This window comes from Sceloporus occidentalis, unplaced genomic scaffold, assembly GCF_023333645.1.
Source record: "Sceloporus occidentalis isolate IW3139 unplaced genomic scaffold, rSceOcc1.0.p SCAF_3, whole genome shotgun sequence".
Classification (NCBI taxonomy): Eukaryota; Metazoa; Chordata; class Lepidosauria; order Squamata; family Phrynosomatidae; genus Sceloporus; species Sceloporus occidentalis.
In genome coordinates, this window is record NW_028316983.1 from 164,995,587 (window position 1) to 165,975,395 (window position 979,809).

General features: G+C 40.5%; 11 protein-coding genes and 2 long non-coding RNA genes across 45 annotated transcripts; 4 read left to right on the forward strand and 9 right to left on the reverse strand.

The window, feature by feature from the left end:
• Nucleotides 1-126,326: 126,326 nt before the first annotated feature.
• Nucleotides 126,327-449,211, forward strand: LOC149317052 (phosphatase and actin regulator 1). Of its 11 annotated transcripts, none has more exons than XM_089516735.1 (16): nt 126,327-126,759; nt 127,963-128,017; nt 129,441-129,577; nt 146,735-146,881; nt 340,998-341,162; nt 382,419-382,499; nt 389,599-389,766; nt 394,669-394,875; nt 404,714-405,038; nt 412,543-412,751; nt 414,657-414,813; nt 425,950-426,005; nt 428,348-428,409; nt 434,537-434,677; nt 439,304-439,380; nt 441,654-447,391. In XM_089516735.1, exons 3-16 carry the CDS (start codon nt 129,499-129,501, stop codon nt 441,667-441,669), a joined length of 1,890 nt encoding a protein of 629 aa, XP_089372861.1. In that variant the 5' UTR covers nt 126,327-126,759; nt 127,963-128,017; nt 129,441-129,498; the 3' UTR covers nt 441,670-447,391. The 11 variants fall into 11 exon arrangements, 9 of the variants coding, with proteins under 9 accessions (XP_089372861.1, XP_089372862.1, XP_089372859.1 ...); XM_089516734.1 differs by lacking the exon at nt 126,327-126,759 and adding an exon at nt 127,642-127,661; XM_089516736.1 differs by lacking the exon at nt 127,963-128,017.
• Nucleotides 135,675-146,973, reverse strand: LOC149317053 (uncharacterized). The gene is made up of 3 exons (XR_016280565.1): nt 146,845-146,973; nt 144,713-144,816; nt 135,675-140,553 (listed from the first exon to the last, which is right to left on the reverse strand). It is a non-coding gene; the product is annotated as an uncharacterized LOC149317053 (long non-coding RNA).
• Nucleotides 449,212-451,896: 2,685 nt separating the features above from the next.
• Nucleotides 451,897-470,442, reverse strand: LOC149317054 (TBC1 domain family member 7-like). Of its 2 annotated transcripts, none has more exons than XM_089516741.1 (8): nt 470,366-470,442; nt 468,675-468,794; nt 467,587-467,667; nt 459,049-459,236; nt 457,321-457,458; nt 454,049-454,194; nt 453,304-453,433; nt 451,897-452,079 (listed from the first exon to the last, which is right to left on the reverse strand). In XM_089516741.1, exons 2-8 carry the CDS (start codon nt 468,784-468,786, stop codon nt 451,993-451,995), a joined length of 882 nt encoding a protein of 293 aa, XP_089372867.1. In that variant the 5' UTR covers nt 468,787-468,794; nt 470,366-470,442; the 3' UTR covers nt 451,897-451,992. The 2 variants fall into 2 exon arrangements, with proteins under 2 accessions (XP_089372867.1, XP_089372869.1); XM_089516743.1 differs by lacking the exon at nt 470,366-470,442 and adding an exon at nt 470,194-470,359.
• A 9,432-nt stretch (nt 470,443-479,874) lies between these two features.
• Nucleotides 479,875-539,670, reverse strand: LOC149317055 (glucose-fructose oxidoreductase domain-containing protein 1-like). Of its 2 annotated transcripts, none has more exons than XM_089516744.1 (2): nt 539,396-539,670; nt 479,875-484,596 (listed from the first exon to the last, which is right to left on the reverse strand). In XM_089516744.1, exons 1-2 carry the CDS (start codon nt 539,646-539,648, stop codon nt 483,677-483,679), a joined length of 1,173 nt encoding a protein of 390 aa, XP_089372870.1. In that variant the 5' UTR covers nt 539,649-539,670; the 3' UTR covers nt 479,875-483,676. The 2 variants fall into 2 exon arrangements, with proteins under 2 accessions (XP_089372870.1, XP_089372871.1); XM_089516745.1 differs by lacking the exon at nt 539,396-539,670 and adding an exon at nt 494,109-494,164.
• Nucleotides 539,671-560,832: 21,162 nt separating this feature from the next.
• Nucleotides 560,833-573,654, reverse strand: LOC149317056 (transmembrane protein 14C-like). Its single transcript, XM_089516768.1, has 5 exons — nt 573,434-573,654; nt 570,112-570,188; nt 564,030-564,131; nt 563,111-563,198; nt 560,833-562,145 (listed from the first exon to the last, which is right to left on the reverse strand). The coding sequence occupies exons 2-5, from the start codon at nt 570,185-570,187 to the stop codon at nt 562,088-562,090; spliced, it is 324 nt and encodes a 107-aa protein (XP_089372894.1). The 5' UTR covers nt 570,188; nt 573,434-573,654; the 3' UTR covers nt 560,833-562,087.
• On the forward strand, nt 564,970-569,775 carry LOC149317057 (uncharacterized). Of its 2 annotated transcripts, XM_089516767.1 has the most exons (4): nt 564,970-565,051; nt 566,053-566,137; nt 568,032-568,139; nt 568,402-569,775. In XM_089516767.1, the coding sequence occupies exons 2-4, from the start codon at nt 566,112-566,114 to the stop codon at nt 568,664-568,666; spliced, it is 399 nt and encodes a 132-aa protein (XP_089372893.1). In that variant the 5' UTR covers nt 564,970-565,051; nt 566,053-566,111; the 3' UTR covers nt 568,667-569,775. The 2 variants fall into 2 exon arrangements, 1 of the variants encoding a protein (XP_089372893.1); XR_016280566.1 differs by lacking the exons at nt 564,970-565,051; nt 568,032-568,139 and having other exon boundaries at nt 565,175-566,137.
• A 3,190-nt stretch (nt 573,655-576,844) lies between the features above and the next one.
• LOC149317058 (p21-activated protein kinase-interacting protein 1-like) lies at nt 576,845-590,579 on the reverse strand. 4 transcript variants are annotated; one of them, XM_089516746.1, is made up of 10 exons: nt 590,455-590,579; nt 587,149-587,311; nt 586,542-586,662; nt 585,582-585,656; nt 583,169-583,221; nt 582,139-582,284; nt 581,958-582,055; nt 580,434-580,533; nt 577,392-577,521; nt 576,845-577,061 (listed from the first exon to the last, which is right to left on the reverse strand). In XM_089516746.1, exons 1-10 carry the CDS (start codon nt 590,524-590,526, stop codon nt 576,907-576,909), a joined length of 1,113 nt encoding a protein of 370 aa, XP_089372872.1. In that variant the 5' UTR covers nt 590,527-590,579; the 3' UTR covers nt 576,845-576,906. The 4 variants fall into 4 exon arrangements, with proteins under 4 accessions (XP_089372872.1, XP_089372875.1, XP_089372874.1 ...); XM_089516749.1 differs by lacking the exon at nt 590,455-590,579 and adding an exon at nt 589,664-589,754; XM_089516748.1 differs by lacking the exon at nt 590,455-590,579 and adding an exon at nt 588,890-588,956.
• Nucleotides 590,273-611,490, forward strand: LOC149317059 (tRNA selenocysteine 1-associated protein 1-like). 15 transcript variants are annotated; one of them, XM_089516755.1, is made up of 11 exons: nt 590,782-590,868; nt 594,716-594,892; nt 600,633-600,699; nt 600,903-601,029; nt 601,604-601,680; nt 601,773-601,897; nt 603,841-604,017; nt 607,638-607,757; nt 608,705-609,098; nt 609,769-609,811; nt 611,108-611,490. In XM_089516755.1, the coding sequence occupies exons 5-11, from the start codon at nt 601,651-601,653 to the stop codon at nt 611,242-611,244; spliced, it is 1,026 nt and encodes a 341-aa protein (XP_089372881.1). In that variant the 5' UTR covers nt 590,782-590,868; nt 594,716-594,892; nt 600,633-600,699; nt 600,903-601,029; nt 601,604-601,650; the 3' UTR covers nt 611,245-611,490. The 15 variants fall into 15 exon arrangements, with proteins under 15 accessions (XP_089372878.1, XP_089372887.1, XP_089372890.1 ...); XM_089516752.1 differs by lacking the exons at nt 590,782-590,868; nt 601,604-601,680 and adding an exon at nt 590,273-590,369; XM_089516761.1 differs by lacking the exon at nt 601,773-601,897 and having other exon boundaries at nt 590,774-590,868.
• Nucleotides 611,491-619,100: 7,610 nt separating this feature from the next.
• NUP153 (nucleoporin 153) lies at nt 619,101-669,349 on the forward strand. 2 transcript variants are annotated; one of them, XM_089516769.1, is made up of 22 exons: nt 619,101-619,483; nt 634,614-634,827; nt 636,237-636,485; nt 639,490-639,626; nt 639,706-639,834; nt 641,710-641,826; nt 641,919-641,960; nt 642,045-642,098; nt 645,760-645,906; nt 646,635-646,678; nt 648,222-648,351; nt 648,680-648,811; nt 650,082-650,174; nt 650,350-650,440; nt 651,487-651,591; nt 654,282-654,914; nt 657,683-657,877; nt 658,624-659,478; nt 663,366-663,755; nt 666,767-667,060; nt 667,560-667,713; nt 668,232-669,349. In XM_089516769.1, the coding sequence occupies exons 1-22, from the start codon at nt 619,337-619,339 to the stop codon at nt 668,320-668,322; spliced, it is 4,443 nt and encodes a 1,480-aa protein (XP_089372895.1). In that variant the 5' UTR covers nt 619,101-619,336; the 3' UTR covers nt 668,323-669,349. The 2 variants fall into 2 exon arrangements, with proteins under 2 accessions (XP_089372895.1, XP_089372896.1); XM_089516770.1 differs by having other exon boundaries at nt 619,102-619,483; nt 668,235-669,349.
• Nucleotides 669,350-676,466: 7,117 nt separating this feature from the next.
• On the reverse strand, nt 676,467-688,052 carry FAM8A1 (family with sequence similarity 8 member A1). Its single transcript, XM_089516772.1, has 5 exons — nt 687,497-688,052; nt 682,607-682,727; nt 680,606-680,729; nt 679,571-679,710; nt 676,467-677,636 (listed from the first exon to the last, which is right to left on the reverse strand). Exons 1-5 carry the CDS (start codon nt 687,981-687,983, stop codon nt 677,492-677,494), a joined length of 1,017 nt encoding a protein of 338 aa, XP_089372898.1. The 5' UTR covers nt 687,984-688,052; the 3' UTR covers nt 676,467-677,491.
• Nucleotides 688,053-693,319: 5,267 nt separating this feature from the next.
• Nucleotides 693,320-754,933, reverse strand: CAP2 (cyclase associated actin cytoskeleton regulatory protein 2). Its single transcript, XM_089516773.1, has 13 exons — nt 754,800-754,933; nt 741,796-741,917; nt 738,474-738,574; nt 732,611-732,688; nt 720,085-720,228; nt 719,456-719,541; nt 716,510-716,615; nt 706,770-706,959; nt 703,515-703,690; nt 701,044-701,167; nt 699,088-699,170; nt 698,698-698,838; nt 693,320-695,416 (listed from the first exon to the last, which is right to left on the reverse strand). The coding sequence occupies exons 2-13, from the start codon at nt 741,914-741,916 to the stop codon at nt 695,333-695,335; spliced, it is 1,434 nt and encodes a 477-aa protein (XP_089372899.1). The 5' UTR covers nt 741,917; nt 754,800-754,933; the 3' UTR covers nt 693,320-695,332.
• A 25,502-nt stretch (nt 754,934-780,435) lies between these two features.
• Nucleotides 780,436-841,154, reverse strand: RBM24 (RNA binding motif protein 24). 2 transcript variants are annotated; one of them, XM_089516775.1, is made up of 6 exons: nt 841,034-841,154; nt 838,196-838,322; nt 837,094-837,242; nt 800,991-801,114; nt 795,935-795,989; nt 780,436-782,972 (listed from the first exon to the last, which is right to left on the reverse strand). In XM_089516775.1, exons 1-6 carry the CDS (start codon nt 841,115-841,117, stop codon nt 782,627-782,629), a joined length of 885 nt encoding a protein of 294 aa, XP_089372901.1. In that variant the 5' UTR covers nt 841,118-841,154; the 3' UTR covers nt 780,436-782,626. The 2 variants fall into 2 exon arrangements, with proteins under 2 accessions (XP_089372901.1, XP_089372900.1); XM_089516774.1 differs by lacking the exons at nt 837,094-837,242; nt 838,196-838,322; nt 841,034-841,154 and adding an exon at nt 803,153-803,424.
• Nucleotides 841,155-857,457: 16,303 nt separating this feature from the next.
• Nucleotides 857,458-861,542, reverse strand: LOC149317064 (uncharacterized). The gene is made up of 3 exons (XR_016280567.1): nt 860,671-861,542; nt 860,485-860,555; nt 857,458-859,651 (listed from the first exon to the last, which is right to left on the reverse strand). It is a non-coding gene; the product is annotated as an uncharacterized LOC149317064 (long non-coding RNA).
• Nucleotides 861,543-979,809: the final 118,267 nt, after the last annotated feature.

Sequence of the window (979,809 nt, forward strand, 5' to 3'; positions counted from 1 at the left end):
AGTTGCTGAAAACTGCAAAACTGCAAAACTCAGTAGGAGAAGATTTTGGAAGGGGGCCGAATCTTGTCCTTCCCTAGACTCAGGCAAAACAAACTGCTGCAGCCTCTCTTAGGCGGGTTACAGACCGCCGCTTTGCGGCGGTCTGCCGCCGCCACCGCTTGCTCTGTGCAGGAGCCACAGCAGCCAACCGCGCGGATCCCGCACGGACCGAAAAAGAAGCTCCAAAATGGAGCTTCTTTAAGCGGCGCCTCTATGACGTCGCGAGGCGCCAGGGGAGGACTCGCAACATCATAGACGCCGCGACACATGCAGACGCACAGCATCCGATACATAAATATGGTGGCGGCCGTGTGGAACGGCCGCCGCCATATTGTACGTACAGAATACGTACTAGGGTTAGGGGGGTGCGGAAGCACCGCCCCTTCCTAACCCTAGTATGTATTCATTACGTACTAAATGGCGGTGTGTAACCCGCCTTAGCTTGTATCTTTTCCCTTTTTAACAACTTTTGCCTTCTTCAGTACATTCCGATGTACATGTCCCAGTTTTCCTCTGTGAGTTATCAAAGAGTATGCATACATGTGTGTACACTTGTCTGGGTGCATCTGTCCATGTCTCCAGTGCGGGTCAAGCAAAGGTAGAGGTGTCCACTGTGTATGCTGAGTAAAAAGGACTGTTGGTAAGGACTGTGAGGTACAGAAAAGCAACAGCAGAAGTCCCCAGGGCCCTTATAGGAAATGGCTGGCTAACATTTGAAGTGAACAAACATTGGCCTCAGTAAAGGGCAACATAATTCATGTGCTTTTTAACATTACTGGAAACCTACAAAATCAGTCTTTCATGTTATGTTGTCTATTCCAATCTTAATTGTTTAGAAGGAAAACTTGCCCCCCAAAAGGAAACTGAGAACATTTCACCATCCTTAACACTGCGGCAAAAACAGGAAGCAAATTCGCATCTATGGAACTTACATGATAAGAGCTGGACTGCAACTTGCTTTTGAGAGCTAATCACAAAGTCAATGAGAACAGATTTAAATTGCTTGTCATTCTAACACTCTCTGGACCTCAGAACATTGGCTTGGAAACACATCCAGTTGAGCCAATGGGGATTCCAGGTAGCGCAAGCCAAAAAGGAAGCTGTCAAAATCAGTTTCTTTATGAGCTTATGATTGTAGAGTGCATATTTCAGAAATTAAGTGCACACCTTATTTGGTCACAAACTGCTAATGGTAATAAATAATCAAAGATCACTAGCCCCCAGTTTTACTGGCTTTCCTCAAATGGTGAATGTACAGCACACAGAAAGGCTTTCCCCTGCTGGATGAAGAAGATGGGCTTTTTCTAGAGCCTGGGAAAATTATCTTGGGGGGGGGGGGTAGTCTTAAATGGAGCAGATATATCAGTGAACTTATGAGAGTGCTGAATTCCCAAGGTTGCATTGATTGCACCATTTTGTTCTTTATCTCAGGACTTTATCACATGAGAATATAAAACTTGAATTTTAACAGGATAAAAGTGTTTTTGACTGGTACTTATCACACAACATTGTATCCGTCCTGCTGTTTGTTACTGTAGTCATTGATCGCCAAACCCTGTCAATAGGCTCTCAATCTTGTTACTACTGTATTTTATTACTGCCTTCATGTGATAGGTTCCTTCCACTACAGTTGCACTTCTTAGGCAGTCACAAGATGTGAATGGGTGTCATTCTGCTTTCCTCCTCCTTTCCCTCACAGTGATCACAACTGCCAACACCTTCCTAAACCTGGATGCTGTGTGCATATTCACACAGCAAACGGCTTTGGAAGGTTGTTGGCAGCTGCAATCACTCATTCCCCTCTTCCTTCCAGAAGGCAGTGTTTGGGAGTGCACAGAACAGCTCACATGACCATGGCTTGCCAAAGCTTTATCATGGGGTGTGAAGAAATGATACAAAACTGGTATGATTCCATTCTAATGCGATTGTTGTGGGATAGCTGGTTAGTGTGATAAAATCCTGAGTCAGCCCAGAATTTGAAATATTGCTTTCTTTGGACTATCTGGACCAAGAGGTTCTGGGGTTTTTAGTCCACAAATGATTTTTTAAGCTATGAGCCAGGTCTTGTGACACACTTCAGAAAGCTAGCTGCAGCTGGTATATTTTGAACCAACAGAAGTTGCTGGATGCTCTTTGAAGAAAGCTCCATGTGCAGTAAAGTAGTCCCAGTAAAATGAAGTAGTGTGTCCTGGTTATTAGAAAGATCTTTTCCAGGCAAAAATGCAGTGGACTCACCTACCCCATTCTCCCTCAGTAATATATTAACAACATGCCTCCATCCTTGCCAGAAAAGTCTCTGAACAACTGAATAGCATTTAGTTTCAGGATATCAGCTTGAAATTACTCTATTGAAAGAGGTACAGCCTACAAAATTCTTTCAAATTACATGACTTGTTAAGGCAGTGCCAAAACAAACAAACAGGCACATTTTTTTTCACTGCCAAAAGTAAGTGTTGTTGTAACAGTGATGTAGCAGCTATGCAAAAAATCCCGTGGAACGGAAGTGTATAGAATTGGTCTGCTGTTAGCCTCAGACAACAACAGGTCCATGGGGATGTGAAAAATGAGTGCAGATTATTTGTTTTGAAGGGAAGTATTTTAAATTCTCTTCCTGTCTTTAAACACTCTGGAATGGTCTTTATACGTTTGTGTTAGATTAAAGGATGTTGATGGACAGAACATTCATGCTGCAAGTACAGTTATGAAGCAGGATGGTTTATGGCCTGAATACAGTAAGGATGCTGCCAAGCATTGCTCCGGTCAATGATTGTAGAAAATGAGGAAATGCCTCAAAGAAAACAGGAAATGCCTCAAAGAAAAGATACTACTTGTTGCAGGTGTTAAGGACTACCATATCTGTGTGGGCATGACTATAGTCTGTCTTGCATGCCAGTCCTCCTGATCCATCTGATCCAGTAATACTTGCGTCAGAGATTTTCCTTAAACTCCAAAGGTATAGTTTTTTGTAGATATTTTTTGGACTATGAGGCCGTATTCTAGAAGAGTTTTTTCCTGATGTTTCTCTTATAGAACACGGCCTCATAGTCCAAAAAAAAAAAACCACACAAAAAACCAAAAATATGAATGCCAGCCGTGAAAGCCTTTGACTTCACACTCCAAAGGTATGGTTTGTTAGTGAGTGGAGCATAGCCTCCAACATTTTGCAGATGAAAATCAGGATACATGTGGCTGACCAATATTAGAATTTGGTTCAAATATTTGTGGCCAGGCAATAAGAGGGCAAAAAGTACTAATGAGGAAGAACATACCAAACTACTATTATAAGCAGAAGAATCCTGAAATATATGGACTGAGTTTATGAAAGTGGGGGGGGGGGGGGGAGGTACAATTCAATAAGTGCAACACTCTTTGTGTATGCATGGTGTGAACCTCACGAGTATCAATAAACATAATATAATACATTATTCTAAAATCAAAGTGCCTTTATTAGGCTTGCTCAGAATTACAGCTTTCTCTTAGATTCATTGTATGAACTCTGTATTCATACCACTCTCTGTGCCCAATGTTCATTGTACATCAGATCAAATCCCAGTGTTCCCATAACAGTCATGTGGGTGCTTTGAGCCAATCATAGCTTCTCAACCGAGCAAGGATTGTTCTTAGAAAAAGAGCCCATACAGACAGGCCAAAATAAAGCTGCTTCAAGTCACTTTGGAGATATGCTGTTTAAATGATGCATGCGTCCTAAGGGGCCAGAAGCCGCACCAAAGCCATGCTCCAGTCCTAAGGACTGGAGCTCAGCTTTGGCCCAGCTGCTGGCCTCTTAAGATGTGTGTGCCATTAAAACAACATGCCTCCAAAGTGACCTGAAGCAGCTTTATTTTGGCCTGTGTGTACAGGCCCTTAATGGGATAGGGAAGACAGTGTGCAATACTTTATGTACAAGAGGTAAATCAAGCATAATTAAGAAAGAAATAGTAATAACATGACTATCATAAAGAAATATAGGCATTCCAGTAGCCTTTTGGAATGCCTCAGGCTACAATCCTGTACACATTTACCTAGGGGTAAGTCCCACTAAACTCATTAGGAGTTCTGGGTAGATCAGTGTATCATTTCATTATGAATGTGAATGGAACAATACTCTTCAGTAAAAAAAAAAAAAACCTATCTCAAAGTAAGCAGATAGTAAAGTTTTTTCCAGTGTTTGACCTCTACAAGTTACAGGGGTTCTCCCCCTCCCCCATGGCAGCCCTAGCACTTACAGAAGTTTAGTACAGTAATTCAAAAGGAAGATGGTGGAAAGAAGAAATCTAGTAAAGCTAAGCTTTAATAATATAAGCTTCATGCAAACCCCCCAAAGAATCAAAAATCAGAACGGAAGGGAGGAGGGAAAAAATCAAATAGGAATGTTTCTCTGCAAATAAATCCTGTTTTAGAGAAATGGAGCGGGGGGGCAATCCATTCATCTGAGACGAAGAGAGAAAGCACCCTTTGCACAATTCCAGTGGTGCTATCATTCAAATGGAATCTTTTCAAGGACTCTGCCTCTCCCCTGCTTTTTACATGGTGTGTTTATTCCTTTGCTTACCTCAGGTGTATTCACAGTACACAGTAACAATGCATTGATATTACTTTAACCGCCAACCTAGGCAATTCTGTGATTTGTAGTTTGGTGGTGGGGTACCAAGAATTCTCTGTTGAGAGGTCTAATGCTATAATTCAGGGGAGTACAAAAATGCTATATCTTACCCAAACTACACATCCTAGAATTACATAAGACAGAGGTATTGCTGTTAAAGTGGTCTCAAACTGATGAAACTGTGCAGTGCAGATACAGCCCTCAAAAGAGTGTTATCTTCCCAAGACAAGAGAAGTTGCAACAGTTTGCTTTTGCCTGAGCTTACTGGGAAGGGCAAGACTATGTCTTCCCATCTCCCACTTGTTAAGTCATTGAGAACTAGTGTTACACATTGAATGTAGTTTGCAACAATTGAAATAAGATGAGGAAAAAAGAGGAAAGTGGGTGATACAAGAACAAGAAACTCATGTTTAAAGCACCTGAAAAAATGGGACAGTGGAGGTTTAACTGGGGTCTTACCTGGCAAACCAGGACAGTTGAAGGGTATGCTGGAAACTGATTCAATCACACACAAACACACATACGCAAACAAACACAAATGCCATTTGAGTCTATAAACAGTAGAGTGAAACATTTGGAGACTGAGAAGTATGTGTGTCTGTACATGCCTTCAAGTCACCTGTAGATATATGGCAGCCCCATGCATTTTTCATAGTCAGGAATACTTTACTTGGTTTTGCCCATTCTTTCCCCTGAAATATAGCCTACAGTACAGTAACTGTTAAATGTACTGATTTTTAGCTCACAAAAGTTGGTAGAATGAGGATACTGATGATTCACAGGACCTACTGGCTGATATATAGATCTGAACTGTTCATCCAAGGCTTTTTAAACTGGTGATTGTCCTCTGATGCTATCTGCTATTTTACTGCCTTTGGGGAAGGGATGTGGTTGTGGAGCAGATTATACACTTTCTAAGTATCCATGAAGTTCTAGTTTTCTAAGCCTGAAAGTAGTACAGCAAACCTGAGAATTTAGGTGTTAGAAGCAAGACCTCAAGCATTGTTTGTTGGCCTCATCCATTCTGACTTGCAATCTGAAGCAACTACTGTATGTCTAGTCTCTGGAAGCTAGTATCTTGGTTCTGAATATACCTAGGTATATAATATATTAGGAGAGTCAACATGGTGTAGTAGTTCGAGTGCTGGACTATGACTCTGGAGACCAGGATTTGGCTCAGCCATATAAACCCACTGGGTGACCTGGGCCAAGTCACATTCTATCAGCCTCTGTAGCAACCCCCCTCTGAGGATACTTGCCAAGAAAGCCCATGATAGGCCTTAACATCATCATAAGTCAGAAATGACTTGAAGGCACTTAACAACATATAATATACTATATTCACACTGTGCAATTATAGCATTATATACTACAGTCGGCCCTCCTTATCCATGGATTTTTTAATCCATGAATTCAAGCATCCATGGCTTGAAAATATTCCAAAAAAAGCATAAATTCCAAAAAGCAAACCTTGATTTTGCCATTTGACATAAGGGACACCATTTTGCCATGCCATTATATTTAATGGGATTTGAGCATCCACAGATTTTGTTATTCACAGAGGATCCTGGAACCAAACTCCAGCAGATAACAAGGACCCACTGTACTCTAACTGCTATGACAACATCCCATGGGATGTAGGTGGTCTAAATTATAAAAATGTGATCACACATGACCAGATGCATAAGCACACCAGTGCTTGGAAGGGACACTTTTAAAAGAATAATATAACAGAACATTAGTATTATGTTATTTCTCATGGTAACTAGGGCATGACAGTGTTGGATTTTTTGGGAGCTAATGTAACAATAGGCAACTGTGTCAATTGCAGAGAAGTGGTAGGAAAGTAAATGTTACTAGTTATTTCCAAAAGCATATTCACAGGGGAGATTGGGGGACTTCTTCTATTTTAGCAATAGAGGCTTGCCCCTTAATTCATCCCATTTACCCTAACACATTTTTTTAAAAAAGTAATGCACATGGAGCTATTCATTGTTGTGCATCTTCAAGTTGTTTCTGCCTTATAGCGACACTAAAGTGAACCTATCACAGGGTTTTCTTGTCAAGTTTCATTCAGAAGTAATTTGCCATCATTTCTTTTGAGAGTGGGGGAACATGGCTTGCCCAACCTAGTGTGTTTCTATAGCTGAATAGGAATTTGAACCCTGGTCTCCAGAGTTGTAGTGCAATGCTCAAACCACTATGGAACCCTACTCATCACTTTTTCAAAAAGAAAATCATAATGCTGGTAATTATGAGGGCTCACTTCCTGGCGTTCAGTTGATGAATTCAAAAATCAAGGCTCAGTTTTCAGAAGCACTTAGATTCCTTGATCATTATCAGAGAAGCCCATTGCTGTGAACTAATGGGATTTTCTACAGGGCTACCCTATATTTATTTGTTTGTTTGTTTTCATTCATGAGACCCCACCCCACCCCATGGAAGTTGCATGGTACTCATCAGCAGTTTTACTAGAGACAACAGCAACTTTATTCTTGCATAGTTTCCTATTTTTATTACAGGTTTTGAAATTATCTTGTCAATAGACTGCTGACATCATTTATTTGACTGAGGCAAACATCCCGGTTTCTTTTCCAGTGCTGCAACTCACTGTGTTACTTTCCTACAGGCTTTATCATCTGATTGCCCATCCTTTTATGAATCAAACATTTATTCCTAAAGAAAAGTGACTCATACTAGCATCATTGATTGTCCTTCTAATCTAGAAATGTGCCAACACCTAAATAGAACATAGGAGTCTATCATACTGGGGCTAATTTTGGCATTAAAGACAGATTAAAGCACATTTAAAGCATCCGGCACATAAAGCGAAAATGGTGAGTAATTGCACAAATGATTATTGGGCGAATAAAGCAATATCAGAAATGCATTGTCATTGAAATCCTGAAAGTAAAAATGATGCACAATAATGCTTCTTTGTGACCACTTTAATGGTGGGTTTTGTGCGATGTCGTGTGAAACCATTCTGTGTAATTACACAATTTTTCCGGGATATTCACAGGATAAACTCCCGATCTCCTTCATGAGATAAACTCCACAGTATGTACAATACAATCTCTAACCATCTTAGCAAAAATTCTAACTGTCCATATTAAAAGAAAGTAGATAAACATTTCTGCCTCTTCTATTGTATTAAGAAAAGTATTAGCTGTTGTCATTGTAAGAATGGTTATCATTTTTATCAGTGCCATTAAAGTAATATGCAATTAAATAGCAATTTGTTTTTCTTGTATGCCATCAAGTTGGCTTTGACTTATGGTGACTTATGAATGAAAAAACCCCAAGAATCCTATTTCTGCTTTAAATTTCCTTTGATTTCTATAAGTCAGATTACTTTGAATTAAGAACTTAATGGCAATGCCCACAGCTTCTGTATTGTCAAAGCATTTATAAATCAAAGTGATTTCAGTGATTTTTTAAAAAAAATTATATATATAATCGAGCCACTTAAGGTCAAAGAGATTTACACAAAATTCAGACCTGCTGAGTTTTGTGGGATTTATCTTGATAATGCTTTATTTTGGCTGGATCATGTCCATTGTGTATTGCAAATAAGGAGCAGTACAGATGGGCGGCTAAACATTGCCCCTGAATGCCCTGGGTCAGTGCCGCAGCAGCTGCACACTGCAGCACTGACCCGCTCAGTAATAGAAGCTGCTCTGAGCAGCTTCTTTGAAGGGGCATCACAGGCGCACCCGCACATCATGATGATGCCCTTTCTGGCCAGTGCTGTTTGGCCACTGGTCCACATGGGTGCTGTGCTGCATGTGGGCATGCCCCGTTTGGACGGGTGCACACCAAGATGGCGCCCCAATGCCAGCAGAAGGACTTTGAGGGTGTGCATGCTCAGCCCTATTTGAACCCTAGATCAGGCCTAGGCCGGCATAAAGTGTTCATCTGTATTGGTCCTAAGTGAGCCAAGATGGTCTGACTGACTGGGGACATTGAATTTTTAAAATCTCTTCTTTCTCTTAAAATTACTCTGAGATTTAAGAATGATACCAAACAGTTTAACAGGCTCTCTGTCTGTCTATGTCTGTCTGTGTGTCTAATCAAGATGTCCTGGGTATACATAGATTTATTGTCAGTAGAATCACAAGGAAACTGCTTCACCTTAGGGTTCCCATAAGTAAAAACAACTTGAAGGCACTTAATAACAACAGAAAGCACATAACGAAGCAATTCTTGCATTTTCAGTTTCAGGGATGCTTCCAGATAGGCCTTAATGATACACACACACACACACACACACTGACTTTGGGCAAGTCACACTCTCTCAGCCTCAGAGGATGGCAATGGCAACCCCCCTCTGAAGAAACTTGCTAAGAAAGCTCCATGATCAGTTCGCTTTAGGGTTGCCTTAAGTTGGGAACAACTTGAAGACACACAAAAATTCATGTGTCTCTGTGTGTGGTGGACTCCAACATTTAAAAATGTTGAACACACTGTTCTCCTCACTCTGCATAAAGGACAACATTTGTGTGAAAGTATGAATCTGTTATGTACTTGTGCTGAAATATGGCTCTTTACCTATGTCATTCATAAAGGCCTTGGCCAAAAATTACAGTATCTCTCTGAAGGAGTCAGGATATCACCTTTATGACTGGGGACTATGTTTGTCTTTAAAATGTTTATTGTACAGCAACCGCCATCATATTAACAAGAACTCCCTCCCTCAAACATTTACCAGAACCCCATTGTTCCTTTGTGTTGACCCTTTGTTGTTTATGATATTTTTAAAGTAGCCACATAATAGTTTTCCTGGTGTTTAGCATTTGGAATTAATTTGGTTTATATTAACAGCAGGAGCTGAATAAGGAATTTTAAGTATTTGTTACCAAAAAAGAAAAGAAAAGAAAGAAATTGGACTTCTTGTGTGTGGGTGTGTTTTGTGTTTTTGAACAATTACACATGAGATAGGCAGATGTTATGCATATTGGAAATAGCTCCTTAAACGCTGACATCAGAAGTGGCTCATTGGATTGGGTTCTAGAAATCCTGGTGTAAGAGAATGAAAAGCAGGGCCAGCCAGACATTTGTTGCCCGAGGCAAGGAAGAAGGTGATGGGCTGTCCCCCACCCCATTTACAGAAGTTAGCTAGATTCAGCTGAATCTTATTTCAGCCCTGATAGTGTAACCGTATTCCCCACCCCATATTTGACAGACAGCAGGCTAGTTTAAGGAGCCCAGATAAGTTGTGCAGGATATCCAACTCTGACCTGAAATGAAAGAAAACAGCCAGAAAATACAAGAGGAAGGGCCAGAAGACTGGTATCATTGCATCTCAGGATGTTCCATTTGAGGCAATGGCCTCATTCTGATTTAAAGAAAGGCCTGGCCCTGTGGATAAAATAGTATGATGCAAATATTGGCTTTTGAACTTCCAGTTTGAAACATTGGCTTAGCAACGGCGCACAGGGCCAAACTAGACATGACATAAGCAAGACGTGTGCATAGTTTGAATCCCATGAATAATTTGTTGCTGAAACATTCCTGGTTCTTCTGAGGATAAATCTTCTCTAAGCGTGATGTGTGGGAAAATCTTTCCCACGATTGCCCAAATTTCATGGGATAATGCCTTTTAAACCCCAATTCCCACCACCACCACCCCCGTGTGACAAAGTCCTTAGAGTAGGGTTGCAGTAAATGAAGGCTCAGCCCGCTGCTACCTTTTACTGTAACTACCTCTGGCATGAAGTGTGTCAAGAGGTACCTCTGAGGGGATGCAGCCCTTAATAGAAAGGATAATGGGACATTTTCCCACTGCCATAGTCTAAAATATCAATTCTGGTAGTGACTGTGATATTTGTAGTCTTCACTCTTGATTGAAATTAAAATTATAATGTGTGTGTGAGGGGAGAGAATATACTTCCTTTGAGCAGCTTTGATATGTTCCTGAGAAAACTTGAATTTAAAAATGTAACTTGTGAAAGAAGCCTTAAGATACAGACACTGTGATTAGTTTTTCACGACATGATGAGCCTTTTTCAGAGGTAGCAATGTTATCTTCACTGTATAATAAACAAACAAATTTAGAACATTCACCTTTTTTTTACTCTCCTCCGAGCTGTGAGTAATTTTAAATTATGACTTTACAGAAGGCCATGTTGCTTTTTCCCACCATGAATGTTATTTACTGTAGATAATTGGCTTAATTTGAGGTAACTGTTGTATATAAAATATGCACCACTGTGATAAGATAACATTGTCGTTTTTGACGCTGTTTGCTGTGCATGTACAGAATGCTGATTCAGTTCCTACACATGGCTTCCATGCGCCAGTCGGACGTCTGTAAAAATATGCTATCAAACCTTGTGGAATTTAAGTATGAAACTGTGTTATCTACACCAGCAAAACTTAACATTTTAATTTACATTTCTTATCTGCTCAGGGTCAAAATGGTCTAAATTAAAGACAATGTGCCAGAAGCTATTTATAAAAAGGAAAGAAAAGGGAGGGGAGAAAAACTCAAAGAAGTTAAATAAAGTATTGCATTTGTTTCATAGATCAAGGGAGAACAGTGCCAAAAAAAAGTGAACTGGGAATTGCTTAGTTAAACACTTTTAAAAAATCAGTTCCTGTACTAAAAATGCTACAATACTTACTGAAAGAAGAGACAGAGAAGGAAAGACAGGGACAAGACGTAAAACACTTACAGTGGCATAATGACATTGTTTCACAATCTCTTAGTGCTGTAAGTGGAAAGCCCAGAATGAGTATGGTGTGGGCAGGGATAGCTCAAGACATTTTTCTGCCTGTGGTTAAAGACAAGATGGCATACAAAAGCTGGCTAGACTGGAAGCTGAATCTCAGGAGCTGTTGGGCAGACAGTATGACACATGCAGCACTGTCTGCTCCTTACTCTTCAGCCTCCAGCACTGGCATCACTAGGGTTGGCATCACCTTGTGCAGCAACTCATGGTGTCATTCCCTCATTGAATTCCTCCCATCCCACACCATACATAATTCTTAGTAATGTTTTTTTTGTACTAATGTTATTCACAAATCATAATTCCTGAATATCACTCACTGTAAAGGTAATAGTTGTGACATAAACAACTTGCAAAATTACAATTACACCTTTAAATTACAATATCACATGCACAGCCTAAATGTATTTATATGTACAGTCAGCCCTCCATATCCACAGATGCTTTATCCACTGATTCAACCATCCACAGGTTCAAAATATTCCAAAAAGATATTAATTCCAAAAGGCAAACATTGGTGTGATATAAGGGACACCATTTTACTGTGTCATTGTGTTGAATAGGACTTGAGCATCCATGGATTGTGGAATCCATGGTTCTCACTGCTCCCATGAACTAGGGACTGACACATTTTGTATTTGTGCCCATTGAATAAAACTTTTACTTTCTCTAAGGAGATTTGCAGACTATTGACTGCTAGTCCACAACAAGTTTCTAGGGAGATTATCAACCTGGGGAAAAAGCTGGGAGTAAAACGCATACTCCCAGCATAATTGGTCGAACACACTGAAGATTTTCAGACACATCACACACATCCAGGACTTATCTGGTGAAGATCCGGTGAAGAACTGGGAATGGTTTGTTGCTGGAGAATTCCTGGATCTTTACCAGATAAGTCCTGGATGAGCACAACACCGTCTGAAAATCTTCAGCGCAGTCGCACAATTATGCTGGGAGTATGTCTTTTGAGTTGCATTAATACCAAAAATATTATGACTCTTATGGGACAGTATGTTTTCAGAAATCAAATGTGAGAGGTAGATTTCATGCTTGAGTGCTTCTATGCATTGGTTTGTTATCATTTTTAAATCCTCCCCTGTATGTCAAAAACTCACAGGGAGGACTAATTTAGAATCCTTTCCCTAACATGCTATCTTTTCTTTGAAGAATTCTTGGTAAGTGAGGAGAGGATTTAAATGTGTGATCTATCTCTTCCATTCTAAAGTGGTATTTCCCAGGAAAGGAACTGGATAAATGTTTCCTAAGAGGAAAAGAAAAGATTATGTTGCTCTTTTCATGTTCTGCATTTCTGATGCTACCCACATTCATTGCTTCACAACAATCTTGGGTTGATTCTCCCCCCGCCCCCCCCCCCCGACTGCCTCCAGTCTCTGGAAGTCTGCTTTTTCGACTCCCTCTCACCATGGCTTCAGCCAGTTGGTTGTTCTGTGATATCACCTATATGTTTTCATGACCACCTTACTTTTTGATTTCCTTCCCGCAGGGGCTATGTTTTCTGGTGCTCTGCTGCTAGCCTGTTTCCAGTCATTTACCAATGCCAGGATGGTTGTGTTGTCTGTTACCTATAGGGTTACCATATTCTAGTGTCTCAAATCCGGGTATCTAATTTGCATATTATGCAAATTATTATAATTATGCATATTATTAGTTCACATTATGATTATGCAAATTCAACACATTAATCATTGCACTGGTCCTGTTGGGGAAAGAGGGGAGGGAACGGAAGATGAAGTGGCAATGCTACCCCTATGCAGTAGCAACCAGAGCCTGCAGGGTGGGATGAGGCTCCCACTAGTGTCAGTCTTCTTGCACAATTTCATGCTTCATCATCACTGCCACATTTTAATGTACCCATCAGCCTGAGATGGATGAGAAATCTGAGATTTACTGCTTCAACTGGCCTAGCCAGCTGGGACATTTTTTGGTCCCTTCAATCCAGGATTTTCCAGGTTTTCTGCGACGAATGGCAACCCTAGTCACATACACTGTCAGAGCCAGCCCTACTGTTAGACTGAGTGAGACTACTGATTCAAGTATCAGATTTTATGTGTCACAAAAAATGGTAGCTAATTGTTGGTTATATAATATATTATCATTGTATGTTTACTATCAGAAGAGATGGGGGGGCATTTACTAGTCCATCTGTTTCACAAGTGCCTAGATGCTTGGCTGCCTATTTGACTTGGGCAGTGGAAAAGGGGAGTGGTGCCATTCGCTCCTCTTCCTTCAGATGCAAAATGCCTGTTGATTTCAAAATTATACTTCATGCATTACAATCATGCTTGGGATGAAGCGAATCTTTGGTTCATGAAAACTTATGGTATGTGTTAATCTTTTAAGGTGCTGCAAGACACCAGGGTGCTAGTTCTCCCTGCTGCTGCTATTTTCTGCAACAACAGCAGCAACAGCAACATCATGCTTTGCCCTTGAGAGAGGTTGCAGTAGGACAAGAGAATAGAAGGGATTGAAAAGGAGTAAGAGGGATAGAGGAGGAATACAATTTATAGCAGGAAGACAGAAGAAATAGAATTGTTGTTGTTGCATGCCTTCAAGTCATTTCTGACTTATGATGACCCTAAAGAGAAACTATCATAGGGTTTTCTTGACAAGATTTGTTCAGAGGTGGTTTGCCTTTGCTTCCCTCAAAGGCTAAGAAAGTGTGGCTTATCCAAGGTAATAAAATTTATAACAGGAATATATGAGGAACAGAAGGGGCAAAGGAGAAGTAGAATTTATTTATAATTTTTGTTGTAGAGCTACTAGAGTTGTAGAACTGCTTATGAGTGAGCCAATTGCTAAACGGTCATAAGGGCAATTTGAGGAGAGGCCCAAAGTTTGTTGTCAGACTACTTATTCCTAGCAGCTTCCAAGACTCTTTGACTCAGAACGTTTAAAACCATAGCACCCAGAAGAACCAAACATCCCCCTCCTCCAGAGCTGTTCGCCATGAGATTTGTTTCCCTACCTGGACACCCAAAGAAGCAGTTCTCTAAAGAGATTATCACACACCAAAAAAGGTGTCCTATCCCCCAACAGGATACTGTTGCATTTTGGATTGCAAGAGGGTTTTATCATACTAAAAAATACCACCGCTGCTGCTGGGCGACTGCAACCTGCATACAGCCTGGCCGATTTTCAAAGATGTGAAACTACTGTCTTTGAAAATCAGCCAGCTAAGTGTGGCTGGAACCCAGGCTGCATACAGGTTGCAGTTGTCCAGAGGCAGCAGCAACATTTTTGAATGCGATAAAACCTGCTTGCAATCCAAAATGCGACCATAGCCTGTTGGGGGTAGGATGTGTTTTTTTGGTGTGTGATAATCTCCTAAAACTTCAACCAGTGTCCTGCAATCTGGTAACCTTTTTTATATGCAGCTTTTCCTCCAGTGATATCAAGGTGGTACACATAACTATTCTGATCCCTACTTTGTCCTCCCAACAACCCTGTGAGATAGATCAGACTGAGAGAGTGATTGACTGAGAGTCACCCAGTGAGTTTCACAACTCAGTGGGAAAATACATTTAGTCTCCCAATTCTTAATCCAGCATTCTAACTACTGAATCACAGAGCCTCCACTGTACTCTTTCTTACCCCATAACTTGCCTGAAGACTTCCATCATTTGATGAGCTTTTGGCTAGCAGACACAAAAACAAGTCTTCTGTCTAAAACATGCAACAGTCATACCCACTAAATCCTAAATTCCTTAACTCCTCCTCCCAATAAATCCGTAAGGCTGCAGTTGTGTAAAGGAACATAGAAGACAACAATTGCCCAGATCTTTTCCTCCAAGCGTGCATTATCAATGAATTCCTGCAGTATCAGTAAGACTCAAGACCACACATCCGGCTACTATCTTAATTGCAATAACTTCATGGCCCAAATGGTGAACACTGTTACATATGTCAATTCAGATTCCATTCCCCCTTCCCCCACCTACCCCAGTTTGCCTGCCTTCCTCACCTTTCAGACCTCCAAGAGTCCGGAAAGTCTTTCAACATTCCTGCAGAGTTACATAAGACACCCAAAGTAGATAACATTGTATGGTCAGAGCTGAAAATGCAAAATATTTTGTGCTTCCATGCAGAAAGGCATGAAGGAATGTTCTCAGCACACCAGAGGTAGCAAATGGTGGTCCTCAACAACAACCCCCCAAACTGTAATGCAGGCCCAGGAGGACTATTTATCATAAAGAGATTTTGCTTTTATTGTTTCTGTTTGTTTTCAAAACATAAGACAAGAGGAGAGGTAGAGCAGACCGATTAAAATGGGTGTGTGCAATCTCTGATAGAAGGATGTGTACTTTGTTCATTTTGAACAGTGTAAATTTCCTAGCAATTGCTCAGGGCTTGTTTTTCAAAGTGTTCCATGTAAAAGTTTGCTATCACAGGGCTCAGATAGCAAACTTTTACATGGAACGCTTTGAAAAGCAAGTCCTGGAAACAGCACCAAAAAAGCCCACAACATGGTTCCGATGTGTGGATGACACTTTCACCATTTGGAACCATGGAGAAGAAGATCTGGCTGTGTTTCTGAATCATTTGAATGACATCTACCCTAACATCCAACTCACAATGGAAAAAGAAAAGGAAGGAACACTACCATTGTTGGATATCCTAGTCATCCACAAACCGAACCAACATTTGGGCCACACAGTATACAGAAAACCTGCACAAGAACTCCAACCATCACCCAGGACAAAAAAGAAGCACAGTCAAAACACTGGTAGACAGAGTAAAACGCATGTGCGAACCCCACTTCTTGGAAGATGAACTGAAGCATCTGGACCGGGCTCTACAGTCCAATGGTTATTCCAGCTCAGACATCAGAAGGGCTGCCAGGCCCAGAAAAACCCAGAGGTGGGAAGACAAACAACCACCCAAAGGGAAGGTATTTTTACCATACATCAAAAGAGTCACTGACAGAATAGGGAAACTGGTGAGGAAATACAACCTTCAAATGGTTTATAAACCGACGAAGAAAAACCAGCAATTGCTTAGCTCAGCCAAGGACGAGAGGGACCCTCTCACAGCCACAGGAGTTTACAGCATACCATGCAGCTGTGAACAAGTCTGCGTACGGAAGACCAAACGCAGTATGCAAACAAGAATCAAGGAACACGAGAGACACTGCAGACTGGGTCAGCCATAAAAATCAGCTGTAGCAGAACATGTTACAAACCATCCTGGGCATAAAATACTGTTTGAAAACACTGAAATTCTGGGCCATGCCAATAACTACCATGTCAGGATGCACAGGGAAGCCATTGAAATCCACAAACACTTGGACAATTTCAACAGGAAAGAGGAAACCCTTAAAGTAAACAAGGTTTGGCTATCAGTCCTGAAAAATAACAAGATGAAGACTCAACAAATGCAAATGAGAAATCTCCCAGGGTCGGGGGTTTCCCACAGACAATGAACACTAATCAAGCAGACACTAATCCTCTATGCATATCCTCCCACCCTGAGGCCTTACCATCAGCAACAGAACAATACACAGATTAACATGGAAATCACACCTCCCTACCCAGGGTCACACAGTGTGTGTGTGTGTGTGTGTGTGTGTGTGTGTGTGTGTGTATCCATTTCTCCTTCATATTAGCATTCTTTGAAGATGCCAGCCATAGATACAGGCAAAATGTCAGGAATAAACTCTTCTAGAACATGGCCACATAGCTCGAAAAACCCACAAAAAGCTATGAATCCTGGCCATAAAAGCCTTCCACTTCACATGCAGTTGCTTTATTCAAATACATGATGCCCATGGATGCTGAACATATGACAAGAGTAGCAAATATACACAGCTCTACCTCTGCACTCTCACGGTACTGTACTGTACTGTACATTTTATCTTTCTGGACTCACAACCCCAGAAGAGACACTCTAGAACTGTTGAACATCAAACAATTTTTTGTCTAACAAACTACTATCCATCATGTACTTGGGTTGCAAACTCTATCCTTAGTTACCTGGCAGTTTTCTGTCTCCACTGAATCCCATAATCCCATAAATACATGCCATGCTATTGAATTTCATTGAAGTACATGCCATTGAATTCCTTAAGCACTTGCCATTCTGTTTTGTAGGATTTGGAAGAAGTTAGTTCCTTTAAACATGCTATTCTGTTTTTGCAGTGTATTTCCTAGTGCATAATCTAATCTACAGTAATCTACATTACTGTAGATTAGATTTATGATGTTAAAGTAATGGCTGGGGGATTCCGGGAGTTATATCCATTATTATAGATTAGAGCATTATTTATTTATTATATTTATATCCTGCCATTTTCTCAAGGTGGCATGCATGACTTTTCACCACTATATGCTCAGAAATCCCAACCTGTGCGATAGTCAGCCACTATGGAATTTCAGAGCTAAGTGGAGATTTGAACCCAGATCTCCTCAGTTCTAATCTGACATTCTAATTAGTGCACAACTATGGTTCTGTTGGTTGCTGTGGTTGAAGAAATCCATAAGAAGAGCCTTTTCCAATAAATTTGTTCAGTGCATTTCAGGTTTTAGCAGACTTCTGAATATGCAGCAAGCACAAATGCACACTTTCAGTGCTCTTCCAAGCAACAATGAACTAGTGGCATATACAGTACTTTCTAAAGCAGATGGGCACATACAACTCCATCTCAGGAAGCTACTATTTATGGGCAGCTAGAACTCAAATGTGATTTGGTGTTCATTGGTTTGAAATATTTGTTCTGTACAAATTTGTGCAGTCTGATGCAATGAGTGAACAGAAGCACAAGAGGAACTTCATTACCTATACCAACAAACCAAAAATCCTGACTACTTGTGCAGTGTCAAGCCATATAATGTCAGAGTGAAATGGATCAAAGACATTGAGATGAAAGTGAATGAAGAATGTTTCAAAGGAGCCAAGTACAAGCTCAAAGATTTGTCAAAGGATTAAGCAGTGTAATTATTCTTAGCTAACCTATTGTTTTTATTCTCTTCAGTAATAAAGATGTACTCAACATCTTACTTTCTAGATGTGGGATGGCTATAATTCCCTATGAGCTCTCTGGTGCAAACCTCAAGCCCAGAAAAGAACATAACATTTTGGATATAACTTCTAGAATGCCCCAGCCATCATAGGCAAGAGGGTTCTGGGAGAGAGTTGAGTAAGGGGCTAAGAAGGTGTGGGAGCTGCAATCCAAAATACAACTTTGGTAGTCCAAAAATAATTTTTCCAAGCTCTGTGAAATCGTCATTCATCTCAGTGACTGAGGGGATGAGTAAACTGGACTTTTCTTGAAAATGCATCTCACATTAGCTCTCTCTTCCAATGTACTAGATGTGTGTGAGCCATTACCCTAACATCATAAATTTAGCAGGACAATACAGCTGGGCATTCACCATCCACAAAGCCACCATGCTCATTATCTCTACACTGCCACTCTTCTCATTGACCCTTAACACTTTTCTGGCTGTTGCCTTTATGAAGCTCCATCTTAATCCATCATCAAAGGCTCTAAAGCCTCTGTAGAATGTGGCCTCCCCCAACCCAGCTCCTTCTCCTGGAATGTTCAAAGGCTGTTTCTGCAAATGAACAGTAACATTTTACTCTTTAGCAGGGTTCTTAGACAGATGTAGCTGTTCTGAGTGTGGGTTTTTATATATATATAAACCTATCCAGCAGCAGGATGTTTTAGTGTGCTTTGACATTTACTTTTGGCAGTAAGTCTCAAGGTTATCATCCTAGGCAAGGGTGGAAAAGTATGGCCTTCCAGAATTACTGGACTGCAATTCTCTCACATTACTTGTTTTAATCTTGCAGCATTATCTCCCAACCTCCAGATGTTTTGGACTTCAACTCCCAGAATCCCTGAGCATCAGCCAGACTGGTTGAGGCCTCTAGGAGTTGAAAGGTTAAAAATCAATGCTTTAGGAGTCCACACATGTCCTACCCCAGCTTTAAGGATCTGCCTTGTGTCAAGCCACAGGTCCATCTACATCACTCTTGGTACCATGGACAGGGGGAAATCCCATTTCATTTTCTTGTACAAGTAATCAGGTGATGAGCTGTCTGCTTTAGGTTATTTCAGAGTTGGTTACCTAGAGATGTAATAAGTTTCAGGACAGTTGATTTCTTGATTGCTTGATTCCCATCTTATAAAAGACATTGCTATTCTGTATAATTTCTGTTTATGACTGGGAAAGTTGGATGGTGAAGAAAGCTGACAGGAAGAGGATCAACTTATTTGAAATGTGGTGCTGGAGAAGAGTTCTGCAGATATCATGGACTGCGAAAAAGAGGAAAAAATGGATCCTAGAGCAAATCAAGCCTGAACTCTCACTAGAAGTCAAAATGACCTAACTAAGGCTATCATACTTTGCCTATATCATGAAACGACATGACATAATTGAAAAGACAATAATATTGGTTAAAGTGAGAGGCATTAGGAAAAGAGGCAGACCACATTATACACAGGTGGGTAGAGTATGTCAAGGAAGGCATGGCTGTGAGCTTGCAGGACCTGAGAAGGGTTGTGGATAGAATTGCTATAAGCTGAAGCCAATGAGAGCAGTTGATAGTAACAATCCTGTACAGATTCAGGCCATGAAGTTAATCTAGTCTTCATGTCTTCTCTAAGCATAGTGAATTTTCAGGATCTCAGGAAACTAGTCTCTTCCAGTATTGTTGTATGCAATCCTTTAACTGGGGATAGTGCAGAATGTGTTTTGCTATTGAGTTATGGTCTCTTCAAGTGGAGGAGCATTAAACATTTCCCCATTTGAAAGTTTTACACTCAGAATTACCCCACCACTCTCTCTCTCTCTCTCTCTCTCTCTCTCTCTCTCTCTCTCACTCTCTCTCTCTCTCACTCTCTCTCTCTCACTCTCTCTCTCTCTCTCTCACGCACACACACACACACACACATTTTCAGGGGAAATATATGGATGCCTCTATTTTAGGGTGTGAGATGGAAATCCAGGTATTCATATATTTTTTTCCACCAATGAGGAAAAAGGGAGCAGTGATTGAGAGGGGAAAAATAGGTAAAGGAGAGGAGCCATTGGGTGCAAAAAAGGCTGCAGCTCTACCATTTAAATCAAGAGGGGGAAGTGTGCCAACATCTAGAGATTGTTGAACTGCACCTCCCAGCAACCCTAGCCAACATGGCAAGTGTTGGAGGATACTGGGAGCTGCAGTTCAACAATATCTACAGGGTCATGCAATGCCCATCCTTCATTTAAATTCATAACCCCCTCAGGCTGCGTTGGGCTGAAAATTTGAGGTATGTCTGTAATTGTATACCGTATGTGTGTGTATTTTGTGTACTTTCAAGTAATTTACAACTTATGGCAATCTTAAAATGAAACTCTCATGGGTTTTCTTTGCAAGATTTGTTCAAAGGAGGTTTGCCATTGCCTTCCCATGAGGCTGAGAGCATGTGACTTGTCCAAAATCACCAGTAGGTTTCATGGTCTAACTAGGAATCAGACCTTGGTTTCCAAGTTGTAGGCCAGCATTTAAACCACTACGCCATGGTACACTTTCAATAGTACCTCCTTGGTGGAATTATTTTCTTGCTGGGGCGTGTAATGTGCATTTATAACATTTAATACCTGATAAAGAATGGAATAAATACATCTACAGACAGTGGTGTTGCATATAGCATGTGTTCCAAAGAAGCAAGCAACTGGCACTTGGAAAGGACATGCAAGTGATTCAATACCATTTAGGGGAAAATATAGAATAGTGGCGACACGCTAATGGCTATATCAGTAAAGGAAGCCTTGCCAAGGAAAGGAAAGGGATTATTTTATTATCAAGTAGAATGTGACCAAACAAAGACGAAAAGGCTAAAATTAAGAATGGAAAGAATCTTGACTAGACATTGGCGGCGGAGAGGGGGGCAGAGCAAGGGAAATTCCTTGCCCTCAGAGTTATTAGGCTTTGGCAAAAGCCATCAAAGTGGGTCAATGAGACAATGTCTTTCATGACAGACTTGAAAAAGATAGAAGAAATAATGGAAGGAAGTTGTCATCCTGATGCAGACGTTTGGACTACACGGTTTTGGCTCAGTCCTTTGCCCCCAGCATTTCTTCTTGGTCATGCAACGTCTGGACACAATGATAGCAAAGTCCACCAGTCCACACAGAATCCATATCATAGCACCTTTAGAAGCCATTTCATATTGAAAAATATAACAGCTGCAGCAAAGGGAAATATGCAGTAGATGCTGGCAGACATTCAGCTGGTGTGAGATGAAGACCTTGTAGGAACAGACATGTTAGTGCTTCCTTCCAAATGGCTTCCTGTTTAGCTCAGGGGACTAGCTACGTTCAGTGGCATATGTTTTCATAAGCAAGGGCTTTTTCTAGGTTCTATAATTTTAGATTCTGGTATTCTAAATTCCCCCCCTCCAGTGATATGGGGATGTTGTAAGCCACGTCGATCCTGCAGGACAGGTGGCACATAAATAAAAATTTATTATTATTATTATTATTGGGGATTTAATGCAGGATGTCATATAAAATGGCAAAATTAAGATTTCCTTTCTAGAATTTATATATTTTAAAAATATTTTCAATTCGTGGATGCTTGAATCTGTGGATAAAAAATCCATGGTTATGGAAGGCTGACTGTATGGACAACTGCTGAAAAGAGAATCAGAAACATCTTTTTCTTTCTTTTTCTTTGTTCTTCCCTTTTCTTCTTTCATTAGTTTTGATATCTTTTAATGTATTGTTAAAATCTGTAATAAATATAATCTTTGGGAAAAAGTGGGAGGCAAAAGGGTTAAGACAACCCAGTCTTGGACCTGTCCCTTCACAGTTACAAAATTTGGTGAAACAAAGGAACTCTGTGGACAGAATAATGGAGGGTCATGAATGTGCCAATCAGACCTGAAACACACACCAGCCCCTGTTGGCTTTCATTTTAGCTTTTGAATTTTTAACAGCTATAGATAGCAAGGTGGAAATGCCTCCCCTCTCCTGTAAAAAAGTTTTATTGGTGAAATTTTATTTATTTATTTATTTATTTATTTATTCATGCATGCAAGCATGCAAAGAAACTGTAAGAAAGGGAGTAGGAACCCTAAAGAAAATAAGTACTTTGTGGTTCATTTTCATTAGACACAGTCCAGAAAATGGACAATATGTATTTTCTTTTGCTCTTGGCATTTTAAAATATCTAATGACATTTTTCTGGGTGAGTCTGTCTATTCCTAGGTAATGATATTGACATATTTTCCTTGGCTACTGGAGAGATCACTGAGATAATGTGTGTAAGGTACTTTAAGATTAATCCTATATGAACTTAAATAAAACTGTATTCCACTGAACTCATTGAGACCTATCTTTCAAAACAGATACAGGATTGTGCTGTTTGGCTGTAATGCAAAACCACCTTTACTCAGTGGAGGACCTGCTGATATCTGGCATTGCCTGGGTATATTATTTGTCTGGATATATTATTTGAAGGGCTGTATTCTCTTTTACAAAACCTGCTGGTGCTTTGGATCTGCTGGAAAAGTCCTTTTCTCTGTCCCACCACCCTCAAATGTACATTTGGTTGAAACACAGAAAAAGCCCTTCTCAGTGGCTGCCCCTAGGCTCTGAAACTGCTTTCCCAGAGAAGGTAGACTGGCACTCTCCCTACTTTCTTTTCGCAGACAAGTTAAGACTTTTTGTTTGTTTGTTTCAACTCAATGAATGTTTGTATAAGGACTCTGTCACCTAAATAATGGTCTGGATCTTGCTAATTGTTTTGCTGAGGTCTCTCTCTTTCTCTGTGTGTGTGTATATGTGTATGCACATGCGCGCACACACATGCACTTTTATATTTTGTGAATTTTTAACTATGTATTATTTGTTGTTAGCTACTCCCAGGCTGAGAAAAGGGCAGGATAAAATAACAACAGGAGTAGCATCAAAGGCACTATATAAAATCTTTGAGCTATCATGAGGTTTAGTTCTGATACTTTTAAAACTGAACCCCATCTTCCTGCCCCCCAGTTTTCTTTTTGGCTTAACATTTCAGTACAAAGAGTATCTTTGCTTCTCTTACTAAGCCTGTGATATGCAGGTTGTCAGTGGTGAGGATGCTGAGCCCCATATTCTGGACTGTTTAAGTCATCTGTGTAGAAGTAGCAAGATGACTGGATATTTAACTCAGAAAGATAACCAAGTGCCACAACAAAACAGTCTCTCTGATTAGCAAAAAAAGGAAACAGAAATGAATAGGCATGAAGTTGACACAACAATGCTCATATTCTCCATTCTTTGTCTTTACATAATGGCTCATAAGATAAATATGCATGGAATTCCTGGATTTTCCGAACCCCTTGTTTGGGTGCATGACAAACAGCTGAAAATCTGATCCGTTTCACAAGGTATTCATGTTTGCCCAGACAATCATTGCCCTTCTATGGAAAAAAGTCCTGGGTCACTGAACAAATAAATATGAGCCAGCAGGTTTCGGTCTTGGTCTTCAGACAGCAAAGAATGTGGATATGATTTACAGTATAAATTCCAAGGAAGCCCCATTGGTGTGATAATCTTTTCACGCACCTGGTATCTGAAAGCAACATAGTCTGGTACAAGGGGGCAAGGCTTTTCACCAATAAGATGTCTTTTCTATATATCTGTATTTGCAGTAATAGTTTCATATTCAATAACGAATGCATAAAAGGACCTTATTAATAAGAAGACCATTTATTAAACCACAGGAACAACAAGCATTTCTGTGATGTGTGGTTTTCATTAAACCATGTAAATCTGTATGCACTCGCTAGGTGGCACCAAGCTGAATTTTTGAAGAAGCCAACACTTTCAATCTGAGCACAGAAGGGGAATTTGCAAAGGCTGGAGAGTTTTAGGGCACAGGGAGGGGGAATGAGGACATTGTCTGCCAGTATGAATTCTGCCCCCATCCCTATGAAATGATCCTTTGATCCCCAAATTTTTAGTATTTCAGAGTGGGGCACTGAAAATCATCCACACCTAGAATCCTATATTTTTGCTGTCTTAGCATTCCCTTGGTAATTTTGTCTCTCCCTTTTCTTTTGATGCCTAAACTGTATTTTTAAATGGTAAGGTGAAATTTTAAGTTGCTGCAATTCTATAAATTTGAAGGAAAATATCTTTTTGTGTACACAGTGCCCTCACTTGCCCCTCTTGTAGCTACACCACTACCTTTTCATGTGTTTTATTACTGACATTTGCCCATTTCTCTTTCCTTCTTAAGTTAAATGCTGCCAGGTATCAAGACTGTGATTTATTCTTTGTAGTAGCTTAGGTCTGAAAAATATTGTTTGGGAAATAGATGGGTGTTACCATTTTTGGAAGCATTTTGTATACCCACAGATTCCATTTCTAAGGAGGGAATACAGTGCACCCAATAGACAAACTCTTCTTTGACTTCTATGAATAGGGAAAGGATATCAGTCTTCACATTCCAACATCAGGATTAAATTTGAGCATCCACAGATTTTGGTATCTATTTGGGGTTCTGGAACCAAACCCTGAGTCATGGTGCATAATTAGCAGAGGAAGAGCCTTCTTAGTAGTGGCACTATCACTTTGGAATGCCCTTTCCAAAGAAACTGATGTCACATCTGTCACGACACTACAACCTGTTTTGATGCCCTTTGTATTAGTGTTGTAACAGATGGAAGAAAATGTCTCTTTTTCTCCCTTTAGACCATCTGCAAACATATAACTCATTATCATGCTTATCCTTACTCTAAACAGAGCTAGACAAAGTGTGGTCCTCCAGATCTTTTTTGACTGCAAATTCCAGAATCCCATACCATTGGCTGTGTTGACTAGGGCTGATACAGGTTGCGATCCAGCAACATCTGGAGCACTGCACTTTGCTTTCCCTGCTGTAAAGTGATCTAAAAAGCCCCCATCCTTTCCTGTGAGGATGGTGTTTCAACCACCTGATTATATTAATTGTCTATTTTTTCATCTTGGTAGGTTGTTGTTCAGTAATGGGCTAGAGGAGGGGAAATTAATTGAAGTTTAAGCCAGATGAAACAGAGGTGGTCCTGCATAGCTAGAAGACAAATAAAACAACAGGGATTCATCCTGTAGTGCAGGGGCATCACTAGGGGAGTACAGGTTGCTCCAGGTGACATCCTAAGAGTGGGTGACACCACTACTCCCCTAAAAATCTGCCTTTGAGTAGAAATAGGCTGTGGCATTCATCTGTATCCCTTTAAACCACTGAAGAGCTGTTGTGAGGGTGATAAGGCTCAGTGGAACGAGAAAGGAGAAGCCTCGGGTTTTTAAAAAATTATTATTATTATTAAATTGTATTTTTTTAAAAAATCTTTAAAAACATTGAATCTTACCAAATTTTCACTTTACCCACACAAAACTATGTACATGTAAATATATTCAGGCTGTGTGTATGATATTGTGATTCAAAGGTATACTTTTAATTTTGCTAGTTGTTTTATGTCACAACTATTACCATTACATTTTGTGACATATGAGAATTATGGTTTATGAGTAATATTAGTATAAAAAACATTACTAAGAATTTTGTATGGTTTGTTGGCTTGTAGCTGTTAGATTCCCAACACCTACCACAACACATACATACATGTGCACACACACACCTGCCTAAAGGCAGAAGAAAACAGCTTGAAGATAACTAGTGAAAGAAAAACAGCTCTGAGCTTGCAACTGGTTATCAAGACGATCCACTGGGGCACTACATGCTCTTCACCTCGGAGAAATTTTGAAGACTGGGACTGCTTATCTTTTTCCACTTAATCAAGTAGATTTTTTAAAATATCCTGATATATCTCACACAAACTCTAAGGGCATTATCACACTAGCCTGCTGTCCTACCACAACTGCACTAAGTTAAGAATGGAAGCATACCGGTTTGGCATAATTTCTTATCATACTTTTCCTCACGATTTTCCTTTGGTGATTCCCAGTCACATGATCTGTTTTCTGCACACGCAAATGCCAACTTCTGGGAAGAAGCGAGGGACAAATGGTCACAGCAGCCAAGTACTCCCCATAGGTGGCTGCAATGTGAACGTGCACACAGCAGCTGGCTTTGGGAAGGAGTTAATGGCTAGGGCTGCTTCTCCTCCCAGCTCCTGAAGCACAAGGCTGCTGTGTGTACATTCATACAACAGCCCCACTCTCCAGGAGGAAGAGGGGTGACAAGAGAACCCAGCTGCCAACACATCCCTGAAGGTGGGTGTTGTCTGAATGTGCACATTCAGTGTACCTTTAGGAAGGTACTTATGGCTGCAATTGCTATGAGACGGACGGTGGAGAAAAGCAGAGGAGCAGAATCACACCTTTTCAGACTATGAGAAGCAGAACTGCAGTGGAAGGAACATACTGTAGTAAAGCAGAAATGGAATAACAACAAGATTGAGAGCCTATTGATGGGGTTTGCCCATCAATGAAAAGGTGCACAACAATAAAGTATGGCTTGCAAGGCAGCAGCAGATAGTGGCATAGTTTGAGTGTTGGACTATGACTCTGGAGACCAGGGTTCAAATCCCAGCTCAGTTATGAAACCCACTGGGTGACCTTGGGCAAGTCACATGCTTTTAGCCGCAGGGGAAGGTGATGGCAAACCACCTCTGAATAAATCTTGCTAAGAAAACCCCATGATAGTTAACCTTAGGGTCACCATAAGTTGGAAACAACTTGAAGGCACACAACAATGAACAGGATAGCCATGATGTTATGTGATAAATACCAGCCCAAGACACTTTTATCCTGTTAAAATTCTGCTTTTCTGGCCTCATGTAATAATGTCCTCAGTCTACAGTACTTTCTTTTTGCAAGGAAACTAACTTTATAAATGGCTGCTCCTGAAAACATCCTGCCAGATGAAGCAGCTTCCCCAAATTTGGTATATTCTCAATCTTTTGGTAGAAATCTCCAGGGATTCTGGGCCTTTGCCCATGCAGGCTGGGACTGATGGACATCTGTAGAGCAGAATCTAGGGAGAAAGTGTGATGAAGAGTACAGAACATCCAGTAATGAGCTAAAAACCCATAGGATGAGTGCTGGGAGAAATTATTTCATAGCCTAATTGATTGCCATTATTGCTGTATTTCTGAAGTGCAAATGTTCCATACCTTATAGCTTATGTTTTCTAGTTAACATAAACTCTGTGTGACAGTACCCCTCCCTTTCTCTCTTTGCTGCTGTTTTTCAAACAATTCCAAACCAGCAAAGCAACAGAGAGATAGAACAAGCTTCCCTGTTATCATTTTCTTCTCCTTACTGCCTGAGGATCTACTTATTTATTGACTGCTAACTTGGAGAGGCATCTCTGTCTCTGAGCATGTTGCTCCAGTGCTACCCTCCTGGAATGAAGGGGACACCTTGCCCCAAGGGACTCCTGCGGGACTGGAGTGACAGGCGCCTGTGCTCTGGTGGATGGAACAGACGTCACTGGCTAGCCAAAGGAATGTGGAGCAAAAACATCAAGCCACTTGTATTTTGTTGTGGGTGCTGGTCAGAGTCTCCCCATTGGCCAGCCCCCTTCTCCACAACAGTAAGGCTGAGGTTGCAGGGCTGATCCTTATCTGAAAAGACAGGAAAGTGTCATGAGCCAAGTCTGTCAAAGCAAGTTGAAGTTCCTCCAGATGGATGAAGTTCCTCCTAATTAGCCCATAGCATAGGAGCTTCTTTCTGAAAATATCTCCAAGGGATCCTCATTTTGTTTCTTTAAGTATTGTGCAAGCTGGAGGTCAAAACAACCTTTGACCTATAGATTTTTATCTGGTTCATAAGAGCTCTAGGCTTTTTTTCTTTAATCCAAAAAGGAAACAAAGGTCCAAAACACACTGCAGAAATAATCCAGTTTGAGACCGCTTTAACTGCCCTGCCTCAGTGCTAGGAAATTCTGGCAACTGTAGTTTTGTGAGACATTGAGCCTTCTCTGTCAGAGAGCTCTGGTACCCCAATAAATGACAGTTCCCAGAATTCCCTAGCAGTGAGCCAGGGCAGTTAAACCGGTCTCAAAGTGGATTATTTCTGCAGTGTGTTTAGGGCCTAAGTTAGTCTAGTTAAAACTGTAGTCACTTGAAACTTGCCCATATATATATTTTGTAAGACACCTTCATTGGAACAAATGAACAGAGCTTGAAAGTAACTAGTTACAAATAATTATTTAATTTCATTTCATTTCTTTTCAAAGGTATAACTGTGTTATGTTAAGAATGTAGCTTAATATCACTCCTCTTGCTATGTAACTGGAACTTTTTAGATAATTTTGGGCTCTTCTAGACTGGTCTTTAAAAAGGATGAGTTCCCAGAAAAACATTGTAATGATTTTTGTAGTGACTTCTTGGATCATCACTATGACTGGGCATGGTTTGCTGAGAGGCTGTATGATCTGAATGACAAACTTCCTATCTGAATGTTTAAACACTTTTCTTCAAGTTATATATTCACTGATATGTATCAGGATTTAATATGATATGTATTGGGGTAATGGGCTGCACGGGAACCCCTGCCTGGGCTAATGCAGACCATGGGCCATATGATCCCAGCCACTACAGTAGGGTGAATGCATTGTTATTCTCCATTTAGCAGATGAAGGAACTAAGCCTAAAAGTAGTACATTCAAGACCACCTAATTTGCTCATGGCAGAGGCAAGGCTCAAGCCATAGTCTTCATTTCATAAGTTGGAATTTTGTGCCCAAACAGACATGCCAAAATAAAGCTGCTTCGGGTCACTTTGGAGGTATGCTGTTTAAATGACACACGCATCGTAAGAAGCCAGATGCTGCACCAAAGCTATGCTCCATAGGACTCGGGCATGGCTTTGGTGCAGTTTCCAGCCTCTTAGGACACATGAATCATTTAAACAGCATACCTCCAAAGTAACCTGAAGCAGCTTTATTTTGGCCTGTCTGTTTGGGCCCTTTGACTTCAAGCCTGAGCATGTCTACTCAGAAGTAAATCCCACTGAATTAAATTGGGCTTACTTTCAGATAAGTTTGCACAGAATTCCAACTATCATTACCTTGCATCAGCATTCATGGGTGTTACTATAAATAACTTATTACAAGAAAAAAAATCTAATATCAGCATATATGCTGCTACTGGAAGCTGCTGTGTGAAAAGCCAACGTTGATACGATTATGATATGAACTTAAGCAATAACACAACTTGAACCATTGCCGTCTCTAATCAAAGACAGGAATTTTGGCCAGTTCAGTTTGGTTGACATAAATGCCAGCACCAACTTGATGTCAGTGTAACTTCAGATTTTATCACACAAGACTTGAAAAGTGGAATTCGAGCAAGATAATAGCATCTGTGGCCATACCTTATCACAATGGTTTCCAATCTTTTGTATGCTCCACATCCCTAGGAATATTTTGGTTAATGTTTGCACTCCTTAGAAAAATAATAACACATTTGAAGATGAAGCAGACTATTTTCTGATTTTGGACCACATACAGTACTGCAGGTGAACAAATTTAACTTTTAAAAAATAAGCTTTTAACTCAGTGCATAAAAGGCAAATATAAACTGAGCAATTAAAGTCAAATTTATTCAGAAAAAATTGAGTGATAACTGAGTTGTGACTCATCACTCAAGGGCACAAACCATTCTTTGTCACACACCCTGAAATTCCATCTCACATCTCTTGGAGGTACAGCACCTGAGGTTGGGAACCCCTGCCTTATCACATGATGCTGGGTCTGTCCAATAGCCGATCTGTTGTCCTTCCATTGCTGGAGCACTCCTTCTCTTTGATGGGCCTCTTTGCCTCCCGATTGCACTGTTTTTCCACTCTTGATGCACATGTGATAAGTTCCTCTTGAAGTAGTTCCAATATGCAGGCAATCACGTGGTGTGAGTGGGTGTGATTCTGATTCTTCCCCCCCCATTCTCCTTGCTGACTCCAAGCTGGCTGTTTTTCTTTTCCTTCTCCTTTTTCAGTTTCTGTTCTTTTCTTCTTCTTCTTTTTTTACTTAATGGATTGCCATAATCATGCTATTACACTAAAAATGATAATAAATAAAAATAAATACAGACCAAAAGGCATGCTGGGAAAGGGATAGGACAGGAAGATGGGGCTATGGAGGCAGGCGTGTGAAACAGAAGCAGCACCATGATGATTTGGAAGAGCTGTATGATAATGAATCTCTGGGAGACCAGAAATATTTTAGGGTTTTTGTTTGAAACATTCTTTCTTTTAGGAGCATTGTGTCCCTTTTTGTTGAAAGAATCTATGAACACTGGAGCATCAAAAGATAAAAACTTCAAAGATTAACAGATTCTTTTTAAAATGGGAAATGCTTATATAGTCTCCTTACAGCTGGGATGAAATGGAATGGGGTTCCAAAATTTTTCCTCAGATTTAGTATTGTTTGCTTGCAATGATTTTTAGATGGGTTTAAGGAGAAATTCTCCAAAGTGCCACCAGAGTGAGGCCTCTTAGGGCTCATTCCCACTGGCAGAATAACACGGGTGGTGATTCAGATCCACTCCGTGTTTGTAACCAGTTTCAAAAGATCCCTCGTTCTGACTATAAAGGGGGATTTTTTTTTTTTTTTTTTTTTTTTTGCCACTTGAATTGGTTTTCTTTTTTTTTGTCCCCATATGCGCTGCTTCAAGCCGGGGATGGAGGAAGCCGGAGATGGAGCACAAGCCGGTGGGGGGAGAGAGCCAAGGCCGGGGACAGCGAGCAGGCACCAGGCAAGCCAAGCAGGGGAAGCAAATTGGGGAAGAAAGGAAGGAAGGCACTGGGAAGACAAGCAAGGAAGCCAAGTGGGGAAAGCAAGTGGGGAAGAAATGAAGGCACCGGGGAGGCAAGCAAAGAAGCCAAGAGGGGAAGGAAGGAAGGAAGGCACCGGGGAGACAAGCGAAGAAGCCAAGCTGGGAAGGAAAGAAGGCACTGGGGAGGCAAGCAAAGAAACCAAGCGGGGAAGGAAGGAAGGCACCGGGGAGGCAAGTGAAGGAGTCAAGCAGAGAAGGAAGGAAGGCACTGGGGAGGCAAGTGAGGAAGCCAAGTAGGGAAGGAAGGAAAGCACCGGGGGGACCGAGGAAGAGGATGAAGGGGAGGACAATGTGTGTTTTTAAAAAAAATAAAATGAAATATAGAATTTTCGATTGATTGATTTTGCAACGACTTGCCTTGTAAGTAGTTACAAAATCAAACAGTCGCATATTCTATCAATCACATATTCTATCAATTTAATTTTTTTAAAACACACAAGTACACAGGCAGCGCTGCAAGGGGGGGATGGTGGATCGCCCCTCTGCCGTTTGTCCCTCCCCTCAGAAAGAATCAATTCTGATCCAGCGTTCCACCTGTTAGGAATCAAATCAGAATCAATTCTTCTCAAAAGAACCTCAAAATAACTGCTACCAAAAACCCCTGGGCTTTTTGTGTTTGCTCCACTTTATTTCCCCTGGAATCGATCAAATGAGGATCAGAATGGATTTCCAGTGGGAACTAGAGGCATATAGCTCAAATCAGGATTTGGAACTTTTCGTAGTGGGAACAACCCCATAGTGTTACCACCAGTCAAAGGACACTGTGTAGCTGTTCCTCCTTCTCGTGTGTGTGTGTGTGTGTGTGTGTGTGTGTGTGTGTAAACAAGAAGAAGAAGTGATGGAGAAACACAGAAAGGTTACAACCATGGAAGATGACAACATCTGGAGCCTGAGTAAAGTCAATGAACAAGGCAAATAATGTTGAGACAAATAATACATTCAGAGGAGGGGAAGGATAGAAGTGATTTTTTTTTAAATTAAAATTTATTAAGACATTCTAAAACAAAACATGACAACAAACAGTACACCAAAACAACAATAAAAGCAATAACCCAGATAAGGCCCTAAAATTGTAGATAAAAGGTGTATTCAGGGATCCTGAAAGATATCTTTCCATAACAATTTAGCTAAAATTGAGGGAAGTCTAGAGACTAAATCTCGCTGGATAAATTCAATAAATGGGTGCCAAATCTTATGAAAGGTCAATCCAGAGTGTAAGCCTCTCACTCTGTTGTTATTTTCTCCATTAACCACAAGTCCCAGAATCTAGTCCACCATCCTGCAATATTCAACTTTCCAGTTCTTGGCTAGCTCAAGGCTGGCAACAGCCAGAAGCAAACTAATAAGTTCTTTATGCTGCAGGGCTTTGTTTTCATTCATAAAAATGGAGAACAGGAGCACGAGTGGTGATAATTGTATGCTTTGTTTAGTGATCTTGGAGATCAGTTGTAAAATTTCTGTCCAGTACTCATGCACTAAGGGACAATCCAGCCACATATGTACAAAGGTTCCCCTACCTTCACAACCCCTCCAGCATTTTGGATTATCATTGGTAGACATACGAGCCAATTTGACTGGAGGATAGAAGTGATATAACTATCCAAACTGGTTTATTTTAACAAATAAACAAGCATTGGAAGATCAAGTGGTTAGTCTTCCACAGAACATTATGGTTGGAATTGTCCATGCATAGGATTTCCCAGCTCCTTTGTGATCCATAGTGACAAGTGATTATTAAACTTGCTGTTCTGAAACCAACAGCAATTGTTTGGAGTGTGCACGCGTGTACATGTAAAAAGGCAGTTGGCACAACCAGATTGTTGCCATCCGGAAAATCCTTGAAAGCCTCAATACAGGATGGCTTTTATCAAAAGGCTCTCTGCTGCTGTTTGACCAGTGCCATGGTTACAAGCCTTGCTCAACGGATGATATTCACACGCAGGAAACAACGCAAAGAAAACAGGATTTGCATGGCTCCGGCTATGCTGCCCCAAGAATTCCAGGAAGTGATTATACTTTATGAAACCGTCTGTGCTCTGCTAGATTGTCTATTGCTTTTTTAAGGTCAAACTGTATCATGCTGCGTTTGAAACAGCCTTTGTGTAACGAAAGAATGTTTATGTGCCCGAGTACATGCTGTATTGTTTTCCCTGCCACTCAGCTTCGAAGGTGTTGTACTGGAGCCTCTTTTACAGGATGGCATGAAGAATCCATCATGGGCCTTTCTGGCATGACCTTGGGCAGCTTTCAAAGGAGGGATGTCCATCATGTCAGTGGAAATGGGTTGACATGTGGAGAAAGTCACGAAGTCCAGCTGCTCAGTCCAAGAAGGCATTTGGGGAGAGACAACACCGAAGGCAACTGAACATGCCCTGTTTGTATTAGGAGTTTCCTGGGACGATCTGGTTGAATAAGCAGAGCATGGGTAGGGTCTGATCCAAGACGTGACACTTTCTCTTTTTAGGTAAAAGACTGAGCTTTGGAAATAACTCAGCTGTGTACTTTTTGGGATGACACATTCTCAGAATCCTCCAATCCAGCATGGCAAGGGGTCAAGCAAATGGTCATGCTAGCCTGAGCTATTCCGGGTTCTGCCATCCAAAAAAGTAACATTTCTAAGATCTTAAAAAAACCTGAGAGAGACAGTTTTAAAGACAGCAACAGTAGGTGTTTGTTAATGAGAATACGCTGGCAGGCAGCCATACACTCAAGGTTTTCCTGGGCAGAATTCTTTAGATTTGAAGAACAGGAATAGACCTGACTGGTGCCTGCCAATATGTTCAGTCAAGCTGAAGATGAACAATGGGTTTCCCAAACCTATTACATTTTTGCAGTAATGCATATGCAATTGTATCTAACAACTGCCATAGTTTTCACATTGTGTTGACCAATTCCGTACAGCTTACATCAATTCCCACTTCTAATTATAGCCAAGATATATCAGAATCTAACAGTGTTTGGTGTGGGATGTACATATATGTCACTAAGTAATCCTCCTTCCCTTTGCTGGGATAGGAATGTCTGAGCCTCCTCCCCCATGCCAGTGCAAATAAGTTTACTTCTGCAATTATTATATTATTTCAATGGTATGTGTTTCCTCATCATGTATTCCTCCAGATGGGGAACATGGAAACAAAGGAAGCTGCCTTAGACTGAATCAGACCACCGGTCCATCTAGCCTAGTGTTGTTGACTGTGACTGGCAGTAATGGCTTTCCAGGGTTTGAGGCAGGATGCCTTCCTAGTCTAACCTGAAGATCCCCGAGCTGTACCTAGTGGTCTCCTACCAAAGACCTAACCAGGCCCAACTCAGCTTAGCTTCAAAACTCAGATGAGATTATGTATTTTCTGGTTTGTGTCCTGGAAACAAATTTCTGAAATAGTTTTAAAATATTTAAATTCAGTAGCAATTATCATCATTACAATACAACTGAGAACTAAACTCATTTGAAATTATTTTTAGTCTTCCTTTAAGGGTTGGACGCTCAGAAGACAGAGTATGAAATACAAAAATACAAAACAAATACAGTCAGCCGTCCCCTTACGCAGAGAATCCTTTCCGGACACCCCGCATAAGGGGAAAACCATATATCCTCATGCCCCATTGAAAACAATGGGGCGCATGCACACAGTGCGGCATGGCTTGGTGCACACACCACTCATTTAATTATACCGCGGCTTCAGCGTAAGCTGAAAGCCACATAAGAGAAGCCTGCATATGGTGCAGGCTGACTATATTCAGTAAATAAATGTTCAGCAGTAAAAATGGTGAACAATAAAACCAGCAGTCTATGATTTTTTAATTGTAAAAACAATACCAATTATTAAATAATTTATTTAATTAAAATTATAACAAAATGAACTTCCCACAAAAAAATGAGCTTCTCCCAATCATCTTGTTTCATTGTAATGCATAAAAATTTGTAGAACACAGCTTTAGTTTGAAACTGTACATATCTGAAAATACTGTTACCAAAGTTGTGATGGCAATGTTTCAGAGGTGGGCATTTGACACACATACCCTTACCGTGTATTGTAACTTCAGCTGAATTCTTTCAATCCCAATTCTTATGAAGTCAAAAGGATCCCACATATTATAAGAGAGGTCTTAACCACAAGACATGCAAGGGTAGGGGGAAACTGGTGGAAATAAAAACTGAAATGGTTTCATAAAAAAAGAAAGAAAAAGACCATGTATCAGCTGATATAGATCAGCCTTTCTCTGATCTGTAATGGTTCTGTGGTCACTGATGTTTGGAAGATTATGCTGTCAGTAGTTATAAGAGGCAGTATACCTCTTGGCACCAGATACTAGAAAATAAGAATGGGTTATGATATTGTGTTTATCTCCTGTTTGTGTATACTCTTTCCCAGCCACTAATGGTTATTCTTACATTCTTATTCCATCTCCTTTACAGGTTGAGGGTTAAGATGAGCCTTGCTGCCTCTTTTCTCATTTCAGGTAATTGTGCCATCAAGACAGGACTTAAAGGAGATGAGTCCAGATCTGCACTGAGCAGACTGATCAGGGGGCTCACTAAATTAAAGGGTGTTTTCACTCACCATGTTTTCAAAGAAAGACAGTTCCTATAACATCATTAAGTCTAGAATCTAAAATTATCTAACTGCATCACTGATTCCGAAACACAAAAAAAGAAGAAGAGAGAATTTGTCTGTCCTTGAACTCTTCAGGACTTTACCAAGCTTTGGTGGCTCCCAGCGGTTACTTTCCATTTCACCCTCAAAAACACACTGCAAGGTGATATCTTTCTTTCACAGCTGGAAGAGAAGTGAACTCCCTTCATAGGTATCTAAGGTCTTCATGACACCTTGCAGCCCAAGGAAAACAGTTTCATCTTGAAAAGCCCCAAAGTCTGTCTGCCTGCTTGCTTGCCTAATCTAACAGTATACTCTTCCCCATAAAGTTGAAGAAGAGCAGAGATGGCTTGATCAAGAGGCTGTCTCCCAAAGAGAAAAGCCAAGCATGCTTTAATGCCCGTTGACACCTGCCCTTTGCTTTGCTTTCTGCCAGTAAGTGACTGCCTTGCACTTGCTCCCAGTTTCCCTTTTGCACCTCTCTCCAAACCTCTCTCACACCATTTTGTTACAAAGCCCACTTGCTCCCTGCCTGAGTCTAAACTCTGGGCTATTGTGCTATAAAGGTCTGGACTAGAGGTCATGCCACCAAGATGGAGGCACTGCTAAATAACATGCTTGAATCACTATTATCGTCCACAAGAGGAAGATAAGAGCAGAGGTGGGAAGGCAGCTGCCTTTCAAACTGAAGTATAACAGCAGGCTGTCATGTATTGGCTGAAAATCTTTATGATTAAACCAGGGAAGTCCCTTGTTCTTCTGAGAGGAAACAGCAGGGAAGACAACCCTTGGAAAAATTCTTGGCTAACTGAGGTTAAAGCCCTCCTTGCTTGGTGTGCCCTTTCTCAGGAGACGTTGGCTTCAAAGGATCCCTTTGTTGCTAAATCTCTCTTTAAAAAGCAGATAAATGTATCACCGTTTCCAATAGGTTACCCTACCTTGACTGACTTTTTTTCTGTCATGCCTGAAATGTGATGAAGAATCATTTATACTAAAGAATCACATAACTCCCCCACCTATTGCCCACTGAAGGAAGATTCATTCAGTTTAAAGGCTGAAATGTGAGATTCACATATGCAATTTCAATAATAGACTGAAGGCATTTCATATAAACTGTTCATTATAACCTAAAATTAGCAAACCCATAGTTAGATATGAGCAAAGATGGGATAATGATATACTTTATCTCTGAAGAACGTCACAAGTCAGTGCTAAAGAAGAGCTTACACACATGGCAACGTGTAGGGAGTTTATTACACTACTTACCTCCCGCTCTGCTCCCATCGCCCCAGCATCATCGATCTGCGATGGGAGCTTCCTGGTGGGGAATGCTTCCGTTTTCGTCATGGAAGTGTTATTTTAATTGTTTAAAAAAGGGCCCTTTTTTAATAATGGATCAAATCGTTATTTAAAAAGGGCCCTTTTTAAAACAATTACGAGAACGCTTCCATGACAAAAACAGAAGCAATCTACCTTAATAGCACCATCCGTGATCCCACCAGGAGATTCCCGTCACAGTTTGGTGACATTTACGCAACGGGAGCATGGCAGGAGCCCTCGGGTGTGATAAACTTCTTGGACATCTGTGGGGAGCAGCAAAGCTGCTTATTGTCACGTATATATTTATGCTTATTCCTGTAATTCATGGGCATATCACATTTGGCTACAAAATGCCTATGTATTTTTAAAAATGTTTATGGATATGCTTGGATTCTTAGCATCATTTTCTATTACATTAAAAGTCTATATTAAAACCCCAGCAAAACATCCTGAGAATTTGACAATACATAGAAGAATGTTACAATCAAGCTTCACAGAACAGCCATGTTTAACATTAACAGCAATAAAAACAGCAACTTATTTGGAAAGAGGAGAGGGTAACACCAGATTATAGCAGCATTAAAAATGTGGGTATTTTCTCTGATCCATAATACTGAAGACCTCATGTGATATAACAGGGAAAGTGACCCACTGTTCTAACACAATTTTCTTCATCTTAGAAACACTCTATAGCCCAAAGTTGGGACTCTTTTAGTTCTCCAGATATTGTTGGACTGCTTCTCCTATTAGTCCTCACTATTGCTCATGGTTGCTAAGGCTCCTGAGAGTTGCAGTTCAGTAATTCTGAAGGCAATGGCAAAGCTCCTCTGAACAAATCTTGCCAATAATACCCCATGGTAGGGTCAGCTTAGGGTCACCATAAGTTGGAAATGACATGAAGTCACACAATAACAACATCTGGAGGGCTGCATCATTCCCACTCCTCCCCCCCCCCCCCCGCCTGATCATGTCTGCAAGAAGCATCTTTGGTGTGAGAGAGGAAGATGACGCTTAATCAGATCTGGGGTTTTTTGAAGAGCCTGGGCTGTGCATTTTGTTTATCACATTATCTGTTATTTTCACCGCAAACTTAGTCTCAAAGGTGCTACAAGATCTTATTGCATGCTTATTACAAATTTGCATACATGCATTTTTAACTGCAGAAATTGTGAATTTTATCTGATGGCACTGTTTTTGAAAAGTACTGATAGTGTGAGGGCCTGTTCACAGTATACACCTATAACACTATGATTTCACGTTAACTGCCATGCTGCCATCCTATAGAATCCTGGGTTTGCAGTTTAGGAAGGTATGTTTAGAATTGTCATCTAGAGAGCTCTAGTATCTCCCCAAACCAGTTTGAAAGGGCTTCAGGGAACAGCTTTACCAGATCTCATAGCTCTGGTCTACCACAGTAGCTGGATCTGTCCTCTGACACCTGTGTGTCTTCACAGTGAGTAGACCTGGTGTTCACACTGTCTTTTCCACCTGCCACCAAGACACTCAACTTTTTACCTGTCTCTCTTTGTCTGTTTAGGCTTCACTTAGTTATAAAAATCTGGTACTTGTAAATGTTGGTGTGTTAATAGAGATGGATTGAACCAGTTGTAAGAGATTCAAGTGCTTTAGATTAGAAAGTATCCAAAGGCTGGTTCAACCTGTTAATGATCCTGAACTTAAGCTATAAAAGAACTAACTATTTCCAACTAGATGAATTGTTATGAAAGGGCGGATTATACAGTGGACCTGTATTTAGAAATAAAACACAGGTTACCTATCTTTAAATATGTTTCTGTAGGAGTACCAGATTGCATACACTTAGGGCTTTATCACATGAGGGAGTAAATCATATTTACAGGAGGACAGTAGCATCTTTGGCAATGACTTCTCATATCCCTTCCCTTCTGACATTTTCTCCCTCCCTTCTCTCTTGAGGAACATGTTTGTGCATATTTCAGAGAGGAGGAAAGGGGATGGCAGCTCACACCAAGATAGGCAGGGGGGAGAGTTAGTTCACTTAAAACACACACACACACACACACACACACACTTTCTTGAGTTGGTGAGGATGCATGTGAGGAATTGAAGTACTAAAACTGACAACTTTTACATCCTATAGATGTGTGTGAGTTGTTCTTTTGGGGATGTGGGGGATCACTGCTGGTGGGAGAGTCTCACACAGGCAGAAAAGGTCTTATTAGTGCACTTGTTTTTGGTGTTGTTGTTGTTGTTTCTTAACCACACACACAGGTTTGCTCCTTGTCTCCTCATTTGTCATGCTTAGCAAAGAGCCTTCCTGCTGTCTCAGGACAGGAGTCACCTGGATTTCTTTAGCCCTGAAAATAAACTCTGTATCACCAGCAAACATACTGGGGAGAGAAGGGAAGGATAGAGGGGAGACAGACTTTGGTTACAAGAGAAATGAGTATTTAAATGTGTGTGTGTGTGTGTGTGTGTGTGTGTGTGTGTAAATATACACACTGTATATTTGCCATGATTGCACAATTATAGCAAAAATTAATAAATAAAAATAATCAGCATGCATGTGCTAAGTAGGGTAGACACAGGAAGGTGAGGCTGGCGAGAGCGCAGAAGACTCTATGCATCTCCAAAGCAGCACTACAGTGTGTGTGATGGTGGTATGAAATCCTTAAAGGTGGACTTGGCCTGTTCAGAATATAGGAGTTTTCCACAATGCCTATGTGAGAAGCATGGGAGAAGCATGGAAACGGGGCTCATAATAGAGCCCTGCCTTCATACTTCTCCCATGTGAGCCCTCTATATGATGTGAGCACTCCATATGATGCACTATATCCACTGTAGATTAGATAATACTTTATGCTATGTGAAAGTGTGATGGGGGTATTTGTAGGATACAATCAAGAGATGGAGAAGTGCTGCTGCTGCTGCTGCTGCTGCTGTTTTAGGGAAATTGTTGCATTGAAAGTCCCTCTTTTCCACTATCTTTTATCATGCATAGTTCCATCATAACTGTGCCACATTCTATTAATAATGTTTAAGACATCGCAAGGATCTTCCTGTGTAAACTTTTGATTGTGCTGCTGTCCAACTCTGTTTACACCATTTTATGAGAAGTCCAGACATCATCTTCCACTGTGAACCAATTTGTGTTCCCCTACTCCCTAACAGGTTTCTTTCATTTTTTAAAATTTCTTCCCAGAAAACATCCATTAAGAAGGAAAAGATGGAGCAACTGCACAATGTCTTTTTATTTACAGTATTAGGAGCTGTCTATCTGGAAGTAACCAAAGTTACAAAATGTTGTTCTTAAAGCTGAATACTGAATTCACAAGTGTGCATCTGACTTCTTGTTATTTTATACATTCAATAGATTACGTTTTTTCACTCATATGATTAGTTCTGGTACTAATAAAGTAGTAATAGCAGTGGCCTGAGCATTGAACTACCACTCTGGAGACCAGGGTTTGAATCCCCACATGGCCATGGAAACCCACCAGGTGACCTTGGGCAAGTCACATTCTCCCAGCCTCAGAGGAAGGTTATGGCAAGCCCCCTCTGAACAAATCTTGCAAGAAAACCGTATGAGTAGGGTCACCTTAGGGTCACCATAAGTCAGAAACAACTTGAAGGCACACAACACAACAATAAATTAGTACTATATAGGGTTCTGAACCATTTAGTTTGGATAAGCAATATAAGCTTGTAAATCTCTTTACAGCTGTTTACTGCCTTATACTAGAGACGACTGTTTATGTTGCTGTCTCTTGTGAATGAATTTCTGAAACTTTGTACCCAGTAGTGACATATGGTCTTTCCCTGTGAAAAATGATTGAGTAAACAGGGCAACCACACCACAGGATCCTCAGCACTCTTCTTCAGCACCACATCTCAAATGCATTAATTTTCTTCCTATCTTGTTTCTTAACTATCCATCTCTTACATCCATACATGGTAATGGGGAATACAATGGCTTGTATGATTCAAACTTTTGTGCTCAGTTGTATATCTTTGCATTTTAGCATATTTTCCAGTTCTTTCACAGCCACCCTCCCTATTCTTAAACTTCTTCTGATTTCCTGGCTGCAGTCCCCATTTCTATCAATGTTTGATCCCAGGTATGAGAACTCTTTTACTATTTCTATTTCTTCATTGCCTAGACTGAATATGTGTAGATTCTCTGTGGTCATTGTTTTGGTTTTCTTTATGTTCAACAGTAAGCCTGCTTTTGCACTTTCTTCCTTGATCTTCCTTAGTAGTTGTTTCAGGTCTGGGAGGTTTTCTGCTAGTATTATGGTGTCATCTTCATATGTTAGATGGTTGATATTCCTTCCTCCTATTTTCACTTCTCCTTCTTCTATGTTTTTCTTACAATATGTTCTGCATGTAAGTTGAACAGGTAGGGTGATAAAATGCAGCCTTACCTGACCCCTTTGCCAATTGGGAACCATTCTGTTTCTCAGTGTTCTATTCTGACAGTAGCCTCTTGTCCTGAGTACAGATTCCTCATCAGGACTATTAAATAATAATGATAAAATAATAAAATCTTTATTTCTATACCGCTTTTCCTGGAAGATCAAAGCGGTTTACAGGTTCCAATACAAATGTACCACACATCGTATTACAATATAAAATACAAACAAGAGAAAAACATTACATTAAAACATCCTATAAAAACATTTTTAAAAACATACAATCACAGATTAACATCTTAAATATACTTCACATTGGAGGATCAAGAGATAGGAGGGTAATTTTTCTATGAAGGTTCAGGAGGGTATGCCAAGCGGAACAAATGAGTTTTCAACACTTTCTTGATGTTGATATTAGATGTGTTGTCGCTCGCATGTCTTTAAGGGTGTTTCATAGACTTTCATGATCTGTGCAGTCAAAGGCTTTGCTATAGTCTATAAAACACAAGCTGATTTTCTTTTGGAATTCCCTTGTGCACTCCATTAGCCATCATATGTTTGCAATATGGTTCCTAGTGCCTCTTTCTTTTCTTGGACCTCTGGGGTTTCTATCTCCATGTAAAGGTTGGAGTCTGTATTGCAGAATTTTGAGCATAATTTTGCTTGTGTGGGATCAGTGTTATGGTCCTATAGTTGTTGAATGTCTTATGTGTCTCCTTTTCTTGTGGATGGGAATGTATATTGATCTGTTGACACATGTTAGTTAGCACTGTGGTTGACTCTGTTGATGTAGAATGCAGCAGTTCGATTGGGATATCATCTGTTCCTGGTGATTTGTTTTGCACCATTTCCTTTATTGCAGCTTCTACCTCACTTTTTAGAATTCAGGGTTCAGCTTCATATGGCTCTTCATTCCACGTGCCATTCATTTTATCATCTTTTTTATAAGTCTTCTGTGTATGGTATCCATCATCTTTTTATTCCCTGTTGTTCTTGAATTATGTTATTTTTTTATTGTCATAGATGTGTCCTTGGCTTGAAATTTCCTTTGATTTCTCAGATTTCATAGAATAGGCCTCTCATGCTTCCCTTTTTGTTGTGTTCGATTTCTTTGCATTGGTTGTTCTAGTATTTTTCTTTATCTTCCCACATTAGTACAATAACTTTGTAGTGTTCCAAAGTAGAGAAAGGGAGCTTTTTGCTTTCTTTCCAGGACAGTCTCAATGGTTGTCTTGTTCCCTTTAGCTCCATCAACTCCTGGTTTTCAGAAAGGAGGACTGTATTAATTATTGTCGCTGTTGTGTTTCTAATTGCTATTGTACGCCATGGGCAAGTTTACTCATATCTATTTTATTGTTTGTATGTACAGCGCTGTGCAAATCTATGGCACTATATAAAATAATAATAATAATAATAATAATAATAATAATAATAATGTAATTTGAGGAATAAAAATGGTAAAAGGTTATCTTTTTAGTGAACTAGCACACATTGACTTAAGACATACCCTTGATTTATGCAGAATCTTTCATCCAATACCATGAAAAATTTATAGTGAGTCAAGTCACTTTTTAATTCAACCATTTTTATGGTTTATTTTTATGAGAACAATGGCCCTGTCATTAAAAAAAACCCTCCAGCCAACAAAAACAAGATGTAATGCAATAATTTGGCCACCAGGAGACAGCTACAGTCTTCAGTGAGGCTGAGTGCTTGCTCCTTACCAATCTGCTCTGCTAAAGAAATTTTGTGCTCAGAAATGTTTGCAGATTCTGGCATCAATAAAAGTCCCTTCTGTTAAAATAGAAAATGAAGATGTTAAAGTCCAGTTACTTTATTCTGCATTTTTATAGATTAGTCCTAAGACTTTATCTTAAAGACTTGTTATTCTTCAGTGTGGGTCATTACCCCACTGATGCAGACTCACATTGCTATTGTTGTGGGTAGTATGTCATCTGATGGCTAACTTTTGGATGACAAGCTTGGAATGCAGGTACACAGTCCGATTCTGAGTCATACTTGAACTCTTTATGAGCTTGGAAGAACCCATCAAAGCTTGTACTCCAACAGCATAGCCTTTTTAGGGTCCCCTCCATGCAAAGAGGAGGTGGCAGAATGCAACTTTGTAAACAGTTTTGTAGAGAATCAGACCTTTTCTATCTTATTTTAGACTGTCAGGTGCCTCCATCCACCAAAGAATGACAGACTCAACAGTAGGTATGACATAGCATTATTTAATTATGGACCCAGAACTTGAAAAGGTGTTTTGTTTTGTTTTTTAAATACACCTCTCAGAATTCCCCATCTAACAGGAGCATATACTGGGGACGGGGTAATTTTTGCAAGGTCTCATCCAAATAAATGGTGATCCTCATAAACTAGATCCTCCAGAATTCCTTTCAGCTGAAGCTCTGCTGTAGTGTACAGAGGAATCACAGCAGCTGCTGGTAGCTCTACACAGAGAACCATTATTAAAGCAATTTATTTTAGAATACCCTCTATTTTATTTCTTTTTAGATATCAGGCCAATGATTAAGTCTAGAAGGATTGCTTTCTGAGCAGTCTGCTTCAATAAAAACAACACAGAGCTTTATGGCATACTGAGGTGTAAGATTTCTTGGACTAGCTCATGGTAGGGCAAGGCAGTATATCAAATGCAGTGGTTGCAATGCTTATGCTACAATAAATCTGATGGTCTTTAAGGTTCTAGTGTATGAACTAACCTGCTGATACTATGTTTTATTATCTTTGGTTCATTGGCATGGTGGTCATTTGGTCCTGCCCTTCCCCCCCCCCCCCCGCTATATCTCTCCCAATGTGCTGCAATGTGTCAGTTGGTCAGGAATGATAGGAGCTGTCATCCAAAATCAAAAGTGTCCAGTTAAGGAGGACTGGCTTAGACAGCAATCTAATGCACACTTAGCTAAGTCCTGTTGACTTCAGTGGGACTTACCTCTGAGTAGATTTACATAGGAATGTACTGCTATCAGCTGGTGCTTAAAGTACCTTTGAGTCTCTTTAACAGTATGTTCATATGCCAAAATACCCTAAAGGCACCAGATCCCATCTGATAATGGAAACTAAGCAGGGTTAGCCTTGGTTAGTACTTAGATGGAAGACTGTCAATCAGGTGCTATATTTCAGAGGAAGGAACTGGCAAAACCTCCTTGCTGAAGAAACCCTATGAAATTCATGGGGTTGACAGGCAACTTGAAGGCATACACAAACACATGTATGCACATTGTTAATACACAATTGTAAGTGAAATACAACCAGTTTTACATTGGAATTGCACTAAGTTTTACATTTAAATTTAGGCAACAGAATCATGTAAAAGACATTTCTGATATTCAGCGTAAAACTGCTTTTTTGCCCAGCTATTTTATTCATTAGGAAAAGTCATCCAGGTTTTTTAAAATTCTTATATTCCTAGTAATGTTTTCCCCTCCCATTTTTAAGCACACTATAACATCAGTTTGTAAAATTGATCTCACTGGTATCTCAGAAAATAAGAAAAAAAAATACCGTTTATTATGCAACCATTGTATTAGCTGGCTGCATTTCCCTGGCACTGTCCACTAGTATTGTGGGACTCTTCCTGCAGCAACTACATGTTCATCTACCTCTACAGTTCAAGAAATGCAACAAAGAAGAGCAAAGCTAGTGGGGCAGGAGGCAGCAGCACTTGGTAAAGGCAGAACATCAGACCTCAGATGCTTTTTGCATCTTGAGGCACATTTGCAAGCATAAAAGCATCAGTCGGCAAAGTCTATTGAAGTGTAGCTAATGAACTATATGATAATGCCAGTGATAGTGACACAATGGTTTACTTGAAGAGGGTCCATTTGCTTTATTACAGCAGCTATTCAATTCAGTGACATTCAATGATTTGCATAAGGAGGTAGTGGGGATGAGAAGATGCCTTACCAGCAATCCAGACAGTAATATCCTGCTGACAGTCCCCACCAATCCTTTAAGGCATCTGGACTTGCATCTCATGGCACCCATAGATCCCCAGTCCTTTCTCGTCCATATTTGCCTGCCTAAGCCCTTGGGAGTGAGAGCTGCTTCTGCCAGGGGATTCTGCACACTTTGTTCCCCCTCTGCTGATTTCCCTTCTGCTCCCTGTCTGCTATACCTTTTCCACCTCTCTCTTGAGCATGATCACTTGGCACTGCCTCTTTAGAAACTTCAGCAAGCTCCTTATGCTGCAATATCCTGGCAATTCGTTCTTGCTCAGTTACTGCTGACAGGAAGGCTGATAGCCATCCTGGGGTCCATATCCAACCTAAGGTGGCCACAAGCAATGTGCTATCTTTTTATGTGGTGACTCAGTCAACTTGCCTTCCATCTCAGGAGTTGCCTCTGTCACAATTGTGGAGCTTTTGCTACCTCTTGGCCATCACTAATTAATTAATTTGTTACTAATAATAATTGCTACAACTGTAAGTTATTTAACTATTAAGGAGAGCTAACTGAAGCTGGATATAGTAGTGTGCTTGTTCAACCATGTGAGGAATAAAATAATAGTTTCCTTTGCTTCATGATGAATAAATGTGCTTGTTGACAGACCAGATCAATGCAAAATTGCACACAGATGTACGCAGACTTTAGAAAGAGTTGATTTCTAAAATGAATCATACTCAGAAAGCAAATCAGAGATCAAAAAGGTGAAGTGACAGGGCAGAATAAACCTCACTACCAAAAACATACACAAACTCACACACAATAAAAAATATTGTTACTCAGATAAGAAGAAAGGCAAATAAAAGGATTAAGCTGGGCTATTCAACAAGACACCATTTTGAGAATTTAAAAAAGAGAGATTTAAGGGGGGAAACCAGAAGACAGTCATGAACCAAATCTTCATCACAACTGTTTCAACAACCTGCTACTAACAGCTACATTTGGCAACTGAATGAAAAAGATTTAGTAGTTTATTAACTATACAACTTCAGTGACCTCACACAATCCTTTCCCATAAACAGCATGACTGGAGAGTGTTGGTGAAACTGCATGTCATAGCTGCTGATAAGGAAAAGATAGCAACCCTCTTCGAATTCCACACCACATCACATTGGCATTTTGTTTATATGGTCATGTTAGAAGTAACACTGTTTGGATTTTCCCATTCATTTTCCTTGTCCAGATTATAACTATGCTGTTCTGCTGCAGAACCAAATTGGGCCAATCTGATCTGATCTGGAATCGGTATGCATTGGCCTAAATTGATTCTTGTCAGTATTTGACTTTGTCAGTTGCACAGCTCTATCCGGTTATGGGAAAAGGTTATAAGATAAGGTTAACACTGCAAAATTTTGTTAAAGTTTCCACTTCCACTGTCCAGCTTCATCCTTCCCCAGAGCCAGGAGAAATTAATGCAAACACATCTGTTTTGTTCTGTCTTGCTTTGTCAGTTCTCAAACCATTCTCTGCAACTGTCTCCATGAAATAGATGCAATCTTTGTTTTTCACTGTGAGCCCAGGTTCCTGCTGTGCCCTGAATTTATAGTATTATTGCAGCCTGGTGGCAATTGTAACTATTAATCTGGGGGGGGGGGGAGACTGTCTCCAGATGTTGACATGGAAGCTATGACAGAGGAAGCACAGATATCTTCAGCATCTTTGTTCCAGGCTTCCAGAACAAGTCCTTGCCAAGGACCCCATGATGAGAAGCATCTGCTCTTGCTACAGGCAGGCTTCACATTCTCTCTCTCTGAATTACTATTAGCCACAGGTTGGAAAACACGCAGTCTCATACTGTTCCACTTTGTTGTCCCTCTGTACCAAATAATGACTGAGGTTAGGTGAAGTAGAGCAGTTATGCTGCTCTCCCAGTACCATGGCTACAGTACAAATCATAACCCATGGCAATCTAGTTACATGTTTTCTATGGTGGGCTAGTTCTTGCCCCTTAGTAATAAATCTGGATAGGGTATTGGATTTTATGCAGGAACAAAATGTTGCATAGAAATACAAAATATCTATGACATATGAAATGGAAATTGCTTTTAGATTCATGTGACATTCAATAGTTTTAAATAAGGGTGCAGCTATACAAGTAACTTAATCCAGAACATTATGATGTGGGAAGAAACTTTGAATATAAAATAAATAAATGGATAAATAAATAAATAATACACCTAACGAATTTATTAAGCCAGAGGTTTTCCTGGTATAGATCAGAGCGGTGGGGAGGCAGGCAGCTCATCGCCTTCCAGACACTGCACTGCAGTTCCCGTCAATCCTTGTCAACATAGACAAACATATCAGGTGTGAGTGTTCCAGTCCAAAACCAATTAAACAATTGGAAGGTCACACATTCCTCATTCCTGGTCTAGTCGATTTCATTAGGAACATGCATTCTATCCTTAGCAGGCTTCTGTACATACACACTTGTGCATGTGTTCACACATACAGACACGCCTATAGTGTGAGGAGGGTGGCATTGTAACCCAGGAAGTCAAAAGGAAATATCATGCCAAACATATTGACAGTCAATGATATGAGCACTTTAAAAAGCTATATATACAGTATAAGATACACACATTGTTCAAACTCTCTATGTGGCAGGATTTTTCATAATGAAAGCATTCCCCAGAAGGTTTATGTGCCTGTGGAGACTGACTGTTTTCTGAGCATCAGCAGAATAGGTGTTGAGAAATCCAACTGACTTGACAAGGTTCAGGTTAAGTTGCTTATATGAAGTTAAAACTCAGGATGCCATATGTAGAATTAATCTCTAGCTTTACTAACTGTTGCATCAGCACACTTGCCTTATTTTTACCCCCTGAATTAGGAGGGATTCATGAAGGGCTACAACTCTGGAGACCCTGGATTCAGTTATCCACTTGGCCATGAAACCCACTGGGTGACCTTGGACAAGTCACATGCTCTCAGCCTCAGGGAAATGCAGTGGCAAACCTCCTCTGAACAAATCTTGCCAAGAAAACCCCATGGTAGGGTTGCTTTAGGGTCACCATAAGTCAGAAACGACTTGAAGGTACACAACCCACAATACACACACAACAGTGGTAGAGACAGAGTTGGTTTTTATAGTTGCAATCAAAGATCACTTTGGCTCTTAGCATGATCAAACCTAAGTGAGTCTGCCTAGCTGGGCCAGCTCAATATACTTTGCTGCCTGACAGGGACGTAGCTAGGATTTTAGGAAGGGGGGGGGGGTCCAGACTAAGTGCCACCATTATAATGGGGCTTGAGTGAGGCGGCGCAGCAGCACAAACCATTCATTTTTCTAATGGAAGGGGGGGTCCGGACCCCAAGAACCCCCCCCCCCCCCGGCTACATCCCTGTGCCTGAAGCAAAACAAAAAAAAACAAAAACCCAAAACACCAAGTTTCTGTTCCACATTCAAAGGCTAACTGAACTGGCAGTTACATTTTCTTTAACAGTGGTGACAGAGCAGCTGCACCTAAGAGAAGCAGGCTTAGGGCACAGGGACATCAGAAACACACAGCTCTGTTCTACAACACATTGCCACTGTTCTGTATACAGCCAAACACAAAACCCAGTTCTGTCACCTGAGGAATGTACTTCACTCTGCCTAATGGTAGAGCCAGCCTTGCTGTATAACACAGCTTCTGTTCTATTCATTTCAAGCCTGCTACAAGTTGCAGACAGAAAGTCTCAGGGACATCTCTCTCTCATTTTCCTCATCCCGTTAGGATGTTGCTTTTCATTCTCCACTGCTGCTCCTTCTTTTCTTCCTCCCTTATATTCAGCCAAGGGAGGGACATGATTTGTGTCTTTCTTGATGCTATTATAATATTATTATTAATAATATTTCTTTATTTATACCCCGCTCTTCAGCCAAAAGGCTGTCAGAGCGGCTTACAAATTGTTAATTAGACATTGCATTCTATTACATTCTAGCCTACTCCCACAAGTGTATAAATATGTTTTATACCTGATGACTTAATGCCACCCACTACTGCAACTGAAGAAATGGGTTTATAACCACGAAAGCTCATGCTAAAATAAAAACCAGTTAGGTGCTGCCACATTTCTTTTTCATTTCTCCCCGTCCCTTCCTCCTTTTCATGCTACAAGAGCCCAACACGTTTACTTTTTTGAATATTCAACCTGAAGTTACTCTAAACAGAAAGATCTGACTGGTACACTGTGCCATTTAGTTTGGTCCTAATAAAGTAATTATACTACTGTTTTTTGGAATGTCAAAACAAGTATTTTGTTTGTTTTAATGTTGTCAGTCCTAAACTGACATGTCACTGCCCTCTAGTGACCACAGACCAGCTCCACCTCAATGCAGAAGCCATCTCCCCTTCCCTCTTCTGCAGTTATCAGCATTTCCTATTTTTATTTTACTGTGGAATATATTTTGAATTGGGAGCATCCTCAAAGTACTTTTAACTCGTCTCCCCGACCTCAAACTAGCCTAAAAACAATGACTTTTTCAGATCATGTAGGTCAACATTAGACAGCAGTAGATTTATAATTTCTACTTTCAATAGGTTTGATGTTTTTAGAAAATGAAGATTCAGATCTTCAGCAACCACATGTGAAAAATACAGCAATAAAGAAGCATATAAGAATATAGTTTTTTGTGGGTTTTTTGGGCTATGTGCCATGTTCTAGAAGAGTTTCTTCCTGGCCACATAGCTCAAAAAACCCACAAAAAACTATGGATGCCGGCCATGAAAGCCTTCGACTTCACGTGTAAGAATAGATTTCCCTCTGATATCACCTGGTGATTTTAATGCATGCATAGGTATGTCTATTCAGATGATTGGTAAAGCTATAGGAAGCATTTTAAATGTCTGCAAAAATCTGGAAACTTGGAAATCTAAGGGTAGATGGATTAATGTTTTAGGCTTTAATCTTTTTGCATTAATAATTAAGCTGAACTCAGTATTAATTAATGGTTCACAATTAGAAAAATAACAAAGGGAATTTTCTTATATCAGTAATTTTGGGACAAGCACGGCAAATTATGTGATGATTTCATTTAGATCAACACCTGATATCTTTTTCATTTGATACCGTGATCATCAGGCACTAACATTTTTCTAGAGTGGGTCATTGTTACTAATACAAATTCTGGTACTTGCTTAGATTTTGATCTGGCACTACTAGCATTAGATAGGCTGGTCAAATGGAAACTACTACAATTTGATCTGAAGCAGCTCTGTTCAGAAGAACTATTACAACTAAGGAATAATCTAGCCTAGGTGTCCAGTATTGAATTAGTGATACAATTATATGAACAATTAATAGATTCCCTTGGACCTCTTTTTATGAAAAAGGTACCACTATTAAAGAGCTATCAAATTGATAGGTGTGACTAATGATTTGATGAACGGAAAAAAGCAGATTGCAAAAATAAGGTCTTGCTGCAGAAACGGTTCTTCTTAATATCTCCCAATTTTATGAAATGATCAAATGGTACAAAAGATTAAATATTGAAAAAAGAGAGTAGTGTTCTGGTGGTTCCTGTATCTAATAAATTAGAAATAATTAGTGCAAAACTGAGTGTAATGACTATTGTAGCGGAAGCCCTTAGATTAACTCTGCTTTTTGGGGGGGAGGGGGTAAACATTATTTTTAAGCAGGTCTCAAAACTTACTATGGAAGCGAAAAATGCACCTAACTACTATGAATTTGGGATTTTCTACCTTTTTTCTTTTTGCTCAAGGATATGGTAGAACTAAATTAATCTTAGTGCAGAGGCTCAAGGATACAGAGATGCAATCTCAGTTAGCTGGGATTTGTCAATCTAATACTTTTTATGCCTCTTTCATTGCTCCATATTTGTCATTTCCAAGGTACCTGGTAGATTTGCCAAATATCAAGATAAGAATAATGTTTACTCAGAAAAGATTAAATGTTTTTCCTTTGGCAGATTGGATAGGTTGGCAAAAGGGGACACCCAAGCAGGGTAGCTATCCCGCATGCAATTGTGATTCTCTGTTGAAGATATTACTCATGTACTCCTCAGTTGTTCCAGCTATAATGATTTTAGAAATAAATATATCCACCCACTGTTAAAATCAATGAAGGGAAGGTCATATTCTGTGAATGTTTGTTTTCTGCAGTCTAATACTGATAAGATATGAATCATTCAGAACATCTAAATTTCTTGTCAATGCTTTGCAGCTGCCTAATGCTGTATAAAATATTACCCAAAATCTGATGGTCCATGGGAAGAGTTTCAGAGCTTAAAATTCTATAAAGCTGTAATGAATTATTTCTTGACTTTTAACTGTGTATAATTATTAAAGTACAATAAACTTCTGTTCTGAGGGAGCTAGTGTGGTGGAGCATTTGACTACAACTCTGGGTTCAAATCTTTGCTCAGCCCTGGAAAGCCACTGGGTGACTCTGGGCAACTCACACTCTTTCAGCCTCAGAGGAAGACAAGGGCAAACCCCCTTAGAGCAAAACTTGCCAACAAAAAATACATAATATGTTTGCCTTAGGTTTGCTATAAAGCAGAAATGACTTGAAGGCACACAAGATATTTTGAACTGTTCTCATTGTATCTTAAGTAAACATTTTAAATGCTATCTTAAGTATAATGTGAGCCCTTAGTATCCACTGGGCTTTGATTCCAGGACCTCATGTGGATACTAAAATCCATGGATGTTCAAGTCGCATTATATACAATGGTGTAGTAAAATGGTGCATTCTATATAAAATGGCAAAATCAAGGTTTGCTTTGAGGATTGTTAAAATAATATTTTCAAACCATGGTTGTTTGAATCTTTGGCTGCAGAATCTGTGGATATTTTACTGTATTTTATAAAGAAAAGTGGAGCACTTTTAAAAAATCAAATGAACAAATCATATCGAATAAACAGTAAAATTACATTAAGAATAAAATGTAGAAGACTACAACAACAAGATGGTTTTCTTAGATTAAATGAGGTCTACTGCAGGCCACATCCTTGGAGAATGCCACAGAAACCCCATTAGATAATGCCAGTGTGGAGCATGGCATCCCATATCCAAGGCTAAACAACACACAATGACAACTGCTCTCTTAACACTGGCTAAGAAGCTAAAGAAATAATGTCTCTCATTTCATAGGGTTGTTAAAAATGTAATATTTGTGGTTGCCATGAGATGAGGTTCACAGGTCCTCCACAGAAGGATTTCTTTCTTTTCACTTATAAAAGAATCATTGTTTACAGGCATTATATGGAGCAATGTGAAGTTTTGTTGAACCTTAATCATCCATTACTAACCTCCACTGAAGGAAGTAAGATAACTATCTCTATAAAAACCAAAGATCACTGCTTGCTTTTCAGTGCTGATCATCACTGGAGACAATATAAATTTCTGAGGAATACCAGGTGCTCAGGCTCAGATCAACCAGAATAAAAATGCAAGCTTCCCTGATATACATAGTGAACAGCTTTACTTTTGCACCATTCTTTTTTAATCACCTTGTACATACCTCCTTTAACAGAGGTACTGTATATACAGATATTCATTTATAAATTGTGTTCCTGGCTGTTACTTCTTCACCAGAAATGTTAGTACCAGAGGTAGAAATAACATGGAAAGAATAGTAACAAAGTCCATCACCACATACACACACACACAAAGTTCAACATGTTTCAGTGGACTTTTTATTCAAAACTAATAATATGTGAATATGAAATTAAACAGCCAGGTCAGCTTTACATAAGTAAATGACAATTTTTTGAAATTTCTGCAAACCACCTGACAGTTTTATCCAAAATACATCCAAGCACACAATGACAAAATCACTTTGAGTAAATCTTGCTTTAAAAAAATCCATAAGATAGGATCAACATAATCCTGAGTCAATTTGAAAGCAACAAGTATACACTGCTGTTCACTTTTTCTATGCTGCCTGTGTAAGCTTTTTCTAAGCCTAGTTTCATGGACAGAATGAAGCAAAATGAAGTAACTATTTTTTTAAAACACACACACACACACACACACACACACACACTAGTTATGCAGAAACTAAGGTGTGGTACAGACTGCCCCAAAGGGGTGGCCTGCTGGCGGCCTATTTGCCTCCGGAGGGAAGCCACAACAGCCAAACCGTGCAGCATCCCTCCGGAATAAAACGACGGGACACTGCCATTACTGCACCGCCAGTCCGTGTTAGGGTTAGGATCCATGTGGTTGGTACACAGTCCCTAACCCTAAAATCGGCACCAGCATGGTGCATTTGGCTCATCTGTTCCGGGCCTAAGATTTAATATCCTTCAGGGTTGGTGCTCCCATTAGCAACTGGGGCAACCGATTCAGGTGGCATTGATGAACCACCAGACAATTGTCCAGAGATCCATGGCCATACTCCTCTCTTGATGAAAAGAGCTGGGTTGCCATCTGTCCTGTCCTGTATCACTAGTCTGTCCTTAGAAGAGGTAGAGGACAGTGCCCCATTGCTGATGTAAGTTTCCACTGGCAGTCAGTTTGCATCTGTGTCTCAGAATGGGGAAAGTGTGGTCCCAAGCCCTTTTATTGCCCACACATATTCTGGGACACTCCCAAACCTTCTGGTGAAAAATCACTTGAAAATTGTCCTAAATCACTCAAAAACATGGTGGTTTGGGATGTTCCCACACACAACCTTCAAAATCAGAAAGAAGGAGGAAATTGGCAGAAAGTAAAACCAGAAGTAATGGTGCAGCAGACTGAAGGGGACAGTTCTGGAGGAAAATGTAACCCCTATCCCTGGCAACATTGTCCATCCCTGATGTACATGAAATTGTAGCAGCATCTTGATTTTGCCCCAGATAGGAAGATGCCTTAAAAACATTCCTCTTGTTTTCAAGCTTCTTTCAACAATTTAGGATAGCGAGTGTATTTTGTGTATAGGTTGAGTACAGTTTCTGTGCTTACATTTCCTCTTTTCTGATTTGTCATGAGGTTGACAGAAGTGCAATTCTGTTTTATGTCTACTCAGAAGTAAACCTTGTTGGCTTCAACTGGATTTACTCTCAGATAAACACATAATGGAATGCTGCCTGTGTGCCTTGAAAACTATAAGAGTCTATGGAAGGACTATTTTTATCCTTCTGGGGCGCCTGGCAGAGGTGGGTATCGGGGGCACTGCGCTCCAGTGGTTTCGGTCCTACCTCTCTGGGAGGTCCCAGATGGTGCAGCTGGGAGACGTGTGCTCCGATGAGAGGGCCCTTAAAACTGGGGTCCCTCAAGGAGCCATTCTGTCTCCCATGCTATTTAACATTTACATGAAACCGCTGGGAGAGATCATCCGGAGACATGGGGCGCGGGGTTATCAGTACGCTGATGACACCCAAATAATCTTCTCTATGTCTCCGACTGATGCAGTGACTGAGGATGGCGTCTCTCCTCTCGCGGCCTGTCTGGAGTCAGTAATGGGCTGGATGAGGGAAAACCGGCTCAAGCTGAATCCAGAGAAAACAGAGGTACTCGTGATAGGTTCCCCTGGCCCAGGAATGGCGGTGGTTCCACCTGTCCTGAACGGGGTCACGCTCGCTGTGAAGGACTCTGTGCGCAGTCTGGGGGTGCTTCTTGACTTGTCCTTTCGCCTGACTGCTCAGGTGAATGCGGCAGTCAAGAGCACCTGTCATCAGCTTCGGCTTATTCGCCAGCTGCGCCCATACCTGGCCCAGAGGGACCTTGAAACTGTGGTACATGCTCTGGTAACCTCGAGACTGGATTTCTGCAACGCACTCTACATGGGGCAACCCTTATACCAAACCCGGAAGCTACAAATGGTACAAAATATGGCAGCCAGGCTGGTCACTGGTACTTCCAGGGCCAGCCACATTACACCGGTGTTAAAAGATCTGCATTGGCTGCCGATTCGCTTCCGGGCACAATATAAGGTGTTGGTGATGACCTATAAAGCCCTAAATGGCTTGGGCCCAGGATACCTGAAGGACCGCCTCTCCCCATACATTCCGTCCCGCACCCTCAGAACATCTGGGCAGCAACTACTTAGGGTTCCCGGGGCTAGGCTTGTCTCCACTACTAGGATGACATTCTCCATCACCGCCCCGGCCCTCTGGAATATGCTGCCCATAGAGCTCCGCTCGGCCACCTCCCTGGCCCAATTTAGAAGGGATCTAAAGGCCTTCCTCTTCTGTATTGCATTCCCCGACTAAAGTCCAAAGTCCAATGGGCCTCCTTCCTCTTCACTGGCAAGGGGATTGGCTAATTCAGGGCTTTTCTGTTTTTTTGTTTTGTTTTGTTTTGTTTTGTTTTGTTTTTTTTTTTTGAAGTTGTATGTATTGATGTTCTTACCATTGTTTTAACCTGTTGTTAACCGCCCTGATCTGTTGGAAGGGCGGTATATAAATAAAAATTTTATTATTATTATTATTTATTTATTTATTTATCTTTAATTATGTGTTACACAACTATATAGGAAATTTAATGCTACATTGCTAAAGGTAATATGCTACCATCTGCTGCAGAGACAGTGTCTAAGAAGTGCATCCATGCCAAATAATGACCAGTCTTCATAATCCTTCTGCTAAACACCTAGACAACAGATATCATGTTCTCCCAGTTTCCAGTCCTGCCTAAATGGAATGGTTCATGGTTAGGTGTTCAATATAACATTCTGACAATTGTGAAGACATCAGAAATAATATGCATCAACACCTCTTCTGATTCAATCTTCCTGCTACTAATAGCTCCTCTGAAGAACAGGACTCATTTCTGGAAATGAAGCCTTGTTACATAAAAGCCTGATTGATGTGAGTTTAAGGTAGGCAGGGAAAAATGTTTCTCAAAATTTGACATCAGCAGTGTGAAAGAAAAGTATTTTTGTTTAAATCAGTGGGAGGTCATAAATGCCAGTGATGAAGATGGGAGAAGATTAAGCTTCAAGAGTCTTCAAGTTAACTGAGAAAGACTGATTACCGGAAACATTTTTCCTTTCATGTGATTATCATCCCAACGGTATACCCTCAGTCATCATGCAAACTCCAGTGATGGTCTTCAGTGCAACACAGTTGCAGAATCCCCACTGACCATGCTTTGTGGGGATTCTAGGGGCTCATTCCCACTATGATTTAAAGCAAATTGCCAATTTGGAACCAGTTCTGATCCTAGTGTGATCAGTTTCAGTTGCGATGAAGCAAGGCAAATGCAAAAAAAACCCGCTCTTTCCTGACACTAGTTCTTTGGTGGTTCTTTTGGAAAGAATCAATTCCAGAGCGTGTTCAACAAGTGGAAACGACGAATCTGAATCTCATCATTCTGTAGGGGAAGGACTAATGGCAGGGGGGTGTTTACCATCCCTCCTCAGTTTCTGGTTGATCCACCATCCCCCCCTCTCAGCGCTGCCTTTGTGCATGTGGTGCATTTGCAGTTAAAGCAGAGGAAACCAGCAGCTTTTTAAATTCGGTTTGTTCCAAAAGTAAAAAGCTGCTGGTTTCCTCTGCTTTAACTGCGTTAAATAACTCAGTTATTTCCCATTAACTGAGACATTGTGTGATAAACTTTGGGCATTTCCTCGTTTCCTTTGCGTTATATCACTTTTAACTCCCGTTTTCCCACAGGATCTTGCTAGTGTGATAAACTCCCTAGTGATAGCATCCCATTTCATCTCAGCCATGAAGGAGCAGGTGGAGGTAGGGATTGAAACTATGGCTACAAAAGTAGAACAACCCTTGAGATGTTCTCCATCCTGAAACACACTCAAACGGAGAGAAAGAAGAGTGAAGAGACAGAGGATAGGAAAAAGGCAAGAACCACTTCTAGGCTATCTTATTGTGGAAACAAGTGCAGTGTGGAGGAAATCCATGTAAATAGGCCCAGAATATGCATAAAACCCAGCTAACCAACTAAAGATGGCAGTCATAGGAGATTATCGCATTGTTACCTGTGGTATCATGATGTTATTGAATTTGGGGGAGGTATGTGTTGAACTATGTCAGAATGACCTAAGCAAAGATTTGCCAAAGAACTGAGTTCTAGATATATAGATGGATTTTATACACCCATCATCCATGCATTGCACATGATCATCAACATAAGTGATGACTTAATGTAAAAGATATGAAAATCTGGCCCTGGCTCTGATCAGTATAGAAAGATGTTTGAGGTCACATCCCTCTCTCTGTTTCTATTCCCATGCCTCACACACCTCCCTGTTGTAATTCAGTACCTTAATTTCTCCCCCTGCATGCTGCTTCTTTCACTCTTCAACCAGGGCTGGTTTTCAGCTTGGCTGGGAAAAACAGAATTGCTTGATCCATGGCACTAGCTGAGCAAATGCAGACTTTTTACAAAATTGGTAGTCAAGCCAGATAGGTAGGCAACAGGAGGAAATGTTTAAGCAGAAAGAGGGTAACTCTTCAGTTGGCTGAGGAAATGTCAACCCTGAAACTCCTGTTCAAATTACATCAATTTGACTGCTTTGTCAATGCGGTTCTAATGCCATTCTCATTTTACTAATTGTTTTTAAAATCATTTAATTTTTTTTCTAAATGTGAATACAGCCCCAAAGTCCATAATAATTTCTCTTTGGAAATAATATGTTTGATATGAGCTACTGAGTCTGTGGGATTTGCAACTGGTTATGCTTTATCTTCTCTTCCAACCACCCAACATGCTGGGTTGCAAAGCTGCACATTTGAATCCTGGTTAGGCAATATGTTTTCATTCAGAAAGGGGGGGGGGGAATCTCTGGTAGTAAGGACATAAGAGGTGGGGCCTGCCTACATGAATATCCCTCCATACAACCTGAACTGAGAACAGCTACAACATTTTAAAAGTATGCAAGCCTGTGACTCATGTAATCATAAGTATTTTTCTCCTATATGATTTTTAACACCCTGCCTGATGAAGAAGCCAGTGGAGCTTTGAAAGCTTGCAGTGTGTATTTTGTGCATTTTGGTTGGCCCCATGAAGGTATCACTGTTTTGTGAATTTTGGATGTTTGGCTACCCCTAGATATATTTTCTGTCTCATTCTGTAGAGTAGATCTTCTATGATTCTATGATTCTATTGAAAGTTCATTAAGAAGTCTTTCAAAAATGCCAACCTAATGGCAGTCTACTTAATCAAAGAGCAAATTGTGTGGAAAAGAGTGTGTGGGAGACAATATTGTGTACAGGTCCACAGAGGTGTGGGCATAGAAAAAAGCCTGTGGATGAGATGCTATCAGAGTTTATTATAACTCCTTAATGTCTTTATAATTGTCCACTGCCTGGCTGATTAAAAAGAACTAAACAAAAGGACTAGGGATTTTTAAATGCTTAATAGATGCTAAACCTAAGGAATGGGCTTGACTGTTCATTGACTGAAACTTACTTGTGAGCAAACATGGAGAAGCAGTTTAATTTCTTAATTGTACATATACAATGAAGAAAATGAGAACCCTGCTTGCAAACACACTGAAAAAGAGAAAGCAAAAGCTGAGTCATAATGATAAAATGGAGAAAAACACAGTATTAAAAACACTGCTGAAATGATAGAGATATACTGGGAATTAGCAGATGGTCTTATGCTTTTTAATTTTTTAAGGATGGCACAAGCATATAAATATACAATTCTATAGCCTATATTCAGGGAGTTGGAGCTGAGTAGACACAGGACTGCATTGCATGTAGATTTGTATCCATTCCATCATATGCTGTCAAGGAAAAAGACTGTGATACTCTCCTGTTGTCATGATTTGACAGGAACAGTTCCGATTAATTGTCTGTCATCCACTTTTTCAGTTGCTTTAAAAAATCCCAGTTGTTCTCTTCCCTTTCCACTTTCCTCTTTTGTCCTCAGCATATTTCCATGGTTGCAAACTGAGTTCAAAGTGCAGAAGTACTATGCACTCAATTAACTCAGCAGTAGGGAGAGTAGAGGAGGGGACAAAATCTTGCTCTTCCCAGTAGACTTGGACAAACGCAAACTACTGCATGTGTTCTTTTTCATTAATACTTTTTGGTATCTTGCTCACACTCTGAGGTTGCTCAGCTACGTGGCCTGGTTGTCATCTATGAAATATCAGAGGGCATGCGAATGCATGTGTTTCATTTTTTAAATGTCTCTAGAAACAGACTGAGAACATATATTTCTTTGTGAGTACCATTAAATGTCTGCCTACAATAGTCCCACCAAATGTCTGTGTGTAGTTTGGCTTTTACAGGATTAGTTCTGGGTCTCTGAGAGTGAAGCCACTGCTGTTCCAGGATAATGCCTGAAGCAGTCAACCAGTATTAATGAAAACCATTGAAGAATTCTAAAAACATGTGTACATTGTAAGTCAGCATATACACCATCTAAGCATTGTCTTAATCACTATACTGAAGGGGGGAAGTTTCTCCTTCTAAAACATATGTGACCACACTTGCAGATGTTGCCCATGATGAGTTCAAGATGTGTGAGATACTCCAGTTTCACTTCATATGCCAGTTTCACTTCATTCTTACTCTGTCAAGAAGGAGGAAGAAATGGTTGTGGAAGGTTAGAGTAAAGGAAATGGCACTGCCTTCCTTGCATGAAAACCAGAACACATGTATCCAGACTTATGATTTAGATGGCAGAAGTTATTAATGAGGAAGAACAGACAAGCTAAGAGAGGTTGCAGCACTTTTGCCTCAGCCTCCTGGGAAGGGCAAGATTCCACTCCCTCCATTCCCCTTCCCACTGCAGAGTTAATTGACTTAGAACTGAGTCTGCACCAATTGAAGTAATCTAGAGGAAGAGGAGGAGGAGGAGAGAGAAACTGGGACATTTTGAAAGCAGCTGAAAAAATGGGATGACAGGGGATTAATCAGGATCGTCACTGCTAAATCGGGAAAATGAGAGAATATGTGTAAGGTGAGAGCACTGAAAGAGGAAGAACTGGGCATATTTGTGGGCCAGTTCATAGTTAAGCATTACAGGAGCTGCCAGGCTAGTGGATTGGTGAGGGCTAAGTGTAACCAGAAGCACCATTTTGTGAACCAACAAGCCACACAGGCTGCTATGACATTCACCACCTTGGCAGTATGAAAAGGTTTTGTTGCCAAAGTATTTGCAACAAACTCATTTTGTAGCCCCTATTGCGGAAGTGACAGTTCAAACAAAGCTGGGAATCACTGTCAGGTGTGAACCAGTTATGTGCCTATGTTTATCCTTGTATCAAATTTAGTGTGTGAATAATATATTTAACAAGATACTGTCACAGATTGCAATGGGCTTTAGGACAGGAGGCAATCCTTCAGGGTGATTCTGGTGCTTGATTCCATGACACAGGATACTGAAATGCTTTTCTTTATCTGTTAAGAAATGCAATAAATGGAAGCAAAAATTCAACAGGAGAAATACATACACACTGTCTCATATTATGTGGGAAGTGCAAGAAAATAACCAGGGGAAGGAACTGTGTAGGATGCTTATTCAGAACAATTGCAGGAATGCTGCATCCTTAAAAAATACCCAACAATTTACAGAACTAATGTGGTGCAGTCGTTTGAGTGCTAGACTAGGACTGTGTGAGGCCAGGATTCAAATCCTCATTCAGCCATCTTGGGTAAGTCACACACTCTCTGTTTTAGACGAAGGCAAACACTAAATCATAGCATATCATTGCATTCTGTGTTTCACTTCATGCCGTTTTCCTGTTGTCTATGTTCACATGGGCCATCAAGACACAACTGAAAGAGGCACACTGTATGATCCTGACTGAGCATAGGGCTACCAATTCAGGATCACCCCAGGCCCTGAGCTTTTTTGGCCAAAACCTGAGACTTCGGGATGGTCGCTGGTGATGTCATTAAGTTTTTTGTGGGTTTTTTCAAGCTATGAGGCCATGTTCTAGAAGAGTTTATTCCTGACATTTCACCTGCAGCTGTGGCTGGCATCTTCAGAGAATGCTGGCATGGAAGAGAGTGGGGCATATATACTGTTGGTTGAGAAGAATCGATTTCCATGTTAATCTTTGCATTGTTCTGTTGTTGAATGGCAAGGCCTCAGGGGTCCATTTAATTAATGATCCATTCCCTGCTGGGTGAGAATGGTATCCCACAAAAAACCTATGGAGGCTGGCTGCGAGAGCCTTGACTTCACAATGTCATTAAGTGTTATACATTAAGTACCAACCACAGTTGTTCACAGCTTGTTATTCAAACGCACAAACACAGTGAATATATTTGTTCTGTTCAAAAATTGTGGACTTTATCACACCACGTTCTTCTCCTGCTAAAATCACATTCTTTTTCAAAAGTGTTATGCAATCAAGACTACTCTCTTCCTTATTGCACCTTTGTAATCTTTCCAATATTATAGCTTTTATTTGCACTACAACCTTATCACATGCAGACTTTGGCACTGTCCACCCAGTACTTCCCAGTGTGTGCCTAGTATGACACAGGCAAACAGACATCCCACCCCCCAAAATATATAAATTATAAGGATTCTTACCTTTAAAAGGACCTTTTTTACTGGAGGGGGAAACACTTTCTGAAAGTGGTTAATCTGCAAGCAATTAATCTAGTCTGTTCATCCCTGATCATTGGCAAGCAAGGGATAAGCAACATTTAAAGACTACTCGCTGACCACCCAAAATTGGGATTAAAGCAGAATTGATTTACTGCACTGAACATGTTAGCCCCACAGAAGTGAGAAAGGAGGTAATTCATGGACGTTTTACATTAATGAAAAGAAACACCTGCCAAACAATTTCCATAGAAATATTTAAATATAGCCAACGTTATGTGATAACTCCCAGCAAAAGATGCCATTAACCAGCTCCTATTACAGTTTACTGCCTCGTGTGATAAAGTCATAAGAGAGAAATCTCAGCTAAAGGGTCTGTTCGTTTAGAACAGTAGTAGAAAGTAGAAGCGAAGGGATTATTCCTTCTCACTTAGGTAAATAAGGATTATTTAATCTAGTCTACTTGCTTCTAGCCAGAAGGTGGGTGCAGAGCAGAGCAGCAGGTGAGCCCTGGTGCCACAATGATTGAAAGAAAAGAAGGAAGCTAAGGAGGGAGGGTGGCAGTGGTGTCATTAGGGTGGGTGTCACCCAGTGCAGTAACTCATGATGTCACTCCCCCATTGACTTTCTCCCATACCACACCATATAGAATACTTAGTAAAGGGTTTTTTTGTACTAAAGTTCTTCATAAATCATAATTCCTGTATATTACTGAATGTAATGGTAAAAGTTGTGACATAAACAGCTAGCAAAATTAAAATTATACCTTTAAATTACAATATCATACTTACAGCCTAAATGTATTTCCACTTACATAATTTCCTGTAGGTAATGTGAAAATTTGGTAAGATGTGAAGTTTTAAAATATTTTAAAGGAATTTTTTAAAAAATTAAAATTAAATTTTAAAAATACAATTTTAATTTTTTAAATTATTTTTTAATTTAAATTTTCAATTTCTTTTTTTTAAAAAAACAACAGGGCTACTCCTTTCTCCTCCTGGTGACCCTTGCACAATCTCTTTGCTGTTTCAGCCAAAAGGCAGGTGTTTAGAGAGCAGTCATTCTCACTTAGGGTGCCACCTGGTGCAGTCTGCATGCCCACACACCCCTAATGATGCCCCTTGAGGTGGAAGCTAAGTAAATAAATACCTACATGCCTTGGAGAAAATTTGCAAGTTACAACAAGAAAGAAATGAAAATGGGGAAGGTTAAAATGTTCCACTTTAGGGATAGAAAGCCCAAGAGATATAAAAATATTTACTATTTTAACTACCAATGATTTAGTGCCAATTTTTGAAGTGCGGGCCCTCCTTAAAGTGATGGCCACAAGCTGAGTTCAAAAATACAAGCAGCTGTATTAATCTATATATTTAAAAATAAAATGTCTAGTAATTTCCATTTCCACCATGAGGGATTTTAACATGAAGCTTTATATATGGATACCCATAACAATTCTTTGTTGCTAGAAAAATCCATTTCACCTCCATCTACTCTGAGGATTGTAGCTAAACTTAGAGGGAACTGGGGAGTTCCAAGGGGTTGGAGGGCAAATGATGTTATAGTCCCTACTAAATAAAAAGCACAGGAGCATTAACCCAGTAAACCCTGGCTCCATTACACTACTGATTACTGGCATCATCTGAACAGTTCCTAAAGACATGCTCTGGTTGTTTTCCAACAAGCTTTCCAACCTCTAAGTATTCCAACACATTTTCATTGTTAATCAAGTTACTTAGCTTTTTAATGTTGGCTGAAAATTCTTTCTAAGCATTTTAACTCTGTTTATAATTAAATATGTGTTTTTACAATAATGAACCTCAAGACAAGCAATTGCTGTGTAGGTGGATACTGAAAGCTATTATTTGCAGTTCTTTCTTGTGTTTTGCTTTTGTGTGTTGCTGAGAATTTTCCACTGAACTAGTTCTTGGAACACAACTCCTTTTTGTGGTGTATACATACTCAGTATTCTGGTAAGAGTCTTAGAGCACCAGAGCCTGATTTTGTGTGAACAAACATTGCATGGGGCAGCTGCACAAAGACTTGCAGGAAATTGAATGCTTCAAGCACTTTCAGATTTAATATGAAGATAGTGTTAGCTCAGTTCAAATAGGAGTTGAGAGGTTTTCATTTTCTTTAAATATAGCACAGTGAAATAAAGCACACCTATGGATGGGTGAAAAATTAATTTCAGGGGAAGATTTTTGACAAAAATTTCCAAAATTTATAAATGTCTTCATATTTGGGATGGTAAGAACTTTAGAGTAAAAAAAATAAAATGTGGGAGAAATCAGAATCAGATTGTATCCCTTAAACCCGGGGCTTTCATAGAACCATAGAGTTGGAAGAGACTTCAGGATGCATCCAGTTCAACCCTTACCATGCAGGAATACACAATTAAAGCACTCCTAATAGATGGCCATCCAGCCTCTATTTAAAAACCTCCAAAGAAAGAGACTCCTCCACACTCTCTTTTGAACAGCTCTTACTGTCATTACTTCCTAATGTTGAGGTGGAATTGCTTTTCTTTTCTTTGAAGGTGTAGTTTTCAGTATCTTGCATTTGGATGAATAAGAATGTAACTAGAGGCAAGCTAGATCAGACCAAAGCTGTAGTTGATCCAGTAGTTCTTTCACACAGTTGCCAATCATTCTTCCATGGTACACCTAAGGTTATGCCAAGAATTTGGCTAAATTCTGATTTGTACCAGTTCTAGATTTGAAAATTTGGAGAAGTTTGGTTGGGAACATAACAGCAGATAGGCAGAGAGCAACTGGCCTAATGCTTTAGGTATGAAGAGATCTTTTGTCTCATGTTTCAAGAGGACATGTGGATTATTTGGGGGATGGAAGGAGCACATTTTGTTTACCTAAATATGTTTTGTTTACCTAAATGTACACATGTTTCAGGTGGGGTGGAGGATCTTTTTTCCCTGGGATCCTGACCGAACATTCCTGAAAGGTCATCACTCTCTCCAAAACATGCTATCTCTAGATACAAGATAAAAAAAATATGGGAACCCCAAAATACAGTGCAGGGTATGCAGAGGTGCTTAACAATTCCTTCACAGATAGCATTACAGTTCTATAATCAGGAGGCATGAACTACTGTTGCCAAATCTGCCCTCTCTAGGAAAGGATACAGTAGGCACACTAACTAAAGCTGGTCAAAGGCAATTCTGGTCACAGCAGCTACTTGGCCATCCAGGAGCAGTGCTGAGTCCAAGAACACACACACACACACACACACTAAGATATACACTTGTAGAGTATGAATGCAACTATATACTCTCTCTAATATTCTATCTCTAGTACTTTAGAGAATCTATATCCACAATGATTAGTAGACACTGGTAATCCCATTCTCCATGAATTTGCCCAATCCCTTTCTAAAACTGTCCAAGTTGGCAGCTTTCCCTATGAGCTGAAGTTTAATTCTGTGCTCTGTGAAGAAGTACTTTCTTTTATCTGCCCTGCCTCTCACACCATAAAAGTTTCAGTGGATAAGCCCAGGTTATATGTTTTCAGAAAGGAAGAAAACTTTCACCCTAGCTACTTTATCTAAGCAATGTATAATTTTATATAACTATGGACCTTTATCACATGAGGCTTGAAAAATGGAATTACAGCAAGATAGTAGAATCTGTGGCCTTACCTTCTCAAAAGATGTGGTGTCTGTCTAGTAGCTGGTCTGTAGTCTATCCACTGCTAGAGTGCTCTTTCTCATTGATGGGCAAAAGCCATCAATGCCTTCCTTCCAAATAGTGCTGTTTTCCCACTGTTGATGCATGTATGATATGTTCCTCCCAAAGCAGTTCCAATATGCAGGCAGTCATGCCCTTCTTCCCTTGCTATTGTCAAGCTGTTACCAAGTTTGGTTTTATATAAATTTTGGGTGCCATGAGATCAAAAATCATGACTCCTGACTGACCTCATCGCAAACCGCCATTATCCCAAAGGCGAGCTGACCACGTAGCCAGCTATTCCTTGCTAGGCATGGTCAAGGAAAAGGTAGAATTTAAACCTTAAGCAAGCAGTTCTGGGAGTTGCCCTACATGTTTCGCAGGCTGCCCAAAAGAAGAGGACAATAGAAGTAGCCTCCTTCTCAATGAGCGAGTGATTGTCTTAGCAGCTCTGCCATCTAGATATTTGTCTTCCCCTGAAAAGTGCTAGACCTCTTCTTTGTGTATCCATTGTGTAAGCTTCAGCTTAGGCAAAAGATAGCCATCAAGACCTTTGTTCGCCAGGTAGCCATAGCCTGAGGATATGTTCAGGGGTATAAAAGGACCCCTCTTCCAGCCCTCATTGGGCTTGTGAGCTTCGAGTTCCAAACCTGATACCTTGCTTGTCGAGCAGCCTGCTCCAAGCTTATGATCCTTGAGCCCTGGGCTCCGCTGAAATCCCTCGAGCTAAGCCACGGCTCACTGTCTCTTGGGCCTCGTGTTAGCTTTGCCCGCTGGAACTCAGCTCATAGCCACAGTGGTCGCCGCTTGCTTTCCCCATTCTCGCGGCCGTGTCTCACCTTCCCCCATCACCCGCATCCGTCGCATTGGAGAAGACTCCTAAGGTAAATATCCAAAGGTGCCTCTATCCTTTCTCCTTTACTCCCAAACTCTCCCCCTCCCTTGCTTTAGCATTGAATGTGTGTGTGCGTGTGTGATCCCCTTTGTTTGTGTGGCTTCAATAAACGTTTTATATTTTAATTGCAACTCATTGGCATTCGAGTCTCTGTTTCTTGGGGTTGGACTAGATGACCTCTAGTATACACATAGGGACACGATCCCATGTGTGTGTTGTTAGGACATGCCTCTCGTAATATTTGAGCTAATTAAATTCCCCTAATTTGATCCTTCCTAACAAAGTAAGCTATTTTTCTTTTATTTTTTCAATGTTCTTTTCTATTCTTTATTTTTTTTTACTTAATGGGTTGCCATTATTGTGCAATTGCATTCAAAATATAAATAAATACATACCCAAAAGTATGTTGGGAAGAGCATAGGGCAGGGAGGCCAGGGCACAGAGGCCGGGATGGAAACAGCACCATGACTGTTTGGAAGAGCTGTGTGATAATGACTGTCCCCAGACAGTATTTTTGCATTTCCTAGACTAATGCAATAGTGGCACCCTATGAGCCTGATGTGATGAAGTTCTAAACTGTGGCTCCCCTTACTCACTTTTTTCCCCTCCAAGCAAAATGTTATAACCTTTCTTCATGAAGGTGTCACTCTGCTTTTTGGTCATTTTGATTGCCCCTTTATTCACCTTTCCCAGCTCAATATTTTACTCATCAAAAGGTAATACTTTGTATATGCTGGAGGGCAGTTTTATCATGTCTGGGGTACTAGTGAGGCCTAGTGACTACTAGTCCTGTTGGTTATTTATTAGCTCAAGCATCAAAGGGAATATGTCACTGAATGCCAGTTGCTAGGGAACATAAGCAAAGAGTTGGAAAGACAGAACGGGAGGGGAGAAAGATGATGTGTGTAGCTAGGAGAAATGTGGGTAAAAGGAGAAAATAGCTGCAAAAGAGGTGGATGGGGAAAGGAGGAGAAAACAAAAGTATCCCGGCTAATTAGGGAGAGGGAGAAAAGAAAAGTGGATGAGGGATGGGGAGTGGGACTAGTAGCCTTCTCACATGACAAAAGAAAGCCGAAAACAAGTGGGAGAGTAGCAGTTTTTTCTGAGCCTCTCCGCATGACATTGTGGCACTTTCTTCACTTCCATGGGGTGATGGTAAAAAAAGTGTGCCCTTTGGTGAATGGATTTTTCCAGCACAACAAAAGACATGCATTTACAACTGTCTCCCTTGTGAAGAGAATGGCTATGATGACATGTGGAGAGGCACGTAAAAAGCTCCTACTCACCTGCTCCATTTTGGTTTTCTTTCTCATGCAATAAGACCCTAAGGAAAGAAGCAAAAGATGAATGCAATGAAAGGATATGGGAGGTATGAAGAGCAGAAAATGAGAGCAAGTGGAAGGAGAATTCATTTAGCTAGGAGCTGGGGGAGAAACTACCAAAAAAGGGAGCAATAACAAAACAAGGTAGAAGATGAATGTAGGTATCAGGGAAGGAGAAAATGAGACAGAGAGAGAGATGGAGATGGAAAGAAGATATTTAGATGGCAGCTGGGGAGGGAGAGAAGAAAGAGGATAGAAAGAGAGAGAAAATCAAGAATTAGCAAAGAAAAGAATCAAGTGCTTAAGTAGAGCTAAAGAAGAGAGACATCTATGCTACTTCCCCACCACCACCAACTATGGTGTAAACTCAAGTTAAGGGGGGGAAATATACTGTGGCTTTAGCCACTTAGCACAGGGTGAGGGAGGTGGGAATAGAATTCAGAATGCTAATAACAAGATAGAAAAACCCACAATGCAGCTGTCCTGTGGGACAATATACAGCAATTTCTGAAGCATCACATACCAATAATGCCCATGCTTCCTTCCACTGAGCTGCAGTGGCAGCAACAGTTTGAGAAACTTTGAAAGAGTGAGAAGGGAAGAGAGAAGGCACTCGGGAAGATGTCTCATCAGCTAAAATAAAATTAGCCACTAGTTTAACAAAAACAAACCATTCAGAAGACTGCAGTGGACTTATCTTCCTACCCTTGATTCTACATTCTCAAAGCCTACCTCCAAAATGAGATGTTTGGGGTGGGGGGGGGGAGACTTTGTGTGTATTAGGTATTTCAACTACTTCAGAAATTTTGCAGTGCTTCAGTAATGAGTCAGTTACAACAACTTTGTAGATACATAAATGTCATTGAATACCAATAAGTTCAGGCTCAAACAGGCACCTTCTAGTAGCGCTACAAAAAGGTATCCACATAACCTCAAATCATAAGCAGAGGCTTGTGTCAAATTGCTTTCTGCCTCCTTAGGTGAAGCCATCCCTGCCATTTATAATTTTATAATGAACCTTCAGAAATCCTTTATGTAGGAGAGTATGACGCAGGGGCAGCACAACCTTAGTCAATAGCATAAATGGTTTCTCTGGCAACCAGCATCAAATTTCCTTCCATTTCACACATGGCAACTAAAGTGTATATGCAGCTATATTTAGATTATAGATTGGCCTCAGTTTGTGGGTTTTATTCAAGTAAAATTATGTGTGTGTGTGTGTGTGTGTGTGTGTGTGTGGTCTCAGCTGTCCCAAGAGACTGAGGTGCTTGAGACAGGATTTTAGATACACTGTACCTCTCTACTTACAGCAGATGAAAGGGAAAGCTAGTGTCTGGAGGCATCACAGAAAGGTCAGATTAGATGAGTGTTAGACAGAATTACACATAGTTTTTTTAAAAATAGGTTTGAGTTAATATAATTATGTGCTGTTTGAGGTCAATGACTGGATACTTCCCCCCCTTTTTTTTCCTTTGCTTTTTCTTCTTCTTCCGGTGAGTTGAGCAGTCACAAATTCTCCATATGGCTTTGTTTGTTTTGGTCGGAGTTTGAAAGTGTTACCGTTTGGTCCACAACAATAACTTTTGCGAACTTTGTTTTTACTGGAGTTTATCACACAGGAGGATTTTCTCTTAATTTCGAATTAAAAGAAAGTGGGGACAGAATGCATTCACGTGAATTCGCTAGTTCAGCGAATTTACGTTAATTCAAATTGCGTTTGAACTGACTTCCCATTGCCCAAAAATAGCTTGCCATTGCCCGAAATTGTGTGTGGTAGTCTATCATGCAATAATGTGAAACTCCATGATTGCGTTCGGACTGACTTCCCATTGCCCAAAATTGTGTGTGGTAGTCTATCACGCAATAACGTTAAACCCTATGATTGTGTTCGGATTGCCATTGGATTATACTTCCAATTTCCCCTTTCTGATAAACTGCATTGCTGCATTTTCTTGATCACCATGGTTTCCCAGCATTTGAAAAATATACTGACCCAGCTAGCCATTCACTTTTTTCATGCTCTGTTTTGGTCCTCTGTGACCTCTGTTTGAAACATGCTTCAGGATATGGATAGCCTGAGAGACTGATTTATTAAACACAGCAAAAACTATTTTCAATAAAAGGACTAGGGAGATTTTAAAATGCTTTATATGAGTATTAGTATTTCAGGGCTATTGGTGGTGGTGGTGTTTCTTTTATTTGTTTGTTATTGTTGTTGTTGTTGTCGTTTTGGTGGACCCAGAGGAGAATCAAGGGCACTTTGCAAAATCTAAGCAGATCTCAACCTGGTCAGTAGTAGGAAAGGAAACTGTCCGAGAATCTTGAGTAAGCTGTTTAGTACTGATATTTTTCTTATTTTGCTAATATGGTATGGATATAGTAGCAGACCATAATAGTGGAATTCAATCCTACATCTAAATCATCTCAAACTTTGGGATACACCTTTATCTTTATCAAAGTTTCGTGTATATGCCAAAACCATATCTAGCACTCTGAGTGTCCCAGTTGCAGTTTAAATATAGTGAAGGGGGAAAAAACATGCCTTCACATGGGCTAACCTAACAAGATGTTCTTGCATTGCCTTGGTCTTCCTCCAGAAGAACAAGCTGTCACTGTACATGCTGTCACTGGGACACCAAAAGACTAGGAAATGGGGAATGGTTGACCCCCTCACAGGAGGCTGTATATGACCAACTGATGCCTAAAAGTCAAAATCCCTAGCCCATTCATTAGCTTCATGGGAACTTTCCCAGCACATACACTTTGCAGTAGGGTGTATTAGAATGGCAAAGCCTATGGCTCAGGGCTCGGAATTTCTACAGATTCTGGTCTGTGAAGGTGGGAGACAGAACTGCATTTCTTCCTTGGCTCCTTGATTTACCTGGTCTGGTCTTCTAATTTCTTCTGTAGTTACAGAGAAAGGAAAGTTCTTTTCAGTGGTATCAATATAGTATATCAAACATATATGTCAATACTGTCCAGCATTCGAGTTTACACTATGCAGTCTTTGAATAAAGATTTATGTAGGGAATAACAAATGTAATCCTCTTTCAAGCCACCCAGGGGCTGTCTTTGAGCACTATGGTCTGTTAAATTGCAACCACAAGCCATTAGAATGTTGAGCACACTGAGGTTTGTTGATTTCACTGAAGTAAAAGCACAATAAAGTCTCTGTCGAGTTGTGGCCACAGTACCGCCCTTGGATCAGGACTATTGAGTGCCAGTCCTTACTTTGCCAAGAAACTCACTGTGTGACCTAAGCTATTTTTCCAAAACAGGCTGTGCACATTAAGAATCCCCTGTGAATTTGAAACAATCTAAATCATAGTTAACATAAAAACATACAAAAGGCATACTAGATCTGATGAAAGACCTATCTAACCTAGCATTCTTTCCCTATGGAGCAAGCTGGATGCCTATGAGAAGGCCACAAGCAGTACAACAGCTCCCATCTGTGCATGCTCCCCAGTAAACTGGTATCCAGTGGAATTCTGTCCTGATCCTGGATGTAGAATCTTATTCTCCATGAGTTTTTCTAATCCTCTTTTAACAGATTGCAAGTTGGCAGCAATCACTATATCTGGTGGACACAAACTCCATAGCTATGTGCTATCTGAAGAAGGGCTTCCTTTTGTGAATTCTGATACTGCATCGTTCAGTTTAATTGCATGAACCAGCATTCTAAAATTATGAGATGGATTTTAAAAATTATTTCTAACCACTTTCTTAGTACTGAGAATGATTTTATACATCTCTATCATGTCTCTCCCCTTAAGTATCTTTTTCCTAAGCTAAAAAGCCACAGATGTTATAACAATATTTTCTTCATAAGGGAATTGGTTACCCATTCATCCCAATAATACAGTAAACCACTGCATATTCTTGCTTTTGTGGAAGATAGAATTGAAGATAACAAACTCTACCATAACAACCTCAGTAGTAAGGATGGGGGCTCAACCACCTCCAACCCTATTATTTAAAAATGTTTTAGAGACTACAGCAATTATTGTGCCTTTTTCTCTGAAAACAAAAGGCCTTTCCTCCTCCCATTTGCTTGGTGTTAATTAGTTTAATTACTACATTCCAAAACTACACACATACATTTGCCTCTTGTAGCAAACATCAGGGAAAAGATGATCACACAAATCAAATGTTACTGAAGAAAAGCAGGAACAGAGCAGGAAGAGCAAAGGTGGAGAGTAACTGGTTGTTTTCTGCACCCAGGAGTTTGGGAGGTGTTTGTGTGGCTTTTTCTCAGAGTAAGGATCAAGAGTTTCTGGGCTCCAAAGATCTTGTATCTAGTTTCCTTGTGGGAGGAAAGGAGGAAGCTACGGAGAGCAGGTGGCAGTGGTGCCACTGAGTTTGGTGTCACCCGGAGCAGTAACTCATGGTCTCATCCCCCCATTGACCTCCTCCCATACCACACCATATAGAAGCCTTAGTAATATTTTTTTGTACGCGCGTTACTCATTAATCACAATTCTTGTATACTGAATGTAATGGTAATAGTTGACATAAACAACTAGCAAAATTAAAATTATACCTTTAAATTACAATATCATATGCACAGCCTAAATGCATTTATATATACATAGTTTTGTGTGGTTGAAGTGAAAAACTGGTAAAATGTGATGTCTTAAAAGATTTTTTTTTAATTAAAATTAATTTAAAATTTACACATTAGGGTCTCTCCTTTCTCTTCCACTAAACCTCAAACTATCTTTTCAGCATTTTAAAGGGACACACATCAATGCCATAGGCAGATGTCTGGGGAGCAGTGGTGTCACCTCCCCTTTGGAGATCATCAGGGCAGTCTGAACCCCTCCTTCTACGCCTAGTGATGCCACTATGTTGTCTGGAAAAGTGTTATCTCTCTCTCTCTCTCTCTCTCTCTCTCTCTCTCTCTCTCTCTCTCTCTCTCTCTCTGGCACACACACACACACCTGCTTACTTGTGAAATTTTGTTCCCAGAACTCTTGAGTGCATTTACATTGTGTTGCTAACTCATTAAAGCTAGTTATTACCTCTGTGAATCAAATGCCTTAGCCTCTGTTGGCCAGCCACAAGGTCTTATATTTCCTTTGGAAGCATCTGCTGCTGGCCACAAGCACAGATTAGATGGACTCTTATATTTGATAAAGCATGGCAATTCCTGTGTTGTTAGCTGACAGTTTCCCCGCCATCTGCTCTGCTCCCATCCATTTCCTATAATTTCCCCCAGATTAAGGTTAGATGAGTGAATTAAAAGCCATGAGTGGAGCTGTGGGGGTGGGGAACCCAACCAACTGTAATTTAGAATTATGAATTCAGATTTAGTTTTAGTGGCACATGTATTAAAGATTTGTTCAATGGCTTTCCAAGTTGCTTTTCAACCTGCTTTGTAACAGCATGGCATCTGTTTATTTCTGTTATGAACATATGCCCACTAGCAATGACAAGGTTTGTTGTGAGGGGGGGGGTAGTAATGGCGGGGTGACAAAATGTATTATTATTTCTAGCTGATAGCAATACAAATGTGAAAGGAAGGAAGTATTGCACTGCATTTGTAGGTTCTCTACATTTTTAGTAAACAGGATTTCAAATCAGGGAGGGAAATAACCCCTTCTTTGCATTTTCAGCACAGAACAGGCTAGATTATTAGTACTTCAACTGGTATACTCTTGGCTAGGAGATTAGTGCTGAAGAGAAAAGGTGTAGCTTGCTTCCTTTTCTTTCCAAGTCACTTCTAGAATCTGCATCTCTGGTATCATTAACATTTTGAGTATTCACGTGAGTTATGGAACAAAAAGGCATGGGATCAAGCCACTAGTCTTAACAATGGATGAACATTTGTGTGCTGCCTTCTATTGTATTCTGCATTTTATTTAGTATTTATTCATTTATTTTCTATTATAACAGTCCTAGAGTAGCTCAAACATGGGCAAAAAGGGGGGTGCTGCTTTGGAACAGTCACAGGGTACCAACCAGCTTAATTGGGCCTTGTGTATACATCAGTCCTTTGGAGCAAAATAAATTAGGACTATCTCAGTGGATGAAGTATATTTGTTGGGGTGTGCTTTCAAGTCGTTTCTGACTTATGGTGACCCTAAAGAGAATCCGATCATGGGGTTTTCTTGGCAAGTTTCTTCAGAGGGGGTTTCCATTACAATCTTTGTGACTTGCCCAAGGTCATCAGTGGGTTTACATGGCCGAGTACATGGCAAAGCAGCAGTTTTAAATCTCAAATTGTAATCCAAAAATCTGCTTTTTGAATGTTGGCTGTAGATATTTTGCAACAGTATTATTTTAAAATATTATGGTATGCATCATTTCTGAAACAGAAAAATTCTTCATCCAATTATTCCCCAAATTCTCTGGTTTTCCCAGTAGAAAAACTGGAGTGTGCATGCACACGCACATGGGATTTCCACCCTTTCTTTTCAGTTTTCCTATTCTTTTTATCATTGTGTATAGCCCTGGGCTCTGTTGATGTACCAGACATCGCTTCTTTTAATGATTGGCTGCAACGTAACATCATGAAACCCCGCCCTGTCAGAGTGTTCCTTTTCTTAAAGCACAACATTTTAGCTAGCTTTTGTGGATTGATTGGTTGGATCCAGGGGGTGATAAATGCCTCACTATGTTAGATTATATAGGGCAAGATATATATGACAGACAGACAGACGATAGCTTATTAGTTAGTTTTGGCCCTTCTGATCCCCTGAAATCCACAACAACAACAACAACAACCTGCCAAATAGACAATGTCAAGCAAAAATGAATGGAGGTGTCATGATAACATATCTAGTTCACTGGAGGCACAGGCTGTACATCCCACCAGGTAGCACAAAGGCAAAAACTACCCCTCCTTGTAATTTTTCATCCTTTCTCTAGAGGGCAAACTTTGCTTGAACAAGCCCATCTTTGCATTGTCTGGCAGTTCAGCTAAACTTTGACAATGCTGTTTCTGTTTGAAGGTGGAATAAATGCACTCAGCAGGTGACTGGCACTTTGAAAACTTACTGGGCTTACTGGGCTGACCACCCTTTGGCCATGATCTGTGCACCAGAAATATTGTTGGAAATTGCTGAGCATAAAACACTACAGGAAATTTGTTCACTTTTCTGTGCCATTCAGGATGTTTTCAGTTGAAGTTAAGGTGCTCTTTTCAATTGGATTTGAAATGCAAAAAAACCCACAAAAAACCCTGAAAGCTAATATTGATGAAAATACTCGTTTGCATTGCAGACACATCTGCCTTGCTTTCTCTTCCTCGTTAGCAAAAAAACCTGCTAACATCAACAGCAACTTGAAAGCAATTTAAGCCTCACGTGTGAAATCAATCATAGTCCTACCATTAACTGTTGCCCAACTAACTCCCCTTACATGCACCTGGATTCCTGGGCTTCAATTTATTTGGAAGAATGCACCAAGATGTAATCCTACATTTAAATATCTCTCTGAACATTCATTATTTATAAGTGTACAGATTACTTGCCTTGTGGAAACATTTTTTATTGTACAACAGGGCAATGGCACAATGGAAACATCAGAAGCAGTTTTGGCAGTGTTGGCGGCAGTAAGAAAGCTAAGTAGGATGTAACTAGTTACAAAATATCTAACAAAGTTCCTCCTTTCCCCGATAATCACGGTTTAACTGCATTACATTATGATTAGAACTTGACAAGGAATAACTTTGCTCCCTAACCTGTGTAACATTTAAGCTTGCTTTTAAGAATTACCGGGGTAGCCTCATTAAATGGTACTAGAACAAAATCACACAATTTTAATGCTCATTATATGCCTCCTTTGGTTGTTTTATGCTCATTTGTAGAATTAAGGGGACAAGATAAACAGAAGGAGAGAGTTTTCTGGCAGTCAGATTTTTTTAAAAAAAAAGACATTTTGTCAGTTTTGAGAAATCACAAATCCGTTCTCAGGCCTCCAAGGCGGGTTGTCTTTGGAGTCCTGAGAACAGTAATTGTTATAAATTACTTTTAAAAACTAATTTTATAAGAAACATGTATGATTTACTAGATTTCTAAATATAAATGTTTGTGCCAGTGGGCTGTGCTCAACTTGAAAAACCACAAGATTGGATAAAAATGTTAAAAACTAGAATGCTCCCCAGACTGTTTTGATTGATCACATTTACTGATGCATGGAAGTGGGTGGGGTATTATTAACAGTGACATATATTTATAGAATAATTCTGTAAGTATAATCAATGCTGCAATGCTTCTTTTTGTTTTTGTGCGCCTTCAAGTCATTTCTGACCCTAAAGTGAACATATCATGGGATTTTCTTGGCAAGATTTGTTCAGAGGAGGTTTGCCATTTCCTTCCCCTGAAGTGACTTGCCAAAAGTCACCCAGTGGGTTTCATGGCCGAGTGGAGAATCAAACTCTGGTCTGCAGAGTCATAATCCAACACTCAAACCACTATGCCACACTGGTTCTATTTGTCACATTTATACCTTTTATGCCTTTCTACTTCAAAATAGCCCTCAATGTGGGTAACAATAAATATATATGCATTCAAAACATTTTTTTTAAAAAAATGCAGAAACAGATACACTTTAAAAAATTCCTCCAGTCAACATTTCCTCAATAGCAAACCAAATACCTGTATAAATGGCCATTTTATACAAAACTATAACACTATAATTCTTCTTTAACTGTCATGGGGGATGCAAATTTGATGAGGCCCTAGAGAAGCTCTTTGACTGCAAAGTCTAAATGTCTTTCCCTAAAGTGCAAACCACAGGATTCCATAGGATGTAGCTATGGCAGTTAATGGAATCATAGCTGGGAAGTGTGAAAGAGCCCTAAGTGAAAAGATCGTTGCCTCCTATTAAAAGAACAGCAGAAGGTGGACACCTAGCCTCACCACGCTAGAAATGGTGAGTCTGCTTCTTGATTATACTTATGCAATTATTCTATAAATATATGTCACTATTAATAATATCCCACCACTTCAATGCACAATGCACCTGGGCAGAGGAGATGAGGACAGGGGGACTTGGAAGTGCCTTACTCATAGGGTCACATCAAAGTCCACTCAAAGGCAGTTAACAACAACAAAAAGTGTGAGATTTTATAGGTCATATAAAATCTGCAAACAGAATGGAAGTTCTTGTCATAGGGGCATCAGAGTTTGTCTATGATGTTTATCACACTATGCTCTTAAAGAGCTACTATTCCAGTGTGACTCCTCTAGCAGCCTCCTGTTGCATGCTGGGATTGGCAGTTTTAAGGAGCTGAACTTCTCTGCCTGAGAATTCTAAATACCCCTCCTTAAAACTGCCAATCCCAGCATGCAACAGGAGGCAGCTAGAGGAGTCACACTGGAATAGTACCTCTTTAAGAGCATAGTGTGATAAACATCTATAACTCCTGGGTCAAATCTGGACCCAGATTCCACATATTTTTTTCAAAGGCAACACCATGCAAAGTACAGAACATCATCCAGTTCTTAACCATGAAATAATTCAGTAGAGTCCAGACCTGTGCATAAAGAGTAGATCCATGAAAGTTAGTGGGACTTAGTCTGTTGTGCTTATCTCAACTCCCACTGTTTCCAGAGGATTTAAATGTAACTATGTTTGGATCCATCCCTATATATGCAATCCATAGAATAAGAAAAAAATGATTCCTTACATTTGAAAACCTAATACACAGCAGAGGAGTTCTATATTTGGATAAGCCTTCTAATCAGAACAAAACTAATAGGAACACTGTTGATACATGGCTGTGGCATATGCCTCCTGAGAAGCTGCTCTCATGACCTCTTTGCCTGCTGGTGCTCTTTTAAAAAAAAAAAGAAAGAAAGAAAGAAAGAGACAGAAAGAACGAAAGAAAGAAAGCATCCCTGTTGTTGCTATAGTTGCCACTGATAAAGAAAGCAACTACAGAAAAGTGAATCCATCCATGTCAGAAAGAAAAAAGCATGTCAAGGAGAGAGCAGAGCATGCAACCTTTCCATGTTGAATTGAACTTTATTACAAACAAACATTTTGTATTATTAGTGAATGAGTTGTGAATCTATTTGCTTGTCACCACCCACAATACAGCTGACAGTCTGCCTCATTAGCCATATTTCAGGAGAAAACTTTAGCTTGCGAAGCTTCAGTGTCAAGATTTTAGCTATTCTCCCCCTCTGTGCTACCAAAATTACTTGAGAGCCCCACCTATTTTTGCCTTTCCAAAACCAGAGATGAAAGACAAATGGAATGAAGAATCATAGGAAGATGAACTTCAAATTCTAATAAGCGAGATGGAAGCAGCATTAAGAAAAATTAGGAAAAATAGATCACCAGGAACAGATGACATACCAGTCGAACTGCTGCAATCCACACACAGAGAATCAACCCCAGTGTTAACTAAAGTATGCCAACAAATATGGGAAACAAAACGCTGGCCAACAGGTTGGAAACTTTCAATATATAGCCACATCCACACAAAAAAGGACACAAGAGACTGTAGCAACTATAAGACCATAGCACTAATCTCCCATACAAGCAAAATTATGCTCAAAATACTGCAACACAGAAATCCCAAAGTTAAAAGCGGGGTTCAGGAAAGGAAGAGGCACTAGGGACCACATTGCAAACATGTGATGGCTAATGGAGTTCACCAAGGAGTTCCAAAAGAAAATCAACATGTGCTTTATGGACTATACCAAAGCCTTTGACTGCATCAATCATGAAAACCTATGGAATGCTCTCAAAGACATAGCGAGCTCTGGTGATGCACTGGTTGAACGGAGCCACTTACTCACAAACCACAATGTTGTGAGTTCAATGCCAGTCAAAGGCTCTGGGTCGACTCTACCTGGCATCCTTCAGTAGGTCACTAAAATGAATACCCAGCTTGTTGGGGCAATTAGCTTACACTTTGTGAACTGCTTAATACATCAGTAAGTGGTATAGAAATGTACTTGCTATTGCTATTCCAATTGCTATAGTTCTGCTGAGAAATCTATACTCAGGACAAGAGGCCACTGTCAGAAACAGAATGGTTCCCAATAGGCAAAGGAGTCAGGCAAGGCTGCATATTATCAGCATACCTGTTCAACTTGTACACAGAAAATATCATATGAAGTGTAGGACTAGACTCAGAAGAAGGAGGAAAGAACATCAACAGTCTAAGATATGTGGATGACACAATATTAATAGCAGAAAACATGAATGACTTGAAACAATTACTAAGGAAGATCAAAGAAGAAAGTGCAAAGGCAGGCCTGCTGCTCAACACAGGTCCTACATAAATTTTGATTAGACAATAAGGAAATTAATAGTCAAAGATTTCTTAAACCTGGGATCAAATATCACCCAGAATAGAGACTGTAGTCAAAAGATAAGAAGACTAGGAATGGGAAGGGCAGCCATGAAAGAGCTAGAGAAGATACTAAAGATAAAGATGTATTTCCAATCACTATGTATAGATGTGAGTGGTGGACTGTGAAAAAAACAGATAAAAAGAGAATAAACTCATTTGAGATGTGGTGTTGGAGAAGAGTGATAAGGATATTGTGGGCAGCCAGAAAGATGAACAAATAGGACCTTGAGCAAATCAGGCCAGAAATACCCCTGGAGGCCAGTATGATTAAACTGAGGCTGTCATACTTTGGCCACATCATGAGAAGGCATGATTCACTGGAAAATACAATAATGCTAGGAAAGGTGGAGGGTAGATAAAGGAGAGGTAGTCTGCTCACCAGATGGCTTGACCACTTAGGGAGGACACAGGCATGAGTCTGCAGAAAATGAGCAGAGCAGTGGAGGACAGAAAGAGATGTTTCATCCACAGGGTTGCAGTGAGTTGAAGTTGACTCAAGGACAGTTAACAACAACAACAACAAAAACTGGAGAAATACTTCAATTCTTGATTATTGATTTTTATATGATGATTTCTACATAGGGTGGTACAAATTCCCACATAAGTCTCCACACATGATCAAAACATGTACCTATGAAGGAAACAATTATATTGCAAAGTTTCAATATTGTGTTCCGACATGTTATGTTTATGCTATTGCACAAGGGTGACTCGAGAATGGTTTTGAATTATGTATTGGAAAAGTGCTTTCAGTTGCATATGTAAGGTATGAAGTCAATAAAATACAAATTCTCTCTCTCTGACTCATGCACACACACACACACACAGACAGAGCACATCATAGACCAGGGGTAGGCAACCTTTTTGAGCCGGGGGCCGGGTTGCTGTCCCTCAGACAACTGGGGGGCCGAAGCCAAAAAATAAATAATTAAATAATTATTAATAAATAAATAAATAAATAAACCGGGACAAATGTAGGACAACATTTTCAAATGGTGGACACTTTTTTTAAAAAAGTGGAGGACACGCAAAAAAAAATTGCTGATTTTTAAAAAAATGTTAATATAAATGCATGTTTCTGAGGCGTCTATAGACAAATAATAATAATAATAATAATAATGATGATGTTTATTTCTAGCCCGCTTTTCCAGAGATCAAAGCGGGCCCCGGTGGCAATGGTGGCAGGACCAGGCTGGGGCCGGTCCCAAGGCCTCGCCGGGCCGCATCCGGCCCGCGGGCCGCAGGTTGCCTACCCCTGTCATAGACTCACAAACATAATAAAGCACTAGCACTCATTTATAATCAAACAACTAATTTTCCAAATAAGTGGAAAGCAGAACTTGGAATTTGGAGGGTGACTGCAACTCCATGCTGGCTGAGGATTTTGGAAATGGTCTCCTCACCACCAACTCCACAATTGTCTCCACAAGCTCTGACCACAAGTAAATTCTGACAATCAGCTCCATAAGCATGTATGAAGAAAATAATATGAATTTTCCAAAGGTTAGATACGTGTACATGTATGTGCTTTCAATTCACCAGTCAACTTTATAATGAACTTAATAGGGTTTTGTTAAGCAAGGAATACTCAGAGGTGGTTTTGCCAGTTCCTTTCTCTGAAATACAGCCTACAGCACTTGGTATTCATTGGTGGTCTCACCATCCAAGTACTAACCAGAGCTGACCTTGCTTAGCTTCCAAGATCAGACATAATCTTGTGCCTTTAGGGTACAGTCAGTCTTCTGTATCCAGAGATTCCTTTTAATGGATTCAGTTATCCAAGGCTTGAAAATATGCACACACACACAAAAACTCCACCCAACTTCCATTGTATTTCATGGACTTAGTCCTCTACATGGATCCTGGATCAAACCCCAGCAGATACCAAAGACCCACTGTATTTAGGTCATTGAAAGCTAGCTGGAATGGGGCTAAATGAGAATTCTTCCCAATCCCATGAAATTTTCCTTCACACCCTACATTGCAGTTTATAAGCATTTATAAATAGGGTTTAGGCATCCAAAGAAAAGGGACAAGCAAAGCGAACAAGGAAATGCAAAGACAGCACACACAAGAATTCCAGGTGTGAACTATTTTCAGTGTCTCACTCTCTAGATTGCTAGAAATTTGGGGATTGAAGGAAGATTGCATGGTTGGAGAATTCTTATTGAGAAGAACAATGTCTGCCCCCCTTCCTCCAGTCACTCCTATAGTGACATCATGCAACAAGTGAGACTATATCCCAGTACTGTTACTAATGCATCAGGCTTCAGTGATATAAACCCATAGAACAGAAGCAGGGAACTATGGCCCTTCAGATCAGCAGAATGTAGGGAACTCATCTGCATGATGAGTAAAGTACTTTACCACACAGGTAAAGTATCTTTTATAAGCTAACATTGGATGAATGTGGATAATGAAGTAAAGAGAGTGAAGTTTAATATATTTGTTGTTGTTGTGTGCCTTAAAATCATTTCTGACTTCTGGCAACCCTAAGGTGAATATATTGTGGGTTTTTTGGGGCAGATTTCTTCAGAGGGGATTTCCTATTGCCATCCTCTGAGGCTGAGAGAGTATGCCTTGCCCAAGGTCACCCAGTGGGTTTACGTGGCCAAACCAGGATTCAAACCCTGGTCTCCAGAGTCATAATCCAACCTTCAAACCACTATACCACGCTGGCTCTCCTTTAATATATACACTTGAGCTTTTCACTGTAAAGGAATATCTGATTGTACATTCTTACTGAGGATGCTAATATAAATGTAAGTTGATGCATACTGTCATTCAAAATTAACAGTGTAACAGTGTGCAGTACTTCAAAATCCATATTCGAATAATGCCTAATGTCAGAGGAAAAAACAAGCATAGCAGAAAGCAAAAAAGTAAAATAAAAATTGATATTCCATCTTCCACCACTTGCCTGAAGCACAAGAAGGTTCAGCTTCATTGCCAGCATTTGTCATATTTGTTTAGTGTTCTGCTAATTGTCTGTCCACACAGAGCCAATTTGGCTCCTGACAGAGGTGTGAATGTATCTCTGTGGGAATGTATCTGTGATGATTTTGCATTTTGGTCTGTTTTTCCTGATGACTGCTTCATGATAAGAGGGCAGCTATTTGTACAGTTTCAGGATGAAGCATCTCATAGAACCAATGTAACTGTTTATTTACTGATCTGGATGCCACAAAGGCCACCAACTCTCAGGCAGTCCTGGAGGCGATGTTTTCCCTGTCACTTAGTGTCCTTTGGCCTCTTCGTGAGCATAATTTTGAGGTGCATGTGCTTCTGTTAACAATGAGGCCTAAAGGCTTCAAAAGAGGTCAGAGCACCTGTGGACAAAACAAACATTTCTGGATGATTCTTTTTCTGAGGCACTGAGGGTGTATATGCATAACATTACCCAAAGCTGCAGAGTAGATTTCCACTTCCATTAAGCCAGCAGCAACATATGACTATAATTGATAGCTAAAGGCAGTAAAATCTATTGCTGCTCTGGCCAAAAAACAAGGGGGGGGGGGTGTTGGTAAAAAAATGTCCTGTTGAATCAGTTAAAATGCAGGGATGCCCAGTTTTCAAGCTTGGTACTAGCATTGCATTATAAAGCCCCAAGTAAGAGAACTGTAGGAATTTTCAGAACTCAAATTGCACAAGTAATTCAAAAACATAACTGTGTTAGTTGGGGAAATCATCATGCAAAGGGATCTTGTAACACTTTTGAGACTAACTGAAAGAAAGAAGCTGGCAGCACGAGCTTTTGTAGACTTAATTCTTAGGAGTTTATTGCACACCGTTTCAAGTGATTTACCCCATTCGCATTTAATTTTGAAGCTGGATTTTATCGAACAGGCCAGAGGCTGGGCACGTGCAGCCTGGCTGCTGCCCAAGTCCCAGCCATGCTTATCTGGCATCTTTTCAAAAATGACAGACTCCTGGTTTTGAAAAGATGCTGGATAAATGTGGCAGGGACAAATGGGGTAAGTCGCTTTAAACTGCATGCAATAAACTCCTTAGTCTCCAAGAGCTTGTGCTACCAGCTTCTTTCTTTAGTATCAAAGGTGCTACAAGATGCTTTTCCACATGTAATCTAACTGGAAGGCAGGAGCTCTCATAAAAAGCCAGGACAAGTAGATACACTCAGAATCAGAACACTGTCATGGGCTCATTGAAGGAAAAATTAGATATAAATGTTAAATAAAAAAATAAAGTAGGAAAGTAATATAAATGGAAGGACTGCTTCTTTATCTTGTTAGTATCTCTGTAGAAACTGCCTGTCTACTGAGAGAAATGGATTTGAATCAAACATAAGATTTAATAAAAGAGTTAGAAACACATGAACAGAATAGAAATTGTGTTAGACTATATAAACGTATGCTATAATTAAATTACATATATAATATGGAACCACATATATACATGTATACTATTATAATCAATATATCTATTCTAATAGGATTGAGTAAAGGTCAGCTGAGGCCTTTAATTGAAAGGGAATTTTATAAAAATATATAGGTTAGTAAAAGAAAGAGTTTTTAGATAAGCTTTTTATAACACTGTTGTTTATTAAATATATAGTTTTACAAGAATAAAGGGGGGTTATGTTGTTGATAATAAATAAGATACGCTTATAAAATATGCTGGACTTAGTTATTTTAAATAGTATTTTTTGTCCCTATTAAGATTATCAAAATGGCTAAGTGTTCTGTGTATATATATATATATATATATATATATATATATATATAATGAAATAGACTTGCATTACAAATATAGCAGTTAAATTAGACAAAGAAGCTTCAAAGGAAAAAACTTTTGTCTGCACCTGTAAATCTAGGACAATGTGACAAGGGAAAAATAAATCAAGAGATACGGGAGTTTTATTCTCACTAATTGACAAGAATACTTTTTTTATAAAAGGGTGACTTAAAGTTCACAAAAATTTCTAACTGACCATGCATAATAGGGGGTGATGAATATTAGAACACACCTATGAATCTATAATGGCTAATTTAAATGGTCATGAGACGTATGATGAGATATGTTAAGGGTGGAGTTTTACATACTTGGAAAGGTGGTCTTAAAATTGATCACATGTCTAGAACTGGCCAATAAGAAAATGAGGCAGAAATATTGTAACAGAAAATGTCTTATAAATACTGTGTAAAACCTCAGACGGTGTAAAGCCTACTTGCCTGAGACACCCCTTCTTGCAAGATTGTAACTAATAAATTGGAAATTGCTGCTTCACTTGTTTTGTGCTGATTCATTTGATTTGGTACTTTGGTACTTAGAAAAATCTGTATCTCACATCTACCATATTTAAGTCAGTGAACTCTGAGATTTTAAAGACTATCTAACACCACCACATTTAGTGGCACCAATTTGCAGGTAGTAGGTAATTCTGCCCTTCGATGCCAAATGTCTTGGGTCTTGTCATCTACTGGAAGAAATAAATAAGTGTTCCATGCAAGCCAGTCATATTAAAGGCATACCAGATATACATTTGCTCCAGATAATGCCAGCTAACTACTATGCATGTGTAAAAAGAGGACAGCATGGATGGTAAGAGCTGTTCAGTGACTATGGTGGCACAGGGGCTAAATCCTGGTACTGCAGCCATTCACTCACAGTAGCAGGATTGTGAGTTCGATACCAGCCAGGAGCTCCAGGGTTGACTCAGCCTGGCAGCCTTCTGTAGGTCGCTAAAATGAGTACCCAGTTTGTTGGGGCAATTAGCTTACACTTTGTAAACCATTTAGGGAGTACTTAAGTGCACTGATAAGTGGTATAGAAATGTACTTGCTATTGCTATGCTTTAACTTTTGTAGGTTTAGAATAGTATTTTTATTACTATTTCCCCAGATGATCAGGAGCCAAATGGGACTGAAGGCTTTATGGTATGTAAATAAGAAATGGGATGTGGAGGGAATCACTTTGCACTCTAGAAAGAGCAAAAACCCCTTGTGAATTGATTCCAATAATCTTTGTTGCATACCTTTTGCTATTTTGCAGAGCCCCAAAACTGATAGGAATATTAACTCTTCAGGCTTGTTTATAAGCAAAGCATGTTTCCATACATTTCTTTGAAAACCATGAGATTGAGAAGGATATGAGCTTACAATAGCAATGGTTAATATTTTGCTGAAGCTATTTATCTCCATCCTCCGGCTGTTCAGGCATATCAGCATAGTACAAATATTGCTAAAATAACCACCCACACAAATGCTGAAATGAATTTTTCTCCTTCCATGGTTCTGAATATCACAGCACAGCAGGAGAAGATGGGATTATACTGAGGGGTCCCTACCCTTCCTCCCGTTCTTCCCCAAGGCAGGCTGAAAGTTTCAGACCCATATTCAACTTTTCACTATGTAAAACTTTAATATGGCAGCTTCTCAAATGTTATTCACAAACAGAAGCTGTCTCCCACCAATTCAGTGAATGCACTGGCTGGCTTATCCCCACCAGTAATTAACTTTTCACTCTTGCAAGACACTATGGGTGAAGACTGGAACCAATATATTGAATTTGTCATCAGATTTTGGATATATATTTGGAGGGAAACAAGTGCATTTCAGGTAGGCCTTAAAATTGAGGCTGTTGATAAGAACCCCTAGGGTGACAGGAATTTGCCCTTGGGCAATATTTTGATTCTTTCTTTTGCCCCTTGTCAAGCCTGATGACAACCTTAAAGATTTTTTTTTAAATCAAGATTCAGCTAAGTGCTGCAGTGTAATGAACAGAAAAACATTGTATAAAGTGGGTTGATATCTGAAACATTGATCAGTAACACATTGATCTGTGTGTGAATGTCAGTGTATGCATGTGTGTTGTGTGTTAGCTCTGGGGTTTATGCCCTGCTGTTGTTAATTGCCAGCAAGTTGGCTTCAACTTATGGAGACTTTAGGAATGAGAGACCTCCAAAAACCCCATTATTAACAGTCCTGTTGATGATGTATAAACCCAACATAGTAACCATCTTTTCTAATGAGTCATGCCATCTCATGATATGTCCATTGTATGACAGCCTCACTTGAGTCATTTTGGCTTCTAGGCCTTGCTTTGCTCTCAGATCCATTTATTTGTCTTTTTTAAAAAACAGTCCATGGTATTCATAGAATTCTTTTCCAGCTCTACATTTCAAATCACTTGATTTTTCTCCTGTCAGCTTTCTCAACTGTCCTGCTTTCTCAATCATACAGAGAAATCAGAAGTACTATAATATGGATGGTCCTGACTTTGAGATTTAGTTATATATCTTTACACTTGCATATCTTTTGTACTTCTTTCACAGCTGCCCTTCTGAGTCCCAGTCTTCTGACTGTAATCCTCTTGACTACAGTCTTCATTTTGAATTATGACTGTACCAAGGTATACAAAGTCTTTTATTTCAATGCCTTCATCACACACTTTAAATTTATGTGAATCTCTTAATTCTTTTTCTTTTCTTAATGTTCAGCTGTAACACTGCTACTGTACCACAAAACAAAGTTCATTGCATTCTCCAGTTGTCAAGATCCTCTCTGCCTGTGCAATGCATGCACAAAAAACTAATAGCTAGACAGTATAGACACCTGAAAATGTTCCTTGTCCCAGTTGTGGCTGCAGTATTTGAGACTGTAAGATATTTGTATCAGCAGAGGTGCCATATGTCTATAGTTTATTTGCATGAACACAACTTCCTCCATTTTTAAAATGGCAAAAATAGAATGAAATCAAATGGAAGCACCACCATATTTTATTTTTTTAAAAAAAGCATTATTAACAGGGAAGAGTGGCTGGATTATTCTGCAACTGATCAGATGTTCTTCCTTACCCCTTAATGACAGTAATCTAACAGAAGAACCCCTGGATTTTCTGCCTTTTTACTCATCTCTACATAGAATCATAGAATCATAGAGTTGGAAGAGACCGCAAGGGCCATCCAGTCCAACCCCCTGCCATGCAGGAAATCACAATCAAAGCATCCCCAACAGATGGCCATCCAGCCTCTGCTTAAAGACCTCCAAGGAAGGAGACTCCACTACACTCCAAAGAAGTGTGTTCCACTGTCGAACAGCCCTTACTGCCAGGAAGTTCTTCCTAATGTTGTACATTAAGCAGCCTTCCCCATATCTGATGGGTTAGTGTTAGACTATAACTCCTATAGTCCCCATGTTTCCTATTATGGTAATTGTAATCCAACACATCAATAGGGCACCAGGCTGGATGAGATAATAGAACATCAAACAGCCTGAAGCCCCTGCACTTTGCCCCAATGCTTCTAAACCTTCATTTTTGTGGACTGCAACTTCCAGAATCTCTCAGGTAGTATAGCCAGTGGCCATTCTGGCTTTGGGTTTCTGAGAGTTGTAGTCCAAAATAACAAATTCTCCAAGGTCTACCTTTCCCAGGAACACCTATCCTAAGTGGTTGGCCTGGGCCATCAGGTGGTTTGAGGGAATTAATAGAATGCCTTGATTTCTAAGCTTTGGTGAATCCCCTACATCAGTAACATAAATGGATGCACAGCAGGGGAAATATGTAAAAGATAGTTCCAAAGGCCTCTTTCTCCATCCTTCACATGTAGGAAGCTGACCAGTGTTTGGTCTTTTTCAGAACACGATGAACTATTCAGAAGTGTTTTCATTTGCTGATCAGTTACAGACTTGTCTCATCCCCCTTTCTTCCTATAAAAATGCAAAATGTAGAGAAAGATATTAGTTGAGACTTTATGAATAGCATAGTTTCATAGGAGAAATCACTCTTTGCTTTTAAAAGGTTTTACCAGTCAATCACCTTTTCTACCACCCTCAGACATTTGAAACTAAGTCAACAGCTCAATTTACAAAGTTATGTAGCAATGCATATTGACACAGTGCAGTTAGCAGTGGGCAGGGTGAGGGAAAATAAAACAATATGAAAGTCTTAATTAGAGGGGTTTGGGAAGCAAATCTGCCATAAAATGTTACTCCTTAAGAAAACTTACAATACACAATGAAATCACTTAGAAAGAAGTGAATTTAGTACATTGTACAGTTCAATGATCAAGCCAATAATTTACCAACTGAGGTGGATTTAATTGACACACTGCAGTGATACAGAACTGCTTTGGATAAGAAAGAACCTCCCATAGTAATAACACAGGAGTAACTATAGCTGTGTGGCTTTATTAATTAAATAAACAATTAGTATTTGCATTTAAAAGCTTAACTTGTATGTTGCTTTTTAGATTTTGTGACAAAAGGGAACCTGCTCTAAGTACCCTTGCTTTCCGAAGTGAGTTACACATCTACAGTTAATAGGTCTTCTCAGTAATCCTCCCTCCCATTGAATTTGTCCTAATCTCATCCTAATATTGAAAAGCATAATTTTTTTCGGGCTGGACACCTGAGCCTCTGTCTTACTCCAGGACTGGGGAATCCTTTTCTCCAGCTCCTCTTCCTGCTCTGACTATGACCTGAGCCGCTAAATCGAAAGAAGACTTGGTAGATGAACCAAGCATTTGCTATGAAACTTCCACTGGTAAATCTGGTTCATCTACCAATGAAGATGAACTCTTAAGGGAAGGGGGAACATGAACCAGTATGTTAGGGGTGGTGTGACATAGATTATAAGCTATGCGGCATGCACAAAACTCATTTTGGAAGTGAAGTCGAAGGCTTTCATGGCCGGCATCCATCATTTGGGGGGGGGGGGGCTATGTGGCCATGTTCTAGAAGAGTTTCTTCCTGAGGTTTCACAAGCTTCTGTGGCTGGCATCTTCAGAGAATGCAAGCCTGGAAAAAGTGGGTGGGTACACACACACACACACACACACACACACACACACACTATGTGAGCCTGGGAACCTCTCACAGCCACAGGAGTTTACCGCATACCATGCAGCTGCAGACAAGTCTACATAGGGACCACCACATGCATATTAAATGGTTTAAAAATTAAAAGACATATTTAAAAGGTTAAATTAGTTTAAAATGTATTGAAAGCATGTTCAAGGGAGGGCTTTTGTAAAATCAATTAGGCTTCAAAGTTTTCATAAATATCCATGTTTTTACTTGACACCTAAACAACAGCAATGTTGGCATCAGTTGGGCCTCCAAGGGGAAGGTGTTCCATAACTGGGGTGCCACAGCAATTCCTTCCTTCCCAGTTTTAGTGCCTGGGATCACCCTCCACTCTGCTTCAGGCTACAAGCAAGTAGGCTACATTAAAGCATTAATTATCCCATCTCACAAAGGAAATGAGAAGGAATAATCCCCTCATTTCACCTTGATCTGATATTAATTTCTTTATCTAAGATTTCTGTTTTAATTTCTAACAGGAAAACATGGCATGTGTATGTGTGTGAATAACAAACTGTGATCAACTGTGGCTGGAACTTATTGCATCATGCTCAATTACATCACTAGAGGTTGTCCCGAGATCTCGGGTTTTGAGAAACCTTAGGACTTGGTACAATCCTGACAAGCCTAGTGCTGCTAGCACATTTAGATCTATTTTCAGAGGGTGGAGGGATCAAGAGAAAATGTGTTCTCTATTCAAAGGCCTTTCCAGTCCAGTTCTGTTTAAAGGTATGAAAAGAAGCAGCCTTGTAGTTGCCCATCTACAGGAAAGCAGGCAAAGCAGGCACACAGGAATCGCTTTCCAGTCTTTCCCACTACAAAAAGTTATTACAATTAGTTAAATTTGTATCTATACATTCATTTGTACAAATTACCTGTACAACTGTGTCCTCTTTTGTCCTTTTTTAAGTTTTTGGTCATTGGTTTCCTAGAGGTGGCGAGGCAGGGAGTGATGCACACGTAACCACCCTAGTCACTTAATCATAAGTGAAGACCTTAATCTTCTTCTTATGGTATGCTCTTCCCAGGGTAGATTTTTTTTAACTGCTTTGGTGTGCTTTTAGTACCAGGTAAAGATCTTTCTCTTTCCTTCGGTTCCTGAATTCTCTTAATATTTTATTTGCTTTATTTCTTAATCACTTGATGTTGTCATTTTCTTTAATTATTTTCATGCTATAATCTGCTCTGTAAATATTTATATAGAAGGACAGCATATTAACTCATTAAAAAAATTGCATAAATTAAAAACAACCCTCATTGAATGTATGGGGATTACCAAGAAAATACATGTGAAGCACTGAGAGAAAAGCGATGTTTAAATTCCAGAGCTAGGGTCCAATGGAGTTATTCTGCTGACAGAACTTTTTCCTGTCAGTAGACCTGAAAGGCGATTTCCACCACCCATGCATCTCTGAAGCCCTTTGGGCACTCCCAAAACTGCCCCGCAGGCCTGAGAATACTCTAAAGACAACATTTAATGGATACTAGCACATCATGAGATGTATCCCCACAGCTGAAATCCTAAGCCTCTATTCTTGGTAATCCTTTTAAAATCAGTTTCCCAGTAAGCTTGGTTTGAATCATACTATTAGTAAATCCTGGTTATCACAAGGAGCAGTGATTATGAAAAGCAACTGTATGTTCATTTGTCCTGGTTTTTGTAGTGCATGAATCATCATTGTTAGAATCATAGAGTTGGAAGAGACCTCAAGGGCCGTATAGTCCAACTCCCTTCCATGCCAGAAGACACAGTCAAAGCATTCTGAACAGATAGCCATCCAGACTCAGTTTAAAAACCTCTAAAAGAGACTCCACCACTCTGTGGCAGCGTGATTTCCCCAGGTTGAGCACTGTTTTCCTTTTGGGAGAAGACAGAAGCAAAGAAGGTATAGGTAGTTCTGCCTTTTCTCTATCCCATTAATGTTTCACCATCTTATCCACACAGCACAGCCCCCCCAATTTGTTGTTCTTCCTTTTGCTGTGAGCATAACAACAACAAAAAGCTCCTTTTAATTGTTTTTAACCTCCTAGCAAGCCTGAGCTTTTTGTGCACTTTAGCTTTTCTGACTTTCTTCCTACACATGCTGACTATTTGTTTGAATTCCTCTTGAATTTCCTCCCTTTTCCATTTAAATCTTAGCTTAGGTGAAAGTTCTTTAGACATCCATCCGGGTTTCTTTAAACACTTCCCATTTTCCCTTGTAACTGGAATTGGTTGAAATTGTACCTCCAGAATTTCACTTTTAAGAAACTCCCGTTCACCATGAGCTCTCTTCTGTTTTAGTATTCCTGACCATGAGATGACCCCCTAATATTTCCCTAAATTTACTGAAATCTGCTTCCATAAAGTCTAGAATGAATGTCTGACTATGCTTGGCTTTTCCTTTCCACAGTATAACAAATCCCAGGAGAACATGATCAATCCCACCTAAAGATCCCACCATTTCCACTCCATTAACCAGATCATCACTGTTAGTTAGGATCAGATCTAAAATAGCTGAACCCCTAGTTGACTCTTCTAAGTTCTGAACAATGAAATTGCCTGCAAATCAAGTGAGGAATTTGTTGGATCCTCTATTCTTACCAGAGTTTTATTTCTAACAAATATCAGGATAGTTGAAATCTACCATTTCTGCTTCACCTCTACTTTCTGACTGTTTGGTCATCTGTTCCAGGAAGGCATCATCCAAGTCCTCAGTCTGGTTTGGGGATCTCTGTTGTTCTTCTCCCTCTTACTTTTCACCCTGATGTTCTCAACCTGGCTCCCAGGATTTAAGTCATGGATCACTGGTGTAAACATTGTTGGCATATAAAGTTACTCTTCCTCCTTTCCTGTTTAGTTTATATCTCAGAAATAGGTTATACTCCTCTCTTAATATATTCCAGTCATGAGACTCATCTCACTAGGTAGATTATCACATCAGCACTTTCTGTGTCTCAATCGGCTCTCAAAGTTTAAGGTTGATGTCTATTATATATTTGCTTTTCTGTGTTAAAGGATCAAGTTCATCATGTTTATTTCCCATTCTCTGTGCATTAATGTAGAGACATCTAAGACCATGGGTACTCCCATATTTATTTAAATTTTTTTCCTCCCACTTTTGGGTTCTTGTACTATTCGTCCAGTTCTCTTTATAACATTTGGGCTGTTATCTCCAGCTATTAAGTCCTGCCCTCAAGAACACTCTCTCCTTCCCCCACATAACTCAGTTTAAAGCCCTTCCTGGTCAGGTTTGTGAATCTCTTAGCAAAAACCTTTCTCCCTACTACTGTAAGGTGCAACCCGTCACTTGCAGAAGTCCATCTTCATGAAACAGCAGAACTTGATCCAAGAAGCCAAATCATTCCTTGCAGCACCATATATGGAGCCAGTTGTTCACCTTCACTATTCTTCCCTCCCTTCCTGGGCCATGTCCTTCAAATGAAAAGAGAGATGAAATGACAGCTTAGACATCAAGATCCTTCAACTTCCTAACCAGAGCCTCATAATGCTTTATGATATTCTGAAATCATTCTTGGCAGCACCATATGCAAAGCCAACATTGCAGTGTCGTTGGTTCCCACATGAACCAAAAGAAAGGGATAACAGTCAGTAAGCTTGACAACTCTTGGCAGCCTCTCTCTTATATCATGAATTTTTGCCCCAGGGAGACAACACACCTTTTGAGTCATCCTGTCAGGCCTGCAAATGAACCATCCTTGTTAGTTGCCTCAATATTTTTTCTTGTAAACTAAGTCATCTGTCACTCAATAGTCCACATACTACATTCCATTTGCTCCCTTATTTTCCATCCTCATTTATAATTGCTTTCTCTCTATTTTTTTGTTCTTGTTTTGTTTCATCCTAATTAGTATTCTCCCCCCCCCCTGCACTTGGCTCCCAAGGTATATTGATGAATTAGAAGATTCAACAGAAACAGTGGGAACATTCCTGGCTTCTTCCTGGCTTCCTGTGAATGAACAGTATACTGTTGCACACAGATTGTTAGCAATTCCTGCTGTGTTGGAAAAATTACCTAGATATGGATAATTTACTGTGATGTCCAAACCTGGGGCCCTAGTTTGTTGCTCTTAGCAAAGCCAGGATTTGTAAAAATCCAACAGTAAAATCTGATTTATTGCTGATTTATAACCCCGTCTTATTTGGGAGCAACAAACAGGACCCTGGGTTCAGGTGTTTCAATAAACTATTTTTGGTTCCTTTTATCCATTGTCATGAAGTGAGAAGAGAAGCAGCTGGATCCACCACAAAACTGCTCATTTGGAGTAAACCAAGATAATCCAGTAATCCTGATTTATAGTTATGTGCAGAGTTGGTAAGGAATGGCCAGGCCCCATTTTTTCACTTTCTGAACTAAAACTATTTCTTGGGATGTGAAACAAGATTTGGCTGGTAAATAAATCTTTGGAATAACATGGCCTTTTATATGTCCCTGTAAACCTCCAAGTTCTGACCTATTTTATTTTGAACATGTTTTACTTTTTTCTTTCTAAAAAAGCATCTCTGGGAAGAGTGGGCAGGTAAGGTCAGAGCTATGGTGCAGTGGGAAGTGATCGACTATTGCTCCTGTCCCAGTCTTCCTATTTCAATCCTCCTTTGAGCAATTTGGGCATGGAAATATGAATGTATTGTCCCTACATTTTTTCCTACAACATGGCACTACATTAGTAAGAGTAATTTATTATTATTATTATTATTATTATTATTATCACTAAACTTTATTTCTAGAGCACTGTAATTATACATGTAGTGATTTAAAGTGATCAAAGGCAGGAGACAAAAGTTGAAACTCCCTCTGCACAGTGTGAGCTGTTCCAAAACCACTTTTCAAGGCCCAGATTTAGGTCTAAACCCAATAATTAGTCTCGCCTAGGATAAACCAATGTAATCAATTTGGATTTGTTAAGTCAACACTTATGATTTTTTTCTTTAGTTCAGAAGGTCCACTCTAGTTGGGACTAACAACTGGATTTAGACCACAAAGTGCCCATATCAAATGTAGCACTGTAGAATCTGTTTCCAGATAAGTGGACTTAGTGGTGCAGACTAGCTTCTGACTCACACATCCATGTATAGGTATAGAATCAAGAATGATGGTCTCCAACACTGTCTAAAGAAAGGTTAAACATCTGTGAAGTATCAAGATTTTCTACTTCTTTTTATCCTGATTTTACCTGCATATTTCCTGGCTTGCATCCATACTCTTTCATGAAATATTCTGGGGTTTTCTCCCTCCCCTCCTGTGTTCTTCCCATGCCACCGAATCACACCTAGACTCAAGCAACATTTCAGAAATTTCCACAGAGCCTTCTTTTTATATAATTCAGTAGTTATAGCTAAAGTGCTAAAGAAGTTTACAGAGATAGGAAACCATCTTTTACCAAATCAGGCCATCAAACCATCTAGGTCTTTATTGTCTTCACTAGCCTGCAGTGGCAAATGTGAAATGCATATATGCATATATGCCTGTTGGATTGTATGGCCTGGATTGGTTGATAGCTCAACCAGCCAGGAAACTTTCCCAACAATGAACACTGTTTCACTGTGGCAATGTTAAGTGATATATAAAAAAAAATAGATGTGACTGCTTCACACGTACAACCCATCACACCACATTACAGTAATTGTGTGATAACAAAGATGGATATCTGGTCTGGCCCTCGGTTATTTATGGGCAAGAAAGAAATGATTGAAAATATATATTATGTGGGTGATGCAAAACCAAAAAACTTTATCTGGAGAGGAGGGTTAATGGTTGTTAGACATTATCTTTGTCATAGCATAAATAAGGTTGTTGGGCCAAGTCTATCACTTGTGGTACTACATGCAAAAATAACAGATCATAAATGCATAGATATATATCCAAGTATATATATCACAAGGCATCTGTGTGAGTAGGTAGTTCATCTTAGCTCACAGCTCTTATTGAGTCTATAGTTGAAAAGTCTCTCCCCCCCCCTTTCTTACTTACACACACACACCAAACTTTTCACTTGGTTGCATATTTGATGCTGTCAGGAACTAAGCATCATTTAAAAATTAACACCCACGAGCTGTAACAATGTGTGGGAACTGAGTAGGGAATCAAAGTAAAGAGCAGTCTAAAAACTGCTAAGTAATAACTTGATTCGTGTTCTTTTTTCTGCTTCCCTCCAAGGAATCTTAGGTTTCAACATTATGTCAAAGAAAAGTTTGCCTAAAATATTCTTTAAAAAAAAAACAATGAAGAAGATTGGTCCCTTTGTGTCCCAAGTAATTGAACTTCTGAAAAACTGACATGATGCATCTCCCAGACTCCTGCTATATGGATAAGGGTATTATAGTGGGCCCTTTGCATGTGCTGGGGTTTGGTTCCAGGACCCTCCGTATATAGCCAAATCCATGGGTGCCCAAGTCCCATTATATCTCTCTCTTTGGCTTTGATTCCCGAATGAAGCTTCAGGAAGGACTCATCCCTCACTTTGTACAAGCGCGTTGGTGACTAAAAAGGCCAATCCGGGACAAACATGTCCGGTTGCAGAAAGCACAGCGGAAAGTCTCCTTGGGTAATGTTTCCAGGTTGAGGTTCTTTCTGCGTTGTCGTTTCTCTTCAAGACTCGTTCGCTGTGAGCTTTCGAGAAAGGCTGCAGCATCGTGGATAGTGCGTCTCCATGCCTCCTGATGCGAGGCCAGGGCGGACCATTGTTGGTGATCAATTTGGCCAAGCCTGAGATGTTGTTTCAGGGAGTCCTTGTATCTCTTCTTTGGGGCGCCCCTCTTATGCTGACCCGTGATGAGTTCACCATAGAATACTATTTTTGGGAGGCAATGGTCCTTCATCCTAGAAACGTGTCCTGCCCAGCGCAGCTGCGTCCTCAATAGCATGGCCTCAATGCTGGTGATCCCTGCTTGCTCGAGGACAGCAACATTCGTCACATAGTCAGTCCAGTGTATATTTAGAATTGTGCATAAACAGCGCTGATGAAAGCGTTCAAGGAGTCGTAGGTGTTGGCGATAGGTGACCCATGTTTCAGACCCGTAGAGGAGAATAGACAGTACAATGGCTCTATACACACTGATTTTTGTGCTTCGCCTCAAGTGTTTGTTACTCCAGACTCTTTTGTGAAGCCTTCCGAATGCACTATATGCCTTTTCCAGTCTGTGATTGATCTCTTTATCAATCTTGGCATCTGAGGAGATGATGTTGATGTTAAGTCGTGACAGTTCATGGGCTATTAGGGCATAACGACGCTCAGGACATCCACTATCTGCAGAATCTTGCATGGTTCTGATGTTCCAGCATGCAAGCGTTAGTCTATTTGCACCTTTGGAGGCTGGTGTGTGCCTTTGTCTCTTTGTCTTTGTTTGACCACATCAGAAGATGCTCGTTGGCTGCGGCTAGCCAACCGGGTTGTTGGGGATGAGCTTTCTTTAGGCCACATTTTCTAGGCCCCTCTCCATATGGAGCAGTGCTCTCCTTAAAAAAGGCTGCTTGGTCATTCAGGATGCTGCCGAACAAGACTGTCATCCCCAGTCAGTCTCAAGCGACCAAAGTCCTGAACTGCCTGAATGCAGGGTTGGGTCTGCGGCTTCCAGTGCATCTTTACACCTGCCGTTTCGTCCCTCGCCTATCGCTACAGGGCTTTTTCAGAGATTGGATGTATCCTTCAAGCATGTGCAATAGATTTTTCTGGTGGAGCGCAGCATGCACAGAACTGGCCTCACCCTTTAAACCAGAGGTTCGTCTGCTGAGGCCTTGACAAGCATGGACGGTAGCAGCGAGGTCCTCAGGTCGTAGGTTTGATTAGAGTTTCCTTCTCTTAGATGGTTGACCTTACAGGGTTAGACGAGCACCATCTGTCCAGGTTTGGGATTAGAGTTTTCCTTCTCCTAGGATGGTTGCCATAAGGCTAGAGAGCCCATCCTGCCCTTTGGCGCTCTTGGTCAGACCCTTCGATTGTGACCTGTCTGGCATACCACCGCCAGCATAGCTCACAACATCATTAGGGTGCGCAAGCCTCTCCCCCATGACAAGGGGGCGTCAATGGAGAGGCCCATTATATACAAAGGTGCAGTAAAATGATGTCCCTTACAGAAAATAGAAAAATTAAGCTCTTTTTTTATATAATTATATATTTTTAAATATTTTCAAGCCATGGATAGTTGAATTCATGCACAAGGAACCCATGGATATGGAGGGTCCACTGTATATATTAATTAAATGGTTATGCAGAGCCTTGGATAGAAAGAGGGTCCTACCAGGGTGCAGTAAGGTAGACTACATGGTGTTTTTAAGTTCCTTGTATCAGCACACACTGGGCCAACAAAGACTAGGATCCTGTTCAGGGTTTGGCAGTGCATACATTTTTACTAGAATATGTCACTGAGCTCCCATTATGCAAGAGGGGCAGCATAGTTGAACTCTGGCCAAGCAGGGTGGGGCTCTTGACCACTATCCAGTTGCAGTTGTGTAGCCATGGAAAAGGAGCAGTTGCTATTCTCCCAGATCACTAGCAAATATGATGGCAGTGGCTGTTTGCTTTCCCTAGCAGAGCAACTGCATCTGGATGGTGTTTGGATGCCCACACCACCTGGCCAGAGGCTGGCTATGGAGGTGCACCCAATATTGTCAAGCTATAGTCATACCTGGGAGGGTGGTCATTATGCAAAAAGGCAGTGAATACCTTTCTGCAATGACTGAAAAAGTGTGTACATGGGCATAATGGGAAATTCTCTCAGTCTCTGCATTGTTTCAAATCAGGTTAGAAGCCTTCCTGTTTAATAGCTTGATATAGCATTAATGAGCTCATATTCCCTTGATATGTCCAGGTCATGTTCAGTTCAGGGTCAAGAAAACTTGGCCCTCCAGATGTTTCTGACCACAGACCCCACACAACCTTCCTATTGGCTGTGTGAGGTTTTACTGATGGGACTTATAGGCAAAACAAAAAACAAAACTAAACAAAATGCTGGAAATAATTCTAGCCAAAATGCATTTGGCAAATTACATAAATACATTTTTTAAATGTTAACTTGAATGTTGTGGGTGTTCATTGTTCCACTCTCCATTCCACAACTTGCTCTTGCTGTCATTGAGCATTTGGGGTCCAAAGATGTTGTCTAAGGTCTCTTCTACTATTGTCTATGTTTTGCTCTCACTTATCTCCTTTCCTTTAACCTATTGCATTTATTCCACTATCCTGACATACTGGTTTTTACTTTTCCTGTTCAACTTTCTATTGGAGTTGAAAATAATATTCTGGTATTAACAGATACAGGTACATGTGCTAGTGTGACATAGCAGTTTGAGTGTTGGACTATGACTATAAATTTATTCATGGAGAAAAACGTCTGTGCATGCATGTGGGTGTGTGATAGAGAAAGAGAACAGTAGAGATAAGAACGCATGGCCGGAGTTGATGCTCTTTTATGAAGTTACCCCAAGATTTAAGGCATTATGTGACTAAATTTGTCAAGCATGTATGTATCTGTATACAAGCTTTTATACATTTGCTGTGATCGCGGAGATCATCAGATGTTGTTTATAAACTGCAATTAAAGTGATCAAGTAGCACCTTTGGTGAGGCTTATCACACAACATTGCCTCCAACCCAGAACTGCTGTGTCTCCCAAGCGTGGTTAGGACATCCCTTTTCATTGACAGGGAAACCCATCAATAAGCCCCCAATTGTGCTGCTATGCCTTTAGTCTTCTGGTGTGATAAGTTCTTCCTGCAGCAGTCCCAGCATTGGGCAGTCTTGTGGTGTGAGTCTCCTCCTTCCCCCTGTCCCACCTCTCCTTCACTATTCCCACGCAGCCTGTATTGTTGTGTTTTGTTTTTTCTCATTTTCTTTGCTTTTTTTTCATTTTTGTATTACTAAATTTCATTGCCATAATTGGTAAGTTGCATTATAAATAAAAATAAAATCAAAGACATGCTGGGAATATAGGAGATAGATATATATATATATATATATACACACACACACACACACACACACACACATACATATATAGAATATAGACATAGGATAGGGGTGCAGAGTTAAGCAGGAGTATGGAAGAGACCATAAATGCTAGAAATAGCCTCCATCATGCTTTTGGAGGGGCATGTGATAAGGAAACTCCCAGAGCAGTATGTATGTGTTTACTTTTAGTAACACGATTGCAGCAAGAACAGGGCTTGTGAAATAAAGATGCCTCGTGAAATGTTACAGCAATTGCCTGGGCTCTTGCAGTCATTGTCACCAGTCAAGAAATTCCTCGTGTTGAGATATACAATGCTATTGTGCTGATGTACAATGTCAGCCTTGGAAAATACCTGAATAGAGATGTTCACCAGGTTGTCAGCTTCCAAAATGAAAATAAAACAACAACAACAACAAGGATTAAGCCCCAGATGTCCTTCTGGTTCATAGGCCTGCCGGGCTGCAGTGGGAGCTCAACATCCCAGGCTGGCAAAACAGGATCTAGGAGGATTAAATCAATTACAAGAAGCAATAGCAGATTAATCAAATGATGATAATGCATTTTCCCAAGAGAGAGCCATGGGGGCAATCCAGTTAAGAAGTGGCAACATAAGGGAGAGTCTTGTCAATTTGATTTTTTACATGTAAGCTCCATGAACATAAAGTAGCTGATCTTTTGAAAGGAAAAAAAAACCTCTGTGTTTTAAACAAAAATATTTTCCCACTTGCTTGCTTTCTGGGAATAGAGAAGAGCTTGGTATATTTGTATAACATTATACACACAAACACACACATTTTTAAAAAGCCAGGCAGGCTCAGCCTATGCCATGCTGCTTATATGGCTGTTTGATGTGGCTTCCCTAATCTGAGACTCTTTTATGTCTGAATTTTTAATGTACATTCAGGTGTAATATAAATATAATGGGATGGGAGCAATGCCTTTTAATGTAGTGGCAGCTCTTAGAGGTTGCATTGTTCTTTATATAAAGCTATTTTACACTTTGAATTCTTTTGTCTAACAGGGAAATGGTTTATATTTAAAGCATGCTTTTGAGCATAGGTAAAGGATGAGAAACCGGCAGAACACATGGTCCATTCAGTTACTTATGCTACACCTTCAAGCTGGTATCTTCAGATGCTGTTCTTTGTCTTTTAAATGAAGCAGACTGGAGACGGGTAGGATTGGTTGGCAGAAACCAGGGTGAAACATAAGCAGATGTTAAAGAAACCTCTTAGAGAAAAAGATGCAAGAAGGTAACATTTCCTCTCCACGATAAAAATGAAACCATCTCTCAAGTTTGCTTTCCCTTACATTCAGATTTTTATAGTCTCAAGTTTCTTTCCATCTCAAATATTATGAAATTTGTGAATTTTGGCACATTCTTATTAAAACAGAAATAAACAAAATTCTCAACCAATATGGCCAAAGGTAGTGCTGTACAGATTGCCTATTGCTATTAAAAAGGAAGAGCCTATTGGAAAAGAGAGGAGTCCATTGTAATTTAGCATCAGCAAGGCTAACCATGCAGAAATGCAAAGTCATACAGTACTTTTAGGCACTAAGCCTTGAGCATCAGTGTCAGCTTCTTCTATTCTTCTGAATATGAGCTGAACTGAAACTTTACTCTCAGTGATCCTTGTTCTCTTCAAACTCTGGAAATGAATGGCCAGGTATTAAGAGGTGAAGTAATAAAAAATTTTAAACACAGGATATGGTGGTCAGCCCCAACACAGGGGCAATTCAGAAAAGATATATTCAATCAGCTGCTTGTTATCCATATTTGCTGTGGTGTGCCTTCAAGACGTTTTGACTTATAGAGACCCTAAGACAACCCTATCATGGGGTTTTCTTGGCACAATTTGTTCAGAGACTTTCCTTCCTTCTGAGGCTGAGAGAGTACAGTTTGCCTAGAGCCACCCACTGGATTTACATGGCTGAGTGGGGATTTGAACCCTGGTCTCCAGAATCATAGTCCCAGTGTTGAAACCATCACACCACACTAGCTCTATTTGTTTTCCATGTACCTCTGGGCACTTCTGCTTTATCCTTTATATTCAGCACAGTACCTGACATCTGTGGCAAGGACACAAAAATCACACTACAAGGATCTTCGAGAAACAAAAGAACCACAATGAGATGGACACTGCTTTGTTCCTAATCATGACTTTAAGAAAAGAACGATGGATCACTTATTCATTCCTGTTCAGGTTCTAACAGCTGGACATATCCCTGTTCTATAAACCTAATTTTATGCAGATTTGTCAGGGAGGAGTTGGGTTCTTCCCACGGGCCCTTACTTTTCACCTGACCTCCATATACTTCCATATTCACAGATTTAGAAAGTTGCTTTCTTGATATAAAACTTTTTGTGAAGCCACACTGGCTGTGGAATTCTGGGAGCTGTATTAAAAGGAGTAACTTTTCTAAGCACTGCCCATACTGTCTCACCAAGCTTATATACCAGACTGTACGCACGCAAGTTTTGTGGAGAAATTTGAATGTCTCATCTCCACAGTGTCACTACACACTGTTCAAAAGCCACTTTGCAGATATTAAACATGCTCCTACATCTTCAGGTTTGTACTTGAACGAACAGGCAGCAGTTCTTTGACAATGCATAAAGAAGTATACAGAATTTTCTTCAGCTTGAAAAATGTAATGAAAAGTGAAAAAGCATATGTCTAGTCAAGTCAGCTTTTAAAATAAAAAAAATTAAAAATACACAAAATGATAGAAATAATTGAAACCTACATCAGTGGTAAAAAAAAATAAGGTAAGCAAACACACAAACAAAAGACTAACAAATAAAAGCATTGTTTTATTTTAGTGAGCCATTGAATTAATTGAAACCTATATCAGTGGTAAAAAAATAAGGTAAGCAAACACACAAACAAAAGAATAACAAATAAAAGCATTGTTTTATTTTAGTGAGCCATTGAATTAATTGAAACCTATATCAGTGGTAATTGAAACCTATATCAGAGATAAAAATAAGATAAGCAAATACACAAACAAAAGAATAAAAACAAATAAAAAGCATCATCTTATTTTAGTAAGCCATTGAATTATAACATCTAAAAACAGAACCATAAGAGCAAATATCATAAAACCCTATACCTCTGCTCCTAATTGAAAATAGACTGGGATGAAGACATCATAACTTCCAACTGTCCTGATTTGGTAGGGACAATCACAGCTAATCCTCTGTTCACTAATTTTTTCTGGTGCTTTTAAAATGTCCCAGTTTTTCTTTTCCCCTCCCACTTTCCCCATTTGTCATCAGCTTACTTTGACTGTGGCAAACTGAGTTTAAAATGCAACAGTAATTTGTGAGCAAAGGGGAGAGGAAGGGCAGAAACTTGCTCTTCCCAGTTAGGTTCAGGCAAAAGCAAACTGCTGCAGCCTCTTCTGGCTTGTTTGTTCTCCCTTGTTAATAATTTTCCTCATCTTGACCACACTCTGAAGTTTCATGGCCACATGTGTTCTGGTATTCATCTGTGAAATGTTGTAGGATATGAGGCATTTCAGAATGTAGCCTGAAAGGGGACAAAGGAAGAGCAAAATGTTAGCTACAGTTAGTTTTCACCCTTCTTCTCTGCCTCTACAGTTTTCAGGAAGTAGGTTACAGTCCATGAAAGCTTATGTCAAATAAAAACGGTTAGTCTCTCAGGTGCTTTAAGACTCCACTGTTTGTGCTGCAAGAAAGAAAGGCATAATTTCCTGACATGTTTCAATTTTTTTACAGTTTTGGATTTTTAAATAATTATTTTCTATTCTGTTACACCATAAATGTTGTCTTTACAGTTTGGTATTGACGGAGTTCTTCTGTTATATCTGCATCAAGTCCAGGATAGAATCTTCACAACACCTATACCTGGGGTAGGAAAGTGAGACTCTCCAGATGGTTTTGGCCTTAAATCCCCATCACCCATAGCCGACATAGCAAGTTAAAGGCTTATGAGTGTTGCAAAACACCTGGATGTCCACAGTGGCCCACCCTGTTCTATAGATTATGAGGTATTGCCAATCCCCATCTTCAAAAATATGGTTGTTGCTCTGGAGGAATACAGTAAACACGGCACTTGCTGTTTATGACATGGAGTACTACCACACAACAATGCTTTGAAGAATCCAAGAGTACCCATGTTGACTGTAAAACAAAATGTGAAGAACACATTGTGGTGAATGTGATACCTTCATCAGATCAACCAAAATGTGCAGCATCAGTCCTGCTGACTTTTGAATCCCACTGCTGCTTCATCAGGCAAAGATGATTAAATAAATCATGCAGGGGAATAAAAGTGGTGGTGTTAAAGTCACAGATCTACATCTTGCTTGTTTGTTTTGAAATGTTACAGCAGGAGGGCCCATGTAGCCAGAATGAGAAGGCCATGATAGACCCTATCACTATGAAGTATTATTCAAGTCATTTCTGGCTTACAGAGACCCTAAGATGAACCTATCATGGGGATTTCTTGGCAAGTTTCTTCAGAAAGGATTTGCCATTGCCATCCTCTGAGACAGAGAACCTTATCGCATCAGTGCCTGAAACGTTTCTATTCTGTTCCCAAAACGTTTCAAGAGGTAACATTATGGGAACGGATATTATCGCATTCGAAAATGTAAAGCGTTCCGAGAACGCAACGGGAACACAATTTACCGCATTTGTCCTTATAGGAAGCGTGATAAGTATGAGAACGTTTCAATATTCGCGCATGCGTATTTATTTTGGAGGGCCTTGTAATGATGATGTAATCACTCTACTGTTCCTACTCCCATGAAGTGTGGTGGACTCTCCTTAGAGTTCTTCCCACAGAGACTGGATGGCCATGTGTCAGGGTTGCTTTGATTGTGATTTCCTGCATGGCATGGTGTTGGACTGGATGGCCCTTGTGGACTCTTCCTACTCCACGATGCTAGAAAATGCTTCGTTATGGATGTGAAGAAAGAATTAAAAAGACACAAAATATAACGTCCCCATACAATTTTGTTGTAACCGGCCTCTGCTGGCTCATTTTTTTTCAACCTTACATTATTATATTCCCTCCTCGACATGCAAAAAACTCCATTTTTAAAATGAAAGCATAGTATTCTGATCCATGTCATCAGGGAATACCGTGGTCATGACCATCCATTAACACACAATTCATCTTGAGGATTGTTGTGATAAATTTATTTAATTTCACTTTCCTAACAAAAAGCTCCATGTCATGATCTTTTTAACTACTAAGATAAGGTTACATATTATGGATGACATGAAAATCTAAGAAAGGTGCAAGATAAGAAGTCAACAATCATCAACACTTTACATATTTTACGCACCACGTACAACATACCAGTAATACAGCTTTTGATCGTATTGGACCTATTTGCTGCAGTACTAAGTTTTGCCCCATTGCTACTGAAATGATACCTCAACCACATTGTTTTATTTATTATCTCGTCCATCATGTATTGTGACAACTAATCATTAATGCAAAAAAACTACTACAATCATCTTTATGACCATACATAAAGATGACATACAGTGTATTATTGTCCATGAGTACCACATGCACAGAAGGAAAGGATTTCCCAGAAAAAAATTGTTTTCAAACACTGCCTTGATTTTTTATATACACATATAGACAAACACACACACACACACATACAAATATGTAATATATAAATAATATATATTATACACACACATATATATTATATATATATAATATATTACACACACACACACACATATATATATATGTAATATAGATATAATATATAAATATACATATATATTGCCAGTTATCTATATATACAAACATTGATATAATTTAATAATCAATATAGATGTCATGTATATGTGTGTGTGTGTGTGTGTGTGTATAAAACATGTTTTCTATTTATTACATATTTCACATATGTTTCATATATATATATATATATATATATATATATGTTGTATATACGTATGTATGTATATGTATATGTATAGAGATAGAGACAGAGTGAGAGAGAGAGAGTTTTCCATATACATATATATATATAATCATAATTATACACACATCTATCTACACATAGCCTTCACAAATGGTGGGGCTTGATTTTTTTTCTCTCTATTTATTTTACTCGATGAGTCCCAGGGACAGCAAGAAAACCGACGCTCTAGGAATGGGGAGGAATGCACGGAGGGAAGTCCGTTCAGCCAATCAAAACAAGGCAGATCATGAGAACGGAAGTAAGAACAGATTACATTACCGCTCTCACATTTCTTGGACCATTTTAAAAACGTTTCCACAAGCTTGGATCACTTTCTCATCCGTTCCCTCCGAGGAACACATATGGAATGCTTTGAGGGGTATGTAGAACGCGATGGGAACCCGATGGGGACATAAACGTGCGGTAAAGTTGAAAGTGTTCTGTTCCAATCGGGTTCCAAAAACGTTCTCGGAACGCGATGCGATAATCTTCAGAGAGTGTGACTTGCCCAGGGTGACCCAGTGGGTTTCCATGGCCAAGCTGGGATTCGAACCCTGGTCTCCAGAGTCATAGACCAATACTCAAACCACTACACCACACTGACTCTCAACCATGAAGTGCCTGGGAACAAAAACAATAAAAGAAAGCAGTACAACTTTCCTTATTCATTTGCAACCACCAAGTACCACCTTTTGAGGTCTGTTTCTGTCCTGTGTGAGGACTCTTCCTAAATCCTGAGTCTCTCAGGAAGTCCCTGTACTGTCAGGCACAGAAATAAATTTAGGCATCATAATATCATAACCATTTAATATCTTCAGTTTCTCAGAAAAAAAAACATAGAGGTAGCCATGGAATAAAATCCAAACTTCAGAGTATGAATTGTGGTGATATCTTTATTACAAGATGCACCCAATGGAATCGGCAGTGGAAAGGGGAGATATTTTTCCATGGATGGATGTTTTTATCTTTTTTATTATTATTTTGGAAAAAGCCCAGTGTATATATTTCAGTGGCCTTCATTCAGAGGATATATAAAAACATAAAAACAAATTAAAAATAAATATAAAATTAAAAATCAAAAGAACTCCACATAATTATATAACAATACCTATACAATACGTCATAATACATTTAAAGTTCTGCTGTGAGATTTCATACTGATATGTGTAGGCTTTAAGCAGTGTGGTGGTGATGGTGGTAATGGTGGTGTTTGCCTAAGGTGAACTTATCATGGGGTTTTCTTGGCAAGAATTATTCATAGGTTTGCCATTGCCTTTCCCTGAGGCTGAGAGCATTTGACTTGCTCAAGGTTACCCGGGGGTTCATGGAAGAGCAGGGAACTGAACCCTAGGTCTCCAGAGGCCAACAAAAAAGTTAGAGTATTAATTACACTAGCTTTTGGAGCCAGTCACTTCTTCATCAGGGAAAGGGGGTAAAAATCATGCAGTGGTTAGAGACTACAATTATTACACTAATTTGGAGGAGAAGAACAAGGTCATGCTGCTGTATCTGGCTAATTTTATTACATATTAAAACACTGCTTACTGACTTTATGCACCAGATGTGCTCCTTTGGAAAGGTGGAAGAATGCATTTCTAGAGTTAGAACTGTGTGGTTCTAGATGCAGAGTGGAAAATGGTAAATAATAATAACAGCAGGGAAGATCCAGTATAACCTTTTAGGAGCAAAAATGCTGTATCTTAATGCTGGATGCCAGGTTCAGGGAGTGGGTTGGAGGCATCCAGCACCAACCAGTAGACTGTTCAAACAACCAGAGGGCCAACTGGAAGCTTTTGTCACTACTATTATGAGCTAGTCAAAGACATTTTGGCTTGTGAGCAGAGGAGATGAAGCTGAAACTAAATAGTGTGTTAGCAATGGAGAGTATTGCTTGCTCAAGGAGGTAACATAGGGCTAGGGTTGCCAAAAGTCAGGACCTCCAAACCAGGACAAATGTAGGACAATATTTTCAAATGTAGGACACTTTTTAAAATGGAGGACACGCAAAAAAATCGATTATTTTTTTTAAATGTTATTATAAATGCATGTTTCTTAGGCGTGATCAAAATGGAGGACATTTGGGCATTATTCCTAGACAGATGGCAGAAATGTACTTCCCTTTCTGGCCAAACACACTTCCCCCAATTCCAAAACACACAGCAGCACATTGGGGCATTTGACATGGCTTCTTGCATATTTCAGAGGCTTATTGCATAACCAATCCCTTTGGGTTTAACATTTAACATAGTTATATATTTAACATAGGTTATTACATATTTCAGTTGCTTATTCCATAACCAAGGTTGCCATAAGTTGGAAAGGAGTTGAAGGCACGCAGAACAGCAGCAACAACAACAGAGGAGGAAGAAGTGGGGAGAAGAAAAATGGAGAAGGAGAAAGAAGAAAAGAAGGAGAAAGAATAGGAAAAATAATATAAAAATAAGAGGAGGAGGGGGGAAGAAGAGGAGGAAGAGTGGAAGAAGCAGAGGAGGAGGAAGAGGAGAAGAAGAAGAGGAGGAAGAAGAGGAAGAAGGGGAGGAAGAAGAGGAGGAGGAGAAGAGGAGGAGGAGGAAGAGGGGAAAAGAGGAGAAGGAAGAAGAGGAGGAGGAGGAAGAAGAGGAAGAAGAAGAGGAAGAAGGTGAGGAAGAAGAGGAGGACGAGGAGGAGGAGAAGAAGAGGAGGAGGAAGAGGGGAAAAAGAAGAGGAAGAAGAAGAGGAAGTAGGAAGAAGGGATATGGCAACCCTACATAGGACCCATTCCCACTTACTGAAAAATCCGTTTCCTGAACCGATTTCTGAAACCGGTTCTGAAAAAATGTAGTTCCCACTATGTTTGTTCTGGAATTGGTTCAGTGGCGGGGGGGGGGGGGGGCAGCTTGATGACCTGTCCCGTCTCTGGCCTCTCCTGGCCCCAAAATCCCTGGCCCAGCCTCCTTACCGGATTCTTTGGTCACTGACCGGGTTCCCTGCACCTTTTTTAAAATTTCCCATGGCTGGGGAGGCTGGAAGGAGGTCGCAGAGATGCTGGCAGCTATGCGACTTCCTTCCCAGCTTCCCCCCAGCTTCTCTGCGACCTCCTTCCAGCCTCCCTGGCCATCGGAAATTTTTTAAAAAGCCCAGGGAACCTGGTCAGCAACCAAAGAAGCCAGTAAGGAGGCTGGGACTGGGATTTGGGGGCTGGGAGAGGCCAGGCCATGCCAGCTTCCTCCCAGGATGGGCTGCCAGTGGGAACCAGGGCAGATTCAATTCCAATTTTAATCCACCTGGTTCCCACTTGGGCTGAATCAATTTATTTCTAAATAAATCGATTTATCCCAAAAAACACCCCATTTTCCCAGCATCTTTTTGATGTGGGTTAAATGGGCAAAAATGGGCAAAAAGCATGCCCCCCCCTTTCTGAATCAATTTCTGAAATCAGATTCAGTGGGAACCATGCCCATTTAACCTAGTTCACAATCCAGATTTAAATGTAGTGGGAAGACGGCCATAGACTTCCTATATGAGCTTTGAAAAGGTACCACTGCTCTTGCAGCCAGGAATTCAGTGAGCCTACTGTCATTGGATCCTAGCCAATACTTGCCAGGAATCTTGGATTTCATACCTTGAAATCCAAGCAAAATCTATGCAATGAAAGATGTGGAGAATGTGGGCTGGTCACACAGCCTTTTAATGTTGTTGCTATTGTTATTTTTCTGCAGTTGTTTGCAGATGTGAATTTCTGTAAGAAATGTTTAAAAACCTCCTGCCCACATAACTAATCAAAATCCCTGCAAAGGTCATGAAAGAGTAAGGAAGGGTCTCAAAAAGGAAGGAGGAAAAACATGGAGAGGGGGCATAAGAGTAGGAAAATATTACAAAACAGGTTCTGCCACTTTCCAACTTTCCCAGAAGATATAACATCATGAAAACATGCATGATTAATAACGCATGGAAACAGCAACCAGTGGGGTAAAGTTGTCATAAAACTAGTTTTGAAGAGGTAGAATGCTGAAGGGGAAATAGCATGAGAAGAATAGGTTGGAGGGTGTACATGTGAACCAATTGCTCTGTGATAAAGTACTAGTGCAGACTGGTCTCTGTTCTTTCTGATACCACAACAACAAGGTTTTCTTTTTTAAGTAAATGTTTTAAATACGTCTAGTGCCTTCTGTGTCTGCCTGTTTTGTCTTTAACATTGCTGTTTGGTGCCATTATAGACCTGCTCATTTAGGGGCCATGGTGTTCTTCACAAACTACTCTGCTATGACTGATTTGGGATTATTCCAAGGGTATAAAGATTTTGGGGCTGCCACCTTTGTGTTTCATTTTATTTCTTTTATCCCAGCATGGTGCCACAAATGCCATAACCTCCTTCAAAATCCTGGTTGCCTTTTGAGATTACTTCCACTAATCACATGTGGGAGGACTGGGATGTGGCATGTGTACTGCTTCTGGCTTGGCTACAAGTGTCATCTTTTCAAACATATGATTCCCACCCACAGTATTTCCAAAGGCCAGACTATACTGCCACTGTAGCTTTGGCTAAAATGAGACTAATTTTAATAGAACAGTGTGAACCTATCCACACATACTTGGAAATAAGTCAGCTTTTCTTTGCATGTAAACACATGAAGGATAAGATGTCGGGTGCAAAGACTTCCTCCCTCAATCTGTATGCTGCTCAATTCACCACCCATTTAGCTGCAAATGGCATTTTGCAATTACTCATCACTTAGGATGTAAGCAGCTGAGAAACAGCTGATGTCCTTTAGATTTATCCTTGCCTATCCTTAAGATTCATGGTGGATTACATCCCTTTAAAAAGAGGTTAACCACCATAGCAAGTCATCGTGAAAAGGTTTAGTAGATTTATTCATCAAGAGATGGGGATATGGATGTATGTATGAAAGGAATAATTATTCTGGGCCAAGCAAAAAAATTGAGTTGAGTGTCAATAACCCGGGAAGTGGGGGGGAATGGTAGCGAGTGAAATTCCAGGTAAAGACTAAAGCCCACCAAGAAATAGGAATTTAAATGTTTGTCTATTTCACATATACTACTGTTTTCTGTGCGAAATGGTATAGGTTTTTCTGCAGAAAGTCGTTTTTTGTTTAAAAGCCAAGCATAAGAAAGTCCTGAAATATGGCCATTTGACCATTTTCTTGATGGGGTCTCTTGCTATATCAAATTATACTTCCTTATGAAGAATACACACAAAAAAAATGCAAGCATTTTTACATTCCTACTGGATATGACACACTTTAACCAGGAAGATAATCCATATGTGATAAAGCTGGTTGTTGTTAGTTGTGGTGAGACAGTAATGGAAATACACCCTGCACTTGTACATGTACTCTTAGTGTTGGGGAGGAGTGAACTTAGTGTTAAGACACTTGATCTGCATGCAGAAATTGCTAGGTCCAGTCCATGGCAACTCAAGTTAAAAGGAACCAGTGGCTAGTGCCCACTGGAACAAAAGGTGGGTAGAGCCATTGCACCCTATCGCATAGGGTTAAAACCCCAGCTTACCTTTCCTGAATTCAATTCTAATTCAGGAGGCATCCAGGTCCTATCAAACAGAAATCGCCACCAAAATCACCGCCTAGGTCCATCCGGATGCTCAGCTGCCATTTTGTAATGTTGGAAGCTTCCATGTGGAAAAAGAGGCCGGCTGGGCATGGCTTCAACCCAGGCTGCATGCGGGCTCGATCTGGGCAGCGATTTCAGTGGTGATTTATGTGTGATAGCACCAGCTCCCTCTCAAATTAGAATTGAATTTGGGGAAGGAATTTTACCCCATGCGATAGGTTCCATTGTCAAAACTGGGCAGAGCCATTGGTAGTACATAGTTCCACATGCACATACTTGCACAAAAATGCACCTCTCTGGGTGTATCTATGTTGTAGAAATAATGCAGTTTGACACCAGTAACTGCTATAGCTCCATGCTACAGAATCCTGGGACTTGTAGTTTTGTGAAGCACCAGCACTCTGTGGCAGAGAAGGCTAAAGACCTTGTAAAACTACAAATCAAGAATTCCATAGGATGGAGCTGCAGAACTTAAAGTGGTGTTAAACTGCATTATTTGTACAGTGTAAATGCTCTCTCTTCCTCATCATCCCCACTGCCACAATCTTCCTCATTTGCTTTCTCCCATATACTGTATTCTCCCATCTCTGCTATGCCTTTTGGAGGGAGGGAACCCTTAAGTGCTTTTCAAAGTGTGGCTGCAGTTTCAATGATAAAAATGCACAAGGCATGTGATGAACCAGAAAGGACACAGAAGAACAACTTACATATGGTTGCTGCACTTGAGAGAAACCCCACCTGTTCCTATGCACAGCAAATGTAGAGAAACAATGGCACTAACTAGCATGAGCCTTGAAAAATGCAGCTGCAAAATTATAAAAGGCAACACTGGGTTGTCTAAGCACTGGAATAAAAAAGGTGAAATATTCAGCTAACAAAGAAGAAAAGAAAATGAACCATGACTACCTGATCACAAAATTGGCAGCGATAACATAGTGCTGTGACCTCTTCTCTTTCCTAGCAGCACTTTGCTTCTCTCACTGACTAGTTTCACTCTTTCTCCATAGACTGCAGTGAAAGTACAAGGCAAGCAAGAAGGTGACATGTAATAAGGAGGGACACTAGGTTTGGCCTATAAGCACCTCAATAGCATGGCTGTCCCCAGCCAGAGTCAGCCTGAAGGAGGGGTTCTTTTGGAAACGCAGAATTCAGAGCCATAGCTGTGTTTGTCTGGAATATCACTATGCAAGGGGATCTTGTAGTACCTTTGATGCTAACTATGCACAAGAGGTTGCAGCCTAAGTATTCATAGACTTGGTCTACTTCACTCCATGCCCCTGAGGGAGACATCTGAGGAAGTAGACCAAGTCTATCAAAATTTATGCTACAACTTCTTATGCACAGTTAGTCTTGAAGGTGCTACAAGATCCCTTCTTCAGAAAGGGTTAGGTCTCTGTGCTCATGTGTAATGAGGGAGGAAATTGATCCTAAGCAATGGCACAGATGCTGCCTTTTTACAGTAACTTTGTGGGTTGTAAATGGCTGAAAATCAGGAAGTCCTGGTGGCACAGTGGTTAAATGCCAGTACTGCAGTCACAAGGTTGTGAGTTCAATCCTGGAGGGCTCCAAGGTCAACTCAGCCTTTTAGCCTTTCATAGGTTGGTAAAATGAGTACCCAGCTTGTTGGGGGCAATTGGCTTACATGTTGTAAACTGCTTAGAGACTACTTAGTTCCGTATGAAGCAGTACAGAAATGTAAATGCTATTGTTATTGCTATATTTGACAGGGAGGAAAGTGACCCTTCCATTGCTTTGTCTCAGTACCTGAAATGTTTCAGTACTGGCTGAGCATCACCAATCTGCCATTCTGAGCATGCACTGAAGTAAGATCTGTTTCTTGAAAAGGGTGCCAAAACAGCAACGGCAGGTAATAATGATATTATTATTATTATTATTATTATTATTATTATTATTAATCATGCTGCCCTCCAAATGTTGCCAGACCGAAGCTGCTAGAAGTCCTCATCAGTACAACCAAGGATGAGAATTCTGGGAACTGCAGTTCAACAACAGTCTTCATCCATTTCTTTTCAGATGGATTCATTTCTGTACAATTATTATTTCATGGATCTTTGGGACTGGATTCCTGTCATTAAAAGAATAAGCTGCTCTTCAGAAGTAAAAATTATTTGATTACTAGGATTCATTGGAACACAACGTCATTTGTTGTTTGTTGACAGGTTAGAGTAAAGGTAAAAAGGTAAAGATTATCCCTTGACATGAATGACTAGTCATGCAGGAGGCAGTGCTCATCTCCTTTATTAAGCTGAAGAGCCAGCACTGTCCAAAGATGACTCTGGTGGTCAGATGGCCAGCATGAATACAACAAATGCTGTTCCCTTCCCACTGAAGTGGTACCTATTTATCTATTTGCATGCTTTTGAACTGCTAGGCTAGCAGAAGCTGGGACTAGTGGCAGGAGTTCACTCTGTAGGTTAGAGTAACTTCAACCAATATGAAGGAAGTCAGAAGCCAAATATGCCATCTTTTTTAGACACAACTTTGTAATATCCTATGGAAAACCTGAACAGACAGGCCAAAATAAAGCTGCTTCGGGTCACTTTAGAAGTATGCTGTTTGAATGACACATACATCTTAACAGGTCAGAAGCTATGCCAACGCTGTGCTTCAGTCCTGGAGCACGGATTTGGTGCGGCTTCCAGCCTCATGCATCATTTAAACTGTTTTTGAAAACAGCCCTGTTAAGTAGGTACAGATCCACTATATCATCCTGCTCCTGATTCCAAAGCTGCAGAGTTTATCCAGAATGTTGAATGGTACTGAAGATCATAGGGGAGTATGGGAAAAATAACAGGGCAAGATTTGTGCTATATTTCTCTTGGCATAAGTCATTCATTATGAGGGCCAAGGCAGCTTCTGTTCAGGACATGGGTGTCATTCCTGCTTCCATGTGTCTTTCACCATATCATTGAAGAGCATGAAAACAATGGCATGTCTTCACCATAATGGTGGAACATTCTTCTCCTCCCTCATCCTGAAGCCCTTGGCAGCATCTTAAAAACGGCACTGGACAGCTTATGCCAAACAGTCTGCATTCAGCTCTGTAAATCACATGAAAGGTAAAGTACCCTGACATTTTTTCATTATTCAATAGAAGTGAGAAGACTACAGTAGGCAGTGGTTTTGGGTTGTTTTTTTTAATTTGGAAGAGTTGGTTAGTTAGTCGATTTTTAGAAACAAAATATATATGAATGTGTGTGTTTGTGTGTGTGTATGTATGTATATGTATACACATTGCATATATGTGTATGCATATGTGCATATGTATGTGTATGTATGTATGTGTATATGTGTTGTCTGTTGTTCTTAAAACATTTTCTGTACAAAAATGTCAAGTACATATAAAATAAAATCCTAAAATCCCCCCCTCAAAGCCCCCCCACACACACACACGCACACACAAAAACCCCACAAAAATGCATAATCTCACTCAGGGGAGAAAAACTTTTATTTTTCTTCTTTTTTTTATTTTTATTTTTATTTCCTTTCCTTTTCTTTCTTTCTTTTTTTTTGGGGGGGGGGTGTTTAGTTTTTGCATGTGAGAGTGAAAGAAATGAATATTTAGAAACCTTGCAGTATCCACAACAACCTGGGAAACTGTATTTCATAGGTCTTTGTGAAGTTGATACCTCTCTGATGCATTTTGGTTTTGTTGCAATCTTGCAGTAGCGTAGGTGGCACTGAGTGATTTTACCATAAAAAGAAAAGTGAGGCGGGGGAGCACATTACACTTTTTTGTGTGCGTAGAGGGAGAGCTTTAAATGTTTCCATTAGTTGCCATAGGGATGGGCAGAAGGGTTAAATGACAGCTTCTTGTTGCTTTAATATATTTTAAAAAGAAAGCTTTGTGGCTTATCATCATCATAATCATCATCATTGTCGTTGTCATCATCATCATCAAAGAGGTAGCCTCTGAAGTAGTTCCTCTTAGAAAGCACAAATGGACCTCTCAGTCTTCACCCATAAGCAAAATAAAAACTAAGGATATAGACAGCCTTTGCTCACATTGCCCTTGTCATCCTTGTTTCTCCCACTTGTTCTACTTACAGTATGTAGGCCATAAGTGGATGGTACAATATAAGCTTTGCATTCAAATCATAGAATCATAGAGTTGGAAGAGACCACAAGGGCCATCCAGTGCAACCCCTGCCATGCAGGAACTCACAATCAAAGCATCCCCGGGCAGATGGCCATCCAGTGGGTTTCCATGGCTGAGCAGGAATTCAAACCCTGGTCTCCGGGTTTGTAGCCCAGTGCTCAAACCACCACACCATGCTGGCTTCCAGGTACCTAATATAAAGGGATTTTACAGCAGCTTTCAGTTTAAACTAGGTGAAAGAAGTTTGTAGTACAGTATAAGCTTTCATGGATTCAGTCTGCTTGATCAGATGCATTGAGTGTGGACAAACAGCTCTATGCCAGTGTATAGGTAATATGTGTGTGTCAGGGGCATCACTAGGGGCTGCAGGCCACTCCAAGTGACACTCTAAGGGTGGGTAACACCACTGCTAACCAGACATCTGCCTTTTGTTGTGTTCGCTTGTGTCCCTTTGAAATACTGAAGAGATGGTGTGAGTGGGGCAAGGCTCACGGGGAAGAGAAAGGAGAGATCTTAGGTTTTTTGGTTTTGTTTTGTTTTTAAATAAAGTTAGAATTTTTATTCCTTTTAAATTTTCTTTAAATATGTTACATCTTACCAATCGTTCACTTTAAAAACATGGCACTAGGTACAAGTAAATGCATTTACACTGTGTGTATGATATTGTAATTTAAAGGTATAATTTAATTTTGCTAGTTGTTTATGTCACAGCTATTGCATTACATTCAGTGATATATGGAAATTAAAATTTAGGAGTAACATTAGTACAAAAACATTACTAAGGATTCAGTATGGTGTGGTATAGGAGGAGGTCAAAGGGGGGGGGGGGTGACACCATGAGTGACCACACCAGGTGACACCAACCCTAGTGAAGCCACTGGTGTGTGCATGTCAGTTAGGCTCAAAGGTGCTAAATGATCCCTTTGATTGCTGATACAGACTAGCAATGCTAGTCTCTAAAAACAGTTACACTTTTAAAAGAGTAAGTCTTCATTTCATGTTACTTAAAAGTAGCTAAGATAATTACATTTTACCTTATGTAATTGGTCTCAAGTACTTTGAAATAATTAGAAAGCTATTACTTACTTTAAAAAATGACTCTGTCACAATACTGCAACCAGGCAGTATTTGGAACACAATACACCTAAATCCTGTATTTTGCAAAGTTTCCTTGGGTCTTTTCACATCTTCATTTCCAGTACTCTCTCATTCTAGGGAGCAACCCCCTCTGTAAAGGTAAAACTAACTAAGGAAGTGAGCTAACTATGACCCAGTACATACCTTTAAAAAAGGCCAGACTTAACACGACCTGTTTCCCTCTGAAGGGACTCCACAGCCGTCAAACTGCACAACATCCCTCCAGAGTAAAAAGAACCCAGAAAAAAGGGTTCTTTTTGGGTCACTGGCCAGACGTCACGAGTGCGCCGATGGCACACTCATGATGGAAGTGACGCACAACAATGTGTATATGCTGCGTGTCGCTTATGTCAAGATGGCAGTGCCCGTTTGGACGGGATGCTGCCATGATGCCGTTGCCATGCCATGCTAGGGTTAGGGACCATGTGGTTGGTGTGCAGTCCCTAACCCTACTATCACCAGCAGCACCGGGTCTAAGGAGATACAGAACTAACTAAGGAGATAAAGAAATGGATTTTCTCATTCTTTAAAAGGTCTGGGAGAAGCCTGGGTAGGGTACAGTATGAGTACTGCCTAGAGATGGAGCTGTGTGATACAATCCATACCTGTGAGTTTACATTCTGCACTTATTGTGGGAATAAAAGCTGGTGCACTGATTCAAACAATTACAGGTCCATCACAAAAGGGAAAGTTATTTTTTTGCTTCTTCACAGATATAATCTAACTTTGTGATACCTTGGATAATGCAAAGAGGAATTAATTACATGTAAGCTTATTTGTCACTACAGTCTGCCCTCCACATTCACAGGGATTAGGGGGTGCAAGATCCCTGGGAAAGTGGGGAAACTGAATATTATAAGTCCCCCACCCCCAAAAAAATGTATGCTAAGCTTCCTTTCCCACCAACATCCCTGGCCCATACCTCTAGGGCACTGAAAATAATTTAAGCAGCCGGCAGCCAATCCACCTCCCTGCCCCATTCTCCTACCTCCTATCCCACCATTCCCTTTCCCACCAAGTGCCAAAGTGGAAAGGAGAGAGATGGGCTGGCACTGTTGGCAGGACAGGAGACAGAGAGGAGGTGGGGGAATGGGGCAAGGATATGCATCAGCCACTGGTGTCTTAAATCAGTATCCTAGAGGTGCAGAGGGGCTTTGAAAATCTGGTTGAAGCATCAGGCAGGGAGGAGCAGGAGGCAGGAGCAAGATGATTGAGGTAGTTAAGCAGCAACTACAAAACTGAATAATCAGATCTGTGAAAGAGAAACCTGCAAATGTGGAGGGTGGATTTTAATTGCTTCCAAGCTCTGGCACGAGCTTTTTGTGCACAGCAGGTCCCAAGTTCAGTCTCTAAGGAGGGCTGAAAAGACTCTCTGACTGAAATTCTGGAACTCAACAGCCACAGGAGGCCCTGAAGCAACATACATTATATCTCACACCATGGTACTTCTGTTTACAGGATATATATGTCCCAAACTCACATGTATGAAAAACTGTGTGCTGCATTATCACTCTCTACTTCTTTCATTTGAAAAAGTAGGGTCTGACCAGTTAAACTTTACACTGCAGTAGAGCTGCTAGGTTTCAAGGTACCAAATGAACCCTTAATGTTTTCATTTAAAAATACTAGCACGGCCACTCTCCTATACACCATTCTTTTCACCAGAATCACCCATACCTCCCAACACAAATACATACTCATTCTGTCTGCTTTTTCAAAACAGAAGTTATATCAGCCTACACCAACTATTTCTTTGCAATTATCCCACATTCCTGTTTCATAATCATTGTATTTACCCCCCCCCCAAATAAAAAATACCATGTACTTACAGCATTTTCCAGATGCCACTTAATTTATATTATATCCTCTTAGCAGAAATGTTGAAATCATCTAAAGAAAGCTATAGTCTCACCACCAACTCCCCCTCCAGCCTAAGGAATTCATAACAGGATCATTTGGAAAGCTTAAAAAACAAATGGCATCCCATAGCACATAATCCTGGCCTGGAGCTTTTGAATGGCGAGGCAGTTATTTATGTCAGTCACAGAGGTGGAAAGAAAGCTAACGCTGCTCTATGATAACACCTTCTGCTTTGAAAACAGGCATATGAACATCTAAGGATCCACTAGTTAGAAATATAACTGGTTTAACAATAAACACAATACTACCCTGAACACAATTGATCTTGTCTGATTTTCTGATTAAAAGAAGGGTCAGAGTTAGTTAATACATGGACTGGAGACCACTAGAGAATACCAGAGATCTCCAGAGAAGGCGGGTAATGAACAATATTAAGATAATATTAGGCTAGATTGACCAATCATCTGATTCCCTCTAAGGCAGCTTGCCATGTTGATATAGATTGTGTGTGTTGTGCAAATGAGAGAAATAACTTGTTTTTTTAATCATTACTTTGGATCCCCATTATATTGATTTCATAAAAATGAAAACTAAGAGCAAAAGAAATGACCAGCACAAGCCCATTTCAAAACATTTGAATCACCAAAAGAATCTCCATTTATATTAATGGGATCAAGCTCTTGAGTTAAAAAAAAAAAAAGGATTAGAAATGAAGATAAAAATTAATTATAAAGACAAAGCCCTGTACAACATCAAAGGCTAGCTAATTTATTGTTGCTTTGGTTTTCTTATCCTGCTCCAAATTTATCAACTATATAGAGATGGCAGGTGAGAGATTTTCACATTTTTGGAATGGCCTCCCCCTCTTTCTAATTGCTGGGCCAAAAATCTCCAGCTGATTATTTAATAGATGTGGCAAAAGATGTTAAAATAAGTTTATGCTGTGTGAGTATCCCATTAATTATCCACTGTTTATAAAAACATTCTTTGACAGACCAAATTTAAAAAACAAGAAAAAAACAAGCATAGTATATAAATTTGGGAGATAATTATGGACTCTAATATAAATCTCTCTTCCACATTTACTTGTTTGGCCTGAGATAAGGTTTTTGTTTTTTAATTGTGTTTAACTGAATAATAGATAAATAGGTTTTGGCTTCTTCCACTGGTGGACGGAATGACCCAAGACATTAATGTGATGAGAAATGCACAAAGTCATGACACTTTTGCAAACAAAGACATGTTCAGCTTGGTGAAGAGAAGACTGAGGGGTGACATGATGATGGAACTATTTAAATATCCCAAGACAATGGTAAGGGCTTGTTCTCTGCTGCCTCAGAGGGCAGAACTAGGTCTGATGATTTTAAGTTACAGGACCGCAGATTTCTATTTAACTTAGAAGGAATCTCTTGACAATAAGAGCAGTTCAACAATGGAACCAATTGCCTAGAGAGGTGGCTTAAGATGATTAAGAGGCTGAACAGACTGATCCTAAGGGGCGGCCTGTAGCTGCCTCTTCCTTTGCCAGATTGGGCCATGGCAACTACATGCCGCAGCCCTGATCTGGCCTTTCCAGAGTGCAAAAAAGGTGCCATAGCCGCCAGCTCCTGCAGCTTTTTGGCTCTCCTTTGGCAATGTGTCATCTGGACACAGCACCAGAGGAGCACCGTGATGGCGCCTGCCATGCGGAGTCACACCGGCATGGGGGAGGAATCAGGGCATGCATCATGTGGACGCCATGCCCCCACTCCAACCTGATGCCAGCCTTTGATGCCGGTCTGTACAGCCACTAAGTATCCTGGTTAACTTTACTATTTGTACTTGTTGCTGTCAATTCTTGTCTTCTTCTTCATTGTTGTATCATTTGTATTTTTGTTAACTTTCTTCATTTAATATGGAATGTATTAGAATCATAGATTCATAGAATCATAGAGTTGGAAGGGACCACAGGGGCCATCTGGAGCAGGAATCTGCTAGTGCTAAAACATCCCTGTGAGGTGGTCATCCAACCTCTGTTGAAGTACCTTCATCAAACGGAGTCCACTACATTTGGAGCTAGTCTGTTCTACTACATTGTCACCAATTTTTTGGTATGTGTTTATCTGTGGGATTCTCCAGTTCTGGTAAACGTTGGGGTATTCTGCTTCAGGAATTTATGTCTTGTAACACCATATCATAGTTGTTTTCTGCTCCTGCATCCAGTTGTGTCCTTAATATACTAAGGGGTTGGTCCTAGATTGTTGTTGGTTGTAGAGGATTTTAGCACTGCTTCTATTTCATGTGGGCACAAACAGACAGGCCAGAATAACGCTGCTATGGGTCACTTTGGAGGTATGCTGTTTAAATGATGCATGCATCCTAAGAGGCTTGATACAGCTTCTGGCCTGCCTGTTCGGACCCATATGTTTCTTTTCAACTGCACTTTTTTCCTGCTTGAGGTGTGGTTAAGTAGTGTGGCTTCCATGTGTGTTCCCTCATTCCCTACCATTACCTCAATGTACTCCACACCTCCCTCATGCTCCCCCTCCAGTATCAACATTTCCTGTCTCACTGTTGTTGTTGTTTTAACTTTTTGTTATAGTTGTAACGTTAAAATGATAGATGCTGTACCACTTTACTATAATTGTAAAAAGACAGGGAAACAAAGAAAGAAATGTTCATTCTGGTGAGTGGAAACATAATGAGGGGGTGGGGCTGGCAGAAAACTTCCATGGCAAAGGCCACTACCTTCATTCAGCACACTATCAGCACTGATGATGCTTAAAAATATAGTGGGAAGAACTGAAACCACAGATACAGGCTTGTATTGGAGACTCCCAGGATCACACTCAAACACTACCCAGTGATTTTTTCCCCCTTTTATGTGGCAGCTAGCATCAGAAATTAATGAGAAAAAGACCAAGAAAGGAGAAATCTCATACGGATGTTTAAAAAAAGAAAAAGAAACATCCTACTAAGTATAGTTACAATTCCTACCAAATCATGAGGGGTTTTTTTGTCAATCGCTCTTTTTGTTTTTATTTGTACTAATTTTAAGTGCTACACTGGGCCTTTGATATCTGCAGGGGCTTGGTTCCAGGACCTCCCCATGGATACCAAAATCCATGGATGCTTAAGTCCCATTAATTACAGTGGCATAGTAAAATGGTGTCCCTTATATAAAATGGCAAGGTTTGCTTTTTTGGAATGTGTATATATTTCTTGAATATTTTCAAGTTGTGGATATGGAGGGCTGCTACCCAGTTTTCAGAAATGGCTGGATATCATAATGACAGGGTGGTGATGGTGGTGGTGGTGCAGAATAAGAAGAACAATGGATGAGAGGAGGAGAAGAGGAGAGAAAGAGAGAGAGATTAAAATGGTAACATTTTTTAGTGTGGATACGTAAAAGGAGGACAGAGTTCCCACATTTTATATCACATTTTATAGAAATCTATCTGTCTGTTTGGTCACTTCCTTAATCTCAAAACCATTGTTCTTGGCTTCCAAAAGCAGGGGTACTCAATTGTATTTAAACACCCTCCTGAAGTTCTTGGAGGTGCCATTTTCCATTAGGGAGGCAAAAATGGTGGGGAGGAATGGGGAATTGGAGGAGAGGCAGGCAGCTGGGGTGTTTAGTCTGGAGAAGAGAAGATTAAGAAGTGATATGATAGCCCTGTTTAAATATTTGAAGAGATGTTATATTGAGGAGGGAGCAAGCTTGTTTTCTGCTGCTCCAGAGAACAGGACCCAGAACAATGGATACAAACATCAAGAAAAGAGATTGCAGCTCAACATTAGAAGGAACCTCCTGACAGTAAGGGCTGTTCGACAGTGGAACACACTCCCTCGGAGTGTAGTGGAGTCTCCTACCTTAGAGGTCTTTAAACAGAAGCTGGATAGCCATTTGTCAGGGATGCTTTTATTGATATTTCCTGCATGGCAGAATGGGGTTGGACTGGATGGCCCTTGTGTTCTCTTCCAGATCTATGATTCTATAATTCTAAGTCTGGGAGAAGGTTAAAATAGCCTCTGGGTGCTAAGAGGATACCAAATCGTGCTTCAAGCCTTATAGCCAGCTCTGAGGTGAGACTTTTGAGTAATATTGTAGGTGCTAGAGATTAATAGCAAGAAAGGGCTACTGTTGTCATGTTTTGCTTGTGGACTTTCTGGGGGATTCTGGCTGGCCACTGAGGAAAGCAAGGTACTAGCTCCCTATTTCCTCATATACAAATGTTGAATCAACAGATGAAGATGGGAGTCTTCTTCTTTTTAAGTTCCCAGTTGCATGGAGAGTAATGGAACTGGAGATGGAATACGCAGACCTAGCATGCTGCCCTCAGTACATGTTAATTCTATCCATTTTGTTGCTTGCTTAGTGCCTTCAAGTCATTCCCGACTTTTGGCAACCCTAAAGCTAGCCTATCACAGGGTTTTCTCCACAGGAATTGTTCAGAGGGGGTTTTCCTTTGCCTTTGTCTTTCCTCTGAGGCTGAGAAAATGTGACATTCCCAAGGTCACCAGGGTGAGTTTCCATGGCTGAGCAGGAATTCAAACCCTCGTCTCCAAATTTGTAGACCAACACTGAGACCACTAAACCATGCTAGCTCTATCTATTTTATACACAAGTAAACAAGGCAAACATCAGTCTTTGGCCTGCTCCAACAGGCCTTTTCAGACATCATTAGGTCCAGAATTTTCCTGCAATGAAACAGATAATACTCAATGAAGATGTATAAAGCTATCCTACAGCAACTTTATAGAGATCAGACAGAAGTAGACATACAGCAGGCAAAAAGAACATGACACCAAGCTCCTAGTATTTATTGCCAATACAGTGGCTTTGTATTATCTGCCATTCACAGAGGTGGATCATCTACACATCTTTTCTGTGAATGAAGAGGATGGAGTTTATTCAAACCGATAGGAGCTTCCTGTGTTATAGGTTTAAGCTATGAGGACCACAGTTCAAGCCCTGGAGCTCCAGACTGTGTTGCCTGTTGTCCTCATTTGAACTGGATCTCTGAGCCTTGTAGAATTCTTTATTCACACTATTGCTGGGATAGATCTGTATGTTTTTATTGTATGCACTCTGAAAAGTCTTGTGTGTTAGGGCATCAAACAAATGCAGAACAAAGCATTTGCCTTTAGACTTTAAAGCATAAGATTAATAATTAGAGAAGGCTATGGGTTATTCTTGACAGCTAAACAACTTTTTTTAAAAAATTGACTTTTCCTTCTTTCTTTTGAATCTTTCCCTCAGGAAACAGCTCCCTGTAATAATCACCTTGTCTACATGTTTCTTCAACCCGCCCCAGTCAGTTCTCTCTCCTACTTTCTTTTGGGCTAATATTAGTGTTTGTCGGCAGCATAATTCCTTTTCTTTTCTTTCCAAGCTCTGAGTCATTATAGCAACAGTTATGCTCACAATAAAGAGCACAGTGCAGAGAGAGTGGTAAGAAAACCTGTTGCCAACATACAGGTTCCTCCTTTAAAGCCACAAGCCCATTCTCTTGAAAATGCCAAAGTTGTCTTCTTTTTCCAGTCACATATTGGATAAACCCACAGAAATCTATACATATTGGATTGTTCAATTTGCCATTTGGAATTTGAATGTTGTGTGTGTGTGTGTGTGTGTGTGAATATGTGTGTAAATTTTATTTAGAAAATTTTGCTTGTAGAAATGTCTGCATGAAGTGTAAAAAGAAATTAAACCAGTCAGCTAGCATCAGTCAAGATACTAGAAACTTTGTTGTTGTTGTTAACAGTCTTCGAGTTGACATCAGCTCGTGGCAATTCTGTGGATGAGACATCTCCAAGATCTCCTGTCCTCCACTGCTCTGCTTAGTTCTTTGTGTGGGAGATTTAGAAATATCAAATGTTCCTCAAATCTTGTACAGAACATCGCCTTATTTCATCTTGATGTTTCCTACTTCCAAAATTTCCCCTCTCCTGCAAGATTTTGGGGGAAACTCCTGAAGGACCCCCCCCCCAAAACAAAAACTAATTAGTGTACCTCAAAGAGTATTTTTCTCTTTCTTGAAACCATCAAGAGCAGTGATATTGTAACTCTTCCAACACCCCCCGTCCCAAAAAGGTGTTGGGTAGATTCCTGAGATGTGTATTAATCCATTTTATGGGAAAGATGAAGACTGGTTCAATTACGATTCAGTCTCTTTCAGCAGAGTTCACAAGTAAAAGTGTGGCCACTCGTGTGTCACCCTGAGACAAACGTCAAAACAAAGCAGCAGGCAGTATGCAAAAAAAACTTTACTGGTTACATTGAAAAGTACATGCAAAACACACAGAGAGAGTCCACCTTACCCCCCTTTCCTTGTAATTTTCACATTTTCTTGATTTGGTGAGACCATGGTGGGATTTGAGGTGAAAAATATCCTTGCACGCTAGAAATTGCCCACCTCTGAAATAGAGGCTTATGTTACTTTGCACAATGGTTGGTGTTAGCATTCTATGCTAAGCAAACATATCACTGTCGTCGTGGTGGTTCAGCACTTCTTTGGCTAATAATGAAAGTGAATCAGGTGCCATCAGTTGGTTTGAAAAGGATGTATGCATTCACACTAGCATCCTTCTGTGTTTCCTTCCTTGATTAACATTTGTCCAAGTGTACACATATTTGGGACAGGCAAACCTTTGTAAGAGATAGGATTAGCACATCTGCAGTCTAATGCTGGCTTCTGTTAATCTTCCAAGGACATCACTGAGCCAAAATGAAGCACTCTTGTATACCCTCCAACATTTCACAGATGAAAACTGGGACATGTGCAGCCAAACAACATCGGAGTGTCATAGGGTGGCAAAAGTTATTAATAAGGAAGAGCACACAAGCTGGGAGAGGCTGCAGCAGTTTGCCTTTGCCTGAGCCTCTTGAAAAGGGCAAGACTGCCAACCACCTGTGTGTTATTTCATCCATCCCCCCACTACTTTTGCACTTTGAGCAGCTGATTCTGAGGATAGGAGGGGAAATGGTTGAAGAAGAGAAAAACTTGAATGTTTTAAAAGCAGCTAAAAAGTGGGGTGATATTAAAATCAGAACTGTCCCTGCCAGTTGAAGGGAACCTTGCATTCCAGCAGAAGAGAGCAAAGCATGTGCTTAATTCTCCATTAAAACCAATGTGGTTTGGAAATGCTTCACTTTGGCTAGAGACCATGGTCCTAGTGTGAGATTCTATGGTTGGACTGTTGTTTTTTTAAGGTTTGTTGTTAACTGTCCTCAAGTCAGCCCCAACTCATGGAGTCCCTGTGGATAAGACAACTCCAAGATTGCCTGTCCTCCACTTCCATGCTTAAGTCTTGTAGTTTGAGGCCCATAACCTCCCTGATTGAATCTATTCATCTGACATGTGATCTTCCTCTCTTTCTACTGCCCTCCACCTTTCCTAGCATTATTGCCTTTTCTAATGAGTCATGCCTTTTCATGATGTGGCCAAAGTATAATGGCCTTAATTTGGTCATCTTGGCTTCCAGGCAAATTTCTGGTTTTATCTGTTCAAGAACCCACTTGTTTGTCTTTTTGGCTGTCCATGGTTTCCTCAGCACCACATCTCAAAAGAGTTCATTTTCCTCTTATTCACAGTCTTCACTGTCCAGCTCTTGCATCCATATGTGGTGATGGAGAATACAATGGCTTGGACTATTCTAACTTTAGTGTTCAGTTGCATATCTTTACACTTTAGGATGTTGTCTAGTTCTTTCACAAGTGCCCTTCCCATTCCTAGTCTTCTTCTGATTCCTTGACTGCAATCTCCATTCTGATCAATGTTTGGGAACTTTTTATTTTGATTTTTCATTGTCTAGATTGAATTTATACTCAAATTTTTGAAGTACCCAAATCCATATCCCCGGGGGCTTTGAACTGAACAACTTTCCCCAGATCACAAAATAAATAATGTTTTTAAAACAGAGAAAATTTTCAAAGGGAAGTTATAATAGGACGTGTAGGTTTATTATTTGAACAAGAAAAACATAAAATAAATAAATAGATTAAAAACACTGTTGGAATTGCCCATGTTATGGGGCATATTAACTGCAGTGTCATATTTTGTAGCACATTCACTAACATTCTAACCTTCTGTCAGAAATATTGGCTTGCTTGACAAAGGCAAAAATCCCATGCCAATTGAAGCAGTGTGGCGCATGTGTAGCCAAACACAGCAGCATCCATGAAAGGAGTGGCAAATTAGTTTGGCTGGAGCATCACTTAAGAACCTGAAGACAGGAAAAGCAGTGTGCAATTGACAGGAAAGCAGACAATGGTGAGAGGTTTGATGCCTGAGCAACTGAATAATCAAAGGGCCAAGAAGGTAGGATAGCTCCCAGAGGAAGAAGGAAAGAAAAGTAAGCAGTAGCCTGAGAAACACATTTATTGATGTTGTAATAAATGTACTGTATGCAATAAAGCACACATTTGGTTGCAGGTGGCAAAAGAGAGAGACCAGAGAGTGATGGAAGAGACTAGGAACTTTAGGAAGAAGTGGCCAAGAAGGAAAAACTCACACTGGGCCTAAGAATGGAAGGCTACTTTTGTAGGAGAAAGACAAAGTTTAGAGACTTGGGGCTGGTAGCCAGGGAGAAAATGAAGCCATGGGAAATGGTAATGCATTTTGACTTTTACATATTTTACCTATTACCTATTCAAGTGTTGGTTGCAGTTCCCTTTTGCGGGTAGATTCTTAAAATAAGAGATGATCACAACAGTTGCACTTGGTTTGGATCCCCCCACCATCTCCCATGATTGACGCTTTTCCTGAGCAATTGTGTTGCCATGCACTTCCATGGGAGGGGGGGGACTGCAATGGAGAGAGAGAGAGAGAGAGAGACTGTATTTCATTCTAGAAAATAACTACCAATTATAATTACTCACCCTGTTTTCTGGCTCAGAAGAGAAGTGAGATTGCTGTTTCAAACCACCCAGCACATTTTTGCCATGATTAGAAAATGCTCTACACCTTTTACAGAGCAGTGGAAGAGACAGAGGAATAATTTTTAATCCAAATGAAATTGAGGGGGTAGCAGGAAGGGAGCAGCTAAGCCAGTAAAATAAAGCTTCTCTTCCTCCACCTTCTTTAATTAGCCATCAAATGTATTCTGGAAAAAGGGGGCTCCTCTCACATTGGTGGAAAAGGGGTTCACAGTCATCATTGTAAACAGCTAGCTGGTTACCATTTTTCACCCCAACCCTATATTTAAAGATCAAAGTGAGAAGTAGAATTGGCTTGCTGGGATTTAGCAGCATTTTAAAACACTGCTTAGCTGTATTTCACAAGATACAGAGGAATGCAAAAGGGGCTGTGATTTTGGTAAGTACCGTTCTCCTGTAAACAGAGATGTATGTGTGTGTGTAGATATTTTAATATGTATCGATTCTCCTAAACTTTATTTGAATGCATCTATTAGAAAAGTTTAATGAGATACCTTTTATCTTGCAGAGATTACCTGTAAGTATGCTGTGGCAGACCTTTTTTTCTCTCTACTTCCACAATCTAGATGAATATTTTGTAAGTGTGTGAGAAAGCTCACTCTGCATTGCTAAAACATTAAGCACGTACCTTTATGCATGATATTACAGAACAGAGAAAGAGAGAGAGAGAAGATAAGCCAACCCATAGTTGCACTTGATAAGACAGAGCTGGTCACAGAAGCATTTCATTTTGTTATTCATTACTTTGCTTTAACTGAAATACAGGATAACTTTTTAGTTCCATTACTTGTGTGCCACCTTGTTGGAGGGAGGGGGTGCAGGAAGGTGAAAGCAAACAATTGGGCAAGAGAAAGTAATACTGTATGAGTTAAGCATTGCAGCAATAATATATTTTTTTGGACAAAAGCAAGAACAGACCAGGAATGGAACAGGGAGTAAAAGCAATTTTTGGAACAAATAAATAGAATATGCTTTTTAGAAAGATTTCCCTAGGGAAGCCTGAATACAAGGGAGAGCTGGTGGTCTACTTATCTTGAAAAGAGGGTGAGTGGGTGTAGAGAAGAAGGAAGTGTCACCTTCGGTTGCTTGGTAACATCTCTTGGCCATGCTGGTATCAGATAAAAGAAGTCCAGTCGATGTTATACATTATTCATCGGAGTTTCAATCAAGGAATCAAAATTATTTGCTTACACTGGGGGACATCTAGCCAGATCAAAAGAACTTTTACTGGAAACAAGACCTTTTGCCACTGGCGGACGTCTCTTGATACATACTTTTGCAGTAAGTATTATTCTGTGTTCTGTAGATGTTGCAAAAAAAAAAAAAAAGCACCCAGAAGAACGCAGAAGTTTTCTGAATCTTATCAGCTTACAAATATCAAAATGGTCTCACCAAGAGGAATCGGATGTCTGTGCTTTGGGAGATTGTAATGCCAGCTAACAAGAGAGGGACTCCTTGAGTCTTTCATTAAATGCTTTAATGGGGCAATGTAAAATAAAATGCTGAAAAAAATACTTAGGGAAAGATGTTCCTTTAAAAAGAAGCAAAGTAGAAGTTTTTAATTAGTTCTTTTATTTTTCAGTGCTGTGAAGGCTGGATGGCCACCTTTTGGAGTGTTCTGGTTGTGTATAGCTGAGGTTGGAATAGATGACCACAGCAGTCCCTTCCAGTTCTATGATTCTATAATTCTAAGCTTGCAGTAAAATCCACATTTGTTTATAATGTTTATTGCATGTTGCGTTCTAAACATAAACTAAAACTATCTTGAAGGGAAAGAAAATTTGGGCATCAGTAGAAGTTAAGACAGATTAGGGACCAGTGATGACAAATGTAACAGCTGAATATTGTGGAAGCAACATTACATGCCAGACTGCACTGCAGCTTTCCTGTAGTGTAATTCGGGGTACTTGGCAAAGGGAGCTTAAATGAAAACCTTTGGCAATGATAATCACTTTCTACAGTGTTTTAAAAGCTGGCAATATGAAGTAATTTTAATCCTTCCCATTTCAAGACTTGGGGGAGATGGTGTGGGAAAGGATCTGAATTGACTCATCTCTAGCACAAAATAAATCTAATATGGTTAGAACGAGGCAGAATGAATGCTTCATACAGCTGGCATTTGCTTGCATTTGTATTGCAGTATTGCCTAGAGATCACTAGTTGCTTAGGATTCTAGTATTATGAGCATAATACTGTCACGGGTCTACAGGTTTCAGAATGTAGGATGCAACAGGTGGTGACAGGTGTCTATTGTCAGATAAACAAAAATGTGTATGTGTATCTGTGTGTGCCTCACTTTTCAACTCATGGCAATGCCATGAATTTCATAGGATATTCTTAGGCAAGGAATACTCAGAGGTGGCTTTGCCGGTTCCATTCTCTGAAATATAGCCTACAGCACCTGTTATTCATTGGAGGTCTCTCATCCAAGTACTAAGAAGGGATTATCCTGCTTAGCTTCCATGATCAGATGGGATGTGGTGCCTTTAGGGTGTTAAACAAAAATACCAAAACACAAAATTATGTGCATGTGTTTGTGAAAGAAACTGGGGTTAGGAGTAGAATTAGATGCAGGATTCCTACCACCTACCACAAAAATTGCAGGGGCTTAGAATGCAGAGACATATCTGTTAGTCTGGGATATCAGTATATAAAGGGATCTTGTAGCATCTTTGATGCTAACTGTGCAAAAGAAGTTGTAGCATAAGCTTTCATATACATGCAGAATAGAAATAGAAATAATGCAGTCTGACATAACTTTAACTGCCATGGCTCTGTCCTACAGAATCCTGTACTGTAATTTGTATTTTATTGAGGCACTCGCCCTCTAAAGACCTTGTAAAACTACAAACCTCAGGATTCCATAGGATGGAGCTACTGCACTTAAAGTAGTGTTAAACTGAATTATTTCTGCATTATTGTGCACCCCAAGTCTATGAAAGCTTCTTTTGCTCAGTCTCAAAGATGCTACAAAATCCCTTTGCAAACAGTGACTTTATAACTTTTAACATATTTAATATTTTGGATTTCTCACACCTATCTCTTCTTTTTTCCCCCCAGGAAGTTGACTACATCACTTTGAGAAACCAGGGGAAACTGACAACAAAAGTCCTCCAAAATGGATAGTCCTTTCAAGATGGACTACCTGTTAGATGTTGATTCTGCTTATCGTCTGTTTTACAGTCAAGGAGCACAAGGTAATGAAATTTAAGAGTATGGTGGTGATGGTGGTTTTAACAAGTTGGTAACAGAAGGTAAGGGCACAGTTGCCCTCTGGTGGAAGAGGCATAAGAGAGAATCGATAGCTTGTTTTTCATGTATGAATTGGAAAATTGAGAGGCATGGGGGTAAGGCTATTTAATGTCCCTTCATTATAAAAAGCAATATCTTCACCTGCCACAATTGCTTGTGATAAAATGTTATGTTTGAGGTCTATAGCCCAGCTATAGGACATCAGGTTAGCAAATGTCTTTCCAAAGTAGAGTGTCAGCCCTCAGAAGTAAACAAGGTGGTATCACTGAGCCTGGAAGGAACTGCAGCCAGTGGATGGAAACTGAATATTATCAGTGAATATTATATCACCTATATATCCTGGCCAAAAAGCCAGGTAAACCTATATGGCTGTGGCTGCGGTGAATAGACTGTTGGAGAGATAAAGACCAAACTATACATTACATTATTTATTTATTCCATGCATACTCCACCTGTTCTTCATAAATTTCAAGGCAGGATATCCCTCCCTACCCCAGATTTTATTCTCACAGTAACCTTGCAGTGTTACATTAGGAAGACAGACAGTGACTAGTCGAAAGTCACCCATTTAGCTTTATGGCTGAGTGTGGATTTGAACTTGGACCTTACCAGTCCTAGACCAACATTCTAACCATGATACCAGATTGGTTCTCTCTGGGATTAGAACTCCCATCTAATTTTTCAAGGTTGTAAACTACCATGGCGAAGTGATGAATGAGAAGGGCTGCAGTGCTGGTAGAATGGAAGTGGGAAAGTAGCATTCTCTCCCCATTTTATTTTCCTGATTTTAACTGTTTATATTTTCCCAATGAGTAAAACATATCCAAATATCCATAGATTTATGCTTTTGTCTGTGGCTGTAGTCTCACTTTTCTTACCTCCCCTGTTACTTTTATCACATTTAAGCACTGGGAAATCATGGACCTCCCAATGTGACATCTATTCCCTTTGCTTCCAAGAAACTGTGAGAAATGTTTGCTGACACCAGAGGAAAGCCTGGAAATGTTATTGTTATATCAAGCTCAGAATTCTGTTGGGATGTCAGGTTTTCATACTCAGAGGAAGAAGTGGGGAAAGGTGTCTTCAGAGGTCCTAAGCCTTTAAAGAAGGCTTTGGGGGGAAGAATAGGGAAATTTAAGACTTCGTGGAGAAAGATATTTTTGTAGAAGTCCATTGCATTGATCAACATTACACAGATGCATCTGCACCTCAGACATAATGCAGTTCGACACTGCTTTAACTTCCATAGCTCAATGCTATGGGATTCTAGGATTTGTAGTTTGGTGAGATGTTTTGCCTTCTCTGTCAGAGAGCTCTGGTGCCACAACAAACTACAGATCCCAGGAATCTGTAGCACTGAGCCATGACAGTTAAAGTGATGTCACACTGAATCAATTCTGCAGTGCAGATGCAGCCTCAGTCTGAAAGCCCTGTAGTTGTTGTAATACAATTCCTATCAACCTTTTGGCTAGAGATAGAGGTAGTCGTAGTTTCATATAGCTAGGAGTGTACTTCTCAGGCTAGGGAAGGCTGGCATAGAGTTTCCACTTACTGTGATGCTTCTACCAAAAACAACATATGACTGCAGGCATTCACTGTTAATGCATGGCATGGGTCCTTCCCCCCCCCCCCAAACTCACCACTGATCATTTTAAAAACAACATTATTGGACCTCAGGGCAAAAGCATTTGGGATATAATAACATTAGTCTTTGCATGAAATCGTAAATGGGCTGTGTATAACAAAGTGGTACCATTTTATTGATAGTTTGTGCCTTAATGAATGTTTTTCTATTGAAAAGGAGTTCAGATTACATATAAACAATTTGCTGTTGCATTTTGTGTCCTCTCAAGACAATGGCTGGAAATTGAATGGTTGCATTATAAGAGGAGAAAGCAGAAGGATAAGGCTTTGCCTCAGCAATTCATGACCCTACCAAATGTTGGGCCTTTCAACAAATACATTTCTAGACATGCATATTGGCAGTAAGGACCAAATTCCACATTTCATTAAAGATGTACATTAGGATTGGGACTGTGGGGAGGAAACAATGTCAACTCTCCCTGCACTGTGATACTGAAGGAGAAAATATCCCTGCTCAATTCAATGGAGTTTATTTCTGAGAAAACATGTTCAGGATTGCATCACTGGTCAATCCTTATTTTGTTCAGGCTTTCCCATCCTGCACCATAGTTACACTTCACACTACGTACCACAAAGAACTTCCATCAGTTTAAGCAACAGACCAAAATGGTGTAACTGGCAAGAACAGAATAGCGCTCTAATCTTGAGTGGGTCACATAACTGTCTTCTGTTATTTGAACTTGCCTTTCCAGAGGAAGCTACAAAATCCCCTAATAGATTAATTGAAAATTGTATACACCCTTTTCCCATCTGTGGTTCTTGGCAGAAGTAACATTAATTCATCATTATTCATCCATTCAGACTTTGGGAAGAGAACAGGATAGCATTTTTATGGAGGTGTTGATGTTTACTTTGCTAATTTAGTTCTAGGTGAATATAATACTGGATTAGTATGTTGATATTATGTAGTAATAAAGCCACATCTGAAGTAAGCAACTATAATTGGACTTATCTTTTATTCAGCCTGAAAAATCTACAGACTTTATATGTTTGCCATGTAGATTCTCCGGCATGGTTAAAAATAAGTTGATCAGGAAGTCAAAGTTTTGCTACACAGAGAATAATTAATAGCATTAATTTTTGTTACACTTAATCTGTACCATACAGATCACTATATGATATCCTAGGGAACATCTACACTGTAGAAATTATGCAGTTTGACACAATTTTAAGTGCTGTAGGCCCATCCTATGGAATCCTGGGATTTGTGGTTTTGCAAGGTCTTTAGCCTTCTCTGCCAAAGAGTGCTGGTGCTCACAAAACTACAGATCCTGGGATTTTGTAGGAAAGAGCCATGGCAATTAAAACTAGTGTCAATCTACATTTCTACATTGTAGTTGTATCCCTAATGGACACTTTTACATTTAACTGTTAGAAAAAGCATGAACCAAGCAATAGTTCCTCAATATTTTGCAGTTCTTCTCAGTCACAAAATTCTAATCTCTCCTGTATGATGTTTTCATGATTAGAATGAGATTGAAGTCTAATAGTTCAGACATAGTCCATGGTCATAATAAGCCATTCTGTTATGGTGATGCTAATTAAAGATTAAATAGACATCCAGCCACCCTTAAAAAGGAGAAAGGGGTGAGGGGAGAAAATATAGCAGCACCCTTAAGACTAACTGTTTTTTATTGTTGCATGAAAATAAAAACCAATAGTTTTAAAAGTGCTGCCACATTCCCCCCCCCCTTCCTTCCTCTTATTTTATGCTAAAAGAGACTAACATGACTACTTCCTTGAAAACTAGGTCACCTTTAAGTGATACCTGACTTCAGTAATGAATGCACAGCACTCAATAACACACACCATACCAGACTGGTTTAAAAGATGATATTAATACTGTATTAAATATAGTTTGAATCTGTACCTATGTCAGATAGTGGAGTCCTGTGTTGGTAATATAGACATTGATAAGAATGCTGGATAATATCGTTTAGTCCCCATATTTAAGCAACTGGACCAATTTTTTGGGTGGGGGGAATAGGCTAATATGTACAAAACAGCATGTTCTTCTTCAAATGCTGTACATCTTCGAGGTCTGCAATTCAAAAACTGCATAGAAATGGGTGTATTAGGGAAAGGTGTACAAATATATATGTTATAGAAAGTTGCATATGAAAATAAACATTGGTTTTACATGCCTGTTTTAAAGGACAGAATGGATTTATGGTGGAAGACACTCACATGGCCTGGACTGTACATAACCTAATTAATACATCCCTAGACTGCATCACTGCAGGTGGATGAATCATGTGTTTGAATGTTCCCCTGTGTATCTTTTTTAAACCTCTCTGCTAATACATAGATAACCCGATTAGAAACTTTTTCACTGCTATGATACTTGGAGGGAATTTTTGCGTTTGTCGTGGATTTTTATGTGCAAGTATATAGTATCCCCACCTGCTTATTATGCTGCGTATGAATATCTACCTTATTCATAAGCAGTGTGGTCTGGTGAAAAAAATTTATCAATTGTGCAAGTATTTGAATAGTTCTTAATGTCCACAGAGGTAGCTGTGTTAATTTGTTGTGGCAAAAACCACAGTCTTGCAACATTTTAAAGACTAAGCTTTTGTAGATATTGGCCACTGACTCAGAACCTCGAACTGATTCATATGTGCCAAGTCTGAAGTTGATATTCAATTGTAAAGATGGTAGAGGGTCAAGCTGTCTTAACTGGACAATATTCGATTGACCTTGATTCAAAGGGAACTTGATGCTTTTCTACTTTCACAGACTTTCTCCTTGGTAAAAACAACAAAAGGTTCTGTGGCAATTTAAAAGCTAACACAGCAGAACATGAGCTTACATCATGTGTTGCTTGAAGAATTATCTGACATTTCAGGTATATAAACAGTACAAAAGGTTGGGTGACAGGACTGTAGACAGAAGAATCAATGGGCAATTCAGTGCAGAAAATATTGAAAGTGAGAATTATGCCATTAAAAATTGGCTGCTCACAGAACCATAGTTGATAACATGGTCATCCTGGTATTAAGTAAGCCACTTAGTAGAAATATTCAATGTTCCTGATTAAAAACTCTTAATGATAAACTGGAGCTTCCTAATGAATTGTAACTCAGCAGTTACTGTTCCCTGCCTCCCTTCTCCCTCCAATCTTTTTTACTGTTCTTTGCTCCACAACAGCAACCTTAAGATCACTAATATCCTGGGAGATGAAAATATTGTCCCACTAGGCTTTTTTTAAAGAAAAAAGTTTCTATTTTGATGTCAGGTTTTTGTCCATTTATTATTCTATATAGAGACACGCCTGCTTGCCCTATGGAGAAGGGCACTGCTGACAGAAGCAGCATTTATCTTCACCTCCATCTTTTTGCACCAGCAGGTGGCATAGCAGAGAAAACCCATTACATTTCCAGCTTCTTGAAATGCATTTTTTTTAAACCAGGCTCATAGCTGATTAAAACGTTTCATTTTGAAAATCTTGTTCTAAACTAATTAATCAATTTATTGTTTAAAAATCTTGAATTCTTTCAGTATTACAGGAAGGTTGAAAATTGCCAAAATAAAGCAGGAATGACCCTGTTGTGTGCAATTTTTTCACCAGTCTAAGCTCTTTCCAAATGCCTCTTTCCAGAACTGTCTTTGAGAGACCATTAAGCATCAGACAAGTAACAGGTCCCTGACAAAAATGATGAGTAAAAGAGAAAATATAAGGATAATGTAGATTTACATGTTCTTAAAGATTCACAAAACTTTTAGTAAGTGGATCAACTTGTCTGCTTATGTCAGGAACTTTGATAATTTTTCTTAGGGAAAAAAGGTGACGTAAAGCTATGTGCCAGTGTGTACATCGACATATGGGAAGCACATCACCACTTGAAATCATAGGTTGGTGTCAGCAGTATTAAAATCCAGTTTGGGTTTCTGAAACAGCTCTGTCAGAGTACACCTGCACACATAACTGTATGCACAAACTGGTTTATGAACCTTGCCCATTCACTCCACAACTAGAAGCCAGTAGGGAATCTGATCCTAATGATTGCCCTGTCTTTTCCAATGGCTAATTCTAGTGCAGTAATAAGGAGTTTTCCTACAGTGGCTACAATGCCAGCTTTCCTCTCTTGACTATTCTATTTTCACAGAACTCTGCAAAAATGAATCAAGGAATGATGTCATTCAATCTGGAAGAGTGGAAGGAGTCACAAAGAATCAGCCACCCAATTCCCACAAATTTTTTTCTAGGAGCATTACAATGTGGGTTAATTTTTAGGCCAATTCTCTTGGATCGATTGTCCCAAACTTTGGGATAGTGAGGTCCATACTACCAGGATGTTTTTCTATGCAATTGACTGAAGGGCAACAGAAGATCAACAAACATATCCAGGGGTAGCCATGTTGGTCATACAGCAAAGTAAAATAACACTCAGAATCTACAAAACAGTGATACTTTTATTGAATCAACCAAAATGCGCAAAATACATGATGCAAGCTTTCAAAGCTCCACTGACTTGTTCATCAGACAAAGGGGTTAAAAAGATACAGATGAAAGAAAAATAAGATAATGTTAAGAGTCACAAGCCTACATTTTGTCAAGATGTTGTTGTTGTTTTCAGTTAATGTGGTATGGAGGGATATCCATGTAGGCCAGCGGTTCTCAACCTGTGGGTTGCAACCCCTTTGGGGGTCAAATGACCCTTTCACAGGGTCATCTAAAACCACTGGGAAACATATTTATGATGATCTTGGAAACCGAGACGAAAATCATTTTATGGTTGGGGGTCACCACAACATAAGGAACTGTATTAAAAGGCTGCAGTATTAGGAAGGCTGAGAACCACTGATGTAGGCAGAGGCCATTCTTTTTTGGTATGTGGGCCCTGGGAAACACAACAGGTGACTTCCTTTCAGATTCCAGGCTACGTCAGCAAGTGGTACTTTTTGATTACAGCAACATAATTTTGTGGTGAAGCAGATGGGCAGGAAGGAGCAGCACTCCAAGCCCAATTGCTTTGGGGCCACAGCGAACCCATGCCAAGGCCCTGAGGACATCTCCTCTGTGGCTCTAAATAGGAGTTGTAAAAATCCATTCCTTGTGGGGCTGGTTTTGAGCCGCCTTTAGGCAGCCTCAGTGAAGCTCTGGGATGGCTTCAGGGCACTCTGGGGGGGGTGTCATGTAAATGCCACGTCCCAGAGCAGTTGGAAGCCGCTCCCATCTGTACAAAATGTGTACATACATCAATATCTTCAAATTTCCAGTTCCCACATCATCGTACAACCATTATACCCCCTTCTTATTCAGACATTTTTCTACTCCCCCAAAGTAAATGAGAGAAGAGAGTTGTATTGCTGCTCTCATGTGAAATACTGCCAACAAGTGGCAGCTGTAACCAAAAACACTTAAGATGAAACACATGGATTTTCAAAGGTATAAACTAGCCCCAAGATCCAATACAATGTAATGGTTTGAGTGTTGGACTAGGAGACCATGGCTTGAATCTCCATTCAGCCATGGAAGCCCACTAAGTGCTTCAACCTTAGAGAAAAGCAATAACAAACTTCTTCTGAAGTTATCGTGCAAAGAAAACCATCGGATAGGTTGCCATAAATAAGAATCTACTTGAAGGCACATAACAATAATGCAGCAACAACCAAGTGGCCTTCTGTGTGTGCGGTATCCGCTGGCACATAGTATATACTGTAGCTATAAGGGAGAATTATGTCATTTTTAATAACATTTCCTTTCAGGAAGTGAAAGGAGTGACTGTGAGCAGAGGGGTAGCTTTCCCTTGTCAGAAACCAGTTTATACAGGGTGCTATTATATAGTATATACTGACAACATAGTGACAATGAGTTGGGTCATTGCCATATCATCCATTTTCATATTCTTCTTAGACAAATGAAGTTACTCTTCTTCCATGGACAAATTATTTTTACTGAGAAAGGACATTATACAGTGGGCTTTTGGCATCCGCTGAGGTTTGGTACCAAAATCTGTGGATGCTCAGGTCCCATTAAATACAATGGCATAGTAAAATGGTGTCCCTTACATAAAATAGTAAAAACAATGTTTGTTTTTTGGAATATATATATATATATATATATATATATATATATATATATATTTCAAGCCATGGATGGTTGAATCTGTAGATAAAGAATTTGTGGATATGGAGGGCTAACTGTATTCCATTAAGTGGCTTAGATCTGAAGTGGAGAAACCTTTGGCCCTCCAAATGTTTTGGGCTGCAACTCCCATAAGCCCTTACCATTGGGCATGCTTCCTTCCTGTTGATCACATGTCTAAGAGGCAATTTCTGCCCTCTGCAGCAGAAGCAGTGGTTTGCTGAGCAGGATTCATACAGAGCTCCTGCCTGCAATCAAAGCAACAGTGATAGCTCTGAAAACAAGAGACAGGACAGTGGGGCTGAGGCAGTGTCAGCCCAGCTGATTTGTGTGCATAATAACATGGCGTCACACCAGATTCAGCCCAGTGTGTGTGATTGCCATCATGGTCAGTCTGGGGCCAGTCCAGGGCATAATGCTCCAGACTGTTCTCCAGATTAAGCAGCTGGTGTAGACATGCTCCCTTATTTGAATTTTTGGCAGATTCTGGTACCATAGAGCTCTCCTTCAGCACCACATCTCTCTTCCTGTCATCTTTTCTCATGTCATGCTTTCAGAACCATACACATTAGTTGGAAATACTGTGGTATTGATCATTATGGCTTTGGCATTTAATTATATTGAACTAATTTTAACTAAGATACCTATAATTTATTCCTATAAATTAATGTATATACAAATTAATATATGCAGACTACATGAAACCTGCATCCATTTTTGTTGGTGGTGTGTGTGTGTGTGTGTGAGAGAGAGAGAGAGAGAGAGAGAGAGAGAGATTTGTAAGTGGCCACTGTATTATTCCCAGGTTAAGAGGATTTAGAATTGGCCCCTAAACACTATTAGATTCAGTAGGGCTTACTTCTGAATGAATAGACATGCATTAGATTGCACTGTCATATACCCTTAGGTAAAAAAAACTTAAGTAGGAGAAGAAACAGCACTGAGAATAAAATGATTCAAGTTAAAATTCTTGATACCTCAATTAGAATTAGTTCAATAGGTATCCTGCAAAAGAGAAGCTTTTGCAAGGTGCACTTCAGCAATTCTGCCGCCTCTCAATGAAACACCATAGGATTTTTAAACACGAAGAAGTGCACATTCCTTTGGGGATATTTCCAGAGGGTTGAAGTATTTCTCACCTATAAACATCAAACAGATTTTTCTCAATTCTTTTGAAGCCAAATTTCCTAAGCTTTTTGGTTTGGCTTTAGACGCACGAACATCAACATAAAGTAAGCAAAAATCTTCTTAAGCTAGAACTCCCAGCAAGAAGAAACAGAGGAATTGAGAAATGGTGCTCTTAAAGGAAACATTTTGTTGGGCTTGAACTTACAACAGCAGATGCATTATGATCCCAGCACTGAATAACTGTGACTGCCTACATGGGGGCAGGGGAATGGAAAAGTACCTTGACAAAGCAGAATTTCTTGGGATAAAACTGAAGATGAAAATTGGTTGAAAAGGAGGGTATAACTCTCACAAATAAATTATTTGGGGGCAGAATATATATCAAACTATGTGTAGCTGGTCATGTATATGAATCACCTTTTGGAGGACGAGGGGATGTCCTGACGGATTTTACAGCTTGAATTCTCTGGTAAGAACAAGGAAGGGAATTGGAAATTGAAAAGTAAGAGAGAATAGGCTGAGTGGAGAGATATACAAGTCCAGGAGATACAGAGAAAAGGTAAAAAAAAAATCAATTAGGAAATAATAACTAAGCCCTTGGCTATGGGCCTTTACTCTATCAGGAGTGCTCTATAAGCAGTATGGAAGGAGATGGGTGAGTGATGTTGCATTTTGAACAAAAGCTCAGAATAGCTGCTCTGTTGTTCTAATCTAATATTTTGGTCTATTCTTTGAGATAATTTTGAATGTATATATCACTGACATATTACTTATAAACATTATGTGTTTGCTACATCAATATGCTTAAGACTGTTTAATCTCTCTTTTTAATGAGCTAACTTTCAAGCTATCTGCTATAACATTTGCCCCAATATAATTATACATTTGCCCCAATATAGTAATCCCCATGTGCTAATGTTCTTGAAATGTAGTACTCTTCCAAATTTGTTTAGAAGTCTGGAGATTTTTGCATTCATTCCATTTTCCTTCAAGATTGCTTGCACCATTGCTTGCACCAAGAAATAACAGATAGACTTCAATGTGAAACTAAATGCTTAATTCTAAATTGTGGCTAACAGAGGCCATTCTCTGAAGGAAAGCAAGAAACAGAGCTTGAAAAGGTTAACTTTAGGGCTGCAATTCACACCAGTAGCTGGGAGATTTTGAGAGTTCTAGTCCAAAAAAATAACATTTTCAATATCCTGGATAGTGATGTAGACCTTAGTCAATTGACTCAGATTTAAGTCAGACTCAAGTTGCTTCAATGACTTAACTTGGACTTGGCTTGGCAAAAATGACATGACTTGACTTGAGACTTGTATATTTTAGTAACTGACCATAGAACAAAGCCATTCACTTTGAGCAGCAGGCAAGACATGACCCCAAAATGTGAGGTGCATTTCTCAGAAGGAAACAGTAAATGTGTTAGGCAATGGGCTTGAGGCAGAAGGATTCTGAATCTTCTGAAATGCTTGAGAAGGTTCCACTGATGTGCAATGGGGACAGGATGCTGAGCAGACCTCAACCCCTGCTTCAGTTCAATTGACTAATATGCTTGCGTTCCCTCCAAGAAATCACCTCACCTCCTGTTAAAAATTGGCTCCCAGACTTGAGACTCTACTTGAGACCTGACTTGAAAGTATTTTGCAAGGACTTTAGCCTCAACTTGCAACTTGAACAGAGAGACTTGACTTGAGACTTGAATACATCACTGCCAATATCTGAAAAACATTTATGAGGGCATTTGGGCCTACTTCTAAAACCATTTTGCATCTACTCAAACAAAGGGAGAGAGCAATTAACCTCAGATGAACAACTCCCAATATGGCCTCAGTGCAGCTCTAAAAGCATATATCAACTACATAAGGGATTTATATCCCCATCCACATCAAAAAGACACATTCCTCCAGTTCAGTGGCTAAGCCATGAATAAACACTAAAGTATGGGTGTTGCCATGAATTCAGATGCTCATCTGTATTTGTATCAGCTGAAGACTATTTCCTTGCAAGAATCTGCATTGTTAAATTGAGGCATTTACATGCACAATGTGGAGATACCTGTGAAAGAGGGTAAGAAACATAATCAAGTTTAGATATGACTTACCACTTGAACAATCACAGAAAATGTATTTGTGCCATGCTTCCTGGAGTAGAAAGTCTCTTTCTGCCTGAATCTAAGATGACAAAGTAAGTGTTTCTTAAACAGGCAAATCCCCCACTGCTGCCACCCAATTAGACATTAATGCTTTCATTGAAATTCTTTGCAAAATATTCTTCAGAATGTACATATCGATTAAGCTGGGTTTTTTTTAAGGCTCAGCCTCTTTATAGTATGAGTTTCTGAAACTTCTTATTTGTCTCTGGAACTTCTTAATTGCTATGAAAACAATTGCAATGAAAACAAATTTAACAGTACTGCAGAAATATCACTGCAATGCTCTGGAAAATTCAAGCAGAAATTAAAATAAACGAAACTGTGGCAGTCACAAAGGTCAGCACATCTGATGAAATAAAGTTGCATCTATGAAATCATATGGTACTTATTTCTCTCAGTCTCAAAGATGCTGCGAGATCCCTTTGCATAAAGGTCAGAATAGGTGGGCAAAAACTAGATTTGTTCTTTGTTTATATTTTTAAATCCAATTTCAATCCAGGTATGGAACATCTCCCTCTAGCCCTCAGTATGATATCTGATATTCTTTGGTTCGGTTGTTGTGTGCCTTCAATTTGTTTCTGACTTATGGTGACCCTAAGGTGAACCTATCACAAAGTTTACTTGGCAGGATTTGCTCAGAAGTGGGTTGCCATTATCTTCTTCCAAGGCTGAAAGAATCCAATCAATTTCCAATTGGTTTCCATAGTCAAGTGAGAATTTGAACCTTGGTCTCCAAGAGCCAGTTCAGTGCTCAAGTAAATACAACACATTGGCTTTCCTTGGTTTGGCATCATGCATAGATAAATTTTTAAGCATTCCCTTCATTTCCTATACAGTCCAATTTTGCAAGCTGGAGGGGACCTAAAACATAAGCTGTGTTCAAGTTCATTTAACACCTTTCCAAAAAGGGACTAATAACACAGGCTGCACTTGTGGAAATACATTATTGTACTATATACTATGTATTGTTTCCTCTCATGCTGGCTGCTTTGTTGTCACCATGAGGATTTCACCTTCCTGGTCATATTCCCCAATCTAGATAAACAGAGAGGCAGAACTTGGAAAAGTTACTTCCTGGAACCATTTCCATTACCTTTATGAATGGCCCCCAAAGTTTATCTTCTGAGTTTCTGCTGTATCTTCCAGTGAAAACCCAGTAGAATACACAACACTGAATCTGCAGTGACATAAAACAGTGTAGTGAAAGAGCTAGATAAGGAAAGCTTCTGAGATATAAGTTAAATGTTCAGTCCTCAAGGTGCCATAAGGCTCTGAGTTTGTTTTGGGGTAACAAAGCTACCTCTTTTGAAGCACAGCATCAATATGAACAAACTGTGAACCAAGAAGTTTCCAGTGCTGTTCCTACCATTGGGCAATGAGAAGCAACTACCTTAGGCAGCAGATATGGCAGCAGGAGCAATCTTTCAGCTATTCCTCACTAACTGTCCAGCTGTTTTCCTCCACTGAAGTACAGAATGCCAGGCAAGCCATCTTAGGGCCCCTCTGTGAACCTACTGCCTCAAATGTATGGTGGTGGACCAGATATTACCAATTTCACTACCAAAATCAAGGACCAAACTGTCAATCCATTCCTTTTCTGTATATGAAGTACAGTGGTGGCATCAACTTGGACTGTATTATTCTATTTATGCTCCACTTTTCCCCCAAACCTGAGACTCAAGGCAGCTTGTAAGATTAGGAAGAAATACAAGTAAACACACTTATAGATTTTAAAAAATGTTTAAAATGGCATCAAACTGCTTATAGAATTAAAGCCATGTCAAAGATTTCTGTTTAAAAGAAAATGATACTTTTAGTTTTTGCTTTTCAACAGAGATGCACAACACACTAAGGAAAACCTTTCTCCTGCAAGGCACTCAGTTTCTGTAGGCCCATTGGTATAAATGGTCTTCCTCTGTCCATGAAAGGAACCAGTCTAGTTTCCCGTGATATATCCCTGCAAGGGTGGCATGACTAAATGATGGATCTTCCTTGTTATTAGAAGTTGTGGACATCCTCATATGGGCAGATCTTTTGTGTCAAAAGCACTAAAGTTCTTAAGGTAGCCTTGGAAGTCTCTGTTTAAAATAACACAAGTTGGCTTTCTTTACATTTCTCCCTTTCATATACACATGGAGAGAGAGAGAGTTTGGCAGTAATAATATTATTCTAACAGAGTTGTAATGAGGAATACTGAAAATCTATGTGAAGAGCAAGTTGTACTTGAAATATTCTGCTGCTCAAGTTGTTTTTGTTTTTGTGTGCCTTCAAGTTGTTTCCAACTTATGGTGAGGGTTTCTTGGCAAGATTTGTTTAGAGGAGGTTTGCCATTGCCTTCCCTGAGGCTGAGAGCATGTGACCTGGCCAAGGTATTCTAGCAGGTTTCATGGCCAAGTGGAGAATTGAATCCTGGTCTCCCGAGCCATAGTCTAACACTCAAACCATTACACCACATTGGCTCTCAAGACAGAAGAGTGAATGGCACCCCACACCACACAGGATAGGTTCAAAGTCTAGCCAGATTATTCCGGCACAAGAGGCAGAAATTCTCACAGGTGCCTCTCTCTAGCTTTGTAACAAAACATTGAGCATTTTGCTGCCCCTTCTTGACACCTAATGCCTAACGCAAAGATCTCACTTTGCCTAATGGAAGGGCAGGTCCTGACATTGGCTGCCAATATGTGGAACACTTTACAGTATAGAGTGGCTGGAGAGGCAAGGTGGTGTAGTGGTTTGAATGCTAGGTTATGACTCTGGAATTCAGAGTTCAATTCCTTGCTTGGCTATGAAACCCACCAGATGACCTTGGGCAATTCACACACTCTCAGGCCCAGAAAACCTGGTGATAGATTCACTTTAGGGACACCATGATTTGGAACTACTTGAAGACACACAACATAGAGTGGCTGGACTCATAGGCTAATGTTATTAACTATTTCTGAATACCTTAGCCTTTTTAGGACTGCATCTCAGTCCATTTATTTTTTAAAAAAAACACTAACATCCAAAATCCACAAAACATTGATACCTTTATTTGACCAACCAAAATGCATAAAGTCTGTTTTGTGGGTTTGGGATGTTATTGGACGTTGCTAATTTAATAATAATAATTTGTTTTATTTATATACCGCTATTCCAAAGATCATAGCGGTGAACAACAAGTAAGTTAATTAGCAAGTAAGCTAATGCAAGTAATGCTGTATGGCCAACACGGCTACCCCTGAATATGTGGTGGGTTTTTTTGTTGGTGGTGGTTATTTTTTTAGGTTCAGGATCCAAATTATGACATTTGTCCCTTGCTTTCTCAGTTGGGATATTCTTTACGGGGGGTGGGACCTATCACTCCAACTTACATGTGTTTCTGTGTCTCTTTTGTGCATGTGAGAGAATCACACATATACATTCCAACAAACTTGAGCCTTAATCTGCCAAATTACTCTGCTTCAGATAGTCCGAGTGTCTCATAGTCATTATTAACTGTTTTGTTGACGGCGGACACACACACACATATACATGGAGTCACTGTGGAGTCTTGGTTTAAATGATGGACTAAGACTCGAAAGACCAGGGTTCGATTCCAGATATGCCATGAAACCGACTGGGTGGCCTTGGGCAAGTCACATGCTTTCAGCCTCAGGGGAAGGCCATGGCAAGCCTCCTCTGAGAAAATCCTGCCAAGAAAACCCCATGGCATAGTGGTTTGAGTGTTGGACTAGGACTCTGGAAACCATGGTTCAATTCTCTGCTCAACCATAACATTCACTGGGTGGCCTTGGCCAAAGTCACACACTCAAGGGAATGGCAATGGCTACACCATCTGGACCAATCTTGCCAAGAAAATCCCATGATAGTTTCGCCTTAGTAGGAAACAAGTTGAAGGTACAAAACAACAAATATATATAATACCATACAGAGAGAGAGAGAGAGAGAGAGAGAGAGAGAGAATGAGAAGGTGGACAGATGTTCTCCTTTTCCAGGACATGTACTCCATTTCAACCTTATGCCCAGGAGGAGTTTCAAAAAGCCCTCCATTTGGAACATGACTAAGAACCCTGAACTTACATTCCAAGAAGTGTTTTGTAGCTTTTCTTTGGTCATGTCCTCTATTTTTCTTAAAGGTCCTTGCGGTGCCTTTTCTTCCATTGTGGTTATGACATGTGGTCACTCTGTATATATTGACAGATAGATAGATATGTAAAATAATATATAAAATAAACATGTATAATATACAATGTAATACTTATACAACCAGCCCTCCTTATTCACGGATTTTTTATCCATGGACTCAAGCATCCAAGACTTGAAATATTCAAAAAAGGTATAAATTCTAAATAGCAAACCTTGATTTTCCATTATGCTATGCCATTGTATATCATGGGAGTGGAACATCCATGGATTTTGTTACCCATGGGGGGGTCCTGGAACCAAACCCCAGCAGATACCAAGGGTCCACTGTTATACAATATCATATATATATATATATATATATATGAATATATAATATACGTTGTACATATATATATATATATATATATTATTTGCATTTTGTTTATATACATATATATAAACAAAATATATATGTTCTTTTGGTGCCTGTTTATCAAACCATTTCCTGTATTGCTATGTACTGTATATGCATTATCCTACTTGAGAGTATGTATTTTCCCTGGAAAATGATTAACCATCCATTAAGAACCCAAGCCCTCCCTCCAGTCCATCTGCCTTGGTCCAGGCCTTGGAGGTAGAGAGGAACTGCTGGACCTCTTACCCCTTCCCTCCATCACTCCCTTCTCCTTCTGTGTCATGTCTTTTTAGATTGTAAGCCCGAGGGCAGGGATCCGTCTAGCTAAAAAGATTGCATGTACAGCGCTGTGTAAATTTACAGCGCTTCATAAATAAAGGTTAATATATATATATATAGAGAGAGAGAGAGTATATACACACAATATATGTAAAATAATATACAAAATATATAAAAGATATATATATATATATATATATATATATAAATAATATAAAACATATATGTGTGTGTGTTATACATGTATTATGTTTTATTTGTATTTTGTTTTGTGTGTGTGCGTGTGTGTGTACTACATATACTATATAAATAGTATATATACCATATATATGCAAAATAATATATAACCATTAAGAATAATAATTGTAAGCTGCTCTGATAGCCTTTAGGGCTGAAGAGCAGGGTATAAATACCATTAATAAATGTATTTTGCAATTATTATTTTATCAAGTTGTTTTGTATACTGGTCAATGAGTTAATAAATGTTACTACTACTATTACTACTACTAAATACCATTAATAATAATAATATAATAATAATAATATAGTAAATGAATATATAATATATGTTGTACATAATATATATGGCTTTTATACATTGTTTGTATTTTGTTTTACATATATTTATATATGTATACATATCTCATATATACCATATATATGTAAAATTATATATATATATATATATGTGTGATATAAAAGATATATTTTATATATTATTTTACATATATATATGGTATATATAGTACATATAAAATATATATAAAACAAAATACAAATATATAAAATAAATATATCTATACAACATATATATTCATATATATATATATATATACAGATATTATATGTATTATATATATATATATATGTACTATATATACTATATATGTGTGTGTAAAACTATATATATATATATATATATATATATATGAAATATCTATCTATCTATCTATCTAAAGTGTGTGTGTGTGTGTGTGTGTGTGTGTGTGTGTGTTAGTGAGGCTCACTCTCCAGGCTTGTCTGGGGCTTGGCAGGGATGGGGGCATCCTGCCAGGCTTTGGGGGGAGCAGGGCAGGATTTCCAGAGCAGCTCCAGTCCAGAGATCCTTAACGGGTTTTCCTTTTCTCTGCCCCCACCCCTCTCCCTCTCTCTCCCTCCTTCTCTTCCCTCTCTCTCTGCCTGCCTCCTCCTTTCTCTCTTTCCCCTTCCTCCCTTCCTTCCTTCCTCCCTTCCTTCCTTCCCTCCTTCCTCCCCCTCCTGGGGCTCCTCTGCCTCCTCTCCAGCTCGCCGGGCCACTCTGCTCACCGTCCCCACCTTAATGGCGGCATCATCCGAGGAGGAGATCGACCGGAGACCCATCCGGAGAGTCCGCTCCAAGAGCGACACGCCTTACCTCGCCGAGGCCAGGATCTCCTTCAACCTCGAGGCAGGTGAGTCTCCTGCAGCCCCTCTCCCCAGGCAAGGGCCAGAGGGGGGCTCCGATGGAGGGGCACACTGATGACATATGCACACACCATGCACATGCACATGCACACCCCCTCTTTGTGTCTGCAGTGGGTGCTTCTGCTGCAGGGATGTGAAGCCCTGGCATGTCCTGGAAAGAAATAGAAAAGGATGGGGCTGCAGAGACCAGAATAAGTGGAGCTGGTCCAGATGCATCCACACTGCAGATATAATCCATTTTGACACTGCTGCCATGGCTCAAGGCTATGGCATTCTGGGAATTGCAGTTGGTTGTGGCACCAGAGCTTCGCTCTCATGTCATAACCAACTGCAATTCCCAGAATGCCATAACCTTGAGCCATGGCAGCGGTGTCAACGAGGATTATTTCTACAGTGTGGAAATGGCCCTGTCTGGAAGTCCTAGTGACCTAAAAGTTAGAAAGAACCATAGAATCATAGAGTTGGAAGAGACCCTCAAGGGCCATCCAGTCCAACCCCCCCTGCCATGCAGGAACTCTCAGTCAAAGCATCCCTGAGAAATGGCCATCCAGCCAGAGAAGGTTAAGAAGCGACATAATAGCCTCCTTTCAGCACTTGAAGGGGCGTCGTGTTGAGGGTTTGCCGCCTTGCGTCCCCATATTGTGAGAAAGGTGGGATATAAGAAAATAATGATGATGGTGGTGATGATGATGATGGAGCAAGCTTGGTTTCTGCTGTGCCAGAGAATAGGACCTAGAACAGCGGTCCACAAACTCTGCTCTTTAACAGATTTGGGACTTCAGCTGCCAGAATCCCAGACTGTTGGCCCACATGGCTGAGGCTTCTGGGAGCTGAAGTCCAAAATTTCTTAAAAGGCACAGTTTGGGGACAAACAGAACAGCTTCATTTATATACTGCTTCATACTGAAATAGCAATGTCTAAGCGGTTTACAAGCATAAGCTAATTTGTCCCCTACAACCTAGGTATTCATTTTAGCGACCTCAGAAGTTAAGCTTGTGCCCTTTTGCTGGTATTGAACTGGCAACCTTATGGTTTTGAGTGAGTGGCTGCAGTCCTGGCATTTATCCCCAGCGCCATCGGGATCATTGACCTAGAGCAGTGGTTCTCAACCTTCCTAATGCCGCAATCTTTTAATACAGTTCGTCATGTTGTCGTGACCACTGACCATTAAATTGAGACGTCTAGGTTCCTAAGGCCATCGGAAATATGGTGTTTTTGATGGCCTTAGTGACCCCTATGATAGAGTCATTCAACCCCAAAGGGGTCACGTTCCACAGGTTGAGAACCGCAAACCTAGAGCAATGGATCCAAGCTACAGGAAAAGAAGTCCCACCTCAACATTAGGAAGAACTTCCCATTCACCAGTGGACTATGCTTCATCAGAGAGGGGTGCAGTCTCCTTCTTTGGAGGTTTTTAAACTAAGGCTGGATGGCCATCTGTCAGGGGTGCTTTGATTGAGAGTTCCTGCATGGCAGAATGGGGTTGGACTGGATGGTCCTTGAGGTCTCTTCCAACTCTATGATTCTTTGACAACCCCCAAACATTGCCACCTTCTGGGTTCTCTTCAGCTTTTCAGCCTCTCCTCTGGCCTGAATGCTTTCTCAGACCCTTACTCCATTTTCTCTCCAAGCTCTGCATTCCCCTTCCAACCCTCCACTTGCTGGCTTTCCTTCACATGTAATCCCCCTCCTTGCTTTCTAAACAGCCTTTGCAATTCTGGGCCTCTTTTCCTCGAGTCCTTTGCTTGTCCTTCTTCAAATATAGATCCCTTACCTTCCTTCTCCTCTTCAAGGTGTTTGCTTCCCTTGTCTCCTAGTCCCAGGGTGCTCCTTCTTAGGGATGCCCTTTTCAGAAAGAAAGAAATACATAAAAATTCAGAATCAGTCTTTTTCAATTTCTTATGAATAAATACATTCAAATTAAATAAATTCAATAAATAAATAAATTCAAAATCAGACTGTTTCAGTGGGATTTCTTCCTGAGAAGATCCCTAATGTAGGAGAAAGTTTCACCTGCTGCTTCTAAGAATGTATGAAAGGCACAGGATTGGAGCGAATAACAAAAACTGGCTTTATTTTTGCCCCGGCGATAATATTTCTCTCCAGTCTTTCATCTATCCTGTAACTTCATATTTCCTATTAATGTGTTCAAACTCACCTGATCCCACCTTTACGTTTTTCAAGCCCTTTCCAAAACACTAAGGACATTATCAGACAAGGGAAATTGGAAGTATAATCCAATGGCAATCCGAAGGCAATCATGAGGTTTAACGTTATTGCATGATAGACTACCACACACAATTTCAGGCAATGGGAAGTCAGTCCGAACGCAATGATGGGGTTTCACGTTATTGTGTGAGAGGTGATCATATGCAATTTCGGGCAATGGCAAACTATTTTCAGGCAATGGGAAGTCAGTTTGAACGCAATTCGAATTCACATAAATTCACTGAACTAGCGAATTCACGTGAATGCATTCTGGCCCCACTTTCTTTTCATTCAAAATTAAGAGAAATTCCTCCCGTGTGATAAAGTCCCCAAAGGGGGGAAGCTTTGGCTCTCCAGGTGCTTAGTACTACAAGTTCCATGGTCCTTTACGTTTTGTCTGGGGCTACTGAGTGCTGTAGACCAAAACAACTGGAGGGTTAAATGTTCCCTTCCCCTGAAATCAATTTTGATCCTGAACTACGGTCTGGAACACACTGCAGAAATAATCCAGTCTGAGACCACTTTGACTGCCCTGGTTTAAGGCTAGGGAATGCTGGGAACTGTAGTTTTGTGAGACATTTAGCCTTCTCTGTCAGAGAGCTCTGGTGCCACAATAGACTACGATTCCCAAAACTCCCTTGCACTGAGCCAGGGCAGTTAAAGTAGTCTCAAACTGAATTATTTCTGCTAGATTATTTTGGACCTACCTCTCATAACTCCTCAAGATCTTGGGTAGACATTTGCCCATAATCCCTGTATCGCAAGCCTCTCTCTCATTTCTCGTAGTGGTACTTAAATGCTGCAGTCTGTACGTCAAATTAGGCCTTCCTTGCAATCTGTTCTTTACCTGCTTCTAAAAGATTAGCAGAGAGAGGCAAAGTTGATCTTTGGACACTGTACTCTAGTACTCTCCACTGGAGAGAAAATTTGGCATGCCTCTTAGCCATACACAGACCCCAGGTGCAAAACAGGGACTTGTAGCAGTGTTGACTATGGGGGCATGACATAAGATCATTGCCCCCCCAAATAAGAAATCTGCCCCACCCATGAAATTCTCCATCAGTCCTCAAATTTCTAGCACTGCAGGGAGTGAGACATTGAATTTGGTTCATACTTAAGACTTCTTACATTTGCTGTGTTTGCATTCCCTTGGTGACTTTGCCTGCCTCTTTTACTTAGAGGCCTAAACTGTATTTCTAAATGCTCAGCTGAAGTTTTAAATTACTGCAATGCTAGAACTTTGGAATGGAAGGAATATTTCAGGGGGGCAGAATTATTTTGGGGGAGTCGATACCCTCATCTCCTGTATTTCACCTGACAGCCCTACACACACAGCCCACATTTGCACATCATTCATGCTCAAGGGGCCATAGAGAATTCTTACCTAAACATCACTTCCTAACAGGACTTGGTAGCAAAGATTTCTCCTCCAAAAAAGTCCCATTAGCTTAATAACTGGAGAATGGTGGTCAAATTTATGTACTTGCAAGAACTCCCTGTCCCACAGCGCACTAAAACATGATGTGGGGTGGGTTTGGCAATCTGGTGTTTTCCTGCTTAGTCTTGAAATGTGGCTGTGTGTCTCTGTCATGGCCCAGTGTGACTTTCCAGTCCCTTCCCACCCAGGAAGATGTTCTTGTAAAAATGAACGATAATCAAACTGTTCATATTCATTGATTAGTTTGTCGCTTTAAGTAACAGGCTATACATTCCTTTCTGGTTGTTAAGATATGTCAATATGTCTGAAGCTGTGGTGGGTATAATTTTCTAGCTGAAGAACCAGAATGTGATGCCCAGTGCCGTTGCTTCGAAAATGTGTTATTTGAGACAGAACGATCAGAGGATGAAGGGTATGAGACCTTATGGTGGAAGGATGTGAAGTGTATCAATTTGTTGTGAGCATGGTGGACAAAAATATCATGGATAATGCTATGACCTGACAATCTAAACACATTACCAATTGGAAGAAAATCCAGGTCTTGAACATCAATTCAGATCAATTATGCCTTTGTCTTGTCTTGAAGTTCCTTTTTGATCAAGGCTGATAGGAACTTTCCATTCCTATGTGAATATGACTTATACTGTACTTTTTCTCCATGAAATCATGCACTGAAATATGTTCTTATAGGGGTGTAAATACTCAGCAAAGTGCTGGAGGATGTTTTCATTAAGTCGCCCTCCATCTGATGCTCTCAGTTTAAAAATACAATACAAATTGGTTGCTAAGCAATGTTTATGCAAATGAGCAGCTCTGAAATGTGCCTGTAGTAAGCATTTAACCCTGTTTTTAAAAAAATTAAAAAGGTCCTTAATCTAGATGAGGATCAATACTGGATTAAACAAATGTACTCTAATCAGACGGTTTATATAACTGGGGGGTTTAACTGGAAAGCATGGAGAAAACATTCAAGTATATATGCTACTTAGGTATGTTTTTTAAAAAAAATTCATAATCCACATTGCTAATATTGTCACTGAAAATTACAGAAGTTATTTGCATTGCTTTCCAAGAAGGAACGTTGAACTATTAACTGATGCTGAAATCTTATATTGCTTTATGTGCTCATTGCTTGCCTTTGAGACATTTTAGCAGAACGCAAATGGTATGTCTCTTAGTATTGTATCGACTGTTCAAGTTTTTTGTTGTTGCTGTTGTTGTTGTTTAGTCTGTTCACTGTTATGAACAGTATTTTCAAATTATTATATGTACCAGTGAGGCCAGCAACGAAATGTTGCAGTGTTGAGATGTTTCACCTGGTTGGTCATGCCTTTCCCCAGGATATTCTCTTCTGTTCCATACATCACATGCTTTTTCCTTCCCAAGATACAACAATCAGTCAGCCAATGGTTATTGAGCATATTCAGCACCTAATTTTGGGATACCATTAAAAAGCTTAATAGTAAATCTTTTTCACTTCTTTCAATCTTGGGTTTCCCCCAACCTGCAAATAAAGTTGTTTTGGGCAACATAAGTAACCATGCTAATCTTTCAACACTGAAAGGCTTCAGGAAGAAAATGCCAACCTAATAGTAGCACTAGGCGCTGTTCGCTTCAGTGTGGTGCTGAATGGAAATGTCTATAAACTAAATAAAGGAATTGATATCTTACCGTAAAGACCTGTTTTAAGAAACTGCAGATGCATTGAGGTCTGCCTGTAAAAATGTACAAGTGAGCAGGAATGCATCAGGAAAGAGTAAACAGTGTTCTCTATGTCTACCTGTATGTATTCAGTTCACCTGTTCAGTTGGAACTAGAACAATTCCATAGGCACTGGAAACATCTTCCATCTCACTTCTCATTTGTGATTACAACTCCTGCTGCTCAGTTGCTGCTTTCTTTGCTATTTTGCCTGTCAGCTGCTACTTCTAGGCTTCTTTGATCTGGTCATTCTTTTGTCCTAAGAAAACAGCTGGGATTAGCAGCATCAAGGTATAGCTTTTGCCTGTTACTCTGTTTGATAGGCTCTCATGATAAGGCTCATATGCAGATGAACACCACCATTCTTAGCAAAATAAATGGCTGAGAGCCAGCAGTTTTGTTTACAGTACGTCTTTGAGCTGTAAGTTATAATTATACTATTACTGTGTTGGCAGACAACTGAGAGAGTACAGTTCTCATGCAGTTTGGGAATAGTAAGGATTTGCTCTGTTCCTCCAAAGCAATTAAATAGGACAACCTTTGGCTGACCTTCTCATCAGATTAAATTAATAATTTTCTTCTCTGTTTTGTAACACATTGTTTCATTAGATTTTTCACAAATATTTGTTTTATTATATTGGGTTGTATGTACTGATGGCACACAGTAGATGTGCCACTGGTATACTACTTGTAACTTTGGCATTCTGGTGACAGAGAGATCTTGTAGTACCTTTGAGACTAACTGAAAGGGGAGGGGGGGAATGACAGCATGACCTTTTGTAGACTTCAGTCTACTTCCTCAGATACATTCTGGTAACAGGTGTCATTTCACGCAAACATTTATGCTGGCCTTCTTAAACTGTGGAGTGGCGGATTTTTCCAAGTGAAATAAGACTATCCTTCAGTAAAACATATTGATTTCAACTTATTGTTATTATACCACTAAGCCTTCACATCTCTGTGTGTTCAGAAATAAAATGACTTATCATAATTTCTGTCAACAATATATAGCTACATCCATATTTTTAATTATGCTTTTCTGATGTTTTATTATTCATTATTTACAGTAGGGATGAAAATCATACAGCCCTCCAGATGTTGGGCTGCAGTTCCTGGCATTTCAAACGTTTGCTTTGCTCATTAGAGCTTCTGGGAGTTGCATTCCTACAACATCTTGGAGAGGTACATAATTCCCACCTCTGGTTTATACAGTGATAATAACCATATATAAAACTGTGGACCAAAACTAGGGTAGTTCAGCTCCACTGGGTTTCTGTGGTACATAAATGTAGCTTTAGTCATATTATGTCTATATCTGGATATCATGGAGGATATGAAATGTGGTGCATAATTTTGAGAGTTACAATGCAGTGATGTAGAGATACAAGGCATTCTCTTTACTCAGATAACTCAGCAGGATTTACTCACTGATAAGGATGTTGATTGCAGTGGCTTACTTTATTTGAGAGACGGTTTCCTGTTTTTTATCTATATGATGGCATAAATATTGTTGTCCCTGGAAAAGACAGTTCTTTACAGTCAGCCAACTGAGATCAAGCGATGTCACATGTAGAATGATTTTATATGGTATGGCTACTGCAGCTGGAAGAATTACACTGAAATAAACTTTGGATTTCAGCCATTATAATATTATCTGCCAGCCAAAGAACTTTGGCATAAAAAAATTAAAAGCAAACTAAGTGTAAGAATAATTCTTAATTTTTTTCTAAACTTAGTTGAAGAACTTGCTGAGTGTCCTTTTGGGGCTAGTGCTTTTGTGTGTCTGTCTGTCTGTCTGTCTTGTGTGATGCAGGAACATCTACAGTTCAGAAATTATGATAAAACAAATTATGAAGTTAAATGCATTTTGTTAAAACTAGTATTCTTAATTGTCATGAAATGTAGCTTGGTAGTTATTACTTAAATTTAAAAGTAGTAGACATTATCTGATATTAGTCAGCACTATTCAGGGCAAGCATCCAGATGTGCAGATTTGTGAGAAACACATTAAAGTAGTGTTTGTAGGATCCGTTCTCTTATTATTATGGCTGGATTGTCCTTGTTTAATTCATTAATATTTTCTTCATTTAGATAGTGTTGTGTCAGTAGATTGTGTCTTTGGAAGGCACATTTCCATAACAGTTCTGAGGGGTAGACTGTTGTTGTTTTTTAAATATCTGCAAGAGATATACATTCCTTATAATTTTACAAGATTTCTAAATTCTCTTTTTAAATATTAAATGACCAAAGGTCTATGTTTGTTTTACTCCAATTCTTAACTCTCAGTGATCTTCAAATCAGTCATATTAGAGAGTTTCATGACTCCTCAAGAGAAGCAGAGAGCCATTACTATCTGCGAGGTGATTAAAGTCTGCAAGGGTAGTTTAAAATTGACAGTCATGATAACTCTGCTGACTTCCCAACCTCCAAGGGCATCCCAACCTGGCAATGACTAGAACTGTGGTTTTGCACAGGGCTAGACTAGAGCTGAACAATGAGGGTGAGAATATCTTCAGACCTTGATTAATAGATCAGGTTTGCTTAGATTATTGATTTTGAGGAACAACTTGAGATGGGATAACCTTTTCACAGTAGAGTGTGAAAAAGCTCATAGAAAAGTGAGAAGGTTGTTTTAGTTCATTTTTTTACCCGACTACATCAAATTCATACCTTCCAATCCAAATATAATGCCAAATTCAAGTTTCATCTAGATGTCTGAACATTTGCAACCTCTAATCTGCTTCATGCACCAAAAATGTGATTGATAGATGCACATGTTCAAAGCATAAAAAGTACATTTTTAGAAATAATTGTGGCCATAGTTTATTCAGTGGGGAAAATGCACATGCTGCAGAAATGCACACAAAGCATAAATGCATAAAGGTATGCATGAGCATGACATGCAAATTTCCACATGAAAGTTAAAAAAAAAACCTCACAATCCTCACTCCCAAGTGGAATGCATTTACACATGGAAATAGTAGACCCTCAAAAATTTTGAGTTTTGTTCAAATGCATATATCCCTTGCTCATAGACTCAAACCATCTTACTTTTATCTTGAAATGATTGGAAGAATTATTCCAAAAAAGGATGTAGGGGAGCGAAAGAGACTTTCTGTTGAGTGGAAGTGAACATGAAATAAGATAATAACTAATTCATATTAGAACTGAAGTCTAACACAAATCTGGACAGCTTGTTTCTTGAGGGAGTTGGAGGGCTTCAGATCTGAAACGCTGAACATTACTTCGCAAGCATCTTGGTTACAGTGTACCTTGTTTTAGCTTTCCCCCCTTATGGTAAACTTGTAATATGTATTTCTCTCCACTGTATTCATCTGTTAAATCAGACCTTCATTATTCATCCCTAAGCACACTGAACTTAACCACCAGCCACCCACTGTAACTTGGTTGGTGTTTGGGGTCCTCCCCAGTTTGCTAGATGGTTGACTGCACTTGGCCTGGTGGATCCTGTACTGAGTAGGCTACTGTTATATTTAGTGATATGTATATGCATAGAAAAACATATCCAGTTATTGAAGCTGAATGAACTTTAGAGCTGGACAATTCTGCAATGCTACTGGGATAGAAGCTTTATCTGTGGAAGCAAATATACAATTGAAATGTATGTCCTCTCAGATGGGCCCTGCTTGAATGGCCAGTTCTCTCTTCACATTATGCCTTTCATGATAAGACAGCCACATACAAAACACACAATCTCTTCATGAGTGAGACAATTGTGCTGCATGTACAATATGGTCCACGTTCTTTTAGCATACTTGAAAGCAGGGTCTGAACTTTTCCAGCATACTGCTTTCAAACATTTTAACAGGGATTAGAACACATCTCATATATTTGTCTTGTGTGTATTTCATGAGATTTTCCATACCTGAGTTGAAAATGTGCAGTAAAAATTGGCCCAGAATCCAGCATTAGAGCAATACAGTGGACCCTTGTTATACGCTGGGGTTTGGTTCCAAGACCTCCCGTGTATAACAAAATTCGTGTATGCTCAAGTCCCATTGAATATAATGACATAGCAAAATGGTGTCCCTTATAAAAACTGGAAAATCAAGGTTTGCTAATTGAAATTTATACTTTTTTTTGAACATTTTCAAACCGTGTATGCTTGAATCCGTGTATAAAAAATCTGTGTATAAGAAGGGTTGACTGTATGACCAACTTGCTATAAACATGGGGTTCACTGTTCTGCTCTAGACCAAGACAAAATCTCTCAGATAAGGGCCAATCTGGATGCGGACATTATAACAGAGATAGAAAGAGAGGTGTACAGTGACTGTGGACTGTGTTAGACTGGATCATTTTGAGTTAGTAAATACCGATGAAGTGGACAAGATTCTTGGAAGTGTTAGGAAGACAGTATGCTCCCTCAATCCTTGCCCATTATGGTTGACCACCCAGGGAGGGGATGCAACAAAAACATTATTACAATCTATAATTAATGCATCCCTCAGGGAGGGAAGATTTCCATTGAAATTAAAGCAAGCAGTTGTTAGACCGCTTTTGGAAAAAAACCTCCCTGGTTCCCCTGGTGAGAAACATTTATAGACCAGTCTCCCTTTTACCATTCTTGGGCAAAGTGATCGAAAGGGTGGTTGCCTTCCAGCTCCAGGCCGTCTTGGATGAAGTCAATTATCTAGATCCATTTCAAACCGGCTTCAGGGCAGGATATGGAGTTGAGACTGCCATGGTCGCCTTAGTCAGTGATCTCTATCTGGGCATTGACAGGGGAAGTGTGATCCTGTTGGTGCTCTTGGACATCTCAGCGGCATTCGATACCATTGACCATGGTATCCTTCTGGAACGCCTGAGGGAGTTAGGCATTGGGGACACTGCGCTCCAGTGGCTCCAGTCCTATCTCTCAGGTAGATTCCAGATGTTGATGCTGGGGGACAGCTGCTCTTCCAAGAGAGAGCTGACATCTGGCATCCCTCAGGGTGCCATCCCGTCCCCCATGCTGTTTAACATTTACATGAAGCCACTGGGTAGACCATCCAGAGACATGGGGTGCGGTGTCATCAATACGCTGATGACACCCAAATTTATTTCTCTATGTCTCCGACTGCTGTGATGACTAGGGATGGCTTCTCTCCTCTGGATGCCTGTCTTCAAACTCAGGTTGAATCCAGAGAAAACAGAGGTACTTGTGATAGGTACCCCAAGTCTAGGGATGGAGATTTGTCAACCAGTCCTGGATGGGTCACACTTCCCCTAAAAAACAAGGTCCGCAGTTTGGGAGTATTCCTTGATCTCTCTCTGCAGTTGTCATCTCAAATAGATGCAATGGTCAAGAGTGCTTGGTATCAGCTTCGGTTGATATGCCAACTACGTCCCTACCTGGACCAAAGGGACTTTGAAGCAGTGGTACTTGCACTGGTAATCTCTCGTTTAGATTTCTGTAATGTGCTCTATTTGGGGCTACCCTTGTACCAAGTTCGGAAGCGTCAGTTGGTTCAAAATGTGGCAGCCAGATTGGTCAACGGTACACCTAGGTTTGACCATATAACACCAGTATTGAAATCCCTTCACTTGCTGCCAATCAACTCCCAGGGGCAATAAAAGGTGTTGGTCATCACCTTTAAAGCCCTTCATGGCTTGGGCCCGAGTTACTTGTGGGAACGCCTCTCCCTACATAATCCGCCCCACACACTCAGAACATCTAGGAAGTTTTTATTGGGACATCGTAATACCAGGTTAATGACCATTTCCCATAGGGCGTTTACTGCCACAGTTCCAAAATTATGGAATAGCCTACCGGAAGAGATCCATCTTATCACTACCTTAGAGGCCTTTAAGAAGGCACTCAAAACGGATCTCTTCTGGCGGGCTTATCCACCGGACTCCATATAAAAGGTTATGACAATTGCTCCACTCTTGACTATGATTATTGGCTAATTGATGAATTGATATTTTAGAGAATAGGAATGTTGGTTAATTCAGTATTAGTGTTTTATTGACTGTATTTTGTATTATTGTATCATTTTATTAATGTAATCCCACCTCAATCCATGGGAGAGGCGGGAAATATAAATAAACTTTTATTATTATTATTATTATTATTATTAGAAGAAGAAGAAAAGTATGTTTAATAGTGCCTTTCCCATTTCTAGTTGTGGGGAGTGAAATTTCTATATTCACTGAGAAAAGCTTTATTATCTAGAAAATATCTAGCCCATCTGAATTTGGGACTGTAATCTAGAGGTATGTATTGCAATGGCACATGTCAAGACCATTTTTCTGGCCTGTGGGATTCTAAACTGTGAGGTGGTTCTTTAATACGGTGTGGTATCAGAGTACAAGTCAAAGAAAGGTAAATTTCACAATACTATGGTGAATACTTCAAATAGTTGGCCAATTGCTAGGGAAATATTTTCACTAAAACAAGACAATAGACATTCATCTGTGATGGCTCACTTTTATGCTATAGTATTTTTTTTTTAAAAAAAGACATTTTACATTTTTTCCATGTATATGCATGACTAATACTTTTCCAGAAAACATGTCTGAATTGAGTTTTTTTAAAATGTACCTCTCTGATCTTTGTAACATTAGTTTAAAGTAGATTTCTCATCCTTTCATGAGCATTTAAATGTCTGTGAAATCAATTTTGTTACCATAGTTTAAAAGGTTTTCCCCCCTCACCCATGAAGCATATTTCAACATTAACATTTTGTTCTGAGCATATAGTGAGCACAGAGCTTTATTCTCATTAGTTGCTTCATGAAATCAGATGGATTTCATCAGTAGATGAGGACTGGTCCTAGTCCATGAATGCAATCATTTCTTTAATTTACCTAGAGTATCAGTTACTGGAATTTAAATAATGAAGATAGTAGTAACTCTCAGTAATTTTGTTCCAATATTTTATTTTTTGCCATTTGAAATATTAGGATAAACCATTTTTAATGAAATAATAGAATAATTCCATTTTTACAGCTTCATCAGAATGACCAGGAAATTTAATGACTTTTTGAGAAAAGCCATTTGAAATATAAATTGACTCGGTTTTGGAAGCAGTTGCTTTTACCACACACATATTAATTTCATTTGGATTAATGAATGTGCAGAGTTGCAGAATTATGCGGCTACCCAGTGATATCTTATTTTCTTTAATAGCCAGCTAAACAGACATATGATATCATCAACATGCATGTGATACGGTAAACATTATGTATTGCTGTTATCCATAATTTGCAATATCGTTGGATGGACAGATGTCTGCTTAATCAAGTCTGTAGATCACCACTCCTTGGTTGCCTGTGGCAAATAAAAATTTCCTGTGGCCAGCCAATTTGGGACATTTGCAAATATTGGTTCATTTATTCTGTGGGACCATATGTGATTAGTGCAGATGGGTCAGTTAGCTTTTGCAGCCTTACTTGCAAGCTGGGGTTAATAAGTTCAAAATACGATTACTATGATGTACAAAAGTGATCCAGTGACATCATTTTGGAAAAGCTGGCTGCATTTAACAAAGGAATGAAAAGTAGACTGCCCACTTGTTTTATAACAATAGATGTGACACTTAGAGTACCAATGCATCCTAGCAAGGCTAAAAATAAAGACAATGTTTGTCTTCATAGAGCCTGGGAAATATTGATTCACTTAGAAATAAACAGTATTCATCATCTGCAGCATTCATAGTGCATTCATCCAGTGAGGTGCTTTGTGCTTTTCAGTTCACACCGACTGATGCAGCCTGGGATTCTTGGCATCTCCTTTCCTGCATTTCATGCCCCCCAGGGCCTTGCTGAAAAACATTTCCAGGAAATTGGGATAGGGTGGTGTGGATTAAAATGAGAATGCCAGACAGTCTTTAAATGTGGTTCATTCTATTAATTAAAAATCCATTCCCTATATTATGGCTCTCTTTCTGCATGGACTCATTGTCCTGGCTCCAATTGCCTTTAATTATAATTAAATGGGAGGGAATCTTATTTATACTGCTGCTTAAATACAGAACTGCTTGCCCCAATTTTTCTAGGAGCTGTACATGGACAGAAGCAGGTCTAATTGGACAGGGAATTGCACCTACATATCCATCCTGCCCCTACATATCCATCTTGTGCAAGTCCAATCCAGAGGTGGTGGCCAGATCTCCAGAAAGTGGGAAGAAGGAGAAGCTGGATTTATTTCTACCTGTCCAAGACCCTCTATACCAGTGGTTCCCAACCTTTCTAATGCCGCGGCCCTTTAATACAGTTCCTCATGTTGTGGCGACCCCCAACCATACAATTATTTTCATTGCTACATGCAAATATGTGTTTTCCGATGGTCTTAGGCGACCCCTGTGAAAGGGTCACTGCTCTATACCAAAAAGTGACTGGTGGCAGTAGCCGTTGAAGCAGACTCTGTTATGGTGCTTCAATACAGCATTTAAGAAACCTATCCATGGTGGATGAACCCTGTCCCTAGAATAGGTTTAACACCTTAATAGATTCACCATCACACTGACATGGCAGTCACCAGTATCACTGAGTAATATATTTTCAGTTTATAGAGATATGTGCACCTGATCTTGGCATCTTCTCATGACGAGGCAAGGAATCCTATTTGTGTCTAGGCACATCCGAGGTCAATGGAGCTACAATCCTATACCTGCATACTAGTGAGCAAGCTACATTGGACTCAGTGGAACTTACTTCAGGATAAACATGTGTAGGATTGCACTGTTAGATGCCTTGGCTGTATCATGAGCAGTATGTGTAAAAAAAAAAAAGAAGAAGAAGAAGAAAAGACACTATGTATAAAATACTGTAAAGCAGATTGTTATGCATGTCAAGATCTAGTGTTGTTACCTGAAAGTCAGCAAAGCAGGACTTTGATAAATTGGACCATATTTCTGACAAATCCTTCAGAAATAGTGATCATGATCTAGTCAGAATCAGTCACGGAACAAGTTGCTCAAAGGTAACCTAAGTAGGGATGAGAGTACTGGCAAGCATGTCATAAGCAGAAAACAGTAAGTGCTCTAAGATGATAAACTGATTATTCTTTTTAAAATAGCCTATTTTATTTTAACAAGAATAAACAGTGGACCATCCTAGAGAATGTGGACCTTGTCTTCTTACTGTTCACAACTAACTTTAGTCTTTTGTCAGTTTTTCGGGTTATGTCGCCATGTTCTAGAAGAGTTTATTCCTGATGTTTTGCCAGCATCTGTGGCTGGCATAGATGGCGAAATGTCAGGAATAAATTCTTCTAGAACATGGCCACATAGGCCGAAAAAGCCACAAAAAAACTATGGATGCCAGCCATGAAAGCCTTCAACTTAATTTAATCTCGTTGCTTCCAATGGAACTGAGTTATGATCACCAACTTTAATTGAAGTAGAACCATTATTATTTATATAGTGTTCTGGCTGTGCATAGCACTTTAGAAACACAACCTTTATTAAGGGACAGGAATCTTTGATTGCCATACCCAGTATCCTCACACTTTGCACCATTAGAAAGTATTTCCTGTCCAGGGATGTTGGGGAACGAGACACATACTCCCCTAGAGGGTTCTTGTGCCCTTAAATGCATCATAATATGTATGTATGTATGTATGTATGTATAACATTTGTATATCATTTGCCAGCTCACTGGCCCCCCAAGGTGATGCCCAACAGGTAAAAACATTCAAAACTGTAGAGATAACAAATCTGTCGAGGATGCTTTGATTTAGATTTCCTGCATGGCAGGATGTTGGACTGGATGGCCCTTGCAGTCTCTTCCAACTCTATGATTCTATGATTCTAAAAACAAATGAAAACATTCTAGCATTAGCATCACATGCATAGGGGCATGATGATCCCAAAGACCAGTCTTTGGAAAAGTTCCTTTTTTGAATGACAGCTCCCCAAATTCCTCAGCCAGCTTGGCCAGTGTTGCCAAGACTTGGGGAATTTGAGGAGATATAGTCCAGAAATCCTTGACCTTTCAAAGCTCTGCCAAAGATTTACAATGAATAGAGCATTTTGGCTGATCTTGATTCTTGGAACTGGTTTTTAAGGGGATAGGCAACCTGAGGCCTTCTGTCTAATTTGTGTACAAGTGGCAAAGTGGGGGAGGATTAAGATCACTGTTACCCCTTCTCTTCATATTACCCTGTTAAGATGATTGTGCATGAACACACATACACACAATTCTCTCTCACATTCTGTTTTGGACAGTGTCCATTCCTTACAAGTCAAGAAAGAAAAGAAAAGGTCACCTGAAGACAGAATCACTGGCCAGAGGCATGAAGCCTCTGAGAGATTGCTTCTAAGTATTAAATGCTATACTTCAAAGTGTTTTAAGAGGAATGGCTCACTCTTGCTTGAAGATAAATTCTCAGGATTTTCAAGGGATTTGAACATTTAAATGCTAAGGTGGAGCTTGCAGGCCTGACCAAGGCTTGTGCAAGGTTGCTGGAAATCTGGCCTACTCAACATGTTTCTCCAGTTGGCTGGAACATAGCCTATTACTGTCAGTTCTGATCATCTGTTTCTCCTAGTGATAAGCCCAATACCCAGATGTTAAATATGACATGTATTATAAGAGAAATAATTTTATTCAGGGCAAGGATGTCAGAGTGGCTAGTTTTGAGCAATTGATGCCATTTGTCTCTTTGTGAATTTGGCTAGTGCATTAGACTAGTTCCAGAGCAAGATGTGAACACAGATGATGTAGCCACCAAGGGTGAGTATAATCATTATTAATAAATAGAAAATAGTAATAATAAAGTAGGACTACTCAACATGGGAGTGATCGTAGTTAATGTCTGGTCTGCAGTGATGGCACGATGATGGCATAGTGTCATATCACAGTGTTGGCTGTCTACAAAAGCACAGTCACTGGATAAAGGCAACATGGGGAAGCAACCTAAATGCACAGTGACCCCTTGGTATCCCTTGTGGTTTGGTTCCAGAATGGTACCAAAGTCTGTGAATGCTCAAGTCCCATTAAATAAAATGGCACAGTAAAAAAAGGTTGTCCCTTAAATAAAATAGCAAAATCAAAGTTTGTTTTGGGGGAATTTATACCTTTTGGGATTTTCAGGCTATGGGTAGTTGAATCTGTAGATAAAAAATCCGCAGATGTGGAGGGCTGACTGTTTTTATTTTTGTAAAGGACATCTACATCATGGCCTCCACATTAGCATATCTGGCCTTCCCTGGGAGGAACAGCTATTTTGTGATTTGTAGTGGATTATGTTCTTCCAATGTCCATAGTATTTTTATTTATGTATACAAAATACCATTGATTGCAACCTGCAGTTATTATCATCATGTAGAAATCATAATTTAGACCAATGTTTCCCAAACTTTGGTTCGCCAAAGTTTTCAATTTCAACTCCCAAAAACCCTCAGCCAGATTGGCCAAGACTCAGGAATTCCAAAACATCTGGAAGACAAGAGTTTGGGAACCACTGATCTGGACCTACCCCCATCATCTCATGATCTTTTTTCAAACTATACCATTGTTTCAGTCGGGTATGCATGCTATGCTACATCTTGGCATTCTGTAGCAAACAAGGCTTAACATCTCTAAATGGTCAATGTACCTGAGCCTCCTTCCTATTTACCCCTTTACTTTGGGCCTCATTGATGAGAACACATATACCTAAATTATCACTTTGATAAAAGACCGTATAATCTGTTAAAGTCTTTTCCTGAACCCAATTAAAGCTGCTGCCTTGTCTGCAGTTAGCACTGTTATATTGACTTTATGGGGATTTAAGGAGCCTAACTGTGTGCAGAAATTGCGTGGCTGAATGATGGTGTCTACTGTCTATTTTCTCCTTCTTCTGCATTCATGAAAATGATACAGTTAAAATGCTGAGGAAGGAAAGGACAGTGACCAGACTGGATTTAATGAGAACAATGAATTGCTGCATCTAAAGCAATCTGGCAAGTTCATCCAATCGTGAATGAGTTTCATTTTGTTGTATCACCATAGTTATTCACTAGTGGATTCCATCAGAGGTGAGCTGCTGCAATTCCTTTACGTATGGCAGATGTTTCCAAAACCATTTTAAGATTCCAGCTGTGCCTAAATGTTCATGTCACCATTCTAGCCCACAGCCAGATAACTAATGGAAAAGCCCTATATAGGTGTTATATACACTGTAATTTCCCTAATTTTTACTGTAGTTTCCTGTACAGTAATAAATTCCATATCAAAATGCATTAGATAAATTGTGAATAAATGAGGGAATACCTTGCTTTTTATGTGCCAAAAGTCTGGGCTGCTAAAGAATCACCTTTGGTCGTTATTTGCACTTTTTCACATTTCATTTTGTTGTGTATACATGGAACATGGAAAGGGCTCTGAGTACATTTTAGTGCACAGAAATGATGAGGAAAACTGTAATTAACAGACAAATATCGAAATACAGATATTTCCTTTTATCAAAGCCTGAGGCTGAAAACTGAACATTGCTAGCAATTGATTGCTAGGGATTTTCAGCACTGAGCAAATAGTGATATTAGAACCCAGCACAGCATTTGAGAAGGATTGCTATTAAATAAATATATAAAAAACAAACAGGCCCCTTGTGTTCAGAGTATTGCATTATGCAAAGCTGGGGATATTGCTACCTTTCAAGATAAGAAGAAGATTTCAGGCAGAGGAAATCATTTCCAGATCTTGTAAAGTTACTCCTTCAAATGAATTAGTTATAATCCAAAGAAAAGTCAGTGTGGTGTAGTGGTTAGAGTGTTGGACTATGACTCTGGAGACCAGGGTCTGAATCCCCACTTGGGTGACCTTGAGTGAGTCACATTCTCTCAGCTTCAAAGGTAAACTCAACCCTTCTCTGAGCAAGTCTTGCCAAGAAGACCCTGTGATGGATTTGCTTTAGGGTCACCAAAAGTTGAAAATGAAGTTACACAATAACACAACACAATCTGAAATCCCCCAACAAAGAAGTGAATTGTTATGATAATCACAGTTTTTAAAAACAACTCTTTATATTCCTGTTTTCTGAAAGTAATTAAAACAATTGTTTGCATTATTTTTTAAAAAGCTGAATACTGGAGGTGAATGCCTTGTGATGCAAAATACTTTTTCATCTATCCACCTCATAATTGCTTCAATATTCACAACATGGACAAGGCAGCAATGTGAAACAGCATCAGCCAGTATTTAAACCATATGATCCTCTTCTAACTAGTGAGGCCCATAACCATGAAAATCACTTTATGATTTCCAGTCATACTGCAAAAAAAAACTAACCTCTGATTATTTTATAATCATTATATAATGTACTTATTCCTTTGTTATTAGAAAAAGGAATAAATTCTAAGTCAGTCAGTCTTTGTAGCAAGTTAGTTCCAAGTCCTATTTTAACCTCATTTACCATAAAAAAAACACACATGTTGCTCTGAGACAAGATCCAAAGGTTCCTTTATATGTTACTTTTCTAAAATGTACATTGAGAAATGTACCATATGAGTGAATACAGACTGCCAAAATAAAGCTGCTTCAGGTCACTTTGGAGGTATGCTCTTTAAATGATACATGCATCCTAAGAGTCCGGAAACTGCCCCAAAGCTGCACTCCAGACCTTAGGACTGGATTGTGGCTTTGGCGTGGCTTCGGGACACTTAGGATGCATGCGTCATTTAAAAAGCATACCTTCAAAGTGCCCTGAAGCAGCTTTATTTTGGCCTGTCTGTATGGGGCCGAAGCAATGTTGGAGGTAGTATCTTCCTACAGGCACACTCATTAATTTCCTGTGCATTCTGTAGAATAGCCCAACAACCTTAGGTAAGGAAAACCATATTTATTTAAAGGCTCAGGGGCTATACAAATGGGCAGGATCGGTGCCACAGCAAACGCATGCCACAGCACCAATCCACCCTCCAGCTCCTTTTTGTACCTGCAAAGGGGCGCCATAACCGCTGCCGTGTGGCTTGATAATGCTCCTTTGGCGTAGCTCCATTTGGGTGCTGCGCCAAAGGGGTGTCATCATGATACACACCATCTGAACGGGTGCGCACCAAGATGGCACCCAAGCAGCGTGGTGAGGACTTTGAGCGTGGGGATGCGCAGCCCTCACCCCACCCTCAAGACGGCACTTTTCGCCTATCTGTACCGGGCCTCAGTCATCAGTCAATACTATTCTGGGAACTGGAATCATGATGACATACTCAAGAAGTGCTTTTTAAATGGGTAGAGGTGCAATCATTTTTGGAACAGCTAAACCCTCCACTAAGCAATGTCAGCTTGGCATGTTTTGTTTGCATCAGATGAAGTCATATTCGGCATAGTTAACTCAGCAAGTTGTAGCTGTCCATGTTGAGTGCTTAACCATATGTTTTACATGCAAAAGTTTTAATTCCTTACAACTCCAGTTAAGAAAGGATTGGGTAGTGAGTGATGGGAAAGACATCTGTCTGTGATTCTGGAAAGCAGTCTTGAGTAGACCATGCTGGGTCACATGTTCAAAAGAAAGTTTATCTGATCTTAAGCAGTTTTTTTGTTCCTAGTGCCCCATAATAATCTGAACAGATTATGTTTTTTTGGACTGCAACACCTCTACTCCCCCGATAGCATGGCCAGTTGGATCATTTCCATAGGTGTTGGCTCTGTATAATGGTTGTCAGCTTGCTTATACCCTCCATGAGCTATGACTCTTTCAAGATCTGTTTTTCTTAGTTTTTCATGTTCTTTCCCTACAACCCTAATTTAACAAAAAACGCTTTTCATAACAGTTTGTAACAGAATGACTAAGTGAAGGTGCTCAATAAAAGTGGTAATAAAAGCAGTAGGAGGAGAGGGAAATGGATTCAGTAGCTGCTGACGTTAGGCAGTGGAATCAGCAATAGCTGAAGAGGTCAGATAATCTTCATTTAGTGAAGAGGTTATATCTGCTGCACTGCAAACAGATCTGCAAGGCACTGTTATGTCCATAAATTACATTTGGAGCTGACTTGCTTTGTGTTCCTTTTGTGATATCTATGATGTTAGAGAAAAGCTGGTATCTTGTTGAATAAAATGTACTATAACCCTATCTAGTCTTATTGTGAACTAATTCTGGGTGGCTACATAAGCTCACCAGCTGCTTTTATCACCTTCTAAGGCTCTTTCTGGAATTTCAGTCACAGCCTTAAAGTGGATTAGATGAAGATGTCTCGCATTAAGATTCTGTGCCAACATTAGCCAGCATTGCAGTCATGACTAAGCGAAGCTGGGAGAGGCTCTTGAGCAGAAGCTCAAGGTAGAACAACTCAGCAATCTGCTTTTCCTTCTCAGGTGAATGAATGGAAAACTCCACCATAGAAAGAATACTTTTAAAATGAAAGAGACCTGCCATTTATCAATGGAAATGTGATATTCTAGAATACCAGACCCATCCCCTAAAAGAAAAGTCTGTACTGATTCTCTCCCCCACCCTAGGGTTGCCATCCCTGAGGACCTCCAAACCAGGAAAAATGTAGGACAAGGTTTAAAAATGTAGGACCTTTTTTAAAAAAAAAAATCCTGGCCAGGAAATAAAAAAAAAAGGTCCTACATTTTTAAACCTTGTCCAAGGCCTAGCTGGGGCCTGGGAGACAGTGTCTCCCAAGCCCCAGCCAGGCCTCGGAGGACTCCACAATCACGGAGCCACTTCCAGGGCCTGGCTGGGGGGCGGGAATCCCAAGGGTGGGGCCAAACCGGGGCGGGACCGTGCAGACCTGCCCCAAACCAGGAAAGTCCCACCCCCAGGCGGGATATGGCAAGCCTACCCCACCCCAGTGCAAGGAGCAAACTGCCCTTCTGAGAGAGCAGCTAGAAAAAATAACTCCATATGGCAGTGGTTCCAAAACTTTGGTCTTCAAAATGTTTTGAACTTCAGCTCCCCAAATTCCTGACTGTTGGCCAAGCAAGCTAGGTCTTCAGGGAGCTGAAGCCCCAAACACCTGGAAGACTAAGGTTTGGGAACTACTGGCATGTGGGAAACACAATTGTTGTGAAAAGGGCATGGAGGAATTGATGGCAGTATGGTTAGCCTCTTTCCCCTAACAAACCATTGCCAGGGATGAGACTGTTTGCATTTAAAAGGAGCTTGCAAAGAAAAAAAGAAAGAAAAAGCAAACCTAAATATGCCTCCTCCATCACCACAACCAGCACTGTCACTACAACCCTGGTCTCTTAAACCTCTGGATAAGGTCTTGCCACACATTGTTCACAGTGGGTTTGCTTTCCAATTATGATCTCTTCCCTAGTCCTGCAAAGCTCCATGACAGGCTGAGATAAGACAGTATGCTCAAGACATTGTTCATTTCTGATTGCACAGTATGGAGGCTTGGTGTGTGTGTTTTGTTTCTGTGTTTTCCTTCATGCCTTTTTAAACCCCTTTGCTGAGCATTAGGGGGGGAAAGGCTGCTAGGAATCTGCACACCCCATTGTTTTATCAAAGCCATTATTTTTATTGTTATGTTTTGCCCATCCTTTTAGTGCAGCTGTCTGGATATATTTATACATACCCATAAAGGAAGTCATTTCAGTCTATAAACTTCAACTACCCTGTTCCTGGGGGTTAACTATTTACCTCAAGCGATGCTTTCACAACTGCTTTTACATCCCTCTGGAAGCTGTCTTTTCCACAGTCCTCTGTGTGTAGCCCCGTGGCTTCTCTAAATTAGATGTCTTCATAACCTAATCCTATAATGTTTCACTGCAGTGCTGGACAAAACTGTATTGTTTATTTTTGTGACTGCCTATTGCAGTTCCAGTGTGACAGCTTCGTGCAGTGTTCCATGCTGCTGAGGTTTTGCCAATGTAGCCAGCTCAAAACACCAGTAAGAAGATATACAGGCAATGTTGGGGTGTATCCCTGCTCCACTGATTTCTGTGCCACATAAGGTCTTTGTATACCTAGGGTTGCCATAAGGCAGGACCTCCAAACTGGGACAAATGTAGGACAAATGTAGGGCCACATTTTCAAATGTAGGACACGTTTTTTAAAAAATGGAGGACACATGAAAAAATTGATAATTTTTTTAAAAATGTTAATATAAATGCATGTTTCTTAGGCATGCTCAAAATGGAGGACATTTTGGCATTATTCCTAGACAGAAGGCTGAAATGTACTTCTCTTTCTGGCCAAACACCCCCCCCCCCGCCAATTCTACAAAAACATTTCCCACTCCCAAGCAGGCATAGCATTTAAAGACCACAGGCAGTCCCTTGTGCCATTGCAAACTACATTTCCCACTCCCAAGCAGGCATAGCATTTGCAAGATCACAGGCAGTCCTTTGTGCCTTTGAAAACTACATTTCCCACTCCCAAGCCTTCTTAGCAATTCCCCCCTTCCTCCTTTTCCTTGCCCCCTCCAACCCCCCAAACCCCTCGCCCCCTCTTTTTCCCAGGTATGTCTCAACTTAGGAGGGATTTATGGGACAGATCCAAAGCCTTTTTTCTTTTCTAATGGGGGCAAAGCCTTGAGAAGCCCTGGACCCCTGAGAAGAAGAGGAGGGGGGCTTAGAGAGAGGAAGAAAGAGAAAAAGAAGATGAGGAGGGGGAAGAAAGGAAGAAAAAGGAGAGGAGGAAGAGGAGGAGGAGAAAAAAAACGGAGTAACAAGAAGACGAGAAGGAGGGGAAAGAGAAAGGGGGAAGCAGCTTGCCTGAATGCAAATTCCTCCCTGCTTGGATGTTGCCCAAGTAAGGAAGCAGAGGGCTGGCCAATAGAGGCAGGGCAGTGCAGCAGTCCCCGCCCCTGCTGGGTTCAGTCCTCCTGCTGCTGCTCCAGGCATGCTTCACAGGCAGCACTCTATAGAAGGCAGGCAGCAGCCCTGGGAGCTCAGAGTTGGGCAGCCACCCAGGGGCGGGGGCGGGATGGGACCGGGCACGCCCCCAGGGGGCGGGAAAGTCCTGCCCACCACCGTGAAATGGCAACCCTATGTATACCACTACTATGTGGTGTCTAGCTTTATTCTTTTTCTATTTTTTAATGGATGACTGTTCTAGCTGTGATCATTGTTTTCATATACCACATCTTTTGGTGGAAAAACTGGAAACAGGCAGAACAGAGTATTTTACACTAGGGAATGCATAACCTGAAATACTTGGTAACCTCACTGGATGGATACCAAGGGCCCAATGTATATAGGGTTTTTTTAATGCCAATGAGAACATGGCCAAATATCTACATGCCAGTTTTGAAGAATTAACCTTAGGATCCATAAAAGTGACCTCTCTAATCTCAACTATCTGTATAGGCTGCTGCACAGGTGAAATTGCAGCTCTCTTTGTATAAGGTTGCTGTCTCTTCAAGAGGAGACAAGGTATTAATTTCAGATGTATATGTACATGCATATATTACACAATTCAAAGTGCTCACAGATTTCACATGTTTTCTGACTAATAGCACTGAGATGAAAGTTTTGCTGTTATGTTGTTGTTTGCCTTCGAGTCATTTCTGACTTATGGCGACCCTAATGTTAACCTATCACTGACTTTTCTTGATAAGCTTTTTCAAAGGAGGTTTGCCATTGCCTTCCTTAAAGGCGGAGAAAGCCTGACTTGCCCAAGGTTACCCTGTAGGTTTCCATGGCTGAGCCAGGATTTGAGCCCTGATCTCCAGAGTCATAGTCTAGCACTCAAACCACTGTGCCATGCTGCCTCTTAAAGGTAAATTATAATCTTAACCTTAAATCGAGATGAAAGTTATAATCTTAAAAATAGGGCAAAAGAATAAAATGGAATTGACTAGGTTCAAAGCTGGCCAAGTAGCAATACTAGGTTGTTGAATACCACAAAATTAGAGGTAGGATATGATTTTTGAACTAATAGCTAGAGGTATCACAAAATTAGAGGTGGGATATATTACTTTTTAAGACATCCCCCAGACTTTCACTATCTGGTGGGGATTCTGGGAATTTCCTTACCGTTCCTTATTTTTTTTCAACAAGAAAAAGAAATACAGTCAGCCCTCTGTATCCACAGATTCAACCATCCATGGCTTGAAAATATTTTTAAAATATCTAAATTCTAAAAAGTAAACCTTGATTTTGCCATTTTCTATAATGCCACTGTATTTAATGGGACTTGAGCATCCATAGATTTTACAATCCATGGGGAGTCTTGGAACCAAATCCCAGCCGATACCAAGGGCCCACTGTATACAAAAACTAGAATTGATTCCTTTCTTTGAATTTTTTAGATTTCTGTTCACCACCAACAATAGTAGGGTTTGTTTTTGTTTTTTCGCATAAGTGTTCCTGCAGCTAAAGATCAGTCACTGTTTCTTGCATACATCCCTAATTTCAACTGCTTTGTCAATGAATTGTAAAAATCAAGCTTTGAGCAACTGCTAGTGGAAGTTACAGTCTACAAATACTTTTAAAATGAAGCCGGTGGGTTTAAACTGATTTAACAGCCTGAGTTGCAACATGAGCAAATAAACATCTAGGGAGAAGCACTAAAATGGCAGTTCTAATGCTGAGTTGATGTTTGTGATGTATATAAAGTTACCATCTTAGGACTGTCCCAGGCTCTGAGGTTTCCAGGCCAAAATCTGAGACCTAAGGACAATATCCAGCCATGTCATTAAACATTATTCATTAAGTACCAACCACAGTTGCTCACAGCTTGTCATTCAAACATACATGCATATGCATACACAGAGAAAAAGTGAGAACATATTATCTTGTTTGGAAATTAAGACAGAAATTGTAGCTAAAGGGGCAGTTTTCAGATCAAAGTGAAATGTGGGGTTCATTCTTTCTCAGTTATTTATTTATTTATTTATTTTAATCTCATTTCATTTTTATGCTGCCTTTCTCCCACAAAGGGACCCAAGGCAGCTCACAAATAAAACCATTTAAAAACTTTATAATTTTTAAAAATAATTAGAATCAACTAACTAATAACAGTATAAAATTCCATAAACATACAAAAGTTAAAACCACATCTAAAGCACACACTCTGTATAGAAGCTGCCTTGACATGATTATAAATTAAAAGTCTTCTTGAATAAAAATGTCTTTGCCTAGTGGCAAAAGGAAATCAGAGAGGAACCCAGTGGAAAGGCATTCCATTTCCAGAGGGTAAGAGTAGCCACCAAGAAAGCTCTCTCTTGTGTCCTCACCAAATGAGCCTATGAGGGTGATGGGACCAAGAGAAAGCCTTCCCCTGTAGATCTTAGGGCCCTTTCAGGTTCATATGGGGTGATATGGTCTTTCAGATAGTCTGGACGTAAGCCATGTAGAGCTTTATAAGTTTGGCTCTACCATGCTCCTTATCAGTTCCTAGAGCTGATGCATCTCTGTTCCATTTGGTGGCTGAAAGGCCCCAATAGCACAGGTCAGGCACCAGTGTTGGAGCAAAGATTCTCTGGTGGAAGCCCCAGAACCTCTGTTCTGATATACACAATATAGGTTGGTGGTAGTGTTTGGAATTACAACTGACAGTCTTCTTCCCTAGCTGTATGATGTGTTCCAGCTGTGCTCTTTTTTTATTCATTGTCTATTATGTTAATATCCTGTCCTGTCTACAAGAAGCTCAGAGAACCACACACATGACTCATCTTCTGCTTCCATGTTATCCTCAAAGCAACACTGTGGGTAGATATTAGGCTGAGAGAGTGGCTACTTAAGGGCCACACCATGAGTTTCCTGGCCAAGTTGGGATTTGAATCTGGGTGTGCCCAGCTCTAGCCAGAACTCCAACCACTATACCTGGGAGTCCAAGTAGACCATAAGTTGAACATGAGTCAACAGTGCGATGCAGCAGCTAACAAGACCAGTACAATTTTAGGCTGCATCAATAGTGTCTAGATCAAGGGAAGTACAGTGGTACCCCGGGATACGAATGCGCCGCCTTACGAAATTTCCGGGTTACGAAAAAAAATCCAGTAATTAATTGTTTCCGGGTTACGAAGGTTATTCCGGGTTGCGAAAGAAATTTTGGTGCTTTTCGGCGCGATTTCACACGAAATCGCGGCTTTCGCTATTAAAGCCTATGGGCTTTTCGGCTAGCGAAAGTTTTCCGGGTTACGAAAGCGGCGGCGGAACGAATTACTTTCGTAACCCGGGGTACCACTGTAATAGCCCCACTCTATTCTGCTCTGGTCAGGCCCCACCTGGAATATTGTGTCCAGTTCTGGACGCCACAATTAAAAAAGGACATTGAGAAACTGGAGTGTGTCCAAAGGAGGGTGACTAAAATGGTGAAAGGTCTGGAAACCATGCCCATTGAGGAATGACTTAGGGAGCTGGGGATGTTTATCCTGGAGAAGAGAAGGTTAAGAGGTGATATGATAGCCCTTTTTAAATATTTGAAGGGATGTCATATTGAGTAGGGAGCAAGCTTGTTTTCTGCTGCTCCAGAGACTAGGACCCGGAGCAATGGATGCAAACTGCAGGAAAAGAGATTCCACCTCAACATTAGGAGGAACTTCCTGACAGTAAGGGCTGTTAGTCAGTGGAACACACTCCCTTGGAATGTGGTGGAGTCTCCTTCCTTGGAGGCCTTTAAACAGAGGCTAGATGGCCATGTGTTGGGGATGCTTTGATTTAGATTTCCTGCATGACAGGGGGTTAGACTGGATGGCCCTTGCGGTCTCTTCCAACTCTATGATTCTATGATTCTACCCATGGTAAAATACTCTTTTTATTTTTGTGGATATCCATATAAAAATTAGCTTATCTGTTCACATGCTCGTATAGCATCCTGGCTGCTCTTTTTCTTTCTGGTAAACTGGCCTGAACTTTAGTAATGCAGCCATGGAACAAGTTTTTACCTTGAAAATCTTGAGCACAGAACAATCAACACCTGTATCTTTCTTTACTGTGCAGATATCAATTAGAAACAATAAGTATGGCGGGATACAGACCGCCATATAGTACGTCTTCTATACGTACTAGGGTTAGGAAGGGGCGGTGCTTCCGCACCCCCCTAACCCTAGTACGTATAGAATACGTACAACATGGCGGTGCCCCTTCCACATGGGGGCCGCCATGTTTACGTATCGGACGCTGAGCGTCCGTACGTGTCGCGGCGCCTATGACGTCGCGAGTCCGCGCCAGGCACCTCGCGACGTCATAAAGGCGCCGCAAAAAGAAGCTCCGAAATGGTGCTTCTTTTTTGCTCCACGCGGGAGCCGCGCGGTTTGGCTGATGCGGCTCCCTCGCGGAGCAAATGGCGCCGGCGGGGGACCGCCGCAAAGCGGCGGTCTGTATCCCGCCTATGTAAGCAATTTTAGTTGCACCATCTCTTGCTCATTCAGTAAACAGAGCACATTATTTTTTTTAAAAAACTCCTATTTTTCTTAACTAATTCATTAAATCCTGTGAATCTAATGTTACATGTCTGGTAATTAGCATTTCAGTATACTTGGAACTGATCGTTAAATACTGAAGTAATAGTGCTGATAAATTTCTTAAGGATTTTGTACATCAATTCCCCTACCCTAAGAAGGTTGTGATCTATTGTTTCTTTGTGGTCTCCAATCTGATTAGACCAAGTGTCCTTAACTTAATTTACAATACAACAGCTTTTTCATACAATGAGGTGAATATCTGTTATATAGTTCCAGCACACTTTTAAGTGAGACCGTGGCAAATACTAATATAAGTACTGTATACGAAATATTCTTAACTATTTTTTTGCATTTAAGCATAAACATCACAATTAATCTGAGACTCAGTCTAATAAAGTGCTTTTACAACAGGTTCTCTTTATCACAGTAATAATATATTTAAGCACATCTTTCATCTTCCAGAATGCTCTCCTTTTTATTGAAGTGCACAGAAGTAAAAAATGCTGAAGCATAACTTAATCATACCATTAAAATATGTATAGAGAGTTGTTGGTACAACTGGATTTTTGTACATTTACTTGGCCTGGGAATAAGCCCATTGATATGATGGCCAGTTGCACAGTCCCATGAAGGAGCTGTTTTCGATTTTATTCCATAGTTGCTCTGAGTTGAATGGAAGCTTCCCCTGAGATCCCACTAACCATGTCCAAAGCCTCACAAGAAGCCACTTGAGCCACTGAGGTCTCTGCTTATCCACCAGAGTCACACAACAAAGTTGCAGATACTGTACCATTACCATTGGCTTCTGTAGTGGGTCAGGCTCCTCCTGTCACCTCTGTAGCTCTAGGGCAGTGATTCCCAAACTTTGGTCCTCAAGTTTTGTTTTTGTTTTGTTTTTTTAGACTTCAACTCCCAGAAGCCCCAGCCAGCTTGGTCAACAGTCAGGAATTCTGGGAGCTGAAGTCAAAAAACCCGAAAGGCCAGAGTTTGGGCATCACCACTCTAGTGCATTAGGATGAGCCAAGATTTGGTTAGATACCCCGGGGTATTACTTTATTAGATACCCTAGGTACCTTCTTGGGAAATGGAGGTGACTGCTTCATGGGAGTACCAGCCTTTTCTAAGGTCTCCAGCCTTATCCTCTGATGATGAGGATAACTCCAGAGGTAGATACTTCAATGTTTACCTCTTTGCCAGACTGTGGCCTAGATTTGCTGATGGGGGGTATGCATATAACCCAGGCCTAAAGGACTATGGGGGAGCATGGACCTAAGCAAGTCCTAAAGGCCTACACAAGTCACATGGTGGCCTGAAGAGGGGCCTGCAAGTCCGATAGAGGCTTATTAGCCTACCAAGGGCCTATTTGATTAATTGCCTGGGACCGTTAAATCCTCCACAAGCCAAGGGGGTGGGTGGGCCTAACCAAGGCTTGAAGGCCTACACACAGTCTGCCAGCCACATGGTAGCTTGCAAAGGGGACTATGGGTCCAACAGGCCTAAATAAGATATATCAGCTTAAACAATGGTCTATTACTGTGACTCCCAGTTGTTTTGGACTTCAGCTCTCAGAATTCCTGACTGTCAACCAAAATATGAAGTCCAGAACACTTGGAGGACCAATGTTTGGGAATCCCTGGTCTATTAGATCAATTGAGCCATAGATAAGAAGTCCTTTGGATGCCCAACCAGTGCCTATGCTCCAGCTATCTCCAGACTGATCAACTTAGCACCCCACAACTCCTGGACTGGAAGACTGTAGGAAACCTGATTACACAGGAGTGAATTCAGTTAAATCATCTGATTCTATGAAATTTTTAAACATTTTTGCTTGTATTTGTTTTTCTTTGTTATACTCCCTCCCTTTTAAGAAACAGTTGACCGGGTGGAGAGGCAATGGAAGGCAAATGGGGATTGATCATTATATAGACTTGCTAAGTTTATGGGAATCTGTTTTATTCTACAGTGCTTTCCATAGGTTCAAGTTCAGAAGCTATCTTGTACTACTTGTCTCTCTTGTGTTCAAGCAATCTGACAAATGGAACACAAAATTAAAGCACCCTCAACAGTTGATGTCCATCCAGCCTTTGTTTACAAACCTCCAAAGAAGGAGACTCCACTACACTCCAACGGGTTGTGGTCCACTGTCAAACAGCTCAGGAGGTTCTTCCTAATGTTGAGGTGGAATCTTTTTTCCTCTAGTTTGAATCCATTTCTCTGGGTCCTGTTCTCTGGAGCAGCAGAAAAAAAACTTGCTCCATCCTCAGTATGACGCCCCTCCAAATATTTTAAACAGGGCTATCATATCACCTCTTAACCTTCGCTTCTCCAAAATGAACATATCCAGCTCCCTAAGTTTCTCCTCATAGAGCATAGTTTCGAGACCCTTCACTGTTTTTGTCCGCCTCCACTGGACATTCAATTTCATCTTATTATGCCCATATGGATGTTTGCTAGAGTCAATGTAGTGTAGTTACTTGAGCATTGGACTACAATTGCGGGGACTAGGTTTTCAATCCCTGCTTGGTCATGGAAACCCACTAGGTGACTCACATTCTGTCAGCCTCAGAAGAAGACAAAGGCAAATCTGCTCTGAACAAATCTTGCCAAGAAAACCCTGTGATAGGTTTGCCTTAGGGTTGCCATAAGTTAGAAATGACTTGAAGGCAAACCAGAACAAGATGTTTGCTAGTGTTTAAAAAAATAACACTTGAGCTCTGAAGAGAGCACATTTTCTTAAATCAACATTGTTGTAATACAAAAAAGGCATGAATGGAATTGTTGTGACTCACTGAAGCCTGTAAGACTGAGTTCTTGAGTCCACTGTCCATCTAGATGGGCTGTAGAACAACTTTCCTACTATATTTTCAGAATTCATCCTTTTAGATTGTAGTATTTTCTTTCTGTCTGTCTATTCTTTAGTTTGGTTTACATTTAATTATTTTAGAGACTTTTACAGTTGCTATTGTATCTTTATTGAATTCTTCCATTCCCAAATGAAATGCTGCTTTTAATTAGGTTGTTGTTTTAAACAGTGGGAGAATTCCTGCAATGATTTTGTCTCATAGTGTCTTTCTGATTTTATATTTTGGTTGGAAGGTGTTGGAAAACAAACAAACAGTGCAGATGTGCATTTCATATCTGTTCCATGAACAGCTAGCAACTAAATGCTCATCACCAATCTCTAGGGTTTCTGTTGTTCAGTCACTGAAAACAGTACAGAACCTGTCTGTTTGATCTTGCATGGTGTGTGTTTTCAAATCGTGGGTGTATATACAATTTCAGATATGGTTTGTTTGCTTTATGTTTGTGTAACATGCCTCCTTTACAGAATAGTACTTTGCTTGACAGCTCAGAGGTAAGTTTCCTTGAGTTCACACCAAATTATTAGTACAACTAATTGCCAAACATAGACACAAAAGGCCACTATCAAATTAGGTGAAAAATTATTTCAGCATCAGAAGTATGAATAATATTTAAATGAATGTACATACGTCTGCTTTGTGTATGAGACTGCAGCTGCACTACACAACCCTGTGAAGGATTTTTTTCTAGTCCCATTAAGATTGAGGAGACGTATTCCCAAGTAATTGCTGAATAATCATATACACCTACTTGTGTTTCCTCTATCGCTGAATCTGTCTGTTATGAAACCACGAGAAAACACTATTAAAATGCATGTTGAATGCTCACCAAAGTTCCAAAAGTTATTCCATAAAATAATTAAAATAGTATGTAAAATATTATTGTATCACTGATTTACTGGTAGAAGTTAGATTTTCTGCCTTCAAACCTCAACTTCCTCTCATTCCTTCATGGTTTTATCTTTTCCTTCTTATATTTTGAAGGAAATAATCAATGGCTTTTTGAGAGCTTTATAGAATAGGCTAATGACTATAATCCAAAGAAGCCTGGAGAGAGAGACCTGGTGCTTTCAGTGCGGCAGAGGAAATAAAGTTTATATTTGGAAAAAGAGAAGAAAAGGGAAACCCCGCTGGCAGGGCTACTAAGAGGTCAGCATGGCTGGGCACTTGCCATGCTCAGGCAATTGCCAAGAAACTATTGCTGTTCCAAGATTGTAAGCCAAAATTACATTTCCCGTGGAAGAAATACCTGTTGGCAAAAGAAGTATCCCTCTAGCTTCTGCAAACAGCTCTACAGTGGAACAGTGGGAGCTTGCCCCAAAGAACTTGGCATTATTGCATAACTCAGGGATGAAGTTAGCTGGAACCTGTAGAGCAGCAGTTCACATGTGCCTTTGGAAAGGCTGAGAGTTTGGAATGGAGCCACAATTGTAAGGGTACAGTGTGAGGAAGAAAGTCACAATATGAAGAGACCACAGATAGTGAATGAGTAAAGGCTAAGTCTATGGCTTATATTTGAAAGAGTTTGTCATATCTTATGGTTCCTTCACATAGCCATTTCTGTCACTGAATGCTACTTCATCCATTACATTTAGAAACATAATACTAACTGCACTTCCTTGTCAACAATATTCAAACCAGAGTCACTGCCACAGAACATGGCCCTGAATCATAATGTGCGAAGTGGCCCTGAAATGGCAAGTATCCACTGAAGAAATCTTGCCTAAAAAAAAACCCATAATAGGGTTGCCTTAGGATCAGCATAAATCAGAAATGACTTGAAGACCCACATCAACAAATACCAATATAATAATTATTACATTAGAGAGTGTTTTCACTACAGGAATCAAACAAAACTGTGCTTTTTCTAACCCCTTCTTGCTTACTGACACCCCTGAAAACATTTTCAATATTGTTGCTGCTTTATTTATTTTTGGGCGCTGAATTTAAAAAAACACCATATCACACACTGTTCTTTCACAAATTCAATGTTTTTATCAATTCAGTTGTTACTACATTTTAATTAAGTGCAGACAATGATGTCCCAGTGTTTTGTGGGCTTTTTTGTAGTTTTTTTGAACAGGTTTTTATGTTTGATATCAGCAAATTTAAGTGTTTTGAATGTCTGTTAGCCCCTTGCTTAATCATAGAATCATAGAGTTAGAAGATACCCCCAAGGGCCATCCAGTCCAACCCCCCTGCCATGCAGGAACTCTCAATCAAAGCATACCTGAGAGATGGCCATCCAGCCTCTGTTTAAAGACCTCCAAGGAGGGAGACTCCACCACTCTCTGAGGAAGGAGTGTGTCACACTGTCGAACAGCCCTTGCTGTCAGGAAGTTCCTCCTAATAATTTGGTGGAATCACTTTTCCTATAGCTTGCATCCATTGTTCCAGGTCCTGTTTTCTACAGCAGCAGAAAACAAGCTTGCTCCCTCCTCAATATGACATTCCTTCAAATATTTAAACAGGACTATGATATCACCTCTTAATCTTCTCTTATCCAGACTAAACATCCCCAGCTCCCTAAGTCATTCCTCATAGGTCATGGTTCCCTTCACTATTTTGGTTACCCTCCTTTGGAGACGCTCCAGTTTCTCAACATCCTTTTTGGCAGGCTCATTTTATTCAATCACATGCAGTTGTCCTTTGCTATCTGCAGGGGATCCATTCCAGACACACACACACACACACACACACGTAAATAGCAAAAAAAGTGGGTGCATGCACCTGCATGTGCCACCGCATGCGTGCACACCTATAGAAAAAGCCAGGGTTTGCTGTCCGCGGAAGGTAAACTGCGGATGGCAAGCCCATGGTTGACATGGGTGCACAACATAGAAATTTCAAAGCAAGTTGTAAAAAAAAACCTGTATGCGGTGGAGAAAATCTGAGATCATTTTTGGATTTAGAATGCCAAATTCCGATAAAACCAGTATACATTTTTTAAAAAGTTTTTCTAATTCTCAATTTTGCAGACCTGTGAATTACTTAGGGCTACTTTTTCAGCACTATGTTGTGCACTTCATTTTAAAAAGGTGATTGTTTCATTGTATTTAAACTTATAAACAGAACTGTTTTGAAATGGTGAATAGCACTTGAAATACTGATTGAGATGCATTAATCAGTACAAATGTTTCTAAATTCAGTAAGTGATTACTCACATGCATGAATCAACCACATAATGCTATGGGCATATCTTTTGCATCATTTGATATACGGTGGTTTTCAATGGGGTCAGTTCACACATCCATGCTGTTGTCCTCTACTCACTTAAGATGGGAATCTTCCCATTCAGCTCAATGGAACCTTCTTCTGTGGTCAGCTGCATTTCATACAGCCTGTGCTAACTTCATTAATTTTGTAGTGTAACTGTAACATTTTTAGTCCTTTTATAGTTAACGTAACCGAACTACCTAGGTGTGTGTTGTACCATAGGACAGTACTTCGCTGCATTCTGTTCTTGTTTTTTTTAAGTAACAATGTACAGTATGTAGTTACTTTTGAATAGTAAGAAAGTAAAGAGCAATTTCTAGAAAGTATAACCATAATAGTAACCAGTTGCTTGGGTGGGTGGCTTGGAACTGTCACTGATTACTTTTTACTTTCCAAGCTCTATTCCAGTGCAGACACAAATGTATATGCTCACACATGTGCATCCACATAAAAGTGCACTGTCAACAGGAAGATTAAGATTTCTCTCTGCTTGAAGCCGGGCTCTGAGAAGAAATCCAATAAAGCCTTTGGGAAATCATGACCTGTGCACTGATCCTATTTGCAGTCTTCATCATGTCCTTAGACATGCTTAACAGATACTTTGAATAGATGTTTGAATCCTCCATTCTGTTTTCACACCAATTGATTGCCTCTTTCCTCTCTTGTTCTACCCCTTTTCCACTTTTTAAATCTGAAAATGGCATTTCAATTTGATTAAAAGATGTCTTTCTCAATCATATATATATATATATATGACTATTGGAATTTTGAAGGAGTAATGATTATTAAAGAGCATGTGCTTAACCATGATTTTGTTCAAAATGGGAGGAAGTAGAAACCAATGCATATGTATTAATTCCTTCTACATACTGGATTCACTTTATTTTTATTTCTTAGCACGTAAACCAGAGTTTGGACATTGTGTTCATACTTTCCTAGTTGTTTTACTTTCACAGGACTAAGAGGCCAAAATGAAACAGCCAAATATTTTCTTTCACTCTTCTGTTTTTGTTCACACCATTTCTAGATTAAGAACATGATCTAAAACACATATTTTTGAAAATGGTATTTATAATACTGTTTTTATTTCAAAGGAAATAATTTGATTAGATATTGAAGTAGTAAACAGCCATCTCTATTTTTCCTACTCATTCTCTATTCCTTTCCTCCCCCTAATAGAATGAAGGGAATGCATTTGTACCTTTATGGATTTAGAAAAGCACCCCCTTTCCCACATCACTCCTCCTTTCAGCTCTGTCACTCTGTTCCATTGTCGTTATTGTGTGCCTTCAAGTCATTTTCAACCTAAGGGGTTTTCTCGTCGAGATTTGTTCAGAGGATGTTTGCCATGCCTTCCTCTGTGGCTGAGAGAGTGTAATTTGCCCATGGTCATCCAGTGGGCTTTGTGGCTGAGCAACCTGGTTTTACAGAGTTGTAGTGCAACACTCAAACTAATATACCATGCTGTATTTCACAGATGATACCAGGACATGTGCAGACAAGCAACATCAGAGCATGATCAAGGTGGCAGAAATTCTTAATGAGGAAGAACATACAAATTAGGAGAGGATGCAGCAGTTTTCTAGTACGCTAGAATGACAGTACAGCAATATTGGGAAAACTTGATACTGCCTCATTTTGCCTTGGCAACTTCCTTAGCACTGCATAGATGTAAATTAGCCGCCCCCAATCTGGAACCCATCAGATGTGGTAGCAAGTTACTCCCACTGCCCCCCCCCCTTCAGCAAAACTATTGTCCATACTGACTAGGATAATAAATAAAATAGGATAAAATAAAAGTTTTAGTCCCACATATACCAGCTTGGGGGACCACAAAGGTCCTTAGGATTTAATTATTTTTGTCTCCATTAGATAGGGCAGCTTGGAAATCTTTTGTGTATCATTACAGTTGACTCTGAGATGATATCATGTAAGCTGTTCTTGTATTTTGGGCTTCTTTCTCTCTCTCTTTTCCCCATGCCCTGAATTTCTGTGTCACCTTGGCAACCCATCTTCTATTGAATGCAATGTCAGTGCAAGTCAGCTTTTCTGGAGACATTGCTTTCTCATTTAGACAACCCCGAGAACAGCTTGCATCAGTTTGGAAAGTCCATCCCTTTGGCTCTGTAGCTCAGTGGCATCCACCAATGGAATGAGTACATTAAAATGTAGCTCTGCATCTGGACATAAGCCAGTCAAAGGTTTGCTTCCTTCTGCTAGCCATTATAAGAGCTTTGGTACATGTCATGATGGTGCTGGTGCTGGTGGTGATTCGCTTTTGAGACATTTGTAAAAAAATCATTTATTCAAAACCTTGTGTTTTGTGCAGAAAACAAGCTTCTTTTGTGCAAAATACACTTTTTAGTGCAAAGCAGGTTTGGGGCATTAAAAACAGGCTTTTCTGCAAATGAATGTTTTTGGAAAGAAGTCTCAAAATGCTAAAAACAAAAAACAAAAAACCCAACTCATAGTGATTTTCTCATTTGTGAGAAAAATTGTGAATATTCTTTACATTGTTTTTTGTGGGTTTTTGGGGATATGTGTCCATGTTCTAGAAGAAGGCCACATAGCCCAAAAAACCCACAAAAAGCTATGGATGCCAGCCATGAAAGCCTTCGACTTCACATTCTTTACATTGTTGGCTCATACAAATACCATAAACACACACACACACAGAGAGAGAGAGAGAGCCCAGTCTCCCTCCCCTCACTCCCTCACACTTTTATTCTCACACTTATTCATACATGTTATCCCTCCTGAAAATGCCCTTTCCTATGGCAATTATGCTTTTAAATACCTCAGTTGGCACCAGTGGATGAGTTTTTAAAAAACTGATAGTGATATAAAAGGGGGAAATTTTGAGGGGTGGTCAGAGTATTGGAAATTAGATGTTTCCCATCCATCAGTGATCTTGGCCAAAAAAAAAATCCTTGTGGGATGGACAAGGGGCAGGTACAGTCCATGGATATCTACCTCTCCTATAAGGCACCATTGATAGTGCTGTATATATGTTTCATTAATGTAAAACCTATTATCATGTGAATTTAATCACATATATCATGCAACATAAATATGGTCTCTAAAACAAAATACATTGTGCTGGTCTGTAAGGAAAAAAATCCAAAATCCACAGTTAGGCAATACTGATGAGGTGTAGTGGGCCCACCAGTTTTGCAAGTCTTTAAGCAGAAGCTGAATGGGCATTCTTTTAAGAGTGTTGCAGTTGTGTATTCATGCATGGCAGGTTGTTGAACTAGCTGGCCCTTGTGATCCTTTCCAAATCTAAAATTCTATGGGTCTATGAATCTAGTTTTATTGCTATGAAGATGTGGCCAAATTGCAAAGTGGTTCAGATTACAAAGTGGTACATGGTTCAAGTGCTGGCTAGTGCTCCTGTTGAGGCACATGGGAGAAGAATGGTTTTTGTGTGGACCTGGAAAGTAACTTGTTAAAGTAGCAATTTTCATCTGTAAGAAGTTAGGACCCTTCTGCGTCCTCTGATGCAAAATGACCCAGCCCTTTTTCTCTGTTTACATATTTGCCAGGCAAGCAAGAAAATGCCGTTCTGCCTACATTTGCTAGGCAGAGAACCTTCCAAGTATAGTGATAAAAAGCTAAGTATGATCCAGGAGTGAAGAAGTGGATGCCAGCTGTCATTCAAGTGGTTTTATGTGTGATTACTGTACTGAATGTTAAATGGAAAGAGCACATATCAAGTGGCATCAGTGAGTCACGGAGATGTGGATGACTCAACTCAGATCTTTGGAAATTCCACATGAGATGCAAGTCACAAGCCCCCACAGCTACCATCTCTACAGAATCCTAGGTGGCAAGAAGAGAGATGAAATACCGCTGTGATGACATGACATTTCAAATGGCAGAAGTTTATTGTCAGGAATAATCAGTGTGCTTTGGGCCTGGATAAAGAGAATTTTCTCAAAAAACAACAATACACCATTTCTTCTTAAGCCATTACTTTCTAAAACTCAGAGCTGAAAGCTGAGCTTTGAATATCTTGAAGGGTAGCTAAGTTGTCTTCAGTCTAGATTTAACTATTTTACTGCTCAGATCAGTGGGGCTTCAGATTTACATCCATTCTCCTCATTTGTTTATTTTGAAATCACTCTTTCTGCTTATGAGGCCCTTTCTCCATGTTGTTGATGTTTTTTGGGGAGGCTGTGGAACTCAAGTGTTAAATAGGGAGCCTTGAATTCTGCACTGGCTATTGTTTTCTGTAGCTAATATCACAATCCTACATATGTTAATGTGCGTTTCTTTGTTCATTGCATTGTTCATTGCCCCATTGCAATGGGATTTTGGGAATCTCAGTCCAAAGAATACGTTTTCCAAACGCCAGGTCAGTGTGTATAAAACTGCATCCTTAAAATATTATTTTGTTATTACTTTCCATACCAGCCTAGGCAGAGTTGAGCCAATTTTGAGACTGGAGGCCGATTTTGAATCTGAGAGCCTCTTGACTTTTCTGAACCTTTACCCATTGTACTTCCTCACCTCCATGCTGAAAAAAAAATTGTCCAAAAAAAGGCAAATTGCATAAAATTTGCAAATGGTTATTTAAACATAATTTTGTTCTCTCAATATCTGTTTTATGCCCACCTCATTTTATTTTATTTTAAACATTTTGGCCACAAACAGACCCAGGGAGCAAAATAACATTTAAATGACAGCGTTTGATGCTTGTAGTTTTGGGAGTACAATTTGCTATGGGAGGTTGTCTTTTCAGGTTTAGAGAGGTTGGTGAACATTAGGGTCCTAAGGATGCACTGGGATCCACAGGCCATAGCTGCCTTGATCATTTTTTGGAAAGGCGGGGTAAAAATAAAATTTATTATTATTATTATTATTATTATTATTATTATTATACTTTGCCTGCTCTTGAACTAAATGAAACACATTTATCATGAGCTGGAGAATTTAAGTTTAATCTTTGCCATAGACAAGCAGTCTCTGTGTGTTCTTTCCTCATCCTTATTCTGGCAGGATGGAGAATATGAAGCTGATATGCAAGGCTTCCTTTAGGAATTGCAGAGGTAATGTGTAGGGACATTTTTGAACATTCAGAAAGCATCATATGACTGCTAAATATTTTTTTAGTATAACTCAGAGCTCAGGAAAATTGAAAAACCTACACTGAGAATGCTGGCTGGAGGATTATGGTAACTGTAGTTTCAAACAGTAAGTTTTCCAAGTTCTGGTATTACCTCCTAGCCAACACATATCACAAATCCTCATACAATTGTTGTTGTTGTTGTGTGCCTTCAAGTCGTTTCCGACTTACGGCAACCCTACGGTGAAGCTATCATGGGGTTTTCTTGGAAAGATTTGTGCAGAAGAGGTTTGCCAGTGTGTTTCCCTGAGGCTGAGACCATGTCATTTGCCCAGGGTCACCCAATGGGTTTTCATGACTGAGTGAGGACTCGAACTCTGGTCTCCAGAGTCATAGTCCAACCCTCAAACCATCATGCCAAAATAAAAACTGGCCCCAGGGTTGAATAGAAGACCTTCATCTTCACACACATACACATCCTGCTGAAATTTTAATGGGCAACAATATTGACTGGGTATCTGTCATTTTAAATTTCCCACATAGCCATGCCTAGGCATTATGTCAGGGCAATGAGAGCTTCCCTGGGCCAACTGCATGGCACAGAGGGTTCAGGCATCCTTGTACATGGGCCTTACTGGGTTACTGGAGTCCAAGGATATCTGGACTGGTGCCACATGAGCCACCATTTGGAGAGAATTCAGAGTAGTTTATACCTTTTCATATCTATCTGGCAGGACACCTCTGAATTTCTGGTAATATCTGTCCACGAGCAAGCACTACTAGATGTTGCAGCAGAGTGTTGGGAATCATATTGCAATAGCTTCTGGCACTTTTAGGGAGAATCATTTGGTTCATGCACATTGACTAAAACTCCACTTTGACAACTCAAAAGCCCTTGAAAGCATGATTATGAATTAGGAGGGTTTATCTGCCCTCTGTGGGAAGCTCCAAATATCTGTCATATTCAAGTTTAACAAAACTGCAAATGCTTCACAGTATTTTTTTTCCCTCCAAGAGGCAAAGACGACAAATCAGAACAGGCTGTGGTGGGAGCAACATAAAAGAAACAGAAAACGCAATCAGGGATTTCAGCGTGAAATCCTCAGAGGAAAATATGGAAGTGCTCAAAAGTGTATGGCTGCTGAAAATTGCAACCCAGTGACCCTAAATGAATGAAAAATAAACCACTGTGACCGTGCCTGTGACTCAGATGCTATTTCCAAGCATGTGTGGGCATGCTGGATAAGCCAACCAAACTGTCACTGTTAGCTGAACAAGATGCATGTTGTTTAAAAAATGGTTTCAGTAGCTTATCATACAAGCCACTCTTGGTGGTACTTTTTCTGACATTTATAAAGCAGAGATGCCGTTCATACAGAGTTTTGACAAGTCAGTTTTCTTTAAGAAAATATCAATCAAGAAGGCTGTCTTTAAGCTGGAGCGACCTAGCACATGGGCTTGCCCCCATTTAGAATTTAAAACTACAATAAGCTTTACATTACAGTATGGTAATGAAAATTGTGTTTTAGAATAGGAAAATGTCTTTTTAAGAAAAAGATCAATTATGACTGGTGTTTTTGTGCTACATCCAAATATATTCCTGCAAAGGCAATATCTAAAGATCGTCTTCATGGATACATACTTCTGGCTATTGGAAAAACACTTAACTATGCCACAGTTCTCTCTATATTGCTGCTCCTTCTTCTAGAATTAGTTACCCACACCGATTCACATTATAAGTACAGGGCAAATGAAAATTGATGACGGCATAAGAATAAGAGTGCAGATCTGTGATGGTGAGCAGATTGTAAAAGTCGTGTTCTAAATCACCAACAATTCAAAGCCTCTAACCAATATCCCTTTCTAATTTCCACTTATGTGCATGTGACCATGATAAGTAAAAACACAAAGTACTTATATATTTGTGTACAAGTTGACTTCATGTATAAGTCGAGGGAAGATTTTTAGGGCCAAAACCATGGATTTTGATATGGCCCGTAGATAAGTCAAAGCTACAACTTAGAGGAGAAGATTTTAACATTGGGCTGAGAAGTAAGGAAATGGAGGGAAATGGGGTTGTTTGTAGGGCAGAGAAATCCAGAGGAGGAGGAGGATGGGGGAGAGAAGGTTTTAACATCGGACTTGGAAATGGAGGGAAATGGGGTGTTTGGTGGCCAGGTGAAATCCAGAGGAGGAGGAGGAAAAAAAAGGTTTTAACATCAGATTGGGAAGTGGAGGGAAACAGGACATTTGGTAGTCAAGGGAAATACAGAGGAGGGGAGGAGGAGAAGGAGAAAAGGTTTTAACATTGGATATGGAAGCAAAGAAAGTGGAGGTTTTAACATCTGACTGAAAAGGGAATCACCTCTTTCACACATACACTCCTTCCTCAGCTGCTCTTTGGGAAATCACTGCCGAGGGACATCATGTGGCAGTTCTTTCAGGACCATTCTAAGCAGTATAACTATACTGACCCATATATAAGTTGACCCAGGATTTCAGAAACGATTTTTGACATAAATTTTTTCGACTGATAGTTGAGTATATACAGAATTAAGATTCTTGCATTTCTGTTTAAGCTGGTTGGAATTTTAAATGTTCTTGTTATTTAGAAGGTTATGTTTGATTTGTTTTTAAACTGTATGGATATCACATGGAGCTGCTTGAAAGGGAAGGTGTGTTATAGAAATATATTGACTAAATAAATCCCAAGCCGTTGTGACAGTGCAGAGGTGCCTGGTGTTTTGTTAAAGAATGATGTGCAAATTCCTTGCGGTAATGAGTTCCACCAAATTACACACAGTTAACTGCAGCCATTCTATTGTGAAGACATCACCAGCCATGCTTTCTTGATTTCTTGACTTCTTCCAGTGAATGACACCAAGTAGTCCTTCTCTGGAGGCAATACAATCTAAAACATCTCAAGAACTTGCAGATTCAATTACTCCTACTCCCTTGCTTTTTTGTCCTGGCAGTTTCTATGACTGCCATGGAGTCATGTTTGAAAGTCATTTCCCCTCACATAATTGTACATATGTAAAAGGCAGAGAATAAACTTTTCCTTCTTGTTCTTAAATTGCAGCTACTTATGTAAAGCATGGATAGGGAACAAGTGGTCCTCCAAATTCTAGTTTCCACAATCTCTCACCAAGTGGCTGTGCTAGCAAGGGTCAGAGTTGCTGTCCAACAAAATGTACCATCATACATCCCCCATTCCCCTAACATTAGAGATTCAGCCAAAGTTGGGGAGGAGAGTAATTTATTCTGTTTAGAAAAGTTCGCTCCATTTTGAGTTGAGTCCAGGTTCCTTTGAATCTAGTTTTGGCCCAAAATGGAGTTTCTCCCCAATAATAAATAGCTTTCCATGCCTGTTTCTTCTGTTTTCCAAGCCAAAATCAATCAAACAACTATCCATTCTTGTTGCAAGGCTTGAAAGCCTTGGAGACATTTCCAAGAGAGTGGAGAGGCCTTGCTGACCATTCATCTAGGGAGCATGAGACCTGTAGTTTTTTCTTCTGAATAAGAAAGTGATCCAAACTAAAAAAGACCACTACCCTGTCTCAAACTAGGATGGCCATGCATTCAGCTTTACAGAGACTAGCCCTCAGTCTGTTTGGTTTAAAGATAAATAACCAAAAGGAGGGAGAGCAGAGGCCTTGACTTTAGCCATCGACAAAAGCTCCTGAACAGCTGAATGAACAGGATCATTTGGTGATAGATAGTACAGAAAAGGGTCTTCTGCTCTGTGGAAATAGTCATTTTCTCCCTGTTGAGACTACGTAGGGCTCCCATTTGTTTCAGTTAGATTTTCTCTAATTGTTAAGCTTCCTGGTCACCCCAGTGATTTTAATGAAGTATTTAGACCACAGTTTGGGTAAATTTTAAATTTTTTAAAAAGAGACCAGCCGGAAGTGATTGGCAAAATGGTCTTCCATATTATCTCCAAAACTACTATGGATTTATCTCCACAACTACTTCCATAGAGCTCCAAAACAGCTCTTACAGAATTGTCAAAAATACTCATTTGCACATATACTCTATGTCAGATCTAATTGAGCTGCTGGATATCAGCTGCTGACCATGACATGGTTTATTCATTTTTCTTCATCAGGAAGGTCTGTCTGCTAGAGTGTAGGAATGTTTAAATTCATCCTCTTTTCTCCATTTATTATTGTAACACCTTCGGCTATGATTAACAGAAGTGGCATTTTTCTACTGCAAGCATCTAAAGGCTCCTGCAGCTAGACTGAGACCTCCAACTGATTTCACATAAATAATGGAAGGGCTGTGATACTGAGTTCATTTTGCTGGGTTGAATTTAAACCCATGACCTCAACATGAACCTTACTGTATATCCATGCTTGATCATGGGCCTATGTGAAAGACTGGCTCATCATTTTCAACTCATTTGTGTGTGGCTCCGCTCACTATACATGTTGAAGGAAAAAATGTTTGATAGGACATTCATCCACTAGTAGGACTGCTCAGTACATCGTTTGAGATTGTGAAGATATGATACTGAATGTAAAGATCAGGTGAAAGTAGAGGTAACATTAATTTTTGGACGACATCACTCAGAGTCATCTAGATCCTGGGAGCTGTAGTCCAAGCAAGTAACCTCTTCAATATCCCAGGGAAATTGTAAAATCATTAGATTTATTAATAATAATTAGTAATAATTTGTTTTATTTATATACCACTATTCCAAAGATCATAGCGGTGAACAGCAAGTAAGCTAATTAGCAAGTAAGCTAATTTGCCCCCAACAGTCTGGGTACTCATTTTAGTGACCTTGGAGGGATGCAAGCCTGAGTCGAGCTTGGGCCCTTTTGCTGGTCTTGAACTCGCAACCTTGTGGTTTTGAGTGAATGGCTGCAGTACAGGCATTTAACCACTGCGCCACTAGGGCTCCTATTTCCTCGCATTCAAAGTATATTCTGGACATAAGGAGTGGACATAAATCCCAGTTATGTCAAACATGGTCAGAACAGCCATTCCTTTCCCTCTGTACCTTACCCAACACTTAGCTCACTTGTGTAGAAGCCTGCATGTAGAAAATATACTCACTTCCCTGAGACAAAAATTCAAGAGCTGCAGCAGTTGATGGAGCCTTTAGGCAAGGACCATAGCTCAGTAGTAGAGCACAAGTCTTGCATGCAAAAAGGTCGCAGGCAAGTTGGCCTAATGCAGAATGGTTGGCAGTCCCCCAACGATTCCTCCTGAGTCCCCTGGACAGAGCTGCATCTGCCTGCCTGCCTGCCTGCCTGCCAAGTGCCAACACGTGTTGTGGTTTAATCTTCTTTTGATTCAGCCCCAGTCAGTTGGCTAAATGTTCACTCCCCAAGCACAGCTAACAGCAAGTAAGCTTTAAGGAAGGGGGAGCTTTATGAAAGACACTTCTGCCTAAAGCCTTTTCAAAATCTTTTCCACTGACAGCATATCTTAATAGAAAAGGAAAGACATAAGATAGAATTCCATGGAATCTGACAAAGAAAGCTTCAAAGTGATAAGGAACAATCACTCAACATTTACAGTACCTGGGAATTCCCAAAGTGGTCTACACAAGTGCAGTCCCACTGTTGCTTATCAATCAACTCAGGTTATGATATCTGTTCACCATAATCAGTGATATTAATTTTTTTTATTTTGCTTTGTTTTGATCAATGCCACACATAAAAAGGAAGATTCAGTGTGCCTCTGGAACTGATATGGTCTGCATGAACCTAAACTGTAGCGTAAAGCAATCCCCTCAAGCAACAGCTGTGTAAAAATGCATAGCTCTGCTAAGATGCTTTCTTAACTAACTGAAGAAAAATGATCAAGATAGGGCTTTGTGAGCTGTATCTCAGTGAGGACAAATTTAACATTCGTTACTGTTGGTATTCTAAATAGTAGTTCCAAATGGTATTCAAAATAGTAGTTCTTGGAGAACTTCATACAAAATTGCTCTCCTGCTAAATGGAAAATGGCGGAACAAATCTCAGTGGTGCTGGTGACAGGTTAAATTCCCCTTTCAGATCAGCATCAGAAACACTGTAGGGATTTGATCAAATTAGTTGAAGGCTGCTGATTTTCAAATTCAAGCAGTTATCAGATTACTAAGTGCAGAGGGACCTGCCTGCATGAATTTCTCTCCTCTATCACCAGAACTAAGAACAGCCACATCTTGATAAAATGCAGACTTGTGACCAACATAGTCTTTTTTTTCATCCAGTATGATTTTTAACATTTTTGCCTGATGAAGAAGCCAGTGGAGCTTTGAAAGCTTGCAACATACATTTTGTGCATTTTGGACGGCCAAAAAATGTATCACTGTTTTATGGACTTTGGATGTTATTGTACATTGCAGAGAAGTATGTTAGCTCAGCAAACATTTCACAAACTTACATTGGCAGAGGCAATGTGAATGGGAGGGGGAGAGGTATATTTCATAAGAGAATTGGCTGGGGAAAAAGAGTTAAAGACACACACAAAACCAGATAATCTGCAAATATCTTAGCCCTGTATTCTCAGTACAAGCCAGGCACAGAGTTGGCTTGGATCCAGCAAAACATGGCTGCAAGTAAACGTTTTTCTTCCATTGAGAGGAGAATTCCTTCTGTGAATGGAGTCATCTCTAACAGTTCCTCAACAGGAAAGGGAAAGGTCATTTTTGCTTAATACTGCCTTCTTTTTGCCTCCCACACTGTTCCAGTAGGTCCTCCAACCTTCTAGAGCAGATTTTCAGAGGGCACAAGAAGAAAGAATCGGGGGGTGGGGGTTGTTTATTCCCTTCCATTTGGAAAACCTGAGAGCACTTTCTCCCACAAATATTGCTTCTTAGTAGTGGTGATGAAACAGATATTTGTTATCTAACTCCTTCAGTTTGACTTGTAAAGCTGACCTAAAGTCCTATGCTTTATTCCCAATGCATTCATGCTGAAGGGTCTCAGCAATGCATCTTGTATTTCGTGATCCAGTCAAAGTAAGATGGTTACAATATCTAGAGTGGAATATAACTGTTCAGGAAAGGTTGGCACAGTTCTCCTTAGATGATAGATTCAGTTTTCCCTGCAAGTGAACTTGAAAGGCAATAAATAGAGCTACCTTGCCATTAATACTGGCAAGAGCAAAGCATTTAATGTCTGTGTTACAAATATATTTCTTAGATGCTGTTCTTTGGCACATTCTGAAATACAGAATATTTTATGCAAATTGAAAGATACATTTGCTGAGAAACAGATAGCAAGTGAATGAAATCTTAAGTTAAATGGAGTACAGTTTACACTAGGGAGACAGCCTTTATCTGCAGTCACTGAAAAGAACAGAGCATTAGGAAAACAAAACCAGTTAATCAGGTAACATTCAAGGTCTTGCACTTTATTTGTGGCTGATTATAGACTCAGATCTGATTAGCCACAAATAAGTGTCTAGCATAACTTTAGGCATTGTACACTCAGAAAAAGCAGCGGCGATAAAAAGAAAGAGGGAACCAACTGTGCCAGCCAGTCATAATTGGGCCATTCTCAAGGATTCCACTGTGTCTTCTATATGCTATTGTAGTGTGCAAGTCATCAGATAGCAAAGAAAATTGCTTTTCTGTATGTTTCCCTTTGTAATTTTTGTTCGATTTGATGTTTGGGGCCTCTGAAGAGACAGGAACAATGAAACATACTCATAGTTCTGACTGAGGTGATCAACTAGCAATGTCTGGGCTATACATGAAAGGAATGATTGCAGAAGAAGTGCACTTGCCTAGTTCTTAACATGCTGGTTTTCTATGTGTGAGGGTGGGAGTTTTGGATTTTCATTTTCTATAGAAAAGCACTTCCTCATTTGAGCGCCCTCAAACCCTCCAGAACAGTACAACCAGTGACAGTGTGATGACCTCAGTGAGAGCTAGACTTGTTTTCCAGTCTTTCCTTTAATAAAACAATTACATTAAATGGGTAAATTACAATTTAGATGACTTTAAATATAAGCAAACATATTTTGTTTGCTACTTCCCCAGGTACAGATTGTTTTAATCAGTTTTAAACTGCAGAAAAGAGCCTCTCCCATGTCCTCCCACAACGTATTTCCCCTGCTGATGGGACATGGAGGAGATCCCCTCCAATAGATCTCAGTCACAACATTACATGTAAGTCATTACTTCCATAATCTGCTTAACTCTGTAGAATTTTAACATTTTATTCAAAAGGCGAGTGAAACATTTCTTCATTTCCTTGTTTTCCTTGTCTTATACATGTCTAATGCACAACAAATGTGCTTCTTTATCATTCCCAACTGACACTCTTATTTTCAAGGCTAAGGGCCAAATTAAATATTTTGCTTGATACAAAGCTGGGCTGAGGGGAGCATCAAATTTTGCTTGGAGTACAGCAAACAGGAAAGAAAGGCTTACCTCTTCCCTTCCCAGTGTGATCAGAGTGGCCTCCCCATGCAGCTTTAAAATATAACCACCCTGGGCACCTATAGGAGTATATATTGCCTCTTCACATGCTGCATTAGATATAGGATCCCATCTCCCCTGAATCTGCAGTTAACTAGAGAAAAACACCAATTTTCTGTAATTAATTTAAAGAAAACTTGATACATAGCAGCAGGTTATGTATTAATCAGACATCTAGTTTGGCCTTGAGTATTAGAGTGAGAAACCTTTCAAATTATGTCCCAATAACATGAAAGGACACAATTTAAAATCATAGGCCTTAATCTAATTTAGTCCCAAATAGACTAGACTCACAGAATTAGTTGTATTTACCTAGTATTGACATCTAGTCTGTTTGAAACTACTGATTGGATTAAGGCCATAACAAGTTTGAAGTGTTTGACTACACACACACACACACATGACATTACAAAAACCAGGTTCAATGGCATATGCAGTTTTGAGAAACCAGACTGAAATCCTTTAAAAAAACTCATGGGAGGTAGTTTACTATATTTAAAATGAGTTATGCAAATATTTTGGAAGAGTATTTGCCAATGGGGTGGCACCTTGTGTAATCTCACTGAAATCAATTCTAGTCTTGCAAAGTATATAGCTGGTAGGTAGGAGTCTTATACTTCATTTTGAAATATAGGTCATAGATTTAAGCCCATTTGATTTACAATAGAATTTATTTCAATGTAGTGGTTTTAACCTAACCTGTAAGAACTTCAGCCACAACTGAAGTTATTGAGTCAAGTACTTCTGGGTGTTCCGCTCTGCAGAAGCAGGTAGGATGGTTATTCAGCTGTTTTGATTACAATAGGGATAAGGGAGGTTACAAATCCATCCTTGGAAGTACATCTGGAACACAAAAACCAGTCTCAAAATTCAGCTTCAGTTTAGCTGGTCAAACTTCCAATACAAGAAATGGCCAGTTGTTATATTTATAGGAGGCATTGTATCACTAGAAGGCAGCTTAATGCTGGAAGTGTGGATGTTTCAGATTTGAGGATATCCTTTTAACTTTTGTATGTGTACTTCAGCTGTATCTGTTTTGTAAGACATCTTGAGTTCCAGGGGAACTCAAGGGGAAAGGCAGAATATAAACAGAATCATCATCATCAATAGACTTCAGTCTATTGATTCAGTGCTGGCCTTAGGATAAATAGTGCCTGGGATACTTTGGTGCTCCTACCCTTGTCCTGGACAGTTCTGCAATGTATGTGACTTCTAGGGAATAGCAAAGTTCTAAAATGGCATCAATCTGAAAATTGGAGGAAATGCACATTGTAAAGCTAATTGGTAGAAGGGCATTTCCATCCCCACACAACCTGCAGAATTTGAAAAAAAAAGAAAGGGTTAAAGGCATTTACTGCTTTTTCCCATGCCTCAGCTCATTGCAGACAGGACATAGAATCATAGAATTGGAAGAGATGACAAGGGTCATCCAGTCCAACCCCCTGCCATGCAGGAAGTCACAATCAAAGCACCCCTGACAGATGGCCATCCAGCCTCTGTTTAAAGACCTCCAAAGAAGGATACTCCACCACTTGTAATGAATATGTATTCAACAAACTTTATCTGAGCACCCAGCTAGTCCCAACTTCATAATAAATGTTGACCTCACCTAGAAGTAGGAATTTCACACTTTGGGATTACATGTGCTTAGGCAAGGTGGAGAACTACATACATGCCAATGGAAATGAGGGCCCCCTTAAAGTAGACAGACATCTTCAAGAGGAAACAACAAAAAAGACAGTTTTGCAAAAAAAATTGCATATGCTATTCTACAGTTGTATCTGTGTTCTCTTTCTCACCAGTAGAAAGGAGATCCCCACATCCAGAAATCCTCCAGTTCTGCCTCAGAGGCAGAAAAGGACAATTTAGATCACGTACAATCCAACTAATTTTTAGCTGTTACTAGCAAAAAGAGGAGGGCAAATACCCTAGAGGCACCAGATCCCATCTGGTCTTGGAAGTTAAGCAGGATCAGCCCTGATTAGTTTTGGGATGGGAAATAAGTGAATATTAGGTGCTGCTATATTTCAGAGGAAGAAAGTAGCAAAACCACATCTGATTATTCCTTTTTCTAAGCTTAAGTGTACAGACAACTTGAAAGCCTGTATCAAATGGGTGCATCAGATATAAATTTACATTCTACCAATATAATTTTTGAATAAGTAATTTCTAATGTTTAAAGTGGAATTATCTGGAATCTTTTCATACTTTATCATCTGGGCAGTTAACTTTATGGAAGCAAGTTTCCAACCCACATTAGCTTCTTTATAATTAGAAGTGATAGAACTGTTCATCCACCATAATTTAAAAACTATATATCTGAAGAACATATATAATGGTCCAATGAATTAAAATAGCATTATTATTTGATATTCAAAACACCTGTCAAGGCAAATCCCTGCCCTGTAATTTTTCATCAACTCATGATGAAAATGAAAAATGTTATAGTACTAAATGGGCAAGAATATTCACTGATGAAACTAATTTTTTGTTGAATTAAAATAATTTAGTTACTTCACAAATGATTGGTGGAAGTGTATATCATTATAGGAAATTGTGCCATGGTTTAAGACACCTGTATAAATCCCAGTTAGAATTGATTCAAAAAATGTAGTAGTTTTTCATTGTTTTCTTTTTGCTTGCTAGAGACAGTGGTATGGAACACTTCACATTTCCGTTCAATAATTGCATAAAAATGTTTATTAGAGGAGAAGTTAGGCTAGAACCCTTCTGTGTAATAGCTAACATCCCACATGGAGAAATTCTTCTGTGTGGAAAAGCATTCAGTCACGGGAAACTCCTGTTCTGGAGCAGGAGCCCATATAAATTATCTGGACCAAGGAAGGCCAGATCTAAGGAGACATCCTACTGAGGAACTTACTAAGGGGTCATTGTTGTCCCAGGACTCCATCATCCTCCCAGGCCCTGCCCCTCCTTTGAGGGAAGAAAGGCCACAAAGATATAGGTCTCCAGCTTTTTTTTGTAGCATGCTGTCTCTTTTCAGACAAGTCCCTCCAGACTAACTTTGACAAACATACAGTTTATTTATGTTGAGTGGATCCTTCTAACTCTAAGGTTATGGTCTTTAGAACATATTGGAAGACTATGGTCCTATTATAGGGCCCCATCTGATGTACCCTTACTCTTGTTCAGGCCTGAACATGGTTTGCAGCACATCCACCTGAGATGCCATCAGTCTGATCAAAATTTCTTGTCCTCATCTTGAATTGTGGTCCAAATCCAGATTGCTGCTCTAGATAGGGCCATGTGGAACCCAGACATTAATTTAAAGTATTTTAGGTTAGAAACTCCTTTACCATCATATCTGCTGTTTATGAGAAGGAAATCTAAGATCATGGTATGATATTCCTGCTAGACCTAATCAGTAATGTAATGAATCTTTCTGAGTTTTCTTTAAGACTTTAAAAACTATGTGATATGTTGAACTCTATCCACAGAATAGGTTAAGCAGCTTGGGCAAATCCCCTAAAACTCAGGCATGTACATGTCCCCACTTCCTGACATGGAAGCCAACAGCAGCTACTGGTTCTCTTGTATTGAGTGAACCTATTTCTGAATCAGACTTTTTTTGAAAATTGTAATCCTATGAGTGGGCCCTCCACATTTGCTGGGGTTAGGGGCACTGGGTTCCTGTGAGCATGGAAAAAACAAATTAAAAATCTCTTTTTTTTAACCTGAGACAACACCTTTCTATGAATCTCTAGACCCTCTAGCACAATTCTATGGTCAACTTTCACCAGAGGTTGACAATAGAATCCCAATGGAGAACCCACAAATGCCTAGAGAAGTGTATCCTCTAAGAATCTCTAGGTCCTCCAGCATGACTCTATGGTCACCTTCCACCAGAGAAAACATATTAATCAATTCTACAAATAATCAAATCCACAAAAGTCAAATTTGCAAATATGGAGGGCTGACTGTATGTTCTTTCCAACTTTTATTATAGAATTAATAAAAGAAATATTATTTGAATTAAGTGGGAACCATGGTGGTTTTATAAATGTTTTATGTTTTTTTAAAAAAATCAAAATACTAAACATAAGTAGGCTGTGTTATGTTTTAGGATTGTATTTCGTGTATGAAGCATAGTGGGACCTTTGGTCAAGCCAGTGTCTTTCATCCAGGCATACATTGATTATGGTAACAGTGGCCCTGTACACACGGGCCCTTTAGCACATCCTGGCGACGTGCTAGGGTTGCCTCGGGGTGCCGTCTCCAGACGCCCCACAACCCTAGGACGTCACCAGGACGTCACAGCTGTGCGGCACTGTATACACGGCATGCACAGCTATGACGTCACTGCTGTGCGCCTTCCAGATGGGCGCACGCGGCAGTGACGTCCTTGCACTGCCGCAGGCAGTTTGCAGCGGCACTAAAAGGAGCCACTTTTTAGCGGTCCTTTTGTTTCCACGTAGCCATGCCACGCAATTTGGTTGCTGCGCCGTGGTCTGTACCCCGCCAGTGAGAGCAAAATGCAATGTGAGCTTCTATTTAGTTCATGGGAGAGCAGAAAAGAAATTTAAATTAGTGAATCAGATACTTCAGACATTATTATTCAGTGTTTATTACTCCAAGCATAGAAATCCCACAAGACTTAATTCTGAGACAAGCATGTCAAACTGATGGCATCTGGGCTTGTTTTCAGCAGATCAACTCTGAGCAGGAACTTGCTTTACCCTGTGGTTTATGCTTTGCCTAAAGCCACAAAATGAGGATATTTATTCAAGCCATTATATATGATTCACCTACAATATGGAACCTGAGGAGAGGAGTCATGGATTTAAGAGGCTTGAAAGAGATGCTCCCCCCACCACTACCACCACCAATCTGGTCCTGTTTTTTTTATTGTACAGCTCCTTAAGAATTTAGAAATGTAAATCTTCATAATATCATTGCCAACATAAATACCAAGATTCAGAACACATCCTGGAACTGGGATTCATGATAGTTTACAAACTTTAGAACAAATATAGTTGAAAACATACTTAGGTAAAAACTGTTGTTATGATACAATTAAACTATCTATAGACCAAATAACTATTTAAAACATATCCATTAAATAGGTAAAAAATAAAAAATAGTGTGCTGTACTATTAAAAGTCTGTGATCGTGATTGATTTTATTGATTGTATTGGGAGCATTTTACTGGGAATTGTTGTTTTAACGTTATTTTAGGGTGGCAGGGAGTTTTAGGGTGTTTTTGCTATGTTTTTACTTGTGACTTACTGTGTAGCATTTTTGTTGTTCTTTGGTTTGTTGTTACCTGCCTCGATCCAATACAGGGAGAAGCGGGATACAAATAATAATAATAATTAGTAGTAGTAGTAGTAGTAGTAGTATTCACTGAGCCAGACTAGCTACCCTAGGAAACAAATTCCAGAGCCTGGGACAGCCATCGAGAAGGCTCTCTACCATGTTCTTATCAAACATGCCTGTGAGAAGGGTGTCCCACTAATATTGAAATGCCAAAACAGACTCATTTGGGAGAATGTCATTTTTTATACAAGACAATGACCAAGGGTGATGAATCCTAGAATTCTTCAACCAAATACATAGGCCTGTTGTCAGGTAATCAGGCTATCAATTAGTTAGGAGTAAGTTTCTGTGATCTGCATGAGACTTGTGAACAAACATGCCTAGCTATCTTAAATCAATGTCTTGTGGTCACAGTCTCAGGTTCACTACCACAAGTCACTGCCCACTTTTTTGTAAACGAATTGTAAGTATAATTATCATGTTTTATTGCTCACAACTACATTGTACCTGTTTAGATGCATAAAATATTTCTGATGTGAATACAAGGTAGCAAAAATATTCATAGATATTCATGTATAAGTGTTCTGTGGAGTCTATTTTCTTCTTAATTCCTATTTTAGCTGTTCCCTTCACCAAGCTAGTTCAGGGAGGTTTTTAGAGAGAGTAATAAACAACCAAAAGAAGTAAAGATGTTAGAAGAGGTGTGAGTTATCCAAGTCCTAGTGAGATACCACATAATCATTTCATGATCTTTCTTATGGCTGAAAGGCTCTTTGGAAAACATGTGCAGTGTGTTTTAAAAGAAACCCACACAAGTATAATAATTCAAGTAGAAATGATATGGAAAGCGTTACAATTCCATATATGAAAGGCACTTGAAAAAAAACACAAGAGTGTCCACAGCACTGACAAGCTTGGGCAATATTCCTGTATTTAAGATTCTGTTCATTATTTCCCCTACAAAGTCGTGACAGTGTGGGTATGATTCAGAAGACATTTCATCTGCTGAATATTGTTAAGTTTTGAAATAAGTAACACCTACACAATCTGATGATTGACATTCTGTCACTACCTTAGACAATAATTTGATGAGTTACAATAGGCACCAGTTTAATGGGATAGTAGCTAAAGTACAGATAATTTAATGCTTTGTACCCTTCCTTTGGTTCCTCTCCCCCATCCCAAATACACAGAATTTACAAGTATGACTTGCAGGACACTCTTAATATGATTTGCATTTCATTTTATCCTTAATATTTATGGCAGTATAACCTATAGGGTTGTGAAACACATGGCCCTCCAGATGTTTTTGGACTGCAACTCCCATCTGCTCCAGCTAGTATAGCCAAAGGTGAAGTATGATGGAAGTTGCAGTCTAGTAACATCTGGAGGGCCAGATGTTCTGCCCTCCTGCTCTCTCAACCCCTGAAGAAGGCTTATGTTTCTTTGGGGCAAAACAGGCTGGCATAAAAAGCCGGCTTCCAGCTGGCTTGCAGGCAGGGCGTACAGACAACATGCCTCTAAGACACCCAGAAGCCGGCTTCAAGCTTCATGACCATTTACACAGGGGGTGGCTTCCGGGCACTCTGGTGGTGCAGTGTTTATACACCTCACACTGCCAGAGCACCTTAAAGCCGTCTTCCCACCGCAGCAGGGTGGGAAAGCCAGCTTTTTGATGACGCAAAAAGGAGCGGCTCTTTTGCCAGCAAAAAGACAGATTGGGGCCGTGGGATGCGGTTGCTGCAGCCCCAATCTGGCTTTGTCAGGGGCAGCTTGAAGGTGTCCCTTCAAGCTGGTCTGTTTCATCCCTATGTGTTATTAGATTTTAGATTTTGGGAGGACACATCTCAGTAAACTAAAACACTCATATGAGAGAAGATTCTCCTTCCTCCCTCCTTTTATTGTATTACTAATACTTGTTGCTAATAGTCTGTGAGTGTTGTAAGTACAAGATCACAGTGAATCAAAATGGTCATATGGGAGAAGATTTTTAAACTGGGAAACCATGTCCTATGAGGAATGATTTAGGGAGCTGGGGATGTTTAGCCTGGAGAAGAGAAGGTTAAGAGGTGATATGATAGCCCTATTTAAATATTTGAAGGGATGTCATATTCAGGAGGGAGCAAGCTTGTTTTCTGCTGCTCCAGAGAACAGGACCTGGAATAACAGATGCAAGCTGCAGGAAAAGAGATTCCGCCTCAACATTAGGAGGAACTTCCTGCCAGTAAGGGCTGTTTGACAGTGGAATAAACTCCCTCAGAGTGTAGTGGAGTCTCCTTCTTTGGAGGTCTTTAAGCAGAGGCTGAATGGCCATCTGTCGGGAATGCTTTGATTGAGATTGCCTGCATGGCAGGGGGTTGGACTGGATGGCCCTTGTGGTCTCTTCTAACTCTACGAGTCTATGATTCTATAAAACAGCTCTTCAAAGAATCAAAGAACAGACTGTCCTCTCACAGGGTTTTTAATGGGAAAATATCCCTTGTAGAGTAGGTCACCCGGCCATCCTATGTTAGTATCACACTTGCAACTTCCTGCCTCCATTTCCCAGTCCTAAAGACTATCCAAACAAAAGGTTTTATGGGATCTATGGAAGATTGTGCTGTAAAACCACATTTTCTCAACTCTTGTCCTTTTCCTCATCTTCCACTATATCTGAGAGCTATGAAAGACTGATCAAGAGTGTGAGAATTGGGAGTTTAGCAGTAGAGAATACGTGTTCAGGTGATTTTATTGCTTTCTGGAATGGTAGTGTTGGGTCCGATAGCTCTACACATTTTCTCTGAATTTTCAGTATGATGGTGATCCATGGATAGTATGTAGAGCTTTTGGGGGTGGGGAAATAGGGAAATAGTTCTAAATATGCATAAACGCTAAATATGCATAAATGCTACATTAAAGTATCATCATTTGCATTGCTACAGTCAAGCATGAATTGTTGCTTCCATTATTCTCAGGGAGTTAACTATGAACATTTTCTTTGGGCATAATTTTGGCAGGGATAGTACCATAAGACCTCATCAGCCCAGAGGGTGAATGCTAATTTATCCCTTTTATTTGCAAAGAGAGTTTTTGATTATTTTGTTATTCAAGATGCAACTCTGTTGACAGTAAAAAAAGAAAAAGAAAACGCAACAGCAACAGCAACAGCAACAGCAGTGTTCTGCTTTCTGCAAAACTGGTATGCATTATGTTGATGAAAGGGTGGGAGAGAGGAAGAAACAGGCACCCCAGTCCTAAAATTCCATAAGTGCTAGGGTTGGATGGTATGAGTAGCTGTCCCAGCAAGCTGTCACAACAAGATTGCTTTGGCAGGACAGAATAAGAACAAAGAAACCTAAAATAAGGGAGAATATTGATATCAAAGACGGACAGATTGAGAAGTGGCACTTTGTTCAATTTATGTAGTATGGCAAACATAAGGATGTGTTTTTAACAGACTAATAATTTTTGTTAATATTATTTGTTGAATTATATTTGGTTATGCATACGCTATTTAAAACAATAAAATTATTCTTCAACCAAAAAAAAAAGATTGCTTTGGCAGCATTGTGGCAGAGTTGCCAACAGATAACACCAGATGTTTAGGATCCAGGTGTAAAACTAGCATTTAAGACCAAGATTTTCCACAGTGCCTTGGATACTATTGGCTTATACCCATGCTGGATGGTGATTCTGGGATTTGTAGCCAAAATTACTTGGAAATTCCTGGGAAAGGCTGTTTTGAGTATTCTGATTCTTATCCCACAAAATACAGTCACAAGAGATTTGCAAGGACCCCCTTCAGGTTTTTGTGTTCCTAACTACACTGGAAAATATTTTAAAATTGCCTGCCTGGATTAGTCCAAACACCTGTCCAATCCAGCACAGTATCTACCACAGTGGCAAATCAGATCCCCATGGGAAGTTCATAAGCAAGGGATGGGGATACAGCTATTGCCTGCTGTTCATCCCTCTCTTTAATAATCAGGTGCTTATCTAGACCAAGAAACTCCATGCTAAATCTGTCATGGATAAAGGCCAGTCATCGTTCTGTCTTCCATGAATTTTACATGTTTTTAAAAACTATCTACATTATGGTGGTTGACTGCAGAGGGCTGGCCCCAGCATAAGGCAGAGTGATATGGCTGCCTCAGAGAGCAGATGATGAGTTGCAGAACAGATCTATGTCTGCCACCTAGTCTACCTTCGCATGGTCTCTGAGCTGGATTGCTGGCCCTTGAGCGTGGCAGATGGCGGTAAGATTGAACTGTTAGTTCATTCAGTTTCTGTATATGAAATACTGGAGGGAGCACTGTCCTGTCCTTCACCTCAGGAGGTAAAGCGTCTGCTTCACACAGTGAATTCTATGTGATAATCTTAAGGTACAGTATATTGAGAAATGCAAGTTCTTCAATCTTCCTCTGTAAGGCATTGTTCCAGTGCTATGACATTTCCCCTATCCTTTTGGATATTTTGATCTCAGACAAAATGGAGAATAATCCAGACAAAGTTCATGACTTTGGCTTGCGGCAATGGTTTAAGGATATTTCTCAAACCACATATTTCCAATAATTCAAAGCTATAATTTTCTCTATGTAGCTCAGAAAAAAATGTCATTATATAAAATTATAATATATGGTATATATTCAACTATGTAGACCTCATGTATAAGTTGATGGCAGGTTTGGGGGCCAAAAGTGTGGATTTCGATATGACCTGTGGATTGGTTGAGTATGAAACTTAGGGGCATGTAACAAAGGATGTCAAGGAGAAAGCAAAGAAAAATGATGCCAAAGAACTTACAAAATGCTGACAGTCATAATTGTTTGTGTTTATCCTAAAATGCCAGATGGGTGAGGAGGGAACTATGATCGATTGTCGCTCTGTGATTTACGTGGGAGGCAACAAGGCACAGGTGGGGCTAAGAAAACACACACGTATCCAAAAAGATGAAAAGGCAAAGCAAAGAAAGTGTGGATGCATTAACAGTTATTATACCCTTTAATTTTAATATAATAACTTTGCCTGATTTTAACCCAGAAAAGCCAACAGGAGGCCAAAACACAGTGCAGAAATAATCCAGTTTGAGACCACTGAACTGCCTTGGCTCAGTGCTAGGGAATTTCTAGATTTATACAGGAGTACCGCATTTGAAACAGAAACAATGCAGCCAACGTTCATCATTTCTGGATCATATTTATTAAACAGAAGATATACCATATCCACACATTACATGCTCATTTTGAAACAAATGGGATACAAGCGTTCTTAACTTGCACTGAACTGTATCCACTTATCCTAACTGTGAATATGCCATTGGTTTATCTAATACCATCTGGTCTTTAAAATTAAAGAAAAATAACTATCTGTGTATTACAGAGAGAAGTCATGTTTCTCAAATTTTGAAAAGTTAATGTTTTAAAAATATAAATCTAAAATAAATTTAATTCTGAAGCAATATATTCTGTATAATATTGCAATTATGTAAAATGAAATGGCATCCTTTGATTTTTAAGATGCTCCATTTACACCTTTCATTAACATTTTTAATTGTTCATGATAATGTGATTGTTTATAAGTAGCCTATTTGCCAGTTTACTGATTTACCAGAAAGGCAAGTCATATTCCAAATCATGCATTATATCTGTACACAGAGAGAGAGAGAGAGAGAGAGAGAGAGAGAGAGAGTAAAGTTCACATATTGTTGCTTATATGCAATAAAGGATTGCAAAATTTGTCTTTCATCTCAATACATTTGAGAGGAGGGGATCCAGTATTCCCAGGTCCAAATGATGAAAAGCCATGAATCAAGACCTTAGTTTCCTAATTATCTCAAATGGATTTGGGATTCCATTTAATTGCTGTTTAATTGCTTGCTTATAATTGCTTTTAGTGTGATGCCCAATGGCTAAGCAACTTGACTTTGCTCCAGCAGGTTATGAGAAAGAGATTGATTTACTCTGCGGGTGGTCATTTCTAAATAATATGCTGGTATAAAGAAGTTTACAGTGCAGTCATCAGCATGTCTACTCAGTAGTAAACCCCAGTGAGTTTAGTGAGACTTGTTCCAAGGCACATGGTGTGAACTACTGCAGTTTGAGTAGATTAATTGTGTGTAAAAAGAGCTGGGTAAGAGCCAATGTGACTTAAATGTTTGAGTGTTGGATTACGATTCTGGAGACCAAGGTTCAATTTCCAGCTTGGCCAAGAAACCTGCTGGGAGACCTTGGGCAAGTCACTTGCTCTCAGCCTCAGGGGAAGCAATGGCAAGCCTCCTCTGAACAAATCTTGTCAAGAAAACCCCATGATAGGGTCGTCATAAGCCAGAAAAGGCTTGAAGACACACAAAACCAATAAAAACAGGTGCTGGAATCAAGCTGCATTCCTTCATAGCATTTTCAAAGGTGAATAGGGATGTCTGTGTACAGTTCCGGCCTCCACCTCTGAAAAAGGATGTTGTAGAGCTGGAAGAGGTACACAAAAGACTGACTGAAATGTTCCTATGGCTAGTCTTTCACATAGAGGAATAAGTTCTGACAACAATTTAAACAGAGAATTTTTCTTTGTAAAATAGGATGCACGGCTACCCTACTGTTCAAAGGACATAAGAGTCTGAGCATTTACTCAGGTTCTGTGGTGTGCAATCCAAAATAAAACCCTACAATTCAACTAATCCCTGAAATGGAAGCTCAAACAAAAATTCGGTGCTGGATTTAAGAATGTAAAACCGAGAATTAACTACAATAAAGAAAGACCAAAAGAGGATTTTCCATTAATAAGAAATAAATCCAGCACTCAGCAGCTGCTCCTACTTTATAAGTTCAGTTCAACATCTACTGACCGTCCATGCACTACACTTATATCTTCTCTAAAAGAATTTATCATGTTGTATTGTACTCTGCTACCGCTTGTAATTAAAACACCACCTTTGTTTTATGCAGGCTTTTATCCAAAGGGAAATACCAGTTTGAAAGATATATATAAATATATAAACAGGAGTATAAATCAGGGTTTTAGAAAGGCAGGTGAACAGTGGCCTGTCATTTGGGCTGGAGTTGGTGAAAAAGGCAGAAAACAAATTTCTATGGCTTTGACTTGTGCATATGCAGAATGTGTTTCTCTCACCACAGTAATAATGCATGATGGTCACACATGGGAGGAAGGACTCCAAATGAATGGAGCTGGGTGGCTAATTACACATTGTCTAAAAGATAAAATCTATCACCAAAAAGCAGACACAAATTTGCACAAAATGTGCACCTTCTAAAATTTGCACATGGCAAATGTACAAATAATCACTATGGTAGTAAATGGAATAAAAGACATTTCAGCATTTTAGGAAAAACTTTGACCTGGTGATTGTGTGTGTGTGTGTGTGTGTGTGTGTGTGTGTGTGTACTCTTTCTGCTGTACAGGTGTCCATCTTTAAGGGTTCTGCTTCCTAAGTTTTCTTTTGTTGTTAACTACCCTAGAATCGGCCCTGACTCATAGTAAACCTGTGGGTGAGACCTGATTGAGTCTATCCATCTGGCAAGAGGTCTTACTCTTTTTCTGTTACCTTCTACTTTTCCTAGCATTATTGTCTTTTCTAATGACTCATGCCTTTTCATGATGTGACTAAAGTAAAACAACTTCAATTTGATTATCTTGGCTTCCAGGGAACTATGAGGCTTAAACTGTTCAAGGACCCATTTGTTTGTCTTTTAGGCTGCCCATAGTATCCTTAGCACTTTTCTCCACCACCAGTGGCATCAATTTGGGGGGGGGGGGGTGCAGTGGTGTGGACCACACTAGGTGACACCCAAGAAGAGGGATGGCACCCAGCCAAGCACCCTTCCACCTCCATGCCCAGTGCCATTTTACTCCTGAGTAAAGCACCATCAGACAAGGAGGAAGAGTGTGTGGCCTTTTGGCCCCACCCCCTAGAGCCCTGCCCCCCCCCCACTGGGTTACACCCCGGTCTGGAATACCACTGTCCGCCACCACATTTCAAATTAGTTGATGTCATGGGCCAGGGCTTGCAGGACTGAGACCCAGAAGAGTCTGATGAGGAGGCAAGTCTTCCAGACAGAGAACAGCCTGCAGCTCTCTCTGCTGAAGATCCTCCACCAGTTCATCCTGTTGAACTGCAACCGCAGCCAACAGGACAAAGGCAAAAGACACCTGCTGATGAGGCAGAGGACACAGCTGGGGTCCTAAGTCCTCAATCAAGGAGGAGGGACAAAAGAATACAACAAAGGATAGAACAAAGGTGCTCAGCCAGGTAACAGGCCAAGTAGCAACAGGGAGGCTCTGATTAGGACCAGCTGGTGTCCGGCCATTTAAGAGCTGAGTCTGCCTAAGGTGAGTGCTGGAAGCAAACGTTTCCTAGCCAGTCTTCCTGTCCCTGATATCTGTTCCCAGACTCCTGCACAGCACACTTTGGACTTCCTGGCTTCCTCGACCCTTGGACCATGTTGACCTTGATTCTTGTTGTCTGCCTTAATTTGGACTGCTTGATAAACACATAATGAACTCTGACAGGCAAGGATGCTTGCTAGTTGCTGGTAGTTTACTGTCTCTGCCTGAATTATCACTTGATGGTTCCCTCCTAGCCAGCCTGTGTTTGGTGAACCAATACAGTTTATTTTCTTATCATCCATGTTTTTCTCTGTACAAGACTGTGTCCACACTGCAGAAATAATCCAATTGGACACCACTTTAACTGCCATGGATAAATGCTATGGAATTCTGGGAATTGTAGTTTTGTGAGATATTTAGCCTTCTCTGTCAGTGAGCTCTGGTGCCACAACAGACTACCATTCCCAGAATTCCATAGCATTGACTAGATTATTTCTGCAGTGATGGATAATACAATGGCTTGGACAATTCTAACTTCAATAGCAATAGCAAGTACACTACTGTACTGCTTATCAGTGCACTTAAGCACTCCCTAAGCAGTTTACAAAGTGTAAGCTAATTGTCCCCACAAGCTGGGTACTCATTTTAGTGACTTTGGAAAGATGCAAGCTTGAGTCAAGTCTGAGCCCCCTGGCTGGGATTGAACTCACAACTTTGTGGTTTCTGAATTAGTGACTGCAGTAAGGCATTTAACCACTGCACCACCATAGTTCTTCATTGATCCATTGTATATCTTTATACTTTTGAATCTTATCTATTTCTTTCATGGCTGTCCTTCCCATTCCTAGTCTTCTTCTGGCTTCTTGGCTGCAGTCTCCATTCTGATAAATGTTTGATCCAAGGTATAGGAACTCTGATTATTTTGATTTCCTCAGTGTCTAGGTTGAATTTATATAGATCCTCCATAGTCATTTTTTGTTTCTTTATGTTCAGCAGTAAGCCTGTCTTTGCACTTTCTTCTTTGTTCTTCCTTAATCGGTGATATTTTTTTTTTTTGAACTGGACATGAACTGGATAGCCCTTCAAAAAGAGGACACCTTCACAAAGAAAGGCCAACAGTACTTCAAATATCAAACTGTCCTCTGTAAAATAGAACTTTCTGGGCTTGTCTAAACCAGCAAGAAACCCTATACTCACCATGTAGCCGTAACACAATTTCCTGGTACGCAGCAATTCTGATATTGCCACCTTCACTGTGGTGAGATCAAAGTAGAAAAGGGCAGTCCAGTGATGATCAAATGTTCTATAGTGCAGAGTATTTCTGGCCACATGGCTGTATTCTCACTGCTGATCCAAATTTTCCATGCAAATGTGGGGTAAAAGGCAATTCTTTTTTTCTCCTGCTTTTTGGGGAAAAGCCCCAGATTGCCTGTAAATCCTGAGGAACATCATGTATCTGGATTGCAACCACTATGGAGTGAGTAGACGAGCCCTTTGTTAGGGAGCAAGCTCAAACACACCAGTGACCCAAAGACTGATTCTTAATGGTGTACTCAAATCTCCATCTGTACATTCTTACTCCTACCAAAATCTCACTGGATCTTAGATTTTGCAAGTATTTTTGCAAACATATGCCTAGCATTTGAACCATGCAAGAGGCAGTGGAGTTTTAAACTGGCAGCTAGATTTATTGGTGTAAAAAGGAGTGTTGTTAATTTATTGTGTATGTATTATAGTATTTGAAAACAAACCATTTTTTGAAAAGATAATTTTAATCTGATGAAGGATGAAAGCAGTACATTTTACTGTTCTTTGCATTACACATATTTTCACTGTGTTTTCTATTATAGTTGCAAACACTGCTCTTCTGTAGCGGGGAGAGGAAATAAAAAGAATCTTTCATTTGAAATGTTAATAAGCAATTGAGGTCTAAATAAAATATGCATGTGTGTGTTTATTCAAAGTGTTTGTTTCTCAGTGTTTATATAAAATAGACAAATCTTGTGTTTTGTGTTATATATTTTTTTAAAAAAAAATTATTCCAGTTAGGGTTCAACTTTCATTTTTCTACTAAAAGCATCTGTCATTTCAAAGGACCACACTATAAAAGAATGACAACTGTGCAGTTATGTTTGTGTGCCAGCAATCATATTGCTTTTAATTCACTTGGGGGCCATTCAGAATACCTTTTACCCCAGTTCAGAAACCGGATTAACCACGGGAAGTTCATAGTGGCCCCAGTCCTTCCACAAGCAAAATCTAGGCTTTCACACCCATTCAGGGGCAAATGCCCCCTTGGTGCGGGTCTTTTGAAAGCAGAGTAAAGGCTGTATCTTTTCAGAAAAACTGGGTCCAGCAAATATGAACTTTGCCCCAGTCATGATCGGGTCAAGTTCAGGGGAGGGATTTAGGTCAGAGGGAGGGCAGAGTGCAGAACATGCCTCCCCTTCATCAGGGAGAAGGAGGAGGAGGAGAAGGAACGAGCTGGAGAAAGGGTGCCAAGGGCAGAATCAGGGCTAAGGAGGAGGATGGAGTTGGAGAAAGGATCAAGTTCAGGGGAGGGATGGTCAGAGGGAGAGCAGAGAACGGAACATGCCTCCCTCTCACAGGCAGCTTTCTCTCTCTCTCTTCTTATTTTTTAATTTTTATTTTTGACAGACTATGCGAATGCTTTTTGCTACAGGGTGATGCGTATAGATAGAATGTGTGTGTGCTTGTGCTACATTTCCCTTTTATTTCCTTGCTCCCATTAGGGCACCTCACTTTGCAAGAGGCTTTTTTATTATTATTATTATTTGTGTAATATTCGAATGCTACAATATGAATGTTACAAATGTTTCCCTTTCAATTTGGCATATTGATACACTATGTGAATGCTTTTGCTACATACTGTATGTATGTGTGTGCATTCTGTGGTCGCAAGGAGGGAAAACAAAGCAAGAGGATGCAGAAATGGCATTCTGGGGTGAGAAATTATTATTATTATTATTATTATTATTATTGTGATGGGAACGGGATGGCATGGCATGGCATGGGGGGAGGAATGGGCTGTAGCATTTGGCTGGAAGTGAAGGGGAAGCTACAGGCTGGGAGGCTGCAGAGACCCATGACTTTGGGGGAGTCACACTCTCTTAGCCTCAGGGGAAAGGAAATGGCAAATCTCCTCGGAACCAATCTTGCCAAGAAAACCCCAGGATGGGGTCATTTTAGGCTTGCCATAATCTGTAATGACCCAAATACACACAACACACACACCTGGGTTTTTTTTAAATTTGACAAGTTGACAGAATATGCGCACACTGCCGCTAGTTTTTTTTTTTAAAAAAGGAGGGGGAAAGCACCCATTCCGTTGGCCAATGGATGTAAATAAATAATAATAAATAAACTGTTTACTTATAGCCCGCTTTTCCTGGCAGATCAAAGCGGGTTACAACAAGGGTACTACACAATGTACAATTTACAAACAGTATCCATATAAAAAATCACAACAATACATCAGATTATTAAAAACAGAGTAAAAATCACAAGATTAAAACTACAACAATAACTAGCTTAAAGTGCTGGTGCAACGGGGAGAGAGCTGATATCATAGCATCTGGGGGAAAGCCTGTTGGAAGAGGAAGGTTTTCAGCTCTTCCTGAACAGGTCAAGGGAGGTAACCGAGCGGAGCTCAGTGGGAAGAGAGTTCCAAAGCTGCGGGGCCGAGATAGAAAACACCCTCTGTGCAGTCATGGAATATCTCGTGTCAGGAACCTTCAGCAATTGCTTCCCAGCCGACCTGAGAGCACGGGGCGGATTATATGGGGAGAGGCAGTCCTCCAAGTACCCTGGGCCCAAGCCATTTAGGGCTTTATAGGTAATAACCAACACCTTGTATTGCGCCCGGAAGTGAATGGGCAGCCAATGTAGATCTTGTAAGACAGGTGTTATATGGCTGGTCCTGGGGCATCCAGTGACCAACCTCGCTGCCATATTCTGCACTAATTGAAGCTTCCAGGTTTGGTACAAGGGTTGCCCCATGTAGAGCGCGTTACAGAAATCCAACCGAGAGGTTACCAGAGCGTGTACCACCGTTTCAAGGTCCCCCTGGCCCAGGTAGGGTCGCAGCTGGTGTATCAGCTGAAGCTGATAACAGGTGCTCCTGACTGTCGCATTCACCTGAGATGTAAGGTGGAGTCCAGAAGCACCCCCCAGACTGCGAACTGAGTCCTTCAGGGGGAGCGTGACCCCATTCAGGACAGGTGGACAAATCTCCATCCCCGGGCCCTGGGAACCTATCACGAGTACTTCTGTTTTCTCTGGATTCAAGCTGAGTCTGTTTTCCCTCAACCAGCCCATTACTGACTCCAGACAGGCATCTAGAGGAGAGATGCCATCCCTGGTCACTGCATCAGAGAAACACAGAGAAACATATTTGGGTGTCATCAGCGTACTGATAACACCGCGCCCCATGTCTCCGGATGATCTCTCCCAGCGGTTTCATGTAAATGTTGAATAGCATGGGGGACAGAATGGCTCCTTGAGGGACACCAGATGTAAGTGCCCTCTTATCAGAGCACTACGTGTGGAAGGGATCTAGGAGTCCAAGTAGACCACAAGTTGAACATGAGTGAACAGTGTGATGCGGCAGCTAAAAAGGCCAATGCTATTTTAGGCTGCATCAATAGAAGTATAGTGTCTAGATCAAGAGAAGTAATAGTGCCACTGTATTCTGCTCTGGTCAGGCCCCACCTAGAATATTGTGTCCAGTTCTGGGCACCACAATTCAGAAAGGACATTGAGAAACTGGAGCGTGTCCAAAGGAGGGCAACAAAAATGGTGAAGGGTCTGGAAACCATGCCCTATGAGGAACGACTTAGGGAGCTGGGGATGTTTAGCCTGGAGAAAAGAAGGTTAAGAGGTGATATGATAGCCCTGTTTAAATATTTGAAAGGATGTCATATTGAAGAGGGAGCAAGCTTGTTCTCTGCAGCTCCAGAGAACAGGACCCGAAACAATGGATGCAAGCTACAGGAAAACAGATTCCACCTGAACATTAGGAGGAACTTCCTGACAGTAAGGGCTGTTCGACAGTGGAATGCACTCCCTCGGAGGGTGATAGAGTCTCCTTCCTTAGAGGTCTTTAAACAGAGGCTGGATGGCCATCTGTCAGGGATGCTTTGAATTGGATTTCCTGCATGGCAGGGGGTTGGACTGGATGGCCCTAGTGGTCTCTTCCAACTCTATGATTCTATGATTCTATGATTCTACGTCCCCCCGCTGCACCATCTGGAATCTGCCCGAGAGGTAGGAACGGAACCACTGGAGCGCAGTGCCCCTGATACCTAACTCCCTCAGGCGTTCCAGAAGGATACCATGTAGGAAACGTCACCTTTGACGAAAGCAGAAGTGAATTTGATTGACAGCAAAGGAGCCTTCATTTTAAACCGGTTCGGCAAATGTGAACTTCGGAGGGATAAACTACCCCAATTAAGGTAAATGATAGTGGGCACTTGCTTCCGAAGAGATTCTGGCAAGGGGGACCCGGATGTGCCCAGTTCCATCCAGGGCAAATGGGCCAGTGGGAATGGGGCCTTGATGGGCACAAGGATTTTTCTGTCATGTTCTCCAAACTCCAAACTCTGATTTTCAGTAGATTGATTAATCCTTTAAGAATTTGAATGCAGCCAGTATAACAGCTTGAAGTTTGCATGTAGAGGGTTTGAAGTTCAATACCTAGATAAAAATGGATCAGAGCGTCTTTCTGCAGAACTGTACAGAATTGCTGCCCAGGAGTGTAGATCACTCCAACATACCTTCTAACATTTCACAAATTAAAACCAGGATACATGTGGTCTAGCAACATCAGAGTGTGGTCAAGCTCTCAAAAGTTTTTAATCAAGAACACATAAACTGGAATGGACAATTCAGCACAGCCATTTCAGCACGGCCATTTCAGCACAGTGTGCTGAACTGTCCCAGATTCATTAAACTGGATTCATTCCTACCCTATTCATTTTCAGATGCATACAATCATGACTTTAACCATATTCTCAGGCTGTGCTGTGTGCGCTGAAACCATTTGGGTTAGGGTTAGGGTTGCCATATCCCGCCAGGGGGCGGGACAATCCCGGTTTGGGCGGTGCCAACCCGGTCCCGGTCCGGTTTGGCGCCCAAACCGGGACGGCCCCGCCCACCGCGGCCACCTCAGCCCCCGCAGCGGCTCCAAGGCCTTGCTGAGGCCTGGGAAGGCTCTCCGCGGTTGGAGCTCCAGCCGCGGAGACGCTCTCTCCCGGGCCCCAGCGAGGCCTTCGAGGTGGCTCCGCGGTCGGAGCTCCGGCCGCGGGGTCCTCCAAGGCCTCTGCGAGGCCAGGGAGGAGGAGGAGGCCGCTTCCCACCGCGGCGATTGCTGCAATGAGGAGCGGCCCCTGCCTCTTTCCCGGCCTGGGAGCCTGCTGAGGCTTCCTCCCAGACCGGGAGGAGGAGCAGGCCGCTTCCCCATGCGGCGATTGCCGCGATGAGGAGCAGCCTCCGCCTCTTTCCCGGCCTGGGAGCCGGCCTAGGCTCCCTCTCAGGCCGGGAGGAGGAGGAGGAAGCCTGGCACCGTGGCGATCGCCGCGATGCCAGGCTTCCCCCTGCCCTTCTCGGCCTGGGAGCCGGCCTAGGCTCTCTCCCAGGCCGGGAGGAGGAGGAGGAAGCCTGGCACCATGGCGATCGCCGCGATGCCAGGCTTCCTCCTCCTCCTCTCGGCCTGGGAGCTGGCCTAGGCTCCCTCCCAGGCCGGGAGGAGGAGGAGGAAGCCTGGCACCGCGGCGATCGCTGCGATGCCAGGCTTCCCCTCGCCCTTCTCGGCCTGGGAGCCGGCCTAGGCTCCCTCCCAGGCCGGGAGGAGGAGGAGGAGGAGGAGGAGGACAAGGCTTAAAAATCTAGGACTTTATTTTTTTTAATTTCCTAGCTAGGAAATTTTTAAAAAAAAGTCCTACATTTTCAAACCTTGTCCTACATTTGTCCCGGTTTTGAGGTCCTCCATTATGGCAACCCTAGTTAGGGTGCCTGTGCCAAAGTTAGGGGATTATGTTAATACTCTGGCAGGACTGGGGGATTAGAGTTAAGGTTAGGTTGCCAGGGTTAGGGTTACAAATAGCTTGTCTGGAACAGTTCAGTATGAACTGGCTGTACATTACAATAGCTGCACTGCAATGCCTATGTTGAACTGGGAGCACTGAAATGCCCACACTGAACTGGCTGTGCCAAAATGGCTGCAGCGAATTGGCCAAGTTGAAACAGCCATGCTGAAACATCCTAGATCCCACATAAACTAGGAGAGACTACAGCTGTTTTCTTTTGCCTGACTCTACAGAGAAGGGCAACATTTCACCCCTTCCTTTCCTTGCTGAGTTTATGGAATGCAAATTACTTTTGCACTTTAACTCAGTTTACAGCAATTACAATAAGCTGAAGACAAAGGGGAAAGTGAGAAGAGAAGAGAGAAACTGGGACAGCCATACCTGGGTCTGTTTCTTTAGAAGTGAAAAATATTTCCTGCAGAATTTCTGAAACTGAGACCAGATCAGTCAGAAACATTAAATCTTTATTGTCTACAGTAATCTTGAGAAGGAAAAATTTATGCCAGGCTATGTAGGCCTGCTCAAATTGGATACAGTCAGTATATCATACCAGACCTGGGACCATCATGGCATTAGGCACAGACTCTTGAATTTTCTTTTGTTACATATCCAAAAATGCATCCATATTGGCTGGGGGATTCTGGAAGCTGTAGTCCAAACTAGTATTGTATAAATTGTCAAAAACTTGCTAATCTTCCTGACAATGTGAATTTGCAAGAGCATAGTATAGCCATGACTGTTTATATAAGGTTGGCAGGAAGGATATTATTATTATTATTATTATTATTATTATTATTATTATTATTATTATTGTATGCTTGATAACCCCTTTTAATTTGTGTAATAATTTTAAGCATACTTTACATCATTTTCCTGATTATTCACTTGATTGTAATGTTAACACTGAGAGCCAGTGTGGTGTAATGGTTTGAGGGTAGGAGTACGGCCATGAAATGTTCTGAGTGTCCTTGGCCAAGTCGTACCCTCTCAGCCTCAGAGAAAGGCAATGGCAAATCTGTTTGGAACAAATCTTGCCAAGAAAATCCCATGATAGGGCCCCCTTAAAGTCTCCATAAGTCAGAAACTACTTGAAGGCAAACAAAAACAACAAAATGTGAGCACCAGTTACGTTGGATTTTTAAAAGAATTATTTCATAATGGATTATGCTATTGTTTTTCTTGTTGCATCATTATTTTATTGAATTAGCAATTGATTTTGTTACATCTGTCCCTGACAAGATAGCTAGATTTGCCCCAGTATAAGCAGACCTAAACTGTTCTAATTCCTTAAGCAAGAATTACTGTTCAACAGCAATACCATGATGTGGTTTGACTGTTCTTTCCCCACCATGGGAGTCCTTGTTAGATTCCACCTTCTAGGAAATTCAGTACCGACTGTGAGATCTTGCTAAATAAAGCTTAGCATCTGGGAAGGCAGGACTGGGAGAGAATCCATTGGTACAATGTCCTCTGTGACAAATGGAGGGCAAATCATTGGTTTGGTCTCCAATTATTATTTTATTGCGGTTACTGAACTTCTCATTAATATTTGAAGCTCCTCATTGTGAAGATCTCCTATAATTTTAGAAAATGTAAAAGGAACTAAATCTGAGCCATTCTTCTGTAGAAATTTATTCTCATCTATGGCAGCTGACAAATGATACCTTGATTCAGTTTTTGCATGCATAGAATTAAACCCATTCATTCATTAATGTATCACTTGAAAACTATCACAGTATAATGAGTCCTATTTCTGCAGAAGGGTGCACATGTAAAAATTCTTTGAAGGTATAACTAACTGTAAAGTATACACGCACACTACACTGACTAACACAGTATTAAAGTCTGTTTCAGCTTCTGTCTTCCTCAGATCATCTCATATGAATCAAAGGGCACTGCAGCCAATAGGACAAGACTGTAACATCCTTTTATAGATGATAGGATTAAAATAGGATGGAGTACTGTAATTTAGAATGTGGAATTTTTTTTTTTTTACAATGAGTGATACCAAGTTTAGGCCATATGGTGTTAAAATATCAGCTTTATAGATCCAAAAGTTTTCTCTTGTTTCCAGTGTTCTTGCCTGACATGGCACTTTTATGGACAAATTAGAGAGGCTGTGGTTATCAAAACTGGGAGTGCTTTTGCCACTGATTGTGCAGATTTTTTCTTCAAGATTATAGATCAGTAGTTACTATACATCACTCACTTGTTTTACTTAGCAATGGAACCTGCCATCCTGGGCACTAGTATGTATAGCGTACTGTATGTTACACTCCAGACTTTTCTATCATATCTATTCTGTAACAACCATATTAATTGAAGTACTGTTTGATTATCAGGAGAGCATCTAAAGAAGGCAAAAGCCAACATGTTTTGATTTGAGCCTTAGTATTTCTGTCCTGTAAGTCACTATAATAAATATATGCTTTAAGTGATGAACATCATCCCTTCAGGATCCACAATGACCTTTTCTACAGTACTTATCTGATTCTCTGGAAATCACTCCACTCCTCTTTGTATATAGAGATATATAAGGGTATGGGGGGGAGGGGTAGAGACAGGCATGCCACAGTTGACATGTGCCTCCCAGACATTTTTAGCCCAATGCCTTCTTCCTTTTGCCTCCAACGCTACTATCAATCACTGGGACAGCACTGCTAAAAACCCTAATGCCAAAATTTGCTAACACTGCTGTAATGCTACAATTTGCCACAACTGCCAACTGAAATCTGCCAACTCTTGCCCATCTCTTTTAGATTTTCTGTGGTGTTATATTTAGACTTTGAAAAAAAATGTTTTAAAAAACCTATGACTCCCAGAGTCTACATCATGAAGGGACCTTTTATAGTCGCATTTTGAGCACTGCTTCCGTGTTTGAATTCCATGTGTCTTTCAATTAGATTTGACAATGCCCAATATCTGTAGGCTCATGTAGCTTGGAAGATCAGAGAATGAACAGCTACATTGCCACAAACTTTACATTTCCAAATAACCAATATAGGGAGTTGGGATTTGGCAAAGAGACAATTGTGACATCAGCAAAATGTCAAAAGAAATAACAATAGCAAATTTATTGGCTTGTACCAAAGCTTTCCTTTTCATGAGAATTTCTTTGTGGAAACTACAGTAAAGGAAATCATTGATTGATGCCCAGTTTTAATGGAAACAAAATTATACATTCATGAGAGATTCAGGCTGTTGAAGCAAGCTTGACAGCTCTGGATACAAAGTGCTGTGTCTCCAGAACAGCTCTAATAGCTCACGTTTGGCATTGAATGGATACCTGCAGTGACATCCAAATAAATTGACCTTGAAGGGCCACGTCTTAGAGTGAGGGGAACAATTTAGTGACTTGGCACATAAGCCTTTTGCTTTTTTGCTTTTTTAATCTAATTGCTTGTCATTGCAGTGACTACCCACTCAGGTAGTTAGGAGATTAATTATATATAAAATGGTGGGCAGTTAGTGGTAGTTTAATTATCCTGTTCTGTGGAAATCTGAGCAAGAGGTCTTAGAATTTCACTTTAACCTTTTACAATTGGCCACAGATCAAATGTAATTAAGATATAAAACCTTAAGTTATAGAAACAGGACAGAAGAATGAGTGGGATTTCCTTTAACTTTCTAGTTTGCTGGTCTGTCAGGTTCCTGGAGATTTGTGTGATAACCTTCCTGGCCTAAAAGTGGTTCTCTTGAATGCCTAGTATGGTAATCTAGGATCTGATTTTGAATGAAAAAGCTGTCCTGGTATGTATTATGGAGAATGGCTAAATAACCGAGGTACAGTGAATATGTGCCAGCAAAGCCCAGCAGGGTTTTCTGTACAACATTAATCAAAACTTTGGAAGGAGGAGTGAAAGATGAGTGACCATAGTTTGCAGGATTCATGTTCAGTAATTTCACATTTTGTTTATTTTTCAGGATAGATAACACAAACAGAATGAGGAATTCATTAGTATGGACTTACCCTGCTGCCCACCTCTTTCCTTGCCAGAGTTTGTTTGTAGGATGGGGGCCAATAGCACTGGCTGACATCAACAGATGGGTGACATGTGAAGGTCACCTGTTGGGAGTGGCTCAGTGATATCTGACCCTCTCCTCATCTTCCTCCCCTCCTCAATACTGCAGGACATACTTGTACCTTTCTTTTTTGCTTTTAAAGGGATTATAGAAACCTGGATATGGAGGGGCAACATGTGATACCTCTTCTTTAAAAAAAAGAAGAAGTCACATGTCTGATGGGATGTAGACTTGTAGAAACTTCTAACCTCTGCACAAGTAGAGGGCTTTAAAGAAAGGTCTACTGTCAAAGGAAGATGGATCCAAATGGTTTTCTGACAGCTTTGCAAGAGTTAACTGCTATCAAACAACAGATTAATGTGAAGCCCTGGTCAATGATGACCCAGACAGTTAACACAATTTTTCCTTGCTGACGGAGATAGACAAATGCCCTGGTTTACCAAGGAGTTCAGGGTCATAAAGCAATGAGGACAATAACTAGAGTAATGATAGCGGAAAACACAGAATGAATATAATGGGCCACATTAAGATCTGTGCTATGGTGGTGCTGGCAGCAAAGAAATCATGCTTCTCTGTCTTGTTTGCATTTACACAGTCATCCAATAGACTTATCTTGAGATGCTAAAGGTTTGCTGTATGAAAAGTCAGCGAAATTGAGAACTTAGTTATCGATCGTGACACTTTTTTGGATGAAATTGCTCTCATTCACTTTACCTTGGATTTCATGATTGTAGGAGACCCTTCTTGATCATGATTATAGCACGTACCTTTGGCACCACCCTATGCTTATTGTGATATCTAAGTGTCAACCTGCATGTAGTTTTCTCCCATATTTTTATGTAATGGTAGTATGGCTGTTGCAACACAGCCTAGATTAGGCTGCATCCCAGTAGTGGATCTTAATCCTCCAGCTGCAGATAGGGTGGATTACTGTATTTTCCTCAATTAAAACAAAAACCATTATACAGTAGTCCTCCCATAGCCATAGTTTCACTTTCCATGACTTCAGTTACCTTCAGTTAATCAGGGTCCACAAATATTATTGGTATAATGTTCGGTACTATCTATGGTTTCAGACATCCACTGGAAGGGTCTTGGAACATATCCCCTGCAGATAAGGAGGCACTACTGTACAGGAGGGGTGGTCCACATACAGCCCTTGGGATCTCAGTGTGTGGCTACTCAAAGCCCCCAGAGCCTCCAAGTTATTTATTTATTTATTTTGAATGAACTTTCAGGTGATATTTGTGCCCCAAATGCAGCTCCAAACACATAAAACTAGTTGGAAATGCGGTGGTTTACCTCACACCCCAGAGCCCCTTCCAAACTTTGGAAAAACAAACAAAATGATTGAAAATTGCCCCAAAAGGCTGCTGGTAGTGATATCACATGCTGAAACATGACAAAGCAGTCCACTGGAGGGGCACTGTGGGGGGATGACCCTGATGTACAGATAAAGATTACAATTGCTTGTTTGTTTTTCAGTGTGTGCCCAATGAAATCAGGTTGGGGGGGGGAATACAATGATGTTCTCATAACCTTCTCTGTCCCCTTAAGAAAGGGCCATACTTTTCCTTGTATTTCAGACTATAGCAGAAAGAATATAATCTAGACAAATTAGTGGTATTATTGGGAGGAGGAAGGAAGCAAATCTGAACTGTAATCACCTCATACAGTATTACACTTCCACGCTGTTTGTGAAATTGAGAGATAGGACTGTAAAATTAATCATAAAGTATGCCAACTGGCTTATCAAATTTGTAATGCATAAAGTAATTAACTACCCCTTTCCAGGTATTATATCAGTCATTTGATTTCACATTTCCCTTCAGATAGTGAAGAAATTCTTATGGGAAATACTTGTAGGCCAGGCACCCTTACAAATAAAAAAAAGTGAATGTATTTGAAAAATAAATTTGAAGAGTTTTGCAAAGGTTTCCCAAGGGAATATCCTCTCTTTCATGGGGATTGTCCTGATCTTGTTTCTGGCACCTCCCAGGTAGCACAACCCATCCAGTTGTGTCTAGTATGCCTTTCCTATTGGTTCAGCAGGGGTTTCACTGCATCTCATAAAAGGGTTACCTATGCATTCAGGCAAATGTACTTCATGTAGGATCACAGCACAAGTAAAGAACATTCAGTCCAGCAGCTCTTACAGACTAGAGTATACATATTGTGTGTGTGTGTGTGTTGATTTTTCTTTTCTTATTTTTCACTAGTTCTTAGTGAGCGAGCAACAAACTTTCTTTTCCCAGACTGCAGAACCTGACATAAGAAGCGAAAATTTGCAAGATTGTTTGAATTGATGGATCATTAACAGGATCAAGGCTTCATCCACACTGCAGAAATAATCTGGTTTCAGCCCACTTTAACTGCCCTAGCTCAGTGCTAGGGAATTCTGGGAACTATCATTTTGTGAGACATTAGCCTTCTCTCTCAGAGAGCTCTGATGCCAAAACAAACTACAATTCCCAGGTTTCTGTAGCACTGAGCCAGGGCAATTAAAGCAGTCACAAACTGGATTATTTCTGCAGTGTGTTTTAGACCTAACTTATAAAAGGGATGTGGGAAGCTTTTCTTTTAGATCCCCAACTGTAAAATGTTCAGGGACCTTTCCCTTCTAGTTTTCTATTAGGCATTGCCATTAATCTTGCAACTTCTCATGAACAGATTTTCATGTGCACATTCAGGCCAAATCTATACCGCAGACTCCAAAGGTTTTCAGTACCAACACAAGTGTATTTGCTGCACATCATATTGCTCTGTGCTGTTATGATTCCCAGTGGAATTATTAATGAATTGGGTTTGTCTGATTGAGAGAGGAACTGAGATTGTAGTGTGGATTTCTTTTCTTTACCTGTATATGGAAAAATGAACTGTGCATGGGGGGACTGGCTCTACTAGTTGCATTTCAACTCTGCAGAATAGCCTGCTGGTTCATTCCACAAACAAGAAATTTATTTTGCAATTTGCTTTTATTTAAAACTCAAGACATTCATTATACCATCTATACAATTTAAAGATTACTCATGATCTGCTGGATGTTGGGTAAAATTTTGTACAGCTTTTAAGTCTTGCATTACTCAGTGGCAAAACACTACCATGAAATTTAAACATGCTAAAAATATTTGTCAACATTAGAGAGCACAAAACAAACTTGCAGAGACGATAACATTACCGTAACTGATTTTTAACAGTGCTTCCATGTATTTCTTTCTAAGATGGTTCTAGGTGTAATAATTCAAAAGAACATGAGTAATACTTTTGACAGATAGAAAACTGCAACTTCATACGTATCCCCTTTTGTCAGCCAATCGAATCTACCAAAGGGAGGACATTTAATCTGACACCACTTGCCCTCCTCACACACGGTGGGAATAAAAACAATCCTGTCCTGATTCAGTTTTATCGCTTATTTCATTCATTTCTTTTTATGGTTTTACAGGGGAAGAGAACACCTTGGGAAAACCCAGTTATTTATTCATAATTCAGATTCCATCTGTGGCTACATGGTTAGATTTGCCATTACAGCAAGTACAGCTGTATTTTAAAATATTGCTTTAAAAAAATCACTTGCACAAACAGTTCTTATTTTCTTTGATTAAGTACGTGTGGTTGAAAGAATGGTAAATCTTTTCACTGTTTCCAGAGAAGCATATGTTTTATAGGGAGACAGAAACACGGGGGTTTGTGGTACCTTAAAGATCGACCAATTATATTATTCATGAGCTGTTATGGACTAAACATCATTTGGTCAGATACATGATGAATTGTTATCCTAAGGTGGCAGGTATGTATACTCAAATTGTGTTTGGGGGGGGATGCAATTATAAGCTAAGGGGAAAGTTTAAGAGGAAATAAAATGCACAACACACCATGTGTGGCATTTACATTTAACATTCTACTGGTTATCTTGATAGGCAGGTTCCTGGTTTAGTGTAGAATGTTTGGCTGACCTCTCATTGGTGGGAGTTAAGCGGTGATTTTTGGGTAACAGATTTGGTTTTAAGTTGATTATAAATAAGTGTGTGTGCGTGTGTGTGTGCGCTCGCCATAGGTTCAGGATTGTGCAGCCTAGATATTTTAAATCTCACTGAGACTATGGGGAGACTGGAGAGTGTGCTTAAAAAAATAAATAGGCAATTTAAATCCATTTTACAGTATGAAATAAATAATAATAAAAATTTTATTTATATCGCTTTTCTGTGACAAGACAATCAAAGTGGCTTACAACACATTAAAATCCACATTTACAAATTTATGTCCCAAATTTCCCCCCCCCCCCTTAAAACAGGATTAAACAAGTTACAGTTAAAACATCTATTAAAAACACAATAAAAATATGAGGACAGAGCGGTGGGCTGATACATGATGTGGAGGGCAGTCATTCTGTGGCCAGGCACTTTTATTCAAGAAAGGCCTGCCGGAAGAGATCCGTCTTGACAGCTTTTTTAAAGCTAAGCTGGCAATTTGATGGATCTCATCTGGCAGACCATTCCATAGTTTGGGAACAATAGCAGAGAAGGCCCTCTGGGAGGTAGCAGTTAGTCTGGTTTTTAAAGGCTGCAATAGATTCCTCCCAGAGGACCTGAGGGTGCAGGGTGGATTATATGGAAGCAGGCGATCCCTCAAATAGGTTGGACCCAAGCCATGTAGGCCTTTAAAGGTTATAACCAACACCTTGTACTGTGCCCGGAAACTAATAGGCAGCCAGTGAAGAGATTTTAAGATGGGTGTTATTCGGTAACTCCTAGTTTTTTTGGCGACCAGTCACAACTCCATACTGATAAGATTTTTTTTATATGGATTCAAGCACCAACAGCTTGAAAATATTTTTAAAATATATAAATTCTAATAAGGGAACCTTGATTTTGTTATTTCATATAAGAGACACCATTTTACTACACCACTGTATTAAAAAGAGCTTGAGTATCCATGGATTTTGCTATCCAGCAGATAACAAGAGCCCACTGTAATTTGTCTGGAGAATGCAATATGAACTTCAGTCACTCAGTAGTAGATTAATCCATTTAAATGTGATTGCAGCCGGTAGTACCATCTTCTGTTACTAGGTGGGAGACATTACTAACCATGGTATAGTTATTATTTAAGGTAATGGTTCCTGTTAAAAGAAGGGATTCTATGAGAAACTAGATTTTGAAAAAGCAGTTATAAAAACTACATCATCATGAGTTGCTGTAACCATAGAGCCACAGGTGCCATCTAAAACAGCTAGAACTATAGAACTATAGAGCAGAAACATGCAAGCTATAAAGTGGACAGAGTAGCAGTGGCTTTTTAGATGGATTTTTTTTTTTTACAATCCACTCTTGGATTGTAATTCTTATGTATTGATTACATGCTTTCTCAGAGTATAACTGCCATGCTGATAAACTTCCAACTTCCATCTGATGGAAAAGAAAAACTCTAGAGATATATAGCAACTCCAGAGAATGGGTTCAAGTGTGAATAACACCTCATGTGAAAACCGGAGATATGCCTAAAAATCTCACAGTCCATGTCTTGACTGACACCGGACAGAGACAATGTGTCTTGTAATGATAATTCCACACCATACATTGAAATGTTTTCCATATTACAGTATAGGAGATGAGGAGATAACACAACATGTGAGAAGCCAGGTACTTTCGCTAGTTTGGAACCTAGTAAAAGTTGGCAATATTTTTAATTGATTGGATGACTTATATTTGATAGCTGTGGGTAGCATAATTCTTTCTCTAAGAGAGAAATTGTGTGGGATGGCATGTATATTCAAGATCTTGCTGGTAAGGTTTCAGCTGGAAGCTTAGTAGCACAAAAACAACTCAAATCTCTTTATTTCACCAGCTGGCACTGACAATTGGAGATCCCCCTGCTTGGACCAATCATAATTTTAAAAAGTTTTTAAAAAAGATTTTCTGCAAATGTGCTTCCACTGACTGATATTCAGAAGCTTGCCTGGAACTTTTAACTAGATTAAAATAAATATGGTTTGAAATGATGACAGTTTAGAGATGCTACCGACTAAGAAAAGTTTCACTGAGAGTGTGATTAGTTTTAGACAAGAACAATGACGAAGATCAAAAGACAATCCCCTTTATTGCTAAACTGTGTTTTCCACCGTGTAGTGCAGCCAGAGCTTGCAGAGTTGATGGGCAAGGACTTTTTCAGTGTCAGGTATTACGATGTCATCTGCCACTCATCCCCAGACATCCTTATTTCTTCTGTGTTACAATCCTTACAGTTGCTTGGGCAGGGAGACCAGACATCTTTCTCTGTGGTCATGAGAAGTATTTCAGATGGAAGGGGTAGTCTTGAACTAGCATTTAAGGCCCATTCATTTTACTAAAAGACATGCTCTAGAGGTAATGAAAACAGCTAGAACTGATTTGGTGATTTGGAGCAATGCTGTTATTTAATGGATTCTCCATAGAGGTATGGTTAGGGAGGATGTCTTGATGTGTCTGTATTTCAGAATTTGCCACTACAGCCTTGACTGTAACTAGAAAAAACTATGTACTTATTCTTTAATGATCTTCCCAAATAAAATTATATCTAAATTATCACATGGAAAGATGAATGGCATTACTGCTGCTACAACCAAACCAAAATGTTAGGGCCGAAGGGCAGGGTATAAATACCATAAATAAATAAATAAAAATGTCAACTGCTGTAGTCTTTACTGTTTAGTTGCTACTTAACATTATTGTTAAGTCAATTAAAACATCATAAAATAGTATGCAAGGTTTCAACATCTCTAGAGTTCTTTGTCAAGCCAGCGATGAAGTGAAGCAAAGCAAGAGCTGTTGGTGGGAGAACAGAGAAGCAAATGCAGTCTTTATATAGTTATCTGTCTGCTTATCTTATAATTTGGTAGAGTTGTTATCTCTTCCGACATTCCACTTTAAAACTGTGACCAAATGCAGATTGTGCCTACAGCGTTAACCCAGCTTTAACCCCATTGTATCCCCCCCGCTTGCTTAACATCCAGACCTCATGAAGAGTAATGCTCACAGTTTTTGAAACATTTTGATTTTCCTGATAGATATTGCCTGCCTCTGGATTTTCTAATATTTTTCTTGTCATCCAAATGCTTCCACACAGAGTTTGGGAAAGATCTTTTGGGGACTGTGAGTCCCAGAACCTCCCGGTCAGCATTATTATGGGTTTTGTAGTCCAGAGGTAAATTTTCCAAGCTCTTCTGGTATTGATTTGTTTTTCTTAGACCCAGAATAGATGGGCCAGAACAGATCTGGCCACTTTGAAGGCATTCAAATGACGCATGCTTCCAAAGTGGTCCAAAACTGCGCTGCCGTCCTTTGATAATCCAGCTCCTGGCAGCAGTGGTTTGGTCCTGTGACTGCAGCCCACTTTGGGAGCAGGCCATGTGGTCAATAGTGTCCAGGCCTGCTTGCAGTTGGAGTAGGCCACTCTTTTGTGCCCATCTGCTCTGGCACTTAGGGGCTATACAGACTGGCATCAAAGGCCGGCATGGGGGCGGAGTAGGATGTCCAGATGACACATGCCCCGACTCCACCTCCATGCTGCCATGACACCGCACACCCCACCACATGGCGGGCAGTGTCACGGCACTCCTCTGGCACTGCGTCCAGATGATGCAGCGCCAAAGGAGCACCGAAAAGCCAGAGCACTGCCAGCTATGGCACCCTGTCCACAACACAAAAAGGAGCCACTTTTTGCAGCTCTTTTTTGCACCGCGGAAAGGCCAGATTGAGGTCACAGCATGTAGTTACCATGCCCCCAATCTGGCACTGAAAGGGGCAGCTGCAGGGCACCCTTTAGGGGCAGTCTGTTCAGCCCTTTAGTCAGCTTTAAAAGCCATATGTGTATATATCTCAGCCTGAGCAAACAGGGAGAGTTTGATGGACAGCAACATTCATGAAGCAGATCTGTGCAAGCATAGCTAAGATGTTTTTGAAATGATTGGACAATAAAATCCTAGCTATGCTTTTACACATCTGCTTCATGGATAATTTCAATGGGGATTATATCCCATTCACTCCGTAAGAGAACTCTGTGTGGGAGTGCAGATTTTAAAAACAAATCATGTAACAGTCTTTCATATGTACCATCAATATATTACAACTCAAGGCAGCAATCTGCTCTGTTCTTACTCTAGAGAGAGCACATAAATCCTGAAGGTACAGAACAATTCCCTTTCAGGTTAGGACTTGGGTCATGTGTTATATACAATCAATGCTAAACAAATGTATGTACCATAACACAGGAAAAAGAGAGGAATGATAATTAGGCATCTAAAAAGTTATGTATTTCTGTGTCACGCCCTTTGTATAAATAGCACCGATGGTATTATCTTTCCATGGTGGTGAAATTGCATGCTCCTTTGAATCAAGAGACTATGCTGATGGGAGCAGTGCTGGTGGAAGGATCTCCCATGTCGGACAGGCTTTTTGCTGAGGGACTAAACTACATGTAACAAACAGCTACTGGGCAGAAGCAATAATATGGGGATGACATTGGAGGAGGATCTTGAGAGACAGCAACAGTGGCACCATAGTTAATGCTTGTTAGTATTCCACACAAGGAGGCACGGTAAACCGCTTTTGAATGTCTTTTACCACGAAAACCTTATGATGAGACAATCCAAAATTAAACAAGAGATAGTGCCAGAAGATGAAACTCCCAAATTGGATGGCACACAACAAGCTACTGGGGTACAGTAGAGGACCACTGTGAGCAATGCTGTAGCAACTGGATTCAAGCCAATTACGAAATCTGAAAAAAAATCCAAAATATAGAATAATAATAATAATAATTTGTTTTATTTATATACCGCTATTCCAAAGATCATAGCGGTGAACAGCAAGTAAGCTAATTAGCAAGTAAGCTAATTTGCCCCCAACAGTCTGGGTACTCATTTTAGCGACCTCGGAAGGATGCAAGCCTGAGTCGAGCTTGGGCCCTTTTGCTGGTCTTGAACTCGCAACCTTGTGGTTTCGAGTGAATGGCTGCAGTACACCTCTGGTCCTGAGCATTTCAGATGAGGGAAACTCAACCTGCAACTGGAACAAGAAAGAGGGGCTGGGGAGAGAGAGAGAAGCCTTGGTGGATGACGAGTGAAACTATTCAAGCAATTAAGTGACAGAAATAGAGTGAGAATCTTAAATGGAACTCAAAGATATAGCCATGTTAGTCTGTAGAATCAGTACATAGAGAGGTCTTGTAGCACTTTTGAGACTAACTGAAAGAAATTGGCAGCATGAGCTTTCGTAGACTTCAGATGCATCTGAGGAAGTAGACTGAAGTCTCTGAAAGCTCATGCTGCCTATTTCTTTCAGTTAGTCTCAAATATGCTACCAGATCTTTCTACATACTTAAATGTAACTGTTCAGTGACTTGCATACAAGGACAAGGAGAGCAATCATAATAATCATTGCAGAGAAATAGAAGGTGACAACAGAAAAAGGAAATACAGGAGACCTCTTAAACAAGGTCTCAGAAACCAAAGGGAACTTTAAACCAAGAGTGAGGGTGCTCTCTGGCCAGCAGAGAATACATTACATGACTAAGTGGAAATAAAAAGATGATGGAAACATTACACTGAAGATTAAAGGATGACAGATTTATTTGAGGAAGAACCATTTGAAGATGAATCTCAAAGTTTAAAAAGTGATTTGGAAACTATACTGAGAGCACTTAGGAGAAATAACTCACCAGGAATAGATTGCATACCAACAGAGATGCTTCAAGCTACAGAGACACACTCTAATGAGAAGGCATGACTTACTAGGACAAACTTGCTTGGTAAGGTAGAAGGCAGTAAGAAAAGAGGAAGACGGCATTCCAGATGGATAGACTCAATCAAGAAAGCCACCTCCCTGAGTCAGGGACCTGAGCAGAGCTGTGGATGATAGGGTGACTTGAAGATCTCATAAGTTGAAGTCGACTTGGCAGCAGTTAACAACAACAATAAATGGCACCTCACTTTTATGGACTTCTTTTTTCCCCCAGGTGTTTTTTTTTAATTGAAAGAAATATAATTTTACAAAATTCAACAGAACAAAATATAATTCACAGACTGCCACATATACTACATTTCTGTTTCTAGCCTTCAAGTTAAGATGCAAAAACTGACATTAGAACCAGATGGATTTAGATTACCTCTGTTTCTCTTAATAAAAGAAATTAATGAAAACCAATTTGTTTTAAATGAGTCATCGTGACATTCATTTTTTGAGTTGCAAACCTGTTGTGTTAAATTTTCCATGACAACCAGAGACCACAAGTTCTCATATCAACAGTCCAAAGTGAAATTGCATGTGCCTTTCCATTTTTTTTAATATGCTGCATTGATCTGCTAGTAATCTTGTGCTGACATCAGTGCATACACTTATGAAGACCCAGAATCAGGCCGGGAACAATCTACGTGCCTAAACAGTATGAAGGTTTACAAGAACTAATGAAGTAATTAGGAATTAAGCTATGGATTTTTTGCATGCTTCTTTGCTTCTCGTCAATTAATTCTCTTTCTGAAAAATTATATTTTCCAAAGTGTCCTTGTAACGATGAAAACTAGGGATACTACTGAGCAACAATAGCAAGGAAAAGTGTTATGGGAATGAACTGTTTGCTGTACATTCTAATCCCCTTCAGGAGCAGAGCTCATCAGTATCAGTAGTCCATCAGTACTCTAAACTCCTTAGCCTTATTGAATTCATTTCATCATGTATGTGCAGTCTCTGTCTCTCATTTTGCCAACACTCCAGGTCTGCTCAAAACAATTAATAGTCTAATGTCCTAATTAGCTTTGGGACCATTGCAGAACATTGATGCAAGGTGTTTGGCACAGCTCACCATTCCCTCCTTGAACAGCGAAATCATAATAACTCAAAGACAGTGAATGTTTTGAAGTATTGGTGTCAGCTAAAATCCTAAGGGCTTAAAGGAAATGGAACTGAGCAAAAAAAAACAACAACCACATTACCTTTTATTAATTTTGCTGTTGAAATAGGTACAATTCAATAAAAACAACAAAAGGAGTAATCCAGCTGTGTTCCTCCATGATTGGAGTGGCATCAACCAGTGAAACAGATTCTCCTTCTACCTTGGAAGAAAACCAGTCTGCCCATCTTCTTTGGATATTTGACTACTCTGGAGAGCTTGTAGAGAAGCTGCAAGAGGGAAGCAAGAAAAAGGAAGAGAAATTTCATCATGCCTACACATGTAGAGGACCACCTTTTTAAAAATATATGTGGTACAGGGCTCTTTGTTGCAAAGATGTAACAGTATCAGAAGTTTTCTGCCAATCCCAATTGCAGCTAGGGAGAAGTCTCTTAAGAGAGAAAAAGTGGTAATAAGGGTTTTTATGAACATTGAAACTGGCATGTGCAAAATGATAAAGAATGTCAAGCTTAATTAAGTATAGTTTGTCAGGCCAACTTGGAATCTTAATCACATAGATTGTTCCCTGATATTTTAAAGCAGTTGAAAATTCCAAGTGTCGTGCTCATTAAATATCAAAGAGCACAATGCAGTCAGAGTGAAACGGTTTAAATTCCTGCTGCTGTTAATAAGAGAGTTTGTCATATTGTTCATGCTCTAAAACAGAAATCATTGGGACTCACAAGTCCTTCACTTTGATTGTACCACAACCAGGAATTTTTGTTTGGAAGATCTCATAAGATTTCAGCAGATGTCCACAGCTGTCATGATACCAGCTTTTATGTTGTACCTCCAAAAAGTCTAGATGGTGGTTTCAAGTCCATTGAGGCTTCAGCCTTGCTATTGATAGGTTCTGTGGCTTACCGTGAACATGTTCTTTGGGGTGTGGGGACCATGCGACCCTGTTGAAGTATTTAGACTGCAGCTCCACCACCACCACCATTGTCTGTTTACTTACTAGAGTTGATGGGAGATGCAATGCAAAAGTATCCAGAGGATCACGTATTTTCCACTCAGCATTATCTAATAGGATCTGTGTTCAGGCAACTAGGTTTTCTGTTGTTGTTTCTTCTCACAACCATCTTAAAACTGGAGAGGCAGACCTGGTTTGCATAATAGATAACAGCATGATTTGGTGTCTGTCTTGCACAACATTTTAAAGTGTTAGATCTGGTTTGGACTCTGCAAAAGGAATTGGGGCCAGCAATGGTATCACAGCTTCATATTAGATACAGAAGTTGCTACTCCTTAATAATGTCTCCTGGGACTTGACATGAGCTAATAATAACCACCAAATTTTAGCGAGGGCCAAAGGAAAATTGTAGTCTTTTTCTAGAATATGAATAGAAAGGAAATCAGAGCTTTTACTCCAAAAGGATTTGAGAGTGGATATTAAATTACTCCTGGTTAAGGACAATACAGTACATCCAAGCACTAGATGGGTTTTTCCTCTCCTTTAATATATCATGTCTAATTTGTTCTTGGCCATTATGCAAACTGTCTTGGATCAATGTTTCCCAAATTACACTTTCTGAATTCTCTCCCACTCTCCCTCTCTCTATATATCACCATTTAGTCATTAGAGAACCTGTTTCTATATGCTTTATAGTACGCAGAGCCTTGCAGTATGTCATTGTGCACATTTACAGAAACATCCAGTATATTGCACTCCGTTATTCTAATTAACAGGTTGCTTATCCCATCTTCCAAACCCACCAGAAAGGTGATAAATGTTTTTTGCACAAGGGAAGATTTGGGGAAAGGACACTTTGTCATCTGATCTGTCTTCTTTAACATGTACAAGGTTTTCCCTCTGGGATATTAATTATCCCTTAGGTAGAAGTCTGTTAATTTAATCCAAAATCCTATATGGTATGGCTTGCCCAGCCAGTCACACGGAATTTCTCATGGACTGTAACTCATGAGGACTCCTGCTGCTGCAAAGAGACATATGTTTCCATTACATTGATTAAGCAGTAAAATTCATCATTCTGAAATAATATTTCTTGTTCTAGCAAGAGAGGAAGAGCAGGGAAGGAGAGAAGAAAAAGAAGGGAGCTTTATTTCTATTTGCATTAGAACTAGAGCTCTGGGCATTTAAAATTAGGATCAAAGAATCCTAGAGGTAGAGGGGAACCAGAAGGGCCATCCAGTCCAAATCCCTGCCATGCAGGAATACATAGAAAATCCAGACAGATGGCCGTCCAGCCTCTATTTAAAAACCTTCAAAGAAGGAGACTCCACTACACTCTGAGGCAGCATATCCCACTGTCCAATAGCTCTTACTGTCAGAAAGTTCTTCCTAATGGTGGAATCTCTTTTCCTGCTGCCTGTATCCATTGCTCTGTGTTCTCATCTCTGGAGCAGCAGGAAATAAGTTTGCTTCATCTTCAATGTAACATCCCTTCAGATATTTAAACATGGATATCATGTCACATCTTAACCTTCTCTTCCCCAGGCATGCCTGTGAGATGGGACAGTACAAATACTCTAATTACCCCATTTTCTCCATTGCAGTGCCATATTTTGCCACCTTTGTTCCTGGCCATGCATGTACTGCCAGGCAAAAAGAGTTTGTTGCAGATTCCCCACAGGGTTTGTGATTTAGAATCCTACAAAGCCAGTCCCACCATTGGGACTAACAGGAGGTTGATTCTAGAGCATGGAGTGTGGCAACTGAGTGCTAGAGGCCAGTACTGTATGTTCACCATGCCACCTCTCCTGCACCCTCTAAGCTGTTCTTCTACCATCAGCCAGATCTCAAGGAGGGCAATGCCAGCTCTCCCACCTCCTGAAACAGAAAGCAAATTCCTGCTATCTACATCATGCTCTATCACATTGTGTAGCACTATGTATGAGTGGCTGAAGCAGATACACAACCCACCTCAAGAGAGCCAAACACTCCTCCAACTGGGAGAGCAGGAGGCAGCCACTGAATCACCCAAGGAGGGGTGGCATCTGCCCACCACCACCTAAGGAAAAAGAAAAAGGTGGTATATTGGCACCAACCCAAGGAGGAAGAAGAAGAGAATGGCATTAAACCTCAGACAAAGCTAGCCTTACATGAGGATGCAATTTCCTCAGGGCAGCCTTCAGAGCTAGGCACTGAAGAAGTATCTATTCTGGAGACTCTTTCATCACAATGGCAGCTCTCCAGAGCATCAGTGACCTTCCAAGGGGTTGGCATGAAAAATCATGGATTTTGCTCTCCCTGTGCTTTGCTGCTTGAGGGCAACCTTCAAGTAAGGTTCTGGTGCCAATCTGGTTAGTTTCTGCACATACAATTTAAGGACTATGGGCTGTATTGGGCCAATCCTAAAACCTTGCATAGTCTTTCCCCTGATTTTAAATATTCTAGTAAGATTCAGGTTGAAATTTCTCAATGAAATGTCTTTCAGCAATGTCAAGAGTACAGGGAAAATTTCTCAGAAATTTCATGGAGCATCTTATTGATGGTGCCTTGGTGTCTTCACAGTTCCTTGTCTGTAGCAAGGAAAACCTAATGAATAAGGGAATTGCAGGATGGGAATCAGCCACGCCCCCACACTGCCCTGAGGCTGGTGTTTATCACCGGTCTGTCGAGGCTCTCAGTCCCAAGGAACTCAATGAGGCTTCCTTCTGAGTACTATATAGCACTGCAGGATTAGGAAACCTGGCTCCCCCCAAATATTTCAGAACTCTAGTTCCCATCATCGGCAGAAGGTTGTCCATTTGTGATGAGAGAGGGAAGTGGTTCATCAGTATCTTGAGGGTCACAGATTCCCCAGCCCAGGCATATTTTACTCTTAAACTTCAAAGGTAATTCAGCAATGCCAATATTTACTGATTAAATATAGCCCATGTGGCCATGTGTGTAACCAGAAGACACCTGACTTCTGATCTATACTTGTAATGGTTACATCAAATCATTCTTATATTTTCAAAAGCAAATGGTAACTTTTATGGCAACATGAAACAGGAGGGAAACTTATACCAGTTTTGATGCAGTGGACATTGGAATTTGTAAAAGTACGCTGCCTATGTCAGATTTTGATTGCAGAAAGTGAAACTGCTGGAGTGGGTTCAAATGTCCATTCACACATTAAGCTTATTGGATGCCCTTGAGTCAGTTTCTCATCCCATTCTTTCACTCTCTCATACTAGCTTAACTATCAGTTTAAATGGACAGGAGAGGCAAGCAAACTCCTTAAACAGTTTAGAGAAAAGGAGGGATAAACAAATGATAATTTTAGTATAAAAATGCCAAACATTGGGCACTGCTGATGTGCAAACTTTTCACTTCACTGTGGTTTATGTGAGAAGAACAACTTATTCAAGCCTGCTGTAATAATGTGAGGTAACTGGTGTACTGTGCCGTATGTTTCCTAGTGCTTCGGTTGTATTTTGTTTTGGGAACCTGTGTTACTGGATTATTGAGCTATCCAAGGTCCTGAAACTTTTCTGGAGATAGGGTTCAGCCACTTGTGTAGCACCTCCTTTAAATTTCAGATTAAAACTCCAGAACTCCACATTCCTACTAACATCAGAGCCATCAGCCTTCGCTAAGAGGTTACAAAGTCAGCATAAAGCAAAAATACAAGGAACCAAGTGGTACAATATTGCTGTGTGATTTTGCTGAACGCTCACTGAGCTGGAGCCAGGCTGTGTGCTTTCAGAAATAGATACCATCAAACTTGTTTCTTTGTTTCAATATATGTACTTCACTAAGCTTAACCCAAACTTTGCACACCTAGTAGTGGTTCATTCAGTGAGCAATCTCCAGGCAGCTTGCTTGTTAACAGTTTAGGATGAGTACTGATATTTTTCTAAGTGGAGTTACTGGTTGGTAGATACCTTCTCTGCATTATATGGGAAAGCATTCAGAGTCTGGGAAAGTAGAACCACTTTCATCCCAAAAGAGGTGTGAGAGTACAGAGACAGGGTGACCAAAATTTCAGGACACTTTGTTAAGAAATTGACAAACACTGGAAGAGACTCCTAACTGAGATATGCCTATACTAATAAAAATGTCCTACATTTCTACTCCTTTCCCTTTTAAAGAAATTCCAGACCCATGGAATGATGATTCTGAAATTTCTCACTGTGCAAAGAAAGGGAAGATTCCAGGAATATCATCCAGTGTTTAGAAGACTCTGTATGAACCTTTACACAGATTAAATTATAGTAAATTCTATTCATCACCAAGCATATACTAGATGAGGAGTTGCATGCAGCCCATACAACCTGTCTGACACTAATATTTCCAGTGACTTCTTTGCTGCATTTTAAACTATTCTTTGAGGCGTACCTTGCAAATATCTAATGTCTGAATCAGCCTAACCTCATTCTCCCATTTAGTTCACTTTTCATTCCTCCCTTACAACACTTACATTAAACAAATACACAAGTCACTCTGACGGATAGTTTTAGCAAGATTGTCAGAATGCACTTTTTTCTTTTGCCCACCTACTCATCATCATTGATCTTGTTAAAATTGCTCCTCACCCGAGATCTTTCTCAGATATGACTGCAAACTTCAGGTGAAACTAAAATAGCTGTTTCAGTGGGTTTGTAATCTTGAGCAGAAAATTCATGGTGCCCCTCCCTACCTCTCCCGCCTCCAAACTGTTGGTTCCCCTTAGCACTTTCAAACTGTTTCTGCAAAAATGTTAAAAGCTCATTTCTTAGCTCAGAGTTGTTGTTGTTTTTTCTCACACATTAATCATGGGGATTATTTTTATTTGAAGGATTTCCATACTTGGATGACTGCCTGCCTTGCATATGCAACTAAGTACATTTGGAAATCGAGGCTTCCTATCTTCGGAAAGAGCATGGGTAGGTTAACAACAGCAAGGCCAGACATTTTGCTGCCTGAGACAAAATACCCAATGGTTCCCCCTTACCCATTTCCACATACATAAATTGGATAGGTAGGGAAGGGGCCAAGATGGCAACGGAGAAAGTTGTCTTGTGTTTAGTTCTGCAGCCAGGCTTCAAATTTATCTTTCAATTTACAGAGCTAGTTTGGTAATATTGTTTGAGTGTTGGATTAGGACTCTAGAGACCAAAGTTCAAATTGCTGCTCAGCCATGGCAAGCCACTGGTGACTTGGGGCAAGTCACATTCTCTCAGCCTCACAGGAGGTCAAAGACAAACTCCCTCTAAACAAACTTTACCAGAAAACCCCCATGTTAGGTTCACCTTCAGGTTGCAATACCTCAGAAACAACTTGTGAGCAAACAACAACACAGTTTTAAATCCCCATGTAAAATTAGCTTAACTGTTTAAACCATCCCACTTCCAATGGAAATTTAATTGAGTTAGACATTTTAATACATGATTGATTTACCTAATATTAACCTCTGTGTTCAGTCTACCAGAAATAAAATGCAGTGATGTATACAGATCTTATGTGGGAAACAGCCTAAATAGGATGACAAATATAGGGCTAGCATAAAATTTTCCAGTTTGGCCTAAATACCCTAAAGGCACCAGATCCCAGCTGATCTTGGATGCTAAGGAGGGTCAGCTACTTAATTCTTGAATAAGAGACCACCAACAAATACCAGGTGCTGTAGGATGTATTTTAGAGGAAAGAACTGGCAAATCCACCTCTGAATATTCCTTGCCTAAGAAAACCCTGTGAATTTCATATTGTCACTATAAGGTGACAGATGCCTTGAAGTCATATGCATGCACACACAGAGAAACACACTCTTCAGATTTTCCTAACTGAGGCAAGATAGCTAATTGCTACATTTCCCACATATATTATTTATCCCATAAATAGTTCTTCTCTGAGAGGCAGAAAGTGATAATAAATTAAACAGCTACATACAATTATTTTTCACACAAACACACAACACACACACACACACACACACACACACACACACACAGAGAGAGCTATCATTCAGAATTGTTACATTACATTTAAAATGTAGCTTTGACCCACTCTTATTCCCAAAAATTGTAATTTGGTATAAGTGACTACATTATTTGTAACTTCATATTCCAAACTCTGGATCTCAAACACTGCTTTCCAGTACATATGAGAATATGACATCAGTCCCTTCACCACAGTGTTTTTTGTACCAGTGTTAGAAGAAGAAGAAAGGTGAGAGGACTGACAGACATATTCCATGTACGGCCCTAATTTTGCTGTAGCTTTTATTGTAAGATGGAGCCAGGGAGTATTATAGCACTTTGTCAGGCAATTAGAAAGAACAAAGAGATTGCATTTTCTGCTAAAGTGTAAAAACTCTTTCTATTAAAAAGAACCACAAGGGAATGACAGTCTTCTCCTGCAGGAATATGGTAGGGTTTTAATTATAAATTGCCTTGTCTCCAGCGCAGGCATGATAGTGCATTAGATCTTTCTTAAACAGTCCAAGATTGACTTTAGCAATTTTCCTCACTTTGAGCCACAGTTAAGTTGAAAGTATTACAGCTTCATCCATAAAACAAGAAACTACAGTTTCAAGATAGTTGTGAAGACCATCATAAACCTGCAAACTATTATTTGGATTTTGTTTCAGTGCTAGAATGAAATAGTGCCACTAACAAATGCATTTCACCACTGAGGTGTGTACACCTTGACCCACAACAATACAAGGTAAGTTTCAGGATGAAGATATGTTTGTGGTTTCATCAAAGTTTTGGTAAGATATCATATTCAGTAGTAAACCCTTCCACAAGAAGGTTCGGACAAGTCCATATCGAGCACAAATCTGTAACTCTTTCAAAAGCTATTCAAATAGGCTATCACAATATACAGTTTTTGCATTATACTGGAGCACTGGATTTAGGCTGCATATACATTGCAAAATTAATGCTGACACCGCTTCAAATGCTATGGGTCCATCCTGTGGAATCCTGGGGTTTGTAGTTTGTTGTGACACCAGAGCTCTCTGCCAGAGAAGGTTAAGTATCTCACAAAACTACAAATCCCAGAATTCTATAGCATTTAGCCTTAGCAATTAAACCAGTGTCAAATTGCATTAATTCTGCATTGCAGCTGTAGCCTTAATCTTGGTCAGTCCACAGCCAATCCCATTGTGTTTGCATTCCTTTATGGATGTTATGGATGATCCACAAACAGAGCTTGGAAACACTACTTTTGGGAAAGTTACAGCAATACGCAGAACCCACTGGCCAATATGGTCAGTGCAAAGCATATTCCAAATGGCTTTTCCACCCAAGCTCTGGCCTAAATGCAAATGTTATTTCCAACTGGAGCAGACCCAAACGGAATAGACAATGGATCTACTCTTGTTGACTGGGTTTAGAATAGACCTTCAACTTTAAATTATATCCGGCATCATCTGGGTATATCAAACAGCTCTTTCAGCAAAAGAATCTAATAAAAGTGGCTTCCTTCTTGGAAATATACACAAACAAGATAAATAAAAACAAAAATTGTATGCCATAGATTTTTTTTTTTTTGACATCACACTTTATAATCCATCTTTATAAAGGACTAATTTGATCTCTTTCTTAGCCTCTTCTAAGCTTAAGCACACCTTCCTGTATTCAATTCCATTGGTTGTGCAAAATATACAATTGTTTTAAGTATAGACAAGTACCAGTACAATCAGGTATTAGCTATAATGCCACTGTGGTTGCCTCTGTGAGATCATTCACTATTACTATTGCCCAGTAGCTGTTTGGCACATTTAGGGCCCGAACAGACAGGCCAAAATAAAGCTGCTTTGGGTCACTTTGGAGGTATGCTGTTAAATGCTGCATGTGTCCTAAGAGGCTGGAAGCTGTGCCAAAGCCATGCTCTACTTCTAAGGACTAGAGCGCAGCTTTGGCGCAGCTTCTGGCCTCTTAAGATGTGTGTGTCATTTAAACAGCATGCCTCCAAAGTGACCTGAAGCAGATTTATTTTGGCCTGTCTGTTCAGGCCCTCCATCTGGCTTCTAAGCAAAAGCCTGTCTGGCAAAGGAGACCCTCCAAGCATCGCTGCTGCTATTGGCATAGCCTCTTACTTCATAGGAGCACACAGTCCTACTACTGCTGAAAGGTAGTGCCACTAGTGGGGGAACTATGCATAGCAATTCCATATTCAGGCTCTGACTCCACACAGGCTGATTTGGTGAAAAGTTCTACTATTAGTTTTAAGCAACATTAAACTAGGAATTAGATTTTTTTCCTCTTTTTCATCCTCCAGTTAATTATGCCAATACTTATAATCATCCTTCTCAGCCCATAAGGAAGAAGCATTACTGCGCCCAGCTTGTTATTTCTTTATTGACCTGGAATCCAAGGGAAGAATCAAAGATGATAGCTCCTGACAGATTGTAAATCCTTTATTCTACCAAAGTGGAGGTTCCCTGGTGACAAGGAAGACAATATTTACTCTATGCTGATTGCATCCTGGATTGCTGATCAGAGGCTGGGGACTAAGAAATCCCCATCATGTGGATAATATTTCCATCAATTAGCTAACCCTTATTAGACATTAATGCCTTCATACAAAATCAGGCTAGCTGTCACTGTTTAAATTTGAGCTCCATCTTGTGGATATGTTTAAAATTGGAATTGGTGTCATATAACATGGGTGCTACAACCAGCTTTACAGAAGCTCTGTTTTCACTTTGGATTCAATGCCTAAAACAAATCCATGGAGGAGGAAAAAGATAGATACTAGAGATGCTGAAGGATGTGTAATGATTTATTTGAAAGGGAATTGGCCCAAATGACAGTTACTGGCCCAATGGATGGATTGAAACACAACTGTCTTTTGTTGTTTGCATTTCTCCAAATTGTGTAATATGGTTCTTAGTTCAGAAATAGAGCAAAAAATATTTGTATTTCGAAATAAAATGCATAGAAAAATGCAAAGAAAAAGTTAAAAAGTTGGATTGACAATAATGTGGATTTCATGTATTTTAAAGGGCAAAAATGGTATGCCGTAGATTTATAAATGGACACATTTGAAATGGACATGGACCAGTAATGCATCACTCCATCCATCCATTATTTCTTCACATGACAAGCTGTTTACATTCAGCATCATCCATATGATAGGGAATACTACATGATTCCCTGAAAAGGTCTCTCTGAATACAGTTCAAAAGCAAAGTAGCGATGTACAAATAAAAATGTAACCTTTCCCACGTGTTTCACCAGCTCAGGTGCCCTTCTCCATTTAGTCATCTCCAGAGTGTTGTTTCCAGACTGTTTTTTTTTCACACTAGAGATTTTGGGTGCCAAATAATTCCCAAAATGTGTATTTTTATACAAGACACACTGCTTGAAAGCCACTGGTATTGCATTCTATACACAAAAATGTGCTTCTCCCTCTTCCTCTTTTCTTTGTGCCTTATTTTCATCATCATCATCCATTACTCTGAAAATTAGCAACTAGCCAAGATCCTGCATTGGAAGCTGGGGAATAAAGTTCCACCTAGGTGTAACAATATCCATTCTATAAAATGTTCTCTTTTCATTCTCTCCCCCCGCCCAAAATACTTATAATACATCCATGAAAGGAGGACTTGGTTGTTACACAAGGGAGGTAGTGAATACCTCTCTCTGCAATTTTATCTTTGACCAATGATTTGTTCAATGAAGATATACATAGACATAAATTGGATTTATAAATGCATATATCACTAGCAGGATGCTAGCCAATATTTTCCACAGGCATGCATATAAGTGTTGTTTTTGTTGTTGCGTGTCTTCAGGTTGTTTCTGACTCATGGCAACCTCAAGGTGAACCTATTACTGAGTTTTCTTGGCAAAAGCTGTTCAAAGGGGGTTTGCCTCTCTCAGCCTCCTCTGAAACTGAGAAACCATGACTTGTCCAAGGTCACCAAGTGGGTTTCCATGGCTGAGCAGGGATTCAAGACTTGGCCTCCAGAGTTGCTGTCCAGCGCTAAAACCACTACGCCATGCTGGTGGAAACAAATTAAGTGATTCAGAAATTCTTCCTTCCTGAGCACACATTCTTTTGAAACAAGGTAGTTCATCATCATCATAATGCCACCCTTTTGGAAATGGGAAAATCTGGTATGAACAAATTCTTTGGCAAATTTCACTGACATCCCTAGTACAAAGGACTTCTTTGGCACCTTATTCAGAATCCAAAGAAAGCCTGGGCCAGAAATTCCTCCTCCTTCCATGCATTTTCCTCATGCATGTAATAAAATCACATATTTTTCAGGCCTTAAGTAAAATAAAAAAAGTAAAAAAACCTGATGTTATGCTTTTAAAAAAAACATTAAAAATAAAAGAGAAGATGACTGTATTAAAAGTCAGCATTAACCGGGGTGTGTCAAGTGTGCTTTAAAACAAAGAACAGAAAGATTTAGCCTTTTACAAAACAATTTTTTAAAAAAACCTTGCACTGTGTAGTTTGGGCTACTTTTTTACCCCAATGAGAAGTCCACTGTGCTATGAAAGATAAGAATGTCTACCGGATGGTTTGTGGTTTCTAAATCAAGTGTGTTCTACTGTACCCAAAGTAGGGATGTGAATCTTCATAAATTTCATTTTCTTATGCCACAACAGGTATTTTATTGGTATTTTGTGCTGTTTTTCTCTCCATTCTGGGAAAAACTGCCCATTTTTAAAGGATCATTAACAATGAAGGGATTTCATGCACAAGAAAAGCTATATGTTTTTCCCCAAAGAAATCAATTTTGGACAGGAATTTTATCTACTGCACAGGGGGAAAAACCTTATGTTTTCTGCACAAAAAATTACATGTCTACATGAAACATGCCATTTTCTGTACAGAGTGATACAGATTTTCTCATACAGAAAAATAGCAGTGTGAAAATTTTTAATCTGTGAGAATTTTATCCCCTTTATCATTCATAGATTGAAAATTGCAATCCCTAATCTTTCTTTTCCTAAATACCCAGAGCCAGAAATCACATTGTTCACATGAGATGAAATATTTGTTTTGAGCAAAACAAAATTACAACCAACACAGTTTCTACTTATCAAATCAACAGAAATTTTTCTCAGTTGTTCTTGGTTGTTTTTTAAAGCTGTACATGACAAATAGCTGAAACTTGGGGATGCTCATTACAGGTGACAACATCATACAATATCTACCATACAGGTCTAGTTTTAGGTGAATTCTGCGACAAAATGTGACTTTGGGGGGATTAAAATATCCTGACTGACTGAATGAGCATTACACAGAGATTATGATCACTATGGCTGCATTGCAGAAATAATGCAGTTTGACAGTGCTTTAACTACTATTGCTCAATGCTATGGAATTCTGGCATTTGAAGTTTTACAAGGTATTCAGCCTTCTGTGCCAAAAATGGGTGTCTCACAAAACTACATATCCCAAGATTCTGTAGGATGGAGCTATGTCGGTTAAAATGGTGTCAAACGGCATTATTCTTATAGTGTAGATATCCCCTGAGTGCAGTAGAATTTATTCTGAAGGCTAGTCTTTGGCGACAAATCCAAAACAAAGTAGACAGTCTGGTAGTCACCTGCCCTCAACTCCAATCTGTCTTGTAGATTTTTATTCTGGAACCAAGTACATGTGGTGATATAGGAGGAAAGGAAAAGCAGGACTTACCCCTTACACAGAAGTTCTAAATGTTATCCCTTATGGACTGCAGTGAAACTGCAGGTATCAGTCCCATGGATGGGGATGGTACTGCATACATATTTTTACAAGCAACTTTCTCAGTATAATGCATTTTAATTTCATTTCTTTTACAAATATATGGACATTTGCATGCCTGATAGAAAAAAATTTTGTGTGCATTTTTTCTTGAAAAACTCAATTACAAAATTCAAAGAAGTGTAAATTTCAAAGGAGTAACTGAATTTTTATTTGTGTTTTTGTTTCAAAATGCAAAGTACCTTACTTCCCATTAATTAGCAAAACACATTAATTTCTCCCCCATTGTTAATTCTATATAGGAAAAATAGTTTATAGTTATTGGAGGGGAATGGGTTGTATTCTGAAGACTGGGAATGTTACCATTTGAACTATAACTCACAGCATCCTTGCAGATTCTGGTAGTAGTAGTCCACCAGTTGATTTTACAAGCTTTTACTTGTGAATGTTTTGTTGAGTGCCACTGAACTTGTTCGCAAAGCAATGCCAAATCAGTCTTTTACTGAAGGAAAGGTTAAGGCAATTTATTTTTGTCTTTATGCTGTCAAATATAGCTATAGCATCTCAAACCTTACACTTCTGTGCATGTGTACCTCATAACTAAGTTTCACTGCGTTCAACGGGGCTTCTGTTCAACCCACTGCTGATGGACTGCAGTTTGTGGGTATATTCCAATTCTTTTGTGGACATATTCCAGTAATAGATTATTCCTGGGTACAAGTCTCATCTTGTTTATTTGGGTTTTATTTACTTCATGCAGTGGGTATTGTAGCTTGAGGAATGCTTGTTCTAATTCCATGAGTCTGGCGTTCTATGGTGAGATCATAAAATAGGGAAGCAGAGTTGGGTCAAATCTGGGATGCCCTGCAGACAGCTTCAGTGGTTTCAAAATGGAAGACTCTGCATCTTTCCAGAAGATCCAGAGCATCAGGTAAGGTTTTAAAAGTTTGTATTAACCTTGTTAAACCCTAGTTCTGGTGTGGGATGTGCTGGACATCATCCGGACTGCTCACCAGAACCATGGTTTGGGCCGTGTGTCATTTGAACACGATGATGACACCAGAACCGGGAAAGGGAAACAAGCCTTTTGGCCCATGCAGATATGGCCTCAGAGAACATAAAAGCACCATTTTAACCTGTAAGATAATGAGGGTAAAATAGGTGATGGTTATAGATTAGACTGTGATCTACAGACTTGCAGAAGGCAGCCCACTGAACTCCAAGGCTGAATGGGAGAAAGAACTTGAAATTGCCAATTCTAAAACCTTCTCTGTGGAATATTTACCCATTTACATTAGCTGGACAATGAATGTGGGCTCTATAGGTTTGCCTGGCCAATTTCCTGATGGCTTACTTGATGTTTAGCATCCTCACTTACCTCTGCTTTTAATTTATGTTCTTTATAGAATTCGTGGTTTTTATTTTATTATTTTAATAAATTTTGCTATTACTTTTACTATATGTTATTATTGGGAAAAGTTTTGAGGGGGGTTTTCAAATAAAAAGCAGTAGTAAAATTATTTCTTCTTTTTTTAAAAAGGTTACATTATTTGTGATATGGTGAAAATGTATCTTACTCAATCTCTCAATTTTAGCGTTGAAGTTGTAATACATCCCTAAAGCACAAGAGGGCAATGAAACTTTAGGATATACATATTTAATGAAGGAAGATATTAGTCCCTGTAGCTTTCTTTACCTGGACGGAAGCTGAAACATAGCCAGCTTGGATGATATTGTTGCCATTTGTTAAAAGAAACTTTGCCATTTTTGCAAGATTGACATTTCTTCTTAGAAGAAAGACTCATTTCTTGTTGAAAGTGTTCAACCTTGTTGAGAATTTGCAAAACACAAGAGCTAATCATTTCATTTTTAAAAAAGGCATGCACAGAGAATATTCTTTTTTCAGGAGACTTAGGAGATTATCATACAAGGCTTTTAAATCACAGTAAGATGGAGAATAGCATCTTTGGCCATACTTATCACATGAAGTTGCCTCTGACTAGTTGCTGCTTTGCCTTCAAACCATTGGTACAATAGCCCTCTTCGCTGATGGGAAAACCCATCAGAAAGCTCCTAATTGAGCTGCTTTCTCATTCATTTCTTTTTTCTTTTTGTTTGTACTAAATCATATTGAAATAACTGTGCAACTATGTTAGAAACATAAATTTAAAAATGAAAGGCCTGCTGGGTAGGACATAAGGCAGAAAGACGGGGATAAGGAGCAGTATGGAAGAGAGTGTGAAGGACCATCAGTTGCACAAACTGCCCAGTCATGATGTTGCAGAGACATGTGATAATTCCTTTCACTAATGTGATTGTGGTTACACTCCTCTGTATGTGTGTACAATATCTAATCAAAGGGTTAGAAAATAGAGAAAAGGTTAGAAATTGGACGAGTTGTTAAAGATAGCTTAATTTTATGCCATTGTCTACAATTAATTTTCATCTTAAATAGAATTTACAGCAAAGTAAAAATATTCATTTCATCCAGTAGACAGTATTTTAGATGAACTAATTTCTCACAAAAGCAAAACCATGCTTATATTCTGCAGCATAGACTCCAATCATATAAGGAGAGAGAAATCCCAGAGGTTACAAACAGGGTTCAGGAAAAGAAGAAGCACTAGGGACTACCGTACATTGCTTCACTTACCGTTCCTGAGTGAACAAGAAAATTAAAATCAAAGCTAATTCATGGTCCGGATACCTCACAACTGAGGATAATTTTGCTCCTGGTCAATTAGGCTTAATAATGCAAACGTATTTTTTACATTATCTTTAAATCCTACAAGGATGTTCTTTAGGTTACATTTTGCCCTGATGATTGATATAATGAGAGATCAATGTGTATAGTTGTTTCTTTGGTCACCTGAAGAATGGGTTTCAGTAAGCAAACTGTTGGCCGCAAAAAAATGCAATCTATCCCTCTCCTGCTTCTCCTAGCAGGACTACATTTTAGAGGACTAACAGTTTTCTTTTTCAAAAGGAAGTGACACTTACCATCACCATAATCCCAATCTCCTCCCTTCTTTTCTGTTTTACTCAAAGGAAATTCCATGGGGAAGAAGAGAGAGGGGAGAAGATCAACTTGCCTTGAGGCAGGTTGGAAGTTTCTGTTGTTCAGTTTGATATTCTTCACAGCCAATCCCTTCTTCTTTCCTTTTCTGGCATCTCGGGGAGGGAGGAAGAAGGAGAAGCAGCCATTGCACCCCTTATGTTTTGCACCCAGGACGGAGCACAGCTCCCACCCCTCTTTTGGTGTGCCATAGCAAGCTATAGAAATTATTTCAAGCACATTAAGTTAATGGTGGTGGAGGAAGGAAATCATGTGGCCCTTGACATGTTGTGGGACTGCTTATTTCTAGTACTGAGTTTTCTTAAAAATCAGTTTCAAAAGATGGATTCCACAATAGTAGAAGTCCCACTGAGAGTTTGGGCAAGGTTGGGAATCATGCAGCCCTCTGGAGATTGTTGAAGTACAACTCCCAGGATAGGTTATGTTGACTAGGACTGCTAGAAAGTGCAGTCAAAGGCCACATGATTCCCTTCCTCCACTGGTTTAAGACATGAAATATCTCCCCAGGCTAAAGTGTCAGATGCACTCCAGATAGCCTTTGGGATAAGGACTTCATAGTTTCCACCATCTGTACTATATTCCCAGATCTGACGTTGTTCCTACATGACACTCTATGGATTAAACATTCATTACACTTGGAATGCCTTTTTCCTAATTTGCTCCCCAAAAAGCATGTTTTACAAGGGCTCTCCCAGGCCTGTATAATGATTTAATTATCTGGAAATAACAGTTTTAGTACTAATTACAGAATTGTACTATAGACTCTTATCTGCAATTACGTTTACAGCTCTTGACTATTAGAATACATGTTGTCATAATAACTAGCGTTTGCTTTCTTTTATTTGCATATGCTGGCCTGTGAAATCTATAATTATAATAGGTAGGTATCATCAATTTGAGCCCTGTTTCAATGATTAACATTAATTGAACAACCTTGTGATTTAGAAATATAAGACATTATGTGTACTGAAATAGTGATTAGAAAACAGAGATAAGCTTGCTACATAAAAAGAGATTTTGCTATTCTATAGCAGTTAAATACAGGGCCACTTATTCTATGCCTTGCAGTTAGTCTACAAGGTTCATGATGGTCAAATTCACTTTAGCTCAGTTATAGACTCATCAACATTTTTCTGGAAAATACACACATGAAGTACCTTGACTGAAATTGGAGTAGCGAAAGTCCAGCCTCAGGGTAGCATGGAACTCCAACCTCATTTGTGAGGTTCCCAAGAAACCATTACCCACTTATCAATTTTTTAAACTTGAAATGCTCTTTGTGCCCTCTGTGTATAGAGGAGCAATTTCAGCATGTTTTTTACTCCCTCTGGGCTGTTTTAGGCCCATGAGGAGCATTTTTATAACTGGAAATTAAAACAGAAGTGACAATTTCTCTGGGGAACACCTTGGATTCCCTTCTTTGGTAGAAAGGAACAAAAGCAATTTAAGTATATTTTCTGCCAATTGACATTGGAGCAGATAAGTCATCATATATCCCTTAACTGTCCAGGTTTGGCAGGAATAGTCCAGATTAATAATTTGTTGTCCAACTTATTCAGATGCTTTTAAAATGTCCCAGTTTCTCTCTCTTGCTTCCACTTTCTCCCCCTTTGTCCTCAGCTTGCTTCAAACTGAGTTCAAAAAGCAAAAGTAGCTTGTGTTTCTTTAACTCTTTTCTGGGAAAGGAGAGGCTCAGGCAAAAGCAAATTGCTGCACACTTTCCTAGCTTGTGTGTTGTTATGTTTTGCCATCTTGACCCCAGTCTGATGTTGTTTGGCCATATGTGTCCAGGTTTTCACCTGTGAAATATTGGAGGGCATGTCATCATGATAACTTAAGCCTAGGGTTGCCATAACCCGGCTGCAACCGGGTTTTTCCCGGTTTTGGCGGCACCTGCCCGGTCACGGTACGGGTGCAGTAAAAACCGGGAAAAACCCGGTTGCAGCAGGGTTGCTAGGCAACCCTCGGGGCCTCGCTGCCCTCCTCCTCCTCCACTGCGCATGGCCGCGTGGAGGAAAAGGAGGGCAGCGAGGCCTGGGGCGGAGGAGGCTGCAGGGAGGCCGAGCCTCTTGGGCGCAGCCGCGCCAACCTCCCCGCCTCCCTGCAGCCTCCTCGCCTCCTTCCTGGTCTCCGCGGGGGCCAAGAAGGAGGCGAAGCCCCAGCCATCGCCGGTGGCCTGCTCACCTCCTTCCTGGTCCCTGCGGGGGCCAGGAAGGAAGCGAAGCCCTGGCGATGGCCGGCGGCCTGCTCGCCTCCTTCCTGGTCCCTGCGGGGGCCAAGAAGGAGGCGATGCCCCGATCCTGGCCTTCGATCGCAGCGAGGCCCGGGGCCCAGGCGGGGAGGGAAAGCCTTCTTAAGTGGAGGCTTTCCCTCGCCGCTTGGCTTCCGCTCACCATCGCGATCTCGAGGGGAAATGTAGGACAAAATTTTCAAATGTAGGACACATTGTTGTGTGTCCTACATTTGAAAATTTTGTCCTACATTTTTCCCGGTTTGGAGGTCCGGCACTATGGCAATCCTACTTAAGCCCATTGTTTTTGGTTTACAAAGGCTGCCATTTTGTCTATAAACCTCAAAATAAGACATGCTCAACACAGTACGGCTTTCTTTGAAGAATGTAGTGGATAATAATATTTTGTTGTTTGAATCCTAGGTACTTTTTAACATGTAAGGCATATATTGTCTTGCTGTTGTACCAAAAGAATATTCAGACTGTAAACAACATGATAAGGTGAAGAAGAACCAAAGACAGATTTTTTTTTGGTCAGAGGGCATGATCACAGCACCCTTGTGTCTTGTGGCAATTGCATTATGAAAGGGAAAAGGATTGTACTGCTTTGAAAACATTTCTTAAAACATCTCTCTTCTTCACCACAACTTCACTGCTTTGAAATCCCTCCCTGGGTTCAATAAGTCTCTTTGCCACAGTTCTGGCCTTCCACCAGTCACATGGCAGGATGGGGGTCTGATTCTCCCCCTCTCTCCCTTTCCCACTCGCTATTCCAAAGCTAGCTAACTCCAGGCCTATTTGTTTATTTATTCTTAATTTTGCTGTGCTTCCATAATTACAACAAAACAATTCAAATTTTTATTTTCTTATTTTTCTATTAAAAGTATGCAAACACAGCAAAAACCGGACAGGTATGAAGTTACCCTGCTTTGGAACAGTGAGTTGGAGTGGGAGAATCAGGCTGCAATGGCAGAATGGAAGTTAAGAGATGTTTTGCACCCGTGCAGCTGCACTATAATAGCAACATTTAGTGCTATTGATGAATTTCTCCTGTTAATTAAAAGATGCACTACAGCAACACATGGAATGCAGGGCAGTAGCAGAACGGACACAATGTCCTGTGATAAGTAGCACCCTGTTAAAATTCCTCTTTTTAACCTCATATGGTAAAGTCCCAAACTGTTCATATTTTTATGAACTGCTTTTCCAAAGCATATGCATCCACAACTATGAATCCCCCTTTTTTATCTATGTTTTATCTGTTTATATATGTTTTTAATTGCATTCTTTTAAATTGTAAGCCACTTTCAGTTCCAATTTTGGGGGGGAAGTGGGATATAAAGCAGAACAGGAGGAGGAGGAAGAGGAGGAGTTTTTATTTTATCCCATCTTTCTACGAGAATTATAATCAGTTTGTGACATGATTAAAACTTGTAGAGATACTCTTCAACTGTATCAGTTTGTCAGGCACAGTACCAATTAGTCCTCTGCCATCTCACTTTTGCAGCTGCTTTTAAAATGTCCCGGTTTCTCTCTCCTCCTCCCACTTCCCCCCTTTGTTCTCAGTTCAACCTAGTTACTCTAGTGCAAATGTGGTTTGCACTCAATTAACTCAGTAGGGGAAGGAGCAGAAGGGGCAGAATCTTGCAAAAGCAAAGTGCTGTCCCCTCTCCTAGCTTTTATGTTTTTCCTCATTAATAATTGTTGCCACCTTGATGATGGTGGGCCACATTTGTCCCCATTTTCATCTGTGAAATGTTGGAGAGTATGGTAGCATTAAAACAAATAAAAAGTCATGCAAATAAAAACAGAAAAACGGAATAATACTAAAACAAATCCCAGTGTTAAAGCACTCTTTAAAAAAAAAATAACAACATATTAGGAAAAATCTACAGCACCAATTTGTTAAAAGCTCCTTTGTGCACAGCCAATCTGTTGCCAAAGGTCGGCCTGAAAAAAAGGTTCTTTGCCTCCTGGCAGTAGGACAACTTGTAAAAATACTTTTAATAAAGAGAGAAAAAGAGTGTGTGCGTGTGTGCAGGCTTGTTCCCAACTTCCCAAGAGATTATTCCGTGCCCACCATTACAGGACCAAATACGATTAGTTACAATTATACATCAGGGGTATTTCTATAGGCGTTAACATTTCTGTCCCCTTGGAAAATTAAAATGCAAGTTTAAAATTCCCTTAATGGCCCAGCCAGCTCCATAAATGATATTAATGTATCTTTTGGACCTTGTGCTACACCACAATAAATCTGCTGGATTTATCCTTCTCAGACTCATTGGCTAATTTAACTAATTAAATACTTTCACTGATGGCCAGGGCCCAAAAATAACCACAGAGGTCTGCAGTTAGCCAGTTATGCTTTCCCTTCTCTTTTCCTCTGCGGTTGGATTTTTTTCAAGCTGTCTTTGTGGCCCCTTTCTAAGCTAAAAGCAAGTTTTCTCTGTGCATATTAAATATATAGCTTCCTACAGATGCATAATGATGTATGTATAATTGACAGTAGTTGAGATCAAAACAAGGGCATCCCTTATTAAGAATGAATAATCATCCTTCTGGCGTGACAGCCCCATAGAATATGACAGATACTGTTTTTTCCAGAACATTCTTAATTTCTTAGTATTCCACAGGATAAACAATAGGGTTATCCACGAGAAATTGTTTCAGAGTCTGGGAGAAATTTGTTACAAAGGATAATTAGCATATAGTTAAATCCTTTTTCTAATTATAAAGGTGCAGATTCCTTATCCATGGATTCAACTATCCACGACTTGAATATGTGTGTGTATATTCCAAAAAGCAAACCTTGATTTTGCCATTTTATATAAGGGACACCATTTTACTTAAATTGCATTTAATGGACTTGAACATCCATGGATTTTGTTACTCACAGGGAGTCCTAGAACCAAACTCCAGCAGATACGAAGGGCTCATGTAAACCTAACAAGGCTAAGTTCATTTCCTTTTTAATGTAACTATAGCATGTAACTGCTTTTATGGTTGTAGGCTGTGAGGCTGACTAAACTGTGGAGGAGAAATATCATTCAAGTGCTATTTTGTGAATGAATGTGGAGGTGCTGATGATGTGAACAGGAAGAGAATGTGTTTTGTAGCATGGACCAATGGCTCGTAATATTTCAATTTTTTTAAAGTAATAGGTGTAGCTTTTTATGAGACAGAGAGAAAAGCAACGTTACTTTTAAAACTGACTTTAAGGCTGCTGCCACACTGCAGAATTAATACAATTTGACACCACTTTAATTTTCATGGCTCCATCCTATGGAATCCTGGGACTTCTGGTTTGTTGTGGCACCAGAGCTCTATGATAGAGAAGTCTAAATATCTCACAATCCCACAAATTCCAGAATTCTATAGCACTGAGCCATGGCAATTAAAGTGTTGTCAAACTGCATTAATTCTGTCATGTAGATGCAGCCTCAATGTAACTACCTTTTCCCATCCTAGAATTATAACTGGTATATATGATAACCTTTTAAAAGATAACTTTCTAGAGTGTTTTTTGTTTGTTTGTTTTTTGGGTCATTTGTGCTTCTTTAAGCATTAAACCTGCATTCCTCTGTACACTTACATGGAGTGGAAGGCACTGAACACAGCAGGATACAATGCAGGGATTTTCTTGTGCAACATCAAAACTCAGGAGTGCATGTCTGTGCACAAACAAGTGCTATCGTCTCTATTTGGCTGCCTTACAGATCTTCATACATTTAGTCAAAAGAGCTAGAAAGTGTTTGGTAAGCATCTTTAGCAAAGCTTGCTTACAAAGCTCTTGCAAATGGGAATTATCAGCCACTGTAAGGTTGCAGCCTTGTGCATGTTTACCTGGCAGAATGTTCTAATGAATACAAGGGAGGGTTACTTCAGAGACAACATGATTGTGAAGTATGTGCCTGTGAAGATAGTTGCAGTGTCCCTGTGTCATCTGATCTATGCTTGCTGCTGACTCCTAGTATGCTCAGAGGGAATGCATATTTTATATGTAAAATATTGCATATTTTATTTGAGAAAGGAAGGGGGCATCAATATAAAAAGCACTGGGGAGACAGAAATAATGGAAATTATTATCTTTGCCTTATTAAAAATCATTTATCACTGCACTCGGTGTTTTAAAATGACATTTTATTAAAACTAGGGGTGGGGAAAGGAATACAATAGAAAATTCTGGATAGTTTTAGATGGTTTGTAAAATGGACCCAGTAGCCCAAAAAGAGGCTAATAAAGAATTTGATTACACTTTACATGAAAACAAGAGAGAGAGAGATAGAGAGAGAGAGAGAGACTGGAAATGAAAATAATTTAGCCTTAACTAGTTAAAATGGTCAGTATGCAAAGGAGTCTTGTAGCATCATGTGTGAAAGCAGTTGTAGCATAAGAAGTTGAAGACATCTTAAGAAGATGTACTTCCTACATATGAGGAAGTAGACCAAGCCTACGAAAGCTTACACTACAACTTCTTTCGCACAGTTAATATCAAAGGTGCTGCAAGATCCCTTTCCATACTGATATTCCAGACTTAACACTGTTATGTCTTTCAGTTCTACCCCCTTAGTGAACATGGTATAGTTCAACCCCAAACAAACTTCATACTGTTTGTCCATGTGATATTACACTCCTGAAGTCACAATATTCATTCACACCTGAGGTGGACAGGTTGAGTCCTTCCAAATGCTGTTGGATTGTAGGTAAATCCAACATACACTTGAGAAGGCTTCCTTTTAAGCATGCATTTGAGAAGACTTCCTTTTAGTTTATGTTACATATTGTAAATAGAAGGGTGAGGAATCAATAAAACTACATAAACTCTGGTCAAACCAAGGTCTGTGTTTTGTCCTTATAGGGCCATTATTTTGGCTGGGCTCAACCAGCAAGATTCCAGCCAAGAAACTGTGCATTAATCATGTTCCTTCAGCCCAGCCGACCTCACATGGAGCAGGAGAACCACGTACACTGCTTTGAGTTCATGAAAAGATAGTTGAGCTATAATTGTAATAAGAAATAAATACAAGTGGAAGCTTCCTCTAACTTTGTGTGCTTTGTTGTTGTGTGCCTTCAAGTCATATCTGACTTCTGGCGATCCTGAGAATCTATCACAAAATTTTCTGGGAATATCAAGAAAAATGATATACAGTTCTTGACTGTGCATCACCTTCTGTTTGCATCCAACATGGTAAGGTGAGGAACTGAGCAGTGTGAAATCTGGAAGTGTATGTTTAGCTCTCACATGGACAAGGTGCACCAACCTCCAGTCATATTGGATGGAATCATGGGGCAAGGTTTTGTAATGATGTATTGATGAAGTAACTTTTCTTTTTAAAAGAAAATTTAATAAAGATTATTTATCAAAAAAGAATCATGGGGCAAAGAAGGTGTGATGAGTTGTTTTAATGCATGGAGTGCCTTGCAGAAGTATTGACACACATGCACCTTTTGACTGTCCCACATTTTATTGTGCTACAACCTGGAAGTGAAATGGATTCTCTTGGCACTGTTGCTTGTACACTAAGATGCCCAACAATGTGAGGATGCAAAATATTGTTATTGTGCTACTACAGGGAAGTGTTATGACTTTAGCTTTTGTGGGTCTACTATGTATTGGGTGTTTGTCTTCTTTTCTGAAGAACTTGAGCTAGTTTCCTCAAGGTGTTTCTATTTCCCTCTCTCCTGTGACCCAAAAATGGGGGGACTGGGAGTTTCCCCTCCCCACAACTGTGTCAGCATCTCCTTAAATATTGGGGTAATTGCTTAACTCAAGGAGGCTTGAGAGAGGCTAGGTAACCTAAGGATTGTTTTTTCATCTGTTTATACCAGTACTAACTGCTGGAGGACTCCAAGATTGGTGAATATTAGGAGGTTTTTATTTATAAATATGCAGGAGTGCAATCAAACACACAATAGTAATTCAAACAACAACAGCATACAAAGCTAACCAAAACAGAGGTATGGGAATTGGATAGTGGAAGCTTAGCATTGTAGAGGAGGTAATATTTACCTCTGCTGAAGAGGAAACCATGGAAAGTGGGGTGTGGCTCAGATAGTGTCTGAAAGTGACACAACAAGAGACTTAATGTCCACATGGTCGGGGGGAGACTTTGAGCACAAATTGTGTGCTGGTTATGTCAAGGGAGCTAGGATTGGGGATGATATTTACATCTGAGTCACCTCGAGAAGTGCTAGGTGTTATCTTACAATGTAACAAAGACCCGACGGTGTTCCAAAGGAATCAACAAAGGAATTCCAGTACAATTTATAGCTTTAACTTTAGAGTAACAAAAACATTGATTGGATTTAGGACAACCCCAAAATAGATAAATGGGAAAGTTGGCTGAGAACATGGCAGGAGATAGGTAGGAAGTGTTGACTTACTCACCATTGCCTTTGTTTCTAGTGTGAAAAGATACGCAGAAAGCTGGGGGGAGCAATCTGCAAACCCATTTGACTTCTATATTGCTATTAATTGTGTCCTCCATATGTCTTCAGGTCTACTTATCTTTCCCATGGGAAAGTTTCCTGATATTCCAAAGGTCATTGTGCCCAGGGACGTAGCCAGGATTTTAGGAAGGGGGGGGGGGTCCAAACTAAGTGCCACCATTATAATGGGGCTTGGGTGCAGCGGCGCAGCAGCACACACCATTCATTTTTCTAATGGAAGGGGGGGTCTGGACCCCAAGATCCCCCCCTTGGCTACGTCCCTGTTGTGCCCTCTTAAGAACATGCTTGAAATCCCAAATACAGTGCGGAGTATGTCAGGTATGCTAACACTCCCCCACTGCTTTACTCTCCTAGCAGTCACATCAAATAATTTTGAGAGAAAATGACTGGAGTAGAGTCACACAACAAACATCATGGTTGAGTGTGGATTTCATATCAGCCTCTCCATATTTAGTACAGTAGTTGTAATATTGTAGCCCTCCAAATTTGGTCAGACTGCAACTCCCAGTATTCTTCTCATTTAGCCACACTGCTGACAATGCTGGAACTTGAAGTCCAACAAAATGTGGAGAGGCATATAATTTATACCCCCATTGTAGTCCAGCAGTCCAATACTTATACTACATTGGATCTCTGACAATATGTTCTTTACCAAAATCACTTAAAATGACTTTGGGGCGGAGTCAGAGCGTTGCATTCGCATGACACACGCCCTGACTCTGCCACACAGGGTGCCACGATGCCATGTGCAACCCCATATCACATGTGCCATCACACTGCTCCTCCGGTGCTGTGTCTTCACAACGCAGCGCCAAAAGAGCACCATATAGCCATGGTGCCATGGCTATCATGCCCTTTCCAGCCACTTTTTGCAGCTCTTTTTTGCACCCTGGAAAGGCCAGATCAGGGCCACACAGTGTGGTTGCTGCAGCATCACACCATCCCTTAGGGGCTGTGTGTATACCCCACTAGAAGAGCTTAATCACCTCACTAGAAGAGCTTCCCTGAGTAAATGCGCTTATCTTGTCCTGTGGTTGCCTGGGAACAGAATCTGTGTCTTTTCAATATAGCACAACACTTTCTTCTTCTAGCTACCATCCTCCCATGAATGAGGACAACTTAACCTTTAATATACTACAGCTTTTCTCATCTGTTATCACTATTCCCTCTTCTCCAGCACAATTTATAGTGTTTGCTCCGGAATCTAGGAAGGTCCTATGGTATGAGATAATATTTCCATTTGAGGAGAAATAAATGTAGGTCACTTTTGAAGGCTTGAAAAGGTGCATTAGTCATTATGTCTTCCTTCCCTAGGTAGATAGATAGATCTGGGTGATTTTTTAAATTTCAAAGTAAGTACAGAACTGCCTAAAACAATTCCTTCTGGGAAGGATGTTGGACAGTATGCTAAATCATACTTTCATATCATGAGAAGGAATTCCGGTGAGCTGAATGCTTACTCTTTTCCCCCTTTCTTCTCCTTTGCAGTAGATGGTGGTTCTAATGGACTTTAAAGGAGCCAATCAAGACGCTGAACGTATTTTAGGACATGGTTTGGCACTTTGGCTAGTTTATTTAAAGTTCATACTAAAACCAAAACTGGACTTAACACCTTTCTAAATATTGTAATCATGAAGTGCTGCTTCATCTCCTACTCTGAAGTGTAGGTGGGTGTAGTTTGAAAGCTCTTGTCTCCATTTTAGATTCGCCACAGCTTGTTTTCAGATCGTACTCCATCTGTGTTTAACCTTAAGTATAATTAATAGAAACAAGCCACCAGCAGACCACAGTTTATGAAGCTGGCTTGTTTCCACTAACCATGGTTTAAAATTAGCCTGGTCAAACACCCTATCATCATACTTAATATCCAATGCAAGTGTAAGGTCCCAATTATCTCCTCATAGCTTCATGGAAGCGGAAAAAAATGGGAGATTATCACAAAGGAGGCTTAGCATCCTCCCCCCGTCATTAAATCACCTTTAAATCATCCAAACTGCGAAATTGGGATTCACACTCCAGTGTGCTTCTCCCACCCTTCTCCCATGTTTAAAGCATAATGGAGCCGTCCCCACACTCTTGTCCCGGCAGTAAAGCATAATGGAGTTGCCATTTGGTAATAACAGAAGTTCCTGTTATTACCAAATGACAGCTCCATTACACTTTACTGATGGGACAAACGTGTGGCGGTGTGAACCCCGATCACACCCCCAGTTTGGACAGTGTGGATGATTTAAAGCTGATTTAATGACTGGAGGAGGACGCCTCCAGTGTGATAATCTCCATGATCTCAAGGCTGAGGGTTTCAACATTAAACTATGATTCAGTCCAATTTTAGGGGGTTGACAAGCTCTTGGCTTGGGATGCTCTGTTCAGTGCTGCTCCATTTATGAAAATACTCTGATCCATTTGGGTTAAATAAGTGGCAGAATTCTCACTAACCTCACCGACTTGGCATTGCAGATCTTGGAAAGTTAAGAGGATATAATATGACGATTTCTTGAAGTCATCCATACCTGAGCATTTGCTGGAGTGTCTCATCTTAATATAGTTCACTAGTGCTATAGGGAGGGCTCCTGTCCTCCCTTGTCAGTGGAGCAGTGAATCCATGTTACTGTGAACTTCGATGGAGCACTCCAAGGTGCAGAATCTATTTTGCAGAACAGAATTCAGCAACATGAATGAGTGCATGTACCTTCAAACTGCCTATTGACTTTATGGAGAGGGCCCATTAACTTTCACAGGCTTTTCTTAGGCAAGGAATCCTCAGAGGTGGTTTTGCCAGTTCCTTCCTCTAAAATATAGCCTACAGTACCTGGTATACTTTGGTGGTTCCTCATCGAAGTACTAATCAGGGCTGACCCTGCTTAGCTTCCAAGATCAAACAAGATCTGGTGCCTTTATACTTTGTGTATGTGTGTTAAATCCACTTGCTTCTCTCTCTGGTCCCTTTTGCAAGTCCTGGCTTCCTATGGGAAAAAAAATCCCCATTTAAATCCACTTGCTTCTCTTCCTGGTCCCTTTTGCAAGACTTTGCTTCCTATGGGAAAAAAACTCAATTTAAAGCTACTTGCTTCTCTCTCTAGTCCGTTTTGCAAGACCTGGCTTCCTATGGAAAAACTGTCCATTTAAATCCACTTGCTTCTTTCTTAATCCAATGTTGGGAGAGGTCCAGAGAAGGAGAAGGAGGGACGGAAGTGATATTTTCCCCTTTCTATCCTTCCTTATAGTCCCCTATGTTTTACCCTCGACTTAGCCACGGATTTTGACCCTGAAACCTTCCCTCGACTTATACATGGGGTCGACTTGTACACAAGTATATACGGTAAATAACAATAAAATGTTTATGTTGGTCAAAAATCATACTCAAAATTCTAATCTTGGGTACGTAAAAAATTCCTTCCATTACTCTAAAAGGAGAAATATTATAAATATGATGATATTGGGAAGGTAAGTAAACTTTATTGTATTCCATATTTTGTTCATTTGAGCTTGTTAAGAACCTTGTAATATTTATTAGCAATAAACTGATCATGTTATGGTGATATAGATTGGGAAATCTATACGACATAAGTGGTATAATGAAACCATCAAGCATTCAGTATCAAGGCATATAAATGGGAACATGACATTTGTTTATGAAAGAGGTTTATTTTGCCTTGAATTATAACAAAACAGTATCTTGTTCAATCTTCAGGTAAAAAAGATGTTCCAGATTGCAGGTTTTATTTATAAGTGAAAAGTGTCGCATTTTATATGGAACTATTTATTTATTTATTTATTTATTTATTTGGAGTATTTATACCCTGTTCTTCAGCCATAAAGGCTCTCAGAGAGGCTAACTACAGGTAAGCAAGTAATGTGCACAATGTTTTCGAGGAGACTATTGTTATGGAGTCCTTAATATATTGAGTGGAGGCTTGTTGAAGTAGAGAAACAATGGAAATTATTTGCAGTGGTTCTCCTCCACTACCCCATTTATCTTTTTATGGCTCTGGCTCTTAAACAGAATCATGCCAGAAGAGTGAAAGCACGGTTGGATATTATTGCTCTGGATAATATATTTACCCTGTCAATTATGTCAAGGCAGACATAACCCTTAGCAAGAATTGGAAAACGTGGCCATAACAAGATTTTGCACCCCTCACCACTGGAAGTTTGGGGCATGGAATTTAATCCAACATTTTACGTAGAGAACCTGAGGTCCTGGGGCTGATCCTGGCCCTCCTGAGATATTAGTCTGATCTCCACAGTTCCTCAAGTGGATACAGTTCTTCCCCATAATGTCATTGCTTGGTATTTTTCAGCTTTTCTGTGTCTTCCCTCCCATTCAAAAAGGGTGAATTGCCTCTCCTAAATTTTTATTCCTGACAGTCAGAGGTTTAAGCTAAAATATGCTGGTGGTTTTGGTCCCATCCATCATGAGAAGGCAGCCTCCGAAAAGTAAAAAAAAAAATAATTCAATTTTCATTTGGCTGAAATAAGATCCTCATCTTTGGGCTAAATTTTAACTGGTAAAAGAAAAACCTGGGCTGGGCACATAGCATCCAGAGCCCTATTGAATTATTTACAAAGGTCATGTCAGGAGGTTGGGATGGGGTTTAGAAGCCTTCCTGCTCTTGCAGTTTGCCTTTTATAATTTGCATCAGTTGAAGCCAGTTGAAAGAAAAATACCCACATGGGTGCCAAGGGTTTTGGAAGTTTGGGGCCTAATTTGAAGGTATGCTTCAGTAACAAGGAGGCTTTGGATACAGCAGATTCACAGTCACTCACAATGACACCAACACTCCCAAAATGTACCACATCTACTCCTAGCTTTACATCGAAGGGGAGACTAGCAGGGTTTCACATTGCTAACTTTAAAAAAAATGCTTGCATCCCTTTTAAATTATGTGTCTTGGTCTTAGGAAAAAAATCAGAAGAACAAGAGTTCTTGTGGGAGTTATGTGGCCATTCCTTATGCCACATGACTGGAGAATGGGTTATTTAGCAAGAACTGGGGAATGTGCATGACCAATTGAAACCTAACCTGTTGGTAAAACTTGTATCAAATTAGTTAGATCAGTGGAATTTTCTCAGCACATGTGCTTTGCAGTACTGACTCAGCAACCTTAACAAACTATATTACAGTGTAAGAACTTGTTGCTCAGGGCTCCAGTTCTTTCAGATTCTGGTCTGTCAGGGTAGGAGACCAAAATGCATTTTATTATTTCTGTAAAGTTGTACCCATATATATATGTGTGTATGCATACAAATGAATACGTAACAAAATAATAAACATGCCAAAAGAAAAAGAAAAACAATACATAAATAATTCATGTATAAAGCTAGAACTAAAATTAAATTTCATTCTTATTGTGTGCCTTCAGGTAATTTCTGCCTTATGGCAGAGCTATCACTGGGTTTTCTGGGGCTCTGAAAAACTAAATTAAACTATCCTAAACTGAAATAATACCATAGTATACCACACTACTAAAACACTAATCTATTACAATAAGCATTACCTAACTAAACACTGACTAACTAAAACACAAAAGAACTCTGACCCACCCTCAACTGTAATGAGAATGAAAACCAAATAAGTAAAAATATAGTATTCTACCATTACAGATCCTACTAAATTCAACCAAGTATAATAATTAATAATCATATCGACAAGTTGTTACATTATTAAATGTCTTATTCCTTCAAAACCACAAAAAATTTCCAATCCTTAAAAAAACACCTTTTAAACACCTTTTAATTGGTTTATCTTTTAAAATCTATGTCATTTTGGAAGTTGGGTCCTTGATTCACCAACATGGGCTACAAGAAGCAATTCCACATCACCACTCCTTCATTTTCTTCCCATGGTAGACATGTGGCCTGGCCAACAGAACAGCATTTCTGTCCCCTTCCTAATTCACCCCACAACACAAATGGTGTTCAGCACAGGTTAGCATTGCACCCTTCGATCTGTTTGTTGCTGCTGTTATTTTGTTATTTTTATCTGCTGCCTCTCCTTTGTTAAGAGCTGAAGTTTACTCTTTTACAACTGTTGGTGAAAGCTATTTTGGGTGCCCCTTGTGAAGTAAAAGAGGATTGGTGATGACTGTGTAGATGGCAATAGCAGCAGTATCATCACTGTCACCACCACCAACAACAACAACATTCACATTTATAGTTTGAATTTGAGATTGAAACTGGTACCCTGCTGTGATACTAGTGAAAAATGATGAAGCTGAGTGGGTTGTTGGTGTGCAAGTTAAAGTCATTTAAGACACAGCTGGGGAACTTCCAAGTGTTCCATAGCAATAGCACGTACATTTCTATACCACTTAATAGTGAACTCAGCACTGTCTAAGTGGTTTACAATCTGTAAGCCAATTGCTCCCAACAAGCTGGGTACTTATTTTACTAACCTATGAAAGAATGGAAGGCTGAATCAACCTTGGAGCCCCTAGGATCGAACTTACAACCTTTCGGCTGTAGTACAGGCATTTAACCACTGCGCCAACAGGGTTGCATCTATTATGGAGAGGCACCTTTATATGTTCGTAGGTGCTCTGGAACATATTTAGCAAAGCCACCATTGATAAAGGTTCACTGATGAAAACACAAGATTATTGGGTTAGATTCCTCCCCTCTAGATGCAAGACCAGATGAACAAAATGGAACAGGAACATTCTGACTTATATCAGAATTCCACCCACATATCCTCAGCGTACTGTCTGACAACTAGTAATGGACTCAAGCCCTGAAATGAGCTCATGCTATAAAGTCAAACTCTCACAAGGCAGGTTCAGCTTGAGCTCCATTTCACCAGTGAGGGGTCTGGATTGGAGTAACAAACCTCACTGTTACAAAACTAAATGCTTTGGTTCTGGCAGGGGGGGGGGGGGGGGGCTCTAAACAAATTTACGATTCATTTATTTGTTATATTTTTAACTGCCCAGTAACTGCATTGAACCATGGCAGTTAAAGCGTTGGCAAACTGCATTATTTCTGCAGTGCAGATTAGACTTACTGGTGCCCTTATGGTGCAGAAACAAAATGCACACAAATGGGGAGAGACTGGAAAAGTTACACTTTGAATTACAATCCCCAGACATCTGGTGGAACTTAATGGAACTTAATGTATAGGTCAGTGCATGTCTACACATCTCCTTTGAATTACAACATGCAAAGCAGCTGTGTAGACATGCGTTGACCTATACATGGGATTGGTGGCCTTGATTTTTCCCCCCTATGGTAGAGTTTAGGAGGGACAAAATATTCGGCTTGTGTGGTTTGCTTTTAAATCTCAATCTTGTTATGATGGTAATGAGGAAAAGGTGGAGGAGGATTGCTTGTTGCTTGCATAACCTTATGTTGTTAGCTGTTGTGGACAGAAATAAACAAGCTGCTTTTTGCTTTCATGGGTTTTAATTAAGGATGAAAGAAATGTTATTTCATGCAACTGTGACCACTTGGGCATTTGGCTTTATTGGGAATGCATCGTGTATTTTTAGACTGTAGCTTTATAGATGCAATATGTTGTGAGCATATTTTATGTTTTAATGTGTTCCGAGCTGCCTTAGGAAGGTTAGTTGTGAAGACAAGTGAAATCAATAATAAAAATAAAAAATGTATAATGGTGCACAGATATGTATATGCCAGTGTGAGACACAGGATAGTCCTAATTAGAAGAGAAGTAATTGAATTAGTCAGCCTTCTAGGTCATAAATTACTTAAGTCCCATTGATTTCAATGAATGAGTAGAACTAAAATTCTGTTTAAAGCTAGATATGATTCTTTTTCTATGTAAGATTTTAATAAAAGCCATTTAAAAATATACACTTGTTCCTCCACATTTGCAGCTTTGACTTTTATTCACAGATTTTATTAATATGTCTTCTCTAGGAATATCTAAGCCCTCCAGCGCAACTCTATCATCAACTTTAAGTCGCACTGAAGGAGCTAGAGATTCCTAGAGAAAACAATCCAATAGGCATTTGTAACCTCTCAGCACATTTCTGTGGTGAGTGTCTGGCAGATGCTGACCACAGAGTTGCACCTAGAGATTTCTAGAGAGGTGTTCTCCCAGGTTTTGGTTTTTGTTATTTGTGATTTTCCACATTTACAGGGATCCTGTGCCCCTAACTCCAGTGACTATGGAGGGATGAGTAAAGATGTTTATTTGTGGGGAAGGGTAGCATTCTGGTACAGCAAGTTGAGCAAGGGTCTATACGCACAGGCCGGATACCATGGAACAATGCTGTGGTATCTCGCTCGTGTTTCCAGCCTGTTCCTGCCCCCAGGCTAGTTCAGTGATGGGGGTATTTATATGTTCACCCGCCACTCTGCTGCAGAGTCATTGCTGCTGTAGTGTTCCCTCTGAAGGCTCTCACCATGGCCTGTAAGGGCAGAAGTGGGGTGCCTGACTTCACCCATGTGGCTAGGTGCCCCTATGTCACAAGTCATGACTGGACTCTCAGAGAAAATGTGGTGGTCGTGGCAGGCAAGGGTGTGTGTGACTGTGTGATCTGCCATTTGTTGTGGCAGAATTTCTAGGACTCTGTCACAGCTGGTCTTTTTAGAATGCTTTAAGGGCCTTTTTGGCTGGGGACTGGCGGAACAACTGGATCTATGTCCAGTCTGGTTGATCCCAACCCAGAGTTATCAGCCTGAACCTCTATACAGGATGATGCCCGGCTAGAGGGGCCTTTTGAAAGAAAAGCAGCTTTCCCCCTGAGCAGTCCATAATTTCTCCTGCCATGATCTTTTTGCGAATGCAATTGCAAAAAATAAAAAATAGTGAGGAAACAAACTGGCATATGCAAGCATTTAGGATTTAAGGGGTGGGGTGGAAGAAAACAACTTCCTGAAACAAGATGTGAGGACCTAATGAGTTAAATCTGAAGCAGCTGCTTCAGTAACTTCTCAGAAGTGGGAAAAGAGGAAGTAAAATTGTTTTGCATCTTGGGGTTTGCTGAGTATCCAGACTGTGATCTAAGGGGCGAAGGGCCCATGACATTCTCAGGAATTTTGTAAAAGTTTACAGCCTGCAGGCTTGAGGCAAAACTGCCAAAGGTGCAAAATTATTATTATTATTATTAACCTTTATTTATAAAGCTGTAAATTTACACAGCACTGTACATACAATCTTTTTAATTGGACGGTTCCCTGCCCTCAGGCTTACAATCTAAAAAGACACAACACAAAAGGAGAAGGGAAAGGTGGTGGGGAAGGGGCCTCTCTAGTAGGATAATACATATAAAATACATAGCAATACAGGAGATGATTCAATAAAACAGACAACAAAAGAATATCGAATAGCAAGTGACAATTATGCAATGCCTGGGAACGCTTCTCTGAACAGGATGGTCTTCAGCTCTGTTTTGAAGCTGGTTAAAGAAGTGATGGCTCTTGTTTGCGGGGGAAGAAGGTTCCAGGAGTGAGGGGCAGCGAGTGAAAAGGGACGAATCCGATATGGGGAAGAGGAAATCCTGGGCTGGGACAGCAGACCTTGACTACCAGAACGGAGGGCCCTGGTGGGAAGGTGAGAAGAAATAAGGTCTGATAAGTAAGGAGGGGCCAGCCCATGGAGGGCTTTAAACGTCGACAGCAGGAGCTTATACTGAATACGAAAAGGGAGGGGGAGCCAGTGAAGGGATGCCAACACAGGAGAGATGTGGTCAGAGCGGTGGGCGGATGTGATAATGCGTGCAGCTGAATGCTGGACAGAAATTAAAGGACGGAGGTGAGAAAGAGGAAGCCCAGCCAGGAGGACGTTACAGTAATCGAGTCCTGAGACCACTAGAGCATGGACCAGGATCTTGGCAGTAGAGGCAGAGAGATATGGTCGGATTTTGGCAATATTGTACAAAAAGAATCTACAAGCCTTGGCTGTGGTCTGGATCTGAGGGATACACGACAGAGAAGAATCAAAGATAAAACCAAGACTGCGGGCTTGATGGACTGGTTGAATAGAAATGTTGTCCACAGAGACGGAAAAGGAGTGTTGAAGGGTGGGCTTAGGAGGAAAGACAAGAAGCTCCGTCTTGGACATGTTGAGCTTCAAACGCCGATGGCGCATCCACTGCGAGACAGCTGCGAGACAAGATGAAACTTGTTGTTCAAGCCTTGGAGAAAGGTCAGGGGTGGAAAGATACAACTGGGTGTCATCGGCGTACAGATGGTAGGAAAAACCAAAAGAACTAATGAGTTTACCTAAGGACAGTGTGTAGAGAGAAAACAGAAGGGGACCCAGAACAGAGCCCTGAGGAACACCCACAGATAAGGGAACAGAGGATGAAGTCTGAGCGAAACACTTGTAGGATGAACTGCAATTTGTGTTGTATGTACAAATGTGTGAGTACAAGTGTGCGCACTACAGAGAATAACTCTCAAAAAGTATACCTTTATTGATTTAAAGGTGTCATTGCTTTGTGGATTTTAGGTGATACTGGTAGGCTTTAAGCCAGACTCACTAGAATGGGATTTACTCCCAAGTATAGCTGTGATGGTGAATGTGCGCCTGTTATAGATCTTTCCCAACTGATGAACCAGTGAGAATGGTCAGAACAAATCTGATTATCTTTAGTATGTCCAGCTATATAAGAATTGTCTGAGCCCTACTGTCAATGATCCCTTATTTCAGCCCAATTGTAGGAAACAATTAAAAGCATTTAATTCTGAGAGCCAAACCATTTGTCTCTCTTTACTTTGTCCCCCTTAGTTTACACATACCGTACATACTCAACTATAAGTCGAGAAATGTATGACCCAAAATTGCCCCTAAAATCTTGGCTAGACTTACAGAAGGGTCAATGCAGCAGTAGTGCTTAGAAAGGTCCTATAGCAAGCAAGCCTGACGCCCCAATCTCCATTGAATTCCTTCCCCTTCCAGTCAGTTTGCAAGCCTTTGCTTCCTATTAGAAAAACTCCCCTTTGAAATCCACTTCCCTGTTCCGTTTGCAAGCCTTTGCTTCCAATGGGGAAAACTCCCCGTTGAAAAGCCGGTGCCTGTACCGTTTTGCAAGGCTTTGCATCCTATGGAGAAAACTCCCCATTTAAATCCACTTCCCTTTTCCGTTTGCAAGCCTTTGCATCCTATGGGAAAAACTCGCCATTGAAATCCACTTGCCTGGTCCGTTTGCAAGCCTTTGCTTCCTGTGGGGAAAACTCCTGTGGAAACAACCCTCCATTTAAATCCACTTGCTTCCTAGAGGTCCAGAGAAAAAGACGGAGGGACGGAAGTGGTATTTCCCCCTTTCCATCCTTCCTTATGGCCCCCTAGGTTTTATCCTCGACTTATCCATGGGTCATATCAAAATCCAGGATTTTGACCCTGAAACCTTCCCTCTACTTATACATGAGGTCGACTTATAAATGAGTATATACGGTACATACAGTGCCAGCATGGTCAGATGTGTCTTGGATGACAGGGGGTTACAGTTTCAATCAGAGCTGAGAAAAACAGCCTTTTGGACTACAGCTCCCAGCATCCTCAAGCCACAATGAAGAGTTCTGAGAGGTTTAGTCCAAAAGGTAATGTGAGGGTCAATGGATTTACATATCTATGACCATCTTAGTTTGGCTTAGTCCTGAGTATGTTATGGAGAGAAATTATGGATTTTCAATGGCAATGTCACATTACTTGTTTGATTGCTGAGAAGATTCTGTTCTTTAATTGTTCCAGACTTTCTTTGCCACTGGTGCAGATTGCAAAAGGTCAGTAAGGTGTTCCTACGTCTTGAGTTGACTGTAGGTGAGCTCTTTGAGGGGAAATGATGTTCTCAGGCGAGGCTGTGAAGAACAGAAGTAATCAATTAGACGCCATTAAGCCAATTGAACAAAGAAATCCATTAGCCAAATCAAATGGATAAAAGGGCAGTAATTAATAAAGAAAAGTACTGTATAGTACAAATAAAATTGTGCTGACAGCTAAGCAAAGTCTTTAAAAGTGTGTGAGCTGCAGAAACCAGTCAGATGGAATAGAGTGCTAGAACGTCAAATGAGAATATTTTAGGCACATATGAAATAAGAATAATAATAGAAATAAAAGAGTTGCACTGGCCTCCAGTCAGATAGACTGCATTGTAGTGTTGGGCCACATTGTAGTGTTTGGGCCACTCGCTGTTGCAAAGTGAGGTAGCAGAGCCAGACTCATAGGGTCAAAGAACTAGGATGTTTTTCTTAGCAAGGTAGATTGATGGCATAATCTGCCATCCCACTCAAATTTCACTGTTCCCTCTGACTTTTCTCTGCAGTCTTTATAGCTGGAAAGGAGGGGATGGATTCCCCAACAAGGATATCTTGTGAGCTATCCCAGTTAATGACTCATAAGGCTTGGCCACAAATAGGCAGTTAAGAATAGCTTTATAGAAACCTCCTCCTGGAGGAGATGAAAAATGCTAGAACCTGTTTGTTGATGGATCAGTACTGCTACTTGGAGGTTTTGAACTCTGCTTGGTGGAGTGGCTATGGAGACTGTCATGATGACTGACTGATCTTCAGACTTCACCAATGCATTCTTCTGGATATGAAAAAGTATTACCAAAAAAAAAAAAAAAGGTTTCAGACTTGGACCTGGACTGGAAGAAGGTAGCTTCGAGTCCTTGTTCCTCAATAGGGTTTAATGAGTGGCTTTAACTAATCATTCTTTTTGCTAGCAAGCCAATCCCCATGGCTGTTCTGAGGTTAAAATGGGAGGAAGTACAGTTGGCCCTTCTTATACATGGATTTTTTATACACGGATTCAAGCATACACGGTTTGAAAATGTTCCAAAAAAGTATAAATTTACCTTGATTTTCCATTTTTTATAAGGGACGCCATTTTGCTATGTCATTATAGTTAATGGGACTTGAGCATACACAGATTTTGTTATACACGGGGGATCTTGGAACCAAACCCCAGCGTATAACAAGGGTCCACTGTACTACTTTCTAAGTACTATAGAAAGGTAGGATACACAATATAAGTATTGGCACAATCCTATCGTAGCATTTCTTTTGGGGTTTCTCAGTGGGTGAGCACTGCTTGGAATCCGTTTTTAAAGCAGCTGAAAAAGTGGGATGACAGATAGGGTTGCCATACCTCCGGACCTCGAAACCGGGAAAAATGTAGGACAAAAATTTCAAATGTAGGACACACAAACATTTGTCTTACATTTGAAATTTTTGTCCTACATTTTCCCTTGCCGCTTGGGCTCCGCCCCCGCCGCGATCGCAGCAAGGCCCAGGGCCCAGGCGGGGACGGAAAGCCTCCCTGAGTGAAGGATTCCCTCCCCGCTTGGGCCCCCGGCCTCGCCGCGATCGCGGCGGGGAGCGGAGGCCCAAGCGGCGCGGGAAAGCCTCCGCCTTAAGGAGGCTTTCAGTCGCCGCCTGGGCCCCCGGCCTCGCCGCGATCGCGGCGGGGAGTGGAGGCCCAAGCGGCGCGGGAAAGCCTCCCTCAGCTTGCCACATCCTGCCCGGGGGCGGGGGCAAACCGGGGCGGGACCGTGCGGACCCGCCCCAAACCGGGAAAGTCCCGCCCCCAGGCGGGATATGGCAAGCCTAATGACAGAGGATTAATCAGAACTTTTTCTGCAAAAGGGGGGGCAGTTGGGGGTGTGGGCAGTAGTGGTAGAGCACCTGTTTTGAATGCAAAAGGTTCAAAGCACAAATCTTCTTGAGGGAAAAAGACTCCCAAAGAGCTGCTGCCACTTAGTATAGGTCCCAGATCTGGGCTGGCTGGGGAGACCAGTTTCCTTCCTAGGATGCTCTTCTCAAGAACAAGAAAACAATTTGAGGCAGCTCTTTGTAGAAGCCTCACTAGACGCCAAGATGATAAAAAAATCATACTTTGTGTGTGTGCATGTGTGTTGTATGCCTTCAAGTCATTTCTAACTTATGGGGACCCTAAGGTGAATCTATCATGGGGCAAGATTTGTTCCGAGGAGGTTTGCCATTGCCTTGCTCTGAAACTGAGTGTGAATTGCCCATGGTCATTCAGTGAGTTTCATGGCTGAGTGTCGTAGGCCAACACTCAAACCACTATGCCTGAAGATTTTGGACATACAAGAGCCAATGTGACTCTTTGGAAAAGAGGATAATGGCTGGTAATGTGCAGGGGAGACAGAAATAGGGGAGATTGATTCAACTAAGGAAGCCATGGCCCTGAGTTTGCAGAACCTTAGCAAGACTGGTATTGTTTGGATGTCTTGGAGTCTACCATTCATAGTCAACTTCAGGGCAAACAACAGTGATAAAGTTCATTTTGCATTACAACTCCCAGAATCCCCCAACCAGCATGGACTTATTTTTTTAAAAAAAGTAATTTCCCTTGCTGTGCATTTTGTTTTGTTTTTAAAGCCAACATCTGCCTTGGTTTAAGAGGAAAGACTTCTTCCTCTATGTCGCTGGTGTTGTTTTTCTTTGGGTTCCTGTTCATGGTGGCTTCCAGCCGCAAAAAGACAAACATAGGCACACCTGGAGAGCCAGCGTGGCCTAGTGGTTGGAGTGTTGGACTATGACTCTGGTCATCAGGGTTCAAATCCCTGCTGAGACATGGAAACCCACTGGGTGACCTTGGGCAAGTCGCACTGTCTCAGCCTCAGAGGATGGCCATGGCAAACCCCCTCTGAAGAAACTTTCCAACAAAGAAGCCCTAGGCTAGGTTCCTCTTAGAGTCACCACAAGTCAGAAGGGACTTGAAAACACACAATAACAAGACACACACACCCTGAACACCATTTGCATTATATAATTGTGCTGCTTGGCATCACGTGGCGGGTGGCTGAGTAATTCCCTGCAGAAGGAGAAAAAAGTGCCTCTTGATTCTTGAAAAAGCAGAACAAACTGTGTGTTTAAAAACCCCGCCTCCAAAAAAAGCAAGCAAGAAGGGTGCAGTTTCCTTGCAAAAGCACTCAGAGCTCTTGCAGCCTCTGCAAGGATCTTTTAGTTCTTTTATTGCAAGGAAGCCTTGGAACCAGACAAGGTGAAAGTGGGGGGGAAGCAAGGGCTATTTTCCTCCCCTTCCTGAGCATGCCCAGCTTTGGAAACTGGTTGCATCTCCCTTTGTGAGCCATGAATTGCTGCATGGAGATCTCAGCCAGCAGCTCCTAAGGATCCTTGCCTTTGGAAAGGTAAGACTGGCAATGGCAAGCTCATTCCTGTCTCCTTTTGCACTTTCCATGCTTTTAAAAAAATACTGTGATATTTGGGGGTGGGGAGCAAAGAAAGGCAGGAGTTTGGGGTGCTTCACTGGGGGGGGGGTGAGTTGTATGTGAAAGCAAAGCTTGCTTCCCTGGGATATTCATCCAAAAAGGTAGTCATCTTTCTGTGAGATTCTTGTTGCTGTGTCTTATTTTGGAAGAACAACAGTTTGGGATTTTTTTTCCCCCTTTGCCCCTCCAGTAAGGGAATTTTAAAAGGGAAGGTGGTTTTTCAGCCCTGAGATTGCTTGATAGTTGGTGCCACAACAAACTACCATTTCCAGAATTCTCTAGCCTAGAACCATGTCTTTTAATATTTTGTATTGTATTTTAAATTGTATTGTTTTATACTTGTTCGCCACCTTGAGTCCCTATATTGGGAGAAAGGTGGGATATAAGAAAATAAAATGAAAGTAATGATAATAATAACCATAGCAGATAAAGTGGTGTCAAACCGAGTTATTTCTGCTGTGCAGATGCAGCCTGTTGCTCAGTTTTGGAAGGTGCTGCTGTTGCAGCAGATGTGGAAGCAACTTTCTGGTCTTTCTGCCTAGGTAGGCAAGGAGATGTAAGCGTATGAAGAAGAACACGTTTCTTTTGCTGTGCATGTAGTTTAACCCTTCTCCTGCCTCCATAGCATATATATTATGCTTCAGTTTGCAAATAATAATGTTGATCATAATAATAATAATTATTCCTTTGGTATGTCTGTGTTAGGCAGGGATGTCAGAACTGTATTTTTGGAGGATATTGGCAGGCAGGTTGTTATTGTTGTTATTTGATCCCAGGATTGTGTGTGTTGTGTGCCTTGGAGTCGTTTATGGCTTCTGGCCACCCAATGCCAGGTTCTTTTTGGCAAGTTTCTTCAGAGCCTCTTCTGAGGCTGAGAGAGTGTGATCTGCTAGTGAGTGATTATGCCCGACTGGGGAATTGAACCCTGATCTCCAGAGTTGTAGTCCACCACTCAAACCACTATGCCATGCTGGCTCTGTTGTTATTAATCAGGTACTATTTTATTATTAGATACTATGTACTGTTATTGATTAGATACCATTAATCTAATTCTTCAAGGTACTAGAGAGAGCAAATTCTTTTCCCCATCCCTTATTGTTGAGACATCCTGAAAGTATGAAAACTGTTATGTCCATGTGTTCAGAATAGCTTATAACTCAAGTGCATTAGATGGGACTGCAGGCAGGTTTTAGTATTCCTGAGAGGACTCAACATCATTAGCAGTATTTATATTTCTCAGTGTTTGATAATTTTCTGGAATTTTTACAGATAATTCCTTAGGAGGTTTAGCTTCACAGGCGTTTAGGTAATCCAATTTTGACAGATCATTTTAGGGAGGGGGATCAATGGCCTTCAGTCTAGACTGGAGGGGGTTGATCTCCCCCAGTCTCCCCATCTGGGGTCATGAGGTCAGGCATATTTATGGTATATCCATGGATTCAACTATCCACAGCTTGAAAATACACTTATCCCTCCACATTTGCGGCTTTGACTTTTGCAAATTTTATTATTCACGGATTTTATTAATATGCTCTCTCTAGTAATATCTAGGTCCTCCACCACAACTCCGTGGTCAACTTTAACCAAAAATTGCACTGAAAGACTTAGAGATTCCTAAAGAGAATAGTGTTTTTGCTATTTGTGGTTTTTCCACATTTACCGGGGGGGGGGGGTGTTCCTGTGCCCCTAACCCTAGTGAATGTGGAGGGACGAGTGTATTCCAAAAATAAATAAGCTCCAATTTTGATTTTGCTATTCTATACAAGGGACATACAATACCACTGTATTTCATGGGACTTGAGCACCCACAAATTTTGCTATCCATGGGGGGTACTGGAACTGAACCCTAGTGGATAACAAGGGCCCACTGAAATGGATTGACAAAACAGGGATTTTGCAGACTGAGAAATTCTCTTGCATTTCTGGATTCAGTTGAGTCATGTGGGAATTGGTGGATGCAAGCCTCACAGACGTGACCCTATGGGGAATTCTAGAGAGTGAGTTTGGAAGACATGTTTTCACATAGCCCCCAGAGGGTACCTTTGTACGTGTCTCCTCTGTTGCAGTTGAGGGTGACAGAAATAGAAAAGTGAGAGGATTCAGTATTCTGTTACTATTGGGTGCTGTTGGTGGTTAATGAGGAGGCGTTGCTGCAGCAGGATTAACTTTTTTGTGGAATTATAAAACAAGGATATGTCTCTGAGGTACCCTAGCCTGTCCCACGTCTTCGTCATCCTTATTGTGCTGCAAAGGCTGGCTAACATGGGGAGATTTAGCGTCATATCCCCCCTCTGCTGGGAAGCTAACTGGTTGTAAATTAGCTTACTTGCTAATCAACTTACTTGCTGTTCACTGCTATGATCTTTGGAATAGCAGTATATAAATAAAACAAATTAAATTATTATTATTATTATTAAATTGAGTGATACTTTCTCTCAGTCTAACCTACTTCGTAGGGATGTTGTGAATATAAAATAGAGAAGGCAACATTGCTATATCTAGATGGAATCAAGGAACCTTTGTAGGTCATGTAATCATGATGAAAGAGGCCCACCCCACCCCAAATTAAGAAAGGGGGCAGGTTTTTCTAAAAATAAACAAACCCAGCTTCTTAATAAAAGAGTTTGCTTCTTTTTGTTATTTCATTTTTTACACATTGTCAACCTCCAACAGATCACTTTCTTAGGTTTTCAATGAAGTTTCATTGGTTTTTGCCTCCAAATGAGGATCTAGTGGCTTTCACAAGAGAGCCAATAGAGATACAGGGTTTATGCCTTTAGCACCATGTAAGAGCCCTGTTATTGAGTGTGTAATGATCTTGGGTGTCTAAAAATCCTTAAGGCACATGATCCTGTCTGATCTTGGAATCTAAGCAGAGGAACTTCTGATTCGAACTTGGATGAGAGGCTGCGAACGAATCCCAGGCACTGGTGTAGGGTATATTTTAGAGGAAGGAACTGGCAAAACCACCTCTGAGGATTCCTTGAGCATGAAATCGCTATGAAACTCATGGGGTTGCCATATGTTGACAGGTGACCTGATGGTTCATACACAAACAGTGCGCCAAAGATCTGTGGCATACACATGGCATAAGCAATGCAAGATGTTCCTATCCCCACTCTGCAGCCATGGCCTTGACCTAGCAGTGCTAAAGTAGCATCGCCACTTCCAAGGCTTCAGTTAATTTATATTTGTTGTTGTTGTGTGCTTTCAAGTCAGTTCATGTTTATGGCCGCCCTATGGGAAAGCTATAATGGGTTTTTCTTGGCAAATTTCATCAGAAGGGATTTGCCACTGTCATTCTCAGAGGCTGAGAGAGAGTGACTTGCCTAAGGTCACCCAGTGGGTTTGCATGGCCGAACCAGGATTCGCCCCTAGTCTCCAGAGTCATAGTTGAATGCTCAAACCACTACACCACTCTGGTCCCTGCTGTTGCACAGATGCATTTAATGTATTGGTAGCCACCTTTGAAAGTAGGAATTCATGTGGAACAAGCTGAGAAGCAGTTGCATAGAATTGTTTAGTTCAGTGCTCAAATTGCAAGGGGGAATTAGAAAGGCCTTCAGTGAAGTCCACCAATCTCCTTTCCCGAGCCCACCTGTTTTAGCTAAAACATATCCGCATACAGTCTCTTCAGAACAGCAGCTAAGGAAGCTTACCTGCCCTCTTTAATTTTAGCAGTGATTTTGCTTCATGAGGTCACTGTCATTTTACCCATGGTGGTGGACTAATTTCTTTATCAGTGACAAAGCCATGCTTAAAAACATGAAGAGTGAAGATCTGCCATGCAGGAAATCTCAGTCAAAGCATTCCCGACAGATAGCCATCCAGCCTCTGTTTAAAGACCTCCAAGGAGGGAGATTCCACCACACTCTGAGGGAGTGTGTTCCACTGTTGAACAGCCCTTACTGTCAGGAAGTTCCTCCTAATGTTACAGAGATTCCACCTCAACATCTGTCGGGGATGCTTTGATTGAGAGTTCCTGCATGGAAGGGGGTTGGGCTGGATGGCCCTTACAGTCTCTTCCAACTCTATTATTCTATGATTCTGTGGGGATCAGCAATGGTGCATTTAAAGCAACTCCCAGCAGCCCTAGCCAGTGGTGGGAAGTGCTGGGAATTGCAGTCCACCAAAGGCAGAGGGCTGCATAAGTCCCACCCCTATTTTAGATGCAGCCCCTTACTTTAATTTTGGAATCACTTTTACGAACATGTCAGATTTGGTGGGGATTCTGCTATGATTATACTACTCTTAAACTGTGATTATACTATGATATTGGCTACTCAAACTCTCAGGCTCAAAATGAAATCTGAGAAACATGAGTCAGTGCCTCAAAAAACTAGGGTATATATAAACTCATGAACAATAATATTATGATGGGTTTGGGTTTCCTTTTCCCTTGTTTCTTGTTTCTAGTAACCCAGTTTTTAATTGCCTTTACATGTCCCAGTGAATCACTGAAAACCTGCTGGCTATTAACATACGTTCATTTTAAAGCAAAAATTTTCTTTAACAAGAGCCTGTGTCATCTTTCCCTTAATCTAATACTTGGTTATGTATCGTGCACAGAACATTGCTGTCTGATGCAATGAGAGACAGAGTCTTGTGCATGTAATTGGATAGTCTGTACTTGCTGTCAAGGGACCACTGTAGCTTACACTATTTTGCTACAGTATGGATTGCTCTCCTGGAGTAAAATTGAGATTTTATGGGAAAGAGAGGACAAATCTGTATGCCAGGATGGGCAACACACACAGGATCACTCTTCAGATTGGGCAAATGCTTGTTACCCTGCCCACATGTCAAGGCCTAAAGAGAAAGGGTAGAGCTTAGCAGACTTTTTCATAAATAATACATAAAATAGATAAAAATAGACCACTTTTCCATTTATACATTTTTTTTAATTTTAATTTCATTATTAACAAGTGAAATTTCCCTCCATTTATTATTAGCAAATAAATTTAATGTTATTAACACTTATCCTTGATGAATGAGCATCTGGATAGGTTAATTTGATGTTGTTAATAAATATTAAATCCCCATGTATACTTGAATAGTTATTAATTTTTTTATATAGATGGACTTTCCCTCTTTTTATTTACAATAAAAACAAAAACACAAATAGATAAATATCATTATTACAATGTAACACACATCAGTTTTCAAGTTACCATCATACATTAACAATTCTTCTATGTCTCCCATATACTTTCAGATGTTTTGTTGTCTTCAGCACCTTTTCCTTCTTAGTCCAGTTTATATTCCTCCTACTTCCTTCTTACCCAGTTTTATAATCCTCCTACTTTCTCTTCTCCTCACTTTATCACTTTCTAATCCCCCTACTTCTTTCTCCTTTTCTATTCCTCCTTAATCTCCCTCACTCCATCTCTTGATCTTTATGTTTGTTCCTTTCTCTCCTCTTTCTCTTCCCTCCATCTTCACCTTCTCTTACCCTCTCACATACTTCCTACTTTCTTAAACATTCTTCTGACTATCACACTAGTCTTCTTCCTTATTTACTTCACTTGCTTTACATCTTTCCACATCATACTGTATGCATACGCCTAACCAGAGTTCCTGATCTTTCCCAGTTCATGGCACATTTCATGTAATTCATTCCTCCTCTTTCATCGTTTTTGTTTTTCTAATTTATTTTTATACTATCTAACTCTTATTTGATATTCTTCATCTATCTATATGTCATACTGTTTACCTATAACACCAATAGATGGACTTTCAATATATTTAAACTGATTTAATTATTACAGGGATACCTCAGTTAACAAAGCCTCTGTCAAAGAAGTTCCTTTTTGCAAAGCTTTTTTTTTTTTAAACAGAAGACCAGCCCAGCTCTGCTTTTCTGGTCCTCAGTCTAGCAGGAAGTTTTTTTCCCCCTTTCTTGTTTGTTTTTTGCAGCACTGGCACTGGCACTGGGAGGATAGTGAAGGAGGGCTGGAAAAATACAGAGTTTCAGTGTTGGGTTGCTGCAGCATGCCTGCAGTCAACAATGCAGTAAAACTTGATCTTAAGGAATGGTATTCTACTCTCAGTGATCCTACTGCAGGTGTGTGCTTACATACAACAGGCAAGGTAAACAGCTGCTTCCAGAATCTCTTACTGAGCATGTTTAGCCTGCTGTATCACCTTCCCCGGCATGTTGGCAAAGCATAGATGTAGAAGCTTTCTCACCAAGATGGAAATCATTAGAAAAATGGAGACTGTTGAAAGAAAAAAGTCATCCCAGGTTGCCTTTAGGAAGATGCTCATGTGGTGTCTATATAAAAAATGCTTTTGTTTACTTATGCAAGGTTTACCTGACCCGGTTATTTTATTTCACATGTGCTTAATGTTAGTTCTGAATAAAAGGCTTGCTAAAACATGTTGAACTGCTCTTCTTTTGTGATATAGGCCCGGTACATACCTTCTTGAAGGTCCGGGCTGGCAGCAGCATTTTTTCCGCCGGAGGGAAGCCGCAGCTGCCAAACCGTGCAACTTCCCGCTGGCGTAGCAAGTGCACCATTGGCGCACTGGTTACATACATGCCACGCTGTGCTGTGCGGATGCCGCACAGAGCTTACGTAACAATGGCAGCGCCCATGGATACAGGGCGCTGCCATTGTTACATCAATATGACATATTAGGGTTAGGGAGCGTGTACATGGTGCATGCTCCCTAACCCTAATGCCGGCGCTGGTACGCCGCTTGTTGGCAGTTTGTACCGCGCCATATAAACCTATTCCTGTTCTGTGAATGTTATTTCTACCTCTGTTACCAAAATTTCTGTTAAAGAAGTAAAGCACAGGAACATGTCTGTTTTGTTAACTGAGATGGACCTGTATATTGATTATGATATTGTCTGTGATATTGACTTGATCTTATTCCTGTTTTCATTGACTATAATGAATTTAGAAATTTGTTGCCAAATTTCAGTGGCAAGCCACAATGTTATTTTTTTAAAAAGAGACCAAGATACCTTGGTTGGCACAAAAACGGGTTCAGGGCCAGATGTGGCTTGTAAATCAACCTTTGCCCACCCTTGTTTTACTTACCACAGTACTCATCCTGGAAAAGTGTGGCCATTATGCTGGATAACCAATGTAACAGGAATGCTCTAAGTCTGTGGTACTGAAGTGCATTGCATGCAGAAATCCTGGGTACAAATGTGTCCAAAGAAGGCATTTGCCTGAAACCTTAGAGATGTGAGAAAGGTGCTGTGCATTAGTCCTTGTTGCTAATGTATACCTTCAAGTAGTTTCCAACTTATGATGAACCTATCAGGGGGTTTATTGGCAAGATTTGTTTGGAGGAGGTAAGATCATTGCATTCTTGAGGCTGAGAGAACGCATTCTTGCCCAAGGACACCAAGTAAGTTTCTGTGGCAAAGCAGAGATTCAAATGCTGGTCTCCAGAGTCATAATCCAATGTTCAAACCACAATAATATTATACTAAACACAGTGGCCTGATATATCCAGTGTGAGCCCTAGACAGCAATCTGAGATGAGCCAGGGATTGCAGCAAATGGTATCAGACACACAGAGGACAAGGTTAGTAGTTGAGACCAAAAAATATGTCAAGAGTACAAACAAGGTCACAGAATTGCATCAGATTTGCATGTGTTAATGTATATTTCTGGTTTCCAATTCAAAATTAATTATTGTAAGTTCAGTAGAAATATCTCTCATCAGAATGGGGAGGACTGACCTGGTGATTTGTACCCTACTTGGTCTGCCGTTAACGGTAGATGGGCAATTTCAAGGCTGTATTTTTCTTTCTTAATAGAAAGGGCTGTATTTTGAAAAGTTGACTCATGCCTATAGCTGTTGCATCGAGATTGCTCACAGAAATCATCACCTGCTTGTAGACCCAGTGTCTGTCATGGTTGACCCAAGAAAATTGTCAGCCTACAGCAGAACTGAAGTGGTACGCCTGTTCTCCATCAGGACTAGATTTTAAACAATCTTGATATACCATACAGGCATTAATTATAGACATGAATTGCTCTTGTCACATGTCTTAAATTCCGCCCCCCAATACTGTTTGAAACTAGTTGCTTCATTTTCTCACTCCATGCCAGGGAGGGCTCTGCTCTGTCAGTAATAGCTAATCTCATGATTGCTGCTTTGCCAGCAGTCTTCAGTGCAGGTGCAGTCTACTGATGTGAGGGCATCTAGCCAGTCAGCACACATGCATTCTCATGGTGATGAAATTGAAGTGCCCCCTGCCTTCCTAACTATTCTTGGCAAAAACAGGTTTTCTGCTCTCATCCTACTTGCCTCACAGTAACAGCCAGTGTTTTCTGCCTAAATATAATCTCATCAGCCACTGTTCGTTTTTAGCCACATTTCATGCTTCTCTTATAAAGTTGCCAGGTAGCCAGTGCCTTCTCTTCAGAACAAGCTTGGATTTCTGCAATCCACATAGTACATATACAGTAACCTGGATAATGCCAACTAGTATTCAGGCAATCTCTTTCTCTCTTCCCCCCCACCTCCAAATTAGAAAAGCAAAGCAGAATAGACATCAATTCATTCTGCAGCTCTCTCTGTTGCTCCTTTTGTGCATCACATGCCAATGTGGACTCTGGCTGTATTGGTGCCTAGAGGTCAAACATTACGGGGTAAGAAATATCAGGGAGATATTATGGAAGACATGTGCAGATAGTCTGCATAATATTATTTATTCATTTTATTAATTTAACCCCCATCTTTCTTCCAACATGGAAGTACAGCAGCCAGTGCAATTCTACTTGCATACTAAAATGCATGGCTAATGAAACATTTGGATAATGTTGGGTTCTGTTGAGAGAAGGCAAGCTAGTTTGTCAGTGACTGTCCGGATGTTTTGGGTCACAACTCTGTTTAGCATCACTAGTGGCCATGGGTTATGCTATTTGTAGTTCCAGACATGTGCTGGTTGCCTGGCTGCTTATCTCTGATATTAGATCTTGTATGGAATTGCACACGGGGAACGTAAAGGCACATAGGTAGCAGTATTTCATTTGATTTCTATGCTGCCTTTCTCCCAGAAAGGAACCCAAGGTGGCTCACACATAAAATCCCTTAAAATATTTTACAGTAAAAAAAATTAAAAAAAATTAAAATGAACTAGCTAACAGCAGTATAAAATGACATAATTGGCTGTTGTCATTGTATGCCTTTGTCTCCGACTTATGACAACCCTAAGGCAAACATATAATGGAGTTTTCTTGGCATGTTTCTTCAGAGGGAATTTGCCATTGCCATCCTCTGAGGATGAGAGAATGTGACTTAACTAAGGTCCACAATGGATTTTATGGCCAAGTGGCCATTCAGAGCCTAGTCTCCCAGAGTCATGCTCAACCTATAAAGTTAAAAAAAAAAAAATCTAAAGCACCCACACAGTATAAAAGCCTCCCTGACACATTTATATATTAAAAGTCTACTCAAATAAAATGACAGTGAAGGGGCCAGCCTAGCCTCCCATGGAAGGGCATTCCAGAGAGTGGGAGCAGTCACTGGGAAGGCTGTCTTTTATGTCCCCATCAAGCAAGCCTGGCATAGATCTTAGGACTCTGGCATGTTCCTATGGGAAGATGCAGTCTTTCAGATTATAGTCTGAGCCTAAACTGTAGGGCTTTATATGACATGACCAGCCATTTGAATTGTTCCTGGAAATAAACACAGTGCACAGATACCCTCATTGCATACATGTTCCCAGTGTGACAATCCATTTACCTACATGTAACTAATATCCTGTTTCCACTGTGCTATGATCACGCACTGTTGTGTATTTGTGAGAGTACTGAATGTGGATGAGGAAACTGTGTGCCTTAGAGCCTGTCACTTTCTCTCAGTCAAAATTGCTTCTTGTAGCTGGATTCTAGGAAGAATGGGAGATGCTTTTAGAACATACCAGGCTGGCATGGATTTTTCTGTGTACTACAACTAATAGTAAACAGCATTGTCCTTTGCCCCATTCTTTCTCCTGTGCCAAAAAAAGAAAAAAGGGTCACATTTGAGCACCTTCTTGTACCATTTCCCGAAATAGTTGCATTCAGCTCAAGTTCATTTGTTATGCAAAGCCAGCAAACTCCACATGTTACAATAGAAATAGCACACACACTGACAAAGAGGAGCACAGAATAAGTCAGGTGATGCCTCATAGACCGCTTGCATTGAATCAGTTTTGCTGCTGGCTTTTGCTAGATTAGTACAAAGCATATAATTGGACAGGAATTGATAAAGCACTTAAATAGAATTGCAGAATGCTTTCTGTACTGTGTCTTGACTTTCACTTGTTCTTGTAAGTCTAGGGTGGGGTCTTCTTGAAGCTGTGGAGTACTGTTCCTAGGATTCCTGGATGCTGGCCAAAGCGCTGTATCCCAACAACTAGAGCCCCCTAGACTCCTTTCACTGCTTTAGTACTACTATCACCCTGAAAATATACAGTATTTATTGTCTAATTTTGGAGGTTTGGCAGGATCAGCCCTGGTTAAAATGCAGACTATCATATAATACCAGGAATCTCCAGGTAGGATGCAGAAAGATTAACCCCCATGCGATAAACTTATTTGAAAACCCACTGCCAATCAGAGTTACAGTACTCTGGACTAGGTGGACAGTGATCTGGCTAAATATAAGGCTGCTTCCTAAGGTCCTCAGTAAACAGCATTGTGTTGGTTGGCTGCAATTTATGGGGGGTGGTGGTGGTTAATTGGGTCTCTTTCCCACTCTGTGCCTTCCCTATTCCCAGGCCCTTTGTGTGTCACAAGTGTTACATGCCAGATTTCCTGTACACAGTATTTGAAATGCTTGGGACCAGAAGTGCTTTGGATTTTGGATTTATTTATTGATTTATTTTGCAGTACCAGTATTTGCATATACTGTAGTACATGCACCGGTAACCTCAAGACTTGATTTTTGCAATGCGTTCCACATGGGGCTACCCTTGTACCTAGTCCGGAAACTCCAGTTGGTACAGAATATGGCAGCCAGGTTGGTCACAGGAACAGCAAGGAGTGACCATATAACACCAATATTGAAGTCACTCCACTGGCTGCCTATCAGTTTCCGGGCACAGTACAAGGTGTTGGTTATCACCTTTAAAGCCCTACATGGCTTGGGCCCAACCTATCTAAGGGATCGCCTACTTCCATACAATCCGCCCCGTACCCTCAGATCCTCTGGGAGGAATTTATTACAGCCCTTAAAGACCAGGTTGACAGCGACCTCCCAGAGGACATTCTCTGCAGCCGCTCCCAACTTATGTAATGGCCTGCCGGACGAGATCCGTCAAATCACCAATCTAGAGAGCTTTAAAAAGGCCATTAAGACAGATCTCTTCCGGCAGGCCTTCCCAGAATAAAATGCTTAGCCACAAATAAAACTTCTCGTCTAGTGAACTCTGCCCATGATGATTTTATTTAGCTTAACCGGTTTAATATGTAGTTTTAATCTTACACTGTTTAATCTTGTTTTAAGGGGGGACATTATGTATATATGGATGTATTTTAACCTGTTGTAAGCCGCTTTGATTGCCTGGCAAAAAGCGGGATAGAAATAACAATTTTATTATTTATTTATTCCATACATATTAAGATATCTTGAGATGGAATCCAAGTCTAAGCACAAAAGTCAGTTATGTTTTATATATACCTTAAACACATAGCCTGAAGTCAATTTTATACAATATTTTTCATAATTTTTTTATTAAACATATATAAAGATGGACATAGGCGCACAAAATAAAAACAAACAACCAAACAATCATAATGCCCATTACAATATTACATTGTATATACTACATAGCAAAAAACAGAACAAAGTCATATACCCATCCATGATACCAATACTAACCCCTCTCTTGCACGTGGCATACTCACACCTTCTTTCCATAATATTTCTAAAATTCATCTCTTTCTTTAACCTTCCCCACTTCAAACTTCTTTTCCTTCTCACCCTTCGGTCTCTTTCTGTTTCTCCCTTCCTTTCCCTTTCATTACCTTCCTTACTTACTCTTCCCCTAACTTCCCTTTATCACTTTCATACACTATCATACAACTTAGGCCCGAAACAGGCAGATAGAGGTGGCTTCTGGCTGCTCTGGAGGCATGGCATTTAGATAATGCACATTTCCGGAGCACCTGGAAGCTGTCCAGGGTTGTGCCGACGCCAGCTAAGGCAGCCAAAACTGCTCAAAAGGAGTGGATCTTTTCTGGTCCTTTCTGCAGTCCATTTGGGACTGCAGCAGGAGGCACCCTCGGGACAACGGCATGTATGCACCACGGCTCCGCAACGATTGGCTAGGAGCAGCTTTTAGTTGGTCCTTTCTGCCCATCTGTTTCGCCCCATAGTCTTTCTCTCCTACTTCCTTTCCGTCAGTACTGCTCATATTTATTTCTCTTATTGGCTTCCTTACATAGCATCCGTATATGTTACTCAATCAACTTTCCAATTGTAATTATACCAATCTTTTCCTAATTTATTCTCTTATTCTTTAGTTCTTTTCGGCACTTATCATTCTAATGCACATAACATTATAATTGTTCTGTACATAATACTAATTCCAAATGTTTAGTTTTACTTTCATCATTCCATTTTAAATTTCCAAACTTGCAATCTCGGCCCATTTCTCATTTTAAAATTCAGTTACATTAACCCATTCCTTCATAAATATATGCTGTGAATTATACTTTAAAATTTGTATTAGTTTGTCCATTTCTATTATATCATACAGTTTGAGCATCCAATCTTCTAAGGTGGGAATATGCTGTGTCTTCCCATTTTGACCATACAATACTCTGGCAATTATAATTAAATAATTCTTTTTCAATTTTATCTTGAAGCATGCCTAATTTAAAAAATATATGTGGTTTTAAATGTAATTTTATATTTTTTCAAATAACTGTCTATATGGGAACCAGTTAATTTTGTTTCCTTTGTCTGACAGCTCCTCCTGTGGTCTAATCATTTATTTTCCCTCTTTTTAAATTAATATATCCTCATACTTTAACTGTTTTTTCTTCCTGATATTCCAACCATATCTCAGATCTTCTCCCCCCAATTTTAGTATTTTTGTCTTCCAAATTCACCCAATATGTTAAATAATTTAGTGTATGAAACAAAGTTTGTGTGCACTGGACTATCACAAAGCAAAGATGCTGCTGCCGGGCGGCTCTCTCTGGGGTGTCGGAGGTGCGCAGCTGCGCACCACCCCGGGGAGGCCGCCCACGGACTGTTGCAGGACTCCTGTTTGTTTTTCGTTGCGGCCCCAAGGCAGCTCCAGAGGACCAGCTGGGGACACCTGGGGGGAAGGCGGAGCGAGGGGCGTGTCGGTGGCAGCAACACGCTAAAAGCCAGCTACTCCTCCTCCACCACGCCTCCTTCCTGCCGGACTTTGGGCCAGGGGCCACGCTGCTGCTGCCGGGCGGCTCTCTCTGGGGTGTCGGAGGTGCGCAGCTGCGCACCGCCCCGGGGAGGCCGCCCACGGACTGTTGCAGGACTCCGCAGCGTTACAACTGCGCAGTTGCGCATTTTTGCAGGATTAGGGAGGCTGTGTAGATGTTAGCCTTAGAGCAGGGGATGCCTGAAGTGGCTAACCTCTGCTCTTTCAATTGCTGGGGAAGGGTGGGGGGAGGTTATGGATGCGGGGGATGCATGGGCTGGGGAGGGGGGGGGATAACATCGATACGAGCGGAGCTCCCATTGAGGTAGTGTGGGGCAGGGGGAGGTATGGCGGGGGGAGAAGGGACTTGCGTTCTAGGGGAAGGCGAGATCGATGCGTCATATCGATCTCTCCTTCCTGTCCCCCTCCCAACCTAAGGGACCTGAGGGTCACTCCAACCGTGCCACAAACCCTGTCACTGCTCCTGTGCAATGCCAGATCGATTAACAACAAGTCCCACATCCTCCATGATCTGTTGGAGGATTATAAGTGCGATCTGGCTTGCATTACCGAGACCTGGCTTGGGCCTGAGGGAGATGCTGTGTGGGCTCAGGCCCTGTCTGCTCGGTGAAGGACCAGCCCAGGTTAGGTGGCCGGGGGGGGGGGTGTGTGGCCTTGATACATAGGAACACCTTGTCTCTCACCAGGAACCACGTCCGACAGACTTCCTATATCGAGTGTATTTACCTGACCCTGAAGGCTAGGGACAGTCTGGGGATTCTGTTGGTGTACCGGCCACCCCGTGCGCTAACGGACTCCCTTAACGAGCTGACACAGCTGGTCGCGGAGTTGATGCTGGAGACACCCAGACTACTTGTCCTGGGTGACTTCAACATCTCCCTCACGGCCAGCTATGTTCCATCCGGTGCGGCTCGGGAATTCATGGATACCATGGCGGCCATGGGCCTGTCCCAGCTGATTTCGGGTCCTACGCATTTTGCGGGTAATACTCTTGATTTGGTCTTCTGTTCGGAAGCGGAAAATCCGTGGGCGGAAATAACTAACATTTCCCCCCTGTCATGGACGGATCATTTCCTGGTGGAGGCAAAAATCAAGGTCTCTACCCAGATCCCCCCCGGGGGTGGCGGACCTATTAGGATGGTCCACCCTCGTAGGCTGATGGAACCCAAGAGGTTCCAGGAAGCTCTAGAGGGACACATGGTTGGAAGTGACGGCGACTCTGTTGATGCCCTGACTAGTATTTGGAATACCGGTCTCTCTAGGGCTATACACAGTATCGCTCCCAAGCGCCCTCTCAGACCCGCTTCCAAGCGTAAGCCCTGGTATACGGAAGATCTCCGGGCAAGGAAGCGGGAACTGCGACGACTAGAGTACCGTTGGCGGAAACACCTTCGCTTAGACGACAAGGCTCTCCTAGACCAACTGTTAAAGGACTATGGAGAGGCGATACGAGCAGCTAAGAACTCGTTCTATGGTGCTCGTGTCGCGTCCGTGGAGTCGCGTCCGGCAGAGTTGTTCAGGGTAGTCAGGGAGCTAACTCAGCTCCCTCCTGCCCTGAACCAGATCCTTGAACCTTCTAAGGCCTGCTGTGACTAATTTAATAACTTCTTCGCGGATAAAACCTCTCGGATAAGCGAAGGTCTTAACGCCGACATTAGAGCAGAACCTAGGGTAGAGGCGTCCAGAGCCTCCGTGGACTCCATTAAACTGGATCAGTTTGAGTTGGTAAGTACCGATGATGTGGACAAGATCCTTGGAAGTGTTCGGAAGACAACCTGCTCTCTCGATCCCTGTCCCTCATGGTTAGCGGCTCAGGGGGGACCGGCAGTAACGGGGTTGTTACGCCGGATTATTAATACATCCTTGAGGGAGGGACAATTTCCATCTGATTTAAAATTGGCCATTGTAAAACCTTTACTAAAAAAGCCATCCCTCGACCCCCTGTTACATAGTAGTTATCAGCCAGTCTCGCTGCTACCATTCTTGGGGAAGGTGATCGAGAGGGCAGTTGCAATCCAGCTTCGATCGATCTTGGATGAAACGGATTATCTGGACCCATTTCAAACTGGCTTTCGGGCGGGTTACGGGGTCGAGACGGCCATGGTCGCCTTGGTCGATGATCTCCGTCTGGGCATCGACAGGGGAAGCGTGTCCCTGTTGGTGCTCTTGGACATCTCAGCGGCTTTCGATACCATAGACCATGGTATCCTTCTGGAGCGCCTGGCAGAGGTGGGAATCGGGGGCACTGCGCTCCAGTGGTTCCGGTCCTACCTCTCTGGGAGGTTCCAGATGGTGCAGCTGGGAGACGTGTGCTCCGATAAGAGGGCCCTCATAACTGGGGTCCCTCAAGGAGCCATTCTGTCTCCTATGCTTTTTAACATTTACATGAAACCGCTGGGAGAGATCATCCGGAGACATGGGGCGCAGGGTTATCAGTACGCTGATGACACCCAAATAGTCTTCTCTATGTCTCCGACTGATGCAGTGACTGAGGATGGCGTCTCTCCTCTCGTGGCCTGTCTGGAGTCAGTAATGGGCTGGATGAGGGAAAACCGACTCAGACTGAATCCAGAGAAAACGGAGGTACTTGTGATAGGTTCCCCTGGTCCAGGAATGGCGGTGGTTCCACCTGTCCTGAACGGGATCACGCTTCCTGTGAAGGATTCCGTGCGCAGTCTGGGGGTGCTTCTTGACTCGTCGCTTCACCTGACAGCTCAGGTGAATGCGACGGTCAAGAGCACCTGTTATCAGCTTCGGCTTATTCGCCAGCTGCGCCCATACCTGGCCCAGAGGGACCTTGAAACTGTGGTACATGCTCTGGTAACCTCGAGACTGGATTTCTGCAATGCACTCTACATGGGGCAACCCTTATACCAAACCCGGAAGCTACAGATGGTACAGAATATGGCAGCCAGGCTGATCACTGGTACTTCCAGGGCCAGCCATATTACACCGGTGCTAAAAGACCTGCATTGGCTGCCTATTCGCTTCCGGGCACAGTATAAGGTGTTGGTGATTACCTATAAAGCCCTAAATGGCTTGGGCCCAGGATACCTGAAGGACCGCCTCTCCCCATACATTCCGCCCCGCACCCTCAGAACTTCTGGCAGCAACGACTTAGGGTCCCAGGGGCTAGGCTGACCTCTACAATGAGGAAGACATATTCCATCGCCGCCCCGGCCCTATGGAACACGCTGCCCACAGAGCTCCGCTCGGCCACCTCCCTGGCTCAATTCAGAAGGGACTTAAAAACCTTCTTATTCCATGCTGCATTCCCTGATTGAAGTTCCAGCTGGCCTCCCTTCCTCCTTGTTGGCAAGAAGGTTGGCTAACGGGGTTTTTTAATCTGTTTTTATTGGTGTATTTGTATATTTGATTGTATTTGATGTTATGTAATTTGTGGTATTATTTGATTTTATTATGCTGTTCACCGCCCTGATCTTTGGAAGGGCGGTATACAAATAAAATTTTTATTATTATTTATTATTATCTCAGTCACTCATGAAAAAAGTTTTTGGAGTATTTTGGATTTTGGAATTTCGAACAAGGGAGGCCCAACCTGTATCAGTGGCACAGCAGCACCGCTAACACTGAATGGAGTCACTGCAACACTGATACAAAAGGCTTATGTGCCCCCTTAGAGCCAGTGCTGAATATCTGCCTCTGATCTCAAGCTTCTTGGATGCCTTCCAATGGAGCATAAGAACAGGCCATAAATATCTTTCCTAAATATATTTTTTCCTGTACTCAGATATTCCTAACACTTGGTAGGGTACCTTAAGTTGAAGCCAGGGGGCAGTAAATTTACCTGTGCCAGATGTATATGCACACATCGGAGGAACATGAAGCATGTATGCTTATGAACATAGCCTGGCGCAACAGGATTATGATTTATGTATCTAATTCTGTCTATATTATAAAGGAGCTCTATTAATAAATGGAAACTTCTGTACTTTGAACTCAATTTGCAACAACTGAAGTAAATGAGGATGAAGGGAGAAAGTGGAGAAAAGAGAGAGAATATGGGATATTTGAAAAACCACTAAGAAAGTGGGATGGAAGAAGATTAACTGGGATTGACCCTGTTGAACTGGTACAGTTGGAGGGTATGTGAAAATGAGGGTTTCATAATACATAGCTGCTGTGTAAATTAACCATGTGTTTCTCAGTATAAAGAGTGCATTAACAGAAGTAAGAGCTTCTTACGACTAACTGTGAAGTGATTTCTTCACAGTAGTATAGAGCTGTTTATTTAAGGTGTAGTCCCAGGTCCTCTAATAGCATGCATATTATCTATGAAGGGAAAAAATAGGTAGTGTCACTGAAGTGGTTCTATCCTAATATCTTCCCACCTGGCCAGGCAATGTTGTGTATCATTTATCTTGCCCACCTGGTTCTTTTGTGCGTATGTCACGGGAAATATATTTGGCTGTCGAAATTGGTCTAGCAATAGTACTGGGCTGAAAAAGAGTTAGTTTGTTCAAGTGAACTCTAGGTTTAGAGTTCCATTACTTTTGAATCTTTGGTTGCTTTCAAACTGAGAATGCATGTGAAATTTTGAATTAAGTGCAGGCAAGTGTAAGGCTTTCTCATCAAAATCTTGCTTCATGAAAGCAGAGAATATAGACTGCTACCTCAAAGCATTAGACACTGAAGCATTGTCAATATTGTTGGATTGTTTGCCTTTGTCTATAAATCTATATTTACAAAAATTCTTGTGAAGAATAACCACTGGGCTTTCCTCAGATCTTCCTGATGCTCTGTTCTCTCACAGGATGAGTGGTACCATCAAAGGCATCCTTTGATTTTGTTATATCTATGTGTTAGCTTACATTTTATTTATCATCACAACAGTGACAACTAGCATTCTAAGGAAGACTTTCCAAAGAATAAATTATGCATACTTCTAAGAGGCTACAGTGATAATGATTATGGTCTGTCTGTTTCTAACTGATAGCTGAATGACCTGCATTCGAATGAATGAATGAAATTGTTACAGAACTGAAGTCAAAACCATTGCTGAAACCACCCTGTTATGAGGATCTAGATGGTAGATATTTCTTCCATATATTGATCACAGGCTGATGAAATAAAAATCAGGGTGCAGAGGGCATGGAGATACATGGCCTGCTTGCCTCAAACCACAATCTGTCTCTATTTTACCAACATATAGAACACAGTCTTTGCTAACAGGTAATAATTATAGGGCCTATACAGACAGGCCAAAATAAAGCTGCTTTGGATCACTTTGCAGGTATGCTGTTTAAATGATGCATGCGTCCTAAGAGTCCAGAAACTGCACCAAAGCTGTGCTGCAGTCCTTAGGACTGAAGCATGGCTTTGACATGGCTTCTGGACTCTTAGGACGCATGCATCATTTAAACAGCATACCTGCAAAGTGACCCAAAGCAGCTTTATTTTGGCCTGTCTGTATGGGCCATAGTTTATTGATGTGGCCACATTAAGGAATCCAGTTGAGTGTACACTATGCTGACAAAAAGGCATTGCACAATAATTTGCATTTTCTCAGAGGTTTTGTATGCATCCCTCAAGCCTCATTCTCATTTTTGACTTGGTGGGTGGGAGCTATAGTAAGTAACTGCAGCACAATGGAAGAGCTCAAAATTGTGGCGTATTTTGGTGTGCAACTGTTGGCTCTACAGGCATATACAGTAGGCTTTCTGTATCCACTGGGGGTTGGTTCTAGGAATCATAGAATCATAGAGTTGGAAGAGACCACAAGGACCATCCAGTTCAACCCTCTGCCATGCAGGAACTCTGAATCAAAGCACCCCCAACTCCCCATAGATACCAAAATCTGTGGATGCTCAAGTCCCATTATATACAATGGCATAGTAAAATGGTGTGCCTTCTAAAATAAGGCAACATTAAGGTTTGCTTTTGGGAACTTTTTCTGTGTATAAATATTTTTCAACTGTGGCTGGCAGAATCCATGGGTGCAGAATTAATGGATACGGAAGGCTGACTGTATTTGTCCTACACTAAAAGTGGACAGGACTGTGGCCTGAATTTTGCATATTACAAATGTTATTATAGATAGCCAATGGATTTTCCCACCTCCCGGGTGTAATGTTCCCTGGGGATTGTGGCAAATAATACTTACCTCCCTGCTTGAAATAGCTTCAATGGCTACTGGCCCGTTTCGGGACAGGATTCAAAGTGCTGTACAGCTTGGGTCCAGACTATCTGAAAGACTCCCATATGAGTTTTAAGGACTGTAGAGGAGGACTTTCTCTTTGTTCCACCATCTTCGCAAGCATATTTTGAGAGAACGTGGGAGAGAGCATTCTTGGATGCTCCCAAGTTATGGAAGATTCACATAGAAGATTCAGTTGGACTCCTCTCTGCTCTCTTTCCACAACCAGACAAAGACCTTTTTATATAGGCAGGCCATTGCTCTTAACTTGTTTTGGCCGGAGAAAGTTTTAATACAGCATGCTGTCCTTTTATCTTTTTTTAAATTAAGTTCTAAATGTGTTTTAAACTGTTTTAGCTTTTTTTTAAAAAAAATAAAATATGTTAATTGTTTTTTGTTGTTTTTTTAAATTGTAGTAATTATTTTTACCAGTACTTTGTTTTAATTGTAGCAAGCCTCTTTGACTCCAGTGCTGTGAGAAAACTCTGATATAAATGAAATAAAATAAATAAAAATGTAAATGCTTGACTTGTTTACACATGCTGCCACAACATTTGAAGTATTATTTTAAGTTCCAAAAGTGTTTTCACAGTTCATTCATTCATTCATTCATTCATTCATTCAGTTACCAATTGTTTACAGAAATAGGTTTTTTTCTTCTTCTTTTTGGACCTTGGGATTTAGCATTTTATTCATCTTACAGTACCACCCTCTAGTGCAGTAATTCCTAAACTTTGCTCCTCCAGGTATTCTTGGAATTCTGGGAAATGAAATGCAAAACATCTGGAGGACCAAAGTTTGGGAACTACTGCAGGTAAATGGATATAGGATTGCAGCTTTGCTGACAAATGGGTAAAAGATAGCAAGTGGTTAACCTGTATCTGCTTGTCTACTAAAGCACTAAAATCAGTTTTCAGCCTCATTCTAATACAGAAATGGCACATCCCTATTTGAAAGGCTTGGGGGTTAATGGTAAAGGAATAACTGTTTTCAGTCGATTCCTTTCTAATGCTACAGTGATGCTGCTGTGTTTAGTATCAGCAAGGAGGAGAGAACATCCACTTTTTCCTGTAGCCACAGGATCTGTCTTCCAGTATTTCAAAGAATTGCAGAACCGCAGATAGATTTAAAGGCAGATGGCTTTATGGGGATCTATGAGATGGAGATGTAAGGTATTTTCTCCATTGCAAGGACAGCAAAGTACTACTCATTTAAAAAGTGCAAACTGCAAAAATGGTGTATTGTACATCAGACTAAAAGTGCTATTTTTGTAATGCTGATGCATTCTACTAGATGGGAATAGGTTTTCATAACTGAGACTCAGTGATTCAAAAGGCAACAGTCTTTTTAAAATAGTTGCCCAAGGCAGCAATTCCAATCAGTTCATTGTATCAAAGTGAAATTTATGTTAAATTAAGTATACAAAATGGTTCTTGCAACAAAATGTTGCATTATGCCATGCTCCCTGGTCAGCATTCCAGCCATTGCATTCTATTCTCCTTCCTGCCCAAGTTTTCATTTTGTTTTCCTCTCTTTTCTCCAACCTGCAAAGCACTAGATTGCAAACTGCAGAATCCTTATGCATTCATTGCCCATGCCATCTGATAGTTCTCTCTTACATGTGGGTGGTGCTGTTTTAAGATTAGTTTAGATAAAGGTCTAGATAAGGGGATGAAGTTAATTCCCTTGACCCACAGATACTGAGGACTTGTAAGATAGAGGCATTTATGTTGGCAGGAGTCCCTTTCTACCGTGAGCAGACTTAGAAGTCAATAAAACCCAACTGCTGATGTAATTTCTTTAATATCACTCTGTCATTCTGGACTGGTTGTGGCCAGATTTGTAGCTGCTTTAGAGCCTTTTCCTTTTCTTTCTGCAAGGCACGAATGTTATTTAAAGCTGTCACAGTGTTTCTTGTCCCTGCTGTTCAATTTATCTTATTGCATGTGTTCAGCATTAGTCTCACAAAAAATGTCATATTGCAAGGCCAATTAGAATGAATTAAACCATAGCGTCCTGCTTTTAAAAAACAAAAAAGGATTATTTGTATGTAGACTTTCTGCTGGAAATAACCAAGGAGGTCAGTGCCATAATCATGATCATGGAAGATTTTGCAGAAACCCGGCCTTTGTCAGAAAATATACCAAGCACATTGTCTGCATCCTCAGCTTCCATTATGACAGTGACAAAAAGGAAGCCTTTGACTTGTGGAGACCTCAGAGTTGCCAAGGAAGGAGGACTTTTAGTTCTTTGTTCTCAATACAAATCAATCTGTTGCTATCTTCCAGTTTTCTGGTGAAGGTAACTGAATATAACTTTCATTACAAATACATATGTGGGTCCTGCTCTGAATTGGACTGTGCATGGGTAGAAGAAGTTCAGAAGTCCCTTCAAACCTTTACTCTCACCCATGGAGAGTGAAGGGGAACCCTGTTGCACCAATAAAGATGGTAAGGTGTTCCAGCACTCCCAATGTTTAAATCAGTGTCCAGTTTAACACAGTGGCCTCAGTCCAATTCTTGCTCCCAACTAGGCTAAAACCATTGTATCAATGGGTGCATATCAGTGTGTCCATATAAATTCCATTGATTTAACCCTAGTTGGGACTAACACTTGGATATAGGCCTGTTGATGATGCTTTTAGGCTGTAGTCCTATGTGTTCTTACTTGGATGTAACATTTATGTGCCTTTAGATCAACTCTGATAGGATTTTCTAGGCAGTATTTGTTCCGAAGAGGTTTGTCATTGCCTTCTTTTGAGGTTGAAAGAGAGTGATTAACCATGTTGTCACCCAGTAGATTTCTGAAGCTGAACAGGGATTTAAACTCTTAGTTCAACATGCACCACTACAACAGGATCTTAGGCAATTTAAACTTAGCTTTTTTAAAAATGTACTGGTATATGTTTGTCTGTCTATTGCATTTATGCGTTGCCTCAGGGCCAACCAACCCCCCCCCCCCCAGTGAGATACAATGGATTTAAAAATTAAAACATGAATAAAAAGGTTTTAAAAACTAAGTCAAAACAGAATAAAGGCATTCCTTAAAAATAATTTAAAAGCAAATAGTTAAAAGAGCTCTGCAATGCAATATGTCATAGCTGCCCACTAGAAACTCCCAAGTTATTTTACAAACCATTATGACATTTCTATCCTGCCTTTCATCCAAGGAGCTCTAAAAGTATACATTTCTTATCTCCATTTTTATCCAAGCAACAGACATGTTGCTTGGATAAAAATGGAGATAAGAATGTATACTTTTAGAGCTCCTTGGATGAAAAGCAAAATAGTGGGTTAGGGCAAAAGAAGGAATGATGATCAGACCGTGACCATCTAGTGAGCTTCATGGAAACTTGAAGTTGAGTCTTCCCAGTCCTAGTCCGGTGCTCTAACCACAGTACAGTACTGGTTCTCATTATCAATGGTTTTGTCCTAATACATTTATTTCTAAAATATATTATGACTCTCACAGTGACTTAGAACAATAAAGCCACACTATAGAACTCATTTAGGGTGGCCTTCCCAGTTTTTCCTTAGGACTTTTCTCTTTTTCTGACTTATGACAACTGTAAGACAAACCTATCATGGTTTTCTTGGAAGATTTGTTCAGAAGGGTTTTTCCTTTACCTTCCTCTGTGGAGTGAGAAAGTGTGACTTGCCCAAGGTCACCAAGTGGGTATCCATGGCTGAGTGGGGATTCAAACCATAATAGCCCTGTTTAAATATTTGAAGGGATTTCGTATTGAGGAGGTAGCAAGCTTGTTTTCTGCTGCTCCAGAGAACAGGATCTGGAACAATGAATGCAAGCTACAGGAAAAGAGATTCCACTTCAACATTAGGATGAACTTTCTGACAGTAAGGGCTGTTCAAAAGTGGAACACACTCCCTCCTTGGAAGTCTTTAAACAGAAACTGGATAGCCATCTGTCAGGTATGGTTTGATTGAGAGTTCCTGCATGGCAGGGGATTGGACTGGGTGACCCTTGTGGTCTCTTCCAACTCTTTGATTCTATTCTTCTGTTCTTCTTCTCCCCCTTCAATTACTCAGCTTCAGGCCTGTTTGTGGTTCTAATTGTGAGAAAGAATAAATAACTTAAACTATTATTATTTTTTAAAAATCTTAACAAGATTTCTGTTGTGCAGTCAGGTTAGCAACAGAAGAAAATTCACTCCCCCAGTCCATTCTCAGCCTTCACATCTTTTTCTGTATCCCACCCCCATGGCCACTGAGCATGCTTAGTACTCACCTGTTTGCAGGTAGGAGGTTCTTCACTAAAGTAGGTCTGCAAATCCTGAGGTTCCTCCAAAGCTGCTGATACCTCCCTTTTTTGCTGCTTTGGCCACTTATAGATCAACACTCAGTGTATGGGATTGGAGCCATTAGTATATAGGATTTGTTCTGAATAGGTAGGGATTGGCTCACCCACTAGTACTACTGCTGCTTAGGCTCAATACATTTCAAAAGAGGTTTAAGTTGAGCTTGTTAGGCTGTGATCGTTTGGGCATCAGCAGCACTTTGGAGCTCATCTCTTTAGACCTTAAATTCTCTTTTATTTGCTTATTTTTGAACAACATTCATTTGGATGGGGAAGGCGAAAAAAGAATACAGAGAGCAGAAAGAGGGAATTAATCACAATCCCTTGACATACATTAGAATGCAAGTTCTTTTGAAATCTCTATTCAATTACAAGTTCTATAAAGGGTAACTTTCAGTCTGACAAAACCCCAGAGGTTAGATGTGATACAGGAAAGGAAAAGAGAATGAGAAAATAAAATCCATTGCAGTCAACAAGCTCAAGGAACAGAATATCATTAGCTAACATATGACAATACATTTCTTGGACTTCTTCCCTCCCTTGCCCCCTAGGCTTATTTATAATGATCCATTTTTACATCAGTATCCAAGAAGCACTTGCCTCTTGTTCCGCTCTGTTATGCTTTGTGTGGGTGTCCCTACTTACTTAAAATACATACAGGCAGTGTTGTTACCCTCTACTGTGCTGACAGCAATGGTATACTTTGTGAATGCAATTGCCAAATCGCTTGAGAAGTGCAGGTGACTAATTACAGTTGATGTTAGGGGATGTTGCTCTGGCTTCTGAGAATCAGAAATTTGGGTCTGCATGGAGCTTGGCACTCACGTATCTTCTGCAGAGCTTGGGGAAGTTCGACCTCACAATAACTTTTAAAATCTTGGGCCTGCAGCTCCTAGAATCCACTGCCAGCATGGCCATTAGGCCATTTTGGAGGGAAGATCCTGGATGCTACAGTCCAAAAGGTATGCTTCTCAAGCTCTGATCTTCAGAAAACCACTGCTGCCTCCTCAACATCAGTACTGGTAGAATAAAGCAAACGTTTGGTGAAAGGATGAGAGTTCCAGGTTCAAGATCCTGCTAGGTAACACAATAATAATAATAATAATAATAATAATAATAATAATAATAATATTTTTATTTGTATACCGCTTTCCCTTCAGATCAAAGCGGTTCACAACATACAAGCTACATGTCACATGCTATAGCAATACAATACATCAACAGTGACATCAGCGATCTCATACAATTCAACAAAATTCCTCAAAAACAATGTACAAAGCAGTCAAACAAGGTGGGATGTTGTTGCTGCCTAAATGGTAGTGGCTTCACCAGTGTGAGTCACAGAGGTTATTCACACGGTGAAAATAATCCCAGTAGAATGTGGGTTGACTCTTTGTTGTTCTCATGCATTTCGAATGCACCAGAGTTAATTGGGGGGGGGGGCAGTTAACCTAATGGATCTCGGAGGTTTTCCTGAGTTTGCATTGTTGGCTGTGTGAATAACTGATGCAAATAGATCCAGGATAAACGGGGATAAAACTCTGCATGTCTTGAACATTTTTAAATACAAAGATGCGCTTCTGATTATGAAAAAAAAGTGTGAACAACACAACCAGAATGTGGATAATCACACTAAAAACAATGTCTGAATAACACCACAGTGTGAGCCATTGTGGATTATAACTCTGTAGCCAGTCACTTAAGAACTCTGGTAAGAGTAGTGGTATCACTGGCAGGTTGCAAGTGGTACACATTGTGGAGATAGAGATAGAGAGAGAGGTTGGCCCTCCATATCCATGGATTCAAGCATCCACATCTTGAAAATATTTTTAAAACTATATAAATTCCCAAAAGCAAACCTTGATTTTGCCATTTTATATAAGGAATACTGTTTCACTATGTCATTGTATTTAATGGAATTTGAACATCCATGGATTTTGGTATCAACGGGAATGGGGGTGGTGTCCTGGAAATAAAAACCAGTGTATACCAAGGGCCTACTGTGTATGTGTTGTGCTTGCGCACACACAAACCATGTACAAGGGAGGGACTGGGGAGAGAACCATTAGTTGCATGCACTGTGGCATTTGGAATAATTCTGAGAGTGACTGCCCAGTGTAACAACCTATGAGTTTTCTTGTGGCACAAACCCTGACAGTAATGGTACAAGCCCTAAAAAAACAACTGTGAAGCATCATTGGACATGCAGAAATTCCCTATAGTTTTATGCATGATGTAAGCGAGGCTGTGTGAGAAGCATATCCTGGTGGGAATGGTAGCAGCTTCTTGGCACATTTTGCCACTTGCCTGGCATCAAAAAATTATTTCCTTCCTCTCTACCTCTGTGTTGCTAGCATGGAATATTACTTGGCTTGCAAGATTTTACCAGATTCTGGACTTATTTACTTGGATTTCCTTTGTGCCCTTTTGAACAATTGCCTGGCCCAGAATTGGTTGTACTACTCTTTGACTCTTGCCAGCCTCATCACCAGGATCTTCTCAGGTTTTGGTTCTGAAATCTCAAGGAATGAGATGCTGCTCACCTGAACCTGTATATATGACAGATTACCCCCAGGGAGCACTACCTTTTTTGAACTTGGAAAAGTAACTTTTTGGACTATTAACTCCCAGAATTCACCTGCCAAAATGGCCAGAGTGGGACATTCTGAGATTCTAGTTCAAAAGTAACTTTTCCAGTCTCTGGTGGCAAAAACATTCACATTCCTGCTTTACGTTGGCTCCTTTGTAGATGCTAGGTAGATTTGGACCTTATTAGCTTCAGAGAAGGAGCAACAGTGTTACAGATCCATCCATACTCATCTTCATTTGCAGTTTGTTTCATCTGGGGAGACATTAGTTTTGCCTTTCAGCAAATACTAGTCTTTATCGGATAAAATAAGCTACTAGTTGATTTTCTAAGCTATTATAGGCATATTTCAGTTAACAAAGGCCCTGAACAGATAGGCCAAAATAAAGCTGCTTTGAGTCACTTTGGAGGTATGCTGTTTAAATGATGCATATGTCCTAAGAGTCTGGAAGCTGCACCAAAGCCATGCTCCAGTTCTAAGGACTGGAGCATGGCATTGGTGTGGCGTCTGGACTCTTAGGATGCATGCATCATTTAAACAGCATACCTTCAAAGTGACCCAAAGCAGCTTTATTTTGGCCTGTCTGTATGGGGCCAATGCCTGTTATAAAGGAACATCTTTTTTACAAAGTCTTTCTGCCCACCCAGCTCCTCTTCTTTTCTTCCTCATCCTCTGTCTAGCTGGAAAGTTTTTTAAACAGCATGAGCATTGGGAGGGTGACGAAGGATGGGGAAACACAGACATTTAATTGCTATGGTGGAGTAGGTAGGACATCTTCAGTAAACAGTGAAATAAAGCTTGTGCTGGGAAAGAATGGGATACTTCTCAGGTAACCTTACTCTAGTTGTGCCTGCCTACAACAGGCAAAGTTGTAGCTGCTGCTTCTCAAGCATGAGCAAACAGCAAATCAGTAAGAGGGAAGATGAATTAGCCTGCCCTCAAACACAACTCTATGAGTTTGGGCACCAAAATGAAAATCATAAGAAAAGTGGAGGCTGATGAAAGAAAGTCAGTGCATTTTGGAAGATGCTTTCAGGTGGTCTGTAGAAGGTTCAAAATGTTTTTGTTTACTTATGAAAGGCTCTCTTGACCTGATTGTTTTATTTCACATTTGCATTTTGAATAAAAAATCACTGAAATATATTGAACTGCTTTTCTTTTTTGTGGTATATGAACCTATCCCTATTCTTTCCTTGTTATTTATACCTTTGGTACCAAATTTTCTGTTAAAGAAGCAATGTCCAGGAACATCTCTTGTTAACTGAGGTATACCTGTAATCTGTGATGGAATCTGATGTTTCTTAACTGACATTTCTGGAAATATGATTAGTTGGATTTTAAGACAGGTGAGATAAAGAAAGCCATTCTTCTCTGAAATATCAAGCTATATACCAGCTGTGCCATGCATTCCTCTTATTTTCAACAGTACACAATAAATGGTATGCTGACGTACATGCGGATTTGTATCCTATTTACGTCATAAGTGCTTTCTGCGATCATCCATTTGCAGGCTTCTAAATTCTATGTTCTGAACTGTTTGAGGCCAAAGGGGATGTGATCTAAATAAGAATCTTACTCATTTTAAGTCAGCAAATAAAGCATGTGACTCTCTTGTTACAACCACTTCACTGGGTATTGGTCAGTTTCCCAGTAGAATTCAGAGTGCTAGTTAGGACCTATAAAGCCTTATATATATTGCAAGCAGGTGTTTTAAAAGTCTGCATCCTTTGCCATGTAGATTTGCCAGCTCAAGGTCATCTCAGGCCCTGTAGTTTCTGGGTCAAAAACTGAACCCTAGGGATCTCCCCTGGTGATGGTATTAAGCAGGGGTCGGCAACCTATGGCCCGCGGGCCGCATCCGGCCCGCGGAGGCCTTTCTGCCGGCCCCCGCGCAGTCCTGCCGCCGATTGCCGCCGTTTCCGCGCCGCTCTGGGCGCCATTTTATTTTTCAAAATAGCGGCCGAAGTCTCGTGCGACCTTTCCCAGGACGGGAAAGGTCGCGCGAGACTTCGCTGCCATTTTGATAAACAAAATGGCGGCGGAGGAGGAAGAGGAGGGCCGCGCGGCCTGGGGTGGAGGAGGCAAAGGATGAAGACCGGCGCCGCCCTCCCCTACCTCCCTGCGGGGCTCTGCGCGGCTCCGCGGGGCCCTGCGCGGCCCTCCCCGCCTCCCTGCGGGGCTCTGCGGGGTCCTGCGCGGCCCTCCCCGCCTCCCCGCAGGGCTCCGTGGGGCCATCCCCGCCTCCCTGCGCGGCCCTCCCCGCCTCTCCACGGGGCTCCGTGGGGCCATCCCCGCCTCCCTGCGGGGCTCTGCGGGGCCCTGCGCGGCCCTCCCCGCCTCCCCGCGGGGCTCCGTGGGGCCATCCCCGCCTCCCTGCGGGGCTCTGCGGGGCCCTGCGCGGCCCTCCCCGCCTCCCCGTCGGGCTCCGTGGGGCCCTCCCCGCGGGGCTCCGTGGGGCCATCCCCGCCTCCCTGCGGGGCTCTGCGGGGCCCTGCGCGGCCCTCCCCGCCTCCCCGTGGGGCTCCGTGGGGCCCTCCCCGCCTCCCCGTGGGGCCATCCCCGCCTCCCCGTGGGGCCATCCCCGCCTCCCTGCGGGGCCCTGCGCAGCCCTCCCCGCCTCCCCGCGGGGTTCCGTGCGGCCCTCCCCGCCTCCCCGCGGGGCTTCATGCAGCCCCGCGCTGCCCACCTCCTCCTCTGTCTCCTCCGTCCTGGCCCCAGGCGCATGGAGGAGGGGGGAGGAGAAGAAAGAAGAGCAGGAGGAAGAGCAGGGAGGAAGAGCAGGAGGAGGCAGCAGCAGGAGGAAAAGGAGATGGGGGCAGCAGGAGGAGGAAGAAGAGAGAGGAAGAGCAGGAGGAGGAAGAGGAGACAGGAAGAGCAGGAGGAGGAAGAGGAGAGAGGAAGAGGAGAAAGGAAGAGCAGGAGGAGGAAGAGGAGAGAGGAAGAGCAAGAGGAGGAAGAGGAGAAGGTGGTGAGTGGCCAGAGGCCACATGGGTTTTTTTGTTTTATTTTGCATTCTTTTTAATTGCTAACAAGTCTCCCTTGCTTTGACAATGATAGTGTGGTGGTGATGGTGATGAGTCAGCTTGAGAAGCATGCAACTACTGTTTCAGAAGCTGAGAGAGTGTGACCTTGCAAAGTGTGTTTTGTGTGCTTTTAATGCTAACAAGTCTCCCTTGCTTTGACAATGATAGTATGGTGGTGATGGTGATTAGTCAGCTTGAGAAGCATGCAACTACTGTTTCAGAAGCTGAGAGAGTGTCACCTTGCAAAGTGTGTTTTGTGTGCTTTTAATGCTAACAAGTCTCCCTTGCTTTGACAATGATAGTGTGGTGATGATGATGTTGATGATGATAATGATATGAGTCAGCTTGAGAGGCATGGAGGCAGTGTTTCTGAAGCCAAGAGAGTGTCACCTTCCAAAGTGTGTTTTGTGTGCTTTTAATGCTAACAAGTCTCCCTTGCTTTGACAATGATAGTGTGGTGGTGATGGTGATGATATTGATGATGACAATGATGATATAAGCCAGCTTGAGAGGCATGGAGGCACTGTTTCTGAAGCCAAGAGAGTGTCACCTTCCAAAGTGTGTTTTGTGTGCTTTTAATGCTAACAAGTCTCCCTTGCTTTGACAATGATAGTGTGGTGGTGATGATGATAAGTCAGCTTGAGAAGCATGCAACTACTGTTTCAGAAGCTGAGAGAGTGTGACCTTGCAAAGTGTGTTTTGTGTGCTTTTAATGCTAACAAGTCTCCCTTGCTTTGACAATGATAGTGTGGTGATGATGTTGATGATGATAATGATATGAGTCAGCTTGAGAGGCATGCACGCACTGTTTCTGAAGCCAAGAGAGTGTGACTTTCCAAAGTGCCTTTTCTGTGTGTTTTTGGTTCTTTAATGGTGATATTGATATCAGAAAGCCTCTGAGGCAAGGCCAATGTAAATTGCTGTGATTTTTACAAACCCATGCGCAGTGAAGAAAAACCAAAGTCCCTTGACCAAGTACACATTTCTGAGAAGTACACTTGGTCCAAGAACGGTGAAACCACCTTGACATGTTCAATATGCATAGCCATGTTAAACCATGCTAAGTGTTAAACCCAAGGGGTTTGGTTATGGAATAAGCCTCTGAAATATGCAAGAGGCCATGTTAAGTAAAGCCATGTGAAATGCACAACTGTGCTGTTGTGTGTGTTTTGGAATGCAGGTTGGGGGTGTTTGTCCAGAAAGGGACCGAGGAGGAGAGGGCGGGCACATGCCTCCTCCTTCTTGCAGGGCTTCGGTGGAGGCTCCGCCCCGGAGGGTGGCTCCGCCCCAGAGGGTGGCTCCGCCCTGGTGGGTGGAAGCTCCGCCCCCAGCATGCAGCCCCGCCCCGGAGGGTGGAAGCTCCACCCCCCGGCTTCGGCCCCCCGACTTGTCTGAGGGACACCAACCCGGCCCCCGGCTCCAAAAGGTTGCCTACCCCTGGTATTAAGAGTTATGCATTAAGGATCAACCACAGTTGTTCACAGCTTTTCATTCAAACAGATTGAGAATATGAGAGAGAGAGAGAACATATTTTCCTGTCTGATATTAAAATAGAAGTCTGAGTTAAGAGGCTGTTACCAGAGGAAGGAATTATTGCCTCTCACTTAGGGAGATGGTATAAGAAACATGTAATTTCATCTACTTGCTTCTAGCCAGAAAGTGAATGCAGAGCAGAGGGTGATCCCTGGCATCACAAGGACTGGGAAGGAAGGAGGATACTAACTAAAGAAAATACATGCCGCCACCTCCTGCCCTCCATTTTGGCAAGTTGCTGCAACTAATAAATGAAACCTTAGAAATGGTTGCAAGATGCTTCTTTAGTACCTGAGCTGGAAATTTACAGATTCTCCTCTTGCCTGGAGAATTTGCACTCTTGTCTCCTATTATGAAAACTGGAGACTAGAGCAGGCACATACTTGAGAGTCTAACCTATAAGATCCCTTGAAAGGAGCGCTAAAATTGGGATCATGAGCACATAGGCTCTGCTTGCTAGCAAACTGGATCTGGTCCAGTGCTCCAATAGCCATACCATAATATAACAAAGTGGCATTGATTGTTCAGAACTTCTAGTGCCTAATAAAATATCTAAAACAGAAAGGGTGGGCTGAGAAGGCCTTCAAAGAATGAGGCAACAGGATGGGACTATGTTATGTAGCCCTGGCAGATATAGAAACAGTTCCCTTTTTCAAATGACACCTCTGGGAGGTTGGCCTTGGCCCTTCTGGATTGCCTGCCCATTGTAGATCCTTTCCCATGTTACCATGAGCTAAGCAGAGTACAAACTCAGTTTCAGCTAAACTGGGACCTGTGCTTTTCCATGTCTGATTTCATGTTCTGAAACTGCTGAGGGAGACCAGGCTGGCTTCTAAGTTGAGTTAATAGTTCAAAGGGGCCACTGTTCCTTTTGTGTGCCTTCAAGTCATTTCTGACTTATGGCAACCCTAAGGCTATCATGGGGTTTTCTTGATAAAATTTGTTCAGAGGAGGTTTGCTATTGCCTTCCCCTGAGGCTGAGAGAGTGTGACTTGCCTAAGGTCACCTGGTGGGTTTTAGGGCCAAGCTGAGAATCGAACTCTCCTTCAGAGTCATAATCTAGTATTCAAACCACCATGCCATACTGGCTCTGTTCCTTTTTAGTGAAATGTTTTTGAAGCCTGTTACAGACTGCCAAAATAAAGCTGCTTCGGATCTCTTTGGAGGTATGCTATTTAAATGATGCATGCATCCTAAGAATCCAGAAGCTGCACCAAAAGCTGCACTCCGGTGCTTAGGAATGGAGTGTGGCTTTGGTGTGACCTCTGGACTCTTAGGACCCATGCATCATTTAAATAGCATACCTCCAAAGAGACCCGAAGCAGCTTTATTTGCAATCGCAATAGCATTTACATTTCTATACTGCTTCATACTGAATTAAGCAGTCTCTAAGTGGGTTTACAACATATAAGCCAATTGCCCCAAAAGCTGGGTACTGATGGTTTTTCTTTCTGTCCTGAGGTGATCAGTTAGTCTCCCTCCCCGCAAACGCATCACCAGAAAAGGGAGAAAATAGGGTACTATTTCATAAATTTGCATATGCTGAAGGAAATGTTATATATTTTTTATTTTAAAAGAAATGTTAAATGTAATATATCTCATCATATTCAAGAAAACTGTGACTAGGTAACTGGCTCAATTTATTATCCAGGTCTAACACTTGATGAGTAACTTCAAGGCCCCTTTTGCTCTTCCTCCTTACGGTTCAATATTTTGATAGTGGATCTGGATTGAATAGCCTTTCAAATAAGTGAAACAGAAGATTGTTCTCTGAAAACTTTTCAAATATCTTGTGTCAAATGGGACAAGTGACCACTTTAGTGCCACCATAGAGGGGAGGCTAATTCTTCATCCTATCTCAGCACAACCTCTTAAAATTGTGGATTTCTGGATTTTCCCTCCCATCTCCCTCCGCAAAATGATAAGGCTTTCTGCATAATGTAAGCTATTTCATGAGAATGATTTTAACTGATAAAAAGCATACTGCTCAAAATACATGTAGGGCTATAGTCACAGTTGAGCAGTCTTTGTAGCATCAGCTCTGAGAGGGGCAGAGAGGCAAGAAAGACAGAGAAGCAAGAAAAGGCCTATTCCAGAAACAGCAGGACAGACAGGAGGGTAAACAAACAAAAAAACATTGTACTGCATTTCCCAGAATCCAGCATCCCTGCTGGTTGGAAAATGCTGAGAGGTGTAGTACAATAAAAAAAGGATTTTAAGAGAACAAGAGACCAGGCAATCACTCAGGACAAATAAGGTGCAAGGCTAGTGTGGGGCAAGGTCTGGGTGACCTAATTTACTCTGAAGCATAGTGCAGTTTTTGAGCAGCTTTTGCATGGTCTGTTGGGAAGGCAAGACAGCCAAATCAGTTCCAGATGACTCCTTTCAGGTCAACAGGAAAGGCCTGAGGTAGCGTTTCTTGGGAGAATGTCTATGCAAATATTCGAGGCAAGTGCAGTGACAGATGAAGGGATGTCAAAATCTGCAGCTGGAAAACACACACATATATCTCCTATGTAGGGGAGGGGGGAACTCGAGTAGAAATCATAGAATCATACGACATTACTACATGCAGCTTTTAAAGCATGTTTACACCAGGAAAAAAGCAGCTTTAGCAATACTCATTGCACTATAACCCTCTGACACATAGCTGCTCTAGACGCAAACCGACTCATCCCTATTCATCAATGACATGTCACTCCCAGAGCAGTTGCACTATTGCCAGTCACTTGGTGTCAATGTCCCCTCTTCTCCTCTGTCCCCCTCCCCCTCACTATTCCCAAGCATCCTTTCTTTTTTAAACTTCAGTTGCAGTAGTGGAACTCCAGAATTGTGGGGAGAGAGAGAGAGAGAGAAAGAAGGGGGGAACAAAAAAATTCTAAAGACATGCTGCGTTGAGAGTAAGGCAGAGTGGTGGGGTTAAGGGAAAGTAAGGAAAAGGGGAGCAGCAGTTCTGTTTTGTAGTTTTGTAGACCCTCCACCCTGAGGCCTGCCATTAGCAACAAAAACAATATACATGCAAATTCACTCCTACCTTTTCAGGTCACACATTATATATACCCAAGTCCTTTCCAGGCAAACATTCTCTGAAGATGCCAGCCACAGATGCTGGCGAAACGTCAGGAAGAAACTTTTCTGGAACATGGCCACATAGCCCGAAAAACCCACTAAAAACTATGGATGCCGGCCATGAAAGCCTTCGACTTTACAGTTCTGTTTTGCTTGACATGAGAGGAGATGTGCTAGTGGCTTCTCTATAAGCTGTTCCCATTTTATTTTTATTAGTGTGACTGCTGTGAGAACAGGGTTCATGTGGTATATAGTCCATATTCAAAGCAAACTCAAGGACCATCTAGTTCAGTGATTCCCAAACTCTGGTTCTCCAGGTATTTTGGACTTCAGCTTCCAGGAGCCTGAGCTATCTTGGCCAATAGTCTGGCATTCTGGGAGCTGGTCCAAAATATCTGAAAGGCCAGAATCTGGGAATCACTGATCTAGTGCAGCCTCTGCCACACAGGAATGCACAGCTAAAGCACTCCTGAAAGATGGTCATCCAACCTTTGTTTGAAGACCTCCAGTAAAGAAGAGGCCATAACCCTCTGAAGCAGTCCACCGTTGAACAGCTCTTAGTCAGGAATTTCTTCCTAATATTTAGGTGGAATCTCTTTTCTTCCAGTTTTAATCCATCAGCTTGCAACCTGGTCTCTGTAAAAGTAGAAATCAGTCTTGCTCCATCTTCTATGTAACATTCCTTCAAATATTTAAAGATAGCTGCCATCTCACCTCTCTTCTCCAAACTCCCTAAACCATCCTCCCTAAGCCATTCCTTATAGCACGAGGTTTTCAGAGTTTTTATTATCTTGATTACCCTCCTTTGGACATGATCCAGCTTTTCAGTATCTTTGAATGGTAGTATGTAGAACTGTACACAGTACTGTACAAGAAATAATAGGAAAGAAAAGATAAAAGGAGGAAATAGTGTGCCTATCCGCATTTGTGTGTCACATTTTTATAAGAAACCCTGGTGGCACAGTGGTTAAATTCTACTACTGCAGCAACAGTGTTGTAAGTTCAATCCTAGAGGAGGCCTCCAAAGTCGACTCAGCCTTCTATCCTTTTGTAGATCAGTAAAACGAGTACCTAGCTTGTTAGAGGCAATTGGCTTATACATTGTAAATCGCTTAGGGATGCTAGTTCACTAATAAGTGGTATAGAAATGTACTTGCTATTGCTATGGCTATTTCCCCCACCCTTTCTCCCAGTGGCTCGCGACAGAGTATGCGTGTCCCCTTAAGATAACATTGTGGCTGCAAGTGGGGATAATCATATTATTAGGTGATGCAAGGCAGCTGCTTAGAATGGAGGGGTTATGAAAGAACAGCACACGGTTAGCTATTTTAATTTTTATTGTTGTATCTTTAATGCCCGGAAGTGAGGGAGGTGTTTATGAGATTGTTTGCCTTAACAACCCAAATGACTTGTTTATCCTTAGCACTCTAGGGTCCTTAACCTTATATTTCCTTTAGCAAAATGTCTTTAGATAATCCTGTCTGACAGGCAGATCAGATTTAGGAAGGGTTACTAAAGCAAGGGTTGCTGAACTGTGCCACCAATGATGGCTCCCATGTCAGTGGGACAGTAAAGCCACTCCAGATTTTAATGCAGACTGTCTCCAAGGGTCTTGAGCTCTATCACCCCCTTCAAAGCTATCCAAAATTTGGAGTGGATTCATCACCCCACTGACATAGGAGCCACCACTTGCCACTGTCAGTATTAAATGTGTTCAGCTATTTCCCCTATTTAATTTTTATCTAAAATTCCCTTTTGTCACAGAGGTTAAAAAAAAAAAAGAATTCTGTTGTCCAGGGCAGTGATTTGAACCCAGTCTCCTGGTCGACTACCTGTCTGGTAGTCATTGGAAAAACTGTTCAAGATGCTGTGTTTGCTTAGAATTTGCTTACCTTCTGGAACTTTAAAGGGCCAATATGAAAACTCCAGCACAAAAATCTAGATAGTCTCTCCCCCCACCACCATGCACACACTTTACAGCGCTCCAGATGTTTTGTTTGAAAGAAGCTTCATTGACCTGGAATGTTGAAGTGCACCAGCATTGTCACTGAAGCGTGGTTAATGCTTTTGATAAGGTTTGATTTAAGATGTTGGGTTTGAATTTCAATGTATTTCACATTGCTAGCAGAGTGGTGCAGAGAAAGTACTTAAAGATGAAAATGTAGTATAATTTTAAACTTACATTCATAGATAGATAGATAGATTCATATTTGTATATATTTAATAGTATGGATATCTTTGTATTTGTGGGATAGATATTTGTATAGCAGCTGCATGGTGAATCTAATTTTATCTGTTTGGGTTGAGTTCAGATTACAACAAAATTGAGTGATTCTCAACATTTGGTCTCCAGTATTCTTTGGAGAAGGACTGCTCTAGTGTTGGATAGTTAGTTGTAGTCCAGGAAGATCTGAAGAGCTACACATTTGCTATTCCCTACTCTGCCATTTGAGAAGAACATGCCAGTTGTAAAATGGCCATGGGTCAATTCACAGGTGGATTCCTCTCTAGCAGTACAGTAAGTCTCAGCTGCTTAGTAAGGCAGTGCAAAACCAGGAAAACATTGGGCATCTTTGCTCCAGGCACTCTATCCTCCCCATCTGGAACTGTTGCCCAGTGGATGTAATGCAGTTTGACACCACTTTGACTGCCATGGCTCCATCCTGCAAAATTCTGGGATTTGTAGTTTAGTGAGGCATCATCATACTTTGACAAAGAAGGCTAAAGACCTTGCAAAACTAAAATAAACACACACACACACACCAAAAATCAGTGTTCCAGAGGATGGAGCTACAGTACTTAAAGTGATGTCAAACTGCATTACATCTACAATGTATGTGAAGTCTCAGTGGAATTTACTTTTGGATAGAACTGAGCCATTAAGCTATGTCAGGTTTAAACTTTATTAAAATGCACCAGTTATGTAGACCACAAGAGTTGGCAGTGTGATGTGACAACAAAAGAGCCAATGCAGTTCCAGCCTGAATCAACAGAATTCAAGGGAAGCAAAGAGGATCACTCTGTTCTTCTTTGGTCAGTTCAGTTCTGGGAACCATAGCTTAAGGACATCAGCCAATATGAATATGTCCAGAAGAGGGCAGTTAAGATGGTAAAGAGTCTGGATACCCTATTTGCCCCATGAGGAGCAATTTGAGGGTATTGGCTAGATTTAACCTGAAGAAGCCAAGACTGATAAGTTTGATAGCCATTTTTAAATATCTGAAGAGCTGTCATGAGGAAAATGGAGCAAGGTCATTTCCTGCTGATCAGAGGATACCAGTGGATTCAAATTAAAAGAAGTTCTGACTAAATAGCAGGAGGAACTTTCTTGATGAAAAGAGTTAGAGTTATTTTGCAGTGGAAGAGACAGGTTTTGAAGATTGTCGTTTTTAAAAAGAATATGTGGGTGGCTGATTCTCAGGTTTGCTTTAACCGTGGATTCCTGCAATGAATAGTGGCTGGGTTATTTGGCCCTTTGGTACTTCCAAAGTAATCTGTTTTTTTGTTTTTTGTGAGGGGCTGGTATTTAGAAGCTTCTCATAAACTGAGTTCTTAAACTGTAGGTTACTTAGTGTATGTATAAATCCAACACTGCATGTACAAAATTGCACTATTAGTCAAGGGAGGGACTGGAGTAGCAGAATCTATGGGCATTAAAATTCCTTCCATTACAAGCCTATTCATTTCCCCCATCAGCTTTTGGCACAAAGGTCTCTGCGTGTACATTTGGAGGAGTGTGTATTTGTGTAGAAGGATAATGACATCCAGAGAATACATTAATTATATTGTCAGAAACATTTCACTTTATTTCATGGCTTTGCATTGCTACCCATCCAGAGGTTACAAACAGAAACAGCTCCAACTCCCCATTTCATCTTTTTCCCCTCTCTTTTTGGTTCTTGCTAATTTGAGGGAAATTTTAATGTGCTGAACACAAGATTGACAGTTGGTGCTAAGTCGAGCACTGTGTAGGCAGAAGATGTGAAAGCTTCCATGCACTTTCCCCTTCACTCTGACTTAGTTGTCATTTGCAGCAATTTCACTGTTCCAGACTGCCCTAGTTGGACACTCCCAATCCAAGAAAGCATTTGTGATGGACAGATTCACTGCAGCAATCTGTTCACTAACTTTATGACGCGTTGTGATGTTGCCATTTGTTGTCTTCCTATTCAAGACACAACTTTATGATATTCTAGTCTAGACTGAATTCCCGTCATTCAGACTTGTTTTGTTCAATACCCAAATTAATTTAAGTGTCAGAATCCAGTCTAAAATAAACCACCCTAGGGCTACCTTGTATCTGAAACTGTGTAGATGAATATAGGTACCAGAGTTGTATGGACTCCTGAATGCTGTGTTGTTGTTGTTATTATTATTATTATTATTATTATTATTATTAGCCTTTATTTATAAAGCGCTGTAAATTTACACAGCGCTGTACATACAATCTTTTTAATTAGACGGTTCCCTGCCCTCAGGCTTACAATCTAAAAAGACCCCACACAAAAGGAGAAGGGAGTAGTGGTGGGGAAGGGGATGAGGTCCAGGAGTTCCTCTCTACCTCCAAGGCCTGGACCAAGGCAGATGGACTGGAGGGAGGGCTTGGCTTCATAATGGATGGTTAATCTTCAACCAGGGAGGCAAGCGACAATTATGCAATTAAGCCTGGGAACGCTTCTCTGAACAGGACGGTCTTCAACTCCATTTTGAAGCTGGCTAAAGAAGTGATGGCTCTTGTTCGGGGGTGGAAGAAGGTTCCAGGAGTGAGGGGCAGTGAGTGAAAAGGGGCGAATCCGAGATGGGACAGAGGAAATCCTGGGCTGGGACAGTAGACCTTGACTACCAGAACGGAGGGCCCGAGTGGGAAGGTGCGAAGAAAGAAGGTCTGATAAGTAAGGAGGGGCCAGTCCATGGAGGGCTTTAAACGTGGACAGCAGGAGCTTATACTGAATGCGGAAAGGGAGGGGGAGCCAGTGAAGGGATGCCAGCAAAGGAGAGATATGGTCAGAGCGGTGGGCGGATGTGATAATGCGTGCAGCTGAATGCTGGACAGAGATTAAAGGACGGGGGTGAGAAAGAGGAAGCCCTGCCAGAAGGATGTTACAGTAATCAAGTCGTGAGACCACTAGGGCATGGACCAGGATCTCGGCAGTAGAGGCGGAGAGATAAGGTCGGATTTTGGCAATATTGTACAAAAGGAATCTACAAGCCTTGGCTGTGGTCTGGATCTGAGGGATACATGACAGAGAAGAGTCAAAGATGGAACCAAGACTGCGGGCTGTATGAACCTGTGATAGGAGTACATTCAATTAGTATTCTTCAATTGCTGTTTCTAAGTAATGGCTGGGACAGAAATGCGTAATACAATCATAACATTATTTACAGATTATTTGGGATTTATATATTTTTAAAAGCTTTATTGTCTTTCCAGATATGAAGTATGAAAAGCCTAAATATTCCATTAACACAGTATAAAATGTTAACAAATTAAATTACAGTTACAATCCTGCAAGGTCAGTCCAAAAGCATTAAATATATAATATAAATATATGAAAGCTTAAGGGGAAAGAAGATGTGTACAGGATGGTGCCATCCTGACTCAAAGATTGTCAAGGGACACAGAGAAGACAATTGGTTGTTGCCTGGCCCATCCTGTTTAGGATTCGGTTCATCCTTTTGCTTCACAAGACACTGCCACATGGCATAAGGAAAACCTTTTTCAGGCTTTTTCCTGCACTGACTTCTTTTTTAAAAAAAACCAAAACATTCCATGATTTCCTGGCAGGGTGCTTAGTGCTGAATATAGTCCCTGCTTCTTTGAACTAGTGATAGTTTATAAGTTGCCATCATACTATGTTATATTATTCTTGCTTAGTGTTGTGTGTCTCTGTGTGCATGCGTGCAGATTTGTTGAATATTTGCCTCAGTGCAGTGTAGATTGAACTCTGACAATTCACTGCATCTTCATTCATACAAAATATTATGTTTCTCAGCATTTTCTACCTCCATCATCCTTTCTGATGCAGCTCCTTTTCTGTGTTTCACATTCCAGTCTTAGCCCTTACTTAAGCACAGCTTCAGCCGGTAGGAGGAGAGAGAAAGTCCTCATTTTAAATAAGGTTAGAGAGTGGAGTTTCTCCTAGGGCCAGTTTCCCAGCAAAGAGATGTGCGGGTGGGATAGCTTTGGATAAAGGTTCTGTCTTTGCATCTTATAAGCTCTTGGGAGATGGCTTTTAGTGTAAGGGAAGGGGAATCTTGCTTTGCCTATTAGGTCTCCAAGGGTAATGCTGTAGCTCTTCAGGTCATTTGAGGTTTTCAAATAGGGGCAGTGGGAACAAAGACAGGGCATTCATTCTGAGATAAGCAGTCTGACCAGACTGTGAGAGTCTCCTTCTTCTTGGTGACCCTTGGGCAGGATTTTTCTAGGGAAGGAGGATTCCACTTTGGAAGAGCTTGCCCTGGTGTCACCAGCTCCTGCCAGCTAGAATCAATGGATATTATTGTGAAGCAGGGGACAGATATAGCCTCTTGAGCTTTGCTTTTAAAAGAGAGCCAATAGAAACACAAGAAGAGGAGTGATGAGAGTTGAAAGGCCGGAGGGGAAACTGGTTTCATTGTGCACAAAGCGAAGAGGGGTCTTTGACTCTTTTATGATTTAAAAAAAACTTAATTTGGGAGGGATTACCACTCCCAGACTCCCCCAGACAGTAATTTGACCATACTCACAGGAAAGTTCTGAATGTTTTACTCCAAAGAAAAAGAGCAACTTTTCCAAGCTCTGAATAATTCTAACCAACCTTCATATATCGCTACATTCAGACTAGGTATATTTGAAGCCTATGCTTTAGACTCCACATGTATTTTGGAACTGATGGTGGTCCAGGGGAGAAGTTTAACCTTTTTCCCCATCCTATTTCCCCGAGTAAAAGTCCCTCCAATCCAGAATAGTTGCCTAGTAAAACCCTTTTTAAAAGTTATGTGTCCCAGATCTTCTGTACAGTGATGGTTGAAAAGGCCAGGAGCAGGTGTTTATGGTAGTGTGAAATAATGATGCCTGAAAAAAAATCATTACAAGTGGGATCCAAAATTGGTCTGTGTTTAGTTTGTAGTGAGTGTGTGATGTGCGGATGACCTTCCGCAAGCTTCTGCCTGAGTTTCATGATCATCATCTCTGCTTAGTGTACACAGTACCTGCCCTTTTATAACCCACTTAGGACTCCATGCATCTGAGGAAGTAGATTCACGTCTACAAAAGCTCATACACAGTGCTGTGTATAATTACAGCGCTTTAGAAATAAAGTTTAATAATAATAATAATAATTCTACCAGTTTCTTCCAGTTAGTCTCAAAGGTGCTAGAAAATCATTTTGAATACTGATTTTCCATACTAACACACCTAAGTCTTGGAATTCTATCACTAATAGCACAGAGTTCACACTTGTACCCTTACTCTTGTCCATGTCAGTATTAAACTGTGGTTTTCATGGAAGACTCGCCTTACTATGCAATTCATCTCCTCCTTTTCATGAGAAAGCAACAGTAATCCCTGTTCAAATGCTATTTATATAAATAGGGGATCTATGTAGAGATTTTTGGAACTATAACTTTCCAAATCCCCTAGCCTGACTAGTGGCCTTGCTGGCTGAAGGACTGTGGGAATTGTTTTTCCAAATTGTAATTTTAAAGTGTTGTATTAAAGGGGGAGAAAAGCTATATGTTTTGCTCTGCCATTCCTTCCACTCAATGTTCAACATAACTTGGGCAGCAGGGAAGTCTTTTGCCCATGGAGGTTTTTCACGTGATTTAGAATTGTGATAGAATTCTAAATGCTTTTACATCTTTTTCAAGATGTACCCCAGTGTGGTGTAATGGTTTGAGTGTTGGACTAGGTATCTGGAGACCAGGATTCGAATCCCCACTTGGCCATGAAACCCACTGGGTGACCCTGGGCAAGTCACACTCTCTCAGCCTCAGAGGATGGCAATGGCAACCGGCCTCTGAATGAATTTGCCAAGAAAACCCCATGATAGGTTTGCCTTAGGGTCACCATAAGACGGAAATGACTTGAAGGCACACAACAACAACAACAAACCCATCCAATTAGAGATGAATTCTATTGGTGATTGCTAACTATCAACTCAGATTTACTAATTCAGTCAGAAGGGAGTTTCACTGTTCTTTTTGTACTAATCATCCAATCACAAAATATTTTTACTAGTCTTTTCCTAGCTGATCACTCAGATAAGGCTTTCACTGGTCATCATTATTCTGGCTGTTACCTTCAGGTGTTTCAACTTTACCTAGGCAGCTTTCAGTCCTGTCTGTAACTTACACAGCTTTCCCATATTGCTGATACTTATTGATCTTATTGTTGGTAGTTGGCAAAACACTCAGACAATGTTTTTACTTAGAACAAATGATCTTAACTTAACTTACACATGCTTTATTTCTTGGCCAGAATACGGGGATTGTTTCCTGATTTGCAGATAATTTGTTTTCAGAGCCTTAAATCTGTAAAATTATAGAAAAATTGAGTCCAATCTGTACCAAATAAACAAACAAGCTTCATTTATATATCGCTTCATACCGCCTAAGCAGTGTCTAAGCGGTTTACAACTGTAAGCCAATTTGCCCCCAACAATCTGGGTACTCATTTTAGCGACCTTGGAAGGATGCAAGCCTGAGTCAAGCTTGAGCACTTTTTTTTTTTTTTTTTTTTTTTGCTGGTCGTGAACTCACAACCTTGTGGTTTTGAGTGAGTGGCTGCAGTACAGGCATTTAACACTGCGCCACCAGGGCTCCTACCAAGGGCTTGAAGTGTCTAATATCTGATGCTGTATCTGCTCTGTATCCATAGGCAGTCAGAATTGCTGATCCTTTGGTCCTTGTTCATTTCAGACGATGGCCTCTGCTATAAATGAATTGTCAATCATGATCCCAGAGGGACTTGGCTAAAGTGAAGCCAGCATTTTTTGTATGTGGGGATGTGTGTGTATCTGTATACATGTACTTGTTTATTGACCAAAACATGTTAGTAACCTTTTGGTTTCAAGATGGTCTACAAATTTGCAGTAACAAAATAATGGTTATGGGGAGAAAGAGATCCCATCATCATAGAAGAGTAATTAAAGGCATTATCAATATCATCTCAAACAAGTTAGAAAGCCTGGGAGAATAAAAGCTGGGAAGGTGGGCACCTACTTTGGATAGTATTCCAGAAATCCCCATCAGTGTCTTCTCCCTAGTTGCCACCTGCTCACACCTGACACCAGTGGTCTCCAGAAGAAAACCTTGACAGATGACCACAGTGCATGGGGAAATGGACCCCAAAGCTTACAAACCAACCAGTGACATGGCCCCAAACTCTGTATAGGACTTTGTAGATAAGCATCTACACTTTTGAATTGAGCTTGGGAATGGACCAGGAGTCTGCTGTTTTAGTAGCCTGTGTCATGTATTTTTCTATTTTGCATGCTTCCAACCTACTCCCTGTTTCTCTCTGTTAATTGTAATTATAAGAGCATAAGCCTCTAGTGCTGCTGGGTGCAACCCCATTGTTCCCAAGTGAGATCAAGAATGGCAGCTTATCTTGCCAGAAGAGTCACAACCCCAGCATTCATGCACAAAGAAGCAAATTGAAAAGAAGGGCTCTCTGTCTTGCCAGGGAGGAGAACATATGTGTTATATTTATGTTTGCAAGGTGAGAGCCAGTGTGGCATAGTGGTTTGAGCACTGGGCTAGTACTCTGGAGACCAGGGCTCAAATCTCTGTTCAGCCATGGAATCCCACTGGGTGACCTTGGGCAAGTCACATTCTCTCAGCCACAGAGGATGGCAATGGCAAAGCCCCTCTGAAGATGCTTGCCAAGTGATAGGGTCCCCATAAGTCAGAAACAACTTGAAGGCACACAACAACAAGAAGCACAAAGGTGAGCTGAGGCAACACAAGTCTGGTTGGCAAGGAGCAGTAGATCAAGAGCATCCTGCAGCTGCAGTCCTTCTGATTGGTGAAAGCATCGGGGTCACCAAGGTCATCCAAAGCTCAGTCCCTGCTTCTCTCTTTTCTCTCCCCTTGTTTTTTCTCTCTTTCTCTCTCTGTATCTTTTCTTTCCCATCCTGTCTTCCCTCCCCCTTTTAATCCTGGTGTGCGAGAGGGGTGTGTGTGAGAGAGGGAGTGAATTTGTGGCAGATAGATGCTCTGCTTGGACGAGAGTGAACGGATGGCGGATTCTACACACACCCGGCAGCCTTGGATGCTTTCCTTTGCCTCCTCTTCTGGCCGTAGGGATGGCAGTGCTCCAGATAAGAGTGAGGAGAAGCCTAAAAAAAGAGCCTTCTATCTAGTGAGGATGAAGCCACTGAAGGAGCCTGTTACAAACAACAACAACAATGTGTCGTTTGTGATACACTGTCACATAGGCAAGGAGATCAAACACATATGCAGCAACTGCAGTCGCGGGGAGGAAGCCCGTGACGGTGAGTGCAATGATTTTAGAGTCTGTGTTATGGGGGAGATGAATAAGAGAAAGAGAGAGAAAATGCTTCCTTGTGATGTTTGTGTGTGTTCATGTGTGCCTTGCTCCCAATACTGGGTAAGCTGGCTGCTTAAGGGTCTCAGGAGGAGAGAAAGAGGAAACTGGGAATAAATGGTATTTGGTGTCCTATTTGGCATGCTGAGTAGTGGGAGAGGGTAAGGCAAAAGCAAGTTTGTCCCCGCACCTTCATTTGCCTGAGTCTGGCGATCACAGTTCATGCGTCCTCCCTCCTGCAGCTGCTACAGAAAGAGCTTTGTGTTTTGTTTGCTCTTGCCATCATTAGGATGGCTTGATGAGATGTGTCTTTATCCCCCCTCCTCCAAATCTGTGGTAGATCAACTCTTCCCTACCTACCTCCTCTGTCAACATGCTGCAGTAAAGAGTTTGCTTGACTTAATGATCTGGAGTTAGGAAATGACTTTCTGTGGAATCAATCTCATGTGATAGTTTGCTGGGCTGTCATCTCCAAAGACACGTAGAGATGTGTGGAGTTGTTGGCTGAAATCTTAAGGTGATGAATGTGGCGCCTTTTGCCAGACTGTAGCCAACAGCCCCCCTCCTTGCTTCCCTTTTCATACTGAGTGTAAAATTCAAAAAGGTGAATTGAGGTAGAGGCCAATAGAAGTTCAGGGAGGTTTACCCAGGTAAGTAGATCTGTTCTGTGTATTTGTAAAGAGCAAATGAGCTGGTTTGAATAAGCCGGTGAGGTAGGATTTGGGCTGAATCAGCAACTGAAAGAGGCAGAAAGCAACAAGAGACATTAGAAAAAAGCTGAAAAAAATATCTTGGGAGGTGTTGCCAGACATGTCCCTTTGCCAGAGCTAAGTTAGGGGTCGTGTAGGGCGGCAGTATCACTATGTCTCATTTTTTACTTATGATATAGAGGCACTTACGTTAAAATCAACTTGAATGGATACGTAAGGCAGAGCTCATTTTCTGAAGGTCAGAGAAAGGTTTTTGATTGCAAATCTAGGTTGGAAAAGAGTGGTTTATCATCTGAAAAGGTTGCGGTGGCTTTTTCACCCACTTTTGATGTTTGGGATGGATATATGGTTTAAAAAAGTAAAGATATTAATTTTGCTTGGAAAAGCTGAATATTATCTGGATCCTGGCAGCTCCTTATCAGCCAAAGCACTTCAGTTGCAATAAGATAGCAGTGACGTGCTCTCCCCATATCTTTTATAAAGGGACACTTGCTGGTATAATTACAGTTTCCCTATATTGTGTTGGAAGTGGAAGAAGGCTAAATTGCTTTGTTTTGTATGGGGTAATAGGACAGATTTTCAGTAGGTGTATGTGTGCGTGTGTGAGCACAACTCCATGTCACTTGCCGACTTGCATAGATCCCATTAATTTCTCAGGGTTTTTATAGGCAAGAAATACTCAAAGGTGATTTTACCAGTTTTTTTCTCTGAAATATAGCCTGCAAGTTACTATTCATTAATTTTCTCCTATCCAGGTACTAACTAGGGCTGTCTCTGCTTAGCTTCCAAGATCAGACAAAATCTGGCACCTTTAGGGTATTTATGTATGTATGTACCCTCAAATCACCTGTCAATGAATGATAACCCCACGGATTTCTGAACTGGCACAGCCACCTCTGAATGGCCCTTGCCTAAGAGAACCCTGTGAAATTCATGGGGTGTATTTATAGTGATCTCAACATTCCTTTCAGCTGCACTACTGTATGCAGAAAGAGCACTTGGCTCATACATTACATTCATATTTTTTCTACTGTTCCCTCCCCCCCCCCCCATTTTTTATTATTACCAGTGACATCAAAGTCCATTGGAAAATAAACCCAGAGATTTTCAAACTAGCTTCAAGTGCCTTACAATCTTAGCATTATCCCTTTAACCACCACCACCCCGCCAAAAAAGCAAATTATGCTAGTTATTTAAAATACATGCTTGCATCCCTAAATGTATTACACCAGACCTATTTATCCATGTCCCTGGTCTCAAATTTCTGAGTGCTAGTATAAAAGGAAAAGCATCAAGGTTTTCCCTGTATCTCAAGCAACTATACCTTTAAAAGTAGTCTATGGCCCCAAAATACTTTCTAGCAAGGTTTATGAGGATACAATAACCTGACCTTAGACTTCAGTGATGTAGTCCACTTTGACACTTGATTTTAAATTATGGAAACTGGCAACACTGGAAACATGAGAACACATGGCAGAAACTGGGCTTTCCACCTAATAAATATTTGGGGTTACTTATAATGTAATATGATGACATTATGTCTTAGGATCGTATTTCATTTATATCTGTTATATATTTTTAAAATGTGTTGTTGGTAGCAGAGGGCATTTCTATCTCCGGTTGGGCTCCTTCAAACAGTGTCAGGAGATTGTGCTATTTGTTGCTGTAGTTCTTGCTTTTTTTATTTAAAAAACAAAATCTGATATTTATCTTGTATTAGGCTATTTTCTGGCAATTTCTAGCACCGAGTGTAATGTTTTATACCAATTCCAAGTGGGTTTCTTTTTATTCCCAAGACATACTTCCTATTTTTTAAATGTCTGTCTGTCTGTCTATCTTGCTTTAAGTATAGTGCATCAGTGAAATGGCACAGTGAAATATACTATCACACTATAACTCTAATCTTAAGAAAGAGAGAAAAGAACATTTGCCCTTCGTGCCATAGGACCACTTCAACTAACTATGGCGGGGTACAGATGGGCAGGGGAAGACATCTTGGAGGTGTATTCTGCTGAATACGGAGCCTCCAGACCGCCCGCCCCAGGGGCGTGGCTCAGGTGTATGAGCGCTGCCACCGCTGTCCCCCTGCCATCCCCCATCACCTCCCTTGTACATATGTAAATATTTAAAGTTTTAGGGGGTTTTTATTGTTAGGTGAAAATGGCACAGGAATGTGTGTAGGGGTTCACTTTAAATTCCAAACTTTCCCCAATTCTAGCAGCACATGCGTACATGTTGCTCTAGGGTTAGGGTTAGGGTTACGAGCATTAAAATAGAGTGCAGCTGTGCTGCAGCTTCCACATCTGCATGGCATCTGACGTTCTAATTAGAGCCTCGGTGCAAACTGCGCATGTTCCAGGACCCCGACTCATTATGCGACGCAGCAGACACGGAGCTTTTAAATGGGCAACTTAAATTAGCGGCGTAACAATTCTGGCGTACCGGTGCAGCAGCTTATAGACGGAGATGCGCAGCTGCGCAGTATATAGAAAAGAAGCGGGGAAAAGCAGCACCTTTTTAATGCCGCTTCTTCCCGCTTGGGGCGTGCGGGCGGCGTGTTCATGGCGGCATTCAGGTAAGGGCCGTCTGAAGGCTATACCTTCATGACGTCATGAACACACCCCTTTTTGCCCGTCTGTATCCTGCCTTTGCCTCAGGTTTGTTTGTTTTTTAAGTATTTGGAAGAGCCCTAGTAGAGGTCCAAGAAGTCACTATGAACAACCCTTCCAAAAGAAATGTGTGAGTGGTTTTGGAAGCAACAACAACCAGCAATACCCAGCAAAATCAAAGAAGCTATATTGCAGCAATATAGGAAGAGTCAATGAATGTAGCCCATGAAAGCTCCTTCAAAGAACATTCAGGCTATGCATCTATGCACAGTTCTATTCACCTCCGTTGTAAAGATATTTTTAGTGGATTGTGCCCTTGCCTTCTCACAGAGGAATTATAAAGTGTTGGAAAGGTCTTAGCATACACATATTCCAAACTCCATGCATCATGTAGCATAGCACAAATGTAGTACACATCTTTCTTTCTTTCTTTTGTAAAGTCACAGGTATAGAACACAAATATTTATATAGATGGAAGCATATTGTGTCCTACATACAGATCATGTCCTTTCTCAGGCAAAGAAAACAGCCAATTGAAGATGATCTTGTCTGAAAGGAAGGCTCTATGATTCTGTCATTCCTGGACTAGAAACCAAGTACTTCGTTGTGTGGGCTGTGAGACAGTGGCTTATTCCTTCTTCTGACCTGCTAACTTTCTTCTTGCATGCCACTTTTTCCTTTGCCAAAAGGGGCAAGGTAAAGGCCTTTATCATAATGTTGTATTGCAGTGTTTATAAATCTTACCTTTCTTGGAGTAAAGTTTCCAGAATCTGTGGCAATTAGTTGAACTGGCTAGGAGATTCTGTGATTTGTAGTCCAAAAAGTAACGTAGCCAAGTTCCAGTGGGAACATTACTTTGTCTCTTGGGAGATGTTGATGATATCTTCTTTAGACTCCTTTCCCTGGGAAGAGAACATTAAGTGGCAGAAACTCTTTGCCTTTTTGCACTGTGGCCCATCTATGAACAGGCCAAAGCAGATGCATCATCCTTGATGAGCAATAGATATGAAAGATTTGGAGTAATGTGCAAGAGCATTTTTCATTGCAGTGTGGGGTGGCCACTGTCTAAAACTGATCAACCTTGTGGAAACCTACAGGATGCTTGCAAACTCAGGTACCACAAATGAATGTATTCTACTGCCTTAGAGTCAGGCTGATGGTCTATCTAGCCTAGTGTGTTCACAGAGAGGCAGGAGCTATCTAGCCATTCAGGCAGAATTATCTACTGGACTGGAGTCTATGATCCCATGTTTGAGGAGAAAACATCTTAGATTTAACCTGGGACCTTCTGCTTTTGAAGGATGACTGGCAGCCTGTTGGTGGCATATGCAGGAGTACCTCTGCCTAATGCCTGTGTGTGTCTTTTGGGGGAATTGTTGCAGAGGTTGGTGTTCCCTCCCACCCCCCACAACAAACAACCTTCCAGAACTTGCTGTTCAGCAGATGTAGCCTTCCCTCCCTGCAAGCTATTCCATGGCTAGTAGAGAGCAAGAAGGATTGGAGAAACATCTGGCTATGTCCCCATATTATATCTTCCCATAAGACCTCAGACAGACCCTGGTGCATCTCAGTGGGTGATAAAATTGTTCTTCTGGCTACAAGGACATAACCAGAAAATTCTCTGACCTACCCCACCCCATCTCCACCAGCCAGGGAAAGGGTGTGGGGGGGGGGGGAGGTCAGTGTCTCGACAATAAGTTCAAGGGATGTTGAGTGGACAGCTATAACATAGCTCTGCAGACAGAACTATTAGTTAACCCCTTCTATGTGAGGTAATAGCCAGTGAGTGTTACTCAGATATTGGAAGTATATTATTACATGTAATAATGCATTACTTTGGAATAACAAAGTCATAATAGCATTGCCTATGTTGCTGTTGTTTGTTTTTTTTAAAAAAAATAACAATGGGGAATTACAAGCAGTGTAACGCTAGTGCACAAGGGAAAGGGAATAATATAAGAGATATTGTGAAGATAAAAGTGGTTAGGAAGAAGTGTTTTATGTGCTTAACGCAATAGATTATGGCTGAGGCACTGGCTCTATGTGCCTATGCATGAGAAAGAGAACGGGGAAGTGAGAAAGTGTGTATGTGTGTATTTGAAAGAAAGGAGCATAGACTGATTCCACCCAGAATGCACATTCTGGGAGGTTAACCATAAGAGAATGCATCCTTTGAGCAGAAAAAAGCTCTCTCTGCCCACTGTGCATTAAACCAAGGATGTTGCTGCAGGCTTCAGTGCTTATTTAAGCAAACATCTTCTAACCATCAGCAACCTTTACAGAAGCATCTTTGCCTATTAGCCAAAGAAGCCGAGAGAAAAGATAATAGCCTCATTGATGGCTGAAGCTGTTAATGCCTGATGGGCTTTGAGTTCCGTGCCAGACATTCAGTTTTCAGCTTTTCCACCAATTTTCTTTGTGATGGTAAGCAAGTTTCTTCTTAGTGTGTATATGTGCTTTCAAGTCACCTGTTGGCTTATGTCAACTCCATGAATTTCATAAGCAGTTAATACTCAGAGGTGGTTTTGTTAATTCTTTCCTTTGAAATATAGCGTACAGCACCTGATATTCCATGGTGGCCTCCCATCCAACTAACCAGGGCTAACCCTGCATAGCATCCAAGATCAGACAAGATCTAGAGCCATTAGTGACGTCTACTTAAATCAGTAATCGTAGAGCTCTTATTTATTTACACAGTGCTCGCTTAACCCAATAGAGTTACCATTTCTAGAGTTGCACTGTATAAAGTGGGTGAGAAATTGGATATCATGGATTTGTTTTTATTATATTTTGATTCCTTTATTTGGTGGTTCCAGATCCCATCTGATCTTTTAAGCTGAGCAGGGTCAGCCCTGGTTAGTACTTGGATGGGAGACCACCAATGAATACCAGATGCTATAGGCTATATTTGACAGAAGGAACTGGCAAAACCACCTCTGAATAATCCTTGCCTAAGAAAACCTCATGAAATTCATGGACAGGCAATTTGAAGGCACACACACATACATTTGGTAGATCTCTTCTCTGTTAAAGTATTATTACTGAGGATTTCTTCCCATTGATGTCTTTTTTAAACACAAAAACCACCAGAACAACAAATCAGCCCTCCTCAACCTTGTCCCCCCTGTATTTGGACACTTCTGCTATCTGGGAGTGATGTGATTCATTGATCAAAGAACTGGAGGACACCAACTTGAGGAAGCTTGATAGACTATTAGATATTGTGGTTCTACTTGTACAAATAGTATTGCTGTGCAATTGTCAGTTACTAGGAATCTACATGTTACACTTTTTCTTCACTAAAAGTGTTTTATATCCATGTAGGGACTGTATACTTGTGAAATAGTCAAAAGCTTGGGCCTGTCACTCATAGGGAATGTTAGTTAAATTATAAATAAGTAATGAGCTTTATCACACCATGGGGTTATGGTTTCATAGTGATGCATTAGTCCTGCTATTGCTTCAGCCTTATTGTACAACACTGTTGCTCTTCCAGTGTTCTGCCATGGGAGATTGTTTTCAAAGTGTTTCTTTTTATTAACACCAAAAATCCGTACATGACCTCCTTTTCCACTACTTTTCCACTATGGTTTCTGGTGCAAAAATTCATTTGCACTTTTATGGCAATTTTAGGTGGCCAGTAGGCAGTCAGTGGGTGTGCTTTTGATGGCTCACTGCCCCCAGCCTTTTTTTCTAGCCCAGAGTTTCTCTCTCCCTCATCCTCTCTCTCTGACTCGCACACATACATAACCTGGAAATGTAAGAAGAGAGGATTCCAGTTTTAAAAAGCATTTATTTTTCTCTCTGCTTGCTTGCTGTTTTCCTTTTCAGAATTACTGATCACTGGCAGATTAAAGGAGCATCAGGATATATCAGATCAGATACCAGCAATTAGTGATTAGTTATGTCTGAAGTTAACTAGAAGTCTGATGAGAACCACCGCCACCCCAACAAAGGGGAAAAGGCCTTTTTAAGTGTAAGACTGTTCTCATTTATATTTTTATTATATACTTATATATTTCTGTAGATGGACATTTGTGTGTGTGCACACCAAACTAGGAAAAGGGGCAGGGATAACCTCATGGAGGAGGTAGAGGGTAGCCAGTGCCAAATGCTATATGCAATAAGATTTTAGCACAAATGGATACCTTAATCCTGGAATGGTTCCAACAGTGCAAGAGGAAAGAGAGTAGTCCTGCTCAAATAGCATTTTTAGAAACATGCTATTGTACCAAGCAAAGGGCCTAGTATGATAAGGCCCTTAGAAAGAAAAGTACCTTTCTTCCTGATAAGACATAGATATAAATGCCAAGGCTTTCAGAGGAAATTTTGCTGCCTGAAGCAGAACCACCCCAACCCAAATCCAGCCAAGTTATTTTGGCACATAAGGGGGGGGGGGGGGGGATCCCAGAAGCAGCTTTCCCTGACAGTGAAAAACAACAGCAAAACTAACAATAGCAAATTAAATAACTAGCAATTTGCTGCCCTTTTGTGACATCCCAAATCTGCTGCCTAAGGCACCAGGCCCATCATTGCAGTTCCCACCTGCACTTGAAGACTTTAGTTTCAACTGTTCAAAAAAATAATAATGGGAAGGGATCCCTGCTTTGCAAGTTAAATGAAACCTTTACTATTAAATAAAACAAGGTAATTGTTTTGCTACTTACCAAAGTAATTATTGAATCAGATTGCTCTCTTCCTTGCAGGTTAAACACCCTGTACTTGGTGACTGTGTTGTTTCCTTACTAATTCACATATGTGTCAGGTGCTTCAACTGTGCTGCCTGACCAGCTCCTAAAATGAAGGCAACTGCTAGCTGTTGAAGCCTTTATGATCATACTTATTGAGAACATCCCTAATCCAATCTTAAGCATGCCCTGGACAATGGAGTTAAAAACAATAGCAGAGCATCCAGCATCACCATAGCATTTAGGAGAGGGGGAGGTAATTGAAAACAAAATTGGGTAGTCGATGCCTTTCTGATTTTTATGAAGTTGTTCTCACTGCAGTGGTTAAACGTGGGCTGAGCTGCACCACTTCAGGTTGGAGGTGGACATTTAGGATATAATTTCAAATCCATAATTTAATTTTCAAAAAATGCTTCCACATTTAAGGAAATATAGCACAGCACCAGGAAGGCAAGTTTAGAAATTTGACAAATTTTATGGCTACCAAAATTCCCTAGCCAGCTTAGCTGTTTGAAGCCCCATAAAGTAACTTTTTCAAGAAGCCATGGTACATATGGCATGGGTTGTGATTGCTGGCAACAGCTAAGGAATGAAATCTGTTGCACAGCATGAAATCTCTCTCTTTTGACAGCATTATTTATTAAACAAAATGTGGGTTTGTTATTAATCTCCCTTGTCAAATATTATCTGCTCAGAAGTTGAATCAGTTACAGATGTATGATAGATAGGGATAGTTCAGCTGATCTTGTGAAGTAGTTGCATGGCCAAGTCCCGCTGGAATTGTGTTTATTTTCAAAGAACCTGGAAGTCTTCCAAAACCAGGCAAATGATATGGATGGGCTAGATTGTTTGCTGAAGCACAGCTCAGTGCTTGGAGCATTGAGAAATGGCACTTCCCCTAGGAGAATCTGGAAGCCTCCAGTGTGTTCATAAACTGTAGGGTTGCTAAGGCCAAAGAGTGTTACCATGTTGATGTTTTCTCCTACCATAGACCCATCTGGTTATTTGGTGGTTATCTAAAACATACTCGTTTAATCAATTTTGAGATACTGTCAGATACAGTTTTAAAAACATTTGTGCTCTGAAACAGAGGTGTGAACTGTGTATATGCTCCCCACCCTGCAGTTTCAAGCATTCCTCATCATTAATTAGTCTGGCTAGGGCTGCTGGGAATTGCTCCCCACAAGCAACTGCAGGACTGTATGATTCTCACTGCTGCTGTATAGAAAATCAAATCTATTATGAAGTATAATCTAAACCAATGATTCCCAAAGTAGGCAGTATGCCCCCCAGGGGTGGTGGAAAGATCTAGGGGTGCAGTAGGGGGACAGTGAGGATAAAGGAAGTGACCAGCCAAAGTATTGGTGTGCAAGAAAGATAAGAGGAACCAACAGCCTTTAGGGCCATGGTGGAGATGAGGAGTTAGAGCATATTGTGGTGAAGAAAAAACAGTGGCAAAAAGGTTACATTTGGGGCCCTGCTTAAGCTTTGTGAGCTTTGCCAGGACTTGGCTGGCAGGTTGGAGCTGCACTGCTGCTCCTGCTTTCTTTCATTGGACAGGCCAAGAGAAAAGGAAGCAGAAGAAACAATGTTTGTGTTGGCAAGTAGGGGGAATGACGTGAAGGTGTGTGAGGAAGGCACGTCTCTAGGGAAGGAGGGGTAGGAGTATCTGGGTTTGATTCTTTATCTCTCTTGTACTGAGAGTTCTTCCTCGCTGGGGAGGGAAGTATGAAGCAGGCTGTGCTTCTGCCTGCCTCAGTAAAGGTTTGAGAGTCCTTCTTTACCACAGAGAAACCTCTCCCTTTGCACCCGTTCACCTTGGGAGCAGTAACTGAGCAGATGGCCAAGCAGGACCTGAGAAGCCTCTCACCCATGTTGGCCTTTGCCACAAGGCCAGCACAGGTGAGATGCTTCTTGTTCACTGCTCAACCAGCTGCTCAGTTGCTTCTCTCAGCGTCACCACATGCAAAGGGAGCAGCGACCAGGCAGTGACTGGGAAGCCTCTCCCCTGTGCCAGCCTTGTGGCAAAGGTTGGCACGGGTGAGAGGCTTCTGGGTCACTGCTCAACGGGCTGCTTGGTAACTGCTCCCTTTGCATTGAGTCACCCTGGGAGCAGCAACCATGCAGCCAGCCAGCTGGCTTCTCTTTTGCTGTAAGGCTGGTGCAGGCAAGGCTGGAGCAGGTATGGGTCTCTACCGCCATCACTGTTGCTGCTGTATTTGTGTATGAGAGGTTGAGGTGGAAGAGAAGGCAGTGGCAAGTTGGGTGCAGCTGAGAAAGGCATTTGCAGGATGGCTGCTGTACAAACAGTAGACCTAATATCAAGAAATAGACATTGCTGTGTTTTTAGTTTAGGTACACCCTTAGTGTTATCATTGTCTTCATTTTCCATAAAAGGTTCTTGTGTCTGGAGGATTCAGTATCATTCTCAGCAAGACTGATGGCACAGTCCACAACTCATGGATTTATCCCTCATTCCAAACCAATCAGGAAGGATCATCCAAAATTCCAATCAGTTAATACTGTTACCTTCAACCCTTCTCACAAAATTCATTGTTACTTGTCAGGTTAGTCTGTGCTTTCTAGACAGTTTATTCCAGGAGCAGACACACAAAAAGGAGGACTGTGATGTTATGTCATTACATTTTCAGACAGGTAAGAGTTCTCTCACATGTTTTGCAACTGATTGTTGCTTAGAGTAGAGCATTAGTTATCCATTATCTGCCTGCAGGATTTCTTCTGATTCCTATTTTGCCAATGGGCTGACAAGTAATTTTTTGTCCTGTCTGTTGAAGTATATGGTGTCTCTTTAATATTCTTTATTGCCTTCTTATAGACTGCTTTCTGAGTATGTGGATTGCATTAGACTGCCTTTTATATCTCTTTTCCACCCTTGATTTTTACCTATTCCCCAGAAAACTTTGGTTTTCCTCTGACGGGTCCCATTTCTTATTTATTAAAACTAGGAAAATGGTTATCATTCTAATGAGTTTCTACCAATGTAGAGATCATTGGGAGATGCACTTTGGACGGTGCAGGGAATGATTGTTGGCCTAGGTGCCGAAGTTATAACTCATGCCCTCTATACCTAAAAGCTTTATAAATTGCCATATGGTACTCCTACTTGCTTTATGGGGAAGGGTTATAGCTTAATTGTAGAGCACATGGTTTTCAGTCAAAAGATTCCAGGTTCATTCCCCTTTCTTCTCCAGGTGTAGTTTGAAAGGACTACTTCCTGGACCCTTGTGATATAATTCCTATCAACAGTGGAAAATTTATGCGGTAAATAATATTGAATTAGAAGGACCAGTGAACTGACTCAGCATAAGACAGCTTCACAGATAAAGTGGGTGAGTGGAGGGGACAATACAGCCTCTGGAATCAAAATAGTTTTCCACATTCCATATATCAAAATATAGCAACACCCCTGCATTCACCTTCTTTTCTTATACCAGCATGACAAAGAGGCCAAACACAGGAGCTAGAGATAATCTGTTTTTGCTAGCATCCCATATTTCTAATGAAATATAAGATTACAGATTCTAAAACTGAAGCATGATGACAATTAATAGTGGTATTTCAACATTTGTAAAGACATAAAGACATTCACATAAGTCAGACTAGTGGTCCATCTAGCCTGTTTTGAATAATGGCCAAAGCTAGGCTGAGAAAAATAACAGAAGCAGTCAGCCTTTTTAATAGTCTCTGCAGCCTGGCTTGTCGGTTCCTGCTATATGTCACAATGATAGTTTTTGTTCCAAAGGGGTCACTGGTTGCCACTCTACCTCTAACCTGCCTTTTCACCTTCATCCAGACCCTTTTCATCTTCATCTAGAGCAAAATCATTTAAGAGGAAAGAAAATGCCCTTTGTCTCCTTCAGCCTGATATTTCACAGCCTAATAGATTCTGTTTGAAATGCAAATTGTAACTGATCTATGTATTTTATGAATGTATCCTGATATGTCTTCCATTTGTGAACAACTTGTTTTTGTATAGTTCTGTGAGAGAGTGTGTATCTCCACTGTGCAGTTACAGTTTTTTGATGCTATCTTGCTTGTCACGGCTTCACCATATGAAATTCTGTAATATGTAATTTGATAAGATAGTGTACTTAGAATTCTCTACCAGTGAACTCCCCATTAACTACAGTTCCCAAGGCCCCCACTTGAGAAGAGGAACTGTGGTTTAAATTAGGGAACTGTGGCGGGATACAGACGGGCAGGGGAAGACGTCTTGGAGGTGTATTCTGCTGAATACGGAGCCTCCAGACCGCCCGCCCCGGGGGCGTGGCTCAGGAGATGGGGCTTCCACATGGGGGGCAGTGAAGACGCCTCACCTGGGGCCGTTTCAGACCCGGAGTTTCCAAACCGCCGCCTCGGAGGACGCTGCAAAAAGAGAGGCAGCTTCCTCACGGGCGGCCAAAAACGGGGCTTTTTTTTTCTTTTGCCGGCTGGCGGATGCGCAGCTGCAGCGCTAAGCAGCGGCGGCAGAAAGCCTATGGGCACATTTAAAGTGCCCAAGCCCCTTTAAAACTTTTCCCCCCGCTCTGCCCAAGAACAATGGTGGTCTCCTGCCAGCTGGTGTTGGCATCCTTGTCCGCTTGCACTTTGCCAGTGTCACCAGCATCATAGATGCCTCCTCTCCTTTGGTCCCCGCGCTCCTGCTGAATCTGCAATGCACAGCTACAGCTGTCTCCGCTGCCACCGCTGTCCCCCTGCCATCCCCCATCACCTCCCTTGTATATATGTAAATATTTACAGTTTTAGCGTTTTTTATTGTTAGGTGAAAATGGCACAGGAATGTGTGTAGGGGTTCACTTTAAAGTCCAAACTTTCCAAGCAGCGCATGCGTACATGTTACTCTAGGGTTAGGGTTAGGGTTAGGGTTAGGGTTAGGGTTAGGGTTACGAGTCTTAAAATGCGCTGCAGCTGTGCTGCAGCTTCCACACCTGCATGGCAGCTGACGCTGCAATTAAAGCCTGACTGCAAACTGTGCATGTTCCAGGACCCCGACTCATTATGCAACGCAGCAGACACGGAGCTTTTAAACGGGCAACTTAAATTAGCGGCGTAGCAATTCTGGCGTACCGGTGCAGCAGCTTACAGACGGAGCTGCGCAGCTGCGCATCAAACGGAAAAGAAGCGGAGAAAAGCAGCACCTTTTTAATGCCGCTTCTTCCCGCTTGGGGCGTGCGGGGGGCGTGTTCATGGCGGCATTCAGGTAAGGGCCGTCTGAAGGCTCTACCTTCATGACGTCATGAATACACCCCTTTTTGCCCGTCTGTATCCCGCCCTAAAGAACTATATTTGTGGAGAGTTCATTCGTAAGATTCTCTCACCACAAATTCTAAGTACAGTACATCACCAAGCTACAAATCACAAGATTCAGAAGGATGCAGCCATGACAGTTAAAGTGGTTGTTTTTGTGTGCCTTCAAGTCGTTTTTGACTTATGGTGCATGTAAGGTGAACCTATCATGAGGTTTTCTTTGCAAAATTTGTTCAGAAGAAGTTTGCCATTGTCATCCTCTGAGGCTGAGGGCATGTGCCTTGCCCAAGGTCACCTAGTAGGTTTCATGGTTGAGCTGGGAATTGGACCCTGTTCTCTACAGTCATAGTCCAACACTGAAGCCACTCCATCATGCTGGTTAAAGTGGTTTCCAACTGATATAATTGTATAATGTAGTCAGAGTAAGACTGGAATGCTGTATGGCACAGTGTAGCATAGTAGTTCCTTGTGTGGTACTTTGCTACTACTAGTCTGCAGACTTACTTTATATGGCTGGTGCAGAGTGCTGGTGGTAACGGTTGAGACCATTAGAGAAACGTTTGACTATATACCCATAGCTAGATGCAGAAGAAGTACATCATCTCCTGAGATCCCTTGGGGTCATCGAGAGGATGATGTAATCATTCTTCATCTGGCTGTGGGGACATAACAGACACTTCTCTGACTCCTCTCCATACTACCCACCAGCCATGGAATAGCCAGTGAGAGGGGACTATAGCTGTTCAGTGGCATCCTGGAGGGGGCTTGGTTGTTGCAGAGGGTAGAATGGAATACCAGCCTCTGCATCAGCAACAGAAATACATACACAGGTGTGATGTAAAGTTATATGTCAGCCTAAGAGTGTAAAGCTGTATTTCCCAAGGCTTGGGGGCCTAATCTTATGAATGAGATGCAAGTGGTATGCCTGTGTCTTCTCCTCCATCACACTGTTGAATGATAGTTCAAAGAAACAACATTACAGTATTAGCTTTTCTATCTGCTATTAATATTCTCAAGCTTTAACTACAGACAAGAATTAGCTTGTTGTAAGTTCATACATCTCTTCTTTGCCCTTTGTTTTTTATTGACCGATATGATGTGCTCTTGGCCTTGCATGAGAGCAAACACTATCAGCTGAGCTGTCTGCCTTGGTTTGCTTGAGTGACAATACACTGACCCCCTCACTTAAACTGATGCGAATCTATTTTAACTGTTATGGCTTTCCTAAGGGAATTGAGCAGACTCTGAAGGCTTCCTCACTTTTTTTATCTTGTGCCCTCAGAGATAGTGGCCTTTCCTGTGTTCTGTTTCGGCAGCAAGAAAAGAAAAAGGAGAAATTATTTTACTCCTTATTAGAGTTGCTAGATGTATGGGATTTTTTGTACAGTTTTATTCAAATTTTTTAAATGGCTTTATTCATCAAGTGTTCAATAAATGTGATTCTCTAGAAAGCTTACAAAATATAGCAAGACAGTTTAACTGAGTCCATGCAGATGCAGTTGTAGAAGACTGGTTACAGAATTATTAACAGTTTAAAAAGGAATGATTTTTTTAAAATGCTTTACGAAGCAGCAGATAATACAGAAAGGATTTTTATTCCAGAGAGCAAAAGTGACCACATAATTCAGCATAATATGAATACGCGTCAGTTTCTAAAAGACTGAGATTTTTTTTTAAAATGGTTTGTTGAATGCCAGGCAGGTATTGAAGTGGTGGTTTGGCAAACGTCTCTGCCAAGGAAAGTCAAATAAAGCCAAGATAGCCCTCCTTCTGATGGCCAGTCCACTGTAATTCAGCTTGTGGGAAACATGAAGAGAAAAGACTTTGTGGATCATCACAGAGTGTGGGCTAACTGCATATAGAAAAAGACATCCAGATACAAAGATGAAAGCGTTGCATTCTCCATGCTGTCTTGCTTAGTAATAGATTTATTTGGAAAGTTCCCAGAAACTATCAAACAAGGGCCCTTTCACATTACACAGTCATAGCAATATGATTCTTTAATTTCCATGGTAGCATCTTGTGGAATTCTGGGGGTTGTAGTTTCATCAGAGGCACTAGAGCTATCAGGATGAGAATTCTAAATAGCCCTCCCTGAACTGCAAATCCCAGGATTCCATAAAGTGTTCTATGGGAGTCTTGCTGCACAAAGAGAGTGACCATAAGAATGTGCTGCTTTTCCCACTAATATCGCCCCTGTGTGGGATGGTTGCTGAACAGAGAAGATTTTCAGTCATGCTCATCAGCAGAAGGACCATGTTGGTTGGGGAACAGCGAGAATGGCAGACCACAAAAGTAACTGCTCCAGGTACACCTATAGTAACATCACTAGAAGGTGCAGACAATGACTTCTTTCTCAGTTTGTCTACTCCAGGATGGATACTCCAGTGTTTTTAGACAATAACACACTGGGACTTAACTGCACTAGCTCTGTTCTCACAGAGGTCCCGTTAGTAATAATAAAATGGTAACATACCACTTTCACATCACTTCTCTCAATCATTCAACCTCTCTTCCTGGCCTTGTGCCCTATCTGGCATGTCTTTAGGGATTTGTTTCCCCCTTTTCTGTTTTCCTCCTTTTCCCCATGCAATTCCAGAACTCTGATGTCTTGATTGAAAAGTTAAAAAAAAAAGTATAGAAAGAAAATAAACAGAAAAAAAATACAGTTGGCCCTCCACATTTTGTGGCTTTGACTTTTGCAGCTTAGAGAAACCTAGAGAAAACACTTCTCTATGCATTTGTGGGTCCTTCCAACATGATTCTGTGGTCAGTTTCTTTCACATGCTAATAATAAAGTTGCACTGGAGGTCCTGGAAATTCCTAGAGAGGTGTTCTTCCAGGTAAAAAAGAATATTTTTTTTATTTGCGGTTTTTCCACATTCACAGGGATCCTTCACCCCTAACCCCAGCAAATGTGGAGGAACCACTGTAGAGGTAATTCAGGTGCTTGAGAATAGTGTGGGGGGGAGGGACAAGGAGAAGGGGACACTGACACCACATGAATGGTAATTACATAGCTGCCCTGGGAATAAAATGTCACACCTAAGTTATATGGCAAAAGGCCAGTACTTGCATAATTGCCAGGTCATGCATGGGTTTCCTCCGTCACTGAAAAGGGACAGATCGGGGACAGAACAGCTACAGGTTGGAAGCATTGCCATGTAATGAGTATTGCCAAAGCTGCTTCTTTCCCAGTGTAAAAAGCCGCATACAGTAACATCCTCAGCACTTGTTCTGTTTGCTTATGGGATTTGTAGGCCAGGACATCTGTGGGACTACACTGCACACTCCTAGTTGTGGCAATGAAGATTAACAGCTACTTTCCAGATTGGGCAATACAAACAGCCACCCCCAGAAAAGGTACTATAGTGCTGTAAAAGATACAAAAACGTTTCTACCATCAAAACAATCAAGGGTTGGAGGAACTGTCCTCTGAGAAAGGTTACACTGGCGGGATACAAACCGCCGCTTTGCGGCGCTTCCCCGCCGCCGCCGTTTGCTCTGCGCGGGAGCTGCAGCAGTCAAACCGCGCGGCTCCCGCGCGGAGCAAAAAAGAAGCTCCATTTCGGAGCTTCTTCTTGCGGCGCCTCTATGACGTCGCGAGGCGCCTGGCGCGGACTCGCGACATCATAGGCGCCGCGACACGTCTGGACGCTATGCGTCCAGTACGTAAAGATGGCGGCGCCCATGTAGAAGGGGCGCCGCCATCTTGTACGTATAGGATACGTACTAGGGTTAGGGGGGTGCGGAAGCACCGCCCCTTCCTAACCCTAGTACGTATCCTATACGTACTATATGGCGGTTTGTATCCCGCCAATGTCTGGTATTTTTTAACTCGGAAAAAAAGGAATAATGTGGAAACATGACTGAGATCTATAAAATTGTACATGGTGTGGAGAAACTGAGTAGTGAGAGCTTTTACTTCTACATAATATTACAACTGAGGGTCATCCAGTGGAACTGAGTTGTGGGAGGGCAAACTGAAGGAAGAGCTTCTTCATGCAGCATATCATTTAAGTGTGGAACTTGTTACCATAGCATCTAATAATGACATATTATGCGTGGTGCCCTAATTTTTCCATATGCTTTTGTTCCTGTCAATAGTCCCAGATAACAAGTCATGTGCTAAGAGCTGTACAGGCAGTTACAGATGGAAATGTTGCTGCCTAGTGCCTTATGAATCCTCCTGCTAACTAAAGAGTCAGGCATTTGTAGATTAAGCTGTCACTAAGCAGATCTTGATGATATCATAGTCAATAATCTGCATAGTAGTGGAGCCCTCAAGTGCACATTATCAAGATAAATAGATTGTAGAAATGCCATTGTGTCCTGTTGTGTCCATAATCCATAGCTAGGAACATTCTTCAAGTCATTTATGGGCCATGATGATAGCACTTCTTATAAGGAGTCCCTGATAACACATTGATGAAACTCAGGGTATATCACTTGAAGACATAATGATGCTGAAAGGCGCTATGTTGAGACAGAATGTACTAGTCAAAGCTTAATACAAAATTAATGTCCAGTACATTGGCTGGTATTTATTATAAACAAAAGCATCTAATGTTATTCTGTGGTTTGTTCTTAGTTGCATGAAAGGCCAACTAACACAGTGCCAGCCTTCCAAAAGAATGTTTTACTGTGAAGTCTTCTTTACACATGAAGTTACAAAGAAGGAGCAATAGATAATAGTATCAAGATAGTATCAAGCAATAGTATCAAGAGAGGTCGTGTTAAATGCAAATCCGGGAAGGAAGGCAATAAAATGCCACAGAAGAATGTTTTGTGTGTGTTGTTCATTGCATTAAATAACCATCTCCTAAACTGCAGTTGCCCCAAAAGACTTCAGTCTAACATCATTTAAACATACATGAGCATTTATGTTTGAAAGGGAATAGCCTAAGCAAGAGTTCCCAAACTTTTTGACTCTTGGAGCCCTATATGGAGCGCAGGTTGGGAACTGCTGGCCAAGGAAGGGCTTGGCTCCGTAATCCAAAGATGGAAAACAATGGTTATCTTTGGGCCAGATTCTGTAAATAAGAACTAAACCTATACTATATATACTCATGTACAGTGGAGCCTTTCCTTACACGGGGGATCCGTTCCAGGACCCCCCCACACACACACACACAGGTAAAGCAAATTCAATAGAATGGGGCTTGTGCTTGCAGCTGCGCAATGCGCACACACCACAGGGACACGTGCCGTTCATTCAATTGCAGCGTGACTTCCGTGTAAACTGGAAGCCACGTATGATGCGCCTGCTATGGAGCGGGCGCACTGTATACGCATAGAAATTAAGGTAAAAAATTTACCAAAAAAAACTCTGTCAACTTATTGACAGGTCAATGTAAGTACTGTATCTTTACTCTTATTTAAAAGAAGGAAACATCCCCTGGTGAAAAGCAAAAGTATAATCTGTCATGAAAGCACCAACCCCCTCTAATCTCTCATCCATCCAGTCTTAAGAGTAAACACAAGGAGTTGTGTCTGCTGGAATTTTGTAAGCTCTTTGACATTGTTTCGCTTTGCTGCATCCTCTAGATCTTTTGCGAAATGCCCGTAAATTTTACCCTCAACTTATCATAGCAAAGTCCATAATTTTGTCCCAAAACATGTCTTCAATTTATACATGAGGTTGACTTATAGTCGAGTATATACAGTAGATCTTTCTTTATATATCTATGTGCAGAATCGCTGTCAGCATGATGGTGTTGATAGTCAAATATGCTGTGAAGACTAACAGTTACAGTTACATGTCCTGATGACATGAAAAGAGTGCTTGATTCTGTTCATCCAACCATTTCTGCTCTTGGTTGTTGCTGATCTTGATTGATTACAGACAGTATGTCTGGCCTTAGATCCAGGAAATGATAAATACTTCCCTCAGGGATGGATGTTTATTAATCTTTTTAAAATGTGCAATGGCTCTTGAAGAAGCCAGGTCTGGATTGGGACTCAGGACCTTAACAAATTTTGAGCAGTGCCCGTTTTCCAATTTTAGCACAAGGTGATTGAGTTGGAAGTTGTGTGCAACTTCAACACTTCTGGATGACTCTGACAATTTTAACCCATTTCAGCTGGATTTTAGGCATGATTTTGGTGTGGAAACTGTATTGGTTGCCTTGTCGGACAACCTCTGCTGTGATAAGGGTAGGCAAAATGCATTCCTGTTAGTTCTCCTGGACCTCTAAGTAGCTTTAGCTACCATCTCTCGTGGTAGCCTGTGGAATCCTGGGCTTTGAGGTTTGGTGAGACATTAGAGCTCTCTGGCTGAACATTCTAAATATCTTTATCTAAACTCCATATCCCAGGATTCCATATATTGTTGCTATGGTAGTCAAAGTGGAATCATGGTGGTATCAATGTTGTCACTAGGATTGGCGTCACCCAGTGCAGCAATTTATGGTATTCCCCCCTTTGACTTCCTCCCATACCATACCATACAGAATCCTTAGTACAGTAGAGTCTCGATTATCTGACATAAACGGGCGGGGCTCATAGTTGGATAGCCAAAAATGTTGGATAATCCGGAGGGTCCAAGAAAAGCCTTGAAATCACTATGAATTGCAAACATGTTGAAGTTTTATTGCAGTAACAGTAAAAGTAATGTTGCAGTAACGTTATAGGAATAACATTGTAATGTATAAACAGTCATCTAAAAATGTAAATAAATCACTGATCAACATTGTGATGTACAATATGTACTGTGTAAACAGTTCAGTCCTCTGAAAATGTAAAGAAATCACTGAACAGCGACGTTGGATAATCCGGAATGTTGGATAATCGAGACTCTACTGTAATGTTTTTTGTACTAACGTTACTCATACATTGTAATACCCATATATCTCTGAATGTAATGGCAATAGTTGTGACATAAACAACTAGCAAAATTAAACTATACCTTTAAATTACAATGTCATATGTACAGCCTAAGTGTATTTACATGTACACAGTTTCATGTGGTTAAGTGAAATTTTTGTTAAATGTGATGTTTTTAAAGAAATTTTTCAAAAATATAATTGTAATTTTTTAAAATCTAAAATTTAATTTAAAAAAAAAAATCCTGAGCCTTCTCCTTTCTACTCCTACTGAGCTTGATAACATCTCCTGCACTTTGGCGTTTTAAAGGGATGCAAGTGAATGCCGCAACCTGTTTCTGCCAAAAGGCAGGTATTTGTGGAGCAGTGGTGTAATTCCTGTTAGAATGTCACCTGGTGTAGTCCTCACTCCCCACTATAACTATGTTGTGTGAAAGGACTCCCGGAGAAGCAAAACAGTTTATGATTAGCCAGCCAGTCACAGACCTCGGAGTGCTGCGATGTGGGAAATGGGAGTGAAAGGTAGCCCGAAAAACCCACAAAAAACTACAGTACATGCTCTGTTACTGGCCTCTTCACTTTAGCATAAGACCTTGAAACTCACCCCAGACTACGTAATTTTTGTGGCCCCTAGAGGATTAAAAAAAAGGTATGAGGCCAAATTCTGTTTAGAGAGATGTTTGGGCAAATTAAGATACTTATGAAATAATATTTTCAATAATTCTAAACCTCTATAACTTCTGTTCTAAGTCTCCCCCTGAACAATAAATAGACAACATCAGTGGGTCTGTAGGTCAGTTTTCTGCCCCTGCCCTATAAAAATTGTCTATCATCCCACATAAAACTAGAAGTTTCCAGGAGTCTGCCTGTTTTTGAAAAATGAATACTATAATATCAGTCTCCTTCCAAAGTAATACTGATTCATAAGTTCTGTTTTTTTCCCCATTAACCAGCATGTCAAACTTGTACTTTCTGCAAAGCTTTCCCTTCTGCATTTAAGATTTTATCAGTACCGCATTTGTCCTGCTTGACCCAAAGGTCAACCAAGACTGACAATAATAAGTATGAAATTAAGATTGTATTTACAGTGTGCAATCTTTGGCATTTTCAGCTAATGTTCTTTCTGCCATTTTGTTTACCACTGACCCAATTTGAAAAGATATGTTTGGAAGCGCTTAATTGATTGGGTTGCCACCATATTGAATAATTTGCTATCATTTGCTTCTTAAGCCCCCATGAGTTACAATATTTATAAAAATGTTAAATAGTACCTTCTATCCTATGATAGCTTAGTTTTCTTTATGATCCTTTTGTGAGGAAATTTGTCCAAAAAAAATTTTAGATCCATATATATCATGCCTACTGAGTCATTTCTAGCTATATTTTTTATGCACCCTAAAATAATTTTAAAAGGTTGATAAGGCCTTGTCCTTCCTGATTTCTTTCTTAGCAGGGCCTGTTCTTCAATGTCTAAACTGTAGACTTTAATCATGTTTTCTACCACTTTACCTGAGATAGCTAGAAGTTACAGGGACAAATTTCCCATGTGCCCCTTTGATCCTTTTGTCTTTTAGTTGTGTTTGGCTGGCTGCTTTGCAGTACTCTGCTTAAAGAAGTTGCTTTTAAAATTCAGTTATATTTTTGATTGTTAGAAGATGAAAAATGACACATGTAAACTTTTGTGTGGGTTCTATCCAGCCCCAACTACTTGTTCCTTGTTTTTAGTTAATCATTTCTGATCTGAAAGGTGATGCATTGGTGCTGTTCTGCTTTCTAAAATGAAATTTGCATCTTTTGTGGTATAAGAGTGAGACTGTGAAGCCCACGCAAACATCCTATCCGTCTCTGCAGTTGTCACTAATGTTGCCTGTTCTGACACATTTAAAAACTAGGTCAATGTGACACGACATGAATCTTAGCTTTTCACAGAAAGTCAGACGGACTGAGCTATCAAAGAGAAAGGAAACCTCATGTAGAGCGTAGACATATTATCTTGGTTATTTTTCTCTGCTGCCTCCAAAGTATCTTGGTAAAAGTATATGGTCTGCAAACAACTCTTGTGTCCTTAGTTCTAGAAAGCGGAGAACAGTATATGGAGTGTCCACATTATCACACTGCAGCCTGGAAAGGGGTGTCCTTGGGGCTTCGGCCCCTTTTTCTCTGTATCGCTGGCGTGGCCATTTGAAGGCCGCACCAGCGATACGCGCGGCGGAAGGAGCTCCGAAACGGAGCTCCTTTCAGCGCCCTACAGCAGCACCATGACGTGATGCCCACGCCGCACCGTTTGGACGTGGCGCATCCGTCACATCAAAATGGTGGCACACATATAGACAGGGTGCCGCCATTTTGATGTACAGAGTATGTCCTAGGGTTGCGGGGCATCTGTAAAGGACACCCCGAGGCAACCCTAGTACTTATCCAGGCCGGTGGTCTGGATACCGCCTATGAATGAATATTTGTTTAGCACCAGCAGTGTGTGCAAGACAGGGATGCAAACCAGATATGGTTGATATCCAAAGAGTTTCACAAATAAGCAGTGATACATTTAGGAGTTGTCAACTTTTTTATTAATCATCTTTTGGTCTTTTTAGAGAGTCAGTTGTTCTACTTTACTCAAAGTGTAGCAAACTAACATAGCTGTGTTTGGGACTCCCTCCTGCTTTCAAGATTAGGTAGCCCAAAGTTATCTTTCATATTGCATTGCGAGCTCCTTCCTTTGGCCCAATAACCATTTGGAAGCTTTTATTGTAGGCGTGGAGAACCCGAGGCCAACCAGATTTTGTTAGACTCAATGTCCATCATCCTTGACTACTGGATATGCTCACATGGCTGATGGGACTTAGTGTCCACCTATATCTAGAGAGTGCCAGTTCTACATCTTTGTTTTGTAGAGCTATATTCTATCCTCTAGCTCATGGGATAGAGAGATCCCTTGTAGTTGTGGCACCTCTGCTGTTTTGGAACCAAACGTTTTTTTCACATATTTTGGAACCTAAAGAGTATGAAACAGAGCCTGCTGTTAATAGTGTGTGTTTCATCCTATACCTGTTTTTATTAAAGACTGCAATGAAAGGTGGAGGAGGGCCAAATGAAGCAAAAGTTACTGGCAGAAATCCAGTATTCTGAAACAGGTTTTTAAAAAATATTTGCAAGTCATTCTTCATTTTATGGAGACTGCTTTACTTTCAGATGTTCAGGTCTTCCTATTCAGTGATGCCCAGGTAGCAATTAAGTTGAGAAGTCATGCTATTATTTGTAAATGGTGTTATTTGTATCAGCATATTGTTGTTCATTCTGACATATATTTAATTGGGAAAGTGAAGCACTTGTCCTTCTTCCTAGCACAAAATGACTTCTGCGCAAGGGAAAGGGATTTTCAGCAAAAGGGAGGAGAAAGATGATTTTCAGTGAAAGTGAAGGTGCAAAACAGTAGAAATGGCCTGATGGTTTTTTGGCCATCTATAAGTGGCGATCCTAGATTGTGATACTGAATTATGTCGCTCTTTTTTCCGGAGGAAGAGCTGCAAGCATGATAACAGTGCAATCCTATTTGCTGTTATTCATAAATGAGTCCTATTGTGTTTACTTCCTTGTAACTATACTGGTATTTTAACCTTAATAATATGAACATTCTGTGACACTTAGCTACTGGGAAAACCTTCACTGTTTCTGTGAGTGGCCTTTTTTGCAGCTTTCTCCTTAGGCAGAGGATTCTTACTGAGTTGCAAATGTTGAAAGTGTTGCCCTTTGGAACCACATGGTGTGGATTGTTGAGAGGAGTTTTACAAAACACATCAACTCTGCCACCAGGGAGAATGCTATTACCTCAGCAGTAACCAAATAATTAATGTAACCTCCTTTAAAAAAAATGACTGGCGGAGCTACTGTGATACAAAGTGTGTTTTTGCAGCAGTAATTGCAATTCTTTGAGGAATTGAGCACGCATGAGGGGTAGCAGGTGGTGGCCACGATGCGCTGGCTGCTTTAATGTTTGTCAGTGATGGGTTTTATTATAGAAGTCAACCCAAATGGCAGTCCTTGCAGCACCATTCCCAGCTGGCTTAGAAAGATGTTTTCATCCCCTGCACAGCGTCTATCCTATGAAGCAGTTCAACCCAGACATTAGCCCGTGTTTTCCCAACGGTTAGTTTTCTTCATTGTGACACGGGGGGGGGGGGGGGTTGGATCACATTAAGTGCATGGTTTGTTTAATATACAATGGACCTTAGGTGTTTATTTTTTTAAATAAGACTGAGCTTTTCTTTAGTTACATGGACTTGGTTAAAGATGTGGAGAGCCAGCATGGTGTAATGCTCTGAGTATTGGACTAGGACCCTGGGAGACCAGGGTTCCAATCTCTGCTTGGCTATGGAAACCCTCTGGGTAACCTTGAGCAAATCACACTCTCTCAGCCTCAGAGGAAAGCAAAAGCAATCCCCCTTCTGAACAAATCGTGCCTAGAAAACCCCATGATAGGTCACCCTGAGTCAGAAACAACTTGAAGACACACAACAACAGCAACAATGTGACTATCCTTTGAGGAGACCTATTGAAATCAATTTGTCTCCAATTAGTTATAACTAAGTTTAGTTCCATTGATTTCTTTGGGCCTTTCTGGCTAAATCTGGAATCAACCTGAATTCGTATAGAGCCTGAGAAGGGAACCTTGGACTTTCCAGATTATTCCAATTCCCATAATCATTTATTACTCAGTATGTTTGCTGTGGCTCATGGACGCTAAAGTGCAAACCAGCTAGAGGGACAAATAGTGCCCATCTCTGCAGCAGAGAGATCAACATGAATGTTGTACAAAAGACCCTGGGATGGGTATTTCCCTCTCTTCTTTTCTCAGCACAACCAAAACCCTTCAGAAAGTTTCATTTATGGCAAAATATTCTGCCTGAAAAAACAAATCTTTGTCTTGGCAAATCAAATTAGTGTTGTGTGTTTACGGAAAAGGTTACACTACCACAAGTTGCTCTATTGCTTAACTTTTAAATTTAAAAAGTCTTTCTACCTAAATGATTCCAAGTGCCCTGAATAATTTAAAAAATATTTGTTCCTTTTGAGGTTTTGTGTGCTAAGTGCAATTAAACATAATCTCAACAACAATTTTCAGCCTGTTTTGTCTTTACAGCCAAGCACCATGATGAAAAACATATGCCTTATGCTTAGCTCCAAATGAGAAATTGAATTGGGGCCTTCAGATTTCAAAGCAAGCTGAAGAAACAGTTAAGTAGGGAGAAAATAGATTTCATGCAAGGGAGAACAGGAAAAAGGAGATGGCTTCGTGGCTTTGGTGGATTTTATAATTTTTGCAAGTTAGTTTGACGAGCTCGCAAAGCTATTTTAAGGGCATGAGCCACATTTTCCTATAATTTACATGCTTGAGGTTTTGTGCTTTAGTGATGGTTCAATTAAATTCACCAATTTATTTGTGGCGTTCTAATTTTGGAGGGGAAAAGAAGCTTAGAAAAAGAGTAGGAATAGCGTGGACGGAAGCCAAAGTGGAGAGGGTTTCTATACCTTTAATGTTTGTACAGAAGAGAAAATTTGAGCCGGATTTGCTTGCCTTGAAAGCTACACCTGCTGAAATCTTTCCTTAGAAACAACTAAAAGATGCAGGAATCCTGTCCTTGTTTGCATATAGTCTTGCCAGCCTTAGATTTAGTTGAAACCTGCCTGAAAGTTCTGCTGTTGGGCCTCTATGTTTATCTAAACTACCTAGCTTTGGAACTTGGAAAGAGGATTGGTGATTACTTGGGCGGGATACATACCGCCATTTAGTACGTATAGAATACGTACTAGGGTTAGGAAGGGGCGGTGCTTCCGCACCCCCCTAACCCTAGTATGTATTCTATACATACAAGATGGCGGCGCCCCTTCCACATGGGCACCGCCATCTTGACGTATTGTCGCGGGCGTTGTGACGTAGCGAGTGCGCCCCTGGCGCCTCGCTACGTCACAAACGCAACACAAGAAGAAGCTCCATTTTGGAGCTTCTTTTTCGCTCCGCGCGGGAGTCGCGCCGTATGGAGGCTCCGGCTCCCCCGCGGACTAACCGGCGGCGGCGGCAGACCGCCGCAAAGCGGCAGTTTGTATCCCGCCTTAGAATCAGTGGTGGAAGATAGCTTCCAGGTGAGCAGGACAAGAAAACTGACCTTTAAGAGAGTTGCCCAAGGTGCTTAACTGTGTTTAGAGCAGTAGTTCTCAACCTTTGGCTCTCCTAATGTTTTGGACTTCAGCTTACAGAAGTCCCAGCCATCTTGCCCAAATGATTACGAACTCTAGGAGCTGGAGTCTAAAATGCCTGGAGGACCCAAGGTTGTGAACCTGTGGTTAGGAGGATAGCACATTTACAGTCTGTACTGAAGCCTAGAGCTAGTTCACCACCCTGTAGATTTGGAAGTCCTGATTTCTTGCATGGCAGAGGGTTGGATTGGATGGCCCTTGTGCTCTCTTCCAATTCTGTGATTCTGTTACTTTATCCATCAGGACTGAGAGTTGAGAAAGGCCCTTTGATCACCTTAGCAGGAGCAAGGTAAACTACAAATCCTCTACCATTTATTTATTTATTAGATTTATGTTGCGTCTTTGTCCCAAAATGGGATTCAAAGCAGCTGATAAAAGCCAAAGACATTCATCTTTATCCCTTCCTTCCCCTTGTCAAGGCTGCTTACAAAACTTGTAAGAGGGTTGGGAAGTTATCATTTGACTTCTTTCAGCAGTTGTTTACTTCTATATGCTTGGGTCTTCTTCTCTTCCCTGCTCTCCTTTATTCTTTTCAGCCTATATGTCTTTTCATTATTCTGTAAACAAAAGTTCTCAAAATATTTCTCATGTTCACATAATCCCTGGGTGAAAATATCTTTCGGAAGTGTGGGATCACCTTCCCTGATTATCAGTGAACTGATCCTTGCAAGGTGTTATACAGAGGGCATGTGTTACTATTAATACTTAATCTTTGTCAGCACAGTGTGAACTTGGCTTAGTAAGAGAACTTTTTGCTCTGGCACTCTGACTATTTACTTACTGACATCCTCTTTTCTACACCTCTCCTCTTTTTTTCTTCCTTTCATTGTTGAAAACGTAGCTGAAGAAGTGGAAAGACTGGCTGCAATGCGCTCGGACTCACTGGTTCCAGGGACACACACCCCTCCTATTAGAAGGAGAAGCAAGTTTGCCACTCTAGGACGAATTTTCAAGCCATGGAAATGGAGGAAGAAGAAGAGTGAAAAGTTTAAGCACACATCAGCAGGTAAAATTATAGCCCTACTTTGGAGGCGGGGTGTGATGCTGTGCTTTTAAGAGCAGACCATGAAACCAGAATTTGGCAGAGATTAAGAAGTTCAAACATACAAACCTTATGTTCCACACTGTATGTATTTTTTTTCTTCCTGTAATCCCAGTTCAATGCTAAAATATCAAATACAATGCACAGAAAATTCCCATGTAGGTTTGCCACAAAGTAATGAAAAATAGCAGTAGATTCTTATGGGTATATAAGAATACACTGCAACAATCCCAGTTCCCAAAACCATAAGTGGGATGCTCTCCACCTACAGAAACCATTAAGAAGACAAGAAATATTAATGTGATACACTTGGGCAAATTTCAGTATGCCATTTTCCCTGAAGAATAAAAAAGATTCAAGATAAAAAATCAAAAGTGTGAATAATAGAGAGATGCACCTACAGGTTTGTGCTTGTGCCAGAACTAGTAACAGAAAGAAATATTGGGGGTCTGGGGAGGTGGCACAAAAGGGGGAATGTACTTGTGCAGAGGGCTTTGTTCTACAAGTTAGACTTCTGAAACAGTAATGATATATTTTACAAAAATCCTCCCCCTTGTTTCTATTTTTCCCCACAGTAAATTTAATTGATTTTGGCAGGAGTTAGCTTTCAAATAAACATAGGCAGAATGCTTACAATATCTTGATGGATGGTGATGGCAAAGAAAAGCACCCTGGGAATTTGAAAGTCAAGTAATTTGAAAGTCAAGCAATGGAGGGAGGGAATTGCCTTGCCCTCCTCATTTGGTTCTGGCACTGCCTGTGGCTGATACCCCCTCCCCAATAATTGGCAGCTCTATCCCAATTTGAGCAATAAAACAGCTATAAATCATAAAACATCTGCTGGAATATCACTTCTTTAGTTACTACTGAAGGGCTTGGCAATTAACATTTGCCACCTGATTTGCTTACAGCCAGTTACAAGATTATTCTATGGAGCAGAAGGGAGAAGCCTTTATTGCCCTAGGGATAGAACGCTGATGCTGAGTAGTGAGTTGACAATCACATATGGATATATATGCACACACCCATAGAACATGTATACACAGACATGCATACAATATGGTGATACTGGTAGGGAAACAGTTATATCTGTGTTGCGATCTCTGACAAATCCCCTATTTAGCAATCCTACTCTAGATTGTTGTTTCTGACAGGTTATATGAACTGGAAAACTGAAATATCACCTGTGTTGGGGTGAGGTGAGGCTTACCCCTGTCCAGAGTTCCAGATCCAGATTGTTATTTTCTTATGCATAGCTTTTTCTTATAGGTTGTGATACTAGGGAAACAATGTACACTTGGTCCTCTGTATCAGCTGATTCTGCATCCGTAGATTCAGCCATCTACATCTTGAGTGTGTGTGTGTGTGTGTGTGTGTGTGTTCCTAAAAGCAAATCTTGATTTTGCGATTTTATATACATGACATCATAGAATCATAGAATCGTAGAGTTGGAAGAGACCACTAGGGCCATCCAGTCCAACTCCCTACATCATTTTACTATGCCATTGTATTTAATAAGACTTGAGCATCCACAAATTTTGGTATCCACGGAGGGTTTTGGAACCAATGTCCAGAGCAGGGGTCGGCAACCTCCGGCCCACGGGCCGGATGCGGCCCGCGGAGGCCTTTAAGCCGGCCCCTGGCTCCTCCTGCGGCCGCCGGCGCCGCCAGTTGTGGCTTTTGCCCGCTATAGGCGCCGCCATTTTGGGGGGAAATGGCGGTGAAATCTCGCACGACCTTCCCCGGCCATTTTTTGCCCAAAATGGCAGCGAAATCTCGCACGACCTTCCCGGAGGTCGCGTGAGATTTCACCGCCATTTTGGGCAAAAAAATGGCAGCGAAATCTCGCACGACCTCAGAGAAGGTCACGTGATATTTCGCCGCCATTTTTCCCCCCAAAATGGTGGCGCCCAGGGCTCCGATGGCGCCAGCAGGCCTCTGGGAGGCCCGTTGCCTTCGCTGGGGTCCTCCAGGAGGGCTGCAGCGGCGGCAGCAGGCCCCTGGGAGGCCCGTTGCCTTCTCTGGGGCATCCAGGAGGGCTCCAGCGGCGGCAGCGGGCCCCTGGGAGGCCCGTTGCCATCGCTGGGGCCCTCCAGGAGGGCTCCGACGGCAGCAGCGGGCCCCTGGGAAGCCAGTTGCCGTCGCTGGGGCCCTCCTTTGCTGAGGTCCTCCAGGAGGGCTCCGACAGCAGCAGCGGGCCCTTGGGAGGCCAGTTGCCGTCGCTGGGGCCTTCCAGGGCTCCGACGGCGGCAGTGGGCCCCTGGGAGGCCAGTTGCCGTTGCTGGGGCCCTCCTGGAGGGCTCCTGCAGCGGCAGCAGGCCTCTGGCGTCAGGGGCCGGCAAAGACGGGGAGGCCTCCAGCGCTGGCGGTCCCCGCCGGCTCTTTCCCGGCCTCTGACAGGGCCTGGGGCCCCGTCAGGGGCCGGCAAAGAGGAGGTGGCCTGGCCCCTGGGGGTGGAAGCTCCGCCCCCGGGGGTGGAAGCTCTGCCCCTGGGGGTGGGAACTCCGCCCCGGGGTGGGAACTCTGCCCCCGGAGGGTGGAGGCTCCACCCCCGGCACACGGCCCGTCCCCCGGGGGTGGAAGCTCCGCCCCCTGGCTTCGGCCCCCCCAGTTGTCTGAGGGACAGCAACCCCGCCCCTGGCTCAAAAAGGTTGCCTACCCCTGATCCAGAGTATATCAAGGGCCAATGTTTTGGCATTGCTGAACAAGAGAAACTAAACCCCTCCCTGCCCCATGCACAATCCCAGTCAAGACTGCATTCTCACAATTGCTAATGTTATTGTTCTGATGTGATTAGCAGCATTGGAACAGTTGTCTTTTCCCTCTGCACAGTTCAAGGCCGATCATTGGGAGTGTGGGGAATAGTAGGTGGGGGATACTAAGGGTCAACAGGGGCTGATGGTTCCCATGTTGAGGAGGTGGTGAATTTACTCCAGATTCTAGTCCTGACTTGGAAGGAAGTAGGCAAGGTACTGAAACTCATCCTCCAAGTGGGTTCAGAACCACGGAGAACTCTTTTAAAATTCTAAAATAAAACCCAAAGCAGATTCAATGCTCCACTGACTTTGGAGTCACCAGAAACATGCAGCATGGAAAACAGTTGTATGCTCAAATCAGCTGAGGATCTGAGTAGGGCAGAGCCATATGCTCTGTTTCAGTTGGTGTGTGTATGTGTCCTCAAGACACTTGTGGACTTAGGTGATTCCATGAAATGGAATCCATGAATCTTATAGGATATTCTTAGGCATGGCATATCAGGGGTGGCTTGACATTTCCTTCCTCTGAAATATAGCCTACACCACCTGGTATTCTTTAGTGGTCTCTTATCCAATACTAACCAGGGCCGAGCCTGCCTGGCTTCCAAGATCAGACAGGATCTGGTGCCAATAGTTAAAACAAATGCAGTGTAACTAAATTGTGGCAGAGTAAAAGCCCACACCTACTTTACCATATACAATTGCAGCAGTCTGCAGAGGTGCTTGCATTGTAATTGTCAATTTGATAAAGGATCATCTTTATGGCATAAAGTGGCTCCAGTCTAAAGATGCAAAACAGTTTCAGTACTTACACAGAGCATTGCATAAATGGGTGCTGCTCCACTTTCCTCAGTGCTGGGGAATGTTCTGTATTTGCACAGAGCTCTTCTCCATCAGCTACCACCTGACTGTATCAGAAGGAAAAGTGAGACAGATTGGCCAGGATAAGCTGCTATTTGGTTGCACTCATTCTGGAACAGTGGCTATTCACCCTGTTCATTTTCTACTTTGCAGGACCTGAATTAGTTTATTTTCCTCTTTCATTCTTACACCCACCCACCCCTTTCCCCCTTTTGTACTGTATCTTGTTAGACTGTGAGCCATTATTTTAAATTAGGATGCAGCTTAAATGTACTGGCAGAAAAAAACTGTGTAATAAGTGAAATAAACACAAAAGCATTGTTAACTTTAGATTCTAATTGGAGGTCCCATATGAACAGTGCAGACTCAAGCTAAGGTTATAGTATGTCAGTTTTCTCCCAATTGATGCTCTGAATTGGGGTGTAATATCCACTTCTCTGTTTAGGCCTTGTTTTTCCCCTGATTTTGGCCTTACTGTTGAGACAGGGACGTAGCCAAGGGGGGGTTCTTGGGGTCCGGACCCCATCCCTTCTGTTAGATAAAATGAATGGTGTGTGCTGATGGCACTTAGTCTGGACCACCACCACCCTTCCCAAAATCCTGGCTATGTCCCTGGTTGAGAAGCTGCTGTTCTCAAAGTAATGCACTTGAGAGCATACACTCATACACACACAAAAACAAACCAGTTTGTCTTCCCTTGATTCCTGAAAGCCTCCCAGGAGACAACTAGTAAGATTCATACATCGGTTTCAGAAAGCCAGTTCCTACAGCACTTTTTGCAAACACATTCAGAACAAAAACACTAAGAATAATCTACATGTGTATCTTAGTGAACTCAGAAGAGAGAGTGGAATTCTGTTTCAAACTCTGTATGATTGCATAGATCAGGATTAAGTTAGTGTTTGATATCTTAAATCTTGATATGGTTAGCGCTTTAATTTCTACAGTAAATCAAAAGCAACCCCAGGAGATGCTGTAATGAGCGCTAGCACGCATTTGTGGCTAATCCTTTGGTGCACTGATAAATGTCTTCAGAAAAATGTAATTTCCATCAATCTCCCAGGGAAAGATACTCAGCCTTTTCTACTTTAAAGCAGATTAATAATCAGGCTGAGGAAAAATACACCCAGACTGTAGGATTTGAATCTCACATTGGTGCAGTGTACTCTGTTTTTGTATCTCTTGTCCATAGGTACCTTTGAGAGAGAGAGAGAGAGAGAGAGAGAGAGAGAGAGATTGTCCAGATAATAGACTATTGTTCTTTTTTTTAAGTATGCTCAATTTCTTCCTTGGTATATTCAAGATCTTTCAATGGTTGCTTCAGTTTTGGGGCATTTATTGATAATAAAATAGGAGTTTGCAGAATAAGTTCAACATGCCTTCAAAAGGAAGCTTCATGAAAAAATGCATGCAAATTAATTACATCCATATCTTAGAGGTGGTTTGCCTGGTTGGATGCCATTGTCAAAAGTGACACAGAATGCTAGCATAAAGTTGCTCTATGATTCTGGGCTGAGCAAAAGCAGAACTGTGAATGATTCATCTCTATGGTGTCCTTTGGGGCACTTGATTGCCAAAGTCCTATCCACCTAGTCTTTGGCAGCATCCTCATCTATTGCAGTTGCAACTGAATGTGCCTCTTTTTAAGGAGGCTTATCATGTCCTAGATAAGCACAGTGGCAGTTAGACCAAGTCACTCTACACTCAGTCCAGCATCACCTCAGAGCAGTGTAAATGTCTGTGTGCCTACATAATTCTCCAACTTACTGTAAAGCCCTGACACTACCTTCTGACCATTTTGTGCTTCAAGGTAAAAAGGCAGGATTGGCGAAGCATCTGACTCCCAATCCATAGCCATAGGCAAAGTGCTGAGAGCTCTGGAGGATCCCAATGGATCTTATTGCTGATATCTTCATTGTGTGTCTTGCCATGCAGATGTAGCCAGATGTTTCTCTAATCTTGTCTGCTTGCCATGAAGCATGGAATGGCCATGCAAGGCAGCTATGAGGATTTACAGTAAGGGGAGGGGCATGTGGGCATTGCACAGAGAGGAAGGGAATACCAACCCCCACAGCACCTAATAAAGGACCTCGAAATGCATAGGGCACATTTATCTGTGCAGATGTCCCTAACTGAATTCTGGCCTCTGTGTACCCTCCCAGTCAAGTAAATTTGCAGGGCTGGAGTGTTTTTAACATTCTGTGAATAATGAATTATTATAGGTCACAGACTAACCAAACATCTGCTTGTGTAGAACTCAGGTCAAGGTTCTGGGTTAATAAACTTATTGATGCTAATTAGAAAATAAATACTTTAACCTGCAGTGTTGTTTATATATGCCACAAGGAAAGGCTTGCAAAGTACACCAGAGTTAATTCATTTCTTATCTAGAAGCTTGGTTTCTTATCTAGAACCTCGTCTTTTCCAAAACTATTAAAACATTAATTACCATGAGACACTGAAAGCCCCTGTCATCCTGTGTCCAGACAGATAACACTAGCTGCAATGATTACAGTAAAAAAAAAAAGCCTAAATGACCAGATTGTATTGCTTCATGGGGATGGTCTACTTACCTGTAACAGATGTCATTTAACTTGTGGTAGCATGATGACATGCATATTCCACAACAACTGCTAAGCTTTTTTTTTTAGGTCAGATTGTGTTGAAACGTTTCAAAACAAGCTTTCCTTTAAGCTTTTGCATAATGACCTCCTTCCCCTGAAATCTGCACGTAATAGAGATGGATAGACAATTGGCACTGAGTCAAAAAGTCAGTGATGCCCTGTCAGCATTGTATTTGAACCCTCAGTGGGTTCAACAGGCATGTGAGCACCCCTCAGCTTTGTGAACACCTCTGCAAGGAGAATCATGGTGGACACAACCCTTAATTCTGTGCACACCTTGAATCCATTGTTACCTGCTACCTCTACCTCAAGAAGGGAAAAATGTATCTGATATAAAAGTATAAACTGTGCAGGCCAGTCTAAAAGGACTGGAGAGTGTAGGCTAGACTCTGTTGTGAGAAAAATAATAATAATAATAATTTGTTTTATTTATATACCGCTATTCCAAAGATCATAGCGGTGAACAGCAAGTAAGCTAATTAGCAAGTAAGCTAATTTGCCCCCAACAGTCTGGGTACTCATTTTAGCGACCTCGGAAGGATGCAAGCCTGAGTCGAGCTTGGGCCCTTTTGCTGGTCTTGAACTCGCAACCTTGTGGTTTTGAGTGAATGGCTGCAGTGCAGGCATTTAACCACTGCGCCACCAGGGCTCCAGATGCTTGCCGTCTCTTTTTATGCCAGGGATCATCAGATCCAGGAGGCCTCTCATGGCATTGTAAATGCTGTGGTGAGTAACATTTCCCATGAAGGAACTGTGAGTTTATAGTTCAGCTCTGTGAGAAAAGACACTGCATGTATCAGTATTATCTTTGCAAACACCCACTACATACAACTTCCTCCTCCTCCTAGATAAAATAGTTTCTTGGGGGATGGCTGTTGGTTAATAACATGTAATATTGGACTTAGGGTACTAGCAGACAGTTCTCACTTACTAGGATTTCTTCTTCAGATACAACATCTCATCTTCACTCAGTTTCAACTGATGATTTTAGTTCCTGCACTTGAATATATAGTTTTAGTTTGATTTCTTTAGTCACTGGGGAATTTGGTCTTTGGGGCTTGGGTACTCCTGATATACACACTCATTTTAATTTTATAGAAGTGAAACTGTTGCCTAAGCAGTGAAGTGTCTGGAATGGAAGGAAGCAACAAGAATTGTATCAGATGTCACAACCTGTGGCTATTTCTCAATAATGCATATTAATGTTTGTGCAATAGTTCAATTCCATTTTTTCATTACGATTAGCTCATGCAAACAAAAAATAAGCTATGATTTGTACACCTCTGTCCAGGAACATTACTTGTTGCTCAATCAAAGTCTAAGCCCTGAATAAGAAATATTTGTAGGTGATCTAGGAGGAACTAATTAGAGAGACAGGCAGTTTACAGACCGCCCAAAAAGGGCGGTCTGCCACCGCCTCCATTTCTGCCGCTGGGAAACCTCAGCCTCCAAACGGGGAGGCTTCCTGGCGGCGGAAAAAGAAGCTGCAAAAAGCGGCATCTTTTTGCGTCACAAGCGCAGGGGGATGTGCGGACGCTAAGCGTCCGGCACGTAAAAATGGCGGCGCCCATGTGTATAGAGCGCTGCCATTTTTACACCCCCATCACGTGCTAGAGGTGAGGCCGGTATGGACGCTAGGTCCTCAGCCAACTCCTAGCACGTGACAAAGGCGGATTAAAGGCCCGTCTAGAACAGGCCTTAGAATCACAGTCTCTTGAGAACAGACAGTACGCTCTGTACCAGTGCTACTCAAAGTGGTGGTGCCTGGACCTTTGTTGGTCTGAGCAATTAACTCCCAATCCATGGATAGTTTCCAGGAAGGGAAAGAAAAAATACTTGTGGTATGGTTGAGGTCTCTGGCATGTTAGGTGTGGGAATTCCAGTCCTCCACATTAAATAGCCTGAGAAGCACAGCTATATACCCTGTCTGTATATGAGAGGAAAGGAACTCCTAGCTATGAACTTGGGTTCAAAAGTGCTGATGATGACACATGCACTTTTCAGAGCAGAAGTATTCAGTTTCAGGAGAAGAAGCTTTGAATCCGTTGCCTTCAGTGGGCTCCACATGTCACTGTGTTGGGATCAGGCCTTAACTACCTACTTTTACACAGCTGATACTTCTATCAGTTGTTTATTTTTGTACGTGAGTTGGCAAACGCAAGCTTCTGATGAAAAGGGATGTTTATGCTTTTCTGTGGTTGAGTCTTTTGTGCACTCTTGAAAATGTGCTGCATAGCATATTTCTGCTATTAAGAAACAGACTTCGCCTGGCTGGATTGAAAAGGCTTTTTAAGAATGTACTAACCCCCATGCCTTTGCTTTAATGGCACATTTGTGAAAAAGGCTCCTTAAATGTGTCCGAGCTTACAGGAAGGGAATGTTTAATGAGGCCATTTGGATTTTATGCTAATTACACTTCCAGCTGCTATAAAGATTATATGCAACAGCCCCAAACTGCAATTTTATAATGTCGCTCTGCAGTTGTATATTCCTAACAGAAACAAAAGAGAAAACAGAAAGTAACGGAATGTATAAGATAGGATTTAAGGCTTGAATAGGTGAAATAAAAATACATCTGGAGTTTTCCTCTCCCCCACCCCCTTGAGCCTAACAAGCTGCATCATGTGTCAGAAAGATTTGCCAGCAAATTTAGTAATATTTAAATCCTTGGATCTACAGGTACAGTTTCTTTGAAAGATTCTCATGGGTGAGATGGGATCTGTGTTAGCAATAGCTGTCATACTGACAGAATGTGCAGCTTTCCTTAAAATAAGGTCAGGTCACAGGCATCTAGGCCTTTTGATAGCAGATCAACTATGCTTTGAATTTATTTATTTAAAATATGAAACTGTAAAATTTGAAACAAATTCCTAACAGTGTGATCCTGTGTATATCTTGTTCTGCACACGTCAGGGGGGTTTACTACCAAATAAATGGGTTTATTTCAGAGAAAATAACTGGAAAACACCACCTCTGAGTATTCCTTGCCTAGGAAAACCCAGTGAAATCTATGAGGACTTGAGGGCGCACATGCAGAGAAGTGGCTGTAGCAAATTATATAGCTGGAAGGGGACATTTATGAGAATATTTATTTTGAATTAACCATATGTTAATACACATTTGTAGCCAATCTGTTTCATCATGCATGAAGGGACTAGACAACTTTCACTCTGCTGAAGCAGAGCCTTTGTAGGATGTTAGAAACAGTACAGTGCCTCTTGTTATCCATGGGCTTGCCATCCGCAAATTGGAGCTTCCATGGATGGCAAGCCCCTGCTGTTTGTAATGGAGGTATGTGCACAAGGGTGTGCCAGTGGAGGTGCACACACTGTGCCCCCTTAGAAAACAATGGGACTTAAGGTCCCACTTTTTTTTCTTTTCTTTTCTTTTTTGTTATCCATGGTGATATCTGGAATGGATCCCCCATGGATACAAAAGGACAACTGTAATTGTAACCCATCCTATGAAAGAATTTTGCACATATCCCCTTCTTCCATCTGCCAAAGGTCTCCTGTAACTCTTGTGGAGCCCCTTCTAAGTCTTTGGGTTCTGTTCTATCCTCAAAATGCACATTTTCAGTGAATACTAAATCCTTTGCGGTTGGTTCTTAGCTGCTGAGGCAAATCTGTTTCCCAAGAAATAATATGTTTAAAAAAAGGCCCTGCTAATTTTCAGTCTGCACTACTGTGGTGCACCTATTTGAACTCATTTGTTTGTCTTAGCTCAGAACTTTTGTTTTTAGGAGCATGCTTAAGATTTATAAATATGCATATAGTATTATTTGGCCACCAGTCAACAGTACTAATTGAAACTTCATCCATGTAACCACATTGATTGGCTTATGCTCAGCACTTGTGGATATAAAGTCATTAACAAGAGCATTTGCCAGCCTACCTAACAACCTGGTGCTATGGTGGCTGATGATATTGGGGACTATAGTCTAACACAGTGGGGATGGCAAATGCAGTCATAGAATCATAGAGTTGGAAGAGACCAAACCCCCATGTCATGCAGGAACTCACAATCAAAGCACCCCCGACAGATGGCCATCCAGCCTCTGTTTAAAGACCTCCAAAGAAGGAGACTCCACCACTGTCCAAGGAAGTGCGTTCCACTGTCGAACAGTTTCTACTGTCAGAAAGTTCCTCCTAATGTTTAGGTGGAATCTCTTTTCCATGTGTATAATCACCCTTTTGTTGACACCATTGTGATATGCTTTCCATGCAAAAATGTCTCAGATTTAATCCCTGAGGTCTCCAGGTAGGGCTGGGAAAGGCATTTGCCTATATCATTTGAGATCTGCAATGAATTGAATTGGTCAGGAGATGAGTGAGCTGGGAGGTCATATGACTTCACCTTAATATAAAATTATCTGCATGTGATCAGTTTGCACCTCTGGCAAGAGTAATCTGTCTGTTCCCAGCAGCCTGTTGGTTTTGGAGGGAAGAGAACAAGGGATATGGACAGAAAGGGGGAAGGTAGGGGCCCATTAACTGTGGCCTGTGACCTTGTCTACCACTAATTATATTCCCTGACAGATTACTCCTATGGGAATATGGCCCTGGACAGATAGGTTTTTCCCACCCCTAATGTAGAGTAGACATATTGAGCTTTATGGCCCTAATGATCTGCTATGGTATAAGGCACTCTTTTGGGAAAAGACAACTTTGAACCAGGCCACTGGTATCGACAAAAGAGTGGTACGGTTGAACATAATAATTCATCTTTATAATGTGATATTAAGCCTGATGGGAGCTGTAGCACAAATGTCGTCAACATGACAGGTCAAGGGTTCATCTATGGCATGAGTTTATTTGACAACTATTTTAAAAACACAGAATAAATGTGCATATCATTAAATGAAAGCAAAGAAATCCTTCTTATTTGTCATTACCAAAGTTTCTTCAGCTCACATTATGCAAACTCCATGACATGTGAATAGAAAGCAAAGATAGTAATGATTCTTTTGAAAATTTAAGATTCCAGACCATCATGGTTAATATAAATTAATAACTATGATTTGTCAGAGAACATCCATTTTAAATCTAAGCAATAATAGCTATCTGTTCTGCTTTAACCAGACCTCATTAGGACTGTCGTCCTCATTTCTGGGCACCACAGTTTAAGAATAATATCAGCAAGCTGGAATGTGTTTGAAGGAGAGCCTCCAGGATGGTAAACAGTCTGGAAACCAAGCCCTGTGAGTAACAGTTGAAGGAATTAGGTAGGTTTTAACCTGGAGGGGATTGCTATCATTAAATTTCTAAAATGCTTGTCACATGGAACAAGCTTGTTTTCTGCTGCTCCAAAAAACAGGACCTCAATCAATGGATTTAAAAGACAAGAAAGGTGATTTTGAAGTTGTGCAATAGATTACCTTGGAAAGTGATGGACTCTCCTCCATTGGAGCTTTTTAAACAGAGGTTGGATGCCCATCTATCTGTATTGTTTTAGTTGTGGATTTCTTCACTTGGAAGGCTTTGGACTATCTGATGACCATGCAGAATCTACTCTCTATGTCAGGAAAAAGGGTACAGAAATAAGACCTAATTCCATTTCAAGGCAAACAAGAAATATCATCAATTGTCTGTGTGGATTGAGGAATCAAATTTTGTCTCTATAGATGTTTTGTTATATGGTGAGGGAAAGAGTGATAAGCAGAAGAATATCTTCTTTATCTTTGGTTTAGCTTTGTTTCTCTGCTCTTTCTGTCTTTTCAGGAAGAAATATTTGTGTGCATTAGTTTGAGGCTGCCATTCTTATTTATGTGCTTTTATTATTAATAAAAATATAGGGGCATCAGTTTTCAATACTGCAGAAATATGCAAGCATAAATCCTCTTGACTTTTATGAGCCATAAAGGGTAAATGCCTGATGAATTGCTGTTAAGAAAAATAGATGTGTCCTGTGTATAATTCAGGAACATAGTGTTTTGATGCTATTAGATGCAATGATTGTTTCTAGAAATTGTTTTTAGAACAGCAAAATGTAAGTATTGTAGTTTTCGTTGTAATTCAACATTAAGGGAATTTTATTATTATTTTAATCAGCACTCCTGGAAGTGGAATATATGAGGCAGGCATCCCTCCGGCAAGAGTTGTGTAGCACATTGATTGAACCACACTGTTCCACTGACCTTCTGCTTGCCTGACCCATATTTGATTCATCTGTTTGTTGTCTTGGTAATGAGAGTCTGTCATGCCATGACATAAATTGTCAGGGTCTTTGTGATTCTGGTAGCCATCAATAACTCAGAAGAGCAGCACTATCATGCAACTCTTAATTCAACAGCATCCCACAGAGCCAAGCAGACTGAAGCTTGGTGGAAATGCTTTTTAGGACTACATCTCCCAGAATCCCCCAGGACTTGGGATGGGATGTGCTAGAAGAGGTAAAGAGAACAGACAATATATATGCAGAGAGGAGAAAATGAATAAATAGTGTATGGGTTGGTTTCATAGTTATACCTTCCTTACAGGGAGAAACAAAAATGAGTACACCATATAGATGATTTTCCTTGCAGCTGGTGTAATAATTAAAAAATGTAGAAAAAGAATTGTTGGTTTAAAAAAAAAAAAGAATAAATTTATTTATTTATTAATCTTGCCAACCTTTTTTCTGTAGCTCTTCAGCTGTTTTGGCTGCAGATAATTAGGTGGCAGTAACAGGGGGGGAAATCTGGGATTCTTTGCTTTTTCTGGATTCCTCTCTGGTTGTTTAGATTCATGGGATGGAAGATATCTTGCAAGATTTCCCTAGATTTCAAACAATACTGGGCTAAATTTATCAGAGGGCTTATGTCCAACTAGGCTGACTTGGTGAAAGGAGGAAGGTCCAAACTGTACTGAATCGTCATGTAGCATTTGGTGGGAGTTTGGAAAAGATACCTTTGGGGACTACAATTCCCAGAATTTCTCAGCCTGTAAAGTAACAGTGGTAAGATCTGCATCTGGTCATATGTATGGGTTTGCTCTGTCAGAGTGCTATGTCATGTTGTACCTACAAGGACCAGTGTGCATTCTGATACTAAATATAAGACAAATCCATCTGGGCAATCCCTGTGTATTGATTCAAATCGGGGTCAACCACCACCACCACCAAATAAATCCAATCTATGCATATGTTCAGAGTAAACAGAACTTATATCTAGTCCAGTAACTTGAAGGGGAAAAAATGCTTGTTCTCTCTGCACTTCCAGGGAGAGGAAGTGAAAGATAAGAAACCTTTGGTGATGCAATTTAGAACTAGAGAGGTAGTCATTTCCCCAAAATCTACTCCCATGTTTTTATTCCATTCCACCAACAGTGGGTTGAACAGAGGCAATGGCTTTCTGGCACACTACACATGTATTCACAGCCTCATGAGTTTATCCCATCTCCTTTCTGGTTGCCAGCCTGCCCATGCCACATTCCAAAACTCCCTCTACCAATCATATGGTCATCCACCCACCCCTGCCTTGAAAAACATTTTTCCTCCTGCCTTTGTCTGTCAACGGCTATCATTAAAATGGAACTTGTCACCTCATCACTATATCCATGAGTGCTGTATCTCTGTGCTTATTCATACAGTTTGATTATAAGTGTCCTACCTGGCCAGTTCACTCTATGCATCTGAAGAAGTAGACAATGTCTACAAAAATTTATTCTACAACTTCTTTTGGTCAATTAGTCTCAAAGGTGCTACAAGATCCTTTTGTAACAGCCTAATTTCACTGCTATAATTCAGCCTTCCACACTGAGCATTCTTACTTCCCAAAATCAAAGTTTTTCCACTCCTAGTTTTTTGATGACTGGGCTCATTGCAGGCTAGTTCATTCTTTTGCAGAACTAGGGTTACTACTTATAAGTACTCCCTCAAAAGTGTCACAAAAGACTGATTTTCATACAGTTTGCATGCACTCATCTTGTGTTTATAAAGGTGAGGGACCTTGGTGGTTCAGTCATAGTTTTGGCAATTGCATTGGGCGAATTCTGAGGCTTGCCCCCAGAACCCCTGGTGTCCGCACTGAGCCCAAGAAAGCTGAAAGTGCCTGAAAAACAAAAACTGGAAGTGGCTAAAATCCCATTTTCAGCTGGGGAAAAGGGATTTTCAAAGTTAAGAATGATGATTGCCATCTGGGAGACTTCTGGAAGTGGCCAGTCCCCCCTCCCAATAACATATCTTATTCAGAGGACTGCAAAAACATCCTAGTGGCTTGTATCTACAACCCATGGGGCCTCATGATTCCCACCCCTAACTGAAATAAAATATCCACTGTTTCTCACCACAATGGTCAAAACTATGAATGGGCCATTTGTATCCCTGATCAGTTCAGCAGCTTCTGATGGGCTACTTCAAGGCCTTTGTTCTCCATTTTTATAGTTAAACCAAATTTGGAGTGGGCAGTGCCTTCAGACAACTGTCCTGTCAGTGGGTTCACATGCCCAACCTGTGTGGAAGACCTTCTTTTGGTCTTTAGATAGGGATTTAAGACCCGCAGTCTCTCATGGTAATTTCTGGCCAGTGCAGTGATGAATTGAGCTGTAGTTCTGTTTCCTTTGACTCAATATGGCTAGAGTCTTCTCAGTCATCAACAGGCTTCCAGATACTTTTGGTCTGTGCAGAAGGAAGTGCAGGAGCAGCCAAAAGAATCTGCAATATTGCTAAAATTATTTTACTGATACTGCCAAATGAAATATTGCTGTTGTTTTTAACAAGTAAAATAAAATCAGTTAATGTAGGGGTGATACTACTGAGCAAGCTCTTGGCTTAGCTGAGAGAATAATTCTCGCAAGGCCAAAGTGTATATGGCATATATGTTGTTAATTTTATCTGACTTAAAAGAAGAAGAAGAGAAAGAAGAAGAAACCCAAATCCAGCCATGGAAAGCTAGTAAAGCGGGAGGGATTTCTTAAGCCTTTTCTTTCTTGTACATTTCTTATATGATTGCTTTCCCCCTTCTTTTTCAGCACATTTCAGCATCTGCAGGTGTATTTGAAGCAAAGGAGGGGTGTTATACAACTGAGCATTGCATACTTCTTTTGTGCCCAAAGAAATATGTTTAGTCAGTTGGTACACAAAATGTATAAGAACATTGGCTCATTAATTAGAATTAAAAACATAGGTCCAATCCACACTGCAGAAATAATCCAGTTTGATTAGCTACTTTAACTGCCCTGGCTCAGTGCTGGAGAATCCTGGAATCTGTAGTTTTGTGGGACATTTAGCATTCTCTGTCAGAGAGCTCTGGTGCCACAACAAACTACAATTCCCAAGATTCCCGAGCACTGAGCCAGGGCAGTCAAAGCAGTCGCAAACTGGATTATTTCTGCAGTGTGGATTGGACCATAAATTCATAGAATGTTAACATTGGAAGGAGCCACTAGGACCATCTAGTGCACCTCCCGACATGCAGGAATACACAGCTAAATGTCGGCTGAAAGATGGCCATCCAACCTCTGTTTAAACATCTCCAAAGCAGGAGAGTCCACCACCTATTGAGGCAATGTATTCCATTGTCAAACAGCTCTTACAGTAAAGAAATTTTTCCTATTGTTTAGGTGGAATCTCTTTTCTTGTAATTTGATTCCATTGTGTGAAGCAGCAGAATACAAGCTCACCTGATCTTCTGCATGGCATCCCTTTGGATATTTAAAGATAGCTGTCATGACACATCTCTTTCTTTTGTTCTCCAGAATAAACATAGTCAACGCCCTAAGTCCTTCTTCATAAGATTTGGATTCCAGACCTTTGGTCACCTTGGTTGCTTGTCAGTGTCATTCTATGTATAAGATTGTGCAAAATTCTTTATGGAACTGACAAGGACCTTGAATATATGACAGAAAATCCAGATTTACCTCAGACTGATCAAAGCTAACTCTAGGTTTGAAGGAGTTTCCTTTGGTATCAGCATGCTCCTACCTATCCACCACTCATAGACATGAATGGCAATGTTACATATATCCCTTTGCCATTAGAAAGAGGACTTATAGGTAGGTAGATATTTGTGACGACTTCCAAGCTGTACCTACCATACAGATGTATACAGGACCAGTGTGAAGAGGTATCTGCACGATATGTTTAGATGCATCTTATAGGAAATGAATGCCTTCAGATATCAGTGTTGTATATTGTGAATCATCTGATACATTGCAAAAATTACAGTAATGTGCATGGCTGGTATAACATATTTTGGTTTTGTTAACTGCCTTCGTGTCAATCTCAACCCATGGCGGCCCTATAGATGAGACATCCCCTGTCCTCTACTGCTCTGCCCAGCTCCTGCAAATTCATATTTGTGGTCTCTTTAATGGTCCATCCATCTAGCAAGTGGCCTTCCTCTCTTTCTACTTCCTTCCACCTTTCCTAATATTATTGGGTTTTTTTCCAATGATTCATGCCTTCTCATGATGTGTCCAAAGTACAGTTGGCCCTCCTTATACATGGATATTTTATACACGGATTCAGGCATACACGGCTTGAAAATATTCCAAAAAAGTATAAATTTCAAGTATCAAACCTTGATTTTTCCATTTTATATAAGGGACACCATTTTGCTATGCCATTGTATTTAATGGGACTTGAGCATACACGGATTTTGTTATTCACGGGGGTTCCTGGAACCAATCCCCAGCGGATAACAAGGGTCCACTGTATGACAGTCTAAGTCTTGTCATCTTGGCTTCTAGGAATATTTCTAGCTTGATCTGCTCTAGGACCCTTTTGTTTGTCCTTTTGCCTGTCCATGAAACCCTCGGCACACTTCTCCAGCACCACACCTAAAATGAATTGATTTTCCTCCTATTTTCTTTCTTGACTGTCCAGTTATTCTATCCCATTTCTTCTTTTTTAATGGGGATTGAGTTCATAATTATTTTTGTAGGTTTAGCTTGAAATCTATTTCACATCTTGGCTATAAACTGAAGATATGTCACTGCAGAATCAGAGTGAAGGTTTGGGTTCTGCCTTCATTGGGTTCATGGTCAAACACTCTCATGTAAGTGTTACCTGTTTATCTTAGCTAGAACACTTTGATCTTTCCCAACATTCATCATGATAATTACATCATGATAAAAGTGTGTGTTCATTGTACTAGACTAGATATTAAAGTTGTTTTCCATAGATTTCTTAGGGCTTATTCATGGCCAAAATCTTTCACAAATGTCTTATACCAAACAAAATAGCATGGGAACCGTTAGCCCACTCAAAAGAATTTCTATTCCTAAGGATATTGGCAACAGGGGAGAATGAATCCCGTGCCTGTTCTGTTCTCATAAACTATATTTGCCCAAGAATCTTTCTCACCGCAGTTCCTGTGAAGGCATCAGACTGTTGCAAATATAGGCTCTTAGATTATGCATGCTCTGTTTGATCCCGACCAACGTCATTGCTGCCAGAACCACAGTGACGTTTGCTGCTGAATTCAACCGATTATATAAGTAGGAATATTTTTTTTCTTTCACAGCAAAACATATTCTCTGCAGCTATATTTAAGCATGGGATTCATACAAGTGCATGCTCATTCTGAAGTTCATTGCCTGAATCTCCACCACAACCCCAGCCCTATTACAAATCACTGAAGGCTTTTTTGCTGTCTGTGCGCTCCTTTTTCCTTCCCTCTCTATCTCTCCACTGCCTTCATTTCTGCCATAGCCTGTCCTGCATAAGTTCAGAAGCCAATAGGACAGTTACTCCTTGGGCTAGAAATATATTAAGTAAACACAGCTCTCCTGCAGCATATTATCAGTGGTTCAAAATGAAGCTGAACACAGCTATTTGCCTCCTGGAATAGTAGTTTAGCATTGTGCTCCTTACATACATAGCACTGCTAGAACAAATTGTATTTGCACACACACAAATATACCTACTTTCTAAACACTCCAGACTCTCCTAGTCTGCTGGCAGAGGGATTCTAGGAGTTATGGTTCAAAAAGTAACTTTTCCAACCTCTGTGAAAAGGCAGTAGAAATGTCGAGAGTAACAGTTTCTCACACTAACAAAGATTTACTAAGGGATCTTGGGGCAGGAGGGAGGAAGGGGGGCAGAGAGCAGTTTACCAGGTAACAGAAAACCGGGATTTCTCTGGTAAATGAGAACAGTTTGTGCAAAATTAATTTAAATGCTGAGACCCATTGCCTCCAAATTAACCATTTCTGCCCCAAAAAATGGAAAGTGAAACCTTAGCATATCACTAAATTAACTCAGTAGGTTTACATGGCCAAGCAGGGATTTGAACCCTGGCATGACATTAATTTTACATGATCATTATTCATTCTGGTTTGGACTCAGTCAGTAAAAGTCTCTCTCTCTATCTCTCACTCTCAAAATCTCTCTTTGAGCTGAACCTTTATTTTTAAAAGGTAAACTGAGATTTGGTCAAGGGTTCTTTTCTGCTTCAGCAGGGACTATAAAAAGATGTCAGGTTTTGTTCCAGCTCAGAAAAAATAAAAGTGCAGTTCAGAATAGTTTTGACTCCCTATGAAATACTTAAGGAGAAATTCAATAATTGTATTTTCATATACATAGATGCAATCCATATTTAATTTCCTACTAAGAGACGTGTTATACACATTACTCACAAATATATTACCATTGTACCATTCCTGTAAGGGATAGTTTTCTGTCTTTTAACAAGTCAAGGTTGTTGGAACATTTTTGACAGATGGTAGTCCCTGGAGACCTGAGGAACAGATGTTTTCCACTGTATGAACTCTATATAGATCCTCAAATTAACTATGTATCTACAAAAAATTGTGCGTAGATCTTAAAATACAGTATACCTTTCATCTGCAAACACACCATCTCAGTTTTTCCAGAGACACAATGTGAAGGTAATTTTAATGAGCTGTCTAGATGATGAGTGATGGGATGTTACAGCTTGAAAGCTGCCAGGATTATTGCTTGAGTACCGTATATACTCAACTATAAATTGACTTCAGGTATAAGTTGAGGGTAGGTTTGGGTGCCAAAATTATGGATTTTGATATGACCCTTGGATAAGTCGAGGGTAAAACCTAGGGGCATATAACAAAGGATCAGAGGGAAGTAATTGTGCCACTGTATTCTGCTTTGGTCAGGCCCCACCTGGAATACTGTGTCAAGTTCTGGGCACCAGAATTTAAAAAGGACATTGAGAAACTTGAGCGTGTCCAAAGGAGGGCGACTAAAATGGTGAAAGGTCTGGAAACCATGCCCTACGAGGACCAGCTTAGGGAGCTGGGGATGTTTAGCCTGGAGAAGAGAAGGTTAAGATAGCCCTGTTTAAATATTTGAAGGGATGTCATATTGAGGAGGGAGCAAGCTTGTTTTCTGCTGCTCCAGAGACTAGGACCTGGAGCAATGGATGCAGGCTCCAGGAAAAGAGATTCCTCAACATTAGGAAGAACTTCCTGACAGTAAGGGCTGTTCGACAGTGGAACACACTCCCTCAGAGTGTAGTGAAGTCTCCTTCATTAGAGGTCTTTAAACAGAGGCTGGATGACCATCTGTCAGGAATACTTTGGTTGAGATTTCCTGCATGGCAGAATGGGGGTTGACTGGATGGCCCTTGCAGTCTCTTCAAACTCTATGATTCTCACAGGTCAGGTGCCACAATTGCCAGAAATTTTAAAAAAAAATTAAAGCATGCTTGCAAAAAAATTTCTTTTGTTGAAGGTTAGCTGGGGGCTCTGGGAAAAGATATCGTTGGTCATAGCAGACCTAGCAATGAACTGTCAGGGATTAAAGCAGCCATACAACTGGGGAATGGGCACTTGCAGCTTGTACAACCCAAATGGTCAACCAGGTCCCTGTCCAACCAGATGCAAAAGCCCTCCTCTATCCCAGGTAAGAAAGGGAGTCTCCGTTGTGTCTAGCCTTTTACACTACACAATTATAATGCTATGATTCCACTTTAAGTGCCAGAGCTCCATCCCACAGAATCCTGGGTTTGGTGAAACACTGGCACACTCTGGCTGAGAATTCAAAATGCCCATCCCTAAACTGTCAATCTTGGGATAAATAGGCTGTTGCTACGACAACTAGAGTAGAACCATGCCACTATAATTGTATAGTGCAGTGTTTCTTAAATGGTGAGACAAAACTCCCGGCGGGATGCAAGGGTTATTCAAGGGGAGCACAAGACTTGAAGGCTCTGGTCCCTCCTCTTGCTAAACATTTGAATGTGTAAAATGTGTGGACACGTCGAGTTAAATATTAAATTTACTTCAATAAAACTGTTCTAATTTGAATATTGTTATTTTCTTATAAACTATTAAAATATGAACGTACATGAATGTGTGAATAAAAATACATGCGAAGTCAAAGGCTTTCATTGCAGGCATCTATGGTTTTTTGTGGGTTTTTCGGGCTATGTGGCCATGTTCTAGAAGATTTTCTTCCTGACGTTTCACCAGCATCTGTGGCTGGCATCTTCAGAGAATGCTTGCCTGGAAAAAGTTGGGTGTATATATACTGTGTAATACATGCACTAAATAAAATATTTTTATTCATATATTAAGTGGAAGGGTGTGATGTCAGCATGTAGATGTAAAGGAGAGTACCAAGGGTATAGTGTGAAAGAGCCCAGATCATAGTAGGATTCTGAAGGAGATAGTGGGGACTTCCTTTCTAATTGTTGGGGAGCTTCTAGCAGCAGCTGCTGAGAATATTTGTTCTCCTCTCTTCCTCCCCCTTCAGGGAAGAGGGTGCAGAATAAAATAGTCTCATCCAGTGCCTCCAGCATTCAATAAGGCATACAGTATTGGGGCAGTTATTGGCACAGGTGAGAGGACTAGAACAAAATAGGAATTTTCCATGGACTGGACCATGCAATTGGTGGGAAGCATTCGTGCATAGGTTCACCCAGAGCTTGAGAAATTTATTATTTGGACTATGTCTCCCAGAATCTCCCCCAATTTGCAAGTTGTAGTCCAAAAAGTAACTTTTCTCAGCACTGAGCATACCCCTGCCTACCCCTTATTTCCATACTTTCCCACTCTACAGCAGAGGACACCTTGCTAGAATGCTATTCAATGAACTTGAAGGTGGAAAATGTTTGTTATGAAAGCCACCAAAGAATCTGCTAATCCACATTATGTATGCTAGAGGACAAGGGATCTGATAGCAAAGCTTGTACAGTGCTCTTGTTTTGTATTATTTTCTCTAATTCAGCATCAGAAACAAAACAAAACAAAAAATCAGGTATTGCTTCCCAATACTCTGTCTTAAATTCTCCAACAAAATTATTAGACAATCTAATTATCAGAGTACGTAAGTCCCTGTAGACCATCTTTAATAGAGCCATTGATATGAGTATGAAAGCACCGAAAAGACAAAGACTATGAATCAATAATTATATTCTTGGTTGCTTTCATTAACAGTTTTGATAAACTACTGAACCAGGAACTGAACTGAAATTCTTCCATTTGCACCAGCCAGTTTCAATATGAAAGATTAAATGCAGCAGAGAAGAGAAACTATTGTTCTTGGCAGACATTTGGTGTCTTAAGATGAGAAGCTTCACAGAAAAAAAAAAAACCAGCAACCCTAAATCAGCCCCCAAAATAATGGTTTAATATTTGGAAAGTTTTAAATCTGTCACTTTTGCGTTGTCTTACAATTGTTTTTCTAAAAATAAAATACAATTTTAAAAATCTCAAATTCTTTCTTTCCTGAATATGATGAAATTTGCAAATTTTGGTACCTTCTAACACAGCATGAGCTGAAATTACATTCTTATCCATCCCTAATGATGATGTTTTAAAAACTTGTTTTATCTAGGCATACCTCAGATAACAAAGCCTTTGACAAAGAAGTTCGTTTTTACACCTGCTCAACATCTCCTCTTCCTCCTTGCTTTTTATCTAGCTGGAAGGGTTTTGTTTTTGTTTTTTAAGCAGAATTGACATTGGGGGGATGGTGAAGACAAAATGATGAAGCACAGACTTTTGGTGCCAGGCTCCAACAGCATGTCTGCAGAAATCAATGAAATAAACTTGAGCTGGGAAAGAATTGAACTGCTCTGGCTCACCCTACTGTAGCTGTATGTCCCTGCCCCCAACAGGCAAGGTAAACAGCAACTGTCTCCAGAACTCCATACTGAGTAAGCTTAAACATCAAAACAGAGAGAAAGGAAATGAGCAGATGGGCATGCCTCACCATTTACCCCCAGAATGTTAGAAAAAGCATAGATTTATACATTTGGCCAACATAATGGAAATCAGAAGAAGATTAGAAGACAATGCACCTTAGAGAGGAACAGATTAATTTGGTGCTGCAAAAAACAACCATCTCATGGCACTGTAAAGATGGGTTTGATTGTGGAATAAGCTCACTCATTAGATTGGAATAAGCTCACTCATGTGCATGCACAAACAAACAACTGGCACAACTTCTTTAGCAAAAAAAAATTGTATCAGGGGCTATCAGTTTTGGCCACCAAAATGAAAACCAAAAGAATACTGGATAGATACTGTGGATGGGATGGGATGGGATGGGATGGGATGAGATAGATAGATAGATAGATAGATAGATATCTTGGATGCATTTTGGAAGAAGTCTACTAGAAGGTTCTAAATGCCCCCCCCCCCCCATACCAGACTTACTTAACCTGGCTCTTTCATTTCACATGTGGATATTGTTAGTTTTGGTTTTAAAAGTCTGCTGAAATATGTTGAACCTTCTTCATTTGTTGCAAGAACCTATCCCTATTCTTTCCATGTTACTTGTTCCTATGCTACCAGTCTTTTGTTGTTAAAGGAGTGTTGTGCTCAAGTTGTTTGTGCATGCGCATACAGTGCATCTGATGAGTGCTGATTCCAGAATCAGCCTATCTTTACAGTGCCACGAGACTGTTGTTTTTTGCTGCAATAAATTAATCTGTTCCTCTCTAAGGTGCATTGTGACTGAATATTCAAATAATGAAATGTTTTGAATAGTTTTATCATTTTAACCATGTATTTTCAATGGACAACAGATGTCATCTGTATCATCAGTGTTTAAGCTTGTTGTTATAATACTCAATTTAGAACACTTGTATGAAAGGACTAGTTCCACAATTCAGTTTGTAAACTGAAAACCATTACTATGGCTTGAAAGTTATCTATTTCTATGTGTTTCTATATATCAAACATGGAAATGCATATGTTTTCCCTCAAATATATATATATATATATATATATATATATATATAATCTGTTGTCTAAAATTATCTTTAATTAAGATTGCATAACCCTGCAAGAAAACTGCTGACAATTAGAATTGGCAGACATATCCAGCTTCTGGCTTTAATTAGAATGAGCCCTTTATTGGCAGAAGTAAGGGATGGTACATTTAAGGCTTTTAAACATTTAATCAGAAGGATGTTATGTAATTGTCTTCAATATTGGCAAGGAGAAATGATGAAGGGACCAATTCTCTTACATGGCCTTTTGTCATGTTTTAAAGACTTTTAAAAAATGAATCAGAAAACGAATGCCGCAAAATGATCCTACTGGATTTTTAACTGTTATCAGACTTCTCTTTAGTGCCAGGAAGAACCATAGACATATGTCCTTCTAACCTGTTCATTCACCTTTCTTTGTTTTCCAAACTTTTGCACCCCAGTGTCCCTTCCTTTCAAAATTATTAGCTGGAAAAGGGGAGTTTAGAGGCCTTCACACCCAAAATTACTATTGCACTATGACCTTCAAGCCCACTGTGCTGTTGGAAAAGTTCTAGAATCAAGACCAACTAGAAAGTTACAAAAGGGGGGTTATAGATAAAAGAATCTTTCATGCTTCTGAATCACTCCAGTACTGTCCCAACCAAGAGCACATGGATTGCTTTCACAGACTGTGAATCTGTTTGACAATGTGAGGCACAACAAATCCAATCTGAATATTCCATTAACTCTGCTTTCAGGTTTTATTATTTCACTATATCAACATGCAGAGTAACCATGTGTTGGTAAGGATAGGCCCCTGTTAAATCCCACATCTTTTGTCATTGGGGCCTTGTTGCTAAGCAGAGATGGTCAAGAGAGGACAAGTTGCATCCATGAGAGTCTTTGGATTCTTCTTGACAAATGGAAGGTGGCTCCAGAGAACTTGGCCATAACAAAGATGGTGGCTGAAATGATATCCCTTTTTCCTAATAGGTGGGATATAAAGAAGCCCAGGAGGTATTATGCAGTTTATGTGAGCTCTTGATGGATGTTCCTTCTACCTGGAAGATGAAGTTAGCTCTTGTAGAAAGAAAAAAGAAACTGGATAAAAGATTGTTCCATTTACTCCTGCCAGGCACCCCTCTATACATAAACAGACAATTGTCTCATTGTTCTGTGCTTTGGTTGCAGAAGTAATGTGAAAACTACTTCATTTCCTATGGGAGCATACCCATAGTGGAACAGTGGAAGACTTCAGAATTGCCTAACCCATCCCCACCATTGTGATCACTGCGTATGTGTGTACAGTGGCCCCTTGTTATGAACTGGACTTTGGTTCCAGGACCCCCTGTGGATACTAAAATCTTTGGATGCTCATGTCCCATTAAATACAGTGGTACAGTAAAATAGTGTCACTTATATAAAATGGCAAAATCAAGGTTTGCTGTTTGGCATTTATACTTATTTTTCATATTTTCAAACTGTGGATGCCTGAATCCATGGATAAAGAATCTGTGGCTATGAAGGGCCAACTTTACATAGGATAAGTAGGTGAACAATAGGACTGCACGTTGCATGATCCCTTCTGGAGTTGGACAATAGTGTACATTCCCCTAATTAAATAGAGGAGTGGTTGGTCTTTGTGTGTGTTTGTTTGGGGTGTGGGTTAGGTGTGTGCTGCATGTATAAGTACTCTAAAGTGTACTTTCCTAATCAGTGGTATGTTTCAGATGATGTCAGACGAGGGGAGGAAAAGCTGTGATTTCACAATCATGGACACATCAGTACAGTTTCACAAGGCTAGTGTTCTGCTAACACAGGTGCCTGGATCACATTTCCAGCATGCATAATTATATCCTATTTCCTAAATGGGTTTCTCTTGCCATGTGCAAGTGTTATTCTTCGCAGTCCTTCACAAACCATTTCCTGTATTGCTATGTATTGTATATGTATTATCCTACTTGAGAGTATGTATTTTCCCTGGATGAAGATTAACCTTCCATTTTGAAGCCAAGCCCTCCCTCCAGTCCATCTGCCTTGGTCCAGGTCTCGGAGGTAGAGAGGAACTGCTGGACCTCTTACCCTTTCCCGCCACCACTCCCTTCTCCTTCTGTGTCATGTCTTTTTAGATTGTAAGCCCGAGGGCAGGGAACCGTCTAACTAAAAAGATTGCATGTACAGCGCTGTGTAAATTTACAGCGCTTCATAAATAAAGGTTAATAAATAATAATAAATAAATAAATAATTCACAAGAGCTGTTGCACTGAGTTTGCTATTGTTGCTATGTGCCTTAAAGTTGTTTCCAACTTATGGTGACCCATAAGTTGAGACTGAGACTGAGAGAATGTGACTTGAGCAGGATCACTCAGTAAGTTTCCATGGCCGAGCATGGATGTGAACCCTGTTCTCCAGAGTCATTGCTCAACACTCAGACTACTACACCACACTAGCACAATTCCTTTTCTCCACTGGGAATGTAACTCTGTCCCACTGGTGGGTGATTAATTTGTTTACAGAACCTGTGAAGTGTTTTGTTATTTTTCAGGAAGAAACATGTTAAAGAATGCATATTCTTATTGTTTTTCATCTGATCCCAGCTGTTTCTACTGAGAAACACTGAAAGCAATTTTAAACATGACAGCTGACAAGAGGTTTGAGGGATGTGTTTGCTTATCAAAGCATGTACCAATGTTTTATTTGTTCAGAATGGGTTATTGCATGTTTAAGAGAGTATTGTGTATGCTTAATATGTCTTTGAAAGCTAGGATGAACATCTCAGCGAGAAAATAAAGAATATTATACAAGAAGGCAGCTTTTTATTTGATTACAGTGCTGTTTTTCATAGACAAGCAAGACATTTTTTATTCTCTCTGTTCCAGTGGGAATCCAGGTCATGTTTCTCAACTGTTAACCAGAACTAAACTAACGAATCTGATGATATGGTGCCACAGAAACTAGCACTAGTTGTATGTTGTGCCATAACTTTCTTGGTTTTCCTGTGAGTAAAGTTTGCTAGTTTTCCTCCCTGCCCTTAGTGGGTTTCGAAGAAAATGTCTTAGGGCCAAAACAGATGGCCAGGCATGGCATTTAGACACCACTTGCCCCAGAGTTGGCGAAAAGCCGGCTCTAGAGAAAAAGGGGTGGCTCTTTTCCACTCCTGTTTGGGGCAGACGCTGGCTGGATTGGGGACGCATGTCTGTTGGCCAATCCAGCCTAAATGGGGCAGCTCCAAGCCGCCCCAATCGGGGCCATCTGTTTCAGTCCTTACTTAATCTACCCTTCCCTGATTAATATGTGGATCATGAAAGGGGATTGGGTTAAATTAACACACTTGTTCTTTGGTGGGAGGGGGGTGTCTTTGCAGTACTCTGCCAAAATATGTAGAAAAAATGCATATATAAGGGGGAATTCAGCATGTTCCATATAATACTTGCAATCTTGAAGAAATCAATCTCTCTATCTATCTCTCTCTCACACACACACACACAGTGAAAACATTTCATTTTTGTCTTTTTATACTGTTGCATGCATGCATTTGCATTCTCTCTTCCCTTCCTTAGATGGATTTTCTTGCATGCAAATCCTGCTGTGTACCCTCTTTGCAAACATCCCATTTGCTCCTACTGAATCACAGGCAAATAACTTTGCAAACTGCTCAACCATGTGATTCAGATCTCTACCCCCTTGGGGAAGTTCTCTCATACACAAAGATTTTTCTGCTGCCCTGTTGGGTTCCCCATCTTCCTCCTCTCTCAACTTCCTTTGGAAAGATGGTGAGATAAAGATTTCTTCTTTACCTGAACTATTCATTAGCTAGATTAGGATATAGTCTCTATGCATATGTAGACTCAAGCTATTAGTAAACTTTTGTTTAAACTGCAAGCTACTTGTGGGTTTTTTTGAGTCAGTCTCAGTTCTTAGAGAAGCATAGATAGACATGGTTTTTCTGCTACTCTGCTGCTTTGAATCTAGACCCTAACAAGCTTGGCTTTGATATTTTTGATATTTAAATATTTTTGTTTCTTTAACAAATGCTGAAGCCTTAGGAAATTTGAATTTCCCTACATATACCAAATAAGGACATTTAAAATATTTATTTTTTTATTTATGAAAGATATTTTCATAATTTTGTGTAAAATCGTTAGTTGTAAATTATCTTTAATAAGTATTAATTGGTACTTTTCAACACTTTTAAAACAATAGAATTTCCTGAGTTTGTCAGTTTTCGATATTCACTAATTCTACTAATCTCTGCAGATTTTGTGTGCAGAATAGCAGATGGCTCTGAGATCATACAAATTAGCTGTCTAAAAATATCATACTGCTTTTTTGTGGAGGGGAGGGGCTTCATATGAAACACTAGTGTTCTCCATTGCATACTAGAAAAACGCCATCTGTCCTCTCTATTGCCATTGTATAATGAATACATAATGAAAGGTCTGGTTTCACTGTGTGGTTTTATTTTATAGCATTTTCAAGTGTATTGACATTTACTTTGCAAATGTCTCTTTCACTTCAGTGTTTATGAAGTAATATTGTATTGATGCAGATGTCAAAAATAAGAAAGCCACCCCTTTTTGTGGCCTGCTCATGTGACCAGTATTTAGGAACGGGAGAACTTTCTGTTGCCACTGGGAGGCTAAGGAAGCTAGAAGCTGTGATGTTGCCTGTTTTGTGGCATGTTTCATTCAGACAAATAACTTTGATATTATGGACATATTCAACTGTGCAAATTAAGGTCCAGTTGTACAAAGAACATCCCTCTGTCTGAAGGCAATCTCTTTTGAAGGGTTGTCCAATCCAAGTATGCATCAAAGATAAAGCCCTAGAAGAAGAGAGAGCAGGGACCTTGATGTTGCCCATCAACAGTGAGCATCAAGACATCTGTCCAACCACATGTAGAGGTTACTTAAGGCACATTCAGAGTACAGAATTATAGGCGGGGTACAGACCGCCGATTTGCGGCGGTCTGCCGCCGCCGCCAGTAGGTCCGCGGGGGAGCCGGAGCCTTCAGACGGCCCGACTCCCGCGCGGACCGAAAAAAGAAGCTCCAAAATGGAGCTTCTTTTCAAGTCGCGTTTGCGACGTAGCGAGGCACCAGGGGCGCGCTCGCTACGTCAGAAGCGGCGCGACACATCTGGACGCTGTGCGTCCAGTACGTAAAGATGGCGGCGCCCATGTGGAAGGGGCGCCGCCATCTTGTACGTATTCTATACGTACTAGGGTTAGGGGGGTGCGGAAGCACCGCCCCTTCCTAACCCTAGTACGTATAGAAGACGTACTAAATGGCGGTGTGTATCCCGCCATAGTGTTATCATTGCACTTCAACTGCCATGATTCAACCCTATGGGAATCCTGAGGTTTGTAGTTTATTGAGGCACTGAAGTGCTCCTGCTGAGAATTATAAATACAGTGGTATCTGTGGGCAGAGTCCAGAACGGATCCTCTGCAGATACAAAAGACCACTGTATCCCACATTAAACTGCCGATCCCAGGATTCCATAGGATAGAACCATAGCAGTTAAAGTGGATGGCACTATAATTCTGTAGTATGAATGGGCCCCTGGTTGCAGTCTTCTCCACTGTGATGAGAGATGTTCTGTATACTGTATGTTTAAATTAGAGTGCAGTCAGCCCCCCCAAATCTGCAGATTCTGCATCCACAGATTCAACCATCTACAGCTTGAAAATATTCCAGAGACAAATTCCAAAAAACAAACCTTGATTTTGCCACTTTATGTGTTGCTGTTGTTGTTGTTGTTGTTGTTGTTGTTGTGTGCTTTCAAGTAGTTTCTGACTTATGGTGAACCTAAGGCAACACAATCACAGGATTTTCTTGGCAAGTTTCTTCAGAGGGGGTTTGCCATTGCCATCCTCTGAGACTAAGAGGCTGTGACTTGCCCAGGATCATCCAGGGGCTTTGTATGGCAATGCTGGGAATCAAACTGTTCTTCAGAGTCAGTCCAACACTCAAACCACTATGCCACACTGTCTTTCACTATTTTATGTAAGGGATACCATTTTACGATGCCACTGTATACAATAGGACTTGAGTAACCACAGATTTTGGCATCCACATGGGGTCCTGGAACCAAACTCCAGTGGATAGCAAGGGCTCAATGTAACTGTTTCTCATCAAGTTTTTTCCTCAAAGGAAGCAAGAAGTAATTTTGGCTATTGATTCCTGCTGTAAGAAAGTTTTCAAAAATGTCGCATCTTTTAAAAGCCTATACAGTACATAGTTCAGGACTTATTCTGCACAAAACTCAGACATGGTTGTTTTGTGCAGAAAATAGCCTTTTGAATGCTGGAAACAGTACTTTCTATGCAGAAATATCATTTACAGATGGAGTCCAGAGCTTGGAAAAATGGCTTTTGGATGACAGATTCCAGATTCGATGCTGGCTGGATGCAAACTGTCCCAGACTCTATTGCCCATTCAGATCTATTCAGACCCCATTTAGTTTAAGAAAAGTTACTGTGTCATCTGTCTCCAGAGTGTTACAGAATCCTAAAAGATATTTTAACATCTTGCTTTTGTATATAAATATTAAATTGGTGGTGGCCACTGGTTTGAACTGGTTTTATGTTTTCATAACTTCAATCTCTTGTAATGAAAAGGTTTTCTTGACATCGTTGCATTATATCAATGAATGGTATGAGCATCTGTGTGCCTATACTATGAAGCATTAGTCAACGTCTACAGAACATCTGTTTCTTCCTTCTGCCTAAACTGGGCAAGATTTCATTTTCCAAGGTCTTACTACTTCGGCACTTCAAGTGTTACACTTCTGTCATAATCAGTCAGTAATAATTAACAATTTCCTAAAGTGAAGTATAGCATACTATTATGTTTCTTTCATCTCAGGTTATAAACAAGGGTTGTTAAAGCTTTTTTTCAAGGCAATGAAGAACATATTTGTATCAGCTATATGGTAAGATGGGCTATGTGCAAGGATGCACCATTTCAAGAGTGGGAATAATGTGGCCCTCTAGATTTATGTCTTGTGCTCTCTTATGGCTATTCCGGCAACAGTGAGGTAAAAGGTAATGTGTTTTGTCCTGCGAGTCAGTGATTTATGAGCATCTGGTTTATTTTAAATAACTAAACAAGTAGTGTTGCTAGCTATTTCTGAGAAGTGGAAAAGTAAACAGTTACCTTTTTATTTGATTCGTGGAAGTTGATCCCTTCCTTTCTGGGCTGACAGTGATTACACAGAGACATCCTGATGCAGCTACTTCCCATGTAAGACCAATCTGTTGATCTAAGGTACCAGTACATTTTACCAAGAAGCTACTTTATTGTGATTATCTTCACTTTCTTCATTGACTTCAAATGCATTCAAATGCTTATTTTGCTAACAGATCCAGGCTGGCAGTGAGATTGTAAGCCTAGCCAGGTTTCCATTTTTTAAAGTGACCTGCCCTTTTTGTACTGTCTTCCTTAGATTCCACTCAACTCCTCTAAGGTGTTTTTTTTAAATATGTTTTTACACTGGCATATGGAATAATTTGTGTGTCAATATGTTGCCTATATTTTTCACTAGTACAGATGACAGTGTTGATCTTCACTGCAGAGCCATCTGCTATTTTATATTTTTTATGCTAAAAAATAAATTCAGCAAAGTACATAGAGGTATCCAGGGACACGTGCTTCTTCAAACTGTTTTGCTTTTAATCTCACGAAACATTTCAAGCTCTTTTTTAGCCTTGCACACAAGTACTCAACATGCTTAGATATAGTCAGAATGTGAATCGTTAACTTTTAAAAGTAATTAGGTAGTTACAATAGCAAACCTCTGATAGTAGGCTGCTGTTAAAATCTTTAGAAAGCAATGCTTTCATCATTTTGTATGAACAATTCTAGTTGTTATTTTTTAAAACCCTTTAAAAGCTAGAAAGAATTCTAGTGACTTACTTTTTAAAAACTGATGCTTACCAGCCATTGTCTTGTGATACAAAACTGATTTTCCTTCACTGCAACTTAGCTGGCACCTCAACATCTACAGGACAACACACAGCAAGAATACAAACTAGCAATTGAGTATGGGATATTCTTTAACATTTTGTGAGGCCACACCCTCATATCTTCAAAAATAACTAAAAAGTTACAGTTAGAGCACAAAAGTGAAATTTTCCCTTGTCATGGGGGAAAAAGAAAACATAAGAAGTAATTCACTATTTTTATCTAGTTACTTTCAAGCTCTGGATTGGTGTATGTAAGGTCTAGAAATAGATACTGTGAATGGTGTGTTATATTCCACAACAGTGTCTTCCACGATATTGCATCATTTTAAAATACTCCGTCTGAGCAGGGTATCGTTGCTGTCATGCAGCCATACAGAGCATGTGTAGAGTAGAAATGAAAGAGGTTGACCAATAATAGTGGGAATAAAATACAGGTTGAGTCTCCTGTATCTGAAATGCTTGGGAGCAGAAGTACTTTGGATTTCAGAATTTTTATTTTATTTTATTTTATTTGGATTTTGGAATATCTTCATATACACATTGAGATATCTTGAAGGTGGGACCCAAGTCTAAACATGAAGTTCATTTATGTTTCGTATAGACTAGTTTTTCTCAAACAGTGCGGTGGTACTCCTGGGGGGCAGGGCGTGTCATTGTTCAAGGCGAATGTCAGACTTGGAGGCCCTTTTTATGTGTAAAATTTACACATGTGTGTTGAGTTAAATATTGAATGTACTTGAATAAAACTGTTCTAATTTGAGTCATTCCCTTATAAAATGTTAAAATGTGCATATACTTGAATGTGTGAATGAAAATATGCACACTATATAAACAAAATAGGCTTATTCATGTATTGTGTTGAAGGGGGCACGACATCTACATGGAGATGTAAAAGTGGGGTTTACAAGGGTAAAAAGTTTTAGTACCATTAGTATACAACTTCTAAATCTCTAGCCTAGGGGCAATATTATACATAATATTTTAAATAATTTTGTGCATGAAACAACATCTGTGTACACTGACCTATCAGAAAGTGAAGGTGTCACCATCTCAGCCATCCACATGGACAATCTTGGAATATTTCAGGTTTCGGAATTCCAGAGAAGGAAGGCTCAGTCTGAAATGATTTATCACACAGCAGCAGCAGGCAATAGGCAGGCGGAATGTACCCCTTTGTGGCTGTTTGTGGGCCCTCATGAGTTGCCACTGAATATCTAGCATTTTTATAGAAAACCAGGCACACAAGGAAGCCTCTCTTTGTATGTTGTGTTTCTCTGCAGAATAGAATTCCTGGCAACCCATCAGAGGCTGTCAGGAGTGTGATTCTACTGAGCATTCCTGTGATACATTTGGCAGCAGTGGCAACTTTGCAAGAGAATGCGTGCAGCTCCAGCTTTCTTTGCAGCACAGCATTGTTCTGAGGATCACAAAGATCTTGGAAAAGTTAATTCTTTGGATTACAGCTCCCAGAACCCTAAACTAGCATGGGCAGTGCCCACACTGGCTGGCTAGCTGGCTGGAGTATTTCAAGGAGTTTCATCCAAAACATAACTTCTTTTCTAACCTCTAGGCTAGAGAATAATCTTTCTCCACCAAAATTAGAAAGTTTATGAATATTCTTTACAGTCTATAAAGGAACCAATTATTTAATTTCTTATTTTTCTCATGTGCATCCTAAAATAAAACATCTGCTGTTTCTCATTAGAGAATATTTAGTGTGAATAAAGAATACCAGAGAGTTATATAAGGAAACGATGAAGGAATCAGGTGTTTTTATCATTGATTTTATCATTGGTTAAAGGCAGCAGCATAAATAGAGCTGGATAACATGTACAGTCGGCCCTTCTTATACACAGATTTTTTATACATGGATTCAAGCATACACGGTTTGAAAATGTTCCAAAAAAGTATAAATTTACCTTGATTTTCCATTTTTTATAAGGGACACCATTTTGCTATGTCATTATACTTAATGGGACTTGAGCATACACGGATTTTGTTATACACGGGGGATCTTGGAACCAAACCCCAGCGTATAACAAGGGTCCACTGTACACTTTGTTCATAATGCAGCCATCTACAGGGCATAGATAAGATGCAACCAACATGCATCCTGTATACCTCACAGAAAGAAAAGATCACATAAGTTTTCTGCTGCACATTTGCCAGTACATTTTATAAACATGTAAGCAGAGTACTAGTTTTTTGTTGTCTTCCTTTCTTTCCCAACTACATCTAGTTCATGTACATGCAGTTCTGTATACCGTATATACTCGACTATAAGTCGACCTCATGTATAAGTCGAGGGCAAGATTTAGGGCCAAAATTATGGATTTTGCTATAACTCGTGGCTAAATCGAGGGTAAAATTTAGGGGCATATAGCAGCAAATGATCTAAATGATGTAGCAAAGCAAAGCAAGGTCAAAAACTTACAGAATTCCAGCAGACTTTGTGCTTAGTCTTAAGGCTGGATGGATGAGAGAGTAGGGGGAACCAGTGCTTCCAACACAGATTATATTCTTGCTTTTCACCAGGGGATGGTTCCTTCTTTTATATAAGAGTTAAAATTTTGTGTTCTCTTTTTCCTGTTTTTCTTTTTCCTGTTCTCTGTTACATTTTGTGTTCTCTTTTTCCTTTTTTTCTTTCATTATAACATCCTTGACTGGTTTCACTGTTAGTTAGAATTTTGTCATCTGTTCTCTCTGCCTTCTCCCCACCTAACATTTGCATAGTTGGGAAAACTGGCTTGCTATGCAACCAGATTTTGCTGAAAGGCAATTGTCTGCAAAAAAACAAAACAATCCTTACACAGACAACTGCTGGATGTGTTTAGAATCTGGATGCATGGAAAATCTGCTTATCAGACATAGACTGATGTGAAGAAATTAATCAGTTTGAAACAGCTTGTTTGTATGTATGCTGAATTGTGTTACCATTACTCAAGTTGAATTTGTGGCAGAACTAAATAGGTCAGGCTGCATAGGTTTCTCATGTACAAAGACTATATGTCACATTTTTCTCTCTTCAGCCAAACACGTAATGTGATACCATAACTTGCACCTCACCACACAACAATATATGGATCGTACCTCAAAATACATGACATAGTGAAATTGTGTCACCTGCTTCTATAATAACAAAATCCGTGTATGCTCAAGTCCCATTAAATATAATGACATAGCAAAATGGTGTCCCTTATAAAAAATGGAAAATCAAGGTTTGATATTTGAAATTTATACTTTTTTTGAACATTTTCAAACCGTGGATGCTTGAATCCATTTATAAAAAGTCTGCGTATAAGAAGGGCTGACTGTACTCAACTATGGCCCGTTACAGACAGACGTAAAGTATGTCCTGGGGACGTACTAGGGTTAGGGAAAGTGCGTGCCTTACGCATGCACCTAACCCTAGTATGTCCCCAGGACGTACAAAATGACGGTGCCATATACACATAGACACTGCCATTATGATGCCACGAATGCACCGCCTCCAAACGGGGCGACGCAGACGTGCCGTCTTTGCGCCGTGAGAGGACGCATAGAGTGCCCTTTCTGCGGCACTAGAAGGAGCTCCAAAATGGAGCTCCTTCTGCGATTTGCGTCACTGGCGCAGCCTTTAGATGGCTGCACCAGCGACGCAAGGCTGAAAGGAGCCAAGTGGCCCCTTTCTCCTCCTCCCTGTCGCCGTCGAGTGTCCTTGGGGCATGAAGCCCCAAGGACACCCCTTTCCAGGCCATGGGGAAGCGGCCTTTTGCCACTTCCCCGCGGCCTGGAAAGCAGCGGATCGGGGCCTCGGAGGCTGCTGCTCTGGCAGCTGAGGCCCTGATCCGGCGGGGAAAAGAGCGCCTACAGGCCGTGGTCTGTAACACGCCAATAAGTCAAGAAATTTATGCCCCAAAATCAACTCCAAAATCCTGGGTTGACTTATAGATGGGGCAGTACGGTAAGGAGGAGGGAGCATTTGCTCTCCAAGCCTCTTCCCAGCCCGGTTGCCTTTGGAGGGGGCAGCTGGGCTGGAAAGAAGCAGGAGGAGTGAATGCTCCCTTTCCAAGCCTCTTTCCAGTAGTCAAACTAAATGTCTTTCAGCTCAGGCGATGAAACATATCTGGTTATCATAGCATAGGGTTTTCCTATTTCCATATTTTGAAGAGTGTGCATTGTTTTGTGAAGGTAAATGTGGGCTTAATTTGCAGGTCTCATTGCTGAGGCACACATTTTTGAGGAAAACCTGTTGTTAGAGGGAAAATGGATGTATTTCAGAAAAGACATGTTCCCTTTAATTGAGTCTATTTTTGGATTTAGTATGCTTGTCTTATCATTGTTCACTGGACGGTAAACATGAGCTTAATGTGCAAATCTGATGCATGTATTTCTGAAGAAATCTAGTTGTAGGAGGTTAAAAAATGGTTTATCATAGAGAATACACATTCCTCTGAATGTCTAAGTGTGTAGTTGTATAGCTTGGGAGTGGGATATCTTTCTTATTCAAAGGTGGGTTCTAGGGGCTGCATGAAGTCCAAAAAATATTGCAATAAGGAAATCATACCACATTTCTTGATATGAAGGCCTTACAATTCAGTCTAAAACAGATCAAAGAAGAAAGCGCAAAGTCAGGCTTACTGCTCAACATAAAAAAAATCACCATGGAAGATTTACACAGATGCAGGCTACACAATTAGGAAACTGAAATAGTAAAAGAGTTACCTTGAGTCAAACATCGATCAGAACAGGGACTACAGTCAAGAAATAAGAATACTAGGAAAGGGGAGGGCAGCTATGAAAGAATTATAAAAGATCTTAAAATGTTAAAATGTACAACTGAGCACAAAAATTAGATTCATACAAGCCATTGTTTTCCCTATTACCATGTACGGTTGCGAGAGCTGGAAAGATAGGAAAGCGGATAAGAGGAAAATCCATTCATTTGAGATGTGGTGCTGGAGAAGAGTGCTGAGGATACCACCATGGATAGCCAAAAAGATAAACAAATGGGTCCTAGAACAGATGAAGCTTGAAAGCTCCTTGGAAGCCAAGATGATAAAGTTGAGGTTGTCTTCCTTTAGTCAACATCATGAGAAGGAATGACTCCCTGAAAAAGACAATGCTAGGCAAGGTGGAGAGATGTAGAAAGGAAGACCACATGCTAGACGAATAGACTGTTAAGGAGCTTACGGGCACGAATTTACAAGACCTAAGCAGAGCATGAAAAGACGTATACCTTCTCTTAGAAGATACACATTTAATCATGCTTCCTGCTGAATGAACATAAAGCACTATCTCAAAGAGTCAGGACAGAAGGGATGTTGAGGAAGTATGGGACTTCTGTTTTTTAAAACTATTAGGATACTGCATCCCAATCCTATTACAGGACTTTAAAGGTTTACTTTTGTGGAATCCTCCATCTAGTGTAGCCATTGATTATGCTGGCTTTGGGATTCTAGGAGTGTTCATCACCAAAAAGAAGAACTTTGCCAAATATTTCCTTGCCTGTAAGTAACCTGTACCTCTTTCAGGTCTAGCTCTCCCACTATAGACTGTTATCTTTCTGTCACTGAAGGAGAGCAATGACACTTGCTTCTAGCAGGCACTGTCACCACAGGATTGAAAAGCAAAGTATGTGTTACCTCTACTATGGGGGCCTGTTCTGATGTTAGGCATGTTACAGACCGCCCAAAACGGGCGGTCTCGCGCCGCTGCCAGTTGCTGCATCCGGGAACCGCAGCAGCCAAACCGCGTGGTTCCCGGGCACAGCAAGAAAGAAGTGCCAAAATGATGCTCCTTCCTGCACCCCGGAAGGGGCACGCAAGGCGTGAGGCGCGCACTCGCAGCGCCACTTCCGGCACATGACGTCTGGATGCTGTATGTCCGTGATATCAAATGGCGGCATCGCCATTTTGATGTATTTGTTACGCGTGAGGGGCAAGGTGCGTCAGGAAGGTCCGCCCCTCGCGCGTAATGACGGTGCCTCATTGGCCCATCTGTAACACGCCTTAGTGTCCTTTTTGCTTCTCCAGAGTTATCAGGATTCTAGCAGAGAGGGTGGGGATGCTTTAATTCTTTCTCCTTTGTGTTCAGATCTCCTGTACTTGTCTTCTATAGTTTTGACCACCCATTGAACACTATCCTGGCTACCGGAGGGGGCTGCTATACTGCAGAATTAATATAGTTTGATACTGCTTTAACTGCCATGGCTCCATTCTATGGAATCCTGAGATTTGTAGTTTGTTGGGGCACCAGAAAGGTTAGATATCTCACAAAACTACAAATCTCAGAATTCTATAACATTGAACCATGGCCGTTAAAATGGTGTCAAACCGCATTAATTCTGCAACATGGATGCAGCCAGAGAGAGAAAGTTTAGCAATTGGTACTTGGTTTGGTAGAGGTAGCGATTCTAAGTAAACACAAAGGATGCTTCTTAAAAAGAAAAGTATTGATTTGTTGCCAACGCAACGAGAGAACCATTTGTGACACACTCTGGGGTTATGCCTAGAAAAACATAGCTGTGCCACTGGGAAACCTCAGAAGTGTGTGTTGTAAGCAGTTAATCATCAAGATCAACCCATCTCCTATTTATATTCTTCACAGTTTAGCTCAGTTAACAGCCTGTATGTGCAACTCCCAAGAAGATTTTGCTTTTTAAATTGCTGTCTTGCTCTTTCCTCATTTCCTCTGAGGAGAATGTGCCTTGGCTCTTCAGTGCATCTTGTTTTCCCAATTAGAGCAGAGTGTGTCTAAAAGCTAATGTCCCACAAACACCACTCACTCTCTTTCTCTTTCCAGTGCCTGAAATTGCCTACAACTCTCCTGTACTGGTCCCATTTCATACGAAGGACCAACAAAGGAGGGAGGGAGAGAACTTGCCATAAAGGAGTAGGGCTAGCAACTATTTCACGGGTGGGCGACTTCTTTGTCAGCAGGAACATCCAAATAGTGTGAACTCTTTAGTCAAATTATAACCCCACCTTTACTTGCAGGGTGAAACAGTAGGGGCCACACTCCAGAATCCTAATACCTACAGTTAATTTCTTAGCTATGTGGGTAAGCTCCTTCTTAGAAAATCATCTGCTTCCCCATAGCAAGATGATCGTATTCTCAAGTAACAGATACCTTAGCTACATCCCTTTTGATTTGCGTAAGGCATTCTGGTTCAAAGAATTGCAGCCAGATTGTTAACTGTATCTGGCAGCAGGTAGTATACAACTCCCTTGTTACAACAGCTCTACTGGCTGCTGGCCCATTTCCAGATACAAAATGCTGGTTATGATCTATATAAAACCTTACATGGCTTAGATTCAGGTTATCTGACTGTCTGTAGCCTGGCCAGGATACTCCAGGAACAACCCAGAGTATGCTGGCTCTGGAACTTCCCCAACCTCTCTGCATTATCTGAGGCCCTCCATTGTGCTGCTGGGCAGCTGTTAGCATGTGCATCCTGCTGTGCCACCTGACATGGCTGCCACATGCGTGTCACTTGCTCTGAGGTCAGAACGAGCTGGCCAGCCTCAATAACATGGTGTGGAACCTCATTCTGACCTCAGAGCAAATGATGGGTGGCACAGAGGGACACATTTTGAACAGCTACCCAGCATTACAAAAGATGGCTTTGGATATTCCAGAAAGATCCTGAGCAACTAGTGACTTTTTTTACTCCATTATGAAGGGATTGGTGCTGAATAGGCTGGATGTTGGCCAAACTATTCATGCACTCAGGGATTGGTCCCTGCGTCATATGGACTCCCTGTTGAGAGAAGGGGAGGCCATTTTATTTAATCCTATTTAATTCCTAGCATTGCAACAACTTAAAACTTCAGTTGAGCATTTACAGTGGGTACTTGGTATTCAGTTCCAGGACCCCCCCATGGATACAAAAATCCATGGATGCTCAAGTCCCATTAAATACATTGGCAAAGTAAAATGGTGCCCCTTATATAAAATGGCAAAACCAAGGTTTGCTTTTGGGAATTTGTATATATTTAAAATATTTTCAAGCTGTGGATACTTGACTCTGTGGATAAAAAAATCTGTGGATATGGAGAGCTGACTGTATAAGAATCCAAAGAAAAGGAAGTTAGCAAGAGAAGGTAAATATAGCGAATAGAAACATCCTAGATATGAACAATTTTCAGTGTTTTACTCTCTGCAATGCTAGAAATTTTGGAACTGAAGGACAATTTTGTTGGGGAGCATGAGGAGGCAATGGCCTCATTTTGCTCTCCCACTTAACTACATCCCTTTAGTGATGCATGACATTTTCCTTAATAAGCTCTGCTTTGCTGTTGTGTGCCTTCAAGTCATTTCTGATTTATGGTAACCTTAAAGCAAACCTATCATGGGGTTTTCTTGGCAAGATTTGTTCAGTGGAGGTTTTCCTTTGCCACCTCCTGTGGCTGAGAGAATGTGATTTGGCTAAGGTCACCTAGTGGATTTCAGTGGCTGAGCAGGGATTTGAATCCTGGTCTCCATAGTCCAACACTCAAATCACTACACCACACTGGCTAAGCTCTGCCTTAATGCATAGGACTCTGGTGCTCTAGCCTAGCAGAGACAACTGTGGGGTCATGATAGAATCATAGAATTGTAGAGTTGGAGGAGATCACAAGGGCTATCCAGTCCAACCCCCTGCCATGCAGGAATTCTCAATCAAAGCATCCCCGACAGATGGCCATCCAGCCTCTGTTTAAAGACCTCTAAGGAAGAAGACTCCACTACACTCCGAGGGAGTGTGTTCCACTGTCGAACAGCCCTTACTGTCAGGAAGTTCCTCCTAATGTTTAGGTGGAATCTCTTTTCCTGTAGCTTGCATCCATTGTTCCGGGTCCTGTTCTCTGGAACAGCAGAAAACAAGATTGTTCCCTCCTCAATATGACATACCTTCAAATATTTAAACAGGGCTATCATTTCACCTCTTAACCTTCTCTCTCTATGATATTCTCTGATATCATAGAGAGTTTTAAAAATGACCAAGCAAGAGCTAAGGAAACAAAACAAGCAGCTCTCCAGCAGTCCTGCATTGAAGCAAAGGTGTTCTCATTAGCTGTAAATCTGAAAGGTGAATTAGGAGCAGATATAATGCCAAGCATAAGAGTCACATGTACCCAGTACTATCTATCTATCTATAAATATTTTTAGGGCGGAGTTTTCTGACTTAGAAAGCGAACAAGAAGTATCTGGCAAAATCACCTGACAACATCACAGAAAACCTGCACCTGTCTCTCAGTGGGAGCTGGTACCTTGATGATAAACTCAGCAAAACCTGACTTCCTAAGGAATACTTTTGGCACAACATATGCAATTATCTCTTGCAATGAGCAGGAAATAAGAGGTTTGCAAAGTTTCTGAAAGGTCACCTGTGTCAAAATACATAATTCATTGGTGAGATCTTGTACCACTGAAGTGAATCAGACATACTCTTGCTATGTATTACAATGGCAACTAGACCAAGAGCTTGTGCATTTTTAAGACCAGTCTGCAAAAGAGCCAGCAGATTAAAAACAACAACAACAACAGATGTTATGGAATAACAAAATTAGCATATGTTATTATTTCATGTTGTTACTTGCAAATATACAGTAGGAAGAGATGTAGCTTGTCATCTATTAGGATCAGCTTAATGAACAGGCTGTGTAGTGTTGTGGTTTGAGCATCGGACTATGACTGGAGACCAAAGTTCAAATCCTGTCTCAGCCATGTAAACCCACTGGGTGACCTTGGGCATGTCACACTCTCTCAGCCTCAGGATTGCAATGGCAAAGCCCCTCTGAAGAAACTTGCCAAGAAAACCTTAGTTTACTTTAGGGTAGGAAATGACTTAAGCGCACATTACAACAAATTTCTTTTAAACTTTTATCAAGTTTTCTTCTTTTAAAAAATGTTAATATAATAATGATTTTGTTTTCTCTTTTTATAGCACTTGAAAGAAAAATATCAATGCGGCAAAGCAGAGAGGAGCTTATCAAGAGAGGAGTGTTGAAGGAAATTTTTGATAAAGGTAAGAAACATTCTCTGTTCACAGTTCTAGAATGGGTAGCAGAGGTAATATAACATGATACAAACAGAGAATTATATAGAAGGCCACAAAACACTTTATACAGCTTTAGCTGTATTAATCTGCAAAGTCTGGAGCTTCGTGCTATGGGTGTAATAAAGCAGTAACTCCAAAGCTGATAAGGAACAGGTTTCATATTAAAATCAAACAGTTGCTTGGATGGTATTCCTTATGGAAAATATTGATCTCCAGTTCAGTAATGTTGAATTTAAAATCATTAATTAAATCAGTAATGCTGATTTTAAAACAACCTACTAGTGAAAAATGAACTGATCATCTATCTTTTCATGGCACAAAAGAACAGGGTAAAAAAAAAGAAATCCAGAAATTTTAATCACAGTAAAATTACTCATCATTCAAATCAAATAGACTACGATCTAGCCACATGCAATATAGAGAAATCTGGGCTTTTTGTGGGGGGATGTGTGTAGAAAAACTCCATAAACACTGCTAAAAATCAATTTGTGGTTTTTACTGGAGTATCCACAAAGATTGCACATTATTGAACATGTGGCTGACCATCTATTTCACATGGATTCTCAATGGCTGTGCATTTTGGCAGAAAGAAGGTGAATAGATGCAAATTTGCATATGGAGGTGAAGACAGTTAAGTGTTAATGCAAGTGGGCAAAAATCCACAATAGTGCAAATAATATACTTCAATATAGACTAGCCTTAAGTAAGAAGGAAAAATTTCCTCATTTCACCTTGATCTGGGAACAAACCCTTTCATTACTATTTCTTTCTTAATTTCCAAACAGGAAGATATGTTCTCTATCTGCTTTATCACACTAGGGGGCAAATGGGATTTAAACGAGAGTTAAACTAGAGATAACTAGGAAATGCCTGGTGTTTATTACACAACATTTCCTGGTTTGCTCTAGTTCAGTGATGGTGAACCTATGGCACGCGTGCCAGAGGTGGCACTAAGAGCCCTCTCTGTGGGCACACATGCTGTCACCCTAGCACAGAGTTTGCCAGAGTTTCTTACTAGAAAGCCAGAGGGACATGGTACTTTACAATAAGTAAGTGGGGTCTGGGTTGCAGTTTGGGCACTCGGTCTGTAAAAGGTTCATCATTACTGCTCTAGTTTAACTCTCGTTTAAATCCTGTTTGCCCCCTAGTGTGATGAAGCAGTATGTGTTTTTGAATGACAAGCTATGAGCAGTCCTGCTTGGTGCTTAATGTATAACAGTGGCATAACCAGGAACTGTCCCTAGGTCTCAGGTTTTGGCCTGCAAACCTCACATCCTGGGACAATCCTGAACTGTCAGGGCAAAAAATGAACCCAGAGTGAAACAGGAGACCCCTCAATCTGATGGTAGAAATCAGTGATTTATGTTGTGAAGTCTGCCCCCAAGGTTTTAATCCAAGGTCTTCCTTAGGACAAAAGGATCCCAGAGTCTTTCCAGCTGGTACGCTAGTAAAAGTTCTTGTTCAGGAATCTATTGTCAAGTAATGACAATCTTTACAAAATTAAATGCAACTTTCTGGCAGAAGCCTGAGTCCTGCTTCTTCCTTCTTACGCTCATGTCCCTTCCCAGTGTACATGTGGGTAAAATTAAGTACATGTTTAAATAGAACTAGCTGCTTGAAATATATACAGATTCAAGCCTAGCTTATTTGTCTGAGAATAAAGCCCCGGCAGTAAGTGTAGAGCTACCAGTGTGAGAAACCAACATGGATTTTGTTGCACAGCTATGTTGGGCTCTCAGGACATATCCAGAAACTACTTACCGTAAAGTAGTAAGCCTGTAGTGAAATTATTCTGGGCTAAGATGCCTATGGACTTTGCTGCAGAGGTTTGGGCTTGGTGGTCTTCTGAATCCTTACAGCTTTCTGAATCTCTGATTCAAAGTTTCAGGTTATGTGTGATATCAATATTAACACAAGTCAAGATTTAACTCAGTTCTCTCTCTCTCTCTCTCTCTCTCTCTCTCACACACACACACACACACACACACACACACACAGGGTTCTACAAGTAAGTCATGATATCTTACATTTCTAAGGGGGTTTACCCCCACTTCTCTAGTAAGGTTTGCTCCTGAATAAATGTGCACAGAACTGTAGCTTGTATACACTTAACCTGGGACTGCATCCCACTGACATGCATAGGAATACATTCTTAATCCGCTTCCTTGTCCTTCCATGATTATATATATTGGCTTCCAGGGCAAAGGTGTAAAATTAGATTATATTTGCAATTCTGGTTGTTTTCAACCTGGCAATGATTTCACACTCTACACTTGCAATCACAGACACAAAATGATTTTCATGATATTGAAGATGTTCCACCAAGCTATATTAATACTTCTGTTCTTTAGCTGAAAGGAGGGATACTGCATTAAATGATATACCATATGAGTTTATCCTTGAGTCTACTTTCTTTGAAAGGCCACAAGGGAATCAGGAATACTTTCCTTGCAGTAAAACAGTTGCAGTGGTTCCCATGGCCCAATTTAGGTTTTTATGCATCTTAGACATTTAGTAGATTCTTCCTCATTACCCATTACTTCTGCTACAGCTTCTTCTCCATGCAGTCAACCCTGTATACCTCATTCTCTTCACTGGATATCATAAAGTTACAGTTTCACATTTCTCCTACCAAACAGCTTTATATGAGCTTTGTCTGGATTAAATGCATTCAGTGCTTTCCATGTTTTGTATATTCCATGGGAAAGAAGTGTAAATGATGTTCCTATTTTGGTAGCATACTGTATTTAGAAAGCACTGGGCCCGTTTCAGGGCCAGTACGATAAAGTCCATTATCAGGCTCAGAGGAAGTCAAAGGCAAAACCCATCTGAACAAATCTTACTAAGAAAAAAAACATGATAGGTTTGGTCCTCCTTTGTCTGCCTTTGGGGGCTGCCTTCCCTGAGGTAGATCGTAAGGGGCTGGTAGAGCTGGACAACAAAGTCCAGGCTCCCACCATCCTGAAACATCAATGACTACAAATCGCATCTAAGCTGAGGACCCTTCCTTTGATGCCAGGGGGAGTGACTACAGCACCTTTGACTAGAGTGACAGCTTTCACGGTTTCATGACGATGGCTTCCAGCCCAGCTGCAACATAGCCATTAACTCCCATAAGTACTAGTGAGTTTGGCAAACAGCCAGAAATTGTGAGAATTGAAGTCCAAAATACCTGTAGGACCAAAGTTTTGGAACCACTGAATTAGAAGGCTTGGGAAGGGCAGCTATGAAGGAACTGGAAGGAACTAAAGAGCAATGATATACGGTGAATACTAAAGTGAGGATAGTCCCAGCCATCATATTCCCCATCAGCATGTTCAATTGTGAGAGTTAGACAGTGAAGAAAGCTGACAGAAAGAAAATAAAGTCTTGTAAGATGTGGTGCTGGAGGAGGATACCATGGATGGTCAAGAAGACAGACAAATAGGTTTTTCAACTGATCAAGCCCGAACTCCCTCTGGAAGCCAGGGTGACTAAATTGAGGCTATTGTATTTTGGTCACATCGTGAGACAGCATGAATCATTAGAAAAGACAATAATACAGTTGCCCATGTCATATGCAAGCGCGATATACTTTCAGCATATGCTGAAAGCAGCGCCAGAAGAAGTGGCCCCGCGCACTGGAAAGAGTAATGGTACGTGCACTGCCGCAGGCACATGCCCCATTGTCTTTAATGGGGCTAGAGCATACATGGATAATCTCAGGGTAGGATCCTCCGCATAAGGGAAGGCACTACTGTACTAAGAAAGATAGAAGGCAACAGAAAGAAAGGGACATGCCCGATGGATGGACTCAAATCAGTGATGCCATGGCCATAAGTCTGTAGGTCCTAAGCAGAACAGTGGAGAACAGGGGGTCTTGGAGAAGTCCCATCCACAGGGTTGTCACCATGAGTCGAAATCAACTGAAGGGCAGGTAACAACAACAGCAAAGTCCAAGTGACTCCAAAGTCAAAGTGAACTCTCATAAATGGGACTAAAGATTATTTAGATTTAAAGATTGTTTAGATTGTTTATACAAAATGTTACATACAAAGTCATATCCAAATGCGTATGTTCAGTGTTGCCATATTCATTTTGATGAATGTCCATTTTGATCGGTGTAGCCAGTTGTCACATAACCTTTGTGGTAGCAATAGCAGTGCCCAGCTGATAAATAAGAAAATACATATTGCTGCCAAAATTCACTGAGTTTCACAGGCAGATTACTATCCAGATTGTGCTGCAGACGTGCTCCAGTATAAGTTTTCTACCTGGTATCACTAAAGTTGTACTTAACAGTAAAATGCTGTATATAGTTACTCAGAAGTAAACCCCACTGGGCCCAATGGGACTTATTTCCAGATAAATACATGCAGGAAGGATGAAGATGTTCAGGCCTTTACATTGAGGCTGAGAGAGTCACTCAGTGGGATTCCATGGCTGAGTGGTGTCTCCTGGAGTCCTAGTCCAGCCCTCAAATCAATACGCTGCATTAGCTCTCAGTCACAGATCTCACTCCATCTTTATTCTTAATATAATAACAAATAATCTCAGGGTACGATGTGTTGTCTAATATTGCTACATCTTTATGTAGTGAAGAAAGAGGGACCATTGTCCTTTCTTTACCACATGACCAACAAGTCTTAAATCTTTCTTTAAAAAGTAAAAGTGCTGTTTTTCACACATCTGGATTTGTAGGCAAGGAACACTAGGGGAATATCTGGTTTAGTTTTTCTTAGCCAGTTCATCAGCTACACTAGTGGAAAAAGGTATAGTTCATCCAAAATCCTGTAAATATGTTTTTCAGCTGCTGTCTGGATTAGATGTTGATCTGCCAGAGCCTGCTTGTCCTTCAGATACACAAACATCATAAACAAACAATGTTTTTGGAGTCACAGAAGAGCCATAATTTTATGCCAGATTATATGGGGTTTGAAATATGTTGCTAAATTGAGCATCTTCCACTGCATCTTCACTAATTGTTTATGCCTTTTAAGATTCAGAAAGCATTGTGCAACAGAAGTATAAGTGGTATGAAATCATAATTGTTAAATATTGCTCTACATGAACTTTGGAAATAGCATTGAAAATGTGAAAAAACAAGGAAAAGTCTGGCCGGAAGAAAAATGATGTTTACAAGCCTGGGGTAAATCCAATTTTTGTCCAAATTACAGTAGACCTATTGAACTGAATGGAACATAATGCTGTAGTAATGAAAGTGATCCCCAATTTAGAGTTAAATTTGCATTTAGCCTTTGTTTTTTCAAATAGATTTTGCAAACCTATGAAGAACTCTTAACCTCTAAAACTTGGTTAAAGTAATATTAGGAAAAGCATTTTGAAAATAAGCAATATATTATTTTTTGTACCCTCTATGCTCTTTTTGACTAAGAAAGGGAAAGAAGAAAAATTCTTCTTCAAGCATCTATTGCTATGAAGAGTAAATTAAGAAATAAAAAGTAGTTTAAAGGGTCATTTTGACCTCTAGCACCTTATGTATAGTGGTTTTCAATTGCCTGAATCATTCCAAGAATAGTAGAGTTGAACTCAAACTGAAAAAATGAGAGGAAGGAGTACCATATGGAAAATTAAACTTCATCATGGTTAAGAAATCTGGAATATGGAAATTATAGAAGGCATACATGTATATTTCATGGATTTTTAAATCACTGTTGTGATTGCTTATTACTTATATGCAGTTATTTGCAGTTAATAGTAATCTTCTCTGGGCACTGACCTGTTGCCTCCTAGATCCAATGTGTTAAGTTGACTTCCAAAAATCTTTGGGTACGTCTACACTGTAGAAATAATGCAGTTTGACACCACTTTAAATGCTGTACTTATATGCAGTTATTTGCAGTTAATAGTAATCTTCTCTGGGCACTGACCTGTTGCCTCCTAGATCCAATGTATTAAGTTGACTTCCCAAAATCTTTGGGTACGTCTACACTGTAGAAATAATGCAGTTTGACACCACTTTAAATGCTGTGCTATCATCTAATGGAATCCTGGAATTTGTAGTTTTACAAAGTTTTTAGCCTTCTCTCACAAAGTGTGCTGGTCCCTCACAAAACTACAAATCCCAGGATTCTGTAAGATAGAGCCATAACAGTTAAAGTGGTGTCAAACTGCATTATTTCCACAGTGTAGAGTTACCCAATTTTCCAAGATTTAATAATCCCTTCAAGGCACATAATCACAACTGCTAAGTATATATGAAAACCATAGCACGGTTTACCTTTAGCCAGTACTATATAGTTAAAACATCATTGTGGTAAGAAATATGTCTGAGAAATATTTTGAGTTCAAAGTATTTTGTTTGTTCGTTTGTTTGTTTCATTTATATGCCACCTTTCTCCTGGAGTACAGAATCCTAATTTAAAAGAACTAAAAATCTGTCTGTTTCATGTCATAATACAGTTGTTTTGGAATGTTTTTGAATGGATTGATGTTTTGATGTTTTACATAGAGAAAAGCAAGTGGGACTGCCTCAGACATTCAAGTGCCATCAGAGATGTTTAATAACCCTAGTTTTCCATGCCAGGCCTACATGGAAGGTTTATCCAGGCTAGTGTGGGTGTGATGCTGGAGGTCCTTTGAGTACCTTCCTTAAGGATCCATGTGTGTATGAGTTAAGGACTTTCATTAGCACAGAGACATGAGTGGGTAGAGGGGTCAGTGGTACACATAGCTGTGGTTAGTGGGAACTTGTTCAGCCTGAGTCTGAGGCAAATTTCCCCATGACCCTCACCATACTCTCAGCAGCTCTGTGCAAGGAACTTTGCCATTATATTACCACGTCTGTTTCATTGTATTACGAATGCCCAACAACCTGATCTCATCTATGACTCATTTTGAGCTAGAAAAGCTTGAGTTTATCAGAATATGGCTGGTTAACTGTGTTTCAAATGTTACGCATTAAGGCTGTGTCTCTAGGGTATGTGATTTGCAATTAAAGTAGATTAGCCATTGGTGAGGGGGGGAAATCTCATCATTCAGGTTGTCCCCTTATTAAAGAGCTGCTGTTTGAAAATACTGTGGTCATCTTATTTGTTTCATATTATAATTTTGTGCTTCCTTACAGATGGAGAACTTTCCATACAAAATGAAGAAGGGTCTTTGGAGAATGGGCAGGCTTTGAGTTCCAGCCAGGTTTCACTCCCAGCACTATCTGAATTGGAGCCATGTTCAGCTTCTGGGGATTCTTGCACATATGAAGTACTCCCAACTCCAGAGATCATGGATGGAACAGGTAGATTTCGAGTTTCATACTAAGCTGCAAAGGACATAACCAGCTAGTGATTCATTATTGCTTTTTTCCACAACTAGCATATCTAGAATGCAGTTCTCTCTTTTGGAGCTGGACAACATTCAGAACTAGATATGGGATTCAACTGCCATGCAGTGTAGGAATCATGCCTCTTTTAACTAATTGCTTAGGCAAATGAATGCAGATTCTGTATCTCCAGCACAGATAAGAAACATGGAGAGCTAGGTTGGCTAGTGTGCTTTAATATGCACATTGTTTCACATCTTTCTGTGCTCTGTAAAACCGGATTGGTCAAAACAGTATACATAACTTTTTTCCCCTAATGTTTGCATAATGTTATACCTTTTACTAAATCAAGATTTATTTCCTTACATGTTGTTAGCCTTATGCCGATAAATCTTGATGTTCCTGGAGAGTTCAACGGAAATGTCACCTTGCTGTGCAGCAGCTGTGAAAAAGGCACATTCTGTGCTAGAGATCATTAGGAAAGGGACTGAAACTAAAACTGACAACATTGTAATGCCCTTACACTGATCTGTGGCTGCTGCTGTGTTTGGAATATTAAGTACAGTTTTGTTCATTCTGTCTTTAAAATGATATTGTAGAACTGGAAAAGTGCAGAAGAGAACAACCAAAATGATCTGGGGTTTGGTGTACTTTGACTGCAAGGAAAGACATAAATGGTTGAAATCATTTAGTTTGGTGGGGGGCGGGATCAAAGATGATGAGGCTTTTACAGTTATGCACTATAGTGACAAATTTAATATATTAGTTATTTAGTTACGTAGAAGGTTTTTAAATCATTGTATTTGTGCATTTGTGTTTCTTGCACTGAACTCATGGTAGTCTATACGGTAGATTAGGATAAGAGAATGTGACTGATCCAGTATCATCCAGTGAGTTTCATGACTCACTGGGTATTAAAACATATTCCCAAGTGTCATTCCAATACTCTAAACAATGCACCACACGGGCTTTTCTTTCTTGCTGTGAAAAACACAAGACTCATCCAGTACAATTGAAGGATAATAGATTCAAGGCAGATAAACACAAGGAAGTCTATTTCACATAACACCTAATTTTTGGAATTCTCTGCCACAAGATGTAGTAATGGCCAGTAGCTTACATAGGTTTAACCAGGGATTCATGCAGGGCAGTTTTGCAAGTGACCATTAACTTCTACTGTGGTTCTGTCAAACATGCCCTGTTCAGAAGGAGTTATGCTTTTGTAGGTCTGCTGCTCAGGGTGTAATAATGGAGAAGGCTCCTGCCTTCAGGACCTGCTTATAAGCTTCCCAGAGCCATCTGAGTTAGATGGACTTTTGATGTGATCCAGTAGCGCTCTTCCATTGGTCATCTTTACTGTCTTTCATTTGGTATTGTACAGAGCTTGGGAAAGTTACCTTTTGGATTACAGCTCTCAGCATACCGTGCAAGTGTTCTGCAAGATTTTTTAGTACACACACACACACACACACACACACACACACACACTCGGCTCTAATATTGTATTGATATAGTACATCCCTTTCAGATTGGATCAATTACTACAAAACTGTATTTATTCAAGTATTTTTATGTATGAGCCTGTGGCTTAAGACTTTATAATTTATGATGAATGGTTACACTTTTGTTCTGTATCAGTAGGTGACTAAATACCGTTTCAGTGAAAGGCATGGAAGTTAAAGGGGGAATTTGCTTCAGAAACTGAATTCCCCTGTCCCTTTAAGGTTCACTGAGTCAGGTTTGTTCTTATTAAACCTGACAAGGAAGCCAATTCTTTACCAAATGCAGGAAGGAGCTAAGACATAAACAGTGCTTATTATCTCTCTGCTTGAGCTATATAGTTGAGGCCCAGTGAGGGCAATGAGCGTCTTGTGTTTTTAATGCTGTACTGAGCAGAAATAGCCATAACTGATTATACAGACAGAGTTGAGGAAGAAATGCTCCAGTTGCTAAGGATGGTGTAGCTAAGATAAAATGATATGCTTGGAAATATTTCAGCAGCCTAATTAGGCTAATGATGAGTAACTATTGAAAGGTCCAATAACATCTAAAATCCACCAAATAGTAATATGTGTATTGGGTTGACCAAAATGCATAAAATAAATGTTGCAAACTTTTGAAGCTCCACTGGCTTCTCCATCTGGCCAAGGTGTTAAAAATCATACAGGAGGAAAACAATTATGACGATTTAGTCACAAATCTGCATTTTGTCAAGATGTAGCTGATCTCAGTTCAGGTGTTTTCAAGGCACATTCATGCAGGCAGGACCCTCCTCCTTCTGGCCATGTAGGTACTCCAGGAAATAAAATTTAACTTCCATTAGCAGGACAAAAAGAGATGTTCCTTTTGAGATCCAAGTTGTCTCTGGCCTTTGTTAGGTAAAGAACACTGGATTTCTAAAGAAGCCCTCCATGTTTTTGTGTTAGGAAACCTATATTAGGTGCTATTTTGGTTTAAAAAATGCCACATACAGTTCATTTTTTAAAGAACGATGTTTTACCTTTGTTGAAGGTAGAAACCTCAAATGGTAAAGTCCCAGTCCATTTGCCCTATCTTTAGGTTTCACCTGATGTGGCTAAAATACGGTATCTTACATCTGGAAAACATATCTAGGGGTAGCTGTGTCGGCTGTATAGCAAGACAATAACATCCATAATCCACAAAACAATAATCCCTTTATGGGGCCAACCAAAATCCACAAAATACATATTGCAAGATGTCAAAAATTAGGAGGGGAAAATTATGACACTGTCACAAGGCTGCATATTGTGAATTTTGGTTGGTCCAATAAAGGTATCACTGTTTTGTGGGTTTTAGATGTAATTGTACTTTATTACATGACCAACCAGCTACCCCTGGATATTGGAAGGTCTGCAGCTAAAAGTAGCAGCAACTATTTCTTTGTTTTTTAAACAAGCTACTTTATCCAGATTCTCTTAAAAGGAGTTCACGTGAGAAAAAGAGGTATGGCAGATGCACTTTCCTGAAAGAATTTGCCTGTTTCCACTGGTCTTTCATTAAGACACCCAGCCATTGGTGGAACCATTATATAGTGTATATTCCCAGACCTTGAGTTCTTGTGTCTATGAGTAAAGATATGCTCCTAAATCCTTTACAACATGACTGGACTGCTATAGGGAGCCACATTATCCTCTTAGGAGAACTTGGAGGGCCATATCCTCTCCACAGGTACTCCCACAAAACAATTACTTTGTGTGTGTGCTCCAAATGTCCCCAAACGGTCAAAGGAGGACATTTTCACCATGTGATAGGGTACCACTACAGGAAATGAACAGAAATCATTTCTTATTTACTTCCTATTTCAGAAACAGTACCTCCTGGGCCTGAATTGACCTGGGGGGCCTAAAATGTGGTAGAAATGCCCTTCACACTCCCTAGAGCATTTAGGGGCAAAAATATTTTGCATAAAAAATACTTGCCTTCAGATGTGGTGGAAATACCACATGGTGGCACAGTGGTTAAATGCCTGTACAATAATAATAATAATAATAATATATTTTATTTTTATCCCGCTTTTCCACGATGATCAAAGCGGCGTACAGATTAAAATTCCAACATAAAAATACATACATTGCTGCCTTGATCAGGTTACTGGAAAGGCGGGTTACAAATAAAAAAAACCTATTATTACATGTCAATAAAAACAATTTAAAAGTATCATATTAAAAACAATTACACAGCCAGCTGAGTTAAAGAGCCAAAAAACATTACAAAATCACTACAAAGTAGGGGGAAGGGCATAATATCACATCTCATGGGGGGAAAGCTTGGTGAAAGAAAAAGGTCTTAAGGTTCTTTTTGAAAAGATCCAGGGAAGTGGTGGAACGGAGCTCGTCGGGAAGGTTGTTCCACATTTTTGGGGCTGAGATGGAAAAGGCCCTTTGCGAGGTCACCGCATATTGCGCAATTGGGACCCTCAGCAAATTCTTCCCGGCTGACCTGAGTGTGCGGGGCTGATTATATGGGGAGAGGCGGTCCTCCAAGTACCCTGGGCCCAAGCCATTTAGGGCTTTATAGGTAATTACCAACACCTTGTATTGGGCCTGGAAGCGAATAAGGTTGCAAGTTCAATACCAGCAAAAGAGCTCAAGCTTGACTCAGGCTTGCATCCTTCTGAGGTTGCTAAAATGAGTACCCAGATTATTGGGGGCAATTAGCTTACAATTGTAAACCGATTAAACACTGTTAGTTCAGTATGAAGCAGTATATAAATGAAACTGTTTGTTTGTTTTTAGAGCATTGGGGGCATTTTGGAGCAAAACAACCAAAATGGATGTTTGACCACCTTGGAGGCCACATGTGGCCCACCCTTGCTGTACAACTGCTAGCAGATCAGTCGATGTGGGAAATGTTCCCCCAAAGCAATATCTAAAAAATTTTGACTTAAAACTATTGACAACAGTCAAAGTCCAGAGGAACTGGACCATTTGGTGCAATTAATATTGACTCATAACAGTCTGCAGAAGTGTGTTGTTAGCTGTTTGCAGATGATATCTTTGTGCTGTTGCAATCGCATTGGCCATGGAAGAGCAAGATGAGCAAAAGTCACCTATGGATTTTTCCCTAGAGAGGCTTAACTACACTTTCAAACTGGGTATCAGCGTATCCTTGTTGCCAGTGAAAATTTGTTCTGTGTTGCAAAAATGCTAGACTTTGTTTTCAGTTTCTTTGTGGAGAGTTTCTCTTTTTCACCTTCTTCTTTCTCACTTCAGTTCTTCATATATTTCAATGTCTGAGTAAATTCTACTGCTAGTTATACTTTTTTAAAATCTGCATTGCTCTGCTGCTTTTCTATGTCTCTCTGCTGTCGCTTTGCTCGTAATGTTGTTGCGTCTGTGCTGTGGTTGTGTCCTCCAGTGTCTGAAGAGAGTCCCACGTCCAGTGAATCTGGAATCCACCTATCTCAAGATCCTTCATCTAAACCAGTCTTGCTACTTCCCCCTAAAAAACCCGCTGCTTTCTCTGGAGACCATGAGGACACCCCAGTGAAACAGCTCTCCCTCGTCAAACAGCCCCCTGCCCTGCCTCCTAAACCTATTGCCAGGATTGCCAACCATTTAGCTGGTAAGTAAGTGCTCTGGAATAGTTTGTGCCATCCTCTGTCCCTTTAAAGAGGAATTCCCCCTAGATCTCAAAACAAAACATTTTTCACCTGAAGCTACAGTATCTAGTTGTTTTGGATGCCTCTCACTAAAATACATGTGGGGGGGGGGGATTCTAGCATACACTGTTGTATGCCCATCCACTTTGTCTGATGCATTCTGGAGTGTATGATAGCTTTTGCTAGAATTTCTTTATCTCAGTCTCTCAAAAATGCTCTAGGATTCCTTCATATCTTTTCATGCTGAAACAGACTTCAGTAGTACAGCTATGACTTTGAATAAATACATGGGTTAGTTACATCTCTCACTGAAAATCAGTACAAATTTACACATTCAAATATTTGCCACCAGTTTATAATTACAGAGCAGTAGGTTTCTTTATCTAGAAGAATTTAGATAGAAGAAGGATGGAATTTATTGGGGGGTCATTCCATGGGTAATTTGGATATAGTTATACTTCAGCCATACTTTAAATTTTATGCCAGTTTAAGCAGTCATCACTTCCTCCAAATAGACCCTGGTTCTTTGGTGATGATGCTAATACTCGCAAGCCACCTAGTTATGTGGCTGAGTGGGAAGAGGAATGTTTTAGAAGCAGCTGAAAAGGTGGGATGACCAAGGATTAATCGGTATTGTCATTGTCAAATTGGGACAGTAGTGTTCTCTTTGGGACTTGATTGCTTTATGTGTATATCATACGGTGGTGGGAGAATAGCAGAGAGAGTTTATCTCTGCTGTCTGTACTCCATTTTTTTTTGTCTCCTCCAACATTCATTTTCTAGAAAACATCCTATTGTAGTGATTTCTTTCATACTGTTGCTCTTCTTTCAAAATTTTCTATGCCATCTGCCTTTTTCACAGTTACTCTGCCTTGGCTTGTGTGTTCACTTAGATTTCTGTCCAACCTGGAGAATGTAATTAAGAACCAGTTAAGCCAACACCAAACCAAGTGATGCCAGCAATGTAGCTATCAGGAGGGTGGGATAAGAGTATTTCTCTCCCACATAAGAATTCTGTTCTCACCAAATAAATTTTTCCCTCAGTTGCCAAACTTCTAGCGTTGCAATAACTTAAAACTTTATTTGAGCATTTAGAAATAAAGTTTATGGAAGATTACCAAGGGAATACAAACACAGCAAAGGAAAGTGTTCTAGCTGTGAATAATTTTCTCTGTCTCCATGCAATGCTAGAAACTTGGGGACAGAAGGAAAATTCCATTTGGAAGAGCAGTATTCTTACCTAGGAGTCAAGGTCCCTATTTAGCCACCCTGTGTAGCTTCACCTGTTCTGAATCCCAACCCTTCCTAGCCTAGAGATGCTAAAACTTACTTTGGACTGCCCTCTGGATCAGGTGTAACTTGGCTCTTTCTTTGCTCCAACCCTTCCTGGCTCTTCTGCCAGGAGATCTTAAGAACTATTCTGCCAGCAGGTTTGAGTTTCATTTTGTATCCGGTGCACTTTGGAGTTAGGATTGTGCTGTTACTCTGCAGTTAACTGGTTTTCTGCTCCATGGCTGCTAAAAAATAGTTCATGGGTCTCAGGTCTTCCCCTAGTCATTAGAATACAACAGCACCATTGCCTGATGAAATGAGCATTAGGCTCCTTTCTGGCTTGTTTTAGTTGTCAATCAACCTTCTCGCCCCAACTTCTCAACAACATGGTTTGTTTTTACCACATCCATAGATTGTGATCTTCTGATTCTGGTACTTCGTGGCAATGTCTAAACCCTGGCCAACAAAGTAGCATTTCAAGGCTCTCTGCTTGTTGCTCAGTACAAGTTGAGCTGTTACACAGACTGCCTGGGAGCCCTGCCTGAGCCTGCGACACTTCTGCCATCTGCCTCTCAGCTTGTCTTCCAGCCACAAAGCAATTATGAGAATGTTTATGATTAATATCCCAAGTCCCCTCCTCCTTTCTAAAAGAAAGCAAGCAGATGTCATTCTCTTATTAAAATAATAGACATTTGTAATGTGCCTCTGCAAAGAGGGAAGACAAAGAAAGTCCAAGTTTGCTATTACATGAACACCTGAAACCATGGAACACATTACTTACAAACAACCATCTTTGTTAATTTTAGGGAAAGCCTTGGTTGGGTTGTAGATGATAGCCATGTAAGGGTCAGTTCACATATCACACAAGGTAAACCTAGGTTTGCCAGTGAATATATGCTGGTCCAGAAGCTGTTGCCAATCCTGGGTGCCTGATAGGTGTACCTGCCAGTTTCAGTATTTTCAAGTATGCGCATCACAGCCAGCAACGTAGCTGCACCTTTAAGTATGCATTTTTATGGTACTGAAAACATATCTGTAGAGCCAGATGATGAATTAGAAACTTCCCTTTGAAGTCATTGCCAAGAGGTCAGTCTCAGAAAGGAAGATGTAGTCTTAGATGCTTCTCCAAGTTCTACTCAGCACCGTAGAGGTTTCTGTGATGGCTCCATTCTGAGGTTGGAAGTGCTGACTTTAGAAAGGGATGAAAAACAGTACACTGAGGATGTCCAAGTGTGCAAGTAAAAGAGATGAAATGGATCCATGGCAGTCTTAGCCACCACTCTAACCTAACTGGGGATGCTGGAAGTTGCAGTCTGGATTTCAAGCTGGATGAAGATTGTAAGAGTTGTTATCAAAAATGGTAACATTTCTAAGCTTTGGGACAAAGATCTAGATTCCCAGAGAAGACAGGGCCTGGGAGGGAGGAAGAAATGAGCAACAGGCAAGGCAAGAGTTCAATAGTTCCTTATTGTGAGCTGTACACAGGGGAGCAGCTTGCCCCCTGCTGAGGAGGTTTTGCAGTAGAGGCTTTGTATTACAGAATCATCTGGGTGACATTACACGGGAATGAACTGTAACATGTAACTTGGATCTCAGTGAAATAGGAAAGGCTCCTTTCTGAACAAACATGCATAGAAGCAGAGTGCAAGGGGTCAAAAGACATACATTTCTAAGCTCCTTTATGCTGTCCTTTGGGGATTTTATCTGATTTGCATAGTCTCCAGAAATGAGCAATCAGTTCTAATGAATCATCCTTTTCAGGATGAAAGTAAATTAACCCTGTTCCATTACTAATTTCTCCAGAGGCATATTTGGGTCCTGTTTGAAGGAATTCATATAATGGGAATTCTCACCGTCAAAAGAAGGCCTTCCGCTTTTCAATATAGCTTCAGCTTCTGGTGATGTTTTTTTTTTTTTTTTTTTTTTTTTTTTTTTTTTTTGAGGGGGTGGGGGTGAGTTTTGTTCTGTTGAGGATTTTGTGAAAGGATTTTTTGAGAAGAAAATTGAGACACACTGGGCATAACTAACGGAGAGTGATTGCAGATGTAATGATTTTTGCTAGCACTTTGCAGAGGCTATCACAGGAGACCCATGATGGCAGAAATAATTTCACTGAAAAATTTATAGAAATTCTTCTGAGATTTTATCGTGTATTTTTTTTAAAGAGGATGTGTGTGTTTAATGGGTAGAAGTGCAAAAATAAACTTTACTTCTGTTTTTCTCCTTCCCTGGAGTGATCTGTGTAAACCTGAGTTTTGTGAAGAGTATAAATACAGCTTCATCAAACACTAGTTTCAGAACTTCTTTATTTATCAAATTTAGATCACACTTTTTATCATAACTGACACCCAGAGCAGCTAATGAAAATTAAATTAAAATAATACAGATGCATAAAACATTAAACATAAATATAAAATATAAAAGCCTGATAAAACACTATTAGAAAGTTGCAAAAACAAGATCCAGTTGGTTAAAACCATATAGCAGCACCCCATAAGCCTTTGCTCTCAAAGTTCAATTTGTTAAGGGATTTGTTTACTTTATTCACTGTTTCTTTCACATGTTTTCTTGTGGTTACTAGAAGCAGCACAGTTGATGCAGGACACAGGTAAACTATGTAGAAGGTGCAGATGGACAAAACTTGCTTTGGTGGAGCAAATGGCAGAAGATGGAGGGGCAGGTTCTTGTCTAGAGGTTCTCTTCTGCTAGATAAACTAAATAATATTTACAAACTAAATAATAAGAAAATGCTTTTCAGGTGAAACTAGCAAAAATGTGGACGCTCTTACAGTTTGTCGTACTGACAAACATATTTACATTGCACAGTTGTAGCAGTTTGATCGAATTGTTATGGCTCCATCCTGCAGAATTCTGATATTTATGGTTTGGTGAGGTACTTAGAATTCTCTGCTGGAAAGCTCTAATACTGTAGTTCAAAGATGAAATAGAGCTATCTTGCAGAGAATTCCAAATACACTTTGTCTCTCTCTTATCCAAAAGACTTGAGACCAGAAGTGTTTTGGCTTTTAAATTTTTATTATTTTGGAATATTTGCATATACCTAATGACATATCCTCTAGATCAGGGGTAGGCAATCTTTTTGACCCGGGGGCCGGATTGCTGTCCCTCAGACAACTCGGGGAGCCGAAGCAAAAAAATAATAATTAAATAATTTTTTTAAAAAATTAAATAAATTAATTAAACCGGGACAAATGTAGGACAAAAATTTAAAATGGGGGACACTTTTAAATTGAAAAAATGGAGGACACGCAAAAAAAATCTGCTGGTTTTTTAAAAAATGTTAATATAAATGCATGTTTCTGAGGCTTCTATAGACAATTGCTGATTTTTAAAAAAAATGCTCGCCTCTTGCCCCATTTGCTCCTTCTTGTCCCCCTTGCCCGCTTCTTGCCCTCACTTGCTCCTCTTTGCCCCCCTTGCCCAACTCTTGCCCCCACTTGCCCACTGCTTTCCCCGCGCGCATAGGCCCCCGTGCACCTGCACGAGAAGCCAAAGGCCCCTGCGCACTTGCGCCACCCCGGCGGCAATCTGCGGCAGGGCCGGGTTGGGGCTGGATCCTAGGCCTCGGCAGGCCGCATGCGGCCCGCAGGCCGTGAGTTACCAACCCCTGCTCTAGATGAATAAGCCATGGGGGGGAGAGGGGGGCATGGTTATGCATAACAGTGTTTGTATATACGTTAAAATAATTTAATAAAAAATGTTTTTTAAAAAACCAACCTAATGAGATATCCTGGAGATGGAATCCACATCTAAACATTAAATTCATTTATAGTTTTTTTGTGGGTTTTTCAGGCTATGTGGACGTGATCTGGAAGAGTTTATTCCTGACATTTCATTTATGTATCATATATACATAGCCTGAAGGTAATTTTATAAATAATATTTTAATAATTTTGTGCATAACACACAGTTTGTATACACTAAACTGCCAGAAAGCAAAGGTGTCACTCAGCCATCAGTGTGGGCAATTTTGCATTTTGGAGTATTTTGGATGTTGGCATTCCAGATAAGGGATACTCATCCTGTACCTCACCATAGTTCAGATCTTTGGCTTCCATAGGATGAAACCAGGGCAATGAAAGTGGTATCTAACTTGCTATAACTATGTAGATACACTCTCAGTGTCACTTGTGTGACTTTATGTTTCTAGTTATTATAAAAGCTTGAGCTTGACAGAAAATCAGCAGGTAGTGGGAAGCCTCTGATTTAGGTTGAATCTCATTGACTGGATAAATATGGGTTACAGTATTTATTTATTTAGTTATTCATTCATTCATTTTATATTCCACCTTTCTCCCAGAAAGAAACCCAAGGTGTCTCACAGATAAAACTGTCACAACTTTACAATAAAAATGTAAAAACAACTAAAACCATCTAGCTAAAAACAATATAAAATTATATAAAACAGACAGAAGTTAAAATACGCAACTAGAACACCACCACCCCCATATAAAAGCCTACCTAACATAATTATATATTAAAAGCCTGCTTGAATAAAAACATATTTGCCTGCTAGCAAAAGGCAAGCAGGGAGGAGGCCAGCCTAGCCTCCTGTGGAAGGGCATTGCAGAGGTTAGGAGAAGCCAGTGAGAAGGCTCTCTCTGGTGTCCTCAACAAGTGAGCCTGGGATGGTGGTGGGACTGAGAGAAAGCCTTTGCCTGTAGATCTTAGGATCCTTGCAAGTCTGTATGGGGAGATATGGTCTTTCAGATATTCTGGACCTAAGCCGTGTAGGTCTGTATAGGTATCCAACTGACGTGAGGTGCAGGCTGCAGGAAATTACAGACCTGTTAGCTTAACATCCAGGTAAATTGGTTGAAGTCTTTATTAAAAGTAAAATCATCTCGTATATAGTATAGCCACAGAAATATGCTTTGCACAGCAAATGATCCTAGTATATATGGTCTGAATCCTATTGGATATAGATAGTCCCAATTAGAGCTGACTCATTGAATCAAGTGTTGAGTAAGTATATCAAAAGTAGATAAGTCCCATTGATCTGGTGAATCTACTCTATTTGAGTATAACACTAGGATCTTGGCCGTTGTTTACTTGAGACTTGTAAAAGACAAAAAAATTCTTACTAAAGATCCCAGAGTAAAGTTTGCCATTACAAGATAAGAAAAATCAACTTATGAAGTGTTAAATAGTTAAGAAGGAGAAATCAGATACTTTGGCGGGATACAAACTGCCATATAGTATGTATTCTATACGTACTAGGGTTAGGAAGGGGCGGTGCTTCCGCACCCCCCTAACCCTAGTACGTATAGAATACGTAAAAGGTGGCGGCGCCCTTTCCACATGGGCGCTGCCATCTTTACGTACTGGACGCATAGCGTCCAGACGTGTCGCGGTGCTAATGACGTCACGAATGCGCCCTTGGCGCTTCGTGACGTCATCAGTGCGCCGCGGAAAGAAGCTCCGAAATGGAGCTTCTTTTTTGCCCCGCGCGGGAGCCGCGCGGTTTGGCTGCTGCAGCTCCCGCGCAGAGCAAATGGCGCCGGCGGGAGACCGTCGCAAAGCGGCGGTCTGTATCCCGCCTATGAATGTATTTTCAGTTCTTTCAAGAGAGGATTGTAAACAGTGGGGTCCCCAAGGAAGTCTTTTGGGATTGTTGGTTTTAATTTCTTATTAAATGATCTCTAGTTAGAGGTGGGCAGTAGAGTGACCAGATTTGCTGAGAACACAAAAGATGTTGAAGAGCTCCGAAGGGACCACCCTAAACCGAACTCAAGAATAGGCATGAGATCATAAAATAATATGCATTGAGGCAACATATCCTAGCTTCACATGGCAATTGATGGGTTCTAAGTTGTCATTGACTGTCTTAAGTGGCAGATGTTAAAAGGGCAAATTTCTCATTTGGTTTAATGAGAAAGGATGTCAAAAATAACACTGTCAAGGACATTGCAGCACTAGAAAAGGTGAAGAAAAAGGCAACCAAAAATGATCAATTAATGTTAGTAACAAGTTAAGCAATTCTCCTCTGAGGTGAGGTAAAGTTTTGGCCCTCTTAGCTCAGAAAAAAAGCTTGTTAAACATGATAGACCTGTGCCTGCTGAAAAGAAAGTGGATAGAAAAAATGCTTTCTCCCTCTATCATAATACTAGAAGAACCCATGAAGCTGAATGGTTGGAAATTCTAGACAATTAAAAGGCAAACTTCCTCACCAGCACATAACTGAACTGTGGAATTCACTATTACAAGGTGTAGTAATGTCTACCACCTTAAAGAGCTTTAAAAAGTGATTGGACAGAAACAAAGATGATGGGACATGAGTGGTAATGTGTAGGTTTACCGTATTGTTAATTTCACATACATCAAGAGTGGGCAAAGGTTGGCCCTTGGTCTTTATGTTCTTCCCACACCTAGGCTTGCCATATCCCGCCTGGGGGCGGGACTTTCCCGGTTTGGGGCGGGTCCACACGGTCCCGCCCTCGGGCAGGATGTGGCAAGCTGAGGGAGGCTTTCCCGCACCGCTTGGGCCTCCGCTCCCCGCCGCGATCGCGGCAAGGCCGGAGGCCCAGGCGGTGACTGAAAGCCTCCTTAAGGCGGAGGCTTTCCCGCGCCGCTTGGGCCTCCGCTCCCCGCCGCGATCGCGGCGAGGCCGGAGGCCCAGGTGGCAACTGAAAGCCTCCTTAAGGCGGAGGCTTTCCCGCGCCGCTTGGGCCTCCGCTCCCCGCCGCAATCGCGGCGAGGCCGGGAGCCCAGGCGAGGAGGGAATCCTTCACTCAGGGAGGCTTTCCCTCCCCGCCTGGGCCCTGGGCCTTGCTGCGATCGCGGCGGGGGCGGAGCCCAAGCATCGAGTTGCAATGTAGGACAAAAATTTCAAATGTAGGACACACAACCATGTGTCCTACATTTGAAATTTTTGTCCTACATTTTTCCCGGTTTCGAGGTCCGGAGGTATGGCAACCCTACCCACACCTCATTCTTGGTTGTTAAATATGAGTGTGGGGTTTGTCTTTATAACGTGCTTGTGACCCTTCCTATGATATAAACAGAATGGTGGACTAGGTAGGACTCAAGTCTGATCCAACAGTTGAGCATTTTTAATCTGGCAGTCCTCTTAACATTTTAAATTTAGTAGTCTAGATCTGTGACTGTGGAAGAAATATCCATCCTTCATATAAGTTCTTGGTAGTTTTGTGATCGCACATATTATCCAGTGCTAGAATTGACCTCTTCACGTTTTCTTTTTTCTTTGACCATTTAAGTTTGTGATTAGGGAACATTAGATTCCTTTGATGTCCTCCTAGCTGAAAATAGAGTTATTATTTCAGAAGGACTTAAGTTTGTTCCCTTTGAAATATTCATTTTAAAACGTGGGCTGGCATCCTAAAGTTTATGCAATTACAATGTCATAAGCCAGGCTAACAACCTTGTAACCATTTGGCATTCATACCAATTGTGGCCCTATTGCCACAATTGCAGATGCTTCCAAAAGCCACATTAAAAACCAGACAGCCTTACCGAGCAAAGGAATTCTTAGGTGTTGCCAAGTAGGGTGCTGATGCACCTACCTGCCTCCCACTAATGAGCCTGGTCCGGTGAGGACTTGTGGAAAGACCTTGCAGAGAGTCTTTCTTCTACTTACTGTAGAAGGAGATGGATTTTGGAGATTGGATCAGGAGATAGAACATAGTCATGGCATCATAGATATGTGTCCAGTACAGAATCTCAGCCGTAGTCTACCACACAGTGCAGCACAATATTAATTCCCCATTGGGCTGTCAGGAAGAAAACAGAAGAAATGTCTGTAGCGGAAGTTATAAAAAAAAGCAAGCAAACAAATAAATGCTGAGGTGAAATATTGAGCTCATAGTAGAAAATAAAAAGCGTCCAGTGAGGTATATCAGTATTCCAATAGGGTGCTGTTATTTCTTCAAAAGAAGATTACAAATAAGAAGTCGCTTTTGCACTACAGTAGCATTCATTCCTGTTTCCATATAAAGCCAGCTTTAAAGCAGAATTAACTCTGTATGGTAAAATTTTCTCATGAAGTCCAATATTCCCCTACTGTTCTTTGAAATGGTCATTGTCATTTGTTTGTACACACAGGAATGGATGGAGAAAATTGCAATAATGTAACCACAGAAAAAATTTAAATTTATGATAGAGGCTATTTTATTTCCCAGCCTGATTTTGAGATGTTATTGAAAGGAGAATGAACCACTTTCACTTTCCCATTCATTTGAACAGGAATAAATTAGTACACTGAGAACTCAGCACATTAGTTATTTAAAAATGGGATGAGGTGATGAAATAATAAGATGAAGGATGTGCAGGAATATCACAGTCACATTGATGCATCTGACTAATGGATCTGATTGATGAGAGGATCCCTCCTCTTGACTGCCGTATCCTCTGGCACATGTTGCATGAGAGGGTACCACAAAGAGGAGGAGGATCCTCTGTGGTTTAGGTGGGAGGATGTGATAAGGTCCTGGATATCTTAGTTTCTCACCAGTGCTCATGTCTGAATTTCTCCAAACTTTTATGTTTTAGATCCTGGTGCTCCTGTGAAACTGCCTTGTATGCCTGTCAAATTGTCGCCTCCGCTACCTCCAAAGAAAGTCATGATCTGCATGCCTTTAGGGGGACCAGACCTCTCCCTCACATCCTATTCCACACAGAAGAGCTCCCAGCAAACATTGGCTTCACATCACCACACAGTTTTGCCGTCACAGTTAGCAGCACACCAGCATCAGTATGGCAACCACAACCCACACTTGCCTTCTGGATCCAGCACGTTACCCATTCACCCTTCAGGATGTCGCATGATCGAGGAGTTGAATAAGACACTAGCCATGACCATGCAGAGGCTAGAAAGGTAATGGGGCATGCATTCCCTTGGTGAACCTGCAATTGGTGAACTGGCCATCTGAATGGCCAACGTGGAAACAGGACATTGGGCCAGATGGATCTTTGTTCTAATCCAACAGGGTTCCCTTTCCATTCTTATGAGCAGACAATCCCCACTCACAGTGGAAGCAATGTGCTTGTAATATTCACAGTTCTGGCCTTGCCGCTTCTACTCAGCCTCCGATGATGATGATGATCATGATGATGATGATGATCATCATCATCATCATTATTACTGTTATTATTATTTCTTACCCACCTCTTCTCATGGATCAAGGCGGGGAACAACACATCAACAAGGTTGTTGTTGTTGTGTACCTTCAAGTCATTTCTGACTTATGGTAACCCTAAGGTGAACCTATCATGGGCCTTTCTTGGCAAGGTTTATTCAGAGGGATTTTTGCCATTGCCTTCCTCTGAGGCTGAGAGAATATGACTTGCCTAAGGCCGCCCAGTCAGTTTTCATGGCCGAACCAGGATTCGAACTCTGGTTTCCCAGAGTCCTAGTCTGACACTCAGACCAGTACCCCACATACAGCATCAATTAAAAACACTTTAATTAAAACATGCAACAGTTTGAAAGGTCAAATAAGACTTTAAACAATCTGCATTTAAAATTAATCATTTAAATTCCCAATTTAAAAATCATCTGGATCAGCCTGCCAGAAGATACTGGTCTTCAATGCTGTTTTAAATGTGGACAGCGTATTCAGCTGTCAAATTTCTTCTGGCTAGTCATTCCACAGTCTAGGGGCAGCTGAAGAAAAGGTCCTCTGGCTGGCAATTGTCACCTAGCCCTGGCTGACTCGAGTAAATGTCTGCCAGAGGACCTGAGTGTGCTGGCCAGATTATATGGGAGGAGGCAATCTCATAAGTAATCTGGACCCAAACCATGTAGGGCTTTAAAAGTAATAACCAGCACTTTGTACATTACCAAGAAACTAATTGGCAGCCACTGGAGGGGTATTAATATTGGTGCAATGTGATCACTCCTACATGTCCCAGTAATGAATCTGGCTGCCTTGTTTGGACTAACTGAAGTTTCTGAACTTGGTACAGAGGTAGCCCAATGTACAGCATACTGCAAAAGTCTAGCCTTGAGGCTACCAGCATGTGCACTACCATCTTAGGTCCTCTGGATAGGTTATTGTAGACCAGGTTATTCTGCCATCCTGCATTTGGAGCATTCAAAATACAGGATGAGGCAACATTGCATGCTAAAGATCTCAGGTTCATTTCCAGTAGTTTGACTCAATTATCATTGTCAGTGGTCTGATGTGATAGAATTTATCATCCTATTACCTGCCCTCAAAAGTGGCAGACTGTGGAAAGTGCTTTGTAGAAAAACCTTGGGCCTCTCTGAAGGCAGGCAGTAGTTACCACCAACATACTTTTAAAGGTAAAGTTTTGGGAAGTGCAAGACTAAAAGTCTCCTTTCAATTTTAGTGGAGAAAAAAGTATCTGAGCTATCAAAAATTTGGTTAGTACCAATCTATTTTGTCATGGAACATGGCTCATAATGGTGATGATGCTACTAGTATTATTATTCCCATCTATTTTTCCTGGATAAATATTTGATCATTTTTTGTTAAGAAGAAAAGTTATGAACACACGAAAGCACAGAGTGTACAAATTAGATAATTCCCATTGTCTTTTAGATAATTGCTTTTTTTATATGATAAGCTGCAGTAATTGTGGAGCCATATCTCTAACACATCTATGAAAACTATTTGATGTAAATCTATTCAACTGAGTTGCTATGAACTGGAACTATTGAAGCATGAAATATCTGTACTGCTTCCATTTTCCAGTTACATGTATTTTTTAAAATGTTCTACTTACCAAAGCTAATGGACTAGGAATGATTCTGATGTTGTTGTTAGTATTTATTTCACTTGCTGTTATTGTCTTCTGTTTCATTATATTTGTTGATAGTGGCAGTGGTGATGGTTGGTGAGTGTGATACTTAATAGCAGATTTTAGATGAATTTGGATTGTGCTCAAGATGTTTTTCTTCTGGACCAGTTACTACAACTTTTTGAAATGAAACAATGTGATTAAGAAAATATGAAGATTAGAGGGATGGTGGAATTTATGTAGTACATCCATGTCAATGGGTCTTTTTACACACCTGGGTTTATTAATAAACCCAAAGGCCTTTAGGGAAGGAAGACCCACTGAAAATAAGCCGCCTGTTGTCAATCGCAGTCATGTACTGCAATCTAGTGCTATAGACATAAATGTGTAGCTGTATCCTGGCCCTGCCCAACTTCCTTGGATATAGTAGGCTGCTAAAGAAAAGCCTCTGCAAGGTCCAAAACACACTGCTGAAATAATCCAGTTTCAAACCACTTTAACTGCCCTGGCTCAATGCTAGGAAATCCTGGGAACTGTAGTTTTGTGGACATTTAGCCTTCTCTGTCAGAGAGCTCTGGTGCCACAATAAACTACAATTCCCAGGATACCCTAACACTGAGCCAGGGCAGTTAAAATGGTCTCAAACTGAATTATTTCTGCAGTGTGTTTTGGACTCAAATAAATGCCTATGGCTGGCCACTCTTGAAGAAAGAGAGAGATTGGCCTTTGATTTAATTTACAATGGTTTAAGAATATGAAAAGTCCCTTGCTGGACCTAGTCCATCTAGTATAGGCAAGGGAACTATGCGGTCTTGAACTGAAACTTCCAGTATTCTTCATTGTTGACTATGGCTACATATGCAGAAATAATCCAGTTTGACACCACTTTAACTGTCATGGCTCAATGCTATGAAATTCAGAGAACTGTAGTTTGTTGTGGCACCATAGCTCTATAACAGAGCAGCCTATAAATGTCTCACAAAATTATGGTTTCCAGAATTCTATAGCATTGAGCCATGGTAGTTAAAGTGGTGTCAACCTGGATTATTTCTGCAGTGCAAATGCAGCCTGTGTTGCCTACGGTTGCTATGAGATGCAACACAACAATGTCTGAAGGGATATACGGTACAATTCTCACCCAGTCTTATCTCATATTTAGTGGCCAGAAAAGCCTTGGAAAGTTACTCTGTAGAGTGGGACTCCCAGAATCCCCTTGCCAGCATGACCACTGGAAATAGCTCAAAAGAATAGCTTTTTCAAACTTTGTTTTCTATAAGCAATTATCCTTATAGTATGGCTTAGGTTGTGGCAAGCACATGTCTTAGCCTACACATCTTGCCTATGTTTTATTTTTAAAGAATGATTAAATCTTTTCTTTGATTATCTGAAAAGTTCTGATCAATTAAGGCAGTGCAGACAGCAGTAATTGGAAACCAGCTATCCTTCATGTCCCATGAAATCAGGGTTGGCTGGTTTAAACCTTGATTTAAACCAAATGACTTTTTAAAAACTTTTAAACTTCTGGAGGTTTAAATTGATTGTTCATATATATATATATTAAACTCTGGCTTTTATTACTGTTTTCCAGCCCTCTTACTGAAACAAAAACGACTGTTTGAATTTAAGCATTTTAACTTTTAATAGTTAATTGACAATTGTTCATTGCTAGACCAGTATCCAGTGTCACTTCTGTCTTTTTTAATCACTTTATTTTATATTACAAGAAATGCCACTCAGAAACAAATTCTTCAATTAGCATAACTTTAACCAAAACAACTTGCTTTTAAAAAGCACTTTTAAAAGAACAATTATTATTTAAGCTAGTGGCCATAACATTATTTTTCTACTTCATTTTCTTATTTAGTCCTATATTAGTGTAATCCTATGCTTCTGTATGTAAGCTTCCAACCTATCAATATAATTCCCAAAGTTTTATTGAAAGATGTAAATCATACCAAAGCCTAATAACATTGGATTGTTAATGTTAGAAATCATTAAAACATGATTGATCAAGCTTTCTGATACAAAGGATTTTTCACAGTAGTAATATAAGCAGGATCCAGTTTTTTAAACAGGAAAACCCTGGTTTAAACAAGCCCCCCACAGAGGTTTGCTTTTTTTAATGTGTTTTTTCCCTCATCCCTGAGCTTCACTTAGGACAATTACTTCCATGCACAAAAATTTTGCATTAATTGCACAGTATGATCTACTGTATCTTTAAACTACACATAAGTTATTTTACCTGGTATGCTCTTTTTTGCCGTAGGACTTAGAAGGGCATCTGTTTCCCCACAGCAATAGTTGCTCTAATTTTTAAATTCCTAAATAATCTTGTAGTTACTAGGACATACACATTATGGTTAATAGTCAGAAATCAGGTGATTTAATTTCTTTTTCTTTTTGACTAGTGTTTGAGCATCAACTACCAAAGAGCTGAGTTTTCCATTTCAAGAAGGAAAAGACAAATTAATGAAGATATTATATTAGACTTGAAATTGGTCTGTTTGAACGAAACAGCTGTTTTCGAGGTGGGGGGGTGCCATGAGATGACCTAGCAAAATAGCAGTCTGGTGTCCTATGGAGTATATGGAATTATGAACATCTCAAAATTGGAACATCTCTCTCTCTCTCTCTCTCTCTCTCTCTCACACACACACACACACACACACACACAGAATAAGAAGGGGAGAGAGAGACTTAACTCTAATTATTTGTCTCAACTAGATCCAATTAATCAATTGCTGAATTGTAAATTGACTTTCATGTTTGTTGTTGTTGTTATTGTTGTTGTGTGCCTTCAAGTCATCTCCAATTTATGGCAACTCTACTGTAAATGTATATAGCATTAATTCAGCAGGTTAACTTTACTTGAAACTAGCAACAGGATCTTTGCCAGAGAGAGAGACAGAGCAGTGCTGCAACATGCTATGGATCCTCACATGGCCTTAAATAAGCCACGTGATTCACTATAGACAGCTGTTCCACCTGGTGGCATGAAGCAAAAAGTTGGTCACATGCTTTTGAGACCTTCTGTTCAGCGTCCTGACAACTTCAGTTTTCATTTATTTAAAATGAAGGAGCATTTTTTTTCTAGTGCTCATGGATTCAGATGGTCTCAGCTATGTGAAAAAACATTCAGAAATCAGATGGATTAAGGATAGGACTACAGGTATTTCCCTGTATGGATATATACATGATTTGTGTGGCTTATGCTATATCTGGCTGAGCCTTCTGGCCTTCGAAAGCAGTTGTCACTTCACCATTTTTCATTCATTCCCCTCTCAGCACTCTCTTTTTTTTTTCTTTTAAAGAACTACAACAACAAGGCTTTCTAGAAACTTCATATTGCAAGAAGTGCAAAAATGTCAAAATTAGAAATGGTCCATGGATTCACTAAACACTGAAACATTTGGAATTTGTTGGTGCAGTGTTGAAGGGGAGAGAAGTGACCCGAAGGTACACAGCCCTAGATTATTCTCCATAAGCCCAAAGCAGTAAATTTTGTACCAGAACAGTATCCCAGTGATTTCCACTGCACTCACTGTTCAAGATGTTGCCTGTTAACCCCAGCAGTCATCAAATTAGAAAGCTGATGGCTGCTTCCTCTGAAAAAGCATGCACTGTTTTTGCAAACATTTGGACAAAGCATCTGTAAAGCTGTTGCTTCTTGATGTTTTTCCATTAGCTTGCTCAAACATTTTTCTCTTTTGGCTAATGTGTTAATATCTCTAAGGAGATTAGTGTTGATTTTTCAGATGAGACGTGCTTCATTTTTAAGACATGGATTGCACAAAACAGTGTTATCTGGAAATCTTTGACAGCATTGCCATTTATTGTTCTCCTTGCCCCCAAAAAAGCATTAAACACACATATTGCATCAAGCTTTAACTGCTTTGAAAGTGCACAAGCCTATATGACACGTCAGACAGGGGAAAAAATTACACGGCTATAAACCTCAACCCACAACTAGAATAAGTCTGATTAAAGATGGTAAGTATTGCTTGAGTAAACATGCACTCCATACGTACGTAATATAAGTGCTTAAGCATTTTAAGAAGATCAGAATGGTTAACACAAATAAGATGTTTTCGTGTCCCTCACTTGAAAGTGAAGGTATGAAATGTAACTCATAATAGTAGCAAGCATTCTTATAAAAACGGAAATAAACATGTGAGGGAACAGAGGGCAAGAGGAAATTCCCTTTTATACACTTGAACCAGCCATGGTTTGGAGAAAATGACATATTCAGTGCCATCCAGCCAGGAACAAATGCTTTTAGAGTGCAATGTGGTGTCGCTATGACATACACTTGGCCAGTGGTGTCACTAGGTTTGGCAACACCTGGTGCAGGAACTCAAGGTGTCAAAACTGTATTGATTTTCTCCCATACCACACTATATGGAATCCTTAGTAATGTTTTTTGTACTAATGTTACTCATAAACCATAATTCTCTTATATCATTGAATGTAATAGCAATAGTTTTGACATAAACAACTTGCAAAATTAAAAGTATACCTTTGCATTACAATATAATATGCACAGTCTAAATGTATTTACATATACATAGCTTCATCTGGTTAAAGTGAAATTTTTGTAAGATGTGAGATTTTTTAAAGAAAAATAAAAAAATGAAAATTTAAAAAATAATTATTTTTATGGGATCTTTTTCCTCCCACTGAGCCATTCACACCATCCTCAGTGTTTTAAAGGGCCATAGACGAATGCCACAGCCAATTTCTGCCCAAAGGCAGATGTTCAGGGAGCAGTGGTGTAATCCCGCTTAGGGTAACAAACACAAAAGTGCTGAAGTACCAGACTTCAGAAGTGAACAAAGTATATGACGTATATGAAGTAACCAACTGGTGCAACAGAAAATATTAACATGTATATCAATAACATGTGTAGAAGGCATGTGTCCCTGAAATATGGTTGGGGCATTCATTTTCACTGATGAGGAGAACCCATCAATGAACATGCAGTTGCGCTAGTCCCCAAGTGCAAAATATCACTGCAGGGAAAGCTTCAAAACTGACAATTGCATGGTGTTAGTGTCCCCTCCTTTTCCCCTCCCCCTCACTATTCCCAAGCAGGCTGGTTGCCTCCCCCCCTCCATTTCCATTTCTTTTCTATTTCTTTCTCATTTCCATTTTTATTTTTTATTTATTTAACTGAAATCATGGTAGCAGAGCTTCAGAATTGTGTGAAAATAAAATTAAAAACCAAAAAGCTTGCTGAGTAGGGAATAGGGCCTGGCAGGATTAAGGGGGGATGCAGAAGAAAGCATGATGTCAGAAACAGACCTAGTCACGTTATTATAGAGATGTGTGATAATGGCTGCTCACAAACAGATATAATTCAATTTTCTTTAAACATGTGTGATTGCGGAAAGAACAGGGCTCATGCAGTAATGTCCTAATAGAGAAGAAACAAATGCCTTTGTACAGTTTGAAGTGGGATGCCTCCAAACCCATTCCACATCGCCCAAAAAGTTACAGATGTTTTCATTCTGAAAGATAATTGATATAACTTTTTTATTCTTAGGACCAAATTATTCCAATATTCTCTTTTATATTCTCTTTCACTCTTCTCTTTCTTGTCTTCTTTTTCAAAAAAGCTCTGGTTTACACGGGGGTGACAGTGTCACAAAAACTGGACCAGGGGGCCTTGCAGACATGAGACAAGTGCCAACTGTTGTGATCGAATGCGATGACAATAAAGAAAATGTGCCTCATGAATCTGACTATGAAGATTCTTCATGCCTCTACACAAGAGAAGATGATGATGAAGATGAAGAAGAAGATGATGAAAGCTCATTATTTACAAGTAAGGCTCCTCTGCTCCTCACTGGCATTTATCTTTTCATACAAAAGCAAAAGACCTTCTACTTAGAAACCATCCTAACAGTCATTGATAATATAATGATTTGCTTAGTGGCCCTGTGAAAGAACTCCACCATGGTCTGATGAGTAATTCCCATACATTTTTTAAATGTCAGCATGGGAAAATGATAAAGAACAAGTAAATAGGAACTGTGGTGTCCAGATGTGCAGGATAAACTGCCAGATCATTAAAATATACACTAATCCCTTGATCTGTCTATCTGTGCATTTGCAAATTTGAGGCTGGTTACAGGTTTAAGGGGATTTTCAGGACAGAGCCCTCTGAAGAGTCACCTATAATGGTGCCACCCCCTGCCATAAGCCCTGAATGGCAGAAGATGTTGGCAGGCAACTAGATTGTATTGGAGTGCTCTAGTGAGTGCTAGGTTGGGTCAGAGCCACAATATTCCACAGTGGGGCTGTCCACAGGGGCCAAAAGGCCTGTGTTCCCCTCAGCCTCTCATTGTCCAATTCGGACAATGCAGGCAGACTGGATGATGATCCATGTAGCCAACCACCCCATTTCAAAATCAGACATGGCGATAGTCTTCTCAGTAATGGCAAAGGAAATTAAGACGTGCAATGACAGTAGCGAGTCCATGGTCCAAGGTGGCCTGGGGACCGACCTGGGTTAGGTCCCAGGTCAGAATATGATAATACAGGCTTGGCCTGTACTTTCCTATCAGCCCCAGCGTCTGCAAAGAAACAATACATTACAAAGGGATGTCTGCCTGAGGTACTGTAAATAGCAATTTCAACCACATAAGGACATAATTCTAACTCTTCCAGTTTGAAAGGGACAGTCCTGTTTAATCCTCTGTCATTCGACTCTTTCAGGTGCTTTCAAATGTCCCATTTCTCTTCTCCCATTTCCCTCCTTTGCTCTGGCATACTTCAGTTCCTGCAAAGTGAGTTTTAAGTGCAAAAGTAGTTTCAACTCATTTGTCTCAGTAGCAGGGAGAGGAGAGGAGGGGGTGGAATCTTGCCCTTCCCAGGAAAAAGCAGACTGCTGCAGCCTCTCCTGGCTTCAGTGCTCTTCCTTATTGACAGCTTTTGCCATCTTGACCACACTTTGCTATTGCTTGGCCACATGTGTCCCAGTTTTCATCTGTGAAATGTTGGAGGACCCAGGCCCTATTGGAATGGTAGAACCAGTTGGATGCCAGTTATTGAAAAAAAGTGTCCTGCACACTTGTTTACATATTTGTTTACTATTTGTAAGCCACTCTGAGGCCTTTTTATATCGGATGGGGCATAAATATTTTAACATTTGAATAATTAATAATTATAAGTACACACAAAACCACATCACCACAGTATGAAACCATGGAAACTTGTCACGCATTTGTTATTAGAGTTCTAGTCACATTTGATGGGACTGGAGACAGGTGTTAAGGGGAAGCAATATGACTCCTTCTCCCTTCATAAGCCCTTAGGCCCACTAATCATTTATCTTACATGAACGGTGTTGCTCAAATTATGGATTCTTTGACACTTGAATGAGCATGGAGCCCTACAGTCATCCAACTCAACTGCTATAGCTTTGAGGCAGTGGAAGATTCAGGCTTGAAAATTTTGTTTTTGTATGACAAGTCCCAGAATCCCCACACCTAGCATGGCCTTTAGCCATGCTGTTTGGGAATTTCTGGGAGCATGCTGAACTCAAGGAAAGGCATTTGAAATGGGCTTCTGCACTAACATTCAGAGGAACAAGGAAGACAGACATTTAAAAAAAAACAAAAAACCCTACTCTGCACCCAAAATCCCCCACCACAAATATGTGTTGGCATGTCCTCGTTGATTTAATTTAAAACCAATGGTTCTCCAAAGTTGTCTCTTATTACCTTAGGCTCCCTTGCAATGAAAGTCTGCAGAAAAGATTCTTTAGCCATCAAACTTAGCAACCGTCCATCCAAACGGGAGCTGGAGGAAAAGAACATCCTCCCCATGCAGACTGATGAGGAGAGGCTCGAGCTCAGGCAGCAAATTGGTACCAAGCTGACAAGGTAAGAACTATGGCCTGTCTTGCTGTGAGCCAGGCAGCTTTTTATTTTACGACACTTTTATTTGGTCAGTTGCATTCAGTAAATCAGTGGGGTGCTGGATGATTATATTTCTTGGGTTTCATTCAAGGAACTCAAAGAGTGGCATGTGGTTCTCAGTGCTCCCCCAAGCCATGACACAGTAAGCTTAACTCTTTTCCCTTGTAATGAACACAACGTAGAAGTGCTGAGGTTTGGCTGGATTGTACCCTGTAGGGGGCTAGTAATAAGCTTAGTTATTCAGATTGAGCAGGAATTTTAAAGGCTTAAAATAGAAGGCAAGGCTCTCTTCTTTGACTTCTGCTCCCAATTTCACTTCTTAGTCATATCTCACTTGTCATATCATTCTTTTAGGCTGCTTTATCTTTTACAGAAGGAGAAAAGTTTAAGAAAACAATTTGGGTCAGTTTCTGTTATACATTTCACAATGTTGTGTCCCTATGAACTGCAGCCATCCAGAGGTGTTTTTAGCCTCTGACTCCTATCTGCCTCAGGCACCATGGCCAATGGTCTAGGGTAATAGTAGTGACAATCCAACAACTTCTGGTAAACCATACGATCCTTGGCTGTCAGCTTAACACAGCCAACCAAGTTCTTCTCAGTGTTTACCTCTTACTTTACATGAACTGGTATCATCAAGTTAAATATTGGCCTACTTCCTGCCTTACCTAATACAGCCAAAGAGTATATTCCACTTTAGGAATTAAAGTGATTGCTCATTTCTTTTTAAAAGAAAGGTTTTGCTCAAATTTTGCAAGTACAGTCCTCTCTCCATTCTTGTGGTCTTCGGATCCGCGTCCCTTGCTTATGCACGAGGGACAAACAGAGGGAGAATGAATGGGGTGCATGTGCCCCCACGCCTATACTCAAGTGAATCAATGGGGCTTGAATGTAGGCAGAACTCATTTTCTGCGAAGAGGTCTGGAGCAGATGCCCTGTGAAAAGGGAGGGGCAACTGTATTTCTCTTTTTTTTAAAAAAAAATACTGTCATGGCTCCATCATTTGAAATCCTGGGATTTGTAGTTTGTTGTGGCACCAGAGCACTCTGACAAAGAAGGCTAAATATCTCTCAAAACTACAAATCTCAGGATTCCATAGCATTGAGCCATGGCAGTTAAAGCGGTGTTGGACTGTATTGTTTCTGCAATGCAGATTAGACCTCAGTCTCAGAGTAAAGACAATGGCAAACCTCCTTTTAATAAGTTCTGTCAGGAAAATTTTATGAAAGGCTCACTATAAGTCAGAAAGGACTTAAAAACAACAAAAATGAAGTGTGCAGATTTTCTGTAGATTTACTCAAGCCATTCTTTTCCTTCTGATATAGTAGGGCAGTAGTAAGGAATCTGTGGCCCTCTAGATATTATTGGACTGCAGTTTCCACTATCCCTCCCTAGGGATGATAGGAGTTATAATTGAACATCTGGAGAGCAACACGTCTCCCATCCCTGCACTAGGAGAAAAATCAATATAACTATTTGTATTGTTTGGGTAGGAAAAGATGCATGATGCTGTTCAGTGTTGAAGTGAATGACTCATTCATCTCTTGAATCCTTTGGAAATATGTAAGGCAACAGAAAGAACTGCATCTAATTCTCAGTTATGCAAATCATTTGCATATGTATAAGGATACTGAGGCACAGCTGGTAGAGTTCTGTTGTAATATTCTGATGGATCAACACTCTTCTGCGTATCACCCAACTGCTTTAGAACATGTTACCACAATACTTCCATAGCTTCTTCCACTAGAGAGAGAGAGCAGGGAAATGATTGTTTTGCAGGCAAACATCCAATACCTTGTCAAGGTACTTTGGTTAAGTAAGTAGATCCAGAACCAAGAATAATATTGATACGAGGCCCCTTCCTGTTAGGTAATTATAGCACTATGATTCTACTTTCACTCATTTGGTTCCATCCTGAGCAGTCCTGGGATTTGCAGTTTAGACTGGGGGATTTTGAATTTTCAAGCAGAGATCTCTAGGCCTTCACTGAACTGCAAATCTCAGGATTCTATGGATTTTACTATAGTAGATAAAGTAGAATGATAGTGCTATAGTTGTGTAGTGAGAAAGAGACCCTGATTTGTAAACAGAGCCATGAAAGAAACAACTTCTTCCTTGGTGATGAACTGCTTCTATTTGACCTTACCAGTATTGTTAGAGAAAAGCCTGAGTCACACCATCTCTCTGCCTCACACACACAAGCCCTGACAGCATTTTATAAATCTGGTCCTTAGATGTATTGGCTTTATACATTATTCTCTTCACAGTATAGAGTAAATTTTCTCTTTAATAGAAAATAGCAATACTTTCTTTTACAGTTTGCATCTGTTGTTGTTGTGTGCCTTCAAGTCACTTCTGACTTATGGCAACCCTAAGGCTATCATGAGGTTTTCTTGGCAAGATTTCAGAGAAGGTTATGTCACTGCCTTCCCCTGAAGCTGAGAGTATGTGACTTGCCCAAGGTCACCCAGTGAGTTTCATGGCTGAGCTGGAAATCAAACCTTGGTCTCAAGAGTGCAGCACTGAAACCTCTATGCCATGCTGGCACTCTGCTTCTATAGCAACCATCAGATAGGACAATGTTGAACAGAGAGTTCTGTCTAAAGACCGCTGGCTGTGAAAGGAGACTGTGCATTAATAGCACCGTGTATGGGCATTTCCAAGTGATGCTTGATGTGATGTGATCTGCTTTTATATGTGATGTTTTTAATTGGTCTTTTCTTTTCTACATGGTAATTTTATCTATTTCCCTGTTTAATTGTTATTATCTTAGAGTGTACGCCTTGGGCAGGCTTTTATATACTCCTTAATTTTACCGATTTTGTACAGCGCTGTGTATAATTACAGCGCTCTAGAAATAAAGTTTAATAATAATAATAATAATAATAATAATAATGCATGTTCCTGTCTAGTTTGAAGAGCTGATAGACATTTGCAGCAGGGATACTAGTGAGCCAGCCATGTTGGTCCTTCTATAAATCCCCAGAATATATGAGCCACATGTTTTCCTGTCCTGAATTTTATAATGATGTGCCACTTCCCCAGTTAGTGTTAAGCATTCATTAACTGTTACAACCAGTTATCGACACACACCATTAGAATATTTAAGTCAAGTTTCTTTACCCTCTAATTATGTTTCCCAGACTTCACTTATACATCTGTATGTCCTGATCACTAAGGAGGTATCCCATAATGACACAGATCTCATGCTAAATTATGAAGGTAAAGTCCTTCTGGTCCTTTGGGAAATGTTGAAATGCATATTACAATTGCAGCTGACAGTTTTAATAACTTTACAAGCAGACTTGCACTATTGTAAAGGAACTCACTAAGGCCTTGGAATTGTCATCTGGGAAAACTTCCCCCATTTTTTTGCAGAAGAAAAACAAAAGAAAGAACAACAGCAAAAAACCCAAAGCCCCATCTTTAATACAAGACTACTTAGGAACTAATCATTGCTGACAGCAGTGAACTAGTTCTCTGCATCTTCGCAAGAAAGCTGGTTTAGGTATTTAAATGTTTTATATTCTTCCTGCTGTTTTAGTTTAAGAGCAAGCATGATATAATAAAATCCCTATCTCTGATGTATTAACAGGGCCTAGGGAACAATTTGTTGTAATTATTAAAATGACTAAGACATGAATCTAAAATAATCCTTAAAAGAGTATGTTTAGTTCTCTCTGTAGTTTTGGCTGTTTGATAGCTGGTAGGAAGTGAGTGCTATGCGAACTATGCAATTGGCTATGTAATTCTGGGAGCTGCAGTCCAAAAATAAATTTTCCAAACTCTGGCTGGATTCATATGTTTTAAAATCAGCATCCAAATTTGGTGAACAAAAATTCTGTAATCTCAGTAATATCATCTATCTGTTTTAGGTCCAGCTTTGTTAATAGAGAAACTTATTTTTTCCAGTAACCCTTTTGGACAACCCCAGCTACTCACATTTTTTAATTTTATGTGTGATGGTGTGCATATGAAGCATACTGCAAGCATTGTAAATGTGTGAATCTTTCAGACAAGATACATTTTGTCTTGAACCAGTTCTTGGGAAATGTGAAATGGATAATTTCAATGAGAATCTCAAGAGATCTTTTCAGTGCTTAATAGTAGCAGACCTAACACAAAGTAATTGTTAGTGTAGCAGCATAAATAAAGTTTAGTAATAATAACAAGCACCTAAGAAACCTGGAGAAAAAAAATCAGATCTTTGAAAAATGTATGATTGTCAGCTTTCAGAACAGACGCTGTCACACATACATGCCTGCATGCATGCACACTTTCTGGCTTTTGCTTAAAATCACTTCTGTAACATTCATTCAATTCAGTGCCAGCCTCCAAGCTTCATCTATATAAGCTATTCATTGTAGCGCAAATCTCAAAAGATATTTATGTAGTGGAAATGACATGCTTTTAAAGAGCAAACAAATAGTGGTTTGTAATTTTTAGTACTATTCTCGTTTGACATTTCCTAGCTAGAAATTTAATTTACAGCAGGGTTCCAGTGGGGACCAGGGAACAGCTAATTTTAACATGTAGTAGAATTACAACGCTTGAGAACAGTGAGCCAGATGTAAATGCCAAATGCAGTGTTGTGTGGAGGAGAACAGAGCTCTATGTGAATCCAAACACAAATGTTTTGTCCTCCCACCCGCAGTATACCATGTGGTGCTAACTATGATCAGTGCCTGGTTATGTCTCTGAACTGAAGCTTTTATTTCTTCTTTTGGGGGTAATGCTTTAGATTTCCAATTTTTGGGGAAGGCAGGCAACTCCCTTAGAATAACGATGGGTGAATAATCAGAACTTTCTGTTTGCATAAAAGAGGCAATTGAAACCTCATTAGAATTTTAATGTATTTTTTGTAAAGTTAATTATGGCTTGGACCTCTTTTTGTTTCTGATTTATTTGATTTTCAAAAATCTGGTATAAAAAATGTGGTTTTTTTCAGCATGAGCTCAAGAGCCGCTGAGTAAGTCTGACTGGGGAAAAGTGTAGATCAGTTTGGTTGTTATACATTTGTAACCTGCCTTTTTTGAACTAAGCTGAGGTACATCTCATTTCAGCAATGGTCTCCCATAGTCAGTGATCACATTTTTCCACCTCTTTGTGATCAACATTCTGTGCATTGTAAGCAAAGCAGAGAAACTCAAGTCCATTTCATTTGCTATATATAGTAATCTCTGCAAACAAACAGCACTCTGGTCCAAGCTGCAGCTCAGAAGAGGTACAGTCCTACTGTTAGACAGAGTAAGGCATTCATCCTAGAGAGCCAATGCAGGCAAGCCAGAGTGGTAGCCTCCTGGATATCTCTCCTCAGCCTCCTAGTCACTCACCTCTTTTTGCAAGATAAGGCTATAGATGTCAAAGAAGTGAGCATGCTGTATAACTTGTCCTTCATCCCTAAGCCAATCTAATATAAGAATGGAATGTAGTCCCATCACTAGTATTAAACTAAAATTCAACTACCAAACCATTTGGCTTTTATATTGGTATAGGGAGTGGCATCCCTGAGTTTTCTTTGCTTCAGTTCTGACTCACAAGGTGGACCATACAGATCCATCAATGCCTTTGCTTACTCTTCTCACCTGTATGGGACAGTGAAATAGGCGACGGCTGCTTATTGTAGGACCAGTTCTGAGAACTAATTCAAAGGGACTTAAACACCCCAGTTTTTAGGATCTGAATTGCTAACATTGATTGTGCATGGCTACACTGCCACGAGCCACTTGCTTCTGAGGTCCTAATGAGGCACCCAGCAACAAGCGTGTGCCTCATTCTGACCTCAGAACAAGTGACCCATGCTCGTGGAGATAGCTGCAGCAGTTTGGGAACAGCAAGCTCTGGATCATCCTGGAAGCCATCCATTGTAAAGCTTTTAAACAAAGTCCTAGGAAAAATACTGAAGAAGGACATGGAAGAAAATGCCAAGGTTGGATTAATGCTGAACCTTTAAAAAACCCAAAATAATGACCACGGAAGATCTACAAGTATTCACCCTAGATGACAAGAAATTTGAAATGGTCAAAGAGTTTCCATACCTTGGTTCAAATACTGCTCAGAACTGAGCCTGCAGTAAAGAAATCAGAAAAAGACTAGATCAGGAAGAACTGGACAAGATCATAAAGTGTAAAGGGTAAAGACATAACTCTTAACACGAAAGTGAGGATAGTCCAAGCCATTGTATTCTCCATCACCATGTACAGGTGTGAGACTTGAGTGGGGAAAAAAACCAATAGGAAGAAAACCCATTTGAGAGGTGGTACTGGAGAAAAGTACTGAGAATACCATGGACTGCCATGAAGACAAACAAATGGGTCCTAGAACAGAACTCTCCCTGGAACGATTAAAAATGTTTAAACTGGGGCTGCCGTACTTTGGCCACATCATGAGGAAAAATGAGAAGCTAAAGACAGGGAATCCTGGAGATGTCTCATTCCCAGGGTCACCATAAGTCAAAGTCAACTCGAGGACAGAACACAAAGGCTGTTATGCCCTGGTTGTAGTTCATAATATGCCAGACATCATCTTGACTGCTTGGACCAGAACCAAGGTTTGGGCTGTGCATTGTCTGCACAGGTCAACACCAGAGTGGGAGGGGGAATGGACCTTTTGGCCTGTGCAGACAAGGCTTCAGTTTCCACAGATTTTATTGTTTATCTGAAGCATGAGAGGCAAGCCTTGCTATTGCTGATCGCTTGAGGACTAATTGCGCTCATTATGCATATTCAAATTTTTGAAGGAAAGTTGTTATTACCATGTAAACTCTCTAGACAGCTGTTCTAAGCCATCAGTTTACTGATAGGAAACATGGAAGTCTTGTTGCTTTTTCAAGTGAATAAAAGTGGATGAGATGTTTACTTCCCAAGTAAGAGCTTCAGTTTCTGAAATACTATTACTTCTCAACATTTGAATACAAATATATTCGTTTTCCATCTGCTTGAACAACTATGGTTTAGAGTACAATGGGGAACACAACTGAACTAATGGCCATATTGGATAAAAGCTATGATACCATTAATGCCAAGTTTGCAAGACCTTAGCAGGGTTTTTAATAACAGGGTGTCTTGAGAATCTCTCATCGTAGGGTCACATAAATTGAAGCCAACATGATGACAGTTAACAACAACCACCACTGAAAAGACTTCTCCTGACAGAAGTGTAACTCAGAACAAACCAGTCCTGTTGCTTCTGGTGAATCAAGAAGATATCAAAGAAGATGCAGGGAAGAAAGTGTAATTACTACTTGCAGGCATGCCAGAAAATATGCAGTAAGATTATTCATCTCTTTCTATTCCGGATGCACTCCTGAACCTTGTTAAGTGTTTTGTAAGGATGCCATCTGGTGAACCAGTGCATTACCGGGGGTGGGAGGTATGTGTATGTTAATTAGATTTTGCATTCTTTGTGCATGGGCTGGCTATGCCCAGTAACTGATAATTGCAAATGTAATCTGTCCATAGATTCACTTAGCTTTCCAATTCTTTTCATTGCAGTCCCATCCTACAACATATAGTTTGATAAGCCCATAAAAGCCAAGTTTCACAAACAAATGTTTAGGAGAAAGCACAGCAGTTGCTGCACAGGGGTGACATGTTCCCAGAAACATTAAAAGCAGGGAAAAGAAGCTGTACTTTTACATCATGTGATGTCAGGGTTGATCCCACAAGTTCAGGGGTGACATAGTGGTGTTGGTAATAGTAGTAGTAGTAGTAGTAGTAGTAGTAGCAGCAGCAGCAGTAGCAGCAGCAGCAGAAGAAATGGGCAGCAACTGCACTGCAGTGACTGCCAGGCCACTATATTTAGGGCCACCATGAACTCATTTTCAATTTTACATTTCAAAGCATAAATTGCAGACCACAGCCTGGAGTCATTATGGACATACTTCCATTCATCATTCTTTGAGCCTGCTGATTTCATTTATGCTCAAGGTGGCAGAAGTGGTTATGATATTTCATTTCATATGAAGGTTTGGGAACACTGGTTGATGTTTTCAGGGGACATTTCTGTAGCCAGCTGAAGATGCCTTTACAATGACTTGTGATGGTTACATGTTACTCCAAATGAACAGTGACAGTAACTACTCAATGTCCCTGGTGTTCAAGGTGTTATGGGAAATTAAAATGGCAGCTCCCCCAGATAAAGTAATATGGTATTCATCAGCGTACTGGGACTAGAATGCTGAATATGAATCTGTTTTGGGGTCCCAACAGCTGTTGGAGGGTGTCACATGCTGAGTAGAAGAACCCTGTTACAATTGGGGTGGGGGAGGGAGAGTTAATACCAAGATGACTACCACAATTTTGATTTTAGTCAATGTTTTATCAATTTTATTGTCAATCAACTTTTGGAAAGAGTTTGGCTTTTCTGTTACATTAAAAGCCAAAGCTTGTATAATGTGGGCAATTTCCCTTTAGTACAGTCCCTGACACTGGACTGTACTAAACTGTTTTTTTCAGCAAGAATTTTGCTTTTTGGGCAAGGTTGAATGTCTTCTCCCCCCCCCCCCCCCCCGGAACCTTTGTATGAAAATAGTTACTTCATAGCCAGAATGTGCAATCTGCATTCCTCTTTCCTACAAACAATTCTAATGAGGCTCCTGAAAAATCTGTTATGTAACACATTGCTACATATTGCAAGACTACAATGGAGCTACACATTACAGTTGTAAACTGTGTAGCTTTATACTTCTGTTCTGAAGCACGGCCAGATAAAACCGCACATCCTAATTGCTTTACAGTCCTAAGGTGAACTCTCTAAACATCCTATTTTGTAACAGTGTCTGTACTGTAAGAATAATTACCATGATTACCAGTGCAAAGCTCTTTTCTTGCAAAGCATGCACTGAGGACCAGGTCACTTGGAACGCACGTGGTGCGCTCCTGATTTTTTTAGCACTTTCAGAATTCAAAACTAGATGAAGTAAAGGTTCTGTTTTTCTTTCACGTTGGGTGTAGAGGCAAAGTACACATTTTACAAATCTGTGTTGCTGTCAGCGGCAGGTGATGTCCAGTGGAGTTGGTGGAATGGAGGGCAGAGTCACAAGAGGAAAAACCAAGGAGTTACTAGAGATAGACATACCTACATCCAGTTTGTTATCCTACTTCTACCTTGCAAGCTCTAAATAGACGGCAAACCTCTTCTTGGTTGGTAGGAGTGCTGGAGTTTATGTGGGTGGTGCCCCATATGTTCATCGTAGGATATAATTGCTAATGTTGTATGGCTTGATCAGCACTGTGTATTGTGCTATGTTTTAACCCTTTCTCCTCTGTAGTGGTTCTGATGAAATACATCCTCACCCTGTTTGTCAAGAGAAGGAAACCTTAGCCGCTGTCACAGCAGTGGACACTCCCAGCGCATTTTCCTATTAGGGATGCAATTGGGAGTTTTTCCCCACTGGTGATGTGACTGGGGCCAGCATTCCTAGTGGATTCTGCATACTTTGTGTCTTGGTAGCAATGATGCATACAGTGTCAGTATCCTCTGAAGAATTAAATTGGAAATGCAAGTCCCCAAATCCCCAGTGGAAAAACTAAGACCAATGTACTCAGCCAAAATCTCTTGCCAGGGGTGTTGTGGCTTGGACCTTTGCCTTTCCATCTGCCAACCTGAAAATAAGTTTCTTCCCCTTGGTGTGGTGAAAGGGCAGATGGCATTTTTCACCTGTAGGTAGTGGAAGGGACAGATGACAGTGTTTGCCCCAGTCCAGCTTTTAAGCTATTCATCCAGAGACAGTCACATTTCTAACTGCCCTTAATCAAATAGTCAAGTTATCTTCCCTCATTTATGCTATGTTTGCCTTTTCAGTGCTGTTTTCCTGGTCAGTCTTTAGAATCCAGAAAGATGGAGAGGAATGCTATTTGTTTCTGAATGCAAAAGTAGTATGTCCAAAACAATGAGTTTCAAGCATATAAACTGCTTGGAAATGCTACTGCATAGGAAGGCCAAGCTTGGAAAAAGTTACTGTTTGGAGTATAGTACCCAGAATCCTCCAACCATCATGGCCGATTGAAATCAATGGGGGTAAAGGCACCAGATTCTGTTTGATCATGGAAGCTAAGCAGGGCCAGCCTTGGTTAGTGCTTGGATGGGATGCCCAATAAATACCAGGTGCTGTAGGCTATATTTCAGAGGAAGGAACAACAAAACCATATCTGAGTATTTCTTGCCTAAGAAAACCCTATGAAATTTATGGTTACCATAAGTTGACAGGTGACTTGAAGGTATATACACACACAGGAGCCAGGAGCTCTTTTATTATTCTTAATAGTTTTAATAGGACTTTGGAAGGGAACATCAGGGTGGCTTACACCCTGGAAAAGCTAGCTTCCCAGCTGCCTTTTGAACACTTCCACTGATGGAGAATATGTTACTGTTGTAGTTGAAACCAGAGACAAAACTCCTATTGAATGTAGACCAAACAGGCTAGGACAAACATAGTCATCTTTGTTTTCCTAACACTATTTTCCCCTGCTCCATTCTAAAGTACAGTTTGCTTTCTAGTCACCTTTTACACCCCGCTTGTTATCTGTTGTATCTCAAGTGATAGGTTAGCCAGTGAGCGAGTGTGATGTCTGTTAATTTTATCATTATGATAAAGCTTCTTTGGAGGAAAGTGTGGACTGAGGAGGCAAAGAAGAAGCACTATTGTTCTGGGTAGGCTAACCATGCCTAGTTGTTTTTCTGGACTGTTAGCTGCTTTTGTTTCCACAGCCTCTTTGGACAAGCAGAATACAGTCTGGAGGCTGCAGGAACACAAGAGCTAAGCTCATCGTACTTAAAAGAGTTAGGAAGCTGGCATAGAAGAAGGAAATTAAGTAAAGGAATCTGCATCTTCTAACTGTCCACTGATTAGCCTGAGATGGATAGAGAAGGGGTATGTCTAATATGACATAACATGTTTCGTTTTCACACCACGGGCAAAAGAGGAAACTTACCAGCGCCTATTAAGCTCAGTTATGTCAGTATCTACCAGTATCTGTGTGAGAACAATGCCCCCTCATCAGTTTTTGCAGTTTATGAGGGCAAAGAGCCACTTTTGTATACATTGAATATTGGAGGACATGATATGGTCCAGAAACTGATCCTAGGCTTTTTCCGCAGACGACTGAGCCAGAGGCCAACTGCTGAAGAATTGGAGCAGAGAAATATTCTCAAACGTGAGTAGCTACAAGTTTAAATTCCAAGACAGTAGGAGGGCAGGGGAAAGAGGAAAAAGTCTTTCAATACAAGTTATCCAGGCTGGCTTGTTTGGACCAGGGATTCCTCTTCACCTCCACTGCTCTCCGTGCTTTTTTATGCAGTTATTGTTCAAAGCAAGTTTCCTGTAAATCCATATTTATATAGTGTGTGTATAACAACTATCAGCATTTTTCATTTAGTGATTTGGTGAATTAGAAGTAGTTAGGAAGACTCAAACCACTTGCTCATTTTTTTAACACTCCAATCCTGTGTTTGTTTACTCAGAAGTAATTCCCACTGTCTTCAGTGTGGCTTACTCCCAGGTACACGTTTAAAAGATTGCATTTGTATAGCACGACACAATGCATGTCTGCCTAGAAGCAAGCTCCATAAAACACCTAGCTAGCTTCTAGGGAAATGTGCACAGGATTTTACAGCACTGGCTAAATATCTTAAGTTACAGCTTTCCAAAGGAGCCACTACCTTTTAGCCATTCTGTGTTCCCAAAGGATAATATTAAATAAGAAGACCACAAAAATCATGGAAAGGGGCAAATGGTTTATATCACAATGGGGCATTTACAACATAAGTTGAATTACACTGAATTGCTTCCAATCTCAGGCTGGGGAAAAATACCAAATTTAACCTGAAAATGCTTAAAGATGTTCAGCTATGAATAATTAAATGGGGGAAATGAAGTTTAAATAAAATCCTCTTGCTATCAGACATTGTTCATATGCACATATATCTGAAGATAAATGTCAGTGAAATAAGTAGGGCTTATTTCTAGTTTAGTTGCTTTTAATATCAGAGTTCTTTTAAGTTGCTATTTTCTTTTAACAAAAATAGAAAGCAAATATATATCCAGACATGTATGATTTTAATGGTGAGCCTACTATGGAACTATAAATTGCAAACCAAACCAGGTTCTCCTCCATCCTTAATTTCCACTTAAGAACAATTGCAAACCTACCTAATTTCAGAGCAATATATGAACCAAAATTCAGTTATTCTTCAAAATCTGCACTTCTTTAAATTTTGTAATGAATTCCTTCAAGCAAAATGCATATATTTAAAAATGCAGATACCCAAATGCATATATTAGGGGAAAGTGCTCACAGGAATTAAATATTACATATTAAATGTACTGTAGTAGGAAACATGCTTTAAATGTGTTTATACTGGGCAAAACTGCTTATAAAAATGCATGTGTTAGCAAAAAAATGCACAAAAATGGGTACAATGCTGTTTTTAAAAATCCTTAGTGTTTGGAATGAACTAAATTGATAAGACAGGAAAAATTAGAAACTGACTTAAAGTTACATATGAACTGTCAAAACTACCTTCTCTCAGAGTGTTTCTAGCCTGAAAAAATAGACATCACACCATAGTAAGATATGAGTGATAATAGCAATGATGATGTGCCAAACAAAAATGTAATCTAATTAATTTTCAAGGCTTTTGAAGCTCAAGAGATATATATTTGTAAACATGTCATGTCAAAAATGAATTGAAGACACACCACCATAACAACAACATCATATGGATATATTTCTCAGGTAGCTGAAATTGGGTGCAGCTCCTTGTTGTGCTCCAATTATTGCCTACTTTCACAACTGTGATGGTTTTGTAAGTAAAAACAGTCTGTTTGTGTCTTTTCATTGGTCACTGTGGTTGGAACAGTTTGCAACCATGGGATGACTCCATCAATGATGTTTGCAATTTACATATACTTGAAAGCGTCTTCATGGGCACTATAGATGATATTGTGAATTGAGACTAGTTTTCTAGAAATTGAGATCAAATGCATATTATGTGATAAAATGCAATAAATTTGCCCAATTGCCCATTGCAAGAGAGAATTTTCTTCTGGGTTCAGTGTTTCCAGGAGTCATTACAGAAGCTGTTCTATAAAAGCAGAATTTTTGATCATGCTGAATCCTGAGCTGCCTTCCCAGATGATATTCTTTCCACTGAGGCTAGTGATGGTATCAGTGCTTCCTTTCCCTGAAGCCGATAGACCCTACGGCACAAAGAGAGTAGATGAAAAAGCCCTGGCTCCCTGCCTAATTGCTGGTATAAACTGAGTCATGTTGAATGATAAAATTCATGCTGACACTTAGCCAAAGTGAAAAGGATTTGGACATTTTGTAAGGTGTACACACACAAGAATGTGTTGGCACAGAAGTGAAAAGTGTTCACTGTTCCCAGGGGTCCCTAAGAGGGAAGGCTGAGACTTTAATAACCCCATCTAAACACTTGCTAATGCTTGTGTATTTTACATGTCCAACCAGTCTAGAATTTTGTCAATCTTTTCCAGCACGGAATGAGCAAGAGGAACAGGAAGAAAAACGAGAGATAAAAAGAAGATTAACGCGCAAGGTGAGATGCTGTTCTTATTTCTTCTTGAGGGAAACACCAGACTCTTCGTGGGTTCTTTGTATCTTTGCTATTTTCATCTCTGGTTTGTTTTTCTTTTTTGCAAGGCAGATTTTGTTTTAAAGAGCAAACAAAACTACACTCAATTCCTTAGAAGGAATCCTTGAAATAGTTAGAGTTAGAGCAGGCCTGGGTGTGCAAAAAGAGCCTGTTGAGAACTCAGTACACTGCATGGAGCTGCGGAAATGGGATGCAGATGTGTCAAGCATATGGCAGGTTCCAATGTGCATGGTGGGTCCCAAGTTGTGTAAGCCTTACGTAGTGGGCCTTTGGTAGTCGCTGGGGCCTACTGAAAGTATTTACTAATTGCTTTTCTGTCTACCGGGGCCCAAAAATGTATAGTAAACATTATTATTTTTTTTAAAAGAAAGAAAACTAATTTATTTTTAAAAAACAAAGGCTAGAAGCAATTATTATTTATTATAAGTATTATTATTATTATTATTATTATTATTATTATTATTCTAGTCATGTTTCTAGTCAGATACCAAGATCTAGGGGAAACAGAGGCTCCTTCAGCTCCTCAGTTTGGCATTTTAGATTCTTCCGCTAATTTTTCCCCCTTTTTTAATGTTCTGTTCTAGTGGACCAGACGTCTGAGGTACAAATGAGACATTAGTCCTATTCTCTCAGTAATGTTGGTCTGAGTGGTTAGTCCATGTCAGTGGGCCAGCTGTTCCAGAATAATCTCAAACAGATGTTAACATTTTATGAAGAAGAGTTTTCAGTTATTAAGTTCAGAACTCAGCCTTGGGAAGAAAGTAGGAGAAAGTATTTTTAAAAAGTCTTCTTCTTCCTTGATTACTTGATTAACCATTCATAGACTGGATTAACATTTCACAGGCATGAGACCTGTCATAGATGCTAGTAGGCAAACCAACCATTCCTAAATGAGTTGCATGCCAGGCATGAGTTACTTTCTTGGGTTTTTTTCCCTGTTGACTCAGATTAGCAGAAAATGTAATAAATAATGGGATATTGAGAAAGGTGTCATAAACTAGAGCAGGAGTGGAAAACTTTGTTGGTGATTGGTCACATGGATATATTTTTCCAAACGGAGTGACATGACACCATTGGCAGTTTCGATTTTGGAGAATTTATGGCTGAGTTTTTTCCCCTTTGGTTTAGGGGAGGGTGAGGTATGTGGCAAGCAAAACTGCCTCATTTGAGGGGAGTTTTGCCTAGCTTGGGGAAAATTTTGTCCTGAAAATTGTCCAGATTTTTTTAAAAAATCGGGAGAGTTGGCTTCAAAAAATTGAAATGTGACCATATGTGATTGGTGGGCTAAACCTTCTCCACTCTTGAGCTAGAGAGTTAGAAAAGTAAGTAAGAAAATAGAAGCAGCTCTTAATGTGTATAATTTCATTTCTTATAAAGAAAAAGAGCTGGAAAGATTAGAATCCTATATCATTGCTGGCCCTCTTTTTTTAGACACACGCATGGCTTTCAACCCCTGCCATCTTCTTTTAATCCAAAAAGACAGGTCTTTTATTTTTATTTTATGCTATATGTTAGACTGTGCTTCTGGACACTTGACTCCTACAATAAACTGGTGTGCTGATGCAACAGAGCAGAAAGTGATAATGCAATTGGACACATTTACACCTTAGTAATGCCAAAGAACTTCTCAGCAAATGAAACCATGCTTCATTCTCCACACAATTGGTGTGGAAAAATATTATTTTGTGTTCCAAAAATAGTATCTTCACTAGATTATACTAAAATTTGAAATGGACAGCTCCCTTGACAAGCCCAGCAATGAGAATGATATATGAAGAGTGACCTTCCTTGCTGTTCACATAAATATAGATAGCTATCTTGTGGCACAGACAGTGTGAGATTGAGTTATGCATAAATGTGCCCATGAGAACAATGAAACATTAACAAAGCTAGACCTGTCATCATGCTGGCTTCCTCCATAAATAGCTGAGAGATATCTCAAATCACAGTGGTGGTGCAGCAGCCCTATAACACCATCTTACATTTTGGACTTGATTGATGGAACAGTTGCCTGAAGAGGTAGACATCACTTGCATATTGCTTAATTCTGTTCTTACATGCCATTATACAGTAGCATATCTCTGAGGGGATCCAGACAACCACTTACCCCATGGTGGGTGCTTTAACTCTCTTGTCTGGAGAATCTAATGATATGGAAGCCCTATACAGTCCAGCTGAATCGAATATGAAGATGTGCCATCACTTCTGGACTTTTGTGGGGGTATGACACTTACTTCAAATTGTGAGACTGAATCCTATTTGTAGTCTCAATCAGAGTAGACCCACCAAGCCAGTGGGATTCAGTGTGAAGTCAAAGGCTTCTTCTTCATGGTCTCTGCGAATCACACAAATGAGTTTAATCTGCGCCTGCGCAGCAATACTCGGAAACTTCTAGAATCTCTGGGCAGAAAAAGTTTGCAACTTTCTGCAACTTTTTGGTGGTAGCCCCGCCCACCCCTATATATGGCCCCTAGCGGTCCCGCTCTCTCCAGTTCCTTCATTCCGCCGCGCTAAGCAGCTCGAGGAACTTTGCTAGCTTTCGCTTCCATTCTAGGATAGGATCTCTGGACATTGACTTTCGGTACGACTGACCATTCTCAACGGACTCTGCTTGACCATTGACTGACCTTCGGTACGGCTGACTATTCTCAATGGATTCCACTTTAAATAGTTTTTTGTGGGGTTTTTGGGCTATGTGGCCATGTTCTGGAAGAGTTTATTCCTGACTTTTTGCCAGGGGATTTCCCAGCAGACAGTGGATCACTAATTAAATAGACACCCTGAGGCCTTGCCATTCAACAACAGACCATCACAAAGGTTAACATATAAATCACTTCCTCTCAACCAATATGCCACTTCTATGCCAACATTCTCTGAAGATGCCAGCCACAGATGCTGGCAAAAGGTCAGGAATAAACTCTTCCAGAACACAGCCACATAGGCCAAAAAACCCACAAAATATAATGGGATTCACTTTATGTATTTAGTCACAATTCAACAGTTGAGTCAATGGATTTACCCTAGCTGGGACTGGTAGTCTCAAATAAAATGGTCTAGGAAACTGGTGCTCCATGTGGGCAGATTTACCAAGTGAGAGGTTTTTTCAGTGACCAGCAAAACAACTGGTAGCCAGTCCACTCACTTCACTGGAACTGTCCTTCATATAATGTTTAGGTGATAGGATATATCTTTCAGGCAGTCACAGCTCTGGAGGACTGAAAGTTATTCAGAATTCTTGCTGTTCTGTCCCAGAACATCCCTTTTGTTTCATTCCATGAAACATAGAATTTGCTGGCAACAGTGAAAAGTGCCATCTTTATTTCACTGCATTTTAAGTCTATGTTCAGCTTACAAGCTTTTCTACTTTGATCACTTGTCATCACAAAAATATAAATAGAACATAATGTTTCTGAAAGGTATTCTACATGTAAATAATATCCAGAATCTCTGACAAATAGTCAAAAGCTTTGAACTCAGTGAAAACACAGACACTTCATTCTTAATTTATAGCGTGGAGATAAGGGGAGGTCTGTTAACAATGCAAAAAGGTGGAGGATAAAATGTACCTTTGAATTCTTTACTCTTTTATCCCATCTTTGATATTTAATGTTGGGGTTTAGGGAGTTTGTTGCTTATTTGATTTAGGCTTGCATGGAAAATAAATAATTATGTTGGACTACTTGGGTGGCAACAACAAAGAAAAAATGTACTCCTTGTCATCAGGTAAAGTCTGCACTTCAGACTGAGCCAGCACTGCATAAGGTGGATCACTGTGTTACATGCATAAGACCACAGTGTAGGACAAATTTGCATGTGCTCAGTTATAGGACTACAAATATTTTTGCACATTTGCTGCTTCCCATTACCACATAAGCAAACCATAGGCTTTCAGTAGAGGTGCAAAATATAGGGGCTAGTGAGATTTGGCTGTGGCAGACTTAGAGAGAGGGAGAGGCAGATATGAGCACATCAGTAAGAGCAATGGACATGTCAAAATTGTGGTATTCTTGTCTGAGCAAAACTCCATGCTGCCTTTCCATGCAGTTCCTACTTGAAGGGCATCAGTAATACTCACACCAAGCTGGAACAAATAAATTCTCATTTGATTATACTTCATAGGTTGAGTCTCCCATATCCAGAATTCCAAAATATTCCAAAACTTTTTTCATGGGTGGCTGAAATAGTGCCACTTTTGCTTTCTGATGATTCAGTGTACACAATCTTTGTTTCATGCACAAAATTATTTAAAATAGTACATAAAATTACCTTCAGACTATGTGTAAAAGGTAGATATGAAACATAAACGGAATTGGCATTAGCTTTTGGGCCTGCAGCCTAGTTCATATTAATAATGCTTCTGCTGGAGTAACGTGCAAACCACAAAACTTTAACACCAAATAAAACCTGTTCATCTTTAAGGTGCCACAATGCTCTCCATTGCTTTTCCTGCAGTGAAATGACCCAGTGAGACTTGCCTCCCCCCAGAAAATGTGTGAAGAGGCAGTGCCTCAGTCCAAGTCATATGTTGAAGCCTTATGTACATTCTCTTGCCCAGCCTAGGGGCCCTGTTACATTGAAAATTATATCTCTATATTCTGCTTTAACTGCCATGGCAACTTCCTGCAGAATCCTTGCAATTGCAGTTTGTTGCTGTTCATTGTTTGCCATAAGTCATTTCCAACTTATGGCGACCCTAATGCAAACCTGTCATGAGGTTTTCTTGACAAGATTTGTTCAGAGATTTACCTTTGCATTCCTCCAAGACTGAGAGAGTGTGCCTTGCCCAAGGTCACCCAGAGGATTTACATGGCTGAGCGGGGATTCAAACCCTGGTCCCCAGAGTTGTGGTCCAACACTCAAACCACTATGCCATTCTGGCTCTCCTTTGCCACTTAGAGAGGTGCACTTAAAATTCTCAGCTAGAGAACTCTAGTAGTTCATCAAACTAAAGACTCCAAGATTCCATAGAATATTGCTATGGCAGTTGAAGTGGAATCATAGCATGATAATTGTGTAGTAAGAATGAGCCCCAGGTTAAATATGACATGTAAGTAATAGGTGAGATATGTTTAATTAGTCTTGATTGCTAGGAATTCAACATCTGTTTGAAGGTTGATTGTGACCATATTTGAAGAGTGGGATATAAATATTCTAATGAAAAAAAATATTTGCACATTATTTGTTGAGATCTCTATCCTGAATATATCCATTTACTGGTTCACTGTCACCATTTTGCTTGTATAAATCTCCTGTGTATGACACTAATGGGGTCTCAGGGGCTGTGCAGACTGGTCTCTAAGGCTGGCCTGGGAGCAGAGTAAGGGCGAGGCATCCATATGACGCACGCCCCAACTACGTCCCCATGGCAGCATGACTCCACACGGTGCACAATGCTCCTCTGGCGCTGCATTCACACAACGCAGTGTCAAAGGAGTGCCTTAAAGCCACGGCTTTCGCACCCTTATCAAGCACAAAAAGGAGCCAGATTTTGCAGCTCCTTTTTGCGCCCTGGAAAGACCAGATTGGGGACATGGCTTGCAGTTGCCGCAGCCCCAATCCAGTGCAGCTGGAGGCAGCTGCAGGGCAGTCTGTACAGCTTCTGAATCACCACTACTTAAGCCATCTTATTGAAACCAAGTGTAGCATTTATGATAACTTCTCTGCCAATGTGACTTGGGTCACCACACAGAAATGCAAAAAAATAGCTCAGTGCAAAGCATCAGCAAAAATATCAAATAAATATACAATCAAAACCTCAAGTAGCAAGGAGGGAAAATTGTGATGATTGCTTTCAAGTGTTCCAAAACACACAGAGAAAAGGTACTTTTTCTCTGCTTTTAAAAAGTTTGAGCAAAGAAACGATTAGGGGCCCTCTAAGAATGTTACACATTATGCATGATGAAATTACTGGCAGCTTTTTAATTAAAGGATATATCTTCAAGGTCATACATCACACAGTGTCAGCATCCATCTAATATTAAATTGCCAGGGGGGGGGAATTAATCACCCAGCTCTTGGCCACCTAAGTAACTTGACGTTTGAGAGTAACTTTTCCTCTTTGTTCCTACAGTTAAGTCAAAGGCCTACAGTGGAAGAGTTGCGTGAGAGGAAAATTCTCATCCGCTTTAGTGACTATGTGGAAGTGGCAGACGCTCAGGACTATGACAGACGGGCAGATAAACCATGGACGCGCCTCACAGCTGCTGACAAAGTAAGTGGTAGGAGATGAGAGAAATGCAGTATTAAGATCGACCATTGTTCTAACATAGGGTGGACACTGTGTTTGTGTGTGTGTGTTGCTATATTCCTTTGTGGATATTCTTTTGAGGGCCAGATGTTCCTGTATAAACCTATTGTGTTTTGAGATCTGCTGGGGATGCCCTTTCCTTGATCCACCACCTTCAGGGGTACATCTGGTGGGAACATGGGAGAGGACCTTCTTGATGCCTGCTTCCAGGATCTGGACCTCCCTTGGACTTGCAGCCTTCTTATTATCCTTTCATAGGCAGGTGAAGTCCTTTTTATTTTTGGAGGCCTGTGAGGGCTGGAGGCTGAAGGGGAAAGGGCCTGTATGGCTCATTGTAGCATAATAGTTCTATTATGCTGGGCTAAATAATGTACCATTCCATGCACACAGCCATTCCATGCATCATGAAGAGTATGCAAGACTGCAGAAATGTCTGGCTATGTCACCAATGCGATCCTCACAATTATTACCACAGTGCTGAAATCCCTTGTAGTCCTCTGGAAGTGGTAGTACTGCTGTGAACATTTCATGCCTGGCTGCAGGGACATAAGCAGATGTTTCTCCAATCCTGCCCAACAGATACAGAATGGCTTTTGGGGGTGGAGGTGGTATGGCAAGCCACAGGGGCCTTTGGGCACTACAGAGGGAAGGATACTAACCAGTCTCTTGAAGCATCCAGATGAGAACATATGCATGCATGTGCCACTAACTGAATGCGAGCCAAAATCCTACAGTCCTCATCACCAGCAGCCATGCCGACTAAGGGATTCTATGGATTGTAGGCTACAAAGTAAATTTCCCACCCTTTCACTGAAAATTGAGACTGCTAAAAGAGGAGATCACTTCAGTGTGTAAAGCTGTTATAAAAATGGTTGAATTAAATAATTGGGGCCACCTTTAGTGATGTATGCAGTCATTCCACTTTCCCAAAAGCCTTCAGACCAGATTGTTGGGTGTATCATGTCAATAGGAAGAGGTGCTTCTTTTGGTTCTCTTTAAAAGAGACATCTAGCTCCAGCTGGAGCAGGATTTGGTATCTCAGGACATCATCCAGTCTTTTACATCACATTGATTCAGTGAACAAGCTAAGCATATGTTAAGCCCTCTCCAACTGAGCTAAATGGGAATTTAAAGTGTTTGATTTGGTCTGGATCATGCTATTGACATAGCATGGTGTTCTTTCATTGCATGCCCTGCAGTGCATATAAAAATATAAGAAGATGCCTGCTGGATCAATCCAATTCTCTGTTCACAAAGCAGCCAACCAGTTCTGCATAGGAGCCCACAAGCAGGACTCAAGTGTAACAGCACCATCCCACTTATGCTCCTTAGCAATATGCCCACAGGGGCATATCTGCCTCTGATACTGAATCTGTGATTAGTAGCCCACAGTAGCCGCATCCTCCATGAAAAGAGAGGATCACTCTGTTCTCCTCTTTTAAAAGCTGTTCCCATTAGCAGCCACCACTCTACTCTGCCTTGTGGCAATGAATTCCACAGTTTAACTATATGCTATGTGAAGAATCATTTCCTTTTATGTATCCTCAGTCTCACATGATTCTGTTTCATTGCTTAACTTCAGGTTCCAGCCTGATGAGAGGAGGAGAAAAGGAATTGGATAACAAATTCCTGTCTAATTCCTCCACACCACGCATGATTTGATAGGCCTCTTATCATGCCTTTACTTGACTTCTTTTCTCAAGCTAAACAGCCAAAAATAAGCAACACAAGAGATAATATCATGATAGGATGTGACAAATCACTCCACGTTTGTTTGCTAGGAGAAAAGATTGTGTGCACTGTTCCGGATGGTTCACCTTTCTTGCCCCGTCATCCTCTTGCAGTTAGTGGTGTGCCTGTTCCTATTTGTGAACATCCTTTATCACATCTTGGGGAAAAGCTAAGCTGACAGTGTTCTCAAAAGAAGCCACTTAACGTAACTTGGTATTTGTCATTTGCCTGCCAGACAAGATGCAACCGGTGCCCCAAATGGATATGATAGTTTAAACACAGTCAGGTGCAGGAATCCATAGCATAGCATTGTTTACAGGATTGCCATCCTCATGATGAAATGATTTATTGCAGTCTAATTATGAAAGCATCATTTTCCCTTTTCATGCAAAAAGAGGAATCCTAGATGTGAATATTGGGAGAAATCCTTATTGAATTGTAGGATTTGCTTCTTAGTAAGTATTTAAAGGGAGCTAGTGTGGTGTTTTATGCAATGAATACTTGAAGGTGAGTTTGCCAGTTCCTATGCTTCATTTTAAATGTTTTGGGTGCATAAGTTCAACAAATTTGACCAGACTGTAGAACCTTGTTAGATGGTGAACTGTGGAGTTTATTACATGGGAGGATTTTCTCTTAATTTCTAATGAAAAGAGAGTGGGGCCAGAATGCATTCACGTGAATTCGCTAGTTCAGCGAATTTACGGGAATTTGAATTGTGTTTGAACTGACTTCCCATTGCCTGAAAATAGCTTGCCATTGCCCGAAATTGCGTGTGGTAGTCTATCATGCAATAATGTGAAACCCCATAATTGTGTTCGGATTGCCATTGGATTATACTTCCAATTTCCCTTGTCTGATAATAATAATAATTATTATTATTAACCTTTATTTATAAAGCACTGTAAATTTACACAGCGCTGTACATACAATCTTTTTAATTAGACGGTTCCCTGCCCTCAGGCTTACAATCTAAAAAGACATGACATAAAAGGAGAAGGGAAAGGTGGTGGGGCTAGTAGGCTAATACATATAAAGTACATAGCAATACAGGAAATGGTTCGATAAAACAGGCATCAAAAGAACATCAAATAGCAAGCGACAATTATGCAATGCCTGGGAACGCTTCTCTGAACAGGATGGTCTTCAGCTCTGTTTGAAGCTGGTTAAAGAAGTGATGGCCCTTGCTCGCGGGGGAAGAAGGTTCCAGGAGTGAGGGGCAGCAAGTGAAAAGGGGCGAATCCGAGATGGGGCAGAGGAAATCCTGGGCTGGGACAGCAGACCTTGACTACCAGAACGGAGGGCCCTGGTGGGAAGGTGAGGAGAAAGAAGGTCTGATAAGTAAGGAGGGGCCAGCCCATGGAGGGCTTTAAACGTCGACAGCAGGAGCTTATACTGAATGCGGATAGGGAGGGGGAGCCAGTGAAGGGATGCCAACACAGGAGAGATGTGGTCAGAGCGGTGGGCAGATGTGATAATGCGTGCAGCTGGAATGCTGGACAGAGATTAAAGGACGGAGGTGAGAAAGAGGAAGCTCAGCCAGGAGGACGTTACAGTAATCAAGTTGTGAGATCACTAGGGCATGAACCAGGATCTTGGCAGTAGAGGCAGAGAGATAAGGTCGGATTTTAGCAATATTGTACAAAAATAATCTACAAGCCTTGGCTGTGGTCTGGATCTGAGGGATACACGACAGAGAAGAATCAAAGATGAAACCAAGACTGCGGGCTTGCTGTACTGGTTGAATAGAAATGTTGTCCACAGAGACAGAAAAAGAGTGTTGAAGGGTGGGCTTAGGAGGAAAGACAAGAAGCTCCGTCTTGGACATGTTGAGCTTCAAACGCCGATGGCGCATCCACTGCGAGACAGCTGTGAGACATGATTAAATTTGCTGTTCAAGCCTTGGATAAACTCCTGCGTGGTTACTCTAGCAAGCTACTCATCTAGAAGGACATCTTGGAAACATTATCCATTTGAACTTCAAGTATGTAAAGGGATAATGTAGCACCTTTGGTATAACTGAGTGGAAAATGTTGTGGCATAAGCTTTTGTACATTCAGTCTACTTCAGATGCAAGGAAGTAGGAGGCAGACTGAGTCTACAAAAGCTTATGCTGCAACTTTTTTCACTCAATTAGTCTCGAAGGTACTACAAGATCCCTTGGCATACTGATATTCCAGACTAACATGGCTGTGTCTCTGAATTCAACCCTCATTTGGACTTTGTTGTTATTGTGTATCTTCAAGTAGTTTATGACTTCCGTTGACCCTATGCCAAATCTGCCACAGGGTTTTGAAGGGAAGATTTATTCAGTGGGGTTTGCTTTTGCTGTCCTCTGAAACTGAAAGAGTGTGACTTGCCCAAGATCATTCAGTGTGTTTCCATGGCCAAGAAGGGATTCAAATCCTGATCTCCAGAGTCATAGGCTGTTGCCACACTGTACAATTAATGAAGTTTGACAATGCTTTAGTTGCCATGGCTCCGTCCTGTGGACTTCTGGGATTTGTAGTGTGTTCTGGTACCAGGATCCTCCGACAGAGAAGGCTAAACAGCTCACAAACCAACAAATCCCAACATTCTATAGCGTAAGCAGCCATATAGTCCAACACTTAACCCACTACACCACATTGCTTCTCCTACAGCTCCCCAGATCCTCCAGCTCCCCTGTCTCCTGGAGTTGTAGTCCAAAAAAGTAAAATTTCCAAGTTCTGTCTGCAAGGCATTGTTACTTTTGCATGATTTGCTGACCTTTTCTCTTTGCAGGCATCATTTGGGACTTTCCACTGATCATTTGGAAAGTGAAATATGCTTACATTTCTTCTCAGCAGCATAATTTATGCATGTTTTTGTTGTCATTTGCAGGCTGCAATCCGCAAAGAGCTCAATGAGTTTAAAAGCACTGAAATGGAAGTTCATGAATTAAGCAGGCATTTAACAAGGTGAGAAAAAAAAACCCAAGAGAATGAAGTTGACCAGTTCTGATAACTATATACTAAAGTTTGGAAATGTTCCTTTTTTGGACTGCTGTTCCCAGAAACCCTCAGACAGTGTAGTCATTAGCTATGCTGGCTGAGGTAATTCTGATAGCTCTGGTCCAGGAAAATAATTTTGCCAACTTCTGGCACACACACAAACACACACAGATCCACACTCATTGTGTGAGGTAAACAGAGCATGTAAACCTGGGAGTGTGGCTATCGGTTCAGACTCACTCCAACACAGGAATGCCCTACAGAGATGTAACACATAAAGTTTTGTTTTGTTCTATGAGGACCTTCAGCCACCAGTTTCCATTTTGTTCATGTTTCAAGTTTCGTTGGAAGTGTTAATGGAGTTGATAGGTCAGGGTGGTTGGATACTGCTTCTTCATCAACCATTCTGATGGTCCCTTTATCGTAACCAAAAAAGATACGGAATGTACTTAGAAGACAGTCATCCTCAGTAAATCCCCATCATAAAATCATTAGGAACATAATGATCTCTTATGAGTAATGAATTCTGCCCAGCCTAATGTCTTATTGTTGCTTTTCATGTGTGGCAGATAAATTAGTTCTTGTACGAGTGAGACAAATCTTGTGTCAAAGAAAAGGTGGTTGCAAAATGAAGTTCTGTTGGCCTCACAGTGTAGCTCATAAAAGAACACAATAGATTTGTCTGCAGATCATTTTCTGATAATTGTATTGTATTATTTGCATCGAGGTCATCTAGGACACTTTCAATGACTAGATATAAATTGACTAGATATTGTAACCTCTGTCTTCCCAAGAACAGAATGTGGTGGCTACCCTCCCTTTTCCACTGTGCTTAATGAAATGAGATCTTCTGTCCACAGAACTCTCTCTCTCTCTCCTGCTCTCTTTCTCTCTTCCATGTGTCTCAGGGCTGTTTGGACATTAGGCTTAAACTGGGTATCATTATTCCTCTCATTTGTATGATCAGGCCCACTGCCCCCATTGTACTCTCTTCTTCAGACTCCCTTAACTATGCCTCCCTGAATTATGCATGCTTTTTAGGTCTTTTTAAAAAAAACACACACACCAGTTTTCCTCCCAATTCCAGAGCTCTGCTACCATGACTGAAGTCAAAAGAAAGAAAGAAAAGACATGGGGAAAATATTAAATATACTAAAGGTAATCTGGAATAGCAAGTGGGAGGCAGCCACTGAAACCATGTGACTCACAATCATACAAGTGCTCCAGGAGTGACGTTTTGCACCCAGGGACTTGCATGATTAACAGGTCATTGATGGGTTTCCCCTGTCAATGAAAAGGGATAAGTCAGGACAATACAGCTATGGGCCAGATGTGATGTTGTGCGATGATGCACTGTGGCCAATGCCACTTCTTTCCTGTTGTAATCTCAGGTGCGTTACAGACCGCTGAAAAGCGGTGGCCTGCACCCGCCCCTTTCCCCGCCGGATCAGGGCCTCAGTGGCCAGAGCGGCAGCCACTGAGGCCCCGATCCACCGCTTTCCAGGCTGCAGGGAAGTGGCAAAAGGCCCCTTCCCTGAGGCCTGGAAAGGGGTGTCCTTGGGGCTTCAAGCCCCAAGGACACACCGCGGCAGTGGGGAGGAGGAGAAAGGGGCCGCTTGGCCCCTTTCTCCCTTGCGTCGCTGGGCGCAGCCATCTAAAGGCTGCACCCAGCGACGCAAGACCAGGAAGGAGCTCCATTTTGGAGCTCCTTCCTGCTCCGATGAAAAGGCATACTAAGCGCCCTCGTGCGGCACGCCGGCCTCCATGTAGTTGGGGCGTACCATCTTGTACGTCCTCAGGATGTATTAGGTTTGGGGGCGTCAAGAAGTGACGCCCCTTTTTAAACCTAGGACGTCCTGAGGACGTCCCTTATGGCAGTTTGTAATGCGCCTCAGTTTAAAGCCACATGTAGTAATGTCCCAAGAGAAAGATCCTTTTACTATGAATGCAGGATACATTTCCATTCATGTGGCCCACATTCTAGTTCTCGGGCCTCTGTACAGTATTTGTTCCCATACTGTAAATTCTTCAACATCTTACAGCTTATTGTGGACTATGCAGTTATTGCCTCATTGCTAATACAAAATGCTATGAAGCTCATAGACTTTGTTGGCCTTATTCTGGTCTGAGTATTTCAACGGTGCCATCTCTTGGCCTGGTGTCAACAAATCTGTTGAATTCCTTGTCCAAAATCATGTACTAAACATTGCTGAGAACTAATTTTTCCCTTTTCATTATAGGTTTCATAGACCGTAAAAACAGAGTGTTCCACCGTCTTCAAAACGTAACTGAAAAGAACCACAAGTGCTGGTATTGCTCATCTCTCTGTTACATACAATGTAAATCTTCTAAACTGCCTTTTTAAAATAAAATAAAACAGAAGGAAAACAATGTTTTCCTCTGCTGGGTAGAACTACCTGTTGGCACAGCATTCGGCAACCGAAACCACCTATGGCAAAAAAATGGCAAAAGATGGCACTTATATTTAAACCCATGCTGTGTGGATTCCTTCATACACCCCCAAGACCTGCTGTTCATTCATATTGTCTTTTCTTCAGTGATCTGCTAATCCACATCAGGCATTTTTTCATCTGACTCCAAAGAAAGCTGAAGTCCTTGGTGTTGTCTTGGGCATAAACACATTGGACAAAATCTCAAACAAGGCCTGTCGTCCTTCTGGGTCAGTCCTACTGAACACTTCTTTCTGTCTGAGAGCACCTTAGAAAGATGAGAGGGGATACAAAGACCCACTCTGAGGAATCTACCTGTCTTTGGCAATTTTCAAGCATCATCCCTGGAGGACCTCTGGCTGGCTGTCACACATTGATTTTGTGAGGGAAACGTAAGGAGGATTCCTCACCATCCATCTCTTTCATTCAGTGGACTCCTTTGCTGCAGAAAACAATTTTTGAAATTACTCCAACTACAAGGATACTTGGTAACAAATTTATTGTTACCACCAGAACAGGATGGGTTGCCTAATACCTGGTATGGGTACATGCTGTCATTTTTCTCTGTGTGGCATGGTAGCTCTGCATATATGGCACACTAATGTCCTGCAGATGTTACCAACCCTGAAAAAAGCCTCCTTAAGCTACTCCCCTCCAGCATTGTTGGACTACAACTCCCATAAAACCCCCAGCCAGCACTGGAGTTGTAATCCAACACAGCTGGAAGGCATTAGGTTGAAGAAGGCTGCTAGAAGGTTCAAGGCAGAGACATAAACTCAGTGGTAGGGCCAATTTTACTTTGTATGCATGAATTTTTTTTTGAAAGCAGGGACTTCTGCTAAATTGAACACTACCTGTTGTAAATAACAAAATATACTTTTATGAGTGGTTCAGCAAGAAGCTGAGAACCAAAACATTTGGTAAAAGCCTAGAGGTGGGATTGTCTTTTTTGGGTTTCATTTCTTTCAGGATACTGGTTCCTCTTTTACCTAAGTAATCCTAGCACATTGGAAAGCATTATGGGTCCAGTCCATCAAAGCACTTTGATTAATCCTCATTGTATTTGAGTCAGATGAAGTATATCTGAGTATGCCTTGTAGCCACATACCTGACCCTCTTTCATCAGCTAAGCCCTTATCTATGTTCATCCCAAGCAGTTATGGTGATTATGGCTCCAGTTCATAGTCTTCTCCACTGCTGGAAGAAACTTAATCATGCTTGGTCCAAATTGTTCATACTTTGATTATAGCCATTGTTAAGTTAATCATGCTTGATTTGATTGATTTCAGCAATTTTAGTGGGTTTTAAGATTGATTAAGGGTCAAACTACACATTATTCTAAATCTTATTTGTCGTCCCAGCTAGAGGAGACCCATTGAATCAATTTTTGAATGGTGTGTCAACAGTTATGTAAACTCCACTCATTTTGTATGGCCTACTCTAGCAGACACTATCCAGGCCAGTAGATTAAACACACACGGTATGCTGCTTTGAGCCAGTTTCTTACGCTAAAGTAGATGTGTACAGCCCTGACCTGCATAGTTTGGACTCAGTGCATGCAAGTGTAGGGTTAAACCTTCCTCAACTGCTTTTTTATTTTAAAAAAAGTAGGCAGGAGAGGGGAGATTTAAAAAGTAAGAAAAACCACCAGTGGTGCCAAACCTAGCACATTTCCCCTACACAAACATTGGGCACATTCTAGGTTGAGGCTGCCTAGGTTACTCTAGACTAAGGAAAAACAGGAACCCAAGTGTACACTATGCCTGAATATTATTGTTCATTTTAACTAGAGTAGACCTATTAAATCAATGGGATTTCTATATGTTTTGATGTCATTCAGCATTTGATTGAGAGAGTCTGGTTTGAACTAACCAATAATATACAGGCCTATGTGTTCAACACAACATGTAATTTGACCCTCACTCTGGATCCAGCCCACAATCTTGATAATGAATACTGACTTGTACAGTATTAGAAAATATGTTCAGCAAAGCATTGCTTTTCATTTAGAGCAGAACAGCTGGCAACCTACCTTCTCTCTTTGGCCTATGAAAAAACTCAAGATAGAATTGCTTTCAAGAAAGGGCAAACTGTATCATATTGTAACTATCTTGAGTTACAAAAAAACTGTTCTTCACTTCTTGTGTTTGTCCAGAGCAAGAGGCAGGAAGGTGACATTAAACATTGGGAGCTGAGTCTGAGATTAGTTTCAAAACTATGGGTTACTCACTCTAAAATTATCTGGAGAAAATGGCATTGCTCCTACCACCAAGAGTTTCCTGCCCATAAATAAGTAGGCACATACCTCAGATGCAGAGTTCCAAAATCACTGTTTAGAACTGTAATTCATTCGCCTTTTTGTTATTCTAGGATTGGTGTGTGTAACCCTAATCTAGATTAAGACCAGTACATGTGGGTGGAGAGGGTTTAAGCCTTTTCTCTTGATTTTTTTTAAAATTGGGCATTCCACTTGCTTAATTCCTGCTTACAGTGGCACTTGTACTCTTTACACTACATACATTAGTGTAAAGTTACATAAGTTGTTCCTATTTTCCACAGTACAAGGCTGGTTAGCATGTGGTGGCTGAGATCCTGCATTGTGATAATAACTACAGAGCTCCATCATCATGGTGCTTGCCCCCAACCTATCTTTGCAGCCTTAGACATTTAGTAGGTGATGGAATTAAGAACACTGGGAAACGACAATAGGCGTCTTGTTAGTCACAATACTGAAATTTAGACTTCTGACCTTGGAACTCTTTCCCATTAACATTTACTATTGTAGTACCATTGCCACAGTCATAAATGCCCCTGAAACCCACTTTGAAATCTAACCAGCTACACCAAGGGATGCAGTTCTGCAGCACTGGTAAGCAGGGTGCTGAAGGATGATGCATCTAGCCTCCTTCCACCACTGAGCTGTGCTGGGTTGAAGAGTTGGGGCAGGACCCTGCAATAATGGTCCCTACTTCTGCTCATTTCCCAGCATTCTGATCTTCAGAATCTCAGCAACACTTTGGTTGGGGCACTGTCAGGCTGTGAAGGCAGGTTTTTGGGGTCATCATTGACCATTAATGATCATAGATATGAATCCCCAGCAGTTAGGATATTGTACATTCACCTTACAGTATTGTAACTGCTGAAAAGGATGTCCATTGATGTTTGTTTTAACTCATAGAGCTACATCTGCTTAAAGAAATAACAATAATCTCAGAATTGCTCGATGGGAAAAGACTTCTGAACAGCCTTTATGTATCCAAATTCTTATTCTGTTTGTCACAGTTGTGAGGCAGCATGCCATGGCCTTAATCCAAATGTTTTGTGGGCCTGTTGTCTTCTGTTAAACTTGGCTTCTTTTTGGAAGAACCAGGAGGAATTTTTCCCTCCATATATGAGGGACACCAAAGTGTTCGTATGTTTTTTTTTTGTCCCTCCCAATTAAAAAAAATGATAGCTACAATTATTCTGGTAGAACTTTCGCTCTACGCCAATAGGAGATTGCCAAATACTGTAGTAAAACACAAACCCTTCTACAAAAAAAGTATATCAGGTGACTGGTTTATAAATGGATTTGTTGTTAATACAAACATGCACCTGTAAAAACTCCAGCAATTATCATGAAAGATTATTTCATGGGAAGGAATGTTTAGAAAGAGTTACCAATTATTCTGTTCTACTTGAGACAGCAATGCAGTTGACTGAAGGAAATCGAGCATTTATTCCCCTTCTATATTTCATCCCAGATTAATTTCTAGATAGAATACTGTATAAATCACTTTTGATCAATGGTTCCAAAAATTAGGTCCTGCGGGTGTTTTGGGACTTCCAGAAGCCCCAGTCAACTTGACCAACAGTCAGGGCTACTGGGAGCTAAACGTCAAAACACCTGGGATACCAGAGTTTGGGAAACACTGGTTTAGCTCTACTTTGCATTCTCCATTTCAAGTTTTAGAATCCATTCTATTTGGGAGCATTTTCACCATATGTCCCCCCCCCCAATCACTTCAAAATCTGGGGCTCAATCCAAAGATATCCACAGGCATGACTTATGCTAACAGGATATTTCATCGACTATGCCCATTTTTGGCCTACATTAAGATGCCAATACTCTGGCTTATGGTGGATAGCCACACTGTATTGTTATTGTGTCCACTAGCAAATTTGGAAATAGATCTGTGAGTCCACTTTGCCAACCCATACCACCTTCCTTTGTCTGCATAAAGAGGGGTGACCTTGCACAAAAGGGAAAGGGGATTTGTTGCTTTTTTCTGGCATACAATCCGATCCCTAATAGCTTGTGAGTGCACAAATGTGTTCTAAATGCTCAATGTTTCTATCATAAACAGAAGGAAAGCACTGTTGCACCTGCTTCTGCAAAGGATCAAGTAAATTAAATTATGTTTTCTTTCCAATGTAAAACAATGGTATATCCAGATGCTTCTATATGACAATTGGCTTACTTCTCAGGGTTGAATATGGTGCGTTCTTTCGGAAGCAAATGCAATCAGCTAAATGTTGTATTCTTCCTCCGTCGGATGACCAGAAACTAAGTGCAGTCTACTCTACTGAAAGCACCTAATGCAACCTTTTCCCCCGCTGAAATCTATGAAACTGGCAAAAGGACTGTTTTCCAGGTGTTTTGGTGTCAGTCCTTTTCAACAGGATTTATGTGGGAGACCTTTCATTTATTTGTCCAAGAAAAAGCCTCATTTCTGGCTTGAGCAGCGAACTTTTGCATTTACGTGAAATATCCCTCTGTTATTCAGAATTATTATTACAGTGCTACCTCGGGTTACGAATTTAATTCGTTCCGCGGCGCCGTTCGTAACCCGATACATTTCGCAACCCGAAAAGGCGCTGGAAAGCCGCTAGCCGCGGCTTCCGATTTGAATTTCGCGCCGAAATTAATTTCGTAACCCGAAAAATCTTTCGTAACCCGGAACAGTTTTTTCCAATGTAACTTTTTCGTAACCCGGAAATTTCGTAACGCGGTGAATTCGTATCCCGGGGTACTACTGTATTCATATGCAGGTGAAGGTTATTGCACACACCTCTACAACTTCCCTTACTTGAACAAAACATTCTCCACTCAATATTCATGAAAGGGTAGTGATTATAAAGGGCGCAAATGTTGTAGTTGGAAATGGCAAACAACGGTTGCAAATTATTTCCATATCCAACTTATTTATCCAGCTTAACTTTGTTGTTGGCTAAACAGAAAGACAAAAAAAGGAGATGAGGGTTACTTGCCAGTGCATCTCAGTTATCCTGGAACCACTGCATTTTCCAGTTAACTCTCCAAGTCAAGTGTATGTACATAGTTTTGTCTTTGTATAGGAGTGAATGTGGTGACAGTCAAGCCTGTGATCTTCCAGTATTGTAATTTAACAGATTATGGCTGTATGGAATACAAAAAGAAAATGTAAATACCTAGAGGAAACACTAAAACTGAAATCTCTACATCCTAAGGTTTTGTACATATTGAAACTGCATGGTATTTAAATTGTCTCCGATGTATGCAGTTTCTTTAAAAAAATTTAAAAGAAAAAAATTCTGGTCTTGTTTCTTTTGTTAGTGGTGCCTTTGCAGTAGGATGGGTAAGAATTTCTTATAGGGTAAGAAATTCATTCCTGCTTGTTGATTATAAGGATTTACCAACATTTTCAATATTTGTTCATATTTCAGATGGAAGAACAGTCCAAGATGATCAGTGGATTAGAGCATATCGGCTGCAGTTTCAGGAAAGGGGATGCAAACACAGTTAGTGTCTCAAAGTGAAAATTCAGGCCAAGAAAAGAAAGTGGGTAGACTTCACAATCACAGCTACAAGTGTTTAACCCAGAGTTACACATCCATAACTGATCCATAACATTCAGGACTGGAGCAGTACTGTAGAGAACATGTAAGGATCCTTTCCCCAGTCCTGGCTTACTGGGCGAACAGATCTCCATCACTCATGGTGGCTTGCCGATGAAGCAAGATTGTGAGGAGGGTGCAGCATGGAAACACTACATACTTTACTTAACTAAGTAGCTGATCTAGAATCTGGGCTAGCACTTTTTCACACTGTTCAACATAACCTGCTTTACAAGTGCCTTCCTACATAATTGAATGTGCTGCACACAAGGTAGCAATGGCCACCTGCTTAAAGGATTGTAAATGGGAATTGTGTCAATTCACAGAGAAGTGGTCTATCTGGGGCTGTTAATAATGTCTAATAATGTTTCAGTGGTGGCCGCTCAGAGCAGTTCTGTGTGGTGGACTACAACTCTCACCAACCTCAGATGGCATGATGAGCTGAGGATGGTTGCAGTATGGAATCGCCTCATTCCAAGGCATTTGTTGAATGCCATTTGTTAAACCTTTATTCTGGCCCTCATATCACTATAGTGGGGTGCCCAGCTCAAGATAATCTTGCTGCAGCTCCATCCTGCTTCATGCCCCTTCTATGGGTATCTGCCTGGCTCCTAAAGGAAACAAAATGTCAGTCCGATAGAAGCTATGTTCTTCTGATTAAGGGAAGAACCCTCTCAGACTCTTGGAGGGTGAAGGGAGAAGAGATAAAATCTGTCACTATTATTTGAGAGCTAGCATGGCATAATTTGAACACTGACTGACAGCTCTGGAGAACGGTTTGAATTCCCACTCAGCCATGGAAATGCACGGGATGACCTTGGGCAAGTCACACTATCTCAGCCTTAGAGGAAAGCAAAGGCAGACCCCCCTCTGAACAAAATTTGCCAAGAAAATTCCATGAGAAGTTTGCCTTAGTGACAATAAGAAACAGCTTAAAGGCACACAAAAACAGCTACTGTATGTTCCTTCCTATATACATCTCCACCTCTTAAGAAATCTACAATTCAGGGCCCTGGCTCAATTAGAAAATCTCAAAACTGCTGTTAAGCTATTGATTTTCATAACTTGCTGAACTTCCATCCAAAATCTTCTTGAGTTGAACTGAGTTTCTGCCAGAGGACTTTCTTCCACAGCACTTCACTGTTATAGATAAAAAAGCATGCTGTAGAATTAATAACACATTGCACAGAAGGAAATGCTTTTTTAAAAAAAAAATTCTCATTTATTGCATATACAACTGAATGATTAGAAATGTACTTGCTGCTGACATTTCCTTGGCGGCATTTGAATGACTTCTCGGCAGTACAGACGGCTTCCATCACCATTTACTTCCTATTGTTCCTCGAGCAGCTCAGTGCTGCCCGCTTATCTCACTGCAGCAATTTCAGGTTAGCAGCTGAGTGCCCTACAAGAAAGGTTCTCTTCTTATTTTAAAAAAGAAAAAAGTCTGACACTTTGGTTTTAAATAGTTTTTCACGCTGCAGCTCTGCTGATGGAAGAAAATAAAATCTTTACACAGTTCAAAGACCATAGATGTTGATTCATTTTCAGGAAAGCATCCATTGACCACACACTTGATATTTACTGCCTTCATCACAAAGTAATCAGCATTTTAAGCATATTGGATGGAAGAACTGTGTACATTCTAACTCTCTAAGAATGCAATCCAGCATCCCTTCAATGTACCATGCAGATATATTCTACACAAACCCCATACAGAACAACAGCAGCACTGCACAACACATGCCAATGACTAGGCTTCCCAGTGAGCAATGTGCAGTGCACAAGACACAATGCACAATATATAATGTGCAACTGAAATACAAATGTACAATCAAAACATGCCGAAAAGGCACTGAAAGACATGTTTGCTCAATTCTGCTTTTGCTGCTATCAGTGGAATACACACATACACGTGTATGTACCTAATAGGATGCCAGCCCAACTACAGTATATTCCAAATTAAAATAAATACATCCTTTGGTTCCTAAAGTTGAAGTCCAGGTCAGTATTCTGTTAGTGACAGGCAACATGGTGTTGTGAGTTGAGCTCTGGACTACAACTCGAGATCAGAATTTGATTCCCACTCAACCATGGAAACCCACTGGGTGACCTTGGGTGAATCAGTCTCAGCCCCAGAAATCGCCATGACAGATTCACCTTAGGGTCAGCATAAACCGGAAACAACGTCAAGGTACACAACAACAATGATAATTCTGCTAGCAACATCAATTCACTTTAACTGCTTAACCATCAGAATCAGTTACTTGAGAAAAAAATAAGGACTGCATAATCTTTAACAGCAGTATTATTATTATTATTATTATTATTATTATTAACCTTTATTTATAAAGCGCTGTAAATTTACACAGCACTGTACATACAATCTTTTTAATTCGACGGTTCCCTGCCCTAAGGCTTACAATCTAAAAAGACATGACACAAATTGAGAAGGGGAAGGGGATGAGGGCCAACAGTTCTTCTCTACCTCCGAGGCCTGGATCAGGGGAGATGGAATGGAGGGAGGACATAGCAATACAGGAAATGATTCAATAAAACAGGCAACAAAGGAACATCAAATAGCAAGTGACAATTATGCAATGCCTGGGAATGCTTCTCTGAACAGGATGGTCTTCAACTCCGTTTTGAAGTTGATGGCTCTTGCTCGCGGGGGAAGGTTCCAGGAGTGAGGGGCAGCGAGTGAAAAGGAGCAAATTCGAGATGGGGCAGAGGACATCATGGGCTGGGACAGCAGACCTTGACTACCAGAAGGGAGGGCCCTAGTGGGAAGGTGAGGAGAAATAAGGTCTGATAAGTAAAGAGGGGCCAGCCCATGGAAGGCTTTAAATTATACCAGAGTTAGGCCAACTGACCTTGTTATTCAAAGCCAGTTACCTTACCTCTGTATTGTACTTCATGGAAGTTCTAATGCTCTGGCTGCCATCAAAGTCAAGTTAAAGATAAGGAAGGTTGGTGAGACAGCTGGATGAGACAGGTGAAGAGAATCGATCAAACGCTAATGAAAGATGAAAGAAAGGTGAGAGAGTGATGATGAGCTGAGATATATCATAGAAGTGAGGAAAAGAGAAAATAGATGTGGCTTCCATAAGATCACGCAAAGCAAGGTCTTTTCAGGCAAAAATAGAATAGATTTGCCAGTCAGTCACAGACTCTAATGTGTAATTAAAGGCCTTTACAATATATGGAACATAATATTTGGGGGGGGGGATAGAAATATTAAACTACTTTAAAACAATTTTTACAATGGAATTGCAAAATGAAACTATAAATATAAGAAGTGGGCAGAGCTACTAAGAAGAAAAAAGAATAAAGAGGGGACTGACTTAGTTTTTGAACATCCAGAGTATTTATTTATTTACTTAAAATAAATTTAAAGAAATAAATATTTATCTCACATTTTCCACATTGCTCGGACTGCTAACAAAAAGAAGTAAAAGAAACTCAACAGCAGAACAAATTGTTTTCAAAAGCAAAGAAATCTGATACACCAACAGTTCAAAAGCCCACCAGAGGAAATGCATTTTTAAGTGAGTCTGTATGTCAAGATCAACACCAGAGGAGGACTTTTCCAACTGTAATGAGCAACAAAATATGCAGAAGTGGTGACTTTAATCTAGTTGAGCATCTTTCATCATCTATCATCCTATAAGTCACATATAGTCTGGGCAATTCAAACTATCTCAGTCCCAAAACCAAATAGAAATTAATCAAGATAATCAATATCCCTTATAAGCCACTGGAATGAGTCACTATCACACATTCTTTTCCCTCATACAGAAATTGTATATATTTGACACTCGACTATATATGCACAATCACAGAACTCTGGTTGGAAACAAAAGTTCTGTCAGAGATCAAATTAGGGAGTGAAATATCTGATTCCATTTTCTAAGAAAGAAAAGGGCTGAACGACATCAGCCAAAAAGTCTATAGGGATCCTTGTGGTGTGCAGACCGTATTTTGCCCAGCCCTGCACTAAAGAAGCAAATAAAACCTCAAAATACACTTCACCAGTATAAATGGGAGTTACTGAAAGGGACCAGAGATGTTCAGCTGAATTAAAACTATCACTCCTATACACAAACACACACACACACACACACACAATCAAACTCTTCAGAAAAAAAGAGGAACAAATTTAAAAACTATGACCATGTTCCCAGTGTTTAAATAATTTTAATTACATAGTCTTGAGGGTAGGGGTAAGGACAGATTTCAGTAGTAACCTAAAATGCCAGTTGGAGAGGTTATCTCAGACTGAGTGTGCAGGAGTTCCACAATGTTTGTGCCACAGTTCAGTAGCTTTGCTCACAATTGCATCAGTGTTGTCTTGAGGTATCTATGAGAGATTAAAACAGTTGTTTTATTTGAAATACTTAGTTGCTTTAATAAATCAGCATCTCACCCTGTCCATTAATCCTTTGAGGAAATAAATTTTCAGGGGAGTAGGTGAGATAGTTCGTTGTAGCAAAAAAAGAAAAAGGAGAGAAAGAAAAAGAAGATTCTAGCAGCACCTTTAAGACTAACTGATTTATATTTTAGCATGAGATTTTATGGGTATCAATTAACTTCCTCAGATACATTGACAGAGTGATATAAACATATTTATAAAGTTTATACAGGTTAATATACACATTTATACAGTTGTGGAATGTAACAGGTTCCACAAAGAGGATCATAATAATGTGCATGTTTCTAGACCCTACTGCATTCTATCCTACTCCCACAACAGTATAAATTTGTTTAATAACATATGATTTTAATGCTGCTATGTCATTGCATCTAAGGAAGTGGACTGATATCCATGAAAGCTCATGCTAAAATATAACTCAGTTTTTAAAATGCTGCTAGATTCTTCTCTTTACTCCCCTTCCCTTGTTACTTAGGAAAGAAAGGTTCCAGTTCAGATATAGAGGCTCTGCAGAACATTTAGGTTACTTTTTTTTTTACTTTGAGTCCCACATTTCCCCAACAACCATGACCAGGCCTTAAAAAATAAGCTGTCCAGGTCTACCAAAATCCATTTAACAATCCACCAGAAAGCCATTACTGAAAAGGCTCTTCAAATTATTTTTTCCTAGAAGTCTGAATCTATGTCAGCCTACAAATCAAGTCAGGGTTTTGCACCAGGATATGAAAGCAGCTTTGCAAAACACAGTTTGTCTAAAATATGTTGAACCTGGTGTAGATCTGGAAATTCAAAACATGATTATGATTTAAAACTATAGTCATCCCAAACCATCTTTTGCCTGGATCATGATGAAACTGGGCAAACACACAGACATCTTTCTCTGGCGGCGCAGTGGTTAAGTGCCTGTACTGCAGCCACTCATTCGCAAACCACAAGGTTGCGAGTTCAATACCAGCAAAAGGGCTCAAGCTCAACTCAGGCTTGCATCCTTCCAAGGTTGCTGGGGGCAATTAGCTTACACTTTGTAAATGGCTTAAGGAGTGTTTAAGTGCACTGATAAGCGATATAGAAATGTAGTTGCTATTGCTATTGCAAGCACACTCTTAAAAAGATCTGACAGACAAGAATTAGAGTGTTTGAAAGAGTACTTACATTTTCCAAAAAATGTTCAATCTTTTCTGCACTATTCAGGGCCATTAACTTCATTTTGAAGGTTAATAAGATCTCTACAGCAACAAAGACAAGTATTTTGCAAGAGCCGCTTATAACTTTATCCCAAACCCTAGAGAAAAAAAATCACAGAGTCATAAGAACATATGCTCTTCATTTTAATAATTTATATTCAGTGCTCAAATATTTTTCTTTCCAAAACTACAGCATGCCCGCACCATATGCAGGGGTGCGATATACAGCTTTAACTTTACGCAGAGGGTTCAGCAGCAGGAAACATAATGGTGCATACACCCGTGGCGCTCACAGCACACCGAATGCAGAAATGCTCCCCCACTGAAACAAATGGAGGTTGAACATATGCATTTTTCCCCATACACAGGGCGGTCTGGAATGGATCCCCTACATATGGGGAGGGCCCACTGTATATCCTTAAATGAAACACCCCACATAATTTTAATAACTGGCATGTTACAAATTGCAGACCTGTTGAAATATTTGTATATAACAGAATAGGAGTCATGTAGATAATATACCTTTATAAGAACTCTTTCTACGATAAAGTCATTATGTTTTCAGGGTGGGAGCGAGAACCTGGAGCTTTGTAGCTTTCAGGCTGTCTCAAGCTGTGATTAATGAACATGATACTCAATCTCAGCTGTTTTCCAAGGGGATCTCTAACCAAGCCTGGTGGCTTGGAAAGGAGTGTAAGGTCACAGACACTTGCCTCTGTAAGCTGGATTCTGGTAGACAGCCAGCAAAACACCTTCTAAACCAAAGATTGTAAGGTAGCTGGCCCATTGCTGAACATGATTTCAGGTGTGTTAAGAGTCTGCTGTCCTCAAGGCTCAGGTACTGTTCCAGAAGTTTTGGCTGGAATAAAAATGTAAGGAAAGTGATCAAGTACACCAAAATGAGTAAGCAATGCTGACAGTCTTAAGCACTGATAGCAAGAAAACAACATAAAGTATATATTCAACAATAAATTCAGTGTGACACACGTAAAAAAATATGTCAAGTTAGATAAAGTTCTTTAAAGGTCAGATTCAAATGTGAGGACTGTAAAAAAAAGCAGTTTTAATTGGCTGCGCTTTCATGCATGCATGACACACACACACACATTTTAGATACACATGTTCCCTGAATTGAGAGTTACTTAATTTAGGAAAGAGGATTACAAAGGAAATTAAAAAAAAACACTGCAACTTTTGCTAATGGGCATCATGCTCACTTTTATGCCTGCATGTGTCTTTTGGGTTTTTTTGGAGTTGATAGGTTAGTATTCCTTTCCTTCCACAACACTGATAATATCCCCCCTTCACCTTACAGTTTAGCCACTGCAGGCTCGCCACCATTCTATGCCTGATGGAGAGTAGGAGGATTAGAGAAATGTCTGGCTATGTTCCTGTAGTCGGATGCAAAATGATTACATAATGTGCTAAGACCTTTGGAAGATCCCATCATACCTCAGCAGGATATGTAATCATTTCATATCTGGTTAAGCGACAGCCAGACATACTTCTTCATTCTCTCACCACTCTCCAAAAGGTACAGAATGGCCACGAACAGGGTTCAGTGGCTTTTCAATAACTCTGGGACAGTGAACTGTCAGCTGTAATGTCACTGCACATGTGGAACTCCTACTTTACAGCGACTGTACAGGATGCTGGCCATAATGAGCAATGTTCCCTTTTTGCCTACTATGAATACTTAATTCATTTATTAGAATAATCTCCAAAATCCCCAAACAGTGATACCTTTATTATTCATTTATTAGTTACCTCTTTATCAAATCTTACCTTCAGTGAGAACAAAACTCGCCTCTTTCCTTTTTTATGCTCACAAAAACAACCCTGTCAAACTGAGAGGGACACTGACTAGCCCAAAGTTACCCAATGATCGTCATGGTCAAGTGATTATCAAAACCTTCATCTTCAAAATCACAGTCCAACACTTTTAACCACTTCAGTACAGTGGCTCAAATCTGTGGGGCTACTTTCCAGTAACATCTTACTATAAACAGCTGCTTCACAAGTGCATTAGCATGCATGCTGAGGAAGATTATACATTCCCTAAAATGCAACCTCTGGACCTGACAAGTGCATATGTGATATTAAAAGTATTTTTTCCTTCTCTCCCCCCCCCCCTCTTTTCTTCCAGACATTCTATCTACATTTGAGACAGTTTAAACCCAATGTAGCAAACTAATGCAGCTCTGTAACATTTGAACAAAACCTATGCATTTCTTAATAAAGTCAGACACTGATTTCTGAAGCTTTTTTAAAACACATGATAACTGTTACTTGAACTTGCAAAGAGGTATCCAACATAATTACCAACTGTTATCCCAAGTGTAGCAGAGATGAAAGACTTATGTGTATGAAAACAATAAAAAATAAGTAGAGCTAAGAACAAAGTGAAATATCACACTATATATTGCCTGCTTCTTTGTCACGTCAAGGCCGACCTGAACACTAGGTGAGATGCTGGATTTCCAAGCCCCCAACACTTAACTGGGCAACTGACAAAGCCTTTCTGTAGGTGTGAAAAATAAAAATAAAATACTCTTAGCATCACGATTAGTTAAGAGGATCCTGTAAGAAATACATACAGCTGAACTGGAAATATTTCCTTTTCGGACTCAAACAGAAGTAAGCAGAAAGTGATGTCTAAATAAATTGAAATACAGTGCTACCTCGGGTTACGAAATTAATTCGTTCCGCGGCGCCGTTCGTAACCCGATAAATTTCGCAACCCGAAAAGGCGCTGGAAAGCCGCTGGAAAGCCGCTAGCCGCGCTTCCGATTTGAATTTCGCGCCGAAACGCGCCGAAATTAATTTCGTAACCCGAAAAATCTTTCGTTACCCGGAACAGTTTTTTTAAATCTAACTTTTTCGTACCCCGGAAATTTCGTAACGCGGTCAATTCGTATCCCGGGGTACCACTGTACTCTTAACGCAGTCTACTATTCTACAAAAAAAATACTATACTATCTATTTCTATCACGGTAATTCTGTTTGTGCACTCTGAGATACCATAGCTAGCAGGAAAAAAGGTGCAATGTTGTAGTTAACTGTAGGTTTTCTCCATTTTCTTTTAGAAATTCTGAGTTTTAGTTCACATTTGGATTAATAAACATTTAATTTTGCTTGTGGCAACAAACAGCAACAGCAAATGCCTGACAAATCAGACATTAAGACTGATCTCATTAGGCCTTACTCGTAAGTAACATGCAGGATTGTAGTCCATGTTATTTTTCCCCATTACATTTTGATACAGCTGAGATTTTTAAATGCCTCCAACATCAACAGCTTCAAGTTTGCCTTCTCCTTCTTATGTACAACCTTTGGGCTTGCTGAATTTCTATGACAGGCACACTGTCAGAAAGCAAAAGCCAAACTGACAATTGATGTTTTCTTCAACACATCCTATAAAAATTCAACACTTGAAAAGATGAGAGGTGGGTACATGTTAGACTATAACTTCCAGAAATCCACAGTCTGTGACCATGCTGGCTAGGGGATTAGGAAACAAATCTGTAATTAGATGCCAATGCACAGTAAAGTCTCTATAAGAGTAAACCTCAAGTGTATTTACATTACAGTTACAGCTGCATATACTGCATTCCTCTGAACAACCACTGTAGAAATTCCTAGCCTGGAATTCTATGTACTTCACCAAACTACAAATCCTAGGATGTCATAAATTGGGAACATGGCAGCTAAAGTGGTATCAAACTACCAAAACCTTCTAAGACAGACACACACTTACAAACTCCATTTCTGTATGGGGTTGTTTCTTGTTGTGTGCCTTGAAGTCACTTCTGACTTATGGCAGCCCTAAGGAAAACCTATCAAGGGATTTTCTTGAATTGTTTCTTCAGAGAGGCTTTGCCATTGCCATCCTCTGAGGGTAAGAGGGTGTGACTTGCCTAAGGCCACCCAATGGGTTTCCATGGCCAAGCTGGGATGGGTAATGTATGTATCAATGTCATCTTACCAGCAGTGGTAATGAATCCTTGTACTTATTGTTTAATTGATTCACAAAACTACTGACAAGCCAATAGCAGTCAATGTTATCTTCCACCATTTCCTCCATGGCTTTTGCAATAGCGAGAAATGTCTCTTCTTCAGATTCCTGGAAAGCAAAGCAGATATGGCATGGACTCAATTGGGAGGTAACACCTATTTGTTTAAGATAATTATGTATTGCCTCCCAGCCCAGAAGGGCTCTCAAAGTGATGACTAAATAAAAGCAATTAAAACAGTTCAAAGCAGAAACATTTTAAAACACATTAAAGTACTATTTTAAAACTTTTTAAAACAATCCCAAAACACAATTAAAACAGTTGAAACAGAACAATTTCTAACATTAAAGACCATGTGGAATAGCAATGTTTTGACTGCCCAATGAACATTTAAAACATTTGGAGTTTCACAGTCAGAGCTGTCAGGACATACAACAAGGCATCCTCTGAGGATCTCAAAGTTCATATGAGCCAGGCTCATATGGGAGGAAGCAGTGTTTCAGTTATCCTGGCCCCAAGCCATTTAAGGATTTGTAGGTCAAACCAGCACCCTGAACTGACCTTAGAAGCAAACTGGAAACCAGTCAAGTTCTTGTACAACTGATGTACAAGTTCTTGTATAACTGGTGTCTAAAATGCACACTCAACACCAGTCTGGCTGCTGCATTTTGCACTACCTGCAGCTTCTGAACACTTTCAAGGGCAATCCCACATAGAGCACATTACTTGTCATTTGGCAAGGGTCAGTCACTCTGATTGTTTGCAGTCAAGCTCTCAACAATAGCACATTGCTCTATTATGTGCTAGAAGGTCAATAACAGCTTCTCCAGAAAGTGTTACATGAAAGGGAGTTGCTTCACATTCCAGGCCACCATACTGAAGGATTCAGTTAGTGTGGCAGATCTAGGATAGAAAGAGCATTTTGCATTATCTCTGCAGACTTTGCTAACTAGCCTGTGTGGTGGAGGAAGGAAGATAGGAAACAAGAGAAGTAATATGTGGCAGAGTATAAAAAGAACACTACACAGACAAGACGTGAGGACAGACAGGCAAGGTTTTAAGACCTCCCTACCAACTGATATACTTACTGAAAGCACTTCAAGTGGGGTGAGGTAAGGAAGTAGAACCATGACATATTGAATCACGGATGTTTGCACAATAAGAACCTGGGTGATTGCTCTTTTCTGAACTCTGGCATTAGATGCTGCTCTTGCACACATATTACAGAGGACAACCTGGAGACACACCTTCTACCTCCGAACACACTTTCTGTATATCACATGTATTTTGCATAAAAGAATATTTCCAAAATTCCAAAGTGTGAAGAATCCCACAGCTGTTCTCCTTCCCCTCAGAGGATATCTCAATTCTCAGTACAACCCTAACCAAGAATCTTCTTGGGGATACAGAGATAGCTTGGGCAAGGCATACTGGAGAATTATGCCATATTTGCAGAAAGCACAAGGGGAAACCACTTTGCAAACAAATCCTGCATAATACCTGATACTATGCTGCTATTACAGTTGTTACTTTCCAACCCTCTCCCATCCTGGCTGAGTATCTCAGGGAAAGATGAATGGACTGCATTTCATAGCTTCACCATTATCTATTTAATTCACAATTTAGCATAATTTTAGATGGAAAAGGTCTGGAACCGTACACATAAAGTCTTACTGTGAACCAAGTTAAACATGACTGACCAAGGGAAATGATGGATTTCGAGGCAGCTTTCCTGACTCCAGCTGATATATCCGGAGGAAAACTTCCACCTGTGGGGTAGAATCACTGATGAAACGAATTACTTGGAGAGCATGGTACACATCTCTATACTGCTCCTTTCGATATTTCATCACAAATGCATGAGATTCATGGTGAGGAGGAAGAATTCCTTTAAAAATGAAAGGAAAGAAAAAGAATTAAGATTTACCTGCTATGCTGATGAAAGTTTAGACCTTTCTACTGCAGTCCCCCCCTCCCCCCTCCCCCAATCAAGTAAATATTATGGACCTGTCAACCCTACACTCAGACTTCAGGGGAGCAGGAGAAACCAGCATGCCTTGGGATTACATCTTAATTCAACATATATACATTTCTTGTGAACTGGTCTTATTACTCCTGCACACATATATAAGGAAACTTGAGCTTTACTGACTCTAAGATTATAAGAATAGTACCTCTACAAAAGAAAGAAATGTGAAATTTGGGATATGTACAGACTAAGAGCCAGGGTAGTGTAGTGGTTTGAGTGTAGAACTAGGATTAGGAATCTGGAGATCAGGGTTCAATTCCACGCTTGGCCATGGAAACCCACTGGGTGACTCTCAAGTCACAAACTCTCAGCCTTAGGGTTGCTATAAGTCAGAAACTACTTGAAGACATGCAACAAAAACAGATGGGCAGGAAGAAGCAACCAGAAGCCGCCCCCAGCCTGATCACTCCAGGGCTGCGGTGAACACACGTGGTGGCCCCAAGGGTGCCTGCTGCCACAGTCCCAAATGAACCACAGCAAGAAGCGGAAAAGATCCACTCTTTAGTGCAGCTTCCATGAGGGTTGGGGGTATGCATCATGTAATTGTCACACACCCAAAGACACATGGAAGCCAGCTTTTTAAGCCTATCTGTTTCAGGCCTAAGACTCCCTGAATACTAAAAGATTATCACTAATTGCTCTCTCACTACTGAAAGGTATATACAGACTAAAAATGCTGCTTAATGGAGTCTGAAAACTTAAATGTTTAAAAACATGTATATTAACATATGTACTTACAGTGGACCCTCAGTATCTGCTGGGGTTTGGTTCCAATACCATGGATACCAAAATTAATGGATGCTCAAGTCCAATTAAATATAATAGTGTAATAAAATGGTGTCCCTTATATAAAATGGTAAAATCCAAATTTGCTTTTTGGATTTTTAAAAAATATTTTTGATATATGGTTGGTTAAATTTGTGGATGCAGAATCCATGGATATGGAGAGCTGACTTTATTTGATTTTAGTGAACCAGTCCATCTGGACCACTAATGTCTATCCTGACAGGCTGTGATTATCTAAATGTTTCATGCAAGGATCTTCTGAAAAGAGATAACAGAGTTTGAAACTACACTTGTCCCTCCATACTCGCTAGGGTTAGGGGCGCAAGACCCCCACGAATATGGAAAAACCGCAAATAACAAAAATGCCATGTTTTTACCTGAGAGGACACCTCTCTAGGAATCTCTAGGTCCTCCAGTACAACTCTGTGGTCAACATCTGACAGACACTGGCCACAGAACTGTGTTGGAGGAGCTACAAAGGCCTAGTGGAGTGTTCTCTCTAGGAAACTCTAGGTCTTTCAGTGCAACTTTTAGTTAAAGTTGACCATAGAGTTGCACTGGAGGACCTAGATATTCCTAGAAAGAACACATTAATCAAATCCGCAAATATCAAAGCCACAAATATGGAGGGATGAGTGTAAGATCTTATACATAACAACAAGGCATGGTATGTAGGCATGACGCCTACAAACAGGCATTCCAGAACAATCCCCTAAACCAAAGTGTATAGTAAAAGTTGTTGGATGCACCTCTTTCACAGTTACCAATTACGTCTGGCATTCTGGTCAGTAGTTACAAGATATTAGATCTCACAGTTACCAACTGTATGTGACCTCAAAAACCTTCCTTTTCAGCGAGGCAATGTTTCAACCAAAGAGTTTATAAGGTACTACATGTGGATCAGAAAGCTGGAAAATGACATCTGTTCACAAGGTGCATTGAGAGAAGCAGTTGCAGCAAGACATTGAGAGGTCTCTCCAGCAGTTCTCAAAGCACCCAGCTGACTGAGAAAGAGCTGCAGATGTCATTTCTCAGTGTGTCAGCATCTTCAAAGCCCTTCAGTTTGGTTGCTGCTGTCTGAAAGGCAGGTTTTGGAAGGCATATACTAATTCCATAGTTATGTCTGACAATGCAGGATCTTGGCCTGTAACAAGAGTTCCTGGTGTGTTCATTGCCTGGGTACATCAAGAAAGAAAAAGGAACGTTGGGTATTTACCGTGACACGTTCATTTCCTGCAGAGAAGGGTCCTGGCATCCTGTAATCTGGGTTTAGCTCCTCCTATTTGCTCCTGTAGGCAGGGACAATAAACAAAAGACTGGCCCCTATATAGGGAGGAGCTAGCCCCCCTGAGCCTCAGTCAATAACAAGCCAAGCAACTAGTAAGGTAAATCAAGGAACTGAACTTTAGTAACATCAGCTAAGGGTTAACTAGAACACCTTAGAAAAAAACTAGTCCAAGAACAAACAAGAACTCAGAAAAACCAATCCAGCAACAAGAAGAAGAACAAGGCAGGTCCACCAACAGGCAGGCAGGGTCGGAGGCCACAGGCAGCACCTGGGTGGGCAGGATGCCAGGACCCTTCTCTGCAGGAAATGAACGTGTCATGGTAAGTACCCAACGTTCCTTTTCCCAGCAGAGAGGGTCCTGTCCTCCTGTAATCTGGGATTTACAAAAGCCCTCTCGAACTGGGAGGGAGGTGCTGCTAGGAGACTGTGGCCCCTGACACAATCTGTTGGAGGACCCTCCTTCCAAATGACACCTCAGCGGACTGAGACACGTCCAGTTTGTAATGTTTTATGAAGGTCGAAGGCAACTTCCATTTGGCCACCCTGCAAATATCTGACAGGGAGGCGCTAGTGGCCAAGGCCACAGAGGTAGATGCACTCCTGGTTGAGTGCACCATCAACCCCTCGGGTGGAGTGAGATCAAGAGTTCAGTAGCTATTTTGAATACAAGACCTGATCCACCTAATCAGAGTCGAGACTGATACCTTGCACCCCAAGAGCCCAGGCGAAAGGAAATGAACAACATCTCAGATGACCTTAAGGTTGAAGTCCTCTTGATGTAGATTTTGAGGGCTCTGCACACATCCAATGTGTGCCAGGTCTTTTCCAAGTCCTTCTTAGGATCAGGGGAGAATGAAGGCAGGAGAATGTCCTGTGACACCTGAAAGGCTGAGTTGACCCTAGGCACGAAGGTAGGATCTGGACGAAGGCACACTGAGTGGCCTAAAAATACACAAGTCTTTACGTACCGACAGGGCCCCAGCTCTGACACCCATCTGGCGGAGGGAATGGCTGTGAGGAAGATGACCTTGAGGGAGAGGTGTTTGAGGGAGGCCTCCCGAAAGGACTTGATCGGCCCAACCGTCAGCGCGTTTAAGACCGTGTTCACACCCCAGGTTGGAAAACGATGTCTGGTGGGCAGGCCCTGTTGGAAAACTCCCCTCAACAGCCTCTTAATGTGAGGATGGCTGCCATTCTAGCTGCTCTCGTATGGAGCAGAACCGACGTGATGGCAGAAACCTGCCTTATAACCATGTTGGGTCAAGTCCCTTCCTAATGTCATCTTGGATGGGCTATAGCAGGTCAGCCACTGAAAACCTGAAGCAGTTGATGAGAACATGCCTAAGCAGTGGATTATGTGATCAATCAGAATAGAACCTGATCTAATCTGGACCTATGGCAGCTTCCAGCCTATCACTGATCACCTTGTCAACTGGTTATAGCAATGAAGGTGATATTAAGGTGATTTCATTTGTAGTCATTAAGACTTACCACTCTGAAAGAGGAATGTTAATGTCTGACCTCCAATTAAAATTTCAAAACAATGTGCAGTTCTCTACTGGAACGTCTGTGAACCTGTGTAAAATAAGACTAATCCCATGGTTAGGCAAAGAAGACACTGGATTAACCTTTATCTCGCAGACATTGGTGAGTCCATGCAGAAGCATAGATGCACTCTGTGTTAACAGGGCATGTGGTCAGAATAAAGTCTGATTTCTTCTGAGGATGAACTTGTCTAGAGACTTCAAAAATCACCCCAACTCCATATAGCAGACTATCATCAACCTGTATGAAGGCTGAGGGGTCTCCTGGCTGAATGAACTGCTGACTAAGGAGTCATGAAATGGGAACAGGGGGCTTGGCAAGGATAGCCCTCTGGTATCTAATTTCGAGGAGAGAATTTTCTCCACAAAAGGGATCTGTCAAAGGAACACAAACCTAAACTTAAAATAGTATAGTGGGCCCTCGATATGTACTGGAGTTGAATTTAGGACTTTGCATGGATACCAGATCCATGGAAGTTGAAGTCACAGAAAATATAATGGTATAGTAAAATGGAGTCTCCTGCATAAAATAGTCAAATCACAGTTTGTTTTTTGAATGAATGAATGAATGAATGAATATATATATATATATATATATATATATATATATATATATATAATCAGCTGTGCTAGCAGAAAAACAAGGCATAGGCACTAGGAAGTCCATTTTCCCAGCCTCAGAAGGCAGTGGACTATGGTGTTGTTTGGGCCAGACCTTGGCATGAAACCCAGATTAGACACTCCCCCACACAGCAGCTAACCTATAACAATAAAATCATAGAATCATGGAGTTGGATGAGACCACAAGGGCCATCAAGTCCAACCCCCTGCCATGAAGGAAATCACAATCAAAGCATGCCCAACAATATGAAAAGGAATCTGTAGCACCCTGAGACCACTAAAAGAAAGAACCTTCATGGCCTTGAGCCCAACTCATCATATGCATACCTTGTTACAATGGGTCTTCCAAACCAGGCAGCAGCTGAATGGCAAGCCCATCAGCAGGCATTCTTATTTAAAATGTAAACTATCTAGCCAAGGTAAGAGGTAATTGTGATCTTTATGGCAGACTTTTCAGGGCTGTGCAGGATGTCTGAATGGGATTTGAAGCAACCCCTTAGCAGAAAAACCTGATTATATTGTTTTAAAACACTCCTGGAGGAAGGGGAGATTCTCCCCCCATGGAGAGGAGTCAAAGGAACACAAACTTCCCAGCATTAGAGGTCTGCTGAGTGACCAGAGGCCTTCTCCTTGTTTGTTATCCTGTTTATTAGCATTTAAATGAATCTGTATTGTTAAAGCTTATGCTCTTAATGAGAAGTGCTATGGCTGAATAACAGTTTGCACAAGGGAGGTAGAACCATGTGCTCATCTTATGTCTTAGGCTGTTCCAGCTAAGGCAAAAGGCTGTGGCCCTAATGGAGACAGAAATGGATGCCAATGAGGAAGGAAGAAAAATCATCATGTTGGCTTATGGCTAGCCCCTTCCCTTGTTGACTTAGTTTCCAGGCATCTTCTCTGGCCTGTAAAAAGGAGATTGGGTGAGCAGAAACAGCACAACTCAAACTTCATGGGCTAACAGTAATAAAATGAACACCAGAAAAAGTTAACCAGTATCTCTTGTAAATCGGAGCCCCCAGACCTGTTGCTATGGGGGGGCTCTCCCCTCCTCTATTTGCCCCATCAAGGGAGGCTGCCTGGGCAGTAGCTTCTTCCAGGCACTGACGAAACTGCTCCTGGGTTAGCAGTGACTGAAGGCCATTGCTAATCATGGGTAGATAGCTGCATATGGCCTGTAGTGTAGCCTTGATATTCACAGGGCATTTGTTTTATTTATGTTTAAAACAGCCCCAACTTCAAGCTAGGGTTTAGAAGCTTAGCCCTTTTAATCTCAGGCAGGCTTTATAGTAACCTGGCTGCATTATAGAAGATGGCTGGTCCTCAACTCCCTTCCCACTTGCATAGGTAGCTGGGAAGGGAAGAGGGGCTGATGTGGGACATGGCTCTACATTTACCTGAGGCATGTCTGTGTGCTGACAAGGATAATCTCTGATGGAAAGGAGAGGCCCGCTGCCATAGTTTGGGGCAGCCAAACACAATTGGGAATGAAGGGAACTCTCCACCCATTGTCATGCCTCCAGAGCATCTTTGATGCTCTTGAGACATATATTTAGTTGACATTATATTAGGTTTTCTATGTATTAATTTAAGAGGGGAAATACAGATCTATAGCTTTAAGAAAGACAAGGATTGTGGGAAATCCCAGGGTCTCTTACTGTCTCCCTCTAGCTAAGTTTCAGTGTGTAGTAAGATTTCAGCCAAGTCAGACCTGGAGAGAGTATTTTCCTTTGACAAAAAGATAAGTCCACAAAGGAAGAAAGACAGTCCTCAAAAGAAAGATAGAATACATCAAGAAGAGAGCAAGGTATTTAAGAAGGACTATTGAAAAAAAGAAGAAATCAGTTTTGTGTTTTTTGTGTTATATCCAGTAAAGCTTTTAAAAACGTAAGAAATTTGTGGACAAATCTTTTGTTCTGGCTGTGTTCCCGAGAGCCAGAGGCCTTACTACACCCAAAGTCCATAGTATTGCTCTTGGGACAAAACACCCATGATATCTAAAGTGGCTTCCCCCTTTTTATTGTAATTTTTGGGAAGGGAACACAGGAGGATTTGTATCCATGTGCTGTCTCATAGAATTCTTGGGTTGGAAGAGACCCCAAGGGCCATCCAGTCCAACCTCATTCTGCCCTGCAGGAACTCTCAATCAAAGCATACCCGATAGATGGCCCTCCAGCCCCTGTTTAGAAGTGGGTGGCAGAGGTCATGCTCTCGCTGGGGAGGACATGAAGCCATTTTGTGTTTTTTTTTGTGGGATGCTCTGTGGCAGCCAAAAAGGACCATTTTAGAGTTGGAAGCTTCAGTTCCTGCTGGGCCAAGTCCTGCTTCCTTTACAGCCATGCGGCTGTACCACATAGAGGAGGAGTCCTCTGCCTCCTTACACACCATCTCATTATAAGAATTCAAAAGGAAAGTGCAGGAGCCCTGGCAACACCACCATGTGTTTCCCAGTCTGCAAAAGGATCCCCCACACCTATGGGGTCCTGGGTGCCATTGGGGCCAGAGATGGGAAGGAAGGGGGAGACCAAGGGTTTATGCCCCCATCTGCCCTCCTGGCCGAGTCCCAAACCTTATGCTAGGCATAGTGCCTGCAATGGCCATGGCAGAGGCCTCATGGCAATGCCTGCCCCAAGAGAGGGCATTAGATCTGGCAAAGGTTATTTGGTGGCTGGAGAGAGGGGGCCCCTGGTACTCACCCTTCTCCTGTGTCTTCTGGCTGGCTTGCCTCTCTGACGTTGGCCCTGTTTCAGGCTGTGCAGAGGTGATGCAGAGAAATCCCTTGCCATGGCTTTTGGCTGGCCTGTCCTCTGAACTCTGGCCCCAATGGGCTGAGCAGCGATGTTGAGAAGGGAAGTTTCTATAACTTCCGGCCAGTTTCCTCACTGATCCCTGGCCTTAAACAGGCTGGGCAGAGGTGATGTAGAGAAATCCTTTGCCATGGCTTTGGCTGGCCTGTCCTCTGAACTCTGGCTGGGCAGAGATGCTGAGGAGGGAAGTTTCCATGACTTCTGGCCAGTTTCCTCACTGATCCCTGGCCTTAAACAGGCTGGGCAGAGGTGATGTGGAGAAACAGAGACATGGAGGGGAAACCCCTCACCATCTGTTCCCACGGCTCCCATGTGCTGCAATGCTATTTGCAGAAATCTCCTGTGCTCCCACCATGAGAGGGGGCAGCTTGGAGGAGAGGGAGAGTCATTGTCAAAGCCAAGACCTTTCTCCAATCCTGGGAGCCCTTGCCACGTTAAGTCCTTCTTCATGCTCCCAAGGCAGCAAGAGAAATGAAGAGAATAAAAGGACTGGAGTGGCAGTAGTGAAGAAGCTGCAGAGCAACAGCAAACCCATCCCAATGGGTCTCTCTCTGAAGCCAGCTCCTTCTGTTGAGCTGGCAGACCCTGAGCTAGGGAAGCCTGAGCTAAGGATGACCCTTAGCCAGTGCTCTTGGGGTCCTCTGCCATAGCCACCACCAAAGAAGGGGGGAAAGGCAGGAGAGAGGAGAAGGGAAGGCCAAGAAAACTCACAAACTGCTTTCGGAGAAGGAAAAACCTTGCTGGCTCGAAGAGACACATCCTGCTAGGAGCATAGGCAGAAACAAGACTGAGGCTCAGGGGGGCTAGCTCCTCCCTATATAGGGGCCGGTCTTTTGTTTATTGTCCCTGCCTACAGGAGCAAATAGGAGGAGCTAAACCCAGATTACAGGAGGACAGGACCCTCTCTGCTGGGAAAGAAAGCTGTGACCTCTGTTCCAAGATCTTATTGAGATAAAGGTATTCCCTCTTGACAAAGTAGTCAAGTTGTGTCCGACCACAGGGGGCAGTGGTCATCTCTGTTTTTAAGCCAAAGAGCAAGCATTGTCAGATGCTACTCTGTGATCATGTGGCCAGCATGACTGCATGGAACACAGATTTTATTAAGATCCCACTATACTAAGCATATGCCCAAAGTTACTGATATTGATTTTAACAGTTCAGCTTACCTAGAAGCACCTTCCATACGAGGGTCCGATACATGGATGGGAGAGGAAATCTTTGACTAAAAGTACAAAGTTTCTCAATGTCTGCAAAGAAAGATTCAAACATAAATAACTATTTTAAAACCCGAATAACATCATGAAACATCTCTGTTCCCAGAGATGTTTATATATATCAAAGCCTAAGCAAATTTGTTTGGGAGACTGTGGCTTTTTAGATAGCTTGGAACCAAGCATGTAGGATTTTACAGCTCATAACCAACACTGTGAATTGTTCCTGGATCTGAACTAGTTGCCAGTTGATATTCAGGATACAGAAGAGTCACATACTCCCTGCAAGTATCTGGCAGGCATTTTGGGCCAACCAAAGTACCTGTATTCATTCCAAAGTCTAGAAAAATTACCTTTTGAACTATAATTCCCCAAATGCCAAAGCCAGTGTCATCTAGCTTGAGGGAAAGTTTGTGAGGTATAGTCCAATAATGTAGCTTTTCCAAGCTTTGGAATGAATGCACAGATACACTCAATTGCACATCCATCCAACCCAAAAAAGCGATCACTCCGTGCAAATAGACATTAACTTTTCAAACAAAACATTCTACTTAGAGTGATGATGAGGAATGTGTGAACCTAAGGTGTGCTTCCAGCCCCTTAAGAGATTATACACATTGAGGCACATTCTAAACTAGCCTACAAAAAAAGCAAAAAACCTCAGAATCTTTATTGAATCAATGTTGTACATTTTCCCAAGTGAGTGTGGTAAGTTGTTGCTGTGTGCCTTCAAGTCCTTTCTGGTTTATGGCAATCCTAAGGCAAACCTCTCATGGGATTTTCTTGGCAAGATTGATTAAGAGGAGGTTTGCCATGGCTTTCCACTGAGGCTGAGACAGCATGATTTGCCCAAGGTCATCCAATGGGTTTCCATAGCCGAGTTGAGCACTGAACCCTGGTCTCCAGAATCCTAGTCCAATGCTCAAACCACTACACGACACTGTCTCCCAGCTAAGAATCTGTGCTAAGACAGCAGACTTAAAGAGTACACAGCAGTGAATCAACACAGATGGTCATTGTATCTCACATTCTACTAGACATACCCAATCGATCATCTTTCAGAAGAATTTCCAGTGACTTTTTTTCTTCAACTCCACGAAATCCTACTTTTTCATAATAAACTGATCGAAAATTTCTCTGAGGGTCCTCAGCCATCTTTCATTCTAGAAAGAGGAGAGAATTCTACAAATAAACAAGGCAGTTTCAACAAGAGAAAATTATGACCGCAGATTGAGGCCTGGGTTAAAAGAATATTATGACTACAAAATGTTGCAGTGCAGAGTGCTCCTTTTCCAAGACACTTTCTCTGAAATGTTTAACACTCCATAGGCACTTTGCATGCTCATACTGAGCTCGTACTGGAAACCCATCATAAGTCCTTTTCATCCAAAAGAAATGGCACGATAAAAAGGTTAGAAATGAGAGAAACAGAATTGCAACCATAATCAATAAGACTTTAAAGTAACAATTATAGGGTTAAAGCAAGGCATTTATCACTGCAGGAACTAAGGAAGTATGTCTGTAATGAATTGTATATAACTTAGTGATGATTGTAATAGTTGTATTTTATGTGTTAATAAAATTAAAAAAACAAAAACCTGGATGGCCCATGGTGATGGTGGAGGACGGTTAATTTAGGTGTTTGGAAAAGTGAAAGAGAGAAAGAGTGAATGCTGGAGGAACTGGGTAGAAATAATAGTAAATGCTGCAGCACCATCCTTTGCAATTCTGGGATTTGTATTTGTACAATGTGTCTAGCCTTCTCTGCAAAACTACAAATCCCAGTATGTACAAGGATCTTGTTGCACCTTTGAGACTAACCAAAAGAAAGAAGTTGGGAGCATGAGCTTTGGTAGACTTGAGCCTACTTCCTCAGGGCCTATTTCCTACTCGAGGAAGTAAGCTCAAGTCTACAGTTGCATCTGCACTGTTGGAATAATGCGGTTTGACCCCGCTTTAACTGCCATGGTGTCACCCTACAAAATCCTGGGATTTGCAGATTTATGAGGCTCCAGCACTCTTTGGCTGAGAAGGCTACAGACCTTGTAAAACTACAAATGCCAGGGTTCCATAGGATGGAACTAGACCACTTAAAAGTGGTGTCAAACTGCGTTTTTTCTGCAGTGCAGATGCATCCTAGGAAAGCTCATGTTACCAACTTCCTTCTTTTAGTTAGTCTCAAAGAAGGGTGACCAGATGTCCTCACTGCAAAGGAGGGCAAGGTACCGCAAAATGGTCACTGGGTGACCTGGGCAAGCAAGTCACACTCTCTCAGCCTCAGAGGATGGCAAAGACAAACCCCATTGAACCAGAGAGACCAGACAGATGTCGAACCCACAAAGGAGGACTGGGCACTGCAAAGTGGAGGACATTCGATAAAAACCGAGGACACAGCAAAACAAAAGCTAGAAACACTCCTCTATCAATATCCATGCTTCTTAGTCATGCTCAAAGTGGAAGGCGTTTTGGAATTCCTCCTGGACAGAAGGTGGAAATGTATCTGTGAGCCGCCTTGGTCCCCTTCTGGGAGAAAGGCGGCATGCAAACGAAATAAATACATACAAATAGAGCATGTCCAGTCCTGAACAAAGCTTCCCCACAAACACTGGGAGCTTTAGCAAACTCCAACTCTCAGAATTCCATAGCCTTGAGCCAAGACACAGTTAAAGCGGTGCCAAACCGGGTTATTTCTCCAGTGTGGATGTAGCCCAGAAAGCGTGGCCCATGGTTCTACCTGAGCGAAGAGCAGGAGCAACCCAGGCCCACTCCTTCAGGCTTCAGGGCGCAGGCGCGGCCCGCCCAGCTCTGAAAAGGAGGAAGCCTGCTCTTATTTTGGACTTCATCTCCCAGAATCCTAAGCCATTGGCCAACATGGCTGAGGCCTCTGGGAGCTGAAGTCCAGAAGCTCTTAAAGGTGGTTTGGGGACTACTGAGGCCTAGTGTGGCCCAAAGCACACTGCAGAAGTAATAATCCACCTTGAGGCCGCTTTAACTGCCCTGGCTCAGTGCTAGGGAACCCTGAGAAATGGAGTTTGTTGTGGCACTAGAGCGCTCTCTCTCTCTCTGACAGAAAAAGCTCAATGTCTCACAAACACTACAGTTCCTAGAGTTCCCTAGCACTGAGCCAGGGCAGTAAAAGTGTATGTGTGTGGAAAAAGGATGACCAGAGGTCCTCCTTTTCCAGGACATGCCCTACATCATGTCCACCTTCTCTCCAGGAGGAATTCCAAAATGCCCTCCATTTTGAGCATGACTAAAAAAAGCAGGAATTTATATGAGTGTTTCGAGCTTTTATTTGGTCCTACATTTTTTTTCTTGGATGTCCTACATTTTGTAGTGCCTTGTCCCTAGTTGCAATTAAGGTATCTGGTCAACCTGTCCTTTCCCCGGACTGTTGGATTTTATATGTTTTCTGCTTTTTATTGTGTTTTGTATTTTAATATACCGTATACCTTTGTCTTGAGGAGAGGTGGGAAAGAAATAAAAGTTATTTATTATCATCGTCATCATCATTTGTGCAAAAGAAGTTGTAGCATAAGCTTTCCTAGGCTGTGCATGAAGCAGACCCAATCTTAAGAAAGCTGAGGCTACAACTTATTTTGCAGTTAAATCCAGTCTGCACTGCAGAAGTAATGCATTTTGACGCTGCTTTACGTGTCATGGCTCAGTGCTGTGGAATCTGTAGTTTGTGAGTGGTTTTGCCTTCTCTGTCATGGAGGTCAGGTGCCACAGCAAACTACAAATCCCGGGATTGTATTGCATTGCATTGAGCCATAGCAGTTAAAATTGGTGTCAAGCTGCATTAATTCTGCAGTTTAGCAGCAGCCTTATTAGAACCACTACAAGTTGGAAATGGCTTGAAGGCTTGAAGGCACACAGCAATGAACTTAAGCCTCACTGGAAATAGAGTGTCTTCTAACTAAATAGGTTTATCATTAAATAATTTTTTATTAAGAATTCAAAATTTAACATATAAACACAAACATACATTAATGCAGACGTGGGCATACTACCATATAATAATATATGATATATAACATATGACATATAACTGAACATGTTTAGGACTGCACTGGAAACATCAGAAGAGAACTGCACATGTCTGAGGAAAACACTGAATAACCGGTCCATTATTGATGCATTAGATGAATATTATAAAGTGCCTATTTATTTATTTGTGCACTTATATCTCACTTTTCTTCCATCATGGAATTCTAGGTGGTATACATGGGATTCCCAGGTAATTTCCCATCTAAACACTGACTCAACACATACGTTTAAGTCACATTGCTGTAATAGATATCTTCAGACCATGTGAGGCTTAAATTCTCTTTTTAAAAAGACAGCTACATTCTTCCTTAAATATGTATAGACAAAAGAAAGTAATATTATTGTCTGTTGGGCAACAGCCACATTTATGTTTGGGATTTGTTATGTATTTGCCTTTCCTTTGGTTGTATTATAGCACTTCTGTTCAGAGACAGCAGGAGGCAGATTTTGATCAAATTTTCTTCTATAAGCACACCTAGGAACAGTCTTGACAGTAGGAGGCAACAGACTCTGTATTAATGTTTTAGGCTCCAACCTTGGAAAACAAACATGTTTTATTGGTAATGCATGCATGATTCATAGGCCAGGATGCCAAGAGCTGCTTAAACATGCCTAAGAACTTGTACACCTACGACTGGAATGTTTTGACACAGAGAAGGATGAAATAGCAGTATCCAGTGGCAAATCACAAACTAGTTTTTAAAACTACCCTTATTTTCAGAAAGTTATTTGGGAGAGAGATAAGAAGGAAATAAGCTGTGGACATATAGCACTAGGTGTGCAGTTTTTCAGATCCTAGCTGTGGAACTGCTTGGATACAGTTTGGACAGCTCTCATACTTTCATTTTAGATGCTTCTGAAAAAGAAACATCATTCTAGGTATAGATATTTTAAAAGCGTAATTCCCCAGCGCAACTACTAAACATCTTGTTCTGGAGAAAACATAGCACTTTAAATGTAATCAGTTTGCAGCATAAACCCATGCATGTTTGCTCAGAGTAGGTCCCATTGAATGCAATGGGACTAACTTTCAAGTAAGTGTGTATAAGACTGCACCATTAATCAAGGGACAGGACCAACGTTATATGCATAAAACAGACATGGGGATGGAAGTGTTTATGCATATCCAGAGGGAATGAATGTGTGTGTCTGTATTCCAGTAGGAAGAGAAGAAAAAGAAGATTTGGTGTTGCAATTTTCCCCCTCAAAGTGAACCTCCAAAAGCAAAACAGAGATTTGTAGTATTAGATGTGTCAAGGTTCAGTGAAGAGCATAGCTTATGGCAAATTTCCTTGTATAAAGCAACACTGATTTTTTTGTTAATTTAATTTTTTTTTCTCCTTCTCTCAGTCTGGCCACTTAGCTCACGAGTTCATGCATCTGACGAAGAAGCTGTGCCACAGAAAATTATGCCTCAGTTTTTAAAATAGACTTTCAGTTTTTCTTCATATAACACTGTCAACTGAGATCATTTGGTGAAACTGAGATGTGTGAGACTGACAATAATGCTACATAATTTGCTAAAGGGGTGGCTACCAAAAGCTAGATGGGTTTTTTTGCTGTGATGGACTAACCCTATGGCTACCCCTCTGAAAGAGGAGTTACAGAAAGATCTCACAGATTGCAGAGAATGTAAGAGATGGATGTAATGGACTCAGAACAGATACACTGTAATCTGTAGCTAGCCACTCAGTCCTAACAAAAGGATAATCCCACAGAAATAATTTATCAGTCAACATGAATAAGACTTTGCTGTATGATGCATTGCAACTCCCACCCCTTATGCCTGGCTGAGGCCCTGAACTTCTTAACATTCTTCAGTATAAATCCATGCTGTGAAAGCTGTACACTTTTATTTCTTGCCCAGCATTATACCTGTAAAAAGCTCCAATCCCTGAGCAAGGGAGTGGCGTGGCAACTATATTTTCACTTCCATAAACTCTGCCTACACATAGAACCTTTTGTTACAATAATTTTACAGCCACATACTTTACTGCATGTTTTGTTTGTGGCCATCTCTATTAAATTGTGTACTAAACACACACACATGTGGTCATGGGTATATAACAAATTGTGTTAAGAAAGATCAGCTTTTCATCACATGCAATCATTTCTAAATAGCCAGTGTTAGGCAACTGGATTTAATTTCATGTAGCCCCTCTGGAAACTTTATCAGAGAAGACAAAATACTCCTTCATGTGTACAGTGATGATACTGGTGCATTCCCCACAGTCCTGAACTTGTTTTTGCTCACTAAGAGAAATTTGTCTTGCATGTACATTTTATATCTTAACAACTATGTAACTAAAACATAAACTTATATACAACGAAAGGGATGTTTTGAGTGTACATTGGGTGTGGGAAACTAATGTTACATTTAACCCATCTCTCAAATACTAGCCCCTATATCACAGTGGGGAATTTGTGGCCTTCCAGATGTTGGACTGCAGGTCCCAGAAATCTTATTTAGTGAGGAATGCTGAGAGGTATAGTCCCAACTCCAGCAACTTCTGGAACGCCACAGTTGCCCAGGCCGTCCTTTATAATAGCCATAAGACTTTAAGAAAAAAATATGTTTTATGGAAGAACTTGTTTTTTCCAAGAGTTAAAAAAAAGTCTGTAGTCTATGGACTGTGATTTTTCTGAGAATATCTACATTACACATCAGTGTAATAATCATTCCTCTTCCCAGAGAACTCTGGGAACTGTGCGTGTGGGGAGGGGAGATGATGAGAAGGAATCCTTTAAAAAAAAACAGTACCTTACCAAAAATTATTGTGGGGTTTGGGGGTGCAAGAAACCATGACAGTTAAAAATGGTGAATACTGGGATACAGGTCATAAGCACAGATTTGTCTTCATCCATGGAGAAACTGAATGGAGGGGCAGTATGGAATTTATTGAACTGCCATTTCAACAGTTCAGATGTCTTTTCTGTTCTGGATGTTCAAAATCTGACTTTTTACATCGTGTACACATTTTTCAGGTAATTGAGTTTGCTCTTGTTAGAAGCTTGAAAATTACACCGGGCAGGGAGAAGCCCGAATCCAAACAGTTGTGGTGTGTGCTTTTATAAATGCCTACATTCAGCAAAAAAAAATAATATTTGCAAAGCCACAGTTACTAGCATTAATTGATGCTAACCTTCAAAGATTTGTGCATGTGCCCTGTTCACTTCCAGCAAACATTTTCCAATCTTAGGCAGCATTCAGTTTTCCTCAGTCCTTTCATATGTTAGGTGCTTTTATTTAAATTGGCTTTTGATTTGACTCTAGATTTTTCCCCCTTTGGGAGCTCAAACTAAAGCCACAGCTTCTGCATTTTCTCCCAAAGTCTTTAAAGTGGCAGTTTCCATCAGCCCTTGCCAGTCTGCCCAGTGAGGACAGATTATCAGCATCTCTACCTTTGGCCATGATCACACTTCAGTTTAGTTCATGCTCCTTGGAGCATTGTTGGCAGACATAACCTTGAGCCCTTGTCATTTTCCTTGATATCAAGCACAGTTTTGATAAAATAGCAAACAGTTGGGGCAGGGTGACCAGATGTCCACCTTTATCAGAATATGTCCTACATTTCAACCTTCTGTCCAGGAAGAATTCCAAAATGTCCTCCATTGAGGATGAACAGAAAAAAATAAAGGAACATGGTAACTATAATGCATGAAAACTATAATGCATAAAATATGAAAGAAATACCTGAGAGTCGTCTTTCTTGCTACTACTATTTCATGTCTACTTTACTATCAAGCCTCTCACTTCCGCAGCTGCTCCTTGGAAGAAAGGTTTGGATGCCTTACTTAAAACTTTGTTGACTAAAGGCCTTATTATTAACAATCTCCTACAACTATAGTTACAGAAGCAGGGGTGGCATATTCTAAAAATTTTATAGTTGTATGTGAACTATTTCTTTACAGTTATACATTGTGTTTATATTGTTATATATAACTGATTATAATTATATTCTTGGATTGTACATAAATGTTACAGAATGCTCCATTTTGAGAATGACAAAGAAGCCCTTTGAGAAACACATTTGCTGTTCCCCTTCAAGAAATGTGTCTACTTGGCAGCCTGCCCTTGCTGCAAATAGGGGGATAATATGGATCCTTAAAGTTATTTTTTCCTAGGAGCAGCAGCAGCAGACAAGACTCGCACCCAGGGCTCAGGGTGTGTGTGTTTATCGGAGGGGGGAAAGAGGCAGTGGACTGCTTGAGGAGACAATGAAAATATTAAAATTTGTTTTTCCCTTAATTTCCACACAATGGGAAAATGGAAGGAGTAATTCAAATGTAGATTTGGTCAAGAATTTGTTGCTAGAAAAGTGCAAGCTTTAGCATTTGTCTTGCTCAGAGTTCGGTTTAACAAAGTTCATCAGACAAATACAGCAGAGTACATAATAAAATATAGTTTTTGTACTGTAGATGTATTGTAAATAAACCTTACGAAATGCATTTATACCTATGTGTTTTATTTTGTAATGCCCTACATTTTTCTTGACTGTCCTACGTTTTGCAGTGCCTTGTCCTCCTTTGCAGTTATGACATCTGGTCACCCTGAGTTGGGAAGAGCAAGACCCCAGTTTCACTTCTCAAAGCAGTCTATTTGGTAGGTCCTTTTGCACCAAATGTCACTCCCTCTGTCAGAGAGCTCTGGTGCCACAACAAACTACAATTCCCAAAATTCCATAACATTGAGCCATGGCAGTTAAAGTGGTGTCAAACTGGATTATTTTTGTAGTGCAGATGCAGCCTTTGTTGTTATGTACTTCCAAGTTGTTTCTGGCTTATGGTGACCATAAAGTGATCCTGCCTCTCAGGTTGAGAGAGTGTGACTTGCCCAAAGTCACCCAGAGGGTTTCCATGGCCGAGTGTGATTTCAACCCTGGTCTCCAGACTTAATAGTCCAACACTCAAAACTACTACACAACGCATCACCAAATTTTAATGTATGTATGTATGTATGCACTACTAAGTTGCTACATATTTGTTTGCCAGAAATTGCTGTACTTGTGCAGAAATATTCAACTGACCCATCGCTTTAAATTCTGGCCTTTTCACAAGGCAGCTTGTCATGGTTTGGTTTCATTCCCACAACTTTGTTTCCTGTAATTATTTGCGCTTTTGATAATAGTAACTACACTTTACCCTTTTATTTTTCTATTTCTCCCTACTGACTTAATTGGGGGTAGGACAGGTAAAATTAAAAGGAAATACTGCAGATTTAAAGCTGAAACCTTTGCTTTCTGAGCTATTCAGAGAATGCAAAAGTTGCCAAGGTAAACTTATCATAGAGATTTCATTCTGTATTTTTTTAAAAAAGTGGGACACCTCTTAAAATGTTTTCTATAGCAAGGCATTGTGTTCAGAATCTTAGCACTGCAACCAATGTAGATGAATATTGCAGATGCTAAAATCTAGTAAGTCACCTTAACTTCTGCTTGGCCCCCCAGCTCTCAGAGTAGAGTATTTTGCAGTAACTGCTTCTTCTCCCCCCTAGTTAAACAACTTGATTTGTAGATGTTAGCAGCTGTTTATCTGTTCACTTTAGAAATATTTCCCTGGTTTCTGCATGTTACATTGATATTAAAGGCACATGAGCAGCTCGGGTATTTTTCCTGACCAACTGGCACTCCTACCAGCAAAAAGATCTGCAGATATTTGGGGGGGGGGGTTGCTTACACTTTGCTGCACTGTAGTCTCCCTTATTTGTAATGTATTTAGTTTGTTTCTTTCCTGCCACATATCTGTAGATGTCCAAATTTTCTTTTTAGCTTTCCCCGTGTCAACCGTTACCTGCTTCACTACTTAATCTATACTGTAATTGTCTTCTGCAATGCACCTGCATTTCCAGGATTGGCTTTTATATTTCTTCCTAGGCACCATTATGAATGAATGAGCACTTACCTGAATACAAGTGCAGGTTTTGAATTAACACATTTTAGATGTACACACCCACCTGTTCTTTGCTGATGCTGGGAAGAACAAAGTTTAGACAATCAAGACAGCTCAAGATATGTTGCTGTCTGAAGCAAAGGAGGATAAGCAAATACACACCTCTTTCATTCCATACAGTAAAGCTGGTTGGACGAGCAGCAGAATTTTGCTTCATCAGTGCCAATGGATGAGGCACTCAGAAGGCAGTAGTCTAGATAGTGCAAGACAAGAATTAATGCAGTTTGGCACCACTTTTAACAGCCATGACTCAATTTTGTTGAATTTTGTGAGGCATTTAGCCTTCTCTGTCAAAGCGTGCTGCTGCCACAACAAACTACAAATCTCAAGATTGTGTAGAATGGAGCCATGACAGTTTAAGTGGTGCCAAACTGCATTAATGCATCAGGAAAGGTGTGTGTTGCATGGAGAAGTAGTTGGGGTTTGTTTTATATGAACTGTATTAAGTTCCTATATTGAGAGAAATGTTGGATATAAGTAACTAAAATAACAGTAATACCAACAATAACTATTTATTTAGTGCCCACATCAAGGTACCTGAGGAAGTGGGCTGTAATGTACAAAAGTGCATGCTAAAATAAATCTGTTGGTCTCAAAGGTGCCACAACTGCCTCCTGCTTTTATTGTGAAGAAGACAAATATGTCTGTCTCTCTGGAAATGCAATCCATAACCAGAATCCTGTTGGTTCACTATGCCAGCATAACAGATGTTGGTATCAGGAGGGGAAAGACCACAGAGGCAGCAGCAGAAGGAAGGAAGGTCTTGGAAAAACAGGCTGTCAGGAGCCTCACCACTACTGCATAACTCTGAAAACGTTCAGTCGCTACCATAATGCACTTAACAGAATTCTAGCCTTTTTTCTTGCATTTTTCAAGCACTAACTCACAGAAGAATGCCAGGGTAGCACTTCTGACAAAACTGAAAATACACATTACAGTGATAACAAAAAAGCATGAAATATTAGCTGTCAAAGCTGATTCTGGCTCCTTCATCAGGAAAAAACAACAACCCTAAAATATTAAAAATCATGTAGATGGAGAAAAGTGACAGTATTAGGGCCTACTTAGGATGTTTTATTAGACGGAAGTTAAGGAACAGTCAATGCAGAAAATGGCCACACATCTTCCTGGCCCTACTAGAACTGGAGACAAAGCCTGTAAATAAGTCTTTTGATGGCGGGGGGGGGGGGGGGGGCGGCTATCGACACTTGTCAGAATACTCTGGGTGGCACCAAATTCCCCCAGCTTACTTGCACTCTTGCTAAGGGTTTTCGGCCACTGCTGCCAACGACGGGCAACTGCCTTCCCACAGAGACCCCATCTGTCATCTGGCACCACTGCTCAGGTCAGAAAAAGGTGTACATAGTCAACATCGGGCACCTTGTTCTAACCTCAGAGCAACTCATGCTCACAATGGGCACCACCACATGGCTTGCAGAGACTGTGAGAAGCCAGCTATCATCGCTGCTGTGAGGTGAGTGGAAAACCTTCAGCAAAAGTGGAATTGTTTAAAAGGAGAGGAAGCCTCAAATTGAATGCGGCTGTTGTGAAGGCAGTCCAGACCATTTGGGATTTTGGCCCTATGACATTTAAATGGGATGCAGCAAGCCCAGGGGGAATTCGGGGTAAATGACCTATGTATATAAGCTAATAGGCACAAGATCATACCGTTTTGCTCTGGTCTGAGGAAGTAATTGAGGTGGTGAAACCACAATAGCGAGTGTTGTCTTATGATGTGTGCAGTGATACAACACTGCTATGATAAGTCACAGATAATGGGGCAATATTGGATTTTGTAAAAAGTCATAATATTTCAAACAGGCAGAATTTGAAAATTTAATTGTTTTGACTACAGCTCCCAGAATTCCCCAGGCTAGCATATAAAAGTACTTATTTTTCCAGCTCTGATTTCAGGTGGCAGTATAATGTGCAGAGCTTAGGGTAGTTATTTTTGGGACTACAAATCACAGATTTGCTATCACAGCTATTGGGCAGCAGGATTTTGAGAGTCCAAAATTTAACTTTTGCAAGCTCTGGGAATAAAAGTAATGTATTAAACCTACCACCATCTCTGTGCTCTATCCATTATTCCATACCAAATCTTGATGGAAATTTGTACTATTTAAAGCAAATGAATAATATTTTTAAAGATTTCTTTCAGGTTAGTTGAATCAAACAATCATAACAGAATGTAGAAAAACCTGTACAAGGAAAACACAGCCAAGGAATGGCTAACAGCTAGAATCCTTTTATGTCTTTATTCACCATTAGGTTCTTTTTAGTCCAACAATGCAAATATATAAGAACAGGAGATAACCATATTTTAAGCAGCACATCTATTCTCATGGCTGCCTGTAGCTAACTACATTCCCCAAGCAGTTGAAAAAGTAACATACAAACATGGTCCTTTCAAGAAACAGAAGGACAGATGAATTTTGCTACAGCTGAGAACCACAGGAGGCAGCTTTCCATTAAAAAGTAGCCAGGCTGTCAAAGTGCTAGAGATAACCACAACATTTGCCCTTTTCTTTTTAAAATATCCCCGTTTCTTCTTGCTATAATTTAAATGTCATTTTATTTTGCTATCTACAGGATATAGATATATAAAATATAGACTCTGTTTTTAATCACACTTTGTTTGATAAATAACTCTTTAAAATATCTACTGTACATAAAATGCCCATGCACTGACATTTTAGATATATAGTTTGCTTCATGTATTTGTCTATATATATATATATATGCTTGAAAAACACAATAAATATATATTTTAAATACAGCAATAAATGTACACTTGGATTGTTGAAGATTGAAAGAAAAGAAAGACAAGGCATCCAAGAACCAGATAAAATGGAGAGCTTCAGCCAATCATGGATATTATGCTAATTCTATAGCTAAAAGGATTTACAATGAGCCCTCCCCATTTGCAGCCTTGACTTTGTGAATCTGTTTATTTGCAGATTTGACTAACATGTTCTCTCTAGGAATCTCTAGGTCCTCCAGCACAATTCTGCCAGAAGAATTGTGCCACACAGTTACATGGAGGACCTAGGGACACACTTAGGCATTTTTGTGTCCTACAGCATACATCTAACAGATGTTGACCATAGCATTGCAATGAAGATTCCTTGAGATGTCAAGTAAAAAAAAGTGCTTTTTCATTTGTGGTTTTTCCACTTTCATGGGGGTCCTAATCCCAGCAAATGTAGAGGTCCCATTATGTAGAACTAGGCACCATAATTTTACAGTACCACCCTTGCTGATAAGCGTAACAGAGTGGGAGAAAAAGAAAGAGATAGCTGACCTGGCTAGATCTGTCCATGATGGACTAAAATGATAGAATGATCCCAGCAGTCTTTGACTGGTGTTTTTTTTTTAATTGAAAAGATCTATAAATTAATACAGTAAACATTTTATCCATTTATCAAGTGCATTTTAAGAGGTGGTGGCTAGCACCATGGCAACACAAAAAGGGAAACCTTTGATTATCTGTAGTCATAACATTCAGAATGAATTCAAGCTCTACAGCATTGTTTCAGTTCTTGAATTTGCACCCACCTCCAACTTATTTCTCCTTTTCCACACCTAGTACCCTCCATCTTTCTAGCAAGTGAACATGAAGATCAATTGCAGATCAAGATAGTACATTGCCTGGGGTCAAGTAAAATATGGTGTGTTGTTCCCTCCCCCTGGCTCCTCCCTTCATGTGCAGAAGCCACCTGGACTGGGAGTTGAATTTTATTTCAATATTGGTGACAGGAAAGCATCCTTCCTGATGGGATACAAGGCAGATTACCTGGAGCACACAGTTCTACTCTCCACCTAGTCACTGCTTTGCATTCCACAGCATCTGCTTAGTAAGACAGCTGCCTCCATCTGCCTAATGATAAGGGCGGCCTTGGTAAGGTACATCACACTGACCACAAGAATATATGGATCAGAGTGAAAGAATAATAATTTTTGCAGGATTTCCACTACTTCACCGGATTTTTCCTAGTCCTGTGTTCACTCATCCTACTTGTTTAGAAGGGGAACAGGATCTGTGAGTAAGAGACAGCAAAACAAGATAACAGAGCCTCTATGGTTGCTCTAGTGATGTCTAGTAATTACTACAAAGGAGTTCTATCAAGGATGGAAAGAAATAGGGAGATAATATGTTTAACAGGTGAAGAAAACACAAAGTGGGCTACAAACTTTACATTCAGGTACATACTAAAAGTAACAGTAAACAGACCCCACTGGAGTCTCCAGTTAGATTTTTTTTCAGTGCAAGTGTCCATGTCAGTGATGTGACTCACATCTTGGAAAACAAATCTTTGGAGTTGTATAGGCTATAATTTGCCCAGGGATTCCATCATATCATCTGGATAATTTTAACTAGTGGGTATTAATGAATTTTTCTGCCACAGTTTTGGTGGCTTTTATTGATTATTTATGAATTATTGTGTTTTTCATTTTGCATCTATCCAATACTTACTTGCTGGCCACCAGTGGGTTTTTTTCTTTAAAAGGTTGAACAGCAGCATATGTCTATACCTCCATTAAATAATGTATTGCATAATCTGAAAACAGCAGTGGATTCTACATAAATGCATACATTTCTTATTGAAAGAACCAAACCATTTTTTATTCAAGAGGACTTGGATCATAAAAATGAACAAGAACACAACCATTCCACTGGGATGTCATGACCACTGAGCGACATGTGTAGAAAACATGTGTAGCTCTCCTGTATTACATAGGTATTACTAGTCAAAGCTTGGAATAGTTCTTTTTGAAACTACAGCTGCCAGACTCTCCCAGTCACTACAGTGGGAGCTATAATTCAAAAGTATATAGTCAATAAAAGCTCTGCTGGCAACCAAAGCATTCCTAAATTAAGTAAATGTTTTGTTGAAAGAAACGTTTCTCTCTGATGTAAACTTTGCTAATTGTTGTATAATAGGAAGAGATAAGAGCTACACAAATGTAAAAGTGCAATTATCTATGCATAGGAATGGTTTGTGCCTATGCAGGTAGAATGCTGTGAAGGAGATATTGCCACAAGGGAAATCCTCAAGCTGTAGTTACATTGCATGGGCCTTTAAATCTCCAGGTTTAGCATAATACTCTGAAATCTTTTTAAATTCCCTAAAACTTAACTAGATTAGCCAAAGTTAAAGCGGATACCATACAGGTACCTCTGCACTAGCGTAGCCATGGAGTAAAACTATCCTTCCTTTACTTTTATTTCCATTTTTTTTAAAAAAACCACTGCACGTTGTTGACTAGTGTGTTGTTGAACAGGGGTGCAGCAGGATTTTAGCAGATACTCGTATTTTCCATTTCTCTATATTTCAAAAAATAATCTTTTCAAGCTCTGCCTAATATTTTTAAAATCATATTATGTTCTGATCTGGGCCATGGAGTGACATCCAGAGACAAAACAAACTGTATATATTAACCATGAAAATCAAATTGCCATATCTTTCCAGGGCATAAAACATATTCATGCCAAGTATTCTGTTCTGGTAATGAACTAATGCAGACACAGTGGATATCTCAACAGGAACCAGTTAGCATGCTCTTACCAGCAAGGCTGCTAGGAAGTGTTCATGTCAAAAGCCACCCACCATTTTATTTGCTGCAAAGTTATTTCCGACATGTCAGCATCTTTGCAGCCTGGTGTTAGTGTCCATCCAGATCTTCTTAAATATATATTGATCTTACCTTATACACAAATGAATCAGTGTGGACTTGCAGATTGCAAGTATATTATGTTTTACTTTCCTATAATGCCATTTTTGTAAACAGTTAGTACAAGTTTCCTTTTTATCGGGAGCTATTTTTCACAAGCATTTCAAATGCATTTAATATTTCAGCACCAACTAAGCAATGCAGGGATTTAAACAGCAAGGATTTCCTCCCCATATTTCCTCCTTCTTCCTTGTCCAAAACATGTCTGACAAAGCAAGACATGTTTTCTGTTAGGAAAGAACTGCGATGCTTTGCTCCTATTTCCCGAGATGTAACAAAATAAGAAAATAATATTATTAACAATAAAAAGCTAACAATACAGGGACATTCTGCTCCTGCGCATTGCTTCACTGATCAAGTAGGCAGGGCTTAGTTCTGGTTCTTCAGTCATAATTACAATGTTCTGCCATTCACCCAGTTGGTTTGATTTTTTAATAGTGTCCACCACACACAACGCATAGAGACAGTCATCAAATGTGGCAGCCATTGTGAGTGGCTGTCCATCCCAGGTTCGCCGGTCATCCTGATCTTCAAATGCTTCCCTGACAGCCTGTACCATCTTTATCGTTCCCCGGAGGTAAGGGGATGGGATATCACTGAAGGCCTTCGCTGGTAACAAGGCATTGCTGACTGGCGTGGAATCTTTCAGGAGAAGCTCCCTTTGTTGCGAATTATTGTTCTGCCCATATAAATCGGTGCCTACCACAATCAGCCGCCCATTGGAACCTACCACAACAATATCCTGTTTAAATTCCCCAGGTACATTGAAGTTGAGGGTAACAGTGCAACATACCCCTCCTTCCAAGACCATCTGAAACGTACAAAAGTCATCACTCGTAATTTGGCGTATTCCCTTGATGTGGTCCGTCTGTTTCACAAAGGTCTTTAGCAGTCCATGTACTTTCACAGCCTTTTGGCCAGTGAGGAAGGTCAAAAGATCAATAATATAGGTACCAACAGAATGCAAACCTCCACCACCCATCAGGTCATCGCAGCTCCAGTTATACTTCTTCCCCAGCAGGCTCCCACTGTGGACCTGTACCTCACAGACAAGCAGCTCCCCTACGTAGCCCTCTTGGATCAGTTGCTTCATCTTCACAAAGGCAGGAAGGAAACGGAGAACGTTACCCATAATGCTCATGAGCTTGGGATAATAATGGGCAGCAGTCATCATCCTAAAGGCATCCAATGGAGTAGCGGTTCTGTCACAGATGACGTTCTTCCCAATCCCTGCCAGACATTAAAACAAAAAAAAAAGTTAGGAAGCTGGGACACCCCATACCCTAAATACCATTGGAGCAGTAATCCAGAAAGGCTGCTGAAGGAAGGGCTCCGTTTAAAAACAATTCAAAGAGGGCATAATATCTCAATTATTTAAGGCTGTGTTTCCCAGTCTTTGGTCCTTCAGATATTTTGGATTTCAGCTCACAGAATTCCTAATTGTTGGCCAAACTGGATAGGGCTTCTGGGAACTGAAGTCCAAAACATCTGGATGATCAAAGTTTGGGAAACACTCCAGAAGTGCAAAGGCAGGTTTACAGTTGAACATTAAGAAAATAAAATTAATGACCAAATATGATTTACATAATTTTAGTTTAAGATTTTCATACTTTGGCTGAGTTATTAATCAGAATGTAATCAAGAAATCAGAAAGAAAACCAGGATGTGGAAAGGGAGCTATAAAGAAACTAGACAGGATTCTGAAGTATCAAGATTTATTATTGAACACTAGAATTAGGACTGTCCATGACATTGTATTTCCCATTTCTATGTATGGTCGTGAAAACTGATAGGAAGAAAAATCAACTCATTTGAAACATGGTCATGGAGAAGAGTTCTGGGGACACTAAGCACCGCTAAAAAGACCAATAAATGGGTTCTACAGCAAATCAAGCCTGAACCTTCCCTAAATAAGGTAAAAGGCAGTAGAAAAAGAGGAAGAGAACATTACAGATAGATAGACAAGGAAGCCATGGCCCTGAGTTTGCAAGACCTGAGCAGAGCTGTCGATAGCATGAGTTGGAGGTCTTTCATGCATGGGATTTCCATAAAATTAATTTGATTTGATATCAGTTAAGAACAACAAATAATACACTCACAATCTTATTGCTGTTTTTGTCAGGCAGAACAAACTTCTGAAGATGTTAAATGCAATGCAATGTAAGTAAGACGCAATGTAATACGTTTTTCTTGTTTCAGTTACATAGCATATGTGTCATAAACAGAATCTTAAACATAAATCATAAATAAAATCATTAAATCATGAACAGGGCATCTGATTATCATTGAATGCATGCAGCTTAAATTCTTGGGACACAAGAAAGTATGACTTCACTCTGAAAAAGGAAGATTGTAAAACCTTTTTTTACACCAAAATTTGAAACTTTTATTTTAAACCCAAATTTCTTAGTTTGAAACCTTCATTTTAAACCATATACTTTAATGCTTGCATCTCAGTCTGATTTTTTACCATCTTAAAATTTAAGATAAGCACATTCCACAGAAGCTAGTTTGGTTTGATTTTAAATTATAATCCCCTGTTAAGAGTTCTAAAATCTCAACTATAGCCTCAAAAGTACAAAGAACAATTTTGGAGATTGGGATTCCTGTCAATATGTGTTATCTCAGGGGGGAATAAGTGGGGTATTATCTCAGATGTAACAATTCAGCTTTACATGTAGAATGCTTACAGTGGATTTTCTATACATACAGTACTTCCATAGCTTCATAATTACAATAGATATGGTCTCAAAAACATTTTTCAATGTGTAGCATCTGTGAGACACTATATGTGTGGCATCTGCAGAACCAAAGACTCCCCACTCCAGCTTTAAAGATCATTACTTATGTGATGATACTGTCATTCGAAGGAAAGACATAGGCCCCATATTGCTACCTAGCTGTTTTTGTCATTCAGTGTGTGTGTGTGTGTGTGTGTGTGTGTGTGTGTGTGTGTGTGTGTATGCACATACATACATGCACATTTGTATATTGTATACAAACTGCAGAAAACTCTCCTGGGAGAAAAGATTCCCATTTAATAGAATATTTGAAATCCAGAGCTATAGAAATTGCAGGGATGGTGCATATTTTACTGCCTGCTCTTCAGAACACGTCCTGATTTTTAATATCTTCATCTGGCAACCACTGACATGTTTATATTCTTTTCAGCTTTTTCCTCAAATGTATGGATTGGCTGTGAAGCTGTAACTTTGAACCTTTGTCACTAAGCATCAACCATCTCCTACTGCGTCAACTTCATTCATATAAAATTAGGTTTGTTTGACTTCACAGAATGAATTCATGTACCTGACCTACATTCCTTTAATAGGTAAGGTTCAGCTGTATCTTCAGCTGCAGAACTATTCAGTGTAAATCAGCACTTTATTTAAACGAGTCTTTGCCAGCAGAGTATGTTCTCACTGTAGGATGCCAGGGTTAGCAAATAACTTAAGGTGCAGAAATGCAGATTTTACATAAACATGCAACAAATCTCCATCATCCCCCCCCCCCCCCCGGGCATGTAGAATATAAAGATACTACAACTATGGACACCATTTTCCTTTTTGAACAACTGTCACAACCTCTCTCACTTTTCCTTCCCCACTGGGATAGCTGGTAAGGGTAGATTTACTCACTTTCCCACTTTCTTTCTGTTTTGCTCTTCACTCCTGCTCGAGAAGCAGCGGCTGTTACTTTGCCTGTTGTAGGCAGGCACAGACAGCTAGACTCAGATTGACTGAGAAACATCCCATTCTTTCCCAGCTCAAGCTTTGTTGCACTGTTTACAACAGACACACTGTTCCGACTTAGCAAATGAATGTCTGCGTCTCTCTAGTCCTTCATCACCGTCCCATTGCTTATACTGTTAAAAAAGTCTTCTAGGTAGACAGAGGACAAAGAGGAAAAGAGATGGGGCTGGGTTGGCAGAAAGAACCTGGTAAAAAAGGAGCCAGCGTGGGGTAGTGGTTTGAGTGTTAGACTAGGACTCTGGAGAGCAGGGTTTGAATTCCAGCTTGGCCATGGAAACCCACTTTGTGAACTTGGACAAGTCCCACTCTCTCAGCCTACCTCTGAAGACATTTTCCAAGAAAACTCCACTATAGGTTTGCCTTAGAGTCGCCATAAGTTGGAAATTACTTGAAAGCACACAACAGCAACAACAACAACAACAAAAGAAAACTCTTCATCAGAGACATTGTTAACTGAGGCATGGATGTATATTGTTACTGTCAGGCCACCTGAAATCAGAATGCTGAATGTAGGGAAAAGTGGAGAAGAGACTGGGAAGAGAGGAAGACATTCACAATCATTTTAGAACCACCCCACAATATTAAATACCCCACTGCCACCGTTCAAGAATCTCCACTGATATATTCCAATGACCATCTTTTAAAAGCAATTGTGGCTTATCATAAACTGTGAAAATGTATTCAAACATAAAGATCCTGTGAAGAATGCTTTAACAGCCACAAAAGCATATAAGCCATTGCTGAAGGATGACTAGATATTACGGAACGAAAATCTTCTTACTTTTGCAAATAAATATAGACCCATCAAACATATATTATATTGCAGCTGAAATCCACATTACATTTGTGCTGATGGGATTCAAAATTGAAATCAAAGTGACACACAGAACCATCAGAAACAAACCAGCTTCTCTTAAGCTGTAAGGTTGGTGTACAAGTGTCACCTTGCAGATATTTTTGGTCTGCAACATCCATCAGCCCTATCCAGTTTAGCTAATGCTGAGGGACTGGAGCAGCTGCAGTCCAAAAAATTCTGGAGGGCCACAGTTGCCCCATGATCATAGAAGCACTGGCCCTTTGGCTTAAACAAGCCATCTTCTTTGAGAACAACAGCTGAAACAAATTGGAGTAGACAGTTGTGTGTGACTACAGAAAATAAAACACAGAAGCTGAACCCTTGCTCTTCAGATGTGTGCAAATGTGGGAATATCTTTAGAAAATCTGGCTTCAGTCTTGAAACAGATATATGTGCTTTAGCTTGCTGACCTCCTTGGAGTGAAATGAATATAACTGTAAATAAAGAGACAGCCAACATGGTGTAATTATTAGACTGTTGGATTAGGCCCTGGAAAAGTCTCACGGAACCATAAAACTCACTAGATGACCACAAACAATATATTTCCTTTGATCTGACCTACCTTACAGAGTTGTTGTGAGGAGAATGTGAGCCTCTTTTGCTGCCTTGAGCTCACCGAAGTGAAGGCAGGATATATATATTTTTTTAAATTGATTATATACATACATACAAATCTCAGAAATCAGGGTTCAAGCATAAAAACCCACGTAGACAAATCATACTCTCTCAGCCTCAGAGGATGACAATGGCAAAACCCCTCTGAAGAAATTTGCCAAGAAAAATCTATAAGCCTTAGGGTTACCATAAGTAAAAAAGGACTTGGAGGCACACAACAACAAATGCTCAGTAGATATGGAATGGTGGCAAATGGTGGCTTAAGGTGAGGAGACTCAAAAGCTAGAGAAGGAAAAATGGAATAGATTGATGGGAATTCTGATCAATAGTGATTCCACAGTGCAGTATTTTATTCTATGAACTGAAACTGTGTTGTATAGAAAGCCAAATTAAATGTGAAACTAAATACTGACCTATTCAGTTGTTGTTAAGTTCCAAGTGTGGAAAAGAGATAAGGATGCTTCCAGGTTAAAGAAGAAGCTCTCAAATGAAGCTGTACAATATTTGGATGAAAATGCTTTATGTGATTGTGTAAAGTGCATGGAGGACTAACCGCAACTCACTCACCCAACAGCTGCACCAGTCCCACTGGATGTACTGACCCTCCTCTGGATCTGCAATCCCCCTGTTCCCCCCCTGAGCGACTACACTGCTCTCCCCTATGCTTTAATGTGAACTTAAAGTTCAAGAGCTCTGGAGAATATTTAATCATTTTAAGGGTTTGGAAATATTAATTTGGGGGTTAACAGCTCTCAGAAGTACCACTGATCACACTGTTTGGGAGCTGCAGGCCAAAACAGTAAGTATACTAACTGTTCTTAGATGCAAAAAATATGTTTTACTTCTTGGATTATCAAGCAATTGTTGCTGTACTGGATTAGGTCTAGATCCCCTAGTGAAAGTGTGTGTATGTGTCTTCAAGTCGCTTGTCAGTTTTTTTAGGCAAGGAATACTTGAAATTAGTCTTGCCAGCTCCTTCCTCTGAAATATAGCCTACAACATCTGGTATTCATTGCTGGTCTCCCATGCAAGAATTAACTAGGGATGACCTTGTTTAGCCTCTAAGATCAGACAGGAGCTGGTGTCTTTAAGGTAAGACCTAAAAATCTTTTGCTGCTTCTCATTAATCTTCTGATTCTTGTATTCTACCCAGTCTCTCTCCCAGACCAGCAGCTGCTATCTGGTGGTAAAAGACAATGAGATTCATTTACTACCAGAAATTAGAGTTGCAGGTAATCAATAGACACATTTGCTTCACACATTTGCATTACATGTGTGTGTGCTTTAAGAAACTTGGGCAGTTAGGCCTTGCCATTAGTCAAGGAAAGTGGCAAACAGCTGAATCCTAATTCAGAAACAATAGCAAGCTACAAATTGGCTTTCAGCAATATTATATACCAATAACATAAGTAAACAATGCCTCCAACCATGCATCCACAGTACAGGGTTTTTACTTTAAAAAAAAGCAGTAGTAGCGTTTGGAGCCTTCCGTTCAACACTGCAGCTTTGTCATGCCTCGGTTACATGATAATCTGCCAAGTTTGGCTTTGCTAGCAATGGGCCAACAGTTTGGGCATTCTGATTTTTATAAACATTTGGAATTATGTAATTTGAGAACAATGCTTGCTTTCTCTTTATAGCCAAGAAATAATGGTGAGTTGCTCTTATTCTCATCTGAAAATGCTATTGTTGGTGACCTGAGTGTAAGGGCATTTGTACACAAGCAGAAATGGCCTCAAAGCACAAGGAACTGAGACAGTCACATGAAGAACCAGTGAAGCAGTGCTAGTGTCATCCCAGCTTGACACTTCAGCTGAACATCATCCCTGTCACTTCAAGGGAATTTGGTTCACACCCTTTAGACGACACAATACAGCCACTTGGCTCAACTCTGTATAGCGGACACTAAAAACTGTCACTTGAACTATGGATTATGAGAGAGCTAGAATAGTATAGTGGTCTGCATTCATTCATTCATTTCCCGCCTTATCCACGAAATTAAACTGTAATTATACCAGGAAAGAAGCAGTTTTGGTGATACTTAACACACCAACACCATCTCAACCCACAGCTGCTCTGTCCCCAACCTGTCCCTTTTCACTGACTGAGGAAACTTGTCAATGACCTGGCAAGTGCACAAGTACCTAAGTATGAAATTTTGGTCCCAGGGCAGTTGCACAATTGCCATTCATTTGGTGTCAGTGTCTCCTCCTCCCAGTTGTTCCCTCTCCCCCTTGATATTCCAAGGCACCCTGATTACCTTTATTTTTCTATTTATTTTGTTTCTTTAACTTCAATTGTAGCAGCAGTTGCACAAATTGCACAAAAAATGTGGTGGGGGGAGGGAATAACTTAAAAAATGCTGGGTAGGGCATAAGGCAGGTAGGCGGAATTAAGGGAGAGTCAGGAAGAGAGCACAATGGGGGCAGCAGCCCCAGTCATGTGATTGAGAAGAGGTGCAGTGATGGTTTCTCTACAAACAGTTATGTTCCCATTTTTTTCTTAGCGGTATAGGGGCTCATGCGGTAAAATCTTAAGTCTTTCTCCAGACAAAGCATGGTCCCTCCCAAAGTCAAACAAGAAAACATGTTCCCAGCTTAGTGGTAGAGCACATGCTTTGCATGCAGAAGGTCCTACATTCAACACGTGATCTCTAAATAGGCCAGGGAATGTATACTGGCTTAAACCTTGAATTGGTCTTGGGCAGTCTCCTACATCCCTCCCCTGTAAAGCTTTGTTTTTAAGCTCAACATGATGAAGTCTGAGACTGAGACTGACTTGAGCCATGACAGTTAAAACAGTGTCAAACTGCATTAATTCTGCAGTGTAGATACAGCCTGGGAGTTCCTGAGTTACAGCAAACATCTCCTAAATATGTATTCATTATGTTAGCACTGCCAAGTTTGTTTGCATGGAACTGTCTGGAGTTTCCCTGAACATTTGCTCAGTGAAAGCAAAGACATAACTGTAAAATAGGGCTTCAACATTGCACCACTGCAGCGTAAGCTTCACAGAAAAGATTTCCAGCAGGAATACTAAAGTGAGAAAACCATAATCCAACCCCCTAAAACTGATTACCACTATATACTGTATGCTTGCTCCCCAAAGAACATGCTTTGTAGCCTAAGGAGATTCTTCAACAACAAACTATACGAAAAGAGATTCAACCTAAAAATTAGGAAGAAATTTCTGACTGTAATAAATGTTCAGAATACAGTGACCTGGAGTGTGTGGAGTCTCCTTCTTTGGAGGTTTTTAGGTAGAGAGAGTGCTTTGTGTCTTCTTTTATGGCAGAATAGGGTTTGGCTGGATGGCCCTTGGGGTCTCTGTGATTCAATTTGTCACTTAAATGTGTTTCCTCCTTCTGGATTATCTGAAAACGTCTTCTGTAGACAAGAGCCATCAAAATAGAGACATCTGGATATGCTATTGGGCTGACTGTGCAACGCCAACTAATTGCCTTCTCTTCTGCCTCCACCATGGAAAGGAATCAAAATAACTCCCTTCACTACTAGACAGCAGATAAACATTTTCAGTGTGCAATCATTACATTATTAACATTTTTGCTCACTATATGAATAACTCTTAAAAGCACAACTAATAGTCAACATATGGCACCAAATACCACCATCAAGAAATATGTGCTTTTGGGGAGCTTCAGGATTCCAAACGCAGGACATATGAATGCTTGAGACACACATGCACATGGCTCTCTTCCTCTCCTTTACACTGACAATAATTCTATAATATTAGGTTGAAATAAACTGATTAGCCCAGGACCCCTTAATAATAATAATAATAATAATAATAATAATAATAATAATAATAATAATAATAAGTTTTATTTATATACCGCTTTTCCACAGATCAAAGCAGTTAACAAAATATATAAACAAAACAAGAGAAATATATTAACGAATATACATTAATAACTCATCCTTTACTTTAACTGAATACAGTAAGTTAAAACATCCCACATTAACAATAAATAAATTTCTACACCTCCAATCTGTCACACAACTATCTGACTACCTAATTCCAAGATTTAACATTAGAACAATTGAAACAATCAAAGAGTCTACTAATTACATTCCCATCGTTTCCAAACACTTAAGCTCTAGCAAACGGTAGCAAATCCAGGGCTGAGTGTGGGAGAGACGCAAGATAGAAAATTATTTGACATTGTAGGATGGATCTAAAACCTTCCTTCTGTAAATGGAAGCAAAAAAAGGTTCATGAAAGAGGAGCTCCTCTCATGAATGGATTGCTTCCATGAGCAGAATCATCCTGTGAAGTTAGGCGCCCCAAATATAAACTTGTATTCTTTTGCAGTAAATATAACCCAATACATGCAGGAGATCTGTGTGATTTCCATCAAATAGTTTCTCACCCCCCTGAAGTTGCTGGACTACAACTTCCTCTAACCAATGGCCATATTGGATGGGAACTGTACTCAAACAACATTTGGGGACCAAAGCTTGTCAACCACTACTCTACTATAAAGCAGAATGGAAGAACTGTTCTCTGTTCATCCACTCAGAAGAAATCCGTATGCTATAAATATTTCGGAGGTAGGGGAGAAAGTCCTTTTGGCATTAATGCAAATTGTGACTTGTGTATGATTTCCACTGTAAAGCATGCTTATAATGAAGGAATGTCTAATGAATTCAAATGTTAAGCAGGTTTCTGGAGTGCATTTGCACAGATGTACATTAGATGTGGAGCAAATTCAAAACCATAAGCATGGCTAAGAGGAGGAGGAGATATGCCTATATTACATATTGATTCAAATAAAAAGGGCCAACAGAGAATGCTCTTGTGATCATACCAAGCTCCACTACTCTTTGCCTTCTCCTTCAAATGAAAACAGCTGTTTCTCATTTTGAAAAAAACCACATATGCTGCTAAATATTTCAGAAGGATTAAAATACAAGGCTCCAAAAGTGTGTTAAAAGAAACAATGGCAATGACATTTTGCTCTAATTTACTCCAGCTTTCCTTTCATTACTGTCCAGAGAGCTTGTTTTCCTTGCCGAGTACAAACCAGTGTTTAGGACTAGGCAAAAATATGGATATGAAGGGAGGGAATCCCACCCATAGACAGCACAACAAAAGTTTATTCTCCATTGCAATCTCAGAGTTGCCAGGCTTTTGATTAAATATCTGGGCAGAATACTGCCAATGCATTCCCTTATAGTTTCAAAGATATAAAGATCTAGAAAGCAAAACTTGGGAAAAACACTGGCCACGCTGGCTTGGAGATTCTGGTAGCTGTAGTCTGTCCCCAAAACTCTTTAAAGCTCTGCAAGAGTGTTGTGATTATTTTAAAAATGAAAACTACAAATCACCACTAGCCTGACCACTAGATGGTGGGCCAAGTAGAATACCTTGAATAATCCATTCAAGTCAGCATGGTGAATATATGAGAGTAACCCTACAGGTACATAACATCAACAATAGCAACAGTAATAAAAGCTATAATCATATTCTGTATACTGAATTCAGAACGAACCATTCACCAAGTTGTTTTGCTTTCCTTGGATGTCCTCACATCATCAGTCCACCTTCTCTTGCCCTTCATGGATTGTGCTTTAGTGATACACATCACATGATGTGACAAGCTCATGTGCCCAGCATCCCAATTCATCCTATGGTATAGCTCTTATCAGAGCCCAGTGGCAGTCATATTAAAGGAATCGGAGAAAGGGGGGGAATAGAGAAAAGCAATTTCTATTGGCTCTTCTATAAATAGTACAGTAATATCTGGCTAGAATAAGCAAAGTGGATGCAAGCATGGTAAATAGCATAGCACAAACAGTTAGATCCAGGCTTGACCTAAGTACACAGCCCACACAGAAATGTACATTAGGCATCTCTCCAACACCATACAAATCCCCATCTCCTTTAGGAAGGATTCTTCATAGCCTATTCACACTACACCAGTTTGAACTCCTTTTGGGGTTTATGTTTACATTGCAACAACACAGCTGCTGAGCATATAGCATGTGACACGATTCTGAATTCCAAGGTGAGCTTTATGAAGTAAAGTGAAATACCACATTCCAGTCTATAAACAAAGATGACTGACTAGAAACATACTTAACCATAGCTTCTACATAACAAAAGAAAAGATTGCTTTGGGAGATTAGGAACAAAAACATATAAATATTTATTATTGCTGTGGCTTGGTCATATAAATCAGACAAAGGTTAATAAGTGCTCACAAAATTATAACTATTATACTGGGGCTATTTATGTGTAAATATCAACTCATTAATATAAATTAGCCTTCTCCAATTTGGCACTTTTCAAAATGTTTTGGACTCCAATTCCCATCACTCACCCACTCTGGCTGGGAGTAACGTGGGTTGTGGTCCAAAACATCTGAAGGGCAGCAGACTGGGAAAGGCTGGGTCTCTGGCAACTATACCTGGAGCAAATGAATGGCGTTGGCATATAGGCCTCCCAGTAATGTAGAACATTTGGTTCCAAATTCTGTAGAATTATCCATTCAAGGATGCAATGAATTAATGTATTACGTCCTCTGGAAAACAACAAAGTCCCTTCCACATTAATTATGGGCTGCATGCCAAAGTTTCTGTATCCTTTGAGTTGTGTTCTATCATCATAATGAAATGGGGAATGATAGAAAATTAAAATGAAGGTGGCAGTAGGGATGAAAAATATTGGCCTTCCAAAACATACTCCAGTATGAAGTCGAAGGCTTTCAATGCATCCATGGTTTTTTGTGGGGTTTTCGGGCTATGTGGCCATGTTCTAGCACAGTTTCTCTGCTAGAACATGGCCACATAGCCCAAAAAACCCACAAAAAACTATGCTCCAGTATCACTACTGAAGGGTAGCTGTATTGATAAAATGCCAGATAAAATGGGTTGTCAAATTGTTTGCATGCAAAATTTGAAACTGAAGATCATTCATTAAAGCACAGAATATTGGCTACATGGTATTCACAAGGCCATCATCAGCTCTTTATGTTCAAAGACTGCAGTCCTGCACACAGCTAGGCTGCTCATATTCAGTTGGCTTCAATAAGATCTAAGTAGCCTTCTGGTGTGCAGGACCACAGCATTGCTACTATCCAAAACTCAGGTGAGTTTGACTGTTCAAACATGCAGTTGTTTAAAGTAATAATAATAATAATAAATTTTATTTATATACCGCTTTTCCAAAAGATCAAACGGTTTACATAGAGTTTATAACCAATTACAAAACACATCATAAAATAGATAAAACCAAGAGCACTAAATACAATATACAAATCTAAAAACAATCATTCAATCAATCAACAGGGTGAGGTAGAGAGTCAATGGGATCAGAGTAAAATCCAATGTAATGTTAACAATCCAATTGCAAATAGGAAGAGCTTGGAAGGGCTACATTTTGTGTCACAGCTCCCAGAATCCCCTAGCCAGCACAGGGATTCTGTAAATTGTCACCCCCAAAAAAACTCGTTTTTCCAAGCTCCACAAATTAGTCATTCATAATTATAAATCAATAGCCCTGCCTCAGGTTTGCTTGCATGTGCATTGATTCCAGTTTCTTTGAAACAGTCTTTTGCTTATTACTGTTGGTGTTTGCTGTTGTCGTATCATATCCAACTTATGGCAACCCTAAGGAGATCCTATCACAGCGTTTTCTTGGCAAGATTTCTTCAGAGGGGGCTTTTCATAGAATCATAGAGTTGGAAGAGACCCAAGGGCCGTCCAGTCCAAGCCCCTGCCATGCAGGAATCTCAATCAAAGCATCCCCAACAGATGGCCATCCAGCCTCCGTTTAAAGACCTCTAAGGAAGGAGATTCCACTACACTCCAAGGGAATGTGTTCCACTGTCGAACAGCCCTTCATTGCCTCAACTCTGAAGTTGAGATAATGTGACTTGCCCGATGGCCCAGGAGTGATGTGTTCCCTTCTGGAGGGTTGTGTTTCAGTGAATCCTTTCTTAGCTATGAAAACTCACTGGGTGACCTTGGTCAAGTCACACTCCTTCAGCCTCCGTGGAAGGCAAAGGCAAACCCCCTGTGAAGAATTCTGCCAAGAAAACCCCATAATAGGGTTATCTTAGGGTCACCATAAGTCAGAAATGACTTAAAGGCACAACAACAACAATGTCAAGCTATCTTACATGGGAGACCTGAAATACCCCTCTCCCATGTGCCAGGTACCAATGCCATATTTGTGCCCATTGTTTCTCTTTTCTGGAAACACTCCCAGGGCTGACAGTCAATGGCCTGTGGACAGACCCTGGTCCATGGACCACCACTTTGGACTATAACTTCCATTGGCAATACTGGCTATAGCTGACAAAAAGAAGCAGGCTGCAGGAAATGGCTGAGGGCTGCAGCCTCTTCTGGTAGCCATCCTGTTCTACCACTGTGAGATAGTGGAAATGTGGATTTCCAGCTCTTATCCCTACAGATTTGCTGTCCCGGTTCATATGAATCTAAAATGGAGCCAATTGGGTCATGATGAAGGGCTTCACTGTAAAAATAACCAGATTAATAAACTAAGCTCTAATTCAGTTGCAAACAATGTGACCTACTTAACATGAAAACACTGGTTCTTCCTAGACTGAACACAGAAGCCTCCGTTTGTTTCCCATGTTTCAATTGCTTTCATGTGTCTCATTTAGAAAACTGGAATATAAGGAGTTGTACATAGTTATTTAGCAAGCTGAAGAGATTTTAAAAAGCACGGCTGTTTGCTTTTCCATTTTTTAAACCTACAAAGTGTGCAGTGAGTAAATCTGTACTGAAGGCTTTCATCCTACCAGGTATTTCATGCAAAAGCCCAGTGGTAAAAACAAAGTAGCAGAGAACAGATGGGACAAATGGAGTACCTTCTTCATTGTGCATTTAGCATCTATTTACCACATTATAGTTGCTGTTTTTTTTAACTTCACATTTCTACTGAAACACTCAGAAGAAGAAGAAAAAAAAGGGGGGGAGAAGCTTGTGAGTAACTGTGTGATCCACAAAAGTGGCAGGAATCAGAGGAAGAGGAACAGCATCTAGGGAGGAGCTGGAGGGGAAATAACGTGAAAGGTAGGTTCACAGAGATGGCGTCATTTCAATAATAAAAAGAAGAAGAAAAGAAGGTTCCTCTCTCAGTTTATGTGGAAGGACGGAACTGGTCACTCACAGCAAGTAAGAATTATTTCCTCAGTTCTCTGTTGTTACTGTTTGCCTTCAAGTTGGTTCTAACTTCCCGTGACCCTATCATGGGGTTTTCTTGGCAAGATTTGTTCTGAGGAAGTTTGCCATTGTCTTCACTTGAGGCTGAGAGCATGTGACTTTCTTAAGGTCACCCACTGGATTTCATGGCCAAGCAGTGAAGCAAACACTGGTCTCCCTAATTATATTTTTGCAAACTGGCTCCAAGTAACAGAACAGACATGATTATAACCTCTTTGGAGTGCTATATTTTACACGCTGAGAGGAAGGGTTGTGTCTTTTCAGACACTAATGATAGGGCTCCTTTGTTTATACATGAAGGGCTTTCCCTGAAAAATATAGCAAGAAAGGAAAGGGCTCTTTAGCAACCAGCCATGTTCTATGTGTGTATATATGTGCCTTCAACACACCTGTCAACCTATGGCAACCCCATGAATTTCACAGGATTTTATCTGACAAGGAATCCTCAGAGGTGGTTTTGCCAGTTCCATCCTCTGAAATATAACCTGGATTTCATTGGCAGTCTCCCACTTCATTGGCTTGCCCTGCTTAGCTTCCTGGATCAGACAGGATCTGGTGCATTTAGGGTATTTAGGCCCACCCATGCTCTTCTACTCCTCCTATTTTAAAATTTTATGCTGCTTGAAATGCACTGTGCTGTGTCCTCTCCACAGCTACAGTGAAATTCAGTTTGGGTATTTCTTAGCTTCATTAAGTTGAGTATTTATTCACTAACTTGAAATTATTGCTAGTGGCCTAGCTTGTTTTATAGCCTGCTAATATCAGAGCAGCTGAAATGATTCACTGTGAGGAAAAGACATCCATTACAGATGGGGATCTCCCTTGCCCTGATACCATTAGAGTATGTTTGTTTCAGTAATAGCCTCTCTGTACAGAAACATCCTGTTTATCAGCAACATTCCTATAAGATCCTATAGTGTTCATCTACTCACTGTAGAAATAATACAGTTTAACGTCACTTTAAGTGCTGTAGCTCCATCCTACAGAATCCTAGGATCTGTAGTCTTACAAGGTTTTTAGTCTTTTCTGCCAAACAGTGCTGGTGCCTCACCAAGCTACAAATCCCAGCCATCTGTAGGATGGAGCCATGGCAGTTAAAGTGGTGTCAAACTGCATTATTTCTACAGTGTAGATGAACTTTAAGAAAGATATATCAGACTGGAAGGTCATAGAACATTCATTCACCTGGATTGTGCTACCTTTTTGTTGTTGTGTGCCTTCAAGTCATTTCCAACCTATGGCGACCCTAAGGCAAGCCTATCACAGGGTTTTCTTGGCAAAATTTGTTCAAAACTGGGTGCTCTTGCCTTTCTCTGAAGCTGACACAGTGGGATGTACTCAAGGTCATCCAGTAGGTTTCCAAGGCCAAGCAAGGATTCGAACCTTGTCCTAATCCAACACTCAAACCCACTAAATCATGTTTTCTGTACTGACCCTAACAATCTCTCCCCACTAGCTCTATTTGGAGTAATGTGCATTAGAATAGTGTTCAACACAATTTCTGTGTGATGAGCAACACTCAAGGGCACTTTTGCACTACACAATTATAGCACTGGAATAGCAACACCCTATGGAAAACTGGGGTTTGTAGTTTGGTGAGGCACCAGAGGCTCAGGCAGTGAATTTTAAGTACTCCTGTCTAAACTGCAAATCCCAGGAATCCACAGGACGAAACAATCCTACTAGTTTTAGTATGGTTGAAAAATTCACAATGGATTCCAGCCATTTCACATTTAAACATCTGACGGTAGCAGCTGACTTACTTTTATTTTGTCAGGCTAATTGTTGGATATCTTTCCACAGGATATATCTGGAAATCTAAGAAACACGTTTTAAAAGGATACATCCATCAGAGCTTGGAGAAGATGGCACCTCTGGAACTGAGGCAAAGAGGAAGACGTGTGTGTAAAGAAACAGCAGTACTGCCATTTTTAAGATAGAGGCAGTCAGTGTGCTACAATTTGGCTAAAGGTATTTTCAAGGTGAGCCAGTGTGGTGTAATAATTTGAGCACTGGACTATGACTCTGGAGGCCAGAGTTCAAATCCCCGCTCAGCCATGGAACCCTAATGGGTGACTTTGGGCATGTCACTCTCTCTCAGCCTCGGAGGAACGCAGAGGCAAACCACCTCTCACCAAATTTTGCCAAGGAAACCCCATTATACGGTCACCATACAGTCACCAAAAGTCATAAACTATCTGAAAAGCAAACAACAACAACAAACAGCAGCATCTTCAGGGTCATGACCCTGAGGGATGAATCTAGCATTTGGCAAATGGCCTGTAGACTGTGTACAAGCTTACATACATAGACATGGGAAGGGATCAGCAGAAGGGTTTAACCTTGTCCACACTCCAAAAATCTTGTGCAAAGTGATTTGAGGGTAGGAACTGATCTGGAGTAGCTGAAAGGGAAACCTAGACCTTTGATAAGCAGGCTAAATCCATTAGCAGCACAAAAGAAGTAACATGCTAGCTGCTTCTCTCGGTTACATTAACTTCCTCCCATCCCAGTAACTTAAATAGCTGTCATATTTGCTTCTGCACTATAGTTGATAGCACTAAAGCAGCAAAGGGTTGAAATCCTCGCTCAGCTCTTAGTGTTGGTCTACGACTCTGGCCTCATTCCCACTTATAAAAAAGTGGTTTGCGATCTGAATCACTGGAACGATTCAACAGCGGAGCATGGTTCCCACTACATTTGCCCCAATTGCATTTTTCCCCTGTAAAATAACCCATTTGCGGTTCATATTCACAAATGAATAGGTTCAAAATGGACCCGCTCCAGCTGGCCGAAGGGCAAATTTAAACCAATTCCGATCCGCATCTGGTTCATACTTGCGCAGAATCAATTTATCCAAAAAGACATGGAAAACATCAGCGTCAAAAGGATGCGGGTTAACTGGGTCTAGCAAGTGGCCTCCCTCTCCGAAATGCTTCAACGAATCAATTCAAGTGGGAACCAGGGTCATTTGTGATCCGGTTTAAAAGGTAGTGGGAATCAGGCCTCTAAATACGAGGCTTTGAATCCCTGCTCAGCCATGGGAAACCATTGGATGACTTTGGGCAGGTCACAGTGTCTCAGCCTCAGAAGAAGGCAAAGGCAAACCCCCCTCTGAATAAATCTTGCCAAGAAAACCCTGTGATAGGTTCACCATACATCAGAAATGACTTGAAAGCACACAACACACAGATAACATAAATATGCTTCTAGGTTTTTTTGGAGGAGTGACTCCCTGGCTCTTTGCAATCCCCACTGATATCAATGTTTCTGGCCAAATTGCTGACGTGGGGGCAAATTATTAAAAAAATGATATGAAATTTAATCCCTCCCCTGCATTTGCACTGGGCAAATCAAACAAGCACAGTTCTTGTCAACGTGAAGAACACCAGCTTGCATCTGTCTGCAATGCAGTTGCTAAAGATGATATATGTGTATGTGCCTTCGACTTATGGCGACCTCATGAATTTCAAGGGATTTTCTTAGAAAAAGGAATACTCAGAGGTGGTTTTGCCAGTTCCTTCCTCTGAAATATAGTATACAGCATGTGGTATTCGTTGGTGGTCTCCCATCCAAGTATTAACCAGGAGTGACCATGCTTTCCTTGCAGGATCAGACAGGATCTGGTACTTTTAGGTTATTTAACCCCTGTGATGACAAGCCTTCCTGAAACCTTAATCCAACACTAACATGTTTAAATGCACTGGGATTCAAATCCAGACTTACAAGAGTTAAGCACTCAAAGCCTCAGTCCTGGATGGGTAGATTTATTAGTTTTAGTTTAGCCCATATTTAATTTTTTAAAAATATCTCAATATAGACATTTTAAAAAATGAACATGAAGAAATTTGTGAATGTTGGTGAATTCTTATCAAAATAAATTAAAACCATTTTTTTGCTCATTCCTAGTTAAAATCAGCTGGGAATCAGAACAACATTACAGAAAGAAAGATTAAGTAGTGTCACAATTAAGTATGATTAAGTAATACCATGGTTAAAGTATACCACGTCCGAAATACATTTTAAAAAATTAAAAGCATTTACCTGCACAGAAAAAAAACCTCATGAGCTTCCTCATATCCAAGATATCTCATTATGTATATGCAAATATTCCAAAATCCAGTAAAATAAAATAAAAGCTGAAATCCAAAACATTTCTGGTCCCAAGCATTTTAGATAAATCAGACTGTACTATATTAATCTCAGGCAAATTGGCATCAATCCAGGATAGCAGAATGGATGTCCTGATCCTCTACATGGTGGGTAGTGGAAATTTAAACCCCTCTACCTGTTTTATTCACCCTAAATTTGCCCTCATTTTGCAAATTTGAGATTTTCTTCTTTTTCAGTTAGTGGGATTGGTGGTGATGGTACTTAGGCTTTAATTGTGAATAAAGATGTATAGGAGTGAGACTACTCTGTAAGACATTGATATTCCTTGATGTTTACACTAGCTTCAGCTTCCATTTTTGGTGGTATTGTGGAACCAAAGAAGCTATACACCAATGATAAATAGTCTGGCGTACATCCAAAATAATGGAGTTGATCTGTATTACTCAACTTCAGAATCAATTGTGAAAACAGCTGTACAATCACTTGCAAAACAGTTTTTATAACTGCTTTGAGAGCCACTTGTGCAAGAAGAATCATATTACTTCTTATCACTCTTGTACAAACTCTGAAAATGTGCAGCCGCTAGTTGCAGTTACTGCACCGGATGCCTGCCAGTGTATTCACCAATATGAGCAAGCTGTTCACATGGGATCCATTATCTTAACAAGACAAAAGAAGCAAACACCAGGAAATCATCCAAACATCTTTAAGCTCAGATGGGAGTTGCAGATCATCAGACAATAAAGCTTTACACTTCTCTCAGCCTACTACTTATTAGGTTATTTGGTTCTGAGGCCAGGTCACATAAAATTAAATGGAATTTAAAAACAAAACACCATTGATAATAGCATGAGGAGGCAGGAATGCCTGCCAAATGCAGATGGGGTCACTCCGTTCAAAGTTGAATTGATTTTGCACATTAGTCACTGTAGCAGAGCATGATCACAGCTTGTGCAGAAGCTGCTTAGGCTTACTGATCCTACTGACCTCTGGTTAAAAGCAAAGAAGATTGTTTCACACATTTAAGGCCACTTTGCTTGGTACACACACAGGCTTTGGCTTGTCCTAAATATGCTGACACATGGCCCCACTAAATGGAGTAAGAAACATATTTGAAGAAAAGAGTCCTTAATTCTCCTGCTTTTAATTTTGAAGGAAAAAGAGTTGACTGGGAAAGGAAAAGAAATCAAGAGAAAATAGGAATCTTTCTTCCTTTTTCCTGACCCTTAAACAGAGGCTGGTAAAGAGCAAGGGAGAAGCCCTTCCTATCAAGAAGTCCCACATCCCCTAGCCACAGAGGCATTCACTCTGAGTTACCAATTCTCTGGACAGGATACAGAGCATGCAAGCAAGAGAGTGTGGCTACTCTTCTCTCTTGTTCATCTCTGGGTACTGCAGCAAAGGGTTTGGCTTACAATGCTCCCTAGAGACAAAGTGAGAGCAGGCACATCTGCCTACTTGCCTCTCGTTTTTCTTCTCAACAATGAAACAGAGGATTGGTAGGGTTGCCATTTGTCCCAAAAAACCAGGAAAGTTCCAGTTTTAAAGCCTGTAAAAATGTCCCAGCTGTTTGGAGCCGCATGTCTCGGTTTCCAATGATGTCAGGGAAGCAAAGTGGGGCTGCAGTGTCTGGCCACATCACACAGGGCATTATTATTATTATTATTATTATTATTATTATTATTATTATCAACCTTTATTTATAAAGCGCTGTAAATTTACACAGCGCTGTACATACAATCTTTTTAATTGGACGGTTCCCTGCCCTCAGGCTTACAATTGATGGAGCAATGGCTGCTTCTCCTCGTGGCTTCTCTTTCTCAGGGGCCCTAGACGTAATTGGGCCCGTCACCATTCCTGCGCCCGAATTGTGGCTGGCACAGAAGCAGAGAGGTTGAGAGGTTTGTTTAAGCCTTGGGGAGCAACAGCAGAGGACAGTAAGGCACTGCAAAATTGAGGACATTCCAGAAAAATATGGGTATTCCAAAAATAAAAGTTAAAATAATTAAGGCTGCATCCACACTGAGGATGGTTTGACACTACTTTAATTGCTATGGCTCCATGCTATGGAATTCTGGGGAGTGTAGTTTGTTTTGGCACCAGAGTAGAGCTCTGGCAATTGAGCTGTGGCAATTAAAGTGGTGTCAAACCAGATAATTTCTACAGTGAAGATGCAGCCTTAGTGTTTGTAAGTTTTATTTTGGAATGCACTCTATTTTGGGGGAATGTTCTCCATTTTGCCTTGCCTTGTCCTCCTTTCCTTTGCAATATAAACAATATGAATATAAATATATATTTATTTCATATGGTTTATTTACAACTATATGACATACACTGGATTTTATTATGTACTCAACCACATTTTTCAGATGAATTTGTCTTAGTTGAAATGACTTGTTGGCTTGCAATATACTTATAAAACTCTGAGCAAGAAAAAGGCTTAAAATTTGGTAGTCACTGACCCATGACTGAATCTTTATTGTTGTTTCCGACTTACATGAACCGTAAAGTGAACCTATCATCGTTTTTTCTTGTCAAGATTTGTTTGCCATTGGCTTCCCTTGAGGCTGAGAGAGTGTGACTTGGCCAAAGTCACCCAGTGGGTTTCCATGGCCAAGTACAGATTCAAACCCTGTTCTCCAGCATCATTAAAACCACGCAGGCTCACGCACATAAACCTAGGACCCATTAAAATAATCCAACATAAAATTAAACATATATAATTTTAAAATGCATACATTTCAACCTTCTGTCCAGGAAGAATGTCAAAATCTCCTCCATTTTGAGCATGTCTGAGAAGCATGAATTTATATTAATGCCTTTGGCTTTTAGTTGTCTGTGTCCGCCATTTTTTTTACATGTCCTACAACCCTAAGGATTGGTCATGTTGGCATATAGGTCATGTTTAATTAGGTCCTCAGAAGTTTGAATGACAAATTCCTCCAAGTAACTAACTGTGCAGAGAAGTAGCATCTGAGGATGTAGATCAAGTCTATGAAAGCTTATGCTACAATTTCTTTTGCTCAGTGTTCAAGATTCCTCTGCATGTGCATGGTATGTAGCCTTAGAAGCTATACACCAATGATAAATAGTCTATAGTCTATACACCAATGATAAACCCCAGCAAAAAGTGTGTGCCTTCCAACTTAGGGTAACATTTCATGTACCTGATGAAGTAGATTGTGGTCCTCAAAAGGTAATTCTGGGTCATTATGGTATAGCAAAACTCTCTTGCTTAAATACTGCATAGGTTAGTCTTATGGAAAACAGTGGGACAAAATTTAATTGCTTCTGCTTTCAGATCCACTGGAGACATATGCAAGCACCTTCTGCTGGACTGTGCCCCCTTTTTCTGCATCCCCCCAGCAGATGGGTCATGTTTGGGAATTAGCCAAGTATAGTTCACAAAACTGGTTCATTTATCTCTTCAGCAGTTGGTGAAATAATAATAAAACTGTCTAGAAAGATTTAGCATATGCCACACCTAAGGAGGTGGCTTTCTTCAATCATTAACCTTTGTCAACTATACATTACTTGTATTTCCGTCCTGTTCTTCAACAAGTCCACAGACACCAGTCTCCTCTTATAATTACCTAATCTCAAAAATATTCAGTTCTGGAACAGATGTTCCTGCTAGAGACTTCCATTTCTTGTTGTGCTTCCCTTCAGTCCTTCCCTTCTACTTACAGCAGGTGCATTCCCCTGAAGCTTTCCCAGAATAAAACTGGAAATGGGAACCCGAGGGCACTACTTTCCAGGTGACTGAGCCAGTGTTGTACAGTATAGTGGTTTGAGTGCTGGACTAGGACTCTGGGAAACCAGAGTTCAACTCCACACAGGGCTATGGAAATCCACTGGGCAAGTCACGCTCTCTCAGCCTAAGAGGAAGGCAACGACAAACTCTATCTGAATAAAATCTTCTCAAGGAAAAACTATGACAGGTTCTCCTTAGGGTCACCATAAGTCAGAAACTTCCTGAACGTACACAACAACAACCAAGCTTTGGATGTGGGTAGAAATGCACCGACTGTTTTATAATATTGAGCATTGTAGAAATACAACTTGCTGAACTTAAGTCTTCAGCAATTTAAAATTTACATGCAGTGCTCACTACTCACAACATCTGATTCGCTCTGTTACGCCCTTTTTACAAATTAGATGGTCTTTTTCTTGGCTGTCATAGACAATGTCTAGAAAAGTTATTTTTGGAACGATAGTTCCCTTGAACATATATGATTCCTGATCAAGTGGAACACCAAAATAATGTTCAGTAGGCAGAAACTGCAATTCAACCCGTTACTTCCAACACACTGGGGAGGATGGCTCTATGAAGAGATATAGGTCAGTAATAACAATATTATATGCATTGTATATGCCTGGAGAGTGGAGAAGGAAGCAAGCTCCTTGCAGCTACTTCTCAAGCCAATAGATGGGGCCAAGTTTTTTGCTTGCCATGTTGTTCCTTGAAAGTAAGGAGTGCACCTTCCCAGTGACCTTTGGTCCCTTGGCTAATGGGTGGATTAGGAGGATTGATGTTCAAGGCCATGTAGCATCCAGCTAACATCTCCCTCCCTCTCTTTTCTACCTAATCCCTTCAGTGTTTGTCAGATTATGTCAAGACAGAGTTTTCATCTGTAAAGAGACACCAGAACCAAATTTCTCTTAATGAAAGCAATGTCAGAAGTATTGCGGCAATGAATCTAGCTTTTATTGTTTAAGAGTAACTGATAATAAAATGCTGTTCTAGGAACACTGGCTTTTTTAATAGCCAGTTCTTCCTAGCCATTCTGCTAATGTGGAGGAGACCGGATTAGCATGGGTATGTTTCTATAGCACAAGTTCAAATCTGCCTGTCCAAGGAGGTATGATGATGCAACAAGGTGCGTGTACAACTGCAGCCTTGCAAATACAGTGCTGAAAATGTTAAGAAACAAGCTAACAAGTGGAGCTCTGAACAAAATGTTGGCACATATCTTTACTGCATAACAGAAGTTCTCCTGCTCAGGGTTCCTGGCAGTCATTCATGTCATCCTCCAAGATGTTCCATTTTCTTTGCATCCCTCTCCCTTGCTTCTATTTTTCCCATTTTCCTTTTCGAAATTACTATGACCCATGGCCATACTTTACATAAGAAACACACCATACTCTTGGGGAAAAGTCCACAAATTTCTTGCTGTCAACAATGGTGCTAATTAAATAGGACAAATAAGAAGATCAATCACTGAACAGGAGCATTTCAAACAGAGCAAAATTTGTTTAATTGAATCTAACATGCAATGCTATATATTGGCAGTGATATTCCCAAAAGCACTATCAATTTTCTGCTGTCAGTCTTTGGATGATTTTGGTGAATGGATTGTGTTTATCTGAGCTTACAAAATTGAGACCAACTTCAGAATAGATGTTTAAAAAAGAATTTCACATCTTTCTGAACCCCAGGTGTTTACACACATATATATCTACATGCACACACACACAAGTGTGCAAATACACAAAGAAGATTCTTGCATATCACTCTAAGTTTGCAGTTATTTAGCTATGTACTGAAGGCACACCACAGCAGAGTCTACCCTGCAGTTTTTACAAATGAAGGAAGTCAGCCTGATAATGAAGATCTTTTAAATGCAATGTCTTGCTCTGTATTTCCTCCTTTGAGAGCACTTAATAACAAAAACATCAAGCTTAGTACTTATGTGTATATAAAGTACATCATACCTATACCAAATAGACTTCTGGATTCTTTGAGAGATTTTCAGAATAGAGAGATTACCAATATCAGTTATATGTATACGTTTTTTAATTTGCTTGTTTGTTAGCTTCCCTGAGCCATTTTTTTCAGTGAAATGCTGAATAAAAATTAAATAAATAAATAAATAAATACATGTGCAGGTACCAAATGTTGGCACTCAGAATATGTAGTATAGGTGAAAGAACACAAATGGCTAGAGAAGATTACTCTGTGTACGGTAAAGTCTTTTACAGAATACACATACAAACCTTACTGTAACGTACAGGGCTTTTACAAGCCAGGCAAGTTAAATAATTTCATGCAGTAGTAGGAGAAGTGTACATGACAGGCTAAACAAAGTTGCCAACCACTTTTTGCAGTCCCCAAGCCCCAGACACACCCATTTTTCATTCAAAAACATGTTCCCTACATTAAAAAAAAAACCGATCCCTATAGTGACAATACGCTTCCTGAACCTGCAGGTACCAATTTCTCTCCTATAACTGCAAAAACTGACCCCCACTAAAAGAAGTATAAATTTGAACTTGACTTACAATTCCTTCTGGGATAATTTTCAGCCACTTTTCAATGGAAAAATCAGCTCTGAGACCCATGAGAAGGGTGAAAACAGATGTCACCCCTGCTGCAGTTGCCTACTCCTGCTTGTATGGGCAAGTAAAGTACATGTTATGTATGCAATCTTAAACATTATTAGAGAAAAGTACATCCCACTCAGTCCAGTGGGACTTTATTCTTGTTGTATAGGATTGCAAACTCTCTCCATTTTAAATCAATGGGGCTACATAACAAGTTTCTTATGCATCTGCTCAGAAGTAACTTTGCTAAGTCTAGGGGGAGGGGTGTCACTCTCTGAGAAGTTGGCATTGGATTGCAGCCTAAATTGTTCAACACTGGCTGGTTTGTGCTCAGTGGTTTCTAGATAACTGAAAAGAGCTGACAGAAGCCTGACAGGAAGTGTCAGAAATTAATTTTCCTTCAGTGTACGTTTCAAAAGCATGGCCTGCCCATGAGCTCCCAGGATCTTTGTTTCCTCATGTGTACTGGCTTGGTGCAAAGAACTCCATCACAGTTCACTGAGCACAAAGTAAAACAAAGCTAATAGCACAGAAAATGTTCTGCAACTGACAACAGTACAGTATGTCTCTCTCTGGTTCATCAAAGCTTGTACCGGAGTATGTTCCAACAAAGAGAAACACAAAGTTTTCTCCAAAGTCTCCTGTTATGGCAAACCAGGATTGTTTAGGTTATTATATTAACGTATCTATTATATTTCCATTAGCTATCCATAGTGTAATAGATATTATATAGATATCTAAGAGAAATAACTACTGAGATCTATTCTTTTTTTAAAAAAAAAACATATTTAAAAGGCTGTGAAGTCGAAGGCTTTCGTGGCCGGCATGCATTGTTTTTTGTGGGTTTTTCGGGCTGTGAAGTGAAGATGCCAGCCACAGATGCTGATGAAACGTCAGAAATAAACTCTTCTAGAACATGGCCACATAGACCGAAAAACACACAAAAAAATCCATATTTGATTCACAAATACTGTACACACAAACATGACAGCCTTATTTTAAAAAAGGTAAAACTGATTCTGTAGACTATCATGAACTTTTTGCAGTGTGAACCTTTTATCTTGGCTCTGTTTGCACAGCACCAAAAGGTGAAGCAAACTGAAAAACAAATAAAGTCACCAAACAGTTGCAAATACCAGTGCCACACCTGTTCCCTGGAAGGAAAGCCAGTCCTTCCAATCAGGCTTTGAACCAGATGTTAAACTTCTTACCCAAGGCAACTTTCAGATATCTTTTCTTTTCTTTTTTTGCACCAGACATCTAATCACTCTGCTTGATGAGAAAAAAAAGAGTATGCACATATCTTTAGAGATTCATTAGCATACTGAAGAGGTCAGAGCTAAAAATTCACACAGTGGCTTGTTAATCACATGTTTCGTTTGATGAAATGATGGGTGGAGCTGTGCTAATGTAAAAATGAATTTCAAAGGAGGGGAGAGACTCAACTTCATCTAATTTGTGGCTACAAAGCTTGTCCATCACATCTAGCCATCTCAAGCACCACAGACCATATGAGTCATGCCCACTATCACATGCAAATGGCTTTTGGAGCACACTATTCAGTTTTGGGATGCTACACTAGCATCCCTAGAAAAATTACTGTTTCATGTGTCCAAAAATGGCAACCCACGGTCAAGCTTTCATAGGAATTTATTGCACTGGGGCTAATTTCAACATTAAAGCAAACTTAAAGAGCATTTAAAGCATCCTGCAAATAAAGCGAAAATGGCAAGTAATTGCGCAAATGATTATCACATGCAATTGTGTAAATAAAGTGATATCGGAAATGCACTGTCAATGCAATCCTGAAAGTAAAAAAGATAAATAATAAAATAAATAAAACTTTTATTTATATCCTCCTGATTTGTAAGAAACAATCAAAGCAGCTTCCAACAATTAAAATAATACAGATGTACGGAGATAACAATAATACAAATATATATAAACCCCCCCTTAAAAAGGAATTAAACCATTCTAAGATTAAAATTCAAACATTTGTGTATTAATGCTTCTTTGTGACCACTTTAATGGCGGGTTGTGTGTGATATCGTGTGGAATCGCTTCGTGTAATTACGTGATTTTTCCAGGAATTCATGGGATAAACTCCCAATCTCCTTCATATGATAAACTCCTATGATATATTAGTGTCCTAAATACCCTAGAAGCACCAGGCCCCGTCTGATCCTGGAAGCTAATCAGCCCTGGTTAGTACTTGGATGGTAGACTGCCAACAAATACCATCAGAGAAAGGAACTGGCAAAACCACTTTCAAGTATGCCTTGCCTATGAAATTAATGGCATCACTACAAGTCAACAGGTAATTTGAAGGCACATACTCACACAATTGCTGTGCATAGCTGATTCTTATTAGGTGGGTTGCAGCATAAAGTGAGTAGAAATTTATTTAATTAATTAATTGTATGGTTGTCTTTCTTCCAAAAAGAGGACTCCAAATTAATCCAAAAAAGGTACAGATAAATACATAAGAAGTGATAATTTATTTTATTATTATTTATTTATGGTATGTATAGCCTGCACTTCAGCCCTAATGGCTATCAGAGTGGCTATTAAATATTAATATTAAAATGTAATTAAACAAATTATATTATTGAAAAATAATGTGGACACATATGGGGGGGAAAAGTGTAGCACCAACACTTGAAGACACCTTTCTCAGTGAGCACTCAATTTCCTAAAGCTCTCTGGAACAAAAAAGCCTTAGCTGTAACCCCCTAAATGGCACCTCAATCCTACAATGAGTGGGCAGACTCACAAGGTGACAGTTCCCCACTCTTTTGTTAAAGGCAACCATGACAGGCAAGATGTTAGCTAACTTCCTAATACAGTACATTATGAAGAGTCCTCCCAAGGTTGCCAGATCAGGACTATCCCAGTTGTGGCCTAGGGATGACCCCTTCTGATGTTGCAGGGGGCACATTGATGTTGCAAGGAGGAGGTTACAAAGAGATGTCATTAAAGATGATGCTGTACTGACCAACCACATTTGCACAGTGTGCTATTCAAATTAAAAATAAGCAAGGGAAACATACACACAAACACTCAGTTTTCAAGGCAGTGCTCACATTCTTATACAGTATTCTTCTCTATCACCCAAAGACTTGGCAGATGGCCTGGGGTCCCCAGACTATGGGGCACCCCTTGAGATCTACTGGACCTCTAACTTAGCAAAATCCCTGCTAAGACAAAATCTTTCTTTCCACATGTTACCTCATTCTTTCTTTCACCCCAAGCTAGAACAGCTTCCTAAAAGGCAAGTGCATTGCCCAAAATTAGGTCATCTTCTGCAGACTGCCAAGTCTATTGTTTCCTAAAGTAAATGCATATAATCCTTAACAGGCCATTCTTCTTGCAGAAATCAATGAGTTGCTAGAGGAAAGGCTTCATCTCTCCCTCAAGGCCTTTGAAGGAAAAATAGTAGATACTTTTCCTATTCTTTTATTTCCAGAACAATTAGTAGTGATTCCCAGCCACATTTGATGATTTGCTATATAATGCCTGGGGAGGGGGATCACTTGTACAGGTTTCCCCCACTTATTCAACAGGTGAGGGACCATAGCACCGCTAAAAACAAGAAAACGTAGAAATTTTGAAGCCAGTCTCTTTTTTTTTAGTTTGCAACAAAAAATGTAAATAACAACTATATATCACATGCGAATGCATACAAAGGTCGCAGAAATGTGAAGAAAGAGCAGAAAGAGCAGATCACACATCAGATGTATGGGTTTTGGTTATCACTGAAAACAGTTGAAATAATAAATCATTGAAAAACAGACTGTCAAAAATCAGGGGACATCTGTAAATCATATTTAAAAATTTCATGATGGTGGTGGTGAATATTAAAAATGGTTTAAAGAAACTGGGGAAATACTTTTCAGCCACCACATATATCATGAAGATAAAAAGCATCACTCACCTTCCCCTGGCCAAGAATGAGTAATAAGAAAAAAAATTGCTCATTGCACCACCTCATTTTCTTAAAACCCAATGCCACTGACACTTTTTGTCACGAAACATAACTTGCTGAGGGGTACAGTTATCACCTTAATGAGAGGGTGAGCAAACTGGAAGTTTCCAGGAAGGGCAAATAATCTTTTAAACGGCTGCATCCACTCCCATTGCATTTAAATGCATTAAAACTTTAAAAATTTAAAATACCTATTTTTCAACCCAGATTTGACTTTTGGCCATTTCCTCTTTGGTTTTGATTTGATTTTTGATACTCCCACTCTCTACAGAAGGGCCCAGAAGTAGAAAACTGGCCCCCAGGGCATAAACTGTTCCCCACCCTTATCCCAAAAGTCCCTTTGAAGCTTTCTTCATTGTACACTGCACATTTTCAGAGCATGCCGCTGAACACTCTATAATAGCAGGGGCTTGCTAATAAGACAGCTGTATGCAAGTGCTACCCATGTCTCTCCCTCAGGGCTCTCCTTTATGTGACAAACTGCACAGGCTGTCTCTGTACACAGCCCCCAAGGCTATGTATGTGATTAATATCTGAATGAAGTTTTTACAATAAGCACCACCACCACCACCACCTCATCCCACCCTACTATGTGGCTGCCATGGCTTTACTCTCGCCATTTCGAAGAAAGAACAAATCTTTTTAGCTTTAAAAGTAGTATGGTAATATTTAAGCCATCTACTTCTGAGCAGCAGCTTATTTCCTTGGCCTCCAGGCACTGAGAGAGATATTGCTCACTTGAAAAGCAAGAGCGAGTTGCCAGTCCTGCAACCTACAGAACGTGCCATTCAATGAAAAATGTTCAGTCAAAAGCTATTGTCTACCTTCCAAACAGGGCCACAATCAACGGACATAGCTCACCCCAGCTGCATCCTGTAGGTTTGCGCTGTACATTTTCAGATAAGAAGAAAACAAAACCGAGTCTCCCTTCATCTTTTTTTTAAAAACAGACTAATTTGTTTTAAAACGTTCCCTTGTTCTTTCTTACATTTCCCCAATATGAATATGCATAAGTGCTCAGTGCGGTGGATGCAAACATTAATTCTTGATGGAGAATTAAGCCCTTGAATATCACATGCAAACATGGGCGAAAACATATCAATCAGTACAGAAGCATCCCTTATAAGAAATATTTCAAAATGAAATCTTAATTTGTACTTTTGCCATGCACAAGTTTCAGATAAAAGGTCACAAACGTACAAGTACACAGAAAACTGTCTCTAAATAAAAGTCAAGTTGAATGGAAAGGAATAGGCCTGTCTGCTTGGTTTTTAATATTCATAATCTTGTAGAAGATAATACTAGAGGACTGTTGGTTAATTGTTGGGTGAACAATGCACTGGACTATTGCAGGTGCAGGGATGACTGGAATCGAGCAGAAACACTCCACAATGCAATGCTTTACTGTATGTTTCACTGGTGCCTTCTACCAATTAAAAGGCATGGTTGAGTGCCTCTCAGTATAGAGGTGAAACAGCACCATCCAAAAATAAAATAGCGGTGACTGCATATTTAAGTATGTAGAAGAAAAACTGGAAACAACAACGTACCAAACTCATCCTGTGAAGCATGACCGAGGAGAAGGAGGGAATGGGCTATCTCAAGCCTCTAAAAGGTTGTAGTAATAGTATCCTAAAAACAGTACTTAAACTATTTAATGTGGCAGACTGGCATGTTATTTTCCTCAGTGTGCAGGGACTGACACTGGATCTGTGTCCATTGGCTACAACTTTTTCTTTCTTTCCTTGAAACTTCCTGCAGTCCAGCAGCCAATGGCTCACAGACTAGCGCTGGTCCAGAAATCATCACTTTGAACATCATTATCCAAGAGATAGGTCTATTAAAACAAAGGAATACATCATGATTTTTTAAAAAAAAACAAAAAACAACCCCTTCTTTCTTCATTATATGGGGTTGCTTCAGGAGGAAACTCCATTCTCAGAATCACACTTCCTATCATGACATACACACACATTATACAAAAAGTTTTAGATATTCCAACAACCAACCCCAAATTTGACTCCTAAAGCAATGTTTTTGGGACGATCTGGTGGGAGGAACCAGCAATCTTTTTTCTTCTCCCATGGACCAGGGACCTGCACCACATTTGGGCCTCTCGGGCACAGTTGTTTCTTTCTCTCCTAGAAACTTGCCAGGGACTCGAACTTGTTCAGGGATCACTATTTTGAATAGCATTGCACTACAGCATAACATAAGACAGCTAAAATTAGTATATGAGTTGGAGAGAGATATAAGAAAGAGTGATGACAGGAAATCTACAGTTACAGAGCACAGCTATGATTGAAAATATGTGCTAACTGAAGAAGAAATTGGCTTGAGAAGAAAGGATCAGCTGTTTAGTTGAATCACATGAGGCATATTAGCCAGGGATAACAGATGGATGTAACTGGAATCATATTCCTGCTCAGTAGAATGACAGTCTCTCTCCCCTGAGACTCTGACAAGAGGAGGAATCTCTAGGCAAGAGCACTATCTTAAAAAATAAAAAATGTGCTGCTGGCCCCCTCTGCTACTAGCTGCTTTGGAGCTGTTCATGCAATCTCTTCAGGGGATCTGCCTGGTCACCTCCTCCTTTCCCTTTTCCCCCTCTCAATGTTTCCCATACTGCAAGCAGTACCAGGGCTCAGTGGGAGCGAATAGTCAGGATTACTGCATTGTGACTTTTCCTGTCTTAATTTTACAGTTCTTTTCTCACCTTCCTCACCCTACTCTAAGAGCCTTATTGCATGGGAAAAGAAAGCCAAAACAGATCAGAAGATCCATGAGACATTTAGCCTTCTCTGTTAGAGAATTCTGGTGCCACAACTAACACAAATCTCAGAATTCCATAGCATTGAGCCATGGCAGTTAAAGTGGACCCAATCTGTATTATTTCTACAGTGTGGATGCAGTCCTGGACTACAAAGGACTTTGGTGGAGCGAGACATTGCTCCCCACTTTAATCTTCCTCTTCTCATTAAAAACACTGATCATCTGCAACACACTACATATGGAAAGACTTTTTTTAAAAGCTAGGCTCTGTTTCTTTATTTGATACTCTCTTTCTTCAGTACAGGAATCTATGAATCATTTCACCACTACCTACAAATTTACGTGCATAAAAACCACACTGATGACAATCTACTGCTTCCCCACAATTAATTCCACACACTTCACATTTTCAAGTTCAAAAGAAATTATATTCAGTATTATCCTACAGTGCCATTTTGCTTAGCAGAATCATTTTAGTTGCAATTTTGTCTGCTTATTATCAAACAGAAGAAAAATCCAGCATAGAATCAGTGGTCAAAGATGAGTTTATTTCATACGGCTTATTACTGAAGTCATTGTAGGAAGTTACTCTATTTTCCAGTGTGTGTTAAAAAGCACAAAACCACTACACTTCATCTTTCCAATGATCTGTGTTAGCATTTGCTCTGTGACTTACCGAGCATCCCATCATCAGCAAATGGAAAAAAGTACCAAAATAAATCAAAAGCTTTGCTGACCTGAGACGTGCCTGATTTTAAATGGGTGAGCAGTTTTAACAGAAGCTGCAGGCCTGACTGGGTTTCCTTTGGTAGAGGTTTCTGTGGAAGAATAAAACCCATTTCAAACTCAAGAGTATATTTCCCATATTTCAAGCCAGGGTTCTCAATAAATGAGCTAAGACTCCATCAGGAAGTAGTTAAGGCAAGAAGTATTCATTCTAGGCACACATACAAAGCAATCCTCAGAGCCTTACCAACTCATGGATTGCCTCTTTTTCATTTATATCCCCTTTGGGAAGAAGAGGAGAAATGCCTTGTATACAAACAGCAGTACACAGCCAGGATGCCATCTTAGACCACTGCATCCTACTCTGTGACAACTGAGACATAAGGCATAGGAGATCATAAACTCTCTGTGGGAAAAACAAAGACAGCAAGTGAAAGCCTCAACTTTTATCATGTCATTCCAGAAATAACCATATATTTGGTGCAGCTGTGAACACATCTATCTTCTCCATTCTCTTGAGTTTCATGAAGAAGAAAGAGAAGGAGTGGTTCAAAAAGAAATAAAACAATAATGCTAGAAAGAGGATGAAAAAAAATCACAAGAGGAGCTGCCAATCCACCATATTCTTTCTCACTCCAGCAGTTGTGATATCTTTATTCTTTGTTTTAAAGGTACAATTCTTTTTTCTCCTGTTTTTTCTCTCCCCTGGATCCTCCCCTTGAGAATCTTAAAAGGATGCTACAAGTCACTATGTGCCCAAGCTTCCTTGTACCATTGTCCAAATCCATGAGGATAACAGCGAGAGATACAGATTGTGGCTGTTGTCACATACACACTTCCAGTAGCAGAACAGCAACAATAAACAGCATACATCTATTACACTTTTAGGCAGCCCCTGCTTTTGTTTTTTAAAACATTAACTGGTCATATTCATCTTCTATGCACATTGAAATAATCTTGGAGGAATAAATCTTGTAATGAGCAGAATGGCAACTCTGGATAGCACTAAATAGTAAATGCAAAAATCCCTTGACTGGGGTGCTATCACTTCTAATAGCAAGCTAATGTGATACCATCATTCCAAAATCCATTAAGACTGTCTCATGAACGTGTGATCATCAACAAGGCCCTGGCAGACCTTGAAGCAAAAATTTAATTTCTCTGGCACAAATGCAGCTACAAGTCACTCTGAATGGGGAGAGTGATTGCCTCCTCCCCCAAGAAACTGGAATTCTCATGCGCTTTATACAGTATTTATAGGGATCCCCATCGTTGTCACATTTCTCATCTGCTTCAACAGATTGGTATGGATGTTTCGTTCCCAAGAGGTTTGTATATAATTGCTTGCAAGCTTCACAGTATACCATTCAACGGAGGTGAGTAGCAGAAAGGACAGCTACAGAAAGCTGGATAGAGCTTTGTGGGTCTAATCTGCACAGCAGAAATAACAGTTTGACAGCACTTTCACTGCCATAGCACAATGCTGTGGGGTTCTGGGATTTGTAGTTTTGTGAGATATTTAGTCTTCTTTAACAGAGCTCTGGTGCCACTACAGACTACACATTCCAGGATTCCATAGCACTGTGCCATGGCAGTTAAAGCAGTATCCAACTACATTATTTCTGCAGTGCAGATTAAACACATAACCAAGATATGGGTCTCCTCTGCCACAAAATAAACACATAAAGAAGTAATCAGTAGACTTGGTACTCCTTGCCAACTAGTGATGTGTGGGGAACTGGAAGCAATTTTGAATAGTTACTCTTTTGGAGAACAAATCACAGAATCTTCTGACCAAGAAGCAGCTTGGCAAAGAGTACCTAAAATTAACTGTTTAGGCAATAACTTCCAGAATTCCCCAACCTACATAGTCACTGACTATGCTAAGCTATGTTCTGAGTATGACCGAATGATGTCCTTTAGTTTCTGTACAAATGGCATGCATACAATGTATTACATATACTTCTCAATCACTTCCCACCCACCCACTAGCTTAAATGCATCATACAATGATCTATACACAGTCGACTTCCCAGTTCTGAAAACCACCTCTCAACCACCAACCTCCCACACATAAATTACTCTTTGTTGGCAATTAAAATAGCCATCAGCAATTACCAATTTTAATGAAGCACTAATGGTCCACAAAGGAAGAAGATAAAAGGTTGCACAGATGTGGAAAAAGCAGATTACCTAGGCTCTGTAGCTACACACAAGCAACTCTGCCTACACTGCCATCAAAACACTGTGCTCCATCTACTCTTCTAGAGGCAGTTGAAACACACAGCTTTCCTGTTATCTTTAATCATATGTAACCAAGAACTTAATGCTAGGAGACAATAAAGTACCATGATTGGGATGTACAAACCTATCTGCTGCACCTAGGATATGAAAGTACAGTACAGAGAGAACCTGTTCTTACCATTCCACATGGCATCTTTTCCTACAGATTGCTACCACAAGTAAGAGCAGACTGGTTGCCCAGAGGTTACCTGGTCCTCTTTTATCCAGGCTCAAGGACAGCAAGGAAAATGGAGGACACAGGATTTCCCCCCTCCCTTCAAAAAGCAGCAGAAGGAACATAGCCGTGAAAGGATAGACTGGATCCTGTTTTGAAAAGGAGCGTACAAGCCAGATAGGTATGAAGGAACAACTTCAATTGACTAAGAGGAAATGATTTCCTTTTTCCCTTAGAAAATATCCACCTGATATCCACCTATGGGCAGAGCTTGAAAAATTACTCTACTGAGTACAACTCCCAGAATTCCCTGACCACCATAGCAGCCATGTTGACTGGGAGATTCTGGGAGTTCCAATCTCCCAAAAGCAACTTTTCCAAACCCAAGATGCATTTCTTGGGAGACCTCTGGATCACAAGGGCGAGTTGGATGTTGCCTGATATTATTTATGATCTGTTGGCAGATTACACTCAAGGTTGCCACCTTTGCAGTAGCAGCCCAAAAGATCCGATACAAATCCCTAAAGGCATCAGCAGTATATTGGAAAGGGGATCAGTTGTTATAGCTGCCATTATTATTGCTGGTCCGACATTTTAACCACAGTGCGTCCTTGGTATATGCGGGGGATCCGTTCCGGACCCCCCCGCGTATACCAAAATCCGCGTATGCTCAAGTCCCGTTGTCCCCAATGGTGGCGCGCGTGCACGTGTGCCGCCATTGGGGACAACTTCCCTCTCTCCCCTCTCCTCCCCCCAACTCTTTCCTTCCCTCCCTCCCTCCCTCCCTCCCTCCCTCCCTCCTTACTCCCTCCGACGGAGAGGAGGCCTCTGGCGCTGGTCCTCCAGCGCCAGAGGCCTCCCCTCCGCGGCTACAGCCAGGGAAAAGGCCGGGCGCTGCTCCTGGAGGCCTCCAGGAGCAGCGCCCGGCCTTTCCCCGTCAGCCGTGGCGACGGAGAGGAGGCCTCTGGCGCTGGTCCTCCAGCGCCAGAGGCCTCCCCTCCGCAGCTACAGCCAGGGAAAAGGCCGGGCGCTGCTCCTGGAGGCCTCCAGGAGCAGCGCCCGGCCTTTCCCCCGTCAGCCGTGGCAATGGAGAGGAGGCCTCTGGCACTGGTCCTCCAGCGCCAGAGGCCTCCCCTCCGCGGCTACAGCCAGGGAAAAGGCCGGGCGCTGCTCCTGGAGGCCTCCAGGAACAGCCCCCGGCCTTTCTCCTGGCAGCGGTGGCGGCGCCATGGCGAGGAGGAGGAGGCCGAGCGCCTGGGGCCTCTTCGGCCCCCTCTCCGCCACCGGCACCTGCACCTCGATGCAGGGGCCGAGTGGCGGACTGGAGACCAAGAGGCCTCCAGCCCACCACCCGGCCCTTGCACAGAGGTGCTGGCGGCGGTGGCGGCGGAGAGGGGGCCAAAGAGGCCTCTGGCGCTGGTGCTCCGCTGCCGCTGCCGCCGCCGCAGAAGGGCCGGGTGGCAGGCTGGAGGCTTCTTGGCCTCCAAAACCCCCCACCCGGCCTTCTCCCCGGCTCTGGGTGAGGTGGCGGCGGCAGCGACGCGGCACCGGGGAGAAAAGGTAAGTAAGGAGGGAGGGAGGGAGGGAAGGAAAGAGTTGGGGGGAGGAGAGGGGAGGGAGGGAAGTTGTCCCCAATGGTGGCGCGCGTGCATGCGCGCCGCCATTGGAGACAAAATCCCCGGATTTGCCATGCGCGTATGCTTAAATCCGCGCATGGCAAATCCGCGTATAAGGAGGACCGACTGCATTAGCATCTGGGGTTTTTTCCCCATTTTTTACCTTAGTGATTTCTTTGTGTAATGTGAGTAAATATATCAGTAGTAAATGATTTGTTGTACCAGATACATTGAATTATCAGAATGTTTTGTAATGGATGCTGTGCCACAGAAATAATATCATCATCATCATCATCTCAATATGGTGACTCAAGGCGGCAAACAGCAGATTTAAAACAATACAATTTAAAATAAAAGCAACTACTGGAATGGTTCCACTTTTCCAAACTCTGAAGGAAATATATATTGACTCTTTCCTGTAGAGACTCAGGATACTGCCAAGAACTCAAGGAATGAATGGAGCTGAGCCAGACTGGAAGCACCTTTGCTCAGTGGCAGCAGCTTTCAAGTTCGTCTAGTTCCCATTTTCCCATAATGAAGAGCAGATGAGCATTGATTAATAATAAGCACTTGTCACAGAACAGCTTCAATTTTGTATTATATTTTGTATTATAATTAGACATTCAAACTTCTCTCCACTGCTGATGCTCTCATTAGAGAGCTACAGAAATGTAGGATATGGGGATTGGTTTAAAGGCACACTGGCATATCATGCTTAAAACTTTTTATTTTTAATCTCATAGTTTCCTCTCCACCCATGAAACTCTAGGAGATAAGGTCCTATAAAGAAATGTAGGAAATATTAGCAGTTTCCAAACACTACTTTTCCCTGAATAGTTGTCGCTAACTATAATCACAAAACCAACCTCTATCTATTATGTAGATGAAAACTACTGCAGGAAGTTAGCTGTGAGACCACATGAGAAATTTTTCTAACCATGGCCACAACAGGGTTGTACTAAAGGAGAAGAGACTTAGGACCTGCTGAACCTGCATGTATTAACTTTTCTGCAGAAATAGAGAAGGCATAGAAATCTCCTGTCCCTTTGTATTTGAACAGCCGAATGAACAGAGCCTCATGACTAGATGAACACACCCCCAAGGATCTATGTTTTCTCAAGCCACCATACTATATAACAAACTATTTCTGTAATTTGAAACATTTCACGATTTCTGATATAGAGTAAAATATAAAATGCCAAAAAATCTGTGCACTTGCCATTACTTTGGCATACCTAAAATAACACTGTGGATCATGAACCATAACTACAACTGAGCAACAGAGTCAATTATCTGGGGATGTTTGACATGTTGATTTCTGCAATGGGGCTCCAACAACTTTGTCAGCATAAAATTGGTGTGCCACATGAAGGAGCACTGCATGCAAAGTAGAATAAACTTTTTTTTTGTAAATGACACCTTCAGGGGATTCTGTCCAACCTGTTAATGCTTGCTTGTTGTGAAATCTGAAACTTGTCATTACAAAATTCAGAAGATTCTATGAAATGATGGCAAATAAGAAAAAGATACATTGTATGGGAGCTGCTCATCTTTAAAATAAATAAAAAAATTGATTTATTGTGCTATTGATTAATACTGTGAAATACATTTTTGCTCAGTCACATAACTCATAGCTAGTCACATCAACTGAATGTTTTCTAAATGTTCCTTAGCTGATTTCCCATTCTCCGACAGGGAACTTGAACGCTGCCTTGTTTTTATCACAGGAGGAAATGAAGGGTAAGGCAGAACTTCCAAGCATTGTTAAACTACATTTTTTCACTTTATGCCTCTGATGGAGTAGTTTAGTTTGATAGGCATGTTAAGCATCATATACTTTAACAAGTCATTTAGAGAATTCTACAGATTTAACTGTTTCAACATAGTGTTCCAAAAGATTGCTACTGACTGTTCACTTGTTTAAATGTATGCATTAGAACAGGGATGGGGACAACAGGCCCATCAGATGCTGTTTGACTGCATTTCCATGCTCCCTCCCCCATGTGACTGTGACAATTAGGGCTGGTGGTAATGCCACCCAATAACCTCTGGAGGATAATATGTTCCTATTTCCAAAATTAGAAAATCTCCTTGCTACTATTTTATTAACCCTGCTCCCAAAGAATGTATACTGGTGAGCCTAAGACAGAACTTGGAAATCAGCTCCCCAAGTCCATTAACCAGTAGTGGCCATCCTGGCTGGGGGGTCTGGAAGTTGTTCTCTAAAAATCAACTTTTCTGAGCTCTGGACTTCACCATAACAACTAGGGTTTGTATTTAAAATATAAACTGGGATGAACCAGCATGGTGTAACAGTCTGAATATTGGGCTAGGATATGCTCTGCCACTGAGTTCTCTATGTTGTTGTTGTGGTGTTTAACTGTGGAAGGGGCCATGAGAGCCAGCTCAATGTAGAGGTTTGAGTGTTTGATCAGGACGGAGAAACCAGGGTTCAAATTCCTGCCCTGTCAGGGAAACCCATCTTGGTTAAGTCACATTATCATAGTTTCAGATGAAGGCAATGACAAATTCCTTCTGAATAAATCTTGCCAAGAAAACTGTATTATAGGGTGGCCATAAACTGGAGTTGCCTTGAAAACATGTAACAGTAACAATAACTGGAGTGGTACTACAGTTGTGAATACATGCACACACAACTTGCAGCCCACCAAGGTGAAAACAGTACACCTTCCATTGTGGCCTTCCAGGTGATTGACAAGCAGCAACAAACAATTCCTTCCCCACCATCACACACACACACACACACACACACACACACACACACACATCCTAGTCATGGGGCATAGTACCGAAAGTCACTCAACTTATTCTGGCACCTAAGAGTGTATCCACATTGCAGAAATAAAGCAGTCTGACACCATGTTAACTACCATAACTGCAAAATCTTGAGATCTGTAGTTTAGTGAGGCAACAGAGCTCTCTGACAGACCTGGCTGAATACTCCACCAAACTACAAATCCCAGGATTCCATCCTAAATAGCCAACTATTTGCTGACACTCTGATGCCAAGCAAAATTTCCTGCTTAAGGCAGCCACCTCACTCTGCCTAATGATAAGGTCAGGAACCATGGGCCTAAATCCAGCTGGAGCTTAAAAGGAGTAGAAACCCACTGTATTAATGAAAACTTGGCAGGTAGATTCTTATGTAAATTCCACTGATTCAATGTTTTACTGTAGTTGGGATTAGCAATTAGGTTTAGGTAGTCCAAGGTATCTGGAAGATCACAATTTATGACTAGTGGGCCACACTGGTTTTGTATATTACAAGTTGTGGAAGGCAGATTTATTTCCATGTAATTAACTATCTGTCTGCTATTTGATTGATATATATGATTCATATGGCTAGTACTAAAAGATTTATCTGATTTTGTTCCATAGTTTTTCTGTGTCACTGTTACCACCTTCTTGGAGGCTGCTCCCAACCTCTTGAACTCCCTTCCATGGGAGGCTAGACTGGTCCCCTCCCTCCTAGCCTTTTGCTGCCATATGGAGGGCAAGGGAAATTAATTAACAAAAAGGTGGAATTTCTTTGTACTTGAAATCATCTACACTGAAGCTACAAAAGCTTGCTACATGAACCAATTTTCACAAGGAATATGCTTACTGCTCATAAAAATTGCATAAATCAACAACTTTTGCCTTCATTTTTAATTGAGCCCTGTGTCAGTTTATGTTTTCAGCAAGAGAGCAGCCAGATTCTCTAGTGGCAACCATCCATTCAGGCAATGTGGCAATTACAGAATTGTGGTTTAATAGGTTCCTGGGGTTATAAGTCCTCAGCATCAAAGAAGGAGAACCAACAGCAAAGAATACAAGTAACTTTATTATTATTGCTAGCTAACAATTTCTACTGCAGCAGTAGCACTTAAAGCAGGGAGCCAGGGTTTTCTGCAAGGAACTAGCCACAAGAAACTTTAATCACATGAAACTATTTAAACGTAAATTCTTGCCAATAGTAAAAAAAGAAAAAGTGTATTGTTAAATCAATACATGTGAAGGCCACAGTAGTGATTTAATAACATGAGAGTAGAATGTACCATGGAAACCCAATGGGAGACCTTGGGCAAGTCACACCCTCTCAGCTTTAGAAAAAGGCAAACATCCCCTGAACAAATCTTGCCAAGAAAGCCCCCAATAGGTTCTCCACAGGATCACCATAAATCTGATGGGACTTGCAGGCACACAACAAGAAGAATTATACATATACATGACAATGTTGCCATCAAATGCAGCCTGTTTTAAATTCTTTAAGCCTTTGCACTTCTCTCAATAGTGCTTTTACATTAAGTGCATTACTCTATTTGATCTTTTTGCAAATGGTATAAAGTGCTTTTAAAATTTAACAATTTTGTGAACACTTATTAGTATGTCAAATGTGCTTAATTAAGCCTGAATGTGTTTAATGGCTCTAGCAACTAATTCCATTTCTTTAAAAAGAAGGAGGAGGAAGAGGAGAAATAATCACAGCGAAATACAGGTAAAGCACCCCTAAACTGGAAATCTGAAAGCCAAAATTGTTAATAAGCATTAATAAGCATTTTGCATGGTGTCGTATGGGAGGTGGTAAAGGGGGGTTGACACCACGAGTTATGCCACCAGGTGACGCCAATCCTAGTGACGCCACTATCTAAGACTTCTCTTCACCAGGCTGAACATGCTCAACGCTTTCAACCTTTCTTCATGTTTTGTTCTCCATACTCCATACCTCCTATCATCTCATTTTATTTATTTATGGGATTTATATCCCACCTTTCTACCAAAATGAGATTCAAGGTGGCTTGAATTCTCAATGCCCTTCTCTGAACCTCCGCTTGCCTATCTCTTTCTTATAGTGGGACTATTATTTCCTTCTATTGATCTTAACGCAAACCCTTTTAATACTAAAATTGGTTTGTGAAACTGAGATATGATTCTCTTAGATTTATTTAAACAACACAATCACAAAACTGTACTGCATAGTTTTAAATCATTTTTTAAACCGTTTGGGCTGATTCAGCAGAACTTTGCCAAACACACAGAAAATATCTAAGAGTGCAAAACTGGAATATACAAGCGATTTCCAGAAGAAGTCATGGGTTGGAGAAAAATCGCTCTTTATACACATTAAAGAGTTCCAGAACAAAGTGTTACTGTATATACTCATGTATAAGTCTAGAAATTTAGGTCAAAAAAATTGACCCAAAAAACTGACTCGACTTATCCACGGGTCAATGTAAATATTGTATCTTAACTCTTATTTAAAAGAAGGAACCACCTCCTGATGAAAAGCAAGAGTATAATATGTGAAGCACTGACCCCCTCTACTCTCTCATCCATCCAGTCTTAAGAGTAAGCACATAGAGTTCATTTTATAAGTTCTTTGACATTGTTTTCCTTTAGATCCTTTGCTATATGCACCTAAGTTTTACCCTCGACTTATCCACAGGTCATAGCAAAGTCCAAAACTTGCCCTCGACTTATACATGAGATCGACTTATAGTCGAGTATATACGGTATGTCCCCTCCCTTTAGGATGCAATTGCTTTTCCCCATTTGACAATAAAACATGCAGTAGGAACTGCACCAGTACTACAGCCACAAGTAAGGAAATGTACTATCTAGTGCAGGAATTCTTCAGAATATTATTTGGAATGAAAACATGCAGTCTTTATATCAGACCAGAGATACAGATACACTATGCAACAAATAAACATGCAAAATCTTGTGTATAATTTGTGCATGGCCTTACAGAGGTACTGCTTCTCCCCTACCCCATGTGTCAAACTTACATGGGTTTTGGAGCTTGTCTACAAACACAATTTAGTTTCTAAACATAGATCATATTATCCAGATTACACCATATGAATTATTCTAACCAAAATCTTGATTAGTTTTAATGTTGCACTAGGGATTTTACCTATGTAATCTGCACTGTTCCTGATTATTTCATTTAACAGTTGAATTAAATAGAATTTGAGGGGTAGCGCCTACAGTCCTTAAATTTTGTTTCACACTTTGTTCCATACAAAATGGACCCACACATCCAAGCTATTTCCTCCCCAAATTAACATAAATTCAACATAAATTTTATGATGTCAGATAGAAGTTCATCCTAAATCACAAAGCAAAACAAAACAAAAAACCCCCACAAAAAACAGAAGCCCAAAGTATATCTTCAAGAGATATCTAAAGTAGCTGAAAGGCTAAGACCAGAACTTTACTACAATCTTTGTTATGGTCTCATTCAATACCACACCACATTTTGTGACACTGTGGTGAAGCATGTGGATTTATGTAGCATAACAGTGAAACACTTTAAATTATAGTACAGGTTGAGTCTCCCTTCTCTGAAATGCTTGGGACCAGAAATATTTTGGATTTTGGGGGGATTTTGGAATACCTGTATTTGCAAATGTGTACATAATGAGATATGCTGGAGCCAGGACTCAAGTCTAAAATTCATTTATGTTTCATATCCACCTTGGACACATGGCTGGATTTCCACCTTACTTTTCAAGGAGGCCATTAGTAGAAACAATATTACAAGAGGTGATAAGATAACTAGGTTGAGATTTAACCCTCCTCTGTATTGGGTTAATTGAACAATTATACCCAAATTACCGCATGCAATGCACAAGACTTCTATTTAACACAACAGTTCAGGGGTTACAAATCAGCACCACAAATGCTTGACAACTTGACATAAATCATGATCACTGGAATTTTCAATAAATTAAAAAGGGAAGAAATGTATGTTGTTGTTCATCTTTTAATGTCCCTATCAGAAGTGAAGAGGCAGTACAAACTAGGAAGAAGAAATGTGCACCTAAGCAAAAACGGCGATCAGACTGGACGTTAAATTAAAACTATATGTGCTCATTCTGCTGGAAAAATAACAACCCTGAGCACACTTTTCCACTAGATATTTGAAGACATTCATGATATAATTCTAAGGTTCTGTGGAGGACATCTGTGGGGCTGTAGTATGTCATACTCTCTCTACCTCTGCCTTATGCATTATTATATTGCATTCTTTTAATGTAACATTAATGTATTATTATTAATGCATTATTTTTACTCAACTGTTCTTTAATGTATTGTTTTTGTGCTGGTCTTTGACCATAATAAAGTATCATTCATTCTATACCTCTGCAAATGAACATCTTCCTTTCTGCTGATGGAAAAGGTTTTCTGATGCCTGAGCTTTCTACACTGTGAAAGAAAGAAAAACCTACCACTGTCAATGCTCCACTGTAGATGGGATCAATAACAGGGCAGGCTGTGGGAGTGAGGTGTTGTAGGGTAATGGCTAATCTGAGAATGCCTAGGAGCCAATGGTTAAAATCCTGTTGTTAAAAAAGAAAGAAAGAATACAAGTGCAGTAGCACTGGGAAGCTAGAAAAGGCCATCTATCTCAATTGCTGTCCAGAGAGGAAGTTACACAGGTGATTTCACAAGGCAGCCTTCCCAGAGCATCTTTAGCTCAGAGGGCCATCAAGAAGACAGGCATTTTGGTGACAGTGCTTAAAAGATGGCAAGTTTTTCTCTTGACAGTGATGGAGGGTAGCTTTCTCTGCTTTCATCCCTATGTGGAAAATCCTGGGGGGAAAGTGTACTATATTTATGTAATGATACCATTTGGTCACTATGGTATACCAACAGGCACAGAAGAAACACAGGATTCAGTTCAGAAACTACACCGGCCCCAGAGTTCCTGTAGCTAATCCCCCCCCCCCTACCAATATTGATAGATCAGAGCAGTGAAAAATACCCACCAAACCACCTACCAAGCCTCCCTCCCCTCCTGCTTTGAGGACATAAGCAGTAGTAGCTTACACAGTGGATTCTTCCTTTCACTTGCTATAGTATAGCTTAAACTAGATGTTTACCTTCATTAATAATATGACATATTCAGAATTCATAAAAGTGAGAGTTAAGAACTATTAAAATATAAATATTATTGCCATCAAACAAGTCAATAACCATAATATCTCATCATAAGACAAGCGATTGTCATCTTAAGTGAACAGTGACACTTCAATTCAGCATGTTAACAAAAAACCTGGCAATGAGAGCCAGTAGAATCTTTTAAGTCAGTGAACAGCAAGCTGCTTAACTCAGGAATTCAGAGAGAATTTTTTAGGTTGATTAAATTGTGATTATAGGGAGTAAGTGGAAGGTGCCATATATTAGTGCAAATAATGGCAACAATCTAAATATCATGACATATTTATTATGCAATTCTACATGCTATTTATTTAGTCTATATATCCTGTTTAATTTGAATTCTCATTGAATTAATCTAATTCTCATTGAATCGAGTAGGACCAACCTGCTGCCCTATGTAGTTGAGCAATTACAATCTAGAAGTACTTTCATATTTAGCAAAAATAGCAGTGTCATTTTTATTAAAGAAAAAACAGTGATATCAGCTATCATTTTTAAAAGACAATATAAAATATAGTAAAGAATTTACAACTATAGTGCATTATGTATCTATTATGATTTATATATTCAGTTAGGAAAAACTAGATATTATAAAAATTGTCCTATGCTTGATAATTTCTTGCTAACTTTAACTGTTGTATAAGCTCTTCCATCAAAGCTAAGTTCCATAAAAATATTACACCACTATATAATATGGATTCTTGCCTCTTTTTTCCATATTAAAGAAATTTCTAGTAGAGCAGCCTTGAAAAAAAAGTTAATTTTATAGTCTTCTAAATGTAAGACTAGTAATCCGAATTAATGGTATGTATATCTTAATCTTTTGTTTTCTTATCCCTTCTGCTTCTTGAAAGACCTCTATCTAAAACTAGCTTACTCCCTTAGAATGCTACCACATATGTTTATATATACCTGTGGCATTACATTGGCCACAATTCTACATAAAATCCTAGCATAAAATTCATTTGTGCAAGCAATCTGTTGCAGTTTCTCAGAGTCAGTGCAGTCCCAAGAGCACCCGATCTTTCTACAAGCCCATACACAACGGGGAGCTAACTAACCACTAAGCAGTTGTGAGTACAAGAGAAAGAGTAGCAGCCACCAGGACCAAAGACCAGTTGGCAATGGTGAGTGTTGCATCATCTCTTGTAGGCCAATAAAGAATAAGAATTACAAAACTCAGGGGAAGGTCATTTCATGGCTTCAGGGTAACAATGTAAAAAAATCTTCCCAAAGCACCATTCCTCAATTACACAATGCATTGAGAAAAGGAACTAGTGGTGCCTCATGGGCTGATCAACATAAGATGTCTCACCCAAACTAGTGGAAGAGGTGAGATATTTCTGCAGCTTGACCTATGAGTCACTATGACTGGAACTCAAAGCAAAGCTTGTGAAGCTGGGAAAAGGAGAATAGTACAGAAGTGTGTTTTTCAAGATACATGAGACCCAAGTGGTGAGGGACAGACCTTTCCTCTGGTCATGATATACAACTTTCTAAATATTGTTACAAAATACTGGTAGGAGAGGTATTACTATCCACTAAGAAGTACTGGTCACAAACTGGGGATGGGGGGGTAGTATGGCAGTGCAGGGAACAATCCTATCTATCTGTATCTATGAGATGTACTATGCTCACAAATAAATGTATTTTAAAAGGTAATTATGGAGGGAGTATATCTACACATATAATTTCCCTGAGAATTGGCAACCATTTATCATTTACCGTAGGCCTTTGGTACCTGCTGGGATTGTTCCAGGATCCCTCATGGAAACCAAAATCCATGAACACTCAAATCCCATTAAATACAGTGGCATAGTAAAATTGTGTCCACTAAATAAAATGGCAACATCAAAGTTTGCTTTTTAGAATTTATATTTTTTAATATTTTCAAGCCATGGATGCATGAATCTGTGGATAAAGAAGCCATGGATATGGAGGGATTGACTGTATTTACCAGAATAAAATTAAATCCAGACAAAATATTGACCAACATGTCCTCCCTCTTGTTCTTGTGTGCCTTCAAATCATTTCCAACTTAGGGCAAGATTTCTTCGGAGAGGGTTTGCCTTTGACTTCCACTAAAAATTTTATCACATGAGCAAAAATGAGGGGTTTAAAAAGGCATTTTCCCAGGACATTTGCATGATTTTTCAAATTGCACATCATCGCTCTTAGAGAGGACTTATCCTCTCTAAACACGACACTGTGGGGAAATCTTTGCCGTGATCACGCAAATGTCCCGGGAAAATGCCTTTTTAAACCCCTGATTTCCCCCATGTGATAAAGTCCTAAGACTGAGAGTATGTGTCTTGTCCAAGGGCATCTAATGGGTTTCTATGGCTGAGAGGAAATTCGAACCCTGGTCTCCAGAGTCATAGACCAATGTTCATACCACTACACCATGCTGGCTTTCCCTACATGAAAAATACTGGTAGTTTTCATAGTTCTTTTGTTATTACAGAAAAGAACTCCATCAATGCTCAGTAGAGACTCTGAATAGTTTAGACATAGAATATTTGACTATGAACAACCATGCTAGCTATAGTCTAAAAGGTAATTTTTCCAGGCTCTGCAATACTATACCAAGAAAAGAAAAGACTACATTTCCTCAATCAAATGCAAGATCTTATGAAGCACACATAGCAAGGGTCTGATCCTACATCAAAATTGACTCAAAATAATCCAATGGCATCTAATGCCAAGTAAATGTATTCAAGAACAGGCTACACAACTCTTTTTATGACAGGGCTGGCTAATCATCCATGTTATTGCTAATGGAGCTTTAGCATTACTGGTTTGTCTGGTAATAATGCAACTTTACATTGTATACTGCAAACAATAACAATAAAATAAGTACAACTGGCAAGTAGCCATGCCACTCCATACAACTTAATACCGTAGTCAGGATTTGACTTTACAATCTAAAAATATTTTTTGTCAATTTCACAAGGTCACATTTCCCAAACATTGCTTGCACTGGCCTAAATGGCACACTGAAAGCTGAAAGAAAAAACACAAAAACTGATCTTTTAACAAGAAAAAAAAATCACAAAACATGTGTTTGTCTATGCATAAAAAGCCTCTTGGAATATACATTATAATGCAACAGAAGGACACAAGCAACACAAAATACCCAATCTTCATCTTTTCTTTGGAATATAGCACCTGATTCAATTCACATTTTTACTAAAAATAAATCTGTCTCTGTTTCTGACTTATTTTTCCACCTTCCCTCTAGGGACAGAACAAAACTCAGTGATACCTGATGTCCCAGGTTCAACCCTGGACTTAAAACATCAAGTAAAACATCATCAGAAAGACCCCGCATAGCCAGTGACAGTAAACACGAGGCAAATACAACGTATGGGACTTCTCTCTCTCTCTCTCTCTCTCTCTCTCTCTCTCTCAAGAACCCTGAGATCCACCAACTGGAGTCTTGTTCCAAAAACACACACTTAGAATTAAAGGATTCTGAGTTCACAAAATTGATCTGAATAACAAAACTGAAAGGAATTCATAGTCCTCCAACATAAAAAATATATGCCCGATAACCAACAAGCTGTCTTCATTTCTGCAGTATAATTTGGAAATTAAGAGAGGGCATCATTTTCTATATGGATAGAGGCAGCCTGGGAAACAGGAGGGAGAGAGAGAGATGGCATAATAAATGGATCACCAGCTTATTCTGGTGTGCCTCTAAAATGGCTCACAGAACTTACACTTTCAACCTTCCCTAGAAGGGTGACTCCTCTGCTGAAGTTCTTAGTATGGGGCTGTTGCTACAAAGACAAAAACAGAGACAGAAGGCTGTAAGCTGGGGTTGTTCCTCCTGCCTTAATTGCCTTCCTTTTTCACTGAAACCTAAACAGCTGTTGTAACATGTCAACAAGTATGGAAAACAGAAGTGAAGACATTTCTTTTTAAAATGTTTATGCAACCCCTATTAGGTGCGTAGTACAGGAGAACCACATATTTCTCTTCGGCAATTTGAAAAATGCAGATGGAAGCATCAGCTAAAAAACACAAAAGCTTAAATGTCTTCTCTACAAAAATCACATTCACATTTACTGGTTCTCATTTAAGAACCCTTTCACACTACACGTTAATAGCACTATGATTCCAATGTAAATGTCATGGTTGCATCCTATGGAATCATGGTGTTTCTAGTTCAGTGAGGCACTAGAGCTCTCTGGCTGAGAATTCTAAATACCACTCCCTAAACTGCACATCCCAGGATTCCATAGGATGCTGTCATATAGTTAAAGTGAAATTATAGTACTATAATTACGGAGTGTGAAAGAGCCCCCGGTGCTATGATGCAAATACCATACCTCATCCACAGAATGTTACAACGGGTCCAGATGATGTCATATTTCACTTACATGTTTTCTCCATTGCTTCATTTACCTTTTTTTTACTGTCCACACACTGACAAAAAAGCTGTTCACAAAAGAAAATGTGTGCATTATCTTTATATTAGTAGTGCTAAGAATGTAAGGGAAACTACCAAAGTAAAACATATTTTCTCTCCAATGTTTAGATCAACAATTTAATGAATGAGGCAGAGCTCAGTGACTGAGATAACAGTTTGCATGCTCAGTCCTGGCCATCTCAAAAAAAAAACACTTATCCAGAAACCTGAGAATCACTGCCTGTCAGTGTGACATTAAGTGGGCCACCTTTATATGACAGTTCCCTTTGTCATATATTTATTCATCTTCAATTAGACAAGACATCTTCTCTTGAATACTTACAAGACAATGTTTTTTACCGGGGATGTTGAGAGGCATTATTATATGAAAACTTGAATAGTATATATTTTTGGTGATTGTTGTTAATGCCACCAAGTTGGCTTTGACATATGCATGAGAGACCTCCAGGGTCATCCTATCATCAAAAAGCCCAGCTCAGATCTTGCAGACTGAGGACTGACACTTCCTTGATTGAGTCTATCCACCCATAATGTAGCCTTCCTCTTTTCCTATTACCTTCAACTTTACCAGGCTTTTCTATTGAGTAATATTGTCTTTTGGTTAGGCCTCTTCTTATGTTGAAGTCATATGCCCAGTGAAAAAGATTACTCCACTGCAGCACCTCTCAGCTTCTGGGACAGAATCTACTTGAAAGCATGGTCTGAGCTTCTCCTGAATCTTCTTCAAAATATGTTTGATCCAGGTAAACTCCTGGCATGCCACATTAATGTTTTTAATCTGACTCTGAATTAGTCTTGCAAGCCACATGGATGTATAAAATTGGAGTAAAAGTGTGCCGGCAGTGTGTATGTGAGCCTCTCATTAGCATGAGATCCAGTACTGTCTTGTCTACATGGATTGGGATGAACTGTAACCCTTGGCTGTTGCTTTCTAAAACTCCCAGATGCATGCACATGTGTGCTCTTCCAGAAAATATTTTTAATAATGTGTATTCACATGCACAAATTCAAATATCTTGCCAGGTTGTTCATTGGTAACATGTTTATTTGTATTTTAAACACCACCTTATCCATGCCTTGTTTTTGCACACCCTTCTATGTCACCTCTCCTTTATCCTATATCTGCCTACTCGAAGGTATGCCCCATTGACTTCAGTAGGACTCCAACTGATCTCTCGCTTTGGTGCGAAAAAGCGAGGGAGACCAGATTTTCTTGAAGTGGCCTAAGGGTTTGAGGGAGCCTGCGGAGATTTTCTGGGCCTCTCTCAGCCCTCAAACACTGGATCTGCAAAGTGGCTGCTGTAAAGGGCTCTAGATCCTCACAAAATGTTGCAGTGCAAGGCTCAGGGCCAGACTTGCCAGAAGCAGCAATAACAGTGAAGGATCTCCAGCCAGCCAGCCAGCCAGCCAGCACCCAGTTCCCATGGGTCACTCAAAGCCACACCTTTGTACCTGCCGACTTATGTCCCTGCTGGCGAACATGTAGCCTTCCTCCCACATCAGTCTGAAGCTAATATTATGGAGCATATAAGCATATGCTCCCAGGCTGGACATCCTGATGTAGGATCAAACTTGAGATTGGACATCTTGGTGTAGGATCAAACCTGAGATTGGACGGGGTAATGGACCACATGTAAAAAGGATGAGGCAGAGGGGAAGGGGGTGTCAGAATACAAGGTGATTCTTTTTTTCCCCTCAAGCAGGAAGAAAACGGTTTAGCTCAGGAGTCAGTACAGGACTAGAAATAGGGCTGAACTGCATTATGTGTAGATTAGAGCAGGGGTAGGCAACCTTTTTGAGCCGGGGGCCGGGTTGCTGTCCCTCAGACAACTGGGGGGCCGAAGCAAATAAATAAATAAATAAATAAATTTTTAAAATAAATAAATAAATAAATAAATAAATAAACCGGAACAAATGTAGGACAAAATTTTCAAATGGAGGACACTTTTTTTTAAAAAATGGAGGATACGCAAAAAAATTGCTGATTTTTAAAAAATGTTAATATAAATGCATGTTTCAGAGGCTTCTATAGACAATTGCCCCCCTTGCCTGCCGCTTGCCCCCCCTTGCCCGCCTCCTCCTGATAGGCCAAAGGCTCTGGCAGCAATTGGCGGCAGGACCAGGCTGGGGCCGGTCCCAAGGCCTTGCCGGGCTGCATCCGGCCCACGGGTCGTAGGTTGCCTACCCCTGGATTAGAGCAACAAATGGTATGCACAACTTATTCTCAAGCTCAGATCCAAATGTCCTTTTCCCCCCAACCTAGCATATGCATTGTAAGGGAACTACACTTTTTCTTCATGCAAGTGTCATATTTGAGCTATTTACCACACACCCAATACAAGGTTGCTTTGAAAACAATGCAGGTGTATCCAGAAAGCTACAGCCAAATGGATAGCTGAATGGGATCATATTATATCCATTTATCACCTTCACTGGACACTAATTTTCTAAGTTCACTGTTAGAATATCTCAGCATCTCAGAAATCACCTGCCATAGGAAACTATTCCTCTCTGCTTCAGAGGTCTTTCTGGTTGTTCCTTTGTAAAAATTTAGTTAGTAGGGATAAGAGAAAGGGACTTTTTGGTGAATGGTCTGCCCTAGTTACACCTTCCAATTCCTGGTTTCAAGTGCAATCTGAAGACAATTTCATCTGTGTTTTTTTAATAACGGCTTTGTCACTATTTCTTCTTTTATTGCTTCTACTGTCTTACTTCTTGCTATCTATTTTAGCTGGTTTTATACTGAATTACATTTGTCCTTTTGTATACTCAGGGAATCCATTATGGACCCCCCTCACAGATAAGAAAAAATGTGGGGCCTCAAATCCCGTTGTTCCCTATTGCCATAGACAACCAGTGTGGCATAGTGGTTTGAGTGTTGGACTGTTACTCTGGAGACCAGGGTTCAATTCCCAGCTCAGCCATATAAACCCACTGGGTGACCTTGGGCAAGTCGCACACTCTCAGTCTTAGGGGAAAGCAATGGCAAACCTCCTCTGAACAAATCTTGCCAAGAAAACCCCATAAGTCGGAAGGCACACAATAAAAAGAAAATTACTGAATATCATCCCCACAAAGAGCTTTTAAAATCTGTTGTTTAATAGATTGTAATTTGTACCTATGTTTGTTCTGCCTCTTCTCTGACTTTGACCACCACGCAGAATGTAGCTGTGCAAACCACTGACACTGAATCAAGGTTCGAATCCCTACTCAGTGATGGAAATCCACTGTCTGACCTTGGGCAAGTCACACTCTTTCAGCATCTGAAGTAGTCATTGGCAAACTCCCTCTGAACCAATCTTGTCAGAAAACCCCATGACAGGGTCATCATAGGCCATAGGGTCACCATACGGCAGAAAATGACTTGAAGGCACACAACAACAACAACAACAACTTCTTTAATAGTAATAAAAGAAAGAATGAACAAAAGGGGAAGGAGGTAGCAGTGATTATACTTGTGCACTTTTTCTTGTATCCATTATCTCTTCTAGGAGAAATAGAAGAAATAGGAGAAATAATAAAATTATGCCAATGCATTTGAGCACCAAGGGCTCATAACATATTTCAGAAATAATAATGATTTACAGATTGAATATCCCTTATCTGGAATTCTAAAATCCTCCAAAACTGTCCACATGCATGGCGGAAATAGTGACACATTTGCTTTCTGATGGTTCAGTGCACACAAGGTTTGTTTCATGCTCAATTTTTAAAAAATATTATGTATAAAATTACCTTCAGGCTATGTGTATAAGGTGCATATGAAACATAAATGAATTTCATGTTTGGATTTGGGTTCCATCTCTAAGGTATCTTATTATGTATATGCAAATATGCCAAAATCCAAATCTTTTCTGGTCCCATGTATTTTCAGTATGGGAGACTCAACCTGTAATAAGTTCAAAGTTTATTGCAATGCTCCTAAGATGCATGTGTCAAAAGTCACTGTGGAAAAATACAATGGCCTTTCATAGTTATTTCATTAAAAACAAAACAGATGCACCTACATGTATGTGCACACAAATCCACACACCATATTAGACCTCAGCAGACATTTTCACAACGGTTATTAGTGTTCTACTATAATTTACTGTCTTGCATTGGATTTGTACTATTCACTGCTCGGATACGTAGGGACTTTGCAGCATACACATAAAAATAAACAAAAGAGGAACAGTTTTAAATTACATATCTAGAGGACTGCAACATGACCACTGAGGCTTCAAAATTCTCCCAGCATTCCTGGTTGCTAAACTGTATGCAGAAGATCAATACTTGGCAAATATATCCTACTCAGAACGTGTGCTCCCTCATTCTCCCAAAGCACAGATTACAGAAAACAAGACAGAGCAACATATTCTAAAAGTGTGTGGTGTTTAATCAAGTTTGGAACTGGACCAGGGACACCCAAGTTCTCAGGCTCAGTCATTAGCATCTTCATCTTCCCTCAGTCTTAGCTATCTCACATAACCAGTGTTGGTACAGCGATCAGCGTGTTGGACTGGGACTTCAAGGTCCAGGTTCAAATCCTTGCAGAGGTATGAAACACAATGAGTGGCTCTAGATCCTTACTTTCTTTTGGCTTGCCCTATATCACAGGGTTGTTGTTGTGAAGATAAGCAGGGGGAAGCAGGAGGGAGCCACACACATTACCCTGAACACATTGGAGGAAAAGCCAGATAGAAACATAACTAACAAATGCATTCAAAATAGTCATGAGACTTGTGGGTCATGCTGGGTTGAGCTTCTTGAGGGATGGTGGGACACAATAAAATAAACAAACGAAATCAAAGATTGATGGTTTCATAGAGGAACCTGGACAGTCAGCATGGCATAATGGTTTGAGTGTTAGACTACAATTTTGGAGACCATGGTTAGATTCCTGCTTGGCCATGAAACCCATGGGGCGAACTTAAGCTAGTCACATGCTCTCAGCCTCAGAGGAAGGTCATGGCAAACTTCCTCTGAACAAATCTTGCCTAGAAAATCTCGTGATAGGTTCACCATGTCGGAAATGACTTGAAGACACACAAAACACACATAGAGAGACCTGAGGAAAGGGAATCTCATCCCCTCCTGGAAGAAAACTTGGGGTATCAAACAAGATAGGACAGAATTTCCCCCAAGCTTTAAATTAAAAACCTATCAAGGCCTATGTGCACCTAAACGCAATATCTTACTCAAAGGTTTCTTAATGATTTATTCATGGCACTCCTTTTCAGAGGCAGGAATCAGCAAAAAGCTCCTCCAAGTATGTACAGAGTATGTACTTTCTGCCCCACCCTTTCTGAAGCCACAATTTTAGGATTAAGCAGAAGAGCTCTCAGGATGGAGGTGAAGCTCCTACAAAGGTTTATCTTGTCTCTCATTTTAGAAATGAATCGCAGCCTGATATAGAATGGAAAAAAAAGGTAAAACTGAGGTGGTTCCCCCTACATCCCAGAGAGTTTATCTCTACAACAATCAATCTTAGAACTTGCTTTTCGTGGAAGAGTATGGAATAAGAGGTAGGAATTAAAAGCCATGCCTCTGAGCATGTGCAGACTGCCCGCTCCATGAGAAACTGGACTCCACCTATTTGACAAAGGGCTAGGCATTTGGCCTCCAGTGAGTGACCCCAGGCAAGTCACACTCTCTCAGCCTCAGGGGAAGGCCATGGCAAACCCCCTCTGGAACAAATCTTGCCAAGAAAACCCCATGAAGGGTTTGCCTTAGGGTTGTCATAAGTTGGAAACGACTTGAAGGCACACAACAACAACAACAACAACAACAACAACAGGCTTGAGACCTGGGTACCATCCTTTTCAAGAAACTGCCTGTACTCTCCCCTCAGCCCCAGAGTGACCAGACGTCCTCCTTTTGCAGGACATGCCCAACCTATTCAAGCTTCTGTCCAGCAGGAATTCTAAAAAGTCCTCCATTTCAAGCAGGGCGAAGAAGCATGAATTTACATTTATATTGTGTTTAGCTTTTTATCTGGTCAGGTCCTCCATTTTTCCTCGAAGGCCCTCCATTTTGTCCTCCTTTGCAGAGGGGACATCTGGCCACCCTCTATTCCCCAAGAGGCATCCTCCATTTCAACCCTCTGTCCGGGAGGGACTGCAACACGTCCTCCATGTTGAGCCTGACTAAAAGAAGACTAGAAGAATGCATATGTATTATATCAGTGTTGGGTTGTTGAAAAAGCTCTTGATGTGGCTCTGTCCTCCATCTTTTCCCCTCAGAGGTCCTCCGTTTTAAGGTGTGAGGAGCCTTGGCCAGTCCTCCCAGTCCCAGAACCCCATTGTATCACACATATCACGCACATCATACACACATCACACACACACACATGCATCACACTCACACAAATACATCTCACAGAGGTAGGTATCATACACTGATACACACATCCCACTGGTCACATCACACACATATATCTCACCCACATCACACTCACACACATATCACACTCATACACATATCACACTCATACACATATCACACACACATCAAGCTCACACAACTATATTACACACACACATCAAGCTCACACAAATATATTACACACAGAGACATACATCATACACACATCACACTCATACATACATATATCACACACAGAGACACATACATATCACACTCACACAAATATATCACTCACGGACACACATCCTACACACATCACACACACACAAATGTATCACACACTGAGATACACATCCTAGACACATCACATTCATACACATCCCACACATATACTGTATCACACTCAGACACACATATCATATTCACATACATATCACACATATATCACACACACCTCATACTCAGACACACATATCACACTCACACAAAGAGACACCCATCACGCCATACCACACTCACAGATACATATATTCCACGCACAGACACACATCACTCACACAAATACATCACACATCCTACACACATCACACACAGACACATCACACCTATACACACCACTCCCACTCAGAGACACCCATCGCACCCACATCTATCACAGCCAGACATGCCTATATCACAGAGAGAGAGAGACAACTGGAGGTGTCCCCCATTGAGTCCCTGTGTCCGGGAGGGGCTGCAGGGCGTCCTCCATGTGGAGAGGAGGCTACAAGGGTGGTATCAGTGCTGGGAGTGTCCCTCCATTTTGAGGCGAGGCGCCCAGAGGTGCCCTTCCTTCCCCGGGGGGAGGGAGAGAGGGAGGGAGGGACTCACCGAGGGTCTTGACGGCGACCTGGCGTGTGAGCGGCGGCGGGAGGTTGATGCAGACGAGGTCGACGTCGTGGTGGAGCAGGACCTCGTCGATGCGGCTGGTGTGGAAGGGGACGCTCATCTCCCTGGCCAGCTCCTCCGCCTCCTCGGGGGTCCGGCCCCACAGCGCCTTCACCGAGAAGCCCTCCTCCTTCAGCAAGGGCACGATCACGCGCGCAGTCAGGCCCGTCCCGAACACACCCACCCCGGGAAGCATGGCGGAGGCGGCCCAGGAGGACCAGGAGGAGCAGGCGGCAGCGGATGCCTGCCAGGGGACCCTCTGCCTCTGCCTCTGCGCTCCTCCTCACCTTTCCTCCTCCTCCTCCTCCTCCTCCTCCTCCACCTCCAACCCGCCTTTCTGCAATATGCCCTGCCCCTCTTCCGCAGCAGCAGCAAGGAAAGCAAGGCTTGGCTGCTCCTGCTCCTGCTCCTGCTGCTTCTTCATTCCGCAAGGCGCCCTCCCTCTCCCAAAAAGGCGCCAGGTTCCCGCTCTCCTCCTCTCCCTACAGACCCGCCTCGGATCCGCAACGCAGCAGACGACGGCGACGACGACGCTTCCTCCTCCTCCTCCTCCTCTTTGGCTCCCCGCCGCTCTAGAGCCCCGTCATCATCACACTCACAGAGACACACATATCACATTCACACATACATGCATATATCACACACAGACACATATCATACACACACATCACACATACAAATCACTCATACACACATCACACACACACATATCACACACGTATCACATCCACACATACATATATCACACACAGAGACACACATCACACAAATATATTACGCACACAAGCATCACACACATATATCACACAGACATCACACTCAGACACACATATCAGGTAGACACACATCACATTCACACCAAACACACACCACATTCACACATCACACACACATATATATCATACACCACACACACATATCACACTCACACCACACACACACACACATATCACATTGACACATCACACACACATATCACACTCACACCACACACACACATCACACTCACACACATATCACACTCACACCATACACACACACAAACCTTCATGCTCACACATATATCAGACACACATCACACAGAGATATATATCACATACACACATATCACACAGACACACATCCCACTCACAGAAAGAGTGAGAGAGAGCTCCCTGGTTTTCCTCAGCTCCTCCTCAGCTTCACCCTGGCCACTCTCTCTCTCTCTCTCTCTCACCACATTCATCATCACCAGCGTCATGTTATTGTTATTGTTGTTATCCAGAACATAGCTAGAGGTAGCCATGTTGGCCATATAGCAAAACTGTTTGATGTTATTGGATTTTTTGTTGTTATTTTGGTCAATGTCCCCCATTTTTTTCCTTGAATGCCCTCCATTTTGATCAGATGCCCTAACTGCAAAGGAATGATGATGAGGCACCTCAAAATGGAGCACATTCAAGAAGAAAAAAATGGAGGACACTGACCAAATAGCAGTTTCAAAGATTGACAGGAATCTAACCCATGCTCAGAATGGAGGACATTTTGGAATTTTTCATGGCCAGAAGGCTCCACCTCCTGGAAAGAGGAGCAGGTGACCAGATGTCCTAACAGCAAAGGAGGACAAGGCACCTCAAAATGGAGGGCATTGACCAAATAAAAGCTAAAAACACTGACATAAATATAGTTTCAGGCTTCTCAGCCATGCTCAAAATGTATGGAAGACATTTGGGAATTCTTCCTGGACCAAAGGCTGGAAATGTAGGGTGTGTCCTGAAAAAGGAGGACCTCTGGTCACCCTGAATAGTAGTAGTAGTAGTAGTCGTAGCAGTAATAGTGTGGAACCAAACAAGAGTACTGGTTCTCTGTTTTGACCTCTTGTTTTAACTCTTCATAAAGTGTCCACAAAAAGGCACCAAGGGGCAGCCAACAAGTGGCTTGGCTCTGAACACAGTTGCAGCGCAGAAGCCACCCAGGACTTAATCCTCCTTGTTCTCTTCCTCCTCCTCCTCCTCCTCTGCCATGATGTTCATCACCACAACATCCTCCTGAGCATTGTGAGGGAAAAGGAGGAGTTTGGGCCTCCACCTCCTGCCTAGTTTCCCTCCCTCTCCAAGCAAAAGAGACGCCTTCTTTCCCTCTCAACATGTCGCCTGGCCACCAATCCCACCCAGGCAAAACTCAGAGGATTCACGGCCTCTGAAAAGCCAATTAAAAAGAAAATAAAGCCCCAGGAATTGCTGACAGGCAGAGCTGGCTGTGTGCAGTGTTGTGTGCAGTTCTGACACACAGACGCACAGGCCCTGCATAAAGGACGCCGAAAGGTCAAGAGAAGAGCAATGCAGGCCACAGCAGTCTGTGTGGTTGTGTAGCTGCCGCCGGCCTTTCTCACAAGCAACAACCCTGGCGGCCACAGCAAGGGACAAGCCAGGGCAACAAGCGTTGGTGCATACACACACAACGCATACACACATATACTACATGCACTGCCCTTCCTGAGAAGCACACACTTTTAATTAATTCTGCTTGCTCAAGCAAAGCCTGGAAAGCCTGTCTTTGTAACATTCAAGACATATAGCTGTCTTTGGAAAATCAGTGTGCAAAGGGATCTTGTGAAAGCCAGCATGGCATAGTGGTTTCAGCATTGGACTATGACTCTGGAGACCGGGATTCGAATCCCTGCTCAGGGTGACCTTGGGTGGGTCACACTCTCTCAGCCTCAGGATGGCAGTGGCAAATCCTCTCTGAAGAAACTTGCCAAGAAAACCCTGTTGTGGGGTCGCCATTAAGTTGGCCATAACTTGAAGGCACAGAACCACAACAGCAAAAGGGATCTTGTAGCAGCTTTGAGACGTAACTGAAAGAAAGAAGCTGGTAACATGAGCTTTCATAGAGCCCAACATGCATCTGAGGAAGTAGGTTCAAGTCTAGGAAAGCTCATGCTACCAGCTTCTTTCTTATAAAAAGACATTGTTTTTAGACATATGCTTTGTTCTTTGCGTGTGTGTGTGTGTGTGTGTGTGTGTGTGTGTTTTATAACAAAAGCAGTGCAACATAGAAGATCAGAAGAAAGTGCTTTTCCATTCTAAAACATGGTACAGGTTGAGTCTCCCTTACCCACAATGCTTGGAATCAGAAGTGGTTTGGATTTCAGATTTCTTTATTTATTTCATTTTTAGAATACGTGCACAGTATTTGCACCTATGTAAATAATAAGGTATCTTGGAGATGGGACCCAAGTCTAAACACAACATTCATTTAAAAGGTGGAACATTTTATAGTAAAGTAGTAAATGTTATAGTACAAGTGGAGTCTCCCTTACCTTCTCCAAAATCCTTGGGACCAGATGTGTTTTGGATTTTGGAACTGTACTTACATACAGTTGTATTTGCATTTGCATATACATACATAATGAGATATCTTAGAGATGGGATCACATCTAAACACAAAATTCATTTATGTTTCATATCCACCTTATACATACCACCTGAAGGTAATTTTATACAATACTTTTTTTAAAAAATTGGTTGAAACAAAATTTGTGCACATTCAACCATCTGAAAACAAAGGTATCACTATCTCAACAACCCATCAAAGAAGTTTCGGATTCTGGAGCATTTTTGGATTTCAGAAGGGGACTCAAGCTGTATGATGACAGGTTTGACCTAATCCTATTTTTGTATTTACTCATTACCTTGCTTATATAAGGAATGATTCCTGAGATTAAAATACCATATTTTTTAAACACTTCCATTTTCATTCAGTTTTCACAGCAGATGAATTCCTCACCTCTATATCACTTTTAGGAGTAAGTGATATTTGGGAGAGACAGTGATATTTAGAGTCTTTTATAAATGACATTAAAACATGCAGATTTGTGGTTGACAGGTTGAAAATTATGGTGTACAATTTAGCTCTTCATAATAGTGCTCTCCCTCTCAAGCTCCTTTACCTGACTATTTGCATCCTGGCAACAGCACATTCCACATTTTATTCACCCTCAGCTCCTCATTTAAGGTTTTTATACTAACTCTTTGACCCTGCTTTTCTTGGAGTGTATCAACATTATGTCATTATTGTAGTTCAACACCACGTTTTTAAGTCATTGATCTATACAATCCTGGTTAGTTTGGTGTGGTACAGAATTTGGAATTACACAGAGTTCTAATACTGTATTGTCCTTCAGAATGTAATTGGAGCAGAGAACTGTAAGTACATCATAAACTACAAATCCCAGGATTCTATAAACGAACCATTACACTTTAAATGGCAGCAGACTACTATAACTTGGTAGTGGAGATGCAGATTGTTATTCTCGTAACAATTTTCCTATTCATTTTCCATCTCTGAGTGTTCCTGCCTAAACACAAAGCACATTCCTCCTGTCTCTGTAATACACCCAATATAACAATTTACATTTCCATGCAGGCCTGGATTAAGGTATGCTGAAATCCTAAACTGTGTCAAGATGAAAAATGCCACATTAAAGGAACCATAAAGCATTGATTATCTGTCTGTCTTGGTTTTATTTAGAGGCCCTCAGAATCTGAGACCCTAAATTGCAGTTTACATACATTGTACCAAAATCTGGTAACCTGGTCGACTCCTCAGATTCTGTCACTGATCATTTTCACAAAATGTTTAAAAACATATGTTGGAAGATGTTTGCATTCTCTTCCCCCCTCCTTATATAGATAGGGATTTCCTGCATGCAGACCTTTTCTCTCTTTCCTCTTATTCAAGCTAACCATCTGAATTGCCCTACAACATCCTGTGACACCCATCTTGGTCGCTGGCTAATGGGAGGATGAGGTGCGAAGGAAGGAGTCAATTGGGATCATCATCACCATCACCACCACCATCATCATTCTTCCCCATAATAACAATTCTAGCCACTGTACAGTATAACATTTTTAATGTTCCATGCAGCTTAGATGCATTTTCTAGTTGAAAATCTTGACAACCCTGCTCAGTACACCAATATTAATGTACCCCGTTTTTCAGATGAGGGACGCTGAGGCCAAAAGAGACTGGCTGACCAAATCTCTTGCTATGTTCATGACAAAAATAGATGCATTTTCTTAGCCACATTCTGCTATAACACCTAACCCTCAGGCCCACATTCTGATCTCATGTGGTACAGTGACATTAATGGAATTTATTTCCAGATGTGTGTACAGAGTGCATTTTGATCTAAATGTCCCCTTTTACTGTTTCTTAAAGAATGTCCACAATACCCTGATTTGACTGGATTCCCCCCCCCCCCCTTAGCTGCCTTTTGAAACTGGGATCTGCCCAAGGCAGTTTCAATATTAAAAGAGTAAAATTTAGTTTCAAATTCATCATAAAACACCTTATATTTAAATAATTTTAAAATAATTCTAAAATAATATACCATTTCAAATACCTAACACACATGAGCAAATGCAGTAAAAATGTTTTAAAGCTACTCCCCAAGCGATTAATTCTTTGAAAGCTAGAGTTGCTAATGGTTGGAAAAGGAAAGGGAAATTAGGAATAATTTGCATGTATAATTATCAGCGTATGGTTCGTTTTTCTGTAATATAATTACACAGATATATAAAACAATTAGCAATATCATGAAGGATAGAGCTGTAGCATCTCCACAATTCTTAACCATAATAAGCAGAAGCAATTAATTTGGGCAGTAAAATATTTGAAGCAAATAATACATGGCAAGCACAGTGAAAGAAGTTATTGTGCGCACTCTCTCTCTCTCTCGGCTGAGTATCCGTAATCCAAAATCCAAAATGCTTCAAAACCCAAAACTTAATCACATGACACACAAGGGAGAAATTCCATACCTGACTTCATATGACAGTTCATGGATGCTGACAGGTCATGTATACGCCATATATAAAATGGCGTAGAGCAGCAGTGGAGGAGGTGGAAAACCCTGGCTACTAGGCATGCATTTTTCAGGCTATGCATCTGCAGGAAGCCCACTAGATACCCTTTTCTGCCTTTAAGGTGGCAGAAGCAGGCATTAGATAGGCTCCCTGCAAGCAAGTAAGCTTGAAGAATGAGTGCCTGGTGACTGGGACTTGCCGCTGCTTCTCCTGCTTTTCTGGGACTGCTTCTCAGCCTGGTTGCACTAATAATAATAATACTAATAATAATAATAATAAATAATTAATAATAATAATAATAATAATAATAATAATAATAATTTTTATTTATGTTTCCCCGCCTCTCCCATTGGATCGAAGTGGGGTTACAGACTATTAAAACCATACAAAGACTCTTATAAAAATATAAAATAAATACCAGCAATACAAGCACTATTAATACACAGTCATACAACATACATCTCCAGGGTAAGGCAGAGAATCGATAGCAACAAGTGTGTAAATCTTTTTAATCAGGGGGAAAAGCTTGACAAAAGAGAACGGTCTTAAGTCTCTTTTTAAATGTTTCCAGGGGAGCTCCTCAGGAAGACTATTCCAGATCGGCGGGGCTGCTATCGAAAAAGCCATCTGGGATGTGAAGACATATTTGGAAGATGGAGTTTCCAACAGATTCTTCCCAGATGTTCTGAGTGTGCGGGGTGGATCATATGGAGAGATGCGGTCCCTCAAGTAACACTACATCTCCTATATTTCCCACCCAAAAAATTACTGCATTTTGAAATATGATTGTATTGCCAAGATATCTCATTATGTATGTGCAAATATTCTAAAATCCAAAAAAAAATCCAAAATCTGAAACATTTCTGGTCCCAAGCCTTTTGGATAAGGGATTCTCAACCTCTGTGTGTGTGTCTCTGTGTGTGTACATGTGTGACATTTTTCAATAAAAACAGACTGTTTTACCAGACGTCAGTAACCATGCATTTATATGGGTGGGGCATGTACACATTAGAAAGTAATATAGTTACCCCTCCATATCTCCAGATTCCACCATCCGCTACGTCAATGATTCTCAAACTCTGGCCTTCCAAGTATTTTGCATTTCGGCTCACAGAATCCCATACCATTAGCCAAGATGTCTGGGCTTCTGGGAGCTGAAGTCTAAAACACCTGAAGGACCAGAGTTTGGGAATCACTGGTGTAAATGAACATAATTCCAAAATAACAAAGCTTGATTTTTCCATTTAACATAAGGGACTTTATTTTACTATGCCACTGTATTTAATGAGGTTTGAGCATCCACACATTTTGATATCCATAGAGGTCCTGGAGCCAATTCCCAGAAGATACCAAGGCCCACTGTAATTTAAGCATCAATCATGGATTGGCATAGTAACAAATAACCAAAAGTAACTGTGTTGCAAAACTTATTGCTAGGAGAGAAGATAAGACTTCATAAGTTATATATTCCATTTCTGTTCTCATTATGCTATTCTTATTCTCCGTTATAGTTACTGACATCAACATTTAGAGGCATTGTTGTACAAATAATATTCGGAAACTTCAGCTGGTTCAAAGAGGTATCCCCAGACTGTTGAGTAAGGCTAGTTATAGGGAGCATACAATGCCCTTGTTATAATGGCCCACTGGCTACTAGTCTGTTTCTAAGCACAATTCAAAATACTGGTTATAATCTGTAAAGCCCTATTTGGCTTTGGTGCAAGGTATCTGAAGGACCATAGCCTTCAATATGAGTCAGCTCAGGTTTTGAGGCCTACCTTCTATCCCAACTCTACTCACAGAGCTGGAGAAAAGACAAGATAGAAATATAATAAATAAAATAGTAATAATAATAGCAAATAGTTATATTTCATATGATTTAAAGGGCAATTGAAAAAAATCAATAATATTATTTCATTTTCATGTAGACAATAGTGGCAAAGGTGATGAGTGCGTACTATTTCTCCACTTTGCTTTTCTCTCTGCCAGCAGTTCTGCCTCGCTGAAGGAATTGTTTTATTCTTTTTTGCAACTCCAGCTCATTTGCTTTCCCATTTATGTGCTCCCTTGCAAACACAAACATATTTTCCAATACTGGCATATTGAAAGTATGCCAAGGAAAGGTCCACAATTCCAAAACTCTCCAATATAAGGAAAGAAAACTCAAGGCAATTCAAACAAGCATTCCCTTTGACTAGCATAATTGGGTTATTTCTGTCTTCATCTTTTTTTACATTTTCTGTGCTGCCAAGGTCCTACCAGGGAATATGGGCAAGAGCCCCATCCCTACAGTCTCAGCACAATTCTCACTTAAAGCCAGCCCCACCCCCATAAAATCTTTAAATACAAGCCTAGCATTTCCCAATTGCACCTCTGGATATTTTTTTACCAGTCAAACCAGACTAACACAACTGATTGTATGTCTTCTAACCTAAACTAAACAAATTCCAGTAAATTGCAATGAAGTGGTTCCACTGGGTTCCAGAGCTGTAAGACCAAAGTTAAGTGAGACACTTGTCACCCAATTTAAATTAATAGAGCAGGCATGGAGACCCTAATCTGGATTGGAATCAGATTGGTGTGGGGATTAGGAGGCTTTAATTCTTTGCCCCCACACTGCTGCCCCAGTCAGGTCATGTTTTTAAATTAATGTGTCTCTCTTAGGTGGTTTTTTTCCTATCTTAATTTAATTTGCTTTATTTTAATTTTATTATCACTAGCCCCTTGAGGGCCACTGTTTTTGAATTATATTACTATATTTTTTAAAACCTCTGCATGAGAGCCAACATGGGTAGTGGTCTGAATCCTGGACATGGAAAACAGAATTCAAATCCCTGCTCCACCATGAGAACCCACAGAATGATCTTGGGCAAGTCACACTCTCTTTGGATGCATCCACATTGTATAAATAATGCAGTTTGACACCACTTTAGGTGCTGTCGTTCCAATTTATGCAATCCTGGGATTTGTAGTTTTACAAGGTCTTTAGCATTCTCTGCCGAAGACTTCTGATGTCTCTCACAATTAAAAATTCCAGGATTCTGCAGGATGGAGCCATGGCTGTTAAAGCGGTGTCGAACTGCATTATTTCTATAGTGCAGTTGTACCTTCAGCCTAAGAGGAAGGCAAGGGAAATTCCCCTCTAAGCAAATTCTGTTAAGAAAACCTCGTAACAGGCTCAGAGTGTGTGTGTGTGTGTGTGTGTGTGTGTGTGTGTGTGTGTGGTGTGCCTTCAAGTCATTTCTGACTTATGGTGACCCCTATGGCAACCTATCATGGTATTTTCTTGGCAAGATTAGTTCAGAGGTTTGCCATTGCCTTCCCTTGAGGCTGAGAGCATGCGACTTGCACAAAGTCACCCAGTGAGTTTCATGGTCGAACTGGGAATTGAACCCTGATGTCTAGGTCACCATAAATCAGAAATGATTTGAAGGGACACATGTTTAAAGATCTACCATATTTCTGAAAATTTTGTTCCTCTGAGCATGCCAACGTCTTTTTTCCAGTCCCCCTGTTGTGACTCTAGTCCTATCAGTACTCACAGCCTAGGTTAGGTTCACTGTTATAGAAAGTGGTGACAGAGACAAATCTGAGAGAGTTATGGTGCCGTAAGTGCTGTCATGCCCTTAAAAAAACATTATTCAGTTCTAGCCAGACATTTCAAAGATAGGAAAGGAAGCATGTGCTGATTGCTCAGAGTATCTACTCTTAGGCCATAGTATTCAACCACATCCAGATTCTCTGTGTGTTCCCAAGGCTAAAAATCTTAACATATTTGTTCTTATTTTCCTTGTCCACAGCTACAGTTTAATACAAACAAATGTCTAGTGTAACCATAGGGATCTAGTAAATATTTTAATTGTAATTAATTTACTGTTTGACATAATTTGGGTTTTTCATAACCAAAAATGTCTCAGCTGTTTTGTAAAGAGTCAGGCAGAAGAGGGTTCTATGCATTGGAACTCAGCCTACACAGTGAGGAAAATATGGTGCAGGCACTTTTATGTAAATGAGTGATGATGCAGGAAACAAAACCATTTTCAGATGGTTGTTGCTGTGTGCATTCAAGTTGTTTCTGACTTATGGTGACCCAAAGGCAAAACTATACATTTTCTTAGCAAGATTTGTTAAAAAGGGGGTTGCCTCTTCTGAGGCTGAGAGAGTGTGACTTTACCAAGGTCACGCAGTCGGTGTCCATGGCCAAGGAAGGATTCAAATCCTGGTCTCCAGAGTCAGAGTCAAATGTTTAAACCACTACTCTATGCTGGCTGTTGCAGTAATGCTCAGGTTACTACCTTTGAATACATTCATTTTGTGATGGAAATGCAAACACAGTGCTTATTTTTAAGGTCTACAAAAGAAATTATGAAGTGTCAACTGGATGAGAGCGCATTTTTTCACAACTTTGCTGTGGACAGCATTCTGATATTTTTCATTTGCTATTAGGAAAAATGCTAGAAAAATTTACAGTTGAGCACACTTATTTGATTGGTTTTTGCTCACCTGGAATCTTTTTCAACAACTCCTATATTGTATCAAATTATTTTATTCCATACCATATCAGCTGTTCTCCAGCTTTTTAAAGATAACAATCAGTGTGAAAATCTGCAAGGTTTAGAAATAGAACTAAGAAGTTAGAGTTTGCTTGCAAAATAATATGGGAAATATTCATAATTAAATAATGTGCTAAAGTTTCCTGTCTAAACAGGGTGACATCCTTCACTACAAATAATGAATTTTGAGCAAGCCAGTTTGCAACCACATGGTTTTTCATCATATCCATCTGGGTTTATGCAACCCTGAGAACTGTGGTTGTTTTACATGATGCTAATAGTGATTCAGAGATAAAGAAACTGGTGATTCAGACCTGTCTGGTTCTCCCACACACAGAGGCATTATTGAGTCATCCCTAGCTATAAGCTTGCTACATATGCAAAGGATGTAGAATGAAGTCTTTTAAGTCATTGATTCAGTAGTTTTCCATTTCAGACTAATGGAAATTCATTTCTCCCTGGAACCTCACCATTCATTTCCAGATCTCTTTGACTACATTTCTATACCGAAACCCCACAATGTTCTTTGTTTCCCCCCCATGAAACAGCTGCTTTAATAGTGCCTTATACTAAAGCCCTAGTGTGCAAAAGAGAGAACCTTATTACAAAGAATTAGATGTTTTGTATGTACCTGCAGAGAGTTCACAGAAGATATTTATATTAGGGAGATTAAGAACATGGCGTATTTGCGGTACATGCTTATCAAGTGGTGAAAACTTTGCATTAAATTTCTCATTAGTGATTTTAGTGTTCTTACTCTAAATCTAAATTAATAGTGTGTAGAACTTCAATGTGTGAACCAAGTGGCAGCTCAATGGCCCACTTAAGACGTCACAAGCATAATCTGGAGGAAAGGGTTTTTTTTTAGAGTGGATATGCGCTCTGTTCCCACCTGCTCTCTGTCTGTCTCTTCCTATCATGTGCCTGGCTATGGCAGATATCCAGATTTTTTTCCAATTTAAAAACTAAATTACAACTGAACATTTCAGACATAACAATCAAATTTCATACAGGCTGAACAACAACATACTAAACTGAAAAAAAGAAAGAAGAAAATGAGATTCATACATGAATGAATGCATAGCCATTACATCTTATTTAATGTTATTAAAAGAGGACATTGAATGGAATATGAGACTGAGCAAATCATTGCATGGCTTAGCTTCTATTAGCATTTGTGAAATATGCAGAGGAAAATAATAAAATTATCATTCTGCTTCATACCATGACATAATTACAAAGTTTTTGCCTATAAGAACTGGAGGTTGGAAAGCTTTTCTGGATTACAGCTCCCATAATTCTCCAGCCATGCTCCTTTTCCATATATATCTCTTCAAGTGATTCACAATTTGAGAATAATTATGGGGTCAAGCAGATGGACAAGAAACAGCACCCCGAAGCTGCTTCTTCCAAGAGCGAGACCCCGCTCCCAAGATGGCCCACATGCACATGCCACAACTGCATGGTGCAGCCCAAGCTGTGCTGCTGAGTATGTGTGTGTGTGTGTGTGTGTGTGTGTGTGTGTGTGTATATAAAACTTTTGCCCCCACCATCCATGAGCATCATTGTAGGAACACACCACTGGCGATGTGTGTGCTGTACACTGGAGATGTCACACTTTTCCTTTTTTCCATTGCTGCTCCGACCACTGGCTCCATTCTTTTTAAATGCTCACCTGCACCGGTGCATTTATACACCATCTTAGTATTAGAGTTAGGATGGAGCGCTCCTTTGGGACCAGAGCGTTTATAAGCATGATCAAAGGTGTGCACTTTTCCAGAAGGAGCGGTTTCTTTCAGCTTCTTTTTAGTCCGGCTTCTCCCCTTTGCATGGCTGTGGTCATCTAAATGCCACACCCCCAAAGCAGCCTGAAACCACTTTTTTTTAACCCATCTGTTTGAGGCTACTACTTTTCTTTATGGGTATTATTTCCACAATAGTCAACAGATATTCAAAGGAGATATGGGACCATGCTCTTAGCCACATCATGATGCTCTTTCTTGTTCCATGTGTTTCAAGAATACCTCATTTTCTGTGTGAATTTCTTCTTCAGTTTAGAACCCTGATATTTCTAAGTTTCTGCACTGTGGGGGGACTGAGACCCTATGTCGTTTTATGCCTTCAAGTAGTTTCTCACTTACAACCTAAGGTGAACCTATCATGGGGTTTTATGGGGCTGCGAGTGTGTGAGTCATCCAATGTCAACCAGTGGATTTCTATGGCTGAGCGTGGACTTGAACCCTGATCTCCAGAGTCATAGTCTGACGCTCAAACCAGTACACTACACTGGTTCCCAATTGGGGGGCTGTGCACACCGACCATAAAGGTCGGACTAGGGGTGGAGCTGGGGTGTGGCATCCACATGACACTTGCCCCAACTCCGCCCCCAGGGCAGTGTGATTCCACATGCCTCTCCACTCAGCACACACCATCACGGTACTCCTCTGGCTCTGTGTCCACATGACACAACACCAAAGGAGTGCCTTAAAGCTGTGGCACCACAGCTATTGCACCCTTTCCAGGGTGCAAAAATGAGCCGCTTTTTGAAGCTCCTTTTTGCGCTCAGGAAAGGCCAGATTGGTGCTTCAGCATGCAGTTGTCACGGCCCCGATCTGGTGCAGCTGGAGGCGGCTGCTGGTCGCTTCTTAGGGACAGTCTGCACAGCCTCTGGAAAACTACAGGAATAGAAAACTGTAACTGCAGTCATTATAATGTCTCAACATGTGACGGGCCAGGAAAGCTGTTCTGTCTTGGTATAGCCCTTTGTATCTTGTATTATTGCTACTACCAAATATTTAATTAGGCTTTTTCTATTGAAAAATACAGAGAGAGAATCAGAAATTCTAGTTATCTTCTGAGCAGTAGTGAAAAAAAGAAAGAAAAAGACCCAACAAACCAGAGCATGCAAAAGACAGTTGATCTCTAAAGCCAGTGTCATTAAATTATGATGGGCTGTATATCGATCGCTTCTCCTTACTGCTGCTTTTGACACCAATCCCGCAGTCCTCTGCATCCAGGCAAAATGCCACTGAGTCTCTGCCTATGTCAGCAGGACTGCAGACCTAGATCCTTTGTGTGTTTTGGTGTCCGCCTCTCCCCTCTTCCATTAATATTATAATTTAGGGTTCCACAGTCAAGACTCTGAAATGTAGCTTTTCAGAATTGAGGTACAATACATGTTATACTTTTTATTTTAATAACCAGATTATATTAAAAAGCTGTTTAGTTCCTTGCCTCCTAGTATGTCCTTCTTGACCCCATGTAATTCCACCCCTTCCCAGTTTTAAAAATATTTTTCTGGTTATTAATCCAGTAAATACAGACAAAGATTCATCTGGATTTTATCTGTGCAGTTATTAAGATTTCTATTAAAGGTATTTTGTGCAAGGTAATTACTTTGAAATTATGTAATGACTGCTAGCATAAACAGCTTTATAAAAAGACAAGATGACTACATGGAGAACAGGTCAACTGATGACTAGTAGTTATGATAGACAAAAGGGCAGAGACTATTTTATTTTCAGAGACTATTCCTCTGACAACCAGATGCTGGTAACTGACAATAGAGGTGGAAATTACAAAGATTAGGTTTGGGTTGTGATTTTTTTTTAAGCATCTTTTCGCAGAGAAGAAACTGAAACTCATCAGACTGTTGTCCTTCTAACCTAGTTTGGCACTGATATTTTTAGGCTGACAAGATGCAAAGGACAACAGGACTGCTGATCCTTTAATGGCAATGGAGAAGAGAGGATAGTGATAGGTCAGGTCTGTCTTACAGAGACAAAAGCTACAATTCCTTCTTCTATACCAGAAGGAATTGTAGTAGGTACATTGTCTCTCCTGCATACGTTTGATCTCCTACCGGTGCAGAAGAATGGATCAAGATCTCTGAGGGATTTGCAGTAGATCAGTGAGGGTTTCTCACTCCAAACTAACAATAGCAACAACTAAAACCTTTCCCGCCTCCAGCAGCAAATGAGATGACTTGAACAAGAGAAAAACCTGCAGAGTAGGATTGCGTGAAATGACATGTGAAATTGCATTCTGATAATCACAAATTCTTGTACACTTGCATGATCCATTATTTTTACTTTAATAAAAATAAAATTAATCTTGTGAATCTGAAGTCTGCCTACTCCTGATCTACAATCATCAAAAGTTAAGAGGCCACATGCACTTTATGTTGTTGATGTTCCATATACCAGAATTTTATATATGTAAAATCATATTAGATAAGAAGACTGACTGTCACTACTTGTTCTATGACACAATGCCGAATTTTCGGTAAAGACTGCTTTGAATGCTTTGGAAGAGGTCAAAGGCATTGGCCCAGTTTAAATACATCGTTTAACGCCAGGTTGACCTCTCTTAGCCCCCATTATCCGCACATGCTGTCAGACTGGCTAGAGAAGGAGAAGAACAGGGATGTTAGCACAATTAGCTTTTTATCTACTAATGTTTAATTGACTACCTTCTTTCCTTTCCCAGTGTTGTTTTCACAATCCCTGGAAAGGGCTGGTATATTGCAATATCAACTTGCTAATAGATTGAGGACCAAGGTCCAAAACACACTGCTGAAATAATCCAAATTGAGACCGCTTTTACTTTCCTGATTCAGTGCCAGGGAATTCCAGGAACTGTAGATTTGTGAGACATTTAGCTTTCTCTGTCAGAGAGCTCTGGTGCCAACAACAAACTGAAATCCTCAGGATTTCCTAGCAGTCTCAAACTGGATTATTTCTGCCGTGTGTTTGGGACCTACGTATCTGGAATTCTGAGCTCAAATCTTTTTTCCACATAGCAAAAGAAAAAAACCAACAATGCAGCAACAAATGCAGATTCTGCTGCTGGTGTGTGCAGCTTGCCAATCTACAGATGTTGCCCTTCTGCGGCATAAATAACAAATCACATCTGAAAACAATGTATAGTATGAGAAGACAAGCATAAAACTGACTGTACTTAATATTACAGCATGATAAGTTACAAAAACATACTGAGAGTAAGAACTGCAATCTTCACACAATCCTCACTCCTATGATGACTAGAATCTTGTCAGGTTTCATATTACAGTATTCATATCCATGGATTTTTTTATCTACAGATTCAACCATCCATGGCTTGAAAATATTCTAGAAAGATATACATTCTAAAAAGCAAACCTTGAATTTGCTAATTTATATAAGTAGAGGTAAAGGTATTTTCCATTGACAAGGTTGTCAAGTCGTGTCCGACCAAAGGAAGTGGTGCTCTTCTCCATTACTAAGCCTAAGAGCCAGCATTGTCAGAGGCTACTGTGCAATCATGTGGCCAGCATGATTGCATAGAACGCTGTTTACCTTCCCACCACAGTGGTACCTATTTATCTACTTGCATTTGCATGCTTTTGAACTGCTAGGTTGGCAGAAGCTGGGACTAGTGATGGGAGCTCACCCCATCATGCAGCACCCGGGCCTCTAACTGCCAACCTGCCAATCTTGCAATTAACAGAGTCAGCGTCTTAACCACTTGAACCACCGCATTTATATAAGGGACACCATTTTACTGTGCCATTGTATTTAATGGGACTTGAATATCCATGGATTTTTATATCAATGGGGGGCCCCAGAACCAAACCCCAGCAGATACCAAGGACCCAATGCATTTAAATAATATACTGTGTTATGTTTTTGCAGCACACCCACCCACCCACCCTCTGTGCTTTTCTTATAATTTCTACAAAAACATCATGCCTTGCAAATCAGGTCACTCAGTAGGCTCATGCTGTGATTATCATGAAAGTCCAATTAAATCCTCATGTAATTGCTAGCTGTGAGGAAAAGCATATAAAGCATGAAGGTTCGATTCTCTTTGTTTGTATGTTTTGTAAATGCTATCTTTCCAGAAAGAGATGTAGCCTCTGAGAAGAGAAGACAAGGTTTATGTATGATACAAAAAACACCCTAGTTTCTAAAAATCATGCAGTTGAACCCAAAATCAGTCTTAGTGGCATGTTAATATCTCAGTAAGTGCAGCCCACCTGCCTTTTGTGAACCAAGTATCTAGGGCACACCTCCCAGCTGTTATTCAGTCTGCCACAGTCTCTAACCTGGCTGCTGCCAATAATAAATGAATAAGGGTTTTTATTCAAGAGCTGTCTCTGATCTGAGTCAAAGAATGATAGAAGTGTAGTCTTCGGATTGAGCCCAGCCCTACCATTAGACAATGAGGCAAGAATATCTGGAGGCAGGTAGGGATCTGAGTTTGTGTGTGTTTAAAAGTATTAAAGTGTTCATCACAAACAGGAGGTTTACATGGAGGTCCCCTCACTTGTAGGAATTAGGAGGCACCATGAGGCAAGTCACATGCTCTCAGCCTCAGGGGAGGGCAATGGCAAACCTCCTCTGAACACATCTTGACAAGAAAACCCCATGATAGGGTCACCTTTGGATCGCCATAAGTCAGAAACGAGTTGAAGGCACACAACAACAACAACAACTGCATTTTGTAAAAGATTCTTTTAAAGGAACAATGGAATCGTAGGATCATAGAATCATAGAGTTGGAAGAGACAACAAGGGCCATCCAGTCCAACCCCCCTGCCATGCACGAACTCTCAATCAAAGCCAATATGATTGAGAACTTTAAAAAAAAAATTCTCATTCCTGGATGAAGACTGTGGAAAACTATTGGGTTGGGGGTAGTACCTTGCTGATTCCAGTAGTTGGGGGTGGTGATGTACAAATAGCAACAGCATTTGCTGATGCACACGTGGGTATAAGGAAGCAGATCTGGGGAAAAGATCAGTAGCAAGTTCAACTGTTACACTAATACTGCTATTACTGCCATAAGAATGCAAGTCACAGTTTTTAGAAGAAGGCTGGGTATAAAGTTAAATCATCATTGTCATCTTGGGGTTTTGCCACTCTACATCTTTCAGAGTCTACAGGAGAACGATACACATGTTCTACCAAGCTTTGCACTCTATATATACACCATAATCTTCTGTACAGGCCTGCCCAGGACTTTTTCTTATTTGCTTCACTGCTAAACACATATTTGTGCATTTATCAGAGGCACATTTCTCAGGGGCTACCCCAACCTTGTACAACTCCACATTATGAGAAGCTAAGTGGGCCCTTTCCCAGCAAGCAAAGACTTTCTTATAAAGGAAGGCTTTCAACAACTGTTGGATGCTGAGGAACGGCTTTGAATGGTTGAGTGCCTTTTTTAAAAAAAGATGTTAATTATTATGTTTTTAAAACTTTAAAAACTTGCATCTTATTAGTGTTAACTATTTAATGCTGTTTTATTATAATAACTTGTTGTTGTGACTTCAAGTTTTTTCTGACTTTTGTTGTTAGTTTCAAGCTGTTTCCAACTTAAAGCAATCCTAAAGCAAACATATCATGGGATTTTCTTGGCAAGTTTGTTCACTGTCATCCTCTGAGACTGAGAGAGTGTGACTTGCCCAAGGTCAGCCAGTGGGCTTCATGGCCAAGCCAGGAATTGAACCCTGATCTCCAGAGTTGCGGTCAAACACTCAAACCACTACACCATGCTGGCTTCTGTGTTTTAGTCATGTTCTGGGAAAAGAGAGGATAAACATCAAATAAGTACTGAACTTTGTATTTGTTTTAAAAAGTAACAGATTACTTGATGCTTTAAAACAGACACATTAGCAATGCATCACCACTATGTTGTTTCTTATACATTTTTCAATTATGTTTTTCAAACACTGAAATAGAAAAATGATCTAAAATGAGCCCCCAAATAAATGCTTTACAGTAAAAACTCTATCACACACATACAGAACTAAAAACAACATTGGCAGTCACCATATTATCATCTTAAAAGGATAATTATTATGCCTTTCCTTATGCCAAGAAGTTGTTACTTTTAAGACGTTCTTTCAAGCTTCATGTAATTATGATTGTGAAATGATGCTTGAAAGATCAGCTTGACTGACCTAGAAACTTAGTGACTATGAAAATGTAAAAGTTCAAATGGCCAACTTTTGCACAATAAATTCTGGCAGCCAATTCAGAGGTTAAACAAACAAAGCAACCCAATGAAGAAACTCTTTCTGTTCTGATCATTTATTATATTTATTTTTATCCCACCCTCTTCCCAGTTCGGAACTCAAAGTAGATTACAACAAGTTAAATCATAGAATCATAGAATCACAGAATAATAGAGTTGGAAGAGACCACAAGGGCCATCCAGTCCAACCCCCTGCTATGCAGGAAATCCAAATCAAAGCATCCCCGACAGAGAACACATTGTTAAACTTCACAAGATCTTAAAGTTAAAACAAAATTAAACAATAAAAAATTAACACCATATACAAACTTAAACAAATACGCGCATGCATAACCACACACCCTCAGCACAACAGTTAGCAAGATGCAGGATATTATTTAGGTGAGACAGTTACTCATCAAATTCTTATATGGTCGCTCATCAAATACTTGTCAGATCAGGACTTTCTGTGATAAAACAGTAGAGAGGGTGCCAATCTAATTTCTCTAGGAAGGGAGTTCCAAAACCTGGGGAAAGCCACTGAGAAGGATCTATCCCATGTTTGCACCAGGTGTACCTGTGAGAGTGGAGGGACAGAAAGAAAAACCTCCCCAGCAGATCTCAAAGCATGGTCTGGTTCATCAGTGAGAATATGGTCCTTCAAATAACCTGGACTTAAACTGTATAAGGCAGTATAGGTCAAAAGCAGCAGTCTAGAAATGGAATGGCAACCAGTGAAGCTGTTGCAACAAAGGAGTTGTATGTTTCCTGTAATAGCCCCTAGTTGGCAATCTGGCTGCAGCTCTTTGGAGAAGATGTAGTTTTTGAACTTTTCAAAGACAGCTTCAACTATATCCCAACTGGGATATACCTAAGGCATGTATCAATGGGGCCAGATCTAATGTTTCAAGGAATGGGTACAACTAGTGTACAAGCTTTATCTGTGCAAATGCACTTCTATCCACTAGTGAAAGCTGAGCTTTCAGCCTCAGAGTTGAATCCAGGCTGTGGACCTGTATATTCAGTGTGAGTGTAACTCCATCCAGCACAGGCGGAATCCCTATTCCCTGATCTGCCTTTCAACTGACCAGAAGCACCTCCATCTTGCCTGGATTAAGTTTCAATTTGTTTGCTCTTATCCACTCCATTACTGATGACAGGCACCAGTTTTGAAACTCCTTGGCTTGTAACAGAGTTGGATGTAATCTCAATACTGATGGTAATGAATCCCAAAATTCCAGACAACCTCTCTTAATGGTTTCATGTATAGGTTAAATATCATGGAGAATAGAACCAAGCCCTGAGGGGCCCCACAGACTAACAGCTAGGGGGTTGAGGAGAAGTCTCACAAGATTATTATTATTATTATTATTATTATTATTATCATCTTTATTTATAAAGTGCCGTAAGTCTACACGGCGCTGTACAAAACCAAGTAAAATCAAAAATATATAAAAAGCCTGCCTATGGCGCACAATCTAAAAGTTAAAACAACAAATTAAAAACATCATAAGAAACAAGTTAAAACAGCAAGTTCATCCCTCCAGGAAGAAACAAAACCACTGTAAAACAGTGCCCTCAAATCTCATCCCAGCAAGGCAACTCAGGATACCGTGGTCAATGGTACCAAAAGCTCCCAAGAGGTCCAGCAGAACCAGCAGGGCCCACTCCTACTGTCTACCATCCAGTGTAGGTAACCCACCAAGGCAACCAAAGCTGTCTCTGTCCCATAACCAAGGGACCAAACTGAAATGGAACTAATTGAGCAAGATTACTGAACTGAGACTGAATATGGGTCATCCAGAAACACAGTCCACTCCCACATGTATAACATGAATTGCTTGTTATACTTCTCCAACAACCAATTCTCATTAACCCTGGAAATATTCTGAGTTTCTGAATATTTGTGTAATCCCGCATGCTGCAGGTTCACTTTGTGTGTGTCTATTTCAGAAATGTATTATGCATTTTCTCCCTCCTCTTTTCCAGCAGGCTCTTTGTTTAGGGTCTTCTTGAAGTGCTGCTGAATGCAAATAAAACAGAATTTGGAATGAACCCCTGAGGATGTAATGTTTATGAAACAAAGGGATTAGTACATCTGAAAGACTCAATCCTGCTAATAGATAACATTAATTCCAGTTCTTTTTCTACACTGTACCTGATAATTAAAGTTCTTGTGTCTCCGCAGGAATATTCCAACCTCATTTCCCTGCTTGAATATTAAAGGCACAATATGGTTCTACTACCTATACACCTACCCTCCTGCCCAACTACCAATACACCTACATTAAAATTACTTGTTCGTGAGTTTGCAGGCAAATTACAGTATTTGCTATTTCTATAGTAAACCTCGCGTCAGGGCTTTTTTCAGCACTTCACTCTTAGAATAAACAACAGTAATGTCATCCTTAGTATCACAGTCATTTCACCCATGCTGAAATGAAAAGGGCAGCATTCTGGCCTGTGGTTGAATATAATTGGTTTCACATTTCCTTCCCTTGTCATCCAGTCATTGTAGACCAGGACACTTCCCCAGCTCTAAGGTAAACAGAAGGATGATTGCTTAAAAAGTGTTATAGAAATATTTTAATAAATGGAACAAATAAAGGTAGAATCAGATCAACTGAGAGGAAGCTAGATGGTTTTTATTTTAACAAGTGTTGGATGTAATGGACAATAGATTTTTTTTCTACTTAAATTAGGCTGGGGAAATGAACAACACTGGCTGTTGGAGGATGAAGCTATGTGTTCCACACAGCCTGGACTGAACCTTCTGACTTAACCTGTTGCTTCAGGTGAGGTGGAGGATGCTGTGCCTTCGCCAGTGTGGAAGTAAGATTCAGCCTGGTGAGTCCCTACAGGTAAAATGGAGAAGGCCACTTTGAATTTAATTTCAGGGAACAAAATGGCTTGTATCAGCTTCAGCCACCACAAAGTCCAATAGATCTTAGACCCTAAAAAATCACAACAGAAGCTTCATGTAGGCTGGGTAGACTTTAATGGTATTAAGAAAGATAATATATGCATAGAATTCAATATTTTCCCTCATCTGTTACAAAAAAATAAGAAAACAAGACATGGATACATGATCTACAACTGCATTTCAACACTTTCTATTAATTTAAAAAGTAGTTTGAGGAAGAAGAATGAAAAAGTTTCATCTATTCAGTTCAAAATCATTTTGACAATCATAATTATATCTCTATATATACCTTCTCAGTGGCATTTTACTTAACACAGTAAGAAAAAGCACTGTCATACAGAAACAAGCCTATAACTGAAAACTTTTCAGGTTACGTTGGAGCTGCTGCATCCTCTGAAACTTGAGATGGCGACATCCTATATGACTCAAGTGAAGAAACTGTGTCTGTCCTTGTGGTCTTGGTTACAAGCACTGCCTGGCCTGCCTCGGCCTGATGGGAACTGGAGTCCAACACCATCACAAGAGGGCCACAGTTTTTTTAAACACACTACATGGGGGAAAGCAGCATGGGGCTCCTCCTAAATTAGGGCCCGAACAGACAGGCCAAAATAAAGCTGTTTTGGGTCACTTTGGAGGTATGCTGTTTAAATGACACACACATCTTAAGAGGCCAGAAGCTGCGTCAAAGCTGCGCTCCAGTCTTTAGGACTGGAGCGTGACTTTAGCACAACTTCCGGCCTCTTAGGACACATGCAGCATTTAAACAGTATACCTCCAAAGTGACCCAAAGCAACTTTATTTGGGTCTGTCTGTTCAGGCCCTTAAGTGATCTTGGTATATAAATTTGGCAAGTAATGGTGGTGGTTGTGCTAGCATGTACTGTAAAGGTCTATGATGAAACTTACAATAAGACAATTGGGCCCAGGAATAGAAGTAAGCTCAGCCAGATCATATTGTTTGCTGTCTTCCTCCAGAAGAGCAGTAAATTTTACATCCTGCCAGACCTTTCCAACTAGCTCACAGTTTATAATCTCCATTAAAACAACAACTGCTTTCCTAATCACACAAACTGCCTTTAACTTGTGAGAAAGAGAATTACAAACAAGTTACAACACCAATTTTCATATCATAAACACTACTTATTCCTGGAATGTGGAAGTATATTTTTGTATACTAAGACAGAATGTTATTCTGCATTTTAAAATTAGTCCATTTAGTATTTAGCATGTATTCTGTCAATCTGTTGCATACTGCATTCAACCTGGTGCATATTGAGTCTTCTTATTCACATCTCAAGCCTCTTGGAATGTCCATTAACCCTCGTGTGGTTTTTCATACATCTTCAGTCCAAGTCTCCCAACCATCAGTAAACTTTAAAGAAAAATGTAATCAGTTTGTAGACATGACAGAAAGAAAACAACACCACTTTCCACATAATCTCTCTGTCCCAACATTTTTTTACTATCTAACTGGAACACCAATGGCAAAAAGCAATCATACTAGCCCTGTTCAGGAGTTTGCCTGAACACATGTGTCATAAGTATGTAGTAGGGTAATGTTCCCTGCACACCCCTGTGAATCAGGTCCCTCCAAATCTGTCATTGGTCTTGCTATATTGAGCACAAGTGTGAAGAGATTTCTGCTAACTTTCAAGCAGGTATGAGTAGATTTCTTCCAATCATATGGAATATGCTACTCATTTTTTGACAAACAGAAGTATAACACCCCTTCAGAAGTATAATGCCCCAACATGGTAGGGTCAGGAATTAAGGAGAAAGGCCAAAGATAAAGGAGGATGTAATGGGCAGGGCTACATGCATGGCAATGTTGACTTCCCCACTTGTACTCTTCATGTGATCAGGAGATGTCTAATAGTAATCCATTATGTCAGCAATCTCAACTCTCAGCCTTGCCAAACTGATACCACCTAGTCCCCTAGAAGTCATGTAAAGTATTCATTCATTTGGGTATACTAAACAGAAGTTCATTGGCTGAAGGGACACTTCTGGTTGATTTTTAGAATTCAGATGACAGGAGATAGGGCAGGGAAAGACAATAACTTGGGAGGTAACTAGCACCCACAATTTTCAAAGCTGCACCAGCCCAATCTTATTTAACAAATAGTTTTAAAATGCATAACAAAAATGTTCTCCCAAATGTTATTCATATGAACTGTTAGAATTCATTTCTTGCAAAAAAAAATATATAATACAGTCTATGTATCAGTAAATCCCATAGATATCAGTAAACCCCACTGATTTAATAGGACTTATTCTTAAGCAAGCGTGCAGCCTTAACACTGAAAGAAAGAAAAGCACATAGATGCAGTATAATACCTTGCACCAGCAATCAGTCCTGCAGGCATAATTTTTCCTGAGCTGTAGAATCTTGCACCCATAACACCAGCTAAGGTTCCAGAAGCAACTAATTGGGGAGAAAAAATTAAAACATGGCAGTCTTATCTCATGGGTGTTTCTGTGAGAGGATGCCAAAATGCAGAGAATGATTAAAAAAAACCAGCCATAACAAGTACAATGGTATTCAACATACAAAAGCCGTCCCCAACCTTGCCACCTCTAGCTGTTTTGACCTACAACTCTTATAATCCCCAACCAGAATGTCCATGGTAGCTGGGCATAACGTGAGTTATAGTCCAACATACCTGCAAAATACAAGGTTGTGTAAGGGAGACATACAGAAACCAAAAAGGGAGATATTGGAGGTTAGGAAAATATACCAAAACTAAGATTTTACATCACTTTATAAAATTATCATCTATAATTGGAAATGACTTAAAGGCACACAACAACGAAGTACTTAAAATGGAACTTTAAATCTTCCTCTCTTTCATATGAACACATTTAAAGATGTGTGCAGTGAGAAATCCTACCCATGTTTTCTTTGAAGTCAGTCCCATGGTATCCATTGTGGTTCACTCCCTAGTAATGGTGTTTTGAATTTTCTTAATTTATTATTTGCACACATGGTTTCATCCATAAATAATGCTATGCACATGCATTTTGGTATTCTGTAATCACTTTCTCATAACAAAACAGAAAACATTAAATGACTCAAAATGTACTACAAACCAGGGCCCTCAGAAAAGAAGATATTTAATCTATAGTGTTAAGTGGTTTTGTTGCTGCTAAGCAATATTTTGTGAACAAAAGATGCAAAAGATAGATTCCTTCAAAAGGTTATTGCAAGAATTATTTTCATGTATTTCACATAGATACATTGTAAAGGAATACTCACTCAGAGAAAGCCAAATGTTCTTTGGGTCTTGAGATAGCTGGTAAGCTCCCAGTCCAGCTAAACTCCCAAAAAGAAGTCCAGCAGCTAAAGACGGGACACTACCTGAAATGTATATAAAAAAAGGTTCATTGAAGAGTTGTTACACACTGAATACAAAAACATCAAAAACATTTATTCTATACTGACAAGTAAAGCAAAGAAAAGCTATTAGTGGAAGGACCAGCCTATCGTTTAACAGAGAACGTTAGTAATTTCACACTGCATTTGCACCACAGAAATAATCCAGGTTAACACCACTTTAACTGCCATAGACCAGTGCTATAGAATTCTGTGAATTATAGTTATTATGGCACCAGAGCTCTTTGATAGAGAAGGCTAACTGTCTCACAAAACTACAATTCCCAGAATCCCATAATATTGAACCAGGGCAGTTAAAGTGGCCTCAAACTGGATTATTTCTGCAGTGTGGATGCAGCCTCAGACAGCAGATGGTGAGGGCAGCAGCAAGGTATAACAGGAAAATTCTGTGCCCCAATGCAGTCCTCTTAGGTGCAGTGGCCTGTGCTGCCTCATTTCCAGTACTAGAGAAATAATTTTTGTACAGGACAGGGTGGGAAAATATACCTCATGGGCTGTATCCTAGGGGCCATTCAGACTACCTTTTACCCCAGATCAGGAACTGAATCTTGCACGTGAAGTTCATATTCGCCCCGAATCTCCCACAAGCAAATCCGAGGCTTCCACAACTGTTTCAGGGCAAATGTCCCTTAGTGCAGGTAATTTGGAATCGGGGTAAAAGCCGTATCTTTTGAAAAAAACCCGGGTTCGGTGAATATGAACTTGCCCCTGATCATGATCAGGTCAAGTTCAGGGGAGGGATTTAGGTCAGAGGGAGGGCAGTGGGCGGAACATTCCCTCCCCTTCATCGGGGCGAAGGAGGAGGAGGAGAAGGAAGAAGAAGAAGCTGGAAGAAGGATGCAAAAAAGGAAAATCGGGGTGACAGGATGTAAAGGGCAATCGGGGTGACTGACGGGGGATGCAAAGGGCAGTCAGAGGGAGGGCAGAGGGGGGAACTGCAGAAAGTGACGGAGGAGGAGGAGGAGGATGAAGGAGCCGGGGGGAAGAAGGGGGCCATGGAGGGCAATCTGTAACAGAGCAGGAGGAGGAGAAGGAAGGAGCAGGACGAAGGGCCAATTCAGGGCAGGTCAGAGGGAGGGCACAGGATGAAGCTCGCACCAAGCAGCTTCCTCTCTCTCTTTTTTCTTTTTTTATTATTTTTGACAAACTATGAGCATGTTTTTTTGCAATAGGTAGATAGATATATAGATAGAATGTGGCTGCCTGCCTGTTCACTTTCCCTTTCATTTCCTTGCTTCCAGCAAAGGAAATGCTGCAAAGGACACTTTGCAGGAGGCTTTTTTCCTTTGTGAATGCTACACTGAGAATGTTACGTTTCTGTTTCCAATTTGAATTTGGAAAATTAATACAGAATGCTTCTGCTACTGTCTCTAAGGAATTCAGAGGTAGCTGAGGTGAGGAATTAATTAATTAATTATTACATGTGTATGAGGCATTCTGGGGTGGCAAGGAGAGAGGATGCAGGATGCAGAGATGGAATTAGCTTGCATTTTGAGGTTTTTTGGCAGACTATGCACATGTTTTTTGCTACAGGTAGATATATAGATAGAATGTAATGGAGCAGGAAGAGAAGGAAGGAACAAGACGAAGGGTCAATTCAGGGCAGGTCAGAGGGAGGGCACAGAACGGAATAAGCCTCCCTTTCGCACCAGGTAGCTTTCTCTCTCTTTTTTCTTTTTTTTATTATTTTTGGCAAACTATGCACATGTTTTTTGCTACAGGTAGATAGATATATAGATAGAATGTGTCTGCCTGCCTGTTCACATTACCTTTCATTTCCTTGCTTCCAGCAGCAAGGCACTTTGCAGGAGGCTTTTTTCCTTTGTGAATGCTACAATGCGAATGTTACAAACGTTTCTCTTTCCAATTTGGCAAATTGATACAGAATGCTTTTGCTACTGTCTCTAAGGAATTCAGGGGTAGCCTAGGGAAAGCAAAGAATGCATGGCATCCTTTTCTGGCTTTCCGAGGTAAGGAATTTATTATTATTATTATTATTATTATTATTATTATTATTACTACTACATGTGTATGAGGCACTCTGGGGTGGAAAGGAGGGAGGATGCAAAATGCAGAGATGGCATCAGATTGCATTTTGGGGTTGAACACGGGGCCAAGGGAAGATCCATAACCTGCAGTGACCCAAATACCCACAGCACACACACACACACACACACACAGAGGAGGTTTTTAAATTTGACAAAATATGCACATACTGGTGCCTGTGTTTTTTTAAAAAAAAAGGAGGGGGGAAAGGGGGAAATCACCCATCCGGTGGCCCAATCGCTGTAAGAAACGTCACCCTTGACGACAGCAGAAGAAAATTTGATTGACAGCAAAGGAGCCTTTTTTAAAACTGGTTCGGCAAATGAGAATTCTCCCTGGAGTTGCATGGCATTCGGGTTAAATTACTCTGGGGTAAATAGTGGGCACTTGCTTCCAGAGAGATTCAGGGGGAGGACAGCGCAAATAGCTCAGTATGAATGGGGCCCTAGATCCCATTTTTGTGGCCCTGAAGCCATCCATCAATACCTAATCCCATCCCAAGTCAAAGCTCCTTACAGTTTGTTAAAAATTGTGCCAATTTCAGATAATTTGTGCCTCAATTTATGCAGAAGGTCCTGCAAAGACGTTCCTACCACCGTTTTGAGAGGGACTGCAGAGGAAATTGGAGCTATTTGAGCTTCCTGGGGAGAAGGTACTGCTTGCAGGTGGAAGCTTTGGGGGAAAATTGGCCCCAGCCCCTGGTTTCAATGCAATTACTCAACTTGATATAGGGAATAGGAATGTATAGGGAATGAAAGCTGGAAGCATGTTTTGTATCTGAAGAAGTGCTGTGATTTGGGTAGCTCTGAGTAGTTGTGGTTTTTAAAGATTCCAGCTGGGTGATCTATAGTACTGGTCTTCAAGCAGTAAACTGAGTCCCACTATCAGGACACCACATTGGATTCATTGTTTCTTTAAAGGTCTTGGCAAACAAAAGAAAACAAACTGAAAATGAGAGAGAAAGAGCAGAAGAAAATGAGAAAGAAAAGCAGGGAGGAGGGTCAAACGGTGATAAAAAGAAAGTCTCATATTTTAGGAAGGGATTAAAAGTGGGTCTGGGATCTGAAAAACTTGCAGAAGATAGCTTCATAAAGCACAACTAACTTAAATTATTGTATATGAATTTCTGGGACCAGAAAAGAGTTACCTCAGTGTTTAAATTCCCTTTTTGAATCAATGTTCCACAATATTAATATATTACTTGGCATGATGAAAAAGGCTACCGATAAAATTGCTTAATCTCTCAAAGATTTGGATGTTTGGATGTTTTTGTCCAAAAGATGAGCTTGTATGCTTCCTTTCTGTCCCTCATGCGTGTCACATGGCCTCCAGGGTTTGGTCTAACTATAACATAACGCTGCATCCAAATTGTGCATACTATGGCTTATGCAAACCATGGTTGTTCTAAAAACGAGCAGCTCCCTTTTTCTTTTTCTGCAGGCACAAATTTTCTCTGGACAAAATAGACCATTTACAGTACTTTTATTGTCTTTAAAATAAGCCCTTATGGTGCATTACTCTTGCAATGGATGGGAGTTGTACACACAAGTCCTGAGAAGAATATGTCCCTAAGGTTTTCTGTTGCTGTATTTTTTTTCTCTACCACTGTTACTGTTGGTTCTTGAGACCTTGTTCGCTATTCAAGGACAGTGGCTTAGGAGACTGCTTCTAGTCCAATTATTGGTTTATATATAAAGAGAAATGACCTGTCAAAGAAACTGAAATGTCACCACTTTGGGCTACTATTGAGTGGTCCCATTAACTGGGCTTAAGGGAGCACTCAGTACCTCTTGTTAATGCCACTTGTTCCATCTGCAGGTCAAAACTAATTGGGCTTGAAGCATCAAAGGCACTATTAAAGGGTTGGAAGTATTTCCTATCCAGTCATTTTGCCCTCATCTCTACATCTGGGAGCAATGAAAAGAGGTCTGTCATTTTCATAAGTATACTTATCAATGTTCTTGGGAGTCAGTGGTAGACCTACAATCCAAATATTTCTTTAAAGTCCTTCTTCAGTCTCAGGTACACTATAGTAAATTAAAACCAGAGCTTAGAAAAATTATTCTATTGGACTACAACTCCCAGAATCTGCCAGCTAGCATAGACAGTTTCCAAGCTCTGCTTACAATACTTGGCTGACCCAGAAGGTGTCTCCTGTTCCTTTGATTTACTTCTCTTCCGATTGCAGAGGGACTCAGCTGAAGGACACGATAAAACCTACCATTTGGACCCCTCTCCCCACTGCACAATATAGGGATTGTGAAGCACCTCAAGGTCCACCTGTCAAACCATCATCTCATCAAAGTCCTGCAAGAGGATCAGATATGAGCCTCAATGACACGAAAACTCTTATTGCAAATCAATACCACAAACTTTCTATTGAAGCTAATGGGAGTTATACGGACAGCCCAGAGAAGAATGTGTCCCCAAGGTTTTCTGTTGCTGTATTTTGATCTCTACCACTGCTACTGTCGGTTCTTGAGACCTTGTTCAATTATTCATTTGTGGAGAAGGCCATGAGGGGGAGGGGCACACCAATTTCCTCTCAACAAAAACCCACTAATAGTTGCATAGATTCTTTATTTGATTTTCATGAGACTGAAATTGACTTCATCACAGACAGGAAAAAAGACCTGGTATCCTAAAACGTTTGGATACACATACTTTTTCTATCTTCCCCCCTTGTGTGTGTGTGTGTTTTAAGCTGGATCGTTTCAAGGCTTGTAACACCTATTCCCAGTTCAGAAATAAATTTTAAAAAACTCTCATTGTGCATGAGAGTGCAGCCTTACTGTAAATAATGATGATCTAATGATATCTGTACAGGTATATCTCAGTTAACAAAGTAGATGTATTCCTGGATGTCATTTCTTTAATAGAATGTAGAAATAAAATGTAAAGAATGGGGACAGGTTCCTACTCCACAAAAAGAAGAGTAATTGAATATGTATCAGCCAATTTTTTAAATCCAAAACTAACCATATGCACATGTGAAAAGAAGCAACCAGGTCAAGTAAGCCTTGCAGAAGTAAGCAAAAACATTAACTGTCTAGATACCAATGGAAGACTTCTTCCAAAATGGGATGACATTTTCTTTCACCAATCTCCTTTTTTCTTATGATCTCCATTTTAGTGGAGAAACTTAGAGGCATAAGTAAATTTAGGTACAAGAGAGCATATATTTGATAAGAAAGCAAATACTGCATGAGTTTCAGATGATCCCAACCATCTAAATCCAATAACACTGGTGCTGCAGACCAATTCCCCCCCCCCCCCAACCCAAAGATCCTTGGCATCACATGAAAAATAGCCTTGGGGGCTTTCAGCTCTCCTTGCACTAATGGGATGAAACAGAAACTGCAGAGGGGAGATTGTGTTTGACAGACACAGTTTGCTCAGTGGATGTCCTCTATTAAATTTAGGCCACAGAGATAGGTTTTTTGTTTTCAATGAGGCTGTGACTGTACTTCCAATGTGCTAATTTACATGTTAGATGTCAATGAGCTATGTGTCATATCTGTCCTCAGCACATTTCTGGAAAAAAATAAAATGTGTGACTTAACACCTCAACAGACCATGTTTGTAAACTGGAGGAAAATAAGACTGCTTGCAAGTGCACACAGCTCAGGGTGTTGCAATAAGTTGGTCGGTATACCAGAGTAGATAGCTGTTTGGGAGTTTATCTTTCCAAAGCACTACCTCAAATAAGAGGAATATGCATTGCCTGCAAGAGCAGATCAGCGTTCTGTTCCAAAGACAAATAACAGCAGCTCTTTATCTATTGACAGACTGAAAAATGTATCCTTAAACTACTTCTTACTTATTTTAAAAAGTTTATTTCAGGGGATCAATTTAATTGGATAAAATGACAGACCACGACCATACACCAGTACTATACCTGCTTTTGCATAGCCAATTATCCCTCCAGAGGCCACTAATGCAGCATAGCCAAAACCAATCCAGTCCACTCCCATTCTGGAATACAACAAAGAAAAGAAATGCATTTAGAATGCAATCTGATATATTCTTAGCTTGGAGTAAGTCCCACAATGGCATTATGGCTAAACAGAAACACCTAAGTGTGCACTGTACTTCACTTCACTGTAGTTTTGTGGGGCACCAGCACTCTTTGGCAGAAAAGGGCTAAAGGCCTTGTAAAACTACAGATCCCAGGATTCCATAGGATGGAGCATAAAGAGCTTTTTAAGGCTGAAATCTTATGTTTCTTATAATCTTATAAACATATCCTGAAGAAGATATGTAACTTTAGAGAGTAGCAAAAGGGGTGATTTGATGATGTGTTGGTAGGCTTGAAAATTGCCTTATTATTTCAGTACATCTTTAAAAAAAGGTTTGGCTGTTTCAGCTACATATGGACCATGGAATACAGATAATGCTTCCTGGTGGCACATGATGTGGGTATGGCCAATGGACTGAGCCAGCATGGCATAATGGTTTGAATGTTGGACTATGACCCTTGAGTCCAGGGTATGAATCCCTGCTTGGCCATGAAAACCTACTGGGTGACCATGGGCAAGTCACATACTCTCAGCCTCAGAAAACCCCAATGGAAATGACTTGAAGGCACACAACAACAACAACAACAATAACAACAACAACGGGCAGTGACCAGTCCTTTCAGGCTGGATGTATCACACATCAAGGAAGAATATGCACGATTGTAGAACGGAATACTTTTTAAAAAAGGGTTTTAATAGTGCATTGTATTACTTTTAACTGTATTGTTAGATGATGATGATGATGATGATAATGATGATGATGGAGACATTGAAATAGTTCATGATCTTCACCTTGGCTCCATCGTTAATCAGAATGGACAACATAGTCAAGAAATCAGAAGATGACGAAGGAATAGAAAGGGTAGCTATGAAACCAGGCAAGATCGGGAACTATGAAGATACAGTATATAACTGAATACTAAAGTTAGGATTATCCGTGCCATCTTATTTCCCATTTCTATGCACGGTTGTGGAAGGCAGACAATGAAGAATGCTGAGAGGAAGAAAATAAACTCATTTGGAATGTGGTGCTGGAGAAGAGTTTTGTGTTGATGATAGGGTGATTTGGGGTGCACCTATACTGTAGAAATAATGCAGTTTGACATCACTTTTAAGTGCTGTAGCTCCCTCCTATGGAATCCTGGGACTTGTAGTTTTACACGGTCTTTAGTCTTCTCTGCCAATGAGTGCTGGTGCCTCTTAAAGCTGATTCTGTAGGATGGAGCCATGCCAGTTAAAGGGGTATCAAACCGCATTATTTCTTCAGTGTATTTTTATTTATTTATTTCACTTTATTTCGATGCAACCTTAAAGGGACCCAAGGTGGCTCACAAATAGCCATTTAAAAACTTTACAATAAAAAATTAAAAGTCAATTAAAATCAACTAGATTTAAAAAAACAGTATAAAATTTATAAACAGTGCAGGTTGTTGTTGTTATTATTATTATTAAACTTTATTAATAAAGCACTGTAGGTTTACAGAGCGTTGTACATAAAATAGAATAGAATAAAATAAAACAGGTGCATCCTTGGAAGTCTCTCATTCATAGGGTCGCCCTAAGTCGAAGTCAATCTGACTGCAATAAACAACCACCCTGCATGCACTATATGGGAGAAACCACCACTGATCTTTGCATAAACCAGCAGCCACCATCAAAAAGCTGGAACAAGGTGTTGCAAAATATTTAGATTCAAACACTGTTATTTTCCTAACAGAGCAATTCCATGATCCAGCCACGCTTGACAAGTGATAAAAATTCTGGATCTCCAGACTTGGACACTTTGATGCAGGATGATCTCAGTTCAAAGGACAAAACCCCTCTTGTTGAGTCCAGCACCATCATCAGAATTGCCTGCCTAGACCTAACTGCCTTTGCATGTCGCACTGCATTGCCTATCACTCCCGCTTTGGATGTCTTTTGGTGAAAATCCTGTTTTCAATCGTTCTATTCAATCTACTTTGGTTTTAAAGTACCCCTCTGGGGGTTCATCTACACCACTGGTTCCCAAACTTTGGTCCTTCAAATGTTTTGGACTTCAGCTCCCAGACTTCCTGACTGTTGGCCAAGTTGGCTAAGGCTTCTGGGAGTTGAAGTCCAAAATACTTGGAGCACCAAAGTTTGAGAATCACTGATCTACACTGTAGAAATAATGCAGTTTGACACCACTTTAACTGCCATGGCTCCATCCTGCAGAATCCTGGGATATGTAGTTTGGTGAGGAGTTATGCTACAGCATTTAACATGCTGTCAAACTGCATTATCTCTACACTACACTATTACTATCTTTTTACATTGGCCAGCCTGCATGGCATAGTGGTTTGAGTATTGGGACTCCAACTCTGGCCACGAAACCCACTGGGTGCAGGCTGACCGGGGGCCCTCCTTTTCCAGGGCAGGTCCTCCATTTGCATCTTCTGTCCAGGAGGGATTTTGAGCATGACTAAGAAGCATGAAGACACTGACATGAGTGTTCCCAGCTTTTATTTTGTATTGCCCTACATTTTTCTTGAGGTCCTACATTTTGCAACGCCTTGCCGTCCTTTACGGTTATAATATCTGGTCACCTTGTCCTTTTCTAGGGCAGGTCCTCCATTTCCACCTTGTGTCCAGGAGGGATTCCAGAATGTCCTCCATTCCGAGCATGACCAAGCAGCCTGAATTTATACCGATAGGAGTGTTTTGAGATTGTATTTGGTCATGTCCTCCATTTTTCTTGGAGGCCCTCCATTTTGAGGTACCTTGCCCTCCTTTGCAGTTATATGTGGTCACCCTCTCCTTTTCCAGGACGCATCCTCCATTTCAACCTTCTGTCCAGGATAAATATAATAATAATAATATAAAATAATATAATATAAATATAATAAACATATCATGCAGTCCCAGTGACCTTGGGCAAGTCACACTCTCTCAACCTCAAGGGATGGCAATGGGAAAACCCACTCTGAAGAAACCCATGATAGGGTTGCCTTAGGAAATAAATAATAATAATAATAGGAAAGGACTTGAAGGCACACAACAACAACGACAAACAACAAACAACAGCAGCAACAAAGATGCAGCTTGGGATCCAAAAATGCTGCTGTTTTAATCTAGTACAATATATAGAGAGAGAGAGGGAGGGAGGGAGGGAGAGGATTGGGGCTAGAGGAGCATAGGAAGGAACGGCCGCGCGAGCCCCCATGTAACGGCGTTACTCACCTCGTTACTCTGCAGCAATGGAACGTATGCGAGGGAAGGAGGGCAACGCCGTTACACACACACACACCCAGCTTCCAAAGCTCCAGCCATGTGACAGGGGCCTAATAAAGAGCAAAGCCGGCCTCTCCTCGGGTTCCAGAGGCCCAGCAGCAGAGGCCTACCCAAAGGCTCCCGCCCTTTTTGGCTGCAGTTGCAATAACTCTCTCTAACGACAAGGAGCAGCAGCAAAGGCCCAAAACACACGGCAGAAATAACCCAGCCTGAGGCCGCTTTAACTGCCCTGGTTCAATGCTAGGGAATCCTGGGAATTGTAGTTTATTGGGGATGTACTAAAATGACAGTACTTGCCCATAGGGAAACATTACATGGCTGTCATAAACGCAGAATCTCTAAGCCCATATTACACTTAGCAACTGAGACAGCGCCACAAATATCAGTGTCACTCTATTAATTAGAACCCATTGTTTTCTACAAATCACAAGTTTCCTTTATGTTGTTCAGTCCTGGTATCAATGGCTGCTTCTACACTGCAGAAATAATCCAGTTTGATGCCACTTTAACCGCCCTGGCTCAGTGATATGGAATCCTGGGAATAGTAGTTTTGTGAGACATTGAGCCTTCCCTGTCAGAGTGCTGGGGCCACTACAAACTACCATTCCCAGAATTCCATAGCATAGAGCCATAGCAATTAAAGCAGTGTCAAACTGGATTATTTCTGCAGTGCAGATGCAGCCAAAGTTAACTGCCATAGATGCTTGTAAACAGCCTGAATGGGAGGGAAATTAAAACTGAGGGGTGAAACAGATGGGCAAAATAATGTAGTTTCCAGCTGCTTTGAAGGTGAGGCATTGAGACAACCGACTGAAGCTGCACTCTGGAGCTAAAAGAAGCTGGGATAGTCCAATGCAAGCCAGAAAATGTGCATCTTAGCAACTGCATATAAACAACCTGCGGCAAAGAAATGAAAGTAAGACAACTCCAATGGATATAATGACGATATACACAAGCCAGACAGTCCAAAAAGGGGGCAGGGGTGAAAGGGGCATGTATAGGGGGGCCTCCATGATTGTGCTTTGCCAGTGTTATCACTTGCACATTGATGCACCAATGCCTTGTACAGGTGAAGCACTGCACATGTGACACTGCGGCCAATCGACGAAGTCAGAGTGGCTGTCCAATGAGATGGCATCTGGGTGGACGTGGGGGGTACTTGAAGGTCACAGGTGGTGTGTTTGTGTGACAATGTGCATGTATGGTGGGGAGGTATTAAAAATATACCCAGTGGTGCGGCTTGATGATGCACTGTGCAGTCAGTCTGTGCGTATTCGGGCCGCCTTGGGAGTGGGCCATGCAGGCAGCAGAGTTTCGACTTGCTTTTGGAAAAAGCAGGATTGAGCCGCTTTTTCCTGCCCATCTGCTCTGGCCCTAAGTCACACAAAAACATTCTAGTCCTATAAAAAGAAAATGCTGTGCAGCCAGTTCTCTTGTCGTACAGAACGCAGTACATTCGAAACAATTACAGAATGCAGGAGCTTCTGAAACAATTGTTCTGAAACAATTAGCATTTAGCTTGTCTCACTTTACTAGCTGAGTTTCCAAAGATGTGATGGTTAACCAGCAATCTTCCATTAAGAGTTCAGATTTTGGTCTCTCTTTTTCTCCTCGAAAGCAACTTCAAAAAATAGCAAATCAAAAACGTTTACAATAAAAAATAAATAATTAAAAATCCCCATATTAGAACTATAAAATCATTTAAAAGCAGTACAAAATTTAAAAACAAATAAGGCACACATCTAAGTAAGAAATTTCCCTGCTCAACCATTAATAGCCTGCTTAAAAATGTCTTTGCCTGTCAGGAAGATTAATTGGTTGATAATGAAATCTCATTTGTGACTATTTTTTTCTGCAGATATTTTACAATTACCAATCTTTGCTATCATTAATCATATAGTACATTATTAATTTTATATCATTAATAGTTGTTGTTGGCTAAATACCCTGAAGACACCAGATCCTGTCTGATCTTGAAAGCGTCAGCCCTGGTTAAGTACTTCAATGGGAGACCGCCAATGAATAGCAGGTGCTGAAGGCTAAATTTCAGTGGAAGGAAATGGCCTATGAAAACTCTATAAAATAAATGAGGTTGCCATAGATTGACAGGTAACTTGAAGGTGAAAACATAGATGCAATAGTTGCATTGTTAAAAGGGCCAATATTAAAAATAATTTTTCATATTTATATTACTGAGGTATGATGGGAGTCACAGCATGCGCTGAAAGATTTAGTGCAGGAACTTGCAACTTCTGCCCCTGCAAACATTTTGGAGTGTTACTACCAAAATAGTTTTTAAATTGCTTTTTACTATTTTTAATTGTTATGTTTGAAATTGTTTTAATACCTGTTAATAGTGATCATTTATACATCTTAAATGATATTGTACTCATTTTAATTTGTAAACCACCTTAAGTTCAATTTTTTTTTTGCAAAAGGGCAGGGTATAAGTACTTAATAACAATAGCCCTGGTCAGCAATCGAAACACTAAAGGATGATATGATGTTCCCTATTTCTTTTGTTGCAGGAACCACAGTGATTGTAACTGGCTATAATTAATACTGCCAGCTCTGCTTTGTTTTCTAATAATAATAATAATAATAATAATAATAATAATAATAATAATAGCTTATTGCCACAGACTACCTGAGAGTATTTTAATGTGTTTTTAAAATATTTTAATTGGTATTTATTTGTTCCTCAACTTGGGAGCCCTTGTGGAACGGGAGGTGATACAGAAATATTTTTATATAAATAGAGTAAATAACATCTCATCCATTTGATTGTGTATCCTAATTTAGGAAACAGGTCTACTTGTACATTTTTTGAATAAAGAATGGCTCTTTCTTGAAGCAAACAAGCTGGCACAGTAACAGATGTGTTCTATGTATGCACTGAAAAATATATGAAATCTTTCCCAACAGATCAGAATTGTTTCAAAGAGCAATAAATAGCGCTAAGAAAAACAAAATGCACTTTCAGAATGTTATTAATCACTCTGAAAATGACAATGTACTAAGTAATTTTATGTATCTGAATAATCACTCTTCCAAAGGCACAACAAATGTTGTGCGTATGAAAATAAAGTTTAAAATAACTTATATATCCATGAGCTGCAGAAATTGTTGACGGCTTCCAAACAGATTTAAATCCTACTAAAATGGGAACTTTCAGATAACTGTGTAATAAATATTTTGTAAGGTAATTCCATTTCCCCCACTGCCCACTTTTAAAAACACAAAATCTGGGAATGCTTACAGTTTCAATAGTGTCTACTTTATAGAAATATTACTAAAATGAGCTGTTATAAATGGAATGCCATTACATTGCATTTAACTGGGGGAAATGCCTTAGGAATAAAGTGAAACTAATTGAACATTTATTATAAATTCAGTATAGCAAATGATAATGAAGTACACATTCATTTTAATCTTCGCAACTTTTTCTTCTTCCTTTGCTGTATATCTGGAACTTTTCGTTTCACAGGGACCTCTTGGCCATCTCCCTCTGATGGCTGACCACTGTCACTCCAACAAATTTCCTTCCTTTTAATCAACGGCTGTTCCACTTCGTGAACTAGAAAAAAACAACAACAGTTAAATTTAAAGATATAATAACTAAACATTGGACCCATACAGACAGACCAAAATAAAGCTGCTTCAGGTCACTTTGGAGGTATGCTGTTTCAATGATGCATACGTCCTAAGAGTCCAGAAGCCACACCAAAGCCACAATCCAGTCCTAAGGGCTGGTGCACAGCTTTGGCGCAGCTTCTGGACTCCTAGGAGGCATGCATCATTTAAACAACATACCTCCAAAGTGACCCAAAGCAGCTTTATTTTGGTCTGTCTGTATGGGGCCAATATGTCTGGTTGATCTACGAAAACACCAAATGTCTTACAGTACCTTGAGAGGAAGATGTGGTAGCTTCATTAGAGGTTTCTTCTGTTTCTGAATCTTTTCTGCGCCACACTGCTAAACAGGTAAGCCTGGCCTTAGTATTAACTTCACATAACACTGATGGGGCATTCTTAATCTGAAAGAAGCAATAAATTCATGTGAATTCCAGTAGTAAAGCTACTCTGTAGCAGCCAACAGATCTTTCCTAAACTAAGATTAAATGGATTATTGTAGCATGAACTTTCCAAAATAACGGTCTGTGTCATCAGATACATGAGGTACAAAAGATAAGCAAAGAAGCTATGGTGAAGGTAGCAAATGCTGGAAGAATTGTTCAACAATGCAAACAGAAGTAGGGCACTTTTTGGAATACATTCCACTGATCTCAATGGAATTTGTTTATTTCTAAGTAAACATGTGTAGGATTGCTATGTTCAATCTCACATCTTATTGTGTTGTGCCGAATTTAAGTTATTCACTCTTAAATCAGATCTGGCCAGGGTGACACACGCCTTAGTTACATCCCAGTTGGATTACTATAATGCACTCTATGTAAGGCTGCCTTTAAAGAGTGTTTGGAAACTTCAGATCGTCCAAAGAACAGCAGCCAGATTACTAATAGGTGCTGGCTACAAGGAACACACAACTCCTTGTTGCAATATCTTCACTGGCTGCTGGTCTGTTTCCATGCATAATTCAAAGTGCTGATTATAATCTTTAAAGCACCACATGGCTCAGGTCCAGGTTATTTGAACAACCATATTCTTCCTTATGAACCAGCCTGTGTTCTGAGATCTGCTAAAGAGGCCGCCTCCCTGATACATACATCTGGTGGGAACATGGGAGAGGGCTTTCTGTGGTGCCCCCAAGCTATGGAACTCCCTTTCTAGAGAATTTAGACTGGCACTTTCCCTACTTTCTTTTCCTAGACAAGCAAAGGCTTTTCTGTTCCAATACGCATTTGATGAGTGATAAGGCCCATCTTACACAGTGTGGTGAATATTGCTAATTGTTGTGCAGGTGTGTGTGTTTTAATTATATATGTTGTAACCTGGTTCTAATTTTTCTGGTTGTTTAATACTTTTTACTTTTGTATTTTTGTGAATTTTTAACAATTTTTTTTTTATTTGTAAGCCACTTTGAGTCCCAGTGTTGGAAAAGGGTGGGATAGAAATGAACAGAAGAAGTAGAAATAGTAGATGTCGCTGCTGTCCCAATGAGATTTTAGTGTGAAAAGGCTTTCATGACTTAACTGATTTTGATGGGGCAGCAGTGTAACTAAGGCCTGGTACATACCGCTGAAAAATGGCAGTCTGCAGGCCCCTATTTTACCTCCGGACGGGTGCCACAGCCACCAAACTGTGGCATCTCTCCACGGTAAAAAGAACCCAGTTCTTCTGGGTTCTTTTTGTGCCTCCCAGGCTATGTCATGAGTGCGCCAATGGCGCATTCATGATGTAAGTGATGTGCGGATGCTGCACGTCACTTACGCCAAGATGGCAGCCCCCGTGTGGATGGGAGGCCGCCATCAGGCTGCCGTCTACACATCGTAGGGTTCCGGACCGTGCAGTTGCTGCGCGGTCCAGAACCCTACTATTGCCGCTGCCACACCACATTTGGGCCATCTGTCTCAGCCCTAACCTAAGTTTGAGTCAACCCACATGTCAAGAAATACATATTTTCATACTTTAAAGATGGAAGGAAGGGGATCCAATCAGATCCAGCTTCTACAGACAGTACATGTAGGTGAGTAAAATGGAAAGCTTCCGCTATCTCAGTGAGAGATTAATCTGAAGCCTGAACTTCTGAGTCTATGAAACCTGTTCAGGAAGCACTTGTATGTGGTGAATATCTAGTACCATGAGAATATGTAGCCTGTTTGGTTGCTATCCCCTGAAGGAACTGCTAGCCATTTGCTTCCATAGAAACACATTTCTACTATGTCAGTATTTTCACAGAAACTGCATTTTAAAAAAATGATTAAAAATCTCTAAGGAACAGTATGAAATTCGTATTCATATATACAACAAAAATGTAAGTAATAAATAGATGCAATTCAATCCATATCCTATTAAACCAGTAACAAAATATAAGTTTTTTTTAAAAAAAGCTCATATTGGACAGAAACAACTACAAGGTAATCCTGTCAGTGTTTTCCATATTAACTTCAAAGTCAGTTTCACAGACAACATGGCTAACCAGTGTGTTTTTTTTAATGTAAGACTGCATTCTTAAATACTTTGGATTTCTGTAATGTGCTCTACATGGGGCAACCCTTGTACCAAACCCGGAAGCTTCAGCTAGTGCAGAATATGGCAGCAAGGTCGGTCACTGGATGTTTCAGGGCTGACCATATAACACCGGTTTTGCAAGATCTCCATTGGCGGCCTATTCGCTTCCAGGCACAATACAAGGTGTTGGTTATAACCTATAAAGCCCCAAATGGCTTGGGCCCAGGTTACTTGGAGGACCGCCTCTCCCCATATAATCCGCCCCGCGCACTTAGGTCAGCCGGGAAGAATTTGTTGAGGATCCCGATGGCGAGATATGTGTCAACCTCGCAAAGGGCCTTTTCCATCTCGGCCCCTAGGATCTGAAACACCCTTCCGATGAGCTCCGCTCCACCACCTCCCTGGATCTCTTTAAAAAGAGACTCAAGACCTTCTTGTTTCGGCAAGCCTTCCCAGATGCTCTTTGATATCATGTGACTCCCCCCTATATGTACTGTATTATCGACTGCACTCAGCTAGATTGGATTTGATGTAATGGTTTTAATTTGTATAATTTTAATGTTTTTATTGAAGTTTTATTTATGTATTGCAATTTTTAGTATGTATTTTGTTATTGCAATTTCTATCTGTACACTGCTTTGATCTCTTCAGAAAAGCAGTTTATAAATAAAACTTATTATTATTATTATTATTATTATTATTATGCAGAAATAGTTTGATCTGTTACAAATTGCACAAATACTAGAAAAATTCTAGCTCTAAGTCTACATATCGTTCCATTAATTGGGCAAGTAATTTGGTTGGTAAAAATACAAACCTGGTCAAGATCTAGGCTCCACATTTTAATGTATCCATCACTTGATGCAGTCACCAGAACACACACACCTTCCCTTTCAAAACTGTCAATCTCTTTTACCCTATGGAGCAATCATTGATATTAAATATCACAATAAAATTAACAATTAAACAAACACATGTTCAGAAAACATTAATATGCAATAGATTCTGGAATGATACCAAGCAACTACAGTCGGCCCTTCTTATACAGTGGTACCTCGGGATACGAAATACCCAGGTTACGAAATTTTCGGGATACGAAAAAATCCCATTGGAAAACATTGTTCCGGGTTACGAAAGTTTTTTCGGGTTACGAAAAAACTTTTGGTGCTTTTCGGCGCGATTTCACACGGAATCGCGGCTTTTCCCCATTAGCGCCTATGGGAATTCGGCTTGCGAAAGCCTTTCGGGTTACGAAATTGACAGCGGAACGAATTAATTTCGTAACCCGGGGCACCACTGTACATGGATTTTTTATACACGGATTCAAGCATACACGGTTTAAAAATGTTCCAAAAAAGTATAAATTTACCTTGATTTTCCATTTTTTATAAGGGACACCATTTTGCTATGTCATTATATTTAATGGGACTTGAGCATACACGGATTTTGTTATACATGGGGGATCTTGGAACCAAACCCTAGCGTATAACAAGGATCCACTGTATTTTGAAAGAAACTTCTATTTGTATACAACATATGAGGTTATATATATACAGGTGTTTGTGTACACACACACACACACACAAAAGAATTAACACAATCTGTCCAAAGTTAATAACCTACAATGCTGCTGTCCTGAAAAGGAAAGATAAACACATGCTTACTTCTATGAAACCTAATGAAATACTAAACCAGGTCTTCATCATAAAAATATATCTGCTCCTACTGAACAAAACCCAAAGGACAAAAAATAAAATAAAATAAAGTTGCCTTAAAAGCTACAGTCATCCCTTAGCATTAATAGGTTAAGCATCCATGGATTTGATTATCCACGAATTTCTGTATTTGCCCCTGCCTCCATTGCTGCCCTATGCTACTTTTAACAGTGACTTTGATAACACCAGTGTCAAATCAAACTGGTGGAGTGACTGAACAGAGCAGTATGACTTGGGAGTGCGTGCACTCCCTTATTCACCTGCTCAGGTAGGGAAAGGGGATGGGATGGTGAATGTGAGGAGGAAGAGTGAGAAGGATGGGAGGGGACACACAGAATGGGACAGGTTTCCCCTTTCTCCCTCCTCCCTCCTCCCATGCCCTGTCCTATCCCCTTCCTCACCTCCCACCCAGGTGAATGAGTGAGCAAGAGAATGCAGTGCAGTCAGGCCCACCCTGGCAATACAGATATTTTTTGTGTGTGCTATATATTGTTTGGTGGAAGTAGAGATATTCATGGTTTTTCCACTTTCACATCCCTAATCCTTACGAAAGTTGACAACTGTCTCTATACACAAGTTAAGCTAAAAGAGGCAAAATAACTTACTATGTGAAAAATAGAAAATACCTGTTTTCATGAGCTTTAAATTCACAAAGGCACTTTTTAGATTCACAGTCAAACAACCGTACAAATTCTTCATCTCCTGCAATGGCAAGTATGCAGTCCTTTAAGAAAAAAATTAAAAGGTAGATGAGACTGGGTATATTTAAAGGACTTTAGCTATGATGAGATCACATTTCCTACTTACTGTAATAAATTTTACAGAAGATATTCTCTTTTCCATAACAATGGTGCCAGAGACAGAAGCAGTTGCAAGCTTGTAGATGTCCACTTTGTTTGCTATAACCACCACATATGTCTCGCCAGTGGGTGACCATTTAACAATATGTGCATCTGAATTAAGAAAGGTAAAGGAGACAAATATTGTAGAAGAATAATTTCAAATGCAGACAAGAGAAACACTTCCTGAAGAAGAGTGAGAAAAACAATGCTGGTTATTATCTATAATCAAAAAGAAAACTTATTAGAATAAATCTTGTCAAAAATTTTAAACCTCTGAAAGATAATCCAAGGATTATTAGGCTCTTCCTTGGTTGTGTTTTTTTTAGTAGAAAATTCTTTAGAAAGCTATTTACTTTTATCAGTTTAACTAACCGCAGTGTTTCAAAGTCAAAGAACATGTCTCTCAGATAACATTTCAGAAATTTCAGAATATTTTAAATAATTAAATTTGGTTTTATTTTGTATGCTGCTTTGAGATCCTAAGATATGTAACTAAAATATGCTCAAATATGTAAGATTTCTGCTATCTCTTCAACTGCATTTTTAAAATAAAAGTGTTGGTTATGAAGAGATAAAAACAAAAATATGCAATGCATGATTATCTACAAAGCAAATTTCTTTATACTGCAGTTTTACAGATTTCAGAAGTAATTTGGACTGCAGTCTTCATAAATATACTTACATATAATTTGGAATATTCCAAAGATTATTTAGTGTGTGAGGCACTTCGGAAAATCTGAAGGTGGCACAGGATTTAAGATGCAAGTGATCATGTAGCAAGGAACCAAGCAATCACCACAGCATTTTATGGGATATGAAGATGCTGGGGAAAAACTGACCAGAATATTTTGAAACAGGCTACTATTTTCAAGGCTACCTTGGAACGGAACAATAATTGTGGACTATGATGAAAGTTGTAAGAACCTTCAAAAGGGCACAGCTTTTTCTATAATGCAGAAAACAGCAAAAATACACAATCAAGAGTATTCACTCACTTTGTTTTAAATTCTTTATGAATGCAGATCTTCCTTCTACAAGGTTCCATGTTCTGGAAAAATACAAACAGTGTGAATCAGCCCATTTTGAAATAAAGAAGTGTAATTGTTATAGATGAACAGTTTAAGAAATATACAAATTACTCCCATTTTGTTATTTTTTTAATTCTTCTATATGAAAAGATCAGCTATGTACTCTGCAAGAATACAAATGGGTGAGAAGACAGTTATTCCTTCTTCCCAGTCAGAGAGAGATTAACAAAATACTTTCCAAAGAAAATTTCCTATATAAGCTGAGTTGGGTGGAAAATGCCATTCAAAACATCTGGAGGGCACAAAATTGTAGGAGGGTGAAGCATAAAATTTTGTTTTTTTAACATTTGTGTAGAAAAAATAATTTTACCAGGTATAACTTTACCACATCTTAGCATAAAAAGCTACACAGCTGAAATTACCCTTTACCACACAACAGATGGGGTGGGGATGAATGTGGTCTTCCATACTATTTCTGCAGCTTTCAACACCTCCCAGCTGCACACACCACCTTTGTCCGCCCACACAAAAATGGTCAAGGAAAACAATTTCTTCAATGCCTCTGGGAGCAATAATTATTTTTTTATATGGCTGCAGAGCCCCTTTCACTACTGAACATTAACAAAACCCATTTTTCAAAATCCAAAGTAAAATTTGGAGCACATACACTCTTTAGACATTTTTGGCAGTTTATGTCTCTCTCTCTCTCTCTCTCTCTCACACACACACACACACACACACACACACAGAGAGAGAGAGAGAGAGAGAGAGAGAGAGAGAGAGAGAGAATTAACCCCAAGACCTGCTGAAGTTGTCCACCAGTTTTAAAGGTACAAAACTTTGACCTCTTAGCATCTACATGCACCTTAAGAGACCAGAAGCTGCGTCAAAGCTGCGCTCTAATCCTTAGGACGAGCGTGGCTTTGAAACAGCTTCCGGCCTCTTAAGACTCATGCAGCATTTAAACAGCATACTTCCAAAGTGACCCGAAGCAGCTTTATTTTGGCCTGTCTGTTTGGGCCTAAAGAGAAAGAAAAAAGATCATATAAGGCAGGTTAATATTTCAGATGTCTCTGATGCCTAAGCAATACTGATCTACATGGTGATCCTCCTCCCACTAGTGTTATTTATATGGATCAGCTTGAAGGACAACAAAAATCTGAAAGCTTCGACTAAGCTGAAAATATTACAATCCATATTGTTTTTTATAATATGTTATCTTAGGGCCTCGACAGATGGCCCCAAAAGGGCGGGCTGGAGATGCCCAGTTTTCCTCTGGAGGGACGCCACAGCAGCCAAACCGTGCGGCATCCCTCTGCCCCAAAAAGAACCTGGAAAAACGGATTCTTCTTGGGATGCCATGCAGACGTCATGAGTGTGCCAATGGCGCACTCGTGACATAAGCGACAAGCAGTGACATCTATATGCTGCACGTTGCTTATGTCACGATGGTGGCCTCCATATGGACAGGAGGCCACCATTATGCCGCCGTCGTGACGTGCTAGGGTTAGGGAGCGTGCGGTTGGTGCGAGCTTCCTAACCCTAGAATTGCCTCCAGGACGCTGCTTCCTACCAGTATGTACCAGGCCTTACTTCACACAGTCATTCACTTTTTGTATCTCTGAATGTCCAAAAGTTACAATCCTTTACACACTTACTTGTAAATAAGTCCCAATGGCCTCAAAAGGGCTTACTTTTCAGCACATTTATAGTACTGTACCGTAGCAGGGACGTAGCTAGGATTTTAGGAAGGGGGGGACCAGACTAAGTGCCACCATTATAATGGGGCTTGGGTGCGGTGGCACAGCAGCACACACCATTCATTTTTCTAATGGAAGGGGGGGAAACCTCCCCCCCCCGCCGGCTACGTCCCTGATTGTAGAATAATTTTTTAGCATAGCTATACATCTTTATATCGCCTTTCTCTCTTTTTAACCAGGTTTTATCCTGCACTGTTAGTGCATCCTTTTTATATTTTAGTGGAGCATACAGGATATGGATTTATAGGCAGCCCAGATATTGGACATGTGAAACTAATGCAGGCAGCCCAGCCAGACTGAAAGCAATACATTACTTGGTGTCCTTGTTTTCACAAGCTACAGCAACCAGGTTGCTAGTTTCGGATTGTTAAACAGTAAGTCAATATTTCTGTTATGTCCATTTATTCAACAGGTATACTCTATTTATTCAACAGGTATACTCTATTTGGGATTCTAGCCCTTAAGCTGTAAATCGTTATATGATTCTGTGTATGATGCAGCAGATTAACATGACAACTTGCCTGGTATTTGTTTTAGAATATGACCTGTTAATTGTATTTGGTTTGTAGAAAATAAAAATATACATTTTAAATAAAAATTTCTGAGGCATGCAGACTTACCTTAATGTCTTGTCTGTGCCCACCGACAAAGCCAATTTTCCAGATGGATGAATAGAAAGGGATGTCACATGGCCCCTCATTTTAAAAAATAAGTAACAGACATGATTAATGTCTCTTATGAATCATTTGCAATCTGATGTCTCAACTTTTCTCAAGAACCTATTTTATTGTGCAGCAGTATCGGCCATGAAATTCACAGAGTGACCTTAGGGGCACCATAAGTCTTTAAGACTTAAGGCACACAATAACAACAAATATCAGTCAAAAACTGGAACAAAGCATCTTTAAAGATCCAATATCCTAATCAAAGAGACCTGTCAGCAGGACAGGAGATTTTTTTTAAAGGGGTCATAACAACTCCCCCATATTCCCAGTTGAAGGACATAACTAGCCCATGGGTTAAGAGTTTGCCTTCTCTGTCTTGAATATTGTGGGAATACTCATTGACCCAGCATTGTCATTACAAGTACAGTGCTTCAGTCTGCTGTTTACCAACTTCAGCTGATAAACTAGACTAGAAATAGACTAATTACAGTTCTTCATGGTATGGTAAACTCTTGCTTATAGTTCTGCAAATCATTATACATAGGCCTTGTCTCTTAAAATGTAGAAATGTCAGTTAGTGTCAAACAGGGTTACCAGGCTGTTACCAAATGCTAGCATATTACACAAGTAGTTCATGAGATACTTGATTCCAAGTATTGGTATTACCTTTCACTAAAGAGTCTAGGTCAAGCACATGCAACCCAAAAATGAGTGACTAGTGCAGAGAAGGCCTTCTAAGTGATAGCACCAGCATGGCTGTCCTCCCCAAAAAAACTTACTTGGCACCCATTCTGTAATTCTTTTGCTGATATTTTTTTAAAATGCCATTTTCCCCCCAGGAGATTGCTAATGCTTTAATGGCTTCTGTGGTTTGACTTCTTAAACATGAGAAAGCATGCTCATAAAAATGCTTACTTATGTGCTTTAATGGACTTCAAGCATTCCCATCTTTTTGTGTTCCAAATACACATAAAGCCATCCTCAGCTCCACTCAGAAGATGAGCATGCCCATAGAATTCCAAGCAGGTTATGGTCCCTGAAGAGCAACACAAACAGTTAAATTACTTATTTCTACTTTGCAAATCTGCACATAACTAAACAATGTCTGGAAGACTATAGCTACTATTTGATAATTTTTTTTTTCTTTTCAAAACCTTTTTAAAAAATAAACTTTCTAACATTATGTACCATTTATGTTATATTTAAATCCACAGAAATCCATTTCATGTGATGATTCAGTGTCCCACATGCACTTCAGTTTACATACAGAACTCCACCTTAGATGGTTTCTCCATCCATTGAAGTTCACCTTGCCAATGAAATTAATGGGAAAGGCTTTGTGCAGTACATTATCGCTGGATTTCCGTGCTTTCACTGATTCTTCCACACAAGCAAGGAACAAATATTTCTAAACTTTTTCAAATACCTCTCTGTACTTAAGTCATGTTGAGAAGTAATATTTACCGATACATATCTGGCTTCCACCACATGCAGGTAATACAAGAAGTGTAAGTTCCCTTACCATTGTGCTGCATCAGTGCACCATGTTCTACCTTCTTTTTCATATCATAGATTTGTATGGTTTCATCCCTGCTACCAGTGACTACATATCTGTCATTCACAGCCACTGCTGACAATGAAGCACTGTGGGCATGGTGGGTGAAATCAGGAACAGCTTCCCAGTTCTAAAAATAAAACATGAAAGGAATAACCCTTTAAAAACCACTGCTAAAAAGGGATATCTATTTAAAAAAAAATTCCATGTAATATTCCAGTCATCCAATCTTTAAAACACATCAATCCTGTGCTGCAGTGAATATTTATCTTTATAGGTTCTAACCATTAATTATTACGCACATCATATGAAAGCCATGGGATTATTATTATTATTATTATTAACCTTTATTTATAAAGTGCTGTAAATTTATATAACGATGACTAACTGTAATTATTTTCGATGGGATTTAGCTATGATCAGCTGTAGTGGCATCAAGTACCAGAACACAATACCCACAAAAGAAAAAACTAGTTTACTGTAAATTGTCATAAATATTTCCTACTTTTTATTCCCAACAAAATACTTCATATTCAAGGAAATGGCTGATCAGTCCATCATACATGAATCAGAAATATGGGTTTGGATTTAGATTTCAGCTGACTATATTGGACTTTCATACTCTTTCTTCAGCACAATATGGCTTCAGCCTCTGAAAAAGCCACACAAAGGGTTGGGGGACCATGCCAATGAGATGAATCATAGTGTATGAGTGGAAAACACATCAAGAAGGGGCATCTTATACTAATCCCTATGGGAGGGAGATCCTGAATTCAACCCTTTATCCATGTGACTCTGACAAAGCTGCATCTGGCTTCTAAAACTGCCTTTGGATCAGCAGTGTCCAAATATAAACAAGAATTGTAATATATTTCATTTTACAAATCGGATGAACAGAATACAAAACAAATTGTAAACTCTATTTAATATTCTTTTATCACTTTGATGCCCCACATTATTTAATGCAACGTACTGGAAATGGAATTATCCAATGATATTTTTAAAACTGATTATTCTCCTTAAAAAAATCTGATTCATCATTAGTTGGCAAAAAAAGGTTAAAATGAAAAAAAAAATTAAATTGTTGGCCAGAACAGCCATATTTACCAGTAGTTGCAGTAAATCATTCAGTTGTGATATTGCAGATTATCTTGATTCATGTCCAGAGTAATGGACAATAAATAAATAAATATAAAATTGATGCAGTTTGACATCGCTTTAACTGTCATGGCTCCCTCCTATGGAATCCTGGGATTTGCAGCTTGCTGTGGCATCAGCACTCTCTTTTAGAGAAGTTTAAATATATCACAAAACTTCAAAACCCAGAATTCCATAGCATTGAGTCACGGCAGTTAAAGTGGTGTCACACTTCTGAAATAATCCAGTTTGAGACCGCTTTAACTGCCTTGGCTGAATGCTAGGGAATTCTGGGAACTGTACTTTTGTGAGACATTTAGACTTCTCTGTCAGATAGCTCTGGTGCTACAATAAACTACAACTCCCAGAATTCACTAGCACTGAGCCAGGGCGGTTAAAGTGGTCTTAAACAGGATTATTTCTGTAATGTGTTTTGGACCTTTGTTTAAAGTGCAAAAATAGTTTGTATTCGATTAATTAATTAAGGGGTAAACAAGACGGGGAGAAAATTTGACCTTCGCAGTAGTCTCAGGCAAAAGCAAACTGCTGCAGCTGCTCATAGCTTGTGTACCTTTTGCCATGTTAAACACACTGTAATGCTGCTTGTCCTGGTTTTCATCTGTGAAAAGTTGGGTACATCCCTGCTCTGTGACAAGCAAGAGGGAAGACACACAAGGGCATTGCTAGGAGGGTGTGGGGCTGTGTGATAAGCATCAGATGACACCCTAATGTGGGGTAGGTTATACCAGTGCTCTTCAAATAGCTTCCAGAAACAGGTTGTGGTGTCCGCTTTGTTGTGTGCCTTCAAGTCATAGAATTGTAGAGTTGGAAGAGACTGCAAGGGCTATCCGGTCCAACCCCATTCTGCCATGCAGGAACTCTCAGTCCAAGCATCCCCAATGACAGATGGCCATCCAGCCTCTGTTTAAAGACCTCCAAGGAAGGAGACTTCACTACACTCCAAGGAAGGAGTGTGTTCCACTGTCAAACAGCCCTTACTGTCAGGAAGTTCCTCCTAATGTTGAGGTGGAATCTCTTTTCCTGGAGCTTGCATCCATTGTTCTGGGTCCTGTTCTCTGGAGCAGCAGAAAACAAGCATGCTCCCTCCTCAATATGACATCCCTTCAAGTATTTAAACAGGGCTATCATATCACCTCTTAACCTTTTCTTCTCCAGGCTAAACATCCCCAGCTCCCTAAGGCATTCCTCATAGGGCATGTTTTCCAGACCCTTCACCATTTTGGTGTCCCTCCTCTGGATATGCTCCAGCCTGTCAACATCCTCCATGAATTGTGGAGCCCAGAACTGGACACAGTATTCCAGGTGGGGCCATGGCCAAACCTACCCTGGGGTCTTCTTGGCAAGATTTGTTCAGAGGAGGTTTGCCATTGCTGTCCTATGAGGCTGAGAGAGTGTGACTTGCCCAAGGTCACCCAGTGGGCTTCATGGCTGAGTTGGGAATTGAACCCCGGTCTCCAGAGTTATAGTCCAACACTGAAAGCAAACTGCGCCACGTTTAAAGTCCCTTTAAAACGCTGAGGAAATGTACATATAAATATATTTATGCTGTAAATATGATATTGTAATAAAAGGGTATCATATTAATTTTGCTACTTGTTTTAATAATAATAATAATAATTTAATTATTATTAATAAAATATTTATTATTATTATTATTATTATTATTATTATTATTATACTTGTTTTATGTCACAAGTGTCGCCTTTACAATGAGTGCAATGTATTGTACATTATGTGGGATTGGGAATTGACGTTTCATTGAGTAACATTGGTACAAAAAAAACCACACGGCGCTAAGGATTCTGGGTGTTGTAGTAACGGAAGGAGGCCGATGAAAGGGGGTGACGTCACTCTCCCAGCCGCCGCCCAACGTGCCTCTCGCGCAGCGTGAGGAACCTATAGGGCGGCTGTCGCTGCACGCGCAGAGGCGCCGCAAAGCACTCTGGGAAGGAAAACGGAACACCTCCCTGTCCCTCCCTCTCTCCCTCGCGCACGCTGGCGCCACGCGACCGGGGCTAGCCTCGCTTTCGGTAAGTGCTCAGCCCGAGATCTCCATTTTCAGTTTCTCTTCCCCGCCCGCGCCCTCTTGTTTTGCCTTCCCTCCCCCCCCATTACCTCTCCCGACCGCACCGCGAACCCTAACAGGATCTGTTCGTAGCAACCGCCCAGCAGCAGCAGCGGCTCCATTTCCACAGCGCGCGTGCGCGCGAGAGAAGAGGGGTCCTTCCTCCGGGGTGTGTGTGTGTGGAGAGGGGAAGGGGCAGTGGTTGTCCTATTGAGTGCCTGATCCGAATCGTTCCACCTCGGTTCGCGGCTGGCCGTGGCCCGGGAGCTCCGAGGCCTATTTTAGGGTGACCTCCTTTCGCTTCCAGAGGCCGGCGCGAAGGGCGGGAGAGAGGGGGAGGCGGGGAGGCGGACAGGCAGTTGCCAGGGCAGCCTGGAGCAGAGGTCCTCGGCAGCGGAGGCAGGCGGCGGAGAAGGGGCGACGACGACGACGGCGAGGAGGAGCAGCTCGTAATGGCGGCGCACGTTAGTATCCCAGGCTCTGAGGCGGGAGGGAGGGAGGGAGGAGACTGCCTGGCGGCGGGGGCTTCGGAGAGGGACCGTCCCCGCTCCCCCTCTTCCTCCTCGCGGGGCGTCTCTTGCTTCAGGGTGGGAAGAACCAGGCCTGGCTGGCTTTTGGTCAGCTGCGGCCATGGACGACGCTCGCCACCATTTTCTTGTCTGCTCCTAACTGCCTCCTCCGCCTCGCTCCCCCGGGCTCTTAGGCTGAGCCCCTCCTTCCAAGTATAGTGTCTGGATCGAGGGAAGTCATAGCCCCACTCTATCATGCTCTGGTCAGGCCCCACCTGGAATATTGACTCCAGTTCTGGGCGCCACAATTCAAAAAGGACATTGAGAAACTGGAACGTGTCCAAAGGAGGGCGACTAAAATGGTGAAGGGTCTGGAAACCTTGCCCTATGAGGAAAGACATAGGGAGCTGGGGATGTTTAGCCTGGAGAAGAAAAGGTTAAGAGGTGATATGATAGCCCTGTTTCAATATTTGAAAGGAAGTCATATTGAGGAGGGAGCAAGCTTGTTTTCTGCTGCTCCAGAGAACAGGACCCGGAACAATGGATGCAAGCTACAGGAAAAGAGATCCCACCTGAACATTAGGAGGAACTTCCTGACAGTAAGGGCTGTCTGACAGTGGAACACACTCCTTCCTCAGAGTGTAGTGAAGTCTCCTTCCTTGGAGGTCTTTAAACAGAGGCTGGATGGCCATCTGTCATTGGGGATGCTTGGACTGAGAGTTCCTGCATGGCAGAATGGGGTTGGACCGGATGGCCCTTGTGGTCTCTTCCAACTCTATGATTCCACTTCTATTATTATTATTATTAACATTTATCTATAGAGAGCTGCAAGGTTTCCACAGCACTTTTACGTAGTAAGGGTCAAATAAAATAATAAGAAAAGAGAATAAAAGCCTGCCAAGTCTAAAACAACAACATTTCATTATTAAAATACTTCTCTCCAACTTTTCCAGCATTTTTGTCTTTTCCAATGACTCATGCCTTCTCACAATGCGGCCAAAAGACGACAGCCTCAATTTGGCCTTCTTGGCCTCCAGGGAGGTTTCTGGCTCAATCCTTTCTAGGGATCCACTGCAAGTCCCAATTTTGGAGGGGAAGCTGGATATTAACATAGTTCATCATTGTTATCATCTCAGTCTAAAGTCACAGCAACCCTGTGGATGAGGCATCTCCAAGACTCGGCCCCCACTCTGCTTAGGTCCTTTACATTCACACTTGTGGCCTCCCTAATTGAGTCCATCTATCTAGTCTTCCTCTCTTTTTACTTCCCTCTACCTTCCTTAACATTACAGTACTATCTTTTCCAACGATTCATGCCTTCTCATGATGTGTCCAAAATACAACAGCCTCAGTTTGATCATCTTGGCTTCCAGGGAGAATTCAGTCTATTCAAGGACCCATTTATTTGTCTTTTTGGTTGTCCATGGTATCCTTAGCACTCTTCCACAGCACCACACCTCACATGAGCTGATATTCTTCTTATCCATTTTCTTCACTGTCCAGCTCTCACATCCGTACATGGTGACAGAGAATACAATGGCTTGTACTATACTAACTTTAGTGCTCAGGTGTGTATCCGTTTCCTCATCTTGGCTTCCAGGGAGATTACTGGCTTGATCTGTTCTAGGGATCCACTATGAGTCCCCATGGGGGGGGGGGAAACAGGATATAAATGTAGTTCAACATCATTGTCATCATCTTTTTTAGAATCATGGCAGTCCTATGGATGAGACAGACTTCCTGTCATCTACATCTCTGGTTAGGTCTTATTTATTTATTTGGAGTATTTATACCCCACTCTTCAGCAACAAAGGCTCTCAGAGTGATTTACAGTCTTGTAGATTAAGGCTCATAGCTTCCCTAATAAAGTCCATCCATCCGTCCATGTGATCTTCCTCTCTTTCTACTACCTTTCTTACCATTACACTCATCCCTCCTCATATGCAGCTTTTTCTTTTGCGGATTTTATTATTCATTGATTTTATTAATGTCTTCTCTCTAAGAATCTCTAGGTCCTCCAGTGCAACTCTGTGGTCAGCTTTAACCAAAAGTCGCACCAAAGGACCTAGAGAGAACACTCCTCTAGGCATTTGTAGCTCCTCCAGTACAATTATGTGGTCAAAGTCTGGCAGATGTTGACCACAGAGTTGCACTGGAGGACCTAGAGATTCCTAGAGAGGTGTGCTCTCAGGTAAAAACATAGTGTTTTTTGTTATTTGCAGATTTTCCACATTCACGGGGGTCCTGTGCCACTAACTCTGGTAAATGTGGAGGGATGAGTGTATTCCCTTTTCCAGTGAATCATGCCTTCTCATGATGTGGCCAGAGTACAACAGCTTTAATCATCTTGGCTTCCAGGGAGAATTCAGCCTTGACCTGTTGTTGTTTTTTAAACAAAACACAGTAACCATAGTTAAAAGACAGTGTGATGTAGCGATTTGAGTTTTGGACTAGTATTCCAGAAAACCAGGGATGAAAACCCACTAGGTGAACCAGGGCAAGTCACACTTTCTCAGCTTCAGAGGAAGGCAGTAGCAAACCCCTCTGAACAAATATTGCCAAAGAAAACAATGTAGACGTTTGCCTTAGGAGTCTGCTGGAAACAACTTGAAGGCACAAAACCAGTCTGTATTAATTGACACAGAAAAAGTGCATATTTTATTTCACCCTATAAATAACCTGAGTTCATTTGTTCTGAGTCGATGCTTCTGCTTGAGAGTATAAATCTGCAGATCAATCATAAATGTCCATCTAATTAGCATCCTCTTGAAGAATTCTGACAACTGTGGAGCACCAGGTGATTTGTTTTAAAAAATGGCTTAAAGACTCCTTTGTTAGGAGAAAGGACTCCTTTTCACATATTTTTGTACACCTGCCCAGTCCCCTACTTTTTCTACTTATTCTCAGTCTATCTGGCTGTTTTTCTCTCGCTTCACATCATTGGCATCAGGAGGAGATGACAGAGAAACACAAACCTTTGGTGTTGGGTTGCAGCAACATGTCTCTAGCAAACAGTGCAGTAACTTTTGAGCTGGGTAAGAATGGGGCTCTGTTCGAGACAATTCTACTTTATCTACTACCTGCCTGCAACAGACAAAGTAAACAGTAGCTGACTTCAAAATCCTTAATTGAGTATGTGTGAACTGCAAAACAAAGAGGGGGGACAAATAAGCCTGCCATCACCACCGCCTCCCCAGCGTGTTAAAAAAAATAGATCTCTAAAGATCACCGAACTGGGAAATCATAAGAAAAAATGGAGGCTGTTTAAAAAAGAAGTTTTGGAAGAGGCCTTCAAGTGATTTCTTGAAGGTTCAATATGTCTTTGTTTAGTTGTGCAATGCATATCTGACCTAGTTGGTTCATTTCATGTGGGCATAATGTTTTGTTTTGAATAAAAAGTTTGCTGAGACATATTAAATTGCTGCTCTTTGCTGTAGGAAACTCTGTTTCCAAGTTATTTCAGCCTATGATACCTCTTTTAAGTAAGTAGTGCCCAGGACAACATCTCCTTCATCAAGTGAGGTGTACCTGTAATGGATAATGATTTAACTTCTGTTTTGCTCTGTTACAAAAGATTTGAAAAACATTTTGGGGTTTTTGTGTATTGTGCATTGATATGTAATTAGTCTATCAGGCATTACAGTATATATGAAGGAGTAAACTTATATGGCAGGATTGTTTACAGTAGCCAAACTAAGTATTTTGTACGGTGATCAATAGCAAAGGCCCCTGCTTTATCCTAGTCTGCATGTTGTTACAGCATGGCTATAAGATAATATTTTATCTCATTTTTTTATTGCAGTGAAAACATAGTATATTAAGTAATTCCAAAGAAGAAAGTACCAAGGATATTTCAGTGTAAACGATTTGAGTAATTTGGAACTTGGCATATATTGGATCACATCTTCTTCTGATACGTGTCGTCTTCTGCATCCAAAGTTTTTTTTAATCTGGCAGTTTCTGTAATAGACACTGACTGGTAAGTTCATAAAGAATTAACTCTGACGAACTAGTTGCAAAACAAGCTGTCCCTGGTTTGTTAATATCTGACTGTTAAAAATACTCTTGCAAGTGGAGCAGTATATTGATTTCATTTATATGCATTTCAGAAGACATTTGTTTAAAAAAATTGTTAATCTATACAGATTTGATGCATTCTGTAACTAAGGGACGAAACAGGCTGCCCCTTCCTAAAGAGCATTGGGGTCATGGCCACATCCCCAGTCCGTCTTTTTGCCGGCCGAAAAAGGAGTGGTATGGCAAAAAGTTGGCTTTTCTGTCCTGCCACAGCTGGAAGTCGGCTTTAAGGCTCTGGCAGTGTGGCATATAAATACCATGCCGCAGGAGCACCTGAAACCTGGGCCCCATGTAAATGGCTGGGCAGTTTCCAGGTGGTTTGGGGGGGGGTGTCATCTGTATGCCACACCTCTAAGCCGGCTGGAAACAAGCTTTTATGCTGGTCTGTTCCGGCCCTAAGAAACATAAGGACCTTTATATTTCTATTTTAGTTCAGTTTTTTGACATGTAAATTGGCATATCCAACCCAGTATTCTCCTATAGGTACAGAGATTTATGTAGTTCAGTTTGTTTGCTTATTTATTTATTATGGTATTTATACCCTGCTCTTCAGCCCTAAAGGCTATCAGAGCGGCTTACAATTATTATTTTTAAATAGACGGTTCCCTGTCCTCAGTCTTACAATCTAAAAAGACACGACACATTACGGCCACAGACCAGCACAGGTAAAAAGGGGATACAGAATAAAAGAAGGTAAAAACAAAGTTTAAAAACATTATTTAAAAAATCCTATTAACATCCAGTGTGGCAGGGCAAGATTGGTTCTGGCCTACTGCAAAGTCTACTGCATTGCCTGATGGATTTTAAGCACAGTTGAACAGAATCTGGCAACATTATATATTATATCAGGGTTGGTGTCCAAAAGCAGCAGTCAAGTGTAAAATTGACTGGCGTGTCCTTGATGTTTATACAATAAAGGTAAAATAAAGCAGAAGTGGATGTCACTGGAGTATGAGCACTGGAGTATCCCGTGCTCTGTTGTTTCTATTTCTTGTATCAACTTTCAAGGACAGTTAAGGGAAGGGAAGATTGTATATAGATACATAATATGTAAAGAGATTGCTTTAGTTAATGTGGCAGATCAAATAGTATTTCAGTGCACACTGTGTTTCAATAAAGCAACCCTGTGTGTAACTTCTTTTATTTTCTGGATGTAGAGGAATTTCTCCCACAAAAGGCAGCACTCCTAAAAAAAAATTTTTTTTGATTGCCAGAAAGTGGGGGCATTCCTGTATCCATCATTTCCCCTAGATATTTACATAGAATTTGTGTCGTTTTATCCAGGTGCATCTGGTATGAAAGCAGTTGCATCCTTACTGGACCTGGTCATTCATGTTTGCTTATTTTATAAACTGCAGGTATTTTATGGCAAGCATTTTATGGGCTTTCAATATAGAAAGGCAAGTTGTAAATTGGTATAATAGACAAAAAGTTAAAAGTGTCTTACATATGATTTAATTACATGGTACAGTTGGTCCTTGGTATCCATGGGGGACCCGTTCTGGACCACCCCCACGGATATCAAAATCTGCAGATGCTCAAGTTCTGTTGTCCCAATAGCAGCATGTGCATGCAGATATACCACCATTAGGGACACACCACCATTGGTAACAACAGAACCTAATGGCGCCACGCAGGCTTGCCATCTGTGCTTGACTCCGTGGATAACAAGTCCGCAGATACCAAGGGCCAACTGTAATCTAGCTGTTTTCAGATTTGGACTATACAGTAACTCCTCCCAATTTGCGGGCGGTCTTTTCCGGACCCCCTGTGAAAATGGCAACTAGCCTAGTCAAGCCCCATTTAAAACAATGGTGCGCATGCCTGAGGCATATGCACACACCGCCATTTTGTCCCTCCTTGCTTGTCCCTCCTGCGAAGAGCAAGACTGCAGACTCCAAGTCTGCAAAAAAGGAGGGACAACTGTATTATCATTGTCATAGTTTGTTTAGATAGTGCCGTAATATTCATGTTGTTGTACAAATAAAATGACCAAAAACAGTGGATCCTGCCAGAGGTGTACAAATATGTCTGTGTATAAACACACACACACAGGGAAAGAAGGAATAATAAAAATATAAGGCTATACAATTGTTAAATCAAGATAAAGGATAGAAAATACAATGTTATATAAAGCCGATTGACTAAACGTATATAATCAAGATGATTATAACATTTGAAAAGCTTTGGGGGAAAATATTTTTAATTGGGATTATAAAAATAATGGGAGAAGGAGCAGTCCACAGATTTTTATGGGAGTAATTCCAAGTGTATGGAGCAGTGAGCAAAAAAGGACAAAGCTGAAAAATGGGGGAGCTAGGTTGTGTATGGCTTTGAACATTAAAACAAGATGATTATACTGAATACAAGAAGAAAAGGGTATCCAATAAAGAGTTATCAAAAGTGGGGTAACAATCAAAATGATGGGCCAAAAAGATCATTGTAGCCAAATGTTGAATGAGAGACTAAGGTGAGATAATGGAAGACTAGTTAAAAGGAATGACCAGGGCATAAACTGAGGTCTTAGTAGAGGAAGTAGAAAGAAAATACAATATAGTATATTATATAATTTGCATGAATAATTTTTAATGCCCAGCCCATAATATACAAAACAATATTAATAGTCTGCTATGTAGTTAATGTGCGTGGTGTTGTTAATAAGTGGTGTAGAGCCAGTGTGGTGCAGTGGTTTGAGCATTGGGGTAGGACACTAGACCAGGATTCGAATCCCGGCTTGGCTACAGAAACCCACTGGCTGGCCTTGGGCAAGTTACACTCTCAGCTTTAGAGGATGACAGTAGCAAAACCTCTGAAGTCGTTTGCCAAGAAAACCCCATGATAGGGTTGCCATAAGTCGAAAACAATTTGAAGGCACACAACAACACGTAGTTAATATATTCTTTAACAAGGAATTTACTATCGAGTTGAGCCGAGATCTATAGAATTCTGCTTTATTCAGCATATAATCAACATGAGGAATTTATTGCTACAAGATGTGGACAAAGTATACACCTTGTTGTTCCCACCCCTGAAATTGATTGAATTTATCAGGGTATAGAAAGATTTGTGGACCAGGAAGGGGCAAATAGGAGACCTGCAACAAGTTGTGAGATGAATTGTTTTATTTTGCTTTATTGTTGTGACATGTTTTGTACATAGTTGTTTACTTATAATAATATATATTTTTTAAAAATGACCAACCCCCCCCCCCCCAAAAAAAAAAAAAAGGAATACAAATGAGGCTACAAGATGTAGTGACTAGTTCAAATGGCTTTAAAAGGATGTTAGGTTCATTTATGGAGAATAAGTGTAACAACAGATGTTTATTTATCTTTATTGAAATTGAAATATCCTACCTTATTTTGCAGTATCTCAGGGTAACATACATATAATATCTGTTTTAAAACACTTAAGGGAAATTTAAATCTAAAGCAACAAAGCATAATTTAGGTACTGTAGTCCTAAAACCATATCAAACAATTAAAGCAAATGAAAACAATATAAAGCCTGCACAGATTTAGTCAACGACATGTAGATCCCAAAAGCTTTTATTAAAAACCCAGCATGCCAGAAATAAAGCAGTATTTAAAATAGTTCAATACTTGTACATCATGTACAACATGATATTGTGAAACCTGTATGTTTGAAGCTAAAGTCCAGCTGAATACCTTCTGCTGAAAAGGGCACATCAGAGTAGTGCTTTATGTGCTGCTTGTAGATTTGCCAGTGGCATCTGCTTTGCCTCTAGGAGGCATAACGATGGATGAATGGGCCTTTGGTCTAATCCTGCAGGGCTGCTCTTAGGTTCTAAGAATAATTATCTTTATAATTAGCAGCAAGATAATGATTTACAGAAGCCAAACACTCATAATCTACAGTTGTGAATAATGATGATAATGTGCAGGGTGGCCTGCCCTTGCATAGCAAATGCGTGGGTACATCCATCATAGGCCATTCCAATAACAATTGATATTTCTGCCATTTGACACATGATTTATCCAGCATAGATAACTATCCAACATAATTCCACTGCTGTTGCCCAGAATATTTGGGGGATGCTGCACTACATTTTTGCATATATGAGTCTTAAATGTTTTCTGGCTGTTCGCTCTTGACAGGTAAATAAAAAAATAAATTGAGCAGAATACATGTTCTGACAGATGACAAAAGGCTTAACAGACTAATTTCTCAGGCAAGTTAATGACATGATTCCAGGCCTGGTCACAACTGAGAGGCATTCTGTTTCAAAGATTTGTAACAGTGCAGCCAGTTATGTTGGTTTTCTGGGGAAATTGTTGAAGAGGGGGACTTGGATTCCTTAAATAATCTGATGTAATATGTTTCACTTGTACTTGGAATAGAGAAGAATGTTAAATTTATCTGCTGTGTAAATCTGTTAGTTTAACCCAGTAGTTAGATATAATAAAATAAATTTGATTAGAGCATTTCAATAAACTGTAGTTAATTTAGATTAAATGTTCATAGCCAAATAAATTTGATGCTTACTTAGACATTATTATTCCTCTTCTGGAATACTTGTAAATAATATTTGTTATTTATTATAACTTAATAGCATATATTAATCCACACTTCTTAAATTTCCAGTGTCACAGCAGTGATGCAATTATATACACACACACACACACACACACACACACTCCTGGTGCATTATACTTAGTCACTCTTTTATATTATTCTTGTCTGTTTTACATTGGTCCAAACACACTGCAGAAATAATCCCTTTTGAGGCAACTTTAACTACCCTGGCTCAATGCTAGGGAATGCTGGGAATTGTAGTTTATTGTGGTATTGGAGATCTGACAGAGAAGGCTAAATGTCTCACAAAACTACAGTTCTCAGAATTCCCTTTCATAGAGCCAGGGCAATTAAAGGGGTCTCAGACTGGATTATTTCTGGAGTGTGTTTTTGGACCAATGTAAAACAGACAAGAATAATATAAAAGAGTGACTAATGCACCAGGTGATATAAATGTATAATTGCATCACTGCTGTGACATTGGAAATGGGTTAGTATAACAAGACATTTTTGAAAGTGTAACTTTTTTCGCCATATTTTCTCACAAAATATTATGGATGCAGACTAGAGTGACATTCTGAAAACTAATGTAGTAGAGCCAGGTGAGACCTGGGACTTTTTGATCATCAGGGACAGTGACATTGTCTGCCACCCCTTGGGCTTCCCTGTTTCTGCTGCATTAAGTTGCAGTGTCCATTGTAGAGAAATGCAACAGTGCATTGTGAGTTATTCTTGTTCGGATCCAAAGTGCTTGGAGGTTGGGATGGCTTGATCCTGAATGGGTAATGAAGTCCTCTTGCCTTTGAAGAAGACCTGCTATGATAGAGATGACAACTGTTAAAAACTGGATTTTAAGTGATCAACACAGCCTCCTCCATTTTTAGACTCTTTGGAGATTTCTATATGGTCCACTGTGCTCCGGGGCTCTTGTTTAGAACTGACAACTATACTGTTGACACAAGACATCAGTATAGTTCCTTATGTAATGTAACATAACATGCTGCTGACAGCACCTCAATCTCATGGGGTGTTTTGATATGCAGTACTGTGTGTGTTTGGCAGATTAATTTTTCCCTGAACTTTACATTTTTCTTTTTTAAAAACAGTATACCAGAAGATTGACTACAACAGACCCTTTTCTTGTGAAGACATTTTTTAACCATGGCTAGCCAGGTAAGATCCTTTGATGGGAATGAAGCCACAGTGATAGCTCCTAAGAGGAAGACACAACCATGGCCGGAGTTGTTGACAAGTCTCAAGCTTAACCCTGGGGTGGTGGTGGCGGGAAGGGTTTTAGCCCTATGCTTTCCTCAGATAAATTTCTGACAGATTGTTCTCCCCTGCTGTGGAATCCTTAATCACGTCAACTGAAACAGCTTGGGGGCAGAACAAGAAGCTTTGCTTTCTACACTGTTGCACAGTGAGTTCTTGTGGTGGGACTTTCCTATAGCACTATTTAGGATGCCTTCACTGGAGCACTACAAGTCAAATAATACCATCCATGTAAGTAAACCTTAATGAAAATGTTGAATATGTCTCCATAAGGTGCGGGATATTTCCTTTTTTACCTTGCCTACTGCCTCCTTCCCTTTTCCTCCCCATATATCTGCCTCTGCTGCTTTTTTTTTTTCTAATCTGGCATTTTTGTTGTTTGCACGTTGTTGATGTAAAAGCTGGACACATGTCCATTAGTTTTAGAGTCTCCCTCAGACAGTTGCTTTGAGGTAGTAGCCACCACCTGGTAATGTGGAATAAAATCTTAGGGAAGTGAAAAAAGTCTCCTTTTAAATGTTTTAAAAAGTGGGGTGGGTGATGTAACTCTAGATCTCTTCCATTGGACCTCTCTCTGCTATACTTTATCTGAGTGAATCTCAGACAAATCTTAAGCAAGGTCCTATTTAAAAGCAAACCTTAAACTATGCTTGGCCAGCCTCTAATGGTTAACTTTTTTTGTAAATAAAGGAACCCAAGGGAGTCAAAATGTTGGCGTGAAAAGCAGTCACTCCTATAGCCAGCTTGACCAAGTCAGGGGAATATGGCTTTTCATACAATCCTTTGGCTCTGTTATTTTTGCCAGGCATTTTCCCCAGAGGCTGCTTTCCCTCATGGGAGGCGGAGGGAGAGATGGGACCCCAGGCTTCTGTCAAGGGAAAGGTGAATATGGGGAAATCACCAAGGTGGTGATCGGGAGAGGGAGGGAGGCATGTAATTGAGATGAAATACTGTATAACTGTTTTTCATTCTAGCAGGATACAGTGGGAAAGGCCCCAAAAGAAAGCCTGCCTCTGTGGTGGAGATCCCCCCACAAAAAACGGAAGAAAAAGAGTAAAGCAAGAGCAGGAAGACCAGATTTTACTAGTATTCCAAGCAGGTGAAGAAACCTTGAAATTGACAAGAAAAAAGCTGGCTCTTGTCCATATAATAGTATCTAAATTAAGTAGCGAGAATTTAATAAAACCAACACATAGATTGTCCTGAAATTCTTTTGTAAAGCTTTGTGAATACAAAAATTGCTCATCATATAGCTGAATAAATTAAAAAATAATATACTGGAGCTGTTAATATATATAATAGCTTTCAAAAGCATCATGGCATACAAATTTTATTTAAAGGATTTGATTTGAAATAATTCAAAAGGCATCAGTAGGCAACGGTTCCTGGACTGCTTCAAGAATACTCTGTTAAGCATGAAGGCTGATCCATCTGATGATAGACATCCTGAATATACAAGAGCATTCTGCCCTGTTGGGTTGATCACTGCTACCCTGAAGGTTTTCTGATTATTCCTTTACAGTGTCATTTAAGATGTTCTTTACCTTGATGCTTAAAAGTTCTGCTTTGTACAGTGCTATATCAACTTCATCTTGGAAGACACATGCTGGAAATTCACAAGAGCGATACCAGTGAATAGAAAGCGAAGAAAATTAATGTTGACGCTACAAAGTTTTACTAGCATCGCAGTTGGGATTTGAATTAGAAACCCAGGTCACTGCAGGATATTGACAAGCATAATTTATTTCCATAAAATCTTTTTTAAAAAATAATGCCATAGGACAAGAGACAATTGAGTCCCTAATAAGAGGCAAACTAGTTGTGCACTTTTGACCAAGGTTAGCTAAATATTTACATTTATACCTATTTGACTGGCTGGTTATTCAAAAACTAATCAAGGGTTTATTTATATTCTTTGAGTACTGGCAAATATAGACGGAATGTATGTATTTGAATGTTTTGGCATTCTGGGTGGTAAACATTGCTGGACTAAAAGGGTGGCTGTTTACTTAAAATATTTAAGGCCTATGGTTTCTCCCTTGCTCATAGCAATTGAGATCCATAATATTATATGCATTTTGAGAATATTCAGTTTGACCCATAAAGGGAAAAGTCCGCTTCACGGTCTCCCTGTTTTTCTTCTTTCTAAATTGGGAACATAAAGATCACTTCACGTATTAGATTCATAATTCCGAAAGAAACAAAGTTTCTTGTACAGCTTTTTGCTGCCCAGTGACATACTTCTCATGTGAGCTGTCCGCACATTATGCAGATGCTACTGTGCCAGAAGCCGAGAGTTAGAGTGAAGACGTTGCATCATATCAATGGTGTTTATATAACAGAGATGTTAAGTCAAATGCTAAAAGAAAAGTACAATCACCAGTACAGCTAAAATTAACAGCTAATCTAAACAGCAGAAAGAGTTATTTTTCTGCATGAAGTTAACGTGTACCACTGCTGGTATTGGCTAGACAGTATAATGTTATTAATAATTTAAATAGTCTTTGTAAGTTTTTTAGTCTTGTTGTTGACAGAGAAGTAATTGTTTCTGTAAACAAAATAATTTTTAATGTTCTCATGGACACTAGCATACATGCTCTGGACTAAGTACTTTTGGAATGGGTATCTTGAAATCCAGAGAAACCATTGATAAAAGAGTCTAGCAGCTACCTAAACCAGTGACTAAGTTAGCTTTGGCTAATTGATTGACATTCATATTACACTGATTTAATAGTAAACATGGCTATAAATAGTTTGTACAGGTAATTTGTACTGAGCCAGCAGCCTACATGCAATTTGATCTGAAGTAGATTTTCAGTAAAAATGATTAGAGGAGCCTTTCTGATACATGACTGTAGACATTACCTTCTTCTGTGCATGGTGCCAGTGAATGCACCATGGACAAGGACAAACAAGTATTGACTGGATCAATTCTAGGTAGGTATTTGGGTAACATTAAGTGCGGAAAGTAACCTAGTGGATACAGGGCTTTGAGGTTTGCACTAGATGAAAACTGACATTTTTTCTTTTCATTTTTTCCAGGCCAGAATTTACACTGCAAGATTTTGTTAGGGCAGAATTTACCAGGCCAGAATTTTCAATATTTGTAGGTGAATTGACTCCTGAGGTGGATGATTTTTTGCTTTATGACTACTTTTTCAAACGGTATCCATCATGTATAGATTGCAAAGTGGCCACAGACCTCTTGGGTTATTCCAGGTAAACATCACATATATAAATATTGGTGGTTAGAAACTGTATAGTTGAATCCTACAGAATGCTGAGAATTGTTTGGTTGACCATAACTTTATTGCTAGAAATGAGAGGTTCAAACTTTAAATGGGAAGAGGGAGGCAGTTGGATGTATGAAACACAGTCTCTCAGACCAATGAAAGGGAGATCTGAGGTTTGAGTTGTTATAGAGAAGAGATGTGCATCTATAGGTTAGATGGCCACATTGTCCCCCCCACACCTAGAGACTGATTTAGGAGAGGCTTTTTTCCAAAAGGAAATAAACAAAATGTGGCTACATCCCATAGGAGACTTTTGGGAACAATAACATTTTATTGGGGGGGGGTATGGTGATTGTTGGGGACCCTGGGGACTGTATACAATCCATAAGCCACACTTTCTCTGCCCCAAATATGTTTTATTTGGGAACTAATGATATATAGAGATGACCAGTTTACATTTCAAAATTCCAAAAGCTCTGTATGTGAGTTCATTCCTCTACATGTGTAGAGTGAACTAGAAATATGCACTCCAGTTTCGCCCCTCCACTCCCAATCTCCTTATGTTAACGAGGAAATCTAAAAAGCTAATGACATTCAGCAGAATGCAGTTAGAGTTGCACAGTATCAGAATCCATGATAAAGCAGGACTTATGATTGCATGGAGCTCTGCAATTACATTCACTTTTTTTATATTTTTCCTGGTAACCCTGGAAAACCAGGAGTGGTAAGGCTGGAATGCATGTACTTTTTTGCTCTACTGGCAAGGAGAGAGGGGTAGGTTAATAGGGCTTAATAAAGTACTGATTATTTTAAAAAGTTATTTTTTATTATTCCACTTTTTTGTTTTATTTTGATTTTTTAATGTATTTAAAATTTATATTCAAAAAGGATTTCAGTTACATGTAGTAATGTTCTAGTACAACAAAACCCAAAAAATAAAACCAGAATGGGAGGGGAAAAACTGTACAGTCGGCCCTCCTTATACGTGGATTTGCCATCCGCGGATTTGAGCATCCGCGGATGGCAAATCGGGAAATTGTCCCCAATGGCAGCATGCGTGCATGTGCGCCGCCATTGGGGACAATTTCCTTCTCCCTCCCCGCCCTCGCTTCCCTCCTCCCTTCCCTCCCAGCCTCCCTCCCTTCCCTTCCCTTCCCCTTACTTACCTTTACACACTTGGCGCGGCAGCTTGGCCTCCACCGCCGCCGCTGCGGGGGAAGCCGGGTGGCAGCGGCGGCGGCAGAGGCCAAGCCTCGGCTTCCTCGCCGCCGCCGTGAAAGGGCGCGATGGCGGTGCTGGAGGCCTCTTGGCCCCCAACAGCACCACCACCGGGCCTTTACCGCGGTGGCAGTGAGGAGGTAGAGCCACCGCGCCGGAGGCCTTCAAGGCCTCTAGTGCCGGCATCCAGCCTCCATCCATGCCTCCGCCGCTGCAGAAGGGCCGGATACCGGTGCTGGAGGCCAAGAGGGCCCCAGCACCGACACCTGCCCCTTCCGTGGCGGCAGCGGCGGTGAGGAGGCCGGGTGCTGCCACTGGAGGCCTTGAAGGCCTCTGGCACCGTCACCCAGCCTCCTCCAGGCCTCCGCGGCCAAGGAAGGGCCAAGTATTGGTGCTGGGGCCTCTTGGCCTCCAACACCTCTATCCAGCCCTTCTGCGGCGGCGGAAGCCGGGTGCTGGCGCCGGAGGCCTTGCGCTGCCCTCCGCGCCTCCTCTTCCCCACCTCCGCGCCTTTTTTTTTGGAAGAGGAGGCGTGGAGGGCAGCAGCGCCAGAGGCCTTCAAGGCCTCCAGCGCCAGCATCTGGCTTCCGACACTGCGGAAGAGCCGGATAGAGGTGATGGAGGCCAAGAGGCCCCAGCACCGATATCTGGCCCTTCCATGGCCGCGGAGGCCTGGAGAAGGCCGGATGCTGGCGCAGGAGGCCTTGAAGGCCTCTGGGGCTGCTGCCCTCCGTGCCCCCTCTTCGCAAGGAAAAGCGAAGAGGAGGTGTGGAGGGAAGCAGCGCCAGAGGCCTTCAAGGCCTCCTGCGCCAGCATCCAGCCCTTCCGCAGCGGTGGAGGCCTGGAGGAGGCCGGATGCCGGCGCGGGAGGCCTTGAAGGCCTCCGGCGCAGCAGCTCTGCTTCCTCGCCGCCGCCGTGGCAAAGGCCCAGTGGTGGTGCTGTTGGGGGCCAAGAGGCCTCCAGCACCTCCATCGCGCCCTTTCACGGCGGCGGCGAGGAAGCCGAGGCTTGGCCTCCGCCGCCACCGCTGCCACCCGGCTTCCCCCGCAGCGGTGGCGGTGGAGGCCAAGTCGCCGTGCCAAGTGTGTAAAGGTAAGTAAGGGGAAGGGAAGGGAGGGAGGCAGGGAGGGAGGGAAGGGAAGAGGGAAGCGAGGGCGGGGAAGGAGGAGAAGGAACTTTTGTCCCAATGGCGGCATGTGCGCCGCCATTGGAACAAATGGGACTTGAGCATATGCGGATTTTGGTAAACGCGGGGGGGTCCGGAACGGATCCCCCGCGTATACTGAGGACCCACTGTATTAGTCATAGGTTTCTATAAAAGCTGGTCAAATTTCCAAATGTAAGTCCATTTGTACATTCCATCTATAAATCATTCTTTTAAATGTTCAAGCATTGTTAGATCTATCCAGTGGATCCCAGGTGGAGAGAAATATCTTTCCGGTAATAGAAGTACAGGTTGAGTACCCCTTTTCTGGAAATCTGAAAACCTCCAAAACCCACAACTTTTTGCTGCTAGCTGTCCACTTCCATCTTTGAGGCAGCAACTGTGTGACTCTTTCTTGTTTCTCTCTCAGATCTTTAGTCTTTTTCCAGCCTCACGTCTCGTACACAACACAAGTAGCAAATGAATGAGATGTGAGGCTGGAGAGAAACAGGAGGATCTTTGAAATCGTGGGGTGTGTGGATTTGTGCCATTTCACAGAGCCTCAGTCTCTCTCCAGCCTTACAAATGCAATACATACTATGCTACTTGTGTTGTGTGTAAGTATTCCAAAATACGAAACAGTTCAAATAAAGGTACTCAACCTGTACCAATATTTTAGCAATCAAAAGGAAACAAAATAAAAAAAAATCCACTAAGATTATTATAAATCATTCACCTTTTACTAACAATGATGCAACATGTATAGGAGCATGGATTATTAGTGCTGTTGAACATAGCAGGGAAAGGAAGACAGGACACTCAGAATCAAGTGTGCAAACAGAATGGTAAAATTTTCTAGTTTACAAGTGTCAAAGGTTAAAAGTCTGTTACAATTTACTGGATGGAACTAACTAGTGAAAATGTGGAAGTTCTTTGAATCAGCTCTTACAACGGATAGATTTTGATATTACTTTTAGTAACCACTAAAGTACATTGTGAAAATATTGTTAGAAGATTAAACAGTAATAGTTTATGCTAGTGTAGTGTTTATAGATATTTACAGTACTGTTCCTTTTAACTGAAAATACTAGAGATGATGATACCTCCTTTTCAGTTCCCCGAAAAAGATTTGTTCATTGCTATGGTTAAAGCAGCCAAAATAATAATAATAATTGTGAACTTTATTGATTAATTAGACCACTATTTTAATTCCATAACTAGAAAATCTTCTCTTAAAACTTAGGGGTTATGGCTTTGTCAGATTTTCTGATGAAGGTGATATGATGAGAGCATTGCAAGATTGCCAGAATGCACCTGGTCTAGGCGGAAAAAGAATCCGATTGACTATAGGAATTTCTAAAAGGTAATTGATGATAAATCTCCCACAAATCTCTTCTTTCTTATCATTATGTCACTTATATGTGATTCTCTGGGATCAGTTTAGGTCCCCTCCCCATATCATTTCACATCTTTGGTTTGTTTGTTTTTTCCTACTAATCAGTGTAATTGTTATCACTTAAAATCATTGAACACAAGTTTCCAGTTTTTTAATTCAATATAGTTTGAAGGCTTACATTTCAAAAAGTATTCCATACCTGGTAATGTTGTATAAATTACACATACATACAAAGCTTATTGCTCTTGATGAGTTTGTGGTGTCAGTGTTGATTAGATCCGTTGTCACTTTTAAATAATTATGAAATTCCCTTAAAGTGTTTTCTTCTGGTGAGGACAGAAAAATAACATTTCATCATTGTGAGTTCCCCTTTTCTCCACTAGATGTAATGTATATTCAATCAGAGTTTATTTTGTATAGAAGTAAAAATTTCCAGTTAAAATTACTACATTCAGAAAAATACAAATACAGTCTGCCCTTCTCTTATGCAGGGAATCTGTTCCGTAACCCCCCTCCCCCACATAAGAGAAAAAACACGGATGCTCAAGCTCTATTCAAACAAATGGGGCTCGTGCCTGTTTTGGTGCGGCAGCGGGGTGCAGGGCGCATGCCACGGGAGCGTGCCCCATTCATGCAAATGGGACGCCCCACCCCTTGTGCCCCATGTGCTTTGAGCATATGCTCAAAGCCACATATAGCGTGCCTGCATATAATGCGGGCGCACTGTAGAGGAATGTTGAATGTTGCCATCTAAAATTACAGCATCATTATTTACCACAGATTTTCCCATGTTTCAGATTTTCCCAAGAAATATGGATTTTCATTTATTTACGCTGCCATGCCAAGTTATTTTATCTTGCTAGTTTTATTATGTCTTTGAGAAATTCTAACAAGACTTTCCCTTTTAATTTTAGATTGAAAGTAGAATTTCAGAGGTACCAGCCATATAGCTATAATGATTATTACCAAGATTATCAGAACTACTACCGTCAGTATAATTACGACAGAAATGAACGCTTTGATCGCTATGAACGTGTTGATCGTTTTGATCGAGGAGGTCGTTTTGGTGATCGTTTTCCTGACCGCTACCGTGAGCATTTTAGTGACCGTTTTCCTGAACGTTATGCTGATCGCTTTGGTTCCCGTTTTGGTGAACGGTATCCTGACTACCCTGAATATGGTGATTATCCTGACTATGGAGATTATCCTGCTGATTATAGTGACTACAACTACAGCTATGCATCTTATGAAAGGATGCAGCCAACTGGAAGTATGGGGCAGCAAGCCATGAGTACAGCTGTATTTCAGGTATTCATGTGAATAAACTTACAATCAGATTTTTATTTTTTGCTTGAGCCTAGATGAGGAGAATATGTTTCTGTACATGTGTGTGCTGTTTTGTTTTGCTTTACTGTATTTTATTTTTTGTTAAAACAAAAGTGCAATAATTTAAAGATAAGGCAGTGAGAGGCCACATAGAAATCTACCTCTGGGATAAGTATTTGGATAATTGTGAAGGGTTCCTGCAACCAAATTGTATGCAAGTTTGCAGTAAGTCATATCCAGTTCCAGTTTGAACTTGCTTCTAAGTGGCTAGAGTTGCAGCTAAAATCATTATATAATTTCCTACTGCGAATGGTTCAGTTCTTTAACTGATTGCAGTGTGTTTATTAAACAATAATGCTCAACAAAAGCAAGACTTTTTGAGGAGGGTCATCTGTGTAGCCCATTTATCCTCTTAATAATATAAACAAAACATGGAGTTTCAGTAAGTTATACTGAAATGCAATCTATTCAGAATACAACGCAGTCCTGTTGTGTTCAATTGCAGTATTGAAAAGTGACTCTCCTTAAAAGTGTGTGTGGTTTGAGGTAGGAATCAGTTTAACTGCCTTTACAGGTGTACTTTCAGTGTTCATTTTTTGAAAAATAAATAGGAATCATTTGTAGATAAATGACACATCTTTTTGCCCCCTAGGAAACTTCAGCGATGGTCATGAATGATGATCTAATAACAGAAGGTAATTTTACCATTAATCAAGAAAGGTTTTTTACAATAAATGATTGATTGACTGATACTAATGATACCTCCAAGTGGCAACCCATACTCAACCTGTTTCATTGAGGATCTCTGTGACAATTAGTGACCTATAAAGAGTCTTTAATGGCGGGGTACATACCGCCGCTTTGCGGCGGTCTGCCACCGCCGCCAGTAGGTCCGCGGGGGAGCCGGAGCCTTCAGACGGCCCGACTCCCGCGCGGACCGAAAAAGAAGCTCCAAAATGGAGCTTCTTTTACCGTCGCGTTTGCGACGTAGCGAGGCGCCAGGGGCGCGCTCGCTACGTCACAAGCGGCGCGACGCGTACGGACGCTCAGCGTCCGATACACAAAGATGGCGGCGCCCATGTGGAAGGGGCGGCGCCATCTTGTACGTATAGAATACGTACTAGGGTTAGGGGGGTGCGGAAGCACTGCCCCTTCCTAACCCTAGTACGTATTCTATACGTACTAAATGGCGGTATGTATCCCGCCATTATGTTGCTTTACAGAAGAATCCTTTGCATGTTTAATCAGAAACATCCCACTGTTTTCATTGGCTTGTACATCAGATTGTAGCCTGGCATAGTGGTGAAAGGGGAATGTTAACAATAGAACTAGAACATGCTGTAGTTAGTGCAGCAAACAATACAATATGCAAGTATAGCATGCTTTACTTACTATAACACTTAAATAACAAATATTCACTTCTGAAGTTTCATCTTTTTATTCTTGTGATATGTCCCCTCCTTCCAATCCATGTTTTCAGTTCTCAAGATGGTCTATGAAAGTGGCCACATCCCATATAATCCTCCTTGCATCCAGCAAACTATTAAATTTTTCTGGAGCTGCAGTTATGTAAACACTAAAAACTTTAATTGTAAAATTCTAATGAAGTTAAGAAATCTGCAGAGGATAAGGATTGCTATTGGTTTGTTCGTTGTTAGTTTACATTTTTTTCTGGTGAATTTATACAAGCCTCTTAAACCCTTAAATATAAACAATGTAAAGAAAAGCCTGTCTCCCACTTAATTCAAATTACATGACAGTTATTTAGTGGTAGAAGATTCTACTGAAGATTAAGCTTGTTAAAATTATTTTGGATAAGAATGTTTTCAATAAACATGAGTATTCTCAGTCCTTTTGTCTTGCCTACATTTAAGTTTTCTTTTGGTTAGTTTCAAAGGAGACATCAATGTTTTCATTAAGAAATGTATTTCTTCTGTGTAGCTGTTTTACCAGGTTTTATTTGTTCACTGAATGTTTGCTTCCTTGAACAGATCCACAGCTCCATGTAGATGTTCACAGAATGAACAGAGAATTTATGGTGCGAAGTGAAGAACTGTTTGACACACTTATGAGCTGCCATTGGCAACCTCTGGATACAGTCACATCTGAGATTCCTACTGCTTTCTGAAACTGTCTTATGTTAACACCATAGCATGATTATTATGACCAAGGTGCTAAATTGACATTTCTTCTTCATTACTTTACATCTTAAGTTTTAAAGCACAGTGTTGGGTTTTTTTGCTATTCTTTGATGGCCTTTGTAATTTTTGTTCATCACTCAGTATCCTGAAATCATGTAAATATTCTAGAAATGTAAAGAGTTACTCTAAATATAGACTTACTTATGTAAATAATAAAACTTTGTTTCTGCAAACTTGCCTATTGAAAACTATTCTTTTATCACAGTGTATGTGATCTAGCTTTTTATCTGTTGCTGTAATTCTGTAACTTCAGTGGCCCCCACTAGAGAAGGTACAGAACTAGAGGTATAGGGCTAAAACACACTGCAGAATTAATCCAGTTTGAGACTGCTTTAACTGCCCTGGCTCAGTGCTAGGGAATCTTGGGAACTGTAGTTTATTGTGCCCCAGAGCTCTCTGGTAGAGTAAACTAAATATCTCACAAAGCTAGTTCCCAGGATTCCCTAGCACTGATCCAGGGCAGTTAAAGCGGTTTATGTCTTTGTAGTTTTTAAAAAAATTCACAAGTAAGCAGTTTCAGGGTCTGGAGTTTTGTTTCTATGGGGTTCAGGGTTTGACAGTGGCGTTATTGCTGTGTGTTCATTAGAATTCACAGCATAAATTAGAAAGTCAGTGGTGCAATATTCCTTCAGTTTAAATACTAACAACCCTGGAAAGAGGAAGATAGAGCAGGATCTCAAATGACAACTTCAGCAGGTGGTTTTTAAGTTATTCAGCAGTATCTTATCTTCACGGGCTCTACAGAGCAGTTTCAGATACTGATAAGGCTCTATTACAGTAGATATGTTTATTGTTCAACATACACAACAAACATTGGCAAAAGCATTGTTGTTGAAGTTTAACAAAGGCAACATAACCCATTAAATATTCTTCAGATGTACTGAAAGATCAGCCTTAGAGACAGTACACAACATCTCATAAAACATGAAAACAAATACTATATAACTGGATCCACCCTAGTGTAATGGTCTCAGTTTTGTACTAGAACTCTGCTAGACCAGGGTTCAAATCCTTGGCCAGAGAAACTCACAGAGTAACCTTGGGTGAGTGTAAGAGGAAGGCAATGGCAAATCTGTATAAATCTTGCCAAAAAACCCATATGATAGGGTCACCATAAGTAGAAGTTGACATGAAGACACATAACTGTAGTAACATTTATAACTGCTGTATTTCTCATACATATCAATAAAATCAAGCATTTAAATAATTATCAGATGACTACCGTATACTTGTCTATAACTCAAAATTCATGCCAAAAAAAACCGCCCCAGAATCCTGGTCAGCTGCAGACAACCAAGGGCGGGTGGACGGACAGGAAAGCTGACCCTAGGTTTTACCTTTATCCTATCCACAGATCATATAAAAATGTTTAATTTTGGCCTCAAAACCTGAGATTGACTTATAGTTAGCTATGGTAGTACCATGAAGCTAGAGGATGCCACTGAGCCCTGGTGGCACAGTACTTAAATGCCAGTACTACAGCCACAACATTGTGAGTTTGATCCTGTGGGGCTCCGAGGTCAACTCAGCCTTCCATCCTTTTGGAGGTCAGTAAATTGAGTACCCAGCTGGTTGGGGGCAATTGGCTAACACACTGTAAACTGCTTACGGACTGGTTAGTTTAGTATAAAGCAGCATAGAAATGTAAATGCTATTGCTATTGCCTATACATTGGTCCAAATCACACTGCAGAAATAATCCAGTTTGAGACTGCTTTAACTGCCCTGGTTCAATGCTAGGAAATTCTGAGAAGTGTAGTTTTGTGAGACAGGGCCCATACAGACAGGCCAAAATACAGCTGCTTCGGATCACTTTAGAGGTATGCTGTTTCAATGATGCATGCGTCCTAAGAAGCCGGAGGCCGTGCAATAACCACACTCTGCATATTTCCAAATTGACCCGAAGCAGCTTTATTTTGGCCTGTCTGTATGGGCTTACACTTAGCCTTCTCTGCCAGAGAGCTCTGGTACCACAATAAACTACAATTCCCAGGATTCCCTAGCACTGCTACTAAGGATGACCTTTACTGTCATTGTTCATACCTTGCTAGTAACAAAACTGGTCTGCCTGAAGATGTAAGACATACAGGATGTTTCTACGGCAGACGATTCACAAAAGTATGTCATTTTCCTCATTAGTATCTTCTTGAATCCATTTATGGAGAAAGGCAGGATATAAATCCTGGAAATAAATAAATAATAGCAGAAGGCTCCGCACATTGAATATCCTGATCTATTGGGATAGACTCATCTTGCCTTACATCTGTGCAATTAAGAATTTCTTCCTTCAAATTCTTAAATTATGCTTATCAGGTTTTTGTATCAAGTCTTCTGAAGTCCTCATTTGATGTGAACAAGATTGCTTACATGTTGCTATAACAACAGGAGGGAAATATTCTTTACAGTCCTTTGAAGTGCCATCCACATTAAAACCTTGCAAAGGCTGAAGAGGCTTTGGGGTTCAATCATAATATTTTGCCTATTCTGGACCCTGAAGGTCCTGATGCATGTCAGTAAGAATTTTAGAATGCAATAAATTAGCTGGTGCAAGTTAGTTTTTTAACATCTTGGTCATTAGAATTTGTGCAGGCAAACATAGCCCAGTAATAAGTGTATTCCAAATATACCAAATGCTGGTCCATGTGTGCATCTGCTTTCTTTATAGATTGAATTGCTCTCAGTCATTCCATTAGATGTGAATACTAGGCTAGTAAAACAGAGCTGAAAGCTCCATCTTTAGCAGACACATTAAATTCTCAACTAGCAAAAGACATCACCCACAACTATCTCATTTCATGGCAAGCAAACAGATTTAAGCCTTTAAGCCTATCACAGTTCTTGCAGTCACATCAGACAAACGCAGAACAAGACAAGCCTTGTTCAAAAAGATCAACACCTACCTCCTCCTGTGATAATTCAGGAATCTCATGTGGTTTAAGGGTCTTGATTCCTTGGAGCAAAATGAGCCCAAACAGAATAGTTTTCAGCTATTTTAAAAATATATCTTTTAATATGTCAGGTCCAAACATGTTACCCAAATTGCTAGGTTACTGAGACAGCGCCCACCAATTAATATATAATTATTTTAATAGCTCAAATTAATTTTAATAGCTCAATTATAGCAGTGAAAGGGTCAGGGTAACACTGGCTGGGACACAAGCCTTTGTATACCGGTTTTGAAGAACTAGAACTCCAGAGCGCTACGTGCAACTCAGTTTTATTTGAACAAGAAGGATGTCAACATTCACAGAAAGCACTTACACACAGAGAGATATATAAAAGATGGTATTGGATAGCACATTAAAGGACTGCAATGGGCAATGCTTATCACTTTTGGAAGCCAAGCTCCAATCTGGGAGAAAGCTGGGAGTTTAATGTGCCTCTACCTTCCATCATGACTGATCTATCCTCAGACCTGACATAACTTTTTTGCTGAAAGAAGTGTCAGCCTTCCATCTCAACAAGGACACTGTTCTGCCTGATTTCCTAATGAACCTGGCTTTGGACTCTGAGAGATGCTGGCATTTTCTTGACATGTGGAGGGCCCTGGCCTTCTACACTGGCAGAATTGCACTTTTTGAACCTCACAAAGATTTTCAGTATTCTGTTCTTTCTTAAACAAAAGACTGCCTGTCTTGTTGTAGTGCTTTGTGAAGTAGGTGGCATCTGCCATCCATCTGGCAGATGAAATGGGCTTGAAAAAAACGTCCAGATCAAATTCGGGCTCTTTCCATGTGGATCATTGTTGCATCTTCTGCATTTCTGAGGACATTTCTTGTGGGGCTATCATCCAAAGGGAGAGAAAGGCAGGCCAGCTCCATCAGGCCTAATCAGAGTAAGAAGAAGGGCCCTCCCTCCAGTCCATCTGCCATCTCTCAGCGGGAGAGAAGATCTGCTGGACTTTTCCCCTTCTCCACTGCCATTCCCTTCTCCTTTTGTGTCTTGTCTCTTTAGATCAGGGGTAGGCAACCCTTTTGAGCCGGGGGCCGGGTTGCTGTCCCTCAGACAACTGGGGGGCCGAAGCCAAAAAATAAATAATTAAATAATTTTTAAAAAATTAAAAAAATAAATCGGGACAAATATAGGACAAAATTTTCAAATGGAGGGCACTTTTTAAATAAAAAATGGAGAGCACGTGAAAAAAATTGCTGATTTTTTAAAAAATGTTAAGATAAATGCATGTTTCTGAGGCTTCTATAGACAATTGCCCCACCATGCCCCTCACGCGAGATGCCAAAGGCCCCGGCGGCAATCGGCGGCAGGACCGGGCTGGGGCCGGTCCCAAGGCCTCACCGGGCCGCATCCGGCCCGCGGGCCGCAGGTTGCCTACCCCTGCTTTAGATTGTGAGCCTGAGGGCAAGGAAATGTTTAATTCACAATTTGTAAGCTGTCTGATAGCCTTTTGGCTGAAGAGGGGGTATAAATAATAATAATAATAATAATAATAATAATAATAATAATAATGGTCACACAGTTGATGACCTTCAAAACTCACTATCAAGTGGACTCATGGTCTAGGATTGAGACTGCCTTTGGAAGAGCCGTACTGCATTCCAGTTTGCCTTCAGTGTTCTTTTGCACTATGAACTCTGTACTGTGTTTCCATGTTTCAGGACAGTTCAGTTCCTTGAAACTGTTTTGATACGGTTTGCCCAATATGGACGGGAAGCATGTTTCATATTTTGCATTTGACTTAATGTTCAATAAAGCTTTGACTGGCTTGCCATGACACTCCGGCCTTCTTCTTAGTGTAGCTTGTTAGTCTCCTATTTGTGTGACGCACAGAGACAATGAAGGCCAACAGGTTGCATACCTGTAGCTAGTTTTTCAAGTGGTCATCTGTGCACTCACACACCCCAGCCCATCCTCCCCTTGCTGTGTCCTCCTGTTGTTCTCCACAGATGACTGCACTGGTGTTCATATTACTAGTGGTTTTGGTGGAAAGCCCATTATATAAGGCTGCTGGAGGTGGGTGGGGCTCCCACCAAAATGCTTATTTATTTATTTATACTTATTTATTTATTTCCAAAATATATATCCTGCCTTTCTCCCACAGTGGGACTCAAGGCGGGTCACAACATATTAAAAAAAAAACCTAACCACAAGGTTAAAAACAATGAGTGCAAAAATTGAAAAGAAACACTACTAACAACTAAAACTTAATGTATGTAACATTCTAGAAGGTTGTGAATGGGGCTCTGCACATGCGCAGAATAATTAACCTTTTGTGTGAGTTGGCTCATCACAATATATAAAAACATAGTTATGGATTTGGGGGTGAAAATCATCCTCTGATATGAAGTGAGGCCTGCATCTTATTGATCTCAATATATCGTATGATATAAACAAAATTGACTCCACATTAGTTTGTACAGTCGGCCTTCCTTTTTTGCAGGGATCAGTTCCGGACCCACCAGTCAAAACAGAGACTCGCCTATATTCAAGCCCCATAGGCTTGAATGGAGTGCATGCTTGTGAGTGTGCCGCGGGAGCATGCCCCATTGAAAATAACGGAGGTCACTCCTCTGTGAATGTTCAAGACCATGAATCTCAAGTCCGCTAGAAAGGAGGGGTGACTTTAATCCTCAGAAACCTCATTTAGATCTATGAAATTCAATCCCAATAAAATGTGTGCAATTTTGTACTGGTGTTTATGTGATGTAGGCTATATTTCAGAGGAAGGGACTGGCAAAAAAAAACCTCTGAGTATTCCTTACTTAAGAAAGCCCTATGAAATTAATAGGGGTGCTATACCTTGACAAGCAACTTGTGCAGGCACATTTGTTGTTAGCTCATGGTGACGCTGTGGATGAGACCCCTCCAAGTCTCCCTGTCTTCCACTGCTCTGCTAATTTCTTGAAGAATAACACCCGTTTCCTCTCTAATTGAGTCTAGCCATCCGATATGCGGTCTACCTCTCCTTTTTCTGCCCTCAACCTTTCCCATCATGATTGTCTTTTCCAATGATGTGGCCAAAAAACGACAGCCTTAGTTCAATCATATTGGCATCCAGGATCTGTTCAAGGACGCAATTGTTTGTCTTTTTGGCTGTCCACAGTATCCTCATTAATCTCCACCATTCCTCAAAGGAGTTGATTTTCTTTTTGTCTGCTTTTTTCACTGTGCAGCTCTCACATCTGTACATGGGGATGGAAAATAACTGCCCCCTCAACCATGACCTTGCCATCGGCAGATTTAAGCATCCATGGACGGCAAGCCTCATTGCCGCTAATGGCCATGTGTGCATGCGGCTGAGGCACACTGAAAACCACAGGACTTGGGATTCTGCAGGTGTTTTGATTTGTGGGCTGTTGTTTTTTCCAGAATGGAACCCCTGTGGATACTAAAGACTGAATGTACTACGGCTTGAACGACTCCAACATTAGTGTTCAGTTGTATAGCTTTGCTCGTTAGTATCTCCTCTTGCTCTTTCATGGCTGCCCTTCCCTTTCCTAGTCTTCTTCTTATCCCTTGAATTGCAGGTACAGAGACATATATTCATGTTAGTACAGCTTGGGTCCAGGCTATTTGAACAACCGTTATCTCCCTGTAGAAGCCCTCCAAAGCATTGAGATCATTGGGAGAGACCCTTCTCTCTGCCCTACTAGCCTTTCTGAGGTGCGTTTGGTGGGAACACGAGAGAGGCTTTCTCAGTGGCTGCTCCCAAGCTCTGGAACTCCCTCCCTAGAGGATGGCGCCATCTTTGCCTTATTTCCAATGGCAGATAAAAATGTTTTTATGCCGCCAGGCCTTTGCATATTGATATGGTGCTGTTTTGATTTTGTTTTTAAAGATGGCGCAGTGGTTTAATCCCTGTACTGCAGCCACTCACTCACAAACCATAAGGTTGCGAGTTCAATACCAGCAAAAGGGCTCAAGCTCAACTCAGGCTTGCATCCTTCCTTAGGAGGCTAAAATGAGGACCCAGTTTGTTGGGGGCAATTAGCTTACACTTTGTGAACCGCTTAAGGAGTGCTTAAGTGCCCTGATAAGCAGTATAGAAATGTACTTGCTATTGCTATATTAAAATTTAATAATGTCATGTTTTTAATTGTTTGAATTGTTTACTGTAATTGTGTGTTTTTTAACTTTGTATTTTTAATGTTTTACACTGTTTTAAACTTGTTAACCGCCTTGAGTCCCTGGACTGGGAAGAAGGTGGGATATAAATAAACATCATAATACTGTAATTTGTATCACTTATTAACTTATGGTTTTAATTCATCAGTCTGCAAGATCAGTGTAGCATAACTTCATCTGGCCTAAGCCTGAAGGAGCAGAGCAGAGCCCAACACAAACTCAACTCTGGGCCCACAACAAACTCCAACTCCCAGAATTCCACAGCCTTGAGCCAGAGAAAGAGTGAAAGCGGGGCCAAACTGCACTCTCTCCGAATTCCCACTCATTCTAGAACCCCCCTCCCTTCTTCAACGCCAGTAGATCTCGCGAGATTTCCATGCGGAAGAAGGGAGGGGGGAGAGAAGAGAGAAGAGGAGGAGGAGGAGGAAACTTTCCAGTTCCGGTTCTTTCCCCCAAGGAAAAAAACTACATTTCCCATGAATAGAGGCCGCTCGGGGCTCAGTTTGGTGACGTAAACGATGAAGGTTGAGGCGCGCGCGCGCCGGGTCGCTGTTTGCTGACGCAAGCCAAACCAAAGGACGTCGTGTGCGTGCCCTCCGATTGGCTGGAGGCGAAGAAGGAGGAGGAGGAGCAGTGGAGGGAGAGGAAGGAATCTCGGTGGCGGGGAGGGAGGGAGGGAGGCGGGCGGTGTGCGTGTGCGCGTGCGCGCTCTCTCGGGAGGGGTCGCGAGGCAACCGCTCGTTCCTGCGGGGCGCGAGGCCGGGTTGGCGGCGCGGCGCGCGCCATCGCCATAGAGACACCCAGTGACAGCACAGAACGGGATCCGAGGGAGAAGGAGGCGGCGGAGGCGGAGGCGGAGGGAAGAGGCCCGGGTCGGTCCAGGCTGGGCCTGGCCGGGCCTCAGCTTCGGGCCTCGCGCTCCGAGGGGGGCTCTCCCAAGATGGATTCGGGGGAAGGCAGCGGCGGCGGAGGAGCAGCAGCAGGAGGCGGGCAGGAAGGAGGCGGAGGAGGAGGCGGGAAGATCCGGAGCCGGCGCTACCACCTGGCCGCGGCCTCCTCCTCGAAGCCCTACCCGAGGAAGAAGCAGGTGAGGGGCCTCTGGGAAGAAGAAGGCCCTCCTCCTCGGCCTCTGAATACAGGGGCTGCGTACACACGGGGGAAACGATAATCCGGTTCGATACCGCTTTAACTCTGTCTGGCTCAAGGCTATGGAATTCTGGGAGTTGAGCGGAGCCTCTGGGCCCCACAACAAACCCCAACTCCCAGAATTCCATAGCATTCAGACAGACAAAGAGTTAACGCGCTATAAAATCGGGTTAAAGTCAACGGGAAGGCAGTTGTCTTTGGGCTCTTCCCCCCTTCCGCCTCCTCCCGCCTTCCATGTGGGCGTCCCTCGTGGGGCTGGGATTTCCCTCCTTCCTCCCTTCCTCCCTCAGTCGCCCTGCCGGAAGGAGGGAAGTTGAGGAGGAGGGAAGGAAGGCAGGAGGAGGAAGGAAAGAAGGGGAAAAGGAGGAAGGAGGGAAAAGAAGGCGGGAGGGAGGGAAAGGAAGGGGAAGGTAAGAAAGAAGGAAAAAAGGAGGAAGGAAGAAAGGAGGGAGGGAAGGCAGAAATTAAGGAAGGAGAGAAAGAGGGAAGGAGGGAGGGAAAGGAAGGGGAGAAGGGAAGAAGGCGGGAGGAAAGAAAGGAGAGAAAGAAGAGAAGGAGGGAATGAAAGAAAGAGGGAAAGAAGGAAGGAGGGAAAAAGGAAGGAAGGAAAACGTGGTTCTCTCCTTGCAACCCTCTTCCAGGCCTTCCTTGTGTGGTTCCTCAGAAGTTGTGTGCTGTTGTTGTTATAATGTGTTTATTATTATTATTATTATTATGTGTTACTTATGTGTTTTTCTTCCTTTTCTTATTATGCATTACAATTGTTTAGTGCTTACTTACGTATTACTTATCATGCTTTTTCTTTCTTTTCATATTAGAGGTGTATGTTACTGCTATGTACTGAATTATCTATTTCTCTTTTTTATTCTTATATGTTCCTTATTTCTTCTTATTATTTATTACTTATTATGTTTTCTTTTTCTTTTCTTATTACGTGTTACTATTATGTATTATTATCTATTCCTTTTTCTTCTTATTATTAAGTGTTACGTATGTATTGTGTATGGCTTTCTCTTTTCTTCTTATGTGTTCCGTATTGTTATTTATTATGTATTTCTTTTCCTTTTCTTCTTCTTATGTATTACTATTATTCATTACTTAGTATTGTTATTACTTGTTATCATTTATTTATTTTTCTTACTATTATGATGATGATGATGTGTTACTTGCTATTACATATTATTTATTATCAATTTCTCTTGCTTTTCTTCTTATGTTATTTTTTATTATGTATTACTATGTATTTTGGCTTCTTCCTCTTCTTATGTTAAGTGCTGTTTGTTTGTTTACATTTGGCACCTATTCCCAGATTTGATTTGATTTTAATTTTTACTTGCAAGTAAGGGTTGGGATTTAGGCGTCAGCCCAGCAGTCAAGTCTACTTTTGAATTTCCAAGTCTTGTGGTTTCATCTCACTGTTTTAAAGAAATGGTCTAGCTACCAAAGTGGTTTTGTAGGCATTGTAGTTGCTGTGTGCCTTCCAGTATTTTTCTGACTTACTACAACCGTAAGGCGAACCTATCATAGGGTTTTCTTGGCAAAAGAGTTGCTCAGAGGAAGTTTGCCATTGCCTTCCCCTGAGGCTGAGAGTATGTGACTTCTTGCCCAAGGTCATGCAGTGGGTTTCATGACCCAGCTAGGAACCTGGAACTCGGGCCTTTAGAGTTGTAGCCCAGCACTCAAACCATTGAAGAAGGCAAATATGAAACGGCTCCATACAGACTGCCAAAATAAAGCTGCTTCAAGTCACTTTGGAGACATGCTGTGTAAATGATGCATGCGTCCTAAGGGGCCAGAAGCCGCACCAAAGCTGCCCTCCAGTCCTTAGGACTGGATCGTGTCTTTGACGTGGCTTCCGGACTATTAGGACGCAGGCATCATTTAAACAGCATACTTCCAAAGTGACTCGAAGCAGCTTTATTTTGACCTGTCTGTATGGGGCCAAACGATAAATAAAGTAAGAGTTGCTGTTTGATTCAAGACGGGACCAATCTTACTGTTTGCTTTTTAAAACAGCCTTTTTTAAAAAAGGTTGTAAAAATGACCGCAGAGAAGTATTTTATGAGCTCCAGGCAACATGAATAAGAGCTTGACGTTTCAGCATGTTTTAAAAAAGCAGATACTTTAAACTTTCTGCGACCTGGTCTTGTGAAAGTTCAGCATAAGGGTGTGTATGTGTGTGTGTGAATGAGAGAAAGGATAATAATCCTTAAAAGGGAGTTTTGTCTTTATGAAGCCATTAATTGCATTTTTTATTAATTACAGTCTGTAGAACAGCTGTTCATAGTCTCAAAATATTCTCAAATTGTGTGAAGAAAGTAGTTGAAACGTTTGGAAAGACAGATAAAATTTACAAAAATGCATGCGCATGTTGGGGATTAAAGTATGGTGGGTATGCATGTTTTAGTAAGGATGCTGCATATCTAATCCTCAGGATTTCAGTGTCTTGTGCTTCTACTTAAACCAGTCTGAGAAGAACAGGTTTGGTAAAAGACTGGCATCTACAAGTTTAAAACAAACTTATACAACCGAGCGGTTGTTTTAGTTCTGTATATCTGTTCTGAAAATATGGAGCAATATTAAATAAACCTCTGTTATGAAAAGCAGCTTCCTATAATTGAGATGCTGATGGCCACTTAATAATGCACTAGAAGTGGTAAAGTTACACTAGTGTGACCAGATATATAGGACAGAGTCCTGTATTTCTTATTCCTTATGCTGAAGACAATTTGGGAAAGTTTGTTATTCAGAAGTGTTGGAAACAGACTTTGGTGTATTTAATAACTGAGATTAATTTCATCATATAAAAGAGGCACTTAGTGTTTATCACCATTACACAACTGGGTTTATGTAATTATTATTTACTTCATTTTTATGCCTCCTTTCTTTAAAAATGAGAGCCAAGGCGGCTTCCAAAAACAGCAAATTAAAAATGTTTACAATAGATTTTTGTAGAAACGATTAAAAACCCCATATTAAACACTATAAAATCATTTAAAAGCCATACAAAAGTTAAATATAAATCGAACATACAAATAAATGAAAACCTTCCCTGCCTTAACCATTAAACAAAAGGGAGTGCCAGAGGTTTGGAGCAGCCACCAAGAAGGTGCTCTCTCCTGTCCTTGTCAATTGAGCCTGGGATGGCAGGAGGACCAAGAGAAACCTCCTCCCACAGATCTTAGCATTCTTGTGGGTTTGTATGGGGAGACATAGCCTTTCAGATAGTCTGGACCTAAGCCCTTTAAGGCTTTATAGCTCATGACCAGTGCTTTGAATTGTGCCCAAAAACCATCTGGTAGCCAGTGAAGCTATTTCAACAAGGGAGTTATATGCTCCCTATAACTGGCCCTGGTCTGCATTCTGGCTGCCATGTTTTGAACCCGCTGATGTTTCCAAACAGTTTCCAAAGGCAGCCCCAACTGCATTACAGTAATCCTAACAGTTTAGGTGCTGAGTAGTTTATGGACATAGTTTCTTGTCATTACTTCTCTTTCTTCTCTGTACAAAGCTTAACAGTTTTGCCGTTTCACCATAAATTGCATGTAAACATTATGGTATTGATCCATTTTATGATTATGTTCATTTTAAGAATAGTTTGTCTGTCTATTTGAATTTCTAGAGACAACAACTTGCCATTTGCATGATTAGATTTCTTGATGCTACTGCCTTTGTGATGAAGAAGGTGGACTGAGCAATTCATTTGTCTTGCAAACAGTTCTGTTTTGACCAAATATCAGTGTAGCTGTCATCGGAGTCTAGTTCAGTGGTTCCCAACCTGTGGGTCAGGACCCCTTTGGGGGTTGAATGACCCTTTCATGGGGGTCGCCTAAGACCATTGGAAAACACCTATTTAATTACAGTTATGAAGTAGCAACGAAAATAATTTCATGGGTTTGGGTCACCACAACATGAGGAACTGTATTAAAGGGTTGCGGCATTAGGAAGGTTGGGAACCACTGGTCTAGTTAGTTAGATTTGGTCTTTATCAGTGGAATGCATAAATCTTGGAAGCCTAAATCCTTATACAGCCTGTTTGAATGTTAAATTTAGCATCTTTAATCTTGTAAGGAATTTTACAAACAAATTTTCTGTAGGAAAAGAATTTAAACAGCACTTCTAAACAAATAAAAATACAAAATACTATCAATAGCTCCCCACTAAATTTCTGTATCCTCCTCTTGGTAAACTCTATGAAATATGAGTGAATTAACAACTTCTGGGGATTTCCTTTCTTAATTTTCAGAACTTTGATGTTTAAAAAACAACTGCTTTGTACAAGCAGATAATACTCCCTTTTCCCCGTTAGAGCAGTGATGGCGAACCTTTTAGAGACCGAGTGCCCAAACTCTGTGGCATTCTTGCACTGGGTGTCACCGGGAGCCAGGGGTGGGACTTCCAGGAGTGGGAATTCCTGGGGGAACCCAAGACACAGGCTCTCAGCCTCAGGCTAACAGTAGCAACCCCCCCCCCCCCGGACGAAACTTGCCAATAAAATTATATGATAATTTCACCGTAGGGTCACCATACGTTGAAAATGACTTGAAGGCACCACACACATAAGTCACGCTCTCAGCCTCAGAGGATAGCAATGGAAATCCCCCTCTGACAAAGTTTGCCCCATGATAGTTTCACCTTAGGGTTGCCAAGAACTAGCACTCGGAAAGGCGGTAGGGTGCTCTGGGCCCATAAACAACTTGGAGGCACACAACAACGAGTATAATAAAGTGCAGAAGGCACAGCACAATAACAATAACAAAGAGAGCCAGGGTTTGAGCGTGTGACTCTGGAGACCAGGGCTCGAATTCCAGCTCAGCCATGAAATCCACTGGGAGACCATGGGCAAGTCACACTCTTTGAGCCTCAGAGAACAGCAATGGTAAACCCCCTCTGACGAAAGTTGCCAAGAAAACCCTTTAATAGGGTCACCAGAAACAGCTTGAAGGCACACACACTCATCCAAGTCTGGGAGGAGGAGGAGGAAAAGGCGCACCGCCCGTCCATGATGCAACTCATTTTTCCACAGGAGAACCAGGCCACGGCAAGAAGCTGGGCAGACTGTGCGTGCCTCCCCGCCCCTCCTGTGGCCATTGCGAGCCCTGAATGATGGCTTCATATGCCAGGGAGGGCATGCAAGTCATAGGTTCGCCAACATGGCCTTGGAGTTTTAAATACTTTTTGTATGTTTGCCAGGAAAAAGTGATCCAGGAATGATAATCAGCCAAACGAAAGGTGCTGCTGTTTATTTTATCTATTTATTTAGATATAAGTATCTAGCTTTCAGTGGAAAGTAATATAGTTCAAAATAAAAAGTAAATTATAGATCATTAAATGAAGGAAAAGATCTACAATATCTCAAACTTTTAAACAAGAAATACATTAATACGTACTATCAATTAAAATCTCAGTTTAAAGTATAGCATGCTGAAAGTAACCAAATACAAACTGCTCTTCTAGTTTTAAAGATTAAAAAACCCACTTGAGTTATTAAATTGCTGAGGAGACTTGGTTGGATAACAGATGCTTATCATGTGTTAACTACCTTATTGGTGAGATGTAGTTGTTTTCAAAGAATTAGCTGTGTTAGAAGGGGAGGGGGAGAAAAAGAGGAATGTGGCAGCACCTTTTAAGACCAACTATTTTTTAATTTTAGTACAGTATGAGCTTCTGTGGATATAAACCCACTTATTCAGATGCGTATTAGATATTAGACCTCAGGTCTAAAGCATACTTTATACCTGAGGCTTAATATCATTTGGAAGAAGTGGATTTATATTATTTCAAAGCTACAGTATCCAAGCGGTGAGGGTGGCAATGCCCAAAAGAGACATAATGACACCCCTCACAGAGATGAGTACAATATACACAAAACAGACAGTCAAAGAGGGGGCATAGGGTGAACGGGGGCATGATTGTACCTTGCCAGCATCTGCATGGGCACACCTCTGCTCTGAAGCCTTGTCCTGCTGAAGCCACTGCACATGCATACAATAGAATGGCAATTGTTGGGGGTTTGCTCCTGCAAAAGTGTGCAGAGTTGGTGGGGGGAACAGTAAAAAAAATACTCAGAGGTGCGGCTTGAAGCTGTAGTATGTGGTCATAATATGCACACTCCAGCCACCTTGGGAGCGGGCAATGCGGTTGGTGGGGTTTCAATGTGGCTTTGGAAAAGACATCTTCAAGCCACTTTTTCCTGCCCATCTGTTTCCCCAATTCATTGACATTCAGTCCCATTGGAAGCAATGAGACAGGTTAGTTATGATTAGTACTTGAAACTGTTGTGTTGGAAACAACAGCATTACATGTAGGTAACCTTTTAACCTTTTAAAATTAATGTGTGAACTTGTGACATAGGTCCAAAACACACTGCAGAAATAATCCAGTTTGAGACCGGTTTAACTGTCCTGGCTCATTAAGGCATTTTAATTTTAATGCAGATGAGGTGTACTGTCTATTAAAAAGGTTGCCATGGACAGCCTTTTCTATTGGCCAGGAATAGGATGATCTGGGGAATCTGGAAGTATCAGGGAAAACAAAATCAGTCTTGAGGTCTGTGCCCCAGTAAGAAATCATATTAATAAAATGTGTGGCACTGTGAAGACTAATAGATTTATCATAACATGAACTTTCATGAAGACACTGCCTTGAGATTTCAGGGATATATCCAGTGCAAATGGTTGGCTAAACAGTGATGAGAGAACAAACAGAAATGTAGAACTATTGGCAGTAATAGTGACACTTACACAAATAGCCTGGCACTAGGTACTATGATAAGAATCTGTTACTTGATACAGACTTCTGGTGATAATCCTGGAACTTCCAAGTAAAGCAGTTTCTCACTCTCACATTGTAAACAAGGAGGATTCTAGATGAAACCTCAGAGAGTACATTGAAGACTTATCATCTTTTACAATTTTCACTTTTGCTAGCGTTTTTATTCGGCTTTCAAAGTTTCATGTGGTGTTTGGGATTAATAGATACCCCCCATCCGAACTAAATTACCTGTTTTTAACAGTTTAATTCAGAAGTGAAGAACATGCATCCTTTCATGTGTTTTTAGTTTGAAACTCACACCAGCTCTTGCTGGCATAGGCAATGAGAGTAGTAGTTAAACAGCTGGAGGGCTACATTTCTCATCCCTGGTTATGTAGTTATCAGCAGCTTTTCCAGAGAGCACAGTACTGTTCAGCTTCATTAAACATATTTGCACTTGTCCTATGTATATTACAGTCAGTATGTATTTTTATGAATAGATTTAAAATGTAACCCACTTTCTCAGTTCAAAAAAAGTTTCTTATTCTTGCTTCTTGTTTTTTTAAGAGGCTTAAATACAGCAGTACATGGATTACATGTCACATGTTCTTCTGTTGTCAGAAAATTATACTAGATTAGTAGCCAGAATTCCCTGTATGATACATGTATACACCATTAGATATATCTCTATGCAAGATTTGTAATTTGTGTATCTAGATCAACAATGAGGAATTTGCGGCCTGTGGGCAACATGAGGCCCTCAACACCTTTTTGTACTCTCTCCTCAAAAATTCACAAGAAAACTTCATGCCAAAAAAAAAAAGTCTGAAAAGGGTTAGTCCCTTACTCTTGGCGATCCCAGCAGTCAACAGATAGACAAAAATGTGGTACCTGTACTACTGCAGTTGTCTAACTCTGATGTAGGTTATATGTTGAGTAATAGATGTGAATAAGCCAGTGTGGTACAATTGTTTTGAGTGTTAAACTATAATTCTGGAGATCAGGATTTAAATCCCTGCTCAGCCATGGAATCCCACCATGGAATCCTACCCTCAGCCATGGAATCACACTCACCTTCAGAGGAAGGCAAAGGCAAACCCTCTCTGAACAACTCTTGCCAAGAAAACTGCAGTAGGTGCATTTCAGGGTCACAATGTCAAAGATGACTTGAAAGACACCCAATAGATATGAATAGCTACATGTTTACAGATCAATAGTCTGTACACAGATAACTGTGTTGAGTACTACAGTCTAAATCCAGTTGTTTGTCCTAGCTAGATCAAAATAGATTGAACCTATTGATTGAGTCAAGACTTACAGAAAACTCGCTGATTCAATGAGTCTTGCTCTGGTTGGGATCAGCAACTGGATATAGGCTAGCCTGTGAACACGACTAGTAGAGTTTCTCGTTGTTCTCCCAAAGGTTTTGTAGATTCAGAACTTGTACACATAGCAAGAAAATGACACTTGCAGGCTTGCTAACTTTTGTTTTTAGTACTTAAACAAAATATCTCAAAAATTATATTAGCATAGCAGATTTTCTATTGTAAATAGGAAGCCTTTTTAAAAACTATAGTTCGATGGAAATGTAGCTAACAGTTCCAACTGTCTAAATTGCAGTTTGAATAATAAGTAAATACACTAAGGGCTGAAACACATGGCTGTGTTAAGCCAGCTTCGTGCCATGGCTTGGGAGCGTGTAATTGCCAATGTGGCTTCCAGGTGACTTGGGACGTGGTGTTTGGATGCCACTTGCCCCGGAGCTGGTGAAAAGCCGATTTTAGAGACAAAGGGGTGGGTTTTTTCTGCCCCAGATAGGAGCAGATGTTTTCCACTCCTATTTGGGGCGGAAACGGGCTGATTTTTTGCCATGACCCCAATTCAGCTGTAAATGGGGTGGCTCTAAGCTGCCCCCCCGGGGCCATCTGTTTCACCCCTAAATTTCACTGAGACTAATGCAATATTTTTAATTAGCTGTCCATTTAAATTGGTGGACTTTTATCACATGTTAAGTGAGCCTACTGGTGTCAATCCTGACAGCTCAGGTAACAGTGAGGTAATATTGAAGATTGCAAAAGACACTGTGCCTGACAGAAAATCACTAGCAGTAAACCCTTTTGAGTAAAGTGGGTTGACATTGTTAACTGCCTTCAAGTCGACTCACTCATGGAGGCCCTGTGGATGAGACCATCTCCAAGACTCCTTGTCCTCTACCTCTCTGCTCAGGTCCTGCATGTTCAGGTCTGTGATCTCCTTGGTTCAATCTAACCATCTGATGTGCAGTCTTTTTCTACTCCCTTTCACCTTTCCTAGCATTATTGTCTTTTCTAACGATTCATTTTTCCTCATTATGTGGCCAAAGTATGACAGCCTCAGTTTAGTCACATTGGCTTCCAGAAATAGTTCAGGCTTCATCTGTTCTAGAACCCATTTGTTCATCTTCTTGGTTGTCCATGGTATCTACAGCACTCTTCTACAGCACCACATCTCAAATGAGTTGATTTTCTTTATATCGTCTTTCTTCGCTGTCCAGGTCACACATACATACATGGTGATGGGAAATACAGTGGCTTGAATGATCCTCGTTTTTAGTGTTCAGAGTTACGTCTTTACATTTTGTAATTTTATCCAGTTTTTTCATAGCTGCCCTTCCCATTCCTAGACTTCTTCTGATTTCTTGGCTGCAGTCTCAGAGTGAGACATAGCTATATCTACCCAGTTAATGACATATTTATAGAGTTTTTTTGTCACTACTGACAGAGAATTCTAAATACCTCACAAGAATACAAATGTCAAGATTCTGTGGGAATAGTTAAGTATTATAATTGTGCAGAGTGTAACAAAATGCTGAAATTGTGTAGCATAAAAAAGACTTTGCTTGTATGTTTCCAGCATACTATAGCGATACATTTCCTTTTCAAACACAGAGAAAGAAAATAAAAACAAACACAAATAAACCATGCTGATTTAAAGACCAAAATTAAGGCTTGTCTCACTTTAATTCAAGTTCCACAAAACCAGGAAATTGGAAGCTAAGGCTGATGTCCTGTGGTTGCTAAAGGTGTACACAGGTTCTCCTCATGGGTCCTGGCATGGATCAACTCAAAAGAGAGTCTCCAGGAATACAATAAGATGCATGTTTTGTAAGGTAATACATTACAAGAAGAGATATTTTGCAGGTCTGAGGTGCTTCATCCTCCCCTTTGAGATTTGAACCTGAAAGACTAAGGCAAAGTATTAGTGTGTGCACTTGTGTGTGTGCCTTCAAGTTACCTGTTTCCTTATGGTGACCCCACAAATTCCATAGGTTTTCCTTGGTAAAGAAATACTCAGAGGTGGTTTTGCCAGTTCCTTTCTCTGAAGTGTAGCCTACACCACCTGGTATTCGTTGGCGGTCTTCCATCCAAGTGCCAAACAGGGCTGACCCTGCCCAGCTTCCAAGATCGGATGAGATCTGGTACCTGTACAACATTAGATTTACAAAACATCTATTAAGGAATATGAAGAATTAAGGAATGCTGCGGATGTAGAATAACTTAATTTTAGTAAGGCCTTTGACAAGGTTCCCCATGATATCCTTGCACATAAATAAATAAATGAAAAGCATAGATATAGAATGAGGAACACCTAGCTTAACGAGACAATGTTAGTTAATGATGTTAGTTTTTGCTAAATAAATTCTAGCATTTTTTTCATTGTCACCCTTATTCTCCATTAATATTATATAGTAGTATGAGGGGAATGTGAACTCATTTCAAGATTTGTTGGCCTCTGTTATGTCCTAGCAGTGTATTAGTTCTCACATCTTTTGAAGTGCAGATAAAATAGCTGTTTTTTGAATGCCTACTCCTTGTCCTACACACTGTGCTAGTTTGAAAATGTTTTGCTGGTGTTGGTGCTATTCAGTTTTGCATCTTTGGGTGGTGGTGAGAGATTTTAAAGTGCTGGTGAGTTACAGCTTGCTTCTAATTCTAACCATCCAGGCATATAATTTTATTTGTTGTGTGGTCAAAGTTACTCAGTTCTGTAATAAAGAATACTTTCTTTGAGCAGCAGTTTAAAGGTCTATAGCACTATTTTCTTTATTTGCATTCTTCTTTGGCCCTGGGTGTTTGCAAATGATGTCCATGACTGCCTGCACTACTTCCTTCCATCCCTGCCTCTCATGATATCAGTGTCTCCACTTGGTCCTTAATGAACAGAACTGAGTGAATATCAACTTTCTCTTCTCCCACCTTTGATCAGGGAGAGGACTTGTTTCTCATATGAATATTTAACATCAGCTTCTCTGTACCCTATTTCGTCCACAGCATGGAATGGGAATTCATTTTTTAAAATTGAAACACATTATATGTGTATGGAGAGAAGTACCCCAGTGGCAATATGCAATAAGATTTGTTGGGGCAGTTTTTGTTGCAGGTGTTTTTTGTATGTTAAAATAAAACATGGCAGGTGGCTGAAACATGGGGACATTAGAAGGCTAAAAGTCTTCAGTTGACAGTGTGGAATATGGCTCTCTTATAGGTATAGTTATTTGTGCATTGTGCAATGAAACATGACTTTGGCTGCATCCACACTGCGGAAATAATCCAGTTTGACACTACTTAAACTGCCATGACTTATTGTTGTGGAATTTTGGGATTTGTTTTGTGAGATATTTAGCCTTCTGATGCCACAACAAACTACAGTTCCCAGAATCCCATAGCACGGGGCCATGACAATTAAGGTGGTGTCAAATGGGATTATTTCTGCCGTGTGGATGGAGCCTTTGGGCGGTAAAATGTCTTCTGGTAAAATGATAATAATAAATTTAAAGTAAATTATTACTGATAGATATATCTACTGGGATAGGAATAAAGATTATCATCTACAACTAGCCTTGAAAGGGTGTTAGGATGGCAAACAAGCCGCCTTACATAAGGATGGAAGCAGGAACTGTCCTGTTTAGCTCACCCTGGACAAACAGTCTTATTTATCTTTTCTTTTCTCTTACTTCATGTATCCAGTTGTGTCCTCCTACCAAGAGAAGGGACACTGCTGGCAGATTTAATTTCTGATCATTGCTGCAGCCTTCTGCTTGTTTTTCAAATCGCTTCAGAGGGTTGGGGGATACTTCAGAAAACATTTTGGGTCTTTTGGTGGAAGGACAGGACAGGAAACTTGTGTTGCATATCAGGATGTTTGCTTGTATAACATTTGGGTTAGGCTATGGTTGGAGGATTCATCAGTCAAATATGATTTATGGTATTGGTATGCAATATGGTGATCCCCGTTAAATTTACATCTAGATGTTGCATTTCTTCCGCTTGATATACTATACAAATACAAATATTTTGTTAGTTTAGTGTATGTATTCTTGTTCACACATTCAGGTATATTCATATTTTAATGGCCTCTTGGTATCCATTACAGTTTGGTTTCAGGATCAAAATCTGTGGATGCTCAAATCCCATTAAATAAAATGTCATAAAATGGTGTCCTTTATATAAAATGTCAAAATCCAGGGTTGATTTTGAAATTTTTATAATTAAAAAAACATTTTCAAGCTGTGGATAAAGAATTTGTGGTTATGAAGGGTCAACAGTATAAGGAAATAGCTGTTCTCTTCCTTCTCCCTCAGGCAGAGGGTTGAAGCGTCTTCCTTCTTTTCTCTTTCCCTTCAGGACAGAAAAGGTTTGGGAATTGGAGGAGATGGAGGGATCAGGGCCTACAAGTCTCACTCCCCCTCCCAGCAAATCTTGCTTCTCCACAGTGGTTCTGCCCCACAGTTTGAGAACCACTGCCATATTGGTTTAAATTGAAATTTTATGTTAATTGTTGTTGCGGAAATGTCTGTTAGGTTAATAAAGGTGGAAGAGAGGAAAGTACCTCCAGTACTTAATTAGGCCCAGTTCCCCTAATTAATGAGGTTGAATGTTTGAAGGAATTGGTTCGAACATCACCGAAGCAGCATGTGTGTATGGCAAAGATGAAGTTATTCAAGTATGAGGATAACATGACCTAGTACTTGCTAACAGTTGGCTCTATAGTGCACTTGATAAGCTAGAGTTATCTTAAATATAGCTCTAGTTCTAACTTGGTTTATGGAACTATTTGGTACTTTGGTATTTGATGGATCAGTGTGTGTAGATCAGCTTCCACTCACCTCACTCACTTTTTGTATCAACTTGATGTAAAACTTGATATAGACAGAGCAAGGAACATTGTTTATTGTAGGATATTTGGTGTAATTTTGAAAAAGTTGGCTGGGCAGGGGCACTGAAAAGAAATGGAACTTTATGTACTACTATGGGAAGTGATTCCTTAAAAGGCGGCCTTATTCTTAAATTAGAATGATCTAAATTGCTACTTTCTAATTGGTAACATAAGTCTTGCTGTATTTTTTTTCTAAAAGAAAAAAATATTGGAAAACCCAGTATTTTAATTGGCATAACGTAGTTGGCATGGAATACAGCAGAATTTGCTAGCAGCCTTGATTTAAGCTGTAAGTAGTATAGACCAAAGTTTAATATTGTTTGTAGGATTTTGCTTGTAATTCACCAGATGTATATTCCATGATTGCATGACCTCTATTACTGTGATATTCCTACTGCTAGATAGTGCCAGATTCTAATATGAAACCTATCTACTTGTATCTGGATCAATTTTGAATACTTCCAGCCTGCAGACACATCCTGGAGAATAGACTGCAGCCCCACTAAAGAATAATGATGTAAACAATCATTGGTTCAATCAATAATCAGTTACATTTTTGCTTAAGATTGAACTAAAATAATTTGATTTGATTTTATCTCTTTTGGTTCAGTGGTTTTGAATTCTTTGGTTATCCCATTTGTGTGGTATTCTTCATCCCCTCACTAATGTTATGGAACTAAGGAGACTTGTTAAGTAAAGTATGCTCAGTTAGTTAAATAGTAAGTGAACTAAGCAGTATTTGCTAGGTTTTTGAGAATCCTGAACTACTGTACAGGGAATAGTAATATCTAAGTAGAATATTTAGTCCAATGGGTAACGTTCTCAGCCTTCCCTAGCTAAAGTGGAGCTGCTAGATCAGTGATAATTTGGTAGACCAAAATTTATTTATGTTCCATCGATTCCTTGGGAATACTCTAGTTGTGGCTGGTAATTTATTTAGACCTATATATTATAAATTTGTCAGTGCCGATTACCTGTGTTTGGTTTAACATAGCTAGCTGTTTTAAATACAGTTTCTCTTTCCCAATAGGATGCTGAAAGCAATAAACTTCATTGTGAGAAATGCAGCATTAATTCATTATTGTTGTCTAAATGCCCAATATGTCATTAAATTTCTCAAAGCAAATGAAACTACTTCATGGGTTGAACCATCGTGCAAATAAAATAGGTTTCAGTGCACTTTGTAGGAGAGTAGTACTATTTTTCCTTTCCCTATATTGCCTCAGCATCACTTAAGAGCAGTGCCCTCTTTTTTGTTTCCCCTTCCTGGAAATACATTAGCAGGATTCACCAAATTTTGACTGGCTTTGATGGCCAGCCAACAGTTTGTGCTTGCCAGAACCCTGCTGTCCCCATAAGGATGGAGGCTTATGCTGGACCTCATGTTGTGCCTCTGAAATACAGTGCAAGGTTAAGGATAATCCCATGTTCTCTGTTGGAGTTCTAAGCTTCAAGGTGGGAATAATAGTGGAAGAACTGCCTGAGAACTGTGCTGTGTGGTGGGCATGTTGTGCAAAAATAAGAAACTCCACATTCCTCTCTAGCTTGGACCTTGTTCAGGCTCTACACTTCCAATGTATTCCAAGTGCCTTAGAAGCAGCACACCAAAACATAATCCCAGGATTCTTCCTTGTAATGGGCCTGTAGAGGGAGAAAAGGATTATCCCTGTAGTTGCACTGTGCTTTGAAGGAGGCACTCAGCTATGGGAAAAATTCCTGCCCTCCATCTCCAAGGTGGAGAGGAGGTTGCAGTGTAGTCACCTATCAAAAGGTAACAGAACATTTGTCATGGTGAGTGAAGTTGTAGACCTCTGCATATTAAGAATATTTCTGTGCTATATAAGTGTGCAGATAAATAATTACAAGTTAAAGTTGTAATTCCAACACACAAACAGCCATTTTGAAACATTAATATAACTGGAACAGAAGTTATAACAGACTCATCAATAAAAGAGTTTTACTAAATGAATCTTGAGGTTTGCTGTTTGTTACTTCATACCACTGTAGCTGCCAAAATAAACCTATGTTCTGATACATGAAGGAGACTTTTAGTTTTGTAATTTGGATCTTGTAATGGACTTTCTTGATGTAATTTAAAGCCCTTCATTCTTTATTTAAAACAGGGAATTATGAATATTGTGAAGGAATCTGTGAAAAATATTGTTCCAACTTGGCTTCAGAGATACTTCAAGCAAAACGAAGAGACATCCCCTGGTGAACAGAGGGGCTTGGAGGAAAATGTAAACTATCATCCTGCCTTTGCAGATGATGTTGCTCACAATACCCTTGAAATTGATGGACGAATCACTCCTCAGCCAACAAGGATTACGTCAGAAGGTATGTTGTAGATTCTCTCCATTTCTCCAGTTTTAAAAAATTTGGTAGCGCAGTAGGCAATTGTAGCACTAATTTCTTCCCACACAACCCTATCTCCCCCCAAAACCTCTCCAATCTGGATGTTCTCTGATTCCATACAGCTAATGGAGAGGTGCAACTAAGGGAGGGAAAATTAACTCAACCTGCTATCATGCAGTGAAGTCCCTGGATCCAGTCTCGACGTACAAGAGTTTCTTTGCCTATTGCTGTGTTTTAGATTCTGATTCATTCTCCCAGACAGAAACGTTGCTGCAACATTAAGTCTAAAAAACAAAATAAATTTGTAAGTTTACCAATCCCATCTGTCAATGTGCTGTTTTTCCAAACTAAAATGAAGACCTGAATTTGTAATCCTTTACATTAATGGATAGCATGCTATCTTCCCAGTGTTTAGTGTATCGTTGGGATTATTAGAAAAAGAAAATGTTAGCCATATAATCCCCCTTTCCACTGTCTCTTGATAAAGAAGTACTGGAGACAGAGCTCTGTAGTAATGCATTTATATTTTAAAAATGAAAAGGTGGAAATTATAGCAAAAAAAAGTTTTTTTAAATTTGTAGAATGGTAACTAAAGAATAGAGAGCCAGCATGGTGTAGTGGTTTGAGTATTGAAACACAGACATGGGGGACAGCACAAGGCTTTAGCCTTGACCTTACTCCAAAAATCTTGTGTGAAGTATTTGTGGTGGCTGCTTTGGAGTAGCTGAAAGGGAAACAGCTAGCACTGACATTATTGTTGGACTGTGATTCTGGACACCAGGGTTCAAATCCTTGCTTAGCCATGGAAACCCACTGTGTGACCTTGGGCAAGTTACATTCTCAGCCTCAAAGAAAGGCAAAAGCAAACCCCTCTGAACAAATCTTGCCAAGAAATCCCTGTGATAGGGCTGCTTTATGGTTGCCATAAGTAAGAAACTACTTTAAGGCACACAGCAACAATTAAATAATATATTTTGGCTTTCTTATGACTCAGTCTAATATTATTGATTTATCATCTTCAGTGTATTTAAATGAACTTGTCATTATATAATCTCATTTTGTTACTTTTTATGAAATTTTGAGCACCAGAATTTAAATTAGCATTGCCCAAATCCTTTTTTTTAAATTTTGTTACTAGACAACTAATGTGCAGTTAGCAGTGCTAATCTCTGTGTTGTAGCAATGTAGTTGTTGGGAGAAATATAGTAGCTATTCTCAGATGGATAAGCAAAACCTTATACATATGTGATACAAGTTAAATTTAGCTTATCTGTTTTTTACACTTGAAGTTTGACAAGTGAAGTACTGTTGATAGGAAATAGCTCTTGACTTTTCTGTACAGTTCTTGCTACCTCAGAGAGTTCTAATTGTGTTGCTTTGTTCCTCTTTAGAGCCTTCAACAAGTAGATCCAATTTAAATTTCACAGATATTTTAACAAGGCCCTCTCTCCACCGGAGTCATCTTAATTGTAACATCTTAGACTCCTCACCACTGCTTTGCCAACCATCCACATCATCTGAATTTCCAGTCAACAATTCTGGACTTTCACTTGGAAAGGAAATGAAAGATTCTACCTCTCAGCATGATGATGACAACATCTCAACTACCAGTGGCTTCTCTTCAAGGGCATCTGATAAAGGTAATAATAATAATAATAATAATAATAATAATAATAATAATAATAATATAGTGGAATTAAACTGTCCACAGTGTTTAAAAAGCAATTTAAAACTACACTTTAAAAGATAAAATGCAATTAGAAAGCTAAAAGCAATTAAAAACAGTGTAGTTTCAGACAATACAATTTCAAACAATATAGCGTACATAGCCTGCTCTTTAAAACCTTTTTTTTGTAAAAACTAGTCGGGATAAAAATATTTTTACCTGGCATTGGAAGGCCAGCACAGAGAAGGGCCATTCTAGCCTCCCTGGGAAGGGAGTTCAAGGGGCAGCCACCATGTGTCCACACCAGCTGTGCCTGTGGCAGTGCTGGGACTGAGAGGAAGGCATCTCTTGAAAATCTCAGGGACCAGGAAGGCTCATATAGGGAGATACAGGCTCATACAGGGACCTGCACCTTTTTTATGGATCATAACTGGGTTTTATGGGTCATAACTAACACTTCAAATTGTAGCCGGAAACAAGGTGGCAGCTAATGGAGCTGTTGTAGCAAGGAAATTGTATGATCTGTGTAAGAACCTTCACCAGAATGCTTAGGATAACTTTTGTATAGTTAATTCCTAACTATTTGATATATGGGCATTGATTTTTGTGATAAGGTAGTTTTGTTATGATTGTCATCCAGTTGTGCCTAGGGAACCTTATCAGCAGAGTTCCCTTAATTAAAGAAAGAAAGGAATTGGGAGTACAGGTCTATACATAGTTATTAGCCATGATAGCTAAGAGAAACTTCAGTAAAGCAGGAGAGTCAGGTAGGAAAATGGCATTAGGATTTAGGATCATTGCCAAGGTGGTGGTGGGAACCAAAGCAGAGAAAACATCAATAATAATGAGATGGAATGGAGATGAAATCTGTATAAGGTATACAGAACCAGAATTTATATCACCCAATGTCTTTGTAGTTACACTACTTCTTTGGGAACACTTCCAATGCTCTGTTCTTTTTTAACTACCGTAAATCAACGAATTGCTTGTGTAGATAGCTCTTTATTTTAACATATCCCTGCAAGTTTGGAGTCTTAAGTCTCCCAGATAGCTGAGAAATATTAAAAACAAACCATGTTTTTTTTTAAAAAAATAGAATAGACATGAAAAACTATAGTGTGCCCTTCCCTTATGCGGGAAGTCCGTTCGGGACCCTCCCCCTCGCGTAAGGCAAATACAGTGTACGCTCGAGCCCCATTGAAAACAATGGGACTTGTGTATGGGGTGCAGCGCAGCAACGCGGGCACACTGTATATACCGGTCACAGTAACAGGAGCCAGTTGCCATTGGTTAACCCTGGAAAAGAAAATTAGATATGATAAAAAAATCTATGTATTCGCAGATGACCACTCAAAGAAATACCGTTACAGGTATGCAACCTGTCCATTTACAAGCTGTTGAAGGGGCCCCCTGAAAGTAGGGGGTTCCAGAGCCTAGGCAGTGCTTTTGAGAAGGCCCTATCCTGTATAATCATTAACATAAGCTCAGAGGATGACTGAAAATAGTAGAGAAGAATTTACTTAGAATATCTTAATTGGAGCTCCAAATCATATTTATCAATTCAAGCATTGTCTCTTGATCTCTAGTTTTATGGTGACTATAACCATGACTGCATAATCTGTTGCCTTGCAAAATATACAATTACAGTCTGCCTTTGGTATCTGTGGACTTGCCACCCGCAGATTCAAGCATCTGCGCATGGCAAGCCCGTAGTGAAGTGGAGGAGGAGGAAGTGGTGGGAGGAGGAAGAAGAGGGGCACAGAAAGAAGTGGGAGGAAGAGGAGGGAGGAGGAGGAGGAGGAGGAGGAGGAGGAAGAGGAGGAGGAGGAAGAACCTGGAGGGGGAGGAGGAAGAACTGGGAAGAAAACGTTGGAGGATGAGCAAGGAAGTGGGAAGAAAAGGGAGGGAAGAGGTAGAAGGGGGAGGAGGAAGAAGAAGAGGCGGGAGGAAGAGGGAGTAGGAAGCAGCGGTGGCATGCCCCAACAGGGCCCCCCCCCCCCCCGGCCTGCTGCCGGTGAGAGACATGAGGGAGGGAGGGAGGAAAGAAGGATGGATGGACGAGTCCCGTTGTCCCCAATAGTGTTGCGGCTGGGTGGCCACACCTCCATTGAGGACAGTGGAGACTTTGAGCATCCACGGATTTTGGTATCCATGTGTGTGGGGAGTCCAGAATGGATTCCCCACAGATACTGGGGGCCAACTGTAATGGAAACTGACAGTTTAGTTATTTATTTTTCAAAAATCTTTACTCTTTCCAATGCATAGGTTTTTTCAGATGTAGTATGAGGATATTTGAAAGCCATGTGGTGTGAGATTTGAGTGTTGAACGGAGACTCTGGAAACCAGGGTTCGAATCACTGTATGGTCATAGAAGACTACTGTGTGACTTTAGGCAAGTCACATTCTTCAGCCTGAGATGGAGGCAATGGCAAATCCCCTCTGAACAAATCTTGCCAATACTCTTGCCATTTTAGGGTCACCATAACTCAGAAATGTGAAGGCACACACCATAAGAATATTTGCAGTGGCAGTTCAGATTTTTTCTTATGTGCTTGTGTGCTGTTTTTCTGCATTCTTCTTTTATCCATAAGAATGTCTAGTACGTTTACCTGGAAAAGTGACCTGCTTAGTGTAAACTATTAAGGCATACACAAATTCCTCCATGTTTGTACTCTTTCTCTGATGAGAAGGAGAGGGGAGAAAATCCTGTGTGTATCCAATTTTTCCTTCACTTTTTCCATTCTTTCCAAAATCTGAGTGTAGAATTATTTCATATTTGTGTCTGAAGGAATACTGGACTTGTGAGTAGCATTATGGGTTATGCTTATTGTCATAGTAAATACCTGCATTAACTCTTTTTGCTGTCTTTTATTTAAATGCCTGTTATAGTAAAGTTTTGGAAATACAGTATTATGACATATTGTAATGAAGTGCTGATGCAGTTGTGTAAACATGGTTTTTATTTGTTTGTTTTTTAGACATAGCAGTTTCAAAAAACTGTAGACCATCTCTCTGGTCTACAGAAACTGAAAGACCTGTGGCCCTTTCTCACCAGTCAACTATCAACTCTAAAAAGCCTGGGTTTAATTTATCTGCCTTTGGAGCACTCTCCCCTGTAAGTATTGCATACATTTGCTTTAATCATGCTGCTTCTGTATCCACTTCACTAATCAAATTTCAATGTATGCTTGCAGTCACTTGGAAATGCATCAGTTCTTAAGACAAGCCAGTTTGGAAATTCTCCATTTTATCTTGGAAAAACCATGTATGGTGGTGCAGCTGCAGCAGCAAGACAGTTTAAAATACGGAGCACTCCATATCAGGTAAGAAATGTTCAGGTGATCTAATGAGGATACATGGGTGGAATAGAAGGGAAATTATGCAGTAATGATCATATTTCTATAACTTTCTTGTATGTACTTCTCCCCAGTATGGCTCCTTCACCACCAGTCTTCCCTAAGCATTGCTCCCCCAAGTTGAGCTTACAGGTGGGGAGGGCGAACTATGGCAGAAAAAGAGATACCATTGCACCCTCTGGTCCAGTTTCTTTAGGGTCAGTGGGGGGGGGGGGGAGGTTGTGCTGGACCCATAACTCCTGTGATGGTTTGTTAATTGGGGGAGGGGATGCAGAGCAGGGCATCAGTCAGCCTCCCAAAAATTCTGCACTGTGACCATTGATAAATTTATCGAAGGTATAATAAGCCGAATTTGACATGAGGGCAGTTAATAACAACCGGTGATGTTGATGATCCTACCTGGACCTTGTCTTTTTGTTGCTGTTGTTGCTCAAGGACCCAGCTCGGAAGAGAGAAGGGTCAGTCACTTGCAGTAGTTCCCATCTCTTCCCCCCCACCATCTCCGGCCCAGTGCCTGTGGCTGCCAGTTTAGCATCATAAGGCCCAGCGGCACATGGGGAGAAGATAGAAGATGACTGCTACACCACTTTCCCTGATGCTTCTCCCCAATGCCAGACCTATACAATGTTTTAATAGAAAAATAAAATAAATTCCTGGTATATTTTTCTGTGCCTTCCGGCATTTACACTACCACACTGCTTCTGACAGCTGGCCTGCTTTAAAATCAGTAGTAAAGCTTCCATTAAAATATTTGGAGACAAGTCCGAAATGCTTGGGCCAAGTAAAGTGGCCTCCAGCAGCTTTGGGGTGTGGTGTTTAGATAAGCAAGGGAGAGAGATTAATATCCATCCTCCTAATTAATAATGTAAACACAGTTCTCCCTCCGAATTAAAAAGTAAAAAAAAAAAAGATGATTGAAATTAAAATTACAAATAACTCTCCTTGTTATGGGAGAGGGGCCCTGATGTTGCCCTCATTCTCAGAAGTTACTTTCCTGGGAGAAAGACAGGTATAAATTCAATAAATAAAAAAATAAACAGACTACATAACAATTAACAGGTAACTGCTGTGGAATGGTCTTTTAAGGTTGTGTTTAAAATGCTTTAAAACTGTTTTCAATTCAGTGTTGTTTTGATATACTAGTTCATCTTCATGGTCTCTCTGAATCACACAGATGGGTTGTCCTGCACAGTGCATCTTCAGGACCTTTCAGAGCTATTATATACGTGTTTTGGTGATAGCCCTGCCCATTCTCCAAGAAGTCTACCAGATCACATCCCACTTAAGCCCTCGGTTCTTTATTGTCTGCCTCAGCAGCGGCATCTCAAAAGTGCTTCCTGTCAGATGATTTCTGTGTTTGACACGATCTGACTTGCATTTTTATAATGGTTTTTAAATTGTGTGTTAATATTATGATTGATTTTGTTCTCCTCTGATTTCTGATTTAATCAGCGTGGTAAGCCACATTGAATCCTGCATGGGAATAAGGCACAGTGGGGGGTGGGGTGGAGGAGCAATCATTGTTATTCAGTACAGTCAGCCCTCTGTATCCACAGATTTTTTTTATTCACGGATTCAAGCATCAATGGCTTGAAAACATTTTTAAAACATATACATTCCAAATAGCAAACTCTGAATTTGCCATTTTATATACGGGACACCATTTTGCTATGACAGTATATTTAATGGGATTTGAACATCCACAGATTTTGTTATCCACGGGAGTTCCTGGAACCAAACCCAACAGATACCAAGGGCCCACTGTACATTTCAAATTTTTGTGCAAAGTATGAAAACAAATACGATAACATTTATATTGTTAATATATTGTTAATTTTTCAGACACCATTAAGAAGACAGATGAAAGCCAAGCAAGTGAATGCACAGTCCTATGGTGTGACAAGTTCCACTGCACGGCGAATCTTGCAGTCTCTGGAAAAGATGTCAAGCCCATTAGCTGTAAATTGTTCTTTTTAAAATACTTAGTTTCAGTACATAAAATCTTGCTTTGTATGCCTCTGTTTTAATTTATTATAATGCTTATTCAACAGGATGCTAAGAGAATTCCTTCTTCTGTTTCTTCATTGTCATCTGTAAGTTAGTTTTTGATCTTTTTTAATACATAAAAATCCTATTTTTAAAATCATGCTTCTTAATTTTTGTGTTTTCTTTTTCAGCCTGTGGAAAGAAGTATGCTTGATGTCACTGGTTTCCATTCACCAAGCAAAAGGGTAAATTAATTTTCCACTGCAACGCTAGTTGCTTCTCAGATTTAGGTCTTTGATATGTACAGTGGACCATTGGTATTCGCTGGGGTTTGGTTATCAAAATCTTTATATGCTCAAATCCCATTGTATATAATGCCACATAGTAAAATGGCGTATAAAACAGCAAAATCAATTTGCTTTTGGGAATTAAAAGTATATATTTTCAATCTGTAGAGGGTTGACTCCATGGATGCAGAATCCATGGATATGGAGGGCCAACTGTACATGTGCCACATGAATTCTATATAAACATTTGGGTATTTACTTGCTTCTTTAAGTATCCATTTGTTGCTCACTTTTGACATGTGTCATCAAGAGCAAAATATTGGAACACCTAAAATAGCTTTTACAAATGTTGGAGGTTTAGCAGTGTACAAAGTCATTTAAGTCTTGAACTGAGCCTGTATTTTCTATAGTTAACATCCCTAACAGATTAGTGTGTGTTATCCAGATTAAAAGTTTGCAAGAAGGAGAAATTAAGGGGCATAGGTTCACATGTCAGATGTTCTACACATTAACACACCCTTTGCCTGAGAAGGCAAAGGCATTGACTATTATCTTTGGTGGCTATAAAGCTGTCAGGTCATACTGTACAAGAAATTTTGCAATCACATTCCTTGTATTTTAACATCCACTCCCTTTATTACATTTTAGTGATATTGGCAGGATAAGTATAGTTGTAAGAGAAAGAAAATCAGCTTATTTGAGATGTGATGCTGAAGAAGAGTGCTGGAGATACTGTGGACATTCAAAAAGACAAATGAATGGGTCCTTGATCAGATCAAGCCTGAACTCTCCCTGGAAGCCAAGATGATGAAACTGAGGCTGTCTTACTTTGGCTACATCATGAGAAGAAATGATTTACTAGAAAAGACAATAATTCTAGGGAATATAGGAGGCGGCAGAAAGAGAGGAAGTCCGGATGGCTAGACTCAATCAGAGAGGTCACAGGCCTGAATTTGCAGGACCTAAGCAGATCAGTAGAGGACAGGGGTCTTGGAGATGCCTCATCCACAGGGTCACCATGAGTTGTGGCTGACTCAAGGGCAGATAACAATAATAACAATAATCTGTTTGCCAAGTATCATATTTTGTAATAATACTAATAAGACCATGATACAGCAAAATCTTTGAAAAAATGCACACATCATTTCTTAAAATCAGTGCTCTCATAGGGAAAATGGTGGAGGTTGTAAAGCTTTACTGTCTTTCATCATCACATCTCCTTGATATTTTAAATACTAACAAGCATAAGTAGACACTATTAAGAATTAAAATTTGGATGATGGGGCAAAAGTTCTCTACTATCTTTTTCTTATGTGACAAGATGGATTGTATAGAGACAAACAGCTCATGTGAACATTTAAGTATTGACATTTGTATGCTACACTGGAAAATGTTTAAATCTTCATAGCCAAGAGACAAGTTTTTAGATTAATGTTTATGGTAAAAACCAGTTTAGTCTCTTGATGCGTCATTTCTCAATTAACGGGAAACACACTGGCATGAAAATTGGCTTCCAGCCGGCTTGGGACTGTGGTGTACAGATGCCACACCCCCCCCCCCCCCCCAAGATGGCCAGAAGTTGCGCCGACGCTCAGATGTGTGCTGGCTTCCAGACTCTCTGGTAGTGCAGTGTTTACATGCCACACGCTGGAGTGGCTTCAAGCCACCAATGGGCTGTGGTGGGTGGGAAAAGCTGCCTTTTTTCTATCCTCCAAAGGAGTGGTTGTTTGCTGCTCCTTTTTCGGCCGACTGCAAGGTAGATTGGGGGCATGGCTTGTGCTTGTTGCGGCCCCAATCCGTATTCGGAAGGGGCAGCTTCAAGCTACTCCTTCAGGGCCATCTGTTTTGGCTCCAAGTTGCCTTTTCTTCAAACTAGCATTTGTTTGTTTTCAGCATTGACCTTAGGAAAGCAAATAGCATATTTTAAAAATCCTACATAGTAAATTTGCATTTAGGTTGATCCATTAGACACTAGCAGGCAACAGATACTAGAAATGTCAGACAGAAAATTAATGCTCTACCAGCTGTCATTAAGTAGAAAATAGAGGAGTTGTCTGTTCATTCTGTATTGAATGGTTGGCAGCAGTAATTGTTGGCCAAGAGAGAGGTTGCTAATGGGTTTTTGCCAAAGTGAATGTGGCTGTTAACTATCCACTTAATCTTTTGAGTATAACTATTATATGCATTGATAGTGTAGTATAATTCGTATTCTGAGGAACAGGCTAGAACATTATGATACTTATAACCCCCAAAATCTACAGCCTTTCAAAAAGTGTCCTGGCCTGCTTTTAATAATATATTTTTTTTACAGTTGAACATCATTTGGCAATATCTTGATATAGATCAGCAAACAGAATTGTTAGGCTGTAGGCCACTCATAGAAAGATTATTTCCAAATGTCCAGTTCTTATTAGCTCTGCGTAAATAATAGAAGTCACTAACGATGCAATTCAGTTTCTAAATTTAGTTTGTGGTTGTGGGATTACTTACTTCTGGGAATGAAAATTAATAATTCAGAATAGTTTACTTTTGGCTTGATTTTGGTTCATATTGAAGATCTGTGATGAAGGTGTTCTTGCAAAATCACAAAATGAGAATACCCTTGAGTATTAGCTCTCTCTTCCCCTTGTACTCTTATGTCCCTCCCCATCTGTTTATGTGGATTGGAGTACTACCATCAAGCTGAGGAAATAGCACCATGAATGAGCTTCAGAGAAAAGAAGAATTAGTGAATCCCCCCACACCCTTCTGGGGGGGGGGTGTCTCTTGGATCCAGGTCTCCTCAGTTTACAGAAAGGCACTTTTGACTTCATTCCACTCCCCCAGTGTTTAGCGGAAATACATGGCTAACTGTGTCTAGTTCCTCTCTCTCTCCCCCCCCCCCCCCCACACCCTGGAAGGAGGGAAAGAAGATTAAAAGGTGATGCTCAGCACCACTTTTATTTCCCACAGGAGTCAGGAGAACAGAGACCAATAGTAAGAGGGTTTAGTGGAACACTACAGATAAAAAAAAAATCTTGAAAATCGTATCCTTTCAAAAAAAACATTTGCAATTTTTGTCTCCTATGTCAAAATCTGCTGCTTCACCAGTGGATACAATCATGATAGTTATACTGTTATTTTGGGTATAAGAAGCAGTATAACTATACCATTTGCTGGAGAACATGAGCTGGAGGTAGTCATTGTGTTGATTTCCTACTTTTGGAATTCCTATAATATCTTTTTGGCCACTATGAGAAAACAAAGACAGACTTATATAGGGTCCGTATGATAGACCAAGTAAATGCACTATGTCTAGTGGGCCTTACTGTCTATTTAGCATGTTTAGAGTATAGTTTCATTTTTAATTTTTTAGATATCTGCCTGTTTTCTGTTATAAAAGTGTGAATTTTGATACATGTTATTCTGTGAATTTGGACAGTCATTGGAGGTTTTTTTTCTTGGTATTGGTAGAAGGGAATACTATAATGGAAAATGAGGAATTTGAAAAACATGTTTTAAGACATTATGAAAATTGAAGCATTCCTAGTTCTGTTAACAAGGATATTCCGTATATATGTTGACTATGTATTAAGTAGCTTTACTCAGATTGATTCATTGAACACTGTTTCTTTTAAAGGCTGAATCTCATTACCCTCCAGTCCAGAAGCTTGTGACACCCAAAACTGTTTCACTGTCAGTGAGTCGTTCACAATATTTTAAACCATCGCTTACATCCACTACTGATTCAGGCAGGATTCGGCAGAGAATAGAGATGAACCATAAAGTATGTATATCTCAGAGCATCCAGCTGTACACTATTCTTAACCATACTCAGCTCCTCCCCAGCACAACTGCCCTGATCTAATTTGGACCCTAATGGCTGCTTTTCAAATTAGAAGCAAATAAATCATCGGAAGATCCAGTTGCTGGCTTCCCAGTCATATGTTGTTTGGCCCTTAGTTTATTTAAATCTTTTTGTGATCTTAAGAGAATAATTGGCAGTTAAATAGACCAATATTCTATCCTAGCTATTATTGTAAGTTGTCAGAAATGTCTGAAGTGGAAGTACTCACATTTTATTTGTGTACCTGACCTGACCTGACCTAAAAAGAATAGACAACAAATTTTTAAAAATACAAACCACTGGAACATATTTTCTGTGATGAAAACAGCAGAGCATCTCTATTAATGAATCTGTGTTTTTATCAGTGCAATCCAGCACCCAGTTTAATTTTTTGTCAGGAAGGGCATGTGATTAGTGTATCCAGAAAAAGAAATGTCATGTGGATAGTTTTACAAACAAGAAATGTAGCTTGTAGTGTCAGAAATTGTTTGAATGACTTCGGACAGCAGGGGGCAGTAAAGAAGTGCTGTGGTAGAAAGCCTTATTAGAGGCATTTGGCTAAACAAGGGTTAGTAGTTACTTGCTTCAATGTTTAGTTTCTCTTACTCTAAGAACAGCAACTCGGAAAACAAATGAATTAAAGCCTGGAACATATTTTTCTTTTATAGGAGAAAAATCTGGCAGCAGAACAGCAAATAGAATCTTCAAAAAGGTATGGGAAATATGTCATAAATGTATAAGACTTTTTATATATCCTGTTGCTACTTTTCCACGGCACCTTGAAAATTTGTTTTTCATTTGAAGCAAATAATTAAAATTAATGTATAGTCCTAGGGATCAGTACTAACAAAAAATGATTTACTTAGGGTGAGAGCCAGCATTGTGCTAGTGAAAGGTGTGTTTATGCAAAGGTTTTGTCCTTGTCCTTCCTTCCCTCTCTAGATTCTGAAAAGCCTCTCCATGGAAGAAAGGAGACCTGTAAAACAGTGCAGTGCCATGAGGGGAAGTCACAAAAATTGGGAACCTTACAAGATGTCTGCTGTATTTTTCTCTCCATTTAGAATTTACCCAAGATTCTTCTAGCCTGTTTCTCCTTCCCAGTGCAGTCCCAACAAATAAACAGAGCTCAAATGGTTCTGCATCCCCCTGGAGAAGCTTTCTGGGAAGTATAGGGTGCTATAGGAGGGAAGAATAAGCAATAAAGATCCATTATATACGTTGTCTTCATTCAGAGAATACAGCAAGTTTGAATTACTTGCACAAGATATGAAATATACAAGATAAGGTGTTGAAACAGATGATAAAAATCTTCCTAACACAGTTGTAGATAAGTAGGTTGATTGTGCAAACTCCACCACCCCCGGTTAGATGACAGAGTTAATACAAATACCACTGCCTTCATTTGTCCAGAATAGTGAGAAACATTTCCTTTGAAATTCTCACCCCAGGCAAGTTGCCACAAAAGGTTTTTGCAGGTTCTTGCTTTTCTAATTAATGCCAGTCAAACAGCCTTGCCATTTTTAGATGTTTGCTCTGGATTTCCTTTTCTCTGTGTATATTTTGGTATATCATTTTGGTTATTGTCAGATAGTTTTGATTTTGTTTCTAGCATTTTAATTCTTCAGCTAAATAAGTATCTCACACCCAAAACACAGCCAGTAAAGTGTGGCTTCCAGCCATTCTGGGGTTTAGACAGTGCACACCCCCAGAGCAGCTGGAAGCTGCTCTGAGAATGCAACCGACTGGGAAAAGCCTGTCACAAAAAGAGCGGACAAAGTCTGCTCTTTGCTGGTGGCCCATTCGAGACCACAGCAGCTACCTGGATGATGATAATGATGATGATGATGATGATGATGATGATGATGATAACAACAACAACAACAATAATAGGATTTATTTATATGATAGGGGCCAGGCACATGCGGACACTGCAGTTCCATGCTGATCAGGGCGGCAGCAGCCTCTGGCCACTCCTTTTGCTCCATCTGTTTGAGGCCTCAGAGTTGTTTCAAGGCCAATTGAAAACAAACAAGCAAACCCCAAATAAAACAGGCTTTTAGTCTGTAAGGAAAATGCAGTGTGGAAGGAGAAGTCGGAGTCAAATGATGCACCAGTCCTTAAAATGTTTAGCCATCGTAATTTACATTTGGGAGGGACACATACTTAGCATATGCATTCTTGTCTATTGTTTATTAGGTTCCATCTGACATAGTAGTTTATGAACCATGAATATCTGTTTAACATATTGATTCCAGAAATGCCTCAAGTCCCAAGTTCAGTACTTCTGCATCTAATGGGCTGCCGCCTGCAGGAGGAGGTGGTGCTGGTGGCAAGATGAGGAGGGAAAGAGGTGTCCATTATATATCAAAACCTGCACAAGAAGAGGTAAGAAAATCTGTGAATTCTACAAGGATAACATATTTAAAATGCAGAAGCTTTGAAATGGAAACATTTGCCTCATTTGGTAGTTTATTCCCCAGATGATTGCACTTACTATATTTTAGCTGTTAGATGTAAATAGGTGCAAGCCCAAGACTATCTTCTATTTTGCATCAGTAATGGAGCGTGGCATTTGGATGATGAGTTCCCACCACAATGGTATCCATAACAAGTTTGCTTTCATGTTATTTTCCATAGAAATGAGCTTGATAGAGCTAAAACATAGATTTTAATGGAGTTTGAAAAAAATAATCATATAACTGCTCAATTCTAGGAGCTGGAGACACCAGTGCTACCAGAAATAGCTTTACCGATCAGTACATCATCTTTGCCAAATTTCAGCTTTGGCCTCCTTGCTAGTACTTCAGCATCACCTGTCAGTGCTGCACAGTCAGTGATGAACAAGGTAAGTTACAGATGATTAAAGGATTTATTTACATATTCCCTTTCGTATCCTCCTTGATGTGGTTCATCAAACCATGCCTCTTGTCTGTCCATCTATCTTACATTTTCAGACATGTGGATATAGACTTGTGACCCTTCACATAATTTAAGTGGTCGACTTCACTGGAGTTGGGGACCAGTGCTTCTGGGAATCTCCAAGTGCCACATAGACTGTCAAAAATGGGGGCATAGGATGGAAGTGGTCAGAGCTTTTAGGAGATGAGGATTTTTTATGTTAAAACAGTATGAGAGGGTTACAATCTATTAAAAATTAGTTGTTACACCTGGAGGATTCCAAGAAAAAGAACCATATATATTTTACAAGAATGGCAGTCTGGAAGGATTCAGAAGCAGCAAACACAGCTTGGAAGCTACATGCAGGCCCAGACCCTCACTTCCCTCTTCTACTATTAAGGCTGGTGTGAAATAAAGACATGTTCTTTGACCCTTTTCTTCACAATCAGCAAGGCACTGTTTTATGGGAACTGGCTACCAGCATGGCGTAGTGGTTTGGCCAGGGTTCAAATCCCGGCTCGGCCATGGAAACCCACTGGGTGACTTGGGCAAGTCACATTTTCTCAGCCTCAGTGGAAGGCAAAAGCAAACCTCCTTTTAACAAATCTTGCTAAGAAAATCCTATGATAGGTTCATCTTAGGGTTGCCATAAGTCAGAAACGACTTGAAGGCACACAACAAGCTGGTTTTATGTATAAACAGTCTGCAGTCCTGTATATGGAGGTATTCTCTGTTTAGTAAACTAAAGCATTTGGAAGAATCACATTAATTTCCAAGAAAATTATTATGTTTTTCATTTTGAAAAAAAAAAGTGGGGAACTTTTTTCTTTGGCAAATTGTAATAGCTGTGGAGTTAGAAGCCTAAAAATAGCATACAAATTATTGTGACAACTATTATTATACAGATGTAAATATTATCATCAAAGATTTGACTGTTAATTTAAAAGACCTGAAATCCAGTGGGCTGTATCATATGACATACTGTTTTTGAGGTTTGCTCAGATAATTTGTCATGTACGATATAGAGTACAACTGCTATTTGAGAAGCAGAAATAAACATGGGTTGCCAAAAGGGTCATATATTTCTTTCAATGCATGCCAACATTTCCTTGAAAATTTGAATGCATCTACTGTATCTTATGTATTGTTAGTCACTGACTAGTAGGTTTTTTCCCCCAATCAAGCTATTTAAAATTTTAATTCTTTTAAAAAATCAGGGGCAGCCAGCCAGTAATGCTAGCAGTCCAGTGTTCAGATTTTCATCTCCCATTGTAAAATCAACTGAAGCAGAAGTACTGCCTCCAGTGTCTGTAAGTAATCTTGTTTAAATTTGTAATGAAAGAGATGCAAATACTGTATGATAACAAGATAATAGCATATTTAATATTTATATTTACTATTAAGAATCAGAAATCTTCCATTTTCATTTATGAGTATATACAAGGCAGACTTTTCCTTTTGACATTTAGTTGTTCTTTCTGTCAGGTTGGTGGCTTTAAATTTAGTGTTCCTGTTGCAAAAACTTCTGAGCCTTTAGGACCCCAGGAGATGCCAACATTGCCTCTGATGAATGCAGGTAATAAACATGTTCATTTAGTATATGTGTTCATTCACTTTAATATTGAGGAATTAGGTAAAGACCTTAGTTAGCCCCTTCTTGTTCTACGTTGGGACATAATCACAGTTAGTTGTAGAATCCATACAGAATGGAGTCCACAACATAAATGTTCTGAGAACAGTTGTCAATAATTTCACCCAAATTCTGGCTGCTTGCCATGCTTAATCTAAGAAAACAAATGGAAAGTAGCCAGGCTACCTGTTGACTCAAGAGATTTGTTGAGTTTTGTTTGTTTATATTGGGACACTTCTTTGTGCCAGCCATTGGTATATATTAGAACAGAAAAAAAATAGCCCATACTGCATTTGTATTGAATCAAAAGCATACACTGTAAACCAGCCTTGTAAGTGGTGTAGCCTTCTCCCCTTCATGGCCATTCCCCTGGTGTTGGAGAGGAGGAGGATCAACAGAGCACACCCAGCCATTTTCCTGGACCTGGACATATTGCAAAGACCCTTAGGGATCTCCTGAGGTTCCTACTGATTCCTGTAGCAAAGTGTTCAGCTGCAAGAAAATAGCTGAAAGTCTGCCCACTGACTCCTTTGTTCTCTGACAACATGGAAATGGCTGTGAGGACTATGCAGCTTAGAAGGTGAGTTTTGGCATGGGTAGCATTTTGAGATGTAGCTATGTGAAACACATATCTCTTCTGATATAGTGGGTCTTCTCTACATAAATGTCATGGACTTTGGTTAGGTTTTTAAAATCATCTGTTCAAAGATGACATTAGAAACAAATGTATTCAAGATTTTGGTTTGGAATAAGGTTTCTGAAGCTTACATAGTTTTGAAAAAACCTTATCCAAACATCACTGAAGATTATTTAGCTTCTGTGGACAGCACGTAGTATGAATACAGATAACAGAATTCATTGAAGTACGTTATGTAAGATATTAACACGGATGAGAATTGTATACAAGTGCTATGCCCATAAAAGAGAATCTTTCTCTGAAGCATTCTCAACTCAGTCCATAAAGCTACTCAAATTTTTATTTTTATCTATAGCTGTCAATAGTATTAGCAATAAGAGAGAACAGGATTACGATGGACCTTTTAAGCCTGCAAAAGTCCTGAAAAAAGGAAGTGTTTTGGATATTTTGAAGAGTCCTGGTGAGTCACTTGATAAAGTTTTAATCAGAGATAAACAATTAAAAGCAATACTGTATGTATATAGGTCTTTTGACAAACAACTTTGTTTAATTTAACATGTATGGATAGCCTGAAAATTTGCACTATACAATCTATAAAGACTACGGTATATATAGTCTTTACAGATTGTATAGTGCAAACTTTCAGCCTCTCCTTACATGTTAAGAGAAAATGTAACAGTTATAGCATCATCATCAGATGTAAGAACAGCAATAAGGTCAGTCCCTGTGTTCTGTCTTTGAAATTTTTATATGTACTGTAGAGAAGAAACAAAACAACATTGTAATAAATGTATTAATTACCAACTGTAAATAAGATTGATAGCATTGATCATAATTATCCACATGATTAAATAATGTAAATAAATTATGTTTTTGTTGAGTTTCTCCCCTCAATTTTAGGAATTGGCTGCATCACATTTACCACTTTAGTTATGTTTTTTACTTGGTGCTGGAGTGACACCAGTGTTGATACCGGTTATACCTCTAAGAGGAGGGTATTCACAACTGGAACATGGATGTAAATATTGGCCTGTTACAGACAGGCCAAAATAAAGCTGCTTCGAGTCACTTTGGAGGTATGGTATTTCAATGATGCATGCGTCCTAAGAGTCCAAAAGCTGCACCAAAGCCACGCTCCAGTCCTAAGGACTAGAGTGCAGCTTTGGTACAGTTTTTGGACTCTTAGGACGCATGCATCATTGAAATACCATACCTCCAAAGTGACTCGAAGCAGCTTTATTTTGGCCTGTCTGTAACAGGCCTATTGTTTCCTCCCTTATCTTCCCACAATGTATTTCCTCTGTTGGTTAGAAAAAGAGGAGGGCCCCTCTAGCAGAACTTAATATGTGAGCAAGAATATATAAGGAGAGGCTGTCTTTCAAGTATTGAGCTCGCAAACCATTTAGGTATTTAAATGTTGAATTACATGTTGAACTGCTTTCTAAAACCATCTTACCTCCAAACAAACCCTCCCACACACAATTTGCTATTAAACCTTTACCATTTCAACACTTAACATATTAAGATCATGCACATTTTTAAGTCTGAACTAGTATATAATAATAGTAGTAGTGTGATACTAGCTTCTAAAATGTTCTTTAATCACCACATTCAGAGGGAAATATGGCTCAGACTTGCAAACATATTGCCAGGTCTCTTTAGTATGGAGATTTTTAGATTACAGTCATTTTCATAAGTATATGGATTTTTTCACAGTCTAGATAATTCAGAATAGCACAAACTACCTGAAGCAGACCCACTTTTCAGTTAATTATTAACTGAAATGTACCCAGCATGCCTTGGGTCTGTGCCTGATTACCTCAAAAGGGGGCTCTATGGGGCTCCTTTCCCCCATGCCTTCTATTTTTATCCCAGGAATTTATCCATCATTTTCCCATCATTTTTAATCTCTAGGAATCTTTGTTGCAGTGCCATAGTTCTTTCCTGTTTTCTTGCCTTTTCCCCTTACCCAGGAATCTTAGGCTTCAGAGATTTCTCTCTGGTTCTCTAGCTCTTTCAAAAACAGTTCTTCATGAGTTATGGCACTTCTCCCTTTTGCTTCTAGGAAGCTCCCCATCTGAAGTTTTGACATGACACTGTCTGCTGCAATTTGGGTGACAATCATTAACATTCTGTTCTGATGAATAATGGCAGATTATAAATAAAATTTACAAATTGTACCATCAAATCCATAGAAAGTACTTATTAACTGTTGAAGAAACTGGAGCTCTTGTAATAAGGATAATATATTATCAAATGATAAAACTTTGTTTTTATCATTCGTTTTCAGATTGTAAACCACTTAGCGAGTGCTGAGTTCACTATGAACGGGTATAAAAATGTAAATGCTATTGCTAAACGTTGTTTATTCATCAAGGAATGACAATATTTATGTAAGCCACTTCTTTTCTAGCCCCTATACATTAAAATTTTAGGTATATATTTGACATATATTGATGAGGCTGTAGACTAAATTTCAAAAAGTGACAGAGCTCTGTACCTTCCCTAATTTTTGTAACATAGGCGGGATACAAACTGCCCAAAAAGGGCGGTCTCCCACCACTCTGGTTTGCTCTGTCGCGGAACAAAAAGAACCCACAAAAAGCGGGTTCTTCTTGCAGCACACTTGTGATGCTGCAATGTGCCAATGGTACACTTGCGGCGTCACAAGTGCGCTAGGACATGCAGATGCTAGGCGTCCGTCACATCAAAATGGTGGTGCCCATGTAGACAGGACACCGCCATTTTTCGCTCCCAGTACGTACTAGCGTTAGCCTAGTATGTACTAGGGTTAGGGAGCATGTGAATGGCCGCTGCCATGCTACAAAATGGAGGTATGTATCCCGCCATAGATCGGAATTGGTAATTTTTCAGTTGATTAAATGTGATCAGACATTTCTAGCCCATGTACCAGTTTATTTGAAAAACACTCTGTGAATACCAACAATGCATAAAAACATTTGGGTAACATTTTAATTTTTGGCATCAATTTTTCTTAGCCATTATGAGCAGTAATTATACCAGTTACTGGAATTGTTCTGAGCCTGATTACACACAGTCAATATTATCCTTTTATCAATGATACTTCAGTTATTTTTAAATGTCAGATATTTTCTAGAAACTCAGGCTTCTTTCTTTTCTTTTCCCTAGGCTTTACATCTCCCACCACTCCATCAACATGCTCTTCAGTAGCCACTGCACCTGTTGCAGCAAGCACAGTAGTTTATACAAGACCTGCAATAAGTAGTTTCTCTGGAGCTGCTTCAGGACTTGGAGATTCATCCAAACAAGTGTCAAGTTATTGGCAGTGTGATACATGCCTCATACAAAACAAGTTGGCAGACAACAAATGCATAGCCTGTCAAGCTGCTAAAGTGCCGGCATCAGACGGTACTAAGGCAACAGGTACTTTGACTCAGAACATCACCATCAAATCAGCTGTTTCTACAACAGGGACACAGGGCTTTGGAGACAAATTTAAGGCAGCACCTGGAACTTGGGACTGTGATACTTGTTTGGTACAGAACAAACCAGAAAATACAAAATGTGTGGCCTGTGACACACCAAAACCAGGAACAGGAGTAAAACAAGCTCTTGTGCTGCCTTTTGTCACAGACAGTGCAACAACAGTGTCTTCCTCTTCTAGCTCTGCTGATACTACAGTCACTTTGGGATTTGGAGACAAATTCAAAAAGCCAAAAGGTGCTTGGGAATGTTCTGTGTGCTTAGTGTCAAATAATGCAGAGAACAGCAAATGTGTGGCCTGCCAGTCAGACAAAGCAGGTAAGTGTGCAGCACTTAAAATTTTGAAAAAAAGAATCTGTCCCCTACTTCAATTCAAATCATACTTCCCAAGGAGTAAGCCTCTTTGATCTTAATAGAGTTTGCTTCTATTAATACACACATAGGATTATACTGTTCAGCATTTTATGAAATAAAAATAAAACAGGGGCAATACTGAACATATACTAGATTTTTTAAAAGTGAAAATAATTTGTCAAGTCGGTTATGCACTATTGGGAATTGAATTCCCTGTTCTCTGTATATCATGTCAGATGCAACAGCCATGTCCTATGAACATCACCATCAAATAAGGTAGAAAGCAATGATGAGGGGTACTGAAAAGAGTACACATTGCTGTGTTCATTTTTCCATTTGTGTAAAATATCATCATATCTTGCTTAAATTGACTGACCAAAGCCAAAGGGTGCTCAACAATGGCTCCTTTTCATCCTGGAGAGAAGTGACCAGTGGGGTCCCATGGGGCTCTGTCCTGGGCCCAGTGCTATTCAACATCTTTATCAATGACTTGGAGGACAAAATTGGAGGCATACTTATAAAATATGCAGATGACACCAAACTAGGGGGAGTAGCTAATATCCCAGAGGACAGAATCAAAATTCAAGATGACCTGAATACACTAGAAAGCTGGGCCAAAGCTAACAAAATGAAATTCAACACTGAGAAATGTAAGGTACTGCACTTAGGGCAGAAAAATGAAATGCACAGATATAGGATGGGTGACACCTGGCTGAATGAAACTACGTGTGAAAGGGATCTAGGAGTCCAAGTAGACCACAAATTGAACATGAGTCAACAGTACGACACAGCAGCTAAAAAGGCCAATGCAGTTTTAGGCTGCATCAATAAAAGTATATTGTCTAGATCAAGGGAAGTAATAGTGCCACTCTATTCTGCTCTGGTCAGGCCCCACCTGGAATACTGTGTCCAGTTCTGAGCATCACAATTAAAAAAGGATGTGGAGAAACTTGAGCATGTCCAAAGGAGAGCAACTAAAATGGTGAAGGGTCTGGAAGCCATGCCCTATGAGGAATGACTTAGGGAGCTGGGGATATTTAGCCTGGAGAAGAGAAGATTAAGAGGTGATATGATAGCCCTGTTTAAATGTTTGAAGGGATGTCATATTGAGGAGGGAGCAAGCTTGTTTGCTGCTGCTCCAGAGACTAGGACCCGAAACAATGAATGCAAGCTACAGGAAAAGAGATTCCACCTCAACATTAGAAGGAACTTCCTGACAGTAAGGGCTGTCCAACAGTGGAACACACTCCCTCGGAGTGTAGTGGAATCTCCCTCCTTGGAGGTCTTTAAACAGAGGCTGGATGGCTATATGTCGGGGATGCTTTGATTTGGATTTCCTGCATGGCAGGGGGTTGGACTGGATGGCGCTTGCGGTCTCTTCCAACTCTATTATTCTATGATTCTATGAAATTAACCACAGGGCAAACTGGGAAAAAGAAAGGAATTAGTGTCCTCTTGAACTGAAATTTTCTCTGCTAATTGAACATGCACTCTCACTCAATCTGATTTCTTAGAAACTGATATTGAAGGACACTATATTTGATTATCCTCTAGAAGGGTTATATTTTGACAGTAAAATGATATAAATTGTGAATTGTGGACAATATCCAACAGGATGCTTCTGCTGGCAGAAGCTGTGTCCACCAGCAGAAGGAAGTCAGTCCCTCTTGGAGCCTTCCAGGTATCAAAAAAAACCACTTCTGAATGGCTGGGAAACCTTCAGAGTAAATTTTCAGGGCCATAGAAGGCTGCAAGGAGGAAGGGAAGAAATTGCACAGTTACTACAAACTTAACATGGGATTTATCCCTTTTGCTATAAAATGGAAAGGAAAATTGAGATCTACAACTTCCTCCCAGTCATTTTTAAAATAAATAGAATCTGGCAGCTACCTGTAACTATTTCAAATTAATTTCCTCAAACAAGGTTGTCACAGTATATTCATCGTTATTGTTGCCGTCAACTTTGGCAGAAAAGAACCCTATGAATGAGAGACCTGCGAGTCTTGCTGTTATTAACTACCTATGCATGTCTTGCAAACTCAGGACCATGGGTTCCTTGACTGGGTCTATCAGTAATCCAGTGAATAGATTCTTTTCCTACTACCTTCCACATTAGTGAGCATTATTGTCTTTTTCAATGAGTAATTGCATAATATCTGCAAAGTATGACAGCCTCAGTTTGATCGTCTTGGCCTCTAGTGTGAGTTCACGCTTCATCTGCTGTTGGACCAATTTGTTTGTCATTTCTATCTAGAAAAAGTCATAAACTATAACATCTAACAGTTAAAAGTTATCTATACTGAAATGCTTCTGAAGATACCAAGCTGTTCTGCTCTGGCAAAGGGAAGCTGTTCATTTCAGTTTAATAGTTTGGCTTCTGGTGTCTGCAGAGCCCTGCTCCTCAAGATAATTGATGTGACAGACCAGCATGTTTTTCTCAGTGTGTGAATGACCAATACCATATTTCTACCATATTATTAATATATTTGCATAATTTTCTTGAATGTTACTGCAGATCAACAGCTTGTGAACTGGTACTGGTTTGTGAATCAGCACTTTAAGTAGTACTGCATAACAAAACTTAAGTAGTTTGTATTGTATTTAGAATTTTGAATACCATCTCTGTCATTAAGTGGCATTTGTATTTTTTGCTAAAGGAACTGCAGGCAGTTCTGAAAAAGGAAATGCCACTTGCTAATTGTTACTTCATACTCTGTTGTCTTGTTCCCTAGGTGGTTCAGTGTCTGTGGTGAGTAGCAGCGCTTCCTCCTTGCCTGCTCTTTCTGGAGGATTTCTCGGTTTAGACTCGTTTAAGAAACCAGAAGGAAGCTGGGATTGTGAAACCTGCTTAGTACAAAACAAAGCTGATGCCACCAAATGTGTAGCTTGTGAGAGTGCAAAGCCAGGTAGCAAGACAGAATTCACAGGTATGTTTGAAAAATGGAGATGCTCTTAAGTAAGCAAGTAAATTATGGTTTCTGTATTTTTCCCTACCTTTCCTCCAGGTTGTACACTGTTTCTGCATAAGATTGAAAAGCAAAGCAAGAGAGGAGGACATTTCTCCTCTTACTGTCCCTCTTCTACACCCCATCTGTTCTGTCCAACTGTGGTGGGTCTGGCCTGGAACTGCATGTGTGTTGCATGTTGGGCCACAAAAAGCTGATGTGGGTTTGAGGAGTACCAAAGGATGTATATATTGCATTGTCTTTGAAAGAATGTTCCCTTGGACTGCATTCAAATGTGTCTCCTACTCTTTATGATCATTGCCTTGAAAACAAATAGTGTAGACCAGTAGTTCTTAAACTTTGGTCCTCCAGATGTTTTAGACTTCAACTCCCAGAATTCCTGACAATTTTCCAAGTCAGCTAGGGCTTCTGGGAGATGAAGTCCAAAACACCTGGAGAACCAAAGTTTGTGAACCACTGGTGTAGACTAAATCTGTTGTGGATGCTTATCCATTTTACCAATAAAATGGATGGCGATTGTGTGGCCTGTCGACTGCACGCAGGCTACCGAACTCCTAGTCCAATTATTTCACCCTCAATTAATCATCCTAAAAATGGCCAGTCATTACCCCAGATGCAGTGCAGTTAGTAATTTAAAGGCTATAATACTTTCTGATCACTTAATTATTTTTTTTAAAGGACACTTACTGGTTTAATGTTTATTTCAGGTTTTGGTACTGCTGCTTCCTCAGCTCTGTCTTCAGCCTCATCTACTCCTTCATTTAAATTTGGTATTCAGTCATCATCCTCAGAATCACATCAAACATTGGGAAGTACAGGAAAAAACTTCAAATTTGGAGAACAAGCAGGATTCAAATTTGGTATTACATCAGAATTGGGATCATCAACAAACACCGTGACAGAAGGCTTTAAGTTTTCTAAAAATGAAGGGTCTAAATTGAGAAGCTTTCCTTCAGAGTCAAAATCTGAGGACAATAAAGGTAGCAAGAGCACTTTCAACTTTGGACTTCCCTCTGGGTCTAGCAATACATCTTCTACATCATTTCAGTTCGGAATCTCTAACCTTGGACAGCAAGAGAAGAAAGAAGGACTTAGCAAGCCGGCTCTTGGAGGTTTCGTTTTTAGTACAGGATCCTCAACCTCCATAACTAATTCTGAAAATAAAACTGGAACAAGTAGCTTCAAATTTGGAAATGCAGAGGAAAAGGAAACTGTAGTAACAGCCTTTTCTTCAAAGAAACCGGAGGAGAAAAAAGATGAAATTCCCTCAACAAAAAGTGGCTTCACTTTTGGTAATGTGGAATCTGTAACTGCTCCACAGGTTGTTTTAGGAAGGACAGATGAAAAACAGGAATCTAGTACCAATCTAGTGTTTGGTAAAAAAGCTGAGAAGGAAGAATCAAAGGCTGAACCTGTGTTTTCATTTGGAAGGGCGGAGCAAACCAAAGATAATGGCACAGTAAAACCTGCATTTAGTTTCAGCTTGTCAAAACCATCAGAGAAAGAAACTGAACAACAGACAAAGCCAGCTTTTACATTTGGGGCACAGGGAAGCGCTGCAGGTAGGTGTACAGATGCTTTGCGCTTTTTAGCTTTAGTTTCTTGCTGTATTCTACCAAGCTAGCTGTAAAATAAAATTGTCAGGTGATTAAACGGATATGGGGATCTAGTCTCAAAGGGACCTTGAGAATATAGATATATGCTCATAAACTAATCTAATGTCCTCCTTTGGCTTCTGAAAGATTGCTAATGGTTCATCCTTTTCTGAACAATAGTTCAAGGAAGTCTTTTCTTGCAAACAAGTTGAAAAGTGGTGTTGAAAAAGGCAGGTACCCCTTATATCTGCCTGTCAAAAGATAGAAAGTGAGTCCCACATACAAATTTTGCACAGCTTGTGTTGTCTTTAGTGCTCATTTTTCTTGTGTGAGCTGCTAGGGGCACAGTGCTGTGTCATGCTTTCCACCTCCAGGTACTGTCTGCATCTTGTGCTTTGAAACAGTCTGGTTCTCTAAACGGGGAGTGTTGGAAACACAATTGCATATTAGAAATTTGGCAATAACTTACTTTTTTATTTATGTCACTAGTCTGAGAAGTGTAGGTGACTAGGTATTCTGTGCAGGTAATTTGTGAGGAGGGACCTTTGCATCAAGTGTAGAAACTAAGGAGGGTAATTTTGATGGGAAGTCTTCCCCACCCAGCATGGGCCCCTACCCTTTGCCAATAACTTTTGTGGATTCAATAACAAGCCTGCTTAAATAAAACTTAACTCAGTTATGAGATTAAGGTAATCTGAAGAAAGTGAAGTTGGCTGCTGTTTTGCCAAATTCTAAAGCGAATTTTGTAGTAATGTTTTCATTACAGAGTACTGTTAATTTCACACCTAAATGTAGCTTCAAGAGGTGATAAATAACTTGTGTAGATATAATAGCTAGTGGTCAGAAACAGTTCTGTTCCCATTAAAATCAATTCAGCATCTGTTAACTGTCCATGGTTAAATATTTCATGAAATCAAAAGTGCCTTTGAGTAGTTGTGAGTGTTTATTAAATATTAAGAAAATTGTTATTTTATTTATTGATTTATGTACTGTCTTTGAATATCAGTTTCCAGAGTGGATTACAAACAGAGAGAACTTTGTTATGGTGTGGGTATCTTGAATTCTGAATAACTAAAAACTGTTCAGTCTCTTGAATGTCACTGTGAACATTTAGCATAGTTGCTTATAAATAACTAATTTATGGTACTCTTTGACCTTAATTTTCATCAGTTGGCATCATTTTTGAGGGCTTAAATCTCTCTGTTACAGTTCTACTAAGTTAATACTTTAAATACTTAACTGTTACTTGAGCAGTAAATTGGCCAGTTTTGTTGTTTTGGACTGGTCAAATAGCCAGCTCTATTCTTTATTGCATAAAGAAAGGCATACTTATAGGGTAAGAAATTAGAAAAGGTACTATAAAGGGTATGAGCTGAAGAGGAATTGTATATAATGTCCATAATATGTGATTAATTATGGATGAATGACTTCATAGGAGTTGGATTACTCCTAGCCAAAGACCTGCAGTCAGGGCAATTGTAACAGATATTCAAGTGTTGCAATTACAGTTTTACTATTATTATTTGTTACAAGGGGAGAAAGATAGCAAGGAGCAAGAGAATGAAGATACAGAGTACAGTTCCAGTTTATAATAGATGGAAGACATGGCAAGAATCTGTGGTAGAAACTGGATAAGAAAAAACAGTGTCAAAGCAATGTGCAGAAGAGGTGCAACAAGCAGCAAAAGCCATGGCATGAAGACCAATATAAAGAACATTACAACATTTGAGAATGAAGAATTGCCCCTAGTGTTTTATTAGAAAGAATGGACTAGCTTTGGAGCGAAGAAATTGAAAATGGCATGAGAGATTAACTTGAAAGAAAAGGAAATAGATTGAAACATAATCCAAGATGCAGATGTGAGGAGAGGGGGAAATGACATCATGAAAGAGAAAGGAGGGCCTGAAGGAAAATCAGTGAGTTTGGTTATAAGTGAAGTTTGAGCTTAGTGAGAAGACAAATGAAGTAAAAACAGAAATACTAAATGAAGAAGTGAGGCTATGAGCAGAGAAAGAGAGTTTTGAGTCTTAAAGTGTTAAGTGATAACCAGCGAGAAGGAAGATGGAAGCAAAAAACCCCTACTCTTTTAAAGTGAAGGAGACTTGTAATGATGCCTTGTGGAACATATAAACACAAGGGAAAGAAAAATGAATAAAGACTAATAAAGGCAACAGTGAAATTAGAAAAAGTAAGACCTTTATCAAATCAAGACGGAATTATTGAACCAGTTGAAAGCAAAAGCAGAAGAAACTCTTCAATACAGTGCTTCATATTTACATAGTTTTCTTTGAGCATCCAAACATTTTATATGCATTGTAGTGAATTTTTTTTTCAGTAAAAGTAACAAACATAGAATCCAGACCAAAAATGTTAAAAGCTGAATTAGAAGAAAGAGAGGCTGTTTACAAAAACCGCAAAGCAAGTTGAGTAGTGGTTTTTATTATGACCAATGGAAGACTGTTCAGGAGGAAGAGCCTGCTGCAGCTGATCTTCCAAGAGAGTTGGTGAAGTATGAGGAGAGAGATCAGGAACAACATTGGAAGAAAGAGTAGAAGCCTGAATGGAGAAAGCCAGCAAACACTGGTGGAGGGCATAAACATGAGTGTTGTAATGAACAAGCACTGTAAAATGAGCAAACTATAAACTGACTTGGATCCCCTCTGCAACTCTTGTATATTGTCTGTTTCTTTTTATTGACAGTTGCATATATTGGTAGAATAGGCAAAAGATTCAACCAACGCCTTTTGGCTCAGGTTGTGCCCTTATGGACATCCATTCATATCACACAAATTAGGCCTGCTTTCTTTCAAAGTGGGTGGCAATTGACCATCCTAATGTAGTCCCTTGCCTCGTTACAAGCAAAACTGGTTTATTAGTACATAGCCATAACCCTCAATCCAATAAATGATTTATTAGAAAGCCCTTATGCATTCCCTCCCTTCTTCCACCTTTCTGATGTGCATATAATGAGAAACCTCTGAGCTTTGTCAAACCATTATATCTTCTTTTGACTTGTAGTTGGCAACTGAGCATAGATTTTGGATTCCGACAGTTTTGCATTATGCTACTTATTTATTCATTTAATTGATTGTTTGTTTGGCTGATTTATACCCTGCCTTTTTCTGTACAGAATCTTCTTTTATGGTACATCAGAGAAGAGAAGAAAACGTATTTGAATGCATTTCTACTTCTCAGTTTAATAAACCATGATTTATGAGATTAAGGTCCAAGACACACAGCAGAAATAACCCAGTTTGAGACCGCTTTAACTGCCCTGGTTCAATGCTAGGGAATTTGGGGAATTGTAGTTTTTTGTGAGGCATTTAGTCTTCTCTATCAGAGAGCTCTGGGGCCACAATAAACTACAGTTCCCAGAATTCCCTAGCATTGATCCAAGGCAGTTAAAGCGGTCTCAAACTGCACTGTGTTGTGGACCTGATACTGTTATATCTGAACCATTCTGTTGTCTCACACAGCTGTATGGTGCCATGCATGCAAAGGAGGGTACAAATTCTGCAAAATGTTTAGCTGAATATGTGTATGGACACTTGTGTGTAACACTTCTGAAGTCTTATATCCCTTGGCAGCATGGAAAAATCACACCATCACTTGACAAGAGTGAAGTGCTTGATTTGCCTTTAATTATTATTATTATTATTATTATTATTATTATTATTATTATTAAAAATACCGACATTAGTAGTTGTGACATTTCTAAGTTGCTTAGTTAAGAGGCATAAGTTCAGTCTGCTGGTTTCATAGCTATCGAGGAGGGAATAGCCCATTCCCATTTATGTTTGGTTTGTATTCTGATACCTTGTTTGTAAATTTATTTATTCACTTATGACTTTCAGATCCAGGATCAGCAAAGCCTGCATTTAGTTTCCTGAGCTCTAGTTCTTCTAACCCTGTTATGCCAAGTGTTTCTGCTGGTGGCAGCAGTGGTGGCGGCGGTGGTAGCAGCAGCAGCAGCATATTCAGCAGCACAACCTCTTCCTCCAATCCTCCACCAACTTTTTTGTTTGGACAGTCCAGCAGCACTGTGAGCAGCTCTGTTTTTGGCAATCCCTCTGACTCCAATACAACCCAGTCCTTTGGGTTTTCTCAAGAGAGCAAGCCACCGACAACCACCTCAAGTACAAGCACCCCTACTCCATTTCTGTTTGGCACAGTTGCCACCACTAACAGCGCAGCTAACCCTGGCTTCAATTTTGCAGCACCTACCACAACAGCAGCTACTACAGGTAGGCTGAAAACTGGGAGAGTTTGGGTGTGCATCGGGAAAAAAAATCATATTTCCAAATAATTATTGTGAAAAAGGAAGAGAACTTTGAAATATTAGCCAAATATATAAAGGCTGAATCAGCACTTTTCTCAGTGACGTGACTGTTCTGTTGCAGTAAGAAATTAAGATAGTAATGTAATTTTTGTAGTGATTTGAGTGTTGGACTACAACTCTAGATACAATTCTAGAGGCCAGGGTTCAATTCCCAGCTCAGCCATGAAGCCCACTGGGGTGGCCTTGGGCAAGTCACATGCTCCCAGCCTTGAGGGAAAGCAATGGAAAGCAATCTCTCTGATGTGTCTTCACTACTGTGTGTGTGTCAGTGGCATGAGGAATTGGGACTTTGCTTGCTGGGGTTGAGTATATGTACACATCAGATGCACACATGTGTGTCTGTGTCACAGAACCTGCCCACCCGCCTCTTTCCTTTTCCATTCCGCTCTGATTCTGTGCACATGGGCAGCCCCAAAGCTTGTCATTCTGCACAACAGATTTTTTTTCTGTTGGAAGATTTTAGCATTCTTCCCCCCCCCCCCCCCCCATTTCAGATAGATTTTTCTGCATGCAAATCCTACTGTCTCCCCTCATTCAAACATCCCATTTGCTCCTACTGAATCACAGGACAATAACTTTGCAAATTGGTAAACAAACCATGTAATTCACGTCACACCCTCTTTTGGAAAATTCTGTCACACACAAATATTTTCTCCTGCCCAGATGGGTTCCCGTCTTCCTCCTCTTTCACCTTTCTTTGGAAAGATGGTGAGACAAAGGTTTCTTTTAGCTAGGTTAGGATGTAGCCTCTGTGCACATGTTGATTTAAGCTATTTGTAAACTTTTGTTTAAACTGCAAGCTACTTGTGTTTGTTGTTTTTAAGCCAGTCTCAGTTCTCAGAGAAGCATTGTTAGACAAGGACACGTTTCTGCTATTCTGCTGATTTAAAGCTAGATCTTAACAGGCTTAGCTTTGACAGTTTTTTGACTGTTGAAATATTTTTGTTTCCTTAACAAAGGCTGAGGCCTTAGGAAACTTGAATTGCCTAACATTTCACTTTGGTTGGAGAGCAGGAAGTGTGGGGAGGAGGGGGGAACATACACAAACACACACAGAATGAGAGAGAGCAGAAAGACATGAGCAGTGCCCAGGACCTCCAGTCCTGCAGCTGAGCATGGCTTCAGGGGACTTTTATGAGGTTTGGCCACTAGAGCTTGGCTGCACTTTGTTCAAGGCAAAGTGAAAGGAGAGGAGCAGGAGGGAAGAGAGGGAGCCAGAGAGCAAGGAGGGATGCCTGGCCAGGGCAGCAGGGAACAAGGCATCTTTGCTGAGGGAGCATCTTCTTGCTCTTTTCCCCCCAGAGTTCCAGGAGGAACCATAGTGAAAACGTCCAAGGCAAAGAGAGCTGGGAAGGCAGAGGGTGAGCTGGGAGGCAGAGCTGTGCTGTTGCTGGCAGGAGGGATGGAACTCTGTCTTGTTCCTCCCTCTTTCTTCAATGTGAGGTTGAGCCTGACAGGCCATGGGAAGGTGAAAGAGGGAGAATCGGTGGCCCTGGGGGTAGAGGAAGAAAAGTCCATGGAAAGTGGTCTGGACATTCCCCCTTCCCAGTTAATCCTCTACCTGATTGTGCCTGAGTTGTGCAACATCACATGAAGTGGGAGGCACTGCCAGTTCTCCTCTCTTTCCTTATCTTCCTCTTCTATCTCTATCCACTCCAGGGCTTTCCAGCCTTCCAGCTGAGGGCTGGTGACATTTCTTTAAGCCTTTTTGGGCTCCGTGTGAGGACATTGTGGCCTCTTTGGCATCTGTGGACCAAAAATTTAAGAATTGCTCCCTTTACTTCAACTTAAGGCTGAAAGGCAGTGAAAGTGATTGGCATACTAATTTTTTAACATCCAGTCAGCTGCATGATATGTTGTGGGTGTTCACTGACCTGCTTCCAATAATATTTACCTCTATTTTACTAAGTTTTCTTCTTCTTGTGGAATCACAATTTGAACCGCAATTTGTTTTGCTTAAGTAGTGTCTTTCTGTGGGCAAGGAAAATGTACACTTCAGTTTCTTTACCAATTGTGTTTTTAATCGAAGCGAGAAATGTCCAGAAGTAGAAATACATTGACACAGTCAAACGTACACATACTTCCTAGGAATAATCACTTGAAAGAGATTAATTACAGTTCTAAAACTGTAGTAGTAGCTGTAATAGTAAAAAAAAAGAATGGATGAATGGATGCCATCCTTGCCACCCTTACTTGTTACTATTACATTTTATGAAACTTTTTTTTAAAGAAATGTTTTTCCACAAAAATTAACACTGGAATATTTTTCATTTTGTAAAATTTGTTGCAGAAAGTGTCCTGCTGCAGATTACTGCATTAAGGGGATGGTTTCCTTGTGGAATCACCATTTGAATCACAATTTCTTTTGCTCAAGTATTGTCTTTCTAGGGGCGTGGAAAATGTAGAACACTTCCATTTCTTTACTAATTTTTTTCCCTTTCGACCCCGGACCGATGTAAACTAATTTTCTCCTTTTCCTTGCCCTTGACATGTGTATTTTATTATTTTCCTGTTCCTGTTTTTTGTAGTAATGTTTTTAACTGTTATATTGAATTTTTATCCTGTATTGAAATGTTTTAAAAATTTGTAAGCCACCCTGATCATATCTATGGAAGGGCGGGGTAGAAATAAAATTTATTATTATTATTTATTATTACTAAGGGGATCGTTTTACTATGAGATGGGTTCAAAAACATTTGCAGTAGGGGTATTCCTCTCTGTAAAATGTTTCAGAAATTACAAATGGAAATCCATATGGGTATATAAGAACTGGTTTCTGCCTGTTTTAAGGATCTTAATGTTAACGAACAGCTGAAACACTCCATTGCAACAAAAGTAATACTTTACATTGGATTCTTCTCTGAATGGTTTTTCTTTCCTGAGTGCCATCTTTAGCCTGCTCATTTGCTTTTCTAGGTTCTTCTTCCTCTTCCTCCTCCTCCTCCTTTGTGTTTGGTTCTGGGACTTCAGCTCCTGCAGCTGCTCCAGCATTTGGTACCAGCCAGCCACCAACATTTGGTCAAAGCCAGGGCTCCAGCCAGCCCCCTGCTCCAACCTTTGGATCACTTTCATCATCTTCATTATTTCCTACTGGCTCCCAGCCAGGGCCTCCAGCTTTTGGGTCTGTGTCAAGCAGCACACAGCCTCCTGTCTTTGGACAACAAGCTGCCCAACAGCCTGGTTTTGGCTCAGGTACAGCTTCTAATTCTGGTAAGTACAAAAACTCTTTATGTCTCTTGATATTGACTGATATGTTCTTAAAGAAGAGACATACTTCAGGTTTTCTGCCTGTATTTTTCAGTCCTCATTATGTGGGAACCTGTGTGGTAGCATTCTGAGTGCCTTCTGAAAGGGAAAAAACTCTCATGGCCAAATTCTGATTGCAAGTAACTGTGCATTTGAAAATTTTAATAGTGTTAAAATGATATTAGGATCAGAAAATTATTTATAGGTATGCTTCAAATTTCCCTTAGGGAGTTTCACAAAAGTTTGCTGTGTGCCATTGGAAGCTCTTGCTGAAGAAATATCTTCCTGTGAAATCCAGTGTATCAGTGTGCTCTTAAAATGTTAATATTTTGGGGTCCTGTTGCATCCATTTATAAATTCTGAGTGTATTGCTGATGCTGTATTCTCCTCTAATAGTTCTTAAACAGTAAGAATGGAGAAACTGTTTCTCTACAAAGTTAAGTCTCAGTGTTTATTCCTTCAGGTGCAGTTTTCCAGTTTGGAAGTAGTACTGCTAATTTCAACTGTACAGGCAACAATCCAGGAGTATTTACCTTTGGTGCAACTCCTGGTGCATCAGCACAGCCGGCAGGCTCTTCAGGATTTTCATTCAATCAGCCTCCATCATTTAATCTGGGGTAAGAAGGGGATTAAGAATTTCCAATAGCTTTGTACATTTACCATGTTAACATGTAGTCCAGTACTTTGGTCTAAATGCTGCAGAGGAGTAAGTTTTAATAACACGCCTATATTACCACACTACTGAATAATAATGGTTAGGGAGGGGGGAATGAATGTATTAAATAAATGTATAAACGGCTTGTAAATTTAAATATCATTATAGCTGTTGCTATGAATAATGCATTAATATTGATGTTATGCTCAGTGCAGTAGATATTTGAAATTGATGGCATTAAGCCTTTCATGTTTCTCATATACAGATTGCTATCCTTGAAGTAAAATTTCAGACTTAGACTCCTGAACTGAAAGCTTTTATTCTCTAGAAAATAATGTTCTTAGTAAAAAATCTGTGAGAAACACATATTGCTAACTTTTTTCCCCCCAGTGTTTTTTTTAGATGCTTGTTCCATAGTAGTAAGTATTATATTCAGGCACATCATTCTAAGTTCCTGACTTCTGATTTTCCCCCCCAAAGCAGGAATAACGGGAAAAATATGTTCTCCATGCCTGGATCTTCTTCAGTGGCTGGTCGGAAGATAAAGATGGCTGTTAGACGTAGAAAATAAAATATTAATGATTGTTACAGACAGAAAATCTCTTACCACAGCTGGTTGCCCTGCATTGTTCAGTTATTGAATTGTACCTCATGCTGGGTTTAGCTGAAGCCAGGTCTGCCTAAATTCTGCTTGCTTTTTTTCCTCCCCATTTAGGTTTTTTTTTTGTTTTGTTTTTTTAATAATTAGAGTTGGTGGCAGGGAGGATCTTGAGCAAAACTATTTTAGAATCCATCATTTTTTCTTCACTGACTTGGCATGGTCTGGCTATAGATATAAATATAGCCTGCACTGCGAATGGCTTCGTATAATACCTCTGTTTGCACCACTTTGTGCGCTCATCTGCGTTTACTGACACCTCGAAATTGTAATTATATCAGAGAGGGGGAGTCTGTATAGAGTAGAGAATGTGGATAATGAATGATTTCTTTGCAGAGTTTGTGCTGATGTACGTGTGAAGTGAGCAAGTTGCGTGTATTGTGCACTAAAATTTTCTGATAGAGGAAGAATGATCAAAGAATGGTCCATGCTAAGGACTAGTTAGATCAGTAGTACTTCATTCAATAATTAGATGCTCTTTCTATTCTCATTCTTATGGCTCTTTATCACCTGTCTCGCCTTTTCATTATTTTATTATGAAACAAAATGTGTAAATACAATTCTGTTTCTCTACATACTTTGGCATAACAAATCTGTGAACTTGAAATTTTAATTTTGTGTGTTACAGCAAATTTTTGTTTTAGTATTGTCTCAGATTTTATTATGTAAATCTCATTATTCAAAGTTGCCTAAATCCATTAAAAGACCTTTAAAATTGGGAATTCTTAAAATGAGTTTATTGGCTTTTCTGATCCATTTTTGTTTGGACCAAAAACCAGTATTGTACAAAGTGTTAAGTATATATTTTTATATTTACAGAAATGGACTCTGGTGACTTTGGATAATAAGGAAAAGTTTAATATTAAAGCCATGTTTATTACAGTATAATTAACATGTTAAACCATGGGATAAATGCCATCAATAAAAATTATCAAATACATTTGTGTGAAGTTTAATGCAAGCAGCTTGTCTGAAATACATTTGTTAAGGATTAAATGTTCTCAATTAGGTGGATACATCTTACGTTGTATGTACTTTTAACCAGCACTGAGGAATTTACTGTATCGTGCCATAATGAGTATGCCCAATTTTCCAAGTGTGAGGACCAGATAAAGGTGCCTTGAACATTTTGCTTCACATTTAAGTTGCAGTCCTTGTTGTTTATCAAATACATTTAAACAAAGAGTGAGAATATCTTGGTTAAAATTAATTGTTGCCAAGGCCTTCGTAGAAATTGAAAGAAAAAGATAATCATGGATAACTTGGATGGTAGCTTAAACTTTATTAATAAGCAATTAATTTCTTTGGGAAATCGAAGGCTTTCATGGCTGGCATCCATAGTTTTTTGTGGGTTTTTCGGGCTATGTGGCCATGTTCTAGCAGAGTTTCTTCCTGACGTTTCACCAGCATCTGTGGCTGGCATCTTCTAGATTGGAATATTTTAAATCTCATACCCATTCTTCCACTTCAGAAATCTGAGGCCTCTTTTTTCATGTACCTCAAGGACCTGGACGAGCATCCTTCCCTCTAATCCCATTTCCCCTGGCAACATTAGAACAGTGCTTCCCAATCTGTCAGTCCCCAGATGTTGAGCTCACATACGACAAGTCTTAAGAGTCTGAAGTCCACAAACATATGGCTTGGAACCACCAACTTAGAGGACTGTTCTCAGGTGTTTCCCATTATTTCACACAAGCTTTTGTTCTTTTCCCTTTGTCCTAATTCTCTGCTGCGACATCAGATTCATAATGGCTAATACCATGTAATCAAATGTTTGCATGTAAAAACAAAACACATTTTCTCACCAGCCATTCAATTCACTTGATAAAATAGAGGAATGCATGTAACAGATGAAATGTTCATTGATGGTATTTGTCTAGCCTACTAAACATTTGTAGACAGTGAGATCTTTTTATCTTGCTAATGGTTTCAGCCATAGTAGAAAAATTAAAGGAGTTGAGGTCCCACGTACTGCTGATGGCCCACAAACTTTATCATCTTAAAATTTGAGCCTTGCCACAAATTGGCCTTCTTCAGGGTCTGTTATCAGAGATTTCTGGAGTTGCATTCTGAATTCTCAACAAAGTGGACACTGAGTATTAGAAGGCTGGTTTCAGCCATGTCAAGGATTTTTAAAAAAAAAAAAAACTGGGGAAGAACAGAGGATTGATTTATTTTGGGAATCTGGAACAATTAGCAAATAGTAGTCATGATTCTATGCAGGGGTGGTGTAGCACACACTTTTGCATACAGGGTTATTGACAGTGTTCTGCAGTCCTTGCCTTGAAGGGCATAGTTGCATAATAGGCACCTGCATGTGCAATGGCATCACATGTGCAGTTGTTTCCATAGTCTTGATTTAAGGTAATGTTCTGCCTTGGACAAAAATGTCCTGCTTCTGTAGGACAATTTACACATGTATAAGACACCAATAGGATTATGGCCAGTATCAACGACTCTCTACTAGAAAAAAGCAGTTAAAATATACGTGATCCCAGAGGCTGAACGTTCCTCTCTCCCTGCTCTGCACAACTACTGAGGCATTTTATCTTCATACTTTAAAATATGCCTGTACTATAAACCTGTCCATATTCTTGATCACATTAGATTGAGAGGAAACTGGATTTTTGCAGACAAAAAGTATTATGGATGTAGAGGAGTGAAGCCAGAAATCCAAAACTTCAAACTACTGATCTTCACGGGGTGGGGCTTTTCCAGGTATGATGATTTCAAGAGTAATTTCAATCCATACACAGAAGGCAAGTCCCCTTTAAAACAATGGCACACACACCTGCTGCACACATACCCCACCATGCATTGTTTTAAACGGCTTGAGCATACACGTTACGTGGGGGGGCAGGGCGGCGTCTGGAACAGATCTCCCACATATGGGAAGAGTCCACTGTATAGGTATACAAACATCTGGCATTCCTGAGGGATTTGTTGACCTTCTCTCTATTCTAGGTAGTCAGATACATTGCCAGTCCCTATAAACATGTCAATAAGGGTTTAAACATAAATGCTTTATGCCTGAGCTTTTTGCTCACAACTGAATAACAAAGATACCTTTGCCATACACATTCCATCACGGTTGCTCACGAGAATGGTAGAGAAGGGTTCAGTCACAACATGGTGTGGCTTCAGATACTTGCAGTAAGCTAAGTTCTGGACCTTTTGGATTGGTGGGAAGATATGAACTTCTGAACAGATTATAACCCTTTAGGCTTATGCCGTCACCTTTGTGTGTTCTTAACTATTTAACTGGAGAGGAAGGATATTTCTGTGAGGTAACATCCTTTATATAAGGGACTGGGACTAGTATTTGTATGAGAGCACTTGCTTTACCTGGTTGCCATCTTTGCTTAAAGGATATGAGTACAGAAAATGAACAACCGAAGGTTAACAAGAACACAAAAATCTTGCTGACAGACAAACAGCTCACCTAATGAACCTGTTTCCTACAGGGGCCAACTAGATGCCTATGAGAAACCTGCATGCAGGATATGAGGGCAATAGCTCTTTTCTGTAGTTGTTCCCCAACAAACAAAACCTGCTCTAGAATATAATCAAATAAGTGGGACTAGTCACCAAAAATTACAGAGAAAGAGCTCTTGTAATTCTGTTCACATTGCGTTCACATTGCACATTTCAGGAAGGAAAGTGCAACCAACATCTTTGTCTCCAAAGGGCTTACCTGTTATATTAAAAGTGATGTGAAACACTATCTCAACCTGATGTCTAAATAGACAATAACGCACTAGGTAAGTTGATCAGCTTGTTAACATCTCATCAAGTTGGCTTCTATACATATACAGCAATCCTATGAATATGAAACAAAGCCTTCCTCAGCTCTTGCAAACTCAGGGCCATAGCTTCATTGAGACAATCCACCTGCAATGCAGCCTTCCTCTTTTCCTAGTGCCTTCAGCTTTACTGAGCGTAATCTTTCCAATGTCATGTTCAATGCATAATAGATTCAGTTTAATCTGATCATTATCAAGGTGCACAATCTGACCACTTCCTTGAGAGATGAAGAACTATCTGTCATGCTCAGCCAGGCTGAGGAGGCTGAGTTTGAGCCCCAGGTAGAGGGGGAACCTGAAGCTGAGCTGGGTCCTAGCTCTGCTCTCCCAGCTCAAGAAGAGCCTGTTCTGTGTCAGGAAACAATCAGGAAGCACCTGTGATTAGAAACTGGTTAATATAAACAGGTGCAGATCGCTGAGCTCCTTTGTCAGAGATTATCTGATTTTCCTGGTGAAAGCATGTTTCCCTGACTCCCTTGGACTTTGTGGCCTGAAACCTGGCCTCTTATACTACTGACTGATCTCAGGGACGTAGCCAGGATTTTAGGAAAGGGGGGGGGGTCCAGACTAAGTGCCACCATTATATGGGGGCTTGGGTGCAGTGGCGCAGCAGCACGCACCATTCATTTTTCTAATGGAAGGGAGGGTCCAGACCCCAAGAACCCCCCCCCTTGGCTACGTCCCTGCTGATCTGGACCCTCTGGACTTCGGAATTGCCTTGATAAACTTGCCTTTCTGGAACCTTGAACCCTTGGATTGTTTGACCCTTCCCCATTGGACATTGACCTGGTACTTGGATACTGTACTTTATTTCTTGTATTTGTAAAGACCTTTAGTTTTGGTCATAAAGCTTTGCTTGGCTGTATCAAGCCATTATCGGCAGTCTTGGCAGCTTTCCTGGACACTACCCAGTCTCAGAGAAATGAGGGAGTACCCAACAGACCCTCCAGTTGTCAAGGGGAAGAATCAGTCCATTTTACCCCTTGTCTTAAAGGAAATACACAAAGCATAAAATGTGTGACAGCCTCAGAAAGCTGCCTGTCAGCCTATGACTGCCAGATCTTCCAAATCGCAATGTAAGCAGGAAGAGGATTCCTAAGTGTGGGAGAGAGAGGCTCTTCTCAAGAGGGGCCTTAGAGTAGTAAATGAAAATTTATAAACTTATTTTAGTAAATTTATTTACCTAGGACATCCCCTAAAAATGGAAATCAAGAACACTAGCTTATTTGGGGAAGTTATTTGCACTTCCAAATATATAGGTGAGAGGGTGCAGTGTTTAAAATGTAACGATCTTTGGACAGTGTTCCTACTCCACTCTTCTTTCCATTCCACCTAATTAGGGTGGTGCATACTAGAGAACTGGGTGTCCACTGAAATACCTATTTATATAAACAGGATTGGCAGGTGGAACTTAAGTTTGGTGCATTGCTTCCTCATTCTGTGTGGGTGTTTGAGTAGCAACACCTGCTTTTACTAAGTCTGATTTGAGAACTGCAGGAAGCCTCCCCCTTCTGACACCGTTATCTGAAGACTCACTTGTAAATTAAGGACAAGCTCCATTAATCCATCAAGGATTGCTTGTAAACTAAGCACAGATGCCACTCTTTTGTCAGTTCTTACCTACAGAGGCCTGCTTGGGATTGAATGCACACATGTGCACTGCTTGCAAAGTGAGATGAGTGGGGAAAGGCACCAAGCTGAGACTTTGCAAGAAGCATGTATGGGTGGATGCACAGGCAAATCACTGTATTTCCCTCATGTTCTCTACCTAGGTTCTGCTTTTCAACTAGTTCTGGCTTCTGACAGTGTTGCAGTCCCTAACCCATTGGATAGGTTGGGGCTTCCTGTATTGTTTTGTGAGATCAGTGTTACCATAAATCAGCACTGCCTTCATAAGAAAGTAGGGTGGACATCCCAGATAGCCAAATGTCTTCTTGTTACTGTAACATGCATTGAGAAATAAATAATAAGACAGATCAATAAGACTTAGCCCTTTTATAGGAGAAAGTGCTTGTTAATGCAAACATGTATCCTTGTTCAAACAGCTTCTGGCATCTTATATAAAGACAATAATACTTGTGCATAAAGATTTTGTATGGGAAAATTTTAGAAATTCTTTAGTTCAAAATTAGTTCAAAAGTACTTGAGTGATGTGATAAACAAACTGATCAAAGCCACTGGCTACTAAATGTAGTAACATTCATTTGAAAGGGGGGGAGCTGCAAATACGACAATAACACCCATTCTAGAGAACTCATGGCGTTTTTTAATTAGTACAAATTATTTTCTTGATTTGCCAATTTTTTTGTTCAATTATGTTGAAGTATTTGCTCTATATCACAGCACTCTTACTTGTGGAGAGACAGTCAAATTGCAAAATACTTTCACAAATTAGTTTAATCTATACATATGGCAAAGGAAAGTAATCATGCAAATAGCGGGCTGAATTGCTGATCTATTTAATCTCTTTGTATCTAGTGATACAACTAATGTAGTGTTCATCAGTACCAAAATGCTAAGTAACCAATGCAGTTTCTTTATTATACTAGCTCAGCTACAAAATACAATAAAGGCTTTGTTAGAAGTGTTTACTTTTTTTTCTTTCAACTGCCATGAAGAACTGGATGCAAAATTATGCCTAAATCTCAGTAATGCTGGCAGAAGAGAACACAGGCATAAAACACTGAAATCTCCTGTCAGTGATCTGATGGCAACCTCTACTATGGGTAGCAGCACTGACTTAATTCTTTCTTCTTTCTATTTGTTGGTGTATCCAGAACATCTGAGATACAAACACCATGCTGTAAGCACAACCCCACATTTCTGCATGACTCACTGTTCCAGTCATGACTTCTCTGAGAGTTGGGATTCCCCTTGTTTCTCATCATAAATGAACAATGAATCCAATCACAATTGATGCAGCAGAATACTGTTCTCCAAAAGAAACCACCATTAAGTGAAGCCAGAGCAGTGCAGGAAGCAATACTGAGATTTCTCTATGTCTACACAGTACTTGGGGTACACAGAGCTCTGTTTGATTTCCTCACACATAGTAGCAGTTATTTCAGAGCCAGTGATAAGATGTTAAGTTATAATAATTCAAGGAAGAAGTACATGTTCTAGGTAGTAACAGACCTTTACCACATCAAATACACATTGGTGGTAATCTCCCACAGCCTGATTAGTTCTTCCTGTGAGTCACTTTTCCTCATGATGTATTCATGCCCATTACTGAAAACTACAGAAATAAAACGTTATTTATATCTGTCTTTTGAAGCCTAAAGATATACGTGCCTCTGCTTCTACTTTTCTGCACAAGAGAATGGTAGCAATCAAGGTATACACATTTTATTCACTCAGTTTATTTTAGAGCAAAAGTGAGGTACGTATTCATGCAGAATCCCTTCCAAGAACCCCATAGCAATTCAAATTTACCTGAGCACAGTGCTAGTCACAATTCCTGCAAAGGAGAAATGCAAAAGATGCTTTGCTTCTTCCTAGTCCACTGCTCCTTAATCATTTGTCTAATTGGAAAAGTGGTGCTGGTATTCTGTAAAAGTATGGAAGGTCACTACTCTAGCTTTCTTCTCTGTCTTCAGAGGCTTTGTGGCACACTGTTAGTGAAACATACACAGATGTTAAGTCCAGCTTTCCCTCCCTTGCCCTTTTTTGTCATTGCGGAGAGAGGAATTCACTCTCATACATACAATCATCCCTACTCCCAAAGACTCACCATCCTTCTGTGGGGCCCTCTTTCTTTAGCTATTTAGTGGCTGGAGAACAGCAGAGAGCAATGAAGAAACATCTGGCTATGTCCTCATAGTCAGAAGCAAAATTAAATCATCATCCTCTGGGACTCCCACAGATGGATGGTGAGTCTTGTTGGATTGGAGGGAGAGCCTGGATGCAACATCTCCCAATGCAAGATCTGGGCCAATGGGAATTTCACCCAGCTTAATGCATCCTCTCCTAACAGAAACCCACAGCTCAGGTCTGAATCGTCTTAAATGGGGATCTTTTTTTACTCCCAGAACTGAAACTCCAGTGTATATTATGGTCATCAAACCTTTTTTTTTTATTAAATAGCATTAAAACTTTTTAAAAGCAATGTAGCCTGTTAAGATAAATTAGCTCCCTACTGGTTGATCAGGAGCAAATCAGAAGTATCTTATAGTAAATACAGAATAGTATTTGAATTTTTTTAAAAAGTGTGTCAAGCCTAAAAACCTGACACTGATTAAAATAATATTGCAGTTGTCAAAATAAATCATGCAAAATATGCTTTATTTAATTGGTATAATTTCAGTTATCTAGACACAAAACCAGATGAAGTGAAAGTATACCTACTGATACTTGTCTTTCAAACATCTTGCACAAATTCCCTGTATGATTTTAGCAACAGTGAAACTAGGCTGTTTTTTAAAAACTTATTTTTGTTATAAACTGGTGTAAAATGCTATGTATAAACTTCTGCTTTTATCAAGCTTGTTTTGGCTCTCATTAAATACATACGAAAGTGATTTTTGTGCACACATTTTAAGTTTTCTGTGCTTTTATAAGAAAAGTAAATAATGCTGCATAGATTCTCTCTGTGAAAGCCTATGCAAGCCAACAGGGAAGAATGCCAAACAATTCACTAAACCTCTAAAGCCATGATTAAATGAATTGTCTCACCTACAGCATTACTGCCAGAGCCAACAATATTTGTGTGTTTACCAATAGCAGTATTGCTTGTCTTTCATGATAACACCTGACATGATCAGTGATTTATATTACGTTCAAGATAGCCACATCATGCAAGACATTTAACACAATGTTTATAAACAAATTTGAGTATTGAAATAATACAATGCTTGTGTAAGCAGTTCATGATAAGGCTTTTATAAAGTGGCAAATTCTTCACTGTCCATCAAAACAGGAGTACACAACTCTTTGTACCAGAGTTTACTTTACAAACACTGTAATCAATCCCTTTGGTTACCTGCAGCAATTAAAACAGTTTGGCTCTTCATAAAAACAACTACCTTTCAATACAGAATCCAAACTGGCATTTCTCACACACTATAGACAGTGTAATTGTAAAGCAAGTCTTCTGAAAGGAGCTCATCTTCTTGCTCAGTTCAAGGTATTCTCAAACCAGTGCCACCATTCACCAATTTATAGCATGGCTGGAAGAGATATATGTCCAGCATCTTCACTGCCACTGTTCTGGAGTGAAATTTAGAAATCCAAGTAGTTATAGGCATGTTAGCACAGTAAATCCAAGCCTTTCTTGGTTATCATCTGACACTATGTCTTTTTACCACAATTGTCCCTGCTACAATATCATAGGCTGTTCGGTTATGCTGAAAAAACAGCAGGGTAATGAATGCAGGAAAAAAGGAAGCAATAGAAAAATTCTTGATCAAAGCTCGTATTGTAGACCTGGAAAGAGAAGAAAAAATAAAGCATCTCTGGGTTTTGTTGTTGAGAATGGAGACTGCTGACATAACATTACAACTATTATAATACTGTCATAGCAAACTCATTTTTTTTAATATGCCACTCCTAAGAATATGCTGATGTTCCATATTGTTTTCCATTGTTGCTTAATAATTATGGATATTTATTCTTATACTCATTCCATACTCATTTGCCTTACTCACAACTCAGATTTGCTGCTTCAATTTTATGTTCTAATATCCTTCTTTGACCATTTGTTGTACAAGCATTTTTTAAAAAAGTATTTATAACCTGAAATGCCTTTTTGATGGCTGTCATGTGATATTTATATATACCAACTATTAATTACTGCCCAAGTACTGTCTGTTGTCTAATTACTTCTTCCAAACATCATCTATTGACTAAAATGTTACATTCACAAAATGTAACTGTATTAGCTGTGTTAAGTCAGTGATACAGTAGAAATTGTGCTACAGCATTACAGTTCAGAGACTTTAATAGCTGTGTTAACACTGAAAAGTTACTTCTTGATTAAGCTCAGCAAATCAGTTCCTATACAGCAGCTGTCAGAGGTTATGGAGATGATTGGCCCCAGGAGAACTACATCTCCTAAATAGTTGTTGGTTTGGTTTGTCTTACAAACACCCTCTAGGGCATGTTACACAATGTTCTTGGGCCTCTCTGAGCCATTTTAGGCCCAGGAGAGTCCTTTTTCTAACACCTCACACTTTCATCATCCCTGTTAGAGAGGAAGCTCTAGCCCAGTGTAGAAAGTGAGTAACAGAGAAGGTATTTGGAACTGCCAAAACTGAAGCAAGGAGATACAAACTTCCAACACCAGAAAGGGAACAGAGCTGAAGGAGGAAGATCTAAAGAAATGATACTAGAAAGAGGAGTGAAAACACATCTGTAGCTTATAAGTCAAAGTGTACTATTTGTCCAGTTTTTCCAATGAACCACATGGATAAAATATATCTTCAGTAAATATAATCCTGGGGCACTTGACATTAAGAAAGATGAGATGCATGCTTCTTTCAGAGTGGTCATCCATCTCTAAGTGTTCTACTGACTGAATTATTTAGGAATATTCCCTTCACTTCCTCAGAGCTGAGCTTAAACCCTTAAGTAGATACTATGGAGGTGTCATGGACTCTATTTTCCACATATTATCGTTCCTCCAAGTTGTGGGGGATCTGTTCTGGACCCCCCCCCCCCATGAATTGAAAAAGCCACAAATATCAAAGCCCCTGGATGTAATGGCTGTGCGTCCCTGTGTAAGGACATGTGCGCGCATGCCACGAACACATACACCATTTTGTCCCTCCTGGTCTCCTGACTGTGGAAATTCAAGACCATGAACAGGAAGGCCGCGAACTAGGAGTACTTTCATTTTCTACACATTGATTCTTTCAAAAGCATGTGCTATTAATAGTATGAAAAATCAGGACAATAACTTACAAGAATTAGAAATAATACCATTCTTTGAGAAGTGTGTTGCCTATTTCCTTGAAGACAAGGAACATTAAGTTATCAAGGTAAATGTTCAGCCTTTTATTACTGCTACACAAAGTAAATATATTATCTTTGCTCTAATTATACCCTGGAAATCAGGATCAAGAAGAGCAACAAAAATGTTTTAAATAAAATAAATTCCATGGCCAAATTCACTACAAATGAGAAAATATTAACACACTAAAAGGTAAAAGTATTCCCCTTTGACAAGGTTGTCAAGTCATGTCTGACTGTAGGGCGCGATGCTCATCTCTGTTACTAAGCCGAGGAGATAGCGTTGTCAAAGGCTACTCTGCGGGTCATGTAGCCAGCACAGAATGCTGTTTAACACAGTATTATTAGGAAAAAATTGTGATATTCTTACAGGTATTGGCACAGAAATGATACAAAAACAAAGAACTTACGTTGTCATGCTCACATTGGAGGATGGAATCACTAACACACGGCTTGGTGCAATAAGTACTGATGTATCACATGTTACAACTCGAAGACCAAGTAAAAATTTCCCAGGTGTTGCTCCACCTGCTCCCCAAATACATATAATCTGAAAGGAAAGGGCCATTTTATGTTCATCACCACCAAACATGTTAAGCTTTATTTGTGCAACAATACACTGATTAAGGCTTCTTGATGCAACCAAGATAGAATTATAAATATCTCACGTAATCAGATTATTAAATTAGAAGGGATAACCTGTAACCTGCTGCTGATGACTCAGTAAGACTGGCAACAAATCTCAGACTGCTCTGAGCTACATAGTTTCTTGCTGGTTCTGGTTCTTGGTCACATTTGAACATAACGGCACTTTGGGACATCATTTTATAGACAGATGGAGAAAAAAAATCAATGCCAATTGCTTTTCTGAATGTTCTCAATAGTTATAGGCTTAGGTTAACTAAAAATTAAGGCATGTATTATTTAAAAAACAGGGCTGGCAATCTATTCATAATTAAAAGATCATAAACCAGATTTACAATCTTGTAACTTGGGATTCACATTTATGATCATTAATGACCAAATGGGACCCCCAAACCTCTCTCTTAACCCAGGCAGCACCCCATCCAAAGAACTTCTAAGGCACAACAGATTGGGACACTGGGAAATTATGACTGCAGTGTTCTCCTGGTTGCAGGGCATGCAGCTGTGGAAAGACTCTGAGGTGTGTCTCCAGCTTCCTGCCTTAACAAGCCCTGCAAAATGGGAGAGAGATGCAGTCATCATTTCACAGTGCCCTGATCTGCATCATCTTGACAAACCTTCATTTGGGCACTGCCTGGTTTAAGAGGCAGGTTTGTGGAAGGTGGCATCAGGAGAAATAGTTATTACAATGGAGCTCATTCGTTAAGGCTATATCTGGCAAAGTTGGTCTTTATTCACTTAGACAATTAAGGGACATAATCTCTACAGTGGGTTCTGCTATGTCGCTAGGGTTTAGATACCTCATAGAAGCAGACTAGCAATCTGTAGACAAGGGCCACTACCATCATTTTCTGCAAGTCTTCCATGGAAGTGTCTTCATCAATTTCTTCTATAATGTAGTGCATGGCAAATTTGGAAATATCCCTGCATCCAAAATTTAATATTAGTATGATAAACAACAACATACAGTATCATAGAACAATTTAGATTTTATGAATCAATGGACATTTTGCTGTTAGAGAAGAAGCATTCAGTTGGTGTTAAAGGTGGTTTTGAAGTAGAATGAATTCAACACCACATAACACTGACAAACCATTTAGATCTTAGCCAATCCCAGTTATATTTACATCACATTAACTCAAGAATGTACACTCATTTCATAATTAGCAGGTTCCTGCATTTCATTTTTAATAACTGCAATATCATCCCACATTAACAAAAGTGAATATAATGAAATGAATAAAATGCAAGAAGTCTCAAGATGAATCTCACTTCTGTAATGAACTTACTGGGTGGGCTTAAGCATGCTCCAGTGCCACATTATCAATGTGGGTAAAATAATAACCATCCAATGAGACTGCTTTTTGGTTTGAAACAGTCTTCCTAAACCTGGTACATCTCAATATAATCTCAAACCAATTACCATCAGCCAACACAGCTAGTGGCTAGGCATCCAAGGAGCTGTAGTCTACTATATCTGGCAAGCCTCACCTTAAGGAAGGCTGGTTTATAAGGTTATAATGAATAAATGTTACTTCTTCTGCTTTTCTTATTATGAGATAAGCAAATAATCCAAGTGATGCTTTCAGTGTTGGATATCAATGTGTATCAGCCAGGGTAATGTTATATTTCCAGAAAACACCAAGGTACTGCATTATGACAGACAAATTCTTCAAGCAGTTAAGAACAAATGAGAAGAAACAAATTAAAAGGTAACAGAAATAGGTTCAGAACTCTGAATGCAACTGTTCAGCAACTTGTGCTCAGAGACAAAGAGAACTACTATAACAAATAAAAAATAAGATGATGACAAAAAAGAAAGAATGAGACTCCTTCCACAAGATCCATACCTTGGACATATGAGAAAACATGGCTCATTTGAAAAGACAATAATGCTTGACTCAATCAATATTTGTATTTCTGAATGGCCTGAGTCTGCAAGACCTGTTGATGATACAGAGACCTGAAGGTCTCTCATTCATAAGGTCACCATAAGTGACGGATGGCATAAGCTGATGACAGTTAACAACAAATTTCATAATCTAAACAGACGTTATACAAGGCTTTCGAAATGTGTTTCTCTGTACTCAGATAATACTGTATTTCTCATTACAGTTCTAGTTACCAACACCAAGGCCTATCAAAAGACTCAATTACTTTTAAAAATGCTGCATTTGCTTAGCCTCAAAGTTTGGCTGCAAACAGAAACACTGAAGAATGAGGTTAGTCTAAAGAGTCCCCTACTTAATGTTTCTCCAATGTGCGTAAAATCAGTAAGTTTAACATATTCCAATTCAGTAGTTCTCACTAAAAAATAAAGCAAACTGGTTTTTGAGCTGTTCTGCTTCAATCAACAGATAGGAACTGCTTTGCGATGGAAAGAAATAACATTTCACATAAGAGTCTAGATTTGTCAGAAACACTATTCTTTTTAATATTTAGTTCTGTTCATTCCAGGTTTATTTGATTTGCTACAGAAGAGCATTTAGCCTTGTAAGCTCCATATGTAACATCAAAAAATAGACCCAAATTTACTCTCTCTGTGTGTGTGCACGCATACGCAGGTTCGTACCTTCAAATTGCCTGTCTTATGGCAACCTCATGAATGTCATAGGGGTTTCTTAGGCAAGCAATACTCAAGAGGTGCTTATGCCATTTCATTCCACTGAAATATAGCCTTACAGCACCTGGTTTTCTATAACACAATGAAAATTAGGTTTACTACCATAATGAAACTATAGGGTGTTAAGAAGCAGAGGAATGAAACTTGTTATAGTTACATAATGTACTGTATAACTTACTTTATGCCACTGAGATGCATAATACTCAGAACTATAGTTGCCTTGATAAAGAAGAGAATAAAGAAATCCACCATCTCTGCTATAAATCTATGAGCCAAGGATGGGATAATATATTCACGACCTGTTTTTGAGAAGAAAAAAACCAAAAGCAAAACAGTATTCAATACACTTAAATCCAAATTAAACATCTTGAAAAATTGCACTGTATATAAATTTCAGTTTATTAAATCTTACATAATCATTTCCAACACTCTGTGATATAAAATTATAGTTGCTGGCATCATGTTAGGAAAGTCAGAGAAACAACAGGAAACCACACCAGGTTGAATGACATTTTATCACTTGCATTTTATTCACAGCTTGACCCTATGGCAGGGGTGAGTTACTACTCAAGGTCCTTGGAACATATATGCCTACTACTGGACCGCAGAGGTTTGTCCCTGCCATACAACCCACCGCATTTTTATTTTTATGTTATTAAAAATTTCCCCTGAACTCTCAGAGGCACAAGGACAATTATGCCACACACACACCCCCCCCATGCTAGTCCAAGCTTTTTCAAACCATGTAATAGGTTTGAGGTCACTTCTAATTTAGAAAAAAGACTCCCCCAGGCATAAAAGAGCCAAGAGAAGAATCAGAGTGAAGCTGCCCAAAGGTGCAAAAATGGAGATGAGTAGGAGGCCATGAAAGGTTCAAGGACAACCCTGGGTGGCACATTTTCACTAGTCATTATATCCTGCCCTTCCACAACATTGCAAGCTTTGAGAGGGGCTTCACACAGGATTCTAGCCTTCTTGTACATTCTGGTGCAACACATCTAGACCTTTGGCAGGGAACTTGGGCATCCCATGCCTCACCTGAAGCTCCATCTCTTCCTAACACAGTGCAAACTCTGCTCCAAGAAGTTCACATGGTAAGGACCTGATGAGGACTAGACTAGGCCAGCTTCTGCTCTGAGCGGTGGACTAAAAGAGACTTGGGCCTGTTACAGACTACCAAAATAAAGCTGCTTCGGGTCTCTTTGGAGGTATGCTGCTTAAATGATGCATGCATCCTAAGAATCCGGAAGCTGCACCAAAGCTGCACTCCAGTGCTTAGGAATGGAGTGTGGCTTTGGAGCAACCTCCGGACTCTTAGGACCCATGCATCATTTAAATAGCATACCTCCAAAGAGACCCGAAGCAGCTTTAGTTTGGCAGTCTGTAACAGGCCTTGGTTCTCCATAAAGGCCTGATACTATATATTTGGATTTTGCATTTTATATTACTAACTTTTGTAGAATAATGGGTGCCTCTATCTATATTTTATTGATATAAACCACTTGAGGACTAAGGTCAAAAACACACTGCTGAAATAATCCAGTTTGAGAGCGCCCTAACTGCCCTGGCTCAGTGCTAGGGAATCCTGGGAATTGTAGTTTGTTGTGGCACCAGAGATCTTTGACAGAGAAGGCTAAATGTCTCACAAAACTACAGCTCCCAGAATTCCCTAGCATTAAGTCAGGGCAGTTAAAGCAGTCTCAAACTGGATTATTTCTGCAGTGCGATTTGGATGAAGGATAGGCTGATGGAATTAATACATTTTAAAGAACAAAATACAGGAACTGAGAGGACGTATTTGGCTTTCACTGTGAACAATGACAAACCATTTTGCTGGCACCTGCTTGCAAAGGGAGCAGCTAAATCACAGATCTGTATTGCTCAGGTAACATGACAAACAAAACAGGCCAAAGGTCCTTAGCTGGTTTAGCTGCAAGTGGAAGCAATTGGGCAATGCCCCCTGGCATGCTGCTGGTGAATAGTGAGACAGGGTCCAAGAAGAAGAGAAGGGGTGGAATGCTTTTTTTATCCATTTGGGGAATAATCCATTTCTTATATATCTTCAAGTCAATTGTGATTTATGGCAAGCCTATTACAGGCTGAATGTTTCTTATCCAAAACAATACCTGTACTTGCATATCCATATATAATAATATATCTTGGAGATGGGACTCGATTCTAAATATGAAATTCATTTTCATATACACCTTTTACACATTGCCTGCAGGTAATTTTATGCAATATTTTAAATAATTTTGTGCAAGAAACAAAGTTTGTGTCCACTGAATTACTAGAAAGCAAAGGTGTCACTTTCTCAGCCACCCATAAAAAATGTTGGTTTTTGGAGTACAGTGGTCCCTCCACATTCACTGGGGTTAGGGGTGAAGGACCCCCATTAATGTGGAATTACCTCAAATTAAAAAAAAAACACTATTCTTTTTACCTCAGTAACAGCTCTCTAGGAATCTCCAGGTCCTCCAGTGCAAATCTATGGTCAACATTTGCCAGAATTAGGTCACAGAATCATGCTGGAAGATTTACAAATCCCTAGAGAAATGTTTTCTCTAGCAATCTCTAGGTTCTTCAGCACAACTCTATGGTCAACGTCAGAAGAATTGCACTGGAGAACTTAAGAGATTCCTAAAGAGAATGTATTAATCAAAACCGCAAACAGTCAAAGCCCCAAATGTGGAGAGCCAACTGTGTTACGAAATACTCGACAGGGGAGGCTCGACTTGTATAGGGTCTTTTGGGCATGATTTGCTCGGAGGATGTTTGCCACTGGGGCTGAGAGTGTGTGACTTGCCCAAGGTCATCCAGCAGGCTTCCATGATTGAGAGGGACTTGAACCCTGATCTCCAATACTCAAATCACAAAATATTCTGGATTTATAGGTTTAAAAAGCAGATCAGTTAATATGGAAATTATTTCTGCAGTGCTTTGGTGAAAAGTACCAAAGCTGAACTAAGACCAGAAACAGAAAATGCAGGTTTATGACTAACATTTTCTATTTATTTACCCTGTTTGACTGATGAAGAAGCCAGTGTGATTTGAAAGCTTGCAACATGTAATTGTGCATTTTGGTTGGCCCCATAAAGCTATCACTGTTTGGATGTTATTGGATTTGCTGTTTTAGGGGTTATTCAGATGGTAAAAGTAATCCGGGATGAATCCAGGTTGAATCTGGCACACATCCTGAATGCACCTGATTAAGTTTGGGATGCAGGTTGCCAAAACCCCCACTTAACCCAGGATAATGGATACTGGGTGTCTCCCCCCCAGTTTTTTAAAAAAGATTCACATCACTGGCAGTGTGAATAACTGATGCGAACAGGGATGAAACTCTGCATGCCTTGAATGTGTTTTGAATAGATTCGTATTGTCGTCTCTATGTTTATTCAACGCTAGCACATGTCAGCAACCAAACTTGCAGAGGTGTTGTTCCATGGTGTGAATAACAAATGTGTGAGTGAGATTATTCCCATCGTTTCACTTGAAAATACGATGTCTGAAGGACCCCGTAGTGAAAAATTATGAAAATTGAATAATAAAAGAAATCAGATTAGCTGCTCTTGCTTCTCTTAGACTGGGTCTTCAATTTTCCTCCGCTGTAATTTAGATTACAACACTACAGTGACCCATCTATTGCCCTTCCAGACCCATGTTCCAACACACCACAATCCTTAGAGGGTCAAACATTTCTAGATGAGTAGCCTCTTTCAGCCTCAAGTTTACAGTCAATTACCACTGGGAATATTTTTCCCTGTAGAGACACTACAAGATTGCACTGTGTTGCAACAGGACAGCAAGACACATAAAGATGCATTACAGGTGCTTCCAACCTGTGTCACTGTTCCTTTGCCATCCAATAGGTGTGGAGTTGTACATGTAACATCCACACAGAGACACACTCCTGCCTGCCAAATCCATACTTCTGAAGAAAACTTATGCCTCAAATTAAAAAGGGGTCATCTTTAAGGCACCTCTTCCCACCACAGACCACTATTTCCACAAACTTCTTCCATTCTGCCATCCCAGATTGATGCCAAATTGACTGGGGTCAATGTTGTACAGGTTGAGCCTTCCTTATCTGAAGAACTCTGCAGACCTGGGTTTTAATCCTGGTTCTGCCCTATAAACCTATTGGCAATCCTGGACAAGTCACACTCTCTCCACCTCCGAGGATGGCCATGGCAAACCCCTTCTGAAGAAACCTGCCAAGAAAACCCACAGTCTTAGGGTTGCCATAAGTCAGACAACAACAGTGTACACAGACACTGTAGGCATAGACTGACAAAAACGTCATACACGATGTTTTTAACAATGTTAAAGTCTGTGTGTGTTTTAACCATCAGAAAGCACAGGAGTCACCACTACCTCAGCCACTCATGTGGACAATCCTGGGTGAGAGAGACTCAACCTGTATTAAGCCGGTAATCAAAACAATCTCCATATTGACTGATATGCTTTTAGACCAAGAAAAGGTCAGAATACTTTGTGGTTTTGAGTGGTGGAACTAAGCCACCGAGAGACAAAGATTTGAATCTCTATTCAGCTGTGGAGACCTACTGGGCAGCCCTGGGCAAGTCACATTCTCTCAGCCTCAGAGCCCAGGGTGGAGACCCAGTGGGTGGCCTTAAGTCCCTCTCTCTCAGCCTCAGAGCCCAGCCTATGGAAAACTGTGGTAGAACGGTTAAAATTGAGAATGTGACTTGCTCAAGAGCTGGAGATTATAGTGCTGAAAAGCACGGAGCAAAGGCTGGCATTGTGGGTAATGTCAAACGTCCTAACTATTTGGAAATGGCTCCTAACTTAAGATTGTAACCTAAATAAAAGGAGAGCGGAAGAAAACATACAGCTAAAAAGGCTGATCGATGGCTAACGCAGGAGGGATGGAGACGTATGCTGGGGCATCCAGTGGATATTTCTGGTTAAAATTCTGGGTTTAAAATAACCAATAACAAAACCACTGGGTGCCCTCAGGCGAGTCACACTCTCTCAGCCTCAGAGGGACCCCTCCCTCCTTCTTAACGAGGGCAGTCATTCTGACCCCGCCCCTTTTCCTCACCTGCCGGGCGGCCACTGTCCCTCGCGGAGGAGGGGGCGGAGCCAGAGGCGGCGGCGCTGCTGTTGCTGCTGGGGGCGTGGCCTGGGCGCGAGGCAGGGGGCGCGTGGCGGGCGAGGGGGGGCGCGGGCGGTGGGGGCTGCCAGGGCGCGCGGGAGGGGGCGGGGCCACTCTCGGGGGCGGGGGTCGCGAGGAGGAGGTAGTAGCAGGGGTTGCTGCCGCTGCCGCTGCCGCTGCCGCTGCCGCTGTTGTAGTAATAGGCGCCGGGGGTCTGAGCAGTCGCCGTCGTTGACGTCATAAGGGCAGCCAGGCCGCTGCTCTGCCAGCTGAGGTAGCCGCAGTAAGAGTCCCAAAGCCATTGGTGTACGCGACGGGAGTACTCTCCAGCACTGAGGGTCTCCGGAGCGGAGGAAGACGAAGCAGTAGCAGCAGCACCTCTTCCTCCTCCTGCCGCAGGACCACCGCCATCCTCAGCGGGCTCCTCCGCCATGGCCCCTCCGCGGCGCCTGTCACTGCCTGTGTTCCGCAATGCGCATGCGCAAGGCCTTCCCTTTCTCCTTTGCGTACGAGTGTTGTCTCGTTTTTCTCACCCACCAGGCTTGAGTGACGCAGCCGCTCCGCGTGACGTAAATCTCCCAGGGGGCGGAGCTAAGAGAGAGAGAGAGAGGGGGGAGAGGTTGCGCAGGCGCATTATAGATTGGAATGTTCCACTTTGGAATGTGTCGTTTATCCCTCGCGAAGCTCGACCAGGCCTGAGTGACGCAGCGGCCCCGCGTGACGTACACCTCACAGGGGGCAGGGCCAAGAGAAAGAGCGCAGGAATGTTCCACTTTGGTTCTGGGGGGATCATCGTCTTCTGAGACCTGTGTCCGATGGTATCGCCCAGGGAATTATGGGAACTGTAGTTTTGTTTAGCCTGTCAGAGAGAGCTCTGGGGCTACGACAAACCACCATTCCCAGAATCCCACAGCCTTGAGCCATGGCAGTTAAAGCTGGGCCAACCCCCTCAGGGATATTGTCTATTGTTTTTATTATTATTAACTTTATTTATAAAGTGCTGTTTATACATTTTTACACAGCACTGTATATAAAATAAGAATAAAATAAAATGGAGTTCTAGAAAACAGAACATAATACAAAATTTAAACACAGTGTCATTCAACAAAATAGACAACAAATTAAAACAAACACCAGATAACAGTGAAGTCTATCCTGCTTCTCTCAATTTCACCAATCTTTATTTTGTCAGATTTGTTATTAGTTTAAAAAGCAACCATTACATCAAACTTTATACAGACATCTACGCAAATAAGAGTTATGTACACCCACAAATTATATACGTAACCCAAAACAAAACAACAGTGCAATTTATTTTGCACTTTTCCCAATTTTCCCCTTTAAGTCGACGTATATTTATCCATTTCCATATATTCTCTCTTTCTAGGGCCTTCTCATGAAAGGTGGCTAAGGCTTGTCCTCCATTCCCAGGATGCGTCCTCCATTTCAACCTTCTGTCCAGGAGGAATCCCAAAATGCCCTCCATTTTGAGGAGGACCATCCGTGGGGGCATGGATTTGTGGGAGTGTTTCGAGCTTTTGTGTTGGAAGGCCCTCCATTTTTCTTAAACGCCCTCCATTTCATGGTACCTTGTCCTCCTTTTTATTATTTTATTTATTTATGGTATTTATACCCAAAGGCTCTCAGAGCAGCTTACAATTATTATTGTTTTTAATTACACGGTTCCCTGCCCTCAGGCTTACAATCTCTGCGCTTGGGACACCTGGTCACCCTTTTCTCATGAGGCACCCAAAGTGGGGCCAAAGTACAGCAGCCTCAGTTCAGCCATCTTGACCTCAAGGGAGAGTTCAGACATGATTTGCTCTGGGACCCATTTGTTTGACTTTTTGGCCGTCCGCAGCATCCTGATATCTGAACGTTGTATTCCCCACACTGGTGCCCTCTGACTGCATTAGATTACAACTTTTTAGATCGTAAGCCCGAGGGCAGGGAACTGTCTAAATAATTATCTGTAAGCTGCTCTGACAGCCTTCAGGGCTGAAGAGTGGGGTATAAATACAGTAAGTAAGTAAGTAAGTAAGTAAACTCCTATCATCCACAGTCAATATAAAAGTTTATAAAGCCTGGCAGAAAAAAAGGAGAAAGAAATACTATGTGCACATGCAAATAGACATTTCATAGCCCCTTAAATCATGGTGTCAACGTGACTACGGGATTAAATTGATGTCAGTCACAACTAATTCATGTTCCACTGATTAGAGCAGATCTGCAAAACCAATCTTGCCATTGACAAAATGGGCCAGTGGCATCCGTAGGGTTGGTGTCACCTGGTGCAGTAACTCATGGAGTCATCACCCCCATTGACCTCTTCCCATTTCACACCGTAAAGAATCCTTAGTGATGCCTTTCTGCACTGACGTTACTCATAAATCGTAATTCCCGTATACTACTGAATGCAATGGTGATAGTTGTGACATAAACAACTAGCAAAATTAAAATTATACCATCAGTTTGCAATATCATACACACAGCCTAAATGTATTTACATATAGATGGTGAAGATTTGGTTAAAATGTGATGTTTTTAAAGAAAATATTAAAAGGAAAATGTTTTGAAAAAATTGAAATTTGAAATTTTAATTTTAAAAAATTCTGGGGCCTCTCATTTCTCTTCCCACTGAGCTTGGCCCCACTCCCAGCATCTCATAAAACATTTTAAAGGGAATCAGATGAATGCCACAGCCTGTTTCTGCCAAAAGGCAGGTGTTTGAGGAGAAGTGGTGTCACCCCCTAAAGGTGCCACCTGGTGTGGCCCGCTTCCCGCTGGTGATGCCATTGCTCCGCACTCTTCTCCAGCACCACCTCTCAAATGAGTTGATTTTCTTCCTATCAGCTTTCTTCACAGTCCAGCTTTCACAGCCATACATAGACATTGGAAATACGATGGCATGGACCATCCTAACTTTAGTGTTCAGTGATATATTTTTACACGTCAGGGTTCTTTTTTGAGTTCCAGCTGCAGTGGGCCCTTAGTATCCACTGGGGTTTCGTTCCAGGAACCCTTGTGGATACCAAAATCTATGGATGCTCAAGTCCCTTTAAATACAATAGCATAGTGAAATGGTGTCCGTTATACAAAATAGCAAATTAAAGACTTGCTTTTTGGAATTTATATCTTTTTGCAATATTTTCAAACCATGGATGGTTGAATCCGTGGATATGGAGGGCTGACTACTTGAAACCTATAGAAAATGCTGCCAGGCAGGGCCAGAAGGGCTAGATGGCCCAAAGCAACTTTTTCTGATGATGCTTTTGATGTGGTAGGCTGATGTCCCCAAAAGCTTATGATGAACTGGTGCAGATCATGGTCACAAACACCCTTTCATTTATATCTTCAGATGATTTCAGTTGTATGAAATCATATTTCCGGTCATTTGTCTATCGGAACAGACCAAAAGATAGTCTTGGGCTAATTTAAGAGAATGTTCTGATGCAGCTGTGATATTTTTAAAAAATCAATTCCTAGGGTTTAAATAACTGATATGACTTCCTTCCTTTTAAAAGAAATATTGTTGCAGGTTTAAGATTGAGATTCAGTTGTCGTTGAGGTGAACAGAAAATCTTGCAGCCCACATGTATATAAATTTAGTTAAGAGACAAGGAAGATTTAAGGTAAATAAGACTCAGACTTTAGAACGTTGACATTTGAAATCCTGTGGTTACTCCATATCAAGGCAAATTCTTTATTGGGCCATTTGAAAAACTCACCAAACAATGCTATGCAAGCTTTCAAAGATTCTTAATCAGGCAAGAAGGTAAATAAGGCAGGAGGCAGGATGGTTAGCATTCAGTTCATAGGTCAAGTCTGCAATTGCTTTATCAACTACAATCCTACTCTCTGATAATGTATGCTCTTATGCCAGTACTCAAATAGTAGTCTATTTGAATAAATGTGAATACAGTGTATCATAGCTAGGTTAAAGCTAACCTAGCTATATGTAGTCACATTTATTCTAAAATACTGTTTTCTGCTTTAGTTCTGACTATATTGACTGATTGCAATTCTGTGTACAGTGCTAATAATGTACATACCACATAATTGGAGGTGGGTCTTTTTCTCCCAGATAGAATTATCTTTAAATCTGACATACCAACAGTACAATCCTATACAAGTCTACTCAGAAGTAAGCCACACTGAATTCAGTGGCGTTTATTCCCAGCTAAATGTATACAGGATTGGAGCTGTCTTCTATATTTTTCAAACAGTCTGTGTTTCATTCTTCTCCAAGGAGTACAGTCTGCCCTCTGCATTTGTGATTTTGACTTTTGCGGATTTGATTATTTGCGGTTCTGATTAATATGTTCTCTCCAGGAATCTCTAGGTCCTGCAGCGCAAAAAGTTGACCATAGAGTTGTGTTGGAGAACCTAGAAGCTCCTAGAGAAAACACTTCTCTAGACATCTGTAGGTCCTCCAGCATGATTCTACGATGACCTTCTGGTAGATGTTGACCATAGAGGATCTGGAGATCCCTAGAGAGGTGTTCTCTCAGGTAAAAAGAATAGTGTTTTTTTCCACATTCGCAGCTGTCCTTCACTCCTAATCCCAGCAAATGTGGAGGGACCACTGTATTTGGGAATTGTTTACAATTTGGTGGCTTTCTGCCACCTGGTGGCTATATGGAATCAGTACTTCAAATCTGGTTGATCAGTAAGTCAGATGTGTTTGCTTTTTAGCTTCCTTTTCAGGCAGGGGCGAGAATCTTGGCTCTCCAGAACTGCACTTCCAGCATTCTCACAGTTGACTATGTCACCTAAGTTTCCTAGGAATAACAGTTCAACAACATCTGGAGGGCATACAATTCCCACTCTGCTTTAAGGATTAATGTCAATGTCTGAATATTCCTTACCTAAGAAAACTCTATGAAATTCACGGGCTTGCCATAAGTTGACAGGCAACTTGAAGGCACAAACACACACCTACACACTATCCTATTTTGAAAACCAGCATGGTGTAATGGTTTGAGCTAGGACTTGGGCTCTGGAGAGCATGGTTTGAATCCCTGTTCTGCCAGGGAAACCCACTAGTGACCTCTGGCAAGTCACATTCTCTCAGCCTCAGATGAAGGCAAAGACAAAGCCCCTCTTTTTTTGCCTTAAGGTTGTCATAAACCGGAAACTATTTAAAGGAACACAACAAGAACAATATCCTATAACATTTGGAGTTCCCAACACTGCAGTCCCCAGTGTTTGTAGTAAACTGAGAATCCTATTCCTAGCAAGGGTTGAGGCTGTTTCACTTATTTGTCTGTTAGCTTTGATGTCACCAAAGTGGATTTGTTCAGACTTGCCATTTTATATAAGGGACTTGATTTTATGACAGCACTGTATATAATGGGACTTGAGCATCCATGGATTTTGGTATCTGGGGGCAGGGGGTTGTCCTGGAACCAAACCCCATCAGATACCAAGGGCCCACTGTATTTCTCTTCTAATGTGATCATTATCCTAACACACAGAATACCATTTAATTGTCATCTGAAACATAAATTACGATTAATTTTAACTATAGTTTATAGGAAAAAGCCAACTGTAAATAATAGCTTATAAAGCCATTTTCTTTCAACAAACCATAGGTGGCCACACTTTAAGAGTTCAGATAACATGTTAAATTGTGATTAATCTAAAATTAAAACAAACGTTTTTAATCTCTTCTTCACAGTCACATCAATGGAACAGGGAAAGAGAGAGCAGCTCTGCTTAATGATGGTAAACATTTACATCTGAATACAGCCAGTGTGTCTGAAAACGGATTTATTACTTCTGCCAACTAGGATAAAAACATTAAAGAAAACTTTCCAGTGTGGTTCACAAAACTAGATGTGTCTGCATATGAAAAAAAGAATATACATGCTTATGCAATAAATAATCTCTTCAACAATGTAAACAAGTTACATTTTTATTCTTGTGATAAGTTTACTATTGAAAAATGGCATGTACTAAAGCCACAACATTATTACATATAGATCAAACATCAGATAGCAAAATTGTATTATTATGTGCACTATTTGTTGTAATTCTCTACAGATATTACAATCAAATATAATATTAAAAAAGGGCTATGGACCTTGTAAGGTGCAGTAGGCACAATTTAAATCCTGATCTAGCTGTGCAAGCATATTACCATTATTTCACTGTTACAAAGTATTACAAGTAATTAAAATCAGTATCATAATTAGGTACTATGTGCTGAGATCATACATATACTACACTTCACATTAGTGTTAAAAAGGAACAATATGGACTATACAACCAATTCCCCCTTTCAAAAAATACAACCCCTTTAGTCTGAGTTCACAACTTATTCAGTAGTAATCTATGGCTTTTCTTCATGTACGTTTTTAAACATCTGCATGCATACCTTACAAATGGAAATAAAAGCTGAGTTGCCTCCACCTTTACATAAACTAATATCTATAACTAGGATGATAACTTCTGCATTGTTAGGAGCCATTTTAATCTTCACCATTCTTGAACTGTATTTTATTGCAAATCTTGGTACAGTTACAGATGGTGAGGACATTTAATAAAACTGATGCCATTTAATAGCAATTTGGTGTTACGTAGATTATGTATGCAGGCATAGTGGGGCTATTACATATAAAATATGAAGAGAAATAACAACATTAAAGAATGTAGCACCTCTTTTTAAAATGTAGAATTGTTCTAATTCAAATTATATCTTCATTAAGATTTAATATAGTTTCAAGTAACCAGATTTACTCTATGGGCCAGCAGATCCCTATCCCTAAACAAGGTTGCATTTGATGATCTTTTGGACTGGCAGGTTCATGAAAATATATAGTACTGTATTTGATAGATCAAAGAGAAATAATGCCCCCACATTACTCAGTTCAGGTTAGATAGTTAAATTAACATTAGTAACTATGTAAAGAAAAAAAATTGCTCAAGTCAAGGACATACCCAGATGAGAAGTAAAAACCTAGTTGAATACAGAAAGATAACCTTTAAGCTAATATTTTCTAGAATGATTCTGAACTAATCTGAAACAAACAAATTAGCTCGAAATTGAACCAAAAAACTCAAGATACTCACATTATTGAATTAAGTAACTGAAATATCTAGCCCCTCTTTTCCATTAGCAAATGTAGCTAAGAGTTGTACATTTTTACTTTTAAAAGCACAAAGACCTTTTAGAACTACAGACTTTCTAGGGTCCAGCATCACAATACGATGTACAAAGGATCTCAAATCTAAACTGAACATTTTACCATATTCATATTATTTAATTTATTACCAGCCAAAACATAGAAAAGGAATGCATTGAAACATTACAAAGTGTATCATGCAGACATTTGGCTTATTGTATTCAGTGAAATTGCCAATAACCTGAATGGTTAATTTTTAAAATCTTTGTACATTCACATATTACATATAATCTATTTGCACACAAAGGCAAATTGTGGACATTTTAAGAATATCAGGATGCATTAAAAATGTGTACCAGGACTGTGCAGAGTGGATTCCAAGCTCATGTAGCCATGGCAAAATAAACATTCATGCCTTTCCCAAACAAAACAGTGTACATCAGTATATTTTCCCCTCCTACATAAAGATGATCTCAATGGAGGAAAAATACCACATGTAGTAGAGCCTACAGTTTCTAGGGCACAGAGTATCTGCTTGAAGGCTTATTCACTGCAGTACAAACTAGTGCTACATATAGGTCTTCATGCTGCTGTTTTCTTTAGGCTCAATATCTTTGGAGATTGTAGACTATGGTTTCCATATAGCCCTATAAAGTTAAGCAACAATCTCTGTAGGGTCAGTGACCAACTTGGATCCATCCCATGATGTCTTGAACTGTTCAGGAACAGGGAATTCTTTCTGTACAAAGGTAAGATTGATAATATCAGCTAAACAACTGAATATTAGACAAACTGATGTAATATCAACAGTGAGATGAGTGAGGAGGTTGAGCCATAACTGGATTATAAAGGATATTCCTTACAGACTTCAAGACACTTCAGTACACCCAGAGAATGACTGGGATTTCTAAAAATTTCTGATTTCTTGTCTTGGTGTGCTCTATTGGCAACTCTCCTATCTTTTAAAATATAGAACTGAAACATAAAGTTAAGTAGTTCAAATGCCAGAAAATAAGAAATTGCCACACAGAGTAATTCCTTTTTTCCATGTCCTTTAGGGCAGCCAACAATTGGTGCTACAACATGAAACTATCAGTGGCCTCTAAATGTCAAATATGTAAACAGTGTATTACCTGGATACTACCAATAAGATTTTGTATATTATAATAAAATATTAATTGCAGAGATACTAATTTTTAAAATGTTATTGTGCATCTTCAAGTTGTTTCTAATTTAGACAACTCTAAGCCAAACTTATCATGACGTTTTCTTGGCAAGTTTCTTCAGAGGGGATTTGCCATTACCATCCTCTGAGGCTGAGAGAGTATGACCTGGCCAAAGTCAATACATACAACTTATTTTCACTTTTCATCTTTTTGTTTATTGGAAACATTTTCTCTCCTTTTTGTAGATGCTCCAGTTGCTTATTCTCTCTCTCAGTGATAAAGGCACAGTAGGCAAGAATTGCTCAATTTAGCTTTTATTTTTGGCATCTAAATTATATAACATCATAAATAACCCTGCTCAGAAGAGTGACACCATGGAACTTTTATGAATTTATAAAGCATGAAATCTAAATTTGTGCTTCTTGTGTGTCATTTAGAAGTAAATGTTACTGAACTGCTAGCGCAATCTTGTGCACCTGTGCTCAGATCTAAGTAACACTGAGTTTGATGATGCTTACTCCTAGATGAGTATTTATTTAAAGCTGCAATACTATGCATGCCTACGTCTGGAAATAAGGTTCACTGAACTTTGTGGGACCTGCTTTTAAATAATATGCATATAGGGTTGCTATATGACTATTATGGTGTACTGTCTGCTGAGACATGGGCGGGATACAAACCGCCATATAGTACCTATAGGATACGTACTAGGGTTAGGAAGGGGCGGTGCTTCCGCACCCCCCTAACCCTAGTACGTATCCTATACGTACAAGATGGCGGCGCCCCTTCTACATGGGCGCCACCATCTTTACGTACTGGACGCATAGCGTCCAGACGTGTCGCGGCGCCTATGAAGTCACGAGTCCGCGCCAGGCGCCTCGCGACATCATAGAGGCACCGCAAAAAGAAGCTCCGAAATGGAGCTTCTTTTTTGCTCCACGCGGGAGCCGCGCGGTTTGGCTACTGCGGCTCCCGCACGGAGCAAATGGCGCCGGCGGGGAAGCGCCGCAAAGCGGCGGTTTGTATCCCGCCATGATTTTCAAGGAAACGCTCAATGATATTTCTTTTCTCCCTTACCACTACTTTTTTATCATTACTTATAAAAATACATCTTTCATTATAGTTGTTCTTTGCATTTTTTTTGATCTGCACCTTCCTTCCAGTACTTGAACAGATAGTCACTCTGTTGTAAGATAGTTCCTTATGAAATTTCCAATTTCTTAAAGAGTACATTTTAAGGAAAAATGGGTGAGTTAACATGCATATGGATAAGATATTAGAACAAGGAAATTTACCAGGTTGATGATGATTTCACTTGGGATTTGACTGAAATTTGTTTCATAAGAAGTACCATGTAAAATGGGTCAAACTCATCAAATTCCAATAAAGACTGAAGTTTGGTGATTGGTCTGGGGCTTGCTACAAGAGTGCCAGGTATAGATATCATGTCTGACCCTGCTTAGCTTCCAAGTTCAGATGGGATCTGAAGCCTTCAAAGTATTTAGGCCCTGTCCATATCTTACCACTGTCTTTGCTTTGTTCCTCCTATTAGATAATACATCATCTGTTGACTCTGTGGATCAACTGTGGCTTTTTAAAGCATAACAGACAGATAGATGCTTTAAATTAGAGATGATAGCTTCAGGTTATATTTACTTAACAAAAAACAACAAAACCTAGTGAAAAGCCAATTATATTTCATGCTGTCTATCAGCTCCTCTTCTAGACTTGTGGAAGTAAGAAATGCACACTGCCAAAAGCCATAAGAAAATAAAACTATAGCCGTCCAAACAAAATAATGTCACAACATTGACAGCCATTCCCACAATGTCCCTGGCAATGTTACAAAACATCAAAACATTTTGTAACATCAATGTTACAAAAATTAGTGCTTGTCATATGATGCTAGTGCAAGCAAGTTCCGTCTCCACACCAACTCTTTAATTATTTCTTCTCACCTTTCCTTGCCCTTTCTCTTCTGAGAAATCTATCCCTACCTGATTTCACAGTACAGTACAGCAGAATAAATAAAGTTAGATAAGCTAGAAAAGAAACTAGAAACCACTTGAGGGAAAGGATTAGGTGCTGCTGAACCTGCAGTGCAGGCATCTCCTCCCCGACCCCAGGCTTGCTTCCTATTAACTGTTTGACCCCAATGCTCCTATTGACTATTTCAACCCCATGTGCCTCATTGGGCATTGGAAGGAAAAAAATGCTTGCCTGGGCAGAGCAGCAGAAGAAAAGCCTTTTGAGTGAGTGGGCGGTGAGAGAAGTAGTGCTGCCTGCCAAGGATCCATGGGTACTTATGAGTTGGTGAGCCTTGGTATATTGTACCCGTTGCACCTATGGTATGGCCACCACTGAAATTAATGCCTATTCCTTGATTTGTGTTTTGATTGAGCAAGGTAACTGTGATGTCTAGATTAATCTTCATTTTGCTTCCTTCACTAACAAAAAACATTTACAGCCAGTGACCAAATGTCTTCTTTGATTTAGATTGTAAGGAGAGATGTAAGTAGATGTCATATGATGATCTCTTTCTTTACAATGACATTTTTTCAGCCATTTGAGATTATTTATATACACACACACAACTCAGTATTAAACCTTTGATTCTCTTCAATTTAATGTGTTGTGTTTTACTGTTGTGTTTTCATGTTATTCCATACTGCTATGGTAGAGTCAGATGATGAACTTAATACATTCTTTAAGTAAATAAATTAATAACCTGAATATACTTTAATGAGAATGACTGAAGGTTCAATTCCTTTGGAGATCTATTATTTCATTAGTGACATTATTTAGTGTATATTTCAGCAATTTGTACCAAACAACTTTAAAATGCCTCACTTACGTAATCACCATCCTGCGGGATAAGGATGTTCATTTCAGATGACTTAGCACTCACAATCTCACAGTCTAATGATTCTTCGCTGAGGTATATATGGCAGCCTTCAGTCTTGTTAATTGAAATGGTTGGCACTTTTCCTAATACCTAAAACAACAGAATTATTTCAGAGACTTCTCTCTACATGATTATCTGAGCCAATCTTCAGAAGGAAGAAAGAAAGTGGGCCCTAATACTGAGAACATTCCATAATATGGGGAATTTTAAAATAATTTTAAATAATTACAAATAATTTTAACACTTAAAAAGTCCCTATGGAGCAGAGAAGCCTCCAGTTCATTTTCACAGTTTCCCCAATTTAAACACCCCTTCCCTGTATAATGAAAGTGTGTTTACCTGTATCTGAATATCATTGGAGTTTATCACTTCAACAATACCCACAACATTGTCAAACACAAGGCCAAACTTTTTGCAGTTATCTGGGGGAAAAGACAACAAATAAAACTATTATACAATTTGTAGAACTATTTGCCATATATGAAAGCGCTGCATTGCCAAAACAAGAAAATATTCTTGTCTATATAAAAAGTACGGATGTGCTTTTCTCATAGAGGTAATAGCTGTATTGTAAAGTACATCATCTGTAAAATATTTGTAGAGACATTCAGTGTTACTTCATCCATGTTTAGTCAGAAGAAGGCCCAAAAATAGAAACTAACTAATTAAAATCAATTGTAATTTTTTAAAACAAAATGGCAGCTTAATGAATTGTTTAACTTAACTGTTTGACTTAAATTAGAACTGCAACATTGACTTAATTCCAGAATTAAATTATTAGTTAAGTCATTACTTAAATGACAGCCAAGAAATTTGACATTTCCTAGTTGGTTCCTTACTCAACTTAGCTTAGTTATTTTGTTTTGGGTTTTTTGGGGGAAACTGTTTCTTGCTTTTTGTTAGTTCCTCAGAGCCAGGAAAAGATACATACTACTACAAATGCAAATGGCTGTATTTTCACTTATACCTGTATATGTTACAGCTATACATCAGTTAACAAAGTGGAAGTATTCCTAGGCATTACTTTAATTTGGCACCAGAGGCCAAAATAATATGGAAAGAACAGGGGGAGGTTCCACCACTGCAAAAAAGAAGAGCAATTCAATATGTATCAGTGTTTTTTAAGCTCTGCATACATGCTTAATGTTGTAGAGATCACTTGAAAGCTTCTTCCAAAATGCATCCTGAGCTGACTTTTTTCTTTTACCAGCCTCCATTTTTTAAAATTATTTTCATTTGTGGCCAAACTATGCTTTTAAAACATGCAGTGAGGAAGGATTATCTGCTCTTTCTCTCTGTTTTGCTGCTCATGCATACTCAGAACGGACTCTAGAGGCAGTTGCTGTTTACCTTGCCTGTTGTAGTGGGGCACACTTTGCTAAGTGTGAGTCAAATAAAATGTCCTCTCCCATGCTCTCGGTAGGCAGTCTGAATGACACATGGCTGAAACCACAGTTCTGGTGCAAACAGTCCAGATGACATCTGGGCAGTTCATTACTGAACCCAGGGTGCAACACCCTTGTAATAGATTAAAATAAATTACTTTTTACTCTAGATCTTCCCAGAAGATCTGTAGTCCTGCCTTTTGATGCTGGGTGACTGTACAATCCGCCTTCCGTATCCACAGATGGCAAGCCCACACTGTCCCCAGTGGCGGTGTGTGCACATGGCCGTGCCATCATTAGACAGCCCTCGTTCCCAGTGGTGGCGCATGCACACAGTCATACTGCCATTAGAGACAAGTCCCATTGTCCCTAATGGTGGCACAGCTGTGTGCACATGCTGCTACTGGAAAAAAAGAGGGGCTCTCCCTAATGGCAGCATGGCCACGTGCATATGCCACCACTTAAGTTCCTAATGGCGGCACAGCTGCATGGCCATCCTGCTGTTGGGGACAATGCGGACTCAAGCATCTGTGGATTTTGGTATCGGGGGGGCGGGCGGTCCAGAACAGATCCCTCATGGAGACAAGGGCTGACTATACTGCCTGGCACAGCCATTGCTGCAGTAAATCACTTGCTCTGAGGTGAGAATGAGGCACCTAGACATGTGATTGATGCTGGGTGCCTTCTTCTGACCTCAGGGTGAGTACCTCGCTGCTGTGGTTGCCGCATCAGGCAGCACAGCACCATGACATCTACTCCCTGGAAACAGTCCATGGAATGACACTGCCCAGTTGCAGTCAAATTCACATTAACTTGGAAGTAAATCTGACAGTGATCAACAGGCCTATTCTAGGTAAGTGTGCATAGGACTGCAATCTTTTATTTTCATCCTAGCAAGAAGTACACTTACCAACTGTAATGGAATTAATTTTTCCTTTCATCTGCAATGTAGATTTGTTGCATTTGAAAATATAAGCTACTTGCTTGAGTTCAGTGTCAGCAATTAAAAGGTCATTCTTGTCTTCCTGGTATTCCTATATTTAGAGAGAACACACCATATATTGGTTTTCAGCATTTGCACTGTTAGTCACTATCTGCTGCAGGGGAGGGAAGAAGGTTGCACAAAAAACAATTAAAAAATCTAACAGTAATCTAACTTACAGTTACAGACTCCAAATTATTTTCTTATTTCTTTTCTTTCTTTTTCATACTAAGTTCCATCAGAGTGTTTGAGAATTCAGACTGGCCCAAGGCTTTTTTACAACAGCCACTGATGCCTCCTCTACCCATCAAGCTGTATAATATCCAAAGCCAACCACATTATTTGTCCTTCAGTTTCTTTTGGAAAATCTCATGAACACGTTTTCTCTTCCCTACCAGTGAAAATATATATGTGTGTGCTCCTTCACATTGCCTGTCAGCTTATGGCAACCATATTCAATTCATAGCATTTTCTTAGGCAAGAAATATTCAGAGGTGGTTTTTCCAGTTTCATTCTCTGAAATATATAGCCTACAGCACATGGTATTTTTTGATGGTCTTCCATCCTAGTACTAACCAGGTCTGATCCTGCTTAACTCAAGATCAGACAGAATCTGGTTCCTTTATGGTATTTAGGCTTCCACCAATGGAAAAACAATCATAATAAAGTAATTAATTATTTGTTTTTTGTGGTGTTTTCAGGCTATGTGGCCATGTTCTAGAAAATTTTCTTCCTGACGTTTTGCCAGCATCTGTGATGAAGATGCCAGCCACAGACACTGGCGAAACATCAGGAAGAAAATTTTCTAGAACATGGCCACATAGCCTGAAAAACCCACAAAAAACCATGGATGCCGGCCATGAAAGCCTTCGACTTCACAATTAATTATTTATTGCTTTTTCAGAACACCATGTGAACTTCAGTATATTATTACAAAGTCTCCATTTTGCCTGGATAAATGATCTATTATAGGCTTGATCTTGAAGATCAGAGTGGGTGACAACTGTATACTGATTTTTCTCCCTAACCATAAACAAAATTAGTAGTTCAAGTTATTACCTGAAAAGTTATTATCTGGACAAGTCCCAGAAGCCCAGCCAACATGGAAATAAATGGTTCTATACAAGAAATACTTATCCTCCTATGGGATAATTATTCTACTCTAAAAATTCCACGCAAACACACACACAAAACAAAAACAAAAACAAAAAACCACTATACATTCTGGCCAATCAATCCTATGGGAAAGGTCTCTCTTTTGCTATAACTGGGAACACTTAGGTCTATAATTCCCTAGGCACTCCATCTGTTATTTCTCTTGATCCTTCAGCCTTTCTGACCTGTGCTTTTTCCCTTCCAGAACTTTCTTCCCCTGATTAGTGTTTCTCAGTCTTGGAAGCTCGCATGTCTGGCATCCTGGGTTCATCATTCAGACACAGCCATTCTTGGATTCAGACACAGCCATTCAGAACCTACAGATGAACAGGTAATAACCTCTCTTCTCTATTCTATTCTCCTACCACCTGCATTTTTGGTCCACCTGCAACTATCCCTAATCTCTATTCATATAAGAAGCCAAAACTACACTATGCAGCAGTGGAACCAAATCACTCCTACAATTGCCTTCCATGCTTTCTTTGAAAATCCACATGGTTAACCACTTTATTGCTGTTTGTTATACTATTTCATTAAAAATACACCTTATTTTCTAGGAAAGCTCTGATCTACATACTCCTTTACCTAGAAGTAATTACTCTATGTAGGCTTTTTGTATTTTAGTAAATGTGCAAACAGGACCAGGCTCCCACTGACTGACATCAGAGTGATCTTTGGAAGAAGAGGCCCAAAGTCACAGTGGGAAGAATTTAACGGAAAATTCCACAATCTGAGCTAAAATCCTCCAAGCATTTCAGAAAAGTACACTTCCTGAGGACCATGATGATGTAGTGGTGTGAGTGTTGGACTAGGACTTTGGGAGACAAGAGTTTGTGAATCCCTGCTCAGCCACAGAACCCACTGGATGACTTTGGCCTAGGTGAAAGGCAATTTTTCTCTGAATAAATCTTGCCACAAAAGGGTCACCATAAGTCAGAGGTAACCTGAAGGCACAAAACAAACAGCAAACTGTATTTCCTGATGCACTTTGCCAACATGTTTAGAGATATGTGTCCTGAACAAGTGCGGTAACATAGTTACATTACCCTCTAATGGCATTTACCCAAGGGTGGAAAAGTATTACACTACTAAGAATTTAAGGACTGTTTTTGTCCTTATGCTGAAACATATCAATGTGCTGCTTCATAAAGCATATAACCACACCTACTGTAGAATCTATTTTTTCCAGTGAAGTGTCACCAATGTGCTATTTTCCAGCTTACTTACAGGTGAGCAAAACTTACCACTCTCCACTTCTTTCCTTCAAGTTCTAACACAGGACAGTGGGTCTGCTGAGGAGGTGGCTTGGAAGTTGCTGGACCTGAAAAATGGTTTTTTGTAGGAGATCGAACTGGGGGTCCTTGAGCACGTAGACTAGGATTTTTATGGGTCTTCTGGTCATCAGAGACATGGCGAAGCCCTAGAAAAACCAAAAGCATTTTTTAAAAAAATCAGCTTTCTGCACTTACACACATTAGCATGACCAAACTGTTTGGTACAATGCCTGAATTCCTGCTATAGTGTGTCGAGTCAGTAGAAGTTCTTATGCATTACAACATTATGGCCAAGATTTTATAGCTGCTCTGGTGGAATGTAAAGCTCTCTAGGCTTCTCCTTTCCTTGGCTGCATAACCATCAGTTAATGACTGGGAAGAGACAGGTGGACACCCAGTTGCACAACTGGAAAAAAGCAAGTGTATTTACTGGACATCCAGGAGGGCAAAAGTTGCTCTGCTTTCCTGGTTGCACACCTATAGCTAGATAGTGCCCTGGTCCCACCCCCAGCCACTGCCTGGCATGTCACAATCTCATTAGACTGCACAATGGAGTACTAGATTTCTCCTTACATAACACCCTTAAAGAATTTACATTGGCATAACACTGGTTATGCCAGTAAAAGGCACAATACTGGATTCTACCCTCTATAGAAAAGCTTTGTTTCGTTTATTTCAATGTTTTAAAGCTTGATTAAAACTGTAGAGTTCTTTGTCGTTGTTGTTGTTGTGTGCCTTCAAGTAATTTCTGACATGGACACTCTATTATGGGGTTTTCTTGGCAGGTTTTGTTCAGAGGAGGTTTGTCACTGCCCTCCTCTGAGGCTCAAAGCAAGTGAATTGCCTAAGGTCACCCAGTGGGTTTCCATGGCTGAGCAGGGATTTGAATACTGGGCTCCTGGAGTCCTATGCTCAAAACACTACATCACACTGGCTCTTATGAGTTGTACCTTTCATGAAAATGTAAGGAGCAGCCCTAAATGAGATTCCCAAATCAGCTGACTGGCAATGCAGGTTGCAAGGATTGTACTCCTCAACCAAAAAAGTCTTGCTTTTTCCTAACTGTATGCTTCCTTTTTTCTAGGCACCCTTTGATATATATATATATATATATATATATATATATATATATATGTGTGTGTGTGTGTGTGTGTGTGTCATATTATACTCTGTATGAAGTCCTCAGTCTCTTTGGCAACTTCTTCTTTTACATATGATGTTGCCTGGATTTTTAACTTGAAAGCTAACCCTTTTTATTTACATATATATTCCTTTCCACAAAATGCTTGATGCACAAGAAGTATATGTATGCATCACACTTCAGATAAATAAGTGTACAAATACTACAGCAGAGAAAAGATGGCAGAATTAGCAAGGAATTTGCAGAGGTAATATAAGAGTGGGGACTTAACACTGAAATACAGTTAATGTTCATAATGCAAAAGAACACCTTAGCATTAATGTTAAATTGCTAAACAAACAATTAATTATTCATAAATTGTTACAAGTATTTTATAAAATTTTGTAAATTAATTCATAACCGACTGGTCAAATTGCTAATTTAAAATTTATTAAAATTACTAAAATAGCCAGCAATTATCTCCATTATCCAACTAGCTATTGCTATAATAAGTACATTTATTCATAAGGAAAGGTATTAATAAGATTTGTATTAGCTTCCTTAAAGTTTTATTTGCTTTATAATTTATAGCTGTTCATTGTTTCCAGTTGTATTATTATTGATTCTCCTTACTGTCTAGGTAAAAAAATAAAATAAAAATGTCCAGTATTGAAGTAACATGAAATATTGTTACTCAAAAATAATATGCTTGGCGTTTAATGATTAAAATAACAGATTTTAATGTCATTGAAGAAGTTAATGAACAAAAAGTAAATGAATAAATTTAAACAAATTATTTCAAAGCTGTGGCTGTCAGAGAAACAAGACACTGGCATTGCAGATCCTGGCAGAGATGGCTGTGACTGATCTTCTGCATAAATGGTTGTGGCACACTTATGGGGCAGTATGGTATTCCTCTTCTCAGCTGTGCTTTGATGTGTTGAGGTGTGATTGTCCACAGAGGTGGGGGGATAGGGGTTGGCAGAAGCATCAAATTAGTAAATTAGGGGTGTAGTTCTATTCAGAGACCTGAATACCCTAACAGACCAGATCCTGTCTGATCCTGGAAGCTAAGCAGGTCAGCCCTGGTACATACTAGGATAGGATGAGACCAACAATGAATACTAGGTACTGAAGGCTAAATTTCAGGGGAAGTAACTGGCAAAACCACCCTGAGTAATTCTTTGCCTGAGAAAACCCTATGGGGTTGCTGCAACTAGACAGACAACCTGAATACACATACACACACAGTTATAATCAGTGTACTTAACTGAGTATATCAAGTTACCTAAGTTTTCCTCCTTTTTATTCTTAGACACACAATGACAGGGGAGTCAGAATACTAAATTAAGAAAAAGATGAGGCCAACAATAGAAAGCATCCCCTGCCCAAATAAAATATTATTCACAGATGTCCAGAAGTATTCATATACCTTGGTAATTGCATTGTAGTGTATCTCACATCGGGCTGTTAATACTTCTCAAATTACCGTCTCAGCCTGCAGTTCTATCCACACCTAATTAGGAGTAAGTCCTATCAAACTCAGTGGGACTTATATCTGAACAGACGTGTATGCTTTCACTGTGTGGCTTCCACATTAAACACATTGGCTTATAGGGGTTAATAAAAGTACTGTATATACTCATGTATATGTCTAGAAATTTTTGTCAAAAAATTGATCCAAAAAAAACCTGAGTCGACTTATCTACGGGTTAGTATTAGTACTGCAATTTAATTATTATATAAAAAAGAACCATCCTATGGAGAAATGCAAGAGTATAATCTGTCCTGGAAGCACTGATTCCCCATCTACTCTTTCATCCATCCAGCCTTTAGTGTGAACACAAACAGTTATGTCTGCTGGAATTTTATAAGTTCTTTGGCATTGTTTTCCTTTGCTTTAGATCCTTTGTTACATGCTCCTAAATGTTACCCTCAACTTATCCATGGGTCAAATCAAAATCCATTATTTTGGCCCCCAAACCTGCCCTCAACTTATACATGAGGTCAACTTATAGTCGAGTATATACAACAGGTACTTTGCAGAGGAGACTTGTTGAAAAGGATTTTTCAGAAGACCATTAAATGTGTTGTTTTCTTTATACCTTTGGTAATTTTTTCTCCCTGGTTCAGCTGGGCAAATAAGGCTGAGCGAGTTGCAGTTGCATCATCTTTTGCATTTTCTGTGTCAAAGACAGGAGGAGGTCCTGGCGGTGGCGGAGGGGGCGGGGGTGGCGGAGGAGAGCCCTGGTTGCCTGCCAGGGTAGATGGCCCAGATGCTGATGCAATAGGCCCCTGAAACAGAAGCAAAAGATATGCAGTCATAAATATATTCATTTCCTTCATTTAAGGAGTTTCTACCAAGTACTATGTCACTGGTGTATTACTTTATGTAGATTAAAATCTGAGGACCTCTGTTCCTAGATCTGTAGTAAGAAGACAGATGCAGTGGGAATGTCAAGTAAAAAAAGGAAAATAGTTCTATGTAAATTATAATGGCCAAGAAACAGATTACAAGGTTTCATTGTGGCAGGTATGGTTAGTAGATAAACACAGAGCTTTATTAAGCATTCAAAATCAGAAAAGAAATAATTGTTGTAAATGTTTGTGAAAGTAAGCAGTTTAGAGTTGAAACTCTGGTCCAAAACACCGTGCAGAAATAATCCAGTTTGAGATGACTTTAACTGCCCTGACTCAATGCTAGGAATTCTGGAAATTGTAGTTTTGCGAGACATGGAATCACAGAGTTGGAAGAGAACGCAAGGGCCATCCAGTCCAACCCCCTGCCATGCAGGAACACACAATCAAAGCACCCCAGACAGATGGCCATCCAGCGTCTGTTTAAAGATCTCTAAAGAAGGAGACTCCACCACTCTCTGAGGGAGTGTCTTCCACTGTCAAATGGCTTTTAGTGTCACGAAGTTCCTCCTAATGTTTAGGTGGAATCTCTTTTTCTGTAGTTTCAATCCATTGTTCCCAGTCCTATTCTCTGGAGCAGCAGAAAACAAGCTTACTCTATCCTCAATATGACACCCCTTCAAACACCTAAACAGAGCTATCATATTTAGCCTTCTCTGTCAGAGCTCTGATGCCTACAATTTCCAGGATTCCCTAGCAGTGAGCCAGGGCAGATAAAGCAGTCTCAAACTGGATTATTTCTGCACTGTGTTTTGGATCTCTGGGAGCATTTGGATGCAACAACAAACAAGGATTTGGTTTTTTTTTAAAAAAAGAATACTGGCTTACTGGGAATAAGGCAGTCTGTCCCATCAATCCCAAAGAAACATGGAGCTTTTGACGGTCTATAAATATGCACATGGAAATCAACTGACTACTGGGCCCCTCAATCTTATCATGAACTAAAAGAACCCTAAGCTTCCTAGCCATGTGATTAAAAGTATGGAGCAGGTCTTCCAATTGGCCCTACGAACAAGAAATTCTCTAGATAATGTGTAGCTAGAACTCGACTATCTGCTGCACATCCTCTTTTTACGTGCCAAGGCTGACCAGTCCAGGGCCCTTCAGCCAACCAGATCTCTGATTGGCTGGCTTTCCAATCCTTTTCCAGAATCACTTGGACCTGTGAGAATCGCCCAAATCACTTGGCCTTGGGAGAACCTCCACCCCATGCACCAGAAGAATGGTACCTCGGCATTGTTCGTCCGCCTATGGGATTGCAACTATCTCCCTAGTGAGTTAAGGATTGTTTTTCTGCTCTGAAAACCTTCCCACAAAGAAAAGCACAATGAAATGGCATACAGAGGGAAAGAAGTAAAGGGGGGAAAGAATTAAGAAGTAAAGTATCTTTGTCTCTAAATAAAGAGACCCCCCCCATAAACATTAATTTATAGGTAGGCTCTGATATCAATTCTAAGTAAAGCCAATCTGAGATTCTGATATGGTTTCACAGTTTTGTGGATGTTTGTTCTCAATTTTACCCCAAAAAGCGAGTCTATTTGACCACTGTATAAGAAGGCTGCAACAACATGTGTGTGAATGCACCATCTCCAGCATACAACTTCTGCTAAAAAACAACAACCGAAATACATAGGTTCCTGAAAGTTCACCTTTTCTTAATCTAGCAGGTGTTTGCTACTGTAAAGAATTCTTTAGATTAAGTATGAGCAGATGTTTCAAACAATATATCTTTATAAAAAGCTATTTAACTATCACAAATGTTTATGGCATCTGTCTTCTAGATTTCTGTCAGCTGCCTTCCTTAGGAACAGCTGCTCTTTCATTACTGCCCATTATACCATATAGTTAAGTCAAATAATGCATGTAAATATTTCTGCCAATGTATCTGGTTGGTGGTTCCTCTTAATTGTAAATAAGATCCGTTGGTTGCTAACCATGAAAACTTTTGTGATTAATTCATTTCATTAAATATATAAACAGGATTAAAGCTGATAAACTAATGTAAAAACAAGTAATAAAGTGAAATGAAACTCACTGTATTTTAATGATGCATCTCTCATTTTCCTCATAAATTTTCACGTAAGTGTTAATGTAGAAAAGAGATTTATTTAGCTTTAGAATTACTTAATTGATACTAAATACAGTGTTGATGACCTGAAAATGAGGATGGAACTTTGATCACCTGAAATGAGGCTGAATACATTTTCCATGTTTGCATGATTCACAAAAGAAAGCTCTTAAGTGCTTTTGCCTCCTTCCACAGCATATCAAATTATAAGTGAAAGGAGAAGTCAATTTGGAAGGTGTGTGACCAGTAACTCTCTCTCACACTTGTATGTGGGAGTTGTGAGTAGCAGTGGTATAGTAGAAAGTCTTGAAGTACAGGAGCACATCATGCAATTGCTAGTGATTGATGTGATTGGCATTCCTTTATATTATATATTGTTTTTACTGTTTTTAACTTTGAATTTTTGAGGGGGTTGACATCACCTGATGTTGATGGCTGCTTAACTCCAGAGTTCTGACCCTAAGGGAAAGCAAATCATTAATAAAAGCTACACTCAGGGGTTCTCCACACTGGCAAAAAGAAGTAGCTTCAACCCGATTTAAGTCCTACCTGTTCATACAATACATAAGCTGGAAACAAGAGGAAACCTGGACAAAGCTCCAGGGTGAAAAAACAGAGCAAAATAATGTCCATTTGCTGCACTCTAACATAGAAAGTGCACATAAACAGCATGAGATGAGTGTGATAATGCGGGAAGGCCCAGGTGGCTTACAGAAGTGGTCTGGAGCCACAGGCACCATTGCTCACCATACGTTTTTTCCTTTGGTCAAGCATACAGGCACACGAGTGGCCAGCTGCACCATTGACCCTTCACACCACTGATCCATCACACACCCCATGAAGTGAAATTATGACAAACATGACAGGTCGCCAATATGTAATGAATGTAATAAAAACATAAACAAACTACTACTACTACTACTACTAATAATAATAATAATAATAGGATTTATTTATATACCACCCAATCACTGGGAATCCGAGCGGTTTACAACAGAGGGATAATAGACGGTTCCCTGCCCTCAGGCTTACAATCTAAAAGACATGAAACAAAAGGAGAAGGGAATAGTGGAGGGAAAGGGGATGAGGTCCAGTGGTTCTTCTCTCCCTCTGAGGCCTGGACCAAGGCAGATGGACCGGAGGGAGGGTTCTTCTTCTTCAGGCTAGCCTAGACAGTCCAACTGGGGGCCATGGGGTGAAGGGGGCAAAGGGGACATGTATGGGGGTCCTCCATGATTAGGCTTTCCCAATGTGTCACTGGGTGTACTGATGCATTGTATGAGCAGCGTATTGCTCATGTGGCTGGGTGGCTGATCACATGGGGCATCCAATGAAATGGAAGCTGGGTGGGATGAAGGAGATAATTGGAAGTTACAGGTGGTGTGTTTGTGTGATGATGTGCATGCATTGAGGGGAGGTGAAAAAATAACAGAGCAGCATGAACTGATGTTGTATGGTATATACTGCCTGTGGGTGTTCGGCCCACCTTATGAGTGGGTGGAGCAGACAGTGGAGGTTCCTCCTGATTCAGGAAACCCCAGGTGTGACACAGTTTTTCCTCTCCATCTGCTCAGCCCTTCAGGAAGCTAAGCAAATAACACCTGCAGCGCTAAAGTTCCATTAAGTAAACCAATGAAGGGGGACAAGACCAGGACTTAATTACCAATTTTGGAATGAAGGACAGAGAAGGCAGCCTAAGAATGCTGGCAAAGCTGATTCAAAATGATAGGTGGGAATTTGCACAATCAGATCTCTTGAAAGAAATGTCAAGTCAATTACAACAACACTATGAAGTTTTAAAGTCAGAATGGTGGCTTGCATTAAACCATTTGAAACCTCTATCTCAGCCCTCATGGAGAAAAGTCTTTGACATCACCCACAGTGCAAATGAAGCCAAATGAATCAAAAGATCATTAACAATCTATTCACAATCACACAAGAGATACAACTAAAGATGGAAGATGTTGAGGGCTGTAGTTGCTGTTGAAACCTGAGAGTTTGTGGGCTCCCTTAATCAGAAGTCAAAGAAAATATACTAAGCCGGGTTACAGACCGCCGTAAGGGACGTCCTTAGGACGTCCCATTTTGAAAAAGGGGCGTCTCTTCCAGATGCCCCTTACCCTGTTACGGACAGAGTCCGTAAGAAATGGTGGCGGCCATTCCACACGGCCGCTGCCATTTTGACGTAACGGATGGTCTGCGCCCACACGTAGTGCCCCGGAAGTGATGCCGCGAGTGCGCAACTAGCGTCTTGCGACATCTTTTCCGGGACCCAGGAAGGAGCGCGATTTCCGTGCTCCTGCCTCAGAGCGTCCGGGACCCGCGCGGTTTGGCCACTGCGGCTCCCGAACGCTGCAACTGGCGGCAGCGGGAGACCGCTGCATTTCGGCGATCTGTAACCCGCCTAAGTGTTCTAACTGAATGGTTTAAAGACCTTTTTTCTCATTTTCTTCTCCTTTTCAGAGAAGACTGTTGAGTAGTTCTGCCTTTTTTCTGTTCCCTGTTAACATTTTGCCATCTTCTCCACTCAGCAATCCGACCATTTCCTTGTTTTTCCTTTTGATATGGACATAATAAAAAAGCCCTTTTTATTGTTTTTAACAAGAGAGATGGCCATGACAGGTTTCTATTCCTGCTGAATAACATTCTATTCAAAATTTTCCTTTATTTTCCAATGTATTGGAAACTTCATACCTAAATGAGTGTTTAATTTAGGTACCATTAAAAGAGTGCATTGCATTTGCTCATAAATTCATAAGTTGAATGGCAAAATATATATGTTTTAAATATATACTCATATCTGTCATATTTGGGCTCAGATTCTATATGACAGTTTCTATCCTACTACCATTTTCTGCAAGTGCAATGGTCTTCAAAGACTATGTGAGCAGGAGCCCTCCAGTGGGCCCTTCTCCTGGCAGAATGTAAAAAGATATGTTGCTGTTATTATGTTTAAAGTTCCCATAATTGCCACTGCACTGTTTTACAAAAAGTCACACAGAATATACACCAAGAAACAAAGCACTATTTCCCCCATAAATGGGAGATTTAACTTGTTTAAGAAAGGAAATACAGTATATACTCAATTATAAGTCGACCTCATGCATAAGTCGAGGGCAAGTTTTGGGGCCAAAATTATGGATTTTGCTATAACCTGTGGATAAGTCAAGGGTAAAACTTAGGGGCATATAGCAAAGGATCTAAAGGACGAAGCAAAGCAAAACAGTGTCAAAGAACTTAGAAAATTACAGCTCATTGTGCTCATTCTTAAGGCTGGATGGATAAGAGGCTAGAGGGGTTCAGTGCTTCCAGGACAGTTTATACTCTTCCTTTTCAACAGGGAATGGTTCCTTCTTTTAAATAAGAGTTCATATACAGTACTTACATTGACCCATAATAGGTCGACTTAGGTTTTTGGATCAATTTTTTGACCTAAATTTCTAGACTTAATACATGAGTATATACCGTAATGAATCTTGGGAAAAGAACGTATTCATTTCACTTTGGATATAACTTTGGATATTTTCTAAATAGGATGCCTAGAGTCTTTTTAAGAAAAGAAAAAAAGAATGTCATCTCTGTAGCTATGCTACTAGAGAGATTCCATTATAGTGTACATATACACAACCCAACACAACATTCAATTTGTAACAATTAGCAGACAGTCATGCGGACTTTGACTGGGGAGAGCTGCAGTCACATCCATAGTCAGCTATGGAGTCTATGAGTGAGTCACTGAGCCTATGTTACCTTGCAAGCTTATTTATAAGGAAGGAGTGGGAGTAACCTTCACCAATGAGCTTAATTGGGGAAAGACAGAATATAAAAGTAACATTACAGCACATGTAGTGCACACCCTGCCATCTCACAAGCTGTTGCAGTTGATTTTGCACCATTTATAACTAAATGTGGGACAACTGTATTACATTCTAACATTTATCTATGATTTTTTAGGTTTTTAAAGACTCTAAGACAGTTCCAGGAGAAAAGCCCTGCAATAAAGGCTTTCCAGATAATCATTCTGGTGAGTGAAAGTCTAATTTCAACATCAGTTTCACATACTAATAACAGGAAACTAGATTTTGTGCACATGTGCATAAGTAGTGCCTAAGCCATTTGAATGATGAAATAAAGGAGACAGGTGGTATGAACAGTGACATACATTAAGCAATAATCTACCCACACTCCAAGACAGCCAATTATTGGGCATTACAAAGGAGAATTTTGTTTTCTCCTAATAAAAAAAGATACTAGCACTACAAATTCTTATAATCCTAATTACACACTTAATATGATTACAGAGCAATATATTGTTTTATTCATACACACACACATATATATGTATAAAGATGAGGACTGCAAAGCTCAGAATATCATGTAACAGCCTAAAAGAACAGGTGGACTATGACACAGAGACACAGATCTTTTGTTAAGGTGTTTCTTCTGTAACTGAACACTAGTGTTGCCTCTGTTAACTACAACATTTAGACCACCTGTCTGTAAACATTCCTGCCCCACAATGATATGCTAGTTACAAGGTGAAGCAGCTGATGATGGCTGCCTGCATACTGCCCCCCCCCCCCCCCCAAATCTAATTCATTTTGTCTCTTAGCTGAACTGTTTGTCTTTAGCTGATTTCAGGGAGGGTGGGTGCAAATAGTACTGTTTGTCACCTGTTCAGGATTTACCATGATGTCTGCACATCAGTGAGGGTTACATTAGCTACACTATTTAGATTAATGAGACCATTTCTTTTTTCTTTTCTTCTTCTTTTTTTGGTCTGTGGATTGGACTCAGCTGGATTAATTTTACCAGACATGGCAATGTCTGTAAGTACATAGGGAAATGCTAAATTTTCAATTGCTGGCTCCTTCATAATTGTGGAGTCAAAATTATTAAACCATGGACTGAAATAAGATACATTTTCTATTTTTTTAAAATCGTTGCTTTAATTCCAGATTATTGTCTGTTGGCAGTTATCTGACTGAAAGTAGGCAGCTGGGGGTGGGAGGGATACTTTTTAAAATATAACAGCCATAATTCGCTTAGCCACTGACCATGCTGGCTGGGGAACTTCAGGCAATTGTGGTATTAAAAAAAAGTAACCTTTCCCAGGTCTGACAGAAGTCTTAAGTTCTGGGGATAAGTTATAAAGATGTGTAACTGCCAGTAAAATAAAACACTTGACACCTCTTACAATCTATAGACAATTGCTTCTTGCAAAATGATAAACAGTAATCCCATATAGAATACAAAAAGATAACGGAGAATCTGGATGAAGCAGCAAAGAAGACTCTACCACATTTCTGGATTTGAACTCTTGAAATATTTTCAGTCTACCATTTCCTGTAACTTTCCTTACATCTTGCAAACCATTATTCTTCCAAAACCTGCGAGTTTTAAGTTTTACAGTAGCCATACTGTAGAAATAAAGCAGTTCAGCACCATTTTAACTCCCATGATTCAATGAGATGGAATTCTGGGACTAATTTTTTTTTAGATATTTAGCATTCCCTGTCAAAGTGCTTCAGTGCTGCACCAAACTATAAATCCCAGAATTCCATAGCATGGTGCCATGGAAGTTAAAGTTCTGTCAAACTGCTTTATTTCTGCAATGTGGCAGCAGCCTGAGTCACTTGTCTGAGAGGTGTTTGTGGTTACAACATTGTTGTTTATCTGAGAAATACCTTTTTTTTTTTTTACAATTCTTCACTATTTCTGGGCCAAATAACAGAACCAAACTAGCATGCCACTACTGGGGGGTTGAATAGATCTACACAAGACTTTGCAAAGTTGCTGCAGTGGATAGTGTGGGGATGAGTTATATGTGATGCGCATGACAATGCAAATGGCACTCTGCCATTCTTCTCATCCCTCATATTCACTTACTTGTTTGGCCTTCTAACTACTTTGAAAGGCTCTCTCTTCTTCTTTTTATTTTTCTAGTGGAGAACAACACTAAGTGGTACATATATTTGCATTCTAAAGGAGTCCATGAAGAGCTATAATGAGTAGGAAATGCTGATACTCTGCATCATTTATCTTTGTACTGATGGAAACCTAGTATGTAGAATTCATTTGCTAATAGATCACTACAGGTATACAGTGTGCCCACGTCATACGCGGCTTTCAGCATACACTGAAAGCCGCATGGAGAGGAAGGGGCACGCCACTGTGCCGCCACGTGCACCAGCCCCATTCATTTAAATGGGGCTCGAGCATGCACGGAATTTGCTTAACGTGGGGGAGTCTGGAACGGATCCCTATGGTAAAACAAGGGCACACTGTACCTCAGATAGTAATTAAATGTGTTCTTTGGAATTATATTTTTATAGAAAATCTAGTACTAGAGACAAAAATAGCATGGAAAGAACAGAGATGATTTCCTACACCTCAAAAAAAAAAAAAAAAAAAAAAAAAAAAAAAAAGAAAAGGAAAGGAAAGGAAAGGAAAAGAAAGAAAAGAAAAGCAATTCAACATGTTTCAGGTCTTTGTCCAATGAAACAACAAGGTCAGGTAAGCCTTGTGTATTTAAACAAAAGTATCTTGAATCTTCTAGAGACCACCTGAAATCATCTTTCAAAATGCATCCAGGGATGATTTCTTTTCTTTCATTTGCTTTCCCCTTTTATCTCTGTTTAGCCATTTGCATGTGCTCAATAAAGCAGCTGGACACAGCTGCTGTTTACCTTGCTTGTTGTAGGCAGACACATAGTTACAGTAGGACTGACTAATGCAGAATGCCATTCTTTCCCAACTTAAGCTTCATTGCATTGTTTAAAAAACTTTCAGCTAGACAGAGGACAAGAAAGAAAGGGGGTCTGTGTAGGAATAAAAAGACTGCAAACAGGAGCTACTTTGGAGATTATTGTGTTAGCTTCGCTGCTGGGATAGACCCAGGATATAACTTTCATAAGGCAGATCTTATCGCATTTATCCATCGCCGGGCAGTATACGGCTCATATGCTACACAAGCTTCTCTCGCAGCTTTTCAAGAACAGGATTTTTCCATTCTTGAAAAGATGCAGGAAAAGCCCGGAGAAGCCTGGGTTGCGTACAGGCTGCATACTGCCCAGCGATGGGTGAATGCAATATGATCTGCCTTAAGAAAGTTACATACTGGGTCTGTCCTGGAAGCGAAGCTAATGTGATACTTTCCTATGTCAGCATCTTTGTTAACTGAGGGATGGCTATAATGGAAGTAGTACTAAGATATTCTTTATTCTAATGTGAAATTTCTCTATAACAGTATCCTCAATTAGTCAGTCTTAAAGATCAAGAAAAACATAGAATCATACAAATTATTTTGGTATTATTTGACTTTTCTCACAATGGAAAAGGAAGAAATAAAGCACTTACAATTTTACTCCAGGTGAGACCAGTAGTATGATATTCTTTAATGTATGCTTGAAGTTCTGTCCATATATTCAAAAATGACTTCACCCAATCAACATGACGCAGATCACTGTAACAGAGCAGAAAATATTTGTACATACATTTACTGTTTCAGAGCCCATCCTGTTCATTAGTATCAGTCAAAGCTTTGCCATTTATCTCAGCTGGGAGTTTAAATAAATGCAGAAGGCAATTCAATTAGTCATTTGCCATTAAATATCACTGGCTTGACAACTGCAGCCTTCACTAGCAAATATATCTAGGAGATTAATTTTTAATGCTGTGCATATCTGTCACAGTTCTTTATTTGTTGGCCATCTTTGATTATTCTATCTACACAGTATAGCCATTTCAGTTAATGAGGTTGAACACTGGCTGCAGGGTTGCATAGAACTTTATTGGATAGTGGCTGTAATACCATTAGTGCAGAGTTAAACTGGAGACAGGCATTTCACTGGAGCCTGCTCATCACTGTGCATAAAATGGCTCTTTCCATGCTTGTCACTCATGAGAGTGACAGTGTTTTTCTCATGTTTTCCCCTCTCTGCTTTTATGCTAGTGGGTACAGGACACCAATAAGTTATATCAGTGTTGCTGCAATGTAAGTGGCTCAAGCAATTGGAGAAAAGGTCTTTATCACTCTTGGCAAAGTATGAAATCTTCAATTAAGGTAACAAGACAGGAAGAAAATTAATTCATTTGAGATGTGATGCTGGAGCAGAGTGCTGAGGATGCCATGGACAATCAAAAAGACAAATAAAAGGGACCTAGAACAGATCAAGCCAGAAATCTCCCTGCAAGCCAAGATGATAAAACTTAGGCTGTCATACTTCGGATACATCATGAGAAGGCACAACTCACTGGAAAAAACAATAATGCTAGGAAAGGTGGGGGGAAGTGGAAAGAAAGGAAGGTCACATGCTGGATGGATGGGCTCTATTTAGGAGCTCATGGGTATGAATGTACAGAAACTAAGCAGAGCAGTGGATGACAGGAGGTCTTGGAAATGTCTCATCCACAGGGTTGCCATGGGTCGAGAATGACTTGAGGGCAGTTAACAACAACAACAATCTAATAATACACATCACAGCTTGGATACATGGCAATGGAACTGGGGGATCCTGCAAATTATAGTTTTAAAAAATAACTTTTTCAAACTTTTCATCTTATAAAGCAAGGCTTTGCACACGCGATTCAGGAGATAGCAAGGAACTTGCTAATTATATACTTGCTCTCCTACAGAAGTCTAAGAGTGGACGGCTGCTTTCATTCAGGGCCAAATAGTGATGGTGGTGGTTGTGTGACTTCAGGTTATTTCTGACTTATGGTGGTACTAAGGTGACCCTATCACAAGGTTTTCTTGGCAAGATTCATTCAGAGAAAGGGTTGCCTTTGCCTTCCTTTGAGGCTGAGAGAGTGTGACTTGCCTAGTGGGTTTTCATGGTTGAACAGGGATTAGTACCCTGGTCTCCAGTGTCATAGTCCAACACTCAAACCACTACACCATGTTGACCAAAGGATACACTGGCCATTGTATGTAACATTGTATGTGATACTTTGTGAATCTATTTTAAAATGGCCCAGCTTCCTGTTTAAAAGGTTAAACTGAGGCAGAAATGTGTTGGCAACAATATAGCAAACAGTTCAGATTTTACTGAGAATATCTGCATTTTTTAATGACTGAAGGTATTTTGTCACATTTCGTTTACAATAATTATAGGCATTAGTACTGAGCAGGATGTAAAGAACAGTCACAAATTTCCCCATCCTTAATTTAATAAGGTGCCTTGACACACCATGAGAACTTGCCAAGAAAATGGTAGACTGCTGTGAGATTTTGGCAGTTTGGGACTTTCTTTGCAAACAAATTGTTTTGTGAAAAAAAATGTTTTATACAAAACCCTCCAAACCTTTTGGGGAAAAAAACCCTCTGTCTTTTGTACAAAAAAGGACTTGGGCATGAACAATCATTTAAAAATATGCAAAAATTCTAGTAATCCAGCAGGCAAAAAGATTTGTAATTACTTCTTCTTGAATGTAGGCAACAACAAAATAAGAAATAAGAAATCGTACTGAGTGGTGTCACTGGTCAGATGGTGCTTAACTAGTTAGATTATGTTCCTAAAGGTAAACAGATTGATTAATATGACAGAATTAAGATGGGCTTTAATCTTTCGTACTGAAATCAATGCATAAGACAATAGTTATTACACCAACTCCAATGTGTGTATTTATTTGTTATTCTGTGCATTAGGCATGCACTTGTTTATTGTTTTAATATTTAATTAACCATTACTTATCTTATTCCATCTGTTCTAACACTTTATCAGGCGAATCTTTGTAAAAAGGTAGTCAAGATCAGAAAATTCACTTTTAAATACAAAATATCTGCTAAGAGAGTGTAGCTAGGATGCAAAATTTGCAAAAACAAAATGATTGTATTGTACAGCACATTCAAGATACACTTTTTGTAGTGAATTTAAAATAAAACAATATTCTTCAGATCAGGATGGGGAACTAGCCCACAGCCTTCCATCTTCAGCTTTGCTTCTTCCCACAGCATACAGGCTTGAAAAAAAGCAAATGTCCCTGTATGCTAACCATGTCCTCCATCACACCCTCCACTTAGCAATTAGCCTATGCAGGAGAGAAGAGAGAGAGAAAGAAGGGTGTGTGAACAGATGTTTCTGTGTTGATCAGAAGTTAGGAAAGTTACTTTTTGGACTACAATTCCTAGGATCCCCCAGACAACATGGTCATTTTTCAAGCTTTGATGTGACTGATTATGTCCCTGTCCCCAGCATGTATGAGGTAAAAATGGTTCTTCGTCCTCATTTTAGAACTCAGTTAAACTAATCCAATATGTCATATGAGAAAAGTAACAAATAGTTGGTGGAGAAAGTAACATACCTGTGTTTGTAGTCTTTTAACACCCTGTTAGTATAAAAGGTAGCAGCATCATTCATCTCCTTGACATAAGGCCCTGGTTTAGGAGACTGAAGAAAAATATAGTATCATCAGGTGGAGAGAAAATGAAGGTATGAAAACATAAGGCAAAAATCATCTCCATATATTTCAATACAGACATGAAGGGTCAGATTCAAAGTTAAATACACACAAAGGAGCCGACAGAAGCATCTTATTTTATGCAAAAAACAAGAAACTTTTTCTGCTGCCTTTTCCATTGAGGACTGAAAGACTCTAGTGAATGGGGTAGCTATGGCAAAGAGGACAGAAGAAGAAGAAAGTCTAAAAAATGAAGCAGAGGTCTATTTTTCAAGGATATCTTGTGAAGTATACTCAAGCTTATTTCAGAAGGGTCCTTGACCCTTAGTGAAATGGTTTGAGTGGCTGGGAAGAGCTGCTGTGGAGAGGATGGTGTGGCCAAGTCAGCTTCCATCAGCCCTATTCATTCTGGATCCAACCCAAATATTTTAAAACATGGAGGCGGATGAGCAGGAAAGCAAAAGCCTGCACAACCTTTGCATAGCATGTCAGAAACATTTTTCAAAGTCCATTATCTAAAACTGAGAACTTACAACTGCTATCCATCCAAGAGCTGGAATGCTTTCACTGACAGCAGACAGATGATTAAACATATTACTTCCGCGGTTTCTCTCTCTGAACATCTGGATTTCATGGATCTTGTCTGATATTGGTTTTAGAAGAATGGTCAATTCACCCTGTAATATTAAAAAATGAAGATTTATTATGTTGTCTGAACAGAAATTTTCTAGACATATAAAGAGAAGAATAAATGAGATATGGGCATTTTGAGCAACCATAGTCACTTGCTAGTTTCTGCATGTCAGTTACTTGCTTTCTGTTTGTGATCTTCTCTATAGAAAGAACAGCAAGTAAAGAATGTTTTAATTAAACACCTCACACCATATTACTTTTTCTTTGCAGGTAAGCCATGCTTTTATCATGGTGTTTCAGAGCCAGTTTTTAAGAAACAATTCAGTAATTTGTTTTCAGATATAAAATACTAAATATGATCTTAGATTACAGATAGGTATTTTCTAAATTTATTAATTTTCACTCTAGGCTTTTTAGCAGATTACTCCAAGCACACCAATTTACCCCCTCTTTAAAAAAGCCAAACAAACATAAACTATACTTAGAGCCTTGCTTACACCGTGTACTGTTTCAGCTTATCCACAGGAATCAGTGGCTCTTCTCTTATTATAAAGCAACAATTCTTTTCTTAATCTGCCTTCGTTCATCAACTAACAGGACAATGCAATGGCTCATGTACCAGTGTAAATCCCAACTCAGGGACACATGAGCACAAGAGCCCATTTCTGATGCCTCATCGACTTTATACTGCTAAAACTGGTGCCTCACCAAATTGGGATTCTCCTTTTTTCACCATGATAGCTTAATAAACACTACCATTTAACTGCTTAATGAACCCTTAATATGTCTGGTTTCTCTCCCATTTTTACAACTGCATGGTATCAGTTTTCAAGCTGCAATTTCTTCCACATTTTATGTCCTCTAAGGGAAAAAAATGGTTTCATTTCAGTTTTATTTAGAAACATGCCTCAGAACCATCTGATCCTGAAAGCTAAGCTAAACTAAGGGGGTCAGTCCTGGTTAGTACTTCTAAGGGAGACTGCCAACTAGTATTTCAGAGGAAGAAACCAGCAAAACCACCTTTGAGTTAGTGGCGTGCCTGTCTGGGATGTCACCCAGTGTGGAGGCAGGGCTTCCAGGGCTGAGCCCAAAAGGGCACCCTCCCACCTCACTGCCATGTTGCCATTCTACTTGTGAGTAGAATGGTGTGGAATGGTGCATACAGTGAGGTGCGGGCAAACTTGGCCTTCAGCAGCCCGTCGGCCTTCCAAGTCCCACATGACTATGGTTGTGTGGGACTCAGAAGGCAGCAGCAGCTCTGCTAGGCGTACCATTCCACCTAGTGACATCTTGCTCTGGAGTGTCACCCATTGCAGTCCGCACCACCACATCCCTCCTAGTGATGCCACTGCTCTGGTCACCATAAGTTGACAGGTAACTTGAAGGTGTTCATGCATGTGCACACACACACACACACACCCCTCACCAAATTCAGTGGGATTTGTTTTGCAGGAGCTGTCCTGCCTAAGTGTAGGTTTTTTTCCACATCCTCATTCTGGAAAATACAGGCAGCCATAGAGTCTGCTTAGATCAGTGCTACTCAAAATGATAGTCCAGTCCATGAACCACCAGATGCTAGTCCATGATGAGTTTCACAGGAACTATGATAATAATATGGCACAAATATGGTACCAATTCCCTGGCACACTGTGGAAGATACTGCTGGTCAACCCACATCTGACAGACAGAAACGAACTAGACTGAGATCTGCAATGCCAATATCTCATCCTACTAAATCAATAATAGTTCGAAGCTCCAGTGGGAGTTTTGATTACCTTGTTCAGAAAAGCTTGATCATTCTTTAAAATGACATTAATCTCCCTCAAACCTGTGTGTTAAATCCTTAGTTAAAATATATTGTCTGCGGCATAAACTTTTGTTTATTACAACAACAAAGGGAACCCCAGAAAACTAGACAAGAGTTGCTTCCTTGAGTGAGCTGGAAAGAACAAAGTTCTGAATGATAATTTTGAAATGAAAGAATTTCCCTTGATAAAGAAATATTCCCAAAATACATTAGGGGTCCTACGATACTGGTGCAGTTCTCTCTCTCTCTCTCTCTCTCTCTCTCTCTGCTTTTTAAACTTTCCACATGCCTAGCAGCCACTCAGGTATTTATCGCACGTGAGACTGGAACTCTAAACCGAAGCGCTTCCGTAGCAGTGTCACTTCGAATCCAAGGCAATTCACATGATGAACTATCACACATGTAGAACGAAATTGTGGTAATTACAGGGTCAAAGCGAAGTGAGTGCACACTGTATTAATACACCGATACATGCCATGCGGATTCAACTATTTGAATCGGCACCCTTGCACTTTGCACTTCCGGAGTGAAGAAGGGGGCCACTTCCTAATTCCAGTTTCACATGAATGCTAGCCTCATGTGAATGACAGCTTCACGTTTCCTCTTCCTTTCTATTTTATTCCCCCTGAAACATCCAAATGTGCCATCCTTGCCAGCCCCTCAAACCCTGCCAGCATCATCCAAATGTACCCTCCTTGACAGTCCTCCATTCCTCCCTGAAACATCCGAATGTGCCATCCTTGCCAGCCCCCCAACCCTCCCAGCATCATCCAAATGTGCCCTCCTTGACAGTCCTCCATTCCTCCCTGAAACATCCAGCACTCTTTCTATGGGCTTTGGAGTCCGTTTTTTCATCCTAACCAGCAGCCGTTTCTATGGGCTTTGGATTCAGATTTCCCTCCATGCTCCTGGGTCCTCTCTGTCAGATTTACCTCCATGCCCCCTTGCTTCCTAAGAATATGCCCTGGGAGGGATGGAAGAAGAGTACCTGGGACATCCTCCTCCTCCTGGTTCCTGTTTCACGTGAATGCTAGCCTCACGTGAATGACAGCTTCACGTTTCTTCTTCTCTTCTCTTCTATTTTATTTTTTACTTGATTTACTCTAGAATGTGTCCTGGGTCCTCTCTGTCAAATTTTCCTCCATGCCCCCTTGCTTCCTATGAATGAGTCCTGGGTCCTCCCTGTCAGATTTCCCTACATCCCCCCACCTGCTTCCTGCAAACTGTCCTGGCTCAGTGCTATGGAATTCTGGTAAATGTAGTGTTGTGAGACATTGAGCCTTCTCTGCCAGAGAGCTCTGGTGCCTCAGCAAACTAATAACTTATTATTATTATTATTATTATTATTATTATTATTATAAAATAAATAATTACTATTGTTATTATAAAATAATAAATTATTATTATTAAGGAAATATTATTATTATTGTTATTAAAAATTTCTTTCACTGCAAAATAATCAGTGTAGAAGCTGCAGGTTTACTTGGAAATAAATCCTTTGGATCTGAAGGAGACCCATTTTGTAGTAGTGCAGAAATAATCTGGTTTCTCTTATTCTCCATGCTCCCTAAAATACCACCTCCCTGAATCCAACCAACTCTCCTTCCCTTTGTAACAGCTGCCTTCTCTTAGGTTGCATCTGCACTGGGGAAATAATCCGTTTTGACTCCACTTTAACTGTCCTGGCTCAGTGCTATGGAATTCTGGAAGTTGGAGTTTGTTGCTCCCCCCAGCCTCCAATAGCCCCTTCCGTTGCTCCCATCTCTCCCCCCAGCCTCCTGATTCATTCCCTTCATCTGTCAGCTACATCCAAACATTTGTTCTTGAAGGAGCACCGGAAGCAAATGGGGCAAAACTGCAGCACAGCATCATGGGAAATGTGGGACCTTGGGTGTATTAGGACTTTGGGTGAAAAGCAAAGTTGCATTCCACACCAGACCAATTCGGAGTGAAATCGAAGTAAGCTTAGAAGCAATTTTTGTGAATTTACTTGTTACCGAATTCACCAAAATGAGGAGTCACTTTAGATTCACTGTGGAATGACCCCCATAGAAAACAATCACATGTGGTAATACATCACGTTATCACATGAATTTGCATCGTTGGACCCGCAGTGGCTTCGGATCAGAGCTGCAAAAACCTCAGTATGATAAACACCTCAGTATTGGTTGTTCTCTATCTCTCAGTGCATGTATGCAGACATCCACCCCACTAAGTTTTCATTCTCCCTTGTAGCTTTGTTAGTCTTTGTTAAGCATGGTAAGCTGTGGAGCTTTCTTGTAAGTAGGCCTACTCTCAAAGAAGCTGCCCAGTTAGTTGGGATGAACAGTATACTATAATAACTTATTCTGGACTTTTAAAATTAATATCCCATGATGCAGTTGGACAGTTTCAACCCACAGACTTCAGAGTCTTGTCCATTTTTAGACTATAATGTGTCATCTCATTTATTTCAAAATGGGGTAGCCTTCCCTTCCTCATAACCTGGAAAAGTGACTTTTTGGGGTTGAATCTCCAAGAAGCCCCCCCCCAAAACCCTTTCCCAAGCTCTTAGTCAGAATGGCTACATTGCTCATTCTGTTGACCGGGCCCTAGAAACGTTTGTCCCAAAGTTCTGCCTCAAACTGTGAAAGCGGCACCTTAAGTCAGCCCAAAAGAGGAGACAAAGTCAGAGCAGGAGCTGAGGATTGGTATCATGCGGTCATAGAAATATGATCTCATTAGGATAATGGGTCATGTTTAATTGGGCAGTGAGGGGGGGAAAGGAGAAATTCTTAGCCAAAGCCACAAAATAAACACTATTTGAGCTTCACAGGAAAGGCTAAAGAACAGCAAATAATCTCACATTAATTCCTACTGCACTGAGTAGATGGTTTTCACTCTAAAGGTTTTGGCAACAGGATACTGCATGTATAAATATTTCACAATATGTACCTCAAAACTGTAGGATTTGTTCTGATTCCAGTTTTTTACATTTCTATGGTGAACGTATTTTACCTTTCTGATTTATTCTTTTTTAAAAGAAGACTGATATAAGAATAATGCATACAATCAGCATGTTAATGGCAAATATATTTGACTGAAGGATTTTAATATCAAGCTAGCTGGGTTACTGACAGCTATGAATAACACATTTATCATGAGTGAACTAGATATAGATATATATTAACACCATTTTCAGAGGCATCTGCTACTGTCATCCTATTTAGAATTGTTCTTCTTCCCCTTATACTTCCAATATGCATATTGCCCCAACTGCATATAGCCCTCCTGACTGTGTTTGTAGACCTTGTCAAAAATAACCCTGGTTACTTTTGCAGCCCATTTCATGTATTCTTAAAAGCATAGAGCAATCTTTTAGTGCTTCAACAAGGAAAAGGTCCCTGTCCTCCTTCCCCTTTTCCTTGAATGCTGAGACATTCTGTCCATGTAGTCTGCAGAACTCTATGGTGCTAGAGGTTTCTCTGACATAACTTTTGTACTACAGTCTAAGTGTTACAGCTGCTGTTAAATTTCAGTAACAACTGGGATTACTGCAGGAAATTTGCGGCTTCTGGCCATATGGAAGCTGACATATGAGGCCAAATACACAGATGCATTTCTATCCAATTGTTTCTGCCCAATTGTTTTAAAAATTTGGCCAAATTTTTACATTGCTTCCATCAATGAGTAAAATTACACTGTAAACAACATCACATTTTGGGGCCTTAGGGATTTAGAATTGTACAGTTACCTATCATCACTACACTGTAGACACTAAGTAGTATTGTTAGTAAAGCATTACAATGAATACTAGAATAGCCCAAGAATGTATTAAGCCAAAGTGTTAAAGGTTACTTCCTGTGTTCAGTTTGGATGGGCAGCAGGATTTTGAATTTTGTAACTGCAACAGACAATGAATTCCATTTTGCTAATAGGAAAGACCATGACCTGACTTTGACAGAAAACAACAACTATAGACCAATATGACTATTAATAACAACTGTAAATTGTTTACAGTAGTGTGATTTTGGCCGATAGGCTAAACATTATTAACAGCATATTTCAAGGATCTGAATTATTTTTTAAGCGTGCAATTGCAGAAATGCATGCAAAGATTTTCAGCAAACTGGAATACATGGCAAAATTTTGTCTTTGATTAGACAAGATTAGGAATAATTCCCTTTTTTAAATTTGTGAATAAATTTCCACATACTTAAAAAAAACCTCTCTTTTCAATCATAGTTTCTCCACAAGTACAAATGATTTCCAGTTGTTTTCTAATTTTAGTATTTAATATTAAGCATCAGAAAGAAATTCTGGTGAGGGAATGAGTTGCAGTTACAGCTTTCTAAAGAGCAATTCTACAGGCAAATAGCCACTAGCTGGTATACATCAGCTGTAATATCAGAAGATGGTTTTGTCATGTGATCCTTTCCACTTCGAATACAAATATAGAACATGACCATAAAAAGTAACAGAGCATTCACTCTGCTAAGTAATTTATTGTAGTTGATGTAGGATTGGCATGCCAGCTGGAATTATCTTCCCTGCTCTGGCTATTTTTGCATATATAGAAAATAAAGGGCTTCAAGGTGGCATAAAATGTAAGCATCACTGGCAAAGAAAAAAAATCTCAATAAAACTGTTTGAAAGTGCACTTGCTTGTGACTTCTGAGTCTGGATATTCTATTTTAACTGGAGGAATCACTAAAATTCATGACCTGATATTTGAATAACAGAGTGAGAAACAAATCCTAGGTCCTGTTACTTTTGTATTCCCTTTTTGTGCTATTTAATAGTTTAGTTACTGTTTTTCTGTCAGGGTTCACTTGCATCTTAAAGCAAAGGGTCAACATTTTGAACCAGCATGGTACACAGGAACTCTGCAAATCCCCTGTGTCTCCACTGTGCTGTTTCTGAATATTTGCAAAGCTACTACGCCATGATCACAACTAGCCAGCTCAGTCACAGCTTTAAGTTATTAAAGCAATCCGTCTAGACAACAGAATGACACAATTACTCGCTTTCTGCAGCATTTATATGCTGTCATCTTATTTTCTCTGCTCTGTGAATTCTGATAAATTAGTGGTTGGCCTTCCTGTTTGGATCCCACATTGACTGTGTGGCATTAAGTTATATGTTTAAGCAGACCCAGATGACATCACACTGATAGTGTCACGGGTGAGTCCTTTTTCTTTTCTTGCCTGGTCTATCAGGTATCCTTTATATTATAGGATGCCATCCGCAAGCCAGTGGATTATTTTGCTTTCTTGCTTTCGAAAGGGAGGAATAAAAAGCTATCACACCACTCAGCTTTATGCTCTTTGCAATGGAAACTGTTACTCAAACAACTGTCATGAACAATAAATTTTGACATCTGTTTTCAGGCCACAATATGATTTATTTGAGTTGGATTTAATATACAGAATTCCATATGAAAAAAGAAAGGCAATTCCATTTCAATTAAAAAACCAACAACAGTAACTAAATATTTACCAAGCAGTGTTCTTGTTTAAGCAAGTAAGTGCTAAAGGGGATCTCTCTCATTGTTTTTCCTTTGTGCATGAGTAAAGGTCATTATCAATAGACTTTGTACTCATTAAAACAGCTGTACACAACCATTTTTGCCCTTGGGGCTACATCCACTGCTGGCTGGAAGGAGGAAGGAGGAGCTTTACCTTCCTGCATGTATGGCTGATATTCTGTTAGTGACATACCGAGGTGTCACTTCTATACTGATTTTTTTTTATTGTTGTGGAGGGAAGAATTCAGTACCTCCTTTACACACAGCCCCAAAGCCAGCAACACTCACGTTCTCCTGTGGGGCCCTTTTTCCACGGCCATTTAGTGACCAGGGGGAGAGTAGAGGATTGGCACTGGAGATGAGCCTACCTATGTCCCTACAGCAATAACGCAGAATGACAAAGACCTCTTCTGAGACCTCTTGGAGGCCATCCAGAGCTCCCAATGAATGATATCGTCATTGTGCCTCTGGCTACAGGGACATAGCCAGATGTTCCTTCAGCACCTTCACTCTCCATGGGTCATGCTGTAGGGGTGGCAGAGGAGATAGATGAGTCTGCAGGAGAGGATATGTATCATACAATATGTCTCTTGATGCAGGTTCTCAGCCAACATGTTTACACACCCTGATCGAAGCTGGAAAACAGTTATCTTGGAAATGGGAACACTGGAGGTAGTTAGAAGCTGTTCCATCTTCTCCTTCCAAGCAATTTTGAAAGCTAGCACCCCTTCCCAAGGGCCAAGTAAAAGTGGATAGGGGTCTCATTGGCTTCAGTGGCCACACTGAAAGTGGCAAAGATCCATGTGCAGCCCTGTGTTAAAGCTGTTCACAGAATTAATAAATAATTATTTCCTAATTACTGCAGAGGCAGCTGTGGCAATCCTGGCTGATCTGTGCCTATCAGAGGCTATGTAAACGAAGCTGAGCAAATGCACTCCTGGCCATCCAAAAACAGTACTGGATTTCAAAGCATTTCCATGGTGCATATCTGATTTTTTAGATGAAATTCTACATAGTGCAAAAGTTGATACTCCAAATCTCAGGTTAAGCAAACAAACAGTATGTCCATCTTTTCTAGACTGAGTCTCAGTTTGTTCACTCATATTCATTTCATTCAGACAACAGTTTAAATATTCCATTGTATCTTTGGCACCAGTAGAAAAACAGAACAAACCTGGATATCATAGCATACTGATGACACTCAGAGCCTGAATTCCCTCCCTTGACAACTCATTTAGTTATTAAAGAGTATATGGGTCAAAACAGATTTCTGAATGCCAAATACCAAAGGCCAAATAGAGACCAGTAGCCCATCCTCCCCGGCACCACTTTCTGGGAATTCCCTGCCAAAGAGAACCAAAACCACCACAGAATGGTGCCTCCTGCTCTCATATTAGCCAGTTATCTCAGGAGGGTATTTGCTTCTGCAAGCATTCTGGAAGCATCTTCATAGTAGAGGAGTTGTCATATGCCTCACATTCATAGATAGAATCTAAGAATCTAGATTAGTCTTAATGCAGAAACTCACAGAACATGTCTCTCCTGGGCAAACACACAATGATAATGTCATTGAAAATAGTTTTGCATTCATAACTTATGCCAATAAGCACTAAACCTATCAACATTTTGCTAAATCTCATTAATCATTCTAGTTCACTGTTCCATCATAATAACATTTCACAGTTGCTCCAGTATAAGCTGTTTCCCCCTACCTCCTGGAAGTTTATTGCTTCCGTAGCTGTACATAATGCCTCCATATCACATTTCCGTTCATTACACTGTACATTTACAGGGCTTTAATTTGTTTTTAATTTTTATCTTTTCCTACCTTTAGTCTTATGAAAATCAATTTAAAGAAATAAAATGGGCAAAGGCTTGTGGTTTTATGTTATTATCATCTTCCCATACAAAGTAGCACAGTTACTCCATTATTTAAGGGATAATTACATTCACACTAACATGTGGCCTAATATGGAGCTGGGTATGTCTTTAAATATTCTGCCATGTAGAAGATGGAGAATTTTCTGCTGCTCTGGAGTCTAGGACACGAACCACTGGGTTCAAATTACAATAAATGAGATTCCACCTAAACATTAGGAAGAACTGCTTGATGGTAACAAATCTTTGACAGCAGAATGGACTGCCTTGGAGGGTGTGGACACTTCTTAAGAGATCTCTAAACAGAGGGTGGATGGTCATCTTTCAGGAGGGCATTAGTTGTGTATTCTTGAATGGCAAGGGGTCGGAGCAGATGACCCTTGTGGTCTTTTCCAGTGCTAAGATCTAGTACTGTATCATTTATTTTAAATTTTTCTATATAAGGCACACCACAGCAACAGCAGGCAGACCAAATCTCCATCCCACACACATACACACGTATGATTACTAGATTCTACTAGCCATTCATACATTTTTATCCTTATTTCAAACAAACTACCTCCTTCATGTGGCCAAAACATTTAAGATGTGATCCAAAGCACAGAAGTGTACACAGGGTCCTTTGGGAGAACAATCAGATTCAGTCACCTCAAAGTTAGCTTTTTCTACCCATCACCCCTTGCTTTCCCTTTTCTTCAGGCCTGGAAAGACAGGCCAAAATAAAGCTGCTTTGGGTCACTTTGGAGGCATGCTATTTAAATGATGCATGCGTCCTAAGAGTCTGGAAGCCGTGCCAAAGCCACGTTCCAGTCCTAAGGACTGGAGCGCAGCTTTGGCGTAGCTTCCAGACTCTTAGGACGCATGCATCATTTAAACAGCATACCTCCAAAGTGACCCAAAGCAGCTTTATTTTGGCAGTCTGTATGGGGCCTTTGTTACTATTATACTCAATTAATTCAGACTTGCAGAAAACTACAACAGTTCTGCCTAACCTTATCCCTGCATCATGGTCTGTTTTTTCATGCAAAGACAGTGCTTTTGGCTTACAGTCTGAGCTATCTTCTACCTCGAGGTAATCTGAAGTTAGAGGTCAGGAGGTTTCAGGATTATCTAGGCCACACAGTCCGATGGAAGATTACATAGCCACTTTATATCTATAATCTACACACCAGCAAGGATGTAGTGAGCCAGTTTTCACTGGTGGAGTGAAGGTAACAGAAGGGTTTGGGTATCAGTTACTATAAAGAGATTTCTGCAGGGAAACTTTTTTTTAAGCAATGACAAAATAACTCCCAATTAATGCATTTTAAACAGAGATTTATTTTGAAGCTTCTAATCAGGCAAATCAATTTAAAATATAATGTTTTCCAAATAGTGCAAAATAAATAGTGACTAGGAAGTACTTGCATATTGTGGCAGTCATCCTGTTTTGATCTGAATTGTTTAAAAGTTTAATGAGCCTTGATTTCTCTACAAACTTGCAGATAAACTGCCCACGTGAAGTTCCTTCAAATATGTTACTTTCAAAACTCAAGTTTACTAAATTTGTTTTCTGCTGGAACACTGAATATCTGTCTAATTGGGGGTTGGCAATGTCTTCACATATCCACTATCACATGTGTCAAAATTTAGAATTTTTACACACAGTTGTAAATGCACCAAAGCTAAGTCCTGCAGAATACAAAGAGCACATGCGTATACAATGTTTCAGTAAATTCATGAAATTTTAGTGCAGGGCTTTTGCAGGATGCAACAATATCCTTTCCTTTGGATACGTACGCTATATTTCTAAATGCTCAAGTGCAATGCTAGAAATCTGGAGCTGAAGAAAGATTTCACTGAGGAGACAGAATACTAATTGGAGGTTGGTAATGTCTTCACTTATCCTCAGCCACTACATCTTTGCACACAGCCTTCCCCAACCCAGTCTTTGGGTTTTGGATGACAACTCATCTATAACCAGCATGCTCAATAGTCAGGAATGAAAACTGCTCCATGCCTTGTAATAGAAGTATAACCCTAAGCACAGCAATGCTGAAGAAAGAAGCATACATCGACCTCTCTGTGGAATAAGTAATGTGTGAGCCTGTGTTCATGTCTTCCTTTAATTTCTTCCCCTTTCTTGCACCATTAGTTTTTGATATAACAAGTTTCCCATAGCACTTGATGCAACACATTGTATACATTTGAAATCACCCTTTATATCCACCCATTTCTATCTTGCGTTCTTCCCCGCTTATGTAATATAAGCCTCCTCCCCTTCTCCATATCCTGCTTTATCCTCCAGCCTGCTATCACCTCTCTATGTTATTTTCCAAATGTTGCAGCATAGACACTTTCTATATATCTGTGAAAAACCACAGGCCTAAATCAGGAGTGGGAATTATGTGTTAGACCTTCAGATGTTGTTAGACTGTAACTCTCAGCATTCTCTACCACTGCCAGTGGTGACTAGGGCTGCTTGGGACCAGCAGTCCAACAACATCTTAAGGACCATATAATTCCCACCCCTGGCTTAAACAAATTTGCTAATCCCCAACAGAATAGACCCACTAAATCAACGGGATAAATAACGTTATTCATGTGAGCATAAAAACTATCTTGCTGGATCATATCAAAAAGAATACATAGTTGTGATTCTATTTCCAACAGGGGCCATCTAACTGTCCCATTTATATTCACAAGCCATGCCAAGGAAATCGTCCTTGCTAGGGAACCATTGCCTGTTGTATAACCCCTGGACCTGGTAATCAAAGGTATGTGATGTTTTTAAAATGTGCACCTCTTTTTAGCTATCAGTTGCTATAACTAATAATGATGACAGACATATCTTCCACGATCTAAAAAGTAGTGTCAAATAAACACGAAAGAGAATGGATAGCGTCACTAAATGCACTTGATAGTAAGCAGAAGACTCAAAACCACTTTTGCTGTGGAGTATGACAAAGTTATCAGCTTGTTTTGTACATATAAAATCATATCTCATGCCTGTGCTGTAAATGAAATGGTAGCCAAATTAATTCATTCAAAGCTTGGAATATTACATTTTTGGATCACAATTCCAAGAATTCCTCAGCCAGCATGGCCACTCTAGAAGTTGCAATCCAAAAAAATAACTATCACAAGCTTTGGTCTGAACTATGAGAATTAACTTCAGAGGGTTAACAAGATTCAGAATGATCATCCACTACTATCTAAAACCAAAAATGCCACTTCTCCCACACATATATCTTACCTCCTGAGGTTCCTGATATTGTGAGGTCAGCAGAAGAAATGTTCTTTGTGCTTGGAAAGCGGCACGGACCATTTCTGCCTGTGGGAGGAAAAGAGAAGCAAATTGAACTGTCAATATTAAAAAAAAACTGTCAGCATTTTCATGTGGGATTTTTTCAATAGAGTCATTAATGGTTTTGTAAGTAAAACTACCCAACTCTCCTTTCATTTTTAATTCCTAATTGCTCAAACCCATAGTCAATCTTATTTGATGACAAACTGTACAGTACACTTTCTATTATCTCATTTTTAAGAAACAGAAAAGTAGTATTTTACTCTGAACAAAGCTATGATTCCTATCACAACACACGAACTTGACACATTCCACCTATGCAAGGGGCAAAGATAATTTCTTGCTTTATTTCATTGCTCTCAAATGTGCACTCTGTTTCCTTGTGCTATATACTGTAGTTTGGAAAACAGCTAAACATATTATAATTCTTTAAACTCTTTCACACTCTAAACAGATTTCCCCCCAGTATGTTTTATCCACAGTAAGTGTGGCATAGTGGTTTGAGTGTTGGACTACAACTCTAGAGACCAGGCTTCGATTCCCAGCTCAGCCATAAAACCCACTGGCTGACCTTGGGTATGTCACATGTTCTCAGCCTCAGGAAAAGGCAATGGTAAATCATCTCCAAACAAACCTTGCCAAGAAAAACCCATGATAGATTCACTTTAGGGTCACCATAAATTGGAAAAAAACTTGAAGGCATACAACAACAACAACAACAACAACATAAAAGACAATGGATAAAAAATGAAGAAAATATGAAGAAAACATTAATAAAGCTTAGAGAGAGAGTGAGAGGGAGAGAGAGAGAGAGAGAGAGAGAGAGAGAGAGAAATTAAAGAAGTTTTAGGTTAAAGGCCCTGTAATTTATTTAGAAAAATATGTAAGGATACATGCTGTTTATAATTATCAATCATATAGAGAGAGTGGATAGGGACCAATTTTTCCATTTTCATACCACCAACTACCAAGATTCATCCAACAAAAGTGAAAATATGTTCACAATAGGCAAAAAGAAGCAATTTTCACACATTAAACCACTGATTTGTGGAATTCATTTTAATAATTAGGATGCTTCCAAACAAAAGGTCCCTACCACTTACAATTAAAAGGAACTATGCATCTATTCCATTGTATTTCCTTGATGAATTTTCATAATTAAGGGGGGGGGGGACAGAATGAGGAAATGTGAGAAGGAAATTATATCTGGACTTCTTGTAAATGGAAGGCTTCTCCCATAGTAGGAATTTAGTGTGGAATCTCCATGGTTTTCCCCCCCACACACCTTTGCCAAGAGAAGGGCGGGGCATACAACATTTATATCTATTTCTAATCTCCCTGTGTCTTCCGGTTTTTCTTCCATCTTTTATCTGATTAAAGAAAGCTTTATCTGTTTAGAAGAAGAATACTGCCACATAGATGTCAACGCCTTTAGTGCTACTTTTTTTTTTTTATAGAATCATGGTTTTGATATGACAATAACATGCCAGTTGAATTACTACTGCAGCTCAGCATACCATTTTACAACTCTAATATATTTATTTGATATTTAATTGGTGCTAAAATGCATTTCTAGCCACACTTTAAATATTTAAATACTAGAGATATTGCTTAAAACAGATAATATTATATCACTATTTCATAATAATGCTTTTTTTTTAAAAAAAAATCCTTCAAATAGTTGTTTTCAAATTGTTCAAATTGTCACCTTTTTTCCTAATTAAATATTTCCAATCTATACAGTACTTTCCATTCAAAATGAATATGGAGTTTCAACTAGATTCACTCCTTACTTCCATAAGCACTCCTTCCCATCTGTCACTGTGAACAGAATACTGCATGATGAACATGATAGAAAAGGGCAGTATCTCCAGTAATGCTAGAAAGTAAACTACAGCTTTACAACAAACTACAAACTACAACTCCACTTGTAGCCTAGAATTGGAACACATATAATGTATTAACACCAGGAGATAGGTGACTCAGAGCCACACATTTGGAAGCAGCTCTAGTGTGGTGTGGACCTCATGTCTGACTCTCGGAAGATGAAGGTAAGAAAGCCCCCTTCATTTTATACAAACAATAAATAAAGTTCAATTGTATTAACATGGTTAGTCAAACTTCTCATTCTTTATCAAAAGCATTATTTTGAAAAGCATTCCAGTACAAGATACATTTGCAAATGTTAACTGTTTAGATAAGAGATTCTTTGGTCTCTTGCAAAATGTAATGCAAAAGATAAAACTTAATTTCTCTGAAAGAGCTAACTCTTTGGCATGGTTGTTAGTTCTAACCATAGCAGCAGAGATAACATTAACATCTGATGTGTGCACACATGCATGCGCGCACACACATACACACACACACCCCTACTTCATATCCTTGTTTGCTGATGTATAACTTACTTGGCTATATAATCCATATAATTAAAATACATGAACTAAATCCAATGGATAGATTTGTTTAAATCTATACATTTAAGTATCTGTTGAACAACATGCCCTTTGGAATGAACTAATCTTGGTGGGGGCAGAGGATGATAATCTTTTGTGTTGCAGTGTATTGTTTTGTAGGGTTTCAAATGACTTTTTTTTTTTTTTTGGTGTCTCATTATTTCCCCCCTCATTGTATACTGCTTTACAATAGGAACTGCTCTCTCTAATCTAATGCTTACTTTCAAATGCCAGAAAATGCTCCTCGTAAAAGTGCAGACACAAGTCTTTTCTCATCTGGGGTAATGACATCATGTCCTGACTCAACTGTTAGCAATACTGCCTGAAAACCGACATGAACCATTTGGACACAGCAACATGGACGCACGTGCATTTTTCTGCCCTGTGAGCATAATGCTGTGCTCATCATGAAGTAGCCAAATAACAGATTTAACAGCCTATGAGGAACTTAAGCAAGAATAAATGTGACAATATCTTCATACCTGGTATATAAAACAGAACTGATTCTGGACAAGTTTATTAAAGGTTTGCCATAAAAATCTTCCTCTTCATTGGATTGGGTCATTTCAGAACTCTTTTCTACTAACCCACTGCTTTGGAAATCTAGCGTCTCTCATAGTTTTAATATGAATCAAACCCCAATAAAACTGACTGTTTAGTTATTCTAATTGGATAACTGTTGGATAACTTTTATAACCCACATTTCTTCACTTGAAGATTATAATGCTAATTCAATCAAAACACGTACTATTCTAAAAATAAAGAAAACAATAAATAAATAAAATATATGCACCAGAAGTCATTAAGTATCGTGCTCAACACAGCTCACAAATTTAAGTAGAACAGACTAGGATTTATTGAGTGGGCCCCTCTCCCTCTGCAATTTTGTGGCTTGCAAAAATCGGGATGGCATCTCCCAACCTTCAGTCCCAATTCGGATTTAGAGCCCCTGTTAGCGCCCAAACCTCATTGCACAGCCTTCGCTACTTCTGCTCTCCCTTTACTCCATTCCCCTGGGAAAGCCACATGGCTACTTGTGAGGGGAGGGTGAGAGGAAGCTTGGGGAAGGAGGCATGGGGAATGGGGAAATGAGAGGAAAGGAGGAAGGTTGTGTGTGCATGTGTGAAAGAGACTCTCTCTGTGTGGGAGAGAGAGAGAGAGTGAGAGAGAGAAGCATTGCAGCGACAGAACAAGACTCTGGAAGGGGGTTCAATCTCCATTTCTTCACATTTGCCCGCCAACCAAAGACAAAACTGGCAGGAAAGCACTATTGAACTTTTGCACTGCAAATCATACACGACAACAGCGCTAAAGGAAGTCATTAATGGATTTTTCCTGTGAGTAAAAAGACTCGCTTCTACTACCCTCTCCCACGGTTCAGCAACACAACAGCAGCAACATCATGCAGGAGAGGGGAATCGAAGTCTGGTTATCATGTTATCCTACCACATTGATGACCGTGTGCAATAAGGCCACAGTAACTTAATGCAAATGGTCTGGCACACACATTTACCTCTTCCTCACTCAATTCCATACATGATGCATACATTATGGGAAAGTTTACAAAAAGTGATACATGTATTATGAGAAAATTTCCAAAAATGAATGCTCCTTTAGGCCGCAGGCAAAATGTTCCTACTGCTGGCTACAGAGAACTCTGAGCTTAGGGGCAGAAGGGAGGGAAGAGCAGCATATCTGCATTCTCCCACTCCACTCCAGTTCAGTTCTGTTGTTGCTGGGATTTCATTTTTTACAAACTCCCTCCTACTGAAACCCACTCCAGGAGTGTCACAGATTAGAAACTGGTTTTTACTGGTCCATGGCCTCTCATGGCACATTCACTGCCGTACCCACAGCATGCCTCAAATTCTCCCTTGCCTGTGTTAAATCTCCTCCGTCATAGAAGTAAGGACTGTAGAAGTTGCCACAGGGGATATATAAAAATAAACTTTTTTCTTCAGGGTGATGGAGGAGTTTCCAATAAATCTAATATTCCTGAGATACCCTTCCAGATCCATAGGGTCATAGTCTTATTAATTTAGGCTTGTGCTGATACTTCTGAGTTAATATATGAAATCCTATACATATCTACTAAAAAAACAAGTCCCATTGGGTTCAAGTAGCTGTGGACATGACTGCATCCTAAAAAACACTTTAAAAAGCACTAAATATGCTTTTTTTTCTTTACATAATACATAATTTTCTTGTGAACTCTCTCAGATATTACAATTCATTCAGGTATGTAAGAATTTTCCAGGCAACAGGTGCTTTCTGAAACCAAATACAGTACAACTTTCTTTTCAACTCTCAATGTGAACAACACAGCAGCTGCAAACATAATGGATAGGACACATGGACTATAAGACATGCATAAGAAAAACATTCTTTGTATGACTTGTTAAGGTAAAGCACAGATGTTGGAACAGCACCAAGTCTAGTAAGGCCACCAAATCTTCTGTTTCATGATATCAAGTAAGACAGTAAACTTTCAGAAGATGTTAACAAGGGCAAGTAAAAATTCAGTAGGATACTCAGAATCTATCCAATATTTAATATACAGCTATTATTAAACATGGTTTATATTATGTTTTCATTAAAATACATTGATAACATCATTATTTACATTAAATCTTAACAAATATGCACTAATTTATTTTTATACTATAATAAATTGTTTTTAAAAATACAAATAAATGAGAAGCATGCTTAGTTTCAGTACAATAGTAGTTTCCCCGCATGTTAGCATGGGGATAAAATTGCAGGATGAAGATGACAGAATCTCAGGTTCAAAACTCCACTAAGTCAGAATTTATTTTAGAGATCTATTTCAACTTGCCTCACAGAGTAGCTTCTGGGGTAAAAGATGATGGGAATCATGTAAACATTCCCAAATAATTTGGAGAGTGGAATATAAAACATTAACAATAATAATACATAATCACTGAAGTATTTTCTTGCAATAAAGGCAAGATCTGGATTTATATTCAAGATCTTGATTTATATTTAAACAAATCTGTTTGTTGTTGTTGTTATGTGACCATGTTATTTCTGATTTATGGCAAATATAATGGGTTACCATAAGTTCACAGGTGACTTGAAGGGATACACACACGGTAAATTTAAGTACCGTTGACTTGGGGTCCATTTCAACATGAGGCACAATCAAAGTATGAGTAGTATATCCAGCACTGATGTTCATCAATGAATGTATGTACAGTACAGTAATAATGTGTTTATTCTAGCCTTTACAGAACAGAAGACATTTCAAAATTTTGGATCTACATGCTATCATGTGGATAAAAGTATGAATAGCACTACAAATGATGTAACTGGAAGATCAAATGGGAAGGAATACTTACATGTATCTTCACATCACCTTCAAGGATCTTGCTGTTCTTTAGAAACTCAGCTACACTCCCATTCATTATTCTGTCAAAGGCTTCCACATAGGGTGCTACGTCTGATGGAAAGGGCAAAAAATCACAGGAACTGGAGAATAACGTTCATACATTCTGAATGCCCTACTTTATCATCTAAGAAAAACATGTAAGACACTTAAAAACATTTACCACAGAAACTGATAAGGCTGTAGATTATTCCAGGTTTGGCCTGCAGCATCTTTGCTCATGCATAATAGTCATACCTGCTGCACTGAAGGGGAAAAGGTCAAATTCTTCTAACACCAAATAAATGGATCAAATTAGTTTTATCCATTCTTAAAAGCAACTTTCAGTCTTTAAGTCACATGGCATCTTTTGGCTTGTCTTTGTAACTCATGTAATAAAAATGTCTTGCATGTTCCCCCTCAAAATATTACTAGTGACCCACATAAATTGCATACTTGCAGCTTTTCATTCATGTTGTTTTACGTTCTAAGTAGTAGCACCTAGCTGCTAGAAGTGTGCTGACTTTCAAAAATTTCATTCCTCATACACAATTTTACTGTAGATTTGAGGGGAAAAAACAAGTTGTCCATTTTTAGTACAAAACAGAAGCTTCATTTGATGTTAATATACTTCAGACATCAAATGACTAACATTTCTGAACTGCAACATAATTGCCTCAGAGCCAGAGCCATCTCACACTTTATGAAGCACTGGTACACTGGCATTTGATGTAATAAGTTCATAAAATGTGAAGGGGAGAAAAGCCTGAGTACGTCAAACATCTATCATGTACAAACTAAGGGTGTATCCACAATGCAGAATTAAAACAGTTTGATACCACTTTAACTACTATGATGCTAATCTATAGAATATTTGGATTTGAGGCACAAAAACTCTTTGACAGAACAGGCTGAACATTTCACCACTCTACAAATCGTAAGATTCTGAAGGATAGAGTCATGGCACTTAAAGTGGTGCTAAACTGCTTTAATTCTGCAATGTGGATATATGTCAAATCTTCTATTTGTTTCTTCTAAAAGTTTGGTCTAAAACTCACATAGATTACCAAGCAGTGATACCTTTTTAACTCCTATTGTTGCAGCATATATGTGTGATCCAGTGAAAAAAGGAATCCATTTGAAAGAGAGAAATAAAAATAAACCTTTAAATTATTTGACATGTAGGCTTGCAGACTATCTGTGAATATACAGTCACTCCTCCTAACTCGCTGATTTGAGATCTGTCAGTGTGCGTAGGTGTTCTGTATACTGTGTGGCCCAAACGTTGGTTTGGTTTGAGGATGGCCAGGACATCCAAGAATGGCAATGTTCATTCCTTTTCTTTTTCCGTCATGCATTGGATGTTTAGGTGGATGTTGTTCAGATGATTCAAAAACATGGTCAGATCTCTCTGTGGCTCCAAATGGTGAAAGTGTCATCCACATATCAGAACCATATTGTGGGCTTTTTTTGGTGCTGTTTCCAGCGCTTGATTTTCAAAGTGTTCCAAGTAAAAGTTTGCTATCACAGGGCTTAGAGGGCTTCCTATGGCTACTTCAACTCTCTGCTCATAAAATCCATTGTCCTACTGGAATGTGACGGTCAGGAGCGCCTGTTATCAGCTTCGGCTGATATGCCAGCTGCGCTCTTTACTGGCAGCAAGGGACCTAGAAACTGTAGTACATGCACTGGTAACTACACAACTTAATTTCTGTAAAGCGCTCTACATGGGGTTACCCTGGTACCTAGTCCAGAAAATTCAATTAGTGCAAAACGTGGCAGACAGGCTGGTCATTGGAAAAACCAGGAGTGACCATATTATCTCTATCTTGAAATCCCTCCACTGGCTGCCAATTCGTTTCCAGGCACAGTACAAGGTGTTGGTTATCACCTTTAAAGCCCTACATGGCCTGTGTCATGGTGGGAAAGACTCAGATTTGCATAAACTTTGGTATGTGGTTGGCTGAATTGAGGAGTTCTTGATCAAGGTGTTAGTTTTCCTGGTGATTTTGTTGGTCAGGTCTTGTTTCAGTTTTTTGTATAATGCTGGATCCATGAGTTCCTTGAATTTTTATTTGTACTGTTCTGTTTCCATGATTACCATGGCATTGCCATTGTTTGCTGGGAGAATAACGATTTCTGGGTCTGAACTGAGATCCTTTATGGCTTTTCTTTCTTTTTTGGTTATGTTGCTAGGTAGTGGTTTTGCCTTGAGCAGAATCTCTCCAGCCAAGCAGATACCATACTCATTATACTAAAGGCTCCTCCAGAGAGGGCAAAGGTGTCAGGAGGCTGCAATGTTTATTGCTATAGTTCTCAGTGTTGTTGTTTTTACTATTCAAATGATGTTTCTGTTCTTCCAGACTATATTCTCACAATTCCTGGCACCACTTTCAACATTTTGTTCCCACACTCATGTCGGTTTCTTTTTAATTCAAAGGCATATAAGAATGAAAAGGAGCCCTGGTGGTGCAGTGATTAAATGCCATAAGGTTGAGAGTTCAAGACCAGCAAAAAGGCTCAAGCTTGACTCAGGCTTGCATCCTTCCAAGGTCGCTAAAATGAGTACCCAGATTGTTGGGGGCAAATTAGCTTACAGTTGTAAACCACTTAGACACTGCTTAGGCAGTATGAAGTGGTATATAAATGAAGCTTATTTTTGTTTGTTTTGTTTGTTCTACTATCTTTTCTTAATGTTTTTCTTAGTGCAAAATGCACTTTTACATTATAACTCTATAACACTAAAAATATTATTTAAAATCGGGAGATTTCCACTTCAAAATATGTACCCACCTCAGCAAGCCACACCCCCTTTTGGGTGTGTGTGTGTGAGAAAGAAACTGTAGAAAAGCCCTAGTGTAGATCCAAGAAATCCAGCAACCAGCCCTCCCCCTTCACAAAGAATAGAAAGAGTGGACCCAGAGGTGACAGCAACCAACAAAATGCAAGAAGCCATATCACAAGAACTCACTCCTTTGGACCATCTGTAAAATCTGATAATTTAAAATACATCAGTAATACTGCAAGTCCAATTAGTTCCACAAGTGTAAAAGCCTAATAAGATATATCTTTTGTGGTAAAGATTTATGTATGACTTATGGTTAAAATGAAAGCTATCACTGAACATTCTCTACACAAGCCCACACAATATCCTTTATGCTAATTTAAGAGAAGGATGGAGGTGGCTGGGTATCATTGTGCTTCTTTTAGCAGAAGTGCTATTCCAGATGTCATCTAGTTGTTCAGTTCACTACATACTGATAAGGAATAAAGCTTCGGAAAAAACAGAACCATACCTCCATTGACTCCATTAACAGCTCCGCATTCCATTCCTGTACCTCTGTGTGAATTTGACAACAACGATTCAAGCCTAATTACAGCATTTTCCAATCTTGCCATCAGATCCATCTCTGCCATTCTGAAAAAGGAAACAAAGGAACCAGTAATACTAGCTGCTCCATTTCAAGTGTGAATTTCACAGAACTTTTGAACCGTAATATTTAGATTAACACTCTCTCAAATTTAAGTCTCTTCTAATCCACAGAGTTGACAAGTTGGGGTGGTTTTTTGTATGTGTTATTTACACCACGTTACTAATATTTTTTGGCTTTTCACATCACTTAACATGTGATACGTCTTAGAATTATAACATATGAATAAATCAAATACCAAGACTTGGATAGGTTCCAAAAATTCTTTAATTTATTTCACAGGTTTCACACTGTTCACTTTAGGTTGTGATTGTTTTATCTTGCTAAGTTAAACATTAGTTCCACAAGCGTAAACCCTTAAGCATTATCCAGAACACAACTAGAATTCTGTTAATTTGTTTAAAGTCTCATCTATAAACTGGTTTGGAAACAATGAATGCTTGAGGCTACAATCCTAACCAAATCCTAAGTCCCATTAAATACAGTGGAACATAGTTATGACTAAACAGACATAGGATTCCACTTCAAGGGGAATATTAAAAAATAATAATGATTATGACTATGTTTATGTCTCTTTTAATATTAGTTTGCTACCACTTTTTACATTCAAAGGTATGCCACAATGTAAAATAATTTGGTAATTTTGGAACCAGGGGAAGGAAAATAGTTGTTTCTCAATTTCTGCTTTAGGTAGTGGTTGCTCGGTTTTTGTTTTGTTGGGTGTGGGTAGGTGCAGAATGAAATATTCAATATTTATCTTCTCATCAAACTTTACCACTCACAAGAATATAAAACACATCCAGTTGGATTCAGATTGACCACTAGGTGAACAAAAGGGTTCCTTCCATTCACATTTACACATTGGAATCCACATTACACATTGGAATCCAGCAAAGTCTCTGCCCTGGAAAAAGAAGGTGAGGATATCTCTGCTGATTCTCACTTCTCCCTGCAGTCCCACAGCATCGTGACACAGGATGCCCTAAAATGTCCCCTCGCTTCAGCACAGCATGTCAAGAGGGAAACATAGAATGTTGAAAGAGGAGAGGACACACTGAAAATTGTGAATCTATTAATTTTTTCCAATATAAGTAGAACTCACCCATGTACATTAGAGCCAACACACTGTGTATATTGCAACATATGGAACTGTACTGTGTGGTAAATGTTGTTGTTAACTTCCCTTGAGTCAACCACAACTCATGGCAACCCTGTGGATGAGACATCTCCAAGACCCTCCCTCCTTTACTCTGCTTAGGTCCTGTAAATTCACACTTGTGACCTCCCTAATTGAGTCCATTCATCTAGCGTGCAGTCGTCCTCTCTTTCTACTGCCCTCCATCTTTCCTAACATTACTATCTTTTCCAATGATTCGTGCCTTCTCATGATGTGGCCAAAACACGACAGCCTCAGTTTGATTATCTTGGCTTCCAGGAAGAATTCAGGCTTGATCTATTCAAGGACACATTTGTTTGTCTTTTCACTGTCCACGGTATCCTTAGCACTCTTCTCCAGCACCACATCTCAAATGAATTGATTTTCTTCTTACCCACTTTCTTCACTGTCTACCTCTCACATCCGTACATGGTGATCGGGAATACAATGACTTAGATGATTTAACTTTAGTGCTCAGTTGTGCATCTTTACTTTTTAGAATCTTTACTAGTTCTTTCATGGCTGCCCTTCCTATTCCTAGTCTTCTTCTGATTTCTTGATTGCCGTCTCCATTCTGATTGATGTTTGATCCCATGTACAAGAATTCTTTTACTATTTTGATTTCCTCATTGTCCAAGTCCTCTGTGGTCATATGTATACTTATATTTATAAATGCCTATGGGCTCCATATTGGAAGAAAGGTGGTATATAAATCAAATTAAGCTTGGTTTATTTGTACCCTTATCCATCCAAGAAAATAAATTCTATCATAACTCATATTTATACTTTAATCAGAATAAAAGTTTGATGAGGCAATCCGACACTCCATTTGCACTAGTTAGAGAGCTTTAGTGCATAAAACGCTCTGAGCAAAGCAATCCTAATCATCTGGGAAAGGTCAGCAGCAGGAAGTTGGGAGGGGGCCAAACAGGTAATCTTGTGAGTGAGCTCTAAAAACCCTTAACTTCCTTGTATAGCCCAGGATTGTGCGTCCGGCCTAGGGAAACATAGTAATTTGCCCTCCTATTGGTTTCAGTGGAAGCAAAGGAATTAAATGAGAAATGACACAGTGGAGAAAAGAAGGCCACCCAAATACACCTCCTGCCATGGCTGCAGTGCACTTACAGAGCTCTGCAATTGGCAGCTCATCCATCACATAACTCCCTAGTTGACCACCACTTAAGAGACCTCTGTAAATTACATCAATGCTGTGTTGATGTCAGTTGAATATTAGCTAATAAAGTTCTCTCTCCAAGATTTGCAGGTTCTAAATTTTCATGGATATCAACAACTGAAGAACTGACAGAAGCTTCTCAACATAATAATAATAATAATAATAATGTATTTATTTATATTTCCTGCCTCTCCCAATTGATCAAAGCGGGATTACAGCAAAAGTACAATGATACAATACCTAAAATACATATATAAAATACAGTATCTAAAACTGCTACAATAAAATCAATAAATGCTCAACATGAAAATGTATGTGTGTGTGATCTTCTTTTTATTTCACTCACTGTACAAACATGGAGAACGAAAGCAAAAGAGGACCAAACTACAAGTGATTAGAGCTTCTTACACTTTTCATTCAAGAGAAATAGCTACACATATACACATATACCAGCATGACTGCCCTGACCCAATCTGAGTCCAACCATGCAGATGTAAACCAGACCTAGGGCTCGTCTAGCCAGGCTAAATGGTGTCATCCCATCCTCCAGCAACCTGTCTTCACGACACTGGGCAAATTCACAAATTGAGTGGAAGCTGCTCCCTGTCTTCACAATGTAAAATCAGTTCCGCATCAAATAACACTCTATCCCGCAATTAAACCAGTTTTTAAAAACTTACTTTTTGCTCTGGATTTTGCAGGAAAACCCAGAGCACTCCTGTAGCAGCACTGGGCAGCTATGTCCCCACTGGGTTGTCTAGCGCCGCCATCACTGGCATGGGTTGCTCACTCTGAGGTCACAAGCCACAAGATCAATACTGTATGCTTTATTTCTGAACTCTGAGGCAGCAACTTGCACCAGTGACATTGGGCAACACAGTGGGGATGTGTGTGTAGACAGCTGCCCAGTATAGCTATGGAGTACAGAGGTAATGGGGTAGGGCTGGGGAATCTGGGGCTGCTTTGAGACCATAATACTCTGTGAACAGCCTAGAGTATTCTGGCCAGTATAGATGAACCCTTAGTCACAGATCTTCTATGTTATCCATAGTTTGGACGTGAGAAGCAATGACAGTCAGAGGTTGAGCTGTACAAAAGCAATGCCACTACAGTGTAGAAAAAAATACTCCAACTATTTCTGGTATAAGTACCTGAAGATGTTGTTATAAATTATTTTGCATTATCTAAATATTGCTTATCCATTTATCCAGTCACCATAGTAATGCTATCACTAACGCTGAACCTTCCATAAAGATCTCCAGTACTGGGTACTGCCTGTGTTAACCATTTTATTTCAAATCACTCAGTTTAAAAAGTCTCTAGTTCATAATTCTGAAAGGGAAAATTATCCTCCTCCCATCCCCGCCAAATGTCCACTCTTTTACTGTTGTTAGCCGCCCAGATTCCTCGTGATTGGGCAGGATACAAATAAATCTATATTATATATTCGTATTTCTGCCTTGAAAAAAAAATCCCAACATGTTCTTACACTTTCACATTTATAGTTTAAAAATCTGTATCTGTTTTTTATTTTAAAAAGCTGCTTCAGGGGGCTGTCAGTTTGAAGAAGCAAAATAGTAACTGCAGGGGTGTTAACTGTTTTAGCACTCCACCAAATTTATCTCACACTGAAATTGCACTAGGATAATCCCATCTTTGGTCAGGATTTATTGCGCTATGTTGTTCTTCTCCTGCTGATTGATAAGGCATATTACTTGTATTACTATAAAGGACTTTATACACACTCTCTCAAAAATCCTTACACTGGCTTTCAAATATATAAAACCCACAATACCCAAGATAGCATCAAAGCAGAAGTGCAGACTGAAGCTGAGAAAATAATGGCATGGCTAATTCATCTTCTACATATGTGTTGAGGCAGGATCTGAATCTGAGGGGTGAAAGAGATAGGCCAAATAAAGTAGTATCACCCGCTTTGAAGGAGGGGTGTTTAGGTGATGCATGCCTCCAAAGTGGGCAGGAAGTGAACCGAAGCCATGCTCCAGGGCTAAAAGCTGGAGTAAAAAGGTGTGATAGTCTGACTCAATGCTGAAAATGCGCACCTTCGACCCTGCATACAAATGCCCTTCAGATAGTGCACACGAGTGGGAATCCTTTGTCAGTTTAAGTGGGAAATTCAAGTTAAGAGAAGTTCTTGGGACTGCATTCCAGGGGGGGGGGGGGGGGAAGCAAAAGAATGGCCCTAAAGATACCTGGATATTTTGTCTTGCAGATTCTTACTACAGTACTAATATCCAAGCTCTGGAAGAGGCATTTCAACATTTTATAATGAGGGAACCACACAACAGTGGCATCAAGGTGAAGAGAAAATGATCTTCTAGATTCAGGAAGGCCAGATTCAGCTTCAGGGTTCTAGATTCCCCAACACTGGTTTAAATCAAATACAGAAGGAAATAGGAGCTTTATGTGAAGAGTCTGGGCCTTCTGTGCACAGGTCTATTAAAGTGAGCACTAAATTAAATCCCAGTTCAATATGTTATTCAACTATCAGGATTTGTAGAATCTACAGACTTGGTTCATCTAAAGAATGTGTCTACAGTGTGCCAATTAGCAACAGCACTAAGCAGACAAGAAGTACAGGCATGTCATAAGAACAAACACCAACTGCCACCTGTTTTGAGGTGTCAGGAGCTCTTTATTTTCTGCCAATCCCACTAAGCTCCTGTGAACTAACAGCCACTGAAAGGAAATCCTCCTCCTCCACCCACAGCTCATGTGGGCATTGACAAATACATGTACCCAATGCAAACACCACGTAGTTTGGAAATGGTGTGCTCTCTGCTTTAGAATACCAGTCTAGTATGACAGATTAGATATAATAAGAAATGCAATTTTTTTTTCACACTCAAGTATAATATCTTTTGATACAGCAGCAGCCAGAATGTCAGTCTTTGTACGAATGATTGACAATGTTACCAAAGCAACCAGATTTTCTAATCCATTCTTCAAATCTTTAATACTGGTTCTGCACAGATGCTAATCTTTTGTCTCCTGTATTTGAAATCAATGAAGTGTAACATTTTAAGTATCTCCCCCACCCGTGGCCATGCAGAGTTTAGAGTACCCCTTTCCTATGCATTACCACAGACCTTTTCATGTGATTACTCATTCTGATGTGTGCACAATCCACTTGATTACATGTCACAAGTCCAGTCACTGGAAGGAAGCAACCACCCTGCTGAACTCAAATAAAAGAACCTACAGAAATATACTTTATATCTGAACTGGTAATGTTGGTGATTGGTACAAAGAAAATGACTAATAAATCTGTGATTGCTTTCCATTCTATTATGAATTCAAGTAATACACTTGCAACACTATTTTGAAGATACTATATAGAAAAAATGTATTTCCCATCAATTATAACTAACTTCAGTCACTACTGTTTCACATTACACATGGAAAAGGAAGGCTAATGATTTTCCATGTGTAATGTGAAATAGTAGTGGTTGAAGTTACACATACACATACGCACATATATATTAAAAACGTATTGGAAAGACGGAGCAAATGTTGTATGGATGTTTTTCATGTATTACCCTATTCAGGTCATTAGCCTTCCTTTTCCATGTGTAATATGAAATAGTAGTGAGTGAAGTTACAGTTATATTAAAAAAAACCCTACTCTTTTTACCTAAGAGTACATTTTTTTAGAAATCTCCAGGTCCTCCGGTGCAACTCTGTGGTCAACATCTGCTACAAATTAGGAAGACCTACAAATTATTTCAAAGTGCAGACCCACAACAAAAGAGAACAGTCCAGGATCTTGGTAAAAAAAGAAGAATAATGAAAACCATTCCAATGAACATTGCTGGAAATACATAATGACTTGTCAATTCTCATAATAAGTAACAGCTCTCAAACCACTGAGTCCTACTTATATGGAACTAGTTCACCACCACCATTTTCTCTAGAAACTTCTAGGTTCTCCAGCACAACTCTATGGCCAACGCTTGGCAGGAATGCACTGGAGGACCTAGAGATTCCTAGAGAAACATATTAATCAAATCTGAAAATACCAGTAATCAAATCTGTAAAAGTCAAAGCTGCAAATGTGGAGGGCTGACTGTAGATCCACCAATTAAAGACATTTGCATTCTCAAATGGTGGTTTTCACAAGTGTGCATTATTTTTGGAACTACCATAGAATCACTTGTCCCTACCTTGTCACAGTCCAGTGACTTATATTGCCGACATGATTCTGGAAAATCCAGAAATACTTCAAAAAACCCAAGAGAAGTAATATTAAAGGGAGGTACTATAATTGAAAGTAACTGCACTTATCTCTTCCTGAATTCAAAGAATCTAAAATACTCTAAAGGTGCAAGAACCTCCATTTTTGTCTTAGTGGCTGCTTGGAATTATGAGATCTGTTCTGAGTCCTACTTAAATGGAACTAGTCCACTATCACTACCATTTATAATAATGAATATATGATGATGTTACCTTCAGTGCTCAAAACTCTTTTAATATGCTTCATTATAGAAAATTTTATTCAGACAAGTGGACAACTGACAGTGCTCCAATTGGCTTCTTAAACATATGGACTAGTGTTTGGTCCCTGATGTATTTTTTTTATAGCAGCTAGAACCACAGCCTCTAATAGATGCCTCAAGCAACTAATGCATTAGCCTTACTGTAGTAGTAAATAATGCACAACTCCATTTCATTTTTATTTAATTAAGAGACCATCTTTTATTCATGAGCTAGCACTGACAACCCAGCCCTTACCTCTGAAAAGCAGCCAGAAGGAAAAGGTGATTGAATGACAGTGGTACTATGATGACCATGGAGCATTTGACTCTATGCTACTTTCCATATTATTATTAATCTATATAGGTAAAAGGACCTACATTGCTTACATTGTCTAAAAATTCCCCTGAATTTTTAGGACATTTACTGACAATCCTATTGTTAAAGCTTTAATACAAAGTTTTAAACAAAAAGGAAATTAATTTTTCTTCATTTATCTTTTTTAAAGTCTGTATTTCCAAGATCAGTCCATGTTAGCTATACCTACTAGTATGTGCTTTTATAGCTAATCCATTTCTTACCAAAATAGGGATAACTGACTTCAGGTTTTCTTTGCTTAGGAAAATAAGTGAGATACAACTTTAGTAAATCAAAACATTATTTCACAGAAAAAATTATTCACATCATCCAGTGCTGCAGAAATGCATCTGTTTTATCATGGAGTATTTAAAGAAGCAATTTATTTATACTTATTAAACAATTCTCTCTCACTCCTGAAAAAAAATAAGCCATATTTAATAAAACTGGATCTTATATTTGTACTATAGGAGAAATGAGAATTACTTTGTGAAATTCTATAGTATGAATATATCCTTTAAATATCCATTATTTTCAAATGTAATATTGAAGCACTGAACTGTTTTTCCATTGTTATATATACACCTTTGTTATATTAAACATTCTCTTAAAATACACAATTCCTAAAGGAGTAGCTGGGTTAGTCCTGCAGCAAAAACAAAAGAGAACCATACAGTTGATTTTATTATGGTATGCCCTAATAAAATTATTTAGACGTTAACATGTCACCAGACCATTTAAAATATATAGTTTGGTTGTGATCCCTGAACATGTTTAATTGGGAATAAGTTTCAGTGGATATAGTGGGCCTGTTTCTGAGAGCACAATGATATGTTCTATCCATTTTTAAGATTTCCATTTATTTTAGTCCCTGTGGGTTAATGTATTTTTATTATGCATTCATGGTCCTAGGTAAATCACTGTAGTCTTAATATTTTTGCTAAACAATGCTGGGCAACTATGGCGTTCATTGTCAAAGCATCACTGACTGAACACAAATCCATCTGAGCACCTAGCCTAGTGTGACAGTCTCACAAAGTGTGCAGGCCACATTACCAGCCACAGATCGAGCCATTCCACCAAGAAGGTTCTCATCCTGCATCACACTGTGTGCCTGAAAAGCAAAACCCTAAGGACAGCTATGGTGACCATAGAAGTGTTTCCTTTTCTTTCCCCTGCTATGGGCAGGTATTCCCACTGAGGGATGGGGCAGCTGGGCAGGTTTGTTACATACAGCATGAAGTGATGGGCATTAGTACACTCATTCTCAGAGAACAAAACACACGCGCGCGCACACATCTCTAAGTGGAAGAAGGACCATTCAGGCAGGTAGGCAGCCTGCATCTCATTATTATTATTATTATTATTATTAACCATTATTTATGAAGCGCTGTAAATTTACACAGCGCTGTACATGCAATCTTTTTAGTTAGACGGTTCCCTGCCCTCGGGCTTACAATCTAAAAAGACATGACACAGAAGGAGAAGGGAGTGGTGGAGGGAAAGGGTAAAAGGTCCAGCAGTTCCTCTCTACCTCCAAGGCCTGAACCAAGGTAGATGGACTGGAGGGAGGGCTTGGCTTCATAATGGATGGTTAATCATTTTCCAGGGAAAATACATACTCTCAAGTAGGATAAAGCATATAAAGTACATAGCAATACAGGAAATGGTTTGATAAACAGGCACCAAAAGAATATCAAATAGTAAGCGACAATTATGCAATGCCTGGGAAGGCTTCTCTGAACAGTATGGTCTTCAACTCCATTTTGAAGCTGGTTAAAGAAGTGATGGCTCTTGCTCGTGGGGGAAGAAGGTTCCAGGAGTGAAGGGCAGCAAGTGAAAAGGGGCGAATCCGGGATGGGGCAGAGGAAATCCTGGGCTGAGACAGCAGACCTTGACTACTAGAATGGAAGGCCCTGGTGGGAAGGTGAGGAGAAAGAAGGTGTGATAAGTAAGGAGGGGCCAGTCCATGGAGGGCTTTAAATGTCGACAGCAGGAGCTTATACTGAATACGGAAAGGGAGGGGGAGCCAGTGAAGGGATGCCAACACAGGAGAGATGTGGGCGGATGTGATAATGCGTGCAGCTGAATGCTGGACAGAAATTAAAGGACGGAGGTGAGAAAGAGGAAGCCCAGCCAGGAGGACGTTACAGTAATCAAGTCGTGAGATCACTAGGGCATGGACCAGGATCTTGGCAGTAGAGGCAGAGAGATATGGTCGGATTTTGGCAATATTGTACAAAAAGAATCTCAGAGATATTTTTTTGTGTTGCTAATGAAGATCCTGTGATAGGGTCACCGTGGAAGGACATGAAGACACACAACACACATACAATGGAGTTTAAGTCTTATTCCCTGGACTTTAACACTCTTTATATTCCAGAACCCACATGGCCAAAAAGAATGGCCTCTGCCTACATGGATATCCTTCTGTACCATCTTGATTGACAACAACAACAACATGACAAAATATAGGCCTGCAACCCTGACATTGTCACATTTTTCTTTCTCCTGTTAGATTTTATAAAACAGCTTTGCCTGACGAAGCTGACAGACCTTTGGTGTTTATCATATGAAGGAGATCGGGAGTTTATCCTGTGAATATCCTGGAAAAATCACGTAATTACGCGTCACGATTTCACACGACGTTGCACAAAACCCACCATTAAAGTGATCACTGAGGCCTGTTACAGACTGCCAAAATAAAGCTGCTTCGGGTCTCTTTGGAGGTATGCTGTTTAAATGATGCATGCATCCGAAGAATCCAGAAGCTGCACCAAAACTGCACTCCAGTGCTTAGGAATGGAGTGTGGCTTTGGCGTGACCTCTGGACTCTTAGGACCATGCATCATTTAAACAGCATACCTCCAAAGTGACCTGAAGCAGCTTTATTTTGGCAGTCTGTAACAGGCCAAAGAAGCATTAATGTGCATCTTTTTACTTTTGGGATGGCAGTGACAATGCATTTCTGATATCATTTTATTTGCACAATTGTGTGTGATAATCATTTGCGCCATTTCCGCTTCATTTGCGGGATGTTTTAAATGCACTTTAATCTCTGATGTCGAAATCAGCCCCAGTGTGATAAACTCCTTTGAAAGCTTGTGCCATGTATTTTGTGCATTTGGGTGGGCTGATAAAGGTAGTGCTGTGTTTGTAGATTTGCGATGTTATTGTCCTTTGCAGGAAGGGCTGTGAGAAAGAGAGACCGTTTCAATAAATAAATGATGTAAAAACATAAGGGGAGGAGAGGCGTTTGCCCTGGTGAGCTAGAGCAATTCTGCCACCTCCAAGACAGCCCCCACTGCTCTATATTACATAGGTTGAGGTGGGATCAGGGTCACCAGATGTCCTCTTTTTCCAGGACACATCATATATAGCAACCTTCTGAATTTCCAGGGGGGAAATCCAAAATGCCTTCCATTTTGAGCATGACGAAGAAGAATGAAATGATATTTATATGAGTGCTTTTAGCTTTTATTTTGTCATGTCCAGCATTTTTTCTTGAATGTCCTACGTTTTGTGGTGCCTTACCCTCCTTTGTGGTTAGGACACCTGGTCACCCTGAGTGGGATGGAGGAGAGGGAAAAGACCTCTCTGCCTTCCCTTCAAACAAATGGGTCCTTGAACAGATCAAGCCTGAAATCTCCCTGGAAACCAATATGACCAAACTGAAGCTGTCATATTTTGGCCACATCATGAGAAAGCAAGAATAACTGAAAAAGACAATAATGCTGAGAAAGGTGGAGGATAGTAGGAAGAGAGAAAGACTACATGCCAGATGGATAGACTCAGGAAGATCACAGGTCTGAAATTACAGGACCTGACTACCTTATGACAAGGGGTCCTCCTTTTCCAAGACATGTCCTACATTTCAGCCTTCTGTTCAGGAGGAATTCCAAAATGGCGTCCATTTTGAGCAGCACTAAGAAGCATGGATGTATATTGATATGAGTGTCTTTTAGCTTTTATGTGGTCATGTTCTCCATTTTTCTTGAATGCCCTCCATCTTACAGTGATTTATCCTCCTTGGCAGTTATGATATCTGGTCACACCGTCCTTTTCCAGGATGTGTCCTACATTTCAGCTTTCTGTCTAGGATGAATTCCAAAATGTTTTCCATTTTGAGCATAACTAAGAAGCATGAATTTATATTTATGTGAGTGGGTTTGGGTTCCCCCCCAATTCTTTGCAGGGTGACCGGATGTCCTCGCTGCAAAGGAGGATGAGGCACCGCAAAATGGAGAACATTCAAAGAAAAATGGAGCACATGACCAAAGAAAACCTCAAAACACTGATAAATCCATGCTCAAGATGGAGGACATTATGGCATTCCTTCTGGACAGAAGGTTGAAATGGAGGACACATCCTGGAAAAAGGACTGTGTGTCCATATGTCATAACCACAAAAGAGGATAAGACACTGCAAAATGGAGGACACCGCAATAAAACATGGAGGACATGACCAAATTAAAACCTCAAAACACTCCTAGAAATATAAAACCCATGCTTCTTAGTGATGCTCAGAATGGAGGACCTTTTGGAGGCCCTCCTGAACAGAAGGCTGAAATGGAAGACAGGTCCTGGAGAAAAGACAGGGGGAACAAACATGATAACTGCAAAAGAGGACAAGGCATTGCAAAATGGAGGACACTGCAAGTTAAAAAAAAAAGGAGAAACATGACCAAATATAAGCTCAAAGCTCTCCTCTAGAAATGCCAATCCATGCTTCTTAGTGATGCTGAAAATGGAGGACCTTTGGGAATCCCTCCTGGACAGAAGGCTCAGATGGAGGACATATCCTGGAAAAAGAACAGGATAGCCAGATGTCATAACCACAAAAGAAGACAAGGCACTGCAAAATGGAGGGCACTGCAAGAAAAAACTGGAGGACATGACCAAATTAAAACCTCAAAGCTCTCCAATTATAGTAATGTCAATCTATGCTTCTGAGTGATGCTCAAAATGGAGGACCTTTTGGAGTCCCTCCTGGACAGAAGGTGGGAAAGGGGGGACATATCCTGGAAAAAGGACAGGGTGAGCAGATGTCATAACCACAAAAGAGGACAAGGCATCACAAAATGGAGGACACTGCAAGGAAAAAAGTGGGGGTGGGGGTGGGGAGAGACATTCCCAAATAGAAGCTCAAAGCTCTCCAATTATAGAAATGCCAATCCATGCTTCTCAGTGATGCTCAAAATGGAGGACCTTTTGGTGGAGAGAAGAAGGTTGGAAATGGAGGACAGGTCCTGGAAAAAGGCCAGGGTGACCAGATGCCATAAGCACAAAAGAGGACAAGGCACTGCAAAATGGAGGACACTGCAAGGAAAAAATGGGGGACATTCCCAAATTAAGACCTCCAAGCTCTCCAATTATAGTAATGTCAATCCATGTTTCTGAGTGATGCTCAAAACGGAGGACCTTTTGGAGCCTGGTGGAGAGAAGAAGGTGGGGGAAATGGAGGACTTGTCCTGGGAAAGAAGGAGGAGGAGGAGGAGGAGGTCTGGTGGCCCTGCCATGGAGGGAGGCAAGGCCAGCCCCACACCTCCCTGGCCTCCTCCCAAAGAGAGAGAGAATGAGAGAGAGAGAGAGAGAGAGAGAGAGAGGCCTCCAGCCCCAGCCCTCCCCAAAGCCCTCCATGGCCTGCCATCCCTTCCCTGCTGGGGCCCAAGGGCTGGGCTGTGCTTACCTGCCTGGATGGGGCGCCTCTGGAGGGGCTGCTTCTTCTTCGCCTTCTCCCCCGCCAGGAAAACCCCAGGCCTCTCCCTCAGCCTCAGCCTCCTCCTCCTCCTCTTCCTCTCCAGCCTCAGCCTCCTCCTCAGAGGGAGAGGATGATGGTGCCACTCACAAAAGCCAGGCAGCAAGGAAGGCAAGGCAAGGCAAGGCAAGGCAAGGGAGGGAAAATGCCGCCCAGGGCGCCAAATAAAGACAAGTCCAAAAGGAGAGGAGAGGAGAGGAAGAAAGAAAGAGAGAAAGAGAGAGAGGGAGGGAAGGAGGGAGGGAGGGAGGCGGGAAGGGATGGAGGAGGAATAAAGCAGCCCAAAAAGGGGGTGGGATGCAGGGAAACAGGGATTGGGGGAGTGCAGGGGGGGCCTTGGGAGGGGATGGTTATCATCCTCATCGTCCTGTATATTATATTACATTATATTATATTATATTGTATTGTATTATTATTCTGTATTACTATCTTTATTATTATTATACTGTATTATATTATATTATTATTTTATTCTGTATTATATTATTGTATTATATTATTATACAATTTTTATTCTTTATTATTATTATTATTATTAAACTGCATGATATTATTATTATATTACATTATTATATCATTATTCTGTACTACTACTATTATTAGATTGGATTATATTATTATTGTATTATATTTTTATACAATTATTATTCTGCAGTACTGTTATTATTATACTGTATTATTATTATTATAAATTATTATTCTGTAGTACTATTATTATTAGATTGGATTATATTATTATATTATTATATTTTAATTATTCTGTAGTACTATTACTATTATTATTAGTCTGGATTATACTATTATTGTATTATATTATTATATAATTATTATTCTGTATTACTATCATTATTATTATTATTAGACTGGATTATACTACTAATGTATTATATTATTATATAATTATTATTCTGTATTAATATTTTTAGGGTAATATTATATTATGTCATTCTTATACTGCATTATTAGTATTATTCTGTATTATTGTTACACTGTAATACTAATATTATAGTATTATATTATTGTTAGACTGTATTTGTAGTAGTATTCTGTATTATTAGACTGTATTATATTATTATAATACTGTATTGTTATTATTAGACTGTAATATTATTATATTACATTATGTTATTCTTATACTGCATTATTAGTATTATTTGGTATTATTATTGTTATATTGAAGTAATATTATTATATTATATTACTAGTAGTAGAAGTAGTACAGTCACCCCTCCTAATTCACAGATCTGAGATCTGCGATGTTGAATATTCGCGGAGGGGCGACTTCCGCTATTTTCAATGGTGCACTCGCCTGGGTTGCACACACCGTGGGGGTCCCCATTGAAGCTTATGGGGCTTGAATATGTGCAAGCCTCTGTTTTCGCAGAAGTGGTGGTGTCCAGAACAGAACCCCCACGAAAACAGAGGGCCAACTGTATTCTGTATTATTATTATTAGACTGTATTATACTACTATTAGACTGTATTGTTATTATTATAATGTAATATTATATTATATTATTCTTGTACTGTATTATTAGTATTATTCTGTATTATTATTGTTATACTCTATAACTATTATTATATTGTTATAGTATTGCTTTACTGTATTATTACTATTATATTATGTTGTTATGTTCTGTTTTATTAGTATTATTCTGTATTAGTATTGTTATAGTGATATTATATTAATGTTATTATTATGCTATATTATTATTATTATTATTATTATTATTATTATTCACTCCTCCCTCCACATTTGCTGGGGTTAGGGGCACAGGGCCCCCATGAATATGGAAAAACCGCAGATAACAAAAACTATGTTTTTGCCTGAGAAACAGCTCTGTATGAATCTCTAGATCTTCCAGTGCAATTCTGTGGTCAACATCTCCCAAACATTGACCCTAGAACTGCACTGGAGTAGCTCCAAATGCCTAGTGGAGTGTTCTCCAGGAATCCCTAGGTCCTTCAGTGTGACTTTTGATTAAAGTTGACGATAGAGTTGCGCTGGAGGACTTAGACATTCCTAGAGAGAACATATTAATAAAGCCCGTGAATAATCAAATCTACAAAAGAAAGCCTCAAATGTGGAGGGATGAGTGTATTACATTATTATTATTATTATTATTATTATACTGTATTATTATTAGTATTATTCTATATTATTGTTATACAGAACTGCATTATTATTATTATTTATTGTTGTGCACCTTCAAGTCCTTCCTGACTTATAGCGACCCTAAAGAAAACCTATTATGGGGTTTTCTATTACAAGTTTCTTCAGAGGGTGTTTGCCATTGTCATCCTCTGAGAGAGTGTGACATACCCAAAGTCACCCAGTGAGTTTCTATGGCTCCAGAGTCCTTGTCCAATGCTCAAGCCACTGTACCATGCTGGCCTTTTATTATTTATTATTATATTGTTTCTTACATTATTATTATTATTATTATTTCTTACCCACCTCTCGCCATGGGTCGAGGTGGGGAACAACAGCAATTAACAAACAAACAACACCAGTTAAACACACACACATCAGTTAAAATAGGGCCACACTTTACCACAACTGGTCACTTTACCACAACTCTGTGTGTGTGTCTGTGGTGTGCGAGGGTAGGGTGACCAGATTTCTTAACTGCAAAGGAGGACAAGGCACCTCAAAATGGAGGGCATTCAAGAAAAAAATGGAGGGCTTGACCAAAGAAAAGCTCAAAACACTCCTATAAATGTATTTCCTGGGCTTTGAGAATCTCCCAGTTGCCACATGGCCAGAAGGAAGAGGTGCCAGCCTGCAAGATATGCCCCTCCATACCTTCTTAACTAAGAACAGAAACAGAAAAATGCAGGCCTATGACTAATATCTTCATTTTTTCTTCTTCTATTTGGTTTGTAACACCTTTTCCTGATGAAGAAGCCAGTGAAGCTTTGAAAGCTTGCAACATGTATATCAGTGATGGCGAACCTTTTAGAGACCGAGTGCCCAAACTCAAAGGCATTCCTGCACCAGGTGTTACCCAGTGCCGGGGGGGGGGGACTTCTAGGGGGGATTTCCGCCTTTCAGGAGACAGCTAAAGGCATTGGAGGGTGGAGGACGCGCCTGTTCCTCCCCTTCTCCTGCCTCTCCGCATGCCCTCAGAAATGGCTTTGCATGCCAAACAGGGTACGCGTGCCATAGGTTCACCACCACAGATGTATATTGTGCATTTTGGTTGGCCCAATAAAAGTATCACTCTGGTGAATTTTTGCTGTTACTGGAATTCCTATATATGTAAATTCATGCTTCTTGGTCATGCTCAAAATGGAGGACATTTTGGAATTCCTCCTGGAGAAAAGGTTGAAAATGGAGAGCATGTCCTGGAAAAGGACAGGGTGACCAGATATCATAACCACAAAAGAGGAGACAGCACTGCAAAATGAAGGATGTTCAAGAAAAATGGAGAACATCAAAAGCTAAAAACACTCATAGAAAGAAGGCTGGCTCCCTCCCTGCTGGCCTTTCGCTGGCAAGCAAAGACATTTTTATTCAAGCAAGCTTTTAAATCATGCAGGCCTGGTTTTATTAGGGGATGGGGGTTGGTTTAAATTATTTTCAACATATGTTTTAAATGTTGTATGCTGTATTTTAAAAAACTTTTTACTGTTTTAATTGGACTATTTTAATTGTCTTTTAAAGTGTTATTTTAATGTGTTTTTATATAAATATATATTGTGAGCCACCTTGGGTTCCAACTTGGGAGAAAGGTGGGATTAAAATAAAAGAAACAACAATAAAATAATATTCATGCTTCTTAGTGATACTCAAAATGGAGGTCATTTTTAAATCCTTCCTGGGCAGAAGGCTGAAAACAGAGGAATTGTCCAGGGAAAGGAGGATGTCTGATCACCCGGTGTGAGGAGTATTATAAAAATTGTTTTAGATTGTAAACCTGATGGCAGGAAGTGTCTAACTAACAATTTGTAAGCTGCTCTGAGAGCCTTTGTGGCAGAAGAGCGGGGTATAAATACTCTGAATGGAAAATGAAATGAAAATTATGGCAGCTCTTGGAGAAAAGCCACTGTGAAAAGTCAGGGCCAAAAGGTAGAGAGAGCCTCCTTGGGTCAGCAGGTGAAGGAGAGCCAAATCTTTGTGGGTTGGTGGGAGGGAGGGAGACAAATAAGTTTTCCAAGGGACCTTGTCCAGAAAATCTGGACCCCAGTTCTCAGGTTTCACTGCCTCAGAGAGCATGCCCCACCCTACAAAATCCAGATTAAACATAGCACAAATAATGGACCCTGGAGAGATCTGATGACTCCTCCTGGTTGGACTGGAGTGAACCCAGCTGGTCATTTTGAAATCAGAGGCATGGCGAGGTGGCTTACAATCAGGTTACGGGCATCCTTCCAAAATAAAAGGAGGAATATCAGGAACCATGCACTTTTGTGCAGTCTCACTACACAGGCTATGGAAGCATATCACTTTGGCTTGTCCCTGCATAGCGTTTCCTACCAGTGGTCTCCAGTTACTTTTGCTGAACCCAGTATTCTCAAACTTCTTGTCAGTAGATCTTTTTGGTACCGGATGCCTGTCCAATACTGAACCTTTGAAGGAAAGAGGTGATTGGAAAAGCGTGGCAATGATAATGATATTAATAATGCAGAACAAGCTATTCCTGTCAATGTAGGCTTGGATTTATAACACTCAATCTAGGACTAATGCAAATTTATGTTAGTGAAAACACAGCTTTGTGCCACCTTTGCCCCCAGTATTTAATCATCCAAAGTAACCATTTATTTGTGAAGTCAAAGGCTTTCACAGCTGGCATCCATAGTTTTTGTGGGTTTTTCAGGCTATGTGTTCTATAAGAGTTTATTTTTGATGTTTCGCCAGCATCTGTGGCTGGCATCTTCAGAGATCTCTGAAGATGCCAGCCACAGATGCCAGCAAAATGTCAGGAATACAGTCTTCTAGAATATGGCCACATAGCTTGAAAAAAACCACAAAAATTAATTCCTATTTCGGTGTTTGGTAGAATGAGAATTCATGCTTCATTTATAAGCATCCTTTAAGGAGGGGAGATTAAAAAGGTAAGGAACTGATCTTTTTGCATTAGCAGCTTCCAAATGTACAGATGTTAAAACAGTTATTTGATTGTGACAAATCACAACCACGTAAGCTCCTATAGTATGCCTGGACCATCACACTTTTTATCCCCGAGGAGCTGCCAACAGTTGTTGTGTGGGGATTCCTCGTTGATTGGGCGGGATACAAATTATTATTATTATTATTATTATTATTATTATTATTATTTTCCTTATGAGGCAGTTCTGAGGGAGAACAATATCTGAGAGACCAATATCTGAGGGAGAACAATATCACACGGAGCTTTTTGGAGATTCTCCGGCTCAGTTCAGACATGACTGCAGGTCCAACAATGCGCATTCATGTTGTAAAGTGAATGTGTTATCAGATGCCATTCCTTTCTATGAGAGTTCCTTGCGAGGTGCTTCCACAGTGATTCCAAAGTGACCCCTCATTTTGGTAAAACTGAAAAAAAAGTGACTTCACAGAATTTGCATTGAAGCTCACTTCGATTGCACTTCGAATTGGCCTGGTGTGGAAAAGCACTCCGATGCCACCCCCCTTGTCCCCCTGCATCCTGCTCCGTCATCCCCCTCCTCCTCCTTCATGCCATCTCCTCCTCTCTGCCAACCAGCCGATCCCATCATCCCCTGCGTCCTCCTAGACCCCGATCTGCTCCCCTCCTTCAGCTTGCCACCAATCCCATCATCCCCTGCGTCCTAGACCCCGATCTGCTCCTCTCCTTCACCCTGCCACTGATCCCATCATCCCCTAGACCCCGATGAAGGATGACAGCTAAGGAGGGGGCAGGGAAGGAGTGAAGCGTCCAGAGCCCCACTGAGCATGTGCAAGGGTGCCGATTCGAATCGTTGAACCCTCCAGTGGGATAATAAAATGTGCACTCACTCTGCTTTTCTTGAGTCTGCATCACGTGACTTACTTGGAATCCAACTGACTTCGCTTCCCCCTCAGTTCGGAAGGGCAACAGAAAGGCAACCAGGTGTGGTAAAACATCACGTTTTAACCTTAATCCGCATTGCTAGACAGGAGTGACTCTGGATCTGGTGTGAAAAAACATCACACTTTGCATTGCTAGAACAGGAGTGACTGTGGATCTGAGCTGCAACCAACGTGTGATAAGGTCCAAGGAGACAATGTGTATAAGAAGAAACCAACAAGACATTGTAGGACAGAATCCCAACCATTCAGTATTCTGAATTGTTCCTATTATTCCTTTCTCCTCTTATTAAACCATTATTTGTCAGCAAATATGTTTAGACTTTCATTAGCATTTTGATTTCATTTTCAGTGTTTAAAAATAGCGGGTAAATACAAATTTTAGAAACTCTATACGACTACAGTATTTATATAATGGTTTAGGCTGCACTAGTAATTTTTTTCCAGATAGTACAGTCATATGCTAGTCTTACTGACCATGCTAGAACTTATTTCTGGTGAAATTAGCAGTGGTGCATTTATGAAAAACTGTTCAGTCTTTTAAAATTAATCCATTTATACAAGGCTAAAGTGTTTCTTATTTCTACCATTGGTTAATCAAGAAGCTTCAATATTGCAACAGAAACTTAAGGTTCATTATATCTGTGAGATAAGTTATTTGGAAAAAGGAATGCCCTTCGGTGAGCAAAAGGATTTGTTGTTGTTGAGTGCCTTCAAGTCATTTCCAATTTATGGTGACCCTAAGGTAATCTTGTCACAGAGTTTTCTTGGCAAGACTTCTTATTGGTTTATTATTTGCAAACCTCAATATGAACACATGTACTCTCCAGTTTGTGTGCATAAGTAATCTACTATACATAGACAGGTTGAATATTTTGTGTGAATAACTGCAGATCCAAAATCTCTATACAGATTGTACTTATTAAAATTTTTAAGACATTTTATACACTAAACAGAACTGTGTAACTGAAAGCTTACCAATGATTCAGTGTAATTACTAATATCCATATAAGTATATTAGCATTAGCAAGTTACATGCTGTACAGTATTCCATTATAATTCCTAGATGGAATTCCAGTCTAATAATCCATATCAGCATGACACCTTAACAATAAGGCTTAACTATCATCAACACTGATATTATAAGAGGAGGGACCTTAAGACTTTATTTCCACGGTAGTTTTATAGGAAAGGGGGAAACTTACACTTATCAACAGTCACATTTTTATTACTCTACCTACACAGCATGTAGAGGGGTTGCCATCCCTATATATAATTTTATTAACACTAGAGCTGAATTAACTATTATACTGAGAAAGCCAAGTGAAGCTCCAATTACACTGAGACTCTTGCAATAGGGAATGTCTATATCTTCTGGGAGGAAAACTATTTTGCTTCCTGTGCTGGACTGTTTTGAAATCCACCCCAATGTAGCTCCAACTTCATAATACACAATAGCAATGGCCATCCTGTACCAACACTGCAACATTCATTGCAAAATAATAATAATAATAATAATAATAATAATAATAATAATATTTTTGTATAAATAACTGTTTGGGGGCTGTGCCAAATGTGAAAGTGCTGCTGTGTAATTTGCAAGTCCCAAATCATAGGGACTGAACTTCATGTGGGCTACAGAGGAACAAATTATATTCTACACTAGTTTCCAGCAAATTGTTTGTTGTCAACAACAACAACAATTACACAGAAAGCTTCAGTTTCATGCAGCTTCAAAATAGTTTGCATTTTTGCCAACACACTGGATCAAATTCAGTTTTTAAAAGAGCAGATGTAGTCTTAATTTGCCACCTTACTATGTGGTCAGTAGTAAAAATAAACAACAACAACAACAACTTGAGAGGTAACTAAACACCTGGCAAGACCCTTGTCCATTCTGAGTGGTTCCAGGAGGAGCTTTTAATATGCACTGTGTGCCATTAATCAAGGTGATAGCAATAGCATGTACATTTCTATACTGCTTATCAGTAAACTCAGCACTCTAAGTTATTTCCAATCTGTAAGCTAATTTCCCCCAACAAGTTGTGTATTCATTTTACAGACCTAGAAAGGATGGAAAGCTGAGTCAACCTTGGAGCCCCTGGGATCAAACTCATAACCTTGTGGCTGCAATACTGGCATTTAATCACTGTGCCATCAGGGCTCCCAGGTAATTTTACAGGGCATCCAGACACTATATTGTCTTTTAGTTGTTAACTCATGTTTTATCTTCCCATCAACATTTGTTTTTCTCTTAATGAGGCTAACCCATTTAGCTGGTAGACCAGGTTTGGAAGTTTCAATATGGTCCACAAAAAACATTTGCATGCAGGTATATGAAACCGGTGTGCTTGAGGGTGGCATCTTGGGAGGGATGGAAAGGGAAGGAAGCTATGGTAAGAGAAGTGAATAAGCAGTGAATAAGTTAATAAGGGCTGGAACAGACTGGCATCTTCAGCTGGCTTCAAGCCAGCTTAGGGGTGTCGCATTTACATGCACCATGCCCCCAAGTTGGCTGGAAGTCTTGCTGGCGATTACACGCAGGGAGGCTTCAAGGCGACTTGGGAGTGTGTGGTGTTTAGATGCCACATGTCCCCAAGCCATCTGGAAGCCTACTGGAGCAGCGATGTCAGGGGTGGCTTGAATCCACCCCTTTGGGGTAGTGTGTTTCGCCCCTAGGTAGGGATGAGAGTATTTCCTATCATTTTCCAATCACTAATGTACCTGGAATATGAATGGTTTCTTTGCAACAAAACATGTAAGAGGAACAAAGCAGTACAGACACTTTTGCAAAGTATCAAAAACTGGAATTGCAACAATTTAATGTGAATCAGGGCTTAGATGTGTAAGCAGCCATTTTGGAAATAGTTGCACACCATGAAATGTCACATGACATTAGAGAAGGAAAAGGTGAGGTTAGGTACAAAGAACCATAATCTGGTGAAAACGACCCCTTTTTGCTTCATGTGTACTGTGTTTTATAAATAATATTAACCTAATAAATATACAGATTTATCTATACAAGCTGATTCATACCTAAAATAAGTTATATAGGTATATAAACTGATCTATAACTTTTTCACATCACAGAATTTAGGATGAATCCAAACTATGGTCCCAAACAGACTGGAAGTAAGTGCCAGCTTGGGAGTGGCATGGGGTTGTGGCATTTTGATGATGCACATCTCGATGTTGCCCCCAAGCCAGCGTCACACTGCCCACCTGACCAGAGACCAGGCAGCATTGTGGCACTCCAGCAGCACAGCATTTATATGCCACATGCTGCAGGACCACTGCAGCAGCAGTTGAAAGAGAGCCCTTTTGCCAGCTCAAAAAGGAGTGGCATTTTGCCACCTCTTTTTGAGCCGGCAAATAGCTGGATCAGGGCCATGGCATGTGGTTGACTTGGCTACGATTTGGCACTCAAAGGGGCAGCGTCATGCTGCCCCTTCAGGGCCCTCGGTTTTGGCCCTAAGTAATGTTTACCGTAGATCAATGGAACATATCCACTCAACAGATCTACTCTAAGCATGACAAAGTCCAGAACCAACCTATGATAAATAACAAAATAAAATTAACATAATAACTCAACAAATATTATGCCATCGACACCAACAACCAAATAAATGTAAAATTAATTAATTAGTAAAATATTAAGTTTTGCTAAACATCCTGTCTTGATTCTGGTATTGTATAAATGTAGACCACTTTTCCTAGAAACTCTTTAATGAGTTACTTCTCCCTTTCCATAAATATTTATAGCTAGTAATTTTATGCACAAGCATTATTTTTACCATTCTCCTCCTCCACATTCTCGCAGTAAAAGTTCATATATAAATAACATTTCTTCATGTTCTCTTCTAACATGCCCTATCACATAGTTCAAATGGGCAATCGATGGATATAATTTAATCTCATATCCTGTTTTATAGCTTGAAAAATGCCCGTCCATTATGTTTAATAGAACATATCCATCAACTGAGAGCAGGTATCTCTTCCTCATCCATATTGTCAATAACTGATGGATTTGAACACAGTTTTCCATTCTGACTTTAGTGTAATAATACTACATATATCACATGTTAAAATTATATTAAGGAGTAATCTAAAGTCTTGATGGTTTAGTACGCATATATTTCCATTCTAGATCATACATATTTACAATCCTTATGCTAGCACTGGGTTGTTGTTATGACTTTGATATATTATTGGTCTTATTTCTCACTTTAAAAGTCCTCTATACTTTTATTTTTATTGTGTCAAATATCATCTTTTAAACCATATTTTATTATTTTTTATCATTAACCATATTTTAAAAAGGCATAAAAGATTGTCTTCTAATTGTGTGTTATTATATACTCAGTATATTATATATTGGAAATTCCTATATAGATGAAGTTGTAAACGAAGACCAGTTTCTGTGTGCAGCAGAGTGTAATGTACAAGTTTGACATATAGCTCCCTGAGAAATAAATCTAGAAATCATTTATTTGGAAAAAATTGCTTTCATTTCCTCCTTTTTTCAAACAATACCCTGTCTCATGGATGCAACATTTTATAGCATTACAAGGATCCCTCCAACATTTCGCCAATAAATACCAGCCCACATGTGTGGTCAAGATGGTGAAAGTTATTAATGAAGAAGAAACTCACAGCAGCTTGCTTTTGCCTGGGTCTACAGGGAAGGGCAAAATTAAGCCCTCCTCTTCCGTTTCCATGCTGAGTTAATTGAGCACAAACCACCTTTGCATTTTGAACTCAGCTTTGCAGCAGTCGAAACTGCAGTTTTGCAGCAGTAGAAGAACACACAAGGCAGGATATGCTGCAGAAGTGTGCTTTGGAAAGTATAAATTCTCCATGACAGCCAGCATGGTGTAGTAGTTTGAGCATAGGAGTTGGACTTTGGAGATCAGGGTTTGATTCCCAGCTCGGCCATGGAAACCTGATGGGTGACCTTCAGCAAGTCACAGGTTCAGCTTACAGTTGCCGTTAAGTTGAAAATGACTTGAAGGCACACAACAACACAAGACAACAATAACTTCCCCATCTCTGTAGAGTCTGCTTAAAGGGTGGGAATGGGGGCGTATTTACATTACAGGGTCAAATACTAGCGGTATAGGCTGCAGGGGAGTTTTAGATAGCTAAGGAGGAACTTGAAAGGAAATATGGAAGTTCTTTGTTCATGTTGCCTTGAATCTTCTCTACTGGTATTGCAGAAAAACTTTAAAATCATAATCTCTTGATGAGGGCAGGCTATGGGGAAAGGACCCACTATCCCAGGCACTGTGTACCTCCAAAATATCTGGCAAAAGTGGTTTCTTTTGACTACTCCTTTGATCCTGCTTCTTCTCCCACCTTTTGAAAAAGGAAAGCCCTTTTGTCAGCACAGATTCCAAAACTGGCTCCAGCTGTCTTGCCCTTTCTGACACCTCTACAACCAGCTGCTGGCTACCACTGTTATTTTGTTTTTCTCACCTGGATTATAGCTGTCACACACTTGTCAGGCCAGAGGTGGAGGTATCAACAAAACCCAACTCATCTGAACCTCCTATGTCCTAAAAAGAGGACAGATCAAGGTGGGCTAGTTCAGGGAACATACGAGTTTTCCCTGCTACAGCCCCATACAGTCAGAGCTGCTGTGTCCCTGTCAATGAGGCAGTGAATCCGTCTTGACATTTAATTTAAACTTTAAAGGAGCAATCCAAGCTACTCAACTTATCATTGGAGATGGGGTTTATATATTCTTCTATCAATGTGTTTTAGCAAATCACAGAAAACTGGATCTAATTACTGTGAATGTTAGTTGTCATATATGAGACTAAGCAATTTTATTCATTTTTAAAATTTATTTCTTTTAAATGATTTTATTTCTTTTAAATGATTTCTGTTTTCAGTGTTCTTCCCTTGTGAAGCCCTGGCCCAAACTGAAGCCAGTCTTCCGAGGATACTTTTACATTTGACAGTGGATAACCAATAAGGTTTCTACAGTATGATTATTTTTATATATATATATATATATATATATATATATATATATATATATATATATTTTCTTGGAGAAAACCTCCGAATTATTATAATAGCTAGGACATATGTTGTGAGGTGAAATATTTTATAAAAACGTAAATTAGCATGAAATGCCTGGTTTGGGTGTTGGATTTTGACCTTGAGTGAATCACACACTCCCAGTCCCAGAAAACCCAGTGATAAAAGTTCATTTTAGGATTGCCATCAGTCAGAAACAACTTAAAGGCACATAACAACAACAATGAAATACTTAAAACATTAAAAAAAGAGTTGGTGTATTATTGCTGTTAAAAAAGTATTTTAAGGATTGCCTGAATGGTGTGATGTCTAGTTGAAAAGTTATCTATATTTAATATAAATGGAATGCACACCTTACCTGTTCAGCACAATGCAGGTCTACGCTATCATAATCTTTTTAGTGCCTTCAATTTGAAATACATTTCCACATGTTTGTTATTATTCTACTCTGTAGTCTTGCTCTTCTTGAGCAGTAATATGTCATTTTAACCTTTTGCAAATATAATTGGAGTTGTACTTTAAATTATTTTTCACGCATTGCTCCGTACTTATGTTTAAGATCCTACAGCCTCTCGTCTCCTAATTTGTTTTGTTTAAATGTTATAAAAATCATCTGAGGTTCTCACATAATTTTATTTTGTCTCCTTGGGAATCCATTTTTCTGCTCTATTTAGACAGCCTTCCAGAATTTGGCTAGTAATAGCTTGCCACGTTATAATTTTTCTATGTCAAAATGTATTGGATGATCTAATATAGAAAGAGAAGATGCTGTGTCACAGTGAGTATTCAGTTTCTTTGGAACTCAGACAGCACTGACTTCGGCTTTTCCACATAAGAACATTTCTTATTAATAGAGTTCTACATGTTGTAATGGATTATTGATAGCATTTGATAGTTATGCAGAGGTGCAAACTGACCTTAGTGCAAAAAACAAATCAGCTTTGTTTTGTTTTTAACAAGGTTGTACACACCTTTCCCCATATAAAGCAATTGTCAGACATTATGTAGACACTGAGAAACCTTGGTGAAAATATTTTTGACCCAATCTAGTGTGTCTTTAAGTGTACCATTAAATGCATACAGCTGTCTGTTAAGCATAGCTTTCCATTTGTGAAAGGGCAACTAACTAGAATATGCTGACTGGGATTGTTTGTTCCACCAGAAGGTTGTGGGAAGAATACAAAGGGAAGTAGATCATGCCCCAAATCAGGCAGGAGTAGGGAACTTTTGTCAGACTGAGAGCCACTTTCCCTTTGGGGGGTTATATGTCACAGTCTGGCATTCTCCATAGAACTGGTGAGCTTAAAAAATATAGGGACACAGTGCACTCTCTATTATAGACACACACACATGCATTCATATACGCATGGGCACGTACATCCATTTTTCACATACCACATATGTTAGGGTTGCCAATTCATGATTGTCTCAGGCTCTGAGATTTCTGAGACAAAACCTGACACCTAAGGATGGCCCTTTGTAATATTATTAAATGTTACGCATTAAGTGTCATCCACAGTTGTTCGCAGCTTGTCATTCAAACACACACAGAATGTATTTTGCTGTTGGAAACTGAGACAGAAATCTTAGCTAAAGGTCTCTTTCCAGATCAAAATGAAATGAGGGGATTATTCCATCTCATCTATTTAGGGAGATGAGAATGGAACATTTAACTACATACTCATTTCTATCCAGAAAGTGCATGCAGAGCAGAGTGGAGGGTGATCCCTGGTGCCACTACAACTGGGATGAAAAGAGGAAGTGCAGTAAGTAAATATATAGGGGTCATTCCCATGGCAGTTTGTTCCGAAGTGGCATTCAGGGCAAATGACCCTCGTTCCCATTTGAAATCACTTCCAGTCCTCATGGCATTGATTCCAGGAAGAAAGAAACAGGGCAAACACAAATAACCCAGCGTTTCCTGATGCTACTTTGGAAGTGGGTATTTTTTGAGAAGAATTGATTCTGAAGTGTGCCCAATCAGTGGGAATGCGAGATCAGAATCAATTCTTTTTTTTAATAGAAATAATTAAAAAATCAATATATTGCTAAAGCAACTACTTGCTTTAGCAATAGATTGATTTTTCTGTCATTTCTTTTTTTTAAAAAAAATTGTCTCTTGCTCTCCTCCTCCTCCCGGGTCCCCTGGACTTGCCTTGCTCCCTCTTCTGCAATGCGGATGCAGCCCAAGCCAAGCTCCCATTGAAGGGGAAAGCCGCCGTCACTTACCCGGTGCTGGAGGGCTTGTGGTGCTGCTGCCGCACCGGCCAACACTGGGCAAGCTCTGGTGCAGCAGCAGCAGCAATGCCAGAAGTCTTGCCAGCACCAGGCAACTGGTGGCAATGGGAAGGAAGGAGGAAAGGTAAACATGAAGGAAGGAAAGAAAATCAGGGGGAGAGGGAGAAGGAAGGGAGGGAGGGAGGGGAGGAGAGGAAGGAAGAGAGAAAGAGAGCCACTTTCTCCTGGTTCCATCTAATGGGAATGAAAAGCGTTCCCAGCGAAAAATGCAATTCCACAAAAGGTCCCTTTTCATAGTGAGAATGAGGGACCTTTTGGGAATCACTTACAAAATGGAGTGGAGCCGGATCGGGATGCGGATTATACCCCAAGTGGGAATGACCCCCACAGACTCCTGGAGAGTCTTAGCAAGTTTCAGGAAGAAATCAATCCTTGCATATTGTAGCAAATTGCTGTTCTCTTCACTGAACTCAAGATCTGCACACAACCCTATCCTCTCGCCTGGAACTAAGGCCACCAAAACTGGAGAATTGCTTGGAGATACCCTATGAAAACTGGAGACTATGAACTAGGCCCTGAGATCTGGCAACCCTACTGGCCAACCAGTTGCCTAAGGGAAGGTCACAAGAACAGGAATATCACTCTTGCTTGATATCTTAATATGCAGAAGTATACTACTTCCAGTTCTGGGGTTGATAAAGAGCCACACTTGCTTCCTGGTTAATAATAATACTAATAAGTTTTATTTATAAACCACTTTTCCGCAATGATCAAAGCGGTGTACAGGTAAAAATTGCAATGACAAAATACAAAATACAGACTAAAAATTGCAATACATAAATAAAACTTTCAATAAAAACATCCCAATTAAACAAATTAAAACCATCACATCAAAACCAAGCCAGCTGAATACGGTCAATAATACAATGCATATAGGGGGGAGTCACATGATCTCAAGGGACATCGGGGAAGGCTTGCCGAAACAAGAAAGTCTTGAGTCTCTTTTTAAAGAGATCCAGGGAGGTGGTGGAGCGGAGCTCGTCGGGAAGGGTGTTCCAGGTCCTAGGGGCCAAGATGGAAAAGGCCCTATGCGAGGTTGACACATATCTCGTTGTTGGGATCCTCAGCAAATTCTTCCCGACTGACCTGAGTGTGCGGGGCGGATTATATGGGGAGAGGCGGTCCTCCAAGTACCCTGGGCCCAAGCTATTTAGGGCTTTATAGGTTATAACCAACACCTTGTATTGTGACCGGAAGCAAACAGGCAGCCAATGGAGATCTTGCAAAATCGGTGTTATATGGTCAGCCCTGGAGCATCCAGTGACCAACCTAGCTGCCATATTCTGCACTATCTGAAGCTTCCAAGTTTGGTACAAGGGTTGACCCATGTAGAGCGCATTACAGAAATCCAACCGAGAGGTTACCAGAGCATGTACCACTGTTTCAAGGTCCCCCCGGCCTAGGTAGGGTCGCAGCTGGCGTATCAGCTGAAGCTGGTAACAGGTGCTTCTGACCGTCGCATCCACCTGAGAAGTCAGCTGGAGCGACAAATCCAAAAGCACCCCCAGACTGCGAACTGAATCCTTCAGAGGGAGCGTGACCCCATTCAGGACAGGTGGACAAATTTCACCACCTGGACCGGGAGAGCCTATCACTAGTACTTCTGTTTTCTCTGGATTCAAACTGAGTTTGGTTTTCCTCATCCAGCCCATTACTGACTCCAAGCAGGCATTTAGAGGAGAGATGCCATCCCTAGTCACTGCATCAGTCGGAGACACAGAGAAACATATTTGGGTGTCATCAGCATATTGATAACACCGCGCCCCGTGTCTCCGGATGATCTCTCCCAGCGGTTTCATGTAAATGTTGAATAGCATGGGGGACAGAATGGCTCCTTGAGGGACACCAGATGTAAGTTCCCTCTTATCGGAGCAGGAGTCCCCCAGCTGCACCATCTGGAATCTACCCAAGAGGTAGGAACGGAACCACTGGAGCGCAGTGCCTCCGATACCTAACTCTCCCAGGCGTTCCAGAAGGCCAATGGTATCGAAAGCCGCTGAGATGTCCAAAAGCACTAACAGGGACACGCTTCCCCTGTCCACGCCCAGACGGAGATCATCGGCCAAGGCGACCATGGCAGTCTCAACTCCATAGCCCGCCTGAAAGCCGGTTTGAAATGGGTTTAGAAAATCTGTTTCTTCCAAGATCCCTTGAAGCTGGAAAGCAACTGCTCTCTCGATCACCTTTCCCAAAAAAGGCAGCAGCGACACAGGCCGATAGTTATTCCGAATCAGGGGGTCCAGGGAGGGTTTTTTTTAGCAGAGGTTTTACTACTGCAGATTTTAAGCTAGATGGAAAACGCCCCTCCCTGAAAGATGAATTAATTATATGGCATAACAAGGGGCCTCTGTGGTTCTAACCATCAAAATTAAATATTTGGGCAGTGTTTTGTAATGGCCATTGTACCTTATACAAATAAACTGTTGTTGTTACTTGGGCAATGGCAGTGAAAAGCTAGGTTATATTTAAAAATATAGTACAGTGATGGCGAACCTATGCCACGTGTGCCAGAAGTGGCACTTTGAACCATTTCCTCGAGCACGGGGCGAGGGAGAAGGCGGAAGAGGGACGCGCATGACCTTAATGATATCGGCTGCTTCTCTGCAGAGAACAGACAACAATTGTCAAGTCATCATAGGCTGACAGAAAAGCTTGTAGGATTTATATTCCTACATCTAGTCTCATCAAGTGGAATGGAAACCACTGCCCATTTCTTCCCCAGAAAGAAAGAAGAAACACATCTTACTTTAGTGTCATGTAGATGTCAGCCCTGCTATGTCGTTTCTGATGCTTAACTTTCTCCACGATGAACTTCGAAAAGATGGCATGAAAGTCAGGGATCCATTTGTCAAGCTTCTTTGTCTCCGGGATGTAACGTACGATTGCCGCAAGGAATTCGATTGCCTTCATCTAATGAGAGAAGGACATTCTAGGCTCAATAAGGGGATACCTCTTGTGGCCGATCAGGACAGACCTTGTGAGGGAATGGACTAGTTACCTTTCTCTTATACTCTTTCCTCACCTCAACAGGAAAAGCGCATGGTGCCCCACGAGCAGCGCAAAACAAGAGGTGTTTTATCCACATTGTATTTTGCTGAGTTTATCACTCCCAACTTTAGGACAGTACATTCCCTGCCAAAAGGAATAGAAGAAGGGAGAAATCACATCCTTATTGGGCTACTACATCCAAAAAGGGGAACCTCAGGACCCGGGGGATTTGTCTGAGAGGAGGAGGAGAAGAAGAAAAAAAATCCATCTACCTGCTGTCTACTTCCAATATATGTTGGATAAAGATGTCCAGATGGTACTCAGCAACAATGTCTGGTGCATTCCCTGCAGTTTCAGGTGAGTAACAGCACAGTTGGCACACTCTGTGTAGATGAGATCTTAGCTGTCAGGGAACAAAAAAAAAAAAAAAAAAAAAAAAAAAAAAAAGAGAGAGAGAGAGAGAGGGGGGGGGAATTAGATAACTATTAGGTCTATGAAAGAGGTGCCCTGGGGTCTTTAAGCGCCATGAGGACGCTTGACGGAGGTAGGCAGGCTAGTGAGGTTTGATATTTTCCCTTGGAACTCAGTGTCTTACTTCTGATGGTGAAAAAGAACCTTCGGGAGGGAAAACCACATATTCCTCTTCGGGGCTGTGTGGAGAAACACAAAGAGGTGAGATTTCGAGTGGCAACCATCAGATTTTTGAATTTCAAAACTATATCTCCCAATCCTCCCTCGATTCAAATATCTTTTTTTCCATTCCCTTCTCACTGTGCCAAAACTATATCTCCCAAGGCCCCCCTCCCTGCCAGGATGTCTTTCCAAGTCTAGGATTCTGTGTATTCCTGCATGGCAGGAGGGTGCTGGACTGGATGGCCCTTGGAGGTCTAGGATTCTATGTATTCCTTCGTGGCAAAAGGGGGCTGGACTGGATGGCCCTTGGAGATCTAGGATTTTGTGTATTCCTGCATGGCAGAAGGGGGCTGAACTGGATGGCCCTTGGAGGTGTAGGATTCTGTGTATTCCTGCATGGCAGAAGGGGGCTGGACTGGATGGCCCTTGGGGAACCAGGATTCTGTGTATTCCTGCATGGTAGAAGAGGGCTGAACTGGATGGCCCTTGGGGGATCCTTTCCAACTCTAGGCTCTCGGATTCTCTTGTCTCCCGAGTTTATGGAGGGCAAACGATTTTTCTGCTTCAAACTCAATTGGCACCAATCCTCATTTGGGGACTTTTGGCCCCTGCCTTCCCCACTTCAGCCTTTCTTGACCAAAAAGAATTCTGCAAAACTTAAAGGCTAGGTAAGTGGGGAGGAAGGGGGACAGGTAGGCCCCCTCCCTCCCTCCCCACGGACCTTTCCCTGCCCTCCAAGTGCTCCGTTTGGGACCCTTGGAGGGCAGGCAAGGTAAGTGGGGAGGAAGGGGGCAGGGCAGGCCCCCTCCCTTCTTCTTTACGGACCTTTTCCTGCCTCCAGCTGTCTCTCCTGAGACAGTTGGAGGCCAGCAAAGGTCCCTGGGGAGGAGGAAGTGACATGTGCCAGTTGCTCCTCCTCTCCCTGCCCTTTTCCCAGCCTCTAGCTCTCTTGAAGAGGCAGCTGAAGGCCGGGAGAAGGCTGTGAGGAGGAGCCAGATGCACGCTCCTCTGGCTCCTTCTCCGGAGCGCCCTTTTTGGTCTTCCAGCTGTCTTGGAGAGAGAGCTGGAGGCCAGGAAAAGGCAGGGAGGAGGAACGGGCATGTGCGTGCCTTCTTCCACCTTCTCCCTCGCCCCGTTCCCCAGTGTTAGGAAGGATCAAATTAGGGGAATTTAATTAGCTCAAAATTACGAGAGGCGTGTCCTAACAACGCAGGCAACGGATCGTGTCCCTATGTGTATTCCAGAGGTCATCTAGTCCAACCCCAAGAAACAGAGACTCCAATGCTAATGAGTTGCAATTAAAATATAAACATTTATTAAAGCCACACAACAAAAGGGATCACACACGCACACACACATTCAATACTAAAGCAAGGGAGGGGGAGAGTTTGGGAGTAAAGGAGAAAGGATAGAGGCACCATTGGAATAATTACCTTAGGAGTCTTCTCCAAGTGATGGATGTGAGGGATGGTGGATGGTGAAACACAGCCGTGGAGAACGGGGAAAGCAAGCGGTGACCACGGTGGCTAGGATCTGAGTTCTGACGGGCAAAGCTAACAAGAGGCCCAAAAGACAGTGAGCTTTTAGCTTAGCTAGAGTGATTTCAGCGGAGCTCAAGGTTCGCAAGCTCGGAGCGAGGCGCTCTACAAGCAAGGAATGAGGTTTGGAACTTCAGCTCGACAAGCCCAATGAGGGCAGGAATCTAGGTCCTATTTATACTGCGAAACATATCCTCAGGCTATGGCTATCTTTTGTCTAAGCTGAAACTTACACAATGGATACACAAAAAAGAGGTCTGACACTTTTCAGGGGAAGACAAATATCTAGATGGCAGAGTTGTTTAAGACAATCACTCGCTCATTAGGAGAGAGGCTACTTCTATTGTCCTCTTCTCTTTGGGCAGTCGGCAAAACTTGTAGGGCAACTCCCCAAACTGCCTGCTGAAAGGTTTGCATTTTACCTTTTTTTCCTGTGACCAAGCCTAGCAAGCTTGCTGGCTACGTGGTCAGCTCACTTTTAGGGTAATAGTGGCTTGCGATGGGGTCAGTCAGGGGTCATGATTTTTGATCGCTTGGCACCCAAAATTTATATAAAACCAAACTCGGTAAAACCAGGAAATGGCACAAAGTGCCACTTCCGGCATGCGTGGCATAGGTTCACCATCACAAGACTACACTTACTTGGTAGTCTACTAACTGAATTTGGGATACTTAATTAAGAGTGAGCATGTATAGTATCTGACTATCTCAGGGGTAGGCAACCTGCGGCCCGGCGAGGCCTTGGGACCGGGACCGGCCCCAGCCCGGTCCTGCCGCCGATTGCCGCCGGGGCCTTTGGCCTCTCGCGTGCAGGGGCAAGGGGGACAATTGTCTATAGACGCCTCAGAAACATGCATTTATATTAACATTTTTTAAAAAATCAGCAAATGTTTTTGTGTGTCCTCCACTTTTTTTAAAAAAGTGCCCACCATTTGACAATTTGTCCTACATTTGTCCCAGTTTCTTTCTTTATTTAAATTTTTAAAAAATATTTAATTATTTATTTTTTGACTTCGGCCCCCCAGTTGTCTGAGGGACAGCAACCTGGCCCCCGGCTCAAAAAGGTTGCCTACCCCTGGACTATCTGAAAGGTAACACTGCTTCTCATGACACAATAATGGTAAATTACGTGGAACACTAGAGGCCATGGCTATTTTGAGATAATGGATGCTGCAGACTGAAATACAGGATTAATTGAAAAATAATGACAACAAAATAATAATAATAATAATAATAATAATAATAATAATAATTTATATTTCCCACCTCCCACTGTGGATCGAGGTGGGATTACAGCAATAAAACAATTCCATATAAAATACAATCGTTAAAACAATGAAATTACTATTAATTCACTAAAATAATGGATCATCAACTAACATTCACACTAACATTCATACAATCAGATCAGAAGCAAAGTATTTCAGATCTCTTATAAAAGATCAGGTGGGTAGGCCCACCAGAAGAGATCCATCTTTAGTGCCTTCTTGAAGCCATCTAAGGTGGTAAGACAGATCTCCTCCAGCAAGCTGTTCCACAATCTGGGGGCCGCAGTGGTCAATGTTCTGTAAGATGTTGTAGTTAGCTTGGTTTCTGAGTACTCCAATAGGTTCTTCCCAGATGTTTTGAGAGTGCGGGCAGATTGTGTAGGGAGAGGTGTTCCCTCAAGTAACTTGGGCCCAAGCCATGAAGGGCTTTAAAGGTAATAACCAACACTTTGTATTGCCCCCAGAAATTAATTGGCAACCAATGAAGGGATTTTAACACCGGTGTTATGTGGTCTGATCTAGGTGTTCCAGTGACCAGTCTGGCTGCCGCGTTTAGAACCAATTGAAGCTTCCAGACTTGGTACAAAGGTAGCCCCATGTAGAGCGCGTTACAGAAATCAAGGTGAGAGATTACTAGTGCAAGTACCACTGCTTCAAGGTCCTTTTGGTCCAGGTAAGGGTGCACTTGGCATATCAACTGAAGCTAGTACCAAGCACTCCTAGCCATTGCACTTCCTTAAGATGATTACTGTAGAGATGGATCCAGGAGTACTCCCAAACTGCAAACCTTGTCCTTTAGGGGGAAGTGTGACCCCATCCAGGACTGGTTGACAAATCTCCATCCCTGGACTTAGGGTACCTATCACAAGTCCCTTCGTTTTCTCTGGATTTGGCCTGAGTTTGTTTTCCCTCATCCAGCCCATTACCAATCCAAGACAGGCATCCAGAGAAGAGATGCCATCCTTAGTCACTGCAATAGTTGGGGACATAGAGAAAGAGATTTGGGTGTCATCAGCGTACTGATAACACCACACCCCATGTCTCCTGATGATCTCTCCCAACGGTTTCATGTAAATGTTGAAGAGCATGGGGGACAGAATGGCGCCCTGAGGGATGCCAGATGTCAACTCTCTCTTAGAACAGCTTTCCGCCAGCATTGCCATCTGGAATCTGTCCGAGAGGCACTAAATACCTGCAAATGCATGGCACTAAATACCTCATTAACAGATTAGCACTCTATGTTTCTTCTCTCAGCTCTACATTTTGGTTCACATTCAAAGCAGTTAAATTCCCCATGAAAATGAAAATTTGAATTATTAATGAGAACTATAAATACAATGAAAATTTGAATTATTAAAAACCAGCATTTAATTGTATAGGTAAAAGCCAATCACTGGATTCCATCCCTTTTTCTTTTAAGCCTAATCAAGAAATTAGACCTAAGGCGAAACTATGCAATGATGGATGGATGAAGTTCTTAGCACTGTATGTTGTAGAGGGAGTTTTAGAGTTGGAAAGGATCCCAAAGGTCATGTAGTTCAACTCCCCACCCATGGAGAAATTGTCAGCTAAAGAAGTCCTGAAAGATGGCCATCCAGCCTTTTAAAAAAGCTTCAAAGAAGAGCTCATTACCCTTTGAGGTAATCCATCCGATGTTTTAACAGCTCCTACTGTCAGGAGATTCTTACTAATGTTTAGCTGGAGTCTCTTTTGTTGCCATTTTAAACCACTGGATCATGTCCTAGTCTCTGGGGCAGCAGAAAACAAGCTTGCTCAGCCTTCCATGTCTGTCCGTTCAGCCATTTGAAGATGTCTATCCTACCACCTCTCAATGTCCTCCTCTCCAGACTAAATGTACTCAGCTTCCTCAACAGTTCCTCACAGGGCTGTGGTTTCCAGACGCTAACAGTGAAGAAGCTGCCTGGCATCCTGTTGGGAAGTTACAAGATCGTAAACCAACTTACAGTCATGTAAAATTGACCTCTGCTGTTGTGCAATGTTAATATTCTTGGGAGGGGAAGGAATATGTAGTTACACCATTGGGACCATTGTGCCAATGCAGCTAGCAATCTGGCCGTTGTACAACTGGCTCCCACTGATCATCAGGACACCATGTGCAGTAACACTATACACATCATAACAATTCACTACGGAAGGGTTGGCTATGTCACAGAAGTGGCTATGTTCCCCTAAAGTTTATACATTGTAGCCTATGATGCAGAATCTTGCCCTTCAGTAAGCCTGGTTCCTTTATTTTTGGCATAAAGGATATAGTGGACTTTAAAAGATGTTAAAACAGTATCTATTTTAGAGATATTGCTCAGAAGTCTCATAGACAGCTGCTTATTAGCCTGTTTTGTAGTATTTGCTCTAAATGAGTTATACAGATTTCCCCCCTCAAATCACTAAAATGTGGCATGGTATTATTGATCATGATCTCTGCTGACACAGAGTATTAGTCTTAGACAATAGCTGTTGCTGGTTGTGGAATTAATTAAAAATTCTGTTGGATATGTAACAACAGATTGCTTCCTTCAGGAACAAAGAATCTGCCTCCTTTCTGACCTAGATCTACAGTGTGTAATGTCCCTAAAGACCATTTCCAAGGGAGAAATTTGCTGATAATGTAATGTTACATTTGACTCAAGATGAAAAAGCAGGTTTCTGTTTCCACATTTCACGGCTGCTTCCTGTAGATCTCAAACTCTGTTTTGATATATTTAGTACTTTTCCAGATGTTGTCATGTTAGAGAGAATACAGTATTATGATAAGATCTCTGGAAAGACAGTTTGTGATACTGTGGTTCTCAGTAGCGATATTTAAAAATCAGAATAATGTCCATTATTATATATTGGAGTGGGATACTCTTGAACGTTGGGGGCCCACATTGGTCCCCCCAGGTGCTTTAGAAGGGCACCCCCCTAAAGAAATTCTACTTTTGCCCACCCCATTAGCTTTAGAAATTGGGAGGGGGGAGGTTTGATTTTGCCATGTTTTTAGGTACACTTTTCAGGCCCAGCAGGCTTTTCTTACAGGAGGACATGACCTGGAGCTCAGCTTCCGATTCACAGCCTAGGAGATCCTAAAACATGGATTTTGGGGTTATTAGGATCTGGAGGGCACAAGTATCCCTTCAATCATACATTCTCATCCGTCTTATTTGTAGAGTCCCTCTAATTTTTGCTTGCTATAGAGCAGAAATGTAGCCAAAGTCTTTTTGGTAATTTAAAAAACCCGTAGGTTAACCAACAACAGATAAACAGTAATATCTGTAGTGACTATTTTTTACAGTAACAGAATTATCAGGCTTAATCTCAGAATGGGTGTGCGGGTCTGAATCTACAGTCCAGGAGCTACTGCCACTGGAATGCAGACCATCAGAAATTCCAGCAAAAATATTGACCTTGACATTGAAAGGATTATCCACCTTCATCTATTATCGCTCAGATTTCCATTTGCTTGATCTTGTATTGACTGAATCCTCAAGAATCCAGTATGGAAAAGAAGTAGCAGCAGTAGGAATTAGTATATCAATTCTGTAGTATCAAGTCACTCTTGCTGGCAATGCTGTTAAAGTTGCAACATGTTCTCCTTGTCTAGGATTGTGTCAAACTATATATACTAATTTTCTGAACTGCACACTTTTATTTGCTTTAGGTTGCTCTGCACTTGCCAGTGATCTTTTTATTGTATTCTGTATGTTTTTACTCTGAAAAGCTAGATGCCCTCATAAATCATGCATCTGACCCTGCTTAAGACGCAGGACTTTTCACTATCTCTTGTACATAAGGAACAGTATGCATTACTAGCTGGCCCTTAACTTGCTCATTTAAAGAGGTTTAAGATCATAGTCTCAGGGCATCTTGCATGCTGTTTCTACACATCAAGGAAGAGCCATTGTCTCCTGGAAATGTAAAAAATGGAAGGAGATACACACTGCTGATGCTGCCAACACTACTTCTAACTGGGGCCACTCACACAACAATTATAGCACTATTATTCCATGTTAACTGGCATGGTTCCATCGTATGGAATCTTGGGGTTGGTAGTTTAGGTAGGAGTATTTTGAATTCTCAGACAGAAAGTTCTAGTGTCTCAACCAAACTACAAACTCTAGGATTCCATAGGTTAGAACCATAGCTTTAAGTGGAATAACACTAATTATAAATGGACCCTGGCAGATTCCATTTTAGCAATAACAGTTTACATTTCTATACCATTTCATAGTGAATTCAGCACTCTCTAAGCAGCTTACAATCTGTAAGCCAATTGCTCCCAACAACCTGGGTACTCATTTTATCAACCTATGAAAGGATGAAAGGCTGTGTCAGCCTGGAGCTCTGCAGGTTTGAACTCATAACGTTGTGGTTGCAGTACTGGCATTTAACCACTGTGTCACAAGGGCGCCCTAATCACTTACCATGGATAGCTGTTGGAAGGTGTGAATCTGTCACATTTTATAGTCATCCACACTGATAGCTACTACTACATCTTGTAGTGGGAAACCCTACAAACAACTTATGCACTGTATTCACACTTGTTTTCATCTTAACATTTAACACAGAACAAGTCAAGGAAGGTTTCCTATATAAATAGTTGCATGTTTGAAATCACTAAACTTGTTCTTTTCCACTCCTGCCTACCACTTTCCAAATGTGACTGGACTACAGCACCCATCATTTCCATCCAGCATATCCAGTGGAGAAGACTGCAATAAAGGGACTGCAGAAAAATGCTTAACACATTTTGAATATGGTATGAAACTTTTTTTTGCACACCCATAAATGTGTTGGATTCAATAATATTTTATTGTTTTTAATACAAGAGTATAGGTTAGAAGATTTGAAACATTATAAAGCAATATACATAATAAATAACATGTCAATCATGTTATCTACCTTATATAACACTGGCTAATATTCAAAGTAAATCCAGTGACATTGGATAAAGTCCATAAAAATGCTATCCTGTCTTCCCTTGTATGAAAATTGTTCAAGTATAAAAAGATTCCAATAGTGTAAAATATTAAATTCCTTTTAAGGTCAAGAATAAAAATTGCAAGTTATTGCAGTTTCACAGGACAATGTAAAGCAGCGTTTCCTAGCAAAGGAATAATAGTTGGTTTATACAGAGATGAAAATGAAAAACTAGCCACGTTTGCGGTAGGAGAAAATACTGACATTCTACCGTGAACGCATAATAATTTTATGTGATTTCTGTGTGTGTCAAAATTAAAACTGGCACATCAGACCCAATCTTCTGTATATCTGGTTGGAATGAAGTCACATCAAGATCAGTGGCCCAATTAAATGCTACTGTTGTGGCACAGGAACTGTTTCTGTTGCTAGAGTCCCATGTGGTACCAGTGCTGCCTATAAATAGGAGCCACACAAACCTGACAAATCATGTGGTCATTTCCCACATAACATATCCGATTCATAGGGTTCTCAACTGCAGACATTATGGGTGAGGTGTATGAACAGACCACACAGAAGTGGTTCCGCACAGACAACAGAAGCGTATTAATCAGACCTTATTCCTGAGCAAGTGTGTGGAGTTTTATGGCCCAATCCTTTACCATTTCCCTTTTTTTAGGGAAGTTCTTCTGAAAATGAATATAGGTTTCTTTCATGAAAGCAGATTAACAGTTAAGGAGATAGTGGGAAAATCATGAAAGTAGCATTTTTAAGATCAAACCCTTTTTAAAAAGTATTTTAAAAGCACCCTTACAAAAGGGTGTACTTACTGAATTTAAATAAACTCATGTCAGCATCCTTAGTTGATTAGGTTAATATTTTATATATTACTACTAAACCTACAAAATAACTTATACCATGAGATGAATACATAATTTTACAGTTTCACATCCAATGTTGTTTTCTTTTGAGCGCAGCATAGTACAACTTTCAAAATAAATATATATCTTTAAATAGCATTACATTAAGGCACAATATAACCCACATAGTATTAACCCTTGAAGAACTGCAATCTCAACAAGCTATTTCATGAAAAAGACCTCTTTTGCAAATAAATATTTTAAATAGGTATTAAATTGTATACAAATCATTTAAAAAAAATTCCCTTACCACAGTTCTTAAAGGTTTAAATTCAGCAAATTTCTTCCTGCCTTTATTCGCAAGCCATGAATAGATACAATAAATAAAAAGAGAAGGCTGTTGTAGTAAAAAGCTGATCCTATTTCAGAATCAGAATAGCTGACACCAGCAGTCAAAGTTTCCTAAAAGTGAAACAGGATGGGGAGAGGGATTAGAATGTGACAAGCTCATCAAACGAGGACAAGTGATGTGTTCTTTCCAGAACGGTCTGTGTTATTGATTGTCTGTACAGCTGTTGCACACATTAATTCCACACCACTTGCTCCATAGTCCCATTCATAGAGGACAGATGAGAAAATAACTTTGGTGCCTGTCCACCCTTTCCCCCCCCAAAGGCCACGTTCCTTAGTTTGTTCGATGCCTATTATGAGATCGTCAGAAAACATTTTCTTACTCTTCAAAGTTCTATAGGCCATAATGAAAAGTAGCAAAAGACAGTCAGTGCTCTCAACATTTAAATAATAGTAATCTTCAACTTGATACAGGCTACGTATTGCTCACCTGGACTTTTTTCCCTGATATTGTAAAATACATTGTCTACTCTCACTTTCTGTGTACGTGTTTTAAAGATATAAGCTCCTTTTTGTTACTTCTGTCATCCTTTCGTGATAGAAGGATGGCTGGACTGATATTATGAACTCTTACAATACCCACCCCACAATACCACTCATGAGATGGATGTATACTGTAACAAAAACAGTGGCATTTGTATTTTTCTATAATACTATATTGCATTGTAGCTTTCCGTAAAGCTGGATTAGTTATGGTTAATTGCCTCTTTTAAAACTATTTCTATTGGAAGGCTGGAAGGTGAAAATCTACAAAGAATAAGAAAGAAAAACTTTCTTCACAGGTCCACCTGCTATTGCATACGATCTGTTTGCAGCTGTTGTGGCTGGTATTGGCCAAAAGCAGCCGCAGCTGCTGCAGCCGTCCCAGGTGCTGCTGCAGTGATGGGTTGCTGGACTGCATAGCCATAACCGCCAGCAGTGACATATCCTGCAGCAGCTGGAGATGCTGCATAGGGATACTGGTCATAGGCTGCAGCGGCGGCAGCGGCAGCGGCAGCAGCTGAATACTGAGCATAGGCAGCTCCAGTGTAGTCAAGGTAAGGTGTGGTGGAGGCAGTAGCTGCTGTAGGCTGGACATGTGGAATAACTACTCCTGGTTGCACAAAGGCCTGTGGATAGACATAGTGAGCCGGGATCCTGTTGAGAAATAAAAGAGAAAGTTAATGCTCACAAGTAAGCGTCATTGGCAGATTCAGAACTTAAAAACAAACTCAAATTTAGTTGTTGTTATGTGCATAGGGTTGCCACAATAACTGGTTTCGATAGACAAATCCATAATTTTAGAAGCCAAAAGGGAGAGAAATGAAAAAAATAAAAATAAAATAAAAGTACAGTGTCATCATTAGCACTGACTTAACAGTACTGATCATGTGCACTATAAAACCACACTACTAATAACTGAAAAATACTTAGGGGGACATTGGGATGTGTGGTCCGTATAATAAAAGAAGGAATAAATAGTTACTATTGGAATAATATATAATTCAAAGTCACAGAAGGGTGACTCACTTTCCCCTAATGCTTTCCAATGAAAGTATACGAGATTCTTAATTCCATAGTACTCAATTACAGGTTTTTCAGCTCCATAATTTTCATTTAACAATGCAATACTAAAAGTATCCCAACACTTCTGTATTTGTTTGACCCCATTAGGCAAATCTATTGATCTAAGGCAATAAAAGTTTTGTATCGTGGCAACCCTACTTGAATTGCTAGGCAGACTCAGCACACATTAATTCCTCTGCAACCTCAGTCACCCTTATTAAAAATAAAAATAAAAAAACACAGGCGACAAAGGAATTTAAATAGAAGTTCACAAGTGTGGTAAACACAGCAAGAATCACACTTCTCAAACGAACTATAGTGCAATTCACTCTGTCACAAAAGGCCACTGAGGGGAAGCTGCATAGATGCCATTAAAATATGTAACTGTGATTCCCTAGGCAGATGTGCATCACACTTCTCAAGAGGTTATAAGGCCATGAAAGTCAAACCTGTTGTGACATATCTGGCCACTGGTGTCCTGCTTTGTGCCAGCGTGTTTATTTCTATACAAGACATAGCTTTGGAAGGGATAGGGAGAGCAGGGGCAGCATTACGTTTGCATAGATCTAGTGTTGAACAAAAGCAGAAAGAAATATTTTGAGGAATAACCCCAGTATTTTAAAATACGTACTGCATAATCCTACATATCATGAAATGTTAATTTTTTCTCTGTGCGCTCAACAGCACTGAGCAGACAAATTTGTAGCAATACCGCCTCATCACACACCATTTATGTAGTGTTTCAAGGCCTCAGCATACCCAATATACAGTATATAATTTCACTAATGCTTATGAACAACTCTGCAAGGCTGATCATTATTATTGTAGGTAGAGGGTAGAAGGTGAGAAGCAATTCTTTGCCTAAAGGAAAGGAAGTGCCTATGAGGCAGGGTTTGAAATACCATCTGTTTACGTTCTTAAACCACAAGGCTACACCAGTGCTCTGTTCACCACCTGTCATAAAAATATGCACAGGGATTCATCTCCGGTATCATAGAGAACTCAAAATGTATTATTTCCACTGATATTAATCACAGCATTTTCAAAGTTTTGGCCCGTCGGTGAAACTATATAGAGGAAAATGAACCCTCCTGCCCAGATAAAATGCAGCTTTAATGAGAACTCACATCCACACACACAAAAAGCTCCAGATGCAAAATAAAAGCTTTCAATTTCTCATGCAATGTCAAAAGTTTTCCTTTCCAGCTGTTGTATGTCAGCTCCACCTGGTCACCCTATATAAATATATTAAGATTAGTTTTTCAATGTGTTTATATAAAAATATACTTTACACTTTTATTTAAAGCAGCCAAGCAAGAAAATAGTTTCAGTTCAACAATGCTGTTGACTCTAACAAATGATTTTTAAATGACTTTTCAAACCCAGATGTTTGATTAGTACCTAATCACTCCCACTTCAATGTCTGAAACTCAGACACTGAAATAATAAGTAACTAACTAAGAAAAATATTTAAAGCATCAATCTCACTTTGTCCAGGGTGGGAGAACTGCAATGTGTTAAAAGTGAGGGATGGAAAAAGAAGTCAACCTTATTCAGCAAGAGCCTTTGCAGATTAATTCTAAACAGGGAAGTAACAAGTCATGTTTTTTAAATGAACAGTTAAAGGTAACTCTAAAAATATATCTGTTATCAAGTTCGTACCTTTAACAGCTTTGTGGAATTTTTTGTTACAATGTTTTTGAATTACACAGAATATTTTTAGATCATTCACTTAAAAAGAGATCATTCCAGGTTTCTTTCTTTCAAGTCTAACACAGCAGAGGTCTTTAAAAATCATGTGAAGGTCAGTCTATCATAGGAGTTGGCAGGGGGGAAAAATCCACCCTCCAGCCCGCTGTGACAACAGAAACACGGTCATCATGGATTATAGGGCTTGTCTCCTTCTTGTTAAAAGAAAAAAAAATGACAGATATAAATGAACATAAGCTCTTGCGATTTGTTTCTTTTCAGCCAAGAAACTTAACAGGTGGGAAATTATGAAACTTTATCCCTTTAGAACCTCTTTAAGTTTATAATATGAACAAATTCTTCACAGGCGCCCCACTATTAAGCCATTTCTTGCAGGGTGATTGACAGGACAAGCTGCAGCCAGTCTATTTTTGATCATCTGTCATGCGACAAGGGCTTCCAGCTGAGTAAAATGACTTTATAAGGCCAAAGCAAACTTCCATCTGTTGGAAAGGCCAGCATGCAGAGAGATCTGCATGATACTGAAATGCTAGCTCCTTTTATGCTCAGCAAGGTAAAAAGGTTAAAAAGTAGTTTCCCATTATGCTGCTCGGGCATCTCTATTCAATATCTTAAAGGATGTTCTTCCAAATGGATTGTGTAGTGGATGATGGTAGTAGCACTGGAATTGTACACAGTTTCAGATTTCTTCCATGAAGGAATACATTTTTATTTTGCTATATATAGAACAAACTACAATTCCTAGAATTCCATAGCACATTGAGCCAGGGCAGTTAAAGTGGCATCCAACTGGATTATTTCTGCAATGTGGATGCAGCCTAGGTTTGCTATAGTTAAGACTAATTAAAGGATTCATGGCTTAATGAGAACCATTTCTGGACCTGGTCAAAACAAGGAGCATATTTCTTATTTCAAAGGATTGCACAATAATTGAATTAAAATTGAAATGAGACTGAAAATAATCCTCAACCTTTTGGCCTTTACTGAAAAGTTTATAATTCATTACATCCGTTTTTCCTATATCATATGCTCACCAGTACAACATCATCATGGTAGTACTTCTGATCAGACACTCTGCCATGCTCCCAGCATGACTGCTATACTAACTGTTTAGTACTGGTGAAGGTTTAGAGAAAGCTCAGTTATTGTTAATCATTTATTGGTTAGCATGTATTAGCCCTAAGGCTTTTTGTCATTGATCATAACTGAACTATGTTCAATTGAATAAGAATCAGATGAACTGAAATAAATGTATTTATTTAAATAAGTAAGAGATTTCTAATAAATTATAGACAGCTTCTAGTAAATTACAAACTTAAATATATCTAATATTGCGTTAGACAATGTGTTACTCGTAATGTATCATAAAGAGAATAAGCCTAGACTGTTGAATGCTCCTCCACCCCTTTCTCTTCATACAGCCACCAGAAACAATTTGGAAGTTAGTTGTCTGCATCATCCAAACCAAAAAAGAGTGGCTAATCCATTTTATATGGAATGAACAAACATGGAATGAACTATAGGCTACAGAATCATAGAATCATACAGTTGGAAGAGGCCACAAAGGCCATCCAGTCCAACCCCCTCCCATGTAGGTACTCGGCATCCCCGACAGATGATCATCCAGCCTCTGTTTAAAGACCTCCAAGGAGGGAGATTCCACTACACTCCGAGGGAGTTTGTTCCACTGTCGAACAGCCCTTACTGTCAGAAAGTTCCTCTTAATGTTGAGGTGGAATCTCTTTTCCTGTAGCTTGCATCCATTGTTCTGGGTCCTGTTCTCTGCAGCAGCAGAAAACAAGCTTGCTTCCTCCTCAATATGACATCCCTTCAAATATTTCAACAGGGCTATCATATCACCTCAAAACCTTCTCTTCTCCAGACTGAACATCCCCAGCTCCCTCACTTATGGCACTCACTTATTACAAACAATAATGGCCAACAAATCAAAGTTAAGATTAACCACACTTTAGGGTTTAAATGATACCCTATTCAGTTGACTCTTCATTTCCATGGATTCTGCATTAACGGATTCAACCAACCACCACTTGAAAATATATGTATTTTTAAAATCCAAAAAAAATGCTTGATCTTGCCATTTTATATGAAAGACACCATTTTAGTACACCATAATCCATAACTGGATTTGAGCATCCACAGGGGTCCTCAAATTAAACCCTAACAAATACCAAGGGCCCACTGTATTGTGGTTAATCCTTTTCACAGCTATTACAAAGGAAGAGAGTGGAAGAAAAATATGAAAGTCTTGGAGATCCCAGATTGATTCCTCTCACAATAAACCATGATGTATTGTGACATCCATATGCAGCTATGAAGTGGAGAATGAATGGAAAGTTCATGGAAAAAAGCAAGCCACAGATTGGCTGAAGTTCACTCATCTTGAATTCTAAAACAATATAACTGGTATTAATAAAAATATTATAGTATTGCCAAGCATTTTTTTATAGTCAGTTTAAAATTTGAGTAGAGAACTCCAGAATAGGATATCTCCACATAACACAATAGATTTTATTTGAAAACATTCTATAGTATTCTCATTTCTGTATTGAACCCCTATTCTGAATCACACTATGGTCCAATCCACACTGCAGAAATAATCCAGTTTGAAACTACTTTAATTGTCCTGGCTCAATGCTAGGGAATCCTGGGAATTTAGTTTATGGTGGCACCAGAGCTCTCCAACAGAGAAGCCTAAGTGTCTCACAAAACTACAGTTCCCAGAATTCTCTAGCATTGAGTTAAGGCAGTTAAAGCGGTGTCAAACTGGTTTATTTCCACAGTGTGGGATGGACCTTAGTGTGTATATATGTTTGGTTGGGGAAGCTTTAAAAAGCCCACACAATATGTATGCAAAACACCAAGCACTTTCTGGTATTATGTTACCTGACTCAAACTGCATGAAACAATAATATGTAAGATGATAAATAGGTCAGCCCTTCTTGTTAACCTTGATTTACAAGGAAGGTGGAACAATCAGGATTCTCTAGCTTATTTTAGCAAGCATGCACTGAAAGCAAAGAGGCAAAGAGTGTGCACAATAATTTTTGCAGCAGATATACACTAAGCTGTAAAATGACATTTTCTTCTAAGAAAAGATCCCAGAGGTAAAGGTTTACCCCAGATGGGGCATGATGTGTGAGTTGCAGCACCAGCTGATTAAGGCATCAAGGACAAGGAATTGCATGAACAGATTCTTCAGATTGGACCCCACCATCCTATAGTTTCTTTGGCTGGCATTCTTTTGAGGAATATGCAAAGGGATCTTGTAACATCTTTGAGACGGAGAGAAATATACTGTAGCATCAGCTTTTGTAGACTTGGTCTACTTCAGGTGCCTGCTGTGCAGTTATATGATTGCATAAGCCAGACTTATGCATTCATAATGGTTCAGTATTCATGTTTATGACTATGGCACTATTGTCATAATTGTAAATGCCCCCAACCCCTCCCAAAGCTACTTAAGAGGAAGCAGCAACACTATGGAGGTCATCACACAGAGGCAAATTGCTGAAATCCCATGCAGAAATGGGATTTAAAAACCCCTGCGAAAGCAGGTTGTTTTTCAGACATGTTTGTGTAAAGGCAAAATAGCATAACATTAACCTGAATGGAAAGTTGCCAGAACCTACTCCTTTTTACTTTCGGAAGTTCCCCAAAGTAAAAAGGAGCGGGTTTTGACGACTTTCCGTTCAGGTTAATGAGGCATCATTTGTCTTTCATACAAACATCATCTGAAAATGTACCTGCATTTGCGGGGTTTTTTCCACTTTTTGTCTGTTAACCCCTGACGCCGTTTGAAAAGCTACCCACTTTTGCGTTTTTTTCTAGTTTAAATTCAGTTTCTGCACGGGATGCGTCCTGTGTGATAAATTTTTTAAGTGACAGAGGTCTATTCTGCTTGCAATCAAAGTGCAGTAAGATGATGTTTCCAGCCCTCTCTCTTCAGGTATCTGCTGTGAGACAAGGAGTTGTGATGGGGTTCAGCTTCTGATTTTCACACCACTGATAGCTGGTAGGAGGTGGGTGGAAATGCCATCCTGCTGCACCTCGAATGCCAGCAGAACAGACCTCTGTTGCTAAGTGTGGTTCTTTGCTATTAATGTAGTTTTGGGGTTGTGTCAGCAGACAGTATATAGTTAGGCATTCGTAACTACACTGGTGATGTAGGATCTCTGCCATTACTGTTTTCTAGTTTATCATCCTTATATGTCAGACACTCACTTTTCTATCAGCAACAACTTCCTGCCTTCTAGAAATAGTAGGCTACTAGGCAATAAGACATTAATCACCCTTATTAGCTAAAGTCAATGTAGCGAGACCCCCTATTATTTCTGCATACTATACTGAGATACACAATCACACAATGGTAAATATATGCATTTTTAGGGAGATCTTTCTCCACCACCTCTCCCATGAGTATAATTCTTGCACTACAAAAGCAGTAAAGTATTTAGAAATTACTGCTTAAGGAATCGTTCTGTTCATTTCCTATTCTCATGTACCTCATATTTGTACTGCCTTTACATATATCCACATACATAACAAAGAAAAATATATAAGAGTGATTTTTTTTAAATGAAGAAAATAGTTTCTAATTCTTCTGTATTTACAACACAGAAATGTTGATGAAAAACATTTCAAATTTTTATACAGTTTCTTATTCTTCTCTTTTTACAGCATATAATTGAAGCATATGCACTGAATGTCAAGATATTTCTATTCAATCAACTACAATATATGACCTATACTTGGTTCACATTCAGCACAATCCTATGCATGTGTATTCTGAATTAACCCCTACTGTGTTCAATGGGATTTACAAATAGGACTGCACTATGTATAGCAAGGGATTCTCTGACTTTCTATCCTAAAGACCCTTTGGGAAAACTGAGCATCACGGAGGCTCACCAGTCACAAAATGACAATGGATGGATGTGGAGTATGGTGTAATTAGCTGGCAACTAACAATATAATTTATTTAATCCCTTTTTAGATATTGCTAAATTCTCTGCCACAGTGATTTCTTTCTATTGGGAGGTTCCAACATTTTTCAGCTTTCCTCAAGGTAAGTACATGCAGTGATGTATCATGAGACACGTTTGGGGCAGAGATTGTTGGGGCTTTATTTATTTATTGTTTTCCCCATCCCACATATATTCCAAAGTACTTTTAAAAAGGAGGAAGGGAGAAGGAGGAGGGGAAGGAACATGGCAGCACCTTTAAGACTAGCTGGTTTTTATTGTAGCATGAGTTTTCATGGGGATATAAACTCACTTCTTCAGATGCAGTACAAACTCCTTCTCTTTTCACACTTAATTTGTAGCATAGTCTTCCAGAATGTGTTTATGCCCCTTCCCCACTTTCAAGGTATTGGGTGGATTAAACCAGCTAAAATATAGTATTGAAATTCAAGACAATTTACAATTCAGTCCTTTAATAAGATTCTGTGCAAAATGGCAGCCCCCAAGACTGATGTGAAAGTGAGTGGATTTATTTTCAATTATGTTATGACTTCAAATTTTCTGACACAACCATGTTTGGAACAGAAGCATTCAGTATGCATTCTTAGGGATGCCTATCTGAACGTCTTCCACATTCTAAGTACAATCCTTTGATTGCAATAGGACTTTTATTCCAAAGTTCTTACACTGGGATCCCTTACTTAAATCTAGCAATGAGCATGGAAGCTGTAATACACATACTGAACCTCCCTCCCCCATTTAATTCAATGGAGAAAACAGCTGCATAAGCACAAAATGTACACTCTGTGTACAAGGGGTTGCCCCACCCATCAGCGACTGGTGGAGCATATAAGATTACAGGGATCTCAAGGATTCTAACCATGACACCATCATAATGTTGTGAGCTGGGCCACTGCACTAATGCTGACCTTGGTAAAGCTTGTATACTGGCCAAGCAAAACTTCATAAAGTTACAAAATAGGTGAATATTCTACCTTATTTTCCGTAACTCATTTGTGGATTGCAACCTAATTTAAAACAGAATCCAATATACTCTTAACTAAATCCCAAAGAACTCAGGGGGATTTACTATCAAGTAGGACTGCACAGGTCTCTTAAACAAAGTATCTTTTATTTTTACAACTTTAACTGGTTTTTGACTCTCCTGTCACAAACCTAAAGAGTAATCACATGTAAAAGTAGACAAAGTGCCTGCCCCTTTTTATAGCTGTGTAGGAAAGAGAATTGCATACAAACTACCCTCCTAAAATCCCCTCTTCTAACACAGCTACTAAAGCAGTAGGAGCCTTGTCCTCTCCTATATCTGTAAGGGCAAACTAGACATGGTATCAACTACTTAATTGTATCAATGTCTTGCTCTCAAAATGCCACAGGATGAGAAATCAAGACTGTAAAACGAGGAGAAGAGGCCTAACTTTTTCGTTTCACATTCCACCTACGTGAATGGAAGGTTCCCTTTGGGACAAACAGAAGTTTTGTGCGTACATATGTGTGCATATGTGTGCATGTGTACGTGTGATTTTCACTGGAACTGTAGTTGGAAGAGAACAGTTAACCCTTCTTTCAAATTAAATTTTTGATCCTTTCCCCACATGGGTGCTATTTCAATTTTAAGAACCAAAACTATAAATAGGAGTCATATAATGAAGACTCTCCTTAATTTGGTCTAAAACATCTACCCTTCTCCTATCATAAAGAAAGAACAAAGAGTCTTTTAGACAAAACCAGTTGTTTTGTGGTAATTATATTGTATAAACATTTGCTTAAATATTAATGCAATGTAGGTTGTTAATGGGCTAATGTTATAAAATAATATACAGTTTCTGAATTACTTATAGTTTGGAAAAAAGGAAAAGAAGGTAATTCAGAATAAATGGCAGGATGGTCATCATAGTTTTCTGCAAAAAAATATAGGTGAACAGAAGATAGCATGCTATAGCTTTGGAAGCAAAAGTTAATACTTAATGGCTGTCTGAAACAAGATGTTACATGCACTTGCGGATTTCTCTTGATAATTTTAAAGAAATCAAAAGTGGTAGGTTGCAAACGTAAAGCAGTGGAACAGTGGAGGAAAGGAGCTTCACCCTTTCCTTTCTGTAATCATTTTCTCACTCAACATTTCCCTGCACACCTCACACTACAGACAACATGCAGAGCACACAACTCTTAACATCAAGTCTTTCCTGCCTTTACAGTGCGACTAGTTTATGAAACACCTTGCCTGGTGAAGAGATCTAAAGAACTAGAAAATTTTCAAATAACTGTGTGTCCTTTCAGTTGTCCTAACCAAGTTATTACCAAAGGGATTTGAGGATCTTTCTTATATCCAACATGGCTACTTTTGTGCACACACACCCTGAATAGACAGTTGCATTTTGGGGGGAAAGATAAGGGTTCCTACATCTTTGTCCCCTTTAAGTGGAAAAAGACAGCTGGGGAAATTTGAGTTTAAAGACATCCAAAGGGCAATGCTGTCCCTTCTCATAAACATTCAAATACAATAGTCTTTGCTTTGTGCTTTTGATTTTTGATCTGCTTTCGACAAAGTTGCATAGAATTGCACATAACTGGTTGGATTCAAAATTCAATGGAGTGGAACTCCACAAATTGGATAATTTTTCAGGTAGGGAGGGAATTTTCACTAATCATCTGCTCTGACAACCCTCACGATACCTAAAATCTGCTGTGGAGGTTTGGGCGACTGCAGATAGAAGTAAATGAATGGTACTGGGCGCTTCTTAAGGAAGGAGGAATCAAGAACCGCTGCTGCCTCAGCTCTTCCCTCTGCAGTTGGAAATTGCTGGATCTGTTACGTCCATCAATGGATGGAGCTGTTCTGTTCACAGAGGATCAACTCTGGAGCCATCAAATTTATACTTTGGGCATTATTTCATGATCACAATAGTACAGGCATACCTTAGTTACCAAAGCCACTGAGAAAGAAGCTCCTTTTTACTAAATCTTTTTATGTCCACTCAGTTCTACCCTCTTTCCTCTTCATCCTCTGACTAGCTGTAATTTTTTAGCAGTATTAACAATGGGAGGATGGTGAAGAAAGACTGGAGAGATAGACTTGTGGTGTTGATTTGCAGCAGTGGGCTTTATCACAGAGGTTTTTGCAGGTCTGATCCGACGTGACTGCAGGTCCAATGATGCAAATTCACGCGATAACGTGATGTATTATCACACGGGATTGCTTACTATGGGGGCCGTTGTGAGGCGGATCCACAGTCAATTCACAGTGACTCCTCATTTTTGTGAATTCGGTAACAAGCGAATTCACAAAAATTGTTTCCAAGCTCACTTCAATTTCACTTCGAATTGGTCTGGTGTGGAAGATCACCCAGATCTCACCCCCTGAGACCTGTCCCATCATCCCCTGCCTCCTCCTTCACCCCGATCTCGTCCCCTCTGCCACCCTGAGACCTGTCCCATCATCCCCTGCATCCTCCTTCACCCCAATTTGGGATGACAGCTAAGGAGGGGGCAGGGAAGGATGACAGCGTCCAGAGCCCCACTGAGCATGCGCAAGGGTGCCAATTTGAATTGTTGAATCCCTCTGGTGTGGTAATACAATGTGCACCCGTTCCACTTTGCCCAAGTAGAGACCACAATTTCGTTCCTCAGGTATGATAAGACATCATGTGAATTGTCTTGGATCCGAAGAGACTCTGCTTTGGAAGGGCTTCAAATTGTAGCTCCTTTTTCATGTGTGATAATGCTCAGTGTGTCTGCAGTAAACAATGCAATAAACCTGGGAATTGGGTGAAAATGTAGTTGGCCCTCCACATTTACAGATTTGACATTTGTGGATTTAATTATTTGTGTTTTGATTAATATATAATCTCTAGGTCCTCCAGTGCAACTCTGCCAGAAGTTGACCATGGAGTTGAGCAGGAAAACCTAGAAGTTCCTAGAGAAAACACTTCTCTAGGCATTTGTAGGCCATCCAGCATGATTCTATGATCAACTCCAGACAGTTGTGCTGGAGGACTCAGATTTCTAGAGGGTGTTCTCTCAGGCTAAAAAATACAGTGTTATTTTTATTTGCAATTTTTCTACATTCATGGTGGACCTTTACCCCTAACCCCAGCGAATGTGGAGGGACCACTGTAATTCTAATTTAGCAGTTCTACTGAAGACATGTGTGTCTGCCTACTACAGGACACGTAAATAGCAGCTGCCCCAAGAGTCCCTTAGTAGGAATGCATGAACAGCAAAAAAGAGAAAAAAGGGGAAAGCAGACAGCTGGTGTCATTAGCTACCCCAAGCATATATTAAAAACATAAATCTATTAAGTTTGGTCACCAAAATGGAGATCATATGAAAGATGGAGGGGCTGGTGAAAGAAAGAAAATTCATCCCTGGATGCAAGTTGGAAGAGCCTTTCAAGGACTCCAGAAGGTTTGCAATGTTTTTGTTTAGCTATGCAAGGCTTACCAGATTTGGTTGTTTCATTTCACATGTGCTTAGTGTTAGCTTTGGATAAAGTTTGCTGAAACATGTTGAACTGCTGTGTTTTTTTTAATGGCACAGGAACATATCCCTATGCTTTCTATGTTATTTCTGCCTTTGAGACCAAATTTTCTGTTAAAGTAGTAATGCCAAGGAACACATCTACTATATTAACTGAGGTATACTTGTGGTTCAAAACAATTGTCAAATAAGCTTCCATGTTATGTAGACCTTGGGAAAATGACTTTTTGGACAACAACACCACAACCAATATGGCCACTGTATCCTCAAGATGTATCTCTTTTCCTTCCTTGTTAAGTACAGTATTTAATTAATATTTTGCCATAAGCCTTACTCAGCAAGATTTAGAGAAGAGATAGTGAAAAAGGAATGTAAAGAAGCAGACTTCAAGGTCCTATTTTTACACTGAATTGTAGAAAACAGTAAGGTAAGATAATTTTAGGAATAGTATACTTTTAACTACTATCTATTAAGTCTTAAAAGGTTAAAAGCTTTCACTGATGGGAAAGTGCAAGTGGACGCATATTGTTAATACAGAGAGCTCCACACCCTTCCCAAGGAACAAAACCAAAACTGTAACATGCAAGCAATATTGATTTTTCTTTTTAAGAAAAAGAAATCAAAAAGGAAGTCACACAAATTTAGCACTCAATACAAAATACGGTTAAAAAGAAACCCAAAGAAGTCACAGGCTACAGCTTGAAAGCAAAAGAGGAAATAAGTCCCTTTGCTCCCCATGGCAAAGTCAACACTTCTCAACAAAACCAAAATGAAGACCACCAAAAACTTTCACTATAGCTCTTTCAATTAAATAAAAGCACACAGTTTAGCTATCAACACCACTTCATTACTGTAATAAATAAAAAAGCACACATATCTATTGACTATATAGAAAAAACATACATGCATCGTTAATCACCATTTTAGGTTGTGTGTTTTGAGTCTACTGGTTACAGAGTTTAATTCCAAACAGAACTATTCCACCTCTTATCATCATATCCTTCTCATCAGTTATCTTAACTGTAAACGATCCCTGTCAGATTAGAAAGAGATAAATAACATTGAGTCAAGCTGAAGAATAACACTGAATGGGGCACAGTGGCTTGTTTACTAAAGGCACACCTTCTTGTTTTACCACCACATGATCTTACAAGCACAGGGCTGCTTGAGTGCAAGGTCGACATGCATCTTACACCACTTGACTCAGCTATAGCACTTATGAGAATTTTTAATGAAGTGATGGCATTTTAAATCTGGAAATTTGGGGGGGAAATATAACTTTATTGCTAGCAGTCACACTGGAGGCCATTAACATTTACACATTATCTTTTTCCCATCCCAAAAATTAATTTAAAGCAGACTTACCCAAAAGGCCTCTGTATTAATGCTGGATGGAGCTGCTGAACACCAAAGGCAAAACCTAACAACAAAGCATATTACATTCTCTAGTAAGTGTCTGTTCACTGTAATTTGCTTCACCTATAGTGCAATCCTGGGCCTGTATATTCAGAGGTAAAGCCCTGCTGCATTTAAGGGGCCATACCCTCAGATCTAATAATAAATAAACAAATAAACAAACAAATAATATCATAGTTAATGAGGAGCATCTTTATTCTTAATGAAGAAAATTAGAAAAAATTACTAAAATGTATATTAACTGTAAAGAAAAATAACACTTATTTTAAGACATGCAAATCAGAGAAAAACATTCTAATAAAATTCACTGTACAGAATACATTAATTAGCAGTATCAATATTACGTTATGGAACAAAAAGTATTACTTCGTATGGCTCCCTATAGTTTGGTAAAGACACAGATTGCATCTGCACTGCAGAAATAATGCAGTTTGACACTGTTTTAACTGCCAGTACCTCAGTGTTACAAAATCCTGGGCACCAGAGTTCTCTGGCAAAGAAAGCAAAACAAATCCCAGAATTCCACAGCATTAAGCCATGATAGTTAAAACGATATCAAACTGGATTGTTTCTGCAGTGCAGATGCAGCCACGTTTGCCATGAGCTTGTGTGCTTTTGTTCTCCTAAGTGAATTCCACTCTCTCACACACATTTTTCATGCTTTGCTTTAACCAAAATAAAGGATGGTAAACATTTAACTAGTTTTTGTTCTTAAGCAGAATTCAAAGTGGTTTTTTTAATGGTTACAAATAATCTAGTCAGTGCAAGCTGGTTAGCCAGCACCAGTGCAAAAATGATGCCACATCATTATTCAAAGAAACTATGGAACACAGCCCAGAGTTCATACAGGAAAAAGGTAGAGGAAATGAAGGATCATGAGATCCTGTGGCACTGTGCTAATCATGTTTATGAGATCAGGAACATTTTCTCTGTATCCAGTCCATATGATCCTAGTTTGCTGTAACAAAACAGAGCTTAAGCTAACCAGTGTTTCTGAGCACAGGTGTAATCCAGTTATCTAAACTCTGATTGTTATTTTCTTTTTTTAAGGAAATGTTTCAGTTTCCTCCTTGTGGCCACACCAAGAGGAGGAAAGAAAATCACAGAAGCCTGAAGCTACCCATCCACAAAGCACTAGCCTATGGTTTAACCATTTCCTTTAAAATGGATAAACTGAATACTGACAGTAATTAAAGAAGTAGTTTATATCATTTCAGTACTCAAGTTTCACAAGTTCACTTGTGTCAACAGGGCAACAGCCTCCTGAGCTGGGACAACCTCTGCAACTATGATCTGTCTATTCAGACATTATGAAAAATCATGGTACAAACCATGGTTAATAGACCCAGATCAAAATATTGGTTTCCAGTTCTGGTTTACCAGCCAGTTGCAAATGACGGTATTTCAATTCAGTCATCATCCAAAACTATATTTACACTTGCTTAATTGGGGGTTAATATTATGTCAGATCTGAGCCACTCACTAGAAACCAGTTTTTTTTACCATTCCCATAGAAATTATAAGACATTTTCAAATTATGAATTGAAATGTATAAACAAAGCAATCAATAAACAGCATAAATCAGTTCTAAGCACCCAAAGAAATGAAATAACATAGTCATGTTAGACATCTTATTAATACATCATTCCAAATTTCTTTCTATGTAGTTTCACAAATTTCTACAGCAAATAAATACAATCTAAAACATGGGTGAATAACTATAGTCCTGTAGTTCTTGTTGTTATGAAATTCCCATGTCCTTTATTCACTAAGGGTTTGTCTACACTGGAAAAAAACACCAAACTCACCTTGAAGCTGGTGCTGGCAAATCTCATGACATATGTCTTCTTCCAGGGAGATACCACAGTTTTTGGCCCTTAACCTGACTTTGCTCCAAACTAAGCAAAGTTGTGGAAAGCCCGGTGTGTTCCAGAAACCCTGGAGTAATGTCAGGCTCTTTTGGTGTGTGGACAACTGGATCAGGTTTGATTCAGCCTGATCCACTGTCCACACATCAAGAGCTGCATCATCTCCATTCTCCATGCTGGGTAGTGCAGGGAAAGGGGTTGGCTGGCACCACAACTTCCTTGTGGGCAGGAGCACCGTATAAAGCCTGTCTGATGTGCCACTGCTTCTGTTGTAGACAGAAACCAGAATGTGTAATCAACAAGTAGTTTGGGTGCCCACTTCTGTCTTCAGCAGAAGTGGCAGCTCTGAAAATAGGTCACCACCACTACTGTCTTGTGGGTAGGAACTCCATGAAATGCCTGCTTGTTGTGCTGTCTGCCCTGCTGAGGTTATAACAGGGCTCCTGTGCTATTGATGCAGAGAGTAGTTTTAAAAATAGATTTTATTTCAATTTTGCACAAAAAAGATAAGTGTGATAAACGACAAATACAATAACATCAACAAAAGCCAAAAAATTACACGAACAAAAAAGTTAGAAAAGGGGGGGAAAGGAGAAAGAAAAAATGAATTCAAAAGCAAAGTATCAGACAACAAAACACCCTACTTCCACCCCTGGGCTTCCTGCTCTTTGTTGGTGGTGCACCCGCTCCTTGCTTATCACATGACAGAGTGCCCCATTTTGACCTCAGAAGTGATGCGTGCCAGGCAGGGTCCCACAGGGAAATGCTTGGTTGGTGGGGATGTATTAAAAGTGGTGACACCAAGGGGGACAGAGCAGCAGGCCTGATGCAGTGTTAACCCAGTTGGCTTGTGGGCACAATGACACAGCATCACACCGTTTTCAGCTGTTGCATGTGGATGCCATCATGGTCAATCTGGGACCAGTCCATGAAACATATGCTCCGGACTGTCCCTGGATTAAGTGGCTGGTGTAGACGCACCCTAGGGCAGCTGTGAGCTGCATTCCCACAACGCCTAGAAAGCCACAAATATCCATCCTTGATCCATTAGAGGTAATACAATAGTTTATAATGAATGCCTCAGACAATGCCTTTCAGTCTGAAAGGAAGAAGTTCTTAAGAATGAGCTGGTGGGTTAAATAGAGCCCTTACTATATCATGACTTTATACTGAAATGTTGTGCTGATTTTAGTAACAATTAGTCATTCTCCCTTAAGAGTCCTAAGAAAATTTTCAAATATAATATAATACTTCTAAAATCAGAAACACTAGCACTGCAACTCATTCCACTGACCTGAAATGTGTGTGGCCTGGAAATGGTTACTCAGTAGTAATAGCAAAGTATTTGGCACATGTTCAGAAGCTGTGCTCTAGTAGTGAAAAGAGTTTCAAAGCTAAAACTGGCCAATTTTTATTAAAAAGAAAACACCATGTTAGTCTATGAATGTCATTACAGTGGGCCCTTGGCATCTGCTGGGTTTGGTTACAGAACCTTCTTGGATATTATACACAATGGCATAGTAAAATGGTGTCCCTTATATAAAATGGCAAAACCATGGTTTACTTTTTTGAATTATAGATAGATAGATAGCAATATTTTCAAGCCATGGATGCTTGAATCCATGGATAAAGAATCCATAGATACAGAGGGTTAACTGTACTGTGGCAACATGCACCCTTAATATACTCTGCTTTTCCTGAAAATCATAGTTCTGTAAATGCAAAAGCCCTGGTGGTGCAGTGGTTAAATGCCTGTACTGCAGCCACTCACTCATAAACCATAAGGTTGCGAGTTCAATACCAGCGAAAGGGCTCAAGCTCAACTCAGGCTTGCATCCTTCCGAGGTTGCTAAAATGAGTACCCAGATTGTTGGGGGCAATTAGCTTACAATTTGTAAACAGCTTAGGGAGTGCACTGATAAGTGGTATAAAAATGTGCTTGCTATTGCTATTTTCATTTCACACACAAAAAAAAAAAAAAACAAAAAACAAAAAACAAAAAAAAAACCTGGAAGCAATTATACCCAATTTTTAAAAAAGTTTAGAAACAATATGCTGTCAATTGCAATGAATGACTCATGCTTTCAACCTGTGTCAGCAATTACAAGAGTACATGATACAAGTTTCTGTTGTTTTAATTTTCCAGAAGTATCCAAAGGATGACATTATCAAATCTAATTGACAAACCATACAAAACAGAGACGTACAGAATCCTCTGTGTATACCCAGCCTTCTGTATCTTCCATTCACGTACATTAATCCCATACACCATTTGTTTCTGAACAAATCCCACTAAAATCAGTAGGACCTACCTACAAGTAATCTTGCATGGAGACCAGGTGGTCAGCTTTTAATAAGTAAATATGAGATACTGTACATTTTCAAGACACTCATACAAGTTATATATGCAGTGTCTTCTGAGCTCACTCAATCCATTTCTGGGACCCTTCCTGCCAATCATCTCTTTTGTTGGGGATTGTGTGGAGATCTTTGTACAGAGATGGCTGCATCCATGCTGCTGTTGTGCATAAATATTTGTGGGCCAAGAAAAAAAAAAGAGAATCAAAATTTTGCTGACAGGGAATGCTTGTTCTCTAGCTACTATTTTTTAAAATTTGTTTCTTCAAAAGAGCTGGACTAAAGCAGAGGCTGGGAATAACTCCCTACTACTATTTATCTCATGGAAGTGCTAGATTATTCCTGTAGTTCCAGTACAAAACCCCGCTGCAGGTGCCTTGTGCCTGCTGCTACTGTTAGCAGTATCAGTTATGGGGATGGTCTCAAAGAGCGACAACGTCATTCTGACAACCAAGCCATAAACATTTGCGCTGATGCACTTTTTGATTTCTCAGTAACCAAAATTCTCCAAGCAATAAACTTACATGAAAAATACAAATAATGCTAGGTTTTGTATGCTTTGCTACAAGCCACAGTCTACATTTCTTGGTTGACTGAAAAGTCATAGAAGAGGATGACAATACAATTCTGTTACAATAGGGTTGTTTTCAGCTACTTGGAACACACTTTGCAAACTACTCATTATGACATTGCCTCACAGACATATAACAGGGGTTAAGGCTGCCACTTTCTGCTCCACTGATAAGAAGACAGGAAGCAAAGAGAAGAGCTTGTCTTACCTGGTTGCATTATCCTTGGTTTTGCTCCTAGGTATGCTAGGTTCACATTTGCCTTTCTGCCATCGATGATTGGATTAGGATCCTTGCAGGCCCTTTCAGCAGCAGCTCGGTCAGCCATCGTCACCTTAATAATAAACGGCACAAGATGTCAAAATTTCTGTACTCAAAAGAATTAGAAGAAATCTAATGTTGTACTTCCATATGCGATACAACACACTGTGAAGTGCAATGGAACACTTTATGATGGGCTTTCTCTGATTTCCTTGCCCAAATAAAAACACTACTAGGGACAAGGCAAGTCCAAGTTATTCCGTTGCCTGAGGCAGAGCAGCAAATGGACTTCCTCTCTTACATATAACTCAAGGTACAAAGCACCTAAAACCAGACATGACATGATGCAGAAATCATATGATGCAGAAAATCCTCCAATGCCACTCTTCCTCTCTGACAGCAAAAATACAGTACAACGATACCAAATTAAATAACAATTTGCAGCCCATTCATTACATCCAAGATCTGCTTCCAGGCCAGTGGTAAGGCTGGCTCTCACTTAGGCAGTGCTTCTTAGTCAAAGGAAGGTAACATATGTGGCTATATTTGTTGTTGTTGTGTGTGCTTCAAAGTAGTTTCCAACTTACGGATACTCTAAGATGAACCTATCGCAGGGGTTTCCACAGCTGAGTGGGGATAAAGCCTGGTCTCCAGAGTTGTAGATCCAACGTTCAAACCACTACTGGCTCTTATAGCATCTTTGAGACTCACTGAAAGAAAGAAATTGGCAGCATGAGCTTTCCTAGACTTAATTCCAAACACATCTGAGGAAGTAGACTTCAGTCTCGGAAAGCTCATGCTGCCAACTTCTTTCTTTCAAAGGTGCTACAAGATTTCTCTACATAGTACTTCTATATAAAGCATTTTTTTGTTACTTTCCTTAACCACGGCACTAGAATTTCACAAGCTCTAAACACCAATGACACAGTAAGCATGTGCTGCAGGAGATAAAAATACGAATGTGTCGTATCAGTACATAACCAGCCGGCTGCATCCCATGCCAACATTTCACTGGCAACTTTTCATCTGCAACTGTGATGCAAATCCCCCCTCCACAGCACAGCCCCCCCCAAATAGGATGAGAAAAGCCCCCTTCAAAAGCCAAAGTTTCCCAAGTGGGGAAAAGAAAATACCCTACACTTTTAAACTCAGATTTCTATTTGTTGTGTAGCGGCTTTTCAACTATCTAGTTCTTCTAGTCCACCGTTCAGGAGGAAACCTACAGTTTCCCTCTATAGCTTGCAGGCCATGGGCAAGACATTTGGGGACCAGCCTAACCGTTTTGGGGTGGTGCGGCTGGTGGACAGGGCATCCCATCTTCTGCCCAAACTTCCCCCCTCTGCCTTTCTCTTCTCGCCTCCATACAACCTTAAGCGGCCTCTCTCCCTCGACCCAAAGCGGTTGTTGTTGGGTACCTTAAAGTTGTTTCCAGCCTATGGCAGAAACCCTATTACAGGGCTTTCCCGGCAGGGTTTGTTCAGAGGAGTTTTGCCACTGCCACCCTCAGAGGCCGAGAGAGTGTGACTTGCCCAAGGTCACACTGGGGTTTCCACGGCCGAGCCAGGATTTGAACCCCGGTCTCCAGAGTCCAACACTCAACCCGACTCCTTTGTTGTGGTTGTGTGCCTCCAAGCCATGCTGTGTTGACCATAATGCAGAGGGGGTTCTTTTTTTTTGGGGGGGGGGGCAGGAAGCCAAGATTTGATCAGAGGTGGTTTGCCCTTGCCATCCTCTGAGGCTGAGAGAGTGTCACCCAGTCGGTTTCCACGGAGAGATAACACACTGGAGAAATAATAACCCGGTTTGGCACCGCTTTAACTCTTTCTTTGGTTCAAGGCTATGGAATTCTGGGAATTGGAGCCTGTTGTTGTGTCCTGGTTCTAATGCTATGGAATTCTGGGAGTTGGAGTTTGTTGTGGGGCCCACGAACTCCAACTCCTAGAATTCCATAGCCTTGAGCCAGAGGAAGAGTTAAAGCGGTGCCAAAGCGGGTTATTATTTCTCCAGTGTGGATGCAGCCAGAGAGGGCTGCTGCTGTTGTTACTTTCGTTGCCCTCGCCACGCTTTGAGGCCGAGAGAGTGTGACCCAGAGGGGACCCGCACACACTTACGAAGCCGTATCCCCGCGACTTGCCCGTCTGCCGGTCGGTGATGACCACGGCTTCCTCGATCTCCCCGAAGACCTCGAAGTACTTGCGGAGGCTGGAGTCGGTGGTGTGGTACGGCAGACCCCCGACGAAGATCTTGGTGTAGGTGGTGTCCTTCTGCGTCGTGTGCATCTTCCCCCCTCCCTCGGGCCCCCGCTGCCCTCCTCAACGGCTGACCCTGAGATAGTAGTAGTGTGTCCTCGGCGGGAGCGGGGACGCGAATGCCTCCAGCAAACAGAGGCTGCCGCTTATAAACCGCCCGCGCGACCGCCTCATTGGCCCCGCCCACAAAAGGGGCGTGGCTTGCGCCGACCCCAGCTGCGCCGTTAGAAAGAAGCTGCTGCGGGTGCTGCTGCTGCTGCTGCCACAGAGGAGGGGGGCGAGGAAAGAGAAGGGAAGAGCTGGAGAGGGAGGAGCGCGTGCTTCCTTCGTGAGCGCGCGATCGCGCACGCGCTCAGGGCTCCTTGCGCCTCTCTCTCTCTCTCTCTCTCTCTCTCGCTTGGTAGTCAAGGCAACCTGAAGCAGTGTGTGCGAGGGGAATGGGCGCGAGCTCTCTCTGTCGACCGTTGGCTCCTCCCCCTTAGATGTACCTGACCCACAACAAGGAAGCCTCTTCCTGACAAAAAAAGCAGTACATATAACCCCTCTCCCCACTTCCGCAAATAACATGTTTTTACCTGAGAGGACACCTCTCTAGGAATCTCTAGGTCCTCCAGTGCAACTCTATAGTCAATGTCCAACAGACAGTGGAGGAGCTCCTGACAAAAAAAGCAGCACATATCCCCCTCCATTCCACAGCCTATTATTACCTCATTTTTAAAGGACAGTTTTATTATACACAGTTAGCGCCTGAGCGCCTTCCAGAGCCACAAGGAAGCCGCAAAATACATTTGTCCCTCCACATTGCTAGGGTTAGGGGCACAAGACCCCCGTGAATGTGGAAAAACTGCAAACAACAAAAAAACCATGTTTTTACCTGAGAGGACACTCTAGGAATCTCTAGGTCCTCCAGGGCAACTCTATGGTTAATATCTGCCAGACACTGACCATAGAATCACGCTGAAGGAGCTACAAAGGCTTAGTAGAGTATTCTCTCTAAGAATCTCTAGGTCTTTCAGTGCAACTTTTAGTTAAAATTGGCCATAGAGTTGCACTGGAGGACCAAGATAATCCTAGAGAGAACATAGTAATCACATCCGTGAATAATCAAAGCCGCAAATGTCAAAGCTGCAAATATGGAAGGATGAGTATACAAAATAGAATCATAGAATAATAGAGTTGGAAGAGACCGCAAGGGCCATCCAGTCCAACCCCCTGCCATGCAGGAAATCTAAATCAAAGCATCCCTGACAGATGGCCATCCAGCCTCTGTTTAAAGACCTCCAAGGAGGGAGACTCCACTACACTCTGAGGGTCAATGTCCAGCAGACACTGACCATAGAACTGCACTGAGGGAGTGTGTTCCACTGTTGGACAGCCCTTACTGTCAGGAACTTCCTCCTAATGTTGAGGTGGAATCTCTTTTCCTATAGCTTGCATCCATTGCTCTGTGTCCTGTTCTCTGGAGCAGCAGAAAACAAGCTTGCTCCCTCCTCAATATGACATCCTCTCAAATACTTAAAACAGAGCTATCATATCACCTCTTAATTGTCTCCTTTCCAGGCTAAACATCCCAGGCTCCCTAAGTCATTCCTCATAGGGCATGGTTTCCAGACCCTTCACCATTTTAGTTGCCCTCCTTTGGACACACTGCAGTTTCTCAATGTCCTTATAAATTGTGGTGCCCAGAACTGGACACAATATTCCAGGTGAAGTCTGACCAAGGCAGAATAAAGTGACACTGGCGGGATACAAACCGCCATATAGTACGTATTGTATACGTACTAGGGTTAGGAAGGGGCGGTGCTTCCGCACCCCCCTAACCCTAGTATGTATACAATACGTACAAGATGGCGGCGCCCCTTCCACATGGGCGCCGCCATCTTTACGTACTGGACGCATAGCGTCCAGACGTGTCGCGGCGCCTATGACGTCGCGAATGCGCCAGCGGCGCCTTGCAACGTCATAGAGGCGCCGCAAAAAGAAGCTCCGAAATGGAGCTTCTTTTTTGCTCCGCGCGGGAGCCGCGCGGTTTGGCTGCTGCAGCTCCCGCACGGAGCAAATGGCACCGGCGGGGGAATGCCGCAAAGCGGCGGTTTGTATCCCGCCACTATTTCTTCCCTTGATCTGGACACTATACGTTTGTTGATGTATCCTAAAATCACATTGGCCTTGTTAGCTGCCACATCATCCTACAGAATCCTGGGTTTTGAAATTTTGTGAAGCACCAGTACCTTTTGGCAGAGAAATCTAAAGATCATAAAACTACATTGGTTGGAGCCACAACACACTTTCCAAAGGCAGCCCCATGTATACTGCAGTATACAAGCCCTGTGGTTATTAGGCCTTGTTAACTAAGCCTGAGGTATCCAGCAATAGATGGAACTGGTGAACCCACTGAAGCTGATGTGAAAGAAATGCACACGCTTCTAGATGTCTCTGCTTTTGTGTCTTTCAAACCTGCTATAGATCAAGGAATAATCTCTAGACTGGGAACTTGATTCTTCTTTGAGGGAGTGTAACTTCATCCAAAACTGCTGTATACTTGTCAGTTCAGACATTCCAACAGTTTCTGTGCCTCAAATTTCAATCTATTCAGCTGCCAATGTCTCCACCAAATGTTAAAAATGATGAAAGAAGAAGAGCAGAGTGTCATCAGCTAACTCCTTAGCTTAAATCTGGTATGACTAACGGTGGCTTCACAGAGCTCTTAAAAGGCATGAGATGGAACCCTATAGTACTCTGTAAATTATGTCTGGAATTATGGAGCCCTATAGATATGTTGGGTTGTAATTCCCAATATTCCTCACCACTAGCTAAATCTGCACTGTAGAAATAATGTTGTTATTATTATTATTATTATTATTATTATTAACCTTTATTTATAAAGCGCTGTAAATTTACACAGCGCTGTACATACAATCTTTTTAATTGGACGGTTCCCTGCCCTCAGGCTTACAATCTAAAAAGACACGACACAAAGGGAGTGGTGGTGGGGAAAGGGCCTTTCTAGTAGGATAATACATATACAATACATAGCAATACAGGAAATGATTCAATAAAACAGGCAACAAAAGAACATCAAATAGCAAGTGACAATTATGCAATGCCTGGGAACGCTGCCCTGAACAGGATGGTCTTCAACTCAGTTTTGAAGCTGGTTAAAGAAGTGATGGCTTTGGCTCGCGGGGGAAGAAGGTTCCAGGAGTGAGGGGCAGCAAGTGAAAAGGGGCGAATCCGAGATGGGGCAGAGGAAATCCTGGGCTGGGACAGCAGACCTTGACTACCAGAACGGAGGGCCCTAGTGGGAAGGTGAGGAGAAAGAAGGTCTGATAAGTAAGGAGGGGCCAGCCCATGGAGGGCTTTAAACGTTGACAGCAGGAGCTTATACTGAATGCGGAAAGGGAGGGGGAGCCAGTGAAGGGATGCCAGCAAAGGAGAGATATGGTCAGAGCGGTGGGCGGATGTGATAATGCGTGCAGCTGAATGCTAGACAGAAATTAAAGGACGGAGGTGAGAAAGAGGAAGCCCAGCCAGGAGGACATTATAGTAATCAAGTCGTGAGACTGCTAGGGCATGGACCAGGATCTTGGCAGTAGAGGCGGAGAGATATGGTCGGATTTTGGCAATACTGTACAAAAAGAATCTACAAGCCTTGGCTGTGGTCTGGATCTGAGGGATACACGACAGAGAAGAATCAAAGATAAAACCAAGACTGCGGGCTTGCTGGACTGGTTGAACAGAAATGTTGTCCACAGAGACAGAAAAGGAGTGTTGAAGGGTGGACTTAGGAGGACAGACAAGAAGCTCCGTCTTGGACATGTTGAGCTTCAAACGCCGATGACGCATCCACTGTGAGACAGCTGTGAGACAAGACGAAACTTGCTGTTCAAGCCTTGGAGAAAGGTCAGGGGTGGAAAGATACAGCTGGGTGTCATCGGCATACAGGTGGTAGGAAAAGCCAAAAGAGCTAATGAGTTTTCCTAAGGACAGTGTGTAGAGAGAAAACAGAAGGGGACCCAGAACAGAGCCCTGGGGAACTCCAACAGATAAGGGAACAGGAGATGAAATTTGACCACCTGCAACCACTGCAAAAGATCTGTCTGACAAATAAGATCTAAACCAGTTGAGAACAGAGTCTGAGAACCCAAGGTCAGAGAGTATGTCAACTAGGAGACAGTGATCAAAGGTGTCAAAGGCTGCAGTTTTAACACAATATTAACTGTCATGGCTCAATGCTATGGAACCCTGGGATTTGTAGTTCCTTGTGGCACTAGGGCTCTCTGACTGAGAGGGCTAAATATCGCACAAAATGACAAATCCCGGAGTTCCATAGCATTGAGCCATAGCAGTTAAAGTGGCCTCAAAGGGCATTATTTCTGCAGTGCAGGTGCAGCCATTGTCTGTGCTGGGAACGGCTGGTAGGGGATATACTCCAACAACATTTGAAGGAATCCACATAATTTCTACCTTATTGCAAAAGAAAGGGTAGCGTCATATTCCCTGAGACCATTAGTACAGTCTTAAAGGTGGGCCAACAGAAAAGCCCTTTTGCTGGAAAAACATGCTGGCTGATTTCTGTGCTATCTCCATAACAATTTGCTAGCAGTACTGCTTTGCTAGCTAAGATCAGCTGGTAGAAGTGTTTGAAAAGGGACAGAGGAGAGATGTGGTAGGGAAAGGGCCACATTATCCAGATCAAAACCTCCTCTAGTCCAAGGATGTCTGCATAATGCTGCCACAAAACTAAGCCCATGAAAAAGCTAGTATCTAGTAATTCCAACATCCCTAAACTGGGTTTGTATTCAGCACAGCTCCAATCTGCCTTGCACCAGTTTAAGTACCACTTGCTTATCTTTCAGATAAAAATAGAGGTACTCAAGTACCATGTCTTTGCCCTGACACTGCAAAAGACTACTAAGGACTTTATCACACAGGGAAAATCAGGGCTCTAAACAGTGATTATCCCGTGAAAATTGCGTGATCGTGATTAAGATTTTCACACAACATCGTGATTAAAGAGCCATAATGCCACGAATAAACAGGCAATAAACAGCAACAAATAAATCATGGGGAAATCCCCAATTTCCCCCTGATTTCCCCCATGTGATAAAGTCTTAAGAAATCTATGAGAATCAGCAGGGTTATGGTTCCCTGTACAACGTGTTAACTAGGAATCCAAGGCATTTTCTTTTCCAAAACCCCAGTGAAAGGGATCTAGATCTAGATCTACAAATACACCACTCTCAGAAATACTGCACTGGTGGTTATTTTTTCCTCTTATGGGCCAGGGAATGGCACTATATTTGTGCCTATTGGATACAATTGCTTCCCCACCTTCTACCCCTCTGCAATGACCTAAGCCTCCCAATGGCCCACAGTTTTGCTGTGATAGTTCCCTGAATGGACAATCATATGGCTGGTGGAGAGTGCAGGGGATCTGGCTATGCCTCACACTGACTGATAGTATCATCTGCTAAGAACTCAGCAGAAGGTGCCATCAGTTTGCATCTTTCTATGGAATTCTGCAATCCTCCCTTCTACTTTTCACTAGCCACAGAATGACTGTTCAAGAGGACTATTGCAGAAAAATTGCAAGCCCTGATTTGGTAAGCAGGGAGACATGGTGGAGTTCTACCTATGGGACTCGTGCCCTATGCTTGGCAGTGTAGGAACTCAGCCAGGGTGGAATTTATGCATTTAAATGATAACAAATGCAACATTTTATTTCTAAGTTTTGATACTGTTTTCGAAAAGTTGCTTCTATGTTCCACCTGTGTTAACCCTGAGAGAAGAAAACATAGTAACCACAGAAGCAAATGACAAGATGTCAAAGTTTAGAAATAAAGTGGTGCATCTGTCAAAGAAAATAATCCTAGTATAGCACCAAGATGGTGCTATAGTTGGAGTCTGTTTATGTTCTCTTCTGAAAAATAGGGATTATTTTTTGTTTTGTGTAACAAAGGCAGTTTCTTAGGCTTGGAACAAGGACACCAATATCTTTTTGTTTGGCAGCTCGGGGAAATATATTATCTTTTATTTCCAGTAAGAAATAAAGAGGGAGAATGGTCCACCAGCCAAGAAGGGAAATCTGATGAAAAGAATGAGGCAAAATCTGGTGGTAATCCTATTGTAGTCTGGTGCTCTCTTGGATAGTTATGTTACCATGTTTTTATAATTGTGTTTTTTTACTATAATACAGTAAATACAGTAATACAGTTCCTGCCACAGAGAAAAAAAGGAGAGAAGTAGCTGGGTGACCATTTTGAGTGGTGAGTGTTTGAATTTTTTTAAACCCTTAGGAGAGTGTGCTTGTTGCTGAAGGGGTGGAGCTTCTGTGAGTCACATCTGTGAGTCACTAGAGGGTGGAGCTAGCAGACTAGCCCTATATAACTCCTCCCAGAGCATTCATACTACAGAATTGTAGCACATTATTCCACTTTAATTGCCACAGCAATGCCCAGGATTTCACAGGCTGGAACCATGACAGTTAGGGTTGCCATTCATCAGGACCTCCAAACCGGGACAAATGTAGGACAAAATTTTCAAATGTAGGACACATTTTTTTGTGCCCTACATTTGAATAGGAGCCTTGGAGGCTTTCCCTCTTGGCCTGGGCCCCGCCCTCGGTGGGGGCGGGGCCCAAGCGGGGAGGGACTCTTCCCCTTCAGGGAGGCTTTCCCTCTCAGCCTGTGCCCCGCCCTCAGCGGGGGTGGGGCCCAAACAGGGACGGACTCCTCCCCTTCAGGGAGGATTTCCCTCTCGGCCTGGGCCCCGCCCTCGGCGGAGGCAGAGCCCAAGCGGGGACGAACTCCTCCCCTTCAGGGAGGCTTTCCCTGCAGGCCTTAGCCCAAGCTGCGAGGGAAAGCCTCCCTTAGCTTGCCATATCTCGCCCGCGGGCAGGGGCAATCCTGGGGGCGGGGCCAAACCGGGGCGGGACCATGCAGACCCGCCCCAAACCGGGAAAGTCCCGCCCCCAGGCGGGAAATGGCAAGCCTAATGACAGTTAAAGTGCAATCATAGTGCTATGACTATGTAGTGTGAATGGGCCTCTAGATGTGAATGTCCAGCCACTTCCATGTCATATATAATTTGAAGTCATATAAAATTGAAAGTAGAAAAAGCTGTACACATATGGAGATTCCTCTGTCACAAGCTTTTAAAATCCTAGTGTCTAATTGGGCCCGAACAGACAGGCCAAAATAAAGCTGCTTCAGTTCAGTTTGGAGGTATGCTGTTTAACTGACACATGCATTTTAAGAGGCCAGAAGCTGCACCAAAGCTGCACTCTCATCCTTAGGACTGGAGTGCAGCTTTGGTGCAGCTTCCGGCCTCTTAGGACGCATACATCATTTAAACAGCATACTTCCAGAGTGACCCGAAGCAGCTTTATTTTGGCCTGTCTGTTTGGGCCCATTGATTCTTTGCAAAATGCATGCTATCTGAATGCATGTTATATTTATAGACTTGATATAGAACAAATATGTTTTTTTTTTGGGGGGAATGGGGTGTTGAGTGATCTGTGGGTCCCAGCAGGAAAAAAAAATAGCCCCCAGCCCCTCTGTAGTTGCTCAACCTGGGCTAGAGAAAAAAGCTGGACATTACAGACCATGAATAGAAGTGTCCTATATCAAATCTATAAATATAGCATACATTCAGACAGCATGCATTTTTCCAAATATTAGTTGTAAACACATTTTTTCAAATCTTAGAATTTTAAAAGCTTGTGACAGAGGAAGCACCATACGTATACAGCTTTTCCTACTTTCAGTTTTATACGACTTAGGTTGCAATTGCCCTATGAATAACTTCTGATTGAATTCAGCGGGGGTTCTGAGAATAGCCATCATAAATCTTGCCTTCATGGGTCCGAGGCTGTTTAAAAAACAGAATTCCCATAGCTTATGTCTTGGAGTGTGTTGGTCACCCAAGACATATCTCCCATGTATGAGAACAAATTTTTATTATTTCTATTAGTCCCGTTTCCAGGTATTTCTAGAAATCAGGGTACCACGGACTATATACTACTAGATCTTTTAGCTTTCTATTTCTTCTGGATGTACCTTCACAGTTCTGATGTTGTCAAGGATAAAGCCAAGTAATTTGCAAGTTTTTCAGGGAACAAGTCATTATTTTTGTGACTACAACTATTTGAATGGTGATTCATGAGATGTGACATTAAGATGCATGCTTGTGTAACCCAAGATAGAATGATTATAAAGTAATATCAAGTATAAAATATAGTATATAGTATAAAACAATATATAGTATAAAGCAATAACAACACCATGAAGTTTTCAGAAGTTGTTCATCTATAATGAGGAATCATTAGAGAGAGATATCTATAAGTAGAATTAAAATAAAACACTCACAAGTTGAGATTTTAAGTTGCCTAACAATGCCCTTCTGAAATGTTGCGGATTCACTTATCTGGGGCACCTAAATAACCAAAGTCAGTTCTGATAGTGATGGTAAAGATTTTAGTACAAATATTCCAGTTTAAGAAGAGGAATTTATTTTTCCTATGACCATTTGAATAAATCATCAATATCCATCCAGTGTATAAATTAAATGGTTTTATGTGTCTTTTGGGAACACAATCATATTGTTTATTGAATCAGACCCTAAGGCTATCACTTACAATGAGAAGTTTTAACTGATATGTTTTATTATAGTCTTTCTGTCAGGGCAGCTATGAGCAGACAGCTTGCAGCTTACCAATTGCGACTGAATTCAATGGTATTAACGTTAACTGTATTGTCAGCCTTTTTATTTATTTATGCACACCAGATGCCTCTAATGTCAGAGAGCAGTGGATGTCATGTAGTCATTCAGTAGGCTGCTGAAGACAACAAAGGCTCTCTGATTATATTCCACTCTATTTATTCCTCCCAATGGTTTATTTCAGCATATGATAATGACACAGAAGGCCATTTGGAACAGGGCATCATGACCTAACAGTGCAATCCTATACATGTCTACTCAAGAATAAACCCCACTGAGTTGCACGGGACTTGCTCCTAGGTAAATGTGTATAGGATTGCAGCCCAAACAGAAGTTCCTTTTCATAGTGGAAACTGAGGAGGAGACATCAGAAAGCATTTGAGGATTAAAAAAAAACCCATGAAAAACTGTGTTCTGTTTGTCTAGTAAAACATACTTTAGACTCATAAGATATAAATTTGTAATGGATCACAGTGAGGTGGCAATATCACAGAATGTTTTTGGGACAAGTTATTGCATTTTGACCAACATTTCCTCAAGTAATTATATATAATTACTTCAGTATATCTTGCATATGGGACTTTGCTATAAATTCCTAATTGTTACAGTAGGACAGCAAGGGATCTGAAAAGTAAATTGTGTATGTGCCAAGTGCAATATCTTCATGAGTGTCTACTGAATTTGTTTTGTGATTTGATTTATTTACTCAACTTTACTACTGAGCAACTGTCAAAATATTAATTATTATACGATTTTGGCCAGATTGCCTCTTCTAATCCCAACTAAAAGAGCGTAAGATAAGCACAGCAAACAAGGCATCCCCATTATTAAGTATGCAAATGTCTTGAGCAAATTAAGAAAGTATAAAAAAATAATACTGGCATATTGCATCTATAGTGAAGCAGGTCAATAAAGAATTGAGGTACTGTTTGTTAAAATGATAACCAGTAAGATTAGAAGGAAGTAGCCAGCCACAGTGACAGCTGTTTAGTCATAAAAAAATACACCCAAGAACAGTTTGTTTTCCTGCTGTAGAAAGGTACAGCAGGAAAGTAATATTCAGTGTATGTATCTACTGCAGGAATACCTATAGCTCACTGAATCAAGCATGACTTTAGACAAATGCATATAATTGGAGTGAATCAAATAGGCCTGTTCACAACTTAGAAGAGTGTGAGCAACTTAATAGTAGCAAAGTATTTAGGCCAGAAAAAAGTTTTTGAAAACTTTGTTGAGAAATTGTAAGGTGTGTTATTGAAAAATCATGTTCATAAACATTAGCATTCATATGTGGAAATACAGACCTCTGCATTCCCACATCCATGGCTTTCTCTCCAGCCTACTTTCCCAGCATAATATCTCTCCCTTTTTATAACATTCCAACTGGTCTAAACTGGCTGCTTGCCCAACCAATTGGAGAAGGACAGTAAGAATGGCAAGATTTTGAATTCAAGTCTCTGTTGCCTCTATTTCTTCCCAGACTGCTCCCATCTCACAAAATATTGAATGACATGCTTCCTAGCCAATGGAAGACATGAGCCTTTCGAGAGGGAGCCTTTGCCCATTTCTTTATAATTCAAGGAAAAATAATATAACAACTAGTCTGTATGGCCAGTGGCACACCTAGTGTATTTGACCCCCAATGTGGATCATTTTTAACCTCCCCTTTCAACAAAATTATTTTTAGTAATAATCATGAAATGAATGGAATAATAATACAATAATGGTCAGAAAAGAAACCCAGTGAAAATTCTCTTTGGTTGAACTTGTAAAAACAAAAAACAAACTGTAACCCTGCCTTTGTTCAATAGTGTCCTTCAACTTTGTTCATTAGTGCCCTTCTTCAATAGCCATTCCACGTGTTTGCTTTTTTTTTTTGCTAGTACCATGGTGTCATCTGCATATCTAGATGCCCTTTCCTCCAATTTTGATGTTTCCTTCCTCCAAAGCTAATCCAGTTTTCTGTATGGTCTGTTTAGTTTAGTGTATGAATTAGATAGGGTGATAAAATGCAGCCTTGCCTGAACCCTTTGCCAATAGCATACTGTTCTGTTTTTCTATGTTTTGACTTTGGCTTCTCATACAGTACAAGCTACACACCAGGAAAATAAAAATGTTATGGTACATCAGTTTCTTTAAGAGTGATCCATAGTTTTACTATGAGCTACACAATCAAAGACTTTGCTATACATACACTATAAAGCACAGGTTGATTTTCTTCTGAAATTATTTCATGTGCTCCATTATTCAATTTATGTTTGTAATATGATCCCTAGTGTCTCTTTCTTATCTGAACCCAGTTTAAACAGCTACCATTTCTTACTCCATGGCATAGATAGTCTAAGAGGGGTGGCCTCAAGCTACCCCTTTGACAGCCAGATCGAGGCTGCGGCCCCAATCTGGCCTCTCCAAGGCGCAAAAAGGAGCCGCAAAAGCATCTCCTTTTTGCACCCTAGAAAGGGTGCAATAACCGTGGTGCCGCAGCTTTACAGCACTCCTGGATGCAGCAGCAGAGGAGTGACCTGATGCCGTGCACTGTGCGGTGTGGCACATGGCATCATGGCACCCTGGGGATGGAGTTGGGGCATGCATCATATGGATGCAATGCCCAGACTCCGCCCCAGGCCAGCCTTAATGGCTGGTCCGCACAGGGCCTAAGTCCTTTTTTAGCATCACTTTTCCTGCAATGGAGATTAATGTGATGACTTGCTTGTTACTGCGATCCCTGGGGACTAGAATGTATATTGTATGTTTCCAGTTTGTGGGCCATTCTTTTGTTTTCCATATTTGTTGACATATTTTAGTTAGAACTAGAGTAGTTTCTGTCGTTCTAGCAGAAGCAGCTATATTTATGCTATCTGTCCCTGGTGATTTATTCTCCTAAGTGCCTTGGGTGCATCTTATACTTCACTTTCTAAAATTGTGGGTTCATTTTGAACTGCCATCCTCCGGCCTGCGAGAGAGTGACCAGGCAGACCCAGCTCCACCAGGGCTAGTCTGAAGAAAGAGGCTCCTCCCTCCATAATTGCCATCCTCCGGCCTGCAAGGGAGTTGACCAGGCAGGCCCAGCTCCATCAGGGCTAGCCTGAAGGAAGAGACTCCTCCCTCCATAACTGCCACCCTCCAGCCTGCAAGGGAGTGAACAGGCAGGTCCAGCTCCATCAGGGCTAGCCTGAAGAAGAAGAGCCCTCCCTCCAGTCCATCTGCCTTGGTCCAAGCCTCAGAGGGAGAGAAGAACCACTGGACCTCATCCCCTTTCCTACCACCATTCCATTCTCCTTTTGTGTCGTGTCTTTTAGATTGTAAGCCTGAGGGCAGGGAACCGTCTAATTAAAAATAATAATTGTAAACCTCTCTGATAGCCATTAGGGTTGAAGGGTGGGGTATAAATACCATAAATAATAATAATAATAATGATAAATGGTTCTTCCTTGTCATCCTTTCACCTTTTTAATATAATTTTTAGGGTCTTTTTTCATTGTTTTTAAAAATTATTCTTGATCATGTAGTACAGTGGGTCCTCGGTATACGCGGGGGATCCGTTCCGGACCCCCCCCCCGCGTATACCAAAATCCGCGTATGCTCAAGTCCCTATTGTCCCCAATGGCGGTGCGCATGCACGCGCGCCGCCATTGGGGACAAAAATCCCTGGCTTACCCTCCCCTTTCCTTCCCTCCCTCCCTGCCTCCCCCCTTCCCTCCCTCCCTTTCCCCACTTACCTTGCTCGTCGCCGCCGCCGCCGCCTCCAAGTCGCCGTTACTGGCAGTGGCGGCGATGGCGAGGAGGCATGGCCCTCAGCCACCGCGGGAAGGCTGGGTGGCGCTGGAGGCCAAAGGGCTTCGTGGCCGCCGCCTCCGCAGAAGGGCCGGGTGGCTGCCTAGAGGCCCTTTGGCCTCCAGCGCCGCCCAGCCTTCCCGCGGAGGCCGAGGGCCATGCCTCCTTGCTGCCGCCGCCGCCGCCGGTAACGGTGACTTGGAGGTGGCGGCGGCAACAAGCAAGGTAAGTGGGGAAATGGAGGGAGGGAAGGGGGAGGCAGGGAAGGAGGGAAGGAGGGAGGCAGGAAGGGAGGGAAGGAAAGGGGAGGGTAAGCCAGGGACTTTTGTCCCCAATGGCGGCGCACGTGCACGTGCGCCGCCATTGGGGACAACTTCCAGGTTTGCCTTCCGCGGATGCTCAAATCTGCAGAAGGCAAATCCGCGTATAAGAAGGGCCGACTGTATATTCTCCTGCTGGTCATATAGCATTCCTTTCAGATCTTGAGGAAAAAGTCTCTTGTTCTTCCTTTTTTGTTGCCATCTTCTATTCCTCTGCATTAGCTTTTATAAAAGTTCTCTTGTGCTCCTGTGCACAAGTTGTTGAGCAGTTGTGTTCATGATTCCGATCTTAATTCTGTCACCTTTTACTTTTTTACTCCTTTTACATTTGTACTTACTTTTTGTATTTTGTATAAATACTCAGAAGAAGAAGTTGTTTCTATGTTGTACAACCAGTGATGTCCACGTATACAGTTGTTTCAATGGTTGCTTGAAGAATGTGTTTGTAGTGAACAAACTGTTGACCTTACACAATTAAGTCAACTACTCTCCTGCTTCTTTTCTTCATCCTAGGCCGAATTCTGACTACAAATCTCAAGATACAGGTCCTGTCTGATGTTGGAAGCTAAGCAGGGTCAGCCCAGGGGAGTATTTGGATAGTAGAACACCAATTAATACCATGTACTTTTGTCTACATTTCAGATGAAGGAAATTGCAAAACCACCTCTGAGTAGTCTTTGGCTATGTAGCTTTGTGAGGCACCAACATCTTTGGTGGAGAAGGCTAAAGACCTTACAAAGCTACATGTCCCAGGATTCCATAGAATGGAGCTACAACACTTAAGGTGGTGTCAAACTGCATTATTTCTACAATATAGATGCACTCTTAGGTGGGGATAAACCAGAAGACTTACTTTTTAGTAGACATTATTAGGCTTGTTCATAAATATGGATTGCCCAAACATCAGCAATTCAGGTTATACTGAAGTTAACAACCCAAAACACACAGTAAAGTAGAGATTTTGGTGGTGAGGTATAATATAGGAACCATTTCTCTACACAATGCATTTTACTCCTCAACCTTTCTAGATGCACACTTATTTGTACATTAGAATCAGATTGGTTGGTGCAAGCTTGGTTGTACAGAGGTTGCTCTCCATTGAAAGAACACCTTGTTTAACCTAACTAGTGTTATTTGCCATCACTAAGAAACTGAAAGGACATTGAGAGTGCTATGCTGGAGGAACTGTAGTTGGCTTTCTGTTTTATGTCACCAAATTTTCAAGAAGCATACAGCTTTTCTAGTTTAGACACATCTCTTATCATAGAGCTTATCATGCTTTGCTGATTGTACAATGCCCCTGTCTCCCTTTTTGGTGACCTTCCCTGAATCTTGAGTAGGCTATAAGTGAAGTGCTTCAGAAAATACGTTGCATGCCAGCTACATGAGTCACCTATAGTGGCCCCAAGACTGGTTTTATTCTGAGAAGGATTCCATTGGGCCTAAGGAAAACAGATCCTCTCTGCCAGACACAACCAAGATCGAGATAGTAAGCGTAACATGATAATGCACAGATGTTCCGCTTGGCATTTTACATGACAAAAATAAAGACAGTGCCCGTATGGGGACTTGAAAGTCACCCCAGAGGATATGCTATCAAGGTTGTAAACATAAGGACTGTCGTTTGCTGGCACCTGTTTATAATTGGACAACTTCTAACACAGATATGAGGCAAATTTGATTTGAAAACTATTTTGAGCTTGGACATAAATGGAATTGTTAACAGGTGCAAGTCCTTTGACGTTTTTATATAAGTATCTACATAATAAACCAACCAAAGAAAACATTCAGCCTGACGTTTGCTTGGAATTAAGTTCTACTGCATTCAATGGAGCTTACTCCTTGTTGGACGCCAAAAATAAAAAACAACCACCACTCTTTAAAATTCCCAGCATACTAGTGAAGGATTATGGGAGTTGTAGTCTAAAAAGCAGATCTTACAATGTTTAGATGGAAAATAAATTAAATAATGCTAAACATTATAAAGTGGGAAACTAATTTATTACATATTGCTAGTACTAATAACTGAAACTAGTTGAGTAACTGTCAACTAATTTTTAATTTAAACTAATAATTTCCAGGGCAAGCAAAGTGATTTGTAGGAAATGGCATGAAGCTGTGCATTTGCTATTGGCACCTTCACAAATATTTTGTTGTAGTAGTTATTGTTTTAAAGTTGCTTCCCCCAACCTGGAATTTCAGCCCTCACATGGATTATAAAGTCCACAATGCAATTATTGCCTGAAAATGTCAGGACTTCAACACACGTACAGATTGTCAGGTTGGAAAAGGTTGGCACTCCTAAAATGGAACTTCAGCTGCAACTACACTGCTGAATCAATGCACTTTGACACCGCTTTAACTTCCATGCCTCAATACTATGGAATCCTGGGATTTATAGTTTTGTGAGATGTTCAGCCTTCTCTGTCAGAGAGCTCTGGTGCCACAACAAATGGTAAATCCCAAGGTTCACTAGCGTGGAGTCATGACGTTTAAAGTGGTGTCAAATTGCAATAAATTTGCAGTGCGGTAGCAGCCTTAATACTTAAAGTTCAATTATGTATCCTCACTGATCCAACCTCTTTTTAAAACCTCCTTACATGCTCAGCAACATGTTCAAACATCTGTTAAAGGAGAAAAAGAGAAGCAGTAGCCAAGAAAGAAGGAAATGTGTGGTGGTGCTGAGTAAAACTTTTAACTTAAATGCTGTGGGAGCAATAATAAACACACTAAAGAACTGCAAACAGGTACAATGGGATTTATTTCTGGATAGACTTTAGGAGGGCAGGGGTTTTGCTAAAAGAATCAATTGTCTCCAGATTTATGGCTCCAATCTCACTAATCCCCATCAAAGAATATGACTCATTGAATCAAATGATGGGTCTAAACCTGAATAGTTGGAAAGAGAGAAGGGAGAAGCCAAGAAAAGAAAAATGGGGAGAGGGGACGTGGCAACCTTTCAGGACTAATATTCTGCAAGGGCTACAGCTGTTGAGGTCTAAGCAAACAAATCAGTCCCTTTACTCCATTCCATTTCATGCCAGGGGCATTACCACATGAGTCCTGCTCTCATAGCCATTGTGTCAGTTTTTTTTAAATGCAAACATACCGCTTTCAGAGTAGTCCTCACTGCACAGCTTCTCAATTGCGTGACTGTGGCTGCTGCTTGCATCATGTTCTTTTACTGACTTTCTCCTAAGTCCACTTCTTTGGTTTAATTTCTACCCAGATTGCCTTTCCATTGTTTTATTTTATTTTATCCCCCCCCCTTTTTTTCTTGGAACCCCACAGTTGTGTTACTATGCATTAAGTTTTTTAAAAAGAAAAATAAAACAGAAATTTTTTTTAAAGGGAATCAGGCTGCTTAGGAGTGGGGGATTGGACAGGACACCAAAGCAAAGTGACTCCCAACCTTACAACTATTGTGGCAGCAATGTTTCAGACCTGGGGACCTGTGTAATTGCGAGGTAATTGACAAGTTTCCCTTGTCAGTGAAAAGGGATGTAGCAGCTATGGATTAGGGACAGAGTAACCACATGTCAGAGGAATCATTGTGCAGTAATTATTGCCAAATATGCCAAAGATGCTTTTTCCTGGTATAATAATGGTTTAAAAGCCATGTGTAGTAATCTCCCAGGACTCCTCTCCTTACCCTTCATTTTGGCCTTCTCCCCAATACCAGATCTTCAGCGGCTTTCCTGCTATTCTACTCATCCTGCTGTCCAGCAACAGAGGTCATGTAATACATTTCTTGTAACCCCAATCCTCTTTCTCACTAGGTCCTTCTGTTATGTTAAATCTACCAGAGGAAAGACCACCCACACTCATAAATTTTAACATTTCAAAATCAACCAATTTATTAAAGCACAGGATTAACGTGAACATTAATCAGGCAATCTAGTGAGTGAAACCATGCCACCACAAAAATATAACAAGTTAATAACTTAACAACTCAACCAACTATTTCTAAGATGTGCCCAAACATTAAGACTTCCAAGCTCTCCTCCCAAGTAAGTATACATAGGATTTCAGCCTTAGGCTGTGCAGTTGCACAAAAAAACTGTAAATCCCATTGATGTTAATGAGACCTATTTCTAAGAATACGTGCACAGGATTGTAAGGTAGGTATTTTTCTTGTTCTCTTATATTCTATTATTCTACCATTTCACCTGTGAAACTGAATATGGAAATACAATACCTCCATGAATAAATCATCAGGAATAAACTGAACAAAGGCAACTGTATACTAGATGGTGTTTACTTATTGATGGCATCTTTGTGAATGCTAGATTTTAGGAATGAACTACTTCATTCTTAAGTGTGCCATTTGGATTTTGTGACAACCAAATCTAAAACTTTATTATCTTTCTGCCTCTTTCTTTATAAACTTGTTAAGCATGTGCAATGCTTCCATCTTTTATTTAAAGAAAAGTTCTAGATGATAAATTAAGAAGATTTGCTACATGAAGACAATAATGAGGCAAGAATCCTGTTCAAGCACTATGCTAGCATAAAAAAAAATGTTGTGTGAGCAGTTGTGCTTTCTCAGAGGTTGCATAACTGTGGTTCCTAGTGGAACCAATCATCACATAAACACACACAGAGCCCTTTCTTTCACTTTGGACTTGGTAGGTGGGAAACTAATCAATGGTTGCACAACGAGTGAACTCAAGGTCTTGATGCCCATTGTGCAACATTTTTGCTCTGAGGCCTTGGTTGTGCAACGCTGGGATCCAGTTTAAGGATTCTGGCATATGTGTAGGAAGTTAGGAGTTTATCAAATGGGAGGAATTTCTCTTAAATTTGAATGAAAAGAAAGTGGGACCAGAACACATTCACTTAAAGTGGCTAGTTTAGCGCAATTACATGAATGCGCATTGCGTTCGAACTGGCTTCCCATTGCCCAAAAATAGCATGCCATTGCCTGAATTTGCGTGTTGTAGACTATCATGCAATAACGTGAAACCACATGATTGCATTCGAACTGACTTCCCAGTGCCTGAATTTGCGTGTAGTGGGTTATCACGCAATAAGGTTAAACCCCATGATTGCATTCAGATTGCCATTGGATTATACTTCCAGTTTCCCTTGTCTGATAAACTCCTTAGCTTCTGAATCCTGTGTACACATGAATTACTGGTTATGGGGAAATAATATAACTTGTGATTGCCACTGCGTCAATTAAAGTGAAGAGCTCTGAAGTGCCTCTTGTTTGGGGCAGGATCATCATGACATGTGCTAAAAAGTGCTTACTTGAGATCTCAGTTCAGTTATGAACCTAATGGATGATCTTAGGCAAGCCATTAGCACTATTCAAACTATGTATGCATTGGCTTCATCAGCATGACTGGTGAAATGCATGCTGCAAAAGTAGGATCCCTCATTGCATAAACCGAGTCTTTGTGCACACAGCTTGATTGCAGGCAGACTCTTTTTAGTCAAACATGGAACATTCATAGGAGACTAAGGCCTGAAACAGACAGGCCAAAAGAAGTGGCTTCTGGCTGCTTCAGAAGCATGGTTTTCAGATGATGCGTGCCCCCAAAGCAGCTGGAATCCACTCTGAAGCTGTGCTGAGGCAGCAGGAGTCAGACTTTTCAGGAGCGGATTTAATCCTCTCCTAGCTCACTGCCCATTCAGGAGCAAAGCAGTGGCCCACTTCAGGAGTGGGCCATGCAATTGCCACAATCTCTGCATGATTGGGGCCAGAGCAGCCTCTGGCCTCTGGCTGCTCTTTCCAGGTCATCTGCTTCATCCCTTAGACAGCACCATGAAGAAGGGCACTCCTCCCACTACACCCAACTGGATTATTCAAAATGATGTCTAACCCATGATCTTCTTTCTCAGTCTCTGAGCCCACCCTTTACTATAGGAATTTATACCACTGGCCAGGACATATTGATGCCTGAAGCAAAGGGCCAGTGGAGTCCCCTTGTTACCCATGCTGCTCGACATAAATTTTGGAATCAATGATAACCCTTAATGACCCCTGGATGAACTCTAGCAGCCTGTCCGCCATTACTGGCAAGGCGAGAGGACATGTACACCTCCCCTAAGGGAGCACCCATATTAACATCTCAGAGGGTCCGGGGAAGTCGCATGAAGGGATTATCTCAAGGTTGGGAAGAGTGAAAGGATTGGCTTCCCTGAAGCTATCAACCTCCTCCTCGAACCTATTGTTCAAGTGGCATAAGCCCTTTATACTATCTAAAGCAGACATCCAGGTGAAAAGAAAATCTTTAGAACACCTTTGTTTCGGCCAAGCCAGCCTCTTTGCCTCAGGCCAGATTTGGCCTATAAAAAGTCCCCACTTTGGCTGCTCAGCGCGCTATTTTCAAGGTCTACTCACTCCACGTCAGTCGGACCTCTGTTCTGGTAGCCGGCATTTCTGCTCACTCCCAGGTTGCGGAGCAGACTTGTCTCACTGTCCAGCACCCCATTCGCTCCCCGGAGGGAATCTACATTCTGGTAAGCATCTCCATTAGTAACGCCTGAAATCTGTTCCCATTTTCCAACCCTAATTTTCCTGAGTCCTGAGTGTGTGTGTGAGTGTATGCGCAACGCATGTGTTTTTCCCCTATTTCAATAAATTAGACATCTAGTTATTAATATCCGTCTCAGCTTTATTTATTGGGGTCCCCTGGTCTACTCCGTATACATATCGGGAGGGCGATTTCAGTGGGCTCACGTAGTCAGTCCCCTCTTGCAATATTTGAGCTAATAACAATAATAAAATTCCCCTACGGACCCTTGGCTACACCCTCCCTTTTCCATGCACAGAAGCTGGCTGGAAAAACACCTGGAGCCAATTTCAACAATGGGGCAGCAACTTTCATCCACAACTGAGGCAACCTAAGAATTTAGGAAATACAAAACTGGATGCATAACATGTAAAACTCTGTGTTCCAATAGAGAGAAATGGCTATAAAGTTCTGGAGGAACAGCTGAAAGAATGCCTCAGATGCCTTCTTCCTTGCACCACACTTTTTCATGTGCTGTCTTAGGTCCCACTGACATACCCTCCAATATTTCACAGATGAAAACTGGAACAAATGTGAGCAAGCGACATCTGAGAGTGGTCAAGATGGCAAAGGCTATTAATGAGGAAGAACAGACAAGCTCACAGAGACTACAGAAGGTTGCTTTTGCCTGAGCCTACAGGGAAAGATAAGATTCTGCCCCCCCTCTCCCCTGCAGTAATTGAGTGCAAACTACTTTTGCACTTTGAACCTTGTTTGCAGCAACAATTGAAGCAAGCTGAAGACAAAAGGGGTAATGGGGAGAAAGAGGGACACTTTAAAAGCAGCTGAAAATGTGTACCAACAGAAAATTAATCAGGACTGTACCTCCCAAGTGTGTACAACTGGATGGTATGCATCTGCTGAATGACCAGTCCTTCCATTTGTGGGAGAGACTACTTAGGCACAAGCCATTATGGACAGGCAAAAACTAGAGTTTTATTGCCTGACTTTATATCTGCACCTTTGTATCTTTATTTATGAAATTTCTAGCCTAGGTTCTGTCTTACTCCAACTAAAAACAATAAAATCTCACAACAACAACAATAAAAACAAAAACAACCATAACAGGAGAAATGAATGTGTCACAACAGAACAGAAACCCATGCAAAGGCCTGGAACAAAAGTTCTTCACTGAAGATTGTCTCCAGAGTGAAAACTAGAGACAATTGCTGTCCCTTTAATGTTTGTGCAGAAGAGGGAATTTCAGCAGCTGTTGCTTGTTACCTGTTTTCCTGATCAGCAGCAGCAGCTGAAATTCCATCTTCTGTACAACCACTAAAGGGACAGGAGCTTTCTTTAGTTTTTATTCAGGCAACTCTATGCTGGAAAAACATGAGCAGGCACAAAATAAGTTTTCACTAGAACATTTTTTGAAATGTGGGAAGTCAGAGGTTCATCCAGATGGGCCATATTTCTGGTAAATGCTGGATTATTCTGTTTCTAAATTTCAAGAGATGTAATGCTTTGTAATGGTTGCTCCTGCATCCAGTCATGTCCTAAATGTACCAGAATTTCACCTCCCCTTTTTTTCTTGACTGAGGTATGGTTAATTGTGGCATGGGTTGAGTTTTTGTCTTTCCCTCCATGACATCAACATTTCCTCCCGTGCTTCTTCCCCATTATCTCCATTCTTAGTTGGGCACTTCCCCCCAAATATTTTTCACAGGCCTAGTCAAAAGTGCCTTAGAAAAGTGCAAAAAAGATTGAATCTCCCTTATCCAGAATACCAAAAATCCAAAATATTCAAAAATTATCTACATGGGTGGCTAAGATAGTGACACCTTTGCATTTTGATGGTTCAGTGCACACAGTGCACACCAATTTTGTTTCATGCACAAAATTATTAAAAAATATTGTGCATAAAACTACCTTTATGCTATGTTTATAAGATGTAGATGAAACATACATAATTTTCATGTTTAGATTTGGGTTTTCATCTCCAAGATATCTCATTATGTATATGCAAATATCCCAAAATCCAAAACAAAAGAACAAAAACAAAATCCAAAACACTTCTGGTGCCAAGCATTTCAGAAAAGGGAGACTCAGTCTGTAGCACTTTAGCATTGTATTTGTAGAAAGCTGAGGAAAAAAAATAGAAGATCACACTATGAATACAACACAGTGCAAAGGATGTGTTTAGGCTGAAATATAAGGTGGGAAGGAAGATCAGAGGAAAACCTCCTGTCAAAGGTCACACCCCCATTAGTGAGGTCAAACCCAAAAACACAGGAGGAAGCAAGGTAATGATACATGTGTGGGGATTTACCTGTTAGTATCAGAAAGCAGTGGGGAACAGATGAGTTAAGGTCATCAGCTGCAGGTGGAAGGACATGTTCTGGATGTGAGGTCTGCTGACTGGGAAACAGCAGACAAGTACTGTAAATGTAATACAGATTTCTTGAGACCAGGTTTGCCTATCTCTTTGACAGCCGATGTAAAAATGGCTTATAACAATACAAAAAGTGAAATAAACAATCTAGGCTTCTCTACAGTCCCAAACCCTGATGCAGCATAGCCATGTTTCTGCCCCCAACCAAAGATACATTTGGCTACTTTTTGCAATAGAACCAGTATTTCCAAGATAAAGGAAGCTGGTTGAGACAAAGACTCTCTTCCTGACAAGTCTTGTGAAGTTGTCAATGTCATGATAAGTGTACTGTGGTGATGCTAGAAAATATCAACCCAGGCTTTATCCAGACTGGTAATTTGTGCTCCACTATTTAATGTCACTCCCCAATGTTTCTTGTCTCTTCCCTGTCCAAACACTGTCTTCATGATTTAAATAACATTTTTAAAAGGCAGCATATTTTGGTGCATTTCTGAGTGTCTTGTTTGTGATGGTTGTGATGTTAGATGTGAGTATGTCTAGCTCCTTGCACCCCTCCCTATTTTATCTCCAGATGTGTTTCCAGAGGTGTCACAAACCTTAGGCAGTCTTTTTCTGTTTCTCCTCAAATGCCTTATTAGAATTTTTTTACTTTTATAAATCTCTTTAGAAGATTAGTGCTCCTGTGTTTTTTCTTGACATGAGAACATACATCTGTCCAACACTCCCTGTGTGAAATGAAGCACAGATGATGCAGAAAGACAAAGCAGGGAGTGGTTGACACAATGCCATCATAATATCTTATACCGTTAGGCTAATCTGTTAGATTTTTAAAAAATTAAAAATAGCTCTCTCCACATAGAAGATTTTTTTGGAGACTTATTGGACAGGGAGAGAAATTATGTGCAGAAAATAAAACAGAACAAAATAATTTTATTTGGAAATAAAACCAATCAATACAGCAAATGAAAACCTTTTTTTACAGTGCTGAAACATTTCAGCTCTTAGTCAATGTGATACTAAGAACCAGTGTATTGTATGTGTGAACACACATACAAAAATGCAAATGTGCTTGAACAGCAGCATTCTTATTGCACTCTCATACGTCTGTGCAGTTTTGCCTTGCTCAGATCTTAATCCTTATCGAAATCCTACTGAACCCCAGCTAATTTTAGTATGTGGGAACACCAGAAGAAGCTTCTGAGGATTATCCTTTTATCTGGGTAGGTTTGTGTATGAGGAAGGGTCCTTCTGGTGCATGGGCACCCAGCTATAACACAGAACTGCAGATGTGAGCATCAGAACTCAGAATTGTCCTTGGAAATTAACTGAGAGACAGGGTGTTTGCAGAAGAACTTGTAAGAGGTGTTCCTGTTCACCAGCAATCTAGCAGTAATATTTGGAGGGCAAATCTTATAAATCTCCAAAAGCAGTTTCACAGAAAACATTATGCAGCACTTTAACCTGGGTGTTGATAGCTCCATTAATGTCACTAGCTACTGCCCCACTCCTCCCACTTACTTGCTTGCCAGACACCATCCCTGGTGGCCCAGTCACCCGACCACACCCTGTAAGGGTAGCTGGGTGGTGGCAGCAGTGGCAGACTCCCTTGCCTCCTGTCCCCAGCCACTGGGGGCTGGCTGGGCAAGTGAGGCAGTGGAAGGGGCACACTTGCCCCCTTCTCCCTTGGGGAGAAAGCCAGGCAATGGAGAAGCCATGAGAGGTGTGTGTTTGCCCCTCCTCTTCCTCCTCCTCCTCTCTCACCTGCCCACCTGCCTGCTCACCCACCCAAGGCTGCTGAAACTGGGAAAGTGAGGCAGTGGGAAGAGACAGAAGGGGTGCATGCTGCCTCTCCTCCTCTGCTTCCTTGGCCTCCTCCTCATGGAGAGACTTGGGGTAGGAGATAAGGGGCAGGCGCTGGGCAGTACCAGTGCACACACAAACACTGCAGGGGGGGGGGAACCAGGTGTCACCCCTCCTCTGAAGTGTCACCCGGTGTGATCTGAACCCCTTGCACCTCCTTAATGATGCCACTGATCATTGAACACTGTGACTGGACTATCTGTGTCCAGGACCGCTACTGTCATACCATCCTCAGGTGGTTAAGGGCACTCTGTACCACACATGCAGGATGACCAGATGACCTAACCACAAATGAGGACAAGGCACCACAAATTGTAGAACGTTCAAGAGAAACGTAGGGCATTACCAAACAAAAGCTAAAACCACTAATATAAATATAAATTCAGGCTTCTTAGCCGTGCTCAAAATGGAGGACATTTTGAAATTCTTCCTGGACAGAAGTTGGAAGTGTAGGGCATATCCTGGAAAAGGAGGACATCTTTGTCACCCTGCACACATGCCATTTGGGACTGAAAGGACAAAGATAGGTTTATCAACACTCCCAGAGTAACTTGATCCTTTTAGGGAATGTGGAACGCCATATAGAACAGATCAAACACCCATTCTCTGAGTACATGGACAATATTAATGCCCATGCATTTTAGCAGAAATCTGCATATGGTTTGTTACTTTTTGCTTCATCTACCAGGGGGAAAAACAGCTCTTGGTGCTCAAATTCCCCTTCCCACAAGGGGAAGACCCAGGAGTACCCCTTTACCAGCAGGGTTGTCCAACTAATATCCTGGAGCATTCTTGGTGCTGGACAGAGCCAGAAAAGGACATATGGTAGCATCAACTGATTTGATGGTGGAGAGAGATAGCAAAGGCTTATGCTTTGATATTTCATACAGAGTAGCTAGGACTTGGAGTTGGAAATGTGCAGGCCTGCCTCCAGCATTCTACAGTTGTCTGGCAGTAGGCATGTTGTTATGGCAGCTGTTGGAAAATGTTATGTCAGAGTGCCCTCTTTCCCTCTCTTCAGGATTAGATATTGTGTATGTATGTGCTTTTTAATGTACTTTCTGCAGCTAATATAAGCTTACCCTGCATAGCAAGCAGATGAAAAGTAACTTGCTGCACTGAGACCTTGGGTAGCTGAATGTCCTCAGATGTTATTTATGCAGTATATGGTACAAAGCCTTTCCTTTTAACAAAGCCATCTAGGGACCCATTTGTGGGAGAAGGGCAAGGTATAAATCAGATGAATGAATGAATGATCCTTTTCTAAATTTTGAACAGTAGTTTCCCTCCAGAAGAAGTTTTTTTTTTAGCTGAAGACATACTGACTTTTCCAGAGTTGGTTCCTTTCTTAAGGCTGAACTCCCTTAAGTCAATTTATATATCTGAAGTTCATGGGATTATATTGTTCTTGGATTAAAGGAATTCTTAGAATGTTTCTGTTTCAAAGTGTTATCTATTTAATAGCATCAATTAATTAATAAATAACAAATTATTATTATTATTAAATTAATACTATTTAGCATTATTAATGAATTACTATGAATATCTGTTTGCTGTGTACTGCCTGTTAACTAACCTTATCTGGTTAGCAATGAACACGTTTAAAACAATAAATTAAACCATCAAAGAATTAAATTGAATAAAACAAAGCACAGTATAAACCTGAAATAAATGTAACCATTGTGAAATGTGTTCATTTATTCAAGGACATGGAATACATGGAAACCTTTTGTTATTGTATACTTAAACAAAGAAGTAAGATTTAATGACATTTGCTTCTCTTTTCTCTTCATTAGCATAAGCAAATTGACTAATTTTTAAAGGAATTAATATTCAGATTCTTCAAAATTTTTTGAAATGGCAAGGTCATTCAGCTCTAATTTCACCAGAGAATACAGACAAATACAATGGCAAGTGTTTCTGTAGTAATGGCATGAAATATAATTCTCAAGGGCTTTTGTAAACAAATCAGAAGTATAACTATAGTTTTAGTTTTACTGAAAACTACTGTTTCACCAATATGGGACAAAAATACGATTTGAGGCTACTTTTAGAAAGGCATATTTGTCATTAGATATATGGCAATATCTTTCTCCCCACTCTAGTGGTCTCGCTGAGTTTTAACACCGCAATGTTATTTGATTATCACTTGTTGAAAGGAATGCATGCCATTTCAAACGTCCATCATATGTCTATTTTAAGGTGAGCTAGGAAATTCATATTTTGAAATTAATGCAGAATAAAAATGAATGGATTGTGGAAGCTATGTCCTGTCTGCCAGACAAAATGCACATCATGCAAGCCATATCTTGGCTACTTTTCAGGTATGAAGCTCTAGCTAGGTCATTCCTCTTTAAAAACAAACAAACAAAACCCCCCAAAACTCAAAATATTCTATGAGAACCCTCTTGTCATGATGATGTAGTTACTATAATTATTTCCTGGCATAGTAAAACGATAAAACACTGTTGGTTCCATTACTCCCCCAAGTTTCTGGTTAACTTGTAGGTATGCTATGTAAGATGGCAGATATGTCTAACCTGGTTAGAGTACTATATTATATATAAGGCTGCTCTTGGAAGCAAAATTCTAGTACCAAATTCTGGCTGGTATATCTAGGGGTAGCCCTGTAACCTTTCCAAATTGTGATCACCTGGTCAAAACATTCTTATCTGTCTCGAGCATTTAACATTAATTATAGGTGTTTTGGGATGATTGAATAGTATGAGTGTTCTCAGAGTTACTGCACTGATGTTACACTCTTGTTATGCTTACTTTTCTACCCAGGTACACCACCTTTGGATCCCCTTTGGGATTAAGGTGTGGTTTGGAATATTTTTAAATAAATAGATATACAGTATATAGATAATATGGTATTTTCAATTAGCCAGTTGCTTATTTAAAAAAAATGTTGCTGATCATTTATCCCTGCCTGAAAAGAATAATAAATGGAAGAAATCTGAGAAGGAAAAACCACCCCTAAACCATGTAGAGTTGGCCTTCTGTATCCATCTATCCATGGGTTGAAAATATTTCTCTCTCTCTCTCTCTCTCTCTCTCTCTCTCTCTATATATATATATATATATATATACACACACACACACACACACCATTTTATATAAGGCAGACCATTTTACTATAGCACTGCATTTAATGGTATTTGAGCATCTACAGATTTTGGTATCCATGGGGTGTCCTAAAACCAAGGGCTCATGGTATACTTATCAGGGCCTCTGGGCACAAATTATCACCACATTCATAGTAGGAAATGTGTACTTCTCTGACACACAGATTTATATTTGTGTCAGAAAAAACAACACATGAATTACCCTTTTCACTGGGGATGATTGCAGAGGGAACATTTACCACATAGAGTTGCCGGGTGTACCCTATTATAAAGGATAACTCTTATTTGAGAGACAGAAAGCTTGTCTCTTATAGGGCTGTCAGGTGTCCCTTATTTGAGGAGTTTCAGGGTTGGAAAGCTTTTTCTCATGCAACATCAATAATCCTGTATTTGGGGTTGTGAGCCTTTCATATAGACAGAAATTATATGTCATGTTATTTATGAATGTGGACAATATGCAAATTTTACAAAGAAAAACTGAAATCAATGCATTCATTTGCTATTTAGGTAGGACACAAACTTGTTAATATCAATAGCAATATCAGCTACATTTCCACACCGCTTCATACTGAACTAAGCAGTCTCTAAGCAGTTTACAACCTGTAAGCTAATTGTCTCCAACAAGCTGGACCTCAGAATGATGCCAGGCTGAGTTGACCCTGGAGCCCCTGGCTGGAATTGAACCCACATCCTTGTGGATGTGAGTGAGTGGCTACAGTACTGACATTTAACCACTGCACCACCAAGGTCAACCCTGCATATTTTAAATTTGGGTATCCTTTATTACTATTTTGGAAATTTGGCAACAGTATTACTACCACATGAAACCTGCAACAAAATGCTGCAGTACATTCTCTCACCTCCTGTCTGGAGCGTTCTTATTCAGGGTGCCAGCCAGCAAGCCATACCTTCTTCAGGGTAGTGTTATTATATCCAGATCACTTTCCCAAGTTGCAGGGCAGTGATACTTACAATATTTTGGGTTTGTTTGCAAAGAGCTCCCACGAGCTATTTTTTAAAAGATTGTTTTGTGTTATTTTTATTTATTAATAGACCTACAGGTAAAGCATAGGTGGAGGGCTTAGCGGCCTCTAGCACATTGTCTAATCCACTGTCTGTGGTCAGTTCTCCATAAAGAGGCACCTTTCCTTCTTCCAACAAACTCACCTATGCTGTTGTTGAGTCTCACAGGGCTTGTATGCAGTAGTGGGAAACCTTGAACTCATCCTGTAGTGGTTGTAACCCAGGCACATGACATGCCACAGGCAATATAGGACATTTTACTGAAACTCTGGAGAAGAAAAAACTCCCCTTTACCCTGTATTCAACTGGAAAATCCAGCTTGGCAGTGAGAACAGACCTATGTGGCTGGAAATACTCTGTACTAGAGGACATTTGATCATAGTAGGATCGCTGTTTTCTTCCTGGTTGCTCTGATTTCACCACAGTAAATATAGCATTATCGAGATAACTATAAATGGTAAAACTGTGCTGCAGCTATAGGGCAAGTACAGAGTTTCCTGCTGGTCTATAGCAACAGCAAGTACTTTTCTATACCGCTTATCAGTGAACTAGTACTCCTTAAGCAGTTTACAATGTGTAAGCCAATTGCCCTCCAACAGTCTGTGTACTCATTTTACTGACCTACAAAAAGATGAAAGGTTGAGTTGATCTTGGGGCCCTCCTCTAGAATCGAACTTACAACATTGTGAGGGCACTACCAGATTTAACCACTGTGCTACCAGAGCTCTTTGTAACTCCCTAGTCTCTGGAGTAATTCCATGTACAGTCGGCCCTTCTTATACACTGATTTTTTATACACGGATTCAAGCATACACGGTTTGAAAATGTTCCAAAAAAGTATAAATTTACCTTGATGTTCCATTTTTTATAAGGGACACCATTTTGCTATGTCATTATATTTAATGGGACTTGAGCATACACGGATTTTGTTATACACGGGGGATCTTGGAACCAAACCCCAGCGTATAACAAGGATCCACTGTATTATTTATTTTCACACATGCACACGCTTAGGAGTTTACTGCACCGCTAAAAAATCCCACCTTACCTCTCTTGCTTTGAATTCTAATTCAGGAGGCTGCTGGTTTCTATCACACATAATTCACTACCAAATTCTCCGGCTGAATACAGCCCGGCTGCATCTGGGCTTCCAAATGCGCTCAGCAAACCCATTTTCAAAGTCGGGAGTTTTCTGACTTTGAAAAGCAGCTTGCTGAGCACTCCTGGGACCTGAGCTGCAGCTGGGCTATATTCGGCATCAAATTATGTGCAATAGAACTTGACTACCTCCCAAATGAGAATTCAACTCAGGAGAGGTAAGCAAGGTTTTTTAAGTGGTGCGATAGGCTCCTTAGTTGCATAAGTTGGAAACTGTTTGAAGGCATACAACAAGAAGAAACAACAATGTTTTTACTTCGTTCTCTACCGAAAGAAAGAAGTTGGCAGCATGAGCTTTCGTAGACTCAAGTTTACTTCCTCAGATGCATTTGGATCTGAGGAAGAAGACTAGAGGAAAGCTCATGTTGCCAACTTCTTTCTGTCAATTAGTCTCCAAGGTGCAACAGGATCTCTCTACATACAGATTCTACAGAATAACATGGCTATATCTACTGTAATTAGTTTTTACTATTCTAATGCTGTACATTCTTTGGCAATTCATATTCTTGGCAGCTTTCTTTGGTGTTATACATTCTTGTCAGGATTAAATGGATATTTTGGGGCTGCGTTTCAGGCAGGAGACTTAAACAATTATAAATGTTATTTCTTGCTTGGGCAAGGAGATGGAATGAGAGACTCGCTGAGTTATGATTATGACACCTACCTTTGGACCTAATAGTGATTTGCTTTTGTCCAGCATCCTCAGAAGCCTGAACTAGGCGTGCAGAAATGTTAAGTTTTGAGAAATGGGAATGGCTGCACAGAAAGATGCTTGTCCAGCCCTGTGGAAGCTGGGCTGCTTGAGTTTCCACCAGGCATAAGCTGATATTCACCAGTGCTCCATCTACTGTGCTCAGAAATAAATTGCATGCACATTTCCTCTCCCTGCTCCTACCTAAACCATATTAGCTTCATTCTCCCAGTCGTAATGATCCTGGAATGCAAACCCAAGAAGTGCAATTTTCTTTGTCTTTTTGTAACATGCTTCTACATATTTAGTGATTGAGATTCATATCTGAACTGTAAGAAGGTTACAGAATATATTGTATGCTATCTAGCACATATGCACAAACAAGCCTGAATTTATTCTCCAGAAAGCGAGATCTTATGTTAATTTTTAAAATTAATTACTTAATAATTATAATTTCTGGAGCAGGTTAGTTGCTTTTTTAACATTGGAAAAGTGGAAGTTTAAATTAATTGTTAAATAATTCACTAAAAAGACATGAGTTTTAAAAGAAACTATGGAGTTTACAAGATAATTGCATTTTGGATAGCTGCCATTGCCCCTGTTTGGATAATTTTATTATGGGCTTCTTTATTTTACTGTGTGTTTGTCACACACACACAAAATGCTTTTTTACTGTTGTTATCACAAAAATAAAAAAATAAAAAAATGCTTGCCACTGCAGTCCTGTGCATTCCTACTTTGAAGTAAATCTATTGAGTTCAATGGACCTACTTTCCAAGTGAAAGTGAATAAAATTACAGCCAATTTTTTAAAACTGTAGCAAGGTCAAAGTTGTTATTGTGAAAAGCAGGTATTGCAGGTCTTCTGAATGTAAATAAGATATTCAGCATCAAAGGGCTCAGATCTTTGGTGCCTCACCAAACTATAAATCCCAGGATCCAACAGGATAGAGTCATGACAGTTAAAGTGGTGTCAAACTGCTTTATTTCTGCAACCTCTGTCTCAAGCTCTTGTTGAAGATTGTCCCAGAAAGCAGGTGATGGAGCTTATTTCTTTTGTACAGACACAAGAAGTCAACATTGAACTATGACACTCCTGTTGATAGTGTTGTTGTTATTAATTTATTTTGTTCCTGTACACATTTCCTGGAAATAAGTCTCACTGAACCCAATGGGGCTTATTTTTGACTAGATGTAAATGACTTCACTATAGAAGTGCTATAGAGTTAGAGCTTAGAAATAATTCATTTTAAATTATTTTAACTTACATTTGTTAAAATTCCTACAACAAATTAAAAAAATAATTATTTATTATCATTAAGTGTCAGCTGGTATTATTTCAACAATTCTTACAACTTAAATTTGTTGTTGTCATTTTCAGTAATTTTGAATGATGCTTTTGAGCAATTGGACAATTATTAGACACCAAATCTATGAATGAATAACTTTTATAAAACTTTCCTGGCATGTTAAGATCAACCAATTGAGGCTCTTTAACAATTTAATGTTTACCCACTAGCACTAAATCTAATGTTTCCAAAACTTTCAGTAAGAAATTTTGTCGGTCAGAATACTTCATTTATTGTGTTATAAGTGACATCTGACTCTACCATAGTAAAGTCTTCCAAACTGTTTTTTTCATTATCATCCACTTCTTTCTTTTCCATCCAATTTATGGCCCCCACATTTAGGGACAGCAATTGAAAAGTATCAGAAGTTTTTTTAAATGTTGAACAGTCTATCTCATTCTCTGTAGTATTGCTTTCATGGGAGATTATTGGAGAAGGTCTGCCAATCAGCAGTTCTTTTTTCTGTGGCTCTTCACTTGTCTGAAAAGAGATGACTCTTTAGGCAGAATAAGCAAAAAATATTTTAAAGTCATGGGCACATGTGGACTAATCCATAAAGATAATATTAATGTGCGTTTCATCAACATAGGAAGAGGAGATTCACTTGTTAATGGCAGGGCCTGTTTTGACTTACACATAAGAACCCTTTCCTCAAATCAGCAGAAATCTCCAAATGTGGCCAATTATTAGGTTGGCTGAGGATGATTGGATTTGTATGCCAACATATTTGGAGGCCACTAGTTTAGGAAAGGATGGCATTCAAGTGTGCATGTATAAAACCGTAGGTACACAGATCCTGCATGCGTGTTTGGGCACCTTGTATTGTGCAGGATATAGATTCTTCAGAATGAACCTATATAGACATACACACACTCACAATTTGTATGCTCCTATGCTCAATGTACAAAAGAACAGTCATCTCAGAGAGCACCTACTTCAACCCCTGCTTGTAACCACATGAAGAACATCTGAACAGAACTATTGTCAAAATGAGCTTGATCTTTTCTTTCCATCAAACGTAGTCAATATTGACTTTAGTCCATTTTTACAAATACACATATGTTTTATGTACATGTTCCAGCCTCTGCCTCTTTGCTTGTTTAGAAATAGGTTCTGCAAAGCAGGGAAAATCAAGTTTCATTTTAAAAAAGAAGGAACAGAAACTGCCCTAATTGAGATTTGTGTTGTTGTGATGATGATGACATACACATTCTTGATTATTAGATATTCAGATACTATAGTGAACTGGTTCAAATTAGTGGATTTCTTCTATTAGCAAGGAAAGATGTCCTGCTTTCATTGTCCTCTATAGTTTAATTATTTGCTTTCTTCCTTTGTTGATTTCAAGCTTTTCCAGTTTGGCTGGTGGCCTTCAGGTATGTACCAACTGTAGAAATAGATAATACATTTCTGTTTTAACTTATCTTTTCATACTAGTATTATTTAATTATTTTTAAACTTTTGGAATTAATGTTGTAGTTTTATCCTTTAAAAATCATTGTTAGTTGCCTTGAATCTCATTTTGGGAGACAGGCAGGATATAAATCCAATAAATAAATTAAGAATAAATGCATATACATTTTTTCTGTATTTCCATATGTGAAGGAAATCTGTGTTTTAAGGGGTACTAACTTACTGCATATACTTGTGTACAAGTCAATTTCTTGTGTAAGTCGAGGGCAGGTTTGGTGCCAAAATTATGAATTTTGCTATGACAGGAGTAAAACTTAGGGGCATATAAGTTAGTTAGTTATTATAACATTAGTTGCAGATAAGATAAGAGGCTCCTCCCTCCCCAACTGTCATCTTTCGGCCTCTGGGGGAGAGAGAAGGCTGGCCCAGTACCATCAGGGGCTAGCCTGAAGAAAGAGGCTCCTCCCTCCCCAACTGTCATCTTTCGGCCTCTGGGGGAGAGAGAAGGCTGGCCCAGTACCATCAGGGGCTAGCCTGAAGAAAGAGGCTCCTCCCTCCCCAACTGTCATCTTTCGGCCTCTGGGGGAGAGAGAAGGCTGGCCCAGTACCATCAGGGGCTAGCCTGAAGAAAGAGGCTCCTCCCTCCCTAACTGTCATCTTTCGGCCTCAGAGGGAGAGAAGGCTGGCCCAGTTCCATCAGGGGCTAACCTGAAGAAGCAGAGTCCTCCCTCCGGTCCATCTGCCTTGGTCCAGGCCTCAGAGGGAGAGAAGAATGCTGGACCTGATTCCCTCCCCCCCTCACCATTCCCTTCTCCTTTTGTGTTGTGTCTTTTAGATTGTAAGCCTGTGGGCAGGGAACTGTCTGTTATCCCCTCTATTGTAAACCGCTCGGATTCCCAGTGATTGGGCGGTATATAAATAAAACCTATTATTATTATTATATAATAAACAAATATTTTTCTTTCCTTTATAAATGCATTCTTATGAAGAGCTAAAGAGAAGGAGAAGATTATTTTAATATAAAATTTGAAAATGGGCACTTTAGGACTCAAGAGAAAACACAGACAGAATAGGGCTTTTATTTTGGTGAATTCGGGTTACTTTCATATGTGGGCAAATTAATTATCTTCCATTCCCCAAACCAAATTCTAACCTATTCAGCAGATTTCCCTAACTTTTAAGGGGACCCTTTTAGGGTCATAATGGTTGCCAGGAAAAAGTGGGAGCAGGAGAGTCAGCTTCTACCCCCTCCATTACACATGCTGCTTTTTGAAGAGCGATTTTGAAAGAAGCAGGACAGAAGCAGTATCATGAAGGTGTTCTGGGATGGAGTTTTAGACATGAGCAATAGGGAAAGAAAGGGTGGGGATGAGGTTACAAGAAATAAATTGAATTAAAGAAATAATGTAGTTCTCAATTGCACAGAGAGCTATTCTAAGATTAATATATACCTAACACCAAAAACCATCAACTTGGTATTTGAAATGTTCCAACTAGTTTTCAAGGTGACTTACCATGGTATCATCTGCTGTTCCATTTTTTGAAGTTGCTCTTGAGGATTTGATTATACCTTGTATCTGAAGCTCTTCCAAGATGTCTGACGATGTCTGTCTTTCTTTTTCTAGCAGGCCTACTGGTTTCCTGGGGAGTCCAACTCCACTGTCTTCATAAAGAAAAAAATAAAAATACTGTAAACCCACATCCTAATAAATGGGATATTTTGTCACCCCAATGTCATATTAGAATTCATTTAGAACTAGACTTACAAGGCAGGCATTTTATGACAATTATTGGCTCAAGAATTTAAAGCAATAACCTGGCATTTCAGCCGTCTGCCATGTTAAGGCTTTTTTCAATAGACAAAAATATCTGGGACACATATTGTCACAACAAATCTAATGCGTTTTTTGGAACTGAAGTGCTCTCACCTGTCCTGAATATAATGCCATGCAAGCTGAGGAATTCTTGGATGTGTCATTTAAAAACAAACTCTTCTAAACTATGTTTTATAACTACAGGTGAATTTACTTACCTGTAGTTGCAGATAAGCCAAGAGGATACTGAAATTAACATCTGAAATCCCGGAACATAGTCCAACAAATCCTTGTATGGACACTGCATTCTTGTTGTCTTCCATATAGTTATTTAATCAATCAGTACTAGGTACAGTTATTAAAATATCATCACTTTTTGTCTTATTTCTTTTTATTTCTTATGATTCCTGTACCATTCTAGTGCTCATTTTTATGTGTTTTACAGTTCGTGGATGCAGGGCTCTGCATTTCAAAAAACCTCTCTGGCCCCCTCAAGAGGTCAGCTGGTGTGGTTTTCCTTTTCTCTTCACTTCTAGAAACATATTGGAGTGCCCATTTGTGAATATAAATGTGCTTCACTTTAAATATGTGAATAAACCTGACACGGGGTATATCAAGAAAAAGAAATGAGACAAAGCATTCTTCTGAGACAGCTGGACAAATACCAGTGGAGTCCCTTGCTGAACAGTGCAAGGCCCATTGAATATGGAAAGACCAAAAAGAGGGTCTTAGTGTAGTTAAAGCTTTCCTCTATTAAATAGAAAGTACTATTTTTATAAAGTAAGATACTAATAACCCACACCTGTATTTTGTTTAGTATTTCCTTGTTCCAGATGGTTTTCCTGCAATTTTCCTTGACGTGAACCATCTTCATTTATTGACCCACTTGAAGAGATACTGATTGACTCAAGAGATGCATCCTTTTCAGCCTATAAAATAGCAACATTAGCATTTAGCTGTAAAACTTTGCAGCCATATACATAAACCCCGCCAACACTGTGGCATTTGCCAGTGTTCATGGCTCATTTGTATAAGTTTGTTCTGTTCTCCCAAAGTCTGGTACAGAGGAAGGGAAGGGCTGAAATGGGTTAGCCTAGTTCCCCAATGTATCAGTAGAGAAGGGTGATAGAAAAGAAATTCAGGATATTTAATTGTTTATAAGTATAAAATACAGGTCTACAGTTGCAGAGATTAAGAGAGGCTACTATAAGCAGTTAAGGTTCCCTTTGTATTCCTTCCTGTCTTATTTTATCTATCCATTTCTTGCCTACAGACCAATTTTTTTCAGATTTGACTTGCCCCTTCTTTTCCTAGCCTACCTCTAGTCTTGTAATTTTAGCCGAAATAACCCATCCATCCCTATCAGACTTCTAGTTTCTTTTGGAAAGACTAAGAGCCCTCCTTCCGACCACCATCTTGAGGGGGAGAAAGACTATGAGCCCTCCTTCCGACCACCATCTTGAGGGGGAGAGAGGCCTGGCCTGGAAAGACTAAGAGCCCTCCTTCTGACCACCATCTTGAGGGGGAGAGAGGCCTGGCCTGAAAGACTAAGAGCCCTCCTTCTGACCACTATCTTGAGGGGGAGAGAGGCCTGTTATGTTTTATTTTGTCTTTGTTTTGTACTTCCTGTTGTACACCGCTTTGATCTAATTTGGAAAAGCGGTATATAAATAAACATTATTATTATTATTATTATTATTATTATTATTATTTAATAACTACTCAATTGTTACTTAAATGATCTTTGACACCGATATCAAATGTTCAGTTTCCATATAAGTTCAGTAATGAATAGGATGATAGCTAGCACGGTGTAGTGGTTTGAGCATAGGACTAGGATTCTGGAGGCTAAGGTTCAAATCTTCACTGAGCCACAGAAGCCCACCGGGTGACTTTGGGCAAATCATACTCTCAAAGGCAGATTCAAATCTTCTCTGAACAAATCTTGCCAAGAAAGCTCTGTACTGTAATAGGGTTGCCTAGAGTCACCGTAAACTGGAAATGACTTCAAGGCAAAAAACCAACAATGAATAGGGTAGCCTCTTAGGCATTGCCAAAAAGGAAGAACTGGGTATCCAAAATAGGAAGACAGTAATTTGCATAAAATTTGCATGTTCTAATTCACACTCAGAGATACAAATCTAGGAATAGCTACTATACTTGAAACAGAAATACAATGCATTTATTTTTGTGGTGGAGGAAGTGCCCAGGTGACCTGTGTGGCTATTCACCCTGTTATCCAGGTACTAAACAATTGATGGACAATTTTAAAATCACTTCTTATGGTTATTTATCTTCAATCTGAACATGGCCTGGGCAGCTCCTTCAGCCAAACTTTGTTAAGGCCCTCGCTAATTAGCCGCATCCTGTTTTTACATTCATCGCCCTTCATTTGAAGTTTCTTACCAAAGTTTTACAGTAGTTTCGTTATGTTTTTGCACTGAAACATCTTGAATTTTGTACACTCACCCACAATTGTGTAACTGACTGCTGCCACCCTCAAACTCTACACTGCTCTTTTCACTTCGAGCCTAACCACCTTACAAAAGTAAGCTGACATGAAGTGGTAGAGGAGCAGATTTCTGCCTACCTCTCCACATGGCATTGTAGCACATGTGTTTTTCTTCCAGAGGGAGAAAGTTGTAAAAGTGTGTCTTTTGCTAAACGGATTTTCCCAGCACAACAAAAGACACTCTTTTACGACTGTCTCCCTCGGGAAGAGAACAGAAGTGTTTTGAGGGCATGTAAATAGCTAAGCAGAAAGCCACTTTTCTGATACTGACACTGTAAAGTGATAAGGTTTTTGGCCTGCATCTGCATGGCAGAAATACTCCAATTTGACAGCACTTTTACAGCCATGGCTCAATGCTATGGAATTCTGGGCTGTAGTTTTTTAAAAATCATTTAGCCTTCTGTTTCAGAGAGTTCTGGTTCCATAACAAATGACACTTTGCAGAATTTCATAGCATTCAGCCACGGCAGTTAAAGTGGTGTCAAACTGGATTATTAACGCAATGGATATGCAGCCTTAAAAATAACCTATGCCAAAGTTAGTTGTACCAAAAACTACAGGTTTTTGCAGTAAGTTGTACCTAAAACTATGTCCCTTTAAACTGTGGCATATTTTAATTAATGTGTTTTAATTGATGTTGTTCATTGTTTATTTGTTGTTTTTCCCCACCTTGATCCATGAGGAGAGGCAGGTGAGAAAATAATAATAATAATAATAATAATAATAATAATAATAATAATAATAATAATAGCAGCCTTAAGAATGTGATACGTGTCAGAGCTGGAGAAGAGATGGAATTAAGCTGAATGCTATTTCAGTTTTATTTTGGACACAAATGGAGGCTTAGAAAGTGGAGAGTGTTTAGCTGGAGTTAGCTGCATTGAGACTTCAGGTCCACGTCACTGCTTTAGAAAATCTGTTTCAAGAGGGATGATTTTGCTGTCTGGCTTCAGGAACCTATTTCCAGCCATTATGCTTTACTAGGATGTATGTAAATAAGGCATACTTTTTAAAAAAATACCATCATTCTCAGTTGATCTCTCATCTAAAGAAAAGTAAAACCTGTAGTACTGACCTTGGAATGCCACACTATATGTGGAAGTAGAGAACGTTTCAACAGTTTATTACCTGCGTTGGAACTTCTCTGCCAGGGGGTGGATTTTTGGGTGATGCCTCCTCCACTGTTACCCCACTAGATGTATTGCAGCCCATGGTACAACAAGAGCCAGTTTGGAAGCAGAACAGGCAGCTTTGCCTCCTGTTTTTCATAGAAACTATGCAGGCATTGCATGATCACTATGGATTTAAGCTGTTGTCAAGGCCTGTTGCTACAATAAATCACACCCAGAAAAGAGCTTTTGTTTAGGGACTAGCACTCAACGTCTTAGTCTAAGTGACCATGCTTAGACATGGACAATAGTCTCTGGCCTCGTGTGGACAGCAGAAGGGCAGTAACAAAGTATGGCGAATTATGCAAGGCTCTTAGCTTGTTCCACTAAAGATGGGAAAACACTTTTAAAAATACTATATTGTTCACATTTTATCGATATGCTTTGTCTGGGCTGCAAAAACCAACCAAGCAATGTCTTTTAAAGAATAATGGAACCCTCCAAAGAAAATGGGGCTTATCTATAATAATACAAGAAATTCTGTGTCTTTGCCGACAAATACATATTGATATATATTAAAAACTATAGATCTGAGACCATGAATTCATAAAGTCATAGAGAGTTGAAAAGAACTCCCAGGACTGTATAGTATGGACCACTGCAAGAAATCACAGCTAACATATACTTTCTGATATTTCATACATAACAATACTGTATTACTCTGAGAGATGGACATTCAACTTCTGCTTAAAAACTTCCAATAAAGGCCAGTCCACCAGTCCCAGAGCCAGTCTACTCCACTTAAGACACTTCCAAAATAACAACACATATCAAGGAGGCCCTAGGGGTGTGCACCTGAATCATTTAAAAACACACAAATTTTTAATGAATTTAAATGTGTTTGAGATTATCACATGGGGGTTATCCCATCCTTGTCCCGTTCCTGTGTTGTCCTTTCTACGCGATTGCGGGAAGGACTTTCAGATAATGTCTCACACATCCCGTCACATCTGGGAAGTGTGAATGACCATGCTCATGCAAAAGACTTTCAAATGACATTACACAAGCTTGTCATTAACCCGTCATTAAAGCAACATTAATGGACGTTTGCATTATTGCAATGCCGCTTTAATGACAGGTTTATGGCGGGATCGGCACTATGACTTGAAAGCCTTTTGTGCTATCATAGTCACAGATGGGATAAGGATGGGAAGCGATTCCATCTCTATCCTGTCTGTGTGCTTGAATCCCGAGTATTATTTTCAGTTAATAGGTGGTAGATCCCCCTAACCAACACATAGCTTTGTAGTTTGAAGCTGGGATGTACAGAGACAGAATTATAGGTTTGTCTCCTTTTCCTTTCCACTCCTGGTGGGCATGGCATAGGCAAACCACTTTCTCAGGCAGCAAAAGGTACACCACAGCAGCAGTGTTCGTGAGCATGGCTTTATTTAGATGGGGCGGGTATAATGTTTTCAACTCTGTGTAACTCTGCTTGAAGTTTTTTGGGTATCAAACCATGGACACGTTTATAACAATAATAGAGGTTGTGTGTCTGCCAGTCAGGGTCATAGCGCCAAGGCCACAACATCTTTTCACACCTGAAACTTGGTGTGTGTACTAGGAAGACTGGGATGCATGTCTATTTGGGAGGCTTTCTTTCTTTCTTTCTTTCTTTCTTTCTTTCTTTCTTTCTTTTTGTAATGCATTGGTTAATGTTAATAAAATGTGTCCATGTGTTTGTTTCTGTGGAAAATAAAACCAGCATTTCTCTTTGTTCATCTCTTGCCTATCCTTTAGCCCCTTCTGAAAGATTCAGTCCAGCCAAACAACAGGTCCACCACACAACACAGGCTGATCTTGCAAAAGCAGAAGGCTGAATAAATAAACCAATGCAGGCTACATTCATACATACTGTATAAGCCATTATCTGCCTCCATGAATGAAGACTTTTAATTAAGCCATGAATGGTTGCATGAATGGGCAGAAGGTAAATTGGATTAATACATCTGTGGGTGACTTTCAGTAGATACTGCAGATCTACTGCATATGATTGTTTAACTATAGCACAACAACAAAATAAATCACCCTTGGCCAGATGTCTAGCTACTGCTGAATTAAGGGTTTTCTTTGTGTTGGTACTATGGGGAACAGTAGCCATACTTCTGCAAGGAAGATGTATGGAGGCAGGATGTATGAATGAACAATAGCCATGAATGTGTACCCTATCCATTTCTACATCTGTCTGTCTGCTTAGCTTTCTAGAGTCCTGGGATATGATGCAGATCAATCATTTTCTTAGTATGCTAATAAGTGTATACATAGTAAAAACCAGCAGAGGGCAATAATATCTCAGTAGAGAAAAGTTACAAGAACAACATTGCATTTATGCTAACATTAACTACAGCTGAACGATATTGTTCATATTGTGTGGCATGTTCATCTATAATACCAGTATAAGCATGAAATTCTTAAAAACATTAAGACATGTTGGCCACACATATTAGTCTTTTTTTTTAAAAAAAATACATAGTAAATACTTCTGGTTTAATACATATTAAAAGCATATTTCAATAGATTCTTCCCTTTTCAGAAATGAATTTACAGTTTCATTTTAAAAGAAATAGAAGACCTGTCAAAAGATATCTGACAATCAAGCACACGGAGAACAGATTCCTGATTCCTCTAAAATTCCATATTTTAAAGTCTAACTGCAGTCAAATGCAGGAGTTTGTCAATTCACAATATTTGTGAATTAATTAAACGAAATATTCAAGGTATGATGTGGAACTTGAATACAAATCTTTTATGCAGTTATATCCTGTCTGTCACATTTTTAGGGCAGGGCCCTTATGCTAGTGGACAGATTGGGTTGATATCTTAATTCACCTCTTGACTTTAGACCTTAAAAATGCCTGGCCCTCTTATATGGTGAGCTATATTCCTTGTCTCATGAGTCAGAGTTGAAAGGTGTCATCATACACTACACATCTCTAGCTGGATATGAGTTTTCATAATTAATATCTAGCATCTGGCATGTTTTTGGAGAGGTCATGCTGACCTATGGAGCCTAGGGAAGGGGCCACGCTGACCTAAGGATATGTGGATGAGTTTGCTGATCGACTTCAAACCTCTCCCCATAGGGTTGCCATAATTCTCTAACAGGGCTCTTTGCACTTCCTCTCATGGAGAGTAATTGCAAAGTCCCATCGCAAAGCAGTTAAGGACTCTACCTCAACCTGGGCTGTGTTCCTATTCACCCTTCCTGTCTAACTATCTGGGTATTGTCTCAAATCCAATCAGTGTTTTCTCACTGTGGAGTTAAAGCCATCAGCTGTTCCAGATTCCGTTTGTCAATTCCATGAGAAAACCATCAAGACTTTGTTACACTGTGTGATTAACAGTGAGCACCCCTTGAGAGTATGAAATAAGATATAAATATTAGTCCTAGCTCTAGCTCCATGTGTGGACAGAGGGTCCCTCTCCACTGTGTTGCCCTCAGATGTTGTCTGAGATGTTCTCCATCTTCTGTGGACCTATCTTCAGGAGTGGTAATTACTGACCTTTCTAATTCTTGATTTCTCAATATCCAACCGTTCACACCTATCTTTCAGTCAGCTTGGCATGGTGCTTAAGGTTGCATTGGTTTTGTATGTTTGTGTGCCTCTTTGCACATTTCTATATAAAACCCTTCCATTTAGTAAAATGGAGTCTCTTTGCAGTTAGTACTGGTATGCACAGGTGAAAAGATCCCTGAAGTTACCCTCCTCTTGCAGACCTTCTTTTGAATTATAATTTCTCCAAGATTCTTAGGTGACACTGACACTGCTGGTGGGGTCCCCCATGTCCCTCCACCTTTTAGGATAACAAGGGGTAGCAAATAACCCTCCTTTCACTGACTGGAGGGCTCCTATCTCTTCTTCTTGGAGGGAGGTACTAGCACAATCCTGTTCACTCCTGCAACAAAAACTATGGGCATAGGCAGTCTCTGAAGATCTCTTACCCAGAATGCCTGGTTCTGAGAAATGTTCCCTCTTGCTGTGAGATTTCTTCAGCCACAGTAATTCTCCAGAGAAGCTGTCAGCCTCGTGTCTTCAGAAAAAGATGTAGAGTTGGCAGCAACAGGAATGATGGGGGTGGCATATTTTCTCCCACCTCGGGATAGCTTGTGCCATTGCTGACCCTAGCAAAGACTTCAGGGGTGTTGGGAATGGAGGGCTCTTGCCCTAAACCAAATAGTGCACCAGATGAGTAACATCTACAAAACTTCTAAGTTTCTTTAGTTTTTAAATATCACTTCCTCTTCTTGTCTTGGCTACTCAAGACAAGAAACAGCCTTGTCTTTGCTGGGCTGAATCATTTTGTTATGTGTGTATGTGTTTTCAAGTTATTTGTTGATATATGGCAGCAACCCCATGAATTTCATAGAGTTTTCTTAGCCAAGGAATATTAAGAGGTGATTTGGCCAGCTCCCTGTCTCAGCTAAAATCAATGGGACTAACCAATAGGGTTGAAACCACTGTCTCTCTAAATTGACCCTGGCTAATTTATCCTGGGATTGGGCAGATCTTGGAGAAGTTATTCTTTTTGGACTACAGTGTCAGAACTCCCCCCCCCCCCCCAAGCGTGCACCATCATAAACTCTGACATGGTTTAGTACCAATAGGGAGAAAGAGGAAATAGTTCTACTTATGTGCCAGTGACAAATCTGGCTGCTGCATTTAGAACCAATTGAAGCTTCTGGACTTGGTACAAGGGTAGCCCCAAGTAGAGCACATTACAGAAGGCTAAACGAGAGATTACCAGTGCAAGTACCAGTAATTAGCATGCACATCTCAGCTGGGAGTTCACAGATCAAACCTTGTGAAAACCCATCCAAGTCAAAATGTGCCTTCTCTAAGACACATGCTTTCAATTCCCTGAACATCTGTTACAAGAAGTATAACTAATGCTGTTGCAAACTGACAAAGGAAGTTGCATCAGCTGCACATTGCTCAGTGGTACTATGACAGCAAGAGCTATTCTTATTAGATCTGACAAAGCTGTCCTACAGCATATGCTTGGATGAGATGCAATGGGGACGAAATGGAAAATGGCATATTCTCAATCTTTAGTAAAATCACAAAAGCAAAGAGTTACTTCTGAAAAATAGAAATTAATTATTTGGGTCTTAAAACTGTAACTTTAACTAAGTAATGTGCCATGTTTTCAGCCCACTGAAGAAAATCAGTCTTAATCCTTGGTATCTGGTCAATGATTTTTTTTTTATTTGATTGGGTAGCTTATAAGCAATAGAAGAAACAGATATGCCTTACTCATGGTAAAGCCCAGGCCATTATTGTGACTGTGTTGGTGTATACCTCTGTGTATGCAGCTGTATTCACACACATCTATAGGAGTGTAGTATAAGCAACATTTGTGTTCCTCATAGTTTTTGAGTTGAGCCTCTGCAGAGCAGCCTGTTTAAATATTTGATATTAAATTATTTTAGTCAGGTCTGAATTTCCAGTTGTTGAACGGCTTCTATTGTCTTAATGGAATTATTATTTACTCATGATTGTGGGAAAGCCTCTGGCATGTCGGCAGCTTTCTAACCAGACAGGAAGTCTCTGTCTGGTAGAAGACCTTGGTCTAGTCCTTCTCTTCTTATAAATTGCCAGACCTGTTGGTTGAAAAGATTAAACCAAACATTTCCCTATGTGTACAACCAGTTTCACTGTGCACCTTGGATCATTGATAAATACTACTGAATAGTTGAGATTAGAATCTGTTCCACGTTTCCCTCATTTGTGTGTGTGTGTATTTGTTTTTAATAAGACAGACACATGAACTTTTTCACAGGGGGAAAAACTGAGACAGCATATCATGTACCATGGAAACAGCAAAACAAAACTGGAAGGACAAACTATTGAAGTGAGATGTTGTCTTTGTGCACAAATATTAATTTCAATCAGGGTGAGTAGGCAGGTTGAATTGTATGAGTCTGTTCCATACATAGCAAGTGGAGAAATCAGTTTGCTTTTCTCTGAAAAGCATCTGCCTCTAGACTGGAAGGTGGTGGCTATTTTTAAATCTCATGGCAACATTGCACAGCAACTGCATCTGAAACAAGTTTTCAAATGACTGGTCAGAGTAGCTGAGGGATCAGATTAAAAACCGTAGCAGGGATGTGAATCATCAGGAAATGTGAGACGAAAGGAGGTTTTGCTGAGTAATGATTGGGGAAAACCCCCCACACCCTCCATACAGAAATACAACAGTATGTCAGCATTGCAACATAATCATAAGGGAGGGGTCGGAAGCTTCCAGATGGCTTTGATTTAGAAGATCATATGTGACATCCTAGCATATTTAATCTTTGAAGTACACATGGGCAGACTACTTTGGGTCACCTGGAGCCTTAGTAGACCATATAATAAGCAATTTGAACTGCTCAGTTGGCAGGACTATTCTATAGTATAGAAGAATTATAGGCCCCATACAGACAGGCCAAAATAAAGCTGCTTCGGGTCACTTTGGAGTTATCCTGTTTACATGATGTGTGTATCCTAAAAGTCTGGAGGCTGTGCCAAAGCCATGCTCCAGTTCTAAGGACTGGAGCGTGGCTTTGGCACAGCTTCCGGAATCTTAGGACACATGCATCATTTAAATAGCATACCTCCAAAGTGACCCAAAGCAGCTTTATTTTGGCCTGTCTGTATGGGGCCATAGTGTCCGCAGAGAAATATGTTTATCTTTTTTTGGGAGTGTTGTTCCTGAAGTCCCATTTGTTGGTCACTGAACCATCTTTGAAAGTTTCAATTTCACTGCGGCTTAGCAAAGCCTCATTCTCTAATTCTGAGCCTTTCTCCTTTCTTCCACTTTGCCAGTTCTTGATGACTACCTATATTTTTCAGAACATATACTTTCAGCTTCTTCCTCTCATACACATCCCTAGGAAGAGATTGAAGAGATTGTCCTAGGCCCATTCCATCTTTCCAGAGATTACATTTTTGAACTATAATTTCCACAATATCCATGGCCACTGGCCAGTAAAATTATGGGAGTTGTAGTCCAAAAAAGTAATATTCCCATACTCTGGATTTGAGCAATCTTGCTATATCAACAGACCAACATAAAATTAGGACAAATTTCACTGAACAATGTATCAGATGAAACCATACATCTTTAGAATCTCTGTTATACATTTGTAAAGTGAAAACTATTTGGGGACTGGAATGTCTAACACTGTGAAACAACAGACACAACCTTAGCTTCTATTTTCTCTAATAGAAACATCTCTCCCAAATGTTTGGAGGGTTGGGAGGGGGGCTGCTTTGAATCAGATCCATGGTCCAAGTAAGAAATTAAACTCCTGCTCCTCTCATGCCATGGCATCACTCAGAAGTTCCCAGAACTGCTATTTACTGGTTGTTTTTTTTAAATAGCAAAATTACTAATTGCATGAATAACATCAAAGCTGTTTTGGTACAGTTGTATTCTTTATTTTCTCAGGATAGTTCTTTATACTAAAATTCTTTAATAAAAGAATTCAAATGAAAGTACAAAGAGGATTATTTAAGACCTTAAACACTCTTAGTCTTCTGAATAAATTCTGTGCTCATGTAACAGTAATGTGACCGTCATGTTTTGTCTACACTACAGATTTTGCAAGAACAGTTATTGGTAAAAAAACAGTGTGAAGAGAAAGAACACCCTGTTACTGTTACAAATGAAAATAAGTAGAAGGCAAACATGCCGTTCAAATATAAACCTCTATGTCCTGTATTCCAGTTGCTCATTAGAAAAATAAATACTGCTTTCAGATATTAACACACCATTTTTATCTTTTGTATCAAAAAGGAATTTTGTTCCTGAACCTCAGATTTTGTCTGGTAATAGGTTTGACTCTCTTTCCACACCCAGAGTGGTTTGTACCTTTAAGAACTGCTTGAGAAGCAGATATTAAATATGGAGTTTCCTAATACAATCTCCATTGAATCACTGCCCGTCTTAACACTTCACAGATTCTCTTGTCAGGACTATGTGACAATCCTAAACTGGGAGGCAATTCATTTCGAAACTGACTGTTGTTAAAGATTTTACTGCTGTCTCTTTTTATAATAGTTTGGCTGCTATTATATTATATTAATATGGCCTAGAAATATTTTGAACATACATGGATACATTTGTTGAGAATTCAGGGCCCATGATGCTACTGCGGGGGGGGGGGGGGAGCAGCTCCATGCCATCTTGAAGTAGTCATCCAGCAGAGATTTTCCAGGCAGTAAATGGATTGTTACTGGTTGAATTTATCAGGGATGTAACAGAATTCTCAGAGACTTGCTGTAACAAATTTGCAAGGGACCTTGATGGTAAAGATGCTCATATGCTTCCTGAACCAGATGACATTATTGATGCAGTTTCCATGGAATCATCCAATGTGCTGTCTTGTCTGGATGTTCAGCTGATGAAGCCTGAGAATGTAGGCACAACGATTGGAGGACTTGTGGCAACCACCTGTGTGTTATTTTTTGCCCATTTTTGCTTTTAATATTGAGCCAGAGGGGACTGCACAACTTACTTATGCTGTGGTTTCACTGCCCATGAAAGAGCAGATATTTAGCTTGAAAGAGATGGGCTATTCCCAGATCCCAGTTCCAAGTTGGTGGCATAAAAGTGCCTTTTACTGTCTTCCACTGGTTAACCAGCCATGATATTTATTATTTTATTATTTATTTTTATGTATTAGTTCTTAAATTTAATAGTTCTTAAACTGGGACAATCTGGCTACTATGTCCACGTAAACTCCATTCATGATTACTGTATGTGGGTCTGATCTTGAACATCAATTCAAAGCTTAAACTAATACAGAATATGATGCCAGAATCTTAATGGATTTAATGGGCCAAATGGGTTTATTGGCCCATTGATATGGCCAAGTGGAATCATATTATGCTGATTCCAAGAGAGTCACACTTTCTACCTCTTTGCTCCTCAGCCTAATTCAAGGTGCTGATTCTTACCTGTTATGACTTAATAGCCTAGAACTCAAATACCTGAAGGTGTACTTCTCTCTTTACTACCCTGCCCATAGTTTATGAGCTTTCCCTGAGACCTGTAGACTGTTGTCAAGAGAAGTTTGTTATGTGGCACAAGACAGAGCACTTTTTCTGGATTATTTTCTCCACAGCACTGACATTACAATCTTTTCAGAGCCAGGATAAAAGTTTTTAATAGGATCCACAATTTTAAAGTTCACTCTATTGTTCAGTCTACTTTGTGTATTTTGACTGCCTCTAAATTATGTGAGCTTTGTTTTTACTTTGATATTGCATTTGTATTTATATGTAGCCAGCATGGCATAGTGGTTTTTAATGTTGGACTGTGACTCTATAAGGGGAAAAAATGATTCCTCATTCAGCCATGAAACCCAGTGGGTGACCTTGGGCAAGTCACAGTCTCTCAGCCTAAGGGGAAGGCAATAGTAAGCCTCCTCTGAACAAATCTTGCTAAGAAAACCCCATGATGAGTTCATTTTAGGGTTACCATATGTTGGAAACAACTTGAAGGTATACAACAACAATATATGTAGCTGAACAAATCTTGCCAGGAAAACCCCAAAATATGTTCATCTTAGGGGTGCCATAAGCCGGAAACAACTTGAAGACAAACAACAACATGTTGTTTTATTCATGTTTGCTGTATGATTAGTCAGGTATCTGTGATGGTGAAAGGTTGTCTAACAATATTTCTTAGTAACAAACAAACTTCTTGGTAACATGAACACAGGCATCTTTAAAAACGTGAATCCATTATGAGAACAGTGAACCAGTATTATTTACACGAATCCCAAGTCAGGGCAACTTAACCTGGAGATCATGCTGTGCTCAAGTTAACTTTTTGGAACCAACTTTAAGAGATGGCTACATAAAAATACACTGTGGTAGTACATCTCAACTGTCGCCTAGCAGAGTTTTTTGTTTCTTTCAAGAGAAAATGCTTCTTTCTTACAGACAGAATATGATGATTCTGCTCTGTGTATTCAGCTAAAAGCCTATCAGTATAAAAAAGAACAACTCTATCAACTAATACAGCATCTGTTATTAGAACAGTAGCAAGCAAGCCCTGTTGGTTGTCAACAAATTGCTTCCTGAGCTTGTAAGCACTGGATATGGATTCACTGACAGAAATAAAAGATCCATGTGCGTGAGAGAGAGGGGAATTTTAAGTTGCAAGAACCTTTTGTAAATTATGTTAAATACAAGTCAGCCAAGGACTCTGTAGTAATAATTATTTAACATGCCTTGAAGACTAAATTTTGCATGCAGAGCCACTCATTTGCCAACTGAAGACATTGCTTCCTTCCATTGGAGAGGCTGCTTCCAGCTATAACATACCACAGTGGATTGGAAACAGGGCCAGCCCTGCCATTAGGCAGAGTGAGGCAAGTGACTCAGGTGTAGGGTTGCCATAGGTCCGGACCTCCAAAACGGGACAAATGTAGGACAAAATTTTCAAATGTAGGACACAATTTTTTTGTGCCCTACATTTGAATAGGAGCCCCGGACCTGGGCCCCGCCCTCGCTGCTGTGGTGACGGGGGCGGGGCTAAGGCGGGGAGGGAATACTCCTCCCAGGGAGGCTTGCCCTCCCAGCCTGGGCCCCGCCCTCGCTGCTATGGCGACGGAGGCGGGGCTAAGGCGGGGAGGGAATACTCCTCCCAGGGAGGCTTGCCCTCCTGGCATTCGCCCTGCCCTCGCTGCTATGGCGATGGGGGCGGGGCTAAGGCGGGGAGGGAATACTCCTCCCAAGGAGGATTGCCCTCCCGGCCTGGGCCCCGCCCTCGCTGCTGTGGCAATGGGGACAGGGCTAAGGCGGGGAGGGAATACTCCCCTCAGCCCGGGGGAGGGCGAAATCCCGGGGGCGGGGCCAAACTGGGGCGGGACCGTGCGGCCCCGCCCAAAACCGGGAAAGTCCCGCCCACCAGCGGGATATGGCAACCCTACTCAGGTGGCAAATGATGGGCAACATCCAGACTGTTCCTCATGATGTCCATCTCTGTTTTGCTCTGTTGGAAAGCAGGGCTGTGTCTGTTATGCAACATGTTATATGACTTTCCCAAAATAGCCTGATGATGGACATTATCTTATGACCACTGCTAATGTAAAATTCAATTGCCAATCCGGTCTGCAGAATAGGGAAGGAGTCTTATCTTGCCTTTCCCCTCAGGGAGCAAATTATCTTTGGCTAGTTTTGGCATGGAAACATATCTCAGTACAGTGGTGCTTTGTGGAGCTCCCCCACTGTTTAGTCCATCAGACACCCATGCCTGAAAGCATTCCTTTGGCTTTGTGGGGGTTTTGCAGGTCTTTAGAGCCCAGCTAGGCTCCAAGATAGCCACAGGTTTTTCTGTCACCCAGAGCTTTGAAAAGTAACTTTGGGAGATTGAGTTTAAAATTCTGCTGCTCCAGAGAACAGGACCCGGAACAATGGATGCAAGCTCCAGGAAAAGAGATTCCACCTCAACATTAGGAGGAACTTCCTGGCAGTAAGGGCTGTTCGACAGTGGAACACACTCCCTCGGAGTGTAGTGGATTCTCCCTCCTTGGAGGTCTTTAAGCAGAGGCTAGATGGCCATCTGTTGGGAATGCTTTGATTTGGATTTCCTGCATGGCAGGGGGTTGGACTGGATGGTCTGTGCAGTCTCTTCCAACTATGATTCTATGATTCTAAAAGGTAACTTTTCTCAGTCAACTGTTCTGTTGTTTAACAATCCCTTCACAGAGCCATTTGAGATCCTGGAAGTTGCATGTATTGAGAAGGCTGCAGTCTATATACTTAAACCCAACCAATTCCCAGAGTTAGGATTGTCTTTGGATTCAAAGGAAATTGGAGTTGCTCCCTCTTTTTTACAGAGTATTGCAGAAAGATACCACCAGTGAGGATGGTTAGTTTGGAGGCTTGTTCGCATCAGGGAAGGGACTACTGCTATTCCTCCCCGTTCTCTTTCTGCTTCCTCTTCTTTTCTATAGGCCGAATCGGGCCCATTCAGCCTGTTTGGTTAGAGTCCCTCCCAGCACATTTTAAGAGGCATTGCGGTTAAGTAGTAAGTACCAGAATAGGACTGGGGAAGAACAGGTCCACATCTCTACTCAGGGCAGTGATTCCCAAGCTGCTCATCATCTAGACTCTGTCACTTTGAGTAATAGGAGGTACGGGGATGCAGCAAAACTCTAGGGCAGTGATTCCCAAACTTTGCTCCTCCACATGTTTTGAACTTCAGCTCCTAACATTCCTGACTTCTGGCCAAGTAGGTTGAGGCTTCTGGGAGTTGAAGTCCAAAACATCAGGAGGATTAAGTTTTGGGGATCATTGCTGTAGAGTCATCATCAAACATTATCTGATATGCTTGGGACCAGAAGTGTTTTGGGATTTGGATCCCCCCCCACAAGTGTTTGGAATATCTTTATATACTTTAGCCGCCTTGAGTCCCTATATCAGGGGGATGGTGGGGTAAAATAAATAAAATGCAAATAATAATAATGACAACTTATCTTGCAGATGGAATCCATGTCTAAACATGAAATTCATTAATGTTCCACGAGCCAGTATGGTCGATTGGTTTGAGCGCTGGACTATGCCTTTTTAGAACAGGGTTGGACCCCAGGGTTGGCCCTGGAAAACCCCACTGTGTGCCCTTGGCAAGTCACACTCTCTCAGCCTCAGAGGAGGGCAATTGCAACCTCCCTCTGAAGAAATTTGTCAGGAAAACCTGTGGTAGGTTGTGTTAGGGTCACCATAAGTTGGAAACAGCTTGAAGGCACACAGCAACAGCAAAAACAACAATGTACGCTTTATACACATAGCCTGAAGGTAAATTTATACATAAAATTTTTAACAATATTGTGCATGAAACAAAGTTGTGTATGCGGAACCATCCGAAAGCAAAGGTGTCACTATCTCAGCCACCCGTGTGGATGATTTTGGATGTTAGAATATTTCAAATTTTGGAATTCCAGATAAGGGAGACGCAAACTGTACCCCTTAAGCTCTGAATTAATTGAGCATCATATAGTTGGTCAAAATATCTCCTCTCTGCCAGGGACGGATATCTTTCTAAATTATGTTGCCCTAGCAAATAATTAATAATTTTATCATTCTTCTCCCTGTTGTGGGCAAGTCCTCAAATCTATGCAGTTTTCAAAGATGTATTTATAGTATGGAGCGTATGGGTGCGGGCATATATGTCTTTGCATTATTTTCTGTCCAAAAATGTGATTTTCTCTTACAGAAAATCATATTTGCTGTGCAAAAAAACCTTCCCCCCCCCCACAGATTTTGGGGACCATAGAATGGATTCAGTCCACCACAAATCCACCTAATCATTCTGTATTTATTCTATTTTTTTATATGAACATTAAAATACATAAATATATACACATATACAAAATATAATAATAATAATAATAATAATAATAATAATAATAATAATAATCTTTTATTTATATCCTGCCTACTCAGATTAGGACAGAGGCAGTGTACAGTAACAAAGTGAAAACATGGTAAAATACAATAATCCCAAATTCTACCCCCCCTTAAAATAACAATTAAATCACAGTTGTATTAAAAATTCATACTAAAAAGATGAATTAAAACAAATAAACAGTTTAGAAGACAACAGTTAAACTTCCTGAGCCCAGTATAGGTTTCTTCATTCTAATTTGTAACTCTCTCTTTCGCTTTTGAATCTGTATGCTTCTATCCAGATTATAATTTCATCAATTCTTCTTCGCCTTATCATATTATAGTGAATTATATTATCATATCACTTCTACATTCATCTGTATCATAGAAATCATATTTATCTTTTACATATAGCGCAGATATTTATTCTAAAACAAAAGCCTTATGCAACGGATCATTTCCTGGTGAAGCTGCCCAATTTGCTTTGACCAAGGAGCTGAATCTGGAATTTGGGTTAGCATAAAACAGGGATACTCTTCAGGGAGAGATGTGTCAGTTAGTTACAACTCTGTGTCAGTTTTGCAATTTTGCATCACTAAATTTGACACAACCCTCTTTCTGCAAGTAATAGAGCATGGCACCAGGAAACACAAGAGTTTATCTGAAATATGGGAAGGACTGTCATGGAGGTGATGGAGCAAGCTTTTTTTCTGCTGCTCCAGGGACTAGGACAGAGACCAGTGAACAGTAGCAACCGATTTTGAGTCTTGAACTGGGAAAAAGGTAGAATATCATCATCATCATCATCATCATCATCATCATCATCATCAATCCTGGAACTGAAAGGGCCCACAAGAACCATATATTCCATATACAGGAATCCACAATTACCAAAAGATGACCAACCACCCTCTGTTCAAAGACCTCCAAAGCTGGAGAGTCCACCACCCTCCAAAGCAATCTCCTCCGCTGTTGCACCACTTTTACAGTAATTTATAAAAAAAGTTCTTCCTAATATTTCAGTGGAATCTCTTTTCTTGTCATTTGAATCCATGGGTTCGTGTTGATTGATTTGCATCTAGCGTCCCCGCCACACAAAGGTCTTCAGTTTTGGCCCTGAGATACTCTTGACCTGGCAACCATAATTCCAGCAAAACTGGGTGCCATTTGGAGAGAAGGATCCAAATTGTTTTGGGAAATGAGGACCAGCTCCCCAAGATGATTTCCATTTGGCGAGGGCCCAGGTTCCTTCTTGGAGAAGGCATCTGAGCTCCATAAACCTCCACATGGCGTTCCTTAAAGGTCTACAAAGTTGTATAAAGTTCCTGTAGAGGTTGAAAGCAAGAGAAATAAAATAAATAAAAATATATATTTTTTATTTCTATCCATATATACATAGTGCCCCCCTCTTAAAACAAGATTAAATAGTATAAGATTAAAAACATACATATTAAAATCCAAGTAATCCAAATAATAATCATCATGGGCAAAATTCAATAAATGGGAAGTCTTATTCGTGGCCGAGCGTTTGTTTTTCCGGGAAGGCCTGCCGGAAGAGATCCGTCTTAATGGCTTTTTAAAAGCTCTCTAGACTGGTTATTTGACGGATCTCATCCCGCAGGAGAGTTGCATCTGTTTCTCGTTCGGCAAGGAAAGGAGGAATGTGCATCCATCCAAACTGGGCTAATGCCTCCATCGTCCTCTGAGGCTGAGAGTGTGTGATTGCTCAAGGTTACCCAGTCAGTTTCCAAGAATGAGGAGGGATTCAAAGCCTGATCTCCCAATGCTCAAACCACTACACCACAGTGGCTCTTAGGCTTATGTTGACCCTCCCTTAGGGTTTTCTTGACAAGATTTCTTCAGAAGGGCTTTGCCTTTGCTCTCCCCTGGGGCTGAGAGATTGGGACTTGCCTAAGGTCAGATGCCAGCAGAGTTGTGCGTCTCATGCCATCACATGTTGTTGCGTGCTTTCAAGTCATACCCAACTTATGGCGATGTGAAGGTAAATGTATCACAAGGTTTTCTTGGCAAGACTTGTTCAGAGAGGGTTTTCCCTTTGCGTTCCTCTGCAGTTGCGAGCGTGACTTGCGCAAGATCACCCAATAGGTTGCCATGTTTGAGTGGAGATTTGAATCCTGGTTTTCCAGAATCCAACACTCAAACCACTAGACCACTGAAATCCATCAATGAGACGTTTATTGGCCAAGCGAAATGCACAATATGCTTGTTGCAAGCACTGTGACTTCTTAGCCCCATTCCCACTGGCTTATGAAGCAGATCAAGACTGGGATTATGGTGCATCGTTCCCATTTGAGAGCGCATTCGATCCTCATTGCGCCAATATCGACACCAATTGGAATTCAGATCTGATCCCCATATAATCGATTTTTCCAGGAAAAAGCCGAATCAGTGGTGGATAATCCGGATTAATACGACTGTACTTTTTCAGAGGTTTTTCCTGCACCTCCCGAGTCTGATTTAGGGCAAATGAATGGGATCGACAAGGGTGAGGAGAGCCATTGAACACCGTTTCTAACTATTCTATTGTCTTTCATTTTACATGCCTGCTCGATTGCCCTCCAGACAGCCGAGGGAGCAACGGGGGAGGCAAAAGGACTTGGGGGGATGGAGGCTTCCTCTCCTTTCCCCAGAGGGCCTCTTGGAAGACATAGGACAGCCTGGGAGGCAAAGGGACTTGGGGGCATGGATGCTCCTTCTCTTTTCCCCAGAGGGAGAGCACCTATTTTCATTGACTGCCAACCCCCTCTCTAAAAAATAAATTTAAAAAGGACAAAGGACACAAATGGGAACGGGGAGCAAAATGAACCGTGTCAAAGTGCTTGGAATTAGGTGACAACACTGTGACGTCAGGAGCCTATGCGCTCAATTGACAGCTTGTTAAAAAAAAGGCTCTGGAGGGGGCAATGGTAAAAATCAATATATAAAATCCACACTTTCTTTACTTCTGACTGGTTTAATTCATGCTTTTCATTACCTCTTTTATGCTTGTTGGATCATATTACAAACAGAGAGGAAGAAAGTCACAATGAATAGAACCCCCTCAGGTCTATATTCTTGGTTTAGTGTCTCCGTGTTCCTCAGTTCCCAGACTAAGATTCCCAAGTACTCCAAATTTCTCCTGCCCATGCTCTTTCTTCCAACCTATTGAGCATATAAGGCATAATCAATATATTTACATTACATTTTAGAATTAGGAGTGTCATCTTTCCCTTCAGACCACCCACTGCAATATAAAGAAGAATATGAAGTGACATAAACAACATTAAATTCTTACCAAATTGTATTGCTCTGATCTTCTTGGGAAGCAAACTTATCATTTTAAACTGTTGTTCTTATTAATGACTGATCTGAAAACATGATAGATTTCCCACATTCTATAATTTAAACAGGTGTCACTAGCTTCACAACATCCCCATATCAGCCTTATTTGAACAGCTTCCAAAGGGAAGGAAGGAAGGAAGGAAGGAAGGAAGGAAGGAAGGAAGGTAGGTAGTGGCAGCACAAGGTAGTGCATGAGAGGACCTAGAGATTCCTAGAGAGAACACTTCTCTAGGCATTTGTATGTCCTACCGTATGATACTATGGTTAATCTCCAGCAGGTGTTGAACATAAGAGTTGTGCTGGAGGACCTAGAAATTCCTAGACAGCTGTTATTTCAGATAAAATAAAACCAGTGTGCTTTTATTTGCGTTTTTCCCACGATCTCAAAGGTGCTGTGCCCCTAAGCCCAGGGAATCTGGGTGTATGTGAAATAGGAAAAGGCAGAAAGAGGAGAGGAGAGCTGCATTGGGAGGAAAGCGTGGGCTCCGCAGGGACTTGAACCCCGTCCCGGAAACCAGGAGTGCCAACCACCAGCGCCTTTTGCTTTTTTCTGGCAATGCAACAAGGGGAAAAGCAAAACCTGAGAGAACACAGGAGTGTTCTCTCAGGAAAAAGAAAACCTGACAGAATTAGAAGGACTGCCTTTAAGATGCAGGCTTGAGATTGGATTTGTTAGGGATCTGTTCCTAACACACTTTTGTATTTCAAGAGCAAGTCTCAACAAATGCCAACAACAGTGTCTCAACAAATACCAACAACAGTGTCGAAACCTACCAGATCTTCCAACTACAATGCGAACGGGTGTGGAATGATTTCGGGCAAATGGTTGTGTGGATTCTTCATAGGAACTGCTAGAACCCCTGAAAAGGAGAGAAACCCTGCATACAAACACCCACAGAGATGCATTCTCATTCTATTCACGATGTGGAAAGAGAGAATAGACACCTTACCTGTTCTTTGGTCCATTATGTGTGAACTTTTTGCCTCTGAGACACTGCCTCCTCCTCCTGATCTGTGAAAAGCAAACTTAAGGTCTCGGTGCTCCCTGGTTTCTACAAGTAACCCCAAAGGAAGTGAGTGGAAAGGGGTTCTCAGTGGTCTTATGGGAATGACTTCCATTCACTGATCTTGGAGAGATGGCTTTCTTTTGAGGTCTGTGTGTTCTTGGTTGCAACTGTTGAAAACCAAGAAAAGGAGAAACCCGCCGCCACCACAAAAACTACAATAGAAAAGCAATGCACTAAAGAAGGTGAAAGAGTGATCGAATGTTGGTTATTTTCCTTGAAAGTTTGCTTTCCTGTACATATGGGATCCCAAGAGGCATGTGGAACAAGTTCTAGGGTTGCCATAATTGTCCACTAAAACCTGGTAGAAAATGTAGGACAAATTCTAGACCAAACTGTAGGACAAGCGCAGGACAAAACTCAGCCAAAAATGCAGGACATTTCAGGTCCTCCATTTTCTTAAATGTCCTACAGTTTGGGCTGAGTTTTGTCCTGCAGTTGTCCTACAGTTTGGTCTAATTTTGTTCCACATTTTGTCCTGGGTTTTAGTGGACAATTATGGCAACCCTAGGAACAACAGACAAAAGCTTTCAGGGCCCCCCCCCCACACTATTGCCAAAGAGCATTTTGCCAAAAACACAGCATTTCAAGTCACACATTTCCTGCACAATTATTGCTATGAAATCTCTGGAAAGGAAGGCACTAGAACAAAGTCCCCAAATGCATTCAAAGCGCGATCGCGGCAAAGTCTTGGAGGGTCACTCACTGTCCAGTTGTCTTCGCCCATGAAAATCCAGAGCTCGGCATCCGTCGCAAAGAGGCAGCAGTTGCTCCGCAGAAAGAACCCTGCAAGGCCAAAAAGGATACCCATAACTCTGGCGCTGCCAAGGAATGACAGGACTTTCACTCTTGGGGGGTTGCAACACTGCAGGATTAATGTCACAAGTTGTGGGTTGTGTAGTTTGCTGTGGCAGAGTTCTCTCAGCAGTTGCCAGGAGTGCATTTGCACATCGTAAACCTATGTGCCATCTGAGCCCATTCATTCAGATGTCACATCTGCCTGGACTCCTCTCTGAGCCTGGATGCCCAGGTCTTAGCAGTGGTCAGGAGTGCATTTGCACAGCTTAAACTTGTGCGCCAGCTGCGCCCTCATCAAAGGTGGGGCAGGTGGGTTTTTAGTCTGTTTATAAGTGCTGCATATTTTATGTGATTATTTATATAGACTTTGTAATTGATTGAATTTTATAACAATTTTAAATGTTTTAGCTGTGAGCCACCTTTTGTCCCTCCGGTGAGAATGGCGGTATAGAAATGATATAAATAAAATAAAATACATACAGAGGGACTACAAGACATAAGAACGCAAGCGCAGTTCGCACAAAGCTATCTCCGTTAGCCTTAATATGACGGAACTAGGAGCAAGATTTGAGCCCAGATGTGAAAGAAGAGAGGAGGAGCGGCCAAGAGATGTACTTTCTTTGTGACACACTTGGACCAGGAACTAACATAATGCTCTTCTGCCAGAGGTTTAAGGTGATCTAAGCCCGCCACAAATACTATAACCTTCTCCATAACTTAAGGGCAAGCCACTAAGCTCTACTAGATAAGGGGCCTTCCCCTCTTTCCAGTAACAGCAGAAATGTAAATATCAAGCAAATTATTGTCTGTCATACATTTACCTTCTGTCCTTCCTTTCTTCTGTTCTTCTTTCCTTCTGTAATTAATGTCTTAAGCCTCTTGCTCATCCTAACTGTAGCAGATAATATTAGCCACAGCAGAAAGAAACAGACACTTGGTAAAACAAACCACAGCTGAAATCAAAATTTCTTTTCAAAAAACAAAAGTATCATCTGTCGGCCATTTACCTTTTTCCTTCCTTCCTTCCTTCCTTCCTTCCTTCCTTCCTTCCTTCCTCCTGTAATTAAAGCCTTAAACCACTTGTTAATCCTAACTGTAGTAGATAATACTAACTAGAGCAGAAATCAACAGATGCTTGGTAAACCAAAGCACGGATACAGATCCCATTGATTCATTCTGAGAAGGACGAGCCATTGAATTTAGCCCAAATTGGTGGATATACTGGCTTCACAGAAATACACACAAACCACATTTACACAATGGGAAAAAATCTCAGTGGTTTTTGTGCGTTTTCTCTGGAAAACCTGACTGAACGAGAACATTTTCTCAGTAAAACCTCAATTGTTTCAGCATATTCATTTTTTGCAACCTGAAAACTGTTGTGAGACATTGCAGAGACCTGCTTCCTAGCATCCTAAGTGCCTTTAAAATACATCGTGGAGCTTTCTCTGGTGAGGGATCTCTCCCTAAAACACTGTTGTTGGTATTTATTGCTATTGAAAAACAGAAAAGAGGGCTTACCTGATCATGCAGCTGCAGTTTCTGAAAACGGTTGTGTGGATTCTTCATAGGAGCTGCTAGAATGCCAGAAAAGGAGAGACACTCCCCATACACAAATACACACAACTGACAAAAGCATTCCCTTCCGATTCTATTCAAAATAAAGCTGCTTCGAGTCACTTTGGAGGTATGCTGTTGAAATGATGCAAGCGTTCTAAGAGTCCAGAAGCTGCGCCAAAGCCATGCTCCAGTCCATAGGACCGGAACGTGGCTTTGGCGTGGCTTCCGGCCCCTTAGGACACACGTGTCATTTAAACAGCATACCTGCAAAGTGACCAGAAGCGGCTTTATTTTGGCCTGACTCTATGGGGCCACTGTCTTCTTCCACGCATCTGAGAAAAGCAGCCTCTAGACCCCAGTGCTCCCCAGTCCCTCCCACTAACCCCAAAAACCTTCTCGGACTGATCATGGAGAGAAGGCTTTGTTTTGAGGGTCAACTCTTCCTAAACCAGGAAAGCAGAGAGACACCCCCCCCCCCGACACACAAACACACAACAATACAAAAGCAATGTAGTAAAGAAGGCCACACAGGGATCAAATGCAAACTAAAGAAGGGATCAAATGCAAAGGAGACTTGCTGGCTATTTCTCTTAAAGGTTTGCTTTCCTGTTCGTATCTGATCCCAAGAGGCATGTGGAACCAGAGACTAAGGACATTAGTGCCCCCCTCCCACCATTTCCAAAGAGCATTTTACCAAAAACACAGCATTTCAAGTCCCACATTTCCCACACAATTATTGCTTTGAAATCTCTGCAAAGGAAGGCACTAGATTAGAACAAGTTCGCCAAATGCATTCAAAGCCCAAACGCGGCTACGTGTCGGAGGGTCACTCACCGTCCAGTTGCCTTCGCCCACGATGGTCTTGGATTGTTAATGGAAAACGCTGGTCCACTTATTTGCATGGAAGTAGATAAATTCGGTCCAGTAGCAAAAATCAAAGTATTGTCTCCCATCCATTTACCCATCCTTCCTTCCTTCCTTCCTTCCTTCCGCTGTGATAAATAATACTAACCTCAGCAGAAATCAACAGACGCTTGGGAAACCAAAGCACCTGTCCTCCAAATCCCATTGAATCACTCTGCTTAGGATAAGGCACTGAATTTAGCCCAAATTCCCCTCCGTTGTTCAATTTTCTGTCCTTTCTGTTCATTGGCCTCCTAATCCTTAATAACAGCCAATGTGTAAAAGCCAATATTCAGAGTTATAAACTGATCAGTATAGAATCCCTCAGTTAACTTTAGGAAATACTTAGCTCCAGCTTTCAGAAGCATTCTAGCTGTTTCTATTTTCCTCTTTGAGAGGCGGTCTTAAGCCTCCTTTGGCCCCCGTTTGCTCTAACTCTCAGCCTGACTCTCCCTCCACTTCTGACCAGAGAAGTCCATGGAGGCTGGCAGTTGGCCAGAGGCAGCCTGGATCCTTCCGCCTTCATCGTATGCATCACAATGGCGCAGAAAAGTAGTCCCTGGAAACCTTGGGCCAATGGAGGGAAAAGTCCTTTGCTGTCCATTGGGAGATATTTGATGGGGAAAGTGGCCATGGCTGTGTTAGTGGACATATACTGGCTTCACAGAAATACACACACACACACACACACACACACACACACACACACACACTTTGGAATAAAATCTCAGTATTTTTTTCAAAGACCAGACTGAACAAAAAGTGAAAAGGCACTCAAATCCCACCCATTTGGACAAATGGACAAATGAGCAACCAGAGAAGCGCATGGAGCAAGGCAAAGTACAGCCTCTCACCTGAAGCAGCCTCCTTCCTTCTGCCTTCATTGTATGCTTCGCAATAGTGCAAAAAAGTAGTTTCTGGGAGCAGTGAGTTGGTGGAAGAAAAGTGTTCCTTTTCAGTGTTGTGAGATGTTTGCTGGGGACGTTACTATTGTTATGTTGGTGGACATACTGGCACACAGAAATATACATGCACAGACACGCACAGACAGACCTACTTTGGAAAAAAATCTCAATTGTTTTTCAAAGACACATGTACATATGCGTGTATGCGTGTGCACACACGTCTGTGTGTAAATATGTACCTGCACACACACACACACACTTTCACACATGCTTTGGAAGAATAAGCCTCTGGTTTCTGGAAGTCCAGACTGAACAAAAGCGAAAAGGCATACAAATTCCATAAGTATTGGGTGTATTATCTATATATTTATCAGTCACTTGGATGAAAGAATAGAGGACATGCCTATGAAATTTGCAGATGGATCCAAATTAGGAAGAGCAGCTAATACCCCAGAGGAGAGGATCAAAATTCAAAATGACCTGAATAGATTAGAAAATGTAATCTAGCCAAAATCTAGCCAAAGTTAACAACATGAAGTTCAGCAGGTAGAAATGTAAGGTACTACAATTAGGCAGGAAGACATGGAATTCATAGATATAGGATGGGGGGATCCATGCAAAATGGATCTAGGAGTCCTAGTAGACCACAAGTTGAACGTGAGCCAAGAGGGTGATGCAGCGGCCAAAAAGGCCAATGCGATTCTAACAGGAATCAACAGCAGTAGAGTGTCCAGATCAAGAAAAGTAATAGAATGATAGAACTGGAAGAGGCCACAAGGGCCATCCAGTCCAAGCCCATGCCATGCAGGAACTCACAATCAAAGCAGATGACAGATGGCTATCCAGCCTCTGTTTAAAGACCTCCAAAGAAGGAGACTGCATCACTCTCCAAGGAACTCTTAGGTTCCTCCTAATGTTGAGCTGGAATCTCTTTTCCTTTAGTTTGCATCCATTGCTCTGGGTCCTATTCCCTGGAGCAGCAGAAAACAAGCTTGCTCCATCCTCAATATGACATTCCTTCAAATATTTAAACAGGACTGTCATATTGCCTCTTAACCTTCTCTTCTCCAGACTAAACATCCATAGCTCCCTAAGTCGTTCCTCATAGGACATGGTTTCCAGACCCTTCACCATTTTGGTTGCCCTCCTTTGGACACGCTCCAGTTTCGCAGCACCCTATTTGAATTGTGGTACCCAGAACTGGAGACAATATTCCAGGTGGGGCCTGACCAGAGCAGAATAGAGTGGTGGTATGTCTTCCCTTGATCTAGACAATATGCTTGTACAGTGCGCCCTCCCCTAACGTGGGGATCCGTTCCTTTTAGTTCTTCTGGGGCGTGCAATGGGATCTTCCAGCGTGGCTTTCAGCATATGCTGAAAGCTGCATATGGCGCGCCCACGTAAAACACAGGCATGCAGTATTGATGCAGCCTAGAATCATATTTCTCAAGCATAGTTCTCCTCATAGGGCATAGTTTCCAGATCCTTCAATACATATTAAATCAATACATATCAAATTAATAAATCAGTTTATATCCATCAATTCATATCAATACAGTCAGCCCCTTGTATCCACAGATTGATTTGATCCATGGATTCAAGCATCCATGGCTTGAAAATATTCAAAAAAGTAGAAATTCCCAATAGCAAACCTTGATTTTCCATCTTGTACAAAGTCACCATTTTCCTTTTCCGTTATACGTAATGCGACTTGGAAAAAATGGGATTTTGTTATCCTCGAGGGGTCATGGAACCAAACACCAGGATATACCTCACTTGGAATATTTTGTCCAGTTCTGAGTACCATAATTCAAAAAGGATATGGACAAGCTGGAGCCCTCCCTTCAGCCACCATCTTGAGGGGAGAGAGGCAGGCTAGCTCCAACTGCCTGCCTGAAGAAGAAAAGCCCTCCCTTCAGCCACCATCTTGAGGGGGAGAGAGGCCTGTTATGTTTGTTTGTTTGTTTGTTTTACTTTGTATTGTACTTCCTGTTGTACACCGCTTTGATCTACTTTGGAAAAGCGGTATATAAATAAACATTATTATTGTTGTTGTTGTTATTATTATTATTATTATTATTATTATTATTATTATGTGCAGAGGCGGGCAACCAAAATGGCGAACCACCAAGCCCTGTGAGGAGAGACTTTGGGAGCTGGAGAAGAGAAGGTTAAGAAGTGGTGTGATAGCCCTGTTCAGATATTTGAAAGGGTGTCATTGTAAGGTTGGAGCAATGTTGTTTTCTGCTGTTCCAGAGAATAGGACACGGAGCAATGGATGCAAGCTCCAGGAAAAGAGATTCCACCTAAACATTGGGAGGAACTTCCTGACAGTGAGAACTGCACCACAGTGGAAGACACTGGTCCCTCGGAGAGTGGTGGAGTCTCCTTCTTTGGAGGTCTTTAAACAGAGGTTGGGAGGCCGTCCTCTGAGGTTGAGAGAGTGTGACTTTTCCAAGGTCATCCCATGGGTTTTCATGGCTGAGATGTTATTCGAACCTTGGTCTCCTCAGTCCTCGTCCAACACTCAGACCATCATGCCATGCTGGCTAAGGTGGGAATGCACACAGGCTTTTCTATTCATGTTGGCCTCGTTTTCTGCACTGGTGGTGCAGAATGGGTTTTCCATTTTCTCCCAGTTTGAGATGTCTCCTTCTCTCCTTACCAGGCGATGCAGCATTCCTTGAAAGGGGAGTTCCTGGACCACATCTGGTGCTTGCAGGATATACAGACTCTCGGTGGAGGGGAACAGCTGCCGCCTGCCACGTGGAGCGCCTGAGTGACCAGTTGACCTGACGCTCGAAGTGGGAGGCGAGGTGGGCAGCATGAACTGGGCTCTGTCCTACAACCTGGGCATCCACCACACCCGTATCCAGGACCTGCAGGTCTTGATCAGCAATGCCACCGAGGATGTGCGGCAGATGCACCTGGTCCACATTGCCATGGAGCAGCAGATGAAGCATGAGTTGGCCATCTTAAACAATGTCACCGAAACCTGATGCTCAAAGAGTAGCTCAACATCAGGAGGAGCAAAGTTTGAGAATCACTGCCCCTAGAGTTTCGCTGCATCCCCGTACCTCCTATTACTCAAAGTGACAGAGTCTAGATGATGAGCTTAGTTAACTCTGACTTCATTCCTCTGTGTGATGCCATCTATGAGCCTCAAAAATAAAATCGGTAGTAGCAGGCATGTGGAGTTCAGACAAAGATCAAGAATTTGTTGGGGGAAAACTCTCATAGTAGGTGAGTGAGGCAAGGAGAGGACAGCAAGCCTGATAACTACTCTTTGAGAATGTATACTCAATAAAATTCACTGTTTATATTATCGTAAGAGTAGTTCCTTAATCAAACAAACAGTGTGCTTCTGTAGATGGTCCAGTAGTTCCAGTAATTGTCAGGCTATTCTGTTTTTGGATTTCACATCTTGTAGCGGTTGTTCCCCATCCCTCATCAAAGCATTCCCAAAATATACCGGCGTTTTCTTCCACATTTTAAAAACCTGCTTGAAGAATGGTTAACTGTGATGCAGGCAGGGTATCCTTCCCTCCCCATCAACCCATCCACAGACTCCATACCTCTCCCCCATGTGCCTTCCCCAGTATCCACATCCCCTGTCTCACACATTTAACTTTCATTTTCCCCTTATAGACAGTGTGCTAAAGTTCTGTACCACCTTAGCACTGTAATTGTAAAAGAAAAGGAAGGGGGAATGTTCAATCTGGTAGCAGTAGATGTAATGTGTGAAGGTGAGAGGAAAACCTCCCAGCAAATGTCACATGTCCATTCAACATGCCACCAATCCAGAAACAGAGCAAGAACCAAGACAATGGATACTGAGGTGGGAATTTCCCCCTACGTGTGTCAGAAACACCTGCCTGCCCTGGGTTTAAAAAGTCCAAGTTAGTCCCAAGAAATCATGAGAAATAGACTAGGATAGGAGATACATTGCATGGATATTTTAAAATATCCTGGTGAATACAGCTACAGCTTCTGCCAAATCTTTAGGCCTTTGGCTGTTTATGTGAAAAAGCCCAGTACCACATGAAACACCCAGACTGTTGTGAAGATAAAATGCTGCAGCTCCCTCCCTGAGTTTCTTCCAGAAGAAAATGGGATATAAATGTAGGGTCATATGCAACTGTGTGCCTGCACTGACAGAAGGTGTGTGGTTTTGTAACTGTACAGGGTTGTTTCTGATTGTGTCTCTCCACTATCCCATGGAGACTTTCATGAAAAGAAGGCAGGGAGGAATTATTCCTCATTTTCTCCTTTCCTCTCTAGTCCAGGCACCATTGCATCAATTTTTTATAGAGTTAGAGGACCCTTTGAAACAGTCTGGAAGTTTTCAAAAAGGAAATTCTTAAAAATGGTCTCCACCCCCTTTTCACCCAAAAAAGCCTCCACTGGAACACAGAGACTTTGGCAACCAGTGGGCTACAACTGGATATAACCTCTATTAATAAACTATATAAAATATATATGCATACGGGACAGAGGGAAAGTCCACAACTTAACCTCTCTTTGATAGTCTGTATAATGCTGTCTTCAGTCTATAACTATGGTGCTCTTACTGTTATTACATGCTGACACTTTATAAATAAATAGAGTATCTGAAGGACCGTATGTTTCTGAACAAGCCAGCCCAAGTGCTAAGATGGCAGAGAAAGGCTTTCTCTCACTCTCACCACCTTTGCAGGCATGGTTGGTGAGGACTGAGGAGATAGCCTTCTCTGTGGCTGCTCCCAGATTGTGGAAACCCTTTCCACAGGAGGTCAGGTAGGCCCCCTCCCTGCTCTCTTTTCACCGGCAGCTGAAGACATTTTTAGTTAGCCAAGCTTTTGGTAGATGAATTTGCCTTGTATAGTGTAGGCCTGTTACAGACAGCCAAAATAAAGCTGCTTCGAGTCACAGTGGAGGTATGGTGTTTCAATGATGCATGCGTCCTAAGAGTCCAGAAGTCACACCAAAGCCACACTCCAGTCCTTAGGGCTGGAGCGTGGCTTTGGTGCGACTTCTGGACTCTTAGGAAGCATGCATCATTGAAACACCATACCTCCACTGTGACTCGAAGCAGCTTTATTTTGGCTGTCTGTAACAGGCCGTAGTGTGCTGTTTTAATGTCTTAATAATTTGTACTTTTGAATTATGCTGTTTTAAACTTCTGCTTAAAATATTAACATTATTTAATTATTATTTTTTAACTTTTTGTAATTAATGCTTTAGTTTTATCATTTTAAATTATTGTAAGCTGACTTGAATCCAATCTCATTTTGGGAGAAAGGTGGGATATAAATCTCATAAATAAATAAATAATGCTACAGAAGAATGCAGTTCCCTAGACATTCTCACCTCTGTTCTGTTGTTATCAGTAGTAACTGGTGGTATTTATGTCAGTGGGACTGTGAATATGTTCTGTGTCTGAATCTAATCTTTAATGGAGATATGCAGAGTGCTGAACCTATTTTGGGGATAGGGTTTTGCATCTTGGAATAGCTCCTGTAAATTCAGACTAAAATCCAGAGCAGATCCACCAACACACTGACATGGAAGCCAGCAGCTGCCACTGGTTATTGTTCTTGCTTCTGCTGCAACAGCTTGGGTGCTGGACATAGCATGCTGCTTTACACTTTCCCCATCTGTTTCTCCTTATGCAATTACTCTAAATAAATAAATAAATGATTGTGAAAAGGAGACAGCACCAAACATCCAGAGGTCTTAGTTTGGCAGCATGCAGCTGCGCCATATCTAATAATTAAAGTGCCTAAATTAATCTCGATCCTCCAAATCACTTCATTAGTATGAAAGAGAGAAGCAGTGACAAGCATATTGTACAGACTAAATTTATTCATCCACCCCAGTTCTGTAACTAAAGCTTGTCACACAGAATCTTCAGGTGCAAATTTGAAAAGGGCTCCTGACGCTGTAGGTTTGAAACACTGAAAGTCAACTCGTTCCTTTGAAAGATGTGTATTATGATACTGGATCTGAATAAGGGTTGGATAAAAATAGCACTCATGAGTAAATTACTAAATGTGTTTTACTTTGGGTGGTGGTGCTATAATTTTACACAAGTGATTACGTAGAAAACCTGCATACTTGTCTTTGCTGGTTGCGGTTTATATTTGACCTGTTTATAAATATTCATAACTGTCTCCTACATGTATGAATACTTGACTCCTCTGACATCACTGCAGTCCTTTTCTATAACTCTAGTACATCATATACCAGTATTCCACTCATGCATCTGAATAACATTGTAATAGATTTTTCTTTAACTCGGGGCTTTTTAAAAAAAACCTCTCTTGAAATGTATAGTTAGATGCTGCCATTCTTTAGGAAGAGCAACAGAAAAATGCTGCAACTTGGATGGAGTAATTGGTTCAATAAGAATGCTAGAGAATTATATGGTTAGAGCCACTTTTGGTTTAAGAGAAGAGTTAAGCCTCTTACAAATTCATGCACAACAAAGCATCCACCTTATCAACTGGAATTGTCAACTAATTTTAACTCCAATACCATGCAAGGAACAGAAAATACATTCTAGAGTGCCGCTTACTTTTATCAAACATTGGATATTATCACACCAGCCCCGTTCTGGTGCTAGCAAAAGTAAACAGATACAAAGCAATTTGGGAGCCCTCAATTTTGCACATCCCTTCAATAAGCACAACTGAGGCTATTTCATCCATTGACAATCCCTCGGTTCTATTCAGGACTACCCCCTTAATCCCACTTCCCTGCCCTATGCCCTACCCAGCATGCCTTTTGTGTGTTTTTTAATTTTAACTTTGAACTGTAATGCAATTTAGTGATTATAGCAATGCAATTTAGCAAAACAAAGAAAAAAAGGAAAGGAAAGAAAGTGGGGGGGGGGGGAGGAGAAAATAATCCGGTTTGAGTGAGGGAGAGCAAGGAGGGGATGAGACTGAAACCACATCACTGCCCAATCTTGGGACTTCAGCTGGAGAAATTTATCACACCAAAGGACTAATGCTACAGCAGCACAACTGGGAGCTTATTGACAGGTGTTCCCTGTCGGTGGCAAGGGACACCCTTACTATACTTTGGAGGCACAGCAGCAATGATCTGGAGCTGTCGTCATGTGATGTATAAGGCAGTATTATTCAGTTACTATTAGGCAGTCATCTTCTTCTATGACAAGGTTACGAAACCTTTTCTAGCATGAGGGCTTCATTGACTGGAGGTAATTTTTCTACACCTGATCTGATGGCAGCAGATCACATTGGGGCGGTCAAGGCAGGTTAACTCAAAGGACTCGCAGGAAATGGAGGGAAGCAGCTGCCTCATTTAGCCAATTGGTAGGACCACAGAAATCCCCAAATAATTTGAAAAATCTCCACTGGGTTTTCCCCCCTCCAGTGTTACGTGTTTCTTTGTTTCTTTTGCCCCTTTTCTTCTCCCCCTTCCTGTCTCTCTCTCTCTCTCTCTCTCTCTGTGCCTGTCAACATATGGTGAACCCATGAATTTCATATCGTTTTCTTAGGCAAGGAATACTCAGGGGTGGTTTTTGCCTGGTCCTTCTTCTGAAATATAGCACACAGGACCTGCTATTCATTGATGGTTCCCCATCCAAGTATTAACGAGGGCTGACCATGCTTAGTTTCAAAGATCAGAGTGGATCTGGTGCCTTGAGGGTATTTAGGCCCTTTCCTCCTCATCCTTTATTGAAATTGTCAGAAGTCACTGGATAAATACAGTGGGTCCTTGGTATATGCGGGGGATCCATTCCGGACCCCCCCCCCGTGTATACCAAAATCTGTGTGTGCTCAAGTACCATTGGAACAAAAGTTCCTTCTCCCTCCCCTGCCTTGCTTCCCTCCTCCCTTCCCTCCCTGCCTCCCTCCCTTCCCTTCCCCTTACTTACCTTTACTGTTGCGGTGCAGCGGCTTGGCCTCTGCCGCCGCCGCTGGGAGGGAAGCCGGGTGGCAGCGGTGGCGGCAGAGGCCAAGCCTCGGCTTCCTCGCCGCTGCCATGAAAGGGCGCGATGGCGGTGCTGGAGGCCTCTTGGCCCCCAACAGCACCGCCACCGGGCCTTTCCCATGGCGGACGGCGAGGAAGCAGGCCTGCAGCGCCGGAGGCCTTCAAGGCCTCCCGCGCCGGCATCTGGCCTCCGCCGCTACCAAAGGGCCGGATACCGGTGCTGGAGGCCAAGAGGGCCCCAGCACCGACACCCGCCCCTTCCGCGGCGCTGAGGAGGCCGGGTGATGGTGCCGGAAGCGCTGCTGCCCTCCGCGCGTCCTCTTCCCCACCTCCGCACCTTTCTTTTTGGAGAGGAGGCGCAGAGGGCAGCAGCGCCAGAGGCCTTCAAGGCCTCCAGCGCCAGCATCCGGCTTCCGTCACCGCAGAAAGGCCGGATAGAGGTGTTGGACGCCAAGAGGCCCCAGCACCGATACCTGGCCCTTCGGCAGCAGCGGAGGCCTGGAGGAGGCCGGATGCTGGCGCTGGAGGCCTTGAAGGCCTCTGGCGCTGCTGCCCTCCACACCTCCTCTCCAAAAAAAGGCGCGGAGGTGGACGTGCAGAGGGCAGCAGTGCGGGAGGCCTTCAAGGCCTCCGGCACTGTCACCCGGCCTCCTCAGCGCCGCGGAAGGGGCGGGTGTCGGTGCTGGGGCCCTCTTGGCCTCCAGCACCGGTATCCGGCCCTTCGGTAACGCGGGGGCCGGATGCTGGCGCGGGAGGCCTTGAAGGCCTCCGGCGCTGCAGGCCTGCTTCCTTGCCATCCGCCATGGGAAAGGCCCGGTGGCGGTGCTGTTGGGGACCAAGAGGCCTCCAGCACCACCATCGCGCCCTTTCACGGCAGCGGCGAGGAAGCCGAGGCTTGGCCTCCGCCGCCGCCGCCGCCACCCGGCTTCCTTCGCAGCGGCGGCGGCGGAGGCCAAGCCGCTGCACCGCAACAGTAAAGGTAAGTAAGGGGAAGGGAAGGGAGGGAGGCAGGGAGGGAAGGGAGGAGGGAAGCGAGGCAGGGGAGAGAGGAGAAGGAAATTGTCCCCAATGGCGGCGCGCGTGCACGCACGCCGCCATTGGGGACAATTTCCCGATTTGCCATCCGCGGATGCTCAAATCCACGGATGGCAAATCCGTGTATAAGGAGGGCCGACTGTAGTGTGCTGTAGTGGTTTGAGTGAGGGACTATGACTGAAGATCAGGCTTTGATCTCCCACTTGGCCATGGAAACCCACTGGATGACCTTGAGCAAGTCACGCACTCTCAGCCCCAGAGAATCCTGTGATAGGTTCGTCTTAGGGTTGCCATAAGTCAGAAATGACACACAACACCAACAAGAACAACAACAAGGATAGTCATCTGGTAAGCCTTTGGCTAAAAGACAAAAAGGCTTTCAGTCAGTCAAGTAGGCTTTGACATAATGTTGTCATCTCTCTCTTTCTCCCTCCCTCCCTCTCTGCTCCCTTTCTTGTTGTGTCTTTATCTGACAAGGCCCTCCCAGATTCTAACAAGTCTTATTATTAGATGCAGATGTATAACCTCGGTTATGTGATGTCACTAATGCCTTAGAGTGCTCTCCATGGGTTCGTACAAGCTCATTTCTTGTCCTTCTGTACAATAATCATTATATCACATCCCTAGACAGGGATTGAATACGCAGCCTATGAACAGCTTTCCCCATTAAAGGGTAGAGCACTAGCCCAGGAAATTCAAGTGTTTTATTCAGTTGCAGCTGGAAGTCATTGCAATGGGACATATTTCCTTGTTCATGCTCCTTTTGTTCTCTGGGAAAACATGCATTTGGGAGATAATAGCAGCTTGTTGCCTGCCTCCGGAATTTAGAACACAGTTTAGAAAATGGACTTTTAATTCCTAGAAGCCTTTTAACAATGCAAGTGTGAGCCTTGTCTCTTTCATGCCATCCTAGAATAAAAGACCATATTTTGAAGTACATTCTTTCCTTTTCTGTTCGACTGCCATCTGATTTCAATTTCCCAACAACAGCTTGCTTTTCTTGCTTCTCTGTATCTGTATCTACAGATTTAACCCTCTGTTCTTCAGCTGTCAGTGAGGCCATCAGGGCTGGACTTTGGAGTAAAAATTTAGAGCCCAATATAGTCAGACAAAGAGATCCCAGAAACTCCAACATGGCTGCCATACCACATTTTGTTAACAGTAAGTGAAGTAATAGACAGTAATAGCTCATACTCAGTAGCCTACTGTCTCCAGCAAATCCATTAAACCCTAAATCTAACATTAGTTAATGCTTGACTACAAAGACCTAATCTTTCAACATTTTGCAAGAAAAAAAACTGGGATACATGTGGACAAACAACATCAGATCTTGATCAAAATGGTGACAGGAGGAAGAACACACAAGCTAGGAAAGGTTGCAGCAGTTTGTTTTTGCCTGCGTCTACTAGGAAGGGCAAGATTTTGCCTCTCCTCTCTTCGAGTTAATGGAGTACAATCTATTGTTGCATTTGGAATTGCGTTTACACCAGTAAAGGTAATCTGACGCTGAAAGTGCTAAAGAGATAGAAGAGAGAGAAACTGGAACATTTTAAAAGTAGCTAAAAATTGGGATGACAGGAATAATCAGGACTGTCCCTGCCATATGGGCATAAAGTTAATGAGAAACTTCAGGCAACCACACATTCCCAAAAGAATTGAAAAAACAATGTTTAGGTGAGTCTGGAGATTGGGGGATGTAACATGAATAGGTTAATGAAGAAAAACACATTTCCCATGTCACTGTACTGCTTACTTAACAACCGTTTTGGGATTTCTAAAATTCAGGCCCCGAACAGTACATCTCAAGATATCGCTAATGTATTTTTAGATATAGGACTTTATCACACTTGAGGAATTTCTCTTAATTTTGAATGAAAAGAAAGTAGGGCCAGAATGCATTCATGTGAATTTGCTAGTTCAGCGAATTTACGTGAATGCAAATTGTGTTTGAGCTGGCTCCCCATTGCCCGAAAATAGCATGCCATTGCCCGAATTTGCATGTGGTAGTCTATCACGTAATAACGTGAAACCCCATGATTGTGCTCAGACTGACTTCCCATTGCCCAAATTTGCGTGTAGTGGGTTATCACGCAATAACGTTAAACCCCATGATTATGTTCAGATTGCCATTGGATTATACTTTCAATTTCCCTTGTCTGATAAACTGCATAGTAAAAATGACAAAGTCAGTTGTTGTTTTTTTTAAAAAAAAATGTTCTAGAACAAATTTTTGGAGTAATGAGTTTTCAGAAAGAATGGAGGTTTTTAAGCGAGTTATTCTTGAAAAGGATTTGGTGTTCAGAGAGCACTAATGAAAAGTAAAAGAGGTGTTATAAGTCTGCCTTGAGACCTTGCTGAGCTTCATGCTCAGGCGATATATTAGTAAGATCAGAGGTACTGACCCTGCTCAGAGTAGTTCAAGTCACACAAGTTCTCAAAGGTGAACTAAAATAATTCAGTTCAATAAGTAAATTGCGTAGGGCATTTCTCCAGTACTGGTGGGACTTCACAGAAGCCTTGTTGTGAGGCAGGAAGCAGATATGGTAAAATAAAAATGATAATTAGCAAAATTGAAAATAAAAATGGGAAAGCAAGCTAGGCAAAGGACCAATTATTATTTACCCCAACCCTAGACTTCAAGTTTTAACTAGCTTGAAATTTATTTTCTCGATTAATTGTACATTAACAATTGAAATTATTGATCAAAGACTAGAACATATGTACTGCCCATATCTGTCTAACTATGATTACATGTGCCTTTGTTCTTGTTGACTTTTGCAGCTTAGCAAATTTCTCTACACTTATTTTTGCATAAACTGAGAAAAACTGTACACACAGAGTGGAAGATGCTGCAGATAGTAAATATTAATTTGTAGCCTCATTTCTGAAAATCTCTTGAGAAATCATTAAATTAACATAACTAGAAAGAGAACTGCAAGCCAGTAAGGCTGTATGTCAGTAAATAATCACAGCCAAACAAATAAACATTTTTTTAAAAAATCCGCAACCATTACCATAGCATCGAGACATGGCAGTTAAAGTGGTGTCAAACTAGATTATTTCTGCAGTGCAGATGCAGCCTGTGTTACTTGTTGCTCTATTTGTCATCTCTCATTAGTGTTTAATTAAAAGAATTAATGAGAGTTGCATAAAATCAGAAAAATTCCTCCCAAAATATGCCTTTAATTTCCTTCAAAGTAACATTTGAAAGTAACTAGAAACCATTACCCCAATAAAGCAACTTTGCTCCTACTCATTGCATTACTTTTGAAATGTAACTTCATTATCCCTCATTATCCTCAAAAGTACATACAGATAAATGCATTGTGTGTAACCAATTACTTCTAAGCTCTTTTAGTTAAAGGCCACTTCACCCAAGGGCCTTGAGTGATCTATGAAACATATTAAAAATATCAATATATATACTTGTTACCAATTTCCAAAGGTTACATATACCCTACACACTTCCATGCCATCATCCTCTGAAGATGTCAGCCACAGATGTAGGTGAAATGTCAGGAATAAATTTGTCCAGAACACAGCCACATAGCCACAGAAAACTATGGACGATGGCCACGAAAGCCTTTGACTTCACATATTAAAATTATTCTCACTTAATTCTGACATTCTTGATTCCAATACTTCCTCCTCCTCTTCATTTATTGGGCATAGACATGGTTTACTGGGCTTCAGAGGATTTGTCTTCCTTTTCTATTTCCATGGTAGAGAGCCTCTGTCTCCTGCCATTTGCTCTATGCTCTTTGGGTGAATTTAGGTGGTAATTTGAAATGATAACTATGTCCAGATGGAAAACCTGGTCTCCAAGAGCTGAACAAGCAGAGCTGATCCTTTAAAAAGCCAGCCATGATTTTCTCATCCAAGCAAATCGGACAAGACCTGGCCTGGTTAGAAACCAGGATGCCTTCTGACTTAGAGAAGTACAGAATGGGGCCTGAGGAAAAGATGCTGCATGCCTTTTCTCAATTGCTAGGAACCAAGCCAGGTTTTGCTGGGGTAAGGGAAGAAGGGAACAAGAACAAAACACAAGGCCATGGCATCAGCTGGAGGATTATGGAGAATGAGTAGTGAGATAGCAAGGCTCATCCAAGAAGCTTAATGGATCTAGTCCAACACCAAACATTATGCCATATTTGTTTTCTTTGCACCCCTCTCTCCCTCTCTAAGAGCACCATATCTATCCATATATGTATGTGCGAATCTGTTTTGTAAAACTGCACTCTAGACAACACCTACTCCAGGCAAGTATGGTGAGTCCAGGAATCCCTGAGAATCTTCCAGGGGCCACATGGATTGCTCAAAATAGCTCTCAATAACAAAATTAAACTAGAAGAGCATGAATTCCACAGGTATATTTTAGAAACGTTAAACAGGGCAGGGCTCCTTATGACCAATTTAAAAGCAAATTGCATCTTCCTGAAGATCATATCTTAAACTGTCCTGATTTGGCATGGACAGTACTGATTAATCTTCTGTCATCTCACTTTTGCAGCTGTTTCAAAAATGTCCACATTTTCCCTTCCTTCTCCCACTTTCCCCCTTTGTCCTTAGCTTACAGTCTTCCTTCCATTCTCATGATCTTCAGACTCGCCTCCCTCGCTTATGCACGAGGGATGAACAGAGGGGGAATGAATGGGGCGTGCACCCATAACGCGCCCCCGCGCCTATATTCAAGCCAATGGGGCTTGAATATAAGTGAACTCCATTTTCGTGAGGGGGTCTGGAATGGATCCCCCATGAAAAAGGAGGGGCAACTGTACTTTAATTGCTGCAGACTGAGTTCAAAGTGCAAAAGTAGTTTGAATTCAGGGTGGAAAGGAGAGGAGGGGTGGAATCTTGTCTTCCCAGTAGACTCAGGCAACCTCTTCTAGCCTGCGTGTTGTTCATTAATAACTTTTTCCATCTTGACCAAACTCTAATGTTGGTGTCCCAGTTTTCAGCTGTTAAATGGGATAGGGAATTGCACAGGCAATTCACCTTTTTTTGTTGAAACAGGTGTGGCCTGGGAGTCTGGCCTGACAGCCTTGAGATTGTACTTTGCCCATCCAGGCCTACTTGGTATGCACATTCTTGGGTGACATATAGGTCCAAACTGTTTCTTCTAAAAACTGCCAATACATGTGGTTTATGATATCGCTGTTAGCACTTCAGATGACATGGGTTTCTGCCAACAACAATTTTGAAACATGCTGTTTGGACACAGCTATGCCTGCTGGGATTTTGTAAGCTGTTGTGTGAAGAATAAAATACTAACTGGAACAGATGTAGATTATTTTTTTTAAAAAGAGATTGCTGAACAACTTTGTTGTCTGTTTTCTCCTTTTGAAAGAAATGTGCAAATGCTTTCTTTAGAAGGGTCATTTATACACACATGCCGAGAAACAGGCATATGGCAGCGGTTTGATGTGATATAAATATATTCATTTTATTTGCATTAGTTGTCCTCCCTGACCTTTATCTAACACATCCAGACTTTGAGCATAGTCTGAGTGATTGCTTTGACCTGATACGGAATGTTACCTTTCAAATGGAGCATGTACATTGTTCTGATGGGTGACAAGTTTTTTTCTCCCCTCTTTTGTATATAAAACAGGAAAGAAAGAGTACATTACAAAGCTTAGCTAGAGTTCAGAGTTTGGGGATAAATTGGGTAATCCAATGTCTCCTGGGATTTCTTATCTCCCAGTGGTCAGCATTATTAAAATACCCAGACAGCCTCAACTGCACGTAGGACAAAGAGTGATGAATAGTTCACTCAGTTAATGATTAGAGGCTTCACATGTTTGCTCTAACTGTAGAGCAAAATATTACTTTATAGATCTTTGGTAGCCAATGCCATTTATTGGTGTGTGGAACCTTTGTCTCACCAGATATTTAGACTGCATCCCCCACAATCCCTTACTATTAGTCATGGTGTCTGGGACTTTTGAGAGTTGAAGTTCAAAACATCTAGAAGGCAAAAGGTTCTCCACCTGTATAGAAATATAAATGGTACAATGAATGGTGTAGTCTGGGTATTATAAACAATCACATGTGTGAACAGAAAATACAGAACGAACTGTGTGAATGCTTGAAAATCTGTCATGTCAGCCATCTGTGTGTGTCTGGCTGTTCAGGATAGGACTTGGAACTTCAGACAGACTAAAAGAGGATAGAGATCTTCCCCTGGGTAAGCAAGCCGTCCATCCCCTTCAAGTTGCCATATTCTACTTCCTCAAATCCAGGCATCCAATTTTCATATATTATTCTAATTATGAAAAATTATTCTAAATATGAAAAATGTTCTAATGTGCCTTCTGATCATGCAGATTATGTAATTAATTTGTTGCAGTCCCTTCCACTATGCCTCAACCTTCATATCTTCTTTTGCAGTGATAAGTGATCTGAGAGAACCAATGTAGATTGATGTTTAATGTGCTGGACTTGTAACAGGGAGACCCAATTTCAAACCTTTTCATGATCATGGAGGTTGCCATTTGACCTTGGGTCATTACTACGTCCCAGCAAACCTACCATGCAGAGTTGTTGTGAGGATTAATAAGAGGAGGGAAACCATGTAAAGAGAACTAGTGTAGTGGGTTGAGAATTGGACTACGATTCTGGAGATTAGGGTTTAAATCCCTGCTCAGCCATGGAAACCCATTAGATGACCCCGGACAAATCATTCTCTCTCAGCCTAAGAGGAAGGCAAGGGCAAACCCCCTCTGAACAAAGCTTGCTAAGAATACCCCAGGATAGGTTCAGCTTAGGATCCCCCAAGTCACAAAAAACTTGTAGGCAGACCAACAGCACTACCATGTAAAATGTGGTCCAAATGGGTACTGGGTGGCATGCCTAGAATTTGGATAAAACTACGGTAATCCCAGTCGCACCACATGACTGCTTGAATGTCGGAAAGGCTTCGAGAGGATCTTGTCACATTTGAATAAAAAACAGTGTGATTGGCAGGTACTGACAAGGTTTGCCTGTCAATGAGAAGGAATGCTCTAGTAATGGATGGACTATAGACCAGCTACTGGACAGACACAATGTTGTGTGATGAAGTTCAGCTACTGATGCTACTATCCTACTCTAATTATACTTTTCAAGTCTTATGTGATAAAGTCCATAGTTTCCAGATGCCCAACTTATATGTTTTAAAAACAAACAAGATTTTACCACATACAGACCCAAGATATAAAGCAAAATGTACAGGCATTATTTTGAAAAGACTACCAAAGAAAGGTTTGCACTAATTATGTACATATAGCTTTTAGTAATGCAAATATTTACTGTTCTTCTAAATTGCATACATTTACTACTAATTAACTCATGTATTGAATATAATAATACCTTTATAATTTTATATAGTTGAACAATGTATTTTGTTATTCCATTTGGAAAATAAATAAATAAATAAATAAATAAATAATAATGCATAAAACTGTAAAAAAACAATAAAAAGTTTATTGTTATATTTGATACCTAAGGAGTTAACTCAATTAGTAGTAAATATGTACAATTTAAAAGAGCTGTAACTATTTGCATTGTTTGTTAAAAGTTACATGAGTAGTTTATAATTTGTACCAGACTTTCCTTGTTAGCGTTTACTCTTTATGATCCTGTCCAGTTCCTCCATAACTGTACTTCCCAGTCTTAGTCTTTGTCTTCATCTGATTTCTCAGCGGCAGTCTCCATTCTGATCTATGTTTCATCCAAGATACAGGAACTCTTAACTATTTTTTGCTAAGAGTTCCAGAGGCTAGATTGGTTAATACCACTAGAAGGGCCTTTTCTATCTCGGCCCCCACCCTCTGGAACTCGCTGCCCATTGAGTTCCGTTCAGCAACCTCCCTGGCCCAATTTAAGAAGGGGCTAAAACGTTTCTTTTCAAGCAGGCTTACCCCTGATTCCTGCCCTCAAGACCTCTCCCCCCCCCCCCCCCGTTAGCTTCCTGTTAGTTATCTGTGATCTGGCACAAGTTCTTTTATTGTATTATCATTGTTTTTAATGATATTGTTTTAAAAATTGTATTGGATGTTTGCTGTGAACCGCCCTGATGTTCCGAAGGGCAGTATATAAATAAAGTTTGTTTATTTATTTATTTATTTATTTATTTCAATTTCTTCATTGTCCAGGTTGAATTTATGTAGTTCTTCAATTGTCATTTTTTGTTTTCTTTATGTTCAGCATTGGGAGGCTGAATGGATCGGTGTTATACACCAGCTTCAGGGGAGAGTGGGTGGTGGTGTCTGCATGATGCATGGCCTAACACTGCACTGATGCTGCCGTCATACTATGTGCTGATTGCATGGTGGGCAGCGTCACAGTGCTCCTTTGGTGCTATGTCCAGATGACGCGGTGGCAAAAGGAGCGCTGGAAAGTGTCATGGCGGTGGCAAGGGCACCTTTTCCCCACTGCGAAAAGGAGCGAAATTTTGCCATTCCTTTTAGCACTGGGTTGCTGAGGCCTTGATCCGGCGCTGAAAGGGGCAGTCTTTTTAGCCCCTAAGTCTGCCTTTGCACTTTCTTCCTTTATCTTCCTTGGTTATTGTTCCAAATCTGTGATGTTTTCTGCTAGTAGTATGGTGTCGCCTGCATATCTTAGATTGATGATGTTTCTTTACTCCTTCTCCTTCTGATTCTAAACGTGCTTTTCTTATGATATTCTCTTCCTGGCATTGCAGGTCAAATCACATTCAGGAAAATGCATATTTTCTGCTAGCTTGCAATTCATTCAAATTTACATTCCTAATCAACCATAACTGCAGCCCATGTTTACCTCGTGAACTGGAAGCACTCCATGCCTCCAAAGAGATGATCAAGATTGGTACAAGCCTGTGGTATAAAAGAAAATCTCACTGGTGATTAATAGATGCAGCAGATGTGTTCCCTAGCAAAGAAAGTCTTCAGGTTCTTCAGCTGTAAGGGACTTGAAATCCCTTCAGAGTTGGAAATGGCTCAGTTTCTTAAGCAATCGATAGGACTGCCCCAGGGTCAACTAAACATACTTTCTCTAGATTGGTCTAATGTGTCCCCTCCACCCTACCACCTCCAGACTGAGATGGAGGTGTGGTTGCAAGCAAGGGTCTGAAGTGGCAAAGGAATACCTAATGTGCAGGAACAATATCCTCTTTTTCACCTCCTCCTCAACGTTTTGGGAGTAGAAGAGCCAGCCAGTCAGCTGTTTCCTCTATACCTCCTATAGCTAAGCTGAAAGGCTCTCACAGGAAGATAAATGAGTACATGCTCTTATCTGCTGAAATGGCAAGATGAGGTGAATAGTGCAATGAGGCCACTTGTCTATGCTAAGAATAATAACAAATTCTTTCATGCCTACTGAGGACTGTGCAAAACATCCTGTATCTGAAACCAACTGGCAAATATAGTCAATCCTCTTTATCCACAGATGTTACAGCCACAATTCCACCATCCACAGCTTGAAAATATTGGGAGAAAAATCCAACAAGCAATCAGTGGTTTTTGCCATTTTATGCAAGGGACACCATTTTACAATGCCATTGTATATAATGGGACTTGAGTATCTACGGATTTTGTTATCCACTGGTGACCCTGGAACCAAATCCCATCAGATACTAGGGGACCAATGCATCATATTCAACACATGACAAACAACCAAAAAACATAAACTAGCTATTTTGTAACATAGAGGGTGAGGTGAGATTGTGCTACGATATCTAAATGCCCTTTCCTCCTTAAGTGAGCTCCACTTCTATTTCTTTCACTGCAGCATCTAAGTTTGGGCCTCAATCACTTGCTTAGGAATAGTAGATCCAAAACCAATATATACATATGTATATATACCAGGAGGAGTGGGAGAATTGCCAAAAGTTAGGTCGAGTGAATAATGTTGGGTTCGAAGTTACTTACTTTTTCATGAAGTAGGTGGTAGTTTTATTTGTTTATTACTTGAAAAAAGGGTAGAATACTGCTCTGAACAGCCTATTCTTTAAAATCTATTTTAAGAATGGTGCTATATGATGACATAGTATGGCCACTGGCACTAATATGCAGCCATCTTTTTATCTCTATAGTGACACTATGGGGCTTATCACATGGAGCCTTAGTATAGGTAAAATATTGCTGAACTGTTTTAGAAGCGCAAAGGTGTGATCATCCGTCGCGCTTCTCAAATGTCATTGAGGCATCCCGCTTTTCTTCCATTGTCAAAGTGTTCGTGGAGAAGCCATTTTTGAATAACGGAATATCCAATTCAGGAACGTTTTTCCCACGGTAAGTGCCTCCGTGTGATAAGATCCTATGTCGCCATTATATAACATTCCAGCAACATTCTTACAAGTGATTTTAAGAAACAGGCAGCCAGCTGTTGAGTGCAGCAGCTTGCCATTGTTAGAAATTTTTAAAAAAGAAGAAAGAAGAAAAGAAGAAAAAAGAATGTAAAATGAAACTGAGCCTTCATAGTTTGTTTATTACTTTAAAGTACATGCAGATGAACCCAATCTGGGAGTGCTGTGCATGGGTCAGGACCCATTTTTCTTCCTCAAAGACCATGAAAGGATGAAACGAAAATACTCCATGGCCACCAATGGAGTCCTCCTACTTTTTAGCTGTTCACTGCTTGTTGAAGCAGTAAATAAAATACATGTGTTTGTTTTCAGCCTTTAAAAAATGTTAATGGAATATCAGTTGAAATATTATGCCACTAACTAAATAGCCAAATAGTAAATGTCAGAGTTATAGCTCTCTGTCTTGATGCAGGATATCAAGCACTGTTTAATCATTATATCTCCCAACATTTATAATGTTCACTTTAGGGGTAATATTTCTGTCCTTTCCCCCTGTAATTCTTTCTACTGAATTTACCTTACATAAAATACATGAAATATTAGACACATTATTTTTAGTGAACTTTCATATTGGTTGGGGATGTTGTCCTTCACTTTGAACTTCCTTACATTGAATTGCTAGATTTGATTTTGTTAGTGGGGTTTCATCTTGTCGAGATTGCCATTATTTCTTTCCTGATGCAATTTGTATAGTGCAGTCTTTTGGCTGGATGTCACCTGGATTTCAAATAAAAACAAATGTACCATATCATAAATAGATTTGGCAATGCAGTCAACACTTTTGTAGGAAAAGGCAACAATTCTAGAAGAAGAAAAAAAACTAAATCCAATTTAAATGTAAGTTCCATTGCATTGCCTAAGCAATCTATCCAGTCTCTCAGTAACTTGATATTATGCTCCCACTAAGTTGTCTGGCAGCAAGCAGTACCTGACTTAAAATCACACATACATGCATATAAAGGGCTAGTCTATGTGGAACTTCATTATGTGAATCCTGCAGATTTTCACACATTTGCATTGACGCTTAATTGTCTTCACTTTCCTACACAAATTTGCATCTGTTTGGCTTTCCTCTGTCAAAAATGCAAAGCCATTTGAATCTATGTGAAGTGGCCAGCCAGTCAGCCATATATTCAATAATGCACATCCTTGTGGATACTTCTGTAAAAAATGCAGTACCTTTTTCTGAGGAGTTTGAGGAGTCTCCCCCCCAGCCCAAATTCCTCCGAATCATTTGTGGAGAGATTGCAGTCTATTTGATTTGATTGAGGAGTATTTAAATCACGTAGACAGAGAGAGAGAGAGAGAGAGAGAGATATTAACAAAATTACATAGGTCATCACACGACTGAAATTGGAAGTATAATCCAGTGTTATCTCGAATGCAATCATGGGTATTCACGTTATTGCGCAAAAGGTTATCAGACACATTTGTTGGCATTCCAAACACAATTACACATCAATCCACACTTAAGTAAATTCGGTGAACTAAGGAATTCACAAATCCTATCCCCAGGCTACTTCACGTTCAGTGCAATGCTGTTTGGTGTGATATGCATGTCTGCTGTGGCCCTGGTATCCCCCCCCCCCCTTGCATCAATTCCCATGATCCTCCGTTTTGTTTTGGCTTCCAGGGTCTTCCCCGGCAGCTGGGAGGAAAAACAGCTGTTTTTGACAGGAAAGAGTGGCTCTCCATTCGGTGTCCTGCAAGCTCTCTCTCTGCCCAAAATGGTGGGCTTGGGGCTTGTCCTGCTCCTGGCCTCTAGTGCCCTCAGGGACCTTTTTGCCTCTCTCCCTCCCTTCCTTCCTCCAGGGCCAGCGGGCATCAAAAAGAGAGAAAAATCCCCCCCCCCCAAAGAGTTCTTCTTCCCTCATTCCTCCTTTTTGAGGGGATGATGGAGTGGGGCAGCCTAGGGAATGGGGGTGTGTTTTCCTCCCCTCAGGGGAATTGCTTTGGGCTCACAACCAACTCCTACTCCCAGAATTCCACAGCCTTGAACCACAAAGAATTAAAGCGGTGCCACACTGGGTTATTTCTCCAGTGTGGATGTAATCTTAGTCACCAGATCTGGTTCCTGCACAGCTTCCCCTCCCCTTTCCCCCTCCTCCGACTCATGGTGAGGAGGCAGCACCATTGCCTTCAATGGGACTCCCAATGGGCCAGGTCAGAATCAGAGAAGACCCAGCCCCCCCCTCACAACCTCACTGCAGCAAAGCTCCCCCAAATGGAGGGACTCCTTCTCCCCCCATAGCTGGAGACTTAAAGGCACAGACACAGTCTCTCTCTCTTTCTCTCTCTCTCCCTCCCTCTCTCTCTCTCTCTCTCTCACACACACAACCATCTGGAGATCCCACCCCACTTTTTGGGTTTTCTTGGCAGCTTTATTCAGATGGTGTTTGCCATTGCCGTTTTCTGAGGAGGCTGAGAGAGTGTGACTTGCACCAGGTCATCCAGTGGGATTCGATCCCTGCCTTCTAGAGTCATAGTCCAATGCTCAAACCAAACTTTGGACTGGTTTTGAATTGGTGAATTGCCTAAATAACGTGAAATAAAGGGTAATGAATGACTAAATAATGTGAATTGCCTAAATAACGTGAAATAAAGAGCAATGAATGAACAAATAACGCGAAACAAGGCAAAACCACGAGAACTGGAGGCAAGCCCCTCTGGAAGTGTAAAAAGGTCAAGATCCGATTCTGCCCACACTGCGCATGTGCAGGGATGCTAATTTGAACTCTAGACTACAAAGTCTAACTTCTTTTGCATTCGCACTACTTTGGCTTTGGGGTGGGCGCTATGTTCTTCTGTGCATTTGACAACCATTCGAGTAATAGCGTCCATTTTCGAATTGGCCCTACTTTCTTTTCCCCTGAAATTGGGAGACATTCCTTCCGTGTGCTATCGTCCATAGGAAGAGAAGGTACAGCTGAAGGAGCTGTCTGCCCTCCATCAGCAGATGGAGCTCTTTCACTACAGTGACAGCAAAGTGGAAAACCAAGAGAGGACTATTGTTTCTTGTGGAGGTTAATGTTCACAGCCCAGTTTCATTTTATAGATTGGTTTGACAATAGATTTAGTGAGGGTTTCCATGCCACAGCCTGCTTTTAAAATAAAAATATTTTATTACAAAAGAGCAATTTTTAACCAAGGCCATTAGGGGCTTCATGGTGCATCCCTACTTGTGTCTGTACACTTAATAAGAAGAGAAGTAGAGAAGGGAGCTCACACTCGTTCATAAATGCCAATAAGTGGCTTCCTGTATTGAGGAACAAATTAACACCTTGCTTAAAAAGAGGATTGGATAATTGTTTTTCAGGGTAGCACCTCAGCTGTGGCCATGAAGCTTCCTAACTCTACTGCTTGGAAATCCACTTGTCTCTCTCTGAATCTTTGGATACTGACTTAACTTGAGACAGTTCATACTGCTAGATCACTCAGTGCGGGAACACAGTAAGCTTCGTTTAAACTGGGCTGGACAAAAGGAGAACTAGGACCCATCTCTACAAAGCTGGGATTTTTCCTGCAACTATGGAGAGAGATGGTTACCAGTTAGACATGTGTTATAATGGTTCACATGCAGGGTATACAAAAGCAGAATTTAGCTGGTACATTGGTCTGGGACCTGGTGAGCCAAGGACAGGCCTTGCAAAATTTCTCTTGGTGGCCCTATTCACATGAACATTTTTCTCCCTGGTCATGTACCTGTTGGAAGAGACTGGCAGAGTGAATAGACCCCTATAAGAAGGGTCCCTACAAATGTGCATAACCACAAAAATGGTCTTTTAGAGAAATCATCACATGTAGATACTTGCTGAAAGTGAAGAAAGCATGGACGCTTTTCTCTTTAGTTATTAGGAGCAGAGAGAGAACTTCTTTAATTGCGTCTTGTTTCTTTCTCTATGCTGTCTATGTTTCTTAGGTCAGTGGAATTTATGAAGAGGTCCATTTCTCTCTCCTTCCCCATCTCTCCTAAAGATTAAGAGTTAGTGATTTACAATTCTTTGTTTTCACTCTCTTCTTTGACAGCATGAGGCTTTTGGCTCAAGATGCCCCCTCCTACATCCTCACATGAGAGTCCACTTTTAGGGACTCTTGTACCAAGTATAGGTTTTTTTCTATTGACTACCTTCTTTCCTATTTTAGATGGCTTTCTTTCTAACAATAAAGTAACTTTTGCTTTTTAAATTTACCAGAGTATCCTGTGCTTTGTTTTACCAGAAGCTCAAATGCACTAGGGACATGCCGCAAACTTCTGCATAATTAAATACCAATAATTTTTTACAATAATATGGTCTTGTAACTTTGGTCTGTAAAATCAAAGCTTGTCTGAAACATTTTATTGACTGAATTACAGTAACAAAAGAAAACCCAGCCATTCACTCCAGTCAGTTTGGATATGATATTCAAAGCCAGCGAAATTATGTTAGCTCTTGAAGCAGAAATTCCCACAATCCCACAAATCTGCTGTCTGAGACAATTGTTTCAGGCTGCAGCTGCACTGCATCTGCACTGCACTGCAGAAATAATCTAGATTGACACCACTTTAACCACCATGGCTCAGGGGTATGGAATCCTGGAAACTGTAGCTTGTTGTGACACTAATGCTCTCTGACAGAGAAGGCTAAATATCTCACAAAACTACAATTCCCAGAATTCCATAGCATTGAGCATTGGCAGTTAGGTGACTCCATCCTTGCCTCTGAGGGGGAGAGAAAGGAACTGAACCCTTCCCACAAGGCATCTGACTCCATCCTTGCCTCTGAGGGGGAGAGAAAGGAACTGAACCCTTCGCACAAGGCATCTGACTCCATCTTGGCCTGTGAGGGGGAGAGAGGGTGGGCCAATGCCATCAGGCCTTTCCTTAAGATACAGAACCCTCCATCTGTCCATCTGCCTTGGTCCAGGCCTCAGAGGGAGAGAAGAATGCTGGACCTGATCCCCTTCCCCTCAACCATTCCCTTCTCCTTTTGTGTCGTGTCTTCTTAGAGTGTAAGCATGAAGGCAGGGAACCGTCTAATTAAATGATTTTATGTACAGTGCTGTGTAAATTTACAGCACTATATAAATAAAGCTTAATAATAATAATAATAATAAACTGAATTATTTCTGCATTGCAGATGCAGCCTCAGTCATCACATGGAGCTTTTGGGTGGTTTTGTAGCTCAGTTCCAGCTCACTTTTGAAGTGATTGCACTTCCAACAATGCAGTTTCACCTCATAAAGGGACTGTTTTATCAGACACCATTGATTTCTATGGGAACCCCTTGTGAATTGCTTCAGCAGTGTTTCTGAAGTCACCCCTCATTTTGGTTAAAACAGAAAAAAAGTGGCTTCAGAGAATTCGCTTCCAGGCTGCCTTCGATTGCACTGCGATTTGGTCTGGTGTGCAAAAGCACTGATGCCACCTCCCTTGGCCCCTGCTTCCTGCTCCGTCATTCCCCTCCTCCTCCTTCATGCCATCTCCTCCTCTCTGACAACCAGCCAATCCCATCATCCCCTGCATCCCCTGCGTCCTCCTAGACCCCAATCTGCTCCCCTCCTTCAGCCTCCCACCAATCCCATCATCCCTGCCTTCTCCTAGACCCCCATCTGCTCCTCTCCTTCACCCTGACACCTAACCCATCATCCCCTGACTGCTCCTGCACCCTCATCTCACCCCCTCTCCACCTAACCCATCATCCCCTGACTGCTCCTGCATCCTGATCCTGGCCCCAACAACCCCCAGCCACCTATCCCATCATCCCCTGACTGCTCCTGCATCCTGATCCTGGCCCCAGCAACCCCCAGCCACCTATCCCATCATCCCCTGACTGCTCCTGCATCCTGATCCTGGCCCCAACAACCCCCAGCCACCTATCCCATCATCCCCTGGTTGCTCCTGCATCCTGATCCTGGCCCCAGCAACCCCCAGCCACCTATTCCATCATCCCCTGACTGCTCCTGCATCCTGATCCTGGCCCCAGCAACCCCCAGCCACCTATCCCATCATCCCCGGACTGCTCCTGCATCCTGATCCTTGCCCCAGCAACCCCCAGCGAGCTATCTCATCATCCCCTGCCTTCTCCTAGACCCTGATGAAGGATGACAGCTAAGGAGGGGGCAGGGAAGGAGGACAGCGTCCAGAGCCCCACTGAGCATGTGCAAGGGGGCTGATTCGAATCGTTGACCCCTCACAGTATGCTCTGGCGTGGTAATACAATGTGCACTCACTTCCCTTTGCTTGAGTGCATCACGTGACTGGCTTGGAATCGAACTGACTTCTCTTCTCCCTCACTTCGGAAGGACAACAGAAAGGCAACCAGGTGTGGAAAAACATGACGTTTTAACCTCAATCCAAATAGCTAGAGAGGAATGACTCTGGATCTGGTGTGGAAAAACATTACACTTTGCATTGCTAGAACAGGAGTGACTGCGGATCTGAGCTGCAACACCCCCCCCCCCCAATGTGTGATAAGATCCATGGTGGGCCAAGTGAAAAGGGAAGAATGAGTTGAAGTACAATTCATGTTGAATAAAAATTGCATTATCTGAACTTAAAAGAATGAGTAACCATGCTGCTTATTTCCTCTTTCCTCTAGATCTCTTGCCTTCCCAGTGGTGTCCTGCAAGTTGCAAGGTAAGCACACTTCCAGTAAGCTGCTAAATCAGGACAGTTTCCTGGAGTTTTAGAAATGGAGAAGCATTTGGATTAAAGCTAGATGTTTGGTTATTATTTCTATTGGTTATGCTGGCTTTTTAGCATTGTCCCTATGGATATAGAAGTGGAATTAGAATGAGAGAATGGTAAGTGCCCTTCTCTAGTGAGCAAAACTAATTTAGGACTTTGCCCTGCAAAGCCATGCAAAGCCAATTATATCTGCAGTTTTCTACATTTTTCATCAATAGATGAATGTACAAATTGCTCATAATCTGCACTACAATCCTGTACTCAGGAGTAAGCCCTATTAACTCAGTGGAAACTTAATACATGAGAAGATCTGCATAGACTTGTAGTGTTGTTCTACTTTTTAACAAGAGAGTTGGCAGCAAAATGATATTTGTAGGAGTATTTTCTTTCCTTACATAAAAAGTGTATGTGTGAAACCAAACATATGTCTTCTCAAATGTTAGCTGTGCTACACAATATTTTTAGTAGATGTGAGCAGCGGATTAAATCACCAAATTAACAGTTGTACATGAGAACGCATTCATACTCAGTTGATTGATCAGGATGCCAACTTCATAAAAGTTATGATTTTGTGCCAAATCATTGGTCTTCTTAGTATCTAAAGATAAATGACTGAAAGAGCTTTAACTGACCAGAACTGAAAACTGTAGTTCCTATTTTCCTGAACTTGAAACTGCACAACTCCATGTGCTGTGTGTCTGAGGACAGTTAAGGAACAAGCCATGAGTATGGCTGCTGAACACTCAATGCACACTTTGCTTTATGAAATGACTTGAGATGAAAGGCATGCCATTGTTCTAAGCAGCAAACTCCCAAAATGTCTAGATTTGATGATACTCTGGCATATGGAAGGAACAGGCTGTAGCTCAGTGGCAGAGTAACAGCACATTTTTCTGGATGTTGAAAGACCAGATTCAGTCTTTGAGATCCTCCTGAGAAAGCAGGAAAGATTCCCATCTATAACATTGGAGATCCAATGCTATTCTGTGTACACAGAATGAGCTAGATATGCTCAGACATATTTCTAGAGGATACTGGGAGAGGTGTCTTCCTGTGTTCCTAGGATAACAAGTGCCAAAGTGCCAAAGAATAGAGAGGGATGGAAGAGGTGAGTAGGAAGGAAAGGTAGGGATTAGGATAACAAGGGATGACTGGGAGCAAATGTAGTCATATTAAGTGCCAAACCACCCAACTCCCCCTACATAAAGAGAAAACAAGTGTTGTCTTTAAAGTATTGTTCAGTATGCTCCAAAAAGTCTTTCCCCCTCCCATACCATTTTATATTGCTTTAATCCATTTCATTCTGCATTTTCCTCACCAGGCATCTGGTGGGTAGAATTCAGAGACATAGCTTCTTTTTCACAGTTAATCTCAAAGGTACTACAAATTCCCTTTGCATTCTGGTTAATGGAGATTATCACGCAAGGGTAGAAAAGTGGAATTGAAGCAGGAAAGTAGCATCTGGGGTGGAACATTACTGATGTGTAGCTGGCCTATAACTGTAGTGCACCTTTTCATTGTCACGCAAAGCTCGTCAATAGCTTCCAATAGTGCTGCTGTTGCATTAGACCTCCTGTGCAGTAAGTTTCCAGCTGCAGACCCAGGACTGGGTAGTCTCAGTCTTGTCCTCTCTCCCTCTCCCCGCCCTTGCTAGTCCTAAGCAGGGTTTTTTTTTCTTTTTTACGTTTTCTTTTATTTTTTCCCTCCCCCCATTAAAACATATTACCTTAGTTGCTAAATTGTGTTACCTTCCTCCTCCTCCTGACACTAAGCCACTAGTTTCAGACAACCATGGAGATGGCTGCTAAAAGTTGAAAAAACAAAGAAATATTGGCACAATTGTTTCAAAACAGAGAAACTGGTTGTCATAATCACTCTCAATATGAACGTATGAGTGCATGAATACACATCCTGCTTTAGCCATACTTGCAAATGATAGTTTGTATTGTGTATATTACTTTGCATACTATGTTCTGCTTCTCACCTAAGACACAACATTAAACCTTTCTTTGGGGTGCTTGCACATATTGTATTATAATGTACTTCTGGGTATCTTAACTTTATGTGTTATATTATACAGTGCTGCCAGGCACTAAAATTACGAAATAGCAAGCGATACAAAACAATATAGTAGCATCATTTTCTATCATCATGTCTGAAAAGCAGAAAGAAAAAATATTGGGGAGGGCTTGGGGAAGGGAGGAAAACTCACATTCCTGCCATCATCAATATGGCATCAAATATGGCATGCCCATGATGGAAGTGGATCCATCCGGGCTCTGCAAACACATTGAGAAATGAAAGTGCACCAACTCTGGAATAAGGAAAATTAAACTATACTGGGTTGGTGCACTTGATCAGTTGGAGCAAGCATGTGCATTGTGTGAATTCTGAATCAGCAAGAGAAAAGGCCTGCATGTGCATAATCCCTTGAACTAGGGGTTCCCAACCTGTGCTCCAAGGGTCCCTTAGGGCTCTGCGTGGACTTCCCAGGTGCTTCGCGGCTGCTCCAGAAAAATGAATGAAATAAAAATTGAATGAAATTAAAGAATAAGAATATATTCTTATATATACTCCTAATCACCATTAACTTGTAAGACATAGGGTAGGCCTCTTAGGAGCTCTGCCATAGAAGTAAGGCTCCGCGAATCAGAAAGGTTATGAACCCCTAGACAATTCCAGTCTGAATGCTGTCCTGCACACACATTTACCTATAACACTTGTGTTTGGTAGTTCAGCTATGATGCAGATGGGTGGGTATTCACTTTTCACATTAAAAGTCATTGGCTGGACACAGGAGGAAACCCTGATTTAACAAAACATCTTCTTTGATTTGGGATAACCTTTGTTTCTTCATTTGATAAAGTTTCTAGGAAATCATTATCAGGCAGTGTGTTGCACAGTGCAACTGTATGCAATTCTGCATCTGTTCTTGAATCTCACAGACAAGCAGAAAACAAAATTGTTTACCAGTCAAGTTCACAGCTGTTGATAGTGTTGGAAACTTAGCCAGAAATGACTGCTTTCTTGGTAAGCTCATGCTGTTGAACAGAATTCTCTAGGGTTTCTTGAAAGTTTGCTTTAACTGGAGTAGTGTCAAAAGTTTCCACATAATTTTTATCCTCTTTCTTCAACTCGTTTAGGAACTCACTTATTTTCCCGAGCACCTTCATACATTATGCCAACCTCCTGTCAAGAATCTATATTCTTCAACAAACATCTGAGAGTAGTGGCTGTGTTGAATCTCTTAAAAAAAAACTGATAGAATAATTATATTTTAAAAAGTCACAATCCCTTTGCAGAAACAGGCACATTTATCCAGGTTAAAAAGAGCACACGATATTATACAGTACTTTGGAAAACTGTCACTAATGGATATATTCCTGCAAAAATTACAATATTGTGCAGTTACTAATAAGCGTTAACCTTCTTTTTTGGTGGTGGTAGGGAACATACTCCAACTTTTGAAAACATGTTATTTGAAATAGAAAAAAATGTGTGAAGATGCTGGATCTTTCTATGGGGGAGGGTTAGTTAATTCAATGATATTTTGCATATACTTTGGAGCAGGGGAGTACAACTGTCCCACACAAGATATTTTAATTCTGTGAATTGGTGATTCTCAGGTCAGGGCGATGCGTGGATTACCTGCCCTGGGTGGGGTTGCACTCTCCCCGAAGGAGCAGATGCATACTACTAGATCTGTCTTTGTTACTGGAGACACTGATAGATTTGGTGGCTTGGAATGCTTGGGACCAGCTTTGACTGAACTGCCTTTCCTAGACAGGGATAGCTTAGCCACAATAGTCCAGGCACTAGCAACTTCCCAATTAGACCACTGCAATGCTCTCTATGTGGGGCTCCCACTGAAGATGAGTCAGAAACTGCAGCTAGTGCAAAATACAACAGCTAGACTGTTCATTGGGATTCCATTCAGATACCATATAACACCAACTCTGAAGGTTGCCCAAATGCTTCTGATTTGGGGCAAGTCAGACTCGCTCAACCTCAGAAGATGGCAATGACAAACCTCCTCTGAAGAAATTTTCCAAGAAAACCCTATGATAGGTTCACCTTAGGGTTGCCATACATCAACAATGACTTGGAGGCACACAACAACAACTGAATTCAAGATACTGCTGATAACATTTAAAAGCTGTAATTGGCCTGAGACCTTGACAATTGAGAGAGCACCTCTATATATTCCTGCCTGAGAATTGAGAGATTGAAGGGGTCTTCTCTGTGTCCCATCAGTAGGGGAAATACATTTTGAGAGGACATGGGAGAAAGCCTTCTTAGTGGTGGCACCCCAGTTGTGGAATTCCTTCCCTGTAGAGGGAATTCCAACACTGGGATTATTTTGCACCATGTTAAAACTTGGCTATTTACTAAAGCCTTTGAGCCGAACAGATTTTATCCAGGATAACATGTTTTATAGTGGTATTGTTTTAATCGTTTTTAGATCACCTGGCTTTAATTGATAAACTATTTAATATATTTTAATTTTTTCTAAACTATTGTTCCTATTTATTGTTTTAAATTGGTTTTATTGTAAGCTGCCCAGACATCTTTGGATATAAGGGGAATATGAATAAATAAATTTCACCTGTGAACTAAAGTTTTTTTCAAGTGAGAAAAAGCCCCAAATGCTTTGAGTGTTCTGTTTTCGACTATGTTCTTGTATAATTGTAATGTTATACAAAATATTTTGAGGCATCATTCCTTCAAGGAACTTAAATTTTTAAAGCTGGTTTACCCATTGCATTCTACAGCAAAAATGATAGCTATGATTATATCACAGGCCTAAGAGATTTAAAAATAACAACAACATTAAATGTACAGGTACAAGAAGGAAGAGGAAAAAAGAACAAAATAATTTCAAATGTACATTACGTGACTCATGATAGCATCAGGGATTCTGTGGGGAGTCCCCATATTGATTACACTGTTTGGGATGCATAGTCCCACTGCTAAAAAGGCAAAAGCATATGATGCAGCAGTAGTGTTCCAATTATTAGTGGGAAGCCTTGAATTTCTCAGGTGATGGTAGGCAGTTCCTATAAACCTCTGCATAGCTATGAGCCAAACTGCAAGAAATGTGGGTAGGAGCTATTCAAACTAGGCTTTGTTTTTGATCCCCTGATTTTAATCATGTTGAATTCATTTCTTTAAAAAATATTTGCATGATCCAGTGTAGGCTCAGAGTTTGGAAATGTTAATTTTGGATTATAGCAACCAGAATCCCCTGGCCAGTAAGACCAGTGTCTCATACCTGCAAAGTGTCCCAATTTGATAGGGACAGTCTCAATCCTCTTTCATCTCACTTTTTATATGTTTTTAAAATGTCCATGTTTTTCTCTTTTCCTTCCACTTTTCCCCTTTGTCCTCAGTTTACTTTAGTTCCTGAAAACTGAATTCAAAATACAAAAGTAGTTTGCACCCAAAAAAACTCAGCAAGGAGGAGAGGATAGGAGCAGAAGTGAAATCTTGCCCTGTTCAGTAGACTAAGGCAAAACAAAGTGATGCAGCCTCTCCTAGCTTGTAGGCTCTTCCACATAAATAACCTTTGCCATCATGACTATGTTCTGATGTTCCTTAGCTATGTGTATTGCTCTGTTTAATAGGTGAAATGTTTGTGGGGATGTATCCACCTTGGCAGGAGGATTCTGAAAGATGTATTTTTTTTAAAAAAAAGTTGTTTTTTTCTTGCTTTGGTCTATCACATAAAAGGATCCTTTCAGTAAAATGAACAAAAAGACTGTTCAGATTGTTTCCAGTAGTTTGACCCACGTACTTGGGATCACTGAAATGGCTGCCATGTACCCAACAAAACCGTACTGCATGCTGTAAATGGGTTTTAGAAGCTGAAGCAACTTCTTTCCCTACCTAGAAATGAATGCAGCAATTAGAACTATCAAAAGTAAAACCTGATTAGTACACGAGGCACGAAGAATTCACACTACACATAGCAAAGCGGAAGGTAGAAACAGGGTAGGGAGACATTTCAGGTATGTTTTGAACATTATTTTTCCACACTGGTTTAATTTTGTACATAAAACAGGTGCACTTACCATATGGCACACAGTCTGTGAGGTACTATTTCTTGGACAGCAAAATTGTGATAAAAGGTGTTTCATTTTGAACAAAGTCAATCTCAAACTGTAAGCTATGAAACAAATTGTGTAAACATGATTACCAAATTTGTGCTAAAATTTCTGAAGCCAGACATCAAAGGAAAGTACAGCGCACTTACACTGGATATACCTATGCAAAGTTGTTAAATTAGCTTGAAACAATACAATAAGCCATCATGGATTGTCAAGAGTAAATGCTGTAAGACTCGTGCTTTCCTGGTTTGATTAAGTTCCTAGAGTAGTGGAATGTGGGAATGTTGTGGATGTAATTTACCTTGGATAAGGATAAACGGTTGTTGAATGTTAGAAAAGCATAATGGTTAGCAGCTCAGCAACAAAACTAGATACCCAGTGTTGAATAGGCTCTACCTTACTGGAGGTATTTAGAGGTGCATCTGCCCTGTAGAAATAATGTAGTTTGACATCACTAACTGACCATATAATCCTGGGGTTTGTAGTTTTGTGAGGCATAAGCACTCTTTGGCAGAGAAGGCTAAAGGCCTTGTAAAACTACAAATTCCAGGATTCCATAGGGTAGAGTTACAGCATGTACAGTGGTGTCAAACTACATTGTTTCTACAGTGTAGATGCACCCCCAGATCAAGTCTGAACAGCCCCCTGCAACAGATAGTCTAGTTTTGGGTTTTCTGCATCAAACAGGGTATTGGGCTAGATCCTTGGGTGTAAGAGTTAATCAAGGGAGTTGCTGATGACTTGAAGGTATACATTATTATTATTATTATTATTATTATTATTATTATTATTATCCTTTATTTATAAAGCGCTGTAAATTTACACAGCGCTGTACATACAATCTTTTTAATTGGATGGTTCCCTGCCCTCAGGCTTACAATCTAAAAAGAAACGACACAAAAGGAGAAGGGAGTGGTGGTGGGGAAGGGGATGAGGGCCAGCAGTTCTTCTCTACCTCCAAGGCCTGGATCAGGGGAGATGGATTGGAGCAGTGGTTCCCAACCTTCCTAATGCCGTGACCCTTTAATACAGTTCCTCATGTTGTGGTGACCCAAACCCATGAAATTATTTTCATTGCTACTTCATATCTGTAATTAAATAGATGTTTTCCAATGGTCTTAGGCGACCCCCATGAAAGGGTCATTCGACCTCCAAAGGGGTCCCGACCCACAGGTTGGGAACCACTGGACTGGAGGGAGGGCTTGGCTTCTTAATGGATGGTTAGTTAATTTTCTTCCAAGGAGGCCTGTTGGAGCTAGCCTGCCTCTCTAGTAGGATAATACATATAAAATACATAACACAGAGAGGCTCTAATTGTCAAGCTACCAATTAGATCCACTTCACTGGATCTTGGGTGATCTCCAGGCAAAGATTAGTTTACCTTCCAGAGAAGGATGGGATTGAAATGGGGATTACTTAGATGGCACTGCATTCACAAGGCTTGCAGTGTGTGTGTGAATGCTCTCTCATTCCCTTCTCTCTGCAAACCTGACAAGCACCGCAATCCCTTTCCTCTGCAAGCCCACTTGAGACAGAAACCCTCTTCTCCAACTTACGAAATGCCTGATGGGAAATACATTTGGAGCACAGAATCCACTGCTTCCTATATAGGCTAGCAGTTTGTCATTAATGCCCCAGGCACCACAAGTACAAATAATCTTCACAAGGCCACTATGCCATTCACTTTTTACAGCTTCACTTGAAGTCTGTTGTTTTTCTTCTTTGACTGTACTCCTGGAGGAGTCTGTTCCTTTTGTTTCAAGCCAAACAGATGGCCTCCACCTTCTTTCCCTCTCATTGAAAGTACCAAGCCCTGCCATCCTTTGACTCTTCATGATGAAATGCTGACATTTCCTTCTGGTTTAAACCACCCTCTAATGACAGGCATGATTGTACTGTCTTTCTGCCATGCCAATGCAGGCAGCAGGCAGTCCTCTTTTTATCTGGAGAGAAAGGTGACAGCTCCTGATGCAGGATGCAGTAGTTTCCCTTTCATGAACTAAATAGCAGCAGAGCAAGTTGGATGGTGCACATTATATATCATGATAAGGTTTGTGATGAGTATTATCAGCATAACTCTGGACTATGTGGCTAGAATTTGTTTGATGGGCTGCTGTTTGTTACCAGCTACTCTGCAATTGTTCCAGACAGGACAGTGTGATGCTGTGGCCTCCATACTAAGGAAGAATCATTTTGGTCATTCGTATACAAAGCCAGTTGGAAGACATGTATCACCTCACCCAACTCTTTGAAGATCTGTGGCCATGTCACAATTTGTATCTTTCTGTATCTTGCTTCATTCCATCCCACCCACATAACTGTATAACTATGCTTAAAAACCTATGGCTTTGATATGATTCTGTTGGTACATCTGAGGAAGTAGTTTGATATCTATGAAAACGCAGGGTAAAATATAAATCAGTTCATCTTAAAGGTGCCACTAGATTCCTTCCCTGCTTTTTCCTTTCATTTGCTAATGTTGCCTTCAAAATTTCCAAGAAGCTCAGAGCCACATTTTACACTGCAGTCTGTGAAGATACGGGTTCATAGCACATTGCTTTACTTTTTCACTCTGAAGCCCAATGGTTGTCCAGAGCCAAGGTGTTGAACAGAATTTTTGATTGAGCAGGTTTTCTGCTTTTTGCACAGTCAGAATCACCCAATGGCAGAGCTTTACTGTGATCTGGATTTCCTTTTGAAGCTGGCATATCTTGTAGATATATTTGAAAAATTAAACATTCTGAACGATTCTCTTCAGAAAAATGAAGTAAGTATACTCCTCTGGAATAACAAAGCTCAGGCGCTTTTAAAAAAAACCTACAACTTTGGACAAGTGGTTTGAAAAATAATGTTTTGGAAATGTTTCCCACTCTAGTCAATATGCCTAAAGAAACAGACCTCTCTGGGTTTTAGTCCAACTTTTTAAAAACCAAACTAATGTCCAAAACACACTGCAGAAATAATCCGCTTTGAGACTGCTTTAACTTCCCTGGCTGAATGGTAGGGAATTCTGGGAACTGTAGTACTGTGAGACATTGAGCCAGTCAGTCAGTCAGTCAGTCAGTCAGTCAACCTTTATTAGGCATAGAAAAAACATACATTTACAAAAAATTACAATAAAAATTTACAATAAAATTTACAATAAAATTTACAGAAACTTCAGGGTCGTTGTTCGAATTTGAGCCATAGTCTTGTTGCCTCCACTAGAAAATTGGCCATTAGCCTGTTTATATATGGGTTTTGATCTTCTAATAGAAATTCGACTGTTAACCCAATTAAAGAGATATTCATTTCCACTAACCTTCTTAACAATTTTTCCCTCGGAGTTATATACAGTGGACAAAGCAATACAATGTGATGGAGAATGTCTGGAGCTTGATCACAGTGACACACACTGTTATTTCTGCAGTATGTTTTGGATCTAAGATACTGAACCTAATTTAGAAACTAAGGCCAACTGCATTCATGTGTCGTCTACATAGGATGATGGCAAAACAGTGGCATTCCCATGTCACCTGGTGCAAGGAGGGCTGCCAGGGAGAGCAGCAGTGACTAAAAGGGCATACTCATCCTTCTTTTTCAGCATGGTGGCAGCCTCCACCTGAGGATGTAGCTGTTGATGTGGCAAAGCCTGGAGGGACATGCTCACCTTTATCCTTTGCTGGTGGCCTCCTCCAGAGGTGAAGCTGGGAGGGGTCACTTTCCTCTTCTCACCCCGCAGTGGGAGAAGGGCCCAACTAGGTGTCACCCCTCTTCTAAAGTGTCATCCCCTGCACTTCTTAGTGATGCCACTTATGCCAGAATGGAGGAAAATAGACCTTTTGGCCTGTGTAAACCGAGCCTTTGTGTGAAATCCTCCGTTTGTCACATTGCAATATTTCAGGCCTAGAGAGTTAGCAAACCAGGGTTCCCTCCCCCCTAACATATTGAAGAATTTTAGTGACAGCTCTAAAACTAAAAGAGAAAAGTGCTATTAGAAAGGAACAAAAAGCTGGCTTTTCATATCATTCATGTGCATGACATCTGAATGTTGCATGAACTGCTGTCTATTTTAAAGCTGTCAGTCAGACTAGCAATAGAAGCCCCACAGCACTTTGGGCCTGTCAGTCTCTTCTTCCAAAGATAGAGAGGATAGCAGAGTACCTACTATTCCAGTGTTCATGTAATGAGAAAGAAAAAAGAAAAGAAAAGAAGAAAGTGTACATCAAACACATAAATCAAGTTGATTGCAGAATTAGCAGAACCTTGATAAGCTGCAAGCATTTTCTACAGAAATCACTAGCATATAGGAGAAGGGGGAAGGCCTTTCATTCATTGCCAGTGCTATATGGGTTTTGGCTATGGACTGTGTGAAGCAGAAGAGAATTTTTCAATTGACATTGCAGGAAAATCACTTCAGCTTTATCATATCCTCCAACATTTCACAGGTGAAAACTGGGCCTCAAGTGTCAAAGCAAATTCAAAGTGTGGGCAATATGGCAACTGTTATTAATGAGTAAGAACACACAAACATGGAAGGGCTGTAGAAGTATGCTTTTGTCTCATTCTACTAGCATGATTCTGCCCTCTCCTCCATTGAGTTAAGTGCAAACTACTTTTACACTTTGAGTTCAGTTTTCCGCAACTGAAGAAAGCTGAGGACAAAGGGAGACAGTGGAGGAGAGGGGAACTGGGACATTTTAAAAGCAGGTGAAAATATTTGGGATAGTTGGAAGGTATGTTATATGAAATAACATGGTGACAACCTGTCAGCTGTCTCATAAAGGAGCCCTGGTGGCGCAGTGGTTAAATGCCTGTACTGTAGCCATTCACTGGAAACCACAAGGTTGCGAGTTCAAGACCAGCAAAAGGGCCCAAGCTCGACTCAGGCTTGCATCCTTCCGAGGTCGCTAAAATGAGTACCCAGACTGTTGGGGGCAAATTAGCTTACTTGCTAATTAGCTTACTTGCTGTTCACCGCTATGATCTTTGGAATAGCGGTATATAAATAAAACAAATTATAATTAATTATTAATTATAAATATCAGCTTCATGAAGTAATGTGGTGACAAAGGTTGAATAGGAAATGTAAAATAATGGTATGCCACTTCTAGTGCAAGTATGGAAAGCCAATGATATTCTGTCATTGACTTTCCATACTCTTAATCTAGTACATAGAAGAGTAGTTCATGGCATCTGAATTCGTCTTTCGTAAAATGCTTTGACCTGTCTAGTTCTAAATAAATACTGCCAAGTGTTTTGAAACAGAAATCCAGTGTGGATGTGAACAGGCTAAAGATGCCAACTGACCTGTTCTAATTGATTTAACTGTTTTTGTGCTGGTCTGAGATCTTGTGGTCTGAAAAAAGAAAGCTGAATGGGTTACATAAATAGTCACAATTAGTCACATCTTCCCTATTGTAATTTAGGAGCAATAAAAGATGTTTGCACAGTTACTAGGCTACCGTCCACATCATTTCTCCCAATTTCCTTTAATCCTGTTCCGTGAATAAGTATTTTGTTGCATGAAGCCAATTGCATGGTTATTACATTGATAATGGCAACCTCATTACACATTGGCAGAGGTAGGCATTATGATTAGCAACATGCTAAATACCATAAAAGTGTGCAAGCTAACGCATTTACATTTTCCAGAATTCTTTATTAGGCTAGATGATACAAAAATTAATGAATGGAGAAAAAAGCAGGGAAGTTGAAATATTGGACCAGATATTATAGTCATGAGATCTGACTTTAGACTCAGTTGCAATTTGAGGGTTTCAGACAGTGGGTAGTGCTCATCAGCAGCACCCAGCCATGCATGCTGGGATAAAGGAGTAATGGTAGGTCTCTGTTTCTGAAAATACAAGGCTGGCTGAACTTCAGAGATCTGCTTCTTCCTTCCATATAGGCCCCTGAGCTGATAGAGCAGTCTGGTCTTATCTCAGTTTTGCCAGCTTTTAAAGTATAAGGAAAGGATGAAACTTTCCAGCTCTACAATGAGGAAGTTACTGGAAAAGAGATTCCACCTCAACATTAGGAGGAACTTCCTGAGAGTAAGGGCTGTTTGACAGTGGAACACACTCCCTTGGAGTGTGGTGGAGTCTCCTTCCTTAGAGGTCTTTAAACAGAGGCTGGATGACCATCTGTCGGGGATGCTTTGATTGAGAGTTCCTTCATGGCAGAATGGGGGTTGACTGGATGGCCCTTGTGGTCTCTTTCAACTCTATGATTCTATGATTCTATGATTGTCATCTTCCCCAGGCAACTGAATGTAGGGAGTGCTGAGTTTACAATCTCCATAATTGTCAGTGTGCAAAGATCTCCATGCAAACCCCATGGCATATGTGAAATAACAGCACATGCATATCCCTTTCCCATCCAGAAGCACATTGCATGGGAGTAATGACAGACTAATATGAAATGTAGATACTTTGGTAGGGTATACCTTTTGCCCTTCAGATGTTTTGAACTAGAACCCACACAATCTATTACTATCAAACACCATGGTGGGGCTGGTGAAAGCTATAGGCCAAAACATCTGGACAGCCAAAGGATGGCCCTCCATTTGATTACAGGCTACAAACAGCAACAAGCATATCTTGAATGAGCCCTGTGCATGTCACATACAGAATAAGAGCCCGTTACTAAAAACTCTTGACATACTGTACTGAAAAAGAAAGATCTCAATTTTCTAATCGTGCTTAAATCAACAGCTTGAAAAAGTCAACAGGATAATATTATACTTTAAAATAGAAGAAAATCAAATATTTAACCTCAGAATAAAGAAGCCATTGAGCAAGGAAGGTGCAAGGTAAATTTACACATGGCTTTTCACAACCCTCACATGATTACAGCAGTGTCCTCTCGTGAACTACGAACAAGGTCAGAAAGTGACTTGTGGATGGCTGTTCAAAAATAAAAGTGTTCTCTATGAAGTTAAAATGGGCATATATTAACGTTTGTTTGTTTGTTTAAATGAGAAGTGCTAGAGATCCAGATACCTAGAAATTAACAAGGACTTCCCTAGAGCCCCACAATTTCAGACATGTGTGGGCTGATTGGTTCACTTAATGGAAAGCTTAGTTTTTGAAAAAGATGCAGGTACCTGAAATTGAGGTAACTAAAAATGCCCCAGTTTCCATTATTAGAAATATACAAACTGGGTGAGGGTTGCAAAGTCATAAGGGAAGCATACTTTATGCATGCTTTAGAGCTATCTGTTTATCCCACATGTTCTAGGACTGAGCCCATATGCCCACAACAGGTTCTGACATTTGGCTGTGGCCTAAGTTTTGGATGGAAAGACACTATCAAGATGGGTTAGCTGGCCAAGGGAAAGGTTTGTTGTTGTTAACTGCCTTTGAGTCAATCCTGACTCATGGCAACCCTATGGATGAAACATTTCCATGCCCCCCTATCCTCCACTGCTCTGCTCAGTTCCTGTAGATTTATGCCTGTGAGCAATCCAATTGAGTCTATCCATACGTCTCTTTCTACTGCCTTCCACCTTTCCAAGCATTAATGTCTTTTCAAGTGAGCCATACCTTCTCATGATGTGGCCAACATATGATAGCCTCAGCTTCGTCATCTTGGCTTCTATGGGGATTCAATGGCTTGCATGATTCTAACTTTTGTGCTGAGTTGTATATCTTTGCATTTTAGAATCTTTTCTAGTTCTTTCATAGCCACCCTCCCCATTCTTAATCTTAATTTTCTTCAGATTTCCTGACTGCAGTCCCCATTTCTATCAATGTTTGATCCCAGGTATGGGAGTTCTTTTACTATTTCTATTTCTTCATTGTCTAGGTTGAACTTGTGAAGGTCCTTGGTGGTCATTGTTTTTGTTTTCTTTTCACTTTCTTCTTTGATCTTCCTTAGTAGGTGTTCCAAGTCTATGAGATTTTCTGCTAGTATTATGGTGTCGCCTGCGTATCTCAGATTGTTGATATCCCTTCCTCCTATTTTCACTCCTCCTTCTTCTGTGTCTAATCCTGCTTTTCTTATAATATGTTCTGCATACAAGTTGAACAGATAGAGTGAAAGGATACAGCCCTGTCTCACTCCTTTGCCAATTTGGAACCATTCTGTTTCTCTGTGTTCTGTTATGACATTATTGTATTAAATAAGCACTATGAAACTTATGCTCAGGGAAGAAGCTTCCTTCCCTCCCAAAATCCCAATGAACATCATATATGCCCCATTCATGGCAATGAATTCAGGAGAGGGAGATTTGGTGCCAGTGGAAGTTTTTCTTTAAAAACATTGCATGTATTGGGGCAGATAGTTTTTATCATGGTGAGAAAAAGATTAAGCCTTTCCCCAATCCTTTCTGTGGCTTGGCCAGACCAAGGCTGGATTGATGTGGTTGAGGCCTCAGAGTAGTTGAAAAAAAAACCCCACATGCAGAGGACCAGTTTTGTGCTTTGACAAGACTACCAAGGTGAGAGGAGCCCTTCCCAGGGCCACAGCCAGCCCCTTTCAGGCCCAAGGGAGGTGGCAATGCTGGGTGTCTTTCCTGCCTTTGTCCCAGCCAGCATGACTGAGACCATAGCATCAGAGGCAGCAACCAGTTTAATGAACTGTGCACCAACCATTCCACAGCTGAAAAATGGGGCCAGTGGTGGCAGTAAATCCTACCAAGCCTTGTGGTGGACAAACAAAGAGACGTTTATAGCCCTTTCCTTCCCAGGCTTATTTCTATCTTGACAACATCCATACAAGCTTACACAAGCATTTGTGCATGCTGCTTGCAGCAGCATGGGGCCTTCGAACATTCGTTCCAGTGACAACACCGCACTGACAACATGCAGTTTTGCCCATGTTGGGAGTGGCTTTCCCTCTGCTAAATATAAGTGTATATTTTAAAGCTAAAGCTACATGAAATGCATTGAATATACATGGTTTGATCCTCAATTACAGGTGGAGTTTTAGTAGCATATGGAAACTATGGGTGTTCATGGAAAAGATGATTTAGAATGAAAGATCTGGATGCAGTAAAAGAAATGGCGTTACATACAGCATAAGTGGCAATCAATTATATTTTTTCCAGCTACCCCTGGTTGAAATCTGTATTTGTTGAACTGGTTGTGGGCATGGATCAGCATATATTACAAATGTATTTTAATCTGTGTTTGATTAACCTACTTTGTGACATTTTCTGATTGTGAGTTGCTCTGTGCTTTGGATTCAAAAGCAAGCTGAGTCAACAAGATGCAAATTCAATCTGAGTTGATTTTTAAAAAAACCAAACAAATACAGCTTGACAGAGGAAGGAAACAAAACATTTATTTGAATCTACATGTATGACATCTACCACTTTATTCTGAATATTTATGTTCACAATTAAGAAACAATACCTTTAATCACTTGCTGTAGAGTACTGCCAGTGAAGTGAAGCAGACAATTTTTGGTGGAATTGGCTTTATTTGTATGATTATTACATTCAGGTATAGTGAAAATAGCAAAACATCCCATGGCACCTAAAATACTAATCAATTTATCATGGCATAAGCTTTAATGGCACTGTTCACTTCCTCAGATACATGATTTGTTAACATTACATTGACAGATTTATACGCACATTCTGTGAGCAAGTGGGAAAACTGTAAACAGTGAATTCAGAGGGAACTGAAGTTACAGGTAGAGATAATTACCTTAGCAGCGGCCATTTACAGAATGCTGTTGTGTTATGATACAGAAATCATTGTATTGTTGAGCTCTGGAGCACACAAGTTTGATAAAACAAAACATACCTTTTTCCATCTTCTAATCACATGAAATAGAGTTGGAGTGTCTTGATGAATTTTAGTTTGGGTTAATTTGCATAATTCTGTCTTTGAATTTTACTTGGTTAAAAATTAGTCACTTTAAAGTGAACTAATTTCACAGTATTCTCATGTTGGTAGTTTTGTGCTTTCAATAATGTGTCCAGAATTAAGATTCAGGCTGTTTCCTATTATCTTCACAATGGCCTGACATGGTATCTGACACAGATTGCCAATGACTAATTTAGTGCTAAATAATTGCTCAGAAATTCCATTGATAACTGAGCAACATAAAGTATGAATACATGGGTTACCACATATCCTCAGTCACATGGAGAGCTCCTTTTTAAAAATACTGCAGTTATTAGAATCTATCAGTGGGTCATGCTGTCTGCGAGATGGAGAAGGTGAAATCCATAAAGTAGTTTTTCAAAACTCTAAACATGTGTATGCATACATGTACCAACTGAAATGGGCATTTTAGGAGCGTGAATACCATTTCTGTCCTTCGCATTTTGCACTAGAAAGTAATGGACAATAAAGATTTGGGGAGAGCAGTTAGGAGAAGAATTAGGAAAACTAAGGGCCCAAAAGGTTTGGCTAACTGAAAGTAGTAATAAGGTCATCTTAATAAAATTTCAACATAGGGCCACAAGCATGCCTAGCATTGTCACACTAAATGCCATCCTCACCTTTCCTAAATCACAGGGACAAAAGGAGTGAGGCAGTGGTTAAATCATGATCTCCTGAACTAGATGAGCTATGACTTCCTTGGGCTCTGCCTGAACCCAGACCTGCTTCTGTGCAGACAATCTTTCCACTGCTAGCTGTGTTAAATTATCCTGATTTCCATATATATATTTTTTGCTAATAAATAATCTTAGCTTAAGTTTTCTAATTGGTGCAAAATGCAGCTTCACCACACTGACCCAACCTCCATCTGGTGATAAAGAGTTGGGAAGGTTGAAATGCAGGCAGTGCCTCCCCTCACAGATGGCATTCTATTAATACACATGAGTGATCCCAAGAAGGCATCTTCTGTTAAAAGTAAAATGCTGTATCTTGCTGTTAGTTCAGAGGGCTCTTGCCATTTGAGCTTTTGGAGGATTCAAGCTGGTTAATTAGGAATTCCAGATGCCAATTATATCTCATGGCATATTGATGCATTCTAGATTTTCTTGGTTGCATGCATACTAGGCCAATAACATTTGGATGAGTCTTAACATATAAGGATTGAAGATTTGCTTTTTTGACATATGCAGCGAAGCCTTGATTTAGCAACTAGAAGTTTTCTATTTGATTTGTTTGATTTAGCAAATAGAAGCATGATAGAAGTTTGGGGTTTGGCTGTGACTTCTCCTTTAGGTTGTGACATGCCTCAGTAGGGGGGGAAATGTGTGACATGACTAACTTTTTTGAGAGGCACACCACATGTCTCAAAATGCTGTTGCCGAATCTCACATTTTAATAAATTCAGCTTCCATTCTGTTATATGGGTGGTTTCACACATTGTGTTTCTGAATATGTTAACAAGAAAGTACATTCCATCTTCATCTTGCTTTATTTTGCTTTACATCTTTCATGGAATACTACAAGATAAAGATTTTTTTTTTTTTGCTGGTTTGAAGATGAACTTCTCGCTGTTGATTTTCTTTGTAAATTCAGATAACAAGCCATAAATTAATTGAACCGAAATTGTTTTTACTGAACATGGTGCATGACATTAAAAACGTTAAGTTAGGCAGAGTTATTTTATATATGGTTACGTGTGCAAGAATGTCCTTTGCACAATATTGGAAAACACCAAATATTCCACCAATCGAGGAATGGCTGAGCAGACTTTACGAGGCTAAGAATATGGACATATTGTCTGCTTTACTAAAGGGAAAATCTGTAGAAAGCATGGAAAAAGAATGGAGTGTATTGAATTTTATTGAAGGAAATGTGTTACTAAACAGTTCAAAGAAATAAGGTTGATATATAATTGAAAAACGGAACGCACCATGTGAATTTAACATTATAAGTTATAGACCAGGAACAAATGTATAGATTACAGTATATAGTAACATCCAGATATAAGGGAAGGAACAAATAGAAGGATAACAATATGGATGATCAGATGTAAATATTTGTTATATGCTTAATTGTTTAAATGTGTAAATGTTGGTTTTAATAGGGGTGTTTCTAAGGTTATGGGGTTTCTTCTTCTTTATTCTTTAGATGTTGTAATAGTGTATTCTAAATAAAATTATATATATAAAAAAAAAAAATAAATAAATAAATTAATCCAGAGCAGACACTTGAACATCATAGTGGTTTCTACTAGTTCCTGCTTAAGGTTGGTGTGAAAAACATGACATTCTGTATGATGCTTATTCTTATTAAGACCTGTGATCTCCCAAATAAATATCACTGTGGTGAGTTGTACTTCCAGCTGAAGGATGAAGCTATGGCATTCATATCTTGCTTAGCTGCATCTGCCATTCTCTGGTTGGGAAGTTACTCTCTGGAGCTTGATCTCAATTTCTCTTACTTTTCTCTATCTGAAGCCCAATTCCATAAATAAAGAGCTAAGGGACGGATACAGTTGAGATTATTATTGATTAAAATAAGCTCCCAGATTCCCTTCAAGACTGATGAAATTCTTCCAGAGGAGGAAATAAACAATGGACTTCTCAGGTAGATATAACAAACTCAAAGTATATCACATTGGATGGCCCTTATAGTGTCTTCCAGCTCTATGTTTCTATGTAAAGTTGAAGGCTTTCATGGCCAGCATCCATAGTTTTTTGTGGGTTTTTCGGGCTATGTGGCCATGTTCTAGCAGAGTTTCTTCCTGACGTTTTGCCAGCATCTGTGGCTGGCATCTGTGGCTGTGCTCTCAAGATGCCGGTGAAACGTCAGGAAGAAACTCTGCTAGAACATGGCCACATAGCCCAAAAAACCACAAAAAACTATCTATGGCGGGATACAGATGGGCAAAAAGGGGTGTATTCATGACGTCATGAAGGTAGAGCCTTCAGATGGGCCTTACCTGAATGCCGCCATGAACACGCCCCCCGCACGCCCCAAGCGGGAAGAAGCGGCATTAAAAAGGTGCTGCTTTTCTCCGCTTCTTTTCCGTTTGATGCGCAGCTGCGCAACTCTGTCTGTAAGCTGCTGCACCGGTACGCCAGAATTGCTACGCCACTAATTTAAGTTGCCCATTTAAAAGCTCCGTGTCTGCTGCGTCGCATAATGAGTCGGGGTCCTGGAACATGCGCAGTTTGCAGTCAGGCTTTAATTGCAGCGTCAGCTGCCATGCAGGTGTGGAAGCTGCAGCACAGCTGCAGCGCATTTTAAGACTCGTAACCCTAACCCTAACCCTAACCCTAACCCTAGAGCAACATGTACGCATGCGCTGCTTGGAAAGTTTGGACTTTAAAGTGAACCCCTACACACATTCCTGTGCCATTTTCACCTAACAATAAAAAACGCTAAAACTGTAAATATTTACATATGTACAAGGGAGGTGATGGGGGATGGCAGGGGGACAGCGGTGGCAGCGGCGACAGCGGTGGCTGTGCATTGCAGATTCAGCAAGAGCGCGGGGACCAAAGGAGAGGAGGCATCCATGATGCTGGTGACACTGGCAAAGTGCAAGCGGGCAAGGATGCCAACACCAGCTGATCACCAGCTGGCAGGAGACCACCATTGTTCTTGGGCAGAGCGGGGGAAAAAGTTTTAAAGGGGCTTGGGCACTTTAAATGTGCCCATAGGCTTTCTGCCGCCGCTGCTTAGCGCTGCAGCTGCGCAGCTGCGCATCCGCCAGCCGGCAAAGGAAAAAAAAAAGCCCTGTTTTTGGCCGCCCGTGAGGAAGCTGCCTCTCTCTTTGCAGCGTCCTCCAAGGCGGCGGTTTGGAAACTGCGGGTCCGAAACGGACCCAGGTGAGGCGTCTTCACTGCCCCCCATGTGGAAGCCCCATCTCCTGAGCCACGCCCCCGGGGCGGGCGGTCTGGAGGCTCCGTATTCAGCAGAATACACCTCCAAGACGTCTTCCCCTGCCCGTCTGTATCCTGCCTAAGTTTCTATGTTACTGTGGTTCCACTGATGATTTAGCATGACAGGAGGATATTTCATGAAAAAGTATGAGAAGAGATTGCCTGGAGCCAACATAAGAAAAGCCTGGATGAAAAGGTGAGATGATTCATTATGAGACTTGGAAAAATAGGGGTGCATTGATATGGGTGAGTCCATCTGTTTTCTCCCACAGGTTAGTCTAGAAAAAGCAGTGAACTGTGTAAAAAAACCCTACATCTAGGCTTTAAAACTGGTGATAACAGGAAAAAAGAGATTTGTGTGTGTTTATGAGTTCATGTGTGCTCACATCTTATGTACTATTGTGTTCATATTATTTTTGAATAGTGAATAAAAATTATTTTGTTACAAAAGTCAACCTTTAATGAATGTTTATTCATATTAATTATGTTAAGGTACAGCTACTCACATGTCTGTATGCTGGTCAGCTACTTTCCATAAAGAAAACATACACTACAAATATACTTCTAATAAGATATGGTTTCTTTCAGCACAAGCTGGCCAAACATCTGTGGCGATGCCAAAGAAAACATGGGAATAGAGATGGGAAAACCCAGACATGAATATTTCAGAAGAAACGTGGGAAGAAATGCAATTCAGCTCCCTCTCAGCCTTCTGTACTGCTCCATAAATTAACACAATGTAAATTTATGTAAGTTAACACCAGATAGATGCTAAATAAATCTTCAGTGCTTAGTTTTGTATAGTAAGTGTAAGAAAGTGGTATGTATGTTTATTCAAGATCTTTTGACTACAGTACTAGAGAACAAAGGTGGTCCCGCCCCCCAAAAAATCATGGAATGTGCTAAATGGGTTGTGGAACAAAAACATAGGTCTGACACCTTATATAAGGGTTGTGATATCGGTGTAACAAATGAATAGATAAACCAACAGGGTACATCTTGAAAATTGCTGCGGAAACACACAGACTGGAATATTCCTCCATTCTTTCCCTGAACTATTCAGCTGGACAGTGGGGAGATGTGATGGGATTTTAACACATTGGGAAAGGAACTTTAAACTTTCCCATCCCTGCTCACCGAGATGTGTGAAGAAAGTGTGTGTGTAAAGTGTGAAAGTGTGTAAACTCTGGGTGAGGGGGAAGTCTCTGTCAGAAAGGGAGAGTTCACACCTCACCCACCACTCACCTCACCAATGCAAGTGCACTGGCCATGTCTATGATGTTTATCACACTATACTCTTAAAGTGCTACTATTCCACTTTGACTGCTCTAGCTGCCTCCTGTTGCATTCTGGTATTGGCAGTTTTAAGGAGGGGTATTTAGAATTCTCAGGCAGAGAACTTCTCTGCCTGAGAATTCTAAATACCCTTCCTTAAAACTGCAAATCCCAGAATGCAACAGGAGGCAGCTAGAGCAGTCAAAGTGGAATAGTAGCACTATAAGAGTATAGTGTGATAAACATCTTAGACTCCATCCCCCAGAATCCCTGATTATTGGCCAAGCTGACCACAGCTTCTGGAAGCTGAAGCCCAAAATACCTGAAGGAATAAAGTTTGAAAACAACTGATGTACATGGCCAAGCCAGAATGGTGCAGTGCACAAGGGCTCTGGGAATTGTTAATTACCTTACAGTCGGCTTTGACTTATGGCGACTCTGTGGATGAGACACCTCCAAGAACATCTGTGCTTAGCTGCTGTAGCCTCCTTGATTGAATCTATCCATCTGGTGTATAATCTAGCTCCTTTTCTCCTGTCATCTAATTTTCCAAGTATGATTGTCTTTTCTAGTCAGTCATGCATTCTCATGATATGTCCAAAATACACCAGCCTCAGTTTAGTCATCCTGGCTTCTAGGGATAACTCATGCTTGATCTGCTCCAGAATCCATTTGTTTGTCCTTTTGGCCATCCACAGTATCCTCATCACTCTTCTCCAGCATCACATCTCAAATGAGTTGATTTTCTTTCTGTCAGCTAGTCCAGCTCTCACATCCATACATGGTGATTGGAAATACGATTGTTTTTATGACCCATACTTTAGTGTTCAGTGTTACATCTTTGCTTTTTATGATTTTGTTTAGTTCTTTCATAACTGCCCTTCCCAGTCCTAGTCTTCTAATTTCTTTACTGCAGTCTTCATTCTGATTAGTGATTGATCCAAGATACAGGAAATCTTTAACTATTTTAATTTCATTGTCTTCTAGATTAAATTTAAATGTAAGTCCTCTGTGGTCATTATTTCTGTCTTCTTGATGTTCAACATGAAGCTTGCCTTTGTTGTTTTCTGTAAGTAGTATGGTGTCATCTGCATGCCTTAGATTGTTGGTGTTTTTTCCTCTGATCTTCACTCCTCCTTCCTCTGAGTTGGAGGCCCGAAACAGACAGGCCAAATGATGTGGTTTCCGTTTGCACTTAGGGCATAGCATTTAGATGACACACATCCTGAACTCAGCTGGAAGCCACACTGAGGCCGCATCTTTGAGAAAGGCCAAAAAGTAGTGGACAAGATCTGCTCCTTCTGCTGGCTAGTCTAGGACCATGGTGGCAGCCCAGATCGGGGCCTGGCATATGTGGTTGCCATGGCCTTGGTGCGAATGGTGCCAGAGCAGCTGCGCACCACTCTTTCCAGGCCATCTGTCTCAGCCCAAAGGCTACTCTGTAAATGATATTTTCAGCATGTAAGTTGAACAAATAGAGAGATAAAATGCAGACTTTTCTGACCCCTTTGCCAATTGGGAACTATTCTGTTTCTCCATATTTTGTCCTAACAGCTTGCCCTGTAACAAATTATGCATCAAGACAATCAAATATAATGGTACATCCATCACTTTAAGAACCAGCCATAACTTATTATGGTCTATGTAGTCATAGGCCTTGGGGTGGTGTATAAAACACATGGTGATTTTTAAAAATTCTCTTATGTGCCTCATTATTCAGCATATGTTTGCTATATAATCCCTAGTGCCTCTTCCTTCCCTGAACCCAGTTGCTTGCACTTCTGGAATTTCCTCACTTCATATATGGTATGAGTCTTTGCTGCAGTATCTTGAGCATGAATTTGCTTGCATGGGAAATTAATGCAATGGTCCTGTACTCCTTTTTTGTGAATGGGAATGTATATTCATTGTCTATGGACCATTGTTTTGTTTCCCACATTTGTTGGTGGATTTTAGATAGAACTAAAGTCAATTTTGACTCTGTGGATTGTAGTAGTCCTCTTGGTATGTCATCCATTCCTGGTGATTTATTTTTCTCAGTTGTTTTGAGAGCAGCTTTCACTACAGTTTCTAAAGTATGATGTTCGTCATATGATTCTTATTCTCATGTGTCATTCATCCTTTCATCTCTTTTAATAATAATAATAATAAAATTTTTATTTATATGCCGCCCTTCCTCCGATCAGGGCGGCTTACAATACATTAAAATACAAACACGTTAAAATACACTCAAAATAAAATACACATATAAACAAACCAACAGTAAAAAAGCCCCATAGCCCAACCTCTTGGCCACGAAAGAGGAGGGAGGCCCACAGGATATTTATTCGGGGAATGCCTGTTGGAATAGGAAGGTTTTGAGGTCCTTCCTAAATTGGGCCAGGGTAGTAGATGAGCGGAGCTCTGTGGGCAGCGCATTCCAAAGGGCTGGGGCAGCTATGGAAAACATCCTCCGAGAAGTGGAAGCTAACCTAGCCCCAGGCACCTTCAGTAGCTGCTGCCCAGTCGTTCTGAGGGTGCGAGGCGGAATGTACGGGGAGAGGCGGTCCTTTAGGTATCCTGGGCCCAAGCCATTTAGGGCTTTATAGGTAATTACCAACACCTTATATTGAGCTCGGAAGCGAATGGGCAGCCAATGGAGATCTTTTAAAACTGGTGTTATATGGCTGGTCCTGGAAGCACCAGTGACCAGCCGGGCTGCCATGTTCTGCACCATTTGCAGCTTCCGAGTTTGGTATAAGGGTTGCCCCATGTAGAGTGCATTGCAGAAATCCAGTCTCGAAGTTACCAGAGCATGTACAACAGTTTTATATAGCTCTTCTGTGTATTGCTTCCTTTGTCTTTTTATTTCATCTTGAACACGTACAGTACTACGTTCCTCTTCAGATGGTAGAGCATCCCCATCCTTGGTTTAAATGTCCCATTGTTTTAAAGGATCTTGTGGAAGAGATCTCTTGCTCTTCCTTTTTTGTTGATGGATTCTATTTCTCTGCATTGATTATTGTAGCAATTCTCTTTATCCTTGCTCACTAATCACTGAAGAGTTGCATTCATGGTTCTGTTTCTGTTCCTGTCTCCTTTTTCTTTTGCATTGTTTCTCCTCTTTTTCTTTTGGCCACAGTTAATATATCTCTGCATTCCTCCTTGATTATGTCCCCGGCTTCTGTCCATAGTTCTTCTAGTTCCTGATCAGTTAGGCTTAGTAGTGCACACCTATTATTCACTTCATCTTTAAATTTTGCTGGGATGTTTACAGATCATATTTTGACATGACAATTTCATTTTTGTTCTTCTTCAGTTTTATTCATATATATATATATATATATATATATATATATATATATATATATTTTCATGGTTTGTGCTGCAGTCTGCACCTAGTCTCGTTTTTGCCATTTTACATTTTCTGCTTCCAATTATGTAGTCTTCCTGATGTTTGCATTGGCAATCTGGCAATGTCCATGAATACAGTCTCTTCTCTGATTGGATGAAAAACGTGTTTGTGATAGGTTTGACTTCACGGTGTTTGTGATAAATAGATTGTTGGCCTTGCAAAACTTTTATCAGTTGTTCTCCATCTTCATTTCTTGTTTCTAGTACAAATTTGCCTACAGTTTTTAATTCTGTTCTGCTTTCTGCTTTTGCATTCCCGTTGCCTATGATTAACAAGAAATCCTGTTTACTTTGTATTGATTATTGCAGTAATTGTCATTATCCTTGCAAACTAAGTTCAAAACAGGTTTTAAATCTTTGCTCAGCTATAGAAACCCACTAGATAACATTGGGCAAAATGCACTCTCTTAGCCTTAGAGAAAGGCAATGTCAAACCTCTTCTGAATGAACCTTGCCATGAAAACCCTATAATAAAATGACCATAAAGTGGAGTCTATTTGAAGGCACATAACAGCAACAATGACAGACAAGATAAACTGGTCTTCAAAACCGTTCCTTAGAACAGTTTCCTGGGATTGCTTCCAAGTAAGTGTGGTTCAAGATTTTATCCTTAGAATATTTGATTCCCTCTTTAACTGATTGTCTCGGCATCAGAAAGTTGCAGATAAACTGGTGCATGCTTATTTTCATGAAGAATCACTTGTTTAAATTAATCTAATAATGTATCTCAAATTAGGGTGGCGGGTGGGATGAGTTGCAGTTATACATACCCCCTAAATATTAAGTAGTTTTTAGTGTCAGCTGTGATGTTTATCCAATTGCTTTTGGTGTGGAAATTTCAGACATACCATTTCTCCCAGTGGGGAATCTAGTATTTCCTGTCTTGAACTGAATTAGAAATACTGTATTGTATGTCCTTTCTCAGTATTTTCATATTTACTCTCCCACTTTCTGTCAGTCTCTGGAAACACTGATGTAAACCATGGTTTGAAACCAACCAGCAAACCAGGCCTATTAAGAATAAAACAGAGCTTCACATTACAGGGACCACAAAACATGTCTTCAACAAAGGTTACTGTCTGGCATACTTCCAAACTAAAAAAAGTATACATCTTTTATTTTATTTTTAAAAAATGATTAGAAATACATTTAGTATTAGAAATGCAGCTGCAAGCTGTCCAAAATATGTATTTTTTTCAGCTGTCAAATATAAAAATAAAAGTTCCTGAAAATGGAAACCATCAGCATGTAGTAAACAAGGATGATTAGAGTAGGTGAGCTAGAAAGAACATGTTGTCTTCAGTACTGTCACACAAATCAGCAGAATATAGCAATTAACTGTCTTTCACTGATTACTAGATAATTTTTTCATATGATTTTCACAGCAGAAGTATATGCATGTCTTAGAAGCAAAACATGCTAAATTCAAGGGGCCTTATTGTTAACTGTCATCCAGTTGACATCTAATTATGGCAATCCTATGAATGAGAGACCTCCAAGTAACCCTATTATTCTTGGTTCCATTTATTTGTGCTTTTTAAGGTAAGTATGTATAGGAGGGGAAGGAAACTTTGGTAGGTCCAGAGGCCAAGTGACTGCCCTAGGACTCTTTCCACCCAGACTACCCCAAATGCATCACCTCCTTTTTAAAAAAGCAGACATGTCTTGAAGTCTACTTGTAGCTTAGAAAAAAACAACTTTTTAAAACAGTTAAACAGTGCAGTGGGATCTCGGCAACATATTTAAAATAGTGAAGTGCTGTTGCAGGATGTTTCCAGGGGATGCAATTCACTCTTTTTTTGTCAGAAAAAGGGATGCTCTAGGTAGGTCTGGGAGTAAAATAGCCCACACTTTGCTTACCTCTGATATATAGGACTGATGCTTTCATATCTTCACCCTCCCCTTTTCCCATTTTAGGGTCATCCCTCTGTATCCACAGATTCTGCATTCATGGATTCAACTACCCATGGCTTGAAAATATTCAAAAAATAATTCCCAAAAGCAAACTTTGATTTTGCCATTTTATACAAGGGTTACCATTTGATTGCATCACTGTGTATGGTGCATTCACAGATTTGGTATCCACAAGTTGTCCTGGAATCAAATCCCAGTCCACTGTAGTATGTGTTGGAAATGCAAGAACGGTCAGCGCTTAAAGTGTGAGAGAGAGTAGCAGAGATGAGGTTAAGTAGTTTTCAGTGACCCGTGGGTGCAACTACTGGCGGGGGGGGGGGAATGAGAGCATTGCTCCCACAAAAAAGAAATCTGCCTCCCCACAATGAAATTTTCAGTCTCCGAATTTCTAAACTTGCAGTCGGACAGTTAGAATCAGGCATCCAAAGAGAAAGAGGTAGGCAAAGACACAAAGGGAATATGAATGCAGCAAATATAAGAATTTTAGATGTGAATGGTTCTCAGTATCTCACTTTCTGCAATGTTAGAAATTTGGGGACTGAAGGAAAATTTCATTTGGTAAGGCAGAATTCTTAGTGGGGGAGGCAATACCCTCATTTTGCCTCACTATAGGGCAAAATGTAGGGCACTGTAGGCTACTTGTCTTTTATCTATTTATCCTATCCTCTCTAGGTGTAAACTGATATTGTAATGGATTTTTCCACTTCTACTTCTTCTCTTCTCACTCCCTTATTCTCTTAGTTCTACTAAAAGTGAAACTAGCTTAGTTCAGTGTTAGCATGGTTAGAGAGATTTCTTATCTTCATTAGTGTTCTTACAGTAAAGCCTTTTGTTTGTTTGGTGTCCTTGCTCCTTAATCAGAATTGCTAGTTACTGCACGTTTTACACCAGTATCTTGGCCCTTTCAAAATGGATGTTGTACCCTGACCCATTATATTATCTGTTCACCAACCCATTTATTTAGGAGTAGCCATAACAGAGCCAGCATGAAGTAGTGGTTTGAGCACTCGAGATCAGGACTACAACTATGGAGCAGTGGCGTCACTAGCACTGGTGTCACCCAGTGCAGTAACTCATGATGTCACCCTCCCCAATTGACCTCCCATATTAAACCTATACAGAATCCTTAGTAATGTTTTTTTGTACTAATTTATTCATAAATCATAATTCCCATATATCACTGAATCTAATGGTTTTAGTTGTGACACAAACTGGCAAAATTAAAATTATCTTTAAATTACAATATCATGTGCACAGAATAAATGTCATTTCATATATATAGTTTCATCTGATTAAAGTGAAAAACTGGTAAAATGTGATGCTTTTAAAGAATTGTAAAAAAAATTTAAAATTCAACTTTTTAATTTTTTAAAAAAATAAATTTTATTTTTTAAACTTTATTTTTTTTTAAAAACCCAACAACTTGGGCCTCTCCTTTCTCTTCCCATTGAGCCTTTTAAAGAGATACAGGCCAATGCCACAGCCTGTTTCTGCCAAAATGCAGATGTTTGAGGAGCAATGTGTCACCCTCCTTAAAGTGTCACCTGGTGCAGTCCGTATTCCCTGCACCCCCCTATGAAATTCATGAGGTCACAGTAAGTTGACAGGTGACATGCAGGCATATATTGGACCTAATGCATACAAATACTTAATTGAAAATGTGAACATAATACACAAGTTCAAGTATATAGTTCAACGAGTAGTATAAAGCTATAGTTCATATTGGCCAGAATATGAATAGAATCCTTGCCATGCATTGTGGCCATCAAGCGTGTAAGAAAGTCACTGTGTTATCTATCTATATCTGTGTCCACCAGATATAGATAGTTACGTACCTGGTAGGTACAGTATGTAACTGTGTCTTTGACTGTGCGTTTGACCAGCTGGTTATAGTCAAAGTGATCTGTCAAGCTTAGGATACTTTCTAGCAAGCTGTACTCACACATGCTAAATGACTCTGGCAGAACTGTGTCCACTCTAATTATAGGCTGCAGATACTTGAATGGATCATGTAACTGGATGAAGAGATGGTACATCTAATTTGGATAAATAGTGAGCTTGAATAAATGAGTCAGGGTAGTTCTAGGCTATTGCTTGAACTCGCAGAAACCTTTTTTGAAAAATAAAAATGGATTAAGTAAATTAAAAATATTAAATATCCTTTGTCAATATTTGCTAACTGTTTGGGAAATATTTTCTTATACAACCTGGAAAATAAAGAAAAGCAACATCAATGCAAGAAACTTGACTGTTTGCTGGTCAATGACCGAATAAACTTTTACTACTACAAGAAACTTGACTGAAACACACAGCATTTAAAAAAGAAGATAGTCTGCCAGGACCAGAACTATATTTAGATTTCTAATGAAGAAAGCAGCTGTATTTTAATAAGGAAGGTAATGTGCTACATGAAAAGTCTATGGGTATGCTCACTGATTCTCAGTGTTTGTGGAGCAAAGCAGAAGTGAAGGCTTCAAGATTTTTGTGCCAAAGAGAGTATGTCAAAACTAGTCATTTCAGATAGCCTATCCTGAGTTTAGTGTGGAAATCATTTCAAGCCGTGATATAATTTATTTCCGTGTGTCTCTACAGTGGTGTGATGGATTGGATCATGCTGCCCTGAAGCATCATTTTACCTGTTCCAGGCAATAGTTTGTTGCCTTCTAATGGCAAGACTGTACAGAAAGGAAGCAGCAGAATAATCTTTACATCAAGAAATGGTTAAAGGTAGAAGCAGCTGCAGAATGCCCACCTCAGAAGCATAGAAGCATGGATTTGTAAGCCCAGAAGCTAGTGAACATCTCCATATTCTGCGGGGATGGATGGCCATGCAAAGGTCTGGAAACCATGCCCCATGAAGAGCAGCTTAGGGAGCTAGCTATGTTTAGCTTGGAGAAGAGAAGCTTAAGAGGTGATATGATAGCTCTGTTTAAATATTTGAAAGGATGTCAAATTGAAGATTGAGCAAGTTTGTTTTCTGCAATTCCAGACAATAAGACTCAGAGCAATGGATTTAAACTACAGGAAAAGAGATTCCACTTCAACATTAGGAAGAACTTCCTGACACTAAGAGCGATTTGACAGTTTAATACACTCCCTCAGAGAGTGGTGGAGTTTCCTTCTTTGGAGGTCTTTAAACAGAGGCTGGATGGACATCATTCGTGGGTGTTTTGATTGTGAGTTTCTGCATGGCAAAGAGTTGGACTTGATGGACCTTGAGGTCTCTTCCAATTCTGAGATTCTATGATTCCATGAGAAGTATTTTTTTAAAAAAACAACAAGAACCATCCATCACATATAACCATCTATGCACATTTTTCCTATGTGATTAGTCCTATATATCCCATGTATTCTGTGCATCAGTGAGCTGTACCTCTCATAAAATCGATACAAAATAATGATCATATTATTGCATATACCAAACTAAAGTACACCTGTCTATTTCCTTAACATCTACTGTGCTGAATTTTTCACAGGTGAGATTCTTTAAAGAAGAATTTATCCTTCCCCCTAATACTTTACTCTCAGTTTTGTTAGATATTTATGAAGCCTTCAAATTAAAGAGATTTACCTGCTGACTCACTCAGAAGCAAACATGCAGCTATTAAAAGTATTACAAAAGTCTCTCTCTCTCTCTCTCTCTCTCTCTCTCACACACACACACACACACACTCACAGAGAGAGAGAGAGAGAGAGATCCTTTGCAAAAATGTTTTAAAAGAAAGTGCAACATTTGAGGAAAGAAAGTTCATGAAGGCCAGAAAAAAGGCCAGAGTTCTTCAAATTGCTATGCTGGAATTCTCAGAGGAATAGTATAATCAACAAGCTCAGCCAGAAATAAAGGGCAGCTCTCTCCCTTTCCCAGCACAAGGATAGAACAATATGAGACAGAGGAGCTTATCCCTTGGGCAAATAAGCCAGCTTACCTCTTCTGGCTTCAGTTCTGGATCCAGGATACCCCTGGATGTTTTCATACCTAAATCACCACCAATCTATCATCCCAGGTCAAAGCCTCACTCAGTCGGCCAATTTTTGAAGTTGGAAATTCTCCGACTTCGAAAAAGTCCTGGCTGGACAAGGCTTTGACCCAGGATGCATCCGGGCAGCGACATCCTGGCTAGATCATTGGCGATTTAGGTATGATAACATCTAGGGGCATCCCAGTTCCAGAATTGAAGCTGGAAGAGGTAAACTGACTTCTTTGCCCAAGCTATAAGCTCAAGAGAGAGAGAGAGGAAGAAGAGGATGATAGTTCTGCTGTGGGTGAAGGCGAGAATCATTACACGTCTGGTGTGGGTGGTTATTGTGACTAGCTGGTCAGCAGAAGCAGATCAGTTCCTGGTGTGCACCCAGATAGATAGCTGTTAACTCTACCAATAGACAGGGCATCTATTCTTAAGTAGACTTGCCAGATTGGATCCAGGATGGGACTCCTGTAACTTTCAGCCTTAACAGATCTTGGAGCTGGTGCCATAAATCTCTGTCATCGAGATGATGGTACTTGTCTTCTCTCATCTTGTAAACCCCAACCTTCAGCTGCAACCATCTCATAATCTCCAACATTTTTAAAATTTATTTTTTATTAAACACAAATAGCACAACAACAGCAACAACACACAAGACTAAAAACTACCAAAAGCTACTAACAAACAAAATGACAACTATCCTAAGGTAACACAAAAAACTAACAAAAACTAATAAACACTCTGACTACCTCCCCACCAAAACAATGGCCATATTCCCCTATTGCTAGACTTCCTTTAATTCATACTACATAATACCCTCCAACATTTCAAAGATGAAAACTGTGACACTTGTGGCCTAAGAACATCAGAATATGGTCCAAATGGCAAAAGCTATTAAAGGGGAAGAAAACCCAAGCTATGGGAGCTGCAGTCCAATACATCTGGAAGACTGTCAGTGGGAGAAGTCTGATCCAATATATTTATTTCTTGTACAAGCTTATCTGTTTAATTTTCTGTTCAGCACATCTCTTGTTCAGGTTTAACAGATCAGCCCACTAGTATTGTTTGCCAATTGTAAGTTTACACAAAAAGAACAGGACAGGTTTTATATATCCATAACGAACATTAATGAGAATTAATCACAATTTAATTTTACTGACTCATTTTCCCTAAAAGGAAAAGTAATTTGCAAGAAAAACTGGCTTTACAATTGAATTGTAAACATATATGTAGGGAAAGTCATCCATAACAATACTGAAGCCAGTTTATCTCTTTGTGCCTCTGCATGGGGAAAATGATCCATATTTAACCCCACTGTACAAGCATGATTCAAAACATGACCCATGCTTTTGAACTAAGAACGATGCACAATTGTGGATAATAACATGCATACAATGTGCAAAGCTCACTCTGATCTTCTGTATATTCACTTGGAGAGAAGTAATTCATGGTTAGATTATAATAGTTTATTTATATCTTATTTCTGCACTATGATGGATTGTTTGCTTTTACTTCTGTGATATCTTGTTTGTGTTATATGTGTTTTCAAAGAAGCCATTCATTTCTCAGTCTCTAAAGTGCTGTTCAAATATATTTTGTGAATATGTATCAGTAGAAAAATATCATGTTTTATGTCAAATTGTAAATTCTTGCCCTGATTATGTAACAACGAATACAACTTTCTACTTTTACAGGGTTTTTAAAAATCACATAAAAGTAATTATGGGTTTCAAGAGAACTGAAAATACAGCTTAAGTTATATATAAAGAAATCAAGTGAAAGCTGGGCGTCCCAGGGTGGTATTATATCGGAACATCTGAGTACTTAAAATGGCAGTCAGACCTAGTATTTCTGTGATGCTTGAAGCACTTTGGCTGTGCTTTGACATATCTGCCACCTCCATCCATTTTCTTCACCTCTGTATAGGTATCTCTGAGGGGGGGAAATCATCACAACCCGCTTCTTTTCCTGGGAAAGATTTTCAGTGTTTCTCGGTAATGGAAGAAATTTTCATTTGCTGGGCAAAATTCTTATTTTGTGATGCATGATGCCCTCATTTTGTTCCCATTGTAGCTAAAGCTCTGGGGTTAGTTAATGTTTTGGAATGTATTTGAATGTAGTCTACCTGGGAAGGCCAAGTCTCATATTGATAACAGGGCCCACTGTTCACTTTGGTCTGAGGATTTTTCTAAGGTTCGCAAAACCATTTAAATAATCACTTCTTGACTGTGAAGATTATGAATGCGTTTTCTTACTAATTGCTGTGGGGCATTTTATCCTCAAAAAAGAACTGTTAAAAGAACTTTCTCCTGTGAGAATTATCTTTTCCCCTTTTGCACAAAGTAAATGCAACTGACTCCTGAGTCAACTGGATGTTCATGGATCGAAAATAGCCCCATTCCACACTGGGAGCTATCACAGGACAGCAACATTGTTAGATTCAGCATGCACCAGTATCTTTGAAGAGCAACACAAGGTTTTTGACATCTGGAATGTGGCCTTTGGAGTCATCATAGCTTCCTGTTCCATAATTATTCTTGCAACAGGACCAGTACTGCAGATGATTTGAATGAAAACCATTCACAATAATAATTCAGCAGGTGTAATTATGTTTGGAACAGAACCACTATTATTTAGTCTACATAGTGAAAATTACTCCCTTGACTATGTAATAGGTAATATAACTTTTCACTTTTACAGAGTTTTTAAATCTTCACATAAATGTAATTGGGTTGAATTCAGCAAATGACTAATTATCTAAGGTGAAACATCACTTTATATTTCATTAACTTTTGCCCAAGGTTTTGACTGGTGAGCTATATGTCTGAATGCTCAACAGATTATAGAAAACTACTCTATGGAAAAACAGGATTTAACTAAACTATCACACTCTAATTATGAACAACAATAAACAAATATATTATAGCTATTTGCATTTATTTATCCACCTGACGGTGAAATTAATAATAGGTACATATGGTGGATATTATTTCTTAACTGGATTTATAATATTTTAATTCCCATTTAGACAGAGTGGGCTGTATTTGCAATTATTACTATTGTCCCATTGTTAAGAGAATTGGATCTTGGGACCTAAAACTTAAAATTCTCCAATCCTAGGGACTTAAAAAAAACCCAAGATGTAGTTTTGAAAAAATACAGGAAAACTAGGCTTTGGAAGAAGAATCAGATGGGGAAGGAAAAGACTGTTGGCTCTTAAGCACTGTCTCCAGTTTAATAAATAAATAAACAACTTAATCTTGGAATTAGGTTTATGCTGAAATTCCAATTTAACCTAATAACTTTAGTTTATAAATTAATTAAATTGACCCTTTTCAACTTTGTTGAATTTAATTAGTTAGTTTCTCTATCTGCAATGTGATTCCAACTTTGTAAATCTGTTGACAGTCCATAATCCCTGCAAAACTATAACACATTGTCTTAAACATTGGTACAATCTGGGAGGCCCAACAAGAAAACTGGACTGTCTCCAAAATATTTTCTTTCTCTAGATGCTGCATCTCTGTTCTTACTTTATTACACAGGTCACGTAGCACTGAATGGAAGGGGGGGGGGGCAGATTTGTATCTGAATTCTTGTGGATGTTGGATGTCAACCTGTCTAGTATTCCCAGCACCTGCTTGCTCAAAAAGTTCTTCCAATGACCTCAGGCTGATCAAACAAATGTACTGCCAATCCAGTCTCAGTTGCAGTAGCCAGTTCCAGCACATCAAGGTTAGTCCTTTTCCTTGCATCACCTGCAAAAGTAAATTTTTCCATGGATGCCCCTGGCAGGAGTATTCTACATACTGGGGAACAATTTCTCTCTTGCATAATTTTGTCTGAAGCTGCACCATTGTAGATATGTATTAGGCTTCTATTTGGGGGAAATTGCCCTGATGTCTGCGGTGATAAGACACCTAGTGTTTGGTTGTGAATGGTGATTAGCCTGTAAATGCATGGCACACTGTGTCACTGTCAACATTATTGTCTTTATTGGGCACATGCTATATTGGCTTTCCCTGGCTGGTATTGCTCATTTATTGGAACTGGAAATCTAGTGGTGTTTCAGGGCTACAGTGAACAGAGATTCTGAGATAAATCCATAGGGGCAAATAATGAGTTGTTTTTGCCTAGTTTCACTTTGACTTTTTATTATAGTTTTACTTTTAGAAAATTATTTTTTTAAAGTTCCGTTGTTTGTTATACTATTTTGAAAGTGGTTCTTTGCTGTCTTCATCACTGTCTTAAGTGGTTCTTTGCAAGTTCTTCATCACTTTCCTTCTTCATTGCATTGCATTGTTCATAACTTAAAAAAAAACCTTGACGGGACTTGCATTTGTTATGTTAATTTTATGCCCTTGTTGTAAAAAAAAAAGGTAACTTGTTTGAAGTATGCAAAGCAATCTTGCTACCAGTTCCTTTCAGTCTCAAACAAGGCCCAAAAAGCTATTTTGCTGCCATCAGAAAACATACCTGCACAATAGTTAAAGAGAACAGCAAAAGCAATATATAGAACAACAGGTATCAGTCACATCACTGCCACAACACATTTTCTTAAATCCAGAGCCTCAAGGCACCAAAACTCTCCCCTTAATAATAAATTAATTTTAACCAAATCAGAAGTTCTGTGACAACATGCATAATTCTGCATTCTGGATTATAAAGCATGCCTGAGTAAGGTTTATTAAGGAGCAGTAATCTGATGCCCAGAATAAATTCTCTTCTTGGAAATCTCGTGTGTCAGCATTAGCTGTGATGCTGGCCCTGAGTAAAGGTTAGATTTCTTTTTATTCTGTAGTTTCATTGAAGTTAATATTTAAACCCTTCTGTTGGTGGTGTGTTCCTGAGAACAGTTGGTCCTTCTACAACTATAAATGACAGAGAGCAAGCCTGGGTCTGTTAGAGCCTGTCAACTGTTTGAACAAGGCAAGCAGGCTGATGTTTCTGTCCTTGGAGTGTATGTAGTTCCACAGCTCTCATGCTATTTATTTCTACCAACTTTGCTACTGGCTGAGACTGTTGTCCTCCCTGCATCCACTAGTGACTGCTGCTGACAGGGTATTGCTCCTAGCTGAGATTACTCCATATGACCTACTTTGAAAATGGTGTGAATCAAGGTTCACAAATTACTATGGAAGCATGCCATTGAGCTGGTCTGCAAAGAGAAGTCATCCAGGAAGTGGATGCCAGAACCAAATCCAGCCACACACACACACAAGATGTTTCTGTGCACTTCAGATGCAATGTCTACATTCTTTTCCATGGAGCCTTGGCTTGAGTTCATCTCTGAGTTACTGCAGCACAAAGATTTTGGCCTCTGCCATGCTGCAGAAGTGTAGTTGGGTTGCCTCAATAATTGTCAAACAGAAGTGTACTAAATAGTCAAACACAAAACAAAGCTCAAGACAGCTGTTAATCCTTGGAGGAATGACTTGGGCTTCTCACTTTGTATTGTACATACATTTACTTATGAGGAAGTTACACTGAACACATGTAAAAGAGTTCTAGTTAGATATTGTGCTTGTAAGAATGTGCAAAGTTAAGGCTGAAAGAATGATAATGGAATGGGACAAGTAATTCATCCTCACCCAAACTGTGCCTTTGGGTGCTACAACAGCTGTTGTGATTGCTTGACTGGAGATTCCACATTACAGTGAGAAGTAAACTTCCTTGCCCTCACTGGCTTTAAAAAGATTTATACACTTCCACATATGCTTCTTTGCGCCAAGAGTTGGCTTATTCCCTAAACTAGGAGAATGAAAAAAAAAAAAAGGGGGGGGGATTTGCAGCAGCTATTTTTATTATATGTAAAAGATCTGAAGAAGAAAGACCTACTTCAATATCATGAATCAGGGATATTAGTAAATGAGTAATGTCCACAAATATCTGTTCTTTTTTGTTTTTTCTTTGCATTCTGCATATGCCCCAGAACTGGTTTCTCTTAATGCTTTAGGGGGTTGGGCTGATTATTTAGATTCTACTGCCTGTTTTATGCCTGATGTAGGCAGAAGAAGATTGTATTTGTGTATTAATATGTTATCTACCAGCTCTTAGTTTCTCTAAAATACAAAATTCACTTTTTGTTCCATAATCATAATGTCAGCATGCTCAACACAGAAGTGGGTCTTTAATTGGATTAAATTCCTAACATCACCACTATGGAAACCCAAAGGGATTGCAAGAAAAATGTGAACGTTAAAGAAGAGCTTTATATTAAGGAATCCAAGTATGACTGCCTTTTTCTTCCCTATATGGACTGTTTAGTTTTTTTCCTTTTCCTTTTTTAAAAAAAATTCCTCCTCTTGTGTTTTATGTGATTTTGCTGCTCTAAAAATGCACCTGCAAGCAGGCAAATCCATAATGGCAGTCTTCCATCTTTAAGCCCCTCTTCCATCTTGAAAACAGTTCTTGGTTGATTGAAATGAATACAGGAATTCTGGCTTAAATATCTATAGCAGTAGCTGTGATCTTTAAAGCATCCCTGAGGTTTTAGATTATTTGTTTACTAAATTGGATACCTTGTCCTATGTTACTGAGGCTTACCTTGGTCCCAAAAGAGATCACTTGGGCATTCTGGTTACCAATACCAATTGCAGTGAAAGTTATAAAGTGATTGCCTCGAAGAACGCTCCAGGTCAAGACTTAAATTTCCCCTTTTCTTTGTGAATGAATTGTGCTGCTGTAGACTATTTGCATTGAATCCAAAGGCAGAGGGAGTTTCCTTGGAGCTGTATATCAACTTTAAAGAGCTCTCCTCCTTCCCATTTCTGAGTTGGACATATTCAATAAAGAACAGAGCAGAGTTTGTTTGCTATCTGATCAGTTAATTAGCATCATTTACAAGGTAGAGTAGGTGTATTTGTAAAGGGCAGTGCTGCTGTACACCAGAATAATTAAATATCTTAAATATCAGGCTCTTTCTCATAGAGAGGGTTCTTTTTCCTTGCACTTTATACACAATAATAATAAAAAATAAGAATCACATAATAAATTATCAAAGCAATTATTTAACTATATATTCTTGCAATATGAAGAACAGACCATAACAAAATTTGTGCTACTGTGCTTGCTAGGGACTCCTAGGATCTGTAGCTCAAGCAAAATTTCCACACTCTTCAGAACAATACCTTGCACTTGTATAGTATTGCTGAATGTCCAAAGCAATTTACATACATTACCTCAGTAACGGCTACATTACAGTAATCTTTTACATACATTGAAGATTGAAGAAGGCTTACTGGGGGTGGGGGGTATATTTATATTCTTCCAAGGAGTTCAAAATGGCTACACTTGGTTTTCTTTTCCATTTTATTCTTACAACAACCTTGTGATTTAGATTAGATTGTGAGATTCTTACTCATCCAAGATTATCCCCTAAATTGCATAGCTGTGTGGGGATTTAAACATAGATCTTGTCGATCCTTGTTTGATAGTATAACCACAATACCACACTGGTTCTTAACTCCACAGGCTGAGAGCCTGGCTTATTTGAGGCCACTCATGCTGCAATCCTATACACATTTACCTGGGAGTAAGATCCACTGAATCCAGTGAGACTTGTTTCTGAATAGATGTCCAAAGAAATGCAGATAGTGACTTCAGGGCCATGTGGGGTTTAACAAGAAATTTATCGCTGTATCATACAAGTTAGGCTTATCCTCCAAGCAGAAAATATCTCATGTGGTTTGTTCATTAAAAAAATATTGGCAGAAATAAAGTTTCTAGAATTTTGTATAAAAAAGTCAGAATTCAAGATTGAGTATCAGAATTATTGATCTTCTCCTGCTAGAGGTGGGACTTTCTGAGTGAAAGTTAGCATCTTCACTTACTACTGTAGATGTCTGAACTGGGTCACTACTTCTCATACATGTTCTATGGAGAATCTGCATTGCCATGTTCAGCCCCAGTAAACACCTTGCCATTTAAGAGTCTTCAAAAGCTCTGTGGTTGCTTCGTCTGTAGTTACTCACAAGATGACATGAGAAAAGCAGGGATGGGTGGTAACAAAGCAGTTCATTGACTGATAGCTGCAACTCTAGTCTTGCGCTTCCCATGTGTAACTTCTTCACTCTGCACTGGAATGTAATCAGAGGTTCAGACAACAAGTATATTCAAATTCAAATTTTATTGCTTTTGACCAAAGGTCATTGCACAACAACAAGTATATCTACCAGGAAGAGGCACTAGAGCTCATATTGCAAATATACATTGGCTAATGGAGCACAGAAAAAAATTTAAGAAGAAAATCAGTCCGTACTCTGTAGATTAGACCAACACTATTGATTGTAAAGATCTTGAAAAACTACGAACCATTCTTACAGTAAAGGGAGTGCCACAACATTTGATTGTCTTAAAGTGGTATTTTTACTCTGCATAAGAGGCCACTGTGACATGGTCATGGTTCCCCTACTTCCATATATTGTGGAAGATTGAAGGTTCTTTTTCTTATACCTGTGGGTTTGTGTCTAGATGAATTCCCCCAAATATCCCATCTTGGTCATCTAGGCTCCAAGAATGTGAAAATTATTCTTATCTGGAAGCCAGATCAATACCTGTATGTACATTAAGTTTTTCTTAAGCATTAGTTTATGAGGAAATTTTGTGAGATAAGTCGCAGTTTTATAACTAATATTTATTTTCTTTGAATAGGTTTTAGCAAGTTTAACACAGCTCAACCCTGTAGCATTTTACACTTTACATAGATCTTATGCCACACTTCATATATGTACTACAATACATATCAAGATCATCACCTCTTAGATTTTCACCTCTTTTGGATGCATCTGGCATAGAATGCATTGTATAGAATGTAATGTATGTATAACCTACTTCCTAGAGTGTATATTTTCATCTATTTCTGCACTGGATTTTGTTAGCTTACAAATTGTAAACCACTTAGGGAGTTCTTAAGTGAAGTGATAAGTGGTATAGAAATGTACTTGCTACTGCTACTTGCTATTGCTACTTGCTAACATCAAGAAATGAATATTGAGCACCACTCATAGGACTTTGGGTTGTCAGCTATCATTTTGATCAGCAGTCACCTAGCTTTGATAGCAGCAAAACCTGGTACTGTACTGCCCAAAGGCTTCATCTTTCATATAATTTTTAGCCTCTATCTGTACAATCAGATATGATTCTTACTGGCCCTCACTCAGTGATCCATCACACGCAAGGCCACTGTTTTCTGCCAGGCTGCCATCAGATCGCATCAGCCATCTGATATTAGTAATCCTTTTGTATCCAGGCAGTACATTCTGTTGGGTTCATTATATGCTGAGCAGTCATTGGTTTACTTTCTCTCTCAAGTTGTTTTCTCCCTGTCTCTTTGTTTTTACGTGAGAGAGCTTTGTGCTTAGAACTAGCTGATGCGCCGGCACTCGTATTATTTTGCTGTCTAACACTGCTTTCTACTGTAACAAGACATCTTCAGTACATAGGCTTCAGGGGCTTACATTTTGCAAAATATGTAGCAAAGCCTAGCATCTAGCCTGTAACAACTGTCAGGACAGAATGTAGAGAAACAGGATTATTTCCAGTTGTAAACATCTTATTGAAGTGAGTCCCTCAGCTGTTTCCTGTACCAGTCAGCTGGGCAATGTGATGGGAGAGGAGGCACATGATGAGATCCCAGCAGTGGTGTCCCTAGGGTTGGTGTCACCCGGTGTGGGAACTCATGGTGTCACCCCCCCCCCCCACATCGACCTTCTCACTCCATACAGAATCTTTAGTAAAAGTTTTTTGCACTAATATTCCTTGTAAATCATAATTCCCTTATACCACTGAATGTAATATTAACTGTTGTGACATAAACAACTAGCAAAATTAAAATTACACCTTCAAATTACAATATATGCACAACCTAAATGTATTTACATATACATAGTGAAAATTGGGTTAAAATGTGATGTTCTTAAAGAAAAAATTAAAAGAATAATTTTAATTTTTTCACATTTAATTTTTTAAAATAAAATTTTGAAATTTGAAATTTTAATTTAAAAAATAGAATCATAGAATCATAGAGTTGAAAGAGACCTCAAGGGCCATCCAATTCAACCCCCTGGCATGCTGGGAGACATGTTCAAAACACCCGCCAAGAGATGGCCATCCAGCCTGCGTTTAAAAACCTCTAAATAAGAAGTCTTCATCACACTCTGAGGCAGTGTGTTCCACTGTTGAACAGCTCTTACCATCAGAAGGTTCTTCCTAATGTTGAGGTGGAATTTCTTTTCCTGTAGCCTGAATCCATTGCTCCATTTCCTAGTCTCTGGAGCAGCAGAAAACAAGCTAGCTCCATCCACAATATGACATTACTTTAAATATTTAAATATAGCTATCATGTCACCCCTTAACCTTCTCTTCTCCAGGCTAAACATACTCAGCTCCCTAAGCTGCTCCTCACAGTGCATGCCAGATCTTTCACCATTTTGGTCACCTCTGGACACACTCCAGTTTGTGAACATCCTCCTTGAATTGTGGTGCCCAGAACTGGACACAATATTCCAGTTGAGGTCTGACTAAAGCAGAATAGAATGGTCCTGTTACTTCTGTAGCCAAGGGTCTGATCAAGGGAATTTATTATTAGCTCATTATTGCAAGAGGGGGCCTGCTACGATGGCCCTGCAGAGTCGCCTCCCGTTGTGTATACCAAGAGACCAGGAGATTCCAATAAATGGAGCTGAGACAGACTTCTAAAATTAATATCCAATTTATTTATAAGGGGAAAAACACACTCAATTCGCTAACACACTCTCACTCATACAAGGCTCAGGAAAATCAGAGGTTAGCATGGAATAGGATTTTAGGCATCACTGGGGTGATACGTACCAGAATGTAGACTCCCTCCAGGAATCCAAATGGAATATGATAGGGATGGCAGGAGGCTCAGCCATGGAATGACTGGATCAGGAGTCAGGAGCCAGGTCAGGGTTCAAAGGGACAGAGCTTCCCCCTGAAATCCAGACTGGCCCACTGAACAGGCAAATCTGGGAGTTCTTATAGGGGCAAAAGGTCCATTGCTGGCAAAGGTGTTTAATTGCTTTCTTTACACCTGGATGACTAGGTCTTATTGTCTTTTAGGCTTAATCTGCTTGGACAACAGACTTGGGGAGGGGGCAAGCACCTCAAGGAAGGCAAACATTGCTCCTCTTGGGCAATATGATAATCCCATTCACAACTCCCTAGACTATCTAGAATGACAATGTGTGTGCCTTTAGGGATGGTGTGTACATGTCCCCTCGCTTTGCTCTTAATGGCAGACAGGCAACTAGAGTTCCTCTAAGGGTCATTGTGGGCTATCATTTATACCAAAATTTATATAGAACAGCATGGGTAACACTTCCTTCCATCTAGATACTATACTTCTATTGGTGCAGCCTAGAATTGCATTGGCTTTCTCAGCTGCCACATTACATTGCTGGCTCATGTTCAGTCTGTGGTCCACTAAGACTCTGAGATCTCTTTTGCATGTACTGCCATCAAGCCAGGTGTCACCCATCCTATAGCTCTGCATTTTATTTCACTGCCCAAGTGCAGTATCCTGCATTTCCCGTTGAAATTCATTTTTTTAAGTTTTGGCTCAGCTTTCTAATATGTTATGGTCATTTTGAATTCTGATCCTGTCCTCTAGAGTATTAGTAACCCCTCCTAATTTAGTATCAGCTGCAAATTTGATAAGCTTGCACTCTATTCTATCATCCAAGTCATTGATAAAGAGGTTGAATAATACTGGGCCCAGGACAGAACCCTGTGGCTCCCCCACTAGTCACTTCTCTCCAGCATGAGGAGGAGCCATTGTTCAGTACCCTTTAGGTTTGGTCAGTTAACCTTTAGGTTTGGTCAGTTAACCAATTATAAATCCACCTTATGGTCACATTGACCAGACCACATTTTACTAGCTTTTTTGCAGTGATATCATTGATAAAAGCCTTACTGAAATCAAGATATGCTACATCCACACCATTCCTTTCATCTGCCAAGGTTGTGGCTCTGTTTTAAAAAGATTGGATTAATGTGGCATGATTTGTTTTTGAGAAACACATGCTGAGTTTTAGTAATCATAGTATTCCTTTCTAAGTGCTTACAGATTGTCTGTTTCATGAGCAGATAGTGAGTGGTGCTACTATGATTGAGAGGAAAGGAGGAAGCTATAGTCAGCTCTCTATATCCACAGATTCTCTATCCAAAGATTCAACTATTCACAACTTGAAAATATTTAAAAAAATTAATTCCAAAAAGCCAACCTTGATTTTAGGCACAATTTTTACTATGTTATTGTACTTAATGGAGACTTGGGCATCCATGGATTTTGGTATCTATTGGTGTCCTGGAAGAGAATCTCAGTAGATACCCATTTTAAATGCATTGACACCATCTCCCCCAAATCTTTGCAAATTGCTTCAGTACATCTGTAGCAATCTAGTGGCTGAGCTGGAGATATTTTTTCTTTCATTGGGTTGAGCCCACCAAAACTGGAGAAGTTGCCTCATTGTCTCTCTCCTGAATATGCCCTATAAACACTGGAGACTTGTGGTCATGCCCTGAAATCTACCAACTCTATTAGAGAGGACATTTTCTCTTAAGGCATCCATGATTTGGAATGGCATCATTTTGAGGAAGGTATTACTGGCCATAATTGGGAAATGTGGTGAACACTGAATTTTGTGCTGTTGTATTTTTAATCTGCTGTTTGAATCAGCTGTTATTCTTCACTTGTATTTTATTTTTTTAAATGTCTATGTGTAGCTTTATATTATACATTTATTTTGTGTTGCTTTGAAACTTTTGCAGTGAAACACCTTTAATGCCCTGGTGGAAGTTAATCTATTTATTAATTATTAAATTTATATTTTGGTTTTCTACCATGCCTCAGATGAAATGTTGCAACCATCATTATGGCAAAACAACTGCCACTAAAAAACTCAAAACATTATACAAATTACACCGACCAGGAAGATAATAATGAATATAATAATGAAACAATGATAAACTCTCGTTCTAGCTTAAGAGTCCTGGTGGGGCAGTGGTTAAATGTCTGTACTGCAGCCACTCACTCACAAACCATAAGATTGCGAGTTCAATACCAGCAAAAAGGCTGAAGCTCGACTCAGGCTTGCATCCTTCTGAGGTCACTAAAATGAGTACCCAGCTTGTTGGGGGAAATAAGCTTTCACTTTGTAAACCGCTTAGGGAGTGCTTAAGTGCCCTGATAAGCCATATAGAAATGTACTTGCTATCGCTGTTGCTATAATCAAATATTTGGATCCCCTAAACTGGTTTTGCCTTACACCATGGAAAACAAGTTTTCCATTAAGGAAACTTTCTCAGCCATAAGTTCCCATAGCCTTGATTAGCCTTGATCATTAGCAAGCACTCCACTTAAACAAAAGTCCATCACCCAACTACCTACCATTTGAAGGCCAATGAAAATACCCTGTGAACATTAATTTAAGAGTGTGTTCATAGTGGCTTCATAGTGGGAAGTTTTTTGAAGCCAGGCTGTGATGATTTAAAAATCAGGGAAGGCTAGAACATTTTTTTTTAGTTTTGGCTTACAATTGGTGGGTTATCTCTTACAAACAGTATTGACATTACATTTCAGGGGCAGTGCCTTTGCTGGACAGTCGCTTAACAGCTAAAAGTGTCACAGATGTCATTGGAGAAGAGGAGGAGGGTGAGAAGTGAAGCAGGGGCTTGGCTTTTGATGGTTGACAGTCCTGCTCATTAAGCTATTGGCTTAGAATCAAGAAGGCTTTGCTATTACTGGCACTCACTGACCAGCCTCCATATAACTTTCTGAGATATTCTGATGCAAAGTATTTCAGTAGAACAGATGTACTAGTCTAAAATGCCACTCGGTTGACAGTTTAGCCTGGCAGGGTCATTCATAAGCCCCAGATGTCTAGGTATTTAAATGAAAACTGCTTGTTGAAAAGGTATCTCCTCCTCCTCCTCCTTCTAATAGTAACCTCTTCAAGGGACTACTGTTAGAACGGAATACAGAGAAACAGAGAATACAGAGAAACAGAATGGTTCCCAATTGGCAAGGGTGGTCAGGCAAGAATGTATTCTATCACCTTACTTGTTTAACTTGTACATGGAAAGTATCATACCAAGAGCAGGTTTAGACTCAGAAGAAGGAGGAGTAAAGATAGGAGGAAGAAATAGCAAGAATCTAAGATATGTGGATAACACCATACTACTATCAGAAAACATCGCAGTCTTGGAACAGTTGCTAAGGGAGGTCAAAGAAAGAAAGTGCAAAGTCAGGCTTATTGATGAACATAAAGAAAACAAGAATAATGACCATGAAGGAACAACTGTACATATGTTCAACCTAGACAATGAGGACATAGAAATAGTAAAAGAGTTCCCATACCTTGGATCAAACACTGATTAGGAAGGAGACTGCAGTCAAGAAATAAGAACAATACTAGGAATGGGAAGGGCAGCTATGAAAGAACTAGAAAAAATCTTAAAGAGTAAAAATATACAACTGAGCACTAAAGTTAGAATTATACAATCCATTGTATTTCCCATTACCCTGTATTCATGTGAGAGCTGGACAGTGAAGAAAGTGGATAAGAAGAAAATCAATTCATCTGAGATGTGGTACTGGAGAAGAGTGCTGAGGATACCATGGACAGCCAAAAAGACGGATAAAAGGTCCTTGAACAGATCAAGCCTGAACTCTTCCTGGAAGCCAGATGACTAAATAAAGGCTGTCATACTTTGGACATATCATCAGAAGGTATGACTCATTGGAAAAGACAATAATGCTAGGAAAGGTGGAAGGAAGCAGAAAGTGAGGAAGATTGCATGCTGTATGGATAGACTGTATTAGAGAAGTCACATGTATGAATTTACAGCAGTGCGAGTGGAAGACAGGGAGTCTTAGAGATGTCTCATCCACAGGGTTGCCATGAGTAAGGATCAACTCAAAGACAGTTAACAACAAACCTCAATGACCACAAATTAAAGTGCAGGAATTGTTAAAAGGATATTTCAAGTAAAGAAGCCAGAAGGAGGGCTTAACTATTTCCAAGTGACTGACCATGCTAGCTGTGGGACTGATGACTTTATCACATGAGGGAAATTGGAGGGTTGAAGTGGTGGCAATGCAGAGTCATTCAGAGCTTTAGAGACAACTTCACAGTTGCTTATCACATGACGCTGCATGCAGTCCAGACAGAATCTAGGGAGAATGGAAGGCGAATCAAGAAATGAGCAAATTCACAAAATTACATGATTTATGTGTCCATTTTGCCTGCAAATTGGCTCCCTTCACGTCATGCCAGCCACGTGGAAAGCAAGCCTCAGATGACTTTGTTTCCTTCCTTGGTGCCTTGCTCTCTTCCCTTAAACGGACACACACACACTCTCCCCTCTTTAGGCTCCCCAGCTGCTTTTCCTCCTCTAATTAAGGGAAGAGCTGCTGGGAGAAGGCAGAGAGAGGGCATTTTGGAAGTCCTCTTACAGGAGGGAGCAATGGAGGCCATGCCCTGGAAAAGGAGAGCATGGAATCAGACAGGCCTATGGACCCAGCTCCTCCTTTCTCTCTCTCTCTTGTGTGTGTGTATCTGGTTTTGGAGTTTGCAAAGGGAAACACTTTTGGGGGCTTCTTTGGCAAAGAGGATTTCCCCCCCATTTCCCCTCCCCTCCCCTCTCCTCCCGGGAGCATGTGGGGGGCACTTGTGGAAATGACAGTTTTGAGCATGCTCAGAAAAGGTATTTCTACGCTGGCAATGGGGATTTGTTTGTCTCCTTTTGATAACCAAATCCACATTGGACCCACTTTAATGTGCTTTTAACCCCTCTATGTGTGACAACCAATAATAAATTGTCTTGCTTTTGTGGGATGCCAGCACTTTAACCATTTTTGAGATGGAAGCACATAGGACCTACATGTGATAAAGTCCTGAGACAGTTCAGCTCCAGAACTGTAACATTTCCAGGTTGCTTTTTGTAGTTGGGGTGAAATGGAGGCTACCCCAACTGTGGCCAGTTTAGGAGCATAGAGGAATATAAGACATTGACTGATAGCTCCTCATCATCCTGAATAGGTGTCATGATTCACTTTTGATTTTCTCACAAATGGTCAGGTGCTAAAAACATTAAAAGCTGAGAAGCACAAGTCAACAGTGGTGGTAAATAATAATAATAATAATAATAATAATAATAATAATATCTTACCCATCTCTTCCTGTGGATCGAGGTGAGGAACAACAACAGATTAGTAATATATAGGCATATAACACCAGTTAAAAGAACATATAAAACCAATACATATTTAAAAAACAATCAATACTTTAAAATTCATAATTTAAAAATAATCTGGATAGGATTTCCAGACGAGATTGGTTTTTACTGCTATTTCAAACCTAGATAGTGTGTATCCATCTGACAAATCTCCTTTGGCAGATCATTTCACAGTCTGGGGGCAGCCAAAGAACATGTCCTCTGGATAACAATTGTCAGCGTAGTTTTGACTAACTGAAGTAAATGTCCCCCAAAAGAACTGAATGTACAAGGTGGATTATATGAGAGAAGATGATCCCATAGGTCACCTGGACCCAAACCATTTAGCACCTTAACAGTAACTACTAACACTTTATACATTTCATGTAAACTAATTGGCAACTAGTGGAGTGATGTGAATATTGGTGTAACATGTTCACTCCTAGATGTGCCAGTAACTAAGCTGGCTGCCATGTTTTGAATTTACTGATGTTTCTGAACTTCTGAATCCCATTGATTTAAATAAATTAGAATATGCAAATTTCATGTACATCTGCCTTCTCTCCCACTCTTTTCTGGTAATGCATCCATGACTTCCCTGCTATGCTGTCTTGGGTATCTATGGTCTGTATTTGTGTCGTCCCTGGAATCAGAGACAGGGAATCCCAGAAAGCTCTGGAGTTCAGATTTCATGGTCATTCTTATCTTCTATGCCATAATGATATGTACTAGGAAGTGTGTTGTGATCCCTCTGGTATGTTGTGTCTGAGATAGATGGCAACCCAGAGTTTGTTGACCATTGTTGTGTATTCACTGGTGCCATTCCTACATGGCCTGTGCTGTGTGTGTATACTGTATGTAGGGATATCAGCAGAAATGTTCAAGCTAGGTGGGTAATGCTTGTGGCAGAGTATAGCAGGCAATGAAGGTTTCCAGGATACGGTAGGTGTGGTGTTAATAGGAGTCTAGTGATTAAATCGAGGGAAGTAAAAGTACCACTCTATTCTGCTTTAGTCAGACCTCACCTGGAATATTGTGTCCAGTTCTGGGTACCACAATTTGAGAAGGATGTTGACAAGCTGGAGCATGTCTAGAAAGGGGCATTGACAATAATGAAAGATCTGGAAACCATGTCCTATGAGGTGCGGCTTAGGAAGCTGGGTATGTTTAGCCTGGAGAAGAGAAGGTTAAGGGATAACATGATAGCCATGTTTAAATATTTGAAGGGATATCATACTGAGGATGGAGCAAGCTTGCTTTTGCTGTTCCAGAGTCTAGGATATGGAGCAGTGAATTCAAGCTACAGGAAAAGAGACTCCACCTAAACTTCCTGACAGTAACAGCTGTTTGACAGTGGAGCGTGCTGCCACAGAGCATGGTGGAGTCTTCTTCTTTGGAGGTTTTTTTAACAGAGATTGGATGGCCCAGGGATGTAGCCAAGGGGGGGGGGTCCGTGGGGTCTGGACCCCCCCCTTCCATTAGAAAAATTAATGGCACGTGCTGCTGTGCCGCCGCACCCAAGCCCCATTATAATGGTGGCACTTAGTCTGGACCCTCCCCTTCCCAAAATCCTGGCTACATCCCTGCATGGCCATCTGTTGGGGGCGCTTTGATTGTGAGTTCCTATATAGCAGGGGGTTGGAATGGATGGCCCTTGAGGTCTTTTCCAACTTTATCATTCTATTATTCTACCTTTTGTGTCTACAGTTATCATGCTGCTGTTTGATCATTGGATTGCATTATTTTAAGGTGGCATCAGTCCTGGCATAGCAGCCAGATGGCATAATGTGAACACAGGAGTTTTCTGAATGACCTTGGTTTGCAATTGTAAATACTAGAAACATATTTTTTGTAAAAAAGAAATTTTTACAATCCTAGTGTTATCCTATGAAGGGATTTTAAAAGAGTTGGACAGCAGTTTTACCCTGTGGGTTGTGAATCACTGACTCATTCAACCAGATATTTGTCATGGGAAACATGAAGATATCTTCTTTTTTTAAGGTGCTGGAGTCCTCTTACCTTCTCCAAATAAGAGACGGCATTGAGAGCCAAAAGATTGTCAGATGAAGGTCTCCAGAATTTAGCTCATAGCTAGAGTTTTGAAATACATTTTCTCGCCAGGAGGTTGTAATCTGCCTCCCTCCTTTTTATAAGGAAATTGTTACTTCATATGGAGCAAAACCCTCAACAATTTTATCAGATCCAGACTCACTGAAAGCACTGCCCTGTTTCCAAGTCACAGTCCTACAGATAATTACCGGAAGAGATCCGTCTTATTGCCACCTTGGAAGCTTTCAAGAGGGCACTTAGATGGATCTCTTCGGGCGTTCCTACCCACCTGACCTATTATGATGATCCTGAAAGAACCCCACCCAAGTATGACAAGATGGAAAATGGACGACAAGCTAGCTTTTAGCAATAGTAGTGATACTGTGATACTGTGATAATGTGATTTTATTGAATATGTTGTAATGTGTATGTTTTTTATGCTGTGATCCTGCCTTCATCCACAGGGAGAGGCAGGAAAATATAAATAATTTTTTTAAAAAAACTGTCGGGCAACAAATATTGTAAATTCTATGAAGAAGCTGGATGGGATTTAAATTTTAATTGTACCTGACCCTAAATAAGTAAAAGAGCTTTGTAATCATTGCACTGTTCCAAGAAAACCAGAAACATTATTTTAATATTGGAGCTGGCTGATAGACAGATTAAGATCCTGCTGAGAATTCTGGCAGATCAGTTTGGCAGAGAGATCCATTTCCCTGCAGGGAAAAACACAGAGCAACAAGAATTAACCTAAGTGAAGAAGGCTATCAGCATTTTGCTTATGGAGAAAACAAGTACAAATGTTTTCTGGATTGCTGCAGGTATTAGAAGCGAGAGGGGTATAAAGAATAGAGCAGCTGGTGAATGGGCAAGAGAAGAGATTACAGAAAACTGATCTAGGCATCGAGGAGAAGAACATCTTTGGACCAGTTGAAGTTTCTGAACACTTTTCAGATGCAGCCTCATGTAGAGTGAATTACAGTAATCCAAACAGGATTTAACCAAGCCATGCGTTACCATGGGCCGATCTGACTTATCCAGGAAGGAGTGCAGTTGCTGCACTAGCTTTAACCATGCAAATGCACTCTTGACTACCACTAAAACCTGGGCTTCCAAGCTTAGGGCTGAATCCAAGAGTACTCCCAAACTGCAAACCGGCATTTTCAGGGGAAGTATAACCCATTTAACACAGGCTGAATCCTTGTTCTCACATCTGTCTTCTAACTGACAAGGAGCACCTCTATCTTGTCTGGATTAAATTTCAGTTTGTCTGCCCTCATTCAGTCCATTACATCTGGCTTAGTGCAGAAACCTCTTCTTTGCAACTAGGTGGAGAGGAGTAATAGAGCTGGTCATTATCAACCTATACCAACAATACCTGATCTCTTCCAGCTATTCCATGTTTACATTAAATAGCAGAAGGAACAAAACGCAACCTTGAGGGACTTGGCAAGCCAACGGCCAAGGAGTCAAACAGGAATCCCCCAGCATCATCCTCTGAGAGCACCCCCACCAGAAAAGAATGGAGCCACTGTAGAACAGTACCTCCAAACCCCATCCTAGTGAGCTGATCCTGAAGGATCAATGGTATTGAAAGACGCTAAGAGGTCTTGCTGTACTAACAGCAGCATAAATATGCCCTTGTCAAGTTCCTGATGTAGGTCATCCACCAAGGTCATCAAAGCTGTCTACATCCCATAACAAGGCTTGAGACTGAAATGGATCTAGATAATTCATGTCACCCAGGAACACTTGGCAGGTTCTTGAGCATTGATACAGACAGAGATTTATGTCCTTCTAGATCGCATGTAGGTAACCCACTGCCCCTGGGCTGAAACACAATGTTTGCATGAATTATTATTATTATTAACCTTTATTTATGAAGCACTGTAAATTTACACAGCGCTGTACATGCAATCTTTTTAGCTAGACGGATCCCTGCCCTCGGGCTTACAATCTAAAAAGACATGACACAGAAGGAGAAGGGAGTGGTGGAGGGAAAGGGTAAGAGGTCCAGCAGTTCCTCTCTACCTCCAAGGCCTGGACCAAGGCAGATGGACCGGAGGGAGGGCTTGGCTTCATAATGGATGGTTAATCATTTTCCAGGGAAAATACATACTCTCAAGTAGGATAATGCATATACAGTACATAGCAATACAGGAAATGTATGTATTCATTTATTTAAAGCTTCGTAACCCTGCTTTTCAGCCATAACTTGCAACTTGAAGCAGACAAGTAATTATCACTACTAAATGATCCATGCCACATCTACAGTCAGGCACACTATGCCAGGTTGTATCACAAAGTCAGATATTTGGAAGGAGAAGAAGGCAATCTATGTGCAACGTGGTGTATTTCAAAATAGCTGGCTCAAGAGTACCATTTGATGTCTGGGAAAGTTTTACAAAAATTACTTCAATTTCCTCTCCCTCCCCTCCTCCTTCACCCCTCCCCATCCTCTATTTTTTTTAACTTGTAGCAGGAAAGTACTGTGTGAGATCATGGGATCCCTAAATTGCTGAGATTCTGATATAGGACCATGAAATCAGGAGCATGTCCCTACTTAGTCTAAGCTACTCCTGCTTTATCTAGTCTAAGCTGCTCTCCAGTATTTAAAGCCTATCAATCAGCCGAAACAGACAGGCCAAAATAAAGCTGCTTCGGGTCACTTTGGAGGTATGCTGTTTAAATGACACACACATCTTAAGAGGCCAGAAGATGCGCCAAAGATGCACTTTAGTCCTTAGAACTGGAGCCTGGCTTTGGCGTGGCTTCCAGCCTCTTAGAATGCATGCAGCATTTAAACAGCATACCTCCAAAGTGACCCGAAGCAGCTTTATTTTGGCCTGTCTGTTCAGGCCCAATTACACACAAAAGTATCATTGTCATTACTTCAGAGAATTTATAGACCAGAGAATACAAAATGTATCTCCAGTGGGAATTAAGTGCATTAATTATTTTGTCTTCTAGGTGGCAGCAAACCAAGATTGTTCTACGCTTAGTTTTAATACTCCAAACACAGCTTCCACTACAAATCCAGGTCGGGTGTTGCACAGCGTGGACTGCTAGAGCTTCTGGTGATCACTTTCTTATCTTGAATTTAAAGTCAAGAACATGCTGACACAAGCTTTCCAACAAGAAGTTTATTTACTTTTCCTGCAAGCCCTTCTATAGGCCAAGATATTTGTTGAAAATCCCAGTAGATAAGAATCCTACATAATCCTTGTGGGACAGATTTACTCTGGGAACTCTAAGTAACTGGATTTTGTGTGTTTGTGTGTGTGTTTTGGTAGGTTTGTTATCTGCTGCTTGGAAAGTAGTGAACATTTTGGTGAGTGGTTATCCCTGTTTATTTTTCAGTCACAAAGAAGTAAAATACAACAAAAGCAAAAATCCACAAAAGATTGATACATCTATTGGCCAACCAAAATGTACAAAATTACTCATACAAGCTTTTGAAGCTCACTGGCATCTTCATCAAGCAAAGTTGTTTTAAAAAATAATATGGGGGGACAGTGTTAGAGTCACTGGACTGCATCTTGTTTGAGATATTTGTTTCAGATGGTGTTTAAGGTGATCTTGAGGGAGAGTTGATGCAGGTCCTGGCCCCAGCCCTTCTTGGCCTTGTATGGGACTGAGGACAAAGGCAGTGAAATTCAAGCAATAAAATTTGTTTGACTTTTACAACTTTAGGAGTGCCAAAGTTGCAATATCTGTTGAACTGTGGCTGTCACATGTTTTCTCTGTTTTGTAACCCTCAGAAAAATACAAAGTACATTCTGTGGTACTTCAGATTCAGAAATATGCAAGAAATTCCTTATTGAATATCTGAACATCAGCGCTATCAGATCAGAAGTCTGTTTTTTTCAAATAACAACCAACAACTTTGTTTGAAGGTATTAAGTACACTGAGTTTCCATTAGAAAAATTGGAGGGCTGAGAAGCAATAAATAAAGACCATACATACATACATACATACATGGGTAAAGACAGAGAAAGCTGAGAAAGTAAATAAAACAAATAATTTCACAAATAATTTGGTGTTAGTCATATTCTAGGTGCTCATTTCACATCTCTGTAAAAAATGAGATGCATATAGCATAGTTCTAAACATGTTTCTTCTTCAAAGAATTTGTTTTCTCTTTTCCCATTTCTTCCTCTGCTTTCTAAATACTGTGGAAAGCAATGAGGAAACTCTTATTATTATTATTATTTATTATTATTATTAACCTTTATTTATGAAGCGCTGTAAATTTACACAGCGCTGTACATGCAATCTTTTTAGTTAGACGGTTCCCTGCCCTCAGGCTTACAATCTAAAAAGACATGACACAGAAGGAGAAGGGAGTGGTGACGGGAAAGGGTAAGAGGTCCAGCAGTTCCTCTCTACCTCCGAGGCCTGGACCAAGGCAGAAGGACTGGAGGGAGGGCTTGGCTCCAAAATGGAAGAGATTCATAGAATCATAGAATCAGAGTTGGAAGAGACCACAAGGGTCATCCAGTCCAACCCCCTGCCATGCAGGAACTCTCAAGCAAAGCATCCCCGACAGATGGCCATCCAACCTCTGTTTAAAGACCTCCAAGGAAGGAGACTCCACCACACTCCATTGAGGGAGTGTGTCCCACTGTTGAACAGCCTTTACTGTCAGAATGTTCCTCCTAATGTTGAGGTGGAATCTCTTTTCCTGGAGCTTGCATCCATTGTTCCAGGTCCTGTTCTCTGGAGCAGCAGAAAACAAGCTTGCTCCCTCCTCAATATGACATCCCTTCAAATATTTAAATAGGGCTATCATACCACCTTTTAACCTTCTCTTCTCCAGGCTAAACATCCCCAGCTCCTTAAGTCATTCTTCATAGGACATGGTTTCCAGACCCTTCACCATTTTAGTCGCCCTCCTTTGGATAAGGGATAGAATAAGTGATTTTGTGCTGAGGTATATAATCTCAAATGGGACCCCCCTGTTTTTTTCTTTTCTTTTTCTTTTTAAATGCAGTTTCACTCCACAGCATGATTAAACATTTGCCACAAAACTCTGTCTTGGATTATGGCAGGTAGATTTGGAATGAAGAAGGAGGAAATGTCTTTATTTCATAGATTTCAGATTCAATTATTTTGAAATTCACATATGGGCTCCCCACCCATTTTACTGGAGACGTCCAATTTCTGCGATGCAGTCTTTGGAGTCTTAAAAGAATACAAGTGATATATTGGACTTTCATATTCATTATTTCAAAATGAACAGAGTAAAAGCATTACCATTCACTAATCAGATCTAGTTGGTATTTGGGATGGTCTAACTTATCTCAGAATTCATCTCATTACAAAGAAGAAGGGGAACAAGCTTTCAGCCTGTTTGTGCAGAAATTTCATTGTCATGAGAGACACAGAACATAGTAACTCTGGTAGCCAATCAGATTGTATCGCTAATCCAGGATACTGATTAGATCTAATAACAAATGCTGAAATCTGGAGTTCAAGGCAACATCCAAAAATACTGTTTAATACATGATGGTAGGGATTGTATTTGGAACTTTTATATCTTCCCTACAATGCATGCAGTTGTTCCATTCCTCCTTTTCCTCCTCCTCCATTATTTTTTAATTCTGCAAAAGTATAAAAGAGCATCATGCTAGAGGCAGCAGTTTGAAGTGGAACTGCAGAGGATTTCAATGGAAAGTTGATTTATTTCAGGGGATTATGAGAGCCCGGGGATAAAGCTGGCACCCGGCCATAGGGACAGCCCTTGACCTAGAAGCAAGGAACAGTTACAAAGCGTTCATGTACATAACTGAACATAACACTTTAATTTTGTGCAGAGTGTAACCTGAATTCTTTCTTCAAGGGAAGATGAAAGGAAACAGCTCCACTGCTTAGTAGGACATTGGAAGCTGTATCCAAGGCTCTTTGCCTTCCTTACATCTTACTCATCAGGATGGCAAGAAGCAAGTGTTTGTAACAAAGGGCATTTTGTTATTGCCTTTAATTTTTAAAAAATCAGTGGAAAATTAATGAAGATATCACTTGTAAAATTAGATCTGGATAAGGAAGTCATTGAGTACATTTTGATGGGCAAAAGAACCAAACATAAAGCTGTCCTAGGTATCTCTGCATTGATGCATGAAACCTAATTTCTCTCTTTCAGTCTTCAGCTGTAATTATAAAGGCTTCACATCTCCCTGGTGACATAAGACAGTTAACAAAATGTGAATCTGGGAAGGGAAGCAAGCCATCGTTTCCTTGCTATAGCATTAACAATATTTTTTCATGAGAGATCATTCCACCATTTCTGTTTATTAATTTTTGTGGCTACTTTTCAGTAAGCTTCACATCAGGATTCAAATAATTAATCTTGCACCACTGAATACACAGCATAATAACACTATGGCATACTATATTCCTCCAAAATCATATTATGAAGCCTTTACAAAGGCCTTACACTAAATCAAACATGTCATAGCTATTAAATTTACCTTCTTAAAGGTTCTTTAACAATGTTGAAAATTAAGAGGAGTAATTTTTCATTCCCGAATAAAACCTTTGCAAAATTTGCATTTTATTTTGCCAGCAAATATTTTCCATTGAAAAGTTATCTTTACCCTAATGTTTTGGGGGATTTTATAGACTGTCAGGAATTTGAACCAAGTTTTCATCTATGGAGTGATGTCTCCTCCAGCAGTGTAAGAGGACTGGACCTGAGGCCCCTTCACATTACACAATTATAGCACTATGATTCTTTAACTGTCATAGCTATATCCTACAGAATCCAGTTTTGTGAGGAGCTAGAGCTCTCTGGCAGAGAATTCTAAATTCTTCTCCCTAAACTACAAATCATTGATGTTTATCACACTATACTCTTAAAGTGCTACTATTCCACTTTGACTCCTCTAGCTGCCTCCTGTTGCATTTTGGTATTGGCAGTTTTAAGGAGGGGTATTTAGAATTCTCAGGCAGAGAACTTCTCTGCCTGAGAATTCTAAATACCCCTCCTTAAAACTGCAAATCCCAGAATGCAACAGGAGGCAGCTAGAGCAGTCAAAGTGGAATAGTAGCACTTTAAATTGTATTCCATGGGATGTTGCCATGGCAGTTAAATTGGAATTGTAGTTGTTGTTACTGTATGCCTTCAAGTTGTTTCTGACTTACAGTGACCCTAAAGTGACCCTATCATGGGATTTTCTTGCAAGATTTATTCAGAGGAGGTTTGCCATTGCCTTTCCCTGAGGCTGAGAGCATGTGACTTACCCAAGATCACCCAGTGGGTTTCATGGCTGAGTGGAGAACTGCACCTTGATTTCCAGAGTTTCAATCCAACACTCAAATCCAACACATCAATATAGCACCATAATTATATGATGGAAAAGGGTCTCTGGTCTTCAGAGTTCCCTAGTCTTAGACATGAAGTGAAGGAGGGTGACAACAATCCTCTATTATTATTATTATTAACCTTTATTTATGAAGCGCTGTAAATTTACACAGCGCTGTACATACAATCTTTTTAGTTAGACGGTTCCCTGCCCTTGGGCTTACAATCTAAAAAGACATGACACAGAAGGAGAAGAGAGTGATGGAGGGAAGGGGTAAGAGGTCCAGCAGTTCCTCTCTACCTCCAAGGCCTGGACCAAGGCAGATGGACTGGAGGGAGGGCTTGGGTTCTTAATGGATGGTTAATCATTTTCCAGGGAAAATACATACTCTCAAGTAGGATAATGCATATACAGTACATAGCAATACAGGAAATGGTTTGATAAACAGACAACAAAAGAACACCAAATAGCAAGTGACAATTATGCAATGCCTGGGAAGGCTACTCTGAACAGGATGGTTTTCAACTCAGTTTTGAAGCTGGTTAAAGAAGTGATGGCTCTTGCTTGTGGGGGAAGAAGGTTCCAGGAGTGGGGGGCAGCAAGTGAAAAGGGGCGAATCTGGGATGGGGCAGAGGAAATCCTGGGCTGGGACAGCAGACCTTGACTACCAGAACAGAGGGCCCTGGTGGGAAGGTGAGGAGAAAGAAGGTCTGATAAGTAAGGAGGGGCCAGTCCATGGAGGGCTTTAAACATCGACAGCAGGAGCTTGTACTGAATACGGAAAGGGAGGGGGAGCCAGTGAAGGGATGCCAACACAGGAGAGATGTGGTCAGAGCGGTAGGTGGAAGTGATAATGCGTGCAGCTGAATGCTGGACAGAGATTAAAGGACAGAGGTGAGAAAGAGGAAGCCCAGTGAGGAGGAAATTACAGTAATCAAGTCGTGAGATCACTAGAGCATGGACCAGGATCTTGGTAGTAGAGACGGAGAGATATGGTCGGATTTTGGCAATATTGTACAAGAAGAATCTACAAGCGTTGGCTGTGGTCTGGATCTGAGGGATACACGACAGAGAAGAGTCAAAGATAAAACCAAGACTGCGGGCTTGCTGGACTGGTTGAATAGAAATGTTGTTCACAGAGACAGAAAAGGAGTGTTGAAGGGTGGGCTTAGGAGGAAAGACAAGAAGCTCCGTCTTGGACATGTTGAGCTTCAAATGCCGATGGCGCATCCACTGCGAGACAGCTGTGAGGCAAGACGAGACTTGCTGTTCAAGCCTTGGAGAAAAGTCAGGGGCGGAAAGATACAACTGGGTGTCATCGGCATACAGGTGGTAGGAAAAGCCAAAAGAGCTAATGAGTTTTCCTAAGGACAGTGTGTAGAGAGAAAACAGAAGGGGACCCAGAACAGAGCCCTGGGGAACTCCAACAGATAAGGGAACAGGAGAAGAAGTCTGACCCCCTGCAACTACTGCAAAAGATCTGCCAGACAAGTAAGATCTAAACCAGTCGAGAACAGAGTCTGAGAACCCAAGGTCAGAGAGTATGTCAATTAGGAGAAAGTGATAACAGTGTCAAAGGCTGCAGACAAATCAAGAAGGATGAGAACAGAGTACAGGCCATTAGCCTTGGCCTGTAAAAGGTCATTCGAAATCTTAGTGAGAGCTGTCTCTGTAGAATGCCTTGGGCGGAAACCAGACTGAAAGGGATCGAGGATGGAGTTGGCTTCAAGAAACTCAAGACAGCGCGAATAGACAACCCGTTCCAAAACCTTAGAAAGAAAGGGGAGAAGAGAAATCGGACGATAGCTAGACAAGGAGGAGGGGTCAAGAGAAGGTTTTTTCAGAATTGGGGAGATGAGAGCATGTTTGAAGTCCGATGGGAAGGAGCCTGTAGAGAGAAAGAGATTGAAGATATGGAGAAGCGAGGGCAGAAAGGAGGGAGCTATAGAGATTAGAAGACGAGTAGGAATTGGATCAAGAGAACAGGTTGCAGGTTTGGAAGAGTTCAGAAGAGTAGAGAGTTCATCCAAAGAGGCAGGAGGAAACACAGAAAATTTGTTAGGCGAGGGCGATAGAAGATTAAGAGCAGAAGAAGAATCGGGGGGGGGGACTATCTCAGAGCGAATAGTGGTAATCTTAGAGATGAAATAATTAGCAAAGTCGTTAGGAGAAAATGATGAAGAGACAGGAGGAGAGGGAGGTTTAAGCAACATGTTGAAGGTGGAGAACAAACACTGCGGGCGCCTCTCATTGTCGGAGATCAATGATTTGTAATAATTCTGTTTTGCCATAGAGAGGGCGCGTGAGAAGGAAGAAAGAACAAATTTGAAATGAATAAAATCAGCCCACTCTTTGGACTTTCTCCAAAGACGTTTGGCCGCTCTAGAGCAGGACCGGAGAAACTTAATGTTGGGGGTAAGCCAGGGCTGAGGCCAAGTCTTAGAGGAAGAAGTGCGGACAGAGACAGGGGCAAAATGGTTGAGAGTTGAGGAAAGAGTGGAGTTAAATAAAGACACTGCTGAATCAGCAGAATCCCCGAGATTTAGGGAAGGGAGAGATGAATTCAGGATCAGACCAAGATGAGTTGTTTGCTCCCCTCTTTCTCAATGGTGGAATAGATGGGGGGGGGGGTTGACCCGCTTTGGGGAAAAGCAGGATCAAGCCCTGGCCCCCAGTTGCTACCACCATTTTGTTTTTCCTTCGAGACAAGAAAGCTGATGGATTGTTCAGAAGGGAAATGTCAGCAAACTCTCTGCACTGCCATGTGCTAGAGCCTGATATTTCATCTCCTTTCCTCTTTTGCAAATCTTGGAATATTATTTTTAAAAGCTACTCCCTATTAGAAAGCAAATGAAAGAGAATAAGCTGATTTCACAGTTACTAGTTGCAAGTAACATGTTAGTAATACGTTATTTTAAAATTATTTTTGTTATTATTTTTGATCAAATAACATTAAAAATAGAAAAAAATGTTCCAAATCCCATCAAATGACTCTACGAACAGTCTTTCGGACTAATATGAAGCATTATTCATCACACATTCACTATCTGTTGATAGCTTATTACATAAAAATAAAACTGTTATGCCCTTCTTGGCATCCAAAAATAAAGCTTATTAGCAATATCATTATTTTTGCTGCGCTACCTTCAATCTCTGCTCTTTTGAGAGCAAAATGTGCATCTTAAATTAATGAGAATGAGAGTGAATGAGAGTGATCTGGCATATGGGAAAATATTATTTGGATAAATAAAGTATGCTTTCAACCTTAAATTCCAATGTAGAGACTTGATGCCAATGTAGGGACTTAAAAGTTAGGGTACAGGAGAGAATCAAACAGATAATACAAAAAGGGACAAAATAGCTTTCTTGCTCAGCAACCTGCGTAAGCTGAATAAGCTACATATGATCCACAAATTTACCTGTAAATTTCTATCAGATGTTAGTATATAAAGTTCATAAGCAAACAATCCCAATGTTATATCTTTGTCTAGGAAGAAGGGATGCCAGAGGCATGAGGATTAGCCAATGAACTCAGTGTAGTTCTCTTCCTGATGTGGGAATTTGGAATGCTACTGTGTTATGCTGAGGCATGCCAAACATCACATAAGCCAGAAGCCCATGTGAAATGTGCAAGTAACACCTGCCAACAGTGCAGTCATGTCGGACAAATTTGTGTGAATTTTATTTTAGGTTCTTGGCAGATGAAGCCAAGGGGGAGAATACCTTTCTTGGATCCTCTGTTTGTGACATGAGAAAAATCATGGGATGGAGGTGCTGCCTCCCAGAGAGGTTCTCAAAGAGAGAGGATTTGTGCAGTCAGCCTGTTTCCTCAACTGTCTACGTGCTCGGACTTAGAAACATTGCTGATATTTTGCTGGTTCTTCATATCAAAGAGCTAGTGTAGTGCAGTGATTAAAGGGTGAGTTGCAAGACAGGATGTCCCTGGACTGAATCTCAAGTGCTGTCAGGAAAACATTAGGCAATCATAGCCAAGTCTCTCTGACTCAGCACACCCATCTGTCATCTATGACATGGGGGAAATTAACATTGGCCTACTTCATAGGGTTGGTGTAAGGTTTATGGGAAGTTCTTTGAACATTCTAAACTCCAAAATACAGTGTACATGGTGAACATTATTATCATTATCACCATGTGAATTATTGTACTGGTGCTTGTGGTTTATAGATTTTATACGTGGGTGTTTATTCTGAGGATTTTTAAAAAAATATACAGAATAGACACCAATATAGATTCAATTACTTTCAGGCAAAGTTAATATCCTTCTTTCTCATCTAGTTAATCCCTCTACAAGCAAAGGGTGGCTTATTATCAATAATAATAGGTGTTATGATGGAATAATTGCTTAACCCTCCACTTAATACGAACACTAGAGAAAGGAGAACATTTGAAAATATTTGTGCTGATTGTGGTATCTTCAGAGTTCACTTGAGAAGGGCAAATACACAAGAAATGAATTACAATTTCTTATCCTTTGTTCCATGAGTCCCTCCTTACGGACTTTCTGGTTTACTTTCATAGTCTGGGTGAGGGACATCACAAATACCAGAAGTCTCATTTGTGAACCTTACAATCTAGGGTATTTTGAATAACCCAGAATTTATCCTTCTGTAAAGCCTCCAGTGAATTATCAAGCAACCAAGGGATTTCTTGAGGGGGAAGGAAAGGAAAAAGAATAATTGAAAGATCAGGAGAGGCTTGTGGATTCTGTGGTTGCAAGATGCTCTGTGCATAGACTGATGCTTTAAACTTGGCTTTCTTTAACTTTGACTTGCCCTCCTTGCTGTTCACATTCCTGAGTTTCTTACTGAAATACAAGACAGCTATACCAAGAAAACAATTGGGTCATTTTAAACCTAGGGCTTGGTCTCTGATATCTCTTTGATATTTGTAGGTACATACAAATACACAATCTTTTGATAAATGTACAGTAGTAGTTAGACTTTTCAGTAGTTGTAATTTTTTTTACTTGGAGCCTGCCATTCCCCTTTAGGCAATTAGCAAAATGTTTTTAGCACTAGGTCCTGGATAGCCATTTTATTGTAGTGCTTATTGTACTGCTTACTTCTTGGAATTAATGTATCTTTGTGGCTGTGGATTATATAGTGCCAACACTTGCAAGTGAATGAATGTGCAAAGTCTTGCCATTAAGTGTTGTTGTCCCCTATTCAGACTGCTTATGAGAATGATTATGTAAGAACACTTGTAAAAATGCTTATAAGCATCATATAAGCATTAAGCATTTAATGTTCCTTCTCTCTTTTTGCCATATAGGGAAGGTTTTCCTTCATCTGCCATTATTGGTAATTTATTTATTTAAAACTGCTTTAAACACGGCAACAATTTTAAACCATATGCATGCATACCTTGAAATAAATCAGTCCTTGAAGGCTTTAATAAAAAGCTTTGGCTTGATGCTAGAAAGAAACCAATTTTTGTTTGTGCTAGTTGGATCTCTGAAAGGAGAACATTCCACAATAGGGGTGCCACAGTTGAGAAAGCCCTCTCACGTGCCCTTCCATTTTGTATTGTCAGTAAGTCAGTAGTAACCTGCTCTGCGTCACACTTTGGAAGAAAAGTGGAATATAAATCAAATGAATAAGCATGTCATTGAACATGTTCAACAAGCTTCAGAAATGACTATATGGGCCTTCTGATCTTTGACACTGTGGATTTGTATTCATTTTAATTATTACAATATTTATAAACCAACTTTTGTCCCTTCATAGGCCCCAAGGTGGTAATAACATTATGATGGCAATAATAACATTTGGCTGGCATGAAAATAATGGACATTTGCTTGATGATGGCAAATGTTGAATTAGAAAGGATGATGTTAGTGGGAAGGGAGATAGCCTGAAGATAGAGCTCCTCCCTTCATAACTGTCATCCTTTGGCTTGTGAGGGTTGTGAATAGGCTGGCCCAGCTCCACCAGGGCTAGCCTGAAGATAGAGGCTCCTCCTTCCATAACTGTCATCCTTCGGCCTGGGAGGGAGTGAATAGGCTGGCCCAGCTCCACCAGGGCTAGCCTGAAGATTGAGGCTCCTCCCTCCATAACTGTCATCCTTCGGCCTGCGAGGGAGTGCATAGACTGGCCCAGCTCCACCAGGGCTAGCCTGAAGATAGAGGCTCCTCCCTCCATAACTGTCATCCTTTGATCTGGGAAGGAGTGAATAGGCTGGCCCAGCTCCATCAGGGCTAGCCTGAAGATAGAGGCTCCTCCCTCCATAACTGCCATCCTCCGGCCTGTGAGGGAGTTGACCAGGCAGGCCCAGCTCCACCAGGGCTGGCCTGAAGAAGAAGAGCCCTCCCTCTAGTCCATCTGCCTTGGTCCAGGCATCAGAGGGAGAGAAGAACTACTGGACTTCATCCTCTTCCCCACTACCATTCCCTTCTCCTTTTGTATCGTGTCTTTTAGATTGTAAGCCTGAGGGCAGGGAACCGTCTTATTAAAAATAATAATTGTAAGCTGCTCTGAGAGCCATTAGGGCTGAAGGATGGGATATAAATAACGTAAATAAATAAATAATAAATAATAAGGAACTCTTTATTTCTTTATGGTTTTTTTATGGGCAGGAATCCCCTTTTAGGATGAAGAATGGAATTTTTAACAGTAAACGAAAGACAGTGTTTTCTTTAATGCCACAACACCAGTCCAAATGATAGTACTGAAGCTTAGCAATGTAGTACCAAAGCAAAGACACATACTACTATGTGTTGCAATTTTTGAAGGTTTACCCAACAACAGTGATTTGAGCGATTGTGACTCTGGAGATCAGGGTTCGATTCCCAGCTTGTCATGGAACCCACTGGGTGATCCTGGGCAAGCCACATGCTCTCAGCCTCATGGGAAGGCAAGGGGAGGCAATGGCAAATCTCCTTGGAACAAATCAGGCCATGAAAGCCCCACAATAGGTTTGCCTTAGGGTCGCCTTAAATCAGAAACTACTAGAAGGCACACAACAACAATAACAACAGTATATAACATATAGCAAATGATAGGTGCAAGTTGACCAGATGTCATAACCACAACGGAGGACAAGACATCACAAAATATAGGACATTACCAAATAAAAGCAAAATCACTAATATAAATATAAATTCATTTCATATGATTTATTTACTGCTATTATTACATATACTGTAATTTATTATGTATTCAACCATCCCCCCCCCCCCCCCATGAACCTATTTTTGTTAAAATGCCTTGTTGGCTCTCAGTATACTTACTTAGAACTCTGAGCAGAAGAAATGCTTAAAATTGTACTTTACTAGCCATTTGCTCTCTCATCCCTCAACCCAAACTGCACACTTTTGCCCCCACTTCCCCTTGGTGCCACTGATCTACTTCAGCAACCTAGATCCTCCTCTCCTATCCACACCTCCATCAGAAAAAACAAACAAAACCACCACACATTCAGCAACAGTCTTCTCTGCAGCCTACAACTAACAAGCCCTTTGCAGCAGTAATAAATCTGTTGAGCTACCTCTTGCTTGCCTGCTGGGGTGACACAAGCACAGGTTTTCTAGCTCAAAATAGAGAATATTTTGTGCTTCCTTTGGATCCCCAGACATAAGATTGAGATGTTGGATGTGTCCAGGAAAAGGAGGACCTCTGATCATCCTGCATAGGTGTATACTGGATATGTAACACCCAATGATGAAACAGCAATCATTAAGCCATAATGAAAAATTCCTAAGTAACCATCAAGTGAAAACTATTCAAGTCTGACCTTTTCCTTACATTTCAAATTATTATTGTTATGCGTAGAAAGCTCCAGTGATTTTGTGGTCATCATCTGACCTTTCCAGATCAATTTAAACCTCTTCCTTTGCTCCACATATGTGCGGCTCCCCAGTTTAGTGGCAAGAAACTTCTAAGTGGCACTCACATAAGCAGCTGAATATTCTGTTTTACAACCAGAGAAAAATAAAGTCAATTTTTTTTATTGCAGGATTGCTGCTGATTGGTGCATCATGTGATAGACACACCAAATGACAATAGTACCCCAGCAATAGCTTTCGGCTTCATTAATTTTTTTCTAGCCATGCAACTGCATATGAAGCCACGCATGTGCAATAATGCTAAGTAGGCACTAAACACAACTATTGCTGATGCACCCAGTTACCTTACATTTCCACTCAACAAATGAGCTGTATGATGCCTGCTGAGGACAGTTGGAGAGGAAAACTTGGATTAAAGGCCCTGTGTCTGTCATGGTAGGCAAAGAATGACAATGAAATGGGTGCCAATGTAGACTCCTCATATTTATCAGATATGGAGATACATCACTCCATCAAATGTTCTGTCACAAGACAAATTCTTCCTTTTATTTTGATTTTGGAAAGAGTGCTTAACATACCTGAGTACAACCTATATGGGCACTAATCAAATATTAAGGGGTGTGAGGTATATATATATTTCTCTGTGTTCCCTTATAAAATACATGCAAGCAGTCACATTATTTCTGAGTTGCTTAGGCTGTGTAGGTTAAAAAGTATAACTTTCTGATTATGTCTAATTTTGGGGGGGTGGGAGTGGGGAAGGTCCTTGAAAAAAGTGAGGACCCTCCAAAAATATAACAAAATTACCCCACACAATGCACTCTATATGGCATGAGGGGCCTTTTTGATATAAGGAAAACTGGCAGTGTTTGTTGGGGCACGTACCTCTGAAGCCTGTGGAACCTACTGATGCCATTTTTACAGTTCTTTATCCCCCTCACATACTCTTATGATGGTTTTTTTGGTATTTGTTTCAGCATTTGCAAAAGCTCTTGTCCCCATGGCCTGGACTTGCATTCTATCTACTGTTCCCTCTTAACAACTGTGCTTGATTGAAGCTTGGTCTCATGCTTTTGGACTCTCTGGCCCCACAGGATTATTCTGCACTTGGTTTGCAGTCTGTTCCAACAACCGTCAACAGTGCCAGCCCTCTTTTTGCCAGTCGTCTCCACCAGGTGTAGTTCTGCAACCACCACTTACTCGTCTGCTTAGACCGTCATTTGCTACCCTTCTTTTGATTTACAAACATTCCTGACTGATGAGGCCTCCCATTCTGTGCATTCATTTTCTACTTAGGAAGGATTGTTTGTAATTTACAGTTTAAGTTGGCATGCTGTTATTTTATGCTGTCACAAAGCATCTGTTGGACTTGCTGTGTCTTTGCATGTACTGACTTAAAATAAACCCAGCTAGCAGCATTAGCAGCCAATGGTATTAGCACCAAAGACTATTCAAAAGTTAATCAAATAATCTTTGCGATACTAACTACAAAGTTGTATAAATTTCAAGGATTGTTTTTTCCAAATTATGGAAGCTGATGCCCTAAAGCAGTTCACTATACAGCCACATCCATATATGACCAGCTGATAGGTGATTACCTGATTAGAGCCCAAATGGGCTCACAACGAAGAGAAAAATATTTACAACTGCATGTTCATTCCACATCTTCTAAAATTAGGATGCATTTCTGTTGCTTTAAAGCTATGATCCTGGGGTTGCATTATTTTCTTAATAAGTTTCTAAGATATCAGATACACTCTCACACGCACACATCCCATGAGCCCTTGGTATCTGTTGCAGTTTGGTTCCAGTACCCCCATGAAGCCAGTGTGGCTTAGAGGTTTGAACATTGGACTATGACTCTGGAGACCAAGATTTGATTCCAAGCTTGGCCATGAAACCCACTAGGTGACTTTGTGCAAGCCACATGCCCTCAGCCTCAAGGAAAGACAATGGTAAACCTCCTCTGAACAAATCTTGGCAAGAAACTCCCATGATATGTTTGCTTTGAGGTTGCCATAAGTCAGAAGTGACTTGAACGAACACAACAACAGCACCAGCAGCAGCAACAACAACAACTGCCTATGGATACCAAAATCCATGGATGCTCAAGTCCTAGTATACACATTGGTGTCCCTTATATAAAATCACAAAATCAAGGATTGCTTTTGGGGATTTATATATTTTAAATATATCTATTTTTAAGCTGTAGTGATTGAATCTGTGGATAAAGAATCTGAGGATACAGAGGGCTGCACGTATATCCATAGTTTAACTGGGATATCTAAATTTAAAACAAGCAGAGACATGCAGGTTTTTTCATTCTGTTGGTTCACACATTGCTTGAAGCACGCCTCCACCCCATTGCTATTTTCTGCTTTCAATGTTCTCTTATTAGAAGCGCATCCAAGTAGAATGGAGCATACCATTTTTACCAGTGCTGCTTAGAACAGTTTGTTTTACATTTCCTGCATGTGCAAATGGAATGTCAAAATGTCTCTTTAAAACAACCCCCTTATCTTTCAGCCTCACTTCAGTATTCACAAAGTATACACATTCCAGACTGAAAGGCATTATTGGAACCACTTGTGAAAATGCCCTAAGTGCATGTGGGTGTTGTTTGGTTTCTGCAGTCTTCCTAGATCATGTCACTTCCTATTCTTAAATCTCTCATGAGAATTACACATTCATATATTGTGTTGAAGCCTGCTTTTCATTAACCAGATCTCTGGTATTGCATTGTTGTACAAAATATAAACAGATAAATACCTAAAATCTCTCTCTCTCTCTCTGCAAGTAACTAGTGATAAATAGCTCGTTGCTTTTATTTAATTCTTTTTTGCAGTAACATAGTTCGGAGTAGAACATTTGGTGACCAGAGCTCAAATCTTTGCTCAGCCATGGAAACCACTGGGTAATTTTGGGTCAGTCATACTCTCAACCTTAGAGGAAGGCAATGGCAAACATCCTCTGTGTAAATGTTGCCAAGGAAACCCTATAATAGGGTCACCATAAGTCTGATTCAACTTGAAGGCCCATAACAACAAGAAGTGTGTACAGGGTTGCATCCTTAGATATTTTTATCACAGTGAATGCAGTTCAAGTCCTGAGAATTATCTAGGAACTACAGAAGCTGCAGTATTACTAAAGTGCTGATAAGTAGCAATGAACTTGAATGCTGCTATTACATGGGTCTCGGAAATTACTAATTATCTGGGAGCCTCATTTGAATCAGCTGAGAATTCCAGAATGACTGCCAACATGCACTGCAGAAGCAACATACCGAGATATTTCACTATATCATCTCTAGCACCATAGCTGGAAACTGAAGCCACCATGTAAAGGCCTTAAAGAATTTTTGAGAAGCAGTAGCTTCCGCTGATTTATCACTGCCAGACATATGTACTGACTTGGGTATTTCTGTACAGGAAAGTGACACCTCTTCTGTGGTGTCACCTGGTGCAGTCTGAACCCCTTGCAACTCCCTGGTGATGCCACTGGAAGCAGGGAGGTAGCCAGGAATTTAGGAAGGGGGGGGGATCCAGACTAAGTGCCACCATTATAATGGGGCTTGGGCATGGCGGCACAGCAGCACGCACCATTCATCTTTCTAATGGAAGGGGGGGTCCGGACCCCAAGAACCCCCCCTTGGCTACGTCCCTGCTGGAAGGGTTTTTTTTGCAAAATAAATGGACAGAAGAGTTACAGTACATTTTGCTGCACAATTCCATTTGTAGAGACTTTTTAGATGAAATCTTAGAAACTGGGCCAGGTGATGGTTCAAAGAATGAGGTAATGTGTTGACCCTATGAATAGCCTTAATTTATTTGTTCTTCCCCTAGGTTTTAGTATTATGAAAAAGATTGTCCTTAGTGACTTTCTGCATACCATGCATAATTCTATACCTATTGATCCCCCCTTTTAGTCTTTTTTATAAGCAGAAAAGATCCATATGTTGTATTATTTCTTCATAAAGAAATTGTTCCTGCCGCTTAATCATTTCAGTGTTCCTTTTATGTTCTGCAATTTCTTTTTTGATATGCACTGTCAGGATCATGATCCAAACATGGGTCTAATTTACACTGCAGAATTAATGCAGTTTGACATCACCCGATCCATGCATGGCAGGGGTCTTTTTAAATAAATTTATGGAAAATTCAATTTATTGGTTTTGCAACTACTTACTTTGCAACATCAATGAAATGAATTTTCTATGAAGTTTATTAAAAAATCAAACATGCACCCATTGGTTTCACAACAAAGGCAGCACTGATGGGGGGGGGGGTGTGGCTCTGTGAAAAACTGGGGAGGGATGGTAAACACCCCTCTGCCATTTGTCTCTCTTCTCCAGAATGAATTGATTCTGATCTGTCATTCCCACTTATTAAGAATCGATTCTTCTGAAAAGGACCACATAGAAACTACTCTCTGCAAAAACTGGATTTTTTTTTGCCTTTGCCTCGCTTTATCATGACAGGATTCAATCATATTGCGACAGGAACCATTCAAATGAGAACAAGGGTCATTTACACCGATTGACAATACACTCTATTTCATAGTGGAAACAGGACCCTAGAGAGAACATATTAATCAAATCCATGAATAATCAAAGCTGTACAAATCAAAGCTGCAAATGTGAAGGACTGACTGTACATACCTAGTGAACCCCAGGATTTGCAGCCCTTAATTGCAATAACCTTTCATTTATTCCTGCTCCATAAGAAGGCTTTTGTCTTTCATTACAGAGTTTGATTCTGATTGAGTTGATCTAAATTTACACATGTGCATAGTTTTAAATGGTCTCAAACTGTTTTAATTGGTTTTAAACTACTTTGTTTTGATGTATCAAATATACTTTTGGTCAGTTTATTTTTTTTTTACTGTTTTAAATTCTTTTGGCTTGGTTAAAATGATTTTATTCTATCTTTTCCTGAGATTCCATGATATAGGGTGAGATATAAATATTGTAGTAAATGAATGAATGACTGCATTAATAAATAAATTCTGAAAGTCTGAGAAGAGAATGTCACTGGATCACTTCTAGCATATGGTTGGTAACACCATAACTGTAGCAACTTAGTGGGATGGGGCTTGCTTTTGCAGAAGCCATGTTGATTTTCCTTCCATAAGATTTGTCCTTCTACATGCTTGATAATGTTATTTTTATAACAATTTCCACTAATTTAGCAATTTAGCTGGAACAGATGTTAAGCTAAATGGCCTGAAAATTCCTTGATTCTCAAGGGTTCCATTTTAAAATGGCATTCTGTGGGCCATTTTCTAGGTCACTGATACATGTTCTATGGGTTTTGTATTTTTGTTAGAAGACCAGCAATTTTAGATTTGAATTCCTCAAGAACTTTCAAATGCATGCCAACTTATCAATTCAAGTTTTAGATTTTAAAATCTTGTCACTGCTATTTTTGCATTGGTTTGTTTAGTTAGTTATTTGTATTTATTATTATTTTATTTTATTTATTAAAATACATATAAATAAACAGTCTTACCAAGCTCCCTTTCATGAATGTGCAAGTTCAGGCATACCTGTTTGTGCAACATTCACTGTAGCAATTCGGTAGGAGGGAGCCATGGCTGTTAAAGTGGTGTCAAACTGCATTATTTTTTACAGTTCCTTTCAACTTCTTTCTTCTGAATCCTTTAAATATTCCTTGTTTTGAAAACCAGTATGACTGTGTTGAAGTTCCTTGGCAATTTTCTACTGGTGTATACATTAAATCTGATAGTATCAAGGTCTCTGTCTACAGTTTGATCTACAACATTCACGATTAGTGTGAAGTCAGAGTACCCCTTAGGCTTAAGTCCTTGGTCAGTTCATTTCTGGTTGGTTCCATGATGCAATGGGCTAATGCACAGCAGATCAAGCATAAAAACCCAACAACGATTCTTGTACTAACCTCCATTAAAACTATTAAAACTTTGTATCTATTTATTACAGTGAGTTGATCTAACTAAATTATTTGCAGACATGTTTTTCTAAGATATCCATGTCCGTGCCTCAATGTCTAACAGAACTGTCTTAATTTGGAGCATTGATCTTGGGCTGTTGCTTTTTTTTTCTACTTTGCATTCTGTCTTGTATCTTCCCAGTTTAAACAGGATTGCTGTTATGTTTTCCACGCACATTCTGGCATACTGCTGTTGTGTAACAACATATAGTATGTAGGAGAAAACACCCTTCTTATTATAGCATAACTGAAAGGCCTGCCAGTGTTTCTGTCTGAAATCCCTATTTTCAGGGACTTGCTTCTGAGCTGTAAGAAACTGGAGGCAGGAAATCTGGCAGTCCCTAGCTTAGGAGCAAATTCTTTTACCACAGTAAATAAGATTAGTAAATAAAATTAAGCACTGATTCTACTTTAACTGTGGCTACATCCTATGGGATCTTGAGGCCCATTCATGCTACAGAATCACAGTGCTTTTATTCCATTTTAACTTTTATGGTTCCATTCTATGGAATCCTGGGACTGGAAGGTTATGGACAGCAGTGCAGTGTTTCACCAGATTACAAACCTCAGGATTTCATAGGATGGAACCACAGCTGTTAAAGTGGAATAATAGTGCTACCCAGTTGGCCCTTCATATTTACGGATGCCCTATCCATGGATTCAACCATCCATGGTTTGAAAATATTCCAAAAAATATAAATTCCAAAAAGAAAACCTTCATTTCGCCATTTTATATACCTTGTCACTATGCTGTTGTATTTAATGAGACATGAGTATCCATAGATTTTGGTATCCATGGGAGGTCCTAGAATCAAACCCCGGTGGATGTTAAGGGACACTTTACTTGTTCAGTGTGGGTTTGTCCTTTGGGTTTGTAGTTTGGTGAGACACTAGAGCTATCTGGCTGAGAATTTTAAATGTCCCTCCCTCCCTAAACTATAAATCCCAGGATTCTAAAGAATGTTGCCGTGGCAGTTAGTTGAATCATAGTGCTACAACTGTGTAATGTGAAAGGGCCCCAAGCAGCATTCAGCAATAGAAACAGGTGAAGGTGCAATATTTGTATGAGATGTAGGGAAGTGGAAATTAGTGAAAAAAACATCTGCTGTTGATTGGTGTGGATGAGGAAATTCTGGATCCCAGTCATTAGATATATGTGAAGAAGAGATTTTAAACAGATACACAGGTATGTATAGAACCAACTCAAATCAACCCATTTTACCCTCATTTACATGGAAAGGACATTTCAGTCTCTCACATTTTGTTGAAGTATTCATATACGAGTAGATCTGCAAAGCAGACATTTTATGATATAATCACCTAAACAGTTATAATGAAGATCCCCAAGTTCCAACCACTTGCCATGTACCTTTTTTTGTTTTGTTATGTTTGCATGTACTTGTAGTAACATCAAGAATTTCATTTGGTTTTCGTTGGCAAGGGATATCATACCCTCCAAATTGTCCCAATTTGGCAGGGAGAGTCCTGATCCATCCTGTGTCCTCCTATTTTCTCAGGTGCTTTAAAAATGTCTCTGCTTTTCTTTTCTTCTCCAACTTTTCCCCTTTGCCCCTGCTTACTTTAATTGCTGCACACTGAGTTCAAAGTGCAAAAACAGTTTTCACTCAGTTAATTCAGCAGGGGAGAAATCTTGTCCTTCCCTGTAGATTCAGGCACAAACAACTGCTGCAGCTTCTCCTAGCTTATGTGTTCTTATGTGTTCTTCCTCATTAATACCTTTTGTCATTTTGACCAAATACTGATGTTGCTTGGCCCCAAATGTCCAGGCTTCATTTGTGACATGTCGAGGGTATGCAATACTTAGAGGTGGTTTGCCATTGCTACCCTCTGAAATATAGCCTACAGCACCTGGCATTCCTTGGCAGTGACCCATGCGAGTACTAACCAACCCTGATCCTGCTTAGCTTCCATAATTAGAGAGGATGTATTGACTTCAGGGAATCTAGACCTCTATCCTTTTCATTAATAGACAAAAATAAAAATGACTGGGACATAAATTGTCCCAACAAATCTACTTAGTTTGTTGTTCTTGTTCTGAGGTTTTGCCTTCTCCCAGCCAATGGAATATGGTGGCACAAAAACTTTCCCATACTGTTTTTCAGTGAGCCATGATACTAATAAGCAGAACTAAAATATATTCTCTTCATCAGTTGCAGTGGTGAGGGCATTGTACTTCCTGTTTGCAGTACGTTCAGGAATTACAAGACCTGTAAAGTCAACTCTTTTCCTAACTCTAACCCTAAATACATTGAAAATCCAATTGGACCAGACAATATTGCAGAACTCACTCGATGCATTATTTTTTATTCCACCTGAGTAAGGGACAAAGAAGTTCCAACTGTCAGGAAAATATATATCCAGGGTCAAGAAAGGAGATGAATAGGGAGTAGGAGATGAGTAGGGGAAGTAAAGCTATATTCTTGCATTTACTAACCATGAAGCTGATTTAGGATGGTCTGTACATACATTAATTACTGTTTCACAGTCATAACTTTCAGTCTTTAGACTTTGATTTGAGGAACAATGTTCTGAGCAAACAAATTACCTTCTGCTATATAGGCATAGAGGAAATTTACCATTCTTAGTGACAGTGGGAAAGCCAGTGTGATGTAGTGGCTTTGAATGTTGAGTTATGCCTCTGGGAGATGAGGGTTCAAATCGCCAATTGGCCATGGAAATCCACTGGATAACCTTGGACAAGTCACATTCTTTCAGCCTCAGAGTGAGTCAATGGCAAACCCCCTAGGAAAAAAACTTGCCGGGAAAGCCCTGTGATAGGTTCACCATAAGTCAGAAATGACTTGAAGGCACACAACACCAAGTTGTCTTAAGTCCCTTTATTGGGTGAAAGGAGGGTTCAAATCCCCACTTGGCCATGGAAATCCACTGGATAACCTTGGGCAAGTCCAACATCCAGCCTGGCAGCATTCAGCTTGGGCTACCCCATTCTACATGACAAAGTAGGCTGCAGCTATTGAGTGTACATAGTGTTCATCAGTCATCAACAGAGGAGCAGGCTGGATCAACCAGGGTGTTGTGACAAGGAGATGTGCCCATGGGTGAAAGTTTTGTAGATGCATAATCCCCTGCCCATACAGTGTATCGTGCATGTGCATGCATATTGGGACTTGACCTCTTGTTTATGATTTGATACATTTTCTTGAGTGATTTACACTGCATCTCCTTTTGAATTTTGTGCTACTAATTCACTGATTTTCTTTGGAAAGGTTAGTGTCAGCCTTTGTATTTTTATCTCTATAACTGGGATTTTTTGTAATATTTCCCAAATGCCCAGTTCTTTGATAATATGCTACATAGTTGTGTTATTTTGTATGTAATCTGGCATGCATATGATATTTGACTTGGTATGTAGTCTGTGGTTGGCCTTACCAGCTTTAACTATTTAGTCAATATACACTAGTGGCTTCTGGACTGTGCTCATTGCTCAGTTATAGTGTGAGCAATATGTTAAGACTGATCTGTAGTATGGCCATAATGCCTGTGCTGCTATTTGTGGATGGAATAACATAGCTTGATGTCAGAAGACTAATCATGTGTTATAGCTCTATACATTAAAGCCTGCTCTGAATATAAAGGCTGCCAATTTTCAAACAGTTAACACTTCTGTTACCTCATTTCTGCCTGTGGATAGAATTCAAAAAAGCAAGAGATGAAACCTGGTAAATCAGGGAGAGAGAATAAACAAGGGTTCAAGAAATGGGGCCAGTCTCCCTAGCTCTGTCTCTAGGCCCTGAGGAGGTCAAAGGTATATTTCAAAAGTTGATTTCAAAAGTTGACCACTCCTAGTATCAGAGCCTGCTGAAATGAATGAGAAGTTGTTTCTGCTAAGCAAAAAGTGCTGGACAGAGAATGACAGAAAAATAAGGGAAGTTGTCACTATGTGACCACAGAGTGTGAATTTTGCAATGTGACATGCATAAACTGTAATTGTTCAGTGTAATAGGTTACTGGAAAGTAAATTATGAGGAAGTGTAATATGCAAATAATATGAAAGGTCATGGATTAAAATGTGTTGGTTTTGAATTTATGTATAATGTAATAAGACTTAATCATGCTTCTCATAATAGGAAACATACCATCCAGGAAAGGACAAAATTCTGCACCCATTGCTCCAAATAAAGGATGAACGAAGTGCAGCCCTCTGAGTGTTGCTGGACCTAGGTCCTAGCCCTTTTCACCATTCATTTATGCTGGCTACAACTGATGGGAATTATGGTTCAAGAACATCTAAAGGTGTGCAGTTTACTTACCCCTGGTCCAAAGCAAAAGCCAGCAGTTTTACCTAGATATGACAGTCTTCTCCTAAATTTGATGTATAACAGGCTATCTGGGTTACTTCCTTTTTCCTGGGATAGAATATTGTTTCTGTCTTCCTGTTTTCACATCATTCTAGAAAGGAAATATAGAAACATGTCCCATGGCATATTATTTTAAGGAGGAGAGAGACTGAGAGAGAAAGAGTGCAAAAGTAAGCAGCAACATGACCTTGAGTGAGGATATGCACCAAGATAACAACAGTGGAGGCTTTGTTTTGCATTTTCATTCCTAATCTGGGAAAGATCTTGGTTGAACAAAACAATGAAAAATTGAGATTGTGCCAGACAGACTGTGAGGATTTGAAAGGTCAGTGGTTCTACCAAAGGATCTGCAAGTGGAGACAAAGATTCATAGTACAGATGCAGAATTATTGGTAACATAATTGATTCCCACTGGGTCTACCTTAGTTGGGATTAACAATTTGATTTAGCCTAATTTCCTTTTTTTAAAAAGAAGAATTGTAGCAATATAAATAGATATATATTCTTATATTAAAATAAATTCACTTCTATTCTGTAACACTTTTGGTGAACCATGATAATAGACATGGTTACTATGTTGAACTGTCATAAATTCCTGAACAGAGTTGAGAGAACCTTCTTTAATAGAAACACTTTTTTCAGTAGTTCAGCCATTTAAAGAGCTGACATAACCACTGATTGCACCAAACTCAGTAAAGTAGGTTAACAATTGATCTTCTGCAAGGAATACAGGAAGACAGTCTGTCTCTTCAACAGTGTGAAAGCTTCAGATTATAGGAAAATTGTATTTACTGTACCTTGTCATCAAATACATTAATTCAGCTTGTCCACACTGTCTCCTTCCCTAGTCTCTAGTAAGATCTGGCCACTGCATCTTGTTCTTGTGTAGGACAAAGGAAATATTTGCAATAAAGAGAGTCGTTTTTGGAAAGACGTGACATGGGACCATTGCTAAATACCATTTTTAAAAAAAATTGACTAGTGGATGTCCCCTAAAGAATGTTTTTTAAAGTTTAGGGTCCTTGGCCATTAAAAATAATAACTGATGAACAAAATACCTACTCTCCCCCCACCCAACACACTTCTTTTATCACTTTTTCTGAATATCAAATGAGATCCATCAAGTGAAACTACTCCATTTTCTACAGGACCAATATGGGGAAATGGTAGAGAAAATAACACTTGTAAGAAGCTGGACAATTTTTTCCCCTGGGAATACTGAAGACAATTCTAACTTATTTCTGTGGAAGTTGGGGGCAGGGAACAAGAAAACAATGTAGTGTTTCAGGTTTATGTTCAAATGCTTTGGTGTTCAAACACTTAACATACACTATATTATAATCTAATATCCTATACAGGTTTGTATTTTTTTTCTCCATATGGCAGATGAGAGAGAGAGAGAATGTCTTAACTAAGAACAAATCCAGATTGATTAAAAGACAAAGTCCCAGATCTTCTTCCTGCTTTTGCCAATTTTATTTTGGAGATTTATACATATTTTGTTTATCGCAGAATATTTTCTATCAGCTTCCAGTATGGTTAGAGACTTTTTATATCAATTCCCCAAATTGATCTGTTTTAACCCATTCTTTTGCTATTGATGTTTCTTCACAAGAATGAAGCAATGCTTCAATTTTTCTGCTCTCACTCTGGGTGTGTTGTCCTGAACATGTATCGGAGCATATTATTCTGGCATCTGTTGGCTGGGATGCAGGTGAGACATATGGAAGGAGGCCTTTATGAGACTGATGAACATCTGGAGCAAATATTGGAAAAATTATTTGGGGGCCTACAATGCCCAGAATCTCCCAAACAATATGAATGCTGTCCGTGTGGACCAGGGGTATTCTGGCACTTATACAGTGAACCCTTGTTATACGCTGGGGTTTGGTTCCAAGAGTCCCCCCCATGGATAATAACCAAATTCCTGTATGCTCGAGTCCCATTAAATATAATGACATAGCAAAATGGTGTCCCTTTTTTAAAAAATGGAAAATCAAGGTTTGATATTTGAAATTTATATTTTCAAACCATGGATGCTTGAATCCGTGTATAAAAAAAATCCGTGTATAAGGAGGGCTGACTGTAATCTAAAACATGCCTGTTTCACTAGGAAGCAAAAGTAGGCCATATGTTGTAATACAGTGGGCCTTTTATATACACAGATTTGCCATTCACAGATTTAAGTATCTGTGGACAGCAAGCCTGTTAGGAGGGGGGAGTGGAGGAAGAGGAGGAGAATGAAGGAAAAACAGCCACAGTGACAGCTGGGGGCAAAGAGGAGGAGAAGAAAAAGAGGCGCTGCAACTGTGTGGCAGCCGCTGCAGCAGCAGGAATTGAAGAAGGAGGAGGCAGCCACCTGCCATGGTGAGAGAGGCTTTGGGTGGCCAGGGGGAAGTCCTATTGTCCCCAATGGTGGCATGGCCACATGGATGCAAACCATTGATTACTATGGAACTTGAGCATCCACAGATCTTGGTATCCATGGGAGAATCTGGAACAGATCCCCTGGGATACTGAGGGGCCACTGTAATACTCTCTTTGTACCATGTACAAATAACCAGTGAATGGCTGATATGAAAAAGTAATTTTGTGTACACATTTTGCTATCTTGTGGTTATTTCTTTCCAGGTCTGTGACAGTATTTATGTTAAATTAGAGTTGCCATGTTTCTACAGTCAGATGACCAAAAAAGCAGTTCCGCATGTCAACCTTGCTATCCCTTCTCAGTGACATTATAAAGACCTGCCTCTTGGATTCAAGTTTTGGCACTGAAATTTTAGGAAACGGGGTGCTGATGACCTGGCAATTCAGGTTATTGTATTATTTCACTCAACCAATCATTCAGGTATTACCTTATTAAATTAATGTTATGTACACAATAAACATAAAGCAGTAAAACAAACAAGTTTCCTGAAAACATTTTTCAATCCATCAGATTATATCATCTTCTGATGGACTAATCAAATTGATGGATTACTCATGTGCATGAGAATAGGTAGCATCACTTTAAACCTTAAATTAAGTAGTCTGACCATGACAGTGGTCCAATGAAAGCCTTTTTGCAAATAGTTAATGGGTGCTCACTCAGTATCTCCAGGTTGAACGTATTTGCTGCCTTCGTACTAGGCTGATGACATCTGTGACAGTCCCATGGTTGTCATGACAGCCACAAAGTTCCATCAAGGCACCATTAGCTTAGATGCTGAAATGGTTCAAAACAATAATTCTATCAGTCCCAGAGACTGACTATGCCTGCCAGTTCAGGGAACTGGGTATTTCATATACATATAAACTTAATCTCCAGTAATATAATCGCGGCCTCATCATCACAAAGATCTAGATATTCAAGACCTGATTTGTTTTAACAAAATGCCTGGAGAGAGTGATGCAACCCTATAGACCAGAATTGCACAGTCTTTTAGGCCTAGATGGTTGCATCCAGTATTGTTGTGGGACCTGGTTGGTGTACACATATATGTAAAAAAGAGTGTACCATTAAATGTACTCCCATCCCAGTAACCCTTCCCAAGATCATTGGAGATACAGCTTTGAGGTCACTGAGAACGTCTTTTTGATAGATTGGAACAAAATGAAAACCTACAAAAGAAGATGGACAAGATGGCAGAGCATAAAGAGCCACTAGCATCTACATTGGATCTTAGGAGGACCAGAGGACAACTGTGTCAAAATCAGGAGCAGCAGTCATGGCTCTTCTTTCCCCATGCTGTCCTCCCTTCATGATATAGGGCACCTACTTCTTCTCCTACCCTTATTCCTCCCTCCATGATATAATGGCTCCTGTTTATCTTCCTACCCACATTCCTGGGTCAGTCAAGCAATGGGGGATATGCAGTTCAACCTGCCTGCAGCTCAAGAGGCCCCTTCTGCAGTGAAGTGAGGAGAAGGAGGATGCAGCTGCAGAGTGAGGTTTGGTGGTGGCAGTAGTAGGGAGAATGGAGTTCCTATGCTTGTGCAAGGAAATGCTGGATGCCTTCTTGCATGAAATTCTAATGACGGAAATGGTGTTTAGCAGAATAGCGCACAAATAGGAACCTGATCAAGAAATGCTGAATACTGAAAAATTCATGTTTATTTAAATGGTAACATATTTTCTCCTCTAGTGAAAGAAACTATATTTTAAAATAAGATTTTATAAAAGTAATAAATATATTGGCGGGTTTTTTTAAATCCAATGATCTAGATGTTGGAACAATTTCTCAGGAAGACGACAATGATCTACGACATTGCATACAGGTTAAACCTTGTGCCTTAAGATAGCCCAGGCTCAATAAAGACACAGAACATTTCTTGTCATCTTCCCACCTTGTGATAGGTTGGGATGGCTCGGAGTCCACCTTTTTAAGAAAAATGCTAAGCTAGCCTTTGAAATGGAAGCTTCATTAAAAAGAAGGAAGTGTTACTGAAAAAAAACGTTTTCTTCACAGCAACTGGAAGGAGGAAATAGCCCCAAGAGCAAACAACTGAGGGAAAGTATCATCACTGGATATGTTCAGGGGCAGGACTCATGTGGCAAATGTAGGAGTCTGCTGCTCATACAGAAACTCAAAAAGACCCAGGAGTGCAAGTGGGGAGATACAGTGGCTTATTGGGGATTGTTGGGAAGGAGGAAGAATCTGTTTAATGGGTTTATTTATATGGAATTACAAGTGTATAAATTCTTACTGAACCATGGACCAATTATGTGGGAAGCTAGAGGCAATAAATATATAAACTATTCCTGCTGAGAATCTACAACAGTTTTCATTATAAGTATTTTGCCTTCTTGGTATCCCAGAGGATCCAATTTTGCTCTAATTATTTTCTCAGTTCTATCTAGGGTTTCCAGGTCAGGACTATTTCAGGTTTGAGATTCCAGGACTAAAACCCGAGACCAAGGAACAACACTGTATGATGTCACAAGGGGCAACCCTCTGTGATAATATTAAGCATGATACAATAAGCATCAGCCATAGATGCACAGATGCCTTTCAGATATAAAACACTAAGTCTAACAAATTAGGGAAATAGATAAACTGGCACCCTTTTGCAAGGCCATGTTCTTGCTTTGCAATGTCTTCCTCTTTCTGTGGAACCAAAGAACAAAGTGTAGGACCTGAGATCTGGGGATCCTAGTCCTGTCTTCTATATGTAATTGCAGAGCACAAACACAGGTGAGAGAAGGTATTTTACTTGACATGAGTCAGAGAAGGTCTTGATATCTAAGACCATTTCAGGCAATGCACAGAGCAATGTCCTCCCTAGCTGTCTGATTCTTGAAATTCCATTCATTTTTCCCCCAGTGGTGCAACTTGCATTGATGGCACAGATGGATGTAAGAATTCTTTGGAACATCTTCAAACTCATCAAAGGCAGAGTTAATTAGATGCAGCACCAGGAAACTAGTGGGAAGAGGCTGGATGGGGCATATTGTGTATAGATGAAACAAGTAAGGGACCATAGCTGATTATTTCTGTGTTTGTGTTTTATGGTTCCATCTTGGAACTATATCAGAAAGCATGTTGCTGGACCATGCTCCATTTTAGCTTTTGTAAATGAACACTTCTAGATAAACTTTTGATCACTAGATGGCAACAACATCATTGTACCTTACAAACTGAACAGTCTGGGATTGGAGTTTTTGGAAAGTTCTGAGGAGGTTGGGAGAACATTTTGGGATTGGGAATGGACTTTAATTTGCTCTATATCAATATTTGATTTTCCCAGGCAGTGATAGCATCACACAACATATCTGCAACCCATGATTTTGCTTGTGTACTGCTTGAGATCACTAACTACAACTAAAAGAGTTTAGCTTTGCAAAACAATTAGCAGTCAAACACATGAGAAAAACTGAAGGCAAAGTGATGATGACGAAAAGAGGTTGTATAATTTCTCCTAAACACACTCAACTCAATATGCTTAGGTATGTAAATAAACTGGAGTTGCTGGCTCTAAGGAGATTATCAGATAGGGGGAAAGAGGAAGAAAAAGGCATAATCCCAGCTAAATCACGTGATTGCACAGAAGATTTTCAGAAGATGAGCTCATCCAGGATTTATCCTGGAAAGAACCAGGAATGCTCCAGCAACAAACCATTCATGGGGAAATCCCATGAATAGCTTTTCAATAGCATGAATGAAGTGTGATTGCGAGAGTATAAAAATGCAAAAGTGAATCACTCTTCATTTGCGCTATTTCAGAAGCAGCAAGGGATACCAAGAATGCATTGCAGTAGAGGCAATCTGTTTTCTTTGCCAGGATCGTTTTTGCAGTGGATTTCAGTCTTCTTTTGAGCTATGGGTCACAATTTTGTTTACATTGGATTAAAACAATGTGGTGAAGTAATAAATTTTATTTTGTTGTCTTTTATTCTGTGCAGGATGGAAACATAATTTCAAGACATGTGCTGTAGCACCGAAATGGCACATGCACAAAACAATCAGTTCCAGTGTACTAGCGATTCATTCATGGATGTATAACAAATGCAATCACAATATTATATGGTAATGTCATAATAACCGCACAATTGTGTGACTGTACAAAAATATTGAGTGCTATAATGTTACTGTTGCATTAGCTTTCATTAATACGATTATTGCTGAAATGGCCCTGGTGTGATAATCTCCTAAGAGGGGTCATAGATAAGCTCTTCACCTAATAATGGCCCATAGGTTTTGCAGGCATGTGTCTCACAATTTGTGAAATGTGTCCTAAGGGCTGAAGGAGCGATTAATATCCTCTTCCCATTCTTGTTGAAGATACCTTGTCTACTGCAACAGCTTCACATTGTGTCCAAGACAGTGGCCTTCCAAATTCCTGTCCAACTGGTCTGAATATCAGTAATCACAATATTATGTCAGCTTTGACTACTGTCCTGCCTTCACTTTGTATAATCCAAAATGCTTCTTTCCAATCTAGCAACAAAATCAAACCACTACTTGAACTTGAGCTAATCTTTCATGGCCTGTGTTTCGTGATATAGTATCACTATTGGAGATGTAGGATGTAAGGTATTAAAGGAGGAGAACCAGATAAATTCTTACTATACACATATATACTAGCCAGAATCTAGTGGTGTACTTTTGGTAGTTCCTGCTGCTTCCAGCCAGATTGGTGATTCACTCTCTCCTGCATCCTGCTATGTACCTTAAAAACGTCCTCCATGGGGAGGGAAAATGAACCCTAATTCCATTGCAACTTATGCCAAATTACGTGATTTTGGCTGCTGTGAGAAAGTACATCTGCTGGGTCTGAGCAACACCTGATTCCTCGCCCAAACTGTTAAAGCACATTCAATGGATAGTGGGTACACTGTTTCCATTCCATTGTTCTTAATCCACAGATCTTCTTCTAACAGAAAGGTCTCACTTTGACAGACTGAGCTTCATGCAGTCTATTCATAGACATGCTGTGTGGTGTGTGGGTGAAATCCAGTAACCACACACTGGCTCTCTGTTTCCTTTCAGATTGCATAAAGCAGTATCTGAATCACTAGAACTTAAGTTGTGGGGGTTGCTGAAAGAGGCCACAATTGCAGTACAGTGCTGCATAACTTGGACATAAGTGTTTAGGAGAAGCTGGCAGTTTCAAATAAAACAGGAACTTTTAAAGAGAACCTGGCAGAGAGATTTACTATCTGAACCACATTTGGCGAGCCCACTGTGACTTACAATTCAAGACAAAACACCACAACCTAGCAGGCGGGGGGTGGGATAGCCACTAGTATTGGGTAGCATGTAAAATCACTATTATACTAGTCAGTTTTGGGTTGGTTCGTATGTGTTTTTTGCAGCAGTCATGATATGTAGACCTGCAAAGGATAAGGCAATTTTAATAAGCTGCATAGAAATTAAATAAATCAAATTAATAAATAATTCAGCATTTTTAATCTAAAGACTTTACTATTTTTAAAAATATCATAAAACTGACAGGGAACAAAACTGAATATTCTTATGTTTTCTTTTTATATATCCTGTATCTTCTATTTTACATTATAGTGGGTTTTTTCCCCCTTCAGACAACTCCATGGTTTGTATTTGCTATTCTAAATAAAGTATTTGGTTTAATTAAACTGTGACAATTGAATTGATGTGGAAGGCATTAGAATCCCTATGGAAGCTGTTTCTGGAGTGTTCATTAGAAGTTGATGGATGTACAATAAAGACTATGTACAGCTGCCAGTGCTGTATTGAAATCATACTATGTTCTGTAAACTATCTTCTTCGGTTATTGATTAAATGAACAATGAACAAGCTATGGAATTCATTATAATGAAGTTTTCTTCTGTTAGGAGGAGTTATGTATCTCTCTCTCTCTCTCTCTGGCTTTGCTTCGCGAACGAAGAATCAGGAAGGACTCATCCCGCGCTTTGTACAAGCGCGTTGGTGACTAAAAAGGCCAATCCATGACAAACAGGTCCGGTTGCAGAAAGCACAGCGGAAAGTCTCCTTGGGTGATGTTTCTGGGTTGTGGTTCTTTCTACGTTGTCGTTTCTCTTCGAGCCTCGTTCGCTGTGAGCTTTCGAAAAAGGCTGCAGCATCGTGGATAGTGTGTCTCCATGCCTCCCGATGCGAGGCCAGGGCGGACCATTGTTGGTGATCAATTTGGCCAAGCCTGAGATGTTGTTTCAGGGAGTCCTTGTATCTCTTCTTTGGGGCGCCCCTCTTACTCTGACCCATGGCGAGTTCACTGTAGAATACTATTTTTGGGAGGTGATGGTCCTACATCCTAGAAACGTGTCCTGCCCAGCGCAGCTGCGTCCTCAATAGCATGGCCTCAATGCTGGTGATCCCTGCTTGCTCAAGGACAGCAACATTTGTCACATAGTCAGTCCAGTGTATATTTAGAATTGTGCGTAAACAGTGCTGATGAAAGCGTTCAAGGAGTCGTAGGTGTTGGCGATAGGCAACCCATGTTTCAGACCCATAGAGGAGAATAGACAGTACAATGGCTCTATACACACTGATTTTTGTGCTTCACCTCAAGTGTTTGTTACTCCAGACTCTTTTGTGAAGCCTTCTGAATGCACTGTATGCACCATATGTATATACTATCCAAACATATAGAATATATATTATCCGAATTACTTTAGATCCTTATAAGTTCTGAAAAGTAAGGTAAATGAGCAGGGATTTGTTCATAAATGTACTGGAGCTCAAACCCAGTTCTTAATTTACTTTGTCACACCTCTTGTTGTTGTTATGTATTTTCAAGTCATTTCCAATTCATGACAACCCTAAGACAACCCTATCATGGGTTTTTCTGGGGCTGAGATTAACCCAGGGTCACCCAGTGGGTTTCCAGGAAATCAAATCCTGATCTGCAGAGTCATATTACAACTCTCAAACCACTACACCATGCTGGCTTTCTGCCATACTAACTCAGACAATGTAAGTTCAATGTGTTTGGCAGCTTTTTTACATTTAGATCAGGGATGTGGTGTATGTGGCCCTTGAGATGTTGTTGAGCTGTACCACAACTTGTGACCAGTGATTACGCTGGCTGGCTCTGGGGTGAGTTGTAGCCTCCACAATATCTAAAAGGTCATATGCTTCCCCCATCCCTAATTTAGATCAAAATTAAGGATGGTGTCTGTGTGTGGCTACTGCCAATGTAACTCCTCAAACTGCTTATTCTTTCATGCCTGATAAAATATGATGTGCAATAATGTAACCTCTTTTCCACAGCTTTCCTTTATTTAATAGAATCATAGAATGATAGAGTTGGAATAGATATTGGAGGTATTTTACATTATGGAATAGTGTGGAATAAACATTATGGATTAATGAATAGTTGGCAGTTCAATGCATGGCACAAATATTTCCTTTCCTGAAACAAAGGATTTCCCCTTTGTGTTTGAGTACATATTTATTGCCCCAAAGGGAAGTGGCAGCCATCAACAGTATCCAGCTAGGACTGTTGAATGTTAATGAATATTAATAACAGAACTGGTATGAGCAGAGCTTTCTTACTGGGATTCAAAAAAGAGGCACATTTTCAAGATTTTATTTCTCAAAGAAGTCCAATATACTTTGGCCTGTAAATATTTGTAAAACGTTGAGGAGCAGTTAAAAGAAGGAGGGCAGTACATATGTAATATCTTTTTTACGTTAGATTTACAGTAGTAGATGTTTCTTAATGGGGCCTGCATATTTTACATTCCAGGGAACTATGTTGTCTTCCAAAATATGCAATTTTTGCTTAGATTTTCATATTCAGCCACTAAATATACACATATGACCATAAAACAAGAAATTTGTAATATAGAATGCAGTATTTTTACTGTGTAGGAAGAAGAACCCTAATTATAATAATTTAGGCTACAATCCAGGCCCATAATCATTTCCCAAGTTGTAAATTACATTGGTGACCAGGGTTCAAATCTCTGCACAGCCATGGACATCTACTGAGTGACCCCCAACAAGTGACAATCTCTCAGCTTCAGAGGAAGGCAAAGACAACCCCATCTTTCCCACCCTATGATAGGATCACCTTAAGGTCGCCATAAGGAGAAATAACAACAAAATTACATGGAACTAGAGATGGGAAGGCCTGGAAAAAAAAACCTGAAAAAATTAGGGGAACCCCCCCCCCTTTTTTTTTTTTCCTGAAGCCTTTTTTGTTTTTTTCCCCTGAAAAATTGGAAAAATTGAAAGAAAAAAAAGGAAGAAACCCGATTATGGAATGTTTTATTTTAGTATGATGAATAAAATCTTTAAAATAAGATGTTCATATATTCTCTAAATCAATTCTAAAAACAATGTTCCGTATCAGATTATTCTAATTTCTGTGCACAAGCAAATCCTAGGCTACAAACTGAACTCTCCAATAGTTTTTTGTGGGTTTTTCGGGCTTTGGTCATGTTCTAGAAGAGTTTCTTCTTGACATTTTGCCAGCATCTGTGGCTGGCATCTTCAGAGAATACTGGCATGGAACTGAGTGGAGTGTATATATATTGTGTGACTCTTGGTTGGGAAGAGTGATTTACATGTTAATCTATGTATTGTTCTGTTGTTGAATGGCAAGGCCTCAGGGTGGGAAGATATGCAAAGAGAATTTGTGTCTGCTTAATTGGTGGTCCATTGTCTGCTGGGAAAAACCCTGACCCTGGGTGTTTTCACTTTCATTTTGCTGGGTCTTAATTTTGGTATTTTTCAGGACTGGTAGCCAAACTTTGTTTACTTTAAGAGTTTCTTCTTTCCTGTTGAAGTTGTCCAGGTTTTTGTGGATTTGAATGGCTTACCTGTCTTTGGTTTTCCCCAGCAGACAAGGAACCACGAATAAATAAATAATAAATAAAATATTATGTTTGTAATAAATGTTTGAAGACACTGTATTTTAATATACCAATTGTGACAATTTTATGCCAAATCAAATTGTACATAGTCATATTTATGTTCCTAAAGTAACAAAGTGACTTTCAGTTTATAAAAAGTGCTAATGTTGCATTTTTTTCTGAAGGAGGAGTGATTCCCATGTTAATCTGTGTATTATTCTGTTGTTGATGGCCTCCTCACTAATCCTCTTTTGCATATCCTTGTACCTTGAGGAGGCCATCAACAACAGAACAATACACAGATTAACATGGGAATCACTCCTCCTCACCCAGGGTCACACAGTATATATATACCCACTCTCTTCCAGGTTAGCATTCTCTGAAGATGCCAGCCGTAGATGCTGGTGAAACGTCAGGAGTAAACTCTTATAGAACATGGCCACATAGCCCAAAAAATCCACAAAAAAACATGGTAAAGATGTTTCTGGATTCAGTCTCCTCCACCTCTGAATACATGATAAGCAGTCTAAGGGTTAGTCTAAATGCTCTAAAGGCACTAGATCCAGTCTGATCTTGGAAGTTTAGTACTGTCTGTTCTAGTTAGTATAGAATCATAGGCGGGATACAAGCCACCGCTTTGCAGCGTTCCCCCGCCGGTGCGATTTGCTCCGCGAGGGAGCCGTAGCAGCCAAACTGCGTGGCTCCCGCGCGGAGCAAAAAAGAAGCTCCATTTTGGAGCTTCTTTTTGCGGAGCCTCTATGACATCGCGAGGCGCCGCTGGCACATTCGCGACATCATAGGCGCCGCGACACGTCTGGACGCTATGCGTCCAGTACGTAAAAATGGCGGCGCCCATGTGGAAGGGACGCCACCATCTTGTATGTATTGTATACGTACTAGGGTTAGGGGGGTGCGGAAGCACCGCCCCTTCCTAACCCTAGTACGTATACAATATGTACTATATGGCGGTTTGTATCCTGCCATAGAATCATAGAGTTGGAAGAGACCGCACGGGCCATCCAGTCCAACCCCCTGCCATGCAGGAAATCCAAATCAAAGCATCCCCAGCAGATGGCCATCTAGCCTCTGCTTAGTACTTGGATGGGAGACCACCAATAAATACCAGTTGCTGCAGGCTATATTTCAGAGGAAGGAACTGAGTATAGGTTGCTTAAGAAAACCTATGAAATTCATGGGGTTTCCATAAGTTTGAAGGCACATATACACACACATAGTCTAAGGATAGGCAGTGTCAGCATTCTTGATCAGTACAGTATCTGGAAACACAATAAGATTCTTCATACTGAATCAAACCATTGATCTACCTAGCCCAGTACAGTCGGCCCTTCTTAAACATGGATTTTTTATACATGGATTCAAGCATCCATGGTTTGAAAATGTTCCAAAAAAGTATACATTTCAAATATCAAACCTTGATTTTCCATTTTTTATAAGGGATACAATTTTGCTATGTCATTATATTTAATGAGACTTGAGCATACACAGATTTTGTTATACACGGGGGATCTTAGAACCAAACCCCAGCATATAACAAGAGTCCATTGTATTGTTAACCCTAACTGACAGTGGCTGTCCAGGGTTTCAGACAGGATTCTTTACTTGCCCTACTTGCTGAACTCTGCTTTTCCCTGCTGGTCTCCCTCTAGGTAATGATGATGACCAACACTGTTTAGCTTCTGAAATCATACAAGATCTGATGTATTCAAATGTGGTATAAGGGTATACTTGTGATTCTTGATCCACTGGGAAGACCAGTGCATGCAGATCTGGAAGTCTGGTGTGATCTGGAACACATACTTGTAAATGCAGTTCCTAATTTAGCAAGGGATGTGTGATTATCACTGTAGGTGGATAGAGACACATGTCTTTCAAGTTTGAATTCTGGCAGATTACAGCTGAAATCCTGCAAGTACGTGTAGCTCTGCATCCTCCTATTGGCAGCTGTCAAGCCCTGGGAAGACCCCTGCTGTTATCATGTACTGATGGGGATGGGAAGGAGGTGGGAGGTGATTCAGACCATAGAGAGGCAGCTGGAGTAGGTAGGAATGATGGTCTGCTTTCAAATGGAGTGCACCAACTGTTTCCTCCCTCTGGGAGTTGAAAACAGATGGATTTTCATGGTTTGGATTCCCTCTCCACTCCTGCCTTCCCAATAGGGTTGTCAGATCTTCCTTATTATAAGGGATGTCTCTTACATAGATTGAAGAAGATGCAAGACCCCCCCCCCCCCAACAAACAAACACACCTGTATTTTAGAGGGTGGGTCCTTCATAGAGGCAGAAATGTCTACATCATGTAATTTATGAATGTGGATGATATGTTCATTTTACAGAGAAACAAATAGCTAAGCTAACTGAAATCAATACTTTCACTTGGTATTTAATTAGGACACAAACTTATTAATAGTTACTTCCTGCTTGTCAACCCTGTCTGTTATGGATTTTGACTGTCCCTGGTTACTATTTTTAAAATCTGGAAACACTACTCCCCACTGACACGTAACAGTGGCAGGGATCTCTTCTGCAGCTTGACAGTGGGAAGTTTTTGGATGGAGTGCAAAGGAAGGGAACAGCTTTTGGCACCCCCTCCAAAATGGGACATAGATGTGTATGAGCTGCACTTGTGTGCATGTAAATCACTAACAGAAGGCTGGTCCACAATTAGTAAGACCTTTTACACAAGCATGAACAGGTTGAGTCTCCCTTATCTGGAATCCCAAAATCCAAAATATTCCCAAAACTACAGATTTTAATGGATGGCTGAGACAGCAATATTTTTGATTTCTGATGGCTCACTTTATATAAACTTTGCTTCATGCACAAAATTATTTTAAAATATTGTATAAATTGACTTTTAGACTATGTTTTTAAGGTTTATATAATGCATACATGTATTTTGTGTTTAGACTTGGGCCCCATCTCAAAGATATATCATTGTGTACATACATGCAAATAGAGGTATTCCAAAATAAAACAAGTCCTAAATCCAAAAGACTTCAGATCCCAAGCATTTTGGATAAGGACAAGTCAACTTGTATGATATTGTGTGTCTTATGCTGAAAGCTCTTTAATTTTTTAAATTTTACGTCTTAATAATATTATAAAAAAGAGGGATCTGTTGGGCTGGTTACACTTTCAGTTTGGTTGGACCTAATAAAGGTTGTATCCAACTCTCATATTTTATTTCATGCATGGACCACACAGCTGTTCTTGTTTTATTTTTATGCTTAAAATAACTACACTTTTTTGTCTTTCCAATCAGGATTTTTATTTAAAAATATATTGCTTACAATTTTTAAAAACTGAATTGTTCAGGAAATTTTAAAAAAAAAGTAGAGAAAAAGATGAAAAAATAAGGGAATAAAAATAAAGAAACATAGCTTGAGAACAAATACATATTTTATTTTCTTTAAAAGTAAGAAGGAAAAATCTGTAATACCGTTGATATTATCATTATTATGGTTGTTATTGGAATTCTGAGACATAACAGTATTAGTCTGCATTATCAATATGCAAAGAGATCTTGTAGCAGCTTTGAGACTAACTATGCAAAAGAAGTTTTAGTATATCTCTCTGTAGACTAGGTTTACTTTCTTAGAAGCATGAGTTAAGTGTTGCCCAGGTGGGACTTTTATAATCAGTCTATATGAATATCCATAGAAATGAAAAACTTGTGAGTACAGTGGTGAAGTGACAAGTTCAGTTTTAATAATAGTTGTGGCGGGGCAAAGCCAGGAGGAATTATGTTGCCTAAAGCCAGGATGGCAGATGACTGAGGCTGCATCTACACTTCATAAATAATGCAATTTGACACCGCTTTAACTACTATGGCTCAATGCTATGAAAATCTTGGATTTGTAGTTTTGTGAGACATTTAGCCTTCTCTGTCAGAGAGTTTTGGTACTACAACAAACTACAAATCCCAGGAGTCCATAGCATTGAACCAGAGCAGTTACAATGGTGTCAAACTTGATTATTTCTGCAGTGTGGATGCAGCTCATATGAATGGTGGAGGGAGCTTTTGAATGTAGTGTGTGCAGGCTGGGAACCAAAAAGGAGATATGATAATCTGGCTAAGAGCACCCTTGTGAGGCTGGTGTGTTAACCAATGTTATAATATGTATAGTGTGCCAGAAAGCCATTGTCTCTGTTCGACCCACTGTTAATGTATTAGAGTTTGTGGATATATTGTAATTCAGCTGCCTCTCTGTTCAGTCTTCCTTTGTAGTTTTGCTGTTGTTGTTGTTGTTCAAGGACCACTGTCCTTAGATAGTTCTTATTCTTAGGTATGGAATGTTTAGAAAGCTTGAAGTGTTCTTCAATAGGTTTTGTATATTCCCATTTCTAATGTCTCGTTTATGTCCATTTATCCTCTGACACAGAGACTGGCCTCCTTCCCCAGTGCAAAGTGCTGAAGGGATTGTTGACAGTGGATGGCATATATCACATTAGAGGAAAAGCAAGTGGAAGTGCCTCTAATATCGTGGTTGATGTGATGTTGTGTGCCTTCATTTTTTATTTATGGTCACCCTAAGGCAAACCTATCACAGGGTTTTCTGAAGCTGAGTGTGTGTGACATGTCCAAAGTAACTCAGTGGGTTTCCATGGCTCAGCAGGAATTTGAAACCTGGTCTCCAACACTCAAACCACTATGCCATACTGTCCCATTTTTTTTAAAAAAAATCATTTCTATTCCATCTTTTTTCCAGTTTGGGACTCACAGTGGCTTGCCTCAAATTAAAAAAAATATTGTTAAAAACCCACAATATTCAAAAGTTAAAATGAGATTAAACAATCAAAAAATTAAAATCAGATTAAAACATGTGCCATTAAACATGTGCACTTGAAGGCACCCCCTGGCACAATTAGCAAGATCCAACACATTATTTTGTTGGGATGGACCTTATATAGTCAATCGCCAAATGCCAGTCTAAACAGAAAAATATTTACTTGTGTGATAAAAGAAAATAGGGAGGGTGATAATCTTACTTTTCTGGGAAAAGTTCCAGAGCCTGGGGGCGTCCACGGAAAAGGCTGTCTCCCGTGTTCCCACCAGATGTAGTTGTGAGCATGGCAGGCCAGAGTGAATGGCCAGCAGATTTCAACGCATGGGATGGTTCATAAGGGAGAATATTATAGACCTTCAAATAATGCTAGTTCTATAACCAGACTCCCCTAAGGGTAGTAACGGAAAAACACAGATTAATTCTGGGCTATCTAATACAATTTGAAAAGGCTGGTTTGCCTGAAGTAGGGAACTGGGAAAGTATATGCTGAAATGCTAGTATCATAGACTCAGACTGACCTGCCTCAGCAGCACTCAAGGGTGGTGGCCTGAAATAAAGTTGTGGGCGTGTGAATTGCCCTAAGTAGAACTATTCCAAAGGTAACTGGCTGGACTCCAAAGGGATTTCTTTGAGCTTCTCTTAT

Coding starts and splice junctions, on each gene's coding strand:
- LOC149317052 (XM_089516732.1), top strand. CDS start 313,470: ATGCTCTGCTTGGACGAGAGTGAACGGATGGCGGATTCTACACACACC. Junction 389,767..394,668: donor AGAGATCATGGATGGAACAG/GTAGATTTCGAG, acceptor TGTGTCCTCCAG/TGTCTGAAGAGAGTCCCACG. Junction 434,678..439,303: donor GCCTCACAGCTGCTGACAAA/GTAAGTGGTAGG, acceptor TGTCATTTGCAG/GCTGCAATCCGCAAAGAGCT.
- LOC149317054 (XM_089516741.1), bottom strand. CDS start 468,786: ATGGCTGAGGACCCTCAGAGAAATTTTCGATCAGTTTATTATGAAAAA. Junction 459,237..467,586: donor CGTATGGAAGGTGCTTCTAG/GTAAGCTGAACT, acceptor TCATTTTTAAAG/GAATTCTTCCTCCTCACCAT. Junction 457,459..459,048: donor GAAATCCATCATTTCCCTTG/GTCAGTCATGTT, acceptor TTTGCTTTCCAG/GAATCTGAAGAAGAGACATT.
- LOC149317055 (XM_089516744.1), bottom strand. CDS start 539,648: ATGCTTCCCGGGGTGGGTGTGTTCGGGACGGGCCTGACTGCGCGCGTG. Junction 484,597..539,395: donor GGTCGCCGTCAAGACCCTCG/GTGAGTCCCTCC, acceptor AATGTCTGGCAG/GGATTGGGAAGAACGTCATC.
- LOC149317057 (XM_089516767.1), top strand. CDS start 566,112: ATGGCATCCTTTTCTGGCTTTCCGAG. Junction 566,138..568,031: donor TCCTTTTCTGGCTTTCCGAG/GTAAGGAATTTA, acceptor TTCCATCTGCAG/GTCAAAACTAATTGGGCTTG. Junction 568,140..568,401: donor TCTGGGAGCAATGAAAAGAG/GTCTGTCATTTT, acceptor TTCCGATTGCAG/AGGGACTCAGCTGAAGGACA.
- LOC149317056 (XM_089516768.1), bottom strand. CDS start 570,187: ATGGGAGTGGACTGGATTGGTTTTGGCTATGCTGCATTAGTGGCCTCT. Junction 563,199..564,029: donor GAACATTTGGCTTTCTCTGA/GTGAGTATTCCT, acceptor CTCCCCAATTAG/TTGCTTCTGGAACCTTAGCT. Junction 562,146..563,110: donor GGACTGATTGCTGGTGCAAG/GTATTATACTGC, acceptor TTTTCTTTAAAG/TTTACTGATGGTTGGGAGAC.
- LOC149317058 (XM_089516746.1), bottom strand. CDS start 590,526: ATGGAGCCGCTGCTGCTGCTGGGCGGTTGCTACGAACAGATCCTGTTA. Junction 582,285..583,168: donor CATAAAGAATTTAAAACAAA/GTGAGTGAATAC, acceptor TTCTTAATTCAG/ATGCACATATTGTTAAATGG. Junction 577,062..577,391: donor TACCACATCTTCCTCTCAAG/GTACTGTAAGAC, acceptor GTTTTTTTCTAG/TTCACGAAGTGGAACAGCCG.
- LOC149317059 (XM_089516752.1), top strand. CDS start 600,988: ATGCCTTCACTGGAGCACTACAAGTCAAATAATACCATCCAT. Junction 601,898..603,840: donor TTTACTAGTATTCCAAGCAG/GTGAAGAAACCT, acceptor CATTTTTTCCAG/GCCAGAATTTACACTGCAAG. Junction 604,018..607,637: donor GACCTCTTGGGTTATTCCAG/GTAAACATCACA, acceptor CTTAAAACTTAG/GGGTTATGGCTTTGTCAGAT.
- NUP153 (XM_089516769.1), top strand. CDS start 619,337: ATGGATTCGGGGGAAGGCAGCGGCGGCGGAGGAGCAGCAGCAGGAGGC. Junction 650,175..650,349: donor AAGTACTGCCTCCAGTGTCT/GTAAGTAATCTT, acceptor TCTTTCTGTCAG/GTTGGTGGCTTTAAATTTAG. Junction 667,714..668,231: donor CCTCCATCATTTAATCTGGG/GTAAGAAGGGGA, acceptor TCCCCCCCAAAG/CAGGAATAACGGGAAAAATA.
- FAM8A1 (XM_089516772.1), bottom strand. CDS start 687,983: ATGGCGGAGGAGCCCGCTGAGGATGGCGGTGGTCCTGCGGCAGGAGGA. Junction 680,730..682,606: donor ATGCATCTCAGTGGCATAAA/GTAAGTTATACA, acceptor TTTTGGATGCAG/GGATATTTCCAAATTTGCCA. Junction 679,711..680,605: donor TGCTAGTCTGCTTCTATGAG/GTATCTAAACCC, acceptor CTTTCCTTTCAG/ATTATATGTATTTGGGGAGC.
- CAP2 (XM_089516773.1), bottom strand. CDS start 741,916: ATGGCAGAGATGGATCTGATGGCAAGATTGGAAAATGCTGTAATTAGG. Junction 706,960..716,509: donor GTCTCACCTGGAGTAAAATT/GTAAGTGCTTTA, acceptor CTTCTGTTTCAG/GGGCCTATTGCATCAGCATC. Junction 701,168..703,514: donor AAGGAAAGAAGTGGAGAGTG/GTAAGTTTTGCT, acceptor CTCTAAATATAG/GAATACCAGGAAGACAAGAA.
- RBM24 (XM_089516775.1), bottom strand. CDS start 841,117: ATGGGCTGCAATACATCTAGTGGGGTAACAGTGGAGGAGGCATCACCC. Junction 795,990..800,990: donor ACCAAGGATAATGCAACCAG/GTAAGACAAGCT, acceptor CTTTGTTGTTAG/GTTTTGCCTTTGGTGTTCAG. Junction 782,973..795,934: donor TTAATACAGAGGCCTTTTGG/GTAAGTCTGCTT, acceptor ATTTCTCAACAG/GATCCCGGCTCACTATGTCT.